At 45.9% G+C, this 1,141,979-nt stretch overlaps 44 protein-coding genes, 3 long non-coding RNA genes, 15 other non-coding genes and 1 pseudogene across 116 annotated transcripts; 40 read left to right on the top strand and 23 right to left on the bottom strand.

Annotated features, from left to right (window-relative positions):
* Positions 1–1,681: 1,681 nt before the first annotated feature.
* On the bottom strand, positions 1,682–3,081 carry LOC112444902 (transmembrane protein 216-like). The gene has a single exon (XM_059883199.1). It carries the CDS (start codon positions 2,617–2,619, stop codon positions 2,248–2,250), a length of 372 nt encoding a protein of 123 aa, XP_059739182.1. The 5' UTR covers positions 2,620–3,081; the 3' UTR covers positions 1,682–2,247.
* A 17,670-nt stretch (positions 3,082–20,751) lies between these two features.
* On the bottom strand, positions 20,752–46,862 carry SLC22A10 (solute carrier family 22, member 10). The gene is given in 10 exon segments (NM_001101917.1): positions 20,752–20,863; positions 23,175–23,378; positions 24,654–24,762; positions 26,320–26,534; positions 36,892–37,007; positions 39,512–39,635; positions 41,101–41,269; positions 41,372–41,526; positions 45,386–45,489; positions 46,448–46,862. Coding segments are annotated over 10 exon segments (1,641 nt in total). The 5' UTR covers positions 46,832–46,862; the 3' UTR covers positions 20,752–20,802.
* Positions 46,863–61,596: 14,734 nt separating this feature from the next.
* On the bottom strand, positions 61,597–87,788 carry LOC520237 (solute carrier family 22 member 10). Its single transcript, XM_002699321.7, has 10 exons — positions 87,244–87,788; positions 86,406–86,509; positions 74,269–74,423; positions 73,997–74,165; positions 72,759–72,882; positions 71,946–72,061; positions 66,793–67,007; positions 64,637–64,745; positions 63,952–64,155; positions 61,597–62,518 (listed from the first exon to the last, which is right to left on the bottom strand). The coding sequence occupies exons 1-10, from the start codon at positions 87,718–87,720 to the stop codon at positions 62,458–62,460; spliced, it is 1,734 nt and encodes a 577-aa protein (XP_002699367.1). The 5' UTR covers positions 87,721–87,788; the 3' UTR covers positions 61,597–62,457.
* Positions 87,789–101,167: 13,379 nt separating this feature from the next.
* Positions 101,168–138,012, bottom strand: LOC522784 (solute carrier family 22 member 10). The gene is made up of 10 exons (XM_002699301.6): positions 137,437–138,012; positions 136,646–136,749; positions 123,680–123,834; positions 123,425–123,593; positions 110,128–110,251; positions 109,523–109,638; positions 105,415–105,629; positions 103,798–103,906; positions 103,142–103,345; positions 101,168–101,626 (listed from the first exon to the last, which is right to left on the bottom strand). The coding sequence occupies exons 1-10, from the start codon at positions 137,836–137,838 to the stop codon at positions 101,566–101,568; spliced, it is 1,659 nt and encodes a 552-aa protein (XP_002699347.1). The 5' UTR covers positions 137,839–138,012; the 3' UTR covers positions 101,168–101,565.
* Positions 138,013–147,995: 9,983 nt separating this feature from the next.
* Positions 147,996–150,042, bottom strand: LOC112444906 (FH2 domain-containing protein 1-like; annotated as a pseudogene).
* Positions 150,043–170,722: 20,680 nt separating this feature from the next.
* On the top strand, positions 170,723–207,180 carry LOC526757 (solute carrier family 22 member 10). Of its 2 annotated transcripts, XM_002699300.6 has the most exons (10): positions 170,745–171,309; positions 190,284–190,387; positions 196,227–196,381; positions 196,483–196,651; positions 198,344–198,467; positions 199,036–199,151; positions 201,210–201,424; positions 203,636–203,744; positions 204,203–204,406; positions 205,839–207,180. In XM_002699300.6, the coding sequence occupies exons 1-10, from the start codon at positions 170,908–170,910 to the stop codon at positions 205,897–205,899; spliced, it is 1,659 nt and encodes a 552-aa protein (XP_002699346.2). In that variant the 5' UTR covers positions 170,745–170,907; the 3' UTR covers positions 205,900–207,180. The 2 variants fall into 2 exon arrangements, with proteins under 2 accessions (XP_059739070.1, XP_002699346.2); XM_059883087.1 differs by lacking the exons at positions 196,227–196,381; positions 196,483–196,651 and having other exon boundaries at positions 170,723–171,309; positions 205,839–207,179.
* Positions 207,181–220,750: 13,570 nt separating this feature from the next.
* Positions 220,751–225,241, top strand: LOC112444882 (solute carrier family 22 member 10-like). The gene is made up of 4 exons (XM_024987503.1): positions 220,751–220,868; positions 223,627–223,720; positions 223,923–224,280; positions 225,134–225,241. Exons 1-4 carry the CDS (start codon positions 220,751–220,753, stop codon positions 225,239–225,241), a joined length of 678 nt encoding a protein of 225 aa, XP_024843271.1.
* An 81,211-nt stretch (positions 225,242–306,452) lies between these two features.
* Positions 306,453–326,737, top strand: SLC22A8 (solute carrier family 22 member 8). Its single transcript, NM_001206246.2, has 11 exons — positions 306,453–306,571; positions 307,297–307,656; positions 319,127–319,230; positions 319,751–319,905; positions 320,627–320,795; positions 323,044–323,167; positions 323,381–323,496; positions 324,609–324,823; positions 325,735–325,843; positions 325,980–326,183; positions 326,262–326,737. The coding sequence occupies exons 2-11, from the start codon at positions 307,321–307,323 to the stop codon at positions 326,359–326,361; spliced, it is 1,632 nt and encodes a 543-aa protein (NP_001193175.1). The 5' UTR covers positions 306,453–306,571; positions 307,297–307,320; the 3' UTR covers positions 326,362–326,737.
* A 9,117-nt stretch (positions 326,738–335,854) lies between these two features.
* SLC22A6 (solute carrier family 22 member 6) lies at positions 335,855–343,863 on the top strand. 2 transcript variants are annotated; one of them, XM_010820997.4, is made up of 10 exons: positions 335,855–336,510; positions 336,814–336,917; positions 337,142–337,296; positions 338,964–339,132; positions 339,556–339,679; positions 339,815–339,930; positions 341,179–341,393; positions 341,505–341,613; positions 343,203–343,284; positions 343,592–343,863. In XM_010820997.4, exons 1-10 carry the CDS (start codon positions 336,142–336,144, stop codon positions 343,844–343,846), a joined length of 1,698 nt encoding a protein of 565 aa, XP_010819299.2. In that variant the 5' UTR covers positions 335,855–336,141; the 3' UTR covers positions 343,847–343,863.
* Positions 343,864–354,755: 10,892 nt separating this feature from the next.
* On the top strand, positions 354,756–381,791 carry LOC519202 (solute carrier family 22 member 6). Of its 2 annotated transcripts, none has more exons than XM_002699319.6 (10): positions 354,756–355,285; positions 363,786–363,889; positions 366,070–366,224; positions 367,369–367,537; positions 367,893–368,016; positions 368,174–368,277; positions 369,936–370,150; positions 370,300–370,408; positions 380,996–381,199; positions 381,533–381,791. In XM_002699319.6, the coding sequence occupies exons 1-10, from the start codon at positions 354,917–354,919 to the stop codon at positions 381,600–381,602; spliced, it is 1,623 nt and encodes a 540-aa protein (XP_002699365.2). In that variant the 5' UTR covers positions 354,756–354,916; the 3' UTR covers positions 381,603–381,791. The 2 variants fall into 2 exon arrangements, with proteins under 2 accessions (XP_002699365.2, XP_010819345.2); XM_010821043.4 differs by having other exon boundaries at positions 354,758–355,285; positions 366,070–366,240.
* On the top strand, positions 371,071–371,143 carry TRNAE-UUC (transfer RNA glutamic acid (anticodon UUC)). The gene has a single exon. It is a non-coding gene; the product is annotated as a tRNA-Glu (tRNA).
* A 14,281-nt stretch (positions 381,792–396,072) lies between the features above and the next one.
* Positions 396,073–409,155, top strand: CHRM1 (cholinergic receptor muscarinic 1). Of its 2 annotated transcripts, NM_001244609.1 has the most exon segments (3): positions 396,546–396,657; positions 397,094–397,186; positions 405,216–406,997. In NM_001244609.1, a coding segment is annotated over 1 exon segment (1,383 nt). In that variant the 5' UTR covers positions 396,546–396,657; positions 397,094–397,186; positions 405,216–405,291; the 3' UTR covers positions 406,675–406,997.
* A 20,627-nt stretch (positions 409,156–429,782) lies between these two features.
* Positions 429,783–470,778, bottom strand: SLC3A2 (solute carrier family 3 member 2). Of its 2 annotated transcripts, none has more exon segments than NM_001024488.2 (10): positions 429,783–430,285; positions 430,412–430,495; positions 431,756–431,899; positions 432,009–432,189; positions 432,366–432,424; positions 432,511–432,579; positions 434,155–434,249; positions 434,852–435,025; positions 435,411–435,848; positions 470,485–470,778. In NM_001024488.2, coding segments are annotated over 10 exon segments (1,719 nt in total). In that variant the 5' UTR covers positions 470,597–470,778; the 3' UTR covers positions 429,783–429,922.
* A 410-nt stretch (positions 470,779–471,188) lies between these two features.
* On the top strand, positions 471,189–471,258 carry LOC112444948 (small nucleolar RNA SNORD25). The gene has a single exon (XR_003033354.1). It is a non-coding gene; the product is annotated as a small nucleolar RNA SNORD25 (small nucleolar RNA).
* A 207-nt stretch (positions 471,259–471,465) lies between these two features.
* Positions 471,466–471,541, top strand: LOC112444954 (small nucleolar RNA SNORD26). Its single transcript, XR_003033359.1, has one exon. It is a non-coding gene; the product is annotated as a small nucleolar RNA SNORD26 (small nucleolar RNA).
* Positions 471,542–471,819: 278 nt separating this feature from the next.
* Positions 471,820–471,891, top strand: LOC112444953 (small nucleolar RNA SNORD27). The gene has a single exon (XR_003033358.1). It is a non-coding gene; the product is annotated as a small nucleolar RNA SNORD27 (small nucleolar RNA).
* A 327-nt stretch (positions 471,892–472,218) lies between these two features.
* LOC112444952 (small nucleolar RNA SNORD28) lies at positions 472,219–472,294 on the top strand. The gene has a single exon (XR_003033357.1). It is a non-coding gene; the product is annotated as a small nucleolar RNA SNORD28 (small nucleolar RNA).
* A 287-nt stretch (positions 472,295–472,581) lies between these two features.
* LOC112444960 (small nucleolar RNA SNORD22) lies at positions 472,582–472,708 on the top strand. The gene has a single exon (XR_003033365.1). It is a non-coding gene; the product is annotated as a small nucleolar RNA SNORD22 (small nucleolar RNA).
* A 196-nt stretch (positions 472,709–472,904) lies between these two features.
* Positions 472,905–472,971, top strand: LOC112444950 (small nucleolar RNA SNORD29). Its single transcript, XR_003033356.1, has one exon. It is a non-coding gene; the product is annotated as a small nucleolar RNA SNORD29 (small nucleolar RNA).
* Positions 472,972–473,129: 158 nt separating this feature from the next.
* LOC112444955 (small nucleolar RNA SNORD30) lies at positions 473,130–473,199 on the top strand. The gene has a single exon (XR_003033360.1). It is a non-coding gene; the product is annotated as a small nucleolar RNA SNORD30 (small nucleolar RNA).
* A 246-nt stretch (positions 473,200–473,445) lies between these two features.
* On the top strand, positions 473,446–473,513 carry LOC112444957 (small nucleolar RNA SNORD31). The gene has a single exon (XR_003033362.1). It is a non-coding gene; the product is annotated as a small nucleolar RNA SNORD31 (small nucleolar RNA).
* A 263-nt stretch (positions 473,514–473,776) lies between these two features.
* Positions 473,777–473,902, top strand: LOC112444959 (small nucleolar RNA SNORD22). The gene has a single exon (XR_003033364.1). It is a non-coding gene; the product is annotated as a small nucleolar RNA SNORD22 (small nucleolar RNA).
* Positions 473,903–479,885: 5,983 nt separating this feature from the next.
* LOC112444936 (U2 spliceosomal RNA) lies at positions 479,886–480,076 on the top strand. Its single transcript, XR_003033345.1, has one exon. It is a non-coding gene; the product is annotated as a U2 spliceosomal RNA (small nuclear RNA).
* On the top strand, positions 479,905–487,857 carry WDR74 (WD repeat domain 74). The gene is given in 12 exon segments (NM_001014854.2): positions 479,905–480,172; positions 481,308–481,668; positions 481,750–481,856; positions 481,946–482,067; positions 484,323–484,398; positions 484,530–484,676; positions 484,843–484,944; positions 486,236–486,336; positions 486,430–486,485; positions 486,834–486,979; positions 487,081–487,137; positions 487,638–487,857. Coding segments are annotated over 11 exon segments (1,158 nt in total). The 5' UTR covers positions 479,905–480,172; positions 481,308–481,604; the 3' UTR covers positions 487,818–487,857.
* A 50-nt stretch (positions 487,858–487,907) lies between these two features.
* TEX54 (testis expressed 54) lies at positions 487,908–488,447 on the top strand. The gene is made up of 2 exons (XM_024987443.2): positions 487,908–488,071; positions 488,179–488,447. Exons 1-2 carry the CDS (start codon positions 488,005–488,007, stop codon positions 488,382–488,384), a joined length of 273 nt encoding a protein of 90 aa, XP_024843211.1. The 5' UTR covers positions 487,908–488,004; the 3' UTR covers positions 488,385–488,447.
* A 289-nt stretch (positions 488,448–488,736) lies between these two features.
* Positions 488,737–517,028, top strand: STX5 (syntaxin 5). 3 transcript variants are annotated; one of them, XM_059882837.1, is made up of 11 exons: positions 488,737–488,826; positions 489,509–489,752; positions 490,716–490,786; positions 490,951–491,006; positions 491,125–491,195; positions 496,106–496,222; positions 496,300–496,356; positions 496,515–496,596; positions 497,071–497,177; positions 497,346–497,467; positions 516,278–517,028. In XM_059882837.1, the coding sequence occupies exons 2-11, from the start codon at positions 489,528–489,530 to the stop codon at positions 516,435–516,437; spliced, it is 1,068 nt and encodes a 355-aa protein (XP_059738820.1). In that variant the 5' UTR covers positions 488,737–488,826; positions 489,509–489,527; the 3' UTR covers positions 516,438–517,028. The 3 variants fall into 3 exon arrangements, with proteins under 3 accessions (XP_059738820.1, XP_059738821.1, NP_001068912.1); XM_059882838.1 differs by having other exon boundaries at positions 488,737–489,416; NM_001075444.1 differs by lacking the exon at positions 488,737–488,826 and having other exon boundaries at positions 489,106–489,752.
* A 1,460-nt stretch (positions 517,029–518,488) lies between these two features.
* On the top strand, positions 518,489–529,804 carry NXF1 (nuclear RNA export factor 1). Of its 2 annotated transcripts, none has more exons than NM_001075555.1 (21): positions 518,489–518,583; positions 522,028–522,211; positions 522,425–522,584; positions 523,248–523,331; positions 523,440–523,544; positions 523,668–523,748; positions 523,842–523,911; positions 524,061–524,149; positions 524,273–524,380; positions 524,555–524,664; positions 526,475–526,511; positions 527,005–527,073; positions 527,177–527,232; positions 527,359–527,466; positions 527,583–527,641; positions 527,749–527,864; positions 527,991–528,033; positions 528,616–528,688; positions 528,997–529,179; positions 529,311–529,371; positions 529,484–529,804. In NM_001075555.1, the coding sequence occupies exons 1-21, from the start codon at positions 518,556–518,558 to the stop codon at positions 529,520–529,522; spliced, it is 1,863 nt and encodes a 620-aa protein (NP_001069023.1). In that variant the 5' UTR covers positions 518,489–518,555; the 3' UTR covers positions 529,523–529,804. The 2 variants fall into 2 exon arrangements, with proteins under 2 accessions (NP_001069023.1, XP_059738839.1); XM_059882856.1 differs by lacking the exon at positions 518,489–518,583 and adding an exon at positions 518,651–520,451.
* Positions 529,805–529,963: 159 nt separating this feature from the next.
* On the top strand, positions 529,964–531,109 carry TMEM223 (transmembrane protein 223). Its single transcript, NM_001099721.2, is given in 2 exon segments — positions 529,964–530,279; positions 530,680–531,109. Coding segments are annotated over 2 exon segments (609 nt in total). The 3' UTR covers positions 530,973–531,109.
* Positions 531,110–531,205: 96 nt separating this feature from the next.
* On the bottom strand, positions 531,206–533,415 carry TMEM179B (transmembrane protein 179B). Of its 2 annotated transcripts, NM_001192311.1 has the most exons (5): positions 533,279–533,409; positions 532,254–532,441; positions 532,039–532,170; positions 531,789–531,867; positions 531,206–531,546 (listed from the first exon to the last, which is right to left on the bottom strand). In NM_001192311.1, exons 1-5 carry the CDS (start codon positions 533,372–533,374, stop codon positions 531,385–531,387), a joined length of 657 nt encoding a protein of 218 aa, NP_001179240.1. In that variant the 5' UTR covers positions 533,375–533,409; the 3' UTR covers positions 531,206–531,384. The 2 variants fall into 2 exon arrangements, with proteins under 2 accessions (NP_001179240.1, XP_059738838.1); XM_059882855.1 differs by lacking the exon at positions 532,254–532,441 and having other exon boundaries at positions 533,247–533,415.
* Positions 533,323–543,531, bottom strand: TAF6L (TATA-box binding protein associated factor 6 like). 5 transcript variants are annotated; one of them, NM_001206533.1, is given in 13 exon segments: positions 533,323–534,280; positions 534,387–534,515; positions 536,335–536,467; positions 536,769–536,989; positions 537,130–537,204; positions 538,462–538,556; positions 539,119–539,169; positions 539,296–539,446; positions 540,110–540,196; positions 540,527–540,679; positions 540,681–540,687; positions 542,620–542,679; positions 543,206–543,266. In NM_001206533.1, coding segments are annotated over 12 exon segments (1,881 nt in total). In that variant the 5' UTR covers positions 542,628–542,679; positions 543,206–543,266; the 3' UTR covers positions 533,323–533,509.
* Positions 543,532–546,373: 2,842 nt separating this feature from the next.
* Positions 546,374–549,633, bottom strand: POLR2G (RNA polymerase II subunit G). The gene is given in 8 exon segments (NM_001015633.1): positions 546,374–546,589; positions 546,795–546,828; positions 547,019–547,090; positions 547,194–547,259; positions 547,366–547,416; positions 547,948–548,107; positions 549,320–549,429; positions 549,562–549,633. Coding segments are annotated over 8 exon segments (519 nt in total). The 5' UTR covers positions 549,574–549,633; the 3' UTR covers positions 546,374–546,575.
* A 20,950-nt stretch (positions 549,634–570,583) lies between these two features.
* On the top strand, positions 570,584–576,077 carry ZBTB3 (zinc finger and BTB domain containing 3). The gene is given in 3 exon segments (XM_059883086.1): positions 570,584–570,609; positions 571,049–572,623; positions 572,625–576,077. Coding segments are annotated over 2 exon segments (1,758 nt in total). The 5' UTR covers positions 570,584–570,609; positions 571,049–571,099; the 3' UTR covers positions 572,859–576,077.
* Positions 576,078–576,500: 423 nt separating this feature from the next.
* TTC9C (tetratricopeptide repeat domain 9C) lies at positions 576,501–586,207 on the bottom strand. 5 transcript variants are annotated; one of them, XM_010821028.4, is made up of 4 exons: positions 586,043–586,207; positions 584,750–585,042; positions 579,437–579,619; positions 576,501–578,210 (listed from the first exon to the last, which is right to left on the bottom strand). In XM_010821028.4, exons 2-4 carry the CDS (start codon positions 584,985–584,987, stop codon positions 578,116–578,118), a joined length of 516 nt encoding a protein of 171 aa, XP_010819330.1. In that variant the 5' UTR covers positions 584,988–585,042; positions 586,043–586,207; the 3' UTR covers positions 576,501–578,115.
* Positions 586,208–586,791: 584 nt separating this feature from the next.
* HNRNPUL2 (heterogeneous nuclear ribonucleoprotein U like 2) lies at positions 586,792–596,397 on the top strand. Its single transcript, NM_001206245.2, has 14 exons — positions 586,792–587,332; positions 589,272–589,407; positions 589,706–589,782; positions 589,951–590,090; positions 590,391–590,481; positions 590,570–590,682; positions 590,893–591,156; positions 591,328–591,450; positions 591,829–591,957; positions 592,473–592,641; positions 593,981–594,181; positions 595,205–595,278; positions 595,539–595,649; positions 595,769–596,397. The coding sequence occupies exons 1-14, from the start codon at positions 586,792–586,794 to the stop codon at positions 595,847–595,849; spliced, it is 2,250 nt and encodes a 749-aa protein (NP_001193174.1). The 3' UTR covers positions 595,850–596,397.
* Positions 596,398–600,632: 4,235 nt separating this feature from the next.
* On the top strand, positions 600,633–613,311 carry BSCL2 (BSCL2 lipid droplet biogenesis associated, seipin). 18 transcript variants are annotated; one of them, XM_059882869.1, is made up of 13 exons: positions 600,633–600,697; positions 601,818–601,947; positions 603,607–603,813; positions 605,326–605,642; positions 606,877–606,958; positions 610,316–610,459; positions 611,159–611,293; positions 611,482–611,579; positions 612,153–612,294; positions 612,436–612,503; positions 612,676–612,764; positions 612,862–612,942; positions 613,069–613,311. In XM_059882869.1, exons 3-13 carry the CDS (start codon positions 603,727–603,729, stop codon positions 613,209–613,211), a joined length of 1,386 nt encoding a protein of 461 aa, XP_059738852.1. In that variant the 5' UTR covers positions 600,633–600,697; positions 601,818–601,947; positions 603,607–603,726; the 3' UTR covers positions 613,212–613,311. The 18 variants fall into 18 exon arrangements, with proteins under 18 accessions (XP_059738852.1, XP_059738856.1, XP_059738861.1 ...); XM_059882873.1 differs by having other exon boundaries at positions 600,633–601,095; XM_059882868.1 differs by lacking the exons at positions 600,633–600,697; positions 601,818–601,947 and adding exons at positions 601,347–601,373; positions 601,617–601,765.
* On the bottom strand, positions 601,713–604,326 carry GNG3 (G protein subunit gamma 3). Its single transcript, NM_174073.2, is given in 4 exon segments — positions 601,713–602,233; positions 602,503–602,602; positions 603,001–603,220; positions 604,220–604,326. Coding segments are annotated over 2 exon segments (228 nt in total). The 5' UTR covers position 602,602; positions 603,001–603,220; positions 604,220–604,326; the 3' UTR covers positions 601,713–602,104.
* Positions 613,312–613,325: 14 nt separating the features above from the next.
* On the top strand, positions 613,326–615,977 carry LRRN4CL (LRRN4 C-terminal like). Its single transcript, NM_001195069.1, has 2 exons — positions 613,326–614,106; positions 614,632–615,977. The coding sequence occupies exon 2, from the start codon at positions 614,637–614,639 to the stop codon at positions 615,333–615,335; it is 699 nt and encodes a 232-aa protein (NP_001181998.1). The 5' UTR covers positions 613,326–614,106; positions 614,632–614,636; the 3' UTR covers positions 615,336–615,977.
* A 6,692-nt stretch (positions 615,978–622,669) lies between these two features.
* Positions 622,670–625,310, top strand: UBXN1 (UBX domain protein 1). 2 transcript variants are annotated; one of them, NM_001037588.2, is made up of 10 exons: positions 622,670–622,735; positions 622,843–622,930; positions 623,069–623,122; positions 623,209–623,315; positions 623,402–623,471; positions 623,709–623,900; positions 623,996–624,047; positions 624,164–624,280; positions 624,816–625,008; positions 625,173–625,310. In NM_001037588.2, exons 2-10 carry the CDS (start codon positions 622,872–622,874, stop codon positions 625,220–625,222), a joined length of 894 nt encoding a protein of 297 aa, NP_001032677.1. In that variant the 5' UTR covers positions 622,670–622,735; positions 622,843–622,871; the 3' UTR covers positions 625,223–625,310. The 2 variants fall into 2 exon arrangements, with proteins under 2 accessions (NP_001032677.1, XP_005226947.1); XM_005226890.5 differs by having other exon boundaries at positions 622,680–622,735; positions 623,209–623,303.
* A 1,576-nt stretch (positions 625,311–626,886) lies between these two features.
* UQCC3 (ubiquinol-cytochrome c reductase complex assembly factor 3) lies at positions 626,887–627,773 on the bottom strand. Its single transcript, NM_001075714.2, has 2 exons — positions 627,638–627,773; positions 626,887–627,546 (listed from the first exon to the last, which is right to left on the bottom strand). Exons 1-2 carry the CDS (start codon positions 627,755–627,757, stop codon positions 627,379–627,381), a joined length of 288 nt encoding a protein of 95 aa, NP_001069182.1. The 5' UTR covers positions 627,758–627,773; the 3' UTR covers positions 626,887–627,378.
* A 159-nt stretch (positions 627,774–627,932) lies between these two features.
* LBHD1 (LBH domain containing 1) lies at positions 627,933–631,367 on the top strand. Of its 2 annotated transcripts, XM_024987682.2 has the most exons (3): positions 627,933–629,994; positions 630,088–630,235; positions 630,788–631,367. In XM_024987682.2, the coding sequence occupies exons 1-3, from the start codon at positions 629,845–629,847 to the stop codon at positions 631,057–631,059; spliced, it is 570 nt and encodes a 189-aa protein (XP_024843450.1). In that variant the 5' UTR covers positions 627,933–629,844; the 3' UTR covers positions 631,060–631,367. The 2 variants fall into 2 exon arrangements, with proteins under 2 accessions (XP_024843450.1, XP_059739068.1); XM_059883085.1 differs by having other exon boundaries at positions 627,933–630,235.
* A 100-nt stretch (positions 631,368–631,467) lies between these two features.
* Positions 631,468–1,059,228, bottom strand: CSKMT (citrate synthase lysine methyltransferase). 7 transcript variants are annotated; one of them, XM_015461238.3, is made up of 4 exons: positions 632,906–632,943; positions 632,543–632,624; positions 632,303–632,436; positions 631,468–632,140 (listed from the first exon to the last, which is right to left on the bottom strand). In XM_015461238.3, exons 3-4 carry the CDS (start codon positions 632,367–632,369, stop codon positions 631,485–631,487), a joined length of 723 nt encoding a protein of 240 aa, XP_015316724.1. In that variant the 5' UTR covers positions 632,370–632,436; positions 632,543–632,624; positions 632,906–632,943; the 3' UTR covers positions 631,468–631,484. The 7 variants fall into 7 exon arrangements, with proteins under 7 accessions (XP_015316724.1, XP_059738841.1, XP_024842837.2 ...); XM_059882858.1 differs by lacking the exon at positions 632,906–632,943 and adding an exon at positions 1,059,178–1,059,228 and having other exon boundaries at positions 632,303–632,624; XM_024987069.2 differs by lacking the exon at positions 632,906–632,943 and adding an exon at positions 641,653–642,061 and having other exon boundaries at positions 632,303–632,624.
* LOC112444961 (small nucleolar RNA SNORA57) lies at positions 632,702–632,850 on the bottom strand. The gene has a single exon (XR_003033366.1). It is a non-coding gene; the product is annotated as a small nucleolar RNA SNORA57 (small nucleolar RNA).
* C29H11orf98 (chromosome 29 C11orf98 homolog) lies at positions 633,045–636,432 on the top strand. Its single transcript, NM_001038581.2, is given in 4 exon segments — positions 633,045–633,123; positions 633,273–633,397; positions 635,579–635,676; positions 635,758–636,432. Coding segments are annotated over 4 exon segments (372 nt in total). The 5' UTR covers positions 633,045–633,084; the 3' UTR covers positions 635,868–636,432.
* Positions 642,150–646,772, top strand: INTS5 (integrator complex subunit 5). Its single transcript, NM_001098026.1, is given in 2 exon segments — positions 642,150–642,270; positions 643,630–646,772. Coding segments are annotated over 2 exon segments (3,057 nt in total). The 5' UTR covers positions 642,150–642,190; the 3' UTR covers positions 646,607–646,772.
* GANAB (glucosidase II alpha subunit) lies at positions 647,033–662,369 on the top strand. Of its 2 annotated transcripts, NM_001205777.1 has the most exons (25): positions 647,035–647,075; positions 650,131–650,235; positions 650,381–650,489; positions 650,739–650,866; positions 653,407–653,586; positions 654,059–654,124; positions 654,952–655,021; positions 655,196–655,283; positions 655,370–655,466; positions 655,689–655,869; positions 656,423–656,576; positions 656,795–657,030; positions 657,113–657,239; positions 657,341–657,420; positions 657,640–657,783; positions 657,876–657,972; positions 658,254–658,355; positions 658,530–658,773; positions 659,616–659,680; positions 659,870–659,946; positions 660,055–660,129; positions 660,281–660,394; positions 660,519–660,631; positions 661,089–661,189; positions 661,279–662,369. In NM_001205777.1, exons 1-25 carry the CDS (start codon positions 647,038–647,040, stop codon positions 661,386–661,388), a joined length of 2,901 nt encoding a protein of 966 aa, NP_001192706.1. In that variant the 5' UTR covers positions 647,035–647,037; the 3' UTR covers positions 661,389–662,369. The 2 variants fall into 2 exon arrangements, with proteins under 2 accessions (XP_005226989.1, NP_001192706.1); XM_005226932.5 differs by lacking the exon at positions 654,059–654,124 and having other exon boundaries at positions 647,033–647,075; positions 661,279–662,365.
* B3GAT3 (beta-1,3-glucuronyltransferase 3) lies at positions 664,623–669,482 on the top strand. Of its 2 annotated transcripts, NM_205805.3 has the most exons (5): positions 664,857–664,984; positions 666,120–666,294; positions 667,622–667,982; positions 668,139–668,429; positions 669,007–669,481. In NM_205805.3, exons 1-5 carry the CDS (start codon positions 664,903–664,905, stop codon positions 669,103–669,105), a joined length of 1,008 nt encoding a protein of 335 aa, NP_991374.2. In that variant the 5' UTR covers positions 664,857–664,902; the 3' UTR covers positions 669,106–669,481. The 2 variants fall into 2 exon arrangements, with proteins under 2 accessions (XP_005226936.2, NP_991374.2); XM_005226879.4 differs by lacking the exon at positions 666,120–666,294 and having other exon boundaries at positions 664,623–664,984; positions 669,007–669,482.
* ROM1 (retinal outer segment membrane protein 1) lies at positions 669,630–673,104 on the bottom strand. Of its 2 annotated transcripts, XM_024986970.2 has the most exons (4): positions 672,871–673,104; positions 670,839–671,837; positions 670,238–670,484; positions 669,630–670,135 (listed from the first exon to the last, which is right to left on the bottom strand). In XM_024986970.2, exons 2-4 carry the CDS (start codon positions 671,426–671,428, stop codon positions 669,917–669,919), a joined length of 1,056 nt encoding a protein of 351 aa, XP_024842738.1. In that variant the 5' UTR covers positions 671,429–671,837; positions 672,871–673,104; the 3' UTR covers positions 669,630–669,916. The 2 variants fall into 2 exon arrangements, with proteins under 2 accessions (XP_024842738.1, NP_776599.2); NM_174174.3 differs by lacking the exon at positions 672,871–673,104 and having other exon boundaries at positions 670,839–671,632.
* On the top strand, positions 671,955–681,228 carry EML3 (EMAP like 3). Of its 2 annotated transcripts, none has more exons than XM_005226883.5 (22): positions 671,955–672,296; positions 673,133–673,304; positions 673,386–673,643; positions 673,738–673,848; positions 674,873–674,940; positions 675,105–675,228; positions 675,447–675,617; positions 675,811–675,880; positions 675,959–676,069; positions 676,310–676,405; positions 676,758–676,913; positions 677,076–677,217; positions 677,635–677,786; positions 677,867–677,992; positions 678,077–678,208; positions 678,662–678,729; positions 679,270–679,358; positions 679,430–679,527; positions 679,644–679,731; positions 680,199–680,297; positions 680,587–680,717; positions 680,800–681,225. In XM_005226883.5, exons 1-22 carry the CDS (start codon positions 672,275–672,277, stop codon positions 681,001–681,003), a joined length of 2,688 nt encoding a protein of 895 aa, XP_005226940.1. In that variant the 5' UTR covers positions 671,955–672,274; the 3' UTR covers positions 681,004–681,225. The 2 variants fall into 2 exon arrangements, with proteins under 2 accessions (XP_005226940.1, NP_001095316.1); NM_001101846.1 differs by having other exon boundaries at positions 672,201–672,296; positions 677,867–677,983; positions 680,800–681,228.
* On the top strand, positions 681,927–690,328 carry MTA2 (metastasis associated 1 family member 2). Of its 2 annotated transcripts, none has more exon segments than NM_001075712.1 (18): positions 681,927–682,022; positions 682,781–682,848; positions 683,223–683,316; positions 685,156–685,273; positions 685,403–685,466; positions 685,650–685,767; positions 686,046–686,148; positions 686,356–686,455; positions 686,629–686,817; positions 686,921–686,995; positions 687,121–687,179; positions 687,330–687,427; positions 687,537–687,676; positions 687,933–688,161; positions 688,486–688,575; positions 688,912–689,030; positions 689,131–689,273; positions 689,495–690,328. In NM_001075712.1, coding segments are annotated over 18 exon segments (2,001 nt in total). In that variant the 5' UTR covers positions 681,927–681,994; the 3' UTR covers positions 689,661–690,328.
* Positions 690,162–692,092, bottom strand: LOC132344205 (uncharacterized). The gene is made up of 2 exons (XR_009493366.1): positions 691,989–692,092; positions 690,162–691,063 (listed from the first exon to the last, which is right to left on the bottom strand). It is a non-coding gene; the product is annotated as an uncharacterized lncRNA (long non-coding RNA).
* Positions 692,196–701,607, top strand: TUT1 (terminal uridylyl transferase 1, U6 snRNA-specific). Of its 2 annotated transcripts, NM_001080322.1 has the most exon segments (9): positions 692,196–692,310; positions 693,752–693,942; positions 696,646–696,961; positions 697,127–697,227; positions 698,080–698,549; positions 699,417–699,526; positions 699,674–699,784; positions 699,960–700,046; positions 700,417–701,605. In NM_001080322.1, coding segments are annotated over 9 exon segments (2,616 nt in total). In that variant the 5' UTR covers positions 692,196–692,228; the 3' UTR covers positions 701,565–701,605.
* Positions 697,725–697,797, bottom strand: TRNAG-UCC (transfer RNA glycine (anticodon UCC)). Its single transcript has one exon. It is a non-coding gene; the product is annotated as a tRNA-Gly (tRNA).
* Positions 702,638–712,232, top strand: EEF1G (eukaryotic translation elongation factor 1 gamma). Its single transcript, NM_001040487.2, is given in 10 exon segments — positions 702,638–702,670; positions 703,762–703,920; positions 704,599–704,662; positions 704,819–704,961; positions 705,472–705,615; positions 708,130–708,259; positions 708,666–708,879; positions 711,392–711,564; positions 711,652–711,776; positions 711,999–712,232. Coding segments are annotated over 10 exon segments (1,323 nt in total). The 5' UTR covers positions 702,638–702,658; the 3' UTR covers positions 712,158–712,232.
* On the top strand, positions 721,806–813,615 carry AHNAK (AHNAK nucleoprotein). Of its 4 annotated transcripts, none has more exons than XM_024987677.2 (6): positions 721,806–721,952; positions 731,775–731,870; positions 732,144–732,300; positions 732,724–732,911; positions 770,129–770,228; positions 813,296–813,615. In XM_024987677.2, the coding sequence occupies exons 3-6, from the start codon at positions 732,144–732,146 to the stop codon at positions 813,301–813,303; spliced, it is 453 nt and encodes a 150-aa protein (XP_024843445.1). In that variant the 5' UTR covers positions 721,806–721,952; positions 731,775–731,870; the 3' UTR covers positions 813,304–813,615. The 4 variants fall into 4 exon arrangements, with proteins under 4 accessions (XP_024843445.1, XP_002699362.2, XP_024843435.1 ...); XM_002699316.7 differs by having other exon boundaries at positions 731,771–731,870; XM_024987667.2 differs by lacking the exons at positions 770,129–770,228; positions 813,296–813,615 and adding an exon at positions 733,823–751,629.
* SCGB1A1 (secretoglobin family 1A member 1) lies at positions 822,976–826,593 on the bottom strand. Of its 2 annotated transcripts, none has more exons than XM_005226954.5 (3): positions 826,389–826,593; positions 824,038–824,177; positions 822,976–823,124 (listed from the first exon to the last, which is right to left on the bottom strand). In XM_005226954.5, the coding sequence occupies exons 1-3, from the start codon at positions 826,441–826,443 to the stop codon at positions 823,092–823,094; spliced, it is 228 nt and encodes a 75-aa protein (XP_005227011.1). In that variant the 5' UTR covers positions 826,444–826,593; the 3' UTR covers positions 822,976–823,091.
* Positions 828,220–828,345, bottom strand: LOC112444974 (U6atac minor spliceosomal RNA). The gene has a single exon (XR_003033377.1). It is a non-coding gene; the product is annotated as a U6atac minor spliceosomal RNA (small nuclear RNA).
* Positions 847,554–853,038, top strand: LOC101907613 (uncharacterized). 2 transcript variants are annotated; one of them, XR_240664.5, is made up of 4 exons: positions 847,554–848,800; positions 849,104–849,243; positions 850,112–850,249; positions 850,826–853,038. It is a non-coding gene; the product is annotated as an uncharacterized lncRNA (long non-coding RNA). The 2 variants fall into 2 exon arrangements; XR_009493365.1 differs by having other exon boundaries at positions 849,104–850,249.
* Positions 854,081–872,772, bottom strand: ASRGL1 (asparaginase and isoaspartyl peptidase 1). The gene is made up of 7 exons (NM_001077035.2): positions 872,660–872,772; positions 871,872–872,072; positions 862,259–862,401; positions 861,428–861,585; positions 855,788–855,906; positions 854,733–854,843; positions 854,081–854,391 (listed from the first exon to the last, which is right to left on the bottom strand). Exons 2-7 carry the CDS (start codon positions 872,059–872,061, stop codon positions 854,186–854,188), a joined length of 927 nt encoding a protein of 308 aa, NP_001070503.1. The 5' UTR covers positions 872,062–872,072; positions 872,660–872,772; the 3' UTR covers positions 854,081–854,185.
* SCGB2A2 (secretoglobin, family 2A, member 2) lies at positions 926,130–929,549 on the bottom strand. Of its 2 annotated transcripts, none has more exons than NM_001101297.2 (3): positions 929,436–929,549; positions 927,420–927,610; positions 926,130–926,321 (listed from the first exon to the last, which is right to left on the bottom strand). In NM_001101297.2, exons 1-3 carry the CDS (start codon positions 929,488–929,490, stop codon positions 926,289–926,291), a joined length of 279 nt encoding a protein of 92 aa, NP_001094767.1. In that variant the 5' UTR covers positions 929,491–929,549; the 3' UTR covers positions 926,130–926,288. The 2 variants fall into 2 exon arrangements, with proteins under 2 accessions (NP_001094767.1, XP_059739027.1); XM_059883044.1 differs by having other exon boundaries at positions 927,424–927,610.
* SCGB1D (secretoglobin, family 1D, member 2) lies at positions 945,058–947,864 on the bottom strand. Its single transcript, NM_001077807.1, has 3 exons — positions 947,750–947,864; positions 945,896–946,083; positions 945,058–945,189 (listed from the first exon to the last, which is right to left on the bottom strand). The coding sequence occupies exons 1-3, from the start codon at positions 947,802–947,804 to the stop codon at positions 945,124–945,126; spliced, it is 309 nt and encodes a 102-aa protein (NP_001071275.1). The 5' UTR covers positions 947,805–947,864; the 3' UTR covers positions 945,058–945,123.
* On the top strand, positions 952,490–952,562 carry TRNAW-CCA (transfer RNA tryptophan (anticodon CCA)). The gene has a single exon. It is a non-coding gene; the product is annotated as a tRNA-Trp (tRNA).
* On the bottom strand, positions 997,961–1,032,928 carry INCENP (inner centromere protein). Its single transcript, XM_024987401.2, is given in 19 exon segments — positions 997,961–998,169; positions 998,171–998,337; positions 999,753–999,903; positions 1,002,398–1,002,505; positions 1,002,691–1,002,769; positions 1,004,503–1,004,681; positions 1,005,722–1,005,844; positions 1,006,159–1,006,279; positions 1,006,350–1,006,459; positions 1,012,381–1,012,515; positions 1,013,148–1,013,265; positions 1,013,692–1,013,743; positions 1,015,040–1,015,133; positions 1,015,217–1,015,274; positions 1,016,142–1,016,193; positions 1,027,312–1,028,096; positions 1,028,923–1,029,036; positions 1,029,436–1,029,586; positions 1,032,811–1,032,928. Coding segments are annotated over 18 exon segments (2,634 nt in total). The 5' UTR covers positions 1,029,576–1,029,586; positions 1,032,811–1,032,928; the 3' UTR covers positions 997,961–998,121.
* Positions 1,044,301–1,060,079, top strand: LOC107131971 (uncharacterized). The gene is made up of 3 exons (XR_001495452.3): positions 1,044,301–1,045,662; positions 1,057,324–1,057,464; positions 1,058,470–1,060,079. It is a non-coding gene; the product is annotated as an uncharacterized lncRNA (long non-coding RNA).
* The last annotated feature ends 81,900 nt before the right edge of the window (positions 1,060,080–1,141,979 follow it).

The raw sequence follows: 1,141,979 nt of genomic DNA, 5'->3' as shown, positions 1-1,141,979 counted from the left end.
CTGTTTCCACTGTTTCCCCATCTATTTCCCATGAAGTGATGGGACCGGATGCCATGATCTTTGTTTCCTGAATGTTGAGCTTTAAGACAACTTTTTCACTCTCCACTTTCACTTTCATCAAGAGGCTTTTTAGTTCCTTTTCACTTTCTGCCATAAGGGTGGTGTCATCTGCATATCTCAGGTTATTGATATTTCTCCCAGCAATCTTGATTCCAGCTTGTGCTTCTTCCAGCCCAGCGTTTCTCATGATGTACTCTGCATATAAGTTAAATAAGCAGGGTGACAATATACAGCCTTGATGTACTCCTTTTCCTATTTGGATCCAGTCTGCTGTTCCATGTCCAGTTCTAACTGTTGCTTCCTGAACTGCATACAGGTTTCTCAAGAGGCAGTTCAGATGGTCTGGTATTCACATCTCTTTCAGGATTTTCCACAGTTTATTGTGATCCACGCAGTCAAAGGCTTTGGCATAGTCAATAAAGCAGAAATAGATGTTTTTCTGGAACTCTCTTGCTTTTTCCACGATCCAGCGGATGTTGGCAATTTGATCTCTGGTTCCTCTGTCTTTTCTAAAAGCAGCTTGAACATCTGGAAGTTCACGGTTCATGTATTGCTGAAGCCTGGCTTGGAGAATTTTGAGCATGACTTTACTAGCGTGTGAGATGAGTGCAATTGTGCGGTAGTTTGAGCATTCTTTGGCATTGCCTTTCTTTGGGATTGGAATGAAAACTGACCTTTTCCAGTCCTGTGGCCACTGCTGAGTTTTCCAAATTTTCTGCCATATTGAGTGCAGCACTTTACAGCCTCATCTTTAAGGATTCAAAATAGCTCAACTGGAATTCCATCACCTCCACTAGCTTTGTTCATAGTGATGCTTTCTAAGGCCCACTTGACTTCACATTCCAGGATGTCTGGCTCTAGGTGCATGATCACACCATCCTGATTATCTGGGTCGTGAAGATCTTTTTTGTACAGTTCTTCTGTGTATTCTTGCCACCTCTTCTTAATATCTTCTGCTTCTGTTAGGTCCATACCATTTCTGTCCTTTATCAAGCCCATCTTTGCATGAAATCTTCCTTTGGTATCTCTAATTTTCTTGAAGAGATCTCTAGTCTTTCCCATTCTGTTGTTTTCCTCTATTTCTTTGCATTGATCGCTGAGGAAGGCTTTCTTATCTCTCCTTGCTATTCTTTGGAACTCTGCATTCAGATACCTATATCTTTCCTTTGCTCCTTTGCTTTTCACTTCTCTTCTTTTCACAGCTATTTGTAAGGCCTCCCCAGACACCTGCGCAGCCACTGCTCCTTGGACCTGGGGTTGCTCCTCTCAACACTGTACTATAGCTTTGCAGTAATCCTCGAAATTGAAAAGTGAAAGTCCTCTAAGTTTTTCTTTTCCAATATTGTTTTGGCTAATCTGTATCCTTGAATCCATGTTAATATTAATAACAAAGATATTACAAATTGACAATTAGTGATATCATTGACAATTAAAGTCAATTTCTGCCCCAACAAGTCAGCTGAGATTTGGATAGAAATTGTGTTGAGAAGCATTGCTTTACTGACAACACTAAGCTTTTTGATACAAGACTGAGAGCTATCTTTCCATTTATATATTAGAGATCTTTATTTTCTTAGAACACTGTTTTTTTGGTTTATAGTTGACAATTCTTACACTCCTATTAATTTGTTAACAGAAAATACATATTATAAAACAATGTTTGTTTCATGACGAGAGTAGAAGACTAACACTATGAGTCACTTAAAAAGTGTTGGAGCTCAGTCGTAGAAATGGGATGAGCAGCTTTTGTATCACTCTGGGAGGACACCCTCCTGAGGCACCCCATGCTCCTGCAGGACATGTGGGGCACAGCACACATGGGGGAGCGTGTGGCTCAGGTCCTGCTGGAAGCCCAGGGAGCCTGCATGGTCCATCCAAGATGCTCTGGCCATAATGATCAAAGAGAAAAACCTGGGGTCAGAAGGGAATTGGTTCCTGGAGGGGCCAGGAAGACTATAGCCTTGCCCCTCCCTGTTCTGGACTGTAGAAGAGTCTCCTGGGCTGATGGTCCTGGTTGAGAAGATGGTGCCCAGTGGCCTTATGCTGGGTTTGTCCCCCAGGTGTCTGGGCCAAGGAAAAGCTGAAACTTTTTCTAACATGACCTGCCACTTCTCAATGGTGAGGCTGAAGTACCAAATGTATGTGTGGTCTCAGTGTGTGAGAGCTGCTGGCTGAAATTTTTGTACTTTATGTCCTGTCCATACTGGAGGAAGTGGCCAGGGTTAGCACCTCAAGCAGCAGCTCTGAGCTACAGAAGAAGAGCAAGATGCTGTTCATGATGGCTTCCAGGCGGATCACAGAGGTCTGCAACAGCAGGTAATAGGAGGCCACCATGGTGGACAGGAAGGTCAAGACCACATTAATACCATGTGGCATCTTCCATTGGCAGAGACTTCCCTTTGTACCAAAAAATAATCCAATTACTTCAGTTCCAAGATACAGGAAGAGCATCATCACATCCGGCACTAGATTGGCTGTTGGAAATGGGAGCAGGAGATCTTTAGACAGAAATGCAAAGGGTTCTAGCAGGAAATAGGTAGCACAATACCATCCATTCATAAAGGACAGGATTTCCAGGAGGGTATCTCACCTCATGGTACCATCTTCAGACTTCATCTATTAATTTTTTCTGTGTATTTTATTCTCTGTGTTACTCTTTTAAATAGATTTTTATAAGATTTATTTTTGGATTGTCTATTGCTAGTGTGGGTCAGATGGTAAATAATCTGTCTGCAATGTGGGAGGCCTGGGTTTGATCCCTGGATTGGGAAGATCCCTTGGAGGAGGGCATGGCAACCCACTCCAGCACTCTTGCCTGGAGAATCCCCATGAACAAAGGAGCCTGGTAGGCTCTATGGAGTCACAAAGAGTTGGACATGACTGAGCAACTAAGCATAGCACACACATTGCTAGTGTAGAGAAATACAACTGAGTTTTACAATTTATTTAGTATTCTGCAAAGTTGGTAAACTCATTTGTTACTTCTGATGGATATTTAGTGGATCCTTGGGAATTTCTACACACAAAATTATGTCATCTACAGATAAATACAGTTGTATTTTTTATTTTCTTATATATATATATATATATCTTGTATTTATTTTCCTGCTCTTAGTTATTCTCACTAAAACTTTGAATACATTGTTGAATATACATGGTGATAGTTGACATCATTATATTTTTCCTGGATTCATGGTGAAGAAATCAGTTTTTCACTATTTAGGATGAGAATTTCTGTAGGTTCTTTATATTTTCTCTTTATTAGGGGTTATAGTTGATACACTCCATAATTGTACATCTTGTGGAGATTGTACATATGCATACACTTACAATACCATCACTACACTAAGGAACTAGCCATACTATCTCCAGAAATTCCCTTCTGTTCTTTTGAAATCTTTTTAAATGAACACAACATAAGATCCATCCCTTTAACATATCATAAAATGCACAATACAATGTTGCTAACTAACTAACTAACTAACTATATACATATATATATATATGTATATAATATATAGCCTTATTCATCTTGAATAAAAAACTTTATACTCATTGGAAAATAATTTTCAACTTGCCCTATCCCTTTAGCTCCTGACAACTACCTTTCATTGTATTCTCTTCTTTTATGAATTTGACTATTTTAAAACCTTGTATAAGTAGAATTATGCTGTATTTGTCCTTCAGTAATCAGATTATTTCAGGTATCATAATGTCTATATGCTTATACACGTTGTCCCAATGGCAGGATTTCTCCTTTGTTATGCACAAATAATATTGCATCTTAAGCAAGACTTAAACACAGACTTGGGACTCTAAAAATCTTCAGAAGAAAAAGATAAGGAAGTGGGGTGGTCCTAAGATGGTGGAAGAATAGGACGGGGAGACCACTTTCTCCCCCACAAATTCATCAAAAGAACATTTAAACACTGAGTAAATTCCACAAAACAACTTCTGAATGCCAGCAGAGGACATCAGACACCCAGAAAAGCAGCCCATTGTCTTCAAAAGGAGGTAGGAAAAAATATAAAAGACAAAAAAAGAGACAAAAGAGGTAGGGACGGAGCTCCCAGGAAGGGAGTCTTAAAAAGAGAGAAGTTTCCAAACACCAGGAAACACTCTCACTGCCGAGTCTGTGGAGAGCCTTGGAAGCACAGAAGGCAACATAACAGGGAGGAAAAATAAATAAATAATTAAAACCCACAGATTATGAGCCCAACGGTAACTCTCCCAGTGGAGGAGCAGTGCAGACGCCTGCACCCGCCACTAGCAAGTGGGGGCTGGGCAGGGAGGCGCGGGCTGCATTGCTTAGAGTAAGGACCAGGCCTGAATGTCCCAAGGGCAATCTGAGTGAACTAACTTGGGCTAGCAAACCAGACTGCGGGATAGCTACCATGCGCAAAGCCCTAACCTAAGACACCACCAGGCCCATGCACAGAACAAAAGACTGAACAGAACTAGCCGGCTGCAGACCATCCCCCTCCAGTGACAGGCAGCCAGAGCCAGAAGGGGGCAATCGCAGCCCCAGAGAGATATCATCTACCAAACTGCAAGCAGGCTTCTTTCCTAAGACTTCCTGGGGTCCTGGACATCAGCCTGCAAAGGTGCACTGGTTGCACACCCAGAAAACCAAACTTCAGGGATGGGGGAGGTGATAAGTCGCAGCGACCGCGCTTGCCAAACACCTCATCACCTGAGCTGCTCGGACCTGGGAAGGGCACAAAATGCAGGCCCAATCAAGTCTGCGCCTCTGAGGACTACCTGAGTGCCTGAACCTAAGCAGCTTAGACCTGGGAGGTGCATGCAGCCCAGGGCCGGCCTCAGACGGTTCCGGGTGGAGCAACCTAGAGCCTGAGCAGTGTGGGAAGGGAGGGCACAAGCGCCATGAGTGGGGGCAGGCCCAGTGTGGCTTAGACACTGCGAGCACATGCCAGTGTTATTTGTTTGCAGCATCCCTCCCTCCCCACAGCGCGACTGAACAAGTGAGCTTAAAAAAGTGTCCACCACCGCCCCCTTATGTCAGGGTGGAAATCAGACACTGAAGAGACCAGCAAACAGAAGAAGCTAAAACAGAGGGAACCGCCTTGGAAGTGGCAGACGCAATAGATTAAAACCCTGTAGTTAGTACCGACTACATAGGAAGGGGCCTATAGATCTTGAGAAATATAAGCCGGACCAAGGAACTATCCTAAAATGAACTGACCCCACACTGCCGACAACAACAGCAGAGAAAGTCCTAAATATATTTTTACTATTTTTACGATAATTCTTTTTTTTAATTTTTTAAAAAATTTTAAGTTCTCTATTACTCCTTTAATTTTCATTTTTATAACTTACTATTACTTTGCAAAAAAAAAGACGCTATTTTTTAAAGCAAACTTCATATATATATATATTTTATAATTTTTGTGACTTTTTTTTTCTTCTTTTCTTTAATATTGTATTTTTGAAAATTAAACCTCTACTCTAGATTTTTAATCTTTGCTTTTTGGTATTTGTTATCAATTTTGTACCTTTAAGAACCCAATCTTCAGTACCCATTTTTACTTGGAAGCAAGATTACTGGCTTGACTGCTCTCTCCCCCTTTGGACTCTCCTTTTTCTCCACCAGGTCGCCTTTGTCCCCTCCCCCCACACCTTCTCTTCTCTACCCAATTCTGTGAATCTCTGTGTGTTCCAGAAGGTGGAGAACACTTAGGGAACTGAACACCGTAAGGATTTGTCTCTCTCCTTTTGATTGCCCCATTTTATCCTCCTGACCACCTCTGTCTCCTTCCCCCCTCTTCTATTCTCTGTATAACTCCGTGAACATCTCTGAGTGGTCCAGACTGTGGAGCGCACATAAGGAAGTGATTACTGGCTAGCTTACTCTCTCCTCTTTTGATTCCACCTCATCTCATTCAGGTCACCTCTAACACCCTCCTCCCTCTTCTCTTCTCCATGTAACTCTGTGAACCTCTCTGGTGTCACTCACTGTGGAGAAACTTTTCATCTTTAACCTAGATATTTTATCAATGGTGCTGTATAGAAGGAGAAGTCTTGAGACTACTGTAAAAATAAGACTGAAAACCAGAAGCAGGAGGCTTAAATCCAAATCCTGAGAACACCAGAGAACTGACTCCAGGGAACATTAATCGACAGGAGCTCATCAAACGCCTCCATACCTACACTGAAGCCAAGCACCACCCAGGGGCCAACAAGTTCCAGAGCAATACATACCATGCAATTCTCCAGCAACAGAGGAACACAGCCCTGAGCTTCAATATACAGGCTGCCCAAAGTTACTCCAAACCCATTGACATCTCATAACACATTACTGGACACTTGATTACACTCTAGACAGAAGAAATCCAGCTCCACCCACCAGAACACCGACACAAGCTTCCCTAACCAAGAAACCCTGACAAGCCACCCATACAACCCCACCCACAGCGAGGAAACTCCACAATAAAGAGAACTCCACAAACTGCCAGAATACAGAAAGGCCACCCCAAACTCAGCAATATAAACAAGATGAAGAGGCAGAGAAATATCCAGCAGGCAAAGGAACAGGATAAATGTCCATCAAACCAAACAAAAGAGGAAGAGATAGGGAATCTACCTGATAAAGAATTCCGAATGATGATAGTGAAAATGATCCAAAACCTTGAAATCATGGAATCTCAAAAATATACAAGCAACTCCTACAGCTCAACTCCAGAAAAATAAATGACCCAATCAAAAAAGGGGCCAAAGAACTAAATAGACATTTCTCCAAAGAAGACATACAGATGGCTAACAAACACATGAAAAGATGCTCAACATCACTCATTATCAGAGAAATGCAAATCAAAACCACTATGAGGTACCATTTCACACCAGTCAGACTGGCTGTGATCCAAAAGTCTACAAGTAATAAGTGCTGGAGAGGGTGTGGAGAAAAGGGAACCCTCTTACACTGTTGGTGGGAATGCAAACTAGTACAGCCACTATGGAGAACAGTGTGGAGATTCCTTAAAAAACTGGAAATAGAACTGCCTTATGATCCAGCAATCCCACTGCTGGGCATACACACTGAGGAAACCAGAAGGGAAAGAGACACGTGTACCCCAATGTTCATCGCAGCACTGTTTATAATAGCCAGGACATGGAAGCAACCTAGATGTCCATCAGCAGATGAATGGATAAGAAAGCTGTGGTACATATACACAATGGAGTATTACTCAGCCATTAAAAAGAATACATTTGAATCAGTTCTAATGAGGTGGATGAAACTGGAGCCTATTATACAGAGTGAAGTAAGCCAGAAGGAAAAACAGAAATACAGTATACTAACGCATATATATGGAATTTAGAAAGATGGTAACAATAACCTGGTGTACGAGACAGCAAAAGAGACACTGATGTATAGAACAGTCTTATGGACTCTGTGGGAGAGGGAGAGGGTGGGAAGATTTGGGAGAGTGACATTGAAACATGTAGAATATCATGTAAGAAACGAGTTGCCAGTCCAGGTTCGATGCGCGATACTGGATGCTTGGGGCTGGTGCACTGGGACGACCCAGAGGGATGGTGTGGGGAGGGAGGAGGGAGGAGGGTTCAGGATGGGGAACACATGTATGCCTGTGGCGGATTCATTTTGATATTTGGCAAAACTAATACAATTATGTAAAGTTTAAAAATAAAATAAAAAAAAATGGAATCACAGATAAATAGCCTAGAGACAAGGATTGAGAAGACGAAAGGAAGGTTTAACAAGGACCTAGAATAAATAAAAAAGAATCAATATATAATGAATAATGCAATAAATGAGATAAAAAACACTCTGGAGGCAACAAATAGTAGAATAATGGAGGCAGAAGATAGGATTAGTGAAGTAGAAGATAGAATGGTAGAAATAAATGAATCAGAGAGGAAAAAAGAAAAGCGAATTAAAAGAAATGAGGACAATCTCAGAGACCTCCAGGACAATAGTAAATGCTACAACATTCGAATCATAGGAGTCCCAGAAGAAGAAGATAATAAGAAAGACCATGAGAAAATACTTGAGGAGATAATAGTTGAAAACTTCCCTAAAGTGGGGAAGGAAATAATCACCCAAGCCCAAGAAACCCAGAGAGTCCCAAACAGGATAAACCCAAGGCAAAACACCCCAAGACACATATTAATCAAATTAACAAAGATCAAATACAAAGAACAAATATTAAAAACAGCAAGGGAAAAACAAAAATAACACACAAGGGGATTACCATAAGGATAACAACTGATCTTTCAATAGAAACTCTTCAGGCCAGGAGGGAATGGCAAGACACACTTAAAGTGATGAAGGAAAATAACCTACAACCCAGATTACTGTACCCAGCAAAGACCTCATTCAAATATGAAGGAGAAATCAAAAGCTTTACAGACAAGCAAAAGCTGAGAGAATTCAGCACCACCAAACCAGCTCTCCAACAAATGCTAAAGGATCTTCTCTAGACAGGAAACACAAAAAGGGTGTATAAACTCAAACCCAAAACAATAAAGTAAATGGCAACGGGATCATACTTATCAATAATTACCTTAAACGTAAATGGGTTGAATGCCCCAACCAAAAGACAAAGACTGGCTGAATGGATACAAAAACAAGACCCTTATATATGTTGTCTACAAGAGACCCACCTCAAAACAGGGGACACATACAGACTGAAAGTGAAGGGCTGGAAAAAGATATTCCGTGCAAATAGAGACCAAAAGAAAGCAGGAGTAGCAATACTCATATCAGATAAAATAGACTTTAAAACAAAAGGTGTGAAAAGAGACAAAGAAGCACATTACATAATGATCAAAGGATCAATCCAAGAGAAGATATAACAATTATAAATATATATATGCACCCAACATAGGAGAACTGCAATATGTAAGACAAATGCTAACAAGTATGAAAGAGGAAATTAAGAGTAACACAATAATAGTGGGAGACTTTAATACCCCACTCACACCTATGGATAGATCAACTAAACAGAAAATTAACAAGGAAACACAAACTTTAAATGATACAATAGACCAGTTAGACCTAATTGATATCTATAGGACATTTCACCCCCCAAACAATGAATTTCACCTTTTTCTCAAGCATACACGGAACCTTCTCCAGGATAGATCACATCCTGGGCCATAAATCTAGCCTTGGTAAATTAAAAAAAAAAAAAATTGAAATCATTCCAAGCATCTTTTCTGACCACAATGCAGTAAGATTAGATCTCAATTACAGGAGAAAAACTATCAAAAATTCCAACATATGGAGGCTGAATAACCAAACAAATCACAGAAGAAATCAAAAATGAAATCAAAATATGCAATGAATGAAACGAATGAAAATGAAAACACAACAACCCAAAACCTGTGGGACACTGTAAAAACAGTGCTAAGGGGAAACTTCATAGCAATACAGGTATACCTCAAAAAAACAAGAAAAAAGTCAAATAAATAACCTAAGTCTACACCTAAAGCAACTAGAAAAGGAAGAAATGAAGAATCCCAGGGTTAGTAGAAGGAAAGAAATCTTAAAAATTAGGGCAGAAATAAATGCAAAAGAAACAAAAGAGACCATAGCAAAAATCAACAAAGCCAAAAGCTGGTTCTTTGAAAGGATAAATAAAATAGACAAACCATTAGCCAAACTCATCAAGAAACAAAGGAAGAAAAATCAAGTCAATAAAATTAGAAATGAAAATGGAGAGATCACAACAGACAACAGAAAAATACAAAGGATCATAAGAGACTACTATCAGCAATTATATGCCAATAAAATGGACAACGTGGAAGAAATGGACAAATTCTTAGAAAAGCACAACTTTCCAAAACTGAACCAGGAAGAAATAGAAAACCTTAACAGGCCCATCACAAGCATGGAAATTGAAACTGTAATCAGGAATCTTCCAGCAGACAAAAGTCCAGGTCCAGACGGCTTCACAGCTGAATTTTACCAAAAATTTAGAGAATAACTAGCATCTATCCTATTCAAACTCTTCCAGAAAATTGCAGAGGAAGGTAAACTGCCAAACTCATTCTATGAGGCCACCATCACCCTATACCAAAACCTGACAAAGATGTCACAAAAAAAGAAAACTACAGGCCAATATCACTGATGAACATAGATGTAAAAATCCTTAACAAAATTCTAGCAGACAAAATCCAACAACACATTAAAAAGATCATACATCCTGACCAACTGGGCTTTATCCCAGGGGTGCAAGGATTCTTCAATATCCGCAAATCTATCAATGTAATACACCACATTAACAAATTGAAAAATAAAAGCCATATGATTATCTCAATAGATGCAGAGAAAGCCTTTGACAAAATTCAACACCCATTTATGATAAAAACTCTCCAGAAAGCAGGACTAGAAGGAACATACCTCAACATAATAAAAGCTATATATGACAAACCCACAGCAAACATTATCCTCAATGGTGAAAAATTCAAAGCATTTCCCCTAAAGTCAGGAACAAGACAAGAGTGCCCACTTTCACCACTACTATTCAACATAGTTTTGGAAGTTTTGGCCACAGCAATCAGAGCAGAAAAAGAAATAAAAGGAATCCAAATTGGAAAAGAAGAAGTAAAACTCTCACTGTTTGCCGATGACATTATCCTCTACATAGAATACCCTAGAGATTCCACCAGAAAATTACTAGAGTTGATCAAGGAATATAGTACAGTTGCAGGATATAAAATCAACACACAGAAATCCCTTGCATTCCTATACACTAATAATGAGAAAATAGAAAAAGAAATTAAGGAAACAATTCCATTCACCATTGCAACGAAAAGAATAAAATACTTAGGAATATATCTACCTAAAGAAACTAAAGACCTATATATAGAAAACTATAAAACACTGGTGAAAGGAATCAAAGAGGACACTAATAGATGGAGAAAATATACCATATTCATGGATCAGAAGAATCAATATAGTGAAAATGAGTATACTACCCAAAGCAATTTATAGATTCAATGCAATCCCTATCAAGCTCCCAATGGTATTTTTCACAGAGCTAGAACAAATAATTTCACAATTTGTATGGAAATACAAAAAACTTTGAATAGCCAAAGCAATCTTGAGAAAGAAGAATGGAACTGGAGAAATCAACCTGCCTGACTTCAGGCTCTACTACAAAGCCACAGTCATCAAGACAGTATGGTATTGGCACAAAGACAGTAATATAGACCAATGGAGTAAAATAGAAAGCCCAGAGATAAATCCACACACATATGGACACCTTATCTTTGACAAAGGAGGCAAGAATATACAGTGGAGAACAGACAATCTCTTTAACAAGCGGTGCTGGGAAAACTGGTCAACCACTTGTAAAAGAATGAAACTAGAACACTTTCTAACACCATACACAAAAATAAACTCAAAATGGATTAAAGATCTAAATGTAAGACCAGAAACTATAAAACTCCTAGAGGAGAACATAGGCAAAACACTCTCCGACATACATCACAGAAGGATTCTCTATGACCCACCTCCCAGAATATGGGAAATAAAAGCAAAAATAAACAAATGGGACCTAATTAAAATTAAAAGCTTCTGCACAACAAAGGAAACTATAAGCAAGGTGAAAAGACAGCCTTCAGAATGGGAGAAAATAATAGCAAATGAAGCAACTGACAAACAACTAGTCTCAAAAATACACAAGCAACTCCTGCAGCTCAATTCCAGGAAAATAAACGACCCAATCAAAAAAGGGGCCAAAGAACTAAATAGACATTTCTCCAAAGAAGACATACAGATGGCTAACAAACCCATGAAAAGATGCTCAACATCACTCATTATCAAAGAAATGCAAATCAAAATAATGAGGTACCATTTCACACCAGTCTGAATGGCTGTGATCCAAAAGTCTACAAGTAATAAATGCTGGAGAGGGTGTGGAAAAAAGGGAACCCTCTTACACTGTTGGTGGGAATGCAAACTAGTACAGCCACTATGGAGAACAGTGTGGAGATTCCTTAAAAAACTGGAAATAGAACTGCCTTATGATCCAGCAATCCCACTGCTGGGCATACACACTGAGGAAACCAGAAGGGAAAGAGACACGTGTACCCCAATGTTCATCGCAGCACTGTTTATAATAGCCAGGACATGGAAGCAACCTAGATGTCCATCAGCAGATGAATGGATAAGAAAGCTGTGGTACATATACACAATGGAGTATTACTCAGCCATTAAAAAGAATACATTTGAATCAGTTCTAATGAGGTGGATGAAACTGGAGCCTATTATACAGAGTGAAGTAAGCCAGAAGGAAAAACAGAAATACAGTATACTAACGCATATATATGGAATTTAGAAAGATGGTAACAATAACCTGGTGTACGAGACAGCAAAAGAGACACTGATGTATAGAACAGTCTTATGGACTCTGTGGGAGAGGGAGAGGGTGGGAAGATTTGGGAGAGTGACATTGAAACATGTAGAATATCATGTAAGAAACGAGTTGCCAGTCCAGGTTCGATGCGCGATACTGGATGCTTGGGGCTGGTGCACTGGGACGACCCAGAGGGATGGTGTGGGGAGGGAGGAGGGAGGAGGGTTCAGGATGGGGAACACATGTATGCCTGTGGCGGATTCATTTTGATATTTGGCAAAACTAATACAATTATGTAAAGTTTAAAAATAAAATAAAAAAAAATGGAATCACAGATAAATAGCCTAGAGACAAGGATTGAGAAGACGAAAGGAAGGTTTAACAAGGACCTAGAATAAATAAAAAAGAATCAATATATAATGAATAATGCAATAAATGAGATAAAAAACACTCTGGAGGCAACAAATAGTAGAATAATGGAGGCAGAAGATAGGATTAGTGAAGTAGAAGATAGAATGGTAGAAATAAATGAATCAGAGAGGAAAAAAGAAAAGCGAATTAAAAGAAATGAGGACAATCTCAGAGACCTCCAGGACAATAGTAAATGCTACAACATTCGAATCATAGGAGTCCCAGAAGAAGAAGATAATAAGAAAGACCATGAGAAAATACTTGAGGAGATAATAGTTGAAAACTTCCCTAAAGTGGGGAAGGAAATAATCACCCAAGTCCAAGAAACCCAGAGAGTCCCAAACAGGATAAACCCAAGGCAAAACACCCCAAGACACATATTAATCAAATTAACAAAGATCAAATACAAAGAACAAATATTAAAAACAGCAAGGGAAAAACAAAAATAACACACAAGGGGATTACCATAAGGATAACAACTGATCTTTCAATAGAAACTCTTCAGGCCAGGAGGGAATGGCAAGACACACTTAAAGTGATGAAGGAAAATAACCTACAACCCAGATTACTGTACCCAGCAAAGACCTCATTCAAATATGAAGGAGAAATCAAAAGCTTTACAGACAAGCAAAAGCTGAGAGAATTCAGCACCACCAAACCAGCTCTCCAACAAATGCTAAAGGATCTTCTCTAGACAGGAAACACAAAAAGGGTGTATAAACTCAAACCCAAAACAATAAAGTAAATGGCAACGGGATCATACTTATCAATAATTACCTTAAACGTAAATGGGTTGAATGCCCCAACCAAAAGACAAAGACTGGCTGAATGGATACAAAAACAAGACCCTTATATATGTTGTCTACAAGAGACCCACCTCAAAACAGGGGACACATACAGACTGAAAGTGAAGGGCTGGAAAAAGATATTCCGTGCAAATAGAGACCAAAAGAAAGCAGGAGTAGCAATACTCATATCAGATAAAATAGACTTTAAAACAAAAGGTGTGAAAAGAGACAAAGAAGCACATTACATAATGATCAAAGGATCAATCCAAGAGAAGATATAACAATTATAAATATATATATGCACCCAACATAGGAGAACTGCAATATGTAAGACAAATGCTAACAAGTATGAAAGAGGAAATTAAGAGTAACACAATAATAGTGGGAGACTTTAATACCCCACTCACACCTATGGATAGATCAACTAAACAGAAAATTAACAAGGAAACACAAACTTTAAATGATACAATAGACCAGTTAGACCTAATTGATATCTATAGGACATTTCACCCCCCAAACAATGAATTTCACCTTTTTCTCAAGCATACACGGAACCTTCTCCAGGATAGATCACATCCTGGGCCATAAATCTAGCCTTGGTAAATTAAAAAAAAAAAAAATTGAAATCATTCCAAGCATCTTTTCTGACCACAATGCAGTAAGATTAGATCTCAATTACAGGAGAAAAACTATCAAAAATTCCAACATATGGAGGCTGAATAACCAAACAAATCACAGAAGAAATCAAAAATGAAATCAAAATATGCAATGAATGAAACGAATGAAAATGAAAACACAACAACCCAAAACCTGTGGGACACTGTAAAAACAGTGCTAAGGGGAAACTTCATAGCAATACAGGTATACCTCAAAAAAACAAGAAAAAAGTCAAATAAATAACCTAAGTCTACACCTAAAGCAACTAGAAAAGGAAGAAATGAAGAATCCCAGGGTTAGTAGAAGGAAAGAAATCTTAAAAATTAGGGCAGAAATAAATGCAAAAGAAACAAAAGAGACCATAGCAAAAATCAACAAAGCCAAAAGCTGGTTCTTTGAAAGGATAAATAAAATAGACAAACCATTAGCCAAACTCATCAAGAAACAAAGGAAGAAAAATCAAGTCAATAAAATTAGAAATGAAAATGGAGAGATCACAACAGACAACAGAAAAATACAAAGGATCATAAGAGACTACTATCAGCAATTATATGCCAATAAAATGGACAACGTGGAAGAAATGGACAAATTCTTAGAAAAGCACAACTTTCCAAAACTGAACCAGGAAGAAATAGAAAACCTTAACAGGCCCATCACAAGCATGGAAATTGAAACTGTAATCAGGAATCTTCCAGCAGACAAAAGTCCAGGTCCAGACGGCTTCACAGCTGAATTTTACCAAAAATTTAGAGAATAACTAGCATCTATCCTATTCAAACTCTTCCAGAAAATTGCAGAGGAAGGTAAACTGCCAAACTCATTCTATGAGGCCACCATCACCCTATACCAAAACCTGACAAAGATGTCACAAAAAAAGAAAACTACAGGCCAATATCACTGATGAACATAGATGTAAAAATCCTTAACAAAATTCTAGCAGACAAAATCCAACAACACATTAAAAAGATCATACATCCTGACCAACTGGGCTTTATCCCAGGGGTGCAAGGATTCTTCAATATCCGCAAATCTATCAATGTAATACACCACATTAACAAATTGAAAAATAAAAGCCATATGATTATCTCAATAGATGCAGAGAAAGCCTTTGACAAAATTCAACACCCATTTATGATAAAAACTCTCCAGAAAGCAGGACTAGAAGGAACATACCTCAACATAATAAAAGCTATATATGACAAACCCACAGCAAACATTATCCTCAATGGTGAAAAATTCAAAGCATTTCCCCTAAAGTCAGGAACAAGACAAGAGTGCCCACTTTCACCACTACTATTCAACATAGTTTTGGAAGTTTTGGCCACAGCAATCAGAGCAGAAAAAGAAATAAAAGGAATCCAAATTGGAAAAGAAGAAGTAAAACTCTCACTGTTTGCCGATGACATTATCCTCTACATAGAATACCCTAGAGATTCCACCAGAAAATTACTAGAGTTGATCAAGGAATATAGTACAGTTGCAGGATATAAAATCAACACACAGAAATCCCTTGCATTCCTATACACTAATAATGAGAAAATAGAAAAAGAAATTAAGGAAACAATTCCATTCACCATTGCAACGAAAAGAATAAAATACTTAGGAATATATCTACCTAAAGAAACTAAAGACCTATATATAGAAAACTATAAAACACTGGTGAAAGGAATCAAAGAGGACACTAATAGATGGAGAAAATATACCATATTCATGGATCAGAAGAATCAATATAGTGAAAATGAGTATACTACCCAAAGCAATTTATAGATTCAATGCAATCCCTATCAAGCTCCCAATGGTATTTTTCACAGAGCTAGAACAAATAATTTCACAATTTGTATGGAAATACAAAAAACTTTGAATAGCCAAAGCAATCTTGAGAAAGAAGAATGGAACTGGAGAAATCAACCTGCCTGACTTCAGGCTCTACTACAAAGCCACAGTCATCAAGACAGTATGGTATTGGCACAAAGACAGTAATATAGACCAATGGAGTAAAATAGAAAGCCCAGAGATAAATCCACACACATATGGACACCTTATCTTTGACAAAGGAGGCAAGAATATACAGTGGAGAACAGACAATCTCTTTAACAAGCGGTGCTGGGAAAACTGGTCAACCACTTGTAAAAGAATGAAACTAGAACACTTTCTAACACCATACACAAAAATAAACTCAAAATGGATTAAAGATCTAAATGTAAGACCAGAAACTATAAAACTCCTAGAGGAGAACATAGGCAAAACACTCTCCGACATACATCACAGAAGGATTCTCTATGACCCACCTCCCAGAATATGGGAAATAAAAGCAAAAATAAACAAATGGGACCTAATTAAAATTAAAAGCTTCTGCACAACAAAGGAAACTATAAGCAAGGTGAAAAGACAGCCTTCAGAATGGGAGAAAATAATAGCAAATGAAGCAACTGACAAACAACTAGTCTCAAAAATACACAAGCAACTCCTGCAGCTCAATTCCAGGAAAATAAACGACCCAATCAAAAAAGGGGCCAAAGAACTAAATAGACATTTCTCCAAAGAAGACATACAGATGGCTAACAAACCCATGAAAAGATGCTCAACATCACTCATTATCAAAGAAATGCAAATCAAAATAATGAGGTACCATTTCACACCAGTCTGAATGGCTGTGATCCAAAAGTCTACAAGTAATAAATGCTGGAGAGGGTGTGGAAAAAAGGGAACCCTCTTACACTGTTGGTGGGAATGCAAACTAGTACAGCCACTATGGAGAACAGTGTGGAGATACCTTAAAAAACTGGAAATAGAACTGCCTTATGATCCAGCAATCCCACTGCTGGGCATACACACCGAGGAAACCAGAATTGAAAGAGACACGTGTACCCCAGTGTTCATCTCAGCACTGTTTATAACAGCCAGGACATGGAAACAACCTAGATGTCCATCAGCAGATGAATGGATAAGAAAGCTGTGATACATATACACAATGGAGTAGTACTCAGCCATTACAAAGAATACATTTGAACCAGTTCAATGAGGTGGATGAAACTGGAGCCTATTATACAGAGTGAAGTAAGCCAGAAAGAAAAACACCAATACAGTATAGTAACACATATATATGGAATTTAGAAAGATGGTAACGATAACCTTGTATGCGAGACAGCAAAAGAGACACAGAAGTATAGAACAGCCTTCTGGACTCTGTGAGAGACGGTGAGGGTGGGATGATTTGGGAGAATGGCATTGAAACATGTATAATATCATGTAAGAAATGAATCACCAGTCCAGGTTTGATGCAGGATACAGAATGCTTGGGGCTGGTGCACTGGGATGACCCAGAGGGATGGTATGGGGAGGGAGGTGAGAGAGGGTTTCAGGATGGGGAACACATGTACACCGGTGACGGATTCATGTTGATGTATGGCAAAACCAATACAATATTGTAAAGTAAAGAAAAGAAAAGAAAAGGATAGGGAAAATCTTCTTTGACATTATTGTTGACAAGATTTCTAGGATTTGGCATGAACATCACAGGCAACAAGACCAAAGATAGAAAAGTGGGACTACGTCAAACTCGAAAACTTCTAAAAAGCAAATGAAATAATCAACAAAGTGAAAAGGTATACATGCTCTTTGTTAGGGTGAAGTCCCCTCCTATTGCTCATTTCTCATCTATTTTCTAAAAGAGTTTGTGAAGGATTCATGTTAATTCCTTTGAAATATTTGGTAGAGTTTACCAGTGAAGCTAAATGAACTTGAGCTTGAGCTTGAGTTTTAAAATTACTAACTCAAGATCTTTAACCTTTATGGTCTTATTTAGATTTTCTATTCCTTCTTCATGTCAGTTTTGGTAAATTTTGTCTTTCTAGGAATGTGTCCATTTCATGAAAGTTATCTTTTTCTTTCTTCCGATGAATATTCCTTCCAATCAGTCCTGAATATGTATTGGAAGGACTGATGCTGAAACTGAAACTCCAATACTTTGGTCATCTGATGCAAAGAACTGACTCATTGGAAAAGACCCTGATGCTGGGAAAGATTGAAGGCAGGAGGAGAAGGGGATGACAGAGGACGAAATGGGTAGATGGCATCACCAACCCAATGGACATGAGTTTGAGTAAACTCTGGGAGTTGATGATGCACAGGGAGGCCTGGTGTGCTGCAGTCCATGGGGTCGCCAAGAGTCGGACACGACTGAGAGACTGAACTGAACTGATTCCACTATTGTTTAGTTATTAGTTTGTACTGATTGTGATTTCTATCATTTCATTCATCTAAAAATGATTGCTTCACATACTCCTCATACATTTTTTTTTTTTTTTTTTACTTTGGAGGGACCTATATGAACCCTTGGTTAATTTAACACTGAGCAGTTAGAGTTTTGATATTTACCTTAGTGCAGGCTGGCATATGCTAGTTTTGAGGTAGTGACCTCCAAGTTTTGCCTCATGTACGCATTACATTCTTAAAAATGAATGTACTTTGCAGCAGATCAAGCATGTTTGTGACTTACACTGTACCCCTATGGGGCTACCTAGAAGGGTCACTGTAATGAAATTTGAGCTCTCAAGAAATTACTCTCAGTTCATTCATCCTGTAATTCATTTATTCAGTTAGTGTTTCTTTTGTTAACTTTGCATCCAGTATTGTAGTAAATAACAAAAATCAAATAGCAATAATGGCTTTCAAAAATTGTGCAAGGCACAAATAAATACTTTTCCTTATTAAAAAAAAAGAAATTTTAAAGGCAAAAATAAAAAATAGGATGATGGAAGTGAACAGGAAGCAGAGAAATACATACAGTTGGTAACAAAACAGAGAGAAGATGAAGAGGGAGAAATTGTGAAACCATGCTCCATAGGATTAATGGAAGCTGGCACTTAACAGAACTTATTGAACATGTCTTACAGAGTAAAAGATATGGGAACCGTTTCTTAGAAAACCCTCTACTTGTAACCTGCCTTTACTAGCTAAGCCTACTTTAGTTATTTTTTTCCCTTGTCTCTAACTACAAACCCTCCCAGCTTCATGAACTGTATGTAATTTATCATCAGACTTCTAACCACATACTTCTGACGTATGAATCACCATAGTAATGGGAGCTTAAGTTGTTTTCCAAGAATTTGGAGTCAGCTCCTATCCAATACTCACCTGGCTTCCCAGGTGATGCTAGGAGCAAAGAATCCACCTACCAATGCAGGAGACTGAAGAGACTCAAGGGTTCGATCCCTGGGTTAGGAAGATCCCCTAGAGGTGGGCATGGCAACCCACTCCAGTATTCTTGCCTGGAGAATCCCATGGATAGAGGAGCCTGGAAGGTTGCAGTCCATAGAGTCACACAGAGTTGGAAATTACTGAAGTGACTTGGGCAAGCCCTGCCCAATACACCTGCCCAAAACTAGTTGAGCCCACTGACCCTAAACATGGGCCTGCATAGAAGTGAATTACCTCACATTTTCCCAGCCTCCAATCACCTTTCCAAATGCCTGAGACCAGTCCTCTTCTTTGTATCATAAATATCTCAGGTCTCTGGCCTTTTTGGATGCAGATCTGAGATTTGTTCTGTTGTATCCTCACTTACTACCTCACAAATAATACTTTCTCTGTGGCAAATCTCAGTGACTCAGTGTTTGACTTGTTCTGCAGTGGGCAAACCTAGATGGATTACAAATTTGACAAGCAAGCCAGGAGATATGTCTAGACAGCCCTATTGCCCATGGTTCTTTGGCCCCTTGACAGTATTGATAGCCTATGGATGAGTCCAAGCAGCTGCCTGGTACACACTGCCCAAGATTTCCCTCAGACACAAAAACATCAATATTTTCAAGTAACCTAGGCATATCCCAAACAGCTCAGTGCTTTTAGGAATAAAAAAAATTATCTAACATCCCAGAAGTTGAGTCACAATGCTTGGCATCCATCAAACATTACCAGGTAAGTAAAGTTATAGGAAAATAGGATACATGATGAGGATAGAAACTATAAATGAAGGAAAAAGACAAACTGAATAGTCTTACATCTGTTACATAAAATAAACTTACAGTTAAACATCCTCCCACAAAGAAAACTACAGGTATCTTCCCTGGAAATTTTACCAATTATTTAAGAAAGACGTATAACCCATTTTACCCAAACTCCTTCAGGAGTAGAAGAGAAAAAAATGTTTTCTAACATTCATTCTATGTGGGCACCATTGTTCTGATCATGGAATTATATTCCAAGAAATTATGTTTGTGTGTGTGTGTGTGTGTGTGTGTGTATGCTTAGTTGCTCAGTCGTGTCCAACTCTTTGACTCCATGGACCATAGCCCACCAGGCTTCTCTGTCCATGGGATTTCTCAGGCAAGAATACTGGAGTGGGTAGCCATTCCTCTCTCCAGGGGATCTTCCCAACCCAGGGATTGAACCCATGTCTCCTGTTTAATTGCAAATTAATGCCATGATTGTAAATGGGATTCATTTTACAGTATATTTTCTTGTTAGTATGTAAAGATAAAGGAAAACTCCCATTTTTTTCTTCATGTTTTTATTTTTCTCACCAGTCATCTCATGAAATTCACTTAAAATTTTGTCACTTTTATGTAGAAATCTTTTTCATTTGCTTCTCTTGAGACTGTTTTGCTGGAAAAACAAAACAGAAGCAAATCAACCAACCAATTAGCAAATAGAAACAAACATTAAAAAACAGAAAAAAAATAAGTTTGGATGCCCTCCCTGCACAAGTAAAAACTGATCCTCTAACCATCAGCTTCTTATAATCCAGTAAAACCCATGAGAGATTAACATTGATGCTGCAAAACCTGTTGACAAGAAAGCAAATTTGAAGGATGCTGCTCTCACTTGTCTCTTTAGATCTCTGGCCAATGACATCTTTGGAAAGTCAAGAGGCAAATGGGAAATGTTAACCCCATTTGCTATGCATTGAAATGTGTCCCTTCAAAAATTCATATGTTATTTAAAGAGTTGTGTTAATAAAAGAAAAAGTTTCTTAAAAATGCATATGTTGAATCATCACATAGTACACCTTTTAAAATTCCTATTGTACATCCTAAATAAACAATTTGTCAGTTATACCTCAATAAAGCTGGAAATAAAAAAAATTCATATATCCAAGTCTTAACTCTCAGTATCTAAAATGTGACATTATCATATTTGGAAGCATGGTTCTTGCAGTTATAATTAATGAAGATGAGGTCATCCTGGAGTAGGTTATGTCTCTAAACCAATTTGACCGGTGTCATTATACAAAGAGGATATTTGGACATAGAGGCATACCAGGGAGATAGATGCCATGTGAAGATTGGAGTTACGCTACCACAAGCCGAGGAACTACCAGAAGCCAGGAGAGACCTGAATCAGACCCTTTCCTAGAGCCTTCAGAGGGGGCGTGGCTCTACCAACAACTTGAGCTTGGACTTCTAAGCTCCCAAACTGTGAGAAAATACATTTCTGTTGTGCGATTCACTCAGTTTGTGGAACCTGATTATAGAAGCCCAATGTCACAAAGATACCATATTTCTCACATTAAAATACTTTTACTAGTTTCTTTTTCCTCCTATCCTTGATACTTTCATTGAAGTGTAGTGACAAAATTTGCCTGAATCTTACAGGCTCATAAACAAGATTAATTTCTTTATTACCATTTCTTTTTTTTCCCCTATAATATGATTTATTTGTTTTAAACGATAATAAATACCAACAATTTCATACCAAGAGAAAAGTGTAAATAATCATTGTAATAGGATAATTTCTACAGCTTGTTCCATTTTTAATGATAATTAATTTTTCTCTCAAAGCTGTTGAATCTCTCTTGCTCAGAGAAAGAGATCTTATCTAGTTAGTTGAAATGCCTTAATTCAAATTAGGTAAATTGTTTTATGAAACAAAAAATCCAAATTTCTTCATGAGGTTAGAACCCATTAATTGCAAACAATAAAATATATGATGTTGGAAACACATACATTTAAATATGAGTTATTTTCATATCCCAGATATATTTTACTCTGGGCACTGAATGATACAGCATAGAATGACTAACACATTGCACTTAAACAGGAATGGGAAACAATAAAGAAATGACCAAAACCTCAAAGAGTTCAGTTCATTACTTCTAACCAGTAGTGAAACTCTGTGAAATATTGCTTGTTATTATTTTTTTAAGTTGTCTCTTTGGTCCTCTGTCCCCCTCCAACTATCAGCCATTTCAGGTGGTTTTCCTAATCTCAAATGCATACAGTGAGATTTCTCTAAAGTGCTGTTTACACTTACTGTTTCCACTTCCTCATCTCTCATTATTTATTCAGTCTTCTCAGACTTCCGTCCATGTTTTTCCACTGAGATAAGACTTGTCTAGCTAAATATTTTGGTCAAGTTGTTGTTGATATAGCATGACACTCCCAGTCATTCTGTATGAGTGATCATGCCTCCAGATTAAAATTTCCTTTCTAATATCTCAGGCTCTTGTGGATCCCTGAGTTGGGAAGATCCCCTAGAGAAGGGAATGGCTACACTCTCCAGTATTCTTGCCTGGGGAATTCCACGCACAGAGGAGCCTGGAGGGCTACCGTCCATGGAGTCACAAAGAGTCAGATACAACTGAGCAACTAATATTTTCTTTCTTGTGGACTGAGTATCATTAAATACCATCATGAAGGCAGGAGGATATGCCATCACAATAGAGCTACTTATCATCTCTTTAGGACTAAAACTACCAACAAGAACAAGATATAGAGGATCTCTGCAGTCTAGACTGGAACTTGTAATGGATAGACATGACCTCGCCACTCATGAAGGCAATGGCCCAAGATAGACGTATTCCAGACAAGGCTTATCTCCCCCAGTGATCTGAAGGACCCACGTGGTGTGTTGCCTTTCTCACCCACAGATCCAAAGCACGCAGTCCCTCCCAAGAGATGGTAGAAGGTTTACTCACGTATTTTCCACATCCTGGATAGTGTCAGACAGAGGCATATTTCTGGTTTCAGGTTGGAAAAGGACAACAAGACCAGCAATGATGGGAAAGACTCCGTAGATGATCCAGGGCAGGGTGGGTAGATACACCACTAGGGTCATCAGGAGAGGAGCCAGTGCTGCCCCACACCTACTAACCATTGCATCTAATCCAAAAGCTTTTGCCCTAAGGGATAAACAAGAATATATAATAATCCAGTAAAAATCCACATTTGTAACTTATGATCTATTTTTGATGTGATTATGTAACACAATAAAACATAATTATTATATATGTATGGGCTTTATGAAAAACACTTGATTTTGTGGTTTGCTATGTGCTTTTCCATCTGTCTTTGACAAGATTGAGATGTGTTAGACCCATTTTCATAATTTTAAACAGATGCATTGAAATACTGTTCAGTATAGTACATGGCACCAAGTCATCTTTAACATTTATATTAAAACATCACTCTTTAGAAAATCCATATCCAAAGTCAACAGTAATTAAAATCAAATCCACATTTTGTTTTTATTTCCTAATATTTTTGGTACTTCACATTTCTTTTCTAGGCATTTATTTTGTCTTTATTTTTATGAATATTTAAAATATTTACATTTTGTATAAAAATTCTGTAACCTATTTTCATTCATTATTTTTTTTTCAGAGTCTACTAAATTTTTTATTAAAATGGAAATTCCTAGGTAATAACTTGGCAAGGACTTTTGGGGGTAGATTTTCTCAATTTAATGTCAAAAAACTTTGAAATCTTGCATTGTCTCAAATTATATTCCAATTTTGCATGTAATTTTACCTCCAATTTGGGTCTTGGTGGGAATAGTACAGGAAAATTTCTTTAAAATGTTGTATTGGTTTTGGCCATACAACAACACAAATCAGCCATAATTATACATATATCCTCTCCCTCTTGAGCCTCCTTCCCTTCCCCCCATCCCACCCCTCTAGATAATCACACACCAGGTTGGGCTCCCTGTGTTATATAGAAGCTTCTCACCAGATACCTATTTTACACACAGTAGTGTAAGTATGTTTATGCTACTCTCTCCATTCGTCCCACTCTCTCCTCCTCCACTGTGTCCACAAGTCTGTTATCTATGTCTGCATCTCCATTCCTTCCCTGCAAGGAGGTTTATCAATACCATTTTTCTAGATTCCATATACATGCCTTAGTATATGATATTTGTCTTTCTCTTTCTCACTTAGTTAACTCTGTATAACAGGCTCTAGGTTCATCCACCTCACTAGAACTGACTGATTCGGTATTTTGCATTTCTGTTTTACACTCATACCTGGAACTTACAAATGGTAGACTACCACCTTCTTACATGTGGAATTAGAACATTTTCCTGGTCCCTTCCCTAAACCACAAATTTTATTAAACTATTGGACACTATATATCAAACATTAACCAGGCTTCCCGAGATATAAAAAGTCTTATACTTGAGAAGAGTGGGCATGAGTTCATCACAGTGGACACAGTAACTGGTGACAGCAGCAGCAACACAGCTGATTCCCACACTTGCCAAAGCCACACGCAGAGGCTGCATTTCTGGACAGAGGAAGATCAGTGGGGTTAAGACAACTGTGTGGAGACAATCAGCATCCAACAAGCTTAGTCAAGACCAACAGCTCTATAGACTATTTGAACATTGGTTGTAGAAAATATTACAATAGTAGAGATCATGGAGTCTTTTATAATCTGAGAGATATAAAATTATCAACATAGGTTGTAAAATGTACATAAAATGATCCGGATTAATTATAGCAAATCTCTCTGCATATCTGAGATTTGCCAGAGAACAGGAAGAAAAGGTGAGTCTGGTAGAAATTTGCATCTACTTATTCTGTCCAATACTTATTATATTTTTATTGTAGAAGGTAGAACTGTCATGTGGAAGACTCAGCTCTAAAGTTAAGGACTTCACAATTAAAGTGTAGAATTTAAAGAGACCAGTCATCCTAGGTTCCTTGGGATTTAGGAGGTTTTAGCAATGTGGGATTCTCATGGAAAAAATCAGGAAACTCAGGTAAACCTCAGTGAGTCAATTGATCTAGTGTAGAAACAGCATTGCCATGGGTATGACACCAGAGAGTAATAGGAAGACAGGACTGCTCTGTTAGTGGAAAGGCTAAAGAGAACCCAGGTCTACCTCAATGTTAGACATGAGGAACCAGGAAAGGAAACTTTTGTTTGGATAACAGAACCACTAAAAAAAAAAAAAAATCTGGAGAAACAGTTTTCTGCACAGTATAAAAAGAAATCTAGTTATGGCTTTATAATATTGTAAAGAACACTTGTAAGGGAGTAAGCTTGTGTCATTAGTGACATTCTGAGAAGCAGAGCCTGCCCATCTCTAATGCTGTGCAGCACATTCCTGCACTGGGAGATGGTAAAGTATTGTGCCCATTATGGTTCTCCTAATCAATACATATTTTCATTCTATTAACTTATAAAGTAATCTAACATGGAATGGACAGGGATTTTAATCTGCTTAAATCCTGTTCCTGCTGTTTACGCCTTCATTCCTTGGAAAAAGGAGATTTCTTTTTTTTTTTTCATTTCCTGCTGCTGCTGCTAAGTTGCTTCAGTCGTGTCCGACTCTGTGCAACCCCAGAGATGGCAGCCCGCCAGGCTCCCCTGTCCCTGGGATTCTCCAGGCAAAAACACTGGAATGGGTTGCCATTTCCTTCTCCAAAGCATGAAAGTGAAAAGTGAAAATGAAGTCGTTCAGTCGTGTGCAACTCTTCGAGACCCCATGGACTGCAGCCCACCAGGCTCCTCCGCCCACGAGATTTTCCAGGCAAGAGTACTACAGTGGCGTGCCATTGCCTTCTCCCTTCATTTCCTGAGAGACTACCATAAACAAGAGCTGTAGTCATGGTGACTTAACAGTCTTATTTGCCCTTCACTGACCTTTGTTTTTTTTTTTTTTTTCCCAAAAAATATTAACAGAAAACCTCATAAATCATCAGATTGGTTTGGGGGAATACTTAGCTCAAAATATGAACCTGTCTTTAAACCTAATTTCAGACAAGTGTGACCAATTACAGTCCCTGAAGGATGGGGAAAGACCCTTCCTTTCCCCAAAGTCCAGTCTCCCCTCACCTTGGGGCACAAACATGTTGGCCAAAATGGAAAGTCCCACCAGGAACAAGAAAAGCATCTGCGTTGGTCGACGGCCCTTGTAATTCAGTACTACAAGTGCAAGACATCGGGCTAAGGTGGTAAGAGCTCCAAAGATGACCTGGAACAGGAATATATTGCTTCCAAAGTGCTGTAGATTCAGAGAGATGCCATAAAGGGGTACTGTGACAGCAAACCTGCAGTGAACAAAAGAAGAAAGATGCAAGCCATAAGGTTTAGAGCCCAGGTGCTGCAGCTGATGATTTTATCCACCCAGGAGGCTAAAGAATAAAGTCTCAACCTAGTTTCTTCAATTTTAGATGGTAAAGTTACCATAAATAATTACATGGCTATAAATGAAAACAATATTCCTTTTGTCCTTTTTGGAGTTTCTAAGCAAAGAGTTATCAGTAAAAATATAATGTGACTCAATCGCCAAACTGGATGGTACAGAGAATTTGAAAACATAAGCATTAAAACTAAAAATTTAGGGAAATAACTTCTTTTTGAGGGTTGTCTGTATGCAGAAAGTCCTCCCTTTCTTCACCCAAAGCCAATACTGTAAAGCACTTCCCTTTTCTGAACTAGTGAGTGAAACTGCAAAGAAGCTACCTGGGTCCCCTTGACTTGGCAGCATAGCATGCTGGTGTCCAAACAGAATTCTGGGAAATTTAAAGTTCATATCAGATTTCATGGGGCTAAAAGCAAATGTAAGAATGCAGGAAAGCAAACATGCACCAACTGCACCATCAGATATGGAATCAAAGATTCCCGGTGAGGATCTACCTTTTAACCAAGGAGCATCTAAGGGAATGGAATCCACTTTAAGGATCTACTTCACCAGAGAGATCTAGACTTAGAAATTGCAAGAGAAGAACCCACTAGAGCAATTGCAAACAGGGCTTCTCTTGACCATTATCTGTACTTTTCCCTTACATTCTGATCGTCTATGATTCAGAAACATAAGTTCATGTCCTAGTGGATATGAAAAGGTCAAAAAAGCACAATGTAGTTAAGTGAATCAGCAGTCTACTGATATATGTCTGGAAAGAGATAAAATATACTGTTCAATAGTCACTTTCTTAAGTTTGGCAGTGGATATATACTGTCTTGTGTACTTTTTTGGTCCATGTGCATACATCTTCAAAAATTCAGAATCTAAAATTTCTCCTCCTGACACTACCAAAGCATTCCCTCAAGAGATAACAAACAAGACTTTCACAGAAGGCCATGTACTAACACACACAAAAAATGTATCCAAATTTTAAACAAAAGTCCATCAATATTGAAGTACATATAAACACTGTAGTGTATTCATGGAATGGAAAACAAAAACACTAGGGAGGAGAATGGGAGAAGGCAATGGCACCCCACTCCAGTACTCTTGCCTGGAAAAATCCCATGGATGGAGGAGCCTGGTAGGCTGCAGTCCATGGGGTCGCTAAGAGTCGGACCTGACTGAGCAACTTCACTTTCACTTTTCACTTTCATGCATTGGAGAAGGAAATGGCAACCCACTCCAGTGTTCTTGCCTGGAGAATCCCTGGGACAGGCGAGCCTGGTGGGCTGTTGTCTATGGGGTCACACAGAGTCAGACGCGACTGAAGTGACTTAGCAGCAGCAGCAGCAGGGAGAATAATCTACTGTTACATGCACCTGAATGCGTGAGTCTATATGAGTGAGCATGAGACACAGGGGCCGTTCCAGAACCCTTTATAATTTACTTTATGTGAAGCTCAACGTCAGGGCACACACGTCTAGAGTGAAGGATAGCAGAACAGCTGTTAAGTTTTGTTTGGCAAAGGAGAGGGTGGTTGAGGAGAGAAAAGGGGTGGTGCTGGTGGTGGTGGTAGTGGGGCACTCCATGGGATTTACAATTTTCTATCTTGATCTGTATGTTGGTTACATTTTTATATACTGACATACTCATTGATTTATATATTTAGATATATATTTAAATATTCCTGATCTCTTCGTGTTTCTGTTTGCAACACTTGCATCAATGAAAACTGAAAGAAAAAATAAAGACAATTAAGTGTGCAAATCTGTACTGCAATAGAAGTTCTCAACATCAATCTCCAGTGAGGAGACTGATACTGTGATATGACATAATGAACTGTTTATAATATAGTCAGCTCCATGTGAGTCTTATTTGCTGTGTTTTCCTCATCTTTCTTTTTAAATTTTTTTATTTAAGGATAATTGCTTTACAGAATTTTGTTGTTTTCTGTCAAACCTCAACATTAATCAGACATAGGTATACATATCCCCTCCCTTTTGAACCTCCCTCCCATTTCCCACCCCACTCCACCCCTCCAGGTTGATACAGAGCCCCTGTTTGAGTCTCCTGAGCCATACCACAAACTCCAGTAGGCTATTTTACATATGGTAATGAAAGTTTCCATGTTACTCTCTCCATACATCTCACCCTCTCCTTCCCTCTCCCCATGTCCATAAATCTATTCTCTATGTCTGTTTCTCCATTGCTGCCCTGTAAATAAATTGTTCAGTACCATTTTTCTAGATTCCGTACATATGTGTTAGAATACGGTATTTATCTTTCTCTTTCCGACTCACTTCACTCTGTATAGTAGGTTCTAGGTTCATCCACCTCATCAGAACTGACTCAAATGTGTTCCATTTTATGGCTGAATAACATTCAATTGTGTATATGTACCACAACTTCTTTATCCATTCATCTGTTGATGGACATCTAGGTTGCTTCCCTGTTCTAGCTATTGTAAATAGTGCTGCAATGAGCAATGGAATACATGTGTCTTTTTCAATTTTGGTTTCCTCAGGGTATATACCTAGAAATGGGATTGCTGGGTCATATGGAGGTTTTTTTCATACCATCTTCCACAGTGGCTGTATCAATTTGCATTCCCACCAACAGTGAAAGAGCATTCCCTTTTCTCCACACCCTTTCCAGCATTTATTGTTTGTAGACTTTCTGATGATGGCCATTCTGATCAGTGTGAGGTGATATGATATTTCATTGTAGTTTTAATTTACATTTCTCTACTAATGAGCAATGTTGAGGATTTTTCATGTGTTTGTTAGCCATCTGTATATCTTTGGAGAAATGTCTGTTTAGGTCTTTTTCCCACTTTTTGATTGGGTTGTTTGTTTTTCTGGCATTGAGTTGTATGAGCTGCTTGTTTATTTTGGAAGATAGTCATTTGTCAGTTGTTTTATTTGCTATTATTTTCTCCCATTCTAGACTTGCCTTTTCACCTTGCTTATAGTTTCCTTTGCTGTGCAGAAGCTTTTAAGTTTAATCAAGACCCACTTGTTTACTTTTATTTTTATTTCCATTACTCTAGGAGGTGGGTCATAGAGGATCTTGCTTTGATTTATGTCATGGAGTGTTCTGCCTATGTTATTCTCTAAGAGTTTTATAGTTTCTAGTTCTACATTTAGGTCTTTAATCCATTTTGAGTTTATTTTTGTGTATGGTGTTAGGAAGTGTTCTAATTTCATTCTTTGACCTGTAGCTGTCCAGTTTTCCCAGCACCATTTATTGAAGAGGTTGTCTTTGCACCCATTGTATATTCTTACCTCTTTTGTCAAAAATAAGGTACCTATAGGTGCGTGGGTTTATTTCTGGGCTTTCTATCTTGTTACATTGGCCTAGATTTCTGTTTCTGTGCCAGTACCATACTGTCTTGATGACTGTAGCTTTGTAGTATAATCTGAATTCAGGAAGGTTGATTTCCTCCAGCTCCATTCTTCTTTCTCAAGACTGCTTTGGCTATTCGGGATCTTTTGTGTTTCCATATGAATTGTGAAACTTTTTGTTCTAGTCCTGTGAAAAATGTCATTGGTAATTTGATAGGGATGGCATTGAATCTGTAGATTACATTTGGTGGTGTAGTCATTTTCACAATATCGATTCTTCCTACCCAGGAACATGGACTATCTCTCCATCTGTTTATGTCATCTTTGATTTCTTTCATTAGTGTCTTATAATTTTCTGTGTACAGTTATTTTGTCTCCTTAGTAAGTTTATCCCTAGATATTTAATTCTTTGTGTTGCAATGGTGAATGGGATTGATTCCTTAATTTCTCTTTCTGATTTTTCAATGTTAGTATATAGAAATGCAAGGGATTTCTGTATCGTGCAATTTTACTAAATTCACTGATTAGCTCTGGTGATTTTCTGATAGTATCTTTAGGGTTTTCTATGTACAGTATCATGTCATCTGAAAACAGTGAGAGCTTTACTTCTTTTCCAATCTGGATTCCTTTTATTTCTTTTTCTTCTCTGATTGCTGTAGCTAGGGTTTCCAGAACTATGTTGAATGATAGTGGTGAAAGTGGACATATTTGTCTTGTTCCTGAGCTTAGAGAGAATGCTTTCATTTTTTCACCATTGAGAATAATGTTTGTTGTAGGCCTATCATATATAGCCTTTAGTATGTTGAGGTAAGTTCCTTCTATGCCCATATTTTAAAGGCTGTTAATCATAAATGGGTGCTGAATTTTGTCAAAGGCTTTTTCTCCATCTACTGAGATTGTCATATGGTTTTATCTTTCAATTTGTTAATATAGTATATCACATTGATCGATTTGCATATATTGAAGAATCCTTGCATTCCTGGAATAAATCCAACGTGATCAAGGTGTATGAACTTTTTGATGTGTTGCTGAATTCTGTTTGCTAAAATTTTGTTGAGGATTTTTGCATCTATGTTCATCAGTGATTTTGGCCTGTAGTTTTCTTTTTTGTGTTATCTTTGTCTGGGTTTGGTATCAGGGTGATGGTGGCCTCATAGAATGAGTTTGGAAGTGTTCCTTCCCCTGTAATATTTTGACAAGAGTTTTAGAAGGATAGGTGTTAGCTCTTCTCTAAATAGTTGATAGAATTCTTCTGTGAAGCCATCTGGTCCTGGACTTTTGTTTTTTGGGAGATTTTTGATGACTGCTTCAATTTCAGTGCTTGTAATTGGGTTGTTCATAATTTTTATTTCTTCCTGATTCAGTCTTGGAAGATTGAACTTTTCTAAGAATCTGCCTGTTTCTTCCAGGTTATCCATTTTATTGCCATATAGTTGTTCATAATAATCTCTTATAATCCTTTGTATTTCTGCATTGTCTGTTGTAACCTCTAATTTTTCATTTCTAATTTTGTTTTGATTCTCCTCTCTTTTTTCCTGATGAGTCTAGTTAAAGGCTTGTCAATTTTATCTTCTCAAAGAGCAAGCTTTTAGTTTTGTTATTCTTTATTATTGTTTGCTTCATTTCTTTTTAATGTATTTCTGCTCAGATCTTTATGATATTTTTCCTTCTACTAATTTTGGGGGGTTTTTTGTTCTTCTTTTTCCAGTTGTTTTAGGTGTAAAGTTAGGTTATCTATTCGATGTTTTTCTTGTTTCTTGAGGTAGGATTTTATTGCTATAATCTTCCCTCTTAGAACTGCTTTTGCTGCATCCCATAGGTTTTGAGTTGTCATGTTTTCATTGTCATTTGTTTCTAGAAATTTTTTTATTTCCCTTTTGATTTCTTCAGTCACCTGTTGGTTATTTCAAAACATGTTGTTTAATCTCCATGTGTTTGTGTTTCTTACCACTTTTTTCCTGGTAATTGATATCTAGTCTCACAACACTGTCATCAGAGAAGATGCTTGATACAATTTCAATTTTCTTAAATTTACTGAGATTTGATTTGTGACCCAAGATATGGTCTATCCTGGAGAATATTCCATGTGCACTTGAAAAGAGGGTGTATTCTTCTGTATTTGATGGAATTTCCTGAAGATATAAATGAAATTCATCTCATCTAATGCATCATTTAAGACTTGTGTTTCCTTATTAATTTACTGTTTTGATGATCTGTCCATTGGTGTGAGTGGGGTGTTAAAGTCTCCTACTATTATTGTATTACTGTCAATTTCTCCTTTTATGTATGTTAGTGTTTGACTTAGGAGAAGGCAATGGCTCCCCATTCCAATACTCTTGCCTGGAAAATCCCATGGACGGAGGAGCCTGGAAGGCTGCAGTCCATGGGGTCGCTAAGAGTCACACGACTGAGCAACTTCACTTTCACTTTTCACTTTCATGCATTGGAGAAGGAAATGGCAACCCACTCAAGTGTTCTTGCCTGGAGAATCCCAAGGATGGGGGAGCCAGGGGTCTGCCGTCTATGGGGTCGCACAGAGTCAGACACAACTGAAGCAACTTAGCAGCAGCAGCAGCAGTGTTTGTCTTATGTATTGAGGTGCTCCTATGTTGGGTGCATAGATATTTACAATTGTTGGTCTTCCTCTTGGATTGATCCCTTGATCTTTACGTAGTATCCTTCTGTATCTCTTGTAGTATTCTTTCAGGTCTGTTTTTATCTGATATGAGGATTGCTACTCCAGCTTTCTTTTGCTTCCCATTTGCATGGAATATATTTTTCCATCCCCTGACTTTCAGTCTATATGTGTCTTGAGGTCTGAAGTGGGTTTCTTGTAGACAGCATATATACAGGTCTTGTTTTTGTATTCATTCAGCCATTCTGTCTTTTGATTGGAGCATTTAATCCATTTACATTTAAAGTAATTATTGATATGTATGTTCCTATTGCCATTTCCTTAATTGTTTGGGGTTGCGTTTTTAGATCTTTTTTCTTTTCTTGTATTTCTTGACTATATAGGTCCCTTTAACATTTGTTGTAAAGCTGGTTTGGTGATACTGAATTCTCTTAACTTTTGTTTGTCTGAAAAGCTTTTTATTTCTCTATCAATTTTGAATGAGATCCTTGCTGGGTACTGTAATCTTGGCTGTAGATTTTTCCCTTTCAGTACTTTAAATATATCCTGCCATCCCTTCTGGCCTGCAGAGTTTCTGCTGAAAGATCAGCTGTTAGGTGTATGGGGTTTGCCTCATATATTACTTGTTGCTTCTCCCTCGCTGCTTTTAATATTCTTTCTTTGTACTTTGTCTTTGTTAGTTTGTTTAGTATGTGTCTTGGTGTGTTTCTCCTTGGGTTTATTCTATATGGGAGTCTTTGTGCCTCTTGGACTTGATTGACTATTTCCTTTTCCATGTTGGAGAAATTTTCAACTATAATCTCTTCAAAAAATTTCTCATAAACTTTGTTTTTTTCTTCTTCTTCTGGGACCCCTATAATTCAAATGCTGGTGCATTTGATATTGTCCCAGAGGTCTCTGAGACTATTCTCAGTTCTTTTCATTCCTTTACTTTATTCTGTTCTTCAGAAGTTATTTCCATCATTTTATCTTCCAGCTCACTGATTCATTCTTCTGCTTCAGATATTCTGCTATTGATTCCTTCTAGAGTATTTTTAATTTCAGTAATTGTGTTGATTGTCTCTGTATGTTTATTCTTTAGTTCTTCTAGGTCTTTGTCAGTTGATTCTTGTACTTTCTTCATTTTGTTTTCAAGGTTTTTGATCATTTTTACTATCATTATTCTGTATTGTTTTTCAGGTAGTTTGCCTATTTCCTCTTCATTTATTTGGACTTCTGTGTTTCTAGTTTGTTCCTTCATTTGTGTAGTATTCATTCATTTTTTAAACTTATTGGGTTTAAGGTCTCCTTTTACCAGACTTCAAGGTTGAATTCTTTCTTCCTTTTGGTTTCTGCCCTCCTAAGGTTGGTGCAGTGGTTTGCAGAAGCTTCATATAGGGCGAGATTTTTGCTGAGTTTTTGTTTGCTTGTTTGTTTGTTTGTTTTTCCTCTGATGGGCAAGGCTGAGTGAGGTGGTAATTCTGTCCGCTGATGATTGGGTTTTAGCACTCACAGGGTGCTACTGGTGGTTGGGGTCTTGTATTCAAGTGGTTTCCTTTCTGTGAGTTCTCACTGTTTGATACTCCCTTGGGTTAGTTCTCTGATACAAGTCTAGGGTCTTGGAGTAGGTGCTCCCACTCCAAAGATTCAGGGCTTGACCTCTGGTCAGGGACAAAGATTCCACAAGTGGTTTGTTATGGAATTAAGTGAGATTAAAACAAAAATGCAAAAATGAGAAACAAAAGATGAACCTCAGACAAATGGCAGTTACAAAGTCAGGCAAATAATAATCAAAATAATGAAATATACACATATACATATACACCCATAAGCAAAGTGAAAACAGTCCAACAAAAATAAAGAACACAGTAGATTAACCTGGCAAACAAAAGAAATAAAAAATATATATATTTACCAGTTAAGAACAAAACTAACTAAAAGACAAACTGGAAAACAAAACTAAAGCAAGGTGCCAAGTGGGGAATAAAGCAATGAAAACAAAACTAACAATTATGTTGAGAGGAAAGGAAAGAGAGACAGGAAAGAAAGAACAGATATGCAAAGTTAAATAGAGGTAGATGAAGAAGATTTGTATATATTAATGATTAACTGCAGGGGGAAAAGAGTAGGAAAAACAAACAAAGGAATAAATGTAGAATAATAGTTATAGGTTTAAAAGATTAAAATTTTAAAAAGAGGAAAAAAAAAAAAAAAGGAAAACATCACAGAACTGCAAAAGCCCAATGTAGAGGCAGAGGTTTATATCAATAATAAAAAAATGTCACTGAAAAAAAAAAAAAAAAACCTCAAAAGCTTTATTAGGTTTCATAGTGCCAATAAAATCGACAATTACAGCAGAGCGAGGGAAAAGGGAAAAAGAAAAAAGAAAAAAAATCCAAAAGAATCTACAGAACAAGTCAAAACATAAGAATAATAAATGTTTTTCTTTTTTTTCTTTCTTTCTTTTTTTTTTTTTCTTGAGTCACTGCTGTCAGAGTCCTTTCCCTCGCTGGGAGTCACAGTCCACCTCACCTCCCTAGAATGCTCTCCAACACTGTGCTGACCTCTGGACCTGCTGTGGGGGCAGCTCAGATTCTAATCTGGTCCTACTCCTATGTGTTCTTGCTTCCAAGGTCCACATCTATCAGAATTAGTGCATTTTCTTTTGTGAGAGCTCTCAACAACATTTTATATACTCCATAGACACAGATTCCACCTAGTTGATCGTGTGGATTTAATCTGCAGCTTGTACAGCTTGTGGGAAGGTTTTGGGTCTTCTTCCTTAGCCACACTGCCCCTGGGTTTCAATTGTGGTTTTATTTCCACCACTACATGTGGGTCATCCACTGGGGTTTGCTTCTGAGGTTGCCCTGGAGGTTTTGGGTTTGCCCCTGTGAGGGCCAGGTGTGGAGGTGGTGCAGCTGCTTGGATCACAAGGGTTCTGGCAGCACCAGGTACTCAGGGAAGTTGGCAGCTACAGCAGCAGGAAATATAGTGATCTGGAAGGGTATGGCAACCAGTATTGGCCAATATGCTCCAGTATTCTTGCCTGGAGAACCACCTTCCCTGACAGGGAAGCCTGGCAAGCCACAGTCTATAGGATCATAAAGAGTTGGTCACGACTGAAGTGATCTTGTGTGCATAGATGCAAGACATTTTTTGCCTGTGGCAGCTCTGCCCCAGTGAGAGTTGAGCATGAAGTTGGCGCAGCTGCTTGGCTTGCAGGGACCCTGGTGGCACCAAGTGTGCAGGGACACGGACTGCCTCTGCTGCAGGAGTTATGGCCCTATCAGAGTCGTTCTTCGAGCCTCTTGTAGCTGGTGGTCAGAAGGCCTCTTTGGCCATTCTTTCCTCCTAGCTTCTCCTATTCAGGCCCTTGGAGGGCTCCCTTACCTGGGGTCCTTCTCTCTTGTTCCATATATCAGGCACATAGAAGGATCCCCCTGGCTGGAGTCCTACTCTGTAGATCGGCACATCAGTCACTGAAAGGAGCACCCTGGGTGGGGTCCTGCTCTGCAGTTCAGTGCATCAGGCATTTGATGGGCCAGGCTTTCTATTGTTCAGCTACCAATGCTGGTGTGTGGAGAGAGAGAGGCTATGGTGATGGCTTCACCCCCTACATGTGACTCAGCAGTATCGCCTTGCTTCCATGGCTGCCATGTTTTCTTCCATCGGCATTCCCCACCACAATCCATCCCCTGCCTAATCTCCTCTCAATCTGTCTCTCAACAGTCAACAGCACCCCTCGCCCTGGGATTGCTCCACAATCCCCAAACTCCAGGTCCCAGCCACTATACCTTCCAGGGGACCCACATCCCTGTCCAGGGTATGTATGGCTGCAGCAAGGACTGTCTGATTCTCATTTCATTTAGGCTGCCACAGATCAGCTGTTTCACTCTCAACCTTAAGTGTTTCTCCTCTGTCTTGGACAACTGTCCCACTGTGGGGACTGGACCCCTGCTTCAGTTCCCCCTCCCACCAAGGGCAGGTCCAGTCCTACTACTAACACTCCTATTTTTCCCCCTAGTTCCTTCATCCTACCGAGTTTTGCATGGTTCTATATATTCTTTTCCTCTGGTCAGGTACTTCTGTCTGCTCTCAACTGATATTCTGCATGCACTTCTATATCTGAAGGTGTATTCCTGATGTATCCGTGGAGAGAGATGCACTCCACGTCCACCTACTCCTTCGCCATCTTGTACTCTCTTCCTCATCTTTTAACCACAAATAAGCCCTCCCTCTCACAACACTGTTGTAACCTTTTGTGATAAACAGATTCATGTTCCCATTCAAGTTGTCATACATTGTGGGTAGCCCACCTCACAAAGAGGAGGAGACAGATCCTTTTACGCAGGTTGGGTGTGCGGAAAAAGTCAAACACAGTAGTTTTGGTCTGTGCTCCCTCCAGCTCCTCCTGCATGGTCACTCTCAAACCCTTGAACAAAAGCAAACAAGTATCATTTGCTAGTATAGTGCCAGGTATTGTGATGAGTGCCAGTAGGATAGGAGAGATGTGTGTCCTTTCTTTCTAGTGTAATATATTTAGGTATTACCTAAATCAAATCCCTTACAATTATACAGTGGAGCTGACAGATAGATTTAAGGGATTAAATCTGATAGACAGCATGCCTGAAGAACTATGGGTGGAGGTTCATAATATTGTAAGGAGGTGGTGACCAAAACCATCCCAAAGAAAAAGAAATGCAAGAAGACAAAGTGGCTGTCTGAGGATGCTTCTCAAATAGCTGAGAAAGAAGAGACGTGAAAGGCAAAGGAGAAAGGGAAAGATATACCCCATCTGAATGCAGAGCTCCAGAGAATAGCATTGGGTGACAAGGAAGCCTTCTTAAGTGAACAATGCAAAGAAACAGAGGAAAATAGAATGGGAAGGACTAGATATCTCTTCAAGAAAATTGGAGATACCAAGGGAATATTTCTTGCAAGATGGGTATGGTAAAGGACAGAAATGGCAAGGACCTAACAGAAGCAGAAGAGATTAAGAAGATGTGGCATGACTACACAGAAGAAATACACAAAAAAGGTCTGAAGGACCCAGATAACCATGATGGTGTGTTTACTCACCTAGAGTGAGACATCCTGAAGTGTGAAGTCAAGTGGACCTTAGGAGGCATTATTACGAACAAAGCTAGTGGAGGTGATGGAATTCCAACTGAGCTGTTTAAAATCCTAAAAGATGATGTTGCTAAAATGCTGCACTCAATATGTCAGTAAATTTGTAAAACTCAGCAGTGACCACAGGACTGGAAAAGGTCAGTTTTCATTCCAATCCCAAAGAAAGGCAATGCCAAAGAATGTTCACACTACTACACAATTACACTCATTTCACATGCTACAAGGTGATTCTCAAAATTCTTCAAGCTAGGCTTCAAAGTACACAAACTGAGAACTTCCAGATGTACAAACTGAATTTAGAAAAAGCAGAAGAATCAGAGATCAAATTGCCAACATCTGCTGGATCATAGAAAAGGAAAGGAAATTCCAGAAAAACACCTACTTCCACTTCATTTACTATGCTAAAGCCTTTGACTGTGTAGATCACAACAAATTGTGAAAAATTCTTCAAGAAATGAGTATACCATACCATTGGTATTTCTCATGGCCTCCTGAGAAACCTATAGGCAGGTCAAGAAGCAACAGAATGGACATGGAACAATGAACTGGCTCAAAATGGGAAAGGAGTATGTCAAGGCTATACATTGTGACCCTGCTTGTTTAACTTACATGCAGAGTACATCATGCAAAATGCCAGGCTGTAAGACTCACAAGCTGGAATCAAGATAGCCAGGGGAAATATCAACAACCTCAGATATGTAGAAGATACCACTCTAAAGGCATAAAGTGAAGAGGAACAAAAAAGCCTCTTGATGAGTGTGAAAGAGGAGAGTGAAAAAGCTGGCTTAAAATGCAGCATTCAAAAAACTAAGATCATGGCATCCAGTCCCATCACTTCATGACAAATAGTTGGGGAAAGGGGGGAAAAGTGGAAACAGTGGCAACTTTTATTTTCTTCACTCTAAAATCACTATAGATGGTGACCACAGCCATGAAATTAAAAGACACTTGCTTCCTTGGAAGAAAAGCTATGACAAACCTCGACAGTCCATTAAAAAACAGAGATATCACTTTGCTGACAAAGGTCCGTATAGTCAAAGCTATGGTTTTGTAGTCATGTACAGATGTGAAAGTTGGACCATAGAGAAGGCTGAGCACCAAAAAAAATGATGTTTTGAATTGCATGCCAGAGACTCTTGAGAGTCCCTTGGGCAGCAAGGAGATCAAACCAGTCAGTCCTAAAGGAAATCAACCCTTAATATTCATTGGAAGGACTGATGCTGAAGCTCCAATACTTAGCCACCTGCTGCAAAGAGCTGACTCATTGGAAAAGACCCTGACGCTGGGAAAGACCGAGGGCAGGAGGAGAAGGGGGCGATAGAAGATGAGATGACTGGATGGAATCACTCAATGGAGGTGAGTTTGAGCAGACTCCGGGAGATAGTGAGGGATAGGGAAGACTGGCGAGGTGCATTCCATGGGGTCACAAAGAGTTGGACATGACTTAGCAACTGAACAATATTACACATGCAATCACAGGTGTGATGTTGATATGATGGAGTAGGTAAGGAGTTAAGGGATACTCCAGGAAATTAAACGATAACCATTAAATTTTGAAAATGAGAGCACAGAGGGGTCAGGGCATCCTGGAGAGTACATAGGATATACAATCAGTCAGGAAGTGAACTAAAGCTGAAAGCTTCTTTTCTATGAGCTTTATGGCCCTCATGGCCATAAAGAACCAGGGAATTTGTATTCTTAACTAGCTGCCCTTGTTAGAAAAGCAGCTTGTCTATCTCATTAGGAGAAGGCAGGTGTCAGTTTATGACTCACATTCAGCAGTAACCACCTTCCCTTTCTGCTCACCTCCATGTTCAGGGTTGCCTCGGCATTCTTCATTTCATTTCTGCGTGCAACTTTCTTAAGTTCCCTTAATCCTTGATCTGTTTTATTGGTGACAATCAGCCACCGTGCAGACTCCACCAGCCACCTGATGAAAGAAGGGCCCACAAGTGCAGTCAGTTCTCTCTTGCTTATTTGTCATATGGTTAATTACAGCTAATGCTTTTTGCCTTCAATCCGATATTCACCACTTCAAGTATTGGGTTAGGAAAAGGAGCTCATGTTTTGTTACATACTGCTAGGAAAATACAAGAATGACCACTTTATGTAGTACATCTAAAAGATGTTCTACATGCAAAGGATCATAGAGTTTGCAATCAAATTGCCTCTCTGCTTACTCAGCAGAAGGCTTTCCAAGAGGCCTAAGAAGCTTAAGTTTGAGAGTCCCTCACTTGCATAATTCCCTCCAAAGCTAAGCATGAGATCCAGCACATTTGTGCACGTAACATATATTCATAATATATATTATCTTGAAAAAAGAAACCCCCGAATGCATTTCAGTTCAGTTCAGTCACTCAGTCAAGTCTGACACTTTGCAACCCCATGGACTGGAGCATGCTAGGCTTCCCTGTCCATCACCAACTCCCAGAACCTGCTCAAACTCACATCCATCGAGTTGGTGATGCCATCCAACCATGTATGCTTTCAGGCCAACAAATATTGTCAATACTCCTGCCACTTCCAGCAATGTCGGTGGAATGCAAATGTAGGGAAGCCTGGTATGCTACAGTCCATGGGGTCATAAAGAGTCAGACAGCACTGAGTGAACAACAACAGCTCCATAAATGGGGGTCACCTATTTACATCTGCCCCAGTTTCCTTATCAATGAACAGAGACAATAAACACACCTTCCTGGTTAAGAGGAGAGAATGACGTAGCAGATGGGTCTGGTGTGGATTATCCTTTTTATTTCTGTCTCTTTGTACTCATGTCACTGTACTAAATCCATAGCAATCTTTCTGGGATCTACTGAATATGACTCTCCCTAGAATGGTTATAAGTGTAGGGATGAGATTATCCATAAATTACTTAAGGGAAGACAGAGTGGTGAACACATAATGTAAATCATCCAATCTGCATGTCATTTTCTGTTCTGGAGAATTTAAGCTGCTATTTTGTTAAATTGCTCTATGAATACATTTTCTGCCTCTTCCTTTATCCAATTTAATATGCAACATGGAAAATCATTGAGAACTTGATTGTATCATATTCATTCCAAAGCCAAAAAATTGAAGCTTTATCTTTCAAAAATACTTAAGTATATATTTTATATTAAGAAAAATAGTAATGGAATAACTCAATGACATAACACTGGGTAAGACTTAGGAAGCAAAATGGCAGAAAATACCTGGAACTCCCAGGCAGAAAGCTCATTGTTATTCTGTGTTCTGCTTCTCAAATCTCAAATTGAACAGAGTAAACAGATGAAAGACCCTGGTTTAGGCAGAAACAATAAGACAGTGCTCAGGAAATAAGAAAATCAATATATCCCAATTCAGCAAGCATTTTCATTCCAGGTTCCCTTAAAACACAGTGAGAGAGATGCTCATACCTTGAGGAGAAAGAGAAGACAAAGAAAGGGACAGACACCACCAGCTGCAGGGTGCGCCACTCTCGAAAGGCAAAAGCCAGTCCTCCCAGCATCATCTGTCCAATACTAATAGCACAAGTTATCAGCATTATTACCATGGCTTTAGACTGGGACCTTGTCCACTCTGCAACTAAAGGAAAACCCAATTGGGATATTAATGTTGTCTAAGGGTGAAATTTCAAGATCAAATTCAAGGCTTGGAAAATGAAGAAGGACAAAACTGTTGACTTACTGAGCAACCAGTTATTTGTTATGATGGCCACAGCAGAACAGCCTGACCAGAAGCGAAGCAAGCTGTAAATGAGGAAGGTGGGAGCAAAGGCTGTGCAGGTCCCAGAGATGGCGAGCTGGAGCAAACAGCACCTGAGAATCAACTTTCGCCCAAACCTAAGAAACAGAGAGTCAGCTTAGATTACGGAGATAGTGATAATTTGTGGTAAAAAATTAAAAAGACATACTTTGACGTTTAGCTGCTGCTGCTAAGTTGCTTCAGTCGTGTCCGACTCTGTGCGACCCCATAGACTGCAGCCCACCAGGCTCCCCCATCCCTGGGATTCTCCAGGCAAGAACACTGGAGTGGGTTGCCATTTCCTTCTCCAATGTGTGAAAGTGAAAAGTGAAAGTGAAGTCGCTCAGTCGTGTCCGACTCTTAGCGACCCCATGGACTGCAGCCTACCAGGCTCCCCCGTCCCTGGGATTCTCCAGGCAGGAGTACTGGAGTGGGTTGCCATTTCCTTCTCCAATGCATGAAAGTGAAAAGTGAAAGTGAAGTCGCTCAGTCGTGTCCGACTCTGTGCGACCCCATGGACTGCAGCCTACCAGGCTCCTCGGCCCACCGGATTTTCCAGGCAAGAGGACTGGAGTGGGGTGCCATTGCCCTCTCCATTGACATTTAGAAAATGTTTTAATAAGTGATTCTTTGTATCTGGAAGCTTGAGTACACAAGAGCCAGGTCAACAATGGAAATAGCTTCAAGGTAACATTCCTTGTTACCTAAATAAGCAGGTATAATGTTACCTAAACAAGTGTTATAATGTTTTATATAAAAAAAAATTACCGAAACTTCATCACGCAGTCATCAGGAGACCCGACCCAGGGATCAAACCCAGATTTCCTGCAATGCATGTAGATTCTTTACCATCTAAGCCAGCAGGGAAGCCCATTAAAAAACTACAGTGTTGGAAATTATAATATACTATAAGCACTCATTGTACTATCTTATGTATTTAGCAGAGTAGAGAATCTCTATAGTGTGTAGTGCTGCGGCCAGCACAGTAGGTAGGGATCAAAAGCGGTCGACGCACAGTTTGGAAAAAAGAAACTAGAGACAGAATTAAAGTTTTAAAGATGGGACTGGGGGACTCAAGACCTCTTGGGTCAAGAGCCCTGTTTCTCTGAGCCACATCACTTTTATTTAGTGTCTTGGCAAGCAGAAAGTATCTACTGTGTTACAATGAAGTCAGCTTCCTGTGTCCCCGGTCACATCTCCCGTTTTATTGATTACTCTAAACTGTTATTTTCTTGTACAAGGGCTACCACCTAACTGGAGGTCATAGACCCGCACATGCCTTGGGAAAACATCTTAGTGTGTGCACAAGCAGTGTTCTGAACTTGCGCTGACCCGGCGTTCCAAGGTCCACACTGTGTTTTTCCTTAGTTTAGCAGGGTATGACAGCCCCAACTGATGTACTTTTATTTGGGTTATACTGTCGGGGATGGGGAGCCTGGTGGGCTGCCGCCTATGGGGTCGCACAGAGTCGGACACGACTGAAGCGACTTAGCAGCAGCAGCAGCAGTACTGCTATATTTTGCTTTTATTCTTTTCCCACGATGATTTTCTCATGGCTTAGCCAGAGCAACAGGCGGCTGACTGTTAACCCCTGCAGTGCAGGACACAAGAGGGCTAAAAGTGTACTTTGTTCTCTAGCACCAGACAGGTTAAGATGCAACTGATGCAAAAGATCAGTGAAACAATGCATCAAAGTTGTTAAGGTTTATGTAAGAGTAACACTAAATTTCCATGTATTTGTAAAAATTCCAATTTTCCTTCTGCTTATGTTTTCTAATTTCATTCTGTTGTAATCACAGAAAATATTTTTAAAAAGGTTTTTTAAATAACATTTTTTGGTAACAATAACCCTGTGTACGAGACAGCAAAAGAGACACCGATGTATAGATCAGTCTTATGGACTCTGTGGGAGAGGGAGAGGGTGGGGAGATTTGGGAGAATAGCATTGAAACATGTATAATATCATGTATGAAAAAAAAATCTGAAAGTCTGTTACTCTTTAAAAAAAAAAAAGTTAACGCATGCAAAAGAACTGAAAAAACTAAGTCATTCATAGTCACAAGCAGTTTACCATTTGATGTGTTCTTCTAGGTCTCATTTGTGTATTTTCACGATAAGCATCCATTTTTATGTAATTAAGATCATACAGTTATGTATCATGCTATTTCACACATCTTGAATACTTGCCATTAACCAAAAATACACTGTGCTTAGTCACTCAGTCATGCCCAACTCTTTGCAACCCCATGGACTGTAGCCCAACAGGCTCCTCTGTCCATGGGGATTCTCCAGGCAAGAATACTGGAGTGGGTTTCCACGCCCTCCTCCAGGGGATCTTCCCAACCTAGGGATCAAACCCAGGTCTCCCACATTGCAGGCAGGTTCTTTACTGTCTGAGCCACCACTCAATCTTTAAGGAAAAAAACATAATCATGCCTTTCTTGGTGACAAAAATTTCAGAGAAGACAAAAATGGCAACAGGTCTCTAGACAAAGATACTGGCAGAGCTATGATTGAAACACTACATTCACTTCATGTTCAGTTTAAAATGATACATAAAGCAACAGAGTACACAAAGTATAATGCTTCTAAGAAGATTTATTATTCAAACTCAGCTATTAAAGTATTAGCAGGGAGGTGTGTTTTCCTTGAATTAATTACTTAACAATGCATTCCTGTAGTACAGCCAGGAGATGCACACACATCAATGGTTATCATCAAAATACAAATATGAACACATCCACACCCAGCCCTCCCTCTATATTTCCTTCTACCCCTCTGCTGCCAAACTAGATGAATAAGTCGTGACTCACATTTCTCAGAGATTGTTTAACAATTCCACATCTAAGATGTTGCCTTTTATTTTTATTAATTAGAACAAAAATATTTACAGATTGGTTAATTCACTAGTCATACTTTGTATCATACATTGTCACCTCAGGACATCTAAAAAGCCTAGAAATCTTGCAAAATTTTCTGATTTTTGGCTTTGAGCCTCATACATGGTCAAGTCTGGAGAATGCTCCACGAACCAAATGTGTATTCTTTCATCAAGAAGGGAGTTTTATCCAGGTCTGTTAGCTCTAGCAGTTTGTAGTGCTGCTCACGTCTTGTATTTCCTTACTATTATTTGGCTTAGATGTTTAACCCATTACTAAAACTGAAGTACTGACGTTCTCAGCTATGAATACAGAACTACTTTGCCCTTCAGTTATGTCAGTGATTGTTTCATATATTCTGAAGCTTTTTCTTTAATGCAATATTGCTATTATTCTGTCTCTAAGATGTGTCTGACTCTTCTCAATTCTATCAACTGCAGCATGCCAGGTTGCCTTGCCCTTCACTATCTCCTGCCTGCAATGCGGGAGACCTGGGTTGGGAAGATCCCCTGGAGAAGGAAATGGCAACCCACTCCAGTATTCTTGCCTGGAGAATCCCATGGACATAGGAGCCTGGTGGGCTACAGTCCACGGGGTGGGTCGCAAAGAGTCAGACATGACTGAGCAACTTCACTTTCACTTTCACTATCTCCTAGAGTTTGCTCAAACTACTTAAAGCGATCTACAGATTCAAGGCAATCCCTATTAAATTATCAATAGCATTTTTCACAGAACAAGAACCTCCTGTCTTGAAGCACCTTCCTCTTCTTCCCATTGGTAACTCCTTCTCAACTTTATAAATGAAGTTTATGGTAGTTCACCTCTAAGGATTATTCTGAAATTCCCCTCAGATGTTATGGAGGTGACATTTCTGTGTCCAGTACAGAGAGCCCAGTGGCAACAAAATGTCATCCATCAGAATGAGTCTAATTCTACATTTCCATCTATAACTTCCTGGGAACCAAGGCAACCCACAGTGTAAATTGTGTATGGGAACTCAGTAATGACTTCTCTATGAAACAATCATAAACTGTGAAAACATGCAGTGGAAGGGCAGCAGTGATTGGGAGACACTCACCTGTCTGAGAGATGGCCGTATACGAAGCCTCCCACCTGCATTCCAGCCATGAATACAAACTGAACCACTGATTTCTGTGACTGGTGATCACATATGAGGTCCCACTGGAAAAGAAGGAAACCAGCACAGAGGAGCACCACAGCATTTTAAAGCTCTCAGTGAGTACATTCTGCTTTCCTTTCCTACATTTACTCGGCTCTACTATTTAAGTCCCAGTTTGAGCATGGCTTTTCTAGAAATTCTCAACTCAATCTTTCAGATTTTATCAGGACAAATATTTATATTCACTTAGGACTACATACCTCAGTGATTCTCAATCTTTTTGATACACTGAAAATAGTTGAGTTTTTTGTTTTTTTTTTTTATCACTGATATCTGGATCACACCTAGAGTGAAATACACTGATTTGTTTCTCTACAATTAGTCAGGAGATGGAATTTTTTAAGGTTAATAGAAGTCCTTCCAATTACAACTAGGCTGAGAACATGCAACTAAAAATAATTTTTCACACATTATATCAAACATGTACTGATCTAAACATCAACCTCCTCATTAAATTTTAAGTTTGGTGACAGTAAAGTTCATATCCAGTTTGCTGATTTCCTCATTCTCAATTGTAATTAAAAATGAAGTTAAAGTATTAGTCACTCAGTTGTGTCCGACTATTTGTGACCCATGCACCAGGTTCCACTGTCTATGGAATTTTCCAGGCAAGCATACTGGAGTGGGTAGCCATTCCCTTCTCCAGGGGGCCTTCCTGACCCAGGGATCAAACCCAGGTCTCCTGCATTACAGGCAGATTCTTTACCATATGAGCCACAAGGGAAGCTGTGATTATAATGTAAGTTCTTGGCAATTTAAAAAGATAAGCAAAAACCAATACAATATTGTAAAGTAAAATTAAATAAATAAATAAATAAATAAAAAGATAAACAACCACTGAAAGGATAAAAGAGAACTCATTACATTATCTTCTCAGTAACTGAAGATTTGAACAGTGTCTATTTTATGTTATTCTAAACACCCACACCAAGTACTCAGAAGAGGAAAATGGGGCCTTACCTCAGTCACGATGGTGGAGGAGAACAAGCTGTGGTCATACACCCAGCCGTCCATACAGGGCTCCGTGTCCAGGCCAGTCATGTTGGCGAAGGTCCTATTCAGGTGAAGGAGCTGCCACTGGGGGTGGAGGAAGCGATGACACTTCTCTGGCTTTAAGTTTGAATCCAGTGGGATGGAGATTCTCAGGAGGACATCAGGGCTGAGGATCTCAGTGGCATTATCCAGGATGTAGACCCAGCAGCGATGACCAGGAATGGCAGCAGTGAAATTCTCCAACAGTATATGACAGGCTGCTATCCCAACAAGAGGAAGAGCTAAAACCATCTGAAGGATCTGGAATTTTCCCAGGCCACCAACTTCATTAAGGAGCTCCTCAAAAGCCATTGTGATGAGGCAAAGGGAGGGAAAATTTTCCTTTCATTAATTCACATGGAATCTACGTGACTTCACACCAGTTTGTCATCAACGGTTCTCGTCACTTCGCTGCTGTAAGAGAGCAGTGGAAGAGTTTCCTCAGTCCTTCTGGAGTCACGAGGTATTGGCTTTTTAGTAAAGTCATAGAGAAAATTATTTACTAAAGATTCCTCTATCTGATGAACATTAAATCTGTTTAAAGGTTTACTCACTTAATGCGCTTGTCCTCAGTGATTCTGTAAAATCATCACTGGACCTTGACATGAACATGGTTTTTAAATAATCTAAGATAAACCTGCTACACAGTCTTCGGTCATTTCTGGAAAACAGAATTTGAGAGATACAGAAGTGAATTGCTCTATGAATTTTCTGTGGAAAGAACAGAAAGTGAGTGCTTTTCTTGTTTATACTGACTTTAGGCTATAATAATTAACAAAATATAATCCCTTGTTTCTAATTAAAGCAAAGTGAATTGTGGTACAATTACTACCTTTTAGCAACTGCTATTGTGCTTCAGTTTCAATCACACTAGGAATACACAATGATTTTAAAATCCTTCAAATAAAGATACTGAAGAAAGACAGTGGTAAGATCACCTAAGGGTTTATCTTCTGAGATTTTCACTTACAGAATATATTAAGGGTCTTTTATGTGCTACCAGTCAGAACCTTGATGAACTGATCATTTTATCAAAATGTGCCCAGCCTTGTTATCTCTAGGAATGTTCCACTATACCTACTTGAGTATGTATTTACTCACTTCAGTATAACAATTCCAAGTTTCTTGTACTTACAGTTTACAAACTACAACTTTCCAATCCTCTATGTTTTAAAAAGTTTTTATTCATTTATTTATTTTTGGCTGTGCTGGTCTTCATTGCTGCCCTCAGACTTTCTCTAAGCTGTGGTGAGCAGGTGCTACTCTTCAGAGTGATGTGTGGGCTTTTCATTGTGGTGGCTTCTCTAGGAGCATGGTCTCTAGGGCTTCAGCAGTTGCAGCACAGGAGTTCAGTCATTGTGGTGCTTGGGCTTGCTCCACAGCATGTGGAATCTTCTTGGACCAGGGATTGAATCCATGCCCCCTGTATTGGCAGGTGGCTTCCTATCCACTGTACCACTAGGGAAGTTCCTCGTTCATACTTTTCATTGAAATGTTTATTGATATTATTGAAGATTCATTGCAGGAGCAAGAAAAATATAATGTACATGCACTTCACTCAGTTTCCCCCAATAGTAATATTTATAAAATGATAATATGATAATCACAGCTAACATATTGACAGTTACACTGTCTCCTGATCTTATTCAGGTTTTCCCAGTTTTGCCTGTACTTGTATTTGTGTGTTCTTGTATTTAGTACCAGAGTTTTATCATCTGTGTATCTTTCTGTGCCCATCACCACAGTCAAGATACTAAAGAATTCCCTCTCCAGAGGAATCCTTAATTTTGTACTATTAGAAATATGCCACCTCCCCTTGCTCCTGTCATTCCCTTTCCTACCTTTGGCATCTAGTAATATGTTTTCTGTTATTTAACCTCAGTCATTTAGAAGTTGTTATGTACATTACCAGAGAAGGCAATGGCACCCCACTCCAGTACTCTTGCCTGGCAAATCCCATGGACAGAGGAGCCTGGTAGGCTGTAGTCCACGGAGTCGCTAAGAGTCGGACACGACCGAGTGACTTCACTTTCACTTTTCACTTTCATGCATTGGAGAAGGAGATGGCAACCCACTCCAGTGTTCTTGCCTGGAGAATCCCAGGGACAGGTGAGCCTGGTGGGCTGCCGTCTGTGAGATCTCACAGGATCTGACACGACTGAAACGACTTAGCAGCAGCAGCATATACATTACCATCCTCTCCTTCTTTCCCCTAATGGTAATGTATATAACAACTCTGAAAGGAGAAGAGGGTGACAGAGGATGAGATAGTTGGACATGAACTTGGGCAAACTCTGAGAGATGGTAAGGGACAGGGAGGCTTGGTGTGCTGCAGTCCATGGGGTCACGAACAGCCAGCCACAACTTGCTGACTAAACAGCAACATATATATTACATATGCAAAACAGATAGCCAGTGGAAACTTGCTCTGTGATGCAGGGAGCTCAAATTGGTGCTCTGTGACAACCTAGTGAGATGGGATGGGGTGGGAGGTGGGAGAGAGGCTCCAAAGGGAGGGGACATATATATGCCTATGGCTGATTCATGTTGATGTATGGCAGGAACCAGCACAATTGTGTAAAGCAATTATCCTCCAATTAAAAATAAATAAATTTAAAAATGATAATAAAAACTCAGAAGTATAATAGATTAAATGTCCATCAAAAAGAGAAGTTATTGGATCAATCATAATATTTCTTTCTAATAAAATGAAGTTATTGAAAAAAATTTTAATGCAAAAAAATTTTTTAATAAATAAAAGTTGTTATATAGAAGGGAGGGATCAAAGTGGTATAGTAGGAGGATGTGGAGCTCAGCTGTCCTTATAAACACATGAAAAATACATCAACATCTGGGGCAATTCTTACAAAATATTAACTAGAAATTGTCAGAAGAACTCCTGTACAACCGAAGATGCAAGACAGATTTCCACATAACAGAGGAGGCCAGAGGAAAGGCGTAGGGTCAGGATCCCAGCCCAGGAAAGGAGTCTTAAAATAAGAGAAGTTCTTCAGGGGCAGACCCTCACTCTGGGGAGCTAGCTGGTTGAGTCACAGCCTGGAAATCCCAGTCCAGGGTTCCTGCATGGATGGCACAAGCCCCCTTGGTTGCTGGGAGAACAACTGGGACACAGAGATGGGCTGGAGGTGTCGTGTAGGGAGGTGTCCCTACACACAAGGGAGCACACATTTTGGCTCCAACAGTGAAGATGGACAGAGAGCTTTGCCCTGGCAACTGCCCCCTCACCACACTCCCCAATCTGAGCAGGGCCAAGGCCCCAGACCCAATTACTCCACAGCATGGTTTAGTTCTGGATCTGGGGCAGAGACATCCCGGGGGAAAACACCCAGGGAGGCAGCCTATACACTGGAAAGCAGTGCGGCCACCACAGTGCCATGACCCCAAGCCCCAGCCCAGCAAACGGCCGGCCTGCACACTCCACACCGCAGCCGTGCACTAAGTTCTGAGATGGACACGTCAGGGAAAAGGATGCAGCCTTGGGCTGCATCTGAGAAGAACTGTGGATGCCAACACAGGCAGTGCTTTCTCTGTGGGCATATGGGCCTCTGTCGCTTCAGTACGCCCCTTCTTCTGGGCAGGCATGCACTCATGGGGAAAGGGACCTGATTAAACCTGACTTTCAGGGCTTCTACTGCAAAAACTGGGGACATGTCAGACTTGTCCATGAGAGCATGTTTACAGGCATGGAGCAGATGGAATTCCTGCCTCACTTGGGACAGGCTTTAAGTCACCCCCAAACAAATTCAACACCCTGAGGGAAGACAAGCTAGCATCCATTATAAACCTGTCCTTGCACCGAAGACTTTGAACACACACAGTCTTCCCAGGGATGCTACCACCTAAAACACCCCTTCAACAGCACAATAGATAACTGTTTCTCCTCAATTCAGAGAAAGAGGAAGTTAAGTAAAGTAAAAATTCAGAGGAAACTTCTGAAAGAATGAATAACAAAACAGACCTCACCAGTCTACTATAATCCAAGTTCTGAAAGAAAGTAATAAAGATGCTAAAGAAATTAAGAAAGAATATCAATAGAAATTAAAAGATGCTTACTCCTTGGAAGGAAAGTTATGACCAACCTCGACAGCATATTAAAAAGCAGAGACACTACTTTGCCAACAAAGGTCCAGCTAGTCAAGGCTATGGTTTTTCCAGTGGTCGTGTATGGATGTGAGAGTTGGACTGTGAAGAAAGCTGAGCACCAAAGAATTGATGCTTTTGAACTGTGGTGTTGGAGAAGACTCTTGAGAGTCCCTTGGACTGCAAGGAGATCCAACCAGTCCATCCTAAAGGAAATCAGTCCTGGGTGTTCATTGAAAGGACTGATGCTGAAGCTGAAACTCCAATACTTTGGCCACCTCATGGGAAGAGTTGACTCATTAAAAAAGACTCTGATGGTGGGAGGGATTGGGGGCAGGAGGAGAAGGGGACGACAGAGGATGGATGGCATCACCGAGTCGATGGACATGAATTTGGGTAAACTCCAGGAGTTGGTGATGGACAGGGAGTCCTGGCGTGCTGAAATTCATGGGGTCACAAAGAGTTGGACACGACTGAGTGACTGAACTGAACTGATCAATAGAAACACAGATCATTGTAACAAGGAACTGCTGCTACTGCTAAGTCCCTTCAGTCGTGTCTGACTCTGTGTGACCCCATAGACGGCAGCCCACCAGGCTCCCCCGTCCCTGGGATTCTCCAGGCAAGAACACTGGAGTGGGTTGCCATAACTATATAATAACCCTTATATGTTATTACAGAATATGGAATATAGTTCCTGTGCCTGTGCTATGCTTGTTGGTTATCTATTTTATATATAGTAGTGTGTACATGTTAGTCCCCACCTCTTGGTTTATTCCTCTCTCCACCCTCTCTGCCTTTTGATAACTGTAATTTTGTCTTCTATGTCTGTGATCTCTTTCTGTTTTGAAAACCAGTTCATCACTATCAGTTTTGATTCAGCATATAAGTCATATCATACAGTATTTGTCTTTCTCCACCTTATTTATCTCACTGAGTATGGTAATCTCTAGGTCCATCCATGTTGCTGCAAATGGAATTACTGCATTCTTTTTATGGATCAGCAACATTCCCTTGTTTATATGTATTAATATCACATCTTCTTTATCCATTCTTCTGTCAATGCACATTTAGGTTGCTTCCATAAATGTTATTTGTTATTACAAATGCCCTGATGGCTCAGTGGTAAAGAATCCACCTGCCAATGCAGGAGACACAGCTTTGATCCTTGGTTAAGAAGATCCCCTCTGGAGAGGGAAATGGTAACCCACTCCAGTGTTCTTGCCTGTGAAATCCCATGGACAGAGGAGCCTGGTGGGCTAGAGTCTATAGAGTTGCAAAAGAGTCATACACAACTTTGCGACTAAACAACAAGGACAACTTTGTAAATAGAGCTGTTACGAACATTGGGCACATATCTTTGAATTAGAACTTTTTTTTTTTAGGTGTGATTTTTAATTAGGTTCATTGCCACAGTTGTTACAATATTTGAATTTTATATGAGTCATGGATTTCTCCTTCTAATATTTCAAGTGATTGACATAAGTAATAAATTACAACTGCCTATGTGATTTACATTGTTAGGCTATTTCCTATTTTTCTTTGCACTTTGTAGGAAAAAAAGATTTCTTCCAAAGTTTGTGTATAACAAATGTTTAAATATTCAAAGTGGCCACACTTGATTGTTCTTACGTTATTTAAAAGAAAAGTGGAACTTGTATGGTAAAGGAGAAAAATGAAGTGTCTGTGAAATGAAAAGGCAAAACAAATGTAGGAAATTAAAATTATTTCAAGTGTCAGTGATGAACTAGGGTGAAAGCAAAGGAAAATTATTATTTTGGTTTATTTAGCAGTTTAAATAAGAGCAGACTAGCCTTCTTTCCTGGGTTTTGTTTACCCCTCATTTCTGTATTCTTTCACTGAAAGATGGGTAATACTGGGCTTCCTCTTTTCTGGCAGATTGGCTTTACTAGAACAGTAAAATGCAGGGGACAGGGGTCCCCATACATTCGGGCCCAGCTGCGTGTCTGCCCTTGACCTCCAGAGTGCTGGGGACGGGAGGAGGCTCTGATTCCCCTGGGGGGCCGTTGGGCCGCTCCCACAAAGGCTCCTTGTGAAGCAGGCTCACTATGTCGTGAGGCCCATTAGTTTGTGTCATTTGCTGTCTCCTCCAGTCCCTCCCACCTTTGTTTTCTTGCGACACACTGGTCATGGTGATGTGGAATAAATGTGCCTTACTGGGTACATGTGGCACATTTCTAAAAATTGAGGTGCAGTTAATGCATACTATTATATACGTTTCAGGTATACAATGTAGTTATTTACAGCATTTTAAGGTTATATTTCATTTATAGTTATTATAAATATTGGCTATATTCCCTGTGTTGTAGCACAGTTCTTTTTTTTTTAATTTTATTTTATTTTTTAACTTTACAATATTGTATTGGTTTTGCCATAAATCAACATGAATCCACCACAGGTATACACGTGTTCCCCATCCTGAACCTTCCTCCCTCCTCCCTCCCCATACCATCCCTCTGGGTCGTCCCAGTGCACCAGCCCCAAGCATCCAGTATCGTGCATCGAACCTGGACTGGCGACTTGTTTCATATATGATATTATACATGTTTCAATGCCATTCTCCCAAATCATCCCACCCTCTCCCTCTCCCAGAGTTCAAAAGAAAATAAAGTAATTAACCTCCAATTAAAATAAATAAATTTCTATTTTAAAAAATAAAAAAAAATTACAAAAGACTGTTCTATACATCTGTATCTCTTTTGCTGTCTCACATACAGGGTTATCGTTACTGTCTTTCTAAATTCCATATATATGCGTTAGTATACTGTATTGGTGTTTTTCTTTCTGGCTTACTTCACTCTGTATAATAGGCTCCAGTTTCATCCACCTCATTAGAACTGATTCAAATGTATTCTTTTTAAAAGGTCATCATACCCTGAACAAGCCGGCTTATTCTAGTGGAAGGTTAGTTTAACACTTTAAAATATATCCGTTTTGACACTGGTCAGAATGGCTATTGTGGAGAAAAGGGAACCCTCTTGCACTGTTGGTAGGACCGCAAATCAGTATAGCCACTATGGAGAACAGTATGGACATTCCTTTAAAAACTAGAAATAAAACTGCCATCAGTCAGTTCAGTCGCTCAGTTGTTTCCAACTCTTTGTGACCCCATGGACTGCAGCATGCCAGGATTCTCTGTCCATCACCAACTCCCAGAGCTTGCTCAAACTCATGTCCATCAAATCAGTGATGCCATCCACCCATCACACCCTCTGTCGTCCTCTTGTCCTCCTGCCTTCAATCTTTCCCTGCATCAGGGTCTTTTCCAATGAGTCAGTTCTTTGCATCAGGTGGTCAAAGTATTACAATATTGTAAAGTAATTAGCCTCCAATTAAAATAAATAAATTTAAATTTAAAAAAAAAAGAAAAAAAGTATTAGAGCTTCAGCTTCAGCATCAGTTCTTCCAATGAATATTTAGGACTGATTTCCTTTAGGATTGACTGGTTGGATCTCCTAGCAGTCCAAGGGACTCTCAAGAGTCTTCTCCAACACCACAGTCCAAAAGCATCAATTTGTAGGTGCTTAGCCTTTTTTATGGTCCAGTTCTCACATCCATACATGACTACTGGAAAAACCATAGCTTTGACTATGTGGACTTTTGTTGGCAAAGTAATGTCTCTGCTTTTTAATATGCTGTCTGCTGCTGCTGCTGCTGCTGCTAAGTCACTTCAGTCGTGTCCGACTCTGTGCAACCCCATAGACAGCAGCCAGCTCCTCTGTCCCTGGGATTCTCCAGGCAAGAATACTGGAGTGGGTTGCCATTTCCTTCTCCAATGCATGAAAGTAAAAAGTGAAAGTGAAGTCGCTCAGTCATGTCCGACTCTTAGCGACCCCATGGACTGCAGCCTACCAGGCTCCTCCGTTCGTGGATTTTCCAGCCAAGAGTACTGGAGTGGGGTGCCATTGACTTCTCCAAATATGCTGTCTAGGTTGGTCATAACTTTTCTTCCAAGGAGCAAACGTCTTTTAATTTCACGCCTGCAGTGACCATTAATCCCACTATTGGAGAAAAACCTTGAGAAAAACGTAATTGAAAAAGACACATGTACCCCAATGTTCATTGCAGCATGATTTACAACATTCAGGACATGATAGTGACAGATGAATGGATAAAGAAGCTGTGGTACTTATATGCAATGGAATATTACTTAGCCATAAAAGGGATGGATTTGAGTCAGTTCTCACAAGGTGGATGAACCTAGAGTTTGTTATACAGAGTGAAAGAAAGAAGTGAAGTCGCTCATTCGTGTCTGACTCTTTGCGACCCCATGGACTGTAGCCCACCAGGCTCCTCCATCCATGGAATTTTCTAGGCAAGAGTACTGGAGTAGGTTGCCATTTCCTTCTCCAGTGTGTCTTCCCAACCCTGGGATTGAACCTGGGTCTCCTGAATTGTGGGCAGACACTTTACTATCTGAGCCACCAGGGAGTCCCATACAGAGTGAAGTAAGTCAAAAAGAGAAAAACAAATATTGTAGATTAATGACATATATGGAATCTAGGGAAAATGGTACTGATGAACATACTTGCAGGGCAGGAATAGAGACACAGACATAGAGAACAGACTTGTGGACACAGCGGGCAAAGGAGAGAGAGGGTGGGGCAAATTGAGAGTAGCACTGAAGCATATACATGACCATATACAATAGATAGCTAATGGGAAGTTTCGGTATAACACAAGGCGCTCAACCCGTTGCTGTGACAACCCAGAGAGATGAGATGGTTAGGGAGTAGGAGGAAGTTCACGAGGGAGGGGACATGGGTACGAGTGTGGCTGAATCACACTGTAAAGCAATTATGCTCCAATTAAGAATAAATTTTAAAAAAAGAACCAGTGTAATTCACCACTTACAGAGACTAAACAAGAAAATAACTATATGTTCATGTCAATATATTTGACAAAGTCTATTGCAAAAGGTAAGGAACTATAGAATGTGAAGTGGACATGGACAAAGGGTGCACTGCTGGAGATCTAGAAATCACTTTTAAATAGATAAGCGAAAACTCCTTCTTTGATCTCCAACTCATAATCTTGGTTTTGTATGAAAATGCTAGTATCTTGATCCCTCAAATGGGGAGATTTTGAGGTACATGGACCCAAAATAATTCTGGAATCCTGCATGATAGAAACTTGAGCCTCCAAGGTAAAAATAAAATGGACTAGTAGAGAATCACAATGTGACAATGAAACTGCATTTGTGGACTATCTGTTTTATCTGGTTTCATACTTTTTTCTCATTAAATCTCTGTCCATTGTAATAAGTCAAGTCCTTTGTAAGTTATATGTGCCCAACAAGTATTTTCAGAACCAACAATTGAATAAAACTCTTTATGAAAAAATTAATTTATTTTCGTTGGAGGCTAATTATTTTACAATATTGTAGTGGTTTTGCCATACATTGACAAGAATCAGCCATGGGTGTACATGTGTCCCCTATCCTGAACCCCCGCTCCCACCTCCCTCCCCAACCCATCCCTCAGGGTCATCCCAGTGCACTGGCCCTGAGCATCCTGTCTCATGCATTGAACCTGAACTGGTGACCTATTTCACATATGGTAATATACATATTTCAATGCTATTCTCTCAAATCATTCCAACCTCATCTTCTCCCATAGACTCCCAAAGTCTATTCTTTACACCTGTGTCTCTTTCTTTTTTCCAACTAGTACTTTTATTTTTTTTATTTTTTTAAATTTAAATTTATTTATTTTAATTGGAGGCTAATTACTTTACAATATTGTATTGGTTCTGCCACCTGCATCTCTTTTGCTGTCTCATATATAAGGTCATTGTTACCATCTTTCTAAATTCCATATATATGCGTTATTATACTGTATTGGTGTTTTTCTTTCTGGCTTACTTCACTCTGTATAATAGGCTCCAGTTTCATCCACCTCATTAGAACTGATTCAAATGTATTCTTTTTAATGGCTGAGTAATACTCCATTGTGTATATGTACCACAGCTTTCTTATCCATTCATCTGCTGATGGACATCTAGTTGCTTCCATGTCCTGGCTGTTATAAACAGTGCTGAGATGAACACTGGGGTACACGTGTCTCTTTCAGTTCTGGTTTCCTTGAGGTGTATGCCCAGCAGTGGGATTGCTGGGTCGTATGGCAGTTCTATTTCCAGTTTTTTAAGGAATCTCCACTCTGTTCTCCATAGTGGTTGTACTAGTTTGCATTCCCACCAACAGTGTAAGAGGGTTTCCTTTTCTCCACATCCTCTCCAGCATTTATTGCTTGTAGACTTTTGGATCGCAGCCATTCTAACTGGTGTGAAATGGTACCTCATGGTGGCTTTGATTTGCATTTCTCTGATAATGAGTGATGTTGGGCATCTTTTCATGTGTTTGTTATCCATTTGTATGTCTTCTTTGGAGAAATGTCTGTTTAGTTCTTTGGCCCATTTTTTGATTGTGTTGTTTATTTTTCTGGAATTGAGCTGCAGGAGTTGCTTGTATATTTTTGAGATTAGTTGTTTGTCAGTTGCTTCATTTGCTATTATTTTCTCCCATTCTGAAGGCTGTCTTTTCACTTTGCTTATAGTTTCTTTTGTTGTGCAGAAGCTTTTAAGGTTAATTAGGTCCCATTTGTTTATTTTTGCTTTTATTTCCAATATTCTGGGAGGTGGGTCATAGAGGATCCTGCTGTGATGTATGTCAGAGAGTGTTTTGCCTATGTTCTCCTCTAAGAGTTTTATAGTTTCTGGTCTTACATTTAGATATTTAATCCATGTTGAGTTTATTTTTGTGTATGGTGTTAGAAAGTGTTCTAATTTCATTCTTTTACAAGTGGTTGACCAGTTTTCCCAGCACCACTTGTTAAAAAGATTGTCTTTAATCCATTGTATATTCTTGCCTCTTTTGTCAAAGATAAGGTGTCCATAGATGCGTAGATTTCTCTCTGAGCTTTCTATTTTGTTCCATTGATCTATATTTCTGTCTCTTTGTGCCAGTACCATACTGTCTTGATGACTGTAGCTTTGTAGTAGAGTCTGTAAGTCAGGCAGGTTTATTCCTCCAGTTCCATTCTTCTTTCTCAAGATTGCTTTGGCTATTTGAGGTTTTTTGTATTTCCATGCAAATTGTGAAATTATTTGTTCTGGTTCTCTGAAAAATACCATTGGTAGCTTGATAGGGATTGCATTAAATCTATAGATTGCTTTGGGCAGTATACACATTTTCACTATATTGATTCTTCTGATCCATGAACATGGTATATTTCTCCATCTATTTGTGTACTCTTTGATTTCTTTCATCAGTGTTTTATAGGTTTCTATAAATAGATCTTTTGTTTCTTTAGGTAAATTTACTCCTAAATATTTTATTCTTTTCATTGCAATGGGGAATGGAATTGTTTCCTTAATATCTCTTTCTTTTTTCTCATTGTTAATGTATAGGAATGAGGGATTTCTGTGTATTAATTTATATCCTGCAACTTTACTATATTCATTGATTAGCTCTAGCAATTTTCTGGTGGTGTCTTTAGGGTTTTCTATGTAGAGGATCATGTCATCTGCAAACAATGAGAGTTTTACTACTTCTTTTCCAATCTGGATTCCTTTTATTTCTTTTTCTACTCTGATTGCTGTGGCTAAAACTTCCAGTATGGCAAAACCAATATAATATTGTAAATTAATTAGCCTGCAATTAAAATAAATTTAAATTAAAAAAATAATAAACAAGATCTTAAAAAAAAAAATAGTAATGGTGAGAGTGGGCACCCTTGTCTTTTTCCTGACTTTAGGGGAAATGCTTTCAATTTTTCACCATTGAGGTTAATGTTTGCTGTGGGTTTATCATATATGGCTCTTATTGTGTTGAGGTATGTTCCTTCTACAGAGAAGGCAATGGCACCCCACTCCAGTACTCTTGCCTGGAAAATACCATGGACGGAGGAGCCTGGTAGGCTGCAGTCCATGGGGTCGCTAAGAATTGGACATGACTGAGTGACTTCACTATCACTTTTCACTTTCATACACTGGAGAAGGAAATGGCAACCCACTCCAGTGTTCTTTCCTGGAGAATCCCAGGGATGGGGGAGCCTGGTGGGCTGCCATCTCTGGGGTCACACAGAGTCGGACACGACTGAAGCAACTTAGCAGCAGCAGCAGCATGTTCTTTCTATGCCTGCTTTCTGGAGGGTTTTTATCATAAATGGATACTGAATTTGTCAAAGGCTTTCTCTGCATCTATTGAGATAATCATATGGTTTTTATCTTTCAATTTGTTAATGTGGTGTATCACATTGATTGATTTGTGAATATTAAAGAATCCTTGTACCCCTGGGATAAAGCCCACTTGGTCATGATGTATGATCTTTTTAATGTGTTGTTGGATTCTGTCTGCTAGAATTTTTTTTGTTTTTAGCAAATTAACACTAAATATTTAATTCATATTATCCTCAAAGTAACAGTATAAAGTAGATATTATCATTCCTTTTTTTTTTCTTTTTTAAACTTTACATAATTGTATTAGTTCGCCAAATATCAAAATGAATCCACCACAGGTATACATGTGTTCCCCATCCTGAACCCTCCTCCCTCCTCCCTCCCCATACCATCCCTCTGGGTCGTCCCAGTGCACTAGCCCCAAGCATCCAGTATCGTGCATCGAACCTGGACTGGCATCTCATTTCATACATCCTATTTTACATGTTTCAATGCCATTCTCCCAAATCTTCCCACCCTCTCCCTCTCCCACAGAGTCCATAAGACTGTTCTATACATCAGTGTCTCTTTTGCTGTCTTGTACACAGGGTTATTGTTACCATCTTTCTAAATTCCATATATATGCGTTATTATACTGTATTGGTGTTTTTCCTTCTGGCTTACTTCACTCTGTATAATAGGCTCCAGTTTCATCCACCTCATTAGAACTGATTCAAATGTTTTCTTTTTAATGGCTGAGTAATACTCCATTGTGTATATGTACCACAGTTTTCTTATCCATTCATCTGCTGATGGACATCTAGGTTGCTTCCATGTCCTGGCTATTATAAACAGTGCTGCAATGAACATTGGGGTACACGTGTCTCTTTCCCTTCTGGTTTCCTCAGTGTGTATGCCCAGCAGTGGGATTGCTGGATCATAAGGCAGTTCTATTTCCAGTTTTTTAAGGAATCTCCACACTGTTCTCCATAGTGGCTGTACTAGTTTGCATTCCCACCAACAGTGTAAGAGGGTTCCCTTTTCTCCACACCCTCTCCAGCATTTATTATTTGTAGACTTTTGGATCACAGCCATTCTGACTGGTGTGAAATGGTACCTCATAGTGGTTTTGATTTGCATTTCTCTGATAATGAGTGATGTTGAGCATCTTTTCATGTGTTTGTTAGCCATCTGTATGTCTTCTTTAGAGAAATGTCTATTTAGTTCTTTGGCCCATTTTTTGATTGGATCATTTATTTTTCTGGAGTTGAGCTGTAGGAGTTGCTTGTATATTTTTGAGATTAGTTGTTTGTCAGTTGCTTCATTTGCTATTATTTTCTCCCATTCTGAAGGCTGTCTCTTCACCTTGCTAATAGTTTCCTTTGATGTGCAGAAGCTTTTAATTTTAATTAGGTCCCATTTGTTTATTTTTGCTTTTATTTCCAATATTCTGGGAGGTGGGTCATAGAGGATCCTGCTGTGATGTATGTCAGAGAGTGTTTTGCCTATGTTCTCCTCTAGGAGTTTTATAGTTTCTGGTCTTACGTTTAGATCTTTAATCCATTTTGAGTTTATTTTTGTGTATGGTGTTAGAAAGTGATCTAGTTTCATTCTTTTACAAGTGGTTGACCAGATTTCCCACACCACTTGTTAAAGAGATTGTCTTTAATCCATTGTATAGTCTTGCCTCCTTTGTCAAAGATAAGGTGTCCATATGTGCATGGATTTATCTCTGGGCTTTCTATTTTGTTCCACTGATCTATATTTCTGTCTTTGTGCCAGTACCATACTGTCTTGATAACTGTGGCTTTGTAGTAGAGCCTGAAGTCAGGTAGGTTGATTCCTCCAGTTCCATTCTTCTTTCTCATGATCGCTTTGGCTATTCGAGGTTTTTTGTATTTCCATACAAATTGCGAAATTATTTGTTCTAGCTCTGTGAAGAATATTGTTGGTAGCTTGATAGGGATTGCATTGAATCTATAGATTGCTTTGGGTAGTATACTCATTTTCACTATATTGATCCTTCCAATCCATGAACATGGTATATATCTCCATCTATTAGTGTCCTCTTTGATTTCTTTCACCAGTGTTTTATAGTTTTCTATATATAGGTCTTTAGTTTCTTTAGGTAGATATATACCTAAGTATTTTATTCTTTCCATTGCAGTGGTGAATGGAATTGTTTCCTTAATTTCTCTTTCTGTTTTCTCATTGTTAGTGTATAGGACTGCAAGGGATTTCTGTGTGTTGATTTTATATCCTGCAACTTTACTATAGTCATTGATTAGTTCTAGCAATTTTCTAGTGGAGTTTTTAGGGTTTTCTATGTAGAGGATCATGTCTGCATCTATGTTCATCAGTGATATTGGCCTGTAGTTTTCTTTTTTTTGTAGCATCTTTGTCTGGTTTTGGTATTAGGGTGATGGTGGCCTCATAGAATGTGTTTGGCAGTTTACCTTCCTCTGAAATTTTCTGGAAGAGTTTGAATAGGATAGGTGTTAGTTCTCTAAATTTTTGGTAGAATTCACCTGTGAAGCCATCTGGTCCTGGGCTTTTGTTTGTTGGAAGATTTTTTAATACAGGTTTGATTTCTGTGCTTGTGACAGGTCTTTTAAGATTGTCTATTTATTCCTGGTTCAGTTTTGGAATAAAACTCTGAATAAAATGCCAATTGTTTTCAACAGCCTATAACATGTTTGATTTCTTAAATTATAGCATGTTTTCACATTTATGAATGCCCATCACTGTATGCCCTCACCCAAAATGAGACAATAATTTGTTACATCTGCTGTTTTTAAAATGAAAACGTATATTTCAAACTGGATTTGTCTTTTATTAATTACTATTTGTCTTTTAATAATTACTATTAATTAGAAAAGCTTTTCTTATTAATTAGCCATGACACTAAGAATGTAACTTTTAATTTGCAGTGATTATATTTAATACATACACATTTTAAAAATTTCGTATTCTATATTTGCCATTCAATGTTGATAACTTAAAAGAATTTTAAATTACATATATTAATTATTGAAAATATGAAGGGAAAAAATTGCAAAGAGAAAGTAATAATCATTTAAAATTTTACCATTAGAAGGTCAACATTCTTATTTCAATGAATGTATTTCTACATATCACATAATCCTTCTATTTGGAGAGATTTATGATGTTTAATGTATCATGTCTTAAGTGTATATATATATATACACACACATATATATATTAGTATCTGTTTCTGGATTTCTTTTGATGTTTGGTTTCATATCATATATTGTTCTGCACACTTATGGACAGTTCACCATATGCTGTCCCACACATAAAGCAGTCATATACTAATTCCACGATATTCTTTTGCTTCTGAATTCCACACATCAAATAGTCACATACTAATTCCATGACATTCCCCTGCTTCTGAATTATTTTGTCTATTAATAATTTATTGATAGATCTTAAACTTTTTCAACTACTTTCCCTAAATATTGAACTGCTCATGGAACATGTACCAAGAAATTATATGTTTAAGTGAATACTAAGGCAATAATTATAAATTAGATTCAATTTTCCAGTATATTTACTTGCTACTGTGTAGATATAAAGGAAAACTCCAAGTTTTGTTGTTCATATCTTTCCTTTCCCCCCTGGTCAGTCATAAAATCTCCTTAAAATTTTGTCACTTTTATGCAGAAATCTTCCTCATTTACTTTTCTTGAGAATTGTTTCCTGGAGAAACAAAATAGAAACAACAAATCAACCAGCCAATTAGCAAATAAAGATAAACATTAAAAAAGAGAAAAACATGAAAATAAGTTCAGGTGCCCTCCCTGCACAAGTACAAACTGAACTTCTAACCATCAACTTCTTTTTTTTTTTTTTTAACTTTACAATATTGTGTTGGTTTTGCCATACATCCACATGCATCCATCACGGATGTACACGTGTTCCCAGTCCTGAACCCCACCTCCCACCTCCTTCCCCACACCATCCCTCTGGGTCATCCCAGTGCACCAGCCCCATCAACTTCTTATAATCCAATAAAATCCATAGGGTTGACACTCATTCTGGAAAAGGCTCTGCAGACTGTGCAGACCCAAGAAAGCAGTTTGAAAATTGCTACTCTCACTTGGGTCTGTTTAGACCTCTGACCAACAACACCTTTGGAAAGCCAAGAGGCGAACTGAAAATCTAAGGGCACTCCTCATCTGTTGTGGGTTGAATTATGTCTTTCACAAAATTCATACGCTGAGATCATAACTCTCAGCATCTCAGAATGTGAGATTGCCATATTTGGAAACAAGAATGTCACATATAAAATTAATTAAGATGAGGTTATATTGGACTAGAATGGGCCCTTAATCCAACATGATTAGTGTCTTTATTCAAAAGGAATATTTGGGCATAGTGGTGTGCCAGGGAGGTGTCATGTATAGATTGGAGTTATGCTGCCACAAGCAAAGGAGCTACGAGAAACCAGGAGAGACCTGGAACAGACCCTTCCCTAAAGGCTACAGATGGGGCATGAACCTGCCAACAACTTGAGCTCAGATTTAAAAGCTAGATAACTGTGAGGCAATCATTTCTGTTAAGTAACTGACTTTGTGAACCATGATTATGGGTGCTAGGTCACTAATATACCATTTTTCTTATTTTTAAATATATTTTGTAAGTTTCTATTTTCCCTGTACCAATCTTTCCATTACTTGTGGCAGCAAATTGTCTCACTCTTACGGGCACATACATAATATTAATTATCTTTTCAAAGAGAATCATTAACTCTATGTGATTTTCCTAAATTATTCCTTCATGTTTGTTTCCCTTTCATATACTAGGCTTTTATGGATCTGAGGACCATGAAGCACCATCAGGAATGTGTGTCTCTCATGAGGGCAAGTAGAATGTGCCCTCACAACAGAGATAATTACCATCACTTCAGCACTAAAACTATCAATAAGAACAGGGAAGAGGGAATCTCTGCAGTCTAGACTGGAACACACAGTGGGTAGAAATGACCCTGTCTCTTGTGAAGGCAATGATCTGACATGGAAGTATCCCTGGCAAGGCTCAGTGATCTGAAGGACCCACACATTGTGTTGCCTTTCTCACCTACAGATTCAAAGCACATAGTCTCTTCCAGGGGGTGGGAGCAGGTTACTCACTTATTTTCCACATCCTGGATGGTGTCAGGCAGAGGCAGATGTCTGGTTTCAGGTTGGAGAAGGACGAGAAGACTAGCAATGATGGGGCACACTCCATAGATGATCCAGGGCAGAGTGGGTAGATACACCACTAGGGTCATCAGCAGGGGAGCCAGTGCTGCCCCACACCTACTAGCCATCATATCTATGCCTGCAGCTCTTGCTCTAAATGATAAGTAATAATTTTTGTAATAATTCAGTAAAAATCTTCACTTGTAATTTATGATCTATTATTTTGACATGATTATGGAAGACAATAAAAGACAAATATTAAATACTTGGGTTTGATGACAAACACTTATTTTTGCAATTTGCTCTGTAATTTTCCAGCTGTCTTTGTCAGGGTCAAAGTGTGAAAGACCCATTGTCATCATTAAACAGAACATTACACACTAGACCTATTCTAACAAATGGCCCAAAAGGTTAATGAAATGAAGCACTGAAGTATTGCTTAGGACAGTGCATGGCCCCAAATCTGCTTTTTCAATAAACTGTGACTATAATTGCTGTTAGCGTATCACTAGTACAGTTAAAAACAATTGCTTTATAGTTAACATTTCCTATTATGCTTATTCCCACAACAACCATCAGTTAGCTGGAAAAGTACTTTTTTGGGTGGTGGCAGAACATTCATAAACTCATATACCTGACAAGAGTGGGGAGGAGTTCAACAAAGTGGACAGAAATACTGGTGTTAGAGGCAGCAACACAGCCCATTCCCACACTTGCCAAAGTCACACGCACGGTCTGCATTTCTGGAGACAAGAAAATCAGAGAGATTAAATAACTATGTGGAAGGAATCAGCATCCACCAAATTTAGTCAAGGGGGAAAAACCCTACTGCTTTACCTGTATGTTTGAAATAAGTTGTAGAAAATTGTACGTGGCAGTGATCATGGGGTGGCTGAACAAATGAAAAATGTAAAATTATAAATATAGGTGGTAAAAAGTACATAAAAGTATCTGGATTGATTGCAGTAAATCTCTTCACGTAGGTGAGATTTACTGGAGAAGCAGAAGAAAAAATGAATCTGGCAGAAATTTTCTTTTACTTATTCAGTCCAGTACTTGTTATATCCTAATGGTAGAAGGTAGAACCATCATGCAGTCAATTCCTAAATCTAAGGCTCATCTCTAACTTTGAGGACTTTATGATTAAAATGCAGAATTTAAAGTTATCAGTCATCCTGGTGTACCTGGGAATTAGCAGATTTTAATAAGGTGAGACTTTCATTGATAAAATCAGAAAAGTCCCAGGTAAACCAAAGTCCCAGGTAAACCCAAATGAGTCAGTCAACCTAGAGCAGATACAGCATCGCCATGGGGTAAGCATGACACCAGAGAGTACTAGAAGGACAGGATTAATCTCTGAAAGAACAGGCAGAAGATCTAGATCTAGATCAATTTTAGTTTTGAATGGAAGGAAACCTACTAGGAGAAAATGGAAGAATGGAAACCTACTAGGAAATAAAAATAAGTCAAAATTTGTTGCTGTTGTTTAGTTGCAAAGTCATGTCTGACTCTTTTGTAATCCCAAGGACTATAGCCCCTCCAGGCTCCTCCATCCATGGGATTTTCCAGGCAAGAATACTGGAGTATTGCCATCTGCCATCTGCTTCTTCAGGGGATGTTCCTGACCCAGGGATAGAACCCACATCTTCTGCATTCACAAGCAAGTTCTTTACCATAGAGCCATCTGAGAAGTCCCAATTCAAAATTAGGGAAACACTTGTTCCCTACGTTCAAATGTTCAAAGAATCAGTTTTCTGAGCAATATAAAAAGAAATATAATTATAGCTATATAATATTGGAAACAAACTTTACTGTAAGGCAGTAAGCCTGCATCATTAATGATATTCTGAGGAGCAGAGTTCACCAGTCTATGAGGATGTAAAGCACATTTCTGCATTGGGAGATGGCAAAACATTGTGCTCACTAAGTTTCTCCTAGTCATTACATAACATCATTCTATTAACATATGAAGTAATCTAACAGGGAATTGACAAGGGTTTCCTCTTCCTGCTCTACACTCTTTCACTACGTAAAGAGGAATTTTTTTTTTTCCATTTCCTGGAAGACTTCCATAAGCAAGAGATATAGTTATGGTGACTTAACCCCACAGTCACATGTGGATACATAGATATGGGGAAGTAGACCAGTCATCAAAGCTGGCAATGAGGAGCCCAGAGTGGGCGACCATATCGTGTCCTCGCCTGGAATATAATTGCAAGACCTTGCCCTTCCATGTTTGTTATTAAAAGAGTGAATGAGTGTATGTGTGTTCAGTCATGTCTGACTCCTTGCGACCCCACAGATCTGTAGACTGCCAGGCTCCTCTGTACATGGGATTTCCCAGGCAAGAATATTGGAATGGGTGGCCATTTCATCCTCCAGGGGATCTTCCTGGCCCAGGGATTGAACCTGCATCTCCTGTGGCTCCTGCTTTGTCAGACAGATTCTTTACCATTGAGCCATCAGGGAAGCCAAAAAGAGTGAATGAGTGAAGAGAAAGTGAACAATTGCTGTTCTGGAGAAACTGTCTGAAATAAATGGCACTAGTTTCCAACATTTCCATAATGGAGTGAATATAAACAGATGCCTGATTTATCCCTCAACATGTGACTCATTTCTCAACAACTTATTAGCAGAATTTCTCATTAACAATCATATTGGTTTGAGGGAATACTTAGCCCTTAATTAGGATCTCTCTTTAATCCTGGCTTCCAACAAGTGTGATCAATTGCAGTCCCTGAAGGAGTAGAAAAAGACCCTTCATTTCCCCAGAGCCCAGTCTTCTCTCACCTTGGGGCACAAACGTGTTGACCAAAATGGAAAGTCCCACCAGGAACATGAAAAGCGTCTGGGTTGGTCGACGGCCCATGTGATTCAATACTGGAGGTATAAGACATCGGGTTAAGCCCGTGAGAGCTCCAAAGATGACCTGGAACAGGAATATGTTGCTCCCAAAGTGTTGTAGATTGATGAAGATGCCAAAAAAGGGTATTGTGGTTCCAAATCTGTAGTAAACGAAAAAGGAAAGACAGAAGCCATAAAATTTAGAGCCCAGATGCTACAGTTGATGATTATATTCACCCAGGCAACTAATAGGCAAGGTTAAAGAATAAAGTCCCAATCTGATTTCTCCAATTTTATTTATTTATTTTAATGTATAATTTATTTTTATTTTTTTTCTAATTTTATTTTATTTTTAAACTTTACATAATTGTATTAGTTTTGCCAAATATCAAAATGAATCCGCCACAGGTATACATGTGTTCCCCATCCTGAACCCTCCTCCCTCCTCCCTCCCCATACCATCCCTCTGGGTCGTCCCAGTGCACTAGCCCCAAGCATCCAGTATCGTGCATCGAACCTGGACTGGCAACTCGTTTCATACATGATATTTTACATGTTTCAATGCTATTCTCCCAAATCTTCCCACCCTCTCCCTCTCCCACAGAGTCCATAAGACTGTTCTATACATCAGTGTCTCTTTTGCTGTCTCGTACACCGGGTTATTGTTACCATCTTCCTAAATTCCATATATATGCGTTAGTATACTGTATTTATGTTTTTCCTTCTGGCTTACTTCACTCTGTATAATAGGCTCCAGTTTCATCCACCTCATTAGAACTGATTCAAATGTATTCTTTCTAATGGCTGAGTAATACTCCATTGTGTATATGTACCACAGCTTTCTTATCCATTCATCTGCTGATGGACATCTAGGAACTGGAGGAATCAACCTACCTGACTTCAGGCTCTACTACAAAGCCACAGTTATCAAGACAGTATGGTACTGGCACAAAGACAGAAATATTGATCAGTGGAATAAAATAGAAAGCCCAGAGATAAATCCACGCACATATGGACACCTTATCTTTGACAAAGGAGGCAAGAATATACAATGGATTAAAGACAATCTCTTTAACAAGTGGTGCTGGGAAATCTGGTCAACCACTTGTAAAAGAATGAAACTAGACCACTTTCTAACACCATACACAAAAATAAACTCAAAATGGATTAAAGATCTAAATGTAAGACCAGAAACTATAAAACTCCTAGAGGAGAACATAGGCAAAACACTCTCCGACATACATCACAGCAGGATCCTCTATGACCCACCTCCAAGAATATTGGAAATAAAAGCAAAAATAAACAAATGGGACCTAATTAACCTTAAAAGCTTCTGCACATCAAAGGAAACTATTAGCAAGGTGAAAAGACAGCCTTCAGAATGGGAGAAAATAATAGCAAATGAAGCAACTGACAAACAACTAATCTCAAAAATATACAAGCAACTCCTACAGCTCAACTCCAGAAAATAAATGACCCAATCAAAAAATGGGCCAAAGAACTAAATAGACATTTCTCCAAAGAAGACATACAGAGGGCTAACAAACACATGAAAAGATGCTCAACATCACTCATTATCAGAGAAATGCAAATCAAAACCACTATGAGGTACCATTTCACACCAGTCAGAATGGCTGTGATCCAAAAGTCTACAAATAATAAATGCTGGAGAGGGTGTGGAGAAAAGGGAACCCTCTTACACTGTTGGTGGGAATGCAAACTAGTACAGCCACTATGGAGAACAGTGTGGAGATTCCTTAAAAAACTGGAAATAGAACTGCCTTATGATCCAGCAATCCCACTGCTGGGCATACACACTGAGGAAACCAGAAGGGAAAGAGACACGTGTACCCCAATGTTCATCGCAGCACTGATTTCTCCAATTTTAGAAGTAAAATTATCATAAATAATTACATGGAGTCACTTGGACTGAAAAGAGATCAAACCAGTGAATTCTAAAGGAAATCACTCTGAATATTCATTGGAAGGACTGATAATGAAGCTGAAGCTCCAGTACTTTGGCCACCTGATGTGAAGAGCCAATTCACTGGAAAAGATGCTAATGCTGGGAAAGATTGAGGGCAGGAGGATAAGGGGAAAACCGAGGACGAGATGGTTGTTTGGCATCATCAACTCAATGGACATGACTTTGAACAAACTCTGGGAGATGGTGAAGGGCAGGGAAACCTGGCTTGCTGCTGTCCATGGGGTCTCAGAGTAGGGCACAACTGAGTAAATGAATAACAAATATATGAAAATGATACTCCTTCTGTCTTTCTTTTGTCTGAGTCCCTGAGCATAGAGTTGGCAGTGACAGGAAAGTGTACCTGCTGTGATCAGCAAATTGGATGCTACATAGAAATTGAATGGAGAAGACCAAAACCAGGAATTTAGAAAAATTACTTTTTGAAGTTTGTCTGTATGCTGTGAGTCTGACATCTCCTACCTCAAACCCAATATTGTAAACCATTTCTCTTTTCTCAGTTCAGTTCAGTTCAGTCGCTCAGTTGTGTCTGACTTTTTGTGACCCCATGAATCGCAGCATGCCAGGCCTCCTTGTCCATCACCAGAAACTAGTGATTAAAACTGTGAAGGGACCATGCATGTCTTCTTGACCTGGGAGCATAGTATCCTGGGTTTTAACACAAATCTGGGGAATTCAAAGTTCATATATGATTTCTTAGGGCTAAGAGAATATGTGAGAATTCAAAAGAGCAAACATACATCTACTGCACTGTCAGAAATGGAATCAAATGTTCCAACTTGGGATCAACCTTTTACCCAGAAAACATCTAAAGGAAAAGAGTCCACTTTAATGAACTACTACACCCTGAGAGAGCTAGACTTAGACATTACAACAGAAGAAACACCACAGATCACAGCAATTGCAAGCAAGTCCTCTCTTGACCATTATCTCTGCTTTTTCCTTCCCTTCTGATTGTCTAGGATTCAGGAACAAAAGTCTGTGTCCTAGTGGATATGGGAAAGGTGAAAAAACACAATGCAGTTAAACACAGAAGCAGCCTACTAGGGTATTCCTAGGAAGATGTAAATTGTACAATACAATAGCTACTTTCTTAAGCTTGGGGAAGGTCTATATTGTTATGTATGCTTTTCATTCTTGATTGTTAAATCTTCAAAAATTTAGAATTATATTTAAAATTTCTCCTCTTAACTCTACCAAAATACAAGTACTTATATACTCTCATGACATAATGAACGGGATTTTCACAGGAACCATTGTGCTAACACTCAAATAAAGTGTTAGTCACTCAGTCGTGTCTGACTCTTTGCTATCCCACGGACTGTAGCCCACCAGGCTCCTCTATCCATGGGATTCTCCAGGCAAGAATACTGGGGTGGTTTGACATGCCCTCTTCCAGGGGATCTTCCTGACCTGGGGATCCAACCCAGGTCTCCTGCATTGCAGACAGATACTTTACCATCTGAGTTACCCTGGAAGCCCCAACACTCAAATAAGCTGAATCCAAATTGAAAACAAGTAACAGTTCACCAACACTGGAGTACATGTAGACATTGTAGCTTAATCATCTGCTGCTGCTGCTGCTAAGTCGCTCCAGTGTGTCCAACTCTGTGCGACCCCATAGATGGCAACCCACCAGGATCTGCCGTCCCTGGGATTCTCCAGGCAAGAACTCTGGAGTGGGTTGCCATTTCCTTCTCCAATTCATGAAAGTGAAAAGTGAAAGTGAAGTCGCTCAGTCGTGTCCAACTCTTAGCGACCCCATGGACTGCAGCCCACCAGGCTCCTCGGTCCATGGGATTTTCCAGGCAAGAGTACTGGAGTGGGGTGCCATTGTGGAAACTAAATTCCTAGGGAGGAGAACAGCCTACTTTTATACACAACAGAATGGATGAGTCTTCATGAATGAGCATAAAGAAAGGGGGCTGTCTCTGAACCCATCTGTCATTTACATTATGTAAAAGAATCAGGCAACATTCATCTGTAGTGAAGAAGATAAGAACAGTTGTTAATTTTTATTTTTCACAGGAGAGGGTAGTGAGGAGAGAATAGAGTCAGGAAGTGGTGCTGGTGGTGGTTATTGTGCAACTGGATAGTTGACATAGGAAATCTTGGGAAATTTGAATTTTCTGTCTTGATCTGGAGGTTGGTTACATTTTTACATATTGGCGTATTCATTGATTTGTATATATTCCTAATCTCTTCAGGTTTATGTATTATTTTTTAATTAAAATATTTTATTATAAAAGTATTTCTTGCACACAGAAAAAGAGAATAATATGTATCCACCATTTCAGCACATTGTCTAATTGCTTTACTTATTTACTCACTTAATAGCATTAAAGTTTTATAGATACAATTGAAGCTCCCTATATGTTCCTTCTTGATCTCTTCTCCTTCAATCCTCGCAAAGGGGCTGATACTTACCATTGACATGCTTGCTCTTCTTACACATGTGTATATCCTATGCACACTGGTATAGTATTGTATATAAGATTGTTTTACCTTTTTTCAATGTAAAACAATTGGCGTCATGCTGATAAATCACAAATCATTCTGAATTTTTCTTTTTCATTATGTTTTTACGGGTGCATCTATGTTGGTGCAGTTGGCCCTAGTTCAATCATTTTAACAGCTGTAAGATATTACATTATACAAATGTACAAATTTGTACAAATTACATTGTACAAATATGCTACAAATTATTCATTAGTTTTCTATTAGCAGATTAGAATTTTCTGTCTTGACCTGGAGGTTGGTTACATTTTTACATATTGACATATTCATTGATTCATATATATTCATGATCTCTTCATGTTTCTGTTTTAAAATTTTGCTTCAATTAAATTGAAAGGTAAATATAGAAAAACAAGTGCTAAGATCTGTTCTTAATGGAAGTTCTTAACAATAGTCTCCAGTTAAGACACAGATAGAGTGATAAAATCTAACTAACTCTTCATCATACAATCAGTTTCTTGTGAGTCTTAGTTGGTGTTCCCCACATCTTTTATTTTCAAATCACCATCTCCCTCTCACAACACTTTTGTAACCTTTGAAATAAATAGTTTTATGCCCCAACTCTTTGAATGTTGCCATGCACTGTGAGCAAGCCCACCTCACAAAGAACAGAAGACAGATTCTTTTTCGCAGCTTGGGTGTGCGGAATAAGTCAAACACAGTAGTTTTCATCTGTGCTGTCTTCAGCTCCTCCTGCATGGTCACTCTCAAACCCTTCAACAACAGCAAACACATATCATTTGCCAACATAGTTCGAGGTATAGTGGTTAGCATTGGATCCCAAAAGGACAGAAATGATGTATTCCCTTTCTTTCTGCGTGTGTGTCCTAAGTCACTTCAGTTGTGTCTGATTCTTTGCTACCCTATGGACAATTCCCCACCAGGCTCCTCTGTTCATGGGATTCTCCAGACAAGAATACTGGAGTGGGTTGCCATGCCCTCCTCCAGGGGATCTTCCCAACCCAGGGATCAAACCTGCATCTCTTATGTCTACCTCCATTGGCAGGCAGGTTCTTTACCACTAGCACCACCTGGAAAGCCCCTCCTTCTTTCTAGGGTAACATATTATACATGAAACCACAAGTGTGAATGTGATATGAAGGAGTATGTAAGGAGTTAAGGGAAACTCCAGGAAATTAAATGGCAACAACAAAATTTTGAAAATGAGGGCATGGTATCCAAGGGAGTACAGAGCCTATAGATTCAATTCAGGAAATGAACTAAAGGAAGTAGTTGCACAGCAAGCAAAGCTTCTTTTCTCTGAAATAGACCTGAAAGATGAGAGAACTGAGCTTGTCTTCTCAACTAACTGCCCTGTTAGAAAATCAGCTTGTCTATCTCAAGAAGAAGAAGGCAGGTGTCAGTTTATTTCTTCTCTACAACCCTTAACCACCTTCCCTTCCCTTCTCACCTCCATGTTCAGGGTTGCTTCAGCATTCTTCATTCCATTTCTGTGTGCAACTTTCTTAAGTTCCTTTAAGCCCTCATCTGGTTTATTGGTGATAATCAGCCACCGAGCAGATTCCACCAGCCACCTGAAGAAAGGCACATAAGTGCAGTCAGCTCTCTTTTTTAATGTATTGTATGCTTCTTGACAGCAGATGCTTTTTGCCTTCCATCTATATCCACCATTTCACTTGTTGGATCCACAGACCTTGGAGTCAAATTTCCTCTCTGCTTACTCAGGAAGAGAATTTCCAAGAAGCTTATGAAGTTTAAGGTGGAGAGTCCTTCATATGCATATTCTCTTTGAAAGCTTTGCATGGGATCTAACAACTTTGTGAATATAGTATATATTTATAATATACATTCTTTTAAAAAAGAAGCCCCCAAATGATGTAAGGTTATAGCCCAACAAATATTGCAAATACTCTTGCTGCTACCAACACTGTTGGTACCTAACTACACAAGTGAGTCACTTGTTTACATCTGCCTCAGATTTCTCATCAATAAAATGGGGACTGTAGTGCCATCTTCTTTGTAGAACTGGAAAGAGGATAAAATGACTTAGGAGATGATTCTGACAAGGACTACACTCTGCTCCTTCTTTGAACTCATCTCAATGTATTAAATCTATAGTCATCCTTCTGTGATCACTTAAGCTGATTCTCCCTACCATAAGTAAATGTTTGTTTAAACTATTTAAGGGAAAAGGAAGTGCTGAACACATAACAGAAATCACCCTATCTACATGCCATTTTTAGTAATGTAGAAATTATGCCACTATTTTGTCAACTGGCTATATGAACAAATTTGCTGCCTCTTCCTTTATCCAAAATCAGCAACAACATAGAAAATTGCTGAATCTTTACCATATTGGATTCATTCCAAAGCTCAAAAAACAGTATTTTTAAAATATGTCTGATTTTATACTAAGGAAAATAATATTAGCCTAACTCTGACCACTATACTGGGTAAAACTTATAAAGATGGCAGAAAATATCTAGAAACCCCAGACAGAAAAGTCATTATTACTCTGTGTTCTGCTTCTCAAACCTCAAATCCCACAGAGTGAACAGATGAGAGACATGGGTTTTAGGTCCAAACAATACAAAATGGTCCATGGAATAAGAAAATCAATATATCTTAATTCAATATGCATTTTCATCCCAGGTTCCCATAAGACAGAGTAAGAGAGAAAGCTCATACCTTGAGGAGAGAAAGAAGACAAAGAAAGGTACAGATACCACCAGCTGCAGGGTGCGCCACTCTCGAAAGACAAAAGCCAGTCCTCCCAGCATCATCTGTCCCATACTAAAGGTACAGGCTACCAGTGTTAATATCATGGCTTTTGACTGGGATCTTGTCCACTCTATAACTGGAAGAAAATCCAAATGGGATATTAATGTCACATAAAGATGAAATTTCAAAGTGATTTTTAAGGCATGGAAAATGGGAGGAGACCAAAATTGTTGACTTACTCAGCATAATGTTGTTTGCCACGATGACCACAGCAGAACAGCCTGACCAGAAGCGTATCGAGCAGTAAATGAGGAAGGTGGGAGCAAAGGCTGCACAGGTCCCAGAGATGGCCAGCTGGAGCAAACAGCACCTGAGAATCAACTTCCGCCCAAACCTAAGAAACAGAATCTGCTTAGATGAAGGGAATAATAATAACTTGTGGTAAAAACATAAGAAACCAAAAGAATACTCTGAAATTTAGAGAATGTTTTAACAAGTGATTCTTTGTAATTGAAAACGTTTAAAAAAGAAGGGCTAAATCAACAATAGGAATCTCCTTATTTTTTTTTCTTTTTTTTTTTTTTACTGTAATACTTTTATTTTGACATAATTTTTTTTACAACCTTTTGATTTTATTTTATTTTTTTAAAATATTTAAAGTGACATTGGGATGCCTGATATACATTGTAAAAAGAGTCCTGCTATCTTGTTAATTAACAAGGCCATCACCTTACATATTTACCCTTTTTTACTTTTTTGGGTGAGAACATTTAAGTTTGACACTCTTAAAATTTCAATTATAGAATACAATGTTATCAACTATAGTCTTTATGTTATACTTTATGTCCTCAGACCTTATTCATCTTTTTTTTTTAATTTATTCCTTTATTTCTCATGTGTTCCCCATCCTGAACCCTCCTCCCTCCTCCCTCCCCATACCATCCCTCTGGGTCGTCCCAGTGCACCAGCCCCAAGCATCCAGCATCGTGCATTGAACCTGGACTGGCATCTCGTTTCATACATGACTAACACTCTTTTTCTATAGACTAACAAGACCAAAACCTCATCCTCCAATCACCAAATGGCCTCTGACACCAAGTGGCACCATATAAAATAAACTATAATGTTGGAACTTGGAAAATACCATAAGAACCCACCGTACTAACATAGGTATTTAGCAAAGTAGAGAGTCTGTACAGTGTTCAGAACACAAGGGAGCTAAAAGTGTACTTGGGTCTCTAGGACCAGACAGGTTAAGGTTAAACTGATGCAAAAGATCAGTGGACAGAGTTGTTGAAGGTTTATAACTGCCATATAACCCAGCAATCCCACTGCTGGGCATACACACTGAGAAAATCAGAATTGAAAGAGACACATGTACCCCAATGTTCATCGCAACACTGCTTATAATAGCCAGGACACGGAAGCAACTTAGATGTCCATCAGCAGACGAATGGATAAGAAAGCTGTGGTACATATACACAACGGAGTATTACTCAGCCATTAAAAAGAATACATTTGAGTCAGTTCTAATGAGGTGGATGAAACTGGAGCCTATTATACAGAGTGAAGTAAGCCAGAAAGAAAAACACCAATACAGTATACTAACTCATATATATGAAATTTAGAAGATGGTAACAATAACCCTATATGCGAGACAGCAAAAGAGACACAGAGGTATAGAACAGACTTTTGGACTCTGTGGGATAGGGCAAGGATGGGATGATTTGGAAGAATGGCATTGAAACATGTATAATATCATATGTGAAACGAATCGCCAGTCCAGGTTTGATGCATGGTACAGGATGCTCAGGGCTGGTGCACTGGGATGACCCAGAGGGATGGTATAGGGAGGGAGGTGGGAGGAGGGTTCAGGATGGGGAACACGTGTACACCTGTGGCGGATTCATGTTGATGTATGGCAAAACCAATACAATAGTGTAAAGTAATTAGCCTCCAATTAAAATAAATTCATATTTTAAAAAAAAGAGCCACTCTTTGATGAATCTGGATTTATAGTCTTCAAGAAGTGTGCTTTTCTAGAAAAGAATATATAAGTATCATAACCCAGACAGCAGACATTATATAAATTTCTCAGAGGAAAGAATTATGAAAGATGAAGAATGAAGTGAAAAGTAAGGTGAAGGACAAATAAGAAAAAATGAATTCTGTGTTCCATGAGCATCAAGAAAATAGGGCCTTAGTGGAGGCAACCTGGATTAAACAGGATCTGCTAATCTATATGCCAGTAATAAAAACAGATAGACAATCTGGAATTGAAAATTCCTCTGCAATCCTTAAAACATAATTCTTAAAATGCTCAAATAATTTACCCTAAAAATAGAAAATGTGAACCATAGGAACCAGCATCACCAAAAAAATCGTAATTATTATCACCATCAAGAAAATAATGCAGAAAACAAACAAACAAAAAGAGAGAAATGTTCGAATGAGAAAAATCAAAACAACAACCACATCTTGAGTTGCAGTGCCATGCACATTGCTTCAGCACATGCCCTAACTGCATGGGCCAGCCTTGGCCCTTCATACTTATAACTCTGGTCTGAGTACAGGGTGGAGGTCGCTGCATGCAGCACCCTATGAGCAAGTGAAATTAGACAAAGCACAAAGGAAAAGGGGGGGGGGGAATATCCAAAGAAACAAGAGGCTGGAGATGTTGACACTGGTCCAAGCTCTCAAGGCGATAGAGAGAACCACAGCAGAAGCCTTGGTAATCCCCACCACATGCTCTTCTGGGCATTGTCAGAGCCTAAGAGCTGGGGTTAGAAGAGACAGCAGTTCAAATCCTGGTGACACCAGGTTCAAGCTGGGAAACCAGTGAAGAGAGACTTCTGGGATGCTGTCAAGAGCAATAGATGATTGATTTTGGATTGTAATCTTCCCACGGACAGTTGCCCAGTCCTCAGTTCTATGAGGCTTTTGCTCATCACAGGGCCACACATAGTGCTGCCCTTAGAACCTGAGTAAAAATTCGCTCCTCAGCCACAGCCTCCCAGCTCCATCCCTCCCAAGTATCCTCTTCCCAGCAGATCAAGCCCCACACCTTTGGAGTGGGAACACTGACTCCAAGACCCTACACTACCAGAGTACTAACCCTAGGGAGTAACAAATAGTGAGAACTCACACAAAGGAAACCACTTGAATACAAGACCCAGCATCATCCAAACAGCAGCAGCACCTTGTGCAAAATGCCTCACCCAAACAACAAATAAAACAAAAATACAAACCCAATCATCAGCAGACAGGATTACCACCTCACTCTGCCTTGCCCATCAGAGGAAAATCAAGCAAACAAACAAAAACTCAGCACAAATTTCACTCTATACGAAGTTTACACAAAGCGCTGGACCAACCATAGGAGGGAAGAAACCAAAATGAAGAAAGAATTCAACCTTTAAGTCTGGGAAAGGGAGACCTCAAACACAATGAATTAAAAAAAAATAGTGTAAAGGCAGAGAAATACTACACAAATGAAGGAACAAACTAGAAACACAGAAGTCCAAATAAATGAAGAGGAAATAGGCAAACTACCTGAAAAAGAATTCAGAATAAAGATAGTAAAGATGATCAAAAACCTTGGGGAAAAAATGGAGAAAATACAAGAATCAATTGACAAAGACCTAGAAGAATTAAAGAATAAACATACAGAGACAAACAATACATTTACCAAAATTAAAAATACTCTAGAAGGAATCAATAGCAGAATATCTGAAGCAGAAGAATGAATCAGTGAGCTGGAAGATAAAATGATAGAAATAACTTCTGAAGAGCAGAATAAAATAAAGGAATGAAAAGAACTGAGGATAGTCTCAGAGACCTCTGGGACAATATCAAATGCACCAGCATTTGAATTATAGAAGTCCCAGAAGAAGAAGAGAAAAACAGTTTATGAGAAAATTTTTGAAGAGATTATAGTTGAAAATTTCTCCAACATGGAAAAGGAAATAGTCAATCAAGTCAAGAGGCACAAAGAGTCCCATACAGGACAAACTCAAGGAGAAACACACCAAGACACTAAACAAACTAACAAAGACTAAACACAAAGAAAGAATATTAAAAGCAACAAGGAAGAAACAAGTAACATACAAGGGAAATCCCATATGCTTAACAGTTGATCTTTCAGTAGAAACTCTGCAGGCCAGAAGGGAATGGCAGGATATACTTAAAGTACTGAAAGGGAAAAATCTACAATGAAGATTACAGTACCTGGCAATGATCTCATTCAAAATTGATGGAGAAATAAAAAGCCTTTCAGACAAGCAAAAGTTTAGAGAATTAAGTACCACCAAACCAGCTTTACAACAAAAGTTAAAAGGACTTATATAGTCAAGAAATACAAGAGAAGTAAAAAGATCTACATAATCAACCCCAAACAATTAAGAAAAGGGCAATAGGAACATATATGTCAATAATTACTTTAAATGTAAATGGGTTAAACACTCCAACTGAAAGACACAGACTGGCTGAATGGATACAAAACCAAGGGCCATATACATGCTGTCTACAAGAAACCCACTTCAGACCTCAAGACACATACAGACTGAAAGTCAGGGGATGGAAAAATACATTCCTGCAAATGGGAAGCAAAAGAAAGCTGGAGTAGCAATCCTCATATCAGACAAAATAGACCTTAAAATAAATAGGATTACAAGATATAAGGAAGGACACTACATAATGATCAAGGGCTCAATCCAAGAGGAAGACATAACAATTGTAAATATCTATGCACCCAACATAGGAGCGCCTCAATACATAAGACAAACACTAACAGACATAAAAGGAGAAATTGACAGTAACACAAGAATAATAGGAGACTTTAACACCCCACTCACACCAATGGACAGATCATCAAAAGAGAAATTTAATGAGGAAACACAAGTCTTAAATGATGCATTAGGTGAGATGGATCTCATTTATATCTTCAGGACATTCCATCCAAATGGAGAAGAATACACCTTCTTCTCAAGTGCACATGGAACATTCTCCAGGATAGACTGCATCTTGGGTCACAAATCAAATCTCAGTAAATTTAAGAAAATTGAAATCATATCAAGCATCTTCTCTGATGACAATGCTGTGAGACTAGATATCAGTTACCAGAAAAAAAAAATGGTAAGAAACACAAACACATGGAAACAAATAACACATTTCTAAATAACCAACAGGTGACTGAAGAAATCAAAAGGGAAATAAAAAAATTTCTAGAAACAAATGACAATGAAAACACGACAACTCAAAACCCATGGGATGCAGCAAAAGCAGTTCTAAGAGGGAAATTTATAGCAGTACAATCTTACCTCAAGAAACAAGAAAAACATTGAATAGAAAACCTAAATTTACACCTAAAACAACTGGGAAAAGAACAAAAAGCCCCAAAATTAGTAGAAGAAAAAAAATCATAAAGATCCCAGCAGAGGGACGACCCAGAGGGATGGTATGGGGAGGGAGGAGGGAGGAGGGTTCAGGATGGGGAACACATGTATACCTGTGGCAGATTCATTTTGATATTTGGCAAAACTAATACAATTATGTAAAGTTTAAAAATAAAATAAAAGTTTAAAAAAATTTAATATTAATGAATGCATACTTTTAATCGGAAACAAGTGTGTTATTGGTTTGTGTGTGTATGCTCAATTGCTCAGTTGGGTCTGACTCCATGGACTGTTTTACTAGGCTTTTTATTGTAAAAAGGTGATACCCATTTTAGGCTTCTTGGAAGAGCAAATGATCTGACCTTTTTTTTCCGAATGTGAAGTTCAACTCACAGGTGACTGAAAATTGATTCTAGTGATATTGAATAGCATTTCCCTTTCCTAATTCTGACTGTGTCCTTTTATAAGTAATCATCATGATTAGCATGCATCTAAACTGTTGTTACTTGGAGTACTTGACTACTCACAAATCTCACCATGATTCTGGAAATCCTCAGATTCCTGGTGTGTATTTGTTGATATTAATAGTTCTATTATCTTTATTGGTTCAATCACACAATGTCATCTAAGATGCTGCAAGACCTTGTACACAGGGTATGGATTGTGGGAAATAAAATTTCAGTTTTTATAAAAAAAAAAAATCCCAGCAGAAATAAATGAAAGAAGCAATACTAAAGATTAATAAAACTAAAAGCTGGTTCTTTGAGAAGATAAACAAAATTGACAAGCTTTAAGCCAGACTCATAAGGAAGAAAATAGAGAAGAATCAAATTAACAAAATTAGAAATGAAAAAGGAGAGGTTGCAACAGACAGTGCAGAAATACAAAGGATTATAAGAGATTATTATGAACAACTATATGGCAATAAAATGGATAACCTGGAAGAAATGGACAGATTCTTAGAAAAGTTGACTCTTCCAAGACTAACCAGGAAGTAAAAGAAATTATGAACAGCCCAATTATAAGCACTGAAATTGAAGCTGTGATCAAAAATCTCCCCCCCCCAAAAAAGTCCAGGACCAGATGGTGTCACAGGAGAAAACTATCAAACATGCAGAGAAGAGCTAATGCCTATCCTTCTAAAATTCTTTCCAAAAATTGCAGAGGAAGGAACACTTCCAAACTCATTCAACAAGGCCACAATCACCCTGATACCAAAACCAGACAAAGACAACACAAAAAAAAGAAAATTAGAGGCCGATATCACTGATGAACATAGAAGAAAAAATCCTCAACAAAATTTTAGCAAACAGAATTCAGCAACACATCAAAAAGCTCATATACCATGATCACGTTGGGTTTATTCCAAGAATGCAAGGATTCTTCAATATATTCAAATCAATCAGTGTGATACACTATATTAACAAATTGAAAGATAACAAATTGAAAGATAATCTCAATAGATGAAGAAAAAGGCTTTGACAAAATTCAGCATCCATTTATGATTAAAACTATTCAAAACATGGGTATTGGAACCTAGCCAAGGTTCCGATGTTCCAACCCAACCTACTTATGTTGAGGAACCTATCTCAACATAGTAAAGGCCATATATGATAGGCCTACAGCAAACACTATGCTCAATGGTGAAAAACTGAAAACATTTCCCCTAAGATCAGGAACAAGACAAGGATGTCCACTTTCACCACTATTATTCAACATAGTTCTGGAAGTCCTAGCCACAGCAATCAGAGAAGAAAGAAAAAAAAGGAATCCAGATTGGAAAAGAAGAAATAAATCTCTCACTGTTTGCAAATAACATGATACTGTAAAAGAAAACCCTAAAGATACTATCAGAAAACTGCTAGAGCTAATCAGTGAATTTAAAGTTTTAGGATATAACATTAAAACATAGAAATCACTTGCATTTTTATATACTAACAATGAAAAATCAGAAAGAGAAATTAAGGAAGCAATCCCATTCACCATTGCAACACAAAGAATTAAATATCTAGGAATAAGTTTACCTAAGGGGACAAAAGAACTGTATACAGAAAGTTATAAGACACTGATGAAAGAAATCAAAGATGACATAAACAGATGGAGAGATATTCCATGTTCCTGGGTAGAAAGAATCAATATTGTGAAAATGACTTACTACCAAACACAATCTATAGATTCAATGTGATCCCTATCAAATTACCAATGGCATTTTAAAAGAACTAGAACAGAAAATTTCACAATTCGTATGTAAACACAAAAGACCCCGAATAGCCAAAGCAGTCTTGAGAAAGAAGAATGGAGCTGGAGCAAATCAACCTTCCTGAATTCAGATTATACTACAAAACTAGTCATCGAGACAGTATGGTACTGGCACAGAGACAGATATCTAGACCAATGGAACAAGATAGAAAGCCCAGAAATAAACCCATGCACCTTTGGGTACCTTATTTTTTTAAAAGAAGGCAAGAATATACAATGAGAGGCAAAGACAGCCTCTTCAATAAATGGTGCTGGGAAAACTGGACAGCTACAGGTAAAAGAATGAAATTAGAACACTTCTTAATATCATACACAAAGATAAACTCAAAATTGATTAAAGACCTAAATGTAAGACCAGAAACTATAAAACTCTTAGAGGAAAACATAGGCAGAACACTCCATGACATAAATCAAAGCAAGATCCTCTATGACCCACCTCCTAGAGTAATAGAAATAAAAACAAAAGTAAACAAGTTGGACCTGATTAAACGTAAAAGCTGTTGCACAGCAAAGGAAACTATAAGCAAGGCGAAAAGACAATTCTCAGAATGGGAGAAAATGATAGCATATGAATCAATTGACAAAGGATTAATTTCCAAAGTATACAAGTAGCTCACACAATTCAATACCAGAAAAGCAAACAACCCAATCAAAAAGTGGGGAAAAGACCTAAGCAGACATTTCTCCAAAGAAGACGTACAGATGGCTAACAAACACATGACAAGATGCTCAACATCGCTCATTATTAGAGAAATGCAAATCAAATAACAATGAGATATCATCTCACACCAGCCAGAATGGCCATCATCAAAAAGTATACAAACAATACAGGAAGCTTGGGGTTGGTGCACTGGGATGACCCAGAGGGATGGTATGGGGAGGAAGGTGGGAGGGGGGTTCAGGATTGGGAACACGTGTACACCCGTGGCAGATGCATGCAGATGTATGGCAAAACCAATACAATATTGTAAAGTAAAAAAAAAATTTTTTTTTTAAGTCTAAAAACTGTAAATGCTGTAGAGGGTGTGGAGAAAGGGAACCCTCTTGCTCTGTTGGTGGGAATGTAAATTGATACAGCCACAATGGAAGATGGTATGGAGATTCCTTTAAAAACTATGGCAAAACCAATACCACATTGTAAAGTTAAAAAATAAAAATAAATTAAAAAATAAAATAAAAAATAAAAAAAACTAGGAACAAAACCACCATACAACCTAGCAATCCCACTCCTAGGCAAATACCGTGAGGAAACCAAAATTGAAACAGACACATGTACCCCAGTGCTCATTGTAGCACTATTTACGATAGCTAGAACATGGAAGCAACCTAGATGTCCATCAATAGATGAATGGATAAAGAAGTTGTGGTACATATACACAATGGAATATTCAGTTCAGTCGCTCAGTCGTGTCCAACTCTTTGCAACCCCATGAATTGCAGCACACCAGGCCTCCCTGTCCATCACCCAAACTCATATCCATCCAATCAGTGATGCCATCCAGCCGTCTCATCCTCTGTCATCCCCTTCTCCTCCTGCCCCCAACCCCTCCCAGCATCAGGGTCTTTTCCAATGAATCAACTCTTTGCATGAGGTGGCCAAAGTACTGGAGTTTCAGCTTCAACATCAGTCCTTCCATTGAATGCGCAGGACTGATCTCCTTTAGGATGGACTGGTTGGATCTCCTTGCAGTCCAAGGGACTCTCAAGAGTCTTCTCCAATGCCACAGTTCAAAAGCATCAATTCTTTGGTGCTCAGCTTTCTTCACAGTCCAACTCTCACATCCATACACGACAACTGGAAAAACCATAGCCTTGACTAGACGGACCTTTGTTGGCAAAGTAATGTCTCTGCTTTTTAATATGCTATCTAGGTTGGTCATAACTTTCCTTCCAAGGAGTAAACGTCTTTTAATTTCATGGCTGCAGTCACACTCAGCCATAAAAAGGAATCCATTTGAGTCAGTTTTGATGAGGTGGATGAACCTAGAACCTATTATACAGAGTGAAGTGAGTCAGAAAGAGAAAGATAAATATCGTATTCTAACACACATATACAGAATCTAGAAGAATGGTACTGAAGAACTTATTTACAGGGCAGCAATGGAGAAACATAGAGAATAGATTTATGGACATGGGGAGAGGGGAGGAGAGGGTGAGATGTATGGAGAAAGTAACATGGAAATTTACATTACCATATGTAAAATAGACAGCCAATGGGAATTTGCTGTATGGCTCAGGAAACTCAAACAGGGGCTCTGTATCAACCTAGAGGGGTGGGGTAGGGAGGGAGATAGGACGGAAGTTCAAGAAGGAGGGGATATATGTACACCTATGTCTGATTCATGTTGAGGCTTGACAGAAAACAGCAGAATTCTGTAAAGCAATTATCCTTCAATAAAAAAATAAGTTAAAAGAACAAGAACAACAACCACATGAACTAATTGCTATCTCTATCAAATGATAGAAATTACCATATGGGTTTAAAAAGAGATGGACTTTTATGCTGCCCACTATAGTACTTTAAATATTATAGATTGAAAGTCAATTGACAGAAAATATATATATACAATTCAGGTAGTAATAATAAGATGACTAGAGTCTTTATATCATCATTAAAGAAAAAAATTTCAAAACAAAATTTATTTACAGACACAATAATGCTGAAAACAACAAGTGTATCTTTACTCAGCAACGGTGAACTACATGAAGCAAAACTGACAGAATTAGATAACAGAATTTATGATAGAGATATATTTGATACACTGATACCTTTAATTTTGATACAACTAACACTATATAGACTTTTCATTTTAATCTTTTTAGAAGTACAAGTCAGTAATTAATTATACTCATCATATCATGGAACCATCAACATTGTCTTTTTTGAAAACGTTTTCATCAACCCAAGACAAATTCTCACAATTAAGCAATAACTCTCCATCCCTGCCCTTTATCCTTTTGAAAATTTTAAACTCTCTCTCCATTCGTTTGCTTATTCTGGATATTTCATATAAGTGGTTGCCTACAATTTCCTTTTGTGCCTGGCTTATTTCACTTAGCATAATTTTTTGAGGTTCTCTCATGTTGCTCAAAGATGGGCACAATAAAGGACAGAAACAGCAAGAACCTAACAGAAGCAGAAGAGATTAAGAAGAGGTGGCAAGAATACACAGAAGAACCATTTTTTTAAAAGGTCCTAATGATCAAGATAACCACCATGGTATGATCACTCACCTAGGTCACTCAGCAATGGTTATAGGACTGCAAAAAGTCAGTTTTAATTCTAGTCCCAAAGAAGGGCAATGCCAAAGAATGTTCAAACTACCATACAATTGAGCTCATTTCACATGCTAGTAAGATAATGCTTAAAATCCTTCAAGTTGGCTTCACAAGTATAGGAACCAAGAACTCCCAGATGTGCAAGCTAGATTTAGAAAAGGCAGAGGAATCAGAGACCAAATTGCCAACATCCATTGGATCATAGAAAAAAAAAACAAGGAAATTCCACAATGAATGTAAATTGATATAGCCACTACAAAGAACAGTATGGAGATTCCTTAGAAAACTAAAAATGGAACTACCATATGACTCAGCAATCCCATTTCTGGGCATATACCCAGAGAAAACCATAATTCAGAAAGATACTTTCAATGTTCTTACAGCACTATTTACAATAACCAGGACATGGAAGCAGACTAAATGTCCATCAACAGAGGAATGGATAAAGAAGAGGTGGTACATATATGCAATTAACGTTAGTTTAGTTAAGTCACTCAGTCATGTCCGACTCTGCAACCCTGTGGACTGTATCCCACCAGGCTCCTCCAACCATGGGATTCTCCAGGCAAGAATACTGGAGTGGGTTGCCATTTTACTCAGCCATAAAAAGGAGCAAAACTGTGCAATCTGCAGAGATGCAGTTGGACCTAGAGACTGTCATACAGAGTGAAGAAAGTCAAAAAGAGAAAAAAAAGTCATATAATAACTTTTATATGTGGAATATAGAAAATAATGTAGGTGAACTTATTTGCAAAGCAGAAGTAAAGACACACACAGAAAAATGGGCATATAGATACTAGTCGGGGGAGGAGGAGTGGGATGAACTGGGGGACTGGGATTGACATAGACACACTAATATGCATAACTATTACATAACACTACATAGTTATAACTACTATGTATAACTACTATAACCACTGTGTAACACTACTATGGATAACTAAGGAGAATCTACTGTGTAGCACAGGGAACTCTACTCAGCCCTCTGTGGTGACCTACATGGGAAGAAAATCCAAAAAAGAAGGGATATATGTATACAAACAGCTATTCACTTTGTTGTACAACAGAAACTAATACTGTAAAGTAACTATACTCCAATAAATATTAATTTAAAAAATAATTTCAAATTGAATGTTCTTTCTCTAGCAACTCTTCCAGTTCCAATAAAGCAGTTTCATAATAATAATAAAAAGCTATTCTGAAATGCCCCCAGATCTTATGGTGATATCATTTCTGTGCCCAGTACAGAGATCTCCATGGCAACAAAATTGCATTCTTCACAATGAGTCCAATCCTACATTTCCATCTGTAGCTGCTTGGGAACTAAGGAAACCCCCAACACTATAAACTGTCTATCAGAACTCAATAAAGACTTATTTATGAAACAATTAATCATAAACTCTGAAAACAACACAGAGTAGGGCAGCAATGATCTGGAGCCATACCTATCTGAGAGATGACCATATATGAAGCCTCCCACCAGCATTCCAGCCATGAATAGGGATTGAGCTACTGGTTTCTGTGACTGATGGTCACAAATGAGGTCCCACTGGAAGAGAAGGAAACCAGCACAGAGGAGCTTCACAGAATCTTATAGTCTTATAGCCCTCAACGCTCACTCAGTCAAAAAGCCATCAGTGAAATTCATGTCCGCTGGCTTCTCTTTACCACATTTACTGATCTATACCATTAATGTCTCAGCTTATGCATTGTTTTCTTCTAATAATCATCAACTAAATCTTCTAGGTTATATTAGGGGCAATCTTCATATTCACTTAGCACTGCATACCTCAGTGGTTCTCAATCATTTCCACACACTGAAAACTTTGAGGTTGCCTTTTCAACAACCTAGATTTTTCAACAGCTCTAGATTTCACATCTAGAGTGAAATGCACTCTGATTTGCTTGTATGACAAGTATCCAGGAAAGGACTTTAAAAAAAAATTATACAAATTTTTATAATTTGCAACTAGACTGAGAGCAAATGACCAAGAATAATTTTCCACAGTTTATATCAAGTACTTCTCACATTATGTGAGAACTGATGGTTAGGAAAGTAAACTTAAACCTTTGTAATACTAAAATTCATATCTAGTTATTGATTTCACTGTCATCAATTGTGCTTGGCAATTAAATAAATAAGTAATCAGTTTTCTTAAAAGAATGAAAGACAGCTGGCTACACTATCTATTCAGTGAATGAAGACATGAATCTTCAGACATGACTTTGTGTTATTCTGAATACCCAGACCATATACTTAGAAGAGGTAAATGGGGCCTTTACCTCTGTCACGATGGTGGAGGAGAACAAGCTGTGGTCATACACCCAGCCGTCCACACAGGGCTCCGTGTCCAGGTCAGTCATGTTTGGGAAGGTCCCATTCAGGTGAAGGAGTTGCCACTGAGGGTGGAGGAAACGATGACATTTCTCTGGCTTCAAGTTTGAATCCAGTGGGATAGAGATTCTCAGGAGAACATCAGGACTGAGGAATCCAGTGTCATTATCAGAGACAGTGTCATTATCAAGAATGTGGACCCAGCAACGATGACGAGGAATGGCCGCAGTGAAGTTCTCCAAAAGTATTTGACAAACTATTATCATGAGGGAAGGAAGAATTAAAGCCATCTGAAGGATCTGGAATTTTCCCAGGCCACCAACTTCATCCAGGAGCTCCTCAAAGGCCATTGGGCAAAGGCAATCTTCAAGAAGAGTCAGAATGACCTCAATTCTAGCTTCAAAGGAAAAAAGCTTTCCTTTCATTAATTCATGTTAGATCTGTGTGACTCACACCAGTATGTCGTCAATGTGTCCCATCCCCTCTCTACTGCAACAGAGCAGTGGGAGCAGTTTTCTTAGTCTTTCTGGAATCAGGAGGTATCACTGTTTTAGTAAAGTTATAAACAAAGTTATTTACCAAAGACACTTCTATGTGATGTAAACCGTTAAATCTGTTTAAAGATTTACTCTCTGAAAACACTTCCCCTCAGTTATTCTGTAAAATCAATATTGGACTTCAGCATGTACATATTCTCTAAATGTGTTAAAATGAGACTGCCACACAGTCTTCAGTCATTTCCAGAAAACAGAATTTGAGACACATAGAAGTGAACTGCTTTATGATTTTCCTGTGGAAAGAAGATAAAACAAGTGTTTTTCTGTTTTTCATTGAATTTAGATTAAAATAATTAACAAAATATAATCCTTTGTTTTTAATTAAAGCAAAGTGGAATGTGGTGCAATAACTACATTTTTAAATTTTTATTTTTTTTTAATTGAAGAATAGTTGCTTTACAGAATTTTGTTGTTTTCTGTCAAACCTCAACATTAATTAGTCATAGGTATACTTATGTCCCCTCCCTCTTGAACCTCCTTCCCATCTCCTTCCCCATGCCACCCCTCTAGGTTGATACAGAGCTGCTGTTTGAATTCTCTGAGACATACAGCAAATTCCCATTGGCTATCTACTTTACATATGGTAACATAAGTTTCCATGTTACTCTCTCCATACATCTCACCCTCTCCTCCCCTCTCCCCATGTCCATAAATCTATTCTCTATGTCTGTTTCTCCATTGCTTCCCTGCAAATAAATTCTTCAGTGCCATCTTATTCCATACATATGCGTTAGAATATGGTATTTATCTTTCTCTTTCTGACTCACTTCACTCTGTATAATAGGCTCTATGTTCGTCCACCCTTTTGCAACTGACTCAAATGTGTTCCTTTTTATGGCTGAGTAATATTCCTTTGTGTGTACATACCACAACTTCTTTATCCATTCATCTGTCTATGGACATCTAGGTTGCTTCCATGTTCTAGCTATTGTAAATAGTGCTGCAATGAGCACTGGGATACATGTGTCTGCTTCAAATTTGGTTTCCTCAGGGTGTATGCCTAGGAGTAGGATTGCTAGGTCATACGGTGGTTTTGTTCCTAGTTTTTTAAGGAATCTCCATACCATCTTCCATTGTGGCTGTATCAATTTACATTTCCACCAACAGAGCAAGAGGGTTCCCTTTCTCCACACCCTCTACAGCATTTGCTGTTTGTAGACTTTTTGATGATGACCATTCTGACTGGTGTGAGGCGATGTCTCATTGTAGTTTTGATTTGCATTTCTCTAATAATGAGCAATATTGAGTATTTTGTCATGAGTTTGTTAGCCACCTGTATGTCTTCTTTGGAGAAATGTCTGTTTAGGTCTTTTTCCCACTTTTTGATTGGGTTGTTTGCTTTTCTGGCATTGAGTTGTATGAGCTGCTTGCATATTTTGAAAATTATTCCTTTGTCAGTTGATTCATTGGCTATTATTTCCTCCCATTCTGAGGGTTGTCTTTTCACCTTGCTTATAGTTTCCTTTGCTGTGCAAGAGCTTTTACGTTTAATCAGGTCCCACTTGTTTACTTTTGTTTTTATTTCCATTACTCTAGGAGGTGGGTCATAGAAGATCTTGCTTTGATTTATGTCATGGAGTGTTCTGCCTATGTTTTCCTCTAAGAGTTTTATAGTTTCTGGTCTTACATTTAGGTCTTTAATCAATTTGAGTTTATCTTTGTGTATGATATTGGGAAGTGTTCTAATTTCATTATTTCACATGTGGCTAGCTGTCCAGTTTTCCCAGCACCATTTATTGAAGAGGCTGTCTCTTCCCCATTGTATATTCTTGCCTTCTTTTAAAAAAATAAGGTACCCAAAGGTGCATGGGTTTATTTCTGGGCTTTCTATCTTGTTCCATTGGTGTAGATTTCTGTATTTGTGCCAGGGACAAGACAAGCATGTCTGCTCTCACCACTATTATTCAACATAGTTTTGAAAGTCCTAGCTATAGCAATCAGAGAAAAAAAGAGAAAGAAAAGGAATTCAGATTGGAAAAGAAGAAGTAAAGCTCTCACTACTTGAAGATGACATGATACTTTACATAGAAAACCCTACAGATACTATCAGAAAATTACTAGAGCTAATCAGTGAGTTTAGCAAAGTCGCAGGATACAAAATCAATACCCAGAAATCACTTGCATTCCTATATACTAACAATGAAAAATCAAAAAGAGAAATTAAAGAATCAATCCCATTCACCATTGCAACAAAAAGAATAAAATATCTAGGAATAATAATAATCTGAGACAAAAGAACTGTATACAGAAAATTATAAGACACTGATGAAAGAAATCAAAGATGACATAAACAGATGGAGAGATATTCCATGTTCCCGGGAAGGAAGAATCAATATTGTGAAAATGACTGTACTACCAAATGCAATCTACAGGTTCAATGTGATCCCTATCAAATTACCAATGTCATTTTTCACAGAACTAGAACAAAAAATGTCACAATTCATATGGAAATGGAGAAGACACCAAACCACCAAAGCAGTCTTGAGAAAGAAGGATGGAGCTGGAAGACTCAACCTTCTTGACTTCAGATTATACTACAAAGCTACAGTCATCAAGACAGTATGGTAGTGGCACAATTACTACATTTTGGTAACTGACATTCTGCATCAATTTAAATCGCACCAAGACCTCACAATAAGTTTAAATTCTTCCAAATAAAGATACAGGAGAAAAGTAGTGATAGGTAAGCTCACATAAGGGTTTATTTTCTCAGGTCTATTTATTTATTTAACAGAATATATTAAGGATCTTTTATGTGGTGATGCTAAGAATCCTGATGAATTGATCATTTTCTCATTATGAACTTGGCCTCTTTATCTCTAGTAATCCTCCTCAATTTCAACTGTTTATTTTCTTATATTAATATAACCATTCCAGATTTCTTATAATTTACATGCTATAACACTCATAAACATTTTTAATTGGTGTGTTATAGGAGATTATTATAGATTCACATGCAACTGTAGGAAATAATATGATAAACTGCATGCACTTCACCCAGCTTCCCCCAATTATAATATTTGTAAAATTATAGTATAATGTTACTATTAGTTTTTTGAGAGTGATACAATATACTGATCTTATCCAGATTTCTCAATCAGTTTTACCTGTATTTGTGTGTGTGTGTGTGATACTTAGTACCATATAGGTTAATCATCTGTGTAGCTTCCTGTGCCCATCTCCACAGTCAAGATACTAAAGAATTCCTAACTAAAATATTCTTCTTGTTGTACTGATATAAATATACCATCTGGCCTTGCTCCTATTATTCCCTTTCCAATTTTGGCAACTATTAGTGAGTTTTCCATTTTTTAAACTCTGTCACTTACAGCTGTTTTAGAGGGGAGGGATCAAGATGATGGTGTAAGAGGACATGAAGCTTACCTACCTTCATAATAATATCAAATTCAACAATACTAAGCCTAAACTAAATGAAATGCTGAAGGGTCTTCTCTAAATAGAGAATAAGCAAGAATATAAAGAAAAGAGAGAATCACAGTAGGAAAGGCAAATATATAGGGTTCAGGATGGGGAACACATGTATACCTGTGGTGGATTCATTTTGATATTTGGCAAAAATAATACAATTATGTAAAGTTTAAAAATAAAATAAAATTTAAAAAAAGAAATGATTGAAGATTAGTAAAATAAGCCAGTATGTAGATTAAAAGAGATATAAACTTATAAAGACAATTATAAATACAATACACAGTAAAAAGGATAAGCGTGAAGATATAAATAAGACATCAAAAAATGTAGGGGGAAGTACAAAAATGTAGATCTTTTAGAATGTTTTTGAACTTAAATGAATATAGGTTACAGAAAGAAAACATAGTGGTGAACTTCATGAACTTCATGGTAACCACAAATCAAAAATAAACAACAGATTCACAAAAACTAAAAAGAAAGAAAGCATACTAAAAAGGAAAATCATCAAACTATAAAAGGAAAAACAAAAAGAAGAAGAAATGAAAAGGAAGAACTACAAAAACAATCAGAAAACAAAAATTAAGATGGTCATAAGTACATGCTATCAATAATTACTTTAAATGTCAACATACTAAATAGCCAGATCAAAAGTCAGAGTGGCAAAGCTGGTGCACTGGGACAACCCAGAGGGATGGGATGGGGAGGGAGGTGTGAGGGGGGTTCTGAATGGGGGGACACATGCACACTCGTGGCTGATTCATATCAATGTATGGCAAAAACCTCCACAATATTGTAAAGTAATTAGCCTCCAATTAAAATAAATAAATTAATCTTTTAAAAAAAAGTCAGAGTGGTTAATTGGATTAAAAAAATAAGAACCTGTAGTATGCTGTCCACCAGAGATTCACATCAAGGCAAAAGACACAGGCTGAATGTGTGGGAAAAGATATTTTATTCAAATGGAAATAAGAGATCAGGAGTAGCAATCATGTCAGACAAAACAGACTTTAAAACAAAGACATAAAGAAAGACAAAGAAGGGCATAAATAATGATAAAGAGATCAATACAAGAAGAGGCCATTACATTCATTAAAATACACACACCCAATATAGGAGCACTTATATATATAAATACTAATAGACATAAAGGGAGAAAATGACAATAATACAGAAATTGTAGATACTGTAAACCCCTCTGACATCAGTGGAGAGAATATCCAGAAAGAAAAACAATAAAGCAAAAGAGGTCCTAAATGAAACAATGTTGGACTTAATTGATATCTAATGGATGCTACATTCAAACCAAAAACAAACAAATAAAACAAAATACACATTCTTTTTTTTTTCTTTTTTCTTTATTTTTTTTAATTTTATTTTATTTTTAAACTTTACATAATTGTATTAGTTTTGTCAAATATCAAAATGAATCTGCCACAGGTATACATGTGTTCCCCATCCTGAACCCTCCTCCCTCCTCCCTCCCCATACCATCCCTCTGGGTCGTCCCAGTGCACTAGCCCCAAGCATCCAGTATCGTGCATCGAACCTGGACTGGAGAACATTCTATGCACAATTTAAAGAATGTGTATTTTACGAGACAGCAAAATACACATTCTTTAAATTGTGCATAGAATGTTCTCCAGAACAGACTACATACTAGGTAACCAAACGAGTCTCAACAAATTTAAGAAGATAGAAAATTATATCAAGCATATTTTCTGACCACAATGTTATGAAGCTAGAAATCAATTTCAGGAAAAAAAATCAGAAAAGAATAAATATATGAGGACTATACAGTTCAGTTCAGTTGCTCAGTCGTGTCCAACTCTTTGTGACCCCATGAATCGCAGCACACCAAGCCTCCCTGTCCATCACCAACCCCCAGAGTTCACTCAGACTCACGTCCATCAACATACTACTAAAAACCCAATAAGTTAATGATCAAATCAAAGAGGAAACCCAATGAGCTAATGACTCAAAAAAGCCAATTCTAAGATGGAAATTTAGAGCTGTACACACCTTCACCAAGGAACAAGAAAAATCTTAGATAAAAGACCTAACGTACTATCTAAAATAATCAGAAAAAAGAAGCCCAAAGTCAGCAGAAGAAGGAAATAATAAAGATCAGTGAGGAGATCAATAAACGAGAGCTTTTAAAAATCAGAGGTAAAGATCAAAGGAACCAAGAGCTAATATTTTGAAAAGATAAACAAAATTGATAAACCTCTAGACTCAGAGGTTTGACAAACTTCCAGACTCACCAAAAGTAAATGATAGAGGACTCAAATAAACAAAATTAGAAAGGAAAGAAGAGAAATAATAACAACTGATGCCATAGAAATACAGAAAAAAAAAACTAGAATTGAATACTATGAACAAATATACACCAACAAATTGGACAACTTAGAAGAAATAAACAAATTTCTAGAAACATACTGCCTGCCAAAAATAAGTTAAGATGAAACAGACAGTTTGAACAGACCAATCACTATGTGTGAAGTAGAGTCTGTATTTTTTTTAAATCCGTGCCAAAAAAAAAGTCCAGGACTGGACAGCTTCACTGAGGAATTCTACCAAACATATAAAGAAGAAATGAAACCTGTTCTTCTCAAAAATTTACCAGAAAATGAAGATGAGGTAACACTCCCAACTTCATTCTACAATGCTGCACTTATTACCCTGATACCAAAATCAGACAACACAAGAAATAAAAGAAAATCACATGCCCGTATCTTTGATGAATATAGATGCAAAAATCCTCAACAAAAAATATTACCGAGCTAAATCCAACAGTATATAAAAAGGATCATTTACCATGATCAAATTGGATTTATTCCAGGGTCACAAGAAAGACCAAAAAATCACATAATTACCTCAATGGACAAAGAAGACACATTTGACAAAATTCAACATCCATTCATTATAAAAACTTTCATCAAAGTGGTTATAGCAGGAACATAACTCAACATAATAAAGGCCTCTTAACAAAACCACCTATGGCCAATGTAATACTCAAAGGCAAAATGTTGAAAGACTTCTGGTAAATTCAGGAACAAAATAAGGATGCCTACTTTCACCACTTCTATTTAACAAAGTACTGAAAGTCCTGTGCACAGCAATCAGACAAGGAAAAGAACTAAAATGTATCCAAATGGTAAGGCTATCACTATTTGTAGATGTCATGATACTCTCTACAGAAAACCCTAAAGTAACGGCCAACAAACTGTTAGAGGTAATGAATGCAGTTAGCAAGGCTATAGGACACAAGATTAATACAGAGACCTATTGCATTTCTATGCACTTATAATGGAATATCTGAAAGAAAAGATTAAAAAAAAAAAAACATCGTGTTGAAAATTGTATCAAGATGCAAATAAAATGAAAAGTGAAAGTGTTAGTCACTCAGTCACATCCGATCCTTTGCCACTCCATGGACTGTAGCCTGCCAGGCTCCTCTGTCCATGGGATTCTCGAAGCAAGAATACTGGAGTGGGTTGCCATGCCCTCCTCCAGGGGATCCTCCCAAACCAGGGATCGAATCCAGGTCTCACACATGGCAGGCGGATTCTTTACCCAGTGAGTCACCTGGACAGCCTATCCTATTGTAAAAGTCAGTCAATCCTGTCCAACTCTTTGCCGTCCCATGGAATAGTCTATGGAATTCTCCAGGCCAGAATATTGGAGTGGGTAGCCATTCCCTTCTATAGGGGATCTTCCCAGCCCAGGGACTGAACCCAGGTTTCCTCATTGCAGGTGGATTCTCTACCTGCTGAGCTACCAGGGAAGCCCCATTCTATGTGTTTCTATAGCTTATTTCTTTTCACTGTTGAATACATGAAATGTATATACATTGTTAATTTAACTGGCAAAGCCCAACAGGATTTTTCAAGTTTTTATTTGTCCATTTGTTCTTTATTGAGATATAATGGACATAAAAAATTGTACAAGGTTAAGATAAGGGGCTTCCCAGGTGGTGCTAGTGGTAAAGAACCCCCCTGCCACTGCAGGAAATGGAGAATATGCAGGTTCGGTCCCTAGGATGGAAAGCTCCCCTAGAGAAGGGCAAGGCAACCCACTCCAGTATTCTTGGTTAGGAAATCCCATGGACAGAGAAGCCTGGTGGGCTATATTCCATGGGGTCGCAAAAAATCAGACATGACTGAAGTGACTTAGCTCACATGCAAAAGATATACAGTGGGGGCTTCCCTGGTGGCTTAGTGGTCAAGAATCTGCTGCCAATGCAAGAAACTGGTGGGTATGATCCCTGGGTAGGGAAGATCCTCTGGAGAAGAAAATGGCAACCAACTCCAGTATTCTTGCCTGGGAAATCCATGACAGAGTGGCCTGGTGGGCTATAGTCCATGGGGTTGCAAAGAGTTGGACATGACTTAGCAACTAAACAACAAGATATACAGCAGTGCTGATTTGATACATTTATATATTTCAATATGATTATTATCATAGTGTTAGCTACAAGCTAACACTCTAATCATGCCACAAAATTATCATTTCTTTTTCGTGTGGAGAATAATTAAGATCCAGACTAACAACATTTGAAATTTGCAATGTAGTATTGTTGACTATGGGCTTTCCTGGTAGCTCAGATGGGAAAGAATTTGCCTGCAATGCAGGAGACCCAAGATTGACCCCTGGTTTGGAAAGATCGCCTGGAGAAGGAAATGGCAACCCACTCCAGCATTCTTGCCAAGAGACTTTCATGGACAGAGGAGCCTGGCAAGCTATAGTCCATGGGATTGCAAAGTGCCAGATACGACTGAGCAACTAACACACACATACATACACAAACACACACACACACACGTACACACATCTACATTGTTGACTATAATCACAAATTATGCATTACACCTTATCTACTAGTTGCAAGTTTGTACCATTAAACTTTTCCCCAATTCCCCGATCTCTCAGATCCTGATAACCACCATCCTACTTATACCATTTTGCACAAGTTTGACTTTTTTTACATTTGACGTCTAAATTATATACAGTATCTGTTATTCTCTGTCTGATTTATCTTACTTAGCACAGTGCTGTCAAGGCATATTCATGTTTTCACAAATAACACTTCTATTTTTCTCATGACTAATATCCTATTATTTAAACTTACACTATGTTTTTAACCACTCACTTTCAGATGAGCACTTATGTTGCTTCTTTGTTATTGTAAAAAATAATCATGGGAATGCAAATATCTTTTCATTGTCCTGTTTTCATTCCTTTTGCACGTAAAACAAGAAACAGGATTGCTGGATTATATGCTATTTAAAAAAAATTTTTTTTGTGAAATCTTTATGCTGTTTTCCATAATGACTGCACTGATTCATATTAGCACCAAGTATTGCCTCTACTCCACATATTAACGTCCCTGGTGGCTCAGTGGTAAAGAATCCGCCTGCAATGCAGGAGAGGGAGGCTTGATCCTTAGGTCAAGAAGATCCCATGGAGAAGGAAATGGCAACCCACTCCAGTATTCTTGCCTGGAAAATTCCAAGGACAGAGGATCCTGGCAAGATATAGCCCATGGCATCGCAGAAGTGTTGGACAAGACTCAGCAACTAAATAACAACCATAACCACATACTCACCAACACTTATTATCTCTTGTCTTCTTGATGCTAGCTGTGAATCAAAAATTAACCAATAGTCAATCCAAAGGAGAAACAGAGAATTTTATTTGAACCAGGCTGAGGATTGTAATCCAGGAGACAGCCTTTCAGAAAACTCTGAGGACTGTTCTATTCGTTAGAAGTTGAAGGCACAGTCATATATATATATTTTGAGACAAAGAAATTTATGTCACAAATGACACACTGACATTTTGCATCAAGTTCACCAAAGATACATAGTCCAGTTCTGCACACACCAAGCAAGCAGCAGGTCACCATTACCTGTTACAGTTGAGCAGTCTCATCCTTTAGGAGCTCTGATTAATGTATAACGCAGATACACATTGCATATGAAGGAGGGATCAGTATGGGCAGGGAGTATGTCATGCTTAAAGTTTCTTGTCCTGCTTTAAAGTATAAATTTTATTCCATCACAGCCATTCTAAGAGGTGTGAGGATTTTCTCCATTGTAGTTTTGATTTTCCTTTCCATGATGATCAGTAATGTTGAGCAACTGTCCAAAAACTGATGGCCATTTGTATATCTTCTTTAGGAAAATGTCTATTAGGGTTCTTTGTCTATTTTTAAATTGGGTTACTTGGTATTTTGTTATTGAATTGTAGGAGTTACTTATGAATTTTGGATATTAACCCTTTTTCAGATATCTAACTTGGCAGTATTTTCAAATCCATACTATGTAATACTTCATGGCAATAAAAAGGAATAAAATACTGATACAAACAACAACAGGCATGAATTTCAAGTACAATATACCAAGCAAATGTCAATACAAAAAAAGTATAAATCTGTAACAAACTTATGTGATGTTCTAGGAGAAACAAAGTTAACACCTAGTGAAATACACAGTGGAAGAGGATTGAAGGCTAAGGGACAATTCTGACTGAGGAATGAGCACAAAAGTAATTTCTGGAATGGAAATTAATCTCCCTGTTGATTGGGTTGCATTTGCCCCTGGTATATGAATTTATGCAAATACACTGAATTTTGACCTTGGGATTTGTACTTTTTACCATGTGTAAATTATACCAAAAATAAGGGAACCATAGACAACAACAAGATGAGACAGCACCAGGCAGAGCTCACATGGGGTGGCAGTCAGACATGACTTAGCGACCAAATAACAATAACAACAAGGCCCTCTCAGCCCCTTGCCCTCTGGGCTTTTGAATGGAGTGGCAGCTCTCTGAATTGCCTTCACGGTCATTCTTCCATGACCTTGAACAATAGCTTTGCTTCTGTTGAGATGGCTGATCCATAACAATTTCCTTATTAAGCAGTTACTTGGTCATCCCCTTATAATATTTTAATTTTGTATGCTTACTTTTTAAAAACATGAACATAAAAAATTGCAAAGAAACAGTAATCACTTAAAATTTGACCACTTAAAGTTCACCACTGTTACCATTTCAATGAATGTATTTCCAAAAAAAAAACATAATTTTCTAATTGCCAGTGATTTATGACATCAAAAGTATCATGCACTAAGTTTACAGATATATTGATATTTGCTTCTGGATTTCTTTCGATGTCCAGTTGCATATACTATACAGTTCTGACTTTTGCAAATTTATTTGTTTGTTTATTTATTTTAGAATATAAATTTATTTATTTTAATTGGAGGCTAATTACTTTACAATATTGTATTGGTTTTGCCATACATCAACATGAATCCACCACGGGTGTACACATGTTCCCCATCCTGAACCCCCCTCCCACCTCCCTCCCTGTACCATCCCTCTGGGTCATCCCAGTGCACCAGCCCTGAGCATCCTGTATCATGCATCGACCCTGGTCTGGTGACTCGTTTCACATATGATATTATACATGTTTCAATGCCATTCTCCCAAATCATCTCACCCTCGCCCTCTCCCACAGAGTCCAAAAGACTGTTCTATACATCTGTGTCTCTTTTGCTGTTTCACATACAGGGTTATCGTTACCATCTTTCTAAATTCCGTATATATGAGTTAGTATACTGTATTGGTGTTTTTCTTTCTGGCTTACTTCACTCTGTATAATAGGCTCCAGTTTCATCCATCTCATTAGAACTGATTCAAATGTATTCTTTTTAATGGCTGAGTAATACTCCATTGTGTATATGTACCACTGCTTTCTTATCCATTCATCTGCTGATGGACATCTAGGTTGCTTCCATGTCCTGGCTATTATGAACAGTGCTGTGATGAACACTGGGGTACACGTGTCTCTTTCAATTCTGGTTTCCTCAGTGTGTATGCCCAGCAGTGGGATTGCTGGGTCATTTGGCAGTTCTATTCCAGTTTTTTAAGGAATCTCCACACTGTTCTCCATAGTGACTGTACTAGTTTGCATTCCCACGAACAATGTAAGAGAGTTCCCTTTTCTCCACACTGTTTCCAGCATTTATTGTTTGTAGACTTTGGATAGCAGCCATTCTGACTGGCGTGTGATGGTACCTCATGGTGGTTTTGATTTGCATTTTCCTGATAATGAGTGATGTTGAGGATCTTTTCATGTGTTTGTTAGCCATCTATATGTCTTCTTTGGAGAAATGTCTGTTTAGTTCTTTGGCCAATTTTTTGATTGGGTCATTTATTTTTCTGGAATGAGGTGCAGGAGCTGCTTGTATATTTTTGAGATTCATTCTTTGTCAGTTACTTCATTTGCTATTATTTTCTCCCATTCTGAAGGCTCTCTCTTCACCATCCTTATAGTTTCCTTCGTTGTGCAAAAGCCTTTAAGTTTAATTAGGTCCCATTTGTTTATTTTTGCTTTTATTTCCAATATTCTGGGAGGTGGGTCATAGACGATCCTGCTGTGATTTATGCTGGAGAGTGTTTTGCCTATGTTCTCCTCTAGGAGTTTTATAGTTTCTGGTCTTATGCTTAGATCTTTAATCCATTTTGAGTTTATTTTTGTGTACAGAGAAGGCGATGGCACCCCACTCCAGTACTCTTGCCTGGAAAATCCCATGGATGGAGGAGCCTGGAAGGCTGCAGTCCATAGGGTCGATGAGGGTCAGACATGACTGAGCGACTTCACTTTCACTTTTCACTTTCATGCATTGGAGAAGGAAATGGCAACCCACTCCAGTGTTATTGCCTGGAGAATCCCGGGGACGGGGGAGCCTGGTGGGCTGCCGTCTATGGGGTCACACAGAGTCGGACATGACTGAAGTGACTTAGCAGTAGCAGTACATGGTGTTAGAAAGTGTTCTAGTTTCATTCTTTTACAAGTGGTTGACCAGTTTTCCCAGCACCACTTGTTAAAGAGATTGTCTTTTCTCCATTGTATATTCTTGCTTCCTTTGTCAAAGATAAGGTGTCCATAGGTGTGTGGATTTATCTCTGGGCTTTCTATTTTGTTCCATTGATCTATATTTCTGTCTTTGTGCCAGTACCATACTGTCTTGATGACTGTGGCTTTGTAGTAGAGCCTAAAGTCAGGCAGGTTGATTCCTCCAGTTCCATTCTTCTTTCTCAAGATTGCTTTGGCTATTCGAGGTTTTTTGTATTTCCATACAAATTGTGAAATTATTTGTTCTAGCTCTGTGAAAAATACCGTTGGGAGCTTGATAGGGATTGCATTGAATCTATAGATTGCTTTGGGTAGCATACTCATTTTCACTATATTGATTCTTCTGATCCATGAACATGGTATATTTCTCCATCTATTAGTGTCCTCTTTGATTTCTTTCACCAATGTTTTATAGTTTTTTATATATAGGTCTTTAGTTTCTTTAGGTAGATATATTCCTAAGTATTTTATTCTTTTCATTGCAATGGTGAATGGAATTGTTTCCTTAATTTCTCTATTTTCTCACTATTAGTGTATAGGAATGCAAGGGATTTCTGTGTGTTGATTTTATATCCTGCAACTTTATTATATTCATTGATTAGCTCTAGTAATTTTCTAGTGGCGTCTTTAGAGTTTTCTATGTAAAGGATCATGTCATCTGCAAACAGAGTTTTACTTCTTCTTTTCCAATTTGGATTCCTTTTATTTCTTTTTCTGCTCTGATTGCTGTAGCCAAAACTTCCAAAACTATGTTGAATAGTAGTGGTGATAGTGGGCACCCTTGCCTTGTTCCTGACTTTAGGGGAAATGCTTTGAATTTTTCACCATTGAGGATAATATTTGCTGTGGGTTTGTCATATATAGCTTTTATTATGTTGAGGAATGTTCCTTCTATTCCTGCTTTCTGGAGAGTTTTTATCATAAATGGATGTTGAATTTTGTCAAAGGCTTTCTCTGCATCTATTGAGATAATCATATGGCTTTTTATTTTTCAGTTTGTTAATGTGGTGTATTACATTGATTGATTTGACTTTTGCAAATTTATTTAGAGTTCATCATATGGTCCTCCTTACATGAACCTGCCATGGTATTCCTCTGTTTCTGAATCACATTGTCTATTAATAATTTATTGACAAATTTGAAACTTTTTTGACTCCTTCCCCCCAAAATGGGACTGTTCATGGAATTACATATTCTCATTTATTACATGTTTAATTGCCAATTAATGCAATAATTATAGATGAGATGTATTTTTCAAGTGTATTTTCTTGCCATTTTGTAGATATAAAGGAGATATCTACTCCTGGAGATATTTTTTCTTCATAATTTTTTCTTCCTCACCAGCAAGACCATGAAGAGCCTTAAAATTTTGTCACTTTTATGTAAGAATCTTTTTCATTTATTTTTCTTGAGAATTTTTGGCTGAAAAACCAAAGGAGAAACAACAAATTAACCAACCAATCAGAAAATAAGAATAGACATTATGAAAGAGAAAAAATAAAAGTAAGTTTGGATGCCCTCCTTGTACAAGTACAAACTGATCCCTAACAATCAGCTTTTTTCATTGTTGCTATTGAGTCACTAAGTCACAGATTCCTTACCACTGAATCAGGATGACTCAATGGTAAAGAACTCTCCTGCCAATGTAAGAGACACAGATTTGATCCCTGGGTCAGAAAGATCCCCTGGAGAAGGGCATGGCAGTCCACTCCAATATTCTTGCCTGGTAAATTCCATGGACAAAGGAGCCTCATGGGCTACAGTCCATGGGGTCCCAAAAGAATCAGATGTGACTTAGCGACTAAATGACACCAACTGTGCAGGCACATGAATGCACTTAAAAGTGCTACTCGCACTTGGTCTTTTTGGATTCTCACTTTGTCATTTGGATCTCTGGCCAATGACACCTTTGATAAGTCAGGAGGTGGGTTAAAAATCTAAAGGAGTTCCCAACTTGTTATAGGTTCAGTTGTGTACCTTCCAAAGTATATATATTGAAGTCTTAACCATCTACCTCAGAATATGCAATTATCATATTTGAAAACGGGATTGTTGCTGATTAATTAAGATGAGATCAAACTGGAGTAGAAAGAGCCCCTGATCCAATATGATGATGTTCTTATTAAAAGAGGGGAACTTGAGACATAAAGTGATGCCAGGGGGATGCGATGTGAAGACTGGAGCTATTTTCCACTAGCCAAGGAACTACCAGAATCCAGGAGAGACCTGGAACAGACCCTTCTCTAGAGCCTTCAGAAAATGTAGAGTCCTGCCAACAACTTGAGCTCAGACTTTCAGCCTCCTGAAACTTGACACAGTAAATTTATTTTGTTTAAGTCACTCAGTTTATCAGATTCTACTGTAGAAGCCCTATGAAACTAAGATACAATGTTATAGTTTTAAAATGCCTTTTCCAGTTTCTTATTATCCTCAATCTTTGCATAACTTGTGGCAGCAAAACTGAATCTTACAGCCACATGCAAATAAATAACTTTTTTACTGCCTTTCCACAGAAAGTCCTTAAATTGTGGGAAAGTCCTTAAAATGTGATTTTTCTAACAATGCTCCTTCACCAGTCATCCCATTTCTTTCCTCTCTATCCCAAGCTCTTATGGATCTGAGGATCATGATCCCAATATGAATGTGTGTTTCTCATGAGGACAGGTAGGATGTAAAATCATAACAGAGCTAATTACCATCACTTCAGCACTAAAACTACCAATGAGAACAGGGCAGAGGGGATCTCTGCAGTCTAGACTAGAATTCACAATGGATGGAAATGACCTTGCCTCTCATGAAGATAATGGCCCAAGATGGGAGTATCCGAGGCAAGGCTCAGCCTCCCCAGTGATCTGAGGGACTCATGAGGTGTGTTGCCTTTCTCACCCACAGATCCAAAGCACACAGTCCCTCCCAGGGGATGGTAGGTTTACTCACTTATTTTCCACATCCTGGATGGTGTCAGGAATGGGCAGATTTTTGGTTTCAGGTAGGAGAAGAATGAGAAGACCAGCAATGATTGGAAAGACTCCATAGATGATCCAGGGCAGGATGGGTAGATACACTACTAGGGTCATCAAGAGGGGAGCCAGGGTTGCCCCACATCTACTAGCTAGCATATCTAATCCTAAAAAGTTTGCCCTGAAGGAATAAATGACATGATATAGTAATTCAGTAAATATCTGCACACAAAATTCATGAGATATTATTCTGCAATGAAACACAATTACTATATGCATGAGCTTGATGATAAACCCTTGTTATTGAGATTTGCTCCCTGGTTTTCTAGCTGTCTTTGTCAAGTGTATTGATATATTTTCATTATTTTATATGGAATGTTACACATTGGACCTATAGTAATAAGAGATTCAAAAGATTAATGAGAAGATAATTGAATTACTGCTCAGAACAATACACAGAACAAAGTTGGGTTTTTCAATTAACTTTGGCTATAGTTGCTATTGATATAGTATTACCATTACAAATGATTAATTTATAACTTAAAGATCTTATTGTGTTCACTCCTGAAATAAGCATCAGTTAGATGGGAAAGTCATACTTTAGATCCTGGCAGAGCATCCATAAACTCTTACCTGAGGAGAGTGGGGATGAGTTCATTAGAGTGGACAGAAAGAGCAGACACAGAGGCAGCAACACAGCCAATTCCCACACTTGCCAAAGCCACACGCAGGGTCTGCATTTCTGGAGACAGGAAGACCAGCAACACTAAGAAATCTGGGCTGGAGGAAGTGGCATCCACCAAATTTACTCAGGAAAAAAAGAAAACTATGGTTTATTGATAGATTTGAAATATACCATAGAATATATATATATATGTTGATAAACTGAGAAATGTAAAATCGTCAATATATGTGGTAAAATTACATAAAACTATCTGGAATAATTGCAACAAATCCATCTGCATATCTGAGATTTGCAAGAAAAGAAAAAGGAAACAGTGTGGCAGAAATTTGCTTTCACTAATTTTGTCTGGTATTTGCAATATCCTTATTGCTGAAGTTAAGACATGGACAATTACTGAGTCTAATGTTCAGCTCCAATCTTGAGACGTTTGTAATTAAAGTGCAGGTTTTAAAGTGACCAGTCATCCTGGGAATTTGAAGGTTTTGATAATGTGAGATTTTCATTGATAAAATCAGAAAAGTCCCAGGTAAACCCAAATAAGTCAACCAACCTAGCGTAGATACAGCATTGCCATGGGGTAAGTATGACACCAGAGAGTAACAGGACAGTACTGCTCTATTAGTGAACAGGCTGTGGAGAAGCTAGATCTACATCAATGTTAGACATGAAGAACCTAAAATTGAAGCCTCTAGTTGGGAAAAATTGTCAAAATTAAGGAACAATTGAGAAAATTGAGGGGAATCAGTTTTCTACACAGTATAAAAAGAAATGTAATTATAACTGGATAATATTGGAAAGAACTCCATGGTAAAGAAGTATTATTAATGCATTATTGATGATATTCTGAGAAGCAATAAAAATACCTATCTGTAATGCTGTGTCACATTCCTGCACTGGAGATGCAAATTGCCCACCAAGTTTCTCCTAATTATTACATATCATCATTCTATTAACTTATAAAGTAATCTGATAGGGAATGGACAAGGATTTTTCTCAGCTTCAGTTCTTGTTTCTACTACACCCTCCTTCCCCACTTGAAAAAGAGGATTTTTTTTTTCATTTCCTGGGAGACTTTCTTAAGCAAGAACTATAGTCATAGTGACTTAAGCTCACAGTCATATGTAGATACATAGAAATGGGGAAGTAGACCAGTCATCAAAGCTGGTAATGAAGAGCCCAAATAGAAGGAGTGGCCATAGTATGCTCTCACATGGGATATAATTGCAAGGCCTCATCCCTCTTTACTGGCTATTTAATGTGTGAATGGGAAAACCACAAGTGAATGATTGCTGTCCTAGAGAGACTACCTGGAATAAATGGGACCATTTTCCAGACGTTTCCACTATGTGATGAAAGATAAATATATGTTTGCGCTGCCCCTTACTGACCTTTAGTTCTTTCCTCAAAAACTTATTAGCAGAATTTCTCATCAGTTTGGTTTGGGGGAATACTTAACCTTTCATTAGGACCTCTTTTTACTCCTGGCTTCAGACAAGTATGACCAAACAAACCTTGAAGAATGAGAAAAAGACCCTTCGTTTCCCCAAAGTCCAGTCTTCTCTCACCTTGGGGCACAAATGTGTTGACCAAAATGGATATTCCCACCAGGAACATGAGAAACATCTGGGTTGGTCGACGGCCCATGTGATTCAGTGGTAAAACTGCAAGACTTCGGACTGAGACAGTGAGAGCTCCAAAGATTACCTGGAACAGGAAAATATTGCTCCCAAAGTGCTGTAGATTCATAAAGATGCCAAAATAGGGTATTGTGGTTGCAAATCTGTAGTGGGGGAAAAAAAAGAAGAAAAAAGACATAAGCCATAAGACTTAGAGCAAAGGTACTATAATTGATGATTATATTCACCCAGGCAGCCAGAGATCAATATTAAACAATAAAGGCCCTATCTGACTTGTGTAATTCTTCATTTTAAAGTGAAAAGTTGTCGTAAAAATTACATGGCTGTATACGAAAACAACACTTTTTCTGACATTCTTTTGTCTGATTTATTAAACACAAATATGACAGTAAGAGGAAACATAACGTGACTCAGTCTCCAAACAGGATAGTATATAATACTTGACAACAGAAGCATTAATAGTAAAACTTAGAAATTAGGGAAATAATTTCTTTTTGAGGGTTGTCTATATGCTGTGAGTCCTCCCCCTCCTCGCCCAATCCCAATACTGCAAAGAATTTCTATTTTCTCAACTAGTGGTTGAAGCTGGAAAATACTGTCTGTGTCCCCTTGACTTGACAGCATAGTGCCCTGGGGATTAACACAGTTCTAGGAAATTTAAAGTTCATTCCTGATTTTTTAAGGCTAAGAAACAGTGTAAGAATACAGGAAAGCAAACATATACCAACAGTAACATCAGAAATGGAATCAAAGGATCTCACTTCAGATTTTACCCAGAAAACATTTAAAGAAGCCCACTTTAATGATCTACTATACCTATAGAGAGCTAGACTTAGTACAACTAGACTTAGACATTAAAATAGAAGAAACATCACAGATCACAGTATTCCAAAAAAGGTGTCTGATGACTGTCATCTTTACTTTTTCCTTCCACTCTGATTGTCTAGGATTCAGAAACACAAGTCTATGTCCTAGTGAATATGGAAAAGTTGAAAATGCATGTGCTGTGAACTTAGTCACTTAGTCGTGTCAGATTCTGTGCAACCCAATGGACTGTAGCCCACCAGGCTCCTCTGTCCTGGGGATTCTCCAGGCAAGAACACTGGAGAGGGTTGCCATGCCCTCCTCCAGGGGATCTTCCCAACCCAGGTCTCCCACACTGCAGATGGATTCTTTACTGTCTGAGCCACCAGGGAAGCCCCTCAAAAGAAGGAGGCACTAATTTCCATGTAAGTATTATTAGGTGTCTTTTCCTCATCTTCTATCTCCCAATCAGTGCCTCCCCCTCATTCTTCATTATGAAAAAGCATAATAAAGTTAAATGCATAAATGGTCTACTAGGCTATGCCTGGGAAGAGATCAATTATGCAATGCAATAGTCACTTACTTAAGCTTGTCAGTGGGTCTATGTTGTCCTGTATGTTTCTCGTGCATGAGCATTCAGTATTCAAAAATTAAGAATTATATTTAAAATTTCTCCTCTTGACTCTACCAAAGTGAGTACTTATATCCCCTCAAGAGACAATGACCAAGATTTCCTTACAGAAGCCCTTGTGCTAACACACAAATAAAATGTATCCAAATTGGAAACCAATAAAAGTCCACCAACATTGAAGTACATAATGGGGAGGGAGGAGGGAGGGGGGTTCAGGATGGGGAACACGTGTATACCTGTAGCAGATTCATGTTGATGAATGGCAAAACCAATACAATAGTGTAAAGTAATTAACCTCCAATCAAAATAAATAAATTTATATTAAAAAATAATAAAAAGGTATAATTTGAAAAAAAAAAAAAAGAAATTGTAGTGTATTCATCTAATGAAAACTGAAGCACTAGGGAGGAAAACCACCTAATGTTATGCGCAGCAGAATGGGTGAATCTTCAGGAACGAGCATGAGAAAAGGGGGCCTGTCACAGAATCCTCTTATCATTTACATTAGGTGAAGGTCAGGATCAGGCAAGACTCTTCTGCAGTGTAAGAGATGAGAGCAGCTGGACAGGCGAGGGCAGTGAGGAGAGAACAAGAATTAGGCAGTGGTGGAGGTATTATTATTTATTATTATTATTTATTATTGTACAGGATATGTGAGGGGAATCCTGGGGTATCAGGATTTTCCTGCTTTGATCTGGAGGTTGCTACATTTTTACATGTTGAAATATTCATTAATCTGTATATATTCATAATATCTTCATGTATCAATTGGCAAAAATTGCTTCCATTAAAATTTAAAGAAAAAATAAACCCCCAAATCCACACTGTGACAGAAATTCTCAACATAAACCTTCACTGAAGAGACTGACACAGTGATATAATCAACTCTACTTCATATACTAATTTCTGTGGCAGTATTATTTGGTGTGTTTCCCTCATCTTTTATCTTCAAATCAGTGCCTCCCTCTCACAACACTGTTGTAATTAATGAAATAGTTTCATGTCCACTCTTTTATTTTTATTTTATTTTATTTATTTATTTTTTAATTATTATTTTTTTTACTTTACAATATTGTATTGGTTTTGCCATACATCAACATGCATCCGCCATGGGTGTACACGTGTTCCCCATCCTGAACCCCCCTCCCACCTCCCTCCCCATACCATCCCTCCGGGTCATCCCAGTGCACCAGCCCCAAGCTTCCTGTACCCTGCATCGAACCTGGACTGGCGATTCGTTTCTTATATGATATTATACATGTTTTAATGCCATTATTCCAAATCATCCCCCCCCACACACAGAGTCCAAAAGACTGTTCTATACATCTTTGTCTCTTTTGCTGTCTCGCATACAGGGTTGTCGTTACCATTTTTCTAAATTCCATATATATGTGTTAGTATACTGTATTGGTGTTTTTCTTTCTGTCTTGCTTCACTCTGTATAATAGGTTCCAGTTTCATCCACCTCATTAGAACTATTCAAATGTATTCTTTTTAATGTCTGAGTAATACTCCATTGTGTATATGTACCACAGCTTTCTTATCCATTCATCTGCTGATGGACATCTAGGTTGCTTCCATGTCCTGGCTATTATAAACAGTGCTGCAATAAACATTGGGATACACGTGTCTCTTTCAATTCTGGTTTCCTCAGTGTGTATGCCCAGCAGTGGGATTGCTGGGTCGTATGGCAGTTCTATTTCCAGTTTTTTTTTAAGGAGTCTCCACACTGTTGTCCATAGTGGCTATACTAGTTTGCATTCCCACCAAGAGTGTAAGAGGGTTCCCTTTTCTCCACATCCTCTCCAGCATTTATTGCTTGTAGACTTCTGGATCGCAGCCATTCTGACTGGCGTGAAATGGTACCTCATTGTGGTTTTGATTTGCATTTCTCTGATAATGAGTGATGTTGAGCATCTTTTCATGTGTTTGTTAGCCATCTGTATGTCTTTTTTGAGAAATGTCTATTTAGTTCTTTGGCCCATTTTTTGATTGGGTCGTTTATTTTTCTGGAATTGAGCTGCAGGAGTTGCTTGTATATTTTTGAGATTAGTTGTTTGTCAGTTGCTTCATTTGCTATTATTTTCTCCCATTCTGAAGGCTGTCTTTTAACCTTGCTTATAGTTTCTGTTTTCTCCAGTAGTCCTGTATGGATGTGAGAGATGGATCATAAAGAAGACTGAGTGCCAAAGAATTGACGCTTTCAAACTGTGGTGCTGGAGAAGACTTTTGAGAGTTCCTTGTACAGCAAGGAGATCAAATCAGTCTATAATAAAGGAAATCAGTCCCAAATATTCATTGGAAGGATTACTGCTGAAGCTGAAGCTGAAGCTCCAATATTTTGGCCAGCTGATGTGAAGAGCCAGCTTGTTTGAAAAGACTCCAATGTTGGAAAAGATTGAAAGCAAAAGGACAAGGGGCTTCAGAGGATGAGATGGTTAGATAACATCACCAACTCAGTGAACATGAGTTTAAGCAAACTCCAGGAGATAGTGGAGGACAGAAGAACCTGGCATGCTATAGTCCCTGGGGTCACAAAGAGTTGGACATGACTTAGCAACTGAACAACAGCAACAACTACATGCATTCTGTAAAGCCCACCTCAAAAAGGAGAGAAGACAGATGCTTTTACGCAGATTGGGTGTGTGGAACAAGTCAAACACAGTAGGTTTGGTCTGTGCTGCCTCCAGCTCCTCCTGCATGGTCGCTTTCAATCCCTTCAACAACAACAAACACATATCACTTGCTGACACAGTGCCAGGTATTGTGATGAACACTGGCACCCAATAGGATAGGAGAGATACCTTCCCTTTCTTTGTAGTACAACAGATTACACATGCAATCACATGTGTGAACATGATATGAAGGAGGATATAGGGAGTTAAGGGAGACTCCAGGAAATTACACAGCAACAATGATTTTTTTTTTTTTTTAATGAGGCCATGGCGGAGGGAAGTGGGCAGGGCATCCATGAGAGCACATAGGCTGCAGGTTCAAATCAGCAGATGAACTAAAGGAAGAAGTCCTTGTATAGTGTTCAAAGCTCCTTTTATAAGAAATGGGCATGAAAGACCAGGAAACTGAGCTTGCATTCTCAACTAGATGGCCTTGTTAGAAAAGCAGTTTGTCTCTCTCAATAAGGAGGAGGCAGGTACTAGTTCATGACTTCCCTCCAACCCAATAACCACCTTCCCTTTCCGGCTTACCTCCATACTCAAGATTTCTTCAGCATTCTTTATTCCATTTCTGTGTGCAACTTTTTTAAGTTCCTTTAAGCCCTCATCTGGTTTATTGGTGACAATCAGCCACCGTGAAGATTCCACCTGCCACCTGATGAAAGAAGAGCAGACGGGTATAGTCAACCCTTCTTTGCTTATTTGCTATTTGATTATTGACAACATGTTTTATGTCTTCCACCTACTATCCACTACATCAACTAGACATTCATGTTGTGCTAGACTAATTCTAGGAAAATATGAGAGTGATAACTCCATACTGGGATGACAGACTTGGAGACAAATTGCCTTTATGCTTATTCAGCAGGAGTTTTTCCCAGAAGTTTATGAAGGTTAAACTGGAGAGTGCCTCACATACATAATTCCCTCTCGAAGCTTGATATGAAATCTAGCAATTTTGTGCACATAATATATATTCTTTTCAAAAAGTGCCCCAGGCTTCCCTGGTATCTCAGTGGTAAACAATCCACCTGCCAACGCAGGAGACCTAGGTTTAATCCCTGTTCTGGGAAGATCCTATATGCCGGGGAGCAACTAAGCCCATGCACCAAAACTGTTGAGCCTGTGCTCTAGACCCCAGAAACCACAGCTATTAAGCCCATGCGCCACAATACTGAAGTCTGTGTGCTTCAGGTCTCCTGCTCCACAACAAGAGAAACCACCCCAGTGAGAACCCATGCCCTACAATGAAGAGTAGCCACTGCTGGCTGAAACTAGAGAAAAGCCCATGTAGCAACGAAGACCCAGCATAGCAAAAATAAACAAATGAATAAAAACTTAAAAAAAAAAAAAGAAGCCCCAGTTATGTATGGTTCAGTTCAGTTCAGTCGCTCAGTCGTGTCCGACTCTTTGAGACCCTGTGAATCACAACACGCCAGGCCTCCCTGTCCATCACCAACTCCCAGAGTTCACCCAGACTGACGTCCATCGAGTCAGTGATGCCATCCAGCCATCTCATCCTCTGTTGTCCCCTTCTTCTCCTGCCCCCAATCCCTCCCAGCATCAGAGTCTTTTCCAATGAGTCAACTCTTCGAATCAGGTGGCAAAAGTACTGGACTTTCAGCCTTAGCATCATTCCTTCCAAAGAAATCCCAGGGCTGATCTCCTTCAGAATGGGCTGATTGGATCTCCTTGCAGTCCAAGAATCTATTCTTCGGCACTTAGCCTTCTTCACAGTCCAACTCTCACATCCATACATGACCACTGGAAAAACCATAGCCTTGACTAGATGGACCTTTGTTGGCAAAGTAATGTCTCTGCTTTTCAATATGCTATCTAGGTTGGTCATAACTTTCCTTCCAAGGAGTAAGCGTCTTTTAATTTCATGGCTGCAGTCACCATCTGCAGTGATTTTGGAGCCCCAAAAAATAAAGTCTGAAACTGTTTCCCCATCTATTTCCCATGAGGTGATGGGACCGGATGCCATGATCTTCGTTTTCTGAATGTTGAGCTTTAAGCCAACTTTTTCACTCTCCACTTTCACTTTCATCAAGAGGCTTTTTAGTTCCTCTTCACTTTCTGCCATAAGGGTGGTGTCATCTGCATATCTGAGGTTATTGATATTTCTCCCGGCAATCTTGATTCCAGCTTGTGCTTCTTCCAGTCCAGCATTTCTCATGATGTACTCTGCATATAAGTTAAATAAGCAGGGTGACAATATACAGCCTTGATGTACTCCTTTTCCTATTTGGAACCAGTCTGTTGTCCCATGTCCAGTTCTAACTGTTGCTTCCTGACCTGCATACAAATTTCTCAAGAGGCAGATCAGGTGGTCTGGTAGAGGTCAACAAATATTTTAAACACATGTACACCCATGGCTGATTCATGTGAATGTATGGCAAAAACCATGACAATATTATAAAGTAATTAGCCTCCAATTAAAATAAATAAATAAAATAACTAACCCCCCCAAAAAAATAAATAAATACTCCTGCCACTACCAACAATGTTGATATCTAACTACACATGTGAGTCACATATTACATGTGCCTCAATTTTCTCATCAGTAAAATGGGAACAAGAGGCCTAGCTTCCTTTTATGGTTTTTAAGAGGATAGAATGACTGAGCATGTGATTCGGACATGGATTACACTGTTCCCTCTCTCTGAACTCATCTCACTGTTAAATATATAGTCATCTTTCTGTGGTCTATTAAATCTGATTCTTCCTAGAATGGTTTTAATTGTAGGAATGAATTTATTTATTTAAAAACTGTTTGTTGGGGCTTTCCAAGATGGTAGGGAAGTGGGTGGACATGGAGTGCATCTCTGTCCAAGGATGCATCAGGAATACCTCTGCAGATGCAAAAGTTCTCACAGAACACTGGCTGAACACTACTAGCAGGAGAACTCAATCACCAGAAAGGACCATATGGAGCCACACTTAACTGGCTAAGATGAAAGAAAGAAGGGAGAAGAAGGACGAGAGCAAGTAGGACCAGACCTACACCACAGGGTGGGGTAGCTGAAGGAAAGGAGAGATTCCCACATCCAGGGAAATCAATTGAGACAGAAGGGAAGAATTTGGGGCTGTCAGTTATGAACCAGCTGGTCTGTGACAGTCTGGATAGAGTTAGAACCATATGGACAATCTGTGCCACAGTCCTACATACCCTAGACTGGAAGCCACATCCACGGGTATGCAGGGGGTCTGGGAGCTGGAGCCTGGGGATTGGAGAGCAAACCCAGGCGAGGACTGCCGTTGGCTGGGGGGAGACGTCTTAAGGGAATAGGAGGAGAAAATCCACAACAGGGAATGCCTTTGGAGGAAAATTGGACTGCCGTGGAAGCAGGGCACTACTGCTGAGTCACATGCAGGGAGTAGAGTCACCACTGTAGCTTCTCTCTCCCCACACACCAGCCTGGGCTACCTAGCAATAGAGAAGAACCAGCCATGGCTGCCCCTTGCCTGCCTGCCTCTGGAGGTTAGGAAAAGCAATCAATAGAGCCTTATCTCTTGCATCCATGGCCACTGGCTTCCCTGTACGCTGGGCACCACCAGCCTTCCTCAACTCAAGCAGCTATGCTACCTCCATGCCTGGTCCCCACTGCAGCAGACCCAAGTCCTCCAGGGCAGCCTTAGGAGCAGACTCCTGTGAGTGGCCCACATGCGGAGTTGGTGATAAAACCACAAGTGAACAACAGGGGCCTGGCAATTAAGTAAGAGGATCAAAAACCTTTTCATCAGCTGTTCAAGCTGCAGATTAAATACTCAACATCAACTAAAGACTCTGCATCTATGGAATATATGAGAGTATAATGAGTGCTCCCACAAAAGAAAATGCTCTAGCTCTGGCAGCTGTGGATATTGATGGCAAGCACACATGGGAGAAAAGCCAAATTAGAGTCTCAGCTGTCCTCACAGGGTCCACAGCAGGTCTAGAGATTAGCCCTCCCCAGCATTTGTGGGTCTCTTGGGAAAGCAGTGGAGGGAAATGATTCAAGGTGGGGCAAAGGACACCAATGGCTGAGATCCTAGGAAAACTTTTATTATTGTTTTTGTGTTTTGATTTGTGCCATTATCACTGGGTTGGGAAGATCCCCTGGAGAAGGAAATGGCAACCCACTCCAGTATTCTTGCCTGGAAAATCCCATGGACAGAGGAGCCTGGTAGGCTACAGTCCATGGGGTCACAAAGAGTTGGACACGACTGAGTGATTTCACTTTCACTTTGGCTATTTTTGAAATTTCTTTATTCTCTGCTGTTGTGATTGCTGTTTTTTTTTTAATTTAAATTTATTGATTTTAATTGGAGGCTAATTATTTTATAATATCGTATTGGTTTTGTCATACATCAACATGAATCCTATTATTATTATTATTTCTATTTAGTTTTGCTGGATTCTTTTTTAACCATACTTTTAATTTTTTAAATCTATCTCTACTTTTACTTTGGTTTTCTGTTTTGTTTTTGGGGGGAGGGGTTGGTTCCTTTTTGTTTTGTGGGGATTTCTTTTATTAAAAAAATATATATATATATATCTTTTATATACTTCTGTATTAACTTTGCTTTTCTGTTGTTCTTTTTTTTTTTATCATTTTTCCATTTGTTTTGTTTTCTTTGCTTTATTCCTCAGTTGGCACTCTGCTTTGGTTTTATTTTCTGTTTTGTATTTTTGTTAGTTTTGTTTTTAGTTGGTTGATTTCATTTTGGGTTTCCTTTGCTTGTCTGGTTGCTGTCTTTTACTTTGCTCTCTTGGTTTTGTTTTGGTTTCTTGTGTGTGTGTGTGTGTGTGTGTGTGTATGTGTGTGTGTGTGTGTGCGCACACACATGCATACACATGCTTATATTTCCTTTGCTCTTCTGTTTTTTTAGATTTTGCTTTAACATTTGTCTGGGTTTCTTTTTTATCCCTTTTATTACCATGATGAATGGCTTGTGGGGTATTGATTCCCTGACTGGAAGTTTGGCCTGAGCCTCTAGGGTGGAAGCACTGAGTCCAGGATACTGAACAGAGGATTCCTGGCCCCAGGGACTATTAATAAGTGAGCGCTCCCATAAAGGCCTCCATCCAAATCCAAGACCTAGTTCCACCCAACTGCCTGTAGCACCTAGCACTGCATACCTCATGCCAAACAATAAGCAAGATAGGAACACAAACCAAATCATCAGCAGACAAGCTACCTAAAGTCATACTAAGCCCACAGACACCCCAAAACACATCACTTTACACAACCCTCCCATCAGAGTGAAAAGATTCAGCTCCACCCATCAGAATGCAGACACTTGCCCTCTCTACACAAGCCACTAGACCAGCCTCACCCACTTGGGGGAAAGACCAAAAGCAAAAATTATAACCCTGCAGCTTGGGGAAAGGAAAACTTAAACACATAAAGTTAGACAAAATAAAAAAGACAGAGAAATATTGTGCAGATGAAGGAGAAGGTAAAAACCCACAAGACCAAATAAATAAACAGAAAATAGAAAATTTACAAGAAAAAGAATTCAGAGTAAGCCTAAGGATACTGGAGTGGGTAGCCTGTCCCTTCTCCAGGGGAACTTCCCAACCCAGGAATTGAACCAGGGTCTCCTGCATTGCAGGCAGATTCTTTACCAGCTAAGCTACCAGGGAAGCCCAATGATAGTAAAGATGATACAAAATCTCAGAAATGGAATGGAGCAAATGCAAGAAACACTTAGTAAGAACCTAGAAGAAATAAAGAATAATAATATAAAAAATGATGAACAACACAAAAACTGAATTTAAAATACTCTAGAAGGAATCAACAGCAGAATAACTGAATCAGAAGAATGAATAAATGAGATGGAAGATAGATTGCTGGAAATAACTGAAGCACACTAGAATAAAAAAGAGAGCTAAAATAATTGAGGACAGTCTCAGACACCTCTGAGACAATATTAAATGCACACATTCAAATTATAGGGATCCCAGGGGAGAAAAGAGAGCGCATGCGAGAGAGAGAAAGGGGTAAGAAAATATTTGAAGAGATTATAGTTGAAAACTACTCTAACAGGAGAAAGGAAATAGCCAATCAAGTCCAAGAAGCACAGAGAGTTTGATACAGCATACACTCAGTGGAGAAACATGACAGACACATATTAATCAAATTTTTTTAAAAATTAAACACAAAGAAAAATATTAAAAGCAGCAAGGGTAAAGCAACAAATACTATACAAAGGAATCCCCATAAGTTTAAATCTGATCTTTCTGCAGAAACTCTGCAGGCCAGAAGATAGTGGCAGAATATAATTAAAGTAATGAAAGGAAGAAAACTACAACCAAAAATACTCTACCCAGCAAAGATCTCATTCAAATTCAATGGAGAAATAAAAAATTTTACAGACAAGCGAAGGTTAAGAGAATTCAGCAACATCAAACCAGCTTTACAACATATGATAAAGGAAATCCTCTAGGCAGGAAATATAAGAGAAGGAAAAGACCTACAAAAACATACCCAAAACAATTAAGAAAATGGTAATAAGAACATAAATATTAATAATTACCTTAAATGTACATAGATTAAAAGCTCCAACCAAAAAATACAGATTGACTGAATGAATAAAAAAATAAGACCCATATATAAGCTGTCTACAAGAGACCCACTTTAGACCTAGGGACATGTATAGACTGAAAGTAAGGGGATCAAAATAGACTTTAGAATAAGAACTGTTATACGAGGCAAGGAAGGACAGTACGTAATGACCAAGGGATAAATCCAAGAAGATACAAGAATTGTGAATATTTATGCATCCTACGAAGGAGCACCTCAATATATAAAGTAAATGCTAACAGCCATAAAAGGGGAAATCAACAGTAACACAATAACAGTGGGGATTTTGACACCCTGCTTACACCAATGAACAAATTATACAGAAAGAAAATTTATAAGGAAATGCAAGCCTTAGGTGACACATGAGAACAGATGGACTTAATTGATATTTACATGACATTCCATCCCAAATCAGCAGAATACACTTTCTTCTCAACTGCACATGACTCTCCAGGATAGATCAGATCTTGGGTCACAAATCAAACCTCCATAAACTTAAGAATATTAAAATCATATTGAGCACCTTTTCTGACCGCAATGCTGAGATTAGATATCAATTACAGGGAAAAACTGTAAAAAACACAAACACACGGAGACTAAGCAATACACTTCTAACCAATGAAAAGATCACTAAAGGAACCAAAGAGAAAATAAAAAATACCTAGAAACAAATGACAACAAAAACACACTGACCCAAAACCAATTGGGTGGTTTTGTTCAGTTGCTCAGTCATGTCTGACTCTCTGCGACCCCATGGACTGTAGCTTGCCAGGCTTCCCTGTCCTTCACTGTCTCCCGGATCTTGCTCAAACTCATGTCCATTGAGTCAGTGATGCCATCCAACCATCTCATCCTCTGTCCTCTGCTTTCAATCTTTCCCAGCATCAGGGCCTTTTCTAATGAGTCAGCCCTTTGCATCAAGTTGCCAAAGTATTAGAGCTTCAGCTTCAGCATCAGTCCTTCAATGAATATTCAGGACTGATTTCCTTTAGGATTGACTGACTTGATCTCCTTGCAGTCCAAGGGACCCTCAAGAGTCTTCTCCAGCACCACAATGTAAAGGCATCAATTCCTTGGTGCTCAGCCTTTTATGGTCCAACTCTCACACCCATAAGTTACTGCTGGAAAAACCATAGCTTTGACTAGATGGACCTTTGTTGGCAAAGTGCTGTCTCTGCTTTTTAATACACTCTCCATCACCTGTCCATCACCATCTCCCGGAGTTCACTCAAACTCACATCCATTGAGTCGGTGATGCCGTCCAGCCACCTCATCCTCTGTCGTCCCCTTTTCCTCCTGCCCCCAATCCCTCCAAGCATCAGAGTCTTTTCCAGTGAGTCAACTCTTCGCATGAGGTGGCCAAAGTATTGGAGCTTCAGCTTTAGCATCATTCCTTCCAAAGAACACCCAGGACTGATCTCCTTCAGAATGGACTGGTGGGATCTCCTTGCAGTCCAAGGCACTCTCAAGAGTCTTCTCCAACACCACACTTCAAAAGCATCAATCCTTCGGCACTCAGCTTCCTTGACAGTCCAACTCTCACATCCATACATGACCACTGGAAAAACCATAGCCTTGACTAGATGGACCTTTATTGGCAAAGTAATGTCTCTGCTTTTCAATATGCTGTCTAGGTTGGTCATAACTTTTCTTCCAAGGAGTAAGCATCTTTTAATTTCATGTCTGCAGTCACCATCTGCAGTGATTTTGGAGCCCCCAAAAATGAAGTCTGACACTGTTTCCACTGTTTCCCCATCTATTTCCCATGAAGTTATGGGACCGCATGCCATGATCTTAGTTTTCTGAATGTTGAGCTTTAAGCCAACTTTTTCACTCGTCTCTGTCTAGTAATTCTCAAATTATAGTAAGCAGACATTTCATAAGGCAAGCTTGTTAAAAACGCAGATTTCTAGGCTCATCACTCTTAATCTAACTTGTCAGCTATAGTGTAGGCCCTAAGAATGTTGAGTTTTAAACCAGCTTTTATCTCTCCTCTTTCAAGAGGTTCTTTAGTACCTCTTCACTTTCTGCCATTAGAGTGGTGTCTTCTGAATATCTGAGGTACTTGATATTTCTCCTGGCAATCTTGATTCTAGCTTGAGCTTCATCCAACCCAGCACTTTGGATGATGTCCTCTGCATAGAAGTAAAATAAGCAGGGTGACAATACATAGTCTTGATGTACTTCACAATTTGGAACCAGTCTGGTCTGGTTCTAACTGTTGCTTCTTGACCTGCAAACAGGTTTCTCAGGTGGTAGATAAGGTGGTCTGGTATTCCCATTTCTTTAAGTATTTTCCACAGTACATTATGATCCACACAAAGGGTTTAGCCTTTGAAGTCAATGAAGCGGAAGTAGACGCTTTTCTGGAATTATATTGCTTTTTCTATGATCCAATGGATGTTGGCAATTTAATCTCTGGTTCCTCTGCCTTTTCTAAATCCAACTTGGACATCTGGAAGTTCTTGGTTCACGTACTGCTGCAGCCTAACTTGGAGAATTTTGAGCATTACTTTGCTACCATGTGAGATGAGTGTAATTGTGCAGTAGTTTGAACATTCTTTAGCATTGCCTTTCTTTGGGATTGGAATGAAAACTGACCTTTTCCAGTCCTGTGGCCACTGCAGAGTTTTCAAAATTTGCTGGCATGCTGAGTGCAGCACTTTCACAGCATCATCTTTTAGGATTTGAAACAGCTCAACTGGAATTCCATCACCTCCACTAACTTTGTTTATAGTCATGTGTTGTAAGGCCTGCTTGACTTTGGACTCCAGGATGTCTGGCTGGAGAGACACTCATTCCAGGATGTGAGCAATCACATCATGGTTATCTGGGTCAATAAGATCTTTTTTGTACAGTTCTTCTATGTATTCTTGTCATCTCTTTTTAATATCTTCTTCTTTTTTTAGGTCCATACTCTTTCTGTCCTTTTCTGTGCTCATCTTTGCATGAAATGGTCCCCTGATGTCTCTAATTTTCTTGAAGTGTCTCTAGTTTTTCCCATTCTATTATTTTCCTCTATTTCTTTGCACTGATCATTTAGAAAGGCTTTCTTACCTCTCCTTGCTATTCTTTGGTACTCTGCATTCAGATGGATATATCTTTCCTTTTCTCCTTTGCTTTTGCATCTCTTCTTTTCTCAGCTATTTGTAAGGCCTCCTCAGATAACCATTTTGCACTATTGCATTTCTTTTTCTTGGGGATGGTTTTGATCGGTGCCTCCCTACAATGTTACAAACCTCTGTCCATAGATCTTCTGGAACTCTGTCTATCAGATCTAATCCCTGTAATCTATTTGTCACTTCCACTGTATAATTGTAAGCGATTTGATTTAGGTCATACCTAAATGGCCTAGGAGTTTTCCCTACTTTCTTCTATTTAAATCTGAATTTTGCAATAAGGAGTTCATGATCTGAGCCACAGTCAGCTCCCAGTCTTGTTTTTGCTGACGTTATAGAGCTTCTCCATCTTTGCCTACAAAGAATATAATCAATCTGATTTTGGTATTAACCATTGTGATGTCCATGTGTAGAGTCATCTCTTGTGTTGTTGGAAGAGGGTGTTTGCTGTGACCAGTTCATTCTCTTGGCCAAACTCTGTTAGCCTTTGCTCTGCTTCATTATGTACTCCAAGGCCAAACTTGCATGTTATTCCAGGTATATCTTGACTTCCTATTTTTGCATTCTAGTCCCATATGATGAAAAGGGCATCTTTTTTGGTATTAGTTCTAGAAGGTCTTGTAGATCTTCATAGAATTATTCAGTCTCAACTTCTTCAGCCTTAGTGGTTGAGACATAGACTTGGATTACTGTGATATTAAACGGTTTGCCTTGGAAATGAACAGAGATCATTCTGTCATTTTTGAAATTGCACCCAAGTACTGCATTTTGGACTCTTGTTGACTATGAGGGTTACTCCATTTTTTCTAAGAGATTCTTGCCCTCATTCTGGTCCATTTTGGTTCACTGATTCCTATAATTTTGATGTTCACCCTTGCCATCTCTTGTTTGACCACTTCCAATTTACCTTGATTCATGGACCTAACATTCCAGGTTCCTATGCAATATTGTACTTTATAGCATTGGACTTTACTTTCACCACCAGACACATCCACAGCTAGGCGTTGTTTCCACTTTGGCTCAATCTCTTCATTCTTTCTGGAGCTATTTCTCCACTCTTCTCCAGCAGCATATTGTTCACCTACTGAGTTGTGGAGTTCAACTTTCAATGTCATATCTTTTTGCCTTTTCATACTGTTCATGGGGTTCTCAAGGCAAGAATGCTGAAGTACTTTGCCATTCCCTTCTCAGTGGACCACATTTTGTCAGAACTCTCCACCATGACTTGCCCATCTTACGTGACCCTACGTGGCATGACTCATAGTTTCATTGAGTTAGACAAGGCTGTGATCCATGTGATCAGTTTTGGTTAGTTTTCTGACACTGTGGTTTTCATTCTGTCTGCGCTCTGATGGATGAGGATAAGAGGCTTGTGGAAGCTTCCTGATGGGAGGGACTGACTGTGGGGAAATCTGGGTCTTGCATTCAAAACCAATAGAATGCAGCAAAAGCAGTTGTGAGAGTAAAGTTTATAGCAGTACAATTCTACTTCAAGAAACAAGAAAAATCTCAAATAAAGAACCTAAACTTACACCTAAAGCAATTAGAAAAAGAAGAATAAAAGGGGGCCAAAGTTAGTAGAAGGAAAGAAATCATAAAAATCAGAGCATAAATAAATGAAGAAAATAATAGTGATGATCAATAAAACTAAAAGCTGCATTAGTATACTGTATTGGTGTTTTTCTTTCTGGTTCACTTCACTCTGTATAATAGGCTCGTTTCATGTTGATGTATGGCAAAACCAATACAATATTGTACAGTAATTAACCTCCAATTAAAATAAATAAATTTATATTTTTTTAAAAAAGCTGCTTTTTGAGAAAAATGGATAAACCATTATCCAGACTCATCAAGAAAACAGGAAGAAGACTAAAATCAATAAAACTAGAAATGAAAAAGGAGAAGTTACAAGAGATACCACAAATATACAAAGGATCAAAAGAGACTACTATGAGCAACTATATGCCAATAAAACGGACAATGTGGAAGACATGGAAAAACTCTTAGAAAAGTACAACTTTCCAAGACTGAACCACGAAGAAATAGAAAATATGAACAGACAAATCACAAGCACTGAAATTGAAACTGTGATCAAAAACCTTCCAACAAACCAAAGTCCAGAGCCAGATGGTTTCACTAGTGATTTCTATTATATCATATGTCTAGAGAAAAGCTAATGTCTGTCCTTCTCAAACACTTTCAAAAAAATTGCAGAGAGAGGAACACTCCCAAACTCATTCTACAAGGCCATCATCACCCAGATACCAAAACCAGACAAAGACATCACACAAAAAAAGAAAATTACAGGGCAATATCATTGGTGAACATAGATGCAAAAATCCTCAACAGAATACTGGCAAAATGAATCTAACAGCACATTAAAAGGATCATACACTATGATCAAGTGGGGTTTATCCCAGGGATATAAGAATGCTTACACAAAAATCAATCAATGTGATACACCATAGTCACAAATTAAAAGATAAAAGCCATAAGACAATTTCCATAGAAGCAGAAAAGTTTTTGACAAAATTCAACACTCGTTTATGATTAACTTCCCAGAAAGTGAGCATAGAAGGAACCTACCTCAACATAATAAAAGCCATATAGGAAAAATACACAGCACACTTTATTTTCAATGGTGAAAAACTGAAAGCCTTTCCTCTAAGACCAGGAACAAAATAAGGACGTTCACTCTAGACACTGTTCAACATAGTTTTGGAAGTCCTAGCCACAGCAAGGACATCATGTGAAAAGCCTGGCTAGATGAATCACAAGCTGGAATCAAGATTGCCAGGAGAAATATCAATACCTCAGATATGCAGATGACACCACCCTAATGGCAAAAAGTGAAGAGGAACTAAAGAGCCTCTTGATGAAGGTGAAAGAAGAGAGTGAAAAAGCTGGCTTAAAACTCAACATTTAAAAAACGAAGATCATAGCAGCTGGTCCCATCACCAGTCCCATTCTAAGGGAATAGAAAAAAAAAATATTGTAAATAGGTCAGGTAGTTAATTAAATTAAAAAATGTTTTGCTTAGGCCTCACATGATGCCTGCCTTACTTTAAAGCTATTTACCACAGTTCGGTTAAATAGTGTGGAAGTCCTTTTGCAGTCTGATGTGCATGTCTTATGATCAGGATAGTTTTTCCATCCTATCTCGTTACCTATAAGCAGGTAGGAAATACAGTGAATTTACCCTAAAATGTCCAATCTGTATTGACATATCTTGTCAGTGTTTTGACGTTGGTTTTCTAAAACAATCCAATCAATAAATCTTATCTAGGTCTTTAAACTATACTAAAATCATGGCATCTTGTCCCATCACTTCATCACAAATAGAAAGGGAAAAAGTGGAAGCAGTGACAGATTTTATTTTCTTGGGGTCCAAAATCACTGTGGACCTTTGACTGCAACCATGAAATTAAAAGATACTAGCTACTTGAAAGGAAAGCTATGACAAGCCTAGACAGCTTATTAAAAAGCAGAAACATCACTTTGCTGATAGAGGTCCATATAGTCAAAGTTATAGGTTTTCCAGTAATCACGGGCGCATGTGAGAATTGGACCATAAAGAAGGCTGAGCACCAAAGGAATTGATGCTTTTGAACTGTGGTGCTGGCGAAGACTCTTGAGAGTCCCTTGGACAGCAAGATCAAACCAGTCAATCCTAAAGGAAATCAACCCAAAATATTCACTGAAAGGACTGATGCTGAAGCTGAAGCTCCAATACTTTGGTTACCTGATGTGGAGAAATGATTCATTGGAAAAGACTTGGTACTCGGAAAGATTGAAGGCAAAAGGAGAAGGAGGAGGCAGAGGATAAGATGGTTAGATAGCACCACTGACTCAATAGACATGAATTGGAGGAAACCCCAGAAGACAGTGGAAGGCAAAGGAGCCTAGCATGCTGCAGTCTTTGAGGTTGCAAAGAGTCAGAGATGACTTAGCAAATGAATGACAACAACAAATCTGCTCCTGGAATCTCAAATTGTATAGAATGAACAGATGAGAAATATGAGTTTTATATCCTAACAATAAGAAAGGGCCCAGGGAATAAGGCAGTCAATATATTCCAATTCAATATGTATTTTCACCCCAGTTCCCTTAAGTCAGAGTGAGAGAGAAGACTTTTACCTTGAGAAGAGAAAGAAGGCAAAGAAAGGTACAGACACCACCAGCTGTAGGGTGCGCCACTCTCGAAAGACAAAAGCCAGTCCTCCCAGCATCATCTGTCCAATACTAAGGGCACAGGATAACAGTGTTATTACCATGGCTTTTGACTGGGATCTGGTCCACTCTGTAACTGAAAGAAACAAAATTGAGGTAGTAATGTTAGATGAAGAAATTTCAAGGTTTGGAAAATGGAGGAGATCAAAATTGTCAACTTACCGAGCATACCGCTATTTGATAAGATGACCACAGCAGAACAACCTGACCAGAAGCGTAGGGAGCAGTAAATGAGGAAGGTGGGAGCAAAGGCTGCACAGGTCCCAGAGATGGCCAGCTGGAGCAAACAGCACCTGAGAATCAACTTCCGCCCAAACCTAAGAAACAGAAGGCAGTTAGAATATGAAAGCAATGATAATTTGGGGCAAAACATTAAGAAAGCGAAAGCATACACTGAAATGTAAAGAATGCTTTAACAAATGATTCTTTGTACCTGAATGCTTGAAAAATCAAGAACTAAATCAGCAATGGAAATCTCCTCAAATAACATTCCTTGCTACAAATGTACACTAGCAATACCAAAATTTCATCCTCCAATCACCAATGGACTCTGTCATCTAGCATATAAAGAGAACTACAATGTTGGAAATTGTAACATACTGTAAGCACATATTGTACTAACTTACATATTTAACAAACTAGATAGACTATCCAGTGTGTAGACCACAAGAGAGCTAAAAGTGTACTTGGGTCTCTAGGATCAGGCAGATTAAGGCTAACTGATACAAAAGACTGGTGGGAAATGCAACAAAGTTGTAAGAGGTTTATGTAAGGACCACTCTTTGTTGAATTTGGATTTATTAGTCTCAAGCAATATTTTTTTTTCTAGAACAGAATGTAAAAGCACTACAACACAGATAGAGGATATTATATAAATCTCTCAGAGAAAAGAACTATGTAAGATGGAGAATGAACAGGAAAAGATAAAGAACAAAGAAGGGAAAATAAATTTTCTGTTTCATTGAGAGTCATGAAAACAGAGTCCTAGTGGAGACATCTAGGACTAAATAGGATATGCAAATCTATATATCCAGTAATAAAAACAGATAAACACATTTGGGATCAGGAATTCCTCTGCAATATTTAAATGGAATTCTTAAGTTATTCAAACAGTTCCTCCAAAAACAGAAAATGTACAACATAGGAACAAACACATCAAATAATCATATACGTAATCATTATCATAAAGAAAATAATTTAGAAAACACAAAATGACTTGATAGACAAAAATTGTAGCAATCATATCAAACTAATTTCAACTGATAGAAATTACCAGAATGGATTCTTTGAAAACTTAATTTTTTGCTTTTCCTGCATCATAGGCATATTCTTTACCATCTGAGCCACCAGGGAAGTCCATGCTTCCCACAATAGTACTTAAATTATTATAGATTAAAACTAAATTGACAAAAAATATATACAACACAAATAGTAATAATAATAAGCTGGAATATTTATACTAACATCAAATAAATTTCAAAGCAAAATACATTTCCAGAAATAATAATGCTAAAGATGTCAAATGTATCTCTTTTTTTAATTTAAATCTATTTATTTTAATTAGAGGCTAATTACTTTACAATATTGTGTTGATTTTGCCATACATCAACATGAATCCGCCACGGGTGTACATGTGTTCCCAATCCTGAACCCCCCTCCCACCTTCCTCCCCATATTTTCTTTGATATGGACCATCTTTTAAAGTCTTTTATTAAATATTGCTTCTGTTTTATGTTTTGGTTTTTAGTCCTCAAAGCATATGGGATCTTAATTTCCTGACCAGGGATCAAACTGACAGTCCTTGCACTGGAAGGTAAAGTCTTAACCACTGGGCTGCCAGGGAAGTCCTTATGCTACTTTCCCAATAGCGCTTGCTGAGGATCGTTCCATACATGGATGTGGTTTTTTATGTGTTCAGGTGGGAGGGTGAATTACATATCCTCTTGAACTACCATCTCACTCTTATTTCTGATTTTTACTGTTTGTTATTCTAGTCATCCTAGTGTGTTTGAACTGGTTTCAATTTAGATTTTTTAAATATAAATTTATTTATTTTAATTGGAGGCTAATTATTTTACAACATTGTATTGGTTTTGCCATACAATTTAGATTTTTTAAGTTGGAGTATAGTTGACTTACAATGTTGTGCTAGTTTCTGCTGTACAGCAATGTGAGTCAGTTATACATAAACATGTTGTTGTTCAGTTACTAAGTCGAATTCAACTCTTTGTGACCCCAAGGACTGCAACAAAACAGGCTTTCCTGTCCTTTGTTATCCCCCAGAATTTGCTCAGACTCATGTCCATTGAGTCACTGATGCCATCCAACCATCTCATCCTCTGTTACTCCCTTCTCCTGCCTTCAATCTTTTCCAGTATGAAGGTCTTTTCCAAAGAATCAGCTCTTTGCATCAGGTGGCCAGTGTTGGAGCTTCAGCCTCAGCATCAGTCCTTCCAATGAATATTCAGGGTTGATTTCCTTTAGGGTTGACTGGTTTGATCTCCTTGCTGTCCAAGGTACTCTACTCTTTTCTAGATTCTTTTCCCATATAGGTTATTACAGAGGGCGGAGTAGAGTTCCCTCTGCTGTGTGTGTACATGTGTGTTAGTCACTCAGTTGTGTCCAACTCTTTGCAACCCAATGGATTGTAGCCCACCAAGCTCCTCTGTCCATCGGATTCTCCAGGCAAAAATCCTGGAGTGGGTTGCCATTCCCTTCTCCAACTCCCTCTGCTATACAGTAGGTCTTTCAGCTCAGTTCAGTTCAGTTACTCAGTCGTGTCCGACTCCCCTGGCCCAGAGCACGCCAGGCTTCCCTGTCCATCACCAACTCCCAGAGTTTACTCAAACTCATGTCCATTGAGTCAGTGATGCCATCCAACCATCTCATCCTCTGTCGTCCCCTTCTCCTCCTACCTTCAATCTTTTCCAGCATCAGGGTCTTTTCAAATGAGTCAACTCTTCGCATCACATGGCCAAAGTATTGGAGTTTCAGCTTCAACATCAGTCCTTCCAATGAACCCTCAGGACTGATCTCCTTTAGGATGGACTGGTTGGATCTCTTTGCAGACCAAGGGATCCTCAAGAGTCTTCTCCAACACCACAGTTCCAAAGCATCAATTCTTTGGCGCTCAGCTTTCTTTATAGTCCAACTCTCACATCCATACATGACTACTGGAAAAGCGATAGCCTTGACGAGACAGACCTTTGTTGACAAGGTAATGTCTCTGCTTTTTAATATGCTGTCTAGGTTGGTCACAGCTTACCTTCCAAGGAGTAAGCATCTTTTAATTTCATGGCTGCAGTCACCATCTGCAGTGATTTTGGAGCCCAGAAAAATAAAGTCAGCCACTGTTTCCCCATCTATTTGCCATGAAGTGGTGGGACCGGATGCCATGATGTCAGTTTTCTGAATGTTGAGCTTTAAGCCAACTTTTTCACTCTCCTTTTTCACTTTCATCAAGAGGCTTTTTAATTCTTCTTCACTTTCTGCCATAACGGTAGTGTCACCTGCATATCTGAGGTTACTGATATTTCTCCCGGAAATCTTGATTCCATCTTGTGCTTCACCCAGCCCAGCATTTCTCACAATGTACTCTGTATATAAGCTAAATAAGCAGGGTGACAATATACAGCCTTGACGAACTCCTTTTCTTATTTGGAGCCAATTTGTTGTTCCATGTCAAGTTCTAACTGTTGCTTCCTGACCTGCATACAGATTTCTTTTTTTTTTTTTTTAATTTATTTTTAAACTTTACATAATTGTATTAGTTTTGCCAAATATCAAAATGAATCCATCACAGGTATACATGTGCTCCCCATCCTGAACCCTCCTCCCTCCTCCCTCCCCATACCATCCCTCTGGGTCATCCCAGTGCACTAGCCCCATGCATCAAGTATCGTGTATCAAACCTGGACTGGCATCTCGTTTCATACATGATATTTTACATGTTTCAATGCCATTCTCCCAAATCTTCCCACCCTCTCCCTCTCCCACAGAGTCCATAAGACTGTTCCATACAGATTTCTCAAGAGGCAGGTCAAGTAGTCTAGTATTCCCATCTCTTTCAGAACTTTCCACAGTTTATTGTGATCCACACAGTCAAAGGCTTTGGCATAGTCAATAAAGAAGAAATAGATGTTTTTCTGGAACTCTCTTGCTTTTTTTATGAGTAGGTTTTTATTAGTTACCTATATTATATGTTGGGGTTTCAATAGTTTTTATTGGTATGGCTTAATAAGTGATGCTGTTGTGCTTCTTTTCATGTGCTTCTTACAAGTTGTATATCTTCTTTGTAAAGAAATGTATCTATTCAAATCCATTGGTAATTTGTCCACTTAATTGAGGTATAATTGACAAAAGCAAATAAAATTGCATATATGTACCTCATGCGAAGAGTTAACTCATTGGAAAAGACTCTGATGCTGGGAGGGATTGGGGGCAGGAGGAGAAGGGGACAACAGAGGATGAGATGGCTGGATGGCATCACCAACTCGATGGACATGAGGTTGGGTGAACTCCGGGAGTTGGTGATGGACAGGGAGGCCTGGCGTGCTGCAATTCATGGGGTCACAAAGAGTCGGACATGACTGAGTGACTGAACTGAACTGAACTGAACTGAAGATGTTCAGTGTGATGATTTGATATATGTATATTGTGAAGCAATCACTTCAGCCAAGCTTATTAACACACCCATCATGTCAGATACAATTTTTGTGTGTGAGAGAGCACTTATGACCTAGTCTCTTGCAAGTTTTGAGTATACAGTAAATTATTAACTATACCTACTCATGAAAAATACCTGTGGCGGATTCATGTTGATGTATGGCAAAACCAATACAATATTGTAAAGTAATTAACCTCCAATTAAAATAAATAAATTTACATTTAAAAAGAAAAAGACCCTGATGCTGAGAAAGATTGAAGGCAAAAGGAAAGAGAGAGGCAAAGGATGAGATGGTTAGATAGCATCATCTACTCAGTAGACATGAATCTGAGCAAACTCCGGGAGACAGGGAAGGACATGGGAGCCAGGCATGGTGTAGTCCATGAGGTCACAAAGAGTTGGACACAACTTAGCGACTGGAAAACAACTGTGCCATACATGACCAGGATATATTCATCTTGCAAGACTGAAACTTTATACCCTTTGACCAACATCTCCCCATTTCTCTCACCTCCAAAATCTTGACAATCACTTCTCTACATTATCTTCCTCTGATTCAAGTATTTCATAATCGACATATAAGTTAGTCATGCAGTATGTGTCTTGTGTCATGTTTATTCATGTAGTGTGATAATACATTCATAGTATAATTATTTATTCGTATTACTGCAATTGATAAGATTTCTGATGAATCACAGCCTTGTTATGGTGAAGGTGTTTGTGTAACTCATTGAAACTAGGAGCCATGTCATGCAGGGCCACCAAAGGCTGATGAGTCATAGTAAAGAGTTCTGGCAAAACATGGTCCACTGGAGGAGGAAATGGCAAACCACTCCAGTATTCTTGCCACAAGAACCCCATGAGCATTATGAAAACATAAAAAGATATGACACCAGAAGATGAGCCCCCAGGTCAGAAGATGTCCAATATGCTACTAGGAAAGAACGAAGGGTAATAACAAAGAACTCCAGAAAGAATTAAACAACTGGGCCAAAGCTCAAACGAAACTCAGTTGTGGATGTGTCTGGTGCTAAAAACAAAGTCTGATGCTCTAAAGAACAACAAAATATAAGAACCTGGAATTTTAGGTCCATGAATCAAGGTAAATTGGACATGGTAAAACAGGAGATGGCATCAGTGAACTAAAATGGATGGAAGTGGGAGAATTGAATTCAGATGGCAATTATATCTACTACTGTGGACAAGAATCCCTTAGAAGGTACAGAGGAGCCCTCATAGTTAAATAGTCCAAAATGCAGTACATGTGTGCAATTTCAAAAGCGATGAAATGACCTCAGTTGTTGCCAAGGCAAACCATTCAACATCACAGTAATCCAAGTCTATGCCCCAACTGCTGATGCTGAAGAAACTGAAGGTGACTGGTTCTATGAAAACTTACAGCATCTTCTAGAACAAACACAGAAAAAGATGTCCTTTCCATCATAGGGGATCGGAATGCAAGGAAGTCAAGAGATACCTGGAGTAACAGGCAAGTTTGGTCTTGGAGTACAAAACGAAGCAAGTAAAAGGCTAACAGAGTTTTGTCAAGAGAATACACTGGTCATAGCAAATATCTCATCATGCAAGATGCTGAATATTTTCAATTTTTTAACCATCCATTAATATGACCCTGTATTCTGTTAATATGCTATATCATGTTGAATGATTTGCATGTTTTGAACCATTCTTGCATCTTTGGGGTAAAAACCACTTGTTCACGGTATAAAATGCTTTTACTGTGTCATTGAATTTGGTTTATCAGTATTTTAATGAGGATTTTTGCATCTATGTTTACCATTGATATTGTCCTATAGCTTTACTTCCCTGTTTTTTTCATTATAGTATCAGTAGGATGCTGGCCTAGTAAATGAATTTTAAAATATTATCCCACCTTCTATTTGTATGGATAAATTTAAGATGGGTTGGTATTGATTCTACTTTAAATGTTTGGTAGGACCACAGGACAGGAAAAGATCAGTTTTCATTTCAATCCCAAAGAAGAGGAATGCCAAAGAATGTTCAATGTGCATGCTAAATCACTTCAGTCATGTCCAGCTCTTTGCAACCCTGTGGACTGTAGCCCACCATGATCCTCTCTCCAGGCCTGTGATTCTCAAGGCAAGAATACTAGAGTGAGTTGCCATGCCCTCAATCTTTCCAACACAGAAATCGAACCAGCATATCCTGTGGCTCCTGATTTGCAGGTGAATTCTTTACCACTGAGCTACCAGGGAAGCCCAATAATATTCAGACTACTGGACAATTGTGTTCTTTTCTCATGCTAGTAAGACTATGCTCAAAATCCTTCAAGTTAGGCTTCAGCAATATGTAACCGAGAACTTCCAGATGTACAAGCTGAGTTTAGAAAAGGCAGAAGAATCAGAGATCAAATTGCCAACATCCATTGGATCATAGAGAAAGCAAGGGAGTTCCAGAAAAACATATACTTCTGCTCCACTGACTATTCTAAAGCCTCTGACTATATGGATCACAACAAACTGTGGGAAAATGTTAAAGAGATGGGAACACCAGACCACTCTACCTGTCTCCTGAGAAATCTATGTGCAGGTTAAGAAGCAACAGTTAGAACAAGACATGGAACAATGAACTGGTTCAAAATTGAGAAAGGATTCCATCAAGGCTGTATATTGTCACCCTGTCTATTTAAGTTTATGCAGAGTATATCATGTGAAAGCCCAGGTTGGATGAATCACAACCTGGAATCAAGACTGCCAGGAGAAATATCAACAACCTCAGATATGCAGATGATAGCACTCTAATGGCAGAAAGTGAAGAGGAACTAAGGAGCTTCTTGATGAGAGTGAAAGAGGAGAGTGAAAAAGGTGGCTTAAAACTCAGCATTCACAAAACCAAGATCATGGCATCTGGTCCTATCACTTCATAGCAAATAGACGGGTAAGAAGTAGAAACAGTGACCGATTTTATGATCTTGGGCTCCCAAATCACAGCAGATGGTCCCTGAAGCCATGAAATTAAAAGAAGGTTGCACCTTTTAAAGAAAGTTATGACAAACTTACAGAGCATATTAAAAGGCAGAAATTTCACTTTGCTGACAAAGGTCCATATAGTCAAAGCTATGGTTTTTGCGGTAGTCATGTATGGATGTGACAGTTGAGCCATTAAGAAGACTGAGAGCCAAAGAATGGGTGCTTTCTAAATGCGGTGCTAGAGAAGACTCTTGAGAGTCCCTTGGATAGCAAGATCAAACCAGTCAATCCTAAAGGAAATCAGTCCTGAATATTCATTGGAAGGACTGGTGCTAAAACTGAAGATCCAGTACTTTGACCACCTGACACGAAGAGCCAACTCATTGGGAAAGACCCCAATGCTGGGAAAGATTGAGGATAGGAGAAGAGGGCGACAGAATATGAGATTGTTGGATGGCATCATTGACGTAATGGACACAGGTTTGTGCAACCCCAGAAAATAGTGAAGGACATGGAAGCCTGGCATGCTGCAATCCATGGGGTCACAGTCAGATATGACTTAGTGACTGAACAACATACAACAACATATATGAAGGGAGAAATAGACAATACAATGACAAGAGGGAAATTCTATACCACGTTTTTGACAATGGAAAGAGATGATCCAGACTGCAAGTCAATAAAAACACAATAAACTTGTATTATACTTTAGAGCAAACAGCCCTAACAGATACAAAGCACATTTCATCCAACAGCAGCAGAATACACATGCTTAAGTGCACAGCGAACATTTTCTGAAATAGATTATATACCATGTCACAAAAAAAGTCTTAGTTAAGAAGGTTTGAAATTTTGTTTAGTATCTTTGTAACTAACTACAATAAAATGAAGCTAGAGATAAATAATGGATGGAAAGTTTGAAATTTTAAAATATATAAAAATTAACTAAAAAACCAATGGGACATAAAATAATTCAAAAGAGAAATCCTCAACATCTTGAAACAAACAAAAATGATAATGCAACACATCAAGACTTGTGAAATGCTACAAAACCAGCTCTAAGAATGAACTTTATAGCAATAGATAAGGCAGTTATGAAAAAGAAACCTCTCAAATTACATTACTTTAACCTCAAGGAACAGAAAAAAGAGAGAGAAACAATCCCACAGTTAGCAGAAAGAATTAAATAACAAAGGGAAGATCAGAAATGAAATAAATGGAAACCAGAAAATCAATAACAATATCAAAAAACCCAAGAGATTATTTTTTAAGAAAGTGAACAAAATTGACAAACTTTATCTAAACTAAAAAAATGAAAGAAGACTCAAAATTTTTTAAAAAGGAGACATTTCAGCTAATACCACAGAAATACAGAGGATTGTAAGAGACTGCTACTGACATTTATAAAGAATAAAGTTGATAAGCTAGAATAAACATAAATTCCTATTTATCTGTCATAAAAAAAAAATCTGAACTACCAACAGTTACTAATACCTTACCCCATACAAAATGTAGTTACTATCAAAAATATTTAAACAGATCATGTAATTCAGTATCAAAAAGTAAATAACTCAATTTTTAAAAAGATCAGAAGATCTAAATAGACATTTTTCCAGTGAGGACATACCGATGGCCCATGGGAAGATGAAAAATGCTCAACATCATTAGTTGCTGCTGCTGCTGCTAAGTCACTTCAGTCGTGTCCGACTCTGTGCGACCCCATAGACGGCAGCCCACCACGCTCCCCCGTCCCCGGGATTCTCCAGGCAAGAACACTGGAGTGGGTTGCCATTTCCTTCTCCAATGCATGAAAGTGAAAAGTGAAAGTGAAGCTGTTCAGTCGTGTCTGACTCTTAGTGACCCCATGGACTGCTGCCTACCAGGCTCCTCTGTCCATGGGATTTTCCAGGCAAGAGTACTGGAGTGGGGTGCCATTGCCTTCTCCTTCATTAGTTGCTAGAAAAATGAAAATCAAAAGCACCCTGAGATACCACCTTATACATATCAGGATTACTATCAAGGAAAAGACAAAAATAACATCTGTTGGCAGAAGTATGGAGAAAAGGGAACTTTCATGAAATATTGGTGGGAATGTAAATTGATGCAAAAACTGTATAAAACAATATGGAGGCACCTCAAAAAATTAAAATAGAACTACCATATGATCCAGCAATACCACTCCTGGGTACATACCAGAATAAATAATAATAATAATAATTCAAAAAGATACATGCATCCCAGTGTTCACTGAAACATTATTTATAATAGCCAAGACATGGAAGCAACCTAAGTGGCCATTAACAGATGAATGAACAAACAAGATACAGTGCATATATACAATGGAATATCATTCAGCTTTAGAGAAGAAGGAAATTCTGTCATTTGCAACAATGTGGATGAACCTATGTGCTTAGTGAAATGAGGGAGACAGAGAAAAACAAGTACTCTATTACTTATATGTGAAATCAAAAACTAATAGAAAAGAATGGATGTAACAATAAAGAAACAGCCTCACAGATACAGAAGACAAACTAGGATGGGATTAAAAGATACAAATGTATCTCTTATGTATAAATGTGCCTTTATGTATAAAATAAATAAACCACAGGATCTACTGTACAGCACAGAAAAATGTAACCATTAGTTCATAATAACTTTAAATGGAGCATAATCTATAAAATATTGAAATATAATTTAGTGTACCTGAAGCTAATATAATGCTACAAATCAACTATATTTAAATTTTAAAAGATAGGGCCAGATGGTTTCACAGGTGAATATTCCCACACATTCAAATGACAATTAACACCAATTCTTCTCAAACATTTCCAAAAAATTAAAGAGGCGAGTACACTCTCAAACTCACAGGAAAAGACCACCATTTTCATGCTAGATAAGGACATTACAAGAAAATGAAAGACCAACATCTCTGCTGAATATAGATGCAAAAATTTCTTAACAAGATATTAGAAACCGAATTCAACAGCACACTAAAAGGATTATACACTAGGATCAAGTGGGATTTAGCCCTAGGATGCCTGGAGTTCAACATACACAATTCAATGTATGTGATATACATTAATAGAACGAAAAATAAAAATAATATGATCATCTCAAAAGATGCAGGAAAAGCCATTTGACATAATACAATATCTTTTCGTGATAAAAATACTCAATCAATTGGGGATAGAAGCAATGCACATCAACATTATGATGAGTCTTCAGATAATAGCATACTTCGTATGGACAGGTTGAAAGATTTTCCTCTCAGTTTAGGAGGGGAAAGGAGGTGCCAGCTCACACCCCTCCTATCAACATAATCCTGGAAGCCCTAGTCAGACCTATAAGGCAAGAAAAAAGCAAAAAGCATCCACTGGAAAGGAGGAATTATATTGACTTTGCATATGATATGAAATTATATATATAAAATTCTGAAAACTTACAAAAAATTTTTCAACTCACTAAAAGTGGACTAAAGACTTAAACATTACCCCAAAACAGTAAAACTCCTGGAAGAAAGAAAAGGAAAATCTCCTTGGCAATAGTATCTTAGATATAATAGCCATCAGAACCAGCATGAGGATATATCTCACTGTTCTTTTGATTTCTCTTTCTCTGGTTATTAGTGATGTTAAGAGTCTTCTCATATACTGATTGACTATTTCTATATGTTCTTTGGAGAAATATCGACTGAGGTCCTATGCCATTTTAAATATCAGGATATTTGAGAGCTTTTCTTATTTGTTGTAATAGTTTCTTTGGATATTAATTCTTTATCAGACATATGTCTTTCAAATATTTTCTCTTATTCTGTAGGTTTCCATTTCATTTTGCTGGTCATTTTCTTTGCAATGGAGAAGTTTCTGGTTTGACATAACCCCACTTGTCTATTTTTGCTTTTGACACCAATGTCCAGAGCTTTTTATCTATTTTTAGTTCAAAATCTTTGACTGAGCTATAAGTTTCCTGCTTCTTCACTGAATTTTCTTCTCTCATTTTCTGTCATAACATACTAACAAACACATATCTATAAGCATCACCACACATCAGTATTATCTAACACATGTGCACCCGTGGTGGATGCATGTTGATGTATGGCAAAACCAATACAATATTGTAAAGTAAAAAAAAATAATAATAATAATAAAATAAATTGATCAATCAGCATTGGTTTTGAATCATCATAAAAGGCTCAGTCAGAAGACTGGCCAATATGAGCACTTCAGCTCTGAAATCTTTTTTTTTTTTTTTTTTTAAACTTTACAATATTGTATTAGTTTTGCCAAATATCGAAATGAATCCGCCACAGGTATACCCGCGTTCCCCATCCTGAACCCTCCACCCTCCTCCCTCCCCTACCCTCCCTCTGGGTCGTCCCAGTGCACCAGCCCCAAGCATCCAGTACCGTGCATTGAACCTGGACTGGTGACTCGTTTCATACATGATATTATACATGTTTCAATGCTATTCTCCCAAATCTCCCCACCCTCTCCCTCTCCCACAGAGTCCATAAGACTGATCTATACATCGGTGTCTCTTTTGCTGTCTCGTACACAGGGTTATTGTTACCATCTTTCTAAATTCCATATATATGCGTTAGTATACTGTATTGGTGTTTTTCTTTCTGGCTTACTTCACTCTCTATAGTAGGTTCCAGTTTCATCCATCTCATTAGAACTGATTCAAATGTATTCTTTTATGAATTACACAGAGGTGATACATTCAGAGTTCACAATTTTCAGATGTAAGAAGAAATGATATTAGGCTTACAGACAAGGGATATTTTAAGCTTCCCACTTCTCCTACAGAGGACTTGATGTGTGGCTGCCACAGTTGTTCTCTTACTTTTGGATGACCACTGCCAGGTACAAGATAACCCAAACGTCTCACAACACAAATTATATCACCTGAGGTTTACAGATTAGTTAACTCATCTGGAAGTATTACCTCTAATGAGGTTTTTAAGCAAAACCAAACATCCAGGTTATAGTCACAATTATTTCTTAATTCAGCTTCAGAACCGTCTCACTAAACACCAAAGTTTTCTAGAAATGAATATGGGGGGTACTATGACAGCAGGACCAATATGAGAACCCACAGGCGTTTAGCTCACAGAGTCAAGGAGTGAATTAACATAGAGTCATAACATATAAACCCACAATATTGTTTCTCTAAAAAGATTGAACCTCCTGTCTTGAAGCACCTTACTCTCACTTCTCATTGGTAATTTCTGCTCATCTTTACAAATGAAGTTTACGTAACCCTCCTCTACTGTTCTGAAATGCCCCCCGACCTAAGAAAGATGTTATTTCTGTGTCCAGTACAATGAGCTCTGTGACCCCCCAAAATTGCATTTGTAACAATGAGTCTAATTCTCCATTTCTGTCTATAGTCCCTAGAAACCAACAGTATAAACTGCCTATTGGAACTCAATAAAGACTTCTTTATGAAAGAGTTAATAGAAAACTGTGAAACTACCCAGAGGAAGGGCAGCAGTGATGTGGAGACACTCACCTGTCTGAGAGAAGGCCGTATATGAGGCCTCCCACCAGCATTCCAGCCATGTATAGGGATTGACCCACTGATTTCTGTGACAGATGGTCACAAATGAGGTCCCACTGGAAGAGAAGGAAACCAGCACAGAGGAGCTTCACAGCTTCTTATATCCCTCAACGAACATTCACTCACTCTAACAACCCTCAGAGAACACAGCTTCTGATTTCCTTTGAACATTTACTCACATATATTACTCAAGTCTCAGCTTAAGCACGGAATTCTCTAAATCCTCAACTAAATCCTCTAAGTTCTATCATGGCAAATCATACTCACGTAGCACTGTGTGCCTCACTGGTTCTCAAACTTTGCCACACACTGAAAATATTGAGGGGATTTTTGTTTCATTACTGATGCCTAGATTTTACACATGGAATAAAATGTATTTGGTTTGTTTCTTTCATAAGAATCCAGGACATGGAATTTTTTTAATAAATATAAGTATTTCCGACTTGCACAGAGGCTAAGAACACGTGACCAAGAATAATTTTCCACAATTTATATCAAGTACTAACTTGGCTAAATATAAAAATTCACACAAAACTTAAGTTTTGTGATAGTAAAATCCATAATCAGTTTGTTAATTTCAGTGTCCTCAAATTGTAAGTAATTGACAATTTAAAAAAATCAGCAATCACTATTTGCTAAAAGAATGAATAAAAGCTGGCTACCTGAATAATGAACCTGTGTTTATTTTACATTATTCTAAACACAGAGAACAAGTACTCACAAGAGGTAAATGAGGCCTTTACCTCAGTCACGATGGTGGAGGAGAACAAGCTGTGGTCATATACCCAGCCATCCACACAGGGCTCCGTGTCCAGGTCAGTCATGTTGGGGAAGGTCCCATTCAGGTGAAGGAGTTGCCACTGAGCGTGGAGGAAACGATGACACTTCTCTGGCTTCAAGTTCGAATCCAGTGGGATGGAAATTCTTAGGAGGACATCAGGGCTGAGGATCCCTGTGTCATTGCCAGAGACAGTGGCATTATCAAGAATGTGGACCCAGCAGCGATGACCAGGAATGGCTGCTGTGAAGTTCTCCAACAGTGAGTGACAGACTACTATCATGTAAGTGGGGAGAACAAAAACCACCTGGACAATCTGGAATTTCCCCAGGCCACCAACTTTATCCAGGAGCTCCTCAAAGGCCATTGTGAACAGGTGATCCTCAAGAAGAGTTACAATGACATCAAAGCTGCAACTTCAAAGGGAGAAAACAGCATCCTTTCATTAATTCACATTAAATCTATGTGACCTCATGTCAGGTTCTCCTCACTACCGAGTGGATCCAACTCACCTCACTACTACAATAGAGAAATGAAAACAGTTTCCCTAGTCCTTTTGGAAGCATAGGATGTTCGCTTTTTAATAGTCATAGGGAAAATTATTTACCAAAGATACTTGTGTCTGATGAACATTAAATCTGTTTAAAGATTTACTCTCTGATGTGCTTGTCCTCAGTGATTCTGTATCATCAACACTGAACTTTGGCATGTACATGGTCTCCAAACAAGTTAAAATAAACCTGCTGTAAGTATTCAGTCATTTTCAGAAGATGGAATGGACAGAATTGAACTGCTTCATGGTTTTTCTGTGGAAAGAACAAAAAAGGAAGGGTTTTACTTGTTTATATGGACTTTGCTGCTGCTGTTCACTTGCCAAGCCATGTCCAACTCTTTGTGACCACATGGACTGCAGCACACCAGGCTCTATCCTCCACTAATTCCCAGAGTTTGCTGAAACTCATGTCCACTCAGTCAGTGGTGCTATCTAACCTCTCATCCTCTGCCACCCTCTTCTCCTTTTGCCTTCAATCTTTCCCAGCATCAGGGTCTTTTCCAATGAGTCAGCTTTTGCCATCAGGTGTTCATAGTAGTGGAGCTTCAGCTTCAGCATCAGTCCTTCTAATGAATATTCAGGGTTGATTTCCATTAGGATTTACTGGTTTGATCTTATTACTGTCCAAGGGACTATCATCACTCTTCTCCAGCACCATGATTCAAAAGCATAAATTCTTTGGTGCTCAGCCTCCTTTATAGTTCAACTATCACATCCATACATGACTACTGGAAAAAGCATAGCTTTTACTAAATGGACCTTTGTCAGCAAAGTGATGTCTCTGCTTTTTAATACACTGTCTAAATTTGTCATGGCTTTCCTTCCAAGAAGCAAATGTCTTTTAATTTCATGCCTGCCTTTCTTGTCTGCAGTGATTTTGAAGCCTAAGAAAATAAAATCTCTCACTGCTTCCACTTTTTGCCTCCATTTGCTATGAAGTGATGGGACAAGATGCCATGATCTTAGTTTTTGAATGCTGAGTTTCAAGCCAGCTTTTTCACTCTTTCACTGCCATCAAGACACTCTTTAGTTCTCTTTACTTTCTGCCATTAGAATGTTATCATCTGCATATCTGATGTTGATATTTTTCCTGACAATCTTGATTTCAGCTTGTAATTCATCCAGCCCAGCAGTTCACATGATGTATTCTGCACAGAGGTTAAATAAGCAGGGTGACAATGTGCAGCCTTGTCGTACTCTTCTCTCAATTTTGAACTAGTCAGTTTTTCCATGTAAGGTTCTAACTGTTGCTTCTTGACCTGCAAACAAGTTTCTCAGGAGACAGGTAAGGTGGTCTGATACTCCCATCTCTTTAGGAATTTTCCACAGTTTGTTGTGGTCCACACAGTTAAAGGCTTTAGCTTAGTCAGTGAAGCAGAAATAGATGTTTCTTTGGAACTCCCTTGCTTTCTCCAAGATAAAACAAATCTTGGCAATTTGATCTCTGGTTCCTCTGCCTTTTCTAAATCCAGCTTGTACATCTCTAAGTTCTCAATTCATACACCGTTGAAGTCTAACTTGAAGGATTTTGAGCCTGCTAGCATGTGAAATGAGTACAGTTGTGTGGTGTTTGAGCATTCTTACTTTGCCAACAAAGGTCCGTCTAGTCAAGACTATGGTTTTTCCAGTAGTCATGTATGGATGTGAGAGTTGGACTGTGAAGAAAGCTGAGAGCTGAAGAATTGATGCTTTTGAACTGTGGTGTTGAAGAAGACTCTTGAGAGTCCCTTGGACTGCAAGGAGATCCAACCAGTCCATTCTAAAGGAGATCAGTCCTGGGTGTTCTTTGGAAGGAATGATGCTAAAGCTGAAACTCCAGTACTTTGGCCACCTCATGCAAAGAGTTGACTCATTGGAAAAGACTCTGATGCTGGGAGGGATTGGGGGCAGGAGGAAAAGGGAACGACAGAGGATGAGATGGCTGGATGGCATCACTGACTCAATGGACTTGAGTTTGGGTCAACTCCAGGAGTTGGTGATGGACAGGGAGGCCTGACGTGCTGCAATTCATGGGGTCGCAAAGAGTCGGACACGACTGAGCAACTGAACTGAACTGAACTGAGCATTCTTTGACATTGCCTTTCTATGGGACCAGAATGAAAACTGACCTTTTCCCTGTGGCCATTGCTGAGTTTTCCAAATTTACTGACATATTGAGTGCAGCATTAACAGCATCATCTTTTAGGATTTGAAATAGCTCAGCTGGAATTCCATCACCTCCACTAGCTTTGTTTGTAGTAATGCTTCCTAAGACACACTTGACTTCAAACTCCAGGATGTCCAGCTCTAGTTAAGTGGTGGCACCATCATGGTTATCCAGGTCATTAAGACCTTTCTTGTATAGTTCTTCTGTGTATTCTTGCCACCTCTTTTCAATATCTTCTGCTTCTGTTAGGTCCTCACCATTTCTATCCTTTTTCGTGCCCATCCTTGCATGAAATGTTCCCTTGATATCTACAATTTTCTTGGAGAGATCTCGTCTTTCCCATTCTATTGTTTTCCTCAATTTCTTTGCATTGTGAGATGTGGCTTCAATCCCTGGTTCAGGAAGATCGCTTAGAGGAGGAAAATAGCAAAGATCCCTTAGAGGAGGAAAATAGAAAACCACTCCAATATTCTTGCCTGAAAAATTCCATGGACAGAGGAACCTGGGAGGCTACAGTCCAAAGTGCCCCAAAGAGTCAGACACCACTCAGCAGCTAAGCACTTGTACTATTACTGCTTCTTGCTATTCTCTGGAATGCTACATTCAGTTGAGTATATCTTTTTGTTTCTCCTTTGCCTTTCACGTCTCTTCTGTCCTCAGATAACCACTGAGGCTATCTGAGACAACCACTTTGCCTACTTGTATTGCTTTTCCTTAGGGATAGCTGCCTCCTGCATAGTGTTACAAATCTCTGTCCATAATTCTACAGGCACTCTGTCTACCAGATCTAATCCCTTGAATCTATTCATCACTTCTACTGTATAATCATAAGCTATTTAAGTAATACCTGAGTAGTCCAGTGATTTTCCCTACTTTCTTCAATTTAAGCCTGAATTTTGTAATAAGAAGTTCATGATCTGAGCCACAGTCTTATTTTTGCTGACTGTATAGAGCTTCTCCATATTTGGCTGCAAAGAACATAATCAGTCTGATTTTGGTATTGAGCATCTGGTGATGTCCATGTGTAGAGTCACCTCTTGGGTTGTTGGGAAAATGTGTTTGCTATGACTAGCATGTTCTCTTGACCAAACTCTGTTAGCCTTTGACCTGCTTCATTTTGTACTCCAAGGCCAAACTTTCCTGTTATTCCAGGTATCTCTTGATTTTCTACTTTCACATTCCAATCCTATATGATGAAAATGATATCTTTTTCTTTTCTTTTCTTTTTTTTTTTTTGGTGTTAGTTTTAGAAGGTGTTGTAGAACCAGTCAATGTCAGCTTTTTTGGCATCAGTGGTTGGGACATAGACTTGGATTACTATGATGTTGAGGTGGTTTGCTTTGAAAATGAACTGAGATCATTCTGTGTTTTTTGAGATTGCACCCAGGTACTGCATTTCAGACTGTTTTGTTGACTATGAGGGCTACTCCATTTCTTCTAAGGCATTCTCGTTCACAGTAGTAGATACAGTGGTCATCTAAATTAAAATCACCCACTCCCATCCATTTTAGTTCACTGATTTCTAAAATTTTGATGTTCACTCTTGCCATTTCCTGCTTGCCTACATCCAACTTATCTTGATTCATGGACCTAATGTTCCAGGTTCCTACACAACATTGTTTTTTACAGCATTGGATTTACTTTCACCACCAGACACACCCACAACTGAGCATTGTTTCTGCTTTGGCCCAGCCACTTCATTCTTTCTGCAGCTATTTATAACTGCCCTCCACTCTTCCCCAGTAACACATGGGACACCTTCTAACATGCAGTGGAGGGTATGGAGGGGGAAGAGAAGAGGCAGCATTGTAAGTTGGAGAACAGAGTACAGGGTGCATAAACTGGGAGACTGATCCCCCTTTGAAGTCAGAGTTAAATGAACTTGGACGGCCAGGAAATTCCAAGGATTCGCTTGGTAGTTACAGTCTCACATTTCCTGGAAAAGTGACTAACCACATTCAGTGACTTGAGTCCAAAGTGCAAAACAGAGAGAAGTTACTCCCAACCACACATCTAAGTGCACAGAGTTGTGTGGGTGACGCATGGCAGTTTCAAGGAGCACGGATGGGATGGGATTGGCTCTTGTTCAGCATCTTCGTCTCCTGCCTATCCAACTCCATGCACTTCCCAGTCTCACAGAGAAGGACCTTGTATAGGGAAAGGCCAGTCTATTCAGAATACTTTTTCATGGAGGAAGGCTATTTAAGAAGTCTTTGGGTGATCCTTGGCCTTAGAGTTGGTGTGCCCAGAGGGTCTCCATGGCAGGATAAGGTGTGGGAGCTTGATTCAAGGAGGGCTCTGATGAGCCCCTAAGGAAGAAGGTCTGGGGTTAGGAGGGGCTGCTGGGCCTCCACAAGCTGAAGTGAGGAGCCCTTGGGAGGAATGGACCTTGCCAACTTGGCTAGGTCTTACTGTAAACTGGGACCTAGAAGGTCCCAGCTTTAGCTTCATGGAGATAGGAAGGGGTAGTGAGATGAGGTTCCTGTAAGTCCCACTTCCCTAAAGCCATTGCCATGGAAAACTACTTCTACCTTCCTGGCAGGACAAGGAAATTTGCAAATGTATACAAATATTTTCTCCTATAGAGAAATAGTTCTCCTCACTATAGAATATTTTATGTTTTATGTATCCTAGCTAACTTATTCTTCTTCTTCCTTTTTTTTTTTTTTTGACTCTCTGATTTATTTTATTTTCCTAAGTATTTGTTTGAGCATTCTTTGGCATTGCCTTTCTTTGGGATTGGAATGAAAACTGACCTTTTCCAGTCCTGTGGCCACTGCTGACTTTTCCAAATTTGCTGGCATATTGAGTGCAGCACTTTCACAGCATCATCTTTGAGGATTCGAAATAGCTCAACTGGTATTCTGTCACCTCCACTAGCTTTGTTTGTAGTGATGCTTTCTAAGGCCTACTTGACTTCACATTCCAGGATGTCTGGCTCTAGGTGAGTGATCACACCATTGTGATTATCTTGGTTGTGAAGCTCTTTTTTGTACAGTTCTCCTGTGTATTCTTGCCACTTCTTCTTAATATTTTCTGCTTCTGTTAGGTAAATACCATTTATGTCCTTTATCAAGCCCATCATTGCATGAAATATTCCCTTGGTATCTCTAATTTTCTTGAAGTGATCTCTAGTCTTTCCCATTCTGTTGTTTTCCTCTATTTCTTTGCACTGATCACTGAGGAAGGCTTTCTTATCTCTTCTTGCTATTCTTTGGAATTCTGCATTCAGATGCTCATATCTTTCCTTTTCTCCTTTGCTTTTCACTTCCCTTCTTTTCACAGCTATTTGTAATACCTCCTCAAACAGCCGCACAATTGCATTCATCTCACATGCTAGTAAAGTAATGCTCAAAATTCTCCAAGCCAGGCTTCAGAAATACATGAACTGTGAACTTCCAGATGTTCAAGCTGCTTTTAGAAAAGGCAGAGGAACCAGAGATCACATTGCCAACATCCACTGGATCATGGAAAAAGCAAGAGAGTTCCAGAAAAACATCTATTTCTGCTCTATTGACTATGCCAAAGCCTTTGACTGTGTGGATCACAATAAACTGTGGAAAATTCTTCAAAAGATGGGAATACCAGACCATCTGGTATTGAAAAAATACCTTGAAAAACCTATATGCAGGTCAGGAAGCAACAGTTAGAACTGGACATGGAACAACAGACTGGTTCCAAATAGGAGAAGGAGTATGTCAAGGCTGTATATTGTCACCCTGCTTATTTAACTTGTATGCAGAGTACATCATGAGAAACACTGGGCTGGAAGAAGCACAAGCTGGAACCAAGATTGCTGGGAGAAATATCAATAACCTCAGATACACATATGACACCACCCTTATGGCAGAAAGTGAAGAGGAACTAAAAAGCCTCTTGATGAAAGTGAAAGAGGAGAGTGGAAAAGTTGGCTTAAAAGTATACAAGCAATAAATTCTGGAGAGGGTGTGGAGAAAAGGGAACTCTCTTACACTGTTGGTGGGAATGCAAACTAGTACAGCCACTGTGGAGAATAGTGTGGAGATTCCTTAAAAAACTGGCAATAGAACTGCCTTATCACCCAGCAATCCTACTGCTGAGCATACACACCAAGGAAGCCAGAATTGAAAGAGACACATGTTCATACCCAAATGTTCATCACAGCACTGTTTATAATAGCCAGGACATGGAAGCAACCTAGATGTCCATCAGCAGATGAAGGATAAGAAAGCTGTGGTACATATACACAATGGAGTATTACTCAGCCATTATAAGAATCCATTTGAATCAGTTCTAATGAGGTGGATGAAACTGGAGCCTATTATACAGAGTGAAGTAAGCCAGAAAGAAAAACACCAATACAGTATACTAATGCATATATATGGAATTTAGAAAGATGGTAACAATAACCCTGTATGGGAGACAGCAAAAGAGACACAGATGTATAGAACAGTCTTTTGGACTCTGTGGGAGAGGGCGAGGGTGGGATGATTTGGGAGAATGGCATTGAAACATGTATAATATCATATAAGAAAAGAATCACCAGTCCAGGTTCGATTCATGATACTGGATGCTTGGGGCTGGTGCACTGAGACGACCCAGAGGGATGGTATGGGGAGGGAGGAAGGAGAGGGGTTCAGGATGGGGAACATGGGTATACCTGTGGAGGATTCATGTTGATGTATGGCAAAAACAATACAATACTATAAAGTAATTAACCTCCAATTAAAATAAATAAATTTATATTTTTAAAAAGTTGGCTTAAAGCTCAACATTCAGAAAACTAAGATCATGGCATCTGGTCCCATCACTTCATGGGAAATAGATGGGGAGACAGTGGAAACAGTGTCAGACTTTATTTTTTGGGGCTCCAAAATCACTGAAGATGGTGACTGCAGCCATGAAATTAAAAGACGCTTACTCCTTGGAAGGAAAGTTATCACCAACCTAGATAGCATATTCAAAAGCAGAGACATTACTTTGCCAACAAAGGTCCATATAGTCAAGGCTATGGTTTTTCCAAGGGTCATGTATGGATGTGAGAGTTGGACTGTGAAGAAGGTTGAGCACCAAAGAATTGATGTTTTTGAACTGTGGTGTTGGAGAAGACTCTTGAGAGTCCCTTGGACTGCAAGGAGATCCAACCAGTCCATTCTAAAGGAGATCAGTCCTGGGTGTTCATTGCAAGGACTGATGCTGAAGCTGAAACTCCAGTACTTTGGCCACCTCATGTGGGAGGGATTGGGGGCAGGAGGAAAAGGGGATGACAGAGGATGAGACGGCTGGATGGCGTCACTGACTCGATGGACATGAGTTTGAGTAAACTCCAGGAGTTGGTGATGGACAGGGAGGCCTGGCATGCTGCGATTCATGGGGTTGCAAAAATCGGACATGACTGAGTGACTGAACTGAACTGAACCGAAAGCAATTTCATTTTGGGAGGTCTGTTTTTAAAAACCCAGTGGCCCAATGGCCCTTAAAAAGTTGATCTGGTTTTATTCAGGATTTAAAACTACAGTACCAAAGAACAGGGGTGTGTGTGTGTGTGTGTGTGTGCGCGCTCCGTCATGTCCAACATTTTGCAACCCCATGTAGCCCACCAGGCTCCTCTGTCCATGGAATTTTCCAGGCAAGAATACTGCAGTGGATTGCCATTTCTTTCTTCAAGAGTTCTTCCCGACCCAGAGATCAATCCCGTCTCCTGCATTGACAGGCAGATTTTTTTGCCACTGAGCCACCTGGAAAAGAGATATCAACATTAAAAAGTATTGAGAGACAGACAAACAGACAAAAGAAGGACTTTCTCCAGGCTCCAGGAGAAAGACTGGGAGACTGAAGAGTTAATTCTTTCCTGTAACTAGAGCGAACACAAGTCATAGCAGCGTTCACTTAGTTTTATAAGATACTCAAAGGAGAAAAGGCTTCAATACTTTGGCCACCTGATGTAAAGAGTCAGCTCATTGGAAAAGACCTTGATCCTGGGAAATATTGAGGGCAGGAAGAAGAGGGGGAGACAGGGGATGAGATGGCTGGATGACATCACCGACTCAATGGACATAAGTCTGAGCAAACTGCGGGAGATAGTGAAGGACAGGGAAGCCTGGTGTACTGCATGTAGTCCATGGGGTAGAAAAGAGCTGAACACAACTTAGCAACTGAACAGCAACAACAAATGAGAAAACACAGAAGGGGAAAGATGTGCTCACTGAAACCTCTCTGATGACCTTCCATCAAAATGCAGCACGTGTAAATTCCAGAAGCTCCAGCATTCTTCCAGAGACTGTCACCTTCTGTGACAGGAGCATCTGCGGGTGACCCCAGAGGATGACTTTAAGTGGAACAGCCATGAGCGGGAAGGAGGGGCGGGTCGGCCATTCTCAGAAGTCTGTCCTGGAGGCCAGAGCGGAGGGCGGATGCTCTTTGCTTCCGTAAGGGATGGAGCCCCTTCCCCAGGTCCGCTGGACTGGCGTCCTTCAACGGAAGGGAGGCCTTTTCCTCGGTCTATCTCTATCGGTCTATCGGTCCTTTCCCGGGATCTCTGTGCAGCACCGGGGCCCCAGGCCGACTCCAGCCCCTACTGGGGAACGAAGACGCCACTTTCCTTGGGGAGTGGAGTCTCTGGGCCACCCTTCACCCTCAGCTGCCGCTGAGACACGGTCTGGCTGAGGCCGGGGGCTCTGCCCACAGTGGTGAGAGTTGGTCCTCTGGTGTTGCGAGCGAACCTGAGGACACGGCCGGCCCGAGAACGCCCCCCTCACCCTGCCCCCCGACTCCTCACCCCTCACCCCGCACTTCTGCCGCCTGACGTTGCCGGCAGGGGAAGGGGGCAGGGGGCGCGGAGTTTGGAGCCGAGCTTCCTGAAGGTGTCCTGGGTGGCGCGCGGGGCTCCCTCCCCGCCAGGCCGCTGTCCAGGGCCTCCTCGGAAGTTTGTCGGAGGCCCCCTCACCAGCTGCGGCTCAACAGGGGCGCGGGCGGGTCCCAGCCGCCAGCCCTTGCGAAGGGAGCCCTCTGCAGCGGGAAGAGCAGGGGGAGGAGGTTGTGGAGGGGAGCGCACCCGCTCTCGCTCTCCCAGCACATCAGCGCCAGCCCGGGCCCCGCGACCCTCTGGGCAACAGTGACCGCGGAAGCCGCAGCAGACGCCGACGCCTCTTTGAGGGAGTTCCTCTTCGGGGGGCCATCACCTCCTTCCCTCTGGCCGGCCTGTCCTTGGGCAGGTCCCCGTGGCAGCCAGCCGGGCTCTCGGCTGCAGTGGGAGCCTCCCCAGGTGGGATGCAGGTGTGGTTAGAGGAGACCTGGCTGCCTCCGGTCTCCCTGGCTCCGGAGGACACGGAGCCCTCCCCCTTCGCCCTGATCCTGCGGATCCCCCGCTTCGGGTCTGGAGTCGGTTCCCTCCTCTCAGTCCAGGGGCAGCGAGCAGTCAGTGGTGTCTGAGACTTAGAACCGAGAGCCAGGATCTTGGTTCTCAGGGTCACTGCTGCCCTCAAATATCAGACCCTCGCTCCTGGGCTCCTCGGGGCCGGCCCGCCATTCCCCCGCCCCCGCCCTGGGCACCTCTGCCCGCACGGGCGTCAGGCTGTCTTTTCAGGCGCTCGGAGACTAAGTCTCTCATCCCCCTACAGACGCCAGCTCTACAGGGCTGAAGTCATTCACCGTCAGGGGCCCGGCTCTTCCGGGGCCGTGGGGGCCTGGCGGTAGAAGTGAGCCAGTCCGGTCACCAGCTCATGCCCCCTAATCCTTAGAGCAGACGGCGAGAGTAGGGGGTACCGCTCGGGACCCAGACCCCGGCTCGCTACTCGAGCCCACTGCGCTGAACCCCGGGTAAGACGGAGGAGGGTCCTCTGGCCGGGGGTGGGGGGAGAGCTGGGACTGGCTCGGCTAAGCCAAGGCAGGTTCGGGGGCTTCCTCCTGGCTCTCCGAGGCCAGAGGTCTGAACGCTGGGCTGGGGTCCTGGTCCCTAGGCTCTCCAGGCTCCGCTGGGCGGGTCCCGCTGGGGGTAGCTCCCGGCCGAGCTGTTGAACTTGAGCTCCTCCTCGGGGCTGCCAGGGGAGCTCTCTCCGCGAAAATTAGAAGCTCAGGGTCCGAGGCGCCCAGGGAGAGGCTGGAGCGGCGGGCGTTGAGGGTCTGGTAGGAAGGGCTAATGGGCGCGGGGTGGTGGGGTGGAGGAAAGCGGGCGGGTCCTTCGCGCTTCTCTCCGTCAACAGCCCAGAGTCATTCTCTGCTGCTCCAGCCGGATCCCCAGCTCCCCAGCCGCTACTTCAGCTCCTGCGCCTCGTGGTCTCGGTTGTCCTTCACCGCTTCGTTGAATCTGACACAAAGTCACTGACTATCTGGAGGCATTTGTCCAGTTGCGCGGTGTCTTTGTCTTCACAAAAGAAGTCCGTGAAGGCATTGCGGCTTGTCTTCGAGCCCTTGCTTCCAGCGCCCCAGCTTTTCCAGGGCACATTGAAAGAAGAAAATCTTCGTCCACTGACACCCACCCACCACCCTGCTGGATGTTCTTTAGAGATCTCGTCTTGATCCCAAAAGCCAGGAAGCAGCTAAGCCCGTGGGTCACAACTACTGAGCCCACTTGCTGCAATTCCCGAAGCCCCAGCGCCCTAGACCCCAGAGATCCGCAGCAAGAGAAGCCACGGGATTGAAAAGCTAGAGAGTAGCCCCCTCTTCCTGCAAGTAGAGAAACCCTGCGTGCAGCAAGGAAGACCCAGCACAGCCATAAATAAATAAAATTGTATTTTTAAAAAAGATAGAGTGCACCCTGCCTTCGTATTTTCCAGAGATAATCTAGCATCCTTGAGAACACGATGAAACTTTTCAGAAAAGTTCAGAAGCACGGCATCTTCCTTTTGGGCTTCCCGTGCAACAACGCAGGAGATTCACCATAGGTTTATTTGCATTGTCTGCCAAGTTGAGCAAAGAAGACAGTTTAAATCACACTGCATTGCTAGCATGCCCCCTCTGCAATCATGATATTCCCTTCTTGCAGCACCAAGTATATTAATAATATCGAATGTAGTTCCTCACACACATCAGCTCTTTTGTAGCAGTTTTGAGAAGCATCATGTCTGTGTATAGACAAGAAGAAGGCAAAAATTCTAATTTAGCACCATGACTTCAATCCGCAGTGAGTAGTTTGGCATCTGAATTAAGGGATCTTCCCAGGACAGCTTGGCCATGTCTCCACTTAATGCTTTTAATTTCTTCATATCTTCTGACTCTGGCAAAAGCTTAAGAAATTCTCACAATGCCTCTGGTCCATCATGCTCACTCTTTCCTTGGTGAATGTCTTCTTCAATGGACCAAGGAGAATTCTTAAATAACTTAAGAAATATCCCAATGTTCATGCTCTGTTTTGCATCCAAGATAGTAATCTCTTCTCTGGCCTTCCTGAAGGACAATTTTAAAGCCTTCCTCTCCTAGAAGAGGAAGACTTGGTGGTATTTTCTTGCTGCCCAAACAGCTTCTGGGTGGTCCCTGTGTCGATTTGGTACTGATGCTGTTGCCTGGTGCCAAGGTCCAGATGTTGGTTTTGCTATGAACCTGGTCCTCTGGAATGGTTTTCCAATTTAAAAAAAGAAGCTTCTCATTCACTTTTTCTTACCAAGGTGGCTGTAGCTGTTCAGGTGAGAGGTTGAGGGTAGTTCTGGGGTGGGGAGAGGGACCAGAGGCCCTCCAGTCAACGGAGGGGGAGGGGAAGGAGAAAGAGGAAACCCTTCTAAGGAGTTTGAACCTGGTCGGTGGGTGGAGAGGAGTTGGTGGTGGTGCTTGCCCAACCATGCATCCAGCTGCTGTGTTGCTATTCCTACTTCCTTTATCACTGACCAAGCAGATACAATTCATAGCATGCATAGTATGTTGCCTTTTAAGGAGATAATTTCTTGACCTAGGGGAAGCAGACACAGACATCCGACTTATGCCATACTTTTCCAGCCACTAGCAGGAGGAGAAGTGGTTGACACAGGATGAGACGGTCAGATGGCATCATGAACACAATGGACATGAGTTTGAGCAAGCTCCGGGAAAACAGGGAAGCCTGGCATGCTGCAGTCAATAAGATGGCAGAGAGACGGACACGACTGAGCAAATGAACAATGAGAAGAAGTCTGTCTCCGTTGGGTGTCATCTTCCAAACCAACGCGCCACCAGCTGGACACACAAAAGGCTCTGAGGGCGCCGCATCCGCCGGAGTCCCTGGGGGGCCGCCTCTGCATAGCGGCAGCAGAGGGACGCGGGTACGGTTCCCCCCGGGTCGCCAGCCCCAGCGCGTCTTCTCGCGGCAAGGGCTGGAGGGGTGAGGGCGCGGGCTCAGGTGCGCGGCGGTGATGACAGCTCAGCGCGGGGACACGCGGGCCCACGGGATCACACGGGGCAGTCTCGGACCCATCCACTTTCCTGAGGGCTGATCGCCCCGGCCTGAACCTGCTGTTTTAAAAATGCAAGCAAATATTTCACACTGGATTTGACTTAAACTACTATTAAATTTGAACAACTTTCATATACTAATTAACCAGAGCATTTGAAATATAAATTTAATTTGTAGTGATTTTATTAAATGTATATACATTTTGAATTCTGTTTATCCTGTTATTTTCCCCACGATTTTGATAACTTCATAATATTTTACATATGTTTATTGTTTAAAAAAATGAGAAAATTGCAAAGAAAAAGTAGTAAGCACTTAAAAATCTGCTCTTTAAAGGTCCCCATCATTATAATTTCAATGAATGAATTTCCAAGGAGCACTTAATCTTTCTCTTTGCCAATGACTTTTGTTGTCGAAACTAGCATGTACTAAGTTTACAGATGTATTGGTATCTACTTCTGTATTTCTGTTGGTACTGGTTACCTATGCTACTCTGTTCTGATTTTGGTAAATTTAGAGTTCATTATGTGCTGATCCATATATAAACCAGCCACATCCTAATTACACAGTATTTCTGTTTCTGAATTATCTTGTCCATTAATATTAATAATTTATTGATAAGTTAGCTTTTCAGCTACCTCCCCCAAAATATTGAATTGTTAGTAGAATTGCCTGTTCCCATATATTATACATTGAGTTGTAAATGAAATTAGTATTTCCTTAGTGTATTAGTGTATTTTCTTGCTACTTTGTAGATAGAAAGGGTTTTTTCCTTATATTTTTCTCTTTCTCATCAGTGATATGAAGTCTTAAAAGTTTGTCAGGTAGGAATCTTTTTCATTTGTTTCTCGAGAATTTTCTGCTGAAAAAAAAAAAAAAAACAGACACAGCCAATCAACCAATTAGCAAAAATAAACATTATAAAACAAAAATAAAAATAATTTGGGATGCACTCGCTGCATAAATACAAACTGGCCTTCTAACCATTACCTTTTTGTAATCCAGCAAAATCCATGGGATTAAAACTCATGCTGGAGAAAGGCTTTGCTAACCATACAGACCCAAGAAAGCAGTTTTGAAACTTGCTGCTCTCACTTGAGATTTTCAGACCTCTGACCAATGACACCTTTAGGAAGGCAAGAGGTAAATTAAAAATCTAAGGGATTCCATATGTATGCATTAACATATAATATTTGCTTTTCTCTTTCTGACTTACTTCACTCTGTATAACAGGCACTAGGTTCATCCACCTCACTAAAACTGACTCAAATTCATTCCTTTTTATGGCTGACTAATAGTCCATTCGGAGAAGGCAATGGCACCCCACTCCAGTAGTCTTGCCTGGAAAATCCCATGGATGGTGGAGCCTGGTAGGCTGCAGTCCATGGGGTCGCTAGGAGTCGGATACAACTGAGCAACTTCACTTTCACTTTTCACTTTCATGCATTGGAGAAGGAAATGGCAACCCACTCCAGTGTTCTTGCCTGGACAATCCCAGGGATGGGGGAGCCTGGTGGGCTGCCGTCTATGGGGTTGCACAGAGTCGGACACGACTGAAGTGACTTAGTAGTAGTAGTAATAGTCCATTATATATATATATATGTATAACATTTTCTTTATCCATTCATCTATGGACACAGTGGGGGAAGAAGAGGGTAGGACAGATTGAGAAAGTAGCATTGACATATGTACGCTGCTGCTGCTGATATATATTATATATATATATATATATATAGTTGCTTCAGTCGTTTCTGATTCTTTGAGACCCTATGGACCAGCAGTCTCCCCTCTCCATGGGATTCTCCAGGCAACAACACTGGAGTGGGTTGCCATGCCCTTCTCCAGGGGATCTTCCCGACCTGGAGATTGAACCTGCATCTCTTATGTCTCCTGCATTACAGGCAGATTCTTTACCACTGAGCCACCAGGGAAGTCTATATATATATCAACACACGTGATTTGTGCTGTTGTATGGCAGAAATCAACAGAACAATGTAAAGCAATTATCCTGTAATTGAATATTTTTTTATTTTTTTTAATTTTATTTTATTTATTTTTATTTTATTTTTTTTTTTTTATTCTTCCAATTTTATTTTATTTTTAAACTTTACATAATTGTATTAGTGTTGCCAAATATCAAAATGAATCCGCCACAGGTATACATGTGTTCCCCCTCCTGAACCCTCCTCCCTCCTCCCTCCCCATACCATCCCTCTGGGTCGTCCCAGTGCACTAGCCCCAAGCATCCAGTATCGTGCATCGAACCTGGACTGGCATCTCATTTCATACATCCTATTTTACATGTTTCAATGCCATTCTCCCAAATCTTCCCACCCTCTCCCTCTCCCATAGAGTCCATAAGACTGTTCTATACATCAGTGTCTCTTGTGCTGTCTCATACACAGGGTTATTGTTACCATCTTTCTAAATTCCATATATATGCGTTATTATACTGTATTGGTGTTTTTCCTTCTGGCTTACTTCACTCTGTATAATAGGCTCCAGTTTCATCCACCTCATTAGAACTGATTCAAATGTTTTCTTTTTAATGGCTGAGTAATACTCCATTGTGTATATGTACCACAGCTTTCTTATCCATTCATCTGCTGATGGACATCTAGGTTGCTTCCATGTCCTGGCTATTATAAACAGTGCTGCGATGAACATTGGGGTACACGTGTCTCTTTCCCTTCTGGTTTCCTCAGTGTATATGTCCAGCAGTGGGATTGCTGGATCATAAGGCAGTTCTATTTCCAGTTTTTTAAGGAATCTCCACACTGTTCTCCATAGTGGCTGTACTAGTTTGCATTCCCACCAACAGTGTAAGAGGGTTCCCTTTTCTCCACGCCCTCTCCAGCATTTATTGCTTGTAGACTTTTGGATCGCAGCCATTCTGACTGGTGTGAAATGGTACCTCATAGTGGTTTTGATTTGCATTTCTCTGATAATGAGTGATGTTGAGCATCTTTTCATGTGTTTGTTGGCCCTCTGTATGTCTTCTTTAGAGAAATGTCTATTTAGTTCTTTGGCCCATTTTTTGATTGGGTCATTTATTTTTCTGGAGTTGAGCTGTAGGAGTTGCTTGTATATTTTTGAGATTAGTTGTTTATCAGTTGCTTCATTTGCTATTATTTTCTCCCACTCTGAAGGCTGTCTTTTCACCTTGCTAATAGTTTCCTTTGATGTGCAGAAGCTTTTAAGGTTAATTAGGTCCCATTTGTTTATTTTTGCTTTTATTTCCAATATTCTGGGAGGTGGGTCATAGAGGATCCTGCTGTGATGTATGTCGGAGAGTGTTTTGCCTATGTTCTCCTCTAGGAGTTTTATAGTTTCTGGTCTTACGTTTAGATCTTTAATCCATTTTGAGTTTATTTTTGTGTATGGTGTTAGAAAGTATTCTGGTTTCATTCTTTGATGCCGGGAGCTGGCATATTGCATATTGAGTGCATATTGCATATTGCATATTGAGTGCAGCACTTTACACAGCATCACCTTTCAGGATCTGGAATAGCTCAACTGGAATTCTATCACTGCCAGGAGCCAGCGTGAGGAACTCCACCCATGACAAAGGTCATGAGGAAGGAGGCTTGGCATACGCAAAGGCGGGATCGAGCCTCAGGAGTCCCCCATCTACCCCCCAAACCAGAGTCTGCCTACTTTCTGCTTTGTGCTTTCACCTACACCTCTGACTTTACGGGGGGCTGTCCCCCACTACCTCTCTCTGAAAAAAGAGTTAGCTTACAGCTCCAGTTAATAATTCCTGGGTGTGACAGTGTTTAACCTACAAACTCCTTTGGAAATCCTCTAGCCTGCCTGAATAGGTTTTTCCAGCTGCATGTGATTGTTCAGAGCCTCCCAACTGTGAGAGGCAGGAGATGTTCTAAACTGTCTAAACACAGATTCCTTTGAGTAGTTAAAAGATTAATTAGAAATTGTATTGGTGAAGGGATTTTCACTTGTTGGGCCAATGTTTGCTGCTAAGTTTCCATATCCCTTACCTGCTGTGTCCCTGGCAGTGTATTAATTAATATAATTAGTGTAAATAGTAGCTTTAATGTTTGTAACCTGGGATCCTTGAGTTAATTCTTTTTCTTGTTATAGCCCACCACACCTTTGCTCTGTAGGAATGCAACTTTATCTAATGCTTTTGGAGGGTGGCTCCTGACCAATCACCTTTAGAGAAAAATAAGTTTTCTGAAGAAAGGGTCTTAAAATGTTAACAGGCCTCCGGGCCAGAAGATGATGCAAATCACCTAAGCTTTTGCATATGATAAGTTTGCAGGAAGAAAGCCTGGCTTGCTGCATGACTCTACCCCTTCCCCCATTATCCTCTATGCATAACTTAAGGTATAAAAACTACTCTGGAAAATAAAGTGCGGGCCTTGTTCACCGAAATTTGGTCTCACCATGTCGTTCTTTCTCTTACCTTCTGGCTGAATTATTCAGCCTCTTTTCTCCATGGAATTTCCTCAATGAGCTATCCTTATTTCAGCCTCTTTTCTGCACTGAATTTCCTCACTGAGCTATCCTTATTCTATTACTCTTTATATTTTTGATAAATATTTAAATAAATAGGTCACCTATGCCGTCTCTCCTTCGAATACCCTGGATCAGCCGGGGCTGGACCCTGGCACTTTTACAAGTGGTTGACCAGATTTCCCAGCACCACTTGTTAAAGAGATTGTCTTTAATCCATTGTATATTCTTACCTCCTTTGTCAAAGATAAGGTGTCCATATATGCGTGGATTTATCTCTGGGCTTTCTATTTTGTTCCATTGATCTATATTTCTGTCTTTGTGCCAGTACCATATTGTCTTGATAACTGTGGCTTTGTAGTAGAGCCTGAAGTCAGGTAGATTGATTCCTCCAGTTCCATTCTTCTTTCTCAAGATCACTTTGGCTATTCGAGGTTTTTTGTATTTCCATACAAATTGTGAAATTATTTGTTCTAGCTCTGTGAAGAATACTGTTGGTAGCTTGATAGGGATTGCATTGAATCTATAAATTTCTTTGGGTAGCATACTCATTTTCACTATATTGATTCTTCCAATCCATGAACATGGTATATTTCTCCATCTATTAGTGTCCTCTTTGATTTCTTTCGCCAGTGTTTTATAGTTTTCTATATATAGGTCTTTAGTTTCTTTAGGTAGATATATTCCTAAGTATTTTATTCTTTTCGTTGCAATGGTGAATGGAATTGTTTCCTTAATTTCTCTTTCAGTTTTCTCATTATTAGTGTATAGGAATGCAAGGGATTTCTGTGTGTTGATTTTATATCCTGCAACTTTACTATAGTCATTGATTATTTCTAGTAATTTTCTGGTGGAGTCTTTAGGGTTTTCTATGTAGAGGATCATGTCATCTGCAAATAGTGAGAGTTTTACTTCTTCTTTTCCAGTTTGGATTCCTTTGACTTCTTTTTCTGCTCTGATTGCTGTGGCCAAAACTTCCAAAACTATGTTGAATAGTAATGGTGAAAGTGGCACCCTTGTCTTGTTCCTGACTTTAGAGGAAATGCTTTCAATTTTTCACCATTGAGGATAATGTTTGCTGTGGGTTTGTCATATATAGCTTTTATTATGTTGAGGTATGTTCCTTCTATTCCTGCTTTCTGGAGAGTTTTTATCATAAATGGATGTTGAATTTTGTCAAAGGCTTTCTCTGCATCTATTGAGATAATCATATGGCTTTTATTTTTCAATTTGTTAATGTGGTGTATTACATTGATAGATTTGCGGATATTGAAGAATCCTTGCATCCCTGGGATAAAGCCCACTTGGTCATGGTGTATGATCTTTTTAATGTGTTGTTGGATTCTGATTGCTAGAATTTTGCTAAGAATTTTTGCATCTATGTTCATCAGTGATATTGGCCTGTAGTTTTCTTTTTTTGTGGGATCTTTGTCAGGTTTTGGTATTAGGGTGATGGTGGCCTCATAGAATGAGTTTGGAAGTTTACCTTCCTCTGCAATTTTCTGGAAGAGTTTGAGCAGGATAGGTGTTAGCTCTTCTCTAAATTTTTGGTAGAATTCAGCTGTGAAGCCGTCTGGACCGGGGCTTTTGTTTGCTGGAAGATTTTTGATTACAGTTTCAATTTCCGTGCTTGTGATGAGTCTGTTAAGATTTTCTATTTCTTCCTGGTCGAGTTTTGAAAAGTTGTACTTTTCTAAGAATTTGTCCATTTCTTCCAATTTCTGCCCTAATTTTTATGGTTTCTTTCCTTCTACTAACCCTGGGGTTCTTCATTTCTTCTTTTCTAGTTGCTTTAGGTGTAGAGTTAGGTTATTTCTTTGATCTTTCTCTTGTCTCTTGAGGTAAGCTTGTATTGCTATGCATTGTCCCCTTAGCACGGCTTTTACTGAATCCCGTAGGTTTGGGGTTGTTGTGTTTTCATTTTCATTCGGTTCTATGCAGATTTTGATTTTTTCTATGATTTGTTGGTTATTCAGAAGCATGTTGTTTAGCCTCCATATGTTTGTATTTTTAATAGTTTTTCCCCCTATGCTGCTGCTGCTAACTCGCTTCAGTCGTTTCCGACTGTGTGCAACCCCACAGATGGCAGCTCACCAGGCTCCCCCATCCCTGGGATTCTCCAGGCAAGAACACTGGAGTGGGTTGTCATTTCCTTCTCCAGTGTATGAAAGTGAAAAGTGAAAGTGAAGTCCCTCAGCCATGTCCAACTCTTAGCGACCCCATGGACTGCAGCCTACCAGGCTCCTCCGTCCACGTGATTTTCCAGGCAAGAGTGCTGGAGTGGGGTGCCATTGCCTTTTCACTCTATAGTTGACATCTAATCTTACCACCTTGTGATCAGAAAAGATGCTTGGAATTATTTCAAGTTTTTTTGAATTTACCAAGGCTATATTTATGGCCCAGGATGTGATCTATACTGGAAAAGCTTCCATGTGCACTTGAGAAAAAGGTAAAATTCATTGTTTTGGGGTGAAATGTCCTATAGATATCAGTTAGGTCTAACTGGTCCATTGTATCATTTAAAATTTGTGTTTCCTTGCTAATTTTCTGTTTAGTTGATCTATCCATAGGTGTGAGTGGGGTATTAAAAGTCTCCCACTATTATTGTCTTACTGTTAATTTCCCCTTTCATACTTGTTAGCATTTGCCTTACATATTGCAGTGCTCCTATGTTGGGTGAATATATATTTATAAATGTTATATCTTCTTCTTGGATTGTTCCTTTGATCATTATGTAGTGCCCTTCTTTGTCTCTTTTCACAGCCTTTATTTCAAAGTCTATTTTATGGGATATGAGTATTGCTACTCCTGCTTTCTTTTGGTTTCCATTTGCATGAATCTGTTTCCAGCCCTTCACTTTCAGTCTGTAGTGTCCCTTGTTTTGAGGTGGGTCTCTTGTAGACAGCATATATAGGGGTCTTCTTTTTGTATCCATTCAGCCAGTCTTTGTCTTTGGTTGGGGCATTCAACCCCTTTACATTTAAGGTAATTATTGATAAGTATGATCCCATTGCCATTTACTTTGTTGTTTTGGGTTCAAGTTTACACATCTTTTCCTGTTTCCTGTCTAGAGAAGATCCTTTAGCATTTGGTGAAGATCATTTAGCACCTTGTTTGGTGGTGCTGAATTCTCTGAGCTTTTGCTTGTCTGTAAAGCTTTTGATTTCTTCATATTTGAATGAGATCCTTGCTGGGTATAGTAGTCTGGGTTGTAAGTTTTTCTCTTTCATCACTTTAGGTATGTCCTGCCATTCCCTTCTGGCCTGAAGAGTTTCTATTGAAAGATTAGCTGTTATCCTTATAGGAATCCCCTTCTGTGTTATTTGTTGCTTTTCCCTTGATGCTTTTAATATTTGTTCTTTGTGTTTGATCTTCGTTAATTGATTAAAATATGTGTCTTGGGGTGTTTTGCCTTGGGTTTATCCTGTTTGGGACTCTCTGGGTTTCTTGGACTTGGGTGACTATTTCCTTCCCCATTTTAGGGAAGTTTTCAACTATTATCTCCTCAAGTATTTTCTCATGGCCTTTCTTTATGTCTTCTTCTGCTGGGACCCCTATGATTCGAATGTTGGGGCATTTAACAATGTCCCAGAGGTCTCTGAGGTTGTCCTCATTTCTTTTAATTCTTTTTTCCTCTCTGTTTCATTTATTTCCACCATTCTATCTTCCACCTCACTTATCCTATCTTCTGCCTCAGTTATTCTACTGTTGGTTCCCTCCAGAGTGCTTTTGACCTCAAATATTCCATTATTCATTTCGGATTGACTCTTTTTTATTTCTTCTATGTCCTTGTTAAACATTTCTTGCATCTTCTCAATCCTTGTCTCCAGTCTATTTATCTGTAACTCCATTTTGTTTTCAAGATTTTGGATCATTTTTACTATCATTATTTTGAATTCTTTTTCAGGTAGACTCCCTATCTCCTTCTGTTTTGTTTGATTTGGTGGGCATTTATCATGTTCCTTTACCTGCTGAATATTTCTCTGGTTTTTTCATTTTGTTTAAATTTCTGTGTTTGGGGTGGTCTTCTGTATGCTGGAAGCTTGTGGTTCCTCTTTATTGTGGAGGTTCCTCCCTGTGGGTGGGGTTGGACAAGTGGCTTGTCAAGGTTTCCTGGTTAGGGAAGCTTGCATCTGTGTTCTGGTGAGTGGAGCTGGATCTCTTCTCTCTGAAGTGCAATGAAGTGTCCAGTAGCGAGTTTTGAGGTGTCTATGGGTTTGGTGTGACTTTTGGCCACCTGTATTTTAATGCTCAAGGTTATGTTCCTGCATTGTTGGAGAATTAGCTTGGTATGTCTTGCTCTGAAACTTGTTGGTTCTTGGGTGGAGCTTGGTTTCAGTGTAGATATGGAGGCTTTGGGATGAGCTCTTGTAGATTAATGTCCCCTGGAGTCAGGCATTTTCTGGTGTTCTCAACTTTTGGATTTAAGCCTCCTGCCTCTGGCTTTCAGTCTTATTCTTACAGTAGCCTCAAGACTTCTCCATCTATACAGCACTGATGATAAAACATCTAGGTTAATGGTGAAAAGATTCTCCACAGTGAGGGACACCCAAAGAGGTTCACAGAGTTACATGGAGAAGAAAAGAGGGAGGAGGGAGATAGAGGTGACCAGGAGGAGAAGAGGGGGAATCAAAAGGAGAGAGACAAATCTAGCCAGTAATCAGTTCCCTAAGTGTTCTCCACAGCCTGGAACACCCAAAGAGATTCACAGAGTTAGGTAGAGAAGAGAAGAAGGAGGGAGGAGATAGAGGTGACCTGGGGGAGAAAAAGGAGAGTCAAAAGGGGGAGAGAGCAATCAAGCCAGTGATCACACCTCTAAGTAAAAATGGGTACTGAAGATTAGATTCTTAAAGGTACAAAATTGACAACAAATACCAAAAAGCAAAGATTAAAAATCTAGAGTAGAGGTTAGACTCTCAAAAATACAATATTAAAAAACAAAACAAAATCACAAAAATTATTAAAATATATATATGAAATTTGCTTTTAAATGGGGTTTTTTTTTTGCAAGGTAATAGTAGGTTATAAAAATGTAAATTAAAGGAGTGATAAAGAACTTAAAATAAAAAAATTTTTTTAATTAAAAGATGATAATAGTAAAATATATCTAGGAATTTCTCTGGAGCTGTTGAGGGCAATGTGGGGTCAGTTCAGTTTTAGATAGTTCCTTGTTCCAGTTTATACTTCTTCTGAAGGTCTATAGGCTCCTTCCAATGTAGTCAATGCTAACTACAGGGTTTTAATCTGTTGTACCTGTCACTTCCAAAGCAGTTCCCTATTCTTGGTTTATTTTGGCTTCTTCTGTTTGCAAGTCTCTTCAGTGTCTAATTTCCACCCTGACACAAGGGGGCGAAGGTGGTTACTTATTTAGGCTCACTTGTTCAGTTGTGTTGTGGGAGGGAAGAACACTGTGAACAAATATCACTGGTGTGTGTAGGGAGTGCTCACAGTGTCTGGGCCACATTGGGTTTGCCCCCACTCATGGTGTGTGTTCTTTCCTGGTCTACACTGCTCAAGCTCCAGGTTGCTCTGCAGGGGAACTGTCCAAAGTGGGCCCTGGGTTGCGTGCACTTCCCAGGTCTAAGCTGCTCAGGTTCAGGTTCTCAGGCACTCCACAAAGGTACAGACTTGGTTGGATGTGCGTTTTGTGCCCATCCCAGGTCAGAGCAGCTCAGGTGACCAGGTGTTGGGCAGGTGCACTGTCCCAGGTGGTCTGTGCATCTTAAATCACCTCCCTGGTCCCAGCCACTTGGTTTCCTGGGTGTGCAGCAAGAGCGCCATCTCAGGTGTGCTGTGTATCTCCTCTGGGTGGCTGATCTCTGGCTGCGACCCTCCTGGTAGATGTCAACCATCCAGGATCCCAGGAACACTTGGTTAGCAACTGGGAGCCTGCTCACAGTTCAGTGGAGGATGCCATCTCTGGGGCCAAGATTGCCCCTCACCATTCGGTTCTGGCTGTCTCCCGCCTGCCTCTCTGCCTCCAGCGTGGGGAGGATCAGTCTGCAGTTGGCTAGCTCTCCTCTGGTATTCACTCAATCCTTTGTTCTGGCTAGCTGTCCTCTGGTACTCGCTCAATCCTTTGTTCTGTGAGCAGGCCAAGCTATGCCTTAGGTTAGAGCTTTTCATGGGAAAGTTCTCTCTCTCTCTTTTTTTCTCTCTCTGGCTATCTTACAGTATGGGTTGCTTTCTCACATTAGCTCCCTCAGATTGTATTCAGGGCATTCAGGCCCGGTCCTTACCCTAAGAATGCAACCCGTGCCTCCCTGTTCAGCCCCCACTGCTAGCGGGAGCAAGCATCCAGGCTACTTCTCCACTGGGAGTTGCAGTTAGGTGCATAATCTGTGGGTTTCCCCCCCACCTCCTGGTTATGCTGCCCTCTGAAATTCCAAAACTCCCCACAGACCCGCTGGCGCGAGGGTTTCCTGGTGTTTGGAAACTTCTCCTCCTTCACAACTCCCTCCCTGGGATGGGTCTCCATCCCTAACTCTTTTGTCTCTCTTTTTGTCTTTTATATTTTGTCCTACCTCCTTTCGATGAGAATGGGTTGCCTTTCTGGGTGCCTGGTGTCCTCCACCAGCATTCAGAAGTTGTTTTGTGGAATTTGCTCAGCATTCAAATGATCTTTTGATGAATTTGTGGGGGAGAAAGTGATCTCCCCATCCTATTCCTCTGCCATCTTAGGACCGCCCCAAAATCTGTACTTTGAGGGAAATTCTCAACATCAATCTCCAGTGAAGAGACTGACAATGTGATATGACAAAACCAACTCTACACAATGTAATCAGTCCCATATGAGTCTTATTTATTCATCTTTTATCTCAAAATCAGTGCCTGTCTCTCACAACACTGTTATAACCTTTGAAATAAATAGATTCATGTCCCCACTCTTTGAAAGCTGTCATGTACTCTGTGAAGCTCACCTCACAAAGGACAGGAGACAGATCCTTTTACAAAGGTTGGGTGTGCGGAACAAGTCAAACAGTAGTTTTGGTCTGGGCTATCTCTAGTTACTCCTGCATGGTCACTGTCAAACCCTTTAACAACAAGAAATATGTATCATTTGCCAACATAGTGCCAGGTATTGTGATGAGCGCTGGCACCCAACAGGACAAGAGAGATACATTACTTTTCTTTCTAGTATAACATATTATACATGCAAGAACAGGTGTGAGTATGATATGAAAGATGGTGTAGGGAATTAGGGAGACACAAGGAAATTATATAGCAACACTAATACTTTGAAAATGAAGCCAAAGCAGGGTACAGGGAATCCAGGAGAGCACATTTACTGGAGATTCACATCAGGAACTGAGCTAAATGAAGCAGTATTTTCACAATATGCAAAACTTCTTTTCTTTTTTTTTTTAATTTTATTTTATTTAACTTTACAATATTGTATTGGTTTTGCCATATATCAAAATGAATCTGCCACAGGTATACACGTGTTCCCCATCCTGAACCCTCCTCCCTCCTCCCTCCCCATACCATCCCTCTGGGTCGTCCCAGTGCACCAGCCCCAAGCATCCAGTATCATGCATTGAACCTGGACTGGCGACTCGTTTCATATATGATATTATACATATTTCAATGCCATTCTCCCAAATCATCCCACCCTCTCCCTCTCCCACAGAGTCCAAAAGACAGTTCTATACATCAGTGTCTCTTTTGCTGTCTCATATACAGGGTTATTGTTACCATCTTTCTAAATTCCATATATATGTGTTAGTATACTGTATTGGTGTTTTTCTTTCTGGCTTACTTCACTCTGTATAATAGGCTCCAGTTTCATCCACCTCATTCTATGAGACAGCCATGACAGAGAAGAAACTGAGTTTATATTCTCAACTGAATGTCCCTGTTTTTAATAGCAAAGCAGTTTGTCTGTTTCAATAAGGAGAAAGCAGGTTGCCGTTTATCTTCCCTTCAACCCAATAACCACTTCCTTTTCCTGTTCACCCCCATATTCTGGGTTATTTAAGCATTCTTTACTCCATGTCTCTGTGCAAACTTTTATGTTCCTTTAAGCCATTGAGTGGTTTGTTGCTGATAATCAATAATTATCAGTACTGACCAAGCAGATTCTACTAATTACCTGATGAAAGAATTACACATAAGTGCAGTCAACTGTCTCTTGCTTATTTGTCACATGATTCTTGACAACAATTTTTTTTTTTTTTTTGCCTTTTATCTATAATCCACAACTTCACTTGTTGGGTTAAAAAATACAAACTCATGTTCTATTATACAAATTCTAGGAAAATATGAATACTTAAAACATGTACTAAAACAAGGGAACACAGACTTTGGAGTCAAACTGCTCTTTATTTATTCACCAGGAAAATTTCCAAGAAACATCAAAGTTTAAACCTGAGAGTCACTCACAAGCATGATTTCCTCCCAAAGCTTGGCATGTGCTCTGGCAATTTGGGGCACATAGTGTATATTTATAGCACATATTCTAAAAAAAATAGAAAGAAGTCCTTAAATATTATAAGTTCAAACACCAACAAGTATTGTAAGTACTTCTGCTACTTCCAGGGTTCTTGGTAGCTGAATACAGGAATAAGTCACTGATTGTGTTGGTCAAAAAGTTAGTTCAGGATTTTCAGTAACATTTAACAGACAAAACAAACTTTTTGTCCAACACAATACACTGCCTCATTTTCTCATTAGTAAAGTACAGAAAGGGACTTCTTTGGCAGTCCAGTGGTTAAGATATCAACTCCCAAAGTAAGGGGAGGCAGATTCCATCCCTGGTCAGGGAGCTAAGATCCCAGACGCTTGGCAGCCAGAAAACCAAAACTAACACAGGAGCAATATTGTAACAAATTAAATAAAGACTTTTAAAAAATGGTCCACAGTGAAAAAAATAAATAAATAAGAGTGGACAATAATTTTTAGATGATTAAAGGGGAAAACCTACAACCAAGAATACTCTACCCAGCAAGACTCTCACTCAGATTAGGCAGAGAAATAAAAATTGGCAGACAAGCAAAAACTAAGTGAATTCAGCACTGTCAAACTACCATACAAAAATTCTAAAGGAACTTCTCTAGGTAAGAGATGTTTTGAAGAGGCAACTAGATATAAGAAAATCACAAATGGAAAAGCTCACAAGTAAAGGCAAACATAAAGTAACTACAAGAAATCATCATACAAATATAATATCAAAACCAGCAATAATTATGAGAAGAGGAGAACACAATACAGGAAATGGATATGCATTTGAAATTAAGAAACCAGCCATTTAAAATAACCTTGTACATATATAGATTGCTATATAAAAACCTCATGGCAGTGGGACTTCCCTGATGGTCCAATGGTCCAGAAGAATCCACCTTGCAATGCAGAGGACATCAGTTCCATCCCTGGTCAAGGAAGATCCCAGATGCCATGGAGCAACAAAGCCCATGACCACAACTACTGAGGGCTTCCCTGGTGGCTCAACTGATAAAGAATCTGCCTACAATGCAAGGAATATGGGTTTGATCCCAGGGTTGGGAAGATCCTCTGGAGAAGGAAATGGCAACCCACTCCAGTATTCTGGCCTGGAGAATCCCATGGACTGTACAGTCCATGGGTCACAAAGAGTCACACACGACTGAGCGATGTTCACACACACAACTACTGAACTTGTGTTCCAGAGCCCATGAGCCACAACTACTGAGCCTACATGCTGAAACTACCGAAGCTCGGGCACATACAGCCTGTGCTCTACAACAAAAAAAGCCACCACAAGTAGAAGCCTGCATATAGCAATAAAGAGCAGCCCTCAGTCATCACAACTAATGAAAGCCAACATGCAGCAATGAAGATCCACCACAGCCAAAGAAATAAAATAAATACAAATTTAAAAAACCTCATGGGAATTGCAAACCAAAAGCAAAAAATAGATACATGGAAAAAATAAAAAGCAACCAAACACAACATTAATCAAACCATAAGACAGATCAAAAGAAGAATAGAAGAAATACTGACAAAAATTATTCCAAAGCAATTAAGATAATGGCAATAGGAACATACATATCGATGATTATCTTAAATGTAAAGGGATAAAACTCTCCAGCCAAAAGATGTAGACTGGATAAATGGAAATAAAAGTAAGATATATATATATATATATATATATATATATATATATATGTATGTGTATATATATATATATATATATATATATATATGTTTGTATAGTCTACAAGAGACCCATCTCAGACCTAGGGACACATACAGATTAAAAGTGAGGAGATGAAAAATGATATTCCATGAAAATTGAAATCAAGTAAAAGCTGGAATACTAATACTCATATCAGACATTATAGACATTAAAATAAAGACTATTACTAGAGACAAGGAAAAATAATTACTTGGTGGTCCAGTAGCTAAGATTGTGCTCCCAATGCAGGGGGCCTGGGTTTGATTCAGGAAACTAGATCCTGCATGCCACAACTGTTTGCATGCCACAACTGAGGACCCTGCATACTGCAAATAAGACCTGGCCACCAAATAAATAAATAAATAATAAATATTAAGAGACAAGGATGGATAGTACATAATGATTAAGGGATCATCCAAGAAGAATACAGAACAATTGTAAATATATATGCACCCAACATAGGAGCCCCTCAGCATATAGGCAGATGCTAACAGTCATAAGAAGAGAAATCAACAGTAACACAATAAAAATGGAAGATTTTAACACCCACTTACACCAATGGAGATAATCATACATACAGAAAATTAATAAAGAATCATAGACCTTAAATGATACATTAGATCAAATAGACTTCAGTAATATTTATAAAGCACTCATCCAAAGGATAAAAGATGATGCTGTGAAAGTGCTGCACTCAATATGGCAGCAAATTTGGAAAACTCAGCAGTGGCCACAGGACTAGAAAAGGTCAGTTTTCATTCCAATCCCAAAGAAAGGCAATGCCAAAGAATGCTCAAACTACCACACAATTGCACTCATCTCACATGCTGGTAAAGTAATGCTCAAAATTCTCTAAGCCAGGCTTCAGCAGTACATGAACCGTGAACTTCCAGGTGTTCAAGCTGGTTTTAGAAAAGACAGAGGAGCCAGAGATCAAATTGCCAACATCCGCTGGATCATGGAAAAAGCAAGAGAGTTCCAGAAAAACATCTATTTCTGCTTTATTGACTATGCCAAAGCCTTTGACTGTGTGTATCACAATAAACTGGAAAATTCTTCAAGAGATGGGAATACCAGGCCACCTGACCTGCCTCTTGAGAAACCTATATGCAGGTCAGGAAGCAACAGTTAGAACTGGACATGGAACAACAGACTGGTTCCAAATAGGAAAAGGAGTACGTCAAGGCTGTATATTGCCACCCTGCTTATTTAACTTATATGCAGAGTACATCATGAGAAACACTGGGCTGGAAGAAGCACAAGCTGGAATCAAGATTGCTGGGAGAAATATCAATAACCTCAGATATGCAGATGACACCACCCTTATGGCAGAAAGTGAAGAGGAACTAAAAAGCCTCTTGATGAAAGTGAAAGAAGAGAGTGAAAAAGTTGGCTTAACGCTCAACATTCAGAAAACAAAGATCATGGTATCTGGTCCCATCACTTCATGGGAAATAGATGGGGAAACAGTGGAAACAGTGTCTGACTTTATTTTTCTGGGCTCCAAACGCACTGCAGGTGGTGACTGCAGCCATGAAATTAAAAGATGCTTACTCCTTGAAAGGAAAGTTATGACCAACCTAGACAGCATATTAAAAAGCAGAGACATTACTTTGCCAACAAAAGACCATCTAGTCAAGGCTATGGTTTTTCCAGTGGTCATGTATGGATGTGAGAGTTGGACTATAAAGAAAGCTGAGCACAGAAGAATTGATGCTTTTGAACTGTGGTGTTGGAGAAGACTCTTGAGAGTCCCTTGGACTTCAAGGAGATCCAACAAGTCCATCCTAAAGGAGATCAGTCCTAGGTGTTCATTGGAGGGACAGATGTTGAAGCTGAAACTCCAATACTTTGGTCACCTGATACAAAGAGCTGACTCATTTGAAAAGACCCTGATGCTGGGAAAGATTGAGGGCAGGAGGAGAAGGGGACGACAGAGGATGAGATTGTTGGATGGCATCACCGACACAATGGACATGGGTTTGGGTACACTCCGGGAGTTGGTGATGGACAGGGAGGCCTGGTACTGTGGTTCATGGGGTGGCAAAGAGTCGGACACGACTGAGCGACTGAAATGAACTGAACTGAACATCCAAAGGAAACAGAACACACTTTCTTCCAATGACCACATGGAATATTCTCCAGGAATGATCAGTTTTGGCCACAAATCAAGCCTTGATAAATTTAACAAAATTGAAATCATATCAAGAATCTTTTCCAACTACAATGCTGTGAGATTAGAAAAAAACTGAAAAAAAAAAAAAACATAAACACTAAAAGGTAAAACAAAATGTTATTAAGCAACCAGAGGATCAGTGAAAAAAAAAAATCAAAAAGAAAATCAAAAAACACCTAGACAATTGACAATGAAAACATGACGATCCAAAAGATGTGAAACATAGCAAATGCAGTTCTAAGAGGGAAGTTTATAGCAATGCACTCTAACCTCAAGAAACAGGAAAAATATCAAATAAACAACCTAAACTCACACCTAAACCAACTAGAGAAAGAAGAACAAACAAACCCCAACGTTAGTAGAAAGAAAGAAATCATAAAGATCACAAAAGAATTAAATGAAATAGAGACAAAGAAAATAAAAGCAAAGATCCATGAAACTAAAAGTTGGTTCTTTGAGAAAATAAACAAAATTGATAAATCTTTAGCAAGACTCCTCAAGAAAAAAAAAATGGGGGTGGGAGGGAGGACTCAAACCAATAAAATAGAAGTTACAAGGGACACCACAGAAATACAATGTATGGCAATGAAATGGACAAACTAGAAGAAACTGACAAATTCTTACAAAGGTACAGCTTTTCAAGACAAACCAAGGAGAAACAGAATATATGAACAGAACAATTACAAGTACTGAAATTGAAACTGTGATTAACAATCCCCCAACGAACAAAAGTCTAGGAGAGATAACTTCACAGATGAATTCTATCAAATATTTAGAGAAGAGTTAACACTTACCCTTTAGAAACTCTTCCAAAAAATTGTAGAGGAAGGAACTTACCTGGTGGTCTAGTGGTTAAGACTCTGTGCTTCCACTGCAGAGGGATCGGGTTTCACCTCTGGTCAGGGAACTAAGATCCCACATGCCACACAATGTAGACCAAAAAAAAAAGTAATAAAAAAATTATAGAGGAAGGAACACTCCTAAGCTCATACTACGATACCACCATCCCTCTGATACCAAAACCAGACAAACATCACACACACACAAAAGAAAAAATTACAGGCCAATATCACTGATGAACATAGATACAAAAATCCACAACAAAATAGTAGCAAACTGAATCCAACAACATATAAAAGGATCATACACTATGATCAAGTGGGATTTATACAAGGTATGCAGAATTTTTCAATATCCACATATCAATCACTGTGATATGCAATGATTGATATGCAGTGATTAAATCTCAAACAATGCAGAAAAAGCTTTTCATAAAATTCAACACAGGTTTATGACTAAAGACACTTCAGAAGATGGGCATAGAGGGAAACTACTTCAACATAATGGGCTTTCTTGGTGGCTCAGTTGGTGAAGAATCCTCCTATAAGGCAGGAGACACGGGTTTGATCCATTGGTCAGGAAGACCCCCTGGAAAATTAAATGGCTACCCACTCCAGGGTTCTTTCCTGGAGAACTCCATGGATAGAGGAGCCTGGAAGGCTTCAGTCTATGGAGTCACAAAGAGTGGACATAACTTAGCGACTGAAAAACAACAAAAGGTTTTTCATAACTTTCTGTCTAAGAAGCAAGCATCTTTTAGTGTCATGGCTGCAGTCACTGTCCACAATGATTTTGGAGACCAAAATCAGAAAATCTGTCACTGCTTCCATTTTTTTCCCCTTCACTTTGCATGAAGTGATTGGACCAGATGCCATGATCTTAGTTTTTTTAAAGTTGAGTTTCAATCCAGCTTTTACACTCTCCTCTTTTACCCTAATATTGTTCATGGGGTTCTCAGGGCAAGAATACAGAAGTGGTTTGCCATTCCCTTCTCCAGTAGACCACATTTTGTCAGAATTCTCCACGATGACCTGTCCATCTTGGGTGGCCCTACACGACATGGCTCCTAGTTTCATTGAGTTAGACAAATAGGAAAATGAGTAAGTCAAGACTATATTGTCACCCTGCTTATTTAACTTACATGCAGAGAACATCATGAGAAACGCTGGGCTGGAGGAAGCACAACCTGGAATCAAGATTGCTGGGAGAAATATCAATAACCTCAGATATGCAGGTGACACCACCATTATGGCAGAAAGTGGAGAAGAACTAAAGAGCCTCTTGATGAAAGTGAAAGAGGAGAGTGAAAAAGTTGGCTTAAAGCTCAGCATTCAGAAAACTAAGATCATGGAATCCAGTCCCATCACTTCATGGCAAAAAGATGGAGAAATAGTGGCTGACTTTATTTTTGGTGGCTCCAAAATCACTGCAGATGATGACTGCAACCATGGAATTAAAAGACGCTTACTCCTTGGAAGAAAAGCTATGATCCACCTAAATAGCATATTAAAAAGCAGAGACATTACTTTGCCAACAAAAGTGCATCTAGTCAAGGCTATGGTTTTTCCAGTAGTCATGTATGGATGTAAGAGTTGGACTTTAAAGTAAGCTGAGTGCCAAAGAATCGATGCTTTTGAACTGTGGTGTTGAAGAAAACTCTTGAGAGTCCCTTGGACTGCAAAGAGATTCAACCAGTCCATCCTGAAGGAAATCAGCCCTGAATATTCATTGGAAGGACTGATGCTGAAGCTGAAACTCCAATACTTTGGTCACCTGATGCAAAGAACTGACTCATTGGAAAAGACCCTGATGCTGGGAAAGATTGAAGGTGGGAGGAGAAGGGGACAACAGAGGATAAGATCATTGGATGGCATCACCGACTCAATGGGCATGAGTTTGAGTAAACTCTGGGAGTTGGTGATGGACAGGGAGGCCTGGCATGCTGCAGTCCATGGGGTCGCAAAGAGTCGGACACCACTGAGGGACTGAACTGAACTGAACTTTTACCCTCATCAAGAGGCTCTTTAGTTCTTCTCCACTATCTGCCATTAGAGTGGCATCTGCGAATCTGAGGTTATTGATATTTCTCCCAGAAGTCATGATTCCAGTTCATGATTAATCCAAATTGGCATTTCACATTATGTACTTTGCATATCAGTTAAATAAGCAGAGTGACAACATACACCCTAGTTGTTCCCCTTTCCCAACTTTGAACCAGTTAGAAATTGCATCATACTCCACTTTAATTAAAAGCAAAGGATTGTATTTTCTTGAGTAGTGTGTTGTTACAGAACAAACAAGAAAAAAACCATTTGTTTTCTTCTCTTTCCTAGAATAGTCTTTGTGTCTCTCCAGTTCCGTTTTTTAGAAATGACTGAAGACTGTGTAGCTTACTTTAAGGTTATTCAAAGGTCACGTACATGACAAAGTCCTATGCCAGTTTCACAAAATCACAAAGGACAAACACATTCAGAGAGTAAATATTTAAACAGATTTAATATTCATGAGATACAGATATCTTTGGTAAATAATTTTCTCTATAACTTTGCTAAAAAGCAACCATCCCATGCTTTCAAAAGGACTAGGGAAACTGATTCCATTGCTCTGTTACAGTAGTGAGGTGGGTTAGACCCAGGCATGAGAAACTGGCATGAGGTCGCATAGACTTAGTGTGAATTAAAGAAAACATTTTCTCCCCTTGAACTTCTCTCTGTAAAGTCATTTTGACTCCTCTTGAATATCACCTGTTTGCAATGGCCTTTGAGGAGCTCCTGGATAAAGTTGGTGGCCTGGGGAAATTCCAGATACTTCAGATGGCTTTAATTTTCCCTTCTTTCATGATAGTAGTCTGTCACTCACTGTTGGAGAACTTCACTGCAGCCGTTCCTGGTCATCGCTGCTGGGTCCACATCCTCGATAATGCCACTGTCTCTGATAATGACACTGGGATCCTCAGCCCTGATGTCCTCCTGAGAATCTCCATCCCACTGGATTCAAACTTGAAACCAGAGAAGTGTCGTCGTTTCCTCCACCCCCAGTGGCAGCTCCTTCACCTGAATGGGACTTTCCCCAACATGACTGACCTGGACACAGAGCCCTGTGTGGACGGCTGGGTGTATGACCACAGCTTGGTCTCCTCCACCATCGTGACTGAGGTAAAGGCCCAATTTACTTCTTATAAGTGTAGGTGTATACTCAGTCATGTCCTGAACATACAGTCGTGTCCTGAGTCATATCCTGTTTGAAAGTAAAAGTTAGTCACTCAGTCGTGTCCAACTTTGTGACCCCATAGACTGTAGCCCACCAGGCTCCTCTGTCCATGGAATTCTCCAGGCAAGAATACTGGAGTGGGTTGCCATTACCTTCTCCAAGCGATCTTCCTGACCCAGGGATCGAACTCAGTTCTTCCTCATTGCAGGCAGACCCTTTACCAACTGAGCCACCAGGGAGTGCTCCTATCCTGTTTAGAATAACATAAATGAATTCTGAAGGAGATCAGCCCTGGGACTTCTTTGGAAGGAATGATGCTAAAGCTGAAACTCCAGTACTTTGGCCACCTCATGCGAAGAGTTGACTCATTGGAAAAGACTCTGATGCTGGGAGGGATTGGGGGCAAAAGGAGAAGGGGACGACAGAGGAAGAGATGGCTGGATGGCATCACTGACTTGATGGACGTGAGTCTGAGTGAGCTCCGGGAGTTGGTGATGGACAGGGAGGCCTGGCGTGCTGCGATTCATGGGGTCACAAAGAGTCGGACACGACTGAGCGACTGATCTGATCTGAAACAGGGTTCAAGTCTTCAGTCACTGAGTAGATAATGTAGCCAGCTTCCTTTCATACTTTTAGTAAGGAGTGATTGATTATCCTTTTAATTGCCAAGCACTTTATTCTTTTTAATTTATTTATTTACTTTAATTGGAGGATAATTACTTTACAATATTGTGATGGTTTTTGCCATATATCGGTATGAATTGGCCATAGGTATACATGTGTCCCCTCCATTCTGAAGCCCCCTCCCATCTCCCTCCCCACCCTATCCCACCAGGTTGTCACAGTGCACTGGCTTTTCATGCCCTGTGTCATACATCAAACTCACACTGGTTATCTATTTTACATATGGTAATTTTAAAAACCCAGAAATAATCAAATGGGACTTAAATAAACTTAAAAGCTTTTGCACAAAGAAGGAAACTATAAGCAAGGTGAAAAGACAGCCCTCAGAATGGGAGAAAATAATAGCAAATGAAACAACTGACAAAGAATTAATCTCCAAAATACACAAGCAGTTCATGCCACTCAATACCAGAAAAACAAACAACCCAATCAAAAAGTGGGCAGAGGCTGAGGACAAGATGGGAGAGGAGTAGGTGAAATACATCTCTCTCCACGGATATATCAGGAATACACCTTCAAACACAGAAGTGCATGCAGAACACCAGCTGAGAGCAGACAGGAGTACCTGACCAGCAGAAAAGAATATGTAGAACCATGCAAAACTCGGTAGGATGAAGGAACTAGGGGGGAAAATAGGAGTGTTAGTAGGACTGGACCTGCCCTTGGTGGGAGGGGGAACTGAAGCAGGGGTCCAGTCCCCACAGTGGGACAGTTGTCCGAGTCAGAGGAGAAACATTTAAGGCTGAGAGTGAAACAGCTGATCTGTGGCAGCCTAAATGGAATGAGAATCAGACAGTCCTTGCTGCAGCCATACATACCTCAGACAGTAACACTGGTCTTCTGGAAGGCACAGCAGCTGGGAGCTGGAGTTTAGGGATTGTGGTGCGAGGGCTCCTCCCAGGGCGAGGGCTGCTGTTGACTGTGGAGAGACTGAGGGGATGTGAGGGAGGAGATTGTGGTGGGAAATGCCGGTGGAGGAAAGCCCGGCAGCCATGGAAGCAAGGTGATACTGCTGAGTCACATGTAGGGGGTGAAGCCATTACCATAGCCTCTCTCTCCCCACACACCAGCATTGGCAGCTGAACAATAGACAGCCTGGTCTATCAAATGCCTGACTCACTGAACTAGAGTAGGACCCCATCCAGGGTGCTCCTTTTGGTGACTGATATGCCAAACTACAGAGTAGGACCCCAGCCAGGGGGACCCTTCTATGTGTCTGATTGACTGAACAACAGAGAGGGACCCCAGGCAAGGGAGCCCTCTAAGTGCCTGCATAGGCAGAGCAATGGAGAAAGACTGGCCAAAGAGACCTGATCGCCAGCTACAAGAAGCTTGAAGAAAGACTCTGATAGGGCCATAACTCCTGTGACAGAGGCAGTCAGTGTCCCTGCACACGTGGCACCAGCAGGGTCCCCACAAGCCAAGAAGCTGTGCTGCCTTCACGCTCAGCTCTCACTGGGGCAGAGCTGCCACAGGCAAAAAAAGTCTTGTGTCTATGCACGCAAGATCACTTCTGTTGTGTCCAACTCTGCAACCTTGTAGACTGTGGCTTGCCAGGGTTCTCTATCAGAGAGGATGTTCTTCAGGCAAGAATATTGGAGTGTATTGGCCAAAACTGGTTGCCATACCCTTCTAGAGCACTATATTTCCTGCTGCCCTAGCCGCCAACCCACCTGAATACTTGGTGCTGCCAGAATCCCTGCAACTGCAGTACCTCCACACCTGGCCCTCACAGGAGCAAACCCAAACCCTCCAGGACAGCCTCAGAGCTAAACCCCAGTGGACAATCCACATGTAGAGGTGGATTGTGGATTTCAAAACCACAATTGAAACCCAGGGACAGTGTAGCTAGGGCAAAAGACCCAAAACTTTCTCACCAGCTGTACAAGCTCCAAAGTAAATCCACATGATCAACTAAGCAGACTCTGTGTCTATGGAATATATCAAAGGTCATTGAGAGTTCCCACAAAAGAAAACACACTAGTTCTGATAGCTGTGGACATTGAAGGCAAGAACATACAGGAGTAGGACCAGATTAGAATTTGAGCTGCCCCCACAGCAGGTCCAGAGATTAGCACATGTTGGAGGGCATCCTAGGGAGATAAGGTGAACTGTGATTCCCAGGGAGAGAAACTGACAGCAGTGACTCAAGAAAAACATTTACCATTCTTATTTTTTTACTTGTTCTGTACATTCTTTTGGATTTTTTTTTCTTTTCTTCCCCTTTGTTGTAGTTGTTGATTTTTTCGGCACTAAGAAATCCAATTAAGTTTTTGAGCTTTTTTTTTTTCTCAGTAACATTTTTTATTGTTGTCATAAACCTCTGCCTCTACATTGGGCTTTTGAAGTTCTGTGGAGTTTTCCTCTTTTCTTTTTTCTTTTCTCTTTTTTAATTTTTTAAACCTATTATTATGTTTCTGCATTGATTCCTCTATTTGCTATTCCTACTGTTCTTTTACCCTTGTATCAATCTTTAATGTATACAAATTTTCTTTGTCTACCTCTATTTAACTTTGCACAGCTATTTTTTCTTTTCTTTCTCTCCTTTCCTCTCAACATATTTGTTAGATTTATTTTCATTGCTTTATTTCCCAATTGGCAACTTGCTTTAGTTTTGTTTTCCAGTTTGTGCTTTAATTACTTTTGTTCTAGTAGATATAATTTTCTGTTTCCTTAGTTTACCAGGTCAATCTACTGTACTTTATTTTTATTGGACTGTTTTGATTTTGCTTGTGGGAGTATATGTATATGTGTATTCAGTCACATTTTCTATCATTGTTATAAACCTCTGCCTCTATGTTGGGCTTTTGCAACTCTGTGAAGTTATCCTTTCTTTTCCTTTTTTCTTTCTTCTTCCATTTTTTCGTTTTCTCTTTTTTATAATTTTAATTTTTTAAGCCTATTATATTTTTTGTACATTTATTCCTTTGTTTGCCTTTCCTACTGTTCTTTTCCCCTTGCAGTTAATCTTTAATGTATGTAAAACTTCCTCATCTACCTCTATTTAACTTTGCATATCTATTCTTTCTTTTCTTTCTTTCCTTTCCCCTCAATATATTTGTTAGTTTTGTTATCATTGCTTTATTCCCCACTTGGCTGGCACCTTGCTTTAATTTTGTTTTCCAGTTTGTGCTTAAGTTAGTTTTGTTCTTAACTGGTAAATGTAATTTTTTATTTCTTTTGTTCACTGGGTCAATCTACTATACTTTATTTTTGTTAGACTGTTTTCACTTTGCTCATGGGTATATATGTATATGTGTATATTCCATTATTTTAATTATTATTTTCCTGATTTTGTAATTTCCATTTGTCTGTGGTTCATCTTTGGTTTCTTGGTTTTTGATATTTGTTTTAATCTAACTTAATGCCATAACAAGCCACTTGTGGAATCTTTGTTCCTGACCAGAGATCAAGCCCTGAGCTTTTGGAATGGGAGCACTGACTCCAAGGCCTTAGACTACCAGAGAACTAATCCTAGGGAGTATCAAATAGTGAGAACTCACTCAAAGTAAACTACTTGAATACAAGAACCAGCATCACCCAATCACCAATAGAACCCTGTGAAAGATGCCTCATCTAAACAACAAACAAGACAAAAATACAAACCTAATCATCATCAGACAGGATTATCACCTCACTCAGCCTTGCCATTAGAGGGAAGACAAACAAACAAAAACTCAGCACAAATCTCACCCTATACGAAGCTCACACAAACCACTGGACCAATCTTAGGAGGGCAGAAACAAAAAGGAAAACAGAATTCAACCTTCTTCAAGGAAAGAATTCAACTTTCCTTGAGGCCTTGGAAAAGGATACCTCAAACACAATAACTTTAAAAAAATAATAATGAAAAGGAAGAGAAATACTGCACAAATGAAGGAACAAACTAGAAAAACAGAAGTCCAAATAAATGAAGAGGAAATGGGAAAAATACCTGAAAAATAATTCAGAATAATGATAGTAAAGATGATCAAATACCTTGAAAATAAAATGGAGAAAATGCAGGAATCAATTAACAAAGACCTAGAAGAATTAAGAATAAACATACAGAGACAAGCAACACAATTACTGAAGTCAAAAATACTCTAAAGCAATCAATAGCAGAATATGTGAAGCAAAAGAATGAATTAGTGAGCTGGAAGATAAAATAGTGGAAATAAGTTCTGAAGAGCAGAATAAAGTTAAAAGAATGAAAAGAGCTGAGAACAATCTCAGAGACCTCTAGGACCACATCAAATGCACCAGCATTCCAATTATAGGGGTCCTAGAAGAAGAGGAAAAGAAAGGATATGAGAAATTTTTTGAAGAGATTATAGTTGAAAATTCCCCAACATGGAAAAGGAAATAGTCAATCAAGTCCAAGAGGCACAAAGAGTCCCATACAGGATAAACCCAAGGAGAAACATGCCAAGACACATACTAATCAAGCTAACAAAGACTAAACACAAAGAATATTAAAAGAAGTAAGGGAGAAGCAACAAGTAACATACAAGGGAAACCCCATATGCTTAACAGTTGATCTTTCAGCAAAAACTCCACAGGCCAGAAGGGAATAGCAGGATATATTTACAGTACTGAATGGGAAAAATCTACAGCCAGGATTACATACCCAGTAAGGATCTCATTCAAAATTGATGGAGAAATAAAAAGCTTTTCAGATAAGTAAAAGTTAAGAGAATTCAGTACCACCAAAGCAGCTTTACAACAAATGTTAAAGGGACTTATATAATCAGGCAATACAGGAGAAGAAAAAAGATCTACAAAATCAACCTCAAACAATTAAGAAAAGGGCAATCAGTTCACTTCCGTCCCTCAGTCATGTCCAACATTTTGTGACCCCATGAATCGCAGCATGCCAGGCCTCCCTGTCCATCACCATCTCCCAGAATTAACTCAAACTCACGTCCATCGAGTCGGTGATGCCATCCAGCCCTCTCATCCTCTGTTATCCCCTTCTCCTCCTGCCCCCAATCCCTCCCAGCATCAGAGTCTTTTCCAATGAGTCAACTCTTCGAATCAGGTGGCCAAAGTACTGGAGTTTCAGCTATAGCATCATTCCTTCCAAAGAAATCCCAGGGCTGATCTCCTTCAGAATGGACTGGTTGGATCTCCTTGAAGTCCAAGGGACTCTCAAGAGTCTTCTCCAACACCACAGTTCAAAAGCATCAATTCTTCGGCGCTCAGATTTCTTCACAGTCCAATTCTCACATCCCTACATGACCACTGGAAAAACCATAGCCTTGACTAGATGGACCTTTGTTGGCAAAGTAATGTCTCTGCTTTTGAATATGCTATTCAGGTTGGTCATAACTTTCCTTCCAAGGAGTAAGCGTCTTTTAATTTCATGGCTGCAGTCACCATCTGCAGTGATTTGGGAGCCCAAAAAAATAAAGTCTAACACTATTTCCACTGTTCCCCCATCTATTTCCCATGAAGTGATGGGACCAGATGCCATGATCTTCGTTTTCTGAAAGTTGAGTTTCAAGCCAACTTTTTCACTCTCCTCTTTCACTTTCATCAAGAGGCTTTTTAGTTCCTCTTCACTCTCTGCCATGAGGGTAGTGTCATCTGCATTTCTGAGGTTATTGATATTTCTCCTGGCAATCTTGATTCCAGCGTGTTCTTCTTCCAGCCCAGTGTTTCTCATGGTGTACTCTGCATATAAATTAAATAAGCAGGGTGACAATATACAGCCTTGACATACTCCTTTTTCTATTTGGAACCAGTCTGTTGTTCCATGTCCAGTTCTAACTGTTGCCTCCCGACCTGCATATAGGTTTCTCAAGAGGCAGGTCAGGTGGTCTGGTATTCCCATCTCTTTCAGAATTTTCCACAGTTTATTGTGATACACACAGTCAAAGGCTTTGGCATAGTCAATAAAGCAGAAATAGATGTTTTTCTGGAACTCTCTTGCTTTTTCCATGATCCAGTGGATGTTGGCAATTTGATCTCTGGTTCCTCTGCCTTTTCTAAAACCAGCTTGAACATCTGGAAGTTCACGGTTCACGTATTGCTGAAGTCTGGCTTGGAGAATTTTGAGCATTACTTTACTACCATGTGAGATGAGTGCAATTGTGTGGTAGTTTGAGCATTCTTTGGCATTGCCTTTCTTTGGGATTGGAATGAAAACTGACCTTCTCCAGTCCTGTGGCCACTGTTGAGTTTTCCAAATTTGCTGCCATATTGAGTGCAGCACTTTCACAGTATCATCTTTCAGGATTTGAAATAGCTCAACTGGAATTCCATCACCTCCACTAGCTTTGTTCAAAAAGGCAATAGGAACATGTATATCAATAATTACTTTAAACGTAAATGGATTAAATGCTCCAACCAAAAAACAGACTCGCTGAATGGATACAAAACAAGACCCATATATATGCTGTCTACAAGAAACCCACTTCAGACCTCAAGACACATATAGACTGAAATTCAGAGGATGGAAAACATATTCCATGCAAATGGGAAGCGAAAGAAAGCTGGAGTAGCAATCCTCATATCAGACAAAATAGACCTTAAAATAAAGAGGCTTCCAAGAGATAAGGAAGGACACTTCATAATGATCAAGGGATCAATCCAAAAGGAAGAGATAACAATTGTACATATCTATGCACCCAACATAGGAGCAACTCAATACATAAGACAAACACTAACAGACATAAAAGGAGAAATTGACAGTAACACAATAATGGTAGGAGACTTTAACACCCCACTCACATCAATGGACAGATCATCAAAACAGAAAATTAATAAGTAAACACAAATCTTAAACAATGCATTAGATGAGATGGATCTCATTGATATCTTCAGGACATTCCATCTGAATGCAGAAAAATACATCTTCTTCTCAAGTGCACATGGAACATTCTCCAGGATAGACAATATCTTGGGTCACAAATCAAATCTCAGTAAATTTAAGAAAATTGAAATCGTATCAAGCGTCTTCTCCATTGACAACGCTATGAGACTAGATATCAATTACAAGAAAAAAAAAAACAGTAAGAAACACAAAAACATGGAGATTAAACAACACGTTTCTAAATAACCAGCAGGTGACTGAAGAATCAAAAGGGAAATCAAAAAATATCTGGAAACAAATGACAATGAAAACACGACAACTCAAAACCTATGGGATGCAGCAAAAGCACTTCTAAGAGAGAAATGTATAGCAGTACAATCTTACCTCAAAAAACAAGAAAAACATCGAATAGACAACCTAACTTTACACCTAAAACAACTGGGAAAAGAACAAAAAGCCCCAAAATTAGTAGAAGGAAAGAAATCATAAAGATATGAGCATAAATAAATGAAAAATAAATGATGGAAACAATAATAAAGAATTCTAAAACTAAAAGCTGGTTCTTTGAGAAGATAAACAAAATTGCAAGCCTTTAGCTGACTCATCAAGAAAAAAACAGAAGAATCAAATCAACAAAATTAGAAATGAAAAAGGAGAGGTTGCAACAGACAATGCAGAAATACAAAGGATTATAAGAGACTATTATGAACAACTATACGGCAATAAAATGGATAACCTGGAAGAAATGGACAGATTCTTAGAAAAGTTCAATCTTCCAAGACTGAACCAGGAAGAAACAAATTATGAATAATTACAAGCACTGAAATTGAAGCTGTGATCAAAAATCTCCCAAAAAACAAAAGCCCAAGACCAGATGGTTTCACAGAAGAATTCTATCAAGCATTTAGAGAAGAGCTAATACCCACCCTTCTAAAACTCTTTCCAAAAATTGCATATGAAGGAACACTGTCAAAGTCATTCTACAAGCCCACCATCACCCTGATACCAAAACCAGACAAAGACAACACAAAAAAAGAAAACTACAGGCCAATATCACTGATGAACATAGATGCAAAAGTCCTCAACAAAATTTTAGCAAACAGAATTCAGCAACACATCAAAAAGCTCATACACCATGATCAAGTTGGGTATATTCCAGAAATGCAAGGATTCTTCAATATACACAAATCAATGTGATACACCATATTAACAAACTGAAAGACAAAAGCCATACGACAATCTCAACAGATGCAGAAAAGGCCTTTGACAGAATTCAGCACCAATTTGTGATTAAAACTCTTCAAAAAGTGGGCATAGAAGAAAGCTACCTCAACATAGTAAAGGCCATAGATGATAAACCTACAGCAAACATTATTCTCAATGATGAAAAACTGAAACCATTCCACCTAAGATCAGGAAAAAGAGAAGGGTGTCCACTTTTGCCACTGTTATTCAACATAGTTCTGGACCACCTACCTACAGCAATCAGAGAAGAAAAAGAAATAAAATGAATCCAGGTCAGAAAAGAAGTAAAGCTCTCACTGTACATAGAAAACCCTATGACATGATACTGTACATAGACAGATGACATGATACTGTACATAGAAAACCCTAAAGATGGTATCAGAAAATTACTAGAGTTAATCAGTGAATTTAGCAAAGTTGCAGGATACAAAATCAATGCACAGAAATCACTTGCATTTCTATATACTAACAATGAAAAATCAGAAAGAGAAATTAAGGAATCCATTCCAGTCACCATTATAACAAAAAGAATTAAATATCTAAGAATAAACTTACCTAAGGAGACAAAAGAACTGCACACAGAAATTATAAGACACTAATGAAAGAATCAAAGATGACATAAACAGATGGAGAGATATTCCATGTTCTGGGTAGGAAGAATCAATATTGTGAAAATGACTTACTACCAAATGCAGTTTACAGATTCAATGCAATCCCTGTCAAATTACCAATGGCATTTTTCACAGAACCAGAACAAAAAATTTCACAATTCATATGGAAACATAAAGACCCTGAATAGCCAAAGCAGTCTTGAGAAAGAAGAATGAAGCGGGAGGAACCAATCTTCCTGACTTCAGATTATACTACAAAGCTACAGTCATCAAGACAGTATGGTACTGGCATAGAAACAGAAATATACACCAATGGAACAGGACAGAAAGCCCAGAAATAAACCCATGCACCTTTTGGTAACTTATTTTTTAAAAAGAAGGCAAGAAGATAAAATGGGACAAAGACAGCCTCTTGAATAAATGGTGCTGGGAAAACTGAACAGCTACATGTAAAAGAATGAAATTAGAACACTTCCTAACACCCTACACAAAGATAAACTCAAAATGGATTAAAGACCTAAATGTAAGACCAGAAATTATAAAACTCATGGAGGAAAACATAGGCAGAACACTCGATGACATAAATCAAAACAAGATCCCCTATGAACCACCTCCTAGAGTAATGGAAATAAAAACAAATGACACATGTACCCCAATGCTCATCGCAGCACTGTTTGTAATAGCCAGGACATGGAAGCAACCTAGATGTCCATCAGCAGATGAATGGATAAGAAAGTTATGGTACATATACACAATGGAGTATTACTCAGCCATTAAAAAGAATACATTTGAATCAGTTCTAATGAGGTGGATGAAACTGGAGCCTATTATACACAGTGAAGTAAGCCAGAAAGAAAAACACCAATACAGTATACTAACACATATATATGGAATTTAGAAAGATGGTAACAATAACCCTGTGTACGAGACAGCAAAAGAGACACTGATGTATAGAACAGTCTTATGGACTCTGTGGGAGAGGGAGAGGGTGGGAAGATTTGGGAGAATGGCATTGAAACATGTAAAATATCATGTATGAAACGAGTTGCCAGTCCAGGTTCGATGCATGATACTGGATGCTTGGGGCTAGTGCACTGGGACGACCCAAGGGATGGTATGGGGAGGGAGGAGGGAGGAGGGTTCAGGATGGGGAACACATGTATACCTGTGGCGGATTCATTTTGATATTTGGCAAAACTAATACAATTATGTAAAGTTTAAAAATAAAATAAAATTTAAAAATAAAAAACAAACAAAAGTAAACAAGTGGGACCTGATTAAACTTAAAAGCTTTTGCACAGCAAAGGAAACTATAAGCAAGGTGGAAAACAACCCTTAGAATGGGGGGAAATAATAGCAAATGAAATAAGTGGCAAAGGATTAATTTCCAAAATATAAAAGCAGGGAGCATGTATACCTGTGATGGATTCATTTTGATGTTTGGCAAAACTAATACAATTATGTAAAGTTTAAAAATAAAATTAAAAAAATAAAAAAATAAAAACATTTTCCTCATTAAAAAAAAAAAAAGCAGCTCATACAACTCAATACAAGAAAAACAGACAACCCAATCAAAGAGTGGGAGAAAGACCTAAGCAGACATTTCTCCAAAGAACACATACAGATGGCAAACAAACACATGACAAGATGCTCAGTATCACTCATTATTAGAGAAATGTAAATCAAAACGACAATGAGATATCACCTCACACCAGTCAGAATGGCCAAAATCAAAAATATTACAAGTAATAAATGCTGGAGATGGTGTGGAGAAAAGGGAATGCCCTTGCACTGTTGGTGGAAATGTAAATTGATACAGCCACTGTGGAAGACGGTATGCTTCTGCTGCTGCTGCTGCTGCTGCTAAGTTGTCTCAGTCGTGTCCAACTCTGTGCGATCCCAGAGATGGCAGCCCACCAGGCTTCCCCATCCCTGGGATTCTCCAGGCAAGAACTGGAGTGGGTTGCCATTTCCTTCTCCAATGCATGAAAGTGAAAAGAGAAAGTGAAGTTGCTCAGTCGTGTCCGACTCTTAGGGACCCCATGGACTGCAGCCTACCAGGCACCTCCATCCATGGGATTTTCCGGGCAAGAGTACTGGAGTGGGTTGCCATTGCCTTCTCCAGGAAGATGGTATGGAGATCCCTTAAAAAACTAGGAATGAAACCACCATATGACCCAGAAATCCCACTCCTACACATACACCCTGAGGAAACCAAAATTGAAAGAGACACATGTATCCCATTGTTCACTGCAGCACTATTTACAGTACCTAGGTGAAATCCCTTATGATTATACAGTGAAAGTGAGAAATAGATTTAAGGGCCTAGATCTGATAGATAGAGTGCCTGATGAACTATGGAATGAAGTTCGTGACATTGTACAAGAGACAGGGATCAAGACCATCCCCATGGAAAAGAAATGCAAAAAGGCAAAATGGCTGTCTGGGGAGGCCTTACAAATAGCTGTGAAAAGAGAAGCAAAAAGCAAAGGAGAAAAGGAAAAATATAAGCATCTGAATGCAGAGTTCCAAAGAAGAGCAAAAAGAGATAAGAAAGCCTTCCTCAGCGATCAATGCAAAGAAATAGAGGAAAACAACAGAATGGGAAAGACTAGAGATATCTTCAAGAAAATCAGAGATACCAAGGGAACATTTCATGCAAAGATGGGCTCGATAAAGGACAGAAATGTGTGGACCTAACAGAAGCAGAAGATATTAAGAAGAGATGGCAAGAATACACAGAAGAACTGTACAAAAAAGGTCTTCACAACCCAGATAATCACGATGGTGTGATTACTCATCCGGAGCCAGACATACTGGAATGTGAAGTCAAGTGGGCCTTAGAAAGCATCACTACGAACAAAGCTAGTGGAGGTGATGGAATTCCAGTTGAGCTATTTCAAATCCTGAAAGATGGTGCTGTGAAAGTGCTGCACTCAATATGGCCGCAAATTTGGAAAACTCAGCAGTGGCCACAAGACTGGAAAATATCAGTTTTCATTCCAATCCCAAAGAAAGGCAATGCCAAAGAATGCTCAAACTACTGCACAATTGCACTCATCTCACATGCTAGTAAAGTAATGCTCAAAATTCTCCAAGCAGTATGTGAACCGTGAACTTCCAGATGTTCAAGCTGGTTTTAGAAAAGGCAGAGGAACCAGAGATCAAATTGCCAACATCCGCTGGATCATGGAAAAAGCAAGAGAGTTCCAGAAAAACATCTATTTCTGCTTTATTGACTATGCCAAAGCCTTTGTCTGTGTGGATCACAATAAACTGTGGAAAATTCTGAAAGAGATGGGAATACCAGACCACCTGACCTGCCTCTTGAGAAACCTATATGCAGGTCAGGAGGCAACAGTTAGAACTGGATATGGAACAACAGACTGGTTCCAAATAGGAAAAGGAGTACATCAAGGCTGTATATTGTCACCCTGCTTATTTAATTTATATGCAGAGTACACCATGAGAAACACTGGACTGGAAGAAACACAAGCTGGAATCAAGATTGCCAGGAGAAATATCAATAACCTCAGATATGCAGATGACACCACCCTTATGGCAAAAAGTGAAGAGGAACTAAAAAGCCTGTTGATGAAAGTGAAAGAGGAGAGTGAAAAAGTTGGCTTAAAACTCGACATTCAGAAAACGAAGATCATGGCATCTGGTCCCATCACTTCATGGGAAATAGATGGGGAAACAGTGGAAATCGTGTCAGACTTCATTTTGGGGGGCTCCAAAATCACTGCAGATGGTGATTGCAGCCATGAAATTAAAAGACGCTTACTCCTTGAAAGGAAAGTTATGACCAACCTCGATAATATATTCAAAAGCAGAGACATTACTTTGCCAGCAAAGGTCCATCTAGTCAAGGCTATGGTTTTTCCAGTGGTCATGTATGGATGTGAGAGTTGGACTGTGAAGAAGGCTGAGCACCAAGAATTGATGTTTTTGAACTGTGATGTTGTAGAAGACTCTTGAGAGTCCCTTGGACTTCAAGGAGATCCAACCAGTCCATTCTGAAGGAGATCAGCCCTGGGATTTCTTTGGAAGGAATGATGCTAAAGCTGAAACTCCAGTACTTTGGCCACCTCATGGGAAGAGTTGACTCATTGGAAAAGACTCTGATGCTGGGAGGCATTGGGAGCAGGAGGAGAAGGGGATGACAGAGGATGAGATGGCTGGATGGCAAAACTGACTCGATGGACATGAGTCTGAGTGAACTCCAGGAGTTGGTGATGGACAGGGAGGCCTGGCATGCTGCGATTCATGGGGTCACAAAGAGTCAGACACAACTGAGTGACTGAACTGAACTGAACTGAAGGGCTTCCCTGGTGGCTCAGACGGTAAAGCATCTGCCTGCAATGTGGGAGACCCAGGTTCGATTTTAGGGTCGGGAAGATCCCCTGGAGAAGGAAATGGCAATCCACTCCAGCACTCTTGCCTGGAAAATCCCATGGACAGAGGAATCTGATAGGCTGTAGTCCATGGGGCTGCAAAGAATTGCACACGACTGAGTGACTTCACTTTCACTTTCAGAACATGGAAGCAACCTAGACGTCCATCAACAGATGAATGGATAAAAAAGTTGTGGTACATATACACAATAGAATATTACTCAGCCATAAAAGGGAACCCATCTGAGTCAGTTCTAATGAGGCGGATGAACCTAGAACCTATTATACAGAATGAAGTGAGTCAGAAAGAGAAAGATAAACAAATACCATATTCTAACTCATATATACGAATCTATAAAAATGGTACTGAAGAGTTTATTTACAGGACAACAATGGAGAAACAGACATAGAGAATAGACTTATGGCCATAGGGAGAAGGGAGGAGAGGGTAAAATGTATGGAAAGAATAACTTGGAAACTTACATTCAGTTCAGTTCAGTTTAGTCGCTTAGTCGTGTCATGAATCACAGAACGCCAGGCCTCCCGGTCGATCGCCAACTCTCGGAGTTCCTTCAACCTCATGTCCATCGAGTCGGTGATGACATCCAGCCATCTCATCCTCTGTCGTCCCCTTCTCCTCCTGCCCCCAATCCCTCCCAGCATCAGAGTCTTTTCCAATGAGTCAACTCTTCGAATCAGGTGGCCAAAGTACTGGACTTTCACCTTCAGCATCAGTCCTTCCAATGAACACCCAGGACTGATCTCCTTTAGAATGGACTGGTTGGATCTCCTTGCAGTCCAAGGGACTTCTCCAACATCACAGTTGAAAAGTATCAATTCTTCGGTGCTCAGCTTTCTTCACAGTCCAACTCTCACATCCATACATGACCACTGGAAAAACCATAGCCTTGACTAGATGGACCTTTTTTGGCAAAGTAATATCTCTGCTTTTGAATATGCTATCTAGGTTGGTCATAACTTTCCTTCCAAGGAGTAAGCGCCTTTTAATTTCATGGCTGCAATCACCATCTGCAGTGATTTGGGAGCCCAAAAAAATAAAGTCATCCACTGTTTCCACTGTTTCCCCATCTATTTTCCATGAAGTGATGGGATAAGATGCCATGATCTTAGGTTTCTGAATGTTGAGCCTTAAGCCAACTTTTTCACTATCCTCTTTCACTTTCATCAACAGGCTTTTTAGTTCCTCTTCACTTTCTGCCATAAGGGTGGTGTCATCTGCATATCTGAGGTGACTGATATTTCTCCTGGCAATCTTGATTCCAGCTTGTGTTTCTTCCAGTCCAGCATTTCTCATGATGCACTCTACATATAAGTTAAATAAGCAGGGTGACAATATACAGCCTTGATGTACTCCTTTTCCTATTTGAAACCAGTCTGTTGTTCCATGTCCAGTTCTAACTGTTGCTTCCTGACCTGCATATAGGTTTCTCAAGAGGCAGGTCAGGTGGTCTGGTATTCCCATCTCTTTCAGAATTTTCCACAGTTTATTGTGATCCACACAGTCAAAGGCTTTGGCATAGTCAATAAAGCAGAAATAGATGTTTTTCTGGAACTCTCTTGCTTTTTCCATGATCCAGCAGATGTTGACAATTAGATCCCTGGTTCCTCTGCCTTTTCTAAAGCCAGCTTGAACATCTGGAAGTTCACGGTTCACGTATTGCTGAAGCCTGGCTTGGAGAATTTTGAGCATTATTTTACTAGCATGTGAGATGCGTGCAATTGTGCAGTAGTTTGAGCATTCTTTGGCATTGCCTTTCTTTGGGATTGGAATGAAAACTGACCTTCTCCAGTCCTGTGGCCTCTGCTGAGTTTTCCAAATTTGCTGCCATATTGAGTGCAGCACTTTCACAGCATCATCTTTCAGGATTTGGAATAGCTCAACTGGAATTCCATCACCTCCACTAGCTTTGTTCGTAGTGATGCTTTCTAAGGCCCACTTGACTTCACATTCCAGGATGTCTGGCTCTAGGTGAGTGATCACACCATCATGATTATCTTGATCATGATGCTCTTTTTTGCACAGTTCTTCTGTGTATTCTTGCCACCTCTTCTTAATATCTTCTTACATTACCAAATGAAAAATAGATAGCCAGCAGGAATTTGCTGTATGACTCAGGAAATTCAAATAGGGGCTCTGTATCAGCCTAGAGGGGTGGGATGGGGAGGGAGATGGGAAGGAGTTTCAAAGGGAAGGGTATATATGTATACCTATGGCTGATTCATGTTGAGGTTTGACAGAAAACAGCAAAATTCTGTAAAGCAATTATCCTCCAATAAAAGATAATAATTTTTTAAGTGGGCAGAAGACCTAAACAGATACTTTCCAAAGACATAGAGATGGCTAATACATGAAAAGATACTCCACATTGCTCATTATTAGAGAAATGCAAATCAAAATCCCAACAAGGTATTCTCTTACCAGTCAGAATATGAAAGTGAAAGGCATTCAGTTGTGTCTGACCCTTTGCAACCCCATGGACTAAACAGTCCATGGAAATCTCTAGGCCAGAATACTGGAGTGGGTAGCCTTTCCCTTCTCCAGGGGATCTTCCCAATCCAGTCAGAATAGCCATCATCAAAAAGTCTGCAAACAATAAATGCTGGCCAGGGTGTGAAGAAAAGGGAACCCTTTTATATTGTTGGTGGGAATGCAAACTGATACAACCATTATGGAAAACATTAAAAAAAAAAAAACTAAGAATAAAACTACCATAAGACTCAGCAATCCCACTGCTTGTCATATACTCTGAGGAAACCAGAATTGAAAAAGGCACTTTATTTTTCAATATTAAGTGTAGTGACAAAACAAACTAGAAGTGAATTTTAGTATCACAAAGCTTTAAATTGTGTGAAGGTGTACAGTTAGAAAAGACATAATATGTGAAAACTACCCTTGGTAGAATATTCTTGCCTTACTTGCAAATTGGAAATACGTGTATCAATTTTTTTAATTTCCATATCCTGGCTACTTGTCAAAAAATGAAATCAGAGTGCATTTCACCCTAAATGTAAAATCCAGGCATCATAAATTTTTTTTAAATGTATTTAGTGTGTCCAAAATCACTGCAGACAGTGACTGCAGCCATGAAATTAAAAGACACTTGCTCCTTGGAAGGAAAGCTATGACAAATCATGACAACATGTTAAAGAGCAGATCCATCACTTGCCGACAAAGGTCTATATAGTCAAAGCTATGATTTTTTCAGTAGTCATGTATGGATGTGGGCATTGGATCATCAAGTAGTCCATGCCCAAGAATTGATGCTTTCAAATTTTGGTGCTAAATAGGACTCTGGAGAGTTCTTTGGACTGCAAGGAAATCAAACCAGTCAATCCTAATGGAAATCAACCCTGAATACTCATTGGAAGGACTGATGCTGAACCTGAAGCTCCAGTACTTTGGCCACCAGAGGGAAGATCTGATTCATTAGGAAAGACCTTGATGCTGGGAAAGATTGAACTCAAAAGCAGAAGGCAGTGGCAGAGGATGAAATAGTTAGATAGCATCACTGACTCAATGGACAAGAATTTGAGCAAACTCCCGGAGATAGTGTAAGACAGAGGATCCTGGTGTTCTGCAGTCCATGGGATCACAAAGAGTCACACTTGACTTAGCAACTGAACAACAAAACAAAAGACAGAAACATTGATATATGCAGTGCCAAGTGAATATGAAGATTGGCCCTGACATAACCTACAGGATTTAGCTGAGGATCTGAAAAAGTCATGCCTAATCCTAAAGAAAGGCAATACCAAAGAATGCTCAAACTACTGCACAATTAAACTCATCTCACACGCTAGTAAAGTAATGCTCAAAATTCTCCAAGCCAGGCTTCAGCAATACGTGAACCGTGAACTTCCAGATGTTCAAGCTGGTTTTAGAAAAGGCAGAGGAACCAGAGATCAAATTGGCAACATCCGCTAGATCATCGAAAAAGCAAGAGAGTTCCAGAAAAACATCTATTTCTGTTTTACTGACTATGCCAAAGCCTTTGTCTATCTGGATCACAATAAACTGTGGAAAATTCTGAAGGAGATGGGAATACCAGACCACCTGACATAGTTAGAACTGAACATGGAACAACAGACTGGTTCCAAATAGGAAAAGGAGTACATCAGGGCTGTATATTATCACCCTGCTTTTTTAACTTATATGCAGAGTACATCATGAGAAATGCTGGACTAGAAGAAGCACAAGCTGGAATCAAGATTGCCGGGAGAAATATCAATAACCTCAGATAGCAGATGACACCACCCTTATGGCAGAAAGTGAAGAGGAACTAAAAAGCCTCTTGATGAAAGTGAAAGAGGAGAGTGAAAAAGTTGGCTTAAGGCTCAACATTCAGAAAACAAAGATCATGGCATCCGGTCCCACCACTTCATGGGAAATAGATGAGGAAACAGTGGAAACAGTTTCAGACTTTATTTTTGGGGGCTCCAAATCACTGCAGGTGGTGACTGCAGCCATGAAATTTAAAGATGCTTACTCCTTGAAAGAAAAGTTATGACCAACCTAGATAGCCTATTCAAAAGCAGAGACATTACTTTGCCACCAAAGGTCCGTCTAGTCAAGGCAATGGTTTTTCCAGTGGTCATGTATGGATGTGAGAGTTGGACTGTGAAAAAAGCTGAGCACTGAAGAATTGATGCTTTTGAACTGTGGTGTTGGAGAAGACTCTTGAGAGTCCCTTGGACTTCAAGGAGATCCAACCAGTCCATTCTAAAGGAGATCAGTCCTGGGTGTTCATTGGAAGGACTGATGCTAAAGCTGAAACTCCAATTCTTTGGCCACCTCATGGGAAGAGTTGACTCATTGGAAAAGACTCTGATGCTGGGAGGGATTGGGGGCAGGAGGAGAAGGGGATGACAGAAGATGAGACAGCTGGATGGCATCACTAACTCGATGGACACGAGTTTGGGTGAACTCTGGGAGTTGGTGATGGACAGGGAGGCCTGGCGTGCTGCAATTCATGGGGTCGCAAAGAGTCGGACATGACTGATCGACTGAAATGAACTGAACTGAAACTGTGACTAGAATGACATGGAGAAGTAAAGGTTGTAAAGGAAACCAGAGAGTAGTTCATTAAAGGACTACTAGATTGAGCAAATATTTAAGGATGTAACATACTGTGAAGCTCCTCTGTGCTGATTTCTTTCTCTTCCAGTGGGACCTCGTATGTGATCAACAGTCACAGAAACCGTTGATTCAATCCCTAGTCATGGTTGGAACACTAGTGGGGGGCCTCATCTATGGCCATCTCTCAGACAGGTGAGTATCTCCACATCACTGCTGCCCCTCCTCTGTGGTGTGTTCACAGTTTATGATTACTTGTTTCATAAGGAAATGTTTCTTTAGTTCAAGGATATAATTTATGCTGTTGTGAGTTGCCTTGGTTTCCAGGGAGCTATGGATGGAAATTCAGAATTAGACTCATTGTGATGAATGCGATTTGTTGCCACAGGTCTCTCTGTTTTAACACAGAAATAACCTTTCCATAAGATTAAGGGCAGGGGGCATTTCGGAACAATTTTTAGAGGCAAGTTACCATAAAATTAGAGAGACCTCATAAAGATGAGAAGGAGTTACCATTGAGAAAAGAGAAGGTGTTTTCAAGATGGGTGGTTCAGCCTGTTTGAAGAAACAGAGTTGTAGCCCTTTGCCATGAAGTCTCTGTGTCCCTCACAGATCACTGAGCTAAATGTTTGCAGGTTCCTACCTTGGTCCTCATGTCATGGTCTTGTGTGTGTGTGGGGGGGGGGGGGGGGGGGAGGGGGAGGGGGGTGTTCAGTCACTCAGGGTGTCCGACTTATTACAGCCCTATGGACTGTATCCCTCCAGGCTCCTCTATCCACAGGATTTTCCAGGCAAGAATACTGGACTTGGTTGCCATTTGCTCCTCCAGGAGATCTTCCCAACCCAGTGATCAACCATGTCTCCTGCATTCCTGCATTGGCAGGCAGATTCTTTACCATGGAGCCACCTAGGAAGCCCATATCATGGTTACCCTAAGGTAATTAGTGCTCTATGAAACTTCTGTGTTTCTGGGATGGTACTGAAGTTGGAGTAGAAATTATTGTGTCTATAATCTGGTTGTGTGATTATGTTAAAAAAAAAAAAAAAGAAAGAAAAAGCCTACTTACAGGTAATATTTGCCACCATACAAGGCAATTAACTAATCCATAGACCTCATGTGTCACAATATGTGGTGTGAGAAGTTTGGGTTATCCTGTACCTGACAGTGGTCATTCTTAAAGTACATTCTTAAAGCAATAGGACAAACATGACAGCTACACATTTAAGTGTCCTAAAGGGGAAATGGGAGGCTTAGAATAAGTATCCCTTGTCATTCGTAAACCTAATATTATTTAATCTTATAGCTGAAAATTGAGGACTCTGACTGTATCACCTCAGTGTAATTAGTCAAAAGATTTCTGCATCAGAGTGCTCATTTGGACCAGCCTACTGACTGAGCCTTTTATGACTATTCATAATAAAATGCTGATTGAGAGTTTAGATGGACATAGAGTCATAGGTGTCTAGGTTTGTGTGTCTGTGTGAGTTATGATAGGAGCTGAGAGTGGAAAATTAGGTGAAGAGATAACATTGTAGCTAAGCTAAGGATTTTAAACTGACATAGGTAAAAAGTTTATGAGCACTGGCATCAAAAGCACAAATAGGAAAGGGAGACTATGTCAAAACAAGTCTGCTGCATAGCAAAAGAAATGATTGACAAAATAAAAAGGAAATATGTAGAATGAGAGAAAAATATTTGAAAGCCATGTATCAGATAAAGAGTTATACCCAAAATGTACAGGGAATTACTACAACCATTTGAAAAAAACATAAATAATCTGTTGCTAAAATTGGGCAAAGGAGCTCAGTAGATAGTTCTTCAAAAAAAGACAAAGAAATAGTCAACAGGTATATGAAGAGATACTTAACATCACTGATCATCAGTTCAGTTCAGTCACTCAGTCGTGTCCAACTTTTTGTGACCTGGTGGACTGCAGCACACCAGGCTTCCCTGTCCATCACCAACTCCCGAAGCTTGCTCAAACTGATGTCCATCGAGTCAGTGATGTCATCCAACCATCTCATCCTCTGTCGTCCCCTTCTCCTGCCTTCAATCTTTCCCAGCATCAGTCTTTTACAATGAATCAGTTCTTCACAGCAGGTGGCCTTCCAATGAATATTCAAGACTGATTGCCTTTAGGATCGACTGGTTTGATCTCCTTGCAGTCCAAGGGACTCTCAAGAGTCTCCTCCAACACCACAGTTTAAAAGCATCAATTCTTCAGCACTCAGCTTTCTTTATAGTCCAACTCTCACGTCCATACACGACTACTGGAAGAACCATAGCTTTCACTAAATGGGAATTTGTTGGCAAAGTAATGTCTCTGCTTTTTAATATGCTGTCTAGGTTGGTCATAGCTTTTCTTCCAAGGGGCAAGTGTCTTTTAATTTCATGGCTACAGTCACCATCTGCAGTGATTTTGGAGCCCCCAAAAATAAAGTCTGTCACTGTTTTTATTTTTTCCCCATCTACTTGCCATGAAGCAATGGGACTGGATGCCATGGTCTTAGTTTTTTAAATGTTGAGTTTTAAGCCAGCTTTTTCACTCTCCACTTTCACTTTAATCAAGAAGCTCTTTAGTTCATCTTTGCTTTCTACCGTAAGGGTGGTGTCACCTGCGTATCTGAGGTTATTGATATTTCTCCTGGCAATCTTGATTCCGGCTTGTGCTTCTTCCAGCCTGGCATTTCGCATGATGTACTCTGCATATAAGTTAAATAACCAGGGTGACAATATACAGCCTTGACGTACTCTTTTCCCAATTTGGAATCAGTCCGTTGTTCCATGTTTGGTTCTAACTGTTGCTTCTTGACCTGCATACAGATTTCTCAAGAGGCAGGTAAGGTGGTCTGGTATGCCCATCTCTTTAAGAATTTTCCACAGTTTCTAGTGATCCACACATGTCAAAGGGTTTGACATAATCAATAAAGCAGAAATAAATGTTTTTCTGGAACTCTCTTGCTTTTTCTATGATCCAATGGATGTTGGCAATTTGATCTCTGTTCTTCTTCCTCTGCTAAATCCAGCTTGAACATCTGGAAGTTCACGGTTCATGTACTGTTGAAACCTAGCTTGGAGAATTTTGAGCATTACTTTGCTAGAAAAACCAAAACAACAATGAGATAGAGCCTCACACCATTTGGATGGACATTGTATCCAAAACACTGCTGTCAATCCCGGAGTCAAAGAGCTTTTTCCTCATGCTTTCTCCCAGGAGTTTACTGTTTCCGGGTAATGTTTAAGTCATTCAGTTCAGTTCAGTTCAGTCGCTCAGTTGTGTCCGACTCTTTGTGACCCCATGAATTGCAGCACTCCAGGCCTTCCTGTCCATCACCAACTCTCAGAGTTCACTCAGACTCACGTCCATCGAGTCAGTGATGCCATCCAGCCATCTCATCCTCTGTCATCCCCTTCTCCTCCTGCCCCCAATCCCTCCCAGCATCAGAATCTTTTCCAATGAGTCAACTCTTCTCATGAGGTGGCCAAAGTACTGGAGTTTAAGCCATTAATCCATCTTAAATGAATTTTTGAATGGTATGAATAGGGATCAAAGTTCATCCTTCTGCATGTGATTACCCAGTTTCTCAGCATCATTATTGAAAAGAATATTACTGGCTCCTTTGTCAAATGTGATATCTGAAGAATTAATTTCTGGAATCATGATAAGAGCATTATTATATCTGTCCATCTTTATGCCAGTACCATAATCTTTTTATTACTGTAGCTTTATGGTATACTTTGAAATCAAAAGTGTAATGCTTCTAAGCTTGTATCTTCGTTGTCATAATTGCTTTGGCTATTTGGGAACATGTATGATTTCACATAAATTTTAGAATAGCTTTTGCTATTTCTGTGAAAAATGCCATTGGAATTTTTTTCATTGCAATCTTTTGGCAAGCATGGGAAGTAAATACCACTTGTATCAGCAGTTTACAATGTCTAATAAGTTAATTAGCCCGGGACATTTAAATTAGTAAGCTGCAGAGTCCGAACTCAAACCCCAAGACTTTTTATTTAGTAAACTTTATTTCTTAGAGTAGTTTTATGTTCATAGCAAAATTGAACAGAAAGTACAGAGATTTCTCATATACCCTTGATGCTGATAGTGGGGAAGATTACCATTGGAATTTTGATAGAGATCGCATTGAATCTATAGATGGCTTTGGATAATATAGCCATTTAAACAATACTAATTCTTCCAATCCATGTACATGGGTTATCTTTCCATTTATTTGTGTCTTCTCCAAGTTCTTTCATCAAAGTCTTGCTGTAGTGTCTATGTATTTCATCTCCTTCATGAAACTGATACTTATTTTATAATTTTGATGCTATAGTAAATGGAATTGCTACCTTTTAAATTTCTCAGACATTGCATTCTTGGTGTATATAAATGCATTTAACTTCATATGTTGATTTTTGTATCTTGCAGTTTACTGAATTTGTAGATTGGTTCTAGCAAGTTGTTTGGTTGAATCTTTAGGATTTTCTATTAATATATATAAGTTCATATTATCTGTATCAAGGAAAATAAAATTCTTCCTTTCCAGTATGGTTTCATTTTTCTTCTTTATCTTGCCTGATATCCCTAACTAGCACTTCCAGAATTGTATTGATAGAACTGGTGTGAGTGGGCACTTTTTCTTCCCTGAACTTAAAGGAAAATCTTTCAAACTGTCTCTGCTGAGTATGATGTTCTCTGAAGGATTGTCTATATCACATTTATTGTGTTGAGTTATATTCCTTCTATACCACCGAATTGAGTATTTTTTATCATGAAAGGGTATTGTATTATGTCAAAAGGCTTTTCAATGTTTTGAGATCCTCATTTGGTATGCCCAAACTATCCCTTCCTTCCTGACAACTATAAGTTTGTTCTTTAAGTCTGTGAGTCTGTTTCTGATTTGTAAATAAGTTCATTTCTATCATTTCTTTTTAGATTCTGCATATAAGGAATGCCATATGACATCTTTCCTCCTCTGACATTTTATTCAGTATTTCATTCTGTTTTATGGCTGAATTATATTCCATTGTAGATATGTACCCCATCTTCTTTATCCATTCATTCATCAATGAACAATTCGATTGCTTTCATGCTCTGGCTATTGTAAATAGAGTTGCAATGAACATTGGGATGCATGTATTTTAAGGCCTTCTTTTCTTGATGCCCAATAAAACAGAGAATTCACTTTTCCTTATTTGTTTTTCACCTTCTTTTTCCTTCATTCTCCATCTTAGGTAATTCTTTCATCTGAGATATTTATATAACAGCCTCTGGCTGAATTATGGTCCTCTTACATTCTGTTCTAGAAAAGTATATTGCTTTAGGCCAATAAAATCAGATTCAACAAAGAGTGACTGTTACCTAACCCTTCAACAACTTTCATGCATTATTCCACTGATCTTTTGCATCCGTTTAGCCTTGCCTGTGTGGTCCTTGAGACCCAAGTACACTTTTAGCTCTCTTATGTTTCAGACACTTAAGAGACTATACACCAGGTTAAACACAGGCTAATACATGACTGCTTACAAAAGTGTTACAATTTCCAACACCATGGTTTCTTCTGTGAGGTTATTTTTATTTTTGGCCATGCCACATGGCTTGCAGGATTTTAGCTCCTGGATCAGGAACAGAACTCATGCCTTCAGCAGTGAAAGCATGGAGTCCTAACCACTGGAACACCAGGGAAGAAAGTCAAAAAGAGAAAAACAAATATCATAAATTAACACATATATGGAATCTAGAAAAATGGTAGAGATGAACCTATTTGCAAAGAAGAAATAAAGACACAGATGCACAGTTTCTTTTATATGGTGTCAGAGGCATCTGGTGGTTATATGATGAAGTTTTTGTATTATTAGCATATAGTCAAAGATTGTTGCTTTTTGGAGATTTGCATTGTTGATTTAGCTCTTGTTTACTCAAGCTTTCAGGTACATGATTCTCTTGTTAAAGTTATAGAGTATGTTTTTGCTTTCTTAATTTGTTACCATAAATTATCATTACTCACATCACCTAAGCTGACTGTGTTGTAGGTTTGGGCGAAAGCTGATTCTCAAGTGGTGTTTACTCCAACTTCCCATCTCTGGGACCTGTACATCCTTCGCTCCCAACATCTTCATTTACTGCTTACTACGCTTCTTGTCGGGCTGTTCCATTGCAGTCATAATAACAAACAACTGTTTTCTAAGTAAGTCAACAATTCTGATCTAATCCATCTTCTTAGCCTTGAATTTGAGCTTGAAATTTCACACTTATTTGACATGATAACACTGTTTTAATATCTTTCAGTTATAGAGTGGACAAGATCCCAGTCGAAAGGCATGGTATTAACATTGATATACTGTGCCCTTAGTATTGGACAGATGATGCTGGGAGGACTGGCTTTTGTCTTTCGAGAATGGCGCACCCTGCAGCTGGTGTTGTCTGTACCTTTCTTTGTCTTCTTTCTCTCCTCAAGGTATGAAGTGTTCTCTCTCTCTCTTAAGGAAATCTGGGATAAAATGCACATTGAATTTGGATATATTGATTTTCTTATTCCCCGGCACATTCTTATTGTTTGGACCTGAAATCCATGTCTCTCACCTGTTCATTCTGGGCAATTTGAGTTTTGAGAAACATAACATGGAGTAACAATAATCTTTCTGCCTGTGAGTTCTGGGTATTTTCTGCCATCTGGTTCCTAAGTCTTTCCCAATATAAAGGTCATAGAGCTATTCCAATATTATTTTCCTTAATATAAAATACAGACTCAATTTTTTCTATAAAAAAAGATATACTTTTAATTCTATTTGGCTTTGGAATGAATCAGGTCACAGAAAAGCTTTCAGTGATTTGCTCTGTTGCAGATGGAATTGGATGAAAAAGATGCAGAAAATTTATTCAAAGAGCTGTTTCACAAACTAGCAACAAGATTTTCCACTAGTTAAATTTGCATGCAAATTAGATGATTTACATTATGAATTCAGCACTCCTTCTTCCCTTAAATAACTTTAATAAATAATTATTAATGGATAACTTCATTCCCACACTAAAACCAATCTAGGAAAAATCAGATTTAGGAGAAGACAAGGAGATGACTGCAGGTTTTATAGAACGAGATGAGTTCAGAGAGAGAGGACAGTATAATCCATGTCAGACTCATCTGTTAAGTCATTCTATATTTGTAACAACACTACAAGGAAGCTAGCACTACTGTACCCATGTTATTAGTGAGAAAACTGAGGCAGATGTAAAGAAGAAATTTGTTATTAATTGGTATTAGTAACTGGATAATTAGTTATCAACATAACTAGTAGTAGCAGGAGTAATTGTAGTCATTGTTAGGCTTTAAGCTGACATTATGGAGGCTTCTTTTTTAAAGAAATAGATACTGTAAATATATATCATGTGCAAAAAGTTGTTTGTCCCATGCCACGGTGAAAGGAAATTATCATGTGAGGGACTCTCAAGATTAAGTTTGTCAAGCTTCTTGTAAATTCTCCTAGTGAGTAAGCAGAGAGGCAATTTGACTCCAAAGTCTGTGTTCCTTACTAGTAGTACAACTTCCAAGTGCACTGTCATGGAGTGGTTAGTCTCATAGTCTCCTAGTATTTGTATAATAGATCTGGATTTTCTCATATTCCCTGGTGGCTCAGACAGTAAAGAATCTGCCTACAATGCAGACTGGGTTCAGTCCCTGGATCAGGAAGATCACCTGGAGAAGGGAATAGCAACCCACTCCAGTATTCTTGCCTGGAGAATTCCGTGGATCCTGGTGAGCTACAGTCAGTGGGGTCACAAAGAGTGGTACACGACGGAGCAGCTAACACTAACTAACTCATCCAACAAGTGAAGTGTTATATTTTAGATGGATAGCAAAACACAGCTCTTATCAATTGACATGTGACAAATAATCAATGGCCTCCCAGGTGGTGCTAGTGGTAAAGATTCTGCCTGCCAATGCAGAAGACAACGCAAGAGATGTGGGTTCGATCCCTGGGATAGGAAGATCCCCTAGAGAAGGAAATGGCAATCCACTCCAGTTTTCTTTTCAGGAAAATCCCATAAACAGAGGAGCCTGGCAGGCTACAGTCTTTGGGGTCTCAAGGAGTCAGACAGGACTGAGCGGCTGAGCACAATTGACTGCACTTGTGTGCTCATTTTTCATCAGGTGGCTGGTGGAATCTTCTCGATGGCTGATTATCACCAGTAAACCAGATAAGGGCTTAAAGGAACTTAAAATAGTTGCACACAGAAATGGAATGAAGAACGCTGAAGAAATCCTGAACTTGGAGGTCAGTGGGAAAGGGAAGGGAATATGGTTACTTGGTTGAAGGGAAATCATAAACTGACCTGCCTTCTCCTTCTTGAGATAGACAAGCTGCTTTTCTAACAAGGACAGCTAGTTGAGAATGAAAATTCCCTAATCTTTCATGGGAATCTAATATAAAAGAAGCTTTGAGCACTGTGCAGCTACTTCTTTCTTTTTTAAACTTTATTTTGTCTTGGACTATTGCTGATTAACAATGTTGTGACAGATTAGGTGAACACTGATGGGGATTCAGGGATACATATAGGAGTATCCTTTAGCTCACTTCCTCTGAATCTAAAACTTTTCTACTCTTGAGTCACCCTACCTCCATCTATGGCCTCTTCTTCAAAATAGCACTTTAGCATTTAATTTCCTGAAGTCTCCCTTAACTCCCTACAACTTCCTTCATTTCATGTTCACATGTGATTGTGTATACAATACGATATACTAGAAAGAAAGAGAACACATATGTCTTGTCCTCTTGTGTGCCAGCGCACATCACAATTCCTGGCACTATGTTAGCAAATGCTACATGTTTGTTGTTGTTGAAGGGTTTGAGAGCGACCATGCAGGAGGAGCTGGAGACAGCACAGACTAAAACAACTATGTTTGACTTGTTCCGCACACCCAACCTGCGAAAAAGGATCTATCTCCTGTCCCTTGTGAGGTAGGCTACACATAGTGCATGTGAGAAGAAACATGAATTTGTTTATTTTAAATGTTATAACAGTATCGTGAGAGAAAGGGCATACTTGCATTTTTTAAATTAATTTATTTATTTTAATTGGAGGCTAATTACTTTACAATATTGTAGTGGTTTTTGCCATACATTGACATGAATCAGCCATGGGTGTACATGTGTCCCCCATCCTGAACCCCCCTCCCACATCCCTCCCCAACCCATCCCTCAGGGTCACGCAGTGCACCGGCCCTAAGCGCACTGTCTCATGCATTGAACCTGGACTGGTGACCTATTTCACATATGGCAATATACATATTTGCATTTAAAAGATGAAGGAAATAGGCCAAGTAAGACTCATGTGGAACTGATTTTACAATGACAGTTCAGTCATCTCACACTGTCAGTCTCTTCATTGGAGATTGAGGTTGAGAACTTCCCTCACAGTACAGATTTTGGCACTTAATTTTCTTCATTTATTCTTTGAATTTTAATTGAAGCAAATCTGGCACACTGTAATGTGAAGAGATCACAAATAAATACAGATCAATGAATATTTCAATGTCTAATAATGTACCCAACATACAAATCAAGATAGAACAGTCCTAATTTCCCAGGAGTTCTGCTCATGTAACCCATATAACCACCACCACCTCCACCACGACCCCACTCTCATCTCCTCCTCACTGCCCTGAACTGTGCACTGTTCCGATCTCCATCACTACAGATGAGTGGTGCCTGATCTTAACCTTCACATAATAAATGACAGAAGCATTCTGTGACAGGTCTCCTTTCTTCAGGCTCATTCATGAAGATTCACCCACTCTGTTGCTTGTACCTGTAAACCTGGTAAACTGTTCTCCCCAGTGTTCTAGTTTCTATTACATGAATACACTGCAATGTCTGTATGTACTTCAAACTTGGTGGGCTTTATTTGTTTCCTTTTTGGATACAGTTTGTGTGCTAGAACAAGATTTGCTTCTGTAGCAAATCTTGTTCATTATTTCTTGACGAGATGTAACTACTAACTTTGATAGAGTCAGGAGGAGAAACTTTAATTTTTGAAGACTTACACACATATCAGCCACTGGAAAATACATACCCACTGCCAATCTTAAGAAGTAACTACTAAGCTGAACAATTTACTTCTTTCCAGACATATCTTAGTAGATGCCTGCATTTAAATGCATTGTGCTGTTTCAACATTTCTTTACTCACTAGGAAACACAGATTTATGTTCTGGAATCCTACACAATCAGAATGGAAGAAAAAAGTATAGATAATGATCAAGAAAGACCTTGCTTAAAATTGCTGTGATCTGTGGTATTTCTTGTTGTAAGTTCTAAGTGTAGCTCTCTCTGGTTGTAGTAGATCTTTAAAGTGGGCTCATGTCTAGATGCTTTCTGTGTAAGATGTAGATCCCCTGTGGCAACATTTCACTACATTTCTGATGGTACAGTTGGTGCACATTTGCTTTCTGAATTCTTCCATTTTCCCTTGGTGCTAAGAAATCAGATACAAAGTTTAAATTCCCCAGAATTCTGTTAGACCCCAGGACACTGCTCCCAGGTCAAGGAGATGCTGGTAGTCTCTTTGCAACTTCAATCATAGTTGAGAAAAAGGGAATTCTTCTCAGTACTGGTGTTGGGGGACGAGAGGGAGGACTCACAGAATTCATACACACATACGTACATTTATGCAGACAACACACAAAAAGAAATCCTTCTCCAATTTATAAGTTTTAATCATTCTGTATTCAATTTCTCTAAACCATTCACTTTGGTGGACTGGGCCAGATTATGTATTCCTGTCATTGTCAACTCTATGCTTAGGGACTCAGAAAAAAAATGACAAGAGGGAGTGTCACTTTCATATACAGACACATAATCTTTTATTGTATCTTTATCACCTTAAAATGAAGTATTACAGAAATCAGACTGGGCCTTTATTCTTTAACCTTGACCATTGGCTGCCTGGGTCAACATAATCATCAATGACAGCAATGGGCTCTAATCTATGGCTTGGGTCTTCTTTTGTTCACTACAGATTTGCAGGCACAATACCCTTTTTTGGCATTATCGTCAATCTACAGCACTTTGGAAGCAATATTTTCCTGTTCCAGGTAATCTTTGGAGCTCTCACTATCTCAGTCCGATGTCTTGCACTTTACCCACTGAACAATGTGGGCCGTCGACCAACCCAGATGTTTTTCATGTTCCTGGTGGGACTTTCCATTTTGATCAACATGTTTGTGCCTCAAGGTGAGAGAAGATTGGAATTTGGGGAAAGGAAGTGTCTTTTTCAAACCACCATGGATTGTGTTGGGTCATACTGTCTGGAGCCAGCAGTGAAGAATGGTCTCAATTAAAAAGAAAGAAAAAAAAGAAATGAACCACCCCCACACCTCAGGGCCTTTTAAGGTAGATCAGACAGCATTCTGTCTATGGAACGTATTTCTCCCAGTGCAGTGCCCTATCAGAGACCATGACCCCAAACCCTGAGACTGAAACTCTTGCCTTCAGAGACAGCCCACACTCTGTCTATGGAGCAGGTGGTCGTTTAGTTGTTAAATCATGTCTGACTCTTGCAACCCCATGTTGTGGTCCATAAGGCTCCCCTGTCCTCTGTCCATGGAACTTTCCAGCAAGAATACTGGAGTGGGTTACCATTTCCTTCTCCAGGGGATTTTCCCGACCCAGGGATAGAACAAGGCTCTCCTGCATTGTAGGTGGATTCTTCACCAAGTGAGGCACCAGGGAAGCCCAATTAAAGGCTAAGCCCTACCCAAACCAATCAAAGAGTTTATGAGAAATTCTAATAAGATTTTAGAAAAAGAACCAGAGATCAGCAAGTGGCAGTTCAGACATCTATTTATCATCTTACATAATGAAAGTTGTCTATAAACTGGTACCATTAGTCCTGACAGTTCCTCTAGGACAGGACTTATTCAGTCGCCATTCACACTTTTAATAACAAGGATGGAGGGGTGAGATCTTGCAATTATATCCCAGATGAAAACAGAGTATGGTCACTCCCTCTGTTTTGGCTCAGTACCAGATATGATGGGGCTACCCTGGTAGTTCAGCTGGTAAAGAACCCACCTGCAATGCAGGAAACTCTGGTTTAACTCCTGGGTCAGGAAGATCCCCCAGAGGAGGACATGGCAATCCACTCCAGTATTCTTGCCAGGAAAATCCCAGGGACAGAGGAGCCCAGTGGACTACAGTCCATAGGGTTGCAAAGAGTCGGACACAACTGAAGGAACTGCGCGTGCATGCACTTGGTAGTTCTATTTTTAGTTCTTCACAGAACCTCCATACAGTTCTCTATAGTGGTTGTATCAATTTATATTCCCATCAACAGTGCAAGAGGATTTCCTTTTCTCCACACATCCTCCAGCATTTATTGCTTATAGATTTTTTTGTTGATGGCCAGTATGACTGGTGTGAGGTGATATTCCATCATAGTTTTGATTTGCATTTCTCTAATAATGAGCAATGTTGAGCGTCTTTTCATGTGTTTGTTTTGGCCATCTCTATGTTTATGTCTTCTTTGGAGAAATATCTATTTAGGTCTTCCACTCGTTTTTTATTGTGTTGTTTGGGTTTCTTTTATATTGAGCTGCATGAGCTGTTTGTATATTTTGGAGATTAATCCCTTGTCAGTTGCTTCATTTGCAATTATTTTCTCAGATTCTGAAAGTTGTCTTTTCATCTTGTCTGTGGTTTCCTTTGCTGTGCAAAACTTTTAAGTTTAATTAGGTCCCATTTATTTGTTTTCATTTTTATTTTCATTACTCTATAAGGTGCAGCTAGGGGATCTTGCTGCCATTTATGTCAAAGAGTGTTCTGCCTGTGTTTTCCTCTAAGAGTTTTATACTGTCTGGCCTTACAGTTAGGACTTTTATCCATTTTGAGTTTATTTTTTTAATAGGGTTAAGAAATGTTTACATTCCATTCTTTTTCGTGTAGCTGTCCAGGTTTCCCAGCACCAAATATTGAAGAGGTTGTCTTTTCTCCATTATATTTTCCTTCCTCCTTTGTCAAAGTTTAGGTAACCATAGTTCATGAGTTTATGTCTGTACTTTCTATCCTACCCAAAGCAATCTACAGATTCAATACAATTCCCATTAAATTGCCAATGGCATTTTCAAAGAACTAGAACAAAAAAATCTGTATGGAACCACAAAGAACTCCCAATAGCCAAAGCAACCTGGAGTAAGAAAAATGGAGCTCAAGGAATCAGGATCCCTGAATTAAGACTACACTACAAAGCTATGGTAAACAACACAGTATGGTACAGGCACAAAACAGAAATATAAATCACTGGAACAGGATAGAAAGCCCAGAGGTAAATCTACAATATATTTAAGAAATACAAACAGCCTATAGAGTTTTTTTACTGACTAAATTTTGTGGGTGTTGATTCCTTCAGCCCAGATTTTTTAATCTCACTGATCTTCTCGTCTCCAGATATGCAGATCCTGCGTGTGATTTTGGCAAGTGTGGGAATCGGCTGTGCTGCTGCCTCTCACACCTGTTTTTCTGTTCACCAAAGTGAACTCCTCCCCACGATTGTCAGGTATGAGTTTATGAATACTCTGCCAGGGCCCAGAAGAGAACTTTCCCAGCTAATTGGTGCTTATTCAAGAGAATAAACATAATAAGATCTGTTATTATAAAGCAATTGTCAGTATTTGTAATAGTGCTTTAAAAATAATTATAACCAAAATTACTGCAAATGCTGACTTTGTGCCATGTACCATGCTAAGCAGTACTTCAATGCATCCTCTCTTAACTTTTTAGAAGATTTGTCAGACTAGTCACAGTATGTAACACTCTGTTTAAAGAGTAATTCATATTGACCTTGACAAAGACATCTAGCAAATCACAGAGCAAATGACAAAAGCAAGACGTTTTCATCAAGCTCATGATTTAATACTTGAGGGGTTTTCTGGTTCAAAATAAAGTCAAAATAATAGATCATGAATTAAAGTCCAGAATTTAACTGGATTATTATATATTGTCATTTCCCCTCAGAGCAAAAGCTGCAGGATTAGATTTGTTGGCCAACAGGTGTGGGGCAGCACTGGCTCCCCTGCTGATGACCCTAGTGGTGTATCTACCCACTCTGCCCTGGATCATCTATGGAGTGTGTCCCATCATTGCTGTTCCTGTTCTCCTTCTCCTACCTGAAACTAGAAATCTGCCTCTGCCTGACACCATCCAGGATGTGGAAAATAAGTGAGTAAACCTTCTAACCATCCCCTGGGAGGGACTGTGTGCTTTGGATCTGTGGGTGAGAAAGGCAACACACCACGTGGGTCCCTCAGATCACTGGGGAGGCTGAACCTTGCCAGGGATACTCCCATCTTGGGCCATTGCCTTCATGAGTGGTGAGGTCATTTCTATTCACTGTGAGTTTCAATCTAGACTGCAGAGATCCCTTCTGCCCTGTTCTCTTTGGTAGTTTTAGCGCTGAAGAGAAGATATTAGCTCTACTAATATCTTAGGGCACATCTTACCTGCCCTCATGAGAGACATACATTTCTGATCATATTTCATGGTCTTCAGATCCATAAAAATTAAAGTTTCTCTTTAAAAAGATACTAGAGAGATAAATATTATATTGGTGCCTATAAGACTAGGCAATTTTGCTGCCATAAATAATGGAAATATTGAGGATAAGGAAAATAAGAAACTGGTAAAAAATATTTGTAAATAAGAAAAATGTTCGGTCACTCAGTCATGTCCAACTCTTTGCAACCCCATGGACTGTAGCCCACCAGACTCCTCTGTCAATGGAATTTTTCACACAGGAATACTGTGATAGGTTGCCATTTCCTACTCCAGGAGATCTTTCTGACCCAGGGAATGAACTCCAAATTCTTGTGTCTTCTGCATTGGCAGGTAGATTCTTTACCACTGCCCCACCTAGGAAGACCATTACTGACCTACAGCTTCCATAATGAAGTGACTCAAACTGAGCTCCTTAAATAACAGAAATTTATTGTCTCACAATTATATAGGCTGGAAGTCTGAGCTGTAGTTGTTGGCAGGGCCAAGTCCCCACTATAGGCTCTAGGGAAGGGTCTGTTCCAGGTCTCTCTTACATTTCTATAGTTTCTTTGCTTGTGGCAGCATAACTCCAATTTTCACATGGCATCTCCCTGCACACTTCTGTGTCCCGATGTTCCCTTTGTGTAAAGACACCAGTCTAATTGGATTAGGGGCCCATCCTAGCCCAATATGACCTCATCTTAATTCATTTTATCTGCAACTTCCCTGTTTCCGAATATGGCAATCTTACATTTGAGGTACTAAGAGTTATAACTTGAACACATGAATTTTAGGAGAGACATGATTCAACCCGTAACAAACGGGGAACTCCCTTAGGATTTTCAGTTCACCTCTTTCAGCCTTTCTTCCATCACTGGCCAGACCTCTAAAGAGACCAAATGATAGTAGCAACTTTCTAGGATCTCCACAGTCAGCAGAGCCTATTCCAGCATAAGTGTCAATCCCATAGATTTTATTGAATTAAAAAAGATGATGGAGAGGATCAATTTGTACTTATGTATGGAGGGCACACAAACCTATTTTCACATTTTCTTTTTTAAAGGTTGTTTTTCATTTACTTATTGGTTGGTTGACTGGTTGTTTCTTGTTTTCCCAGGAAAAAATTTTCAAGGAAAGTAAATGAAAAAGATTTCTACATAAAAGTGACAAAGTTTTAAGGAGTTATTGGTGAAGAAAAGAAAAATACAAAGAACAAATATGAATTTTCCTTTTTATTCACAAACTAGCAAGAAAATATACTGGAAAATGTATCTCATTTACAATCATTATATTAATTTGCACTTTATCATATACTTTGTTGGAACATGTAATTTCATGAACAGTTCGATTTGGGGGGAAGTAGTTTAAAAGTTTTGAATTTATCAATAAACTATTAATAGACAGGATGATTCAGATTCAGAAACAAAGAAACACCATGGAATTAGGATCTGACTGGTTGATACATGGAACAGCATATGGTGAACTTCAAAAAAATTTGCAAAAATCAGAGCACTATGTCATATGTAAATGGCCATTGAAAGAAATCCGGAAACAGATATCCAATATGTATATGCTTAACATAATACATTTGACATCATAAATCTCCTTCAAAAGAAAGCTTATGTAATCCTTGAATATCTTGTGTGTGTGAGCTCAGTCGTGCCTGACTCTTTGCGATCCCATGGACTGTAGCCCACCAGGCTCCTCTGTCCATGGACTTTTCCAGGCGAGAATACTGGAGCAGGTTGCCATTTCTTTCTCCAGGGACCTTCCTGACCCAGGGATCGAACCCACATCTCTTACATCTCCTGTATTCGCAGGTTGGTTCTTTACCACTAGCGCCACCTGGGAAGCAATCTTTGAAAATACAATCATTGAAATGATAATAGTGACTTTTTTTAATGGCGGGATTTAAATGACTATTACTTTCTCTTTGGATTTTCTCTCTTCATATTTTCAACAATTAGCATATATAATTTTAGTATTTTAAGACATCAAAATTGAAGTATAAGCAACTTCAAATGTGTATGCATTTAATAAAATCACTACAAGTTAAAAACTATACTCCCAATCTCTCAATTTACCCCTCCCCTTCTTTACCCCAGTAACCATAAGACTGGTTTCTACGTCTGCGACTCAATTTCTGTTTTGTAAATAGGTTCATATACACACTGTGTTGTGCTGTACTTAGTTGCTCAGTTGTGTCCAGCTAGATGACCCCATGGACTGTAGCCACCCAGGCTCCTCTGTCCATGGAGATTCTGCATGTAGGAATGCTGGAGTGGGTGGTCTATCCCTTCTCCAAGGGATCTTCCCAATCCAGGAATTGAACCGGGGTCTCTTGCATTGCAGGAGAATTCTTTACCAGCTGAACTACCAGGGAAGCCCCATATACATACTACAAAATATAAAACAGGTAACTAATAAGGACTTACTCTATACCACAGGGAACTCTACTCAATAATCTGTAATGATCTAGAAGGGTAAAGAATCTTAAAAAGATTGGATATATCTGTATGTATAACTAATTCGCTGTGCTGTGAAGCAGAAAATAATACAACACTATAAATCAACTATGAAGTGAAGTGAAGTCGCTCAGTCGTGTCTGACTCTTTGCGACCCCATGGACTGTAGCCTACTGGGCTCCTCATCCAAGGGATTTTCCAAGCAAGAATACTGGAGTAGGTTGCCATTTCCTTCTCCAAGGGAACTTTCCGACCCAGGGATCGAACCCATGTCTCCCACATTGTAGGCAGACGCTTTACCGTCTGAGCCAAAAGGGAAGGCTGTATCAACAATACTCCAATATAAAAATTTTTAAATAACAAAATATATGATTCAATGGGAAAAAACTGTATTTCAAGTGTGATGGCTAATCCATATAGGAAAAGTTAATAGCAATTTAAGACACAACAAATCTGAAAAAATAATATTTCATTTTAAAAAGAACAGACTCAAAAGTAATAACAATTCTCATTGTGGTTGGGGGTACACTGCAATAGACATTCATATACAAGACAACGTGGTATAGTTTTAAAAAGCCAATATGCTCTAATGCTGCCAAAAACAGTTGACATTATGTCAAGAGTTCTACTCAATTTGTAGTTCCTCAAACACTTGTGTATGAAAAGTGAAAGTGAAAATCACTCAGTCATGTCCAACTCTTCACGACCCCTGGACTATACAGTCAATGGAATTCTCCAAGCCAGAATACTGGAATGGGTAGCCGTTCCCTTCTCCAGGGGATCTTCATAACCCAGGGATTGAACCCAGGTCTCCCACATTGCAGGCGGATTCTTTACCAGCTGAGCCACAAAGGAAGCCCAAGCATACTGGAATGGGTAGCCTATCCCTTCTCCAATGGAGCTTCCTGACCCAGGAATCGAACTGGGGTCTCCTGCATTGCAGGTGGACTCTTTACCAACTGAGCTATCAGGGGAGCCCCTTGTCATGTGTATGTAACATACAAAGGACTTAACTTGTTCCTGTGGATACAGAGATTTGATGAGACAAAAAACATAATATCAGAACTCTCATGTAGGCCACAGTGAAACTTGGGTGTCATATTTTGATTTTCTATAAGTCTGTGATTATAACTTGGAGGCTCAAGTCTCTCCAATTTGGAAGGATTCCAGAATTATGTTGCATGTATATTCTCAAAATCTCTCCACTGTGGTATCTTTATACAAAGCCAAAATTATGAGTTTCAGATGAAAGGGTGGGTTTCATTATTCTGTTGACTTCTTGCATCTCAATCACAACAGAGAGAAGAATTTCTCTTTTCTCAAATAGTGATTGAAGCTGGAAAGAGACATCTGTGTCACCTTGATCTAGGAGCACAGTTTCCTAGAATCTAACACAATTCTGGGAAACTTAAACTTCATTTCTGATTTCTTAGGACTAAGAGAAAGTGTAAGGATACGGGAAAGCAAACTTGCACCATCAGAAATGGAATCAAAGCTTTCCAATGGGTGGTCTACATTTTACCCAGAAAGCATCTAAGGGAAGAGGTCCACTTTAATGATCTACTACACCCAGAGAGAGCTACACTTAGATATTGCAACAGACGAAACACCACAGATCAGAGCAATTGCAAGCAAGGCCACTCTTGAACATTATCTCAGCTTTTTCCTTGTACTTTGTCTATGATTCAGAAACATAAGTCTCTGAGTGAATACTGAAAAGGTGAAAAAGCACAATACAATTAAATGCAAACGGGGTCCACTAGGATATGCCCTCAGTTCAGTCAATCAGTCAAGTCCGACTATTTGCGACCCCATGGACTGCAGCAGGCCAGGCCTCCCTGTCCATCACCAACTCCCAGAGTTTACTCAAACTCATGTCCATTGAGTCAGTGATGTCATCCAACCATCTTATGCTCTGTTGTCCCCTTCTCCTCCTGCCTTCAATCTTTCCCAGTATCAGGGTCTTTTCCAATGAGTCAGTTCTTTGCATCAGGTGACCAAAGTATTGGAGTTTCAGCTTCAGCACCAGTCCTTCCAATGAATATTCAGGACTGATTTCCTTTAGGATGGACTGGTTGGAGCTTCTTGCAGTCCAAAGGACTCTCAAGAGTCTTCTCTAACACCACAGTTCAAAAGCATCAATTCTTTGGGACTCAGCTTTCGTTATAGTCCAACTCTCACATCCATACATGAGTACTGGAAAAAACACAGCTTTGACAAGATGGATCTTTGTCAGCAAAGGAATGTCTGCTTTTTAATATGCTGTCTAGTTTCGTCATAGTTTTTCTTCCAAGAAGCAAGTGTCTTTTAATTTCATGGCTGCAGTCACCATCTGCAGTGATTTTGGAGCCCCCAGAAATAAAGTCTGTCATTGTTTCCATTGTTTCCCCATCTATTTGTCATGAAGTGATGGGACTGGATGCCATGATCTTAGTTTTTTGAATGTTGAGTTTTAAGCCAAGTTTTTTACTCTCCTATTTCACTTTCATCAAGAGGTTCTTTAGTTCTTCTTCCCTTTCTGCCAGAAGGGTGGTGTCATCTACATATCTAAGGTTATTGATATTTCTCCCAGCAATCTTGATTCCAACTTTTGCTTCATCCAGTCTGGCATTTTGCATGATGTACTCTGCGTGAAAGTTAAATAAGCAGGGTGATAATATACAACCTTGATGTACTCCTTTCCCAATTTGGAACCAGTCTGTTGTTCCATGTCCAGTTCTAACTGTTGCTTCCTGACCTGCATACAGATTTCTCAGGAAGCAGATCAGGTAGCCTGGTATTCCCATTTCTTGAAGAATTTTCCACAGTTTTTGTGATCCACAGAAAGGCTTTGGCATAGTCAATAAAGCAGAAGTACATGTTTTTCTGGAACTCTCTTGCTTTTTCAATGATCCAACGGATACTGGCAATTTAATCTCTGGTTCCTCTTCCTCTGCTAAATCCAGCTTGAACACCTGGAAGTTCGAGGTTCAGGTATTGCTGAAGCCTGGCTTGGAGAATTTTGAGCATTATTTTGCTAGCATGTGAGATGAGTACAATTGTGTGGTAGTTTGAGCATTCTCTAGCATTGCCTTTCTTTGGGATTGGAATGAAAACTGATCTTTTCCAGTCCTGTGGCCACTGCTGAGTTTTCCAAATTTGCTGCCATATTGACTGCAGCAATTTCACAGCATCATCTTTTAGCATTTGAAATAGCTCAACTGGAATTCCAATACCTCCCCTAGTTTTGTTTGTAGTGATGCTTCCTAAGGCCCATCTGACTTCACATTCCAAGATGTCTGGCTCTAGGTGAGTGATCACACCATCATGATTATCTTGGTCATGAAGATCTTTTTTGTATAGTTCTTCTGTGTATTCTTGCCACCTCTTCTTAATATCTTCTGCTTCTGTTAGGTCCATACCATTTCTGTCCTTTATTGTGCCCATCTTTGCCTGAAATGCTCCCTTGTTATCTCTAATTTTCTTGAAGAGATCTCTAGTCTTTCTCATCCTATTGTTTTCCTCTATTTCTTTACATTGATCACTGAGGAAGGCTTTCTTATCTCTCCTTGCTATTCTTTGGAACTCTGCATTCAAATGGGTTTATCTTTCCTTTTCTCCTTTGCCTTTCACTTCTCTTCTTTTCTCAGCTATTTGTAAGGCCTCCTCAGACAGCCATTTTGCCTTTTTGCATTTCTATTTTTTTTTGGGGGGGGGGGCGGGTGGAGGGGTGCAGGATGGTCTTGATCACTGCCTCCTGTACAATGTCATGAACTTCTGTCCATAGTTCTTCAGGTGCTCTGTCTATCAGATCTAATCCCTGTAATCTATTTCTCACTTCCACTGTATAATCATAAAGGATTTGATTTAGGTCATACCTGAATGGTCTAGTGATTTTCCCTACTTTCTTCAATTTAAGTCTGAATTTTGCAATAAGGAGTCCATGGTCTGAACTCCTTAAGTTTCCATTAGTATTCATCTTATTCATCTTATGTTCCCATAAGTATTCATCTTATGAAAACTAAATCACTAGCAAGGAGAACATCCTACTGCTACATCAACAGAATGGATGGATCTTCATGAATGAGCATGAGGAAAAGAGGTTTTCACAGAATCTTCTTACCATTTACATTATGTGAAGGTTAAGATCAGACTAAACTGTGATACAGTGATGGAGATCAGGACAGTACACAGAACATGACACTGAGAAGGAAATGAGAGTGAGGCTGTGGTGGTGGTGGCTATTAGTGTGATACAGGATATAAATGAGAGGATCTTCTGAGGGTTTCAAATTTTTCTATCTTGATCAGGACTTTGGTTACATTTTAATTATTGAAATAGTCATTGACATGTACATATTCTCTATTCATGACTTCATGCACGAGATTTGCTTCAACTAAAATTCAAAGAAAAATGAAGAATATTAAATGACAAAATCTGTACTGTGAGGGAAGTTCTCTACATCAGTCTCCAGTGACGAGACTGACAGTGTAATATGAATAAGGAATTCTACACAATGTAATCAGTTCCATGTGAGTCTTATATGATGTGTTTTCCTCACCTTTATCTCCAAATCAATGTCTTCTCACAACACTGTTATGAACTTTGAAATACATAGATTAGATACATGTCCCCACTCTTTGAATATTGTCATGTACCGTATGACGCTCACCTCACAAAGAACAGGAGCAAATCCTCTTACCTAGGTTGGGTGTGCAGAACAAGTCAAATAGGGTAGTTTTCATCTGTGCTGCTTCCAGTTCCTCTTCTCAAACCCTTCAACAAAAAACACATATCGTTTGCCAACATAGTGCCAGGTCTTGTGATGAGCACTGGCACACAATACACAAGAGAGATGTGTTCCCTTTCTTTCTCTATAACATAGTATACATGCAATCACAAGTGTGGAGGTGATATGAAGGATGGTGTAGGGAGCTAAGGGAGACACCAGGAATTTATATAGCCACACTGATATTTTGAAAATGAGAACAAAGAGGAGTCCAGGGCATCCCAGAGAGCATGTGTACTTGAGATTCACATCAGGAAGTGAGCTAAATGAAGCAATAGTTGCACAAAGGGCAAGACTTCTCTTCTATGAGCTAGACATGACAGAGAAGGGAACTGAGCTTATATTCTCAACTAATTTCTCTTGTTATTAATAGAAAAGCAGTTTTTCTGTCTCAGTAAGGAGAAGGCAGGTTTCATTTTGTCTACCTTCCAATCCATTAACCACCTTCCCTTTCCTCCTCTCTTCTGTGGTCAGGGTTGCTTCACTGTTAATTATTCCATGTCTGTATGCAGCTTTTAAAGTTCATTGTTAGCAAGGTAATGCTCAAAATCCTTCAAGCTGGGCTTCAACAGTACCTGCATGAAGGACTTCCAGATGTACAAATGGGATTTAGAAAAGGCAGAGGAATCAGAGATCAAATTACCAACATCCATTTTATCATAGGAAAAAACAGGGAATTCCATAAAAACATCTACTTCTGCTTCATTGACCATGCTAAAGCCTTTGACTGTGTGGGTCACAACAAACTGTGGAAAATTCTTAACAAGATGGAAATACCAGACCACCTTACCTGCCTTCTAAGAAACCTGTATGCAGGTCAAGAAGCAACAGTTAGAAATGGAAATGAAACAACAGACTGGTTTGAAGTTGGGAAAGGAGTATGTCATGGCTGTATACTGTCACCCTGTTTATTTCACTTACATCAGGAGTGCAGCAGGCAAAATGTCAGGCTGGATGAATCACAAGCTGAAAGCAAGATTGCCGGAAGAAATATCAACAACCTCATACATGCAGAAGGTACCACTCTAGTAACAGAAAGTGAGGAACTAAAAGTCTAAAGAAATAAAGAATCTCTTGATGAGGATGAAAGAAGAGAGTGAAAAAGCTGGCTTAAAACTCAACATTCAAAAACTAAGATCATGGCATCCAGTCCCATCACTTCATGCAAAGAGATGGGGAGAAAGTGGAAACAGTGACAGATTTAACTTTCTTGGGCTCCAAAAGCACTACAAATGATCATTGCAGCCATGAAATTAAAAGATGATTGCTTCTAGGAAGAAAAGCATTGACAAACCTAGACAGTGTTTTAAAAGGCAAAGACATCATTTTGCCAAAAAAATATCTGTATTGTCAAAGCTATGATTTTTCCAGTAGTCATGTACAGTTGTGAGAGCTTGACGATAAAGAAGCCTGAAAAAAAAAAAAAAAAGTGAAGTCCCTCAGTCGTGTCTGACTCTTTGCGACCCCATGGACTGCAGCCTACAAGAGTCCTCCATCCATGGGATCCTCCAGGCAAGAATACTGGAGTGGGTTGCCGTTTTCTTCTCCATGAGCCCCGAAGAATTGATGCTTTCAAAGTGTGGCGCTGTGGAAGACTCTTGAGAGTCCCTGGGGCTGCAAGGAGAACAAACTAGTCAATCCTAAAGGAAATCAAATTTGAATATTCACTGGAAGGGACTGATGCTGAAGCTCCATTCTTTGGCCTCCTGATGCAAATGTTGCCTCATTGGAAAAAACCGTGATGCTAAATAAGATTGAAGGCAAAAAGAGAAAGGGGCGGCAGAGGATGAGATGATTGTATGGCATCACCAATTCAATGAACATGAGTTTGAGCAAACTCCAAGAATAGTGAAGCACAGAGAAGTCTGCCATACTATAGTTCATGGGATTTCAAAGAGTCAGACACAACTTAGCAACTCAACATCAGCAACAAAGTACTCGTGAGGTTTATTGATGATAATCAGCTGCCGAGCAGATTCTACCAGCCACCTGCTGAATGATGGGCACACAAGTTCAGCCAGTTGTCTCTCCATTATTTGTCACATTATTATTGATAACAGATGCTTTTTGCCTTCCATCTAAAATCCATCACTTCACATAGAAATTCATGTTCTGTTAAACAAATTCTAGGAAAATATGAGCTCCTAAATATTATAAATATATAGTAATATATATTATAAATAAATATTAACTCAAATATGAGTTTCTTTGTACTACATACAAAGGATCACAGACTTTGGAGTCAAACTGTCCCTCTGTTTATTTACCAGGGGATTTTTAAAGAAACTTTAAAGTTTAAACTTAAAGTCACTCACAAGCATAATTTCCTCCCGAAGTTTGGCATGTAATCTAGCAATTTTGTGCACATAGTGTATTTTCATAACACATATTCTTAAAAGAAGAAGCCCTTAAATTATGTAAGCTCCAACACCAACAAGTATTGTAAGTACACCTGCTACTTACTACTCCACTACCAGCGTTATTGGTAACTGACTACACAAATGAGTCACTTATTTACTGGGTTAGTCAAAAAGTTTGTTCAGAGTTTTCAGTAACATCTTACAGAAAAACCAATTTTTTTGGCTAACCCAATATATCTCACTCAGTTCTCTCATCAATAAAGTAAGGAAAGGAACTTTCCTGGCAGTCCAGTGGTTAAGGCTTTTCCTCCAAACACAGCAAGTGTGGATCAACCTCTGGTTGGGGAACTAAGGTCCCACATGCCTGGCAGCCAAAAAAACAAAACAAACAGAAACAATACTGCAACAAATTCAATAAAGTCTTGTTTTAAATGGTCCACATTTTAAAAATTAAATAAGAAAGAGTGGCACAATATTGATTAAAGGGGAAAATCTACAACCAAGATACTCTACCCAGCATCACTCTCATTCAGATTGGACAGAGAAATAAAAAGCTTCATAGCAAGCAAAAACTTAGAGAATTCAAAACCATCAAATCAGTCATACAAAAATGATAATGGAACTTCTGTAGGTAAGGGACGCAGAAAAGAGGCCACAACTGTATATAAGAAAATCTTAATGGGAAACCACACAGGTAAAGGCAACCATAAAGTCATTGTAAGATATCATCCACACACAAAGATGATATCAAAACCGGTAATAATTATTAGAAGGGAAGAACACAGCTGCAGGAAATGGGAACTAAATTTGAAATTAAGAAACCAGCAACTTAAAATAACCTTGTACATATATATAAAACTAATAAAAATTCCAACATATGGAGGCTGAACAACATGCTGCTGAATAATGAACAAATCACAGAAGAATTCAAAAAAGAAATCAAAATATGCATAGAAATGAATGAAAATGAAAACACAACAACCCAAAACCTGTGGGACACTGTAAAAGCAGTGCTAAGGGGAAGGTTCATAGCAATACAGGAATACCTCAAGAAACAAGAAAAGAGTCAAATAAATAACCTAACTCTACACCTAAAGCAACTAGAAAAGGAAGAAATTATGAACCCCAGGGTTAGTAGAAGGAAAGAAATCTTAAAAAATAGGGCAGAAATAAATGCAAAAAAACAAAAGAGACCATAACAAAAATCAACAAAGCCAAAAGCTGGTTCTTTGAGAGCATAAATAAAATTGACAAACCATTAGCCAGACTCATCAAGAAACAAAGGGAGAAAAACCAAATCAATAGAATTAGAAATGAAAATGGAGAGATCACAACAGACAACACAGAAATACAGAGGATCATAAGAGACTACTATCAGCAATTATATGCCAATAAAATGGACAACGTGGAAGAAATGGACAAATTCTTAGAAAAGCACAACTTTCCAAAACTGAACCAGGAAGAAATAGAAAATCTTAACAGACCCATCACAAGCACGGAAATTCAAACTGTAATCAGAAATCTTCCAGCAAACAAAAGCCCAGGTCCAGACGGCTTCACAGCTGAATTCTACCAAAAATTTAGAGAAGAGCTAACACCTATCCTACTCAAACTCTTCCAGAAAATTGCAGAGGAAGGTAAACTTCTAAACTCATTCTATGAGGCCACCATCACCCTAATACCAAAACCTGGCAAAGATCCCACAAAAAAAGGAAACGACAGGCCAATATCACTGATGAATATAGATGGATGCAAAAATCCTTAACAAAATTCTAGCAATCAGAATCCAACAACACATTAAAAAGATCATACACCATGACCAAGTGGGCTTTATTCCAGGGATGCAAGGATTCTTCAATATCCGCAAATCAATCAATGTAATACACACTAACAAATTGAAAATAAAAGCTGTATGATCATCTCAATAGATGCAGAGAAAGCCTTTGACAAAATCCAACAGCCATTTATGATAAAAACTCTCCAGAAAGCAGGAATAGAAGAAACATACCTCAACATAATAAAAGCTATATATGACAAACCCACAGCAAACATTATCCTCAATGGTGGAAAATGGAAAGCATTTTCCCTAAAGTCAGGAACAAGAAAAGGGTGCCCACTTTCACCACTACTATTCAACATAATTTTTGAAGTATTGGCCACAGCAATCAGAGAAGAAAAAGAAATAAAAGGAATCCAAATTGGAAAAGAAGAAGTAAAACTCTCACTGTTTTCAGATGACATGATCCTCTACATAGAAAACCCTAAAGACTCCACCAGAAAATTACTAGAGCTAATCAATGAATATAGTAAAGGTTCAGGATATAAAATCAACACACAAAAATCCCTTGCATTCCTATACACTAATAATGAGAAAATAGAGAAATTAAGGAAACTATTCCATTCACCATTGCAATGAAAAGAATAAAATACTTAGGAATATATCTACCTAAAGAAACAAAAGACCTATATATAGAAAACTATAAGACACTGGTGAAAGAAATCAAAGAGGACACTAATGGAGAAATATACTAGTTCACGGATTGGAAGAATCAATATAGTGAAAATGAGTATGCTACCCAAAGCAATCTATAGATTCAATGGAATCCCTATCAAGCTCCCAAAGGTATTTTTCATGGAGCTAGAACAAATAATTTCACAATTTGTATGGAAATACAAAAAAACTCGAATAGCCAAAGCAACCTTGAGAAAGAAGAACGGAACTGGAGGAATCAACCTGCCTGACTTCAGGCTCTACTACAAAGCCACAGTCATCAAGACAGTATGGTACTGGCACAAAGAGACAGAAATATAAATCAATGAAACAAAATAGAAAGCCCAGAGATAAATCCACGCACCTATGGACACCTTATCTTCAACAAAGGAGGCAAGAATATACAGTGGAGAAAAGACAATCTCTTTAACAAGTGGTGCAGAGAAAACTGGTCAACCACTTGTAAAAGAATGAAACTAGAACACTTTCTAACACCATACACAAAAATAAACTCAAAATGGATTAAAGATCTAAGCATAAGACCAGAAACTATAAAACTCCTAGAGGGAAACATAGGCAAAACACTCTCTGACATAAATCACAGCAGGATCCTCTATGACCCACCTCCCAGAATATTGGAAATAAAAGCAAAAATAAACAAATGGGACCTAATTAAAATGAAAAACTTCTGCACAACAAAGAAAACTATAATCAAGGTGAAAAGACAGCCTTCAGAATGTGCCGAGGACCAGCCCCGGCTGATCCAGGGTATTCAAAGGAGAGACGGCGTCGGCGACCTATTCAAATGGTAATTAGAGATATAAAGAGTAATAGAATGAGGATAGCTCAGTAGGAAAATTCAGTGGAGAAAAGAGGCTGAGTAGCTTGGTTTATGCGGAAAATCAATATAACCCGTGACACTAGGTTAGCTCTGACCACGGAGGCTGCAGGCGCCCTCTCGAATAGCGGAAGGTGCCCCACCTTAGACACCTTCTCGAGTGGGTCTTAGAAGCCCAGGCAAATAAGTGGTCGCAGAGGATATCCACGCTCCAGATGGAGACTTCAGCCGAAGTTAAAGGAAAGAATGACATGGGGAGACCAAGCATTGGTGAGCAAGGCCCATAGCTTTATTTTTAACAGGGGCTTTTATACCCTAAGTTACACATAGAGGATAATAGGGGATGCAAAGTCAGCAGTCTTTGATTCTTATCAAAAACCAGGGTTTCTTTCCTGCAAATTTATCGTATACAAATGGTTTAGGTGATTTACATCATCTTCTGGCCAGAAGGCCTACTAACATTTTATGACTCTTGACAAGGACTTATCAACAAAGACTTATTTTCCCTAAGAGTAATTATTTTAAGGTTTGGCGCCATCTTCCGAAGATAAAATTGCATTCCTATAGGGCGGATGTGTAATGGGTATACAACAAAGGAAAGAATTTATTACCTTAAGGGTCTAAAGTTACTAACACCAAGGCCACTACTTATTTTTTCTACATACCAACTATATTAATTAATACACATTCAAGGATACAATTCAGGGGATGTGAAAACTTGGCAACAAGCATTGGCTCATCAATGAAATCCTTTACTAGTTTATTCTGACAGTTTCTAACTCTCTGAGAGGCTCTAAAGCTATTTGAATATCTTAAGCTTCCTGTGCCTCTCGAGGCTGGGAGACTGTAAACAATCGTATGCATAGCTGCAGGAGTCCGGGTAAACTTGTCAGGCGAGTTAGAGAGCCATCTGAGGGGTTTGGATTTAAACACTCCTAATTGCCCAGGAACTTTATTAATTGGAGCTGTAAGTTAACTCTCTGACAGAGAGAGCGAGATGGTGGTAGGGGACAGCCCCCAGTAAAGTCAGAGGTGAGAGCACAAAGCAATAAAGTAGGCAGACTCTGGTTTTTTGAGGGGAAAATGCTCGAGAATATCCGGGCGGACTCCTGAGGCTCGATCCCGCTTTTGCGTATGCCAAGCCTCCTTCCTCGAGCCTCCTTCCTCATGACCTTTGTCACGAGCGGAATGCCTCACCGGCTCCCGGCAAGAATGGGAGAAAATAATAGCAAATAAAGCAACTGACAGAATTAATCTCAAAAATATACAAGCAACTCCTGCAGCTCAATTCCAGGAAAATAAATGACCCAAAGGAAACTATAAGCAAGGTGAAAAGACAGCCTTCAGAATGGGAGAAAATAATAGCAAATGAAGCAACTGATAAACAACTAATCTAAAAAATATACAAGCAACTCCCACAGCTCAATTCCAGAAAAATAAATGACCCAATCAAAAAATGGGCCAAAGAACTAAATAGACATTTCTCCAAAGAACACATACAGATGGCTAACAAACACATGAAAAGATGCTCAACATCACTCATTATCAGAGAAATGCAAATCAAAACCACAATGAGGTACCATTTCACGCCAGTCAGAATAGCTGTGATCCAAAAGTCTACAAGCAATAAGTGCTGGAGAGGGCGTGGAGAAAAGGGAACCCTCTTACACTGTTGGTGAGAATGCAAACTAGTACAGCCACTATGGAGAACAGTGTGCAGATTCCTTTAAAAACTGGAAATAGAACTGCCTTATGATCCAGCAATCCCACTGCTGGGCATACACACTGAGGAAACCAGAATTGAAAGAGACACGTATACCCCAATGTTCATCACAGCACTGTTTACAATAGCCAGGACATGGAAGCAACCTAGATTTCCATCAGCAGATGAATGGATAAGAAAGCTGTGGTACATATACACAATGGAGTATTATTCAGCCATTAGAAAGAATACATTTGAATCAGTTCTAATGAGGTGGATGAAACTGGAACCTATTATATACAGTGAAGTAAGACAGAAAAAAACAAAAAAACACCAATACAGTATACTAACGCATATATATGGAATTTAGAAAGATGGTAACAATAACCGTGTAAGGGAGACAGCAAAAGAGACACAGATGTGTAGAACAGTCTTTTGGACTCTGTGGGAGAGGGCGAGGATGGGATGATTTGGGAGAATGGCATTGAAACATGTATAATATCATATGTGAAACGAATTGCCAGTCCAGGTTTGATGCATGATACAGGATGCTCAGGGCTGGTGCACTGGGATGACTCAGAGGGATGGTATGGGGAGGGAAGTGGGAGGGGGGTTCAGAATGGGGAACACGTGTACACCCGTGGCAGATTCATGTTGATGTATGGCAAAACCAATACAATATTGTAAAGTAAAAAAAAGAAAAAAAAGAACCTTGTACATACATAGATTGCTATATAAAAACTCAAGGCTGGGGTGCTTCCCTGGTGGTCCAGTGGTTAAGAATTTGCCTTGCAATGCAGGGGATACCGGTTTGATCCCTGGTCAGGGAAATCCCGTATGCCGTGGAGCAACTAAACCTGTGACCACAACTACTGAGTCTGTGTTCCAGAGTCCATGTCAGAGTCAAAGTGAAAGTCACTCTGCCGTGTCTGACTCTTTGCAACCCCATGGACTATACAGTCCATGGAATTCTCTAGGCCAGAATACTGGCGTGGGTAGCCATTCCCTTCTCCAGGCGATCTTCTCCACCCAGGGATCGAACCCAGGTCTCCCACATTGCAGGTGGATTCTTATCAGCTGAGCCACAATGGGAAGCCCAAAAATACTGGAATGGGTAGCCTATCCCTTCTCAGGAGCCCATGAGCAGCAACTAAAGCCCCTGCACTGAAACTACTAAAGTGAGGGTACATAGAGCCTGTGCTCCACAACAAGAAAAGCCACTGCATTGAGGAGCCCACACATGACAACCAGGAGTACCCTCACACGCTACCACTAGAGAAAGCCCCCACGTGCTGGTTTTCATAATGGCTGCATCAATCTACATCAGCACTGAAAGTGTACAAGTGTTCCCTTCTCTCAACATTATCACCAGTACTTATTATCTATTATCTTCTTGATGATAGGTATGGATGAAAACCAACAGCCAATCAAAAGAAACAGAGCATCTTTTCAAGCCAACCTGGGCGTTATAATCCAGAAGACAGACTTCCAGAAAATTCTGAAGTCTGTTCCGTTTGTTAGAAGTTGAAGCCAAAGAAATAAATGTTTTAAGACAGAGAATCATACATCAAAATGTCACACTGACATTTGTCCAGTTCTGAATGTAACAAGTGAGAATAGGTCACCATGACTCATTTCCGTTGAGCTTGCATCTCCGATTCGGTTGAGCATGCAAACCACAGAGAAGGTCTGGTTAATGTCTAACATAGATGCACATTAAGGAGGGACCAATTAAGGGCCAGGAATACGCTATGCTTCAATTTTCAAGTCCAGTCTTAAAAAAATTCTTTTTTATTCCATCATAGCCATTCCATCAGGTGTGACCTACCCCAGTGTAGTTTTGGTTTACATTTCTCTGATGATTGATGATGTTGAGCAATTTTTCATATACCTGTTAGCCATTTGTATCTCTTCCTTGGAGAAATGCTTATTCAGTTCCTTTGCCCATTTTTCTGATTCCATTTTACAGTGATAAGATTCAATATCAATAACCTCAGATATGCAGATGATACCACCCTTATGGCAGAAAGTGAAGAGGAACTAAAGAGCCTCTTGATGAAGGTGAAAGAGAAGAGTGAAAAGGCTGGCTTAAAACTCAACATTCAAAAAACTAAGATCATGGCATCTGGTCCCATCACTTCGTGGCAAATAGATGGGGAAACAATGGAAACAGTGACAGACTTTATTTTCTTGGGCTCCAAAATCACTGCAGATGGTGACTGCAGCCATGGAATTAAAAGACACTTGCTTCTTTGAGGAAGAGCTGTGACCAACCTAGACAGCATATTAAAAAGCAGAGACAATACTTTGCTGACAAAGGTCCATCTAGTCAAGGCTATGGTTTTTCCAGTAGTCATGTATGGACGTGAGAGTTGGACTATAAAGAAAGCTGAGCGCCAAAGAATTGATGCTTTTGAACTGTGATGTTGGAGAAGACTCTTGAGAGTCCCTTGGACTGCAAGGAGATCAAACCAGTCCATCCTGAAGGAAATCAGTCCTGAATATTCATTGGAAGGACTGGTGCTGAAGCTGAAACTCCAATACTTTGGCCACCTGATGGGAAGAACTGACTCATTGGAAAAGACCCTGATGCTGGGAAAGATTGAAGGCAGGAGGAGAAGGGGACAACAGAGGATGAGATGGTTGGATGGCATCACCGACTTGATGGACATGAATTTAAGCAAACTCCAGGAGTTGGTGATGGACAGGGAAGCCTGGAGTGCTGTAGTCGACTGGGTCACAAAGAGTCAGACATGACTGAGCAACTAAACTGAACTGAAGATACAAATAACATAAAATTTACATTCCAAGAATTATAATCCAAATATTGGCTATATTCTCTCATGTTATGTAATACATCCTTGGGTTGTTGTTCTTGTTGCTGGCCAGTCACTAAGTCATATCTGACTCCACGGACTACAGCATGCCAGGCTCTTCTGTCTTCCACTATCTCCAGGAGTTTGCTCAAATTCATCTCCCCTGAGTCGGTGATGCTATCTAACCATCACATGGTCTGCTGCCTCCTCCTCCTTTGCCTTCAATCTTTCCCAGCATCAGAATTTTTTCTAGTGATTCAGCTCTCCACATCAAGTGGCCACTCTATTGGAACTTCAACTTCAACATCAGTCCTTCCAATGAATATTCAGTGTTGATTTCCTCTAGGATTGACTGGTTTGATCTCCTTGCCATCCAAGAGATTCTCAAGAGTCTTCTCCAGCACAATTCCAAAGCATCAGTTCTTTGGTGCTCAGCCTTCTTTATGGTCCACCTATCACATCCATACACAACTACTGGAAAAACCATAGATTTGACTATATAGACCTTCGTTGGCAAAGTAATGTCTCTGTTTTTTAATACCTTGTGTAGGTTTGTCATAGCTTACCTTCCAAGAAGCAAACATCTTTTAATTTCATGGCTGCAGTCACCATCTGCAGTGATTTTGGAGCCCAAGAAAATAAAATCTGTCACTGTTTCCATTGTTTCCCCATCTATTTGCCACGAAGTGATGGGACCAGATGCCATGATCTTAGTTTTTTGAATGTTGAGTTTCAAGCCAGCTTTTCCACTCACCTCTTTCATCTTCAAGAGGCTCTTTAGTTTCTCTCCACTTTCTGCCATTAGAGTCGTATTATTTGCATATTGAAGTTGTTGATATTTCTCCCGGCAATTGATTCCAGCTTGTGATTCACCCCGCCTAGCATTTCACCTGATATACTCCGCATATAAGTTAAATAAGGTTTGATATACAGCCTTGTCTCCTTTCCCAGTTTGGAAACAGAAATTGTACCACATTCCACTTTGCTTTAATTAAAAGCAAAGGATTGTATTTTGTTAATTATTTGTTGTTACAGTACCAACAATGAAACACTTGCTTTCTGTTCTTTTCTCAGAAAAATCACAGGGCATCTACTCTTTCGCCTCTCAAATTCCATTTTCTGTAAATGACTGAAGACTGTGTAGCAGACTTATTATAGATTACTCAAAGGTCAAGTACCTGGCAAAGTCCTATGCTGGTTTCATAAAATCACTGAGGACAAACATATTCAGACAGTAAATCTTTAAACAGATTTAATGTTCATCGGATACAAGTATTTTTGGTAAATAATTTTCTCTCTGACTTTACAAAAAATCAAACACCCAATGCTCCCAAAGGAACTAGGGAAACTGATTCTTTGATCTATTGCAGTAGTGAAGCGGGTTAGACCCATGGATGAGAAACTGTTATGAGGTCACATAGATGTACTGTGGGTTAATGAAAGAAAATATTTTCCTTCCTTTAAGCTTCTCTCCATAAAGTCATTTTGACTCCTCTTGAATACCACCTGTTCCCAATAGCCTTTGAGGAATTCCTGGATGAAATTGGTGGCCTAGGGAAGGAAATTCCAGATACTTTAAATGGTTTCCCTGATAGCTCAGTTGGTAAAGAATCCACCTGCAATGCAGGAGACTCTGGTTCAGTTCCTAGATTGGGAAGATCTGCTGGAGAAGGGAAAAGCTATGCACTCCAGTATCCTGGCCTGGAGAAGTCTATGGATTGTATAGACTCCCAAAGAGTCAGAAACGACTGAGCAACTTTCACTTTCACTTTTTCAAATGGTTTTAATTCTCCCTTCTCTCATGATAGTAGTGTGTCATACGCTGTTGGAGAATTTCACTGCAGCTATTCCTGGTCATCACTGCTGGGTCCATATTCTTGATAACGCCACTATCTCAGATAATGACACTGGGATCCTCAGCCCTGATGTCCTCCTGAGAATACCCATCCCCTTGGAGTCTAACTTGAAGCCAGAGAAACTTCACCGTTTCCTCCACCCCCAGTGGCAGCTCCTTCACCTGAATGGGACCTTCCCCAACATGAGTGAGCAGAACACGGAACCCTGTGTGGACGGCTGGGTGTATGACCTCAGCTTGTTCTCTTCCACCATTGTGACTGAGGTAAAGGCCTCATTTACCTCTTGTAACTATATGATCTCTATGTTTAGAATAACATAAACAGGGTTCAGGTTTTCAATTACTGAGTAGATAGTATAGCCAGCTGCCTTTTATTCTTTTAGTAAGTACTGGTTATCTTTTTAATTACCAAGGACTTTGTTTTTTATTACAATTGAGTCTAGTAGAAATTTGGAGAAGGAAATTGCAACCCACTCCAGTGTTCTTGCCTGGAGAATCCCAGGGACAGGGGAGCCTGGTGGGCTGCCGTCTATGGGGTCGCACAGAGTCAGACACGACTGAAGTGACTTAGCAGCAGCAGCAGCATAGTAGAAAAACAAACTGGAAACGAATCTTAGTATCACAAAACTTTAAATTGTTTTAAGGTATACAGTTAGACAAGATATAATGAGTGAAAAATTATCCTTGGTCAAATGTTCTTAGCCTACTTGCAAATTAGGAAATAGTTCCTACTTGGAAATAGTGGTATTAATTTTTTAAAATTTCCATGTCCTGGCTACTTCTCAGAGAAACATATCAGAGTGCATTTCACTCTAAGTGTAAAATCCAGACCTCATTGATGAAAAAAGTCCTTAATGTTTTTAATGTGTGGCAAAGATTTAGAACCACCAAGGAATGCAGTGCTAAGTGAATATGAAGATTGGCCCTGATATAACCTAAAGGAGTTAGCTGAGGGCTTCTAGAGAAAGCTATTTAAGCTGAGACTTGAATGATATAGATGAGTAAATGTGGTAAAGAAAACCAGAGAGTGTGTTCACTGAGGACTATTGAAGTGAGTGAACACTGAGGGCTATCAGATGCTGTGAAGCTGCTCTGTTCTGACTTCCTTCTCTTCCAGTGGGACCTTGTATGTCATTGCCAATTACAGAAATCAGTGTTTCAGTCCCTATTCATAGCTGGAATGCTGGTGGGAGGCCTCATATATAGCCATCTCTCAGACAGGTGAGTGTCTCCACATCACTGTTACTCTTCTTCTGTAGTATTTTCACAGTTTGTACTTAATTATTTCATGAAGAAGTCTTTACTGAGTTCCAGTATGTAATTTATACTGTTGGGGGTTGCCTTGATTCCCAGGGAGCTATAGATGGAAATGCAGAATTAGACTCATTTTGATGAATGTGATTTTGTTTCCACAGAGTTCTCTGTACTGGTTACAGAAATGACATCTACCTTAGATCTGGGGGTATTGCAGAGAAGTTTTTAGAGGCAAGTTACCAGAAAAAATAATTTATAAAGTTGAGGAGTTGCCATTGGGTAATTGGACATGGAACAACAGACTGGTTCCAAATAGGAAAAGGAGTTCATCAAAGCTGTATATTGTCACCCTGCTTATTTAACTTATATGCAGAGTACATCATGAGAAACGCTGGACTGCAAGAAACACAAACCGGAATCAAGATTGCTGGGAGAAATATCAATAACCTCAGATATGCAGATGACACCACCCTTATGGCAGAAAGTGAAGAGAAACTCAAAAGCCTCTTGATGAAAGTGAAAGTGGAGAGTGAAAAAGTTGGCTTAAAGCTCAACATTCAGAAAACGAAGATCATGGCATCCAGTCCCACCACTTCATGGGAAATAGATGGGGAAACAGTGGAAACAGTGTCAGACTTTATTTTTCTGGGCTCCAAAATCACTGCAGATGGTGACTGCAGCCATGAAATTAAAAGACACTTACTCCTTGGAAGGAAAGTTATGACCAACCTAGATAGCATGTTCAAAAGCAGAGACATTACTTTGCCAACAAAGGTCCATCTAGTCAAGGCTATGGTTTTTCCAGTGGTCATGTATGGATGTGAGAGTTGGACTTGAAGAAGGCTGAGTGCTGAAGAATTGATGCTTTTGAACTGTGGTGTTGGAGAAGACTCTTGAGAGTCCCTTGGACTGCAAGGAGATCCAACCAGTCCATTCTGAAGGAGATCAGCCCTGGGATTTCTTTGGAAGGAATGATGCTAAAGCTGAAACTCCAGTACTTTGGCCACCTCATGTGAAGAGTTGACTCATTGGAAAAGACTCTGATGCTGGGAGGGACTGGGGGCAGGAGGAGAAGGGGACGACAGAGGATGAGATGGCTGGATGGCATCACTGACTCGATGGACGTGAGTCTGAGTGAACTCCAGGAGTTGGTGATGGACAGGGAGGTCTGGCGTGCTGCGATTCATGGGGTCGCAAAGAGTCGGACATGACTGAGCGACTGATCTGATCTGATCTGAATAAGAAAAAAGTGCCTCAAGATAGGCGATTCAGCCTGTTTGAAGAAACAGCACTATAGCCCTTTGTCATAAATTCTATGTTAAGTCCCTCACAGATTCAGCTAGCTAAATAGTTTCAGGTTCCCACCTTGGTCCTCACGTCATGGTTAACCTCACTGCAGTATTCATTTCTATGAAACCTGTGTGATTTGTAAGATGGTACTGAAGTTCAGTTTAAGAAATAATTGCACCTATAATCTGGTCTCTGGTTTTGTCTTAAAAAAAAAAAAAAACCTAATTAGGGGTAATACTTGCAACCATATACGGTAATTAATCTATAGGCCTCATGGGTTTTAATTTGTGTTGTGAGAAGTTTGGGTTGTCCTGTGCCTGGCAGTGGTAAGCCTCAAAGTAAGAGAACAAACAAGATAGCCACACACTCAAGTCTCTCACAGGGGAAATGAGAAGCTTAAAAATATTCCTTGTCATCTATAAGTCTAATATCATTTAACATTAAGTTGAAAATTATGAACTCTGAATATATCACCTGAATGTAATTCATAAAAGATTTCACGCTCAGAGTGCTCGTATTGACCAATCTGAGCCCTTTATGATGATTCACAATAAAATGCTAATTGATGAGTTTAGATGAGCATAGGGTAACAGATGTGTGTGTCTGTGTGTCCATGTGAGTTAGGATAGGAGATGAGAGTGGAAAATTCGATGAAGAGAGAACCTTGAAGCTAAGCTAAGTATTTTAAACTAAAAATAGGCCAAAAGCTTATGAGAATTGACATCAAAAGCAAAAATAGGCAAAGGGGACTATGTAAAACCAAAAGTCTTCTGCACAGCAAATAAAATAATCAACAGAGTAAAAAGGAAGCCTCTTAGCCTCATCCACCAGAGGGCAGACAGAAGAAGCAAGAAAAAATACAGTCCCACTGCCTGGGAAATGAAAACTGCAGTAACAGAAAGTTAATCGCATCTCTAACATAAATAACAGCAAGATCTTCTAGGACCCACCTCCCAGAGTAATGGAAATAAAAACACAAATAAACAAATGGGACCTAAGTAAACTTAAAAGCTTTTGTACAACACAGGAAACTATAAGCCAGATGAAACGACAGCCCTCAGAATGGGAGAAAACAATAGTACATGAGACAATTGACAAAGAATTAATCTCCAAAATATACAAGCAGTTCATGCAGCTCAATTCCAGAAAAATTAACAACCCAATCAAAAAGTGGGCAATAGACCTAAACATATATTTCTCTGTATGTAAGAAGACATACAGATGGCTAACAAACACATGAAAAGAAGTTTAACAGCATAGCATATGCAACTGGACGTTGAAAGAAATCCGGAAGCAAAAGCCCAATATGTATATGCTTAGATACAAGGACTGATGTTGAAGCTGAAACTTTAATACTTTGGCCACCTAATGTAAAAACTGACTCCTTCAAAAAGACCCTGATGCTGGGAAAGATTGAAGGCAGGAGGAGACGGAGGACAGAGGATGAGATGGTTGGATGGCATCACCAACTCAATGGACATGAGTTTGAGCACGCTTTGGGAGTTGATGATGGACAGAGAAACCTGGCGTGCTGCAGTGCATGGGGTCGCAAAAAGTCCAACATGACTGAGAGACTGAACTGAACTGAACATGATACTTTTGACACCATACCCCCGTGCATGGGCGCAGTCAGTCCTATCTGACTCTTTGTGACCCCATGGACTGTAGCCCATCAGGTTCCTCTGCCTATGGAATTTTTCAAGCAAGAACACTGCAGTGGGCTACCATTTCCTACTCCAGGGGACCCTTCGACCCAGGGATAGAATCCACATCTCCTGTAGCTTCTGCTTTGTCAGGCGGATTCTTTCCCACCAAGCCAACTGGGAAGTTCTTGACATCATACATCATATGCAAATACAAAGATTATATAATCTTTGGAAACACATTCATTGAAATGATAGCAATGGTGGCCTTTTAATGGTGTGTTTTTAAGTGATTGTTACTTTGCAATTTTCTCTTTTCATATTTTCAACAATTACCATATTGTTTAACTTTAACATTTTTAAGATGTCAAAATTAAAAGATACACAACTTCAAAATGTGTGTACATTTTGTAAAATCACTACAAATCAAAAACTGTACTCCCAAGCTCCCAATTTATTCCTTCTCCCTTTTCCTGCCTAGTAACCATAAAATTATTTTCTACATCTTTGACTCAATTTCTGTTTTGTAAATAAGTTCATATATATACACTATGTATAAATAGATAACTAACAAAGACCTATTGTATAGCAGCACAGCGAAATCTACTCATTACTCTGTAATGAACTAGATAGGAAAAGATTCAAAAAAAGAGTGAATATATTTTTCCATATATCTGATTCACTTTGCTGTGCAGCAGAAAGTAACACAACGTTGTAAATCAACCATACTCCAATAAAAAAATTTTAATAATAAACTATGATTCAGTGGGGGAAAAAACTATATTCCAAGTGTCATAGCTAATTCAAACAGAATAAGTGGCAAAACCAATACAATATTGTAAAGTAATTAGCCTCCAATTAAAATAAATAAATTTAAATTTTAATAAATAAATAAATAATAATAATAATTTAAGACAAACCCAGTTTGAAACGTTAAGTTTTCATTTTAAAAACAACAGGTTCAAAAGTACTAATAATTCTCATTGTGGGTGAGGGTACACTGCAATGGGCATTCATATACATGAAAACATGGTATAATTTAAAAAATCAAACATGCTGTGAAGCTGCCTAAAACAGCTGACATTATATTAAGAGTTTTATTTCACTTTTTGTTCAGCAAGCCCTTGTTGCACATATATAACATACAAAGAACTTGGCTTGTTCCTGTGGATAGGTTTGATGAGACAAAAAGCATAAAATCAGACTATCAGAGAGTTCACAAATGCAGTTAAGGTGTCACGTTATGATTTTCTTCAAGTCTGTGATTTTAACATAGAAGCTCAAGTCTCTCTAAGTTGGCAGGATTCCAGAATTATTTTGAGTGCATATATCTCAAAATCTCTCCATCTGAGGTATCAAAATTCTTTATACAAAGCCAGAGTTAGAGGTGAGATATAAAAGAAGGGGCTTTCATTTTTCTGCTCAAAAAGATTACTAGGTCTCCTGAAGAGCATCCTTCGTTCCTATCCACTTTGCAGCTCTACAATTCTTTGCTTCTCCCAATAGATTTTGTCTAATATATTGAGATTAATGGATAGTTTTTCTTGTTTACTCTGTTGAAATGGTGAATTACATTAATATATTTTACAGGGTTAAACTGATTTGCCACTATGGTAAGCCTACACGTTCAAGATATAGTAACCTTTTTTAACACATTATTTGATTTGATTTGCTAAGCTTTGAATCTATGTTAATGAGAGTTACTGTTCTCTAGATTACTTCTCAGTTTATCTTTATCCCAGTAACGTTACCCACATAGAAAGTTAAGAAACATTTTCTCCTCCTCTGTTCCTGAAGGAGTATGCGAAATTAGAATTGTCTTCCTCAAGTATTTGGTGGAAATTTTCAGTGAAGATGCTTGTAGTTTCCCTTGTGGGAGAACGTTTAACTATAAATTTAAACAAATTTTTGCCATGTGTGTGTGCTTAGTCACTCAGTCAAGTCCAACTCTTTGAGACCCTATGAACTGTAGCCTGCCAGGCTCCTCTGTCCACAGAATTTTCCAGGCAAGAATACTGGAGCCAGTTGCCGTTTCCTTCTCTAAGGGATCTTTCAGATCCAGGGATCGAAACTGTGTCTGTTGTGACTCCTGCATTGGCAGGCAGAATTCTTTAGCACTGAGCCACTGGGAATAGATATAGACTATTTAGTTTATGTCTTTATGAATAGTTTCTCTCCTCATCATAGATTCCATTTTCTTTACTTGGTAATTTTTGACAGAAGCCAAGCATTGTGACTTTCAATTTCTTAGGTGCTAAATATTTTTCTACTCCTGAAAATTTCTTTGAGATACACCTAAGATACTTGGAAACACTGATTTTTTGGGGTCTCAGAAAGTCCAGGAGACTGCATATCAGGCAGCCGTTTGGACTCACTAACAGGCTGTCAATACTGGCAAGGGGTTAAGGAACCACAGGCAAATCTGGACTTATCTCCTAGCTTGTTGACCAAGTCTGTAAACAAACCAGGCTTGTTTGCTTGTTATCACAGCAAGACAAACACTGAGGTTTGCAACAGAGAAAGATTTTTTTCATGAGGCAGTCAACTGAGAACACAGAACAGATCTCAGAACTGCATCCCCAAAGGCCAAAGGCTTGAGATATTTATGATATAAAGAAGCAGAGTGGTCACAGGCATTTGGAGAGGAGATTGGAGGTGAGGTGAAGTCATTCATTTCTCTGCAGGCCCAGGTTTAGGGTTAGTGGACTCAGTTTTAGCCAGGTGTATTGGGCAAGAGTTGACTCCAAACTTTTGGAAAACAACTTAAGCCCCCATTACTACAGTGACTCATGCATCAGAAGCATGGTCTATAGGGGTGGTTAGAAATCTGATGATAAATTACCTAGGGTTCATGTAGTTTGGAGAAGGCAATGGCACCCCACTCCAGTACTCATACCTGGAAAATCCCATGGATGGAGGAGTCTGCTGGCTGCAGTCCATGAGGTCGCTAGGAGTCGGACACAACTGAAGCAACTTAGCAGCAGCAGCACTGGCTGCTGATTTTTTCCCCCTTTCTCTAATTCATATTCTCCAAACTTCATGCTGCTGCTGCTGCTGCTGCTGCTAAGATGCTTCAGTCGTGTCCGACTCTGCGCGACCCCATAGACGGCAGCCCACCAGGCTCCCCCGTCCCTGGGATTCTCCAGGCAAGAACACTGGAGTGGGTTGCCATTTCCTTCTTCAATGCATGAAAGTGAAAAGTGAAAGTGAAGTCGCTCAGTCGCGACCCCATGGACTGCAGCCCACCAGGCTTAAGTAGGTTTAATCAGTAAGGGCAGATTACAAGCAGAGGGGTTTGTGAGCCATTGTTCCCTTATCTGCTGTTCTATAAGACACACTCAATGAGTTCTGTTAAGTGCCATCTTCCGTTGGTTTCATAATTTCTCCCTCTTCATCTGCTTTTTCTTTCTAGTACCAAACTTTATGTGTTCCCTGCTTCCTGTCCACTTTCTTTTTGTCCTATTCCTTATTTTATCTTTTTAAAAACTTAACTATCTACGGAAAACAGCTTTTAAAAGGCACCCATGTATACACCTTATATACTAAAATGAAATATATATTACTAGTTTGCTGTGGTACAGAGCTTTCCTTAGGAGAGGAGGATGGCTCTGATGCTAGGAAAGATAGAGTAAGCCTACTACATCTGGGCTCTTTCACTAAATGCACATTGAGAACTGGGGGGAAAATGTATGAAACAACTATTTTAGACTGTGAAAGTATATTACAGTAATATATTTACACGTCTAAAATCAATAGCAGAGAGTAGATGAGAGGGCTTCCCTGGTGGTCCAGTGGTTAAGAATCTGCCTTGCAATGCAGGGGACACTGGTGCAACTCCTAGTCCTGGAAGATCCCACATGTTGATGGGCAACTCAGCCTGTGCCCCACAACTGCTGAACCTGTGCTCTGGAGCCCACAGGCCGCAACTACTGAAGCCCTAGGGTTTAGAGCCTGTCCTCCACAACATGGGCTTCCCTGGTAGTTCAATTGGTAAAGAATCCACCTGCAATGCAGAAGAACCTGATTCAATTCCCGGATCGGGAAAATCTGCTGGAGAAGAGATAGGCTACCAACACCAGTATTCTTGGGCTTCCCTGGTGGCTCAGCTGGTGAGGAATCTGCCTGCAATGTGGGAGACCTGGGTTTGATCCCTGGGTTGGGAAGATCCGGTGGAGAAGGAAAAGGCTACCCACACCAGTATTCTGGCCTGGAGAATTCAATGGACTGTATAGTCCATGGGGTCGCAGAGTCAGACACAGCTGAGCGACTTGCACTCTGAAACAAGAGAAACCACGCCAGTGAGAAGCCCATGCACTGCAACAAGAGAGTAGCCCCCTACTCTTCACAACTAGGGAAAGCTTACATGAAACAATGAAGACCCAGCAAGCCAAAAATAAAACAAAATATGTCAGTCAGTCAGTTCAGTCGCTCAGTCATGTCTGACTCTTTGTGACCCCATGGACTGAAGCACGCCAGGCTTCCCTGTCCATCACCAACTCCCAGAACTTGCTCAAACTCATGTCCATCAAGTCGGTGGTGCCATCCAACCATCTCATTCTCTGTTGTCCCCTTCTCCTCCCACTTTCAATCTTTTCCAGTATCAGGGTCTTTTCAAATGAGTCAGCTCTTCACATCAGATGACCAAAGTACTGGAGTTTCAGCTTCAGCATCAGTCCTTCCATTGAATATTCAGGATTGATTTCCTTTAGGATTGACTGGTTTGATCTCCTTGCAGTCCAAGGGACTCTCAAGAGTCTTCTCCAACACCACAGTTCAAAAACATCAATTCTTCAGTGCTCAGTTTTCTTTATAGTCCAACTCACATCCATACATGACCACTGGAAAAACCATAGCTTTGACTAGATGGACCTTTGTTGGGAAAGTAATGTCTCTGCTTTTTAATATGCTGTCTAGGTTGGTCATAGCTTTTCTTCCAAGGAGCAAGCATTTTATTTTTTACAGTATGAAGAGGCAGAAATAAAATTAAAAAAATAAAAAATATTTAAAGTAGATGGGAGAGAAAATAGAAGTATATACGAGTAAAGTTTCTATGTATTCTTAAAATTTAATGAGTGTAAATATGAAATAGTTTCTGATAGGTGATGCTGTGTTTTGTAAACTTTAGAGCAACCTCTGAGGGAAAAATAGCTTAAATTTCTTAAATGAATTAAATGATACACTAGAAAATATTTACTTGAAACAAAAGGTGGTATTAAAAGAGGACCAGAGGAAGAAAATAGTCATGAGACAGAAAGAAACAACTGGGATGTGATTTGGGGAAGTGATACCAGTCCATAGCATTTTGACATAGCACTCTGAACAAACTAAGACAGAAACCAGTTTCCTTTTATTTTTTAAAATTGAGATATAAGTCACTATGGTATCACATAAGTTTGAGGTATACTATATGTTGATTTGATACACTTATATATTGCAGTATGATTACCAGCATAACATCAGCTAACATCTCTACTATGTCAAAAATTCACAATTTCTCTTCTTCTGTGGTGAAAACAATTAAAATCTCATCTCCTGGTTCCTGTGGGGAAGGATGGGAGGAAGGGATAGTTAGAGAGTTTGGGATGGATGTGTACACACTGCTTTATTTTAAATGGACAACCAACAATGACCTACTGTATAGCACATGGGACTCTGCTCAATGTTATGTGGCAGCCTGGATGGGAGAGAATGGATACATGTATTTGGATGGTTGTGTCCCTTCCTTGTCCACCTGAGTCTATCACAACCTTGTCAATCAGCTTTACCCCAATACAAAATAAAAAGTTATTTTAAAAGAAGAGGGAAAACCATTTTAATGAAAATAAAATAGCAAAAAAATCTTTCTTGAATTACTATACATCAGTTAAAATTTACGGTAGAAATTTCACATGAAGTGAAAAGAAAAAGCGTTGGAAATGGCTTCTTTTTTAAATAGATGAACTGAACTGCAAAAGATCTGGTAGTTCTTCACATGGCAATAGTTGTAAAACTATGAATAGAGTTAAAGTTCTATTTAAAAATGGATAACCAACAAGGACTTTCTGTATAACACATGGAACTCTGCTCAGTGTTATGTGGCAGCCTGGATGGGAGGGGGTTTGGAGGATGGATACATGTATATGTACAGCTGAGTCCCTTCGCTGTTACCTGAAACTATCACAACATTGTTACAAAATAAAAGTTAAAAAAAATAAAATAAAATTTGAGTCCATAAAAAACTCATCTTGTAAACAATTTGAAGTTTATAAAACAGTATTTTTTACTATAATCACTGTGCTATATATTAGTTCTCCAGAACTTACTTTCTATAGTATTTACCTATACCTGCAAGTTTGTGCCCTTGAACAACATAACTCTAATTCTCCCTTTCCCAAACTGTTGGCAACAAACCATTCTAATTTCTATTTTCACAAATTTGGGTTTTTAAGATTCCACATTAACATGACATCATGCAGTGTTTATCTATTTTTGACTGACTTTTCTCAGTTTAACGTCCTCAAGGTCCAACTGTGTTATCACAAATGGCAGGATTTTCTTCTCTTCCGTGGCCATATAGTATTCCACTGTGTGTGTGTGTGTGTGTGTGTGTTGTTTAGTCATGAAGTCATGTCCAGCTGTTTTGCGATCTCATGGAGTCCAGCCTGTCAGGCTCTTTGTCCATGGGATTTCCCAGGCAAGAATACTGGAGTGGTATGTGTGTACCACTTTTTACAAAATCCATTCATACATTGACAGCACTTCGTTCCCATATCTTAGCTATTTTGATAATGCAGAATAAACATGAGGGTACACTTTATCTCCTCAATATACTATTTTAATTTCCCTCAGCTATATTACCAGAAGTGGGATTGTGAATCATATGATAATTCTATTTTGGATTGAGGAACCCCTACTGGTTTTCACAAAGGCAGCACCGATTAACATTCCCACCAACAGTGTGCATCGGCTCCCTTTCCTCCACCATCTGCAGTGGCACTTGTCATGTCCTCTCTTCTTGATGATAGTCTTTGCATTTGGTGTGAGGTGATAGCTCATTGTGGTTTTGATTTTTATTTCCTCAGTGATTAGTGATGTTGAGCATTGTTTCATATATTTTTTGGCCATCTGCATGACTTTTTGGAAGAAATTCTGCTTTGTTCTTCTACTTCAGGTGTTTCGTTATTGTTACTATTGAATTGTCTGAGGTGTTTTGTGTATTTTAACTCCTTCTCTGATGTGCTGTTTGCAAATGTTTTCTCTCATTCCATAGTTGCCTTTTCATTTTGTTGATAGTTTCAGGCCAATTTCCTTTGGGATGTGGATGCAAAAATCCCCAATAAAATACTAGTGAATTAAATGTACCAACTATAAAATTATTATTATATAAACACAACCAAGTGTTATTAATCCCAGAAATACAAAATTGATTTAGCTAACATAATTAACTAATACTATATCAATAGATAGATGACTCAAAACTACTTAATTGTATCAATAGAAAAAAATTATTTCTTAACATGAAAAACCCCTGCATGGTAAAAATGTTCAATAAATGCACAGTAGAAGGGGACTTCACCCTAATAAAGAGTACATATACCTCTTCATTTTTTTAATTGTTCCCTTTGCTGTGTAGAAGCCTTTGAGTGTGATGTAGTCCCAGCTTTCTATCTTGGTTTTATCACCTGTGATTTTGGTGTCTTCTATGAAATCATGGCCAAGACCAATGTCTAAAAAGTTTTCCCCTGATTTCTTTGAGATGTTTTATGACACAATTCTATTTGTCTTGCTAACAAATAGAATATTATTTGGCCTTTAAATGAAAGCAAATCCTGTCATTTGGGACAATATGGATAAGCATACAGACATTAAGATACTAAACAAGTGGAATAATCCAGCTACAGAAGGACAAATACTGCATGATTCCAATTATCTGAGGTCCTAAAATAGTCAAAACCATAGAAGCAGAGAGGAGAATGAATGGTAGTTGTCAGAGGCTGTGGGAGGGGGGAATTGTTCTTCAGTAGGTATAGGTTTATTTTTTCAAGATAAATAAGGCTATAGTTAACACTATGGTATTATACATTTTAAAATATGTTGAAGGGGGAATTTCCAGGAGGTATGGTGAATAAGAATCCACTTGCCAGTGCATGGGACACGGGTTCAATCTGTGGTCTGGGAAGACTCACATGCCTTGGAGCAACTAAGCCTGTGTGCCACAACTACAGAAGCCCATGCACTCTAGGGCCCAAGAGCTGCAACTACTAAGCCCATGTGCTGCAACTGCTGAAGCCCATGAACCTAGAGTCTGTGCTCTACAAGAAAAGCCACCACAATGAGAAGCCTATGCACCACAATGAAGAGTAGCCCCCACGTGCTGCAACTAGAGAAAGCCCACATGCAGCAATGAATACCTATCGCAACCTATATATCTGTATATACGTTGAAGGGATGGATTTTGTATGAAATATTCATTGAAAAAAACTACAAAAGAGCATATGGAAATTTTTGGAGATGGCCTATTGGATCAGTGCCTTAAGGTACTGTTAGTATCATATGTATATGCATGTATACAATCTCAACAAAACATATACACTAAATGTGTACAGTTTTGTGTATCAATAAAGCTAGAAAAGAGCATATATGAAAAACATCTATGATCACTTTTGAGCTTTGTTTGTTTGTCTTTTTGTTCATGGTGTAGGGTGGAGGTCCAGAAAACCTTTTGGGTTCATTTATTTGTTCAAGCATCATCTCTTAAAGGATTCCTTTCCCTCACTAAATTTTTCTTGTCTCCTTGGTTAAAAATCAACTGACCATAACTTTAAGGTTTACTTTTCTGATCTCAATTTTATTCTTTCAAACTAGTGTTAATGTTTAATATTTGTATACATGGTGTATACATGAGTGTCTTTTGAAAATTGTTTCTGTAAATAAATCCCAAGATGGTAACAATAACCCTGTGTACGAGACAGCAAAAGAGACACTGATGTATAGATCAGTCTTATGGACTCTGTGGGAGAGGGAAAGGGTGGGGAGATTTGGGAGAATGGCATTGAAACATGTATAATATCATGTATGAAATGAGTCGCCAGTCCAGGTTCGATGCACGATACTGGATGCTTGGGGCTGGTGCACTGGGACGACCCAGAGGGAGGGTATGGGGAGGGAGGAGGGAGGAGGGTTCAGGATGGGGAACACGGGTATACCTGTGGCGGATTCATTTTGATATTTAACAAAACTAATACAATATTGTAAGGTTTAAAAATAAAATAAAATTTAAAAAACAAAACAAAACAAAGAATGGAACACATGAAGACAAAGAGAAAGCAGAGTAGCTTATAAAGTTTGGTAGCAGGAGAGAGAAATATAATGAAGAGGAAAAAATTAAAGATATTCATAGAAGCCAAGTCTTTCAGGAGATATGAGGAAATGAGATTCCTTGTAAAAATGAAAGGTTTGGCTTTGAGGCAGGAGAAGGCCATGCTATGCAGAAGGAAAAATGCAGAGTTTGGGGATAAAGATATAGGGGAATAAAAAATGAGATCTCTACTGTTCTTTGTCCCTTAACTGATGTAAGTAACAGGGTTCCCAGAAGGAGGACACATATGAGAGGCAGTGTTGTAAGTTTGAGGAGAGAGGACTGGGTACAAAAATTGGATGACTGGTTCCCACCCCCCCCACCCCCCCCCCCCGCCAAAGACACAGCATATATCAACCTGAAAATATAGTACAACTGCCAGGGAATTCCAAGAATTCACTTGGTAGTTACTGTAGGGTAAGGGAGTTAGAGAAGGCAAGGTTCAGAAAAAGAATGAGACCGGCACTTTACAGGAGCAGATCACCTTTAATGAGATGAGAAGGGGCAGCAGTCAGATTAGTGAGCAGCAGCACTAACCCAAGAAAAGAGTAAGTATATATAGGCATGTTTGTGGAACTCTACTGTCTTAAGGGGGCCTGTTCTTCAAGATTGTTTGGAGTAGTTATCTCTTAAATGGCTGGGGTAAGGAATTCTGGAGATCGGCCAGAGGCTGGACCAGCTGGGAGTTGAGCACAATGAACCTTAATGTCCTTTTTTTTTTTTTCCCTTTGGGTGAAAGAGTTCTTTGTTTTGCATAGAATGGTGGGGAGGACCCTAGGGGAGTTTTAACTCCCGGCTATATTGAGCCATGTAACTTTCCTTCATTCCAGACCCTAAGGAATATATACAAAAAGAGAAAGAGAGGTGAGTGCTGTTAATGTTCAGGGCTTCTTCATGCTGATAAATGAGGGTCAGGGGTTTGTGGTCTGGGAGGAAGGAAGTCTAAGGCCTGTGTTATTGATTTTCTATTTTAGCCATCAGGGTCTCAAGCAAAATAACAGTCGTGACTTGATCTCAGGAAATGGCTCAGATTCAGTCTTTGAAGAATCCCTGGAAAAGATTAAACAAACAAGGCCCAAAGGTGAGTAGGAAGACGATAAAAATGAATGGTCCAAGAAGGGGTAAAACCCAAGGCATCCAGTTCCAATCGGTTAACCATGACTTCCAGGAATTGCTTAATCTCTGAGGGATTCATAAGGCTCGATCTGTAAGGTTTTTTGCAGCTGCTTGGACAATACCTGACTGGTTGGCATAGAAACAGCAGGATTCGTCTAGAAAAAGGCACAGACCTCCCTTCTCTGCAGTAAGTAGATCTAATCCCCTTCTATTTTGTAATACTACAGCCACCAAGGAATCAAGTTGATTTTGGATAGTTATTAGGCCTTGAGCTATTTCATGGAGGCTGTCTGATAAGTCTGTAGAAAGTGTCTGGTAGTTTGGGATGGAGGTGGTTAAGCCAGGGGTTCCTGTTCCAATTCCAGCCGCTATTCCTAGTACTACTAAGAGGGGAATGAAATGAATGGCTCATTTTATTCTCTTGTGGATGAGAGGAATAGGTAAGGGTTGATCATTGGGGGCTATTAAAATGTTTGGACTGGAGTATACTAGGGTGCAGGTTCCGGTCCAACTAGTAGGTAGACAGAGGTATGTAGACATCCCACACAGGAAAAATAGGCTAGGTGTCGTAATATAACCACTGAAGTTGATGGCAAAGAGGAATCAAGGTGGAGGCGGGGGGTGGGGGTTGATCATTTGTTCAAGGGCACTCAGAGACCCTGCTAAGGTGGCCCCACGATGGGAGAAGTGGAGGAATATGCTGAGGGAAACCGTCCTGTAAAGTTTAAAGAGTGTCCTGTAGAAAAATAAATAAATAAATAAAGAGTGTCCTGTAGGCCCAGAAACATTATATATATGGGACTTTGGAGTCAGTAAGGGGCTGATCAGTTATATGTTCAAAGAGATTAAGTGTCATATCTAAGGTCTGAACACAGTCATGAGATAGGTGTTCTGCTTCTGGATCTGGTGTAGGGAGTAAGCTAGCAGGATTAAAATGTTTACAAGGCATAAAAGAAAGGGATGGGTGGAGGAGGTGTGCGTGGAGGATTTGTAATTGAGCAGGGGGCAGAGAAAGGAAAGCCCAATGAGAGAGTAAGCCTTTGAAGGAATGAGGTGAGCATACATCTAGAGGAGCATTCTGGGTTAGTTTTTGGGCTTCAGGTATTAAGAGGGTGGCTGCAGCTAAGGCCTGCAGATAAGGTGGGTATCCGAGCATGACGAGATCAAGTTGTTTAGAAAAGTAAGCCAGAGGGCCCCATATGTCCCCCCTTTTTTGGCACAGAATCCCTAAGGCATGTCCTTGTCTAGAATGTACAAAAAGGAAAAAAGGCTTGGTGTAATCAGGTAAGTAAAGAGAAGGGGCCTGTAGTAAATGTTTGATAATAGTCTGTACTGGGGTGTGGAGAGAGACGGGGGCCAATAAGGGTTCATCTAAGTTTCCTCAAGTAGCTTGGTAGAGAGATTTTGCGTAGAGGGCAAAATTTGGGACCCATATTCAAAAGCAGTTTAATAGACCTAAATAGAGAAAGAAGTTCCCTCTTGGTTTGGGGCCTGGGGGTCTGTGTCAAGGCTCGAAGTCTCTGAGCTGGGATTATTTTGGATGTGGGAGTGAGAAGTAATCCCATGTAACTGACAGTGGTGGAAGCAATTTATGCTTTGGAGACTGAGGCTCTGTAGCCCCAGTTGCCTAGGGCATTTAATACCATCACAGTGTGGGCTAGGTAGTTGTGGCGAGAGGAACTACATAACAATAAATATTCTACATATTGGAGTAAGGTAGTAGAGCCTAGGTCTAAAGTTTGTAGGTCTCTTTGGAGGGCTTGACCAAAAAAATGAGGGTTATCTCTAAACCCTTGTGGTAAAACAGTCCAGGTTAATTGTTGAGATTGATATGTGTCTGGATCCGTCCAGGTGAAGGCAAATAGGGGCTGTGAGGAGTGGTGTAGAGGTATAGTAAAGAAAGCATCTTTGAGGCCTAATATTGTGAAATAGAGTGTGTCAGGGAAATATGAGAGAGAAGGGTGTAGGGATTAGTGACCATGGGGTGTACGGATATAATGGCCTCATTGATCTTGTGAAGATCTTGGACTCGACGCCTAGGAATGCAGTCCCTTTTTGACTGCCAGTACGGAGAAGGCGATGGCACTCCACTCCAGTACTCTTGCCTGGAAAATCCCATGGATGGAGGAGCCTGGTGGGCTGCAGTCCATGGGGTAGGGAAGAATCGGACACGACTGAGCGACTTCACTTTCACTTTTCACTTTCATGCATTGGAGAAGGAAATGGCAACTCACTCCAGTGTTCTCGCCTGGAGAATCCCAGGGACGGGGGAGCCTGGTGGGCTGCCGTCTATGGGGTCGCACAGAGTCCGACGTGACTGAAGCGACTTAGCAGCAGGATAGGAGTATTATGAGGAGAACAGATAGACCGCAAAAAGCCGGCTTTAAGCAGTTGGGAGATGACTGGTTTAAGTCCTTGTTAGGAGTCTGTGGTCAGGGTGTATACCTCTCTGAGAGGAAACAAGCGTTTGCTTCGGGTCCTGGCTGACAGAGGCGGGGTGGAAATCTCTTTTGGGGTTTCGGAGTCATCCCTTCCTGTTTTGGAGGAGGAAGGGCTAGAGGATAGGGTCTCGCCTCCGGAAGTTTTCTCTCCAGGGCAGTAGGGAGGAGGCTCATCTGCCAGGTCAAAATCGGGGGCTGAGGGTTTAGGGGGCCTTTTAGGGGCTTTAGATTTGGATTCTTTTGTAATGGAGGGGGAGAGAGAGCAGAGGAGGATTGATAGGTGGAACAGTCCTTGCAGAGAGAAGGACGGCTTCTAAGGTCCCAGAAGGCTTGAATATAGGGGACCTCCGACCATTTGCCATTCCATTTGAGGAATTTGTGAGATCTGATAAAATATTGAAATCAAAAGTCCTGAACTCAGGCCAGCGGTTTTGGTTATCCAGTTTGTATTGAAGCCAAATTTGAGTGCAAAATGACTCGAGTTTATGAACCTTGAGATCAGTCAAGAGTAGAGATTTGAGGTTTCGTTTTACGAAGGCCATGGGAGAGTCCCGTGGGACAGATTGGCTTGCCCCTATAGCAAATGACTAGCGACTGTACTGTCAAGAGAAAAGGTCATCACCTAATCTTTTGACCGGGCAAAGACAGAAATAGACTCTGGAGGAGGGAGGGGGCGTCCCCCAAGTACCTCCCCAGAGAGCCTTTTAGCCAGAGGGTTCCCAGGGCACCCGGAAAGGATGATAGTCTATGGTGCCCTAGAGTACCGTCCGAGCTTACCTGGGCTACTGGGTCAGGTGAGAATTCATGGTGGGTGGAGGGAGGTCGAATGGCAAAAGGTCTCTGTCCTGGAGTTGGTCAGTCTCGCAGAAAAGAAAGTGTAGAGGAAAGAGGAAGAGAGAGAGACCAATATTCCTCGGGTTACATGGAAAACCAATAAAGCCCTTACACAGGACTTGTACCACTCACGAAGGCACAGGGCGTCCTCTGGAGGAGGTCTTGAAAGCCTGGACAGGAAAGTGAGCTCAGCAGTCTTCCACGCTCCAAAGAGTTGGCCATGGAGAACGAGAAGGAACCTCAACCTCCCGGGTTTCAGCACCGAAAAATGTAGGGCAAGGGAGTTAGAGAAGGTGAGGTTTGGAAAAAGAACGAGACCAGCACTTTATAGGAACAGATCACCTTTAATGAGGCAAGAAGGGGCAGCAGTCAGATTAGTGAGCTGCTGCACTAACCCAAGAAAAGAGTAAGTATATATAGGCATATATGTGGAACTCTACTGGAGAAGGCTATGGCACCCCACTCCAGTAGTGTTACCTGGAAAATCCCATGGATGGAGGAGCCTGGTAGGCTGCAGTCCATGGGGTTGCAAAGAGTCAGACACGATTGAGCGACTTCACTTTCACTTTCCACTTTTATGCATTGGAGAAGGAAATGGCAACCCACTCCAGTGTTCTTGTCTGGAGAATCCCAGGGATAGGGGAGCCTGGTGGCCTGCCGTCTATGGGGTCACACAGAGTCGGACACGACTGAAGCAACTTAGCAGCAGCAGCAGCAGCTACTGTCTTAAGGGGGCCTGTTCTTCTCCAAGATTGTTTAGAGTAGTTATCTCTTAAACAGCTGGGGCAAGGAACTCTAGAGATCAGCCAGAAGCTGGACGGGCTGGGACCTGGGCATAATCAACCTTAATGTCCATTTTTTTTTCCCTCTGGGTGAGAGAGTTCTTTGTTTTGCATAGAATGGTGGGGAGGACCTGAGGGGAGTTTTAACTCCAAGCTATTTTGAGCCGTGTAACTTTCCTTCAGTTAGTCTCACATTTACTGACAAAAGTGAGCAATCACATTCAGTGACTTGAGTCCAAAGTGCAAAATGGAAAAAAGTTACTTCCAACCACATATCTAAGTGCACAGAGTTGCATAGATGACACATGGAAGTTTCCAGGAGCACGGGTGAGATGGGATTGGCTCTTGTTCAGCACCCTCCTCCCCTGCCTGCCCACTTGCAAGCACTTCCCAGTCTCACAGAGAAGGACCTTGTGTAGGGAAAGGCCAGTCTATTCAGAATATTTTCTCAGGAAGGAAGTCTATTCAGGGAGCCTGCAGGTGATCCTTGGCCTTAGAGTTGATGACCCCAGAGGGTCTCCATGGCAGGATAAGATGTGGGAGCATGATTCAAGGAGGGTTCTGATGAGTGCCTAAGAAAGAGGGGCTAGGGTTAGGAGGCGCTGCTGGGCCTCCACAAGCTGAAGTGAAGAGCTTTGGAAAGGGTGGACCCACGGCCAGCTTAGTCAGGTCTTACTGTCAACTGGGGCCTAGGGGGTTCCAGCTTTAGCTTCATGGAGGTGAGAAGGGATAGTGAGACTGGGCTCCTGTAAATCCCACAGCCCCAAAGCCCCTGCCATGGAAAACTACTTCTTCCTTCCTGGCGGGACAAGGAAATTTGCAAATATATACAAATAATGTTCCCCTCTAGAGAAAATGTTTTTATTTCCTTTCACTATAGAATTTAAAGTTTTTTACATAATATGTTAGAAATACAAAAATTTGCTTCATAAAAGCTCTAGACAGTAGTAATACACATGGATACTAAAGCTAATATTTTGGCTAAATACACCCAACCTTTACTTTTCCCCATAAGAATAGTGTCCTATTCCACACTTTGTTTCATCCTGCTTTCCTAACTTATGTTGGGCTTTTTTCCTCTTTGATGCATACTGCTATGTTCATCCTTTCTAATGGCAGATGTGGAAGCAGGCTTGCTGGATGGATATATTCCTAATTTACTCTCAGAAAATTGAGGTGGCTTCCAGTTTTCCTGTTTTTTTTTTTTTTTAATTTTACCAACAGAGTTTATTATCCAGCTTTTCACATTTTGCCAATATGATGGTGAGAAAATAGAATCTATTATGGTTCAAATTTGTACTTCACTTATAATGGGTCAAGTTTAATATCTTTTCCTATTTTAAGGGCCATTTTTATAATCATTTTGTAAATTGTCCTTTCCTGTTTTTATGTAGGATTTCTACTCATGTTCATCTTCCATTTTAAAAACCTCTTTGTTGTCAATCAACTATACTCCAATAAAATTTTAAAATTAAAAACTTTAAATTTTTATATCTCTATAATATTTTAAATTATACATGCTAGTTGTTAAAAATATAAAAAGAGAAAATTGCAAAGAAATAATCACTTAAAAATCCACCATTAAAAGGCCACCATTACATGTACACAATGCTGTATTTAAAATGGATAACCAACAAGGACCTACTGTATAGCACATGGAATTCTGCTCAATGTTATGTGGCCACCTGGATGGGAGGGGGTTTGGGGGAGAATGGATACATGTATTTGTATGACTGAGTCCCTTGGCTGTTCACCTAAAATGATCACAACACTGTTAATTGGCTATACCCCAATACAAAACAAAAAGTTCCAAAAAAGTCACCATTGTTATCATTTCAGTGAATATATTTCCAAAGAGCATATACTCTTTCAATTTGCCAATGATTTATGATGTCAAAGTATCATATATAAAGAAATATATATATATACATGTATATAAATTTGTTTTAACTTGGGCTTACATCTGCTACACTGATTTTTGTAAATCTATTTATAATTCACCATATGCCACTCCATACATAACAATCTGTTTGAGTTCAATGCATGAAGATGTCAAAATTAAATATTGCTTTGCTTACTTTGTTTTCTGATTGATAATTTGAAATATTAATGAAAGAAGGAAAGAAACCTAATCAGTTTAGAAAACATGATCAATCTATTCACAGCCTCAAGTATAATCAAATCTGTAATTGCTTATGTTCTTAGTTGATTCTTTGAGTAAATATTTTAGCTCCTATTTTGACATATATCTTATGTCCAAATGTTGAGTTGTGATGAGTGTTCTGAAGAAAAAGAAAGTGGGGCAAGTGGGAGGAAAAGTGGTATCTATAACGTCTTTACATGAAGGAATTTGTTTAAATGGTAATATGAAGTCCCATGCTGTGTGTGCCAAGTCACTTCAGTCATGTCCGACTCTTCGCGACCCTATGGACTATAGCCCACCAGGTTCCTCTGTCCATATTATTTCCCAGGCAAGAATACTGGAGCGGGTTGCCACACCCTCCTCCAGGGGATCTTCCCAACACAGGGATCGAACCGTGGTTCTTACGTCTCTTGAAGTGGCAGGCAGTTTCTTTACCACTAGCGCCACCTGCTGCTGCTGCTAAGTCGCTTCAGTCGTGTACGACTCTATGCGACCTCATAGACGGAAGCCCACCAGGCTCCCCCATCCCTGGGATTCTCCAGGCAAGAACACTGGAGTGGGTTGCCATTTCTGGGAAGTCCCATATTATCCCATTTCATACTAATTCCATCTGAACAAGTTTTCTCCTTGCTTGGAGGAGTAGGGGTTCGGACGTGAGCACTGTCGTCTTCACTCATCCTTGTAAGTTGCTTGGTACTTTAACTGCAGAACACTAGGTCACATTACTGGACTCGCCATGGAAAGTGGTCTCAACCAAAGTTAGTCCTGGTTACCAACTCTGCCTTCTTCTGCTACATAGTTTGATATATTTTCACTTGTTCAGGAGTTTTGTACGTTTTAATTTTTATTGGGAAAGAGGGGTACTAATTTTGAAGAGTTCATTAATTACTCTGAAAATATTTTCTCAGGTAAAGAGGGTACATAAGAGCACAACAGACATAAAATAATAGGATTTTTTGCGTGATTATTCAGGCAATGTTTTCAATTATTCTACTTGTATACATCAACCAGCCACGTCCTAATTACATGACATTCCTCTATTTCTAAATCGTTTTCCCTGTTAATAATTTATTGGTAAGTTCAAAACTTTTTCAAACTACTGCCTCAAAATATTAGATTGTGCAAGGGTTACATGTTCCCTCAAGTTATGTGTTTATGTGCAAAGTAATGCCATAATTGTAAATGAGATTCATTTTTCTAGTATATTTTCTTGCTAGTTTCTATATATAAAGGAAAACCCCCATTTTTTTTTCTTCATATTTTTCTTTTCCTTACCAGTCAGCTTATGAAAGCACCTTAAAATTTTGTCACTTTTATGTAGCAATCTTTTTCATTTACTTCCCTTGAGAGTTTTTTGCTGGAAAAGCAAAACAGAAACAACCAATCAACCAACCAATCAGCAAATAAAAACAAGAAAAAAAATAAGTCTGTGTGCTCTCCATGCACAAACTGATCCTCTCACATCATCTTTTTTAGATTCAGTAAAATATACGGGATTGACACTCATGCTGGAAAAGGCTGTGTGGACTCTGCAGACCCAAGAAAACAGTTTTAAAAGTTGTTGCTCTCACTTGGTCTCTTTAAATCTTTGGCCAATGACACCTTTGCAAAATCAAGAAGTGGATTGAAAATCTTAAGGGATTTCCCATATGTTATGTATTTAATTGCATCCATCCTAAAATTTCATATATTGAAGTATCTCAGTATTTAACACTCAGAATCTTAGGAAGATTTCCAAATGTGAAACAGGACTGTTGTCAATATGATTAAGATGAGGTCATATTGGAGTAAGATTGGTTACTTATCCAATAGGATAGTGTCCTTATGTAAAAGGAACATTAAGACAGGCAGGTGTGCCAGGGAGATCCATGTGTAGATTGAAATATGCTGCCACAAGCCAAAGGACTATTAATACCAGAAGCCAGGAGAGACCTGGAACAGATCATCCCTAGAGGTTTCAGAGGAAGCATGGCCCTGCCAACAACTTGAGCTCAGAATTCCAGGCTCCAGAGCCATGCGATAATAAATGTCTGTTAAATAACTCAGTTTGTGGAATTTTATTATGAAAGCTCTAGGTGACTAATATACCATTTTTATTTTTTAAAAAGTAAAGTTAAAAAATAAAATTAAATTAAAAGTATCTTTTACCAGTTTCTTATTTTCCCTATCCTCAATATTTTCATTATTTATGGCAGCAAAATTGCCTAATCTTACAGGCACCAACACAAGATTTATCTCTCTAATATATTTTCAAAGAGAGACGTTAACACTTATGGATCTGAGGACCATGAAACACCATCAGAAATGTGTGTCTCTCGTGAGGGCAGGTAGGATGTTCCCTCACAATAGAGCTCATTATTGTCTCTTCAGCACTAAAGCTACCATTGAGAACAGGGCAGAGAGGATCTCTGCAGTCTAGACTGGACCTCACAGTGGATAGAAATGATATTGCCATTCATGAAGGCAATGGCTCAAGATGGGAGGATCCCAGGCAAGGCTCAGCCTCCCCAGTGATCTGAGGGACCTACTCGGTATGTTGCCTTTCTCACCCACAGATCCAAAACACACAGTCCCTCCCAGGGGGTGGTAGAAGGTTACTTACTTATTTTCCACATCCTGGATGGTGTCAAGCAGAGGCATATTTCTCGTTTCGGGTAGAAGAAGAATGAGAAGACCAGCAAGGATAAGACACACTCCATAGATGATCCAGGGCAGAGTGGGTAGATACACCACTACAGTCATCAGCAGGGGAGCCAGTGCTGCCCCACACCTACTAGCCATCATATTTAATCCTGAAGCTTTTGCTCTGAAGGGTAAAAGAGGAAAATGCATAATAATTCAGTAAAAAAAATCCCATACATGTAATTTATAATCTACTACTTTGACATTATGCATGTTAAGTTGCTTCAGTTGTGTCCGACTCTTTGCAACCCTAGGGTCTGTAGCCTGCCAGGCTTCTCTGTTCATGAGATTCTCCAGGCAAGAATGTTGGAGTGGGTTGCCATGTCCTCCTCCAGGGGATCTTCCTGACTCAGGGATCAAACTCGAATCTTCTGCACTTCTTGCACTGTGGGCAGATTCTTTACAGCTGAGCCACCAGAGAAGCCCACTTTGACATTGTAATGGAAGACATAAAACACAGTTATTACATACATGAGTTTGATGAAAGATATTTGTTTTTGAGATCTGTTCTGTGATTCTAGCTTTGTCAAGATCAAAGTGTGTTAAAACCCATTTTCATCATTTTAAACAGTATGTTAATGCATTGCAACTACCATGACAAGTGTTCCAAAAGATTAACGAGACAGACACTGAAGTACTGCTTAACACAGTACACGGCATGCCGTCCATTTCTTCAATAAACTTTGGGTAACTGTTGTTAGTATGTTGTTACTATTATGATTACAAATAAATGCTTTCTAGTTAACAGATCTTATCTTGATTGCTATGCTAAGTATGCTATGCTAAGTCACTTCAGTTGTGTCCGACTCTGTGCGACCCCATAGACAGCAGCCCACCAGGCTCCCCTGTCCCTGGGATTCTCCAGGCAAGAACACTGGAGTGAGTTGCCATTTCCTTCTCCAATGCATGAAAGTGAAAAGTGAAAGTGAAGTCGCTCAGTCATGTCCGACTCTCAGCAGCCCCATGGACCGCAGCCTAGCAGGCTCCTCCGTCCATGGGATTTTCCAGGCAAGAGTACTGGGGTGGGGTGCCATCGCTTTCTCCCTTATCTTGATTACTCCTGATCAATTACCTGGGAAAGTCCTATTTGGGGCCCTGGCAGAGCATCCACAAAGTATTTTGCCTGAGGAGAGTGGGCATGAGTTCAGAGTTATGGACAGAATTACTGGCGACAGCAGCAGCAACACAGCCCATTCCCACACTTGCCAAAGTCAAACGTAGGGTCTGCATTTCTGGAGAAACAAAGAGCAGGGAGACTAAGAAATCTGCATTGAAGGAATCAGCATCCACCAAATTTAGTCAGGAAAAAAAAAACAGCCTTATAGGTTAATTGCATTTTTGAAATATATTATAGAAAACTGTACAATGGCAGGGAGCATAGAACAGCTAACAACGTGAGAAATATAACATTATCAACATAGGTGGTTAAAAGTACATGAAACTATCTGAATTAATTATAGCAACTCTCTGTGCATAGCTGAGATTTGCCAACGAATCAGAAGAAAAGGTGAGTCTGGTGGAAATTTGCTTTTACTTATTCTGTCCAGTGCTCACTATATCCTTATTGTAGAAGGTAGAACTCTCATGTGGATGATTGCTGAGTCTAAGACTCAGCTCTAACCTGGAAGACCTTCCAATTCAAGTGCAGGATTTCCTGGTTTTCCTGGAATTAGGAGGTCTTAGCAGTGTGGGATTTTCATTAAAAAAAGGCGGGGGGGAGTTCCAGGTAAACCTAAAAGACTCAGTCAACCTAGAGCAGATGCAGCATTGACATGGGGTAAGTATGACACCAGGGAGTAATAAAACAGGACTGCTGTTAGTGGACAGTCTGAAGAGAAGCCAGATCTACATCAATGTTAGACACGAGGAACCAAGAATGGAAACTTCTATTTGGTGGGGAAAAAAATTTCAGAATTTGGGAACAAATGAAAAAATGTTCAGGGAATCTGTATTCTACACACTATGAAAGGAAATCTAATTATAGCATTGTATATTGGACAGAACTCTCTTGTAAGAGAGTAATCAGGCATTACTAATGATATTCTGAGGAGCAAAGTCCACTCATCTCTAAGGCTGTGAAGCACATTCCTGCATTGTGCAATGTGAATCATTGTGCCCACTAAGGTTCTCCTAATTGTTACATAGGCTTCCCTAGTGGCTCAGCGGTAAGGAATCCACCTGTGATGAGGGAGACTTGAGTTCAATCCCTGAGTCAGGATGATCCCCTAGAGAAGGAAATGGCAACCCCCTCCAGTATTCTTGCTTGGGAAATCCCACCGACAGAGGGGCCTGGAGGGCTACAGTCCAAGGGTTTGCAAACTGTCAGACATGACTTAGCAACTAAACAACCACAAATCGTTACATAGCATCATTTTGTTAACTTATAAAGTTAATCTAACAGGAAATGGACAAGAATTTTAATCTTAAATCCTAGTTCCAACTGTACAGACATTCACTTTTTTTTTTTTTTAAGAGGAATTCTTTTCATTACCTGGGAGACTCTTATAAGCAAGAGCTGTAGTCATGATGACTTAACATCACACTCACACGCGGAACATAGAGGTGAGGAACTAGACCAGTCATCAAAGTTGGTAATGAAGAGCCCTGACAGGGGAGTGACCATTCTATGTCCTCACCTGGGATATAATTGCAAGGCCTCACCCCTCCATGCTTGTTTTTAAAAGTGAGAGTGGGCAATGTCCTATGTCACTTCAGTCACGTTCCACTTTTTGCAACCCTGTGGACTGTAGCCCACCAGGCTCCTCATTCCAGGAAGATTCTCCAGGCAAGAATACTGGAGTGGGTTGGCATGCTCTCCTCCAGGGGATCTTCCCAAACGAGGGATCGAACCTGCATCTCCTTTGTCTCCCACACTGACAGGCGGGTTTTTTGGGGTGTTTTTTGTTTTGTTTTGTTTTGTTTACCACTAGCGCCACCTGGGAAGTCCCAAATGGGTGAAGCGCAGGTGAACAAATGCTCTCCTAGAGGAACTGTTCAGAATAAATGGTGCCGGTTTCCAGATACTTCCAAAATGTGAGGAAGGTGAAGATATGCCAAAGCTACCCTTATGGACCTTTGGCTCTTTTTCCCAACAACCTAGTAGCAGGACTTCTAATGTTTGTTGGAATACTTAGTAAGCCAATATTGAGGCTTCTCTTTATTCCTAGCTTTGGATAAGTAGGGCTAATGCAATCCTTAAAGGACATGAAAAAGACACTTCCCTTTCCCCAAATTCCAGTATTCTCTCACCTTGGGGCACAAACATGTTGGCCAAAATGGAAAGTCCCACAAGGAACATGAGAAGCATCTGGGTTAGTCGACAGCCCATGTGATTCAGTACTAGGAGTGCAAGACATCGAGCTGAGATAGTGAGAGCTCCAAAGATGACCTGGAACAGGAATATATTGCTCCCAAAGTGCTGTAGATTCATAAAGATGCCAAAATAGGGTACTGTGTTTGCAAATCTGTAATGAACAAAAGAGGAGAAACACAAGCCATGAGATTAGAGCCCAGTGCTGCAGTTGATTATGTTGACCCAGGCAGCCAATGGTCAAGGTTGAAAAAAAAGACAGTCTGATTTGTATAATTCCTCCTTTTAAGGTCATAATTTTAAAGTTAACATAAATAATTACATGACAATATATAAGTGGTAAAAGAATCCGCTAGGCAATGCAGAAGACACAAGATACATGGGTTCAAGCCCTGGGTTGGAAAGATCCCCTAGAGGAGGAAATGGCAACCCATTCCAGTACTCTTGCCTGTGAAATCCCATGGACAGAGGAGCCTGGTGGGCTACAGTTCATGGGGTCTCAAACGAGTCTGATATTCCATTATAGGTTAAATACAGATTATTGAGTAGAGTTCCTTGTGCTATACAGTAGGTCATTGTTGATTATCTATGTTATATGTAGCAGTGTGTATGTGTTAATCTCAAACTCCTAATTTACCCCTCCCCATACCTTTCCCCTTTGATAACCATATATTTGTTTTCTATGCTTGTGAGTCTATTTTTTGTTTTGTAAATGAGTTCATATGTATCAGTTTTTTAGATTTGTCAAATAAGTGACATCATGATGCTTGTCTTTGACTTACTTTACTTAGTGTGGTAATCTCTAGGTCCATCCACGTTGCTAGAAATACGTACACACACATACCACATCATCTCTATCCATTTGTCGATGGACACTTAGGTTGCTTCCATGTCTTAATTATTATAAGTAGTGCCGCCATGAACTTTGGGATGCATGTATCTTTAGAGCTTTGTTTGGATACATGCCCAGGAGTAAGATTGCTAGATCCTATGATAACTCTACCTTCAATTTTTTAAGTAGCCTCCATACTGTTCTCTATAGTGTCTGCACCAATTTATAATCCCATCAACAGTGTAGAAGGTTTCCCTTTTCTCCACACCCTCTCCAGCATTTATTATTTGTAGACTTTTTGATGATGAACATTATGGCTTGTGTGAGGCAATACCTCATTGTAGCTTTGGTTTGCATTTCTATAATAATTAGCAAAGTTGAGCATCTTTTAATGTGGCTGTTGGCTATCTATGTGTCTTCTTTGGAAAACAATATATTTAAATCTTTTGCTCATTTTTCAATTGGATTGCTTGTTTTTTTATATTAAGATGTAAAAGTTATTTGTCTATTTTGAAAATTAATCCCCTGTTGTTATATCATTTGCAAATATTTTCTTCTATTCTGTAGGCTGTCTTTTCATTTTATTTATAGGTTCCTTTGCAATGCAAAACTTGTAAGTTTAATCACATCCCATTTGTCTATTTTTCTAACTCTTCATTTTATTATGAGTTTCGTGTGAGTCTTTCATAATCCTTCAACTACCTCCAAAAATAGCAATTACTTGGTGTGTTTTCTTCACCTTTTATCCCCAAATCACTGCCTCCTTCTCACAACAGTGCTATAACCTTTGAAATAAACAGATTTATGTCCCCTCACTTTGAACACCATCATGTGCTGTGTGAAGCCCACCTCGCAAATGACAGGAGACAGATCCTTTTACACAGGTTGGGTGTACGGAACAAGTCAAACACAGTTGTTTTGGTCTGTGCTGCCTCCAGCTGCTCCTGCATGGTTGCTCTCAAACCCTTTAGCAACAACAAACACGAATCACTTGCCAATATAGTGCCAGGTATTGTGATGAGCATTGGCAACCAATAGGATAGAAGAGATATGCTCCCTTTCTTCGTAGTGTAGCGTATTGCATATGTAATCATGGGTGTGAATGTGATACGAAGGAGGATGTAGGGAGTTAAGGGAGACTCCAGGAAATTAATGAACATTGAAATTTTGAATTTGAACAATGAAAATTTGAAAATGAGGCCATGGAGGAGGGCAGGGCATCCACTATAGTACACAGCCTACAGGAAGTGAACTAAAGGAATTAGTTGTGCAGTGGGCAAAGCTTCTTTTCATGAGATGGCCATGAAAGGCCAGGGAACTGAGCTTGCATTCTCAACTAGCCGCCCTTGTTAGAAAAGGGTTTGTGTATCTCAATAAGGAGAAGGCAAGTATCAGTTTATTCCTTCCCTCCAACCCAATAACCACCTCCTCTTCCCTGCTCACCTCCATGTTCAGGGTTGCTTCAGCATTCTTCATTCCATTTCTGTGTGCAACTATTCGAAGTCCCTTTAAGCCCTCATCTGGTTTATTGGTGATAATCAGCCACCGAGCAGATTCCACCAGCCACCTGATGAAAGGTGCAGTCACAAGTGCAGTCAGCTCTCTCTTGTTATATGTCATGCGATTATTGACAACAGATGCATTTTGCCTTCTGTCCAAAATCCACCGCTTCACTTGTTGGTTTAGGAATAGAAATTCCAGATCTATTTCACAAATACTAGGAGGAAATGAGAGTGACTGCAGTGCACTTGAAACTTGTAGTACTAGTAAGGGACACAGACTTGGAGTTAAATTGCCTCTGCTCACTCATCAGGAGAATTTACAGAAAACTTATGAAGTTTAAGTTTATCCCTGATATGCATAATTTCCTTCCAAACCCTGGCATGGGATCTAGCAACTTTGTGCATGTTATATATATTTACAGTATACATTCTTTTTGAAAAGAAGCCCCAAATATGTCAGCGTAAAGCCTAACAGTGATTGCAGGTACTCCTGACACTACCAGTTATGTTGATAACTAATAACCCAATTACTAATACCAATTAATAACTAACTACTTCTTTATATCTGCCTCAGTTTTCTCATCAATAAAATGGAACAGCACTGTCAGCTTCCTTGTAGGGTTGTTTTGAATATGGAATAACACAACAAATGAGTCTGTATAGCACAAAGAACTCTGCTCAATGTTATGTGACAGCCTGGATGGGAGGGGAGTTTGGGAGAAAATTGATATGTATGGCTGAGTTCCTTCACTGTTCACCTGAAACTATCACAACATTGTTTGTTAATTTGCTATTCCTCAATACAAACTAAAAAGTTTAAAAATAGTAAATAAATAAAATTGCATCATTAAAAAAAAAATGAGTCTGACATGGATCACATTCCCTTTCTCCCTGAACTCATATCTCTATATAAAATCTATAGTCATCTCTCTGTGATCTCCTAAATTTAATTCTCCCTAGACTGATTTTAAGTGTGGGGACCAAGTTATCCATAAATAAATGTTTGCTAAAATTATTTAAGGAACTGGTGAACACAGGATGTAAGTCACCCAACCTGCATGCCAATTATTAGTACTGGAGAAAGAACATGGCTATTTTGTCAGATTATTCTATGAATAAAGTTGTTGCATCTTCCCTTTATTCAATTCACCTACAAAAATGAAAATCATGGAAAGTCTTACCATAACCAGGTTCATTCCAAAATCAAAAAAAAAGAACTAAAGTTACTTCTTTTCAAAATATCTGAGTCTATATTTTATATTAACAAAAATCATGTCAGAATAACCCTCCAACCACTATACTAAGTAAGACTATGAAGAAAGACGGCAGAAAATACCAAGAACTCCCAGGAGAAGGGTCACGGTTAGTCAATGTTCTATTTCACAAATTGCACAGAGTAACAGATGATAGACAAGGGTTTTTAAGTTCAAACAATAAAAAAGGGTCTAAGGAATTAAAAAATGAATATATTTAGATACAATATGCATTTTCATCCCAGGTTCCCATAAGAGAGTGAGAGAGAAGGCTCTCTCTCTTGAGGAGAGAAAGAAGACAAAGAAAGGTACAGACACCACCAGCTGCAGGGTGCGCCACTCTCGAAAGACAAAAGCCAGTCCTCCCAGCATCATCTGTCCAATACTAAGGGCACAAGCTATCAGTGTTATTACCGTGGCTTTTGACTGGGCCCTTACCCACGCTACAACTGAAAGAAAATCCAATTGGGATATTATTGTCAGGTAAGTGTGAAATTTCAAGGCCAATTTCCAGACTTGGAAAATGGAAAAGACTAAAACTGTCGACTTACTGAGCATACTGTTATTTGACACAATGGCCACAGCAGAACAGCCTGACCAGAAGCGTAGCAAGCAGTAAATGAGGAAGGTGGGAGCAAAGGCTGCACAGATCCCAGAGATGGCGAGCTGGAGCAAACAGCACCTAAGAATCAATTTGCGCCCAAACCTAAGAAACAGAGAGGCAGATTAGATTGTGAGAGCAATAGCAACCTGCGGTAAAAATAAAGCCTACTCTGAAATTTAGAGAATTTTTTTTAATGTTCATAATGGTTTTGTCCTTTTTTATGATTTGGTTTTTTATTTTACTAATTTTTTACATTGTTTATTGGGAGATCATTGCTTTACAATACTGTGCTGGTTTCTGCCATACATCAGCATGAATCAGCCACAGTCATACATATGTCCCCTCCCTCTTGAACCTCCCTCCCATCTCCCACCCCATCCCACCCCTCTAGGTTGTCACAGAGCACTGGGTTGAGCTCTCTGTGTCACACAGCAAATTCCCACTGGTTCTCTATTTTACATATGGTAATATATATGTTTTCAGGCTACTCTCTCAATTCGTCCCACCTGTTCCTTCCTTCACTGTGTCCACAGTCCATTCTCTGTCTGTGTCTCCATTGCTATCCTGCAAATAGGTTCATCAGTACTATCTTTCTAGATTCCAAGTGATTCTCTGTACCTGAAAGCTTGAAAACTCAGAAGCTAAATCAACAGTGGAGATCTCCTCAAAGTAGTACTCCTTGTCTGCAATATACACTAAGAATACCAAAACTTTATCCTCTAATCACTTGGACTTTGACACCAAGTGATATTTCATATAAAATAAATTACAGTGTTGGAAACTGTAATATACTACAAGCTCCCATTGTACTAACATATGTATTTAGCATGGTAGAGAGTCTGTACAGCGTCCAGAACACAAGAGAGCTAAAAGTGTACTTGGGTCTCTAGGACCAGACAGGCAAGGTTAAACTGATGCAGAAGATCAGTGGATCAATACTCAAAGTTGTTGAAGGTTTATTTAAGGGTCAGTCTTTGTTGAATCTGAATTTATAAGCCTCAAGCAATGTGCTTTATCTAGAACAGAATATGAAGTGAAAGTGTTAGTCACTCAGTTGTGTTAGACTCTTTGCGACCCCATAGACTGAAGCCCATGAGGCTCTCTGGTCATGGAATTCTCCAGGCAGGAATACTGAAGTGGGTAGCCATTCCCTTCTCCAGGGGAAAGCAGAATATAAGACCACCATAACCCTGGGAAAAGGTCTGGATGATGCAGTAAAAGGATATGGAGTTTACCTTCCCCCATTAACACATAAATACATCTACAGACTTCCTTGGTGGTGCAGTGGATAAGAATCCACCTGCCGGTGCAGGAGGACAAGGGTTCGATCCCTACCTAGTCTGGGAAGATTCCACATGCCATGGAGCAACTAAGCTCATGCGCCACAGCTACTGAAGCCCATGGGCCTAGAGCCTGTGCTCTGCAACAAGGGAAGTCACTGTGATGAGAAGCCTGAGCACCACAATAAAGAGTAGCCCCCACTCACCGCAACTAGAGAAAGCCCGCATGCAGCAACGAAGACACAACACAGCCAAAAAAATTTTTTTAATTAAAAAAAAATCTATATATGGAAAAATTCTCACTGAAACTAACTGGAAACTGGCAGAATGACTTACGTAAACCAAGGATGTAAGATACACATGTAATCAGATAGGAAGGAAAGAAACACAATCAGGTCCGGACTTGCACTCCTGGGAGAGGACTCAGAGGAAAAGTGAGATTACATAGGAGGACACCTACCCTGGGGACTGAGCAGGTCAGGCCACAGATTGGGAGTCCCGGTCCTGGGGCATATGTGAAGGAAACAGTCCCCCGTGGCTGGTAGGAGGACTTGTTGTTCAGTCTCTCAATCATGTCCTACTCTTTGTGACCCCGTGGACTGCAGCTTGTCAGGTTTCCCTCTCCGTTGCTATCTCCCAGAGTTTGCTCAAACTCATGCCCATTGAGTTGGTAATGTCATCCAGCCATCTCATCCTCTGCCATCCCCTTCTCCTCCTGCCCCCAATCCCTCCCAGCATCAGAGTCTTTTCCAATGAGTCAACTCTTCGCATCAGGTGGCCAAAGTATTGGAGTTTCAGCTTCAGCATCAGTCCTTCCAATGAACACCCAGGACTGATCTCCTAATTTAGGATGGACTTGTTGGATCTCCTTGCAGTCCAAGAGACTCTCAAGAGTCTTCTCCAACACCACAGTTCAAAAGCATCAATTCTTCAGCACTCAGCTTTCTTCACAGTCCAACTCTCACAACCATACATGACCCCTGGAAAAACCATAGCCTTGACTAGACAGACCTTTGTTGGCAAAGTAATGTCTCTGCTTTTTAATATGCTATCTGGGTTGGTCATAACTTTCCTTCCAAGGAGTAAGTGTCCTTTAATTTCATGGCTGCAATCACCATCTGCAGTGATTTTGGAGCCCCAAAAAATAAAGTCTGACACTGTTTCCACAGTCGTGTCCAACTCTTTGCAACACCATGGACTGTAGCCCACCAGGCTCCTCTGTCCATGGAATTTCCCAGGTAAAAATTTTTCCCAGGAGTGGGTTGCCATTTCCTGCTCCAGGGGATCTTCTCAACTCAGGGACTGAACCCACCTCTCCTGCACCTCCTGCATTGGCAGGCGGATTCTTTACTGCTGAGCCATCTTGGAGGCCCTTAAAACAAGTAGATAAAGTCATATATTAATTTGGCCACCTGATGCAAAGAGCTGACTTATTGGAAAAGACCCTGATGCTGGGAAAGATTGAAGACAGGAGGACAAGGGGATGACAGAGGATGAGATGGTTGGATGGCATCACTGACTCAATGGACATGAGTTTGAGCAAGCTCTGGGAGTTGGTGATGGACAGGGAAGACTGGTGTGCTGCAGTCCATGGGGTTGCAAAGAGTCAGACATGACTGAGCGACTGAACAACAACAATAAATTTAACCAAGGAGATGATATAGATCTGGACACTCAAAACAAGACTTTGATGAAAGAACTTGAAGAAGATACAAATAAATGGAAAAATAGCCCATACTCATGGACTGGAAAATTAGTATTGTCAAAATGCACATACTCTGCAAAGCCATCTATAGATTGGTTGGTAGTTGTTTAGTCGCTAAGTTGTGTCTGATTCTTGCAACCCCACCAACCGTAGCCCTCCAAGCTCCTCTGTCCATGGGATTCTCCAGGCAAGAATACTGGAGTGGATTGCCATTTCCTTCTCTAGGATTCCAATTCAGGAGTCAAAACTGGGTCTCCTGCACTGCAGGTAGATTCTTTACCAACTGAGCTACAAAGGAAGCCCCATCTACAATTATGCCATCCTTATTAAAATTCCAATGACATTTTTCACAGAAATAGAAAAAAACTATCCTAAAATCTATATGAAATCACAAATGACCCCCAAAAGCAAAGTCAATCCTGACAAAGAACCAATGTAGAAACATCCTGCTTTCTGATTTCAAACTATACTACAAAACAATAGGTATCAAAATGGTATGGTACTGACATTAAGAAAGATGCATAAACCAACAGAAAGAACCAAGATTCAAGAAATTAACCCTTGATACATATTATTTGATAAAAAAAAAAAACCAATAATATTAAAGAGGGGACAATAAAAGTTTTCAATAATAATGTTGGGAAAATGAAATGATAACATGCAGGAGTATGAATTTGCACTCTACTGACAATATTCAAAAAAAAATTCACTCAAAATGGGTTAAAGACTTAAACATTAGCCCTGAAACACTAAAAATCCTAGGAAAAACTCCCTGACATCAGTCTTAATAATGACTTTTTTATATAATAGCTACCCAAACAGGCATGAAGGTGTATATAATTGTGGTTTTGACTTGTAGTTCCTTGATAATTAGTGCAATTAAGCACATTTTCATATTCCTGTTAACAATTTCCATGTCTTCTATGGAGGAATACCTATTGAATTCCTTTGCCATTTTTGAGTAGGTTATTTGTGAGTTTTTTCTATCAGTTGCAGCAGTCCCCTGTATGTTTTGGATATTAAATCTATCAGATATGAGGCTAGCAAATATTTTTCCCATTCTGTAGGTTTCCATTTCTTTTTGTTGACCATTTGCTTTGCTATGAAGAAGTATTCTGGACATTGACCTTGGCCACAAAAGCACAGTCAATGAAAGTAAAATAAAGAATTGGGGATTATGTCAATCTATAATGCTTCTTCTTAGCTATAAGAAGCTTTTTGCCTATGTTTAGTTCAAAATCTTTAGGTTAGTTATAAATCTCCCTTTTCTTCACCAAATTTTCTATTCTCGACATCTGTCATAATCCCATTTATTCAGAGAAACTGAAAAAAACCTATTACCCTATGTGTGTCTAAAACTGATCAATTAGCATTTTATCACGAATCATTGTAAAGTGTTCAGTCATAAGACTGGTCAACATGAACACTCTGATATAGTTTACAAATTACATTCAGGGTGATACATTCAGCATTCACAATTTTCACTGGAAGGTTAAATATGTTAGGCTTATAGGTAGGGGATAAAGGTTACTTAGAGTCTCCCATTCCACCTATGAAAGACTTGAGTATCTAGCTGCCGTGGTTGTCTCTTACTTCAGGATGGACAGTGCCAGGCACAGGATTAGCCAAAACACTCATACCAGAAATTATGACACTTGAGGTCTGTAGATTAATTTCCTTATATGATTTCAAATATTACCTCTAAAGAGCCTTTTCATGAGATCAAATGGCCAAATTATAACCACAATTATTTCTTAATGCAATTCAGGGCCACTTCACTAAGCACCCAAGTTTTCTAGAAATGCCTTCTAATTACAGTGAGAAACATGAGGCATGCAAGGCACAACTTCCCAGGTGGCACCTGGGAACCTGCCTGCCAATGCAGGAGACTTAAGAGACACCACTTCGATCCCTGGGTTGGGAAAATCCCCTAGAGGAGAAAATGGCAAACCCACTTCAGTATTCTTGCCTGGAGAATCCCGTGGGCAGAGGAGCCTGGTGGGCTACAGTCCACAGGGTCACACACAGTCAGACACGACTGAAGCAACTTAGCACACACATGTGCATGTGAGGCACAACAATCAAGGTGGGAACCCACAAGATTTTGGCTCACTGATTCCAGTGGGAACTTAACACAGAAGCCACGGCAAAGGCGGAAATGCTGTTCTTTATATCTGTGTCTTGAAATAGGCTGAAACTCCTGTCTTGAAGCAACTTCCTCTTGCTTCCGATAAGTAACTCTTCCTCATATTTCTAGATGAAGTATTATGATACCTCCCCTCTAAACACTGTTCTGAAATATCCCCCAGATCTTGTGGAGATGACATTTCTGTGTCCAATACACAGAGATCTGTGGCAACAAAATGACATCATCACAATGAGCTTATCCTAAATTTCCATCTACAGCTCCCTGGGAACCAAGGCTACCCAGCACAGTGTAAATTGGATATGCGAGGAGTTCATAAAGATTTCTTTATGAAGCAGTCATAAACTGTGGGCAGCAGTGATCTGGAGAAACTCACCTGTCTGAGAGATGGCCATATATGAAGCTTCCCACCAGCATTCCAGCCATGAATAGGGATTGAACCATTGATTTCTGTGACTGATGATCACATACTAGGTCCCACTGGAAGAGAAGCAAATCAGCCCAGAGGAGCTTCACATGCTTGCATGCTCAGTCATGGACTGAGCAACCCCATGGACTGTAGCCAGCCAGGCTCATCTGGAGGAATTTTCCAGGCAAGAATACTGGAGTGGGTTAGCCATTTCCTACTCAAGGGGATCTCCCTGACCCAGGGATTGAACTTGCATCTCTTGTATCTTCTGCATTGGTAGGCAGATTCTTTACCACTGCACCATCTGGGAAGCCCTGAGGTGTCCCACAGAATCTTATAATCCCTCAGTAATCAACACTCTGATAGCCCTCAGTGAACACACTCTCTGGTTTCCTTTACCACATTTACTCATCTGTATCATTCAAGTCACTTAAGCACGGTTTTCTCTGGAAATCGTCAACTAAATCTTCTAGATTACATCAAGATCAATCTTTCTATTCACTTAGCACAGCATACCTCAGTGGTTCTCAAACCTTGCCACACATTGTAAACACTGGGGTTGGGGGGGCGGTTTGCCACCAGGGTTTTGGCACCTGGTGCCAAAATTCATGGAGAAGGCAATGGCGCCCCACTCCAGTACTCTTGCCTGGAAAATCCCATGGACGGAGGAGCCTGGTAGGCTCCAGTCCATGGGGTCGCTAAGAGTCGGGCACGACTGAGTGACTTCACTTTCACTTTCATGCATTGGAGAAGGAAATGGCAACCTACTCCAGTATTCTTGCCTGGAGAATCCCGGGGACAGAGGAGCCTAATGGGCTGCCGTCTATGGGGTCGCACAGAGTCGGACACGACTGAAGCGACTCAGCAGTAGCAGCAGCAGCCAAAATTCATACTGATGCCTGAATTTTGCACTTAGAGTGAAATACACTCTGATTTGTTTCCCTGACAAGTAGCCCAAGTATTTTTTTAACTAATGCAAATATTTCCAATTTGCAACTAGGCTGAGAACAAGTGACTAAGAATAATTTTTCACACATTGTATCAGGTACTTCCTTGTCTGATCATCTATCTTCACACTTGGTTTAAAGTTCTTCAGTACTAAAATTCATGCCTAGTTGGTTGATTTCACTGGTGTCCATTGAAATGTAAGTGCTTGGCAGTTAAAAAGATAATCACCATTTGCTGAAAGATTGAAGGAAAGTTACTATCTACTCAGTAACTGAAGATTTGAGCCATGCTTATGAGAGGGTAACAGGCAGGAAGGCCAGGGGTCTCCAAACAGAGGAAATAGGCTTCAAGTGTCAGACATTTTTTTTTTTTTTTTTTATCTCTCTCTTAAGGGGCAGGAGGAAACAAACTAGTGATATATTTTTTCCCCTTCTCCATACAAATTTAAAAAGAGGTTTCTCTTAAAATACTGTGTTGCCATAATGACACCTGGTTCCACCTGAACTTAACTTTTCTCAAATCTTGAGCTAACCAATGCATTTTTCTTATGGAAATGTTGTCTTAAGCTATGTTAATGTACTATGCATTTACCCTGGACTCTATCTTCCAGTTGGTTCCGCCTAAAAGCTCAGATTTAGGCTCAGAATCAACTTGACAAACCAGTATGTTATACTCAAACCCATGTTATATTCAGACATTGTTCTCCTAGTCTATGTAAACGAAACTTTTTGTATAATCTAATCTGCCTTTCTTCAAGATTCAAGTCAATTATTTTATGGCCCAGGATGACTCACCTGGTGCCAAGATTATCTCAAAATGCATCTTGTGGGTGAGGGGCCTAGTGCCATTCTCTGAGTTTTGAGACATTTTCTTTCTTTCATTAACAGACTGCTAGTAACTATATAACATCCAGCTAAAGACTAGCAGGGGGGTACTCTTTCTGCCCCCTTCTGATGTCTATGTCAGAAGCTTTCTCTATCCCTTTTATACTTTAATAAAACTCTATTACACAAAAGCTCTGAGCGATCAAGCCTCGTCTCTGGCCCTGGATTGAATTCTTCTCTGGAGGCCAAGAACTCCGGGGTCTTTCATGGCTCAGCAACAACCTCTCACTTATTTTATGTTTTTCTAAACACCTAGACTTTTTTTCTAAAACACCCAGGGTAGACTGCGGGAGTTGGTGATGGACAGGGAGGCCTGGCATGCTGCAGTTCATGGGGTCGCAAAGAGTCGGACACGACTGAGTAACTGAACTGAACTGACTGAAACACCCAGAACATATGCTGACAAGAGGCAAATGGGGCCTTTACCTCAGTCACGATGGTGAAGGAGAACAAACTGTGGTCAAACACCCAGCCGTCCACACAGGGCTCCGTGTCCAGGTCAGTCATGTTGGGGAAGGTCCCATTCAGGTGAAGGAGCTGCCACTGGGGATGGAGGAAGCGACGACATTTCTCTGGCTTGAAGTTTGAATCCAGTGGGATGGAGATTCTCAGCAGGACATCAGGGCTGAGGATCCCAGTATCATTATCAGAGACAGTGGCATTATCAAGATTGTGGACCCAGCAGTGATGACCAGGAACGGCTGCAGTGAAGTTCTCCAGCAATGAGTGACAGACTACTATCATGTAAAAAGGAAAAGTTAAAGCCATCTGAAGTATCTGGAATTTCCCCAGGCCACCAACTTTATCCAGAAGCTCCTCAAGGGCCATTCTGGACAGGTAATCCTCAAGACAATGCACAATGACTTTAAGAATATAAGTTCAATGGAAGAAAAAATTTTCTTTCATAAATTCACACTGAGCCTGTATAATATCACAACAGTTTCTCATAAATGGCTACCATCCCCTCACTACTGCAATAGAGAAGTAGAGACAGTTTCCCCAGTCCTTCTCAAATCACGAGGCATTATTTTTCTTTTAGTAAAGTCATAGAGAAAATAATTTACCAAAAATACTTCCAACTGTTGCCAGTGAACTCTGTTTAAAGGTTTACTCTTTGAACGTGCTTATCCTCACTCTGTAAAGCCAGCATTGGACTTTGGCATGTACATGGTATCTAAATAATGTAAAAAAAGCCCTGCTACACAGCTTTCAATCATTTCCAGAAGATGGAATTTGAGAGACACAGAAGTGAACTGCTCTAAGACATACCATGCAAATTCTCCAGCAACACAGGAACACAGCCCTGAGCTCCAATATACAGGCTGCCCAAGTTACTACAAAACCATAGACATCTCATAACTCGTTACTAGACACTTCTTTGCACTCCAGAGAGAAGAAATTCAGCTCCACCCACCAGAACACTGACACAAGCTTCCCTAACCAAGAAACCTTGACAAGCCACCTGTACAACCCCACCCACAGTGATGAAACTCCACAATAAAAAGAACTCCACAAACTGCCAGAATACAGAAAGGACACCCCAAACTCAGCAATATAAACAAGATGAAGAGACAAAAGAATACCCAGCAGGTAAAGGAACAGGATAAATGCCCACCAAACCAAAAGAGGAAGAGATAGGGAATCTACCTGATAAAGAATTCCGAATAATGATAGTGAAAATGATCCAAAATCTTGAAATCAAGATGAAATCACAGATAAATAGCCTGGAGACAAGGATTGAGAAGATGCAAGAAAGGTTTAACAAGGACCTAGAAGAAATAAAAAAGAGTCAATATATAATGAATAATGCAATAAATGAGATCAAAAACACTCTGGAGGCAACAAATAGTAGAATAACAGAGGCAGAAGATAGGATTAGTGAATTAGAAGATAGAACGGTAGAAATAAATGAATCAGAGAGGAAAAAAGAAAAACGAATTAAAAGAAATGAGGACAATCTCAGAGACCTCCAGGACAATAGTAAACGCTACAACATTCGAATCATAGGAGTCCCAGAAGAAGAAGACAAAAAGAAAGATCATGAGAAAATACTTGAGGAGATAATAGTTGAAAACTTCCCTAAAATGGGGAAGGAAATAATCACCCAAGTCCAAGAAACCCAGAGAGTCCCAAACAGGATAAACCCAAGGTGAAACACCCCAAGACACATATTAATCAAATTAACAAAGATCAAACACAAAGAACACATATTAAAAGCAGCAAGGGAAAAACAACAAATATCACACAAGGGAATTCCCATAAGGATAACAGCTGATCTTTCAATAGAAATTCTTCAAGCCAGGAGGGAATGGCAAGACATACTTAATACGATGAAAGAAAATAACCGATTGTTTCCACTTCACTTTCCTCGCCCGGGGGAGGCTTAGGTTGGCTCTACAACCGCTATAGTCGGGGCCAGCGAGGGCCAGGGGAGGGCAGGGACCTACTGCATCTGGGCCGGCTTGGGGCCGCAGGAAAGGGTGTCGGGGCCACACACGCACTCTCGCTGCAGTCCAGATCCTCCTGAAGCCCGTACGCCCGGAGCACACCCAGCCGGGACCGCCCGCCTAGACCCCGGCCCGCCAGCCCGCCCACGGGCCGGGGTCACAGCCAAGGAGCCAACGAGGGGAGGAGGCCCAGGGGGGCTGGGTGTGGGGGCGGGGGTGGGTGCTGCCGCCTCCGCGGAGCTGCTACTCGGCGCGTTTTGTATGAACATGGCGGCTCCCACCGCCAGCAAGGCAGCCTCCCTGGGCTGTAACAACAAGCCTGCGTTCCCGGAGCTGGATTTCAGGTCGGGAGCTCGGGTGGAGGAATTGAAGAAAAAAAAAAAAAGAAAATAACCTACAGCCCAGATTACTGTACCCAGCAAGGATCTCATTCAAATATGAAGGAGAAATCAAAAGCTTTACAGACAAGCAAAAGCTGAGAGAGTTCAGCACCACCAAACCAGCTCTCCAACAAATACTAAAGGATCTTCTCTAGACAAGAAACACAAAAAGGGTGTATAAACTCGAACCCAAAACAATAAAGTAAATGGCAACGGGATCATACTTATCAATAATTACCTTAAATGTAAATGGGTTGAATGCCCCAACCAAAAGACAAAGACTGGCTGAATGGATACAAAAACAAGACCCCTACATATGTTGTCTACAAGAGACCCACCTCAAAACAGGGGACACATACAGACTGAGAGTGAAGGGCTGGAAAAAGATTTTCCAGGCAAATAGAGACCAAAAGAAAGCAGAAGTAGCAATCCTCATATCAGATAAAATAGACTTTAAAACAAAGGCTGTGAAAAGAGACAAAGAAGGACACTACATAATGATCAAAGGATCAATCCAAGAAGATATAACAATTATAAATACATATGCACCCAACATAGGAGCACCACAATATGTAAGACAAATGCTAACAAGTATGAAAGGGGAAATTAACAATAGCACAATAATAGTGGGAGACTTTAATACCCCACTCACACCTATGGATAGATCAACTAAACAGAAAATTAACAAGGAAATACGAACTTTAAATGATACAATAGACCAGTTAGACCTAACTGATATCTATAGGACATTTCACCCCAAAACAATGAATTTCACCTTTTTCCCAAGTGCACACGGAACCTTCTCCAGGATAGATCACATCCTGGGCCATAAATCTAGCCTTGGTAAATTCAAAAAAGTTGAAATTATTCCAAGCATCTTTTCTGACCACAATGCAGTAACATTAGATCTCAATTACAGGAGAAAAACTATTAAAAATTCCAACATATGGAGGCTCAACAACACGCTGCTGAATAACCAACAAATCACAGAAGAAATAAAAAAAAAATCAAAATTTGCATAGAAATGAATGAAAATGAAAACACAACAACCCAAAACCTGTGGGACACTGTAAAAGCAGTCCTAAAGGGAAAGTTCATAACAATACAGGTATACCTCAAGAAACAAGAAAAAGTCAAATAAATAACCTAACTCTACACCTAAAGCAACTAGAAAAGGAAGAAATGAAGAACCCCAGGGTGAGTAGAAGGAAAGAAATCTTAAAAATTAGGGCAGAAATAAATGCAAAAGAAACAAAAGAGACCGTAGCAAAAATCAACAAACCAAAAGCTGGTTCTTTGAAAGGATAAATAAAATTAACAAACCATTAGCCAGACTCATCAAGAAACAAAGGGAGAAAAACCAAATCAATAAAATTAGAAATGAAAATGGAGAGATCACAACAGACAACACAGAAATACAAAGGATCATAAGAGACTACTATCAGCAATTATATGCCAATAAAATGGACAACGTGGAAGAAATGGACAAATTCTTAGAAAAGTACAACTTTCCAAAACTGAACCAGGAAGAAATAGAAAATCTTAACAGACCCATCACAAGCATGGAAATTCAAACTGTAATCAGAAATCTTCCAGCAAACAAAAGCCCAGGTCCAGACGGCTTCACAGCTGAATTCTACCAAAAATTTAGAGAAGAGCTAACACCTATCCTACTCAAACTCTTCCAGAAAATTGTAGAGGAAGGTAAACTTCCAAACTCATTCTATGAGGCCACGATCACCCTAATACCAAAACAAGACCAAAATGCCACAAAAAAAGAAAACTAAAGGCCAATATCACTTATGAACATAGATGCAAAAATCCTTAACAAAATTCTAGCAATCAGAATCCAACAATACATTAAAAAGATCATACACCATGACCAAGTGGGCTTTATCCCAGGGATGCAAGGATTCTTCAATATCTGCAAATCAATCAATGTAATATACCACATTAACAAATTGGAAAATAAAAACCATATGATTATCTCAATAGATGCAAAGAAAGCCTTTGACAAAATTCAACATCCATTTATGATAAAAACTCTCCAGAAAGCAGGAATAGAAGAAACATACCTCAACATAATAAAAGCTATATATGACAAACCCACAGCAAACATTATCCTCAATGGTGGAAAATTGAAAGCATTCCCCCTAAAGTCAGGAACAAGACAAGGGTGCCCACTTTCACCACTACTATTCAACATAGTTTTGGAAGTTTTGGCCACAGCAATCAGAGCAGAAAAAGAAATAAAAGGAATCCAAATTGGAAAAGAAGAAGTAAAATTCTCACTGTTTGCAGATTACATAATCCTCTACATAGAAAACCTTAAAGACTCCACCAGAAAATTACTAGAACTAATCAATGAATATAGTAAAGTTGCAGGATATAAAATCAACACACAGAAATCCCTTGCATTCCTATACACTAATAATGAGAAAACAGAAAGAGAAATTAAGGAAACAATTTCATTCACCATTGCAATGAAAAGAATAAAATACTTAAGAATGTATCTACCTAAAGAAACTAAAGACCTATATATAGAAAACTATAAAGCACTAGTGAAAGAAATCAAAGAGGACACTAATAGATGGAGAAATATACCATGTTCATGGATTGGAAGAATCAATATAGTGAAAATGAGTATACTACCCAAAGCAATTTATAGATTCAATGCAATCCCTATCAAGCTACCAACGGTATTCTTCACAGAGCTAGAACAAATAATTTCACAATTTGTATGGAAATACAAAAAACCTCAAATAGCCAAAGCAACCTTGAGAAAGAAGAACGGAACTGGAGGAATCAACCTGCCTGACTTCAGGCTCTACTACAAAGCCATAGTCATCAAGACAATATGGTACTGGCACAAAGACAGAAATATAGATCAATGGAACAAAATAGAAAGCCCAGAGATAAATCCACACACCTATGGACACCTTATCTTTAGCAAAGGAGGCAAGAATATACAATGGAGAAAAGACAATCTCTTTAACAAGTGGTGATGGGAAAACTGATCAACCACTTGTAAAAGAATGAAACTAGAACACTTTCTAACACCATACACAAAAATAAACTCAAAATGGATTAAAGATCTAAATGTAAGACCAGAAACTATAAAACTCCTAGAGGGAAACATAGGCAAAACACTCTCCGACATACATCACAGCAGGATCCTCTATGACCCACCTCCCAGAATATTGGAAATAAAAGCAAAAATAAACAAATGGGACCTAATTAAAATTAAAAGCTTCTGCACAACAAAGGAAACTATAAGCAAGGTGAAAAGACAGCCTTCAGAATGGGAGAAAACAATAGCAAATGAAGCAACTGACAAACAACTAATCTCAAAAATACACAAGCAACTCCTACAGCTCAATTCCAGAAAAATAAATGACCCAATCAAAAAATGGGCCAAAGAACTAAATAGATATTTCTCCAAAGAAGATATAGAGATGGCTAACAAACACATGAAAAGATGCTCAACATCACTCATTATCAGAGAAATGCAAATCAAAACCACAATGAGGTATCATTTCACGCCAGTCAGAAGAGCTGTGATCCAAAAGTCTACAAGCAATAAATGCTGGAGAGGGTGTGGAGAAAAGGGAACCCTCTTACACTGTTGGTGGGAATGCAAACTAGTACGGCCACTATGGAGAACACAGTGGAGATTCCTTTAAAAACTGGAAATAGAACTGCCTTATGACCCAGCAATCCCACTGCTGGGCATACACACCGAGGAAACCAGAACGGAAAGAGACACGTGTACCCCAATGTTCATCGCAGCACTGTTTATAATAGCCAGGACATGGAAGCAACCTAGATGAATGGATAAGAAAGCTGTGGTACATATACACAATGGAGTATTACTCAGCCATTAAAAAGAATACATTTGAATCAGTTCTAATGAGGTGGATGAAACTGGAGCCTATTATACAGAGTGAAGTAAGCCAGAAAGAAAAACACCAATGCAGTATACTAACGCATGTATATGGAATTTAGAAAGATGGTAACAATAACCCTGTATACGAGACAGCAAAAGAGACACTGATGTATAGAACAGTTTTTTGGACTCTGTGGAAGAGGGCGAGGGTGGGATGATTTGGGAGAATGGCATTGAAACATGTATAATATCATATATGAAAAGAGTCGCCAGTCCAGGTTCGATGCACGATACTGGATGCTTGGGGCTAGAGCACTGGGACGACCCAGAGGGATGGTACGGGGAGGGGGAAGGGTTTAGGATGGGGAACACGTGTATACCTGTGGTGGATTCATGTTGATATATGGCAAAACCAATACAATATTGTAAAGTTAAAAAATAAAATAATAATAAATAAAAACTATAAAACATTAATGGAGGAAATTAAAGATGTTATAAAGAAAAAAAAAAGTGAACTGTTCTATGATGTTTTTTCTTCTGGGAAGAACAGAAAACAAGTACTTCTTGTATAGTACTGAATTTAGGTTAAAATCATTTTTTAAAATGTAATCCTTTGTTTTTAATTAAAGCAAAGAAGAATGTGTGCAATTGCTACCTTTTGGTAACCAATATTGTGCTTCAGTTTAAATCACACCAAGAATTCATAATAATATTAGATTCCTTGAAATATATATACAAGAGAAAGGCAACTGTAAGCTCTATCAGGATCCATTTTCTCAGATTTCTTTATTCATTTACAGAATATATTAGAAAACCTTTTATGTGCTAGCAATTAGAATCTTCATTATTTATTATATAATTATGAATTTGGCCTCTTTATACCTGGTGTGTATGTTTGTGGTAGTCATTCAGTCATGTCTGCTTCTTTGCAACCCCATGGACTGTAGCTTGCCAGGCTCCTCTGTCCATTGAATTCTCTAGGCAAGAATACTGGAGTGGGTACCCATTCCATTCTCCAGGGGATCTTCCTGACCCAGGGATCAAACCTGGGTCTCCCCCATTGCAAACAGATTCTTTGCCATCTGAGCTACCAGGGAAGCCTGGTAAAACTCCTCAATATTCATACTTCATACTCACATACTCCAGGTTTCTTATACTTGCAGCTTGCATGCCATAACTTTCTAAGCCTTTATACTTTTAACTGAAATGCTCAGTGAGATTATTGCAGATTCATATGCAGTTGTTGTTGTTTTGTTTAGTGACCAAGTCATGTCCAATCTTTGCGACCCCATGGACTGCAGCCCGCCAGGTCCCCCAGTCCCTCACCATCTCCCAGAGTTTGCCCAAGTTCATGTCCATTGAATCGGTGATGTCATCCAACCATCACATCTTCTGCCATCCTCTTGCCCTTTTGTTTTCAATCTTTCCCAGCATCAGAGTCTTTTTCAGTGAGTCAGCTCGTCATATCAGGTGGCCAAGGTATTGGAGCTTCAGCTTCAGCATCAGTCCTTCCAATGAGTACTCAGGGTTGACTTCCCTTAAGATTGACTTATTTGATCTCCTTGCTGTCCAAGGGACTCTCAAGAGTCTTCTCCAGCACCACAGTTCGAAAGCATCAGTTCTTTGGTGTTCAGCCTTCTTTATGGTGCAACTCTCCCATCCGTACATGACTACTGGAAAGACAATAGCTTTCACTATATGGATCTTTGTCAACAAAGTGATGTCTTTGTTTTTTAATATGCTGTTGAAGTTTGTCATAGCCTTTCTTCTAAGAAGCAAGTGTCTTCTAATTTCATGGCTGCAGTCACCATCCACAGTGATTTTGGAGCACAAGAATCTGTCACTGCTTCCACTTTTTTCCCTTCTATTTGCCATGAGGTAATGATGGGACTGGATGCCATAATCTTGGTTTTTTTAATGTTGAGTTTTAAGCCAACTTTTTAACTCTTCTCTTTCACCCTCATCAAGAGGTTCTTTAGTTCCTCTTCACTTTCTGCCAGAAGAGTGGTATCATTTGCATATCTGAGGTTGTAGATATTTCTCCCACCAATCTTGATTGCAGCTTTTAACTCATCCAGCCCAGCATTTCACATGATGTACTCTGCATAAACTTAAATAAACAGGGTGACAATATACAGCCTTATCGTACTCCTTTCCCAATTTTGAACCAGTCAGTCGTTCCATGTAAGGTTCGAACTGTTGCTTTTTGACCCACATACAGGTTTCTCAGGAGGCAGGTAAGGTGGTGTGGTATTCCTATCTCTTGAAGAATTTTACACAGTTTGTTGTGACCCACACAGTCAAAGCCTTTTGCATAGTCAATGAAACAGAAGTAGATGTTTTTCTGGAAATCCCTTGCTTTCTCTATGATCCAACAGATGTTGGCAATTTGATCTCTGGTTCCTATGCCTTTTCTAAACCCAGCTTGTAAATCTGAAAGTTCTCGATTCAAGTCTAGCATGAAGTCTAGCATGAAGGATTTGAGCATAACCTTACTAGAATGGGAAGTTAACACAGTTATCTGATAGTTTGAACATTCTTTTTTTATATATAAATTTATTTATTTTAATTGGAGGCTAATTACTTTACAATATTGTATTGGTTTTGCCATATATCAACATGAATCTGCCACAGGTATACACATGTTCCCCATCCTGAACCCTCCTCCCTCTTCCCTCCCCATTACCATCCCTCTGGGTCAACCCAGTGCACCAGCTCTGAGCATCCTGTATCATGCATCGAACCTGAACTGGCGTCCTTTAGCACTACACTTCTTTGGAATTGGGATGGAAACTCAAATGCAGTATCTAGATATAATATAAGGAGAAACTGCCTAGGTTTCATCCAATTTCTTCAAATAGTTATATTTGAAAAACTATAATATAATGTCACAACTAAGATATTGATACTGATATAATCTACAGAACTTATTCAGAATTCCTCAGTAAATTCATTGTAATGTATGTGTGTGTGTGTGTGTGTGTGTGTGTGTGTGTGTGTGTATGTATTTAGTACTGCCTATAAAGAAGACTGAGTGCTGAAGAGCTGATGCTTTTGAATTGTGGTGCTGGAGAAGACTCTTGAGAGTCCCTTAGACTACAAGGAATCAAACCAGTCAATTCTAAAGGTAATCAACCCTGAATATTCATTGGAAGGACTGTTGATGAAGCTTAAGCTCCACTACTTTGGCCACCTGATGTAAAGAGCTGACTCACTGGAAAAGACCGGATGCTAGGAAAGATTGAAAGCAAAAAGAGAAGGGGGTGACAGAGGATGAGATGGTTAGACAACATCACTGACTCAATGGACATAAGTTTGAGCAAACTCTGGGAGATAGTGGAGAACAGAGAAGCCTAACTTGCTGCTGTCCATGGGGTTGCAAAAAGTCAGACACAATTTAGTGACTGAACAAGTCTTCAGTCCTATCGGGTAACTGTGCCAGATAGACTATTCTTGGTTGGCAGTATTTTTCTTTCAGGGCTCGGAATGTATTATGACTCTGTTTCCTGGCGTATAGGGTTTCTGCTGAGATATTCACTCATCAGATCATTGGGTTTCCGTTGTAATTTGCAGGCTTCTTTTCTGTTGCTGCTTTTGAGAGTCACTCTTTGTTTTTTATTTTTGGCAGTTTTATTGCAAGGCGTCTTATAGAGGATCTCTTTACATTGAGTTTGCTTAGTAACTTTTGAGTTCATGAACTTGGATATCCAAATCCTTCCTCAAATTGGGGAAGTTATCAGCCATTATCTGATTAAGTAAGCTATCTTTCCCTGTTCTCCTCTATTCTCCTGGAACACCAGTAATTGTCAAGTTGTTTCTTGTGAAAGTATGCCATATATCATGTAAGTTTTCTTCACTCTTTTTCACTCTTTTTCCTTTGTTCTCCTCTGACTGGGTAATTTCAAAGTTCCTGTCTTCTAGCCCATAGACCCTTCCTTCTGCCTGATCCATTCTTCTGTCGGTACTCTTTACAGCATTTTAAATTTCACTCATTGTATTTCTCAGCCTCAGAATCTGTATGGTTCTGTGTGTGTGTGTGTGTGATTTCTGTCTCATTTTTAAGCTTCTCATTTTGTTTGTGGGTTATTTTCTGGATTTTAATGAATTGTCCTTATGTGTCTTCTTATAGCTGATTTACTTCTTAATAAAAAGCTATTTAGAATTCTTTTTTGCTAAATTGCAGATCTTTACGTCTTTGGGGTTGGTGACTGTAAAATTATAGTGGTATTTTGATGATGGTGTCATGTTTCTTTGACTTTTAATGTTTCTTGAACTCTTGTAGTTCTGTATTTGCATTTGAAGTCACATCCTTCAGTGTTTACTGTCTACCTTTGGGAGAGAAATACCTTCTGTCAGCCCTGCTAGTGATTCTGAGGCTTTCTCAGATCTTTTCATACACCTGATCCACGCTTCTTGTTCTCTCATAAGAGAAGAATTCTTAAGCTGCTACGCCTTCTCTTTATCCTGCAATACATCCTGCTGACAGCCTCCATCTTGCTTTCCCATAGGTGACACTAAAGCTCAAGTTTGTGATCTCTCTCTGGTCTGAAATTTTGGGCTGGCTTTCTGGGCATGCCCACTAAATGTCTGCCAAAGCTTGCTCTTGCCTCTGCTGTCAGGAGCACACACAGGGAATCAGTCACAGGATGAGGAGTGTGTAGTTAGGGAGCAAAGTGCATGAGGGTTCCTGTGGACCAGTTAGGAGAATCTATAGGTGACTCATTCCCTGCAGCTTGTGGGTACATTTCCCGATGAAGTCTGAAATACAATTAGTAGGATCTGCATCCCCTTTTTTAAACTTTATTTTTATTTATCATTTATTTATTTTACAAGTTGAGGTACATGGGACTTCCTTGGTGGTCCAGTGGTTAAGAATTTGTCTGCCAATGTAGGGGACACAAGTTCAGTTCCTGGTCTGGGAACTAAGATCCCACGTACCTCAGAGAAACTAAGCCCACAAGCCACGACTACTGAGCCTGAGCTCTACAGCCCCCACTCCACAAGAGAAGGCACCACAATGAGAAGGCCACATATCACAACTGAAGAGCCATGCCCACACCCCATTCAATGAGAAACCCGTGCACTGCAACTGGAAAGCAACCCCCACGCCCCACTCACCCCAACTAGAGAAAGTCCTTGTGCAGCATCGCAAACAGCACAGCCAAAAGCAAAAACAAATAAAAATTCAAAAACTGAGATATAGTTATATACAACATTATATAAGTTTCAGATGTACACATAGTGACTCACGATTTTTAAAGATCATATTCCCTTTGTAGTTTTTATAAAACACTGGCTATATTCTCTGTGTTGTATTATATGTTTGTTGTTGTTGTTCAGTCGCTAAGTCGTATCCAACTCCTTGCGACCCTGTGGACTGAAGCACACCAGGATCCTCTGTCCTCCACTCTGCCCTCCAATCTCCTGAAGTTTGTCATAGCTTTCCTTCCACGGAGCAAGAGTCTTTTAAAGGGACTGAAGACTAGCCCAGAGAAATAAAGCTGAAAGAGTTCATCACCACAAGCCTGTCTTACAAGAAATGCTGAATGAAGTTCTTCCAGCTGAAGTGAAAGGACTAACTGGTGACACGACCACCAAAAAAATATGAAAATATTCAACAGGCTGGTGTGGGTAAGTATATAGTCCAATTCCGAATACTCTAATGCTGTAATATGATGGTGTGTTAACCACTTAATTCAGATTTAAAGGCAAAAGACAGAAGTATTAAAAATAATAATACTTACAATGATACATTAATGATGACAAAAGAGTAAATTGTGATATCAAGCACATAATACAGGAAGTAAAAGGATAGTTTTTTGTATGCAATCAAAGTTAAGTTTCTATCAGCATGAAGCAGACTGTGTATCTATGCTGCTAAGTCACTTCAGTTGTGTCTGACTCTGTGTGACCTCATAGACGGCAGCCCTCCAGGCTCCGCCATCCTTGGGATTCTCCAGGCAAGAACACTGGAGTGGGTTGCCATTTCCTTCTCCAATGCATGAAAGTGAAAGTGAAGTTGCTCAGTCGTGTCTGGCCCTCAGCAACCCCATGGACTGCAGCCTACCAGGCTCCTCCATCCATGGGATTTTCCAGGCAGGAGTACTGGAGTGGGGTGCCATCGCCTTCTCCGTGTGTATCTGTAAGTAGTTTAATAGAAGCCCCACAGTGTGTGCTGCATGCTAAGTTGCTTCAGTCATGTCTATCTCTTTGCAGCCCTGTGAACTGTAGCCCACCAAGCTCCTCTGTCCATGGGATTCTCCAGGCAAGAATGCTGGAGTGGGTTGCCATTTCCTCCTCCAGAGTCTCTTCCCGACCCAGGGAATGAACCTGCAGCTCCTGCATTGCAGGCGGTTCTCTACTGCTGAGCAACCAGGGAAGCCCTAACTCCTGGGGTAACATAAAGCAAATACTACAGTAGATTCACGAAAGATAAGGAGAAGGATATCAAAGCTTGCCACTATGGAAAATCACCAATTCACAAAAGAAAACAGAGAGGAGGAAAGGAACAAGAGACTACAAAAAGTGAGACTAGGGTGGCTTTAGTAAGTCTTCAACTATGAATAATTGCTCTGTATGTAAATGGATTAATTCCCCAATCAAAAAATCATACAGTGATCACATGAAATGGCCAACACAAGGGGTGGAGATCAACAGCATGTTCCAAAGTACTGAATCAGTCAAACGTAGAAAGAAAGACATGATTGAGTGACTGAAAAACAAGAAAGAAAGGAGCATCTGACTATTTAGACTCCTAGGAGGGGAAACCTCTGTATGGTCTCCTAAATAAAATAAGATGCTAATAGGGCAAACCACGGGTTTCCCTGGTGGCTCAGATGGTAAAGAATCCACCTACAATGTGGGAGACCTGGGTTCAATCCCTGGGTTGGGAAGATCCCCTGGAGGAGGGCAAGGCAACCCACTCCCGTATTCTTACCTGGAGAATCCCCAAAGACAGAGGAGCCTGGCAGACTACAGTCCATGGGGTCACAAAGAGTCAGACATGACTGAGAGACTAAGCACAGCACAGCAGAGGGCAAATCAGTATCTTTAATAATGTTAACAAACTAGTTCTGCATAATCATAAGTACAGGACACCAGCCAAAGAGCATTCTAAAAGAACATCACTAGGGTCAGATCCAGGCTATAAGATCTGAAAATCTTTTCAATGTAACAAATAAAGTGAAACTACAAACAAGAAAAGATGCTAAGCCTAATGACCAGTGGCTTAGAGCCAAATCACGTTGGAAGTCCCTCTCTCCAACCAAAAAATCAGTCCATCTATTATCCAAATTATTTAACCTCAGCTGGTTTGAGGATTTGTGATCAAAACTGCCAGTTATCCCCCAATATTCATTTTGTCCATAATACAGAATCTTGGACTCCCAGAAGAAAGGCTGCATTTCACATTTCTCTCTGGCAGAGAAGTGTAGCCATATGAAATCCTTAGCAGCAGTGTTTTCTATACAATGGGATGTGAGGAGTAATGTGCACACATGAATAGATGCTCAACATCGCTAATTATTAGAGAAAAGCAAATTGAAACGACAGTGACGTACCACCTCATGCTGGTCAGAATGGCCATCATTAAAAATTCTACAGATAAATTCAGGAGAGGGTGTAGAGAAAAAGGAACCTTCTTACACTGTGGGTGGGAATGTCTACATTGGGGCAGCCGCTGTGGAAAATAATATTGAGGTTCCTCAGAAAATTAAATATAGAATTGTCACATGATCTAGCAGTCGCAATCCTGGCCATGTATTTTATTTTTATAAAAAATTAAAATTAAAATAAGGAAGTAATGTGCACCACCTCTAGGTTATCTTTAAAGAGATGTGCCCTTTCCCTAGGAGAAGGCAATGGCACCCCACTCCAGTACTCTTGCCTGGAAAATCCCATGGATGGAGGAACCTGGTAGGCTGCAGTCCATGGGGTCGCTAAGAGTTGGACACAACTGAGCAACTTCACTTTCACTTTTCACTTTCATGCATTGGAGAAGGAAATGGCAACCCACTCCAGTGTTCTTGCCTGGAGAATCCCAGGGACAGGGGAGCCGGGTGGGCTGCCGTCTATGGAGTTGCACAGAGTCGGACACGACTGAAGTGACTTAGCAGCAGCAGCAGCAGCAGCCCTTTCCCTTCACTTTTGAACCCAGGAAGCCTATGTTCAGAGAAAGATTGAGGACATGAGGAGAAGGGGACAACAAAAGATGAGATGGTTGAATGGCATCACCAACTCAATGGACATGAGTCTGAGCAAACTCCGGGAGATAGTGAAGGACAGGGAAGCCTGGCATGCTGCAGTCCATAGGGTCACAACGAGTCAGACACAACTGAGTGACTGAACAACAACAAGCCTACCTTCCAAAAAGAGCAAACAAAAACCTAAGTTGTTTTTTATTTATTTTATTGATGTATAGTTGATTTACAGTGTTGTGTTAGTTTCTGCTGTACAGCAGTGATTCAGTTATACATACATGTGCATCTTTTTCCGTGTTCCTTTCCATTATGGCTTATAACAGGACACTGAATACAGTTTCCTGGGCTACACAGCAGGACTTTGTTGTTTATCATTCTATATATACAATAGTTTGGGCTTCCAAAGTGGCTCAGTGGTAAAGCATCCACCTGCCAATGCAGGAGACCCAGGAGGTGCAAGTTTGATCCCTGGGTCAGGAAGATCCCATGGAGGAGGAAATGGCAATCCATTCCAGTATTCCTACCAGCATAATCCCATGGACAGACGAGGCTGGCAGGCTACAGTCCATAGGGTGGCAAAGAGTCAGACACAGCACACACGCATCCAATGGTTTGCATCTGCTAATCCCAAACTCCCAGTCCATCCCTCACCCACCTCCCACCCCTGCTGGCAACCACAAGTCTGTTCTGTATGTCTGTGAGTCTAAAAACCTCTTAATCATCGTTATTATATGTGTTATACTGCTAGTGGTCCCTGCTTGCTCCTCCGCCATCTAGGATGTTGTCTTCATCATCATGATCTGAAATGATTCCCTCTCCTGTCTGCATTCTACCCGCCTGGAAGGGAAGAGCCACAATTTTAAAAGCTGCATTCTCATCCAATGGAGAAAGAAATGGCAACCCACTCCAGTACTCTTGCCTGGAAAATTCCATGGACAGAGGAGCCTTGTAGGCTACAGTCCATGGGGTCACAAAGAGTTGGACATGACTGAATGGCTTCAATTCACTTCCTTCACTTCTCATCCAAAACTCTTAACACTGTACTCCACTGCCCTCTAGCTGTATTTGACGTAATCACTGAGTCACTTTACTGACGGCTGGAGGCAGGGTGTGGAAAGGGCCACTTGAGCTCCACGGGTCAGTGTGGAACAAGAACAATATACAAATAGGAGTCTTCTCAGAACCTAGGATAGGAGAAATCCTGATTATTCCCTCTACCACCTGGCTCCGGACTCTAACCACACCTTTAGTGAAAAAGACTGAAAGTCTATGTCATTGGAGTGCAGAATAACCATAATTCCTCACCTAAATTTCTGATTACATCACCTGCATTGTACACAGATTGATGGAGCACCCACAGAGTGCCAGGCAGAGTCTGTCTCTTGTGACCAAGGCAAGCAAGATCTTTGCTCTCAGAGATTTGTGTTCTTTTTTTGAAAAACGTTGTTATTTATTCTTCTTGTTGTTATTTTATTTATTTTTATGTTTTGGCCATGCCCATGGGAAGTTGATTTTCCTGATAGCTCAGTTGGTAAAGAATCCGCCTGCAGTCTGCAGCACACTTGGGAATCCTTCGACTCCACAGTACGTAACACACAAAAGGATTATTATTGTTATCTTCAATTATCTCAAATCCCAAGGATTGTAGTAAATAAAAGCTCAGGAATAATGAAATAATAAATTTTCATTTAGAAGAAGTAGCAATCTGGAGGAAAAAAAAAAAAAGAATCCGCCTGCAATGCAGGAGACCTGGCTTGATTCCTGGGTCAGGAGGATTCTCTGGAGAAGGGAAAGGCTACCCACTCCAGTATTCTGGCCTGGAGAATTCCATGGACTGTATAGTCCATGAGGTCGCAAAGAGTCGGAAATGACTGAGCAACTTTCACTTTTTGGGGGGCTTCCCTTCAATACTTTCGCCACCTGATGAGAAGAACTGACTCATAGGAAAAGACCCTGATGCTGGGAAAGATTAAAGGCAGGAGAAGGGGAAGACAGAGGATGAGATGGTTGGATGGCATCACCAACTCAAGGGACATGGGTTTGAGCAAGCTCCAGGAGCTGGTGATGGACAGGGAAGCCTGGTGTGTTGCAGTCCATAGGGTTGCAAAGAGTCAGACACAACTGAGCAACTAAACTGAACTGAACTGAAGGTGTGGAACTGTGTAGACTTGGTTTTAATACTAGCTTACTGTCTGTATTTACTTAAGAAACATTTTAACTTCTCCAAGCCCTATTTCATCTAGAAAAACAAAAGGAGGAGGGGATAATGCCATCTAACTGAAAACCCTGCTGAGGCACTTGATGTCGGTCTAATTGGTGATTTGGGAACATAAACATTAGTTTTAAGATATTTGGGTTTATTATCATAAATTAGCAAACAAATCCACTTTTAATTGTAAAGGTAATTCGATTTTTTCTGTGTCTTATATATTCAACTTGGAGACTATGGTAGACAGCCTCTAAGATGCCTTCAATGATTTTTCATTTCTATTACTATAATCCTCCCCCTTAAGTGTGGGCTGCACTTATTGACTTGCTTCTGACAAATAAAAAAACAGCAGGGGCTTCCCTGATGACTCAGTGGTAAAGAATTCACCTGCCAGTGCAGGAGACATGGGTTCGATCCCTGGTCTGGGAATATCCCACATGCCTCAGATCAGCTAAGTCCACATGCCGCAACGATTGAGCCTTGGAGCTCAGAGCCAAGAGCCAAGGAGCTACAATTACTCAGCCTATGTGCCACAGCTACTGAAGCCTGAACGCTCTAGAGCCTGTGCTCTGAAAAAAGAGAAGCCACCACAGTGAGAAGCCCACACCCCACAGCTAGAGAGCAGCCCCCACTTGCCACAATTAAAGGAAAGCCCATGCAGCAACAAAGACCCAGTGAAGCCAAGAATAAATAAATAAGTAAATAAAATTATTTATTAATTTTAATAAATTATAAATAAAAAAGTAAAACAGTAAAAGTGATAAGCTACCTCTTCCAAGATTAGGTGATAAAGGACTGTGGCTTTCATCTGAGTCTCTTTTTCTCTGTCTCTCAGTCTCTCATCACTCACTGTGGAGGAAGTCAGTTGCCATGCCATGAAAGCACTATGCGCAGGGTCTATCATGGGACAGAGGCTTGACAACAACCACATAGAATCTGATTCCCTTCTGCCAGCAGCGCCTTCAGATGAGACTCTAGCCTTAGCATAAGACACCTCAAGCCAGAGGCATCCAGTTAAGCCAGAATCCTGACCCAGAGAAACTGTGAGCTAATAAATATGTGTTTTAATCATAATTCAAAAAGGTACATGCACCCCAATATTCATTGCAGCACTATTTATAACAGCCAGGACACAGAGGCAACCTAAGTGTCCATCAACAGAGGAATGGGTAAAGAAGATGTGGTACACGTATGGAACAGAATATTACTCAGCCATAAAAAATGATGAAATAATGCCATCTGTAGCGACATGGATGGACCTAGAGGTTGTCATACTGAGTGAAAGAAGTCAGATAGAGAAAGACAAATATCATATGATATGACTTACATGTGGAATCTTAAAAATAAGGAGGGTAAAAGTGAATTTATCTAAAAAGCAGAAATAGAGTTATATAAGCTTGAAGAGGTTCCCAGAGGGTAAGTGGGGAAGGGATAAAGTGGGATGTCGGGGTAGACATATGCACACTGCTGCTGCTGCTTCTGTTAAGTCGCTTCAGTCAGGTCCGACTCTGTGCGACCCCATAGACGGCAGCCCACCAGGGTCCCCCGTCCCTGGGATTCTCCAGGCAAGAACACTGGAGTGGGTTGCCATTTCCTTCTCCAATGCATGAAAGTGAAAAGAGAAAGTGAAGTCATTCAGTCGTGTCCAACTCAGAGACCCCATGGACTGCAGCCCACCAGGCTCCTCCGTCCATGGGATTTTTCCAGGCAAGAGTACTGGAGTGGGTTGATACACACTGCTATATATTAAATAGATAACTAATAAGGACCTGCTATATAGCACAGGGAACTCCATGTCGTACTCTGTAATGGCTTATTTGAGTCTTAAAAAGAATGGATATATGTGTATGTATGAGCCAGAACCTCAGATGAAAGATCCAGGTTCGATCCAAGTTGGGAAGACCACCCAGAGAAGGGAATGGCTACCCATTCCATTACTCTTGCCTGGAGAATCCCATGGACAGAGGAGTCTGACAAGCTATTTGCAACAAATTTACCCCCAGTGTCATGACTTAAAACACACATTTGTTTATTTAAGGTTTTTATTAGAGTATAGTTGATTTACAATGTTGTGTTAGCTTTGGGTGTACAGCAAAACGAATCATTTATACATATACATGTATCCTTAGTCACTCAGTCACCTCCAGCTCTTTGTGACCCCATGGACTGAAGCATGCCAGGCTTCCCTGTCCCGCAAAACTACTGAAGCCAGCATGCCCTACAGCCCGCAAGCTGCAACAAGAGAAACCACCGCAATGCGGAGCCCATGCACTGCAACCAGAGAGTCGCCCACACTCTCCACAAATAGAGAAAGCCCACATGCAGCAACAGAGACCCAGCTCAGCCAGAAATAAAACAAATAAATTTTTAAAAAGACGAGAAAACATATTTTTTTAAAGAGTAAATATTACTTTATATGACTAAAGATGTGATTAAGTTAAGGATTTTGAGAGGAAGGGCTCATCTGGATTATCCAGGTGGGTCCTAAATTCATTGACAAGTGTCCTTAAAAGAGTGAGAGGGAGGGAAATTCCACTGGCAGACAAGGAGGAAGCAGAAGTCGGACTGAGGCACCCACAAGTGAAAGAACGCCAGGAGGCTCCGAAAGCTGGAAGAGGCAAAGCATTCGTTTTCCCGCACAGCCTCTGGAGGCCGTGTGGTCCTGCCAACACTTCGATTTCATACTTCTGGCCTCCAAAACTGTCGGAGAATAAACTTCTACAGATGATTATCATACGGAGATTATTACACTAAGTGAAGGAAGTCAGAAAGGAAAAGACAAATACCATATGATATCACTTATTTGTGGAATCTAAAATATGATACAAATGAACTTATCTATGAAACAGAAATAGACTCACAGACAGAGAGCAGACTTGTGGTTGCCAGGGGAAAGAGGGTTGGACTGGGAGTTTGGGATCAGCAGGTACAAACTATTGTATATAGAGGGATAAATAAGTCTTACGGTATAGCACAGGGAGCTATATTCAATATAATGGGATAAACCATAATGGAAAAGAATATGAAAAGGAATATACTTATAAATATATATAATATATATATATAGTTGTTGTTTAGTTGCTAAGTCATGTCTGATTCTTTTGAAACCCCGTGGACTTGCAAATCCCCTGGACAGAGGAGCCTTGGGGGCAATAGTCCATGAGATAGCAAACAGATGGACACAACTAAACACATACACACACACACACACACACACACACACACACACACTTCCCTGATAGCTCAGCTGGTAAAGAATCCACCTGCAATGCAGGAGACCCCAGTTAAATTCCTGTGTTGGGAAGATTCCCTGGAGAAGTGATAGGCTACCCACTCTAGTATTCTTTGGCTTCCCTAGTGGCTCAGATGGTAAAGAATCTGCCTGTAACATGGGAGACCCAGGTTCAATCCCTGGGTTGGGAAGATCCCCTGGAGAAGGAAATAGCAACCCACTCCAGTTTTCTTTTCTTGCCTGAAGAATTCCACGGACAGAGGACCTTGGAGGACTATAGTCTATGGGGTCGCAAAGAGTCAGACACGACTAAGCGACTAACACACACAAACAGACTGTAGCCCGCCATGTTCCATGGGATTTCCCAGGCAAGAATCTGCCTCTCTATGTGCACACACAGAGGAAAGGCCATGTGAGCCCACAAGGAGGACACAGCTGTCAACAAGACAAGAACAAACTCTTGTCAGACACCAAATCTCTTAGCCCTTGTCCTTGGACTTCCCAGCCCCCAGAACTTGGAGAAATAAATTTCTCTTGTTTAAATGACCCCATCCAGGGAATTCCCTGGTAGTCCAGTAGTTAGGACTCTGTGCCTCCATAGCAAGGGGCCCAGGTTCAATCTCAGGTCAGATAACTAAGATCCCACAAGCCAAAAAAGGAAAAAAGAAATAAAATTTAAATGATGCAGCCTATGGTGTTTTGTTACGCAGTCCACACAAGCTAAGACACTGTGGTAAGACACTAAGAATGGCCATAAACTCTTACACTACCCCCCCTTTGCATCTATGGTCTTGTAATGTGACATGGCCCTCCCATTAAGAATTGGCTTGATGGCTGAATAATATTCCATTGTGTATATGGACCACAGCTTTCTTATCCATTCATTTGCTGATGGACATCTAGGTTGCTTCCATGTCCTGGCTATTGTAAACAGTGCTGTGATGAACATTGGGGTACACATGTCTCTTTCGATTCTGATTTCCTCAGTGTGTATGCCCAGCAGTGGGATTGCTGGGTCGTATGACAGTTCTATTTCCAGTTTTTTAAGGAATCTCCACTCTGTTCTCCATAGTGGCTGTACTAGTTTGCATTCCCACCAACAGTGTAAGAGGGTTCCCTTTTCTCCACACCCTCTCCAGCATTTATTGCTTGTAGACTTTTGGATAGCAGCCATTCTGACTGGTGTGAAATGGTACCTCATTGTGGTTTTGATTTGCATTTCTCTGATAATGAGTGATGTTGAGCATCTTTTCATGTGTTTGTTAGCCATCTCTATATCTTCTTTGGAGAAATGTCTGTTTAGTTCTTTGGCCCATTTTTTGATTGGGTCATTTATTTTTCTGGAATTGAGCTGCAGGAGTTGCTTGTATATTTTTGAGATTAATCCTTTGTCAGTTGCTTCATTTGCTATTATTTTCTCCCATTCTGAAGGCTGTCTTTTCACCTTGCTTATAGTTTCCTTTGTTGTGCAGAAGCTTTTAATTTTAATTAGGTCCCATTTGTTTATTTTTGCTTTTATTTCCAATATTCTGGGAGGTGGGTCATAGAGGATCCTGCTGTAGTTTATGTCGGAGAGTGTTTTGCCTATGTTTCCCTCTAGGAATTTTATAGTTTCTGGTCTTACATTTAGATCTTTAATCCATGTTGAGTGTATTTTTGTGTATGGTGTTAGAACGTGTTCTAGTTTCATTCTTTTACAAGTGGTTGACCAGTTTTCCCAGAACCACTTGTTAAAGAGATTGTCTTTTCTCCATTGTATATTCTTGCCTCCTTTGTTGAAGATAAGGTGCCCATCAGTTCAGTTCAGTTCAGTCGCTCAGTCGTGTCTGATTCTTTGCGACCCCATGAATCGCAGCACGCCAGGCCTCCCTGTCCATCACCAACTCCTGGAGTTCACTCATACTGACGTCCATCGAGTCAGTGATGCCATCCAGCCATCTCATCCTCTGTCGTCCCCTTCTCCTCCTGCCCCTAATCCCTCCCAACATCAGAGTCTTTTCCAATGAGTCAACTCTTCGCATGAGGGGGCCAAAGTACTGGAGTTTCAGCTTCAGCATCATTCCTTCCAAAGAAATCCCAGGGGTGATCTCCTTCAGAATGGACTGGTTGGATCTCCTTGCAGTCCAAGGGACTCTCAAGAGTCTTCTCCAACACCACAGTTCAAAAGCATCAATTCTTCGGCACTCAGCTTTCTTCACAGTCCAACTCTCACATCCATACATGACCACTGGAAAAACCATAGCCTTGACTAGATGGACCTCTGTTGGCAAAGTAATGTCTCTGCTTTTCAATATGCTATCTAGGGTGATTATAACTTTTCTTCCAAGGAGTAAGCATCTTTTAATTTCATGGCTGCAGTCACCATCTGCAGTGATCTTGGAGCCCAAAAAAATAAAGTCTGACCCTGTTTCCACTGTTTCCCCATCTATTTCCCATGCAGTGATGGGACCAGATACCATGATCTTTGTTTTCTGAATGTTGAGTTTTAAGCCAACTTTTTCACTCTCCTCTTTCACCTTCATCAAGAGGTTTTTTAGTTCCTCTTCACTTTCTGCCATAAGGGTGGTGTCATCTGCATATCTGAGGTTATTGATATTTCTCCCGGCAATCTTGATTCCAGCTTGTGCTTCTTCCAGTCCAGCGTTTCTCATGATGTACTCTGCATAGAAGTTAAATAAGCAGGGTGATAATATACAGCCTTGATGTACTCCTTTTCCTATCTGGAACCAGTCTGTTGTTCCATGTCCAGTTCTAACTGTTGCTTCCTGACCTGCATACAAATTTCTCAAGAGGCAGGTCAGGTGGTCTGGTATTCCCATCTCTTTCAGAATTTTCCACAGTTTAATGTGATCCACACAGTCAAAGGCTTTGGCATAGTCAATAAAGCAGAAATAGATGTTTTTCTGGAACGCTCTTGCTTTTTCGATGATCCAGCGGATGTTGGCAATTTGGTCTCTGGTGTCCATAGGTGCGTGAATTTATCTCTGGGCTTTCTATTTTGTTCCATTGATCTATATTTCTGTCTTTGTGCCAGTACCATACTGTCTTGATGACTGTGGCTTTGTAGTAGAGCCTGAAGTCAGGCAGCTTGATTCCTCCAGTTCCATTCTTCTTTCTCAAGATTGCTTTGGCTATTCAAGGTTTTTTGTATTTCCATTACACAGAGTGAAGTAAACCAGAAAGAAAAACACCAATACAGTATACTAATGCATATATATGGAATTTAGAAAGATGTAATGATAACCCTATATGCAAGACAGAAAAAGAAACACAGATGCATAGAACAGTCTTTTGGACTCTGGGAGAAGGCGAGGGTGGAATGATCTGAGAGAATGGCATTGAAACATGTATATTATCATATGTAAAACAGATTACCAGTCCAGGTTCGATGCATGAGACAGGTGCTCAGGGCTGGTGCACTGGGATGACCCAGAGGGATGGGATGGGGAGGGAGGTGGGAGGGGGGTTCATGATGGGGAACACATGTACACCCATGGCTGATTCATATCAAAAACCACTATAATATTGTAAAGTAATTAGCCTCCAACTAAAATAAAATTAAAAAAAAAAAAAGAATTGGCTTGAATCCACCCCTTGGCTGTGACTTGCTTTGTGAAGAAGATATTACCAATCATGACACAAGCAAAAGTTTGAAAGGTACTCATTCATAGGACTTTCCTCTCTTGCTGATATTTGGCAGCCCAGCTAGCTTGCTTCCTTTAAGAGTGAGAGGCCATAGGAGCAGAAGTGAACCAAACCAGCTGAGGAACCTCCCATTAGACCAACAGGCCTGCCAACTGACCCACCAGTTGACCATATACATATGAGCAAGCCAGGCAGAGATCAGATTAGAAGGACCCACAAACTCATGAGTCAAATAAATGACTATGTTTTAAACCACTACAATTTGGAGATCTCATCCAGTAATAGTAACTGATACAGTCCTAAGGTCACCTCCATTCTATAATAAATGTGGAATTCACTGCGGGTCAAGCTTTGAGTTCAGGGAGAGGATATTATCATGGACCACTTCCTGATTTTTTCCTCCTTTCCAGGGGGAATAGTAGATCTTCATAGTCTTGCTTCAGATGGACCTATTGCCAAGAAGACCTTTGGTCTGCTCTGCCATCCCTCTCTGGATGACCTTGGCCACACCCCCTCTCTCCTGGTCTTGGTTCCCTCACCTCACAGCTAGGAAAATGGATTTAACAAGAGGCTTCCCAGGTGGTGCTAGTGGTAAAGGACCTGCCTGCCAATGCAGGTTAGACACGGGTTCAATCCCTGGTTTGGGAAGATCCCCTGGAGGAGAGCATTGCAACCCACTCCAGTATTCTTGCCTGGAGGAGCCCATGGACAGAGAAGCCTGGCAGGCTGCAGTCCATAGCATCACGCAGAGTCAGACACGACTGAAGCAACTTAACAAGTGGTTCTCAAACATGGATTCAAGACAAAGTTCATATTCGGATGCAGTAAAATGAGAAAAGAATGAGACATTTTAAAGTTCCTATTTAATCTAGAATTCTTCCATTTAAAAGACTGCTCTTCATTTTCAGATCATATCCTCTTTCTGATTGTTGTTTTTAAATTGTCATTTAAGAAATGATGGACTTCCCAGGTGACACAGTGGTAAGAAATCTGCCTGCAATGCAGGAGATGCAGCTTCGATCCCTGAGTCGGGAAGATCCCCTGGAAGAGGAAATGGCAACATACTCCAGTATTCTTGCCTGGAAAATTCCATGGACAGAGGAGTTTGGCAGACCACAGTCCATGGGGTTTCAAAGAGTCAGACACAACTGATCACACACATCTTTAAGAAATAATAAGGTATTGGGTGGGGGAAGGATATAAGTGAACTGAGATTTGAAAAATGTTGATAGCTGTTGAAGTTGGGTGATCTTTGTATATGCTTGAATATTTCCATCAAAAACATGTTAGTAAACTATGGTGAAGGTAAGTTATAATGATGTTTGTATGTACATCCATGAGTGTGTTTTAACTCTAAACTGGATGGAAATGCAATTCTAAACATAAAATAGGAAGGAGGAAGGGGAGGAGAAGAATTGTGGAAATTAGATACAAGCAGATAGAGAGAGGGCTTCCCTGGTAGCTCAGCTGGTAAAGAATCCTCCTGCAATGTAGGAGACCCTGGTCCAGTTCCTGAACCTGGAAGATCCCCTGGAAAAGGGTTAGGCTACCTGCTCCAGTATTCTTGAGCTTCCCTGGTAGCTCAGACAGTAAAGAATTCACCTGCAATGCTGGAGACCTGGGTTCCATCCCTGGGTTGGGAAGATCCCCTGAAGGAAGGCATGGCAACCCACTCAAGTATTCTTGCCTGGAGAATCCTCATGGATAGAGGAGCCTGGCAAGCTACAGTCCATGCGGTTACAAAGAGTTGGACATGACTGAGCAACCAAGCACAGCAGAGCACAGACAGAGAGAGCTTCCCTGCTCTCAGAAATGCTGTTCATAACCAGCAATACAACCTCTTCACACATCTCTCCACAACATCCCCACCACCACCACCAGACTCCCTCCCTCCTCCCCTGGGTCCTAGAAGGGAAGCTTTTTCACCCTGACTTCTGAGTGAGCAAAAGTCATATTGATACCAAGTCCAAGCTTAAATACAAGGAGGTGTTGACTCAAGTAGTACAACTTTATTCAGAAAGCTGCATGACCAAGAAGATGGCAGACTAATGTCTCAAAATAACCATCTTATGATGTCTGGATCCCAGGTTCTTTTACAGAACAGAGGTGGGGGAGGTGAAGAAATAAAGCAAAAAGGCCATCAATCTAGCAAATATCTCCTAGAATGGCAAGCCTCAGGCAGGGAATTGTTAATGTCTTTCTTTCTGTAGCCACACACAGGTGACAGAGTTCTAAACAAAGGCACTTTGGTTTAACATTCAGACAGAGGGTCAGGGTTCCCCAGGCAGGCTACTATGTATAAACAGTATCCTTTGGGGAAGCAAAGGTTAAAGTAACAGATCCAAACTGGAGTCATAATTGGCTCTTCCATGTAACAATATCAGGGCTCTCAGTTTCCTAGGAGGTCCAAGGAGAATGTGGCTGTGAACAGGCTGAAGGAGGGGAAGGTGGTGTGCCCTTGGCTAGCCACCCACCTATTGAGCAAAGCAAGTGGATTGATTGCCCAATGGCCCTGGCCACATGCCCCTCATAGAGAAGGACAAGGACTTGCTATGCTGTCACTACCCCCTCCCCCCATACCTGTGATGGAGCAGCAGAGGCTGTCAACTTCCAGACCACATCCCGTCGGCCTTTATCATTTCAGTGACTGACAACCAGACTTCCTTGAGAAGTGGAATATTTCCTGCCATATCAGTAAACATGGATGCCATAGTCATCAGAGTTACAGCCCTCCAGTGTGAGCCTGTGAGCCCCAAGGTAACACAGGAAAGAGAAGAATACCTGCTATCTAGCAGCCATCAGACTACAGCCACTCCTCATAGTCAGCCCGAAGGAAAGGAAGCTCAGAATGTGAAAACAGGATGCTGGCCCCAGAGAACTGAGGTGCATATGAAAGAAATTATTTCAGTGAGCCCAAACTCTTGCAGCTTCCCATACATAGAAAAGCACTAAATGCCTTTTACTTGGGATATCTGGTTTTCTTTAATTAACAATAATCTTTTGGTTTTCAGACTACCTGCCTTTTGTTGCAAAACTCCTCTACAACCTGGCTCCTCCCGTCACCTCCTCGGAGCAGTTCTCTCAAGGTTACTTGGGATGCTGCCTCCTGGCTTGAAAAATTCCCACTGAATAAAAAACTTTTAGATTGTGAATATTTTTTAAGTCGACGTCCTAAAAGCACCTGCATCTCTTTGCCAGTGGTCTTTCCTGGTCACTAGATTCTGCTCTGCCCAAGTATGACAGGCTGGAAGTGCAGGAGAATTAACCACTGTACAACAGCCCTCAATCCATGGCTGCCCAGAGTTCAAGTAAAAATACTCCAGCTCCCCCAGCCAGGATGAGGGGTGTGCTCCATCCTGTCTCACTCAGCTCCCCAGTGAGGTCCAGCTCCAGTTGTCCACAGGGGCATCTGGCTTGATGATGCATCCTTTATCATTCCCCTTTCCCTTCCCTTCCCTATGCCACTTCCCCACTGCCGTGCTGGGTGTCTTAGGATCACTTCCTGAATAAACCACTTGCACTCAAACCTTTGTCTTAGGATCAACATGCTTAGTTAGGTGTGTGCATGCATGCTACATCCCAATCCCCAGAACCTGTGAATATGTTGCTGTAACTGTAACCAGGAAGGGTTAATTTTGAACTTACACTGGATCTGCTTCTGTGACTTTAACCCTTATCTTGCCGCTTTTGTAGGCATACATAATGGCCTGCCTTTGATGCTTTAGAACTGATGTTGCAGAAGACTCTTGAGAGTCCCTTGGACTGCAAGGAGATCAAACCAGTCAATCCTAAAGGAAATCAATCCTGAATATTCTTAGGAAGGACTGATGCTGAAGCTGAAGCTCCAATACTTTGGCTACTTGATGCAAAGAGCTGACTCATTAGAAAAGACCCTGATGCTGGGAAAGATTGAAGGCAGGAAGAGAAGGGGACGACAGGGGATGAAATGGTTGGATGGCATCACCGAATTGATGGACATGAGTTTGAGCAAGCTCCAGGAAATGGTGAAGGACAGGGAAGCCTGGCGTGCTGCAGTCCAAGGGGTCACAAAGAGTCCAATGAGACTGAGCAACTGAACAACAAGTGATGGCCTGCCTCAGGGAGATAACCTGACCCCGCCCACTTGTGAAAGACTGTGACATTCTTGAACTCTGTGCCCCTGGTCTTCTGTTTACCTGAGCAGCCCAGAAATTCGCATTTGGGGAGGCCTGAATCACAGATAGATGTGACATCTTTGTTTGTTGATATGACAAGAGATATTCCATTCCACACCCATGAAATGACTGTAAGGAAATGAAACGGACACATCCCCCTACCTGAGGCTTGCCATTCTAGGAGACATTTGCGGGAATTAAATGGAATTTTTACTTTGTTTCCTCACCTCCCCCCATCTCTTATCCATAAAATAATCTGACATCCAGGCCCTGACAAGATGGTTATTCTGAAGCACTAGCCTGCCACCTTCTCTGTCAGCCGGCTCCCGAATAAAGTCCCTTCCCAGTCCAACACCTCATCTCAGACTCACTCATTTATTGTGCGGCCAGCAGGGCAAGTTTGGACTCGATAACATAACTGGAAGTGGGGTTCAGCCGCTTGTCACTCAGAAGCCAATAAAGAGGCAAACCTGGTAGAAAGGAAAGTTTGCTTTACTTTGGATACAGGCAACCAGGGGTGGGAGGGGGGCAGACTTCTGCCCAAAGGCCAACTCCCCTCCTCCCCACAACCAGTGGACATCAGCTCTTACAGGCAGAGGGAGGGGGCTAAATGTAGAAACAGCACAGTCAGCTCTGCCAGTCGTCTTGAAACTGGTTATCGGTGCTATGACCAGAGTCATCTTGATTGTTTCAAGTACAGTTAATCTTCAGTTCTGGGGTCAGTTTGTTTCCATTTCTTTGAGGCCAGTTCTCAGAATTTGAGGCAGTTTCTGTCAGGGCTACAATCTGGTCATGATTAACTTCTTCCATCTGATGGAAGTTTCAGTATCTACAAGACAGCTCACAGGATATGGCTCAGAATATTATCTATAGCCCTTGAGAAGGAACTAAAAGTCATTGATTAAACTAGTTTTAGTTTTGGATGATTTTCCTTTGTTTCTTCATTTTCTCACTTCTCTGCTTAAATTTATTCTTTGGCTAAAGTTTTTCCACAGACAAAAGGCAGGTAAAGGACATGGAGGGGTTGTGGGGGAGGGCCACAGGGTCCTGCTCCATTTCATGGCAAAAGAGAATTTCACCAGTCTGGAGACGGGGAGATTATCCCTGATGAACTGTGTGGGCTCAATGTAATCACAAGGGGCCTTATAAGAAGGTGGCATTTGAGTCAGAGAAGATGTTGTCATGGAAACAGGGGTCAGAGCAATGCAAGTGATGGAGAGGGGCCACAAGCCAGGGAATGTGGCAGCTTCGAGAAGATGGAAGAGGCAAGGAAGCAGATTCTCCTCTAGAACCTCCAAAAAGCGTGCAGCCCTGCTGACACCTTGATTTAAGCCCAGTGAGACCCACTGTGGACTTCTGACCTCCAGATAATAAATTCGTGTTGCTTTAAGCCTCTAAGTTTGAGTCGTTTGTTGCAGCACAATAGGAAACACACAGCAATCTATCAGCCACTCTTGCCCTTATAACCCAAGCATCATGAGGGAATCCTTCCCAACATGCACTAATCAACAGGAACCGGTACCCAAGGTATTACCCATGTGTCATCCCTGTGCCATGAACATCTGCTCTCTGGACCCAGAACCTTTAGACACAGCAGAAGAACCCTCTCCCTTGGGAGGGTCCAACCCTCACTTGCCTGTGTCCCTAGGGTCCACCACATTACCCAGTCAGGGGCCCCACTTCCCTGACTCTCTGTGTGCAAGGTACTTCCTGAAAAAATGACGAGAAAGAACCAGTTATAATGGAGGGAGAGTGGGGAAGTGGGTGAGCTGCCTGGGAAGCTCCTGGACTCGTGATGCAGCCATCAGCTGTGAGATGCTGCCACGTTTGTCTCAGGGACATTCTAACACAGCCTAAGAGACAAGCCACTAAACAGTCTATGTCTTTACTAGCAAGTAATGTGGGGACTTCTCTGGAGGTCCAGTGGCTAAGACTCTGCACTCCCAGTGCAAGGGGCTTAGGTTAGATCCCTGGTCAGGGAACTAGATTTCACAGGCTGCAACTAAAGATCCTGCATGCCACAACTAAGTCCCAGCACAGTTAAATAAAAAAAATAATAATAATAATAAATATTTTTTAAATCAAAGCCTTTTTTAAAATTTATTTTAATGGAGGTTAATTACTTTACAGTATTGTCACTACAATACTGCAGTATTTTTGCCACACATTGACAAGAATCAGCCATGGGTGTACATGTGCTCCCCATCCTGAATCCGCCTCGCACCTCCCTCCCATCCCATGGGAAACAAACACCCTGATGCCTTCCCTACCCCAGACCCATACAGGTGGGGACTGGGGATGAAGAAGGGCTCAGGGATGCCTGCTGCATTATAACTCGTCGGTGTTGGGGAACTGTTAGACGATAACTTCTATTTTCCCCCAGTCGATTGACCAAGCCCCCGGTTGCCTTATCATCCTTTTGTCCCAAAGGCTGACGCTGTGCGGACAGAGGGCGGCGGTCAGTCTGGCTTTCCGGAGCCGGCGAAGCAGCATTCCCGCCTCGATTCCCTCTCTCGGCCACACGGCGTCGCTGTGGAGCCAGCCCGGGACGGCTCCGGATGAGGGCGGGGCTGCGGGCTCGGAGCTCAGGCTGGAGCAAAGCGCCCTCCCCAGCGAGCGCCCCAACGTAGGCTGCAAGGTTGCCGTTCTCACCGCTCAGTCTCTGCGATTCCACAGGCAGGTGCTCTCCGGGGCCCCAAGGCCGGCCGAGGGTCAGCTGCGGTCGCTGTGAATCCTCAGACTCCGCCCCCTTTCCTTGGGCGAGGTGCCCCCATCCCCTCCAAGAGAGGTGCCTGCCTCCAGGACGGCTGACCCCAGGAGGCCCCAGTGGTCCAGGGGGCCCAGGCCGACTGGGAGACTTCCTGCCACCTCTGTCTGGAAAAGATGCACACGCATTGACCAAAACCTGGAGGGCGCCCAGACACCTGCTGGGGAAGTACAAACTTAAAGACAAGATCTGCCAACCCAGAAAAACCCCTCCGAAAAAGTGGGAGGGCAAGAAGTTTTATATGGAATGAGCGTTGGACCAGAACGTGCTACACATCACAGGCGACTCACTAAGAGGTTACAAAGAACCCTCGCCCTTTCATACCGGTTCAGAGAAGTCGCTCAGTCGTGTCCGAATCTTTGCGACCCCATGAAAGGCAGCAGCCAGGCTTCCCTGTCCATCACCAACTCCCAGAGCTTGCTCAAACTCATGTCCATCGAGTCGGTGATGCCATCCAACCATCCTCTCACATAGCCAGGCAGATAACCACCCTCACTCACATCTTCTCAAGATCAACCACAGCTAACCCTCCAGCAGGAGGTCTGGACAGCACAATTGTCATGCTCCGGCTACATTCTCCTGGCAATTACAGTGGCTACCTGTGTTTGCTATTAATAATTGCTTTTATGCAGAGGAAAACTGCTTGCTCCTGTCTTGAGGACAGGAGGTAGGCTTGCAACCTGGAGCCAGGCACTAGGTCAAGTTAGACTCTCTGCTCTCCCACAGAAAGTGGAAGGTGGCTGTGCTGAGTCCCGGGACAACTCCATTTCCAAAAGAGGGCATCCACTTCCCTGAGGGCTTCCCTGGTGTCTCAGCTGCTAAAGAAACTGCCTGTAATGCAGGAGACCCTGGTTTGATTCCTGTGTTGGGAGGATCCCCTGGAGAAGGGATGGTCTACCCACTCCAGTATTCTTTGGCTTCCCTGATGGCTCAGATGGTAAAGACTCTGAAAGGAGTTCCACCCTTGGGTTCCATCCCTGGGTCAGGAAGATCCCCTGGAGAAGGAAATGGCAACCCACTCCAGGCTCCTTGCCTTGCCTGGGGAACTCCATGGACAGAGGAGCCTGGCCATGGGCTACAGTCCATGGGGTCTCAAAGAGTAGTGACTAACACTTTCACTTTCCACTTCCCTGAAGAAACATTCCTGGGATGGTAAACTGGCAAGGGGCTTATTTAGCTTTTGAAAAGATTTACATACATTTCAAAGAGGCAGAGCTTACAATTATAAGGTTTCTAAACTGAATGTTCTAAGAAAAGGGAGGGGAAGTCTTTTCCCTTTTTTCCCTTCAGGAAGAATTAAGCTCTTTCGTATTTTTAATTCGTGTTTGCCCTTACACAGCCACAGCAAACATTCACTACCCCTCAAACCACCTCCTCTGCCCAGCCCTGCCTCAGTCCCTGCAAACTAGCCACCACAGACACAACGGCAGGACATATGCACACATGGGCACACGTCTGCACGAGCACCAGGCACACACACATGCCTGCACACATTACACGTGTGCACAAACGGGTATGCACATGTGCTCTCACCCACTCTCTGCTTAGCCTTTGCTTTCTGGACCATCTTCCTTTCCAGGTTAACCTTCCAGGTTGAGCTGACTCAACTCAGCAAAAATTAAGACCAGGTCTGGCCGGTTCTGATGGGGTGGGAGGAGCAGGGGGTGAGGCTGAGTCCAGGCAGGACCAGGGACCTGAGCCGATCTGGCTTCTTTGCCATGAACTTTAATTTTTTTTTTTTTTTTTTTTTTTACTTAAGTATAGTTCTTCCTCTGTCATCCCCATGGCATCACTGACTCGATGGATGTGAGTCTGAGTGAACTCCGGGAGTTGGTGATGGACAGGGAGGCCTGGTGTGCTGCGATTCATGGGGTCGCAAAGAGTCGGGCACCACTGAGCGACTGATCTGATCTGATAGTTCTTCCTTGGTGGCTCAGATGGCAAAGAATCTGCCTGCAATGCGGGAGACCTGGGTTCAATCCCTGGGTTGGGAAGATCCCCTGGAGAAGGAAATGGCAACCCACTCCAGTATTCTTGCCTGGAGAATTCCATGGACAGAGGAGCCTGGTGGTCTGTAGTCCCTGGGGTAGCAAGAAGTTGGACACACCTGAGCAACTAAAACTTTCACGTTCATAGTTGATTTACAGTGCTGTGCCAATTTCTGGTCTATGGCAATCTGACTCAGTCATACATGCATTTACATTGTTTTTATATTCTTTTCCATTATGGTCTGTCACGGGATGTTGAGTATAGTTCCCTGTGTCACACATTAAGACCGTGTTGTTTATCCATTCTAAATGTAACGGCTTGCATCAACCAACCCCAAACTCCCAGTCCATCCCTCTCCCTTGACCACAAGTCTGTTCTCTATCTTTGCCATGATTTTTTTTTTTTTTTTTGCCACACAAAGCATGGTATCTTAGTTCTCTGACCAGGGATCAAACCCGAGGCCCCTGTATTGGAAGGGCGAGTCTTACTTAACCCCCTAGACCGCCAAGGAAGTCCCTGCCATGAACTGATTTGTGAATCCAGTCCCCTGCCCTGCTGAACCCTGGTCACCGTTGGCTTGTTTTTTAACTTGGCAAAACCAGTTTCTTTTTAAACCAATTTTTGGTAGGAATTCTCAAACTCACAGAAAAGCCAGAAGAATAGAGCAATAAACCCATGCATTCACCACTTGGATTCAAAAATCGCTGACATTATGCTGTGTGTTGTATGACATGGTTTGACTGAACCCTTTGAAAGCAAGCCTCAGACATCACGACACGTCACTCCAAGATCATTCAATGTACATCTCCTAAACAATCTGACTTTTTAAAGCCTGAAATTGAAATGGGTCTATTACCTGAAAGAAACTGGTAAAGCTCTATTTAGTTGAAATGCTTTCAAGGAGGGGGAAGAGAGATGAAACAGAGCTAGTGCTAGGATGGTGGTGGAAGAAAAATTAAGCTGGTTCCTGCTTGTATTGTAGAGTTACATGAAAAAAAAAAAAAAAACAGTTACATGAAGAAGATAAGACCATTTCAGACAGTGGCAGGTGCTATGAAGAGAAAAATAAAACAGGATAGAGGTGATGAGGGTAAGACCAGGAGGCAAGGCAACATCAGGGTGGTAAGAAGTCAGGCTCTCAGGAAGAAAAAGTGACTTTTGAGCTGAGAGCCTAAGTAGCAACACCAGACAGTCGGGAAAATGAGGTTCAAGGCAGAGTAAAGAGCAAGGCCAAGGGCCTGGGAGCGCAAAGGAGCAGGGAGTGACAGTGTGGGGAGAAGAAGGTATGGAAAGTATGGAGAGAGAAGTGGTCAGGGCCGGTCTCTTAGCCAAGGGGAGCAATTTGGAGACAATCGTAAGCAGGAGAATGACTTGATTGGACTTACAGTTTTAGATACTCTGGCTGTTCAGGTGAAAAATACTTAAGGGGAGAGCTAAGGGTGAAGCCCAGAAGCCATCGAGGAAGCTGTTTGCAATCCTCCAGCCAAGGGAGAATGGTGGCTTGGACCAGATGGTACCCAGAGGCAGGCATTATTGCCCCCATTCTAAAATGGGGAAACTGAGGCTCGGAGAAGTTTAAGTGACTTGACCAAGGTCAAGCTTTCTTTAAGTGGCAGGTCCAGAATTTTTTTTTTTTTTTTTTTTTGGCAGGGGAGGAGGAGGGGATGGAGGGTACTTTTTTAACTGTGATAAAATATACATAACATAAAACTTACCATTTTAACCATTTTTAAATGTGCAATTCAGTGGCATTAAGTACATTCACAATGTTATATGACCATCACTATTCATTTCAAGAACGTTTTATCTCAAACAGAAGCTCTGTGTCCATTCAACAATAGCTCCCCTGTCCCCCTACCCCAGCCCCTGGTAGCCCATAATAGAGGTCTTCTTTCTGGCTCTATGAATTTTCTCCTCTAAGTACTTCCTGTAAGTGGAATCTTTTGTGTTCTTTTTTGTCTGGCTTATTTCACTTGTTTTGTTGTTGTTCAGTTCCTAAGTTGTGTCCAACTCTTTGTGACCCCATGGACTGCAGTACACCATGCTCCTCTGTCCTCCACTATCTCTTTTTTTTTTTTTCCCCACTATCTCTTAGAGTTTGCTCAAATTCGTGTCCTTTGAGTCAGTGATGCTATCTAACCATCCCATCCTCTGCCACCCCCTTCTCCTTTTGCCTTCAACCTTTCCCAGCATCTGAGTTTTTTCCAATGAGTCAGCTCTTCGCATCAGGTGGCCAAAGTTTTTGAGCTTCACCTTCAGCAACAGTCCTTCCAATGAATATTCAGGACTTATTTCCTTTAGGATTGACTGGTTGGATCTCCTTGCAGTCCAAGCGACTCTCAAGAGTCTTCTCCAGCACCACAATTCGAAAGCATCAATTCTTTGGTGCCCAGCCTTCTTTATGGTCCAACTGTCACGTCTGTACATGACTACTGGAAAAACCATAGCTTTGACTATACAGACCTTTGTCTGCAAAGAGATGTCTCTGCTTTCTAATACGCTGTCTAGGTTTGTCATAGCTTTCCTTCCAAGGAGCAAGCATCTTTTAATTTCATGGCTGCAGTCACCGTCTTCAGTGATTTTGGAGCCCAAGAAAATAAAATCTGTCACTGCTTCCACTTTTTCTCCTTCTATTTGCCATGAAGTGATGGAACTGGATGCCATGATCTTAGCTTTTTGAATGCTGAGTATCAACCCACCTTTTGCCCTTTCCTCTCACTTAGTACAACTTTTTTTCTATTTGACCATACCACTGGGCTCGTGGGATCTTAGTTCCCCCATCAAGAATGGAACTTGCACTTTCAGCAGAGAAAGCAGGAGTCCCAGGAAATATTCCCAGTACAATGTTTTCAAACATTGTAACATGTATCAGAATTTCCTCCTTTTTAAGGTTGAGTAATATTCTATCTGGTGTGTACATCACACTGTGTTTAACCATTCATCTGTGGGTGGAGGGCCAGGATTTCTATCAAGGTGTCTGATTCCAACCCCATTGTGCTTGGCGCTGAGTTCAGCGCAATGCCACCAGCGGACACCAGAGGGCGCACACAAAACCTCCCAGGCGGCGCCGCTGCGCGGGCACTTGGCTGTTTGTTGCGGGAAAAGCAGGTTGGATGGAGCTCCGCTTCTTGCAGGCACATCCCACACCCAGAAAAATGCGGAGGAGAGGGAAGCTGGCTGCGGAGAAAGCGATTCAACTATAGGATCGGCCTCAGATGGAGGAAAGAGAGGAGGTCGGGGTGGGAGGTGTCGCCCCTGCCATTCTTCGTCCAACCTGCAAAAGGAGACAGACGCAGGCCACGTGCAGCTTCCCAGCCAGCCGCCCTCCAGCAGGAACCACCGACAGAGGAGCCCAGTGAGGCAGGCGAGGCTCTGAGTCCGGAGAGGCTCGGGTTCCCAGTCCAGCTGTTCTCCAGGGGCCCAGTGGGCACCAGCCTGTGGCTTGCACCGTTTACAGATGAGAAAACTGAGCCTAAGAGTCACTGCTTGTCCAGAGCCAGTGGAGGTGGAGAGGTCTGAACACCTGCTGCCACGTGGGCCTGGTGGACTTCTCTCTCCAAGCTCAGTGCCCTGGCTCCTTCAACTACCTCTCAGTGTGGTTGGAGGCCTCATTCCCACTTGATCTTGTTGAGGTTGGCTGACCACCATGGCCTCCCTCTTTCTGGGCGTTAGGCCTCTAATAATACCACCCAAGTTTCCCCGGGCTGATCTAGGCAGCCAGCTCATGTTAACCAAAATTTCCATCGGCTTAAACCCCTCAACTTTTCTCCCATGTGCTGTTGGTTGCTAAGCCTTTTCTCCGCCACCACCCCCCCTCCACCCTTCACTGCGTCCATGTGCAGCTGGGTCTTTGGATCTGAGTCCAAGAACTGACATTTATCCCCGTCAGATTTCATCTTGCTCATTCATCTGACAAACATTTGTTCGGTGCCCACGCCATACCAGGCACTGAGGATACAGCACAGAAAGACAGATCCCCTGTCCTTGAGGAGCTCACACTATCATTAATCACAGCAGCTGCCACCAGCTATCAGGGGCCTGCTGCGTGCCAGTGCCTGGGCTTGGGGGTGCACGTAGCTGGTCTCATTGACCCTCACAGCAATGCAGGTGGCATTGTCCCATTTTGCAGATGGGGAAACTGAGTTCAAAAAGGTTTTTGTGACTTGTCTGAAGTGGCATATCTGGAAAGCAGCAGGCTCAGCATTCATTCCTCCAGTCACTTTAGATTCTGGTTCTGTCCTCCTTTGTAGATACCCTCTCTCCCAGCTTTAGGTTCTCTACAAACCTGATAAACCTCTCTAAATTTCATCCACAACAGTGATGAAACTAAGATGAGGTCAGAGCCCTGGGGTGAGCCACCAATGTCCCTCTACTCCAGAGGGACAGCTATCCATGATTCTGCACCCTGTGGGCTCAGCAGATATAAATGCACTCAGCTGGAAGCCCCCTGACCCTTCTCCTCCCTCCACCCCCAGCCCTAGGTTCACTCCCCTGTCCAAGCAGCTGTGTATCTGGCTGTTGGCGTCTTTGCCATCAAACCAGTCCTCGTTGCCAAGTCACCTACATGCAGGAGCCCCGCTGTATCTAGCCCTTGTCTGCATCCTGGTAAAGCTCTGTTTTACCATGTCCATCCCCAAGAGGGAGACCTGAAGCCCAAGACCAGGAGAGGGCAGTTGAGCTGGGGTTTCTCAGGCTCTGAGCACCCCCTCTTGCCTCTGTGGTTTCTCTTCTCCCTCACCGTCTGCTCCAGGAGGCTCAGACCATTTTTTTTTTTTTTTTTTTTGCTCAGCTCTTCTGCCAAATTGAGGGAGACCAACTGCAGAGCAGGCCTGTGTGAGGTTTGTGGGCAGGAAAGAAGGCGGGCACAGTAAAGTACTGCACCATGGGGGAGGGGAGGTTTGAGATGGGCTCCAAGCTCCCAGCAGGACCAGGGGGCACCATGCCCTGTGACAAGGTTCGTTTGGGCTTACCACATCACAGCAATGCAGGCACCCACCCTCCTCAGTAGCCCGGATGGTAGGAAACATTATCATTGTGCCCATTTTGTAGACGAGGAGACTGAGGCCCAGCAAGAGGGATCCAGACCTGCACATGACCTCTGCTAAGACTGCTTCCTGAAAAGAGATTGGGGACTCGTGGACAGAATGCATCTTCTGAACCAGAACTCAGTGAGCTCCTACCGTAAGCCCAGTCAGCAGAAAATATGTCTGAGTCAGGCCCTGCCCTCCTGGCCTCACGTTTGGGGTCAGGAGAGATAAATAATAAGCCAGCCCATGACTCAGGCAGTGATAAATGCTACAAAGAGCATAAAGCCAGGCAGAGCAGGTGTCAGTAGAGTTAAGGATGCTACTTCAGGCAACATGGTCCTGGAAGGCCTCAAGGAGGTGACACTTGAGGAGCTAGGGAGGAGCTAGCCTTGGGGACAGCGAGTATAAACTTGCTGAAAGAAGGCCTTTCCTGGCAGCCCAGTGGTTAGGACTCTTGCGTTTCCCCTGCTGGAGCCACGGATTATAATCCCTGGTCAGGAAAAATGTTCCTGCATGGTACAGCCAAAAACAAGAGACGCTGAAAGAGAATGAGTGCAGTATGGTACCCAGCCCACCCACAATGGGTAATTACAAAGAGGGAACCACGTGGCTCTGATGTGAGGCTCAGCTGGCAAGCCTGTGGGCTGTTGTCCTCAGGGTGCCAGAACCCTGGCATGGGCTCCATGGATGCCTCCACTCTCCCTCCAGGGGTCTGTGAGCCCTGCCCCCGGAATGTGGATCTGTGATGCTCTGTGTCATCTTCATTTCTTCTCATCTTCAACACCTTTCTGCACAAGACCCAGCCCAAAGCTGGCTCTAGGTAAACGTTTGTCAAATGAACAAACTCCAGAAGGCCCTGCTCACCCAATCCCGAGGGCCAGCAAGGAGGAGGTGTGAGAACAAACCCAAGGAAATCCTACCTTCTTCTCCAAGGCATCACTTGATGGAGTTTGCGGCTGATATGGGTGGTAGAAGCAGAAAAGACAAAGGGATTCCAGAAGGTGGGAGGAGGGGTCGCCTACACAATTGGAAATTTTCGCACAGAAGTCCAGATTTCAAGCTATTTTTAAAATATCTGAGGATCTGGCAACCCCGAGCCTGCATATCCCCATGGCAACGCCAGCTGGTGCTGAGCGGCCCTGGTGACTGGACATGCGCTCTGCACTTCGCTGAGGACCGGAGCTCAGGGCTGCCGACATCTAGCCCACCCCACTCGTTCACATCACTGCCCTCGTGGGCATCTGAGTCGGCCAACCCTGGTTTAAGAGACTTGATGAGCAGAAAATCGTTCAGGGGACATGGGGACCGTAGCATCTGTCTCATCAGCCTGCAGTTACAGCGAGTCAGACCGAGGTCCCCTCCCTCAAGCCTCCTTACGGCGGTTGTCCGGTCTGTGGGGCTTCTCGGGTCCACACAAATCGGTTCTCTGTGCCGGGTTCTGGGTTCAAGTGGCGGAAAGGTTCCAAAACTCCGCAGTTCGGTCAAGGCGAGAGAAGCAGTTCCCGAGGTCCACCAGCAGGGGGCGACTCTCCTTGCTGTGCCTTTAGCGCTGCGGGGTCGAGGGCAGAGAGGGCGAGGGAGTCACTCCGGATCTCGCCGGGGCTACCAGGACTCCAGCTGCTGGGAAAAACTCCTCAGTCCTCCTGGGTCCCGGAATGATCCTGTGTCCTCTCCCTTTCTCACTTGGGGTGACAGCTGAGGCCCAGCCTGCCTGGCATCGTGGGCTCAGCGTGACTGGCTGGGCTCCATTAGACTCCAGGTGCCCAAGGACAGCCTCAAGAGGTCCACCCACCCGGCTGAAACCCTTCCAGCCTGTGACCACCGGCCAAAGGGCACGCCTCTGTCCTCCCTTCTCCCAGCAACCTTCTCGTCCTCCTGGGATTCCTCAGTCTTGCTGGTCCCTCAGGGGTGGCCCTCAAATTAAGTACTATGTGCTTGGTACTGTGTTCAGGGTCTTATAAACGTTATTTAAAATCCCAACAGTCTCCCTCCAATTAAAAACAAACCCAACAATCGTATAACATAGGTCGTGGAGCCGTCATTGTTGTTCAGCCACTGAGTCACGTCCAACTCTTTGTGACCCCGTGAAATGCAGCATGCCAGGCCTCCGATCCCTCACTATCTCCCGGAGTTTGCCCAAGTTCATGTCCATGGAATCGGTGATGTTATCCAACCATCTCATCTCATAATGTAGATATTAATCCCCATTTTACAGGTGGGGAAACTGAGGCTTAAACGGGAAATATCACTGGCCCAAGGCCAACCAACTAGCAAGTGGTGGAGTCAAGATTCAGATTCAGGCCTTTGGGACTCCTCTTCCCTGAATGCTTTCTTCCTGTGAAGGAAATTTTAGAATCAGCCTGTGGAGGCGGGGGTAGTGGTTGGTTAAGGTTTGAGGGCAGAGGACGAGCCCTTGCCCAGGCCCAGCCTGAAACCACTCCATTCAGGCCACGTTCTTTTGGAGCCACCCAAGATCAGGGGCAGAACCTGGAGTCCCAAACAGGGATGAAGGCTCAGGGCTCCAACATGGCCACCACGAAGGAACAGCTCCTGGCCCTTGGGAGTTTACTGAACCCCTCCCAATCCCCTACCTGGGGCTGTAGACTGAACCATGGGACCGGGCCCCACACATGCTATACCTTCTGCCTTGAACCCATGAGGAGGTGGTGAACAGGCAGCAGCCAGGCACAGAGACACCAGGAAGGTACGAATGACCAGCCCAGCTTTGATGGAACCTTGATAGGGGGCGAGAGACCCAGATTCTGTACAAGGTGAGCTTAGGCACCACTGAGCATGACTCAGTCAGCAAGCCCCAGCCTCGGGAGCTTCCTCTCCCACCTACAGAAAGAGAAGGGATATCCAGGGATCACAAGCACCCCGGAGACAGCGATGTGACCACAACCACCATCTTGGGTAGGAAGAGAGCGTCCTTCCATGCTGCTTCATCCAGTGTACCTCCCATTTTCCCACCATGCCCTGAATTCACACTGCTGGGTGTGTAACCCCCTCCCCACTTCTGCCTGTGTAAACACCACCGTCTATGGACAGCACACCCCCACCCGATCCCTCGGTCATCTTCTCCATCTCCTAAGACCACTGGAACAGTGTGGACCTCTCGGTGGCACTGAGGTCAGCCTCCTTTGTGCTGTAATTGTTTCTGGAATGCTGTCTTCTCTGACAAGCTGACGGGAAGTTTCATCGGGCACCATAGCTCCAAGTACAGGATCTCATACACACAAAGCAAGAGACACATTGGATGGATGGAAGGAAAGATCGACGGCTGGAAGAAAGAAAGGATGGACAGAGAAATGAACAAATGTGTGGGTAGGAGTTTGGACCGTCCACAGAAAGTTCAGTGTGGCCTCTGTAATTGGCCAGAACAACCAGACGCCCCTTCCAAGGAAGTAAGCTTTCCCTGTTTCACTTATCATAGCCCCTCCTTTGCCTCCACGAATTGAAGATTTAAAGACTGTGCTGTATGGAGCTGCAAAGGACCCTGGGAGTGAGATCTGTCTTCCTTCCCGCACTGAACTTCAGTCTCCCTTATATAAGATGAGGACGTGGAGCTAGATGATTCCTTGTGCCCTTCCAGGGCAAAGCATGTCAGCTGCTTTCCCTGAAAAGAAGAGGAAAACCTACTGAGCCTAGTTCAGCTTAGAGGCTCTGAAAAAGTTTAGACAAAGATGAATGGAAGAAAGAGGAAAAAAAGAAAGAAGGGGGAAGGAAGAAAGGGAGGAAGGAAAGAAGAAAATCGATTCCCATGCCCCAAATTAAAAATGCATTTTTTTTAAAAATGCAGCTAATATGTAAGATTTCCCAAATGCATCATTTCTTTTTAAAAAAAAGTTAATTTCAGCATATTGAATTTAGGATCACAGCATGTAAGAAGTGATGGATCCTCTGATATAATGAAGCTGCGTCAGGCAGGGATGGTCTGGGACAGAGAAGGCCAAAAGGAAGGATGGGCTGGGGGGCTGAACTGTAGAGGGGGCTTCTCTCCACCCCTTTCACCACTTTAGCCCGACCACCCCCTTTAGGATCTGCTTTATATGTTGATCTTATGAACCCGATATATTGTTTGAGTAAAAGGTTTCTGGTGTACCCGTGGGTGTGTGTGTGTTTTAAGCCACTCAATTAATGAAGAGAAACAAGAGGCCCAGAGGGAGGTGCTTTGCCCAAGGTTGTACAGCAAGTGCATGAACACAACCTCTCAGTTCAGCTTCAAGAATCCAAGCACATCCTAGGGGGCCGGGGGCATTGCCCCTGACTGGGCCATGCTCTGGGTCAGCTCCAACAGTCACAGTGGGACATCACTGGGCCCCTTTAAACAACATTCCGCGAAGAGAGGAACAAACGGATAACCCAGGCCCAATTAGGAACTGGAAAATCTCACGGAGGCAGAATGCCCGGAACAGGGGGGCTCAGGGTGGGGGCTCAGGTTGGAGGCCCAGTTCTCTGCAAGCTTCACAGTCGAAAAACCTTCCTAAAACAACCCCTTGGCTGCCTCGGAGCATAATTTAATCTTCCTTTGATGACTCCGGATCTTGCCCTGCCTCCGGCCACTCTAAGAACATCAATTACTGCTGGGTCCAGGTGGAGAGCAGAGAGGAGGGGCTGGACCCGGGTTACCCACTGACCTTGCCCTTCGGGAGGCTGGTTGGGGAGGAAACTTCAGGGGACGGAGCCCAGCCTGAGCCCTAGGAGTCGGATGCCGCCTTGGTGGACGAGGGGGCCAAGAAAGAGAATGAGAAGCCCCCTCCCCAACCAAGAAAGAGAGTCCTAGGTGGGCCCCTCCTTAGCCCCCAGAGCAGATGGGAGGGATAGCTCCCAGGGTCCCTGGAAGAAGAACCCAAGAGCGAAAGGCAGGCAGGAGTGAAGCTGAAGGCCAGGCTAGGCGGCCATGCTGAGGAGATGCAGACTTTGCAGAAATGTTGGCTCCAAGAGACACAAGTGGGCTTAGTGCCCCTGCCCTGCCACTTCCTGGCTGGGGAACCCGGAACGAGTTACTTAACCTCTCTGTGCCTCCGTTTCCTAGGATAAAGCTAGACTAGTAGCAGCAACAGGGCTGCCAGGAGGGTTAAATGAACTTCATGTTGAATACTAGAAAATGGGAGCTTGGATCAGGGTCTCTGATGAGGAAAGAGCTGGAAGAAGATACATCAGATCACCCACAGGGCTGGCTCTCGGTGATACTGGGCATTTTGGCTTGTTTTATTTTCTATAGTTTTTGCAAGAAACAGATGATTTTCTATATAATTATTTTAGTCAGTCAATTGTGTCCGACTCTTTGCAACCCCATGGACTGTAGCCCACCGGGCTCCTCTGTCCATGGGGGTCTCCAGGCAAGAAGACTGGAGTGAATTAGCATGCCCCCCTCCAGGGGATCGTCCCAACCCAGGTATCGAACCCACGCCTCCCGCATTATGGGCAGATTTTTTACTGTCTGAGCCACCAGGGAAGCCCAATTAAAATCATATGCAGAGGAAAAAAGAAAAAAAACAGAACCCTAGGGACTGCAATTTGTCTTTAAAGGGAAACAGTTGATCTGAAGAAAAGCCCATCCAATGAGCATGGGGATGGAAGGGCGGTGAGTGTTCCCCAGGGTCTGAGACGCAGATAGGGGAGCCCTGACTGCCCCAGAAGCCCTGGGGGTGACAGCCCTGAGCCCTCAGGGGCAGACACAGGTAACATTTCCTGCCTGGATGTACCCTGCCAAGAGGCACCAGGGAAGGGGAGCCGGTGCCCTGTGGCGTACTGTCCACTCACGGGCAGTAACGCTTCTCTCATTGGCTCTTCTCAGCTCTGATTCTTCAGACCATCAGCTCAGAGAAGCCCCGGGACCCTCAGGACTCAAGCCGGCCCCCCAATCCCAGCCCCCAACCCCTCCCGCCCAGACCACCCAGCCCTCTGTCCTGCCAGCAGTCCCACTCAGCTCAGCCACGCCACCACCCTAGCCTCTATGGGGACAGTCCTCTGAGGAAAGCTGGGCTTAGTGGGTCCACAGCACCCCCCTGCCGGTGTCATTAATCCCCAAAGAAAGTCAAACATTAGCCCGGGCAAACCGCTTACGCCTTATATAATCCCCCCCCACCGGGGGAAGGCGCAAACTCAGCTTGTTGGAACTCAACTGCAAAACCACAACAGCTGCCAGATCTGGGACAGAGCAGGGCTCCAGCCACAGCGACCACCAGCCCCACCAGAGGGAGCAGCCAGGCTCAGCTACCAGGTGAGGAGGGACAGAGGCCCACCTTCCCCCAGCCCCCAGGGACCCCGGGAAGGCCCCAAGACCAGGCCCTGCTTCCTCGGTGCATCTGGCCAAGTCCCTTCAGCCCTCTGGGACCTGCTCGGGCCCTTTCAGCTGCTCGGCTGTAGTGTGCCAGCCCCAGGAGACAGGCAAAAGCAGGAAGCACTGGGCTTGGGGAGACCTTCTCAACAGGCAACCTGGGTTCTGCCAACCCTGTGTGTCTGCTCAGGGCCACCAAGAATCCTTCCACTTACTCCTGACCTCCATCCTGGGTGGCCCACATCCAAGACCAAACCCCTTGGTCCCCATGGTGTGGCCTACACTGCCCCATGCCTGCAGCAGATGTGACCAGGCTGGCTGGACACACACTCCCACCCACAAGTCCCCACACGCACATCTGAACTCACACAGTCGTGCCCTGACACTCCAGCCTCCCTGTGCCCATCTCTGCAGACACCACTCGGGGCACACCCCACCCCTGCGACCCCACGTCTGTACACGCAGTCGGGGACATCTTCACCCACACCTAACTCCGTGGGTGCACACAGCTGAGCCCCACGTCCTTACAGACGTCCACATACGCGGGCTCACTCACGCACCTGGGCTCACCTTCCCACCTGTGCTTCCACACCCATCCGCCTGCCCCCCACCCCCCATCACCTCACATGCACACATCCCTTTCTCCGGCCTGGTGCCCCCGCCTGCAGCCCTGGCTCATCCTGCCCCGCACCATGACTTTTGCCGAGCTTGTGGACCGCGTGGCCAGCAACGGGCCATTCCAGTTCCTGCACACGGTCCTGCTGGGCCTCCCCATCATCGGCATGGCCAACCACAACCTGCTACAGATCTTCACAGCTGCCACGCCCACCCACCACTGCCGCCCTCCACCCAACGCCTCCGCGGGGCCCTGGGCGCTCCCCATGGGCCAGAATGGGAAGCCTGAGACGTGCCTCCGTTTCGCATATCCATCCAACGCCAGCCTGCCCAATGACACCCAGGGGGCCACCGAGCCCTGCCTGGATGGCTGGACCTATGACGTCAACTCCAGGGACTCCATCGTGGCTGAGGTATGACTGGAGGCCCAGCCTCTCCCTCCGCTGAGAGTCAGCACCGCACACTCGTGGACAGGGGGGCAGGTGGGGGCCCCAGTCTCCCTAGGACCCGGGGACAGAGCTCTGGGCAGGCCGGGAGGAAGGACCTGGGTGCGGAGGACCAAAAGGTCCTGTCTCTTCACATTTAGAGTATAAACAGCCCATTCTATGCCAGGCATGGCGCCAAGCTCTGGGGAATCAAAAATGCACCATCCCTGTTCCCACGGGGTCCACAGTCTAGCACGGTTAACATCAATTAACGAGAGTACCACACAGGAAATGTCAGATTACAACTTTAAAGTACTTAAGGTTGTGACCTGAGACTACAGCCTAGCCCTAAGCTGGGGTCAGGGACCCGGGGTTGGCGGAGCAGGGGGGACCCCCCCTACAGAAGGGACCCCAGGCTAAGAGAATCCAGCAAGAGTTAGCCAGGCAATGGGGGAAAGGAGGAAAATTCCATCTTGTGCCAAGGCCTCAAGGTGGAACAGTGTGTGGAGCAGGGGATGGACAGAAGGGAGGGTTGGAACGTACCTGAGCAGACCCAGAAAACATGCCCTCCACTCTGGCAGTCACTCGTGTGTGCACTCCATTCATTCACAGCTCATTTATCCACAGACTCTTTTACCTGCCATCTCTGGGAATTACAGAGTTAAATCAGGCTCTTCAATGAACTGGAGACTATGGTCAGATGAAGAGAGGGGAATGGAAACTGGCATTTATTGAGGATCTACAACTAATCTGGCATATCTTAGTGTTTGCCCGACACTGTCTCCCACAATTTGATCCCTGCAATAATATTCTGCTGAAGGTGATTCTATCTCCTTTTTCAGATTAAAAAAAAAAAAAAAAAAACAAAGCTCAGAGACAGGAAGGGAAAGTTCAGTGCCATAGAGGTGGTCAGCTTCAGAACTGGAACTTTAAAATGAAAAATGCATAGTAGGCACAGGGAGCCAAGCATTGTGGCAGTACAAAAGATAGAGGAACCGCAGGATTCTAGGGAGGCTTCCTGGAGGAAGTGGCATCTGAAGAGTGAGCAGAGGCCAATGTTTTCATTCTTCCCTTGGGGACCATGAGACCCCTGAGGGCAAGAGCTTTCTTTTGCGCCATTAGAAGAGATGTATTTCAAAGTATTTACCCGGTGTTCATCCTGTGCTGGGCACATTATGAGCACAGGCTCCTGGAATCCCAGGAGATGACATCTTAGTGAAGGAAGTATTGTTGGTACCTTCAGTTCATAGACCAAGGATCTGAGGCTCAGCCGGGTTCAATGACTTTCCCAGGATCACATATGGGACCTAGCAGAGAAGAGATTTGAACCCAGGGCCATCTTTGTTCAGAATCTATGATTGCTATTCATTTGTTTAGTGAATGTTTATTTCTATATAAGGCACTGACTGCGTGCAAGGCATTGTCCTAAGTGCGTCATAAATATTAACCCTTCTAACCTTCCTGATATTATAAGATGTTAATGATAAGCCCATTGCTGTGATGGGGAAACCGAAGCACAGAGTTCAAGTAGCTTGTTCAAGGTCGTACCACTAGTAAGAGGCAGCTGCAGGGTCTGAAGCTGGGCCCCTGACCCCAGGGCTGTGCTCCCAGCCATCACTTCTGCTGACTCTCATAGTGCCAGATACTTCCTCCCTGTCACACGCACTTTTTCTCCCCGGCACCAAGTACAGTGCCTGAAATACATCCAACCAACATGTATGGACAGCTACACGCATCAGACTGAGGACACAAAGTCAAAGAACTCATCAGCCCGGCCCGCCCTCCTTTAGCTCACCTCCAGTGGGGAGGCAGACCCATCCTTCCAGGGTGACCAGAAGCCAGGTAGGGTTAGGCAAGCTTCCCAGGGCAGAGGTTTTCAGCTGCTTTGCTGTATCCCCAGGAGCTGGAACAGTGCCTGGCACAGAGAGGTCCTCTGTGAAACAAATATTTGTGTAATGAATGGATACAAGCTTTTATAAACTCAGGGTACTCCGGGAGCCCGGAGGAGGGCATGGAATCTGCCTGGAGGGGGAACCCAGGAGGGCTTGCTGGAGTCTGCAGCACCTGCCCTGAGTGTAAAGGAGGGGTAGGGATTAGGGGGCAGGCTGAAGCAGGCAAGTGCATCCCAGGCAAAAGGAGCAGTGTGCGTGGTGTCAAACACACAATTATAGAAGCATAAAGAGAGCAAGATAGTCAGGACTGCAAGAGACGAAGAAGGCTGGAGAGGCAGGCAGTGGGGGGTGGAGGCCATGGATGCAGGAAGGAGGAGGGCCCCGGCTTGGATGCTGAGGCGAAGGTGCTGCCTCTGGCCCGAAGATAACGGGAACCACTGAATGGTGTTAAGCAGGAGCGTGACCTGCTCAGATCACCTGCTAAGGGCAGTCATTCTGACCACAGGGTGGACAGCAGCTTAGGGAGCGTTTTAGTCCAGCGGCTGGGAGACCCATGAGCCGGTTGCCTTTGGGACCCAGGACCATGACGACAGACATCAGGGATAGGTGGAAGAAACACCAGGAAGGGTAGGGAGTCAGAATCTCTGGGACTTGGAACCTGAGTGGCTATGAGGGTGGGGGACAAGCGTGGGCAGTGCACGGGAGTCACAGATGTTCCGATACCTGTAAGTTAAGTTTCCGGGTGTATGGGCAACTTGCTGTACCTCAAGCCAGAACAGAGCCTACTAAGGAAACAAAAAAATCCTCCAGGGAGCAATGAAATAATAGCCGTGAAATAATACCCCTTACTCTGTGCTCACCCCATGCCAGAACGCGCTAAGCACTTTGGTCATATGGACTCATTCAGTTCTCACCACAGCCTTCTGAGGTTATGTCATTTTGGGGGCTTCCCTTGTGGCTCAGCTGGTATAGAATCTGCCTGCAATGCGCGAGACCTGGGTTTGATCCCTGGGTGGAGACGATCCCCTGGAGAAGGGAAAGGCTACCCACTCCAATATTCTGACCTGGAGAATTCCATGGTCTATATAGTCCATGGGGTCACAGAGTTGGACACGACTGAGCGAATTTCACTTCACTATGCCGTTTTTGCAGAGGAGGAAAGCAAGGCACAGGTTACTGGCCCAAGACACCACGTCTGATAAATGCTGGGGCCGAGAGTCAAACACAGGCAGCAGGACTCCGAGTCCCCTCTCCCCCTCCCCAACCCCCTGCTCCTGGGGACCGCATCCCCCAACCACTGCACCCTGGGCTAGGTGCTAGGCAGCGCTCAGTGAGTGCTGGGTGAAGGCCATATCGGCAGGAGGGACTTAGACAGTGCTGACTGTTGGGAAGCTGCTTCCCCTCCAGGGGGCACACCTCGAGCTTCAGGGAGCCCAGCCAAGAGCAGACCTTGCAGGTCTTGTATTCGGTCAAGCATCAGCTCTCATCCATGCCAGTTGAGTTCCCAGCCACCCTTCTGGCAGTCAGAGCTGTGTGAATCTACATCCCAACCCAGCGCAGGGTTTCACCAGATCTCGCGGATCTGCCCCTCTTCTCCTGGTCAGGCCCAGGCTCCCTGAGGACGCTCAGCCAGGAGACCCCACAATTGGGATCCCTGCCCAGTCAGTGGCCAGATCCACCCAAGTGCTGGTAGCAGCCCAGCATGGTCAGACCCCTCTGACTTTTCTGTCTGTGGCTCAAGCCCATGGCAAATCCATGCTCCATCTACTTGCGGTGGGATGGGTTTCTGAGCCCCCACTGTGCAGAGGCACCTAGGGTTCACCCAGGGGTAGGTCTCTGGGGTGGAGGCCAGGCCTGGAGGTGCCGGCCCAGGGGGAAGGGTTGTCATGAGCAGTGTCTGCAGCCAGCTCGGTCCAAGTGACCCTGTTTAGAAGGCACGGGGCCATCTCCCAGGTGGACAGCGCTTGACTGAGAGCCAGCGCCAAGCAACAGAGTTCACATCCTGACTCTGCCATTCACTGGGGATGTTACAACCCCAGAAGTCTTGGTTTCCTCATCCGTAAAATGGGGTAAGAGAGCAACTGAACTTTAAAAGAGATAATGCAAGCTCAGCATTAGCACAGGGCCTGGAGCCTGCCAGGCGTTCGACTAATGTTCACTGACGCTGTTGCTGTTACAGTCGTTAATAGAGAGGTCCTTAGAAGGAGAGGGTTAGTGCCCTTGGGAGAGTAAATGGGAATTAGCTGTCACAACTCTTCCAGGCTCACCCAGGCCCCCACCTAGCACAAACCTCCACACAGGGCCCCTCTCCACCGCCACAGCTGGGGCCCTGATGAGTCATCTCCCTCCCCATCTCAGTCCCCTCATCTTTAGAATGGGATCATAAGGAACTTCCCTGTGGAGGGGATGAGGGTGGGAGGACCGCGCTGGGTCCAGTCAGGAGCATGGGGACTTTCCCTCCCCCTCTCTGATCCCATAAGCTCCCCTGGCAGAGGTGCCCACACATTCCTTTCTCTGGGTTCAGCAGAGACCAGGTTGGAATTTTTCAGAAGGAGCTTTACTAGCACATTAAGAGGAAACAAAGGCCTTTCTTTGAAGTCTGGAGAGTGTGGGGCATGTGGGTTGTGGTTTCTGGGTTCCCTGGACAGGAGCCATAGGCCACAGCTTTCACACCACAGAACCCAGACCTGTGGGTGCCCAGCTCAGCCTGGCGGCTCCTTAAGGCCTGGGTCTGGCCTTGGATGGGCAGGCCCTCCCTCTGAGGTACCTGTGATTCCTCTCTGGGCCTGGAGTCTTCCTGTCCTCTCTCCAGAGCCACAGAAATTCTGTTGCCCAGACAGGTCCCTGGAGGCCCCAAGTCAGCAGCTGGAGAAGCAGAGAAGCTGCTCAGTGGTCCCCCAGAAGTGGGTCTCCACTCTGTGAGGTTGCCCTGCTGAGTCTCTGGTCTTCCTCCATCTCAACCTCCGAATCCCCAGGCTGCCCACCTCCCAGGCCACCTGTCCATCTCTTGTCTCCAGCTGAGCTCCTGCTTCACCCCTACTTGCTCACCCCAGACCCTGCCCTTGGTACCCCTCCTATCCTAGGATAGATATCCCCTATCCTAGCCTCCAATCTGACTCCCGGGTAAAGATCAGGGGGCCCCACCCCAGCCACACTTCTGGGCCAGTCTGACCTCCCCTCCATGGCAGGCCTCACCTAGGAAACTGTGATCCTAGGCAGGAGGAGTTCCGGAGCCATCTCATGGGCTCTCCAGGGTCACTGAGTGCTCCACAAGCACCTACTTTGTGCAGGGCCCTGGGCTGGTACTTTGCATTCCTTATTTTGAAACCCTTCCAATCTTCTTTTGTGGCCAATGTGAATGTCAGGAGTCCCAGGTGGCGCAGTGGTAAAGAATCTGTCCACCAATGCAGGAGGCACAAGAGATGTGGGATCCCTGGGTCAGGAAGTTCCCCTAGAGGAGCAAATGGCATCCCACTCCAGTATTGCCTGGAGAATTCCATGGACAGAGGAACCTGGTGGGCTACAGTCCATGGGCTCGCAAAGAGTCGGACACAACTGAACAACTGAGCACTATGAACGTCACCCCTTTTTACAGAAGAATACACTGGGCTCAGATCAAAAAGGTGATTCTCATAGCCATGAGGGTGAAGTCAAGCTTTTACAGCAAGAGGGTCGGGGGTCCTGACTCCAGAATCCATACCCTTTCTGTTGCATTACATGTCCCTGTGAGCACAGGCTTTACAATGACCTGTGACAAAAATAATAAAACAGCTATTCCACAGAGGGCCGACTGTTTGCCCCAGTGTAGTGCCGGGTTCTTCCTTCTTTATTTTCTTTACAAGTCTGAGAAGTAAGTATTAGTATTACCCCCATTGGCTCAGATGGTAAAGAATCTGCCTGCAATGAGGGAGACTCAGGTTCGATCCCTGGGTCAAGAAGTTCCCCTGGAGAAGGGAATGGCAACCCACTCTAGTATTCTTGCCTGGAAAATCCCATGGACAGAGGACCCTGGCAGGGTACAGTCCACGGGGTCACAAAGAGTCGGACACGACTGAAGTAACTTAGCACGCACGCAGGCACACACACACACACACACAGATAAGGAGACTGAGTCACAGAGAGGTTAAGTAACTGGCCCAGGAACACACAGCTACTACAGAACAGAGCTGAAGACGCAAATCCTTCAGAGTCTTACCAGGTACCTGGCCCTCTGGCCCCTGTGTTCCAGGGTTGGTTCTATTAGAGGCCCAAGAGTAGATAGAGCCATGGCAATTCTCCCCAGGTCTGAACTGGGTCTAAAGGGCCCCCAGTCTAGGGAAGTGTGTTCCCCCTGTCTTTTCTCTGGGGTAAGTATGGACCATGTGTGCAGTCCCCTGGCAGAGTCAGTCCATACAGACCCAGCAGGAGCCCCATCCTTCCTTGATCGCCCATGGCTTGCCCTGACTTTTTTTTTTTTTTCTCAAAACCAACACACAGTTATTATCTCACAGTTTCCAAGGGTCAAAATCTGGGTCTAGCTTAACCGGATGCTCTGCATGGGTCTCACAGACTGCAGTCAAGACATCAGTTAGGCTGCATTTCTTCCTGAGTTTGTCCTCTTCTGAGGTCTCCCTGACCATGCTTGTTTGCCCTGATCTTTTATGATATGCCTTCTACTCTGTCCTCCAAGGAGCCTCCTGGCCCGTGATTTTGCTGCCCCTCCAGCTCCTGAGCCTGTCCCTCACCCTTTGAGCCTGAAGTCAGGCCAGCACACTTGGCTCTGGCCTCAGCCACCTCCCCAGCAATGACTCCGACCCACCCCATGCTAGTGTCTTACAGCAGCGCACGGCCACAGCTCCCTGCACTGAGCCTTCCTCTGGCAGCTCGGGACTCAGAGCAAAGCGCACATCAGGGAGCAGTGGTCAAGGGCACTAGCTAGGGGTCCACAGACCTGAGTTTGAGTCTCTGCCTTGAAATGAACCGAGCTGTACTTGGGCAAGTTGCTTACCCTCTGAGCTTCAGGTTCTTTGTCGATAAACTGGAGATAATGATAATTCATTGGATTAGTATGGCATCATTTGCAAAGCTTGCTTCTGAGCATAGTAGGCCCTCTGTTTTCCTCCCACCACCTTTCTGGTTACACATCACTCAGGAAGACATGGCAGTGAGCTTCCTGTTCTTCCCTTCCTAAACCCAGCTCCCTAAGAAGTAATCATTCCAAGAAAGGAAAAAGAAGGCCAAGAACAGAGGATATGATATTGGGAGCAAAATCTCTATGTGGAGCTGCCAAAAGCTGATAGGCAAGAGGCCAGCCCAGGCCATGCCAAGGGCGAGATAGAAGCTGGGTGTCAGCCCCCTCCAATTGTGGTTACTGTTTGTGCTCTGTATCTCATCAGTAAATACGTATGTTGTTTAGTCACTTAGTCACACCCGACTCTTTTGTGACCCCGTGGACTGGAGCCCCTCCATGGGATTTCCCAGGCAGGAATTCTGGAGTGGGTTGCCTTCTCTAGGAGGTCTTCCCAACCCAGAGATCGAACCCACATCTCCTACATTGCAGGCAGATGCTTTAACCGTTGAGCCACCAGGGAAGTCCCCATTGACTATTCCTTGGACAAATATTGACATTTTCTGTGCACCACTACTCTGCTAGCTGCTAGGGATAAAGAGTCCTCCAACGAGACATCTCTGCCCTCGGCAAAGTTATGGCAGTAAATAGGCAGGCATCACACTGCATGACCTGTGTCCTCTTAGAGGAGAGGACAGACGCATGGAAGAAGGAATGAGGACACTGCGAGTCTGGATGTGCTTCTCAGACATTTATCTGTTTCACAAATATTTGCCGACTCCCTGCTTGTGTCAGGCACCCAGAAACACGTGTTCCCAGCACTCGGAGTTAGATGATCTTGACATGTTTCAAAGGGCTGACAACCTTGCTAGAATAAGGGAAGATAAGCACAAAAGCAAAGAGGAACAGCAGAGCCTGAAGCTACCGCAGAATCACTAATGTAACCCGATTAAACCCGCAGACCCCACACGGTACCAGAACTCTCTCTAGACACCCACTGGCCTACTCCTTGCACACCCCCTCACTTCCTCCTTTACTCTTTTCCCTCTTCGACTCCCATACACATACCCTGAAGGCTCTCTTTCCAGCCAGAATGAGCCCACTGGGTTTGCGGGCCAGTGCCAGCCACTCAGAGTCAGCCGGAGGACCTGGAGGCTTTGCCCTTCCCCAAACTCCCACGCTTGCCGCGAAGAAAGTGAAAAGAGCTCCCTGGGGTGCGTGGTTCTTTCCCCACACTGTTTTACATCCAAAACATTTTCATGCAGCATTTCCAGCAAATGAGATTTCTTCGCTTCATCACACAAGTAATTCGGGATGGCTGGACCAAGGGTGCGTGTCGGGGATTAGCAGAAGATTAGGCCAGACAGGTGGGCAGGAGTCAGAGCTGGAGGGCTTCATAAATCTGTGTTAATAGAGCTTTCTGTTTAACCAGAGAGCAGGAGAAAGCCAGTGAGTGCTCCAGACAAGGCAGCAACTCTGGTTTTATTGGGGAAAGAACGAATAGGAAGGACTGAGGCCGAAGGCCATCAGAGGATTGTCCTGATAATCCTCTCCGAGCTCAGGTTCCTCAACCGTCAGATGAAGATGACAGCAACTCTACATCATAAGGTTGTTGTGATGACTGAAAACACTAAGGCATGAAAAGACAGTGCCTGGTGTGGAGCAAGCCCTCAATAAATCCTATTCTTTTTTTAATCTATTTTATTGAAGTATAGTTGATTTACAATGTTGTGTTACCCATGGACAGAGGAGCCTTGTGGGCTTCAGTCATAAAGTCGCAAAGAGTCCCACACGACTGAAGCAACTTAGCACACACAGCACGCACGTTAATTTCTGCTGTGCAGCAAAATGACTCAGTTCTCCATATATACATCCTTTTTCATATTTTTCCATGTGGTTTATCCCAGGATATTGAATATACAGTGCTATACAGTAGGACCTTGCTGTTTATCCATTCTTTATATAATAATTTGCATCTGCTAATCGTAAGCTCCCCATCTCCCCATCTCTTCCCCACCTCCCTCCACAACCACAAGTCTGTTCTCTGTGTCTATGAGTCTGCTTCTGTTTCGTAGACAACTCATTTGTATCAGATTTTAGATTCCACATATAAGTGATGTCATGTGGTATTTGTCTTTCTCTTTCTGACTTCTTTACTTAGTGTAATCATCTCTAGGTCCATCTGTGTTGCTGCAAATGGCATTGTTTTGTTCTTTTTTGTGGCTGAGTAGTATTCCTTGTATATATACACTGTATCTTCTTTATCCATCCGTCAGTGGGCATTTAGGTTGCTTCCATGTTTTGGCTAGAGAAGGCAATGGCACCCCACTCCAGTACTCTTGCTTGGAAAATCCCATGGATGGAGGAGCCTGGAAGGCTGCAGTCCATGGGGTCGCTAAGAATCGGATATGACTGAGCAACTTCACTTTCATTTTTCACTTTCATGAGTTGGAGAAGGAAATGGCAACCCACTCCAGTGTTCTTGCCTGGAGAATCCCAGGGACGGGGAGCCTGGTGGGCTGCCGTCTATGGGGTCGCACAGAGTCAGACACGACTGAAGCGACTTAGCAGCATGTTTTGGCTATTGTGAATAGTGCTGATATGAAGGGGTACATGTATCTATCAAATTATAGTTTTGTCCAGATAAATGCCCAGGAGTGGGATTGTTGGATCATGTGACAACTTTATTTTTAACTTTTTGAGGAATACTCATACTGTGTTCCATAGTGACTGCACCAATTTAATTTCCCATCAATGATGTAGGAAGTTTCCCTTTTCTCCACACCCTTTCCAGCATTTGTTATTTGTAGATCTTTTAATGATGGCCATTGTAACTGATGTGAGGTGATACCTCTTTGCAGTTTTGGTTTGCATTTCTCTAATAAGCAGCAATGTTGGAGCATCTTTTCATATGCCTGTTGGCCAACTGTATGTCTTCTTTGGATCTTGTGCCCATTTTTCGATTGGGTTGTTTGTGTTTTGTTATTGAGTTGTATGAGCTGTTCACGTATTTTGGAAATGAAGTCCTTGTCAGTCTCATCGTTTGCAAATATTTTCTTCCAGTCCATAAGCTATCTTTGCATTTTGTTTATGGTTTCCTTTGCTGTACAAAAGCTTGTAAATTTCATTAGGTCCCATTACTTTTATTTCTATTGAATATTGGCTGTTGTTCTTAATCCAAGCATACAAGGATGATGTCTGCACTGAAATAGCAGTAGTGGAAATAGAAGAATCCAGATTCAAGAACTACTAAGGGATTTCCCTAGTGATCCAGTGGATAAGACTGTGCTTCCACTGCAGGGGCACAGGTTTGATTCCTTTCAGGGAACTAAGATCCCACATGCTGCTGGGGCAGACAGAAAAGAAGAAATAAATATTAAAAAGTTAGAAACTGGAGGATCAAGCAATTGTAACATGGGAGAAAGTGAAGTCGCTCAGTTGTGCTCAACTCTTAGCGACCCCATGGACTGTAGCCTACCAGGCTCCTCTGTCCATGGGATTTTCCAGGCAAGAGTACTGGAATGGGTTGCCATTTAGGAAGGAGTCAAAAAAGGTTGCCGATCACTGTGATTCCGACCTTACAGGGAGAGGGTAATGAGTGTCATTGACTCTACCTTCCAGATAGAGATTTCAAGTAGACAGCTAAATCGTTGGGTCTCAAGGGCAGAAGAAAGGTTGGGCTAAACACAGGGATTTGGAGTCTTCACCATAAAATAGTAATTGAAGTCACAGAAGCAGATGATATTTCCTGGAAAAGTGAATAAAAAGAGGAAGATCCAAGAGGAGCCCTGGGGAACCCTCAAGGGATAGAGAGAAAGAAGACCACAGAGGGAGATAAAGAAGGAAGACCAGGGGGAGGGAGAGGTCAGCAGGGTCAGGGGCTGCCAAAGGGAAGTCAGGTCGGGACCCAGAAGGTTCCACTGGGTTTGAGAAGCAGAGTTTCAGTGGTGTAGTGGGGACAGACTTGGGAAATGAGTGGGACATAAGGACGGGTAACAGCAAGGATGGTTCCTTGTTCCCGAGATTTGGCTTTGAAGGGAAGAGAGAAATGGAGTGAATGTGGAAGGGAAGAGGGCTCTAAGGTGGAGAGACTGGAGCACATGCAAATGCAGATGGGGAGGAGTCTGGAGAGGCAGAGAGAGAGAGAGAGACGCAGGTGTGGGCTGGAGGAACGTCCCCTGGAGGAGAGAGGGTGCAGGCAGAGGGACCCGCCTTGAGTGTGAGAGGCTGGGGAGCAGACACACAGGGAGCCACTGGACTCGGGTGAGCCTGCGGAGCTTGAGAACAGACCTGGGTGTGTGACAGCTAAAGTGACCAGAAGCCGTATGGCAGGCCACACACGCTGAAGGGCCGTTCTCCTTTCACAGCCACGGGGCAGGGACCCAAGGAGCCCCGGACCAGGCCGAAGGGGATAAGCTAGGGGAACCCAAGCGAGGGCACTGGGAGAGGGAGTGCACACGCGGGGCCCAGGCTGAGTGGGCTGGACTGAGCTGCCTGGCCCCCTCTCTCTCACATGCAGTGGGACTTGGTATGCAACTCCAAAAAACTGAAGGAGCTGGCCCAGTCTATCTTCATGGCAGGCATACTGATTGGCGGGCTCGTGCTGGGAGCCCTGTCTGACAGGTGAGATGCAGGGGCCCCAAAGTGGGGGCCCAACCCATGGAGACCCCCTCCCCCATCTCTGTACCACCCATGCACTCTCAAAGAGGCAAAGAGCTGGGGGAGGTGGGCAAGAGGGTCCCTGCTGTGTGGCCAGCCCCTTCCAGGGCCACTGCCTACCCTCTGCCCTCAAACCTCTACAACTTGAGTCTTCCAGTCTGCCCAGAGCTGGGCCCCAGCCTCAAGGTGTGGCCGTGGAGGTGGACGGATGAATGGCTTGGAGAGGAGTGGTCCTTTGAACCCTGTTCAGGCAACTAAGCTGGGGGCAGAGGAGATCACTCATTAACTCAAACATCTAACTGCAAACTTGTCAACAAAAATAGCAATTACCAGCAAGGCTCTGTCGCGGGAGGGAGTTACATGCCCTGCCTGGCCCTTTGGGAGGTGGAGGGGTGGGGTCCAGCCCTTTGCCCTGAGGCCTGCAGAGTCACTCTCCTTGGCTGGCTCACAGCCGCTAACATCCCTCTTCTTCTTCGAGCTGCAGGTTTGGCCGCAAGCCCATCCTGACCTGCAGCTACCTGCTGCTGGCGGCCAGCGGCTCAGGCGCAGCCTTCAGCCCCACCTTCCCCACCTACACAGTCTTCCGCTTCCTGTGTGGCTTCGGCATCTCAGGCATTACCCTGAGCACCGTCATCTTGAGTGAGCCACAGGGGGAAGGGGCAGGGACCAAGAATTTGGGAAGCAGCCAGCCTGAAGCTGAGAGTGGGGTCTGGGCCCAGCTGAGCACCGGGTGGCCTTGGTCAAGCCAGGCACTACCCCTCTCAGGACCCCAGAGGCCCACTCTGAACAAAAGAAGCATAATAGCAGCAGCTTCAATACTGAGGACTTACCCTGGCCTGGCACCTGCCAGGTACATGATCTCGTTCAGTCCACACACACAAGTAGATTAAAAACAAGGGAACTCATCTGCCACTGGAAAGGCAGTCAAGAATGTGGGCTAGGGGGACTTCCCTGGTGGTCCAGTGGTTAGGAAGCCACCTTGCCATGCAGAGGACATGGGTTCCATCCCTGGTCAGGAAACTAAGATCCTGCATGCCTTGGAACTACTGAACCCAGTGCTCTGGAGCCCAGGAGCCACACTAGAGAGCCTGAGCACCTCAAAGAAGATCCCATGTGCTGCCACCAAGACCTAACTCAGTCAAATTAAAAAAAAAAAAAATGTGGGCTTGGAAATCAGACAAACCTACATTTGAGTCCTGCCTCTTGAACCTCAGTCATAGCATCTCTAAAATGGGGGTGATGAAACTTTAGGGTCAGGGTCAGATCAAGCGGCCAGTAGGGGACAGGAACTGATACCCCTTCTCTGGAGGTGCCCAGGACCCACAAGGGTCTTAACTGGGTCCTTGGGCTCCTCCTGCAGATGTCGAGTGGGTGTCCACCCGGATGCGGGCCATCAAGTCGATTGCAGTCGGTTACTTCTACACCTTTGGACAGTTCGTTCTGCCCGGCCTGGCCTATGTCATTCCACAGTGGCGCTGGCTCCAGCTAACCGTGTCCATTCCCTTCTTTGCCTTCTTTCTGTTGTCCTGGTATGTGGCCCCTCTTCTTCAGTGCGCCTCCTTGGGCCTGCTGGGATCAAATAAGAGGAGCTCATGCCTGACCAGGCTAGCTGATTCTGTCTGTCCTGAGACACCCTGAGATGGTCAGGAAGGGGGTTCCTGGGAGGAGGAACTGCACATAGAGGTGTGGCTCTGGAGGGAGCACCCAGGGGGGACCCAGGGCAGTAGAAAATGAGGGTAAGTTGACGTGGTTGGGTGAGGGGCAGACCAGAAAGCAGAGAGGCCTCAGCTTCACATGGAGGAACAGAGAATGTCTCTGAAGATGCCTGGGGTGCTGAAAGGCCTGACCAAGCTTCTGTTTGTGACAGAGTTACACAGAAAGGCAGACCCAAGCCGGGGGGGTGGGCGGGGGATGAGAGACGGGGGAGGTGACTGTGTGGGAAGGTGGGGCTTGGGGCATTTTTGAAGGAAAAGTCCTTAGAGTCTGGGGACTCCTGGATTTGAGGTATAAAGAAAGGAAAGCTGGAACTTCCCAGGTGGTTCAGTGGTTAAGATTCTGTGCTTCCACTGCAGGGGGCACGGCTTCCATCCCTGGTTGGGGAAGTTCCACGTGCTGAATAGTGTGGCCAAAAAAAGGAAAAGAAAGCTCCAACTTTCTTTGGAGAACCTGGGAGAATCGAGGAGTCTGATTCAATGATGAAGATGGGAAACCAAATTGTGGGTGGTAGTTGATAGCAGGACCCAAAGAATAGGAAATATTGAACAAACTCAGGAGCAGAAATGAAGTCTTGGAGAACCCTTTATCCAGCACTTACTATATGTGAGGCCCTGTTCTGGGCATCAGTCCACATCATCCTGACGCTTACAGCATCTGTGTGTGAAGGGTGCATTAGTATTCCCATTTTACAGATGAGTAAACAGAGGTTCGATGAGGTGAAGCAATCTCTGAAGGTTGTGCAAAAAGACACAGGACTGGAATGGGGCCTCCATTTGAAAATGAAAATAAGCTCCCAGGCAGATGGACAATCTTGCAGTGAGAGAGACGGTCGGAGGGTCTGGGGTGAAACTGGGCATGTCCACAGCCTAGGATGGGAGCTGAGAGTTAGGAGGCAAAATAAGGGTCAGCAGGCCCCTTCATTGTGTGACTTGAGACAAGCTTCACCCATTCTAAGCCTCAAGATTTTCCTAGGCAAAGTGGAGATACTAATGCCTCTCACCCAGAGCCTGGTCCATAGAAAGGTTCACTAATTGTCATTATTTTCCGGAAGAGCAGGATGGAACCTAGACCCTGGCTATGGGGTTTGGGAGGAAGTCATGAATCATTCTGGTAGGTGCAGGCTGAGAAAACTATCCGGGCAGAAACAAGACCACAAGAGCAGGTAGCAATGGGCCCAGTAGGCTGCCACTACCAGCTGGACCAAAGGTCTAGGCCAGGAGACCAGTGTCCACTCCCCAGAGGGTCTCACTGGAGCCAGGTCCTGGATGCCTGTGGGGGCCGCAGCCAGAGCAGACCCCTGGGATCAGACTTTTCCAAGCATCCCTCCTGTCTCCCCACACCTCTGTCTCCTGCATTTCTCTTCATCTTAGTGACCCTCGGGGATTGCTCAGAGTGAACCCACCCCAAAAGGACAGCCCAGGGGTGGGGGAGAGTGAGGTTAGCCACACACTTGGCAACCCCAAGCTCCCCTGCTGCTCTTGCAAACCCCCCGCACCCAGCAGAGTTGGCCTTTTGCAGGGAGAATCAAAGAGTGCTTGGACCCACTCCCTAGACCACAACCCTGAGCTTAGCACTTAACCCCCTTCCTAAGATGCCCTGGGGCTGTAGCCCTGCCCCAACCTTCTCCCAGGACCTGGAATTTGGCCCAAGGAAGGCTGGGTGCATGAACGCACAAGACCCTCCTGCAGTCCAGTCTCGAAAGTGCCGTCCCTTCCCCAGGCCCCACCTGCCTTGGTCTAGGACTCAAGGGTCATAGCTCAAAAAGACACCCAAGGACAACACACAACCCAAGTTGCAAGGTGGGTGGCAGTGGGGAGAGGGGGTGTAGGGGAAAGGCTCTTCTGGAAAGGGAAGAAGAGATCTCTGGAATTTGTGTTGGTTGCAGGCAGCCCAGGTGCAAAGCCTGGCCAAGTTTAAATTCCATGAAATCTGTAGTAAGGCAACTCAGGTTTCTGGGCCTCCTTCTTTCTGGCACATGATCTCGTTCCAGCCTCTCAAGAGAGCTTCTGGCGTTGGGAGGTTGGGGGCAGGGAGACACTGTGACTTGCTTCTGGCCCTCAGGTGGCTGCCAGAGTCCATCCGCTGGATGGTCCTATCTGGAAGATCCTCCAAGGCCCTGAAGACACTCCGGCAGGTGGCAGCCTTCAACGGGAAGAAGGAGGAAGGAAAGAAACTCAGCCTGGAGGTAGAGGCTGAGGGGGATTATGGTCTGGGGCAGGAACCCAGACTCTGCTATTGCGCTATCCCCTTCCTATTGCCTCCATTTCCTCTGCCCACAAGCCTACCTCTGATGAGCTAAGCAAGCTTCTTTAAAGCCGCCAGGCCTGCACTGCCCTCTCTTCTTCCTGCTGCCCACCAGCTGGTCACTAATGCACCCCTCCCCTTCCTCTGCCCCAAGGAGATCAAGCTCAACACGCAGAAAGAAGTGGCCTTGGCCAAGGCCAAGCGCAGCGTAGCTGACCTGTTCCGGACACCCGTCCTGCGCCGAATGACTTTCTGTCTTTCCCTGGCCTGGTAACCCACCGCCCCTCCCTGCCCACACCCCAGCACCCCTGCCGAGCAGGTGTCATGAACAAGGTCTCTGACAGGCTCACCTACAGACAAGGCCTGAGTACCTGCAAGAAGAGTAGAGGTATCCCCTCCTCGGAGCTGCCCCTGCCCAGCCTCAAACCCCAGAAATCCCTCGCATCCCTGCCCCACAGACAGGTCCAGCCATCAGGGTCTGCTTTCCCCTGGAGTCACACCTACCTTACCCATGAGGCAGATGCTCCAAACCCCTTCACCAGCTCATATCTCACAATGTGAGCTGTGCCTCTCTGTTCTTGCCCCCCACCCCCAACTGGTCCAGTTCTGCTCTCTGGGACCCCACAGAACAAGGCTAGTGCTCAGGGCTGCAAGATTTAACAACAGAAATCATGTTTCTCCTGAATCTTCTCTTTTGCCCGCCATCCCACCACTCCTTCAAAGCCCTTTCCGCAACCTGGTTCTGAGTCCCTTCTCCATCCCGGCCATCGCCACGTGGAAAGGATTCACTGTGTCCAGGAATGCTTCCCCTCAAAGAGGACTCCCACAACTCTGAGAGGGAGAGAGGAGGCATCTCATTCACAAGCACAGCCCTGGGGATGTTCTCCTCCCCTATTCTGAGTGCTAGACCATTACTCAACCAAAACAGATCTTTTGCTGCCTCCTTTGGTCTGCGTTGGAGAAGGAAATGGCAACCCACTCCAGTGTTCTTGCCTGGAGAATCTCAGGGACGGCAGAGCCTGGTGGGCTGCCATCTACGGGGTCGCACAGTCAGACACGACTGAAGCGACTTAGCAGCAGCAGCAGCAGCAGTTGGTCTCCAAGAGTCCCCCCAGTATCAGTATCCTCTGGAGTCAATTATATGGCTCTTGTCACCCTACTTTAACCCATGCCTGTGTCAGACATAACCAATCAATCCCAGCATGCTCTCACTGAGCCCAGACGGATCAGAAGCCTCAAAATGGCACTGAAGCAGACCATACCAATCCATTGCAGCTGGGACAAGAAATGAAACTCTTCATCATCCTGTTGACCCAATGAGCGGCATGGGGAGAGGCCGGCAGCTGGCTGTGGGTCATAACTGATCACTCTCTGCCCCTCAGGTTTTCCACCGGTTTTGCCTACTACAGTTTGGCTATGGGCGTGGAGGAATTTGGAGTTAACCTCTACATCCTCCAGCTCATCTTTGGCGGGGTCGACGTCCCAGCCAAGTTCATCACTACGCTGGCCATAAGCTATCTGGGCCGGCACACCACTGAGGCTGCTCTTCTGCTCCTGGCAGGAGGGTGCATCCTGTCGCTCATCTTTGTGCCTGCAGGTGAGAAGCTGGCACTACTCCCAGAACCCTCTGAGAGAGGCTGACCTACATCTGTGGGCCTCGCAGGCTGGGAGTAAGGTTCCAGGGACTCCAGTTCTGCAGGATCTTCCTCTCTCTTCCCTTCAGTAGTGCCCTGTGCTCTCTGGGGCCCAGGTTTCTCATCTAGAAAATAACTCAGTTGGGCTAGATGCTATCGAAGATCCTTTCCAGACCTGACTCAGACCAGGCAGAGTATGGTGGTGTCTGCACCGTGTGAGGAATTGCGTGGTCTGAGTGACTTGGTTGCAGAAAACGAGCTTGGATGGGGAAACATCAGAGCCTAGTGACCAAGAAACACTCTGCTGCCTACTTCACCGTGACCTTGGAAAAGCCAATTTTACTTTATATTGAAAAAATAAAGTAAAGTGGGGGGAGGTTCCCAGGCAGCACTTGTGGTAAAGAACCTGTCTGCCAATGCAGGAGACGGAAGAGACACGAGTTTGATCCCTGGGTTGGGAAGATCCCCTGGAGGAGAGCATGGTAACTCACTCTGGTATTCTTGCTTGGAGAATCCCAGGGACAGAGTAGCCTGGTGGGCTACAGTCTATGGGGTTACAAAGAGTCAAACATGACTGAAGCTACTTAGCACAGATGCACACATGGGTTAATACACCAACATCTTCCCAAAGGAACTGGACTAAAAAGATACAATAAACTATGAGAATAAGGAATCAGAGTCAGGGAAAGACCCAAAGGCAGCAGGACAGAAGCCCACACAGCCCTGGGAATAGCAGAGGGGCTATTAGTTGGCTTTAAGTTTGAATCTGAGCTTCCCAGCAACCAAAACTAAAAGGGAGAGGAGGTCTCCGAGGAGTGAGAACACTCGGGGACTCCTGAGCCCCAAGGCTCACCTTGTTTTCTTTCCTCTGCAGATTTGATGACCCTGAGGACGGTACTGGCTGTGTTTGGGAAGGGATGCTTATCCGGCTCCTTCAGCTGCCTCTTCCTCTTCACAAGCGAGCTATACCCCACAGTCACTCGGTAGGTGCTGGGCATGGGGCTGGCCCAGCCAAAGGATACAGGGGCAGGTGGAATTGTGGACCTGATCCAGGAGCCCCAGAGCCATTCTCTGAGAATGCATGCACAGGCTGCCAACCTCTGCTCTGAACTATCCCAGGCAAACAGGTATGGGCATAAGTAATATGTGGGCCCGCGTGGGAAGCATGACAGCCCCCCTGGTGAAAATCACGGCGGAGCTGAAACCCTTCATCCCCAATGTCATCTTTGGGAGCATCGCCCTCCTGGGAGGCAGTGCAGCCCTCTTCCTGCCTGAGACACTCAATCGGCCCTTGCCAGAGACTATTGAGGATGTAGAAAACTGGTCAGTCCCCTGCCTCTGGCCCCAGCAGTCCTCCTCCACGGGGAAGCCCAGGGCTTTTCCTGAGCTCTCTTTCCCTAGGTCCCTGCGGACTAAGCAGTCAAAGCAGGAGCCAGAAGCAGAAAAGGCATCCCAGAGGATCCCTCTGCAGCCTCATGAGCCAGGCCTGGACCCCAGCTGAAGGCAACAGACCCTCGTTCCCTGCCCTCCACAAACAAATCCCAGCCAGGTCCTTGGCTGTCTCTGGGCTCTGAGGACACCTTGGGGAGGGCCTGGGCACATCCGTGCTCCTAGGACATAGTCTTTTGAGACCTTGCAGGAGTCATCTCCACCACCTCCGGAGCCCCCTCAGCCCAGCCCGGGCCAGTTCAAAGGTTTGGCCACAGGCCTTTGCACACCCCACCTTGCCCTCACCCTCCCCCCGCAGCCCAGACCCTGCCATTCTGTCCAGCCCTTCCCCACTGGCCACTCCCCTCATTGTTTCCACCCTCTTCCCCTTCTTGTGCCCACCCCTTTCTTCAACAAGAGGTTTCAATAAACGGCAATGAAGAATTCAAGCCCTGCTGCTCAGGAACGGGGGTGGAAAAGGGGGAAGGCCCCGGTGTGGACACGCGAGTGTGCAATTCTGTTCATCCGCACTGGCATGCACATGCCAGATACATGCAGGTGCAGGTATATATGTGCGTGTGAGCTGGGCTGATGTGAACATGTGTGTGTAGTTTGAGCATACCGAGGTGTGTATACACCAAGCCTGTATTAGTCTACTCTGATTGCTGTAACAACATGCCACAGACCAGATCCTTGAAACAATTTCTTCCTCACAGTCCTGGAGGCTGGAAAGTCCAAGATCAAGGTGCTGGCAGGCTCAATTCCTGGTGTCCACGCCCGTGTGATGGACAGAGGCACATGCCTCCTGGTGGGGGCCTCACTTGCAGATAATCAGATACCTTCTCACTGTATCCTTGCATGGCAGAACAAGGAGAGATAAAGCAAGCTTTCTGGTTTCTCTCCTACTAAGGGCACTAATCCCATCATGCGGGTCCCAGCCCCATGACCTCATCTAAATCTAATTACCTCTCAAAGATCCCACCTCCTACTACAGCCACATTGTTGTTCAGTCACTAAGTTGTGTCTGATTATTTGCAAAGCCATGGACTGCAGCACACAAGGCTTCCCTGTCCTTCACTATCTCCCAGAGTCTGCACAAACTCATGCCACGGAGTCAATGATGCCATCCAACCATCTCATTTTCTGTCACTCCTTACTCTTCCTGCCCTCAATCTTTCCCAGCATCAGTGTCTTTCCCAATGAGTCAGCTCTTCCCATCAGGTTGCCAAAGGATTGGAGCTTCAGCTTCAGCATCAGTCCTTCCAATGATTATTCAGTGTTGATTTCCTTTAGGATTGACTGGTTTGATCTCCTTGCTGTCCAAGGGACTCTCAAGAGTCTTCTCCAGCACCACAGTTCAAAAGCATCAGTTATTGGGGTTCAGCCTTCTTCATGGCCAACACTCACATCCATACATGACTACTGGAAAAACCATAGCTTTGACTATATGGACCTTTGTCACCACCACCACCTTAGGGGTCACAAAACAGTCTATGGCAAATCTTGTCCTTGGAAATACCACGTGTGTATCTACATGTCCCATTAGGCATGTGATCACTTGATTGAACAAGCCCAGAGTGCCTGCAGACAGAAGCCAGGGCTCCTAAAACCATGACCTCCTTTAGCCCGATCACTCCAAGTCTCTGATCCAAGTCCCAGCCCTGCACACACCAGGTATCTTTGTCTCCTATTTAACCAAGAAAACTGCAGCCATAACAATACAGTTGATATCTGCCACCATGTTTCCCAAGTTTGTCCCAATCACAGAAGAAAATCATCTTCTCATTGGGGCTCTGTGTCCAGCCTCTCCCACCAGCAGCCATCTGCTTTCCCTTGGGCCTCTGCCCTTTCTCTCTCTCCTGGCTCCTTCCCATCACCAGTTAAATAAACCCAAGCCTCTCCTATCTGAAAACAAGCCAACCCACCAATCTTCCTTGGATGCCATTTCTCCCTCCACAGCCACACTGTCTCTTTCTCCCCTTCAAAGCCAATCTTCTCAAAGTTCCCATCTGCCTCCCCTGCCTCCACTTTCTAACCTCATCCAGACTGTGCTCTGGCTCCCACCCTTCTCTGAAAATGTTTTCACCCAGGACAGTCATCACCCCCTGTGCCAAATCCATAGGTCATTGGTTATCCCTCATCTTACTTGATCTCACAAAAGATTTCATTCTATTGGTCATGCCTTCCTCTTTGGATTCTGAGATGCCATGTCCTTGCAAATCCCTCCCACACTCTGGCTGCTCCTTCTAAGTCTCTTTTGGGTTTTTTCCTGTAAAGTCTACAGCAATCACTTTGTCTGTCCTTCATCCACCCCTTCCTCAAGGGTCTACATTCCGCAGAACCTGTTAACTTAATGGTTAACATGACCTTGCACCTCTGATCATGATTGGTTGGACCAGAAAGCACTCTGGATCCAAATCTCATTAATCACATGTTCCCTCCTGGGCTAGAATTTGGGTCATGGAGGTTCTGGTTCATCTCTGTGTCTTGTCCTAAGAAAGCAAGTTAACATGAGGGTGGGCTGCCTCAGATAAAAGCAGAACAGAAAAAATCAGTTGCAGAGAAGGAATAAAGCAGCTGCACAGAGAGAAAAAGACAACATGAGCCCAGATAAACAGATAAGCAAACGGTGAGACCATTTGCATTGATCTTTAATGGATTCCGGGTCCCAATTCCTCTCAACCTCAGATGCACTTTCAGCCCCTGGTTTCTCTCAAATATTTTGAATTCTCTGAATAAATTCCTTTCTTTTTAAGCTCAACTCAAGGGTTTCTGTTCCTTATAACCAAACAATTCCAAAAGCAATTTCTTTATCATCTCTTAGTGCTACATTTTCCAAAACCCTTTAAATGGACCTCTTCCTCTAGGATTCTTTGTCAGCCATGTCCAATGAAAATATAATACAAGCCACCTGTGTAATTTTAAAATTCCTAGTAACTATTTTTTAAGTTAAAAAGATGAAATTAATCTTAATACTGTAATATTTTTGTTTAATGCAAATATATCTATACATCACCATTTTATCATGTTAAATATAAAAGTTAACAGTGAGATATTTCATACCTTTAATTCACACTAGTCCTCAGAATCTATATCCATTTTACCCTAATAGCATATCCCAATTCAGATCAGCTCAATACTAGCACCCAGAGTCCTTGCTAGTACATATTAGTACACCATTCTAGACAGCTCAGACACACATGTTCAGTTGCTCAGTTGTGTCTGACTCTTTGCAACCCATGGACTGCAGCACTCCAGGCTTCCCTGTCCTTCACTATCTCCCAGCGTATTTTGTTCAGACTCGTGTCTATTGCATCGATGATGTCACCCAACCATCTCATCCTCTGTTGTCCCCTTCTCCTCCTGCCATCAATCTTTCCCAGCATTGGGGTCTTTTCCAATGAGACGGCTCTTCACAACAGATGGCCAAAGCATTGGAGCTTCAGCTTCAGTATCAGTCCTTCCAATGAATATCCAGGGTTGATTTCCTTTGGGATTGACTGGTTTGATCTCCTTGCTGTCCAAGGGACTCTCAAGACACACTGCAGGGCTTCAAGCTGTCAGCCACAGAGCTAATTACTCTCAAGTCTGTATTTAGATATACTCTCAAATCTGGAAACCTTAATAAACATAAACTAGATCATATTACACCCCTACCTCAGTTTTTTGGTGACATCCCATTGGGATAAAGTCTAAACTCTGTTATAAGGCCAGTCATGATCAGGCCCCAACCTGATCAAGCCAACAAAGGCTTCAGTTTTTAACACTTTCCACTTTGCACCCTGAAATCTAGCCTCATCTCACTTCTTTCAGTTCCTAGACTGCACCAACTTCTCTTTCGCCTGCCCTTCATACTGCCTAGCACTTGACTTCTCCCTATCCAACCCCCACCACATTTGACTTAGGATCAGTTGACAATGAGATCATCAATGTCTCCTCTTGGTTTGAGTGGGTCTCAATCTAGAGAGAAAAGAATTGGGCTCAGAGAAAAGAACAATGACCCTCTCACCCCACTCCCATCTTTCACTTGTCCAGAATTCAGGGTGGCTCCCAGGACATCCTAGCCATGACCATTCTTGTGCTGTATCTAGATGTTTATTGAAAAGACACACAGGAACTTAAGGGAAGATACTCCAGCTCTACCCACTTTCCCTACTCCCTTCTCTCTGTCCCTGAACCAAGCCTCCAACTGGCTCAGTGAATTGCTATCCAATATGGAGCAGCTCACTTGGGCAGCATCATTCTGAGCTAGTTACTCAGAACCTCATTGATTACTACACTCACATCCAGACTTTTGGATGAATTCCTAATTTCTGTACCACCCACTGGCTAGGGTAGCCAGGCCACAAAGCACAAAGCTCACAATTTGGCTCCTTATTCAGAATGCTGCTGTGAGCCTAGCAAGCACTTGGAGTCTGCCAGGCTTCTCTCCAGGTCAGTCATTTCAAACTCACACTTAGGGCATGTGATCTGAGCAAAAATGCTTTTGTAATCTATAAATCATTTATTTGAAAAGTCTCACAAAATAATCAAAATCAAAGTCACGGGTAGAATGACTTCCCTGGAGGTCCAGTGGCTAAGGCTCTGTGCTCCCAATGCAGGAGACCCAGGTTCAGTCCCTGGTCAGGGAACTAGATCCCACGTGCCTCATTGAAGATTGAAGATCCCATGTGATGCAACTGAGACACAGCACAGCCAAATAAATTTTAAAAAATTTAATCACTGGTAGTCACACCTTAAGGGCTTTCCAGGTGGAGCTAGTGGTAAAGAACCCGCCTGCCAATGCAGGAGACATAAAAGACACAGGTTAGATCCCTGGGTTGGGAAGATCCCCTGGAGGAGAGGGCATGGCGACCCACTCCAGTATTCTTGCCTAAAGAAGCCCCATGGACAGAGGAGCCTGACAGGCTACGTCCAAAGGGTCACAAAGAGTCGGACACTACTGAAGCAACTTTGCACACACACACACCTTAAATTCCACTTGTTTAATAGAATAAAGTTGTACAAAATATGGATGTCTCAGGAAATCTGGGATATGTGATGGCTGCTAATGTGGTAGAAAGAGCAATGGAATCAGGAGGTCTGAGTTTGAGATTTGCTTGCTGTGTGATCATAAATCCCTTGACTACTCTGAGCCTTGGTAGGAAGTTGTCACCTGGGTGCTGGCATTCATTGTTAATGGCATGTGGTTCTGTGGCTCTTGGCCAATCAGAAGTCCACAGATTTGACCCCTACTTGGTGAGCATGGCCAGAACTTAAGTCCACATTCCAGTCAGCACAGAGGAGTCCAACTCTGGGTGTTTAATGACCCAGAATGTCCCTAAAGGATAGTTCCTGGCACTACAAATCATTTGCCATGGGAGCAATTCCACCCAGAAGCTCATTGTGAAATGGGAGGCTGATGGGAAATCTCCTCACTAACCTTATGATCCCAGGAGCCAACCACAGTTCAGTCTCTGGAGTTTCCATCTGAGCCTCTTCCAGACTTAGCCTGGCTTAAGGCTGGCCAGGCACTAAGGAGGGAGCTCTTCTCCCTAGGCAGGATTGGACACAGGCTCAGAGAAGGAGGGTGCTCATAGGGGCTCATATCCCCCCCACCCACTGCCCTTGGCACTCCACCCTCTCCCCCATGAGGGCACCAAGTCCTGGCAGGAGACTGGCCCCAGAACCCCCAAGCTGTTTGTCCAGCTGTCTTCACATCCCCAGGTCACAGGGCTCTTATATACCTTGGCCTGGAAAATGTTGTCAGGCATCTGGATACCCACTGGGTCCCAGCCCAGAACCAACACTGGATGGGGAGGAGGGAAGCTGGGAGAGTCCTGTCTCTCTCTGGGCCTCCCCTATTCTATTGCGTACATAGGAGGCCAGATGGTCTCCAAGAGCTCTTTAGCTGGGCAGTCCACTCCTCTAGAGTAGCATTTAAGAACTTGGCTTTGAAGCTAGAATAGGTTTGAGCCAGTTTACGATTTCATGTACCCCAGGACATCAATAGACAATAAATACTCTTCCAACTTCACACACAGAAGTGTAGTTTGTGGAAACTGTGAGCTGATGACGGAGCATCTTGACTTCTTACAAGAGAAGTCAGAAATCAAACTCAACAAGACTCAGAGATCTGTGCCCAGAGGAATTGAAAAATGCCCCTTCCCTTCTCAACCCTTCGCATTGGCTAATGGGTACAGGGCCTGGTGTATCTCCCAAAAAACTATGGGACCCTAGTAATCCATGTGTTCAGACACACGCCAAAATCTCTGAAGTGGGAAATGGAGCAATCAATAGGCAGCAGATTACAGAGAAGGACAGTCAGAGACCCCAAATGGAAACACATTACGAAGGGCAAAAAAAGTCTTTCGTGGTAACCTGAGCCCAGTAATCAAGCTAAAACACGGTGGGAAAGGTTGTTGGCCTGGACACAGGAGGACCGGAGTCCTGATTCAGCCACTCCAGTGGCGAAACTGGCTGTGTAGGCAAAACTAGGGGAAGACCTGCAGCACTTTGGGGCCCGAGCTACTCAGGGGAGGAAGAAGAGGTCTCATTTTCAGCTCGCAAAAATTTCCCCATTCAAATAAGCCCGCGGGGATTCTTAGAAATATGTTGATAGGAATCACGCATTTGACTGCACTGTCCTTTGCCAAGCAGGTATGGGATTGATCACTATACGAAAGAAGTCTGAGAGCATCTTCTAAGGTAGGGTTTCTGATCGTTATTGACATTTTAGCTCCAAAAATTACTGGTTACGGGGAGCTGGCTTGTGTACTGCAGGATGTTCAGTACCATCCCCAGACTCTCCCCACCAGGTGCCAGTAGCACCATCACCCCCACTAGTGACAATGTCTCCAGACAGGGCCAAATGTCCCTGGGAAGCAAGTGTGTGTGTTAGTCACTCACTCATGTCTGACTTTGCAACCCCAGGGACTATAGCCCACCAGGCTCCTCTGTCCATGGGATTCTCCAGACAAGAATACTGGAGTGAGTTGCCACTCCCTTCTCCTGGGGATCTTCCCGACCCGGAGATCTTCCTGACCCAGGGATCAAACCTGCGTCTCCTGCATTGCAGGCAGATTCTTTACAGTCTGAGCCACTAAAGAAGCCTCCCTGGGGGACAAAAATCTCCCCCAGTGGAGAATTCACTGTTCTGGGGGTAAGGTGTCCCAGGCACATTTTCTCTCTAAATTCAGTGTGATAGTCTCAACTTTGGGCCAGAAACAAATAATAAGAACAGCTTATGACCATTGAGCCACAGGGCAGGGATCTTTACCTGTATTTGCTCATTTAACCCTCCAGTGAGGCAGGCACAACTAGTATCCCCACCTTGCAAACAAGGACACTGAGATACAGAGGAGTTTAGCAACTTGCCCACAGCCAGTAAGTATGAAGTGAGGACTTGGATCCAAGTAATCTGACTCTGGAGTCCATGTTTTATATAATATACACTGTGCAAAGTAAAGGCAAGAAGCTGTAAACCCAAAATCTATATGTATTTTGGGCTTCCCTGTGGCTCAGCTGGTAAAGAATCCGCCTGCAATGCGGGAGACCTGGGTTCTATCCCTGAGTTGGGAAGATCCCCTGGAGAAGGGAAAGGTTACCCACCCCAGTATTCTGGCCTGGAGAATTCCATGGACTGTATAGTCCATGGGATCACAAAGAGTCAGACACAACTGAGCGACTTTCACATATGTGTTTTACCCTAACAGAGTATCTCAATTTCAGTTCAGTCACTCAGTCACGTCCAACTCTTTGCAACCCCATAGACTGCAGCACACCAGGCTTCCCTGTTCATCACCAACTCTCAGAGCTTGCTCAAACTCATGTCTATCAAGTCGGTGATGCCATCCAACCATCTCATCCTCTGTTGTCTCCTTCTCCTCCTGCCTTCAGTCTTTCCCAGCATCAGGGTCTTTTCCAGTGAGTCAGTTCTTTGCATCAGGTGGCCAAAATATTGGAGTTTCAGCTTCAACATCAGTTCTTCCAATGAATATTCAGGACTGATTGCCTTTAGGATGGACTGGTTTGATCTCCTTGCAGTCCAAGGGACTCCTAAGAGTCTTCTCCAACACCACAATTCAAAAGCATCAATTCTTTGGCACTCAGCTTTCTTTATAGTCCAACTCTCACATCCATACATGACTACTGGAAAAACCGTAGCTTTGACTAGACGGACCTTTGTTGAAAAAGTAATGTCTCTGCTTTTTAATATGCTATCTAGGTTGGTCATAGCTTTTCTTCCAAGAAGCAAGCGTCTTTTAATTTCATGGCTGCAGTCACCATCTGCAGTGATTTTGGAGCCCAAAAAAATAAAGCTGATCTCAATTTGGATCAGCTCAAGTCAAACACTCAGTAGTAGCTAGCAGCTACCATACTGGATGCTCTCTTGACAACCCCAAGTTAAGATCCAACCAGTAGGATCCCATAGAAACCCACCCAATCAGAGCTCGGCAGTGCCCTGAGCATGAGAGAACTGGACTGGGAAGCCAAACTATTGGAGGAAATCAAGTGAATGTCTTAGAGTTGTAGCTAAAAGTAAAATAAGTTCATGCTTATTGTGAAGGAGGAGGAGAAGACGAAGGAGAAAAAAAAAAGAAGAGAAGGAAAAGAAGAAGCTATAGATAGGAGACAAGACAAAGGAAAATTTTGAATCAGGATGAACAAGAAAATAGAAACTGAGATACTGAAAGACTCAATCTACATGTATGATGTTAGTCTGAGATCCCACTGCTTCAAAAGTAGTCTTTGGCCTCTTTTGTGTCTTCCAATTGAACAAAGCTATGGTCCTGTATGATGTAAGCAGTCAGGACTTCCCTGGTGGTCCAGCGGTTAAGAATTCACTTTGCAATACAGGGGACATGGGTTTGATTCCTGGTCAGAGAACTAAGATCCCACATGCTGTGGGGCAACTAAGCCCATATGCCACAACTATTGAGCCCATGCATCACAACTAGAGAGTCTATGTGCCACAACTAAGACTCGACACACCCAAATAAATCAATAATTTTTTAAGTTACTAAAAAAAATTATGTAAGCTGTCCCCAGAAGACCAAAGGCCAGGGTTGCCAATTTTAGCAAGTAAGAATACAAGATGTCCGGTTAAATTTGAATTTCAGATCAAGGAATACCTTTCTAGTATAAGTACAGCCCGTGTAATGTTAGGGACATACTTATACAAAAGAAAAAAAAATATTTGCTGATCTAAAATCCAAATTAACTGGGCATCCTGTATTTTCTCTGGCAACTTCTCCCAAAAATGGTCCATTTGGATCCTTCCCACTAAAAAGGACAGAAGCCCCACAAGAGGCCAACACATTTCCCAGAATCCAGTCTTCCTACTAAAAGGAAGACAAAAAGGTCCCACCGTATCCCCTCTTGCCCCCAGATGCTCAGGTGGGTCCTCCCAGGACATCCACTCCCACCACTGCCACTTCAGTCCACCCTCTCCTGCCCTTTATACCCACTTGGAGAAATTCCACTGATACCAGGATACCCAGAGGGTTAATCCTTCTGATACCAAGTCACACTTTAACTCATTCCCTCCAGGCCAAGGATTAAATACTGCCCGTGTAGGGGTCAGGGCTACAGCAGACCCTGAAAGTGGAGCGACACCTCCCCCACCAAGTGAGGAGAGGCCGCAAAAGAAAGGGAGGGACAAAACTAGGAGAGAGAAGGAAGGAGGGGCCGCCTGGCCGGGCTGCTGTCCCCCCACAGAGCCAGCTCAGATTCAGTTCCAGGAGCGACTTGGCTGCAGAAGCAACAGCGTTCCGTCTCCTCCAGTGCAGGGCAGCAGGCGGAGGGCCACAGAGACGGAGGGCCTGGGACCGGACGTCCTTAGCCCCCAGCCAACTTGGCCAGGCCTGGCCCCATGGCCTTCAATGACCTCCTGCTGCAGTTGGGGGGCGTCGGCCGCTTCCAGAAGATCCAGGTCACCCTGGTGATCCTCCCTTTGATCCTGTTGGCCTCCCACAACACCCTGCAGAACTTCACCGCCGCCATCCCCACCCACCACTGCCGCCCACCTGCCGACACCAACCTCAGCGAGGACGGGGACCTGGAGGCCTGGCTGCCCCGGGATGGGCAGGGGCGGCCCGAGTCCTGCCTCCTCTTCACCTCCCCCCAGCGGGGACCGCCCTTTCCCAATGGCACAGAGACCAACGGCACAGGGGCCACAGAGCCCTGTCCCCACGGCTGGATCTACGACAACAGCACCTTCCCTTCCACCATCGTCACTGAGGTGAGGAGCCCTGGGCCCCTAGCTTCTTCTCCCAACCCCTGTGTCCCCATCTTACCATCCCCTCCACCACACACACACACTCACACACACAGTCTCAACGGAGAAAGGGTTCCAGATGGGGGCCTTTGTAGAAAAGGGAACGTGGAGTTGCAGGGTCAAGAAAAGAGTCTCGGCTTCCGGGACCAAACAGAAGTGTTGAGGAAGGGGGTGTTCCGGCCTCAGAGAGCCAGCTGGAAGGAGGGTAGGGGGCTTCCCTGAAGCCCAGGCTCACCTTGGCCTGACCTTTGCTCCCTCTCCCCACAGTGGGACCTCGTGTGCTCTCACAGGGCCTTACGCCAGCTGGCTCAGTCCTTATACATGATGGGAGTGCTTCTTGGAGCCATGACATTCGGGTGCCTAGCAGACAGGTCAGTCCTGGGCAGGGCCAAGGAGCCAGGCTGGGACTGGGGACTCCTTGGCTGAATTCGGGAGGGCCACGGTGGGTGGTTGGCACGCCTAACTGGGGCTGGACTGAGGATATACAGCATCAGCCTCATGATACATCACGGTCCCAGGCCAGCGCCTCTCCCAGTTTGGCCTGGCCCTTGCTGGTCCTCAAAACCCCTGCTGCAGGCCTCCCCTCCCCTGACAGGCTGGGCCGCCAGAAGGTGCTGATCTTCAACTACCTGCAGACAGCTGTGTCGGGAACCTGTGCTGCCTTCGCTCCCAACTTCCCCGCCTACTGCGCCTTCCGGTTCCTCTCGGGCATGTCAACAGCTGGCGTTGTCCTCAACTGCATGACACTGAGTGAGGGGCCTGGGAGGGCAGGGCAGGCCCCCACCCTCGCCCTCCAACCACCCAGCCCCACAGCCCCCTTCCAGCCTCCTCTCCCAGCCCACCCTTCTGGCACTCAGCTGTTCTGCCCTTGCAGCCAGCATACAGCCTTCGTCCTGGAGCTCACACTATCCTGACCTCTTCTTTAGACATGCAACTACAAACTCCATTGTTAGGGCCAGGCAGTTCCCATAAATGACTGAGGAGCTGAGAGGCATTAGAGAGCGTGAAGACTGTCTCCAAAAGAGAGACACACCCATCCAGAGGGGTTGCTGCCACTCAGCTGCTCCAGACAAGAAGCATCGGGGCTATCAGATCTGCCCCTGCCCCTCTTTTATTACTGTCAAATATCCCAACTGTTTAACATTTGCAATTAATTCTCATATTTTAATATAAGCCAAGCCAGCATTATGTAGACCAAACACATTTATGGACGGAGCATGGCCTGTCCATGACTCATCAACATGCATCCTCAGATGGGTCACCCCCCTGGCTCTGTTTCTCAGATGGAGAACCTGAGGCTAGGGGGAAGGGACAGGATTCCCCCAAGGTCATTCCTCAAGCCCAAAAGAGAATCTAAGGATTTGAGATTCTCTGGACTAAAGTAGGGCTTCCCAGGCGGCCAGGCCAGTGTCAGTGAAAGCCGCTCGGTCGTGTCCAACTCTTTGTGACCCCATTGACTATACAGTTCATGGAATTCTTCAGGCCAGAATACTGGAGTGGGTAGCCTTTCCCTTCTCCAGGGTATCTTCCTAACCCATGGATTGAACCCAGGTCTCCTGCATTGTAGGCGGATTCTTTACCAGCTAAGCCACAAGGGAAGCCCAAGAATACTGAAGTGGGTAGCCCATCCCTTCTCCAGTGGATCTCTCCAATCCAGGAATCGAACCAGGGTCTCCTGCATTGCAGGTAGATTCTTTACCAACTGAGATATCAGGGAAGCCCCTTCCCAGGTGGTGCTAGTGGTAAAGAACCCACCTGCCAGTGCAGGTAGATGTAAGAGACACAGGTTTGATCCCTGGGTTGGGAAGATTCCCTGGAGGAGGGCACAACAACCCACTCCAGTATTCTTGCCTGGAGAATCCCATGGTCAGGGGAGCCTGGTGGGCTGCAGTCCATAGGGTCACATATAGTCGGACACAACTGAAGCCCACAAGGAATGAAGCTGGACCTCTTCAGACCTCAGCAGAAAGGTGCTCCCATTCCCACCTCAACTCTCCGGGATGGCAGAAAGTCTCTGTCTCCTCTGAGCTGCTCTGGTCACTGAGGCTGAAATCCAGCCCAGGCTAAGAAGGACCAGAGGAGTGACTGCTGTTGAGGATGGACTGAGTAGTCAGAGGTGCTCCGAAGGGAAATAGGACCCTGGCCAGGACAGTAGGTTGGAGAGGAGCAAAAACACACAGCAAGGAAGTGGAGGGGCAACTCCTGAGGATTCCAAACTTACCTCCCCATCCCTACCTCCACCACAAGCCCCCCCCCAGTCCCCCTTCCATGGCCCCCAACCTCATCTGATGTATCTCCCACTGAGCTCTGGGACAAACCAAGGTTTGGACAGATAGTGGGAGTCTCAGCGGGCCCCAGGGGTCTCCACCACGTGGCACCCAGTAAGTTGCACCACTCTGTTCTAACCCTCTTTCCAGATGTAGAGTGGATGCCCATCCACACACGGGCCTACGTGGGCACCCTGACCGGCTATGTCTACAGCCTGGGCCAGTTTCTCCTGGCTGGTATGGCCTATGCTGTGCCCCACTGGCGTTACCTACAGCTATTGGTCTCTGCGCCCTTTTTTGCCTTCTTCATCTACTCCTGGTACGTAGGGCCCAGACAGATGTGAGGGGATGAGACTTCCCCAGATCTTGCTGTACACTCCACCTGCAGAGTCCAAGAAGGTCAAACCCAGGCCAGGGATTCAGTGTAACTGATGGGGAAACTGAGGCTGTGGGTGGAAGGACTTGCCCAAAGGTATCCAATTCTCCAGCCTCCTCAGCTCTCCAGCTTGTCTGCCCTGCTCCCTTTACCCAGCACCCAAGAACCAAGACCCCATGTTGAGGAATAAGTCATTACCAAGCTGAACACCGTTTTGTGGTCCTAGAGAGAGGGCTCTGGTATAGTCCTGGGCTCCCAGCCTTGGAGGAAATCCCACTGCAGCCCTCTGGAAAGCCCGCCCTACCTCCAGCCCACATGACTTGGAACTGCAGCCACGCCAACACCTACGCTCACTCCTGCCCCCAGGTTCTTCATCGAGTCGGCCCGCTGGTACGCTTCCTCTGGGAGGCTGGACCTCACCCTGAGAAACCTGCAGAGAGTGGCCTGGATCAATGGGAAGCAGGAAGAGGGAGCCAATCTAAGTATGGAGGTAAGACCCCCGAGATCTCCTGCAACATCCCACCCATCAGTAAACCCAGGACTCAGAGGGCTTCTTTGAGTAAGGGGCTAGGCTGGGAGGAGCTCCTGGGGGAGTCCAAGCCCTGAGCCCCATCCATCCCGGCAGGCGCTCCAGGCCAGTCTGAAGAAGGAGCTGACCACAGGCAAGAGCCAGGCCTCAGCCCTGGAGCTGATACGCTGCCCTGCCCTTCGCCGCCTCTTCCTCTGCCTCTCCATGCTGTGGTAGGCCCAGACAGACAGACTGATGGACAGACAGACAGACCAAGAGACAAGAGGCTGGTTGGGGAAGGAGTGGACCACAGTGGGTAGAAGAAGGCAGACAAGAGGGAGGAAGTCAACAGACCAGCTGTGAAAGGCATAAAGAGTCTTAAGGAATCAAACAACCTCCAGCCTCAATTTGCCTCTGGTCCCCAACTGGGCATCAATCTCTCCATATTCTTCTCCTTTTATCAGCTCTGTTCCAATATGGAGACACCTCATCAAGATTGATGGCCCCCAGAGTCTGCAGAATTATATCACGAAGGCTGGCTTGCAAAACTTCTGGAGCATTTACCAGCCTTGTGGTGTCTGCCAGAAACACTGGCACAACAATAAGATGCCCAAAGCTCATCTCTGAAAGCAGATTCTGGCCAAGGTTGATACCAATGAAAAATCTTCCTTTCACATTGCAACATTCCCTGTTACCCTTCTTACATGCCACCATCCTAACCCCATCGTCTAGCAATCCCATGACAATTAAGAGAAACATGGTCAGAAGGAACAAGCCTGCCACTGAATTCTTTGTTTCCAATTTGGAGTTTGCTCCAGGTTGGGGTTCTGTCCAATAACCTGAGCTTTATTTTCTGGGCTCTTGGCATCTTAAGAAACACAATACCCATCCCAAGACTACAGACAGGTCGTGGAAAACTCTGGCCTCTCCCAACACCTTTCCCCTAAAGATATTGCTTTGATATCCAAGATGAAATAAAGACTAAAACTATATAAATCCTACCTGGCAACTAAGTGAAAATTCCCTAATACACTAGAGACACAGATTAAGAAATCTGGGGGATTAGAGGACTTTGTTGTTGTTCAGTCTCTCGGTCGTGTCTGACTCTTTGCAACCCCATGAACATCAGCATGCCAGGCTTCCCTGTCCTTCATTATCTCCCAGAGTTTGCTCAAACTCATGCCCACCGAGTCAGTAATGCCATCCAACCATCTCATCCTCTGTTGTCCCCTCCTCCTCCTGCCCTCAGTCTTTCCCAGCATCAGGGTCTTTTCCAATGAGTCAGCTCTTCGCATCAGGTGGACAAAGTATTAGAGGACTACCCCAATATCTAAAGTGCATGTTAAATGTCAGAAGAAATATTAGCCAAGGTAGACTGTAGATTCTTAAGCAAGGTACCCTGTGCAGCTCACCCATTTGGGATGAGCACCCCCTCCTTAAGCTTCCTAACAAACTCCATACCCCTCATCCCTCCCCACTAGGTTTGCCACTAGCTTTGCCTACTACGGGCTGGTCATGGACCTTCAGGGTTTTGGGGTCAGCATCTACCTAATCCAGGTGATCTTTGGTGCTGTGGACCTGCCTGCCAAGCTTGTGAGCTTCCTTGTCATCAACAATGTGGGCCGCCGGCCTGCCCAGATGGCCTCACTGCTGCTGGCAGGCATCTGCATCCTCATCAATGGGGTGGTACCCAAGGGTGAGCACCCATGAGCACCTTGGTCCCTCGTCCTTGGCCACATCCCCAGAAGTGACCCAACTTCTCAACCCCCTCTCCCAAGATCCCACTGACCTCCTCCTTTTTCTCTAGATAAGTCCATTGTCCGAACCTCTCTTGCTGTGCTGGGGAAGGGCTGTCTGGCTTCCTCCTTCAACTGCATCTTCTTGTACACTGGGGAGGTGTACCCCACAATGATCCGGTGAGTGGGAGCTTAATGGGAGGAACTTTGGGGCAAAACATTCCCCCTGCATACAGGTCAGACCCTAGGGCACATGTCAAAGGGGGCCACCAACTGGGACAGGGTGGGGAGCCAAGAAGACACATCTCAGAGGCAATTAACTGAAGTCCCCCCAGATCTCCAAGGCACAAGTTAGAAGATCTAAATGCCATTAAAAGATCTAATCTGCCACCAAATCGAAATGCCATCTTTAAACCAAATGGTATGTCTGAAACGGAAGACCACAACCATGAAAAGGAGTTTTCTAGCACAAGAGCCACACTTAATAGCGGTTGTTCTGGTAGTTGTACAGATAAATACAGCACTACTTTTTTGAGTGCCAAGGTTGGGAGGAGGGGATAGTTTTGCATTAAGACACAAGAAACATGTCTGTTTGAAGAGTGGGATGCAAAACAACAACAAATACAGAATGGGATGCAAAATTCACATGAGATATCAAAGAAATGCCAAGCTTCCCTAGGCAACTTGGAATGAGAACCCTGAGAGGTCATGGTTATTGTCCTATACCCTCAAGGGATTTCAGATGAAAGAACAATAGTATAAAGGCACTGTCAAACTTTTTACAAATATCAACTCTTTTGGCCCTCATAACAATCTTATGAGGTGGGTACTATGATAATTCTCATTTTCCACATAAGAAAACTGAGCCACGGAGAGGTTAAGTGACTTGTCCCAGGTCACACAGCTTCTAAGTCAGGAAGCTTGGATTCAAATCCAAGCAGTTTATCTCCCTATTATCAACGTTTTTAACCTCTGCTCTCATAGAGAATGTTCTTAACATATTAATATGAAGATTCCAGGTCCCTTCACCCTAGGAATTCTAATCCAACAGGTCTGTGTGGGGCTGATGTTGTTTAGTCACTAAGTCACGTCCAACTCTTGCAACCCCATGGACTGTAGCCAAACAGGCTCTTCTGTCCATGGGATTTCCCAGGCAAGAATACTGCAGTGGGTTACCATTCCTTTCTCCAGGGGCTCTTCCTGATCCAGGGACTGAACTCATGTTTCCTGAATTGCAGGAAACTGCAAAACCCCACTGAGCCACTGGGGAAGCCCACCTCCTCTGACTGGGGTTAGGGCAACTGAAAATCAAGTCCCCCAGCTGATCTGAGAACAACTGACCAAGCTCAGCTAATTTGACACCGAGGTTCAGGGAGGAAAAGAAACTTGTCCAAGGTCACATAGCATGTTAAGGGCAAAGGCAAAAATCAATGTCCTGATTCTCTGGCCAGAACTCTTCCCAACTTATTCTTTTTATTATTATCTCCAAAATAAATGCCAAATTGGTTAGCTGATAAAATGGGGAACAGAGCAGGTACCAGGGAGTCTCCTGGGGCTGGGCCTGAGCTGCCCTGACCCCAAATTCAGCTGGGACCTCAGCATTTGTGCCAGAACACTAACCAACACCCAACCCCCTGGATCCCACAGGCAGACGGGCTTGGGAATGGGCAGCACCCTAGCGCGAGTGGGCAGCATTGTGAGCCCGCTGGTGAGCATGACCGCCGAGCTCTACCCCTCCGTGCCTCTCTTTATCTACGGTGCTGTCCCAGTGGCTGCCAGCGCTGCCATTGCCCTCCTGCCGGAGACCCTGGGCCAGCCACTGCCAGACACAGTGCAAGACGTGGAAAACAGGTGGGCCCCCATCCAGTGAAAAGCAGGAACTCGCCCCGAGTCACACATCCAGGCTGGCGTAGCACTGAGACTCAAACCTAGGCCTCCTCTTCCCAGTGGAGGGGTGGGGGTCCTTGTCCCTGTGTCCCCTCGCCCCTCCCCAATCAGCTGAAAGTCTCCTGGGGTCCCTCCTGGCTCTGGAGAGTGGTAGCTGTTTGGGGCAGAGAGCTGGTAGCTGGGCACAGCTGCCTGGAGAGCCCCGTGGAAGACCCCAGCTGGTCTGGAGGCTTCTACCCAGGACACCACTCTCCTGTCCCCACCACCACAGGAGGAGAGGGAAAACGAGGAAGCAGCAAGAGGAGCTGCAGAAGCAGATGGTCCCGCTCCAGGCTTCGGCACAAGTGAAGAACTGACTCTGGGCACTGAAAGGGAGCCTTACAGGGCCCTAAAGGAAGAGAGGGTCCTACAGGCAGCTCACATGAGAAGGGGGAGGGGGATTCGTGGCCCAAGAGTTGGGGCTGTGGTTCAGGGAAGCAGCCTCTCAGCTCTCCCCCGCTCCCTTAATACGAAGACCACATATTAAAAGGTTTCTTCGCAGCATCTCCCTTTGTCTCTCTTCTCTCAAACGAAACAGCCACTCCACTTCAGCGGGCACCGTCCAGTCCCCGCCCTCAGCCCCCAGGATTTGACAAACCATTCCAGACAACTGGCGAAGGATCTTTTACCTCTGCTCCCTCCCCTGTCCCTCCTTTGCCGCGTCTTCCCTCCTTCCTTTTCTAACCTAAGTATTTTCTGAGTTTTAAATCCTTTACACCCCTGCCCTGTCTGGCTGGAAATTGACAAGCCTCGAAAATGAAAGCAGCCAATCAGAGGCTTTATTTCAGGCTCCGCCCCCTCTGTGAAAGCTCCTGGGAACCTCTGGCAACAAAAGGAGGAGAAAAACACCGAACAGCGGTGAACTCAGGACGCTGGTCCCTGCCCCTCTGGATTCCAGCAGGGTCCGGACTCAAAACCAGTTTGCCACTTCCAGCTCTGCAGCTGGACATTCAGCCCGCTGGCTACCCTAATCCTCCGGCACGGCATTTCCTGGGCTTTCTTGGCCGCTCTCCCGCCTGCTGGCCCTGGGCTGGTGGAGAGGAGGGAGGAGAGGAAGGGGAGGGTGAAACCCAGCCAGAGAGCCAGAGCTGAGTGCTAATTTGGTGTCAAGCACTGTTCTAAGTACTTTGCATGTATTAACGCAGTCAGTTCTCCCAATAACTTTCTAGAGAGACGCGCAATTATCGTCCTGCATTTTACCTAATGCGACTTCATTGGAAGAGACCCTGATGCTGGGAAAGACTGAGGGCAAGAAGAGAAGGGGGTGACAGAGGATGAAATGGTTGGATGGTATCACAACTCAATGGACAGGAGTTTGAGCAAACTCCAGGAGATAGTGAAGGACCGGGAAGCCCTGCGTGCTGCAGTCCCTAGGGTCACCAAGAGTCAGACACGACTTAGCGACTGAACAACAAAAAAATTTTACAGATAAGGAAGTCAAGGCACTGGAGTGGTTAAGCAACTTGCCCAGATTCACACAGCTTTTAAACTGCAGAGTCAGGGTTAGAAGCAGCCCATCCGGAAAGTGTGTGCTTGGACCCACCCCCTCTCCCCTACCCACCCCTTCCCCCCCCAACTGCCTGGGCTGTGAGGTACTGAGACTTTGGCCTCTTCCACCCCTTGAGGCTGTGCTTCTCCTTTTCCCTCCTGGGCTGGAAAAACACAGAGAAAGGTAAAAGAGGAGTGATGAGGTCACAGGGTAGGAACCACCTACCTACCTGTGAGGGATAAAGGGAATTTAGGGATCACAGTCAGAAAAAGAGGGATATCCAATCACCTGCCTCAGCCAGGGAGCTCCCTTCAGGGAAGCTGGGAGTTGGGGCAGAGGTGAGCGCTGGCGTGGGGAGGCCATGGGAAAAGATACACCTGTTAATGCCCAAAGGTGGCAGGAAGGAGGGACCAGCAGTGCCCTCTGGTACATGTACTTGCTTAGTCATGCTTGCTTGCTGGCACACTGCCCCTGACACTTTCCCCTGCAGCCGACCCAGCCCCCTAGACCCTTGTCCCCTGGGGAAGGTCCACACTCTCAAGTCATAGGCATTGCCTTCCAGGTGGGGTCAGAGAGTTCTTGCTGTGTCAGGGCAACCTGGACAGGGCACTTGGCTTGGAGTTCTCCTGAAAAAGCCACAAAGCCCTGGGAGAGCTCATGGCAGCTCAGCCAGCCAGATGACAGCATGGGCAGAGCCCGAGCACAGCTGAAATCACCATAACCCACCCCCCCATCCTGGAACACCTGCAGCCTTGATGTTCCCCAGTGGTGTGGATATTCCCCATGGTTGTTGTTTAGTTACTAAGTCATGTCCGACTCTTTTGCAACCCCATGGACTGTAGCCCGCCAGGCTCCTCTGTCCATGGGGCTTCCCAGGCAAGAATACTACTAGAGTGGGTTACCATTCTCCATGCTCCTCAAGAATTTCTTGACCATCACAGGATCCAGTAGATGCCAGTGTCAGCAGCCCCACCCCTGCTGCTATTTCTCAGGCAGTGTTGCCCTCTTGAGGGATGAGGGGCACCTAGGATGGCATACTCTGCCTCTGCATATCTAGGGGTCTTGGGACCAATGACTTTCCCTACCCTTGCCTCAACACCCTACTAGCAAGTCTGACAAGCTCTGACTCCCGTGGGTCTGTCAGCTCTCTTCTTAGGTCATTTGATATCTACGTCTGCCTCAATGAGAGGCAGTCCCTGGCCCACCCCAGCCGCATACATCCCCAACTGGGAAAGTCCTGGTGCTGATTTAGACAGCTTACACCATCTGCACAGACTCCTTATCCCCAGCTTCTAGCCTGAGACTTCCTGCACTCACCCCATTCAGTTCGGTTCAGTTCAGTTGCTCAGTTGTGCCCAACTCTTTGCGACCCCATGAATCGCAGCACGCCAGGCCTCCCTGTCCATCACCAACTCCCAGAGTTCACTCAGACTCATGTCCATCGAGTCGGTAATGACATCCAGCCATCTCATCCTCTGTCGTCCCCTTCTCCTCCTGCCCCCAATCCCTCCCAGCGTCAGGGTCTTTTCCAATGAGTCAACTCTTCACATGAGGTGGCCAAAGTACTGGAGTTTCAGCTTTAGCATCATTCCTTCCAATGAACACCCAGGACTGATCTCCTTTAGAATGGACTGGTTGGATCTCCTTGCAGTCCAAGGGACTCTCAAGAGTCTTCTCCAACACCACAGTTCAAAAGCATCAATTCTTCTGCACTCAGCTTTCTTCACAGTCCAACTCTCACATCCATACATGATCACTGGAAAAACCATAGCCTTGACTAGATGGACCTTTGTTGGCAAAGTAATGTCTCTGCTTTTCAATATGCTATCTAGGTTAGTCATAACTTTCCTTCCAAGGAGTAAGCATCTTTTAATTTCATGGCTGCAATCAACATCTGCAGTAATTTTGGAGCCCAGAAAAATAAAGTCTGACCCTGTTTCCACTGTTTCCCCATCTATTTCCCATGAAGTGATGGGACCAGATACCATGATCTTCATTTTCTGAATGTTGAGCTTTAAGCCAACTTTTTCACTCTCCACTTTCACTTTCATCAAGAGGCTTTTTAGTTCCTCTTCACCTTCTGCCATAAGGGTGGTGTCATCTGCATATCTGAGGTTATTGATATTTCTCCTGGCAATCTTGATGCCAGCTTGTGCTTCTTCCAGCCCAGTATTTCTCATGATGCACTCTACATATAAATTAAATAAGCAGGGTGACAATATACAGCCTTGACGAACTCCTTTTCCCATTTGGAACCAGTCTGTTGTTCCATGTCCAGCTCTAACTGTTGCTTCCTGATCTGCATATAAGGTTTCTCAAGAGGCAGATCAGGTGGTCTGGTATTCCCATCTCTTTCAGAATTTTCCACAGTTTATTGTGATCCACACAGTCAAAGGCTTTGGCATAGTCAATAAAGCAGAAATAGATGTTTTTCTGGAACTCTCTTGCTTTTTCCATGATCCAGCAGATGTTGGCAATTTGATCTCTGGTTCCTCTGCCTTTTCTAAAACCAGCTTGAACATCTGAAAGTTCACGGTTCATGTATTGCTGAAGCCTGGCTTGGAGAATTTTGAGCATTACTTTACTAGCATGTGAGATGAGTGCAATTGTGTGGTAGTTTGAGCATTCTTTGGCATTGCCTTTCTTTGGGATTGGAATGAAAACTGACCTTCTCCAGTCCTGTGGCCACTGCTGAGTTTTCCAAATTTGCTGGCATATTGAGTGCAGCACTTTCACAGCATCATCTTTCAGGATTTGAAATAGCTCAACTGGAATTCCATCACCTCCACTAGCTTTGTTCATAGTGATGGTTTCTAAGGCCCACTTGACTTCACATTCCAGCATGTCTGGCTGTAGGTGAGTGATCACACCATTGTGATTATCTGGGTTGTGAAGATCTTTTTTGTACAGTTCTTCTGTGTATTCTTGCCACCTCTTCTTAATATCTTCTGCTTTTGTTAAGTCCATACCATTTCTGTCCTTTATCGATCCCATCTTTGCATGAAATGTTCCCTTGGTATCTCTAATTTCTTGAAGAGATCTCTAGTCTTTCCCATTCTGTTGCTTTCCTCTATTTCTTTGCACTGATCACTGAGGAAGGCTTTCTTATCTCTCCTTGCTATTCTTTGGAACTCTGCATTCAGATGCTTATATCTTTCCTTTTCTCCTTTTCTTTTCATTTCTCTTCTTTTCACAGCTATTTGTAAGGCCTCTTCAGACAGCCATTTGGCTTTTTTGCATTTCCTTTTCTTGGGGATGGTCTTGATCGCTGTCTCCTGTACAATGTCATGAACCTCCATCCATAGTTCATCAGGCACTCTGTCTATCAGATCTAGTCCCTTGACTCTATTTCTCACTTCCACTGTATAATCATAAGGAATTTGATTTGGATCATACCTGAATGGTCTAGTGGTTTTCCCTACTTTCTTCAATTTAAGTCTGAATTTGGCAATAAGGAGTTCATGATCTGAGCCACAGTCAGCTGCTGGTCTTATTTTTGCTAACTGTATAGAGCTTCTCCATCTTTGGCTGCAAAGAATATAATCAATCTGATTTCGGTGTTGACCATCTGGTGATGTCCATGTGTAGACTCTTCTCATGTGTTGTTGGAAGAGGGTGTTTGCTATGACCAGTGCGTTCTCTTGGCAAAATTCTGTTAGCCTTTGCCCTGCTTCATTCCATATCCCAAGGCCAAATTTGACTGTTACCCCAGTTGTTTCTTGACTTCCTACTTTTGCATTGCAGTCCCCTATAATGAAAAGGACATCTTTTTTGGGTGTTAGTTCTAAAAGTTCTTGTAGGTCTTCATAGAACCGTTCAACTTCAGCTTCTTCAGCATTAACTGGTTGGGGCATAGGCTTGGATTACCGTGATATTAAATGGTTTGCCTTGGAAACAAACAGAGATCATTCTGTCGTTCTTGAGATTGCATCCAAGTACTGCATTTTGGACTCTTTTGTTGACCATAATGGCTACTCCATTTCTCCTAAGGGATTCCTGCCCACAGTAGTAGATATAATGGTTATCTGAGTTAAATTCACCCATTCCAGTCCATTTTAGTTCACTGATTCCTAGAATGTCAACATTCACTCTTGCCATCTCCTGTTTGACTACTTCTAATTTGCCTTGATTTATTCCAGGTTCCTATGCAATATTGCTCTTTACAGCATCGGACCTTGCTTCTATCACCAGTCACATCCACAACTGGGTATTGTTTTTGCTTTGGCTCCATCCCTTCATTCTATCTGGAGTTTTCTCTCCACTGATCTCCAGTAGCATATTGGGCACCTACCAACCTGCGGAGTTCCCCTTTCAGTATCCTATCATTTTGCCTGTTTATAGGCTCATGGGGTTCTCAAGGCAAGAATACTGAAGTGGTTTGCCATTCCCTTCTCCAGTGGACCACATTCTGTCAGACCTCTGCACCATGACCCGCCCATCTTGGGTGGCCACAAATGGCATGGCTTAGTTTCATTGAGTTAGACAAGGCTGTGGTCTGTGTGATCAGATTGGCTAGTTTTCTGTGATTATGGTTTCAGTGTGTCTGCCTTCTGATGCCCTCTCGCAACACCTACCATCTTACTTGGGTTTCTCTTGCCTTGGACATGGGGTATCTCTTCACGGCTGCTCCAGCAAAGTGCAGCCGCTGCTCCTTACCTTGAATGAGGGGTATCTCCTCACGGCCACCCATCCTGACCTTGAACGTGGAGTAGCTCCTCTCAGCCACTGCCCCTGACCTCAGGAGTGGTGTAGCTCCTCTCAGCCGCTGCCCCTGGCGACGGCCGAGAAGAGCACTCACTCCATACCCTTGTCCAAATGGAATTACACCTTCCTCCCACCCTTCAATTACTAGTAGGTGACTTCTGACACTGTCTCCCCAAGAAGTCACCACCCAAACACTGGCTCACAGCTCATCCTCTTGCCTTGGAGCCCCAAGTTCTAGTACCACCATGCACCACCCCAATGGCCCCAGATGCTGTCCCCGGTCTTGACCACAAGGTCCTATCTTCAGCCAGGGTAGATAGAACCTTTAAGGCCACTCTCAATTTCTCTGCCTGCAGCCTTGAGCACTTCCCGGCCAAAATGACACATTCAAGAAGTTCTGCAACTGCCCGATCCTAGTAGAGGGCTCATCAGAAGTCACCTTCCCATGGCTCCACTCTTGCATCCCAGGTCTCACCTCTGCAACCAGGCATCAGGCCACACCAAATTCCTCCATCAGGCTCCTCTCCCCACTTCCCAGGAGTTACAAGGTCCCTTGAAGAGCAGATGCCCAGCCAGTTAAGCTTTCATATCATGTGGTAGGCTGAACAATGTATGCCCAAAGATGCCCACAGCCTAATCCTGGAAACCTACATAGGTAAAGGGACTTTCATGATGTGAATAAGTTAAGGATCTTGAGTTGGGGAGATTATCTTGGATTCCCTGAGTGGGCCTGACATGATCATAATAGTCCTTTTCTTGAGAGAGGCAGGAGAGCAGAGTGCTTAGTGGGAGATGTGACAAGAGAAGCAAGAAGTTGAAGAGATACAAGAGGAACCACAAGCCAAGGAATGCAAGCAGCCTCTAGATGCTGCAAAATGCAAGGAAATGAATTCTCCTCTGAAGCCTCAAAGAAGGAATGTAGCCATACCAGCACATTGATTTTAGACTTCTGAGCTCCATAACTATAAGAAAATTAACATGTGCTGTTTTTTAATATTTATGTATTTAGCCAGGTCTTAGTTGTGACATGTGAGATCTTAGCTACAGCATGTGAACTCTTAGTTGCGGCATAGGGAATCTAGTTCCCTGACCCTGGATCGAACCTGCATCCCTTGCACTGGCAACTAGAGAAAGCCCGAGTGTAGCAGTGAAGATCCAGCACAGCCAAAGAGGAAAAAAACAAAAAAGTAACAAAGTGTGAAAATGGAGCTAACCTACAGAGTTGATGGTGTCACTGAGCCAGTGATTTAACCAGTCCTGGAGCCACCTACATCTACTCTAATTGATGAAGATAAAAATTTAAATTTAAGTCCTCCTTACCCTCCTGATTCTTTAAGCCATCATAAGCTGGTTTTTCTGTGATTTTCAGCCAAAGACATCTTTAATATATATTTACAGCTTTTTTGAAATGTAACAATTAGTTGCTCATATTTAGAGTGCAAAATCTGATCCGTTTTGACAAATGCATACACCCATGAAACCATCACTAAAATCAAGATGATAAGCATACCTATTGCCACCAAAGTTTCCTACATGCCCCTTTTTCTGTGGATACGACTTCTATTTCTCTTGAGCAAATATTGGGTTGACTAAGAAGTTTGTATTGGTTTTTCCATAACATCTTCCAGAAAAACCAGAGTGAACTTTTTGACCAACCCCATATTAAGGAGTTGAATGGCTGAGTAGTATGTAAGCTGCATGCTTAACTTTTCAGGAAATAGCCAGTTTCCCAAAGTGGTTCACTTTCCCACCAGGTATGTGAGAGTCCCAGTTGCTCCACATCTTTGCCAACTCTTGGTAGGATTGACATTTTGAATTGTAACCATTGGAGGGAAGGTGTAGTGGTTATCTTATTGTAGTCTTAATTTGCATTTCCCTAGTGAATAATGATATTAAGAAATCTTTATGTGCTTATTTCCATCGAAATCTCTTCTTTAGTATATGTTCAAAACTGATTGAATTAGAAGCTTTTTTTTTAATGTATTCTAGAAACAAGAATCCACTCCTTTAAAATGTTTCAAAGCTGTTTTGACTAGTTTAGATACTTTGTATTTCCACATAAATTTTTAAATCTTTTGCCAGATATGTGTTTTGCAAATATTTTCTCCAAGTTTATAGTTTATCTCTAATTTTTATAACAGTGATTTTTGAATAGCAAAAATTTTTTAATTTTGATAAAGTCCAATTTTAATTGATTTTTTCTTTTATAGTGCATGCTTTTTGTCTTATTTTTTTAATCTTTGCTAAACTCCATGACACTAACATTTTCTCTTGTTTTCTTATTGAAGTTTTATAATATCAACTCATATTGAGATCAATGATCCATTTTGAGTTAGTTTTGTAAAGAGAATTGTGGTTTATTATTTTTTGCATATGGTAACCTATTATTCCAGCACTATTTTTTGAAAAATAAATTTTTTCCTCATTGAATTATCTAGATAACTTGGTCAAAGATCAGCTGGTTATAATATGTGGCTCTGTTTTGGACTCTCTGTTCTATACCATTGCTCTGTCATGTCTCTTTACATGAATGTTACCCTCAGATGGTAAAGAGTCTGCCTACAAAGCAGGAGACCTGGGTTCAATTCCGAGTTCAGGAAGATCCTCTGGAGAAGGGAATGGCAACTCGCTCCAGTATTCTTGCCTGGAGAATTCCATGGACATAGTAGCCTGGCAGGCTACAGTCCATGGGGTCACAAGAGTCAGACACGGCTAAACTACGACCACTTTCACTTTCACTAACTATCTTAATAACTATAACTTTATAACTAGTTTTCAACTCAGTGTAGATCTCTTAATTTTAACTTTTTCAAAGTTTTTTTGGCTACTCCAGCTATTATGCATTTCCATATAAATTTTAAAATCAACTTGTAAATTTCTATCCAGAAAACTACTAAAATTTTTATTTATATTACATTGAATCTGTCGATCATTTGGGGAATAATTATCATCTTAACAATATTTTTATGGGTTACAACATTTACTGCTGAATTGTTATTATATGCCTTATTTATTCAGTATCTTCTCTATTTATTTTTTTTACGTTTATTTTTAATTGGAGGATAATTGTTTTACAATGCTGTGTTGGTTTCTGCCACACAACAATGTGAATCAGTCGTAAGTTTACATATACACTTTCCTCTTGAGCTTCCCTCCCACCTCACCCCTATCTTCACAGTATTGAGTGTTCCAATCCATGATATAGTTCTCCATTTTTTAAGATCTTCTTTAATTTCTCTAAGCAATGTTTTGCACTTTTAAATGTATAGATCTTGCACATATTTTACCAATTTTATACCTAAACAAATCATACTTTATGGAATTATTTTTTAACTTTCTACTTTACTTTGGAGTATAACCCACTAACAATGTTGTGATAGTTTCAGATCGATAGGAAAAGGACTCAGGCATACGAGTACATGTATCCATTCTTCCCCAAACTCCCCTCCCATTCAGGCTGTCACATTACACTGAGCACAGTTCCCTGTTGCAATTATTAATGATATTTCATTTCAACTGCAATTGTCTGTTGCCATTATACAGAATTATTACACTGCTTATAACCTTCAGTACAATGTTGAATAAAAGTGGTGAGAGTAAATATTCTTGCTTCCTTCCTAAACTTAGGAAGAAAGCATTTAGTCTTTCACAATTAAATTTGATTGTTGGCTACAGTTTTCCCATAGCTGTCCTTCATCAATTTGAAGAAATTCCCTTTTGTTCCAGGTTTGCTGAGAAGTTGTATTAATGTCATGGATGTTGTTGTGTCAAAAGACCTTTCCGTGTCTATTGAGATGATCATATATTTTTTCTTTTTTTAGTCTACTAATATGATGAATTATATTAATTGAGTTTTTTAATGTTAAATCAGTTTTGCATTCTTGGGATAAGAGATACTTTGTCAAGATACATTATCCTGTTTATATATTGCTGACTTAAATTTGATAAAAACTATGGTAAGAATTTTGCATTTATCATAAGGGATATCAGTCTCTAGTTTTCTTTTTTTGTTATTTTATTCATTTTATTTTTTTGGTTGTGCTAGGTCTTCATTGCTGCATGTGAGCTTTCTCTAGTTGCAGCCCGTGGGGGCTGCTCTTCGTTGTGGTACATAGGCTTCTCATTGCAGTGGCTTCTCTTGTTGCAGAGCACAGGCTCTAAGGCTCAGTGGTTGTGGCGTAAGGGCACAATTGCTCCGAGGCACATAGAATCATCCTGGACCACGGACCAAACCTTTGTCCCCTGAATTGGCAGGCAGACTGCCACCCACTGTACCACCAGGGAAGTCCCCAGTTTTCTTTTATTGTAATGTTTTTGTCCCGTTTCAGCATCAGAAGAAAAAAGAAGAAAAGGTCCATATAGTCAAAGCTATGGTTTTCCCAGTAGTCATGTATGGATGTGAGAGTTGGATCATCAAGAAGGCTGAGCATCAAAGAATTGAAGCTTTTGAACTGTGGTGTTGGAGAAGACTCTTGAAAGTTCAAGGAGATAGAACCAGTCAATCCTAAAGGAAATCAACCCTGAAGATTCATTGGAAGGACTGATGCTGAAGCTGAAGCTCCAATACTTAGGCTACCTGATGTGAAGAGGCGACTCATTGGATAAGACCCTGATCCCAGGAAAGACTGAAGGCAGGAGGAGAAGGAGACAACAGAGGATGAGATGGTTCGGTAGCATCATCGACTCAATGAACATAAGTTTGAGCAAACTCCAGGAGATGGTGAAGGACAGGGAAGGCTCGCATGCTGCAGTTCATGGGGTCACAAAGAGTCAAACACAACTGAGCGACTGAAAAACAACAACATGACTGTGTAAGTTTGTTAAAACTTGTCAAAATGAGGTTCCCAAGTTGATGCATTTTATTGTATATACTCAGTCTCAATGAAGCTTTTTTGCCCCTGGCTTGAGGATGGTTAAACAGATAATGGGATAGACTGTGGTGGACATTTCCTTGGTTTTAGCTGTTACAATTGAGGGAAGAAGAAAAACTGGGAGTGGATTGTATTACGATGAGAAAAGAGGCACCGTTGACATTACCTCTGATGAGGGTTCCCTCTTTTTTTTTTTTGGCCATGTGGCAAATTTAACTTTAGCTGCCCTTAAGGTCCCCTGGAACAAATCATTGACCCGACGAGTCTTAATAATTCATCGCCTTACTTTCAAGTCACAGTTTAACTTGGTACCTCTAAAAAAGTTATAAACACTAGTTTTTAGTTCGGGTGACTTAAGGCCACAGCAGAACCAGGAACTGATGAACTGAGAAGACAAAGAACAGCCTGTCTCCTCCCCCCTGCACCAAAAACCTGGAAATAGTTTGTGGGAGCAACAGGCCTCCACTCCCAGGCCCCTGCGAGGTCCTACCCCATGGCCTTCAATGACATCCTGCTGCAGCTGGGGGGAGTCGGCCGCTTCCAGAAGATCCAGGTGATTCTGTTGACTCTGCCCCTGCTCCTGACGTTTTTGCACAACACCCTGCAGAACTTCACCGCCGCCATCCCCACCCACCACTGCCGCCCACCTGCCGACACCAACCTCAGCGAGGACGGGGACCTGGAGGCCTGGCTGCCCCGGGATGGGCAGGGGCGGCCCGAGTCCTGCCTCCTCTTCACCTCCCCCCAGCGGGGACCACCCTTTCCCAATGGCACAGAGACCAACGGCACAGGGGCCACAGAGCCCTGCCCCCACGGCTGGATCTACGACAACAGCACCTTCCCTTCCACCATCGTCACTGAGGTGAGGAGCCCTGGGCCCCCAGCTTCTTCTCCCAACCCCTGTGTCCCCATCTTACCATCCCCACACATACCCACACACACACACAGACTGTGCAAACCTGACCTGAATTTGTCCAAAGACCCTGGAGCTATGAAGCGTTCTGCCCAAAATGCAGGACAGAAAACAGGGGTTGGAATTGAGGTCTTCCTGGTAGAGAAGGTTATGGAACGCCTTGCAGAAAGCTGTTCCCTGCCCCTCCAACCTCCCCCAGAGAGAGAGAGATACTGCTGCTGGAGTTCAATAGTCTACTTTGGTTTCCCTGAGAGTAGGAAGGTGTGGGAGTGGTACAGAGAGGTGGAGAAAGGAGGCAAGCAGAGAGTGGAGGGCAAAGAGAATATTCCTGAGCAGGGGATTCTGGGCTCAGAGTCCTAGAGACAAAAACAATTTCCTGACTTCGTCTAGAAATAGCTCTCAGCAGCTGGGGCCAGGAGATGGAGAGCAGCCAAGGAACTAAGATGGGAAAGAGAACAGGGTTATGGGGAGGGGGAGGGTCCTTTCATCTCTAGTGATTTAACACCCCTCCCCCGAAACACACACACAGTCGATTGTAGAGTCTCCCTGGCCTGCTAAATGGTTCATCCGGCTGAATTCTGCACTCTGTAGCTGTCGCATGGATCGTGCTCTTAACATCTGTTCTAGTCAATGGTCTTTTGGTTGCAAGAAAGAGAAGCTGTCTCCAGTCAGCTCATGAGGAAAGGGATTTCAGGAAATCCAAGGGCAGGAAACAAAGCGTGTCCAGGCTTCATGGCAACTGGAACCAGGGATTGGAGCGCCAGAGGCATCACTACACACTCACTCTATGACTCTCCTCTCGACCCATTTCGTCTACGTGCTCATCTCGCAAGACGACTGCTAATCCCAGCTCTGCCCCATTACCTCTCAGATTTAGGGCCCACCACCAACCGAAGGGGCTTCCCAGGTAACACTAGTGGTAAAGAATCTGCTGCCAATGCAGGAGACATAAGAGGCGCAGGTTCGATCCCTGGATTGGGAAGATCCCCTGGAGAAGGGCATGGCAACCCACTCCAGTATTCTTGCCTGGAGAATGCCCATGGACAAAGGAGCCTGGGGGCCTAGAGTCCATGGGGTCGCAAAGAATCACATGAACTCACCAGCCAGAACATTTCCGTAAATCTTAATTCAAATTCTTAGAAAAGGCTCTGATTGGCTCAACCCAACACATTGATGAGTAGCCCCCGTCACAATCCTGCAATTGGCTCAGGTGTCCACATTTAATCTAATCATCACACCAAGGGACAAAATAGTGGGATTATGTGGCCCCTTGCCTGGTAATCAGGGCTGTGCAGAAGGGGCTGTGGGTGAGCACAGTCTCCAGACCTGCCTGATGCAGCATCAGTCTGAAAGCGGTAGGAGTTAAGCCATACTTCCCACTAGCCAGACCCAACACACAGAACTACAAGGTAAGTAAGGATGGCTAGTCCTCCTCCCTCTGAGCGTCATAAGCCATCCCCTCCTGGCATGGCTGAGGGGGAATGCCTTCCTTATTCTCCAGCCTCCACCCAAATTCTGAGACATCCTCTTCCGCCCACCTTAACTTGTATGCTATCAATCCCTCCAATTCTGCTTTCCCGTTTCCCTTCTTAAAACTCTGCACCCTGCTTTCCAAGTTCGACAATACTCCAGGAACTATTAATATCAACCTTGTTGTTGTTCTTCTGTTCAAAACAGCAGGCAGTGTGATCAGAAGCTCAAATTTATTTGGATTCCTTGCCATCTGAAGCAAAGAATCTGGGTGAGTGAGCACCTTAGCTTTCCTTCTAAATGGAGAGTTAGTAGTCATCTTCTCATCAGTTTCGGTGACTGACAAAGCCAGATGCCTACAATTTTCCTGAGTTGTGGGGAGAGGCCAAGAATAATACAGTCCTCTTCCAACAGGTACTGTGTGTGGGACCAATGTCCACAATATTTTAATGAACACAGCCAGGATAACTCTTCCTTGGGCCAATAATGCCAAAGGCTGCACCAGAAAACACTTCATTAGGATAATAGGCAGCTTACATGTATAGCCCAGTGTGAAGCTGGACCTTTTGAGTTGTGAAGCAAATGCAATAGCCCACAAGTTATCAAGGGTTGCTTAAGCAAGAAGATTAGTCTCAATGAAGATGCTCCACCCAGGCCACATGGCTATATCTAGTAGGCACAGCAGCACAGGTCTCCTGAGGAAGACAGGTCCCAGCTTGCCCCTTGGAAAGAACTCCTAAAGGGCTCTGTATCCCAAAGGGATACTTCATCCCTCTGAATGAAAAGCAAAAAAAAAATTAGTATAATAAGAAATAAGATGCTAGCTTTGGGTTATAATAATTAAAAAAAAAAAAACCTACCTGAGCTCTTCTCCTTATTTTCTTTTTTAGTATTTATTTATTTAGCCAAGTCAGGTCTTAGTTGTATCACGCGAGATCTTTCTTTGCAGCACACGCACGGACTTTCTAGTTGCAGCAAGCAGGCTTCAATATTTATGGCACACTGGCTGATTTGCTCCAAGGCAAGTGGGATCTTAGCTTCCCGACCAGGGATCAAATGTGCATCTCCTGCATTGCAAGGTGGATTCTTAATCACTGGACCACCAGGGAAGTCCCCTCCTATTTCCTTCTGAATTAAAATATCCTGAGTATGCTCCTTGGAAGAAAAGTTATGACCAATCTAGACAGCATATTAAAAAGCAGAGACATTACTTTCCAAACAAAGGACCTTCTCGTCAAAGCTATGGTTTTTCCAGTAATCGTGTATGGATGTGAGAGCTGGAGTATAAAGAAAGCTGAGTGCTGAAGAATTGATGCTTTTGAACTATGGTGTTGGAGAAGACTCTTGAGAGTCCCTTGGACTGCAAGGAGATCCAACCAGTCCATCCTAAAGGAGATCAGTCCTGGCTGTTCATTGGAAGGTCTGATGCTGAAGCTGAAACTCCAGTACTTTGGCTACCTGATATGAAGAACTGACTCATTTGAAAAGTCCCTGATGCTGGGAAAGATTGAAGGCGGGAGGAGGAGGGGACAACAGAGGATGAGATGGTTGGATGGCATCACCGACTCAATGGACATGAGTTTGAGTAAACTCTGGGACTTGGTGATGGACAGGGAGGCCTGGCGTGCTGCAGTCCATGGGGTTGCAAAGAGTCGGACACTGAGTGACTGAACTGAACTAAATAATTGGCAGCTTCTATCTGAACTGTATGAGTCAGGACTCCTGTTTGCTAGTGGCTGCAATTCAACTCAAACTAATCTGAGCATGAAAAGAGGGTATAAAGGTTCCCATAACCCAACCACAAGACAAACAAAGGCAGAGCTGGCTCTAGGGCCCATGGGAACCAGGGCCATGTGTGCAAGACCTTTGTTGGCGTTCATCTGTTCTCTGCATGATGGGCATGTAACTATGACACAGATGCTTCGTTTAACATTGCCACTGCCCATTCTGGGCTCACTTCTAATAACTGTCTCTCTGCTTCACCTTTTTAAAAATTGTTTGAATAATTTTATTTATTTACCTTTGACTGTGTTGGGTCTTCATTGCTGTGCGGACGTTTTTCTAGCTGCAGCAAGCAGGGGATCCTCTCTAGCTGTGGCACAAAGGCTTCTTGCTGCGGTAGCTTCTCTTGTTGCTGAGCCCAGGTTCTATGGGGCCAGGGCTGCAGTAGTTGCAGCTCCCAAGCTCTACACCAGAGGCTCAATAGTAGTGGCGCACAGGCTTAGTTGTTCCAAAGCACGTGGGATCTTCCAGGACCAGGGATCAAAGTCATGTCTCCTGCATTGGCGGGCAGATTCTTTATCACTCACTGAACCAGCAGGGAAGGCCTCTCTGCTTCAACTTTGAAAAATTCTGGGAAAGACATTTTCTGACCTGGGTCGGGTGCCCACTCCAGATCCAATGACTACAGCGCAGGGAGGGCCTGAGTTACTATGAATGGCCGGCCTGAGTCCGCCTTTCACTTCTGTTCCGCAGTTGAACAGCAGTTACCATTTCGTGGCTCTACTTCCTGGCCCCACTGCCATTCGTTTTCTCTTTTTCTTTCCCCTGAGGCCAGTCTCACAGCATCTTTCATTTATCACAGGCTTTATCAAGTGAGCAGTGCAGAGCTGTCCTAGACAGCAATTCTGAGTCTCCCTCAAATCCACGACTACCCATTCCTATGCTTTGGTTCCTTAGGGACAAATAAACAACAGGTCCTGTTGTATAGCTCAGGGAACTATATTCAATATACTGTGATAAACCATAATAGAAAAGAATATGAAAGAGAAATACATGTGTGTGTAACTGGATCACTTTGCTATACAGCAGAAATGAACATAAGCATACTGTGAGGTACAATGTAAATAAGCTTTGGCGTATATATATAAAGCACTGTATCAGTTCAGTTCAGTCACTCAGTCATGTCCGACTCTTTGCGACCCCATGAATCGCAGCACGCCAGGCCTCCCTGTCCAGCACCAGCTCCCGGAGTTTACTCAACTGTGTGTGTGTGTGTGTGTATACATATATATATGAGGCCCAGGAGCACACAGAGGTATATGACCCTCAAGAGCCTCAGGTGCACATGAAGAGAACATATATAGTAAAAGTCTGTGCTCACCCTAAGGTGATATAACCCCTTGAACTGTTGCTTTCACGGACGACAAGTACCTTAGGGCAAAGCAGAGGCAGATAAATTCTTTCTGACTACATATTCCATATTCATTTATCAGTTTCTATTCTGAACTACACCCAGATTTCATCACTAGGCTGCATACAAATTGTGTTCTCTTCTCACTCCTCTGACTTCTTTTGTTATTTGACAAATCCTTATTTTTCCATTTTCTCTAAAATTGATAAATCTATTTTTAAAATTGTATTGAAGTACAGTTGATTTCCCTGGAGAAGGAGATGGCAACACACTCCAGTATTCTTGCCTGGAGGGTTCCATGGACAGAGGAGTCTGGCCGGGTACAGTCCATGGGATCACCAAGAGTCGGGCACAACTGAGCAACTATCACTCACAGTTGATTTACAATGTACTTCATAGTGTACTTGTGTTCATTTCTGCTGTATAACAAAGTGATCCAGTTACACACACACACACCCACACACACACATATATATATCTTCTTTTTCATATTCTTTTCTATTACAGTTTATAACAGGATATTGAATAGAGTTCCTCATGCTATCCAGCAGGACCTTGTTGTTTATCCATCCTGTACACAATAGTCTGCGTCTTCTAATCCCGCACTCCTAATCCTCCCCTCCTCCAGCACTTCTCTGACTTCTCTCCTCTTTCCTACACTCTCTTGCTTCTCATCCTTCCATTCCTCAGTTCCAGTCTATCTTATTCCTAACTCCTCCCTACAATGCGTCTCCATCTCCACGGTCGTATTCTATTCACCAGTTTCCAATAAGGACTATTAAAATGAAGTCCCAGTTTGACAAAACCCTAAAATCTTTTTTAAATAAAAGTTATATCAGATAACACATAGAATTACAGAAAAGTAGTTATTTGAATAAAACAGCAATAAAGTCCATTGCTTTTTTTCACTTTTCATTTTATATTCCAGTTCAGTCGCTCAGTCATGTCCGACTCTTTGCGACCCAATGAATCGCAGCACGCCAGGCCTCCCTGTCCATCACCAACTCCTGGAGTTCACCCAAACCCATGTCCATTAAGTCAGTGATGCCATCCAATCATATTATCCTCTGTCGCCCCCTTCTCCTCCTGCCCTCAATCTTTCCCAGCATCACGGTCTTTTCAAATGAGTCAGCTCTTCGCATCAAGTGGCCAAAGTATTGGAGTTTCGGCTTCAACATCAGTCTTTCCAATGAACACCCAGGACTGATCTCCTTTAGGATGGACTGGTTGGATCTTCTTGCAGTCCAAGGGACTCTCAAGAGTCTTCTCCAACACCACAGTTCAAAAGCATCAATTCTTCGGCACTCAGCTTTCTTCACAGTCCAACTCTCACATCCATACATGACTACTGGAAAAACCATAGCCTTGACTAGACGGACCTTTGTTGGCAAAGTAATGTCTCTGCTTTTGAATATGCTGTCCAGGTTGGTCATAACTTTCCTTCCAAGGAGTAAGCGTTTTTTAATTTCATGGCTGCAGTCACCATCTGCAGTGATTTGGGAGCCCAAAAAAATAAAGTCAGCCACTGTTTCCCCATCTATTTCTCAAGAAGTGATGGGACCGGATGCCATGATCTTAGTTTTCTGAATGTTGAGCTTCAAGCCAACTTTTTCACTCTCCTCTTTCACTTTCATCAAGAGTCTCTTTAGTTCTTCACTCTCTGCCATAAGGGTGGTGTCATCTACATATCTGAGGTTATTAATATTTCTCCTGGCAATCTTGATTCCAGCTTGCTTCCTCCAGCCCAGCATTTCTCATGATGTACCCTGCATATAAGTTAAATAAACAGGGTGACAATATACAGCCTTGACGAACTCCTTTTCCTATTTGGAACCAGTCTCTTGTTCCATGTCCAGTTCTAACATGTTGCTTCCTGACCTGCATACAGGTTTCTCAAGAGGCAGGTCAGGTGGTCTGGTATTCCCATCTCTTTCAGAATTTTCCACAGTTTGTTTAGGGCTTCTCAGATGGCTCAGTGGGTAAAGAATCCTCCTGCAATGCAGGAGATGCAGGTTTGTTCCCTGGGTCAGGGAAGTCCCCTGGAGGAGGACATGGTAACCCATTCCGGTTTTCTTGCCTGGGGAATCCCATGGACAGAGGAGGCTGGCGGTCTACAGTCCACAGGGCCGCAAAGAGTCAGACATTACTGAAGCGACTGAGCGTGCACACATGGCTATTTAACAATGTTGTGTTAGTCTCAGTTGTACAGCAAATTTATTCCATTATACATATACCTGTATCTATTCTTCTTTAAATTCTTTCCCCCTTTAGGTTGTTGCATAATACTGAGCAGAGTTCCTGTGCTATACAGTAGGTCCTTGTTGATTACCCATTTTAAATATAGCAGTGTGTACATGCCCATCCCAAACTTCCTAATTATCCCTGCCCTCCCCCTCTTTCCCCCGGTAACCATAATCTCCTTCTCTCAGTCTGTAAGTCTCTTTCTGTTTTGTAAAGAAGTTAATTTGTATCATTTTTTTTGTTCATTTGGTTAAATGTATTTGTTCTTTTTTTTTTTTTAGATTCTGCATTAAGTGACAGAGAGTGATATTTCTCTTACTCTGTCTGAAAGTCCATTGCTCTTCTGAGAAAGTGTTCAAATGCCAGCTTCCCAAATTGTATATCATGTGGTGTGTGCACAGGGTATTAATAGTCCCACAGTAATAATTAAATTCACAAATAAGGACTTCTTTCCAATCAAATCAAGATTATCAAGCAATTATACCTGAAGGATGAATTCATTTGGATATATTAATACACCCTAGGGAGCATTCCCTAAACATCCTGGTCATCCCAGTCCCTTTTCCTTTTTCTTTTTTCTGTTAGCGAAAGAAATGAGTTTTAAAATTCACTCAAAAGTATACAAAAATTAACTCTTACTTGTAAATGAAATGCCACACTCATTTGTCATCTTTACTTAATTTTAGAGGCGTCTATGAGCAGTATGATTTTTCTCCAGGTTCTAGAGATGTTTTACTCCACCTCGAAATGAAGTACTTTTAAAATGGGAATCTTTTTTCTAATATTCATTAAAAAGAGCAACAAAAGTTAAACTATTAGTTAAGGTATTCAAGTGCTGCTTACACAAGATTGCAAATAACTACACCCTCTCAGACTTGCTTATGGAAAGTTAAGGGAAGGATGCAAGGGTATTTCACAGAACCCTAGGTCAAGAACTTGAGCCCAGTCTTATGAGAGACCACAATCAGGAGGTTGAGGAGAACCAGCGCATCTGGACTCTCCATCCCTACCTCTCTGGCACTGTGCTGTCACCCTGATCTCTCTGACCAGGTTCCTCATCCTTCTTCCCCTCAGCCCTCCTCCTCTCCCCCTCCTCCCCTCCCCCTCCTCCCCCTGCCTCTCTTCCCCTTCTTTTTTTCCTCCTCTTCCACTCTCTCTCTGTCGCATGATTTCTCAACTCCACTTCCATGTTGTTCCACATTTGGCCCTCTCATCCCAGCTTTAAGTGTCCTTACAAACCTTGCTTCTCTGGGTCCCTTTTCCAAATCTGTAAGAAAAAGAACCAGATTTTTAATTCTGTCAGTGTTCTTCAGCTGCACCCAAGAGGGACAGGTTAAAGAGCCCTGAAAGAGGGTTAGCGATTAGTGCTTTGAAAAAGGGGAGCAGGCTACTCAGTCATTCCCAAAAATATCTCTTACGTGTTTTGAAATCACTTGAATCATTATCACCAGGAGAAGATGGCAAGAAAGATTGTGTGACTCAGGGAGGCAGGCTCTCCTTATGTGCCGGTCCCAATCCAACATACTCAGCCCACCAGGAAGGATGGAGTGGACTGTGGTGGGGCCAGCCTGGCTCTCCTTGACTCTAGTTCTTCCTTCCTTACAGTGGGACCTTGTGTGTACACGCAAGACTTTGCTTCAGTTGAGTCAGTCCATCTTCATGGCAGGAATACTGGTCGGAAGCTTGATGTCTGGGATCATGGCAGACAGGTCAGTGATGAACAAGCCTGAATCAAGGAGCAACAGCATAGCCCCTCTAGGCTGGACACAGAGGGGAGACTGGCAGCCCTGAGAATCCAGAGAGGGACACAGAACTGATCCACCCAAGCCTGACCATGTCTGGAAGGTCTGTAGGAATCACACAACTGTCTATCAGCACTTTTCAGGTTCACCTCCTTTCAGTTCCTCCTCACAATACCCTTGTGAAGCCAGCATGAATGTTACCATTAACTGCATTTTACTAATGAGGACACTGAGATTCAGGGATGCAGATAATTTGCCCAAGATGCTTAGAAGGAACCCAGAAAATTATGTTGTTAGTTTTGAGGAGTGGGATTGGAAAGAAGAGAACTTTTCACTCTTTGTTATTATACTGTTTGAACTTTAATGGTAATTCATTACTTTTGTGATTGTGTACTTTTTTTTTTCCCATCTGCTCTGGGTCTTTGTTGCTGCTCGAGGGCTTTTCTCTAGCTGCAGAGAGCAGGGACTACTCTGTGCTGTGAAGCACAGGCACTAGGCACTCGGGTTTCAGTCACTGCAGCACACAGCCTCAGTAGTTGGGGCGCATGGGTTTAGCTGGTCTGCGGCATGTGGCATCTTCTCGTACCAGAGATTGAATCCAAGTCCCTGTGGACTTAACAGGAGGATTCCCATCCACTGTGCCAGCAGGGAAGTCCTAAAGTAAATATTTAATGTTTACTTTTTAAAAAAAAAGTACAGTCACACAGCTAACAAGTGGAAAAAGCAGGACAAGAATCCAGATTTTCTGACACCCAGAAGAAATTGCTTCCCACCACTTCTGCCTTGTATGTGACATGTGAGTGTCACAGAAACACAAACCTGGCAATCAATAGCAGTGAGGGACCAGCCTCAGGTCTGCCACAACTGTGCACCACAAGAAGGTTATGCCACCTCTCTCAGACATGGCTTTTCCACCTATAAAATGGAGGCTGTGATAAGGGTTAAATTAGTACCTGCAACTCAGTGTTCGTTACCCTAACCTTGACTGTCTTCCAGGCCAGAGACCATAAAAATAACCATGGGATGAATATTAAGAGGCAGTTTTCTAAATAAAATTTGAGGGTGTACCCATGGCTGATTCTTATTGATGTATGAAAGAAACCCACAAAATTCTATAAAGCAATTATCCTTCAATTAAAAAATAAATAAATTTTTAAAAATTTTAATTAAATTTGAAAATACTATGTCACAGCAGATCAAAGACACAAAATGAGCTTTATTATTCATAAAATATAAGCCACAGTCAAATCCATTTTGAAAAAGTATAAACCTTGCATAGGTTTCCCAAAAATAAAAATCCCATAAACCAAGCTCATGGATACAGAGAAGAGACTGGTAGTTGCTAGAGACAGGGAGGAGAGGATGGCCAAAATGAGTGAAGAAGGTCAAAAGTTACCACGTTTAAGCTACAAAATAAGTAAGTCAAGGGAATGTAATGTACAGCATGATGACTGTGCTTAATAATCCTGTATTGCATTTGAAAGTCACAAAATGAGATCTTAAGTGTTCTCATCACACACAAAAAAAATCATGGTAACTATATATGGTGATAGACTTTAAGTAGATTTATTGTAGTGCTCATTTCACAATGTATACAAATATAGAATCATTATATTATACACCTGAAACTATTTCACTGCTGTATGTCAATAATACCTCAATTTAAAAATACATCACAAAAGGCTGTCTCCTAACAGGAATGTTGGTTGTTTCTATCAACCAACAGTCAAAGACTCAACCACACCCCAAAGCAGTAGTTCCCAAACCTTGGAAGCGTGTTAAAAATCAGGTTTCTAGCATACCTTCCAGATATGCGATAGGCCATAAGTGGGGCTCTGGCATCTGGATTGCTTTCAACACACCCCTGTGATTCTGATGAAGGCGTGTGACTCCCTCCACAGAGGTTTGCTGAGATGCATCAGGACCCTGGACAGCAGCAATCCAAGGATCCTCCCAACAACAGGTCCCCTAGATGCCAACCTTCACCCAATTATTCTCCGCCTCCCATCTCAGCATCTACCCCATGGTCACATGCAGGCAGCCTCACAAGCACCTGTTAGATTGCCCAGGGCATCAGGATGAGACAGCCAGGGACACGGGACAGGGGAGCAAGCATTGTGCTTTCCAGGTTTCCCCTCCTTTCACAGGCTGGGCCGCCTGAAGGTGCTGACCTGGAGCTACCTGCTGTTAGTGGTCTCAGGGACCTGCACTGCCTTCGCCCTCAACTTCTCAGCCTACTGCATTTGCCAATTCCTCTCAGGCATGGCTGTGTCGGGTGCCAGCAGCTCGTCTATGATTCTGAGTGAGAGGGAACCCAGGTGGGTCAGCTCATGGGGACTCCTCAATCACAAGGGTGCAGTGACCCAGGGAACCTGATAGATGCAAACCTCAACTCCTTCCCTGAGTACCTGTCCCAGCCCATTCTGATCTATCTGGGTCTTTCCTGGAGTAGGTAGTGCTCCAAGAAAAAAAAAATTAAGATCATGGCCTCTTTGGTGGCTCTGATCATTTGGGGCTGGAATTTATAGGTATTTAGGGATCATTGTAAGGATGAACTAAGTAAAGACTCAGAGACTGGAGTGGGGTTGCTTAGAGAAGCCAGGGAATCTTTTATTCAACACTTGTTTATTAAATACAATTTCAAAAGGCATTTAATTGTGTCACATCCAGCACTGTGGATAAACAAGTGAACAAAAAGACACTACCCATGACCTTAAAGAGTTAATAGTAGACTGGGTGAGCTGCCAAGCAGTTACAAATTGGTTTACTAAAGGCGAGGATGGGGGCTATCCTGGATGATGTGGGAGTTCAGAAGTGGGGTGCTCAATCAGGACTTGGGGAGCCAGGAAATCACCCCAGAAGTGGTAACATCTAAGCTCAGAACTGCACAAAATGTGAGGCAGAAAGAGAGGAAGTAAAGTTCTTGGGCAGAGTTCTAGACAAAAAGAAAAGAATATACAAGTCCCTGAGGCCAGAGTATGACCCCTAGGAGGAAATGAAAGTGCTGCAGAATGGCCTGAGCATAAGGCTCATTCATCTCTATTTCCCAGGTCAAGCAAAGGCCATGGCACAGGATCTTCAACTCTAAATGCTTGTTGAATTAAAACGAGTTGAAGGAAGTGCAGAGGGAGCAGCTGTAGGCAGGTCAAAAGAGGTTTGGGAGAAGCAAGGAAATATGAATGTTGAGGTTGGTGACACTGATTAGGAGCATTCATAGGAATTCAGAACCTTCTAGACCATCCCCCCCCCCCACACACACACACACACTGAACCTAACCAAATATCATACCATCCTTACCTTATCCAATGAGGGGCCTAGGGGTGCAGAGCAGGACTGAGCTCACGAGATGAGCCCTTCCACTCCAGTGTGAGGCTCCTCCTCCACCCCCCAAATATACACATACTCACACAACCGACTTCAACCGAAGCTCTGCTCTTCTCCCCAGGTCTGGAGTGGTTGCCCATCCATGCCCGTCCAAGTCTGGGCCTCCTATTAGGATTTGTTCCCAGCCTAGGCCAACTCTTCCTGGCTGGCATGGCTTACACTCTGCCCCACTGGCGCCACCTGCAGCTGTTGGTGTCTCTGCCCCTCTTCATTACCTTCGTCTACTCCAGGTGAGTGGGACCTCAGTGTAAGGTAGAGTGCTCAAAATAAGTCACAGATGGATATAGCATCTCCTAGAACACCCCTTCCCTTCCTCCTTAAGTATCAAAGCAGAGCAAAGCAAAAAGAATCAATGTCCACACTGATAGGTGAGGAAGACCATGGCCAGAAAGGACTAAGACTTGTCCCAGGTCTCCCAAGTAGACAGGGATAATCCTTGAAGTAGAACCCAGAGCTCCTAACCTCAGCCCAGGATTCTTTTCACCCCTCCCAGCTGTCTTCCCACTCTGGTCTGTGCCTTTCTCAGAAACCCACAACTCTGTCAATTCAGGCTAAATTCATGCCACCCCCAAACCCCACCCACAGGTTCTTCGTAGAGTCTGCCCTCTGGCACTCCTCCTTGGGGAACCTGGACCTCACCCTGAAGGCCCTGCAGAGAGTGGCCCAGATCAATGGGAAGCAAAAAGAGGGCGCCAAGCTGAGTGTGGAGGTGAGACCCCCTCCCAAGACCCTCTGTGATACCCCACCAGGGCTCCTCCACCTGCCCCCCCATTCTAGAATCCAGGTCGTCTGGGGCTTCCCAGGAAGAGGGTGGAGGGAGGGGTCCCCAGGGGAAGCTAAGTGCTGAGCCCCATCTATCCAAACAGCTGCTCCAGATGAGTCTGCAGAAGGGCCAAGCCCAGCCATCGATGCTGCAGATGCTGCGCTCCCCTGCTCTCCGTCAGCTCTTCTTCTGTATCGTCCCACTGTGGTAGGTCCATCCCCACTCATGTAAGAGAAAGACAAACTGATGGGCACATAAGCAGACAGAGGAAAACAGGACAGCCTGGGTAGGTGGGAGGCTGAGGGAAGCCCCGCCTCCAGTGGGAAAGGACATGGGTATTCTGGAGACTCAGAGGGCTCCCCACCTGCTGAGGGAGAGAGAGAAAGCCCAGCTCTACCTCCTCTCCTGAGCTTGCATCTCAGCCAAGCGGCACCACTGACCTTGAGAAGAAAAAAAAAAGCAGCCACCCCAAGAAGCCCTGAGCTTCTGGACCTAAGAGTTCTGTATCACAGGCTCTCACGTTCTCCTGAAGAAGTCTGCATTCTTCTAATTGCCATGTAACAAATTACATACTTAACAGCTTGAAATAGCACACACTTATTAGCTCACCATCTCCATGGGTCAGGAATCCAGGCAGAGCTTAGCTGAGTTCTCAGCTTAGGACTTCACATTCTCATCTGGATACTCAACTCGAGAAGACTCCACTTCTAAGCTCACCCAGGTTGTTCAGTAGCCCAGTCATGTCCAACTCTTTGCGACTCCATGGACCACAGCACACCAGCCTTCCCTGTCTTTCACTATCTCCTGGAATTTGCTCAAGTTCATGTCCATTGAGTCAAAGATGCCATCCAACCATCTCATCCTCTGTCGCCCCCTTCTCCTGCCCTCAATCTTTCCCAGCATCAGGGTCTTTTCCAATCAGTCATCTGTTTGCATCAGGTGGCCAGAGTATCGGAGTTTCAGCTTCAGCATCAGTCCTTCCAATGAATATTCAGAGTTGATCTCTTAAGGATTGACTGGTTTGATCTCCTTGCTGTCCAAAAGACTCTCAAGAGTCCACAATTTGAAAGCATCGATTTTTCAGCTGTTACCTGAACTTATTTCCTTGCAGTTGAAGGGCTGAGGCTTCTTGCTGGCTATCAGCTGGAAGTTAACCTCAGCTTCTAGAGATTGCTCTCAGTTTTTCACAAGGACTTTCCCACCATGGCTGCTCACTTCATCACACCAGCAAGGAGCATCTCTAGAGTGGGTCTGCTAGCAGGGGCCCATCCTGGAGGCTGTCTGCCACTATGTCTTCCTAAATACTATGCAATGTGTCCCTGGCAAGGGGGTCGTTTGCAGTTGACAAGAGTATAACCATGATCTCACTTGATTTGCATACTTCCATAACTGTTCTGAAGGAAAACTTAGAGGGCGGCAGAGGATGAGATGGTTAGATAGCATCACTGATTCAACAGACATGAATTTGAACCAACTCTGGGAGATAGTGAAGGTACAGGAGAGCCTGGTGTGCTGCAGTCCATGGGGGTCACAAAGAGTTGGATGTGTGAGGACACACACACGTGAGTGCACACACTCACACACACAGAGCAGGGAAATGGAAGGAGGGGAAGAGGACCTGTTGTGAGGTAAAAACATTATTTTCTCCTAGGTAATTTTTAAACATATGATAGATAACATTCTTTTTTTCTTTAGAATTAAAGGAAGACTTTCTTATCTGCATTCAAAATATAAAAAACCCACTGAAAGATTAATATAAGGCCTAAAGGAAAGAACAGATAGTGAGAGCAGTTTGCCAACTGTAATTACCATGTAGACGTGGTATGCCTACTACTCAAAGCATATCCCCTCTGTTCCTGCCCCAGGTCCATACTCCTTTTCAGCCTTTATGGCATGGTCATGAGTCTGCAGAGTTTCGAGATCAACATCTACCTGGCCCAGGTGTTCTTCATGATTGTGGACCCACCATTTTATTTCCTGGGCTTTTTGGCCACCAAATCACTTGGCCGCAAACGTACCCAAACAGCCTCCTTGCTGTTGTCTGGGGTCTTCATTGTGACCTGTGCAATGATACCTCTGGGTGAGTACCGCCCCATTCTAGCTCCCGTCCTGGTCCTTCCCCCAGCCTGGCTCTCAATCTGGCCCAAGTCAGCTACCCAGAGGGTGTGAAAAACTCAAGGCTCCTCCAAATCTTTCTCAGCACGTTATCACCACCTCTTTTCCTTCCAGATCACATATTCCTCCGCATCACGATGGCCGTGATAGGAAAAGGCTGTTTGATTGGCTCCATAAACTGCCTCTTTATGTATGTGGGGGAGCTGTACCCCACAGTAATGCGGTGAGTGGGGGTGTTGGGGAGGAGTCCTGGGATGGAACAATCGGGCCCTAGGGCCAGATGGTTTCCAGTCGGAAAGAGCACAAAGGTCAAGCAATTATTTTTTAAGGCAAGAAAGAAAAAAACACACAGAAACTAGAACAAATTAAAGACAAAAAGGAAGATGGTACTAGTAACTCAAAATACATCAGTCGATACAATAAATGTAAACAGATTAAACCTACCAGTTAAGAGAGAGATTTTTTTTACCTAGGTTTTTTTTAATCTAGTTCATGATTTTATCTAGTTCAAGTGTAAACTACATGAACTAGATAAAATCAACGTGGATTATCTGGTAGGTTTAATCTGTTTACATTTATTGTATTGACTGATATGTTTTGGGTTACTAGTACCACTCTCCTTTTTGTCTTTAATTTGCTCTCATTTCTGAGTAGTTTTAAACAGATTAAACCTACCAGTTAAAAAACAGATAATCCAAGTGGATTTTATCTAATTCATGTAGTTTACCAGAGACCCATCTAAAACGTGAGACCATTAAAATCTTAAATGTGGAGAAATAGAAAAGGATATACTAGGCAAGTATTAACCAGAAGACAGGTAGTTAGAGAGGTCAAAATAGACTTTAAGAGCAAAAAAGTACAATAGCTAAGAATATGGCCCAGAATTCCCTAATGGTCCAGTGGTTAGGACTCAACACTTTCACTGCCAGGGCCCCAGGTTCAATCCCTGGTTGGGGAATTAAGATCCTGCAGGTCACATGGTGCAGCCAAAAAACAAAAAGAATATGGCTCTGGTATAAAAGGTAACTAGTCTAAATGTTCAGTCATCTTAACTATAAAACACAAATAATAATAGTACCAGAAATAGATTAAATAGAAAATAAATATATGAAAGAAAGTCAAAACAAAAAGTCAATCTTTGAAAATACCAATGAAATGGGCAAATGCCTGGTAATAATAATAAATTTTTTAAAAGACTAGACATGAATAAATATTGGGAATAAAAAACTGAACAATAGATCTAGAGTAGTTAAGATGCAAAAATTTAATTATGTAAGTAAAGATGCAAAAAATCTACAAACAAGTCTATACTGATAAATTCTAAATTTGGATTAAATTGACAAATTCTTTGTAAAAATAATATAGGAAAACTAATTCTAGAATAAATTAAAAATTTGAATAATAAACTTTAAAATCTCATCTCAAAAGAACACCCTGCCCAGATATTAATACAAGTGAGTTCCACCACATTTTCAAGGAACAAACCTTCCAGTGTTATATAAATGATTCCCCAAAACAGAGAAAAAGGAAAACTATGTCAACTACATTCTGTGAAGCAAGGTGATACTGAAACCAAAGGAGATTAGTTATGAAATGAAGATAACAGGCCAATGTTACTCATAAACAGATACAAAAATCCTAAACAAAATATTAGAAAAATGAATTCAGTGATGTATAAAAAAAGATTATACATGATCTCAAGGAGAGTTGATCTCAAGAAAGCAAGGATAGTTTTACATTAGAAAATACATTAAGGACTTCCCTGGCAGTCCAGTGGCTAAGACTTGGAGCTTCCACTGCAGGGGGCACAGGTTCAATCCCCTGTCAGGAACTATGATCCCACATGTCATGGAGCATGGAAAAATATATATAGATATAGATATAACCACATTAACAGATTATCATCCCAATAAAATTTAAAAAAACAAACCTTGAATAAAAATTAACATCCAGGGACTTCCTTGGTGGTGCAGTGCTTAAGACTTCACCTTTCAATGCAGGGCATATGGGTTCCATCCCTGGTCAGGGAACTAAGAGCCCACATGCCTCACAGTCAAAACATCAAAATATAAAACAGAAGCAAAATCCAATAAAGACTTTTAAAATGGTTCACATCAAAAAAAAATTTTAATTAACATCCATTAAAAACAGTCTTAGTAAAACAACAATAGAAAAAAATTAACTTGATAGAAACAGCTACCAAAAATCCACAACAAATACTATTATTAATGGTGAAACTTCAGAAGCATTCTCTGTACATTTGGGAATAAGACCAATGTGCCTGCTATCTCCCTTTCTATTCAACATCATCCTAGAGAGTGTGATCAGTGCCTGGGATAAGAATAATAAAAGAAACAGGACTGGAAAGGAAAAATCAAAGCTATCACTACTTAAGGAGGATGTAGCTGTCTGTATATAAAATAGATAACTAATAAGAACCTACTGTTCAACAGAGGGAACTCTACTCAATACTCTGTAATGACCTATATGAGAACAGAATCTAAAACAGAGTGGATATATGTATATGTATAACTTCATTGATTCTCTTTGCATATAGCAGAAACATAATATTGGAAGTCAACTATACTCCAGTGAAAATTAATTTTAAAATATACATATAAAAATCTAAAATTATTAGACATAGTAAAGTTTGGCAAGGTGACTGGATACAAGGCGATAAATGAAAGATCAAGGGACTTCCCCGATGGTCCAGTGGCTAAGACTCCACCCTCTCAATGCAGGGTGCCCAGGTTCAACCCTGGGTCAGGGGACCGGATCCCACAAGCCTCAGCTAAGAGTCCATGTGCCGCACTAAGTCCTGGTGCAGCCAAATAAATAAATCAATGTTATAAATAAATAATCAATTGCAGTCTCTACTCTTCCAAAAGAGATTTTTTTCAATTCCTATATCAATAAAAATGTTTAAATATATTAAAATATATTAAAGAAAATGTAAATAAATGTATTATGTGCAGGGATAGGAAATCTCATAATGTCAACTCATAATTGACATAAGTTGATATTAAAATGTCAACGGTTCCAATATTGATATATAAATTCAATGCAATTCTGATGAAAATCCCAATGGATATTTTCAAGAAACCAGCAGGTAAATTCTAAAATGTATATAAAAGTACCGTGGGCCAAGTATAACTAAGGTATTTTTTAAAAAGGACAGAGGGAAAGGACGTGCCCTACCAGAAATTAAGACATATTATAAATTCTGGCTATAAAATTGTAGTAATTGAGATAGTGGATGCCAGAGCAGGAAGGGACAAACTGTCCAATGGAAAAGAATAGCAAGCCCCAAAACAGATCCACTGGGAAAAACACTGCAGGCGATTGGATAAAGCCTGGACTATTGAACAACTAGTACCAGGACATCTGGGCTTTCCTGGTGTCTCGGTAATAAAGAATCTGCCTGCAACACAGGAGACACAGTGTCGATCCCTTGGTTGGGAAGATCCCCTGAAGAAGGAAATGACGACCCGCTCCACTGTCCTTGCCTGCGAAATCCCATGGACAGAGGAGCCTGGTGGGCTGTAGTCCATGGGGTTGCAAGAGTCAGACATGACAGCAACTAAACCACCCACCACCAACAGGACACCTATTTACCTATATCAGAAATAAATAAAATCCAATCCATATTTCAACCTTAAAGAAAAATTAATTTCTGTTGAAGCGGGGAGGATTTCTGAAGACATTCTTTAAAAAGGCTAACCAAAAAAGAAACACTGATAAATTTTTCTATGTTAGATTTTTTTTTTCTCCTGGCCATTTGTTTCACCATAAACAAGGTGAAAAGAGAAAAAGAAGGTATTTACAAGGATTTGTACACAGCATTTATAAAGAACTTCTGGAAATCAATGAGAGGAAAAGACTATTTCCATTAAAGTAACAGAATAACATCGACAATAATCCCCCAAAATATAAAGTATTTTTAAATATCCTTGAAGTATTTTTAAATCTCCACCAAGGAGCTGGAAAACTAGGCCAACCATCTAAGGGCAGTTGGGAATTGGGAGCCCGGAGAGGTAAGCAGAGCTCCTGAGCAAGCGCTACACATGAGGAAGAAAGTCACGTGCATTCTCTCTGATCTCAGAATCAACTGCTTAACACAGTACTGGGGATCCTGGACAACACTGCTGTATTCAGAAATAAAAAGAAATAAGAAATTTGGTGTCTTCCCTGGTGGTACGATGGACAGGAATCTACCTGCCAGTGCAGGGGACACGGGTTTGATCCCTAGTCAGGGAAGATTTCACATGCTATGAAGCAACTAAAGCCCAGGAGCCACACCTACGGAATCCCATACACCTAGAACCTATTCTCTGAAACAAGAGACGCCACTGCAATGAAAAGCACCGCCACTGCAACAAGGAGTAGCCCCCACTTGCCACAACTAGAGAAAGGCTGAGTGCAGCAACAAAGACACAGCACAGCCAAAAATAAATAAATCTTAAAAAATAAAAATTAAAAGAGGAGTGTTTACAACATCATTATTTAGAGAGATTATGACCATCACCCTAAATAAACCAATAAAATCAATGTGTGTGTGCTTAGTTGCTCAGTCGTGTCTGACTCTTTTCAACTCCATGGACTTCAGCCCGTCAGGCTCCTCTCTCCATGGGGATTCTCCAGGCAAGAATACTGGAGTGGGTTGCCATGCCCTCCTCCAGAGGATCTTCCTGACCCAGGAATCAAACCCAGGTCTCCCAATTTGTAGGTGGATTCTTTACCATCTGAGCCACCAGAATCAATAAACAAAATTAATAAAACAGTTTAGCAGGATGGTGGTTACGAAATCAAATTACCAAATGTCAAGAGCAATAACATAGAAGCTATACCCTAGAAGCAGTAATCTAGAGAAAAAATCCAGAAGATAACCTAGAAAATCTTTGAAAATGAAGACACTATTCAGAAAAGCACATAAAGCAAGATATTACCAGGAAATTAACAGAGGACACCCAAGACTTCCATGGAGAAATTTTCTGAAAACTTCTTAAGATATAAAGATTATCTTAGTAAATGGAGAGACATTCCACACTCTTGTTTAGAATAACATAATAAAGATGTCAAGTTAACTTTTAGAAATTTATAGAAATTCAACAGAATCTAATCAGAATTTCAATTAGATCATTTTTAGGAACTCCAAAAATTATTCTAAAATTTATAAAGAAGAAAAAAGACCATAATTGCTAGTCAGTTCTGAAACAAAGCAAAGAGGAGTCTCTCACTCTACCATCTATAAAGACATATAACAAAGCCATGGTATGTCTGTGGCTTTCTTGGTGCAAAAAGAAACAAATAGAATTAATGAGAGGGCTTGGAAACTAATAGATACAGATGGAGACAAGGATCATATGAAGACAGAGGCGGGGGAGGAGGAAGGAAGGGGAGGGAGAGGAAGAGGAAAAGAGAAATATGGCAACTATACTGATTCGATTATATCAAAAAGGACTTCTGCTTATTGAAGGATGCAATGGACAAATTTAAAAGACAGAGGAATTCCCTAGTGGTCCAGTGGTTAGGACTCGGCGCCTTCACTGCTGGGGTCTGGGTTCAATTACCGATGAGGGAGCTAAGATTCCACAAGCAAGCCACAAGCAAAAAAAAATATATATATATATATATATATATATATATTAAAAGACAGAGGGTAGATTGGGAGGAGGTTTTTACAACATTTAACACTGAAAAGTTCAAATATTAAAAATATAAATGCTGCTGCTGCTGCTGCTAAGTCGCTTCAGTCGTGTCTGACTCTGTGCAATCCTGTAGATGGCAGCCCACCAGGCTGCCCCATCCCTGGGATTCTCCAGGCAAGAACACTGGAGTGGGTCGCCATTATGGAACACCTACAAATCAACAAGAAAGAGAAGGAATTCCAGTAGAAACTTTACAAAAGAAATAAATACATGGGTATTTTATAGACAATGAAACCCAAAAGATTAACTACATGAAGAATGAGATTGTCACTTTGCACACATTAAAGTGGCAACATTAAAAAGCTGGATTATGCCAACTGTTGTGGCCACAAGAGAATACGGAACCCCTAAATCCCCACGTGACCTACACGCACCACTGGTGGGTATGAAAGTTGGTGCTGCCATTCTAGAGAACTACTGGCAGCACACACACACACACACAGCCCTAACCACTCCCTTCTTGGGCTTCATCTTAGAGAACTTTTCACATAGGAATGCGTACATGATCCATGCTCGAGCACACTCACTGCAGTGTTGTTTGAGGTCATGGCTGATGGGCAGCAGTCTAGACATTTAGGTGAACCATGGAGAGATGCCCGCTGTGGAGGGCTGTGCAACAGTAGGTAAACGTATAGGCATGGAAATACCTTTGAAACAGAGTGTTGAACTAACACAACATTATAAAGCAATTATACTCCAATAATAATAATAAAAAGAGTGCTGAATGAAATGAGAAATAGAATGATCTATTACTTATACCATTTAGGTAAATTAAAATATTTGTACACGAAACAATACAAGAACATATGCAAATAAAAAATGCATATCAAACGTGATAGAATAAGTTGACTTTGGCAAGGAAGGGATTGGGAGAGGAGAACGATATTATAGCTATGGTTTTTCTAGTCGTCATGTACGGATGTCACAGTCGGACCATAAAGAAGGGTGAATGCCAAAGAGTTGATGCTTTCGAATTGTGGTCCTGGAGAAGACTGTTGAGACTCCCTTTGACTGCAACAAGATCAAACCCCTCAATCCTAAAGGAACTCAACCATGAATATTCATTGGAAGGACTGATGCTGAAGCTGAAGCTCCAATGGGCCACCTGATGTGAAGAGCCGATTCACTAGAAAAGACCAGACCCTGATGCTGGGAAAAATCGAGGGCAGGAGAAGGGGGCAACAGAGGATGAGATGGCTGGATGGCATCATTGACTTAATGGATTCAGTGTGCGCAAACTCTGGGAGATAGTGAAGGACAGGGAAGCCTTGTCTGCTGCAGTCCATGAGGTTGCAAAGAATCAGACATGACTTAGCAACTGAACAACGATGATTATATTGATAAAAAGGACTCAACAATTAAGATGGGGAATAAAAAGGCCTTTCAAGTACAAATGATAATAGAGGGTGAAGGTCATGAACTGAGCTTTATAATTAACTCAACCCTCTGCTTCTGGGGTTCAAAAAAAAAATGTAGAAAAAGAGAGAGTGACTAGGCTGGTACTTTAGATAAGGTGATCTGGGTGGGTCTCCTCTGTAAGGATCAAAGGCAAACAGTAAAGAATAAATGAGGAAAGAAAGGGATAGGGAGAAAGATAAGAACTGGGTAGTCAGGACACATCACATAGGAATTTAGAAAGAAGTCAGATTTTTTTCTAGCCTGATGAGATATCACTGGTGATTTTAAGCAGAGGGTGTAAGGATCTGAGTTACAGTTTTTAAAGATCACTTTGTGGGAATTTGGGGTTGACATACATACACTATTGGTTTTATTTGTTGTTATCCAGTCACTAAGTCGTGTCCAACTCTTTGGGACCCCATGGACTGCAGCATGCTAGGCTCCCCTGTCCTTCACTATCTCCCAGAGTTTGCCCAAATTCATGTCAGCATCATGCTTCAGCATGAGTCCTTCTTATGAATATTCAGGGTTGAATTCCTTTAGGATTGACTGGTTTGATCTCCTTGCAGTCCAAGGGGCTCTCAAAAGTCTTCTCCAGCACCACAGTTTGAACACCATCAGTCCTTATGAATATTCAGGGTTGATTTTCTTTAGGATTGACTGGTTTGATCTCCTTGCAGTCCAAGAGACTCTCAAAAGTCTTCTCCAGCACCACAGTTTGAAAGAATCAGTTCTTTGATGCTCAGCCTTCTTTATGATCCAACTCTCACATCCACACATGACTACTGGAAAAACCATAGCTTAAACCATATGGATCTTTGTTCACAGTGATGTCTCTGCTTTTTAATACATTGTCTAGGTTTGTCATAGCTTACCTTTCAAGGAGCAAGCGTCTTTTAATTTCATGGCTGTAGTCACTGTCCACAGTGATTTTGGAGCCCAAGAAAATAAAATCTGTCACTTCTATTTGTCATGAAGTGATGGGACTGGCTGCCATGATCTTAGTTTTTTGAATGTTGAGTTTTAAGCTAGCTTTTTCACTCTCCTCTTTCACCCTCATCAAAAGCCTCTTTAGTTCCTCTTCATTTTCTGCCATTAGAGTAGCATCATCTGCATAGCTGAGGTTGTTGATATTTCTCCTGGCAATCTTATTTCAGCTTGTGACTCATACAGCCAAGCATTTCACATGATGTACTCTGCATAGAAGTTAAATAAGCAGGGTGACAATATACAGCCTTGACACACTCTTTTCCCAGTTTTGAACCAGTCCATTGTTCCATGTCCAGTTCTAACTGTTCCTTATTTACCCACATACAGATTTCTCAGGAGACAGGTAAGGTGGTCTCTTTAAGAGTTTTCCAGTTTTTTGTGATCCACACAGTCAAAGGCTTTAGTCAATGAAGCAGGAGCAGATGTTTTTCTGGAATTCCCTTGTTTTCCCTTTAATGTAGCGAATGTTGGCAATTTGATCTCTGGTTTTTCTATGTTTCTTGAACCCAGTTTGTACATCTGGAGGTTCTCAGTTCACATACTGCTGAAGTCTGGCTTGAAGAATTTTGAGCATAACCTTCCTAGCATCTGAAATGAACACAATTGTATGATAGTTTGGACATTCTTTGGCATTGCCCTTCTTTGGAGTTGGATTGAAAACTGACCTTTTCAGTGCCATGGCCACTGAGGAGTTTAATCTCTTCAACTTCTGTTAGGTCCTTACCATTTCTGTGCTTTATCATGTCAATCCTTCCAGGAAATGTTCCCTTGATATCTCCAATTCTCTTGAAGAGGTCTCTAGTATTTCCCATTCTGTTGTTTGGCTCTACTTCTTTGCATTGTTCATTAAAGAAGCCCTTCTTTTTTTTTTCTTTTTTTAAAATATAAATTTATTTATTTTAATTGGAGGCTAATTACTTTACAATATTGTATTGGTTTTGCCTTCTTATCTCTCCTCAATGTTCTCTGGAACTCAGCTTTCAGTTGGATGTATCTTTCCCTTTCTTTACCTTTCATTTCTCTTCTTTCCTCAGCTATTTGTAAAGCCTCCTCCAAAAGAAGACAACCATTTTGCCTTCTTGGATTTTTCTTTAGTATTTTGGTCACTGCCTCCTGTACAATGTTACATACCTCCATCCATAGCTCTTCAGGCAGTCTATCAGATCTAATCCCTTGAATCTATTCATTACCGCCACTGTATAATCATAAGGGATTTGATTTAAGTCATACCTGAATGGCCTACACTACCGATACTATATATAAACAGATAACTAATGAGAACCTCCTGTATAGCACAGAGAACTCAGCTTGGTGTTCTGTGATGACCTAAATAGGAAAGAAATCCAAAAAGGACAGGACATACATATACATGTAGCTAGTTCACTTTGCTGTACAGCAGAAAATGACATAGCAGTGCAAAGAAACTATAATCCAATTTTTAAAAATAAAATAAATAAAGATCACTTTGGCTTCCTCGTGGAGAATAGACTGGGAATAGAAGGGCCCAGAGTAGAAATGGGGCAACTCCCCTGGCGGTCCAGTAGCTAAGACTCTGTGTTCCCAATGCAGGGGGCCCTGGTTCGATCCCTGATCAGGGAACTAGATCCCACAAGCTGCAACAAAGATCGAAGATCCCTAGTGTCATGACTAAAACCCATCACAGTCAAATAAAATAATTTTTAAAAAACAAAAGTAGAAATGGGATGACCGGCCAGGAGCTCACTGCAATGGCACTGGCAAGAGGTGAAAATGACTCATCGTAACCTGGGGCTTCCCTAGGGGCTCAGTTGGTAAAGAATCTGCCTGCAATGCAGGAGACCTGGGTTCAATCCCTGGGTTGGGAAGATAACCTGGAGAAGAGAATGGCTACCCACTCCAGTATTCTTGCCTGGAGAATCCCATGGACAGAGGAGCCTGGCAGGCTACTGTCCTTGGGGTCACAAGGACATGACTGAGTGACTAACCACTTTCACAGCCTGGTGGGCAGTGGTTGTGGAGATGGAGAGGAGGGAGCTGATTCTGAATGTGTTTTGAAGGAAGAGCCATCCAAAGATGTGGGGAAATAAGGGAACAGGAGTCATCAGGACGATTACTAGATACTTGAACAACTGGGTCATTCGACGTGCCCATCGATGTGCCAGGATGGGGAATCTGAGCGAAGAGCAGATGTGGAGGTAGAAACGAAGAATTCTTGCCATATAAAATTTGAGGGGCCTTTTAGACACCCAAAATGAAGGTGTTGGGTAGGAAGCTGGATATGGTGTCTGGAGCTTGGGGAAGAGGTTGGTTGGGGATTTGTTCACAGTTATACAGTAAGTTCAAATTGGAACCGGAACCCTGGCTTCTTGGTCCTGAAAACAGTTACTATCAACTTTCCTTTTAGCCAGCCAGGGTAAGTGCATCCCTGTGAAAAACAAATGAAAGTGTTAGTTGCTCAGTCATGTCCGACTCTTTGTGACCCCATAGACTGCAGCCCGCCAGGCTCCTCTGTCCATGGAATTCTCCAGGCAAGAATACTGGAGTGGGTTGCCATTCCCTTCTCCGGGGGATCTTCCCAACCCAGGGGTCAAGCTCCTGTCTTCTGCATTACAGGCAGATTCTTTACCATCTGAGCCACCAGGGAGGAATGTGAAAGAAGAAAACACGATTGACAGGCAGAGTTAGGGCACCCACAGACCTCACTGGCCTCACCGGGGTGCTCTCCCTCCCTGCAGGCAGAGAGGTGTGAATGTGACAAACTGCTTGGCGAACATAGGCAGCATTCTGAGCCCGCTGGTGGGCATGACCTCCGACCTCTACCCTTCCCTGCCTCTTTTCATCTATGGAGGGGTCCTCGTGGCTGCCTGCCCCATCACTGCCCCCCTGCCAGAGACGCGGGGGCTGCCGCTGCCCAACACACTGCAAGACCTGGAGAGAAGGTAGGCTTCCCCCCACACCCTCAGAGCTCTAGGACCGCACAAATCCTTGATCCAGTCCATTCAACAAAAAAAAAGAAAAAAAAAAAACAGATCCAGGGGAGACCGGGGACTTGTTGGGGTCATTCAGCTAGACTCTGGTGGAGCCAAGGCCAGAATCCAGCCCTCTGGCTTCCCTGGTCCTGTTTTCACAGATAGAGCCCCCTAGAATCCTTTCTGGGGCTCTCAACTCTTGGAAACAGTGGGAGATTTGGACATAAAGTGGGACAACTGAGCACAAACCTAAAAAGGATCCCCCATCTCTACTCCCACACCCTGCTTCTCCTTCCCCTGTAGGTGGAAAGAGAAATCGGGGCAGAAGCAGCAGGAGCAGCAGATGGTCCCGCTCCAGCCTCCTGAGAACTGAGCAGGGGCAGCGGGTGGACGGAGTCCCTGCGTCCCCACACCAGGAGGAGGGAAGGAGAAACGGCAGCCAGGGGAGGATGGGCGGGGCCTCTACTGGACCTGTGGTTCCAGAGAATACTTCCCCGGGGCCCCCAGTCCCAGCCAGACCCATCCTATCATTTCATTAAAAACAGCTATGCACATAAAATGATTCCATTATATATATATTCTTTTTCAGATTCTCTTCCATTATAGGTTATTACAAGATAATGAATCTAGGTCCCTCTGCTATATAGCAGGCCTTTGCTGCCGCTGCTGCTGTTCAGGCACTAAGTCGTGTCCAACTCTTTGTGACCCCATGGACTGCAGCAGGTTTCTCTGCAATTGCCTGCCTTCTCTGTCCTTCACTGTCTCCTGGAGTTTGCTCAAATTCATGTCCATTGAGTCATGATACTATCCAACCATCTCACCCTCTGTCGCCTCCTTCTCCTCCTGCCCTCAATCTTTCCCAGCATCAGGGTCTTTTCCAATGAGTCGGCTATTAGTATCAGGTGGCCAAAGTATTGGAGCTGCAGCTTCAGCATCAGTCCTTCCGATGAATATTCAGGGTTGATTTCCTTTAGGATTGACTGACTTGATTTCCTTGCAGTCCAAGGGACTCTCAAGAGTCTTCTCCAGCACCACAATTTGAAAGCATCAATTTTTCAGCTGTTACGTGAACTCATTTCCTTGCAGTTGTAGAGCTGAGGGCCCTGACCACCACTCCAAGCCCTAGCCCTTTGTATGACCTCATTATTGTCCTTATCTTGTAGAAACCTAATGGTTTGTTTACTATTACTGGGCAAAGGTAACAGTACTTCAAAGTCCTCTAGTCAGGAAAGTGCTTCCCGGGAGGGAGGTGGGAGGGGGATTCAGGATGGGGAACACGTGTACACCCGTGGTGGATGCATGTTGATGTATGGTAAAACCAATACAATATTGTAAAGTATAAAATAAATAAATAATAAAAGGAAAAAAAAAAAGCAAGTGCTTGGCAATTCCTGGAAACCGCAAGTCCTGTTTGGCTGGAGCAGACTAGCAAGGAGGCAGTGCTAGGATATTAGATCAAGGAGGAAGAAGAGGCTGATCACACAATGGCCTGGCAAGTACTTTTGAGACCAGGAGCTTTACTCTGAAAAAGATGAGAAAGTGATAGAGCATCTCAAATAGAGGATGGATACAATTTGACTTACATGTGAAAAGGAACGAAAAAAAAGACCAAAAAATGGACTTCCCTGGCAGTCTAGTGGTTAAGACTCTACACTTCCAATGCAGGGGACACAGTTTTGATCCCTGGTCAGGGAACTAAGATCCTGCATGCCACATGGCTCAGCCAAAAACTTTAAAAAATGACTTAAAAAAAAAAAGGAAGCTTCTGAATGCTGTATTGAGGACAGGCTACACAATGAGCCTGGGTAGAAGCAGGAAGACCAGGGTGGAGGCACTTATCCAGGTGAGAGATGACACTGGCCAAGACCACAGTGGTTGTACCCTGGATATATTCAAGGAAGAGACAATAGGATTTTTTTTAATAAATTATATTTGAGTATGTAAGGGAAAGACTGACTTCCCAAGTGGTACTAGTGGCAAAAAACCTGCCTACCAATGCAGGAGACACAAGAGACTCGGATTCAATCCCTGGGTGGGGAAGATGCCCTGGAAGAGGAAATGGCAACCCACTCCGGTATTCTTGCCTGGAGAATCCCGTGGACAGAGGGGCCTGCCAAGCTACAGTTCATGGGGTCGCAAAGAGTTGGACACAAGTAACTGAGCATGCATGCATGTGAGAGAAAGAGCAAAGTCAGGAATGACTGCACGGTGCAGGGCCTGCGCTACTGGAAGGACAGGCTTATCATCTACTGAGATAAGCAAGCCTGCAGTTGGGGTTAGGGATGAGTCATGTCTGAGATTATTCTAGGTATCCAAGTGGAGCTGGCAGGCAGCAATGATGACAGCGATAACAATAATCATAGCTCCAGCCGTAGTACCAATCGGAGTCAGGCACTCTTCCAACGCTTTACACGTCTTAATTCATTTAATCCTCATAACAACCTTGTGACGTTGAGCTATCATTTTCCCCATTTTACAGATGAGGAAATTTTGGATATATGAGTCTGGTGTTCAGAGGAGAGGCTGGGCTGGAGACATAAAATCTGGAAGTCATCAACGTGTGGGTGACATAACCTAGAGAGTGGATGTGAAGGTCCAAGGACTGAGCCCAGATCTTCCAAAGTTTAGAGAGTGGGAGCATGAGGAAGATCAGCAAAGAAGAGTGAAGAACAGCAATCAGGGACATAGGAGAACCAAGAAGGGGTCCTCAGAGGCTCTGTACAGAAAGCAGTTCTAGAAGGAAGAAGTGATGAAGAGAAAGCACTTTGGGAACTGTAAATTGAGATCTCAATACAAGGAGACAATGTGGGGTTGGGTGCTAGCCACTGACTGATTATTATGCACGTGTGCTAAGTTGCTTCAGTCATGTCCGACTCTTTGCAACCCTATGGACTGTAGCCTGCCAGGCTCCTCTGTCCATGGGATTCTCCAGGCAAGAATACCAGAGTGGGTTACCACTTCCTCTTCCGGGGCATCTTCCCGACCCAGGGATCAAAGGAGTCTCTTCTGTCTCGTGCTTTGGCGGGCTGATTCTTTACCACTAGTGCCACCTGGGAAGCCAACCTACCACAAGTCACAAGGCCTGAGCTCCCACATCTGTAAAATGGGTCTTTACCACCCTGTGACCAGTCTTTGTCCCCAGTCTCATCCCAGGGCCACCAGCTGAGTTAGGGTTACCACCCTCATTCCGCTGCCTTTACCTCCCCAAATCCCCACCTCTTGCCACTTGCCTCACTAGAATGTTCTAGTTCATAATCTATGCTTTTGCCTCCAAGGCATTCCCTCATCTTGAACCAAGCTTACGATGGGGGGCAGGGTATCACTGCAAATACTTGTAGGATTCATCTCCCACCCTGCCTTTCCTCTGGCACCTGGCTGTCCTTTGACCCTGGCTCAGGCCCAGAGACTCAAGAGCTGCAGCAAGAGAGAGGGAAAGAGCTGCCTGTTAACCTCCTAGAACCCCAAATCCCAGAAATGGATTTACAGACGAAGGCTGGAACCATGGATAGGAAGTGAGAGGGGCCAGGAACTGAGGTTCAGGGTGCAGGGGTCTGAGGCCAGAGGGGCCAGAGACCTCATAGGGGCCTGAGGAATAAAGTCTGTTGGTTGAGGACTGGGCTGCAGGCAAGGGCATGGGATTGGGAACCAGGAAACCACATCTTAGGGCTATGGGCCAGCCGTCACACGGACCCCTGCCAGGAAGGCCCAGGCAGCACCCTTCAGGACTCTGGTGACCAGAAAGAATCTGGGAAGGGGGCAGCTGGGTGGAGTTTGAGCTCTCCAGGACTGAGCCAGGGAAGTCACAGGAAGCCAAGCACAAAGACAGACATACTAAGGTGAATAGAGCAAGGAGCCAGGAGATGGAAGTGTCCAGGCAAGGCTGGGGCCAGGGAAACAAGCCCTTGAAGGGACAGGAAGCCCACGCCTGAAAGATGGAGGAAGTGCCTAAAATGATCTCCTGTTGGAGCTGGAGCGTTTCTAGATAAGCCAGCCCAGAGTGACTCAAGTGTTCCTGAGATGCCAGTCCTAAAAGATGCTCTACATAAAAATATTTCTGTGATGAAATAAGTATGGAAAACACTGCATGTTCCTCTCTGCCTCTCAGAGATTCTTAGTGTACATTTGCCATTCAAAGGCTCTAATAAGGGCAGGAGTAGAGACTCAGACATAGGGAACAGACTTATGGACACAGTGGGGGAAGGAGAGGGTGGGACAAATTGAAAGAGTAACATTGAAATATATACACTACCAGGTGTAAATTTAAAATGCCATGAAATTAAAAGACACTTGCTCCTTGGAGAAAAAGCTATAACAAACCTAGACAGCATATGAAAAAGCAGAGACATTACTTTGCCAACAAAGGTCTGTATATTTAAAGCTATGGTTTTCCCAACAGTCATGTATGAATGTGAGAGTTGGACCATAACGGAGAAGGCTGAGTGCCGAAGAATTGATGCTTTTGAATTGTGGTGTTGGAGAAGACTCTTGAAAGTCCCTTGGACTGCTAGGAGATCAAACCAGTCAATCTTAAAGGAAATCAAACCTGAATATTGATTGGAAGGACTGATGCTGAAGCTGAGGCTCCAATACTTTGGCCACCTGATGCAAAGAGCCGACTTTTTGGAAAAGACCCTGATGCTGGGAAAGATTGAAGGCAGGAGGAGAAATGGGCAACAGAGGATGAGATGGTTGGATGGCATCACCAACTCAATGGACAGGAGTTTGAGCAAGCTCCAGGAGATGGTGAAAGACAGGGAAGCCTGGTGTGCTGCAGTCCAAGGGGTCACAAAGAGTCAGACACAACTGAGCGACTGAACAACAACAACAACCACGGCTAATGGGAAGTTGCTGTGCAGCGCAGGGAGCTCAGGCCAGTGCTCTGTGACAACCTTGGTGGGTGGGATGGGGTGGGAGGTCAGAGGGAGGTTCAAGGGGGAAGGAACATGTGTATATCTGTGGCTGATTCATGTTGATGTATGGCAGAAACTAACACAAGATTGTAAGGCAATTATCCTCCAATTAAAAAAAATTTTAGAGTGTGAAAAATAAAGGCTCTGATAGGTTCCTGCAGTAAAGAAAGCCTAATTAATTTATCAAGGAAGACTTTTTTCTTATAACTTACACCTACTAATGTTCTGCAAAATAAACTTTGAGGTATACCAGACTAGCCTCCCATTTTACTTCCAGCTTTACCAAAACTCAGAGAAGGAGAGTAATGTGCCCAAGATCTCATGACCAGGAGAGACAGAGCTGAGTAAAACCCCAGGTATCCCATTTTTAAAGAACATCAAAGCTGGGAAAGTCCTCTAGGACCAGATAGTGCATCTATTCCATCTTTGCCTGTGTCCTCAATTCCATTTATGGAAGGGTAGCCTGAGGCTGGGAGAGAAGCCATGACTATTTCTTCCCCACAAGGTGTGCTCGCCTGGGCCCCCAACTTGACTCCAACATCCTGGTGCCCTGAAAACTAAGTAACCTTGCGAATCAGATCCTCCTCCCAGGCCTACATCCTCCCCGCTGGGGCCAACTCCCACCGACCATCACTCTACCTTTCTTCACCTTTATCCCTAAGCTCAGGAAGCTCATGGACTCTGGCCCACCCTGGTACCTTTCTCAGGATCAATCTTGTCTCCTCAACTCACTCACCAATCCCATGGCTTCCGGGCTCTGGTTTCTCCTGTTCCCCCCCACTGTTGAACACAGTGCTGGGCATAGATTCCAGACTGTTCCCTCGACTGCATAATCAATCTGGAGGAAGTAGGATACGGCATAGGCTGCACTGTGGGGTTTTTTAACAGGGAGTACTGGGCTTCCCTGGGGTCTCAGATGGTAAAGAATCCACCTGCAATGCAGGAGAACTGAGTTTGATCCCTGGGTTGGGAAGATCCCCTGGAAGAGGGCATGGCAACCCACTCCAGTATTCTTGTCTGGAGACTCCCCATGGACAGAGGAGCTTGGCGGGCTACAGTTCATGGGGTGGCAAAGAGTCGGACACACCTTAGTTAAGCACAGCACACAGCACGGGGTGACAACTCTGGAGACCTATCCCTGGACTGTTGGGTAAAGGAGGAGGGCTAAGCTGGAGGTGGGCTTTTATCCCTGTCTTCCTCTACCCCAGGTAGGTTACAGAGCCACCCCACTGGCTGTTGGTGGCAGGAAGCTAGAGCAGGCAGGGCATATGCTCAGTGGAAAGGTTCACGTGCCTAGGAGGAAAACACAGAGATAAATGTTCACCCTAGAAGTGACACAGCTTGAGACCCACCATCCAAAAGCCAGACCCAGACCCAGCCTTCCTTCCTCCTTTCCTGTATGGCTGCCATTTTCTGCTAGAAGTTTCCTTTTGAAAAAGGCTTCCCTGGTGGTTCATACGGTAAAGCGTCTGTCTGCAATGCAGGAGAGCCGGGTTCGATCCCTGGTATGGGAAGATCCCCTGGAGAAAGAAATGGCAGCCCACTTCAGTATTCTTGCCTGGAAAATCCCATGGACGGTGGAGCCTGGTAGGCTACCGTCCATGGGGTCGCAAAGAGTTGGACACGACTGAGCGACTTCACTTCACTTCTCTGATACACACCGAACCGCTCCCTTTCTGAGCCTCGGATCCTTTATGGGAAGAGGAAGCAGGGTGGGGAAGTTTGGTCCCCACCCCTGAGGACTGTGTGCTCCCTACCACTGCTGGTGGGGCACACGCCCTTCTCCAGGGGGCTCCAGCTTGCAGCCAACCCCTGAAGTGCCCCAGGGAAAGGGAGAGGCAGCTGGAGCCGGCAGGCCCCTCCCCCTCACTGGCCTCAGCCCTGGGGCTACAGGTTCTAACTCGATTGTGCACAGTTAATCACAGCGTGTGCTGGCCAGCGGAGTAAACAGGCGGCCTCCAAGGTCCACTCAGAGTCATCAATCCCTTCCCTGGTCAGGCCTCTTTCAGTGCTGGGCCTGGCAGGAGGCGCCAAGGGGGCAGGGAAGGGGGGCCACGGGGCCAGGGTTGTGTTAGACCGTGGCAGAAAAGCTGATTGCCCCACAGCCCAGGGAAATGGATGAGAAGGAAAGAAGAGATATGGATACACCGACATTGACATTTGAGGGATCTTTAGGATAGGGCAAAAGTGATGATTGGGAAGCTCTGGCACCTACTAGCCATGTGACCTTGAACAGATGACTGGACCTCTCAGTGCCTCAGTTTTCTCATCTATAATATGGGGACAATAATTCTACCTACTTCTTCAGGTTGCTATGAAAATTAAATTAGTGAAAACACATAAAACACTGAGAACAGTGCCTGCATACAGTTGGGCCTGTGTGTTTGCTAAATAAATGGAACAACAGAATGAATGACTGGAGAAACACTGGCTTAGCAGTTCCCGTGATATCCTGTGTCTTAGAAATCACCTAAAGAGTTCTCAACAAGATGTGGGCCACAGTTTTCTGTATGTAAAAGTGAGGTGAAGTTGCTCAGTCGTGTCCAACTCTTTGTGACCCCATGGACTGTAGCTTACGAGGTTCCTCTGTCCATGGGATTTTCCAGGTAAGAATACTGGAGTGGGTTGCCGTTTCCTTCTCCAGGAGATTTTCCCGACCCAGGGATTGAACCCAGGTCTCCCGCATTGTAGGCAGATGCTTTACCATCTAAGCCACCAGGGAAGTCAAAAGGGAGGTCATAATTGTGCCTGTATCAAGGAGCCATTAGGAGGGTTAAATGAGAAAGTGCACTAAAGTGTTCATGAATGTAGCAGCTGGATGAAGCACAAGCTGGAATCAAGATTGCCGGGAGAAATATCAATAACCCCAGATTTGCAGATGACACTACCCTTATGGCAGAAAGTGAAGAACTAAAGAGCCTCGTGATGAAAGTGAAAGAGGAAAGTCAAAAAGTTGACTTAAAACTCAACATTCAGAAAACAAAGATCATGGCATCTGGTCCCATCACTTCATGGCAAATAAATGGGGAAACAATGGAAACAGTGAGAGACTTTATTTTGGGGGCTCCAAAATCACTGCAGATGGTGACTGCAGACATGAAATTAAAAGGCACTTGCTCCTTGGGAAAAAAGCTATGACAAACCTAGAAAGCATATTAAAAAGCAGACACATTACTTTACCAACAAAGGTCTGCCTAGTCAAAGCTATGGTTTTTCCAGTAGTCATGTATGGATGTGAGAGTTGGACCATAAAGAAGGCTGAACACCAAAGAACTGATACTTTCAAACCGTGGTGCAGAGAAGACTCTTGAGAATCCCTTGAACTGCAAGATCAAACCAATCAATCCTAAAGGAAATCAATCCTGAATATACACTGGAAGGACTGATGCTAAAGCTGAAGCTCCAACACTTTGGCCACCTGATGGGAAGAGCCAGCTCATTGGAAATGACCATGATGCTGGAAAAGAGTGAAGGCAGCAGGAGAAGGGGATGACAGAGGATGAGATGATTGGATGGCATCACCGACTTAAAGGACATGAGTTTGAGAAAGCTCTGGGAGTTGGTGAAGGACAGGGAAGCCTGGCGTGCTGCAGTCCACGGGGTCGCAAAGAGTCTGGACAGGACTGAGCGACTGAACAACAACAAATGAAGTGTTTACAAACTCGGTAGCCAGTAGCAAGTGCTGCAAGCAAGGTCAGATCAGAACAGATCTGATCAGTGGCTCAGTCGTGTCCGACTCTGCAACCCCATGAATCTCAGCACACCAGCCCTCCCTGTCCATCACCAACTCCTGGGGTTCACTGAGACTCACGTCCATCGAGTCAGTGATGCCATCCAGCCATCTCATCCTCTGTCGTCCCCTTCTCCTGCCCCCAATCCCTCCCAGCATCAGAGTCTTTTCCAATGAGTCAACTCTTCACATGAGGTGGCCAAAGTACTGGAGTTTCAGCCCTAGCATCATTCCTTCCAAAGAAATCCCAGGGCTGATCTCCTTCAGAATGGACTGGTTGGATCTCCTTGCAGTCCAAGGGACTCTCAAGAGTCTTCTCCAACACCACAGTTCAAAAGCATCAATTCTTTGGCGCTCAGCCTTCTTCACAGTCCAACTCTCACATCCACACATGATCACTGGAAAAACCATAGCCTTGACTAGATGGACCTTTGTTGGCAAAGTAATGTCTCTGCTTTTGAATATGCTATCTAGGTTGGTCATAACTTTCCTTCCAAGGAGTAAGCATCTTTTAATTTCATGGCTGCAGTAACCATCTGCAGTGATTTTGGAGCCCAGAAAAATAAAGTCTGACACTGTTTCCACTGTTTCCCCATCTATTTCCCATGAAGTGATGAGACCGGATGCCATGATCTCCGTTTTCTGAATGTTGAGCTTTAAGCCAACTTTTTCACTCTCCACTTTCACTTTCATCAAGAGGCTTTTTAGTTCCTCTTCACCTTCTGCCATAAGGGTGGTGTCATCTGCATATCTGAGGTTATTGATATTTTCTTGATTCCAGCTTGTGTTTCCTCCAGTCCAGCGTTTCTCATGATGTACTCTGCATATAAGTTAAATAAACAGAGTGACAATATACAGCCTTGACGTATTCCTTTTCCTATTTGGAACCAGTCTGTTGTCCCATGTCCAGTTCTAACTGTTGCTTCCTGACCTGCATACAGATTTCTCAAGAGGCAGATCAGGTGGTCTGGTATTCCCATCTCTTTCAGAATTTTCCACAGTTTATTGTGATCCACACAGTCAAAGGCTTTGGCATAGTCAATAAAGCAGAAATAGATGCTTTTCTGGAACTCTCTTGCTTTTCCCATGATCCAGTGGATGTTGGCAATTTGATCTCTGGTTCCTCTGCCTTTTCTAAAACCAGCTTGAACATCAGGAAGTTCACAGTTCACATATTGCTGAAGCCTGGCTTGGAGAATTTTTAGCATTACTTTACTAGCACGTGAGATGAGTGCAATAGTGCGGTAGTTTGAGCATTCTTTGGCATTGCCTTTCTTTGGGATTGGAATGAAAACTGACCTTTTCCAGTCCTGTGGCCACTGCTGAGTTTCCAAATTTGCTGGCATATTGAGTGCAGCACTTTCACAGCATCATCTTTCAGGATTTGAAATAGCTCAACTGGAATTCCATCACCTCCACTAGCTTTGTTCGTAGTGATGCTTTCTAAGGCCCACTTGACTTCACATTCCAGGATGTCTGGCTCTATGTCAGTGATCACACCATGCAAGCAAGGTACCCAACTCCTATTTCTTCCTAGAGCTAGATCTGCACCATCCTTTACTCACCCATGCCAACGAAAAGTCTTCACCGTAGTCTATGAAGAAGGAATATGTACTACCATTTCTTCCCCCCGCGAAGGAAAATACGCTCTGGGCACCAGCCCCAGGCACCCAGGCCTCTCGGCGCCCCGGTCCCAGGCAAGAAGCAGCGCTGGCCGCTAGAGGGCGCAGCGGGAACTGCAGAGAGCGGTGGGTACAACTGGAGCGGCCCGGGCAGCGAGTACTGAGTTCAAGGACCCGGGCGGAGGATCGGAGAGTGAAGAGCAGCCCGCTGCCACGGATGGACTTGCTGCGCCTGTGCGAGGCGAGGGTCTCGCCAAGAGATGGGTGGGAGAGGGATCCGGCTTAGGCTCCACTCGCCTGGCTCCGTCCCTTTCCTCGCTTTCGTGGGCTTCGAGCTTCGGTCTCCGCCTCGGTGGGAAATTCGAAGACAGAGTACATGCCCTCGGGAGTCGGAGTCGGAGGGAAGGGTGTTACCACGAAAAGAAGCAAATATAGCTGGGTCGGGAGCAGGGAACACCGAAATCCGTCCTGCCTCACCCGGCCACTCCCTGGGCACTCGGACTCAGCTACACAGAGTTTGGGGAAAGCCTTGTACATCAAAACCTCAGGGCCGGGATCCCGCCCTAAGATTCTGCCCACACCTCGACCTAACTTCTCTCCAGCACCCTCACGTCGTCCTGGGCCCGGGCCGGGGCCCCTATACCGTGTGGCGTGAAAACATGGGGCCGGGTGTCCATTAACCAAGCGTAGCAAAGTCGATGGTGTTAATCCGATTTTTCGAGCTGCTTTTGGCCACAGAGATTTGCGCGAGAAGCACGGGCCTCCATCGCGCGGCGGAAAGCGCGTCTTTCCTCCGTCCCGGCCGCACGGCCACAGTGCGTCCAGCTCCTAGGCGGCAGCAAGTGACCTGGACTCCGAGGTCCTCACAGACGGAACAAGGGAACGCTAACGCGCGCCCTGAGGGAACGCAGCTTCTCCCCGCGCCCCAGTCCCACCGGGATCCAGAGATTCGCCCAGGATGCGTTGCCTCGGTTCCCAACAATCACCGCCCGACCCCGGGCGCCCGGTTAACTCGACCCCACCGGCCGTGAGGACTAGGCAGCGCCCCTGCAGGTTCAGGCCGCGCGAGGCGCCACTCTTCGGGTCGCCAGACTCCATCCTTTTTTGGAAGCTGACAGGCGGCGCTGGGCTTTTGTGGGCCCTCCGCCTGCCCCGAGGCTCCCAGAACAGAGCCATGCCGGGGAGGTGAAGCGCCCAGTAGGTGAAGGGGAGATTGTTCCTAAGAGGCCTTATCTTTGCAACTAGACTGGGAAAGGCCCAATTTCCTGTCCAAGATGATGCCTTTGTAGAAGTCACCTTCCTCCAGCCCCCTGGGCTGCAGGGACTGCAGGGGATCGGGAGGGGCACCTTTCTAGGCCTCCTCCATCTTTTAAATCTGGGAATTAGTCCCTCCGCACGGAAGGTGAGAGGGAGAGGGTAACGAGGCTGAGGGCCTAAAGCAGTGGGGGTCGGGGTGGGGGGAACATATCAAGGAAGCGTACCCCCAGGACGACCGGCTGCCTGCCCTCTGGGAATGGAGGCCCCTTCCCACCACCGGTGAGATCACCAACCCAGGTGCATTCCAGAGGGCGCTGAGGACCAACCCTAGGTCTGGTGGAGGCTGGGAGGGCCGCCCACTCCGCCACCTTCTCCCAGAGCAGGAAGCAGCACTGATAAGCGGCAAGTTTATCTCGGTTTGAGTTGCTAAAGTGGCTTCAAGCCGAGGGTGAAGGCTAAGCTGAGGGGCTGCGAGCGCACAGCAGGACCGCAGCGCTCACTTCCTTCCCGCATCGGCGCGCGGCTTTCAGCCAAGATCCTCGAATTTTTACAAATGCTGTCACCGGTTTCTGACATCCCTGAAGCCTTCACTCTCCCTCCGCGACCCCAGTCCCCGGACCGCCCCAGGCACGCTGACCGCATCCTACGTGAAACCCCCTGGCACGCTAGCTGCTTATACCTCTACTCATCTGTAAAATGGGAATAATAATAGAAGCTCCCTCTGGGAGTTGCAGTGAGAAACAAAACTAGTTAATTAAGAGCCCTTAACAGTACCGGACACTTAGTAAGTGCTCAATACGAGTTATAAATAACAATGATAATGGCTTTCACTTGTAACAAACGCCAGTGCCAGGTTTAACCTGCAACTGGCGATCAAACAGCGCCGTCAGGGAAGTATTTCTAAGTGCCCTGAGTGATGATGAAACAGACGTAGAGGGGGCCCTAACTTGCTCAGGGCGCCTCCACTGGGGAGCGGGAGAGCTAGTTCCCACCCAGGGCAGCTTCTCTCCTCCTCCAGGAGAGGAGGCTGAGAGAGGAACCCGGCCCTCCGGGACGACCCCCTGTTCCCCCGGTGGCCTAAAGGAGTGAGTGAATCCTCGGCCAGGCGACCAAAATAGCAACGGCCAGGAGCCTGTGCGAACAGGGATCCCGCCCGAAAGGCCAGAAAAGGGAAATGGCCGAGGTCAAGCCCGGCCGTCCGACTGCGGCTGAGGGTCGCGCGGGGGCGGGGCTGGACCCCCACGTGCGCCGCCTGCCGCTGCCTCGCCGAGCCCTTTGTCGCGAGCAGCCGCGTTCGTGCCGCACTCGGTGGCTTAAAATAAAGACAATGTTCCCAGCCTCCCTGCGGCTAAATCCGGCGCGGGTGCGGGGGCGGTGAGAGAGCCGGGTAGGAGAGCTTCTCCCCGCCCTACCTCCCTTCTCCCTTCCTGCCTCAGTTTCCCCATCTGGTAAGCGGACTCAGCCAAGCCTGGGGCCGAGAACATACAATCGGGGGTGGGCTGGGGCGGAGGGCGTCACCCCCCTGCCTCCGCGGCTGCACGGACTTAAAGAGCAAACAAATCTCTTGGGACAGAGAGGGGCACCCAGGAGGAGGCAAGGGAAAGCTGGTCACCCTCCTCTCCCGCCTACAAAATAAGTGTTTTTATTTCTAAAGGGACGTGTGCAGAGGCGGTGGGAGAAGAGAAAAGGGAGACCAAGGAGCTTGGGGGGAGGGGGCAAGAAGAGAGCCTGATTCAGACTCGGAAATGGATGTTGAGCGTGGAGGCCTGACACCCCCACACTCAGCCACGTGTACGCGCACAAGTACACGCAGCCCCACCGCGCGCACAAGCCGCCGCCGCAAATGGAGCGCAGTCCAGCAGGGGGCAGCGGGTATCCGCGCCCACGGGCAGGGACTGGTCGAGTTCCGACCCTCCCCTGCCCGGCTGGCTGACCCCGGAGTGGGAGGGGGTTGCTCAGATTCCTCTCCAAGCGGCAGGGTCTCCTGGACTTAAGAGAGGAGGTAGCCTGGGTGCTTGCTCTAGGCGCAGCTGGCTTTGAGAAGCAGAGATGCCCCCACATGTACCTGCCACGTGTGCCCACCCACCAGAGGCACGATGGTGGCTGGCCGCACCCCAGGGACCAGAGTTTCCGCTCCACCTGACTCCATTGGCAACCGGGGCTCCGGCCTGAGGAAGCCCAGGTTACCCTCAGGCATCAGGATTGAGAGGGGTGCTGGATGCTGGGAAGGGCAAGGGGCCAGTGGTAGGGCAGTTCCCAACCACACACCGTCCCCCAGCCCCTCCAGAGTTTCGAGCACAGAGCTGAGGGACCTGAGTGCAAACACTTGCCAAGCACATTTTAAACCCACCTCTGCTCTTTGGTTTTCTCATCTACATCCTGCGAATAGATGATCCTGGTCCTTCTGGCTTTCCACCCCAGGGCTTCAGCACAGCCCAGGGAAGCAAAGGACCCAGCAATAGCCTCCCCACCTCTGCTCTGTGGCCAGCACCCCAGGAGGTCTCTAGGACCAGGTGAGGACTGGGTACGACCCAAGTCTCTATGGCAAAAGGTCCCCAGGGGTTCTATCTCTGAGGAAACTCAACACAGAAATCCAAACCAGCCTGGGGGGTGGGGGGTTGGGGGGGGAACGCAGTGCTGACCAAGCAGTGGGGCTCCCGGAGGGTGGGGGGAAGGAAGGGCAGCCTGCCACCTGCCAGGGGCACGCCTGTGAGCCCCAAGTGGGAGTCAGGGGAGACAGAGTTTGACAGGCTGGGAGGAGAGCTGTCTGTCTGCCTGTCTGTCTGTCTTCCAGGTGGAAGCTGGGGGTGGCACAGGCAGAGAGGTAGAGGCTGCCTCACTTGTCAGAATTAGCAAGTTCCACAGTTGGGCAACACTCATACACACACCGAACACAGACACACGTCCTGGCTTCAGACCCATGGGGCGACACCTGCGTTTCCACCGGCTGCACGGTGACATGCGTACTCAGGGACACAAATGTGCAGGGCACTCAGCAACGCATGGAGCAGGTATACATGCCCCCACACACACAATCATCCCCGCAAACCATTCACCCATGTGCCCTCACACCCGGCTGTGCAGCGGGGACAGAAAACCAGCACGCGGGCTCGGGCTCGGCGGCCGCTCAGCCCTCAGCCCGGGGTGCGCGCGCCAGCCCTCTGGGTCTGTTCCAAGTTGGAGCCTCTCACGTGAGGCCCAGTGTGTCATTTCCAAACAGAAGGAATCCAGCTCCTTCCCAGCAGGGAGAAAGAGCAGGGTGTGGGGCTGGGTGGGTGGGCGCGTGGGCACGTGCAAGGGGGCAGGGCGTGTATGCTGGGGAAACAGGCATGTGAACACCGACCGGCCTGGTACAGCAGGCTGGGGGCTCTAAGGCTGGGTGGGGGAAGTGTGCCTTTGTGAGAGTGTGTGTGTGAGCTCGTGTGTGTGTGTGTGTGTGTGTGTGTGTGTGTGTGTGTGTGTGTGTGTGCAGCCGAGCCTGTGTGCTTTGGGTGTGGGTGTTTGTCTCCCTGTATCCGCCTTCTCTCCCGTTCTGGACTTTTAGCCTTCCTGGGCTCATCTCCCTCCTGTCCTGCACCCTACCTGTAGAAGCTGGAATTGGGTGCCCTAGTGGAGAAGGAGGCCACGCTCCAGGGCCCACTGTAACCCCGGACGCTGCCCGAGGCTTCCCTCTAGCTCCCCCTCCCTTCCTTTCCTCTCTTTCCTCCCTCCCTCTTTCTCTTCCTCCCTCCCCCCCAAGGCTGGCGTGCCAGGGGGTGGGACATGCCAATCACCGGCTGTGCCTCTCCGGCTGCCAGCACAAGGCGCAGCTCCCCCCGGGAGCCAGGTGTTTGGGTCCCTGGAGACGCCGCCAGCCCCCCGGAGAGACAGCAGGGCTGAGGACCCTTCAGACCCCTCTCCAGCCCCATGGTGAGTATGTTTGAGAGGGCTTGGGAGGGGCTCCACTGAGGTGGGGGCAGTAGAAGCAGGGTCCTCGAGCAAGGCAGGGACCAGGACTAGAAGGAAATGAGGAGGGACCCCCGAGAGAGGAGGGGGCCAGGGAGGGGTCTAGAGGCCAAGGCTCTGCAACGCTGCTCCAAGTACCCCATCTCCTGGCTTCTGGTGGATACACCTAATGTTTTTCTGGGGTTCAGCTGGAAAAGGAGCTGGGGAGCCCCTAGAACTCTGGACCCGGAGCCCAGAAGGGATCAGCTTGCCATGCAGCAGGCAGAGCCCCCAAGCCCCAGAGACAGTGTAGGGAGGGCAGGGGACCAAGAGGTAGCCCTTGCCACCAGAATCTTTTGGGAGGTTGACCGCCCCCCCGACTGGGGTGCCAGTCTCAGAACCTCCTCCTCTCCTCCCTCAGGGAACCCTGACTCCCACCATCCCCATCCACCTTCAGCCCCTCCACGATGGACTGAACCAGGCTGCTGGCCAGATGGACAAGCGGGATGCCAAGGTGGGTGCCAGGCCAGAGACCAGCAGGAGACCAGGCCAAGAGCTCCAGGGCTCCTGGGGGACACGGGCGCATGGACAGCCACGCCGGCCAGGGAACATGGTCCTGATGTGTCCAGGAGCCCAGAGGGCCCTCCCTATGTCCGTAGTACCTTGGGCTCCCGCAGGGCAGATCACAGCCCTATACCCAGGTAATGCATTGATACGAATGGGCACCCATGCCAGTTACCCATCCCAGGACCCCCAGACTTCACAATGTGGGGATGGGCTGGAGGCCAGGCACTCTGATTCTTGCAGAGTGCCAGCTTCTGAGCTGGCATCTGGGGAGGGGGTGGGCAGCTTTCATCTGGTCACTCCAACAGGTGCTGCTTGGGGGGTTATCAGTGCCAGTGGAGAGTCACTGCTTCCCAGAAAACATACCTGCAGCACTGCCCAGGCTGACCCAGGGCCTCCTGCCCAAATGGCCGGAAGGAGTCAGTCTGTCTCCTGCAGCTGGACAGTCTCCTGCCCCTGGGTAATCAGCTGCTCACTGAGCTGTCAGATGACAGTTGGTTCTCTGCCCCCTGACCTCAGCCACTGGGCAAGCTGTGATCGCCACTGCGATACGGAAGGCAGGGGAGGAAATGATGAAATGGGGCTGCAGAAGATGTGACTCTGGGCTCCTAGGATGGGTCCTGGAGGGCTGAGAACTGGATCCCCAAGTGCAAAGAGGAGTCCAGAGGGTCAAGAAGAGGGTAGGCAGAAGTCATGTCAGACTAGAAAGGAACCTCCCCATTGTACAGATGGAGAGACTGAGGCTGAGGAAGGGGCAGGGACATGCTCATGGTCACAGAAGGAATATCGAGGGGTCTGGCTGGGGCCGTTCTCCTCACCCTCAGTACAGCCTTGAACTCCCACCTCCATGAGCAGGATGATGGGGTGGGGGGAGCAGCGAGCTCTGTGAGCTGGGGCTCCTGGGCGGGTGGGGAGAGGTGGGTGAACATCTCGCTGGGTTTCTGTTCTGCTGTGATGCCATGGTGATGCCTAGAAAGATGGGGGAGGGAGGGAGAGAGAAGAAAGGAAATGGGGAGGGGAGCGCAAGGAGTAGAGCAGAGGGCACATGGAAAGGAGGATGAAGGCCAGGTACTTCTGATGCCACCTGGCAGAGTGGGCTCTGGGGCCCAGCCTGCTAACTGCCAGGCTCTGACATGATCCGGCTAAAGTTGGGCAACTGGTTAAGGTCCATCAACAGTGAGAGTATTTGGCACTGGTTCTAAGGCTGACGCTCCTCTTCCGGCTCAGCCGTGCATTTATGAGCAGTTAACTGATGGCTCCTGCCCTTCCCTGGGGTAGTCAGCACTCCCCCGGAGTGACTGTTGAGCCTGGAAAGGTGATAAAGTGTATCAGTTTACCCCCTCTTTTCCAAAGCCAGACATCAGAGGTGGAAGCTGTGTAAACCTTCAATGGGTCAAGAGCTATCTTCAGAGAAAAATTAACCCTGGGGTGGGGAGAGCTACCTCTGACAAGCTGGTTTGGGGTTAAGGCCCCTGCAGAAGGGATGGATGGGTCAGGAGGCCTGGCCAGAGGACTGCCTTCCCTGCACGTGTGAGGTCCCAGGTACCCAGCCCCACGGCCCCGACCTCGTACCTCCTTCTCCCCTGTATCGTCCGTTCTCTCCAGCCAGGATTCTGCCGACTTCCAGAATCACAAGATGGCTTCACTCCTCCCCCTGAATCTCTCCCCCAGCACCCCTCATTCTCTGCCTTCCCTTCTGCACTCCTTGACCAGTGGTAAGATTCAGGAAGCCCCAGTGTTCAAGCATCCCTCTCCCCATCAATCTCTCCCCTCCCCCTTCCTCTTACCAGCCAGATCCCCGGCCCCTGGGGATTGGTCCAGGGCGATGGCTAGCCTGCCCTGCTCAAGGCTCTGACCTCATCCCTTAACTCTTTGAGCCCAGGCTGACATTTTCCTCCCCGACACTGGAAGGCACAGTCCCAGCCCGGTCCTGCCCTGGCCTCCCTGCAGCAGGTGGGGCAGGGCTTCCCTGGTCCATTTGACAGTTGAGGATGCTCCTGAGGATTTTTCTCCAGTCCTTTCAAGCCAGGCAAGGTCTCACAGAGGGGGCAGGGACCTGGCAGGTGAAGGGATACAGGAACTGGACAGAGCGGAGGGACGGTACTCGGGAGCCAGTTCAGACTCCCATCACTCCACCCACCCTCTGTTGCTGCAGGCTCAGCCTCATGCTCAAAGTCCTACAGTCAATCAGGAGATCTCCGTGTACATCCATGGATTTATTCCACAGATGTTTACTGAGCAACTGCTGTGTGCCAAGCAGAGAGCTACGGCTGGACCACCGCCTTCCCGTAGCACTGTGATCGTACGTCATCCAGATAGATGACACACACTGTCATATACACGCACACACACACAGGCAGACAAGATTCTCAGGGAAGGACTGATTCATCCCTATTGATTGATTCAACCCAGGGTTTGGCCAAGCTAGTCAAAGTAGGCAAGGAGGCCATTGAGCCCCCCATCCCCACAGCATTTGGAGTAGGCACCCAAGCGGTTAGCCCTGGAGGCAGACTGTTGTTCGGTCACAAAGTCACATCCGACTCTTGGTGACCCCGTGAACTGCCGCACACCAGGCTGCAGGCAGACCACCTAAGTCCAAATCCTGACTGCCTCAGTGAAGAGCTATCAGGTTAGAGCCTCATTGGTCCTTTTGCCAATTGAAGATAATAGAACCTATTTCCCAAGAATTTGTAACAGGTCAATTAAATCATGTTATGTAATGCTTAGAGACATGTCTGCTTATAGTAAGCAGCCTGTAAATATTAGTTGCTATGATAATATTACTAAAAGCTCCCAAAGACCTTTATCAGGAAGCCACAGTTCTGGGCAGAAAAGTGCCTCCTGTTTCCTTTCTACCTTCCTCTATCCCAGACACCCTCAGAGGATGTCCCAACCCATCCCCATAAAGACCCTCATCATTTCTCTCTTTTCTTTTTAATTTTTGGCTGTGCTGTGAGGCATGTGGGATCTTAATTCCCCGACCAAGATCACACCCGTGCCCCATGCCTTGGAAGTGCAGAGCCTCAACCGCTGGACCGCCAGAGAAGTCCCACCCCTACTCCAGTTTCTTATTCTCACTCAGCAATGCACACACTCTCACACACAAACACTCATCCTATAGAAAGATACCAGGTCGGGACTAGAACTTACCCAAGGTCACCCAGCAAGACAAGAGCAGAGATGGGGCTTGAAGCAAAGGCAATGCAAGGACTTCCTTGGGGAGTCTTCCCCTCAGCCCCTGTGATCCCCACTAACCAACCACCCCACTCCCATGGATGTTTTCACAGAATATGCTATGCAATACAGCTTCCACCACACACACACCCCTTTCAACCAGAGGGCTAACCCTAAGTCCTTCCCCTGTAGAAATTCTGGAGCTGCTGCTGAATCCTGGCACCCAGACTTTCAGCCCAAGGGAATTCCCCACAGGGAAATCACCCACAGTCTCTGGAAGCCACATTCTTTCTCAGCCATCATCTTGCTGACCCACCAGTAGCCTTAAAGAGGCTTTACCTTATTGAAGATTGCCCCCAGTAAGGAGTTAAGGAAACCTGCTCAAGGTCATACAGCAGGGACCAGAGCAGGCCTCCAGGAACCTTCTCTGGAGCAAATTACAGTCCAAGAGGGGTCTGGGGGAGGACCCCCACTTCTGATTGTGGAGGAAAGATAAAGTCACAGATGGCTCTCTTCCTGGGCCGCATCCCAAGGGCTCAGAAGGTCCAGCCGGTGGCAAGAATCAGGGTCCAGTTTGCCAGAACCTCTGCCCTTCTCTTTCCCCCAGCTGTCCCCGAAGGGAGGCCCTCACATCTCATAGATGGGGCACAGAGGGTCGGCTAAGAGGAAAGAATGTGGCCTTGAAGCCTGCAGGTCTGGGGCTGAGAGAAGCTAAGTGAGCCTTCAGCCCTGGCAGCCTCCCCTCCAGGACCTGGTCCATTTTATAGGTTAGGATGTTCTTAGCTATTCTCTCCTGTGCTTTCAAGCCATCTTGGAATCCTGGTTTTAGGATCCTGTAAAATCTCCCCAGATGTCAGGCTGGTCCCAGTCCTCCACTGGACAAATGAGCAGTCTGGGGACCAGAGATGGGCTCTGCCAGGATCTGGAGAGGAAAGGGCAGGGGACAGTCAGATGAGAGTCAGTGGATCAGAATGAGGAGTCAGGAACAATAGCAGAGGCTGTTGACTGAGTGTCATTTCAGAGCCAAGCACTTTGGATACTATTATTCTTATTGGACACAACTGAAGCGACCGAGCACAGCACAGCACATTCTTATCAGCAGGCTTCGCAGGTGCAGTGGTAGAGAATCTGCCTGCCAGCGCAGGAGACCCAAGAGACCCGGGTTCGATGCCTAGGCCAGGAAGATCCCCTGGAGGAGGAAATGGCAAGCCACTCCAGTATTCTTGCCTGGAAAATTTCATGGACAGAGGAGCCTGGCTACAGTCCATGGGGTCACAAAGAGTTGGACAAGACTGAACATGCATGTATCCCCATCAGCTGAGGGAGGCAGGGCTACAGGGAAGGAAAGGTTAAGTCATTGCTAATGATCACACAGCTAGGAAGGGACAGCGTGGAGATTCAAACCCAGGGCTGTGATCAGCAATGCAGGAATTAGGGTGAGGCGAGTGAGGTGCTCGCCTTGGAGCAAAATTCAAGGAGTGGGTACAAAAATACCTCACTAGTCAAGATAAATAATATTGTAATGTAATAGTTTTGAAAATCAAACAGCAAATTACAGCCCACAGGCGGCCTGTTTTTGTAAATCAAGTTTGGTCAGAACCAGGGCCAGCAGGATTAGGGCGAGGCATGGGCGATGAGGTGTTCGCGCAGATGCAGGGTTGGATCTGTCTCAGTTTAAAATTATGTGCATGATGGATGTTTTGCATTGATTTCTATTCTTTAAATGTCACGTTAAAATGTTACTTCCTTCATGACTGAGTTTGGGGCATCTACTTAAATTCTGCAGGCAAAGCAAGTGCCTCCCTCATCCCACCTAGTCCTCACCCTGGTGCGGTGTGAGGGCCAAGTACAGTGGCAGAGCGCCGGTCACACCCCTGCAGTTGCGGAGGGTACAGGCCTGTAAGCTCGGGCCTGTAAGCTCCTCTTCTGTTCAGTCTTCGCAGGTCTTGTCCCAGGGAGCCGCTGGAGGCTACAGAACTGCCCCCAAGGCACCCAGGCTTGGGATGTGGACGCCAGCACCCAGTCTGGGAACCAGGAGACCTTAGACTACACAATACCTTTTTCTTTTTGCTCTGGGCCTCAGTTGCTCCATTTCTGCAATGGGCACAAACAGCACTGAGTCTAGATGATCAAAGGGATCACAATAGTTCAGGGTTACCTGTCAAGGGTAGTTTCCACCAGTGACCTCACAGGGAAAAGCCCAAGCACCTACAGTCTGATCCCAGCCTCCTGCCTGACTTCCATTAAGGGACGAGGTTGCAACAGAGCTCAGTAAGCAAGATAAATCATATTTTAGTGTAATATTTTTAGTTCAAATTGGCAAACTATGGCTCCTAAGCCAACAACCAGGGGGGTTTTATATTTATTTTTATCTATTTACTTATTTAGCTACACTAAATAAGTGTAGTGTAGTATATTTAGCTACAGGGTCTTAGCTGTGGCAGGTGGAATCTAGTTCCCTGACCAGGGATCAAACCCAAGACCCCTGCGTTGGGAGCATGGAGCTTAGCCACTGGACCACCTGACCATCAGTTTTATAAATAAAGTTTCATTGGAACTTACTGCTTGGGCTTCAATCCTGGTTCCTACTTTAGCTGTGTGATCTTGTACAAATTCTTGTGTTTTTCTCAGCCTTAGTTTCTTCATCTATAAAATGGAAAGAAAAACAATCCCTAGGTCATAGATTCCTTGTTAAGGTTAAGTGAAAAAGGAACATAGGTACTCTGAGTAGTGACTGGCCCTAAGGAATGCTAACTAATAGCAGTGACCATTGTTATTGTTAGTTGCTGTTATCATAGAATTGGGGGGGGACGTGGCATGTGGGATCTTAGTTCCCCAACCAGGGATCAGGTTTGAACCTATGCCCCCTGCAGAGGAACTGCAGAGCCCTAACCACTGAACCACCAGTGAATTCCCCATAGTATTAGAAATTTTCATCAAAGAAGCAGACACTTCAGGGCAGGAGGGAGCCCTTGTTGCTACCCTTGCTGTGTTCATGGGAACCATGGACCAGGGCTATTCTAAGCACTTGACATCCATTTACTCTTTAAGCCAGGCAATAATTCCGCAAGCATTAGCTAGGGACAGGCATTATTACCATTTGTCAGCTAAGGAAACCCAGGCATATAGCAGTGGCATCGCTAGAGGAGACCACACACCCAGTACATGGTATGGCCTGGATTCAAATGCAGACAGTCTGACTCCAGAGCCCAGGTTTTTCAGCCAGGACTTCCCCTTGTGCCCCGTCATGTGCAAATTGTCCCAGACCCAGGAGCACTGACAGCCACAGCCTGTCTTGCTCTGTCACACTCTGAATTCCTCATCCTGAGAGTTGCTGTCACACAGACACCCCTAGCCACGCAGCACCAAGGCATCCCTCACCAGTGACCTCTCACAGACTCTAGTCTCCTCATCACAGACCAGGTCCCCAGGAACACCAGGGCTTGCTGGGTCCCTGCCCAACGTCTCTCCCTTGGAATTTTTCCAAGGATACCGGCCCTGAAGGTAGGAGAAGACCCAGTCTCTTCAACCAACAGAAGGATGTCTGAAGCACTGAACGAGAACATCCAGCAGCAAGGCCGGGGCTGAGCGGCTGGGCCTCTGCCAGGCCAGTGGTCGCTAAGAGTCATGGCTTTTCTCTCTACCCACCCTTAGTGCCCGGGCTGGACTCCAGCTTCAGGCAGTCTGGGGGATCTTCCTGTTCTCCTTGCTGCCCTCCACTCAGCTGTGGCCTCGCACACTACATCTGTCACCAAACTCCCGCTTATGTGGGAGCTGAGGCCCTCGCCTATGCTGCTTGCTTTTACTCCAGATTTTCCATCACCAGGCGAGCGAGCGTCTGGGCCTGGCTCAACTTCCCCTGATGCCCTCATAAGTGTTTGCTCCAGCCCCAAACTGCGCGTGCGCGCATGTGCCACGCCCCTTTGCTTGTATCTCTTTCCCTCTCTCTTCTTTGGAGACCCCTGCCCGCCCCCCGCCTTCTCAACACTCCCTGTTTCACGGAAGAATCCTGCTGGATCTTCACACACTCTGAAAGTGAGCGAGGGAAGTGGGTTCTGATCACACACCATCTGTGTCGCCATGGCCCAGCCATAGAGCCGGCTGGAACCACGGTTGCCTTTGTGAAATGGGGGTCATAAGAGACCTTCCTCCTACAAATGCTATATATATATATATATATATATATATTTGGCTGTGCTGGGTCTTCACTGCAGCTGCACAGGCTTCTCTAGTTGTGGTGCATGGGCTTAGTGCCCCTCTTCCCCCAGGGACTGAACCCATGTCCCTTGCATTGGCAGGTGGATTCTTAACCACTGGGCCACCAGGGAAGTCTGGAATGTTCAACAATTAAATTAGGTAATTGAATTAAGCGCTTAGCCCTGTGTCTGGCATGTAGTAACTACTCAGAAAATGAAAGCTTTAATAAAATTGACTGAAATGCTTTGAAAATGTGGCAGTCCCATGTACGCCAGTCTCCCCACTCCTGCCGCATGAGTTAAGCTAGACAAGCATTAGCAGCAATTTCCCGATGAGAAAATTGAGGCTCGGAGTCTGAATGGTGAAGCTGGAATGGGGACTCAGATCTCTGGATGCCAAAGCCATCCCCTCCCCCTCAGGCCGCTGGTAAATCCATTGGTGGCTGGGAAAGTGCATTCTAAGTGACCAGGCGTGGGCACCAGTGAGGATGGTGTGACGCTGTCTGGTTGCCGCTCTGGGAGGGCAGAGGCTGTGCTCCCAACACCTTCTACTCCAGGCTCTGGGAGGCGTCCTGCAGCCCAACCCAAGCGCATGTCCTCTCTTTTCAGGTGATGACCGGCCCCTGAGGAAGCCCCGTCCTGTGATTAGAGGAAGGGGCTGCCTCCCCTACTCCACCCAGCCACCATGAATACCTCAGCGCCACCTGCCGTCAGCCCCAACATCACCGTCCTGGCACCGGGAAAGGGTCCCTGGCAAGTGGCCTTCATCGGGATCACCACGGGCCTCCTGTCACTGGCCACAGTGACAGGCAACCTGCTGGTGCTCATCTCTTTCAAGGTCAACACGGAGCTCAAGACGGTCAACAACTACTTCCTGCTGAGCCTGGCCTGTGCCGACCTCATCATCGGTACCTTCTCCATGAACCTTTACACCACGTATCTGCTCATGGGCCACTGGGCTCTGGGCACGCTGGCCTGCGACCTCTGGCTGGCCCTGGACTATGTGGCCAGCAACGCCTCGGTCATGAACCTGCTGCTCATCAGCTTTGACCGCTACTTCTCGGTGACCCGGCCCCTGAGCTACCGCGCCAAGCGCACACCCCGCCGGGCAGCCCTGATGATCGGCCTGGCCTGGCTGGTTTCGTTCGTGCTCTGGGCCCCGGCCATCCTCTTCTGGCAGTACCTGGTAGGGGAGCGGACGGTGCTGGCCGGGCAGTGCTACATCCAGTTCCTCTCCCAGCCCATCATCACCTTTGGCACGGCCATGGCCGCCTTCTACCTCCCCGTCACGGTCATGTGCGCCCTCTACTGGCGCATCTACCGGGAGACAGAGAACCGGGCCCGGGAGCTGGCGGCCCTGCAGGGCTCGGAGACGCCGGGGAAGGGGGGCGGCAGCAGCAGCAGCTCAGAGCGGTCCCAGCCGGGGGCCGAAGGCTCCCCAGAGACCCCTCCAGGACGCTGCTGCCGCTGCTGCCGGACCCCCCGGCTGCTCCAGGCCTACAGCTGGAAGGAGGAAGAGGAGGAGGACGAAGGCTCCATGGAGTCCCTCACCTCCTCGGAGGGTGAGGAGCCTGGCTCCGAGGTGGTGATCAAGATGCCCATGGTGGACCCCGAGGCGCAGGCCCCCGCCAAGCAGCCGCCCCGGAGCTCCCCGAATACGGTCAAGAGGCCGACCCGGAAGGGGCGCGAGCGGGCGGGCAAGGGCCAGAAGCCCCGTGGGAAGGAGCAACTGGCCAAGCGGAAGACCTTCTCGCTGGTCAAGGAGAAGAAGGCGGCTCGGACCCTGAGCGCTATCCTGCTGGCCTTCATCCTCACCTGGACGCCGTACAACATCATGGTGCTGGTGTCCACCTTCTGCAAGGACTGTGTCCCCGAGACCCTGTGGGAGCTGGGCTACTGGCTGTGCTATGTCAACAGCACCATCAACCCCATGTGCTACGCGCTCTGCAACAAGGCCTTCCGGGACACCTTCCGCCTGCTGCTGCTCTGCCGCTGGGACAAGCGTCGCTGGCGCAAGATCCCCAAGCGCCCCGGCTCTGTGCACCGCACCCCCTCCCGCCAGTGCTGATGGCCCTCCCGCCTGCATCCCTCCACCCCGGCAGCCCCCGTAGAAATCGGGCAAGGGTGGTGACCTCAGACCCAGGGCCCTGCTAGGGGAGGGGCCCCCCCCCCAGGCTTCCGGGGACCCTAGGTCACCTTCCTGCACAACCCAGGGAGACCCCACCAACTTTCCAAACTGGGGAACCCGGGGAACTGGTTCTTGTGTTCCCTTCTGGGTGGGAATAGGCTCTTCACCAGGAAGAAAGCCTGGGAGGGGGTATCCGGACTTTGGATTCCTTGTTTGTGTTCAGGCAGGAAGTCCATGCAGAGCCAGTAGAGCCGGCCAGGAGAAAGGAGGTTTAACCAAGCGGTCCTCCTTGGCCCCAGGAGCTGGCCTGGATCGAGTGGAGGATGGCACCCCCTGCCAGCAGGGAACTGACACCAACTACTGAGAGAAAAGCTTGGCTCAAGGGAGTATCCCTGCTTCCCAGGCGTCCCCTCCCTCCCCAGGCACAGCGCACTCCGCTGGGCCCTCGAACACTCTCCAAGGTGTCCTTGTGTGGGTCACCCCCAAGGCAAATGTCCAAGCATCAGCGGGACAATGACACCAGAGGGGACCTATGTGGCCCGTCGCCATCAAGCCCCAAGGCAGCAGGAGGAGGGAGCACCAGGCATCCCGACTGTCCCACTAAGTCATTTCCCTGGGAGTGAGGGGCAGGGGTGCCTGCTGTCCAGACCCTGCCCTGGAGAAGCCCTCAGACCCTCCCTCCCTGGCTCACAGACACCACCTGGGTAGATCTGCTCCCTCGGATCTAGCCAGGCCTCCCGCATGCTGCCTGCCTCCGCCCCCAACCCCCACTGGTCTGGCCCAGCACAGGTTCCCTCCTGTGTGCTCGTCCATCTGACCCATGCATGGCCTCCCAGCCACCCTCATCTCCAGGCCCAGCCTGGTCCCAGATGTTCTTTCCTGCCAACCTCAGCAAGCGCTGAGTCTGTGAATAAAGCCACATAACCAGCGGCCACTAAGGGGCCTTCTTCCCTGGGTTAGTTAGCTCTTTTTGTTCCCTCCCTCACACCCCCGCCAGTCGGCTGGCCACACCGTGCAGCTTGCAGGATCTTAGTTACCCTACTAGGGATCGAACCTGTGCCCCCTGCAGTGGAAGCCCAGAGTCCGAACCACTGGACTGCCAAGGAACTCCCTTAAGGACCTGGTCGTAAGCCAGGACAGGATGGGGCAGGGAGGGTCCAAGGACCGTGAGAAGTGGGTCACTGCCCTGAGGGTGGTCTCAGGAGGAGCAGCACCAAGTGGCTGGGTCTACTGAAACCTGTGAACCCAGCACCCAGCTTCCGGCTCAGGTGAGTAAGGCTGTAGTGGGCAGAGCTGGCTACTGGAAGGAGGAGGACCATGAAACAAACTGCCCCTGCCCATAGCCCAGCATATTCTTCAGCAGCTTTGCCGTAAGGGGAACTCATCACTCCCCACCCCAGGGAGAAAGGAAATGCTCCAAAGCCCCATTTACAGATGGGAAGACTGGGGCCCAGTGACCCACAAAGACCTTTCAGGGTTACCCCCAAAGCAACACTTTGAGGGTAACTGCCTGGCTTCCAGACAGTTCACAGCCTCCCAAAGCATTCCACAAAGATGCCCCTCAGGCACTTCACTGGTGAGGGGGCCCCCAAAGCCTAAACCCTAGCAAGGTTAATCCCACAGCGCAGAGCAGTGGCTCTCTGGTTGTCACTGGCGTCCTCAAAACCACCGTTAGGTTCAATCATTCACTAGGACACAGATCTCAGCAAAGCTGTTATCTTCGTGGTTATAATTATTACCGTGAAAGGATGCAAAGTCAGCAAAGCATAAAAGTGCACAGGCAGAGTCCAGGAGAGACCAGCTGCCAGCTTCCGCTGACCTCTCCCAGTGGAGTCATGGGGACAGCACTTAATTCTCCCAGCAACAATGAGTCGCCACCCCAGAAACACAGTTTCCAGCTGCATGAAGCACTGCCAACCAAGAAGTTCAGCCAAGTCTTGGTGTCTGGTGTTTCATGAAGGCTACTGACCACCCACATGGCTGACCTTAGTTACTTAGTCTCCAGCTCCTTCAGAGGCTATCCCAAGAGGCCCCTGGCTCCCAGATAAGCAAAAATATTCTTATCAAACAGGATATTCCAAGGGTTTAGGGGCTATCTCCCAGGAGCCAGGCAAACCTTTCTTTGGAGCGTGCGAGGTTTAGACAGCCCAGACGCTGGATTGAAAGCTGAGTTAACGCTTCAGTGCACAGTGGTCCTGACCAGTAGCATCAGTATCACCCAGGAACTTGTTAGACATATAAGCTCTTGGGGTTACCCCAGATTTACTGAATCATAAACTCTAGGGGTATAGCCCAGCCATGTCTCAATAAGCTGCCCAGGTGATTGTGACACACGTTAAAGTCTGAGAAATTCTGACCTAGAGGAATAAGTCATGTACAGATGTGAAAGTTGGACCATAAAAAAAGCTGAGTGCCAAAGAATTGATGCTTTCAAACTGTGGTGCTAGAGATGATTCTTGAGAGTCCCTTGGACAGAAAAGAAATCAAACCAGTCAATCCTAAAGGAAATCAAACCTGAATATTCATTGTAAGGACTCATGCTGATGTTGAAGCTCCAATACTCTGGCCACCTGATGCAAAGAGCTAACTCTTTGGAAAAGACCCTGATGCTGGGAAAGATTGAGGGCAGGAGGAGAAGAAGGCGACAGAGGATGAGATGGTTGGATGGCATCATTGACTCAATGGACATGAATTTGAGCAAACTCCCAGAGATGGTGAAGGACAGGGAAACCTGGCGAGCTGCAGTCCATGGGGTCACAAAGGTCACACACGACTTAGTGACTGAACAACAAGACAAATGAAGTCCTAGGTGGGGCTAATCCCTTACAGAGAGAGAGAGAGTGAAGATTCACCCAATATACAGCTGGCAGGACTCCAAGAACCCTTTGAAAAGGAAGCTTCCAATACTATGGGCAGGGAAATCCACTCAAGAGGTGACAGGACAGGCTGGCCAGAGGCTAGCAGGCACACAGCACTGTAGAGAATGACCATAGGACACAAAAGCCCCTCCTCCTCTCCCACAGCACAGCTTCCTGGGTTGTCAGCTCAAGACTCTGAGAAGGTCCCTCCCTGACCACCACCCACCACTTAGGCTTGAGCTCCCTTTAGGTTAAATGCCCTGCCCTGTGTCGAAGGCAGTGGTCCCAGGAAGGGGGTAGGTCCTGAGAAGCCAAGCAGTGTTGGGAGAGCAGGGGTGTTGGAATCAGACTGGCCTGACCTCTACTGGAGGCCAGGAGTGGAGAGGTCAAAGCTGGTATTCAGATGATGAATGGGGCTGGCAGGTCACAGGTCAATGTGTCCCTTGTCCCAGGCACAGGTCCTACCTGCCCACGCCCCCTCCCCTCAGGCATGTCTCTTAATCCTGTCCCCCCCACCCACCCATGCCACATGGCTTTCTGAATCTTAGTTCCCAGATCAGGGATCTAACCTGGTCCCCTGCAGTGGAAGCAGAGTCCTAGCCACTGGAGCACCAGGAAATTATCCCCTCCCCTCAGGCATGTCTCTTATTTCCAGTGTCCTCAGCTCTGAAAGGGGAATTAATCCTGCAGAAGTCTTAAGAGGATGAGATGGGCTGTAGGAAAAACACCTAAATGCCTCTACAGGCAGTGTTATCGCAGCATCAGCCGGCTCCGCAGGTGAAAGGCCAGACACCCAGCCCACGTTCAGCCCCACACCTTTCCCCATTCCTCCAGCCTGGGCTTCAAAAAGAGTTCGGAGTCCCATTCCACCAGCCAAGGGAGAAGAAACAGGGCTTGGAGAAACGAATAGGGGTGCCCGGCACGCCTGGGTGGAGGAAGGTGTGCAATCCGGGAAGACTTCCCGGAGATGAGGTCTGAGCTCTGAAGGCCTTGGAAGCAGGATTCCTGCAGCTCCCGCTGCGGGACGACGGACGGAGGCGGCGGGAAGGGCTTGAGTCCTCCGGCCCTGGCTGGACATGGCCTCTCTCTCCTCCCCAAACGCAGCACCCCTTCCTGCTCTGAGGGAGTCCTCGCTCCAGAAACAAGGGCGTTTTGTGCCCCAGCAGGAAGCAGGGAAAGAATGGAATGCCTTTGTGAACTCCACCTCCTCTAGGCTGGAGCAGACCTAGAGAAGGGGGCGAGTTAGGACCGTTTCTCCTCCCGCCGGCCCCCGCCCCTCCGTTCCCATCGTGTCACTTTAGCGCCATCTGCAGGAATAGCCGAGGAATAGCCCTGCCAAGAAAAAGGAGGTACTTCAAACCCGGGTTGGACTGCTTCTCAGAGAAAAGGCTGCTGCTGCTGCTGCTAAGTCGCTTCAGTCGTGTCTGACTCTGTGCGACCCCATAGACTGCAGCCCACCAGGCTCCTCTGCCCCTGGGATTCTCCAGGCAAGAATACTGGAGTGGGTTGCCATTTCCTTCTCCAATGCATGAAAGTGAAAGTGAAGTCGCTCAGTCGTGTCCGACTCTTCCAGACCCCATGGACTGTAGCCTACCAGGCTCCTCTGTCCATGGGATTTTCCAGGCAAGAGTACTGGAGCGGGTTGCCATTGCCTTCTCCACAGAGAATAGGACCACAGGACAAAAGACAGAATAGATGGTCTTGGCCATCTCAGCGCCTGCCCCCACCCCTTAGCAGGAAACCTAGGTCCCCAAAGGGTCAGCTCACTTGGCTGATACTACTTCGAGGCAGGCCCTACCTACCTTTCTCCAGCAGAGCAACTTCCCCAGACAACTTGGAGCTGAATAAGAGGCAACGTGGCATCTAGGGACAAGATCACATTCTCCCAGGCCTCCCGCAGGCTTTTGGAATCCTCAGATTCCTTTTTTGGAGACTGGTTCTGATTTTACAGAACTGATGCTGACCCATCTGGAAATTCCAACAGGTAGTTGCTCACCTGTATAGCACAGAAATCTTATGAACAGCAGGTGTCCCACACTAGCCTCTAGGCTCCATGGAGTTCGAGACGTCTCCGGTGGTTCAGACAGCAAAGAATTTGCTTGCTGTGCAGGAGACCTGAGTTCGATCCCTCGGTTGGGAAGATCCCCTGGAAAAAGGAATGGTACCCACTCCAGTATTCTTGCCTGGAGAATTCCATGGACAGAGGAGACTGGCAGGCAGTCCATGGGGCTGCAGTCCATGGGGTCACAAAGAGTCAGACATGATTGAGTGACTGTCACTTTGGGGGCTTCCCTGGTGACTCAGACGGTAAATAAACTGCCTGCAATGCAGAAGACTCGGGTTCAATCACTGGGTCAGGAAGATGCCCTGGAGAAGGAAATGACAACCCACTCCAGTATTCTTGCCTGTAGAATTCCATGGACAGAGGAGCCTGGTGGGCTGCAGTCCATAGGGTCACACAGAGTCGGACACGACTGAGTGATTAGCACTTTGTTCTTAGGGTCTTTGGTGACACACACAAACTGCATAACCCCAGGAATCAGACTGTCACGTAGAATAGTTCTGAAAAATGTTCTTACTTGTCCCTCCCAGCCCATATACTTCCCCTGCCTCCCAGCTCCAGAAATCCCTCTTGGTATTTCTGACCCGACTAGCACCACCATTCACGAAGTGCTCAACCTAGAAATCAGGGAGTAGCCTTAGATTCCTCTTTCTCACTCCCCGTACCATTGGTCTACTCACCACCCCCACCCTGAATAGTTCCCAAATTCCATTTTCTCCATCCCTCCCCCCTCCCGCCTCCATCACTATCCTAATGAAGACCTCTTACCTGAAACGTTAAAATAATCCCTTTAAAAAACACTCCTTAATTCAGGAGTGAGCAAATTTTTTCCATAAAAAGCCAGATAGGGACTTCCTTAGTGGTCCAGTGGCTACTCCATGCTCCCAATCCACTCTATGCTCCCAGAGCAGAGAGGCCAGATTCCATCCCTGGGCAAAGAACTAGATCCCACACATTACAACTAAAGATCTGGTGTGCTGCAACTAAAACCTGGCACAGCCAAATAAATAAATATTTTAATAACTGAATAAAAGGGTTTTTTTTTTTTCTTGAAGCTAGATATGAGACTCTGTGAGCCAAGAGGACGCTTCCCCCATGACTCAGCAGTAAAGAAACTTCCTGTAATGCAGGACACCAGGGGTTCAGTCCCTGGGTTGGGAAGATCCCCTGGAGGAGGATGTGACAACCCATTCCAGTACTCTTGCATGGAGAATCCCATGGACTGAGGAGCCTGGTGGGCTACAATCCATAGGGTCGCAAAGTCAGACACAACTGAAGTGACTGAGCACACATGCGTGCACAAGCCAAGAGGCAAACTGATGAATATTTTTTAGGTTCTTATATATTATACAGTCTCTGTCACAACTGTCCAACTCTGCCACTGGGGTCAAAAGCATCTGTGAACACCACATATGTAAATGAACATGACTGTGTTCCAATAAAACCTGACTTGAATTTTTCACTGAGATTTTAATTGCATATAGTTTTCCTGCATCACAAAATATTATTTTTCTTTTGATTTAAAAATGCAAAATCCATTCTTAGATCACAGTGGTACAGACCCACAGGCCATAATTTGCCAGCCAAGGTATAAATCGGTCCCACTCCCCTCCATTCACCCTGCTTCAGCCAAAGGGCTTTTGCCAAAACACAGATCTGATGCTATCAATCCCTTGCTAACAACTAGGCAATAACCACATGAGATTAAAAAGCAAGCCACATGGCCTCCAATAACCTTAACATTCAGATCCGCTTCCTTCATTCTGCCTCTTTTGTCTGTGACTCCTCCCCACGCAGCCCATACTCCCAGCCGCTGAGATGCTCCTAGTCCTCACACAGGCCTCAAGCTCATTCCAAGTGTTTACTCTTCTGCTTGGAATATTCTCACCCTAAAAAGGAAAAAGTTCTGTTTCCTTTATTCTCCACTTACAAAACTTCTGACATTAAATCTATGGTTTTTGTTTTTCTTTTCCCCATACCAACCAATTCTCCAACATGAGCTGGTGGTGTCCTGTGATTCAGTTTTGAAAGTATATACCTGAAATTAATATCAGATCCTACAAGTTAAGGACTCAATCTCACAAGATGGCCCACCTTTCAGACACCAGTCCCGAGTAAGGGGTCCCCAGGTTACCCATACCTCTCTCTGATTTGACTACAAATTGGGGGTTCCCATGACTCCAACTCAGGTTTAATAATTTGCTATAAGAGTTCACAGGACTCAGGAAAAAACTTACATTTACCAGTTATATAATAAAAGATATGGTAAAGGATACAAATGAGGAGCCAGATGAAGAGTTTCAAAGGGTGAGATCCAGAGGGTCCCAAGCAAAGGAGCATCCGTATCCAAGGATCTGGGATGCCCCACCCTCCCAGCACATGGACGTGTTCACCAACCCAGAAGCTCTATGAACCGCAAGTTTTAGGGACTTTTATGGAGGCTTTCATAAAAGCTATGACAAACCTAAGACAGCATATTAAAAAACAGAGACATCACTTTGTTGACAAAGGTCTGTATAGTCAAAGCTATGATTTTTGCAGTAGTCCTGTACGGATGTGAGAATTGGACCATAAAGAAGGCTGAATGCCAAAGAATGGATGCTTTTGAACTGTGGTGTGGAGAAGACACTCAAGAATCCCTTGGACTGCAAAGAGATCAAGCCAATCAATTCTAAAGGAAATCAGTCCTGAATATTCATTGGAAGGACTGATTCTGAAGCTGAATACTTTCCACTACTTTGGCAACCTGATGCAAAGAGCCAACTCATTGGAAAAGACTCAGATGCTGGGAAAGATTGAAGGCAAAAGTAGAAGGGGGTGACAAAGGATGAGATGGTTAGATAGCATCACCAACTCAATGGACATGGATTTGAGCAAACTCTGGAAGATAGTGGAGGACAGAGGGGCCTGGCGTCTGTCAGGGTTGAAAAGAGTCGGACACCACTTAGTGACTGAATAACAGTGACATGGAGGCTTCACCGTGTGTGTGTTAGTCACTCAGTTGTGTCTGATTCTTTGCATCCCCGTGGACTATAGCCTGCTTCAGTCTGCTCTGTCTGTGAGATTCTCCAGGCAAGAATACTGAAATAGGTTGTCATTTGCTTCTCCAGGGGATATTCCTAACCCAGGGATCAAACCCGGTCTCTCGTGCTAGAGGTAGATTCTTTACCACCTGAGCCACCAGGGAAGCCAATTATTAATTAATTCAATCTCTAGCCCCTCTCCCCTCCCTGGTGGATGAGGGGTGTGGCTGAAAGTTCCAAGCATCTAATCATTGCTTGGTCTTTCTGATGAGCAGCCTCCTTTCTGGAGCTATTCAGAAGCCTATGAAGAGTCACTTTGTGAGAACAAAAGACATTAACTCCTTGTCACCCAGGAAATTCTAAGGGATTTAGGAGATCTGTGTCAGGTGATGGTATAGTTGCTAAATCATGTCGGACTCTTTTGAGACCCCATGGACTGTAACCGACCCCATGGACGGTCTCCTGTCCATGGAACTCTCCAGGCAAGAATACTGGAGTGGGTTGCCATTTCCTTCTCCAGGGGATCTTCCCAACCCAAGGACTGAACCTGGGTCTACCTGCATTGCAGGTGGATTCCTTACTGACTAAGCCACCAGGGAAGCCAAGGGTCAAAAACCAAATACTGGAACAAAAGATGCTCTGACTTACCCCTGGAGATTGAGTTAATCAATGATCAATCACACCAGCCAGGTGAAGCCTCCATATTGTTCAGTCACTAAATTACAGAAAGTTACACGGCCAGGGAGCCGGGGTTTGTGAACCTGAACAAATCGCTTTATTTTTCCAATCCCCAGACTCTTCATCTGTAAGAGAGAACAATCATGCCGAGCCTGTCACAAATGAAACACTCAGAAAGCACTGGCTTCCTTCCCCACCCCCTGCAGCAGGTAAAAGCATTTCACTTGTCCTTTCTCCTGCTTCTCTGCCTCTGCCCAGCCAAGTAGGGGGCAGTAGGGTGGCACATGTTAGACCACAGCCCCTCCGTGCCTAAAGGACTGGGCACGTTGTCTGTGACATGGTAGACAACAGACCATCGTTATGATATTACATTTTTGCTTATTAGTATATTTTGCCTTAGATGACTGGGAACCAGGCGGGAAGCCCATAGGTTTCTCTGACTATTACCATTCTTCCCTCTGCTGGCATGTGGACAAACTGTCTTTTTGAATCTTAAAAATTCCTCAAGATCGATGTTATTGTCCCCATCTGTGATATAATAAGAAATATATATTTGGTCTTTGTCCTCAGTTCCTGACACAGAGCTTCTAAAACCCTTGGAATTTCCTGAGCTGTAGATGTGAGGGGAGCACCTTTTGTTATTCACCAGGAGCCCATTTCAACCTTACCTGAGTTTGTGCCAGTGAGGGGCCCCTAGGGAGGCCTGAAATAACTTCAGGACAGGGACTGGTGACCAGAGGAATCCCCTGTGTGAAGAGAGGGTTGGAACTTTCAGCCCCACCTCTTACCTCTGGGAAGGGAAGAGAGGCTAATCGCTAATGGGCAATGACCTCCTCCTGAGCCACACCTATTCAATGGAACCTCCATAAAAACCTCTGAACAGTGGAGTTCAAAGATTCCGGGTCAGTGCACACAGCAAGGTGTGGGGAGGGTGATTCACCCGCCCGGAGAGGTCAAGGAAGCTCCTCACGCCTTCCCTCCCCCATACCTTGCTCTGTGCATCTCTTATATTTGCCTGTTATTGTGCTCAGTTGCTCAGTCGTGTCCGACTCCTTGTGACCCCATGACTGTAGCCCGCCAGGCTCCTCTGTCCATGGGGATTCTCCAACCAAGAATACTGGAGTGGGTTGCCATTTCCTTCTCCAGGATCTTCCCAACCCAGGGATCGAACCCAGGTCTCCCGCATTGCAGGTGGATTCCTTACCATCTGAGCCACGAGGGAAGCCTGTTCCTGAGTTGTACCCTTTCTAATAAACTGGTCCATGTGCGTGCGTGCACGCCCAGTCCCTCAGTGGTGTCCACTCTTTTGCAACCCTATGGATTATAACCCATCAGGCTCCTCTGTCCCTAGGATTTCCCAGGCAAGAATCCTGGAGTGGGTTGCTATTTCCTTCTCCAGAGGATCTTCCCAACCTAAGGATCTAACCCATGTCTCCTGCATTGGCAGGCAGATTCTTTACCATGTGAGCCACCAGGGAAGCCCAATAAAGTGGTAGTACTAAGTAAAGTTCTTTCCTGAGTTGAGTGGTCTCTAGTTGTCCTAAAGAATAATTGGGGAACTTCCTTGGAGGTCCTGGAACTTCCTTGGAGGTTAAGACTTGGTGCTTCCATTGCAGGAGGCATGGGTTCAATCCCCGTTGCAGGAACTAAGATCCCTCATGCCACACGGCACAACCAAACTAAGATTTTAAAAAAGAGAGAGAATAACTGAATCTGAGGAAGGAGTTGTGGGAACACTGAATTTATAATACCTATGAAAATCTGGTACCTGCAACCAGAACCTCAAATGGGGCCAAGTCTTGGAGGAAGAAGCACTTAACTCATGTTGTCTGTGCTAATTCATGGTAGATAGTGTCAGAAGTGAATTGAATTGTAGGACTTCCCCATCCCCCACCAGTTAGTGTCCAGAGAATCAGAGAATTGGTTGGAGTGAGGGGGGAAAAAAAGAACACACACAAACACATACACACTCACACACACTCGGTGTCAGAAGTGTTGTGGGTAAAAACAGTTCAGACTATATCACAGATGAGGAAACTGAGGTTTAGTCCAGAGTAGACCAAGGAGTATCCCCAGATGATCTTCAAACCCATCCTCTCCACCTCTTGACCCTGGCTACCACTATACCTGGGTGACTCCCCCAGCTTATCAGTGTCCTGATCTCTTCAGCCCCAGGGGCCTCAGTCTCCACACCCAAAGTCCTCAGCTGCTCCTTCTTCCAGAGCTTAACCTCCAACATCCTCACTCCCGCTCCCCACCCACAACAAGCCCTGTCCTTTTTCTCCCAGTCTTCTCCCTGCCATGGCTTTCTCCTTAAACCACACCCTCTTCCATCCACACCACAAATATCCATGATCCCTGGGCCCCTTGCTTCCCCTGAAAACTCACCACCCTGGACCAACCCTACCAATCATCCATTTCCTCTGGTCCTACACAGAGGCAGTCCGTCACTGCTGGAAAAAAGTCCTGCCGCCTTGCAGATTAGGGTTTCCCAGATGGCACAGTGGGCTTCCCTGGTGGCTCAGATGGTAAAGAATCTGTCAATGCAGGAGACGCAGGTTCATTCCCTGGGTTGAAAAGATCCCCTGGAGAAGGAGAATGGCAACCCACTCCCGTATTCTTAAGTGGAGAATCGCATGGATAAAGGAGCCTAGTGGGCTACAATCCATAGGGTTGCAAAGAATTGGACACAACTGAGCACACACACGCACATCCATACACCTTGCAGATTGCCACCAGAACCTATTCAGGGTTCCTGACCGCAGCCCATGGGCCTCATGGCACCATCTAATCACCCTACTACTTGCCCTCGGTCAGCTCCCTTGCTTTATTCCCAAAGGCGCTCTCAGCTTTCCCCTGTCTCCTCATGACGCCTACTCTCCTCGCTCACAAGAGACCTTGCCTCCTGTGTGTTCATTTAAATGCACTAAGATTCAAACTCTTTGTTTAAGAAATCACGCAGTCACTGCGGCAATTATTTCACCTCCTGCACGTGAGAGAAGAGACATGTGCCAGTGCCCCCCTTCTGGTTTCACACACGCACGCACACACACATACACACACACACAAAGTTCACAGGTATTTACACCTTTTAGAAAACAGAGATGTGAATTTAAATATTATTGCCAGGGCAACGCATTATTAAGGAAGAGAAGCAATCAGAATCACAAGCTTTTTAAAAGTTAAAGGTTACTTTCATAAGACAAAGCGACAGCCTCTTAAATGTTATTGTCTGACAAAACTCCCTGGTTAGAAATAACATTTGCAAGGATGGTTTTATGATGCAGAAAAGACTCTGCTTTTATTTCTGCTGCTTCAGAAGAAGAGGGAACATCATTTCCTGATCATACTGAGATTTCTTTTCTTTTCTTTTTTCTGCCACCATGTTAAGTGGTCTGGAGCTTTGAAGGCCAAGCACTGAAATTCCATGATGTAGCACCAAGAGAAACAAAGGCAGGTCTGAAGTGGGCTTGAGAGGGTAACAGGAAGGAAGGCCAGGGATCTCCAAATGGAAGAAATAGGCTGCAAGTGTCAGACATTTTTTCTCTCTCTCTTAAGCGGCAAGAGGAAACAAACTAGTGATGTATGTTTTCCCCTTCTCTATACAGATATAAAAGAGGTTTCTCTTAAAATTTTGTGTTGCCATAATGATACCTGGTTCCACCTGAACTTAACTTTTCTCAAACCTTGAACTAACCAATGCATTTCTTATGGAAATATTTGTCTTAAGCTATGTCAATGTGCTATGCATTTACCCTAGATTCTGTCTTCAAGTGGCTTCCGCCTAAAGGCTCAGAACCAACTTGACAAACCAGTATGTTATACTCATACACTGTTCTCCTAATCTATGTTAGTGAAACTATATATTTGTATGGAAATCTGCCTTTCTACAAGATTCATGTCAATCGTTTTATGGCCTGGGATGACTCACCTGGTGCCATTTTCTGAGTTTTGAGACATTTCCTTTCTTTAACTAGCAGACTGCTAGTAGCTATATAACATCCAGCTAAAGACTAGCAGTGGGGTACTCTTTCTGCCCCCTTCTAATGTCTATGTCGGAAGCTTTCCCTATCTCTTTTATACTTTAATAAAACTTTATTACACAAAAGCTCTGAGCAATCAAGCCTTGTCTCTGGCCCCGGATTGAATTCTTCTCCTCTGGAGGCCAAGAATCCTGGCATCTTGCGTGGTTCAGCAACAACCTTTCAGGCTGTTCACACTGCCTGGCCATGCACCTACATTTCCCTAGACAGAGGCTCCACTGTTTAGCTTCACTAGGGCCAATCCAGCTCCAGTGTACGTGACTCAGGTGGCACTAGAAAGCAGATTCAGATTCTGATTCAAGAGGTCTGGGGTGGGCCTGAGAGTCTGCATGTCCAGCAAGTAGATGATGTACTTAGTCCCATATTTTGTTGTTGTGCAGTGGCTCAGTCATGTCTGACCCCATGGGATGCAGCACGCCAGGCTTCCCTGTCCATCGCCATTTCCCGGAGCTTGCTGAAACTCATGTCCACTGAGTCGATGATGCCATCCCACCATCTCATCCCCTGCTGCCCTCTCCTCCTGCGCTCAATCTTTCCCAGCATCAGGGGCTTTTCCAGTGAGTTGGCTCTTCACAATCAGGCCCCAAACAGACACTGTGAACAGTATCCTGGATAATTATTCATATTTTCTCCCCTCTCCTCAAACCTCCAACATTTGGGAACCCACAGTCCACACTCTCAGCTGCTGACCTTGTTTCCTGCTTTACTGAGAAAATAAAAGCAATCTGTGGGTGGAATTCCACAAATTCCTTCCCCCATCCCACCCCACCATCTACTCACCAACTCTATACTTGCTGCTCCACCTTCCCCGTGGCCAGCTTCCTGTAAAAGCTGCCCCCCTCCACCCCCACATTAGATCCTACTCCCTCTCTTGACCTCAAAGGCATCTGTCCAGCAGGTTTCCTCTCTTCAGCATTTCCCCCTCTCCGCTGAGGCACATATGCTGTCATTGCGCCCATCTTAAATAAATAAATAGCCTTGTGTTGCATATTTGAAAGTTGCTAAGAAAGTACATCTTAAAAGTTCTCACCACAAGGAAAAAAGAACTCTGTAAGTATGTTTGATGTTAGATAGAGTAGCCCCCATTGTGGCAATCACTTTCCCAAATACACAAATATCGAATCAGGAAAATTGAACCAGGATATCTGAAACTCAGTAATGTTGTATGTCAATTAAACCTCAATTAAAAGATAAAATAGGGAGCTTCCCAAGTGAACCAGTGGCTTAGGACTCTGAGCTCCCAATGCAGGGGGCCTGGGTTTGATTCCCTGGTCAGGGATCCCACATGCTGCAACTAAAGATTTCACATGCCGCAATGAAGACTGAAAATTCCACAACTAAGATCTGGAGCAGCCAAATAAACAAAAAAATATATAAATATTTAAAGAGATAAAGTAGGGACTTCCCTGGAGGTCGTTAGGACTCCACGCTTCCGTGACTCCCAAATCTACATCTCTAGCCAAGAACGCCATGAACACCAGAGCAACAGGTCCAGCTAACATCTTGACACATCCACTCAGATGTCTGCTAGACCTGAAAACAATCTGGGCCCAAACTGAGCTGCTAGTTCCCCCTCACTTTTTAAAGATATTTTTCTTTAATATTTTATTTATTTATTTGGCTGTGCAGGGTCTTAGTTGGGACACGTGGAATCTTTATTTATGGCATGTGACCTCCGATTTGTGGCCTCTGGGACCTAGTTCCCCGACCAGGGATCAAATTCAGGCCCCCTGCATTGGGAGCACAGAGTCTTAGCCGCTGAACCACCAGGGAAGTCCCTAGTTGCTCATTTAAACCTATTTCTCCAGCCGTCTTCCCCACATAAGTGGTTAATCCAGTGGTCTAGCTGGCTCAGGACAAAAACCTTAACAACATCCTTGACTCTCCTATATCTAGCCCCTCCTCAGCTCACCAGCAACCTCATGTGAACTAGAAGAGGGGGCCTCTTCAGCGCAGACATGGTACCTCGTGTGTGACCTGGCAACAGGACAGAGCCCTTTGAAAGAGAAGGTGAACGCCTCCACCCCGGACTCAGGGCCACTGCAGGCAGAGCAATTCTGCCCTCCAGCCTCGCCCGCGGCCTTGGCTCCGCGTCAGACCGCACATGCCTTGGCAGCGCGTCCCCCGTGGCAGCCTCCCAGGCAGTTCCAGTTTGAAGACAATTGTACTTCCTGCTGCTTGGCGCCCGCTTCCTGCCCATTTTCCAAGTCTGGTCTTGGCAGGTCCTGACAGCCTTTCTGTAAGTTCCTTTGCTGCTTAAGAAAACCAAAAAACGAAAAAGAAAACCGTGAACTCCGACCAGTACTATCTCAAAACTTTTACAAATACCTCCCAACCTTAAAATTAGAAAAATCCATTTCTCCACCCTTCCCTGGAAGGGCTCTGGAGACGAGCGCCAACCATCTCCTGGTCATCCAACCGCAGGCCACCAGGGCCCGCTCTGTTCTGACACTGACCTGGCCTCTTCTTCCTGCCTTCATGTCCCCCCACTCTGTTCTCTTCTCTTCCTCCTCCTTTGCGGGTCCCTCTGTTACTGTGTGTCCTGTGAATGTTGCCAGTCCTCAGGCCCCCAACCTCCCCCTTCCGCCCTTCACACCCCACACACTCACCCCCGCATCATTCACACTCACCGTATGTACCCCCATCTCTACCCCTCTCCTTTGCGGAAAGCTCCACGTGAAAGTCCAAGGGCACCTAAACCCAGCACATCTACAAGGAGCTGCTCCCATTCCCGCCCACAGATCCTTCTCTTCCTGCCTGCGGCGCCCCCCCTCACACACCAGCTCCATGGCCCCAGGCTGCTCCTACAGTCTTCTAAGATAGAAACACAGGAGTCACCGCACAGCAACCTTCTCCCCTCACATCAAGTCCATCCCTCCTAGGCTATTGTGAAATCCTGAAGCTTCTCTTGAAACATCTGTCCAAGCCATCCCTTCCTCCACAACCCCACAGCCTCCACCTCATTCTTCAGACTCTGCCAACAGCCTCCTAAATGGCCACTCGGTCCTGACCTCCCTCAGCTTGCTCCACAACAGCCAAGCCAGAGTGTTGTTCAGTTGCTCAGTCATGTTCAACCCTTTGCCAGGTTTCCCTGTTCTTCACTTGCTCCCAGAGTTTGCTCAAACTCATGTCCATTGAGTTGGTGATGCCATCCAACCATCTCATCCCCTGCCACCCTCTTCTCCTTTTGCCTGTTTCCCAGCATCTGGATCTTTTCCAATGAGTCAGCTCTTCGCATGAGGTGGCTGAAGTATTGGGGTTTCAGCATCCGTCCTTCCAATGAATATTCAGGGTTGATTTCCCTTAGGACTGACTGATCTCCTTGCAGTCCAAGGGACTCTCAAGAGTCTTCTCCAGCACCACAATTTGAAACCACCAATTCTTCAGCCTTCAGCCTTCTTTATGGTCCAATTATGAAAAGAGAGAGTGAGCTTTCTAGAACTCTATCCTGACCATGTCACTCCCTACCAAGCACATTTCTCATTCTTATGTGAGCTTCTTTTTTAAAATTTTATTTTTTTGGCTGTGCTGGGGCTTCGTTGCTGTGTGGGCTTTTCTCTGGTTGTGGCAAGTGGGAGCTACTCTGCACAGGCTTCTCATTACAGTGGCCTCTCTTGTGGTGGAACCCAGGCTCTAGGGCACTCGGGCTTCAGTAGTTGCAGCTCCCAGGCTCTACAGCACAGGCTCAGTAGCTGTGGCACATGGGCTTAGCTGCTCTGAGGCATGTGGCATCTTCCAAGATTGGGGATTGCACTTGTGTCTCCTACATCGGCAGGCAAATTTTTTACCACTCAGCCACCAGGGAAGCCCCTTATCTGAGCTTCTTAGAGACGCTCATGTTTTATCCCAAACCTTCTGAAACAGAACATTCAGGAGAAAAACCAGGACTTTCCTCTCTAATCATCGTCCTTAGGCATAACTAAGCAAGGCAAACATTGAGCTGGTGATTCCCAAACTGCTGTGGGAATCATTTCAAAAAGTTAATCAAAAACTGACTCCCAGGCTCACCCCCTTGGAGACCCCAATTCAGTGGTTGTTGAATGGGAGAGACTTTTCCAGAGGATTCTGCATAACTAGGGTGGCAACCACTAATGTCCAGACAGACCAAGTACAGATAACGAGCATGGCTATGCAGCCCTTGGTGTTTGTCTCTAGTTGGCTGTCACCACTCTCCCAAATTGTTCAAAGCCACACTCACTGTGGTGTTTCACGGGCTCAATAGTTGTGGCGCATGGGCTTAACTGCTCCAAGGCATGCATATTGGATCTTCCCGGACCGTGGAGTCTCAGCCAAGTGTCTGTACGTACATAATGTCCTCTCTCTGGGTGGCCCTGTCCTCTAAGTGCCTACGCGTGCCTCAGTCTCAGCTCAAATGAAGGTTCCAAGAGGCTTGCCCTGATCTCTCCTGGGCTGAACACTCTGTCTACCCCACAAGGCCCAGTTCACTGCTGCCCCACAGCCATAACCTCAGAACTGCAATTATGCACACGTCTGCTCCTGCTCCAATCAGTGAGGCCCAGAACACTGGGCAGTCTTTCAGTCTCCTTTATGCCCCAACATGGGGTTTCCCAAGTAGAGCTAGTAATAAAGAACCCGCCTTCAAATGCAGGAGACATAAGAGACTTGGATTTGATCCCTGGGTAGGGAAGATCCCCTGGAGGAGGAAATGGCAACCCACTCCAGTATTCTTTCCTGGAGGATTCCATGGACAGAGGACCCTGGGGGGCTACTGTCCATAGGGGTCGCAAAGAGTCAGACATGACTGAAGTGACTTAGCATACACACAAGCACATGCCCTAACACACAGCACACTGACTGGTACTCAGTCCAACCGAAGTGGCAGTTCCCTCCCTGACCCATGCACAGGTATTGATGCCAGAAATCTTGGCTCTCTGTGTATTGATGCTGAGCAGAAATACAGGGACTGGGTTATGGAGGAGAAAAAGTAGCTTTATTTCTTTGCCAGGCAAAGAGGGAACACAGTAGGCTAGTGCCTCAAAAACTGCCCCACCCCACCCTGGGGAATAGGGAGAGGTTTTATATCCCAATGAAGATCTTGCTTTTTTTTTTTTTCTTTTGCAAAATTTCAAAACAGCCACAGCTGGCATCAGTCAACTCAACAACCACATCCGGTGTCCCTGAAGTTATTGGCCCATGACCTTTTTAAAATATAGGATGCTACAAGAGAGTGTGGGCTTCCCTGGTGGCTCAGTGGTAAAGAATCTGCCTGACAATGCAGGAGATGCATGTTCAATCCCTGGGTCAGGAAGATCTCTGGGAGATGTTCCTGGAAATGGCAACCCACTCCAGTATTCCTGCCTGGGAAATCTCATGGTCTGAGGAGCCTGTAACCCTACGGGCTACAGTCCAGGGGTCGAAAAGAGTTGGACATAACTTAGCGACCAAACAACAAAACAACAAGCTAGAGGCCCTGGGGAAAGACCAAGTCCAGTGGCACAGGGGGCTTGACTACGGGGCTAAGGCCCGGGTCCAAACAGCAGCTCTGGTAGGGCACGTGCTCGTCTCCTCCTGTGAGAGCACCAACACTGCAACTCTGTTAAACAACCATAGATAGGACACTGGAACCCACCAAAAAAGATACCACACATCCCAAAGACAAAGAAGAAGCTGCATCTAGATGGTGCAATCATGACAAAATCAAATCCTATACCTGCTGGGTTAGCGACCCACAAACTGAAGAACACTATACCAAAGAAGTTCTCCCACTGTTGTGAAGGTTCTGAGCCCTACATCAGGCTCCCCAGTCTGGGGTTCTGACAAAGGGACTGGGACCCCCAAGGAATCTGATCTTGAAGGCCAGCAGGATTTGATTATATGACTTCCGCAGGACCGAGGGAAGCAGACTCTAGTCTTGGAGGGCACAAACGAAATCTTGCTCGCACCAAGACCCAGAGGAAAGGAGCAGTGACCCCACAGGAGACTGAACCAAAACTACCTGCCAGTGTTGAAGGGTGTCCCGCGGAGGCGTGGGTCGGGAGGGGCTCACAGTGGGGATGGGGCCGCTGACAGCAGCAGTCCTGGACCGGGCCCCTTTGCATAAGCCATCTTGGAGGTTGCCATTAAGCCAACCATAGAGCCCATAGACCCCAGGGCTGGGTTGCCTCAGGCTAAACAACTACCAGGGAAGGAGCACAACCCCACCCATCAGCAGATAATTGGATTAAAGCTTAATGGGGCTTCCCCGATGGCTCAGATGGTAAAGCGTCTGCCTGCAATGCAGGAGACCTGGGTTCGATCCCTGGGTCAGAAAGATCCCCTGGAGAAGGAAATGGCAATCCACTCCAGTATTCTTGCCTGGAAAATTCCATGGACTGAGGACCCTAGTAGGCTACAGTCCATGGGGTTGTAAAGAGTCAGACACGACTGAGCGACTTCACTTTCACTTTTCTTCACACCAGAGCAAGACCCAGGTTCTTCCCACTACCAGTCCCTCCCACCAGGAAGCTTACACAAGCCTCTTAGCCTCTTCCATCAGAGGGCAGAAAGAAGAAGCGAGAAGAACCACTATTGGCTAGAACAAAAACCACATTACAGAAAGTTAATCAGGATGAAAAAGCAGAAAGTAATGTCCAAGATGAAGGGACAAGATAAAACCCCAGAAAAACAACTAAATGGAGATACACAAACTTTCAGAAAAAAGAAGTGAGAATAAAGATAGTAAAGATGATCCAGAATCTCGGGAAAACAATGGAGAAGGTGCAAGAAATGTTTACCAAAGAACTACAAGAACTAAAGAACAGCAATGAATAATACACTAGAAGAAATCAATAGCAGAATAATGTTCCTTACTCTGTAAATAAGGTCCCCACATTCCTCACAGATATATCACACTGGCTCAAAAAGGAAAAAAGAAAGTGAAATCTTATCTCATTTAAATATAAGTGTGTTTAATTCTTAAAGAGGTGGACTTCAGTGCTCAGAAGGCCAACATTTGGTCCTCTGGAAACTGGAAACCATATTAGGAGCAGATTCTTGTTCATCATGAATTCAGAAATGAGGACGGTACCAGGAACAGAAGGGTAACTCAAACACTGTTGAGGACTTCCCTGGTGATCCAGTGGCTAAGACTCCAAGTTCCCAATGCAGGGGACCCAGGTTCAATCCCTGGTCAGGGAACTAGATCCCGCATGCTGCAACTAAGACCCAGTGCAGCTAAATAATTTTTTTTTTTTTAATTAAAAAAAAACTGTTTGTTGTATAAATAGCAGAGGTGCCTTTCTGTGGGAGCCACATGCCCGTGGCCCTCTGTCCCCCTGTCAGGTGAGTCTTGCTGTCAGCTCAGATGCCCTGGGGAGAGAGATCCTGGCCACTTTCCTCATCTGTGATAATAGATGAGAATTCCTTCTTTGAAGGATAGCTGCAGGTCTGAGACAGCCTCTGTGAATGCGCCTGTCTCTTTCCTTCCTCCCTTCCTATGGACAGTGAGGGAGAGGCCCATAATGGCACAGCTCTTGCAGATCTCAGAGGGTCTGCAAGTTCACGTTCTCAACTGTTCCTCCACAGCACAGAGGTCAGAGCATTACCAGGATTATTACATAGCACCAGTGGAAATTCCAATGTTAGCACCAGTGGAAATTCCAATGTCTTTATTTAACTTTTGGTTTATCCATTTTGTTTTAAAAATGAATGTTGGAAAATAAAAAAATGAATGTTGAGGACCTCCCTGGTGGTCCAGCGGTAAGGAATCCACCTGCCAACCCAGGAACATATGTTCACCCCCTGGTGCAGGGAAATTCCTCATGCCCTGGGGCAACTAAGCCTGTGCACCACGGCTACTGAAACCCGCCTGCCCTACAGCCCATGCTCCGCAACAAGAGGAGCCACCAAAATGAGAAGCCCACACCATGCACCGCAACTAGAGACAGCCCGAGTGCAGCAGTGCAGACCCAGCACAACCAAAAGTGAAAAGTAAATAAGCAAATTATTAAAATGAATGTCAGGGAGTTATTCCTTAATGGATAGCCTCAGTTTGGCGTGATGAGAAAGTTCTGCAGATGGATAGTGGTGATGGGTGCACAGAGCTGTGAATGTACTGGAGACCACTGAGCTGTTCGCCTAAAAATGGCTAAAATTGTAGTTTTATACTATGTATATTTTACCACAATTTTAACTGTTAAGTCCACAGTAAGTTGCAAAGCACACAATCGTGATGGTACAAACTGTAAGCCAGAGGAGAGGCCTGGGGTCCGAGGAAGATAGGGAAAAGAAGGGCTGGAGCTGGGACCCTAGGAAAGGACCGAGAAGAGAAGGGTGGAAAGCCTCAGGAAGAGAAGAGGCCCCGCTTAGATGTGGGCCAAAACGGGGAGGGCCTGTGGGGGTAGGGAGGGAAATCCTGGGCAGAAGGGAGTTATAGCTGGCAGGCTGCAGGGTGTGTCTTCTCAGGAACTGAAGTCTCAGAGTCCGTGCCTAGTGCCTAGTGCACGCCTTCCTCCACAGCCCAGGCCAAAGGTCAGCAGACAAGGACTGGACCTTAATTTGGGGCATCTAATCTTTCGATCAGGCTTCCCTGGTTGACTCAGTGGTAAAGAATCTCCCTCCCAGTGCAGAATATCCCCTAGAGAAGGAATGGCAGTCCACCTCTTGCCTGGAGAATCCCATGGACAGGGGAGCCTGGTGGGCTTCAGTCAGGGGTTGCAGAGTTGGATACAACTTAGCGACTAAACAACAAATCTTTCGATCTGTCCCTTACATCAAGACACTCAGACACACAGGCCCTGTCCTACAGTTATCAGTGTTATTTTCCATAAGAAAACCAGGAGGGCCAAGCTCAACCCGAGGCTATGAAGCCAACCTAAAAAATGGCAACCCACTCCAGTACTCTTGCCTGGAGAATCCCATGGATGGAGAAGCCTGGCAGGCTAGTCCATGGGGTTGCAAAGAGTTGGACACGACTGAGTGACTTCACTTTCTAAGAATCATTATGACCCCAAGCCCTGTGGATCTACCTGCAGGATCCCAGCACTGCCTATCAATCATCTCTGAAGTCTAGACTTTGCCCTCAGCTACTGGGAGGTGATCTCTAGGCCTCTGGAATGTCCTGACAGGAGTCTTTGTTAGTCTGGGGACTTCAGATGTGATTTTATGACAAGGGCATTGTGAAACAGGGCCTCTGGAGGGGCTGGAGACTAAAAGTATTAGCCAGAACCTGTGGGAGGGGCTGGAGAACGAACATTAGCCACATGGGCCTCTGTGATTAAGCCTCAAGAATTAACTCTGGACAGTAATGGGTCAGGTGAGCTTCCCTGCTCGGCCATACTCTGTGGGTTGGTCAGAAGGTCTGTGTTCAGGGCTCCACTGGACTCCTCTCAACTGGGAAAGGACCACCAGACGACCCTTCATGTTTGGATGCCAGATCAGCCAATTCCAGATGAGCCCGGGCTTGCGTCCTTGGTTTTTGAATGTGTGTCCTTTCTCTGGAGTAAATCTGTAATCTTGGTGCTTCTCAGTTCTGTCTTTCTAGAAAATAACCCACTAAGGATAGTCACAGGGACTCAGAACTCACAGCTGATGTCTGAAATGAGGGGAGTACTATGGGGACCACAACTTCCGGTGGTGCAGTTTGCCAACTCCTTGCTCCCTGGCCCCTTACTATGACCTTCATCATCTGCCCACCCCTTGCCAACCACACTTCATCCCTGGTCCTCTCCACCTGCCCCCTCCTCATTCCTCATTCCACCCCAGGCACTGGAATTCTCCTTCCCAGACATCTAGCAAGTAAATTCCCTCCCGGATTTCAGACCTTTGATTCAATGCCACCTCCCTGGTGAGGCCCCCACCCTAAACTCCCTCCATGCCCACATACCGCTTTGTCTGCTCTACTTTTTCCTCTCTGAACACCATCACCATGTCCACCAAACTCTAAACTTAACGCATCTCATTTCTTCTCTGTCTCCTCACTAGAGGATAAGCCCTGAGCAGACAGAGATCTTTGCACTGTTTCCTCCTGTAAACCCAGGAGCTAAAACAGTTCCTGGCACATGCTGAGTGCACAATAAATCCTTGTTGAATGAAGAATCTGCAGTACTTGTAGAAAACAGGCCACCCTACACCCACCTTTTCTCCCAGAAAGGCCAAGTCTGCAAAACAGGAAAAGTGACCATGCTTGGCTGGAGACCACTGTTGAGGGAGGTTAAAAAGAAAAAAGAAAGAGTCAGCAAGAGCCAAGACCTCCAGGAGAGGTCTTGAACCTTGTCCAGGCTCGGGGAGGAGGTAGGGTGCTAGTCCGGCCTGACACCTCCTGGCTGCTCTGACTTCGGCAGGCGCCTTCCGCTCTGGTCCTGATCACTGTGAGGGGGTCCAGCGGGGGAAAGGGGAAGGAGAGAGAAATTCCTGCATTGACAGCAGGTGGAAAGAAGACATGGCCTCACCAGGCAGGAGTGACTTTTATTTGAAACCAGAAAACACCCTATTTGGGGGTTCCTCTGTAACAGTTTAAAAAAAAAGAAGAGAGAGAAATCAGAACCCAAAGGGCCAGGGGATGGGGGGAAGGGTAGTGGGCCCAGGTCAGGCCACGTAGGGGAAGCGGAGCAGCAGCCCCTCATGAGGTTGTAGGTTCAGGTGCTCCAGCTCAAGGGAGGTGCCCTCCTCACGGCCTGGCTGGGTGCTGAGCAGCAGATCCACCCTGGCTGGCAAGCTGGTGCCGGTGGGCAGGCTGGAGGCCCGCAGCCTGGCCAGTTGGCCCACATCCCCGAAGTTGAGCACTACGAGGAAACGCTCGTTCTGATCCCACTGGCGGATGTAGGAGAAGAGGTCGGGCCCCGAAGAGAGATCGTAGAAGTCTCCATGCAGCAGGGAGCGTTCCTTACCCCGCTGATCACTCAGCCAGCGGAACAGGGAGAGGAGGGAGTTACGGTCCTCACTCTGGCCCTGCAAACGGTGATAAAGTGATAAAGATACTTCAGACAGGGACGAAGGGCTCCCCGGGGCACAAAGTCCTACCAGCCACCAGCCCCCACCCCTTGACAACAGGCCCTGCCGGTGGAAAACACTCACCTTCACAGTCATGCTGATGTTTATAGATGCTGAGGTGTTGGGAAAGCTGGATTCATCCCACAGCATGACCGGGGCCTTCACAGGCTGAAAACCAGGCAAAAGAGGACTGAAAAAAACCTAACTGCTCTCCAACTCCTCCCCTCATTTCCAGATTTATAACCTCCTCTACCTCAGGGCCTCGCACACTGTCCGCTCAGCCTGGAGGGCGCTTCTTCCAGATAGCCATAGGCCAGTCCCTCACTGTGCTCTGATCCCTGCTCAGGGACCTCCCTCAGGTTTTCTGAGGCCACTTGATATAAAATCGACTGTATCCCCTGCTCTCAAAGCCCCCGACCCTGCTTTCTTTTGCAAAGCACATGTCAGCACCGGGCATCCTTATTACATGTGCTCACCATCTAATTTCACCACCTCCAGCTCTTTTGTGTACTGCTGTATCCTCTGTGCAAAGCACACAGGAACTACTCTGTCAGTTTTGTGGAATAAGTGAAAAATGGGTTTTACAAATGGGGTTCCCAGGTGGCACTAGTGGTAAAGAACCTGCCTGACAATGCAGGAGACATAAGAGATGCAGGTTCAATTCCTGGGTCGGGAAGATCCCCTGGAGGAGGGCACGGCAACCCACTCCAGTATTCTTGCCTGGAGAATCGCTATGGACAGAGGAGGCTGGCGGGCTACAGTACACAGGGTTGTAGAGTCAGACACGACTGAAGCAACTTAGCACACTCATACACGGGTTTTATAAATATCAGCTCAATGTCAACCTCCAACCTTGTGGCTAAAGCCAAGTGGGCGCCTTCATGGTCTTACCCCACCTCGGCTCTCGAGGTGTGTGTATCTGGTCCCCTACAAAGCTCTGAGTTCCTGGACAGCACAGGGCCTAACCAAGAGTAGCCAGTGTCCAGTGAATGAACAAATTACTAAGTAACAGCTACTGTATTGAACTCCTACCAGGGAGCAGGCACTGCATTTTAAATATGCCTTGTTTCAGTCATAACTACTCTCTGCATGTGTTAGTCGCTCAGTCGTGTCCAACTCTTTGTGACCCCATGGACTATAGCCCACCAGGCTCCTCTGTCCATGAGATTCTCCAGTCAAGAATCTTGGAGTGGGTTGCCATTTCCTTCTCCATACTACTCTATAAGGAATGCAATTATGGCAGAAAAAATGATTAAGAGTTAGAGAGAGAAAATAACTTGCCAAGGCCACACAGTGACTGACCAGGGGGCTGACTAGCAAACAAGCTTTCCTTCCCAAGGCTCATGGTCTGTCCGCCACCAGCCACAGAACCACTGTGATGGGTGAACACAACCTCTCCCACTGTGCTGGGCAGGCAGCAAGCATTACCTGTCCAGGAAGGCCAGCTCCCTCCAGGCCAATCTCGTCTCCATAGCTGAACACTGGGGTCCCCGGCAGGGTGAAGAACAGCAGCTGGTAGAGTCGGAGGAGTTGGGGCGAAACAAAGGAAGTCAGGAGTCCCGCCTGAGACACCTGCAGGAATGGACACACTCGTGAGCCCCAGAGCCCACTTCTGCCTCCACCTCCCAATACTCTCTTCCAAAAGGCCTCCTGCCCCCTCTCCCACCACTGTGGTACTCACACTCCAGCTGCACCAGTTGCTGCCAAAGGCGTCCAGATACTGGGTGACCAGGAAATTTGTATGATTCCCAGTTAAGCTGGAGTGTGACAGGTAAGAGCTAGTCAACAACAGGTCCCTGGTGGGTTCGAGTAGCCTCAGGATCTGCTGAAGGTCGGAGGAGTCTGTGCCTGCAATCAAGAGCCTACACACAGCAGAGGGAGTTGAGGTTAGTACTGGACAAGAAAGGAGAATGGAGGCGAAGAAGTTTCTCTAGGCTAGGAACTCCGCCCTTTCCTGGGGCTCATACTCCACTCGGGGGGGGGGGGGGTGGTTTCCCAGAGTGGAGCTGAATTGGGGAAGCTGGGGTCTGGCACCCACCGATCCTCACTGACGCTCTTAGTGATGTTCTGCCACTCAGCTAAGAATGAAGACGGATTCTAAAAGGAAAAGAGCAGAGTCGTGAGGAAGGGAAGGCTATCGGGCCCTGGCAAGGCTTCTGTTCTCACATAGAAAGGGTACTCACTGTCAGATTCTGCACATCCCGGACCTGAAACCCGTCCACACCGGTCTGCAGCCAAAACCTCAGAGCTTCCTATGGGGAGAAAGGCAGAAGTACAGAGGAAAGCCATCACTGCTGATGCAAAGGCTCAGAAGATTCCAGCCCACACTAAATCTTCCTACCCTATACTTCCCTGTGACCTCAGGAGAGGCACTTGCCTTGAACAGTCTCACTTTCTTGCCTCTACTATAAACCTTTAGCCTTCAGTTCCCCTTCCATTCCAACCCATCACTAATCCTTAGTGATATAGTGCTCTTCTCTACTCCTCCCCATGGTAAATCACAAAGCTTTAACACCTACAGAAAAGGCCTATACACTAAATGTTAACTTCCTTCAACACTTAGCATATGTAAAATGTTGATATACTCATTTTACAGATAAGGAAACAATGTCAGAGAAGCAAGGAGGCATGCCCAAGGCCACAATCAGAGAGCAACAGTGAAGGGACCTAAAATGTTAACCAAGATCCCAAGATGAGTATACTTACTCCTCTCCCAGTTTCTTGGAGCCTGGGGAGGGTCTAAGTAAAAGAGCCATTCAGAGCAAGACTCAGGATAAAAGCCTGAAATTCAAAGCACAGCCCCAGGGCAGTTTACCCAAAGATTTGAAAAGAGAAGCCAGCTCTGCAGAATAGGCCCAGGCTTGAAGCCCTGGCATTCCTGTGGCACGTGACACAGACCCCCACTCCCCCTGCCCTCTCTTCTGGGTTCTCTCTCTGCTCCCTGTCTTCTCTCTTCTGGTCTCCATCTTCATCTGAGGCTACCACACTTTGCGCCTTAACATCTAAAAATGTTCTCTTCTCAGTAACTTTTAAAGGGTCTTCTAGCAAGTGGCAAGGAATGAACCAAATGACCCCAAAGGTCAATTGAAATGCTGGGAGTACAGAATTCTACCTCAGAATCCTGGCTGCCAGCAGAGGGTCAGAGTCTGCCTCCAGTTTTGTTCTACCCCTTCTGAACTGGTCAGTGCCCTAGAACCCAGGCATTAGGAGCTGGGATGACTTTCAAAACCCCACTCCCAGTCTTCAGGGTACGGAGTTTGAGCCTTCAGAGAAGGCAGATTTGAGATTTAAGATTAGTTGGGACCTTCAATCCCAGGGCATATTAAAGCCCCTCTGAACCTTAGCTTCCTCACTTACCGACTTGGGATATGAGTAGGAACCTTGTTTGGTTATAGAGGATTAAAGAAGGTATATAAAAATACTCGGCATATTCCCGGACACATAGGAAGACCCCAGTGCTTACAATTTCAGACTGGGCTGCCTTCCAAAACACATCAAATAAGAAATGGGAAACCAGACAGGACAGGATTCCCACAGAGAAAGGGCTTCCTCTGCCAAAAGGAAGAAAATTCACATCTAAAAAATTCCATCCTGGCACTGTCACCCTCAGAGTCAGGGAAACAAGTGGTCTTTCAGAAAAGGAACAAACAAAAATAGGGATGTACTACTTGCCTATCCTTCTGCCTGTGGGAAGAGTGTGCCTGCTGGGCTACAAGGAGCCAGGGGCCCCTCAGGTGGTGCCAGGCTACGTTTATAGAACTCACTATGAAAGGGCCAAACAGCCCCAGCATCCGGCTCCCACCTGCCGTCAGCACCAACACACTCACCTTCATTTTGATGGCCACAGTGTCAATCTGAATGGATTGAAACCAAGGGTTCTGGCCCTTGTAGTTGGGAGTGAGGTCCAGGATGACCCGGATGCCTAGAACAAAAGAGGAAGAGGTGGTTGATAGAAAGACTTTGGGAGAAGGGAAAAGGAAGAAATCAACAAATACAAGTCGGTAGACTACTCCCTATGTACTGGTACAAAAGCTTAGATTTGAACCCTGGTGTAACTCATTTCATTGAAACAAAGATATGAGCAAATATGGGGGGGGAGGCGGGGTGGGGGGGGTCAGTGTTGGGAGGGAGTAGTGTAACACAGAAGGCTGAGCTATGAAGCCCTGGCCCCCTCATTCCCAAAGTGAACTTTTTTCAAAGTAAGACAAGATTTTACTTTAATTTTTTTTCTCCAAAGGATCTACTCTTAAGTTTTAAAACCACTGATTTAGCAAAAGCCTACATTTTGCAAATAAGAGCACTGAAGCCCAGAAGCTAAATAACTGTATATCCAAGTATACAAAGTCCCTGAACCACCTGACAAATCCACTTTAAGTTGAAGCCTAACAAACCCACCCTGGACCTGCCCTAGGAAAACTGTAAGCCAGTCAGCAGTAAACCAGACAAAAATCCTCTCCGGACTTTCCCCTGGCCAGAAGCCCAAGTCCTCTCTAGCTACTGCTTTGCCAGTTCTAGGACACCCACTCTTCTTCTTGGCCGAGTGCAGGAGACTCTCAAAATCTTCCTTGGAGCCAAAAATGGGGTCGATTTGTTCCAAGTTGGTCTCTGTGAGGTCATCCTCCTGGTTCTTATGAATTGGGCCCAACACAAAACCCTTCACCTTCAGGGTGCTTAAGTAATCCATCCGCTCCTTTAGGTCTGAAATGGAGAAGCAAAGTTACAGTGAGGCCTCGCCGAGGCCCCTGATCGCCCCTATAAGGCTGGATCACCAGACTGAGACGCTGATGTAAGGCGGCTAGCAAGTTGCTTCAGAAACACGCTGCGACAGGCTACGGGCGCCGGGAAGGGGAGGGGAGCATGCTGAGTCAGCCACCCTCAGGAAAGAGCAAGTGGGGGACAGCTCCCTTCAAAGAAAGCAAGGAGGGGCTACGTCTCGGGGAGCGGTCGCCAGTACCGAGTAGGGTAGAGAACCGTCTGAGTCAATCTGGGAACAGAGCTCGAAGTTGGCGACCATTTAAACCAAGGGCCCATGGGGTGGGAGGTGAGGACGCGCGGGGAGGGAGATGGGGGCGCCCGGACTCACCCGCTAGGTTGCCTGCCTCTTGGCCCAGGAAGGCCCGAAGGTCTCCAATGCGGTAGAGGGCACCCTTGTGCCACCATCTCTGCTCTGGCAGCTCGCGGCAGCGTGGCGCCTGCACGATGATGACCACGGCGCCGGCCAGCATGCCCAGCCAGCCGAGCCAGAAGAGCAGCAGCAGCGCCCAGCGGGTGCGTACCCAGGCGGGGCTGCCCGCCACCTTCAGCAGTTCCTCTTTAGACAGGCCCGTGAACTTGGCCTCGGCCGCTGCGTCCGCCTCGTCGTCGGCCACCTTGATCTTAACCAGACCATTCTTCTCGGTGCCGCCCGCCACGACCACGGCCATCGCCGCCCCAGACGCCGCGTTCATCGGCTGCTTCTCGGGTTCCAGCTCGTTCAGTTCCACTTCCTTCATGTCCACCTCGGTGTCCTGGCTCATGGTGCCTGCGGAAACGGAGACAAGACGCAGTCTGCGGTCAGCTGTTGGCTGGACACCTGCCCGGATCTTCTGGCCCCAGAACAGACTCCCAGTCTTCCGTGACTCCGCTTAGGTTCCCCGACCCAGTCTGCGGCGCGGCGGGCGCGGCCTCGGGGCCTGAGTAGGGGAGCCCCGCCCCGGCCCGCCCCTGCTTGTCCCTTAAAGTGGAATCTCCTGGGTTGCTCTTTCAGGGACTGAAAGGGTGGGCGGCGGCCGAGGGAGTAACGTTGGGAACTCAACTCCGATGGCTGCGTGGTTCAATCCCCCTGGCCCATTTCCTCATCTAGAACCGTCTAGTCCTAACGTTCGGACATTCAGAAAGCTGAGCACGGAGCCACCTTTAGGCGGGCGGAGTCTGCCACCTGTCCCGCCCCCGGCCCCCGCGCTGGTCCTTCCCGCCTCCGCCTAAGTGGGCTAAAGCGGATATGCACAACTGCGGGGGTTCCGAGGCTCTTCTTCGCCCACTCGGAAGGTTTGTGACTTCCCGGGACACCATCTTCCATTTGCCCACGCCACGCGAACTCAGAGTCAACGAAACCCAACTCAGCCCTTTCCCCCACCAGGCCTTGTCTTCTCAGGCCTCTGGGACTTGGCACTGGACCCCTGCTTTCCCGCAGGGCTTACTCCCACTCTTTCAAGATATCTTGAGTGTAGTTCAATTCATCATGCAGCAACTATTTACTGAGTGCCCATGTAATAGTGTGCTTCATTAACTTTAGTGAATTAACCCTAATCTAGTCTTCTTCATGATATTTTATGATGAATCTGTTTGGACAGGAGAATTGCTGACATTTCCCATTTTACCCTACCCCGCCCCCACTTTCTGGCGCCAGGATGTCGGGCAGCTAGGAATCTGACATCCAGAAGAGACTGATAGATAATCTCGGGACTGACAGCATGCTGGGGCTGGGCCTCTGTTGGAGGCATCCATCTTCTCAGTACAGATCAGAAGGTGCCCCAGCCAGACTGTTCCCCACTTTGCAGGGCCTCCTGCAGATTAGTCCAGTGTCCCCCTCCAGGTGCCAGACTTCCCTTACCTCCCTGTCCCTTCACAGTGGTAGGCCTTGGAGGCAGCTGGTACTGCCGAGGCCTTGTTGGCATATGGCCAAGGCACCTCGGACTTGCGTGTTGTTGTTCAGTTGCTCAGTTATCTGACTCTTTAAGACCCCATGGACTGCAGCATGCCAGGCTCCCCTTCCTTCACTACCTTTAGCTCAAACTCATGTCCACTGAGTTAGTGATGCCACCCAACCATCTCATCCTCTGTCGCCCCTTCTCCTCCTGCCTTCAATCTTTCCCAGCATCAGAGTTTTCCAGTGAGTCGGCTCTTCGCATCAGGTGGCCCAAGTATTCCAAAGACCTTGAAGACCACCCAACTTCTCCCCACAGAGGACCCTGAATTGAGAGTAAGAGAAGGTTCATCCAGACATCAACACCACAAGGTGCCAGCACTCTCAGGAACTTCTTGTTCCGAAGCAGAACCAGCTGGGTTATTTTCAGAGAGGACCTGAAGGAAGTTAAGTTCTTTCTCCCTCTCCCACCTGGGCTGGAAGCCAAGACAGCTGTGTATTTGGAAGAAAACAGAAACCAAGATCTGAAGAAATAGAAGAGGTACCAAAGGAGAGCCGAGGCCATGAAAAAGCTCACCCTCTGCCCTTCCCCTTCATTCCTCTCCCCTCTTCATACCAGACTCATCCCCACCCCCCACCCCAAGCAAGCAGGTAGAGGCTGTTCAGACCTGTGCTGCATGATGATAGCAAGTCCAAGGTGCCCTAGCCATATGCCAAATAAGTGCCAACCAGACTGAACAGACTATCACCAGCATGAAAGCTCAAAGTTAAGAACTGTGGGGTCATACACTCTGAGATGTTTCAACGTAACACTCCCATACATACACACAGTATCTGACTCACAGTCCCCCACAGCTCCAGAAAGATGAAACCAATCCCCGCCTGCATTTGGTAAAGAAGCTAACAACTTGCCTCCCCAAGTTTATCACCCACCACACCCGTCACAGGGACCACCCTCCAGCAACATCAGCCTTCAAACACCTGTTAGTCCTGCCACATAAGCAGCTGTCAGGCCTCTGCATCTTTGTGCACGTCATCCCCTATGTGTTTTGACGTTCCTTTTCTGCCTCATAACCTCCAGTTCATTCCAGACCTAGCTCAAATGACAGCTTCTCTCAAACCCCTGGAAAGAATTACTTTCCATCCACTGTGCACGTATCTCTTCCTGGGCTGGAAGAAATCACATCCTGTTTATTACTTTTCCTTGTCTGAGTGTCGGCACTTCAAGACAAGTGGCAGAGCCTTGTGCTACTTGATGAACCTGCCTGCTCAGACGTAGGCACTTTATACTGAAGTGAAGTGAAGTCGCTCAGTCTTGTCCGACTCTTTGCAACCCCAAAGCCCACCACGGTCCTCTGTCCATGGGATTTTCTAGGCAAGAGTACTGGAGTGGGTTGCCATTTCCTTCTCCAGAGGATCTTCCCGACCCAGGGATCGAACCCAGGTCTCCCACATTGTAAGCAAGACACTTTACAGTCTGAGCCACCAGGGAAGTCCTAGGCACTTTATAAGTGTGCGGTAAATAAGTGGATGAACTATTATCATTAAAACCTGGTATTTCCCTTCTTAGAAGCAACTCAACAAAAGCAGCATGTATTTGAAAAGAAATGTGCACCTCAGTGTTCACAGCAGCATTTACAATTGTAAAAATATGGAAGGTGTCCTTCAACAGACCAATGGATAAAAGATGATATAGTGTATGTGTATGGAGTACTACTTGGCCAGAAGAGAGAAGGGACTTTTGCCATTTGCAGCAACACAGATGGACTTTGAGGGCATTATGCTAAGTGAAGTAAGTCAGACAGAGAAAGACAAATGCTGGATGATATCACTTATATGTGGAGTCTAGAAAATACAACAAACTAGTAGACATAACAAAAAAGCAGCAGACTTGAATATAGAAAACAAACGAGTGGTTACCAGTGTGTGTGGGGGGCACTCTATAGGGTGAGAGACCAGGAGGTACAAACTACTGGATATAACACAGGCTCAAGGATGTGTATACCGTGGGGAACAGAGCCAATACTTGGTAATAACTGTAAATGGAAAGTAACATTTAAAATTGTGTTTAAATTTTCTTAATTAAAAAAAGGCAGGAAAAAAAGTAGTATGTGAAGACAAAGGGATAAAGTGAAAAGGAATTTAAACAACACTGTGTGGTATCAAGAGGAAGCTGTTTATGCAGGAAAACAAACCAAGACTTGTAACTGTTCAACCAAATAAAACCAAGTAATAAATCTAGTTGAAGGGGAGGACAAAAAAAGCAACAGAGCAACACAGCAGAGAAAGAGAGCTGAAGGTGCTAGAGATCCTCCAATCCTAGTGTATGTTGCTAAATGCAGAACTTAATATTTACTGTAGAATTCAAAGTATATAATTTGTTCAAGAATTTAGCCTTCAAGAGAAGCAAGGAAAAAAGTAGTTCAAGAGTCCAGAGCCAAATTAAAAAAGAAAAAAAGAAAGAAATGAAGACAGTTTGAGAGACCTTGGGGACAATATCAAACATACTAACACTTTATAGTGGTCCAGAATGAAAAAAGAGAGAAAGGGGCAGAGAACATTTATGAGGACATAATAGCTGAAAACTTCCCTAACCTGGGAAATGAAATAGACATCCAGGTACAGGAATCACAGAGAGTCCCAAACAGGATTAACCCAAAGAGGACCATACCAATGCACACTGTCATTAAAATGGCAAAAGTTAAAGAGCGAATAATAAATGCATCAAGAGGAAAGCAACAAGTTAAAAAAAAAAAAAAAGAGCCCAGAGCCAATAAGGACAGATTAATGAGGTCATTAATATCTTCAGGACTTTACACTCATTCAAGCAAATGGTGGGGGCGGCAGGGTGGGTGGTCGGGTTGGGTAGTTGGGGCCCTGAAGTTCAGAGGGCCAAGTCCACAGAGAAAGTTCCTTTCTAATCCCCTGTTGCAAAAATTCATGTCCCATGTTTCCCAACAGGTGAGGATTACTTGATCTTAACCAAAGACGGAAGTTTTCCCCTCTCAGTTCAGTTCAGTCACTCAGTCGAGTCCGACTCTTTGCGACCCCATGAATTGCAGCACGCCAGGCCTCCCTGTCCATCACCAACTCCTGGAGTTCACTCAGGCTCACGTCCATCGAGTCAGTGACTGACGTCCATCAAGTCAGTGATGCCATCCAGCCACCTCATCTTCTGTCGTCCTCTTCTCCTCCTGTCCCCAATCCCTCCCAGCATCAGAGTCTTTTCCAATGAGTCAACTCTTCGCATGAGGTGGCCAAAGTACTGGAGTTTCAGCTTTAGCATCATTCCTTCCAAAGAACACCTGGGACTGAACTCCTTCAGAATGGACTGGTTGGATCTCCTTGCAGTCCAAGGGACTCTCAAGAGTCTTCTTCACAGCACAGTTCAAAAGCATCAATTCTTCGGCGCTCAGCTTTCTTCACAGTCCAACTCTCACATCCATACATGACTATTGGAAAAACCATAGCCTTGACTAGACGGACCTTTGTTGGCAAAGTAATGTCTCTGCTTTTCAATATGCTATCTAGGTTGGTCATAACTTTCCTTCCAAGGAGTAAGTGTCTTTTAATTTCATGGCTTCAGTCACCATCTGCAGTGATTTTGGAGCCCCCAAAAATAAAGTCTGACACTGTTTCCACTGTTTCCCCATCTATTTCCCATGAAGTGATGGGACCAGATGCCATGATCTTAGTTTTCTGAATGTTGAGCTTTAAGCCAACTTTTTCACTCTCCTCTTTCACTTTCATCAAGAGGCTTTTTAGTTCCTCTTCACCTTCTGCCATAAGGGTGGTGTCATCTGCATATCTGAGGTTATTGATATTTCTCCCAGCGATCTTGATGCCAGCTTGTGCTTCTTCCAGCCCAGCGTTTTTCATGATGTACTCTGCATATAAGTTAAATAAGCAGGGTGAAAATATACAGCCTTGACATACTCCTTTTCCTAATTGGAACCAGTCTGTTGTTCCATGTCCAGTTCTAAGTGTTGCTTCCTGACCTACATATAGGTTTCTCAAGAGGCAGGTCAGGTGGTCTGGTATTCCCATCTCTTGAAGAATTTTCCACAGTTTATTGTGATCCACACAGTCAAAGGCTTTGGCATAGTCAATAAAGCAGAAATAGATGTTTTTCTGGAACTCTCTTGCTTTTTCGATGATCCAGCCAGCAGATGTTGGCAATTTGATCTCTTCCAGTGTGTTTAAAAAAAAAAAAAAGATTTCCAAAAACAGAGCAAAGATGGGAAGATAGTTAGAAACTCAGGAAACTGTCCAACAGACTCTGCAACACTGCCAAAGCTGAAGGTATAATTTCAAAGACCCAGAAAAAAACCATCCAGGCTCTGCCTCTAAACTACCCATCAGCCTTGAGGAGTTTAGCCATTCGAAAACTGGATGATGGCTAATGTCAAGGAACTGAGCACTTGGAGTCAAAGTGCCACCGAGATGAAAGCAGAGAAGGAATGTGAGCCCTACCAAAGGGACCCACTTGGCAGCTGTTATTAGAAGAAGCAGTGTTGGAATATTATTTGTTATTACAAATCCTGCAGGAGGGACACTGGCTGGTGAAAAGAACTGTCAGAGTTGTCTTACTAAAGGGTGAGAAATGTGAGTGGGGATAAAAGCCAGAAAGAGTAAAGGAAAAACCAAAGCCTTCTCGTTGCAGAAGAGAAATGAATGCACCATCTGCAAAATATCTCATAATCAAACAAACTGAACAACACTGAAGCAAGTCATTCTCTCTAATGCAACCAAATACTAAAAGAGAAACACCAGAGATACAGCAGATCAATTTATGGACGAGATAGAGTAGTTATTACTCTTGGATAGATGACATCAGATAGTCAACTGATCAGAGACAGAACACTGATCTCATCAAAAGGCTAATTGGTAATAAGAGATTAAATGATTCCTTACATGAACACTGAAGTACTCCAACATCAGCTCCTTCTGCAGTCCTGGTCCCACAATACTGGTGGTATTGTCAGTTTCCCATCTCCTGTGCGCTTCAAAACTGTCTGTCATCACATTCTTTGAAAGGAAGTCACCAAGTGCAGCCACAGGCAAAGGGCATCAAGTTACACTCTGCCTCCCAGGAGGCGTACCTTCATCAATTATTTGGGATTTTTCTGTACAGAAGACTTCTCTCTTCCCTCTCATATATTTATTTATCTATTCATTTATTTATATCAGTATGGATTCTTGGATACTTATTTTATAGTTTGGGTTAGAATCCAACACTGTACTGCTTTCTTGCTCCAATTACTCCAGCTTTTGCCACTGTGAGCTCTCACTTTGGCCACTGCGTCCTTTTAATACATACCCCTTCCCCTTCTTCTTCTTTTCTTTTTTTTTTCAGCATTTTACTTTCTGGCACTATATGACACTTCAGGTTCATCTTGTATATCCTCTAGGGCCCCAGCCCTAGAAACAGCATTTCTCCAAGGAGCCACAGTCCCCTTTATTGGAGAATAGTATTAGAAGTCAAGATATGGGCACTCAGGCATCCTTTGAGGAACGAAAGTTATCCATCAAAAATATGTCTTGGGAATTCCCTGGCAGTTCAGTGGTTAGGACTCCTTGCTTTCACTGCTGAGGGAGTGAGTTCAATCCCTGGTTAGAAACTAAGATCCCACAAGCCACATGGCATGGCCAAATAAATAATTAAATAATTTATATATATATATGTTTTTTTCTTGTATACTCCACTTTTTTGGGGGTGGTTGGTGTCCAATTTTTAAAATCTGTCCTTACTTCAAGGCCTGAAAGATATTCATCTATACTTTCTACAGACAAAAAGGCTTTATTTTTGACATTTCAATCCTCAATCCATCTTTAATTGATGTTTATTTATGGCATAAGGTAGGGAACTAAACTCATATTTTTTCCAGATGGATAACTATAATGTGATGAAAATACATCCATAGTACTACCCTGGTGGTACAGTGGATAGGAATCCACCTGCCAATGCAGGGGACATGGGTTTGATCCCTGGTCCAGAAAGATTCCACATGCCTTGGGGCAACTGACCCTGTGTGCCACAACTACTAAGCCAGTGAGCAGCTATTGAGCCTGCTCACAGCAACTAGAAAAAGCCCAAGCAAAGCAATGAAGACCTAGTGCAGCCAAAAATACATACATACATATATATATTTGGTCTCCGTCCCTAGTTACTGACACAGAGCTCCTAACTCCCTTCGAATCTCCTGGGTGATAGGAATGCCTTTTGTTCTAATGAGGCCACTCTTGGGCTCCTAGATAGCTTCAGGATCAGGGCTGGTTACCAGAAAGGCATGACTGGAGTGATGAAACTTTCAGTCCCACTCCCCAACCTCTAGGAAGGGGAGAGGGGTTAGAGACTGGATTAATCATCAATGGCAATGATTTAATCAACCGTACCTACATAACAATATCTAATGATCATACCTACAGTTTCCGAGTTGGTGAACACATCAAGGTGCTGGCAGCGTGGCACCCACACCCCCACTCCTTGCACCTCGCCTTCTTCCCAAGTTGTAGCCTTCATAATAAACTGGCAATAGAAGTTAAATGACTCAGTCCCTCAAGGAACCCATTTACTCTTAAAACAACTAAATGACCCCCAAAATCTTTGTCAAATATTATGATCCACTAATCTTTAGTTAATTCTGTATTTCTAATTATCCAAAATTAATCTGATCCTGTGATTCCCACAACCCCCTATAGCCTCTCCTCCTCAATCCCCCTGTTCAGTATCACAGTTCAGTGAGTGACACAGCTATTCTTCCAGTTTTCTAGGCCAGAAGCACATGGGCAATTTTCCTAGCTCTTATATCTTCCTATCCTCCCTGTCCAGCTAGATGCTAGTATAAACTCTGTAGCCTGATTAATATAGGTACAATATCTCCACTTAGGAAAAACACACACACAAACTTCTGCTGCACGCTATCATGAAACTCTCTAAACAAACTGGAAATGGTTCCAAGTCTCCATCCAGACTTAAAATGTGCCAGTTCTTGCTCCTGCATTCAGTATTTCAAATGTCTTATAAATGTATTTATACAAATATATTTACATAAGCAATATTAATAAATGTATTAATAAATAAACCAAACTCTCAAGTACTTTTGATTTTCACAGACATTCAACATGGCTAAATGTTACCAGATTTCCAGCAATACAATCCTAAAGATACATAATGAGGCATTCAGTTCAGTTCAGTTATTAATAAATGTATTAATAAATAAACCAAACTCTCAAGTACTTTTGATTTTCACAGACATTCAACATGGCTAAATGTTACCAGATTTCCAGCAATACAATCCTAAAGATACATAATGAGGCATTCAGTTCAGTTCAGTTCAGTTCAGTCGCTCAATCGTGTCCGACTCTGTGACCCCATGAATCGAAGCACGCCAGGCCTCCCTGTCCATCACCAACTCCCGGAGTTCACCCAGACTCACGTCCATCGAGTCAGTGATGCCATCCAGCCATCTCACCCTCTGTTGTCCCCTTCTCCTCCTGCCCCCAATCCCTCCCAGCATCAGAGTCTTTTCCAATGAGTCAACTCTTCCCATGAAGTGGCCAAAGTACTGGAGTTTCAGCTTTAGCATCATTCCTTCCAAAGAAATCCCAGGGTTGATCTCCTTCAGGATGGACTCGTTGGATCTCCTTGCAGTCCAAGGGACTCTCAAGAGTCTTCTCCAACACCACAGTTCAAAAGCATCAATTCTTTGGCGCTCAGCCTTAGAAACCTGAATTTAAACCAGTTCCTTACATTGCAACTAAATTGGTTAATTTCAACAACACTCTGTAAAATAATTTGAATTACAGAGAAATTAAAAACAAACTAAAACACATCACTAAGAAGGGAAACCCTCTTTTCTAATTAAAATAGAAACTGCTGCACTAATGAAATGTTAGCTAGAATGTAAACAGTCTGAGAAAGGAAATAAACTTTTTCCTTGAAGAAACACATACTCCTAGGACAAGAACTAAAGAATTAACAGCTACAGTCACCTGATTACCACAGCCTGATTGTCACAGTTTTTTAACCATTGTTAAGTCCCCAGTGACATGTGCCCAGAGGTGCTGCAATACCAGGCTGTGATACTGAAATACACATTTGGGACTTGTCTGGTGGTCCAGTGGTTAAGACTCCAAGCTTCCACTGCAGGAGGGCAGGAGGCACAGGTTCAATCTTTGATCGGGGAATTAAGATCCCACATGCTGTGTGGACCAAATACATATTTGGTCTTCAGTCCTCTTTCCTGGCACCAGAGCTTCTAAAATCTTTGGAATCTCTAGAATAAAGAGTGGAACTGTCAGCTTCATCCCTCACTCTCCAGACAGGGTAGAGGAGCTGAAGCCTGATTAATCACCAATAGCCAGTAATCATGCCTATATAATGTAAAAGTCGTTCAGTCATGTCCGACTTTTTTGTGACCCCATAGACTGTAGCCTGCCAGCCTACTGTGTCCATGGGATTTCCGAGGCAAGAATACTGAAGTGGGTTGCCATTTCCTTCTCCAAGTTGCCATATACACTAGCAATGAAAACTAAGAGACCTATGATTAAATCTAACAGTGAATAGATGACTTCTTTATGAAGGAAAAGATAATATCCTACAGAAATACTTTCAAACAAAAAATAATGAGACCCTAGTATATGTCAGGCACTTTTCTATGAGCTGGGGTGGTAGCAAGGAAAGAGAGCCTGCTTTCATGAAGTTTAATTTCACTAAGTGAAAGAAAGAAAATTAACGAATAAATACTCAAACACACGTAACATGTCAAATGATTACAAGTGCTGTGAAAAGGCAGAGTACGATGAGAAAGAGATTACCTGATTCAGGGAAGGCATCTCTGATGAGGTGATATTTGAGCAAAGACCCAAAGAGGTAAAGGAACAAGGGAGCTTTCTAAAAGAAAGTTTTCTAGGTGAGGGAATAGCAAGTGTAAAGACCAAAAGGAGAAACATCTCATATTTGTAAACAGAAAGATTTGATGTCATAAAAAAATTAACACTCCCTGATGAAATAAAATCTTAAGGCAGGATAAAAGTTAACATAAAATTTTCCCCAGACGTTTTAGCCATTGCCCTCTCCCCTTTGGTGTGCATTATGCATCTGCATTAACCAGATCCCCTTAGAAGACACAGCAATGCCTACTTGCAAAAACAAACAAAAGCAACTTCCTCCTGGCACCAGGAAGGTAACTCCTTAGAAAATAACATTCCTTTCTCAATTCTGTAAGGGGTCACAATAACTCACAACTCGCCTTGCTGGACTATGTTACTTTGATGTATGACCCTTTGTCTCAAAAATTTCTATAACTCTGCTTTGACCTCTACCAGGGGGACAGTCCTCAAGAGCTTTCAGAAAGATTGTCTCCTGGGTTATAGTCCTCTAGCTGGCTCAAAGAAAAGTTTCCAGTTCTTTCTTAGACTGACTACTGATTAATTTTTTTCATCAACATCCCCAGACAGTCTATCAATCCACTGCAATTCCAATACAAATCTTAATATCCATTCTTGGGAACTTTATGATTCTTTAACACACGTGTAAGAGAAAAAGGCCAAAAACAGTACAGATATTTTTTAAGTAATAAAATTTTGAAGACAAATCCTACCATATATCAAGCATGTTATATTCCTAAGTAATAACAGTAGCATGCTAAAGTAATAATCATAACATGAAATAGCCAAAGGGATGGATAAATGGATCAACAGAACATGAAACTGAAAGAAACTCATGCATATCTGAAACCTTAATATATGCAAAGATAATATTACACACCCTGGAGGAAAGAATAACTATTCACCAAATGGCACTGAAAAAATAAAATTAGGTGACTACTTAAAAGTAAACACAATAATATATTCCAAATGGTTAAAAGACCTAAATATAAAAGCAAATATTTTAAATTTTTAGAAAAAAATGAGAGTATCTTTCTGATTTTCAAGGTAAGGAAGGAGTTCTTAAACAAGACACAAAAGCACAAACCATTACGAAAAGAACTAATAAATTCTATAAGAAAAATCTGTGCATCACAAGAGACCATAACAAACTGAAAAAGACAAGCCACAAAAGGGAGAAGACATAGTATTTGACACTAATAAGACAACAGAGTCTTGTATAAAACATATAAAGTTTCAATGAAAACCAGTAAGGAAAAAGGCAACAATTCAGCAGGAAAAACAATTTACAGACTAGGAACGGTAAGTTCACAAAATTGAATACATAAAAAAATGGCCAGTGAACTCTTGACAGATTACGTATTAATAATCAATAAAATGCAAATTACAATCACAAAAAAATACAATTTTATGTCCATAGACTGGCAAAACATCTGATTGAACCAAGTAATGACAAGGACATGAAATTGCCTAAGTGGTAACATTAACTGGTATAATCACTCTAGGTGTGCAATGTACAAAAGCCTGTAGAATTGAAAATACTCTTAGATATTACCTATCAATGTCACTCCTGGATTCATAACCCAGAGAAACTCTCATAAACGTGCAGAAAGCAACATACAAAGCATTTCACTGCAGTACTGATTATAGTAGTAAAAACTTAGAAACCGTAAAAGGGTTTATCACCAGGGGACAAAATAATTTGTAGAACATGTCTAGAGTATATAAAAAACTGAATTTTAAAGAGCTAGGGCACAAAAAGACAGGCAAAGTGTATCAAAAATATAATGTTAAAGAAAAGGGGGAAATAGTAGATTCACCTTAAAATTTTTCTAAAAACTAAACGATACAAAAGCACCAACAGTCTCATTTTTAATGACATCCTATCCCAAACGAAAGAACCACACCATTCATGGAGGAACTGCGGCATCTGGTGGACATGGGAAATGGAGAGAGTGAGCCTAGAGTTCATCTCCCTGTTTCCAAAATTCCACTTAATAAAAACAACGTCAGGTAGAGGATTTACAAGATGTTAAATGATATGAACAGATAATGATCTTCAGCCAAAACCCATAGAAACAACCTATACTTAAGATTCCCTAACCAACAAGGACCAATGTATAGCAACTACACTCAATATTTTATAATAATCTATAAGGGAAAAGAATCTGAAAAGAATATATATATTTACATACATGTACGTATGGTTGTAGTTGAATCACTGTGCTGTATACCTGAAACTAACACAACACTATAAATCAACTATACTTCAGTTGAAAAAAAAAAAAAGATTCTCATCAGGCTTTGCTTCCCAAACTTCCATGTAGGTCACAAATGCAATCTTAAACATGTTCCTTTTAAAATTTCACAAATTTAGCTCTTCCAAAACCCAGTCTAATCCTTCTCTGGGAGACCTTCCAACTGGCATATTCCTCCCCAGGGTTCAGGAAATAAGGAAATTCTGTTCCCAAATTGAATTTTTGCCCTAAAGGTAAACATCCTACTCCAAGCTCATAGCAGGGCACTGTGTGTTTGCATATTCCTGCTGCTCGTTTACCTCTTGTAACTATACGATCTCTATGTTTGCTGCTGCTGCTGCTAAGTCACTTCAGTCGTGTCCGACTCTGTGCGACCCCATAGACGGCAGCCAACCAGGCTCCCCCATCCCTGGGATTCTCCAGGCAAGAACATTGGAGTGGGTTGCCATTTCCTTCTCCAATGCATGAAAGTGAAAAGTGAAAGTGAAGTCGCCCAGTCGTGTCCGACCCTCAGCGACCCCATGGACTGCAGCCTTCCAGGCTCCTCCATCCATGGGATTTTCCAGGCAAGAGTACTGGAGTAGGGTGCCATTGCCTTCTCCTACTCCTGGACTAATAGAGGCAGTGCCTCTTGCTGCCAGGAGAGGGCAGAGCTATTCCCGGAGCAGCTGCCATCCTCAGAAAGATTCCTGTTGGAGGAAGCTGGTTTATAACTCTAAAGTATTTCTTCTAACAACCTCTTCAGGAGCTTCATAACATAGGGCAGGTAAACACTGAGTTATAGTGACATGCTGAGAAAGATCGAGGGCAGGAGGAGAAGGGGGTGACAGAGGATGAGATAGATAGCATCACTGACTCAATGGACTTGAATCTGAGCAAACTCTGGGAGAGACTGAAGGACAGGAAAGCCTGGCGTGCTGCAGTCCACGGGGTCTCAAAGAGTCAGACACGACTGAGTGATTCAACAACAACAACAGGATATATATAGCAAATGAAGTCATGGTAATAGATATACTGTTTAAGGCAGAGTGAGAAAACAAATGGATCCAGAACAGAACCCTGAGTGCAATGGGTTAAAAAGAGAATGGGAGGTAAGGAAGTCGATGGAGTGGGGATGGAACAGTTTCAGAGATTCCTACTTTGTCTCTCCCAGACCAAAGGCTCAATGTGGGAACTTCTCTGGTGGTCCAGTGGTAAGAATCTGCCCTGCAATGCAGGGGACACAGGTTCAATCCCTGGTTGAGGAACTAAGATCCCACATGCTGTGGAGCAACTAAGCCCATGCGCCACAACTAGAGAATCCCTGTGCTGCCATGAAAAGTCCTGCATGACGATCTTGTGTGATGCAACTAAGACCTGATGCAGCCTAAATAAATCAAGACTCAATGCGGGGGGTTACTCCAACTCTTATCAATCCCAGTAAGCACTTGGGGACCAGGGATATGATCACCAGATAAGAATCCAAGGACTTCAGGGAAATGTCCTGGGACGCAGGACTTAACCCCTGGCAAGGATTCCAGTGGGTGGGGCAAAATCACTGTTTCGGTGGCTTATAGAAGCTTTGAGAAAGCAATGGCCTATGCTGAGTGAAACAGATATGCTTCAGTGGCCCTAAGAGATGACAGAGGAAGCAATAAAGAGGCTGAAGGAAGCAGACATGCTAGAATGGATATATTATGTGAGGCTAGAAGACCCATCAGAGAATTGTGTTCCAAGAAAGGGCCCAGAGGACACAACATTCACCAAGGCCATCAGGAATGTGCTACCGACAGGGGCACCAGTATCACCTGAAGCTCAGTGGTGGTTTCCCTCTACAGTCCAGGAGAGGAAGTCACGGAGCTGACATCCTTATTTCCCGCTCACCCCCATCAAGTAACAGTGAAGTGAAAGTCTGACTCTTTGCGACCCCATGGACTGTACAGTCCGTGGAATTCTCCAGGATAGAATACTGGAGTGGGTAGCCTTTCCCTTCTCCAGGGGATCTTCCCAACCCAGTGATCGAACCCATGTCTCCTGCATTGCAGGTGGATTCTTCAACCAATTGAGCCACAAGGGAAGCCCAAGAATACTGGAATGAGTAGCCTATCCCTTCTCCATAGGATCTTCCTGACCCAGGAATTGAACTGGGGTCTTCTGCATTGCAGGTGTGCCGGGAGCCAGCGTGAGGAACTCCGCCCATGGCAAAGGTCATGAGGAAGGAGGCTCGGCATATGCAAAGGCGGGATTGAGCCTCAGGAGTCCCCCTAGAAATTCTCAAGCATCTACCCCCAAAACCAGAGTCTGCCTACTTTACTGCTTTGTGCTCTCACCTACACCTCTGACTTTACGGGGGGCTGTCCCCCACCACCATCTCTCTCTCTGAAAAGGAGTTAACTTACAGCTCCAGTTAATAAAGTTCCTGGGCGTGACAAGAGTGTTTTATTTTTTTTTAAAGGCTTAAAATGTATTTTAATAAGTTCATGTTGCATTATTCATTTCTCAGAAAAACTTCAAAGGTATTAGGGACAAATCAAACATGGTACGCCAATAAAAAATGCACAGCATAACTACCTAAGATAGGCAAAGCTAAGAGCTACCGTCTGACATTCAGCATACAGCAACCCTGTTCTCAAGATTGTACTAGGCCTATCAAGAAAGCTGTGAATGGCAACATCACAGACACAAAAGGGCCATTTCTGGGTTGTCCTTACCCAAGAAAAAGATGGAGGCAAGTTTAACACAAGATTTTTTTAAAGATACACTAAATGAAAATCTGTAAGAGAAAATGTCTTCCTTGGGACATGAAAGGGTAATATATGGGACATAACAGAACCGTATGTATGTTGTCTGTGACCTCTGTGGACATGTGCCTGAATTCCCACCTGGGAGTGATTGGAACAGTGGGGCCAAGGTCACTGGGGGATGTGTGGTTTTTGTGGTATATGTGGCAGGATCTCTGGGGTGAGACAGTGCACTAAGTCGTGTCCGACTCTTGCGACCCCATGGACTGTAGCCTGCCAGGCTCCTCTGTCTATGGGATTCTCCAGGCAAGAATACTGGAGTGGGTTGCCATTTCCTTCTCCACAAGAGTGTTGTAGTTCACAAACTCCTTTGGGAGTTCTCTAGCCTGCCTGAACAGGTTCTTCCGGCCACATGTGATCGTTCAGAGCCTCCCAACCGTGAGAGGCATGAGATGTTCTAAACTGTCTAAATACAGATTCCTTTGAGCAGTTAAAAGATTGATTAGAAATTGTATTGGTGAAGGGTTTTCATTTGTTGGGCCAATGTTTGCTGCTAAGTCTCCACATCCCCTGCCCTTATACACATTAATGAATGTAACTAGCATATAAGAGAAATAAGTATTAACCTTTGATATTAATCACGTTTAGACCTTGGGCTAAGCAAATTCTTTTCTTAATTAGAACCCACTGCACCCTCACCCTATAGGAATGTAACTTTATCTGGTGCCTTCGGAAGGTGGTGCCTGGTTTAGGAATAAATCACCCCTGGAGAAATAAGTGTTCTGGTTGACTGACCGCTATCACAAAGAAAGGGTCGTAAATTGTTAGCAGGCCCCCTGGCCAGAAGATGATGTAACACCCCTAAGACCTTTGTATACATTTGTATGAAGCACCTGATTTTGATAAAAGTCAGGACTGCTGACCCCACGTGACTTTTGTATTCCACCTCTGTGTATAAAAGCAGACCCGAAAAATAAAGAAACGGATCAGTTCCTGGAAAGATTGGTCTCCCCATGTCGTTCTTTCTCTCACCTTCTGGCTGAATTCCCTGGATCCACCGGAGCTGGACCCCAGCAAGTGGCCCCCGGAACAGGCTATTCAAAGGTAGGTACCTCAGAACAATTAGGGTCAGCCCTGTTGCTCCCCCAGTGTTGAATTTTCGGGACGGATAGGACCCCACTCAGGGTGCTGCAGACCCCCCTGTAGGATAGACAGGGTGAGTAGGAGTGGGAAGTGTTAAAGGGTTAAAGAGAAACCCGGTTTCTGGAGTTAAAAGGGTTGAGGAAAAACCCGGTTTTTAAAGGCTAAAACTAAATCTTCTTTACTATACTTAATTTTCTGACATGGGTAACACTGAATCAAACGAAAGACAGCTCTTTATAGGAATAATTTTGCAGTTATTAAGTAAGAGAGGAATTAAAGTTAAAAACTCTACCATTCAATCATTTTTTTCATTTGTACAACAGTGTCCCTGGTTTCCAGAAGAGGGCACTGTTAACTTAGATATCTGGGAGAGAGTAGGAAAACAGCTGAAAACTTACCATGCAGAACATGGCTCAGAAAAGGTGCCTAATGATGCCTTTTCCTTATGGAATTTCATTAGAGATGCTTTAGACTCTGCCCCTGATTCTGAAAAAGTACATCTTAAAGAGGACAGTGAAGAAAACACTGTAGTTAAACCTGCCCCAGAATCTGAAAAGGTACATTTTAAAGAGGAAAGTGAGGAAAAAACTGTAGTTAAACATGAGGAGGATGAGAAAAAGGAGGACCTGCCTGACTATGGGCAACTAAGAAAGATGCTAGCCGCTATGGCTGCTCAGGAACAAGTTAAAGATAGGGACAAAGAACAAGATCAGCTCTCCCCTCAGGATGAAGAGGATTTAGACGAGATAGCAGCTCGATATCACTCTGAAGAAGATTGGCCTCTTTTAAATAAAGATGCCCCAAGAAGCTTAAGAGAAACTTCCCCTATCAGGCCATCTGCTCCAAGGAGCTTAAGGGAAACGTCTCCTATTAGGCCATATGCCTCTAGGAGCTCACGGGAGACATTCCCAGTTAAATTATCCGTAAACTCTGAACACCTAACAGTCCAACGAGCCCCAGAGTACAGAGCAAGAGACATGGGACCCATACCTTTGCCACCACCCCCTAGAGCGGGAAGTGTGGGGCCCATACCTTTGCCACCACCTCCCAGACCAAGTGCTACAGAACCCATACCAAGAGATATAGGACCCATACTAAAAGATACGCGACCTATACCGATGCCACCACCTCCTTATCGAAGTGGAAGACCTCCACTATCGGCTCCACAAGGAAGGGTTTTTTCTGCCCCTGACAATAAATTTGATCCCCAACTTGAGGCTTGTTTCCCTTTAATATTTGACCGTTATGATGAACTCGGAAGGGCTCTCGGATGGGAGCCCGTTCCTTTAAAATTGGTAAAAGAACTTAAAGATGCTTGTGCTTTGTATGGGCCTAAAGCCCCATACACAATGCAGCTGGTAGAAGCCTTAGCAGGCAAATGGTTGGCACCCCATGATTGGAAATCAGTCGCTAGGGCCTGCCTGTCTGGAGAACACTTTATACTTCGGAAAGCTGAATATGATTATCTTGTTCGCTGGCATGCCAATAATAACAAACAGGGACATTTAAACTATATCACTGAAGGTATGCTAGCTGGAAAATATGATTACCCCACACTTAACGAGCAGATGGGACTAGATAAATACGCTATACAACAGGTGGCTGATTGTGGCTTTACTGCCTGGCGTTCATTGCCCGACAGTAGGGAATCAAATTCTGCTCTATCTAATATTAAACAAAAGTCAGAAGAGCCATATGAAGACTTTGTCTCACGGCTTTCAGAGGCTGTCCAGAGAATAATTTCTGATTCTGAGGCAGCCGGAATATTGACAAAACAATTGGCCTTTGAAAATGCTAACTCTACCTGCCAGGCTATTTTATGCCCTATAAGAAGATCTGGAACCCTAATTGATTACAGGAGGCAATGTGCAGATGTAGGACCGTCCCTGCTGCAAGGTGTTGCGATAGCTGCAGCAATAAAGGGGAATTCTTATCAGCAGGCAGTCCAATCCTTTTTTACTAACAAGAATAAGCCAGCACAAGGTGATCCCAGTAACCAAGGCAGGAATAATTTGCCCAGAACTTGTTTTTCCTGTGGCCAGGAGGGACACATTTTTCGTGCTTGCACTCAAAGAACACTTGGTTCTTATCCACCTAATTCTGCCCCACCGGCTGTGTCTGCTCCGCAAAATCCTGCTCCCCAGCCCGCGAACCCTAGGTCTCTCTGCCCTCGCTGTCAAAAAGGATATCATTGGGCAAGGCACTGTAGGTCAAGATTCCATAGAAATGGAACCTTTTTGGGCCCCAACCAGCAGTAGGGAAACGGACTGAGGAGCCAGCCCCAGGCCCCGACAACGACTGGGGCAGCCTCACTGAACCCATTCATTCCCTTCGTCCCGTCGCAGAACTCATCAGAGCAACCCCAGGCAACGCAGGACTGGACCTCAGTTCCACCACCTCAACAATATTAACACCAGATAGCCCCACTATAAAAATCCCTACAGGCGTTAAAGGTCCATTACCGACTGGCTTGGTGGGAATTATACTAGGCAGAAGTTTCTTAGCTATGCAAGGTCTTACAAATATTCCTGGAGTAATCATATATACAAGAGAAATTCAGATAATGATTTTACACCCAACTAAAACTTTTCAAATACATCAGGGACAGAGAATAGCCCAACTTTTGCTTTTGCCTTATCATACTGCAGTTGGGCATGCAGCTACTCAAAATGAAAGGCAGGACAAAGGATTTGGGTCTAGTGACATGGTTTTTTGGGTAACAGAAATTACTAAGAAACGCCCTATGAAATCTATTCTCGTCAGTGGCAAGTCTATTGAAGGACTATTAGATACAGGAGCAGATGTTTCTTGTATTTCTGGGAAAGACTGGCCCAGCTCCTGGCCCACCCATACTACTGAAAATGAGTTGGTGGGCTTAGGAAGAGCCCCTGCAGTAGCTAAAAGTGCAAGGATTTTAGACTGGCAATTTGAAGATACCCGTGGAACATTCTAACCGTATGTAGTTCCTTCGCTCCCCTTTTCCCTGTGGGGGAGGGATGTGCCGTCTCAAATGGGAATGTTACTTTTCAGCCCTGATGATAAAGTGACCTCTCAAATGCTACTAATGGGTTATGACCCTTCAAAAGGATTGGGTAAACAGCAGACAGGAATAATTGAGCCGATTTGCCCAACTCCTCGAAAGCTACGTACTGGATTGCGGTATCCAAATTTTTAATGGAGGCCATTGTTTTTGCTGCCAACCCCATTGAATGGAAATCTCAAGACCCAGTGTGGGTAGAACAATGGCCTCTGCCTAAAGAAAAATTACTGGCAGCTAAAACGTTAATTTTTGAACAACTAGAATTGGGACATATTGAGCCCTCCAATAGCCCCTGGAATACTCCTATTTTTGTCATTAAGAAAAAAATCTGGTAAATGGAGACTTTTACAGGATTTAAGAGCCATTAATGCCACCATGGAGGACATGGGAACCCTACAACCTGGGCTCCCTTCCCCAGTAGCCGTTCCAGAGGGACATAATATAATTGTAATTGATTTACAAGATTGTTTTTTCACCGTTCCTTTAAATACTGAAGATAAAAAGCGACTTTCAGAAAATCTTAAGCAGCCTTATTTACGATTTCAGTGGAAGGTTTTGCCTCAGGGAATGAAAAATAGCCCTACCTTATGTCAAAAATTTGTCAATGCCGCTTTAGAACATGTCAGAGCTAAATATGAACAAGTACATATGATTCACTTTATGGACGATATTTTAATAGCTCATCCTGATAGACCCCATTTACAAACTGTCCCCCAAGATTTGACCCAGGCATTGACAGCGAGAGGCTTAAAAATTGCCCCAGAGAAAATTCAGGTCAATCCGCCCACAACTTACTTAGAAAGGGTTATCAATTCAGAAACAGTGACTCATGCCCCATTACAATTAAGAAAAGATCACCTTGTTACTTTAAGTGATTATCAAAAACTTTTAGGCAAAATTAATTGGATTAGGCCCTATTTAAAATTAACCATTGCCGAATTAAAGCCTCTTTTTAACATTCTATGCGGGGATCCTGATCCAACTTCTAAAAGACAATTAACTGCTGAGGCTCGGGAGGCCTTAGACAAAGTAGAGGCAGCTTTATCTCATAGCTATGTAAAAAGAATTGATTTACAAGCAAACTGGCAATTCCTTTGCCTAGTTACTCCAACTGCACCTACGGGAGTCTTATGGCAAAACGGCCCCCTAGAATGGGTCCATCTTCCCGCTCAAACTAAAAAAGTAGCGGCTTCTTATTCAGGATTGATAGCTACTTTGATATTAAAGGAAAAAAGCGGAGCATTGAATTATTTGGTAAAAAGCCATCAGAAAATTGTAATTCCATATAATAAGGAACAACTTGATGCTCTTCTAATGTTTGATGAAAATTGGCAGATTGCTATAGGAAACTATTTTGGTCAAATTTTTGCATCATTTACCCTCCAATGTTTTGTTAAATTTTATATCTAGACACCCAGTTATTTTCCCTGTTAGATACAAACAGTTCCCTATTCCAGATGCCAAGAATTTTGTATAAAATTTCAAATAAAACATAACACAGGCATCCCTTATAATCCCCAGGGACAAACTATAGTAGATAGAGCACACCAAACATTAAAAATACAAATTCAAAAAATTAAAGGAAGGGGAATTTTAGTTCCCCCCATCAGATCTTACAACATGCTCTCTTTGTAATAAATAACCTAAATGCTGATTCGTCCGGAACAAGATACAAAGCCGTTGATGAAATGGAAGGACCTCCTCTCCGGACTATGCAAGGTTCCTGACCCAGATTAACTAGCGGTCGAGGATGTGCTTGTATTTTTCCACAGGACACAGATTCTCCAATTTGGATCCCGGACAGACTAATTCGTCATGTCACAGTACCCCAGAGACCAGGTTCGCGGCGCATGCACTCGCTCGCTTCCCTCCTCCCCAGCCAGCTCTGGCCTCCGCGCCGCCAGCTGTGCCCCGCACCCTCCTCACTGCACCCCGCGACCTAGAGTCAGGAAAGTTTGTGCGGTGAGTGAGGGCCAGAGAGGAAAGCGTACCCACGGAGTGCCGTCCAGACCAGCGTGGCCTTGCCGGCGAGAGGGGAGCGCCCTGAGCCCAGGCGGTGGCTAGCCCAAGTCCACGCACCCCGCCCCTCCGCCCGCCATGGGCGCCACGGCCCACAGCCTGCCGCTCGCATTCTGCCTCCTGCTGCTAGGGACACTGCTCCCCTGGGCCAACGCCTGCAGCTGCTCCCCGCCTGCAGCTGCTCCCCGGTGCACCCACAACAGGCGTTTTGCAATGCAGACATAGTGATCAGGGCTAAAGCAGTCAGTAAAAAAGAGGTGGACCTAATATAGTAACTTGTGAACAATGTATGCTTTCATCTTGTTTAAACCCTCAATATAACGTTTGCTCCTGTGTGGTGTTTTGTGAACAATGTATGCTTTCATCTTGTTAAACCCTCAATATAATGCTTGCTCCTTTGTAGTGTTACAACGTCCACCTTATCTTATGATGTAACCACTTATTGATATAATTATGGTCTTGCTGTATTACAACAACTGCAGGATTTAATGCGATCGCAACGGTTTGTGGGCTTGCTTATCCTGGGAATAGCAGCTTTAATAACCACAATTACTTCTGTTACTGTGGCAGCAATATCATTGACTCAACAAGTGCATACTGCCCAATATGTTGATACCATGTCTAAAAATGTTTCTCTAATCTAGCAACACAGAAAGCTATAGATAGAAAGTTGGAGATGAGGGTAGACGCCTTGGAGGAGGCAATAATGCATATTGGGACTGAGTTACAGGCTTTAAAGGTGAAAATGGATCTGTCACGCCACGCTGATTACCGGTGGATACGTGTGACATCTTTAAAGGTAAACGAGACAGATTATGAATGGGAAAAAATTAAAAATCATATTTCAGGTGTTTGGAACAGCTCTGACATTGGCCTGGACTTAGGGAAACTTCATAATCAAATACAGACCTTGGAACACTCTCGACTGGATTTTACCGCCGCTGGAGCAGCTAATGACTTTTTTCACACCTTCTCTAACTTTATTTCTGGAAAAAACATTCTAATATCTTTAGTTATGCTGCTGGTGGTGCTCTGATTTTACTTCTTATAATCATTCTTCCTTGTATTGTCAGGATTCTTTGGCAGAACATTCAGAGGGTCGCGACTGAGCTGCATCTGGCTGTTTTAAGAAATAAAAAAGGGGGAGATGCTAGGAACCAGCGTGAGGAACTCCACCCGTGGCAAAGGTCATGAGGAAGGAGGCTCGGCATACGCAAAGGCGGGATTGAGCCTCAGGAGTCCCCCTGGAAATTCTCAAGCAACTACCCCCAAAACCAGAGTCTGCCTACTTTACTGCTTTGTGCTCTCACCTACACCTCTGACTTTACGGGGGGCTGTCCCCCACCACCACCATCTCTCTCTCTGAAAAGGAGTTAACTTACAGCTCCAGTTAATAAAGTTCCTGGGCGTGACAAGAGTGTTTTAGTTCACAAACTCCTTTGGGAGTTCTCTAGCCTGCCTGAACAGGTCCTTCCGGCCACATGTGATCGTTCAGAGCCTCCCAACCGTGAGAGGCATGAGATGTTCTAAACTGTCTAAGTACAGATTCCTTTGAGCAGTTAAAAGATTGATTAGAAATTGTATTGGTGAAGGGTTTTCATTTGTTGGGCCAATGTTTGCTGCTAAGTCTCCACATCCCTGCCCTTATACACATTAATGAATATAACTAGCATATAGGATAAATAAGTATTAACCTTTGATATTAATCACGTTTAGACCTTGGGCTAAGCAAATTCTTTTCTAAATTAGAACCCACTGCACCCTCACCCGATAGGAATGTAACTTTATCTGGTGCCTTCGGAAGGTGGTGCCTGGTTTAGGAATAAATCACCCCTGGAGAAATAAGTGTTCTGGTTGACTGACCGCTATCACAAAGAAAGGGTCGTAAATTGTTAGCAGGCCCCCTGGCCAGAAGATGATGTAACACCCCTAAGACCTTTGTATACATTTGTATGAAGCACCTGATTTTGATAAAAGTCAGGACTGCTGACCCCACGTGACTTTTGTATTCCATCTCTGTGTATAAAAGCATACCCGAAAAATAAAGAAAGGATCAGTTCCTGGAAAGATTGGTCTCCCCATGTCGTTCTTTCTCTCACCTTCTGGCTGAATTCCCTGGATCCACCCGGGCTGGACCCCGGCACAGGTGGACTCTTTACCAACTGAGTTATCAGGGAAGGCCCATTAAGAAATACAGGAGAGGAATTACAGAGGCACTGCTTAACTGCCAGAAGTCAGAAAGCTCTAATTATAAGGCTGGCAAGATTGGAGGGTTAGCCATGGGGCCTGGAACCCGTAAGAAACAACTGTAGATATGATAAACAGTGGTATCCCTAGGCGGAAGCCAATGAGGATGCTGCTGAATATCTACAACCTGCAGGGAGAAAGAAGAAAGGAGCACAAGGCTAAGGACGGTCACCACAAGAAATAGTCAAAATATCTTTCTTAGTTCCTGGGTCTGAGCCGATTTTCACGTCCCAAACTCAGTTACTGAAGAGGTAACCGAATCCCTAGGGGAAGGAGCATGAAACTATGATTCTCCTAGTTCTTCCCAAAAAGGAACTCATCATCTACTAAAAGAACTATACATTTGGAAAAGGAGAATATGCAAACATTTTGAGGATTTTATTTTATTTTTTTGTATCCTATCACTTTCCAGACTCCTTCTCAATGCCCTCCATCTTGGCTGAGCGATGCGCGTGCCACTAGGAATACCCTGAGTCAGAATGGCCAGAAACAACCCAGAAACTAATCCCATCACTATAAAACCCAAGATTGCAAGCCACGTGGCAGAGCAGTTCTCCCAGGTCCCCTTACCTTACCGTTCTCCACTCAGGAGGCCCTTCGCAATAAAGTCTCTTGTTTTGTCAGCGTGTATGTCTCCTCTGACAATTCATTTCTGAATGTTACACAAGAGCCCCCTTTCGGGCCGCCCCTCCCTGCAACATCTGTGTCGAATGCCTGCCCCTCAGGCCAAAGCTTTTGCTTGTTTTATTGAGGTACAGTTGATACACAAGTGTACAACAGTGGTTCACAATTTTTTTTTTTTTTTTTACTGTTTCATGCAACTCAGGTTTATTCTACTGTGATATATGAAGACAGAAAAAATGAATAAGCACATAGTAAAAAAAAAAAAAAAATGTGACTGTTAAATCACATAAAGAATAATAGCTTTCACAAAAGCCTTAAGAAATTAAGAGGTTCAGAATTAACCCTGACCAGACAGAGACGAAGTTGCTTCTACTGTTTTCTTCGACAGTTCAAGTTGTCACGCGAGTGTTTGTTCCTCGGTTCTTTGTCTCGTCACAACAAAGATTTGGAGCAACGGACATTAAAGCCCTCGGCGTATCACAGCTCTTGGGTCTTGGACAAACCGTGTTACAGCTCTTAGGCAAATCAGTGTTACAGCTCCATTTTATTTATAAGATAGCAGGAGAATCCAAGACTCGAAGAGAAGAGAGTGGAGGAGTGCGTGGGGAGGGAGAAAGAGAGAGAGCGCGAGAGCGAGAGCGAGAGCGAGAGGGCGAGAGAGCGAGAGAGCGAGCGCGCGCGCGTGCATGCGGGACAGAGAGTCCCCATTTTGAGGATTTTAGACACAGGACCTGAACTGACACTGATGCCTTGAGGCCCAAAGCATCATCATTATCCCCATTAGAAGAGGTAATTTCCGCAGTCCCCAAGTGTTTAGTGGAACTGATATACTCAGGAGTAACCTCTACATTGGGTCCTTGGCCTACAAGAGAAGGGCTATCACAGTGGGAAAGGCAGAGTAAAAATCTCTGAAACTCCCCCACTCTTCAGCCATGATAGTAAATAAAAAGAAATTACCATATCCTAGGGGGTAGGAAAGAGAAGGCAGAGAAGGCAATGGCAACCCACTCCAGTACTCTTGCCTGGAAAATCCAATGGGCAGAGGAGCCTGGTAGGCTGCAGTCCATGGGGTCGCTAAGAGTTGGACACAACTGAGGGACTTCACTTTCACTTTTCACTTTCATGCATTGGAGAAGGAAATGGCAACCCACTCCAGTACTCTTGCCTGGAGAATCCCAGGGACGGGGGAGCCTGGTGGGCTGCCATCTATGGGGTCGCACAGAGTCGGACACGACTGAAGCGACTTAGCAGCAGCAATAGCAGGGAGTAAGGAGAGAGGGACAGAGATTAGAGCCACCATTAAAGACAGCAAGGATACGTGGATGGTGATGCTTATCATAGCCACTCGTAGAACTAAAACTCCCATCTATACACCAGGTGACATGGTAAGTTGCCAACTTTGAGTGCGACTCAAGAATACGAAAGTGCATTGCAGGTCCAAGTTACAATGCCTGAAGCCCTGCCACTTGAACCATAACATCCAAGAGACCTATGGGGTTGGAAAAATACACACTGTGGAGCCTATGGAAGTCCCAGTGGGCAAAGCAGGTGGCTGAAATCCTAGAACAAGGCCAGGCTGTTCACAACAGAGAAATACACGCCTTTTGAGAAACAGCTCTTGGCATGTTATTGGAACACTTCATTATTAAACACTAAGTAACCAAGAACGGCCCCATTATGAGTTATATCAGACCTGCTGCCATTATAAGTTGGACCTATGAAGTCAAAACGTCAGAGCAGACCAGCAGCAGTCTTTCAAAAAATGGAAACTGTACCTCCAGAATCAAGACTAAGCAGAACCAGGGGATGCAGACAAACTGCATAAGCGGGTAGCCCAGACCTCTCGATATCCACCATATTTGTAAAAGCATCCCCACCCCTCGTGCAGAAGAACTCGCAGTCATCAGGAATGTCCAGTATAACCTGCTAAAGGAGGAAGTAAAAGCTCAAGCATGATTTATAGATGGGTCAACTTATGAGTGCCAACTGAAAATGATGACGGCCACATTCAGAAGAGGACTTAAAAGACAGTGGAGATAGAAAATCTGCCAGCTATCCACCTGACGATCCACCTTGTGCAGAAGGAGAAATGGCCCAAGGTGAGACTATATACACACTCTAGGTCAGTGGCCAATGGTCTGGCCAGCTGATGAGAGGACTGGAAGGAAAAGGACTAGAAGATCAAAGGGTCTGAGGGCTGGGATAGAGAATGGTGTGGATATATGTGTACAAAGCCAAAGATTTCTGCATCACACATTGTGAGTGAGTGAAGTCGCTCAGTCATGTCCGACCCTTTGCGACCCCGTGGACTGTAGCCTACCAGGCTTCTCTGTCCATGGGATTCTCCAGGCAAGAATACTGGAATGGGTTACTATTTCCTTCTCCAGGGGATCTTCCCGACCCAGGGATCGAACCCGGATCTCCCACATTAGAGGCAGATGCTTTAACCTCTGAGCCACCAGGAAAACCCACATGGCTAAGTTGCTTCAGTCATGTCCAACTCTGTGCAACCCCATAGACGGCAGCCCACCAGGCTCCCCGTCCCTGGGATTCTCCAGGCAAGAGTACTGGAGTGGGTTGCCATTTCCTCCTCCAATGCATGAAAGTGAAAAGTGAAAGTGAAGTCGCTCAGTCGTGTCCGACCCTCAGCAACCCCATGGACTGCAACCCACCAGGCTCCTCTGTCCATGGGAGTTTCCAGGCAAGAGTACTGGAGTGGGGTGCCATTGCCTTCTCCGGAAGCCCACATTAGTGCCCACCAAAAAGAATCCACACAAAAGAAAGAAACCACCAAACAGACAAAACGACTTGGCCTTCATCAGAAAGCAGGCCAGGATTCAAACCCAGGTGTTCTCTTAGCCAACACAATGACTTATAAAGAAAACACGTAGGGACTTCCCGGTGGTACAGTGGCTAAGACTCGACACTTTTCAGTGCAGGGGGCCTGGGTTTGATTTCTCTGTGGTCAGCAAACTAAATCCTACATGTCATAACTAAAAAGAGACCATGTGCTACCATTAACCTGACTCAGCCTAATAAATAAAATGGGGGAAAAAATGTGTAAACTCCTATTTATATCTCATCCTTTGAAAATTTTTCTACCTTTTCAAATAATTGATAATGTACATAAAATATAATTTACTCTAAAAATCTTCATATCGTAGGGTGTATCAGCTTTTTTGTTTTGGGTTTCGTTTTTTTTTTTTTTCCCTGTGCCACACGGCTTTTGGGATCCTAGTTCGCCAACCAGAGACTGAACCCAGGCCATCAGCAGCGAAAATAGTTTTTTCTTAACTTACAGGAAAGAAACAATCAAAAAAGTTTGGTGACCACAGCTCTATTCTGTCATTACATAACTACTGCTGCTGCTGCTGCTGCTAAGTCGCTTCAGTTGTGTCCGACTCTGTGCGACCCCATAGACGGCAGCCCACCAGGCTCCTCCGTCCCTGGGCTTCTTGTTGAATTAAGAGATATGTTTGTTAGCCTAGGTCTGGACTACTTCATATGGTTTATAGTACCTCTTACAAGTCTAAAACCAAATTCCTTACTAATGAAGCCATTATAATGCTTATTTTTTTCCAAGGGAGAGATAATTCCACCAAAGTTATAGCTAAAAAATCTCGTTTAACAACTACATATTCCCAAAGGAACACACTACTCCTACAAGTACTGCACTGCCAGGGTGATGCACGGAGCTGACAAAACAAGCTCCTATTCTATCTCCTTGTGCCAAAAATCAATGTAATATGAAGGTGAAAGAAGAGAGTGAAAAAGCTGGCTTAAAACTCAACATTCAAAAAACTAAGATCATGACATCTGGTCCCATCACTTCATGGTAAATAGATGGGTAAACAATGCAAACAGTGACAAGATTTCATTTTGGGGGGCTTCAAAAATCACTGTTGACAGTGAGTGCAGCCATGAAATTAAAAGACACTTGCTCCTTGGAAGAAAAGCTATGACAAGCCTAGACGGCGTATTAAAAAGCAGAAACATTACTTTACTGACAAAGTTCTATAAAGCTATGACCAACCTAGACAACATATTAAAAAGCAGAGACATTACTTTGCCAGTGAAGGTCCATCTCGTCAAAGCTATGGTTTTTCCAATAGTCATGTATGGATGTGACAGTTGGACTATAAAGAAAGCTGAGCACTGAAGAACTGATGCTTTTGAACTGTGGTGTTGGAGAAGACTCTTCAGAGTCCCTTGGACTGCAAGATCAAACCAGTCCATCCTAAAGGAAATCAGTCCTGAATATTCATTGGAAGGACTGATGCTGAAGCTGAAACTCCAATACTTCGGTCACCTAATGCAAAGAACTGACTCATTGGAAAAGACCCTGATGCTGGGAAAGACTGAAGGTAGGAGGAGAAGGGGACAACAGAGGACGAGATGGTTGGATGGCATCACCAACTCCATGGACATGAGTTTGAGCAAGCTCTGGGAGTTAGTAATGGACAGGGAAGCCTGGTGTGCTGCAGTCCATGGGGTCACAAAGAGTCGGGACACCACTGAGTAACTGAACTGAACTGAATTCCATTTAATGAAGCAGTGCCTCTTGCTGCCAGGTGGGGGCAGGGTTGCTCTCTCAGAAAAATCACCAGACCTCTCTCAGCAGCTCATTTGATAAGGATTGGGTAAAGATCATTTGAAAATTTACAGGGATAAATTAACATATAGAGTCCTACTTTGTGTCCTGTACTCTGCCAGGTCATAGGGAAACAATATATAACTTGCACAGACCTGATGCCCAAACTTAGGAAGTTTATGGTGGGCAGGCAGAGTGGATTTGTCTCGGGGAGGGAGTAGTGGTGAGGAAAGTGATGAAGGGGTCTCAATGGCTATGTTGATGATCTGGACAATAACCTAAAGACTGTGGAGGGGTACTGAAGAATTATGAACTGAGGCATGAGACTGGACCAACTTTTTTATTTAGAAAGATTACTCCAGCTTCAAGATGAAGAATGGATTAGAGAGACAGCAAACCAGGGCCAGGGAGCCAGGTTACGTCTATTGCAAAAACCTCGAGGTCACTGACCTGAATTAGGGTAGTGGCAGTGGGGTAGCTTGGACAGTTGAGTGAAATAGGAGGAGTAGGTTCAATTCATTTTGGAAATGAATTTTGGGGACCAAAAGAATTTGTGAATCATCCAAGTAATACTGCTCATCCAGAAGGCAACTGGATGCATAGCTCTGAAGCTCAGGAAAAGGATCCTGGGTTGGAGGTATAGGCATTGTTGTTCAGTCACTAAGTCCAGTCCCACTCTTTGTGACCCGGTGGACTGCAGCATGCCAGGCTTCCCTGGTAACAGTGGCCATTAAAATCATGGAAGTGGATAAAGTGGACCAGGCAGAGAAAAAGCTAGGCTTCTTGATGAGGGCGAAAGAGAGTGAAAAAGCTGGCTTAAAACTTAACATTCAAAAAACTAAGATTATGGCATCTGGTCCCATCACTTCATGGCAAGTAGAAGGGGGAACAGTGGAAGGAGTGACAGATTTTCTTGGGCTCCAAAATCACTGTAGAGGTTGACTGCAGCCATGAAATTAAAAGATGCTTGCTCCTTGGAAGGAAAGCTATGACAAACCTAGACAGCATATTAAAAAAGCATATTAAGAAGCCAACAGAAGTCCATATAGTCAAAGCTATGGTTTTTCCAGTAGTCATGGAAGGATGTGAGAGCTGGACCATAAAGAAAGCTGAGCACTGAAGAACTGGCACTTTTGAATTGTGATGCTAGAGAAGACTCTTCGAGTCCCTCGGACTGCAAGGAGATCAAACCAGTCAATCCTAAATGAAATCAACCTTGAATATTCATTGGAAGGACTGTTGCTAAAGCTCCAATACTTTGGCCATGTGATACAAAGAGCCAACTCACCAGAAAAGACCCCGCTGCTAGGAAAGATTGAAGGCAAAAGGAGAAGGGGATGACAGAGGATAAGATGGTTAGCATCACTGACTCAATGGACATGAATCTGAGCCAACTCCAGGAGAATAGTGGAGGACAGAGGAGCCTGGCATACTGCAGTCCATGGGGTCCCAAAGGGTCGGACATAACTTAGTGGCTGAACAACATGTAACTGGAGGAACATTAATGTTTGAACAATGGGACAGAAGATATACCTCAAAGGATCACGAAGAAGTTATTAACAGCAAAAACATAAGAGGAACACTAGAAGAGGGCAGTGTCCCAAGCACTGTGGAAACTGTGTTTTAAGAAACAGGAAATGGGGTCACTGGACATGGTAGGTTAAAGGGTATTACCATGCGTTTCTGTAATGGCACAGAAAAACCAAATTTAAAAAAAAGGAAATGGGTCAACAGGATAAAAAGGTGCTACTGAGAGATCAAGTAGGACAAGAGAAAAGTGTCCTGAGAAAGAAGTGAGCAGTACTGTATAAATCCAGTGCTTCTTAAACTTTAGTGTGCATACAGACCACCTGGGGATCTTGAGTAAATGCAAATGCATTTGGTCTGTGGAGAGATCTGAGATCCAGTGTTTCTAACAGACACCCAGGTGATGCAGGTGTAGACAGATCTTTTAAGTAAAAGACATTTGCTGGAAAGAGCAAGATAAGATGTTAGCCAGAGGGTGGCATGGTATTAGACTCGCACTGGCATATTGTCTAAAGCTCCTTCCGGAGTCAGACTTTTTGAGTTTAAATCCTGACTCTCAACAAATATTTTCTGAATGAATAAGTAAATGGGCCAACAAAAGGCAATGTACCCCAGGGGTTGTTAAAGTATAATCTTAAAAACTGAAAATATGACTCATAATAATATATACACATGTCAAAGATTTTATTCAACCTATTAATTAACAAGAGAATAAATAAAACTTAAAACTGGTTCAAAAGAGAATGCTAGGAAAGGAGGATCATCAGCTAAAAGTCCAGATAAGAATGATATGAATTTGCATTCTAATACATAAATACAAAACCAGCCAATGTCTTAGAAGGCTGCTGCTGCTGCTGCTAAGTCGCTTCAGTCGTGTCCGACTCTGTGCGACCCCACAGACAGCAGCCCACCAGGCTCCCCTGTCCCTGGGGTTCTCCAGGCAAGAACACTGGAGTGGGTTGCCATTTCCTTCTCCGTCTTAGAAGGCAATCTTACCAAATTACAAAATACCTAGAGCAACAATAAACAGGACATCAAACGAAGGTACACACCCCACTGGAAAACCAGGTAATCCCCAAGTTAGGCAGGCCTGCTTTACCTTTATCAAAAGGACACCTAGTAATAACTTTTGCCTATTTCCAAGTTTTGGATAATTTTTCTTAACAGGGTCAAAAGTAGAGACTAGATTTGCATAACAGCTCTGCCACACTAGTTATATGTCCTTGAGTAAGTAACTTGATATAAAATTCAGTTTTCTTATTTGTAAAATGAGGACGGTAACCACAAAAACTATTTTTTGAATTGAGGTAACATACGTAAAGCATTCAGTACAGTGCCAGGAAGGTGCCATAGAAAGCACTTCATACATGTTAACATTCAGCACCCTCCACCAACTCTTTCATCTTGTTTTTCTCATTTCCCTTTATGTAACAGTCCAACCTTTTTGCACCACTTTAGCAAATATATTTACACATGTGCGCACACGCACATTTCATTTAATTTTGTGTGTGGCCATCCTGCATGGATCGACCAGGGATCAAAACCGTGCCCACTGTGGTGAAAGCTCAGAGTCTTAACCATTGTGTCACCAGGAAAGTCGAATTTTCACCACAGCATTTAACTCCACTTGATGTATTATTCGTCTATTTCTGTGTTTTCTACCAGAATATAAGTTCCAAGGGAGCATAAGGGGACGTCTGCTTTGTTCCTTGTTGTATCTCCTGTACCCAGTAGATGCTCAACAGATAAACAGTATCGATAAACGTTAAGTGAAGGTCATGGCGATGATCTCCAACTGCCAAGAATATTGGCTTTCTTTTTTTTTTTGATGTTTAAGTCACTCAATCTGTTTACAGCTTTCAAAAAACATATCCAATCTTTAACATTTCCCCTTCCTAAAGTGGATTCTATATTACTACAGAAGTTGCTGCAAACTCAGTCATAGGCCACCTTGGGTATACAGGCATATTCTGATTGGCTCAGAGAAAATGCTTAAAAATTTTAAGTTACATGCCAACATTTTTAAGGAGCAAATTAATCAACAATTTTGGATTTCTGGATTCTCCTGATCAGATTTTTCACAGACAATATTCTAGCAAGGCACAGTCAGCAGGAGCAAAGACAAGCATATCAAGATCCCTATCAGGTTCCTATGGCTTACCTGCATTACTTATATTCCTGCAGGTGTGAGTTGAGGACTTCTGATGTATTATAAATCATTTCCTATTTCCCTTTCATCATGCTTGAATCCACTTATCTGTTGCCTAAATTATTGTAACAATCCAATTAATGTCCTGTCCCAACTTACCCCCTTTTTTTTTTCAGCCTTGCCCTGTGTAGTGTGTGGGATCTTAGTTTCCCAAGCAGGAATCAAATCCATGCTCCACGCAGTGGATGCAGAGTCTTAACCACGGGACCACCAGGTTAAGTCCTGGTTTATAGGTTATTCTACCTATAGTTCAAATTATTTAGCTTTGCATTTCAAGCCCTTCTCATTTGGCCTTCCCTAGGAAATCTTTTCCAACTTTATATCCTATGATTCCCCTTCAACCCATCTTTCATGAACTATATTTATATACTTTTCCAGCTCCAATCTTGTCACTCAAATTATTTCTCTAACTTGAATTTCCTTCCTGGCTCTGTTTATCTACCCTTTAAGGCCCAGGCACTGCACAAACATTCTCCAAATACCATGCCCACACACAACCTCCCTGCCTACTCTGGACCTTCTGAATTTTCCATAACTTATGTTTCATTTTCTATACATTTTGTTACAACTTTTCAATCACCCACTTGGACAAGCCTCTAGCATTGTTGAACACATGAATTTACTCTAGCTATAATAACATTTTTCAAATTGGAATTCTTTTGGTATTTGTTTTGTCACTTATGTTTCGCTGGAACACACATAAGGACAACACTGCCACCAAAGGAGTGAAAATTGGTTCTTTTGGAGCAGGAAGAGGGCAGAAAATCCTAGATATTAAACAGAAGCTTTCTGGCCCTCTGAAGGGCCACAGTATATAAGCAAATACAGAGTTATAAGTGTTAGTTACTCAGTCGTGCCCGACTCTTTGCGACCCCATGGACTACAGCCCACCAGGCTCCTGTGTCCATGAGATTTTCCAAGCAAGGATACTGGAGTGGGTTGCCATTTCCTTCTCCAGGGGATCTTCCCAACTCAGGATCGAACCTGGGCCTCTTGCACTGCAGGCAGATTGTTTAGGGACTGAGCTATAAGGGAAGCCCTACACAGTTATATAAGTGTTATTAAAATTTCATGGTGGGGATTAGAGGGGGAAATGCTTTTTATTTTTAAAGGCTCCTGGAGAGAGGAAGACAACAAGAAAAAAAATTGAGAAACAGTATCCAAGGATCATGCCATTTGTTTTCTGTGTACTTGTTTGCCCCCCAAATACCCTGAGAAGTGTGTGATCACAGCAGTAAAGCAGAGTGATCAAAAGTGCAGGCTCTGTCATCAAGACTGCCTGGGCTGATTTGCACCTGGGCTGATATTTCTTAGCTGGGTAACTCTGAGCAAGTTAATTAACCCCTCCAGATCTCAGGTTCCTCATCCCTAACATTACCTTATGGCCTCCTCCTAGGGTGGTAGTAGTAAATGAGGTCATCCAGGAGACCACACAGTGAAGAGCTTAATAAATGGTTATAAAATGTACATATAATACATTTTTAAAACGGTCATGTACCCTAGGTGTGCATTACAAATGATTAAACTAAAACTGGTTGTCCTCAGTAACAAGGGTATAGATGACTGGAACCACCCTGTCAATCAGGCAGGAGTTGTACGCGGTTCTGCAAAAGCTTTTTACACCTAGATTCCCTCCAGGTAATCTGCGTTAAGGGGCTTCCCAGGGGGCGAAGTTGGTAAAGACTCCTCCTGCCAAGACAGGAGACGCAAGAGACTCAAGTTCGATCCCAGGGTTGGGAAGATCTCTTGGAGTAGGGAGGAGCCCCTGGAGCAGGAAATGGCCTCCAACATTCTTGCCTGGAAAATTCCATGGACAGAGGAGCATGGCCGGCTACAGTCCATGGGATCGCAGAGTCTAACACGACTGAGCACGTATACACATGCAATGTGCTTAAAAAGGCGTTTTAAATGTCAGCTAACGGCTCAGAGGTTAAAGCGTCTGCCTCCAATGCGGGAGACCCGGGTTCGATCCCTGGTATTCTTGCCTGGAGAATCCCATGAACGGAAAAGCCTGGTAGGCTACAGTCCACCGGGTCGCAAAAGGTCGGACACGACTGAGCGACTTCACCTTCACCTTCAACGCTAGCCCCACTACAAGCTCCTAGCAAAATCGGACCAGACAGTAGGACAACGGTGGCCGGTTACAGAAAATACCCTAAGACTGTTATAATATTTCAAGAGGACCTACAACCTGATTCACTTTCCCAAAATGGTTCCATGCAAGAGCCCTCCACTCGAGATAGGCCCGGGGCCCAGTAATACCTGAGTCGCCCCCCGCGCTGGGCACCTGAGGACCAGGCCCAGAAGGCTCGCTGGGCGGCTGGCTTGGAACCGAGATGACGCCAGCGGAGGGTTCAGGAGGCTCGCGGTCCATGGAGTAGGACCCTGCACGCGGATTTAGAGTGTGTGCAAGCAAGGGAATGCTCAGGGAAGGGTGTGGGGCAGTCAGCTATGACGGACACGGGGCGTCAGTCCAGGATCTGCGCGAAGCCGGGTACTCGTCGCCTCAGCGCCAAAAGAAGTCGCAGTAAAAAACCCACGGGCGCACGTTAGTCGCGCCTGCGCACACCCTAAAGCGCATGCGCACCTTTTTCGCGCCACCGCTTCAGGGGGCTAACAGCCTTTCGTACTTCCTCTAGAAATCTCTACCCACAATCCACCCATTTCCCTCTGCGCTTGCGCCGGCCGTAGTCCCGCCCCCAAATCCCGTGGGCCTCTGCGAGATGGTATTTATGTGTTTCGCGGTAGGCCTGCGGTCTCATTTATCCACAGCTCTCGGTAAGTGTGTTGGTTTATTGAGTTTTATGAGAAAAACGGCCGTGCAAACGTGTCCGCGCCTTGGCCTTTCTTTGTGGTGCCTATTGGGTTCGTAGGGGAGGAGAAAAAACGTGATCATAGTGTTGAGGCCTTGAAGGAACAGGGGCTTTGTGAAGGACAAGATGGCGATGGCGGGCCGTGCCGACGGGCCTCTCTGTGATGAGACCGTTTTCACAGACCTGTACTGAACTCCGTGAGGATAAGAAACTCTGAGGAGGCCGGCCTTGCATGGCAACGCAGTCTTAGCTCCGGAAAATAAAGCGTTTACGAGACAGAGTGCTGACCCAATATCATTTGTCTGCAGGGTTCGGACGCGCGCCAAACGCTGAAGGATCGCAAACCGGTCTCATTGGAGTAAGTGCTCCTGGCCTCTCTTTACTGTCTTTTTCCTTCCTTGTTGAATATGCGGGAGTCCGATGGGATGTGCTACGGGGATGATTTCAAAAACTGAACTCTCTCTTTCTGATGGATTAGTGGAGAAAACATAAAAACTCTGAGTAGCACCATCCGTGGCAAATGTTTGGGCTTTTAGTCCTGCGTTGTTAAGGCACTAACGTGGGACAGTTAAACTACGAGATATAAAAGTAAGAAAGGGTATTTTTTTTTTCCTCCCAGATGTGGTTTAATTCAAAGGAGCTTACAGATTGGAGGATGAGACAAGACTTATTCCTGTGTGGATCAAGTGTGGTGATCCTGCAGGTGGGTACGCGATGATTTATGCAGATGGGGTGTAGAAGCACAGTATCGGGATGGGACTTGGTGGTTGAAATTGCACTGGCCACTCCATGATGAATGTAAAATGACAAGCATATGCCTGAACTAAAAAGTGATGTCATCTTACTACTGAGAAGTGGGCCCGAAATGCTCCAGGGTTTTTTAATGGTAGTTCTCGAGTACTAAAAGTAATGGCTCATTTTTCTGTCTCCAGCATCTCCTCACCAGTCTTGAGGAATTCAATTGCCTCCCAGGCTGAATGCAGGTAAGTTTTCAAATGGGAGGGTTGGTTGTGGTCTCTGGTGTTTTCAACAACCAGGAGAGCAAATGGTCAGTGGAGCAGTGTTTTTGCTCCTTCCAGCTTGTTCCTCTTGGAATGATTTTCCTGGGGAGGGAGTCAGCAGCCTAGCAAACAGCATAGTTCCTTCTTGAGAGGGTGTGCTCTTCCCTCACCCACACATCACTGTCAGATGATTTGAATTGATAATGCTGATCCTCTGTGAGGTACCACAGTTAATAGCATGTTAGAGTTCTGATGGCAGTTTCTGTTGATGAAGAAATTGTGTTTCATCTTAGTGTTTTGGAGTAACCATTTTCTCCTCTTTTGTAGATTGTCACAGCATTAATAGAGTCATCTATCTTACAGTAAGTTACTTCTCTCAGTATTGTGGGAAATGGAGGGGTTTCTCTTGTTTCTGATAGTGCTGTTTCTTGATCTCTTATTTTATCTGTATTGATTTCCTAGGTGCCTCTTGATCTGCTCAGGATGACTTCTACAGAGTCAAGAGGTGAGTACTTGTAACCTTGCTTATTGTTGCTTAACTCCAGTGCCAATGAGGAAAGCAGACATCCTGTCTTACCCCTGTTCTAGCCCCAGAGCCAGTAATGGTGAACCCACTGGGGCTAACTGGGAGAAAGGATGAAATTTCATTCCATAAGGAATTGTCTGAGGTACAGCAAATGAACAGCATTTGCTTGGCTTGGGTTATCCATTAACCCTAGTTAGAATAGTTTTGGTTGTTTTAGATATTTTGCTAATTACACGATCTTCTCATTCAGGAGCAGCTTGTTGCTATACACTCCTGGAAAGCCTCCAGAGTTAAAAGGTTAGTTGATTAATGTGTGTATGGCATACACCACCAGGTAGGCAGTTTCTGTGATGAATCAAACTAGCTCACTATGACTTAAACAATGAAAAGACATGAACACCTGAGAAACTGGGAAAGACAACAGTGGGGTACTGTGTAAGGAACTTCTGTCACTCATAGCTTTGTCCTTCCGTAGGTACCATTGCCAGTTACCGTTGCTCAGAGGTGAGTGATCACCATGTGTTTGCGCATACAATGCATTGAGTGGGAGAAAGTGCCTTTTTAGGTATCTGTGATGACTTACATGGAATCTCGTTCGGCTGATGATTTGCTGTTGAGACTCGGAAATCTGATTTTCTGGGAATGGTGGCTTAGACAGGAACAGCTTATAATGCAAGAAGCAAGCATTACTGACGTAGTTGTCTTTGTGTTTCAGGTACAGCTCTTTGTCTGGTACCTAAGAATGATTTTAGGTAAGTCTATTATCTATGGCTGCTGTATAGAATTCACCAGTTTTTGTTTGGTGCTTTGAATAACTGCAGACATGACTTGCTAAATCCAAAGTTTGTCTTTGGCCATTAGTGAACCGCCCGTTACATTGCCACTCACCAATGATGAGTTCAATACCGCCCCAGTCTGATCACTATGACTGAAAGGTATTTCTGAGCTGTGAGTTTCCCTTGGAGTAAAAAGTGACTGTAGTGTGAAATTGAGTGGCCTTATAGCCAACGGGAAGTGTTTTGGACTAGCTGGTGATTTCTGTAAAATGTCCAGTGAAACCAACATAGCTTTTATAGATGGGCCTGTCCTGGAGACAGTTGACTTAGTTCCCAATCTTTTGCAGGGGAAAGGAGTAAGCCATATATCTGCTCCACTGTAGTCTGAAGTTGAGAGGTGAGTAAACTTAAACACACAAGGTGTGTCAAGTTAAAATTTCCCAGTGAAGAAATACTCACAAGTCTTACTTCCTGTCCTAGTCCCAGAGCCTGTAAAGGTGAACCCACTGGGGCTGGCTGGGGGAGAAGAGGAAAGCTTGTTCCAGAGGGAACTGTCTGAGGGATCATGAGAGTTCCTAAACAAGGCAAAAGGGGAATAAATGACTGATTGAAAGGCAAATACTTTTTTTCCCCCCTAGATCTGAAGAAAGAACAAAGCACAGATAATGGTAAGTATTTGTTCATGTACTTGTATTAAATAAACTAACCATGTTTAAAGGATAACTCTTTTAAACCCATCAGGCATATACTTGTGAAAATCCAATAAGAAAAAACTCATTTTTCTTTTTCTGTACAGGAATCCAACGTGGAAGATGTCAAAACTGAAAAATCCTTGTACAGATTGCCTGTTCAAATTAGCATACAATCATTTCAGCCTTTCTAAATAAAAATTTTTTTAAACCTTCATTGATTCCTGTGTTTGAGTGGGTCTGACTGGACAGAAATAATCCCAGAAAGATTGTTAAATGGCTTTCCCCATTTAGCTTGGCACTTTACCTAACCCAGGGAAGTATCATTCAGGGAGCCTCTTTGGTGTTCTTCATGAAAGTTTACTGAGTTTGAGTGACCCCTTTAACTGTGTTTAAAACCTTAAGACTTTGGACATTAGGAGACAGTGGCTCATCAGTTAAGAACAGAAAAATGGGCTGTCAACTCTTGGTATCTTGTTGCCCCTATCCTTCACATGAATCTCAAATGATTTCTGTGGAGTTTAACAGCCCTGGGCCTACAACCAGAACTTCAGAAAGGAACTGCATTAGTACCCACTTGGGATACATTATGTCACTTCAGTCCTGTACAACCCCTTGTGACCCCATAGGTGGTATCCCACCAGGCTTCTCTGTCAACAGAATTCTGGCAAGAATGTATGTACTGCTTGCTCAATCATGTCCAACTCTGCAACCACAAGGACTACAGTACACCATGCTTCCCTGTCCTGCATCTCCCAGAGCTCATTCAAGCTCAGGTCTTTTGAGTGATGCCATCCAACCATGTCCCAGACAGGTGGTCTTAGGTGATGACCACTTTTACATTTCTCAATAGAAGGGGAAAATGGATGAACTAGAATGCTCATCTGTTGTTAAATTTTCATATGTTTAGAATATGGTTGTGTCAGAACTGGTAAAGAAGGCAATTTAGGGGCTTCTCTGGTGGTCTTTTTTTTTGCATTTTCATATTGTTCATGGGGTTCCCAAGGCAAGAATACTGAAGTGGTTTGCCATTCCCTTCACCCTTGGACTGCAAAGAGGTCATAGCAGTCAATCCTAAAGAAAATCTGTCTTGAATTCATTGGAAGGACTGTTGAAGCTGAAGCTCCAATACTTTGGTCACCTAATATGAAGAGCTGACTCTGGAAGAGACCCTGGTGCTGGGAAAGATTGAAGACGGGGAGAAGACGACGGGATGAGATGGTTGGATGGCATCACTGACTTAATGGACATGAGTTTGAGTTCGTGATGGACAGGGAAGCCTGGCATGCTGCAGTCCATGGGGTTGCAAAGAATGGGACAACTGAGTTACTGAACTGGTGGTCTAGTGGCTAAGACAAATGTATACACACACAATGGGATATTAGCCATAAAACAAAAAAATTGAGTCAGTTGTGAGGTGGAAGAACCTAATAGGCTTCCCTGTTGGCTGAGATGATTAAGAATCCGCCTGCAATGCAGGAGACCTGGGTTCAATCCCTGGGTCGGGAAGATACGCTGGGGAAGGGAATGGCAATCCACTCCAGTATTCTTGTCTGGAGAATCCCATGGACAGGAACCTGGTGGGCTCAATAAGGAGGTGATACATGTATACTTAGAGCTGATTCACATTGATGTACAACAGAAACCAATACAATAGTATAAAGCAATTAACCTTCAATTAAAAAAAAGAATCCACACTTCCCACTGCAGGATGCATGGGTTTGATCCCTAATTGGGGAATTAAGATCCCACATGCTGCATGGAGTAGCAAAAAACAAAAGGGGGATGTAAATTGAGGGGCATTGTTGTATCAGTTTCATGAAAATAAAACATTAAATTACAAAATTTAAGTGTACCCACATGGAAAGAATATTCCCTTGGCCTTGCCTCTCCCTTCCCTCTCCATGACCTCCCACTGCTCTCCATCTCTGCCACCACAGCTACCCACTCCCACCCCCTAAGCCACACTCATTTCCTGCCTGGAAGATCACAAGGAGACTTCTCTTCCTTTCCCCTGTAGACCTTAAACTTAATGAAGGCAGAGTCCATGTCTGATTTTGCTCATCATAGTCGGGTGTCTGCTCAAAGAGCATAAACAAATGGACAAATGGCTTCCAGGGAGCACAGGTTTCCAGGTTCAGGTGAGGCCCTCACTATCAGCCCCCTGCATCCATGAAGCAACAGGCAGGAGTCAATAGATGCAAGTGACAGAGCTATTCCCTCTTAACCTTTAATTCAGAGGAGGAACAGGGCTACTGCCAACCTGAAGGCTGAGACCTGCCAGGGAAAAGCCCCCAGAGATCTGTGCTTGGGATGCTTGACTGCATCCTGCGTAGATGGACTGAAGCTTATTTGGCTAGGGAGTTATGGTCTGCCCCAGGTTGAGTCTTGCAGAGTTTAGAGAAGGTTGGGGTTGAAAGAAACTGAAGGGGCTTCCTTGGGGGTCCAGTGGCAAAACCTGCGAGCTCCCAATGCTGGAGCCTTGGGTTCAATCCCTGGTCAGGAAACTAGATACCACGTGCTGCAACTAAGAGTTTACATGCCACAGCTAAAACCCAGCACAGCCAAGTATTAAAGAAACTGATTTTTTTTTTTCTAAATACTTATTTGGCTGCACCAGGTCTTAGTTGCAATACCTGAACTCTTAGTTTCAGCATGTGGAATCTAGTTCCCTGCACAGGGATCGAACCTGGGCCCCCTGCATCAGGAACCGAGTCTTAGCCACTAGACTACCAGGTAGGTCCCCAAAATTTTGCTTTCGCCTTTGTATTAGTTGTTTTTTTTTTTTTTTTTTCTGGCTACTGTAATAAGTTGCCACTCTAATGGCAGAAAGTGAAAAGGAACTAAAAAGCCTCTTGATGAGGGTGAAGAAGGAGAGTGAAAAAACTGGCTTGAAACTCAACAATAAAGAAACTAAGATGGTGGCATCCAGTCCCATCACTTCATGGCAAATAGAAGGGGAAAATGTGGAAACAATGACAGATTTTATTTTCTTGGGCTCCAAAATCACAGTAGATGGTGACTTGCAGTCATGAAATTATAAGACATTTGCTCCTTGGAAGGAAAGCTATGACAAACCTAGAAAGTGTTAGTTGCTCAGTTGTGTCCGATTCTTTGTGACCCGCATTGACTAGCCTGCCAGGCTCCTCTGTCCACGGGATTCTCTAGGCAAAGATATTGGAGTGAGTAGCCATTCCCTTCTCCAGGGCATATTCCTGACCCAGGGATCAAACCTGGGCCTCCTGCACTGCAGGCAGATTCTTTACCATCTGAGCCATTAGGGAAGCCCCTGACAAACCTAGATAGCATATTAAAAATCAGAGACATCACTTGGCTGGCAAAGGTCTATATAGTCAAAGCTATGGTTTTCCCAGTAGTGAGAGTTGGACCACAAAGAAGGCTAAACACTGAAAAATTGATGCCTTTAAATTTTGTTGCTGGAGAAGACTCTCAAGAGTCCCTTGAACTGCAAGAAGATCAAACTAGTAAATCCTAAGGGAAATCAACCCTGAATATTCATTGGAAAGAATGATGGTGAAGTGAAGCTCCAATATTTTGGCCACCACATGCCTAGCATGCTGCAGTCAATGGGGTCGCAGAGTCAGATGTGACTTAGTGACTGAACAACAAGTTACCACAAACTTGGTTGCTTAATACAAAGCAAATATATTATCTTACAGTTTTGGAGGTCAGAAATCTGAAATGGGTCTCAATAGGCTAAAACCAAGGAGTGCTAACAGGGCTGCATTTCTTTCTGTGGGCTCTGAAGGAGAATCTGTTTCTCTGCCTTGGCTAGATTCCAGAGGCCACCCCCATTCCTTGGCTGACAACCCTCTTCCATCTTCAAAGCCAGTGATGGTTTAGCAAATCTTTCTGATGCTGCATCAGTCTGACACTGAGTCTCCTGTCTCCCTTTGTGATCTTTGTAATTATGTACATGGAGCCCATCAGATAATCCAGAATGAAGATGCAGATGCTAAGTTGCTCAGTCCTGTCAGATTTTTTAGCGACCAGGTTCCTCTGTCCATGGGATTCTCTAGGCAAGAGTATTGGAGTGGATCCAGGGGATCTTCCCTACCAGGGTGATTGAACCCTCATCTCTTATGACTCCTGCACTGACAGGCAGGTTCTTTACTACTATTGCCACCTGGGAAGCCCAGTCCAGAATGATCTCTCCTAAAAACTATTAATCATATATGTGAATTACCTTTTATCTGCCATGTAAGCTAACATAATGAGAGGTTCTAAGAATTAGGACATGGGCATGTAGAGCATTATTCTGTCTACCACAGTCCCTTAATTCAGCTTCTCCCTAGAGGCTCTGGGTTTATCGGTGAAGCCTTCTGTTTATTAACAGGTACACAGTGTGAGAAACCACAGTCTCTAAAGTCATAGATGGTCATACTTTGCTAGCTGTAATCATATCAGTGAAAATAGAACATGCTACTCTTGCTGGAAGGATCTCAACCCAGGCACGGTGTGTGTGTTTGTGAGTGTGTCTGTGTGCTCAGTCGTGTCCGAGACTCTTCGCTTCTTCACAACCCACGATTCGTAGCCCTCCAGGCTCCAGAGACACGGCCTCTAATTCCAACCCAGATGTAGAGCTCAGTTAAGGAGGTTTCAAATAGAACGTTCTGCGTTCACACTAACATAGTTTCCAAGGAAACAGGACTTCAAGTCCCTTTTCAGCAAGAGCCTGACATTAATACCTTTCATACAGCTGGGCTTTGCTCTGAGCCTCTAAAGTACCGCTTCTGTTAAATTTGACCTGCATTGCCTCACCCCCTCTCCCACCGCTGGTTCCTGGGTTTAGGAATCAGGAGGCTCCGAAACGCTTTTCTCAGGCCGCTTTTTCCCCCGCTGTAGGGCCAACGGTGGGTAGTGGATGGTACAAACGGCAAGATGTAAGTGGGGTGGGGGCGGATGTTACAGTAAATCAGGGAGCGGGGAGGAGCAGACGCCAGCCTGGAGCCCCGTAATGCGAGGGGAACACAGTCCTAAAGACCAACTTCCACTGTCACTTCTGGACCGAGAGCAGCATGTCCTCAGTTCTCGCAAGCACCCCATAAGCGCGGGTTATTATTCCTCCATTTAACAGAGAAGACAGGAGCCTAAGTAACAAGCTTTGCGTGCATGCCGTGCGTGCTAAGTCCCATCAGTGGTGTTCGACTCTGCGAATGTAACCTACCAGGCTCCTCTGTCCATGAGATTCTCCAGGTAAGAATATTGGAGGCGATGGTGACCTCCTCCAAGGGATCTTCTCGACTCAGGGATCGAACCTGCCTCTCTTATGTCTCCTGCTTTGGCAGCGGGATTATTTACCACTAGTGCCACCTGGGAAGCACAAGTAACATAGCTCGTGGCATCAAATCAGAAACTGGCGGACAGGGGTCCCAACTCTGTTCTTTGAACACCAAAGTCAGCGCTCAGGAACCGCGGGCCTTTCCAAGTAAATGTCCGGAAGAGGGGCGCCGCCCTGCATCCGCTTCAACAGACTAACGACCACCACAGCTCTGCTGCCCCTTCAGGCCCGGAGAGATCGCCAGTCTCCGAGGGTAAAACACCAGGCGGCCATAGAAATCACGTCTAGCATGGAGACCAATCCCAGAAAGCGAAAGAGCAGCGGGGCGGGTTTATGCAAAACACACAGGGAGTTAGCCGGAAGGCGAAGCAGTAAAGGAACACAATTTAAGGTCTATTTCCACAATTTTAGTAATTACTATGAATCAGAAATGATGAAAAATTGGTTTTAAGAAAGACTGAACTTTGAGAAAAATCTAATGATTAAGCCATAAAAGTCACCACAACCTAAAAAGCTACACTAAGAGTAAGGCTGGCCCGGAGAGAACCAGGCCAGTATCGCTTCTCGGCCTTTTGGCTAAGATCAAGTGTAGTATCTGTTCTTATCAGTTTAATATCTGATACGTCCTCTATCCGAGGACAATATATTAAATGGATTTTTGGGATTAGGAGTTGGAATAGGAGCTTGCTCCGTCCACTCCACGCATCGACCTGGTATTGCAGTACTTCCAGGAACGGTGCACCCCCTTCGGGGGGAACAAGTTTTAGTCTCAAGAAAAGATCTAATATTTACGTTATTATACGTGCTGTTTTTCTATCGGCAGCACCATGGTAATATACAGGTGTAAGTATTTGCGTCGTAGGAACTTTTATTCAAGAAAAAACGCGAAGCTATTTATAGCTCTTTTTTGGTTTAGAACTTAATGTACAATATTGAGTAGTCGGATTGTACTAAAACCGGTGGGGATTTAACACAGTGCTTACTTCTACTGTGTAGTTTTCGTTTAAGTAGTTTAATTTTTAGCTGTAACAGGCGCGAATAAAGTGAGTCTGAGTTTCTTTTACAGAATCTTGACGGATACTGCTTGGGTCGCACCGGGTGCGTCCCGATAAACATATTTTAAGGTTTTTTTTTTCGGTGTTTTTCTAAAGCTTTAAATAAAGTACAGTAGTTTATTTTTTCTAACTTTGTAACGTACTTGAGATAAACCATCTGTAAGGATTCCGTACATGTAATATAATGGTAGTGGTTTCGGTGGTTGTGGCGCCATTTTACGTATATTCGGGGCTTTTTTAGGAGGTTCAACGAGGAAGTCCCTGTCACCCAAAAAACGTGGTGGGGTCGATTCCCCGAGGCCGCAAAGATCACCTGGAGAATAGTTTTTACCACTGCAGTATTCCTGTCTGGAGAATCACAGAGTGGGGTCTCCAAGATTCAGACTCGATTGAGTGACTAGTACTTTCCATTTTCACCGGTATTCCTGTCTGAAGAATCAATTGGGCAGACGAGCCTGGCTGGATATATGTCCGTAGACTCGCCAAAGCCGTCGGGTCCGACTTAGCAACTAAATAACTACAATTTTGAGAATAGTGACGTGCACGTATTAGATAAGTTATTTGCCGTAGGGAAGATATTGAGTACTCAGTGCTTAGTACTCTTTCCAACGGGTAAGTTTCCTGGTCTAGTTCTCTCAACTTGAAAACTCTAGGTGTGTATCTGGCCTTACAGCGAGGAAGGCTTTCGAGCAGAGAAATAAATGGTTGAACGTCTCATAAAGGGAAATCATAGTATTTCAGGGAAAGAGACCGTTCAGATTTACTTTAGGGTCTGTGGGGGGCGGTAATGGTGGTTGTGCTGTGTTTCTGTGGCCTAACCCCCAACTTTGTTCATTTTGTCCTATTACGCTTGAAGTTGAAGCCATGCGCTTCTTCAGTGATTTGAATCGTTCTGATATGACCTCTTTTCTTCTCTTGTACAGAAAACATACATGCTTTAGAGCAGAGGAACAGACTAGGGCTGCCTGGATCCGATATCGTGGTTGAGACAATATGCCTTTTACTCCAAATATAAAATGGTCAAGTTACTGTTCAGATCTCCACAAATAAGTCTCTAGATTTCATTTTTGTAAAAGCAAAACCACCTGGCTGGGAGAATATTTTTACTCTTCCGGTTCTTTAAAGGCCTAGAAAAGGAGTTCCTCCGGATCCGACGAGACGCACGCTGGTGACGCAGGCGCTGCGCCGGAAGTGTGAGCCTTGGGTTCCCGAGCTCCGCTATGGCGGCTGCGGCTGCACGCTGGAACCATGTGTGGGTTGGCACCGACACTGGCATCCTGAAAGGTGGGTAGCGAGGTCGGGCGTCGGGAACTGCGGGCGTCGCCGTTTCGCTGTTCTGACGCGATTGACGTCCGTGTCCCGCAGGAGTGAACCTTCAGCGCAAACAGGCGGCGAACTTCACGGCGTCAGGACAGCCACGGCGCGAAGAGGCAGTGAGCGCCCTGTGTTGGGGTGCGGGCGGCGAGACACAGGTGAGCGACCGCTGACAGTCGGAGCTGGGAGTCGGCCTCGGGCGCTGCCGCATCGCTCTCCTCACCATCCTGTGCTCCTCTGCCCCCAGATCCTAGTGGGCTGTGCCGATGGGACAGTGAAGCACTTCAGCACCGAGGAAGGGAGGTTCCAGGGCCAGAGGCAATGTCCTGGAGGGGAGGGCACGTTCCGAGGCCTCGCCCAGGTCGACGGGTAAGACCAAACCCCTTGCAGAAACGCTCAGGTCGTAGCGAGAGCGTTGAGGCTCCCGCTGGACGACCGAGTAGTGGCGATCAACCCTGAGGTGACATGAGCCTGGTCTGCGTGACATGGACGTTTTTCCTGCCTTCGTCCGTTCATTCCTATAACAAACTTTTATGGAACACTTACTCGATTGTTTATAGGCACTGGGTGAAATGCAAAGGCTTAGGTAAACCAGACACAGTATCTGCCATCATAGAGTTTGCTTCTTCCAGAGTTTTTTGTTTTTTGGCATAATAACCTTTTGGATGACCCTGAGCACGTTATTTAATAGTTTGAAAGTAAAAGTGTTAGTCGCTCAGTCGTGTCCGACTCTGTAGCCCGCCGGACTCCTCTGTCTGGGATTTTCCAGGCAAGAATACTGGAGCGATTTGCCATTTCCTTTTCCAGCGAATCTTCCCCAGTCTCCTGCACTACAGGCGGTATCCTGCAGTGCAGGAGATTCTTTACCAACTGAGCCACTAGGAAAGTTTAGAATACGTTTTTAAATGCGGGCTAACAACCACCAACAAAGTGGTAAAACTCCTAAAGTAAAGAATAGGAAATGCTGGGTTGCAGGCTTAGTTTTCTTCTGAAGGTGAAGAGAGAGGCTATGAGCTGACTGTGTAGGTTTGGTGAGGTTAATTCTGAAGGTGAATCTGGAAGGCTGGAGCGGGGGAGGAGGAATATTTGAACTTGGCCTTGAAGGTTGGGTAGAATTTTGACAGGTGGAGAAAGGAGTTAGAGCATTCTAGAAAGAGACTCCTGCCTGAGCAGAGGGCAAGGATTCGTGTGAGGCTACAGGGCACATCACAGGGAAGATAAACAGCATTTGGGGGTTGAAGAGAAGACTCTTGAGAGTCCCTTGGACTGCAAAGAGATCAAACCAGTCAGTCTTAAAGGAAACCAGTCCTGAATATGCATTGGAAGGACTGATGCTGACGCTCCAATACTTTGGCCACCTGATACAAAGAACTGCTGGAAAAGATTGAAGGCAGGAGAAGAGAATGACAGAGGATGAGATGGTTGGATGGCATCACCAGTTTGATGGACAGGAGTTTGGGCAAGCTCCAGGAGTTGGTGATGGTCAGGGAAACCTGGAGTGCTGCAGTCCATGGGGTTGCAAAAAGTTGGACACAGCTGAGCGACTGAACTGAACTGGGGGTTGAAGCCCAGGAAACTTTTTTCCCCTTTTAAAAATTTAAGAGGAAGCATTTTAATATAAGATGAACGAGGTAAGTTGGGATTTAAGGTAAAGTGCTTTAAGTGTCATGTTGAGCAATCTGCAGTTTTGTAGCTGGTGAGGCATGATTGGTTTCTGAGCAGGAAACACTGTGGTCAGAGCTGTGAGCCTGCAGGAATGTGCAGATGGATTGGAGAGGGGGCAGTTGGGAGACTCTTGCCACAGCCCAGGAAAACCCAGAGCCTGAACCTAGTTGGGGAGGGTGGGCAGATATGAGAAAAAGTAGAGGGCTTGGGCTGTACAGATCCTGGGGAGAGATTGGCTTGTCTGGTCTGACACCCAGAACAGGGAACTTGAGAGAGGAAGCTGGTGTTTGATTCTGACCAAACACTAAATCCAGAGCAGTCCCATTTCAGTGCTTTCAGAGCTCTGACTCCTGGTGACCACATCAAGAAAGACGAGCAGGGCCAGGTGCCCCAGGTGGAGCTGTGGGGTAAAGACTGTGCTTTGCAGTATCACAGTCTTGATTGCAGCTCTGATTCTGACATTTATAGCTAAGTGGCAAATCTTATAATTTTTCATAGCTTCTGTTTCCTTACTTTTAAGACCAGTAAACCATTACCTTGATGAGGAAATTAAGTAACAGCCATGAAGCCCCACCCAGACCTGAGTTACCTAGAGGCTTCCTTAGGAACAGGGCTGGTAGGAGGGAGTCTGCTGCTACTGCTAAGTCACTTCAGTCGTGTCCGACTCTGTGCGACCCCATAGGTGGCAGCCCACCAGGCTTCCTGTCCCTGGGATTCTCCAGGCAAGAACACTGGAGTGGGTTGCCAATCTCCCTCTCCAGTGCATGAAAGTGAAGTCGCTCAGTCGTGTCTGACTCTAGTGACCCCATGGACTGCAGCCTACCAGGCTCCTCTGTCCATGGGATTTTCCAGGCAAGAGTGCTTGGAGTCTAGTTCATATGAATTTGGGGGTGGGTCGAATGGGGACAGAGAATACCATTTACCCTGCTCTTTTAACTCTATCCTCCCTTTGCCTGCAGCACCCTCATCACATGTGTGGATTCTGGGATTCTTCGAGTCTGGACTGACAAGGACAAGGAGGCATCCTCTGACCCAGTGAGGCCCCCCTCATCCTGATCCTGATGGTTGGGGAAGGTGGGGCCCAGGGTAGAGCCAATGAAAGCTTTGGGGGAGGAGGACTAAGGATCTGGAAGTGACTCTCATCTTCCCTCTCTCATTCTTTTCAGGTCCTGGAACTGAGGGTGGGCCCTGGGGTATGTAGGATGCGCCAAGACCCAGCACGCCCCCACATCGTTGCCACAGGTGGGAAGGAGAATGCTCTGAAGGTGTGGGACCTGCAGGGATCTGAGGAGCCTTTGTTCAGGGCCAAGAACGTGAGTGATGGTGGGTGGAGAGGACCTGGGTCCGAATTCCCAGGAGTCGAGGCCACTGATTATGAATTGGAGATCAGCTGGGTTTTAGGGGATGATGACAGAGGGCAGAAGGAAGGGACACACTGAGCCCCTCCCAGCTCTGTCTCTCATCTACCGACCCCACCAGGTACGGAATGATTGGCTCGACCTGCGGGTTCCCGTCTGGGACCAGGACATACAGTTCCTTCCAGAGTCACAGAAGCTCGTCACCTGTACAGGGTACCACCAGGTAAGGCACACATCTCACCCCTAACTTTTTCTGGGCTCACACAGCTTCCTGGAGAAACAGGAGGCTTGCGCTTTGCAGGCTCGGTCCCCACCATTTGGCACAGCCACTGTTCTCGCCATCCTGGTGTCATCCCTGAGCTCCCAGAAGAAGGACCACTTCCCCAGTTGAGTGTTCAGCCAAGTGGCTAAGCCAGTGACCTTCGCTTACTACATTCTAGGAAGGAGTTGCTTGAACTGTGATTCTTCTTTTTCTTCCCACCTGGAAGAGAGAAGGGAGTGTCCCCTTCATAGTAGAATCACATGGGGCCCGTGTTATGAGAAGACATGGATGGACTGGGTATCAAGAGAACTGGGTTCTGGTCCTGATGGCAGTCTCTAATTTGCTTTGGGACCCAACCATGACCCTCTAGTATCTGTAATATCTGGTCTCCATTCCTCAGCTGTATAGGAAAGGCCCAACTGGGGATCTTTTCAGCTGGGCCTTTTTTTTTTTTTGGACCGTACTTCCTGATCCCTGATACTTCCCTGATCAGGGATCAAATCTAAAGTGGAAGTTCGGAGTCCTAACCATTGGACCACCAGGGAATTTGAAATTCTAAGACCCAGGCAGGACTGGGTGGGGCTACATTTGCCCTGCTTCCTCTGCTCTGCATACTGAAGTCTGCTCTTGGTAATACATTTCTGCTCAGAACACATATGAGGGCTTCCTCTCTCCTTCCTGTCCAGGCTTAACTTTTTTCTCTGTTTGAGTTCAGCAACTCTGACAGTTGGGCCAGCTTGCTTTTCCATCATGAGAGGGGAGTATAGATGGAAAGCTCACATATGCAGACCATGGGGATGCTGCTGCTCCTAGCCTGGGGAACCTCTGTTCTCAGCTCTATATGTTCATGTTCCTCAGCAGCTCTCCTCTACTCCTCAACACTCAGAGAAGAAGGGTGTGTTTCAAATGAGAAAGTTTCTCTGAAAGAGTGGATTGTAAAAGCAGTGTATGGGGTAGGGGGCCTTCCCTGGTGGCTCAGTGGTAAAGAATCTGCCTGCCAATGCAGGAGGCTCGGGTTCAATCCCTGGGTTGGGAAGATCCCCTGAAGAAGGAAACGGCAACCCATTCCAGTATTCTTGCCTGGGAATCCCATGGACAGAGGAGCCTGGTGGGCTACAGTCCATGGGGTCACAGAAGAGTTGGAAACAACTTAGCGACTAAACAACAATAAATGAGGGGAAGTGAAGATGTGGAGGCGTCAGGGGGCTGTGCAGAGTAAAGGCGCTGTTGTGATGCCTCAGTCTTCTCCCAGGTGCGTGTCTATGATCCAGCCTCCCCTCAGCGCAGGCCAGTCCTCGAGGCCACCTACGGAGAGTACCCGCTGACAGCCGTGACCCTCACTCCTGAGGGCAAGTGAGTGTGTAGAGGGCAAAGTGGGGCTTGGGGAGGACTCCAGGGGGCTCCTGCTGACCAACCCCATGTGTGTCTCTCTGGTCTCCTCCTCAGTTCAGTAATTGTGGGGAATACTCATGGGCAGCTGGCAGAAATTGACCTTCGGCAAGGTGAGGAGACCAGGGAGCCTTGCAGGGGGGGGGGGGGGGCAGAGGTGGGGAGGAAGGGCAGGATTCCCCTCTCACAAGGGGCGGTAGAGCTGCTGAGCCCTCTTTCAGGTGCCAGAACCAGGTTCAATCCCGGTTCTGCCAAAAGCTGTGTGACCTTGGACAAATTACTTTGTCAATTCCCTGTGCCTTAGTTTCTTCACTGAAAAATGGAGATGTTAATGGTAACTGCCATGTCAGCATTATGTTAAACGAGGATTAAATGTTGAAAGAAAGTGATTTGAATAGAAAACACTCAATAAATGGTTGTTGGCTGACCAGTTAGCACTGATACCTGCCCCCTTTTTCCAGGGCGCCTGCTGGGCTGTCTAAAGGGACTGGCAGGCAGCGTCCGAGGGTTGCAGTGCCACCCTTCAAAGCCCCTACTAGCCTCCTGTGGTTTGGACAGAGTCTTGAGGATACACAGGATCCGGAATCCACGGGGCCTGGAACATAAGGTGAGAAACCATTCGTTCCTGCCTCTTGTGCCCTCCTCCCTCCCCCATTCTTGTTTCTGTTTCAGCAGACTTGGCCCCTTAAGGTCCCTCATCTCTTGCAGGTTTATCTCAAATCTCAATTGAACTGCCTCCTCCTGTCAGGCAGGGATAACTGGGAGGTAAGCTCTTGGGTCTGGGAATGTGGGAGCTAATGGTAAGGTGTGAGGATATCTCTGTGAAGAGGGAAGGGAGGCATCTGGAACTTAGACCTGAGACTGTCCATCCACCTGCTGGGTATAGTCCTGACAGGGTCATTGCCAAGAGTAACATAGGAGCATGGATGAAGTGAAGTGAAAGACGTTCAGTCATATGTGACTCTTTGTGACCCCATGGACTGTAGCCCACCAGGCTCCTCTGTCCATGGAATTCTCCAAGCCAGAATACTGGAGTGGGTAGCCATTCCCTTTTCCAGGGGATCTTCCTAACCCAGGGATTGAACCTAGGTCTCCCGCATTGCAGGCAGATTCTTTACCAGCTGAGCCACCAGGGAAGTCCAAGAGCATGGATGGGCATGGTTTTTAGGAGCAGGAAACAAGGGGTGGTGCCTGGAGGAATGATTCTCCTCCCTGTGGGTCTGTTATTGTACCTCTGACTCCTGAGGGCTTCTCCCACTCACCAGGATGAACCGCAAGAGCCTCAGGAGCCCAACAAGGTGCCCTCAGAAGACACAGAGACAGATGAACTTTGGGCGTCCTTGGAGGCAGCTGCCAAGCGGAAGCTCCCCGATTGGGAGCAGACCCAAGGCGCTCTCCAAGCCAGACGGAGAAAGAAGAAACGGCCTGGGTCCACCAGCTCCTGAAGAGCTTGTGCTCGCTTTGTAAATAAACAGCTTAAAACGTACCATGACCTTGAGCCTTTTGTGATGGGGAGAGAGTGGTGGCGGCTCCCTGAGCTGGGGTGGTGGGGGTATCTGACGTCACAAAAGCAGGGCCGGGAACCTGCCGGCTGGCGTGGGTGGCACTGAGTGCAGGGCCGCATGCGGGGCCATGGGCTGCTGCCAAGATAAGGACTTTCAGACTTCGGATGAGCAGGCCAAGGAGGCCGGGTCAGAAGGTGGGACCAGAGACACACCAGGGGGCCCAGGGAGCTGGGAGTGGGGACTGGACCACCAGGAGGTTGGACTGGGGAGAGTAGAACTCAGCGGCCTCGCATCCTCTCAGGCACTGATGCGGAGTCGGTGGAGCAACGAGATCGCAGGTCGAACGAAAGTCTTTTGATCACTGTGCTGTGGCGGCGGCTATCCATGTTCAGCCGTCGGGGTTCTTCTCGGTCAACCAAGAGGCAGGCAGTCCAGAATCCAAAGCCGGCGAGTAGGATCCAGGAGTGCGATCAGGAGAGGATCCAGGAGGAGCCGGAGAAGGGGTGACTCCAGCCCTGTTCTCACTCCTCCCCAGCCTTCAGAGAATAAAGTTTCTAACGTGTACCTGCCTATGCGCTTGTGCCTCGGCTTTGGGCACGTAGAGCGCGGGCACCACCAGGGTCGCGGGCTCTTTAAGGCTCCATCCCTGAGGTTGGCCAGTCCCCTGGGCCCCCGGCTCTAGTTCCTTGGAGGCGGGGCCACAGGGGTAGCCTAGCCAATGGGAGGGCGAATTAACACCTGCGTTTTGGTGGAGGGGCGTGTCTCTCGGGATGCCGAGCTCGAAGAGGCGTGGCACCGCCTTCCCGTCATCGGGGGTGGGGTTACGTGTGGGTGACGTGGCGGCTTCCAGTCTTTGGTCGGGTTTCGGCGGCTTCGACTCCAGGGGGAGGAGGCGGTGACGGTCTGGGAGATTATAGCAGTGGCGGCGGCGGCAGGCGGCAGAAAGGAGGTAGGACTCGGTAGGGTCTGGCTGCCGTGCCTGCTCTGGGCCGTTCTTTCCGGGGACGGCGCCGGGCTGGGGGAAGGGAACCAGGGACAAGCGGGCAAGTCCTGCCGGCCCGGCTCGGAGTGAGCGAATACCTCGCTGTCCAATCAGAAAAGCCCCTTTAAGAAGGACGTCGGCGTTAGCTAATCAGTGTTTGCAGACTTCCAGAAGGTGGGACTTGGGCGAGGCGAGGGTGGGACTTCCTGCTTCAAATAAACACCTAGAGATTCCCCCCTCCGCCCACCGACGTGTGTCCCTCTGAGGTGGTCCGTCACCGTTTCTCCCTGAGGAGTCGGAGGAACCCGTGGATACGAGAGAGCCCAGTTAGGGCCTGGGGCAGTTGCAAGGGACGGGCTGGAGCCTCAGGGCCACAGGACCTGGCTCTGGCCCTGCCTCTACTTCAGGGCCCCGGCCCGTGCTGTGGCTGCCGGAACCAAGTTGGAAGAAGAGTCTGAGGAGGGGGACAGCTTGGGCCGCAGAAGCAGCAGGATCCTGTCAGCTGCGGGCCGGTCCCAGGATCTGCGGGTGGCTTCGGGCTCGAAACTCCGTGCCAAGTGCGGAGGGGCCCCGAAGAACTGCTGGTTGGGGCGGGGGATTGGTGGAGAAGGAGGCTGCCTGAGGAATGACACTCTCCCCTCCACCACAGTCCGAGGTTATGCGTCTCAATGATCCCGCGGAAACGCTACGGATCTAAGAACACGGATCAGGGTGTCTACCTGGGTCTCTCAAAGACACAGGTCCTGTCCCCTGCAACTGCTGGCAGTAGCAGCAGCGACATCGCCCCTCTGCCCCCCCCAGTGGCCCTGGTCCCTCCCCCTCCCGACACCATGTCCTGCCGGGATCGGACCCAGGAGTTCCTGTCAGCCTGCAAGTCCCTGCAGAGCCGTCAGGTAAGGACCTGGACTGGGAGAGGCAGAATGAGTCTTATTCAAACCTGGGAGAGGGGATGCTCCAGCACCGTAATTCTTGGGGGAGTCTGATGGAGACCTGGTCTAGCTTGGGATGGTAGGATCTAACAAGCATCAGAGAAAAGGTGGGCTAGCTAATCTAGAGGCAGGGATCCAGACTTTGTTGTTGTTTTATTTAATCAGGAATCTAGGGTTGCTATTCTGAAACGAATATCTCAGGGCGAGAAATGATTACAGTATATTTGGTTTGGATAAGGAACAGGTTCTAGAAAGAGCCTTTATTTAGCTCAGAGACAAACACTTTAAATTCTCATTCCAGTGTAATTCTACCAAGTTTGCTTTGTGACAACGTGGAAGTTAATCTAGTTGGACCTCAGTTTTTATATCTGTAAAATGAAAGAAACTTTCCAAATAAAGTAATTTTAATAAAATCACTTGGGAGTGCTTTTTTAAAAAATTAGATAGCTTTGTTTTGGCCCAGACTTTCTGAATCCAAGTGGAAACTGAGTGTGATTTTAAATATTTTTACTGCTCAGTTCTTGTTTACAATTGCTCTTCTATATCCTCTCCAAGAGCTTCCTGTTTATCCTCTCAATTCCCCAGTTGGAGGAATAGAATGGTAATACTAGTTACCATTTATTCAGTGCTTATCATGGACCCAGTATTTGGCTAAAATAATTTATAACTCTTATGTTTTTTAATCTTAGCAACAACAAAAGGAGATGTGTAGAACTGTCTCCATTTTACATAAGAGGAAACAGATTCAGAGTGATTTAAGTCACTTGTCCCCAGCCCCCCTTCTAGTAAGTGGTGGCATCAGGTTTTGGGTGGCCTGTCCAGTAGAGGATGCCACTAATGCTAGAGGGCGAGTTTAGAGGATGCCTGGGGAATAGTGAAAGCTGGCAGTGGGAAGGAAAAAATTTACTTTTTGATGTTGCCTTTCAGAATGGAATCCAGGCAAACAAGCCGGCTCTGCGTGCTGTCCGGCAGCGCAGTGAATTTACCCTCATGGCCAAGTGAGTTGGGAGAAGTTATGTGGTAGGTTGGCCAGTGTCTGAGGAGATGTAGTCTTGCCTGTGGTGACCTTGGTGGCGAGGACTGGGATTGGTTGTGCTGGTGCTAAGGTGGGAAAGGTCCTCTCCTTCCCTTCCACGGTGTTCTCACTTGTGCTCATTTGCAGGCGCATTGGGAAAGACCTCAGCAACACATTTGCCAAGCTGGAGAAGCTGACAATCTGTGAGTGTTCCTGGACCTTTCAGAGCTGGGGCAATGAACACCGGAGGGCTGAGGAACCATACTGTCTTGAGTCTGGTCTCCGACCTCACCTGTGGTGGCTTCTTGTTTGTCTCTGCAGTGGCAAAGCGCAAGTCCCTCTTTGATGATAAGGCAGTGGAAATTGAGGAGCTAACTTATATCATCAAACAGGTGAGCGACTAGCGATCAGGAGAGTCGGGCATTCCAGTTGCATCACTTCCATCTCTTTCCCTTGCTCTAGAGTCTCAGAGCAAGTTTCTCTGCTGCTGCTGCTAAGTCGCTTCAGTTGTGTCCGACTCTGTGCGACCCCATAGATGGCAGCCCACCAGGCTCCCCCGTCCCTAGGATTCTCCAGGCAAGAACACTGGAGTGGGTTGCCATTTCCTTCTCCGATGCATGAAAGTGAAAAGTGAAAGTGAAGTTGCTCAGTCATGTCTGACTCTTAGTGACCCCATGGACTGTAGCCCACCAGCTCCTCCGCCCATGGGATTTTCCAGGCAAGAGTACTGGAGTGGGGTGCCATTCTAGCCAACTCCAAACATCCTACTCCTCTGTTGTGTCAGTGGTCATCTGCCATGTACAAAGCTGGACACTTAGCACACAAGCATTATGAGGTAGATACCAGCCTTTAAGGGCTTATTGTCTGGAAGAGGTATCCAGTCCCATAAACTCACACTTACAATGAATAGGCAGCAAGTGGCACAAAAAAGATGGTACAAAAAGATGAATGAGATTCTGGGTACACTGGGAAAGATTTTATCGAGGAGGTGAAAACTGAGCTGATTTCGAGGCTTGTGGAGAGGCAACAGAAGAACATTTGAGACAGAACAAACAGTGTGCACCGGCATGTCTCATAAAAAGGAAAAGTTCAAGTCTTTGCTCAGATGTCATGTGCTCAGGGAGGCCTACGTTGCTGTTTAATACCCCAGCCCCTCCAGCTCTGATCTCCCTTACCTTGCTCTATTTTCTTGTTTATAGCACTTGATACATTCTAACAGTCTCTTTCAAGCTTGTGTCTGTTGTTTGTTTCCTCCCACTTACCTCCTGGACAAAAAAGAAAATAACAAATGGGAATGCCACAAGAGCAGAAATTTTTCTTTCTCTTTGTTCAGGGATGTATCCCAGATACCTGTGACAGTGTCTGGCGTGTAGTGCTCAATGGTTCAGTTGTGTCTGTCTCCTTGCAACCACATGAATGTAGCCCACCAGGCTCCTCTGTCCATGGAATTCTTCAGGCAAGAAGTGGGTTGCCATTTCCTACTCCAGAGGATCTTCCCGACCCAGGGATTGAACCTGTGTCTCTTGTGTCTCCTCCATTGGCAGGCAGATTCTTTACCACTGCGCCACCTGGGAATCCCCTGGCGTGTAGTCCTTGCTCAATACTTGTTGATCAGATGAGTGATCGGCAGCAGATGAGGCTGAAATTGTAGACTGGTAGGTGGTTGTAAAGACCATCATGGGGCTTGCAAAGGAGTGTAGAATCACTCTAAATGTATGGGCTGCAAAGACGATTAGAACCTGGATTCCAGTTCTATCTGCAAGACACTGTTATAGCAGCTCTAACGATATGATTTGCTTCTTTCCCAGAATAATGTGATAAGGATAACGTGAGAAATTGAATGTCCATGGGAGGAAAAAACACCCTGGAGCGTGAATGGGCAGAGAGGTGAGGGTAGAGGCTTGTGCAGTTGTCTGGTATGAAGATGATTATGGCAGAGGCCAAAGGGCAGACACGTTGAAGAGATGCTGTGCTGAATGGAAGAGGGTTCCATCAACTACTGGGGTGTTATTACTCTTTTTAAAATATTTATGTGTTTGCCTGCATTGGGTCTTCGCTGTGACATGTGGGACCTTCACTGCCGTCATGGGGGATCTTTCCCCGCAGTGCACTGATTCTCTAGTTACAGCGTGTGTGCTCAGTAGCTGTGGCATCTTGGCTTAGTTGCTTCAGACCATTTGGGATCTTAGTTCGTTAACCAAGGATTGAACCCAAGTCCCGTGCTTTGCAAGGCAGATTCTTAACCACTGGACCACCAGGGAAGTCCCTGTTGGAGCATTATTGCATAGGTAACCACTGACTGGATTGAGACAGACTTCAAATCCCAGGCCTCACCACTTATGACGTTGGGTAAGCTAGCTTATCCTGGAGAAGGAAGGGGAAAGATCCCCTAGAGAAGGAAATGGCAACCCACTCCATTATTCTTGCCTGGAAAATCACATGGATGGGGGAGCCTGGCAGGCCACCCCCTTTTAAAGAAAAAGGCGATGAGAACAGTACCCACCTTGCAGGGTTGTTGTGAGGCTTCATTGGTTTATTTTTTCAATCCCTCACATTACTGAGTGACTTTTGGCTGCCTGGTTCTGGGGATTCAACAGCAAAGAAGACCCATGTGATCCCTGCCTTTGGGAACTTCGTTTCCAAGTGGGTGAACCAAACAGTATATGCTGCTGCTGCTGCTAAGTCACCTCAGTCGTGTCAGACTCTGTGCGACCCCATAGACGGCAGCCCACCAGGGTCCCCAGTCCCTGGGACTCTCCAGGCAAGAACACTGGAGTAGGTTGCCATTTCCTTCTCCAGTGCATGAAAGTGAAAAGTGAAAGTGAAGTTGCTCAGTCATGTCTGACTCTTGGGACCCCATGGACTGCAGCCAGTAGGCTCCTCCATCCATGGGATTTTCCAGGCAAGGGTACTGGAGTGGGGTGCCATCGCCTTCTCCAAAACAGTATATAAATAAACAGAAAATACAATTTCAGGTGGTGGGTCATCCTATTAAATAAGGAGAGTAAGCTCCGCAGGGTAGGAGCCACGTTATATGGGGTGATCTGGGATGGCATAGCTGAGGAAGGGACATGGAGACCTGAATGGTAAGGAAAAAATTGATCATCCAAAGATTGGAGGGGCACGGTCTAGAAAGTGGGAGTAGCAAAGGGAGAGGCCCTGAGGCCTGAGTGGCTTTGATACATTTGACACATGTGGAAGGGGCCAGCGTGGCTGCAGCACAGCCAGTGAGGAGGAGGCTGGGGGGTAAGGCCAGAGGAGCGGGCAGACCAAGGCCGTGTAGCTGCGTCAGCTCGGTGAGGAATGTGGATTCTTTTCTAGATTTAGTGGGAAGCTCTTAGAAGATTTTAAGAGTGGGGATGACATACATGCCCTGTTTTGGGTTTGGAGGGTCACTCTGGTTGTTGTGTAGAAACGGCTTGTTGGGGGCAGACTCTGAAAGGAAGGTCACTTAGGAGGCTCTAGGCGATTTTCGAAAGAGAGGACAGTTTGGACTAGAGTGGCTTTGTTAGAGAAGAAAATGAGTGGACATATTCAGAGTGTATGTTGGAATCAACTGGGTTCTTTGTGGATTCCTTGTAGATTAAGGGAAGGGAGGAATTGAAGATGACTTGCTAAGTTTTTGGTCTGAGCAGCTGGTGAATGGTGGTGCCATTTACCAAAATGGCACAGAGGAAGGCGGAATAACTTTTCAGGGCAGGTGGAGGATAAAGAGTTGCTTTCTGGGTTAAGTTGAAGAGAAAGTCATAAGCTGCTTAGCAAGTTGTGTGGTGCACGGTAATCAAAGCCAGGGCTGCTGTTCTGTTCACAAGGTCTGAATACATAGTAAATGCTCAGTGAAGGTTGTCATTGTGCTGTGGCGTATAGGTTGGGTTAAGGAGTTGTCAGTATGTGACTTAGAAGCTTTTAGCTTGGGCACCTAAGTGGGGAGTAGTGGCATTTTCTGAGCTCCTAGGGGAGGAGATTTTATGGGGGGAAACCTGGAATACCATTTCGAATACATGGCTGTCAGCAGCAGAAATTGTCCAGAGGACTTGAGAATCCTTGGGGCTGGGGTACTAATTCAGGGGACTGTTGGAGGGATTCTAGAAGTTGCCTGATCTAGTATTTTTTAGCCTATTTTTTGAGCTATTTGTGACCCCTTTCCCCTCCCCCTCCTCTTTCTCCTCTGGTCCTGCCCTGGACCTAGCTGCTCTGGGGCAAGCTTTCTCTGCCACTCCCGGTCAGTCCTTCATCTCCCTTGTCTTGTGAGGCCCTCAGCAGGCAGGATTGGGAAAGCAGAGGATCCAGTGGCCTCGTGTAGAAAGCCTGGCTGTGCTACTAACTCATGTATAAAGTTCGACAAGTCACACCTTTCACTCTTTTGCAATAGTAATTTAAAATATATTAATTAAAATAATTTAAAATATATGTGTGTGTGTATATAAGTCACTCAGTCGTATCTGACTCTTTGCAACCCCATGGACTGTATAAGTCTACCAGGCTCCTCTGTCCATGGAATTCTCCAGGCAAGAATACTGGCATGGTATCTATTCCCTTCTCCAGGAGATGTTCCTGACCCAGGGGTGGAACCTTGGTCTCTTGCCTCCTGACTGTCTAAGCCACCAGGAAAGCCCATATGTGTATATTTGGCTGCACCGGGTCTTAGTTGCAGCATGCAACTTCACTGCAGTTCAAGGTTCATTCTTCAGTCTTCATTGCAGCACACGGATCTTTAGTTGTGGTGTGTAGGATCTAGTTCCCTGACCAGGGGTTGAACCCGGGCCCCCTGCACTGGGAGTGCAGAGTCTTAGCCACTGTCCCCCAGGGAAGTCCCTGCAGTAGTAATTTTTTATTTTTTTATTTTTATTTATTTTTTTAGTAGTAATTTTTTAAAAGGAATTGTGTATATAAAAAGCATTTCGTTAATGTTTGAAGGACTCCTCCCATCTCCTGAGTACAACACAGATGCTTTTTGGTCAGCACGCTCTGGGTCTGAGATTCTGGCCTTTTAAGGGGTCTGTGGCCATGAGCAGTAGTGAGCAGGGCAGTAGGGTGGAGGGAGTAAACAACTCAGTTCTTTACAGACAGACGAGGCCACATTTCACCTCTTTCTGGCTCTACTCTGCAGGGACTGAGCCAGAGCAACCTCCAGAGGTTGGACTGTACCAGCAGGCCCTTCTGGCCTGACTGTCTGAGACAGCATCACCCCTGCTAGTATGTTCATCCTGCCATCCCTGCCAGAGACGTCCACGTGGGAGAGACACTGGCTGAGCCCCCACCTCCCTGGTTGATACTGTTTTTCTGTTGACTCTTTCACCAGGACATCAATAGCCTCAACAAACAAATTGCCCAGCTTCAGGACTTCGTGAGGGCCAAGGGCAGCCAGAGTGGCCGGCACCTGCAAACCCATTCCAACACCATCGTGGTCTCCCTGCAGGTGGGACCAGGGAGAGGGGGTGGCAGAAGGGAGGAGGCGTTGTCTTCTCTGGCTGATCCTCTCTCCTCCTCTTCCAGTCAAAACTGGCCTCCATGTCCAACGACTTCAAGTCAGTTTTAGAAGTGAGGACAGAGGTGAGAAGAAGCTGGGTAGGAGGGATAGGAATCTGGGCATGAGGGCCCCAGAGGGCAGTGGGAAGGGCAAGGGCAACAGGGTCACGGGCACCAGGGGCAATCTAATGTGCCCGCTTTCCAGAGGCCTCAGGACCTTTGCATTTCTTCCCCAAACCCAGAACCTGAAGCAGCAGAGAAGCCGGCGGGAGCAGTTCTCCCGGGCGCCTGTATCAGCCCTGCCCCTTGCCCCCAACCACCTGGGTAAGTCACAGGCAAGTCAGGGAGCCCTGAGGGGTAAGGCATAGTGACTCTGGGTCTCAGGGTATCTCCCTAAGGCAGGGGTTGGGTAGGAGAGCAGAGGATTAAGGAAGTTGCTTTCTTTAGGCTTTCTCAGAGGTCACTCCTGATGCCTGGGATCTATAATCCGCATCTAGCCTCCAGCATTCTCCCCTGTTGAGGGTGAATCCAGTCATGTTCAAAAGAATGAGCTTTTTAAATTTTTGGTCCACTTAGTCATTATATTCACAGTCATTCATTCTCAAAACCACCCTTTGAGAAAGCAACTATCATTATCCCCCATTTTACAGGTGAGAACACTGAGGCTCAGAGAGGTTAAATGACTTGTCCAGGGTCACAAGGCTAGTAAGTGCCAGAGCTGGGATTCAAATCCAGAGCATATGGGCTTTGAATCTTTTAACTGCTAAGAAGTGCCATGTTGTCTTTCTTCCCCCCCAGGGGGCGGTGCTGTGGTTTTGGGGGCGGAGTCCCGAGCCTCTGGGGATGTGGCCATTGACATGATGGACTCTAGGACCAGCCAGCAGCTGCAGCTCATTGACGAGCAGGTACGCACGCTCTGAGGCAGGGAGGAGTTGTTCCCCTGTTTTCTCCTGTGGTCACAAGCAAGTGTTTGGCATGTGCCATGGGTGGAATGGCCAACTGGAAAGCCCCAGAGAGGCAGGACCCACCCTCAGAAGCTCCTGTTGTTCATGTACGCTCTCTCTCCTCTGAAGGATTCTTACATCCAGAGCCGGGCAGACACCATGCAGAACATTGAGTCCACAATTGTTGAGCTGGGCTCCATCTTCCAGCAGTTGGCACACATGGTTAAGGAACAGGAAGAAACCATTCAGAGGTGAGACACTTTCTCTCTTTAACCTCAAAACCAGGAGCCTTGTCTTCCCTGTGGATTGGCATCCTAGAGGTCCCCAGGGACAGCTTAATGCCCTTTGGAAGAGAAGAGTGAATCCTGTCCACACATAAGGTTCAGTTCACCTGTCTCCATCCACACCACAAGTATTAATTGAGCACCTGTTCCATGTCAGGCACTGTCATAGGCGCTGGGGATATGGTGATGAGTAGAACGGTTAAGTCTGTTCTGTGGAACTTACTTTGTAGTATGGAATTCGATAGAGTGAGTAAGGACAACTGTTTAAAAAGAATTGAGAAGAAATTTTCAGGTGGTGATAAGGCCTAATACAGAAAACTAGGATGCAGTGTTGAGAAAGTGATGGAGGAGGAATATCAGATTGGGTGGCAGGGCAGGCTGCTCTGAAGGCTTCGTATTGAAGCAGAGACGTGAATGACAAGAGGGATCCAAACACGCAAAGGAAAGGGTAAGAGTAGTCTAGGCACTGCAGACAGCCAGAACAGAGGCCATCCAATGGGACAGTCTTACTTTATTAAAGAATCAAGGAGGCCAGTGGAGCTGGGAAGCAGTGAACAGGAAGAGAGAAGTGCAGGATGAGGCCGGAGGGAGGTAGGCAGAGCCAACCCACAGGAGGGCCTCTGCTCCCCTGGTACCCTTGCTACTGCACAAAGCATTTTATCTGCTCCTGTTCTTTGGCACTTGGCATTCAGTCAGTCATAGAGATACAGCCAAAGACAAAAGCGATAAAGATCCCTGCCCTCGTGGAACGTACATCATAGTAGGGCAAATAATTTAGAATATACGTCATAAGTAAATGGTCCAGTATATATTTTTGACCAGTGATAAATCCATAAATAAAAGTAGAGTAGGATAAATTAATCAGGAGTTCTAGGTTTGGAGGAGCAAGTTGTAATTTTAAATAAGGATGGCTGTGGTAGGCCCTATTAAGAAGATGACATCCTTCCAAGATGGGGGGAAGGTGAGGGAGTTTGCTGTATGGATATATGGAGAAGAGTACCAGGCAGAGGGCAGAACCTATGTAAAGGCCTTCAGGCAAGAACATGTCTGTTGAGTTGAAGGATAGCAAAGAAGCCACTGCATCTGGCGACAAGTGAGGAGAAGAGTAGTACCAGCTGAGGTTAGAGGGGAAATGGGAGGCCAGACCAGGTGGGGCCTTTTAAAGCCCATGTGAAAAGTGAAAGTTGCTCAGTCGTGTCTGACTCTTTGTGACCCCATGGACTATACAGTTAATGGAATTCTCCAGGCCAGAATACTGGAGTAGGTAGCCTTTCCCTTCTCCAGGGGATCTTCCCAACCCAGGGATCGAACCCAGGTCTCCCTCATGGCGGCTGGATTCTTTACCAGTTGAGCCACAGGGAAGCCCGCATGGGGAGCCAGTGCAGAGTATTGATTGATTTGATTGACTGGCCATGCTAGGTTTTCATTGCTGGGAGCGGGCTTTCTCTAGTTGCGGCAAGCAGATAGCTTCTCTCTCTGTTTTGGAGCAGTGGCTGTAGGGTGTGCAAGCTCAGTAGTTGTGGTGCATGGGCTCAGTTGCCCTGTGGTGTGTGGAATCTTCCCAGACTAGGGATCAAACCCATGTCTGCTGCCTTGGCACGTAGATTAGACCACCAGGGAAGTCCCATTGTAGGGTTTTAGTGGAAGGTTATACTATCTGACATCTATTTTATTTTTGTTTATGTTTTGTGTTGCACTGCACAGCTTGTGGGATCTTAGTTCCTCGACCAGGGCCACTGCATGGAAGTACCAAGTCCTAACTACAGGACTTCCAAGGGATTCCTTCCTCTGGGAAGTCCCTCTGACTTCTATTTTAAAAAGATCATTTAGTTGCCATAGTCAGAACAGATTGTAAAGGCCTAGAATACAAGCAGAGAGATGAATTCAGAGGCCTTTGCAGTAATCTAGGCAGGAGGTAGTGATAGTTGGGGCCAAGGCTGAATGAGTAGTAGTTGCATTCTGGATATATTTTGGAGGTAGAACCAGCAGGATCAGTTACTTGATGAACTGAATGCAAGGTATGAGAGAAAAAGAGTTTATGATAACTCCAGGCTTTTGATGTGAACGATTGAAGGGATTCATGTCCTTCACTAGAAATAGACAGAGCTAGTTACTCAGACAGAGCAGATTTGGGGCAAAATAAGTTGTGTTCCAACAAGAAGTGGACAGTTGTCTGTTAGACATCTAAGTGGAAATAGTGAACAGGCTGATAGATGTAAGGAGTTGAAAAGACAGGTTATGGGCCAAAAATGGGCAGAATTGAACTTTGAAACTAGGCCAAGGGAGTTCTGAGAAAGAGGAGGATCAAGCGCTGAGTCCCAAAGGCTATTTCTGGAATCAAGTCTCAATCCCAGGAGAGGACACTGAACAGGAGCACAGCTTGTGAGAGAGGAGGAGAAATGAATGAAGATGATGTCCTGGGAGTCAGGAGGAGAAAGTAAGTCAGGGAAAGAATGACCAGCTGTGACAGATTTTGCTTTGAGGCCAAGCAAGATGAGAGCTGAGAATTTAATTAGCCTGTTTAGTTCATTAATATTTAGTGTAATATTTGCTAAAGTTCGATTTAGATCTACCATTTTACAGTTTTTTTGTTTTTCCCTTCTCTCTCTTTTTTTTTGGTTCCTCCTCCTTCTTTTCTGTCTTGAACAGTTGCGAAAATCCATATAAATTTGTTGGTATTTTAGCTATATGTAATTGGTTTGTTTGTTTTTTTTAGTGGTTGCTATAGGGATTATCAGATCAGATTAGTCACTCAGTTGTGTCTGACTCTTTGCGACCCCATGAATCGCAGCACGCAGGCCTCCCTGTCCAACACCAACTCCCGGAGTTCACTGAGACTCATGTCCATCGAGTCAGTGATGCCATCCAGCCATCTCATCCTCTGTCGTCCCCTTCTCCTCCTGCCCCCAATCCCTCCCAGCATCAGAGTCTTTTCCAATGAGTCAACTCTTCTCATGAGGTGGCCAAAGTACTGGAGTTTCAGCTTTAGCATCATTCCTTCCAAAGAAATCCTAGGGCTGATCTCCTTCAGAGTGGACTGGTTGGATCTCCTTGCAGTCCAAGGGACTCTCAAGAGTCTTCTCCAACACCACAGTTCAAAAGCATCAATTCTTCGGCACTCAGCCTTCTTCACAGTCCAACTCTCACATCCATACATGACCACAGGAAAAACCATAGCCTTGACTAGATGGACCTTTGTTGGCAAAGTAATGTCTCTGCTTTTGAATATGCTATCTAGGTTGGTCATAACTTTCCTTCCAAGGAGTAAGTGTCTTTTAATTTCATGGCTTCAGTCACCATCTGCAGTGATTTTGGAGCTCAAAAAAATAAAGTCTGACACTGTTTCCACTGTTTCCCCATCTATTTCCCATGAAGTGATGGGACCGGATGCCATGATCGTAGTTTTCTGAATGTTGAGCTTTAAGCCAACTTTTTCACTCTCCTCTTTCACTTTCATCAAGAGGTTTTTTAGTTCCTCTTCACTTTCTGCCATAAGGGTGGTGTCATCTGCATATCTGAGGTTATTGATATTTCTCCCGGCAATCTTGATTCCAGCTAGTGTTTCTTCCAGTCCAGCGTTTCTCATGATGTACTCTGCATATAAGTTAAATAAACAGGGTGACAATACACAGCCTTGACGTACTCCTTTTCCTATTTGGAACCAGTCTGTTGTTCCATGTCCAGTTCTAATTGTTGCTTCCTGACCTGCATACAGATTTCTCAAGAGGCAGGTCAGGTGGTCTGGTATTCCCATCTCTTGAAGAATTTTCCACAGTTTATTGTGATCCACACAGTCAAAGGCTTTGGCATAGTCAATAAAGCAGAAATAGATGTTTTTCTGGAACTCTCTTGCTTTTTCCATGATCCAGGGGATGTTGGCAATTTGATCTCTGGTTCCTCTGCCTTTTCTAAAACCAGCTTGAACATCAGGAAGTTCACGGTTCACATATTGCTGAAGCCTGGCTTGGAGAATTTTGAGCATTACTTTACTAGCGTGTGAGATGAGTGCAATTGTGCAGTAGTTTGAGCATTCTTTGGTACTGCCTTTCTTTGGGATTGGAATGAAAACTGACTTTTTCCAGTCCTGTGGCCACTGCTGAGTTTTCCAAATTTGCTGGCATATTGAGTGCAGCACGTTCACAGCATCGTCTTTCAGGATTTGGAATAGCTCAACTGGAATTCCATCACCTCCACTAGCTTTGTTCATAGTGATGCTTTCTAAGGCCCACTTGACTTCACATTCCAGGATGTCTGGCTCTAGGTCAGTGATCACACCGTCGTGATTATCTGGGTCGTGAAGATCTTTTTTGTACAGTTCTTCTGTGTATTCTTGCCACCTCTTCTTAATATCTTCTGCTTCTGTTAGGTCCATACCATTTCTGTCCTTTATCAAGCCTAGCTCTTCCCGGTCTGCTTCATAGAAAATGTGAGAACTTTTCAACCCCCCTCCTTCATCTTTTATGCTCTAGTTGTCACATTTGTTGTATCTACATAAGTTTATAAATCCCACAATACCACAGTATAATTTTTATCTTAAAGAAATTAGAGGAAAAAGTAGTCTTTTGTGTTACTCATATATTTACTCTTTGCATTGCTCTTCATTTCTTCCTGAATACCCAGTTTCCATCTGGCATCACTTCCCTTAAACCTTGAGAATTTTCTTTAGTACCTTTTTTAAAAATTGATTTTTATTTTTGGTTCTGCTGGGTCTTTGTTGCTGCGTGCAGACTTTCTCTGATTGCATTGAATGGGAGCTCTCTAATTGTGCTGCTCAGGCTCTTGTTGCAGAGCCTGGCGCTCTAGGGTGCTTGTGCTCAGTAGTTGGGGTCTCAGGGTTTAGAGCCTGTGAGCTCAGTAGTTGCAAGCACAGGCTTCGTTGCCCCAAGGCATGGGGAATCTTCCTGGACCAGGGGTCGAACCTGTGTTCCCTACATAAGGAGGCCATACAGATTCTTAACCCCTAGACCACTAAAGAAGTCCTCTTTAGTACTTTTTATAGTGCAGCTCTACTAATGACAAATTCTTTTATCTAAAATTTCATTATTTCACCCACATTTTTGAAGAATAGTTTTTCTGCTTAAAGTGCTTTAAATACATCATTCTACTGTCTTTTAGCCTTTCATTCCTAATGAGAAGTCAGTGGTAATTCTAACTTCTGTATGTAATCTCTGACTGCTTCTGCTTTTCAATTTTTTTTTCTTCTTTTCTGTGGTTTTCAGCAGTTGATCATTTATGTACCTAGATGTGGTTTCCTTTGAATTTATGCTGCTTGAGGTTCTCTGAGCTTCCTGAATCTGTAAATTTATGTCTTTCACAAAGTTTAGGAAATATTTCACCATTATTTCTTTCGAAATTTTTTCTCCTCTTTGTCTTCTTCCACGAATATATATTTGTATACATATGTAAATCAACTGTAGGAATTTCTTGGTGGTTCAGTGGTTAGGACTCTGTGCTTTCACTGTTGAAGGCCTGGGTTTGATCCCTGGTGGAAGAACTAAAATCCCACAAGCTGTGCAAAGCGGCTCCCCCAAAAAATCCACTGTAACTATATTTTGTTGAGATATATGTACATATATATATCTCAACAAATTGCATCTTATTAAGATGCATTTAATGTCAGCTGTCCCTACATTATCAAGAACAAATTTGATCATTTGATTAAGGTGATAATAAATGATCTCTGTTTTTAGAGTATATTTCTTCTTTGTAGTCAGCAAATGATTTATTGGATATCTTGTTCCCCAAGACCCTTTAACCTGTTTTTAGGAGCCAGTTATGATGCTTGTCTGGTCTGAATCAATTTATCTAATTCAGGTGCATTTTTTTCCTATAAACAAAAGCTTTTCTTTATTAACTGCATGAGCTGAAGTTCACCTTAATCAGGCTGGATAAAACCTTAATTATTTTCCTGTATTTTCAGAGTAAGTAGTTTGTGGAGCAGGTGCCAACATAGAGGCTAAGGAGGTTTTAATTCTTGTTTTAATTCTTCCTTGTTTTTGAGTATCATTATGGACTTAAGGTTTTTATTTATGTTTTGTATTACAATTAGTTAGGATAATGATTATTTTCAGTGTTCAGATTGTTCCCAGTTTGTCCAGTGAAAGACAAGAGATTTTTGTTTTGTTTTTTTTTAAAGAATGGGAAAAAATAAATGTTTGTATGTATTGTATTGGGAATGATCCAACAGAGAAATAAAAATTGATATTATAACAGGAAGGGGGAAGAACTCTTAAAAGTTTATGTCCTGGAGCAGGTGAGAGGAAGTGGGGAGCCAGTGCATAAGTAGAAGACTTGAATTTAAGAGAAGCTAGTGATAGCTGGGTGGAGAAGGCAATGGCACCCCACTCCAGTACTTTTCCCTGGAAAATCCCATGGATGGAGGAGCCTGGTAGCCTGTAGTCCATGGGGTCGCTAAGAGTCGGACACGACTGATCGACTTCACTTTCACTTTTCACTTTCATGCATTGGAGAAGGAAATGGCAACCCACTCCAGTGTTCTTGCCTGGAGAATCCCAGGGATGGGGGAGCCTGTTGGGCTGCCATCTATGGAGTCGCACAGAATTGGACACGACTGAATCGACTTGGCAGCAGCAGCAGCAGCAGTGATAGCTGGGAAAGTGGACATTTTCTGCTCCCCCCTGAGGGGAGGGACCAAGATAATTGAACTCAGCACTGTATCAATGGCTGGTGCTCAACACCTACTAGTTGAATAAATAAACATCCTTTTAACCATTGGTTGCCAAAGCTGGATGTTCATAGGAACCCCCTATAGAGCTTATAAAAACTGAGTATCTTGCCAGCCAGTGACTGGCAGCCTCTGCATAAGGCAGGGCCTGGCAGCTAACCAGACCAGGGGCCAGCCACACCTACTGGACCACCTACGCGTAGTCATCCCCATCACAACAGAGGGGCCCACGCAATACGGGGCAGCCCTGGAGCATACAGCTCTGGTAATCAGGAGATAGGATGCACAGGACAGCTCCTACAAAAGGCCATTTCTCTAAGGTCAAGAAACGACCAACCTGCCAGATACATGGAAATAGAAACAGCAAATTAGACAAATTGAGGTTACAGAGGAGCTTGTTCCAATCAAAGGGACAAGACCCCAGAAGAAAAACTAAGTGAAGTGGATATCGGTGAACTCCCTGATAGAGTTCAAGGTAATGATCATAAAGATGAAAGAACTCCAGAGAAGAATGGATGAACACAGAAGTTTAACAAAGAGTTAGAAGGTACAAAGAAAAACCAAACAGATGAACATAACTGAAATGAAAAATACACTAGAAGAAATCAACAGTAGATTAAATGACATAGAGGAATTCTATCGCATTCTATCGAATATCTTCCAGTGAGTTGGAAGATAGAGTAGTAGAAATCACTGAAGCTAAGAAGAAAAAAAAAGTGAACACAGTTTAAGAGATTTCCAGGGCATCAAGTGTGCTAACATCTGCATTGTAGGGGTTCCAGAGGAGGGAAAAAGAGACAGAGAGCATATTTAGAGATATACTTGCTGAAAGTTTTCCTGACCTGGAAAAAGGAATAGACATCCATGTCCAGGAAGCCCAGAGAGTCCCAAACAGGATCAACTCCAAAGAAGACCACAACAAGACACACTGTAATTAAAATGGCAAAAATTAAAGACAAAGAGAGAATAGTAAAAGCAGCAAGGGGAGACTTTCCTGGTAGTCCCGTGGCTCCAGAGATAAGAACACCTGAATATGTAAAGGAAATATTAACAGACATAAAGAGAGAAACTGACATAAAGGGAGGAATTGAATAGTGAATGAGTGAGTGAAGTCGCTCAGTGGTGTCCAACTCTTTTCGACCCCATGGACTGTAGCCTACCAGGCTCCTCTGTCCATGGGATTTTCCAGGCAATAGTCCTGGAGTGGATTGCCATTTCCTTCTATTAATGGACACATCAGATAAGAAGTCAATAATGTGTCATTTAGGCACTGGCCTTAAATATAGAGAACAATTCTCCAAAAGCAGCAGAATACAAATTCTTTTCAAGTGCATATGGAACATTTTCCAGGACATACTACATGCTAGGCCACAAAATGTACATGTGTACTAAGTCTCTTCAGTCATGTCTGACTCTTTGTGACCCTATGGACTGTAGCTTGCCATGCTCCTCTGTCCATGGATTCTCCAGGCAAGAATACTGGAGTGGGTTGTGATAGGACACAAAACAAGTCTTAGTAAATTTAATAAAATTGAAATCATAGCAAGCATCTTTTCCAGCCACAGTGCTGTAAGAGTGGAAATCAACTAAAAAAAAAGAAGAAGAAGAAATCAGCTATAAGAAGAAAACTGCAAAAAACACAAACAAGTGGAGGCTAAAAAATATGTTGCTAAACAAACAGTGGATCACTGACGAAATGAAAAGAGAAATAAAAATTACTTGGAGACAAATGAAAATGAAAACAATCCAAAATATGTGGGACTTCCTACAACAGCAGTTCTAAGAAGGATGTTTATAGCAGTAGAAGTCTGCTTCAGGAAATAAAAATCTCAACTAAACAACCTATGCTTACACCTGAAGGAACTAGAAAAAGAACAAAGTTAGTAGAGAAAGAAGTAATAAAAATTAGAGCAGAAATAAGTGAAATAAAGACAAAAAAAATAGAAAAGATCAATGAAACTAAGAAGAGATAGACAAGATTGATAAACCTTTAGCCAGACTTAACCCAAGAAGAAAAAAAAGAGGGCCTAAGACAATAAAAATCAGAAATGAAAAAGGAAGAATTATAACTGATCTACAGAAATACAAAGGATCAAAAGAGTTTACTATGGAAAACTATATGCAAATAACATGGACAACCTAGAAGCAATGGACAAATTCCTAGATATGTTTAATCTCCCAAGATGAACTAGGAAGAAATAGAAGATATGAACAGATATTATCAGTAATGAAATTGAATCAGTAATTTTTTAAATTTTTATTTGCTTAGTTTTGGCTGTGCTGGGTCATCATTGCTGTGGGTGGGCTTTCTCTGGTTGTGGCAAGCAGGGGCTACTTTCTCTTTGCAGTGTGAAGGCTTCTCATTGCAGTGATTTTCTTGTTGTAGAGCATGGGCTCTAGAGGCTGCAGGCTCCAGTAGTTGTGGTACACTGGCTTAGTTGCCCTCCAGCATGTGAAATTTTCCCAGACCAGGGATTGAACCCATATCCCCTGCATTGGCAGGTAGATTCTTTCCACTGGGCCACCAGGGAAGTCCTGAATCAGTAATTTTTAAAAACTTCCAACAGAAGTCCAGGACCAGATGGCTTCACAGGTGAATTCTACCAAATGTTTAGAGAAGAGTTAATACCTATCCTTTTCAAATTATGTCAAAACACTGCAGAGGAGGAAATGATTCTAAACTCATTCTACAAACCCAGCATCACCCTGATATCAAACCAAAGATATCACAAAAAATAAATTTACAGGCTGGTATCACTGATAAAACATAGATGCAAAAATCCTCAACATATTAGCAGACTGAATCCAACAATGCATTAAAAACATGTACCATGATCAAGTGGGAATATTTATTCCAGTGATGCAGGGATTTTCAATATCTACAAATCCATCAATGCGATATATACTACATTAAATAAATTGAAGAAAAATATATGATCATTGCAGTAGAAGCAAATACAAGATTTTGACAAAGTTCAACATCCATTTATGATTAAAAAAAAAAAAAAAACTACACAAAGTGGGCATAGAAGGAACATACTTCAACATAACAAAGGCCATATATGATAAGCCCACAGTTAACACCATACTCAGTGGTGAAAAGCTGAAACCATTTCCTTGAAATTAGCTACAAGAATGCTCATTCTCAACATTATATTACCCAACATAGTATTGGAAGTTCCAGCCACAGCAATCAGAAGAAGAAAAAGAAATGAAAGGAATCCAGATTTTAAAGGAAGAACTAAAACTGTCACTGTTTGCAGATGACATGATTCCATACATAGAAAATCCAAAAAGAGCTCATCAATAAATTTAGTAAAATTGAAGGATACAAAAGTAATTCACAGAAATCTGTTTCATTTTTATCTGCTAGCAACAAACTATCAGAGAAATGAAAGAAACTCATTTACAGTCACATCAAAGAGAATACTAAGGAATAAATATAACGCAGTAAAAGGACAGTACTTGGAAAACTGTAAGACACCGATGAAAGAAACTGAAGAGGACACAAATAGATAGAAATGATGCACCATGTTCTTGGATTGGAAGAATTAGTATCATTAAAATGACCATACTACTCAAGGCAATCTACAGATTCAGTGCAATCCCTATCAAAATACTAATGGCATTTTTTCATAGACTAGAGCAAGTCATTTTAAAATTTGTATGGAAACACAAAAGACTCAACAGTATCCAAAACAGTCTTGAGAAAGAACAGAGCTTGAGGTATCATGCTCCCTGTCTTCAGATTGCACTACAAAGCTACTGCTGAAACTTTGATTACTATTAGAACAGTATGGTATGGTACTGAAACGAAAATGGGCTTCCCCAGTGCCACCGTGGTAAAGAATCCACCTACAATGCAGGAGGCAAATGAGATGCCGGTGGGACCCCTGGCTTGAGAAGATCCCCTGAAGGAGGAAATGGCAACCCACTCCAGTATTCTTGCCTGGAAAATCCCCTAGACAGAGGAGCCTGTCGGGCTACAGTCCACAGGGTCACAAAGAGTCAAATGCAACTGAACACACACTGTGAAACAAAACAGACATCAATGAAACAGAATGAGAGCCCAGAAATAAATGCACATACTCTGGTCAGTGAATCAATGACAAAGGAAGTACGAATATACCATTAAAGAGACAGTCTCTTTAATAAGTAGTCCTGAGGAGACTGGATAGCTGCACGTAAAGGAATGAAATTAGAGCATTTTTCTCACACCATAAAGTAAACTCCAAGTGTGGAAATTCCCTGGTGGTCTAGCAGTTAGGACTCTGCGCTTATACTGCCGGGGCTGGGGTTTGATCCCTGGTCAGGGAACTAAGGTCTAGAAGCCACAAGGTGTGTCAACAAAAAAAGTAAACTTGAAGTGGATTAAAGACCTAAATGTAAGGCCAGAAGCTATGAAAATTCCTAGAAGAAAACACAGGCAGAATACTCTTTGACATAAATCATAGCAATATTTTTTTGCATCCATATCCTAAAGCAAACAAAACCAAAAGTAAACAAATGGGATCTAATCAAAGTTTTGCACAGCGAAGAAAACCATTGACAAAACAAAAAGATAGCCTACTGACTGGGAGAATATATTTGCAAATAATACAACTAATGGGTTAACATACAAAATGTATAAATAGCTCATGCACCTCAACATTAAAAAATCAAGCAACCTGATTAAACAAAGGAGCAGAGGGACTTCCCTGGCACTCAAGTGGTTAAGACTTCACACTCCAAGGCAGAAGGTATAGTTCAATCCCTGATTGGGGAACTGGGATCCCGCATGCCGCATAGGGCGGCCAAAAAGAAAAAGAGCAGAAGACTTGAATGGATATGTTTCCACAGAAAACATACAGATGGCTAGCCGGCACCCAAAAAGATGCTTAACATCATTAATCATTAGAGATATGCAAATCAGAACTACAATAAGACATCACCTCATACCTGTCAGAGTGGCTATCATCAAAAAGACCACCAATAAACTGTAGCAAGGGTAATGAAGAAAAGGGAACCCTTGTGCACTGTTGGTGGGAATGTAAGTTGGTGCGGCCACGGTGTAAAACAGTAGGGAGGTTCCTCAAAAAAGTAAAAATAGAACAACCCTATTGTCCAACAATTCCACTCCTGGGTATATATCCAAAGAAAATGAAAACACTAGTTTGAAAAGATACATTCACCCCAGTGTTCACAGCAGCACTATTTAGAATAGCCAAGATACAGAAGCATTCTAAGTATCCATCAACTGATGAATGGATAAGGAAATGTGGTAGGTGTATACAATGGAATACTCTGAACCATAAAAAAGAAAGAAATGTTGCCATTTGCAACAACTGTTACAACAGTGAATAGATTTGGAGTGTAATAGGCTTAGTGAAATAAGTCAGAGGAAGACAAATACTGTATGATAATCACTAAATGTGGAATCTGAAAAATAAGACAAATTAGTAAATATGACAAAAAAGAAACTGACTCAGATATAAGGAACAATTTAGTGTTTGACAGTGGGGAGGGGCACCATGGGGGTAAGGGATTAAGAAGTACAGGCTACTCTGTATAAAATAAATAAGCTACTAGAATATATTGTACAGTTTAGGGAATATAACCAATATTTTATAATATTGGTAAATGGAGTATGCTGCTGCTGCTGCTGCTAAGTCACTTCAGTCGTGTCTGACTCTGTGTGACCCCATAGATGGCAGCCCACCAGGCTCCCCCGTCCCTGGGATTCTCCAGGCAAGAACACTGGAGTGGGTTGCCATTTCCTTCTCCAATGCAAGAAAGTGAAAAGTGAAAGCGAAGTTGCTCAGTTGTGTCCGACTCTTAGCGACCTCATGGACTGTGGCCTACCAGGCAAGAGTTCTGGAGTGGGGTGCCATCGCCTTCTCCGAAATGGAGTATAACCTTTAAAAATTGTGACTCACTGTGTGGTACATCTCAAACATATAATATTTTAAATCAGCATCAGTTTTAAAAATGAAGAGGAAAAAAATGAATGAATATAACAAAATAGAAGCAGATTCATATAGAGAACAAACTAGTGGTTACTGATGGGGAGAGGGAACGGAGAGAGGCAGGATGGGGGAGGGGTTTAAGAGAAAAATTATATATAAAATAAATGACAAGAATGTATTTTACAGCACTGGGAATATAGCCAACATTTTATAATAACTTTTTTAACTTTACTGAATTTCTTTCAGTATTGCTTTTGTCTTATGTTTTGTTTTTTGGCCACTAAGCACGTGGGGTCTTAGCTCTCTGACCAGGGATCAAACCCACACCCCCTGTGTTGGAAGGCAAAGTCCTAACCACCAGGGAAGTTCCTATAATAACTTTAAATGCAGTATAACCTATAAAAATTTTGTTTTACACCTGAAACTAATGTAGTATCTTAAATCATCTATACCTAATTATAAATGTATATTTTTTCCTCTTAAAAAAAAATATGAAGGTTCCTGGAAGTCCACTGCACTCACATCTGTGGAGTCAGAATCTCCAAGTGTGAGGCCAGGAACCTGTTTTTTCACCTTGCCGAGTTCTTCAGGCTACTTCAGTGTTCTCAGTTTGGCAAGAAGAAAGGCTATTAGCAGAGGACCTCAAGAAGCGAAGGTGTGGGCGTTTTGAGCAATCCGCAGGTTGACACCCGCCCGCCCACTTGCTCCGAGGCCTTCAGGCAGCGCCGGTCCGGTGGCTCTTCACTGCCCCACAGCACCAGCAGGGCGCTTTTACTCGTGGGTGTTGATCCGGTGAAACTGGGTGAACACCTCCTTCTGTGTAAAGCGGATTTCCCAACACTGATCCATCAAGCAGCCTCACATATTCAACTGGGCAATTTAAAAGCTCTGTGAAGACAGCTCTCTTGGTCCTAGAATCAGGAAGATTGACTGAGTCTTACCTGGTTCACCTGAGATCTAGGGAATCCCTTGCTGAGTTAGGCCATAAACACTAGAGCTCTTCAGGTGACAATGTATTTTGAATATTAAAATATTATAGATTCAAAGAATCAGGTTTGTAAAAGATGTTTGTATTCTTTCCCCAATGTATATGGTTAAAATTGTTAGAGTTAGGGGCTTCCCTGGCAGTCCAGTGGCTTAGGACTCCAAACTTCCCATTGGATTTGGTCTCTGGTTTGGGAACTAAGATCCTCCATGGTTGTGTGGGGGGTGGTGTGTGTGTGTATGTACTAAGATCTTCCGTGGGTATGTGTGGGTGTGTGTCCATGTCTGTCCCCCACGTGTGTGTGTGTGTGTGTGTGTGTGTGTGTGTACATGCTCTCAGTCAGTCATGTCTGACTCTCTTTGACCCTTTGGACTGTAGCCCACCAGGCTCCTCTGTCCATGGGATTTTCTGGGCAAGAATACTGGAGTGGGTTGCCATTTCCTCCTCCAGGGTATCTTCCCAACCCAGGAATCCAACCAGCATCTCCTGCATCTTCTACCTGCATTTTGGGCAGATTCTTTACCGATGAGCCATCGGAGAAGCTCGGCAAAAAAAACAAAAACCTGAAAGCCTTTTTTTTTTTTTTTTTAATTTATTTATTTATTTAGTTTTGGCTGCTTTGGGTCTTCATTGCAGCAGACAGGATCTTTCGTTTAGATTTGGGGGCTCAGTAGTTGAGATGTGCTGGCTTAATCACCCCATGAAGTGAAAATGATAGTGCTAGTCGCTCAGTCATCTCCAACTCCTTGTGACCCCATGGACTGTAGCCCTCCAGGCTCCTCTGTCCATGGGATTCTCCAGGCAGAATACTGGAGTGGGTTGCCATTCCCTCTTCCAGGGGATCTTCCTGTCCCAGGGACTGAATCCAGGTCTCCAGTCTGGAGCGTGTGGGATTGTAGTTTCCCAATCAGTGACAGAACCAGAGTCCTTGGCACTGACAGCACAGAGTTCTAACCACTGGACATCAGGGGATCCCCTGGAAGATGGATTCTTAGCCACTGGACCCCTAGGGAAGTCCCTGAAAGCCTTTTATAAACAAACAGAAAAGTAGAATTACAGTGTATATACAACCTGACAACTAATCTTCCTTGAAAGAGTGTCGTAAGTATTTTTCAGTGTTAGTAGTTATTTGTTCTTTGGTTTAGCAAACATTAGTTGTTGCTGCTGTGAGCTAGTCCTCCTGGATCTGGGGGTGGGGAGAGAACACAGGAGGCAGTGAACCGGTGCTGAGTGCAGAGAATGAGATTAGTTCTGGACATCTCGAGCGAGCTCACACTTCAAGGGACAGCCAAGAGGCATGGTTTGATGCTCGGAAAAGAGAGGGCTAAGCTAGAGATAAAGGATGTAGGATTCAGCAGCTTCTTGGTGAAACCATGGAGGTAAATGAGACCATCCAGAGACAATGGGCAAAGTGAAAATAAGGCCCGAATAGATCCCCATGGATTCCAGGTATACCTGGTGAAGGAAAAAATCTGTCCAAGAGACTGAGGTTTTAGGGAGATGAGAGAAAAAAGCAAAGAAATATGTCCTTAGAAGCTGAGGTGGAAAGAATTTTAGGGAGGAAGGAGTGGTTATTTCTTGGTGCCCCTGAGAAAGAAATGTGAATTAAGGATCCTCAGGTGTTATTTGCATCAGGGGGCTTGGATTAACTGGATCAGTGCCAGCAGATTCCGTTGAGTGGATCAGAAGCAATCCAGCAGTAGATTGAAACATAAAAGGAAAATAACAAGGGAGAGAAAATTTGTGGACAATGATATGAACAAGAAATTTAAATTCTGAAAGGATGATATTCTTAAAATAGACACAGATACTCTTGTGTTTGCTTCCTGCAAATGCCAGTGGATCTGGATTTTAGCACTCTCCTGAGAAACCACTGATTTATTCCAGATTTCTTGCAGGAGACCTGGTTTGATTCCTCGGTAGGGAAGATCAGCTGGGGAAGGGATAGGCTACCCACTCCAGTATTCTTGGGCTTCCCTTGTGGCTCAGCTAGTAAAGAATCTGCCTGCAATGTGGGAGTCCTGGGTTCGATCCTTGGGTTGGGAAGATACCCTGGAGAAGGGAAAGGATACCCACTGCAGTATTCTGGCCTGGAGAATTCCATGGACCATATAGTCCATGAAGTCGAGAAGAGTCAGACACAGCTGACTTTCACTTTCTCCACCTGTAGTCTCCTGGGCCCCACCGTAGAATGTGAGACCTAAGAATTTGCCTTTTTTTCCCCCCTGGCTTTGCTGCTCAGGTTCTGGGATCTTAGTTCCCTGACTAGAGATCCAACCTCGAAATGAAAGCCCTTGAGTCCTAACCACTGGACTACCAGGGAATTTCCAGAATTTGCATTTTTGAGGTTCCTGGTGGTCCAGTGATTAAGACCCAGTGCTTTCACTGCTGTGGGCCCAAGTTTGATCCCTGCATGGGGAACTAAGATTGCAAAAGCTACTCAGCACGGCAAAAAAAAAAAAAGAAGAACTTGTATTTTTGAGATGCTTAATAGGTGATTCTTATTTTTTCTAAGGTATAAAAAACGATACTGATCTACTAGAGTTCCTTGTGTTACTCGGTCATTTTCCTTTTCCCTCCAACTTGTAGATTAAAAAATTTCAAACAATAGAAAAGTTGGGAGGATAGCAGAAGGGACATCTATAATGATTCACCTAGATTCACCAACTGTTGACTTTTTATCACATTTACTTCCTCTCACCTTTTTTTTTTTTTCCCTGAATCATTTAAAAGTAGGTGCAGGGTCGGGGACCAGAGGGAAGTTCAAGAAGGAGGGGACGTGTGTTTATCTTTGGTTGATTCATGTTGATATACAGCAGAAACCACAACAACACTGTAAAGTAATTATCCTCCAATTAAAAATAAATAGGCACTTCCCTGGTGGTTCAATGGCTAAGCCTCTGCACTCCCAGTGCAGGGGGCCTGGATTCAATCCCTCGTCAGGGAACTAGATCCCACATGCTGCAACTAAGAGATCCTGCATGCCTAAACTAAGACCTGGTGCAGCCAAATATTTTAAAATAAATAAAGAACAATAAATAAATAAACAAAGCTGTGTGTATGTAAAAAAAAAAAGTAGGTGCAAACTTCATGACAGTTTTTTTCAAACATCATGTGTTATCCCCAGATACTTCAGCAAGCATCTGCCAAGAATAAGTATTTCTCCTGAACAGCCTCAATATCATTATCAAACCTAAGAAATTGAACACTTCTCCAACACAACCCAATAATCAATCCATACTCAAATTTCCCCAACTCTTCGAAAAAAAAATTAGCCTTTTCCTTTCAATTTAAGATTTAGACAACATTCATACATTCAACTGTTGTGTCTCTTTAGTCTGCCTTTTTTAGTGTGTGTGATAATTTACTTTTTTTTTTTGAGACCAGTGCCTCTTATACAAAGTCATACACGTGTGTTTGTCCGATGTTTGTCCCTCTGATTAAATTTAAGTTCAGTAGTTTGGGCCATCCCTGTAGGCAGTCATATCAGTGGACACTTGATGAGGTCCTCTTTATTGGAGATACCTGTTTGGTCTCTTGTTCAAGGTGGTGACACTCAGACTTAAGTCATCATGGAGGACACTTTGAGTCCCCTGTGCACTGTTTGTCCCTATGATTAAGTTCAGTGCTTTTGGCTGGCTGTGTAGGTGATCACATCAGGAGGCACTTGGTGAGGTTATCTCTGTATCGGCCTGCTGGTGATCCTTGCCTGATTCGTTTGAGAGTGTGTGTGGCAAAATGGTCATTTTCTAATTTGCTCATTCCTTCTACATTAATTAGCTTATATTTTTCCATAAAGAAGGAACTTCCTCTCTTTAAAATTACTATTGAGTGATAGTAACTTCTTCCCTTGTACTAGTTTTCATTCACGGACTCCCATTTAAAATCTTTTATATGCCAGATTGCATTCGTTGTTCCTCCATTTTTGTTAAGTGAAGCCATTATAATTGCCAATATGAATGAGCTTTATTGGGCATGAGATGACAGTGCATCCACACTGAGAAATGTAATTATACCAGAAACTAGGGAACCTGAGACTTTAGCCTCTCTGACATAAATAGGGAGTCATGTAGAATCCAGGCTTCTGTATTTGGACAGAGATTAGGTTGTCATACACCTGACCACCTTGCCAGGACCTTGGGCTTGCAGCCACTGGCCCAGCCTTTTCTCTCACTTTCTTCCTTGATTACCAGGCTCCACCAACTTTTCTGACCTCACAGCTCCCAAAGGTCCCTGCTCCCAGCAACTCCCTTTGCAAAGACCTAAGTTTATATTTGATTTTTAGGATTGTATATGCAGATCAGCTGGGAAATGTTTGATTTTCCTCAGCAATGTCTCAAGCGATTGCCCTTCTTCTGAGGGCTTCTCTATACCCTGAGAGACATGTTCTAATATAGGGCTTTTCTCATCCCTTGACTTTCTGTCCATATCATCAGGTTCTTTTCTCACTTAGAATGAGGGTTTCCTGACCATGATTTTCTGTGACCCCCTTATTGCAAATCAGTACTGTTTATTAGAGGCTTCCCAGGTGGCCCTAGTGGCCTGCCCATGCAGGAGACGCAAGAGACACAGGTTCAAGCCCTGGGTTGAGGAGATCCCATGGAGAAGGAAATGGCAATGGGCTCCAGTATTGCTGCCTGGAAGATCCCCTGGACAGAGGAGACTGGCTGGCTTCAGTCCATGAGGTTGCAAAGAGTTAAACACAACTGAGCACACACCGTTAATTAGACAAAAATCAGTAAATACCGATGAGCAAAAAATTATATAGACGTTTTGGATTCTCTTAGTATGGGTTGGGCACTTTATATAACTCATTTAAGCCTGACAAGAAACCTAGGATTTGTGTTATCGTTTTTTTCTTCCTTTGCAGTTGAGGAAAATGAGACTTGAGGATACATGAGTGGCTTAGGTTCATTAGCTAATAAGTTGCTGAGACAAGACTTGTTTATATTACCCTTCCAGAGCTTTTTCCTCTATGTGTTCATGCTGAATTACTTCAGTTGTATCTGACTCTGTGGGACCTATGGACTATAGCCCACCAGACTCCTCTATCCAGGGGATTTTTTAGGCAAGAATATATACATGCATAAAAAATACAGTTCAACAGCATTCTTTTTAATCCAACATCCTTCTCTTTCCCCTCCTCCCGAACCTATCCTCAGGATCGACGAGAATGTGCTGGGAGCCCAGCTGGACGTGGAGGCCGCCCACTCAGAGATCCTCAAGTACTTCCAGTCGGTCACATCCAACCGGTGGCTCATGGTCAAAATCTTCCTCATCCTCATTGTCTTCTTCATCATCTTTGTGGTCTTCCTTGCCTGAACCCTCTCCACTCTGAGGCACTCCGTGGGGGTTTGGAACCCTTATGGGAGAGCAGGTGGCCAGAGCTGCCACTGAGCCTGTGCAGGGTGCTTGGGAGAAGGGCCCCGTTTCCTTGGAACTGCTAAGAATGACCACTGCCCTCGGTCCCCCACTCCTTGCCTCTGGCCACCCAGCCCTCCCCTCACCACCCTCCAGCCCATGAAACACACACGGTTCTGGATTTGGACTCTGCTGTGAAGTGGCTGGAAAGGAGCAGAGGCCAACTGAGGGGCTCGTCGGGGAGATTGTCTCTACCAGGAGATTTTTATAAACCCTCCCCAGCCTGTCGCAAAGGGAACTTTGGCAGCAAGGGGAGATGATGCCTTTCCCCACATTCTTGAGAGCAAGGAGAGGAAGTGAAACTGCCCCAGGGACCAACTTTCCCATCTGGGTTAGAATTTGACCTCTTCTTCCTCTCTTCACCACATGAGGCAGGGGGCCCTGAGCCCCTCGGCGGCCTGCACAACCCCAACTTTGGCTGCAGATGACTCTCAATCTGCCAAACGTGCTGCAGCCCGTTTTCTCCCAATTACAGCAAGACTGTCAGCCTCACTAGCCATGTCGTCATTTCTGGGTGGGAGCGCCGAAGAAGGGCCTAGGCAGAAATGGAGGGAGCCTGCTGCCCAGTATTACAACTGAAAGGGCTGGACTGATGACCCTGAGGGGCCAGGCTTTGGGCTCCATGTATACAGCTGCTTCCAGCGGGCCTAACCAAGTGCAGCAGTACTTAATTATCATGGAAAATTCCCTTCAAAGCAGGGTACACGATCCCAGAGTGATTCTCTGATTAGTGGTAACTTCCAGGACCATCTCCAGAAGTATTTGGACCTGTTTCATCTGCATCTTCCAGTCCCACCATTTTCCTTGGGCTGGATGAAGCAGGAGTTATGCCTGCTGCCAGGAGTGAAAGGTGAAGAATTTGTTCCCAGCTCCAGCTGAGGCTCTTGATCCCCTGTTGAAGCCCCTCACCAATTCAAGCCAATCACAGGAGAATGAAGTAGAGATCTGCCTGGAATACCTACCCTCCAGGAAGGTCAATATGCTTGTCAGTCTTTACCAGGACCCACAACCACATCATTCTGAGGTCACTGGAGTACCCCCATTTCATACACCCCAAAGGAAGCTCAAGCTATAGTGACAACAGTCACACATTGGGCTGGCTGTAGTACCTTGGGGTTGGGGGTGGTAGTTATCTAGGAGAGCCCTGGCCTTTCTTAGCCCTGGCATTTTCTCTCCGTTTGACCTGTTTTCAGGGGGTGCTCTTGCTTGCGTCTTAACTTTAGTTGACCCACCATGTGGGTTTAAGCACAGCACATCGATGGTGGTTGGGGCGATCTGTGAAGACGATCGAAGCCTGACAAATGCAGTTTTTCTCATTTGACTCCGCAACTATTTGAGGGAGGGTTGCATAGATTGGAAATTTATTTCATAGTATTTGCTGAGTTCCTGGTACACGCTAGGTATGGTACTGAGCCAGGTGCTGGAGAGAAAAAAAAAGCCATGCATTAGTCAACTCCTTGCTGTCTTGGAGCTTACCTTCTAGTTTTCTATTTCATTTTATAGGCAAGGAAAGCAAGGCATAGATCTGTAGAAGGCAAAGGGCTGAGCTGAGACTTAAGCCCAGGCTGGATCCTCCTAGGGGTCTTGAAGCGGTCACTCCAAGGCACTGATCTCCCATTCCTCAGATGCCCTTCTTGTGGCCTTCCTTCCCTTTTTCAGTTTGAACCCTGGGATGCAGTGGCCATCTCTGCTTCAGCACCAACTTTGGAGGTGCCTGCCGGCGGACGATGAAAGCAGAGGGCAGGTGCGAGTACTAATCAGGGGGATCAGTAAACTAACCAGTACTGGGCGGAGCGTCGGCCCCAAGCCCCGCCCCAGTGTCTCTGCTGGTCGAATGCGCACGCGCGTTTCCCAGTGGCTCCGCCTATGATCGTGGGACGTCGGCAGCGCGCGACGCGGTCTCCTTATAAACGCGGTGGTAGCCGGCGTAGGAGCACTTCGACCTGGAGCGCCTTGGCATTCGGACGTTTGGCTAAGTAGCGGCCCGCGACGCAGCCCGCCCCTGCTTCTAGCTGTGCCATGGCGGACGAGGGGAAGTCATACAACGGTCAGTGCTGGTCCTTGAGCCGGGGAGAGGGGCGATCTGGAGCCCCGCTGGGCAGCGCCGGCCTAGGCCGCAGCGCCGGGGCGGGAGGCCGCGAGGGGCCGGGTGTCCGCGGGTGAGTGGCGCGGGCCCGGGGCGAGGCAGTCCGGGCCCTGGCTGAACTCGAGGGTGGGTGCCCGGCTCGTTGACCCCAGAATCCTGGCGTTGTGAACACCTGCGGGTCGGAGCGGGTGGCTCGGCGGTGGGGTGACTGGATTCCTTTGAACTTTATGAGTGGTGGATGCTTGTCAGTTCAGTTTGGCGGCTATACTAATGTGAGTCAGTGCCCTGTTCTTGGGGTGCCGGTGCCCTATTTTCTACCGCGCGTCCAGTCGGTCTTGCCCCCTCCCCCACCGTCCGCAGCTTTAGCTTTAATATTTTAGACCTATACATTAATTCACTGTTCTAGCCAGAACACTACATTGGGTTTAGGTCCAGAGTAGTGGTTAGGAGCACACGACAGCCAAGGTTTCAATTCTGAGTTGGCCATGCCGATCTTGTGTGAGTTAAACACTCAGGCCTGATTTTCCATCCCCTTAAGGAGGCTAGAAACAGTACCTGCCTCCTGAGTTTGTTTGTGTGTGTGTGTGTGTATTAAAACGAGATCGTGTACGTCGAGCGCCTGACATCGGATAAACTTCTCGATAAATGTTAACCGCACCTTCTAGTCGTCTATTTTTCCCCTAGGGTCATTTCATGAGATTCAGTGTTTGCAGGGTACTATGCATTAGACAGGGCTTCCCTGGTGGCTCCGAGGTTAAAGCGTCTGCCTGGAATGCGGGAGACCTGGGTTCGATCCCTGGGTCGGGAAGATCCCCTGGAGACAGGAATGGCAACCCACTCCAGTACTCTTGCCTGGAGAATCCCATGGAGGGAGGAGCCTGGTAGGCTACAGTCCATGGGGTCGCAAAGAGTCGGACACGACTGAGCGACTTCACTTCATGCATTAGACAGACCTGTGGAGGGAATCATAGGTCTCTTTTTAAGAAGCCATTTGTGCACACCACGATTGAGAGGAACATATTCCTGGAGAACATTCAAGGACCCTTGGTGAAGCACCCTGACTGCCACTAGAACCTGGATTCAGGATTTGTCTCCTGAGTTAAGAGGCATCTCTGACCAAGGAAACTAAGAGTTCACTCTCTGAACTTCAGAGTTTGAGAATAAGATATATAAAATAAACCATTAGATTGATCATATTTGTAATTGATGTTTGTACTTTGTAGGCAAAAGGAGTATTGATTACGTTAATGTAATCACCATGATTGGTTTACCTGGATATGAGAGAGGTCACTTGGGGTTAAGTGGATGTGGGTGAGCAGACAGCAGATTTCAGGTGACTTTTTCAGGAGAGTGAGTTGTGTCCAGTTACACTTGGGTCACTCACACTTCAACATTCACTTCAAAGTGGTAGTTTTTTAATATGGTTGATTTACAACATTATATTAGTTTTCAGGTATGACATGAAAGTGAACGTAGTGATTCAGTATTATGATAGATTATACCCCATTAAAAGTTATTACAGAATAATGGCTGTCACTCCCCATGCAATAATATATCATTGTTGCCTATTTTATACTTAGTAGTTGGTATCTCTTAATCCCATAACCTTATCTTGCCCCTCCTGCTTTCCCTCTCCCCACTGATAACCACGAGTTTGTTATCTATATCTGTGAGTCTGTTTCTGTTTTGCTAAATATATTCGTTTTAGTTTTTATATATGTAATATCATACAGTATTTGTCTTTTTCTGTCTGACTTAACTTTACTAAGTATAATAACCTCCACATCCATTCATGTTGTTGCAGTGGCAAGATTTCATTCTTTTTTATGGTGAGTAGTATTTCGTTGTGTGTGTGTGTGTGTGTGTGTGTACACAACATCTTCTTTATCCGTTAGTCCCTTGATGGACATTTGGATTGCTTCCATATCTTTCCCACTGTAAACAGTGTTGCTATGAACAATGAGATGCAGGTATCTTTTTTTTAATTGACCTGAAAACAAGTGAAGCTCATATGTATTCTTCCCTTTTTCTTAGTTTCGATGCTTTTTAAAAACAATCTTTATATTGAAGTATAGTTGATTTACAGTGTTGTGTTACTTTCGGGTGTACAGCAAAGTGATGCAGGTGTACATGTATCTATTGTTTTTCAGATTCTTTTCTCACGGAGGTTGTTACAGAGTACTGGGTAGAGTTCCCTGTGCTATAAGGAACCAGTGGGTCCTTATTGATTATCTGTTTCAGATATAGTAGTGTGCAGATGTTAATCCCAACTTTCTCATTTATGCATGTATCTTTTTAAATTAGTACTTTTTGTTTTTTTCTGGATGTATAATTGGAGTGGATTTGCAGGATCATATGGTAGTTCTAGTTTCAGTGTTTTGAGGCGAGAACAAGACTTAAAAGAAGCCTTTAAACTGGTATTTGTAACTGACATTCGTGCTTTATAGGCAAAAGTATTGTTTACTGAAAGCTGATGTAATCATTGTGGTTGACTTTTCAAGATGTGATCAAATTTTGAGTAGGGGTAGTCTTAGAGAATGAACTTATGGTTACCAGGGAGAGGGGGGTAGGGAAGGGACAGATTGGGAGTTTGGGATGGACATGTACACACTGCTATAGTTACAATGAATAACCAACAAGGACCTACTGTATAGCACAGGGAATGCTGCTCAGTATTCCATTAACAATCTATTTGGGAAAAGAACCTAAAAAAGAATAGATACATGTATAGGTATAACTGAGTCACTTTGTTGTATACCTGAAACTAACACGACATTATTAATCAGCTATACTCCAATGTAAAATAAAAAGTTAAAAAGAGTTTTTTGAGTGGGGTTAAGTAGATTTGGGAGGGTGAGAAAAGCAGACCTCAGGTGACTGTCAGGAGTCTGAGTTGTATCCAGTTGTGCTTAAGACACTCACTTCCACATTCTACTTCTCCTTTCTCTAGTTCCAGTTTCTGCTTCACTTTTCTAAAAAGACTTCACATAGTTTTCCAGTCACTGAGGTTGCCACCGCATGGAGAGGGTTCTTTCCCTGGGCAGGCAGAGGAGTTAGCACAGAGGTGGCCTCTGTGGTGACTTTGTGGCTCATCTGATAGTGCAGGGTGCTGGACAGTGTGATTGCCAAGCAAGGTAGCTGAACCAGTGGTGTATTTTGCTCTCTTCTTTTTAAATATTCGAATATTTATTTGGCTGCGCCAGGTCTTAGTTGCGGCACACGGGACCTTTTTTTTTTTAATTGTGGCATGTGAACTCTTAGTCAAGGCATGTAGAATCCAGTTCCCTGACCACAGGTCAGACTCAGGGCCCTCTGCGTTGGGAGTGGGGAGTCTTAGCCACTGGACCACCAGGGAAGTCCCTCCAATGATGTATTTTCTAATTTTTGTTCTGTTTCCAAACCCAGAGCACGATGATCGAGTTAGTTTCCCTCAAAGAAGAAAGAAAGGCCGAGGCCCTTTCCGGTGGAAGTCCGGCGAGGGGAACCGGAGGTCTGGAAGAGGGGGCTCCAGCGTTCGGTCCTCCCGCCTGGAGGACGACGACAGAGACGTAGCGATGAGTGATGTCCAGGATGCTCCCCGAGTACGATAGTAAGTAGCCAGTTGGTCTGGTTTGAGTTTAGCAGCCCCCTCATTTATGTGGCCCTCTTACTCCCATGTCATTTCTCTTCCAGCTGGAAGGGAGAGAAATGCCAGGACCAGCGTACTGGTAGTTGATAGTTGTGGTCCTGATAACAGTGCAGGAAGATCTGTGAGAAGACATTCCTAACCTTTGTGAATGTTTTATTCTCTTCTTCCCCACAGCACCCCCTACGCTGCACGACCCAACCGTCGGGGTGATAACTGGAACGAGCGGACTCGAATTCATGTTACTCTGCCCCTGCGGAGAGATCGGTCTGCTGCAGAGAGGGGAGGGGCTGGCACCAGCCAGGACGGGACGTCCAAGAACTGGTTTAAGATTACAGTGAGTATCGTGAGAAGTCCATGGAGCAGGGGAGCTAGGGGGCTGGGCTCACAGTTAAGGTGTTCACCTCTCGCATTACAAAATCAGCTGTTTACTCCACAATCAGGGAACCGCGCTTGCTGCTAAGAATCAATATGTTAGAATATCTATGAGCAGCTTCAGAAAAGAAGAGGGGCAGCAGGATGGGAAGGCCATGAAAGGGAAGTGTGATAATTGTGGTTGGCGGTTGGGAGAGCTCCTCCAGATGTGAGGAGCTGAGTGTGGAGTGGAGGGCCCTTGAGTTCTCTGAAGGGCAAGTACGTTATAAATGATGTCTTAGAACTTGTAGAATCAAACATTTACATTCTTTGAGGAATAATAAGTATAAATGGAAAGAAAGGGGGTTAAGGAGTCATATTTGGCTTGAGTAGAATACTCTTTATTTTTTTGGCCTCACCATGCAACCTGTGGGGTCTTAGTTCTCCAACCAGGGATTGAATTCCCAGCAGTGGAAGCTCCGAATCCTAACCACTGAAGTAGCAGGGAATTCCCAGAAAACTTTTAAGTTGACTGTTTCTCCAGAAAGTCTTTTAGAGCTTGGCAGACGAGCTGAAAGGAGCACTGGAGGGTCTGCTGTTCATTTAGTGACATGTTGTTCCTGTCTCTTCTCTTTCTCTTGTCTAGATCCCTTACGGCAGGAAATACGACAAGTCATGGCTCCTGAATGTGATTCAGAGCAAGTGCAGTGTCCCTTTTACTCCCATTGAGGTAAGAGAAGGCCTGAGTGGCTGACTGCACACCAAGGAGGGTGGAGGTACCAGCTGCACTGGGGGCTCTGGGCTCCAGGTCTAATGCCCTTGTTCCCTCTTCTTGCAGTTTCACTATGAAAACACACGGGCCCAGTTTTTTGTGGAGGACGCCAGTACGGCCTCTGCTCTGAAGGCTGTTAACTATAAGATTTTGGATCGGGAGAACCGCAGGGTGTGTACGAAGAGCCTGGTTTGGTTGGGGGTGGGGACTGGTGCTCAGGGCATAGACTGGGTCTTGGTCCTGGGGCTCAGGCCTTCCCAGAGTTCACCCTGTCTGTATGTGTCTTCTCTGCAGATATCTATCATCATCAACTCCTCTTCTCCACCCCATTCTGTGCAGAATGAACTAAAGCCAGAACAAGTAGAGCAGCTAAAGGTTAGGCTGGCACCTGAGTCTTAGCAGTTTTCCCCTCCCCCTCCCCTCCCTCCCCTGCAACAACTCCAGTGAACCCTCTGTCTTCCTCTGCAGCTGATCATGAGCAAACGATATGATGGCTCCCAGCAAGCACTTGACCTCAAGGGCCTCCGTTCAGACCCAGGTACAGGACGGATACAGGTTGATTCTGCCTCACCCATTCTTAGATTGGTGGAGACAGAGGGGGATCTGTCAGCAGGGAAAATCTTGAAGGTGCTGTGCTGGGCACGCTGGCCTGGGCAGGCCCTCTCAGACTTCCTTTGCTTCCTGCAGATTTAGTGGCTCAGAACATTGACGTTGTCCTGAACCGTAGAAGCTGCATGGCAGCCACCCTGCGAATCATCGAAGAGAACATCCCTGAGGTGAGGCCTTTGTCCCACTAGGTGGGAGGAACCAGGGTCAGGTACATAGGATGGGGTCGGGAGGCAGGTGTGTTTCTCATCCCCTGGCCGGTGGTGCTTCCTCTAAATTCTCCTCTCCCACAGCTATTGTCCTTGAACTTGAGCAACAACAAGCTCTACCGGCTGGATGACTTGTCCAGCATTGTGCAGAAAGCACCCAATCTAAAGATCCTAAATCTCTCTGGAAATGAGGTGAGTTTGAGAGCCCAGCTGTGTTTGGATAGGGTGGACAGAGGTGGAGAGAGCTTGCCTCGTGGCAGCAAGAGGCAGGGAGGGCATTTAAGAGATGGGGGTGAGGGTGGGGGGAACCTAGCTGGCTTTCTTTACCAACGTGTCTTTCCTGCCTTTCCTCCCTGTCCTTTGCAGCTGAAGTCTGAGCGGGAGTTGGACAAGATCAAAGGGCTGAAGCTGGAAGAGCTCTGGCTTGACGGAAACACCCTGTGCGACACCTTCCGAGACCAGTCCACTTACATCAGGTCAGTTATAATCTTTGTCTCCCCTCCTGGGGACCTTCACCCCCTGGGAGGCTGAGCGGATGCACCCTGACCACTGCCCGTCTGCAGGAGATGTGCAGCCCTCGGCTGGAGCCACCTGTCCTTGGGGAGGATCGCGTGTTCCTCCATTGTGTCTGCCCGTGACCCCTAGCTTTGCCCCAGGCCTCCTTTCCTTTCTTCTCACCTGACTGCCTGTGTGCTGATTCTGTGGCCTTTCTCCTTCCTTCCTGAACACAGCCTTCTCTAGACTCTCCCTCCCCTTTTGTTTCAAGAAGAGCATCTCCCTTTCTCTACCATGACCATGGGGTGTCTTGCATATTACACCCCCATATGTGGAGCTGCTTTGAGCCAAGAGCCTGGTAACCCCTGGGCAGGGAAAGCCCTCCCTCCCTGGGACTTCCTGCTGATGGGCCTTCCCTCCTCTGTCCGGTGACAGCCCCTCTTGCCCTGTTGCCAAGAGGGGCTCAGTTCTCACAATCGCTTTGCCCAAGGCTACTGCCTGGGTTTTCCTGCCCATGCTGAGGTTGAGGCCTCCTGGTGGCTGGTGCCATGCACTCTGTCGCTCTTGCCCAAGGCTGTGAGCTGGGCCCTCCCTGGAGGAGAAACCTGGGTTCCCTAAGACACGTGACCAGAGCCGGGGCCCCGCCAGCAGGCGAGGGAATCCCAAGGCAGGTGCTGGGCGTGGAGGCCACGGGGGCATAGGCTATCCAGGAGACAGAGAACTGACCCTCTCTGGGGGCGCTGCCCCTCCCTCACTCGCACACCTCATATCACCCTGCTTGGCCCCGGAGGATGGCTGGTTAGCCAGAGACGGGTAAGATTCCTCAGGGAAGGAACAACCTAAGACAGGCACAGTCGCAGAGGGGCCATCAGGAGAGAACTTGGGGGCCAACAGTGGTGGGGCACTGACCCTCACCCCCCCAACTTTGCAGGGGCCTGAACCCTCACCCCTTCGGAGGGAGATCTCCTGCCCCCATGGCTGCTTTGCTTCCCACGCCCAGCTCAGATCGGGACCCAGGTAGCAGACAGACACCTGGCCAATAGAAGCTGCCCTCTCACCACAGCAAAGATGTGTTTCTCATTTCCTGCTTGGACCACAGGGAGAAGGGAGCCGAAAGAGAGGGCTGTGTCAGGCGCCTCTTTCCCTTGGTTCTCCCTGGTCTTTCTAAATGACTCTCCACCATGCAGTGCTGTCGCTTTGTCTTTGCTTTCTCTTTGCTTTTTCTCTTTCCTCGCCTGAATCTCCCTGGTCTCTTCTTTGCCCCGTCCTCTCCTTCCTTTTCTCTCTCCTCTCCCCTCTCTTCCTCCTTGGCCTCTCCTCTCCCTGAGCCTTGCTCGTCTCCCTGCCCCAACATCCTGTGCCATTTCTGTGGTGTGTTCTGGTCTTGGCCACGGCCAGACCTGGCAGAAGTGATGGACACCTGTTGAGGCAGCGGAGCCCTTGGGCTCCCACCCCATTCCCTCCTCCCGGGGCTGCACAGGTGAGTAGGTGGAAGGTAAGGGGGACGAGGACGGAGGAGAGGTCCTGGCTTAACGCCTGGGCCGGGAGCACTGCCCCTGCAGTGCTCGGAGTCAGGCAGAGAGCGTCGTCCTTCAAGGCAGTCATTTTTGGATGCCCCAGACGAGGTGGGGAGTGGGGTTATTTTTCCTGGAGCTCAGAGGCTGGGGAAGAGTGAGAGCGCAAGGAGGATGGGCTGGGCCGTCCCTTGGGCACGGGTGTTTCTGCTCCTAGAGCAGCCCAGGAGGCACAGTGACTCTGAAACATTACTCACTTTTGTCCCGTTCTTGACAGCGCCGTTCGAGAGCGATTTCCAAAACTATTGCGACTGGTGAGTACCTCATTTTTTTCATTCTCTTCTGAGGAGCACAGCACCTGCAACCCTCAGTCTTGCCTAACGTGCCTTTATATGATCACTAATTTGGGGATATGGAACCCTTTGATAATCTAGCAAAGATTTCATATATATATTAGCAAAGGTTATAATTCTTCTTCCCAGAAAAATGCCTGTAGATGATAGTTGCATCATCAGGATTCATAGACCCCTTTCCATTTCTTTCTTACTTGACCTCTGACCCTTTTAGTTCTCCCATCTAATTACTCATCCAGTCTTTAAAAAAAAAAAAATTTATTTGGTTCCGCTGGGTCTTAGTTGCGGCCCACCAACTCTTAGTTGCAGCATGTGGGATCTAGGTCCCTGACCAGGGATTGAACCCAAGCCCCCTGCATTGGGAGTGGGGAGCCTTAGCCCTGGACTGCCAGGGAAGTCCCTCATCTAGCCTTCTTTCACTGTTTACATTGTCGTCTTTCACTTCCTTCTGCAGGATGGCCATGAGTTACCCCCACCAATTGCCTTTGATGTTGAAGCCCCCACAACGTTACCACCTTGCAAGGTAAGTGGTGGAGTGGCATCTGGGGGGCACAGAGCAAGAACTCATGTTGGGAGGAGAGTCCTGGTACCATGGTCCTGTTTGATTGGAGTCTGTTTGATTCCAGGGAAGCTACTTTGGAACAGAGACCCTGAAGAATCTGGTCCTGCACTTCTTGCAGCAGTAAGTATCTTGGGTGTCCTGAGGGTGGGGAGCAGTGGGCCCAGCACAACTCAGTCTTGAGAGCTGTCAGTCCCTTTGTGGATCCAGCTTGTGGAGCTCGACCCTCCCCTTTCGTTTGCCCCACAGGTACTATGCGGTTTATGACTCGGGAGACCGGCAGCGGCTCCTGGATGCCTACCATGATGGAGCCTGCTGCTCGCTGAGCATTCCTTTCACCCCCCAGAACCCTGCCCGGTGAGTAGCACATCCCAGAACCTGCCCAGGATCAGAGTTGCTCAGCAGACACTGGCCAGCACGTGCAGCATCGCCACTGCTCTGACCACTGCCTCTTTTTCTTCTTGTTCCCCCAGAAGCAACTTGGCCGAGTACTTCAAGGATAGCAGGAATGTGAAGAAGCTTAAAGACCCTAGTAAGTGTGTGATGTGAGCCAAACAGGGTAGGAGAAGGGCATGGGAAGGAGTCAGTCTGGGCTCAGTGTGTGGCAGCTCCTAACCTCGGCTTTTCCTCCTCCCACAGCCCTGCGGTTCCGACTGCTGAAGCACACACGTCTCAACGTGGTGGCCTTCCTCAATGAGTTGCCCAAAACTCAGCATGACATCAATTCCTTTGTGGTAGACATAAGTGCACAGACAGTAAGCACCTATTTCTCTCTTGACAGAAGCTTAGATTTGGGCAAGGGGCAGTCCTTTAGAGGCAAGGAGGGACTTGGGCTCTGCTGGGAGCCTAGATGGTACCTGATGTTGCTGCTTCTCTTTCAGAGCACATTGCTGTGTTTCTCTGTCAACGGAGTCTTCAAAGAAGGTAAGTATCTTTGGAGTCCTGAGTTTGTGGAGTGGTCCCTGTCCCAGCTAGTCATTCTGAGCACTCTCAACTTCCCAACTCCCTTCTCTCCTCTTCTTCCCTGACCACCTTCTCCCTTTCTGCCCCCAAGCCTATCCTCACCTGTCTTTCCTGTCTTGGCTATGGGAACAGCCTGATGGTTAGAAGGACACAGACTTTGGAGGCAGACAGTTCTGAGCTTCCATCCCCAACCTTGGTCCTCTGTGTCTGTGAGCTATTTACATGACCTCTGAACCTGACTGTCTGTAAAAGAAAGGGATTCATAATAGGCATCTCATTACGTGTTTGGGGAGTAAGTGAAGTGATTTACTTACAGGGCCCAGCCCACAGATACAAATAAATAACCAGTGGCATAAAAGTGTTACTATTGTCCTCTCTAACCTCTGACACTCCTCCCTGCTCTGCTCATCTGTGCACACATAATTACCCGTTTAGCCTGCTTAGGGTTCTCTGTATCTAATCAGACTATGATTTTTGAGAAGCTGTTTGAAAACATAAAACATGAATGACTCTGATAGGTCATCACCATTGTTATCATTGCAGTGGATGGAAAGTCTCGGGACTCCTTGCGAGCCTTTACCCGGACGTTCGTCGCTGTTCCTGCCAGCAATTCAGGGTGAGTGTCTGACTTACCATGTTGGGTCCCAGTCCCAATGCATGGCTGCCACTGTGGAAAAGTGGTTTAACAATATTCACTTCCTAAGTTTGTTGTGAAGGTAAATGAGGGTTGGGGAAGAATGTATAATTCCAGTCTGTTTGGTAGATAATCACATATGTGGAATCCATGGGAAAAAGGGGGTAAATGATAAAGGAATCTTGTGGGTATTGAAAGACTCTGAGTGTCAAGTGAGAACAGGAATGATGTTGGGAGGATGAGGTTATCTTCTGTCTGTCCAGCGGTCTAAGGTGCTTTTTGTCTCCAAGGTTGTGCATCGTCAACGATGAGCTGTTTGTGCGGAATGCCAGTGCTGATGAGATCCAGAGAGCCTTTGCCATGCCTGCACCCACACCCTCCTCCAGCCCAGTGCCCACCCTCTCCCCAGAGCAGCAGGAAATGCTGCAGGCTTTCTCTACCCAGTCTGGCATGAACCTTGAGTGGTCCCAGAAGTGAGTACTGAGTATGTGTAGGAAATGGGGTAAACTGAGGTAGTGCTTGTGGTGAAAAATAAGTGCCCCTAAAATTTTTAAAGCCCATACTTGTAGTTCTAATGGAGGTGCCTGTTCTTCCCCTACTCCAGGTGCCTCCAGGACAACAACTGGGACTACACCAGGTCTGCCCAGGCCTTTACTCACCTCAAGGTAAGATTTGAAAACAGGTGGCAAAGAAAGCACCAGGCCTTCGAGAGGGTCAGGGAGGCTCGGGGCATGGCATGGGCCACTGGCTCTGCTGACCTGTTTATGTTTCTTTAAGGCCAAGGGTGAGATCCCAGAAGTGGCATTCATGAAGTGATCCATAGTCATGCCCCAGAAGACCCCTGTAAATAGCCCCTGGATGTACTGATGTCTCCTCTCCGGCCCGAGGCCGCCCTGTGACTGTGACCGAGGAGGGAGGGCTGCTGGATCCTTCTCCTCACCTGCCTTCTGGAAGCCTCCAGAAGATTGAGCCTCCCTGGTGCCAGGAAGCCAAAGCTTACTTTGTAGAACTGACACTAAAATACCCGAAGGACTTAGGTGCTTTGTGTACTTAACCCCAGGATCCTCCCTACTTTTTAAGATAAAGAATGGTATTGTATTTGGTGTCCAGCTGAGTTATTTTAGCCTTATAGTTCACAGGCGTGGGCGGGGCCGAGGGATGGGCCCCGCCTGCCTCGCCTAGGGCTGAAGGACTCCGGGGGTGGGGCGGGGCAAGCAGGCAGGAAGTCCCGCCCCGGAAACGGCTCAGCGCAGCGCCATGGCGGCGCCCGGGCGGAGGTGGTCTGTGCTGCTGTTCCGAGCGCTGCAGTCACTGTCCGCGCGCCGGGCCCTGCATGACACGGCTCCGCCACGGGATGTGCTGCTCTTCGAGCACGAACGGGGCCGCTTCTTCGCCGTCCTCGGGCTGTTCTGCGCTGGCCAGGGCGTCTTCTGGGCTTCCCTGGCCATTGCCTCCTTGGCCCGTCCCCCAACCCCGGTTCGTCCAACAGACGCCAAGACCCCAGACCATGGCGGCTTGGACCTGCGCTCTACACTCTGGCGCTACGGCCTTGCCGTCGGCTGCGGCGCCATCGGTAAGGTGTGGGCTAGCTTCCCAGCTTGATCGAAGAAGGTGGGCACAATCCTCTCTGTTCGGGCAAGAGTAAGGGGCTCCCAACCCTCCCGGATGAGCAGGAGTAGGTAGGAGCGCGGTACACTAGAGTTGGAAGTCCCTGAGCGCCAAGCCCTTTACAGGCTCAAGCTGCCGTCTGGCTCTTATTTTGTAACCTTGAGCAAGTTAGTACCCTTACTCTGGATCCTGTTTTAAACTGGGGATGGGTATCTATTAAGGCTGTTGGGAGGAATGACTAATATATGACTGGGGTATAAGAGGAACACAGTAAATGTTACCATCATAATTATTTTTATCCGGGGGCCACTGAAAGGGTTGCTGCTTAGCTTTCCAGTGAAAACCCAAATCTGCTTTTCCTACAGGTTCCCTGGTACTTGGTGCTGGTCTTCTCTTTTCCCTCCGCTCTGTGCGCTCAGTGATGCTACGGGCTGGAGGGAAGCAAGTGACCCTCACCACTCATGCCCCCTTTGGTTGGGGTGCCCATTTTACGGTTCCCTTAAACCAGGTATCTTGCATGGCCCACCGAGGAGAAGTCCCTGCCATGTTGCCTCTGAAAGTCAAAGGCCGACGCTTCTGCTTCCTGTTGGACAAAGCTGGACATTTCCCCAACACGAAACTTTTTGACAACACTGTGGGTGCCTACCGTAGCTTGTGAAGAAGCAACCTCAGGTCACTAAGGTTCAGAATAAAAAACCTTAGGGATGGGGTGACAACCAGGGTCACACAGGGGGCCCAGAAATCATTAACAGCAAATAAAAGAGCAGTTGTCCCAAGGGCAGCTACCTGGCCGTACCTCTTGAGTTTTTTGACCCATATCTGTTGAGCCTTCACTCCTTACTCTTATCCACCCTACCTACAGTGCTTTACACCAAGAACTCAGTACTGAGATGAGTTAAGAAAGTAATATAATACTGGTACAAAAACAGCTGTAGGAAGAGAGGTGTCATCACGGTTCCCTCCTGGAGGGAAAACTAAGGCTCCCCACATAATCAAAGCCATGTTGGGGCAAGAGGATTACAGGCACTTGGGCATGGAGTCTGGCTGCAGAAGTACTCTTTGGTTAGTCTTCAGGAATGGGAAAGGCGTGGCCCAACAAGACCATCTGTCTCAGAGCTCCACTCAGGGTCCCCCCTCTGCAGAGGCCGGGATGGGGTGGCTTCAGACTTCCACTGCACAACCTGGAGCACCAAGACCAAACACCATAATACCAGATTCACCCAAGAAGAAGTCTGTGGGAGACAGGACAGGAATGTGAGGACTGGGCCCATCTTGAATCCAGTTCCACCCACATACCACTCAGCTGTGCACTGTCAGGCTGTCAAGCCTTTAGCTCCTCAGCCCCTCACCGGTGGACCAAGCTCAGAGTACACTGGTGAGCCCTCTTAAAACTACAGATGGTATTATACGATTCGTTACACGAATCTGTGTATCCCTCAGTCTCTACCCAGCCTTTCATATCCCAGGACCTCACTTCAGCATTATGTAGGTTGGAGTAAAACTGCACAGCGGTTCCAGGGGGTATCCATGAAGTTTTCTGGGCATCAGAGCAGCTGTGAGGTCAAAGAGACAAGTCGTGAGAAAGGGGAGATATACCCTAAATAGCCTTTCACTCCAGTGCCCTTTTGAGATGAGCATTGACGAGGATGTAAAAAGTGCAGTATGGGATACTCTGCAGAGGGAAGGTAGACAGCCCCAGCCAGACTCCCTCCCTTTCCCATTACCTAGTCATGTTCAGGGAGATGATGGATTTGCACAGGGAACTCGTGCCAAATCGAAGGATACAGGCACACACTAAGACCAGGAAGATGGCTATGGCTGAGGTGGCCAGTGCAAAGCGGAGCCCGATAGGGCCTCTAGGAGGAGGGAGAGAATATGCCTTGTGGTTCAAGTGGGACACCTCCCACCTCAACCCCTGATCCTCAGAGCCGGCAGTCACCTGTGGGAGCCCTCGATGCAGCTGGTGTAGACCCAGAAGAACAGAAGCAGCAGACAGTAGAGGGCCAGGAGGCCCGAGGCCCCCGCCACAAAGGAGCAGAGGGATGGGGCCGTGGGTCGGGACAAGACCAGAGAGGAGCCGTTCAGGGCGGCCACGCCATACAGAGGACAGCTGCCCCTGAAAGAGCCCTGTGGAGAGAAGTTGTTGAGTCCTAGATTTCAGCTCTGAATGCAAGTTCATGGCAGGTGTTGGGGATAATCTAGACCAGGGCCACCCTAAGGGGTTTTTTGTGTATTACTGTCAGTTCCTGTTTCTGGGCCAGTAGATGAGTGGGTCTGGTGGGGAAATGAAATCTACAGAGGCCAGAAGGATGAGGAAATCGGCAGTGGTTATAAAATACAATGAGCTTCAGAGATGCCTCACAAGTTCTGGTCTCCCCTTGTACAGAAATTCTAAAGTAGAACCAAAACTTACCTAACCTTCGGCCATCTCCGATGTTTTCTAACCTATAAAATAGGTGTAATAGTGCCTACTTACAGGGGTCAAACGAGCCTGTTTATTAACATGATTGCCTGGCTAAACACTCAGCTAAACTATTCGCTTCTGCTACATCACTGGTTTGCCATATGACACGCTGCGTTGCAACCATTCAGTAGTTTGCTCATTTCTACTACACTATGTTTTCTTTGAGTGGCTCAGCACAATAGTGTCTGATTTAAAGGGGCCTGGTCCAACTTGTTTTACAGCCAGGGTGAGGTTATGCAGCAGGAATTACCCGGCGGGGCTATATCTGCTGTTAGACACCCCCAAGGACTCGTTCCTTTTGCGAGGTAATAATCTATGAGATGTATCCACGGAGCGTCATTAGCGCCGATGCAGCATCTCCGCCGGCGACCGGCCTCACCTGGGCGACTAGCTCCGAGGAGCTGCGCGCCGGGCCGGACAGCAGCAGCCTCTCCGGTTCAGGGTGTACCTGTTCCCCGCTTACCCAACCTGACGGCCGGCCCCGTACCGCAACCGCACACCTGGGTCCGGGTCAGCGCCGCGGCCGCCACGGCTCCGCATAAGAAGGCGGTAGCGAAGAACGCGAGTTCGACGCGCTGCAACCAGGGCAGCGCCATGACTTGCCCAACACCAGAAAGCGCCGCCGCAGGAGCCAACTAACCAAGCCCCGCCTCATCCGGCGCGACCCACGAGCACGGAAACGTCATTTCCGGGCGCGGGATTTATTTACAGAGGCGAAGGCGAGAGCCGCGTCAAAGCGGCAGGTACAGCGAGTAGTCCGAGAGCGCCCAGCGGCGGGCCGGACGGCTGGTGCGGCCGATCATGGGCAGCTTCTGCACGTAACGGGAGGCCGGGCTGGGCCCGTACGGCGCGGGGAAGGCTGTCTGGAAGAGGCGCCCGCGGCATCGCCTCCCTGCTTGTCGCCCAGCGATGATGAAACGGAAGTAAGGGGCACCGCGCAGGGCGAAACGGCTCTTCTGGAAGACGTCGCGGGTGCCGGTGCCTGGGCCCTGCTGCCGAGGTGCTCCCCGCGCCCGGTGCACGCGGGGCAGCGGCCTGCTCTCAGAGGCGGCGGGCGCAGAGGCTGACGGGGGGCCGCCGCCCCGGGGGCTCTCGTCGCCCTGCGGGCTGACCATGGCGTTGGCTGTCAGCTGCGGCATCTTCCGCACCGAGTCCGGGGCGGTCGCCGGTTCCTTCTTGTCCCCGGGCGGCCGCGGGGCCGTGGGCGCTGGTTGACCCGTGCCAAAGCGAGTGGCCAAGCTGTCACCGAAGAAGGCGTAGAGCTCCCGGTAGATGTCCGCCAGGGTCACCGAAGGGGAAGGATCCTCTGGCCCCACGCCTCCAAGAGCCATTGGGAGACCAGACCCAAAACCTGGCTCTGCGCTGCCCCCGGAGGGAGACTCCTGCAGGAGAAGGCTGTCCCAGGGCAGGTCGTCAGAGCGCTGGCACCCCCTGCTGCCTGGCCCACCCTTGTTAGGCTCTGCTGCCTGGGCCTTCATCTTCAGGAGTCGCTCTACGGCCACCTGTAAGAGCAGAGGGACTAGGATACAAGGAACCTGGGCCTAGTATTCTAAAGTAAGCCAGCTGAGCTGATGCAGGAAGGAGAGGCTGGAAAGGGCTGGCACTCACCAGAATGGCTCCATAGACTTTGTGCCCATCTGCTTTAACCTGGGCATTCGATACTGAATAATCGTCGAGCACAGCCTGCAGATTTGTCCAGTAAGTGGACAGATGTGGGTACAAGACTCTCTCTACTGCCTGGATGGGAGAAAAGAATGCAGTGAATGCCTCTTTTGCTCATTGCTTACCAAGTACCATTTCCTCTTTTAGTAGATAAATCTACTTTTATCTCTGGTTCTCGACAGGGCTGAATCCTAAATTCCCTGCTTGGCATATTCAGCCAGCATTTATTTGGAACCTCCTGAATGCCCAAGCCTTAATTAAGCAACGGGAATAAAGATCAGGTACAAAGACAGACAAACAATATAAAGTGACCCCACGATCACGGACATGTGCTGAGGGCTGAAGGGTGCAAGTAATGCCCCTTGCTAACTGAGAAATTTAGCTGCCACCTGCTACATTCCAGTTACCATCCTGGCTTACGTGTAAACTGGAACTCAGTTCAAACCACTTGCACAAAAACAAACAACAGCTCAGAGACCTGGACTCTAATTATGTAATTTTAAATCCTGTGATTAATTTGGGGGAAAGCAATTAAGACTTCAAGTTCCTAGAAAAATATAACTTAATATTGACTCAAGAAATCTGAAAACTCAAATAATTCTGTAACTATTAGTTAAAAATACAACCACAAAACAGCATGCCAGAATTTACAAAGTCAGCCTACAGACATTCAAGGAACAGAGTGTCTCAATAAAACATAGTTAAACTTAAAAATATAAAGTATAAAAAATACTTCCTCTCCACCTTATTCTATAAAACCACTATAACCCTGATACTAAAACCATATGAGAAGAGTACATGATTAATTTCATTCATACAGATAAATCATTTAAATCTAACTATATAAAAAATATATTCCAATAAAAGTTTTGCATTTTTTAAAGACTATACCATTACTAAAGTGAGTTTATCCTAGAAATGTAAAGATAGTTTACTATTAGAAAATCTGTGTGGGGAATTCCTGGTGGTCCAGTGGTTAGGACTCAGCACTTTCACTGCTGGGGCAGGGGTTCAATCCCCTGGTTGGGAATTAAGATCCCACAAGCTGTGTGACACAGCCAAAAAAAAAGAAAACCTATATATACAATTAACAACATTAACAGATAAAACAGGAAAACCTTAGAATCAATTAAAAAGATACAGAAAGTGCATTTGATAAAATTAACATAAATTAATAATTAAGAATATAATTCCCCTAACCTGAGAAAGGTATCTACAAACACACGAAGTAAACGTCAGCCTAAATAGGTTATTGTTAGTACTTTTTTTTAAAAATTGGAAATGAGTCAAGAACGCCCAATATCAACATATTTAAAATTATATTAGTGGTCCTAGCAATAAAATAAAAAATTACTAGGTTTGGGAATTCTCTGGTGGTCCAGTGGTTAGGACCCTGCACTTTCACAGCCAAGGGCTCAGGTTCCAACCCTGATTGGGGAACTAAGATCCCACAAGCCATGTGGGATGCCAAAAAAGGAAAAGGAATTTTAAAAAATAAGGCATTAGGTTTAAAAAAGACAAAGCTATCATTATTTGTACAGGGTATGATTACCTTAAAAGCCCAAAAAAATCTACAGTTAAAAATGATAGTTTAATGAAGTAGCTGAATCAATACACGAATCAGAATCTATACACCAATATAGAAATTGGTGTATCTATACACCAATAAGAAATACCATGAAAAGACATTGCAACAGTATCAAAGCATAGCAAGAATCTAGCAGTAAACCAGTTATTTTGAGGTTCTCTTCAGGGAAAATTACAGAAGGATCCTGAAAGACAGTGAAAAACCTAAAAAATGGAGAAAGAGGACACATTCATGGACAAGAAAGATTATTTTTCTAACTATAAACGGGAGCTCTTATAGTTCTGTGAGAAAAGCCAGGGTCCTCACCTTCCAGCCAAGAGCATGCAGGCCCACCACAGCCCCGTAGTGAGAGCAGAGAGGCCTCACAGGATCCGCCAAGACTTTCTGCAGGGAGAGCAGGATCTGCTGATAGAGGCCATTTACAAGGTCCCCATAAGTCCTGTGGGAGCAACACTGAGTCAGGGCAACGAGGCAGAGCACGCAGGAAGGTGCACGTGCACGGCACGCCGGGTAGTGAACGAGGCCGCTGGGCCCAGGGCCTGAGGGCTGATGGACCAAACCCCTGGCGTCTCTGTCCCCGTTTATAAAACCCCAAGCACAACAACCTGGAAGAGCAGAGGGAAGACACTCCCAGCGCCTCAACCTGTGGCCTTAAAGCCAGAGTTTCACCCCACCTCCCACCCCAAGCCACAGCTCTGCCACGGTCCCGCCCTTGACCAGCGCTAGGCCCAGGTGGCTACCAGAAGATGTGGCTCAGTAGGAGGGCAGCGCCATCCCGCAGCGTCCAGTGGTCATTCAGCGGGTTGATGGAGGCAGCCAGTGGCTCCAGGACACAGTAGAGGACGCTGCCCACCAGGGAGCGGACATAGGGTACCAGGCAGAGGTGTGGGTTCCGAACCAGGCTCCGCGCCACTTGCAAGAGCCGGTGCAGCTGCTCCAGGTCGTGGCTTACAGATTTCACCTGTTGGGAGAAGGCGGCTGCTTGGGGGGGCATAAAGGTGCAGAGAGCCTGCTAGTCTGGTGGCGCCTGCCGTGAGCCCTACAGCCTGTGGCATCATCGCCTCCCCACAGATCCGCCCCTGCCGCAGCCTGGTCACTTACCCCGCTGACCACGTACACAAAGTATGGCAGGAGCGCTGCGATCTTGGAGTTGGTCTGCAGGTCGTGGAGAGCAATCTGAAACAGAAGGGGCCACGCTGCCCTGGTCCACCCACCCCAAGTATAAACTGATACCTCTTTAAAGGAAAACTTGGCACCTATGTATTATTAACATTTTAAATATTCATACTTTGACTCAGCAATGCCACTTCTACAAATTTAACCCACTCTAAACAAAACCCACTCACACACATATCCACACATAACACTGTCTATAATAATAAAAAGCTGAATATAACCTAAGCCTGGCGTCCATGCAGTCGCAAAGAGTAGGACACGACTGAGTGACTGAACTGAACTGAATATAACCTAAATGTCCAACATATTTTCAACTAAATAAAGCAGTTATTCTAAAACCAGATGTTTAGTTTAATACCACTTCAATTGACAGCAGACTATGACAGTTTATACATAGGAAAAAAATGTGAGTGGGTGGTTCTACACAATTTCTGCTTTGTATGTCTTACAGTACTTCTATAATAAGCATATGCTGGTATTACTTTTATAAGCAGAAAAAAATAAGAGTCAGTGAGTAAGACCATCTTAGCCGGAACCTCCACCACCTGTGCCCTCCCAGCTCCTCTGGCACTGTGAAAGCAGAGAACAGCTCAAGTGGAAGGAGCCCAGCTCCCAGGCCCAGGCCCAGCCACATGCACTGTGTCTGAGGACGAGCAGCAGACTTCCTAAGGCAGGAGAGTGCAGTAACAACAGTCTCTGCAAGGGAAATAAGAGCAGCATCCAGACATGGAAGATGTAACCCCCTCAAACAGAGGGGCCACGTGGCCAAGACCACCAAACCAGCCCTCCTCTGCCTCTGGCATTAGAGTCCTGGCACAGACAGTGTCCAGCGGGGCCCTGTGGGGCCCTAGAGGGCTGGTATGATGTCTAACTGGCACCCTCACCAGGCTCCCTCTACTTCCTCTCAAGGCCAGACAGATGAAATGTGCAAGGTGGATGCCCCACGTGGCTCCAGGTCAACAGACACCCCAAAGAAAGGGCTCTGGATTACGGTGTAGGGGCACTGACCACCTGTGCCGTCCCCACACTCCACAGGACCCTGCAGAGCTGCCCATTCCCTAAGGAACAGGGTTCCTACTGGGGCAGGAAGGGGAGCAGTGCTGGAGAAGGGCCAGTTGCAGAGCACCACGCCCCCCACCAAGAGCAGCTTCCACCCAGATCAGCCAGCCTGCAGAGAACAGGAAGCAGGCCTCTGAAGGAATTCCATGGGGATTTGAGGGTTGAACTTTATGCTTCAATTCAGGCCCGCTTGCTCACTTTCATCAGCTGTGGATCATCCCCCAGCACAGCCCGAGTCACTTGCTGGTAGTACTTGAGAAGGTCATCAGTCAGTGAAGACACAGCACTAGGCACTGTGAGAGGGTGGGCAGAAGGTGGTCAGGGTGCAGCCCAGCCCTCTCCCAGCCTCCCTGCCTGCTCCCCACCCCCAACAACCCCCATCGCCATAAAGAGCCCGTTCAGACAGAAGGACTCTCAGAACACAGAGCCATCAGCCTCTCTGAGCAGCCTGCTCACCCTGTCCTTGCAAGCTCTCCACAGCCCAGCTCCGCATGCTGCCTCCCACCTGTGTTCTGCCCAGCAGACTCCTGCTTAGTCCCCAAGGTCCAAGTTCATAAGCCTCAGGCTCTGTAAGCTCCATTCAGCAGACCCTGGAAGTGTGACACCTCAGGGACCCCAGAAAGCTGCTCAAACTTCTGCACTAACATCCAACACGGCGTCATGATTGGTTACAGGCCTGGGATCCCATCTCCAACTCTGAGGCCTCTGGGCAGGGATCAGTGCCCACTTAGGACTGGCACCAGGCAGGCACCGGAAAATACTTGTCAGATGAGGCCTCAAAGGGGTAGCGGCACCCCCTCAGTCCTACGGGAGGAAAGTCCAAGCAGAGAGCCCGTTCCCCGTACTACCCATTACCTGATCCTTGAGGGGCCAAGTTCCCTTTGCCGTCTAGGTAGGAGACGTGAACTAGAACCAGAGCAGAGAGATGGGTCAGCCCGAGATTCTGCCCTTGCCCCATCCACCCACCAGGCCATCACCATTCCTCCAACGACCCAGCTCCTGTCCCCGCCCCGTGGAGGACCCCCCGGTCACCTCTCAGGGCTGTCTCAGCACAGCCTTTGGGGATGTTGGTGGCCAGGGCCAGCTCCACCAGGTTCACCTCTCGGTCCTCGGGGAAGTAGAGCTCACCCTCCCTGGCTGGGCGCAGGGGCAGCACCTCCTGAGATCCATAACCGCACACGGCCTGAGTGAAGAGAGGATTGGGGAGCAGGCTGAATCTGGGGAGGTAAGTGGGGCGCTACCGGCCAGGGCCCAGAGCCTATGTTTGTGGGGAGTCCAGAGGCCCTGAGCAGAGGGGGATGCCTGGGACTCCAGGCTTTTCACTGGGAACTTGGCTGCAGCACCAGTGCTCAGAGTCAAGGAACAGAACGTGGTCCCTCCTCACGGAGCTGCATGGACCCTGAACCCCACCCTCAGGCTGCTGATCCTCCTCACAGAGACCAGCTCTGAAAACGCTCCTCTCTTCTAAACGTGATCTTCTTCCCTGGACCCCCTGCCCAGGAACGACCATGCAGGATGTTCTGACACCCACGCCCGTGAACAGGCTGCTCCCTCACCCAGAATGGCCTCTTCTTGCAACTGAATCTAATCCCGGCCTCCTTTGCAGGTTCAGTTCAAGTGCCAGCTCTTCCAAGAAGCCTTCCCTAGCCCCTGGGCCTCCGTGGCCACCTCTGCCTCTCTGAACGCCTGGCCCTGGGGGGCTGGGCGCAATACCTGTGCTGCGGTGGCTGTGACCTTCCCTCGTGTGTGCGCTGGGCCTTCACGTCTCACTGTGTGGTCAGCCCTGAGTCGGGCATGTAGGCAGGCTCGTGCCAGCTGAGCCCTCTGCAGCCTGTGCCCAACTCACCTCCACACTGCTCCATCGGAGCGCCCTGTTGAAATCCTCGACGGTCAGCTTCCGCCGTTTGGTGTGTTTCATGAATTGAGAGCTATTCTGTGAGGGAAGGAACAGAGTCAGACGACAGGGAGCAGGGGGTGGCAAACAACTCCCAATGTCACATGCCCTCTCTGTGACTCAGTTTCTCACATGGGGGATGTGATGATGAACCCGTCGGGCCTGCCCAGCGGGGCTGTGGTGAGGGGCACAAGAGGATGCTCAGCAGGCGCCTGGTTCGCTGGAAGCCCAGCTGCCTAGGAGGCCCTGGAGAGGACAGGGACCGCCTCCACTGTATTCAGAGCACGAAGGAGGGACCTGACAGATACTAGCTGAATAAACCCCTGGGGAGAGGGCAGTCCCAGGGAGGGACAAGGAGGGGGAGTGTACCTGGGTGGCCTCTCTGAGTCGGTAGCACACGTCCTCTGCGAGCAGGGCCGCCACCTCATCGCTCAGCTCCAGGCCTGTGCTCTCTGCCATGAGCCGGACGGACTCCCGAGGGATCTCCACGAAGCGCCGCTCTTCTCGCTCCGACATGGCCCCGAATGGAGCTGGGGGTGGGAAAGGAGGTGGGAAAGGGCAGCCCAGTCTCCCTCTGAGCCCGGGAGCCTGACTGAAGGCCCTCCAAACCAATCTTGTTGCTCTTGTTCCAGAATCCTTGAACCAAGAACCTCATCTGAGTGTCCAGGTGAGGAAACTAAGGCTCAGAGCAAGAAACAGACTTGAGCTGGGTCAGAGGGCAGAAGGCAGTGATAGCAGACAGCAGTGATGTCTGAGAAAGTGCCTAGCCTTCGGAGGCACAGAACTGGGTCCCAGCCCTGCTCCACCACTTTAAATGCAAACCAGGCTGAGACTTGCCCCAGTCTGAGGTCTGGTAAAACAGTGGCAATGACCCCTGCCCTCCCTAACACACAGTGTTGCTATGAGGATGAGATGAGATGATGTAGGAGGAACTCAAGGGCCAGAATGCTACACAAATGGAAGACGTTACAATCGTTAATTATAAACAAAAACTTTTGTCTTCTTCTGGATCTGTGCAACAGCCACCAGTACTAAATACTGATGAAAAGACTACTTTTACCCTGAGAGTTCCTTGCTCAGAAGTCTTCAATAATTTTCCAGGACTCATAAAAGGAAAGTCCCAACTCTCTGGCTCAACATAATGGGATTGGTCCTGAATCCGCAGAGCTCATCGAGCTGATCTATCCTCCCAGGAAGGCCACCTCGTGGCTTCCAGCCTGCCTTGTACCTCACCGCTGGCGCTCAGGCTGGCCCACCCTCCTCCTATTCCAAGCCCCCATGCCCTCCTCTTTCCTAAGGCAGATCCAGTCTGTCCTTTGAGGTCTTCCTGCCCCTATGCCATCTGGGACAGTCAGGCTTTCAGTAGTTTAGCTTTTTGCCCGTGTCTGGTCTTCCCCAATGTGGCTGAGAGGCTTAGAGCAGGAACCTGCTCTTCTGTTCACGGGATATGGCAGAATAAGAACCAAAAAAACCAGCAGCTGGTGACGGACTCCAACAACACACGCCACAGTTACATGGCTGGCCAACATGGGCCAAAGTGAGACAATACCACCACAGCAGCGAGGTCCCAGTTTCAGTGACCCGCCCAGGTTCTGCCCCAGCACTCCTCTCTGACAAGGCCCAGTGGGTCACCAGTGACCTCCAGGTCCCTAAATCCAGTGGGTACCCTACCTGGCCTCCCTGCAGCATTTCTCCCAACGGCTCCTCATTGCCTTTAGAATAAAACAAACCTGTGCCATGGCTCCAAGGCCCCACATGTGTGCCTACATCTCCAAATATCTCTTTCCACTCTTGCTTATGTTCTGCATTCCTGTAGCCTGTTTCCTCATAAACACCTTATTTCAGGATGTTCACACACTGTTTCCTGGACTTAGAACACTCTCCTCCTCTACCCCAACCCCTTTGTCCAGTGAACTCCTAGGCCTTCCTTCAGATCTCAGTCTCAAATGTCGCTTGCTGGGGGCTTCCCCGGTGAGTCAGTGGTAAAAAATTCGCCTGCCAATGCAGGAGACATGGGTGTGATCCCTGGTCCGCGAAGACTCTACGTGCTGCAGAGCAACTAAGCCTGTGCACCACAACTACAGAGCCTGAGATCTAGGGCCCACAAGCCGCAGCTACCGAAGCCCGTGAGCCCTAGAGCCTGTGCTCTGCCACAAGAGAAGCCACCGTAACGAGATGCCCATGCACAGCTAGAGAGTAGCCGCTGCTTGCCACAACTAAAGAAAAGCCCATGCAGCAAGGAAGACCTAGCACAGTCAAATAAATAAATGACTACTTTTAAAATTTAAAAGAAAAGTCACTTGCTCAGAGAGTCTTTTCAGACCCTCACCGTGTGCCATGACTTTATTTTCCAAAGCAGTTATCCTTTTGTAATTATATACCTGTGCAACATTTTGATTAACATCTACCTCCCCAGTAGACTGTAAGCTCCATGCTGGCAAGGATCATGCCTTTTTGCTCACCTTTGCATCCCCAGCGTCAGGCACGGTGTCTGCACATAACACACCCTCAGTAAACACCTGCTGAAAAAATGAGCGCACAATCGCTATTTTTCTCAGTATATACTATGCCTGAAGCTTTGAGCTACGTGCTTTATATGGCTTACACCTCATTTTGTCTGGATTAACAATGAGAGAGGTATTAAATAAACACTGTGTCTATTTCACAGCCAAGGAAATCAGAGCTGAGTGGTTACATGTTAAATGATTTTCCCAAGATCATCTGGGCCAGCACTACCTAGGTAAGGGAGCAAGAACTCAACTCTCATTCTAATCATGAGGAGCGGCGGACTGTGTGGGAAACACGGCCTGGATTCCCAGTCCAGAGACTTGGCGTTGGAGACCCGCCAATGGCCGTGTTAACCTTCTTTCTCCACCTGTAAAGTAGGAGCAGCAAGTCCTGCCCGCGGAAGGCGCCAAGGAAGTTTCCCTATTACGTGCCCACATTACACCCCCCAAAGTCCGGCTCTGACCAAGGTCTCCAGTTCCTCAACCTCCTCTCCACATCCTCAGCCACTAGCCACACCGGTAAGGAGGCGTGGGAACTGACCTCCCCCGGCCTCCGTGAAGCGCATCCTCCCACCCGGCCGCGCTTCATCCCAGCTCGAGAGGTGGGGGGGCAGGGAGGAGGAGGTCAGAGGTTACCGAACTTGGGTCACGTGGTCGGCGAAGGGGGCGGGCCCCCAGCGGAGCGGGCGCCCAGGCCGGTTAGCGCACAACCTGCAGCGGGACGGCTCTGTGAGGGCTTGCTCACCTGATGGCTCAGGGACGGCGAAGGCGGCTACCAAGAGGGCGGTGGCGGTGACTGCGGCGGCGGTAGCTGCGGCAATGACCCCTCTCACCCTGCTCGTACTAATTCCCTCTCTCGGCGATCAGGCCCCGCCCTCCACGAACACAGCCAATCGATGAGCGCCTTCAGGAATTCCTGCCCACAAAGAAGCTGCCCACTACTCGATTGGCCACCGTGATGGCTCTGCAGAAGGCTCGGTCAAGTCAGAGGTCACGTGATATGGAAGACTCGCGCCTCTTAAAGCAACAGCACTTCGGTGTTTTGTGGGGTGTGTAATGGTTCAATCTACGTTTTAATAAACATGTTCTCGAGGAAACCATCTCCATTCCTTTGTCTACTCCTGAGTTTCAGAGCACTTGCATTTACGCGAGTCTTTGACGCTTTAGACTTTGGCGTCTGCCTTAGTTTTGCTGGCTGCTCCGTGGGGTTCAACTTAACTCTCCAACATCACCTGCCACTTCCCCTTCCCCAAGGTTGAACCGGAATCTCAGTAGGCATTGTCTGCTGGCAGAAGGGTCTTCTGACTGGGCTAAACACACCACGTGCGAGCTCCAGACTCCAGGGCTCTGCCGATTCGGGCACCCTAGCTCGTATCCTCCCCACTTCTGTCCTGTAAGCCCTCACCTACCTCACAGACTTCCTTGACCATCTTACACTGACACACTTCTCTGAACCTGGGCAGTTCTCAGTTGAAAAGCAGTGAGCTTAGTGAGTAAAGGGTATTTGGAGTCATAGCAAAAGGAGTTCAAACTTTGATACTGCTTTTGGGCAAATTACCTAACCACATTTACGTATCTACAAAATGGAGTAAGAATACCCATCTCACAAGGTTACTGTAGATTAAGAGACAATGTAGACTGAGCTTTGGTAGTGAACTTTCACTCACATCACGAGGCAAACAGTGAATTAATCATTTTATGTTCATCCAAGATGGGACCATTTGCAATGAGCTGTTTATTAAAGGAGCTTTCTGCAGGGGAGCATGAATGTACACAACCTCACCCTTCCCCCCTCTCAGGGTTAGATGCTGCTGCCTCTAGACAGGAAGATCCTGAGACCGGAGGAGCCGGAGCCCAGAAAGCCAGGTGGATGGGACTGGGGTTGCCATAGCAACACTACCTAAGGAGACTGACACCCTGCTGAAACTCCTCCAGTCATACTCAGAATGACATATGATGTAATCTCAGGACTGTGCTTGGTCCCTAGAGTGTCTTGCCCACTTATGCATGAAAGGAAGAACTCCGAAGTTCTGAGTCTGAGATCAGATCTCCTGTCTGTTGGCAGGCCTCCTTGCAAAGGTGTTATTGGTAGGGACAGCCTTTGGTAACCTTGGCAGCATGAGACAATGAAGAGAGGAAGGCCCAGAGGCCTGCAGGACGCAGTGAAGCACCATCCAAGCTGTCTGGGGCTGATTTGCCTCCAGCTTGAGTCAAGGCAGGGGCCAGGGAAAGGAGTAAATCACCTGGCCACAGCTGGGAGAAAGGTGGCTCCCTCTCACTCCCCAGCTACCCAATGCCTGGCAAGAAGAGTTATGATGGTTTTACACTATTAAAAAAAAAACAGCTCCACTACTCACTAGCTTTGTGACCTTAAGCATGTTAGTTCATCTATTTTATCGCCTGTCAAGTGGGATGACAAAACATTACACTGAACTGTTGAGAAAATTCAATAATGTATGTAAAGGATTGAATATATTACCAGGCGCATACTCCTGTCACTATTAAGCCTGGGATCGCTTTAAGAGGTTGTAACTTCCTGAGAATTCCCTGATGATCCAGTGGTTAAGACTCCACACTTGAGGATTTCACTGGTGGTCCACTGGCTAAGACTCTGCACTCCCTATGCAGTGGGTCCAGGTTCGATCCCTGGTCAGGGAACTAGATCCCACATGGTGCAATTAAGACCCAGTACAGACAAATAAATTAATTTTTTGTTTAAAAGACACCACATCACTTTCATTGCTGACAGCTCAGGTTAAATCCCTGGTTGGGGAAGACGGCCACTTGCACATACGATCTCTGACACAGAGCAGCAACGCTCTGACATACCATCCAAAGAGGGTTGTATGACCATATTACAATAAGGAAACATAAGGTCACCCAGCTAGGACTAAAACCCAGTTCTGTATCAACCCAAATACTGTGTTTTCTACTACACAGCTCTGCTTCTTAAGGAAGTCAAGGAAAGCTTAAGAAAACAAAAAGTGACTGAGATTTGATAGATTACTAGGAAACAAGCAGGTAGGTTTGGAAAAGGCATTCCAAGTTAGGCAAATAGTATTGCCAAGACATAGCATCGAGGGAGGGTGGTGTGTTTCTTCAATCTTCTTCTTTTGCATATTTTTGTTGTGTTATCCCAATGAGATTATGAGCCCTTGCATATGTTCAGTTAGTATATTAATTGATTAGTAAACAAAGGCTATTGTTTATGTGCCCATCCTAAGGACTGGGACCCCACAATCTGTATCATTACTGTTCTATTATTCACCTCCGCCAACCCTACTGTCTCCTCTTCCCCCTCCCCAGCTACAATCTTGGTTATTTTAAAAGCTGAGAAGAGGGCAAATTCTCTGAAACTAGACCGGGGCCCTAGACTAGAGTAGCTCTAACGATACAACCATTTGCTGAAAACCAAAGACCCAACAAACTCTGGGAGACAGTGAAGGACAGGGAAGCCTGGCAAGCAGCAGTCCATGGGGTTGCAAAGAGTCGAACATGACGAAGCGACTGTACAACAACAACCCAACACTACAGCCTTACCTTCAGTGAGGTCAACTTGAGACCTTGGCAAGAGGGTCAGTCAGATCCCCTGGTGGCTGAGGCTAGTTAAGGCATCAGGCCTAGAAAAGAGGGGCTAGCAAGCCACTGGCCCTCCAGCCTTTTTACAAAATGAGTTGTTCTTACCAAAGAAAGGAGAGGACACTTCCATGAAAATCAAGGACCTTTTATGGTTAGAACACACAGTCAAAAATCTGGGAGTGGCTGCTAAGCCATAGGAAGAGCCAGGTGTCTTCTGAGGGCAAGGAACCCTCCTTGCCTCCCGATAGCAGCCAGACTGGGCCTCTGGACACCATGGGAAGTGTGACAGTCACACCTCCTAGACAGGGACCAAACAAGGTGGGTCATGGTGCTCAGCTCACAAGCCCTGCCGAGAACAGAAAAAGCACAGTGCTTAGACCCAGAGCTCGGGACAGCCCTAACCATGCACTTCTCATTCCAGGGGGCAAGTGTCCTTGGTCTTCCAAGCAGACAACATGAGAGTTTCTTTCATCAGTGGCTCAGGCATCAAATTCCATATTCACCTCCTGTGCCCACACACCCCTCCTCCAGACAACAACCCTGGCACTCACCCAGGTAATCATCCATCAGGGAGCCGATAGCAAACTGCAGGAGGAAAGAAAAATGGAAATGAAGCCAAAGCAAGCAGAGTGCTCTCCTCTAACCCTCAGCCCCAGGCCTTCTGCCCACCCATCTCTTCTTCCTGGCAGGAGAGCACAAAATCCCCAGGAACTCTGAATAGGAAGAATGCAACAGCTCGGCCTGGTATGAGCACGGTGGCAGTCAGGAGACTCACAATGTCATTCTTGTCCACACGGGTCCCCACAATCTTCAAGCGGATCTCATCATCCTGCTGAATCACAATGTCCTGGGGAGGAGGGAACAGTACATTCAGAAACCCCCAGGCCTATACCCTCCCTCAGAGTGGCTCATTCCCTTGGCCCTCTCACCAATTTCTTCTGCCCACTCACCTCATCCATCGTTTTGTAACACGGTGGGTTGGAGTTAGGATCAAATTCCATCTCTGATGGGATGGACTGAAAGTAAGGTCAAACTGGGTAAGAGCACTTGAAAAGGATGCTTCAGTAGATTCTCACGAGTACAGGTCTCCTCCTTAGACCCACCCAGCGTGCCTAGACTTACATGTCGAGAGATGAAGCAGGACATGGGCCCGATTTCTGTGAAGAGTCCAACCTAGAAGGGAAAAGAGAGACCTTGCTTTTTCTTTTGTCCCCCAAAGTCTCCTAAGCCTCCCATCTTTATCTGGTTCCTAACAATATTCTTCATGTTTTGAAACCACTGTGAAGTTTGTTGTGTGTTTGTTTTCCCAAGCTTTCATTTTAAGCTAAGGAAGTATAGTGGTAAACAGCTAAGACCTAGAACTTGTCATTCTGGGCTTTGAACACTTGTTGGACACATGACTGTGGCCAGGAGACTCAACTTCTCCAAGCTTCAGCACGGAGATAAAAGCACTCATTTCAGAGTCATTTCGAGACTTTGCACACCACCTGGCCCACAATGGAGGCTACTCCTGTTTTGACTCACTATTGACTTACACGCCCCTGAGTGAGGCAGGGCAAGATTACCATACTATTTGACAGGTGAGGAAACTTGAAGCATAGAGAAGTGATTTGACCAAAGACACAGAATTTGACCAAAGTGGGACCCATCCCAGATCTTCTAAAAGAGGGACCTTCCCACTACCTCCCCTGTGGATGGTCTTACCTTGTTGACCTGAGTGACCACCGCATCCACGACCTCCCCTTTAAAGGGCCGGAAAACAATGGCCTTGTACTTAACCGGATAAAGGACAAAGCCTCGGCCTGGCTGGATCACACCAGCACCGATATTGTCGATGGTAGTGACGGCAATTACAAAGCCATACCTGCAAGGAGGCAGAGAAACTGAAAGGCACTGTGTGTGGAAGGCCTCTGAAACCATCTGCCACGGCAGGGCTTCCCTGGTGGTCCAGTGGTTAAGAAGTCCCCTGCCAATTCAGGGGACGCAAGTTCAATTCCTGGTCCGGGAAGATTCCACACAGCACAGAAAAGCTAAGCCAGTGTGCTGCAACTACTAAGCACAAGCCCTAGAGCCCGTGTGCCTCAACAACAGAAGCTACCACAATGAGAAGCCCACACACGGCAACTGAGCCCCACTTGCTGCAACTACAGAAAGCCCGTGCAGCAACAAAGACCCAGCGCAGCCAGGAAAAAAAATACAAAAAAGCATCTACTGCAAGAGTCACTGACCCTGGAGGTAAAGGGGGAGCACAAAGGGGGAGTAGTTGGCCCCCTGGCCCCAGGAGAGCTTAATGATCAAGAGAGAAGACAGGACAATCAGCAGCAGCTATAATGCCAAACGCTGCTCTCATAATTTCACAGTGTCCAAAAGAGCTGCAGTCCTTAATCTCAATCTTGGTGATGTCTCAGAATCACCTGGGAGAAACTTATTAAAATGCCTGTTCCTGGGCTGGTCCCCAGTCTTGATGCTGTAGGGATGAGATAAGGCTCAGGAACCTGTATGTTCAAAAAACACCTCAGCTTACTCTGATGCTGGATACCTGAGTACTCTATAGCCCTGCTCCTCCCCCCTCATTTACTTAACCTGTGCGGAGCTCCTCTGTGCAGAGCCCAGAAATGGTCAAGTCTCAGTCCTCTTCCTTCCTCCCGCTAACTCTCAATCTGCCTTATCCTGCCCATTCATTCAACAAACTTTTAGTGAGGCCCAAGATGTACCATGCCAGGTCTCTGGGTATGAGGGATAAAGAAAAACCAGCTCCACAAGGGCTGACCTCATTTTGTCTTTTTCACTGCATTGTTCCCAGGGCCCAGTACAGGGCCCTGGCACACAGCTGGAGCTTCAGAAATGTTTGCTGAGTTAATGACAAATGTTGGCTGAACAAAGGAAGTTGTTACGGAGCTTCCCAGAGGGCACCGTAGGAACCCAAAGCAGGAAGCAGCTAACTGCCTGGGAGGGTGAGAGAGTTTGCCAGGGTAGGTAGCAGAAGCTTTCACGGTGTGTAGGCGCTGGGAAGGGGATGCAGGCATAGAAAGCCGTGTGCGCAGTGCTTAAGCGGTAGGGAGGGTGCGACACTCACTTGCCGGTGCAGGTCCCCTCCACCTCGGTGAAGAGCTTTTGTTTCACCGTGTTGAGCAGGTTAGGGCCGAAGTATCGCGGGTGCAGAAGAATCTCGTGCTCCAGGGAGATCTGTGGGGAAAGTGGAATGGATTCGGGCAAGGAGCGGGAGGAATATGAGGCAAGAAGCCGCCCCTAGTCCCGGCCTTCTGCTTCGCTCCTCCTCTTGACCCTGCCCTCGCCGCCACCCGGTGCCCTGCTCACGTGGTAAAACATCTTCCAGGAGGAGGCTGAACAGGAGCAGGGTCTACGGCTTCACGAGCAGCAGAGCCTACACACCGACCGGAAATACAGCAACTTCTCCAACCCCGTTTCCGGGCCTGCCCAGAAAAGTGGGCGGGACTCACAGCCTCCGCGGGTTCCCATTGGGCTTCGCTGTCGTGGGCGGGGAAACCCATGAGGCTCCTCCCCTCCGTCCAGCCGTCAAAGTGCCCAACTCCCTTAAGCGTAACAGTATCTCGGATAGATTAGATGCTTAGCAAATACCTTTAAAAGGAATTAATTAATGAGAGATCGCATAAATAAAGCGCTTTAGTAAAGTCTATTCATTCTGCAAAGAGTTGAAGACTGCTTTCACATAGCAAGCATAGTAAGAAGCTATCCTTATCTCAATTAATCTATACAGCAACCCTACCCGACAGGCTTTGTTATTACTTTCATTTACAAATAAGATCCCAGGCTCAGAAGGGTGAGGTCACTCAGGGTCGGGATTCAAATTCAACATGCCTGACTCCAAGGCTCTTGCATATTCAGGCATTTATTACCGGGCTCTAATAGTTTAGAGTTGAAACCGGCCTAGTCAGAGCCCAGAAGGCAGCGCCCCCTCCCGGTGTGAAAAGAACCTCAAGTCACTGCTCTCCTCTAACCACCCTCCCTCGCCTCCTTACACACAAAGGCCTGTAGAACGGGTAAGCAAGCCTTGCCTGTTCCGTCAACTCTACCCCTACTTTTGCAGATAGTCCCTTTATTAAACTCAGCACGAGAATGAGCATGTAGTCTGTGGGCTGCTGAGGCTCGGATTGATAAAAGGGCCATGCGAAGAGAAACAGAAACACCATGAGACCCGCCCCTATGACAAAGGCTCAGCAAGGACTGCTGGTTCTAAAGCGACAGTCCCTGTGGTCTTGAACAAACCCGCCTGTTGCCTGAGCAAGTTTTAGTATATTGTAAGCAAGAAAGCCTGATTTCATTAGAGCTGTCACACACCGGTTTCCAGTGATGCTGCCCATTTCCTAGAACGACTGAGGTCATTGGTCAGCTGCTCAGATTCCATGGGGATCCCCTCCACCTGAGACAGCACAAGGAAGCAGACAGCAGATCAAAGGGCAGGGCCTCAACGGCCTCAACTCCCTCCTTCCCTCTTTTGAAACCAGCCTCCCCGCAAGAGCAATGGTGTGGTGTGCTGGAGACCCTTACAAAAGCCAACTGTTAGTATTTCAGGCACGTTTGCAAGCCAGTCGTTAAACACAGCTGTTATGAAGAATTTAGTTGTCTTAACTTACAATTAAATGAATTATACTAAAGAAGGCAAAGACGTAGATGAAACAAGTTTGCTATGCTATGCTATGCTAAGTCACTTCAGTCGTGTCCGACTCTATGCGACCCCATAGACGGCAGCCCACCAGGCTCCCCCGTCCCTGGGATTCTCCAGGCAAGAACACTGGAATGGGTTGCCATTTCCTTCTCCAATGCATGAAAGTGAAAAGTGAAAGTGAAGTCACTCAGTCGTGTCCGACTCTTAGCGACCCCATGGATTGCAGCCTAACAGGCTCCTCGGTCCATGGGATTTTCCAAGCAAGAGTACTGGAGTGGGGTGCCATTGCCTTCTCCGTAGCAATATATTAATAATCGTTGAAGACAGATGATGGATAATGGTGGTTTCTTACACTTTCTTCCTTCTACTTTTCTGTATTTGAAATTGTTCATAATAAAAAGTTTGAAACAAGACAAAAGTAACTGTGATATTTACAATAAAAACACCATCACATATATACTTGGTCTTCTTCCCCATTTCTGTCACAGAACTCCTAAAACCCTTGGAATTGCCTAAATGATAAAATGATAAAGATATCTTGATATTCATAACAAACCTCTTTCAACTACACCTGAGTTTATATCAGTGAAGTGAATTTTGGAAAGCACCTAAGCCAGGAGATAGAACCAAGTGCTGACCTGGCTAATGAATTAATCAACCCTGCCAGTGTAATGAAAATCTCCATAAAACCAAGTGGATGTGGTTCAGAGAGTCTAGGGTTGGTGGAGACCTGGAGAACTGGGAAGACTAGTGAGTTTGGACGGAGTATGGGAGCTCCACGCCCTTTTCCCAGTCAGAAGCACAGGTGACAGCCCGACTTACAATTGCCATTGGAAGGAGAGGGCAGTCTTGTAGGGCTGAGCTCTTAACATGTGGAAACCTGTGTTATCTTCGTGCTGATGGTGTCAGAATTGAGTTAAATTGTAGGACACTCATCTGGTGTTTGTGATTTGCTTGGAAGTATGGGAGAAAAAAACACACACATTGTAATTAGAGTCAGAGTCTTAAAACTCTCACTTCCTGTTTAATATAGTTTACTGTTATAAATGCTCTTCAGGTTATTTATACCCATTGTGTCTGTGTGGTGTAAATGTTATATATAACTGTAAATGCCATTACAGGTATATGAGTTTCAGTTGCTCTGACATCCTCACCAGCACTTGGTATTGTCAGCACAGTTTGTTTGTTTATTTGTTTGCTACCCTAATAACTGGTTGTAATTGTGGTTGTAATTTTCAGTTGCTTAATGACTAAGGATGTTGAGCATCTTTTCATGTGCTTATTTGCCAAGAGTGATATTTTCAAAACTTAAGTCAAATCGTATCAATCCCCTGCTTAGAACCCAATGGTTTCCCAAGGCACCAGAATAAAACCATCACTCTAATCTACCAGACAGGGGCCAGATTTAGTCGACTGTATTTTCTGCCTCTCTTCCTTTTGCTTTCTCCACTCTGGCCACACTGGCCTCCTCTCCCACCTCAGGAGAACTTGTTTCCTCTGCCTAAAATGTTGTTGGCTCTGATTTTCACCTGATGGGGATGTGGGAGCTTCTTCTCATTTTTCAGGTGTAAGCTCAGTGTCACCACTTCTGAGAGGCCTTCCATGACTACCCTGACTTAAATAGACAAACCACAGTCACACTCCTCTATTGTATTGCTTTGTTTTATTTTTGTCACAGAAGTTGGCTCTATTTGGCATCTTTTTTCCTTTGGCTGTGCTTAGTCTTTGTTGCTGCATGCAGGCTTTCTCTAATTGCAGCAAGCGGGGCTACTCTTCATTGCAGCATGCAGGCTTCTCATTACAGTGGCTTCTCTTGTGGCAAAGCAAAGGCTCTAGGGCATGTGGGCTCAGTGGCTGTGGCACACAGGTTCAGTTGGCCCAGGGTATGTGGGATCTTCCTGGACTAGGGATCGAACCAGTGTCCCTTGCATTGCAAGGCAGATTCTTAACCACTGGACCACCGGGAAGCCCTGACATCATCTTATTAATTTATATATGTATATACGGCCTGTTTCCCCTCAAGATGGGCAGGGATTCTTGCTCTTGTGTTCCTCTATATCTCTGAAGCCTAGAAGAGCCCCTGGCACACAACAGGTGCTTGGGATGTATTTGCATCAGTAAGTGAATCTCTAGCACCTAACAGTGTGCTTGGCAAATAATCAAAGTGAAAATTGCTCAGTCGTGTCCAACTCTTTGTGACCCCATGAACTATACAGTCCATGGAATTCTCCAGGCCAGACTACTGGAGTGGGTAGCCATTCTCTTCTCTGGGGGATCTTCCCAACCCAGGGATTGAACCCAGGTCTCCTCCTTTGCTGGCTGATTCTTTACCAGCTGAGCAACCAGGGAAGCCTTAACAGTGGGCTTGGCAAATAATGGAGTTTAACAAATATGGGTGGACTGAACCTCATTCTTGTATTGAATCTATTATTATCTCTTCAAGCTCCTTAGGCTTTGCATGGCCATATAAATTCTCCCCTAGCCCTCATATCTTTGCATCCAAAGCTTCAGAATTCAGAGACAAGCTAGAACAGAAAGGAAATAGCAGTGAAGAACAATCACCTGTATTGACATTCAGAATACAAAGAAAGTCTGCTGACAGATTGTTTCATTTAGCTTTTGGTGCACAACAAACAACTCAAAAGCTTAGTGGCTTAAAACAACCACAGTAATTTATTTTTCTCATAAATCTACAATTTGAGCAACACTCAGTGGGGAAGGCATACTCCTGTTCCAGGCAACATCAGCTGGGGCAGTTCAGTTGGGGACTGGAGGATCTACTTCCAAGATGGCTCAGTCACATGGCTGGCAAGTTAAAGCTTGCTGTTAGCCAGGAGCCTGGTAGTGGCTGTGGCTGAAACACTTACAGGTACCGTCTTCATGTGGCCTGGTTCTTCACAGAATGGTGGCTGAGTTCTAAGTGCAAGTACCCCAAGAGGACCAGGCAGATCTATCTCTTCTTATGACTTAACTTTGTAAATCACATAGCATCACATCTCTCTGAGGTCACATCACATAGCATCACACCGCCCAGACTCAAGGTGAGAGATCTTACAGCAAGGAGCATCAGTGTCAAACTGTAAAAGGAGCATGTGGGAGGGAAGGTCTTGTTAAGGCCACCTTAGAGAACAAAAGCTGGTGCAAGAATAGGTCTTGCCAACCTACATAGTAGAGACGAGCCTTTGCGATGATGTCTGCCACCTGATGTCTCCCAAAGCTATATACGCAAGCAGCAGGTCCAGCCCCTGGAGGGCAATCTCTGAGAGAGGACCATCCAGCCCAGCTGCCCCTCACCCTGGTTCTAGGCTCCTCAGTAGAGAGGGTAACAGGCAGGAAGGCCAGGGGTCTCCAAACAGAGGAAATAACCTGCAAGTGTCAGACATTTTTTCTCTCTCTCAAAAATGGCAGGAGGAAACAAACTACATGTGTTAAGATATTTTTCCCCTCTCTATATAAATGTAAAAAGGTTTCTCTTAAAATTCTGTGATGCCATGAGGACACCTGGCTCCACCCGAACTTAACTTTTCCCCAACCTTGAGCTAACCAATGTGGTTTTCTTATGGAAATGTTTGTCTTAAGCTATGTTAATGAACCATGTATTTACCCTAGACTCGTCTTCAAGAGTCTTCAACTTGGACGAAAAGTTATGACCAACCTAGACAGAATACTAAAAAGCAGAGACATTACTTTGCCAACAAAGGTCTGTCTAGTCAAGGCTATGTTTTTTCCAGTAGTCATGTATGGATGTGAAAGTTGGACCATAAAGAAAGCTGAGCACCAAAGAATTGATGCTTTTGAACTGTAGTATTGGAGAAGACTCTTGAGAGTCCCTTGGACAGCAAGGCGATCCAACCAGTCCATCCTAAAGGAAATCAGTCCTGAATATTCATTGGAAGGACTGATGCTGAAGCTGAAACTCCAATACTTTGGCCCCGTGATGGGAAGAACTGACTCATTTGAAAAGCCCCTGATGCTGGGCAAGATTGAAGGTGGGAGAAGAAGGGGACGACAGAGGATGAGACGGTTGGATGGCATCACCAACTCAATGTACATGACCTTGAGTAAGTTCCAGGAATTGGTGATGGATAGGGAAGCCTGGAGTGCTGCAATCCATGGGGTCGCAAAGATTTGGACACGACTGAGTGACTGAACTGAACTGAATTATCTTCAAGTCAGTTCTGCATAAGACTCAAAACTGACTTAACAAACCAGTATGTTTTACTCATGCAAATGTTCTCTTAAGCTATGTTCATGAGACTGTATTTGCTTGGAAACCTGCCTTTCTTCAAGATTCATGTCAATCATTTTATGGCCCGGGACAACTCCCCTTGTGCCAATGTTATCTCAAAATGCATGATGTGGATGAGGGGCCTGGTGCCAGTCTCTGAGTTTTGAGACATTTCCTTTCTCTAATTAGACTGCTAGGAGCTATATAACATCCAGCTAAAGACTAGCAGGGACCACTCTTTCTGTCTGATGTCTATGTCAGAAGCTTTCTCTATCTCTTTTATACTTAAATAAAACTTTGTTACACAAAAACTTTGAGTGATCAAGCCTTGTCTCTGGCCCCAGATTGAATTCTTCGTGTCTTTCATGGTTCAGCAACATGAACCAAGTTTCATCAACATGAACCAAGTTTCATCTTGGGGGCTCATCCAGGATTCTTCAGGACTAGGTAAAGATGCTTGGAGCTCTAGTTCTTTGTTCTTCTAGCAAAAATGTTTTCTGCTGTACTTTATTAACTCTATGGTGTGTTTGTGTGAATGAATGACATACCCTGTGCAAAGCAAGTGAGGAGCCCTGCTCTGCGGTTCCGCGGTGACCTCATAGGGCTTATGGCAGAAACCCTTTCAGGTTTTCTACAGACCTGCCAATGCCAAGAGGCACACAGTATCTCCTTTGGGGATGGGCCAGAAATGGGCAAAGCAGATAGACTGAACTCTCCTTTCTCGGTCCGACATTTTGGTCTCTTTGACCATTTCATAACTTCCTGGGAATTAGAACTACTAACCTGATCTGTCAGATCATAGACTTTCAAGGGACTTCTGATCCATGATGTTACTGTGTACTGTTACTTAGGTCCCAAACTTAGACTGATAGTCAGGAAGCACCTAACCTCACTAGGAGTCGAAAGTTCGGAGGCTAGATGGAGCTCTAGCTCCAAGAGCATCTCTCAGGTTAAAGGTTACTCAGATAGGAAGTACAGCTTCTTCCTTTGGTAACACTAGCTCTTAGTGGACCAGAGGAGGCTCTCCAGTGGCTTTTGTCCCAACTCTTTAGATATTCTTTCTGTGAAATTGTGGGAATGAACTGGAAGGACTGGCCCTAATAACTCGAGGACAAAAATCACTTTTTCCTCACTGGCCAGCCCTTCACCATCTCTTTTGCTATCGCTTATATCAGACACGACTGAGCGACTGAACTGAACTGATACTGGTGTGGTGACACTCGGAAGGAACATACCGGTTTTATGTTTGTACCAGTCTTATCGTGGTCAGGAATATACTGAGGGTCGTGCACAGGCACTCAGGTGATGAATGTTTCCCTCAGTGGTCTTAGCTTGGGAGGCATTCCAGAAGGTTACTCCGATTGCACCCCAGGTGGCATAAGAGGCAAGCAAGGTTCTAATGGTGAGGAACTGGACACTAGTCTGGGATGCCATCAGGTCTACCCCTGGTGCATCTCTACCCTGCCTCGGTGGTAGAGCCGGGAGGAGTGAGTATGGTGCCAGGGAAGGAAAGCTTTGGTGAAAAGTCTGTCTACACCCCCATCTAGAGCAGGAAGGGATGCCTCTGGTAGAAAGATGGTGCTTGTCACTTTTTTCTCTCTTACAGATTGGAGCTAACAATTCCAGCCTCACTCCTTTGAATTGTATCCTGAAAAACTGGGATAGATTTGATCCCCAGAGCTTAAAGAATACATGCCTGGTCTTCTTATGTGATACTGCATGGCCATGGTATCCATTGGAGGACGGTGAACGGTGGCTGGTTGGAGGGTCTCTTAATTATAATACTGTTTTACAATTAGACCAGTTCTGTAGAAAACAAGGGAAATGGGTAGAAGTAGCATATGTGTTGCCCTTTTTCTCTCTGCGAGACATGCCAGCCTTATGTCCTAAGGGTATAGATTTGTGTGTGAAACCTTCAGCCCCCTCTTGTCCTCCTACTTTGCCTCTGCACCGGGGCTCCAACCTGAGCAAACTGAAAGTCAAAGAACACCCACAGGAAGGGTTGCCTTGGTCTCAGTAAAAACCTAAACTGAGATTCAAACTGCCCAAGTAGAGGTCCAAACAACCCATCTCAGTATGACCTCAGACTACTCTGGTTTCAATAGAAACTCAGGCAATCAAAGTAAGAGAAGCTCAGACAGCAAAAACTAAGGGTGAAATACAAGATGATATGGAGGATGGGAGACAAAGAGATAAAGAAAATCAGGTTTATCCAATCTATCCCTGGGATCATATGCACAGAGCAGCCAGAGAGGCTGAGAAACAGCCACACAAGCTGTTGCTTCTTCATGAAACACCCACCAGGAGAAATAATCAGTCTATGAGAGTTAATATGCCATTTTCTTATCAAGAAATACAAAGAATCAAGGAGGATCTGGGAGACTACTTAGAGGACCCAGAAAAATATATTAGAACTTTTAAAGGTGTTACTCTGCTTTATGACCTTACTTGGAAAGATGTGATGTATATCCTGGGACAAACACCAAGTGCTGACTTGAAAACTTGAGTTTTGGGGAAAGCGGTTGCCTATGGAGATGAATGGCTTGGTAATGAATCAGTAGGGAAGAGGGAGGATGAGATAGCCGGCCTCCGCACTGGGAAGCAGGCAGTCTGAATTACAGAATCAGATTGGGACTATAACATGGCTAAAGGAAGATGGGATCAGAGTCATTTTGTCAGATGTGTTCTTGAAGGACTCAGACAAGCGGGTGCTAAGATTTTAAACTCTACCAAATTGGCAAACATAGAACAGGAAGAGAAGGAAGCTCCTGGTAAATTCCTAGATAGACTGAGAGAAGCCCTTCACAGATTCATTGAGATTGACCCCAAAAGTGAAGAAGGAACAGTGATCTTAAAATATAGATTTCTCATTCAGTCCACTCCAGATATCCGCTGTAAGCTATTAAAACAGGCATATGGACCAAAGCAGTCTTTAAATAATCTGTTACAACTATTACAGCTATTACAGCAGGGGATATGAGGGAAAGAAAGAAAGGCAAAGACAAAGGAACAGGTGGAAGCCATTGTAATGGCTGTCAGAACCATTCTTAAACAGCCTGAGAAAAATGCCCAGAGGGACCCAGGTGCAAAGGGATGGGCTTGCTATTACTGTGGAAAGGAGGGCACTTCAAGGGGGATTGCCTTTAGGGATCTAAGCCGCCCTCGGCTCCATGTCCAGTCTGCAAGGGACCACACTAGAGGAGAGACTGCCCCCAAAGGCATAGGTTTCAGGGGTTGGACTCTCAACACAATCAAGACTGAAGGTGCCCAGGGGTCCCCACACAAACTCCCGTTCTAATTACACCTGAGGAACCCCGGGTATTAATAACTGTGGGGGGCTAATCCCTAGATTTGCTTTTAGACACTGCTTACTGAAGCCCCTGGCCCACTTTCTTCCCTATCCGCTTCCATAATGGGACTGTCTGGACTAGCAAAACGGTATTATTTCAGTTGTCTTTAAGCTGCAACTGGGACTCTGTGCTATTTTTCACACAAGTTTCTGATCTTGCCAGAGTCTCCCTCACCCCTTTTGGGGAGGGATATACTGAGCAAGGTCCATGCCTCTATTTTCAAGAATATGGAGCCCTCCCTTTCTCTCCCATTAATTGAACAAAATGTAAATCCTATAGTGTGGGCTGATGGAAAACCTATGGGTCAAGCACAAAATGCTTTCCTGTAGTTGTCAAGCTCAAAGACCTGCATTTATTTCCACATAAAAAGCAGTATCCACTGAAACTTGAGGTTAAGGAAGGGTTAAAACCCATCATTGAGAATTTAAAGGAGCGGGGGCTAGTTATTCCCTGTAACAGTCCATGCAACACTTCTATTTTGGATATAAGGAAATCAAATGATAAATGGAGACTAGTTCAAGATTTATGAATAATAAATGAGGCTGTAGTTCCTTTACACCCTGGTGCCTAATCCTTATACTCTATTGTCTGAAATTCCTGAACGAGCCAAATATTTCTCAGTAATTTATTTAAAAGATGCCTCCTATTCTGTGCCTTTGGCAAAGGAAAGTTTTTTTTTTTTTTTGCCTTTGAAGACCCTATGCCGCCAGCTTCTCAGTTAACCTGGACAGTTTTGCCCCAGGGATTTCACGACAGCCCCCGCCTATTTGGGCAAAGTTTGTCACAGGATCTACAAAACTTTAATAGCTCTGAGTGGTGCTACAATATGTAGATGATATTCTACTCTGTGATGAAACAGAGGAAGCTTGCTCACAAGCCTCAGAAGATTTCTTAAACTTTCTAACAGGCTGTGCTTATAAGGCTTCAAGGGAAAAGGCTCAGCTTTGTCAACAATCTGTTAAATATCTGGGCCTAATCTTATCAGAAGGACTAGGGCCATAGGCCCTGAGAGAATTAAACCTATACTAAATCATCCCCTACCTATGACTTTAAGACAATTGAGAGGATTTTTAGTAATCACAGGCTACTGCTGCATTTGCATTCCAAAACCAACAAACTGGTTTGGTCTCCAGATTCTCAAAGGCTTTTAAGGCTCTTCAGACTGCTCTCCTGCAAGCTCCCACTTTGAGCTTACCCACAGGGTCAGAATTTAATTTGTTTATCACTGAAAGAAAAGGTATGGCCTTGGGAGTTTTGACACAAGCCAGAGGGCCTTACCAGCAGCCTATAGGAGTGGAATCTTAAACTCTAAGATTAATATTTGGATGATAGATAGTAGGCTTCTTAAATACCAGTCATTGTTGTTAGGACCAATAACTAAGCTTAAAGTTGGTGGAAATTTAAATCCTGCCACTTTGCTTCCTGAGAAGGAAGATGAAACACCTGATCAAGATTGTTCCTAATTTCTAACTTTAAACTATGCAGCTCGGGAAATCTGATGGATACCCCATTAGACAATCCTGACATGAAAATATTTACAGATGGCAGTTCTTTTGTTGAGATGGAAAGCATAAAGCAAGTTACGCCATGGTGACGACTGAACAGGTTTTAGAAGCAAAATCTCTCCCCTAGGGAATGAGTGCTCAGCTAGCTGACTGGAGCTCTAGAGTTAAGCAAAAGGCAGCAAGTAAATATCTACACTGATTCTAAGTATGCTTATTTGACTTAACAAGCTCACGCTGCAATGTGGAAAGAAAGATAGCTTAAAACGGCAACAGGAGAACCTAGTAAGCATTTCAGAGAGATCAAGAGACTTTTAACTCCTCTATATTGTCCTAAAGGGAGAAGGCAATGGCAACCCACTCCAGTACTCTTGCCTGGAAAATCCCATGGATGGAGGAGCCTGGTAGGCTGCAGTGCATGGGGTTGTGAAGAGTCAGACACGACTGAGCGACTTCACTTGCATGCACTGCAGAAGGAAATGGCAACCCATTCCAGTGTTCTTGCCTGGAGAATCCCAGGGATGGCGGAGCCTGGTGGGCTACCATCTATGTAGTAGCACAGAGTCGGACATGACTGAAGGGACTTAGCAGCAGCAGCAGAGCATTGTCCTAAAGAAGTAGTTGTTGTGCATTACAAAGGGCACAGCAGGGACAGAGTAAAGTAGCTGAAGGTTGACTGTCAAGCCAGAAAAGCAGCACTTGAGGAAACCCCTTCACTGCAGATGCCTTTGATCTGGACAGGTCCTGTGGAATAGGAAAAACCACAATGTACTGAGGAAGAATTAGAAAGATACTAGAAAAGAGGAGCAAGGATTACTGATAAAGGATGGTTACAATTCGAGGATGGACGATTAATAATTCCTGAAAATGCTCAATGGAAAAGTTTTCCTAAAGCCTTGGAATTAACTAATTATGTAACTCAACTCTCAGCTTTTCAGCAGGCATTAATGGAACTCCAGGAGGTGACTCCTGACCCAGCCATTGAGTCAAGCAAGCGTCTATTTGAGCCAGGAACCAAGGTCCTGATAAAAACATAAGGATCTGGGGGCCAATCCCTCGAGCCCCTCTGGGAAGGCCCTTACAAGGTTATTCTTTCTTCTCCCACAGCTGTCAAAGTGCCCGGAATTGATTCTGGGTGCACCACTCTCGAGTTAAGAGGTGGTACCTGACCAGAACTAAGTGATGTCATTTTATGTCTTTACTTTCTATATTCTGATTTTGTACTTTTCAGATGGGCCTGATAATCTATGTGAGCCTGCTTTTGCTGACTCTTAAAAATCCTGAGTCTGCCATTTGATCCTCAAGACAATGCCTTCCTGTCCTGGGCTCACTCCTACACTGCATTCCACAATCAGTCTAACTGCTGAGTCTGTGGAGCCCTCCCCTCTTCATCAGTAGAAGGCTTCCCTTGGTGGACATCTCCACTTCAAGGAAAGGACTTTCTCCAAGTCTGTGACTACCTTCGACAACAACAATCATACTGATGCCTCGTCTTAATCTGATGACATTTAACAATCCTAAAATGGCCTGGTGCAACACTTTGTACCTTAACTATGGACATAATGGGGCTTTTAACTTTGCTGATTGTTCTGTTTTTGCTATTTGCTCCCTGCATCTGTAACTGTATAGCTAGATTTGTTTCTAGTTGCAGGAAGGCTTTTAAGTTCCAAATGGCAGCTTCCCCCAACTACCTGGGGCCCCTGGATCATGAGACCCTCAATATGAGGGTTAGGAAAATATATTGCCTAACCAATTTAGGGACAACATCCCTTATCAGCTTGGAAGCAGTTATGGAACAAGAACAATGCCCCTTTCCCTTGGCAACATAATTCTCTTAAAATAAAAGGGGGAAATGAGAGGGTAACAGGAAGGAAGACCAGGGATCTCCGAATGGAGGAATAAGCTGGAAGTGTCAGACATTTTTTCTCTCTCTTAAGTGGCAGGAGGAACAAGCTACAAGTGTTAAGATTTTTCCCTTTGTCTACACAAATTTAAAAAGAGGTTTCTCTTAAAATTCTGCTTTGCCATGACACCTGGCTGCACCTGAACTTAACTTTTCCCAAACCTTCAACTAACCAATGTGTTTTTCTTATGGAAATGTTTGTCTTAAGCTATGTTAATGAGCTGTGAATTTACCCTAGACTCCATCTTCAAGTCGATTCCACCTAAGACACAGAGCTGACTTGACAAACCATGCAAATATTCTCTTAAGTAATGTTCATGAAACTGTATTTGCTTGAAAACCTGCCTTTCTTCAAGATTCATGTCACTCATTTTATGGCCGGGGACAACTCCCCTTGTGCCAATGTTATCTCGAAATGCACGATGTGGGTGAGGGGACTGGTGCCAGTCTCTGAGTTTTGAGACATTTCATTTCTCTAATTAACAGACTGCGAGGAGCCAGGTGGGCTGCAGTCCATGGGGTCGCTAAGAGTCGGACATGACTGAGTGACTTCACTTTCACTTTCTTTCTTTCTTTTTTTTTTTCCCCCCCGCCGCCGCGCCCCGCCTCATTGCACTTTCACTTTCCTCTTTCATGCATTGGAGAAGGAAATGGCAACCCACTCCAGTGTTCTTGCCTGGAGAATCCCAGGGCCGGGGAAGCCTGGTGGGCTGCCATCTATGGGGTCACACAGAATCGGACATGACTGAAGCGACTTAGCAGCAGTAGCAGAAGCAGGAGCTATATAAGTGAAAGTGAAAGTCGATCAGTCCTGTCCAACTCTTTGCGACTCCATGGACTATACAGTCTACGGAATTCTCCAGGCTAGAATACTGGAGTGGGTAGCCTTTCCCTTCTCCAGGGGATCTTCTCAACCCAGGGATCGAACCCTTGTCTCCTGCATTGCAGGTGGATTCTTTACCAGCTGAGCCACAAGGGAAGCCCAGTAGCTATAAAACATCCAGCTAAAGACTAGCAGGGTGGCACTCTTTCTGCCTTCTTCTGATGTCTATGTCAGAAGCTTTCTCTATTTCTTTTATACTTTAATGAAATTTTATTACATGAAAGCTCTGAGCGATCAAGCCTCAGCTCTGGCCCCGGATTGAATTCTTCTCCTCCGGAGGCCGAGAATTCTGGCATCTTTCATTGTTCTGAAGGAGGAAACAGACAAAACAGGCTCTATCTTGAAAGCAGGACTCCATCTTGGGCCGGACTGTGGACTTTGAGCTATATGCCCAGTATCTATGGAAATGACATATCAACTGGAAAACCAGGCCCCTCGGATGAAGAGGCCCAGGGCTCGTACCTAGACTCTCCGTTGCCTAAAAGAATACCCTAATTATCTGTATAACCATATAGAATCATACATTCTATTATGCTTATTGGGGTATGAACACAGGCCTGTTGATAATTGTCCACTGTTAACTACCTATGCTTAAGGCATATGAATCACGGGTTAACTTTGACTGTATCTTTCTTTTTCCTTTGTTCAGACTAGTTTGGGAATTTGGGGAGGTGGGTTTGTGCACTTACACTTACACAGGGTATATAAGGTTTTCACAAAAACTGGTCGGGGTCCTTGGCTAAGAGGAGACTCTGCCCTGAGCCCACCAGTGTAATAAACTGCACTCCACTATCTGCATTGTCCTTCTGAGTGAGTTTTTTTCCCAGAACGTGTGGCTTCAACAGTTCAGCAACAACCTTTCACTACTTCTGTGCCACTGGTTCTTCAAACAGCCATGATAATACGGCCCCCAACTGAGTCTGAATTCTCTGTCCATGGGTACTACAACAATCTTGAAGACCACCCATTGGACACTCTAAGAAGATAAATCTACAAAGTGGTTAGGAGTGTGACTTTGAAGATAGACCTAGATTCAATCTCAGCTCTGCCTTTTATCAGCTGTGTGTCTTTGGCCAAGTTACTTGTGCAAATCTCAGAAGAACCTCAGTCTCCGGTCTGAGGATAAGAAAGTGGTGGCAGAGATAAGAAAGGCTGTTATGGAATTAGAGATCATCAGTATTCAGTTCAGTTGCTCAGTCATGTCCAACTCTTTGCAACCCCATGGACTGCAGCACGTCAGGCCTACCTGTCCATCACCAACTCCTGGAATTTACCCGAATTCATGTCCATTGAGTCTGGGATGCCATCCAACCAGTTCATCTTCTGTCATCCCCTTCTCCTCCTGCCTTCAATCTTTCCCCACATCAGGGTCTTTTCAAATGAGTCAGTTCCTCCCATTAGGGGGCCAAAGTATTGGTGTTTCAGCTTCAACATCAGTCCTTCCAATGAATAGTCAGGACTGATTTCCTTTAAGATGGACTGGTTGGGTCTCCTTGCAGTCCAAGGGACTCTCAAGAGTCTTTTCCAACACCACATTTCAAAAGCATCAATTCTTCAGCACTCAGCTTTCTTTATAGTTCAACTCTCACATCTATCCATGACTACTGGAAAAACCATAGTTTTGACTAGATGGACCTTTGTTGACAAAGTAATGTCTCTGCTTTTTAATATGCTGTCTAGATTGGTCATAACTTTCCTTCCAAGGCACAAGAATCTTAATTTCATGGGGACAGTCACCATCTGCAGTGATTTTGAAGTCCCCCCCAAAATAAAGTCACCCACTGTTTCCCCATCTATTTGCCATGAAGTGATGAGACCAAATGACACGATCATAGTTTTCGGAATGTTGACTTTTAAGCCAACTTTTTCACTCTTCTCTTTCACTTTCATCAACAGGCTCTTTAGTTCTTCTTCACTTTCTGCCATAAGTGTGGTGTCATCTGCATATCTGAGGTTATTGATATTTCTCCCAACAGTCTTGATTCCAAATTGTGCTTCATCCAGCCCAGTGTTTCTCATGATGTACTCTGCATGTAAGTTAAATAAGCAGGGTGACAATATACAGCCTTGACGTACTCCTTTCCCAATTTGGAACCAGTCTGTTGTTCCATGTCCAGTTCTAAATTACTTCTTGATCTGCATACAGATTTCTCAAGAGGCAGGTCAGGTGGTCTGGTATTCCCATCTATTTCAGAATTTTCCACAGTTTATTGTGATCCACACAGTCAAAGGCTTTGGCATAGTCAATAAAGCAGAAATAGATGTTTGTTTTTCTGGAACTCTCTTGCTTTTTCAATGATCCAACGGATGTTGGCAATTTGATCTCTGGTTCTTCTGCCTTTTTTAAATCCACCTTGAACATGTGGATGTTCATGGTTCATGTACTGTTGAAGCCTGGCTTGGAGAATTTTGAGCATTACTTTCCTAGCATGTGAGATGAGTACAGTTGCCTGGTAGTTTGAGCATTCTTTGGCATTGCCTTTCTTTGGGATTGGAATGAAAACTGACCTTTTCCACTCCCATGGCCACTGCTGAGTTTTCCAAATTTGCTGGCATATTGAGTGCAGCACTTTCACAGCTCGCGGGAGTGGTGGCTGTGCGGCGCTGGAGCCGTGGCTATGAGGAGATACCCCACATCCAAGGGCAAAGGAGAAGCCCCAGCAAGATGGTAGGAGAGGTGAATTTGCATTTAGAATCAAACCCCATACCCGCCAGAGATGCTCAGAGGGCTCAAACATACCTTGTGTGCACCAGGACCCAGAGACCCCACAGAGACTGAGACAGAACTGTGTTTGGGTGTCTCCTGAGGAGGTACAGGCCAGCAGTGGCCTGCCACAGGGGCAGGGGCTCTGGGTGCAGCAGACCTGGGTATGGCAAAAGTCTTCTTGGAGGAGGTCGCCATTAACCCACCATAGAGCTGCCAGAACTTACACAGGACTGGAAAGCAGACTCTAGGAGGGCACAGATGGAACCCTGAGGACACCAGGACCCAGGAGAAAGGAGCAGTCACCCCACAAGAGACTGACCAAGACTTGGCCATGAGTCTCTGGCGGAGGTATGGGTCGGTGGTGGCCTGCTGTGGCATTGGGGGCTCTAAGTGTAGCAGTGCATGCATGGGATCTTTTGAAGGAGGTCACCATTATCTTCATTACCTCCACCATAGTTTGGTCTCAGGTCAAATAACAGGGAGGGAACACAACCCCAGCCTTGAACAGAAAATTGGATTAAAGATTTACTGAGCATGGCCCCACCCATCAGAACAAGACCCAGTTTCCCCCTCAGTCAGTCTCTCCCATCAGGAAACTTCCATAAGCCTCTTATCCTTCTCCATCAGAGGGCAGACAGACTGAAAAACACAATTACAGAAAACTAACCAATCTGATCACATGGACCACAGCCTTGTCTAACTCAGTGAAACTATGAGCCATGCTGTGTAGGCCAAACCAAGACGGACAGGTCATGGTGGAGAGTTCTGACAAAGCATGGTCCACTGGAAAAAGGAATGGCAAACCACTTCAGTATTCTTGCCTTGAGAACCCCATGAACAGTATGACAAGGCAAAAAGATAGGCACTGAAGATGAACTCCCCAGGTCGGTAGGTGCCCAATATGCTACTGGAGATCAGTGGAGAAATAACTCCAGAAAGAATGAAGAGACAGAGCCAAAGCAAAAACAATACCCAGTTCTGGATGTAACTGGTGATGGAAGTAAAGTCCAATGCTGTAAAGAGCAATATTGCATAGGAACCTGAAATGTTAGGTCCATGAATCAAGGCAAATTGGAGGTGGTCAAACAGGAGATGGCAAGAGTGAACGTCGACATTTTAGGAATCAGCGAACTAAAATGGACTGCAATGGGTGAATTTAACTCAGATGACCATTATATCTACTACTGTGGGCAAGAATCCCTTAGAGGAAATGGAGTAGATATCATGGTCAACAAAAGAGTCTGAAATGCAGTACTTGGATGCAATCTCAAAAAAGACAGAATGATCTCTGTTTGTTTCCAAGGCAAACCATTCAATATCACAGTGATCCAAGCCTATGCCCCGATCAGTAATGCTGAAGAAGCTGAAGTTGAAAGGTTCTATGGAGACCTACAAGACCTTCTAGAACTAACACCCACAAAAGATGTCCTTTTCATTATAGGGGACTGGAATGAAAAATTAGGAAGTCAAGAAATACCTGGAGTAACAGGCAAATTTGGCCTTGGAGTACAGAATGAAGCAGGGCAAAGACTATCAGAGTTTTGTCAAGAGAAGGCACTGGTCATAGCAAACACCCTCTTCCAACAACACAAGAGAAGCCTCTACACATGGACATCACCAGATGGTCAATACTGAAATCAGATTGATTATATTCTTTGCAGCCAGAGATGGAGAAGCTCTATAGAGTCAGCAAAAACAAGACTGGGAGCTTACTGGGGCTCAGATCATGAACACCTTATTGCCAAATTCAGACTTAAATTGAAGAAAACCACTAGACCATTCAAGTATGACCTAAATCAAATCCCTTATGATTATACAGTGGAAGTGAGAAATAGATTCAAGGGATTAGATCTGATAGACAGAGTGCCTGATGAACTATGGACCGAGGTTCCTGACATTGTACAAAAGGCAGTGATAAAGACCATCCCCAAGTAAAAGAAATGTAAAAAAGCAAAATGGCTGTCTGAGGAGGCCTTATAAATAGCTGAGAAAAGAAGAGAAGAGAAAAGCAAAGGAGAAAAGGAAAGATATACCCATTTGAATTCAGAGTTCCAAAGAATAGCAAGGAGAGATAAGAAAGCCTTCCTCAGTGATCAGTAAAAAGAAATAGAAGAAAACAATAGAATGGGAAAGACTAGATCTCTTCAAGAAAATTAGAGATACCAAGGGAACATTTCATGCAAAAATGGGCTCAACAAAGGACAGAAATGGTATGGACCTAACAGAAGCAGAAGATATTAAGAAGAGGTGGCAAGAATACACAGAAGAACTGTACAAAAAAGATCTTCATGACCCAGATAGTCACGATGGTGTGGTCACTCACTTAGAGCCAGACATCCTGGAATGTGAAGTCAAGTGGGCCTTAGAAAGCATCACTATGAACAAAGCTAGTGGAGGTGATGGAATTCCAGGTGAACTATTTCAAATCCTAAAAGATGATGCTGTGAAAGTGCTGCACTCAATATGCCAGCAAATTTGGAAAACTCAGCAGTGACCATGGGAGTGGAAAAGGTCAGTTTTCATTCCAATCCCAAAGAAAGGCAATGCCAAAGAATGCTCAAACTACCAGGCAACTGTACTCATCTCACATGCTAGGAAAGTAATGCTCAAAATTCTCCAAGCCAGGCTTCAACAGTACATGAACCATGAACATCCACATGTTCAAGGTGGATTTAAAAAAGGCAGAAGAACCAGAGATCAAATTGCCAACATCCGTTGGATCATTGAAAAAGCAAGAGAGTTCCAGAAAAACAAACATCTATTTCTGCTTTATTGACTATGCCAAAGCCTTTGACTGTGTGGATCACAATAAACTGTGGAAAATTCTGAAATAGATGGGAATACCAGACCACCTGACCTGCCTCTTGAGAAATCTGTATGCAGATCAAGAAGTAATTTAGAACTGGACATGGAACAACAGACTGGTTCCAAATTGGGAAAGGAGTACGTCAAGGCTGTATATTGTCACCCTGCTTATTTAACTTACATGCAGAGTACATCATGAGAAACACTGGGCTGGATGAAGCACAATTTGGAATCAAGACTGTTGGGAGAAATATCAATAACCTCAGATATGCAGATGACACCACACTTATGGCAGAAAGTGAAGAAGAACTAAAGAGCCTGTTGATGAAAGTGAAAGAGAAGAGTGAAAAAGTTGGCTTAAAAGTCAACATTCCGAAAACTATGATCGTGTCATTTGGTCTCATCACTTCATGGCAAATAGATGGGGAAACAGTGGGTGACTTTATTTTGGGGGGGACTTCAAAATCACTGCAGATGGTGACTGCAGCCATGAAATTAAAAGAGGCTTACTCCTTGGAAGGAAAGTTATGACCAATCTAGACAGCATATTAAAAAGCAGAGACATTACTTTGTCAACAAAGGTCCATCTAGTCAAAGCTATGGTTTTTCCAGGAGTCATGTATGAATTTGAGAGTTGAACTATAAAGAAAGCTGCATGCCGACGAATTGATGCTTTTCAACTGTGGTGTTGGAGAATACTCTAATGAGTCCCTTGGACCGCAAGGAGATCCAACCAGTCCATCTTAAAGGAAATCAGTCCTGACTATTCCTTGGAAGGACTGATGTTGAAGCTGAAACACCAATACTTTGGCCACCTGATGCGAAGAACTGACTCATTTGAAAAGACCCTGATGCTGGGAAAGGTTGAAGGTAGAAGGGGATGACGGAAGATGAGATGGTTGGGTGGCATCACCAACTCAATGAACATGAATTTGGGTAAACTCCAGGAGTTGGTGATGTACAGGGAGGCCTGGAGTGCTGGAGTTGCAAAGACAGACACGATTGAGTGACTGAACTGAACAATAAATATTGTATGGCTTGGAAGACTATCTGGAAGAAGTGAGCTCTCAACCTGAGAGCAGTGTCGCCTGCATATCTCTAGTATAATGATGGAAGGTAGAAAGATGAACCGTCCCTAATTCTACTTAGATCTGATGAGTGCTTGGCTGCAGAATAAAGTGGAGATGCTAGGTGTGGCAGGTCAAGGGGTGAATAGTGGATGAAGCGCACTGTGGAGTTACCAGTGCCAATGGCCCGCTTCCCTGGTGGCTCAGCAGTAAAAGAATCTGCCTGCCAAAGGAGGAAATGCATACTCGATTCCTGAGTCAGGAAGATACCTTGGAGAAGGAAACGACAACCCATTCCAGTATTCTTGCCTGGAAAATCCCAAGGACTGAGGAATCTGGTGGGCTATAGTTCATGGGGTTGCAAAGAGTCAGAAGCGACTCAGTAACTAAAAAAACCTTGTCAACATACTGTCCCTGTCTGAGGCCAGGCAGGTATCACTGACTCCCAATTTACAGCCCTTTCCTCTGGTTCCTCTAGGAACTTTGGAATATTTCTTCTTAAGTAGCCACACTCTTTATTTTCACGCCCAGGGACACTTTAGGGCTGTGAGCCCATTCTCTCCTCTCCTATCAGCAACTGCCCACTACGCTCCAGACACAGAGAAGGACACGCATCTCTTCACTAGAGTTCAGGCTAGGGACATTACAATCCACACAGCTGCTAGTTCTCTGACACCACCACTGCTGAGCCAGGAGCCTGGATCTATCAGACTGCGGGGAGTAAGGCAGTAGGGCATCTTCAAGTTTTTGAGGGATGAAGAGACCTTCAAGAGACAACTGCAGATTAGAGAGGTGTAGCCATCGCTCACGGTTAGGCAGAGCCGAGTCTAAGACCCGGACCTCCTGGGTACCACACCAGTTTCTTGGTTCTCCTTTTCCCGGACACTCAGCAGCCGGGGTGACATGCTGCCTGCTAAGACACAACGCTCTGCGCCGTGGCAGGCCTCGAGCCCCGCCCCGAGGGCGTCGCGCTCCACTGCTCACAGGTCCCAGCCCTCCCACAGCCTCAGGTAGATGGAGAAGCTCAGCCAATCTCAAGGGCTCCGAGGCAAAGAAGGCGGGACGAGAAGAAAAAGTTTAGGACAGGAGCGCTAACCAATCGGGCGCCTAGCTGCCTGAGCGACGGCCACCAGCATCCACTTGGAGACACCGCCCTGAGTCGGGGGCATGGTTAGTAGAGAGTGAACTAATCCGAGACGAGGGAAGACAAATTTGAGCCAATTAAAACTAAGAAGGCGGGAAGGGGCGGAGCTCTCCCGGTGGCTGCTCGTTGGTGGGTGAGGGTCAGCTTTCTCTGCTAGTTCCCACCCTCGGACTTCTTAGCCCCTCGAATTCGAGAGAGGCTCAGGGAGTTCCCGGAGTAGGGCGAAGAGGTATCACCCGAGAAGGCCTGGGGTCGAGACTCTAGTTGGACGAGGTGCTGGAAGCTACCGGGTGGGCATCGAGGAAGCGGAGGCTGCCTAAGGGGCGGGACTTCCGGGGAGGGGCTTTGTGGACGGGGCGGGGCCTGCTGCTACGGTTAGGCCGAGGGGCGGAGCTAAAAGTAGACCACTGGGTGTGACCTGGGAGAAAGAAGGGTAGTAATGTAAGGGAGCATCTTGGGGTCGGGATGCTGCTGCCAGAGGCTTTGGGGTGGCAAGTAATAGCTCAGAGCTGACGTTAAGATATATAGGGAGGTTACCTACCCTAACCCACTTTCCTCTCTTCCCAAGGGAGCCACTGGAGAGGATCTTCCGAAGGTCCCTTTCCCTTTGTGGAGTGCTATGGAGTTCCCAGAACACAGCCAGCAGCTGCTGCAGAGCCTCCGAGAGCAGCGGTCCCAGGGTTTCCTTTGTGACTGCACCGTGATGGTGGGTAGTACCCAGTTCTTGGCTCATCGGGCTGTGCTGGCCTCCTGCAGCCCATTTTTCCAGCTTTTCTACAAAGAGCGGGAACTAGACAAGAGGGATCTGGTGTGTATCCACAACGAGATTGTCACAGCCCCGGCCTTTGGACTGCTTCTGGACTTTATGTATGCTGGCCAGCTGGTCCTGAGGGGGGATACCCCTGTGGAGGATGTGCTGGCGGCTGCCAGCTACTTGCACATGAATGATATTGTCAAGGTGTGTAAGCGGCGGCTGCAAGCCCGGGGCCTGGCAGAGGCGGATAGTACCAAGAAGGAAGAAGAAACCAACTCACAACCCCCTAATTTGGAGTTTTTGTCCAGCACTTCCCGTGGTTCCCAGCCTTCGTTGGCATCAGCAGAGACATCAGGGCCCTGGGGCAAAGGGGAATGGAAAGGCTCTGCAGCTCCCTCACCTATCTGTCCTCCAGATGAGCCACCGATGCCAGCTGGGGCTGACACTACACAGCCTGGCGTGGAGGTTGAGTCATCGCATCTTCAGGCACCTCCTGTACCAGTGGCTGATGTCTCTCTTGCCAGCCCCAGCAGTTCCACAGAGACCAACCCTGCAAACTACTTCTCTGCGGGCCTCCCAACTGTTTCAGTGGAGCCACTGGCTCCACTTGATGTGGGTTCTGAGAGCCTGAGGGTGGTAGAACCAAGGGCAACTGGAGGACCATTGCAAGGCTTCTATCCTCCAACTTCAGCTGCAGTCCCAGTTCCATCCGAGGCTCCAGCCCCCGCGGAAGCTGAGCTGGTACAGGTGAAAGTAGAAGCAATTGTGATTTCTGATGAGGAGCCTGACGTGTCAGAGGAACAGCCTCGAGGCCCCGAGGGACTCTTCCCTCCTGGAGGAGCCATGTATGGTGGACAGCCCCCCCAGCCAGAGGCCTTTGAGGAGCCACGGGCAGCAGGATTGGAGGAGGTGGGGCCCAGTGACCACTTCCTGCCGCCAGATCCGCACCTACCCTACCATTTGCTGCCAGGTCCAGGGCAGTATCATCGAGGACTGGTGACCTCGCCCCTGCCTGCTCCACCCGCCCTGCATGAGCCACTCTACTTGCCTTCTGAGTATGAAACAGCCCCAGGAAGCTTTGGGGGTTTTACTGAGGATGTTCCTACTTGCAAGACATGTGGGAAGACCTTCTCATGCTCTTACACACTGCGGCGTCACGCCACAGTGCACACGCGGGAGCGACCCTACGAGTGCCGCTACTGCCTGCGCAGCTACACGCAGTCAGGGGACCTGTACCGCCACATCCGCAAGGCTCACAATGAGGACCTGGCCAAACGCAGCAAACCGGATCCAGAGGCTGGCCCCGTCCTGGGAGCGCAGCCCCTCCCTGGCTCCCCGACCGCAGACAGACAGAACAGCAGTGTTGGAGGGCCACCCAAAGATTTTGTACTTGGCTCCAAAAACTAACATCCGGGAGAGCATGAGCCGATGCCAGGCCTGCTCTTGCTGCCACCAGGGGGCAGCACGGAAGGTGGAAGCACCTGATTTCCTCTGCTGGGGACTGAATGAAGATTCTGCCCAGGCTGAAGGTTCCTACCCTTTTCTTTTCCCAGCCAGAGAGGACTTTATGGGTATTGCATCTCAGCCAACTCCTCGCCGCCCTGGGAATTTTCCTGAGATGTAATCGCTCTTCACTCTGCATTTTGGACCATAAAACTGGCAGTGAAAGTATTTCTCTGAACTGGTTGGCTGGTTTCTTCCACAAACCTGCATGCCTCCTGATTTTTTCATAGCTTTTCTCCAGGCTTTTTAGGAATCTGACACCTGCATTTGGGGTAGGGGTCAGGTTGCTTAGGAGGAAAAAAGTGAGATAAGTAGAGGGTAATGTAGACTTTACTTAGGAAAAGTATACGAATTAGGTTATTTTACACAATTATGGTTTATTGTGGGAGAAGGCAGTGGCAACCCACTCCAGTACTCTTGCCTGGAAAATCCCATGGACGGAGGAGCATGGTAGGCTGCAGTCCATGGGGTCCCTAGGAGTCGGACACGACTGAGCGACTTCACTTTCATGCGTTGGAGAAGGAAATGGCAACCCACTCCAGTATTCTTGCCTGGAGAATCTCAGGGACGGGGAAGCCTGGTGGGCTGCCGTCTTATGGGGTCGCAGAGTCGGACATGACTGAAACGACTTAGCAGCAGCAGCAGCAACATGGTTTATTGTTGTATTTGAGCTCCTGTGTCCTGGGCTGTATTGGGGACTTCATATACACATTTAATCCTCAACAATTTTTGAGGTATTATCCCTCTCCCCATTTTTTTCCCCACAGACAAGGAAACTTGAGACTGAACAATCTACGTTAACTTGTTCAAGGTCACAGAACTAGGTAAAGCGCAGGCCAGAATTTGAACCCTGGCTTATGACTTCATGCTGGTTTAAAACTTTGTTGAAGATGGTTAACTTTGAACTAGAAGCTGTTTCTTTTTTGAGTGTTGGGTTTTGTTGCCTTACCCCTTTCTGTCTGCTTTCCATGTAGAAAGACTTGGTTGACTGTTTCAATGACAAATACTGTATTAATGACTTGAAATTTTTGCCTGCGTCTTATATGTGGATTGAGGTCTCTGAAGACGACAAACTGGAAGGCAGGAAACACTACTGTGGTGGTAGGTGTGGAGGTTGAGGGCCTGTGAAATGGAAATGCTGGGTACTTGGGAAAACTAAAGCAAGAAACACTGGAAGAGAACCTCAGAGTTCATCTAGTCCAACTTTCTCACTTAAAAGGTGTGATGATAGCCTAGACAGGTCATATCACTCATCTATGATCACACAGGTGTTACTGGCAATAGAGATAGCAAAGAAATGGGAACTTGGGGTGTTGATGTGGCATGGAGGATAAAGCATTCTAGAAATCCAGGAGAAGGGTCTGCCCCTGCCTGTGGTAGAGTGGTATTTGTACGATGGACCAGAGGGCTCCCCACAAACCCTTTCTCTTTGACACATAAGGAACTGAGTGCAAAAAAAGCAGGAAGGAATATTTAGATGAAAATATGAGTGAATTTCCTGAATTTCTTCTCTTTTTGGATTTATTACATTCAGCACTGTGAACTCTTACTAGTAGGCTACTGTTTTTGAGTCATAGGAAGGAGACAGAGCTGAGCAAATATTTGGTCAAAGAAAGTTCCTTACCTGGTGCATTATGGAGAGCAAAAGTTGATGCTTAACATTTCCAAGGTTGGGAGTAAATTCCATGCCTTTCGTTTTCCTTGTGTTGGAATAACCTTTGTATCTTTCAAATGCCTAATTTTATTTATGCAAATACATTACTGCCTTAACTCCTTGGTGAAACAAGGCAAGATGTACATAAACCCAGTAAGAGCTATTTTAGCTGAGTGGAGCACCTTTTCCAAAGTCTTTCCTAGAGTAACTATCACGTCAAACTGCCTATAAGAATCAGTTGCCTTTAAAAGAGTGAACTTTATGATTGTGAATTATCTGTCAGTTTTTTAAAAAGACATGGAGCTGGGGGTGGGCGGGGGGAGGAGAAATCGGTTGCCTCAGAATGGTTCCTAAAAGCAAGGCATAATATGTGTATATGTATATATCATGTATATAATTTCTCTGGACATCTGGGGTACACAGGAACCATTGTTACTGTCTTGGCCAAGTGCAATACAAACTAAAGAGGATCTGTTACTTGGTGACATTCTCTCCTGAAGAGCATTTATTTTTAGTTCCCAGCATGGAATGCTTTCTTCATTGGAGGTAGCAGCTAGGAATTTGTAAGACATTTAAAGCAGCAGCCAACACACTTACTGCCACAGTTGCCTCTCTTTATCCATCTGCTGGACACCAAGAACGGTTTATGCCTGTCCATAGAGGTGTGATCAATAGAGAAGTTTCTCTGGTTTCCACTTCTCTTGTCGGCCCCATCCATGGATTCAAGGAGACATAGGTCAGCTCATCTAACCTCTAGTCCAACACTGGATCCTCCTTTTGCCAAGTGTTGAACCTCTGCTTGAAAGAGAACTCACTATCCCTAAAGGAAATCTATTTAACTGTTGGGCGACCCTTATCACTGACTAATGATTACTTCTACTGAGCCAAAATCAGCCTCCAATGGTGGGATGGATCAGGCCCCAGGCTACTAAGAGTTTAACCCCAAGAAGTTACTTGCTTTTGAGCTCCAAGCTGATTTAAGTTTTCAGACAACCAACCTTTGCTCTCCAGTTTTAGAAACATATTCGTAGCTTAGGATTTCACTTCTTTTCTTAATTGGCTATAAGCATATGCCTTCACTTGCCTTTAGCTTCACAATACTCACCATTTAGCCCTTCACATTTGATTTCAATTTCTCCAAAGCCAGCGATTCCAAAGATGATTTACTTGGTTATATACTAATACTTATTTTTATGGTTGGTTGGTTGTTTTGTTTTTTTGGGCAAATGATATAAAGTGCTCTAAAGTCCCCACCTCAATTTTATCAGTAAGCAATTTCAGCATGCCATCTCTAAAAGGACTCTTAAAGAAGAAAAAAGAAAAGGACCAAATACCATGATCACTTGGGTCAGAAGATACCCTAGAGAAGGAAATGGCAACCCATTCCAGTAATCTTGCCTGGGAAATTCCCATGGACAGAGGAGCCTGGTGGGATCCAGTCCATGGTGTCAGAGTCGGACACAACTGAATGACTAAACCAACCACCACTATGATCACACCCAACAAAACTGATAATTCCTGTTCAGAGCTTCCTGATTGTCCCATACTTCAGAAATTGGTTTTTGCATCTTATGGTTTCAGTCTGGGGTTTGCTGATTACCTTCCCATGATATCATTTAACATGTTCCTCTGTCCAAAAATTCCTTTCAAAATATATATTTAAATAAAATGTTGACTAAAAAGTAATATAGGTGTGTGTTATTTTGGCAAAATTGTAAAGATAGTGAGTATCAATTTGGCGGAATGCCATTCTTAATTGTTCCTTATGTGCCAAAGTACGAATCTTCACATCACCATGAATGCTTTCTCTAAAATCAAACCCTCAAATCCTGTGTGGAAACCCTTAAGGACTGGTAAGGTGTACTGCTTCCCCCTCCACAAACTTCTGAGTACACAGATTTAGCTACCTGATTCCTTCAGGATGTGGGCTGGGCAGGCCTCCTCCGGACCCATATCTGACTGCCTACCTTTGTCCACTTTCCCATTCATTAGCATCTTTGTTAGAGCTGGCCTTCAAATTAAAGACCAAAATGTAAGTCTGACCACTTTGTCTCTTAGTAATGCAAAAAAAGAAAAAAAAAAAAAGATTAGTGCAATATACATCTACAATACATTTTTAAATATCAGCTTTATTTTTTCCTCATTGATACAGAACATAGCTTACTATAACATCAAGTCTTAGTGGGGAAAAGAGAAAATCAGAAAGCAAAACCAGCCCCAAACAAAGATAACACACAACCATGACATAATTTGGCAACAGTCTAGGCTTAGAAATTTAAGAAGCTTGGAAGAGGAATAAAATATTCCTCTTTTGTTAGCTGTGTCCTTGGACTTAAAGACTATTTGGTATAAAGACTTTTTGTTATAAGCTGATGGTTGTACTATTTAAGAGTACAGGGAGATACAAAGAGGAGCCTAGTTCATCAAGAGAGAGACATTACTGATTAAGAGAGAAGAGCTCATGTACACTTGGCAAGACCAAGAAGTTTTTGTCTGTAAACTGTGTTTATATGATGGCTAATGACATGTCCTTATTCCTTTCATTCATAAATATAGAGGCAGAGCTATTATGGCCTCATCTACTCTTGTACAACTCACACATTGTGGACATTAGAATAAGTGTGCAGAATGATAAAGGTGCTCCGGTTGAGGAAGCCTCCTACGGAGCCATGGCTGTACCAGATCTGCAGCCTGCACCTGTGCCCAACAAAGCTTCCAGAAAGTTCTGTCGGTGCTTAAAAGGCACAAAGGAAAGAGAACCTTTCCTCACTGTTTCCCTCCTCTTTAAGGAATGGAGTTCTTACAAAATACAAGGTGACAGGTAAAAAACAGATCTATGTTTCTATCCTGCTCTTTGTCGCATTGTTTCTAGAAGACTTGGTAAACTCTTGCCTTTCTTAGAGAAATGAGCATCCTATAGGTATGCAACTTAAAAATTCAAGCGTTTACAAGTTTTCTGGCATGAGGTCTTTTGAAAGGTTATAAAATATATACTTAGATGCTTGACTCCAGGGGTTTTAAGACAGAAGGGTTTAATAAAATAAATAAGTATACTATATTAATGATCTGAGTGTGAGCAATAGCAAGGCTACAATAGTTAGAAATTATCAAGAGAAACAAGAGGAACTAGATACTTTTGTGGAGGATAAAGAATCTCAATGTATGTGGAACATTAAGAAAAAGGAATTAATGAAGTAGTTACTTTTAAATCTTTCATTTTGAGGCATGTGGGTCCAATTTATTATTGTCTAGTTTCACAGTATGTATTTGCCAGTTTGTGACCTGTGTAAGGGCTTCCCATTTTGGCTTTAGAAATCTGAGGAAACGAAGGGAAAACATTCCTTTCTGCCTGTCCTTATTACTTCATCTTCTGCTAAGCCTTATCCGTTGTATATGACTACATCTACCAACATCTATCATCAAAATCTATGCCAGAGCTATGATTAATCCACCTATAACTGATGAGTGTTTTCTGGTTGTATTTCTCAAGGCAAATGTTTCTGATATATAATACCATATATTAAAAACCATATAAATAGAAAGATGGGGAAACAAAAACACAGCCTATGTAAGTGATAGAAGAGTTTGTGCAGCACTAGAAGCAAAACAGAAGTTCACCTCAGTCAGAGGTGTGGGGGTAATTTCTCTTGCTGAGGCTCAGGTTTCCCTTTGATGGGTCTCTAATGGTTCATCTAAGTTCAAGTGGAGGAGTATCTTTCTTCTTTTAACCAAACATGCCCAGGTAGAGCTGCTTCTCTTTCCGATGGTAGCTGCTGAGTTCCAACTGTGTCCGCTGAAGGTACCTCCGGACGTTGGCGTCTTAGAACAGGACAAAGGAGGCAATCAGAGACAGACCCGTAATTGTGCGTCCAGGCAGGAGAGGACTGTGAACACCCTTCCATTTCTGAAAATTTCTAAGATCTGCGTATATCACAACTATTCTATGCAACGTACATTTCCTTCATTAATACCACTTTTAATCTCTAAAGAATCTCGTACAGGGACTTCCCTGGTGGTCCACTGGTTAAGAATCTACCTTCCAACGCCGAAGGTTCAATCCCTGATCAGGGAACTAAGATCCTTTCTAGTTGTGGCACAGGGACTTAGCTGTCCCACAACATGTATTATCACCTATTTTCAACAACATGTGGGGCAACTGAGTCCCTGTGCCACAACCAGAGAGGTCACACGTGGCAATAAACCCTGATGCAGTCAAATAAATAAATACATATTTTAAAAAATTATTGTACAAGGCTGAGCTGGTTTCTAACTTAATAATGAAAAGCATCTGAAGAAACAGTAATTTTAAGAGCACAGCCTCTAAACCTACTATATATGGGTGGCAGTTAATCTGTGTACCTGAAAGAAACATGAGCAATGGTTCATATTTTATATCTTTATTAATTCATGACTTTTCCAGGCTTCCCTGGTGGCTCAGATGGTAAAGAATCTGCCTGCAACGCAAGAGACCAGGGTAACTAACACTTTAACGACTTTTCCATTCAATTAGAGTGGTGCTGCTGAGTTATTTTACGTTTGGGGACCCCCTCACTTCAATAGCTGCTCTAAGCCATAATGCAAAATGGGAGACAATTTTCAGAGCTGAACCACCAACACAGGAACAAGTTTATCATTCTCTTAACGATATCCTTTTTGCTTGGAAACAAGCCTCAAGTTCTCAGGATGCCTGTTCTTCTAGGTCATACCTGGGGTTAGCTGAGCTAAAGGATGAAAGGACGGTCATGCAAAAGCCAGACCTCAGCTGGAAAACTGGTAGAAACAAGGATTATCAAGTTTATTCACTGGAATCTAGATCCTATTTTAGTCTCCATCTAGGAACTGAAACTTGGAATTCATGAGTAGAAGGTCTGTTTGTTATACATCGTCATACATCTTTTTATACTTTTTTAATATTGAACGTGTGAATATATTATTACTTATTTTCACAATTCAATACATTGGAAAATGAACTAAAATCCTCTCCCACAGATACTACCTCAGTGGGACTATTTTTTGTACTTCCCACTTCAGCCCCCTTCTCTCACCTTTTGGCTTCCTATTGACAGCAGCCATGAGGTAGTGCCGGGCCTGGTCATAGTCCTGCAGGTGGAAAAAGGCCACTCCAGCCCGATACAAGGCCTTGGCATTATCAGGCTGCCGCTCCAGGACTTTCTGGCTGTATTCTTTCACCCGTTCATAGTTTACTGGTTCCATCTGAAGGAGACAGGCTAATGGCAGCAAACGGAAGGAAGAGAGAAGAGGACCTTGTTACACGATGCCCCATCGCCCAACGCAAGGAAGCACCAAATCCAGGATGCTACAGCAACACTCACTCACCCAGCAAATGCATCTGCATGTCCACCGTGCGCCAGACATCATGCTAGCCACTGGGGATACAGCAGTGGATACAAGTTTTACACACCTCACGGTTTACTTCACTATCTGTCAAATGCCCATTGCGTGTTGGGCTGGCCAAAAAGTTTGTTTGGGTTTTTCTGTAAGATGTTATGGAAGAACTCGAAGTTTTTGGCCAACCCAATACCTAGCGTGGGTCAGGCCCAGCTATAAAAGTTGATAAGACTAGGGCTTCCCTTATGGTCCAGTGGTTAGGAATCCGCCTGCCGATGCAGGAGACACGGGTTCGATCCCTGATCCGGAAAGATCTCACGTGCCATGGAGAAGCTAAGCCCTTGTGCCACCACTACTAAGCCTGTGCTCCAGAGCCTGGGAGCTCAACTACTGAAGCCCGAGTGCCCTAGAGTCTGTGCTTTGCAACAAGAGAAAGCCACCCAACAGAGAAGCCCGAGGCACCGCACCTGGAGAAAAGCCTGCGCAGCCACATTAAATCAATAATTTTTAAAAAGTTGATTAGACTATACTTTAAATGTATAGGGACTTTCCTGGCGGTCCAGTGGTTGGAACTCTCGGGGGGCAGGGGTTTGATCGCTAGCATGCCACGTGGTGAAAAAAGAAATTATTTAAAACTCTTCATTGTCTCTCTTCTACTCAAGGCTCTCTGTCTATCTTGACTCTCCCATTTCACAATTCTTGTCCTGAAGTCCTAGTAACAACAACGACTGCCATTAATAGTGTGAGTAAACAGTAAGCACTGTGCCAGGGGCTTGTTTAATCTTCTCATCCACCCTCTGAAGTCAGTTATGTGTTAGCATCTCCATTTAATGGATGAAGAAATCAAGGCTCACAAAGGTAAAGTAACTTGTCTAGGATCCCACAGCTTTTAGGTGGAATGAGTAAGAAATCTGAACCAAAGACTAACTCAAAAATTACCCTTCTCAATGATGATATATTATCTCACAAATTCCTTGGATAAAAGGATGGGACCTCAAAATACAAATCTGTGTAGGAGACAATGTTCAGGTCAATGTTCTGTCTTTCTGTAATTAAGAAGGGAAATGCATTTCCTGTTTAACAACTGTGGGAATTACACACAGCATTATTAAATCATGTGCTGGGAAGGAAGGAGTATCAGGGCTGTGTCTGCGTCCCTTCTACAACATCCCCACCAAGTGGCCATATGGTTCATACTTAAGTATTTCCCCAGCATCAGCTAGCCCATCACTGATGGGTTACCATGATGTAACCCATTGTTCCTTCATTCTACAACTAGTTCTGGGGTAATGACCATGTGCTAGGTGGAGGTAGGAGCAGGAGAAAAAGAGGAACAAGACAGACACCTTGGTGAGTGAGTAGAGCTTGCATCCTAATTCCCAGGCAGAAGGAACACGATAACAAATTCACTTATTTATTAGTGCTTTGTGGAAAATAGAACTGTACTGGGACAGAGACTGAATGAGGTCAGAGTGATGCTTGATTACAGAAGGCGTCCCTGAGAAAGTGACTTTTGGGCCAAGATCTGAATGACAGGGTCATTCAAGGGACAGGGCATTCTAGCCAAGAGAAGAGATCCTACCCAGCCGGAAGGTGGGTGTGTGCTTTGTGAATTCAGTCTACGGAGGAGCCAGATCACATCAGGTTGTGCAGGTGAAGGTCAGAGTTTGAATATTTTCCTAAGTACAATAATATGCCATTGGAGGGTTTTAGCGATGAGGTCTGATTTCTTTATCTGTGAAGTAGGGAAAATCACTACTACCTTGCAGAATTTTTGTGAAGATGAGAGGTACTATAAATAAACTGCCCAACACATAAATTTCACTCTCATGTAAGTGAAATTTCTTAATTTTAGTGAGTCTTTAGGAAACATCTACCAAGCGCCTCCAAGCAGAGGGTCTACAGATGGATAAGCCAGTCTCTGCCTTCAGGTCCACCTGGACAGTCAAGATGAGTATGTATCTCATTTCCTTGATTTCTGACCAATTCCCCAAGGTGTACTCTATTCTCTAACATACAGTATTCTGCAATAAGAACTTAAGTACAGAGGCTTCCCTGGTGGCTCAGTGGTAAAGAATCCACCAGCCAATACAGGAGACATGGGTTCGATCCCTGATCTGGGAAGATCCCACATGCCAGAGCAAATAAGCCTATGTCTCACAACTATTGAGCTTGTGATCTAGGGCCCATGAGCCACAACAAGAGAAACCACCCCAATGAGAAGCCCAAGCACCTCAACTAGAGTGGCCCCCGCTCGCCAAACTAGAGAAAAGCCCTCGAAGCAACAAAGATCCAGCACAGCCACAAAAAAATTGGACTTGCCAGGTTTAATTTTAGCTCCACCACTTACTAGATGTTCCTTAAATCTACCTCAAAGGATTGCTATGATACTTAAGGTTTATATGTATATGTGTATCAAGGGCTTATACATGGCATTTCATAAATGTCACCTTAATGAGCCTTCCCTGACCACTACCATGCCTACGGCATTCACTATTCCCATTTTCTTTCTTTTGGCTATGCCACGCTGCATGTGGGATCTTTGTTTTTCCACCAGGGATCGAACTGGCACCCTCTGCTTTAGAAGCATGGCGTCTTAATGACTGGACTGCCAGGGAAGTCCATACACCCATTTTCTGCTTTATCCGTTTCCACATTACTTATCATCTTTGTCAACTACAAATTGGTGCTTGCCAACAGCAGGAGGCTGAATCCTGGGCTACTGCAGCTGTAGGCCTTGACACGCCCTGAGGGAGTTCAGAATGAGGCACTTTGTGCCCCAAGAAAACAGGTCTTTAGATTGAACTCCCCCTTCAGGAAAATCTTATATACTAACCTCCCCACACTGCCTCTTTGGAGCAGTTTTTTTTTTGGAGCTGTCTGAGGTGCTGTCTCCTGGGCTGCAGTCCTCATTTTGCCCCAAGTAAAACTTAACTCAAAACTCCCTCCTTGTGCCTCATTTTCAGTCAACATCGTCTAATACACAAGTTACTTCTTTTGTTAACTATCCATCTCCCCATGACAGCAGGGACCTTTATCTGTTTTACTATACTGCAATATCCTCAGTATGCTGCTACTGCTACTGCTGCTGCTAAGTCACTTCAGTCATGTCCGACTCTGTGCGACTCCATAGACAGCAGCCCACCAGGCTCCCCCGTCCCTGGGATTCTCCAGGCTTCAGAACACTGGAGTGGGTTGCCATTTCCTTCTCCAGTGCATGAAAGTGTAAAGTGAAAAGTGAACGTGAAGTCGCTCAGTTGTGTCCAACTCTTAGCGACCCCATGCACTGCAGCCCACCAGGCTCCTCCGTCCATGGGATTTTCCAGGCAAGAGTACTGGAGTGGGGTGCCATTGCCTTCTCCAATCCTCAGTATATCAATAAATATTAATTTATTCAAAAAATAATTACTGAATGAACTGAAATAGTAGCTACTATAATTACGGTTACTTGAATCTAAGAATAGCTTTGGACACACACTGTAAAACAGCTAGAATTTCACCAAATCATTGAGGACCAGGGTAGTAAAAAGGAAAAAAATTTAAACAATGATTACAAAGTGTATACTTCAAAACAAACTTAATTAGCTCTATGGTTACTTTGCCTGCCACAGAACAGACTTCAGAAGTCTCCTTTCTTTCAGCAGATGAATCCTAGTGATACTAACTCTGGACTATTTCTCCATGCAAGGCCAGCTGGATATGGAAGGTACAAGTTACCCAAGGTATCATCTAGCTGCTTTATATAGGAAGCAGGAAAATGAGGAAAAGCTATCCAAAACATCTAAGATGGGTGACTTACACCACCAGCTGAAGCAAGTGCCTTCTTTCCTAAATTTTAAATATTAAAGAAACAACAGTCTAAACATAGGTTTGATACTGTGCAGGGTCTTTGGGGCTCCTGGGCACAAGGGCTTTGTGTCTGCCATTTCTTCGATTATAAGAAACAGTCTGCATTCAGCCTCTACGACCTTCCCTGAGGTCTGAAGGGCAGACTCAAGCAATTGTTAATTAGGGAAGGGTGGGGCTGGGAGACCAAGGAGAAACAGTCAAGAGCAGCCTTGAGGCAAGGTCCTGTTTCCCCAACAGACAGTCTCAACAACATCTTAAGCTATTTTGTGGATACAGAAACGACCTCCAGGTGGGAGAAGTTAACAATTAACAATGGTATGCCACCCAGGAGCAGTGTAGACCCCAGACCAGCTGAACTGGAAGGTCAATGATGCTTAGCCTTACTTACTTCACCACCAACCCATTAGAAAAAACGTCCATGAGATGATTACATTCTTTGGACAATTTATACAGAACCTCACAGTTTCTTCCCCAGGTGGGGACTCGTGGTTTTGAGGGCAGGAGCCTGCTGTGTTCCCCTCTGCCTGGCAAAACAAAAGAGCTATTCTTTTCTACTTCACCCAAAACTCTGTCTGTGAAATTTGATTCGGTACCAGTGTACAAACAAGCTGAGCTCAGCATCAGGTTCAGTATTTTCTCTGTGTGTGTTAGTTCCTCGATCGTGTCCAACTCTTTGCGATCTCATGGACTGTAGCCCTCCAGACTCCTCCATCCATGGGATTTTCCAGGCAAGAATACTGGGGTGGGTTGCCATTTCCTTCTCCAAGGGATCTCCCCGACCCAGGGATTGAATCCACGTCTCCCGCATTGCAGGCAGACTCTTTACCGTCTGAGCCACCAGGAAGTCGTGCAAAATTCCTTAAACCTATTAGCCATCACCTGGGAGTCTGATAGAAACGCAAATTGGTACACACAACTCACAAACCTCAGACCTATTAGATCGGAATCATGGTAGGCTCAAGAAGTTGTGTTTATCAAACTCTCCAAGTGAAGTCTAGAAGCACCGAAACTCAATTAGAGCCCCATAGATTGAAAGTATATTGCAATTCATGGTAGAATAACTAGATAACGACAGAAGAGCCGTCAGTGTTTTTCCCAATATTCTCAAACTTTCATATACCGGCCTTGACACTGTACCCTCCCGTCGGCCCTGTTCTTACCAGCCAGGTTGTTGTAGCAATCTGTCTGGGTGGTGTGAAGTAGGTTTTCTTGTTCAGGTGTGAGGGCCGGGCCCTGAGGTCCCAGATTAGGTATCGGGGAGGGCAGACTTGGATCCAGACCCCGCAGCTGCAGCAGAGCTCGATGGTACCCACTTACAGCATCCCGGTACTTCCCTTCCCGGTAACACTGGTTTCCTTTCTCCTTGTACAGCTGAGCCTCCTGCAGGCGTTTCTCCATAACTCTGTCGCCCAGTGCTCTTGAGGAATTGGGACGTGAAAGAACAACCGAAGCTCTAGGAATAGGAGCGAAGCAACGAATTTTGGCAGCTGACTTAAAAAAGCAAGGAAATTCTCCTTCTCCAGGAGGCCTCTCAGGGAATGACTGCTTGATTCTACTACAGCCCCTTCCTTTCTTCTCTACAGTTACTTTTTAATCTCTCGAAGTGCAAGCATCTGATCAGGAAGTAGATGTGGGAACAGCAAAGCCTGAGATTAATTGATTTCCCAAAGCGGCGACTCCCGGGTGAAAAAAAAACACGAAAACTATAACGCAGTAACTAAAGAATCGTGGCCCGCGTCTGAACGCCGGCGGCTCTTGTTTCCTCCTTTCGTTCGGACACACCTCCCTGACTCGGAAGCGGAAGGGAGTAGGCGGGAATAACTGCTAAAAAGGGTCTAGGGGGCTTGCCTCCATCCCAGCTCTTTGTTTGCCCTTACTCAACAGCATTTGTTGACTTCTGGGCCGGGAGTTGGAGAACCGAGGTGAACGCAGTCCGTGCACCCCAACCACAGGCCGATGGTGGTGCAGCCGTAGCGCCGCCCAGCTGCAAGCCCCCTTACCACCAGCGGCCAGCTCCCCGCCCCGCTGCAACAGGCCAAACCCGTAGTCTCTTCGCCGCACTTCGCTTTACAAGCCGGGAGCACGGAGAGGGCAGGGTCCAGCCTCCCGAGAGTTTGATGTCTGAAGGGTCGCGCGCATTGCACCACGCGCCCAATCAGAAGCGGCCCGGGAAAAGGAATCCCACAGACACGACCCCGCCTCTCTAGCCTCCCCTGCGGACCAACCCAGTGGGGAGAGGGGAATACCCCTGGCTGCTTCGCCAATTGAAAAACAAAACAAAACAAAACTGCAAGATCATAGAAGACCAATCAGAATTGCAGATGACGATTCAAGCTGGCCAATAAGGCGAGGTCAGAGTGTGTGTTGCTGGGTAGAAGTTGAAGGCTTGAGGAAACAGGAGGGCTTGGGTTAACTGTATTTCTTGGGTTTGTAAAGTCCTTTTGTTAACTAACCAGAAAGACAATTGCCAGCAGGAGTTCACGTTTCAAGATTCTCCTTTCTTCCTTTCTGGCTTTTTTCCCCTCAAGAAGTGGCTGCATGTATAAACTAAAGGACAAAAAAATAAATAAATAAACTAAGGGACAGAGACTAGCTAACAAGCCCTAAGACGACAGCACGATCGGATCAGACGGGACTGGCGGTGGTGGGGGGGGGGGTGACGGAGTGGGAGGCGCGTGTGGCGAAGGAGCGCCAGGCGGCTGCGCAGCCCCGGCTGGAAGTACGGAGAGTGGGGTACGCACACGCCTCGTTGCGACGAGGCACTTGGGCCGAAGCCAGCCTTTCCCCGACTCCGGCTCCGGTGCGGCTGCGCCGTGAAGCCGCCGGCGGCGATTGGCCCAGGGGGTGAGAGGGGCGGGAGGTAAACGGAGGGAAGTCCGTCGTCCTGGGCGCGCGCCCGCCCGCCCGCCCGCCCGCGGCAGAGAAGCCGATGGTCGGCTGGAGAGGAAGCAGCTTCCCGCTGCGTTGTTTTGGGCTCCGGGGGCCGAAAGGGGGAGGGAGGAAGAGCGATAAATAAACACTACGTAGCGGAGGCTGCGCGCTGCCCGCCGCCTGCCAGCCTGCCTGCCTGCGTGCGTGCGTGCGTGCGCTCGCTCTCGCGGGCTCCGTGCTGGCGCGTGAGGCGGAGGCGGCGCCTGCGCAGTCGGGCTCGGTCGACGGTTCGCAGGGGAGGAGGTGGCGGGAGGCGGAGGAGGCGGCGGCGATGGAGGTGAAGCGGCTGAAAGTGACCGAGCTGCGGTCGGAGCTGCAGCGGCGCGGCTTGGACTCGCGCGGCCTCAAAGTGGATCTGGCGCAGCGGCTGCAGGAGGCGCTGGACGCTGAGATGCTCGAGGACGAGGCCGGCGGTGGCGGGGCCGGGCCCGGCGGGGCCTGCAAGGCGGAGCCTCGGCCTGTGGCCGCGTCGGGCGGCGGCCCGGGTGGGGACGAGGAGGAGGACGAAGAGGAGGAGGAGGAGGACGAGGAGGCGCTGCTTGAGGACGAGGACGAAGAGCCACCCCCTGCCCAGGCCTCGGGCCAGGCCGCGCAGCCGCCGCCGGAGCCCCCAGAGGCGGCAGCCGTGGAGGCCGAGGCGGAGCCCGATGCTTCCGAGAAAGCGGCGGAGGAGGCCACAGCCGAGTCAGGTGGGGTAAACGGTGGCGAAGAGCAGGGCACCGGCAAGGGGGAGGAAGATGAACCGGAGGAGCGGAGCGGGGACGAGACGCCGGGATCCGAGGCGCCGGGTGACAAGGCCGCAGAGGAACAGGGTGAGGAGCTGGCAGCGGAGCCGGGCTCCAACCTGCCGGGTGCGCCCCTGACCCAGCACCGAGCCCTGCACCGCGGGGTCCAGATTCCCATCGCCGTTTGCCGGGACTCCCCAGGGGAGGTGGTTTTCGTCCTCTCTCCTCCTTTCCGGAGGGTTTCTCTACCTCTGGTGGCCCCACTCTTTGCAGGAGGGAGGTTCCTTCCTAACTTGATTGCTTACTTGGTGGTAGTGAATGGAAATAAAGCGGTTTCCCATGCGAACTGCTTACGAGCTACCTGTTGGAGCAGCCTCCCGCGGTGCTGGTTATCTTTTCCTAAACCGGGAATGTGCTGAGGAATTGTTGATTACATGGACAGCCAGACCGACTGTTGGAGGCTTCGGCCTTTGGGCCACCGGACTGTTTACTTTTTCGCCATAAAATTAAGCAATAAGCTAAGTTCGTCAAGAGTTCGCCCCATCAAAAGCTCATTACTAGAGTTTGAGCTACGCCGAAAATCTGGAAATCTAACCTTGTTCCTGCTTTTGCAGCAGTAGCTTGCTTCAAGTAGCTTGCAGTGTGAGGGTGTCGAGTTTAATGGTTAACTACGAAAGAGAACATCTTAATCTAGAACATTTAGAATAAGTTAGCTAACGTTACTTGGCTAGGGGTTTTACCTTGCCTGAATTATGATTAAAATTTAATCTTTCATTTGAGTGGATATCGAAGGGCAAATTTGTATGTTTACTATACACTTAGCTAGCCTTTTACATTTTGGGTCCCTGATTTCCTGAATTGAAATGATTGGGGTGTTGGTGGGTCCATTGAATAACCTTGTGGAAGAGAATGTATAGAGGTGCCCCAGGGAGTTAGTGACCTTCCTCACTTCCTTTGAAGTGATTGGATGATTACAGCTGATCCATAACTATCTGTCAGAGTGGGAGGAAAACTAGAGCTGCTTCCCATTCTTACTATGAAGTGGCTTGCTTTTTAGTTCCTTTTATAATGCAGTTTTTAGGCTGCTGCTGGGTATGATGGTATAGTTGGAACCCATTCTACAACAGTCGCATGCAACTTGCAGCTTGTACTATGTCCTGGAACAAAAATCCCATTACATAATCTTTATCTTAATGTGTACCCCCAAAGAGCAGGTAAAAAAGCTCGAGAGATAAAGAACTTCTTTAGAGAGGTTATTACAAAAAAACCTTTAGTGTTAGTGTTGCAAACCACAGAAGTCCAAGGAAAAATTCTGTTGTTTTTTTTTTTCTCTTGTAAAGAATGTTACTAAATATATGACAACACCTTTCTGCCCCAAATTATGTGAGGTAAAGATGCAGTATTATTTATGGCTCTCTTGTGACTTAATGGTTTGTTCTTGCAAGTTTCAGTAAAAATCTATGGTAAGAGCTCTGTATAAAGTGCCAGAGTTCATTTGCTATGTAAGTAAAGCTGTGTATGGCTGTGCATTTTAAAGCTGGAAAGTCAAACTCTTCAAAAAAGAAAGAAAGAAACAAAATGAGGCTTCTGTACCACAACACTGGGAAAGTGTTGAAAAATATATATTAAGTCTCTAGCTTAAATCCAAATCTGATAGTCAAGAATCAAAGTTAAGCAATGAAGTTTTTTAAAAACTTATGGCATGTTTCTTTTATGTCATGTAAGTGGGAAAATCTGCAAGTTTGACCTGATTTAAGCAGATAAATTTAGAATGCAAAAATTGGCTAACTTTCAGTATACTTTTTGACTGAAATTAGCCCATAATGTCCTTTTTTTAAAAAAAAAATAATCCATCCAATGACAGAAAAATAATCTTTGGAAATAAAACATTCTGTGGATGCAGTGGGGATAACCTGGCTCTTCTGATTAGACAGATATGCCAGTCCTCCTTTAGTTTCTGTTGGTTCTGAGCTTATTCTACACTCCAGTATGAAAACTGCTGATTTTCTTTCCCTCATTTTTGTAGGAGATGACCAAGATAGTGAAAAGTCAAAACCAGCAGGCTCAGATGGTGAGCGGCGGGGGGTAAAGAGACAGCGGGATGAGAAGGATGAACATGGCCGAGCTTACTATGAATTCCGAGAGGAGGCCTACCACAGCCGGTGAGGGAAACAGTCCCTTTCATTGAAGGCAGTCTCTGCTCCAATTTTGGTATACCTGAGGTTGACTGGAGAGTCTGGAGAAAGGGGGTGGATTAAAAATGGAATAGGTTCTTATAGGCCTAAGTCTTTGATCGAATCTACCCTGAATGCTTCCATTGCCCTTTTCTCATTTGCTGAAAGAAGCTGCCTGCTGGAATTGTATATTCACTGGTAGTTTAACAGACCTAAAGTCATGCAGACACCTCTCGAATTAAAGGACTTTGGTTACATTATATTTGCTTTTCTCTCATACATGTAGCTCAAAGTCTCCACCACCCCCAGAAGAAGAGGTGAAAGACGAGGAAGAGGATCACACTCTTGTGAACCTGGACACGTGTATGTATAAGGCAGACAGATTGGGGTTTTTAACCAATCAAAAGAGATTTTGGGGATTAAAAACTTCCTGGCCTGCAGCTTTTAAGAGATTTAGATTTTGTATCCATGCTTGAGAACTGGGTACCTTTGTGTTCCATTGGAGTAAAAAGATTGCTTCTTTCTTAACAGATACCTCCGATCTCCATTTTCAAGTCAGCAAAGACCGCTATGGAGGACAGCCACTTTTCTCAGAGAAGTTCCCCACCCTTTGGTCTGGGGCCAGAAGTACTTATGGAGTGACAAAGGGGAAAGTCTGCTTTGAGGCCAAGGTAGTGTGTACACTACCATTAGGACCATTCATTTATTAAATTAGTCATTAAACTACTCTATACTGGACTTGCAGCCACCAGTATTTTATCAGAGAAAGGTACCATACTTGAAAGATGACCTTAGCTCTAGTAACCAAGGAATTAACCCTCATGACTTTGGTTTACGTTCATTGACGGTTGTTTTTCTGACGCTGAGTTGTGATAGTTGTTTTTGGTTTGTATCAAAATTTTGTTTTCATAACTCAGACTTTGCTTGAGTTGGTCAGAGTATCCGAAAAGTTCCTTTTCTGACTTGTCCAGGTAACCCAGAATCTCCCAATGAAAGAAGGCTGCACAGAGGTTTCTCTCCTTCGAGTTGGATGGTCTGTTGATTTTTCGCATCCACAGCTTGGTAAAGTTACCTTTAACTTAATCATGTTTGTGTTTGCTGCTCTGTGGGAAGTTTGAGTGTAGGTAAACTAATTTGCTGATTTTTCTAGGTGAGGATGAATTCTCTTATGGTTTTGATGGACGAGGACTCAAGGCAGAGAATGGGCAGTTTGAGGAATTTGGCCAGACTTTTGGGGAGAATGATGTCATTGGATGCTTTGCTGTAAGTGCTCCTGAAAGTTGTGGGTTTGTAGCAAAGAGTGGATGGAGGGCCCTGGAAATCCTTTGCTTCCCATCAGCTGCGTCTCTTCTGCAGTTGATGCGTTGCTTGCATAGTTGTGTAGCAATTGAAGTTGGGGGAAAAAGATTGAACTGCGAGATTAATCAACTACAAGGCCTGTGTGCCCATAAATGCTCTTGTCTTTTGTTGTAGAATTTTGAGGCCGAAGAAGTAGAACTTTCCTTTTCCAAGAATGGAGAAGACCTCGGTGTGGCATTCCGTATCAGCAAGGAATCCCTAGCAGATCGGGCCCTTCTACCCCACGTCCTCTGCAAAAATTGTGTTGTAGAATTAAATTTTGGTCAGAAGGAGGAGCCCTTCTTCCCACCACCAGAAGAGTTTGTGTTCATTCATGCCGTGCCTGTTGAGGAGCGCGTGCGCACTGCAGTCCCTCCCAAGACCATAGAGGAGTGTGAGGTATGCCAGAGAGGGTGCAGAACCTTGGTGCTCATGCTTGGTTGGTCACTTTTCTGCTCAAGCTTTGCCCAACTGGGAGCTGGGGAGGATGTTCTGAAGTTGGGCTTTGTAAACATTCCCCTCAGGTTGGTTGGTTGTTTTTATAGCATTCCTGGTTCTGTTTACTTGCAGGTGATTCTGATGGTGGGACTCCCTGCATCTGGAAAGACCCAGTGGGCACTGAAATATGCAAAAGAAAACCCTGAGAAAAGATACAATGTCCTGGGAGCTGAGACTGTGCTCAATCAAATGAGGGTGAGTTGGTGGGAGGGGATAAATCACTCTGGTGTTTGCTTTTAAATACTAAGAAACTTATATAATCTTTTCCCAATGGAGTTGAATCTTTCAGGTGTCTGAGATCAGGGGCCCCACAAATAAAGAAATGAGTTTTTGGTTTTTTGTTTTCTTTTCCTTTGCTGTGTTATCAGATTTCTGAAAGCTGGTAAAGCCTGGGGTGTTTCAGGTATATCCAGATTGAGACTGGAAATAAGTCCTGTAGGAAATGGACAGCATTCACAGCTCTAAGGAATGGCAGTGAACCGATATGGTGGCATTGGTGGCGTTTACCAGTGACTCTTGGGCTTTAACTTACTTTGTAATTTCTTGTGTTTCTCTTCCTCTTAAACTCATCAGATGAAGGGGCTCGAGGAGCCAGAGATGGATCCCAAAAGCCGAGACCTTTTAGTTCAGCAAGCCTCCCAGTGCCTTAGTAAGCTGGTCCAGATTGCTTCCCGGACAAAGAGGAACTTCATTCTTGATCAGGTATTGTTCAGAAATTCAAAAGAAATCTAATTTAACAATATTCCCAAAGATAAAAGATTTGGTATCCATTTGATTTTGGTATTTGATAAAATTGTTCAGAGTCAAAATAAGGTGCATATATAAAGACTAAATTAAGGAACAGAATCAGGTTACCTAGTTATAACCAAGAATTATGGTTGTAATGTTTTTTTGGATTGAGAGATACACTTCTCAGTGTTTTTACAAGAGAGCATTTGGACCCAGGCTGTAAAACACACTATAGAGGTGATCGAGTGTTCTAGCTTTGGATTCATGACTCCACCACTTACTAGGTCTGTGACCTTGGACAAGTCTTGGTCTCTCTGACTCTCAAGTTTCGTGTTGGGTAAAACAGGATAACATGTAGCTTTTGAAGAATTCAGAGACTGTATAAATAGTCCTCTTAATCTAGTGCCTCACTTGTGAAGGATTCTCAGTAAGTGTTGGTTGAATTTAACTTTTACTCCTAAAACATCTATTACTTCTCCTGTCCCTAGTGTAATGTGTACAACTCTGGCCAACGGCGGAAGCTGTTACTGTTTAAGACTTTCTCCCGGAAAGTGGTGGTGGTTGTCCCTAATGAGGAGGACTGGAAGAAGAGGCTGGAGCTGAGGAAGGAAGTGGAGGGAGATGATGTGCCTGAGTCTATAATGCTGGAGATGAAAGGTGGGCTAACCTCTACGAGTTAGAGATCCTGGCCTTGGTCCATGCACACCTCCCTAGGGCCTCTTAGCACCTGGAGCATTCTTCACATGTGTAAAGTATGAATCTGAGGAATAAATTAATGAATGTGATCACTTGTGGATTAATGAATGAGCAGAATGAATGGTGAAGCAATAACCCCTTGATTCATTCTGATAAAATACAAAAAAAAAAAAAAAAGGTGATAGGTCACAGGATAATCAAAACCCAAGGCAGAGTGAGTCAGTTATTCATTCAGTGAATACTTAGGAGTGTCTGCTATTTGTCCAGTACAGTTCTAGACCTAGGGAAAGAATGAATGAAATGAAGCTCTGCCTTCATTGAATTTATATTCTAGAGATGGAACATTCTGATGGTTCAGATGGAAATGGTAGAGGTTGGAGTGAATGATCTCAACAGTATGTTTTGATTTCTATATCACATTAGGCTTGTTTTGTTTTTTACTTTTGTTGTTTGTTGGTGTTGATTTTTGGTATGTGCCGTATAAAGCCTTACAGCAAGGTTCCCTGGAAGGCAATATTAACCTTCTTTATTGAGCTGGAGTTCTGCTCTTCACCTCTGAGTTTGGTCTTTCCCCATGCTGCCTTCAGCTCCTGGCATCCCACCCAGAGCCGTCAGCTATTGGCTCTTTGAATTCTGATAATGCCTGGGCGTGGGAGCTGGTTTCACACTAAAGAGCTCAAGTTTACTCAGAATGAACTAGACCAGTCCATAACTCATTTGGGGGCACTTGGAGGAATTTAGTTCAGTTTTATGAAACTAAGGGCTAATTGGATTCACTTATCAATCAAGAGCACCTCATTGAACTGAGTTCCACGGGGACTCAGCCTCTGAACTTGATGTCCAGAGACTGGTGCTGGCCCATCCCACACAGGTGGTTAGTGAGACCCCTGTACTCTTGCTTCCTGTTCTCCTCAAATGGATGAGTAAGTGCCTTCAGGCTTGGGTCAGTTTCTTCTTGAGTCTCTTTTAAAAGTGTATTTCTTATCTAACTACACCAAAACTTTCTCAGTTACTTTTACCCTCTGGCTGCCTGCTTCTGTCCTGATAAGGAACCTTAACCCAGTTCACTCTTAATTTATTATGGATCACTTGAGAACTTGTAAATCTACAGTTTGCAGATAGCCCTTTGCCTGGGGCTGCTGCAGTTAGCGAGAAACTTGTAGAGTGAACCGAGCACATTTTTGTGCATTTATAGATGAGGCTTAGAAAATCTTGTTCTTGCTGTAGTGGAGTTTTCGTTATGAGATATTACCCGTTTTTGCAGTTGGAGGCTCACAGAGCTTCTCTCTTACGCTTGTAGCCAACTTCTCTCTGCCTGAAAAATGCGACTATATGGATGAGGTGACATATGGGGAGCTGGAGAAGGAGGAAGCTCAGCCCATTGTCACTAAATACAAGGAGGAGGCAAGGAAGCTGCTGCCCCCCTCTGAGAAGCGGACAAACCGCCGGAACAATCGAAACAAGCGTAACCGGCAGAACCGAAGCCGAGGCCAAGGCTACGGTAAGTCCTGGGGACCTGCCAGCCCTAGCCTCAGTCTGTTCTCTGTGTGAAGTGCAGCTGGACCCACAGGAAAGGCCAGGCAACCACATCGGGCCACCAACATTAAGGACATCCCTTTATGGAGCTTATTTCTTCCTGTGTCCTTTACTCCTAGCTTCTTGTGCTTTTCCCATAATCGAAACAAAAGGTAGTTATTTTTCAACAAAAGTATTTGTTTCCTTGAAGAGCAGTGCTTGAACCTGCACATTTATCAGTTTTCATTTTTACATATGGATTCCCCCTTCACGCTTGTAGTTTATCTGAAGGATTTGTGCAGGATTCTTCTTTTCTTTGTCTACTGGGTCAACCCAGCTATGTAGATCAGAAAGTGAATGCATTATTCAGTAATTTGGGGGATTATGAAGTAAGTTAGCTTATTAGTGGAATTAATTTCCTCTCTCAATTATCTAGTTTTGTCAATTAACTCCCTTGATCCCCTTCCCACAGTGTGCATTCAAGTGTGTGTGTGTGTGTGTGTGTGTGTGTGTAATTTTAAGTGTAAGTCAGCAAAAAATTTTTTGAGTGTTTGCTATGTGCTAGGCCCTGGAAATACAAGCAGTTCCTGCTTTGGAAGAGCTTGACATTTAGACTTTGTTCAGTTGTGTAAAATGGGTTTGGGCTGCATGATACCCAAGATCGCTTCCAGGGCTGAAAGTCTGCACCTCCACGAGTGGCAGTTTCACTCGTGTTTCTAACTCTGCCATGTGTCCTTTGCCATCTTAAATGTTTTGCAGGAATTGGGGAGCTTCAAAAAGTGAAACCAAGGTGGCTTAGTTTTTCTTATGTCTCTATTCCTCTGCCTTCCCCCCTCAGACTTTTTAAAAGATCCTGGCTGGTGCTTTAATTAACATTGTGTGAGCCTGACAGAAGCAGGCCTCCTATTCCCCCAGAATTGCCTTTGGCTCCGACTTTTTGATTTCCACTCAGATGTGGAGCCAGGACCCCATGCCAGCTGTCTGAGCGCGCTCTCCATTTCTCTTCCAGTGGGCGGGCAGCGCCGAGGCTACGACAACCGGGCCTACGGGCAGCAGTGCTGGGGGCAGTCTGGAAACAGAGGGGTGAGTGCAGCTCTCCTTCTGCTCCTCCCTCTGGGCCGTGACAGCCATTCCTGTTGGCTTTGGGGAGCAGAGTGGTTTGGGCTGTTTCCTCAGGGCTTAGGGTTTTGCCTGTTTAATTTGTTCATCTGGCAGAATTTATCCTGGGAAGATGAAACCTGTATATAATACGAAGCAAAGATATATCTCATTTAAGATGGGGGATAGCAGTGGATTGTGATGCTACAGACCCATGCATCTTCACTCCTCTCTCCTTTTCTCAGGGTTACCGTAACTTCTACGATCGGTACAGGGGAGACTACGATCGATTCTATGGGCGAGATTATGAGTACAACAGATACAGAGACTATTACAGACACCAGTATACCCGGGATGTAAGTATTATCTGGGAATGGAGAGATGAAGGGGCGGGCAGGACAGGGGGAGGAGTATTGTGCCTCTCTGTCCTCAGCCCGATGTGGCTCCACGTGACAGGGTCTCCCCTCTCTTCTAGTGGCAGAATTACTACTACCACCATCCCCAGGACAGAGACCGATACTACAGGAACTACTACGGTTACCAAGGGTATCGGTGAAGCCCCTGCCATTGTCGCCTGTCAGCCACGAAGCTGAATCTCTGGGGGTGCCAAGCACCCCTCAAAACACAACCAAGGAAAACAGGGGCTGTCGGGGTGGGGCTGAGCTGCCGGGGAGGGGCGGTGGGGGGAGGGTGCGCAAGCAGGGGTGGGGGAGGGGGGAGGTGGAAACAAACAACAAAACTGTACATTTTTTTTAAAGTTTGTTGAAAAGAATATTGTCTTATTCTATAAAACATTTCAAACCTAGTTAGATATTTGTAATCAAAAAAAAAAACATTTGCTCAGAAAGCAGCACTTAGGGCTGCCTGTCCTATATACCCTGCAGTCGGACAGGAAAGAACTGAATATGTCACCCTTCTGATATTCTAAGGCAGCTGGACTGGCAGCTGAGTAAGGGAGAGTGATGGTGAGGTGATGCGGAGAGGGTGGGAAGCGTTCGAGGGTGCCCACTCTCCGCAGCAGGCAGGAGCGGGGCAGAGGGCAAGCTTGTGACTGGGGCAGTGAAAATAAACGATTGGCTCTTATCAATCACTTGCACCAACTAACCGTTTGTATTTTCTTTACCGACCTTTCCCTCTCGGGATATCTGGTCCGGTGGGCTGGGAGGCCATAGTGTCCCTATCTCCACGTGCCTGTGCCTCTGTGCTGTTCGGCCAAGGCCAAGCTACCAATTGGGTGGTTCTATTATATAGGATCCCCAGGCCAGGGAGGCATGGGGACTGTTGGTGACTGGAGAGTAGAATAGTTTGTAGCCTCTCTGTACCCGTTTATGGATTTCCATAAAATCTGGAAGAAGAGTTGGGATTACAGCCCCCAGTCTGAAGATGGTGATCTGCCGGTCTCTGCTCTCTTGTCTTCCAAGGCTGAGACAGGCGGGAAGTCTCTGAAATCATCTCTGTTAGAGAATCTGTCCTCTTCTAGTTCTAGAGAAGGAACGTTTCTCAGGGTTTCAGCTCACACAGAAACGAAGCAGGATTCTTTTCACTGCAGCAGGATATGTATATAGGTGAATCCTGTGGTGTGGGCTACTGGGCCCAGGTGCTGAGAATAGCGACTATTTTATACAGTGTGGAGGGCCAGGGCCGTGCTGGCTTTTTTGATACACAGGTAGAGAGTGACTAGAAAAGGGGAGGGTGGGGGGGGTGGGAGGCAGCTCAGTGGGGCTGCCGGAACTTGGGAAGAGCGTGAATGTGAGCGTGTGCATGCACAGGAGCACCCTTTCCCGACTTGTGGCAACAGGATTCCTCCTGGGGCATCTTCCCTGCGTGGCCCAGAGAGACATCTAGCCAAGAGACTTCAGTTGGGATAGTAACTTTACCGACACCCTCCTAGTTCTTGACAGCTTCAGGTCGCTGGTTCAAGAATATGGGTGGGATGGGGGAATGCTCTTTGGATACTGAGCTTCAGTTTTCATTCACCTTCCTGCTCAGCATTGCATCAGCCAAGAGCTTACTCAGCGAACACCTCACATTGCTGTACTTCCTGGGAGGGGACTCCCAGGTTGTGCTACCAGAAAACACTTCACTTCCACTTCCTTACCTGGGCAGTCCTCTGCTGAAAATTTTGTGCTGAGATTCGATCTCCTTTCCCTCTCCCACGGTTACTGCCGTGCCCAGGAGGGTGCACAGGCTCTGGTTCTGGCCCTCTAATCACCTGTCTAGGACACCCTTCTGCTCCACCAGGACCTCTGACCCAGAGGCTGGAATGGGTGCTGGTAGGCAATATGTTTGCTTGCTCACCGTGACATCCTCTCTTTCTTCGGACACCTGCTGCTTCTGTGGGTTTGTGTGTGGCAGTGGGTGAAGTGATTGCCTGAAGTTTTCTGTAACCCACTTTTTATTACCATTAAGGGGAGTGTTCGAGAAAGCTTTAGTGCTTATAGTGTCAGGGCAAGGAGATAAAAACTGGAGCCCAAAGAGATTCCCCTTAGGGAGGGCAAGATTATAACAGAAAATGGACTCTCTGGCAGAAACTGCCAGCCCTATTCAAATGTTTAGTTCTGCAGCAAATAGCATCTTTTTATAATCTACAGCACGGTGTGGGGATGCTAGGCCCTCAGGGCGGGGAGGGGGAAGGACAGAATTTAAGCCGCTTTGGGTTTTTTTGGGGGGCGGGGGGTACTTGCTGTTCACTTTTGACACTGGAAAGTCATCTTTTCATAAAAAGCTCTTTCTAGGTGGGTGGAGAGTGAAACTGCCACGTCCTTGTCAGTTTAGTCCAAGAGATCACTCGCAACAACAGTAGATGTCTGGGTTTTGTTTGTGTCTGTCTTTTTATTATGGGAAAAAAAAAAAAAAACAATGTTAAGGGGGGAAATGTGGATTAACAGGAGGGATCCCTAGCCTTGTTTTCCTTAGAAGACTTGTTTAGTGTTTTATCAGACGTCTGTTGTAGGTGGAAAAGCTTGTGAGAAAAACAACCACCACATGGAGCCTGTAAATGTTTTTGCACAACCTGTAAAGCATTCTTGGAAGTGGCCAGTAAAAAAAGGGTTTTACCGTTTTAAAAAAATGTAACTGTGTCATTGTTTACATCTGTAACTTTCTCCTCCCCTGTTCTCATTACAACATTCTGGCAAAAATGTAGGCACGGTAGCTACCAGTTTTAGAATAAATAACCATTTGGATTGAATTCACCTTCTCTTCTGTGGCTGCACTGACTGGGTAGAGTGTGTCATTGGGGGCTTTCCTTATGTCTGATGCTGCTCCTTAAGCTGTACTGGGTTCCAGCTAAGGGTGGCTTTCCTCTTTCAGAGCAATTTTTCCCTTCCATTCTACCATGCTTTCACTGGGGAACCAGCCACACCTTCACTCAGGGTTTGTTGGCTTACTTAAGTGCTTGCTTTTACTAAGAGTTTGAACAATTGGTGTAGAAGAAAATAAGTTATAACTCATGACTTCTGTGTATTTGGTGTATACGAAAACCAGTTGAATGTGTGAGGTTAAATGTAGGGTTGTCCATTTAGGGGCCACATAAGTTTATTTGTGAGTAATTACCACTTAGGGAAGCCTTGGTGGCTCAGTGGTGAAGAATCTGCCTGCCAATGCAGGAACCGCGGGTTCAGTCCATGGGTCCAGAAGATCTCCTGGAGAAGGAAATGGCAACCCACTCTAGTATTCTTGTTTGGGAAATCCCATGGACAGAGGAGCCTGGTGGACTACAATCCACAGTCGAAAAGAGTCAGACATGACAGCGACTAAACAACAAATTACCACTTAAAAGGAAGAGCCTACTTATTCAGCAGAAGATGTTTGATGGAGATCTTTCCTAGTGAATTAGTAGAATGAGAGGTAACTTTAACTGACAAAAACATTTGTGTCACTAGCAAAAAGCATTTGTGTCACTAGCATGGAACTGACCTTGATTGTAATTTCTAATGGTCAGGGACTTACTAAGGCTGGGATACCACAGGCTTATGACATGTAGGGTTTTGAAGTAATGATGATAATAAACTGCTGTAACGCCTCCCTTTGGACATGACACAGATTCTCACCCTAGAGGCTTATAGCTTCGAGTCCAAAGGCTATCCTTGATCTCAGTGTCTGCCCATTCTCTAGGATGCTTAAAGTCACTCAGTGTTATAGCTACTCATTTTAAGTGGTTATTTATAGCTTATGCCTTGTCTCTATTAACCTCTAATCACCCCCACCCTTTCCCTAACTAGGGCTGCAGACATTCACATCTAATCTGATGAGTTATGAAAATCCAGTATGTAGAACTGAGCAGAGGCTGCTTTTAAAAAACAACAACAACAACAACAAACAAACATCAAGTACATTTTTTGAGTACTCCTGATTTTTTATGAAGTGTGAGCTGATGTGGAAATTTTCACTTACTCTTCTGGAATTTGCCCAACACTGTGATAACAGGAAAAGAGAGATTGTTTTATGCCCTGCTTGCCATTTTGTTAGATATTTAAATGCCTGCTATATGCCAGACACTGACAGGATGCAGAAATTAAAAAAAACTTGATCCTTCGAGGAGTTTTCAACAGGCACTAAGAACTAAGCGGGATTCCCTGGTGGCTCAGATGATAAAGAATCCGCCTGCAATGCGGCAGACCTGGGTTCTATCCCTGGGTTAGGGAGATCGCTTGGAAGAGGGAATGGCAACCCACTCCAATATTCTTGCCTGGAGAATCTCCATGGACAGAGGGGCCTGGTGGGCTACAGTCCGTGGAGTCACAAAGAGTCGGACACAACTGAGCGACTAAGCACAGCACAAGAACTAAACAGGTTCCAGAACAGAATCTGGGTAGGTCCCCACTTCAGGAGGGAGACCAGGTTACTTTCTCGTTTCTTCCGCTCTAGGATGAGGGAATTAAATATCTCCAGGGCCTATTAGGGATCAGGGATTCAGCAGCAGCTCCCCAAGTTCACAGGGTACCCCTGTAGACTGTGGAGACATGCACAGGAATCTAAGTTATTCCCTTGGTTTCCTCTCTATTCTCCCCGTGCTTGTCTTCTGTGTGACAGTGTAAGGAAGCTGGGGGTGATATGCTTTCTCTAATATAGGTCACCCACGCCTACTGCAAAGCAGCTCCTACCCCTAAGTGTATCCCAGGACACAGCATGAGCTGATCTAGGTTTCCCCCCCGGAAAGGATGTATTCCTGAATGGGGGGTGGGGAATCTTAATCCACGAGAAGCAGACATCCTGAGACTACTACCTTCTCTGCCTTGGCCTTGGTCTCACCTCCGTATGTCTTTCCTTCCCTTGGAAAGAAAAGGCTGCTAGAAAAAGTATTCTGGGGCTTTATAAGCCTCTGCCAAGGCTGAGCCCAGGAGGCGCTCGTGAGACAAGCCTCTGACCGGGCAGCTTGCTGGCTGGACCACTACGAGGGGTGGTAAGCGAACCAGGGGCGGGGACATTAATCCTAGCGGATGTGACAGAGTGGGCCTGAATGGGAAGTGGGAGAATAACAAGCCCCAGTTCTACCAGGAAGCCAAAACTGAACAACTTAGGGCTTATCCAACTCCTAGGGAGAACGAGAGCCAACCAAGGAACAGCACCCCCAAACCGAACAGTGCGGGAATTGTCGTCACACTTGTGTTTCCGCTCCGAAGCAGCTTCCATTAGGCAAGCTGTAGGGACCTAGATCCTCATAAGATGCACGCGACCGGCGCCTACTATATCGGCGTGCTTGCTGGGATTCCCTTGTCCCAAGATCCTTGGTTATAGCCGCCCGTGTGCCTTCACCCGGATCGGGTGGACGTCGGCGTCCAGCCTCCGGGTTGGGGAGAAGTAGGTATCGAGTTGGCGCGGACACAGGCAGCCATTTTGAGACAGATGAGCACGGAAGGGACCATATTGAGACCGCTGGATGCCTGGGGCCGCCATTTTAAGTATGGGCCCAGCGGAGAAGCCCTGTACGGTGCAACGCTGTGACGTGCGGCCGCCGTATTGGCGCGGGCCCCATGGCGGCGGCCATCTTGGAGGGGGCCTGCTGTGGGCGCAGCCATCTTAGAAGTAAAACCGGCCCCTCCTCAGGAACTGGAATTGAGCTCCTCCCCTCTCGCTGGGTACCTCCTGTCTTCGACTTCCCTCGGGAATCCCTTCCTAAGTTCACCCGGTTCGGTCTGTTTTCTTTTTCATTTGTCTTCATTGCGTTCTTGTGTACGTGTAGGAGTGCTCTCTGTAGCCTCTGAGTGCCTGTTTGTAACAGTTCTTCCACTTGAGACCCTTTTGCTCTCCATCCCCTCTAACCCGACGGATCTCTGATCCTAGAGAATGTCTAACGCGCTTTGACTGGCCCCGTTCCCTAGTTATGGCAAGCTTTTCTACCTATCGCACCCACCACCGAATCTATTGACTGATGAGCCTCTCCCCCCAAGAACGGTAACACCGGAGCTGTCCTCTGAGACTCGGGATGACTTTATTCTTCACATGGCTTTAGCCTCCCAATAGCTTCAAGGTGAGACTGAGAGCAAGCACCCAGCCCATCCCTCTCTCCATTGTCTGAGCAGGTCACAGAGGGAAGCCGGCGGGACGCTGACAGAGTCTGACAGCCCTTCTGTGGGTGGAGCTACGGGTGCCCCGAGTCACAGGCTGCTTTGGGTCTGCCACAGTGGGCAAGGAAATGGAATCAGCAGACAGGTGAGGGAGGGCTTGGGCTTCAGATAACCTCACAGGGTTGGGCAAGGGCTAGGGGTGGGATGCAGGAATCCTCGGGGGCTCACGACAGTTACTGACATAAATAAGGAAGGGCCCGGGAGAGGGAAAGGTGAAGAGTTGTGAAGAGGAACAGGGCAGCTCAGAGGAGAGCACAGAAGAATTTCTTCTCCCGGAAGGGGTTCTCCGAAGTGGGCACAGGGGTGATGAGGGGATCCTCACAGGCGTGGGCATCACAGTAAGTCATCAGGTCTGCTGCTGCCTTGGACACCTGGGGCACAGCCAGGAGGGGAATTGTTAGCCAGAAATCCCGAAGGGGGCTGCAGCCTCCTTCCCCAAACAGATTATCTTTTGCGATCTTTAGGACTTCGTAAGACAGTCTTCCCTCAGCACCCACAGAGACCTGGAGCCAGCTTTCCTTACAGACGCCAAGACTCCTTCCATGATCTTAAGGAGTCAGTGAAAGAAAGCCTCTCTTAGCCTCAGGTTTGGGTACCTAGGTACAGCCTTCCAACTAATGGGATCCAGGGCCCCACCCACCTTTATCCGGCACAAGCTGGCTTCAATCTTAAGCTGTTCCACCATCTTGCGGGCTTGCCCAATACTCATAGTGCTGTTCACAGGGGTCTCCCCTTTCATCCTGGAGGAAAGAGACAGCTCAGAGCGTGCTAGAGGGCCCTGCACAATCTCAGCTGAAGGTCCCTTCCCCCATTACGCCTCATCAACCATTGCAAGGCTGGGTCATATGCCCTAATATTTTACTCCTCTCTTATCCCCAACCTCCCTGGCCTTTCCCATCTCCCAGTTCCTCAGCTAAGGAAATAGAGAAGTGAAGTGAGATGCTCCCAAACTCGTACAAGGGCTGGGCTTCAGATCATTAAACATATGGATGACTGCAGGCTTTACAGCCCTCAAGCTATGTGTTCCCAGCTCTGAAAACCACAACTATAAAGAGCCCCGCCCTAATGAGGAGGGCACATAACCCCCACCTGCCCCCTTGAGCCCCAAAGGGAGAAAAGCCGGATGCTCCTTACTCACCTGAGGCCACAGGCAGCGACAGTCCTGGGGAATCTGATCAGTGGGGTGCACCAAAACCTTCTGCCTGAGATGGGTGCCCCCACCTTGCAGGGAGTTGCAGCTGAGAGTATCTGACGCAGCAGCAGAGGCAGCTAATACAGAGAAGGCCACTGGAGAGGGTCAGGTCAGAGGCCAGTGGAGGGCTGGTCCCTGTTTCTGCAGCTCCAGCACTAGCTGATACCTGAAGGATGAAGGATGCTAGAAGGAGCAGCTCAGATCCTGGCATATACCAACTGTCTGGCCAGTGGGGGAGCCTGGCTGCTGCCTGCAGCCCCTGTGCACACCCCCACTGTTACTGTCTCACTGCCTGCCCTTCCCCATAGCAGGCATCCAGAGTCTGGGCTAGAGCCCTCCCCAAAGGAGCTGGAAGTAGCTGAGCCCCAGGCAGACACCCCCCTCAAATGGGGTGGTCTGGACCTGTGACAGCCCCTGCAGTGAAGTCAGTACAGACTGCGTGAGACCCTGCTCATTTGAAATTCTGACATCAGCTGGCCAGTCGCCCCCTCCATCCCTCCTCCCTCTACTCTGACACAGCATTTAGCACCTGAATCTTCGTTTCTCTTCCAGGGACCCTCCATTCCCCATATCCAGGAAAATGTGATGAGCTACAGGTTTCAGCTTCTAGATCACCACTTAACGTTCTAGCTACAAGTGGAAAATCCAAGGGCAGCAAGGTCCATCAGAAGGATGTCTGAAGAAATGGCAGACCAAAGAGAAGAAGCTGGGGAAAAAGAGGCATGCAGAGACCAGATCAAAGAATCCGACAAAGAAGAGGTAGGGGAGAGTCGGTGGGTGTTTCTGGAAATAGATGGGCTTACTGGATGCGTGTGTGTGTGTGTGTGTGTGTGTGTGTGTGTGTGTTGGTTTGAGAGATTGCCTCTTACGTCTGCAGCGTTGTGCGTGGTGCTGTGGGGAGTGCAAAGATGTGCGCAACACTGACCCTACCCTCCGAGGAATCTTGTTTAGGGTGAATAGACACATACAAAATAGAAAGAGCCACCCACCAAGACCTAGTCTAGATAATGCGCTGTGGGAACTCAGAGAAAAAGTCTGGTTAGGGTCGCAGGAGGTCGATGACGCGTCTTTAAAGCTGGAGACAAGTCACGGGCCTGAAATGCTACCACTCTTGTCAGCAGGTGCCAGCCAGCCCGCCGGGGCATCACGCAAAATTCCCAGGTACCTGCAGATTGCAACGTTCTCGGGGTGAATGCTCTCTGCCTTGGAAGCCCAAGGAGATGTGCGCAATAAAAATCAGCGCCTGTTAGACGCCCGCTTCTCCCCCATTTTGGGGTTAAATGATAATGAAGGTGTAGGCGGAGTGCCGCGATTGCGGCCTCAAGGGGCTGGCTGGGAGGGATGCTGCTGACTCATAGCATTTCCTGGAGCATATCTTGTAGCCTAGAGGGAGATGCCTATCCGCTTTGGTTTTGGTTACCAAAAGGGGAGGGGGCAACGGACCACGGGGAGGGAGAGAGCCGGCGCTTGGAGGTGGGAACCTGGCCTCCTAGAAGGCCCCGCCCCCTGCGCTGGGCCCCGCCCCGGACGAACCCCGCTCCCCTGCGCTACAGAGGCGGCCGGCGGAAGGGGGCGGGACTTCCCTGGGAGGCGGAAGAGCCTTCTCGCCGTTGCCCTGGCAGCGCGCGTGGCTGGTGAGTCTGCGGAGCCGCGGCTGCGGGCTGGATGGTTTCTATGGTGGTGCGGTTGCGTGGGGACTCCGGGCGCCGTGCCCGTCACCGAACCGGAGGGGTCTGGCGGGGAGCGGCCGTTGGCCGCAGGACACCCTGCCTGGCGCGGTCTTGTCTGGGAGCGAGCGCAGCTCGAGGAGGAGAGAAGCAACTTGGGAAGCAATAGTGGCTGCGGTGAGGTTGCTGGCTTTGAGTCCAGCTGTGCGACCTTAGGCAGGTCGCGAACTATCCGTGCAGCCACCTCGCAGTGTGGAATCGTGTGCATAAGTCCGCCTTAGAAGAATTTTAAGGCGTTCATCCTCTGTATGTAATATGTTTCTATGAATGACCATCAAAGTGGCCTGTCCTAGAATCAGGTGACCCGAGGATGGGTTCAACTGAGGAACTCTAGCACAGGGGGGTGGTGAGAAAGCTCGGTGGAGGAAGGGAAGGGATAATTGGCTGAGAAACACAATCAGTTGGAGAAAAGCCATATAAAACAAAGGCTTTGCTATGTCTTGCTGTCTCTGGTTCCTCAAAGGCTTTCTGGTCAGTGTGTCCTTTTTGTCTTCACCTCCCGCGTGAAACGAGCCATTCTTTCCCCTTCTCGGTCTTTTTCCAGGAACCACCAGCTGCTTCGTCCCATGGCCAGGAGTGGCGTCCAGGTGGCAAAGCACCTAGGAACCCAAAGCCTGAACCCGGGGCCAGACCCCCTGCACTCCCCGTCATGGTCAATGACCCACCAGTACCTGCCTTACTGTGGGCCCAGGAGATGGGCCACGTCATGGCAGGCCGTGCCCGCAAGCTGCTACTGCAGTTTGGAGTGTTCTTCTGTACCATCCTCCTCCTGCTCTGGGTGTCTGTCTTCCTCTATGGCTCCTTCTACTATTCCTATATGCCGACAGTCAGCCACCTCAGCCCCGTGCATTTCCACTACAGGTGAGAAGGGTCTTCTATCGAAGTAGAGGAATCCTGTGAGAGAATTGCTGCGAGCACCGTTGGCACTTGTTGAGGACAACCCTCTTACTTACAGACGAGGACACTTGAGCCTAGTGCACTTGTATTGATTTATAGCCCAAGGTTGGGGCAGGTCTGGGCTGGTAGGGCTCTAGGGTCCTAGTCCTGTCTCTGGTTAACTGAAATCTGGTTTAAAAAAACAAAAAAAGCCCTCTCCTAGACTGTCACTATGAGGGTCAGTTCAATTTAGGCTGGATCAGATCTCTCTCAGGGCTACTGTAGACTTTTGAGCTAACCCAACCTCTCAAGTCATCTCAGAACTAATCTGGCCTTCAGTAAAGAAGATATGAGGAAAGCGGTATTTGCCTTTCACATTACTTCTTCCCACTCCTATTTGTCTGCTGCAACAGAGCTTATGAAAACAACAAGGTGTCTGGGTTCATAAACTCCGAGAGTCCTACTTATCTGAGTCCTCAGTTCCTTCCCATTTTACAGATCCTGCCAAATTTTCTCCCCTTCTTTTAAAAATGACTACAGGACCAATCAAGAGTTGCTATTAACAATGGTCCAAAGTTGTTGTTTTTTTTTCTTTCCATGTCCTGAATCCCTGGTCATGAGCCATAATTTCTAAGGCACAGCTGCTTAAATTTTTAGGAGGCATGGATCTTATGAAAGCTATGGCCCTTCCTGTCATAAGAACCTACTTACTGATACATGCCCATGTGCAATTTTGCCTACAATTGGAAGGGTTTGTGAGTAAAGGGTTTAAGAGTAAAGATCATCTGTGGGTCCCTTTGGAGGAATTTTCTTGAACTAGGGCCCAGATCAGAACTCTGGAATCAGAATCTAGAGAGGTGGTACCCAGGAATCTGTTTTATTTTTTTAGGAATCTGCATTTTTATCAGCTTCCCAAGTAAGTCTTTAGAAACACTTAAGTCTGAAACTATTCAACTAAGTGTCCATAGGTTCCCATTTAAGAATGTCTACCTTAATGAGAAGAAATAAACACAAGTAGCAGGAAGAGAATTTAAAAGACTCATTCTAGTGTCTTGAATCTCCTGGCTGCACTTCTTCTCCATCTCTCTGTAACAGAGAAGGATGCCTGTTCTGGAAGAAAGGATGGGGGACGGGAAAGGGAGTCCCAAGGGCCCAGGAGCTGTGTGGATAAGTAAGACAGACTATAACTTAGCAGAATATCATCCTCATTCTCATTTAGGACGGACTGCGAATCCTCCACCTCCTTACTCTGCTCCTTCCCTGTTGCCAATGTCACACTGGCTAAGGGTGGACGTGATCGGGTGAGTATGGGAGCTGAACAGAGGTTTCATTAGTGCTTTGATGACTTGAAACAAGAACACTTGGGAAAGACCTAGGTACCAGGGACTGAGTAAGAGAGACTGAAAGGAAAGCTTTCAAGGAAAGGGAGGTTAAAGAAAAACTGAAGTCCAAATGAATTGAATGGCTTCTTCTTTCCTCCTTAAATTGTTTCAGCCAGGCCATATCTACTAGATAAGGGGTGTTTTAGATCTAAATGAACTTAAAGAAACCAGCTATCTCACTGAACTAGGATAGAATCCACCCAAGAGTTTTGAAAGTATGTTATTAATTATGACACAACTGAGAGATATACGTAACCTTCCATTACAAAGGGTACTGTGCCAGAGGACTGGCCAAATGCCAGTATATCTTTAATAAACCTGAAAGCCCTGAGAAATGCAAGGTGGGAATGCATCCTTTATTAGGCAAGTTGGTGGAAGCTCTGCAAAAGGGTAGGATCCCAGAACACTTCAGAAGGACTTTGGAGGATCAACAGTGTTTCTGGTCACCAGAGGATTTTGACTTGTCAGCAGCATAATGAGAAATTATCAATGGGCAGACTAAAAGTTTAAAAATCATTTGAAAATGATTTTTGAAAAATTGTACTCAGGAGAATACTGACCTGAAGATAGAAAATATGGAGGATAGAATAAACGGTCATTCTGAAGGGAGGAATGTAAGCTGTAGAGTTTTGGACCCCTTGGGGTTGACAATGCAAATAACCCGGAAGACTGTGTATCTTGTGATATCTTCCAGTGGACCACCAGAGTACCACTGTCCAGAAAACTTACCAGGTGGGATGAGTGGATCCCAAATGGGGATTTCAAAGTGGTGAAGTGGAGAATTTCCTGGCAGTCCAGTGGTTAGGACTCTGCACTTTCACTGCCGAGGGTCCTGGTTCAATTCTGGTTCAGGAACTAAGATCCTGCAAGTTGCACAGCATGGTCAAAAAAGAAAGTAGTGGCGTGGAGTGTTGGGCCTTGTGAGACAGAGGATTATCTGTTTAGTTCTGCTATTCAGGAAAGTAATGTGGAGAGTACTATAGAATATTCTGTGAAAACATTGGTTCAATCTGTTTTTGTGGCTCAATAAAGTAATAAATGGAATATATTGAGAGGGGAGTAGAAACAAGGCCACCGTACATCTACACCTGGGATGGTGCGTGCTGTTATGTGGCTTCCTGTTGTAGATCGTAATGGTTGGTGATCCAGGGAGCCTAAAACCATCGGGTACCAGGCTGCTGGATGAGGAAGGAATGGAAGGATGAAGGGTGAGGCCCAAGTTCCCCAATAAGTAAAGCAGGTTGATCATTTCATTGATTTCTGGTGAACATTTTTGAATGAGTGAGTGAAATAATGGGTCTATTTTGTGGGTAACAGCTTGTTTAGAAGTAGATTTTGTCCTGCTTCAAAGAGCTGACAGGATTGACGGAAATCTCTACATTGCATTAAGTAGCAAAGATGCAGTTCCTGCATTTCAGAAGCATTTGTGAAGAATTAGGTCTTCTGGAGACTATGGTGATGGTGAGGCTCAAAGTGGGAATGGAGGAGAGTTTTCTGTCAGGCAGACAAATGTGAGTAAAAGCAGAAGTCCTTCACAAGATTCCGGTATTAGCGATTTTTGGATACCCTTGGAGGAGATGACATAATTACTGGCTTAAAAAGAAAAAAGAAAAAAAAATATATATATATATCAATTCAGTTCAGTCACTCAGTCATGTCCAACTCTGCAACCCCATGGACTGCTGCATGCCAGGCCTCCCTGTCCATCACCAACTCCTGGAGTTTACTCAGACTCATGTCCATTGATTTGGTGATGCCAACTCTAAATAAATACATAAAAATCTTCATTGCTATATAATTTGAGTAGTATACAAGTCACCCATTCAAAATGTACAGTTCAGTCATTTTTAATATATTCAGGGCTGAGCAACCGTCACCATAATCAATTTGAGGACATTTTCATCACCCCAGAAAAAAAACTCATACCCACTACCTGGCAGTCACTCCCCATGTCCTTCCTGCTCACCCAGAGAACTACCTGTTTCAATGATTCAAAGAATTTAGTGAAGCAACCAGCTTAGATTCACCTGACCTCTACATGGGGATAGGACTCTCATGGGATCCATTTTTTTCAAGACAATTCAGACTGAAGGGACTTCCCTGGTGGTTTAGGGGTTAAGACTCTGCACTTCCAATGCAAGGGGTGCGGGTTCAATCCCTGGTCGGGGAACTAAGATCCCATATGCTTCACAATGTGGTCAAAGAAACGAACAACAAAAAGCTAAAAAATAATAATTCAGACTGAAAATAAGAATGTATATAAAGAAAGATTTTGATCAGTGGATTTTCACCTATTACTCTAGGGATAAAATGCTCAAAGTACCTTCATAGCAATAAGTCTAGATGTTTCACTATTAAGGTTGTGTGCATTTGTGCTAAGGTACTTCAGTCTTGTCCAACCCTGTGGAACCCTGTAGACTGTAGCCCACCAGGTTTCTCTGTCCATGGGATTCTTCAGGCACAAATACTGGAGTGGGTTGCCATGCCCTTCTCCAGGGGATCTTCCCAACCCAGGGATCGAACCTCGGTTGGCAGATTCTTTACCATCTGATCCATCAGGGAAGCCCTCACTATTAGGCTTAGGATACTCTTTTTAAAAAAAATTTTTTTTTCTTTTAATCCATTCCCTCTTTGGTTAAAACCAAAAGCTTTACCATCACCCCTGGAATCCTTGTGGATCACCCTGAGGGGGTCATGCACAGGATAAGCATAGTCGAATATAGGATTAGAGGAGTATAGGAATGGTCAGGAATAACTAGGGTATGTTTGGTGGCAAATCTTTAGTCTTTTGAGGTTAATACCAGTGAAGATGCCTTCCCACTGTGTCTCAGGGTTCTACCAACAGGACCAAGGTAAGGGGCCCAGAAGGACAGAGTTACTGTGGGAGAGCTGGCTAGGGAAATGGTGAGTGCTTCTGGCACTCTGCTAATTAGTAATGTAAGTGAAGGCAGGCTGGGCCCGAGGGGGTGGCCTCATGGGGACAAAGAGGCCTGAGTCACAGATGGCCCACTTAGCAACATGACGGTTCACTTCTGGAAAAGAAATGTGACACAACTTTTCTCCAACAGAGTGATTCAGGAGTGTAGATACTGAGGACCTCAGAAGTGGGAGGGATCCAGCTACCAGAAGGGGGCAGCAGGTTCTTGGGAAGAGGGAGATTTGAGAGGCCTGTTTTGATAGCGGAGGGAATCGTATTTGGAAGGGTAGCCGGGAGGTGGGACAGGGACAGTGCAATTAAAAAATTTTTTTGAAAGAGATGCCGTCCACCTTGGGCAGGTACTGATGTATGGACAGCCGTACCGCGTTACCTTAGAACTTGAGCTGCCAGAGTCTCCTGTGAATCAAGATTTGGGCATGTTCTTGGTCACCATCTCATGCTACACCAGAGGCGGCCGAATCATCTCCACCTCTTCACGCTCCGTGAGTGTCAGTGGCCTGTCCAGGAGGTTGTGGAGAATAACAGATGTCCGAGTATCTGGGTGGGGCTTCAGGAGAAAACATTCTGAGGTCTGAGACACAGACACACCATAGCAAGAGGTGTCAGTTTACCAGATAAGCACCTCCTCCTGCCGCCAGACATCCGATGAGCACATCCATCTTTGAGTGGAGCCGCCCTGAAAACGGGCTTTTTGGAGCCAGACAGACCAGACTCCGTTCTTAATTGTCAACAGAACCGTCTCGTGAAGCAAATTCCTGAATGTCCACGTGGCAGAAGAAAGCCTCAGATGGTACACTGGCACGTGTACTGGTTCCAGTGTACCAGAATAGATGGTACACTGGTCTAGGTTATAGAACCATTCTGGGGAAAGGTAGATGACACATGGTGTGGGGCTTCACCTGGGAGGCTTTCTTAGAAGAGGAGACTTTGTTGTATTGGAATAGAGACATGGTTGGGAAGGGCAGGGCAGGGATGCCTTCAAACTTTTGCAATGAGGGGGTCAAGACTTGGGGCGTGGTCGGAAGTGAAAGGGACTAGGGGACCTAAGGAAGAAGCCGCCTTCATACCCTGCTCAGGGGTGGTTTTGAGGGTAGGCACCCACGCCCAGCCTCTACTCCCTGTTCAGGAGTGGTTTTGAGGGTGAGCGCCCGTCCCCAGCCTCTCTTCCCTGGCCCTGTCAGGTGATGCTACATTACCGCTCAAGCCTGCTCCAGATGCTCGACACGCTGGTCTTCTCGAGCCTCCTGCTGTTTGGCTTTGCGGAGCAGAAGCAGCTCTTGGAGGTGGAGCTATACCCAGAATACAGAGAGAACTCGGTAAGGAGAGGAGAGGAGGAGGACAGGAGACAGCCCTCCCCACAAGCCCAGGATTTTACCTGAGGAGCTTCCGGGCTTGGGCAGGAGGGACCACGGTGGAGGCTGGAAGCAGGCCTCAGACTGGGCTGGTACGAGTGACAGCAGGGTCCTGGCCTGATGTGCCGCCGCCACCGCCCCCCTGCCCGCAGTACGTGCCGACCACCGGAGCCATTATCGAGATCCACAGCAAGCGCATCCAGATGTACGGAGCCTACCTCCGCATCCACGCCCACTTCACTGGGCTCAGGTGAGGCAGTGCCCACGTGGGCTGGGCAGCTCTCCTGGGGCTGTCCTTAAGAGGGTCCTAAGCAGAGGTGATGGATTTTACCTGGGCTACAGGTTCTCAGCCCTGGCTGCACATCACATATCAGGAGCCTGGGGAACTTTTAGAAAAATACCGATGCCTGGGCCCCACCCTCAAGACTAGGATTTGTTACGGTCATATTTGGCTGCCAGACTTTTTTTTTTAGCATTTATTTATTTGGCTGTGGCAGCTTTCAGTTGCAGCTTGTGGGATCTTGTTCCCTGACCAGGGATCGAACCCAGGCCCCCTGCTTTGGGAGTGGAGTATTAGCCATTGGACCTTAGATAGGGAAGTCCCCAGCCATCAGACTTTCTGAAAGCACCCCAGGGGGAGATCATGTGCAGTCAGAGTGGAGAAATGCTCTCTTGAACCACTGGCTCAGTGGGTGGGAGGCAGAGGGTGGAGACCAGCTCTTGCCAAGCTCTGGTGAATTGCCCTAGAAATTACTTCTGGGAAATGAGAAGGCTGGTACTCCCTGGTAGCTGCTACTCCCCTCCTGCCTACTCCCTGCTTCAGGTACCTGCTGTACAACTTCCCGATGACCTGCGCCTTCGTTGGTGTCGCCAGCAACTTCACCTTCCTCAGCGTCATTGTGCTCTTCAGCTACATGCAGTGGGTGTGGGGGGGCATCTGGCCCCGACAGCGCCTCTCTTTGCAGGTCTCAAAGGACCCCTTCCTCTCCCCTTCATGGTTCTTCTTTGGGGAGTGGGCCGGGGCGTGTTGGGCGCTGGGGTGGAAGGGCCCAATCACTCTGGTGAGGGAAGGCAGTCCTTGCTGCTCAGGAGTTTCCCCTCCACAGGTAAACATCCGAAACCGAAAACGTTCCCGCAAGGACATCCAGCGAAAGGTCTCTGCCCATCAGCCAGGTAGAGGTGATAGCTGGGGGCTGGGTGAGGGGGGGCTCCTGTGCCATCCAGAATGAGGCTTTAGGTGCTCACCTACTAAGCTAAAGGTCAAGAGAAAGGTGGATTGGGGTGAAGTTGGCACTGCCATCCAGGCACAGCCACCCTAGTCCTGCCCTATCCTCTACCCCCTTTGGAGGCACAGGGCCCCAAGGCCAGGAGGAGTCCCCCCAGCTGTCACCTGTTACAGAGGACGGTGAGAGCCACGCGGATCCCTCTGGGACAGGTACAGTGCAGCTGCCCGACCCCCTTCCTGACTCCTCCTCAGTCCTCCCCTTCAGCCTCTTCCAGACTAACCTCTGCCGTCCCCCCTGGGGCTGCAGAAGGCCAGCTGTCCGAGGAGGAGAAAACAGAACAACAGCCCCTGAGTGGCGAGGAGGAGCTGGAGCCCGAGGCCAGTGATGGTGAGGGACCCTGTGCGGCAGGACCCCAGGGGGCATGTGGGCAGGGCGGAGGCTACCTTGGGCGGGGCAGGGACCCCTGGTCTGGAATTTCCCCTTTAGAATTTGGTTTTCTCTCCCCTGGCCCAGGTTCAGGCTCCTGGGAAGATGCAGCTCTGCTGACGGAGGCCAACCTGGCTGCCTCTGGCTCTGCCCCTGCCCCAGAGACCGTGGGCAGCTCGGAGCCCTCTGCGGGCTCTGTCCGACAGCGCCCCATCTGCTCCAGTTCCTGAAGCGAGTAGGGCCGAGTCCCCATATTCTGGCCCTTTCCCACCTGCTCCCTTTCTCTCTCTGGGGCTCCCCCAATAATAAACTATTTTCGTGCCAGCTGCCTCCCTGACTCTGAAGTGGATTCAGGGTCATTTAAAAACCTGGTATTCCCTAGGCATTCCCCGCCCAGGCTGGAGGAAGTTTTCTTGTCAGGGGCCACAGATGCAGAAGACCTCCAGGCCCTGGACTATTTTAGGCACAGCTGTTTTCATTCATCAGCCTGGAAGTCCAGGGAGTGAAAACCTGCCCACTCGGTCCTCTCCCTCTGGGGAGGGGGATAGCATAGGGTGGGGCTGCAAAGCTGGGATACATCATTCTGGCCTCCGCACCCCTCCCTTTCTCAATCCGTGGGGAGGCAGAAGACAGGAAATGACTGCCATGGATGTGGTATGATTTTTTTACTGAAACAGCATTTTGTGGCCCAGGCCTCATGCTGTCCGTAGCTGTTTTCCTCTCTGATACCAGCCAGGTGGCCCCGTCCCTTTCGCTCCTCTCCTCACCCCTTCACATGACTTCAGCCTTTGGATTCTCAGCCCCTGGCTGCTTTCCACATTCCACTGCTCTTTCAGAACCCAGGCATCCCGACCTCCAGCTGAAACCGTTGCATGTGGCTCCCCCACCCTTGGCCCCGTGACTCAGGCCTTCTGAAGGGACCAGCCCTCTTCTTGGCACTCACCAGGGAGGGGAGCAGGGGAAGGGGGGCCAGGTGGTGACATCACAGTCAAGGGGTATAAAAGCTTTGGGCCAAAACAGAATTGAAATTGAAGACACTGACAGAACGTGACCGCACAGCCTGTGTTCCGGGGGACCTCTTAGGAGCCCCAGCCTGCTACTCACCGCATCAAGGCCTACCTGCTGGTAAGGGGGTGCCTGTGAGATAGAAGTGTGGAGGGCAGGGAAGGACCAGGCCTTCGACAGGTGGGGAGGGAGGGCTCCAGGGCCTCTGTGTTTCTCTCTTCTCCGTTCTAACTTCCATCTCCTTTCTGGCTTTGTGCATGTGTCGCTGACTAGCTGGTTGCTCTGAGTGGCAGCTGGTAACCATTCCACCTTCCTTACCCAGGCGGTGTAAATCATTTCCTCCTCTTCTCCTCCCCAGCTCCCCCCAGCACTGTTTATTCATTAACTATTTCCAGCGCTTCACATGTTGCTGATCGCACCTCTCTCTGTTGGCTCAGACCACATTTCATTCTTTTCCCCAAAACCAAGCACATAAGCTGTTCAGAAGCTGGACGGACACATGGGTGGGTCGGGGTCGTTCCCACCTCTTGCTTGTTCTCCCGGTTCCCTGTCCTGTTTCCCTTTGCTTACAGGTTTTGTTGAGGGACGGGGGGCCTGCAGGGTCTGGGGGCTGAAGAGCCTTTATCCTTTCACCTTCCCTTCCAGATTCCATGCCGCACTCTCCCTGCCTTCTGTGGCTCCTTGCTGTCACCTCCCTGGTTCCCGGAACGCAGCCCTTGGTGGCCGGAGACTTGGAAGGAGACGAGCTAGATGAGACACCGTTACCGGCCGTCCCCTGTGACTACGACCACTGCCGCCACCTGCAGGTGCCCTGCCAGGAGCTGCAGAGAGCCGGCCCGGCAGCCTGCCTGTGCCCCGGCCTCTCCAGCGCCCTGCAGCCGCCGCACCCGCCACGCCTGGGGGAGGTGCGCGTGGAGGCCGATATGGGCCGCGCCGAGGTGCACTGGTGTGCCCCCTCCTCCCCGGTCAACCAGTACTGGCTGCTGCTTTGGGAAGGCGGCGGGGCTCCGCAGAAGGGGCCCAGCTTCAACTCGACGGTCCGCCGAGCGGAGCTGAAGGGCCTGAACCCTGGGGGCGCATACGTCGTCTGCGTGGTGGCCGCCAACGACGCGGGAGAGAGCCGTGCTCCCGGGCCCGGGGCGGAGGGCCTCGACAGCGCCGATGGCCCCAACTTAGGGCCCTGCGGCCGGCTGACCGTGCCGCCGCGGCCTCTCACTCTGCTGCACGCGGCCATGGGCGTGGGCTCGGCGCTGGCCCTGCTCAGCTGCTCCGCCCTGGTCTGGCACTTCTGCCTACGCCAGCGCTGGGGCTGCCCCCGCCGAGGCCGCCCCAGCCACGCAGGGCTTTGAGGCTGCCCGGGCTTCCCCAGGGGGAGACGACAGCCCACGAAGGCCAGACTGAGGCTGGCACAGAAGGCCGGGCACTGGGCCCTTGCTGAGTGGGTTTATGCCCCAAACTTTCCACTCTGCTCCGAAGCTGAGGTTTAGAAGGAGTAGAGAAAGCTGACAAGATCTTTTTTTAGTGGACCAGATAGTAATTTAGGCTTTGTGGTTCCAGGGGATAAAATCACAGATATTGTGTGGGTACTTACATAACCATGTAACAATTTAAAAATGGTTCTTAGCTCGTGGGCCTCACAAATCAATCTACAACCAGGTTCCACGTGTGGGCCCTGTCACTGTGGTGGCTTCCCATGGGGTTTTGAGAATCAGCTGCTGTGGGAATGGGAGTCTGGGGCTAGAGACCACACCTCACCTGCTGCCTTTTGCTTAGATAGTAAGGATGCACACTGAGTTACAATCTGCTGTGTCTTAAGTCGGGTAGAACTAAGTGACTGACATGGGGTGGAGAAGAGGGTTGTCCAAGTGGCTGTCTGGGACAAGCTTGCTTATAAAAATATATTAATAACAAAGGATTTTCCCTCCCCCCATTTGTGTTTACTGTGTATTATCTGTGTTTGTTGTATAACATTAAAGGAAATGTAAAAGGAAGACCTTTTCATTTGTCATGATCCTTTTTGTTTAAACTTTTTATTTTAGAGTATAGCTACAGCCCATGGGGTCGCAAAGAGTCAGACCCGACTGAGTGACTGCACTTTCAAAACATAGCTATCATGATCTTTTTCAATTCCCTGTCCTTGGGACTTAGCTGGCAGCACAGTGGATAAGAATCTGCCTGCCATGCAGGGGACATGGGTTCGATCCCTGGTAAGATCCCACATACTCCAGAGCACCACAACTAGAGAGTAGCCCACCCCACCACACGCTGAAACCAGAGAAAGCCTGCGAGGAGCATCAAGGACCCACAGCAGCCAGTAATAAGTACATACATTTTCAAAAAAATTTTTTTAGAAACCCAGGCCCATTCACTGGGAAGGCAGAATCTTAGCCATGGGACCACCAGGGAAGTCCCTTGAGTTTATTTTTAAATTAGCTGGATGTAGAAAAGTCTAGGTTGCTACAGAGTTTATTCCTCACTTTTACTGCTCTTAAATCTTTAAAAAATTATAACATATTTCAAGCAAAACTTGATAAAAGGAGAGTTCTCCTCAAGAGGTAATTACCTGCAGCAGAGCAAATCTTTCCCTAAGCAATGGAAATACATTCTTGATTTCATTCAATATATTATAGACAATGTGCCATTGGTAAATCACAGCCTTCTTGGTTATGTGAATGGCCTAACTTTCCATTGGATGATGCTCCTTAACTGACACTTCCCATGGCTCCTTGTTAGAACATTCGTCTTCAGTGTTTGCTATGGACATCCTTGTTTGTTGGCATATCCTCACATGATTAGGTATTTCCACAGGGTACTTACCCAGAAGTAAGTGAGAGAGGTAGTACTATACAATTTAGTCATTCTTCTCTTTTTTTGTTGTTTAGTCACTATGTCGTGTCCAACTCTTTATGACCCCATGGACTGCAGCACACCAGGCTTCTCAGTCCTTCGCTATCTTTTAGAGTTTGCTCAAACTCATGTCCATTGTGTTGATGCCATGCAACCATCTCATCTTCGGTTGCCCCCTTTTTCTGCCCTCAATCTTTCCCAGCATCAGGGTCTTTTCCAATGAGTAGGCTCTTCGCATCAGGTGGCCAAACTATTGGAACTTCAGCTTCAGCATCACTCCTTCCAATGAATATTCAGGGTTGATTTCCTTTAGGATTGACTGGTTTGATCTCCTTGCAGTCCAAGGGACTCTAAAGAATCTTCAGCACCACAGTTCGAAAGGGTCAATTCTTCGGAGCTCAGCCTTCTTTATTGTCCAACTCTCGCATTCATACATGACTACTAGAAAAATCGTAGCTTTGACTATACGGACCTTTGTCAGCAAAGTCTCTGCTTTTTAATACACTCGCTATCTAGGTTTGTCATCACTTTCCTTCCAAGGAGCGAGCACGTTTTAATTTCATGGCTGCAGTCACTGTCTGCTGTGATTTTTGGAGCCTAAGAAAATAAAATGTCACTGTTTCCACTTTTTCCCCATGTATTTGCCATGAAGTGATGGGACTGAATGCCATGATCTTAGTTTTTTGAATGTTGAGTTTTAAGCCAGGTTTCTCACTCTCCTCTTTCACTCTGATCAAGAGGCTCTTTGGTTCCTCTTCACTTTCTGCCATTAGAGTGGTATCATCTGCATATCTGAGGTTGTTGATATTTGTCCCAGAAATCTTGATTCCAGCTTGGCATTTTGCATGACGTACTCTGCGCCAGGGTTCCCTGGTGGCTTGATGGTAAAGAATCCGCCTTGAATGCAGGACACCTGGGTTCAGTCCCTGGGTTGGGAAGATCCCCTGGAGGAGGGCATCACAGCAACCCACTCCGGTATTCTTGTTTGAAGAATCCCCAAGGACAGAGGAGCCTGGCGGGCTACAGTCCATGGGATCGCAGTCAGACACAACCGAGTGACTAAGCATGGCACAGTACTCTACATATGTTAAATAAGCAGGGTAACAATACATAGCCTTGACAAACTCCTTTTCCAATTTTGAACCAATCTGTTCTTCCATGTCCAATTCTAACTGTTACTTCTTGACAACAGTTTGTCTGGTATTCCCATCTCTTGAAGAATTTTCCAGTTTGTTGTGATCCACACAGTCAAAGGATTTAGTGTAGTCAACGATTCGGAATTGATGTTTTTCTGGAATTCTCCTGATTTCTCTATGATCCAACAGATGTTGGCAGTTTGATCACTGGTTCCTCTGCCTTTTCTAAATTCAACTTGCACATCTGGAAGTTCTCAGTTCACCTGCTGAAGCCTCACTTGTAGAATCAGCATTATCTTGCTAGCATGTGAAATGAGCACAATTGTACAATAGTTTTAACATTCTTTGGCATTGCCTTTCTTTGGGATTGGATGAAAACTGATCTTTTCCAGTCCTGTGGCCACTTCTGAGTTTCCCAAATTTGTTAACATATTGAGTGCAGCACTTTAACAGCATCATCTTTTAGGATTTTAACTCAGCTGGAATTCTGTCACCTTCACTAGCTTTGTTCATAGTAATCTTCCTAAGGCCCGCTGGACTTCACACTCTAGGATGTTTGGATCTAGGTGAGTGACCACTCCATCATGTTTATCTGGGTCATTCAGACCTTTTTTGTATAGTTCTTCTGTGTATTCTTGCATACATTCTTAATCTCTTCTGCCTCTGTTAAGTCCTTGCCATTTCTGTCCTTTATTTTGCCCATCCTTGCATGAAATGTTGCCTTGGTATCTCCAATTTTCTTGAAGAGATTTATAATCTTTCCCATTCTATTGTTTTCCTCTATTACTTTGCACTGTTCACATAAGAAAGCTTTCTTATCTCCTCTCACTATTCTCTGGAACTCTGCATTCAGATGGATATATCTTCCCTTTTCTCCTCTGCCTTTCACTTGTCTTATTTTCTCAGGTATTTGTAAGGCCTCCTCAGACAACCATTTTGCCTTTCGCATTTCTTTTTCTTGGGGATGGTCTTCATCACTGCCTTCTGTACAATGTCCATAGTTCTTCAGGCACTCTGTCTACCATATCTAATCCCTTGAATCTATTTGTCACCTCCATTGTATCATAGGAGATTTGACTTAAGTCATACCTGAATGGTCTAGTGGTTTTCCCTACTTCCTTCAATTTAAACCCGAATTTTGCAATAAGGAGCTCATGATCTGAGCCAGGGTCAGCTCCCAGTCTTATTTTTGCTGACTGTATAGAGCTGCACTATCTTCAACTGCAAAGAATATAATCAGTCTGATTTCAGTCTGACATCTGGTGATGATTCCGTGTAAAGTTGTCTCTTGTGTTGTTGGAAGAGGGTGTTTGCTATGACCAGTGTGTTCTTTTGACAAAACTCTGTTAGCTTTTGCCCTGCTTCATTTTGTACTCCAAGACCAAACTTGCCTGTTACTCCAGGTATCTCTCTCTTTTTAAAAAAACAAAAAACACTTATTTATTTTATTTGGCTGTGCTGGGTCTTAGTTGTAGCATGTGGGATCTAGTTCCCTGACCAGGGATCAAACCTGGGCCCCTTGCATTGAATGCATGGAGTCCCAGCCCCTGGACCACTAGGGAAGTCCCTCCAAATATCTCTTGACTTCTTACTTTTGCATTCCAATAACCTATGATGAAAAGGATATGGGAATGACAAACCACTCCAATATTCTTTCCTCGAGAACCCCATGAACACGATGAAAAGACAAAAAGATATGACACTGGAAGATGAGCCCCCCAGGTTGGTAGGTGTCCAATATGCTACTGGAGAAGAGGGGAGAAATAGCTCCAGAAAGAGAGTTGAGCAAAAGCAGAAACAACGCTCAGATGTGGATGTGTCTGGTCATGAAAGGAAAGTCCAGTGCAGTAGAGAACAATATTGCACAGGAACCTGGAATGTTAGGTCCATGAATCAAGGTACATTGGACATGGTCAAGTAGGTGATGCCAAGAGTGAACATCAACATTTTAGGGATCAGTGAACTAACATAGACGGAAATGAGCGGATATAATTCAGATGACCATTAGATGTACTACTGTGGCCAAGGATCCTTTAGAAGAAATGGAACAGCCCTCACAGTCAACAAAAGAATCTGAAATGCAGTACTGGGTGCAATCTCAAAAATGACAGAATGATCTCAGTTTGTTTCCAAGGCAAACCATTCAACATCACAGTAATCCAAATCTATGCCCTAACCACTAATGCCGAAGAAACTGAAATTGAATGGTTCTGTGAAGAGCTACCGGAGAAGGCAAAGGCACCCCACTCCAGTACTCTTGCCTGGAAAATCCCGTGGGTGGAGGAGCCTGGTGGGCTGCAGTCCATGGGGTCGTGAAGAGTCCGATATGACTGAGCGACTTCACTTTCACTTTTCACTTGCATGAATTGGTGAAGGAAATGGCAACCCACTCCAGTGTTCTTGCCTGGAGAATCCCAGGGACGGGGAGCCTGGTGGGCTGCCATCTATGGGGTCGCACAGAGTCGGACACGACTGAAGTGACTTAGCAGCAGCAGCAGCAGCATGAAGACCTACAAGACCTTCTAGAACTAACATCAAAAAAAGATATCCTTAAAAAAAAAAAAAAAGATATCCTTTTTAAAAAAAAATATTATTTTTTTTAGGGGGCCATGTTCTGCAGTATGTGGGATTTTAGTTCCTGACCACGGATCGCACCCATGCCCCCTGCATTGGGAGCACAGAGTCGTAACCATTGGACCACCAGGAAATCCCTAGTCATTTTTCTCTTATTGGAACTCTAGAATAAATTTAGAATATATTTGCTATCTAGAATATACTCACCACATTGCCACAAATTCTTTATGTACATTTGATTCCTGTATTTCCTCAGCATTTCAGTTCAGTTCAGTTCATTTCAGTCGCTCAGTCATGTCCGACTTTTTGCAACCCCATGGACTGCAGCACGCCAGGCTTCCCTGTCCATCACTAACTCCTGGAGCTGACTCAAACTCATGTCCATCAAGTCAGTGATGCCATCCAACCATCTCATCCTCTGTCATCCCCTTCTCCTCCTGCTTTCAATCTTTCCTAGCATCAGGGTCTTTTCCAACAAGTCATATACAAATAATGAGGGTCTACTCCCTCATTTTTTTCATAGTTTTTCTTACCTACTATCTTATTATTAAAGACTCACTTTAGAGACTTCCCTAGTAGTCCAGGGATTAAGATCCTACACTTACACCACAGGGAGCACAGGTTCGATCCCTGGTCAGGGAACTAAGATCCCACATGCCACATGCCTCGTGCAGCAGAGCCAAACATACAAAAACAAAAAACCATGAAGACATGCTTTACATACACTCTCACTTAATTCCTATCACAATCATTCCAAGAGATGGTGTCACTTTTTCACAAATGAGAAGCAAGCTTGAGGTTCTCAACACTTTGAAGCTACAAGTCAGGATTTCAGCCCAAATTGCATCAAAAGCTGATGCTCTTGACTCCACTACAGAGAGACAGCACAGCTTAGCTGTTTGATAGCGCACACTGCATGGGTTTGAATCCTAGCTCTCCTACTTTGTCAGCTCTGTCACCTTTGGTAAATTAGCTCACCTTTCTGTGTTTGTTTCCCGTGACTACTAATAGTATCTACTCATTAGAATTATTGGGATGATTAAATATTAATTAACCATATAAAATTCTCTAGTGCATCTATTATCAATATTAATCACTTTAAATTATTAGTCTGCCTCTAATAAACATTTAAAAATAAGTTTTAGGGACTTCCTTGGTGGTCCAGTGGTTAAGGCTCTGTGCTTTCACTTCAGGGGCCACAGGTTAGCTCCCTGGTGGGGAACTGAGATCTCACAACCTGTATGGCTTGGTCGAATAAACAAATAAGGAAAATAAAAGTGAGTTTTAACTTAGGCGACCTAACAGCCTAGGTAGCAGTGGAAAGCTAAGTAAACAACAAGACTACACAGCAGGGGGACAAATGCTAATAGAGAAAATAGTGGTGCTGGGAGATAGAGATGTGGTGGTCAAAGCACGCTTTCTTTAGAAAGCAAACCGCAGGAGCTTCTATCGTGGTTCAGTAGTTAAGCTGAGGCACTTTCATCACAGGAATGCAAATTTGATCTCTGGTCCGGGAATTAAAATCCCACAAGCCATGCTGCCCAGAGAAAGAAAGGGTCTGTTTTGCAATCTGCACAAGTTACCCTCAAGCAGTGAAAGATGAACTCCGTGCTAACTACCTTTACCCAGTGCAGCTTGCCAGACACCTAAGGTTGGTGCTATTGTTATCCTCACTTTATAGATGGAGAATTAACAAGAGACGGCAGGAGGAAGCCATTTAGGTGACTGAGGTATCATGGAGAAGTCTTAACCGAGGAGGTGATGACAAGATCTGTTATTACGTTTTGCAAAGATCCCTTGTGGCAGTCGAGCGGAGGATGGCTCAATTCTCCGGAGAGGATGAATAGGTCAAAGGGTGCATACATTTCTAAGGCTCCTGATAAACACTGCTTGCGGTGTGCTTAGGGGCCATCTGGGGAGCTGTCTTCATTCGCCCATGGGTTTCAGGACAGCACCGTTCTTTTTCTCTAGCACCAACGGGCGCCCGTACTTGGGCAGGGGAGTGTTGGCTGCCTCCTAGAATGCGACTCCCAGGCACCGCCCATTCGCGTTCTCTCAGCAGCGCCAGGCCGGCATTTCTGGCACTCGGCGGCACCCGTCCACGCCCGCCCCCACGTGACCCAAACAGATTCGGGCACTTCCGTCTCGCCTAGGCTTTCTTCTCGTAGGTGTCCGCGGCTGGTCCGCAGCCGGTGAGTGAGCAAGCACCCGGCTGGGGCGGTCGCGGGCAAGGTTGGGCGCTGGTGGGAGGCGCCTCGCGCTGACTCCCTTCGCCGTCTTCGCTCCCCTCTTTCCCCAGGTCCCCGCGGAAGCGGCGGTGGCGGCGTCATGGCGGAGCTGACGGCTCTGGAGAGTCTCATCGAGATGGGCTTCCCCAAGGGACGCGCGTAAGGGAGCCCCCTAACCCAGGGCCGCGGGGTCGCGCACCTGCCCAGGCCTTTACCCCAGTGTGGCCTCAGGCTCTACGCCCCAGCCTGATCGTCGCCATGGCTCGTGGGCGCTATTCACGGTGTTTCTGCCCTCAGGGAGAAGGCTCTGGCCCTCACAGGGAACCAGGGCATCGAGGCTGCCATGGACTGGTGAGCGCTCAGACCGGTGGCAGGGGACGGGGAACTGCTGGGAGGGCAGCCTGAACGTTAATCTCCCTCCTGACTTTCCCTGCCAGGTTGATGGAGCACGAAGACGACCCCGATGTGGATGAGCCATTAGCCACCCCCCTTGGACATGTCCTGGGACGGGAACCCACCCCCTCGGAGCAAGGTGGCCCCAAAGGTCCTGACTGAGGAAAACAGTGTGATTATTCAGGAGGGCCCGAGGAGGAGGATGAAAGGGTAATAATACTGATTGATTGTTTGTAGGACCTGGGTCTGCAGTGGGAGAAGGCAAACCTGTTTTGACTGAAGAGGAAAGACAGGAACAGACGAAGAGGTAGGAAGAACAGGCTCACGTTTCTGAGAGTCACTTTCCACCTCTCCCCACTACACAAATCTGGTCAAAGAACTCTCACTTCCCACGTTGTTTTTTCTTGGCCCTTTCCTTCTTTGTTTTTTTTTGTATCTGTTTTGGGACTGTGTTTCTGGGTTTTGTTTTCTGAGTCCCTTGTTATAAACTCACTTTCGCAATTTATATACATGTCTCTTGAATGGTTTCCTTTCTGCAACATAGGATGTTGGAGCTGGTGGCCCAAAAGCAGCGGGAGCGTGAAGAAAGAGAGGAGCGGGAGGCATTGGAACGGGAACGGCAGCGCAGGAGACAAGGGCAGGAGTTGACAGCTGCCCGACAGAGGCTACAGGAAGATGAGATGCGCCGGGCTGCTGAAGAGCGGAGGAGGGAAAAGGCTGAAGAGTTAGAAGCCAGGTCTGGATTCTGGGAGTGTTGGGCTAAGACATGGCAAAGGAATCAAGATTTGCTTTGTCAATGTCTGACCTTCTTGTGTCCTGTCTGCATTCCAGACAAAGAGTCCGAGAAAAGATCGAAAGGGACAAAGCAGAGAGAGCCAAGAAGGTAGGTAATTGGGTGGAAATCCAGGATAGTTTAGTGGAGGGGCCAGTAAATCCCCTTTTCTAGCTTCAGAGGGCGAGGATTGGCTTAGTGCCTGATTATTGAACTTTGTCTTCTAGTATGGTGGTAACGTGGGTTCTCAGCCATCCCCACCAGCAACAGAGCCAGGCCCTGTTCCCTCCTCTCCCAGCCGGGAGCCTCCCACAAAGCGGGAGTATGACCAGTGTCGCATACAGGTACTGATTCGGATTCCAGTCTTGCTCCTGGGACCCTTTGTTGGCTTACAGGGCACCCAACCGAGCCCAGCCCAGAGCTTTTTTCAGTTACTTTTCCTTTGCCAAACCTCTCCCTTCTTTGTAAATGACTTTTGAAATCCTACCTCCTCTGCTGTGAGGGAAGATATCAAATTTCACTTGTCCCAGTCTTATTTAAACCCATACCTCTCTCTTATTCAGCAGTTGCCTTTTTACTTGTTCATAGTGTTTTCATTTAGATTATGCAGCTGTTTGCATGATGTGTGATATCTATCCAGATGTTTTATATAATTTTGCATTATGTTTTCGTTAAATTGTGAGGGAGCTAGAGGGGTCTCTTTGTTCATTGCTGAGTAAAGCGCATTCTAAGTGGTTGTTCATTAGGTGCTTTCAATAGTAATTATCCTGGTCCAGTCCCTCTAAGTGGAAGGAGAAGCCAACTTTGCTCCTTTTTCTTACTTGCGCACCTCACTCAGTTACGATATTCACAATACTGTATCTCTCTCTTGCCCTTTAGGTCCGGCTGCCAGATGGGACCTCACTGACCCAGACATTCCGGGCACGGGAACAGCTGGCAGCTGTGAGGCTCTACGTGGAGCTCCACCGTGGGGAGGAGCTAGGCGGGGCCCAGGACCCTGTGCAGTTGCTCAGTGGCTTCCCCCGGCGGGCCTTCTCAGAGGCTGACATGGAGCGGCCTCTGCAGGAGCTGGGTATGACACGTGGGATCTGAAACCAGGACTTGGGGGATAGCGGATGCTTGAGGAGAAGGGATGCAAAGAAGGGACTTTGTATGGAGATGGTGTGAGGGCAGAATGGGGGGCAGTGGGGGGAAGCAGATATCTTTGGGTTCAAATCTGTTTTCTTCCATCTTCAGGACTTGTGCCTTCTGCTGTCCTCATTGTGGCCAAGAAATGTCCCGGCTAAGAGGGCTTTATCCCACCATCCCTCTTTGACCTCTCTTCATCTTTGATAAAGCACTGACATTGCCTTCTTAATAAATAGACTCTCCTGAGTTCTGTATGTGCCTGACTCCTTCCTGAATGGCTGGGAGAGACAAGGGAGGCTTTCAGAATAGACACTATGCTTTATGTTAAATTTCCAAGGGAGACTTGTTTCTAATCTCCAGGTCTGATTAGTTGTCTAGGAGGTTAAAGTGGGGCGGCCCCAGCAAAAAAGTGGGGATAGCATTTTTTGCTCTATGAGTAAGACAGTACCTAAGCTTGAAATTTTACTAGCTATGTGCCTTGACTTCTTAAGTCTAGTTTCTTCTTTAGTAAAACCTGGATAATAGTACCTGTTATTTGGGGTTGTGGGGGTTACGTAATGCTTTAGCACAGTGCATGACACCTAACGAGTCCCCAGTTACTAGCTACTAAAAGAGTAGTTTTTAAAATGTGGCCATTCACAAAAAGTATTGAGTGCTTAATATGTACTGTGTATTAACTGAGATATGAAAGCACTATTATCTAGCAGTGGGTACAATTATTCCATTTTAGAGACCAGACGTGAAAGCACATGACTTGTTCAAACTGACACAGGTAGCAAGTAGTAGAACCTGAACACACTCCTGGGGAGCTTGACTTTCAGGCTCAGGCTCTGAACTGCCAATGCCAAGCTCCTGCATTCTAGCCCCTCTTGCTGTTGCTGCTCACCTCATCTCCATGCTCCCTCAAGCAGCTGCCTCCTTCCTCTCATACCCTGGCTAGGAAAGAGGCCACAACTAAATTTAAAAGATCACACATGACAAATGTGTTTATGACCTCACAATCTAGAAGCACAAAACTGCACCACTGCTCGTACATGGGAACAGACCTCAGTGTTACCAAGCTTTATGCTTTATGTAGTGTTCCAGCTTTAATGAAAACAGCCTCCCCTGCGCCCCCACTGTTGCAATAGTTTGGAACCACAGGTCGGAAAAATAAAAAGGAGAGTGAACTTATTGACTTAGCTGTGGGGCTGCTACCCCACTGACAGCTTTACCTCATCCCATCAGTGGCATCTCCAATAGATTCTATGACCACATTCAGACTGAAAACCACTGCAATGAACGCCTTATGGGAGGAAAGCCCCAGTGCATTTAGTGAGAGGCTGTCCTGTGCCTGGCACTTACATTCCTAAGTTCACCTTCTGACCACAACTCTCAAGATAATTGTCACCTTTATGATCAGGACTTCCCAAGTGGCCCTAGGGGTAAAAAACACCCCCACCCCCACCCCCATCCGCGCCAATGCAGGAGATGTAAGAGACGCTGGTTCGGTCCCTGGGTGGGGAGGATCCCCCAGAGAAGGAAACGGCAACTCACTCCAGTATTCTTGTCTGGAGAACCCTGTGGACAGCTGGCGGGCTACAGTCCATAGGGTCGCAGAGTCGGACAGGACTTAAGTGACTTAGCACACACGGAACAGGAGGACCGAGGCTCAGAGAGGTTCTGTAACATACAGGAGTTGAAACAAGATCTGTCTCAAAGTACACTCCGTTTTACTAGTACCACAGTGGCCTCCAAAACTTAAGGCCACAGAAGGCATCACGGCATATGTTAATTGCTAGAAGCCCCTCTTCAACCTCATTCGAAAGACAGGAAACCAAAGTGTCCTCTATGGGTGTTTATTGCACAAGAGTTTCCAGGCTACTTATAATTTCAAGAACATCATTTGGTTATCCACTCACACAAACCACAGATCTGACTTGTGTTTTGAAAATGTCGTCGCTCTGCCTATTGGGCTTCAGCCTCACATAGGGCGGGCGTGGCAGCCGGCAGCCGCACTCCAGCCAGGCCGCAGCACCTACCCGCAGAACACTTGGCTTTTATGGGCGTCCAACCGCAGGGCTCACTCTCTGGATGGAGGAACATGATTTATTGGTTCCTTCAGTTAGCCACAGCCCGCGATGTGGACGTTAAAACGTAGTCCTTGCAAGCTGTGGAAGAGAGCGCGCTCACCCGGCGGCAGCTCCCGAAGTCGCGGAGATGCCTGCGCTTGGCATCCGGGTCGGGACTCCCCGCCGGCCCACGGAGGAGTCAGGGCGGCTTGGGCGCCTGCGCTGCAGCATAAGTCCCGGCGCCCAGGGGATCAGGTTCTGTCTCAGGCTGACCTCCCGCCGCCGCCGCCGCCGCCGCCGCCGCCACTCATCCAGTTCTTTCTCCAGGCAACGTTCTCTTGCGTGGCCGCTGCTTCCTGCAGAGTGGCCAGCAGCAACTCTTTGGTCCTGGCCGCCTCGTCCCTGCGCTGCGGGTACTGCTCCGGCATCTCCTGTAGGCAGAAAGAGTGGTTCGCAGCCCCGGCCACCAGCCCGGGGTTCTCCGCCCGCCCACCCCACCTCTGCCTCCCCAACTGCTCCCACCTTCAGCATCGCCTGCTTCCGCTCCTCACCCGGGGTCACAAGGGCAAAAAGCGCGGTGCCCACGCCAGCCCCGGCGCCCAGCAGTGCGCCCACGAGCAGCAGCTTGCGCAGGGTCGTCATGGTCGACAGCGCAACCAGCGAGAGGACCTCTGGAGCCTCCAGTAGCCCATCCGGGCCGCCGCGACGACTTAATCTGCGCAGGCTAGAGCGCCCCACACAAGAGACCATAGAGACGGGCCCGGGCTAGAGAGGACCTAATCGGAGAAATGTTTCGAATCTGAAGCGTCTAGGTCTTAAGACTAGTTTAGCTGAGAAGGTTGAGCACGTCAAGAGGTGTTGGGACCCAGGGCTGAGGGTGGGACCCCTTGTCATGAAATCCCGAGTAGGATTGCTAACGGGAGAGTGTCTTCATGGTTACTGGGAGTTTGACAATTGCCCGGTTCCGGAATGTCCAGATCAATAGAGGGCTAAGCCTGTGCTCTGTAGTTTCCTAGGATTACTTGTGCTTTATCCAAACCGCAGTATGTAATGACGTCCACGTGTTTATAAACATCAGTCTGTTGACTCCCTTCAATCTCTTCAATCCTAAACACTGAAAAACCAAGTGTACCGGATGGGGAAAATGATATATTAATACATTTTCCTTTTATTTTACTTAGTAAAAGCAAACATTACCCTTCTCTTAGGTAAATAATCTTGGCTTTTTTTTTTTTTTTTTAACCATGAAAACCATGGATGTTGTGTAACTTACCGAATTCTAGTTTGGTGAAGAAAACACCTCTTAGTTGTGTGACTCTGGATAAGTCATTTAAGTTCTTTGTTTTACAGTTTCTGCATGGGAAAATGAGGCTAATAACAGTGCATATGGACATGTTAATGGACATGAATTTGAGCAAACTCTGGGAGATAGTGAAGGACAGGGAAGCCAGGCATGTTGCAGTCCATGAGGTCGCAAAGGGTCAGCCATGACTTAGTGGTTGACCAACAACATCTCACAATTTTAGGATAATTAAACAATTTATATGACATGCATTTAAAACAGTTCCTGGTATCAACTACAGATTGGCACTTGCCAAGAGCATTTGCCAGTGACTGAACAGCAACAGTCACTGTTGGATGGGTGGATGGCATCACTGATTGGATCAACATGAGTTTGAGCAAGCTTCAGGGAAGCCTGGTGTGCTGCAGTCCATAGGGTCATAGAGTCGGAGGCGACTGAGCTAAATGAACAAAAACAAGAAGGGCATTTGCCATCTGCCTGTGTTGCTGCAACTGCTGACCTCTACACTCCCTAAAGGGAATTCAGGGTGGAGAGTGAGGCACTCTGTGCCCCAGGGAAACTGGTGGAACAGGTCTTTTAACTAGTTAGATATTTTCAGGAACTGATTTCATGATTTCATTTCTTGCATCTCCTCTAGAAAAGCACTAAATCCCTTCATGCTGATGTCAGCTCCTCCTCCTGACTAGCAGAAAACCTTTTATAAAATGAGTGCTTGATTGCACTGAACTCCCCCTTCACGAAAATCTTATATTTTGACTTTCGCCACTGCTTCTTTGGAGCAGTCTCTCAGACCTGTCTGAGGGACTGTCTCCTGGGTTGCAGTCTTCATTTTGCCCCAAATAAAACTTCACTCACAACTCTCACGTTGTGCTTTTTTTTTTTTAGTTGACACTATATAAATATTCATTAAATAAGATACCAAGAAATGTGAACTTGGAAGACCCTGTAAGAATCAGGAAATTTCAAACTCATTATTGAAGCTCTTTACTCACAGGGCTTTAATCCAAATGCCCTCCTTAACTCCTACTCCTCCTGCCTTTCTCTGTGTCACCAGAGTGAGTGCGCCTCCCTGGTGGCTCAGACCGTAAAGAATCTGCCTGCAATGTGGAAGATCCCCTGGAGAAGGAAATGGCTACCCACTCCAGTATTCTTGCCTGGAGAATCCCATGGACAGAGAAGCCTGGCAGGCAATACAGTCCGTGGGGTCGAAAAGAGTCTTACACGACTGAGCGCCTAGCACTTCACTTCATCCCACCTCCTGGCATTGGCCCCTCCCCTGGAAGGTCCATAATCTCCTTTCAGCTTCCTCTCCTCAGAAGTGATTAAGGGGCTCGGCTCCAAAGCGATTAAAGGAGCAGTCTGTGGGGTGCACTGGGCAGGGGTGCTCTACTGAGTTCAATTGTCCTGCATTCTAGAATCAGCACCCATGGCCCTTGTGCCGGGGAGCAGTGAGGATGGGCCTTGGTCTAGAGATAGCCCAGGCTCTTCCCAGCGTGCAGACAGTCCTAGACTGACCAACCCGCTTTGGAAGGACAAAGGAGAAATTGACAGGGTTGAAGGTCACCAGGATGTTCAGGTTAGTACTTTCCCACCTTGCGTCCTGCTGTTGGTTCACCCTCCACTTTGGCCCGGTTCCCCTGCTGTGCCTATCCAGGTTATGTGTCCGCAGACCCGCCTCCCCTCCATTGTGGTGGGAGCCTCTGAGGTAAGTGAAGAGAGTGGGGAGCTCCGGTGGCCACACGAGGAGCTGCTGCTGCTGACTGACGATGAGGAAGAGGAGGTCGAGGTGTTCTTCCAGGACCAAAGTGAAGAACCAGGTGAGGGAGGAGGCTCATTCAAATGGGGCTGTTGCGAACTGAATGTTCTAAGCAAAACAAGAGGGACAACTTAGTTGTGTCCCCTGCATTAAACAGCACCCAGTAGGTGCCCAGTAAACATCGTGAAGAGAAATGTAGAGGTGGGAGAGAAAAGTCAAGGTGGCTGAGGGACTTCCTGGACGGTCCGGGTCCAGATCCAGTGGTTGGGACTCTGAGCTTCCACCTCAGGGAGTGGGAGGAAAGGGCTCAGGTTAGATCCCCATCTGTGGAATTAAGATTCCATGTGCCGTGCAGCTTGGCCAAAAAAATGAAAAAAGTTAAGGTGACTGGCAAAGTTGATGAATTTTTAAATTTTTTTTTGGCCACCATGCCACACAGCTTGTGGGAGTTAGGCTCTTCATTTCAATTGCTGTATTATTTTTATAAGCAAAAAGAATTAAACAAATTTACCTCAAAAAAAAAAAAAACAAAAACCCAGTCAGGTACCAGGTATATTTTTCTCTGTTCTTTTATTATGTATTTTTCATTGTTAATGGGTTCTTTAACTCCCAGGCTGGACTTGGAGCTCCCTGGACCCTAAGTCTCCTTTAAGAACCTTTAACCCAGAACTCAGCTGGGGGCAGGAACGGGTAGATCAAGATGCCTCCTGGATCCCAGAGGACACAGACTGTCAGGAAGCCCCCAATCCCTGTCCTCTCTGGGACCCACCATCAAGCTCCCATGTCTGCAGAAGCTGCTTTGTGGAATATTCCCATTTCCTGCCTCCCAGGAGCTTTGAGGGTAAGTATCACTTTCTCCCTCAAACATTTTACCTAGGTTTTTGAAGTCCTTCCATCCATCCCTTCAGTCTTCCTCATCTACAAGTGAGAAAAATGGGGCTTAAAGGTTAGACCCCAGGGTCACACCAGTGATAGTCAAGGAATCTGAATTAAGAACTCTCGTCTGTGCTTTTAAGATTTCAACTAGTTGGAGATGGGAAATAACCCACTTGTACGTTTTCTATTTAGCACTCATTTTGTGCCTGGCACTGCTAAATGTTTCACCTGTCAACTGTATGTAATCACATAACTTCAGGTATTATTCCAGCCTTGCAGGTGAGTAAATGGGGCACAGAAATATTCAGTACCAGGTGCACCCATCTAATAAATGTGGAAACCAGCACCCAAATTTTCCAGTCATCTTGCAAAGACAAAAGTTTTCTCCACCTCCTCACCAAACGGAAAACAGTAAGATCAGGTCTAAAACATCTTTAATCAGAGCCTTGAACCACATAAGCAAAGTAGGTGATGCCCCTGAAAGGGCCCAGCTCCTGCACTGTCACAGTCCAGCCCTGGGACCCTTTCTCTAGGCAGGGGAGCCGCACATCAGGATCCTCATCTGAGAACTGAATCAGGGTCCCCTGGGGGCTTAGGACCCTCAGACATTCTGCCAGGAGCTGGTAAGCCCCAGGCAGACCACCCCGGGCAACAGCATCCCAGGTGCCCTTGTCCAGGACTAGCTGAAAGGAGCCTGAGGAAGCCACTGGCTGCAGATTCTGGCCATCAGCCTGCATGAAATGGAGGCTTGACTCAGGGTGTCCAGGGCACAGGGGTGTTTGGCCTTGGCCACCTTCCAGGAGACTGTTCATGTGGGCCACTGCTACGGGAGAGAAGTCCACCCCCAACACGTCCACGGGGTGCGGGCATTTGGTATAGAGGCCTGGACACAAGCTGGAGGTCCCACAGCCCACGTCCAACACCCGGGGTGGACAGGCAGCCCATGATTTCTCCAGCAGCGGCAGCAGGAGCCCCTGGGCTTCTTCGTATCCAAAGAACCAGTCGAAGGTGCGGACGCTGCCCTGACGGGGTTGGGCGTGGAGCTTATCCCAGAGGGAGCGGTCTGCCAGGCAGCTACCAGCCAGGGAACCTGAGGACGAGGGGAGGACACGCATCACCCAGCGCCCGGTTCTTTCAAACTGCTGCAAAATCGGCGCCATGTGCCCTGGGGTTTTCAGCGTCACAATTTCAATGACCAGACTATTGGGTAACGAAGAGCCCAGCTTGCCCTCCCAGTGTCCACCTTCCCTACCCGCCACGGTGCGGCGCGTCCCCGCCGCCAGGCTCGCCAGATGGAGGGTTCGGCGCAAAGCAGCCATCCGGAGGTGCCGGCAAGGTCGCCCAGAGAAACTTGTGTGAAAATGTCGCCCGTACTCCGGCTGGGGCCTGAGATCCAAGGGAAGATTTGCAAAATCCGCTGTGCGGAATGACGCATAAAGCTTCCCTAACCCTGCAGCTTCGGAAAAAGAGAATGCGGACACAAACTTAGTACCGTACGAATGACCTTTATTGTTTGCAGCGGGAAGTGGAAGAGGGGATATGGCAGCTCCGGCTCTTGGGGTGGCTCCACAGACCTGAAATCAAAGGAGAAGGTGTGAGTACCCCCGGGAGGAGTCTGCTGAACCTCGGTTCTGCCCTGCTCCTTGGAGCTCTGTGTCCCGGCGCTTGAGGATAGAACCGGCGGACAGCTGGCCGCCGGTACCGAAGACATGACGCCGAGGGGGCCAGAGCCCGTTCTCTCTACCTCCGTACATTACGCGGATCGGGACTGCACGCCCGACCCGCGCCAAGAAAAGGAGGGTCCACAGGCACCGTCCCCACGCCCCAGGAACACCAGCCGGACACCCCCACCTACCAGACCACACTCAATCAGTCGCCGCCCTCGAAAAGGCTTATGCGCGAGCCGGGTTCATTTATATAGTGCCAGGGCCCGCCCTCGAGTTGCGATTGGCTAGCACAGAGCTGAGGGCGGGGCGCACACGGACCCTGCGCACAACGGAAACGTGGACCCGGAGCCGGCCTAGCGGCGCAGCTATGGGTGCTCCGAGTGGAAAGATCAACCGGCCGCGAACGGTGACTCTGGGACCCCCGACATGGTTTCCCAAGCGTCCCAGAGCCTTTATTCTCGCCCGAGATGGAGTCTATGGGCCAGTGTCGCCGGGTGCGGGGTCCCAGGTCGCAGGGCGCAGCCGCCCTCTGATTAAGCATCTTCCTCTCCCCAGGAGCTGAAGAAGAAGCTGTTCAAGCGAAGACGAGTGTTGAACCGGGAGCGGCGACTGAAGCATCGGGTGGTCGGAGCTGTGATAGACGAAGGACTGATTACGCGGCACCACCTCAAGAAGCGGGCGTGAGTGCCAGACCCTCTCTCCCTGCGTCCTCCCCCATCAACCCTCCTTCCCTCCTTGTCGAGCTCCGGAGTAGCTTAACACCATTTTGCTTTCCTTGTATACTCACACTTACGCAAGGAAAGTTTGTGCCTAAACTTTGTTAGCCTCTCATTATACCTGTAACTTGCAACCTTTTTTTGGTTCTTGGACCCCACTGAGAATCTAAGGAGAACTGTGGCCCCAGCCTCCCCAAGTAACATATATTCACACAGATTTCCTATAAGTAAATTTAAAAGCGTACACATGAGTGTGTGGTGAATCATTCGATGAATTTTCACAAAGGTTCATGTGGGATATTGCATAGAAGTTTCAAGGCCACTTGAGTTCTTGTGGAAGACTTCCCATCCCATTCTTTCACTGACTTGTTTACTATAATATTTACTTTATGAATTGGCATAATAAATATATTTGGTCCCTGTCGGGTTTCTGACAGAGCTAAAGCTATTGGAATTTGCTGAGTGATAAGAGTGCCTTTTATTTCAAAAGGATCCCCTTTTGAGCACACCTAAACTTAAGCTCGGAGAAGGCAATGACACCCCACTCCAGTACTCTTGCCTGGAAAATCCCATGGACTGAGGAGCCTGGTAGGCTGCAGTCCATGGGGTCGCTAAGAGTCCGACACGACTGAGCGACTTCCCTTTCACTTTTCACTTTCATGCATTGGAGAAGGAAATGGCAACCTACTCCAGTGTTCTTGCCTGGAGAATCCCAGGGACAGGGGAGCCTGGTGGGCTGCCGTCTATGGGGTCAGCATAGAGTCGGACACGACTGAAGCGACTTAGCAGCAGCAGCAAACTTAAGCTGGGCTTCCCTGTTGGCTCAGACGGTAAAGAATCCGCCTGCAATGCTGGAGACCTGGGTTTGATCTCTGCATTGGGAAGATCCCCTGGAGGAGGGCAACCCACTCCAATATTCTCGCCTGGAGAATCCCCATGGACAGAGGAGCCTAGCAGGCTGCCATGGGGTTGCAAAGAGTTGGACACAACTGAGCAAAGAACTAAGCACAAATTTATGCTAATAGTGATTTAGGGTGGGGCTGGTCATCCAAAAGAAGACATGATTAGAGGACTGGAAATTTAAGCCCTATGCACTGACCTTTGAGAAGAGGGCAGGTGCTGGAGATTAAGCTCTATAAAACCTCTTGATAGCTTCCTGATTGGTGAACAGGTGGAGGTGCTGAGAAGGTTTAGCTGGAGAAGGCATGGGAACTCTGGTCCCTTCCATACCTTGCCCTATGCCTCTCTTCCATCTGACTGTTCCTGAGTTGTTCAGTTCAGTTCAGCTCAGTCGTGTCCAACTCTTTGCGACCCCATGAATCGCAGCATGCCAGGCCTCCCTGTCCATCACCATCTCTTGAGTTCACTCCAACTCACATCCATTGAGTCAGTTGGCCATCCATTGGTCATCCAGCCATCTCATCCTCTGTCGTCCCCTTCTCCTCCTGCCCCCAATCCCTCCCAGCATCAGTCTTTTCCAATGAGTCAACTCTTCGCATGAGGTGGCCAAAGTACTGGAGTTTCAGCTTTAGCATCATTCCTTCCAAAGAACACCCAGGGCTGATCTCCTTTAGAATGGACTGGTTGGATCTCCTTGCAGGTTGGATCCTGAGTTGTATTTTGTAGTAAATCAGTAAATGCAAGTATGTTTCCCTGAGTTCTGTGAGCCTTTCTAGCAAATTACTGAGTTTGAGAAGGGGATCATAAGAACCGAATTTATGGCTGGCCAATCAGAAGTCTAGGTGACAACCTGGATTTGTGATTGGTATTTGAAGTGGGGGAAACCCTGTGGAACCAAGCCCTTAACCTGTGGTGTCTGATGCCATCTCCAGGTATATACTGTCCAAATCAAATTTAAATTTGTAGGACGCCCAGTCTGTGTTCACTGCAAATACGGAGAATTACTTGATGTGGGAAAACCTACCATATCTGGTGGCAGAAGTATCAAGGATGAGAGGAGGAAAAGTTTCCACTCGATACTAAATTTTAGCAATTAATGTTACTTTATGTATGTGTTAAGGTTAGTTTTAAGTAAGGTAACAGTTCTTTAACTTAGATCCAAAGACCTTTCCGGTAACCAGAACCACTGTGTGGTCTGTTTTGGTTCAGATTCAACTGGTATTTTTGCTCCTACCAACCCTTTAGGTCCAGTGCACGTGCCAACATTACTCTGTCTGGGAAGAAGCGCAGAAAACTCCTCCAGCAGATCCGACTTGCCCAGAAAGAGAAAGCAGCCATGGAAGGTGAGGCTAGGGCCCAGAAGCTGGGGTGATACAGCCTGGATTCATTGGGTTCTTTAATGCTTCCTCTTTTCCTTTGTTCAGTGGAAGCCCCTCCCAAGCCAACCAGGACTAGTGACCCACAGCCCAGATCAAAAAAGAAGACAAAAGCCCCCCAGGATGTAGATATGGAGGACCTTGAAGATAAGAGCTAAATCTGAATCTCACACCCTTTCCACCAGAAGATTCTCAAGCTGGAGCCAAAAGGACTCAAAGGTTATTTCAGATGATTTTGGAGAAAGCATTGCTCCTTTTCATTCTCCCCGTATACCTCTTCCCTAATGGCCTACTGACCTGCCCTGGAGGGATGTATTGAGAAAAAGAGAGTAGAAAAGAAAAATTGGAGAGGGAGTCCTAAGCAGTCAACTGCATTTGTAATAAAGCCCCCTCGTTCCCACTGAGATGTGTGTGATTAAATGTGGGAATTGGGATGGGAGAAGGAAAAGGGGCTGTGAGTGTGGAAACAAGACAACTGGAAAACAGGACTCACAGCACTTACTTGAGCAAAGGCAACAAGAAGTTAAGCTCCCTGGTGGCCCTGTCTCCCCAGTGACAAAATTTCTAACAAAACAGGATTATTGTAGAGATGTCAGAGGAGGCAAGGCTCCTGATATCAGCCCTGCCACCTCCACTGTGTGACCAGGGTGGACAAGTGACCGTGATTATCTCTGCTTCCATTGCTGATTATATTTTTAATAAAGTGAACATTATTTTTCCCTTTTTATGCTCAGAAATTCTGTTTGTTGGAAGCCAGGGCTGGGGTGGTTAATTAAAGTGAGAAGCTGAATGTGCAGAGATGTGGTCACTGGGGAAAGAGCAACTCTCTCCTTGCCCTGTTTAATCAGTGCAAGCTTCCTGAAGAAGGGATTTTGAAAATTTCAAACCTTCAGTCAAGTTAAGAGATTAGCACAATGAGCCCTTATGTATGCACTCTACCTCGGTTTACCAGTTTTTAACATTTCTCTCGCTATGCTTGATCTCCCTACCTGCTTGCAAATATGTGTTTGTTCAAATACATATCACTGTTGTCTTTGCTGACTCATTTGAAAGTCAGTTGCAGGTGAGATTTTATCCCTAAGGCTATGTTTCTATATAGCCAAAACACCTAAGACACTTAACATTAGTGGAATAGCTAAAATTCAGTTTTTCATATTCAAATTTCCTCAGTTGTCCCAACAATATTCCTTATAACTGCTTATTGTTTCCTCAATCCAGAAACCATTAAGAATCACACATACTATTTAACTGTCATGCCCCTTTAGTCTTCAAATGAAAAGAGTACTCCTACCTTGTCTTAGATGACTGGTATTTTTTGAAGAGTCCAGCTCAAATAAAAGAGTATCTCACAATCTGGGTTTGTCTGAGTGTTTCTGTGCATTTCCTCATCATTAGTTGTAGGTTAGGCATTTCTGGGAAGAATTTGATGTAGGATATTGTGCACTTCTCATGGCATATCATCAGGAAGTATGTGTTGACTGAAAAATACACAAGATTGCGGACAGGAGAAGGGGGCAACAGGATGAGATGGTGGGATGGCATCACCAACTCAATGGACATGAATCTGAGCAAAATCTGGGTGATAGTGAAGGACAAGGAAGCCTGGCACGCTGCAGTTCATGAGGTTGGAAAGAGTCGGACGCGACAGCGACAGAACAGCAACAAAAAGTTGAGAATTATGTTTGATTTGGCAGACTTGCAGAGGACTTAAAAGCCCAGAAGACAGCCTCTCAGATGACTGAAGGACTGCTCCCAAGAGGTAAGGGAGGAGCCTAGATAGTTTTTGTGACAAAAATCCGGTAGTCAGGAACTCCCCTGGTGGTCCAGTGGCTAAGACTCTGAGCTGTCAGTGGGGCCCTGGGTTTGATCCCTGGTCAGGGAACTAGATCCCACTTGCCATAACTAAGACCCTGTGCAGCCAAATAAATACAAATATTTTTTTAAAAATCAGACCATCAAAGATTATCATTAATTAGAATTAGACTTCTCAGGACATTCCTGGTGATTCAGCACTTAGGAGTCCACACTTCCAATGCAGTGGATGCAGCTTCCATCTCTGGTCAGGGAACCAAGATTCCCACAAGCCTCAGCCAAAAGAGAAACTTATAGCAAAACACTAGACCTTTCGAGTTAATGAACTTAGTGCTCTTTTGTTTTTTCACTCTTTTGCTATGCACCTTAACTATCTATGGCCAGTATCCTGTTCTTTTCCTTCCTGAATTCCCTCGGGGTTCACCTCTGGGGATGGCTGCAGAGGTTGTCCTCGTTTGATGGCCAGAGACCCTTACAGGTGACTATAGTGGCTGACTGGTTGATGGTCACAAGATTTTTTTTCTGATAGGCAACATTTTTTGTTCACATGTAATGTCAATTTGTCTCATTGGTGCTTCTAAGTGTTAAGTGGGTATCTGTTAGATTTCTCCACTGTTAAAGTATTCTTTTCCTTTATAATTAATAAGCAATCCATGGGGGCTTCCCTGGTGATCCAGTGGCTAAGATTCTGAGCTCCCAATGCAGGGGGCCTGAGTTCAATCCTTGGTCAGGGAACTAGATCCCATATGCTGCAACTGAAGCACAACTAAGACCTGGCACAGCCAAATAAATGAATTAATAAGCATTGTTTTAAAAAAGCAGTCTATGAGTGATACTTTGAGACTATATGATTTTCCTATTCCCAATGACATCGCAACAATGGTTTTAGTATCCATGCATCTGTGGTACTCATTTGATATACTCTGTAAAGGAAACCCCTACTCTCTTTTTTTAAAAAAAAATATCATTTAGGTTGTTTTTCAATGTTTTAATCATGTTACTATCAATTTTTCATGCTCAAAATCATACCAAACTGACCAGCCAGCCTCTTTAAGGAGCTTCCTGTGGCTTCCCTTGTGGCTCAGCTGGTAAAGAATCCTCCTGCAATGAGGGAGACTTGGGTTCGATCCCTGGATTGGGAAGATCCTCTGGAGAAGGGAAAGACTACCCACTCCAGTATTCTGACCTAGAGGATTCCATGTATAGTCCATGGGGTCGCAAAGAATCGAACACGACTGAGCAACTTTCACTTGCACTTTGTGTCCTTTGGGCTTTCCAGGTGGCTCAGTGGTAAAGAACCTGCCTGCCAACGCAGGAGACTCAGAAGATGTGGGTTCCATCCTTGGGTTGGGAAGATCCCCTGGAGGAAATGGCAACCCACTCCAGTGTTCTTGCCTGGAGAGTCCTATAGACACAGGAGTCTGGTAGGGTTGCAAAGAGTCAGACATGGCTGAGCTACAGAGCATGCATGGATGCTGTGTCCTTTTGATACACCATCAGTATTTGAGCACTTTCTTGCTGTTGGGCACAATATGTTCCAGGCTCACCTGCTTCTCCTGGTCTAAAACTTGGTATCAGCCATTTTCCCAGGGAAACAGTATTATGTCCAGTTTTGAATACAGAAAGGAAAAAGTGCTAGTGTGAAACTGAACTGTATTCAAGTGAAGTAGAGGGGAGAAGCTGAGGGGAGAAGGAAAGGCAATTTCAACATCTTGGTATCCCCATTACCCTGAATAATTTTCTTCTGCCCCTATGCCTAAGGTGGGAAGGAGCTTGCTGAGCTCAAAGTAGAGTTTCTGTATCTGGTATTGTGCTAAGCTCTTAATACAAATAATCTGCAGTGATCTCTGCAAAAAGCTTGTGAGAAACATACCCATTTTACAGATAAGGAAAGGGGCTCCAAAACAGCTGAGTCACTTGCTCACGGTAACATTGCCATTAAATAGCAGACAGGAATCCAGATCTAACTCCAAAACAAGCACCCTTAGATTATGAAATCTTTAGGGGCAAGAACCACATAATAGTCTCATAGCTGGAAGAACTCCCCTGGTTCAAAAGTCACTTCTCACAGATCAAAAGTTGAGGCTGAGAGAAGGAAAGTATTGGGTCCAAGCCTGAAGCAGAGCTGGAAGCAGAAACTGTCTCATATTTACTCTCCTAGAACACATATTTTATGAATGCTTGAACTTCTAAAATCTAAGAACAAATACAGAACCACCAGAATTAATCATTTAGCTTTTAAAACACAGTCACAGGGCTTCCCTGGTGGCTCAGAGATAAAGAATCTGCCTGTCATTGCAAGGGACATAGGTTCGATCCCTAGTCCGGGAAGATCCCATATGTCAAGGAGAAACTAGGCCCATGCCCCACAACTATGGAACCTGTGCTCTAGAGCCCAGGAGCTGCAACTACTGAAGCCCGAATGTCCTAGAGCCTGTGTTCCACAACAAGAGAAGCCGCTGCAATGAGAAGACCCTGCACTGTGGAGCCCAAGATCTGCTATTACGGTAGCCCCTGCTTGCCAAAACTGGAGAAAAGTTTGCGCAGCAGTGAAGACCCAGCACAGCCATAAGTAAATAAAATCTTTTAAAAACCCTATTTTAAAACACTGTCACTTCAAAGATACCTTTAGGACCTACCATCTGCTGATCTTCTAACTCACACTTCCATTGAGAACAGTAAGCTGTCTGGTTAATAAATGCCTCAGAACCTACTTTCCCTTTCTTTCATCTAAGCAACTATTAGGAACCTACTTAAAAAAAGACAACAAAAAAACCCCCAAACCTACCAAGTGCCAAGCAGACACCATTGTATGTGATGATGGTGAAGCCTTTAACAAAAGCGGGAACTACCTGTTGCCGAACACTTATCTTCTAGAGTTCATTGAAGAAAGAAAATAAAAACAGCAATTGCATGTATAACGTTTACCTACCATTGCAGACACCAAGTGTTATACAGTAGTACTATTTCCTGGTTTCAATTTTCACAACAAGCCCCTGGAGTAAGTGTACTATTAATCATCGTAATTTCCGGAAAAGGAAGCAGGTACAGAAGGCAATGGCACCCCACCCCAGTACTCTTGCCTGGAAAATCCCATGGATGGAGGAGCCTGGTAGGCTGCAGTCCATGGGGTCGCTAAGAGTCGGACACGACTGAGCGACTTCACTTTCACTTTTCACTTTCATTCACTGGAGAAGGAAATGGCAACCCACTCCAGTGTTCTTGCCTGGAGAATCCCAGGGACGGGGGAGCCTGGTGGGCTGCCGTCTATGGGGTCGCACAGAGTCGGACACGACTGAAGCGACTTAGCAGCAGCAGCATAGACAGCTTAACTGAAGCACACAGTCCGTTAGCGGAATAGCTGGAATTTGATCTCGATAGACGGGTTGGAGAAGGCTCTCTTGATAAGGAGTATTAGGTCCTTAGAAAGTTATCAAACTCTCTGCTGCAGGTGGGAGAAGGTTCCTCCTCTGGGAGACTGGGGAGCCTGAGAAGGCTTGTGGTGACAATTTAGAGCTGGGAGGACACCTTCAGCGTGGCCAGCTCAATTTATTTCAGGCTTCCTCCCGTTCATCTCTTTTCTTGTCTTCTCTTCATCTTCTTTTAGGGGTTTTCTCTCTTTACGCTTCTCCTCCTTCCTCTTTCCTTTAACTGCTTTTTCACCTTGTCTCTGGTTACTGATTAAAAGGTTTCCTAGAGCTTCCTTTTTTTTTTTTAACCTCGAGAGTTGAACATTTTGTATTTTTGGCTTAATTAGGAAAATTAATGAAATCCAATTAAATGGTCTCAGATAGCTTTAGAGAAGTGAAGTCGCTCAGTCATGTCCGACTTTTTGTGACCCCATGGACTGTAGCCTACCAGGCTCCATCCATGAGATTTTCCAGGCAAGAATACTGGAGTGAGTTGCCATTTCCTTCTCCAGAGGATCTTCCTGACCCAGGGATCAAACCCGGGTCTCCCACATTGCAGGCAGACACTTTACCGTCTGAGTCACCAGAGAAGCCCTTCAGATAGCTTTCAGTTCAGTTCAGTTCAGTCGCTCAGTAGTGTCCGACTCTTTGCGACCCCATGAATCGCAGCACGCCAGGCCTCCCTGTCCATCACCATCTCCCGGAGTTCACTCAAACTCACGTCCATCGAGTCGGTGATGCCATCCAGCCATCTCATCCTCTGTCGTCCCCTTCTCCTCCTGCCCCCAATCCCTCCCAGGATCAGGGTCTTTTCCAATGAGTCAACTCTTCGCATGAGGTGGCCAAAGTATTGGAGTTTCAGCTTTAGCATCAGTCCTTCCAATGAACACCCAGGACTGATCTCCTTTAGAATGGACTGGTTGGATCTCCTGGCAGTCCAAGGGACTCTCAAGAGTCTTCTCCAACACCACAGTTCAAAAGCATCAATTCTTCGGCGTTCAGCTGTGTCAAAGACCCTTGCGAGGCGCGGGAGGGTGGAGAAAGGTTGCGTAGAAGGTGGGTCGACTTCCCGCTGTTACCGACGCAGCCTCTAACTGGGACGCCGACTCAAAGCGGAACCAATGTGTGAGGGTCACGAACAGCGCCGGATGGGTTTTCTTGAGAAGCCTTTTCGCTGGTTCCTTTCGGGTTTCCAGTCAGCGCGCATGCGCTCCCTGCGCTCCGCCGCTCCCGCCTCAGGCTTGGTCTAGGGCTCCGGGATGTCTGCGTTGTGCGACCCTCCCGGGGCCCCAGGGCCTCCCGGGCCTGCCCCGGTCACTCACGGTCCCGCGCCGCTCAGGTAGTCAGAGCCCCTGGCATCTTTCCCTCCCACGCGGTCCCGCGCCGATCCCCAGCTTTCTCGGCAGAAACCCGGATCCTACCTCGAGAACTCGCGTCGGGGTTCTCAGAGATTCCTGGTCCGGTCTTCCCCGAACTCAGGGACTGACTCACCAAAACTCTGGGCTCCAGTGCCCGCACTCCCAAGGTCTCGGTACTGCCTCCCTCTAAAGCCCAGTGTATAGTTACCCCCTATCCTGGCCTTGCTTTTCCAAGAGTTGGGAGTATCAATTCTTGGGAACCCGGGTGCCCTGTCCTTTTTAGACCCGAGCTAACGCAGAGTCCCCTGACTTCATGGGGACTCCCTGAGCACCCAGGCCCCCAGAATCCCACAGAATGCTTTCTAGCCTTTCCCTCGCCTTCCAACGGAGACACTCCCCTCACCGTTGAGTGGTTTTGGTTTTTGTTTTGGAGGAACCAGAGAGGAATGGCACAGTCAGAGCTTACCAGTCTCTAGAGGATGCTGTCTTCTTTGGCAGAAAACTCACAAAGAGGAAGGGAATTTTGTCTCTTCCCATGATACTGCCTCCTGAACCTCTTAGGACTGAACCCATATGTTTTAGGGTGGGAAGGGCTGGAAGGCATTACCTTGTCTCTGCCCTGGGCACCTTGGTTCCTGGGGCATATTGAGGGTACTGGGACGGTAGTGGTTGTTGATGTGGTGGAGTCCAAGTGGTGGGTGGTTAGGGTGCTTGCAGAATATGGAAAGAAGTTTGGGGAGGAAGAGCCCTTAATGAAGGGCAAATTTGGGCTTAGAATTTTCTTTCCATTAAGGGCAAAATCCAGGGTACTTGAGTTGTATGGAGGGGGGAGTGCTGTAAAGCTGAAAAGGTGTGTTTAAGGCAGATGTTATAGGAACACAAAATATACTTACTCAATTCAACGAATTATTATTTCCCATATTCCAGGGGCTCCAGGAGAAGGGGATTCAGTGTTGAAGAGCAGAGAACTGTTAACTACCCTCTTGGAGTTTAGAGTCTGATTATTTAACCTTGGTTTCCTTCTCTGTAAAATGGGATCATAATGGTACCTACCTTACTGGGTTGTTACCTGCATTGAAATAATACACGTAAAGTACTTAAAAGAGAACTTGATCTATTCCAGGAGTTACCTAATACTGATTCTGTTGTTATTAAAAGAAAAACAGCTTGCATTTATTAATTAGTGTGAACTAGATATGGTGCTTCCATACTTTGTGAACATTATGAGGGAGGTTCAGTTATCCCTATTTTACATAGAAAAATACTGAAGCTCACAGAGGGAATGTAACTTGTTCTACATCTTCCAACACTCTCACTCTGCTTTTTTTGCTTCCTTACAGTGCTCAGGAGCTGTCCCAGGAAATTAAGGCTTTTCTGACTGGTGTAGACCCTGTTCTGGGCCACCAGCTCTCTGCTAGGGAGCACGCTCGCTGTGGCCTTCTCCTGCTCCGCTCTTTGCCACCTGCTCGGGCTGCCGTGCTTGACCACTTGCGAGGTGTCTTCGATGAGAGTGTCCGGGCCCACCTGGCTACCCTGGATGAAAGCCCCGTGGCTGGCCCACCTCACCTCCGTCCACCCCCACCTTCCCATGTCCCTGCTGGGGGTCCTGGTCTAGAGGATGTGGTGCAGGAAGTGCAGCAGGTGCTGTCTGAGTTCATCCGGGCCAACCCGAAGGCCTGGGCACCTGTGATTAGTGCATGGTCCATTGACCTCATGGGGCAGCTGAGCAGCACTTACTCGGGCCAGCACCAGCGTGTGCCCCATGCCACTGGGTCTCTCAATGAATTGCTGCAGCTGTGGATGGGCTGTCGGGCCACACGCACATTGATGGACATCTATGTTCAGTGCCTCTCGGCTCTCATTGGCAGTTGCCCAGATGCCTGTGTGGATGCCTTGCTGGATACCTCCGTCCAGCATTCCCCACACTTCGACTGGGTTGTGGCACATATTGGCTCCTCTTTTCCCGGCACCATCATCTCTCGAGTTCTCTCCTGTGGCCTTAAGGACTTCTGCGTTCATGGTGGGGCTGGAAGTGGAGCTGGTGGCAGTGGTGGAGGCTCCTCTCAAACTCCCTCTGCAGACCCCTTCCCTGGATCTCCTGCCATCCCTGGGGAGAAACGGGTGCCCAAGATTGCCTCAGTTGTAGGCATCCTAGGGCACCTGGCCTCCAGGCATGGAGACAGCATCCGACGAGAGCTCCTCCGAATGTTCCACGATAGTCTGGCAGGGGGCACTGGTGGCCGGAGTGGGGACCCCTCCCTTCAGGCCACAGTTCCCTTCCTCCTGCAGCTAGCAGTCATGTCACCAGCTTTGCTGGGCACAGTCTCTGGAGAACTGGTAGACTGCCTTAAGCCCCCAGCCGTGCTGAGTCAACTGCAGCAACACTTGCAGGGATTTCCCCGAGAGGAGTTGGACAACATGCTGAACCTGGCTGTGCACCTGGTGAGCCAGGCCTCTGGGGCAGGTGCCTACCGCCTGTTGCAGTTCCTGGTGGACACAGCCATGCCTGCCTCTGTCATTACCACCCAGGGCCTGGCTGTGCCAGACACTGTACGCGAGGCGTGTGACCGGCTGATCCAGCTGCTGCTGCTGCACCTGCAAAAACTGGTTCATCACTGGGGACCGTCTCTAGGGGAGGGGTTGTTGAGCTCACCCCCACCCCCCCGCCCCGTGCCCTTTCTAGATGCGCTCAGAAACCACGTTGGAGAGCTGTGTGGAGAGACGCTACGTTTGGAACGGAAACGCTTCCTCTGGCAACACCAGCTCCTCGGCCTGCTCTCCGTCTATACCCGGCCTAGCTGTGGACCTGAGGCCTTGGGCCACCTCCTGAGCCGGGCCCGAAGCCCTGAAGAGTTGAGTCTGGCTACTCAGTTATATGCTGGGCTGGTGGTCAGTCTCTCTGGCCTCCTGCCCCTGGCCTTCCGAAGCTGCCTGGCTAGGGTACATGCAGGAACTTTGCAACCTCCCTTCACAGCCCGGTTCCTGCGAAACTTGGCGCTGCTTGTGGGGTGGGAGCAGCAAGGTGGTGAGGGTCCTGCGGCCCTAGGGGCCCGGTTCGGGGAGTCCGCCTCAGCTCATCTGTCTGACCTGGCTCCTCTCTTGCTCCATCCTGAGGAGGAAGTAGCCGAAGCCGCTGCCTCCCTCCTGGCCATTTGTCCCTTCCCCCCAGAAGCCCTGTCCCCTTCCCAACTCTTGGGACTGGTGAGAGCTGGAGTGCATCGCTTCTTTGCCTCTCTGAGGCTGCACGGCCCCCCAGGGGTGGCTTCCGCCTCCCAGCTTCTTCTGCGCCTCTCCCAGACCTGCCCGGCGGGGCTCAAAGCTGTGCTGCAGCTGCTAGTTGAGGGAGCCTTACATCGTGGCAACACAGAACTATTTGGAGGGGAAGTGGATGGGGACAATGAGACTCTCTCCATTGTGACAGCTCCTTTGGCGTCTGCCTCCCTGTTGGACACAAACCGGCGGCACACTGCAGCTGTACCAGGTCCTGGAGGGATTTGGTCTGTGTTCCACGCTGGAGTCATTGGTCGTGGCCTTAAACCACCCAAGTTTGTCCAGTCACGCAATCAGCAAGAAGTTATCTACAACACCCAGAGCCTCCTCAGCCTCCTGGTGCACTGCTGCAGTGCCCCTGGGGGTACTGAATGTGTAGCCTGCTGGGGGGCTTCCACCCTGAGCCCAGAGGCAGCCAAAGCAGTGGCAGTGACTTTGGTGGAGAGTGTGTGTCCTGATGCAGCCGGTGCAGAGCTAGCCTGGCCTCCTGAGGAGCATGCCCGGGCCACTGTGGAGCGGGATCTCCGCATTGGTAGGCGCTTCCGGGAACAGCCTCTGCTCTTTGAGCTGCTAAAGTTGGTAGCAGCTGCTCCCCCAGCCCTGTGCTACTGCTCTGTGCTGCTGCGGGGGCTGCTGGCTGCCCTCTTGGGCCACTGGGAAGCCTCTCGCCACCCTGACACAACCCATTCCCCCTGGCACCTGGAGGCATCCTGCACCTTGGTGGCTGTCATGGCTGAGGGAAGCCTCCTGCCACCAGCCCTGGGGAATATGCACGAGGTATTTAGTCAACTGGCACCTTTTGAAGTGCGTCTGCTGCTGCTCAGTGTCTGGGGCTTTCTCCGGGAGCATGGGCCCTTGCCCCAGAAGTTCATCTTCCAGTCGGAGCGTGGTCGCTTCATCCGGGACTTCTCTAGGGAGGGTGGGGGTGAAGGTGGACCCCATCTGGCTGTGCTGCACAGTGTCCTCCACCGCAACATTGACCGCCTGGGCCTCTTCTCTGGCCGTTTCCAGGCACCTTTACCGTCCACTCTCCGGCAGGGCACATAGCCTTTCCATGCTCCAGAAGCCGAGGGAGGTTGAGCCATGAGAGAGGGGGCCAAGGTGCTGCAGAAAGGTGGGAGGTTTCTCTTCTAAGACCTTGGCTTAAAAGAGCGCTGTCACTTTCTTCCTCCCCACCCTTTTTTCTAAATAAAATTTGCCAAGTTGAGAAAAACAGGGTTCAGTGCTTCTGTCTGATGTTTAGGACCAGCCAAGTCGGACAGCGCCTGGCTCAACAATCCCGCCCCCTCCCTCAAGCTCCGCCCTGGCACCGCCCCCATGAGCATTTAGCGTAACCCTCCTTCCGCCAATGGGACAAACGCCCGGCCTCTGTGCGGTCGGGCCAATCAGGAGGCCGGAAGGGGCGGGCGCTAAGATACGTGGCTCAACGCGCGCTGGGGGAGGGGAAGCTCCGGGTCAAGGAGCAAACCCGGCACAAGATGGCGGCGATAGCGGCAGTGGAGGCGCGTAGGAGGCGGTGAGGAGCTCGGATCCCGGGGGCGCGCACGGGACGCCCCCAAGCCCCTAAATCCCGTATCTTTCCTTTCTTTATGTTATCCTGAGACTCCGCCATCCCCGGCCTCGTGAGGACTCTTTGTTTCTCTGGAGCTGGCCTCAGGTTGCCCCAGCCTCCTCGCATTAGATCCGCGCGGCGTTGGGGGCCCCTTATTTCTGGGGCTCCGGACCGGTGGCTTTAGAAGGCCGCAGCCGTGCGTTTTTCTTGGTCTGGGCCGCTCTCAGCCGCCGCCCTCCCTGGCGGATTGCGGCGGTTAACGCTGCCACCTCTTTCCTGCAATGCGCGGGGCCGTCGGGGCGGGGGACGAGACGCGGCCAGGCCTCCGGGAATGCAGCCTGCTGCCCTGCGGCCCCCAGCCGGGCTGGAAGCACCGTAGCCGGCAGTGTTGCTTTCCACTGCCCTTGCCCTTCTCTCGAGAGGCCCGGACCCTGCCCTGCCCTGGTCTTCACGTGGACACCATCCCTGGCTTGTTCGGTGTTCACGGTCGTTGGGCATGGCTGGGGCAGGATCTCGTAAGTTAACAGTCGACCTGGACGATGTTGCTGAAACACAACAATGATTTGGTCTGCGTTCTCTAGTTAATATTACGGAAAAAACGGCTTGAAACAGTCAATCAGTGCCACAAAGTATTTACCAGGATCTAACGGATGTATTAGGGTGGGGAGAGGCGTGTACTGTTGGCAGCAGTGGAAAAGCATGGATCGGAAATCCTATTCTGGAAACCTGTGATCTGAAACAATAAACGGGTGCACCTTTCCCTGCGACTCATTCCTAAACTTGACTTGTGACCACCTCTTGCTCAGAGGCGTTCGAGGCCTTCCGGAGTTCTTAGGGCCTTCCAACAGGTTACATCTGAAAAATCTTCAGAAATCCTATCCACATTGGCATCTCTCCAAACCCATTTTATAGATGTTGCAAATAAGACTCCAGAAAGTATTTAACTCACGTACTTATGCTTGCTTCTGCCTTGGGCCGGTATAGACATGGGGTCAGTGGCTCAGAGTGTCTGCTGCAGTCACTCCTGTTTGTGGTGTGGGGGTGAGGGGCCGCACATGCCTTGCTTTTGAGTTTTCTGGGAGCATTTCTTCTGCTTGTTTTGCTGCTCCTTGTTCCTGCTTGGCCTATTAAACCACAAAGCCTGGTGTTTCCCTCACCTTTCTGTCTGGCCTGGTATGCTTTGCCCTTTCTTCTGGAACTGGAGGGCTTACTCTGTTCCATAATCTCCTTCCTGGTGAATTTCTTTACCTTTAGCTTTCCAGCTGATACCGAGGCTAGTGGTGGATACCGTGTGTTTAGTAGGCCCTACTCTCTGGCTAGCAGGGTTTGAGTGGTGAGAAGTCTGTGTTTTGTTTTTCCCTCTCCTATATGGAACACTTTCTCAAAGTGTGCTCCTAGATCAGTCACTGGGAAAAAATGCAGATTCCCTGGGACCTAGGAATTTTCATTTAACAGTCACTGCTCATAATTCTTAACAGACACTAAAGTTGGAGAATGCCTGTTTAGGATGTACTCAGAATGGAGAATATATCCTTAACAAACTGACTTGCTTAAATAAGCCTGTTAGTCCCTTGTCTGTCACTTGATGGCATGTTGGGGAAGTGGCGGGTTTGTAGTAACCTTAGGGGGACGGTCCTCAGTGAGGCAGGCCCTGCTGGTGGTTGGTGCACCGTGCTGTACATCGTGCAGTACCTGAGCCCCGGGGTCACACACTGTTCAATCCCGCTGGCGCCTCATACTGTTCAGTCTTGGATGAATTATTGAATCTTTTATGTCTCAATGTACCCATCTGAGATCAATTCCAATCCTACCTTCACCAAGAAAACAAAGGGAAAAGAGTTAGTGCATAAAAAAGTTTGGTTCTGAACACTGGTTGCCCCTCGGGACTGTTTTGTTATTGTTCAGTCCGTGTCGTGTCCAACTCTTTTGCGACCGCGTGGACTGTAGCCTGCCAGGCTCCTCTCTATGAGATTTCCCAGGCAAGAATGCAGGAGTGGGTTGCCATTTCCTTCTCCAGGGGATCTTCCCCACCCAAGGATTGAACCCACATATCCTTCCTTGCAGGCAGATTCTTTACCACTGAGCTGCCCCGGAAACCTTAGAATTATTTAGGGGAGTTTAAAATCTGATGCCCAGGTCCCATTTCAGGCCAGTTAGATCAGAACTTTGGGGTGAGACCTGGGCATTGACACTACTGAAAACTACAGATAGAGTTAAAAACTATAATGCAGTTAGCCAGGCTCCTAGATGTAAATTAGGACTCCGTACAAGTTGAAAGTCGCTCAGTTGTATCCGACTCTGTGACCCCATGGACTATACAGTCCATGGAATTCTCCAGGCCAGGATACTGGAGTTGGTAGCCTTTCCCTTCTGCAGGGGGTCTTACCAATCCATGGATTGAACCCAGGTCTCCTGCATTGCAGGCAGATTCTTTACCAGCTGAACTACAAGGGAAGCTCAGTACAGGTTAGCTCTTGTTATTCTTTTCAAGCTCAAGTGGTGATAGTGGTGACTTATGTCAAAGATACAGGAGTGGAGGTCTGAGGAGCACGATGATTAGAGCGTTAGGGATGTTAGGACCCCAGGAAGTGTGGCCAGCAGGCTAGCTGAGGGTACATCTGTAACTTTTTCACTGTCACTCCCCCTAGCGTCTTGCCCATGGAAAGGCATGGCTTGACTTTGTTTCTCTGTTCTACACGTATGATACTACCACCTCCCCTGGGATTGGCTGTTACTGTGCCTTTCCTCTGAGAGGCTGATGTAACCTGAGTCAATACCTGGCCTCTGAAGGCCAGGGATCCTTTGTCCACTTCCTCTGCCTTTTGAAGGGAAGGTGTGAGTGAGCCAACTCCTCAGGCCTTACACTTAACCCTGGGTCCAGTTTGCCTTCTTTTGCTGTTTAGTGGGAGTCTTACCTTGCTCCCCTTTTAGGGTTGTGGTGGGGAAAGGCCTTCACCTCTGAAGTGGGGCCCTTTCTGACCCTGCTCTGATTATTCCCTGGTCATCCTTTTCCTTCTAGGTCTTGGACCGCTTTGGTACTGGCCTGTTTAGGGGTCTGTCTGGGAATTACCTTTGCTGTGGATAGAAGCAACTTTAAGACCTGTGAAGAGAGTTCCTTCTGCAAGTATGATATTTCTGGGAGACTGGAATGGAAAGTAGGGTAATGTGGGAGGTGTCTGGCAGGTGAGGTAGCGTGGGTCACTGCAGCTGATGGAAGGACTTAGGGCCTTGGGGAAGCCCACCCCCTTCTCAATTGTTTCACTTGACAGGAGGCAGCGAAGCATACGGCCAGGCCATTCCCCCTACCGAGCCTTACTGGACTCTCTGCAGCTTGGTCCTGATGCGCTCACAGTCCATCTGATCAACGAAGTCACCAAGGTCAGGGGAGAAAAGGAAGAGTCAGATGGGGGTGGAGAAATAGCCAGGGGGAATTGGGGAAGGGGAAACCTATGGCCCACATCCCATGCCATCTAACTGTGGGACTTTTACTTTGTGAGGAATTCGGGTCTCAGATCCCTTAGGCAAAGGGCTAGAAGGAGGAGATCCCCTCAGGAGAGAAGTGGGTTCAGAGGGCATTCCTCGGTGTAGCTCTTTCCTTTCTCCACTCCCTGACCTCTGCCCCCACAGGTGGTGCTGGTGCTGGAGCTCCAGGGACTTCAGAAGAACATGACTCGCATCAGGATCGATGAACTCGAGCCCCGGAGGCCCCGATACCGTGTGCCGGATGTGCTGGTGGCCGATCCCCCCACAGCTGGGTAAATTTCCCCTGAGAAACATAGCCATCTCCATGGCCCTTTCGTCCTTCCTAAGGAACCTTCATTTGGCGGCTGACTTTCTCTTCCACGTTGGAATGATAAATGAGTAGCACCTTGCTGCTCTCAACCTCCCTTCATCTCTTCCTTTGTTTCAGTTGTTTTCTCTGTTGATTGACTGACTGAGCCAGGTGGCTTGTGGGATCTTAGTTCCCCCACCAGCGACTGAATCTGCACCCTCAGCAGTGAAAGCAGAGTCTTAACCACTGGCCACCAGGGAACTCCCTTGCTTGGTTTCTCTTTCACCTTTTATCTTTGTGCATTCAGCAGACAAATACAGCTTTCTCAGTATAAGAGGAAATCAGCAAGGCCATGGAACTTGCCTTCCAGGAATACAGCGTCTCTGTAGTTCGTTCCTCCCTTCCCTTCCTGTCCCATCCCACTGTCTTGTCTGTTTTCTTCTCTTTTCTTTTCTGTTGTCTTTTTTCTTTCTTTCTTTCCTCCCTCCCTTCCTCCCTCCTCTCTTTCTCCCCACTTATTCAGGATAGGATTATTCAAGTACTTGGGCCACGACACACTGTCATTATTCCATGTATGGCTCTCTGTTAAGTATTTAACGTAGAAAATAGCATGATAAACCCTTCACCCAACCCAAACATATACATCTTACTGCCCCGTACCCCTGCCTCCTTCAGAGGTGATTGTTACTCGAAAGTTTATTACTCCCTTGGTTTTGTCCTCACAGTTATGTTGTGTGTATATGTACATAAACATACGTGTACATATACGTACATACATACGTGCATGTGCAAAGTGATAAATTCTGTGATTTTGTTTGTTTTTGAGCTTTTGTTTGTTTTGAGCTTTGTAGGGAAAGTATTTTAGTAAATGAGATCTTTTGGGATTTCTTTTTTTTCACTTACGTATTTAACTCTGTTGCATGTAGCTTTAGAAATTCATTTTTACTGCTGTATAATACTGTGTTATATGAATATTTCCCAACTTCACTTCTCCATTTCTGTGTTGATGGGCATTTGGGTTCTTTCCAGTGTTTTACTCTTCACAGTGTTGGCTTGAACGTTCTTGTCCATGTCTCCTGTCTGCCTGTGCAGGAGTTTCTCTGTGATGTAGAGCTAAGAGAAGAACTACAGAGTAGAGAACATGGAAGTCATCAACTTTCCAAGATAAAGCCACAGTGGCTTGCCAGTTTACACTCCCACCAGCAACACATGAGACTTACTGAACTGCGTCTTCTCCAAGCCTTGGTCCTGTTGGGCTTAACTTTTGTCAGTGAAGGGCTGTAGGTGATGCCACGTGATGGTCTTGGCTTGCTTGTCTTTCCAGTTTATGAACGATACATTGAGCATGTCCTCATCTTTCTATGTTTATCTGTCATTCTGGTTTACTCTTCTGTGAATCGGAAGTTTACGGCTCTGCTCATTTTCCTTGGATGTTGTCTTCGCTGATTTGTAGAAATTTGTTAGTCTTGATACCAGTTCTTTATTATGTACATGTTTTACAGCTGTATTTTCCTGGGTTATAGTTTATCTTTTCACTTTTGTAAAATTATAGAATAATTTTAGATTTATAGGAAAGTTTCAAGAATATTATGAGACTTCTTCTATACCTTGAATTCCTATTTTCCCCTGTTATTTAACATCATTGTTGTATATTTGTCATGCCTAATGAATAGATCATTATTGTTAAGTAAAGTTCTTAAAAAAATTCTTTTTAAATTTTGTTTTCATTTTTTTTAGTTGAAGTGTAGTTGATGTACAGTATTATGTAAGTTACAGGTGTATAATATAGTGATTCACAGTTTTTAAAGGTGTTACTCCATTTATAGTCACTATAAAATACCGATTATATTCTCTGAGTTGTACAATATACCCTTGTAGCTTAAAGTCCATATTTTATTGTTTCCTTAGTTTTTAGTCTTTTTTCTGCCTGACAGTCCCATTTAGGATTCTGTTTTATATTTAGTCGTCAAGTCTGCTTAGACTCCTCTAGATTGGGACAGTTTCTTAGACTTTTTTCTTGTTTTTGACTACCCTTAAGGTATCTATCAATAAACCAAAATTCTGAAGTTTATATTGTCAGGTATATTAGCCTGGTGTTCACAGTTTCTAAGTTGTGTTTAAATAATCTGAACCTCAGGGTCAAAAAAACGTTTCTTTATAGTTTCTTCCAAAGGTTTTACTTGAAAATTTTAAGTCATAATCTGTCTGGAGTTGTTGTATCTGAAATGAGATAGGATTGTGATACCATTTGTTTCCTCTACAGAATATGTGTTTTTCTTATCATTGTTAACGTTTTTCCTCCTGACCTCACTGAACTGCCACGATGTCTATTACATTTCAAAGTTCCGAGTATGCCTGGGTCTGTTTCCAGGCTCTTTATTTGGTTCCTTTGGTCAAACTTGTCTGTCCCTGTACTGTTAACCACACTTCCTGTATAGCTCTTAGCACTTGCCCTTCTTCTAAGTGTCATGGCTACTCTTGGCCCTCTGCATGTCCTTAGATCCTTTTTGATCTCTTTCCTAGGCTGTCTGTCTCTGGCCGGGATGACAACAGTGTGGAGCTCACTGTTGCCGAGGGACCCTATAAAATCATCTTGACGGCACGGCCATTCCGCCTTGACCTGCTGGAGGACCGCAGCCTTCTGCTCAGTGTCAATGCCCGAGGACTCTTAAATTTAGAGCACCAGAGGACCCCCAGGGTCTCGTGAGTACAGGGGTCAAGCACTGAAGGAGACCTAGTGTGAAAGAACCTAGAGGTGTTGAGGGGTCTGGCACTGGGGCCCTGGGAGGAGATGAGGTGGCGGTGCAGCCAGGTGGGGGCTGGGGCTGGGAGAAACTGACCAGCAGGGAGGGTAGGAAGCAGACCTGGCTCGATGTTTTCTCCATGTCCTGTACAGACCAGGAGGCAGTCTCATTGTCCATTGTCTGTACCCTGGGCACCTCCTCGGGGAGGCCTGCCTAGATCTGCCTTTCCCTCTTCCCCCTCTCACACCATCACACTTCCCAGATTTATTTTCTTTCTTTTTTTTGGTTTTTGGTTTTTGTTTTTTGTTTTTTATTTCTTCCCCTGCCCCATCTCTGGAAGTTTGTCGACTGAAACTCACTTTTATGTTTCTGTTTTTGTGTTGGTTTTGTGCCTCCTTTTCCCCTTCCCTACCCATCTCCTCCTGCCCCAGTTTCTCGGATAAAGTTAGTCTCACGCTCGGTAGCATTTGGGATAGGATCAAGAACGTTTTCTCTAGGTAAATCCATGACCACTGGTACTGTATCTGTTCTTCTGCCCTTACCCGCCCTTCACTCTGGCCCCCAAGGAAGGTGCCCCGGACCTTTTCCATGCCCTTCCCTTCATTCACCCATTTACCCCAGCTATATGGTCTCTGGTTCCTGTCCTCCATTCCCCTAGCTGGGAGCCCCCTGGGAGAAGGAAGATGAAATGTTGAACGAACTTGAGGAGTGTAGGGAGCTCCTTGCTTTGCCAGAAGGTGGAGAGATGCTGCCTGTTTCTGGGGTTCCTGGCTCTCAGCTGGCATGCACTGAGGCCCTGGGCAGACTGCTTGCCAGCTGCCCTTGAAAACATTCTTTGGCAGAGTCTCTTGTGTTAAGTTCCTGCGTATAAGCCTGACCGTGTGTAGAGGTTTGACCATGGTTGTGACTCACTTGCCTTTGCAAACCCGTGTGTCAGCCCAAGAGGCTGAGGCCCAGTGAGGGAAGGTGGGGCCAGAGTCTCTTGGTAGAGGCAGCAGGGCCAGGACTGGCATTCCGAACCCACGCCCTTGAACCTGCCTGCCTGTCTCTTCTGGAACGCTGGCAGAGGCTGGTGGCTGGGGCTGTGTTTGGAAGGCACCTCCAGGTGGCATTTCCTTCTCATTTCCCTTTCTCATGTCTCTCCCCATCCTCTGCATACTTACCTGCTCACTGGGGGTCCCTCTCCAAGCTTTGACATTCAGTCCATTCCTCCAATGCCTTCGTTCCTTTGGACCCTTGGCTCTCTATTCCCTCACCCCTCCTTCCACTAGCCCCTCGTCCCCGCCCCCTCTGGATTGGAGCAGACAGCTCTCCTACCTTCCAGGCAAGGATCAAAAGAACCAGCTGAGGGCGATGGGGCCCAGCCTGAGGAAACACCTGGGGATGACAACAAGGCAAGTCGGTGATGGTGGGTAGTTGGAGCATGGGGCTGGCTGGAAGGTCGGAGGGGAAAGGCCCACAAGAAATTTGAGCTTAGTCTTGCCATTAGGGATGGGATTTAGAAAACAGGCAAGGAAAGAGAGAGAACTGGTGTGTGATTGGGCAGTGGTCCACTTTCCTCCTTCCAGCCAGATGAGACCCAGGGGAAGCCAGAGCATGATGAGCCGGGAGCCTGGGAAGAGACGTTCAAAACTCACTCTGACAGCAAGCCTTACGGTAGGGGCTGGGAGAGCTTTGGGCAGGGGTGCAGGGAGTCCTTGTCAGGCAGCAGCTCCGGAGCTTATCTTTTGCTTCTCTTCCAGGCCCCACGTCTGTGAGTTTGGACTTCTCTCTGCCAGGCATGGAGCATGTGTATGGGATCCCCGAGCACGCAGACAACCTCAGGCTGAAAGTCACTGAGTGAGTCCCACAGTGACATCAAGGTCGGGGGAGGTAACGGGTCAGAAGTCAGGGCTGTGGGGAATGTGCATACAGATTGGATACTCCGGATGAGCCTGGATCACTTCCCATGCCCTAGGGCGCCTTTGGCGGTCAGATTTTCTGCTTGGAGAAAGGGCAGAGGGGCCAGTGTTTATCCTGTGTGTACCACGGTCAAGGGCTGGTCTGTCTGTCTACCTGTAGGGGTGGGGAGCCGTATCGTCTCTATAATTTGGACGTGTTCCAGTATGAGCTGTACAACCGCATGGCCCTGTACGGGTCTGTGCCCGTGCTCCTGGCACACAGCCCCCTTCGGGACCTAGGCATCTTCTGGCTCAACGCTGCAGAGACCTGGGTTGACATATCCTCCAACACTGCTGGGAAGGTGAGAGCACAGGCGTGGGGAGGGATCAGTGGGCCTTGAGCCAGATGTACGTGCTGGGCCATTTGCTTTGAAGAGGCTGGTAGGGTGGCCTGTCTGGTTACCTGTTGGGGATTGGGTGAGAGACAGGCCTTGGCCTCGTGAGCAGCCTATGAGTTCCCCAGTCACTCCCCGAAGACACAACCCATGGGAAGGTGTTTCTCTTCCTTCATTTATCATCAATACGTTTTTATTGAGTTTGCAATAAGAGCTAGATCCCTTTATCCATATGGGGAATATACTGTATGTTGAGTTAGGAAAGGAAGAGGACAGAGGTTAAATAGGTAATAGGTCTAGATGAGCTCAGTGGTGGTAAGCGCTGTGAAAGAAATACAGCGGTTGTGGGGGGAGGATGGGTAGGGCTGCTTGTGAGGGGGCTGAGAGAAGCCTCACTGAGGAGGTGACGTTTAACCCCAGCCCGAAGTGGCTCAAGGAGCCTGCTGTGAGAGCACTCAGGAGAACACTGGCTTGGGAAGCAGGAGGGTGGGGTCAGACCTCTCTCTGGTCCTCCCTGCAGACCCTGTTTGGGAAGATGCTGGACTACCTGCAGGGCTCTGGGGAGACTCCACAGACGGATGTTCGCTGGATGTCTGAGAGCGGCATCATCGATGTCTTCCTGATGCTCGGGCCCTCTGTCTTCGATGTCTTCCGGCAGTACGCTAGTCTCACAGGTGTGTGGCGCCCCTACTCCATGGGCCTGCAGCCTGCTTTCCTGATCCTTGTCTCCCTGAGTGGGAGTGGGTGACTGTGCATTTTCAGCAGTCCTGTGCCTCGGCCTGTTCTCTGGCCCAGTCCCGGTGTACCTCCCTGAATTCCCGGGCATCTCCATTGGCTCCAGGTTGAGCCTGACCCCGCTGTGACCCCGTCCCCCCCCACCCCGAACCTGCAGGGACCCAGGCATTGCCCCCGCTCTTCTCCCTCGGCTACCACCAGAGCCGCTGGAACTATCGGGATGAGGCTGACGTTCTGGAAGTGGATCAGGGCTTTGATGACCACAACCTGCCTTGCGATGTCATCTGGCTGGACATTGAGCATGCCGATGGCAAGCGGTATTTCACCTGGGACCCCAGCCGTTTCCCACAGCCCCGAAACATGCTTGAGCATTTGGCCTCCAAGAGGCGGAAGGTAAGAGGGCTGCAGCTGTGGTTGGTTTTCTCAGGCATGATTTCCCTGGAGAGCTCTGACCACCCGTGGTCCTTGCCCACAGCTGGTAGCCATTGTGGACCCCCACATCAAGGTGGACTCTGGCTACCGTGTACACGAAGAGTTGCAGAACCTGGGTCTGTATGTTAAAACCCGGGATGGCTCTGACTACGAAGGCTGGTGCTGGCCAGGTAGGTGGGTCCAGAAATGAGGGGGAATGATTAGGAGACCAGGGAGCTTGCGTGGAGGCCGGTTTGCCCTTCGTGGGTTTAAAGCCATCCTTGACTTTTAGGCGCAGCTGGTTACCCTGATTTCACCAATCCCAAGATGAGGGCCTGGTGGGCTAACATGTTTCACTTTGACAATTACGAGGTACGGCAGCCTGTCTTTCCCACACTACCTCTTGGAGTCAGTCTCTGCCTGCCAACCCTGCTGTGGTTGGTTGCTTGTAAGATATCAGGGCCCTTGATGATCCTGGGAGGACCCTGAGAGGTGCATCTGTCTGGACTCCCAGGAGCTCTCTGCTCTCACACTGTTTGTCTTCTTCCTCCCCTCTGTCCTCTGTTCCCATTTTCCGCCTTGTGTTCTCAGGGCTCGGCTCCTAACCTCTATGTCTGGAATGACATGAACGAACCATCTGTGTTCAATGGTCCTGAGGTCACCATGCTCAAGGATGCCCAGCACTATGGGGGCTGGGAGCACCGAGACGTGCATAACATCTATGGCCTCTACGTGGTAAGGGACTGAGGCGAGACCGAGGCCTGAGAACTGGTGCTGATGGCAGCTGGTTTTGCCCCTTACCACCGCTCTTTCCTGTTCCCATGCAGCACATGGCGACCGCGGATGGCCTGGTCCTGCGCTCCGGGGGCATCGAACGCCCCTTTGTCCTGAGCAGGGCTTTCTTCGCTGGCTCCCAGCGCTTCGGTAAGATTTGGAGGAGAGATTTGGTGGAGGGACCTGGGTCTGGTTCTAGGGGAGGTCTGTCCATGCAGCCACCCTTTGAGTGGTGCGCTTCCTTCCAGCTGTGCATTTAAAGGGAGGCAGGGCATGGGGTGGCCAGTCCCTGTTTGAGTGCTCTGGTGAACTCCGCCACTTTCAGCAGGACCCTGGGGGCCCCAGAGCAGGTGTGACAGGTCAGAGAGGTCAGCTGTCTTAAGGCCGAGCCCTTCACTGTACGTAAACTCCCTCCCTCTTCTCTTCCTCAGGAGCCGTGTGGACAGGGGACAATGCTGCTGAATGGGACCACATGAAAATCTCGATTCCTATGTGTCTCAGCTTAGGGCTGGTGGGACTTTCCTTCTGTGGAGGTGAGAGGAGGAGGAGTAATTTGGGGCCTTGGTTTGGCGGGAGAGGGACAGGGTAGAGGGCACAGATGGACCCTAGGCTTGAGCAGAGAACCGATAGTCCAGGCCGGGGCCTTGGGGGGCTCCTTAGCCCTCCTTCACCCTCTTCTCAACTTGCTTTCTCTCTCCCGTCTCCAGCGGACGTGGGCGGCTTCTTCAAAAATCCAGAGCCAGAGCTGCTTGTGCGCTGGTACCAGATGGGTGCCTATCAGCCATTCTTCCGGGCTCATGCCCACCTGGACACTGGTCGGCGGGAACCGTGGCTGTTACCGTCTCAGTACCATGAGATAATTCGAGATGCCCTGGGCCAGCGATACTCCTTACTTCCTTTCTGGTACACCCTCTTCTATCAGTCCCATCGCGAGGGGATCCCAGTCATGAGGTAAGGCATTCGCTTGGGTCTGTGGAGAGTGGACTGAGGTTGCTCGGAGACAGTGGGGACAGGGTTCCATCTCTGGGCTCTTTTCTTCATTCGCCAGGGCCTTGTAAAGGAGGGAAATCTGATTGCAAGGGGAAGAGTGAGAGGAGACCAGTGGGGATGAATAGCAGTAAACGTCCCTGAGTGCTTATTGACATGCCAGGGATCATCCATCATGACCTGCAGAGCCTGAAACAAGTTAGACAAGTGTCCTACCCTTGTGAGGAAGACAGACATGTAGACAAATATATAAATTTGAAAATCGCCAACACTGACAAGCTGTTTGTAAAAAGTAGAACACGGTAATGGAATTAAGTTCCACAAACAGGCCACGTAAAGATGAGGCCTGTCTGATGAGTAAGACAGCCACTTGTGGTCCGAGAATGTTCCAAGCAGGAGAGATTGCAAGTGCATACATATGAAATGGAAACCAGTTTGGTGTGTTCCAGCAGTGGGAAAAAAAAACAGCGTGTCTCAGGGGTAACAAACCAGAGGGAGAGGTAGGTGAGGTGGAGTGGAAAATACGACCTGATCCTGGAGGGCCTTGTAGGCCAGGATAATAAAGTGGCCACTGGAAGGTCGCTCTGCAGAACATTTTCCAGAAGGAGCTGGGGAGGAGGCAGCAGGGAGGTGGGTTGGGAAACCAGATGTCAGGTCCAAGGTTAGGTTGCATAGCTGAAGCCTTACTGGTTGCCAGATCCGGGTCTTAACGCCTGTGCTCTTCTTATTGCCAGTTCATGGGGTAGCATCTTTGACTTCCACCAAAACAGCAGGTGTCTTCCTTTCTTGTCTTGCTTCCTTCCTAGGCCCCTGTGGGTGCATTATCCTAAGGATGTGACCACTTTCAGTATAGATGATCAGTTCCTGCTTGGTGAGAAACGAGGACAGTTAGTGGTGGGTTGGGGTAGGGCTGAGAAGAAGCAAGCACTGTGGGGGATATGTCTGTGGATGTGCAGGAAGGGAGGAGGGTCAGAGGCTGCTGCTGCAAAGGGGCAGGTGCTTTAGGGTTCCCTCTTTGGGAACCGATCCCCCAATTCAGAGTGGATTCTGCTGTGTTTAGGGGATGCATTGCTGGTTCACCCTGTATCAGACTCCGAGGCTCGTGGTGTGCAGGTCTATCTGCCTGGCCAAGGGGAGGTGAGTTAAGGAAGGGCATGGTAGGGAAAGAAGGTGGAGGTCAGAGAGAGTGAAGAGAGTGGGGTCCTCTGTGCAGCGAGTGACCGAGGCTATCTTCTGCACCCACAGGTGTGGTATGACGTTCAGAGCTACCAGAAGTATCATGGTCCGCAGACCCTGTACCTGCCTGTAACTCTAAGCAGTGTGAGTATGCCTGGCCCAGCTGCCAGCTCCATGTGCCTCTAGGTTTCCAGAAGGGGAGAGAGTGTGTATGGTGGAGTCCAGTTCCTAAGGGGGCACAGACTTGCAAGAGGTACAGCACTGCTGCTTCATCCTGGCACTGGTCTTGCCCTAGATCCCCGTGTTCCAGCGTGGAGGGACCATCGTGCCCCGGTGGATGCGAGTGCGGCGTTCTTCAGACTGCATGAAGGACGACCCCATCACTCTTTTCGTCGCACTCAGCCTCCAGGTGAGCGCGTGGGCAGGGAGCCGCCACCTCCATCTGTCCACCCTCCTAGAAGGCAGTCTTCCAGGGCAGGTGCCCCTCACTCCCTCTGGGGCTCAGGCTCTCACCTGTCCCACTTCCTGCTCAGGGTACGGCCCAAGGAGAGCTCTTTCTAGATGATGGGCACACGTTCAACTATCAGACTCGCCATGAGTTCTTGCTGCGTCGATTCTCATTCTCTGGCAACACCCTGGTCTCCAGGTAAGGAGGAAGAGCTTTCTTCCTTGGCAGCCTTTGCAGGAGGAGGTGGAGAAGGCAATGGCACCCCACTCCAGTACTCCTGCCCGGAAAATCCCATGGACGGAGGAGCCTGGTAGGCTGCAGTCCATGGGGTCGCTAGGAGTTGGACACAACTGCGCGACTTCACTTTCACTTTTCACTTTCATGCATTGGAGAAGGAAATGGCAACCTACTCCAGTGTTCTTGCCTGGAGAATCCCAGGGACAGGGGAGCCTGGTGGGCTGCCGTCTATGGGGTCGCATAGAGTCGGACACGACTGAAGCGACTTAGCAGCAGCAGCAGCAGCAGCAGGAGGAGGAGGCTGGGCCCCGGGATGCGCACAGCTCACTGTGCTCTCCTGTCTTGACCTTGCTCTGCTCTCCTCCTTTCTGCTCTGATAATTGTTTTCCTGCTGGGTATCCATTTTTGCTTCCTCCAGCTCCGCAGACCCCAAAGGCCACTTTGAGACACCAATCTGGATTGAGCGGGTGGTGATAATAGGGGCCGGAAAGCCAGCAACCGTGGTACTCCAGACAAAAGGTGAGTGATCTGGCCTCCGGGTTGGGGACCCCAACCTATGGGAAAGTAATTGCTGTTGATCCTGGCACTCTTTCTTCCTCCTCCATCAGGATCTCCTGAAAGCCGCCTGTCCTTCCAGCATGACCCTGAGACCTCGGTATTGATCCTGCGCAAGCCTGGCGTCAATGTGGCATCTGACTGGACTATTCACCTGCGATAACTGAAGGGATGTTGGGGTGGGGTGTGAGGGTCATGATAGTACTCTTCCTTCTGCCCTGGAGTTTGACCTTCCCCAGGCTTCACCTTTCTGATCTCAAGATCCAGGTTCTGCCAGCATCTGGGCAGGATGAGAGGGCTGTCCCTGGGCTCTGAATTTCTTTTGTGATCTCCCAACCTCTCCCACCCCATTGACTCTAAATCTCCCTTCATCTCCAAATATCCTGTTGCTCTAACTGGAGCACGTTCACCTGTGAAGACCTGGGGATCATAGGGCTCTTGCTGCCCTTCGCTTTCTTTTGGGAGCCCTCAGTCTCCTCCACACCCTCTCCATTGTTTCCCTTGCGTGTTGATGCCATTTCTTAGAAGAAGATGACCGCAGCTTTTGGCCTCCTCTTCTCCTTCCTCTTCCTTCCCCACCAAACTGCTTCTCCCTCCTTTTATTTCTTCCTCCTGGTTCTTCTCTATTGTCAGCCCTCCCCTGATACACTGGGACCACCCCTTACCCTGAGAAGGGATGAATGGATCAAAGGAGTGAGGTTGCTGGAAATCATTCTCTTCCCTGGCATCCCAACCTTTCCTCTCCCCGCTTCTATCTAGAGCTACTGCGGTTCTGACAGGGGTGTTCTACCTCCCCTGTCCCTTGGGGGAAAGAAGTTTACACTCCTCAAGATGGGGGTGGGCAAGACTTCTTTTGCCTCCTAAAATTTTGTCCCCTTGAGGGGCATTCAAGATGGAGAAATCAGTTGTGGTTTCATGGAATCACGGTCACCTGTATTTATTGCTGGGAGGAGGCTGAGGGTGGGGGACATGATCATGTGTGCCCAGGGCTGGCCCAAGGCCCTGGGTAGCGGGTGGGGGAGAACTCACTGGGGACAAGTGGGGGGGATATTTGTGGGAATTTTTTTTTTTACTTCCTTTTGGCCCCCAGCTGTGACAGGTTTTGATAAAAGGAGAAACAATAAAGAGAGAAACCATTAATTACTGTTGGTGTCTGGATTCTAGTTCTGGCCTGAACCACAGACCCTTAAAAGCCCAAGGACCTGACATTTTCAGCCTATGCCTTGTTGGTTGAGCAGAATGACTGAGTGCAAGCCTTCATCAGCTTGCTTGATGGCCAGTATGTCACGAAGGAACCTAGCAAGATCGTCAGACTTTAGTGGGGCCTAGTTCATAGTGGTGACTAGAGCTAATGGGGTCCCTCTAGAAATAGCTGTATGTTAGATGGTCTCACACTTAAGACTGCTTTTCTTTATTTAGAATTTATCTTTGGCTGTGCTAGGTCTTCACTGCTGCGTGGACTTTGCTTTAGTTGTGGAGACTGGGGGCTGCTCTTCATTGCAGTGCATGGGCTTCTCATGGTGGCTTCTCTTGTTGCAGAGCATGGGCTCTAGGGCGCTCGAACTTCAGTAGTTGTCACTCGTGGCCTCAATAGTTTCAGTTACCAGGCTCTAGAGCACAGACTCAATAGTTGTAGTGCACAGGGGCTTAGTTGCTCCTCAGCATATGGGATCTTCCCAGACCAGGGTTTGAACCTGTGTCTCCTGCATTGGCAGGCGGATTCTTTACCACTGAGCCACCAGGGAAGCCCAAGACTGCTTTTCTTTAGCAGTATTAAAAAAATTTGTGTTTGTATCAGTGACAGGAGATGGTTTCCTCCATTTTGCAGATTGGCCACAGTCTTAGAGATTATTTTAACAAGAAACTAGGTTGGTTGGTTTGGGAAAACTACTGCTTAGGATGGTTTATGCCGGTGAGGAGTTGGGGGTGTGTTCAGGAAATTCCTCAGCTCAAGAAATATTTCCAGTTAATTCCCTGGGAGATAGCTCATCGCCTTGGCATCCCACCCCCATGCCTATTGTCATACGTTTATGAAGTGTGGGTCAGAGGAAAGAAAAAGTACAAGATCCTGGAGTCAGGTATCTAGAAGGCACATAGAAAATTGCACAGTGGGGATTACATTATTTGGGGCAATCTTAGTTCCTTACCTGTAAGATGGGGACAAAAATCTATCTCACACCCAAGTGGACAGGTACTGTGACAATGCTGAAGAGCAGTTTGCTCTTAAACTACTGCTGGATGTGCTGGGAAAACACTATCGATGTAAACTCTTCATCCCAGCAAGGGACCTGATTCCAAGTGGACATACTAGAACATCTACAAGAGGTTGATTAATCATTAATGAAATGCCAGAAATGAATGCCCTTTGCTATTTTCCAGTTCATTATATTACTGTTAGTTTTGCATTTTTGCCATGATCAAAATTCTGCAACATCAATTTTTAGAGTGATAGTATTCTAAATTGTGGTTTTCCTTGGTTCATATGGTAAAGAATTTGCCTGCAGTGTGGGAGTTCCAGGTTCAATTCCTGGAAGATCCCCGGAGAAGGGAATGGCTACCTACTTCCACCAGACCGAGGAGCCTGGAGGGCTATAGTCCATGGGGTCGCAAGGAGTCACACACGACTGAGTGACTAACACACAGACATGCTAAATTGTATTAAGATTATCAAAATAGGATTATATGAGACAACCAGAGCACAGGCTTGGCAGTTTAGTTCAGTTGCTCAGTCGTGTCTGACTGCAACCCCATGGACTGCAGCATGCCAGGCTTCCTTGTCCATCACCAACTCCTGAAGCTTGTTCAAACTCATGTCCATCGAGTTAGTGATGCCATCCAACCATCTCATCCTGTCGTCCCCTTCTACTCCTGCCTTCCATCTTTCCCAGCATCAGGGTCTTTTCCAAGGAGTCAGTTCTTCGCATCAGGTGGTCAAAGTATTGGAGTTTCAGCTTCAGCATCAGTCCTTCCAATGAGTATTCAGGACTGATTTCCTTTAGGACTGACTGGTTTGATCTTGCAATCCAAGGGACTCTCAAGTCTTTTCCACCACCACAGTTCAAAAGCATCAATTCTTCCTTGCTCGACATTCATTATAGTCCAATTCTTACATCCATACATGACTACTGGAGAAACCATAGCTTTGACTACATGGACCTTTGTCGGCAAAGTAATGTCTCTACTTTTTAATATGCTGTCTAGGCTTGGCAGGGCTGTAGATTTCACTCATTCATGTAGCAATTATTTATTGAGCTACTGTCACTGCGTGCAGTGGCTGGTGGATGGGTGAGTGAATGAATGTAAGAAAATATGCTCTCAGGGACTGGAGATCAAGGCGGAGGGTCTCAAAGCCACTCCCACGTTACCTTACTTTGCTCCTGACCACCTGCCAGGCACGCTTGACACGCCGGATATGACGTCGCCCACTCCCGTGGTTCCCAGAACTAGGCAATGGGACCGGAAATTACCCAGAGGGAAGGGGGGTGTGCAGACTGACCGGAAGTGGGCCCAGACGGGCGCTGCCAGCGCTAGCTCCCAGGAGCCTCTCGAGACGAGCGTGAGGAGGGCGGGACACGGGGCGGGGCCGCTGCAGGGGCGGGGCTTTCAGGCGGGCGGGGGGCGGGAACCCCTTGTCCCCGCCGGACCCCGCCTGCCCCGGCGGCGGCGGCGGCGCGGCCATGAAGCTGAAGCTGAAGAACGTGTTCCTCGCCTACTTCCTGGTGTCGATCGCCGGCCTCCTCTACGCGCTGGTGCAGCTCGGTGAGCGGGGCGGGGCGGGGGTGCGGCGAGTCGGCCGGAGGGCACCCCTCCGCTGTGCATCCCGCCCTGGGGATGAAGCCCCGCGCAGACCCCATTCATCCAGCTCGGTCCTCCGACAGCCCCTCTGCGGCCCCTGGGCGCACTCCCCTCTCCAGAACGCACCGCGGCTGCCCGCCGCACCTCGGGTGAAATCAGACTCCTTCCCAGAGCCTGCCAGGCCCCGCGTGATCCCGTCGCCTTCTGCCTCTCTAACCCCATTTCCCATCCCTCTCGCTCGCTCTGCTCCAGCCACACTGGCTTCATGACAGTTTCTCGAAAACCCCACGCTCGTTGCTCTAAGCACTAAACCTGTCTCTGCTGTAACCTTTTCTCCTAGTTGTTCCCCAGCTGCCTCTTTCTCATCCTTCAGGTCTCAGCTCGCTGACATGTCACCGCCTCACAGAGGCCTTCCTTGACCACCTTAGCTAAAAGTCACTCTTCTTACTCTGGGTCCTCTTTTAAGTCTCCCTCCTATTTGTTTCCTTCATAGCCCTTACCACAGTTTCTAATAATTTTATTAATTTGTTTCTTTGCTTAGCGTCCAGCTCCTCCACTAAACTGAAACCTCCATGAGGGCAGGGACCATGTCTGTGTGGTTTCCTGCTGCAGCCCGGGCACGTAAGGCAGTGCCTCCCAGGAGGAGCATTCAATAAATATTTATCCAGTGATGGAATCAATGAATTTAATGAGTCTTTGGTCACACAGCCAACGGAACAGATTGAACCCTGCCTCTTATGCAGGGATTTAGAGACTGGGCCACTGCATGATTCTCAGGTATTTGAAAGACTGCCCTGTTTAGGAGATCAACTTGTTCATTATGCTTCCAGAAGGCAAAATTAGGCCCAGCAGGTAGAAAGGATGGAGGCAGGTGATCAGCTTAATAGACACATGAAAATTGTAATGGATGGAATTGTTAAAGTTGGAGAAGCGCTGCTATTTAAGGTAGCGAGTTCCTCACCACCCTAGGTGTAGAAAAGCTGTTAGAGAAGTTGTAAGGAGAGCCCCGCATTGGTTAGTTGAATGGGAAGGTTAATGGCCCTTTGGGATGCTGAACATCCTGTGGTTCTCTGCCCCCATCCCTGTTTCCTGGGACCAGGCCAGCCATGTGACTGCCTCCCTCCCCTGCGGGCAGCAGCGGAGCAGCTTCGGCAGAAGGATCTGAGGATTTCCCAGCTGCAAGCCGATCTCCGTCGCCCACCCCCTGCCCCTGCCCAGCCCCCTGAACCCGAGGCTCTGCCTACTATCTATGTTGTTACCCCCACCTATGCCAGGTATGGGCTCTGACTCACCCAGGATCTGCCTGGACCAAGAGGCTGGGGTTGATGATGAGTTTCAGGAGGCACTGGGCCAGGGGATGTTCTTCAGGCTAAGGCATTGCCAAATGTCAGGCTAAATGAACCACATCATTCCCCAGAGATCTTGGGGAAATTGTTTTTTTCTATAGACAATAGACGGGAGGACTTCCCTGGTGGTCTAGTGGTTGAGACTCCGGGCTGCCATCGTGGGGAGTGCGGGTTCAGTCCCTGGTTGGGAGCTCTAGGATCCCGCATGCCATGTGGCATGGCCAAATGTGCCATGAAGTACTGTAAAAAATTCCTGAGAAATTTTAAGATACAACAATAAAGTTTCAAAGAAATTCTGAACTTGAACTTGCCAAGTGAGTTCACTCTGACTCCTTAGGGAACCTTTGGTGAGGAAGTTTGAGAACCCCTTGACTAATGTAAAGTAGAGGACGACTTGGCCATTCAGTCGTATGGTGGTCTAGAAATAGTTACACCAGTTGTTACGTAGTGTGTGTACTCTCTGTCCCACACTGTGCTAAGTGTGTTCCTTTTTTAAAAAAAATAAAATAAAATAAAAGGTAGCTTTATTAGTGATACAAACCAACTGGGGAATGTGGTTTTGAAAGGAGCCAAAAGGGCTTGCTGACATCTGCCTGGAATCAGATGGCTGGCCCACCTAGGCTAGGCATCTTAAGACCCTCCCCTCTCCATGCACACACTGCCAGCCCTGGGGCGGGCAGGCCCATCTGAAGGGCAAATAAACTTATAAGAGACTCGGTGATGACCTTGGTTCAATCATTTTGGTCTAAGAAGGCACTGCCCTCTGCCCAGCAATGACAGACATCAGGAGACAGTGTCTATAAGACTCCCCCACCTCAGACTCCGGTTCTGTATTGTCTACAGAACCGGAAATCAAAAGGAGACTTGGATTTCTCTGGTAGTCCAGAGGTTAAGACTGTGCTGCCAACGCAAGGGGCACAGGTTCAGTCCCTGGTTGGGGAACTAAGGTCCCACATGGCATGCAGCATGGCCAAAAACATAAAAATAAATAACAGGGCAGGTGAGGGAATTCCCTGGTGGTCCAGTGGTTAGGGCTCTGCGCTTCCACTTCAGGGGGCACAGGTACCGTCCCTGATTAGGGACCCAAGATCTCACAAGCTGAGCTACTCACCCAAAAAATAACAACAGGGAGTTTGGGTGCTGGTCAGGGAAATGTCGTGAGGGTGCTAGGAGTGGCCCAGAAGAAGACATACGTACCTGCTGGAGTGGGCAAGTGGTGGCCACCCCTTTCCCTCCTGCATCTTTCCCCCTGCAGGTTGGTGCAGAAGGCGGAGCTGGTGCGGCTGTCCCAGACCCTGAGCCTGGTGCCCCGGCTGCACTGGCTGCTGGTGGAGGATGCTGAGGGCCCCACCCCATTGGTCTCGGGGCTGCTGGCTGCCTCTGGCCTCCTCTTCACACACCTGGCGGTCCTCACCCCCAAGGCCCAGCGGCTCCGGGAGGGCGAGCCAGGCTGGGTTCGGCCCCGAGGTGTAGAGCAACGGAACAGGGCCCTGGATTGGCTCCGGAGCGGAGGGGGTGCTGTTGGGGGAGAGAAGGACCCACCCCCACCAGGTACCCAGGGAGTCGTGTACTTTGCTGACGATGACAACACCTACAGCCGGGAACTCTTTGAGGAGGTGAGCACTGGCTTGGGGCTGGGGAAGCAGGCCCGGTGGGACCCGCTTCATCACTGTCCCTGGGTGGGGAGTGGAGGGGCAGAGTGACTCAAGTGGTCCTTGCTCCTCCTCTTCCTCTGGGCCACTTCCTGTCTCTTCTTTTCCGACTTCCGCTAGATGCGCTGGACTCGTGGTGTCTCAGTGTGGCCTGTGGGGCTAGTGGGCGGCCTTCGATTCGAGGGCCCTCGCGTACAGGATGGCCGGGTTGTTGGTTTCCACACGGCCTGGGAGCCCAACAGGCCCTTCCCAGTGGATATGGCAGGATTTGCTATCGCCCTGTCTTTGCTGTTGGCTAAACCCAATGCCCGGTTTGATGCTACTGCTCCTCGGGGCCATCTGGAGAGCAGTCTCCTGAGCCACCTTGTAGATCCCAAGGACCTGGAGCCGCGGGCTGCCAACTGCACTCGGGTAAGGGGATGGAGGTAGGCATAGAAACCCGGTTCTGGGATGGACAGGAGATGGGAGAAGTGGAATGAGGCCCTGCGGAGCAGGATCGAGGATGGGTGTTTGAACAAGGAGAGACCCTGCAGAGCTTGCTTACTCTACTGAAGGGGAAGTCAGAGAAGGAAAGTGGTCTCTTGGCACCCCTGAGACAGAGAGAGGGTAAGGGATTAGGCCCCATTTCAGAGGCACTGGTTTCCCTTGTGGCTCAGATAGTAAAGAATCTACCTGCAATGCAGGAGACCTGGGTTCGATCCCTGGGTCGGGAAGATCTCCTGGAGAAGGGAATGGCAACCAGCTCCAGTATTCCAGCCTAGAGAATTCCATGAAAAGAGTATATAGTCCATGGGGTCGCAGAGTTGGAAATGACCGAGCGACTAACACTTTGACTTTCAGAGGCACTAAAGCCTCCCCCTCCCCCTGCCCTTCATACTTGGCAGCCAACATGGTGTGTGTCCAGGAGGTGGGAGGATCCGTTCTATCCTGAGTGCCCCAAGGCTTGGCTGAGGCTGGGCCTGGCTCTAACTGAAACCTCCCTGGACAGGTTCTGGTGTGGCACACACGGACGGAGAAGCCCAAGATGAAGCAGGAGGAGCAGCTGCAGCGGCAGGGCCACGGCTCAGACCCAGCTGTCGAGGTGTGATGGTGGCCCTACCCTGCCCACCAGCTCACGAGGCACAGAGCTGTGGGACTGTGCCCCTGGCCCGCCCAGGATGTGGTTTTCCAAGTCCTGACCCCTCAGAGCCAGGAGCGGCCCCTCCACCCCTTCAGCCCCTCCCCTGGCCTGCCATGTGGCACTGCCCACAGGCTAGGGACAAACAGCCCTCCTATTGAGCCAGACTGGCCCTGTCTGGGGCGGAGCAGAAAACAGACAGACTCAGGAGGGAGGGCAGCTGAGTCACTGGGTAACTTATTGGGGCTGGGCATGCACTGGGGGGGCTGGAAGAGCTGGGCTGGATCCTCCCCACCTGAGCATGCTGACCACCCCCCTCCTACCTCCAGAATAAAAACTCAACCTGGCGGGGCCTCTGTGTTCCTTCACTTCCCACATCAGGTTCTTGCATTTGATTCTTACCAGGGTCAAAACCCTTGGGTCCTGGCTTCTCCATCAGATGGAAATCAGTTCTTTCAGGGCCCCCCACCCCCTTGAAGAGAAAGATCAGGAGCTTCAGTCCAAAAGCTTTATTGAGTGTCCACCAGAAGTAGCCTCCAGGCCTTCCCATGTCATTTCTCCCACCTTGGTTTTGTTCTTTTTCTGTCCCCTGGTGGTTCTGGCCATGGACTAGGCCCTAGGACACCTGGTTTTTTCTCCTACCCCAGTCCAGCTCACTGACTATCCTTAACCCTCTAATCCCAGATTCCCCCCTCCCTCACCGGGAGCCTATAAGGAGTTGTGAGCTTTCCAGTCTTGTCCATCCCTCCCCTTCCCCCCACCCCCATCCCCACCTTAAGTTCTAGGCCTCAGGCAGACACTCCTTGGGAGGTTTCTCTTCTGGTGGGGTCTCCCCAGGTGCTGGCCTATGGGGCCCTGCTCCCTGTAGCCAGGCTGTTTTCAGCATGTCTTTCAGCCCAGCAGGAAAGAGGTAGCCCTGGGCCTCTCCCTCCCCATCAATGACTCCTCCGAGCCCCTCCAGTGCTGTCTGCAGGTACCGCAGGCCCAGAAGTACCAGAGTCTGTGGGGGTAAGCAAGAGGCAAGAGGTCAGTAAGGGTCAGCAGTTCCAGGGGTCCCTGGGTTGGAGGCGGTGAGGAGGCCTCAGAACCTCTGCTGACTCACCTGCAGCAGGAAGGTAACAGCCAGCATGTTGCCCAGTGTGCTTGCCAGCCCCTGCAAGTGCCCCAGTAACACCTCGTGGCATCCTTGGGACCAGAGGTTGAGGTTGGGCTGTCGGGGATCAAAGAGGGGGTGGGCGTGGGGGTCTGAGAGCTGGCTTTGCAGGCAAGGTCTGGGTGAGTGGGGATTACAGCAGGAGAAAGGGACCCCATCAATCAGATACAGGCCTTCCACATTGCTCTGGATCCGGCTGCAAAGGGAGGGGCAGGGGTGTTAGGATATCTGGTGATAGAAGCCTGAGGGAGAAGCTGCAGGGTACAGAAGTTGAGAAGGGAGAAACGAGGGAAACATTTACCAACTGCTTTACTATGCCAGGCAGGCATAATTCACTGTTGTAATCGTTACAACAACTCTGTGAGATGGTAGTTTTATCATCTCCAGTTTACAGACACATGGGCCCAGAGCAGTTTGGTACCATGCCCTGGGTCACACAGCTGTTGTCCCATTCCCTCATTCACTATATGAATTACTGCCTATCTGGGTGAGGGGGGGTTTCAAGGAAAGAGAAGGAAGAGAAGAAGGAGGGGAGAAGCAAATCACTCACTCAACCACGTCGGGGTCATTGGGATCCAGGTAACGGTTGCTGACCCACTGGATTCCAAACCAATCCTTGTAGCCATGACGGCCACAGCAGTGGTGCCTCAGCTGCAACTCATCCAACAGCCGTTTGGCTTGACAGCGTCCGGGCACCTCTGTGTCCTTGTAGTGAACCAAGGCAGACCCCAGGCCCTCCTCCAGGCCCGTGTCCAGAGTCCCAGGTAAAGCCAGGGCTAGTCCCAGGGCAAGGACCAGGAGACCCCCGCCCCCCGCTGTGCCAGCCACCAGCAGCGGGCCTAGGACCCCTCGCCAGGGAGGGTATTGTTCTGCATCCAGACTGGCCCGGCTAGCTCCTGAACCCACCAGTCCTGTGCCCAGAGCCACTGCACTGGCCGCCAAGGCAACCTGGGGCAGGGCAGAGAACGGGCAAGAGGGAGCCAAGAAGGTACCAAGGTGCCACAGCTGGACCAGGAGGTGCCCGCTACAGAGGAGGGTGAGGCCACCGACCAGCACGAGCAGCCAGGAGAGAAGCCAGAGCCCCTGCGCCAGACGGATGCGGGGCTGGAGGGGCAGGACCAGGGGCAGCACCGGCGCCATCTCCCATCTCTGCCCGAGGGACAGCAGAGCTGTCAGGGGATGGGGTTGGCCGTGGCAGGATGCTGCGTCAGCCCGGCCCGGCTTGAGCTGGGCTAATGCCACCCTGACCCCAATACCCTGGGCATCCTCCGCCACAGCCTTAATAACCCGCCGCCCGGGTCCTCAGCCAGTCCCAGTTCGGGATGCTTCGGCTTTGCCCCTGAGAGAAAGCCCCGCCCCCGGGCAAAGGGCCGATTTCGTGACCCCGCCTCTGCCCCCTCGCGGAAGTGGGGAGGGGCTGGTCGGTTCTGCCCCCCAGAAGCAAGGGGCTGGGGGCGGAGACCTCGGGCCCCGCGCTCTTTCCCGGGTCCCCGGGGAGTCCGAGGGCCAGGATCCCGGAAGGGCCCGGAGGGCGGTGGCCCGAGGGGACCTGTGGGGGGGAGGGGTCAGAGGGTTGGCCCCGCCCCCGTACCGAGCCGCCAGGCCCGGACAGGGAGGGGTTACCAGGCGGCCCGGCCCCCCCTCCTCGTCCCGCCCCCCCTCCCGCGCTTCCTGGCGGCTCCGCGTCCGGGGCCTGTTTGTGCTGCGGCGTTGGGGCCCGGGACGGCCCCGCCACCCCACCCCCGGGAGCCGAGAGCGGCCCGGGGAGAGTCCGAGGCCCCGGCGAGCCCCAGAGCCTGCGGCCCCCTCCCCACAGCGCCCCCTCCAGGCCCTTTGCCCGCGCACGACAGCGCCCCCGGGGGGGTGGCTCGGCTCCCTCGCGCGCGCGCCCCGGGGTGCTTCCCCTTCCCCTCTCCCTTGCCATGGCCCCCGCGGCTTAGACGCCTCCTCCTCCGCCGCCGCCGCTCGGAGCAAGCCGGGGGCCGGATGGACGGGGCCGGGGGGCCCGGTGAGTACGGGGCGGGGCGGGCGGCGTGCCCCTTCCCGGAGCGCCGGCCAGTCTGGCGCTGCCATTGCCCGACGGCTGTCCCGGGCGTCCCCGCGTGCTCCTTGCCCCCGGGGGCTCCGAGCATCCTTCACTGTTCTCAGGCCGCTCCCCCTAGTTACTTGGGTCCTCCAACTGTCATTTCGGACTTCGACAATGCCATCCTGCCCCCCGTATTACTCTGGGCCCCTCCAAAGTTTCCGAACCTCCTGTGTTACCCTGGGCTTCTTTCCCTACTTTGGTGGGTCTTTTTACTCCTGACCTCCTCTGTTACCCTGGAACCTGCGCTGGGACCTCTGCTCTCCGCTGCTAACCCTCTCCTGTCACTCCGGACCTCTTCTCTTCTGAGTCCTCAGGATGACTGTCCTCTGAGTCCCCCACTTCTCTCCTGGTGCTCCCTCGCAGTTTCTCTGCCTTCCCTGGAGTCCTACGGTTTACTCTGGGCTGGGCCCTGTCGTCCCTCATGCGCCTCCGTCTGTGGTTCCCACGTTCCTCGGCAGAACTCCATATTTCCCCCCTGGTACTCCATGGTACTCACTGTCTTTGCGGAGGCTGGGACAGGCAGCAGGAAGGGACCTCTGCCAGGTTCCTCGCCTGCCCTGCCAGAAGGAGGCCCTTGATCCTTTTCCCACCGTCTCCTCCCCTCTGGGAGCGCTTCCAAGCCTGGAGTTGCTTGGAGTGGGCAGTCCTATTGGACAGATGCAAAGTTAGGGGGAGAGAGAATCCCCTCAAGCCTTTCCCCAGGTGTGTGTCGGGGGCGGGGGGGGTGACATGCTGACGGCTTCTTGCCCCTTTCCCAGGTGAGGGCCCGGCTCAGGAGGCCCTGCAGTCCTTGAGCCGGCGGCTTCAGGTGCAGGAGAAGGAGATGGAGCTGGTGAAGGCAGCCTTGGCAGAAGCTCTTCGCCTGCTGCGGCTGCAGGCACCCTCCACCTCCCTGCAGGACCCTGGCACCCTGGGCCCTCCAAGGGACAGGTATGCATGTGGTCACTCCCTCCTCCTCCTCCTCGATGGGGCCTCTAGGGCCATCAGGTTGATGCACTGTCTCCCCATCAGCCCCGCAGCGCCCCCAGGACTGCCACCCACGTGCAGCCCCTCCTTGGTGAGCCGAGGCACCCAGACGGAAGCAGAGATGGAGGTGGAACCATCCCCTGGCCCCCCTGGGCTGAGCAACGGGCCCCCAGCCCCTCCGGGGGGCAGTGAAGAACCTAGCGGGACCCAGTCTGAAGGAGGGGGCAGCAGCAGCAGTGGCACGGGCTCCCCTGGCCCCCCAGGGATCCTCAGGCTGGCTCAGCCCCCGCAGCGCACTGACACGTAAGTCTCCTGTGGTCGAGGCTGGGAGGGGAGGGCGGATAGGGGAGCCCCAGCGGCAGGAATGACGTTCACCTGCTCACTGTGCTCTGCCCAGGCCACGGAGAAATTCTTCCTCCTCATCACCCTCAGAGCGGCCTCGCCAGAAACTCTCCCGGAAGGCAGCTTCCTCGGCCAACCTGTTATTGCGGTCAGGGAGCACAGAGAGGTGGGCGAGGCTCCCCCTGCCCGCCCCGCCCCCAACCCCCTCACCCCAGGCTCAGGTTCTTGACTTTCCACATCCCTCACCTGGCTTCCCTGGGTGGGGTGGGGGGCCTCATTGCCCAACAGGAAGAAAGGAACAAGCGCTCCTGGGGCGCCTGCTGTGTACCCAGCACTGTGCCAACCCCTCGACCTCCTCCATCTCATTCAGTCCCCACGACATCCTTGGGGGGTAGGTGGTCTCATGCTGTTCATTGGCCAGGTGAGGAAGCAGGCTCAGAGAGGGTAAGTCATTTGCCTGGGATCACACAGCTAGAGCCAGGATTTCAACCAAACTCTTCCTGACTCCAGTTGCCCCTGCCCTCTCCACCATATCACAGCATCCCTTTCAAGTTCCCAAGAGGGTTTTCCAAAAGTATTCATGGTTTCCATGGGTGACTCTCCTCAGATTCCAGCTCTCTTCCCCAACCACAGCCTACTACGCTTTAGAGAGCAAGGGGGAAATCCCAGTGGATTGTCTCAGAGTGTGTACAGGCTCCAGGACACCTGAGTGTTTATTCTCACCCTATCCTTGGCCTCTCTTTTATTCTCGGAAGAGAGGTTGTCAGCTTATTATCCTCTAACGACAGTGATCTCTGGAATTCCCCTTTCACTTTCCCCTTGAGAGATAAGGACTTTCCTGCTGACCTCTCAGATCCCCAAGAGGCACGGCTGTGGACCTTCTAGAGTCACTATGGGCCCATTTTACAGATGGAGAAATGAAAAGGTTGATAGGCAGAGGCCTGGTGGTCTGGAAGAAAGTGTCACCGCACACTACCTCTTACAGCGGTGCTTGGCCCCTTTAGTCTCGGTCTTCTCACACCTTACATGGAGCCCATCTACTCCAGAGCCCTCACTGCTCACGATACAAACTTAGAGTGTGCAGAGGTGACTGTGATCTCTAGGGTGATCTCCTTTCTTGTGTCCTGCCCCTCCTCAGTTCTGTCTTGGGACCTGACTGCAGTCCCTGTGCTTTTCTCTCTGCCCAACAGCCGTGGGGGAAAAGACCCCCTCTCCAGCCCCGGCGGTCCTGGCTCTCGGAGGAGCAATTACAATTTAGGTATGTCCAGAGGGATCTGGAAGAACTTGGATGATGGGGTTGGGGCTACAGCCCCAGGAACTGTTGGGGGGGAGCTGTGAGGTATGGTGGTCGGAGCTCTGCCCTGACTTTCCTAGAAGGGAAGCTGCAGGACGGTGGTTGACACCTGCTTGTTTTCACTGTAGAAGGCATCTCAGTGAAGATGTTCCTCCGAGGCCGCCCCATTACCATGTACATCCCGTCTGGCATCCGCAGCCTGGAGGAGCTGCCCAGCGGCCCACCCCCGGAGACCCTCAGCCTTGACTGGGTGTATCCTGCTCCCTTCAACCCCCTGGCAACCACCCTTCCCATCATGAACCCTCCCCACCCCCTGCTTTTTTACGATTTCCTCCTGGGTCTGCAAGGAGAGGGGGACCTCCCCATCTATCCTCTGCCAGTGGCGCTGCTGGCTGGAGCTCTGTCTTTCTCCTCTTTTCCTCACTGTGCCCTTGATCCAACCCTTTCCTTGACCATGATCCCCACTCCAGGTATGGGTACCGGGGTCGTGACTCCCGCTCTAATCTGTTTGTGCTGCGCTCTGGGGAGGTGGTCTACTTTATCGCCTGTGTGGTGGTGCTGTACCGGCCTGGGGGAGGCCCTGGGGGCCCTGGAGGTGGTGGCCAGAGACATTACCGGGGGCACACGGACTGTGTTCGATGGTGAGGGTCCGAGGGCTGGGGAGTGGGCAGCTCAAGGCGTGGGGAGAGTGGGCTTGGCAGAAAGAGGGTCTTGGGTGGATGTGGAGAAGCAGGAGAGGAGAGTGGACTTGCTGCTCTGCAGGCCCAGGGACGGTGTCCTGGGTGGTCTTGAGAGACCGACCCCCTTCCCTAGAGTGTCTCCTCCCCCACTTAGCCTGGCTGTTCACCCTGATGGTGTGCGTGTAGCCTCAGGACAGACAGCCGGCGTGGATAAAGATGGAAAGGTAAGGCCACAGTCAAACACCAGGGTGAGATCCCGGCCCGGCGCTCCTTCACACCCCTGACTCCTTCTCCTCCACCAGCCCCTGCAGCCTGTGGTTCACGTCTGGGACTCCGAGACGCTGCTGAAGCTGCAGGAGATCGGACTGGGGGCCTTCGAGCGGGGTGTGGGGGCCCTGGCCTTTTCAGTTGTGGTGAGCTGGCCCTGGTGCCTCGAGGCCCTCATTTCCTTGTCTGGGAACCCCCTTCTTGTACTTCACCAGGAAGCCTCAGAGGTCCTGGCCTTCCCAAGCCCTGCCCAACTGGTTCTCCTAAGAGACACGTGGCCCCTTCTGCTCTCTCAGCCTGTCATAGCGCCCCTCGCCTCATTTAGACCCTGAACCCCCTGACTGCCAGGCCTCACTCAGCCCCTCTGGTGTGTCCTCTGGCCTCAGGATCAGGGCGCTTTCCTCTGTGTGGTGGATGATTCCAACGAGCACATGCTGTCGGTGTGGGACTGCAGCCGGGGCACGAAGCTGGCTGAGATCAAGGTGAGGTGTTCAGGGGGCCTGGCGGGGCGCCGGGCAGGGTTGGGTGCAGAGACCTCCAAACTTCCCAAACACGAAATCTCCCTTCTGGCTAAGTCCCCTGGAGCAAGCCTCCTAGCCTCTCTGAGGCTGTAAAGTGGGGACCACAGACATTCTGACCTCATGAGGGACAACGTGTAAGGCATTAGCGAGTGACAGAGAGTGGCGCTCTTAGGGGACCAGGGCCTTGGAGGAAGGGTTGTCCTGAGGGTTCTGGCCCTCAGTAGACCAGTTGTCAGGGTGCCAACTGAAGACAGTCTGGTAGAATGAAGGTATACAGGGCTTGGGGTGGCTGAATCTAGTATCTTCCCTTCAGAGTACAAATGACTCAGTCCTCGCCGTTGGCTTCAACCCTCGTGACAGCAGCAGCATCGTCACCAGTGGGAAATCCCACGTCCACTTCTGGAACTGGAATGGTGGAACAGGGGTTCCTGGGAACGGGACCCTCACAAGGAAACAGGGTGTCTTTGGGGTGAGGCGTGGATGGGTGCGGGATGCGGGGGAAGGCAGGGTGCAGATGAAAGCATTGGTCTGAGTACTATAGACCCTAATGCTACCCAACTCCCAGTGGCCCCTTAACTTGTAGTCTTTGCCCTACCCTTTGACCTCTGCTCTCTGCTTGCCTCGCCCCTAGAAATACAAGAAGCCCAAGTTTATCCCCTGCTTTGTGTTCCTCCCCGATGGAGACATTCTCACTGGGGACTCAGAGGGGAACATCCTCACCTGGGGGCGGAGCCTCTCAGATTCCAGGACCCCAGGAAGGGGTGGGGCCAAAGGTACGATGTGATGGGGGTGGCATCCTGGAAGGCTAGTTCCCCAGAGGGTCTGTGAAGACAGAGGAGAGGATTTCCCATTCTTTTACCTGGGGAGTTGATGGGTTCTGTCAGAGGGTGGGGCTCTCTAGGCAGCCAGAATAGAAGGGTGGTGGGCAGCATGGCAAAGGGAGGAGGCTGGGGCTTTGGAGTCTGCCAGGTTCTGGGCTCACCTCTAGTTCTGGCCTTTAGGAAGTTACCTCACTTCTTTGAACCTTGGTTGTTCAGTCTGTAAATTGGGGAGAAGAGCCAAGGATCAGAGACAGCATTCAGCGGGCACTCAGCAACTGGGAGTTATTACTGTATTGTGACCGCCTAGGCTGCTCTTGTTCCCTCCTTCCCTGCACCCTACAAGCATGACCACCTGGACTTTGCCAACAGAGACCTATGGGATTGTGGCCCAGGCCCACGCTCATGAAGGTTCCATCTTCGCCCTGTGTCTCCGGCGGGACGGGACTGTGCTGAGTGGTGGTGGGCGGGACCGCCGGCTGGTCCAGTGGGGGCCCGGGTTGGTGGCCCTTCAGGAGGCGGAGGTGACGGCTGGCCTGGGGTCAAGGGAAGGAGGGGGACAAGGAATGGACAGGGGGCCCCTGACGTTCTGTACCCCCTGCAGATTCCTGAACACTTTGGGGCCGTGCGGGCCATTGCAGAGGGGCCTGGCTCTGAGCTGCTGGTGGGCACCACGAAGAATGCGTTGCTGCGGGGAGATCTGGCCCAGGGCTTCTCCCCTGTAATCCAGGTTTGGGGGGGGCCAAGGGTTTGGGGAGCGGGGAGGGAAGAGCTGTGGGGGAGGGGCAGAGATGACAGCCGTGCTCCGCTCCAGGGTCACACGGATGAGCTCTGGGGGCTCTGCACACATCCCTTCCAGAACCGTTTCCTCACCTGTGGCCATGACCGGCAGCTCTGCCTCTGGGACGGGGAGGGCCATGCGCTGGCCTGGAGCATCGACCTCAAGGTAGAGAGCTCTGTGTCCCCGGATCCTCGCTGTCACACCCACCGTGACTTCTGTGGCCACCACTCCTTCCCCAACATCCGCTTCCCTTTTGCTCCCAAAGGCAGCCACCTTGCACTGGTATGACTGTACTGGCTGCTAAAATATTTATTCTTCTGTACTGATGGTGCCACTGTCCCTGAGTACCGTCCGCCCCCCAACCCCTAGACCCCGTGAGTGGGCAACTAATGGTTAATCTCCCGCACAGCTAGGGGTATCAGTTCTGGTGGCTAAGTGTTTTGAGTAGCACCTCTGTTTAGGCTCTAGAGGCAGCCTGCCTCCCATCCCAGGTCTCCTGTGCCTCTCCTCCTCGGAAGGAGGGGAGGCTTTGCCATTGTTATCAAGATGACAAGGTATCCATCTTAGTTCCCTCACTCGAAAGGCATCTTCTTGAATTCACCTTCTCCCCTCTCCCAGGAGACTGGTCTCTGTGCTGACTTCCACCCCAGTGGGGCAGTTGTGGCCGTAGGACTGAACACAGGGAGGTGAGAGGGAGCCAGAACTCCTGGGAGGGGAAAGTAGGAGGTATGGGAAGGGTTTCTGGTAATGGGGGGCAGTGGAGGACTGTGATCGCTGCCTGTTCAGGAGCCCCAACTGCACCCTCCCACTCCTCAGTGCTTTTCCCTGCAGCCTGGGTCTCCCTTGCTCTCCTGTGGCAGCTGTCATCACACCCTCCCCCATCCACTCCCCCTCCTCTGGGAGTGGAGGAGGTGGCAGCTCCAGATAGAGGAGCAGGGGGGATGGGCGGGGCATAGGGGAAACTAACACAGGGAAGTGACAAGCTTACAGAATCCACAGAGCCCTGTCTTTGGGCCCTTGGACTCCTTTTCGGCAGGTATCAGGAGCCCCTCAGCTTTTATCTGCCCTTAGCCCCTTTCCACTTACCAGCATATAAATGCAATGACAACCTCCCTGTCTGTATCATAGCCTTTCTTTTGGTGTCTCTGAGGCTCTCTGACTTGCCAACCCGCACCCTGCTCGGGACAGGTATCCTCACACCTGTTTTCCACTTCCTTCCCTTCCAGGTGGCTGGTTTTGGATACAGAGACCAGAGAGATCGTGTCTGACATCACCGATGGCAATGAGCAGCTATCAGTGGTCCGGTACAGCCCAGGTGGGAGCCACCTCCACCCCGGACCTAGACTCATCCCTGGTCCTTCCCTCTCTGAGTGACTGTCTTTGTAGATGGGTTGTACCTGGCCATCGGTTCCCATGACAACATGATCTACATCTATAGCGTTTCCAGTGATGGTGCCAAGTCCAGCCGTTTTGGCCGCTGTGTGGTGAGGAAGCTGGGGTGGAGGGTGGGGCATTGCCATAGCAGGTAAACTAATACCCTTCTGGGGGTGGGGGTGGGAAATGGTGGCTGCATTTTTAGTCTCTTGACCCTTGCTCCCAGGGTCACTCCAGCTTCATCACTCACCTTGACTGGTCCAAGGATGGGAACTTCATCATGTCCAATTCTGGGGACTATGAGATCCTTTACTGTGAGTGACAGTAGGGGAGGGCATGAGGAGAGGGGAATTGGGGTGGGTTTTATTTATGTGTGTGGGCTCTTGGTTGGGAGGGGATGAAGGAAATGTGAGGGAGCTCCCAGTAGAGGGGCTGAAAATGTGTTTATACACAATAGGACAGAAAAACCACACACACAGTTTAACACCATGTTTTATTCCCACCAGGCCTTAAGAGAGTTGAAAAATGTACTAGGAAAAAGATTGTTCTGGAAAAGTTTCTCAGGACAGGTGTGGAGGGGTTGACTTAAATCTAGAGAGGAGAACTTCAGATGGGAACTCAGGAAGCACAAGGGGCTGGGTTTTGCCCTGGGCTGAGGGCTACCACTCTGACCAGATCACATGCCATGGCCTCAAGCCAGTCTTTCCAATTTGGCCTCCCATGTTATCCTCCCCACGGAGGACTGGGTGAGAACTGAGCTGGGTGGGCTCCCTCTCCCCAGGGGACGTGGCTGGAGGCTGTAAGCTGCTGAGGAATCGCTATGAGAGCCGAGACCGGGAGTGGGCCACCTACACCTGCGTGCTGGGCTTCCATGTCTACGGTGAGAAGGGGCACAGGGCCGTGGAAACTTGCGTGAGTGTGGGGGGACAAGGTGCAGCCCGCCTGGGGCTCGGAATGCTGGACATGTGTAGGGGGTGGACGTCAAGAAACTGGCAGATCCAGCCCAAGAGGCCTCCCCCACCCCCGCCCCACCGGCCCTCGGGACTGGGAAGGATTGCCTGGAACGTGGTGGGTGGGTGGCCGGGCTGCCTGAGCTAGGGGGAAAATGGTGCAGCTCTGGACCGCGGGTGGGGGCGGGGAGGTCGGGCTGAGGCCGGCTGCTGTGATAGGCGTGTGGCCAGATGGCTCGGATGGAACTGACATCAACTCCCTGTGCCGCTCCCACAACGAGCGCGTCGTGGCCGTTGCCGACGACTTCTGCAAAGTGCACCTCTTCCAGTACCCGTGCGCGCACGCCAAGGTGAGGCCCCCCCGGGCCTCCGGGGCAGGGCGGGCGGCCGGGGTCCCGCGGCCGCTGCAGCTCCATCTTCTTTCCGGCCCAGGCGCCGAGCCTCGTGTACGGTGGTCACGGCAGCCACGTGACCAGCGTCCGGTTCACGCACGACGACTCGCACCTCATCTCGCTGGGCGGCAAGGACGCCAGCATCTTCCAGTGGCGAGTGTTGGGCGCTGGGGGCACGGGGCCGGTGCCCACCACGCCCTCTCGAACCCCCTCCCTGTCCCCTGCCTCCTCTCTTGACGTCTGACCCACCGGCCCTGCAGTGTGGCCCTGCCCCACCCACCCAAATCCCCCAGGACCGGGGCGACCCTGTCCTCGACTTCGAGACATTCCCAAAAGTGCATTTCCCTGGAGGGGGCGAACGGCACCCCTGCACACACTGTATAGACCCGCTGGCTGAGCCGGGCAGCCCCAGCCTGGGCCCTGACTCCCGCTGCCTGCTGAGGGGCAATAAACCAAAAGCAAAGTCGCCTCCCGGTCCTTTTGTGGGGCGCGGCTGGGCGCCTCGGGGCTTTATGGGGGTGGGGAGGAAGGCAAAGGGGAATGCGGAAAAGGTGAGGGAGGGTGGACTTTTTATGCAAATAACAGGCGAAGCCTCTTGCAAATAACTGCGAGGTTCTAAGGCGCTACGAGTTTTTCCGCGGCCGCAGGCGGAGCTGCAAGACTCCAGCTAGCAGAGAGTTAAGCCCAACTCCTCTCCCCGCCCTCGGAGGCGGGGCCGAGCCGCCACGGAAATAGCCGAGTGCTGGGCCGCGGTTGCCCGGAGGGAGCCGAACTTCTTCCGGAAGTAGCCGAGCTTTGCGGTCTTGCTCTCCGACCGGAGCCGAGTGCTGGGCCTTGTTCTCCGGATCCGCCGAAGGTGTTCCGGAAGGAGGCGAACCCCGAGGCGGGCCGGCAAGTCTTCGCGGCGGCCCTCAGAGTCCAACGTCTGGTGGGACTCGGCGAGGGCGGGGGTAGCTGCAGCCCGCCTCCGGTCCGGCGAGATCCGAGCTCGTTCCGGAAGAAGCCGAGCGGACCGGCGCCGGTCTCGGCGTCCCGGGCGTGAGCCTATAGAGGCGGCGGCGACAGCGCGGGCCGGGATGAGCCGCGACGGCTGAGGCTGCGGAGGCGCCGGCTGCGCGGGCCCGACTGAGACTTCTGCGAAGCGCCGGCCCCGCGTTCAGGGCTTCGCTTCGAGTCCTGCCCTCGGGAGCCTTCCGGACCCCTTTGTGCGGCCGGAGGCGGCGGCGGGAACGGCCATGGCGGCCAACATGTACCGAGTGGGAGGTGAGTACCGGGCGTTAGGGGCTTCGGGGCTTGGGGCGGGAGAGGTTGGGCGCTGGGGTCAGAAAGGCTCGGCTCCCAGCGGCGCGGGGAACCGCGTCTAGGGCGGCGTGGTCCAGAGCGCGGACCGGAACCGGAACCGGGAGCATGGGGAGCGAGAGCGCGGGGATCGCGACGCGGCCGGGCTCCAAGACTCCCGGGGAGGCTGCGGGCGGCCCGACGTCACTCTCAGGGCAGCGTCTGGGCCGCCGGGGTCGTAAAGCGGGATTGCGAAAGTGGTTCCAAAGGGGCTGACAGGGCAGGCAGGGGGCGCGAAAGGCCGGGGCGACTGCTTGGCCACCAACGGGGGAGCGGCCGGGAGGTTTCCTCTTCCCAGGCGTTATTGTGCGCCTCGGTTCGCAAAGGTGGGGGCCCTGTACAAAGTGAACAATTGCTCTCTTGACCGAGACTGGGATGCAACTCCATCGCTGAGTTGTGGGGACTGCTGAGCAGGGGAACCCCCTGCTTCTCTTGTCTCCTCCTTAAGGCTCACTTTTGAGCGGAGGATCTGATTTAAGAACTGGGTGATTAGGGTTGGAGGGTGGAACGTCTCTCCATTATTTTCTGCTAGTCTGTACACTTGCACATTTCAGCGTCCTCTCTACCTAGACCCTTATCTCCTTTTGGTCTACTCAGGCCTCCTTTCGCTCCTCCCACTCTGGTGCTGGACTCTCCCATCTACTCCTCTGATCTTCCCGGTTCTTCCCCACCCCCTCCTACAGATTACGTCTATTTTGAGAACTCCTCCAGCAATCCTTACCTGGTTAGAAGGATTGAAGAGCTCAACAAGGTGAGTGGAGCAGAGGCCCGCCACTCCCCCCTACCCCCCAACCTCCGTCTTCTTTTTTCAGAGATCTGTAACTTCAGGTGAATGAGAGACAGAGATAACACAAACCCTGTCCTAAGTACCCATGCATATTCATTCATTCATTTATTCCACGCATTCAGGAAAGGCTATTAAGAGCTTAGTGGGAACTTTACTGTTCTGTTTTTTGGGGGGCCGAGGAAAGGGATTTGGAAGTCTGTCCTTAAATGTGAATCTCTTGATTCATAATTTGAGTTTTTCTTACATTCTTTAGAAACTTGTTCACTGATGTTAGTCTCTTCTTTATGCATTTCCACTTTCAAATGATTAGTTTTCACCACCGATTTTTCTCTCCTTAGACTGCAAATGGAAACGTGGAGGCAAAGGTCGTGTGCCTCTTCCGGCGAAGGGACATTTCTAGTAGCCTCAACAGCCTGGCTGATAGTAATGCCAGTGAGTGTCTTTGTCCCCACCCCCGGTTTCCCTGTCTCCCACTGCCCATGATCTGAAGCCTGGGCATGTCCCTGCAGGTGTTCTCTTGTAGCATGCCCAAGGCAGGGGTGTGAGTTTGGGGGTGGGAAGTGCCTGGTCTGCAGAGGGAGGCCTGTTTTTACATGTTGGTTTAGAAGCAAGGTGGAAAGGCCATGATAAGGAAAGCCAGAATTTGGCTTGTGTGTGAGTTGTATATTTGTGAATTTGCCTTTGTGAATGGTGTATGTAAAAGAGATGATAGTATTTAAATCGGGGATGAGGAAGCACTTTAGAGAAGCAGACCTCTAGGGGGACAGTTTCGGTTATATTGGGATGATAGGTGGTGACTGTGAAGAGAAGAGACTGTACTGAGAAGCGTGCATAATAGGAAAGCAGGTTTTTGGTGTGATCATGAGGTGGTAAGGCTACACTGATGGGAGAAAATAGGAAGCCAGGAACATTTTCTTGCGCTTTTCCTCTATTCTCACCTCGCCTAGCTTCTCTCACCTAGCCCTGTACTCCATTTTACATCTTTCCCTTTTCTTTTCACCCTATCCTGCTTCTCTTGATGCTTTCATCTTTTTAGATACATAGCTTTCTGTTTTCTTTAGTTTCTTTTTCCTTTCCTGCTTTGGCTTTCTTTCCCCTTTCTCTTGTTCTTCCTTTCTAAATTATTTTCCTTATTTTGGGCTTCTTTGAGCATTGGGCGTGAAGGGGTTAACGAGGACTTGGGCCGACCAAGTTCTCTGGCTCTCTGGGGTTTCCAACCCTGTCTGGCAGGGGCTGATCTTGGTCTTGTCCAATCGGAAAGGCTGTGGGGGGTGTGGTCCCCCTTGCCTTAGCACAGGGTTTCCGGAGCACACAGGCAAGGGGTGGAGCCTACTGCACACCCCTGGCCCCCACCCCCCCCCCTTCTCCTTGAGGTTGGGAACAATGCACCAATGAGCCTGGGCCTGTGGCTCTTCTGCCCCCTCCCTGTTTGGTTGGCACCCAACCAAGTTAACCCTTTCCACTAAGGTTTCAGGGCAAGTTGCAGCTCCTTGGGGGGGAAGGTGTTGGCACTGGCTTGAGAGGTACTGTCCTTGAGAGCCCCCAAAACAAACTATTATTAGCAAGTAGAAAACAAGAGAGTTAGGGTTGCATGTGATGTTTAAGAGCAGAGTCTCCTGAAATTTGCAGAGGAACTGGTAAACACAATTTTGTGTGATGCTTTTATTTATTTATTTATCTTCACTGAATTTCTGGACCCCAGGCTAGTTTAGCAAGAGACAAGTGTGATATTCTCGCTGGGCCTGGTGTGGGCAGATGTGTGCTGTATGAGTGGTATCTGAGCATTGGCACCTGGGTTTGCCGTGTGTTTCTGTGGCAGCCTTTGTACTCTCAGCATGTGTGTGTTCAGTGTGTCTGACTCTTTGTGGCCCCATGAACGTAGCCTGCCAGCTTCTCTGTCCACGGGATTTCCCAAGCAAGACTACTGGGAGCAGGTTGCCATTTCCTTCTCCAGGGTATCTTCCCCACCCAGGGATCCAACCCTGTCTCCTGCATTGATTGGCAGGCAGATTCTTTACCCCTGAGTCACCTGGGAAGCTCTTGTACCCTGAGCAGCTCTTCCCTAAGAGCACTCATTAGTGATGAACAGTTGGGAGCACCTGTGATGGCAACGGGAGGGCTAAGAGGTAAGGGTGGTGTGGTAAGGATATGGAAGGCAGGTCCCTGAGGAATGTGAGGAAAACATTAAATATTTTCCCTGGCTTAGAGTTTTTAAGGTGGCTTCTTTCTGAATTAGTTTCTGACTTGCTTTCTTCCTCCTAAATCTCCCAGGGGAGTTTGAGGAGGAATCGAAGCAGCCAGGGGTGTCAGAACAGCAGCGACATCAACTGAAGCACCGAGAACTTTTTCTTTCTCGGCAATTCGAATCATTGCCAGCCACCCACATAAGGTATGGGGCAGTCAGGGCCACTTGGCTTGCATGTACTTATTTAGAAGGTGGAGAGGAGGGGCTGGTGTGCAGGAGATGCCGCGCAGAGGAAATGAGCTCACCCAGGGTTTTCTGACTTCTCTCCCGTAGGGGGAAATGCAGTGTGACCCTCTTGAATGAGACAGATATCTTGAGCCAGTACCTGGAAAAGGAGGTGAGAAAGAAGTGTTGGGAGAAGAGGGAGGGAAGTGGGTATTGCCCCGAAAGGCAGGAAGAAAGTCTGACTGGGATGAGGTACAGGTTGACAGGCTGCCTGTCTTGGGAACTCTGGATAACCCCCGTGCCCCCTGCCTATGAGGACTGCTACCCTGCTTACCTTCTCTCTTTCTGTCTCCAGGACTGCTTTTTTTACTCACTGGTGTTTGACCCTATGCAGAAGACACTTCTAGCTGATCAGGGAGAGATCCGAGTTGGTTGCAAATACCAAGCTGAGATCCCAGATCGCCTGGCAGAGGGTATGAAGCAGGAGAGACTGGGTTATGACCACTGGGATGTCTTAAGATCAAAGTCTCTGAGTGGTGGGCCTTGGCTTTGTGTGGTGCACAGTCTGCGTGGCTCTGTGTTAACAACCCGGGCAGAATGGGACCTTAGGAACCTGAAGGGGGCAGACGGGCACACTGGGAAGAGAAGTCTGAGAGTTAAGATGGCTAATAGCGTCCAAGGAGGAGATGAGGTGTTATTGTGTCAAGGCACCTATTTTTCTCCTGGATGATACCACTTCCCCACTCCCCAGGAGAATCTGATAATCGGAACCAACAGAAGATGGAGATGAAAGTCTGGGATCCAGACAACCCTCTCACAGACCGGCAGATTGATCAGTTTCTCGTGGTGGCCCGGTGAGGGGTGGGTGGATGGGGAAGATGGGCTGTGGGCGGTGTGGACGTAGTTCTGAGTCATGTTCTTAAGAGATGGACTTTAATTATTTTTGGCCTGGGTGCTGTCCTTTTTTATCCGCCCCCCCCCCCCCCCCCCACCTCATCTGGCTTCGTTCCTCAGCCCACTCGAACTTTCTTCTTTCCCTGACTTCTCACTCTCTCCTTTAGAGCTGTGGGGACCTTTGCAAGAGCCCTAGATTGCAGCAGTTCCATTCGGCAGCCAAGCCTGCACATGAGTGCAGCCGCTGCCTCCCGAGATATCACCCTGGTGAGCAAAAGTTGGTGGGTAGTTGGGTGGGCTGTGTTTTGTGGGGACCTGTAGAGCCTCGGAACTCTGCAGGGAGGAGGTTATCTCTGAGGTGGGGGGAGTACTTAAAGAGCAGCAGGGGAGTGGTGCTGAGAGTTTTAGGTCATCAGCATTGCTTCCCACCTTTTCTGTAGTTTCATGCAATGGATACGTTGCAGAGGAATGGCTATGATCTGGCTAAGGCCATGTCAACCCTGGTGCCCCAGGGCGGGCCAGTGTTGTGTCGGGATGAGATGGAGGAATGGTCAGCCTCAGAGGCTATGCTGTTTGAAGAGGCCCTGGAGAAGTATGGGAAGGATTTCAATGATATTCGCCAGGACTTTGTAAGTTGCTGGAGCTAGGAGGAGAGGTGGAAGAGGTGGCAGATGAGGGAACCAGGCTCTGGGGCCAGATCCCAGCTCACCCTTCTTCTCTCTGTCTCTTCAGCTACCCTGGAAGTCACTGGCCAGCATAGTTCAGTTTTATTACATGTGGAAAACCACAGACCGATACATTCAACAGGTAAGGTCTGGGCTGGGGAGGCTAGACCAGAGGCCCCCTGCTCACCTCTGCTTTTGAAGTTGATGACACCCCCCACCCCCAGCTGAGATGCTCTGATCCTTTTTTTCTTTTTCTCCTTCCCGCAGAAAAGATTGAAAGCTGCTGAAGCAGACAGCAAACTAAAACAAGTCTACATCCCTACCTAGTAAGTATGATGGGTAGGGTGTGTTTCCTCTCTCTGCCCGTAACCTGTGCTTTTCTAAGTGATGGGGGGTGCACAGGAGACAGGGGCAAATTATTATGGGGACAAAGTGGAAGTCTTTCCTTGACCAGTTCCTGGTTTCTCTCCCATTAGCACCAAACCAAACCCTAACCAGATAATCTCTGTGGGCTCAAAACCTGGCATGAATGGGGCTGGATTCCAAAAGGGCCTGACTTGTGAGAGTTGCCACAGTGAGTTCCAGAGGGGGATAAGGGATGCCGGGGGTGAGTGGGGTGTTTGCCTGAGAGGCTCAAGTGGCATTTACCTCCTGACTGTTCCCTCCACTCCATGCTCCCACAGCCACACAGTCTGCCCAGTGGTACGCCTGGGGCCCGCCCAACATGCAGTGCCGCCTCTGTGCTTCCTGTTGGATCTACTGGAAGAAGTACGGGGGACTGAAGACCCCAACTCAGCTTGAGGGGGCTGCTCGGGGCACCACAGTAAGGATGGATGAGGAGCAGGTTGGGGAGAGCAGTAAGCTAATTGATGTGAGCTTTAGGCGAAGGCCAGAGCACCCAGCTCCAGTAAGGTGATGGCTTGACTGCGGGTGGTGGAGGTCGGACTTGGTGTAGTGGTTGGGGAGCCAGGTGGTCAGGACAGCAACAAAGAAATCAGGTGGGAATAAACCCTCTGCTGGCAGTGGAAGAAGGGAGCCTTGGTGACTGACTGTTTTCCCTTTATCCTCTGTCCTTCCAGGAGCCACACTCGAGGGGTCATTTGTCCAGACCAGAAGCCCAAGGTCTCTCCCCCTACACAACCAGCGCCAACCGGGCCAAGCTGCTGGCTAAGAACAGGCAAACATTCCTGCTCCAGACCACAAAGCTGACCCGTCTTGCCAGACGCATGTGCAGGGACCTGTTACAGCCAAGGAGGGCTGCCCGACGACCCTACGCCCCTATCAATGCCAACGCCATCAAGGCAGAGTGTAAGGGCAGGAGTGCTGGGCTGGTGGCAGGTTCGGGTTGCTGTGGCCAGAGACCAGGGTTTTCTCTGGGTGTTTAATGACAGCAGGGGTAGTAGGCTGCAAGGGCTTGTTAGGAGATTAGACATGGTTCCTTGGGACTTCCCTGGTGGCGCAGGGGTTAAGACTCCATGCTCCCAATGCAGGGGGTGCAGGTTCAGTTCCTGGTTAGGGAACTAAGATCTTGCATGCTGCACAGTGTGACGAAAACCAAAAGACTTGGCTCCCGGCCCCCGAGGAGACCTGAATAGTGACGCACCTTCAGAAGCTTTCATCTTTGTTCTCCAGGCTCCATTAGACTTCCTAAGGCTGCCAAGACTCCACTGAAGATTCACCCTCTGGTGCGGCTGCCCCTGGCAACTATCGTCAAAGATCTGGGTAAGGGATGGGGAGCTAGATGACTCAGGGTGGGTTTAGGATGGGGAGCCGCTAGGTGGTGTCTGGCTTTTATTAAAGACCCTTCTCTTCCCCTGCTTTTTTCTTTCTCACTGAGTCCAGAGAGGGTTAGTCTTAACTGTACTTTTCTAGGATAAAAATGTTCTTCTCATAAGCTATCCAGTATAATTACATACTGATTGATGGAAGAACATGTTCATATATGACTTTTGAAATACTGCTAATTACTTGTCAGACCCCTCTCCCATCACTACTTTCGGGTATTCATAGAGAAAGTGTGAACGTTCTCCATGGTTTCTTTTAATTTTTTTCTGACAGTGGCCCAGGCACCTCTGAAACCAAAAACACCTCGGGGTACCAAGACACCGATCAACAGAAATCAGCTGACCCAGAACCGGGGACTGGGGGGCATCATGGTGAAACGGGCCTATGAGACTGTGAGTGAGCCAAGTGGAGTTGGGTGGGCTTTTATAGCTTTTATATCTGATGGGTGTCTGGGAGTCCGCTCTCTCACTGTGTTGCCCCACCTTTTTCCAGATGGCAGGAGTTCCTTTCTCTGCCAATGGAAGGCCTCTGGCCTCAGGGATTCGCTCAAGCTCACAGCCAGCAGCCAAGCGTCAGAAACTCAACCCAGCTGATGCACCTAATCCTGTGGTGTTTGTAGCCACAAAAGATACCAGGTAGGGAGCCCTCCATGGGAGGGGCCGAGAGGTCAACAACCCAGATGGGTGGGTATGGGAAAGGAAATAGGAGGATCTGAGCAAGAGCAGCTCCCCGAGACTGGGTTGCAGGGAGGGGGGATGCTGGGAAAAGATGGGCTGGAAGGTGGCATTGTAGTAGAATGTGGAGCTTCACCTTGATGGTCTTTGGTTTTTTTGCTGCCTCTTCTCTTGCCGGCCAGAGCCCTGCGGAAGGCTCTGACCCACCTGGAAATGCGGAGAGCTGCCCGCAGGCCCAATTTGCCCTTGAAGGTGAAGCCGCCGCTGATGGCAGTGCGGCCCCCAGTCCCTCTTCCTCCTTCGTCACATCCTGCCAGCACCAATGAGCCCATTGTCCTGGAAGATTGAGCACCTGTGGGGAAGGGAGGTGGTCTGAAAGCTAGAGGGTGGGTGCACAGGGCACCTAGCCTCCCTTCCCTCTAGTATCAAAGGGAATGAGGAGTGAAGGAGGGAGGGAGCAAATGAGTGTGTCCTTGGAGGGGCCGGGCGCCCTCTGGTGTTAGCACTTGGAGGCTTGTCCCCTTCTAATGCCTCTCCATGCCTGGTGGTGGAGGGCAGTCTGCAGGAACTTGGCTCATTGTGGGAACCTAGCCTGTTTTGGGGGGTAGGAACCACAGTTGTCTTGGACAGTTTGGGGGGGAGGGTTTTTTAATTTTTTAAAAATTTTGCCTCCCTTTGTGAAAGGGGATAGGGAAGGGGAAGAATAAACAGATACCAGGTGGTGGTATCTGGTTGGGGGAGGGGGGCGTGCACTGCCATGACTGCCATGTCTTTTTTTTTTTTTTTTTCCTAATTGGGGGTTTCTCTTGCTGTCCGGTGTCCGGACTTTCCTAAATGGAGTTTGAGGCCCCTAAGCTGGTATCAATCCCAGCCTATGCTCGCTCTTTCCTTCCCTCCCCTTGTCCCCTCTGCCTTTTGTACGCCAGTTCTCAGAAATAAAGACCTTTTGTCTGTTTTTTTAACCTCGGATTCTGTAATTGGTTCTTATAGTAACAAATAAAAAGCTGTTTTCTTCAGCTCCTCCTGGCTCAGCTATTCTCTGCTGTGTGTGTGGTGGCTTCTGTAGGAGGAGGTGTTTGTGTGTGTCTGGTGGCTTCTATAGGAAGGTGTGTGTGTGGTGGCTTCTGTAGGAGGGGGTGTTTGTGTGTGTCTGGTGGCTTCTATAGGAAGGTGTGTGTGTGGTGGCTTCTATAGGACGGGGTGTGTGTGTGTTGGGGTGTGTGTCTTGGATTGGGAAAATAAAGGACAAAGCACAATAGAGAAGGTGCAGATGGGGCTTGCTCTGGGAACAGCTTTACGTGCTATGTAGCCTGGACAGGTGGCTTGGTCCTGTTATTGCTTTCCTGTGGAGTCCAGACTGCTCCCCAGCTGCCTACAGTACTGCAGCCCAAGCACCATCTTGGACCAGCTTCATTAAAACAGTTGCGATGTGCTGGTTCTCCGAATTGACTAGTGGATTCCATAGAGGGAGGGGGTGTGCGTGTGTGTCTAGTTTCTTCTTTATTTTCCAACTCTTACTCCCCCTCTTCTTTTTACTGAAGGAATTCTGGGAGTTGCTAGAGGCCAGAGCAGGATGTATACCACTTTGGAGGGTACTGTAGGATCATGCCACCTACTTTTCTGCTACTTCAAGGATCCCCAAGGCCAGCCTCAGCAGCTGCCTTGATATTGAGGTCCCCCTTGTGGTGTTTCCTGCCTTTTCGGGTTTGGGAGACCGATTAGACACGAGCTGATTCCAATGAGAGGAGCACCTTGGGAGAGAAAAGTTAAGCTTACTGTCTGCTCCTTGAGCACTTTCTTTAGAGATAGGGAAAAGCCTAAGCAGCAGACTTACCTCGAGTTTAGTTTGAGACGCCTGACTCAGGTCGGCTACTCTTTTCACAGCCCAATGCTGTGGGTTGATCAACACAGCAGGAGCTCCGTAGCCCAGCTGATACGCCCCTCTATCTCATGGTCCCTGTCTCTGGGGCCTCCTCAGTTCCCTTGCTCTCTTCCTGGCCTAAGCCAACACCTCTAGTGTCGGGAGGAATGACCACTACAGCGGTCTGCTGTGGTATCAGCACCCTCCAATGTTTTTACGCAGTTGCCATCACAGCAGTTTAGGCTGCATGCCTTTAAATGGGCGGGAGGCTCTGGCATCTGGTGAATACTCCACGCAGACGGCTATTGAAGAAGAAAGGCCATCTGGCTGTGGGCCCGTGGAGTTCTAAAGGTGCGCGCGGGGAAGAGCTCCCCAATCAGGGCTAGGAAGCTGGCGCAGAACAGCATTCTGAGAAAGGACCGACGGTAGAGGAAAGAGGATAAGAGTCCTCATAAGGTTTGGAGACTAGGAACAGCCCGGGCCTGAAGGACCCGCCTTTATCTACCAGGGAAATGGCAATCCAATCCCATGGACAGAGGAGCCTGGTAGGGTACAGTTCATGGGGTCGCAAAGAGTCGGACACGACTGAGCGACTTCACTTTTAAATATGGGGTTGAGGATACAGCCCCATGGGTCTCTACTGCCCCTCGAAGGAGGGCACAGCCTGCCCTAGGTCACCCAGCAAGGAAACCGCCGGCTGTCAAGGAGGGTGCCAGGCAAGAAACCCGGCTCAGACCTTGTGGCTGCCTTGTGAATATTCATGCTCTTGGGGCCAATCAACGTCTCAACCGCTCAGAGCACACCAATTGGCTTACCGCATGCAGATAAGCATCGTGGACAGTTTTCCAAAAGCTGGTGGAGACCTAACTCCGGCAGGACTCGGAACCCTGAGCCGAAAGAGCTCGGTTTTAGCAGGCGTGTACCGCGCGATTGACCGACGGCACGTCACTTCCTATTGGACCGGCGGAAGTTGCTTCCCAGAGCGTTGCCATTTGTAGGAGGGAGTTCCGGTCGTGGCTGAGGTGGTTGCATTTTGTTAGTACCGGAGAGTCACGATGGCTGCAGTGGATTCAGATATCGAGCCGCTGCCTCGTGGGGGTTTCCGCTGCTGCCTCTGCCACATCACTACAGCCAACCGTAAGCGGTGGCTACTCGGGGGGGCGGTTTAGTTTTTGGGTCCTAGTGAATATAGGGTTACAGGTCATAGTTCTTGCCAAGTCTGTTGGTAGGGTCTCACTTCCGTTTTCTCTCCGCCGTCCGGAGGGATTACAAAGTGGGGAGAGTCCCAGCACCTTACACCCCAGCGTCCCGGTATCTGAAATCTCCACGACGGAAATTTCGTTATTTTATTCCCTCTTTAACTATCCAGCTCTAGGGCGGGGAGAGGGAATTTAGAGAGGTGAAGAAGCTCACAATCTAGAGATGGAGATAATTTTCAATACCCTCTGTTTGGAAAGCTGCAGGATCACAGAGAAGGTAGTAGGGAAAGGAGCCCTACAAGAGGAGCTCCCCAGAGATGGTGAAGTAGCGTGGTGAAGTAGTATACTTCCAAGTATACATATTTGGAAGGTGGGTTTAGAAAAGGAGACCACGTCCTTTTATGACAGTGCGAGAGGCCCAGTGAAACCTCAGCTTCCACTTCTGAAGTCTGGAATCATAATCTCACCTAAACATCTTTCATTTTTCTTTTTCATTGTGAATGAAAAATGCCCTACCACTGCCCAGTAGGGCAAGCCAGAAATCCAGGGTAGTCTTCTCTGGCCCCACATAACACTTGGTGATGTCAAACAGCTGACTCAAAGGGAAAGAGAAAATTAAAAAGTCAGCTAAGTTTCTCCACATTCATCATGTCCCAGACTCGGGTGAAGTGCTATGTGTGAATAGTATCTATGTGGTAGGAAGTATTAATATCTCCATTTCATACCTGAGGAGACATGAATAGTGAGGTTAAGTTACTTGCCCAAGATTTCATACAGCTTGACAGAGCTAGGATTTGTTTCCTGATAGTGTGACTTCTGATTCTGCCCTTGGAATCTCTGTATTATACTCAGAAATGAAAAGTGGGAGATAGTGTAGGGTCCTGATTTATTTAGTTCACCTATGTATTGAAGTCAGGAGGAGAAAGGGACGACAGAGGATAAGATGGTTGGATGACATTACTGACTCAATAGACATGAGTTTGAGCAAGCTCCAGGAGTTGGTGATGGGCAGGGAAGCCTGGCAATCCATGGTGTTGCAAAGAGTTGGACACGACTGAGCAACTGAACTGAACTGATATATGACCTAGATAAGTTACCTGTTAGTTTCTTTACCGTGTGCAGGTGTTGCTCTATCTTACACTTAAAGGTGGTTTAAGAAATACTTGTGTACAGCCAGTTCTCCTGGTGACCACTTAGAATGCACCGTACAGACAAATGGACAAGAGAGGAAGCTGAAAGGAGCCAGGACTTTGTTATTCAAAACTCACATTTTCAGCAGCTTGGAAGAATCACTAGGATCTAGGTATGCAGAGAACAAAGTCAGAGTAGGTACACTGAAGCGCGATTCAGATGCTTTTGTTTCACGCTTGTCTTTGCAGAACCCAGCCTTGATGCCCACCTGGGAGGCCGGAAGCACCGGCACCTGGTGGAACTACGAGCTACTCGAAAGGCCCAAGGACTTCGAAGCGTGTTTGTCAGTGGCTTTCCCCGGGATGTGGATTCTACTCAGCTCTCTGAGTACTTCCAGGCATTTGGACCTGTGGCCAGTGTTGTCATGGACAAGGACAAGGTAGAGTGAATGACTCTGGGGGTAAAGAATGAGTCACGTGTGCTGCACACTAGAAGAAACGAGGGAGAGAAACCAGCAGACTGTTTCTGCTGGTTCCTAATGTGACTTGACTTTGCTGGGCACTGCAGTACTTGGGGGCTAGTCCAGCTTTGTGTCTCTCACCCTCACCCCCGACCCCTGCTGGGATTTTATCAGTTTGTCAGACTTAGTCACTGGGGACCTTGTTGGTCATTTATTTATTCTATCAGTCTTTCATTTGCCAAATATTTGTTAATTGCTAATTTTGCACTAGGCTTCCCTGTCAGGGAACTAAGATCTTGGGCAAGTTACTTAACCTTGCTATTCATGTCTCCTCAGATACAAAATGGAGATAATAATAGTACCTACCGGGCATGCATACTCAGTTGCCTCAGTCATGTCCGACTCTGTGACCCAATGGACTGTAGCCTGCCAAACTCCTCTGTCCATTGGATTCTCCAGGCAAGAATAGTGGAGTGGGTTACCATGCTCTCCTCCAGGGAATCTTTCCAATCCAGGGATCGAACCCCCATCTGCATCTTCTGCATTGGAGGTAGATTCTTTACTGCTGAGCCACCGGGGAAGCCTTAGTACCTACCACATAGATATTCATATATAACACTTGGCTGTGAGTCTGGTACATAGTGAATGTGGGAAAACTTAGCTAATTTTTTAAAGAACTTTATTTTTGGCTGAGCTAGGTCTTCATTGCTGTGCATGGCTTTCTCTAGATTTGGTGAGCGGGGGCTGCCCTTCATTGCAGTGCACGGGCTTCTCTTGTTACGGGGCACAGGCTGTAGGGCACGGGCTTCAGTAGTTGCAGCACACGGGCTCGGTAGTTGTGGCACACAGACTTAGTTGCTCCATGGCACGTGAAATCTTCCCAGACCAATGCATGTCCCCTGCCTTGGCAGGTGATCTTTACCATTGAGCCACCAGGGAAGCCCTTTAGGGTGTTCTGTATAAAAGGTCATGTCACCTGAAAATAGTGATAGTTTTGCTTTTCCTTCCCAATCTGATGCCCTGTATTTCTTTTTCTTGCCTAGTGGTTCTGGCTGGGACTGTGCTAAATAAGAGTGGTGAGAATGAACATCCTTGCTCCCAATTTTAAAGGAATAGCTCTCAATTTTTTACTATTGAGAATGATGTTTACTGTGGGTTTGTCATATATGACTTTTATTACGTTGAAGTACATTCCTTCTATGCCTGTTTTATTGTTTTTATCATAAATGAATGCTGAATCTTGTCATATGCTTTCTCCTGCATCTATTGAGATGATCATATTTTTATTCTTCAGTTTGTTAAAGTATGTGTCATGTTGATTGATTCATGGATGTTAAACCATCCCTTCATCCCTGAAATAAACCCCACTTGATTGTGGTGTATGATCCTTTTAATGTATTATTGTATCGGATTTGTTAATACTTTTTTGAGAATTTTTTCATCTGTGTTCCCCAGAGATAATGGCCTGTAGTTTTCTTTTTTTGTATTGTCTCTGTCTGGTTTTTATATTGGTGACATTGACTTTGTAAAAATAAGTTAGGAAGTGTTCTCTCCTCTTCAATTTTTTGGAGTAGTTTGAGAAGGATAGGCATTAAATTTTTGATGATCCTAGACTTTTGTTTTTTGGGAAATGTTTTGATTACTTTTTCAGTCTCTGTACTAATGATCAGTATTCAGATTTTCCATTTCTTCCTGATTCAGTCTTGGAAGGTTGTATGATTCTAAGAATCTGTCCCTTTCTCTAGGTTGTCCAGTTTGTTGGTGTATGGGTGTTCATCTCATAATATTCTCTTGGCTTTTGTATTTCTGTGGTATCCACTGTTATTTCTCTTCTTTCTTTTCTGATTTTATTTATCAGAGCCTTTGCTCTTTTTTTCTTAGTGAGTCTAGCTAAAGTTTTGTCACAGTACCACACTGTCTTAATTACTACAGAGGGCTCCTTTTTATAAGCAGAATGAGGTTCTAACTTTACCACTGAAGAGAATGTAAAAGAATATGGAATGGGAACTTCCGTGGTGGTCCAGTGGCTAAGACTGTGCTCCCAATGCAGAGGGCTTGGGTTCAATCCCTGGTCAGGAGACCAGGTCCCACATGCCATACATAAGACCCAGTGCAGCCAAATAAATAAATTAATTAAAAAAGAATATGGACTTAAAACAAGAAACAGGGTTTATGTGTTTATGTTTACACCTAACACAGTGATCATTACATGGATTCTTAATGTTAAAAGAATCTAATTAAAGCAGGAAAAGTTAGGGGATGAGTTTAGTGTAACCAGTGAAATGTCATTGGGATGACTGGGGTTTGATGAAATAAGTAAAATGAAGTTTTTCAGATGCAGGGTTGGTGAGAATAAAATGTGTGCAATTTGAGTGAGAGAGATAATTGCTTTTCTAAATACGTTCCCCAGCAGGAATTCCCTGGTGGTCCAGTGGTTTAAACTCTGCACTTTCACTGCCAAGGGCAAGGGTTCAGTCTCTGGTTGGGGAATTAAGATTCCATAAGCCTTATGTCACAGCTAAAAAATAAATAAATATGTTCCTTGATGTCCTGGAAATAGGAAGCAAATATTTCCAATTTATAGTGTGGTCCCCATTTTGAAGAGTCCCACCTACTGTTAGACCACATGTTTGGATTCTTGGTTCCAGAACTGTCGTCATTGTCCCTGTGGTGGTTTGACAGGGTGTGTTTGCCATCGTGGAGATGGGGGACCTGGGTGCCCGGGAAGCTGTTTTGTCACAGCCCCAGCACAGCCTGGGAGGACGTCGCCTGAGGGTCCGGCCACGGGAGCAGAAAGAGTTCCAGAGCCCAGCCTCCAGGTCCCCCAAAAGAGTGGCCCCCGACAGTCACCAGCTGATCAAAGCACTCGCCGAGGCCCCGGACGTGGAGGCACAAATGGTGAAGCTCGTGGGGCTGAGGGAGCTCTCCGAGGCTGAGCGGCAGCTTCGGAGCCTTGTGGTGGCCCTAATGCAGGAAGTCTTCGCAGAGTTCTTCCCTGGTGAGTCACTGCCCTGCTCTGTCTGAGCCCTCTGTGTCTGCATCCCAGCCTCCCTCAGCTAGTGGTGTTCACTTGCTTGCTTTTCCATCTTTGTGCCACGTTATGTTCTTCTACCACTTATTCCCTGCAGTGTCTCTTGACCTTTATTCTCTTCTCGGCACCCAGGCTGTGTGGTCCATCCTTTTGGCTCCTCCATAAACAGCTTTGACGTCCATGGCTGTGATCTCGACCTCTTCCTGGATCTGGGGGACTTGGACGAGCCCCAGGTATGTGACCGTGGAGGCAGCTGTGAAGAGTTAGTGGGAATGGTCGTATGATGCTGGGCGATCCCTTGACCCCTCATGCCTTAGTTGCTGTCTGTAAAATGGGGATAATAGGACCTGCCTGAAAGGGTTATTGTGATTGGATAAACATGGATGTGATTGGATAGGATAAAATGAAGCGACATGGAATAGGTGACATTTGTAACAGGGGAAAAAAATTTCAAAATGGCAGTAATATCTTACTGGAAGAGAGATATATATATGAAATGACACACAATAGTGGATTATGTTTTTGCTTATCTGTGATTTGTAACATCTAATGTACAGTTTCTGCCTTGGGAGTAGGAAAGGGTTATTATTTTTTAAATAAACTATTTTTTAGAACTGTTTTAGATTCATAGCAAAATTGAGCAGAAAGTATAGAATTCCCATATATCTCTTCCCTGCAAAAGGTTGTTTTTATTTTTTTTGACTGTACCATGCAACTTGCAAGATCTTAATTCCCTGACCAGGAATCAAACCTATGCCCCCTGCAGTGGAAGTGCAGAGTCCTAACCACTGGACCACCAGGGAATTCCTCCTTTAGTCTTATTCAGTCTGAAACAGTTCCTCTACCTTTTTTTGCTTTTCCTGACTGTAATATTTTTGTAAAATGTAGACTGTTTATTTTATGGCATTAAAAGGTTAATTTTAAAAAAGGCTTGTAAGGATTAAAAGAGTTAGTACTTTTATAATAAAGCCTTTAGAATAGGGCCCAGCCCATAATAAATTGTAATAGATATATCTTAGAGATGGAATGTTCCTCAGTTAGGGGGCAGCAGGAAAGACAGTTACTCAGCCCATTTCCATCCACAGCCAGCCCCAAAGGCTCCAGAATCTCCCTCCTTGGACTCGGCCCTGGCATCCCCACTGGATCCTCAAGCCCTGGCCTGCACCCCAGCCTCCCCTCCAGACTCACAGCCTCCAGCTTCTCCTCAAGACTCGGAAGCCCTGGACTTTGAAGCCCCTTCCTCCTCACTGGCACCTCGGACTCCAGACTCTGCTTTGGCCTCTGAGACCCTCGCCTCTCCCCAGTCCCTGCCTCCAGCCTCGCCGCTGCAGGAGGACCAGGGAGACGGGGACCAGGGGAAGGCGGTGGAACTGGCAGAGGCCCTGAAGGGGGAGAAAGCAGAAGGGGGAGCCATGCTGGAGCTGGTGGGATCCATCCTTCGGGGCTGTGTTCCTGGAGTGTACCGAGTCCAAACCGTGCCCTCTGCCCGGTGCCCTGTGGTCAAGTTCTGCCATCGGCCTTCAGGTCTCCATGGTGACATCTCCCTCAGTAACCGGTACCTTTGAGGTGGTGGGGGAAGGCCAGCTGGTACTCTGGGGAGGGGGAGGGGGGTGCCCTGCACCAGCTGAGCCTTGAGGTTGTCCTTACTTAGTCCTGTCTCTCTGACATTTATCTCATGTCTGGCTTTCATTTCAATGTTTGGAAAGTATGTTTCTTGGAATACTGATTTTAAGGACTTAGGAAAGAGTTCCTAAATTGAGTTGGTTGAATAAGTTTGGGAAATGCTAAGTTAACACAGGCCAGTTTCTCCCTTCCCTCCTCTCCTACTTGCTCTTTCCTCCTTCTCACTCCCTTTGTTTCTTTGCATAGTAAATGTTCTGATCAATCTTATTAATAACATGCTCTGTGACTCTCCAAGACATTTATTGGATGTAGTGTTTCCCAAACACATTTGATGTGTGTTTTTTTCTTTAAGAAGCAACATTCACTTTTTTTTTTTAATTATTTTCGGCTGCACTGGGTCTTCATTGCTTGCAAGGGCTTTCTCAAGTTGGGGTGAGCGGAGCTACTCTTTGTTGTGGTTTGTGGGGTTCTCTTGTTGTGGAGCACAGGCTCTAGGCACGAGGGCTTCAGTAGCTGTGACACAGGGGCTTCGTTGCTCCGAGGCATGTGGAATCTTCCCAGACCAGGGATTAAACCCATGTTCCCTGCATTGGCAGGCGGATTCTTACCGACTGTGCCACTGGGGACATCCCATCTGATGTTCTTTTGTACACACTCTATCCAGATCACGTCAGAGAAACACCTCGGGAAACCCTCTTTGGCCTTCTTCCAGCTGGCCGCCATTACACAAGTCTGGAATGAGAGCTGCAGGGGGTGACAAGCTCCTGAGCCCTGACACCCTGTGTGCCCTCTGTCTTAGGCTGGCCCTGCACAACTCCCGCTTCCTGAGTCTCTGCTCTGAGCTGGATGGGCGAGTACGGCCCCTTGTGTACACTCTGCGCTGCTGGGCTCAGGGTCGAGGGCTGTCAGGTGAGAATGAATCAGGACAGACCGGGGCCTGCGTTGGTGTCTGGGCAGAGGCAGGGATTCGGGGAGGGAAGGAAGCGGGGTTGAGAAAACTGCCAAGGAGGGGGTCAGAACTGCCTCTGATCTAACCAGAATTAATTATTTATGCAGGGAGTGGCCCACTTCTCAATAACTACGCCCTGACCTTGCTCGTGATCTATTTTCTTCAGACCAGGGACCCTCCTGTGTTGCCCACTGTGTCCCAGCTCACCCAGAAAGCAGGTATAGCAGCCCGGCCTTCACCCGCCCTATCTCCTGACCTTCATCTCTCTTCTTCATCTTAGACATACGGAGCTTCCTGGGAATGAGATCTCTGCTGTCACTACCATATCCACCCCCCAAGCCCCCACCCATCTTCCTGCTTACAGGCTGAGCTTCAACTTTTTTACTTTCATAGGCGAACAGGTGGAGGTTGATGGCTGGGACTGTAGTTTCCCCAGAGATGCCTCAAGACTGGAGCCCAGCACCAATAAGGAGCCTCTGAGTGAGTCTGGGGAGCCTGGGAGAGGACTAACAAGTGGTGTTAATGACACAGTTATTGGCACACAGCAGCCTTGTGGGTTAGTTATCATTATTGCCGCTTGACAGATGAAGAAACTGTGCCTTGGAGTAATGAAATGGCTTGCCCAAGGTTATACTGCTAGCAGGGGGAAGGGGGAGTATCTGGGGGGCACTGTGGGGAGAGAGGTTTGACCTCTTGTTTATTAGGATCAGAGGAGCCTGGCTCTGGCACTCCTCTGAGCCACTTGGGAGGGAAAAGGCAAGTCCAGCTCAGGGAATGGCTGTGGCGCAAGGCTGATCTCAGTTCTGGCCTCTAAGGGACCCCTTTTCCCTGCTCTTCCTCTTTCCTCCAGGTTCCCTGCTGGCCCAGTTCTTCTCTTGCGTCTCTTGTTGGGATCTTCGTGGCTCCCTGCTGTCCCTGCGGGAGGGTCAGGCACTATCTGTGGCAGGGGGCCTGCCCTCTAATCTCTCAGAGGGCCTGCGCCTCGGCCCCATGAATCTCCAGGACCCCTTTGACCTGAGTCACAATGTGGCAGCCAACGTGACCAGCCGGGTGGCCGGGAGGCTACAGAACTGTTGCCGAGCGGCAGCCAATTACTGTCGAAGCCTCCAGTACCAGCGGCGGTCTTCCCGGGGTCGGGACTGGGGCCTGCTTCCCCTTCTGCAGCCCAGCTCCCCCAGCTCCATCCTCTCTGCAACACCTATCCCCTTACCCCCTGCTTCCTTCACCCAGCTCACTGCTGTGCTGGCCCAGGTGTTAAGGGAAGCCTTAGGGTGCCATATAGAACAGGGAACCAAGAGACTGCGGTCAGAGGGAGGTGGCCCTGGGGAGCCCCCCCAGGGAGGGACAAGCAAGAGAGCAAAACTAGATGGACAGAAAAAAAGCTGTGAGGAGGGGCCAGAGGAGCAGCAGGGATGTGCAGGGGAGCATGGTGAAGATGGCGTGGAAGAGATGGTCATAGAGGTTGGAGAGTCGGTGCAGGACTGGGTGATGCGGAGCCCTGGGCAGCTGGGGGAGCTGCCCCTGATGACCGGAAAGCATCTAGCCACCAGAGAAGAGGGGCAGTCAGGCACCGCAGCGCTGGCCAAGCAGGGGCCCAGAGGACCTGAGGCAGCCTGCGAAGGGTCTCAGGCCGAGGCCGAGAAGCGGGTGTCGCTCACAGTGAGCTGGCGCTGCGCCTTGTGGCACCGTGTGTGGCAGGGGCGGAGGCGTGCCCGGAGACGCCTGCAGCAACAAATCAAGGAAGGAGGTGGATCTGGTGCTGGCTCGGGAGCAGAGTGGCTGGCAACTGAGGCTCAGGTCACCCGGGAGCTGCGGGGACTGAGCAGTACTGAACAGAGGCCAGAGGCTGAGCCACTCCTGACCTTCGTGGCATCCACCTCCCAGGCTGACCAGAGTCTCACTGTGACCCCACTCCAGGATTCTCAAGGCCTGTTCCCTGATCTCCATCATTTCTTACAGGTTTTCCTCCCTCAAGCACTTCGAAACCTGCTTAAGTGAAGATGGGAACCCTGAAAGGCAATAAAGCTGCTAGTTTAATGAACACTAGTTTCCTCTATTTCCACCTGGTGATGATACTCCTTCCCCACTAAGTGCTTAGTGCAGCCTCAGAGGTACCTTGTCTTGTCACCCTAAAACAGATCTGTCTCCCAGGCTGTTTCCTTTCATGCCCAGGGCAAGTGATTGGCACCTGGACCCCCTCAGTACTGAGTTCTGGAAAGATGGAGTGCTGGGTGGTGGCTTGAGCTGCACCTGGGAAGAACCGTTTCCTTCCTCATTTACATTACTACCCAGATTATGAATGGTGATGGGGCTTGAAATTTGGGTTCAGGGTTATAAGTCCATTCTCTTCATATTGGGTAAAAAATGTTCAGATCTGAGCACAGGTAAAGGACAACCCCTCATTTGAACTGTCAGCCCCTCCAGGGTGACAGGACTTGGCTGTGTTCTTCCTCAGTCCCTCCTCTGTTGCGGGTCCCGGAAGAGTGCCTCTTCTCTTATTAACAGCATCTCTGAGCTGCAAAGTGGTTTAATGAAAAAAGCCTCACTTTTACGGAGGGTTTCAGACCTGGGCTTGGGTTAGATGTACAATCTCTCCTCTAGAAAGCTGGAACAAAAGGAGCGTGGGACTCCTTCATCTCCACGCAGTTGCCACCCCAATGATCGTCACACGACCAAGATGTGGGTCTGGCACGACCTCTACCAAATCACCATGGGGCAGGCGACCCGGAGGGAAACGCCTCTGGTGCCCCGCGAGATGCCGAGCTGACAGCTCTGCCACGTAGCAGCAAGGGGCGGCTTTCCAGCCAGGACTCAGCGTCTCCGCGCGGTCTACCTCCGCGTCCTGACTCGGATTGGTCATCCCCCACTGCGCCGGCGCGAGTTTTTTCCGCGCTGGCCAGCAGGCCCCACCCACTTCTTTTTCCGTTCAGCTGCTGCGGGATACCGAACTGTCGTGCGTAAGCCTTCTATGCCGTCCTCGCTTTCCGGCTGCTGTTTCTCCACGGCTCTCCCCTTCCCTCCTCCCTTCTCTCCCTGACGGCTTACTTTGCGGCAGCGCGGAGGGCCCCACCCCCTTTCTCTGCGGAATCACCATGGCGGCTGGGGTAAGTTTGCCGGCTCCGGCGATCCAGCTCATCCTATCCGACTCCATCCTCTGCCCGAGCGGGCTCAGCCGGCGTCAGAGGGGTTCTGCAGCTGAGTCGGGAACTGATCCGGGGTTTAGAGATCGTACTGTTCGAGAGTAGGGCCTCCAGGCCCCAGAGGGGAACTGAGGCTAGGGCTCTGGGAGGCCGAAGAGGTGAAAGGGTCTGGGGTAAAGGAGAAAACGGATGCCAGATTCTGGCAGTCTGGAGCTTGATAAAGCAGTTCGGGTTCATTGCCGCCTCGAGACGTGGGATCCGGGCAGGTTGGCAAAACTTTTGCGACCGTTTTGTGGGGCAACAGGAGGGACAGGGCGAAGAGGAGGGTCTTTATGGGCAGGTACGGCTGGCCACGGTTAAGGGTGGTCCGGCGGGGAGGTTTGGGAGCGAGAAGAGTCTCCGGACAGGGAAGTCAGGCCAATTGGACCTCTCTGGCCAGGTTAATAGAAGAGGAGAAGGCAACCCGGAGAACTCACTGCGGGACAGGACCGAAGAGATGGAATGCGTGACAAGAAATGAAAGGGTTTTAGGGAGACCGAGTTGATTTAAGATGCCATTCGGTTCCCGTGGCTATTTGGAGGGGGCTCCGAAATGTCTTGGTCGATGTGTGTGTCTTGGAAACAAGGGTAATACTTCTGAAGGGTGAGCGGCTCAGCAGTAGAGTAGTGAGGCACTCGGGAACCATGAATGAATGAATGAACAAGGGCTCTGGGAAGGGAGGGCTGTGTATTTGTCGGCAGATGGAGTCTGAGGGACTTAGAAGTTCTGTATTTCTTGGAAATATATTTGAGGGGAAGAGAATGCTTCTAGAGACGTCCTTAGAGAAGGTCAAATCTGTCAACAAGCTTTATTTAGCAGTCGGTGTGTAGTTCTGTCCTCGGTATTTCAGGGGACTCTGGTTACACTTGACAGCAGCCACGGAAGAACTAACTTGGTTCACCAGAGGGAGTGAGGTGAAACGGATCGGGGTTACTCAGGGAAGTCATTCCCTGGAAACATTTAGGACTGGGACCCTTCTAGTCATTAATGTGTTATTCCCCATTTTTTCCCCACAGACCCTGTACACATATCCTGAAAACTGGAGGGCCTTCAAGGCCCTCATTGCCGCTCAGTACAGCGGGGCTCAGGTCCGCGTGCTCTCCGCACCACCCCACTTCCATTTTGGCCAAACCAACCGCACCCCCGAATTTCTCCGTAAATTTCCTGCTGGCAAGGTGAGTAGGGAAGTGGAAGAGGGGCCTTTGGTCCTGAGAACCCAAGGAAAACGGAGAAACCATCACTCTGAAAATGGCTTCCATCTTTAAACGGGATCTTTTCATGTTATTTTTTTTCCCTACACTTCAGAGACTTAAAAAAAAAACTTTTTATTTTGAGATAATGGTGATTTATTTGTAGTAAAAAATAGTACAGAATTCCTCAGTGATTTCCTGTAAAAGACAAGCTTCGAGGCAGACTGAATGGATTTTGACTGATTTCAGTGCAAATGTCAATAGGTCAGATATCTGCTGTGAGTGAAATTCTTGCCCCAAGAGGCTTACGGAGGTAGATAAATAACCATGCTAAGTCAAGTCCAGTGGAGTAGTACGTGGTAATGCTCTGGATAATATAGACAGCAGTAGAGGACTTGGTTTCTTGCCTTTTGCTTATCTGATTGAGGAATTATGTACAAATATCTAATAATATCTAAATTTGGGGGGTTTCTTATGTGAGTTCACATTGTAGGGGGTAGCAAGTTAGTCATGTAGTTTTGGTTCTTGAGTTTTAGATACTAAAGAGTTCGGTTAGCAAGGGATATTAGCCTTATATAAAAACTTCTATTCAAAACAGTTGCCTCCTGGACTTGACTAGTGAGAAACTGCTGTGTATTTTACTTTTGACTATTTTGTCACCAGGTTCCAGCCTTTGAGGGTGACGATGGATTCTGTGTGTTCGAGAGCAATGCCATTGCCTACTATGGTAATCTGCAGTGGCTGTGGGAGTGGGAGGATCTGGAGGTGGTGAGGCGTGGGGGAGGGTGGGGGAGCTGGAGTGGACAAAAAGAGGAATTTCCAGGCACCTGGACTGGTCTTGGCATAACCCCAGAGTTCTGACCTTCATGTCCTGCCTCTGCAGTGAGCAACGAGGAGTTGCGGGGAAGTACTCCCGAGGCAGCAGCACAGGTGGTGCAGTGGGTGAGCTTTGCTGATAGCGACATAGTGCCACCGGCCAGCACCTGGGTGTTCCCTACCTTAGGCATCATGCACCACAACAAGCAGGTGAGCCTTGGAGCTTGGGGGAGACCACGGGCTGGGGTGGCATCAGCTTCCTGAGCATCTGGGAGGAAGGAATAGGAAGGGCGATGCCAAGAACACCTAAATAGTTAAAACCTAATCTTTGGGATGTAAGCTGGGAGTGCTGGGGAGCGCTGGGCCGTTGATGGTAGCTGGACTCTTTGTCTAACAGACCCAGTGGAGGTGGGAGGTCTGAGTGGACAGACCAGAGATTTCTGCTGTAAAAAGATTGTTTCAGATGGTAAGGGAGTATAGTTAGACCAGATGACCTCTAAGGTGACTTCTAAAATTCAAAGACGTATGACTATGATTAGTACAGTTTGCAATGAAGCCAGACTGCACCCTGAAGAAATTTAACATTGAGAGCTTCATTTGTGATACATGTGCAGCGAGCCAGGACTCAGTGGAATAGCTATTTTGGTTCTGTTATTGGGGGAGAAGGGCAGGGACAGGGCTTGCTACCCACTGCTGAGTCTGATCATTTTAAATCAATAGGCCACAGAGAATGCAAAGGAGGAGGTGAGGCGAATTCTGGGGCTGCTGGATGCTCACTTGAAGACGAGAACTTTTCTGGTGGGCGAACGCGTGACGCTGGCTGACATCACAGTTGTCTGCACCCTGTTGTGGCTTTACAAACAGGTGAAATTTATAAAGAATCTGGGTCGGGAGTGGGTAGGTGAGGGTTAGAAACAAAGTGACAAGTCTGCCAGGTTGCCTGTATTTTGCTGATGTGAGAGGGTCTGAGGTAACAGCTAGTCCTTTTTTTAAGTATTTGTTTATTTATCTAATTGTGCTACGTGTTAGCTGGGCATGCAGGATCTTTTTTTAATAGCTGTACTGGGTCTTCATTGCCTCCTGGGCTTTTCTCTAGCTGCGATGAGTGGGGGATCCTCTGCGTCATGGTGTGCAAGCCTCTCATAGCAGCGACTTCTCTTGTTGCGGCACGCAGGCTCTAGGGTGTGGGCTTCAGTAGTTGTAGCTTCCAGGCTCTAGAATAGTTGTAGCACAAGGGTATAGTTGTTCCGTGGCATGTGGGATCTTCGTGGATCAGGGCTTGAACTCTTGTGTCCTGCATTGGCAGGTGGATTCTTTACCACTGAGCCACCAGGGCAGCCCCATCAGCTAGTCTTAATTGAGGACCGCTGTTACTGGGAAACCGGGCTTGCCTCTTGAGGGGCGTTGAGCCAAAAAACTACCAGGCCAGAGATCAGGATAAAGAAGGATTTATTATTATTGCTTGTAGCAGGTAAGGAAAATAGCAAGCATCTATCCTAACAGCAAAATTGGAAGTTTCAAGCTAAGGTGAAGGAAATGGAAACCCCCAATATTCTTGCCTGGGAAATCCCATGGACAGAGGAACCTGACGGGCTATAGTCCATAGGGTCATAAGACTCAAATGTGACTGAGCATGCACGCACACGCATTCTCATGAAGGGGCCTGGGTGGCTAATGGTTTGAACCTTAGTTGAAGTCATGAGGGTCAGAAAGTGCCATCATCATTGCCCCTTTGGTTCCAGTTGATCCGGTAGTTGAGGGCTTTAGGCTAATCTTATCACTGAAACAAGATTGGGAGTCTTTACTACTGATATAATATTTTTGCTGTTGTTAATTTTCTTTCTGTAGTTTTTTGTTCCTGTGATCTTTTATTCCTTTGATGGTTGATGGTTTAATCGCTAAGTTGTATCTGACTTTTGTGACCCCAGGGACTGTAGCCCACCAGGCTCCTTTGTCCATGGGATTCTCCAGGCAAGAATACTGGAGAGGGTTGCCATTCCCTTCTCCAGGATATCTTCCCGACCCAGGGATTGAACCCTCATCTCGTGTGGCTCCTGCATTGCAGGCGAATTCTTTACCATTTAAGCCACCAGGGAAGGCCTTAAGATCATTCATTACTATGACCTGTTCAAAGACAAGTATTATAGCCAGGTTCAGGTCACAGAATGGCTTAGGCCAAAAATGACTTCTATTATGTCGAGAAAGTCATGCCTGGTTCTCTTTTAACATGGACCCCCAACCCCATCTTCTTACATCACAACTGCTTCCCCTCCTGAGAAGTTCGGTATTCTTCTGTCGCCCGTAATTTCCGTTTGGCAGCTGTTATGTGTAGTTTGTTCCCATGTTTCTAGGGCAGCCTGTTTGTGTTTAGTTGTGAAGACAGAGTTGGGGTTGGGGCTTCAGCATTAGGATCTTTGGAGGCAGAACTTGGAATAGTTCTTGGCTTCAGTACTCATTGGCTGTTGAGGGAGGTGGGTGTTGGAGGGGGCTGTGTGTGTGAATTCCATTAGTCTTTTTCTCCGCATGGAATCTGTAAAACTAAGGTAGTAATAATCACCATTGAGGTTACTGGTTTAAAGAAGATGGCACATTGCTGGTTCTAAACAGCAGTCCTTGAACCGATGCTGGTCCAGAAGAGTAATGTGATAACTGCAAAGAAACAAGCACCTACTCTTGTCAGAGCCTGTGCCAGGGCCTAACGGGGACCATCTTAGTGAGTCTTTGTATGTTGTGTGGGCGAGAGAAATGTAGCCCGCCAAGGACATGTAGCTTGAGAGTCGTGGGGCAGGATTTGAGAACCAGCCCTACAGAGGTGGTGGTGGCGTGGCCCTGATTGCATTGTTTTCCCTCTGATCTTGGTAAATGGAAACAACGGTAAATGAATTTTTCATGAAGCTGAGTTTAAGGACTGTCGTTCTGAAATAAAACATTTTTTTTGCCGTCAAACATTTACTTTCTGAACGTTGATGATACGTGTATTTCTCATGTATCACGCAGTTCATGTAGGTAGTTTTTGTTATTTATTTGGCAGAGGGAGTTGGTAGCCCTCTGTTGGTCCCAGCCTTTTCAGTTTTACTGACGCATGAAATTGTAGGTATGAAGTGACTTTGTAAAAGGAGTAAGGGATGATTTCAGTATTCCTGCCAAGTCCATGCATAGTGAATGGACGGTGAGACCAGCATCCGTTAAACTGGATGGGGCTGCTAGAGAGAGACCAGTAAGGTAGATGGGCATAGCCCTCCTGGGAAAGCTGGTGTCTGGGGGCTGAAAAGGAGCTGGAGCTTCAGTGTAGACAGAAGCATGGGGCTCTGGCTCTGGCTCAGACACATCAGGATGTTTCCTTCCACTGACTTCATGTCCATTCTCGCATCCTGACAGGTTCTGGAGCCTTCTTTCCGCCAGGCCTTCCCTAATACCAACCGCTGGTTCCTCACCTGCATTAACCAGCCCCAGTTCCGGGCTGTCTTGGGAGAGGTGAAACTCTGTGAGAAAATGGCCCAGTTTGATGGTAAGTCTGAGGTCCGGGGACATACGGGCAGGATCAGGGGACTGGTTTGCTCAGTCTTAACCCCTTGATTTCCTGTCTGGGTTTTGGGTTATTGGACGCACAGAACATAGGGCATCGTGTGTAGTAGCTAATCTTGTGTGACACTCTTACACATTGTTAATTCTTACATACCCATATGCTGGCACTCTTTTGTGTTAACACGTAGAGTCCTGGTGTGCATGTATTAGTTGCTGAGGGTTGCAGTCTTGGTCAGGGATGTACAGTGAACTGGCGGCAGGCACTGTAGCATCTGGATCCCTTACTTGGCCCCCTAGCAGTTTTCCTCCCTTTACTATGCTTGTACCTGGTTTGGGAGGGATGTGGAAAGAGGCCAGACACTGACTTTTCTCCCTCTCTTTTGCACCAGCTAAAAAGTTTGCAGAGAGCCAGCCTAAAAAGGACACCCCACGGAAGGAGAAAGGTTCTCGAGAAGAGAAGCTGAAGCCCCAGGCAGAGCGGAAGGAGGGCAAAGAGGAGAAGAAGGCGGCTGCCCCCGCTCCTGAGGAGGAGCTGGATGAATGTGAGCAGGCGCTGGCTGCCGAGCCGAAGGCCAAGGATCCCTTTGCCCATCTGCCCAAGAGGTATGGATGTTGGAGGGCTTGGGATTTTAGGTTGTCCATACAAAATTGAGTTGCTTATCAACAACAGATGGGTGAATTTTCAAAAAGCAAGTTTCTAGTGCATCTGGTATATGAGAATATCAGAACTTCTTTCTAGCAAAGAAAGCAGACGGGCCCAGAATTCAGTGTGGAGGTGACTTGCTCATGACTTGTTTTTGGTCTTGGGTGCACTTGTCGAGATTTGAGATGGCTGGGGACTGGTACATCGAGGGGTGCAGGAAGGGTGAAGATGCAGAGAGCGCCTGGCATCGGCTCTGCTGGGCTGGCTTTGCTGAGGCAGCAGACACCGCATCAGTAGCCTTTGATTGTCTTTTTGCTGCACCAGCCTGTATCAGAATTGCTCACTAAGAGAAAGAATGATGACTATGGCTATATAGTGCTTGTCTGGTTGTTTCCCAGACGAAGGGAGTTAAACCCCTCAAGGAGACAGAGGCAGATGAGGTGGATGACTGTGTAGGGTTCTTGGAAGAAAGAGTACAGTAGAGGGGAGATTTTTAGAATCATATCTTTCTTCAGCCACTGCTCTAAGTCACCTTATTAACGAGTTTCAAGCAATATGAGAAATGTCTTTTCTGTAGTCACATGACTTAGTTCTCTTTTCTGTTTTTCTTGCCCACTCACTCTGCCTTTCCCAAAGCCATCTGTCTTGTCACTAGTTGGGCCTTTGGGATGCAGGATTGTTTGACCTCCCCATTTTGTAGTGCTTTGTATATGGGATGAAGGAGCACACACTGGTGGTGGGCATAAGAAGTATGTGTGGTTATAAGCGACAAGCATGGTACTGGATAGTTGCTGTAAGAAACCGCTGCTTTCCAATTTGGGGACCAACTTGGGCTGTAGCTGAGATATCTTCCTCCCAAGCATGAAGTGGTTCCATACAAGAGGTTCCTGACACAGCTGCTCTTTAAAGATGTGTTTCTGAACCATTGAGCACAAGATCAGGTCAGGAGTGAGCAGCATTTTGGTATGTGATAACCAACCCAAACTGTATATGCTGTTGTGACAGACAGCTGGAGACATTCACATATTTTGGGTTTGTACACTGGGCAGAAAATAAATCAGGCAGTAAACATTAATAAATCTTTATTGAACTGTGCATTCTTTGTTACTGTTTTGGCGTGTCTGTTCATACCTGTTGGTGGCATTACCGTGGTGCTCTCCTGAGCTGCCCAAATGCTTTACCCCAGGATTCTTAAAGGGGGTGTCTTCAAAGAGATAAGCCTCAAATGAGTCCAGAGTTAACTTCAGTTATTTTAAGGCCTTTCAGCTAACTTGTTTCAGGAGCTGTTTAGAGCCTGTGTTCAGTTTAGGAGGAGAAATGGACACATGGTCATGAATAATAAAGTTCAGGAGGAAGTGAAAGAAAACTCCCCAGCTCCACTTTCTGAGGTGGTTGAGGCAGTAAAGCTCCTCAGATGAGGTCTCTGATGTGCATTTGGGAAGACCCTAGGACCTCTGGTTAAAAGACAGTTCTTGGCTACATTGTAACAGTGAACAAGTCACACTACTTAACCGTATTTGTTTATAAAAGGAGGGACGGTAACAGTCTCTGACTCTAGAAGTTTGTTGACTTATTTATACTAATAATTGAACAAGTTAAACATTAAGAATAACGGTGTTTAAGAGATTTATGTCACGTTCATGCAGTCGAAAATCATTTAGCCATTAAAACATTTGCAAAACATTCTCAGTAGCCAAGCAATGAACAAATTGTGTAAGGCACAGAGCTACATCTTTGGAACACCACCAGTGGGAAATACATTAAAATATTAAGGCATCACAAGTGATCTTCTTCAGTCAGCATCTGTTTTTATGATTGGAAAGGACAGAACGGAAGCCCTGCTCACCATGGTGGGAGACACCTCCTGTTCTGACCCTGGCATCCTTGGTGTCTGTCCCCTTGCTAGATTGCTTCAGAGACCACCTGGGGGGTTTTTAGCACCTGAACTTGTTTCTGGGCAGAGTAACTAAAGGACGCGGTTGTAGGATTTGGCATGGCGGCCCTTTGAAAACATTCATCTCTTACATTGCTGTCATATTATAGTGTGTGTAACCCGAAGAGGCCTGTGTGATGGGGGTGGGGGTGTGGGCAGCGACTTGGGTGAGTCAGGAACCAAGTGTGACTCATGGAGAGGAGCCCTGGGAGGGGCCAGACAGGAAAAAAGAGGAGTTCTCGCTGTGAGCCTCCACCAGGGGGCAGCAACTCCCACATCTTTCTTGGGGCAGATGGCCCTGGGGCCCTCCTGGGCCCCACCCACCCCGGGCCTTGCATACCCTGGGCCTAGCTGCCCTGGCCCCCTCTCCTACCCCTCAGCTCTCCTCCCTTGAGGAGATATGCATCTGCCAGTCCAGTGACTTCCTGTAAAGCAGTATGTTGGAGTGAAACGCCCTTAGCTTCTTTCAGCCTGGCGACATCTGTTGCCTCAGTAGGACCTTCCCCACCTTGACTTCTTGCTTTATTCCCTCCGTGCAGTACCTTTGTGTTGGATGAATTTAAGCGCAAGTACTCCAACGAGGATACGCTCTCCGTGGCGCTGCCGTACTTTTGGGATCACTTTGATAAGGATGGCTGGTCCCTGTGGTACTCTGAGTATCGCTTCCCTGAAGAGCTCACCCAGACCTTCATGAGTTGCAACCTCATCACTGGTGAGAAGATGGCTCTGGGGGGAGGAAGGGAGGCCACGGTAGTGGGCGATGTGATTTCAAAGGCTGAATGTTCTTATTCCCCTTTAGGAATGTTCCAGCGATTGGACAAACTGAGGAAGAATGCCTTTGCCAGTGTCATTCTCTTTGGAACCAACAATAGCAGCTCCATTTCTGGGGTCTGGGTCTTTCGAGGCCAGGAGCTTGCTTTTCCGGTGAGGAAGGTGCAGGGAAGGTGGGGCAAGGATTTGGGAAATGCACTCATATTCCTGAGTCAGAGGGCGCCCTGGAGAGTTCAAGGAATGTGTCCATGAAAGAGCAGTCATGTTCACAGGCGTCCCGGGCTCTGATGATGGGTGTCTGAGCTGGAAGTAACAGGTATGGGACAGTGTCTGATAACCTGACCACATGCTTCTTACCTGACTTTTTCTCCCCAGCTGAGTCCAGATTGGCAGGTGGACTACGAGTCATACACATGGCGGAAACTGGATCCCGGCAGCGAGGAGACCCAGACGTTGGTTCGAGAATACTTCTGCTGGGAAGGGGCCTTCCAGCATGTGGGCAAAGCCTTCAATCAGGGCAAGATCTTCAAGTGAATACCTCTTGCCATCGCCCAGCTGCCTGCACCTGCCCTTCGGGGAGAATGGGGGTCATTAAAGGAAACTGAACATTGAACCCTTCCCTGTGCTGCCTCCTTTGTGGGTGATGGCTTCTTCAGAGGGGAGTAGATGTGTTGGAGCAGGGTTCTGTCTGTGCCTGCAGGACCTCCCTGCGCAGGAGAGAAGTCTTCAGAAGAGCAGAGAGGCCGCTCCTCAGTTTTTGTTCTACTGCGTTGCTTCTTCCATGATGACCATCTTCTAGCCTAGCTGGGAAAGATTGGATGTAGTTAGGAGGTGGTGACACGGGGCTTTGTAACTACCTAATTCCAGACCCTCCCCTGTGACAGGGGAGAGTACCTGCTGGTGGGGTGAGAGCGCAGCACGCCCAGCCACTTAACATGACTCCCAGCAGCCATTCCCAAGGATCAGAGTTTTAACACTTCAGACCAACAAGACAAGGCACAGACTCCTTGGAACAGATAACTGGCCTATGGGCCCAACTTGGCAGCGGATCGTCTCTGGGGTATCCCTACTTTCTCACAAGGAAGTGGGGTTCCAAGATTTAAGTAACTTGCCTGTGATCACATGTTTTAGGTCGTGGAGGCAGAATTTTGAACCCAGTGGGTGTCCCTGGATCCTGTAGCATAAACACACCCTGCTGCTTCCTGGAATGTAGAGCAGTCATAAATGCCATTTAACAACCCTGCTCAGACCAGTGCTGGTTGTTTTTTTTTTTTTTCCTTTGAGCTTAATTTTTATTACACCCTTTTCAGAGATAACTTGCCCTTCTCTGATGGTCTTTTCTGTCTTGTAAAAAGCCTTATGGATCTCCCTGTAAATTTAACAGCTCAGGTGAAGTTGGAAACCTGGTTTGGTTCACATTTTGAGGCATATGCAGAAAGTCTTGAGTCTGGTCTCCAGGTTATAGGTAACTGGTTATTTTTTCCATTCCTGTTAGTCCAGGCACAAAGAAGGGGATTCTTGGCTAGAGAGGGGAACACAGTGATCTCTCCTGGTACAGGTGGGTACCTGGTACTGGTGGGTATGGGCTGGTAGCTTTATAAGACCTTGACTGCAGTTGGGGTTCTGTGAATAAATGATTGGGAACGTTGTGATTTGGAATCCAGTTGGGTGGGGATGGGTTGATTCTTGCTCAGACTTTGCTCCCTGGTAGCTCTGTCTTGAGTTGGATCCAAACCTGCTACCTACCTGTCTTGCTTCTGAATATTCTGGGCTCCTCTAGGATAGGATCTAAGAGTGCTAGGTGCTGGCCAGGATGTGCCCTAGGCTGGTTGCTGGGGCCTCACAGAACCTGTCAGACCCCTCCCGGATTCCATTTCCCTCCACACCTCCTGCTCCTTGTCTTGTGTAATCTTCCCGACCTTCCTGGGTACCCTTAATCTTCCCAGGACCTTGGAGACAGGCAGGAGAAATCGAGCCGGGCAGGTAGGTTTGAAGGGTTAGCCTGAGAGGCCCAGGGGAAGCCGCGGCGGTTCCGCGGGGTGGGCCGCAGCTCGAGCTGCGGCGGGCCTGGCAGCCCACGTGGACAGCGGAGTTCTGGCGTGGGGGGCCTGGACCGCCTCCCAGCCTCCTTCGGAGACTGCAGGAAGAGTGACTCATCCACACGTCCTGCCTCCAGCGCCTCTAACTCGGGCGGTTTGGTGCCAGGAAGTACGGCCAGGTTGTCGGGAGGCCAGGCCTGCGCTTGGGGGAGGGCCAGGACCCGCAAGCCAGAGGTGGGGTGGGAGGCCGAAGGGAGGGGGTTGTGGCCTCTAGAAGGCTTGCTGTTGGCCTCCCAGGGGGAGGCGGGGTGAGATGGGAGGGCCTCTACCCTGCAGGGGTGGGCTCGAAAGAGATGAACCGCAGGAGTTTCTAGCGGCAGATGTGGGGCGGGGTAAGGGGGAATACATCTGTAGCTAGTTCGGTCCCCACCCTGCCCCGGGGAGCCCTGAGTCACCTCACCGCCGCAGGCTGGGGACTCGCGCCCTAAAGGATCCAGCTGGGCGCCCCCCTCCCTCGTCCTCCGCGCTGCTGGCTGCAGCCCCGCCCCTTTCTCCGCCCCTCCCAGCGCGGGGCGTGGGCGCTCCCGGCCCGGCTCGCCACCAGCAGCCAGTGAGAGCTTGCGCGGTGGGGAGGTTTCCCGTGGCAGAGTCACTTTCGTGACGTGCAGGGGAGGCTCGCGCAGGAGCTGGCAAACCCGCGCCCAGGGTGCGGCTCAGGCCGACAGGCGCTGGGGTCGCGGGGTGGAAAGGGATGAGGGCGCTGCGAGTGGGTCGAGAGCTGAGGACAGGGCAGAGTCTTGGAGAAAAGGGATGGGGGAAAGAGGAGGCTGTTTCATCCGCTTACTGGACAGATTCTCAGCGCCTCCAGAAAGAGAGGGTGAGAAACTGGAGAGGGGGCCAGGGCTCAAGAGGTGCCTTTGACTGCAGATAAAATCTTTACAGAGGCTAGAGTGTCAATGGGAGGCCGAGTCTTGGTTTAACTTGTAGATAAACCAGTAGATACTGGTCAAAGCAGCTATTTATTTTAGCTTTGTTGGTGCTTCTGCTTAAGTCACTTATTAAAAAGTCAAAAGCCTTTTAAGTTCTTCCAAGAAAGACCTAGATTATCTTTTCCTCATGTCCTGGTTGGAGCCGGAGCTGGACAGCTGCTGCTCACACTGGGTCGGACCCATCCCACCAGCTGCCCACATGCCCCACGTGTGCCAGTTCCCCTTTTGAAGGGTGGGGGAAGGGTCTAGAATGTTGAAGAGAGAGGCATGAAGTGCTTTGAAGACTCCACCCAGTCATTTCTGAAACTGATACAGTGGTTTTCATGGCAACCTTTCATGGCATGTCCTCAGAATGCAAACTTTCCCTCCAAACATGAAATGGATTTTCCTGGGTGAGTGTGGCTTCCCTGATTCACCCATCAGCAGTACCTCTGGGACACTGTCACTTCCCCCACGTGATTTGATCGGTTCTGTGTATGTCAGAATGTCATTCTGGGGCATCCACTGTCTTTATTCTTTGCCTAATGCTATGGAGCTAAAATATTGGCGCTCCAGAAAGGTTAGAGAAACTATGCCACCTGCTCTTGTCTGTTTGCTCTAATCAGGCTGGCATGGCTCCCAGAGGAGGCTGTGTTTTACTCCAGTGGACTGACTGGGGTGTCCCAGTACCTCAGCACCCGAGGGATGGGTGGAGTGGTAGGTGATGGCGGTTGCTGGAGAGTAACCCTATATTCACTTGAATCTCTTGTAAGAGGGAGAATGTCTTGGGTAGTTAGGGCTGGGTCAATGGCAAAGGTATCCTTCGTGACCCTGGATCTCTAGACGTTCCTGGATTTTTTTCGTTCTTGTAGCCCCCTCCCCTGCTGTAACCACCCCTTTTTGTTTTCCTAATTTCCTCGGGATTCCAAAGACAGCCTGTTGACCTTACTTTGTTTTATACAATGGGCAGGCTTTGCGCTGAGCCAGAGCTGGATGGTCATTCAGTGTTTGGGGCTATTTCTGATCAGATCTCCCGTGGAATGTGCCTCCCTCTACTTCCAGCTGCCCCCTCCCCTCCGCAGCAGGAACAGCTGTCATGTGAGGGCCTCTCCCGCTGGCTCAGCCCTTTTGCAATCATCTGGCTGGCTCTGCCAGGATGGGGGTGGATAGTGAGGATGGGCAGAGCCAAGGGGTAAGCGAGGGGACATGGCAGGTCAGGGGAGCCATTGGAGGGTAGGGAGGGCTATGGAGTGGAAGGCAGAAGGATTGCCAAGGCCAGGCAGGAGGAGTGGGAGCCAGGTCGGGGAGGTTAGGGCACTCATCAAAGGGACGCGGGGGCCCACACTGGAATTGGAAGCTTTCTAAGTTGTAAGGGAGAGTTGGTTATAGCGGGACCTTGGCTGGTCATTCTCCACGGAGATCTGCATTTCCCTGACTCACAGGGGAGCCGCGGGGTGCCTTCCTGCCTGTCGGCCTCTGTGCGGGGACCTGAGTCACCGAGTTGCCTGGGGTGTTGGCTGCCCTACGGTGGCCTTGCCTGTGCCCATGCCCCGCCCACTTCTACTGTTAGGACAGGGGTTAGCAAACACACCCCTTTTATCCCACTGTGTTCAATAGCAGCTCTCCATCTCTTTGACTCAGTCTTACAGAATGTACCTCTGGGAGACCACAGCACGTAGTCCCTTTCTTTCACCTAAGAGGAAACTGGAGTCCAGAGAGGGAAGTGACTTATCAGGGGTGCATGCTTCTCTTTCCACAGTTCTTGCAGCCGCTCAACTGAGTCACTTTTGCTCCCAAAAAAAGAGCAGAAGGGTGCTTCTCCCAAAAGTGGTGGACAAAGCACACTAGGTTTTGGAAGCCAGGAAGAGGGTGGTATCAGCCCGAGAAGGACAGCCCCGACCTGAGTAAGGCTCGTGGAAGTGGAGCAGGTCCTAGGGCAGGGTCAGCCCTAGCAATCCAAGTCCCTGGGGCGGCGGGCAGAGGGCACAGGGTGTAGCAGAGGCGGGACTTCGAGTGACAGGAACCTCAACTATGTGGTGACTCAGGCTCTGGGCAGCCTAGGCCCCTTCCTTCCCCGCTCAGTCTGATCCCCTTAAACTGGACTTGGGAAGTGTGAGCAGAGGACGGAGAGGGAAGCCCAGGCTGGTCTCCCCTTCCCCGGGGAACTGGGGGGAAAGCAGAGGAATCTGGAAAGTGTGGGAGAAAGGCAGAGTCCAAAAAAGGGGAGAGGAGACTGGTGCTCCCCTCTCCCGGCGCCTCCCTCATGCTCCCCGCTCCCTGCTGGGGAGGGGAGCTGGCTGGGGCGTTGGCTGCTTCGTTCATTCCAGCTCCCTCCCTCGGCTCCTGTTTACAAGTCCATCCGCCCAGTCCCCAGCTCAGCTTTGGGCTTTTTTTTTTCCTCTCCCTCCCTCCCTTGACAGTCTCATTCAGTCCTGTTTTGCCACTTCTTTCCCTTAATCCTGGGTCCCCATTTCCTGTTATCTTTTTGCTCCCCCAGCATCCTAGCCCCAACAGCGCAGGGCCATCTAGGAATCCAGTTGTCACTGTGCATCCTCCCGCCCCACTCTCCCTGCCCCCTTTTTGCCCCCCTTCACTTGCCCGGACAGCATTTCTTTGCCTTCTTACCTCCCAGTCTCTCTACTCAGGGCCCTGGGTCTTGTCTCTTGTTCTCTAATCAGCTTTAACTTGGGTTCTGCTTGGGCCTGAAGATCTCAATTAGGACTGAGTGTAATGGGAGGGTTTCCGGTATCCCAGCTGTCTGATCTGAGCAATTCAGGAACTCCTTATTTGAAGCCTGAGCTTTAAATACAGGCTAGGATTTGAATTGAGCTGGAGGAGGATGGGTTGACTTGGCTTCCTATGTTGAGTTTGAGTTTGGAGTTTGAGAATTGCTTAGAAAATAATGTTTGGATCCCAGAATCACCCAATAAACTTGCTGCTCCATTGGGGAAGATGATAGATTAGGAATCAAAAGTGAGAGACTTCCCTGGTGATCCAGTGGCTAAGACTCTGATCTCCCAATGCAGGGGGCCCGGCTTCGACCCCTGATCAGGGAACTAGATCTCACATGCCAAAACTAAGATCTGGTGCAGCCAAATAAATATATATTTTTCAAAGAATTGAAAGTGAATGGAGAAGGGCCTGGTGCTTGGCAGGGATGCTCATGTCTGAGCTGGTGTGTTGTATAGGGTGGAGAGGGGGGTCTGGGAAATGCCCTGTGACTCAAAAAAGGGGTGACAGTAATTTCTGTGCTCCTAAGGCTGACATGCCAAAGGGCCCTCGACTGGACGAAAAGTCTGCTTTCAAAGAGATTGAGAACAGATTGCACCTTTCACTTCCTTCCTGGGATCAGAGTTTAAAAGCCATGATGACTCGTAGAGCAATCGCATCTTTTCTTCCTCATCATGCACTGATTTCAGAGAAGGGGACTGTGGGGAGAAGGGAAGGGAAGGGGAATCCCCTGGCACAGGGCCTGCCCACAGAGCGCCCCTTTGGGGTTGCTATGGAAACAGGCATAATAAGAACAAAACAGAGGCACGTTGCCTGGCAACACAGGAGCCCAGGGTTCATCACACACATACTACCTACAAATCAGGGAACCCCCGGGGAGGGAGTGGCACTTTTGGTGAAGCTGGGGTATCCCAGTGATGACGAGTCCTAGAGCTGACCTTGCTTTTCCAGTGGGTCTGGAGGACTGTGTGGTGTGGGACACTTCTGAAGGGCAGTGGAGGACCAGCGGGAAGGCTGAAGTCCTCTCAGATCACTGGGTAGCTCTTACTTTGATGGGGAAATCTGAAACAATGTTCAGACGGAGGGAACTCCTTTTAACTAAAAAATAGTGTGTCTTTGTGGGGGGAGTAAGATATGGGTGTAAAAGATCTGGAAGAAAAAATGACATCCAGTTTTTCCAAAGCATGGGACTCACAGTACAAGGTAGCTTAGCATCAGAGGCTAGATCCTTCTGGACTAAGCACCTGGGGGCAGGGATTCCATCTTGTCAAGGACTCCGTTACCTGTACCACCACCACCACCATCACCTACCCCTGGCCCAGTGCTGGACACAGTAAATGTTTGTGCAAAGCTGCATGAGAGAACTACATGTGGGGGCTGAGAGTGAGGGGAACCTCGTGGGGTACAGGATGCTGTTGTATAAAGAACAGGAACTTTGGGGGGAGTTCTCTGGTGGGCCATTGGTTAAGACTCCAAGCTTCCAATGCAAGGGGCGCAGTGCAGGTTCGATCCCTGGTCAAGGAACTAAGATCCTACATGCATGGCCAAAAAAATTATTTAAAAAAACAAGATGAACAAGGGCTTTGGGGCCAGTTATATCTGCAGTTTATTCATTCATTCATTCACTCACTTTTTTAGCAAAGTGTTCTGGCGTGATTGCTAGGTGCCAGCCACTGCTGTAGACATAGAGTACGCAGCAGGAAACAAACAATGCCTGCCCTCCTGGAGCTTAGATGTGGATGGGAGCTTTGAGTCCGGCTTCTGAAGGTTATGTGATTTTAGGTAAATCACTGCCCCTCTCCCAGACCATTTCCTTCCTGCGTGTGAGGATTAAATGGGCTGACACACGAGGTGCCTACAGCAGTGTCAGACAAGATCACCATGAAGGTAGCTCTTGGGGAGGAGGGGTGAAAGACGGGGGCTACAGCAGTAGGCAGAAGGAGAAGGGGTGGCAGAAATCTCTCAAAGTGTTGCGTCTCCAGTTGCACCATTGAAGACTGTTGAAAATATTCCCTTTCCCTGCCAGCTTTGGTGTGGCAAATAGGGTCATGGCTTTTTAGGGGCAGAGTCTAGTTTACCCCTTCTGTATCCTCCTAGCCTAGAAGCAGGGAGGAGCCACTCCCCAGGACCACCTCCCACCAGGTATCCTGACACTCGTGCCCCTGAACCAAGTACCTGGACAGTAATCCCTGCTCTGCAGCTGCTCCCCAGACCGGCCTCTCCTGCCTTCTTCTCTGTTGACCAAGAGGGTGGCCAGAACAAACAATGGAGCTGATAAGTTGGCTCTGAGCCCAGGACACCAGCCTCTGCTCTTTCACTCCTGGGGGGTTGAGGGAGTCCCAGCTGAGTCGAAGGCGCAATATTCACACCCTCCCACACTCTTCCTTTCCTGTTTCAGCCCCTCCCTCTAAATTCCCATGGCCCTTTGTGCAGACCCCTATCTTTGTGGCATATGTCATATCGTAGCTATCTTTCTGAAAAACCTGTCGATCAGCTCCCATTTTAACATGCACTGGAAACCCTCACACTTTCAAGGAACCAAATGATTCATTTCGTAAAGTTAATACTCCTCTGATAAACTGTTAACTGTGGTTATTTTGGGGGAGAGGGACTAACTTGGGGGTGGAGGGAATCATCTACTTTTTACTGTTCTGCTTTTCTGTACTGACATCCTTCACCCTATAGAGGTATTGATTTTATCTCCGAAACAGCAACAAGGATTAATCAGATTTGTAGGGTCACGGCCCACTTTATCTGTATTCTTGGTCTATATTTAAAAAACTGAATACATGTTATTTAATATGAAATAAAATTAAAAAAATTTATATCGGAAATAATTAGCTGTTGGTTTTATTTTTTTAAAGCATCCCAAAGTTGAATTTTTTTTTTCTTTAAATAAGGTAGGTGCTGGGAAAGAGAAGCAGACCACAATGGAGGTGGAAGTGATTCTAAAAGTCTGGGTTTCTGATTCTGTGCTTGTGATACAGGTGGTGGAACTGCCTCTGCTCTAGGTTTGAGTCACTGTGTGTGCGAGAGAGAGAGAGAGAGAGAGAGAGAGAGAGAGAGACAGAGAGAGACAGAGAGAGAGAGACAGAGAGAGAGAGAGAGACAGAGAGACAGAGAGAGAGAGAGAGACAGAGAGAGAGAGAGAGAAAATATGAGAGATTGCCAGTGCCCAAGTCTGTGCTTTGACTATGTGTCTCTGCATGTCTGTGCCGGTCTGAATGCCTACACACGTGTCTCCACCTTTCTGTGTCCATTATCTGCCTGCCTGCCTGTCTGTGGCTCCTTTGGCTGGGTCTTCCCTCCCCCACGCCTGTACCCTATGCCGGTAACTGGACCTGGGACACAGCCCCCAGGGCTGGCAGCGGAGTTGGCTGTTGGGTATTTTTAGCCTGTAAACATGTTTGCCATTTCAGAGGACAGGGCCGCTGGTCTCAGCCCCAGCCCACTCAGGATGGAACAGCGGGCCAGGTCTTCTCAGGTCTCCAGCCTGGGGTCTCACTTCCCCAGCATTCCAGAGGAAAGACAAACTGGCTCCACGTGGGCAGTGGGTGGTCATCCAAAAGAGAGGATAAGAGGATTCATGGGGGTGAAGCCAGAAGGCCCCCCCGCACCCCGTCATTAAACGTTTAATAAAATCTCCGTGTAGTTAGAAGTGGCTGTGGGAAATGGCTGTAAAATTGGAAACTCAGCGTCCAGGGGAGTGGGGCGGTGGAGGAGGGGGTCCGAGCAGAAATAGAGAAAAGTGGGGGACAGGGAGGCAGGCAGCGCGGACTCTGATCCTGCAAGGGGTGCGGGCCTGACTCCCGTGTCGCTGCAGCGGCCAGAGAGGCACGGTGGCGCGTGGGGCGCTGGTGACCCTGACTCCAGCAGGTGGGGCCAACATCTCCAGGCCGGTTCTGGGGGCGGGGAGGGGCTGAGGGGCGCCCAGAAAGAGGGAGGGCGAGAAGTGGGCGCGGCTGCGTGAAGAACCAAGTGAAGAACCCGGGGCCTAGGATTAGAAGGGTAGTGGGCAGCGTTGAGAGAAAACTCAAAGGTCCGCTTCAGGCTGGAGGTCGCGGCTGAATCACTCAAGCCCCTGCAGGCGCCGGACCCCTTGGGTCCTTCCTGCAAAATGGGCTGATTTGCAGGTCCAGCTTCCAAGAGTTTCTTGCAGAAGAAGCCACCCGCCTAAGTCAGGGGGCAAATCCAGGCCCGGTGGGGCCGGGGTGGGCAGTGGATGGGGGCTGGGGAAGGCAGCACCTCGGATGTGCCGCGCCCCCGGGTCCCCGCGGCCCCGGTGCCCTCCCAGCAGCCCGCTCTCGGGTCCCAGCAGGGTCGGCCCGGCTCGCCCGTCCCAGCCCAGCTCCGGCCCCGCCCGGCCCCGCCCTCTCCCCACAGCTCGGGGCAGACCCGCCCGCTGGAGCCGGAGTTACAAGAGCCGCCTCCGCGCGCAGGGGCCCGGCCACTCGGAGCAGCTCCGCCGCGGGGACTGCACCGCCCGCCCTGCCGGACCCGCCCCGACCGGGGCTCGCCGCCTGCAACAGCCGCAGCACCGCGACCTCGGGCTCCGCGCCGGCTATGGCTGTGCCCTGGGGCTGAGCGCGCAGGTAGGGGCCTCCGGCGCACCTTGGCGCGATCGGGGAACGCGACGCCGGGAACGCGGGAGGGGAGGTGGGTGGCAGGACTTGGGCGAGGCTCTTTGGATGGGTGTCACTGTGAAGGCTCAACTTGGAGCAAGGTGGGCAGTCCCGGGCCGCCACGGGGAGGCCAACCGTGGTGTCCTGGAAAAGGAGCTCTGCCTCTGGAGTTGGGGCGTTGGAAGGGGCGCAAGTCGGGCAAAGTTGGAAAATCCTCCTAGGAGCGGTTTGCTCCAGTCCGTCTGTCTCTCGAGGGCTGATCGTTGTCCCTGCTGCACGGCCGGGCTCCGGTTCTTTGCCCAGTAACCCGTCCCACCCCCTCCTTCTCCATGGGGCGGTGGCTCGGCGAGCTGCTCCGCGCCTATTCCGTGTTTACTGGAGAAGTTTCCGAGATCGCGGCGCGGCCCCTCGGCCCCTCCCGGCGCCCCTGCGCCCCCGCGCCGCGCACCCCGTCCGCCGTCCCTCCCCGCGCCCCACACCTCCGCCCCTGACTTCGCGTCCCGAGTCCTCCGGGCCCCACCCAGTTCTGCACCACCAGCCTCTCCCTTTCTGGCTCCCGGCGGCCCCTCAGCCTCCCTTCGGCTGCCCCGCCCTAGTCTTGCCCCTCTGTGTTCCCAGCTCCAGAAAAAATCCCTTCTTCCTCTAGGGCGGCGGAGCCTGGAAGTTTGCAGCGCGCCCCGCGGCGGGACGGGTGGGAGTGGGGGTGGGGGACATAATTGGGGAGATTCTTGCACTGGGGGTGGGCGGGGAGTGGGGCTGTGCAGCGGCGCGGCCCTCGGGACCGCCCCTTCCCCTTCAGAGGCGGCGCTCTCTCCCCAACTCCACTCCCAAACCCGTCCGGGCGGGATGGCCCCCGCCCCAGAGCCTGGCTCGGCGCCAGCAGCCTGAGGAATGTGGTGGTTGGAGCCGGTGACTAATTCAAACCAGAACTCGGGGAGGAGTGGCGAGGGGTAAAGGGGAGGGGGGCGACGGGGCTTGTGTGGGAGGCGGGGGCCGGAGTCCGGCGGGCGTAGGGGGAGGAGGGCTCAGCTCCCCTCCCCGGACCCCTCCGCTCCCGCGGCGCGCTCTTGGGGCGACGGCGGAGGGGCGAGGTCCTGCTGGAGAGTTGGAAAGTCTCCGGGCTTAGGGTGTGTTCGGAGAACTGTGTTATATAAGGCTTTCCCATGCCGGGAGAGGGTGTGCAGTGCGCGAGGGCTGGCCCTCCGCTGGCGGGCTCGGTGCCCCCTGCAGTGCCAGGGCCCCGGGATGCGGGGGCGCAGCCCTTTGGCGTCGCTGGCCACGAGGGACACGTGGGTCTGAGCAAGGCTGACTCTGCCCCGTGGGTGGGAGGGGAGCCTAATGGGCAGAAGGGGCATCCAGCTGGACCCCTGCACTACGTGGGGAGGGCACTGGCGCCTCTGCACGTTGTGGCCCCAGAGAATTGTGAGCCTCGTGTGTGCCTGTCGCAGGGCGTGGCTGCCACCCAGGAGGTGGTGAGGTGCCCCCAGGGAGCCTGCTGCTGGGTGCCCTGTTCTGCGGAGTGGATCTCTGAAAAGGCACCGTGGGATCCTCCCGTGCCAGCGAGGTCCTTAGCGCAGGTCCTGGACCTTTGCAGGAAAAGGGACCCAGAGAGTTACCTCCGGGTTCTGAAACAGTTTCCTCGACTAGGATCCAGCCTCTGACTGCAGGGATTGTGTGCCCTGTGGTGCACAGCCTAGAACGTGAGAGAGACTGGGTTGATTTTGGGCAACACAGTGATGCATTGGAGGGCTGGGGTGATAGAAGAAGGCAACGGAGTCAGGGGAAAGGAGAGAGGTTGAAGATGCATTGGAAGGCATTTTAGGGCCCCCTCACCAGGGCTGGGTCTAAATTCGGGGAGTAAGATTCTCCTTTGGTGCTCTGTCTCTTCTGCCCCCAGGAGGGAAATCCCTGGGGCAGGGTGTGGCACTCACTTCCTTTCTGAAGCTCATTGGGGAAGCTTCCTTCTCGTTGGCCCCCAAGGATGATGGGTTGGGCTAGCCCTTGATTCGGGTGTGTATGCCCAGTGGGGAGAGAAGGGAGCCCGCAGCTGAGGGGTGAGGTGGGGGGGAGAGGACGGGAAGGGGGGTGGGGGCATGAGAGGTGGGCTAGCAGAGGACGAAGGGTCTGGAGTATTGGCAACGGGGATCGGAGGGTGTCTGTGGCCCTCCCCAAAGCCTTGTCCTTGAAGGTTATACGCAGCGACATTGTTCAGGAAGCCAGGACACATAAGAAGCCACATAGGTGGGGCTTACTGCTGATGCTGGGGGGCCCCGAAGCAGTGATTCGGGGGTCCTTGTCGGGGCAAGTTTGTGAAGAGCTGAGGACTTGAACCAGCCAGACTCTGGTTGGCTCCCCTCCCACCCACGGAGCAGAGTCAGCCAGTTGAGGGGAATGTGACTGCAGGTCCAGGGCTCAAAGTGGGACCCAAAAGAATGACTCCTGGGAGACCTGTGAAGGGAGATGGCCATCATCGGTCAAGGGCAGGGAATGGGCAGGGGGGTCCCAGGGTCACCTTCATCCCAGGAAGGCCTCGGCTGGGGGTTTCTCGGGCACCACCGACCTGGATTCCTAGGCTCAGTTGGAATGGGCTGGCTGGCCCTGGCCGAGCACGCCACCCCAAGCCTGAGGAGCTCGTTTGAGAGGTTGGGGCGAAGCTGTGGAGGTGGAGGAGTGTGTGGATCTCTGGGGTGTGGTCATCACCTTCCTCAGCACTTGGGAACCGCCTGGGGACAGGCAGAAGCAGACTGGCAGAGCTAGTCCGACTCCTGCTGGTAACTCTCCCCTGCTGACTCTCACCTCCCCACCACACCCAGGAAACCCCAGCTTCTCTCTCTCCCTGGAGCTGGGCTGACCAGGGGCATGTGCACATGAGGCAGGGGGGTCGCCCCTGGAGAGGGGTGGGAATGGGACGTTTCAACTGGTGTTTGCTAGGGCTTTCTGCTGTCCCATTGCCCCCTGACGGGCTTCATCCAGGCTCCCAGGGAGCTGGCATTTCCCTGGGCTCTGACCATCCCGCTGGGCTCCCGGCCTTCCCGAGCTGACTGGTTTCCTCCAGGCTTGGGTGAGCCTAAGAGGCATAGTGGGGGGAGCGGGGGTCTCCTGGGTGGGCCACAGTGGGCTCAGCAGGAATGTGTGTGTTGATGGACCCCCTCTTCCTCCCTTCAGCTTCCAGACGGCCAGATGGGCTGTTGTAGGGGAGGTCCCAGCTCTGGGGTCACTGTTTCATGGTGGCCTTGAGACTGACTGCTCATGTCAGAGCTGAGAATGTTACCTGTGAGAGGGCGTCTCTGGCTGGCGGGCCAGTCCTGAATGCGTCACCTCTGCTTGCGTCTGGGGCGCAGCGGGCAGGGGGTAGTCGTGGGACTATGCCCGGTGGTGGTGGTGGAGGTTTCATGGGGGCTGCGGGGGGAAGGACTCCAGTGAGTTTCTCTGTCTTGGACAGTTCTAGGCCCTGGAGTTTGTGTCCAGAGGCCTGAGGGAGGGTGAGCACAGGCCTGGGCGTGAGGCCGTGGCTGATGGAGGCTTCAGGGAGGGGCATCCTGCCCTGTCCCCCGGGGGCCGGAGCGGAGGTTCTAGGGGAAGGGGAAGCGCCTGGCCAGGCTGGGGGTGGCTCTTTGGCAGCTGGGCCGAGCAGCCTGGCCGAGAGCCCCTGCACTAGCGGGGCCCGGCCGCTGGGCGGAGAGCTGGACCATGGTAGCTCCCAAACTGTAATCTATCCCCCAGGGCGAGACTGGGAGAGGGAGTGAGCTCACCCGTCCTCAACTCAGCAGGGTGCTTCCCAGCCACCCACCCCACATCCTTGAGCTGGTGTCTTCATCCTAGCTGTCCTGGGTCAAGGCCCACTCTTCTCTGGAGAGGTGGCTAGGTGTGGGGACTGCTCGCATGGGGAATGTAAAGCTGCCCCAGAGCCCCCCCACTCCAAGAACCCCCCAGTTCCACAAGGAAGTCCCTCTGGGTCAGGGAAGGAAGATAGAATCTCTCTTCTGGCTGGAAGCTTGAACTTGGACCACTGGGGCTAGGGGAGTGAGAGGGGCCAGGGGACAGAGGTGGAGAAAGACCTCTGGGCCTAGCCCTGGAAGCAGCTGGCCCCCAGGGGTGGGGGTAGGGAGCTGCCCTGGAAGCTGAGGTGCAGGGAAACTCCAGCATGGTGATGAGGGGCCAGGGAGAGGGACTGGAGGGGAGGATAGGGCTGGGTGATGAGGCTGGAGAAACTTCTTCCTGGTGGGAGGTGTGGGCGGGGCCAGCGGCCCAGGCAGCCAGGGAGGAGCTCGCAGGTGCACACAGACTCTGGACACCAGGTTAACAAGAAGCAGGCTCCCTCCGTGATGGACAGGGCTTGGGGCTGCCCAGACTCGAGTCTGCTGTGAGCTGGTGGAGGCAGGGACTGTGAGCCTGCTCTGGGCTGGGAGGGGTTGGGGATTCAGGAGTGTCTCTGCATGCATTGGGTGGGTCGTCTGTTGGCCTTGCGAGTCTTTGATCATCTCACCAGTGCCCATATTGCCCATGTCTTGCAACATGTTGGTCAGATTCTCGATGATAATTCGACCTCCCCAACACACACACCCTATGCAAGTTGAAAGTGCCCCTAGGGGTGTGCTGCCCAGAATCAGCTGACCTCAGAGTTCTTGGTGCCAGCGTAGACTCGGGAGATAACTGTGCAATCTACTCCATTTAGAATGGGACAGGTTTTTTTTTCAGACCGAGGTCTGGCAGCTGCGTACATGGAGATCCATTTGGAGGTTTTAGCACCCAGGAGAGAGGCCACCCCTCTCTTCCTCCTTGTCCTCTGACCTGGGCTCTGCCTGTCAGGGCTGTTCCCATTTCCCAGTGATTGGGAGTGTTTGCCTTAACCTGCTGGGGCCTGTCTCCAGGTGGGCCTGTCTCTTGGTCTCACCTGCTGGGGTCCAGAGAGTCTCCAGGTGAGCTGCGTTCTGGATAGCTCAGGACTTCTGAGTCCTAGGGACATAGTGCTGATGAGCCTAGAACCACAAGGGCCCTCAGATCCTGGGCTTTGGGAGACCTGGGGCTCTGCCCATTCTGGGTTTGGGGTCTCCGAGCTGGGTCGGGACGAGGCTGGTGTGTGGGCACAGAGGCTGGTGGCCACTCACCTTTCCTCCTATGCTTGTGACACTTGATGGGCATCACTGCTTCCTGGGGGTCTCCTGCCCCTACCCAAACCTCAAGCCCTCTCTTTCTTGTGTTTTAACATCCCCTGAAGCATCCTGGTCCCACTCTGTGGGTCTCTCTTTGGACGAGTCTGGAGGCTTGTCCGGCCCCCTGTGGGTATGTCTCTCCGGCGCTCACTGGGCCTCCCTCCACGTAGATCTCTCTCGCTTGTGCATCTTTCTCTGTGGTTTCTCATCCTGTGTCTGTGTTTATTCGTGTCTTCATCCCTTTCCCTGGTTAAGACTGTTGGCCTCGGAGTCCGAGATCCCTGGGCTCGCATTTCACTTCTGTCTCATACTCGGGCAAGTCATTTAACCTCGGGGCCTGTTTCTGCACTCTAAAATAAGGATATTAATTCTTAATCACATGGGATTGTTTGGGAAAGAAAGGGGACCCCAGGCATGGAACCAGCACAGTCCTGGGGCACTATGGGAGCTTGGCAAAATTCTTTCTCTTCACCTGGGAGGGGTTGTTTCTTTTAATGTGGCTCTTTCTCTTCCTCTTTACAGCCTGGTGAGTTCTCGAGAGTAGATGGCCTCTCTGGGTGTGTCTCTCTTTTCTCTGAATATCCCAGCCCCTGGCCCTTGGCTCTGTGTGTGTTCGTGGCTTTCTGACTGGTGGAAGTCTCAGCTCTGGTTCTGAGTCATCTTGTTCTCACCTTGGGGTACTGCTTCTCTGGGGCCTGTGTGTCTGGTGGGTCAGTTTGCCCGTGTGCTAGGTAGAAGTGTTGCTGTCTGTGTCCTCCCCATTTCGGGCTGGCATGCTTCTTTCCGTCTTGGCATGTCACCTTTGATGTCCTGCCTTTGGAGGGCATATGCAGAAACTCAGGTCCAGAGGGACCTGCTGTGTATCTTGACTTCAGGTGTGGTGCGTGGAGGCACTGAGGCGTACGGACCTGACTCTCAGGGTGTGTGTGTGTGTATCAGTTCCTGTCGTCTTGACACTGACCCTGGCTGCGACGTTGTCTTTGGCTGCTGCAGCAGTTAGGCTGCGCCCCCTCCCTGGCTGTGTTCACACTGGCTCTCGGGCAGAAGGGATTTCCTGGGACCAGTGGGAGAACATGCCCTTCTAGGGGGTCACAGCTGGCGGGGACCATCTTCCCCGGGCAAAGGGTCTGCTTCCTGGTCTTCTCCTGGGTCTGCCTGGGTGTTGCCCACCCAGGGCAGAGATCTGCAGAGATGGCATGGGCAGAACCCTGCTGCATGCACATCCTCTTTGTGGTTTTGAATCATCAGGGCAGCTTCGTTCTTCTCTAGCTGCTTCTGGCCTGAATTTCTTGCACTCTGTCCCTGCAGCCTCAGATGTGCGTCCTCTGCCTTGAAGCGGGAGTGTCCCTGCCACGTCACTCCTTTTTTGCCCTCCAGGCAGCCCTCTGCCTTAGAGGGTCTCCACTCTAGCCCTTCCCACCATGAAGGTTGCTGTGAGCTGGTGTCAGGTGCCAGGGGCAGCTGGCAGACCTGGGCGTTCTAGGGCCCCAGCATTCCCCCATTCTCAGGGCTCCAGACCCCACTCTCCCCATCTGTCAATAGCAGGCAGTGCCGTCCCACAGAACTTTCTGCAGTGGTGGCAGTGTTCTGTATTTGGGCTTGTAATATGGTAGCCATGCGTGGCTGTTGAGCTCGTGAAATGTAGTTCCTACAACCTATGGGCTAAATGTTTAATTGAATTTAAGTTAGGGCTTCCCTGGTGGCTCAGATGATAAAGAACCTGCCTGCAATGCAGGAGGACCCAGGTTCAATCCTTGGGTGGGGAGGAGCCCCTGGAGAAGGGAATGGCAACCCACTCCATTATTCTTGCCTGGAGAATCCCACTGATAGAGGAGCCACATGTGGCCTAAGGGTTCTTCCAGCTCCAAGGGCTTTGAGAGCTTCTGACCCCTGAGGAATGTGTAGAATTCCCCAAGGCTCCAAAGACTCTGCTTTGGGCAGCAGCAGGGTGGAGCCCCTAGCCCCCCGGGAAAGTTGGCTTCACCTGACATGTGGGAGAAGAAGGAATGACCCCCTGGGTTTGCTACAGGCCCCAGGGGTGGGGGAGACCACCGGCTGGGATCCAAGTGCAGAAAATAGGCCCTTGCCACTGTGGCCTCGAATCCCCTGTCAGCACCCCTGTGTACTGCCAGGTCAGATGTAAGGGGAGGGGAGGGGAGTCTTGCCTGGCTGTGCCAGGAGGTGAGGCCTGAGCCAGGGCAGGCAGGGTGGTTGGCAGCCCCACCTGACTGGGAAGCCAGCGGGTGCCCCGCCAGGATCAACCTGCAGCCTCTAATCCAGCACCTCCCGTTCTCACAAGCTGTGGTCCCTTCTCCACTCATGATGTCCTTCTCATTAGCCCCTGGGGTGGAGGCATGTGGCTGATCCCCGCTTCTGAGCTTCCCACTTGGGCTTCCGGGGGCTCCGGGCCGGGGGCTCTGGGCCAAGCAGCTGGCAGGGAAGCCCATTGCTTCTTCCTGGAGCCCCAGCCCCTCCGGCACCCAGGGCCCTGGCCCATGAAGCGGGTTTTAGGTGTGACCCTTGGCGTGTCTGGAGCTGTTGCAGCCGCAGTGACTCACTGGGGAAGGAGGGAGGGTGGGGCTGAGATGTGGGCGAGGGTGAGCTTACTGGCTCTCCGCCCCCCTTGCCGGCTGCTGGCTCAGCACCAGGATGCGAGGCTGAAAAAAGGGGCCCTGCTCAAGGAGGAAGAGAGGGTGCCAGCGCACTCAGTGGCTTCGGGGAGCTGCAGAGCCCTTGGGTGGAAGCCTTTTTATTCCCCTCCAGGTCTGGCTCCCCCCTTGTCTGCCGGGCTGGCTACTCAGTGCTGGAGGCTGGGGGAAGGACTGTTGAAGTCCCGGCTTTTGCTGTTTCTCTGTGGGAAGGGTCAGCCGGACTTCGGTAGGAAGGGAGGAGGTGATTGCCCCAGCTGACACCTGTACCAGCAGGCTGCCCGCTGGCCTCTTGGCCGGCACCTGCGCTGACATAAATACCACACGAGAGTACCGGTGGTTGGGGAACAGTGTCTGTGGCTGTCTTCATCGGTATTATGATCTGCCTGACATTGGAAGTCCTACGTGCTCATGAATTTCCATAAATCTTATCCTCAAAGGCAAACTCAGTACCTTCAAGATCCCGTTTAGATTTCATCCCCCCTCCAGAAGGCTCCCAAACCTTCTGGAACATTCTGAGGCCAGATTAGTCACGCCCTGAGCACCTTGCTCATAATTTATATCTGGGACAGGAACTAAATCTTTTTTTTTTTTTTTTTGGCTTTGCCATGTGGCATGTGGGTTAGTTCCTTGATTGGGGCTGGAACTTGGCCCCTTGCATTGGGAGCTCGGAGTCTTAACCACTGGGCCATCAGGGAAGTTCCAGGAACTAGGTCTTTTAACTCTCCATATGTGGCCCGTGGAGTGCGTTTGGAGGATACATCAGTGACGTTAGGTAACAACCTCGCGGAGCGTGTAATTCAGAGCTGGGCTGAGTGCCTCCGTCCCTTGCTGGTTTTCTCTGCAGCGGCCTGTACAATGATACAGGGGCGATCGGTATGCATGTATTAATTGATTGGTTGGCTGATTTCTGGATGTCAGCGGGTTTTCGGCTTTGGGCGAAACTCTCCACGACTTAATAGCGCCCCCTCGCGGTTTCACAGACGTGCTTCTGGGTGGCTGCCGCTGCCATTTTGTGTGGATGGCTGGAGGCTGGAGGCCCGCCTGCTGTCTCCCCGGGTGCCCCCGCAGCCAACAGCTGTAGCTGGAGGGTGTCTTTGCTCCTCACCTATGGGGACCTGGCTCCGGGCCCAGCCGGGGCAGCCCGATGGGCCCTGGCTTGCCACGTGCCTGAGATGGCGCCCCTGGACTGCAGCCTCTCAGGCTTGGGCCAGTGCTGAGGGGCCTGGGGCCTCCATTGCTCAGCCTCTGCCTGTAGCAGGGCCCCTGGAGCTCCAGCTGGCAAGTGTCCCCCTGAACCCAAGGCCGGGTTAGACAGGGTGACCCAGTGTCGCTGACCTTTGGCCAGCACCGGCCCGGCTTGCAGGTTGCCCATGACCCCCAGGGCTGGAGGCTCTGAGGAGGGGGATCTCACACGGGTTATAGCTGCACACCGGATGTGGTGTGTCAAGGGAAGAGTTACAGGCTCAGAGCCCAAGCATGTTGCTCTCTTATGGTGGACCCCGGCCGGCTGGCCTCTCTGAATCTCAGTTTCTCCATCTGCACTGTAGGGCAGTAACATCTCCCTCCTGAAGCTGTTCCAAGGGACCCAGTGAGGATGTGGATTTGGGGAGGCTCCCGTGGGCCAGAGCTTTCCACTCATGCTCTTTCTCCTTCCTTCAGCCCTCATGGGGATCCTTTATTGTCTCCATTTGCACAGATGAGGAAATGGAGGTTCAGAGAAGTTAAGTGATTTGGCCTGGGTCACACAGCTGGCAAGATGCTGTGCCAAGATTGGAATCTGAGTCTGGCCTCTTCCAAAGCTCCTTCCCGTGATCCCAGCCTTGGAGAGTCACGTGTGAACGGAGTTGATGACAGTAGCGGGGTTGGGGTTTTGGTTTGGCCCCAGTGGACAGGACATCCAGCCATCTCTCTTGCAGAGCGGCTGGGGTGGGGCTGCGAGCGAGCCACCTGTTGAGTGAGAACCTGATTGTGACCTTTCCCCTAGACAGTGTGACCGAGATTCCCAAGAGATACCCTGAGGAGAGAAGAGGAAGGAGGGGCGGGCTCCTGGCAAGGCATCCGCTCCTGACCCAAGTCCTGCGAAGGTCAGTAGGAGGGAGGGGAAGGTGAGCGGGTGGGGAGTGGGGAGGGTAGAGACCTGGATGGGGCTGTAGCACGGAGCACGGGGCGGGGAGGGGCTTGGATCGGGGTGAGGGGCTGATTACCTCCGTTGTGGTTGCATCCACTGGCCCATTTCCGATTTGCCCCTTGTGCCTTGGGAGCTTGCCCACAGCAGAAGCCGGCACCTTGGAGACAGTGCCCCACTCCATGGCCTTCCACCCCCACTGCCCTGAGCTCTGTTTCGTTATCCCAAACAGATGGAGAAAGAGGAGGAGACAACCCGGGAGCTGCTGCTGCCCAACTGGCAGGGCAGCGGCTCCCATGGGCTGACCATCACCCAGAGGGATGATGGCGTCTTTGTGCAGGAGGTGATGCAGAACTCCCCTGCGGCCCGCACTGGGGTGGTCAAGGAGGGTGAGTCTTCTCGGGGTGCGGGCTGGGGCTGGGATTAGTGGGGAGGCTGGTGGAGGGGAGGGCAGGGGGCAGCACAAGCGGGTGGGTGGCTGTGGAGTGCCCGGTCTCAGTGGCATCAGGATGGTCGGTACCCAAGCCCTGCCCTCCCCTGCCCACTCTTTGTTGCTTGTTCATTCACAGTCCTCGTGGGAGGCGGTCCTGTGGATTGGAGACGTTGTGCGTCCTCGGTTCTGACTCCACCACCCAGGAGCTTGGCCACTTTGAGCCAATTAGTTGTCCTCCTTGCCTCAGTTCCCTCATCTCTACCATGGGTGTTACCACACTTGTGAATCAGTCCAAGGGCCCAACGCAGAGTGCTGGGTTGTGGGTTGTGTCCCCGAGACTCTGGGTGGTCTTACCCACGTCTTGCTCCTTCCTGCTCAGGGGACCAGATTGTGGGTGCCACCATCTACTTTGACAACCTGCAGTCGGGTGAGGTGACCCAACTGCTGAACACCATGGGCCACCACACCGTTGGCCTGAAGCTGCATCGCAAGGGGGACCGGTCCCCTGAGCCTGGCCAGACCTGGACCCACGAGGTCTTCAGTTCCCACAGCTCTGAAGTGGTTCTGGTGAGTTCCTGGCTGGCCGGCTGCTCCCTGAGCTCCTCTGGCCACTCAGCTCCCTTTCCTGGGCCTCGCTTGTCCTTCCTTGCTTTTCTGTCCCACTCTCTCCCTCTGCTCTGTCGAGCCAGCCTGTTTCTCCTATTCACGTGTGGCCGCTACTGCTGCTAAAAAGTCTTCCGTTGGTCTCCTCAGAGGCCCCTGTGTGTGGGGACCCACTGATCAGTCTGGTCCGGAAGTGCCGGGAGGCAGGCCGGCTGCTTTGCGAGGATCTTTGAAAATTATTTTCTCGGTGCCCAGCTCTGCCTCCCAGACATCATTTTTCTGTTTCCAGAGGCCTGGACTCGTCTGTGAGTCAGAGGCTGGGCAGCGAAGTGCCTGAGGGACGTTTCTCTGCTCCTTCCGATGGCTTGTTTATTTAACAAATAATGAGTCCCTCAAAGTGGAAGTGTTGAGCCCAGCACAACTGGGCTCCACCGATGCTGTCCGAAGGGTCCCTGAGAGGACTCCCCTCTGGATTAAACGAACAAGGCCAGGCAGTTGAGAGCTGAGAACTGAACTAAGTCAGCACAGAGCTGGTCGCCGGGAGGCGTCTGAGAAACTTGATGGGCTGACTTGAATCTAGGATTGGTTGTGAATCCTTCTCCCAGGCCCCAGTGTCTAGGAGTCTACTGTCCCCAGTCTTCCCCATGGCTTTTGCTTGCCAGAGTTTCCCCAAATAATTTGTTTTCTTCCTGTGATGTGGCTGTCAGCCCCTCTCTTTAGCCCCTCATGCTGGGTCCCAGAAGGCTCCATGGCCCTCCCTAACAGTCCCGGCTTCTTTGGGGAGCAGGTGACCGTACTGTCGGCTGGGCTGTGGCCGGGCGTCTGTCACTCACGCAGACTCTGCTGCAACCTGTACGGGGCGTGTGTTTCTGCAGAGCGGGGATGACGAGGAGTACCAGCGCATCTACACCACGAAGATCAAGCCTCGGCTGAAGTCAGAGGATGGAGTGGAAGGGGACGCTGGGGAGACCCAGAGCCGCACCATCACGGTGACCAGGAGGGTCACAGCCTACACTGTGGATGTGACAAGCCGTGAAGGCGCCAAGGACATTGACATCAGCAGCCCAGAGTTCAAGATCAAGATCCCACGGCACGAATTGACCGAAATCTCCACTGTGGATGTGGAGACCCAGCCTGGGAAGACAGTGATCAGACTGCCCTCGGGCTCAGGGGCTGGGTCTCCCACCACAGCCTCCACCGTGGACATCCGAGCAGGGTCCATTTCCACTGCAGGCCCAGAGTTGCCAGGGGCTGGCCACTCGAAGGTCCAGGTTACCGTGCCTGGGGTAAAGGTGGGAAGCCCGGGTGTCAGTGTCAATGCCAAGGGCTTGGACTTGGGTAGCAAAGGAGGGATCCAAGTCCCAGGGGTGGACGTTTCATCCTTTCTTGGGGGCATGGCCGTAGAGGGGCAGGGCCCATCTCTTGACGGGAAAATTAAATTTCCCACCATGAAGGTGCCAAAATTTGGTGTCTCAGTAGGGCCTGAGGGCCAGGCCCCCGAGGCAGGGTTGAGCGTTTCCCCCCCTGAACTCTCCGTGGGGCACAAAGGTGGCAAACCAGGCTTGACTGTTGCTGGAAGCATCCAGACCCCTCAGCCCGAAGTCAGTGCTCCCTCTGCCAATACTGAGGGGCTTGAGGGGAAGTTGAAGGGCCCCCAGATCACTGGGCCATCCGTTGAGGGTGCTCTAGGCCTGAAAGGTGCCAAGCCACAGGGGAGTTTAGGGGTGGACATCTCTGTGCCCCAAACTGAGGGCAGCATCTCTGGCTCCAGGGTGGAAGTTCAAGCTCCTGACACTGACATTCATGGGCCTGGGGGCAAAGTGAATGTGCCCAAGGTGAAGGCCCCCCAGTTCTCTGTATCCGGTTCTAAGGGAGACAGGCCTGGCATTGATGTGACACTGCCCACAGGTGAAGTGACGCTTCCTGGGGTCTCTGGGAATGTCGACCTGCCTGAGGTTGCTTCTGGGGATCTGGAAGGGAAGTTGAAGGGTCCTAAAATCAAGGCTCCTGAAGTGACTATTCAGAAACCTAAAATCTCCATGCAGGATGTGGATCTGAGCCTTGGGTCCTCTAAACTGAAAGGAGACATTAAGGTTTCTGCTCCTGGGGTGAAAGGTGACGTTAAAGGCCCTCAAGTGGCAGTTAAAGGTGCCAAAGTGGACATAGAGACACCCAGCCTAGAGGGAACCGTGACTGGCCCCAAACTTAGTGGTCCTTCTGGGCAAGCAGGAACCTGCAGGATCTCTATGGCAGATGTAGACTTGAACGTGGCTGCACCAAAAGTGAAAGGGGGTGTTGATGTTATGCTTCCAAAAGTAGAGGGGAAAGTCAGTGTCCCTGAAGCTGATGTCAAAGGCCCCAAAGTGGATGTGAGTGCCCCAGATGTGGAAGTTCATGGTCCGGACTGGAATCTGAAAATGCCCAAGATGAAAATGCCCAAGTTCAGCACTCCAGGAGTCAAAGGGGAAGGGCCAGATGTAGATGTGAGTCTCCCCAAAGGTGATGTCAGTATTTCAGGGCCCAAGGTCAATGTGGATGCCCCAAATGTCAATATCGGGGGCCTGGCAGCCAACCTTAAAGGCCCTGATGTTCAGCTGCCTGAAGTGAGTGTCAAGACACCAAAGCTCTCCATGCCTGATGTGGATTTTCATGTGAAAGGCCCCAAAGTAAAAGGAGAGTATGATGTAACAGCACCAAAACTTGAAGGAGAGCTGAAAGGCCCCACAGTGGACATCGTTGTCCCAGATGTGGATGTCCAGGGCCCAGACTGGCACCTGAAGATGCCCAAGATGAAAATGCCCAAGTTCACTGTTCCAGGGTTCAAAGCAGAGGGCCCTGAAGTCAATGTAAACCTGCCTAAGCCTGATGTGGACATTTCTGGGCCCAAGGTAGATGTCAGTGCTCCAGATATGAGTATTGAGGGACCAGAGGGGAAACTGAAAGGACCCAAGTTTAAGATGCCTGAGATGAATATCAAAGCACCAAAGATTTCCATACCAGATGTGGACTTACACTTAAAAGGCCCTAGTGTAAAAGGAGAATATGATGTCACAGTGCCAAAGGTTGAAGGTGAGATTAAGGTTCCTGATGTTGAACTTAAGAGTGCCAAAGTGGACATTGATGCTCCAGATGTGGATGTTCATGGCCCAGACTGGCACCTGAAGATTCCCAAGATGAAAATGCCCAAGTTCAGCATGGCTGGCTTCAAAGGAGAGGGCCCAGAAGTGGATGTGAACCTGCCCAAGACTGACATTGATATTGCTGAACCCAAGCTGGATGTTGAAGGTCCAGATGTGAATATTGAAGGACCTGAAGGAAAGCTAAAGGGTCACAAGTTTAGGATGCCAGAGATGAATATCAAGGCCCCCAAGATCTCCATGCCTGATGTAGATTTGCATGTGAAAGGTCCCAAGGTAAAGGGAGAATATGATGTTACAGTGCCAAAGCTGGAAGGGGACCTGAAGGGGCCCAAAGTAGACCTCAGTGCACCAGATGTTGAAGTTCACGGTCCCGACTGGAACCTGAAGATGCCAAAGATGAAGATGCCCAAATTCACCATGCCCAGCCTTAAAGGAGAGGGCCCAGAATTGGATATGAATCTGCCCAAGGTGGATCTTGACATCTCTGCACCAAAGGTAGATATCAATGCTCCAGATCTGAGCCTTGAAGGGCCAGAAGGAAAGTTGAAAGGCCCCAAGTTTAAGATGCCTGAGATGCACTTCAGAGCTCCTAAGATGACCCTGCCAGATGTTGACATGGATCTTAAAGGACCAAAAATGAAAGGCAGTCTTGATGTGTCTGCACCAAAAATAGAAGGTGAGATGAAAGCTCCAGAGGTGGACATCAAAGGCCCCAAATTAGATGTTAAAGCACCAGATGTGGAAGTTCAGGGTGCAGACTGGAGTCTGAAGATGCCCAAGATGAAAATGCCTAAATTCAGCATGCCCAGCTTCAAAGGCCAGGGCCCAGATGTGGACGTGAACCTGCCCAAGGCTGACATTGACGTCTCTGGGCCAAAGGTGGACATTGAAGCCCCAGATGTGAGCCTTGAGGGGCCTGAAGGAAAGCTCAAGGGTCCTAAGTTTAAGATGCCTGAGATGCACTTCAAGGGCCCCAAGATCTCCATGCCTGATGTGGACTTAAATTTGAAAGGCCCCAAAGTCAAAGGGGATGTGGATGTGTCTGTGCCCAAGATAGAAGGTGAAATGAAAGTGCCAGATGTGGACATCAAAGGCCCCAAAGTGGACGTTGATGTCCCAGATGTGGATGTCAAGGGCCCTGACTGGCACCTGAAGATGCCCAAGGTGAAAATGCCCAAGTTCAGCATGCCTGGCTTCAAAGGAGAGGGCCCTGAGGTGGATGTGAATCTGCCTAAAGCTGATATTGACATCTCTGGACCCAAGGTGGACATTGAAGCCCCAGATGTGAGCCTTGAGGGGCCTGAAGGAAAGCTCAAGGGTCCCAAGTTCAAGATGCCTGAGATGCACTTCAAGGGCCCCAAGATCTCCATGCCTGATGTGGACTTAAACTTGAAAGGCCCCAAAGTCAAAGGAGATGTGGATGTGTCTGTGCCCAAGATAGAAGGTGAAATGAAAGTGCCAGATGTGGACATCAAAGGCCCCAAAGTGGACGTTGATGTCCCAGATGTGGATGTCAAGGGCCCTGACTGGCACCTGAAGATGCCCAAGGTGAAAATGCCCAAGTTCAGCATGCCTGGCTTCAAAGGAGAGGGCCCTGAGGTGGATGTGAATCTGCCTAAAGCTGATATTGACATCTCTGGACCCAAGGTGGACATTGAAGCCCCAGATGTGAGCCTTGAGGGGCCAGAAGGAAAGCTCAAGGGTCCTAAGTTTAAGATGCCTGAGATGCACTTCAAGGGCCCCAAGATCTCCATGCCTGATGTGGACTTAAACTTGAAAGGCCCCAAAGTCAAAGGGGATGTGGATGTGTCTGTGCCCAAGATAGAAGGTGAAATGAAAGTGCCAGATGTGGACATCAAAGGCCCCAAAGTGGACGTTGATGTCCCAGATGTGGATGTCAAGGGCCCTGACTGGCACCTGAAGATGCCCAAGATGAAAATGCCCAAGTTCAGCATGCCTGGCTTCAAAGGAGAGGGCCCTGAGGTGGATGTGAGTCTGCCTAAAGCTGATATTGACATCTCTGGACCCAAGGTGGATATTGAAGCCCCAGATGTGAGCCTTGAGGGTCCAGAAGGAAAGCTCAAAGGTCCCAAGTTCAAGATGCCTGAGATGCACTTCAAGGGCCCCAAGATCTCCATGCCTGATGTGGACTTAAACTTGAAGGGCCCTAAAGTCAAAGGAGATGTGGATGTGTCTGTGCCCAAGATAGAAGGTGAAATGAAAGTGCCAGATGTGGACATCAAAGGCCCCAAAGTGGACATCGATGTCCCTGATGTGGACGTTCAAGGCCCTGACTGGCACCTGAAGATGCCCAAGATGAAAATGCCTAAATTTAGCGTGCCTGGTTTCAAAGGAGAGGGCCCTGAGGTGGATGTGAATCTGCCTAAAGCTGATATTGACATCTCTGGACCCAAGGTGGACATTGAAGCCCCAGATGTGAGTCTCGAGGGGCCAGAAGGAAAGCTCAAGGGTCCTAAGTTTAAGATGCCTGAGATGCACTTCAAAACTCCAAAGATCTCCATGCCTGACATTGATTTAAACCTCAAGGGCCCCACGGTGAAAGGGGATGTGGATGTTTCGCTGCCCAAAGTTGAAGGGGATCTGAAAGGGCCAGATGTGGACATCAAAGGCCCCAAAGTGGATGTTGATATCCCAGACGTAGATGTTCAAGGCCCAGACTGGCACCTGAAGATGCCCAAGATAAAAATGCCCAAATTCAGCATGCCTGGCTTCAAAGGAGAGGGCCCAGAAGTGGATGTGAATCTGCCCAAGGCTGACATAGACGTCTCAGGACCGAAGGTAGATGTTGAAGTTCCAGATGTGAACATTGAAGGTCCCGATGCAAAAGTAAAAGGTCCTAAATTTAAATTGCCAGAAATGAATATAAAGCCTCAGAAGATATCCATGCCAGATGTCAGTTTGCATTTGAAAGGCCCTAAAATGAAAGGAGATTATGACGTTACAGTTCCAAAAGTAGAAGGAGAGATTAAAGCCCCTGATGTTGACATCAAAGGTCCAAAAGTGGACATTAATGCACCAGATGCAGGAGTTCATGGTCCAGACTGGCACCTGAAGATGCCCAAGGTGAAAATGCCCAAGTTTAGCATGCCTGGCTTCAAAGGAGAGGGCCCAGAAGTGGATGTGAACTTGCCCAAGGCTGACATTGACATCTCAGGACCCAAGGTGGACATTGATGCCCCAGATGTAAATATTGAAGGTCCAGAGGGGAAACTAAAGGGTCCCAAATTCAAGATGCCAAGCATGCATATACAGACGCACAAAATCTCTATGCCTGATGTTGGACTTAATCTGAAATCCCCTAAACTTAAAACTGATGTAGATGTTTCTCTTCCTAAAGTGGAAGGAGACTTGAAAGGTCCTGGAATTGATGTGAAAGCCCCCAAAATGGATGTGGATGTTGGTGATATAGATATTGAATGTCCAGAAGGAAAGCTTAAGGGGCCCAAGTTTAAGATGCCCGAGATGCACTTCAAGGCTCCCAAGATCTCCATGCCTGATGTGGACTTAAACTTGAAAGGCCCCAAAGTCAAAGGGGATGTGGATGTGTCTGTGCCCAAGATAGAAGGTGAAATGAAAGTGCCAGATGTGGACATCAAAGGCCCCAAAGTGGACGTTGATGTCCCAGATGTCGATATCAAAGGCCCTGACTGGCACCTGAAGATGCCCAAGGTGAAAATGCCCAAGTTCAGCATGCCTGGCTTCAAAGGAGAGGGCCCTGAGGTGGATGTGAATCTGCCTAAAGCTGATATTGACATCTCTGGACCCAAGGTGGACGTTGAAGCCCCAGATGTGAGTCTTGAGGGGCCAGAAGGAAAATTGAAAGGCTCTAAATTTAAGATGCCTAAGTTGAATATCAAAGCTCCCAAGATCTCCATGCCAGATGTGGACTTGAATTTGAAGGGACCAAAACTGAAAGGAGAGATAGATGTTTCTGTGCCAGAACTAGAAGGTGATCTCAAAGGTCCTCAAGTTGACATCAAAGGTCCCAGTGTAGATGTGGAGGTGCCTGATGTTGATCTGGAGTGTCCTGATGCAAAGTTGAAAGGCCCTAAATTTAAGATGCCTGAGATGCACGTCAAGGCCCCCAAGATCTCCATGCCTGATGTGGACTTACACTTGAAAGGCCCCAAAGTCAAAGGTGATGTGGATGTTTCTGTGCCAAAATTGGAGGGAGATTTGAAAGGCCCCAGTGTGGATGTGGAGGTGCCTGATGTTGATCTGGAGTGTCCTGATGCAAAGTTGAAAGGCCCTAAATTTAAGATGCCTGAGATGCACTTCAAGGCCCCCAAGATCTCCATGCCTGATGTGGACTTACACTTGAAAGGCCCCAAAGTCAAAGGTGATGTGGATGTTTCTGTGCCAAAATTGGAGGGAGATTTGAAAGGCCCCAGTGTGGATGTGGAGGTGCCTGATGTTGATCTGGAGTGTCCTGATGCAAAGTTGAAAGGCCCTAAGTTTAAGATGCCTGAGATGCACTTCAAGGCCCCCAAGATCTCCATGCCTGATGTGGACTTAAACTTGAAGGGCCCCAAAGTCAAAGGGGATGTGGATGTGTCTGTGCCCAAGATAGAAGGTGAAATGAAAGTGCCAGATGTGGACATCAAAGGCCCCAAAGTGGACGTTGATGTCCCAGATGTGGATGTCAAGGGCCCTGACTGGCACCTGAAGATGCCCAAGATGAAAATGCCCAAGTTCAGCATGCCTGGCTTCAAAGGAGAGGGCCCTGAGGTGGATGTGAATCTGCCTAAAGCTGATATTGACATCTCTGGACCCAAGGTGGACATTGAAGCCCCAGATGTGAGCCTTGAGGGGCCAGAAGGAAAGCTCAAGGGTCCTAAGTTTAAGATGCCTGAGATGCACTTCAAGGGCCCCAAGATCTCCATGCCTGATGTGGACTTAAACTTGAAAGGCCCCAAAGTCAAAGGAGATGTGGATGTGTCTGTGCCCAAGATAGAAGGTGAAATGAAAGTGCCAGATGTGGACATCAAAGGCCCCAAAGTGGACATCGATGTCCCTGATGTGGACGTTCAAGGCCCAGACTGGCACCTGAAGATGCCCAAGATGAAAATGCCCAAGTTCAGCATGCCTGGCTTCAAAGGAGAGGGCCCTGAGGTAGATGTGAACTTGCCCAAGGCTGACATTAACATCTCTGGCCCCAAGATGGACATTAAAGGCCCAGATGTTAACCTTGAAGGACCAGAAGGAAAGTTGAAAGGTCCCAAGTTCAAGATGCCAGAGATGAACATCAAAGCCCCCAAGATCTCCATGCCTGACTTTGATTTACACCTGAAAGGCCCCAAGGTGAAAGGAGATGTGGATGTTTCTCTGCCTAAGGTGGAAGGTGACCTAGAGGCCCCTGAAGTTGACATAAAAGGCCCCAAAGTGGATGTTGCTGTCCCAGATGTGGACGTTCATGGCCCAGACTGGCACCTGAAGATGCCCAAGATGAAAATGCCCAAGTTCAGCATGCCTGGCTTCAAAGCAGAGGGCCCAGACATGGACGTGAACTTGCCCAAGGCCGACATTGATGTCTCGGGTCCCAAAGTGGACATTGAAGGCCCTGATGTTCATCTTGAAGGACCAGAAGGAAAGTGGAAAAGCCCAAAGTTTAAAATGCCGGAAATGCATTTTAAAACTCCGAAGATATCCATGCCAGATATTGATCTTAATCTGACAGGTCCAAAGATAAAAGGTGATGTGGATGTCACGTGCCCCAAGGTAGAGGGAGATTTTAAAGGACCTGAAATTGACCTCAAAGGTCCCAAAGTAGACATTGATGTCCCAGATGTGGACGTTCAAGGCCCTGACTGGCACCTGAAGATGCCCAAGATGAAAATGCCCAAGTTCAGCATGCCTGGCTTCAAAGGAGAGGGCCCGGAAGTGGATGTGAACCTGCCCAAGGCTGACATTGATGTGTCAGCACCCAAGGTGGACATTGAAGGCCCTGATGTTAACCTTGAAGGACCAGAAGGAAAGTTGAAAGGTCCCAAGTTCAAGATGCCAGAGATGAACATCAAAGCCCCCAAGATCTCCATGCCTGACTTTGATTTACACCTGAAAGGCCCCAAGGTGAAAGGAGATGTGGATGTTTCTCTGCCTAAGGTGGAAGGTGACCTAGAGGCCCCTGAAGTTGACATAAAAGGCCCCAAAGTGGATGTTGCTGTCCCAGATGTGGACGTTCATGGCCCAGACTGGCACCTGAAGATGCCCAAGATGAAAATGCCCAAGTTCAGCATGCCTGGCTTCAAAGGAGAGGGCCCAGAAGTGGATGTGAACCTGCCTAAAGCTGACATTGACATCTCAGGACCCAAAGTGGACATTGAAGGCCCTGATGTGAGCCTTGAAGGTCCTGAAGGGAAGCTCAAGGGTCCTAAGTTCAAGATGCCAGAGATGAACATCAAAGCCCCCAAGATCTCCATGCCTGACATTGATCTTAACCTGAAGGGCCCCAAAGTGAAGGGAGATGTTGATGTGTCTTTACCAAAAGTGGAAGGTGAGATGAAAGTTCCTGAAGTGGATATTAAAGCCCCCAAGGTGGACATTGATGTCCCAGATGTGGATGTTCATGGCCCAGACTGGCACCTAAAGATGCCCAAGATAAAAATGCCCAAGATCAGCATGCCTGGCTTCAAAGGAGAGGTCCCAGAAGTGGATGTGAACCTGCCCAAGGCTGATATAGACGTCTCCGGACCCAAGGTGGACATTGATGTTCCAGATGTGAACATTGAAGGTCCAGATGCGAAACTGAAGGGTCCCAAGTTCAAGACGCCAGAGATGAACATCAAAGCTCCTAAGATCTCCATGCCAGATCTGGACCTTAATCTTAAAGGCCCTAAAGTGAAAGGAGAGGTGGATGTTTCACTTCCAAATGTAGAAGGTGATTTGAAAGGGCCTTCTCTTGACATCAAAGGGCCAAAGATGGATGTAGATGCACCTGATATTGACATTCATGGCCCAGAAGGCAAATTAAAAGGTCCAAAGCTGAAGATGCCTGACATGCATGTAAACATGCCCAAGATCTCCATGCCAGAAATTGACCTGAATTTGAAGGGCTCAAAACTTAAGGGAGATGTTGATGTTTCTGGGCCCAAATTGGAAGGTGATATTAAAGCTCCCAAGTTGGATATAAAGGGCCCAGAAGTGGACATTCCTGGTCCTAAGCTGAATATTGAAGGAAAGTCAAAGAAATCACGTTTTAAGCTTCCTAAATTTAATTTTTCGGGCTCCAAAGTTCAGACACCTGAGGTAGATGTCAAGGTCAAAAAGCCAGATCTTGACGTAACAGGTCCAAAAGTTGACATTAATGCTCCTGATGTTGAGGTCCAAGGAAAAGTAAAAGGACCCAAGTTCAAAATGCCTTTCCTAAGTATTTCATCTCCTAAAGTGTCAATGCCTGATGTGGAGTTAAATCTGAAAGGTCCTAAAGTCAAAGGAGACTTAGATGTTGCAGGTCCTAATTTAGAAGGTGATCTTAAAGGACCCAAAGTGGATATTAAGGCACCAGAAATTCATCTGGATGCACCTGATGTGGATGTTCATGGTCCAGACTGGAATTTAAAAATGCCCAAGATGAAAATGCCCAAGTTCAGTGTGCCTGGGTTAAAAGCAGAAGGACCAGATATGGCTGTGGATCTGCCGAAAGGCGATATCAACATAGAGGGTCCCAAAATGGACATTGAGGGCCCAGAAGTCAAAGTGGAAGGTCTAGACGGAGGCTTAAAAGGCCCCAAATTCAAGATGCCTGACATAAATATCAAAGCTCCCAAGATCTCCATGCCTGACATTGATTTAAACTTGAAGGGCCCCACGGTGAAAGGTGACGTGGATATCTCTCTGCCCAAAGTTGAAGGTGACCTCAAGGGCCCTGACATTGACATCAAAGGCCCGAAAGTGGACATTGATGTCCCAGATGTGGACGTTCATGGCCCAGACTGGCACCTGAAGATGCCCAAGGTGAAAATGCCCAAGTTCAGCATGCCTGGCTTCAAAGGAGAGGGCCCAGAAGTGGATGTGAATCTGCCCAAGGCTGACATAGACGTCTCCGGACCCAAGGTGGACATTGATGTTCCAGATGTGAACATTGAAGGTCCAGATGCAAAACTGAAGGGCCCCAAGTTCAAGATGCCAGAGATGAACATCAAAGCTCCCAAGATCTCCATGCCTGACATTGACTTAAATCTGAAAGGACCCAAAGTAAAGGGAGATGTGGACATTTCTCTGCCTAAGGTGGAAGGTGACCTCAAGGGCCCTGAAGTTGACATCAAGGGCCCCAAAGTGGACATTGATGTTCCAGATGTGAACATTGAAGGTCCAGATGCAAAACTGAAGGGTCCCAAATTCAAGATGCCAGAGATGAACATCAAAGCTCCCAAGATCTCCATGCCTGACCTTGACTTTAATCTGAAGGGTCCCAAACTGAAGGGTGATGTGGATGTATCTTTGCCAAAAGTAGAAGGTGACCTCAAGGGTCCCGAGGTGGACATCAAGGGCCCAAAAGTAGATGTTGAAACTCCTGATATTAACATTGAAGGTTCAGAGGGGAAATTGAAGGGGCCCAAATTTAAGATGCCAGAGATGCACCTAAAGGCTCCCAAGATCTCCATGCCTGACATTGACTTAAACCTGAAAGGACCCAAAGTGAAGGGGGATGTGGATATTTCTCTGCCTAAGGTGGAAGGTGACCTCAAGGGCCCTGAAGTTGACATCAAAGGTCCCAAAGTGGACATTGATGCTCCAGATGTGGACGTTCAAGGCCCAGACTGGCATCTGAAGATGCCCAAGATGAAAATGCCCAAGTTCAGCATGCCTGGCTTCAAAGGAGAGGGCCCGGAAGTGGATGTGAACCTGCCCAAGGCTGACATTGATGTGTCAGCACCCAAAGTGGACATCGAAGGCCCTGATGTGAGCCTTGAAGGACCAGAAGGAAAGTTGAAAGGTCCCAAGTTCAAGATGCCAGAGATGAACATCAAAGCCCCCAAGATCTCCATGCCTGACTTTGATTTACACCTGAAAGGCCCCAAGGTGAAAGGAGATGTGGATGTTTCTCTGCCTAAGGTGGAAGGTGACCTAAAGGCCCCTGAAGTTGACATCAAAGGCCCCAAAGTGGACATTGATGCTCCAGATGTGAATGTTCATGGTCCAGACTGGCACCTGAAGATGCCCAAGATAAAAATGCCCAAGATTAGCATGCCTGGCTTCAAAGGAGAGGGCCCAGAAGTGGATGTGAACCTGCCTAAAGCTGACATTGACATATCAGGTCCCAAGGTGGACATAGACACTCCCGACATTGATATTCATGGTCCAGAAGGAAAACTGAAGGGTCCCAAGTTTAAAATGCCTGACCTGCACCTCAAGGCACCCAAGATCTCCATGCCTGAAGTTGACCTGAATCTGAAGGGCCCCAAGGTAAAGGGTGATGTGGACGTATCTCTGCCCAAAGTGGAAGGTGACCTCAAGGGCCCTGACGTTGACATCAAAGGCCCGAAAGTGGACATTGATGTCCCAGATGTGGATGTTCATGGCCCAGACTGGCACCTGAAGATGCCCAAGGTGAAAATGCCCAAGTTCAGCATGCCTGGCTTCAAAGGAGAGGGCCCAGAAGTGGACGTGAACCTGCCCAAGGCCGACATAGACATCTCCGGACCCAAGGTGGACATTGATGTTCCAGATGTGAACATTGAAGGTCCAGATGCAAAACTGAAGGGCCCCAAGTTCAAGATGCCAGAGATGAACATCAAAGCTCCCAAGATCTCCATGCCTGACATTGACTTAAATCTGAAAGGACCCAAAGTAAAGGGAGATGTGGACATTTCTCTGCCTAAGGTGGAAGGTGACCTCAAGGGCCCTGAAGTTGACATCAAGGGCCCCAAAGTGGACATTGATGTCCCAGATGTGGATGTTCATGGCCCAGACTGGCACCTGAAGATGCCCAAGATGAAAATGCCCAAGTTCAGCATGCCTGGCTTCAAAGGAGAGGGCCCAGAAGTGGATGTGAACCTGCCCAAAGCCGACATAGACGTCTCCGGACCCAAGGTGGACATTGATGTTCCAGATGTGAACATTGAAGGTCCAGATGCAAAACTGAAGGGCCCCAAGTTCAAAATGCCAGAGATGAACATCAAAGCTCCCAAGATCTCCATGCCTGACCTTGACTTCAACCTGAAGGGTCCCAAAATGAAGGGTGATGTTGATATATCTCTGCCCAAAGTTGAGGGTGATCTCAAGGCTCCTGAGGTGGACATCAAAGGCCCCAAACTGGATATTGATGCTCCTGATATTAGTATTGAAGGCCCAGAAGGAAAACTGAAGGGGCCTAAATTTAAGATGCCAGAGATGAACATTAAAGCCCCGAAGATCTCCATGCCTGACTTTGACTTAAATCTGAAAGGGCCAAATGTAAAGGGTGGTGTGGACCTTTCACTGCCTAAGGTAGAAGGCGATCTGAAAGGGCCAGAGGTGGACATTGAAGGTCCTGAAGGGAAGCTCAAAGGACCCAAATTTAAGATGCCTGATGTCCACTTCAAAACCCCACAAATCTCCATGAGTGACATTGATTTGAACTTGAAAGGACCTAAGATAAAAGGAGATTTGGATACTTCCATCCCTAAATTGGAAGGCGATCTGAAAGGCCCAAAAGTAGATGTTAAAGGCCCTGCGCTGGACATAGACACTCCCGACATTGACATTCATGGTCCAGAAGGAAAACTGAAGGGTCCCAAGTTTAAAATGCCTGACCTGCACCTCAAGGCACCCAAGATCTCCATGCCTGAAGTTGACCTGAATCTGAAGGGCCCCAAGGTAAAGGGTGATGTGGACGTATCTCTGCCCAAAGTGGAAGGTGACCTCAAGGGCCCTGACGTTGACATCAAAGGCCCGAAAGTGGACATTGATGTCCCAGATGTGGATGTTCATGGCCCAGACTGGCACCTGAAGATGCCCAAGGTGAAAATGCCCAAGTTCAGCATGCCTGGCTTCAAAGGAGAGGGCCCAGAAGTGGACGTGAACCTGCCCAAGGCCGACATAGACATCTCCGGACCCAAGGTGGACATTGATGTTCCAGATGTGAACATTGAAGGTCCAGATGCAAAACTGAAGGGCCCCAAGTTCAAGATGCCAGAGATGAACATCAAAGCTCCCAAGATCTCCATGCCTGACATTGACTTAAATCTGAAAGGACCCAAAGTAAAGGGAGATGTGGACATTTCTCTGCCTAAGGTGGAAGGTGACCTCAAGGGCCCTGAAGTTGACATCAAGGGCCCCAAAGTGGACATTGATGTCCCAGATGTGGATGTTCATGGCCCAGACTGGCACCTGAAGATGCCCAAGGTGAAAATGCCCAAGTTCAGCATGCCTGGCTTCAAAGGAGAGGGCCCAGAAGTGGATGTGAACCTGCCCAAAGCCGACATAGACATCTCAGGACCCAAGGTGGACATTGATGTTCCAGATGTGAACATTGAAGGTCCAGATGCAAAACTGAAAGGCCCCAAGTTCAAAATGCCAGAGATAAATATCAAAGCTCCCAAGATTTCCATGCCTGATGTTGACCTGGATTTAAAAGGCTCCTTAGGCAAGGGTGATTTTGATGTATCTGTTCCTAAGATTGAAGGCACTTTCAAAGGCCCAGAAGTAGACCTTAAAGGTCCAAGTCTAGATGTTGAAGGCCCTGATGCCAAACTCAGTGGCCCACGTTTGAAGATGCCATCACTGGATATTTCTGCTCCTAAAGTAACTGCTCCTGACATTGATTTGCATCTCAAGACACCCAAAATTGGAATTTCTGGTCCCAAATTAGAAGGTGGTGAACTGGACCTCAAGGGACCCAAAGTTGATTTAGAAGCTCCAAGCTTAGATGTACACGTGGAGAGCCCAGATGTTAACATTGAAGGGCCAGATGTAAAAATTCCCAAATTTAAGAAACCCAAGTTTGGGTTTGGGGCAAAAAGCCCCAAAGCTGACTTCAAGTCACCTATACTTGATGTGACAGTTCCTGAGGCAGAGCTGAACGTTGAGGCTCCTGACATTAGTGTTGGTGGCAAGGGCAAGAAAAGTAAGTTTAAAATGCCAAAAATTCACATGAGTGGGCCTAAAATGAAGGCCAAGAAGCAAGGATTTGATTTGAATGCTCCTGGGGGTGAAATTGATGCCAGTCTCAAGTCTCCCGACATAGATGTCAATGTTGCGGGGCCCGACGCCTCACTGAAAGTTGACGTGAAATCTCCCAAGACCAAGAAACCTATGTTTGGGAAAATGTACTTCCCAGATGTAGAATTTGACATTAAATCTTCTAAATTTAAAGCTGAGGCATCTCTCCCTAGCCCCAAAATAGGGGGTGAAATCCAGGCGCCTGATCTGGATATTTCTTCACCAGGGATTAATGTGGAAGGTCCTGACATCAAGCTGAAGGCTCCCAAGATCAAGGCACCAGGTGTCGATGTCTCAGGGCCAAAGATAGAGGGCGACTTGAAAGGCCCCAGGGTGCAGGCAAACCTGGATGCACCTGACGTCAACATTGAAGGCCCAGATGCTAAAGTCAAAGCACCATCATTCGGCATTTCTGCCCCTCAAGTATCCATCCCTGATGTGAATGTTAGCTTGAAAGGACCAAAGATAAAGGGTGATGTCCCCAGTGTGGGACTGGAAGGACCAGATGTAGATCTGCAAGGTCCGGAATCGAAAATTAAGTTCCCTAAGTTTTCGATGCCCAAAATCGGCATCCCTGGTGTGAAAGTGGACGGTGGGGGAGCTGAGGTCCAGCTACCTTCTCTTGAAGGAGGCTTGAACGCACCAGACGTCAAGCTTGAAGGGCCTGATGTGTCTCTCAAGGGGCCAAAAGTAGACTTGCCATCAGTGAACCTCTCTACGCCAAAAATCTCTGGACCTGACCTTGACCTGAACTTGAAAGGACCAAGTTTGAAGGGAGATATGGATGTATCTGTTCCCAGCATGAGGGTACATGCCCCTGGGTTTGACCTCAGAGGTGCCGGTGGAAAGGTGAAGGTAGAAGGTGATGGAGTGAAGGTGCCTGGAATCGATGCCACAGCAGCGCTTGACATTGGTGTGCCAGATGTGACCCTGAAAGGACCAAGCCTGCAGGGCGACCTGGCCGTCTCTGGTGACATCAAGTGTCCCTCGGTATCAGTAGGTGCTCCTGATCTAAGCTTGGAGGCACCTGAGGGTGGTATTAAACTTCCCAAGATGAAGCTGCCCCAGTTTGGCATCTCCGCTCCAGGGTCTGATGTGGACATCAACGTCAAGGGGCCTCAGGTGACTGGAGAACTCAAGGGGCCTGGCATGGACGTGAACCTCGGAGGCCTGAACCTGAAAGGGCCTCAGATCTCTGGCCCTCAGATCTCAGTGCCGGATGTGGACTTGAGCTTGGAAGGACCAAAAGTAAAAGGCAGCCTCGGGGCCGGTGGTGAGATGAAAGGCCCCACGGTCGGTCTTCCGGGCATCAGTGTTCAAGGCCTGGAAGGAAGCCTCCAAGTGCCCGGGATGAAGTCATCTGGATGTGATGTGGCGCTGCCAGGTGTGAATGTGAAACTCCCAACCGGGCAGATTTCTGGTCCTGAAATCAAAGGTGACCTGAAAGGTTCAGGGATAGGTTTCCGTGGAGCTGCTCCTGACATTGACGTGAAAGGGCCTTCATTGAATGTGGCATCTCCTGAGTCAGATTTCGGTGTCAGCTTGAAGGGCCCGAAAATCAAAGGAGGCATGGATGTTTCAGGGGGTGTCAGTGCCCCAGATATCAGCCTAGGTGAAGGGCACGTGAACGTCAAAGGTTCCGGTGGGGAGTGGAAAGGACCCCAGCTCTCCTCTGCTCTCAACCTGGATGCACCTGCGTTTGCTGGAGGACTTCATTTCTCAGGACCAAAGGTAGAAGGAGGTGTCAAAGGAGGCCAGGTTGGACTTCAGGGTCCTGGACTGAGCGTGTCTGGGCCTCAAGGTCACTTGGAAAGTGGATCTGGAAAAGTAACATTCCCCAAGATGAAGATCCCCAAGTTCACCTTCTCTGGCCGGGAGCTGGTGGGCAGAGAAGTCGGGGTGGATATTAACTTCCCTAAAGTGGAGGCCAGTATCCAGTCTGGTGCTGGAGAGGGCGAGTGGGAAGAATCTGATGTAAAACTTAAAAAGTCCAAAATCAAGATGCCCAAGTTCACCTTCTCCAAACCTAAAGGGAAAGCTGGCGTGGCCGGCTCACCAGAAGCATCCGTTTCGGGCTCCAAAGGTGACCTGAAGAGCTCCAAGGCCAGTCTGGGTTCCCTGGAAGGCGAGGCCGAAGTCGACACATCTTCACCCAAAGGCAAATTCTCCTTATTCAAAAGCAAGAAGCCAAGCCACCGCTCAAATTCCTTCAGTGACGAAAGGGAGCACTCTGCCCCTACCACCCCCACGGGGACTTTGGAGTTCGAGGGTGGGGAGGTGGCGCTGGAAGGCGGGAAAGTCAAAGGGAAACACGGCAAGCTGAAATTTGGTACCTTTGGTGGATTGGGGTCAAAGAGCAAAGGTCATTATGAGGTGACTGGGAGCGATGATGAGGCAGGCAAGTTACAGGGGAGTGGAGTGTCCTCATCCTCTAAGAAGTCCCGACTGTCGTCTTCTTCTAGCAACGACAGTGGGACTAAGGTTGGCATCCAGCTTCCCGAGGTGGAGCTGACAGTTTCCACAAAGAAAGAGTAGCCGGCCTCTGTGTGTGTATATATCTGTATAGAACTCCATCAGCCTTGGTTGTGTTTGTATATAAACTCCAAAGAGAAACACGCCAACAGCCTCAGCGACAATGCAAAGATCTGGCCTCTGCCAGGGGCAAGTGCTGAAAAGCCAGCTGCCTTTAGGCTCCTCCCGGAGCTTTACAGATAGGTTCCAAGTTCTTCGTCCAGCCCATGTGCAAAATCAGCAGTATTTGCCTTCAGATTTCAGTTTTTTGTTTTGTTTTCTTTTTTGCATTGAATGCTGAGAGCTCCTGTTTACTAAGCCAGCTTTTGTGTTTATTATCTTCATTTTTACTGAACATTGTTAGTGTTGGGATCATGGAAACCCACTTTTTTCATTGTAATGACTTTTGGGGGCTTTTGTTAGTAAGGGTGGGGTGGGGTAGAAGGCAGTAGAGGGGAGCCAGACCTTTTTCTCCTACAATTGGGTCTACTCAAGCAGCAAACACCCAAAGAGGGCTGAGAGGAGCTAGCCGGTGGGGTGTGTGGGTGTTTCTAGAACTGTGTATCATTGCTTTTTGTTTCCCCAGGGGTGGCGGTCGGTCCCAGCCTGTTCGGTGCTCACGGGGGAGAGGGAATTAGAATCTTTTTGTAAATTAGGCCACCCACTTGCTCCACACGAGGGCCTTTCATTCTGTGTGTTGTAAGAGAAATGTTTTCTTCGTGATCGCCACGTTCCTGATATTAGTTCTGATTTCCTTTAACAAATGTTATTGTGATTAAGAAAATTTCCAGCACTTTAATGGCAAATTAATTGAGAATGTAAGAAAATTGATGCTGTCAAGGGCAAATAAAGCTGTTTATTAACCCGGATATCCTGTGCCTTTGCGTTCTGTGTTGGGAGGATGAGGCCTGGGGAGGCTGCAGGCCCAGTCCTGAGAGGTCAGACTGGGTCCACTGAGTGGCGTTGCTGGTTGCAATAGTGGGTAGTGGGAGGGATTCTTTGCTTCTTGATTCTCACAGGGAGGCTGTTTGCACCACCACTGAGAAATCGAGAGAGGCTGGGCATGTTGGCAGCCCAAAGCTCAGGACCTGCCCGCCAATTTGGCATCCTCAGATAGGAATATACCATACAGAAATGATTCAGACGTAAATGGATAAAAAGGCCTGTTAGAGTGACAGAAAAGGACCTGGCCGTGGGTCACAGGCCTGCCCGCGCTTCCTGGCTTGGCTGCAGGTTTGCTGACTGGCCTCATTACCTGCCATCCTGGGCCTCAGTATCCTCTCATTTGAAATAAGGGCGCTGATCTCATGTCACATATCTTTATGATTCCTTCTAGGCCATGTGAGGGCTAAACTTTATGAAAAATGTCTTCTGACAAAAGCCCCCCCCCTCCTTTTCTTTTTGGTTACGCCATGCAGCATTGTGGGATCTTAGTCCCCTGACCAGGGATCAGATCCGTGCCCCCTCCATTGGGAGCACAGAGTCTTAAGCACTGGGCCACCAGGGAATTCCAAAAGGTCCCTTTTGATTTCTAGTTCTGTGGACAATGCATGGTGGGTGGAGGAGCCTCCTAGAAACTGGTTCCTGACGTCTGTCATTGCTGGGCAGAGGGCAGTGCCTTCTTAGACCGAAACGATCGAACCAAGCTCAGCCCCGTGGCCATGTCTCAGCATTTCCATCTTACCGCCAGCGGAGGCAGCTCTGTTCCTCTCCGGTCATCCCCCGAGTCGAGATGCCAGCTCCCACCCCTCCACCCTCTCCAGAGCCAGTTTGTCTGTGGGTCTCTGTGCAGAGCAGTGGGGTCTCCTGCCCCGAGTGAACTCCACCTGCCCTTGTTTGGATTGCAAATGGGCCTCAGCCAGCTTCATCCATTCACACCTCAGCCAGCAGAGTCTGTGTCCTTGGCAGGGGGGTACGGTTTGGAGCTCAAGGGTGAGTCTAGGTTTTGGAAAGGATAGGTGATAAGGGAGGCACTTGATTGCCTGTGGTTTTTAAATTTTTTATTTTTTTAATAAGTATTGCTGATTAACAATGTCGTGTTACTTTCAAGTGTACAGCAATGTGATTCGGTTATATACATGTATTCTTCAGATTCTTTTCCCTTATAGGTTATTACAAAATGTTGAGTATAGTTCCCTGTGCTATACATTAGGTTCTTATTGGTTATCTATTTTATATGTAATAGTGTACATCTGTCCATCTCAAACTCCTAATTTATCCCTCCCCTCCGTGGCTTTTTTAAAGCTGCTTTTGTGAACTGGGGAAGAGTTTCCTCACCAGTTAAAACAGGGATAGCATCCGCAGGACCAGAGTCTATTCAGGTATTTGGGGTGTCTGCTGTGCAGGGACACCACATTTAGGCGTGTAGCATTCATGTCACAGCTGTGTTTGTTTATTGGGAGCACGAGGGTGGGCACGGAGTCCTAGAGAGGCAGGTGTGAGCCCTTGCAGGCACGCAAACGTTAGAATGTGCATACCCGCCTACATGCATTTGTCTTCTAACTGGGTCTGGGCATCCCACAAAGGTGCTTCTTACAACCACAGCTCAAAGCTCAATTCTCAATCCTTCCTCCATTCTCAAGCTGACATAGGTGTTGGGATGGGACAGAGTGTGCATGCTCCCTGAGATATGTGGCCCTGGTGTTGAGAGAGGTTAAGTGGCTGACAGTGTGGTCCCCTTGTGTACACAGCCAGGGGGCAGCTCACTGGGATGCTGGAAAATCTCCCAGGCAGAACTAAGCAGGTTGTCTAATAATATAGCAATTAAAAAAAAAAATTCTTTTTTTTTTCGCTTGAGGAAGGGGTGATGTAGGCTAGGGTGGCCCTCATTGTCCATTCACTCAGCAAGTAGTTTTTGAGCATTATGTGGTTAGGTGTTGTCCCAGCCCCACCTGGTCTCAGAATCCTCCTCTGCCAACCTCCACAGACCTAATGCTGTCATGGATGTGGGACACTGGTCTGCTCTGAACACTGGAAATATACACACTTGTAAGCAAGGCTTCTACCAGGGATGATACGGGTGATGGTGATGGGGCCTGGACTTTCAGGGAGAGATGTTATTGGCTGGGACAGTCAGGGGTGGTGAGTCAGATGGATGATGAACATGGCAGTGGGCCAATCAAAGGTGAGAAACTTCTCAGCCACCCTCCTCCCACATCAGGCCCAGGGTGGAGGCAGTAGTGGCCCCAGGACAGGATCCGTCCCCTCTGCAGTGACCCTGACCACAGGCGAGGGGGCATGTAGGAGGTGCCAGGGGCTGGAGAAGCACGCGGAGGGCCCATCCCAGCGGACTTTTCTTGGCTTGTCCTGCCCCACCACTCTGAGTTCCCCCTTCGCTCTGTTCTTCTCACCTCACCATTTACCCCTGCCCTCTCTCAGTCCCTGACGGGGATGGTCCAAGGTATTCCCCAAAGTCCTTCGGGGCCCAGATCCAGGAGGTCTTAACACTCTGCAGTCCCAGTGCCGGCATTCAAGGCCAGGAGTGGCCTCAGGAGACCTGGAGGGGGTGGGCCTGGGCTCCTCAGGGTCCTTGGTTGGAGCTCCAGGGCTGAGTCACAGCCCGGGGCTTGCAGCCTGTCAGTGCGCCTGGCTTTAGGCAGTGTGACTGACTGTGGATGTGGCTCAGGGGACACTTGGAAAGTTCATTTATTTTGAAACACATCCCATGCTCACAAAAGACAGTAAATATTTTTCAGCCACTCAAACTCATTTCTGTATGTGTCAGGGTCCCTCCCGGAAATGTAGTTGAAGATAGTTCAGCTACAGAGACTTTAATGGGGACTCTTTATGCAGTAGTGGGCCAGGACCAAGAAGACAACAAGGGGTGTGAGACCCCCAGGGGCAGCAGGAGGCTGGTAACCCCCAGGTTACCCCTGGACCTGAAGGGGCCCGGGAAGAGATGGTGTTCCTGGAATCCAGTCATGCAGGACCACAGCATCTGCCAGAACCGCCTGCAGGGAGAAGCAGGAAGAAACACCCTGAGTTTCTCCCTGATGGTTGCTCGTGCTGGAGGGGAAGCCAGCCCAGTGTCACAGGTAGAGCAATCAGCCTCCTGGAGGCACAGAGTGAGGCAGAGATGCAGGGAGAAAGGGTCTGAGGGTGGAGGGCCAGATAGAGAACAGCCAGGACAATGTCTTCGTCCTCATTTTTCTGTTTGGCGAGTTTGACTTTCCATATATTGAGATTTCTTTGAATAGCCACAATTATGTGGGATACATCTAAGATATGATCATAAAATACTATGACCATTTTTGTTTTGAGCACACACAGTTATATTTCGGAGACACTGTACTTCTGTGAAAATTTTACTGTTAAGAATGTTTTAGTCCTCTGTCTTTAGGAATTGCTCTCAACATCACTTGTGCATTTAAAAAATACCAGTTTCCTTGGAGAAGTACAAATCTTCCTCTCTTGAGGGCTGCAAATAGCCAAAGGGCCTGGAAGATACTCCAGGGCTCCTAGGACAGAATACTGAAAAGATTCTGGGAGTCAGTAGGATTCTCCATGACCCTGAAGAAATGAAGCCCCCCCCACCTTGAGCCTCAGTTTCCTTATTTGTAACGTGGATAAGGCATATATTCTCTAAGGCCCTTGCCAGTTCCAAGAGTCTCTGATCTTAACAGAAGCAAGGCTGGTTAATTACGTGGATAGGGCTGTTTGGGGTCAAAAGCAAAGCATGATTATCATGTAGTGCAACTAATTTTCCCATGTGACCAGTAAATAGTCTCAAACGTTTTGAGCAACAGCACTGTTGAAATACTGCTATGTTTCCAGTGTCCCAAAGCCAAAGTACTGCACCCCCAAGACTCTGCATGTTGCTGGCACATGTGTCTCGTTTCTTGAGTCCCGTCTTAGCTCTCTGGCATTGCGCTTTAGCTGTGATGTGAGAGGTGCAGCTAAGCATGTGACTGATTTTTTTTTAAGTGGATTTATTCACTTTAAACCTATACAGAAATTGCAAGAATGACACAGTGAATATCCATATAACTGAGACTTCCCTGGCCGTCCAGTGGTTAAGACTCTGGGCTTCCACTGCAGGGGACATGGTTTTGATTCCTGGTTGGGGGAACTAAAGATCCCACATGGCACAGTGCAGCCACACACACACACAAATATATCCATATAACTTTCACTTAATTTCCCAGTTTCACCTTGTTGGTTTTAATCTCTCTCTCTCTCTCTCTTTAGATGTTATAATTATCATTGTATCTGCTGACTCATTTGAAAGTGAATTGCAAACACCATGATCCTTGATTCCTAAGCCCTTCAGCATGTATGGACATTCTCTTACATAACAGTATCAGAGCCAAATTTAGGAAACTAAGCATTGCTACTATTATCTGACATATTGCCCATGTTTAAATTTTGCCAGTTGCCTCAATGATTACAATTTCCTTCCAGCAATGTCTATTTTCCCAGTGAGGCCCCAACCATCCATGATCCCACATGGCATATAATTGCCATGGTCTCTTTAGTTTCTTCAACCTGGAACAGTTCCTCCGCTTTTTGTTGTCGTTTGGACACTGATTTTTGAAGTGTAAGGGGCCAGTTGTTTTGCAGAAACGTCCCCAATGTGGGTTTGTCTGAGGACATTTCTTCACGCTTTGGTTCAGGTTTTGCCTTCTGGGGCAGGGAGCGCACAGAAGTGGAGTGAGATCCCCGCTCAGGACCCTCAGGACTCGGGTCCCTTGATGAAGGAGGAAATTGCCTAGTTTCTCCATTGTAACAGTACCATGCATTTTTCCCCCTTTGGAATTAACAAGTAAACCCAAGTTTTCAAGAAAGAAGTCCAAGTTTGGGCAAGTTTATTTTGCAAGCGTGCTTGAAAGAGCTGGTGGCCTGCACGCCTCGGCCTTGGCGGGCTCTCTGGCTGGGGTTTGGAAACCGGAGTTCTGGCTTCGGGCTCCGCAGCACAGAGCAGCTCTCTGTCCGTCCTCCCAAGGACAAAGAATTCGGTGCATGAATGCTTGCCATGGGGTGGGAATGCCAGAGTGTTTACCAGCCTCTGAATGGCCGGGTGTCAGGCATTTGATTCCCAGGGCTGACCGATCCCAGCAGAGGCTCTGCCCTGCATGGGCCGCAGGACATGTGTGGGGAACATTCTGCTGAGCACGGTGATTTCAGTTCCCTTTAAAACCCTCTGTTGTTTTCCACCACAAACTTGAGGCCTGGCCTTCATGGAAAAACTTGCCAGCAGTGAGGCCAAGTATCAGAAAGAGTTAAGGATGAAAAGACCTTCTCTAGGGACAGGGGACCTGCTGGTCCACAAGGTGCCCCTCTCCTGAGATTTCATGCTGGCTTCTCCCTGTGCTTAGTCGCTCCAGTCATTACTCTTTGCGACCCCATGGACTGCAGCCCGCGAGGCACCTCTGTCCATGGGATTTCCCAGGCAAGAATACTAGAGTGGTTGGCATGTTCTCTTCCAAGGGATATTCCTGACCCAGGGGCTGAACCCTGGTCTCCTGCAGCTCCTGCACTGCAGGTGGGTTCTTTATCTCTGAGTCACCTAAATACTGTGTGCAAAGCCCTTTTCCTCAAAGGAACCTGCAGTCTAGTAGAGGAATAATAATGATGATAATGATAGCTCTCAGTTCTGCTGCTTCCTAGCTGTGTGATCTTGGGCAAATTACTACAACTCTCTGTGCCTCAGTTCTCTTATCTATAAAATGGCAATAATATGTTATCTCTCTTATAGCTTTCTTGTGAGGATGATGTAAGTTGACACATATAAGGTGCTTGGCATATAGTAAATACTGGAAGTGTCAGCCATTTCTATGGAATACTTACTTTGTGTTAGGCACTGTATATGTACTGTATATGCTTTATCTCTTTTGATTTCTGCAACATCCCTCTAAGGTGGGTATTGTTTTCCTCACATCGAAACTAAGGCTCAGAGAGTTTAAGCAATTATTTTCAGGGTCACACAGCTAGTGAGTGGCAGAAACTGGAGAACTCCGGGCAGCTTGGTTGGTTTCTGGTCCAGCCCAGAAAAGGCTGTTATTCATCTAGGGAGTAAGGGGAGGCTCCAGGCTTCAAAAAAAGTGAACTCTTGGTCTGGGTTCAGCCTCCTCAGCAGCTGCCAACCCCTCCCACCCACTATTACCCTAGGTCTTTTCCCCTTTGGAGTATTCAGAGTATTCACTCTTCTGGATGATAATAAACAAGGGAGAGTCCACAATCAAAGTGTTTGCATTGTAACTGGCCCCACCCACTGTCCCTGACCACAGTCCAGGCAGCCTGGAGGCCCCTTCCACCACCCTCTCCAGTGGAAGGGTTGCCCCCAGCTGTGGGAATGCAGGCCAGCTGAGGCCTGTTGGGCACATCTCTGGGGGAGGGCCTGAGAGCATGAGGGGACTCCAGAGAGTAGTTTTGGGCAGGACGTGGGTGTGTGTATTCAGTTGTGTCCAACTCTTTGGGACCCAGCGGACTGTAGCCCACCAGGCTCCTTTGTCCATGGGATTTTCCAGGCAAGAATACTGGAGTGGGTTGCCATTTCCCACTCCAGGGGATCTTCCCAATCCTGCATTGGCCGGCGGATTCTTTACCACTGCACCACCTGGATAGTGGCTCCCAAAGTGGACAGCCTTCCTTATTCCTTTTCCTGCCAGCTTCCTAGGCTCCAAGGCTGAGACTCTGGAGCCCAGCCTGAGAACTCGCTAACGGTCATCTGTTATGGGAGTGAGCCAAGGACTTGCTCAGTCCCACCCACCCACCACCGGCGCCCCACCCAAACGGAATGCGAAGGAACTGGAGCCTCCTTGAGGTTGGACCACTCGCTCTTTACTGTGGAGACTCTGGGGGTCCGAGGGAAGAAGGAAGCAAAAAGCAATCTATAAGGGAAATAGAAGCGCGAGCCCGGGAGAGGATAGAGGTGGATAGGGCGGCGTGGCGGGCGGTGGGGGCCGGGAGGGAGAAGCCAGTAGGGGTGGAGCGAAGCCCCAGGAAGAGAGGAGCGGAAAATGGGGAGGTTTGGAACGAGCAGCTGGGAACGTGACAGGGCGTGGTGACGGAAGGAAAGAAGAGAGGCTTTACAGGGAGCAGGGACTGTGCCAAAGGGCTTTGGGGGGATTTTAGCCCTGCTCCCCATCTCTCTAAGTCCCTCCTAGCGCCTCAAATGAATTTACGACCTAAATAAAACAGCACCCTTGCAATGTCAGGTTCTTCCACTCCAACCAGAAACTAGATGACACCCCTAAGCTCCCCATAATGTAGTCATGAGGCCGCTAGCGTCCAAGGAGCGAGAGAACCACGCCGAGACCCGCGGTCCGGGAGAAATGAGAGGGAGCGAGGGAGTGAGGCACCCTAGAGGAGGGCGGAGGGCAGTTTCTAGGGAGCCTCTGACGCCACGCCCCCTTCGACGGAGCAGCCAATCGCCAGGCTGTATCCTGTTCTCGTTACTTGTTGCCAGGCAGATTTTTAGCCACCTCTAGGCTACTGTGAGCCCCCAGCCTAGGTTTGGATGAGGAGGGTCGGGCGCGGGGCACCGCGGGCAGGGAAGAGGTGGGGAAGAAAGTGAGGGGGTGGGAGGCTTCGGAAAGCTGCTGGAGGCCAGTAACACTTCCCAGGAAGGGCGTGGCCGCAGGAGCTAGCCCCCTCTCCCTGGTGGGTCCCTAAGCCCGAAGCCTTGCGGGGACACAGGCTTTTCCCATAGTCAATCGACAGCTTTGTGCTCTGAGAAACTCCTGCGCTGCGGAGAGCCAGGGCCCTGTATGTTAATACTTCGGGATATTTACATGTAAAAAGAGGACTTTGGGGCCCTGAGGGGTGGGTCCGTCTGGGTGGTTATTTCAGGCCTTTGGGCAGGTCAGCTCTGAGTATTTTGGGAGAGGAGAGCCTTTTAGCAAAGCCTCACAAACAACGCCAGTAGGTGCCCGCGTGCCCGCCTTACTTTCTCCCCCAGGGGCCTGACGTGGCTTCTCGCCTGTAACCTGGAGTTTGACCCCTGCCTGCTGCCTTTTTTGTTTTGTTTGACCACACCCCATGGCTTGTGGGGCCCAGACCAGTGGAAGCTCAGAATCTTAAACACTGGTTGTTGTTATTCAGTTGCTCAGTCCTGTCCAACTCTTTGCAACCCCATGGACCGCAGCATGCCAGGCTTTCCTGTCCTTCACTATCTCCTGGAGACTGCTCAAACTCATGTTGGTTGAGTCGGTGATGCCATCCAACTTATCTTATCCTCTGTCCCCCCCTACTCCTCCTGCCCTTAATCTTTCCCAGCATCAGGGTCTTTTCCAGTGAGTCAGCTCTTCACATCAAGTGGCCAAAGTATTGGAGCTTCAGCATCAGTCCTTTCAATGAATAATTCAAGGTTGATTTCCTTTAGAATTGACTGGTTTGATCTCCTTGCAGTCCAAGGGACTCTCAAGAGTCTTCTCCAGCACCACAGTTTGAAAGCATCAATTCTTCATTGCTCAGCCTTCTTTATGGTCCAACTCTCACATCCTTATGTGACTCCTGGAAAAACCATAGCTTTTATTATATGGACCTGTATCAGCTAATTGATGTCTCTGCTTTTTAATATGCTTCCTAGGTTTGTCATGGTTTTTCTTCCAGGGAGCAAGCGTCTTTTAGTTTTATGGTTGCATTCACTGTGTTTAACCACTGGACCACCAGGGATTCCCATCCCCTGCTTGTCTTAAGGTGCCCCACTCCAATCCAGGTGAGGGAGAAGGCTTTTGACTACCTCTGGCTTTCCAGCCAGTGCCCAGTGGGTTTTATCTGGGAGTGTGGTCTCCTCCAGGGCACAGGGCTGGATGCTGGCCTCTAATCTCTGGCTTAGTGGGCACGCAGTGGGGAGGGCTGGAATGTGAGCAGGGAGGAGAGGATAATGCCAGGGGCCTTTTCTGCTTGTAAGAGTGCAAGTTCACTTACAACTTGAATTTCAAGTGGGCCCTTCAGGCAGATTAGGGAGGTCAAGTGAGAGTGTGGAGGCAGCCGCTGTGGATTGTCTAAATTCCTAGAAAATAAATTCTAGGAATTTAGCTGCAGGAGGGAGGTGTGCCAGGTGAGTACTGCCAGTGCCATGTATGGCTGGGGTTAGAGTTGGTGGTCCAGGAGGACTGGAGGGGAGGAGGTGGCTTTTTGCTTCCCTTCCTCTATTCTAACACTTCCGTATTCCAAAAGTTACTTGTTTCTTGAATAGTATCTAAGAGACGAATGCTTTTAGCTAAGGGCTTTAAAATTTTATTGCTTCTTTTAATTAAAAAAAAAAAATTGTGCTGCAATCCTCTTATGGAGGAGAACCAGTCCCTCTAAATACTGTTTTTGGGAACTGCCCTTTGTTTGAAGTAATTATTGTCCCTAAAAATGGGAAATTACACATACTGTTTATCAAAAAGGAAATAAACACCTTGGACTAACAGAGGTTCTCGCCACTGGATGGTGATTCCAAACCTTGCCAGCAACCCGGGGAAATGGCCCTCACTGCACGTTGGACCCACACACGCTTTTGGTGTTTTCCATTTTTTAAAGGGGAAACCGTTGGATTCTGTGTGTTCCTCAAAGGCTGCTTGCCCTGTTCTTGTTATGTGATCACGGAGAACCTTTGATAGGGCTTTTCTGGAGGCCAAAATAAGCCCAGGAGAAACCATGGGGAGTGGGGCGTGTCTCCCATTCGCTTTGCTCCGACTCGAATTGGCCCTTTGGTTGCTTTGTGTTCACGGGCGTTTGGTGAGGGATGCTTTATTGAGACAGCATGTGGGTTCACACAGGGAAGAAAAGGTCTTGGAGGGGGCTCCGGGTGTGGCTCAGCCTTTCCTGCTCCACCCAAGGCCCCAGGGAGTGCTCCAGTGCTCCCCGATTTTTGACTCTGGTCATTGTCAGCCGAGGCAGCCTCTGGCCGGCCTCTCCAGCCACACCCAGCTCTTTCATCCCCTGCACGCTCTAACCTCTTGGCTTTCAACAGACTTCTCTTCCTCAATGCTTCAGAGTTTCAGCTTAGGGAATTTCCTCCTAGAAGTCTTCTTCCCCGAACACACAAAGGCCCCTCCACGCCACATCCTCCTATGGTCTGTGTGCCCATGTTGCTCTGTACTTTCCTGTTCTCAGCACAATTTGTATTAGATCGTCAGTAACTGGTTGCTTGTCTGGCCACCTCCTGATATTAACATTGAAGGTTCAGAGGGGAAATTGAAGGGGCCCAAATTTAAGATGCCAGAGATGCACCTAAAGGCTCCTCCAGGGAGGAAGGCGGTTGGCTTGTTCACCATCATATCGCCAGCACAATGCCAGGCACGTGGTATGTGACTTGTGGCAGAAACACCATTAGCCCTTCTATCACTATCTTATCACTTAACATGCTTCCTCTTATCAACATGGGCTCCTATTGTCCTTCTGTCCATTACTGGTAGTTCCTTGATCTCCAAGGCATTCGCTTAGACTTTGGGTGAAAACCAACCAACCAAAACCAAACAAAACAAAATCCAAAAGCAAACAAAAGAAGCAAACACCAGAACTGATTCCTTAATAGGTTATTACACAAGTTGTACAAATCAGCTGCTCTCCTGGAGCTATTGATGAGCCTGACTTAACTTCAGTAAAGGAGGGAAAGTCAGCAGATTTCAAAATCCACACTTTTCCAGTGTGCAGGACGGCCTTGTTAGGGGTGGAAAAGGAGATAGAGCAAAAGCTTGGAGAGTCAACCTTGTAATAAACTATAATGTAAAAGAATCTGAAATATGTATATATATATATATATATATAACACTAAATCACTTAGCTATACATCTGAAACTAACATGTTATAAGTCAACTATACTTCAATTAAATTTTTTTTTTAGAATTAGAGTGAAACGGTGAAGAGCTGATCTAACCTGTGGGGTGGCAGCCTCAGAGGGATGCTGAGTGGGGAAGAGATCTGTGGGGGTTTCAGAGGAGACAAAGGTGAGTCAGGGGTGGGTTGGAGACGACCCTCACCAGAATTATAGCAGAGATTAAAAAAAAATCTTTATTTAACTGTTGGCTGCACAGGGTCTCCATTGCTGCACTCAGGCTTTCTCTAGTTGCAGTGAGTGCAGGCTCCTCTTTGTTGTGGTGCATGGGGTTCTCATTGCAGTGGCTTCTCTTGTGGAATTCAGGTTGTAGAATGCCCAGCCTTCAGTAGCTGCAACACGCTGGCTCAGTAGTTGTGGCACTCAGGCTTAGTTGCTCTGAGGCAGATGGAATCCTCCCAGACCAGGGATCAAACCCATGTCCCCTGCATTGGCAGGCAGATTCTTGTCCACTGCGCCACCAGGGAAGTCCAGAGATTTTTTTTTTGGCCGCACCGCATGGCATGTAGGATCTTAGTTCTCTGACCGGGGATTGAACCCATGTCTCCTGCAGTGGAAGCAATGGAAGCGCAGAGTCTTAACCACTGGACTGCCAGGGAAGTTCCCACAACAGGTACTTAATGGCCAAGAATTGCAGTTGAGGAAGGCGGAGGGGGAGAAAGCTGGGGTAATGAGGAGGAGAGGACTCCCCAAATCTGATCAGTTTGGTCCAGTACCTGTGACTGGTATCTGAAATGTCACTTAAGACTGGGAAGTATGACTTTTGACTGTTCTGTTCTCAATTGATTACTTTGTTTTTATTAATTAAAAAAAATACATCTTTTGGATGAGATTCTGATGCCCCGACCAATTTGTTTTATTAAGGGAGTAATACAAAGAAAGCACCTTCGTTTTCCTCCCTCATCCCTTCCTTCCTAGTGAGATCTGTGACCAGAAACCCCAGCAGGATGTGCAGAGTGGTGTCTGCCCCCTGAAGCAAGTTGTGGGGCCGACCCTCTCTCCGTGGCAACTCACTGCCACCCTCCACCCAGCTCCCACTCTTTTTGAGCTGGACAGACACAGTGACAGTGGTTCCGATGCCAGTGCAGACCGTTGCAGACTGAGACAAAGCCCTTGTGTATTTTGCTAGGAGGCACTTGGCCGTGAAGCAGTGACATGTGAGCAGGGGCGCATGTTTGGTGACATCCACGCCTTTTGGGTGTTTGTTTCTAAGACTTCTTTGAGGACAGCGAGACTGGCGTTTGGCAAATGTGTTTTTCTTTCTCAGGTTTGGGCAAAGTCCTTCTAGAAGTAGATCTGAAAAAGAAGATCTGGAGGCCTTGAGATCAGATATTTCCTGGGGAAGTGGTAGGGAATTGTGTATTTTAAAAGTGTTGTGTGTGTGAGTAATGTCCACCTCCAATTGCTAAGAGAGAGACCCTGTGTCAGCCCCGTGCAGATCTGTGCAAACGGCCGTTGACCCAGGTGCCCTGTGCTGATCCTTGTCCACAGAGCAGGGTTGTGAGCTGGGAAGGACTTCTCAGCTGAGGGTGGGAAGAAAAGATTATTACTTTAAAAATTAAAAAAGAAATTTGTTCAAATTTAGTTGATTAAGAATGTTGTGTTAATTTCTGCTGTATAGCAAAATGATTCCGATACATTCTTTCTCCTAATGGTTTATCATAGGATATTGAGTATAGTGCCCTGTGCTATACAGTAGGACTTTGTTGTTTATCCATTCTCTACTGAAAGGATTATTTGCTATGTGAAGTGGTGGGTCAGGAAACTCCCGGTTTATTCTGAGTTCAAAGTGGAAAAGAAATGAAGTGGAGGTGGTTGTTAACTTGAGATCCAGTCTGGTCAACTGGGCATGGCAGTTTTAAACCCACTAGGATCTTCATAACTCCGCAAAGCTGCTCAACCCGCCCTGTGCGTCTCCCTGTCCGGCTCTCTGAGGGACAGCACGTAGGTTTGGGAAGAACAAGTTCAGACCTATCCCTGATCGTTAGCAGAGCCGGTCTTCATTAGCACACGTGACTCTCCAGGCCAATCACACGACCTCCCTCTCCCAGGACCCGTGTGAATTCCTATCGCAGGAAGCTGGCTGGGCCGGGTTCAGGTGGGGCAACCTGGGGCCTCGGAGGGATGATTTGAAGGCCTCAGGAGAGGCTGCCAGAACCTGAAATCTCTCTCTTGCTGGCTCGTCAAGGATGTCTGCCATTTCACTATTACTGAGTCATTCCTTTGTTTGTATCGTGGGGCCCCCTCCTTGCCATCCTTCTGTGAATACGGGTTGTTCTGGGATACAGGATTCCCTTAAACTTTCCCCTTTCCCCTTAACTTTCCTTAACTCTTTCCCCTTAAACTGTATATTTAATCTCTTGCATAGGCTCAGCTGGTAAAGAATTTGCCTGACATGCAAGAGACCTGGGTTTGATCCGTGGGTTGGGAAGAACCCCTGGAGGAAGGCATGGCAACCCACTCCAGTATTCTTGCCTGGAGAGTCCCCATGGACAGAGGAGCCTGGCGCAGTCCACGGGGTCGCAAAGAATCAGACACCACTGGGCGACCAAGCACAGCACAATCTATTGCACAAACCACAAATTCAGTTCCGTTTTTACTTTTTCCAGCTTTATTGAGATGTGATCAGCATATAATGTTGTGTTAGTTTTAAGTGTACGAAATAACGATTTGATCTATGTATATACTGCAAAATGATGACTCCGTTAAGCTTAATCTCAGTTCTGCTTTTTCATGTTGGGTCTCTCTGGAGTCACTTCACCTACCCTGTTCCCTATACCATTCAGCTTAAACAGGAAACAAAGGGAAGCCAGGTGGCCTGGGGTGGGGACAGAGGAGTGGAGGGAGGGGAAGTGAGGATGCTGGGGACCGGCAGGTTCTCTCATGGCTCCTGCACGGTTGGGGCTGCTGGGTCTTGCTCTGGCGACAGATGACACACGAAGGGAGAGATGGTCTCCCCGCTTTTGGCCGAGGTAGAGCACCGGCAGCTCCTCCGCGAGCTCTCCTCTCTAATCTCATTTTCTTCCACTCACTGTCCTCTTCCTGTCTGTCTCTCTGTTCTCTTCCTGCTGGCTCTCAGTCATTGTCATTCTTAAGTGGCCCTGTGCAGGCAGGAAGGGAACTCTCCTTGGTGGCCTTGAGCACCCAGGAGCTCCTAAGTCAGACCAGACTTGGCTGTCCCCTTTCTTCCCTCTGTAGGTTGCTCTCAATCCCTCCATGAGGCCTGGGTGGTGGCATTGCAGCTGACCAACTGCAGACAGCTTTTCCTCTTTCCCTGGCCTCAAAGGGCTGACCCTGACTTGGGCATATTTTATCAACCCCTGCCTCTCTCCCAGAGACCCGTCTGCTGTCGACAAAGAAGATGATGCCATAAACTCCTCTATAATGTAAATTTCATGAAGGCATATATATATATATATATATATATATAAAACTAATATATATGTTAGTCACTGCACTGGGTCTTTGTTGCAATGCATGGACTTCTCTTGTGATTGCCACAGGTTTAGTTACCCTGTGGCATGTGGGATCTTAGTTCCCTGACTAGGGATTGAACCCATGTCCCATGCATTGGAAGGGGACCACTGAACCACCAGGAAGGTCCCCTGAAGTCAGATATTTTGAAGATTCCCCAGAGTCTAGAAGAACAGTGCCTAGCCCTGTAGCAGATACTCAATAAATATCTGTTGAATGACCCTCCTCTTCATGGGATAATCACCCTCCCAATGCTGATGGACACTTGGGTGGGCAGGTAGACATTTTTAAAGCTAACATTTCCAAAGATTTAATTTTTAATTATGCTGTGTAGCAATTAATTTTTGCAAAAATCTTAAACAAGGGACGTTCTCCTTGTCTCAAACCCATTTGCACAGTCCTTTGTAGTGCTGACCACTGTCATCACCTTGGCGTGCCTCCCTTGCAGACATTGCTTGAAGTTTTTTGACATATCTGTTCAATAATCCAGATGTTTACAGTTTGGTGAGTTAAAAGAAATCATAAATAAGACCGTACCATATTATCTTGCAATATGTTTTTTTTCTGCCTTAACGAGATGTTTTGGAGATGTTCTGTGTAGGTAGAGACAGATCGGTATCATTCTCCTTCACTGTTGTGAATTATTGTGTGGCCCAAATGAAGTCCTGTATATTGCACGTCATTTCCCACATCTACAAACAGCCAGGCACGTGCCATTTTGAGCACACATAGAAGGATTTTACTTGACTACCTAGCGGTGAAATTGCTGGGCAAAGGAGCACTGCATGTAGCATTTTAATAGCTGCTCCCAATCACCCTCCCAAAAGACTTGTATTCTTGTGCATTCTGGGTATGAAAGCCCATGCTTTCTGTATATCCTTATTGATTTTTATTGAGCTCTATTGTTTTTCACCAATCTGTTGGTCAAAAATCCATGATCTCATTGTTAGAATAAAAATTTCAGTTCGGTCTTCTTGGCCAGTAAGTTGTGAGTGATTCACGTTAGTAACATAATCACATGTATAGTAATAGCACCATTTAACCACTGTGTGCTTGGTTTCTATTTTACACTGAGTGAGTAAGGAGGTCTCTACTCTTTTGCTTGGGAAGATAGTTATGTATCAGTTTTCTCCACACAGTTCTCTACTGTCTTATCCATGTAAAAAAAACCAGCATCTGGGGTCTTGGAGGCCCCCTGTGGAATGGCTCCCCTCCCCCGCACCACATATCCTCTCTTCTCTGGAGTGGCTCCAGCGAGTTCTTTGGTCACAGGCTGCCCTTCCTCCATGTCCTTTCCTGCCACACAGTGGTCATGTCCTGGAATGACGAGGCTGATTGTCCGGTCTGACACAGCAGTGCATTCTCTGAGCCTGCCTCCCAAGTTTCTCCTTTGATTAGTGCCGGACACGTCAGCAGAAGTCGTTAGTCTGTCCCTTGCTTGGCCTAGATGATATCAGGCCTATCTTCTGGTACATCAGAAGCTGTATCACTGGCTGGACCTTGTCTTAGTCTTTCCCAAGCTCACAGGTCACCTAGTCCAATGTTTTCCACAGAGGATTCCCTTTTATTTATTACTAAAAAAATTTTTTTGGCCATGCCATGAAACATACAGGGCCTTAGTTCCCTGAACAGGGATCAAACTCAGTGTCCCCTGCAGTGGAGGTGTGGAGTCTTAACCAAAGGACCACGAGGGAGGTCCCAAGGAGTTCCTTTTAAAAGGAAAAACTTTAAGAGCATTTACAATTTTACACCATTTAATTTCATGATTCTTCCCTGTGCCCACCTCAACATCTTGGGTTCTTTCTTCTATTTTCCTCCTCATCTGTATTCAGGAAAATGCTGAAATGGTGGCTGTGAAAGGATTTTTCTCCCTGAAAGTTTTCTCTGGGCTTGGTTCTCTGTTACTAACATGATACAGCTTAAAATCATTTAGTGCCTTAATATTTATCTCTGGGGATTGAATTGGACTCACCACTTAGTACGGCTGAATTTAATAATGGTTTCTGCCCAAGGTTTACAGTTGTTAGAGAGAACATAGGATTTTAAGGCAGTGTGACTTGTTTTGATGGTTTCAGATTAATTTCCTATTTGTATCAGAAATTCATTGCTGGATGATTTGATTATTTCTTTTCCTAAAGTCAGTTGAACAATTATGTAAAGTTTAAAAATAAAATAAAATTAGAAAAGAAAAAAAAATACTAACAGTTTTCAAAAGAAAAAAAAATATAAAGTCAGTTGAAAACAAATTTGTCTTTTACCCCTTTATCCAGTCCAACTGCTACAGAATCTTTTTTTGATGGTTTATTAATGGTAATATTATTCTGTTATTTCTAAAGCACTCTAGTTTTGGCTACGAGTTTGCCAACAGGACACAGCAGTACAATCTATGTAATTAGCTTAGGACCATATTTCAGGATAACTTCTTCTTTTGGAGATCTTGGTAACTTTGCCTTGGACTTTTTTTTTTTCCCTTTCATATTTTCTAATATTTGCTGCAAAACGTGAGTGGATGGTTTGATGGTTTGATGGTTTTAAGTGTGGGTTCATGAAACACACGGCCTGGTTTCAAATCCCAGCTCTACAACTTCCCAGCTGTGCGATCATGGGCAACTTACTTGAGGTCTCTGTCTCAGTTTTCATGCCACTGGTTGTTAAAGAAACGCAAGTACAGTGAGTCCTCTACGTAGAAACCTTCAAGCTGCGAACTTTCAAAGATGCCAGTGTGCTCGCCGCCTCCTGTTGACGATCCTTCAGCTCTACCATCTCCTACGTCCTCTCCCTCCTCCAGTCAGTAACTCTTCTTGCCTGTTCACTCGATGCCAGCCCCTGTATGCTAGCTATTATCCTGCAGTACTGTACTTTTCAAGGTACTTTACTGTAAGATTAAAACTTTTATTTTTGTGTTTTTTTAAAAATATATTATTTGTGTGAAAAGTATTATAAACCTATTACAGTCCGGTACTATATAGCCATTTGTGTTAGTTGGGTACCTAGGCTAACTTTGTTGGACTTGTGAGTGTGCTCTTGGAAAGGAACTCGTTTGTATGTAGGGGACTTACTGTGTCATTTACCTGAAAGAGCGAATACATGAAAAAAAACAGCCCGTGGAAGCTATTGATGTTAACTGTGTTCTCCACACACCGATTTCCATGTTGCTGCAGGACAGGATTCTGACATTGGCCAGGGAATCCTGCACTCATATAGACTTTCTGTCCTGATAGGACCCCTACTTCGAGATGCTGGGACCCCTGCATTGGAAATCTACCACGTAGATTTCAGGGACTCTTCATGGAATCCAGTCCACTGGTTAGCCCTCCTGCCCCATGGTGCCCAGTCAGCGTGGTACAGAGAAAAGATACACACTGGACAGTAACTCACACCTTCCTTTCTACACATTCTTCACTTGACAGCATCTTGTTCCTCAGTGTTGAATTGCACCTTATCTCTTTTCTTTTGCCACTGCCATATCCTTGAGGACAGAGACTGGGTCTGCTGCACTGAGGCCCGTGAAATGGCATTGTCCATCCCCATTATTTCAGGGTCACTGGACTTTAACAGAGGATGTCTTTCAGCTGATGCCAGCTCCCTTCTTAAGATCCTGTTATCTCTTCTACAGACAGAGCTTCCAAGCAAGGGGTGGGCTAGACTGGGATGCGGTGGGATATAAAAGTAGGCCCCTGGTTTTATTTATGCATTATTATTTTTGAAAAATTATTATTTATTTATTATTGTTTTTATTTTTGACTGCGCTGGGTCTTCGCTGCTGCATGCGGGCTCTCTCCAGTTGTGGTGAGTGGGGACTGCTCTTCGTTGCGGTGTGTGGGCTTCTCATTGCGGTGGTTTCTCTTGTTTTGGAGCACAGGTTCAAGGGCGTGTGGGCTTCAGCAGGTGTGGTACGTGGGCACAGCAGTTGTGGTGCCTGGGCTTATCTGCCCCATGGCATGTGGGATCTTCCCGGGCCAGGGATCCAACCTGTGTCCCCTGCATTGGCAGGCGGATTCTCAGCCACTGGACCACCAGGGAAGACCTTTTTTTTTTTTTTTTAAATATAGTACGCATTTGAGAAACATTAACTGGTTGGATGATTTGATGTGCGACTGGTAACAACCCTTGTCCTTGTTGTTAGAACCCACCACAGCCATCAGTCCTGGAACGCAAAGAGCAGAATAAACCCGAGGAAGCCACCAGCCAGGCCCAGGCAGAGTCAGTCTCCACCCCAAACACAGGTGAGAGAAGGTCACGGGGACTGAAAGAACGATGACTTGAATCGTAATAATGATGCCTCCATCCAGACATGAAGCTCATGGGAGCCTCCACAGGTGACCAAGCCTTCCTGGACCAGAAGTCACTCAGCAGAGAGCTGGTTCAGAACACCAGGGACCCCGCCCCTCCCTCTCCAGGACCTAGAAATTCCACAGGCGTCTCAGGGTTTCTTGATACTTAAGTCCTCCTCTTTCACCTTTCAGCTGTTTGAAAAGTCAATGGAAAATGCACTCACTCTGGAGGAATAATTGACTCCTTCCACAGGAGTCTCAGGGTTTCTTGATACCTAGAGCTGTTAACACTCGTGGTATATATGGAATGTTTACACGGTTATAGGACAGTATCTGGGTGTCCCTGGTGGCTCAGACGATAAAGAATCCACCTGCAATGCGGGACACCCAGGTTTGATCCTTGGGTTGGGAAGATACCCTGGAGAAGGAAATGGCAACCCACTCCAGGATTCTTGCCTGGAGAATTTCGCGGACAGAGTAGCCCGGTGGGTTACAGTCCATGGGGTTGTGGAGTTGGCATGACTGAGTGACTAACACACAGGACAGTATCTGTTGAACTTGGAGTTCAGAGTGGGGCAGATACCTGAGACTTAGAACTTCGGGGTTAGAATCTACTGGTGGAGATCTACTGGAGTCTAGGAAAAAGGCTTTTGGATCCTGTAAAGGAAATGCCTTCTCCAGAGGGGAGACGCCCACATGAAGGGCGAGATGAGAGGAAGAAGTAACCATGGGAAAAGGAAATCCTGCTTGCAGGGGGCTTAATTTGGGCTGCAGTCAGGTCTTGGGCTTACTGTACTTGAGGTGGTTGCAAACACTTGAAAAATCAGATTTCCAGAAAATCGGGAATGCATTCAAAAGGAACAGCCTAGCTTCTCTTGAAATGGCAAGAAATCTTTGCCCAGTCTGCATCTCACGTTTCACCACCAGCTGGAGCAGATAAGTCACAGCCTATCCCTGGGAAACTGGGGTTTCCTGTCCCTTTGTCCCATGGACAGCCCCCCCACCTCCCTCCGCGAATTAGCCTTGCTTCCTGAGGCTAATCCCTCCAGGGGTTCCGTGCTTCCCCTTCCCTCACCTCTTTCAGTCACCCCTACTCTCCCTGGCACCCACCTCTATCCTGGCATCTTCCAATAAATGCGCACGCTCCCCTCCCCGCGTGAAGAAACCCTCCCTCAGCCCCTCCCCCCTTACCGTGGCATTGTCCCTGTAGCACCAAGCTGTTTGAAAAGGTCACCTACTTTTCCTATCACCTCTGCCCCTGCCATGGGGCTTCCTCCGTCTCCACCCAGAGCTGTTCTCGCTCATCCTTCATTCTGCCCAGGGTGGTCTCAGGGCACTTGGTGCTGTGCTTTCTCCCTGCTGGAAGCCCCCTCCTGCCTTGGCTTCGTGATTTCTGTCTCTTTTTTGTGAGCTCTTAGGGCTTCCCTGGTGGCTCAGTGGTAAAGAATCTTCCTGCAATGCAGGAAATGTGGATTTCATCCCTGGGTCAGGAAGATCCCCTGGAGGAGGAAACGGCAACCCACTCCAGTATTCTTGCCTGGGAAATCTCATGGACAGAGGAGCCGGGCAGGCTACAGTCCATGGAGTCGCAAAGAGCTGGACATGACTTAGCGATTAAACAACAAAGTTCCCTGGCTAGGGATCGAACCCGGGTCCCAGCAGTGAAAGTCCTGAGTCTTAACCACTGGATGGCCAGGGAATTCTCTAGTGATTTTTCTTCTGCCTGCATGGTTAGGACCACTTCGTCCTCCTTTCCCAGGCCCCTTATGGCCTCCTCTTTTCCCATAACCTCACAAATGGCAGAATTTCTTGCCTGAGCTCTTCATTTTTCTTGCTGGGGACTCTCTGGACAACCTCTTGGGGCTGCTGATACTTAAACCTGCTTTCCAGCACTGGACCCAGCTCTGCCTCCCCTCAGAAAGAAAACTCAGACCCCCGTTGAGTTTTTTTTTTGCCTCTGATCAGCTCTGTAACCTTCTGCTTACCACAACAGTCACCCCTGCCACTCCTTAATATCCCCAACATCTTAAACTTTCATTATTTACTGCAATTGTCTCCTAATTGGTTTGCAGTCTTAAACCTTTCCTTCCAAAGAATGGAGTGGGCTTTAAGTAGAGGCCAGTCTAAAATAAAAATCAGATCATGTTTCTCCCCTCCTTAAAATTCTTCAGAGGCTCCTCTTGACTTTCAGGGTGAAATTCATGTCCTTGACTTAGCACCCAAGGCTGCCATGACCTGCTTCCATCTCATCACCCCGCCTTGTACCTTTCATCCCAGCCATACCCAAGCGCTTGCTGGTACCCAGGTTCATGATGCTGGTCCCTGCTCCTATCTTCACAATGCTCCTCCACACTCCTTCTGCCCTCTGTTTATCTGGGCCTTCGAGTCACCACCCCAGACACCCCTGAGCCTCCGGGTCTGGGCTCTGTGCTCCTCCTGTGTGCTCTCCCGTAGTGCCAGGCACCCCTGTTGCAGCTCCAACAGTACTGGGCTTCTGCCAGACTTCACATCCCCTGAGGACCTAGGAAGGTCCCCAGGACAGCATGCCTGGCACGTCAGAGAGATGATGGCAGGAGCTTCTGGCTGGCTTCCCAGCACTCACGTGGCTCTGTACTCCTCTCTTGTTTTCTCGGGAGCAGCTTCTAGCCTCTTAGGGTTTGCATTTTCAGCACAGTATTTTTTTCTGGTATGATGTACCTTGACATTTATTAAGTGTCTCGAGATTTAAAGATGATGGAGACTTGACCCCTTTCCCTAAAGGATTTGTTATACACCAGATGCATCCATCACATGTATTCATTCAGTGAGTATTTATCAACAGCCAGCATGGAAAGAGGTAGAATTAATGCAGCCAGGCACAGGGATTCATGTAAAGTCTGCGGAGCTTAGAAGAACTTGCTGTGGTTTTTCATCTTCACAGGCTTTGCTTTAAATGACGGGAGAAAGATTACAGTTATCCTTGCCAGGCACTCCTCTATCAGCCAGGTCAGAGGCTTTTCCCTGGTCACAAATGTTTCCTTTGAAACCTGCTTGCATGGACTTTGAAGTCGGGGTTTTGTGTAAACATGACTTCATCAGAAACAAACCTTTCCTGCCCCTGCCATTGGCCTCCGGCTTTCTCTGCATCAGCTTCTCAAGAGAATTCTGCCGTGTTCCCTCATAGTTAAACACACAACAGAGCTCGGGGCTGGCTTTCTCACGGCAACGCTGCCGTCCATTCTTGCCATAAAGTCTCTTTTTGTAAATAAACAGAAAATCAGCGTGTCTGATCTGAGAGCCATGGCTGGACTTGGAGATAAGGCTGTGGAGTTCACACCAGTGGGGCTTTTGGATGGAGACATCTGGCCCCATGGTGTTTTAAATGCTTAAGAGGGTTTTGGAAGATGAACTGCTGGAAAGTGCAATCTGTAAATGTCAGCTCCCGAAGTCGCCGTGCTGCATGTCACACTGTCTGGCATTGAGAGCTGGGTAGCCTAGTGGTTAAGAGCTCCACCCTGGAACTCTTGGGCTGCTTGGGTTTGACTCCTTTTTCTGATACTCTAATCTTCTAATGGGGGTGAGTTCTAGTTTCCCCATTTGTGAAACCAGGATGATTTGAGTATTTCCCTTGAGTGGTGGTTGTGAGGATTAAGCCAGTTAGTAGCTGTGCAGGGCTTAGCTCGGTAATGTGAGCTTTTGTATAATTATGCCCTTGTATCAGCTTCTCAGGGGACATGAAGCACCATGACTTTCTCTGGGTCACCAAAGCTGTAACCACGTGTCCCCACCTCTGGTGGCCCGCAGCATCTCTGAGCCCATTGTCAATCCTCTTTGCTCACTTTGTATCTCTGACCATCTAATTCCAGTCCTTTCTCTCTCTCTCTTTTTTTTTTCCGTCTGCACCACAAGGTTCATAGGATCTTACTTCCCCGACCCGGAATGGAAACTGGCAGTGAGAGCCCTGAGCTCTAACCACTGAACCACCAGGAAATCCCCAGTCATACCTGTTCCGCATTGTTCTCTGTGCCTGGAATGGGCTACTATTGCGTCTCTTCCCCTCCCCCAGTGCTCTCCTTCTTCCTATTCTGAAGCCCTCTTGGTGGATTGGGTACAGGAGCCATAGGGAAACTCTAGGATGATTTGATTTTTTTTTTAATTTATAGATCTCTAACGCCTTCTAGAGCCCTCGCCAGTGGACTAACCTGTGAGATTGCCATCTGTTTTTTTTTTAAATTATAAAACATGCCTAAGATTTACTGTTTCAACCATCTTTAGGTGTACAGTTCAGTGGCATGAGTGCATTCACATTTGTTGTGCAACCATCTCTGCTGTCTGTCCCCAGAACATTTTCATCTTCCCAAACAGAAGCTCTGTACCGATTAAACAATAACTTCCTCTTTCTTCTCTCCAGTTCCTGGCAACCATGATTCTGTTTTCTGTCTCTATGGATTTAACTGCGTTAGGTTCCTCGTACCAATGGAATCATACAACATTTGTCCTTTGGCGGCTGGCTTACTCCACTTAGCAGAATATCTTTAAGATCTATCCATGTTGTAGCATGGGTCAGGATTTCCTTTCTTCTAAAGGCTGAATTGTATGTAAGGTCACATTTTATTTATCTGTTCATCTGTTAATGGACATTTGAGTTGTTTCCAGTTTTGTTTTGTTTTTTTGCCACTTCCCACAGCATGTGGGATCTTAGTTCCCTGACCAGGGACAGAACCTGCGCTTGCTGCATTGGAAGCACGGAGTCTTAACCACTGGACTGCGGGGGAAGTCCCTGTTTCCACTTTTTGGCTGTTGTGAATAGCACTGCCATGAACACTGGTGTACAAGTATTAATATGTATAAGTCCCTACTTTCAGTTCTTTTGGGTGTTATACTCAGTGGTGAAATTGCAGGCTCATAATGGTCCATCTTTTATGCACAGTTGACTTTATAAATCAAGATAAGAGCTTGAACACCTGCTGGGAGAATTCTCTTGACCTCCCTTCTCCCCCACCCTCACCCCGCCCCAGGCCCTCTCATGGACTTTATCTCCATCAGTGTCAACTCTACACTCAGATTCTTCCAGCTAAAGCTCTGGTGTCATCCTGGACTTCTCGAATTCTTTTACATGTTTAGACAATGAGCAGTTCCCATTCGGTCCATCTTCTGTATCCAGAATTGAGTCACTTCTCTCCATCCCACCTTTGCTGCCTGGATCCAGGGCCCCACGGCTCTCATCTGGATCAGGACAATGGTTTCCTGACTGTTCTCCCTATTTTGATCTTGGTCCCCCTGTGGTCTGTTTACGAGCACAATTGGTTCAACCTTTTTAAGTCATTATCAGGCTTCCCTGGTGGCTCAGTGGTAAGGAATCCACCTGCTTATGCAAGAGATGTGGGTTCGATCCCTGGGTCAGGAAGATCCCCTGGAGAAGGAAATGGGAACCCACTCCAGTATTCTTGCCTGGAAAATTCTTCATGGACAGAGGAGCTGCGCAGGCTACAGTGGCAAAAAGACAGGATTGAGCGACTAACACTTTTAAGACATCAATCAGGTAATGTTTCCTGTTGACCTTCCAGCCTCTCACTGTCCATCTCACTTGAGGCCAAATATAAGTGGTTGCAAAGGTCTGTAGGTCTCCACTGCTCTTCTGACCCTATTTCTCCTTCCCTCCTCAGCTCAGGTCATGAGTTTCCCCTCACTGTTCTGCCTCAGGGCTTTGGAGTTTTTGGAGAACTAACCTCAAATGTTCTTACCTTAACAAACCCTTCACCCTCCAAGGTCACTTCTGGAGAGCGCCCTGCTCTGAAACTTTAAGGTAACAAACTCTCACTGTCCTGATTCCAGGCATCACTCATGTCTTTTACCCACTCACTTAGCGCTTTCTGACATAGATTCACTCCCCAGTTTGTTCATTTCCTTCCTCCTCACTAGAATGTGTATATGTGTATATGTGTGCCCAGTAGTGTCTGACTCTTTTGCGACCCCATGAACTGTAGCCTGCCAGGCTCCTCTGTCCATGGGATTCTCCAGGCAAGAATACTGGAGTGGGTTGCCATTTCCTTCTCCAGGGGACCCAGGGATCAAACCCACGACTCCTGCATCGGCAGGCCGATTCTTTACCACTAGCGCCACCTGGGAAGCCCCCTTGTAAGCTTCATGGTGTCATGATGTCAGGGACTTTGGTTTCCTGTCATATTCTCAGTGCCTATAACAGTGCCAGGCACATACTAGGTGCTCAGTTTGTATCTGTTCCATGAATGGATGGATGGTGCTGTGAGGTCCCCAATTGAATGGCCCATAAGTGTTCCTAGTCTCTGAGAGATAGGCAGACACATCAAAGTCCCACTGCTATCAGGCTCCAGTCTCATCCGTGTGGTCCAGGGCAGCTTCAGAAGGAAGCAAACCGGGTGGATCACTTTTTGCAACTCTCTTTAGCCTTAGCAATTCTTATAAATGCCCCTGATCGCTGCAAAGATTTATCCTATAGCAAACAGCCCTTCAAAAACCTGTATGATATTCAGGTTCCCCAAACTGGACCCAAGGAGTCTTCGTGTTAGTCCCGCTCAGTCCTGTCTGACTCTTTGCCCTCCAGGCTCCTCTGTCCATGGAATTTTCCAGGCAAGAATACTGGAATGGGTTGTCATTTTCTTCCCCCGGGGATCTTCTTGACCCAGGGATTGACCAGGTCTCCTGCATTGCAGGCACATTCTTTACTGTCTGAGCTACTGCCGCCTATACAAATCAGCTATTGTTTTTACAACAACCTAAGGGGGAAAAATGGAAACAAAGTCTTGGTCTTTTAACCACTGAATTACAGCTAAGGATGTCGTGTTAGTAGTGCCAGGGTGGTGTGTTTCCATTTGTGTGTGAGGTATGCTGGGTACCCAGGGAGCCCCTGAAGTGATGGTCTTTAACTCTCAGTTGTTTAAACTGGGGTCACTGGTTCGTGGATGTCTTCTTGCAAATTGATGATAATTTCTTCCCCTGTAAGTGTGTCTGAATGAGACATATTCAGACTGCACAGCTAATAACCGTGAGCTACAGTGCAGACTGAAATACAATACAGGAGAGAAATCTCCCAGGTTCCAGGACACAATTTCACATGGGTCTGAGTCAGCCTGGGGCAACGGGGTGTGAAGCAGAGAAAAAAACGTGGTCTCAGAGTCAGGAGACTGGAGTTGCAATCAATCTTGGCTTCTGAACTAACCGTGTGAACCTGGGTTTGTTGGCCCACTCCTTTCTGGGTTTCATTCTTCCTTGATAAAATGAACCAGAGAATCTCTAAGTTCTCTTCCAGGGCATACTCCTCTTTTGTGAGGTATGTTGGGCAGAAATGCTCATTTGGACACCAGGAAGTGTACACTGTTGGCACCAAGCCCTGAGTACTGGCCATGAGGATAATAGTGACATTTACTGAGGTGTCCATTCAAGGCTCATCTTCTCTGAGTGGTCTTTGCTGGGACTGTACTTAGAAATCACACCTCCATTTCTATCCTGTTTACCCTGGTTGATTTTTCTTCATATTCGTCTCCTGCAGTTTTGAGGAAATCTGATCTTTATTAAAGGTATTTCTTATTACCTATCTTCTACTTCTATAAGTAAACTCTATAAAGAGGGTTTTTTTTGTTGTTGTTTTCTCTCAAGACTGTGCCCCAGTGCCTTGGAACATTATCTGTCTCTTAGTGGGTACCTAATCAACATTTTCTGAATGATTTGGGCACCTCCTTTGCTTTGGGTACTGTGCAAAGTGCTTTATATTTTAATCAATAAGTGCATGAAGTAAGTATTATTATTCACCTTGTGTATTGCCTGAGAAAATTGAGGCATCGCAAAAATCAGATAACTTGCCTGTAAGTATCAGAGCTGAAACTTGAACCCAGGTAATTGTACACCTTGCTGGATTCATCCTTGGCCTTGGCACCTCTCAGCCAAGAGGGCTGTAGTGCCAAGTGCATCAGGTTGTACTGTGTCTCTGTTTTTTTTCCACATTCTTTTCTGCAGCTCCGTGTATGGGGATGGAGAAATTAACCTCTCATTTATTGAAAAGACTATCCTTTCCCCATTGTATATTCTTGGCTCCCTTGTTGTAAGTTAATGAACTATAAAAGGATGGTTTTGTTTCTGGGCTCTCTATTCTGTTTCATTGATCTATGTGTCTGTTTTGACTATTACAGCTTTGTAATATAGTTTAAAATCAGGACGTGGGATGCCTCTACCTTTGTTCTTCTTTCTCAGGATGGCTTTGGCTATTTGGAGACTTTGGGGATTTTTTTTTTTTTTCATCTGTGAAAAATGCGTTTGGAATTTTGGTAGGGATTGGATTGAATCTGAGGAGTGCTTTGGGTAATACTGACAGAAATCAAACTCTCAGAGTCGTCCTTGACTATCTTTGCCTACTCTGACTGTGCAGAGGACTCACTGTGCAGAATTATACAACTGAGTGGTTTGTTAGCTCTCCTCTGGTTCCAGCAACCTCCTTGTTTTAAAGCTGAAGAAATAGAGACCTGAAACAGCTGAGTGCCTCTTAACTCCCATGTTATCTTGATCTATGGAATGACTGATTCATGAACTTTCAGCAGTCTGGGTGGTAAACCAGAAGTCCCTTGGCAGTCATGTGGGAGCCTGCACAGTGTTGGGGGCCTACCCCATCCTGATACTATCACCATCTGCTGGCCCCTTGGGCCCTGGACCTTTGAGATCTTCCATTACTTGAGGTGCAGTTCAGTTTCCGGGAGTAGATGCTGGCTGAGGGCCCTGCCTCTGGTCAGGCCACTCCGAAGACAGTGCTTCTTGATGTGAAAACCACATCTGTCAAAATATCATCTTCTTGGTGTTCAGACACACCAGTAGGATGGGTTTCAGGACCATTCTGTGGGCATTTTTATGTCTTCCTGCTCCTGACAATTTGTCCCCAACTTTTCCTTTCTAGGTCTCTTAGGGGTTAAATGCTACCAGGAAGAAGTGGGGCAGTTTCTCCCCCCTTATGCTGCAAGTTAAGAATGAGGAATATTTTATGTTCATGAATAGGCTATTGCCTATTGGTGTTCTGATCACAGATAAAATGTCCTTGTTCCTGTTTGTTACACATGGAATCACAGCGAACAGTACAAGACTGACTCTAATTAAATACTTGAGTGATGTGGTCTCTACAATACCAGGTGTAGAAATTCAGGGAAAAGAGTATTGGAAAGGATGGGATGATCAGGTAATAATACAAATGAAATAAGAACCAATGCTTATCAAGTGCTTTCTATGTGTCAGGCACAGTAAAAAGCTTTATGTGTCTTAACTCACTTAATCCTCATAATAACCTTGCAAACTCCATACATCCCCATTTTGCAGTGGAGGAAACTGAGGCCAAGAAAGATGAAGTAATTTGTTTAAAGTCATCTGGAACTGGAAGGGCAAAGCCAGGGTTTGAATGCAGACAGCCTGAGTCCAGGGTCTTTTCTCTTAAATTCTGCACCTGACGGCTGTGATGAAAGTTTTGTGAAGAAGATCAGACTTGAACTGGACCTTGAAGAAGGAGAGGGCCAACAGTGTGGGAACAAATCTGAGAGATGGAGTGGGCATGGCAGATCCCAAGCAGAGAGAAGGGACTGGCCTCATTTGGCAGAATGCACATGTTGGAAAATAGTGGGGGAGATGATGGGACTGTAGGGTGGGGACATATTATAAAAGGTCTTAGCATCGAGGCAGAGCGTTTAGACTTGATCTGGAAGGACCTTGTCTTTGAAGAGTGTTGAAGGGTGACTTGCTAGAAGCAGACGTTTTGGGAGGCTTTTGGGTGGCGGTGGTAGGTCAGAGGGTAGGAGGTGTGCAGGCAGTAACGAGGCGCTGGAGGGTTGAGCCTGGAATGCTGGTCTCCACTGAGCCAGCTCGGGAGGGAAGATGGATGTGGAGTGGGGAGTATGAGGGACAGCCTGGCAGAGCTCTCACCACCTGTGATCTCCATGATACAGCTACCTGCAGGTCAAGCTGGGGCTCCACACCCCAAAGTTGCACACACCCGGCCTGGAGTGGAGGGGCTGTCCCACCACCAATGAGTGTCTGAGCCACCCTGCATCTGCCTGCCCTGCTCCACCCTCAGAGTGCAAAAGGGCTTGCTTTCTCTCTGCCCTTCAAGTCCACACACCTTCTTCCTGTGGCCACCCCAACCCAGGACCCCATGGAGAGGGAATTCTGGGAATTCCACGTATAGGGTTGGCCAAAAAGTTCATTCAGGTTTTCCATTACGTCTTACAGAAGCACGCAAACAAACGTTTTGGCCAACCCAATACCTAGTGGATTTCCTTCATTCTTCTCTTTTCCGCCTGAGCAATTTGATTGGAAAGGCTTTCACAGATGCAGCGTAAACTCTCTTAACAAATCAGTTGTAGCCAAACATCATAGCTGAGGATCTCTTGCCATCCCTGCAAGTTCTTAATACATCTCACCTAATCTCTGAACCTCCCAAGGTTTCTCTCTGTCCCTTGCACAGGGGCATGTGATTTTCTACAGCTGCATCTTCTGTACTAGTTTGCTTGGGCCTCTAGGGCAAAGCACTGTCAACCAGCTGGCTGAACATCAGGCATTTGTTTTTGCACAGTTTGGAGACTAGAAGTCCAAGATAGAAATGTGGCAGGGAAGGTTTCTTGAGACCCCTCTTCTTGGCTTATAAATCGTGGTCTTCTGTCTCCTCATGGTTGTTTCACTTGTAACTGTGTCTTTATTTCCTCTTGTTATAAGGACACTGGTTGTATTGTGTTAGGGGTCACCTTAATGACCTTATTTTAACTTAATTACATCCTTAAAGTAGTCATGTATGGATGTGAGAATTGGACCATAAAGAAGGCTGAGTGCCGAAAAATTGATGCTTTCAAACTGTGGTGCTGGAGAAGACTCTTGAGAGTCCCTTGGACATCAAGGAGATCAAACCAGTCCATCCTAAAGGAAATCAACCCTGAATGTTCATTGGAAGGGCTGATGCTGAAGCTGAAACCCCAATACTTTGGCCACCTGATATGAAGAGCCAACTCTCTGGAAAAGACCCTGATGCTGGGAAAAATTAAGGGCAGGAGGAGAAGGGGGTGACAGAGGATGAGATGGTTGGATGGCATCACAGACTCCATGGACATGAGTTTGAGCAAACTCTGGGAGATACTGAAGGACAGGGAAGCCTGGCAGTGCTGCAGTCCATGGGGTTGTAAAGAGCCAGACATGACTTATCAACTGAACAACAACTTCTTTAAAGACCATCTTCAGGGAATTTCCAGGCTGTCCAGTGGTGAAGACTTTGCACATTCACTGCAGGGGGCCCAGGTTCAATCCCTGGTTGGGGAACTAAGAGCCTGAAAGACGTGGCAAGGCCAAAACAAAGCACCCACTTCAAATACAGTCACATTCTGAGGTACTGGAGGTACTTCTACATATGGATTTGCAGGGCAGGAGACACAATTCAGCCCGTAACACTTTCCTGCTCATCCAAGTTACCTCGGAGTGAAAGGTCACCCAGCAACTACCCAGGCTGTGCAGTTTTTGTGTCTGGTTCCTCAAGGCAGGCAGCCTCTGGGCTTTCCTGTGAAGGTCCAGGGTGTTTCACTGATGTGCAGTTTCCTAGGCTGGGTTGTCCTCCTCCAGGCGAGGAGCATTCCTCCATGCACACATTCCAACTTGGTCAGATCAGAAAGCATCAAATCCAGGAGGGATTTTTTTTTAACTGAGTGCAGAATTCCTAGCATATCAGAGAGCTCAGGAAGGAAGGCCCTGCTTGAGGACAGAGGTCAAAACGTCGGAGTTCAGAGCCTCTGAGAAAGGGTTAGGCCTAATCCTGTTTGCCTGATTAGCCTCTCAATGAATGCAATGATTTAATGCAGGGGTCCCCAGCCTCCGGAATCTAATGCCTGATGATCTGAGGTGGAGCTGATGTAGTAATAATAGAAATAAAGTGCACAATACATGTAATGCACTTGAATCATCCCGAAACCATCTTCCACTCCCACCCGTCCATGGAAAAATTGTCTTGCACGAAACCAGTCCCTGACGCCAAAAGGGTTGGAGATGCTGATTTAATGTAACCCTTGAGCTTTATTTTCTTCCACTCTTAGAGTATCAGTCACTAGGGGATCTGGAAAGGAGCAAAGAGACAAGATTGGCAAAGGAGAGGATTCAGTGGCTTTCAGGGCTCAGGACAGCTGGCCAGAGGGTCCAGCCTGCTTCCATAGCACGTGTGAGTCTGGACAGAGGCCTCCCTGCCTAGCACGAAGTGGGGGTCTGGGCAAGACTTTTCAAGGCCTGCCTACTCCCCTCCTGCCGGAAATGCTAACCTTCTACAGATCCAGCAAAATCAAGCCACAAGGACACCCAGCATCTTCTCTCTCTCTTCTCTGGATCCCAGCTCCCAGGCACCTGCCAAATTGCCATCGCTTTTTATCAAAGTGAAAAGCACTTCACTGAAGTGAAATATTTGAGCTAGGAATACTCTAAAAAGCCATTTTGGAAAACTTTCAAGAACGGTTTCACAGGCAAAACAAAGAAAGGGACAAGACTGCATGCAAAGCTGGATCACCTGCTTGGAGAGTCTGTTCTAGAAAGACGACTTGGATTTTACACAGAAAGGAGGGAGGGGGTGGGAGGGTTGGGTTGGAGGGCTGAGGCCTGGCACTCGTCCAGGGTGACTCCTCGGCACGTGACAGGCCCTTGGGGAGACATCTTAATAAAGGGGTCACAAGCCACCTGGCAGACTTCCAACCCTCCTGGTACCCAAGACAAAAATGCTGGCCTGGCGAGACTGTTTAGGTAATTTCCTAGCACATTTACCACTTCACAGACCCTGAACTACGCAAGTAAATGGATCTTTTTTTTTTTTTTTTAAGTATTAAAAATGTCCAACTATCTTATTACCGTAAGAGCTGAAGTAGGCATAATTTGTAATCTTAACTGTCGACATTAGAGAAACGTTTTTATCCCCAAAGGCCTGGGAGGTATTATTTGAAAGTGATTTTTGTACTGGCGTAAACTTTCTTCTTTTCTAAACATAGCTAACGGTGGTCAATTTGGGAAAAGTAAAAGAGGAAAAAAAAAAAGAAAAGAGATGTTTTTCTACTGGTGTTCGCCTGAGGTCTAGAAAGTGGTAGAAAGGACGTGAGTGAGACCTGAACCAAGTGCCCTGGGTCTGGGAGGGGTGGGGGAGACTGGTGGCCAGAGGGGTCCAGTTTTGGTGTGAGAAGGCCTGAGATGGGAGCAACCCCACCCCTCCCAGGCCCCGGGCTCTTGCTGAGAGGAATGGAATGTATGTGTGCTGACCAGACCTGCCTGACTGAGTCTGTGGGAGGCACAGGCCACTGAGGGGCTGAACGCTTTGTGCTCTTAAGATAACACTGTCTCCTTGGAGGGGGATTCCCTTGAGCACAAGAAAGAGATTCCAAGCTGGTTCCCAGCAGGGGCTGCTGATTGGGGTGGTGGTAGAGGGGGCTTTTGGGATCCAGAAGCTTCTGAGTAAAACAATCTGCATGCCAGGCTTCCTTCTATATGCCAGGCTCCCGCCTGCATCAGTATACCCTTCCCAGTCCCCACCACCTGGCTTCTGCTCCTTCCCAAACACACCAGCGGCCTCTGGGCCTTTGCACATGCTACTCCTTTGGCCAGGAGTGCCCTGGCCACCCCCTAAGTCAATTAGCCCTCAGGATCTGGTGCAACCCTCACCCTTTCAGGAAAGCCTGGACCCTGGCCTGGGTCCCCGTCCCCTTTTACATGCTCAGAGGTCTTCCTGCCCCTCCTGCCTCTAACTTGTCCTCTCCTTCTCCCGGCCTGTGAAGGAAACTGCGGAGGATCACTGGCAGGGCTGAAGGGGTCCAGTTTTGCTGTGAGGAGGTCTTGGGGGCCAGCCCCACCCCTCCCGGCCCCTGGACTCTTGCTGAGAGGAATGGAATGTGTGTGCTGACAGATCGCCAGGCCCAGGCCTCTAAGAGGTCAGGAACCTCCTCAGTGGTTGCCAGGTGTGGCTTCTGGCAAGTAAGTCTTCAGAGGCCTGAGAGTGGGGGAAGGAGACTCCTACTTTGTGCACCAGCTGGGACTGCAGGGGTGCTGCGGGCAGGCCCCTGCTCAGCTTGGTACCCAGGCTGCTCAGTAAGCGCTGTGGTGTGTGCTCCGTTGCTCAGTTGTGTCTGACTCTTTGCGACCTCCTGGACTATAGCCCTCCAGGGTCCTCTGTTCACAGGATTATCCTTGCAAGAATACTGGAGTGGGTTGCCATTTCCTCTTCCTTGGGAATCTTTCCCACCCAGAGATTGAACCCGCATCTCCAGCATCTTCTTTATTGGCAGGCGAATTGTTTACCTCTGAGCCATCTGGGAAGCCCTAAATGCTTGTGGACCAACTGTCAAATTTGCTTTTGCTGGGCAGCTCCCACACACCCAGCACTTTATATTCCTCATCTCGTGTAACCTGCACAAGAACAGGTGAGGAAAGTCTCATGTCCATTTCCAGACAAGGGAGTTTGGGCTGAGTACGTTCTGTGACCTGACTGAGGTCACACAGCTAAGTTGTTCGATCACCAAGTCGTGTCTGACTCTTCTTGACCCCATGGACTGCAGCATGCCAGGCTTCCCTGTCCTCACCATCTCCTGAGTTTGCCCAAGTTCATATCAGTTGTGTTGGTGATGCCATCCAACCATCTCATCCTCTGTCACCCCCTTCTCCTCCTGCCCTTAATCTTTCCCAGCATCAGGGTCTTTCCCAATGAGTTGGCTCTTCACATCAGGTGGCCAAAGTATTGGAGCTTCAGCTTCAGCATCAGTCCTTCCAATGAATATTCAGGGTTGACATTCTTAAAGATTGACTGGTTTGATCTCCTTGCTGTCCAAGGGACTCTCAAGAGTCTTCTCCAGCCCCACAGTTTGAAAGCATCAATTCTTTGTTGCTCTGCCTTCTTTACTGTCCAGTTCTCACATCCATACATGACTCCTGGGAACACAACTAAGAGGCCATAACAATTCCCCGCTTTCACACTGAGGGGGCATAAGAACCAGTGGGAGCTGCTTAAAAACCTGAGTTTCTTCACACTTCCCCCAAAATTCTGATTTTGTCATAGGATTTTTTTTTATCGTGACAAAATATACAAAATGGAAAACTGACCATTTAAACCATTTTTAAGTGTATAGTTGAGTGGCATTAAATACATTCACTATGTTCTGGAACTTTTACCACCAACCATCTCCAGAACTTTTTTCATCTTCCTAAACCGAAACTCTGTCCCCATTAAACAACCATGCCCCATTTCCCCTCCCCCAGACCCTGGCAACCACCACTCTACTTTCTGTCTCTGAATTTGACTACTCTAAGGACCTCTATTTGGAAGTTCTTGGTTCACGTAATGCTGAAGCCTAGCAAGCAGGATTTTGAGCATATATATGGGAGATGAGTGCGATTATCCAGTGATTTGAGCATTCTTTAGTACTGCCCTTCTTGGGAATTGAGAGGAAGACTGACTTTTTCCAGTCCTGTGGCCACTGCTGGGTTTTCCAAATTTGCTGACAGATTGAGTGCAGCTCTTTGATAGCATCATCTTTTAGGATTTTGAATAGCTCTGCTGAAATTCCATCACCGCCACTAGCTTTATTGACAGCAGTGCTTCCTAAGGCCAATCAATCTTAAAGGAAATCAACCCTGAATACCCACTGAAAGGAGTGATGCTGACGTTGAAGGTCCAGTACTTTGGTCACCTGATGCAAACAACCGACTCACTGAAAAAGACCCTCATGCTGGGAAAGATTGAAGGCAGAAGGAGAAGAGGGCGACAGAGGATGAGATGGTTGGATGGCATCACCAATGCAATGGACGTGGACTTGGGCAAACTCTAGGAGACGGTGGGGAACAGGGAGGCTTGGTGTGCTGCAGTCCATGGGGTTGTGAAGAGTCGGACACGACTTGGTGACGGAACACCAAACAACAGGGACCTCTATAAGCAGGATCACGTAGCGTGTGTCCTTTTGTGTCTGGCTTATTTCACTGTCACAGTATTTTAAACAAGGGCCCCTGGCAATCCTCCTGTAGAGGTCTGGACCTTGCTGAGGAATTCTGGCAGAGGCTGGGAGGAGGGTGAGGGAAGCACGGTCCTGCAGAGGCTTTGCTGGCTGAGTTACATGGATGGGAGGGCTGGGGTGAGTCAGGGAGTGTGCGCTGAAAGGTAGGAAGGGGGAGGTGACCCTGTGGTGACAGAGGGACCCTGGGGTGGGCAGTGGCTGGCTTCTGGCAGGTATTGTTCAGGGTAGGGTGTTGACTCATGCCTAAGAGCTCAGGCAGGAGGACGGGAGGGACAGTCGTGTGGACTGGTCAATTCAGGGAGGGTCCATGAGCCCTGGCTCACAGTCCGGGGTGAGGAATCTGCAAGGGAAGGCCAAAGGAGGGCAGGAGTTCTAGGTTTGGAGGACTATGTGGGGTCCACAGCGGTGAGACAAATCAGAGGTGCCTGGTGGGCGAGAGCCCCCTGGGCCAAGTGGAGGGTCCCACAGAAGCAAGTGTCAGACCCGCCCCAGGTCTAGAGGCCTGCCCCAGGTCTAGAGGCCTGTGGTGTAGATGGCATGGGAAGGGGGAGCAGGCGCGCCAGAGGGCAGGATCGGAAGAGCAGGCGGGTGGGCTCGGGAGGACTTGACACGGAGCCAACCCTGTGCCCGCACAGGAGACTGCGCACCCTCCCTCTTGAAGAGGCAGACCCCTGACCCCAGGGAGCGGTCCAGGGCCCGCGGGGCGTGGGTGTGGCAAGAAGGGCACCCGTCCCCCGCTCCAAGGAGCACGGCCCGATGGGCCTCTCCCGCTGTCTCATCTCTCTTTATTCACGCTCTTCTTTCATTTCTGAGCTCCCCTTTTCCTCTTAGCTTCTTTCTCCTAACTGCTGTGGAGGATGGGGGAGGCACCGGAGGCACGCATCTCCCTCTCCCGCCCCTTCACCGCTGACCTGGCCGCCGTCTGCCTGGCCTCCTATTGGTTGCCTGTCCCGGGGCGGGTCTCCATCCATCTCTAGACCTCACTTTCCCGGTTTATAGCGTTTATCGTTATAGTACCAACCCCATAGGCCTGTCGAAAGGCTTAAATGAGAGAATTCCTGTAAAGGGTTTAGAACAGTGCTTGTCATAGATGGCTGTTGTCTAGTTGGAAGTCGTACCCGACTCTTTGCAACCCATGGACTGGCTCCTCCATCCATGGGATTTCCCAGGAAAGAATACTTGAGTGGATTTCCATTTCCTTCTCCAGAGATCTTCCGGACCCAGGGATCGAACCCTTCATCTCTTGGGTCTCTTGCATTGGCAGGGGGATTCTTTACCACTGAGCCACTAGAAAGCCCATAGATAAAGTGGCCATTATATCTATTTATAAAGGATATAAAAATATCCATTATTGTAGGGGCTTCCCTGGTGGCTCAGACAGTAAAGAGTCTGCCTGCAGTGCAGGAGACCCGGGTTCGATCCCTGGGTGGGGAAGATCCCTTGGAGGAGGGTATGGCAACCCACTCCGGTATTCTTGCCTGGAAAATCCCATGGATGGAGGAGCCTGGTGGGCTACAGTCCATGGGGTCACAAGGAGTCAGACACAACTGAGTGACTTCACTTTCAAATATCCATTATAACTCAGAGGTTTGTGGTGTGGGGGTGTGACTAGCCGCAACTGTTTTTGTTTTGTTTTCATAGTAAGGCAAATACAGACTGGGAGAAGAGGTGGAAGACTTGTATTAATAGCTGCAGGTTGAACTCATAGCGTGTGTAGTGAGAGTGGTAACGGTGGGTGGTCCCTATGCCAGTTTGAGCCCCTGCCAGTCTTCTGTTGTGTTTCAGCCTCTCTTTCTCTCAGCTGTGTGAGAATATAGCAAGTAAGAGGTCGTTTTGCAAACCAGGAAGAGGGTTCTCGCCAGAACGCCACCATGCTGGCACTCTGATCTCAGACTTTCAGCTTCCACAGCTGTAAGATACAGTCCTGTCGTTTAAGCCACCACTATGCTATATAGTATATGGTTCATTAGCAGCCCGAACCTACTAAGACACTTGGGATGCACAGACCCAACTCCCAGAACCAAGAATTATCCAGCATGAAATGTTTGCAGTGTCCGTTTGAAACTCTGCTCAAGGGTAGCTTAAACTCTGCTGCAGCCAGAAAGCTCTCCTCCAAGGACTGCCTGCCTCCCCATGGCTCCAGATACTGACCCCTTTATCCTCATCCTTGTGGCTGCAGGAGGCTGAAGTTCTAGCCCAACTTCTCCTGTATTGGTGCAAATAAATCAGAGGTTCTTTAACTTGCAACAGTAGACCACAGGTGGAGCAGGCATCTGGGGTGTGGCAGGCAAGGTTACTCTGAGGGCTTGCAACAGACCCATTATCTCGTATTATCTATGTATTCAATTGAAATTCACCAGCTGGTTTAGTAAGGGGTTACTGCAGACAATTTGATTCTTTAGAAGGTGCGCCACTCCCCCATCCTCCTCCCGGAAAGCACAGAGATGAGAGAGAAAGATTTGCAGGAGATGATGATCTGCGGCAAACGGTCTTCACAAAGTTATTGACCTTGCCCGCCTTCGATGACCAGTGGTTGGACCCTTTACTTAGCATTCAAGCCTCAGTCTGTGGCTGTGTGATGAAGCAATTGGACGATTAGACGAGTTTTAATCTTCTCAGCTTTTGTGGTTTTGGTGGTTAGGAACCAGAGCCCTAGTTACATGAGTATTTTCTCAACTCTATGAGGTTTTTCCACGTAATTTTTGGTTTATGATCCAGCGTTCATACATAGATGAACTGTGCTTTCTGCTTTCCCTGCCTTGTCTACATTGTAAATCTGAACAGTTTCACATGTCACCTTTTCTGTCCCTGACACCTCTCCCCATCGTGGAAAGACCCGGCCCTTTGTCTGCACCCACACAGCCCCTTAAGTACTCTTCAACCATAGCTCTCGTTAAAGTCTGGTTATGTCAGTATAATCCCAATATAATTAATGTAACTCGTATAATTCCCCCCAGTGGAAGAAGGTTCTGGAGGGGAGGAAGGACATGTTTTCTCATCCTTGAGCCTTCAAACCTGGGGCTGTGTCAGATTGCAGGAAGTGTTTGCTGAGCTGAACTTCAAAAGACTAGGCCATGTGCCATGATCTGATGGGTGAAAATGGCAAACCTGGGCCGCTCGATATATAGATGGAAGAAGGAAAGAAAGACACTGCTGTAAGTTCTAGCACGGTAGTTGGAAACTGCCTGAGAGCATGTCCACATTTCTTTTTCAAGCCAGCTACAGCTGCTGGCATGCTTTCCTCAGTGTCAAAAGGACTGAGTGTTTCAAGATACATTTTTGGGATGCTGGGCGAGTCATGTGGAGAATAGAAACATCGAGACTTTAAGGTGTTTATAGGATATGCTTTCTGCTGAGATCACTGCAAATATTTGAATTGTAGAATATGTCATTTCTTTTATATTTATTTATATTATTATATGATTTATTATATATTACTATTATATTTTATTTATTTTTTACCATGTGGCATGTGGGAACTTAGTTCCCCAATTAGGGATCTGACCCATGCTCCCTACAGTGGAAATGCAGAGTTTTAACCCCTGAATCACCAGGGAAGTCCTTGCATTTTCTTTTTTTTTTTTTAATGCAATTACATTACTTTGAAGGCTATCCTTAAAGTGTTATGAACTAAGCTTCCAGGAAGGACCTAGGCTTTGCATAACCATCAAGTAAACCAGGTCTTTTAGAGGAAAACCTTGGGGACCGTAATGTGTATACAAATAATCATAATTAACAAGCAGGTTGTTTGTAAATAGTTTGTTATCCTACGTAGTTTAAGTGCTTCCTCATCTTAGATATACTGTCAGTTTGCTTAATAACCTCTGTCTAAATAATCACAGATTCTCAATCAGGGACATTTTCGAACTGATAAGGTTTTACTAAATTCATTGATCTAACCAGTATTTATTGAAAGTCCATTATGTTCCGGGCCCTAGGAATAGCAATAAGCAAGATCAAGTCCTTGTCTTCTTGGAATATTCTAGTGAGGCAAGGCATAATGAGCATTGCAAAAGTCAAAATAGCTAATATTCTGGATCATTAACTTGCTGCAACGTTGAGGCACTGTTGTGTTGTCCTGGAATAGCTGAAGGTGGATACATCATTAGGAGCACATTTCTGGTCTGTAGGACTTTGAGATAAAAACAGAATGACACCTTGACCCTCACCTTGGATTTATTCCGTTAGGGCTGTTTACACTTACAGGATGGGAGGGCTTCCTCGGTAGCTCAAAGAATCTGCAGGAGACCCAGGTTTGATCCCTGAGTCGGGACGATCCCCTGGAGAAAGAAATGGCAACCCACTCCAGTGTTCTTATCTGGAAAATCACATAGACAGGAGCCTGGTGAACTACAGTCCATGGGGTCACAAAGAGTTGGATGCGACTGAGCATGTGCACACTCTTACGGTGCAAACCCATTACAGCCACATCATCCTTTGCTTCATCTGCAGAAACATTTCAGAGGCTTTTTTATACCCAACACTTCTTTGCAATGAACAATGACGGTGACTTGCATGAGCAACAATTTAACACTGATAGGAGTAAAAAGTCGCTGTCAGGCTTGACTTCACTGATCTTTGTATCAAAGGAGTTCAGCTGGAGTGCCTGTTTTTACTTATTCTGCCCATTCTCTTGGCAGATTTTAGATACCAGATATTTTCAGAGTAAGTGATTCAAGAAGTAGCAAAATATATGGATTTGGAGTTAGAGGGCCTGGATTCACGTTATCCACCTGCAGTTTATTGGTCAGGTGACCTTATAAAAACTCCTCTAACCTGGAGTTCTTAGTTCCTTCATAAAAATGTGGCTAAAACTGCCCCTGCTGGTTACTTTGAGGGTGTAAGGACTTCATGAAAAATTTTAAATGAAAATGTCCTGGGTTGAATGATTGTGGGCTGTTGCTATGGTTGTTTGCAACACAGTTCCATGACTTTTTTCAATGGTTTTCAGTTCTGTAGCTTTAATAAATAGAGACAGAGAAACCTGCTGGCCCACTGGACATGGCAGCTGAGTTTTCAATAACTGTCAGTCCTAAGGAGGGATGAGGAGCAGGACTAGAGACTAGAGATGAAATGAGAGGGGTGGGAAGAGATGGCGGGCATGAGGAACAGGGGTGTGGCCCGGTAGAGGGGCTGTGGTTATAGAGGGAAAGTTTTTTATTATTTTAATTGATTTGCAGTGTTGTGCCAATCTCTACTGTATAGCAAAGGGACTCAGTTATATACATAAAACTATAATTTAAAAAATATTCTTTCCTACTATGGTTTATCATGGGATGTTGAATATATAATTTCCTGTGGTATACAGTAGAAACTTCTTGTTTATCTATCCTATATATAATAGTTTAAATCAGCTAATCCCACACTCCCAGTCCTTCTCTTCTCCACCCCTTCCCCCTTGGCAACCACAAGTCTGTTCTGTTTCTAGTTTATAGAAAGATTCATTTGTGCCATATTTTAGATTCCACATGTAAGTGGAATATGATATCATAAGATATCATATGGTATTTGTCTTTCTCTTTCTAATTTATTATTAGGTTGGTGCAACCTAGCATTAATACTTCACTTAGTGTGATAATCTCAAGTTGCATCCATGTTGCTGCAAATGACATTATTTTGTTTTTTTTGATGGCTAAGTATATATGCACCGCATCTTTATCCCTTCATCGGTCAATGGACATTTAGGTTGTTCCCATGTCTTGGTTATTGAGAATAACGCTGCTACAAACATAGGGGTGCGTGTATCTTTTTGAAATATAGTTTTGTTTGGGTATATTTGCAGGACTGGGATTGCTGAATCATATATTAGTTCTAGTTTTAGTTTTTGGAGGAAACTCACACTGTTTCCATACTGACTGCACCAACTTAACATTCCCACCAGCCGAGTGAGAGGGTTAGAGAGGGAAAGTTCTTCATGAGTAGTTTCAGGCACTCTTAAGCTCTAGGGTGCTGCCTAGAAATGGGGTTGGTGACATGAGGTCCTGGGCACTCTGTTTTAGAACACAGGAGGCCAAGAGGCCATTTTAGAAAGACTTCTATTTAAAAGTTGAAATGTCTGTCCCTTAAAGGTTTCATCTTCAGCCATTCAGGAAATTCTACTCCATAAAGTGACTCATTCATTCCCCAAGGGTTCCGAAAGCCAAGGTTTTATTGGGCCAACCACAGAGACATCCATTCCTGGAAGATTGTTCCCATTTGGTCATGGACTTGGAGGGAATATTTTTGAATTCTCAGTTACAAAGAACTCAAAATACTCTTTTGAGATCAGTTCGAAAATCCTCAGATATTGTCCTTCCTTTACTATTGAGTGTGAAAAGTGGAAATGCCTTATGATCTCCAGATTAAATCATCTTAATGTGCTTTAAAAGGCAAGTTAGAGTCCATTCTTACAGCAATACAGACACCCCCCGTCTCCAGGATGTCCATGACCACCTTCCTTCCAGTTAATGGGGGATCCTTTGATTTTTTTTTTTTGTCTTTGATCCCAGCCTCGACCTTAAAATTCCACCATCCTTCTGCTTCTGCTTCTGGCTAAGCCCAGAGCTCAGGGCTTAGCCTCCTGCTCTTCTCTATCCACTAAAGAAAGATTTCTTTTCTCTTGAATCATTTTTTTCCTTTTTCTTTTTTTTAATTGAAGGATAGTTGATTTACAACATTGTATTAGTTTCAGGTACACAGCAAAGTGACTTGGTTACACATAGATGCATGTATATATCTATATTCTTTTTTAAAATTTTCTTTCCATTAGTTTATTATAAGATAATAAATATAGTTGACTGGGCTATACAGTCCATTTTTAAGGATATGAACAAAAAGCCAGCATTTTACTAATTATCTCATACAACTCAAAACGGGTGAAAGGGAAAAGTAGACATCACCCCAGGTGTGCCCCGTCCAAGGTAATCCCCACTTGGCCGAGTACACACTGTCTCTGGGAGGTTCTCCCAGGCTGAAGGCTTAGGGACAGAATCTCTGGATCCAGATCTCCAGCTCCAGCTCCTGGTGGTCCAGCCCACCTTTCTGTTGAACACTGTCACAAGAGTCCCTCATTTCAGATACAGCGAGTCTTAACATCCATTGGCAGAATCCACTTCTTTAGCCACTGTGGACAGATGACTTGCAAGGTAGTTTTCCTGTACATAACCATGGAAACTACACTGGACCTCTGTGTACCTCAGTTTCCTCATCCGCAACATGGGTTAGAATACCATGAACCCTCACATACTCTTTTGCTTTCATCAGTCTATGTGTCCAGCCTCCTCCTCAATTAGTATTTCTAGCTCCCCCTCTTGCATGGGTCATTATTTTTTTGCCCAGTTGGAGAACTTATGGAGCAGTGTGGAGACCAGGAGGACAGAGGTCACTTTGGGGCTGTTAGCTGTGTGACTTGCCAATCACATGGCCCTCGGGACTGTAGTTTTCTCCTCTGAGAAATAGGGGACCAGGGCTGTCTGGTCTCCAGGAGACTTTCTGGTTCTGACACCATGTGAGTCTCATGACCCTCTCCTGCCCAGGGTGACCCCTCTGATCCCAAGGGAACAGTCAGCTCAGGGCAGGCATTTGCTGCTTTCAGCACAGGGTGGCAACAGTAGGTTTTGGGGAGGGGACAGCCTAGGGAAGATGGACCCTTTTCCAGAGCCCCCGAGTCAGTTCCTCTTGGTCTGACTTCCTTTTTTCCTTTGAAGTGTTGTGAAATCCCATCACATCATCAATGCCCACATTCAACTCTGAGTACCTCTCAACACCATTCCCACTTCAAGTATGAGCAATTTGGAGATAATCCCTCACTTGTGAGCTTGGGCACTCCTGCTTTTCGTCCTTGTATGTTTTGTTTGGGTTTTTTTGGTTTTTTTTTTTAATCTTTTATTTATTTATTTATTTAGGTTGGTGCCACACAGCATTTGGATCTTAGTTCCCTGACCAGGGACTGAACCCATGCCCCATGCAGTGGAAGGGCAGAGTCTTTATTTTTATTTTGACATTTTCCTTTTGATGTGGACCATTTTTACAGTCTTTACTGAATTTATTACAGTTTGTATGCTTTTTTTGGCCTCAAGACATGTGGGGTCTTAGTTCCTGGACTAGGGATCGAACCTGCACCTCTTGCATTGGAGGGTGAAATCTTAACTGGACCACCAGGAAAGTCCCTCGTGTGGAGTTTTGAGAGGAGCTAGGATAACCAACCATCCTGGCTTGTCCCGGACTCTTCCGGCTTTAGCCCTGGGAGTCCCCCGTCCCAGGAAACCCCTTAGTCCACACCTGGTTGGTTGGTTCCCAGCCTGATGGTCCCCATCAGGGCCTGGCCTACTTCCTCAGTGGGATGGGCCGCAGTTACATAAAGGAACCAGCAAGACAGTGAACCTCAGAATCAGGGGAGTGCTGGATACACACAGATTTCTGCGCCCCACCCTGGAGGGTCTGAGTCAGTAGATCTGGAGTGGGGGCCGGGAATTCGATGTCATCAGGCCCCCAGGTGGGTCTGGTGCAGGTACCACACCTGGAGAGACGCATGCTAGGCTTGGGGCAACGAAAGGAGGCAGAGCTGGCTCCTGCCTGCACGGAACTTATGACACAGACAGGAGGAACCAGGAAGGGGACCCTTTGCCTCTGATAGGCAGGGGAGAGAAATCAGAGCTGTAAAGTGAGTAACACAAGTACCAGCCAATTTTTTCCCTCCACCCACCTCCGAAGTCATTCCGTGCTTAACAAAGCTTGGCTTTGTTCATTCTGAGGGCTGACTTTACATTTTTTTGCAAGGGGCCAGCAGGGAGGGTAGGTGAGGGGGCTGAGGGGAACCATTGCTAAGGCCCATTGCAGCTCTGACTTTCCAGCCCCTGGGAACGTGAGGATGTAGCTCCGTCCTCATTCTTAGTGGGCAGCTGTCACTGCTGTTGCTTACGAGCTCAGCCTTATTCTAAGGTGAAGTGATGCTCTAGGGTCTTCAAGGGCCCTCAGTGATAAGGATGATGGAGGAGGACCTGGAGACTGAGTGGCCAGTAAGGAGCTCACATACTCCCTGGGCTTGGGGATGCTCCCTCGTTCCCTACCGCCAAAGGATCAAGTGGCAAAGGCAGCTCCTTCTTCACATCTCTTGTTGTTATTTCAATTTTTTTTTTAAAGTTTTAATTGAAGGGTAAGTGCTTTGTAGTTTTGTGTTAGTTTCTGCCAAACAGCGACATGAATCAGCCACAGGTACACCCATGTCCACTCCCTCTTGAACATCACTCCCACGTCCCTCCCCATCCCACCCCTCTCCAGAGCCCCCGTCTGAGTTCCCTGAGTCGTACAGCAAATTCCCATTGGCTGTCTATTTTGCATATGGTAATGAATGTTTCCGTGTTACTCTCTCCATATATCCCACCCTCTCCTTCCTCCCTGCCCCACTCCCCGTGTCCATAAGTCTGTTCTCTACGTCTGTGTCTCCATTGTTGCCCTGCAAATAGGTTCATTGGTACCATCTTTCTAGATTTCATGATGGTTTGGTTTTTGATAGCTTCTTTGTTTGTGATCATTCTGAGGGTGCCGGCGGGCGGTGGAAGATGGCATTCCTTCCAAACCCTTTGGTAGCCTCAGAGTTAACTTGAAGCTTCCGACTGTGCCTGTGGCAGTGTGTTTAGACACAATCCTCTTGCTGAGATGTGTTCTGGGATCAGAGTGCCTACATCCAGACCTAGAATTCAAACTACACCTCCCACTTCCAGGCTCCTCCAGTCCCCACTCCTTTGGGTGAGCTGAAACCTCCTGTGGACACCAGGCTGTAACCTTCATGGAAGGCAGTGGTGCAATGCCAAGTTCAAGTCCTGTGTTCACATCCTGGTTCTGCTATTGACTAGCCAGGTCTTCAAGAGAAAAACATGGCAGGCACTGTGATGGCTCTAACGAGGCTCTAATGAAAGGGGACTGTTCTGACAATTCCTTCCTACCTTCCCCAGTTCAGTTCAGTTCAGGCACTCAGTCGTGTCTGACTCTTTGTGACCCCATGGACTGTAGCCCGCCCGGCTCCTCTGTCCATCACCAACTCCCAGAGCTTGCTCAAACTCATGTCCATTGAGTCGGTGACGCCATCTAACCATCTCATCCTCTGTGTCCCCTTCTCCTCCTGCCTTCACTCTTTCCCAGCTTCAGGGTCTTTTCCAATGACTCCCCCAGATAATAGCAGCTAATAAGAAACTATAGGAATCAACAGACCCCCAAACCATGGACTCATGGAATCAGAGCCCCCTCTGCAGGCAGTGCAGAGGAACAGGCAGCGTAGTGGGTAGGACCTCTGGCTCCTGAGAGAGGCTGCCTGCATCCAGTCCCAGCTCCTTCTCCCCTGCTGCCACTTACAAGCTGTTCTCTAGCCTCAGTTTCCCCCTGGCTAAAAATGGGGACAATAAAGCAGTGTTCATGGCAGTGCTGTTGTACAGATAAGATGGGATTATAAATGTGAAATACTGGGCATGCAGGCAGGGCTTAATAGATACTATCTGTTATTGTTGTTACTCTCATCGAAGTGGGGTGTGTGATCTGCCCGTGCCTGCTCAGTCGTGTCTGACTCTTTGTGACCCTATGGACTGTAGCCCGCCAGGCTCCTCAGTCCGTGGGATTCTCCAGGCAAGAATACTGGAGTGGGTAGCCATTTCCTTCTCCAGGGGATCTTCCTGAGCCAGGGATCAAACTTGGGTCTTCTGCATTGCAGGCAGATTCTTTACCATCTGAGCCACCAGCAGTCCATCTGCAGGCTCCTTAAGAATATATGAATTGCAGGACTTCCCTGGCAGTCCAGTGGTAAAGACTCCATGCTCCCACTGCAGTGGGCATGGGTTTGATCCCTAGTTGGGAAACTAAGGTTCCCCATGCTATCCAACCTATAAGATTAACACATATTTTTTTGAGACTAAAGGCTTCTGCCATGAAAATAAAAGATGCTTGCTCCTTGGAAGAAAAGCTATGACAAACCTAGACAGCATATTAAAATGTGGAGACATTACTTTTCCAACAAAGGTCTGTATAGTCAAAGCTATGGTTTTTCCAGTAGTCCCATGTATGGATGTGAGAGTTGGACCATAAAGAAGGCAGAGCGCTGAAGAACTGATGCTTTCAAACTGTGATGTTGGAGAAGACTCTTGAGAGTCCTTTGGACTGCAAGGAGATCCAACCAGTCAATCCCAAAGGAAATAAGCCCTGGAAATTCATTGGAAGGACTAATGCTGAAGCTGAAGCTCCAATACTTTGGCCACCTGATGTAAAGAGCCAACTCATTGGAAAAGACTCTGACACTGGGGAAGATTGAGGGCAGGAGGAGAAGGGGACGACAGAGGATGAGATGGTTGGATGGCATCACCAACTCAATAGACATGAGTTTGAGCAAGCTCCGGGAGATGGTGATGGACAGGGAAGCCTGGCGTGCTGCAGTGCATAGGGTAGCAAAGAGTTGGACATGACTGAGTGACTGAACAACAACAAAAGGCTTCTGGTCTTCTAGAAAGGCTTGTTAATGAGGAAACCTTCCAGGCGATCACTAGCAGCTCTTCTGCCAGGTTTCTGGCTGAGCAAGAACCTGGGGTGGACGTGAGGTGCGTTTCTGGAGGTGAAAGCTGGGCTGTGGGGGGTGGGGTGGGGTGGTGTGGGAGCGACATTGGGTTGGGGGACAGCCTTTCTCTGCCCATACATTGTTTCCTGGGCTTGTGTTCCCTCAAGACCTTCAGTTGTTGGTTTCCTTTAGTTTAGAAATCTTGCTCCCAGGATGGTTCTGAAGTTTTGTTGGAGGAGAATTAAGTTGAGAGCTATTCTTGGCACGTGGAGGCGATGGCACTGACCGCAGCTGGGAGGGCTGGCCCGAGATGCTGGCTCCTCCTGGAATCTTGAACTGAGCTCCTCACCAAATCCTTTTTAAAAAGGTGATGAGCTCTTGATATTTACATCTGTCTGCACTCCTGAGTAACTGATGCTATGCTAGGTGCCTGGGATGCAAGTATGAGAGAGACGTCCCAGACTGTGGGTCCAATAAGCTGAAAGCTGGGGATCTCTCTTTTGACAACTTCCCGCCTCCTCCCTGGTGGAAAGGGCAAGGAGGGTGCTCTGGGCACAGAACCAGTGGGAGCGGAGGCTCAGAGGTGCCTTTGGGAAGCGTGAGTGGCAGGGCATGGCCGAAAGATGTTTTGCGTGGGGGAGCCAGCCGGTGAGACACGGGCATCCTTATCTTTGGGGAGACCCGGGTGTCCTTATCTTTGGGAAGTGGGAGCCACTGGAGGTTTTCATATAGGGAAATGACACCAGCTGACTTTTGTTTTCAGCATCATCAAAACAATAGCAATCACAAAATCAGTATTAGGCACTTCCTTTGTGATAGGCATGAGCCAAATGCCTAATGTGAATTAGCTAGCTCACTTAATCCCACTTTGCAGAGTTCACAAAGCCCCATCATGCAGCCGGGACAAACCCATATCTATCCAACACCTAAGCCCTGGCTGTGACCGCTTCTCAACCTCCCTGAACCTCAGAGTCTGCATCTGTGATAAGTTGCCTTGCAGATAGGGTTGTTTTATGAAATGAGGGACTATATGTGAAGCACTTGGCACAGGGCCTGGCACATGGTTAAGTGCTCAATAAACATTAGTCATTGCTATTTTTGTTATTGTTGCTGATATCTGCTTTAGAGAGGGCCCCTGGCATGCTGGCTGTTGGGCGGTACCTTTAAGTTTGAAACCACATGGGTTGGTGCAAGGGAACTGGGCTAATAAAGCCAACCCTGGCCAGAGATGGACTTTTAATAGGGTGCTCAGCTAGCATCTGCCATTCCTTCCCTGGTTGCCGTGGTTACTGACCTGGGCACATGGTTCTCTCTCTCTGTTGCTCTGCCTCTCCAGCTCAGGTCTGGGTGACCCTGTTCCCTCCTGGAAGAGTTCCATGACAGCTTCTCTGAGGCCACCTCCTGGACTTGCTGGTTTTGTTTTTGCTCCTGCTGAGCAGAGGCAGACTCCACAGGTGGCAAAATGAAGGATGAACTGGAGGGATCAGAGGCCAGGAAATGGTTGAAAGTCTCCAGGGGAGACAAGTGAGAGCTGGAAGGACCCCAGCCATGGGAAGGGAGAGAGGACAGCTTTAAGACGTGTTCTGAGTTTAGAACTGATAAGATAAGTCTAACACATGAACAGAAGAGAGACGAAGTGAAAAGGAAATGATAGTTCTAACTTGAATGGCCCTATTGTGTTCTTGGAGCTTCACTGGTGGCTCAGGACTTAAGGAGATGTGGGTTCGATCCCTGGATCGGGAAGATCCCCTGGAGATGAAAATGGCAACCCACTCCAGTATTCTTGCCAGGGAAATCCCAAGAACAGAGGAACCTGGCAGTCCATGGGATCTCCAGGTTCATGGGGTCGCAAAAGAGTCGGATACAACGTAGTGACTGAACAACAATTCTATTCTTACTATGCTTCACTCAGTGGATCTCATTCATTCTCGTGGCTTTAAAGACCCTGTGTAGGCCGTTCGTCTCCAAATTCTCAATTCCTTGAGCCCTAACCTTGCCCTCTTCACTTGGAGGTCTCTGAGGCATTTCAAACTCAGCATTTCCAAAATGGAGCTCCAAGAATGGCTTCCTCCCTCCTTTCCGAACCTGCTTCTCCGTCTCAGTAAATGGCACTCTTCTCCCGTGTGTTCAAGGTGGAGCATGTGAGTGCTAGCCTCCATGTCTCCCTCTTCCTCCTCTCTTGCATCTCACTCATCAGCAAGTCCCATAATGTGCACCTTGGGACCACATCGCGAAGTAAATACACCTCTTCTCTCCACCTCTATTGCCTTCTGGCCAAGCCACCACCGCCTCTCACCCAGGAGACTTCTAAGTCCACGTGGGGTTCTCACTTCCACTCTGGCTCCGAATTCCAGCCACAATGACCTTTTAGGAACAGAAATTTGATTGCTAATCCTCTTGCCCGATGACCTCTTACCGCACCTAACGTGACAACCACCACCATCCTGTGACTTAACAAGTGTCTATCCTCGTAATCTTCATCTGACTTCCTGCCTCCCATCACTCACTTCTCTTTGGCCTCACTGGCTTCCTTGGGATCCCCGTAACATGCCAAATCTTTCCTTCTTTGGGTTCATCCTCCATGCCACTGTCTGGAATGGCCAGCTTCTTCTCATTCTTCACACTTCAGCGTAAATGTTGCCTCTTTGATCACTGTCCAAGACCCAAGGAGACTCCACAGCCTTCTCAACATCCTCTTTAGCCAGTCATTTCACTCAGAGCACTTACTGATCACAACTTGGCATTCTTATTGACTCATCTTGTTTATTTTTTGTCTCCCCACCTGAGTGTCAAGTCTGTGAGGGAAACCTGGCACAGAGAAGGTCTCAAAAGGTATTTGCTGAATTGATGAACAGGTGACTGATAGGGGTATGCACGCAGGGAACACAGAGGGCCAGGAGAACACTGATTTTCAAGGGGGTGGTGGAGGGGCTGTCCAGGAGACTTGAGAATGAGGGATAGGAGGGTGGAGTCAGCAAGAGGAGAGGCATGACACATTGGTTCAGTTCAGTTCAGTTCAGTCGTTCAGTCGTGTCCGACTCTTTGCGACCCCATGAATCGCAGCACACCAGGCCTCCCTGTCCATCACCAACTCCCGGAGTTCACTCAAATTCATGTCCATCGAGTCAGTGATGCCATCCAGCCGTCTCATCCTCTGTCGTCCCCTTCTCCTTCTGCCCCCAATCCCTCCCAGCATCAGAGTCTTTTCCAGTGAGTCAGTTCTTCGCATGAGGTGGCCAAAGTACTGGAGTTTCAGCTTTAGCATTGGTAGGGGACCCTTTTGGCTACAGCTAACAGCAAATCTGTCCAGTGATGATGTAGACAAGAGGGATTTATTTTTAGTTTTAAAAATTGAAGTACAGTTAATTTACAGTATTGTATAAGTTTCAGGTATATAGCACAAAGATTCAGAATATATATGTATATACTCTTTTTCAGATTCTTTTCCCTTATAGGTTATTACATCATATTAAGTAAAGTTCCTTGAATTATACAGTAGGTCCTTGTTGCTTATCTCTTTTATACACAGTAGTGTGTATATGTTAATCCCAGCTTCCTAATTTATCCCTCCATTTCCAGTTCTATTTCAGTTGCTCAGTCGTGTCTGACTCTTTGAGACCCCATGAACCACAGCACGCTAGGCCTCCCTGTCCATTACCAACTCCCGGAGTTTACACAAACCCATGTCCATTGAGTCGGTGATGCCATCCAACCATCTCATCCTCTGTTGTCCCCTTCTCCTCCTGCCCTCAATCTTTCCCAGCATCAGGGTCTTTTCAAATGACTCAGCTCTTTGCATTAGGTGGCCAAAGTATTGGAGTTTCAGCTTCAGCATCAGTCCTTCCAATGAACACCCAGGACTGATCTCCTTTAGGATGGACTGGTTGGATCTCCTTGCAGTCCAAGGGACTCTCAAGAGTCTTCTCCAACACCACAGTTCAAAAGCATCAATTCTTTGGCACTTAGCTTTCTTTATAGTCTAACTCTCACATCCATACATGACCACTGGAAAAACCATAGCCTTGACTAGATGGACCTTTGTTGGCAAAGTAATGTCTCTGCCTTTTAATATGTTCTCTAGGTTGGTCATAACTTTCCTTCCAAGGAGTAAGTGTCTTTTAATCCCTCCACCCACCCCCTTTCCCCTTTGGTAGCCATAGTTTGTTTCTGTGTCTCTGAGTAAGAGGGATTATTTTTTCTGATGGTTAAGATGGTCAGTAGCAGATCTCTGGTCAGTGTCACCGAGGTCCTCTTGACTTTCCCTCAGCTTCAGGAGTCGCATTCTCACACGGCTAAGTTCAAAGACAGGAAACACAGCCGCCTGGGCAGAGCAGGAAACAGCAGTCTTGTCCTCATGTCTCCGTCTTATTTGTGGGGGTGGGTGGTGGTGGGGGGCTGTCCCCAGAAGACCCCAGCTGATCTCCACCTATGTCCCACTGGTCAGAAAGGACCTATGTTGCTGTTGGACTGGAAGCTGAAATAAAAGAATCTCCTTCCTGTGTTTGACCCAAGTTGGGATTCTGCCAGCTAAGGAGAAGGGAAATGGCTTTGAATAGGCAAAGAGCAGTGCTTGCCCTATGTACCTCTTGCAAGGAAGAATCTTTTCTTCCTTGGGTCCTTTTCTGTTGGGTTCATTGCCAAAAGGAAGTCAAATGGAATGGGTGTTGAGAGAGTGGCTGTGAGTTTCAATGCTTCTAGACTTTTTGTGACTCTTGAGAGGCAGTTTCCATTGAGTAGCCAGGCTGGGTTGTACACGGCAGGGGCCTTAGGAATCCTGGGGGGAAGTTCAAGAGATGAAAGTGGGCTACCGGGAAGTTTGGAGTTCAAGGTAAGAGGAGAGATGGGGCCTCTCTGGGCACAGGAGGCAGACACAGGAGGCCTGGTTTTTCATTCGAGGCATACTTGAAGGTGTGTATAGGCAGAGCAGAAGAAGCCAGCAGGAGAGAGAGGGTGAGGATTTTGAAGCAAGATTGCAGTTGATTCCTGTGCCCTGAAAGAAACCTGGGGGTGAGATCACTGCACAAGAGGTGCTGGCTGTTACTGGAACACAGGGGAGGTTTTTCTGGAAAGACTCAGATGCCTTCTGAGACTGGAGGTGGGCAGGATGGTGAAGACCCCCGGGGGGGATGAAATTTCCTTATTTCCCTTGACATGACCACGGGCTTATTTAGAAATTGAATCCGTAACCCTGATCTTTACATCAACATTTGTCTTAACATTTGATATAATAGACTCTCGAGAGATCTCCCTGGACTGGCAAGGAGATCATGCCAGTCAATCCTAAAGGAAATCAAGCCTGAATATCCATTGGAAGGACTGATGCTGAAGCTCCAATACTTTGGCCACTTCATGCAAAGAGTTGATTCATTGGAAAAGACCCTGATGCTGGGAAAGATTAAAGGCAAAAGGAGAAGGGAGCCAGAGAGAATAAGATGGTTAGATAACATGGTTAGATAACATCACTGACTCAATGGACTTGGAATTTGAGCAAAGTCCGGGAGACAGTGAAGGACAGAGGAGCCTGGAGTCCATGGGGTTGCAAAGAATCGGACTAGACTTAGCAACTGAAAAACAGCAACATACCAGACTCTAAAGAAACAGATCACACTTGTGTGATCGTACACTAGAGAGTCCAAGAACAAAGCTTATCCTCGGGTTTTCTTGTTCAGATGGATGCAGCAGCCCAGGACATGGTCAGAGGCATGGCTACCTCACAGTATGATCCCGAGGGCGGAGGTCACTGCACACACAGCACGGGGCTGTCAGATCCTGAAGCCAGTGGCCAGCAGGGTGGACAGCGAGAGCCCTGGGCTGGACAGAGAGGCCTTGGGATCCAGGTCCAGGCCCATCACAGACAAGCTGGGATTCGCTGGCAGTTTCCAAGTCTGACATCATATGCAGGGCTGTGGGTCATGGCGCCCGGCTCTTCCCTCCGCTGCCCACAGTTAGAGAACTTGCTGGCTCCTCACAGGGGTTAAGGGAATGCCTCCCTGCCCCCTCCACACCCCTCTCTGGGGAGTTGTGACCCTGCTCAGTAGCCCCTGGAATAGAAGAGCGTTTTTCTTCCCCATTAGCCCTGGTCCGTCACTCCTGGCATCTTTCCCCTTTGTTTGGGGGAATGGTGGCACAGCGCCCAGCTCATAGGACTGGGAGCCAAACCTCTCTCCTCTGTTTATTCCGATCGTAGCTATGGCTGCAGCAGAAAGCAAACAGCAGTTTGACTAGAGGCATGAGCTCAGTATTCCACAACATTGGAGGCTCGTGTCTGCTTATGTAGGCGGCATATAACACAACATTATGTTAAAATGAATATTAGCCCCAACAGGAACAAAAATGCATTTTTAAGGAAAAGTTCTTAGCAGGAGTGTGCGGATGCTGAGTTGGTAAGATTGACACCTCCTCAAAAACTCCTTCGTGTCCATCCCCAGCCCGTGCTGTCTCTGGGTTGTGGGTTCTGAAGGGAATACATCGGTTCAGGGATCATCCTCCTTATCCAGCACCTGGGGTAGGACTTTGGGCTTCATACACATCTCATGGAGTCGCTGGGGGAGGCTGACATTGGTGAGAAGTGAGGGGCAAGATGGTCTGATCCTGTCAAAGCTGCCACATTGGATCAGTCCCGCCCCGTTGGCTGGGTTGCCTGGACCCCACTTCATCATCTCTTAGAGGGGGCTCATGATAATTTCTCCCCTACAGGGTGGCTATGGGGAGAGTCAATGAGTTTATACCTGGGAAGTGCTTAGACGGGTGCCCAGAGGGAATCAGTCACTCAGTCAAAAAACACAGGGTGCCCGGAGCTTGTCGCTGTTATGCCTTGTGGGAAGGAAGCTCCAGATGTGCCCTCGAGGAACCACCAGCATCTCAGTGGAGAAGGAAAATGGACACCGTGGACAGCAGCAGGGAACAGCAAGGCCTGGGGGACCAGCCCTTCCCATGGAGTGGTGTCCTGGAGGGCCCGCAGCTGCTGGGTGGGGTGAGCTGTCAGCCAGCCCCGCTGCTTAATCTCCTGGCAGCCGAAGCAGGGAGAGAGGAGAATCTGGTATTCATCGTATGGTTGTTTCTAATTTCCTTCTGCTTTCGAGATCCTCTTCTGCGAGAGAACAATGCCCTGAGAGGCTCAGGCTTCCTCGGCTGGGCATCCGCCCAGCTCTGGGGGAGGTGGTGCCCAGGAGCCAGCCAGACACTTGTAGGCCAATGACATCTGATTCCCATCTTGAGAAATCCCTGGGGATGGTGGGGTTTGGTGGCTGGTTCAAATTCCCTCCTGTTATTTGTCATTATATCCCTGGGGCTTGGAGTGAGTCCTCCTGATCTCACTTATGAGTGTTCTCTGAAAACATTCCCTATTTGCCCAGGAAGGACAGTCCTTCGTGTCCCACCAGGAAAGCAGTACCATTGGAAGCTGGCTGAGCAGAGAGGGCTGTCGAATCCACGGGACTTCCTGTAGGCTCTCGAGACAGGAGCCACAAGGCTGCTCCATGCCACCATGTCCCCAGGAAGAGGGGGGAGAGGGCAGGGTCCTTGGGCACATTGTCCAGCTCACAGAACAGTGCTGGGGAGAGACCCTCAGTGGAGGACCCCCTGGGGCTGGCATGGCCCCAGCCTCAGAAGTCCAGCTGGGGGCAGAACGCCCAGGACCAGGTCCAAAGAAAATGGGGTGGGGTTTCCTCATTCCTTTCTGTCATCACACTTGGCCTCTTACTTGTGGATTTGAGTATATTTATCAGCCTTGCTGGGTTACTCTTTCATCACCAGAAAACAGAGAAAATCCTAAAATAGTGACCCACATGTGGAAAGGGGCAGAGACGGCGGAGAGCTATTTGACTCTGATCTTCAAGGCTGTTGAGAAAGAGGTTCTGAGGATGGCAGTGGGGAATAAGAGGTGTGAGGGGACAGCCCAGGTCTTCAAGGGGCTCCGGCAGGGGTCAGCTCTTCTCAAGACGAGACGAGACCAGAGCAGCCTTGCCCACACGTAAGTCCCTCATCAGAATTTCTGTCACATCCACATGCCATCACCTGCTATTTGTTTGATAGCTGTCTTTAAGTAGGTTTATTTAAAAAACCTTACATTTAGGGCTTCCCAGGTGGCACAGTGGTAAAGAATCCGCCTGCCAATGCAGGAAACCCAGGAGATGCTGGGTTCCATCCCTAGGTGGGGAAGATCCCCTGGAGAAGGAAATGGCAATCCACTCCAGTGTTCTTGCCTAGAGAATCCCGTGAACAGAGGAGCCTGGCGGGCTACAGTCCATGATGTCACAAAAGAGTCTGGACACGAATAAGAACCTGCCTTGCAATGCAAGGGACGTTGGTTTGATCCCTGGTCCAGGAAGATCCCACATGCCGTGGAGCAATTAAGCCGGGGCGCCACAGCTCTGAGCCTGTGCTCCAGAGCTGGTGCTCAGCAACAAGAGAAGTCATGGTAATGAGAAGCCTAGGAGCAGCAACAAAGACCGAGAGCAGCTGTGAAGTAAATAAATTAATTAAGAAAATAAATTTAAAACTTATATTTAATTACAAAAAAATCTCTATATCACTACCATAAATGAAACCTGGACGTTTTCTAGTAAGCACTGAAGCTAATTCATAACTGCTAAAGTAAAAATGTTCATCATGTACCACTAAAGTCTTGAGCGCCATCCAGGGCTTTGTGTAGGTTCTTGGCCTAGGCTTTTTAAAAAAGATTATTTATTTAAATTTACATTTGATTTACTATTTATTAATTTTGGCCATGACACTCGTCTTTTGGGATCTCAGTTCCCCATCCAGGGATTTAATCTGGGCCCTCAGTAGTGAAAGTGCAGAATCCTAACCACCAGACCAACAGGGAACTCCCTTTATTTTTGTTTAAAAAAATTTAAATTGAAGTATAGTTGATTCGCAATATTGTGTTAGTTTCTGGTGTAAAGCAAAGTGATCAGTTATACATATAAATATATATTCTTTTTCATATTCTTTTCCATTATGATTTATTATATGGTACTGAATATAGTTCCATGCTATATAGTAAGACTTTGTTGTTTATCTATTTTGTATATGGTAGTTTGTATCTGCTAATCCCAAACTCCTAATTTATTCCTTCCCTACTCTCTGCCCCCTTTGGTAACCGTAAGTTTGTTTTTCTCCTATGCCTGTGAGTCTGTTCCTATTTTGTAAATAAGCTTGTTTCTATTGCATTTAAAATTCCACATATAAGGGATATCCTATGATATTTGTCTTTCTCTGACTTACTTCACTTAGTATGATGACAATCTCTAGGTCCATCCATGTTGCACAAATGGCATTATTGCATTCTTTTGTATGGCCGAGTAGTATTCCATTATATACCTATAGGGATAGGTATATACATACAGGGATAGGCGTTTACACACCAGAGTGCCTCCACACTTGTGTAAGGGGGTGAGGTTGACATGGGCTACAGTAGGAGGGGGGTGATTTGTATTGCCTTGTGACCCCATAAAGATGCTCCCGGAGAGCACCCCGATGCTTGACCAAGGTTTCCCTGGGATCCGTATCAGCATCTCCAACATGGGAGAATGACAGTGTCTCCTTCAGAGGCTTGGGGAGGAGGGACTGAATTCATGTATTCACAGGCTGTTTAGAACAGTGTCCAGGGCATAGTAAGCACTCAACAGGTGTTAACACCTACCGTGTGACTTGGGAGATTCTGACCGAGGGCTCTCCCAAGCCATCTGCCTGCCTGGAGACAGGCCAGGACTGACACGGTCTCAGGGCTCCCTCCTGCTCTCATGGATCTCTTGCTCTGTAACTTCTCCACTGGGACAGGTGTGGCCAGGTGGCCTGACCTTCAGTTCCCTCATAATTATAGGATTAAGCTAAGATTAGTCATATATATATGACTTATAGCATTAGTCATCATGAAACACCCTCGCTGATATTGTGGTCATCTGTGTCCACTGGAAGCGCTGGCATGGGCTGCCAGGGACCAGCACTCCTGACCCCATGCTGGGGGCTTGTTGGTTCTGGTTCTGTACCTCCATCTGACTAGTACTGGGTTGTTTCTGGAATGGGGCTCGTGGCTTGGAGAGAGAAAAGAGCTGTGGGAGGCAATTCCAGGTTCCCTGGTGGGACTGGAAATTCTGCTTCAGGCCCTGGAATTTTGATTTCCTCTGTGGCCTGGCACTTGCCTTCCCCTCCCCCAACCCACCCCTTATTCCCTTATTCGTCTCTGATGCATCCTCCCCTCCCCCACTCAGATCCGTTTCCTCATCTGTAAAAGCGGGGGTTGCACTAGATCATATCTGAGGCCCGTGTGAGCTTGAAAAAGCTATGATTCACGTCCCAGCCACCCCCTCACTTTTCCTGTGGGTTTCTTGATTGACAGGGAGAAGAAAGGTAGGAAAAAGAGAAGCAGGGAGAGTCCTGCATCCTCCAGTGTAGAGACCCCCACCCACCAGCACAGGAGTATTGGGTCCACAGTGAAAACAGGACTGAGGTTGAGAAATGATGCTTTTAGGGATGGAGAGACAGAAGGGAAGAAATGATTTAAAAGACAAACGTATAACAAATGCCCCCAGCTGATAAATGGCTAGACAAATGATAATGAAAGGGAAATTTTAGGGAGCAAAGGAAATGCATGGGGAAAGGTTTTTAGAGGGGAAGAGAAGGATGTGCTTGCAAGGTGATCACCGTGGGGGGTGTGAGTGTGAGTTGCTGGGCCCACGCTGAGGGGGACTGCCATCTTCTCCTCCGTGATTCACTCTAAAAGATGCTGCTCCTCTCTTAGGGGCTCCTCCAGTGAAATCTCAGTGGCGCAGCCAGTCAGCAAGGGTGCCTGTTGATGCCGCCAAAGAGCAGGCTGGATGGTCCTAAGACCTAGGCAGTCATTACCGCCTGAGCATTATCATGTGAGCCCGTCATGCTTCATTAATGTTTCCTGTGAGAACTTTGCTCCTCATTGAATTAACAATCAATCTCCAACTTGACAGGAAGATACCACGAACATGAGATTATTAAAAGAAATTAATACAGAGTGTCTTCATGACTATGGAGGTGGGCAAACATTTCTAAAAGAGAACACCAAAAAGCACTTCTTAACCATAGAAGAAAAATAGATAAATTGGACTTTATCAAAATTAAAAGCTTCTCTTCATCAAAGTGGAAGTGAAGTCACTCAGTCAGGTCCGACTCTTTTTGACCCCCATGGACTGTAGCCTACCGGGTTCCTCCGTCCATGTGATTTTCCAGGCAAGAGTACTAAAATGGGTTGCCATTTCCTTCTCCAGGGGATCTTCCAGAGCCAGGGATCGAACCCAGGTCTCCTGTGTTTCAGGCAGGCACTTTACCCTCTGAGCCGCCAGGGCTCGTCATCAAAAGCACTGTTAAAAACATGAAAAGAGGAAAACTCTAATTAAAAAAGATACGTGCAGCCCCAATATTCATAGCAGTCTTATTCATAATAGCCAAGGCATGGGAGAAACCTAAGTGCCTATTGACAGATGAATGGCTAAAGAAGATGTGATATATACACACAATGGAATATTACTGAGCCATAAAAAAGAATGAAATAATGCCATTTGCAGCTTCGTGGATGACCTAGAGATTATCAAGCTAAGTGAGGCAAATTAGGCAAAGAAATGTGAATATATGTTATCACTTATATGTGGAATCTAAAAAAATGATACAAGTGGACTTATTTACCAAATGGAAATAGACTCACAGACGTGGAAAACACACTTTTAGTTACCAAAGGGGAAAGGGAAGGAGCGATAAATTAGGAGCTTGGGATTGACAGATATACATTGCTATGTATCAAATAGGTAACCAACAAAGACCTACTGGGAACTATACTCAATATTTCATAAAACCTATAATGGAAAAGTATATGAAAAAAAAATCTGAATCACTTTGCTGTACATCTGAAACTAACATAACACAGTAAATCAACTTCAAGTAAAAAAGTAAATTCGTAAAAGGCAACTTTAAAAACATGAAGTGGAAAGTCTCAGTTTTGGACGAAGATAGCTGCAATATATATATCTGTACATATATCATTTCCAGAGTCAATGAAGAACCACTATAAATCAATAAGAAAAAGGCAAACAACCCAGTAAAAGCCGAGCAAAAGCCTTGCAGACACTCACAGAAGAGCATGTACAGATGGCCAAATAAAGTATGAAAAGGGGCTCAATATCATTACTCATCAGCAAAATGCAAATTAAAACCACAAAGAGATACCTCTACACAGCCACCAGAAATACTAAAATAAGAGTGAACGCCAGGTGCCATTAAAGACATGGAGCCACTGACACTACGGTGCATCGCTGTGGGCGACATAGACATAGGAAAGCCTCGTGGAACAGTGACAGATTCTAGCACACTTAAAGCTCTGCCTACTCTCGAATCCAGTAATTCCTCTCACAGGTATATATATATATCTCCAGTGCTTGGGCTGACCAAAAATTATGTACAGAGTATTCAAAGGAGCTACTGCCCAATCCCGTCAATGAAGACTGGAAACACTGATTGTGGTACGATGGTACTGATTCATACGATGGAGTGCCACACACGCAACCTTGACAGATTGCACGTTGTCTGCATTCATCCGAAGTTCAGTGCAGTTCAGTTCAGTCGATTAGTCATGTCTAGCCCTTTGCGACCCCATGGACTGCAGCACGCCAGGCCTCCCTGTCCATCACCAACTCCCAGAGCTTGCCCAAACTCATGTCCATCGAGTCAGTGATGCCATCCAACCATTTCACCCTCTGTCGTCCCCTTCTCCTCTCGCCTTCAACCTTTCCCAGCATCAGGGTCTTTTCCAATGAGTCAGTTCTTCACATCAAGTGGCCAAAGTAAAGTCTTTTTAAAGTGGAGTTTCAGCTTTAGCGTCAGTCCTTCCAATGAATATTCAGGACTGATTTCCTTTAGGACTGACTGGTTGGATCTCCTTGCAGTCTAAGGGACTCTCAAGAATCTTCTCCAACACCACAGTTCAAAAGCATCAATTCTTTGGCAGTCAACTTTCTTTATAGTCCAACCCCACATCCATACATGACTATTGGAAAAACCATAGCTTTGGCTAGACGTCTGAAGTTCAGGGAGAAGCAAAGAGAAACTATGATGAGTCTGATGATGGTTGTGTTTGGTGGGTATATGGAATGAGAAGGTACACGAGGGAACTTTGGAGGGAGACAGAAATCGTTTGTATACGGACTGGGGTGGTGGGTATATATGTGCATATAAATGTAGATGATTATCAAGCATATAAAAGTAGATGATTTAGTAGATGAATGCATTTTATGTACTTTTTACATGTGATGCTTTGGTTTAAAAAAAATGAAAAGGAATGCAGAGTCTCATGTCTAAGGGAAGTAATAACAGTAATAATAATGTATTAAACACCTTATATGTACCAGGAGCTTCATATAGATTATTTCACTTCATCCACCCAAAGTCCCCTTTGGCCAGGTAACTATGCTCATTTTATAGATGAGGAAACTGAGGCTTAGAGAGGTTCATTAGCTTGTGTGAGACTCCCAGCTGGTAGGTGCAGGGGTCAGGACTTGAACTCCACAATCAGAACTCTTGCAGCTGCCCAGGGATCAAACCCATACCCACTGTATCGGAATCACGGAATCTTAACTGCTGGACCACCAGGGAAGTCCTTAGATACCATATCTTACAAAGAATTTCAGGGCTTTCCAGGCGGCACTGGTGGTAAAGAACCCATCTGCCAATGCAAGAGATGCAGGTTCCATCCCTGGTTCGAGAAGATCCTCTGGAGGAGGGCATGGCAACCCACTCCAGTATTCTTGCCTGGAGAGTCCCATGGACAGAGGAACAGGAGGGCTACAGTCCATAGGGAAGAGTTGGACATGACTGAAGCGACTTAGCACAGCACAGCACATAGAGAACTTCGGCATGTATCCTGATATTCCAGGAACTCAAATCTCTTTTTCTTCTTTTTAAAATCCCTTTTATGCATCCTTTCCATGAATTTGTTCCAATCGGAAGAAGAAAGAACTCATGGTTTCCTACCCTGCCAGTTCACCCTAACTGTTCTGTGTTGTAAATTCTCTGAGAATGAAGTACTGATTATTGGCCATAGCAATCCGTGTTGTGAGCCAAGCCTGAACTCCAGCTGTGCTCCCCTTAAACTGTGAGGCTCTCGGGAAATTTCTCAAAGCCCTTGTTTCCTTGTCCGTACACAAGGGACTGCGGTACTTACCTTGTCGTCTCATTGAGAGGGTAGAACGAGGTCCTACATAGGAAGTGCTCAGCTCAGTGTCAGCCCCACAGCAAGCGCTCAGAAGAGGGTGGTGTAGAAATGTCAGAGTTTTCCCTTTACTGATTCCCTTTTAATGATTCCCTCCAACACCGTTATTATTTTAATTTTTTGGCCAGGATGCACAGCATGTGGGATCTTAGTTCTCCCAACCTGGGATTGAATCTGGACCCCTACATTGGAAGTATGGAATCTTAACCACTGGACTGCCAGGGAAGTCCCTCAACCTTCTTAAAAAGGCTTTACTCCACTAAACCATTCAACACATGTTTGGGTGGGGGAAAAAGTTATGCTAATGATTTCTTCACAAAGCGGAGATACAGAGAGAAGGGGGCAGAATCATAGTGCTTCAGTGAGGGAGAGGGGATGGAGGTTATTTTCAACCAGATTGATCAGCAGGATGGTATTATTTGTGTGGACCTTCAAAAACGGGTAGGATTTGCACCTAGAGAGAGAACCGAGGTCATTCTAAGTCAGGGGAGGGAGAAGGAGGGGGTGCCTAGAGGAGGTGGGACTGGGGGAGAGTGAGCCCACCATTTGGGTGAGTGCCTAAGATTTATGTTGAGATAGTGGAAGATCAAGTTGGAAAGGAAGACCGGTCCACCAAGAAGGCCGGACATTTTCTAGAGGAACTGATGTCGTGGAACATTCTTGAGCAGGGTGGGTGTAGGAGGAAGGTGGGGTGTGCAGACCCACATGGGAGGTGAAATCAGCTCGGCCACAGGTAGAGATGAGTGGAGGGGGTGGGACGGAAGGAGGGTGCAGGTAGATGGCAAAGGGGGAGAGAGGACTCAAGTCTGGGAGCTCCTCTCTGGCGTGTAGGAAGCAGGAAGAAAGTCGGTTTGGAGAGGATGATGAGAGGCTCCTTAATGGCTAAGACCAGAGGTCGCGCATCTCACCCCGCCCCAGTTCCTCACCACCTCCGGCCTGCTGTTGGCACGTTCTCAAGAACACACTGTCCTCTCTGGCCTCAGACTTGCTCGGGGCACCCGAAGGACAGACCCTGCCTTTCTCCGGGCTTCCTTTCTCCCCCTGCCACATGGGAACCCACAGAGGGAGGCGTGTCAAGACCAAAACAGATTCCACTGTGGAATCACTTCCAAACTGACCCCTCCCAAAGGCAAGCATTTGTTAGGATGCTCTTCCAAGGGGTGGGGGGGAACATTTTTTGTCTTCAGCCTGTGCACAGTTAACTAGAAAGCCCTCCTGATTTCGTGGGGGAGATGCAAACCATGTTTTGAATAAAAATCGCTTTGCTATTGTTTTACAGGGCTGTAGCCGAGGCCAGGAAGAAACCCGCCCCCTCCGAAGGTTGTTTTTGTGACGGTTCTTTGGAGCATTGTTCTAAAAATGGGAAATTACATATCGCTGTGCCAAAGGAAACAAACACTGCAGTTAAAGGAACACCTTCCACGAGGTGGCTGTTAGCGCCCCAGCCGGTTCTAGAGGCAGGACTGCTGAGTGCCAGCTGCTCCCGGAGCATTTCGTCACTTCCCAGGGGAGCGGGTTTGTAACCAGAGTGGGCTTTGGTGACAGGGCTTAGGTGATGGTTCCTCACTTATTTACTCAATAAACATCCTATCGAGCATCTATGCTGAGTCAGCCTTTTCACTACTCCCTTCCCGGGCGTTGTTAAAGTTACTGGGCATGTTGATGACAGGCAGCAACTGTCTGACACTATTTTTGAGAGTCAGTATCTGACTTCTGCCCCCAAGTGATGAAGACACAGACCATCAACTCCTTCTCTCCTTCCTCTCCTTTCTTTCTCCATCTTTCTTCCCTTCTCCTCTCCCCACTTTTTCTTCATTTTTGTTGTTCAGTTGCTCCGTCATGTCCGACTCTTTGTGACTCCATGGACTGCAGCACACCAGGCTTCCCTGTCCTTCCCCATCTCCCGGAGTTTCTTTATTAGTCTACACACACACACAAATCAATATTTTCAACACATCATTCAATACATTTCTTTAGGCAAAGAATTTTTCAAAGTTTAGGGTCACTGGGGTACAGTCTGAGATTGTTGTCTACAGTGTAGATATCAAAAGATAATTTTTTTTTGGTTTTGGGTTAATACTTAACATCTTCAACGTCAATGCAATTGCAGAATAGTCAGGTCTTGAAATTTATCAATCGTGAAGTGAATACATTTCAGATGGGTTTGTGGGTTCAGAGAATCCAGTTTCATTGGCCAATCTCATCTTTATGAGAGACAAGAAAGAAGAAAGGAAGAGTGAGTTTCTGATTTTGGGGAATGTGTTGATGACTTTGGTTAGAACTTCCTGCCCACAAAGTGCTTGCCTTCCTCCAACAGGTTGGCCAGAGAGTGATGGCCCTGACTTTGGGAGTCAGGGTTACCTCCCTGGCACCATTTGGTCATCAATGTGCTCCCACCGGGAAGAAGAGAGGGGGAATAAAAAGGCTCTCCATTCCTGTAATGTACTTAATCTACAGTCTTAGTTTCCGCACTGGTCTTAACTTATCCACTAGAGGAAGAGTCCAGGAGCTGAGTTTTGTTTTGCTTTTTTTTACAAAGATGTATTTTTTCTTTAAAGTTTAATTTATTTATTGTATTGTGTTTTGACCACATCAGGTCTTAGTTTTGGTGTATGGGTTCCAGAACCTGTGGGCTCTGTAGTTAAGGCACATGGGCTTAGCTGTCCTTCAGCGTGTGGGATCTTAGTTCTTTGACCAGAGTTCAAACCCAAATCCCCTGCATTGGAAGGTGGATTCTTAACCACAGGACCACCAGGGAAATCCCAGGAGCTGAGCCTTGAAGCAATCTTAAAGTTGCCAGATTTCGCAAATAACAATATTATGTTGGTCAAAAAGTTTGTTTGGGTTTTCCCATAAGACCAATGCAAGATGCCCGGTTAAATTTGAATTTTAGATAAAATAATGAATTTTTAAAAATATATATTATATATATAGCTATGTCCCAGACGTTGCATAGGGCACGGAGGACGGAGCTTGGGTCTTCAGGTGACTTTTTGGAAAGGGGAGACTAGAGTCTGGGGAGGTGGGAGTAGCATGGGTTTGTTGCCTGTTTCAATATTAATGTGTGCAGCGTGGTAATGCGGAAAGTGTCACCCGAGGAAGGAGGTCTGCCACCAGGAAGATGGTCTGTCCTGGGCTGGAAGCATTAGGACATGGGCCCTTTGCTCTCCCTTCTGCCCCATGCCCCTGGGTTGGGGGACTGATGAGAAGTGGGTTCTGGTTGCCCTTAGACAGCCCTGCCCGGGTATACCTCATGGCTCTGTAGCCTCAGGACCTGCCTGAGGGACACAGTATAAGAGTTGCATCTCCCAGGGGCGGCTGCACACTGAGCGTCCAGACTGAGAGCTGCAACCAGAAGCACTTTGGTGGAGGGACTTCCCTGGTGGTCCAGTGGTTAAGAATCCGCCTTCCAATACAGGGGATGCAAGTTCAATCCCTGGTCGGGCAACTAGGATCCCACGTGCTGCAGGGCAACTAGATAGCCCATGCAAACTATAGGCGTACCACCCTGAAAATACGAGATTTTGTCTAGAGAGCCCATTCACCACGACTAGAGAAGCCTGTGTGCAGCAACTAGAGTAGCCTATGGGCAGCCAAAAAAAAAAAAGCATGTTAGCAGGTTCATCAATCAGAGGCTAGTTAACCGAAAGGCATGCCGTCTCCTGCAGATGAGCGTCAGGAAGGTCCGGAGGCGAGTGCAGTTAGAACCGCTAAGCGTTCTTCCACCGCTCTTTCTCTCCACTCAGGACCCCCGTGCCTCCCTCTCGATGCAATCCATTTCCTTCTCTTTGGCCCAGGACATCTGGTTGGAGTTCCATGTCCTACACGACACCCACATTCGAGTCCCACACCCCAGATGACTCTCTCATCACCCTGGTGGAGTGTCGGGTGTAGCTGCATTCTTTCCTCCTAGTTAGAGACCATCTCTTAATTCATTCCCCAGAGATGGCTCACTGCATTCATTGTCTATGAATGGACCAGCCTAACCTGGAGGGCAGCTTATTTCCAAGCCTTGTCCACTGCTGTACACCCGGTGTAGGTGGGGGAAGCAGCAGGATTTGAGTCCAGAGCTCAGGCAGGGTCAGGCTCCCAGGAGGGCCTCCCAGGCTATCGAGGAGTCTGAACTTTATCCTGTAGGGGACTGTTAGCAGAGAAGGATTGTCATCAAAAGCATTGAAGATGACTCTTTGATTTTTAGCAATCGTGGGAAGTATATTGTGGACAGGGATGAGATTGACATCTTAGAGGCCATTTAGGAGGTAGGATAACGGTCTCCCAAAATGGCCATGATCTCATCCACAGAAGCTGTGAATACATTAGGTTACATGACAAAGAGAAAGGAGGGTGGCAAATGGAATTAAGGTTGCTAATCAGCTGATGCTGAGATGAAGCGATCACACTGGATTACCCGGCTGGGCCCAGAGCAGTCACAAGGGTCCATCCACATGGAAGAGGGAGGCAGAGGAGGAGGCCAGAGGGAGAGTGGAGCCTGCACCGCTGACTTTGAAGATAGAAGCAGGGGCCGCAAGCCAAGGAATGAAGGTGGCCTCTAGAAACTGAAAAAGGAAGGAAACACACTCTTCCCTGGGAGTCTCCGGAAGGAGCACAGCCTGCCAACACTTTGGGTTTTAGTCCAGTGAAATAATTTTGAATTTCTGACCTCCAGATCTGTAAGATAATACGTTTGAGGATTAAAAAAAAAAAAAACAAAAAACACATTAAGTTTGTGGTAGTTTATTACAGCAGCCATAGGAGACTAGTTCAGAGGTTATTTGCAATATCCCAGGCCGCAGAGAGCGAAGGTGTGGTACTGGGATCCGAGTAGAGAGAAGGGGGCACATTCAAGGTAAATTGAGAAAGCGGTGGACTCAGAGACCTATGGATGCATAAAGTCAGAGGTCAGGAGATCCTTCTTCTGGCCCCAGTGCCCTGAGGTCGGTCCTCATCTCCTCACTACCCATGAGATGAGAAGAGGGCCCAGGCTCTCTCCCTGGGAGCCCCTGACCGACAGCATTTCCTACCTGTGCTAGGGCTGACAGAGTATCTACATGTGTCACCAGTGTCGGAAGAGGGAATTCTAAAGGACACTTTGAGCTGAATCCCTCGAAGACACTCAGGATGCTTGGGTGCTGCAGACATACAGCTTCAGCTATTGTAGGAGTTAACTAGGTTCTTGTCATGGGCTTGGAATCCATTCCTTTGATGGGGGACAAGTCTGAGTTTCAAGGCCCTGGTTGATCCATTCTGATGCTAGCAACTGTGCATGCTTAGCTGAATCTATCTTCAGATTTATTTCCGCATATACTAAAGGTTCATAATTTGGGTTTGCTCATGGAAATATGTTGGGTGGTTAACTCTCAATGATTCATTCTCACATTGTTTCCACGTGCCCGCTGGTGTGTTCCGTAAGTGCCTGGGGAGGAACGCTCCCTAATTACACGCTGCAGAAGGCATTGTTTGTGTGGCCCTTTCATCATCAATTGATGTCTTCTTTATCATTTATCTGAAGCCACTCTGAACAACAACCACCCTATGGTGAATGACTACCCACAAAACCCCTGGCATCTGCAAGCAGCTTACTTGCATTAGCCATAAACTAGACATTATTTTACCCATATCATCTTGATAAAGTTGATGAGGGTTGGTTTTGGTTCCTCTTCCTGCCGCATGAATCATTTATAGATTTTCCTGCCAGGCTAACTTCAATCCGCTCACGTGTTGAGGGTGTAAAACTGCAGCTTTCCTACAGATCCATCAGTTTAGGCTATATATTGACACGGCAAGGGCAAGTCCTTGGATTCTGCAGTGTTGCAATTAATCTGCAATGTTGATTCTGCAACGATGGCCATGTTTAGTAATAACTACTCCTCTTCAGCTTCCTTTAAGAATAAATCTAACTGAGATTTCTCTGGTGGTCCAGTAATTAAGATTCCACACTCCCAATGCTGGGGGCAGGGGTTCGATACCTGGTCTGGAAACTAAGATCTTGCAAGTCACATGGGGTGGCCAAAAAATAAATAGTAATTGTTCTTTTGGTTGCAGGTTGTGGGAGTAATATATTTGTTTTTAAAAAATTTCTCCCAGATTCACAGTTTAGTTTATAACATGATCAGGAAATGGGGTCTTTCCTCTGGGCTTTTCAAAAGTATGAATGCTAAAAGTAATATAGTGCTAATAATACATTTCTTGCTTTTAACTTGTTTGGCTTTATTGAGATACATTTTACATTTCTTATTAAAAAAGATTTTTTTTTTACTGTATTTAATTTTAAAAACCTATTTATTTATTTGGCCGCGAGAGATCTTAGCTGCAGCATGCACGATCTTTAGCTGTGGCGTGTGGGATCTAGTTCCCAGACCAGGGATTGAACCTGGGTACCCTGCCTTTGGAGTGTGGAGTGTTAGCCACTGGACCATCAGGAAGGTTCCATGCACATTACATTTTCACTTTATACAGTTTGTGCATAATGCTTCTCAAACTCAGGAAGCTTCTATTCATTACACTGGCCTCCTTGCATTTCAGAGTTTAGCATATTCATAGTGAAAAAGGCTGATCATATAATTATATATTTATCTAACTAGGGCTGGACGCACTTCTCCTCATCCTCTTTCTTCAAATGTAAAAATCCTTCTTAGCTTGAGGTCTGTTCAAAGATAAGCCACGGCCCCAGTGTGGCCAGGCAGAAAAGAAAAAAAAGACAAAAAAGAATCCCATGACATTCTTTCATTTCTCTAATTTTTTTCTGCTTTCCCGAAACATGAGTCACACAGATATGTGCTCTTTCTGTGGCTGTGATCAGTTCATCTTGCATTCTGCTCTTTTAAAACTGAATGTACATTTCTGTGTGCTGACAGCTCGAATTCTTGGGATCGCCTACATTTGCAGCCCCTCTGAGGTGGAGACTCTCCCTGCCATATAATTGGACTTCCTTTTATCCCCAGATACCTGCTGTATTTGCCCTAGGTAAATATTTCCCTAGTTCTGAACAGGTAATTAAAATTCTGAACCTTTTATGGCCCTGGATCCTTATCTGCTTGAACAACACTCGCCTAGGTGGATGGCTCACTGGAGGCCAAGGTATGTGAGTTAAAGATGACCTGGATGCAAAGGAACTGGAGGGACTCAGCAGTGGGGGAGAGGGGAGGCAGGAGGCTCACCACCCCCAAGGAGGCCCCACCCTCTACCAAGAATCTCTTCTGGAATTGCCAGTCCCCCTGACCTGCTCTGGAATTTTTACAATCACAGGCCGTCCTCTGTGGCAGATAGTGAGGGAGGGGTGGGGTGGCTATAGTCTGAGTGTGTGTGTGTGTGTGTCTGCATAAGCAGGCACGTAGGTGCATATTTTGGGGGGGTAGGTGGACATTTTTCATCAGCGTCATTTCAGTTAATAGCTCAGGAAATTCCTGCCTTTGGGATCCTTCTCTCTACTGTAGGGCAGGGGTTGGGGGTCTGGCCTTGAATCTGGATTGTGTGAGGAAGAAATGAGAAATTGCAGAAATGCTTGCCAGGGAGTAAGCAATCAATAAAAGTAATTATTAGGTTGCTTGAGATGTTAAAAAAGGTGGACGGAGGTCAGAGGACCCGCTCCACTAGCGCCCGGGGCTCCTCTGTACCTTCCGGACCATCTCACGTTCTAGATTCAGCTGGACTCGCCCTCGCAATTGTTCGGGAAGGGAATTATTACTAATTCCAGAAGAGCTGACACATGCCTGGCAGGGTTCAGCGGGCAGCAACTTTGTATGACTGCCCGTTTTTCCTCAGAATTCTTATTAAAAAAAACACAACAAAATCCTGAAAAATCAAGTTAAAGCAATCACAGTTGATACAAAAAAACAAAAAACAAAAAAAAAACCCAAAACACTAAACCTAGAAAGGAACTGCGTTTCATCACGTGTCCCGCGGATTGAGCCAGGCTGCGTGGAGCTGCAGCGCTCAGAAGCCCCGACCTGGACACCTTGGTAGACACTGCCCCCTAGTGGCCATGATGGCGCCAGCTGCTGAGGGCGCGGAAGGCGCGTCCCCGCGGGACCACTTAGCTTCTTGGAAAAATCCGAACAGATTTCTCTCTGCAACCCTCTCGTTCCGTGCCCTCTGCGGATGCCCTCTCTATTCCCGCTTTCCCTGTGCGCGTCCTCCACTTTCATTCAATATCTGGGGATCGTGTGGCCGGGTCAGGGACCGATTGCCCCGGGACAGGGGGTGTTGGGAGGGTGTTTATATCCACATGGGACTCACGTTTAGGATGAGTTCTAGTCTTGCCTATTTTGGTGTAGGGCGATTTTTTTTTTTTTCTTTTGAGGGGGTGCACCAGAGGGCATGTGGGATCTTCGTTTCCCGACCAGGGATGGAACTGGCGTCCCCTGCATTGGAGGCACTACATTTTTTTTTTTTAATAAATAAATATTTATTTATTTTAATAAATATATTTATTTGGCTGTGCCAGGTCTTAGTGGTGGCATGTGGGATCTTGGTCTTTACTATGGCATGTGGAATCTTTTATCTGTGGCATGTAAACTTTTAGCTGTGGCATGTGGGGGTCTATCTAGTTCCCTAACCAAGGATGGAACCCAGGCCACTTGCATTGGGAACTCAGAGTTTTAGCCACTGAACCACCAGGGAAGTTCCTAGGGTGAATTTTTACAGCGACTGTCAACAGTTTCCAGCAGTTAATGCTGTGTGGCCTGTGCAAAGGCCCTGAGGTAGGAAGAGGCTTGGCAGCTTGGTTTTTAAAAAACAAAAAGAACTGCAGGCCAGCGGGGTAGACTGCAGAAAGGGAGTGAGCAGTGGGGAGGATGGGAGATGAGAACCAGTGATGGGTGCATTTTGCATTTGCAGTTGATGAGAAGAGTGTGGGGAAGCTTTGAAGAGCTTGACTTGATTGGAGTGGGGGAGAGGCTGTGGAAGGGGCTTTTCACACTGGTCCCCTCCATGCCCCTGCCTGATCGTCCTCCTGTTCCCCTTCTGCCTCTGGCTGCCTCCCCCATCTCCTCCAGTCCCACCTGTCTCTGCTCAGACCTTGAGCCAGGGGATTCCTGGGCTGGCCTGTCCACGCTACTCTTTTTTTTTTTTTTTAATTTATTTGGCTGCATCAGGTCTTCGTTGCTCCACAGCTTTCGAGGTCTTAGTTCCCTGACCAGGGATGGACCCTGCATCCCCTGCTTTGCAAGGTAGATTCTTAACCACTGAACCACCAGGAAATCCTGTGTCCACGCTACTCTTGCTTACGTCACTCCCTTTTTTTTCTTTTTTCCAAACAAATTTTACCTATGTATTTATTTTTGTCTGTGCTGGATCTTCGTTGATGCGAGGGTTTGCCTCTAGCTGTGGTTCTTGGAATTCTCACTGTGGTGGCTCCTCTTGTTACAGAGTGCAGGCTCCAGGGCACGTGGGCTCGGTAGTTGAGGCTCCCGGGCTCCAGAGCACGCATTCAATAGTTGGGGTGCGTGGGCTTAGTTACCTTGCAGTATGTGGGATCTTTCTGGATCAGGGGTTGAACCCGTGTCTCCTGCATTGACGGGCAGATTCTTTACCACTGAGCCACCAGGGGAGCCCCCTCCCTTTATTTCTTTTATGCTTTTAGCACAGGTTTACCTATCTGTCTGTCTGCTTCTTTGTTGATTTTCGGGAGGCTGGCGATCTTCCCCATCAGGTCACCGGCTCCCTGAGACCAGAGGCCGCCATTGTCTTCACTCTGCTCTACTTGGGTCTCAGTGTGGTTGTGCACTGAGCAACCGCTTCATGCGTATTTGCTGGGTTATGAAATCTGCTCCCGGCTTCCTCAGAGCCCCGAGGGCCACCATGAATACATGGCAAGTGCCAGTAAATACCTGAGGATTGATTTCATGCAAGAAGGAAGGGGGTGGCCGATTCGCTTTTTGAGTGAAAGTTGGCTGGATGCGGACTCAAGGGATGGCGGGAGGTCGGCGCAAGGGCAAGTCAGAGAAGGGCTTTGGGGTCAAATAAGAGCACCATTGCCAGTGGGCAGCAGTCACTAGGTGCTGACCAGCCTGACCCCCTCCCACCCACTCTCCACTAGCCTTTTGGGGACAGAGAGTGACGTGAATGGACGGCTTGACCCATAAGCCTCTGCAGTTTCAGCCTGGAAATAGGATGTCCTCATCAGGATGGCTGATAAAGGATGTAGAAAATGCACGAGAGGAGGGGTTCTGCTTGAAAAAATAGTTTGAGAATTATTTCATGCAGCAAATGTGAAGTAAGCGAAACACTTAACCTACCCTCTCTGGGGACGCCCCCCAGACTCTGTCTGTCCTCAAAGTCCCCCCCAAGGACCCTGGATCCCTAATCAAGGGATTGAACCTGCTCCTCCCTCCAGCCTTTGTTTTCGAAGTTTCTTACAGGAATCGGATCCTTCTATAGGTGGGAAGAGACCATCTGCGCTGGCTGTGATTTGCAGACTGTCACAGGGCCAGCCAGCCCCTCAGAGCACCGTACTGCTCTGTCAAAATGCTTCAAAGATCCACCATTTATCTTTGGGAGATGGAACTCTCTGGAAAACTCCATCTCTGTTTGCGGTTATGTCTGGGTAGCATAATCACTTTAAATATTTCTTTTTCAACCCAAGAGCGGGATCCCAAAGGGCTTGGAAGAAACAGAACGCTGAATTTCATTACTAAATGGATGGGGGTTGGAAGGTCAGCCTGAGGTCAGCTGCCACCATGTCTAACGTTCCCCACCCCCGACACCCCCACCACCCCCACCGTTCCCTGTAGGTCAGGTTTGAGCAAGGCCCTGGGAATGGTTCCAGGCTGGCTCTCTGCCCGGGGAAAGGAGTATGTGCTAGAAGCTGGTCTGGCCATCTGTGGACTGGAAGTGAGACAAGGCCTGGACTCTTGGGGATGCGTTTCCACGGCCACTGCCTTTCTTTTGGCTCTAATCTTACCCCAGAAGCGGCACACCTTTCATTCTAGCAGGTGAATAAAAAAGGCGGGGACACAGATGAGATGCTTGCTTGTACTTTATTGCAGGAGTCAGGCAGGGCTGGTGGGGATGGAGTGAAAGGAGCATCCGGGGAGTGGCAGGGGCCTCGGCAGGTGGAGATCTTCAGCTTCTGAATCCTAAGCACACTCTGGGCTTTGTATTATTTTCATCTAAAACAAACAAACAAAATCCCCAATACAATAGTGAATGAAAATGTCAAAGCCAGACCCAGAAACTTTAATATCATCTAAGAGCTTCAGTATTTGTGGGAGGAGCTAAGCTTGGATTATTTCTCAGAAGCTTCTCTAGTTTTAATTTTTTTAATTAAATTTTTTTTTTGGCCACCCTGACTAGGGATTGAACCCATGCCCCTTGCAGTGGAAGCTTGGAGTCTTAACCACTGGGCTGCCAGGAGGGTCCCTCAGGAGCTTCTTTAAAAAAGATAAGATGGCTGTGCCTGCTTCCCCAGGGACATTTGCACTGTGATTCTCCTTTCTGGATTAGAAAAGTGTCCCCAAAGTAGGGACTTCTCAGGTGACATAGTGGTAAAGAATCTGCCTGCCAATGCAGGAGACAAAAAGATGTGGGTTTGATCTGTGGGTTTGGAAGATCCCCTGGAGAAGGGATAGGCTACCCACTCCAGTATTCTTGGGGCTTCCCTGGTGGTTCGGATGGTAAAGAATCTGCCTTCAATGCGGGAGACCTGGGTTCGATCCCTGGGTTGGGAAGATCCCCTGGAGAAGGGCATGGCAACCCCTTCTAGTATTCTTGCCTGGACAATCCCCATGGACAGAGGAGGCTAGTGGGCTACAGCCCATGGGGTCACAAAGAGTTGGACATGACTGAGTGACTAAGCACAGCAGAGCACCAGTATTCTTGCTTGGAAAATTGCATGGGCAGAGGAGCCTGGCAGGCTACAGTCCATGGAGTTGCAGAGTTGGACATGACTGATCAGCTGAGCATGCACGCATGCCCCGAAGTGGATGACACTGCAGCCCAGGGATGCGGGCAGCAGTTGTGGAGGGAGCCGTGTACCAGGAGCTCTAACATGCTGTCCTTGGCCTTCGGGGAGAGGGTGTCTACCAGCGTCTTCAGCTGACTTGTTGCCTCTTTCATGTCTTCGTCAGGGCTGAAAGGTTCCAGGGTAGCCTCAAAGCTGGAAGGTGTTCCGGCAATGAGGTTTCCCAAGACATACAGAAGGCTGGGGCAGACCTCTGTGGATGCTGAAGAACAGAGAGGAGAGAGCCCCTGTATCCATGCCCGTGTCTAGACTGGCCAGCTCCCTGCCGGGGCCTGACCCAGATGCACACAGCTGGGCCTGTCCACAAGAGCTAGTGGCCCTCTTACCCCCAGCCTGGAGGGTGACACTCCAAGCAATTGGCTCTTTGGCGCCAAGTGGATGCCTTCTGGGTTGTGGCCAGCTTTTTGTGGCTTGCCTGAGCCTTCCTTGCGCGTCCTGGGTTGCAACGGGCAAGGTGCTACCAGCTCTTAATCTTAGAGTTCCAGGCGGAGCTCTGAGAATAGAAGCTGCTGATCTGAGTTTTTTTTTTTTTGGTGTGGTGTGTGGGGGCTGGGGAGAAGCCACAAAGGATTTTGGCTCTCACCGGAAACATGCCTCTTACTGATGGTTAGTGATGGTCTGAGCCCACGTGACAAAGTCAGGCTCTGGCAGGAAGAGGCACTTGTACCCGCCAAGCGTGAGCCCCCGAGCCTGGCCCGGAAGGGACATCCGCTGTGAGTGCTGGGCCTGTAGGCTCATCCACCCGCAGACACACCTCTGCCCCTATTCCTAGTCCCACCCCCATGTTCCTTTCATCTGAGGGCGCCCCCTTTCATGCTCTCTTTTTAGGTCCCTGCCCCCAGGATCATGGGGCTTCCCAGGTAGCTTAGTGGTAAAGAATCTGCCTGCAATGCAGGAGATTGCAGGTTCGATCCTTGGGTCTGGAAGATCCCCTGGAGAAGGAAATGGCAACCCACTCTAGTATTCTTGCTTGGGAAATCCCCTGGACAGAGGAGCCTGAGGGCTACAGTCTATAGGATTGCAAAGAGTCAGATACGACTTAGCAACTAAACAACAACAATCCCGGGATCATGGGGAGAATCACCATGCCCAGCTCTCTGTTTGCCCTGTCTTCCCATTGAGTCTTAAATCCCTGTCCTTGACTTCGTCACCTTGTGTGCAAACTCCCTTTCCTGAACTCCGAGGTTCCACCCAAAGTGGTCACTCCAAGTCAGACCCTCTCCAGAACTTAGATCCCTGTTTTGCAACTTACTGTGTCATCAGGCAAGTTACTTTATCTTTCTGTAGCTCAGTTTTCTCATCTGAAAAATGGGGGATAATGTCCCCACTTCACAGAGTTGTTGTAAGAATGGAAAGAGATAATATGTGAACGAGATTCAGCACAGGGATGGGCACAGATAAACCTTAGAGCTTATTACCGGTATTATATGTGCACACACACGGACATACAAACACATCCCAGACCCACCACCTACGTATTTCACCCTGTCTTGGTGGGCTGCACCTGGCGCTAAGATCTTCTAATTAACGTACATTTCAGTCCAAATGATGTTACTTCCCCTTTAAAACAGGCATCTCTGCACCGTACTTGTTCCTGCTGCCTCTTGGTCTCTGTTTCCCAACTCCCCCGCCACTCCCCAAGGTCATAAAACTTCTCTCTCTTTTTCTTAGGGAACTTTGAAAGTGAAGGAGTTGGAATGTGTTTACATTTTTTTGTTGTTGTTGTAGGAGTAGAAGAGACAGATAGGGAGTAAAAAGCAGCCAAGTAACCCAGTTCCCAAAAGATCAGGGGCTTCGAGGAAGATGGATCCACATCCCCTGCCCCATCACTCTCCTCTTCATGACAGCTGCAACTCTTCAGAGACTCCTAATCCTTTTTGCAGAGGACAAAAAAATGTTTAGAAATCTCCATTCTGAGTTGGCAGTTTCCAAAGGGAAGAACCCTATCTAGAATATTCTTCTCTGCCCAGAATGGGAGACCTTGCCTGGGGTTGGGTTTCTTTGGAAGCCATGAGGCTCCTTCCAGCCCCTTTGGCTAGCAGGGTGATGTGTTGACCTCAAACCTGGAGGTCTCTTGGCATCTCGGGGTCTGTCCAGTCCTGGGCTTTGGGGAGCTTGTTAGTTACTCCTGTTCTGCTGGTCACTGTGTCTAGGTGGGATCTTCTCCATCTCTGCACTTCTGAGGTTGTTGGATATGGAAGATGGGGTCTTTTACATGTTTCATCACAGCCTCAGGGCTCTGCCTAAATTCCTAAGATGGGCTTGTTTGCCAGACCCAGCTTCCTGGCTGGAAGTCAGTATTCCCAGGCTCTCCCAGCAGCCACACAGAGAACATGGACAGCTGCCCCCTCTCCTGGGCAGTGCTGGGAGAGTTGCTGAGGCTGGCTTGGGGTGGAGGACTCTGGATACTTACCAGGTCTGCAGAAGAGAGTCAGGGTGACCAGGACGATGGCGATGGTGAGCTTCATGGTGGGCAGGAGGCTGGTGGGGGAGGCTCTGGCCCTGTCTCTGGATCTGGTCTCATGGGTGATGTGCCCACTGGGATACCTTCTTATACTCTCTTGCAGTGGGGAGGGCAGGGCATGGGATCCACTTACGGGATCACATTGTTTACTTGGGCATCAGCTCGGTGGAAAAAGTAAATATTCTCGTTTCTCAACCCAGTTTCTGTCCCCAGTGAAACAGAGCTCACACAATGGGCCACCTGGGCGAGGGGAACCAGAGTCTAACGTGGAGGCAGTGAGAGTGCCTGAGTCATAGGTTTTGGAGAGCTGGCCGCCTTTGCTTCTCCCTTCGGACCTGAGTGCTGGGCAGTGCAGATGGACAGACAGCAGAGCCCGCCTGATCCTATCGTCCCAGGAGAAACTGAGGCCCAAGGCCCCGTACCAGTGGCGGTGACAGGACTAAGACTGGGGTTTCCTGATACTCCAACGGGCTCTGCTCCAAGGAAGTGGCTGGACTTCAAGCCTCTGGAGTCATGCGGTCCAGAGTGTCTTGTGGTCAGACTTGGGCGAGACCCTGGACTGAAGCACGTTGACAGATTAAGTTCTCCAGAAACCTAATGCCCAGGTCGGGTTGGAGGACGCACTGTGCCAGCCGGGTCTGGAGTCCTGCCTTCCTGATGACAAATCCATGGGCGCTTCAGGCCTCATAGCACTTGACCTCTTCATGGCCTTAACCTCTCACCATTTCCTTCTTGGATTGTTCTCTCTCCTGTGCTCCCACGACTCTCTGCTTTCCTGTTTTCCTCCCTGGCCATCCTTGTTCTTTGAATGTTGATTCTTTATTGACCGAGCTCCTGTGTTGGTGGCTCCAGGCTGTGACCGTGGCCCCTTCTGACACCATGTCAGTGGCAGCCTCCTTTCTTCTCCAAAGCCTGTGCCTTAGAACACAGGCCTCCCCGACTCAGAGTCACCTCCTAAATGACCTTCTGCCTCCTGGCTCTTCCTCCTTGGCCATCCTGGGAAAGGCCACTAGAATGATCTGTTTAAAGTCTGCTTATCGTATCCTCCTCCTTCTTGAAACACTTTTAAAGCTGCCTTGGGCGGATGCGATAAAATTCAAGTGCAACTTATGAGGCCCTTGTCCACTGGCCCTTGCTTACCATTTGAATCTCATTCCTCTGCTCTTCTGCGTGGAATCTTTTTTCTTTTTTTTCCCAGAATAAATTCGATAACAGAATTGTGGACTTTTCAGTTTACTTATCAAACTGCTGCTGCTGCTGCTGCTAGGTCACTTCAGTCGTGTCCAACTCTGTGCGACCCCATAGACGGCAGCCCACCAGGCTCCTCTGTCCCTGGGATTCTCCAGGCGAGAACACTGAAGTGGGTTGCCATTTCCTTCTCCAATGCATGAAAGTGAAAAGTGAAAGTGAAGTCGCTCAGTTGTGTCCGACTCTTAGCGACCCCATGGATTGCAGCCTACCAGGCTCCTCCATCCATGGGATTTTCCAGGCAAGAGTACTGGAGTGGGTTGCCATTGTCTTCTCCAAACTACTAGAAAATTTAATTTTACATAATTTATAAAGTCTCCACATCACTATCCTAAACTTCATTTAATTTTCACTTAAGTTTCTGTTTTAAATTTATTTTTACTTGATTGATCAATACTTTACAGTATTGGTTTGATTTCTGTCATACATCAACATGAATTAACCATAGGTGTACATATATCCCCTCCCTCTTGGATCTCCCTCCTACCTCTCACCCATCCCCACCCCTCTAGGTTATTACAGAGCCCCACTTTGAAAAAAGTGGTTAGCTGCCACGAAGTTGGTGGCCATGCCTTAACCGTATGCGTGTGGTCAGGCCGGAGAGCCTCTTCGATCCTTGTCAAGGGGAGTGCTAACCTTCTCTCATTTCATACAACACTCCTGCATGGAAATTGAACTGTCTTAGTACATGCTGATTTGGGAATAGTCCTTGTTTTTCTCCATGCCTTTTTACCTTCGTACAAGCTGTGCTTCTTGCCTGGAACACACATCTGCCTTGTCTTCTCCAAACCCTATCTGTATTTCAGAATTCGATCAAATGTTCATTCATTCATTCATTAAGTGCCGAGCATCTGCTGTGTTCCAGGCACTGTGCTAGGAGTTGGGAGTTGGCAGAGACATGGAGCAGCCCTGCCAGGAGCCCCTTCAAGATGAACTTGCCGCCGAGCTGCGAGGAGTGAGGTCAGGAGCAGCCAGTGGCCAGTCCCTGGGGGTCTATCCAGCCCCTGGGGGTCTGCCCCAGCTGCAGGGAGCTGCTGAGCCCAAGGTCACACCCTCCCTGGGGTGCAAACAAGGAGGGCACGTCGGTGCCACGTTGGACAGCTCCTGCAGGTAGTCCTTACTCCGGACCACCCGCCTGGCTGGCCCAGCCTTTGCCAGGCCCGCACGGCCTGCAGGCCAGCTTCCCCTGCGGCCCAGCCCAGCTTCCGCTTGCTTCCCTTCACAGTTATTGGTCCCTAGTAATAATCTCGTACCCCAAACTCCACCTCAGCATCTGCCGTCAGGACAGTATTAACCCACGGCAGGGAAGCAAGCATAAACTGAGCGGGCCCAGGTCATCGGGGGCCAACGTGGAGCTTCACTCTGGTGGGAGGACAGACAACAAGCAGATGGTGAAGCAAATGAGACACTCACGATGTGCTAAGCACTGGGGAGAATGAAGTGGACACCATGGTGGAAAAGGAGAGGGAGACTGCTTTGTAGGGGGATGGGGTGGTCTTCTTTGAGCAGGTGAGACCTGCAGGGGGAGAGCGTCTGGGCAGCGTCTGAGACATCTTTAAATGTTCTTAAATGACTGGTATTAAATACCTTCACAGTGATGAGCCTCTATCACCAGTGTCCACCACCACACCTCCTTTTATCTTGTGAAGCTGAAACTCTATATCTGCTAAACGACAACTGCCCACCCCACCTCTCCCAGCCCCTGGCGACTACTGTTCTACTATCTGTCTCTATGATTTCGACAAGCCTGAGTACCTCATAAAAGTGGAATCATGCAATATTTGTCTTTTTGTGACTGGCTTATTTCACACAGGAGAACATCCTCAAGGGTCATCCATTGTGGCTTATTGCAGGTTTTTATTTCCTCTTGGAGGGGAATATGATTCCATTTTATGTCTGGATCACATTTTGCTTATCTGTTCATCCATCAATGGACTCTTGGGTTGTGCCCTCATTTTAATTATCCCAGTGCTGCCATGAACATGGATGTACAATCTGGAAGGTGTTCATAGGGAGTAGCAGGGTTTGATTTCCCTTTTCTTTTTTAAAAAAATTTTATTTATTTATTTGGTTGAGCCAGGCCTTTGTTGCAGCATTCAGGATCTTCAGTTGCAGCCTGTGAACTCTTAGTTGCAGGAGGGAGAAGGGATCTAGTTCCCTAACCAGGGATCAAACTCAGGTCCCCTGTATTGAGAGTGCAGACTCTTAGCCACTGGATCACCAGGGAAGTCCCTGATTTCCTTTCTGAAGAGATGTCGCTGACTACTGCCCTGAGAGGGAGGGATGGGGTGATGGAGCAGCTCAGCGAAAGGGATGGTGGGTTTGGACCAGCTGATGGCAGTGGGGTGAGGATGTGAGAGACACAGAGACAGGCTTGATGCTGGATAGATTAAGATGGGTGGGAGAGGGATGCATCTGGGTGAGCCTGACTGGTTTCTGGCTAGGGCACCGAGTACCCAGGGGCTATTTCCTGATCTAGAGGAGACTTGGGAGGAATAGGATACGGGAGGGAATCAGTGGGAAGCCTTCTCGAACCTTCGGTGCCTGTCAGCAGTCACTCTTGCTCTCAGCCTCTACAGCCCTCTGTTTTGTGCCCGCTGCCCAGGGCTTTAACTTTGTGGTTCTTTACTTGTTCTAACCTTGTACAGAATGTTTGCTAAACAAGAATCCGTGTGGCATGAATTGATGAATGAGTCCTTGTCAGTTTGTGAGAGGTAGAGGCTCAGAGGTGCCTTAATACTGTTACAAGCATAGGTTCTGAAGTAGCCACCATGGGGACTCATGGAGTAAATTACTGTATAGTTGAAAGATCAGGAGAGAAAGCTTTTCTGAACTGATCATGAAATGATCTCTGAGGCAGGCTACAAAGGGGAAAAACAAACAGGCAAACAAAAACCAAAAACAAGGCAGAACAGAGTAAAAAACAGAAAATAACAGCAAAACAATTCACATAGATCACTGCTTGTATACGCAGAGGACGTCTGTGCACGTGGGTGGTGCTGGCTGTTTCCACAAAGTGGATGAGGGAACCCAGAGAATGAGACTTCATTTATAAGCACTTTGGTGCCCTTTGAATCTGGAATTACATAAAGATATTATGAATACAAAACAATTTTTGAAAAAGGGAAGACTAGGTCTGACACTTGCTACCACGTGGATGAACCTTGAGGATGTGACGCCAAGTGAAATAAGTCAATTACAGAAAGATACATACTATGTGAGCCACTTACACAAGGTATGGAGAATAGTCAGATACACAGAGACAGAAAGAAGAATGCTGGGTGCCAGGGGCTCAGGGGCGGGGGACCGAGAGCTAATTTTGTCTGATGGGGACAGAGTCTCAGTTTGGGGTGATGAACTGGAGGTGGATGGGGTAATGAATACACAGCAATGTGTGTCTAATTCTACTGAACTCTATGCTTACAAATGGTTAAGATAACAAAGTTCATGTTATATGTGTTTTGCCACAATTAAAAATAATTTAAAAGGGAGAGAACAGGATCCAGAATGAGCCTGTCTGAGTTGACTCCCAGACACATGGCTTACCAACTTTATTATCTTGGGCAACGTATCTCACTCCTCTCTGCCTCCATTTCCTTGTCTGTAGGATGAACTTTCCTTGGTAGTTCAGATGGTAAAGAATCTGCCTGTAATGCAGGAGACCCTGGTTTGATTCCTGGGTGGGAAAATCTGCTGGAGAAGGGCACGGCAACCCACTCCAATATTCTTGCTAGGAGAATCCCATGGACAGAGAAGCCTGGTGGGCTATAGTCCCTGGGGTCTCAAAAGAGTCAGACACGACTGAAGCAACTGAGCACGCACGCGAGATACACATTAAGGGCTGCCTAGCAGGGAGAAAGGAGAAGGCAATGGCACCCCACTCCAGTACTCTTGCCTGGAAAATCCCATGGATGGAGGAGCCTGGTAGGCTGTAGTCCATGAGGTCGCTAAGAGTCGGACACGACTGAGCGACTTCACTTTCACTTTTCACTTTCAGGCATTGGAGAAGGAAATGGCAACTCACTCCAGTGTTCTTGCCTGGAGAATCCCAGGGATGGGGGAGCCTGGTGGGCTGCCATCTATGGGGTCGCACAGAGTCAGACACGACTGAAGCAACTTAGCAGCAGCATGGAGAAAATGCTCTGTGAATATTGGCAAGTATTATACTGGCCTGTCTCCATGTTGAAGGCACAAGAAGAAGTCCATTAGTTTGAGTTTCCTTGTTCAACTCTACACACATGACTCTGGGGGACGCAGAAGACCTTGGGTAAAGCATGCTGCCCACCTTCCTGACCTGGCCCCAAGGCAAGGGTTGATAGGCAAGGTTATGTGATGAATAAAGAGAAGTTCTGAGATCCCCCTATAGGTGAGCCATGTAAAGCAGCTTAGTAGCTCAGATGGTAAAGAATCTGCTTGCAGTATGGGAGATTTGGGTTCGATTCCTGAGTTGGGAAGATCCCCTGGAGAAGAGAATGGCTACCCACTCCAGTATTCTTGCCTGGAGAATTCCATGGACAGAGAAGCCTGGCAGGCTAGAGTCCTTTGGGTTGTAAAGAGTAGGACATGACTAAGCAACTAGCACTTTCACTTTGGGCTTTCCTGGTGGCTCAGACAGTAAAGAATCTGCCTGCCCATGTAGAAGACTCCGGTTTGATTCCTGAGTTGGGAAGATCCCCTGGAGAACCGTAACCCTAACCCTAATCCACTCCAGTATTCTTGCCTGGAAAATTCTCCAGTGGGTTGCCGTGCCCTACATTCCTTGGTAGTTCAGGTTGGTGAGCTCTGATCAGTGCCCCTTGGGGAGTCTGCCCAGGTGCCCACTTAGAGGTCTGATGGGGGTGGGAGGGCCCAGCCAAGCAGCAGCCCAGCGAAGGCATTGACTGAGACCAACTGTTCCTTCCTGGGCTTGATGCTTGCTGTATCCTCTGAACTGGAAGCTGGGGTGCAGCCTGGGCTGGCATCTGGCCTATGGCAAGTCCCAGCCTGGCCCAGAAAATAGGTTGAAGGCTGTGGGAGGGCCAGTCTGATCCTACCCATCCGGCCTGGCTGCTAGAACAGGGCTGGTCAGGCTACAGGCTTGTGGGGTCAGCTCATGGGGCAAGCTGTAGACTTCAGCCTCCTCCCTCCACTCCAGGTTTCCAACTCTGGGTTCGTTCAGGAAATAGTCCCTGAGAGAGCAGAATTTTGCTTGTGGTTCGGGTCCATTCTAGTCTGTCTCAATGGCTCCTGAGAATGACTCCAACACTGACCCAGCTCTCGCAGGAGGGGTCTGGACATTCCAGCCAGAATAGATAAAACTGTCCACTAGCTGTAAGGCCTATGGCCTGTGAGCTTTCAGAGGGCCTAAAAAATTGTCTTGTTGTATGTCTTGGCTTCCCAGTATAAAAAGAAAATTTTAAAATTGTAATCAATGAATATTTATCTAGGTAACAATATTTCCACTAGCTTGATGGGACTCAGTTCAACCATGATATAGTTATATGTAGGGCTTCCCTGGTGTCTCAGTCAGTAAAGAATCCGCCTGCAATGCAGAAGACCCAAGTTCGAACCCTGGATCAGGAAGATCCTCTGGAAAGGAAAATAGCTACCCACTCCAGTATTCTTGCCTGGGAAACCCCATGGACAGAAGAGTCTGGTGGGCTACAGTACATGGGGTCTCAAGAGTCAGACACGACTTAGTGACTAAACCACCAACCACCAGGTGCAATTAACTTTAAGTTGTATGAACCAAATGCATAATCTAGTCTTAGGAGCAGAAGTATTAAATTTATGCAAGCTCCTTTTGAAACTTGATAGGCAAAATTATACTTATTGTGAGAAGACTATATATTGTAATGTGTCTGATATGATATGGGGTAGAAACATCAAAACCAGTAGGATTTCACAATATCTGTAGGAGTGGCCGTAGCAGAACACAGCCATCATCAGAGCAGGCAAGGAGGGACCAGAGGGAATACCTCAGCTTCTGTCTCTTCCCATCCTCTGATTTATAGCCAGAGACTTCCCTTGGCCTACCCAACTGGTATTCAGAAGCAAGGAAGCATGGGTTTTGTGGTCCTTAGAGGTCAGCCTCCAGGGACACAGAGCAGACCATAGAAAGATCAGAGAATGAATGGGAGGGGAAAGTGAAAAGTGTTAGTCATTCAGTTGTGTCCGACTCTTCAAGACCCCATGGACTGATGCCCGGCCAGGCTCCTCTGTCCATGGGATTCTCCAGGCAAGAATACTGGAGTGGGTTGCCATTCCCTTCTCCAGGGGATCTCCCTGACCCTGGGATTGAACCCATGTCTCCTACACTGCAGGCAGATTCTTTACTGCCTGAGCCACCGGGAAGGGAGTGAGTGTCAGATATAGAAAAACCAGCCCATGAGAGTATCATTCTACTTACACAGCTCTGGAGCTTGCTTTTCCCACTTACTATTACATCTGGGATATCTTTCCAAACCTTGGCACTTACAGATTTTGACTTTTCTCATGCTGTAGACTATGTGTTTGCAGGATGTAATATAATTTCCTTTACCAGTACCTTTTTGATGGACCTTAACGTTGTTTCCAGCTTTTCTGCCATTACCAGCCACATGGTAACGACACACCTGCCCAGACGCCTGGGTTTGGATGCGCTGTCCTCCTCACTGGTGTTAACATTCTCTGTGGAGGGGTTGATGGTGGGGAATGAGAGGGCTGGGGAGGCGGGAGCAGGGTGTTGGGGTGGGTGTCCGCGGTTCTGATTTCAACGGGGATCTCACCTTCCCAGGGCAAGACATCCCTTAGCTCTCAGAGTAAGGGGAGTGGCCAGCCAAGACGCTCACATGGGCCCCCTAGTGGCATCCTGTGGACACGCTTCACCCACTCCCTGCTGTGGGTTGGACCCAAGTACAAAGTGACTCGGCTTTTGCTCTTTCTGGAGTTTCGGGGAGGGATGGGGGTGAGGCAGGCTTCAACCCGCTGAGGATCTGAGCCCTCTCTGCTGCTGGAGCTGAAACTTGGGGGCGAGGTGGGAGGGTGGGGACCGGCTGGGAGCCGGGGTTGGGCTTTCCCTGAGACCTGGACGCCTGGCAGAACCAGCAGGTTCTTGGCTCTGGGGGAAGCTTCCTCTGAGGGTGGGGACTGTGAGGGTGAGGGAAGGCCCTGTCCTGCAGGGTGGAAACTGGTTCCCTCCGTCTTACTGGCGGTTCTGGGGATTTGGGCAGCAGATATGGGTTGACAGCGCGTGACAATTCACTTCCTGACCTTTCCCAGGGAGCTTTCACTTGCCCGCTGAATCCTGCAGCCTTTTTGTTCTGCCGTGAGTCACCAGGTTCTGCCCTCCTCGTTGGTCCTCTCCCGTCTCCCCTGCCCTGAGCTTCCTCCCGCTGTGGACTTGGCAGGTCACCGCCGAGGCCCCTCTGCCTGGTGCCTCGGGTGGGTGGTACGGCTCTGCCTGTGGCCATCACAGGGGACGTGAGCCCTTGGGATCAGCATACGTGGGTCAGGGCTCAGGTCTGTTGCTGGCCGGCCGAGGGGCTCTGTGGAACTGCGGTGGTCCCACATGAACAGGGAGCGGGAGGGAAGACCACCACGGGCTTTCAGGCTGTTAGTCTGAGACCCACCGATGTCTCACGCAGAGGAGCTGGGTGAGCCCCTGGCCCTGCATGCCCCTCCCATGGCTTGCATCATCTCTTCTGGGTACCACATCACTCTGTCTATCAGGGTGATGCAGTATCCTCAAACATGAATGAGAACTTTATCATCTATCTCTATTTTTATAACTAAAATAGTTATAGTTTATTTATATATTTTATATGTAATATACTATGTAATGTATTTTGTCTCATATACATATATAAACATACATAACACATATAATGGGCTTCCCCGTGGCTCAGTGGTAAAGAATCCACCTGTAACGCAGGAGACGCAGGAGATATGGATTTGATCCCTGAGCTGGGAAGATTCCCTGGAAGAGGAAATGGCAACCCACTCCAGTATTCTTGCCTGAAAAACCCCATGGACAGAGGAGCTTGATGGCCACAGTCCATGGGGTCACAGACAGTTGGACATGACTGAGCAATACATTTAATAATAGTATATAACATTTCTATGATAACTAAAATAAAATGCAATTTCAGTCTCAAGCCTTCACTCTGCTAAGGGGATGGGAATTTAGCCTCAGTCCTCCTGGGCCCCTCCCTGTCCAGAGTTGTACTAACTTCCAGGGGCCTTGCTCAGAACCAAGACGTCGGTGGACTTTGTGCAGTGGGGGCATCGGTGCTGGTTGGTGCCACCTGTCACCAGCTCAGCTCTTGCTGTTGGTCATCAGCCTGTGCAGGCCTCAGGCTCACTGGCTTTCTCTGCCACCTTGGAGCCACTTCTGGGTGCCCAGGAATCCTGCTGCTGCTCCCAAGTGGTGCTGAGGCTGGGAGATTCTGCTGTGATCCCACCTAAGATGCTATCATTCACCCATTTCTGCTGTGGGGGGCTTCTGCTGTCTGCTCTCAGATTCTTCAGACCCATCTGGAAGTTCTGCCACCTCACTAAGGCTTGATCTCTCCATGGCTTCCCTGGTGGATTTGATACCCAGAGAGGATCCCGTTTTAATGCCTCCCTACTCTAGACAACAAAACTTATTCTCAGTACAACTGTGAAATGAAATGAAGAATAAAGATCAGAAAAAAAGGCAGATAGTGACCACTGATTTAATTATCCATCAAGATCATTTTATTTTATTGAAACACACACACCCTGCTGGCAAAAATAAATATCAGAGCACACCATTTTCACACAGCTATTTAGTACTATTTACAGTAGCCAAGACATGGAAGCAACCTAAATGTCCATGACAGATGACTGGGTAAAGAAGATGTGTACATATCTACAATGAAATACTACTCAATCATGAAAAGAATGAAATAATGCCACTTGCAGCGACAAGAATGGACCTAGAGATTATCATACTAGTCGGACACGACTGAGCGACAGAAATGAACTGAACTGAACTGAAATAATCTAGTGAAGTAAGTAAATTGGGCAAATGTCATGTGGTATTACTAAGATGTGAAATCTAAAAAGAAAATGATACAAACGGACTTATATACAAAACAGAAATAGATCCACAAACATAGAAAACAAACTTATGGTTACCAAAGGGAAAGAGGGTGTGGGGAAATGTTAGGAGTTTGGGTCAATGGGGATATACTAGGAGTTTGCGGTCAATACATACATACTACTATAGATGTGAAGTAGATAACCAACAAGGGCTTACAATATAGCACGGGGACTATCCTTGTGGCTCAGCTGGTAAAGTCCACCTGCGATGCGGGAGACCTGGGTTTCATCCCTGGGTTGGGAAGATGCCCTGGAGAGGGGAAAGGCTACCCACTCCAGTATCCTGGCCTGGAGAATTCCATGAACTGTATAGTCCATAGGATCGCAAAGAGTCGGACACAACTGAGCAGCTTTCACTTTCACAAGGGAAAGAGTCTGAAAATATACACGTATGTATAACTGAATCACTTTGCTATGCACCTGAAACTAACAGCATTGTAAATCAGTTGCACTTCAATAAAACATACACAAACACAGCACACAGCTATTTATTCAAGAACTTGTATATTTACCTAATGAACTCTGATTCTTTGGTTACAGTCTGCTATATTAACATCTTACGTAAATAATTATTCAATTAAAATTTACCCAGAAGTGAATTTGTATAAAACTGAATTACATACCTGCAAAAGGTAAATGTAAGCGACTGCTAAATTGTACCCCTGATGCACTATTTTATTTATTTGATTTGTTCTTTAGTTTTCAAACAACCAGCAATTGAAAAAGAATACATTTCAACTTTAAAGATAGTAAAATTCAGTCCAATGTTTCATGTATGAACTAAAATGTTCATCTGAAACAAAAATATTATGCCTTACATTCTTTTACTGTTTAAAAATTTAAGCCCAAAGAGAAGCTCCAAGTGGTCTGAGATGACAGAAATGAAGCAACTCAAGTTCTCTTCCTTGCTCTTTACGAGCCCAGCATGTCGGTGGATCACTTTGGACTTGCCGTTTGAGCACAGGACTGTGTAGCAAACAGGAGCTGGAGGCTAGAGCTGAATCTGAAGTCAGCTCCAAGCATTCTGCACCTTCGAAAAAACTTACTCTTTTTTGTAAGCCACTGATAAAATAACGTTCTTCATTACAACAAAATATAGTATACAGGATTATAACAGAACAATATTTCAAAAACCACAGATAAAATGGAAGAAAACAAACTGTAAAACTGGGCCCAAGTAAACTTAACAATCTGACTGCTGCTGCTGCTGCTAAGTCACTTCAGTCGTGTCCGACTCTGTGTGACCCCATAGACGGCAGCCCACCAGGCTCCCCCGTCCCTGGGATTCTCCAGGCAAGAACACTGGAGTGGGTTGCCAGTTCCTTCTCCAATGCAGGAAAGTGAAAAGTAAAAGTGAAGTCACTTAGTCATGCCCGACTCTTAGCGACCCCATGGACTGCAGCCCACCAGGCTCCTCTGTCCATGGGATTTTCCAGGCAAGAGTACTGCAGTGGGGTGCCATTGCCTTCTCCCAACAACCTGACTAGCACAGTAATTAAGAATCAGAAGGTCTAGATGGTTTTACAGAGAAGTTTTACTAAACTTTCAGGTAATAATAATAGTTATAATAGGTAACATGTAGTGAGCTATTTCTGTGTTCCAGACAGTACGAAGTGCTTTCTATAGTGAACAAATTTAATTTTCACAGCAATCTAAGTGGATTAGTCAGTGGCTTCTATATGAAACCTTTCAAGATGGCAAGCTTTCTACTTTGTACTTAGCTTATTGTTTTTATCTATTTATTAAAATTTTTTGTTTATATTTCTTTATTTCCTTTATTGGGATATAGCTACGTTACAATGTGGTGGTAGTTTCTGCTGTACAACGAACTGAATCAGCTATATGCATACATATACCCTCTCCCTCTTGCAACTCTCCTATCTCAGCATCCCACTCCTCTAGATCATCATTCTACTCAGTTTGTTCTTTCGTTAAATAGCTTTAGCCATCAATTTTCTATTTACCTATGTGCAAATATACACCTGTTAGTGCTAGTTCTGCCTTTTCGAGCAATATGACATACATGAAACTCTTCTTTCTTGTGGCCATCCTTTATATGCTGGAAAGCCATTATCATATCTGCTTTCTCTACCTTAGGAGACTTCATTTAAGTCTGTCCAGGGACTGCCCTGGTGGTGCAGTGGTTAGGACTCTGTGGCTCCACTGCAGGGGGTACAGTTTGGGTCCCCGGTTGGGGAACTAAGATCCTGCATGCCACGCGGTGTGACTGGAAAACAAAAGAAAGGTTTTGTAAAAACTTAAAAAAAAAAAAAAAAACTTAAAAAAAATAATTATTAATTTTTGGCTGCTCTGGGTCTTCGATGAGGTGAGAGGGCTTTCTCTGGTTGCAGCGAGTGGGGCTACTCTCCAGCCGTGTTGCTCGGGCTTTTCACGGCGGTGGCTCCCCTGTTGTGCAGCGCAAGTCCCAGAGCACAGGCTCAGGGGCCGTGGCGCATGGGCTTAGTTGCTCTGCAGTGTGTGGGATCTTCCCCGATCAGGGATTGAACCTGTGTCCCCTGCACTGGCAGGTGGATTCTTAACCACCGAACCGCCAGGGAAGTCCTTGTATAAACTTTTTAATATCCATTTTTTCCCACCTTCCAGTCCTGTAGCCCTCCTAATTTCCTGCATGGGTTTACAAAGGTTGTTATTAGTAGCTTTGTGTTCTTGTCTTCATGACAAACTTATTCTTGACATGAACCTGCTGGAGACTGAGAGTTCTTAGAAATAATTTCCATGTAGAATATAGTGTCTGTTGAAAGATAAGCAGTAAACGTGTGCTAATTTGGAGCTTACATATATACTATGAAAACTCAACGTTACCCATATCAGATGCTTTCAACTTGGACTTAGGAGAATATTCCAGATAGGAGTATTTTATCACTGACATTGTTGAGAATTGCTGGTGCATGGTGATATTAAAAAGCATATAGGCATCTAGTGAGTCTTACTGGTTTTAAACCCTCTTACTGCCTGGACTTATTTCAGCAGAGACCACCGATCTGTGGTAGTCCAGACGTGCTTCACGATATGGTGTTTTCTGGAAATTGACATTTGTGGCAGCCCTGTGTTGAGCAAATGTCTTGGTACCAATTTTTCCAACCGCATTTGCTCACTTCATGTTTCTGTGTCACATGTTGGCAATTCTTGCAGTATTTCAAACTTTTTCATTATTATTTGTTATGGTGATCTCTGATCAGTGATCTTTGGTGTCGCTTTTTCAAAAAGTTTATGACTCGCTGAAGGCTCTCTGGTGGTTAGCATTTTTAACCAATAAAGTATTTCTTGATTAAGGTGTGTAGATTTTTTGCTTGTTTATTTTCTTTAAACTGAAGTATATTTGATTTACACTGTTGCCTCACTTACAGGTGTATAGTTGTACATTTTTTTACCTTAATGCTATTGCACACTTAATAGGCTACAGTTTAAGTATACACGTAACTTTCATATGCATTGGGAAACCAAAGAATCCATGTGACTCACTTCATTGTGGTGGCCTGGAACTGAACCCACATGTATCTCCGAGGTGTGTCTATACTTACTCTGTGCCTCCCAGCTGCCCTGGGAGTCCTTTTCTAGTCTGGGGGTGTGGTGGGGGCTCAGGAAGCCTGACTCTTACACAAACAAGTGCCTGGAGGTCTTTCCATTCCTCTGAAAGGGGGGCTTTTGAACTGCAGAAGCCAAGAAAAGACTGCCCCTTTCTCCGCCTTCCTCTGTGACAGCCCTTCCCTTGGGCCACCTGGATTAGGGCAAGAGCCAAGAGAGGAAAATAAATAAGAGGAAAAATAACATAGGTTCATGTTTCAAGAACTTCCCAGCGTGAGTGAATAGCTTGGGAGCCGCGGGCACAGGGCTGCTGCTCACCCCATCCCTCAAGGTGGTGAGACCCCAGTGACATCCTTGCGGTCTCTCTAGCCAAGACAGCATGGAAGAGGTCAGACTGTCCAGGTCTCGGCCTCCAGATGACTGCATGGCTCTCTGCAGATGGCTTGCCTCCGGCTCGAACTCTGGGAGGTTCTGCCTCTGGAGTCTGGAAGGGCTGAAGCGAACATCAGCTCCACCCTTTGTTCTGGAGAAGGGGTCTCAGGCCCAGCGAGATGCCATAAGTCATGAGAGGTTGCACAGAGAGTTGGGGCAGAAACAGTACTTGAACTGAGTGTCTTTCTGCAGGTCTGATCTGCAGAGCACAGCTCAGCTGGCTGCTTATTGCTCAGCTCGAGCTGCAACTGAGGCAGGAGATAGATGGGCTCCAGCCTAGGCATTTACAACCGGCCTTCTGTTTACACTTCTTGGGGTGAGAAAAAGATGGACTTCAGGTCAGACACTTACACTAGCCTCCTGTTTGCATTTCCTGAGACAGGAGATAGGTGGGCATGTTAAATCACTTTAGTCTCGTCCGAGTCCTTGTGCCCCTCTGGACTATATCCTGCCAGGCTCCTCTGTCCCTGGGATTCTCCAGGCTAGAATACTAGAGTGGGATGTCATGTTCTCCTCCAGGGGATCTTCCTGACTCAGGGATTGAACCCAAGTCTCTTGCATTGCAGGGGTATTCTTTACTGCTGAGCCACCAAGGAAGCCCAGGCTCCAGGTTAAGCACTTACAAATCAACCTCCTGTTTGCTGTCATCAATGGAAGTAACAATTGAAACAGGGCACTAGCCAGGCTTTGTCTCTTGTGGACGCCTTAAGTCATGTCAGGAACAAAGAGGGGCTGAACCTTGTTTGAGTAAAGGATTAAGAGGTCACATATTTCCCCTCCTTGGTGCAAGGGAGACACTACCCACATGCAGAAAGCCTCCTTGGGGGTCAAAAGTCAGGGATGCCAGGCCATATTGAGTCTTGCTTCTTCCAGACACCTTTGCATTGAAATCCATCTTTGCAAAAAGTAGCACCTGAATGTTGAGGGGAGTTTTAGGGCAGGTCAGATGTGGAGAAAGAAACCAGAAAATTGGCTAAAGGTAAACAAAGATGGGGGAAGAACGGTTCTATATAAATGACTTCAGTGGCTCTTTTCTGAGCTCCTTTTTACTAATGAGGACACCCACACTCTTTCTGATTATGCATCTCTGCCTTGCTTCCACCTTAACTAAACAAATTGACAAATTGTTTCTCTGTGTGCCCCCCCCCCACTTGTTGTTATGCTGTGCCTCTAATAATAAACTTTGTACCTGCATTTACAGTTTTGGCTTTCATGATTAATGTATTTTTTCACTGGTGGCAAAGATCCAGGGAAAAATAGTTTCTAGCCTCTAGCCCTTGCTGGTCTGATGGCTGGGACTCCTGGTTCTCATCCAGGCCACCCAGGTTCAATTCCTGGGCAGGGAACTAAAATCTCGCTTCACACCACTGCTCACCGCTGCCTCGCCGAGACCACAGCCAGCGTCTCAGGGACAAACAGTTCAATGATGCTCTGAACCTCATGGGCCCTTGGGGCCTGGAAAAATGCTGAAAAACAACCTCTGTTGCTGTCATTTACTTTCCTCTAAACTCACTGGTGGTCTTTCCCCAGTGGATTCAGAACGCCACAAGATGTGATAACTAGAGAGCAGGCGTTCCTGCGTTGCAGAGGCTGGAGACAGACCCACTGGTCAGGCGGGGGCCAGCTGGGAGCAGCCTGTTCCACGGTGGCCCTGGAGACGCCTGGCCTGGGAGGACAGTGTGGGGGCTCCTGCTTGAGGCTCTGGTGGAGCATGGATCCCATGTCATGTCCCCACAGTGCCCCTTGAGGTCCGTTCGCCCCAGAGCAGCTGTTGAGATCTTTGAAAAATAAATCTGGTCTTGTCACTTCTCTGTATAAGCCATTCCCACAACACTCAGAATAAAATCCCAAGTCTCACCTGGTCCACACTTGGTGTGACCTATCCTCAGCTGTCTCTCCAGTCCCACGTTGGGTCATCCCACCCTCCCCCTGACTCAGTACCCTGTGGCCATGGTGGGCATACGGAGGGCCGGCTCACCTCCCTCTGCCTGGATGCTCGTCCCAAATTATTTTCTGATTACAACTCTAACAGCCCCTCTGTGGATAAGCCTTCCTTGATCACCGCGTCCCCTTTCCCCAGTCACTCTGGATTTCAGAATTCAGCTTTCTTTCCTTTAGAGCCTTTATCACCGCCTGAAACGATCTCCTTTACATGTTTGTCTATTATCTATCTCCCCGCTAGAACTAAGCTCCGTGCTCACCTATAATTCTCCAGGGCCCTGCACATGGGCGTGTGCATGCTAAGTCTCTTCAGTCATGTCCGACTCTTTGTGACTCCATGGACTGTAGCTGGACAGGCTCCTCTATCCACGAGATTCACCAGCCAAGAATAGTGGAGTGGGTTGTCGTACCCTCCTCCAGGGGATCTTCTCGACCCAGGGATTGAACCCGAATCTCTTGCCTCCTGCATTGGCAGGTGGGTTCCTTACACTAGCACCGCCTGAGAAGCCCGGGCCCTGCACATAGTAGATGCTTATTAAATATTTGCTGAATGAACGGATGGAGCTCGGAGCATGTTATCCCCCACCCTCACTGCCAGGTGTTCTGTGATCTTGGGTAGGGAGGGAGGGGAACATGGATGGCACGTAGAGCATGCCACGTGCCTGTGTTCAGTCGCTCAGTCACGTCTGACTCTTTTGTGACCCCATGGACTGTAGCCCGCCAGGCTGCTCTGTCCATGGGATTTCCAAGGCAAGAATACGGGAGTAGGTTGCCACTTCTTTCTCCAGGGGATCTTCCTGACTCAGGGATAGAATCCATTTGCAGGTGGATTCTTTACCATTGAGCCACCAGGGAGGCCCCTGGCAGATACTAAATGCTAAAATACTCAGTGTTGGGACTTCCTTGGTGGTCCAGTGGCTAAGACTCCACACTCCCAATTCAAAGGGCCCGGGTTTGATCCCTGGTCAGGAAATTAGACCCCACATGCTGCAACAAAGACCCAGAGCAGCCCAAACAAATAGAAACCCCAAACTCAGTGTTTTCTGTGACAATTATTGCCCCCAGGCTCTGGAGCTTATCCTCAGTAATTCTTCCGTTTCCTGAGATGCACTCACCTGTCTGTCCTCATCATCAGTTTAAATCTCCCTGAGTGCACCAACCTTCTACTCCCATCTACACTTGTTGAAACCCTTCTCACCTTCAAGACTCGGATCAGAGCCAACTTTCCATTAGAACTCCGTCACCTCTTCAGGGAGAGTATGGCCTCAGCCGTGGCCACCCACCCTCTGCCCGGCACTGCACGCCACCGGATCTCTCATTCAGGCCTTTCAACAGTCCTGTGAGGAAGGTTCTGCTCCTGACCCCATTTCACAGGTGGGGACACTGAGGCTCAGGAAGTTGCCCAGGGTCTCACAGTCACAAGTAGAGGAGGGAGTAGGTCAGACAGAGAAAGACAAATATCGTTTGGTATCGCTATATGGAATCTAAAAAACAGGGTGCAACTGAACTACAAGGCAGAAATAGAGTTACAGAGGTAGAAAATAAACTTACAGTTACCAGAGGGTGGGGGAGGGGATAAACTGGAAAATTGGGATTGACATATGCACACAACTATATATGAAAAATAGATGACTAATAAGGAACTGCTGTATACTACAGGGAACTCTGCTCGATACTTTGTGATGCCCTCTACGGAATATAATCTAAAAAAGCGTGGATATATGTGTAACTGACTTAGTTTGCTGTACATCTGAAAGTTAACACAATATGGCAAATCAACTATGCTCCAATAGAATTAAAGGAAAAAAATCAAAATAAACAAACAAACCAAAAAAACCCCAAATAAGTAGAAGAAGGAGCATCTAAACCCTGGGAGGCTGACCCAGCTGCGACTGATCTGCAATCCATCCGCAGGGTCTATAGTTACAGGCCCTACGCTGAGCCCGCCTGGCCCCCTAACCGCCCCCCACCCCTTGCACCTCTGGTCCTTGTGGTCTCTGCTGCCCAGGGAGCTCAGAGCCCTTTGACCATCCTGTCTCCAGCCCTGTGTCCTCCTCACTGCTCTTGGAAGCTGGGCCATCGCTGAGGGCAGGGATGGGCAGGGATTGGACCTAATTCTGGCCCTTCATCCCCCATCCCACGTGCGGGCTTTTTAAAAACTTACTGTTGTCGAGAAATTCCATGGAATTTTTTTTCCGTAGAAAATTTTGAAGGACAAGATGAGCATGTGTTGGGAAGGGACTGACAGAACTTGGCAAATAGAAGACAATTACTTACTGTAAATTTACTTAAATTTACTTACTCTAAATTGTGTCTTAACATTTTTGTGTAATTACATACTTCTCTGTGGTCCAAACTGCTCAAGAGTCAGTTTTAAAATACAACCCTGACCGAAGTAACTAAATTCTCTCTCTCTCCCTCCCTTTCTCTCTCTCTTTGTCTGTCTGTCTCTCCCGCTCTGGAAGGCTGGGCCTCTCTGAGAAAAGGCCCGAGACCAGAGGCTGGCCAACTTCCTAACAGGCGACACAGTACCCATCATGAGGATGTTCGCAGCAATGCAGAACTTTGAGCCTTTTTCCTCCTAGCCTCAGGGATGTCATCTGTAAACTGGGACTAGTGGAGGCTGTCCCTCTCAGAAGGGCTGTCAGAGTTCAGGGACTGATGGGAGGAAGTCCATGCTTTTCAGGGACCTCAGCTTGAGCGGGGCAAGGGGAGAGGGTGGGGAAGAGACTGTGGTTGGCCGGAGCCCGGGGCTTCGTGCTCCCTCAAGGATCTCACAAGCATATGGGGAGGCAGACGGACAAGGTGATCATGGTTTACGAGTTGTCTACTAGGAGCTACTCAGGGAAGGGAAAGACAGAAAGCCTTCCTGGAGGAGGTGTCTCTGAATTGAGGGTGGCAGGGAGGAAGCTGGAAGGAAGCGAGGTCAGAGCTAGGAGTGTCCAGCCCCTCCACTGGCTGTTCAGGACTCAGTAGTTCAGGTTCTGCCATGTGCCAGGCCTGGGGCTGGTACTGGGGACGTCATTTAGGGTGGGAGACACATGTTAATTACAATGGTGATGGTTTCCATGAAGAAGAGATTTGGGGGTGTCAGAGGGCTTACCGGGCCTGGGTGTTGGAGGAAGCGTCCCTTGGGTGGGCTCTGAGATCAGCAGGTGCTGTCCAGAGCTGGGTAGGAGAGGGGGCCTCTGGGCAGAGAGGAGTGTGTGAAGCTTGGAGCCAGAGGGAGCAGGGCCCCATGAGAAGCCGACGTGGCCGAGGCCCATGAGCTGGACGAGGCCCGTGTGCTCCGTCCACACAGAGCCTTGAGTGACAAAGGGGCGTTTGGCTTTAACTTAGGACCCCTTGAAAGGTTCTAAAGTGGGGTGGAGGGTAGGCTGGAGCAGGGGAAGTGGGGGCAAGGGGCAAGGGAGGGGGACACACATCTGGTGGATGCAGGAAAAAGGGGCTTGCTGGGGTGGGGACGGGAGGTGGGCACCCTCAATTCCCTGAGTCCTCTAGCAGCACCGCGCTGGAGGGTGGGCTGGGACTGGAGTGGAGTTTGAATTCATTGTTATTTTGACCTTGTGGTCAAGGCTGTTCTGTTTGTTAAACGAATGTGAACAATCCCCCTGGCTGGGCTCCTGAACTTGGACTCAGGCAGGGACGCCGCCCACACATGCACACCCACCAGGCCTGGGGCTGGGCCTGGCTATGTCCTTGGCCCCTCCAGCTCTCCTAGCATCCAGGTGGGGAGCTGGTGGTAGAAACGGCCCCCAGGAGCGATTCTGGCCAGTGACCTTGGGTGCCCTGGCTGTGGACTCGAGTTCTGCCTGTTCCCTGATGCACTCATGTTCTCAGGGAGCCCAGCCTCCCTTCCCCACTCAAGGCCCTGACCTGCTGGAACCTCTGCTGAGTGGGCCTTCACCTCAACTAGGAGCTGGTAGGAGCTCCCCTACCAGCGACCCAGCAGACAGTGGGGCCTGGGGCCTCCTGGTGGGCCCAGCCTCTGGGCAGGGGTTAGAGGGGGTGCTGGGCAGGGCTGGCTGTGTTGCCCCAGGTCTTGGGTGAGTTTTCCCCCGCCGAGCCCTGTTGTGAACAGGGCTGAGGCATGGGCTGTCATCCAGCTTTCCTTGCTTGCTCAGGGAGTCACATCTCCTTGGGCCTCACTTTTCCCATCTGAAAAATGGGTACAGCACTAAGTTAGCTGGATTGTTGGGTTTAGGGAGGGTGAATGACTGCACAGTTGGCCTTGGACACTCCTTGTTCTGACCCCGTAGATGAGCAGCCTGGTGGTCTGGTCCAGCTCTGGGGAGAGGCTTTTCCAGGCTCGGGGGGCTCCTGGCCTTTCTTAGGGAGGCTCCCTCTGCCAGGAGCTGAGCTCACAGGGCGGGCCGGGCCTCGGGGCCCGCACGTCCACTGTCTTCCCTTTCCTGGGAGCTGGCCCAGAGACAAGGGGCAGGGCGTCTGGTTCTCATCGGGCGGCCATCTCTAATTCCTTTGGCATCTGAGCTGCTTTTCAGAAGGAGGAAGATGCACTTAACTGATTGTGACCCAGTGTGGTGCTGAGGAAGCGCTGGGCTTCCAGCAAACAAAGCTGGATCCAGGGCCTAACTGGGCCACTCACTGGAGCGTAGTCTGGGTGAGTGAGGTGTTCACTGCTCCTCTGTATCAAGGGCCCCATTTGGAAAATGGGAATAATGACTTCTGCCCTGTCTGTTCTCTGAAGTAGAGAAAGATGGGAACGTGCTTTGTAACCTGCAAAAGGAAGACACTTCCCCTTTGTGCTGGCGTCATCGAGGATGGGGTCCTGCCCAAGCCCTTGCCCCACATGGGGGTAGCCAGGCCTGTTGGCCAAGCCCTGAAGTCTGCGTGTCCATATGGGTAAAGCAACTTCGGGGTCCATAGGATGGAGGCCCATTTCAGATCTCTGGCTGGGGACCCTGAGAGTGGCAGGGGCTCAGAAAAGGAAGAGTTCGCTCTGGTTGGTGTGGCCTGGGGACAAAACAACACACTAATGAGAGCTAACGCTTCCTCCGTGCTCACTATGTGCCCGACACACTTCTAAGAATTTCCTGTCTTGACTGATTGATCCTCACAACTCCCTTCTGAGAGAGGTTCCCATTACTCCCCCTGCCAACCCTTCAGGGGTGGAAAGGCATTACGGGAGAGGGCATGGGGTGTGCAGAGGCCTGGGGAGCCCCTCGCTTGGGGGTGCAGCGGGAGGAGCTGGCCCAGGGCTTGGGGGTCTCACACGGCAGCAGCAGGAACCCTCGGAGGTTCTTGGGGGACCTAACCTTGAGGGTGGTCAGGATGGGCTCCTGGGAAGACTGGCCGTCGGGCTTCCTCATTCCTCTGTCTTCAAACTTGAGCACAGGCCCAGCTGCCACCCAGGCGGCCCTCCGGGAATCCTCAACTCCGAGAAGCGTTGAGGAGCTGGGCGGTGTCGGTGCAGAGGGCCGAGGTCCAGAGCTGGGTGGGCTAGTGTGGGGGCCAAGGGGACTGCGGGCGCCAGGCCACACCCATCCTGGGAAGCGGACTCCCGGAAGGGCAGGGCAGCCTGCCTGCCAAGTTTTAGAGCAGCCAGGGACATTCTTCCCGCTCTGGGCCATCCTGCTGTGCAGCGTGATCAGGGGACTGGCCCAGCTGGGGAGGGGGTGATCGCTCCATGGCCCCAGCGACCAGAGAGAGGAAACAGCCCTGGACCCTTTCCTCTCAAAGACAATGAAATCCTTTCCCAGGGAGGCCACCCTGGAGCACCACGGTGGCGGGCCCTGGTCTGAGACCTGGTGTGCAAGCAGGCAGGCGCGTCCCTTCCCAGGACAGCCGTGGTTCACTGCCGAGCAAGGCCTTGGGGCTGGAACCAGGGAGCGTGCAGGGGAGGGTTGACTGTGCAGGGTGACCCGCCCTGCATCCTGACCATTTCTGCTTGAGCCTCCATCACCATGGACAAACAGGCAGGAATTTCCAACAAAGACAGGGATGGGGTGGGAAAAGGGCCTGGAGGGGGAGTGGTGGAGTTTTGAGTCATGAGGCATCCAGGGTGTGATGTCTGTGCAAGAGCCAGAGATAAGATGTGCAGAGATGGCTGGGGCGATTGGGAAGCACGAGGCAGAGAGGCCGGATCCGGGGTGAGGTCACCGGAGAAGCAGGGGCCACAGTGAGCCATGCAGCACAGGGGGCTGAGGGGGCCCAGGGGAAGGCAGGGGAGAGGTGGGGGGTTGAGGCAGCCCGGGGGAAGGTAGGGGAGGGGTGGGAGGGAGGGAGAAACTCGCCTTGGACTTTCTTTTTGAAAGATTTAAATACTTGGTGTCTGAATAGAGCACTGGGGGAGAGAGTTCAGGAGTTCAAAGCCCCAGGGATCTGGTGCCTGTGGACAGGGGAATGTTGTTCTGGAAGGCGAGAGAAGCCCAGCCTTTGTTCTCATCCCACAGAAACAGTCCTGGATTCACTGCAAGATTGGCATCCGCCTATGCCAATTTGTAAATACTTTTGGAAATGCCCTTTGCCCAGGAGGCACTTGGCGAAACCTCTTGCTTACTGTGTGGCCAGCCAGCCGTAGGAGAGGTTGAAGGTGAGCAGAGCTGGGAAGGCAGTGAGTGACCCCAGGGAGAGGTGACGAGGAGGCCCCAGCAGGAAGGGCGGTTCGAGGTCTTTCCTGGACGGTGCACGAGACGAACCCGTTCCCCACCTGCTCGTCCCACTCTAGCTCGGGCCTTGCCAAGCTTCTGGGTGAGGCCGTGTGCTCTGGCACAACCCGTGTTTCCCTTTCCAAACCTTAAGCCCGGTGCTGTTCCCACAGCCCAGCTCGGCAGGCTTGTGCTGTGGAACCAGAGGAGGCAGCCTGATTGGCCGGGCAGGCACGGTGCTGCGGGGCCCCTGGCCTGACCACCCAACAGGTCAGAGCCGTTAAAGCAGGGCAGGACCCGAGAGGGGGGACTGAGATGCACGATCGCTCACCCATCCCCGCAAGGCTGAGGATCTGCACAAACCTGCTGTCGGTGACGTTTTTCTTGAGAACATTGGAGAAATCTGAATGTTGAATGAGTGTTACAAAAGGTGAAACTTGACTGACATGGAAAGCTGGATTGTTAACTGAAAAAAGTTTAAAAATGCATATATGGTGTGATCTCATTTTGGACAAAATAATAATGAATATGTACCATAGGTGTTAATAGTGATATTGATTGGGTGCTAAAAATCTTTTCCCCTTATTTTTTCTTATTTTTGTGGCTCTATGTTTTCTCACACTTAAGTTTTTTTGGTCATTGTCTTCAACTGCTACAATGAACATATACCTCTTTTATTATGTTAAAAGGTTGTTTTTAACTAAAAAACATTTGTTAAAAATTGCTCCTCTGCAAGAGAACAGCCTGAGTCGTGGTTGGAGCCATGGTCCTATGGGACAGGAAGAACTAACCTCTCTGCTCCTTTGCTCCCAGCCACAGCTTAGAACGCAAACTCCACCTGAGTTTGACCCGTGCTGAGTTGCTTCAGTTGTGTTCAACTCTTTGTGACCCTATGCACTGTAGCCCACCAGGTTCCGCTGTCCATGGGATTTCCCAGGCAAGAATACTGCGGTAGGTTGCCATTTCCTCCTCCAGGGGATGTTCCTGATCCAGGAATTGAACCTACATCCCTTATGTCTCCTGCATTGGCAGGCAGTTTCTTTACCACTAGCGCAATCTGGGAAGCCCTGAGTTTGGCACAAGGTCCAGATAGAGCTAATTATTGCAGAGCAAAAAACAGACTTGACTCTAAGATGATGAGTGATTAGTGAGTGATTAAAAAAAAAAAAGATAACTCAGCCTGGCCTCCTCAACCAGCCCAGGCCAGGCTTGCCCCAAACTTCTCTTTGTATGAAAATCCAACTCCATGTTAATAGTGGGTTGGGGAAATAAAAAAGCAGAATTTGAAGGATAAAGTTGCTAAATGTCCTGTACTTCCCTGCTAGTCACCGGCAGCACTGGTGGGACTGTCCCATGTGCGTCTGGGCACCACTAGTGATGCCAGACTGGGTACCATGCGTGATGTGATAAGACCATCACTCAGATAGAGGGTTTGGGACCAGGGAGGCCGAGATAAACCACAGTTTAACTGGAATGCAATGAGTGCCCTGGAAAACCCACTTCTCTGGGCCTTATTTCATCTTTCAGAAGGGCCGTATCATCCTGGGCCTCCCCTGGCAAGCTCACCTCTCACAAGGCTGTGGCTCAACTCCTCTGGGTCTTGTGTGCGGGGCAGGTGAGTGGACGGGCGGTCTGCCCATCTAATGGCACCCGTGCCCTGGATGGAGCCACCGCTGGGCACCCACACCCTCCACTGGCCTGGCCCCCTCCCGGCCCCATTCCTGGACCTGGCTCCGCCTCTGCCCTTCTGCCCAGCCCCATTCCTTCCTGGGTCTCTCCTACACTGCCCAGCAGGAGCCAGACACTCTTTGGGCACACTCCCTGATTCCCGGGTGTGGGCGGGCGAAAGCAGAAGTGCAGCGGGGGGCACGGTGTTCCCCCGGGCTTCCCCACACTTCCACTTCTGATGAGCGGGGAAACCATTCCCTCCTCTGCCCTCAGAGTCTGTAATTTCTCCTGCAAGAGAGGAACATGTCTAAAAAGGACATTATTGGTGTGTGAGGGGGGAAGTGGGACAAAAAACACTTATTGTCCAGCAGCTGCACGGTTACGGCCCTTCCTTCCTGGGACTGTTCGTCCAGATCAGCAGGTGGGTCGAGCCGCACCCAGCAGACACCTGCCCTCACTGGGCTCTGGGTCCCCACGTTTGGGCCAAATGCGGTGTGAGCCTCTTCCTGGCTGGAAGGGACTGCCTGGCCGAGCTCACCCCTGGGCTGCGGCAGTCGGTGCAGAGCAGGCTTCAGTGATTTAAAAGACAGAGACGTGGCTGATTTTGATTTTGTAGGGCATTTGCTACCATTTTTTTTTCTCCCCACAACTGTGCTCTAAAACAAATCGTAGTATTTAGATGAAGGTCAGGAACAGGAAAACCTCTTTTGGTTCCAAAATATCTGAGTACATTGTTTTGCTAAGTGAGGTGAGTTGTGTTCCTTTAGGGCTGAAGTCTGTGGACGGTGTGGGTTGCTGCCCTCTTGTGGCAGAGAAGGGATCCGGGCCTGGTGTTCCCCACAGACGTGGCCTCGAGCCCGCATTTGTTGGGACAGTTGGGGAGCTGCTGCTGGGCAGCCTGTGGGGCAGGAGAGACCTCCCCCCTGGTCTCTGCATATGAGATTCCGGACTAGTCTAGTGACTGTTCACAGAAGCGAGGTCTGAGGCCAACAACACACACCTTGGCCGCCACAGAGGAGCTGGGGGACCCTTCCCTGACTGGGTGGCCAGAGCTGAGCCCCCAGAGGCCCCCGTGACCAGAGCCGCGTCCCTTGTGAACAAAAACGAGACGTGTGAAACCAGTCCTCGCTCCCTGCTCCTTCCTTCTCTACTCAGCGATGGTTACTTCTGCAGAAGTCTCTCCCTTCCCAACTCCTGAATGGTCCTGCTCTGTCTCCTGTTGGGGCTGAATCGGGACGCTCAGAATCCTCGTGCTGAAGCCCTGCCACTCAGGGTTTTGGAGACAGGCTCTGTGAAGAGGTGGAAAGCAGGCTGTTAGGTGGCCCTGACCCCATCTGACTGGTGTCCTTGGACAAGGAGGAGATAAGGCCAAGGACAGGGCCTCTGGAGGAGCCACCCTGCTGACGCCTGGACCTGGGCCTTCCCGCCTCTGGAATGTCTATCGTGAGCCATCGCCTGTGGTGTTTGGGTGCCGGCAGCCCCAGTGAATGAACACGCCTGCTGACAGAATGCCATCTCTAAAGGGCGGAGGTTGTATCTGAGGCTTAAAGGACACAACCGCATGGACTCCCCTGGGGCCAGGCCACATGTTGTCTGTCCAGAGGCTCTGGAGATAAAACACTGAGCAGCTGGCGTCTGTTTCATTTAATCGTCAGAGTGACCTACTTTATAGATGACCACATTCTCAGAAGTTATCCTGCCCAGGGTCACCCAGGTCGTGGGGATAAGCAAGATTCAAACTCGGCCGGCCTCCATCTCTCTCTCTCTCTCTCTCTCTCTCTCGGGCTCAGAGCAGAGGACACGGGTGCAGGGAAGGTCAGGGGACAGGGGCTTGGCCTGTGAGACCATCTGGCTTGAAGGTCGGCAACTGGCAAGAAGATGGATCTGTAGCCCTGCTAATTACTGCAGTGTGGCTGGGCCTCTTCCTTAGCCCATCCCCCCAAAACTCCATTCTTCTGGAAACTCTCAAATAGTCTCCTCAAGGCAGGTGGTCTTATCACATCCACACACCACCCTTAGGCTGAGAGGTCTAACAAGTTCACCTGTCTGAACTGACAGACAAGGGAGGTCATGTACATTCTGGTCTTCGTCAACAGTGACTCCTGACCACACTGTTATTCTTTCAAAATACATTTTATTAGTGGCATATGGAATTTAAAGTGAAGCAATTTCTTTTCAGAGAGAAAGTAAGCCCTGACAGGTTGTAAAAAAATGAGCAGATTTGTCACAGCAAAAATACTGTCTCCAGTGTAAAGAGGTTAATAGGAATACTCTCCACCAAGGAAATGACTTTCTCCACCATGCTGACTACAGTGGACACCCAGTTCAGCTGGGGGAACCCACGGCACTGGATAGTCACGGACGCTGTTAAGTCGGGGTCATCTGGACACGGACTGGCCCTTCCTGTTGTAGGAGAGGCAGAGAGGTCACAAGCCCCATGGTTCACTGTGAAGAACCGGGGGTCTGGGAGGCGGAAGCTGGCTGGCGGGGCGGAAACAAGGTGAGCAGGCTCGGGAGTGAGCTTGAGAAAGCTCTTAATCTTGGGAGGGGCTCCAGGGTGCCCATGACAACCCTTCACCTGCAGCTGAGAGCCAGGGGTCAGCAGAGGGTCCTTTTACAGCATCTGGAAACACGTCTGTATTGGTAAGTCAGAGAAGATCTCACTTTCTTAACAAAACCAGTTTTTCTGTTTCTTTTGCCTAATGTTCTTCCGACTCTGAATGAGCTCTGCAACATCCAGTGTTCCATTAACTCTGCTGCCGTGTCCCCTTCACCGCGTCCACTGGCTCCTTCCTGCCTGCTGTGCCCTGCACTGGGTCCTGCCCCAGAGCCCTCTCCTCCGAACCCCCCACACCCTTGAACCTACAGCCTCTGTTACTGCTGTAGGTCCCCCAACTCCAAAACCGTTCCCTGCATCGAGGCCCTTTCTTTACTGTTAAGATCTTGCTGTTTCTTCTTTCTAATCTCAGACAATGGGGACTATTCATAAGGGAGGCTCCGTGGAGTTGGTCATCTTCACTGGTCTTATTTTTATCTTAACATGGGCATTTCTCACACACTTTGGAACCCGCCCCCAACCAGACACTGATCAAGGCAACAAAACGAGTGACAGGCTGCAGAATTTTTCTATTTCTAGATCTAATTGATGAAGCTAAGTCTCCACGCCAGGAGACCGTGCGTCACCTCCAAGCTAGTTTCTAGAATACAGCTTCTGGGGGTTTAGGACAGGTCAATGATGCTCGTGTCGCCGAAGTCAATTCCCGAGTGCAGCTTGCCATCCTTTGCCGCTGCCCAGGGCATGGATGTGGAGGTCCACTTCACCGCCCACTCTCCTGCTTTGTTGACCATGATGATACCACCTACGCCCTTGACCTTTGACTTCATATGACCCAGTGATGCGTTGGCAGCTTCTTCTAGTGATTTTCCTGAAAAACAACGAGAGGTTGAGAACAGCACAAGTTATTGAAAGGAATCTGATGGGGAAATTATTTACAGTATGAAAAAAACAAAGCGTGTTAACAAAGATTATTGGTAAGTGATTTCTACTTGAATGTCTCAAACAACGACTCTTAACTCTCTCTACAAGTCCCCTCTGCTCCATTGGGATGAACCCAGGCTCAGAGTCTCTCTTCTGCCCCCTGGAGGCAGAAGGCGAATAGTATTCCAAATTCTCCCTTTCTAACAGATAGGGACTCAACCTGAAAGCAAAGCAAGGGTTTCCTATCCTTCTCCATCTATTTATAAGCAGCTTCCCGGTTCCACATACCCTGTTCAACGTGGAAGAGCGCGAGTCTGGCCAGATTCACCTTCAGGATGCTCTCACCGTGCCCTGTCGTTGAGACAGCTCCGATGTCATTGTCAGCGTAACCTCCAGATCCTGCTCAAGGAAGGGGACTGGTTCTAACTGAGCAGCAACAGTCAGGAAAGTCAAACACATATTACAGGTCTAAAGCTACATGAAAATTAAATCCCAAGAGTGCCAGGGTGTCATGCCAAGGTGCGCTAGTGACCACCATGCGAATACTCTGAAATCAGGGGACAGGGGGAGCCTTGGGGAGGCAGGCCTGACCTTTCCTGGAGCAGCTACACCAGGGTAGCTCCTCCTTTGCTCTCGGGCAAATCTACACAGCCCTCACAGGATGAAACACATACACACCCTCTATGCACCCTCTCCCAAACACACACACTCCTGGGAATTAGATAATGTGCTCCAGGGTTAATGCAAAGAACACTTCGATGTGTAATATCCTTTTTTTTTTGGCTGTGCAGCATACAGAATCCTCCCTGACCAGGGATCAAACCTGTGCCCCCCACACTGGGCATGCGTAGTCTTAACCACTGGGCCACCAGGGAAGTCCCTGTAATACCGAGTGGTGCTGTGCTGCTCTTACGCCACTCCAGTCTAATAACTGCAGACTTAAACTGTCAGCTTTCTTAGTTTGCTCGTTTGAGCCCATTCCTGGGAAGACGTTTCACTTACTTAAGCCTTTGGGCATAATTAGTCTGTAGACCGTGAAGCGGGTTACAGAGAAGAAAGAGCCATCGGGGGTGCTGGGGTGACTTCAGCACCCCGTCTCCACCTCCCTCCCAAGTTGTTCCCAAACACAGCATTTAGGAATCAGGTACCTACTGTATAGGCCACCTTCTCCACGTTGTCCCTGGACAACCGTCCCCAACTCAGGCCACCCCCAGAAATTCTACAGCTGCCACAGGAAGAGGAAGAGATGAAGGAAGAAAGAAATGGGGCGGGGGACAGAGACCCGAGAATGAGGACAAGACGACAGGGGGAGGGCAGGGGCAGGGGTCACCTGTCCAGCTCACCTACACACGGCGTGTCCCCGACGCGGCCCGGCATCTTGTTGACGATGCCCCCTGTTGAGGTTGCATAAGCCAGGTTTCCTTGGCAGTCCAAGGCAACAGCACCCACAGTCCCCAAGTTTCTGCCAAAACACAGAGTGACAGGCTAGATGTGAGACACTCCCACAGGTGACTACATGGCTTAATACACTTCTATGTTAATGGCACATGGGACATGCTTTGACTCCAGCATTCCCCACTCATGGTGACAGCGAAGAAAGCCTGTTTGGTTTACATTCCACACATAGTCAGACATCACTTTCAGCATTGGAGCAGCTGACGGCTCGTCGCCTAGAAGCAAACTCGCTGTGAGCTGGACGTGCCACACAGAGCACTTCTGGACTCTTGGCCAAACCTCGCGCTTACACACCTTTCATGTACCTACCATGTTAGCCCCTTTATTACAGGCGTGCCTTGTTTTTCCAACATGTCTTCTGATCATCGTACATTCTAGTGGAAATGAGTTTTTTTAAACTTCACACATGATTTCATCTCTTGCTTTATTACCCATTAAACGAACCTATCTGAATTCTCTCTCCTAGATACTCATCATTAGATTTTTCCCCCTAATTATGTTTGGCATTTTATCAACTTTTGAAATAATGCTTTACTAAGCCTAAAAATGTCCCATTAAAAAAAATTTATTTATTTATTATTTCAGCCGTGCTGGGTCTGTGTTGCTGCATAGGCTTTCCTCCAGTTGTGGACTGGCGGGGTGTGGCGTGGGGGACGCTCTCTTTCTTGTGGTGCGAGGGCTTCTCACGGCGGTGACTTCTCTTGTTGCGGAGCATGGGCTTCAGGCGGGCTTTAGCGGCTGTGGCACATGGGTTGAACGGTTGTGGCTCCCAGGTTCTAGAGTACAAGTTCAATAGTTGTGGGGCACGGTCTAAGTTGTTCCATGGTATGTGCGGCTGTCCCAGATCAGGGATCGAACTCATGTCTCCTGCACGGGCAGGTGGATTCATTACCACTGAGCCACCAGGGAAGCCCTCGCGTTGTTTTTTATAAACACTATGTGATGAGGTCATAAAAAGCACCATTATACTTGGCCAAATATTATTAGTTTTCTAAAGATTTTTCTTGATGTGGACCGTTTTTGAAGTCTTTATTGAATTTATCACAACACTGTTTCTGCTTTACGCTTTGGCTTTTTGGCTGCATTGGAAGGCGAAGTCTTAACCACTGGACCACCAGGGAAGTCCCAAATACTATATTATTCTTTCAAGAACATTACATCTATCTTTTTTATCTTTGCCTTTTCTGGTTAACAACTGTTTGCTGTTTATTCAGCCTTTCCCCTCCAATTCCAATAACTGCACATGTCTTCTGGCGTTATGATTCTTTGTGATTAGCAATTAAATCTTCCTTTAGTAAAGAACATAAAGTTGTCAGGATTTATCTGAACGGTTCAAGTTGTGGATTTGGTGAGAATATTTCTAATTTTCATTGTTTTGATACATAATTAAATCTTCACTGAACAAAGAATCTGTAATGTTCTCTTTGTGAATTTTATGTGGGTCATCCTGGAAGAAGACTGCTTACTTTTAAAGCAGACCATTTCTTTGAAGATTTTTTTACTCCTTTTTTTCTTTTAGTTTTCTTTCATGAGCTCCATTTTAGTATTCTTTTTCTATCAAAATCTTGACTTGTACACGTTTTCAGTAGTCTAGGAATTAGAAACTGAAGTGTAACTATACTTATAGTGTACATCAGCATATATTTTCATCAAAATTAAGGGCAAATCCAAAAAAAGAGAATAAAAGTAATTTGTAGATATAATTTCAAAATTTAGTTTTTTCTAAAATTCACAAAATTATTAAGGTCTAAACATTTATTATCGGAGAAGGCAGTGGCAACCCACGCCAGTACTCTTGCCTGGAAAATCCCATGGACGGAGGAGCCTGGAAGGCTGCAGTCCATGGGGTTGCAAAGAGTCAGACATGACTGAGCGACTTCACTTTCACTTTTCATTTTTATGCATTGGAGAAGGAAATGGCGACCTACTCCAGTGTTCTTGCCTGGAGAATCCCAGGGATGGTGGAGCCTGGTGGGCTGCCCTTTATGGGGTCACACGGAGTTGGACAAGACTGAAGTGACTTAGCAGCAGCAAACATTTATTATAATTAATGAATAGAACCATTTAAAATAAAAATTACCTAAAAGTTGAACATTCCAACATTTAAAAAAATTTAATTCAACCTTACATATTATTGTGTTTTTTTTTTTTGGGGGGGGGGCTACCCTGGGTCTTATTTGCTGTGTGTGGGATCTAGTTCCATGACCAGGGATCATACCTAGGCCCCCTGCATTGGGAGCACAGAATCTTAACCACTGGACCACCAAGGAAGTCCCTCAATCTTAAGTATGTTTATAAGAATAAAACCATTCATAATTCTAATATTCAGCATCCATTTAGCTGCCAGCATAAAGAGTTGGTTCCTTGGGCAGGTTCTGTCTAGACCTGCAATGCCCAATACAGCACTGCTGGCTGCGGAACACCAGAGATGTGGGGGGTCCCCGGTAAGACATGCTGTCAGTGCAGAATGCATGGCAGCTTTGAAAGATTTAGCACGAAAGCATGTAAAATATCTCAGAAATAATTTCTTATGTTGATTACATGTTTTTTAAAAAACTCATTTATCTTTAATTGAAGGATAATTGCTTTACAATATTGGTTTGGATTACATGTTGAAATGATAATATTTGGGGTATAATGAGTTAACTTTCAGTTCAGTTCAGTTCAGTCGCTCAGTCGTGTCCGACTCTTTGCGACCCTATGAATTTCAGCACGCCAGGCCTCCCTGTCCATCACCAACTCCCAGAGTTCACTCAGACTCATGTCCATCAAGTCGGTGATGCCATCCAGCCATCTCATCCTCTGTCGTCCCCTTCTCTTCCTGCCCCCATCCCTCCCAGCATCAGAGTCTTTTCCAATGAGTCAACTCTTCGCATGAGGTGGCCAAAGTATTGGAGTTTCAGCTTTAGCATCAGTCCTTCCAAAGAACACCCAGGGCTGATCTCCTTTAGAAAGGACTGGTTGGATCTCCTTGCAGTCCAAGGGACTCTCAAGAGTCTTCTCCAATACCACAGTTCAAAAGCATCAGTTCTTCGGCACTCAGCTTTCTTCACTGTCCAACTCTCACATCCATACATGACCACTGGAAAAACCATAGCCTTGACTAGGCGGACCTTTATTGGCAAAGTAATGTCTCTTTTGAATATGCTATCTAGGTTGGTTATAACTTTCCTTCCAAGGAGTAAGCGTCTTTTAATTTCATGGCTGCAGTCACCATCTGCAGTGATTTTGGAGCCCAAAAAAATAAAGTCTGACACTGTTTCCACTGTTTCCCCATTTATTTGCCATGAAGTGATGGGACCAGATGCCATGATCTTTGTTTTCTGAATGTTGAGCTTTAAGCCAACTTTTTCACTCTCCACTTTCACTTTCATCAAGAGGCTTTTTAGTTCCTCTTCACTTTCTGCCATTAGGGTGGTGTCATCTGCATATCTGAGGTTACTGATATTTCTCCCGGCAATCTTGATTCCAGCTTGTGCTTCTTCCAGCCTAGTGTTTCTCATGATGTACTCTGCATATAAGTTAAATAAGCAGGGTGACAATATACAGCCTTGACGTACTCCATTTCCTATTTGGAACCGGTCTGTTGTTCCATATCCAGTTCTAACTGTTGCTTCCTGACCTGCATATAGGTTTCTCAAGAGGCAGATCAGGTGGTCTGGTATTCCCATCTCTTTCAGAATTTTCCACAGTTTATTGTGATCCACACAGTCAAAGGCTTTGGCATAGTCAGTAAAGCAGAAATAGATGTTTTTCTGGAAATCTCTTGCTTTTTCAATGATATAAATATGATTAATTTCACTTTTTTTTTTTTTTTTGCTTTTTTAATGTGGCTATTAGAAAAGGTTAAATTACATATATGGCTCTCATTTTTTCTATTGGACAGTGCGGGTCTAGACCTATAGCCCTCAGTGCAAATCTTGCAGATATTGTACTGATTTGTGGATAACTCCAGAATTGCAAACTGAACCATGTAGAAAGGAAAAGGACACTTGGCACTACTGGGAAATACTTCGTTATACAAGAATTTGTTTCAAAAAACATTGTCTTTTTTTCTTACCTAAGTCCTTCTGCTGTTCAGTTCTTCCCCCACACTCCAACAGGGTCTATTTCTGATGTCAGCAGTGGTATAATCCACAAGCTTTTAGACTCAGGTGGCCTTTACTTCCAAGACACAGAGGAAGAGATGGAGAGAAGCATTTCCCTGGGGGCTGAATGGTATCAGTCCCAAGAGCGGATGTTGAAGGTGACGGGTAACACTGTGCCAAGGCCAGTGACAGAGGTGCCCCACGGGCCTGCAATCAACCAACTGTTTTGTGTATTTGCGCTACACTGTTGCTTATGTGCTAAGTTGCTTAATTGTGTCCAACTCTTTCCAACTCCATGGACTGCAGCCTGCCAGGCTTCTCTGTCCATGGGGTTCTCCAGGCAAGAATACTGGAGTGGGCTGCCATTTTCCTCCTCCAGGGGATCTTCCCAGCCCAGGGATCAAAGCTGCATCTCCATGTCTCTTGCATTGTAGGTGGTAGGTGGTTTCTTTACCCACTGAGCCACTGGGGAAGCCCATTTGTGATGTGAGGGTCTTCTAAAGTGCAAGGCCCAGGGCAGGAGCCCCTCTTGCTTATATAGAAGAACAGTTCAGGCTGGCAGAGATGGTGTTGTTGCAGAATTTTTGGAAACAATGTGTCAATCTCTATTAAAATGGACATGAGCCACTGATAAAGCAGCCCCAGACACAGTAGCACCTTTGGTCAAGATTATCATAGCTACCAACATATGGCCATCTTGTGAAGCAGATGCTTAACCTGGGGACATGTCGTAATCACCTGGAAAACTTTTTTTTCTAATGGACCTGCGTGGTCTCTCCACCTCAGCTCCACTAAATCAGATCCTGTAGGAAAGGAGCTCAGACATGGATATTTTGAAAAAGCTCTTAAGGTGATACTAAAGTATATCTCTGATTAAACATTACAAATCTAAAAGGGTGGGTAGAACTAATAGATTATATTCCATTATATTCCTTATTCTGGGCCACACTCAAATTGTATTTTTCAAGTTTTGCTTTAAACAGGGGGGCTTTTATTTGGCACTTCTGAATGGGTAACACGGAAAACAATAATTCAGAACACATGATTAATTCACTTTCCAGGGCTTCTCTGCCCCGTGGAAGATGCCTGAGTTGAGGGTGGTGTAGATCACAGAGGAGCCAGGCAGTGTACAGAAGACAACAAACTGCTCGAGAAGCTTGCACGTAATTAATACATCAACACCCAGCATTCCTCTGTCAAATCATGTTGGAAAAGGAACTCTCAGCTGACTATGAATAAACTATTCATAGGAATAAAAAATGAGGTTAAATTTCAGAATCAAAAAAGCAGCTTTTTCATTATTTAGTGTGAATTATTCTATACAAAAACTGAAACTACCTTGTGATATTGGACTTTTTTAAGAAATGTGGATAATCAGACATGTGTCAAACTTCCACATCTGGATAACTCCCCGACATGTGGGCCACAAATGACACTTACTTCTGACAGTCTGGTTTCTGAGCATCTTTTTCAAGCTTTTCTTTTTCCAGGCGTTTTCTGCTTCTTTCTGTTACCAGCTGTTGTCCAGGAATTGTTGGAATCCCATTGGCTGCTGCAAATCTTGCTGCACCTTGGTCAGTCAGAAAGCAGTGAGGTGTCTGGAGCCAGAAAGAAATGGGAAAATAGTTAGTTTCTGGAAAAAGTTAAACTCTTTTTAATTGTTCCAACTGTGTGGAAATAATTGTTCTCTCTGGGTAAAAGCCTCAAGAATGCAAATTCCACTGGCATTAATTTTCTGAATGTTGAAAAAAGCCTACCTCTCTGAGTTTTTGTATTTTCAAAAACCACCAAATGATGGAATATCAGGAATTCAACTTACATATGGTCTTAAACTTTAATCCATTTTTATTTTATGTATGCTATTTATCTATTTACGATGCTGCACAGTTTCTGAGGTCTTAGTTCCCTGACCAAGGACTGACCCCAGCTCCTGGCAGTGGAAATGTAGTGTCCTAACCACTGGACCACTGGGGAATTCTCCCGTACATGCTATTTACACAGCTGGTCTCTTCAGTTTGAATGTGTTATGTTACCACGTGTTGAGAACAGGCTGAAGAAAATACAGGAAGATAACATGTAACACCTGGTCAAGTGATCATGAGTCAGAATCTTGGTTTCCTTGAGAAACTTAAATAATAACATTGCTTTTGTTCTGTCATACACTTTTAGGAGAACAGTGATCTCAAGTGTTTCCCCACAGTTAGACCCCTTTTGGTTGCTGAAGTGAAGCAGTGGCAATCCCTTAGGAAAGGGTGGTTTGGTCCCACATACCTTGTCCATAACAAGCCGTGCAAGTTTAATGGGATTTGCGATACAGCGGACTGCAGACACCGCCCCTGCAGACAGGTCTTTCCCATTCATGATACTGGCATCCATTTCAACCTCCCCGTTTTCGTTCAAGACAGATCCACAACCTAAAACCAAAGAGAAGTCGAAAAGCAAGAGTTAACAATTTAGAAATGGCTTCAGAGCTTGCTCTCCAAGCTGCCTACTTTAATTCATCCTCTACTTCTCTGTCAAAGGAACATTTCTAAAAACACAAATCTGACTCAGTACCCCATGACCTACAAAATAAAAGGTGTGAAGCCCTTCCTGATCTGGCCTCTTGACTTCCTTTTCCAGCTTCATCTCCTCTCCATGGCAACATTTTACTGCAACATTAGGTTTCCTTGAACGTATTAAAACCATCAGGTCTCATTACTCTGTTTTCTTTACCACTAGCAGCTTTTCTCCAGCGTTCTCTACCTAGATAATACCTGTAAGGGTAGTTGTTCTTAACCTCTATGTGGCTCTGTTTCGTCAGAGGGATAAGAACAAAGCTCAAGAATATTTAAAGGAGTACAAAAATATCCAGCACCTAAAAAGTGTTTGGTATCTGATAAGAAATCACCAGGTACAAAAAGAAACAGGGAATTATGACCCATAATGAGGAACAACAACAACAAAATCAGTCAATAGCAACAGACTCGGAAATGGCATAAATGATGGCATTATTAGACAAGAACATTAAAACAGCTGTTGTAACTATTCCATATGTACCAGAATGTGGAAGAAAATATGAAAAGGACCCAAAGAGAACTTCTAGAAATGAAAAAGTTTGAAATGAAAAATACACTGGATAGGATTAATACCAAATTAGACACTACAGAAAAGAAGAATGAACTTAAGACACAGCAAAAGATGGAAAAAAAAACTTAACAGAGTTTATCACTGAGCTCAGGGACAGTTTCAAGCAGTCCAGCACACGTATAATTGGAATCCCCAAAGGAGAGGTGAGACAGAGCGACAAAAAATGTTTAAGGAAATGCTGAATTTTCAAATTTGGTGAATACTATAAATTCACAGATCAGAATTTAGTCCAAGGAAGAGAAACACGAAGGGAACTACACTCAGGCACACCATGATCAAACAGCTTAGTGCCAATGAGAAGAGAAAATGTTAAAAGCGGCCAGAGAAAGACACATTAGGCATAGAAGGAAAAAGAAAAATGATAGTCTATTTCTTGCCAGAAACAATGCAAACCAGAAGACAGAGGAGCAACATCTTTAAAGCTCTGAAAGGAAAAAAAAAAAAGTCAAGTTGGAATTCTACACACAGTGAAAGTATCTTTAAAAAACCCAAAACAAAGACTTTTATAGACATACAAAAGCTAACAAAAAAAAGTCATCAACAGCAGTTGTGAAACACAAGAAATGTTAAAGGAAGTCTTTCAAGCAGAAGCAAAATGACCGCAAAAGGCAATCAGGATTCCCCCAAAGCATGAAGAACACTGCAAACGGCTAACATGTGGAAAAGCAGAAACCCCTTTTCCCTTTACTTTTATAGTATCTTTAAAATATAACTGTTTAAAGTAAAAATCATAACGACGCATTGGGTAACTTATCACTTATAAAACATATGAAAGCAGTAGCACAAAGGCTAGGAAAGGAGAAACAGGCGTGTGCTGCATAAAGTTCTTCTATTATGCATGAAGTTTGATATTACTTAAGGCAGACTGTAATAAGTGAGAGATGTATACTATAAACTCCAAAACAACCTTTAAAAAAGAAGTTTAGTTACTAGGCCCACAAAGGAGGTAACATGGAATTATAAACATTCAATTATTCCAAAGGAGGCAGAAAAAAGTAGAAAAAGAGGATAAGGGGAACAATGAATAGACTGGGTAAAGAGAAGACAAACAGCAAGACGACAAACTTGTGCCTAACCATATCAGTGATCACATTAAATGGAAATGGTCTAAACATCTCTATTACAAGCCTGCCAGGCTCCTCTGTCCACGGGGAATCTCCAGGCAAGAATACTGGAGTGGGTTGCCATGCCTTCCTCCAGGGGATCTTCCCAACCCAGGGATCGAACCCAGGTCTCCCACTTTGCAGGTGAATTCTTTACCATCTGAGCCACCAAGGAAGCCCCAATAAAAAGCAGAAATTGTCAAACTGTATGAAAAGATAGGACATAATTATATGCTGCCAATGAAACATCTACTTTAAATATAAAGATGCAAATAGTTTAAAAGTGAAAGAATGGACAAATTATATACCATGCCAAAATGAATCAAATGAAAATTGGAGCAACTATACTAACATCAGGCAAAGCATACTTCACAATAAGGAGCATTAAATAATAATAAGGACACCAAGCAATGATATAGGGGGTCAGTTCACTGAGAAGACAACAATCTATACACCAGCTAACAGTTTCAAAATACGCAAAGTAAACACTGATAGAACTCAAAGGAGAAAAAGACAAACCCACCATTACAATTAAAGATTTCAATACTCCTGTCTCAGTAATCAGTAGAAATAAACAGTCAAGATACAGAAGGTATGAACAACATTACTAATGAACTTGACCTTATTGTTCTATACAACAATAGCAGAGTACATTCTTTTCAAGTGCAAATGGGCATGGTAGAACACATTCTGAACCAAAAACCAAACCTTAGGAAGTTTAATAAGAATGCAAATCACATAAAGCATATCCTCTGACTGTAACAGAATTAAACTAAAAATCAGTAACAGATATTTGGAAAATCCACAAATATTTGGAAATTAAATATTATATTTCTAAATAATTCATGATATAATGAGGAAATCACAAGGAAAATTAGAACACATTTTGAGTGGAATGAAAATCAAGACAACATATAAAAACAGGTAAAAAAAAATGAAAGCAGTGCTAGGGTAAAATTTAAAACATTAAATGCGTATATCAGCAAAGAATAGTCTCAAATTAATGATCTAAAAAGAAAAAGAAAAGTAAATTATTTCCAATGCAAGCTGAACGAACAAAGGAAATAACAAAGGTAAATCAATGAAATTCAGAACAGAAAAAGAGCAAAAGAAAAAAACAACAGAAAAATTCACAAAATCCATCCCCTCAAAAAGCTAGTTCTTTGAAAAGAACAATAAACTTGATAAACTCCAGACTGACAAAGAAAAAAAAAAAAGACATAATTACAAATATCAGGAATGAAAGAAGGAACCTCTCTACAGACCATACAGATATCAAAAGCATAACACAGAAATGTTGCAAATTCAGCAACTTATATAAAATATAAACATTTCTTGAAAGACAACTGACAAAACTCTCTCAAAGAAGAAATAGATAACCTGAACAGTGCCATGCCTATTAAGGACTTTGATTTCTTAGATAAAAACTTTCCATCAAAACAAACAAAAATCAATCTACCAATCTACCAAAAGCCAATCTACAAAATATTACAAAGAAATAATGCCAACTTTATATAAATTCTTCGAGAAAAACTGTTGAGAAGGGAACACTTTTCAATTCATCATATGAAGCCAGCATCATCCTCATTTCAAAACCAGACAGATGTTATAAGAAAATCAAACTATAGACCAGTATCTCATGAACATAGATGCAAAATCTTAAGAAAACACCATTAAATCAAACCCAGCATTTTATGAATATATTACATGCCGGGGTCCTGCCCCGGCTGATCCAGGGTATTCGAAGGAGAGACGGCCTAGGCGACTATTTATATGTTAATTAGAGATATAAGAGTAATAGAATGAGGATAGCTCAGTAGGAAAATTCAGTGGAGAAAAGAGGCTGAGTAGTTTGGTTTACGTGGAAAATCAGTATAACCCGTGACACCAGGTTAGCTCTGACCACGGAGGCCGCAGGCGCCCTCTCGAATAGCAGAAGGTGCCCCACCTTAGACACCTTCTAGAGTGGGTCTTAGAAGCCCATGCAAATAAATGTCACAGAGGATATCCATGCTCCAGATGGAGACTTCAGCCAGAATGTGAAAAGAATGACATGGGGAGACCAAGCTTTGGTGAGCAAGGCCCGTAGCTATATTTTTAACAGGGGCTTATATACCCTAAGTTACACATAGAGGATAATAGGGGATGCAAAGTCAGCAGTTTTTGATCCTTATCAAAAACCAGGGTTTCTTTCCTGCAAATTTATCGTATACAAATGGTTTAGGTGATTTACATCATCTTCTGGCCAGAAGGCCTATTAACATTTTATGACTCTTGACAAAGACTTATCAATCGTAAGACTTATTTTCTCTAAGAGTAATTATTTTAAGGTTTGGCGCCATCTTCCGAAGATAAAATTGCATTCCTATAGGGCGGATGTGTAATGGGTTTACAACAAAGGAAAGAATTTATTACCTTAAGGGTCTAAAGTTACTAACATCAAGGCCACTACTTGTTTTTTCTACATACCAACTATATTAATTAATACACATTCAAGGATACAATTAAGGGGATATGAAAACTTGGCAACAAGCATTGGCTCATCAATGAAATCTTTTACTAGTTTTATTCTGACAGTTTCTAACTCTCTGAGAGGCTCTAAGCTATTTGAATATCTTAAGCTTCCCGTGCCTCTCGAGGCTGGGAGACTGTAAACAATAGTATGCATAGCTGCAGGAGTCCGGGTAAATTTGTCAGGCGAGTTAGAGAGCCATCTGAGGGGTTTGGATTTAAACACTCCTAATTGCCCAGGAACTTTATTAATTGGAGCTGGAAGTTAACTCTTTGACAGAGAGAGTGAGATGGTGGTGGGGGACAGCCCCCAGTAAAGTCAGAGGTGAGAGCACAAAGCAATAAAGTAGGCAGACTCTGGTTTTTGGGGGGTAGATGCTCGAGAATATCCGGGGGGACTCCTGAGGCTCAATCCCGCCTTTGCGTATGCCGAGCCTCTTTCCTCATGACCTTTGTCACGAGTGGAATGTCTCTTGTCGGCTCCCGGCAATTACATATATGTCATTTTTCTTTAGAAGGAATGATGCTAAAGCTGAAACTTCAGTACTTTGGCCACCTCATGCGAAGAGTTGACTCACTGGAAAAGACCCTGATGGTAGGAGGGATTGGGGGCAGGAGGAGAAGGGGATGACAGAGGATGAGATGGCTGGATGGCATCACCGACTAGATGGACGTGAGTCTGAGTGAACTCCGGGAGTTGGTGATGTACAGGGAGGCCTGGCGTGCTGCAATTTTCATAGGGTCGCAAAGAGTCGGACACGACTGAGCGACTGAACTGACTGACTGACACACACATATATGTACATATATCACAACAAAGTGGTGTTAATCCCAGAGAAGAAAACTTGGTTCAAAATTCAAAAATCAATCAGTCAATCTTCACCATGTCAATAGACAAAACAAAAACCATATGATCATCTCAACAGATGCAGAAAAAGGACTGGATAAAATTCAACATCCATACATGATAAAAAAATCTCAAAAAACTAAGAATAAGGTGGGACATCCCTGGTGGTCCAGTGGTTAAGAATCCACTTTGCAATGAAAGGGACACAGGTTCGATCTCTAGTCTGGGAAGATCCCACGTGCTTCAGAGCAACTAAGCCCGTGGGCCGCAACTACTGAGCCCATGGGCTGCAACTGCTGAAGCCCGTGCGCCGAGAGTGTGTGCTCCGCAACAAGAGAAGCCCCGGAGACGAGAAGCCTGCACACCGAGATGAACAGTAGCCCCTACTCGTGGCAACCAGACAGAGTCTGTAGGGAAAAGTCTGTAGAGAAAACTATAGGGAAAATAAATTAACTAAAGTTTGTGTAAAAACTGCTCAATTCCAGTGAAAGCAAAGGGTCCCTGTTTGGGTGCCAATCTGAGTCTCTAAAGAATATTCCTAACATTCAAATTTAAACTGGTGGTGTCTAATAAATAAACTACTTTTTAATAAACAAAGTGTTATGAAACAAGCTTCAAACATAAAATGAAACCTATATTGAAAGATCAATACAATGTAAACAATGCTTTAACAGACATTCAGATAAGCTTTGTCAGGAATGCAAATTATTGCCACCTAACTCAGTAACTGCCAGGGCTCAGCTTTTTGTATGCAGTTCCCACATAGTCCCTCTAGAGGATTACAGTAGAGGTTGCTGAAAAGAGCTGGGAAAGACAAACAGAAAACAGAGCTCGAGGTGCAGAGTATGCTATTAAAAGTTCCACCTTTACCCCCAGATCTTTCATTTCCTTCTTTTTAGCCAGCTCTTGTTCTCCTCAATGTGCAGAGTGGGCAACTGGGAAATGAGAAGGGAGCCACTCAGAATGCAGGCTCCAGATTCAGAGCAGAGAAACGAGATCCAGCAGCTGCAGCTCCCTGGTCCCTAGCTCACCAATGCACCCCATTGGTTTAGAGAGGGTGGGAGGCCAGAATGCCTTGCTCCAAATGAAGGTCTCCTGTGAAGAAGTGGGCACTGTCAGCCGACCGGGTCCTGACTGCTAACAGGCATAGAGCTTAATGAGTCCCCCACGGGCTGCTGCTGGCAAGGGGTGGAAGGGCATCTAGTAAACTCTGGCTCAACAAACAGCCACGGAGGCAGTTATGTCTCATTCTATGGGTTAAAGAATGCAGGGCAGAGGCTAGGGGACAGAACCATTACTCAGTATCTGATGACTGGTTAGAGTTCCTGAAATTCTTTTCTGTTGACAGATGTCAGGTGTATGGGTGGTACAATTCTAAGAAGTATTCTAATCCCAAGATTTTAGGTTTTCTATGTCAGTAGAAGACACTGACAAGTCACTCAATCTCTAGCAAATTCCTTAATCTCTAGCAAGTTCCTTAATCTGACAAATTCCTTAATCTCTAGCAAATTACTCAATCTAACAAGTTACTTAATCTCTAGCAAGTTACTTAATCTGACAAGTTACTTAATCTCTAGCAAGTTACTTAATCTCTTTGCGCCTTAGCTTCCTCATCTGAAAAATGAGCACAATAATTACACCTAACCACAGGACAGAAGTACAGATTAAGTGAGTTAATCAGGCAAGTTTCTTAGACCATGGTTTGGTACACAGCAGACACTCATAGTAGTTATGATGATTATTACTCTGAAAAAGGATTGATCTGAGTGAAAGAAGCCAAACACAAAAGAATCACTCTTGGTGAATGCATTTATGTGAAACAACAGAAGTGGGCCTCTGTGGGGTCGGGATGTGTGGAGGGGTCATCTGGGCTTGCCTGCAAGAATGTGAGGCATGGAAAGAATGGCCACTATATCGCGGATGCCGGATTGTCCTCAAAACACAGTGACTTGGTTAATGCAGTAATGGCATGTCCTGTGTATTCTCTGCAATGCCCATGGCAACTGCCAAAGGAGTCTGAGGCCACCCACCAGAGCTCCTAACTGGTGAGGGACTGGCAAACGGATTATACTGGCCTCCGTCCTCTGAGAGAGGGTTCTAACATATCCTGGTTTGTGTGGACTCCGCATCTGGCATAACTCAAACTCTCCCTTGTCCCCATGCAAACCAGGTACCACTGTTAGGAGATCAGAGAAGCTGAGTACCAAGCAGGAGTACCTTCATTACACAGACAGTGACTGAGGTCACATTTCAAAGGTTGTGGACTGTAATATGCAAAACTGGACAAAAGACGTTCTATCTCCTATATAAGCCTCACAAGCAGCAGGGCTGAGAGAAAGGGAAAATGGAACAGTAAGGCAGTACCTTAAATTACTAACAGATAAAACCACTGTGGCTGCGTCGACACAAGTACTGTTCAAGGTTTTAATACATCTGAATGATCAACCAGTAGAACTGCTGTCTCATATGCCAGACTGGGGACCCCCAAGGAAGCGCCTGATACCAAAAAGGGGCTTCGGGAAACAGCCACTGCCCTCTCACCATGGATCAATGTGCTATGGTTCTGAGGACACCAAGCCCCGTCACACCTGGGCGGGGGGATCAGCAACTGGGATTTGCAATTGAACATTCTACCCGGATGGGGGAGGAGGGACCACTCAATCTCCACTCCTGCTGTCCTGCCGCAAGCTGGGCTTGTTGAGATGCATCAAACCTGCAAGGGAAGGTGCCCTGCTGAAAAAGGAGAAGGGGAGGGCTCTGGTCTGGGGTATCCTGCCCCCAGGCCGTCTCAAGCCTGACAGCACCGCCTCCCCTGGCTAACGTGTATGGTATTTACAACCAGATCAAGTTCCTAAGGCTGCCGACCTCCCTCTACTCAAGGCCAGGTGAGCATGTTCTGTTTCCCACTGGAACAATCATTCCGCTGCCATCTCTGTGCCCTGGGCTGGAGGACACGACAGGACACGCAGGGCTTCCCTCATCAAGCCCAGAATGATGGCAAGCAAAGCCTGTCCTTCCTGCACATTGAAAAGTCTCCAGTGAGACAAGCTCTCCTCCAAAACAGAATAGCCTTGGCCATTATTACTGCCTTGCAAGGAGGCAGCTCTGCCGTTATCCAAACAGAATGCTGTGTGCTCATACCTGATAATAAAATGTGTCACTTTTATTAAATCACAGGACACAGGTGAACACTCTGAGTGGTTTGGCTCCCAGCCTATAAGACTTAGGAACAATGGTTTGAATCATGAGACTCTTGGTGGAAAAAGGTATCTGGGATCTGATAAACTGTCTTAACCTGTGTTTTCTTTTGTATGTGCCTGTACTCTTGCTGTGGCATCTGCCTCCAATGCAGGCAGACAGCCGCCAAAATTAGCCACCCAAACAATTGCTCAAGGGACATTGCAGAAGAGAAAGTGTGTGGGACTGTAAGAGCCGGTCACGACGGGTGGAGTGATGGGGCAATCAGAGGCCCTTACCCCTTCCTCTTTCCTTGGAAGGCGCCCTCCATTTGCCTTCCTGCACCAGAAACTGTCCAAAGACATAGCCTTGAGACGTGGTATTGAGATCATCTGGATGGTATGCATGGCTGAACCTAGATAAGGCCTCTAAATAAACTTTTCAGATTCTGGTGGGCACGAACAGAGGGCTACTTATCCAGCAAGACAAGCCTCTAGTGTATGTTCCCATGCTTATTAGATCTGCCACCTACCAATCTGGAGTGATTTGCCTTTTCCTGCAGTCTCTCCATGGCCTCACTCCCTCCATTCAAATGACACCCTGAAGCTCCAAGGTTGCCATGTTTTGTGGGGTAAGCAGTCTATTCCCTTACCCCATAAAAAGATGTAATAAAACAGCCTCTTGGTATGTGAAATCCAGAAAGCAGATTAAAGAAGAAAGGGTGAATAATGAATTTTAAAATTCTTTAAAGCAACTTGTTCAGTCACTAAGTCTTGTCTGACTCTCTTGCGACCCCATGGACTCCCCAGAGGAGCCCAGCAGGCTCCTCTGTCCGTGGGACTTCCCAGGCAAGAGTACTGGAGAGGATTGTCATTTCCTTCTCCAGGGGATCTTCCCCACCCAGGGATGGAACCAGAGTCTTCCGCATTGGCAGGTGGATTCCTTACCCCTGAGTCACCAGGCAAGCCCCAAAGCAACTTGGTCAACAGGTAGAAAAACTAAGCCTTTTCAGCATATTAGGTAAGAGATCCAGCGACTCTTTAGAAAGGTTCTGTTTATCTGGCGTGGGAAGCTGAACCCGGTGTGGCGCTGGTCACTAGCCGCGGTGCACATTTACCTGCGTTGAAGTCGGGATCGTCTTCCAGCACTGTCACGGCTCCTTCCACCGCGTCAACGGCGCTCCCTCCCTGCTTGAGGATGTTGTAACCCACGGTGGCGGCTCTGAGGATGCCCTGGCGCACCCGCTCTTTCCGGTCTTTGGAGATATTGCTGGCTCCGCCACCGTGGACCACGACGACGGGGTTCATGGCGATGGATCCTAGGGGTTAGGAAGACGAAAGCGTTCTTTCAGACGGGTCCAAGAGAACCGCATGGGGCTTATGTCTCCCGCTGGGGACAAGGTCTGGTTTCCACTGCTGGACAGGGGCAGTTTTTACAACCTCAGGCGAATTCCCGAGACCCAGGGAGTCCGGCGAGCAGAAGAGGCGGCTGGGTGTGAACTTTGCACGAAAAGCCCAGGGTGCCCTTCCTTGCCCGGCCCGGGGCACCTGCCCGCCTCGCAGCAGCAGTGCGATGCTCCGCGCCCCCTCCTTGCCCGCTGACATCCGGCCTCAGTTTCCCCGAGGAACCCCGGCTCAAGGCCCGGGCCGGGAAGGGGCGGAGATGGCACCCCTTCCAGCCACCCACACCTACCCCGACCCGGGGCCGCAGCTCCAGCCTTCCTCCCGGGCCCCACGTCGAGCCTCAGTTTCCCGGGGGCCTGTCCGCGCTCCCACCTGCGCCGCGGGGCCAGGGGGAGGCCTGGGGGCTAGAACTCGCTAGCGCCCTCCCACTATCGGCCCCGGCACCCACGAGGTGCCTTCCCGGGTCTGGGGAGGCGGCTTCCCGCAGGGCCCGTCGACTTACCGAGCACGCCGCAGGAGGCGGACGCCGGGGATTCAGGCTCGGGCGAGCCGCCCTGGCGGCCTCGGAACCTGCACAAGCGGGTTTCTCCGCAAAGCTGCTCTGGAAACTGCTCCGCCGGCAACCGCTCGGCGGGCAACGGCTCTGCGCCTGCGCACGAGGGCGGGGCAGCGAGCCCCGCTGAATTACCGCAAGGCCTCAACGCGCGGCGGGGGAGCAAGGACTCCTGCCCTCGTAGCCAGCGCGCGCTGGACTCCCGCCTCCCGGCTCCTGGGGCTGGAGCTATGCTGGCCTCCCCGCCCACGCGAGCTTCCTATTGGGATGCGGGAAACTCCTCCTCCTCGGTGTGAGGTGCCGGGAGCCGGTGAGGCATTCAACTCGTGACAAAGGTCATGAGGAAGAAGGCTCGGCATACGCAAAGGCGGGATCGAGCCTCAGGAGTCCCCCTGGATATTCTCGAGCATCTTCCCCCCCAAAACCAGAGTCTGCCTACTTTATTGCTTTGTGCTCTCACCTCTGACTTTACTGGGGGCTGTCCCCCACCACCATCTCGCTCTCTCTGTCAAAGAGTTAACTTCCAGCTCCAATTAATAAAGTTCCTGGGCAATTCGGAGTGTTTAAATCCAAACCCCTCAGATGGCTCTCTAACTCGCCTGACAAATTTACCCGGACTCCTGCAGCTATGCATACTATTGTTTACAGTCTCCCAGCCTCGAGAGGCACGGGAAGCTTAAGATATTCAAATAGCTTAGAGCCTCTCAGAGAGTTAGAAACTGTCAGAATAAAACTAGTAAAAGATTTCATTGATGAGCCAATGCTTGTTGCCAAGTTTTCACATCCCCTGAATTGTATCCTTGAATGTGTATTAATTAATATAGTTGGTATGTAGAAAAAATAAGTAGTGGCCTTGGTGTTAGTAACTTTAGACCCTTAAAGTAATAAATTCTTTCCTTTGTTGTAAACCCATTACACAGCCCTATAGGAATGCAATTTTATCTTCGGAAGATGGCGCCAAACCTTAAAATAATTACTCTTAGAGAAAATAAGTCTTACGGTTGATAAGTCTTTGTCAAGAGTCATAAAATGTGATTAGGCCTTCTGACCAGAAGATGATGTAAATCACCTAAACCATTTGTATACGATAAATTTGCAGGAAAGAAACCCTGGTTTTTGATAAGGATCAAAAACTGCTGACTTTGCATCCCCTATTATCCTCTATGTGTAACTTAGGGTGTAAAAACCCCTGTTAAAAATAAAGCTACGGGCCTTGCTCACCAACGCTTGGTCTCCCCATGTCATTCTTCCCTTTAACTTCCAGCTGAGTCTCCATCTGGAGCTCGGAACCCACCATGCTTACTAATTATGCCTGGGCTTCTAAGATCCGACCGGGGAGGCCTCAGTGTCTCCTCTCCTTCGGGAGAACGGAAGGACGCCTGCGGCCTACGTAAGTGGTGCAAACTTCTTGTCTTGAAGTTTTATTGGTCTCCCGCGTAAACCAAGCTACTCAGCTTCTTTTCTCCACTGAATTTTCCTACTGAGCTATCCTCATTCTATTACTCTTTATATCTTTGATAAATATGTAAATAGTCGCCGACTCCGTCTCCCCTTCGAATACCCTGGATCAGCCGGGGCTGGACCTCAGCAGTGAGGCCCGCTGGTGGGGTGGGTGGCGAGAAATGATGCGTCAAGGTTTTGTAATTGAAAATTAAAAAGCCCCAGTTCACGAGCTGAAGTCCTTCCTCTGCCTGGGATGTTTCGCAGACTTGCTAGTTATTTTCTTCCCTTTAATTGTCTCACCCCTTAACATTTGATAGAGATCAGAAAGATAACCTCTGTAATTGGTCTGGTTCTCTGCCTGCGGTTCACTGAAGAGTCTGAAACCCTTCCTCTGAGCCTCAGGATCCCAGCTATTAAATTCCTTCAACCGTAAGTACAATTTTTTGTGTGTGTGTTTGACACTTATACTCCTCTTTGTCCCAGAGCCTTAAAGGCTCTGACACCCCCACCCCCATCCAGATGATCGAACCATTCACCAATGTTCCCCACTACCCAGCCTCCCTAGATTACTGTTACCATGCTGCTGCTGCTGCTAAGTCACTTCAGTCGTGTCCGACTTTGTGTGACCCCAGAGACGTCAGCCCACGAGGCTCCCCCGTCCCTGGGATTCTCCAGGCAAAAACACTGGAGTGGGTTGCCATTTCCTTCTCCAATGCAGGAAAGTGAAAAGTGAGAGTGAAGTCGCTCAGTCGTGTCCAACTCTTAGGGACCCCATGGACTGCAGCCCACCAGGCTCCTTCGTCCATGGGATTTTCCAGGTAAGAGTACTGGAGTGGGTTGCCATTGCCTTCTCCATACTGTTACCATAGCCACCTTCAAATAGAAGTTTACATTTTATCCAAATAGAAATTAAGATCATGGCATCCTGACCCATCACTTTACGGAAGGGGAAAAAGTGGAAACAGTGACAGATTTTATTTTCTTGGGCTCCAAAGTCACTGCGGAAGGTGACTACAGCCATGAAATTAAAAGATGCTTGCTCCTGGGAAGAAAAGCTATGACAAACCTACTTTGCCTACAAAGATCTGTATAGTCAAAGCTATGGTTTTCCCAATTGTGAAGTATGAATGTGAAAGTTGGGCAATAAAGAAGGCTGAGCTCCGAAAATTTGATGCTTTTGAGCTGTGGTGCTGGAAAAGACTCTTGAGAGTTCCTTGGAAAGCAAGATCAAACCAGTCAATCATAAAGGAAATAAACCCCGAATATTCATTGGAAGGACTGATGCTGAAGCTCCAATACTTTGGCCATCTGTTGCAAATGTTGCAGGAAGGCGGACCCCTTCCAGGGCCCGAAACTGGGCTTTTGTCTAACACTCGGAAATGAATTGTCCCGAGGAGACACATGTGCTGACAAAGCAACAGGTTTTACTGGGAAAGGGCACCCGGGTGGAGAGCAGTAGGGTAAGGGAACCCAGGAGAACTGCTCTGCCACGTGGCTCACAGTCTCGGGTTTTATGGTGATGGGATTAGTTTCCGGGTGGTCTTTGGCCAATCATTCTAATTCAGAGTTTTTCCTGGTGGTGCACGCATCGCTCAGCCAAGATGGATGCTAGCAAGAGGGATTCTGGGAAGTGGACGGACACGTGGTGTCTCCTTTACCTTTCCTGAACTCTTTCGGTTGGTGGTGGCTTATTAGTTCCCTATTCCTTATCAGAATCTCCTGCCATAGAACAACTCACGCAAATGGTTACTATGGTGCCTGGCCAGGGTGGGCGGTTTCAATCAGTGTGCTTCCCGTAACAACTCCCCCCTGAGAGACTTCTTGGGAATTAGGGCGGAGGTCTCTTCCTCCTGTAACTTCTTCCTGCTGTGCATGGGCGTAGGCCTGCCTAGCAGAGCAGAAGTCTCTCTCTCTCCCTGATCTAAGTTGGGGTGTTCCACATCTGAAACCAGCTTCCACCCTTTTAGTAACAGCAATTTAGTTGGAAACTGTTGGCCCCTCTCAGAGATGAAATAGACAAGGGCCAAACAGGAGACCTAACAGGATGGTCATCTCTGGTCCCCGGAAACAGAAGGCAACATTCGGGGTGAGGGTTGCAGGGTTTGTGACCCTTTTTGATTGGTTGGTGGTGAGGCAACAGACCTGTGCTCCAGGAATCTTGTGTTCAGTCTGAAGTCACCATCCTCCACCTGGGTGGGGGTGCAAAGACATTGTTGTGCATATTTCTTCGAGTAGGAACCAGGACTCTGTCTGGAGGCTGTACCAACCTTTGATTGTTTCTCCTGTTTTTGTATCCCCTTGCTTCCCTGATTAGCAATCTTTTGAATGCACCCTTTGCAACTCAGGGAAGGTCAAGGAGGCTGAATGAAGCCTATATCCTACAGACAAGAAATGGAGAACACAGAACTGATCTCTACTCCAGAGCCCCACAGAGTTCTACTCAGTTTTAATTTAGGCAACTAGGCAGCTATGACTGTGATAACTTCCTGTCAAAATGGAGCATAGGACTGCCTTAGCTTGGAGTATAGACACTGAATTGGAAGTATTTCTGAGTTCCAAGTTCTAGATCTGAGTCTTGTATGATTAAAATCTCAATCCCTTGGTCTGCCATTTTGGTGTAACAGACCCAATTAGAAGTAGTTGGAGGAGTGATGACTGGAATTTAGAAGACAAAATAAATCTCATTTCTTTTTAGAAGAATAGGCCTAAAACCCAGTCTGGACCTGGCACTTCAGGGAGACAGGTAGCCAGTTGCCTAGTTTTATAAGAAGTAAGGTCGCAGCTACTAGCTTCCAGCAGACACTGTTTTGAGAATGGTGGCATCCAAGCCTGACACGACTCAGAAAACTCAAGCGTTTAGCAATACAAGGTCTAATCTGAAAGTACACCCATAGCATCACCTAGTTATTTCTCGGGATACCTGAACCATAGCTACTCTAATGGCCAAAGCAGACTTCACCATTAATGACGTCAGTGTTTCTCTAGGTATGAGAAGGTGCAAGAATTGGGACTCATAAAATCTTCTCCTGAAAAGATCTAACTATCTGAAGGCCTGTTCTGCCAGTTTTTCCCAGAGCACAGAGTGCCTCATTCCTGATTTTCACCCTGAACTCCTTTCAGGGGCGTTGAAAGTCAGCAGTTGCAGCGGCCATGGTTTAATCTTTGTAGATGTAGATGGCAAGTGTCAGTCTTCAGTTGGCAGAGCCCCTTTTTGCTCATAAACTTGACCATGATTTTGAGGGGGGCATTTCATGACCATTTTATCCCATGGTGCTGAGAATGTCCATTCTCAGGTTTGGCAAAGATTTTGTTGACAGGCCACTCAATGTGCTGTTACTGGACTAGGCCATAAAACGGTATCCAAAATTCTCTGGACCACCTGTCTTGCTAGCCTCTTGGTCCAGGAAAATATTCCCTCTTGTTGCTTCTTCCCATATCTAGAGTTACACTGTTACCATCATCAATCTCATATGGGACTATATATTATTCTATTGGAGGCCTCAGACACACATTTGACAGTGTAAGAAACAGCAATTTTGTAAAACAGGTGAAATACAAATAACATAGCCAGCAGTATTAGTAAAGTCACAAGTAAGACTTAAGTTAAGAGCTTCCATTAGATGTAGCCCAGTATATCTCAGGTCATCTGACTTTAGTCGGTTCTGTAGAATTTTTATCTTCCAGGGAAATTATATATTGGCACCGTCTATAAGGCACATAGCCCCGTTTTCTAGTGTTACTAGACTGATTTGTCCTTAGTATGATTTAATTGTTTCCAACACAGAGGAGACTTTAAACCTAAATTACCATAGCCTGGTGTTATCTATATAAATCCATCCCATAATTGTGGGAGATTTTTTTCCTCCTTTGCTGAAACTTTTCTTGTTGCTCTGATCAAGCTTGAGTAATAGAAAAAAAGCTCAAATTTATGGCCAGAGTCAGAGCAGGCATTATTAATTGGCCTTGTGAGGGGATCCCATCTAGCAATATCACAGTAACCTGAATATGACTGTAATTTTTTTTTAAGTAAATTTTCTTAGGGCCAACCAGTTAGAGTCTTGTAGTAGAGAAATTTAACAAGGTAACCCAGAACTAGACACAGGTTATTGGCCACAAACCCAACAATTGAAATGATTTCTAAAACTAGCATAGAATCAGGCCTTTGGTAGAAAAGCATTTGATTTATATGCAAAGGTCTAAGAAGTCAAGAAAACATAAATGATCATATGAATCAGGTCAAGCATCTTGGGCAAGCTGTCTACCTCTGATGTTGTCATCTTCTCATCCTGGTGTAGTGTAGTTTCTCCTGCTTGAGCATCATTTTAAGGTGAGATCAGGTCAGCTGTCTTCTCTATAGACCAATCCACTGTAGGGGCCTATGGAAATGGGAATTAATCTAAGAATTAATTTCCCTTCAGTTTCATTGTGCATGAGCTAGTTAAGAGTAGCTGGTACAAAAGTCCTTCCATCCAGGTTGGAGCCAGTTCCTTAAATTATGTCTTTTTCCAGTCCTGGTTGCAGGTCATGAGGCATCTGATCTTCATCCAAAGATAGATTACTGAGATAAGCTTCAGAAACAAACTTGGGGTGTTCTTTAAGAATTCAATTAAGTTTTACATTAATATCACATAACAGCAAAACACTATCTAAGAGATGAGTCTTACTAGATGCAGACCTCCATTAACAAACTGGGATTTAATATTTTTTGAAATGTCTTTTTCTCCCTAAAGTTACCCTCATTTTTATCAAATATAACCAAATTAAGCCTAGCTTGTTTGCAAAATAGGTCTGTTCTCACTAATTTTGGTCTGATGGTTTATATAACCATAATTGATCATAGACTTTTTATTTTGCTGAAACATTTATAGAGTCTCAGACTGAACTTTTAAAATAAAACAGGGCTGGGAAACTCACACCAAAGGCTTATCACAGATTTTGCCTAACAAATCTAGGTGAATTCTTCCCTTTCTAAGGTCTCAAAAATTTCTTGAGATTTTTGTACCCATGAGATAACTTTCCTAACTCATTTGATAAACTTACTGGGAACCTAAGAATTTCCAATTTTTGGAGGAGTCAGATAGAGAGAAAATATAATTGTTATGTTTATAACGTTTAATTTTACCAAAGTATTGTCGTAATTCGTTTGAGAGGAAGGTTTTCCCTAGTCCCTGAAAACCCGTAATTTTTCAGATAGAAACCATAAAAGTTATAAGCATATTCGCTGCTTCATTCAGTCCTTTTGTTAACTTTTGTGAAGTCATCAGGTTTTCTAGCCTGGTAGCCTACAGTCCATGGGGTCGCTAAGAGTCTGACACGACTGAGGAACTTCACTTTCACTTTTCACTTTCATGCATTGGAGAAGGAAACCGCAACCCACTCCAGTGTTCTTGCCTGGAGAATCCCAGGGATGGGGGGGCCTGGTGGGCTGCCATCTATGGGGTCGAACAGAGATGGACACAACTTAGCAGCAGCAGCAGCAGCAGCAGGAGGACATATCAGAATGTTCAGACTCCATATAATTTCTAGGATATCTTATTAGTAATTTTACCATACATTATAACATGAGTCGATTTATTACTCATTTGATAATCTTTTTCATGTCATTTAACCAACCAAATAAACACAGTTTAATATCTCTCTTTGGGATGTTTCAGGGGCCCTCTGAAATACCCCAAAGTTAGCTAGAGGTCAAAAGAACTTCAAAAGAATTCTATTTAGGAAGTTTTATTGAAAAGATCAATTAAAAGGGTTTAGAACATTTGGTCAGATTTAGTCAATGTTGATGGGTTTATCATTTAGCTTGTTGATATGTCACAATAGAGAAAAGGAAAGATATAAACATCTGAATGCAGAGTTCCAAAGAATAGCAAGAAGAGATAAGAAAGCCTTCTTCAGCGATCAATGCAAAGAAATAGAGGAAAACAACAGAATCGGAAAGACTAGGGATCTCTTCAAGAAAATCAGAGATACCAAAGGAACATTTCATGCAAAGATAGGCTCGATAAAGGACAGAAATGTTATGGTCCTAATAGAAGCAGAAGATATTAAGAAGAGATGGCAAGAATACACAGAAGAACTGTACAAAAAAGATCTTCACGACCCAGATAATCACGATGGTGTGATCACTGACCTAGAGCCAGACATCCTGGAATGTGAAGTCAAGTGGGCCTTAGAAAGCATCACTACGAACAAAGCTAGTGGAGGTGATGGAATTCCAGTTGAGCTATTCCAAATCCTGAAAGATGATGCTGTGAAAGTGCTGCACTCAATATGCCAGCAAATTTGGAAAACTCAGCAGTGGCCACAGGACTGGAAAAGGTCAGTTTTCATTCCAATCCCAAAGAAAGGCAATGCCAAAGAATGCTCAAACTACCGCACAATTGCACTCATCTCACACGCTAGTAAAGTAGTGCTCAAAATTCTCCAAGCCAGGCTTCAGCAATATGTGAACCGTGAACTTCCAGATGTTCAAGCTGGTTTTAGAAAACGCAGAGGAACCAGAGATCAAATTGCCAACATCTGCTGGATCATGGAAAAAGCAAGAGAGTTCCAGAAAAACATCTATTTCTGCTTTATTGACTCTGCCAAAGCCTTTGACTGTGTGGATCACAATAAACTGTGGAAAATTCTGAAAGAGATGGGAATTCCAGACCACCTGACCTGCCTCTTGAGAAATCTGTATGTAGGTCAGGAAGCAACAGTTAGAACTGGACATGGAACAACAGACTGGTTCCAAATAGGAAAAGGAGTTCATCAAGGCTGTATATTGTCACCCTATTTGTTTAACTTCTATGCAGAGTACATCATGAGAAACGCTGGACTGGAAGAAACACAAGCTGGAATCAAGATTGCCGGGAGAAATATCAATAACCTCAGATATGCAGATGACACCACCTTATGGCAGAAAGTGAAGAGGAACTAAAAAGCCTCTTGATGAAAGTGAAAGTGGAGAGTGAAAAAGTTGGCTTAAAGTTCAACATTCAGAAAACTATGATCATGGCATCTGGTCCCATCACCTCATGGGAAATAGATGGGGAAACAGTGTCAGACTTTCTTTTTCTGGCCTCCAAAATCACTGCAGATGGTGACTGCAGCCATGAAATTAAAAGACGCTTACTCCTTGGAAGGAAAGTTATGACCAACCTAGATAGCATATTCAAAAACAGAGACATGACTTTGCCAACAAAGGTCCATCTAGTCAAGGCTATGGTTTTTCCTGTGGTCATGTATGGATGTGAGAGTTGGACTGTATAGAATGCTGAGCACTGAAGAACTGATGCTTTTGAACTATGGTATTGGAGAAGACTCTTGAGAGTCCCTTGGACTGCAAGGAGATCCAACCAGTCCATTCTGAAGGAGATCAGCCCTGGGATTTCTTTGGAAGGAATGATGCTAAAGCTGAAACTCCAGTACTTTGGCCACCTCATGCGAAGAGTTGACTCATTGGAAAAGACTCTGATGCTGGGAGGGATTGGGGGCAGGAGGAGAAGGGGACGACAGAGGACGAGATGGCTGGATGGCATCACTGAGTCGATGGCCGTGAGTCTCAGTGAACTCCGGGAGTTGGTGATGGACAGGGAGGCCTCCACTGCTGTGATTCATGGGGTTGCAAAGAGTTGGACTCGACTGAGCGACTGATCTGATCTGATCTGAAGGTCTAGTGAAATCAGCTCCGCCATCTTGGACCTAGTTGACTGTAACCAGTTTTCTTATGGCTGTGTCATTTCTAACAAAATCCATTTATCTAACTAATTGTAATCCAATTTTAGAAAATCCTGATCATGCATAGCTCTTTTGTATTTTTCACACCTTTTTCTTTCTTTGTTTTTTATACTGAACACACACTTCCTACTTTCATTTAGCAACCAAGAACTAACTTTTATATTAGCATTTTATAGATTGGTGAGCATAAATACCAGTGATAATTTCTAAAACCCTTGCTTTCTTAGAACATTTTAGAATGGCACCAAACATTATTCATTTATAGTCCCAAATCTCTTTCGTTTCTCTGTAAAAGGAAATTAGTGTTTAGCAGTAAATGTTTCAAAATCTTATTTTATTTGGAAATGACCTAACTATTCAATAGACTTCCAACACTTAGCACAACCCTTAGAAATTTAAGTTATGCCAATCTGGAGAGACTATTTTAGACAGCTATTTCTAAAGAATAATTATTCTTATTAGAGTGTATATAAAAGCTCATATCTCATTTACATTTTTTAGAAGTTTCTTCACTCGAGGTAACTTCCTTGTTGAGAAACTTGTAACAGATATAATGTTTAACTTATATTAAACCTAGGTACAATGACAATATTCTACTTAATGCTAACTACTCTAAGACATGTCTATATTAGATAGGTCAACAAACAAACATTAATATTAGGTATTTTATACTGAATATTTCCCAGTTCACATGAACCTAGAATTTATTGTTTAATTTAGAATTATTTGATTTGTAAGCGCTTACCTTTTTTAAGCCAGTTGAATAGAGCTCATTTACAAATAACCTCAAAAATATTACCCAGAGACAAAGACATACCAAGACATATTTAGACAGACACAGTGCAAGATGTAGCTTCATTTTCTAAGTTTAGACATGAATTAGATATTACAATATAAAATTTACTAGTTTATAAAAAAACAGTTGAAATAAATAAAAAATTTAAAGTCTTTTTCCCCTTTTCCCTCAGTCTCAGGAGTTAGAGATGGTCTAGATATGTGTTCCTGAGAGCCCTGGTCTCAAGGCACAGGGAAAGAAAATCAAGTTCTAACAAAATGGCGGCAGGTCTAAACCAAATTGGGGCCAGACAAAGCAAAATGGCCATCAAAAATCACAGCACAGAACACAGAGTTAAAACACACACAAATAAACCTGGCAGTCCTCATCAAAGTGAAAGTGAAAGTGAAGTCGCGCCTGACTGTTTGCAACCCTTGGACTGTAGCCCACCAAGCTCCTCTGTCCATGGGATTCTCCAGGCAAGAATACTGGAGTCGGTCTCCATTTCCTTCTGCAGGGGATCTTCCCAACCCAGGGATCAAACCCAGGTCTCCCACATTGCAGGCAGACGCTTTAACCTCTTTGCCACCAGGGAAGCCCTTAAATACAAGAATACAGTCTCTCAGAAAACCCCCTATAGAGACACAGAACTTCAGATCCAAGTACTAACATCAAAGATTTCAAAGGAGGAAAGGAAGCCAGGTTGAAAGAAGAAGGGGAGGAGGCGGGAGAGGGGGGCGAAAGGGGTGGCCTTACAGACATCTCCTGCCACCCACAGATACCCAGGCGTTATGGGATTTTCCCCTGGGCCTCCAGAGAAGGGAGGACTGGAACTCGGCCCTACCAGAAATTAGACCAGACCAGAACCAGAATTCGAGTTCTCTGCCAAGAGGAGGTGATCATTCTCCAATCCTCAGCTCAGGCTGAGGGCCCTTTGACCAGATTCCTGTGTCCAGGACCAGGGGACTAGAAAAACGGGGAAGGAAGGGAAGGGTTAAGGAGAGGAAAGAGGGGAGAGGTCAATAAAGTCTCTTGTTCCTTACCGGTCGGGGCACTCTGGCCAGTTGTCCGTGTCAGGAGGAGACCAGGGACAAAAGGGTCCCAGTTGCGGCTGCTGGGTCTGGTCCATTGGCAGGCAAGCTGGCCCCTGAGTACCCCGAGTGGTCAGGATGTCAGTCTCAGCGAAGAAGAGTCCCACTAGAGTCACCATTTGTTGCAGGAAGGCGGATCCCTTCCAGGGCCCGAAACTGGACTCTTGTCTAACACTCGGAAATGAATTGTCCCGAGGAGACACGTGTGCTGACAATGCAAGAGATTTTATTGGGAAAGGTAACCTGGGTGGAGAGGAGTAGGGTAAGGGAACCCAGGAGAACTGCTCTGCCACTTGGCTCGCAGTCTCGGGTTTTATGGTGATGGCAATCAGTCTCCGGGTGGTCTTTGGCCAATCATTCTAATTCAGAGTTTTTCCTGGTGGCACGCATCGCTCAGCCAAGATGGATGCTGGCGAGAGGGATTCTGGGAAGTGGACGGACACGAGGTCCGTCCTGAACTCTTCCGGTTGGTGGTGGCTTATTGGTTCCCTATTCCTTATCAGGATCTCCTGCCACAAAACGACTCACGCAAATGGTTACTATGGTGCCTGGCCAGGGTGGGCGGTTTCAATCAGTGTGCTTCCCGTAACAACTCCCCCCTGAGAGACTTCTTGGGAATTAGGGCGGAGGTCTCTTCCTCCTGTAACTTCTTCCTGCTGTGCATGGGCGTAGGCCTGCCTAGCAGAGCAGAAGTCTCTCTCTCTCCCTGATCTAAGTTGGGGTGTTCCACATCTGAAACCAGCTTCCACCCTTTTAGTAACAGCAATTTAGTTGGAAACTGTTGGCCCCTCTCAGAGATGAAATAGACAAGGGCCAAACAGGAGACCTAACAGGATGGTCATCTCTGGTCCCCGGAAACAGAAGGCAACATTCGGGGTGAGGGTTGCAGGGTTTGTGACCCTTTTTGATTGGTTGGTGGTGAGGCAACAGACCTGTGCTCCAGGAATCTTGTGTTCAGTCTGAAGTCACCATCCTCCACCTGGGTGGGGGTGCAAAGACATTGTTGTGCATATTTCTTCGAGTAGGAACCAGGACTCTGTCTGGAGGCTGTACCAACCTTTGATTGTTTCTCCTGTTTTTGTATCCTCTTGCTTCCCTGATTAGCAATCTTTTGAATGCACCCTTTGCAACTCAGGGAAGGTCAAGGAGGCTGAATGAAGCCTATATCCTACAGACAAGAAATGGAGAACACAGAACTGATCTCTACTCCAGAGCCCCACAGAGTTCTACTCAGTTTTAATTTAGGCAACTAGGCAGCTATGACTGTGATAACTTCCTGTCAAAATGGAGCATAGGACTGCCTTAGCTTGGAGTATAGACACTGAATTGGAAGTATTTCTGAGTTCCAAGTTCTAGATCTGAGTCTTGTATGATTAAAATCTCAATCCCTTGGTCTGCCATTTTGGTGTAACAGACCCAATTAGAAGTAGTTGGAGGAGTGATGACTGGAATTTAGAAGACAAAATAAATCTCATTTCTTTTTAGAAGAATAGGCCTAAAACCCAGTCTGGACCTGGCACTTCAGGGAGACAGGTAGCCAGTTGCCTAGTTTTATAAGAAGTAAGGTCGCAGCTACTAGCTTCCAGCAGACACTGTTTTGAGAATGGTGGCATCCAAGCCTGACACGACTCAGAAAACTCAAGCGTTTAGCAATACAAGGTCTAATCTGAAAGTACACCCATAGCATCACCTAGTTATTTCTCGGGATACCTGAACCATAGCTACTCTAATGGCCAAAGCAGACTTCACCATTAATGACGTCAGTGTTTCTCTAGGTATGAGAAGGTGCAAGAATTGGGACTCATAAAATCTTCTCCTGAAAAGATCTAACTATCTGAAGGCCTGTTCTGCCAGTTTTTCCCAGAGCACAGAGTGCCTCATTCCTGATTTTCACCCTGAACTCCTTTCAGGGGCGTTGAAAGTCAGCAGTTGCAGCGGCCATGGTTTAATCTTTGTAGATGTAGATGGCAAGTGTCAGTCTTCAGTTGGCAGAGCCCCTTTTTGCTCATAAACTTGACCATGATTTTGAGGGGGGCATTTCATGACCATTTTATCCCATGGTGCTGAGAATGTCCATTCTCAGGTTTGGCAAAGATTTTGTTGACAGGCCACTCAATGTGCTGTTACTGGACTAGGCCATAAAACGGTATCCAAAATTCTCTGGACCACCTGTCTTGCTAGCCTCTTGGTCCAGGAAAATATTCCCTCTTGTTGCTTCTTCCCATATCTAGAGTTACACTGTTACCATCATCAATCTCATATGGGACTATATATTATTCTATTGGAGGCCTCAGACACACATTTGACAGTGTAAGAAACAGCAATTTTGTAAAACAGGTGAAATACAAATAACATAGCCAGCAGTATTAGTAAAGTCACAAGTAAGACTTAAGTTAAGAGCTTCCATTAGATGTAGCCCAGTATATCTCAGGTCATCTGACTTTAGTCGGTTCTGTAGAATCTTTATCTTTATCTTCCAGGGAAATTATATATTGGCACCATCTATAAGGCACATAGCCCCGTTTTCTAGTGTTACTAGACTGATTTGTCCTTAGTATGATTTAATTGTTTCCAACACAGAGGAGACTTTAAACCTAAATTACCATAGCCTGGTGTTATCTATATAAATCCATCCCATAATTGTGGGAGATTTTTTTCCTCCTTTGCTGAAACTTTTCTTGTTGCTCTGATCAAGCTTGAGTAATAGAAAAAAAGCTCAAATTTATGGCCAGAGTCAGAGCAGGCATTATTAATTGGCCTTGTGAGGGGATCCCATCTAGCAATATCACAGTAACCTGAATATGACTGTAATTTTTTTTTAAGTAAATTTTCTCAGGGCCAACCAGTTAGAGTCTTGTAGTAGAGAAATTTAACAAGGTAACCCAGAACTAGACACAGGTTATTGGCCACAAACCCAACAATTGAAATGATTTCTAAAACTAGCATAGAATCAGGCCTTTGGTAGAAAAGCATTTGATTTATATGCAAAGGTCTAAGAAGTCAAGAAAACATAAATGATCATATGAATCAGGTCAGGCATCTTGGGCAAGCTGTCTACCTCTGATGTCATCGTCTTCTCATCCTGGTGTAGTGTAGTTTCTCCTGCTTGAGCATCATTTTAAGGTGAGATCAGGTCAGCTGTCTTCTCTATAGACCAATCCACTGTAGGGGCCTTTGGAAGTGGGAATTAATCTAAGAATTAATTTCCCTTCAGTTTCATTGTGCATGAGCTAGTTAAGAGTAGCTGCTACAAAAGTCCTTCCATCCAGGTTGGAGCCAGTTCCTTAAGTTATGTCTTTTTCCAGTCCTGGTTGCAGGTCATGAGGCATCTGATCCTCATCCAAAGATAGATTACTGAGATAAGCTTCAGAAACAAACTTGGGGTGTTCTTTAAGAATTCAATTAAGTTTTACATTAATATCACATAACAGTAAAAAACTATCTGAGAGATGAGTCTTTCTAGATGCAGACCTCCATTAACAAACTGGGATTTAATATTTTTTGAAATATCTTTTTCTCCCTAAAGTTACCCTCATTTTTATCAAATATAACCAAATTAAGCCTAGCTTGTTTGCAAAATTAGGTCTGTTCTCACTAATTTTGGTCTGATGGTTTATATAACCATAATTGATCATAGACTTTTTATTTTGCTGAAACATTTATAGAGTCTCAGACTGAATTTTTAAAATAAAACAGGGCTGGGAAACTCACACCAAAGGCTTATCACAGATTTTGCCTAACAAATCTAGGTGAATTCTTCCCTTTCTAAGGTCTCAAAATTTTTTTGAGATTTTTGTACCCGTGAGATAACTTTCCTAACTCATTTGATAAACTTACTGGAAACCTAAGAATTTCCAATTTTTAGAGGAGTCAGAGAGAAAATATAATTGTTTTGTTTATAAGGTTTAATTTTACCAAAGTATTGTCGTAATTCATTTGAGAGGAAGGTTTTCCCTAGTCCCTGAAAACCCGTAATTTTCCAGATAGAAACCATAAAAGTTATAAGCATATTCGCTGCTTCATTCAGTCCTTTTGTTAACTTTTGTGAAGTCATCAGGTTTTCTATTAGAATACCAGGACATATCAGAATGTTAAGAAATGTTAATTTCTAGGATATCTTATTAGTAATTTTACCATACATTATAACATGAGTCGATTTATTACTCATTTGATAATCTTTTTCATGTCATTTAACCAACGAAATAAACACAGTTTAATATCTCTCTTTGGGATGTTTCAGGGGCCCTCTGAAGCACCCCAAAGTTAGCTATAGGTCAAAAGAACTTCAAAAGAACTCTATTTAGGAAGTTTTATCGAAAAGATCAATTAAAAGTGTTTAGAGCATTTGGTCAGATTTAGTCAATGTTGATGGGTGTATCATTTAGCTTGTTGACATGTCACAATAGGCCTAAATACCAAGGCTCAAGGTCTAGTGAAAGACAGCTCCGCCATCTTGGACCTAGTTGACTCTAACCAGTTTTCTTATGGCTGTGTCATTTCTAACAAAATCCATTTATCTAACTAATTGTTATCCAATTTTAAAAAATCCTGATCATGCATAACTCTTTTGTATTTTTCACACCTTTTTCTTTCTTTTTTTGTTTTTTATACTGAAAACACACTTCCTACTTTCATTTAGCAACCAAGAACTAACTTTTATATTAGCATTTTATAGATTGGTGAGTATAAATGCCAGTGATAATTTCTAAAACCCTTGCTTTCTTAGAACATTTTAGGATGGCACCAAACATTATTCGTTTATAGTCCCAAATCTCTTTCGTTTCTCTGTAAAAGGAAATTAGTGTTTAGCAGTAAATGTTTCAAAATCTTATTTTATTTGGAAATGACCTAACTATTCAATAGACTTCCAACACTTAGCACACTTAGCACAACCCTTAGAAACTTAAGTTATGCCAATCTGGAGAGACTATTTTAGACAGATATTTCTAAAGAATAATTATTCTTATTAGAGTGTATATAAAAGCTCATATCTCATTTACATTTTTTAGAAGTTTCTTCACTCGAGGTAATTTCCTTATTGAGAAACTTGTAACAGATATAATATTTAACTTATATTAAACCTAGGTACAATGAAAATATTCTACTTAATGTTAACTACTCTAAGACATGTCTATATTAGATAGGTCAACAAACAAACATTAATATTAGGTATTTAATACTGAATATTTCCCAGTTCACATGAACCTGGAATTTATTGTTTAATTTAGAATTATTTGATTTGTAAGCGCTTATCTTTTTTAAGCCAGTTAAATAGAGCTCATTTACAAAAACCTCAAAAATATTACCCAGAGACAAAGACATACCAAGACATATTTAGACAGACACAGTGCAAGATGTAGCTTCATTTTCTAAGTTTAGTCATGAATTAGATATTCAGTTCAGTTCAGTTCAATTCAGTCGCTCAGTCGTGTCCGACTCTTTGCGACCCCATGAATCACAGCATGCCAGGCCTGTCTGTCCATCACCAACTCCTGGAGTTCACCCAGACTCACGTCCATCGAGTCAGTGATGCCATCCAGCCATCTCATCCTCTGTCGTCCCCTTCTCCTCTTGCCCCCAGTCCCTCCCAGTATCAGAGTCTTCTCCAATGAGTCAACTCTTCGCATGAGGTGGCCAAAGTACTGGAGTTTCAGCTTTAGCATCATTCCTTCCAAAGAAATCCCAGGGCTGATCTCCTTCAGAATGGACTGGTTGGATCTCCTTGCAGTCCAAGGGACTCTCAAGAGTCTTCTCCAACACCACAGTTCAAAAGCATCAATTCTTTGGCGTTCAGCTTTCTTCACAGTCCAACTCTCACATCCATACATGACCACTGGAAAAACCATAGCCTTGACTAGATGGACCTTTGTTGGCAAAGTCATGTCTCTGCTTTTGAATATGCTATCTAGGTTGGTCATAACTTTCCTTCTAAGGAGTAAGCATCTTTTAATTTCATGGCTGCAGTGACCATCTGCAGTGATTTTGGAGCCCAAAAAAATAAAGTCTGACACTGTTTCCACTGTTTCCCCATCTATTTCCCATGAAGTGATGGGACCAGATGCCATGATCGTAGTTTTCTGAATGTTGAGCTTTAAGCCAACTTTTTCGCTCTCCTCTTTCACCTTCATCAAGAGGCTTTTTAGTTCCTCTTCACTTTCTGCCATAAAAGTGGTGTCATCTGCATATCTGAGGTTATTGATATTTCTCCCGGCAATCTTGATTCCAGCTTGTGTTTCTTCCAGTCCAGCGTTTCTCATGATGTACTCTGCATATAAGTTAAATAAGCAGGGTGACAATATACAGCGTTGACGTACTCCTTTTCCTATTTGGAACCAGTCTGTTGTTCCACGTCCAGTTCTAACTGTTGCTTCCTGACCTGCGTACAAATTTCTCAAGAGGCAGGCCAGCTGGTCTGGTATTCCCATCTCCTTCAGAACATTAGTGACCTTCAAAAAAATGTTTACGTTTCTATCCAGCAAAACAACTGCAAGATACTGATAGATTAGTGCCATGAACCACTATATTATTGTGTAAAATAGTGGCAAAAGCTCACAGGGCCTGAAGCTTTGAATTAGAGGAAGAAATATGGGGGAGCGGGGACTGGGGGTGGCGGCATTATGCAGAGAGATCTCAGCTCTTTTCTAAGTCCTGGTTTTTCTCAGACCAGGCCAGAAGGGGTCAACAACCAAAGTTATATTATTGACTTTCTGACCTCTGTGGCTAACACAACCCCACATCTAGCAATTGTTATTTATGCAATTCCCCCTAGGCAGCTATTAAGCTGTGAGAGTTCTCTCACTAACCTGCTGTTTTACACACAAGGCACTCTAGAAGCATCTTCCTGTCTCTCCTGGTAGTAGAATATGTGTCATACTCAACTGTGGCTTATCTGCAGCTATGTTGAATCCCAGCCTACATCGCTCTATCACTGGGGTACCTCCAGTTTGCCAGCACAAGCCAGGGGATGAATTCAATATCAGATAAAAGCCAAGGATGTGGAAAGGAAGCCTGCTTCAGCCATAAATGTGCTATGCCATAACCTCGACTAGGAAACCTTCAGTTCTTCCTGCTACAATTGTAATTTGCCTAAATTCACTTGTTGAGAAAACAAATTAAGGCTTCAGTATGATAGAATAACCTAACTCTATAGTTGCTTTTCTTCCCCTTCCATGGAGGCTAGATGGTTCAAATAGTGAGTACATTTTGGCTGAAAATGCAGTGTGAATCAAAGCGTGTGGGTCAGCAAGACCCAGTCATACATGTAATAATTTCTTTCTTTTTTAAAAACTACATATTTATTGATTAGGTTGGTGCAAAAGTCATCGCAGTTTTGCATTGTTGAACTTTGTTGTTTGATATTGGACTACATTCTTAAATAAATATGGTTATATTATACACCATTTTAATGTGCATTTCTCACTTTATTTTTTTGCTAATGACATCACTTGCTGTTTATATCGTATTTATTTTAGACTAGGGAAATGATGTTAGACAAAAAGCAAATTTGGGCAATTTTCTTATTTGAATTCAAAATGGGTTATAAAGCAGCAGAGATAACTTGCAACATCAACAACACATTTGGCCCAGGAACTGCTAACAAACGGACAGTATGGTGGTGGTTCAAGAACTTTTGTAAAGGAGACGAGAGCCTTGAAGATGAGGAGCGCAGTGGCTGGCCATCAGAAGTTGACAATGACCAATTGAGAGGATCATCGAAGCTGATTTTCTTACAACTGCGCGAGAACTTGCTAAAGAACTCAGTGCCAACCATTCTACTGTTGTTCAGCATTTGAAGAAAATTGGAAAGGTGAAAAAGCTTGATAAATGGGTGCCTCATGAGCTGACTGAAAATCAAATAAATCAGCCTTTTGAAGTATCATCTCTTATTGTACGCAACAACAGTGAACCATTTCTCAATCAAATTGTGGTATGTGATGAAAAGTGGATTTTACGCAACCAGTGATGACTAGCTCAGTGGTTGAACTGAGAAGAAGCTCCAAAGCACGTTCCAAAACCAAATTTGCATCAAAAAAAGGTCATGATCACTATTTGGTGGTCTGCTGCCTGTCTGATCCACTACAGCTTTCTGAATGCCAGGGAAACCATTACTTCTGAGAAGTATGTTCAGCAAATCGATGAGATACACCACAAACTTCAAGGCCTGCAGCCAGCACTGATAGACAGAATGAACGCAATTCTTCTTCACGACAAAGCCCGACTGCATGTTGCACAACCAACGCTTCAAAAGTTGGATGAATTCGGCTATGAAGTTTTGCCTCAACCGCCATATTCACCTGAACTCTTGCCAACTGATTACCATTTCTTCAAGCACCTCGAAATTTTTTGCAGGGAAAATGCTTCCACAAGCAGCAGGAGGCAAAAAAATGCTTTCCAAGAGCTCGTCAAATCCTGAAGCATGGATTTTTATTTTTTGAATTTATTTATTTTTCTATTGAAGGATAATTTCTTTACAGAATTTTGTTATTTTCTGTCAAACCTCAATATGAACCAGCCATCAGATCAGATCAGATCAGATCAGTTGCTCAGTCGTGTCTGACTCTTTGCGACCCCATGAATCACAGCAGTGGAGGCCTCCCTGTCCATCACCAACTTCCGGAGCTCACTGAGACTCACGTCCATCGACTCAGTGATGCCATCCAGCCATCTCATCCTCTGTTGTCCCCTTCTCCTCTTGCCCCCAATCCCTCCCAGCATCAGAGTCTTTTCCAATGAGTCAACTCTTCGCATGAGGTGGCCAAAGTACTGGAGTTTCAGCTTTAGCATCATTCCTTCCAAAGAAATCCCAGGGCTGATCTCCTTCAGAATGGACTGGTTGGATCTCTTTGCAGTCCAAGGGACTCTCAAGAGTCTTCTCCAACAACACGGTTCAACAGCATCAGTTCTTTGGTGCTCAGCTTTCTTCAGTCCAACTCTCACATCCATACATGACCACTGGAAAAACCATAGCCTTGACTAGACGAACCTTTGTTGGCAAAGTCATGTCTCTGCTTTTGAATATGCTATCTAGGTTGGTCATAACTTTCCTTCCAAGGAGTAAGCATCTTTTAATTTCATGGCTACAATCACCATCTGCAGTGATTTTGGAGCCCCAAAAATAAAGTCTGACACTGTTGCCACTGTTTCCCCATCTATTTCCCATGAAGTGATGGGACCGGATGCCATGATCGTAGTTTTCTGAATGTTGAGTTTTAAGCCAACTTTTTCGCTCTCCTCTTTCACCTTCATCAAGAGGCTTTTTAGTTCCTCTTCACTTTCTGCCATAAGGGTGGTGTCATCTCCATATCTGAGGTTATTGATATTTCTCCCAGCAATCTTGATTCCAGCTTGTGTTTCTTCCAGTCCAGGGTATCTCATGATGTACTCTGCATAGAAGTTAAATAAACAGGGTGACAATATACAGCCTTGATGAACTCCTTTTCCTATTTGGAACCAGTCTGTTGTTCCATGTCCAATTCTAACTGTTGCTTCCTGACCTACATACAGATTTCTCAAGAGGCAGGTCAGGTGGTCTGGAATTCCCATCTCTTTCAGAATTTTCCACAGTTTATTGTGATCCACACAGTCAAAGGCTTTGGCAGAGTCAATAAAGCAGAAATAGATGTTTTTCTGGAGCTCTCTTGCTTTTTCCATGATCCAGCAGATGTTGGCAATTTGATCTCTGGTTCCTCTGCCTTTTCTAAAACCAGCTTGAACATCAGGAAGTTCACGGTTCACATATTGCTGAAGCCTGGCTTGGAGAATTTTGAGCACTACTTTACTAGCGTGTGAGATGAGTGCAATTGTGCGGTAGTTTGAGCATTCTTTGGCATTGCCTTTCTTTGGGATTGGAATGAAAACTGACCTTTTCCAGTCCTGTGGCCACTGCTGAGTTTTCCAAATTTGCTGGCATATTGAGTGCAGCACTTTCACAGCATCATCTTTCAGGATTTGGAATAGCTCAACTGGAATTCTATCACCTCCACTAGCTTTGTTCGTAGTGATGCTTTCTAAGGCCCACTTGATTTTACATTCCAGGATGTCTGGCTCTAGGTCAGTGATCACACCATCGTGATTATCTGGGTCGTGAAGATCTCTTTTGTACAGTTCTTCTGTGTATTCTTGCCATCTCTTCTTAATATCTTCTGCTTCTGTTAGGTCCATACCATTTCTGTCCTTTATCGAGCCCATCTTTGCATGAAATATTCCTTTGGTATCTCTGATTTTCTTGAAGAGCATAGGTATACATATATCTCCTCCCTCTTGCAACTCCCTCCCATCTTCCTCCCCATCCCAACCCTCCAGGTTGATACAGAGCCCCTGTTTGAGTTTCCTGAGCCACACAGCAAATTCCCCTTGGCTATCTATTTTACATATGGGAATGTAAGTTTCCACCTTGCTCTTTCCATACATCTTACCCTTTCCTCCTCTCTCCCCATATCCGTAAGTCTGTTCTCTATGTCTGTTTCTCCATTGCTGCCCTGTAAGTATGAAGCATGGATTTTTACATTACAGGAATAAACAAACACTTCTCATTGGCAAAAATGTGTTGATTGTAATGGTTCCTATTTTGATTAATAAAGATGTGTTTGAACCTAGTTATAATGATTTAACATTCATGGTCTGAAACCGCAATTACTTTTTCACCAACCTAAATATGCACTCATCTCACATGCTAGTAAAGTAATGCTCAAAATTCTCCAAGCCAGGCTTCAGCAATATGTGAACCGTGAACTTCCTGATGTTCAAGCTGGTTTTAGAAAACGCAGAGGAACCAGAGATCAAATTGCCAACATCTGCTGGATCATGGAAAAAGCAAGAGAGTTCCAGAAAAACATCTATTTCTGCTTTATTGACTCTGCCAAAGCCTTTGACTGTGTGGATCACAATAAACTGTGGAAAATTCTGAAAGAGATGGGAATTCCAGACCACCTGACCTGCCTCTTGAGAAATCTGTATGTAGGTCAGGAAGCAACAGTTAGAATTGGACATGGAACAACAGACTGGTTCCAAATAGGAAAAGGAGTTCATCAAGGCTGTATATTGTCACCCTGTTTATTTAACTTCTATGCAGAGTACATCATGAGAAATGCTGGACTGGAAGAAACGCAAGCTGGAATCAAGATTGCTGGGAGAAATATCAATAACCTCAGATATGCAGATGACACCACCCTTATGGCAGAAAGTGAAGAGGAACTCAAAAGCCTCTTGATGAAAGTGAAAGAGGAGAGTGAAAAAGTTGGCTTAAAGCTCAACATTCAGAAAACTACGATCATGGCATCCGGTCCCATCACTTCATGGGAAATAGATGGGGAAACAGTGGAAACAGTGTCAGACTTTATATTTTTGGGCTCCGAAGTCACTGCAGATGGTGATTGTAGCCATGAAATTAAAAGATGCTTACTCCTTGGAAGGAAAGTTATGACCAACCTAGATAGCATATTCAAAAGCAGAGACATGACTTTGCCAACAAAGGTCCGTCTAGTCAAGGCTATGGTTTTTCCTGTGGTCATGTATGGATGTGAGAGGTGGACTGTGAAGAAGGCTGAGTGCCAAAGAATTGATGCTTTTGAACTGTGGTGTTGGAGAAGACTCTTGAGAGTCCCTTGGACTGCAAAGAGATCCAACCAGTCCATTCTGAAGGAGATCAGCCCTGGGATTTCTTTGGAAGGAATGATGCTAAAGCTGAAACTCCAGTACTTTGGCCACCTCATGCGAAGAGTTGACTCATTGGAAAAGACTCTGATGCTGGGAGGGATGGGGGCAGGAGGAGAAGGGGACAACAAAGGATGAGATGGCTGGATGGCATCACTGAGTCGATGGATGTGAGTCTCAGTGAGCTCTGGGAGTTGGTGATGGACAGGGAGGCCTCCACTGCTGTGATTCATGGGGTTGCAAAGAGTTGGACACGACTGAGCGACTGAACTGAACTGACCTGAAAGATTATTTATTTGGCTGTGCTGGGTCTCAGTTGTGGCACATGGGATCTTCCATATTCATTTTGGCATGTGCAATCTTTAGTGACAGCATTCGAACTCTTAGTTGTGGCTTGTGGGATCTAGTTCCCTGACCAGGGCTTGAACTTGGGCACCCAGCATTGGGAGCTCAGAGTCTTAGCCACCGGACCACCAGGGAAGTCCCCATGTAATGATTTTTTATACTGGCCTCCCCAAGAAGACAAGCTGGCTGTGTCAGTGATAGTCTCAAGAGGTTTGAGAAGCAAACGGCACTGAATATAGGTCCCTTGTTTTCTTTTGTGTCAGCCTTGACAGCAATAAGCAATCACTTCTGCTCTGATAGATAAGGTGGGAGGAATTTTGTGAAAGTCAATGTTAGATCTATCTTGGAGGATGGTGGCCCTAATCCTGAACCCTAACCCTGGGCCCCTTCCCATGATGGAAAGGGTGCTAGTCATGACTGAGCCATGGCCTCATTTTACTATCAGAGTCACCTGGAGGTGAAATACAGATTGCTGGGCCCCACTCCAAATGTTTCTGACTCAGCAGGTCTTTCGGGGAGTGGAGTGTGAGGTGAGGGGTGAGGTGGGGAGGTGGGGGCGGGGGGTGGGTGGAAGCCAGGAATTTGCCTTTTTAAAGAGTTCTTAGGTGATGCTGCTGTTGCTGATCTGGGGATTACCACTGTCTGGAAGGAACCATTGAGATCTTGTCCTTTGTAAACTCATCCACCCTGGGACTGATGACAGTTTTCTTCGTGGGATCTAGAATGGGGAATTAGAAGGCTGGGAAATTTGTGCCGTTTTTGGTTTTCCTTTTTCTTCAAGCATTCCATGAATGATGAATGAGCCTTTGTTTCTTAAGAGCCCAGAGTCAGAGTGCTCAGTTCAGTTCATCTGGGTGGGTAGGCTGGGGGTAATTGAAATTGGTTGGGAATGATTAAAATTATTACTCCCTCTTAACATTTCCTTCATCCTTATATATATTGGTAAATTTTGACCTAAACTTTTAAAGAGTTAATAAAAGAAATAGGACCGTATTTTATCATACCAGACTCTTCAGGCTCATCACTTTATCTCTCTGGTCCAGTGTAGAGCCTTAAAAACCATGTAACTTGCTTCGGGGGTATTGCTAGCTCCCAGCGCTAGCAACCAGTTCTCTGACTCTCCGGATGCCAGCAGGGTGGCCAGCAATTCAGTTCAGTTCTGATACTGTCTACCTGGAGTTAGTGCCAGATCTACAAGTTAAAGGTCTCAAATTAAAGGTGAATTTGAGTTAAGTTAATGGGGTCACACAGGGTTGGACACGACTGAAGTGACTTAGCAGCAGCAACAGCAAAGGTTAAAATTAGGCCCCCTAAATACATTTGCAGCTCTCATAGCAGTTCTCAATGAACAGGCAGCTATTTGAAGAGGGGTTTATCTGTTAAGCTTCCTGCCATGGCATTGCCACATCTTCACAGAAGTTCCCAGCACTGAGTATAGTCCTTTGAGGGACTTTTCTGCCACAGACTAAGCTATGAGCATCTTATGAATAGTTCTATTTGTAACATGAGGCCAGAACAGTGCCTCTCTCTCTGAAGGTCTTCAAGAACATTTGTTGGATAAAAAACAACTGGTTCAGAAACTCAAAAGAGCAAATTTCCAGAAGTCTGAGACAATAGGTCTTGGGAAGAATGAAACTGGCATGGTCTGGGTATTTGTGAACTGATCAGTGAGCATGACTTATTGCCATGGGAGGAAAACACTGGGCTTCATTCAGATGGAGGTGGCCGGAATCTACTTTCCGGGTAGAGTCACATCGGTGCCCACTTGGGGGCTGTGTCCTAGAGGTAGTGACAGCTCCATAATGGGTAACAATTGGGTTGTTGTATTCAGTGCTTTATATATATATTATTTTCCATATCATAGCCTTCCTCTAGGCAGATGGGTATCATTGTACACAACCAGAAACTTTGACTAATACAATCGATCTGGTCTCTACAGCTAGGTAGTAATTTCCCTACAGTCAGTGTGGATCTTTGAGAGCTTTTATATTCCTTGGAGCAATTCCCAGCTCCTCCCTGGGCCTGGCACAGAGGCTGGTACACGGTAACTGCTCAAATGTTTATTGAATAAAAAATGGGCCAACTTCATTCAGATAGGGGGTCTTCAGCATTGCACAGCAGTTGGGCTGAGATTTGGAGTCCTGAGGATTCTGATGGTTGGTAATTATAATTTAAACTCAACATTGGAACAAAAGAACATACTTATTTTACTTGCATAACGGAAGATTCTTCTTTAGACTAATCAACCATGGGAATTCTAAATTGGATGCAAAAATACATTTTCAGGTAAGGGGTGTATTTATTATAGACAGAGAATGGGAAAGTAAAAAGAACCAAATGAAAATGGCTATAATTCTGACCCCTGGAGCTACTCACAGTTAAATTTTTTGATGTATTCTCTCTCTACTAGAATGCTGTATTGTGCACTTTTTTCACCCAGGTAGCATTTGTGAAGGCAATGACAACCCACTCCAGTGTTCTTGCCTGGAGAATCCCAAAGATGGGGGAACCTGGTGGGCTGCCGTCTCTGGGGTCGCACAGAGTCGGACATGATTGAAGTGACTTAACAGCAGCAGCAGCATTATTTGTGAGCATTTCCATGCTATTAAATGTTTTCTATGTTGTGCTATTAGCAATAATACTCAGTGAACATTTTTATACATAAATCCTCATGTGCATTTTGATTAATCCTCTAAGAAAAATCCATAAAGTAGGTTTTTGGGGTCAAAGGTTATGATACATGTGGGAGGTGAAGCAGGAAATAAGTTATGTTGCAGGAGTATCCATGAATTATGACTTTCTTTCTACCAAGAATTCACAAAAACTTATGAGAATTGTTTCTAAATAGTTTTGGGGAGCCATAGATTTTAAATGGAGTTTAGAGCTGTGTTACTGCCTTGGACAAGAATCTAGTCATTGGTCCCTTTGGAATGTTTCTCTGTGTCAAATGCACACAGCATTCAAATTGCCAAGTCCAGGAAGGAAGCAGCAAATAAATACACACTTCTGAAATGTGAGACACTTTAAGGAACCAAGTACACTGCACAACACTTGCTGGAAGTAGGAAACTCTGCAAGGCATGCTGGGTAAATTCTCAAGATGACAAGCTGCTAAATTGTTTTCCTAGGGACAAGAAGGGACCCTGCTTGGCCCCCATTTGGGGAGAAGTGGAGAAAGCACATAGGAGGCAACCAGCCAAAAGCTTTGGTGCCTCATTGGAATTCAGCTGGGGGCTGTTGGGCATCTGCCTTTGGGCTGTTTGTTCACTGTTTGTCCCTGGGCTTGGCAAGGAGCAACAACACCACACTTTAGGCTTCACGACCCTACACCCTCCCCTGACTATGTGCCCCTAATTCCTCTGGGCACAAACCTGATATAGCATGGTCTGTGCTTAGAGGAATATAAAAGCTCTCAAAGATCCACACTGACTGTAGGGAAATTATTAACTAGCTGTAGAGACCAGACCACTTGTGTTAGTCAAAGTTTCTGGTTGCAAACAATGATACCCATCTGCCTATATGCAAGTTGTGATATAAAAGGTAATACATATAAATATTGGTCTCTGTCCCTGATTCCTGATTCAAAGCTTCTAAAACAGATGTAGATCCCTAAGTGATAAGAACACTAGGAGAATGTTTTGTTCTAGTCAAGTGACTCTGGGTGGGCTCCTGGGTGTCACCAGAAAGACCAGGCTGTGATGTGAAGTGTAGACTTTTCAGCCCCATCTATTCCTTCAGAGAGGGGAGAGGTGCTGGAAATGGAGATAGTAATTGATCATGCCTGTGAGAGGAAGGGCTTCCCTGGTGGCTTAGTGGTAAAGAATCTGTCTGCTAATGCAGGAGTTGCAGGTTTTGATCCCTGGGTTGGGAAGATCCCTTGGGGTAGGAAATGGCAACTCACTCCAGTATTCTTGCCTGGGGAAATCCCACGGACAGAGGAGCCTGGTGGGCTACAGTCCATGGGCTGCAAAAGAGTCAAACACGAGAGGAAGCCTCCATAAAACCCCAATAATATGCGGTTCAGGTTAAGCTTTCAGGTTGGTGAGTACATCCACATTCCAGGAGGGCTGCACACCCCAACTCCATGAGGACTGAAGCTCCTTCACTCAGGGCCCCCAAAACTCACCCTACGCACCCTTTATCTGGTTCTTCATCTGTATCTTTTATCATATCCTTTAGTAAACTGGTGAACATAAGTGTTTCCCTGAGTTCTGGGAGCTGCTCTACCAAATTAATTGACCCTGAGGCAGATATCATGGGAACCACCGATTTGCCCTCAAGCTGGACAGAAGTTGTGAGTAATCTGGGACCTATAGCTACAATTGGCATCGAAAGTGGATTGGGAGCCGTTGTGGGACTGAGCCCTTAACCTCTGGGATCTGACACTATCTCCAGGCAAATGGAATGGAGTTAAATTGTAGGACAAGAGCAGGCACAGAACATGTGGGGATTTGTCCTGGGAAGGCTCCACACGGTCCTGCCTGGTTACATTTTTTGCCCTCAAGCGGGCTGGTTTGGACAGCATATTATACAGCCCTCTCCTCCTCCAGGCCTTAGCCCAAGCTGGGTCTCCCACCTGAAATGTCCTTCTCTGTTTCCTTCTCCTCTCCCAATTCAAATTATTATTATTATTTTGCCACAGCGTGTGGCATGTGGGATCTTAGTTTTCCCTGACCAGGGATCGAACCTGTGCCCCTGCACTGGGAACTCAGAGACTTAACCACTGGACCCCAGGGAAGTCCCCTCCTTTCTGTACTTTAAAACCCAGTTTAAATAAAACCCTCTGTGAAGACTTCCCCTCTGATCCCCCACCCCACTGCACAGCATAAGTCATTCCCCCACTGTATGAGTTTCATATTGCTGCCATAACAAATTATCACAAATTTGGTGGCTTAAAACAGCACAAATTTATTATCTTACAATTCTCGAGGTCAGAAGTCCAAAATGGGCTGCAGGATCGTGTCCTATATGGAGGGTCTAGCAAAGAATCCATTTTCTTGTCTTATCTAGTGTCTAGAGGCCAGGTGGTTCAGATGGTAAAGAATCTGCCTGCAATGCAGGAGGCTGATCCCTGGGTCGGGAGGATCCCCTGGAGAAGGGAATGGTAACCCACTTCAGTATTCTTGCCTGGGGAATTCCACAGACAGAGGAACCTGGCAGGCTACAGTCCAATGGGGTTGCAAAGAGTCGGACAGGACTGAGCAACTAACACTTAACACTTTATTCCTGACTCATGGCCTCTCCCTCCATATTTTTTCGTTTTTAAACATTTTATTATTTATTTTGGCTGGGCTGGATCTTAGTTGTGGCATGTGAACTCTTAGTTGCTACATGCGGGATCTTAGTTTCCTGACCAGGGATCGAACTCGTGCCCCCTGGATTGGGAGTGTGGAGTTTTAGCCACTGGACCACCTGGGAAGCCCCATCCCTCCACTTTCAAAGCTGACAGCCTAACATCTTTAAATCTCCCTGTCCCCCTTTCTCACTTCTGCTTCCGTTGTTACTTTACCTTTTCTCTTTATTGCCGTCATCACATTGCCTGCTTGACTCTGACCCTCCTGTCTCCTTCTTGTGTAAAGTCCCTTGTGATTAAATTGGTCCCTCTTGGACAATGCAGGGCAATCTCTCCTTCTTAAAGTCCGTATCTCTCTCTCAAATGCACGCTTCGAATATGATTGTTTTGTACTCACGTTGGTCATGTGCCTGTTTCCATCAGAACGCAGCTTATGATTATTTACGTTCGGCTAGAGGTAGTTCGGAGAAGGCAATGGCACCCCACTCCAGGACTCTTGCCTGGAAAATCCCATGGACGGAGGAGCCTGGTAGGCTGCAGTCCGTGGGGTCACTAAGAGTCGGATACGACTGAGCATCTTCACTTTCACTTTTCACTTTCATGCATTGGAGAAAGAAATGGCAACCCACTCTGGTGTTCTTGCCTGGAGAATCCCAGGGATGGGGGAGCCTGGTGGGCTGCCGTCTATGGGGTCGCACAGAGTCAGACACGACTGAATCGACTTAGCAGCAGCAGCAGCAGAGGTAGTGAGCTGAGTCCTACTCTGTCCCTGACCCTAACCGAGACCCTGAGTTGTCTCGGATTCAGCAGTCTGGCGGAGGACTGGGGAAGGTGGCTGACGGTCCCAGGGGTTGGTGTGTGGTTTCTATTTGATCATTTCATCTTTGCCCCCACCCCTGCATTTACTTAGCTTTCTGATGGGCCTCATATGCCCAGTTCCAGTCCAAAGTCTTATGCTCATTTCTTTTCTTGTAAAGATAAAATTCTGGCCTCTGAAGAGGAAGGGTCTTTTTGTCTGACTGTGGGATGGGGGAAGGGATGTAGCTGTTTAACTCCGAATGTAATATTCAACCAACAGCAATTGCATGGATTACAGATTGGGTTCAAAGGCCCCTGACAAAACCTGACCAAGTGGTTTAACCAGGGAAGTGTTGATTTTTCTTTAAAGTATAATAAGAAATCCAGTGGGACTGGTCTGTGGTAGACACTGATGCCCCAATTCCCTCTGTCTTCCTTTCCTGCCATTCTCACCGAGTGGCTTTCATGTTTCTGGCATCTTTCTGGGCCCTCAGATCACTGCTGGGCAGGAGGAATGGGGAAGGGCAAAGCAGGAAGCTCATACCTGCTTAGTTTGCCTCCTTAATTCAAGAAAGTGTCCTTGGAAGTCCCCAAGTGGACTTTACGTTGGCCAAAAGAGGGTTCCATGGCTACCTCTAGTGGCAGGAGAGTCTGAGAGGTAAGGAAGTGAGTGATAGTCCCTCCGTCGTGAACGACTCTTTGCGATCCCCTGGACCGTAGCCCGCCAGGCTCCTCTGTCCATGGGATTCTCCAGGCAAGAATACTCAAGTGGGTTGGCATTTCCTCCTCCAGAGGATCTTCCTGACCCAGGGATTGAACCCAGGTCTCCAGAATTGCAAGAAGATTCTTTACCTTTTTATTTTTAGCAGGACACCCTGTAGCCCATGGGCTACCCTGGTGGCTCAGATGGTAAAGAATCTGCCTGCAATGCAGGAGACCTGGATCAGGAATCAGGATCAGACCCAGATCATGACTGAGTGCCTTTCACTTTCAACAACATCATTTTAGTAAGATTTCGAAGGATTGGTACACCATTTAAAATCAGAGGTTGGTTAAAGCTCCAAAGAGGGGATTCTAAATACAGTGGCTCTGGGCTTTCTAGGGGAAGACATGGGAGGGTTGCCAGGACAGAGTGAGGAGGGGGACCAGAGCAGGAGAGAGCAGGAGGGGCAGACGGGGACCAGGGACAGAGCAAGAGAGCAAGGGGGCGGGAGGGAAGGAGGAAGAGATGGAAAGGAGGCTCTCGAGGAGGAGCCGCCAGCGCACGCAGCACAACCTTCATCTCTTTTAACCTGAACCACCCCGAGGACAACCCAAGCGCCCCTGCCCGTTGACCTTAGTGGCCAGAGCGCATCTGCTTCATTATATTGTCTATGTCTTTAGGCGCTCCCAGGGCCACGGGCTAGCAACCTCCATTGGCTCCCAGGTGCCACCAGGGGCACAGTGGATCTATGAGTTCTTTCCGGCCCTTCTAGGGTGTGCAAAAGTCTTGGGGCTTGCTACCTATCCCTCCCCAGGGAGGAGGAACCCAGATCTGGAACCTAGACCTGGAACCCAGACCTGGAACCCCAGAACTGGAACCCAGACCCCTCTATTCTGAGATCTCCAAGTTCATTTAGGAGTTCTAGTAGCCCTGCCTCCAGGAGAAGAATTTGTTGAGAAACAGGTCTCAAGGTGTTTTTAGGATGCCCATGTAAGCATTTCCCATGACTGTTCTTAGAAGATCTTGGAGAGGTCCAGCTTTCTCCTCCTTCCTACTGACCAGAGAATTTTTAATCAGGGTAGGAAATGCGTGAGTACAAATAGATTCTGCCTGTGGTCCGATTCCTAGAAATAGTCTTTATTTATATCTGGACTGTGGTTGAGGTTTGGAAATCTCATTGGCAGTGGAGTCATGATATAAAGAGAAATATGGGAGGGGAAAAGAAAGCGCATAATTTTATTGCATACTGTACAGCTTAAAAAAACCCAAATGATACAAAAGAATTGGAAGTGAAAAGTAACAGTCGTCTGTCCACACCCCCCTACCCCGCCCCACTTCCCCAGTCCCTGGAATTACTGCCTAGAGGCCACTTTTAAAATTTCTTTATTTTATTATTTTATTGCACTATACTTGATTTAAAATATTGTGCTAGTTTCAGGCGTACAGTAAACTGATTCATATATTTACACTTACGTGTGTGCTTAGTCACTCAGTCGTGTCCAACTCCTTGAGACCCCATGAACTGTAGCCTGCTAGGCTCCTCTGTCCATGGGATTCTCCAGGAAAGAACACTGAAGTGGGTAGCCATTCACTTCTCCAGGGGATCTTCCTGACCCAGGGATCAAACTAGGGTCTCCTGCATTGCAGGTGGATTCTTTACTGGCTTAGCCACCAGGGAAGCCCACATCAGTCATGTCCAACTCTTTGCGACCCATGGACTGTAGCCCACCAAGTTCCTCCATCCATGGGATTCTCCAGGCAAGAATACTGGAGTGGGTTGCCATTCCCTTCTCCAGGGGATCTTCCCAACCCAGGGATCGAATCCAGGTCTCCCGCATTGCAGGCAGACGCTTTAACCTCTGAGCCACCGGGGAAGCCCATATATATATAAACTCTTTTCCAGATTCTTTTCTATTATAGATTATTACAAGATATTGAATATAGTTCCCTGTTGTTTATTTGACATCTGTTTTGTATCTGTTAATCCCATTTGTTGCTGTTCAGTCGCTTGGTTGTGTCCAACTCTTTGCAACCCCATGGACTGCAGCATGCCAAACTTCTCTGTCCTTTACTATCTCCTGGACTTTGTTCAAACTCATGTCCATTGAGTCGCTGATGTCATTCAATCATCTCATCCTCTGTCACTCCCTTCTCCTCCTGCCCTCAATCTTTCCCAGCATCAGGGTCTTTTCCAATGAGTCAGCTTTTCTCATCGGGTGGCCAACGTATTGGAGCTTCAGCTTCAGCACCAGTCCTTCCAATGAATATTTAGGATTGATTTCCTTTAGGATTGACTGGTTTGATCTCCTTGCTGTCCAAAGGACTCTCAAGGGTCTTATCCAGCAGCACATATTTAAACCATCAGTTCTTCAGCGTTCAGCCTTCTTTATGGTCCAACTCTCACATCCATACCCAACTACTGGAAAAACCATAGCTTGGGCTAATTGGACCTTTGTCAGCAAAGTGATGTCTCTGCTTTTTAATATGTTGTCTAGATTGGTCATAACTTTTCTTCCAAGTAGCAAACATCTTTTAATTTCATGGCTGCAGTCACCATCCACAGTGATTTTGGAACCCAAGAAAATAAAGTCTGTTACTGTTTCCATTGTTTCCCCATCTATTTGCCATGAAGTGATGAGACCAGATGTCATGATCGTAGAGTTCTAAGTCACCTTTTTCACTGTCCTCTTTCATCTTCATCATGAGGCTCTTTAGGTCCTCTTCACTTTCTGCCTTTAGGGTTGTTAACCTCTTACTTCTAATTTATCCTTCTCCTCCCTTCCACCTTTGGTAACCATAAATTTGAACCATGACTTGTTCTCCAAGTCTGTGAGTCTGTTCCATTTTGTGAATAAGTTCACTTGTATCAGGGCTCCCCTGAGGCTCAGCCGGTAAAGAATCTGCCTGCAATGCAGGAGACCAGGGTTTGATACCCGAGTTGGGAAGATCCCCTGGAGAAGGGAGTGGCTACCCACTCCAGTATTCTGGTCTGGAGAATACCATGGACTATATGGGGTCACAAAGAGTTGGATACAACTGAGTGGCTTTCACTCACTTGTATCATGCTGTAGATTTCACATATAAGTGATATCATCTAATATTTGTCTTTCTCTGACTTAATAAGATAATCTCTAGGTCCATCTATATTGTTGCAAATGGCATTGTTTCATTCTTTTTTGTGACTGAGTAACATTCCATTGTATATATAAATACACCACACCTCCTTTACCCGTTCCTCTGTTGATGGACATTTAGGTTGCTTCCAGGCTTTGACTATTATAAACAGTGTTGCAATGCTTATATCCAGATATATGCCCAGGAGTGGGGTTGCAGGATCATATGGTAACTCTATTTTCAGTCTTTCAAGGAACCTCCATACTCTTCTCCACAGTGGTTGTACCAATTTACATTCCCACTAACAGTGTAGGAGGGTTCCCTTCTCTCCACACTCTCTCCAGCATTTATTGTTTGTAGATTTTTTTTTGATGATAGCCATTCTGACTGAATGGCTCATTATAGTTTGACTTGCATTTCTCTAACAACCAGCGATGCTGAACATCTTTTCATGCGCCTCTTGGCCATCTGAATGTCTTTTGAGAAATGTCTATTTAGATCTTCTGCCCATTTATTGATTGGATTGTTTACTCCTATAATATTAAGCTGCATGAACTGTAAATTTGGAGATTAATCCCTTGTCAGTTGAATCATTTGCAAATCTTTTCTCCCATTCTTTGGGTTGTCTTTTTGGTTTGTTTACCGTTTGCTATGCTGTGCAAAAGCTTTTGAGTTAACTAGGCCCCATTTTGGAGAAGGCAATGGCACCCCACTCCAGTACTCTTTCTTGCCTGGAAAATCCCATGGACGGAGGAACTTGGTGGGCTCTAGTCCATGGGGTCGCTAGGAGTCGGACACGACTTTCATGCATTGGAGAAAGAAATGGCAACCCACTCTGGTGTTCTTGCCTGGAGAATCCCAGGGACGGGGGAGCCTGGTGGGCTGCCGTCTTTGGGGTCGCACAGAGTCGGACATGACTGAAGCGACTTAACAGCAGCAGTAGCAGCAGGTCCCATTTGTTTATTTTTGTTTTTATTTCCATTACTCTGGGAGAAGACTCAAAAAAGATATTGCTGCGATTTATGTCAGAGCATGTTCTTTGTTTTCCTCTAAGAGTTTTATAGTGTCCGGTCTTACATTTAGGTCTTTAATCCATTTTGAGTTTATTTTTGTGTATGTGTTAGATATTTTTGAATTATGGTGCTGGAGAAGACTCTTGAGATTCCCTTGGACAGCAAGGAGATCAAACCAGTCAATCCTAAAGGAAATCAACCCTGAAGATTCATTGGAAGGACTGATGCTGAAGTTCCAATACTTTGGCCACCTGATGCGAAGAACCTCCTCATTGGAAGAGACCTTGATGCTGGAAAAGACTGAGGCAAAAGGAGAAGGGGGTGGCAGAGGATGAGATGGTTAGATAGCATCATTGATTCAGTGGACATAAATTTGAGCAAACTCCAGGAGATAGTGGAGAACAGAGGAGCCTGGCATGCTGCAGTCCATGGGGTCATGAAGACTCAGAAATGACTTAGCTACTGAAAACTGCATGGTGTTAAAGTTTGTTCTAATTTCGTTTTTTACATGTAGTTGTCCAGTTTCCCCAGCACTATTTATTGAAGAGACTGTCTTCCCTCTATTGTATAGTCTTGCCTCCTTTGTCATAAATTAAGTGCTTTGATTACAGATTGACTCTGAAAGTTGAAGATCAATAACTCATGTTTGCATTAATGACTGTTCTTCCATCTTCAAGCCTTGGGATCTCTCTGTCTTAAATGATTCAGCACCTCCTTCCCTTCTAATACTGTAACTCACTTAAATAGTTTTTGGAAAGAACTGATCTGTAAATCATAAATAAATAAAATCCTGTTTGTTCTATTAATGTATTACTAAGCCCCTGCTTTGCATTTGTCAATATCAATATCTTTCCATCTATCATCTTCTCATCCTAGACTGTAGTTCTCCTGGGGCAGAGGTTGTGTTTGGCACTCCCTGGTCTCTTTGGCAAGGGCTTTTTGCCAAGCAAGTTATTAATACTTTTTTTGCTGTGGCTGATAGATGAGGATGAGCAGCCTGGTGATAGCAGGGTTTGAATCTCAGCTTTTTTCTAAAGGGATAAACGAGACTGTCTTTTGGAAATTTAGACTAGGCTGAAGGGACTTCTTTCAGAACGGAATCATTTCTTACTGCCTTTTCCAGGCGTGGATGAAATTAAGCCGGTGTCCTCCAGGACCTGCCTCAGTCATCCACTTCAGATCAGAGGCACGGGACGCAATTACAGCGCGCGGACCACAAGGTGGCAGTATTCCCTTAAGAGTGGGCTGGTGGAAGACTTGCGATTATAACGCTGGCCACTGGAGGGCGCCTCCTCCATCTGCAGCCATTCTGATAGCAGATAAAATCATGTCTTGCGTAGAGTTCCCTAGCTTCCTCTTCTCACTCAGTACTGCATCCTGGACCCTTTTCTGTATCAGCGCGTGTATAGCAGTCGGTTATTTACATTGGTTATAGCTATTGGCAACTGTAAACATAGTAGAGCTGCTTATAACCCCACTCTTTGTCTACCTGGAGGAGAGAGGTCTTCATCCTCCCGCAAGGAGAAAGTGAAAGCCAAGTCGTCCAGTCGTGTCTGACTCTGCGACCCCATGGACTGTAGCCTACCACACTTCTCCGTCCATGGGATTTTCCAGGCAAGAGTACTGGAGTGGGTTGCCATTTCCTTCTCCAGAGAATCTTTCCAACCCAGGGATCGAACCCGGGTCTCTTTCGTTGTAGGCAGACGCTTTACTGTCTGAGCCACCAGGGAAGTCCCTGCGAGGAGAACTGGCTGTGAAATTGGGCAATGGATTGCTGAGTTTGTGAGCCACACCCCTCCTTAGAGCTCCTTTAGGATCTAGCCTGCCTGCAGGCTCTTTTCTCATCTCTACTCGTTCCTTCACTTGGAGGTTATTCTGGGCTGTGCGTGCGTGCGTGCGTGTGCGTGCGTGCGTGCGTGCGTGTGTGTGTATGTTAGCTGCTCAGTCTTGTCCAGCTCTTTGCGGGAGTCGGACTATAAACCACCAGGCTCCTCTATCCATGGAATTCTCCAGACAAGAATATCGAAGTGGGTTGCCATTTCCTTCTCCAGGGGACCTTCTCCATAGAGGGATCGAACCTGGGTCTCCCACATTGCAGGCAGATTCTTTACCATCTGAGCCACCAGGGAAGCCCTATTTTGGGGTATAATTGTCTGCAGTTCTTATAACACTCTGGAATGTAGGTGTTAATCATTCTCCTTGTTCGTTCATTGCTGCTCTGCTTCTGCCATCTTTTTTTGTTTGCTTGTTTTATTTTTTCTTTCTTTTCTCTTTTTTCAATTGTTTCTTTTTTCTTTCTGCTCCCGCCTTGTGTTTAAGCTCACTGGGGCAGGCCAGGGGGTGGAGCCAGAAGACAGTAGCTATTCAGTTATGCTTGGGAAAGTTCATTTTGCCCTAGAATTCAGCTTTCTGGAGCTGATCTTTTGACAGCTATTTATATTTTACGCCTGTGGATATTTTTCATTTGATTCAGAGCTCGGAATGAATCACAAAGGGATGTAATTAGTCAACACTCTCACAAACAACAGTATGGATTCTGGAGACAGGAGATCCAGGCTAAAAAACCAATCCTTTCATTCCCTAGCTTTGTGATCTTTGCCAAGTTACCCTCTCTGAACCTCAGTTTACTCATCTAGAACATGGGAAGCATACTAATTGGAGCTGTTTAAATAGTGGGTATAGTAAGCTTGATACATTTCTTGACACATTGAATGCTCTGTAAATGTTCATTAGTTTGACCTGTGCTCAAAAACAGTTTAAATGTCATAGACATTATCTGATTCTTGCAGGTTAGTGAAAATCATTTAGTAAATCCATTTGGGCTGGGGGCTTTTTGTGAGTTAGGTCAGGGGTCAGGAAACTATGGCCCATGGGTCAAATCTGGCCCTACACCTGTTTTTGCATGGCCTGAAAGCTAAGAATGGATTTTATGCTTTTATATTATTGAAAAAATCAAAGGAAGAATATTATTATTCATTTTTTTATCTTAGAAACTTATTTTTATGGAAAAAATGTAGCACATTGACATATGTTTTTGTGTGTGCATGCTCAGTTGCTTCAGTCGTGCCGGAATCTTTGTGACCCTGGGTACCATAGCCCCCCAGCCTCCTCTGTCCATGGAATTTTCTCAGAGGGATACTGGAGTGGGTTGCCATGCCCTCCTCCAGGGGATCTTCCTGACATTATGCAAATTTAAGGTGTACAATAGGTTAATTTGATCCACTTATACATTGTAATATGATAGCCAGGATAGTAAGAATTAGCACCTCTGGCACATCACATAATTATCATTTTTTTCTTTTTAAAATATTTATTTGTATTTATTTATATAGTTTTGGCTGTGTTGGGTCTTTGTTTTGCATGGGCTTTTCTCCAGTTGCAGCCAGCAGGGGCCACGGTCTTGCTGCAGGGCGCAAGCTTCTCGTTGCAGTGGTCTCTCTTGTGGAGCACGGGCTCTAGAAAGCATGGGCTCTGCAGGTGCGGCTCCTGGGCTCTAGAGCACAGGCTCAGTAGTTGTGGTGCCTGGGCTTAATTGCCCAGCAGGCATGTGGAATCTTATTGAATCAAGGATTGAATCCATATCTCCCGCACTGGGAGGCAGATTCTTTACCACTGAGCCACCAGGGAAGCCCTTATCGTTTCTTTCTAGTGGTTGGAATGGGTACGTTCTAGTCCCTAGCCTCGCAGCAATATTATAATACAAGACTGTTGTCTATGTGCTGACCCTGCGCCTTAGTTCACAGGACTTATTTACTACGCTTGTCGCAGGTTTGTGTCTTTAAACAACGTCTGCGTTATACCCTTAAGCACCATCCCCTGCTAGGCACCATTTACTTTCTGACTCTACAAGTTTGGCTTTTTTAGATTTAACATATGAGGATGTCATACAGTATTTGTGTTTCTCTGTCTGACGTACCTCACTTAGCATAATGTCCCCAGGGTCCATCTATATTGTCACAAATGGCAGGATGTCCTTTTTCATGGCTAGGTAATATTCTGTGTTATACACACACACACACACACACACACACACACACACACACACACACACACACCTCATCTTCTTTATCCAGTCATCCACTGATGGGCACTTAGGTTGTTCGAATATCTTGGCTACTGTGAATAATGCTGCAATGAACCGGGTTACAACTTACTCCTTGTGAGACTGGGTGGTGAGCAACATTCTTTGTCTGTCTTTAACACTGCTCTATGTGAGCAGTGTTAGACACTTTTTTAAAATCACAGTTAAAAAAGTGTGAGACACTTTTTTAAAATCACAGTTGATCCTCTGAAATGAACGTCCATTTGAGAGTTCTGGCCAGAGGTTCGCCCACTTGCTCATGCAGTCAAATCATGTGGGAGCTTTTAAAAAATTCCCCATGCTCCCCTCTCTGGAGATTTTGACTCAGTAAATTTGAGATAAATTCCAGACAAATTCCATTTATTAATATTTAAACCCCACCAGTGACTCTATGGGGGCAGCAGGGCTGAGAACCAACAAGAAAATCCTTAACTAATGAGGGCCACATTTATGAGCTGTGTTATCAGTGAGCACATTAGCAGGGTTTGGATAAATCCCAGTTGGAGGCAACCGTGGTACTCCCTTAATCCCGCAGGATATCCAGTTGAGGAGATCCTTTAGCTAGCTCTACTTCCACCCCCAAGGAGCCAGGGGCACCGTGGCGAGGATCACGGAGACTGGAGTTCAGACAGTTTGCGCTCTCAGATCTTAGGGTCTCAGATCTTAGGATGATTACTCTGTTTATATAATTTAATGCAATTTTCTCATTTGTACAAGGCGGCTAATAACACTGCCACATCATAGGTTTTATATGATGAATAAATGTATGGGTGTATATGTGTGTGTGTGTGTAACATTTACCAGGGTCTGACACAAACTAAACTCTCAATAAACACTGACCACTATTTTCTTGTCCTTTCTGTCAAATGAGTCATAGGTTGTCAACAGTTCCTGGTTTAGAGCACCAGTGAAAACCATATAATCACCAATTTTTAGAACTAGAAAGGAAACCTAGATTCACTTCCTGTGTCTGAAATAAATGGAGAAGTAAACCCACCTCATGGTCTCTGAGTCTGTAGATCCAGGGTCCCAGGTAGGTAGTCAGAGCTCTCTCTCTTTTTTTTTTTATCCGAGAACTGTTTGCCTTTATTATGGAAACATAGCAAAGAGCAAATTGTTTGGACTTTTTAAAGCTATTAAAGACAACACAAAGTATATGGATATAAATGGAGTTACAGACCCCATCCTTCCTTTCCAAAATAGGAGGAGGCTATCACCATGCATCATACATTGTTTGATAAAAAAGTTGCAAATTTCTAATGTTTTATTTTGGAGATATATATGCAATCTCATTTGAGATATCTTCTGTGAGATAACGCTGAATTTGTTTTCATTCACATACGCTAATCAAGCAAAATTTTTTATTCCTTTTTTGTGTTTTGTTCAAAAAGCATATTCTTGTTTCCTGCCCTCTTTTTAAAAAATTAATTTATTTTAATTGAAGGCTAATTACTTTACAATATTGTAAATTAGCCATGTGTTCCCCATCCGGAACCCCCCTCCCACCTCCCTACCCATCCCATCCCTCAGGGTCATCCCAGTGCACCAGCCCTGAGCACCCTGTCTCATGTATCAAACCTGGACTGGCAATCTATTTCACATATGGTAATATACTTGTTTCAATGCTATTCTCTCAAATCATTCCACCCTCGCCTTTCCCACAGAGTCCAAAAGTCTGTTCTTTACAGATGTGTCTCTTTTGCTGTCTCACATATAGGGTCATCGTTACCATCTTTCTAAATTCCATATATATGCATTAGAATACTGTATTGGTATTTTTCTTTCTGACTTACTTCACTCTGTGTATAATAGGCTCCAGTTTCATCCACCTCATTAGAACTGATTCAAATGCATTCTTTTTAATAGCTGAATAATATTCCATCGTGTATATGCACCACAGCTTTCTTATTCATTCGTCTGCTGACGGACATCTAGGCAGCTCTCTTATAGCCCGTGGAGCTGTGAGGAATTCTCTGTATCCAAGAACAGAGCTAGTGCAGGCACAGGTGTATTCCATCACGGGCGGGGGTGGCTCTCAGAGAAGATTGTTTACGCATGTTTTATTACTCCACAAGCTCTTGCCACTTGCTAAGGACTTTTTATGTTTAAAGTTCATAGTTTATGTTTTTTTCACGTCTGTCTTCCTCTTTGCTTAGTTGACTTGAGAGCCCATGGACTGCATCATGCCAGGCTACTCTGTCCTCCACTATCTCCTGGAGTTTGCTCAAATTCATGTCCATTGAGTCAGTGATGCTATCTAACCATCTCATCCTCTGCTACCCTCTTCTCTTTTTGCCTTCAATTTTTTCCCAGCATCAGGGTCTTTTCCAATGAGTCGGCTCTTTGCATTAGGTAGCCAAAGTATCGGAGCTTCAGCACCAGTACTTCCAGTGAATATTCAGGGTTGTTTTCCTTTATCAGTTTTCCCATCCTTTTGGAATTGATCACTGACTACCAACACTGCTCGCTGTACGACAGGCCAATAAATTGAGAGAGGAGTTATTGGGACAAAGCATAGTGACTTTACTTGGAAAACCAGCAGACTGAGAAGATGGTGAGCTACTGTCCCAAAGAACCATCTTCCCTGAGTTAGAATACAGGCTTCTTTTACACTAACTTGGAGAGAGGGGTGGAAAAGGCAAGCATTCCCTGGTTCCAGTCAGACTCTGAAGGGGATGGGTTAATTTCTTCCTTCCCGTAGCCGTTCACAGGTGGGCTTTGTCAGGAGGTTTCTCGGGAGCTAAACAAAGGTATTTTAGGTTTTATTTTTCTTTATTGGAGTATAATTGCTTTACAGTGTTGCATTAGTTTCTGCTGTACAACAAGGTGAATCAGCTGTATGTATACATATATCCCCTCCCTCTAAAGCCTCCCTTTCACCCACCCCCACCCCAGCCCTCTGAAAGTGAAAAGTGAAAGCAAAGTTGCTAAGTTGTTTCCGACTCTGTGACTCCATGGACTGTAGCCTACCAGGACCTTCCGTCCACGGGATCTTCCAGGACTGGGGTGCCATCCCAGCTCTCTAGGTCATCACAGAACATGGAGGTGAGCTCCCTATGCTACATAGCAGCTTCCCACTAACTATTTATTTTACACTTGATAGTGTATATACGTCAGTCCTACTCTAACAATGAAAGGTATTTTAGCTTAATTCTCATGACATGGGAGGTTGTGTTCCCAGAGATGGACTGTTATGTATAATTTAAGCTTGTAGGCAATATCCCTTTATGACTAACTTGTAGCAAAAGCAACAGAATACAAAGGTTAAAGTAAAAGAAGCAGATCCAATATGGAGTCAGATTTAATCTTACCTATTGCAAATGGCAACCCACTGCAGTATTCTTGTCTGGAAAATTCCATGGACAGAGGAGCCTGGTGGGCTACAGTCTAAGGGGTTGCACAGAGTCAGATGTGACTGAGCACAGCGTACGCACACACACACACACACACACACATTACAAATGTAGATTCATCATCGGAACAGTTGAACCATCTGATGAGATCTGTTGATAGTGGGAGAGGCTGTGCCTGTGTGGGGGCAGGGACTATATTGAAACTTGCTACTCAGTTTTGCTGTGGACCTAAAACTGCTCCAAAAAATAACGTCTACTTTAAAAAAAAAAAAAAAAAAGAGGGACATATGTTGTTTAAATACTCCCTTCAAACAAGGGGGGGAAAATCCATGGGAAAAGAAAAATCAAGGAATCTGTCGCCCCTTACAGACAGCTGATCAAAACTACCAGGGAATTAAAGACATCGTATTGAAAACACTATTAGAACTCATGAGAATTCATCAGATTAGCTGAATACAAGATCAAGATCAGCATACAAACATCAAGTACAATTGATAAACCAACTGCCATGGGCATATAACATAATGGAAATAATGATAAATGGACAAAGGTAATGACAGCAACAACAAAAATATGCTGAAATATATTTAATCAGAAATAAGCAGACCTTTAAAGATAACATCATGAAACTCTACTTCTGGATTAAAAACCTATCATGAGGTTTTGTGTAGTAGTCTAAATAGATACTTTTATATATGTGTGTGTATTATATATATTTATATGTGACTATTCTAAGTAGCTGATCTTTTAAAAGCCCTGCATTTGTATGCCCCTCCCATCGCAATGACTGTTTCATTTTTGTTTTTTTTTTGGTTGCACACTGCATGTGGGATCTTAGTTCCCTGACCTGGAATTGAACCTGAACCCACAGCAATGAAAGAACGGAGTCCTGCCCTCTGGACCACCATGGAATTCCCTATAATTACTGTTTTTGGCATCATATTTTACATCTAACTGTTTGTGTATCCCTTAACTACTTATTGTGGCTACGGAGGAGTTCACTACTTCTGTCTTTCACCCGCCCTCCTGGCTTTGTATATGGACGGTTTCCTGCTTTTACTGTATGTTTGCTTTACTGGTGAGCCTTTTCATTTCATAATTTGTTTCGAGTTGTGGCCCAAAAAGGACCTAATAAATACCATCTTGTTTTCAAGGAAATGAGAAAACATCTAATGATGTCAACTGCTTTCAAATTGCTCTACAGATTCAGTGTAGCTGTCATTAAAATCTTAACCGGATAGTTGTGGGTTGGTTTTGAGTTCTAAAGTACTGTTTGAATGTCTCAAAATTAGCATGGGCTCGCTTGCTTAGTTGAGAGGAGGGCCTGATTTTGGTCCCAGACTCCCTGGGTTCAAGTCCAGCTCTGGCACTTTCTGCGTGTGGGGACGCCAGCAAGGTGCTGACCCTCCTAGCCTCAGTTTCCCCATCTGTAAAATAAGGCAATAAAATATTGCCTGCCTCATGGGATTTGTTTTAAGATAAATAAATTAATAGGGACGAAATGTCCAGCACAGTATCTGGTGGTAAATGTCAGTTATGACACTTACATAATAGGGGGGAAAAAGAATATAACTACTAAGTCAAACAAAATAAATCACCGCATTTCCAAAGTCCAGTGTCAAGGCGAGCTTACCTGACTCTGCCAATGAAGAATGTTTATTTATCCTCAGTGCTAACAAAGTGTGCTTCAGAATTTGTCTCTGGTTCCACTGGGATTTCTCTCAGTAAAGAAGAGGCCATTACTTTTCAATCACTTTTATTTACTGTTTAATGGCCAGTTCTAAGTACCTGTCACTGTGGTTTTAATATCCTTAATACTGACTATTGGAAGGAAGGTTATAGGAAGTAGTAGGTGGAGAAAGATTATTTATCCCAAGACACACAGGGACTCTGGGGACTCAAGTCCTTAACACAATGTTCTGGACGCTCACATCCTTTTGGCTGAGGTTGAAATCCCAGGGATTCTCTAGGTCTTTGTCAACTACAAATTGGCCCTTGCCATTGGCACTTGCCATCTGCCTCTACGAGGATTGAGTCACATGCTGCTGCAGCTTATGCTTTTCAACACCCCCTAAAAAGAGTTTAGGGTGGAGAGCAGAAACGAGGCATTCTGTGCTTGGGGTTGGGGGGAGCGGGGAACTGGCAGTCTTCAGATAGTTAGATGCTTTCAGGATTTTGTGAGCCCAATTCTTGTATCTTTGCATATCTAGAAAAGCACCAAAATCCTTCATGGTGACGATTGCTCCTTATGACTAGCAGAAACCTTCTGAAAAAGTATGTGCTTGATTGCATGTATTCCTCCTTCACCAAAATTACATGTATACTGACCTTCCCCCACCTGCCTTTTTGGAGCAATGTCTCAGAGCTCTCTGAGGGGCTGTCTCCTGGGTTATAGTCCTCATTTTGCCCCAAATAAAACTTAACTCACAACTCTCACATTGTGCTTTTTTTTTTTTTAATTCCACATCTTGAAACTGATGAATATATCTCCCACCTCCCCTTTCACAATCCCTCTTGTTCCAACTTACCGAAGACAGTCGGTCTCTGCATCATCCACCAGAATCTTAACACGGAGCCTTGACCCTGCCTTTAGAAATTCCTAGACCTCAAGGAAACAGTTTAAAGTCTTATTTGGTGATACAGACCAAAATTTTTTTTAAATGCCAATACATATTTTTATTGGATTATTTGAATAATTGTGTTGGAATTTGGCTTAATAAATGCTATAGAGAGAAGAGAGACAGAAACTTCAAAATTATTCATTGGACCTTTTGGTAGTAAAAGTGCTGATAACATAAATCAGGACTCTAGAAGTCCAGATCTCTAGATCTCCAACTCAAATATCACTTGTCAAAATACCAATAATAACATTTAATATTCCTGACAGTATACTACAGTAGGGAAACAAAAATGAAATACATCACAATATAACAAAGTGCTGCCGTTGTTATTTAGTTAAGTAGTGTCGGACTCTCTGCAACCCTTTGGGCTGTAGCCTGCCAGGCTCCTCCATCCATGGGATGTCCCAGGCAAGAATACTGGAGTGGGTTGCTATTTCCTTCTCCAAGGAAAAACTGTCTCTATCAAGTGATTTCTACTTCTTTGCCTTAATAAAATCCAAAGAGGACTTAATTTAGCTGTGACTGATAAAATTATTAAAAATCATTTTGAGTGATAAATTACCACACCATTTTTAGACTGTTGTTCAGAATGACTGAAAGATTTAAACAGCATTGCTATTACAAAAATTGTTTATTCTACAACTGCAAATCATGTGACAAGTGTTTTCAGAGTTTACATCCATGACGATGAAATACATGAATAAAAGTACCTCATTTTAGCAATAAGTGATTCCCTGGTGGCTCAGACGGTAAAGAGTCTGCCTGCAATGCAGGAGACCCAGGTTCAATCCCTGGGATGGGAAGATCCATTTGGGGAAGGAAATGGCAACCTACTCCAGTATTCTTGCCTGGAAAATTCCATGGACAAAGGAACCTGTCAGGGCTACAGTCCATGGGGTTGCAAAGAGTCAGACGCGACTGAGAGACTCCACTTTGCTTTCTTTTTTCACAATATCTATGCATATATAAGGATAAGGCAATGGCACCCCACTCCAGTACTCTTGCCTGGAAAATCCCATGGAGCCTGGTGGGCTGCAGTCCATGGGGTCACTAGGGATCAGACACAACTGAGCGACTTCCCTTTCACTTTTCACTTTCATGCATTGGAGAAGGAAATGGCAGCCCACTCCAGTGTTCTTGCCTGGAGAATCCCAGGGACGGGGGAGCCTGGTGGGCTGCCATCTATGGGGTCACACAGTGTCGGACACAACTGAAGCGACTTAGCAGCAGCAGCAGCATGCATATCTAAAATCACAAAGAGTCCTCATTCAGCTCATGAAGAGATATATTTATCAATAGCATTTCACTTCATAAATTTAAAAAGTATCAACAATTGAAATAAATATCTGGTCTTTGTCCAAAGCTGCAAACATCTTTGCTACTGCTGCTAAGTCGCTTCAGCCGTGTCCGACTCTGTGCAACCCCATAGACGGCAGCCCACCAGGCTCCCCCATCCCTGGGATTCTCCAGGCAAGAACACTGGGGTGGGCTGCCATTTCCTTCTCCATCTTTGCTGGTCCCCAAATCGCCAATGCACCTTGTCTTACAAACTCCACGAAGGCATTTTATTCCTTCTTCCCTTGTGCTTCTGCATTGTGGAAATTATGAGATGTATATCCTGGGGTTCCCCAGGGAAACATGTGAGTGGTGTAGTCACTCCTTTCTACTGCCACAGACCACCTGCCCACCGCTCTCCTATGCCTAAAGCAGCTCAGATAACTCTGGGCCGTGGCTGTGAGCTGCAGATGGACGTGGGAAAGGTGATGGAGCATCAGAGATTGTTTCCGTCTCCTTGTTCATCAACTCCTGCCATGAAGTGATGGTCCTGTGATGCCTAAATCTCTTGTCTGTGTCATACCCTAGGCAGAAGGAGATAGGAAAATATTAGAAATGCTTGATTTGCTCCTGAATTCCCTTAACACTTACTCCTTGTGTGCACTGAGCTACTTGTGCTGTTCACAGTGCTGGGTATCCAGCCAGGTATCAGTGGAGACACCACCTAGACTTTGGGGACCACTCGTCCACTTGTAAACTGACTTCATACACCATGAAGCATCAGTGGGGTACCCCCCCGACCCAGGGATATCAAGTACCCTCTTTGGATGGCCTAAGACCTCCTTTCCTGAGAAGGCAGAAGCTGTGTTCATCACAGTACATTTTGTATTTGGAATTAGGTTCAAATATACAGAAACACTGTAAGGATATGTATAGCAGAACACCAGCATACCATTACCCTAACACATTTTTTAAAATATTGAAATATAGTTGATGTGCAATATTTTTTAAGTTGGAAGTATATGATATAGTGATTTGCAATTTTTAAAGGTTTTATCCCATTTATAGTTATTATAATATTTTGGCTATATTCAGTGTGTTGTACAATATATCCCTTGTAGCTCACTTTATACCTAGTAATTTGTGCTTTTAATCCCCTACCCCTACATTGCCCCTCCTGCTCTCCCCCTCCTCACTGGTAACCACTAGCCTGTTTTCTATACCTGTGAATATTTCTTTTTGTTATATTCACTAATTTGTTTCTTTGTATTTTTTAGATTCCACATATAAGTGATATCATACAGTATTTGAATTTCTCTGTCTGACCTTTCACTTAGCATAATGCCCTCCAAATCCATACATGGGATTGCAGATGGTAAAAGTTCCTTCTTTTCTATGGCTGAGTATAATTCCATTATATAGATATATACCAGATGCACTTACTGTTGATGTATGACTTGATTTACTTTATTCATTTGGAGACTTCTCACAAAGATGCAGCCCTAAGCTTTCAATACATGGGCTGAAAATTCCAACAGACATGCCCAGCTTCAAATATGAAATTATACCCATATATTCCACCTACCCCAGAGCTGTAGCAGGGCTGTACATACATAAAACCAGGGACAATGTAAGGGCTAAAGAAACTACAATAAGCAGATCTTGTGTAGCTGCGAACCCTCCCAGGTCAAGAACATGTAGGATGCATTTAGAAAGATCTGAGGAGTATTGCATAGTGAAACTCTCAAGGGCTCTTGATTTCCAGGCAGAGTTCCAGAAGTTTTCTCTACCAAGTAGAGGACACTTGAATGTCGAGGACTCTCCCTCCATTCTAAGTTGTTTTCTGCAGGAGTCAGGATTACCAGACCAAGGTGAGGCACTGTTCAAATAAGTCTGTTCTTCCTGGGGATTGGATGTTACCTGAAGCAATTCCAGAGGGCAAGCTGCCTTGCAGGAGTGGAGCCAGGTGCTAAAGGCTCTTCCTGCCCCTCCCACAGTCAATAAGGTGAGCTGCCAGGTCCTTGAGGTACATGCTCGTCATTGTAGGTCAGCCCTACAGGTGCAGGAGACCTCTGGGGACAGCAAATCACAACCCCATCACAGGTCCCTTCCAAATAGGCGAGTCTGAGTCCTCTGCAAACACAGGTGCCACTTATGATGATGAAATTAGCAGTTTTTTTCCATCTTTCCCCTTGAGGAAAAAAAAGAATAATGCTATGGCATTCATGACATGTTAAATGTACATTAAAAAAAAAAAAAAAGAATTCTGAAAGAACAGTGTGGAGAAGGAAGCCAAACAACCTCAGGACCAGGGAACTGTTGAGCTCACAGTCACTGTAGGAGCCCCAAGGCTGTTGACTTTGATCGCTAGAAGGACTTTCTGCTCCCAACAGTCTTTTGTAGTGGAGGGGATAATGAAAGATTTTTGTTTCTTGTTTCTTGGCCCTCATTCATCTCCATTATCATCTAACACTTACATACGTGTAGCCTTTGCTTCTTTCCCCAAATCTCATTGTAGATTTGCTACTTTTTGCTGCTGCCACTGCTGCCAAGTCGCTTCAGTCATGTCCGACTCTGTGCGACCCCATAGATGGCAGCCCACCAGGTTCCTCTGTCCCTGGGATTCTCCAGGCAAGAATGCTGGAGTGGGTTGCCATTTCCTTCTCCAATGCATGAAAGAGAAAAGTAAAAGTGAAGTCGCTCAGTTGTGTCCGACTCTTCGTGACCCCATGGACTGCAGCCTATCAGGCTCCTCTGTCCATGGGATTTTCCAGGCAAGTGTACTGGAGTGGGGTGCCATTTCCTTCTCCAGAGCTACTCTTCAGGTATAAGACAAAAGACATAAGATCTTACAGGGGCTTCCCTGGTGGCTCAATGGATAAGAATCCACCTGCGAATGCAGGGGACACAAGTTCAGTGCCTGGTCCAGGAAGATCCTACACGCTGTGGAGCAACTGAGCCCCTGTGCCACAACCGCTGAGCCCGAGTGCTGCAACTACCGAAACCCAAGTGCCTTAGAGCCTGCGCTCTGCAACAAGAGGAGCCACTGCAATGAGAAGGCCACGCACCACAATGAAGAGTAGCCCCGCTCACCACAACTAGAGCAAGCCTGTGTGCAGCAGCGAAGACCAGTGCAAAGGAAACTAAATGAATAAATAATTTAAAAATTTAAAAGCATCTTATAGGAATTTTAAGCATATGTGTTGGTTAGTTGATACACTTACTATGCTAATTAAGTCTTTTTGTCATGTCATGGGCAAAAACTTACAAGCTGTTAATTTTGTTATAGGTCAGATGTTCGCCTTCACTGTATCAAAGATCTAAGACCAAGACTGTAGATTGCAATCACTGTGTGCCTGGTAGGGTCTCTATTTATTTAGTTGCTGAATTAGTTCCTTTTTCCTACCTGTCTCTCATCTGCTGGAACTGAAGACCCATGTGCGACACATCCCAGGCTCTCTTGCCAGCCGCCTTCTCGTTAGGCTCTCCAGGGAAGGGCACTGATGAAGATCGGAATGGGGTAGGGGGCAGCAGTCATGTGTTCTGAGCTTCTGACATCGCCTCTTGCAGCGGTTGTGGCAGCAGGGGGTAGAGTAGACCAGCAGCCCAGCCGCGGCCATGTTTACAGCTGTGGCTTCATGTCTTGGGCCTTGGTCCTTTGGTTCTTGCTCAGGAAGCTCAGTTTCGACAATAGCGACTTCACCTTCACCTGCACCCATGGGATGGGCAAGACCTTTTAGTTTTCAACTCCAGTTTGAGAGGCAGTATTATCTTCTGTAATTATCAATCCTTGTGGATCCTTTATGCTCCCTTATCCCTATTCCAGCCTTTCACCTTCATTATCAACTCCTGTAGGAAATTTGCTCTGCTCAATATACCTAGAAGGTTTTCTGTTTCTTGATTGGACACTAACAGACAAATGGATGCTCCTCAGAACCCAGTGGGTGCTGAGGTTTGGGCAGTGGGAGTATTTTCCCTGGGCATGTGGGCATACAGAGATGCCGTGCCTGTGGAGCATTTGAAAGTGATGGGTAGAAGTGAACCTACCCTGGAACCTACTTTTCTAAATCCCATAAAGTACACCTCCCTGAAGAGATATAGGTGTAGGTTCAATATCTGTTCAATGTTCCTTTGCCCTAGAGCAGATCACTTCTAGCATCCTGTCCTTGAAACTCTTCCAGCTTCATGCAGTCATTCAGGCACTCAGGCTTTACCACTGAAGCATCTGATAGAACCTTAGGACTCTCCTGGATCTTGGTGTTCGGTGGCAGAAGAGGGAATAAGGAGGGGAGCTTTCTGGGACAGGCCTGGAGGAAATGTTTCTCATGGCCCCCACATTCCACTGGCCTGAACTCAGTGAAAAGAAGATCAGCCGTGTGTCCTGGCTCCAGAGGAGAAGGGCTTGGTAAATAGCTCTCTGATATCTGTTTTTAATATCCTTACTATTTAGAGCATAACTATTTTGTAAATTGTTGATAGTCAAAGCTATGGTTTTTTCAGTGGTCATGTATGGATGTGAGAGCTGGGCCATAAAGAAGGCTGAGCACCAAAGAATTGATGCTTTTGAACTGTGGTGTTGGAGAAAACTCTTGAGAGTCCCTTGGACTGCAAGGAGATCCAACCAGTCCATCCTAAGGGAAAACAGTCCTAAATATTCATTGGAGGTACTGATGCTGAGGCTAAAGCTCCAATACTTTGGCCACCTGTTGGAAAAGACCCTGAAGCTGGGCAAGATTGAGGGCAGAAGGAGAAGGGGATGACAGAGGATGAGATGATTGGATGGCATCACCAACTCAATGGACATGAATTTGAGCAAGCTCCGGGAGATGGTGATGGACAAGGAAGCCTGATGTGTTGCAGTCTGTGGGGTCGCAAAGAGTTGGACATGACTGAGCAACAACAAAAGAGCATAAACTATTTTGTAAATTGTTGATCCTGGTAGGCAAACACTGTATTTAATTTCTTTATTCCTTTTTAGAAAAATACCTTTAAAAATTATTATTATGTTTAAAATTTGTTGACCATGCCCCGTGGCATGAGAGATCCTAGTTCGAGGACCGGGGATGGAACTCACACCCCCTCCATCAGAAGATCAGAGTCTTAACGACAGGACCACCATGAAAGTCCCTATGTTTCATTTCTAATCCCATCACCCTCAGGAAGACCTGTTAACAAAAGCACATTTTTTTTTCAACAGCTTTATTGAGATGTAACTCACACATCATAGAATGCATGCATTTAAAGGGTACCCTTCAGTGGTTTTTAAATATATTCAGAGTTGTGCCATCATCCCCACAGTCCATTGTAGAACATTTTCATCACCCCCCAAAAAGAACCCTCCAGACAGCAGTCATTCCCCATTCCCATGACCCCTTCAGCCTTGGGCAGTAAGTAATCAACTTTCTGGTCTTCCCAGGTGACTCAACGGTAAAGGATCTGCCTCCCAATGCAGGAGACACAGGAGATGTGGGTTCAGTCCTTGGGTCGGGAAGATCCACTGGAAAAGGAAATGGCAACCTGCTCCAGTATTCTTGCTTGGAAAATCCCATGGACAGAGGAGCCTGGCAGGCTACAGTCATGGGGTCTCAAAGACACGAGTGAGCAACAGAGTACACACATGCACACAATCAGCTTTCTGTGTCCAGTCTCTTTTCATGCTGCTGTTGAAAAGTCTGATGTGAGTTCTACTTATTTTGTGGGAAACATGTAGGTTTTTCTTTTCAACCCTGAATTTCTGAATTTTATTCATGGAAACTAGGATTTATTCAGATGTGAGTCTTTTCCATCGATCTTAGTCCTTACTGAGCCCTTTTAGTCAGAAACTCATAAAGCACATTTATTTTTATTACCATTCCCAGGCAATTGGCATCCGCTTAGTGTATTTTTTTTTTTTTACTGAAATATAGTTGATTTATAATGTTGTGTTCGTTTCAGGTGTACAGAAAAGTGATTCAGATCTGTATCTATCTATCTCAGATGATTTTTGATGCTGTTCATGCATTTTGTGAGAAGTGGTTTAACTTGAGTGTTAACTTCCAAGAGATGTAATATTTGCTTAAGTCCAAGACATATGTTAGAAGTATAGCAAGAATGATGCATTTCTGCCTGGAGAGATGTCACTGTCCTGTCTCCAACTCTAGGCAGGAAGAGTCCTACAGAGTGTAGTTAGAAGGAAAAATAGGAGAAACAGTTCTACGAGGTGTTTTCTGTATGTTTACCTTGCCAAAAATCTTGAACATGACACTCATGATTCCAGCCTCCTCACTGGTCTCTAGGATTCCTGTTTCCACCAGAGTTTGTTAGCAGTGCATTTTCCGCAGGAATTTAGCTCTCGTGTACCTACCATCTGCTCCCCGTTCCTTATCGCCTTAGTGCTGATGCTACATGTTAGGTAATGAAGCCTGCAGTTTGCACAAGACCACCCTTTTCCACCATAGGGTGACAGGTCAGTGCTGGGGACAGACACTTAAAAAAAATATTTAGGAAGTATTTGATGATTCATTGGTTTTTAAAGGAGTGTGTATGTTTGTGTGTCTCTTTTAGCCAAGTGATTAGAGGTTTTCCTATGATCATTCTGTTCTTGGTTTTCAGTGTGATTCCATGGTGGTCAGAAAGTACACTGTGTCTTCTGCTGTGGCCAAAGTCGGTTGAGTGACCTGCTGACATGGACATTCCAGAAAGCTGCTTCCGTTTGCTCCAATCTTTGGTGTTTCTTCCAACACTCCCATCTGCTGGATGTCTGGCAGTTGCTGGTGTTGTCAGCAAAGTCCTCCGTCATCCTCTTGGGCTCTGCATGGCTTTGCAGGCATCAGCCCCTCCAGCAGACATTCTTTGGTTATATCCTCAGCCGGGTGGTGTGCCTGGCAAATGCGTGACTGTGTTGAACAGGAATCTTCACTCCACTGGGACAGCTCTCTGATGTCCTGGGGCAGATGGAGGCCAAAGCTGTCGGAGTGCTGAGACTGAGGCTGGGGAGAGGCTTGCTTGCAGCTGGGAGCTGCCCTTACTTCCAATCCTAAGACCACCTCCCTTCAAAGCTGAGACTGGTCTGACCAGAGAATGGCTCCCCATCGTAGGACCTCTCTCGTGCCTCTTTCCTGTACACATTATATAGGAGGGAAGAGTCAGAATTTCGGGGAGCTGAATCATCCCAAGAAAGGGCCAGAGGTCTTCCTGGTAGAAGGGATGGCCCCAGAAGGAAAAGGGACTCTGGGAGGTGCGAGCAGAAGGGCAGTAACTTATCTTTGGTGAAAGGGTTGTGGGGACTGGTAGAAGTAAAGGGAGCTAAGGTGCGATTTTAAAATTTCTTGTTTTGCTTTGTTCCAACATAGTGCACATTTCCCCCTGATCTTCCTGACTTCATAGGTCCTTGTGTGAATGAGGGGATGAGTTACGCTGCCATTCAAGGGACACATGTGGGGACAGTCCTACAGTTCTATTAGGGGGCATCAACCATCTGGTGGCTCAGACAGTGAAGAATCTCCTTGTAATGCAGGAGACTCGGGTTGGACCCCTGGGTCGGGAAGATTCCCCTGGAGAACGGAGTGGCTACCCACTCTAGTATTCTCGTCTGGAGGATTCCACGGACAGAGGAGTCTTGCGGGCTACAGTCCATGGGGTTGCAAAGAGTCGGTCAGGACTAAGCGACTTAAACTCACTCAAATCTCAGGAATTAGGGTAAACAATATTTTTGTGAACTAATGTTAAAAGTTAAGATTAGTGCCATATATCAGATTTTAAAATCAAGACAGGATTCACCCTGGCTTTGCCTGAGTTACCTCTCTCAATGGCTCTGTTCCCAGCCCTGCACACTTGGGGCAGAGACAGAGAGAGCTGAGAAAGCTGCCCCCCATGGCCAGCAGGGTTCGGAATGAAGATGAAGACTGAAGCAGGTCAGGGAACTTGGGTATGACCCAACCACCGGAAACTCCCCTCTAGTTCCTGGGGAGATGGGAATGAGGAGGGGAGGAAAACCGCTTTTCCAGAGAGACAATTAATGTTGGACTAGAAATGGTAAGAGACAAAGTGCCTTTCAGATACCTCCATCCTTCACCCATGAGTTATTTAATGAATAATTCTGTGTGTGTGTTATATGTGAAGCTCTCTAAAGTCTCTATTTGAATCAGATAACAAAAAAGAACTTTAGATATGCAGATATTTTATTGAAATGAAAATGTATTTGAGGTTTCAACAATTGTCTTGCAGTGTGTAGATTAAAAGACAAAAAAGACAGACAGCTTGTGGTATATACTCATCGCCAGTTGACATTTCTGAGCCAAAGGTCTTGCAGAAAGTTAGAATTATTTACAGTATATACTGTCGTATATGATTTGCTGAAAAACAAAAAAAAATCACTTAGATTTTCAGCTCCCTCTTGCAAAATAAAATCTTGCACAATAAACATTTCTTCTAATTGTTATCTTGAATGCGTTCACACACATCTGACATTCAAGAGAATTAGTCCTGGAAGTTAAATCAGAATGATCCCATTTATCTTATCATTCAGGAGACATTTATCAATGCCAAAAAGTGCTGGTGCTTCCAGATCTTTTCCCCACCAGAGGTCCCTTGAGTAAGTTCTTTTCTGCACATTTCTTGCTGTAATAACTTATCTATAACGATGCTACGTATATTATCAGTTTTCCATAGAATCGTGACAATCTCAGCACCAATACAAGGACCCAAGGAAGTTTTGAATTCCTATGCAGACTTTCTGTCATAAATATAGAAAATAGCCGGGACCTTCATCTTTGACTTTGTAGCCTGTAAAATCTTGAGGCTGTGACTCAGAAAGATCCATCTGAGTTAGGCTTTTCAAGAAGAAAAGCCTAGCATCCTTCATTATAAGGATCATAGTAAATGATGTAATTTAAATTACATAGTAAATGATTCAATTTACCATTTTCACCATTTCAAATATACCTAATACTATATTCACTCTGCAGTCAGTACAACCAATCTCCAGACTGTCTTCAGGTTACAAAAATGAAACTATATACCTGTTAAATAACCCCCATTTCCCCTCAATATCCGACTTCTGAAAACCACTATTCCACCCTGTGTTTCTATGAGATTGGCTACTCCTGAAACCTGGTATAAGAGTTGAGCTACCTTTGTCTTTTTGTGACTGGTTTATTTCACTGATCATAATGTGTGTGTGTGTCTGCCTCTGTGCCTACTGGGGAAATGTGGTTTAGGTAGACCCTTTGCTTTTCCCTCTTCTGTCTTTTAAATTTATTATTCACTGAAGACTTCAGCACTGTAGACTTGGACATCTTTCTTGATGTCAAAGTCATCAGACTCACCACACAATGAAATAAATGGAAATGAAACACATTCATCACTCGCTTTAGTGTAATGAATAACAAATGTAGAGTCTATTTGTCCCTGTCCCTTGGTTGTAAAAGCACATCAGAAGAAGCTGAAATTACCAACATCTGTTTGAAATTGGCCAGAGTTTCATTTGACTGCTGGAGAAAACATTGCTTTAATTCATCTGCAGCCTTTTTCTCAACGTCAGTCTGTGCGAAATCTTTAAGATATGCTCTATATTCATCCTTGGACACAGTGGGATCAACTGATTTTTCAACCACATTGTCAAGAAGGGAGCAGCCAGAAGAACCTGGGAAGAAAGAAGGCAAACATGGGCTCCATTATGGATGCATGAACATCTTTGGAGGGCAGAACCATGGTGGTTGTCATTTAGGAGCCTGGTGGGCTGCAGTCCATGGGGTCTCTGAGTTGGACACAACTGAGCGACTTCACTTTCACTTTTCACTTTCATGCATTGAAGAAGGAAATGGCAACCCACTCCAGTGTTCTTGCCTGGAGAATCCCAGGGACGGAGGAGCCTTGTGGGCTGCTGTCTACGGAGTCGCGCAGAGTCGGACACGACTGAAGCGACTCAGCAGCAGCAGCAGCAGAGATGTCTATTCATAAAGATTATGGCAAATGGTCTTCAGTTCTCTATTCTACAAGAGTAAACTTGGGATCTGGGATTTCTCTAAGACCTAAAACATCTGTGCTTCCTTTTGCTAGCCTCTAGAAGCCAAACCTTATGTAACCTTGACTAAGGAGGGTGTTGAGGAAGTGAGATGCTCTGACTCAGGGCAACATATTAAACTTTATCTGGTCTTTCTTTGTTCAGAGTCATACGATGTTTCACCATTATCATTCCAAGTAACAAGTAAAATTTCCCAGGATTGTACATGTACTGCTTCTAGAATATTGTCCATTAGCTCTGTTGATGCTAATGATTTTCTGAAACAAACAAACAAAATAATGTACAAATGAAATTCTTGTTTGTGAAGTGATCTGTTGTGGTGATTTCAGTTGGGTAGGAGAAAGAGTTCTGGAACTGGATTAGAGAGAACTGGCTTTTATTCTTGGGTCTGTAATTTTTTATTTAGTTGACCTTGAGCCTGTCACCTTGAACACATCTGCAAGTACTTGAGGAACAAATGAGGTGAGGATATTTAAAAGAGCTCTGTAGGACTTCTTTGGTGGCACAGCGCATAAGAATCTGCCTGCCAATGTGGGGGACGTGAATTCGATCCCTGGTTGGGGAAGATTCCACACGCCTTAGGGCAGCTAACCCTGTGTGCTACAGCTGCTGTGCCCACGCTCTACAGCCCTTGCTTTGCAACAAGAGAAGCCATCGCAATGAGAGGCCCTCGCACCCCAGTGAAGGGTTGCCCCCACTCGCCACAACTAGAGAGAGTCTGGGCAAAGTAATGAAGACCTAGTACAACTAAGAATAAATAAACAGAAATGAAAGAAGAACAAAAGAGCTTTGTAAGTTGAATAAAGTACACTATGTCTGTGACTTATTACCGATGACTAGACTAGCCGCCAGGGCATTATTCTCGAACTGGATCTTCACTCGGGAAGGAGACCTCCAAGGAGGTGTGAACTCCCCTCTTCAGTCAACATTGAGCAGGGAGGGACTGGGAGGAAAGGCATTCCAGAAGGGCTCAAATCAACTGTGAAAACTTGTGAAGAGTTGGGACTCCCCAACTGGGTGCAGGACCCTGGGTCACCCACCGCAGCCTAAACTTTACCTCCTGGCAGATTTCCTGTTTCTTTTCATATTTAAGGAGACTCCAAGAGTGCCTCTTTCAGGAAACCCATCTGGTATAAAATCAGGAATCATCAGAGCATCTCTTCCCCTTGCCCTGCTGAAATGCCTAATTCTAGTAGTCAGTCCCTAGCCTCATCCCATGGCACCTGTGATGACGGCGGGACACCCTGAATGTCGTCAGACACTACGTGCAGCCCCAGGGCAGAGGCAAAGCTCACAAAGGGCTTCTTTCAGATGTTCTGGAATGAGTGATGATGCTTAGGTCTCTGGTGGGCAGGCCTGTACTGGTGCTTGGGGGTTGGGAGCTCTTGCACAGGGAACCAGACAGCAACCTTAGCCCCACATCTGTGCGCCCGTCAGTACTCACCTGCATAGCAGTACAGGGGGAGGGCGACCAGCATGAGGACCGTCACCAGCTTCATGTTGGAGGCAGTTGCTGCTGACAAGTCAGTCTAATGTCAGAGCAGAAGGAACTCACTTTAGAGGTGAGTGCCCAAAACGCCTCCTTTTATTCTCCAGGTCACCACGCTAATCCTTCCCACAAATGAGGAAATGAGTCACAGGATAAACCTGGCATTGGACCAGGAAACAACAGCAAGAACCAACAAGAACCCAGACAGCCTATTTTTCTGTTGGTAGAAACTGAGGAGACAGAGTCTTTGGGACCCCAAACAATTTCAGAACTGCCATCAAGATATATGACATTCAGTTCAGTTCAGTTCAGCCACTCAGCCATGTCCGACTCTTTGCGACCCCATGGACTGCAGCATGCCAGGCCTCCCTGTCTATCACCAACTCCCAGAGTTTACTCAAACTCATGTCCATCGAGTCAGTGATGCTATCCAACCATCTCATCCTCTGTCATTCCCTTCTCCTCTCACCTTCGATCTTTCCCAGCATCAAGGTCTTTATAAATGAGTCAGTTCTTCACATCAGGTGGCCAAAGTATTGGACTTACAGCTTCAGCATCAGTCCTTCCAATGAATATTCAGGACTGATTTCCTTTAGGATGGACTGGTTGGATCTCCTTGCAGTCCAAGGGACTCTCAAGAGTCTTCTCCCAACACCACAGTTCAAAAGCATCATTTCTTTGGCACTCAGCCTTCTTCACAGTCCAACTCTCACATCCATACATGACTATTGGAAAAACCATAGCTTTGACCAGACAGACCTTTATTGGCAAAGTAATGTTATGCTTTTTAATATGCTGTCTAGGTTGGTCATAACTTTTCTTCCAAGGAGCAAGCCTCTTTCAATTTCATGGCCGCATTGTATGACTTGAAGTAAAATGAATGCAAATCTGCTTTCTGAATAAAGCAAAGCACAGCATTGCGAGCCTGTGTTGTCCTCCTTGTTTTTTATTATTATTGTGATCATCATTATCTCTTCTTCCTCCTCTTCCTCTTCCTCCACCTCTTGTTTCTACTCTCTTCTTCAAAGTACAAGTAGCATATGCTGTGGGTCTGTTCTGCGGGTTTACCGAGCACAAGAGCTGGGTGTGATACCACATACCTCCTCTGGGAGGCAGAGTTCTCTTGTCTATAGAAGATTTTTTTCTGTAAGGTGCTTTAAATTTGGGAAATGTTAAAAATTAAAAACACTAAAAATCTGCAAGGAGATCAAACCAGTCAATCCTAAAGGAAATCAGTCCTGAATATGCATTGGAAGGACTGATGTGAAGAACTGACTCATTGGAAAAGACTCATACTGGGAAAGATTGAAGACAGGAGGAGAAGGGGAGGACAGAGGATGAGATGGTTGGAAGGCATCACTGTCTGGTTGGACATGAGTTTGAGCAAGCTGTGGGAGTTGGTGACGGACAGGGAAGCCTGGCGTGCTGCAGTCCATGGGGTGGCAAAGAGTCGGACATGGCTGAGAGACTGAACTGAACTGAAAAATTAAAAATGTCTTACCTCTGTGAAGTTTGTTTTATCAAAGACTATCTCATTAGTTCACTCAGTTTCATCAATTTATTCTATTATAAATCTATGAATGAATTTTCATCTACTTTTAGTTAGGTTTTTAAGGTTTTTCTTCCACTGACACAAAGGATGTTGTGAAGTAGAAAAGCTGATTGCTTAGGGGAGGCAAAGCTGAATGGTGGAATGGCGATGGGATCTGGGTTCATACAGACGTGGATTTGAAGCATGGATGCAACACCTAATCACAAAGTGTCCTTGGACAAACTCGTGGTCATTCTGAGCTTCCTTTTCCTCACTGCTAAAAGGGGCATGAATGATGCCATGCTTGGTTTTGTCCAGATGTATGTATGTTTGTCTCTATGTAAAGAGCCTATCACAGGGCTTAAAACAGGGTATCATGTATTAGTGGGAGGTTCATTCATCCACCCACCCATCCATTCATCTATCCACCCATCCATTCATCTATCCATCCAGCCCACCACCCATTCATCTTTCCATCCATCTGTCCACCCATCCATCCATTCATCATTTAGCAATACCAGGAGCTTCTACTCTGACTGGGCCCTTTGCTATGTGTCACACATTCATCTGCAGGGATAAGTTAGACCCGGACCTTGCCCTTGTGGTGCTTACGGGGCAGGCAACAGACAAACCTTCAACCGAATGAGTGATATCACAAAGCAACAGCTCTAATAAAAAACCACTAAGGACAGCGTCCTGTAGGGAGGTCCAGGCAAGTTGTAGGAAGAAGGCCTTCTAAGCTTGGATGAGTGAACAGAATATCCAAGGGAAGTTCCGGGAAGAGTGTTCTATGCAGAGGGAACAGCAAGTACAGAGGCCCTGAGGAGCAGATTGTACTTGTCATGACAAGGAAAGCAAGAAATGTGTATCTCTTGGTGTCACAGGGGGGACAGGCTAGCCTCATAAGAGATAACCCACACCAGTTGAAATAGGGGTAATAGAAAGAGAATAGGAACAAGAGAAACAAGCTCAGCTTAGGTTTAAGGACTAGAGAGTCAGAGAAAAGAGTCAATAGTTAACTACCCATGAATGTATTACTTGCTCTTTGGATTATCTGGGACTCACCCCTTTCTGTCATTCAGCTGGAACATAAATTGCCGAGAACACTACTGATTTAGCCAGAGGGTGAGAAATAAGGAAGAAGGCTATGTTCTTACATACGTATTTTCCCCCAGGTGACCATTGCTGGTGATCTGCCTTCCAAAGACAAGTGAAGGACATTGGTAATGAAATCCCTGCCCAGGACTTAATGGAGGCTCTGGCTGGTCACCCAGTTGTTGGGACATGCCTGTTATCTGCAAGGACCCTGGACCCCCTCAGAGGTTTATTACTCTGAAACAAATCCCACATCATGTATGTGGTGCCCACAATAAAGAGGGGTGTTCTCCATAGCAAGGGATGATTTTTCTTAAGTGAATTAAATAACAGCTCGCCTTGCAAAAGACTGCTTTGCAAGCCAGCATTTACAAGGAGAAATAGAAGAAATCTAAAGGTCAGGATGCTTGTGTTGTTGGCTTGATTTTGTTTTCTTTCCCAAAGGGATTTTGACCCAGGTCCCCAGATTAAGTCCTGACACTAGAGGAGTGAGGGGCCTTCAGTTTCTGTGTTTGAGTGACATTTATTGACCATCTACTATGATAAACCGCAGTGTAGAGATGAATTACTCACAAATTTTACCCTGACTGCTGGAGACACGGAGATGTGGGTTCGATTCTTGGGTCAGGAAGATCCCCTGGAGGAGGATGTGGCAATCCACTCTAGTATTCTTGCCTGGGAAATCCCGTGGACTGAGGAGCCTGGTGGGCTATAGTCCAAAGGGTCACAAAGAGTCAGACACGACTGAACGACTAACACACACTTTTTCCCTGACTACCTTGTGTTTTGGGGGAGAAAGCATTTGGTAAGGGAGTATTATATTTGGTCTGGTATTGAGCTTATAGAAGACCTGAGATATGTTCATACTCATATTTTGGTCATTGGAGGCCGTGGCATATTTAATGTAAGTAATAACATTTAGTGACAACCATTTTGTCCCCCCCAGGGATTCATCCATTGACCCAAAAGTGTACCAAAATCATTTTGAAGTTTGTGTGCTCTATGCTCAGTTGTGTCTGAGTCTTGTGACCCCATGGACTGCAACCTACCAGGCTCCTCTGTCCATGGGATTCTCCAGGCAAGAATACTGGAGTGGGTTGTCATACTCTACTCCAGGGTATATTCCTGACCCAGGGGTCAAACCCGCATCTCTTACGTCCCCTGCACTGGCAGGTGGATTTTTTACGACTGCACCATGTTTTGAAATTTAGATGATCATGAAGTTATTTTTTTTTAATAGTAAGTGACCCAGATGAATCAACTCCACAATATTCTGGGGACAAGATAACATCCCTATTTCTTCATCTTCATTCCTTTGGTAAAACTGGTTCTGCTTCTCACCTCCAGGGCTGTGGGAACATTAACCCGGGGCATGTTCTTTGGAGGTGAGTCTCTGCTTCCTTAAGATCCTGCCAAAGTCTAAAAGTCTTGAGAACTAAAATATCACCAGTCATGTCAGTAAACAAGGATGTTTTTCTGGTGGAGAGGCACTTAACCAGGCCAGGAACTGCAGGACAGGCCCTGGCTTGGGAGACAATTTTGTCGTCAGTGAGTTGTCTGTTGTTCAAGCCATCAGGCCTTTCCTAGACCGGATGCCCCCCTTGCCTTGGGCTCAGCCCACTGTCGGGATTTCACAGCTGTGCCTCCGTGCACAATGGGAATAGTCTTAGGGATGTTGTACGGTCCTAGCGTGTTACAATATGTAAGTGCTTAGAACAGGACTGGGCACAGAGCAGGAACGGCCTACATGTCAGCTGCTAGCGATTAATTTTATAAAGTGGAGAAATGCCTTATGATCAACTTGGAAAGACTACTAGGACCTTTCGAGATGACTGAACTCTCTGCTTCAGCTTTACCTTCTCTAAAATACCCACGGAAGCCTTATGGTCAGATCCGAGGTGAAAGGGAATGAGTTTGAAAATAAAGCATTGTACCTTTTTTTAATTGGACTTCCCTGGTTGCTCAGTGGTAAAGAACCTGCCTGTTAATGCAGGACATGTGGGTTCAATCCCTGGGTCAGGAAGATTCCCTGGAGAAGGACTGGCAACCCACCCTAGCATTCTTGCCTGGGAAATTTCAGGAACAAAGGAGCCTGGTGGCCTACAGTCCATGGTGTCACAAAAGAGTAGGATATGACTTAGCAACTAATTAACTACAATCCCTTTTACTTTTTTATTTGGCTGCACTGGGTCTTAGTTGTGGCACATAGGATCTTTAGTCGGGGCATGTGGGATCTAATTCCCTGACCAGGGATTGAACCTGGTCTGCCTGCATTGGGAACACAGAGTCTTAGCCACTGGGCCCACCACCAGATGGCAACCCACTCCAGTATTCTTGCCTGGAGAATCCCATGGACAGAGGAGCCTGGCAGGCCACAGTCTTTGGGGTCGCAAGAGTCGGACACGACTGAGCAGCTAAACACACCAACACCAGGGAAGTTCCTAAAGCACTCTATCTTGATTCCAACATTCCACAGTGGCTACCCCGATTTACATTCTCACCAACAGTGTAGGAATGTCGGACTGCAAGGAGATCCAACCAGTCCATCCTAAAGGAAATCAGTATTGGATATTCATTGGAAGGAATGAATTACAGTTTTGTCTGGTTATATGCCTGGGAATGGGATTGCTAGATGATAACGCAATTCTTTTTAATTTTTAAAGAAATCTCCATACTGTGCTCCACAGTTAGTTCCATTCAGTTTGGTGGCTCAGTGGTGTCCGACTCTTTGCAACCCCACTGCCTGCAGCACAACAGGCTTCCCTGTCCTTCACGCTCTCCCAGAGTTTGCTCAAACTCATGTGCATAGAGTCAATGATGCCACCCAACGATTTCATCTTCTGTCGTCCCCTTCTCCTCTTGCCTTCCATCTTTCCTAGAGTCAGGGTCTTTCCCAGTGAGTCAGCTCTTCACATCAGGTGGCCAAAGTATCGGAGCTTCGGCTTCAGCATCAGTCCTACGCATTGTTTTACAGCATCGACTTTATTTTCACCACCAGACTGAGCGACGCTTCCACTTTAGCCCAGCCTCTTCTTTCTTTATGGAGCTGTTTCTCCTTTCTTCTTCCGCAGCATATTGGACACCTACTGACCTGGAGGGCTCATTTCTGGGGTCATATCTTTTTGCCTGTTCATTGTGTTCATGGGGTTCTCAAAGCAAAGTCATTATAAAGAATGAAATTATGCCATTTGTGACAGCATGGATGGACCTGGAGATTATCATACCAAGTGAAGTAAGTCAGAGGGATTCTTGTGACCTGGACTTACACAACTGCCCCGTGTGAACTACGGACTGACCTCCGTGGGGGTCTGATAGTTTTCTTCTCCAGCTCTTTGCTCCCTGTGAGCCCTCCTTCCTCACTGTTCTTGCCTCAGTCCATCTGAGTTGAAAATCCTTATTTATTCCTGATGCCTCATCAAGGACAGCCGCGTGTTTTCATGCCCTTTCCTGGCCCCTCAATCTATGGAGATCTCCCTTCCAAGGTCCCTTTGGCTCTCCATGGTGAGCTCTCTTTTGATCTCTGCAGAATCTTGAATCCATGGCCCTTTCCTCCCTGTTCTGTTCCTTGAGGGCATGGCCGGTGCACCTCTGATTTTTGTGTGAAGGGAACTATGGTAAGTGCTTAATTAATCACTGTGTCAGTGTTTTTTTGAGATAGATCTTGAATTGATACAAAGACTTCACTGATGATAATACCTGCTTTTACTACTAAGTCTATTTAGAAAGAGAAGCTTATTTAAACTTGACTCTCTACTAAAGGATCAAACTCAACATTAAAAGCAGGCATTAGCCTGACATCCTGGTGCTAACACTATCTTCTTTATGCTCTGGATGAGGACTTTGGAGTCAAAATAAGTAGAGGACAGGTCAAGAGAGAAGGAAGTTGGAACCCAAGCCGTCCGCGGACTGTGTCACCTCCTTGTCTCCAAGAAGTAAGCGTTACCTTGATCCAATCTAACCTGGATCCATCCACGGACTTAGAGTGGTGAGCCGGATTTGGAAGCTGAGCCAGGATCAAGAGTCACCTCCAGCTAATTCTTTTTGGCTCATCCACCAAAATCCTGCACTTTACACAACTGACATTTCCAAAAACTCTGTGGTTAAGCTTTTAATCCCCATACCCATGTGATAGCTACATGGCTAATTAGGTATTTACGCCATTCTCTTCTCTGTTCAGCTGGTAACTTTCCCCTCACGTCATGGCCACTTTTTGTTGCTAACCATTGACATCCTCAGTTGTGAACCTCTGGTCCTTAGGGACATTGTGAAGGTATATGGAAGAACTTGTATGAAGTATTTCCATTGCTAGAACAGTGATTGTCTACTGTGGCTGGTACCCATGCTCCTTCCTCCAGCACTGTGGACATTTGTCAGTGGTACCCCACTCCAGTACTCTTGCCTGGAAAATCCCATGGACAGAGGGCCTGGTGGGCTGTAGTCCATGGGGTGGCTAAGAGTCGGACACAACTGAGCGACTTCACTTTCACTTTTCACTTTCATGCATTGGAGAAGGAAATGGCAACCCACTCCAGTGTTCTTGCCTGGAGAATCCCAGGGACGGGGGAGCCTCGTGGGCTGCCGTCTATGGGGTCGCACAGAGTCAGACATGACTGAAGCGACTTAGCAGCAGCAGCAGCAGAGATGTTTTGGGTGTCAACACTGTGGACATTTGTCAGTGTCTAGAGATGTTTTGGGTGTCCGCACAGGGTGGATGGTATGTTGTTTGCATCAAGTGGGTAGAGACCAGGGATGCTGCTGGACAACCTGCAATGCCCGGGCATCTACTCAAAGAAGACTTCTTCAGCCTCAGATGTCAGTAAAGCCATGGTTGAGAAATTCAAGACTAGGGAAACATCTAAGTTGTTTGTCCTTGTGATGATGGATCAATAGGTCTAGGTAGCTACCTACTCTGGGGCTGTAAGTGCAGCCCCAGGGCAGACAGATGCTGGCAGGAGTGTGGGCATCTGCAGCCTCCAGTATAGGGGTGTTCAGCTTCATATCCATGGCTTTTCCCCAGTTTGTCCTCACTCCTGGGGGGGGGGTGGGGAGGGTGGGGGTAGGGTTCTTTCTCCTCTATTATACTCATCCACTTTGTCTTTCAAGATCTGACTCAGCCACCACCTGCCTAAGCAACTCTTTCTTCCCAGAGGATGCAAACTCTTAGGAGCTTTGTTCATCCTTGAATATCTAGTGGTTGCTCATTTCTATAATTGACTCTCATTCTCAGTGATATACCTCTTACTTTTCTTCAGTTCTCACTCATGTCTTGTCACTTAATGATAATTAATTCCTTAAGGAAATTCAGTAATTCTCTCAACAGAACACATCCAGCTTCTCCTAAGTTTGGTGTAGCATAGATTCCAAGTTGACCATAGATAATTTTAAGCATTGTAACCAACTTTTAGGGTCAGACTTTGCTACAAACCATTTTTTCAGCCCCCTTTCTTCTATCCAGGCTGTTCTTTTCATTTGTCTTACACCTTCCTGTACTTTTCAGAATTTTTGTTTAAAATAACAACATCATATCAGATCAGATCAGTCGCTCAGTCGTGTCCGACTCTTTGCGACCCCATGAATCACAGCATGCCAGGCCACCCTGTCCATCACCAACTCCCGGAGTCCACTCAGACTCACGTCCATCGAGTCAGTGATGCCATCCAGCCATCTCATCCTCTGTCGTCCCCTTCCCCTCCTGCCCCCAATCCCTCCCAGCATCAGAGTCTTTTCCAATGAGTCAACTCTTCGCATGAGGTGGCCAAAGTACTGGAGTTTCAGCTTTAGCATCATTCCTTCCAAAGAAATCCCAGGGCTGATCTCCTTCAGAATGGACTGGTTGGATCTCCTTGCAGTCCAAGGGACTCTCAAGAGTCTTCTCCAACATCACAGTTCAAAAGCTTCAATTCTTTGGCGCTCAGCCTTCTTCGCAGTCCAACTCTCACATCCATACATGACCATAGGAAAAACCATAGCCTTGACTAGATGAACCTTTGTTGGCAAAGTAATGTCCCTGCTTTACAATATGCTATCTAGGTTGGTCATAACTTTCCTTCCAAGGAGTAAACATCTTTTAATTTCATGGCTGCAGTCACCATCTGTAGTGATTTTGGAGCCCAAAAAAACAGTCTGACACTGTTTCCACTGTTTCCCCATCTATTTCCCATGAAGTGGTGGGACCGGATACCATGATCTTCGTTTTCTGAATGTTGAGCTTTAAGCCAACTTTTTCACTCTCCACTTTCACTTTCATCAAGAGGCTTTTGAGTTCCTCTCCACTTTCTGCCATAAGGGTGGTGTCATCTGCATATCTGAGGTTATTGATATTTCTCCCGGCAATCTTGATTCCAGCTTGTGTTTCTTCCAGTCCAGCGTTTCTCATGATGTACTCTGCATAGAAGTTAAATAAACAGGGTGACAATATACAGCCTTGACGAACTCCTTTTCCTATTTGGAACCAGTCTGTTGTTCCATGTCCAGTTCTAACTGTTGCTTCCTGACCTGCATACAAATTTCTCAAGAGGCAGATCAGGTGGTCTGGTATTCCCATCTCTTTCAGAATTTTCCACAGTTTATTGTGATCCACACAGTCAAAGGCTTTGGCATAGTCAATAAAGCAGAAATAGATATTTTTCTGGAACTCTCTTGCTTTTTCTATGATCCAGCGGATGTTGGCAATTGGATCTCTGGTTCCTCTGCCTTTTAGTATTGTTCAAAAACAAAAATATTGAAAAACAGTTTTCACAGAATAGAGAGCCCAGAAAAACCCCACACTCCTACAATCAATTCATCTTCAACAAAGGAGGGAAGGATATACGATGGAGAAGAGACGGTTTCTTCAGCAAGTGGTGTTGGGGAAGCTGGACAGCTGTATGTAAATTGATGAAGTTAGAGCACACCCTTATGCTATCCAGAAAAATAAACTCAAAATGGCTTAAAGGTTAAATGTAGACATGACACCATGAAATTCCTAGTTGAGAACACAGGTATAACAACCTCTGACATGAATCATAGCAATGTCTTCTTAGGTCATCTCCCAAGACAAGAGGAGTAAAAGTGAAGTAAACTAACGGGGGAGCTTCTCTGGTTGCTTGGTGGTAAAGAATCTGCCTGCCAATGCAGGAGGTGCAAGTTCAATCCCTGGGTCAGGAAGATCCCCTGGAGAAGGGAAGGGCACCCACTTCAATATTCTTGCCTGGGAAAATCCCATGGACAGAGGAGCCTGGTGAGCTACAGTTCACAGTGTTGCAAAAGAGTTGGTCAGATACAACTTAGGGACTCAACAACAAAACTAATGGGACCTAATTAAACTTAAAAGCTTTTGCACGGCAAAGGAAACCACAAACTAAATTAAAAGATAGTCTATGGACTGGGAGAAAATATTTGTGAACTGTGCATTCAACAAGGGCTTAATTTCCAAAATATATAAACATACAACTCAATATTCAGAAAAAACAAGCAAGCCAATAAAAAAAAAAGGCAGAAGATGTAAATAGATATCTTACCAAAGCAGACATACAGATGGCCAATAGGCAAGTGGAAAGAAGCTCAATATTGCTTATTATGAAAGAAGGACAAAGCAAAACTACAATGAGGCACTGCTTCACACTGGTCAGAATGGCTATCATCAAAAAGTCTACAAATAATATACACTGAAGAGGTTGTGGAATAAAGGGAACTCTTCTACACTGTTGGTGGGAATGTAAATTGGTGCAGCCACTATGGGAACAGTAAGGAGATTCCTTAAAAAACTAAAAATAGAGTTGCCATATGATCCAGCGATCCCATTCCTGAGCATATACCTGAAGAAAACTCTAATTTGAAAAGTACATGCACTCCAATGTTCATAGCAGCACTGTTTACAGTCGCCAAGACATGGAAGCAATCTAAGTGTTCACCCACAGATAAATTGATAAAGAAGGCGTGATATATACCTACAAAGGAATATGACTGAGCCATAATAGAGAATGATATAATGCCAATTACAGCCACATGGATGGACCAAGAGATTATCATACTATGTGAAGTAAGTCAGACAGAGACAAATATTATATTACATCACTTCTATGTGGAATCTAATGAATGATACAAATAAACTTCTTTACGAAACAGAAACAGATTCACAGATACAGAAAGCAGACTTATGGTTACCAAAGGGAAAAAGGGGTGAAGAGGATGGGGGAGGAATGAATTAGGAGTTTAGGATTAGCAGATACAAACTATGATGCATAAAAGAGATAAACAACAAGGCCTCACTGTATAGCATAGGAAACTGTATTCAATATCTTATAATAAACTACAATGGAAAACAATCTGAAAAAGAATGTATATAGATAATCGAATCACTTTGCTGTATACCAGAAACGAGCACGACATTGTGAATCAATTATACTTCAATTTAAAAAACAAAAGAGCAAATTCCCTGGTGGTGCGGTGGTTAGGAATCAGCATTTTCATTGTTTTGGCACTGGTTCAATCCCTGGTCAGGAACCTAAGATTCTGCAAGTTGCACAACAGGGCAAAAGAAAAGAAAAAGATGAACATTGGGGTACACGTGTCTCTTTCCCTTCTGGTTTCCTCAGTGTGTATGCCCAGCAGTGGGATTGCTGGATCATAAGGCAGTTCTATTTCCAGTAAAGAATACATTTGAATCCAGTAAAGTTCTAATGAGGTGGATGAAACTGGAGCGTATTATACAGAGTGAAGTAAGCCAGAAGGAAAAGCACCAATACAGTATACTGATGCATATATATGGAATTTAGAAAGATGGTAACAATAACCCTGTGTATGAGACAGCAAAAGAGACACTGATGTATAGAACAGTCTTGTGGACTCTGTGGGAGAGGGAGAGGGTGGGAAGATTTGGGAGAATGGCATTGAAACGTGTAAAATATCATGTATGAAACGAGTTGCCAGTCCAGGTTCGATGCACGATACTGGATGCTTGGGGCTGGTGCACTGGGACGACCCAGAGGGATGGTATGGGGAGGGAGGAGGGAGGAGGGTTCAGGATGGGGAACACATGTATACCTGTGGCAGATTCATTTTGATATTTGGCAAAACTAATACAATTATGTAAAGTTTAAAAATTAAATTAAATTAAAAAATATCAAAAAAAAAAAGAAAAGAAAAAGAATATTTAAAACTTAGAGAGAAAAGGAGTTCCCAAGGAACAACATTAGACACCTTCCATTCCCATCCTCACCATGTACCCTCATTCTCATCTACCACTTTTTTAACTGTCTCCTGATGTTGACATGTTCTCAATATTTTTTCTGTTCTCTACTGGTTAATATATAAAAATCCATGTTATTTCCTGTATATACAGGATTGCATGCTTCTTTCCACAGGCTTCCCTGGTGGCTCAGTGGTAAAGAATACGCCTTCCAGTGCAGAAGATGTGGGTTTGGTCCCTGGGTCCGGAAGATACCCTGGAGAAGGTGATGGCAAACCATTCCAGTATTTTTGCTTGGACGGTCCCATGGACAGAGGAGCCTGGTGGGCTACAGTCCATGGGGTTGCCAAAGGGTCAGACGTGACTCAGTGACTAAACAGCAGCATACTTCTTTCTTCATCTACTTCCTCTTTTTTGTAATGCACATCCTCTAATACCTTTTGACAAAAAGCTCATTGGAGGCAAAACTTTTGAGGATTTGCACTTCTGAAATATCTTTATTTTCATGTTTAAATGATAGTTGATTGCATATAGAGTTATATTTGTATTTAGCTTCAGATAAAGAAAGCTGAGCGACAAAGAACTGACATTTTTGAACTGTGGTGTTGAAGAAGACTCTTGAGAGTCCCTTGGACTGCAAGGAGATCAAACTAGTCCATCCTAAAGGAAATCAGTTCTGAATATTCATTGGAAGGACTGATGCTGAAGCTGAAACTCCAATACTTTGGCCACCTGATGTGAAGAACTGACTCGTTGGAAAAGACCCTGATGCTGGGAAAGATTGAAGACTGGAGGAGAAGGGGACGACAGAGGATGAGATGGTTGGATGGCATCACCGACTTGATGGACATGAGTTTGAGCAAGCTCCAGGAATTGGTGATGGACCCGGAGGCCTGGTGTGCTGCAGTCCACGGGGTTGCAAAAAGTTGGACGTGACTGAGCGACTGAACTGATAGCTGCAGGTCAGAGCCTTTGAATTTTTAGTTTTACTTCTGTATCTTCTAGTTTCGTGTTTTTTTACAGTTGATTGTTAATTGGAGGATAACTGTTTTATATGTTGTGTACAACACCATGAATAAGCTATTAGTATACATCTATCCCTTCCCTCTTGAGCTGATTCCGTTTTTATTCTCCATCTTCGGGTATGACTTAGTGTTTCTTTCTGAAAGCAGCATCTTTCTTTAGAGTAAGTTAAAGTCACAGAAAGTCACAAAATGTGTTTGGTTGTGGGGAGTGAGTGGATTATTCAATTTCATATTCTTCATTTATAGGAAATTTTCTCACAGTATTTCTTTGGAGATTTCCTTATCATTGTGATCTCTTCCATTCTGGAATTCTACTAGTTGGATTTCTTGGATCGACACCCAGGGACTGAGTTGTGGAAGTCCTCATGTGTAGTGTCCACGGTGGGCCTTGATCCTCCCAGCAATGATTCCAATTTGGGTTTCTCAGAGTGTTGCAAGAGCTCCATGAATCCCTGTGTCCACGAAGCATCGTGTGTAGACTGAATATGTAATGTGTTTCACAAAATAAGGACTAAATTAAGCACGTGTATTTCCTGATGTGATTAAAAATACACTTATTATAAAAACATTGTTATTCATTGATAATCATTATCTTCTGTTTCTCAATTAAGTGATTGTGTAAATATACCCCATGTAATTTGAGAGTGCTGTCAAATGAATAATAAGTTCTGTTACTTGAAGCATTTGGAAACACGTACCCTTGTATTTACAGAAGTGGTCTCAGATTCACATCCCAATTTTAGAAGGCTCACTTTGGCATCCGTGAGGAGGTATCACAGGAGGGGTATCACAGAGCCCAGGAGACCATTTAAGAGACTTTGGTCCAAGCCGGGAAGGATGAGGGCTGGATTGTGACGATGGCTGTGGGGATGGAAAGGAGGGCCTACTCAGAAGCCACAGTGGAGGGGGCAGAACTTAGTGAATCTGCAGATGTCAGAGGCGAGATGAGCTGTAGTAAGCTGACAAAGCTCCTTAAAGATATCCATATCTTAACCCCTAAAATTTGTAACATTATCCTTCCAAGGCTCAAAAAAAAAAAAAAAAAAAAGACTTCACAGATGTGATAAAGTTACAGATTTTGAGATGGGGACATTTAACCTGAATTCTCAAGGGTCCTCTAAATGCAATCCCACGTGTTTTATATGAAGGAGGTAGAGGGAGATTTGGCAATGTGATCCCACAGGGCAGAGATCGGAGTGATGTGGGTGCAAAATAAAGAATGCTATCAGTCATCAAAGCTGGAAGAAGCCATAACAGATTTCTACCTAGATCTTCCAGAGGGAGCATGGCCCTCCTGACACAATGATTTCAGTAGAGTGTAACAGATTTGGGGGTTCTGCCCTCTGAACTTTGAGAAAATAATTTGACTGAAGTCACCACGTGTGGGATCGTGTGTTACAGCAGCCACTGGAAACTGGTCCAGAAGCCTATGATATCTTCCAGTTTTCACTAGATGATGGGTCAAGTAGCTGGGAGGGGGTCACCTGGAAGAGGAGTAGGTTACGGGCAGATGGTGTTTTCAGTTTTATACTTTCCTTCAGCTGTAACTGTGGAGTGCTTGAAGGGTGTTGTCCAGGTGGTAGCTGGATGCTTGCTTCTGGAGTTCTTGGGACAGTTGGAGAGAGGAAGCATTAAGCCAAGAGGTTGGTGAAGGTAGAGATGCCGATGATCAATGTGATTGTGCAGAGTGAGAAGGAGTTAACCGTTGGCTGAGCCCTGAGTATTCACTAAAAACTGAGAAGAAAATGGAGAACAAATTGCACTGGACAATTCATAGGTTTGAAACCACAGTGAAGGTAAAAGGACCAAGCAGTTTGGTTATGGTTAATATGAGGACAAAGTATGAATGATGCTGCTGGTTGGAGGTCACGTGACTGGCCAGATATGTTGTGCATACTGCATGCGTGCTCAGCCGCTTCAGTCGTGCCTGACTCTTTGTGACCCCATGGACTGTAGCCCTCCAGGTTCCTCTGTCCATGGGATCACCAGGCAAGAATACTGGAGTGGGTTGCCATGCCCTTCTGCAGGGGCTCTTCCTGACCCAGGGATCAAACCCACATCTCCTGCATCTCCTGCATTGCAGGCAGATTCTTTACCCCTGAGCCACTGGGGAAGCCCCAGATATGATGTGCTGCTGCTGCTGCTAAGTCGCTTCAGTCGTGTCCGACTCTGTGCGACCCCATAGATGGCAGCCCACCAGGATCCCCCATCCCTGGGATTCTCCAGGCAAGAACACTGGAGTGGGTTGCCATGATGTGGGTATCCCTCAAATCAAGACCAGTAACAGGAATGTTTAACTGCTTTTTACCCTTAAGTATCCCTTCATCCTCTGGTGGCTCAGTGGTAGAGAATCCGCCTGCCAGTGCAGGAGCCGTGTTTGATCCCTGGGTTGGGAATATCCCCTGGAGAAGGAAATGGTAATGCATTCCAGTATTCTTGCCTGCGAAATCCCATGGGCAGAGAAGCCTGGTGGGCTATAGTCCATGAGGTCGCAAAAGAGTCAGACAAGACTGAGAGACTAAACAGCAGCAACACCCCTTCATCATGGCACCATGAGTGGAAAACCTGCAGAGAAATGCAGACTGATACATAACCAGATATTTCTTCCTGAGAGCCCTGCACCTCAGGTTTCTGTGGCTAACTGGATATTGGGCCTCTAAAATTTACTAGTCATGACGCTCAATGGTCACTTCATGATGAAAACCACCCCTACTCAAAGCCAGAAACAGCTGAATAATAACAGGACAAGCAGAGAAGTGCAGGGTAAATCATTTATTGAGCAAGATGTTGAAACCTCTACATTTTCAATGGAAGATCAGGTGATTATGCAGAAGAAGGATTTAGTACAGCTTTCACATCTGTGACAGTACAATTCAGCAGTATTTTCCCCTGAAACAGAAAAAGAAAGAAAGAAAGGAGAGATCATTCTTGCTGCTGGAGATGACACATTAACTACATTAACACAGACTCTCATTCACAACTACGTGGTCGATGAAATTTCAACCAGCCAAAGGCAAGTGGGAGGGCCCGAGGCAGGAAGCCAGAGTGTATGGTCAATGACATGGACCTGGTACAATCACAGCAAACCACGCAAGTCAGGAAAGAATCCTTTCCATAGACAAGCAGATAAACCGTGAGGTGGTCATCATGGGCAGGACTTGGGTTTCCAAAGGAGGGAGGAGGATGAAGTTTGGAGCGGGCAGTCCAGGCATTCTTTTCTCTGATCTCCCAGGAACCCCACATGTTCAGTCCAAAGGGGACACAGGGTTACAGGATCGGGGCGGGAGTGAGGGGAGAGTAGGACAATCTCCTGCTGCTCTGAGCCTTACGATGGGGCCAGGACAGCACACGTCCTCCTCCTCAGGACACTCTGGACCACTTGGCACCCAGGGGAGTGACCCCAGAAGGAGGAACATGTCCAGAGGCCCTGTGCAATCTTCCCTAGGGGAGCTCGGCAGGCGGGATGTCACCATCCAGCCGGTGGCCAAGGGTCGGAAGTGAGCAGTGACAGCTGCCCGCTTTGGACCAGCCCGCTGAGCCCACTCCTGGCATGTGTAGCTGAGCAGAAGCTTCTGTGCAGCAAGAAGGATATTACCAGTATGTTGGTAATGATTAATCTGTTTTTGACTGAGAATCTATCCGTGCATTGCTTCACTTCCATCTTGGCAGCCACGGCTTCTGGAGGTGCATTGTACTTGGCAAGTGACAGCCTGTACAGCAGGTCAGGAAAGTAGAAGAACTCTGTCAGATCCGCAGCAAACGTTGGACAGACAATTGCATTGGCTGGAGCAGAAGGAAAAGAGATACAATTGATGTAGGGAAAGTCACTTTCCCCCGTGGTTCTCTGAATTAGAACAAGACAGCAACCCCAAGGGTGTTACAATCTCATCTGGTAATTGTGCCAATGGCAGCGTGGGACCCTAGGGCTGTGACTCCTCAAGACCCCGGAGCAAGTGGCTGAGCCAGGACTAGAAATCAGTTTCCCTGAGTTCAGTTTTTTTCCTTTTTTAAAAGTACACCCACTACTTTCCAAAGCTCCCTTGCTTTGCTGAAATTCACTTTCCTTCGATTTAAAAAAAAAATCAAGTTTTGCCTATCAGTTGAGTGACATCGTATTTTGTCTTGGATACTGGGGAAGAGGAGATTCTAGGAACTGAGTTTTCAAGTGAATGGTAGAATCAGATCTTACCAGCGATCACAGAAGGGAGGAAGAATAAACCTGGAGAAGAGTATGTAAACTATATGCTACTTTGAGACTAAATCAAAGCATAGGTTTCTATCATTGGATGCAGATGTAGCTAAAAAAAAAATCTAATCAATTTGAACACATTTGAAGCTTATACACAAAGTGATGATTGACTCTTGTATTCTGTAGTGATGTACAGAATTCTTAGAGAAGGTGAGAGGTAGGAATGGGTGCTCATTCCTGACCCCACCAGAAGGGTGCTGAGGCCAGAAGTGATCACCTTTTCCTGGTCTGGATTGTCCATCCCCACCAACTCTTGACAACCACCTGGCAGCCTGGGATGTATTCTGTCAAGGCTCTGATCTGCCCCCTGGTCAGACATCAAACTATGCAGGGAATTTGAAAGGGCAGCACAGGGAAAGAGAAGGACGTTTAGCAAGTTCGATAAAAGAGAAACACTCAAAGAGACTTGCACCAGTATTGACGGCATGAAGCAGAGCAAAAGTATGGATGAACAAGTGGCTGGAATTAATTGTAGAAAAATGAAGTCTGTGACTCTAATGATCACACTAGTTCTACCATCATTGGTGGAAAGACTCCTAGGAAACAAGTGGCATTTGTAGATATACTGAGTGCTGCTTATTTGCAGACCCCATTTGAAGATCTTATATTCAGAGATTCAGAGAACACTGACTCTTCCTGAAGTAAAAATCTCTCCCCAAAACCCTTCCAGCTGTAACATTTTCTGAGTCTGAGTCTATTAGTTAAAAAGGCTGTCAACTCAGCTGTCACCTAAGAAACTCTAGGAGCAAGAACAGTGGTAACTACTAAATATCTAGACTCTTGACACACTTAATCCCACTTTATTGTGGTAAACTACTCTTGCTGGACCCTGAAAAATGGAATGAGAAGAGGATTATCTGGAGAGACTAAGCATTTTGTTCAAGGTCAAAGTACTGTGATTCACATCCAAATCTTACTAGGTCACACTGCTTCTGAAACACAGATCACAGACGAGGAGTGAGACTTTGGGTAGAAAGCTTTTAAAATTTGCCTGCAATGAGTTTTTGGTAAGAGTTCTAGAATATATTGGAAATTGATCAAATGGGGCCTGGGCTGGTGGGGGACTCACTGTCAAGTAGAGGAAGAGGTTTGGATTCTGATATGTTGCTTCCCCACTCCCCAGATAAGTTCACCCAGTGAAAATACAAGGGAAAAGTTCTCACCAAGGCTGGTGCTGGGCAGATTAGAAAGGATACTCACCCTTGTAGTAGCAAAGGGCCAGAGTAACCAGCAGGGCAGTCACAGACAGCCTCATGGTTTATTTTGCTTTGAGTTTTCAGCCTTGGTGAATGACAAGCAATCAGGAGCTGGACTCAGGAGCCTGGGGAGCCCAGGGCTATTTGTACCTGGAGAGCTCTGTTGGCCCTGCCCACATGGACATACGGCAGGTGGCAAAGTCTGGCTTCCAGCCCTTCCTTCTTCACTCAGGGCTTGATGCCATCCACAATGTCACAATGGCTTGGCCAAAGTCCCATTCACAGATACCATACACCTCTGCTTTGTAGTAAAAACCAAGGTTGTAGTTTCACAAATGTATAATCGGTTAATGGATGCAAAACCCCCTGGGTGTCGGTGCTTGGAACGGAGAAGAGGATAAGCACATCTTCCTTGAATAAATTAATGAATAAGGATGAACAAAGCTTTAGCTCAGTTAGGGTACATCTTTAGTGTAAGATTATGCCTTAAGGAGAAAGGTTAGTAGCATGGTGACAACTGTGAAAGAAATCGGTGATTTTCAGTATCCCAAGAGAAAAAGGTGTGAAGACTAAGAACATCCCCCAACTACTAATTTTTTCTACTCTGTTTCAAAAAATATCACAAGAGATTTCATATCAAATTAAGCTCTAATTTGATGAAAAGGATCTCCTCTTGACTTTTCCTTGTCAAATAAGAGAGTCACACCTTCTGAGTCACAGGGTCCCAGCAGCAGAGAAGCCCACAAAGGCTCATCCTCTCCCTAGTCATGAGCAGAGGCCTTGTGGAAACACAGGGAGAGACTTAGACAATTCTCAGTAAAGGCATTGGGAAGTCAGGCTGCTTGTGTAAGGGGACATATTTGAGTGGCACTCAAGAATATATATATAACTGGGGGACTAGAGAGAAGCCCATATGCTGCAGTGAAGACCCAGCACAGCCAATATATATATATTTTTAAAAGAATATGTAGAATTTTGACATGAAGGAGTGCTTGCAGGGGGGATCACAGGGCAGCACAGCGTAAGAGAGGACAAGACGGCATAAACTGTGGGACTTGTTGGGGGACATCAGCTACCCAGGTTACCCCAAAACTTACACATGGTGGAATGGGGTAGAGTTTTGACTGGAGAGACAGGACTAGCCAAGTCAGGAGCGTTTCCATTGCCTTCTATGACAATGGTGGCAGAATGGATGGGTGAGATGTGACACATGTGGATTTTTTTTTTTTTTTGCCTCAATGCTTTCATGCTGGCTTTCAGATCTCAAGTCAAAGTCTCGTGGGTTTTTCCTACCCATGATGATGGATAATATAAAAAAAAAAAAAGAAGGGAGGCAAAGAAGGAAGGCAGGAAGAAATGGAGGGAGGAAGGAAGTAAAAGAAAACACAGTATCAGAAAAGATGTGGAGAAATCGGAACACAGTTGCATTTTTGGTGGGAATGTAAAATGGTGCGAACACTAAAGAAAATAATGTGGAGGTCCCTCAAAAATTCAAAAGAATTATGATCAATCAATTCACCTCTGAGTATACATGCAAATGAATTGAAAGCAGGGTGCACATACTTGCTTCCCCATGTTTACAGCAGCATGATTTGCTATTGCCAAGAAGTAGATTCGACCCAACAGCTGAATGTTGAATGAATCATCTATAAACAGTTGAACGAACCATCACAATGTGGTAGGTCCATAGAATGGAACATTACTCATATTCAACCTTATGAAGTAGGGAAACGGTGTCACATGCTATCTAGGGATGAAACTTGAGGGCAGATAGTACACTAAGTGGAATAAGGCAGCCACAAAAGGCCACCTCATGCGAAGAGCTGACTCATTGGAAAAGACTCTGATGCTGGGAAGGATTGGGGGCAGGAGGAGAAAGGGACGACAGAGGATGAGATGGCTGGATGGCATCACTGACTCGATGGATGTGAGTCTCAGTGAACTCCCGGAGTTGATGATGGACAGGGAGGCCTGGCGTGCTGCGATTCATGGGGTCGCAAAGAGTCGGACACGACTGAGTGACTGATCTGATCTGATCTGATATGACATTTATGTAAGTTATCTATAATAGTTAAATTTATGAAAAACAGAGCAGAATGGTGGTTGCCAGGGCTGGGGGAGGAAGAGTATAATGTCCAGTAAAAATTGAGTCCTCAGGGCTTCCCTGGTGGCTCAGTAGTAAAGAACCCACCTGCCAATGCAGAAGACATGGGTTCAGTCCCTGATTTGGGAAGACCCCACATGCCTCGGAGCAAGTAAGCCCTGTGCCACGACTATTGAGCCTGTGCTCTAGAGCCCGGGGGCCACAGCTACTGAGCCCATGTGTTATAGCTATGGAAGCCCGTGCTCTCTAGAACCCATGCTCTGCAACAAGAGAAGCCACTGCAATGAGAATCCCACCAACTGCAACCAGAGAGTAGCCCCCGCTTGCTGCAACTAGAGAAAGGCCCATGCAACAACAAAGACCTAGCACAGCCAAGAACAAATAAAATTATTTTTAAAAACAAAAAATTTGAATCGTAAAAGTCACAATGAGCTGATTATAAACAGAAGCATACCATTGCTGTCTTCCATAGAGTTTCTTTGGGTGGCAAAACCTTCTGTGGCTAGTATTAGTGGTCATAAAAAGAGTGGCAATGTCTTTTGGTTAGACAATGTGCAAATATAATTTATCATGTTCGATCATTGTTGCAAATCTATAAGCTATTACACTTCCCATTCTTACAGGTGAATCACATAACTTGGAGACAGTAAGAAACTTGCTTAGACTCGCAGTTTGGAAGCCAGTAGGTCTAGTCCGGAGAAGGCAATGGCACCCCACTCCAGTACTCTTGCCTGGAAAATCCCATGGAGCCTGGTGGGCTGCAGTCCATGGGGTCGCTAAGGGTCGGACACAACTGAGCGACTTCACTTTCACTTTCCACTTTCATGCACTGGAGAAGGAAATGGCAGCCCACTCCAGTGTTCTTGCCTGGAGAATCCCAGGGACGGGGGAGACTGGTGGGCTGCTGTCTATGGGGTAGCGCAGAGTCGGACACGACTGAAGCATCTCAGCAGCAGCAGCAGGTCTAGTTCAGGCATTGTTGGTGTGTGGATGGTAAAGTAGCAGAGTGGTACTTTCAGTAGGGGAGTCTGGTGGTGGGAATCCATCAGAAAATATATCAAAATATACGTAAATGAAAATTTGCAAAACTTTCAGGATACGATCATGAAACCTTACTAACAGATATAAAAAAAGTATGTTAAAAAGACACAAAAACCTCAGAGGAACACATTTTATGTCTGAAGGAAATATTAGAACATTTGAGGAAGTCAACTATTCTCAAATAATTCTACAAATTCAATCCAGGCCACCGCAGAATCCTAACTGGTCAGTTTTACACTGTTTTGAATTCTGAAGTGCTGTTTGGATCTTTCCAAATTAGAATATATTCATTTACTGAATAGTGGGAGGAGCTCAACTTTCATGCCCAGCTCTGGTGCTTTCTACTTGTGGGAACACCAGCAAGGTGCTCACCCTCATAGCCTCGATTTCCCCATCTGTAAAACAGGTGTGACATAATACTGCCTATCTCATAAGATTTGTCTTAGGATACATGCATTAATCCAGGGAAAATGTATAGCAGTGTCTAGCAGTAAATATCAGGCATTAAACTTATGTAACAAAAGGAAAAACTATAAATATGAAGTCAAACAAAATAAACCACCACATTCCCAAAGTCCCAAAGTAGGCTCAAGGTGAGCCTACTTGACTCTGCCAGTGAGGAATATTTATTTAACCTAAATGCTAACAAAGTGTGCTTCTGAATTTGGCTCTGGTTCCATTTGGATTTTTCTCAGTTAAGATGAGATCACTTGATTTATTGTTTTATGGTCATGTCCAAGTGACTGTTATTGTGGTTTAAATATCCTTAACACTAATTCTTGGAACCAAGGGTATAGGAAGGTGGTGGGTGGGGACCGATATTATTTATTCCAAGACACACAGACTGTAGGCTCAAGTAGTTAGCAGGATGTTCTTGTCAATTTTGGCTCATGCCCCTGTCCTTTTGGCTGAGGCTGAAATCCCAGGGATTTTCTAAGGATTAAGTCTCTAGGCAGATTAATACCTACACAGGTGATGGGAACATTTAGGACTTCACTTCTTGATCAGGACACTCACAGATACATTTACACTAGTGTATTGTATGGTTAGACAGAATCTGTACAGTTCATCCATCAGATCTTACACAGCACTGACCTGCAACAATCTCTAGACTCCAAAAAATAATTTAGAGTAATATTAATATTCTGTGTTAATATTAAATTAATATAATGTATAAATTATGATATAATTTAGAGCAATACTAATATTATTTTAGAGTAATATTAATATTCAAATTAAAATTTTTCCATAGAAAGTGATTTCTGATTATTTGCTTTGAATAAAATCAAAGGAGGACCTAATTTAGTCATGGTTGATAAGTCATTATGAATAAACCTGAGTGACGTTTCATTATGTCGTTTTTAGTCAATTCCCCAGAGGAATTCAAAGAATCAAGTGATGTCATTGCCACAAACTCATTCCCGTCACATCTGCAAACTCATATGACAAATATTTTTAGAATTCATATCTGTAAAAATGAGTTGCTCCATTTTAGCAGTAAGTGGCATTATCCATGCATATATAAAGTAATTTAGCTTATTGAGATACATTTATCAATTACATTTTACATCATATATTTAAAAAGTATCAACAGACACTTCCCTGGTAGTCCAGTGGCTAAGACTCCATGCTCCCAATGCAGGGGGCCCAGGTTCGATCCCTGGTCAGGGAACTAGATCCCACTTGGCACAACTAGAGGTCCCACATGCTGCAGCTAGGACCTGGAACAGTCAAATAATTAAAGAAATATACATTCTCAAAAGTATCAACAATTGAAATAAATGTCTGGTCTTCACCAAAGCTGTAAATATCTCTGCTGGTCCCCAAATCACCAGTGCACCTTGTCTTACAAACTCCTCAAAGACCTTGTATTCCATCTCTCCTTCCCTTGCTTTTCTGCATTGTGGAGCCCATGAGATTTATGCCCTGAGGTTCCTCGGGGAAACGGTGAGTGATGCAGCCACTCCTTCCTACTCTCACAGACCACCTGCCCGCCCCCCTCCTACACCCAGAGTGGCTCAGAGTTCAGGCCACGGCTGTGAGCTGCAGACAGATGCATGGGAAGACCATTGGGCATCAGAAATTGTTTCCGTCACCTGTTCGCCAACTGTTGCCATAAATAAGTGGTCTCAAATGTCTGAATTTCTTTTCTGTGTTGTACATGGGGGAAAGAAGGGAAAAGTAGAGATACTTGGTTTGTTCTGGAATTTTCTGTAACAGTTTCTCATTGGGTGCATTAACCCTACATGTATATTTTCTAATGCTGGGGATCCAGTTCAGGTGCCTTTTCAGACACAACCTAGCATTTGGGGAACCTTCATCCAGCTGCATATTGACCTTGTACCTCGTCTCTGATCTGCAGATAATCCGACAACCCAGTGATATCACATACTCTCCCTGGGTGGCCTGACCCTCCTTTCCCCTGAAGGCAGAAGTATGTTCATATTTTGCCTCAATAATACCATTTTAAACTTTGTATTTGACACCAACTTCAAACTTACAGAAAGGGTGCAATGATATTTCCATTAGAATACCTGTACTCCTTCACCCAGATCCACCCCTTGCTGATATGTTACTTCATTCGCCCGAGTATAGAGTCTCTTTGAGGGAATTATGCTCCAAAAAAGACTAAGACCAAAGGTCTTGTCTTAGGAGACACCTTTTCCAACAGATGTGCAGTCTTACAAATCAGCTTATAACCACATGGGTGCATGCTCAGTTGCTTCAGTAATATTCAACCCTTTGTGACTCTATGGATTATAGCCCACCAGGCTTCTCTGCGCATGGGATTCTCCAGGCAAGAATACTAAAGTGGGTTGCCACGCCCTCCTCCAGGGGATCTTCCCAACCCAGGGATTGAACCCACAACGTCTCCTGTGTTGTAGGTGGATTCCTCACCTTTGAGCCACCACAGAAGCCCTTATAACCACTATCCCATCTCAATCCCAGAACTCTGGCAAGATTATCCATGAATCTAGCGGCAAATCAAGGACTAACTAAATTACAAGGAACAACCCTAAAGTGGTCAAAAGCCCTCTCATTGACACAAGAGACATCCAGGTTGCATGCCAATGAGCTCTGGGACATTGCACCTACGGAATTGTCATAGGCCCATGAGATTTCCAAGGGTCTAATCCAGTGAATTTCTTCCACCATTCCAAGACATTTGAATGTCAAGTACTTGCCTTCCCTCCTAAGCTCCTTTGCTGCAGGAGTCAAGCCTGCCAGACCAAGAAGAGGCTCTGTTCAAATATGTCTGTTCTTCCCAGGGAACGGATGTCACCTGAAGCAATTCCAGAGGGCGAGCTGCCTTGCAGGAATGGAGCCAGGTGCTAACAACTCTTCCTGCCCGTCCCATTGTCAGTAAGGGGAGCTGGTGTGTCCTTGAGGTACATGCCCCTCATTGTAGGTCAGCCCCACAGGTGCAGGGGAACCCTGGGGGGAGTAAGTCACAATTCCACCACAGGTCCCACCCAAATAGGGGAGTTCAAGTCATCTGCAAACACGGGTGCCACTTAACGATGATGAAAATAGCAAATTTTCACCATCTTTCCCCTTGAGAAGAAAGGAGTAATGCTATGGCCTTCATGACAGGTTGCATGTAGTTGGTTTTTTTTTTTTTTTAATAAAGTTTGGAAGAAGCACATGGAGGAGGAGGCCGCATAACCTCAGGACCATGGAACTGCTGAGCCCAAGTCACTGTAGGATCCCCGAGACTATTTGGTTTGCTTAACATTGTACTTTGCTCACCATTAAGACCTTTCTTTGTGAACAGTATTGGTAACAGAGTGGGCAGCAAGTCTTCTGCTCTTTGTGAATTTGGTCCTCATTAATGCCCATTGCCACCTAGTATTTATGTCCTCAGAGCCTTAGCATCTTCCCCCCAACCCCATATCCCTTTCATTGTAGATCTGCTGCTTTGGGGGTTTAAGGCTTAATAGATCTTTGGCCACCTGATGAGAAGAACTGACTCGTTGGAAAATATCCCGATGCTGGGAAAGATTGAAGGCAGGAAAAGAAGGGGACGACAGAGGATGAGATGGTTGGATGGCATCACTGACTCGATGGACATGAGTTTGAGCAGCTCCTGGAGATGGTGAAGGACAGGGAAGCCTGGCGTGCTGCAGTCCATGGGGTCGAAAAGAGTAGGACATGACTGAGCGACTGAACTGAACTGAACTGAACGGACATAAGATCTTACAGGAGTTTTTTCTGATCCCGGCATTACTTAGCACACAGGTATTGACCAATAAAGCTTTCTCCATATCTTCACCAACATTTATCATTTGCTCTTTTTGATGATACCTTTCTGACAGGTGTGAGGTGACATCTCGTTATGGCTTTGGATTTATATTTCCCTGATAATTAGCAACATGGAGCATCTTTTCAGGTGCCTGTTGGCCATCTGCCTTTCCTCTTTGGAATAAGGTCTATTCAATTCTTCTGCCTATTTTAAAAATTTTTTATTTTATATTGTTGTTGTTTTAGTCACTAAGTCATGTAGGACTCTTTTACGACCCCATGAACTATAGCTCACAAGGCTCCTCTGTCCATGGGATTTCCCAGGCAAGAATACTGGAGTGGGTTGCCATTTCCTTCTCCAGGGGATCTTCCTGACCCAGGGATCGAACCTGAGTCTCCTTCATTGCAGGCAGATTCTGTACCACTGAACCACCAGGAGTATAGTTAATTTACAATGTTAGTTTCAGGTGTACAGCAAAGGGATTCAGTTATACATACACATATATCCATTCCTTTTCAGATTCTTTCCTCATTTAGGTTATCACAGAATGTTGAGTAGAATTCCCTGTACTATACAGGAGGTTCTTGCTGCTTATCTATTTTATATATTGTGCTGTGTACATGTTCATCCAAGCTCCTGATTTTTCCCTTTCTCCAACATTTCCCCTTTGGTAACCATAAGTTTGTTTTCAGTATCTGTAAGTCTGTTTCCAGTTAAAACTTTTTTATATAGTAAGAGGTAGAAGTCTCCTTTTCTTTCTTCCAGATGGTTTTCAGCAACCTGTGACCAAAAGATAAATAATCGTTAAACTACTGAATTATAACACTGTTTATGCTATATGTTAAGTTTCCTAGGTGTATGGGTCTTCCCTGGTGGCTCAGCGATAAAGAATCCACCTGCAATGCAGGAGACCAACGTTCTATCCCTGGGCTGGGAAGATCCCCTGGAGAAGGGAATAGCAACCCACTCCAGTGTTCTTGCTTGGAAAATCCCATGGACAGAGGAGTCTGGCAGCTACAGCCCAGAAAAAAAGAGTTGGACGCGACTTAGTGACTAAACAACAACTAGGTGTGTGGATCTATTTTTGAGTTATTTTGTTTCACAGCATAGTCATTTCTGTGCCAACACTAACCAGAATGGAGGTGAACATTTTAGCAAGTTTTAAAATCTGACACAGCAAGTGTCTGACCATTCAGTGTTTTTCCCAGTCTTGGTTATTTTCAGGCATGTATTCTTCCATGGAGAAAGTAATGGCACCCCACTCCAGTACTCTTGCTTGGAAAATCCCATGGACGGAGGAGCCTGTTAGGCTGCAGTCCATGGGGTCGCTAAGAGTCGGACACGACTGAGCGACTTCACTTTCACTTTTCACTTTCATGCATTGGAGAAGGAAGTGGCAACCCACTCCAGTGTTCTTGCTTGGAGAATCCCAGGGACGGGGGAGCCTGATGGGCTGCCGTATGGGGTTGCACAGAGTCGGACACGACCGAAGTGACTTAGCAATTAGCAATTCTTCCATATGAATTCAAAAATAATTTTTATCCGGTACCTGATAAAACTCCAATGGGATTCAGGTTTCAAGTGCTTTACATTTGCATGTCAGTTTTGGAAAGATGATCATTTTTATATTTTGGTTTCCAAAGATACATATGTACCTCACTTGCTGGATTTGCTCTTAGGGAGTTTATGATTTTGTCACTTTTGTAAATGGGATACCTTTTTCCTGTATAATTCTCAAGGGTATGTCATACATCATGTAAAAGCTGTCATGCTTTTTATACTGAGCATGCATCCAGCCACTTATAGCATTGCTGATCTTTTTACTTTAATATTTCTAGTAGTGCTCTGTATGTCTTCTATCTCCTGGTAAAAGAATCACATTGTGAAAGGTTGTTGTTGAATCACGCGAATACACCGGGATTCTTGGCCCCCGGAGGAGAAGAATTCAATCCGGGGCCAGAGACGAGGCTTGATCGCTCAGAGCTTTTGTGTAGTAAAGTTTTATTAAATATAAAGGAGATAGAGAAAGCTTCTGACATAGGCATCAGAAGGGGGCAGAAAGAGTACCCGCTTGCTAGTGTTAACAATGAGGTTATATAATCCAAAGAATGTCTGGAGGTTGTAAAGACCTCCTCCGACCTACTCCCATAATTTACATTTTAAGATAACACTGTCCTCAGGCAAGATACATCCTTGTAAAGACCAGATATACTCCCACAATTAACATTTTAAAATAACAGAAGGTTGAATCAAAGACTGTCCTTAGGCAGGATACATTATTGGTATATAATCCTAAGGAATGTGGAAAAAGAAAAAAAGTTTGTCCTTTTTTCCTCCTTGAGAATTCCAGACCCCTCTCTCCTCGGGGACCCCTAGACTCCCTATCAACCTGCCTAGGAAATGACTCTCTCAATTGTCTGCAAACAAATATTTTTTATCTCATCTTTGGTGTTATTCATGATTGTTTCCTTTTCTCATTTTATTTTAAGTTTTTATGTTGGAGTACAGTTGATTAACAATGTTGTGTTAGATTTAGGCATACAGCAAAGTGATTCAATTATCCATATTCATGTGTCTACTGTTTTTCCAGTCCTTTTCCCATTTAGTATTGAGCATTGTTCAGAGTATTGAGCAGAGTTCCCTATGCTATACAGTAGGTCTTTGTTGGTAATCTGCTTTAAATATAGCAATGTGTATGTGTCAATCCCAAACTCCCAATCTATCCCTACCCCCTGCCCTTCCTCCCTGGTAATCATAAATTCATTCTCTAAGTCTGTGAGTCTGTTTCTCTTTTGTAAATAAGTTCATTTGTATCATTTTTTTTTTGATTCTGCATATAAGCAGATGATTTTGAAATGGATGCCTTGGCAATCAAAGCTTAATGTCAAGCATTTACACCATACCACTAATTAAGCCACTCCAACTCTCCACTTCTATCTCTTTCTATATTCTTGTTGCCTTCTAATATACCATATAGTCTACTTCAGCTAGGAGATCTGGACAGCACAGACTTATCTGCGGTACAGCTGCTGGGCACAGGATGGGTTTTCAACCTCTTTTTCTCATTTTCATGTGACACTTAGAACTTACAAGTCAGTTGACTACTAACGGACATATCAGTCATTTTTGTTTTACCCTGATTTTAATGGAAGTACCATTAGCACTCATTGTTTTAAAGTCATGTTCGCTGTTGACTTTGAAAACTGATTATATTGGTTCAAAAGGTTTCTTCCCTTCTTACTTTGTTTGCTGTTCAGTCGCCAAGTCGTGTCCAACTCTTCATGACCCCAAGGACTGCAGCATGCCAGGCTTCCCTGTCCATCACCATCTCCCAGAGTTTGCCCAAGTTCATGTCCATTGCATTGGTGATGCCATCCAACTCTCTCATCCTCTGTTGCCCTCTTCTCCTTCTGCCTTCAATCTTTCCCAGCAAGTCGGCTCTTTGCATCAGGTGGCCAAAGGATTGGAGCTTCAGCTTCAGCATCAGAATTTCCAGTGAGTATTCAGGGTTGATTTCCTTTAGGATTGACTGGTTTGATCTCCTTGCTGTCCCAAGGACTCAAGAGCCTTCTCCGGCACCACAGCTGGAAAGCATCAATTCTTTGGCACTCTGTCTTCTTTATGGTCCAGCTCTCACAACTGTATGTGACTACTGGAAAGACCATATATGTAGCCTTGATTATACGGACCTTTGTTAGCAAAGTAATGTCTTTTCTTTTAACACACTGTCTAGGTTTGCCATAGTTTTCCTGCCAAGAAGCAATCGTCTTTGAATTTCATGGCTACAGTTACCATCCACAATGATTTTGGAGCCCAAGAAGAGAAAATCTGTCACTGCTTCCACATCTTCCCCTTCTATTTGCCATGAAGTGATGGGGCCGAATGCCAATCTGAGTTTTTTTGTTTTTTTTTTGTAATGTTTAGTTTTAAGCCATCTTTTCCACTCTCCTCCTTCACCTTCATCAAGGAACTTCTTTAGTTCCTCTTCTTACTTACAGTTTTACTAAGAAAGGTCACCAGAATTTATCCATAACTTTAATCTATTCATGTAATTAAGATGTTTTCTCCATTGTTAATTAAAATTTTTGATGTTATTTCTGGAATCCCCTATATATGTTCAACCTTTTGAGCCAGGACTCCTCTCTGGCCTTCATTTCATTGGCATACAGAGGGAAAAAATTACTATATATACACATATATTTACATATTATAGCAATTCCAGGCATGTTTGAGGAGACTCTAAGTCTCTTTCAGGGGATCTGAGAGAACAAAACTGTTTTAAAAGTAATGCAGGGAACCTCCCTTTGGTCCAGTTATTAAGAATCTGCCTTGCAACACAGGGGATGTGGGTTTGACCCCTGGTCAGGGAACTAATATCCCACTAATATGCCTTTGGGGGCAACTAAGACCTGATGTAGTCAAATAAATAGATACAAAAAATAATACAGTGATGTTATCTGCTCATATCAGTCTCATTCTCTAGCAAGTGTTCAGTGGAACTCTCCAGAGTCTAATGACGGGTGATACACGTGATGTCGCAATAGAGTAAAGACTGAAGCAAATATGTGAATTCAACTGCCTTCTATTGAGTCAGACACCAAAGAAACGTGGGAAAGTGTAAACAGTTCTATTCTCATGGAGAAAGTCATTTGGGTAAAGGCTAAAGAAGTAAGAAAAATTGAAGAGAGAGTAAAACAGGATTTAAGAATTGCTGCACTTTGCATATTCTTACATGTTAAAAATGCAACTAAAAATTATTTTTAAAAATATTATTCAGTTGTTGGACTGTGTGTTTTGGAAAATACACTGCTCAGAGAAAGGACCAGGTGGGTAATTTATTTGATTAGGTGGCATTAGTTTTTCCTGAGTCTCTGATCTCCTTCCTTGACCTCCAAAACACATACATACCCCCATCTTTTTACTTATTTTTTTTAAATCTCAGTGGTTTTAAAAATAATGGATTTTTAAATATTATTATTACATCTCATTCCTCTGTGATTGGCCAGGACAAGGGAGATGCTACAAGATGAGCTGAAGTTCTGAGGGTGGGGCAGCGAGAGTATTCCCACAGGAAGTGGGAAAAATGGAGTGCCCCATCTGTGGAGAATTTGTAAATGATCATAAAGTGGAATTAAAGGTCAATTGCCTTATATTCCCCGTGAGTTCGTTTTTCTAATGAGAATCACTGATTACATACTCCTCCCTGACGGACAGTCTAAATAATTATTATGATCACCTGCAGCAGATTGCTCCCAGGGGCCTATCCAGGACACACCCTGACCACGTGGGGATCATTCAGGGATCCAGGCTTCTTCCACTGAGTGACTCCAGCATCTCTAAGGGCCTTAGGGCTCTCCCAAATCTCTGCATCCAGTGGCAGACATTCTGAAACAGTCAAAACAATGGAGACGTTAAAAACATCAGTGGCTGCCAGGTGCTGGGAGAGGGTGGATGAAGAGGAAAGCACAGAGGGCAGTGAGACTTCTATACTGTCGTGGCAGGAGGTGGTTGCTTAGTTGCTCAGTCGTGTCCCACTCTTTTGTGACCCCATGGACAGTATGTAGCCCACCAGACTCCTCTGTCCATGGGATTTCCCAGGCAAGGATTCTGGAGTGAGTTGTCATTTCCTTCTCCAGGGGATCTTCTCCACCCAGGGATCAAACTCATGTCCCCTGCATTGACAGATGGAGTCTTTAGCACTGAGCCACCAGGGAAGTCCCAAATGATTGTAGGTACTTGTCATTATACGATGCACAAAACGCATAAAATGTACAACACCAAGAATGAACCCTAGTGTAAACTATGGACTGCGGGTGATGACGATGCGTCCCTGTAGTAACAATTAGATGCACCACTCTGGTTGATGCTGCTAGTGGGGGAGGTTGTCCATGCCTATGAGGAGGAGGTATAAGGGAATACTCAGGACTTCCCTTGTAGCTTAGTCAGTAAACAATCTGCCTGCAGTGCAGGAGGCCAGGGTTCGATCCCTGGGTCGGGAAGATTCACTGGAGAAGGAAATGGCAATCCACTCCAGTATTCTTGCCTGGAGAATCCCATGGACAGAGGAGTCTGGCAGGCTACAGTCCATGGGGTCGCAAGAGTTGGACACGACTGAGCGACTAAACCACCACCACCTGCACTTTTAGCTCAACTTTGCTGTGAACCCAAAACCATGGTAAAAATAAGTTACATTAAATAAGGGGGAAAAGAGGAAATCATGCTACTACAAACATTCTCTTCAAACAAGGGGAAAAGCACATATTTTAAAAAATGCCAATGAACTAGACACTATTTACAGAGAGCTGATCAATAACCAGGTAAATCTGAGAATCCACTGTGGGGCAGAGGAAGCTATTAGAACTGATAAGAATTCACGAAGTTAGCTGAATATATGGACAGCATACAAAAATGGATTCCTTTTCTATGAATCAACCATTACCATTACAGAACATCATGGAAAATATGATAATTAGCAAAAGAAACAATAGCAGCAGCATAAATATTGATATATATCTACCAGAGCTACGCACACATTTAAGTACAAAAATCATGAAACTGTTTTCACTGATATAAATGGGATCTGAACCACAGAGGCACACACTTTGTTCCTAAAGGAAATTTTGAAAAATTAAAAGGTATCAACTATTTTCAAATGATTCTTAAAAAATACTGTTTGAATCTCTCAAAGTTAGAACGTACTCACTTACTCAGCTGAGGGGAGGGTCCTGACTTTGGCCCCAGGCTACCTGGGTTTGGGGTGCAAGTTCCAGCTCTGACACTTTCTACTGGTGGGAACACCAGCAAGGTGCTCACCCTCCCAGCCTCCCACCTCCCACCCTCCCAGCCCAGCTGTCCCAGGCTCAAGTGGTAAAGAATCCACCTGCAATGCAGGAGACTTAGAAGACGTGGGTTTGACTCCTGGGTTGGGAAGATCCCCCGGAGGAGGAAATGGCAACCCACTCTAATATTTTTGCCTGGAGAATCCCATGGACAGAGGTGCCTGATGGGCTACAGTCCATGGGGTCGCAAAGAGTCGGACACGACTGAATGAGCACACAATATAAGGTCATAATATAACATAATTTGTCTTAGATAAGTGAATTGATACAGGAAAGTATACCCGGCACAGTGTCTGGCAGTAAATATCAGCTATTACATTTACAAAACAAAAGGGGAAAAATGTCAAGTACTAAGATAAACAACGGAGAAGGCAATGGCACCCCACTCCAGTACTCTTGCCTGGAAAATCCCATGGATGGGGGAGCCTGGTAGGCTGCAGTCCATGGGGTCGCTAGAATCTGACACGACTGAGCGACTTCACTTTCACTTTTCACTTTCATGCACTGGAGAAGGAAATGGCAACCCACTCCAGTGTTCTTGCCTGGAGAATCCCAGGGATGGGGGAGCCTGGTGGGCTGCCGTCTGTGGGGTCGCACAGAGTCGGAAATGACTGAAGCGACTTAGCAGCAGCAGCAGCAAGATAAACAAAGTGAGTCACCTTATTCCCCAAATCGAATATCAAACTGAGTCTACCTGACTCTGCCAATGAGGAATGTTTATTTACGTTAAATGTGAACAAAGAGTGCTTCAAAATTTGGCCCTCTGGTTCCCTGGGAATTTCTCCCAGTTGAGATGAGATGGCTTATTTTCTTGTTTTATGGCCACATCTAAGTGACTGTTGTTGTGATTTTAAAGTCCTAGACGTTGAATTTTGTAACTAAGGGTGTAGGAGGGTGGTGGATAGGGACTGCTTTTGCCTACCCCAAGGCATGCAGGGTCTCTGGATTCCTGTTCTCAGCAGTGCACTCTGGCCACATTTGTCCCTTTTGCTTGAGGTTGAAACCCCAGGGCTCCTCTATGGATTTGGTCTTCTGACTCATCAACACATACGAAGAGGATGAAAACTCTTAAGAGGTCACTTCTGGATCATAATAGCCACACATCCTTCTACCATACAGACATGTGTGGTCACACTGACTCTCATGTCCTGCCTCCTCTTTCACAGTCACCGTTGCTCCGTTTTACCAAAGACAGAAGACATGCTGTCATCCATCAGAGTCTTCCCACGGACCATTGACTCAGAGGTACAAATCTCCAGACTCTACACACACACACACACACAGAAATTTATTTTGTGGTACAGACATTTTCTTCTATAGGAGGTGGTTTCTAAACCCTTGCTCTTCAGAAAATCAAAGGAGGACCCAGTTTAGCCTGGATGACAAATCATTAAGAATAAATGTGAGAGAATTCCCTGGTGGTCCAGTGGTTAAGAATCCACCTGCCAATTAAGGAGATGTGGGTTCTATCCCTGGTCCGGGATCTAAGATCCCACATGCTCAGGGCAACTAAGCCAGCGAACAGCAACTACTGGAGCCCACCCGCCCTAGAGTCTGTGCTCCAAGACAAGAGAAGCCACCACAATGAGAAACCTGTGTGCCACAGCTACAGAGTAGGCCCTGGGGCTGGGGCAACTAGAGAAAGCCCACAAGCCACAAGAGAGATCCAGTGAAGCCATTAATTAAAAAAGAATAAATTAAAATATTTGAGTGATATATTACGACATATTTAACCTATAGCTCAAAGAAATTTAAAAAAATAATGACATCACTACCACAAATTTATTCTTTCCACATCTGCACATTCACGTGACACACATTTTCACAGTTTACATCTAAAAAAAAAAAATGAAAAACACGAATAAAATTGCCTCATTTAGCAATAACTGATATTATCCTTGGGTCCGACGTCGTGCTCATGCTCACGTGTGTCTGACGCTTTCTGACCCCGTGGACTCTAGCCCACCAGACTCCTCTGTCTATGTGATTTCCCAGGCAAGAATCCTGGAGTGGGTTGCCATTTCCTCTTCCAGGGGATCCTCTGATCCAGGGATTAAACTCACATCTCCTGTGTCTCCTGCAGGGCAGGTAGATTCTTTAGCTGCTGAGCCATCAGGGAAGCCATTATTATCCATGGATATACAAAATCAAAGAAGGTCCTCTCTCTGCTCATTGAGAGGCACTTGATAATAACATTTTATGTCATATATTTAAGAAGTATCAAAAATATATATGCCGGGTCTATATCCCAAGTTATAAACTTCTCTGCTGGTACACAAAACACCAAAATGTTTTACCTGGTAAACTCCTCAAAGCCGTTTTTCACTTCTTCCCTCGCCACTGTGCAAGGTTGTCCCTACAAGTTTTATGCCCTGAGGTTCATCAAGGAGATGATGTGTGTGCTGAGGTAGCCCTACCTACTACTCCCACAGAACCCTGCCAGCCACCCTCCTACACTTAGGGAATCTCAGACTTACTGCTACAAGCTGTGAGCTGCAGAGGGAGGCCCAGGATACAGAAAAGGCCATTGGGCATCAGAGATGTCTTCCTTCACCTTATTCACCAACTCTTACCTTGAAGTGTGGTGCTCTCATGCATCTCTTTTCTGTGTCCTTGTAAGTAGAAGAAGGTAGGTAAATATCAGAAATGCCTGGTTTGCTCCTGAATTCTCCAAAACAGTTTCTCATTGTGTGCACTGTGCTCACTGTGGGCCTCAAAATGCTGAGAACCCGGTCCAGGTACCAGTGGGACACAATCCAGAGTGTGGGGACTCTTCATCGGCTTGTAAATTGACCTCATACACTGTCACCCATCAATGGGGTACTCTCATGACCTAGCTCTATCAAGTACTCTCTCTCGACAGTTTAAGGCCTCCTCTTTCAAGAAGGCCTAAGTTGTTTTCATCCTGATACATTTTGCCTCTGGAATAAAAATTTTAACTTCATATTTGGAAATAATTCCAAGTTTACAGAAATGTTGCAGTGATGAATATGCTACTAACAGAAGAGCATCTGTATTCCTTTACCAGGATCTTATTGTTGACATGTTACTCTATTTCAGTTTCAGTTCAGTTGCTCGGTTGTGTCCGACTCTTTGTGACCCCATGGACTGCAGCACGCCAGGCCTCTCTGTCCATCACCAACTCCCGGAGTTTACTCAAACTCATGTCCATTGAGTCGGTGATACCATCCAACCATCTCATCCTCTGTCATCCCCTTCTCCTGCCTTCAATCTTTCCCAGCATCAGGGTCTTTTCAAATGAGTCAGCTCTTGGCATCAGGTGGCCAAAATATTGGAGTTTCAGCTTCAACATCAGTCCTTCCAATGAATATTCAGGACTGATTTCCTTTAGGATGGAGTGGTTGGATCTCCTTGCAGTCCAAGGGACTCTCAAGAGTCTTCTTCAACACCACAGTTCAAAAGCATCAATTCTTTGGTGCTCAGCTTTATTTATCTAGAACTAATGAAGAAGGAAACAGACAGAACAGGTTCCATCTTGAAAGCAGGACTCCATCTTGGGCCGGACTGTGGACTTTGAGCTATATGCCCAGTATCTATGGAAATGACATACCAACTGGAAAACCAGACCACCCCTGCTCCCGCCCCCCGCCCCCCCCCCCCCCCGCCATGGAAGAGCCCCAGGGCTTGTACCTAGACTCTCTGTAGCCTAAAAGAATACCCTAATTATCTGTGTAACCGAATAGAATCATAAATTCTATTATGCTTATTAGGGTATGACCACAGGCCTATTGATAATTGTCCACTGTTAACCACCTAGGCTTAAGACATACGAATCATGGGTTTAAAGCATACAAATCTCGGGTTAACCTTGACTGTATCTTTATTTTCCTTTGTTCAGACTAGTTCCAGAGAATTTGGGGAGGTGGGTTTGGGCACGTACACTTAGGGTATATAAAGTGAAAGTGAAGTCGCTCAGTCATGTCCAACTCTTTGCAACCCCATGGACTGTAGCCTTCCAGGCTCCTCCATCCATGGGATTCTGCAGGCAGGAATACTGGAGTGGGTTGCCATTTCCTTCTCCAGGGGATCTTTCCAACCCAGGGATCAAACCCGGGTCTCCCGCATTCCAGGCAGACGCTTTGACCTCTGCGCCACCAGGGAGTGGTATATAAGGTTTTCACAAAAACTGGTGGGGTCGTTGGCTAAAAGGAGACTCTGCCTTGGGCCCGCCGGTGTAATAAACTGCGCTCCAGTATCTGCATTGCCCTTCTGAGTGAGTTTGTTTCTCACAACGCGTGGCTACAACATTTGGTGCATTGGCTGGGAAACTCCTCACTTTGAGAAGACAAGTTCCATTTAGGACTACTCTGAGGCCTTGCGGCTCGAATTTTCTAGAAGCGGGAAGGCGCCTCCCCCTTCTGGAAGGATTCTGCTTCTCAATGCCTGGACCTTTCACGTTAGCAGGTAGTGAACGGCAGCAGCGGGACTGAGCACTCAGGTGAGGAGGAACCCATCCGGCAGGGTGGAAGAGGGGGCCTGATCACCCCCTGGGAGGAACTAGAAGGGGTATGGACCCACAGGAGCCTGGAATAGGCAGGTGGCAGCGATTGCTTGGTACACAGGTCGACGAGCGTGTTAGGGCTTAGGAAGGACATTTGTGAAGGTCATTTAGGAGGTGGTGTCCATGCCATCTTGGAGAAAATTATTACCAAGCAGTTGCCAAGGTATTGTTAGAAGAAACTTGGTCTTTGTGTGCTCATACTCTGCCCTCCCCAAGGAGGTGTCCCATCTGCTGTGAAATTCTTGACCCCCTTGGAATTGTCAGGCTAGAAGGAGGGGGATACATAAGTGAGTACGAATTGGCTTTTCCAGAGACAGCCTGGGACATGGGATATTTAACCCATCTGTGTTTTCATCTGCACTTGATCAAGCCCACCAAGGCAGAACGGACTTTAAAAGTTAAGGGAGACACAGTCTTGGACCACGTGGTGTTCTGGCTTGGCCACGCTGACTGGCAGGTGAAGACAGATCCCCCTTCTCCCTCTGGGATCTGGGAGGTAAGGCTCTTCTCACCCCAATTAGGAAGGAGTCAGAATGGCAATTTAAGTGAGTGGAAATATGAGAAGTACACAGGGTACTGAGAACTTCATAGACAGAACGAAAAGGAAAAGTAGAAGAAGGTCCAAGAAGGTAAGCAAGATGGGGGGAAGTGAATCTAAGGCAATTGTATTGGCATGCATGATTAAAAATTTAAAGAAGGGATTTGGAGGAGACTGTGCTGTGAAGATGATGCCTAACCGCCTCCACATACTCTGTGAGGTCGAATGCCCCGCTGTGGGAGTAGGGTGGCCATCAGAGAACACCATGGACTTAAAAATAGTGGAAGCAGTCTATACAGTAGTCACAGGAGAGCCAGGACAACCAGATCAATATCCATATATTGACTCTGGCTAGGGTTAGCTCAAGACCCTCCTACTTGGACAAGGTTCTGTATCCAGAAGGGAAAGGGAAAAATATTAATGGCATAAAAATTGACTGATGATAAAAAGGAAATTCTACAGAATTTGGACGGGGATGACCTGACCCCTCCCCCATACTGGATGATGACGCGCCCGCCGCCCAGTGCTCCCCCAGGACCGGAGGCCGCCTTAATGCCCGATCCAGGGCCAGGGGAAGTTCCTGCAGCAGCCGCTGCTCCTCCGCCAGCTCTCCTGGAGATCGTAGAGCCACCATTTCGGCAGGCTCCAATCCCAGCGATGGGGACCTCTGGTCGATGCCCCCAGAATTCCACCTCAGCCGGACCTCCAAGATTGTATCCACCTCTCCCGGTGCGTACCCATGGGAAAGGGGAAGAAAACACAGGAATTAGACAGAGGCTGTGCTCTGCAGGGAACAGGGGGAAAGAACTCCACTACAGATGCCCCTCAGAGAGCTACAACAGCCTCCGGTTCAGAACGCATGTGGGCACTACCATCAGCCCCCTGTGGCCTATTATTACCAGCCATTTTCCTCTACCGATATATTAAACTGGCAGAGACACGCTCCACTGTACTCGGGGGAGCCACAAGCCATGATTAGGCTAATGGAGACTCTTTTTTTTTAACCCACCGCCCTACATGGGATGACATAATCCACCTACTAGTCTCCCTTTTCAGTACTGAGGAAAGACACAGGATCCTAATTGAGGTCAGAAAATGGTTAAGAGCAATGGCACTGCAAACCTGCAGTGGTGGGCGGAACGAGCCACCCCCGATGAGAGGGAGGCCCAGCTGGGACTGTAACACAGAGGAAGGGAGGGGCCACCTGGAGAGATATCGGGAGGCTATTTTACAAGGTCTCAAGAAGGGGGCCCGAAAACCTATGAGGATGGCAAAACCCTCCGAAGTGATTCAAAGGGAAAGCGAATCGCCCTCTGAGTTCTATGAAAGACTGTGCGAGCTCTGTAGACTTTATACGCCAATAGATCCAGAGGCTCCTGGGTCTCAGATGGTGATAAATGCAGCCTTTGTGTCTCTAGCCCACCCCCAAAATGTCAGATGGGGGTGACACCAAATGACTCATGAATTTTTATACATCCCTGAATGGCCGGTACCTTTGTTGGGAAGAGACTTGCTGTCTAAATTGTGGGCACAAGTGACCTTCCCCCCACAAAAGACCCACTCTTTGAGTGGGCTCAACCACCTATTTATTCTTCCTCTCAGTAACCTCTCAAGATGAATGGAAGTTGCACCATCTACCAGAAGGGAAACTGGATGGGCTAAACAGTTGAGAGAGAGAGTTAACTCAACAATTCCCTGAGGTCTGGGCAGAAGACAACACCCCCACCCCGCCCCAGGCTTGCAAAACAAGTCCCAGTGGTACTAGAACTCAAACCCGGTACAATGACGTCAGCACCCACCTTGGGCCTGCCAGACCTTGCTAAGCCATTGACTGAAAAGGACGAGGTGGCTATGGGAGTGTTGTCCTAGACTACGGGGACATGGGACAGACCCGAGGCTTATCTCCAGAAATGGCTGGACAATGTTGCCACTGGGTAGCCAGAATGCTTACGGGCAGGTGCTACAGTTGCCTTACTGGTCCGGGAGGCAACCAAGCTGACTTTGGGCCAAGATTTGATGGTAAAAGTCCCACATGAGGTCAACACTCTCCTGCGAGGGGACCCCATAAATATTTGGCTGTCAACATCCCAGATTACTCAATAGCAGGGACTGTTATGTGAGAACCCCCATGTTACTCTTGAGCCTCGTCAGGCCCTGAATCTGGCCACTCTCTTTCTTGTGGGAGAAGGTGGGCCCTCACATGATTGCAAGGAAATATGCCAGCAGCCCTGACTTGAGAGACCAGCCAATCCCGGACCCAGATTGGGTCCTGTACACCAAGGGCACCAGCCTGGTGAAACAAGGACAATGACTGTCGGGATTCGCAGTAGCCATGGAAGAACCATTGTTGAGGCCAGCTCTCTGCCATCACACTGGTCTGCTCAACAGGCCGAACTATGTGCTCTAATCCGGGCCCTCCAGCTGTCAAAAGGTAAGAAGACAAACACTTACACAGACTCCAGGTATGCTTTTGCCACACTACATGTACACAGGGCTCTGTATAACGAGAGAGGCCTTTTGACAGCTAGTAAAAAAAAAAATATTAAAAATAAGGAGGAAACTAAGACCCTATTAATGCTGCCTGGGCGGAGAAGGCAACGGCACCCCACTCCAGTACTCTTGCCTAGAAAATCCCATGGATGGAGGAGCCTGGTAGGCTGCAGTCCATGGGGTGGCTAGAGTCGGACACGACTGAGCGACTTCACTTTCACTTTTCACTTTCATGCATTGGAGAAGGAAATGGCAACCCACTCCAGTGTTCTTGCCTGGAGACCCAGGGACGGCAGAGCCTGGCGGGCTGCCATCTATGGGGTCGCATAGAGTTGGACACGACTGAAGCGACTTGGCAGCAATGCTTCCTGGGAACCAGAAAGGGTTGTAGTCCTACACTGCCGAGGACATCAAAAAGAGGATACCCCCAAGCTTGGGGAAACAGACTGGCAGATAAGACCGCTAAACAAGAAGCTGAGGGCTTGAGGGTGACAAGTGAAGCCCCTATTAAAGCTCTTGTATTGGCGGAACTGCCTGAGCTAATGCTGGACTCTCCAAAATACACTGAAGCCCCAAACCAACTAGCCAAAGCGGAAGGGGCCATCAAGACTGAAAAGGGATGGTGGGGATTGCCAAGTGGCAAATTATTGGTACCGGAGGAGCTGGCACCCACTCTGGTAAGCCAAACACACCAAGCGACTCACCTAGGCCATGATAAACTGGAAGAGCTAATTCGAAAATATTTCTTGGTTCCCCACCTCTCTTAGTTATGCAGGACAGAATCTCAGGACTGCACGGCCTGCTCACAGGTCAATGCTGCCTTTCGGCACAGACAGAAATCTCCGGGGATTCAGCTAAAAGGCACACTGCCCTTTGAACACCTGGAAGTGGACTTCACTGAAATAAAACCTCACCGACACTACCATTACCTGCTGATATTGGTATGTATGCTTTTGGGATGGGTAGAAGCTTTTCTTACTCCGACTGAAAGAGCATCAGAAGTAGGCCGGTGCCTGCTTAGGGAGATAGTTCCCAGATTTGGATCTCCTACCAGCATTGGATCAGACAACGGCCTGGCTTTTGTAGCTGATTTAGTACAACAAGTAAGCAAAACTTTAAACATCAGGTGGAAATTACATACAGCATATAGGCCCCAGAGTTCTGGGATGGTGGAAGGAGCCAATCGGACACTTAAAGAGACACTCTCCAAGTGGATCATAGAGACTGACTTCTCCTGGGTGGACCTGTTTCCGATGGCTCTGCTCAGACTCAGGATGACCCCATGATCCCATGGCTCTTCTCCATATGAAACTGTGTATGGGAGGCCCCCTCCCATAATAAAACAGGTGTCAACAAATTGGCCTCAGGTAAGGGGAGATGAGATTCCACAGCAGATGGAACCACTGGGTAAGGTAATAAATCAGGTAACTAAGTTTGTACAAGAAAGGGTGCCGTTCCCCCTTGGGGAACAGATTCACGAATTTGTGCCCAGGGATCAGGTGTGGTTCAAGTACCGGAAACACAACTCCTTGGCCCCACATTGGAAGGGTCCATATATTATTGTTCTAACCACCCCTGTGGCAGTTAAAGTTGCAGGTGTCACTCCCTGGATCCACCACATGAGGATGAAGAGAACATACCACGCAGACCCAGAAAATGCTGAGTGGACTGTGCTGAGGGTCCCCACTGGCCCTCGGGAGACTAAGATCATGCTTAAGAAGAAGAAGGAAAAGAAGATCCGGGATGAGCCCCTTCAGGATGAAACCACACAATCAACTCCTGCTGCTTGGCCTCATCAACGTGATGTTGAATTAAACTTCTGTTTCAACTCAGGACAATGTTTTCATCTCATGGGCACATTCCTACGTGGACTTGCACAACACCTCCAACTGCTGGGTACGTGGGGCTGTGCCTCTGTCTGTGATGGATGGACTTCCTTGGAGGGTGTCACTGCTCCACCAAGGAGATTTTAAATCACTCTGCTCTTTTCTGGGATGGCAAAAAGAGACTTTCCTTTCTCTTGTCAATCATAATCTCTCCCTGCCCTCTTGGTATAAGTCAGACCTCCAGTCAATAGACTTGGGTCATGGGGTTACATTTGATGTAAACACCAGTTTCATAGAAGTAACAAAAACCCATACCTCATACTTAAAGAACAAAAAGGAAAAAAGCTCCCTGACTGGCAAGGAAGGACAGGATTCTAGGTATGTTGAACAATTCTACCAAGTCTGGGATGAATATTTCTGGATGACCCCAGAAAAGGGTCAATCAATTACTCCCACTGCTATATGCTGGGAACAAGAAGAACCAAGAGTAGGGTTTGGTGACCGTCCATTAGACCGAAAAGAACTAAAATATATGGGGTACCTGTAAGGTATAGTTTGGGCTGAGGCAGAAAAAGGAAAGACGACCTCAACAGAAGGAGGTTACCTTTATCCAGGCAAGGAGGGGCGACAGTTGGCCTAACGACCAGGCTGAGCACGGAGAGGGATCAGGGAGGCTCCATATTTATAGGGAAGTTTGTGGAAGCGATAATGGAAACGTTAATCAGGCGGGATGTTTTGGGTATTCTTTAGTTGAGATGGCATTTGTAGTTGGGCAGGGGGTGATAAGTCTTTTGGGCAGGTATAGAGGGTGGAAGGTTTCTGGACAGGGGGTGATAAGTTTTCTGGGCAGGTGTAGGGGTGGAAGGTTTCTGGACAGGGGGTGATAAGTCCCAGATAGATACAACCGGCCTGGAACATCAAGGCAGGACCTAAAGTTCTGTTTTGTTTTCTCCAAAGTTAGATGATTCAGCAAGAGCCTTTGAGACTGTTGTTTTCTTTTCTAGGCCCAAAGACTCCTTCAGTACCTATCCCCCGAACAATGTAAATGAATATTCGAAGTCACATACCACCCCAACCAGTCCATCCATTGGCCAGGTTCTGATTGAAAATATAACCCTGGAATCCGCTGGGCGGCACCCAATGGAACCCAATGGCTTTGTGGGCCTAACCTTTGGCCTTGGTTACCAATTGGCTGGGTAAGCCACTGCACACTGGGATTCACTTTTGCCCATGGCAGCATAAAGCCTAACCTACAACAAGCCCCGGTAAATCTACCTTATTTACATGCTAGGTGGGCTACGTCTGTGTTTCAATGGTATGAATATGTTGCTGCCTTATTCATACCTTCTATAGGGACAACAGATATTATGATTAAAGTAGAAGCCTTGACTAGTTTCACTAAACAAGCCCTCCTAGATAGTGCTAGAGCCATCCAAGTCTTAAATGAAGAACAAATCCAAATGAGAAAAGTGGTAATTCAAAATAGAATGGCTTTGGACATGCTCACAGCTGCTCAAGGAGGGACCTATGCTATAATTAAGGTTAAATGTTGTGTATGTATTCCTGATTTATCTGGCAATGTATCAGCTGCTTTAGATGACATGAAAAACCAGATAAAAGCAATGTCAAACTGCTTTTGACATAAAAGAATGTCAAATGAAGACATTCCTTTCTGGACTTCGGTCCCATCTTGGGTGAAGGGTGATTGGCGGAAAACTATATTCACCATTGTTACAGTTGCCTTGATAGTTCTGCTTTGTGGACCCTGCATTTTACAATGTATTATGAACTTTGTAACCTAAAGGTTGGTGTCGTTCTCCCAAATTGACTATCAGAGAGCCAGGGTGCAATATGTCCCTATGAGTGATGCTCATACTATGAGTTAATAGCATCAAAAGGGGGGAATGAAGGAGGAAGCAGCATTCAAGAGCAGCTTGAAAGCATCTTGAAAGCAGGTCTCCATCTTGAGCCGGACTGTGGATTTTGAGCTATATGCCCAGTATCTATGGAAATGACATACCAACTGGAAAATCAGATCCCCGCCCTCCCCACAATGGAAAAGCCCCAGGGCTCGTACCTAGACTTTCTGAAGCCTAAAAGAATACCCTAATTATTTGTGTAACCGAATAGAATCATAAATTCTATTATGCTTATTGAGGTATGACTACAGGCCTATTGATAATTGTCCACTGTTAACTACCTAGGCTTAAGGCATACGAATCACAGGTTAACTTTGATGGTATCTTTCTTTTCCTTTGTTCAGACTAGTTTCAGAGAATTTGGGGAGGTGGGTTTGAGCATGTACACTTAGGGTAGGTAAGGTTTTCACAAAAACTGGTCGGGGTCCTTGGCTAAGAGGAGACTCTGCCTTGGGCCTGCCGGTGTAATAAACTGCACTCCACTATCTGTATTGTCCTTCTGAGTGAGTTTGTTTCCTGGAATGCGTGGCTACAACAGTAACACCCCCAAAAGATGTCCTTTCATTATAGGGGAGTGGAATGCAAAAATACGAAATCAAGAAACACCTGGAGTAACAGGCAAATTTGGCCTTGGAGTACAGAATGAAGCAGGGCAAAGGCTAACAGAGTTCTGCAAAGAGAATGCACTGGTCATAGCAAACACCCTCTTCCAACAACATAAGAGAAGGCTCTATCCATGGACATCACCTGATGACCGACACCAAAATCAGATTGATTATATTCTTTGCAGCCAAAGATGAAGAAGCTCTATACAGTCAGCAAAAACAAGACCAGGAGCTGACTGTGGCTCAGATCATGAACTCCTTATTGCCAAATTCAGACCTAAATTGAAGAAAGTAGGGAAAACCACTAGACCATTCAGGTATGACCTAAATTAAATCCCTAACAATTATACAGTGGGAGTGAGAAATAGATTTAAGGGACTAGATCTGATAGACAGACTGCCTGATGAACTATGGATGGAGGTTCGTGACATTGTACAGGAGACAGGGAGCAAGACCATCCCCAAGAAAAAGAAATGCAAAAAAGCAAAATGGCTGTCTGAGGAGGCCTTTCAAATAGCTGTGAAAAGAAGAGAAGTGGAAAATAAAAGAGAAAAGGAAAGATATACCCATTTGAAGGCAGAGTTACTCTATGTACATCAGAATAAAATCTCTTTCGGAGAATTCTACTCAACAATGTGGTTCCGTGGTAAAGAATCATCCTGCAAGGCAGGAGACGCTTGTTCAGTCCCTGAGTGGGAAAGATTCCCTGGAAAAGGAAATGGCAACCCACCCCAGTATTCTTGTCTTCACTTCACAGGATCACAAAAGAGTTGGACACGATGTAGCGACTAAACAACAAAAACTCAGCAATGACTTGAGCCAAAGGTCTCAATTTATGGGAGAAACTTTCCAATAGGTATGCAAAGTCTTAAACATTCAGTTACATCATATATCCCATGCCAACTCCAGAGCCTTGGCACAGTCCTGTACAAATCCAGTGGCAAAACAAGGGATGAGAAAATTACATAAATCCCTCTCTGTCACAATGAACACGCAGGCTATATTTGAATGAATCTGGGGTTCTCTCCATATGGAACTGTCATGAGACCATGAGATTTCCAGGTGGTTACTCCAGCAATTTTCTTCCACTACTAGAGGACACTTAGATATCAAGGACTCCCCTTCCGGCCTAAACTTCTTTTCAGCAGGAGTCAAGACTCTCAATGTTTACAAATAACGAATGCTGGAGAGGGTGTGGAGAAAAGGGAACTCTCCTACAGTATTGGTGGGAATGTAAATTGGTGTAACCACTATGGAAATAGGGCTTCCCCGGTGGCGCTGGTGGTAAAGAACCGGCCTGCCAATGCCGGAGACATGAGACACAGGTTCAATCTCTGAGTTGGGAAGATCCCTGGAGAAGGGTACAGCAACCCACTCCAGTATTCTTGCCTGGAGAATCCCATGGACAGAGGAGCCTGGCGGGCTACAATCCATAGGGTTGCAAAGACCAGGATATGACTGAAGCGACTTAGCATGCACAGACTATGGAAAACAGTATGAAGTTTTCTCAAAAAACTAAAAATAGAGTTGCTATATGATCCAGCAATCCCACTCCCAGGCATATACCCAGACAAAACTGTAATTCAAAAGATACACGCACCCCTGCGTTCATAGCAGCACCATGAGTGAATAGCCAAGACCCAAGCAGCCTAGAAGTCCATTGACAGATCAATGGACAAAGTGGATGGAATGGGATACTACTGAGCCATAAAAAGAACCAAATAATGCCATTTGCAGCAACACAAATGGGCCTAGAGATGATCATACTCAGTGAAGTACATCAGAAAGAGAAAAATAAATACTGTATTATATCACTTAACATGTGAAATCGAAAATATGACACACGTGAACTTATCTACAAAGCAGAAACAGACTCACAGGCATAGAGAACAGACTCATGGTTGCCAAGGGGGAGAGGTGGGAGGAGAAGGGAAGGACTGGCGGAGTGTGGGGTTAGCAGGTGCAAATTATTACATATAGACTGGATAAATGACAAGATCTTGCTGTATAGCACAGGGAACCATATTCAGTACCTTGTGATAAAGCATAATAGAATAGAATATAAAAAAGAATGTGCATGTATAATTGAATTGCTTTCATAGCAGAAACTAATCAACATTGTAAATCAACTGCACGTCAGTAAAATAAATCTAAAAAAATATTGACAGATCAAGGTGGGAATTGTTCAAACACATCTGTTCTTCCTGGGGAATGGATGTTACCGGAAGCAATTCCAGAGGGCGAGCTGCCTTGCAGGAATGGAGCCAGGTGCTAATGACGCTTCCTGTCCCTCCCACTGTCAGTAAGGGGAGCTGGCTTGTCCTTGAGGTATATGTCCCTCATTGAACAGGTGCAGGAGACCCCTGGGGACAGCAAGTCACCACCCCATCACAGGTCCCTCCCAAACAAGGGAGTTTGAGCCCTCTGCAAACACAGGTGTTAGTCTAGGGAGGAAAGCAGTTACCCTGTGGCATCAGCAACAGGCTGAATAAAGTTGTTTATGAGTTGGAAGAAACTATGAGAATGGGCCAAGAATCGATCCTCTTATTCATTAAATTTATTTATCACATTGTGGGCAACAAGCCATCAGATGCAAACTCTTCTGAGGAGAGACAAGTGGCCTCCAAGTGGCTGAAAACCAGATGAAGACCAGATGAAGACTCTGCAGGTAACAGTCGCGGTGTACCAGACAGGGTGTCTCTGTTTTCTCAGGTCCAGAGTTGTTTGGCCTGCTCATCACTCTGTTGCTACAACTGAAGGTGACGAGTTATATATACAGATTCTCTTACCAACTGCCTTCTGGAGAGCTTTTCCAGTGGAAGACACTGATGGGAGTTTGCAGGTCAGAAGAGGGAAGATGTCATTTTTTTTCCAGTTTTGACATCATATCTTGCAGTGGTTGTAGAAGCAGTGTGCATGGTACCCACAGCAAGAAAGCCATGGCCCCGTCTGCAGCAGTGGCCGCTCTCATGTATGGGCTCCTGGTTTCTTGCTCTGGTAGCTTGCTTCCAAGTGAGCCTCAGCTTCACCTACAGTCATGAGATCTGGCAACACCACTTTTCTTTTTCCCTTCCAGTTCTAGGGCTGGTACTGTCTTCTAAGCAATCATCAATCATTGAGCACCCTTGTATTCTTCCTCCCTCCTCCTTTTTTTTGTTTTCTCCAGCTCTTCAAAAGCCTTTATTATCAATTGCTTGATGAAATTCTTCCTGTTCAATATACCTAGAGTGTTTTCTATTTCTTTTATTGGCCACTTACTGACAAACACCAGAAAAGGATACATACAGCTCAGATGATTGTTGTTCAGTCACTCAGTCATGTCTGACTCTTTGTGACCCCATGGACTGTAGCCTGCCAGACTCCTCTGTCCATGGGACTTCCAAGGCAAGAATACTGGAGTGGGTTGCCATTTCCTTCTCCAGGGGATCTTTCAGACACAGGGATTGAACCGGTGTCTCCAGCATTGCAGGCAGATTCTTGATCACTGAGCCAGCTGGGAAGCCCGCTCAGATGATTGTACGTATGAAAATCATAGCTTGCAGAGTTACAAAAGGGAAGCAAGAAGCCTCATCATGGATGGGACTGTGGGTCACATTGACTGTCAGATAAAACAAGTAAAGTGTCAACAAACTGTAAGGCCCTATAGTTTTGCAATCTCTGAGTAAATACTCTGGCATCTTCAAAAGCATGCTATTACCACCATTACCAATACTTTAGAAAATTTGCTAATCTATGGCTCATTTGACAATTGATACAATATGATATCTTGTGATAGTATATCAATTCAATCTCATCTGGCATCCTTGTAACTTAACGTTCACAAAGGAAATAAATCAGTTGTGTAATTGTTTACTACTGTCTTCTATGGTGAAACACAGTTTTAGTGCTCCTAATTGGTATTAATATTTTTCTTCTAGTTTTATTGACACATAACTGACCTACAGCGCTGTGTAAGTTTAAGGTGTAGAGCAGAATGATTTGACTCACATACATCATGAAATGATGACCACAGTAAGTTTAGGGAACATCATTTATCTCATACAGATGCAACTTTCAGTTCAGTTCAGTTCAGTCGCTCAGTCGTGTCCAGCTGTTTGCGACCCCATGAATCGCAGCACGCCAGGCCTCCCTGTCCATCACCAACTCCCAGAGTTCACCCAAACCCACGTCCATCGAGTCGGTCATGCCATGCAGCCATCTCATCCTCTGTCGTCCCTTTCTCTTCCTGCCCCCAGTCCCTCCCAGCATCAGAGTCTTTTCCAATGAGTCAACTCTTCGCATGAGGTGGCCAAAGTACTGGAGTTTCAGCTTTAGCATCATTCCTTCCAAAGAAATCCCAGGGCTGATCTCCTTCAGAATGGACTGGTTGGATCTCCTTGCAGTCCAAGGGACTCTCAAGAATCTTCTCCAACACCACAGTTCAAAAGCATCAATTCTTCGGTGCTCAGCTTTCTTCACAGTCCAACTCTCACATCCATACATGACTACTGGAAAAAGCATAGTCTTGACTAGACAGACCTTTGTTGGCAAAGTAATGTCTCTGTTTTTCAATATGCTGTCCAGGTTGGTCACAACTTTCCTTCCAAGGAGTAACATTAAAGCAATAGAAAAAATTTTTTCCTTGTGATGAGAACTCAGGATTTCCTCTTTTAACCACTTTTGTATATAACGTTGTTGTTGGTTGCTAAGCTGTGTCTGACTCTTTGTGACCACATGGAATGTAGCCCACCACACTCCTCTGTCCATGGGGTTTTCCATGCAGGAATACTGGATGGGTTGCCATTTCCTTCTCCAGGGGATCTTCCCGACCCAGGGACTGAACTCGTGTCTGTTGCATCTCCTGCGTTGGCAGGCTGATTTTTTACCAATGAGCCTCCAGGGAAGCCCTCATATATAACATACAACAATGCTAATTATGTTTACCATGCTTTACCTTACATCCCTGGCTCATATTTGTCTTGTAACTAGAAGTTTGTACCTTTTGACTACCTTCAACTCCCTCCCTCCCAACGCTGCTTCTGGTAACCACAAAGTAGATCTCTTTTCTATAAGTTTGCACGTTTGTTTTTGAAATATGATTGACCTGCAACTCCATGTTAGTTCCTGGCACACACACAGTGTTTCAGCATTTCTGTGCATTTCAAAATGATCACCGTGATAAGTCTGGTTGTTGATTGTCACCCTCCAAAGACACTACCTGATTAATGACTATATTCCCCACTGCACATTTCATACCCATGACTTGTTTATGTTGTAACTGAAAGTTTGTACCTCTTAGAGAACAAACGGGTGGTTGCCAGAGGGGAGGAGGGTATGGGACGGACAGACACACACGAGGGTGAATAAGAGACACAAACTTGCAGTTATCCAGCACCACATATCGAGCAAAGACAGAATGGGGTGGGTAGCTGTCCCATTCTGGTTATGTGGTGTTTCTACTTTCATCCTTCACTGTTCTCAGCTTTAATATTTATCATCCTACCCTAAACCTCGATTCCTGTTTTGTACCCCAAATTCCTGTCTCTAAAGGATTGTCTCCAGCACATGACTGGACTTCAGTTTCCTCTAGATTTGTCTCTCAGTAGATTTCATCCTATCTGTCCTCTGCCTACCAGGAAATCTTAAACACTTGTCATTGACGCTTTCTTTTTTCTACTCCACTCTTGAGTTTACTGCTTTGTCCTTTTGTTGTTGTTTTAATATCATTTTTGTTATGCTTGGGGATTTCCAAGAAGGTTGAGTAGAGGTTAAACTTACACTCTGTGTTCTTGATCCAATCTCAGATGTTGTGTTTAATTTTTACTGTGTTCAGGTGCTTTGACTGATACATAACAGATATTTGTGAACTTGTGGAGCAAAATGAAGGTCAGTGTTCTTTTAAAGCAACTATAACTCCCTCTGAATCTCCTTTTGACAACTGTTTCTGTACTGAGATGACCTAATTTCATGTGAGTGATGGTAGTGAGAAAGGTAAAGATAGTTCCAGAGAAGGAACTGTAGCAATAGCAGGGACGTAATACCAGTATTGTTAAAGGTGAAAATCAAGGCCAGCTCTCCACATTCTAATTTTGAATTTGTCTATCAGTAGAGCTTCCCTGGTGGCTTAGATGGTAAAGAATCCACCTGCCGATGTAGAAGACCCTGGTTCGATCCTGGGGTCAGGAAGATCCCTTGGAGAAGGGCTTGGCAACCTACTAGTATCCTTGCCTGGAGAATCCCATGGACAGCGGAACCTGGTGGGTTAAGTCCATGGGGTTGCAAAGAGACAGCAACTAAGCATGGACACACGCATGCAGGACACCACTAATCTTTTACTTATTTAATAAATGGAGATGCACTTTATTAACAAGGAAATCCTAGGAATTAAATAGTAGTATATATGTGAAACACTCAGCACAGTGCCTCATTCAGATGATCACTTTAGTGAGAACCATAAATCCAGATAGTGTCGTGTGTGGGTGCTATGTAGCTTCAGTTGTGTCTGATTCTGTGCATCCCTATGGACTGTAGCCTGCCAGGCTCCTCTGTCCATGGTATTCTCCAGGCAAGAATACTGGGGTGGGTTGCCATTTCCTCCTCCAGGGGATCTTCCCGACACAGGGATCAAACCTGCATCTCTTAGGTCTCCTGTATGGGCAGGCAGGTTTTTTACCACTAGCGCCACCTGGGAAGCCCCCAGACAGTGGCAGTCCTCTGCAAGTGAGGCACTTTTGATCTTCACTTCCTCTTTAGCTTCACCACCAACGTGATCATTTATCTGCCTCTCTGCCCTCAATAGTCAACTCTTAGGCTCTACTCTGTTGTGTCTCATGATTTCGTCAACCCATGTAGCCCTCAATTTCTCATCTTCTGCTCCATGGGTGTGAAATCTGAAGAGACAGGCTTAAATACACCCGGCATGGTCATGCAGCGCTCTCGAGAAGAGCCGGTCAGTTGTATTACTTTGGCTGCATTGGGTCTTCGTTGCTGTGCACGGGCTTTCTCTACTTGCAGTGAGAGAGATTCTCATTGCAGTGGCTTCTCTTGTTGTAGAACACGGGCTCTAGGACATTTGAGCTCAGTGGTTGCAGCTCCTGGGCCCTAAAGCACAGGCTTCAAGGTCGTATGGCATGGGATTAGTTGCTCAGAGGCATATGGAATCTTCCTGGACCAGGGATCAAAGCCGTGTTCCCTGCATTGGCGGGCAGATTCTTATCCCCTGGGACTCCAGGGAAGTTCTGGTCAGTTGTTTTGAACAAGTACAAATCCAAGTGAAAGTTTTACTTCCTTTTAGTGACTTTGACCATTGCATTCAGGAGTGTAACATAAAGGCTCTTTCTAGTGACCAGCAGTATACACACGGCAAGTGTTCAGGGAGATACCAGATTTTACGTGAAATGGCGCCACCTGGAGGTTCAAAGCTTACAGTTGCAGAGACAACGAATCTGCCATTTGGTTCTATTAATTTACCATTGTTCAGTTCGGTTCAGCTGCTCCGCTGTGTCTGATTCTTTGAGACCCCATAGACTGCAGCACACCAGGCTTTCCTGTCCATCACCAACTCCCGGAGCTTACTCAAGCTCATGTCCATGCAAGTCGATGATGCCATCCAACCATCTCATCCTCTGTCATCTCCTTCTCCTCACGCCTTCAATCTTTTCCAGCATCAAGGTCTTTCCAGGGTCTTTTCCAATGAGTCAGTTCTTCGCATCAGGTGGCCAAAGTATTGGAGTTTCAGCTTCAACATCAGTCCTTCCAATGAATGTTCAGGACTAATTTCCTTTAGGGTTGACAGCTTGGATCTCCTTGCAGTCCAAGGGACTCTCAAGAGTCTTCTCCAAACCACAATTTAAAAGCATCAATTCTTCGGCACTCAGCTTTCTATACACCCCAACTCTCAAATCCATATGTGACTACTGGAAAAACCATAGCTTTGATTAGATGGACCTTTGTTGGCAAAGTAATGTCTCTGCTTTTTAATATGCTGTCTAGGTTTGCTATAACTTTTCTTCCAAGGAGCAAGTGTCTTTTAATTTCATGGCTGTAGTCACCATCTGCAGTGATTTTGGAGCCCAAGAAAATAAAGTCTCTCACTGTTTCCATTGTTTCCCCATCTATTTGCCATGAAGTGATGGGACTGGATGCCATGATCTTTTTTTGAATGTTGAATTTACCTTTTCTTGTTGTTGTTGAATTTACAATTTTTGAATGTTGAATTTCTCATGGATTGAGCCTAGAAACTGTGCTCACAAGGCAACAAAGGGAGAAAAATATCAAGCTTGCTGTTCTCAAGATGTGCAGCTGGAAGAAGAGTTAAAGCAAATGACAGGAGGGAACGTTGCTAATATTGGATGTTGTTGTTTTATTAGTTGATCAGTTGTGTCCAACTCTTGGGATCCCATGGATGGTAGCCTGCCAGGCTTTTCTGTCCGTGGAATTCTCCAGGTAAGAATACTGGAGTGGGTTGCCATTTCCTTCTCCAGGGGATCTTCCCAACTCAGGGATCAAACCTGGGTCTCCCGCATTGCAGGCAGATTCTTTACCACCTAAGCCACCAGGGAAGCCCCTAACCTTGTTTATTTTACTAACATTGGATATATTTTAGTAAAATAAATGAGGTTTAAACCAACACTAAGCCATTTGTTTGGAAGGTTGGGGATGACAGGGTCTTTAATAAAATGATCTCCCTTTTGGCCAGGCAAATGCTCTCAGAATGGAAAAGAATGTTCCATCAGTGGTTTATTGAGGTTCAAATAAGTTGATAAGTAGAAGCTGTGTCTTTAGTTTACCGAAGTCAGCCAAGCCCCAAGGCTGGGCTTGGGGCCAAACCCCAAGCCTTCCAGAAGGAGATGGCAAGTTGCCTTAGAGCAGACCTTCTCAAAATATAATCCTCACTCCAGCAACATCAGGATCATCTGATGTTTGAAATGCAGCTTCTTGGACCTCACCTCAGAGTTACTGATGAAAAATCCCAAGGGCGAGCTCAACAAACTGTTTCATCAAGATCTCTAGGTGATTCTGGTGCAAATTGTGTTTGAGAAACACAGCCCTGGAGCATCTCCCATGTCCTGGCCAACAGAACTTAATTGATTGTTTCCTGGAACACTGGTTCCTGGCAAGAGTCAAGACAAGACATACTTACGTAAAAACTGAAGAGAACATCACAACCAGACCCTGGAGCGCTCCACCTGGCTTGCCCATTGACCAGACACCTCGGGCTCTGTCCCTCACCTCCTTCATTTGGGCTGAAACGTTTCCTCTTGGTGAGGCCTTTCCTGTACATCCTAATAGTTTTATTGAAGTAAGGGAATGGCAACCCACTCCAGTATTCTTGCCTGGAGAATTCCATGGACAGAGGAGCCTGGCGGGCCCCAGTTCATGGGGTTGCCAAAAGTCAGACACGACTGAGCAAATAACACTACACTATTGCTATAGCTGATTTACAAAAAAATATTAGTTTTGGGGGGCTGTCCATCCTAATTAAACCACAAAACCACCCTACCTCCTGCCTTATTTTTTCTCTATGGTATTTATCACCTTGTACTTTAAATTTTACCTCTTTGGTTGGCTGATTGTTTTGTTCCTCCCAATAACATATAAGCTTTGTGAAGACAAGGATTTTAGTTTGTTTTCTTTACTGATGTATCCACTGTAGCTTACATGAAACACATGTTCAACAAGAGATTTTATGCATAAATGCCTGTGACTGCAGGGCGGAACCAGTCAAAGGATGACTGATGAGGGAAGCGGGCTCCTGGGCAAGTCCAAGTAGGAGATGATGAGGAAGTAGCAATGGAATTGAAGAGAAGATGGGTTTCCAGAGTCCAGGTTCAAGAAAAGAACCATCAACAAAGAAAAGGGAACTCCAGTGTGACCCAACTTTCCCTGCACCATGTATGTACTCTCTAGGAGCTAGATTTACTGTGAAATGGGGAGGCAAAAATCAGAAGCACTGAGGTTTGGAGGCAAAGAAGTGATTCCCATCCCTGGGGCACAAAGCCTTCTCTGTGAGGGGACCCAGCATTCCCGCTGACCTTGAGGTACATAGGAATACCACTCCCAGAAGAACATGTGTTGCAAGTTCACATTCTTGCTCCTGTGACACCTTGGGACTGGCCTCCACACCCTACCTGTCCCCAAGGCGTGTCCAGGCTGCCTGCAGGAGCCCAGATTGCTGTGGCAGGTGGGCTCAGATGCTGGGACATAAGCAGTAGACACCAGAGACTCTCTGCTCTGGCCTTTAAACACCGGCCGCTGACAGTCTGGGCACGCAGGTGATCTCGGCCTTCCTGATTCTCTGTCTCACCCTCCAGGTCAGACGTCTCCTGCCAGCAGAACATGGGTGACCTTGACCTTCTCAGCTCCATTTGATCTCTGGAACAATTTCCAGGGGCATCACCCCCAGGAAATCCCTTATTGGATATAGAAGATGTGCTGTGCTTAGTTGCTCAGTCGTGTCCGACTCTTTGTGACCCCATGGACTACTGTTCCTCTGTTCATGGGGATTCTTCAGGCAAGAATACTGAAGAGGGTTGCCATGCCTCCTCGAGGGGATCTTCTCAACCCAGGGATCAAACCCAGGTCTCCGGAATTGAGGGTGGATTCTTTACTGTCTGAGTCACCAGGGAAGCCAGGAGACCAAATATTAACCATGTGCCTGGGCTTTAGGGACAGAGACCTGAACTGGAATGTGACTACATCATCTACTTGCTGTGCGATTTTTAACCCTAAGCCTGTTTACTACTCTGTAAAATGGGCATATTTAACCTATATGCAGAAAGGTTGCTGAAAGATTATTGCTGAGCCATGAAAGACACGGGGATTCTTGGCTTCTGGAGGAGAGGAATTCAATCCGGGGTCAGTGACGAGGCTTGATCACTCAGAGCTTTTGTGTAATAGTTTTATTAAACTATAAGAGACATAGAGAAAGCTTCTGACATAGACATCAGAAGGAAGGCAGAAAGAATGCCCCCCTGCTAATCTTTAGCTGGATGTTATATAGCTACTAGCCGTCTGCTAATTAGAGAAAGGAAATATCTCAAAACTCAGAGACTGGCACCAGGCCCCTCACCCCCAACATGCATTTTGAGATAACATTGACACAAGGTCAGGATGCCAGGCTTCAACAGTACGTTAATTGTGAACTTCCAGATGTTCAAGCTGGATTTAGAAAAGGCAGAGGAACCAGAGATCAAATTGCCACCATCTGCTGGATCATTGGAAAAGCAAGAGAGTTCCAGAAAAACATCTACTTTTCCTTTATTGACTACGCCAAAACCTTTGACTGTGTGGATCACAACAAACTGTGGAAAATTCTTAGAGATGGGAATACCAAACCACCTGACCTGACTCTTGAGAAATCTGTATGCAGGTTAAGAAGCAACAATTAGAACTGGACATGGCACAACAGACTGGTTCCAAATTGGGAAAGGAGTACATCAAGGCTGCATATTGTCACTCTGCTTATTTAACTTATATGCAGAGTACATCATGCAAAATGCCAGGCTGGATGAAGCACAAGCTGGAATTAAGATTGCTGGGAGAAATATCAATAACCTCAGATATGCAGATAACACCACCTTTATGGCAGAAAGTGAAGAAGAACTAAAAGCCTCTTCATGAAAGTGAAAGAGGAGAATGAAAAAGTTGACTTAAAACTCAACATCAAGAAAACTAAGATCATGTCATCCGATCCCATCACTTCATGGCAAATAGATGGGGAAACAATGGAAACAGTGAGAGAGACTTTATTCTGGGGGGGCTCCAAAGTCACTGCAGATAGTGACCGCAGCCGTGAAATTGAAAGATATTTGCTTCTTGGAAGAAAAGCTATGCCCAACCTAGACCGCATATTAAAAAGCAGAGATATTACTTTGCCAACAAAGGTCCATCTAGTCAAAGCTGTGGTCTTTCCAGTAGTCATGTATGGATGTGAAAGTTGGACTATAAAGAAAGCTGAGCACTGAAGAATTGATGTTTTTGAACTATGGTGTTGGAGAAGACTCTTGAGAGTCCCTTGAACTGCAAGGAGGTCCAACCAGTCAATCCTAAAGGAAATCAGTCCTAAATATTCATTGGAAGGACTGATGCTGAAGCTGAAACTCCAATACTTTGGCCACCTGATGTGAAGAACTGACTCATTGGAAAAGACCCTGATGCTGGGAAAGATTGAAGGCAGGAGAAGGGGATGACAGAGGATGAGATGGTTGGGTGGCATTACCACCTCGATGGACGTGAGTTTGAGCAAGTTCCAGGAGTTGGTGATAGACAGGGAGGCCTGGCATGTTGCAGTCCATGGGGTTGCAAAGAGTTGGACACGACTAAGCAACTGGACTGAACTGAAAATGGACATGACTGTCCTGCAGGGCTCTGAGAGGGTGAATGTGGATAATGCAGGTAAAGGACTCATCATAATTCCAGACATACACTAAGTTTTTATTAAACGGAGCTGCTGGTGACATCATTCTTGATGACTTTTGTCATGCTTTATAACGTTTGCATTATAGTTATATGCATATGTTAGCATTATAATGCTTTTATAATGTTAAATGTTTGCCTCTACAGACATCCGTGGTTCCCTAACTAGAATCCCCTTGGGAACTTTTAGAGCTCCTGTGCTCCAGCTGTGCTTCCCTTGTGACTCAGCGGCAAAGAAAAGTGAAAGAAAGTGTTAGATGTTCAGTTGTGTCTGACTCTTTGCAACCCCATGGACTATAGACTGCCAGGCTTCTTTGTCCATGGAATTCTCTACGCAAGAATATTGGAGTGGGTTGCCATTTCCTTCTCCAGAGTATCTTCCTGACCCAGGTCTCCTGCATTGCAGGCAGTGGCAAAGAATCCACTTGCAAATGTGGGAGACACGGGTTTGATCCCTGGGTCGGGATCAAACAGAGAAGAAAACGGCAACCCACTCCAGTTGTCTTGCCTGGGAAATCTGGGAAGCCCAGGCAAAGATATACTTGCCAGTTTACTCAGCACAACCCCTCCCAGTCAGAGAATGCCATATGAGACAAATTTGAAATGCACTCTGTATTTGAATGAGTCCTAAAACACTTTTCTTTGCATGGATAGAATCTTTTAGACTAACGTGTACAGTGCATGCTAACTAATTTCTCTTTTTTTGAAAGCCCTCCTGTATTTAGCCTTAATTTTGTTCTAAAGGTAGACAGCCATAGATATGAAGATACAGATGTAGATATAGATATGGATATAAAGATATATATATATTAACATACACAACTTTATATATAGTAAGGGCACTATACTTTTAAGTCTCATTTGGGTGTAAGGTGATCAAGAGCTCCCAAAAGCCTGAGAAACTGATAATGAAAATTATTTGGAGATGATGATGAAAAAAAAAATACACACACACATACCATTATTGCGACATGTTTATGCACAGAAACTGCATTTTGACTTTCAAGGTGTCATGTATTATTGACATAAACTTTTCCTTGTTCCACTGATGTATTTTTCTATCTGTGAAAATAATTTGGGATATTTTTTCTGTCTGTGAAAATAATTTGGGAACGTTGGTTTGTAACGAAACACATCATCGTTTTTCCCATTAAAAATAACAGGAATGTTTTTCATTCAGTGAGCAGGGTTTTTAGGAATAAATGAAAGTTGTTATGCAAGGCACTGTGTAATGGACAGAGCACTCCTTAGAAATTTTGAAAAAAATGAAGAAAGTGCATGGAAGATGATGGAGGTCACTCAGATACAGCCAGTGTTAACCCGAGTCTTTTCCCCATCCATCCAGACATAGATGTCCATAGGCTGGTACCTTGCTTCACAGGTGGGGCCATGCTCCACGCACAGTACTCCCCTGACCACACACAGCGCTGGCTTGCTGTCATGGTGAACCGGCCTAAGCCTTTTCCTCCAGCATCTGTGGGCAGAGCTGAATGTGTTTGTCAAACTTGCTTTGAAAGCTCATTTGCTGAGTTCTTGGCCGAGGAGAAAGCAGTGATAGCAGACACGGAGGTGAGCCCAGCTCCCCCAGCTCCTCTGCTCTCCTCTCACCCATCGTGAGTCAGGGCTCAGTCCTGGGCAGGACAAACCCAGAGGGACCTGGTCCAGAACCCAGACATGGAGGTCTGCTTCACCGTATTTCATCAATGTGCAGCCAGTGCTCCAGTGTGACAATCTGACTTTTAGATCCTCCCTCTGACCAACGGAGATCCCAACACCCAAAGTTACAAGGGTCCTTCGTGGGGCCACTGTGTGTCTGCGTGCATGCTCAAGGCACGTCTGACTCTTTGCCACCCCGTGGACTGTAACCTGCCAGGCTCCTCTGTCCCTAGCAAGAACACTGGAGCGGGTTGCCATTTCCTACTCCTGGAGATCTTCCTGACCCAGGGATCGAACCCACATCTCTTGCATCTCCTGCACTGGCAGGCAGATTCCTTACCATGTCACTTAGAAAATAATAAAAATAAGGAAACTGTGTTTGGCCCTGATCCACTCTATTGCTCCCTTACTTCCCCAAGTCAGGGGATATCTATGCTGTGTATACCCGCTGTGCCCCTACCTCACCACGAGATGTCCCAAGGCCTCCCGGGAACCTGGCAAAAGGGACATGAGCCAGGACAGGTGTCAGGCAAATGGGCCTGATTGCATCAACCACCCCTCCATGCCCACCCAGTGTGGAGACACGGCAGTTGGCTGGGCAGTGGGACTTCTCCAGATGGGCTGTGTGGAGAAACGATGCCTCAGAAACCCCTGTGGGAGACAGGAAGGTGGCAGCTCCCTCCTACCTCCAGTTCCCCATTAGTCAAAATCCACCCCAGGAAGACTTCATTTCCTGGCACTTCTGTGTATGTCATCTGCCAGCCTCCTGGGTGATACATGATACCATGCCTGGCCACTAGGGGGCGTCAGGAAGTCTGGGTAAGTTACAGTAGCCTTGGATGAGGACACTGCTGCTGCTGCTGCTAAGTCGCTTCAGTCATGTCCGACTCTGTACGACCCCATAGACGGCAGCCCACCAGACTCCCCCGTCCCTGGGATTCTCCAGGCAATAACACTGGAGTGGGTTGCCATTTCCTTCTCCAATGCATGAAAGTGAAAAGTGAAAGGGAAGTCGCTCAGTCGTGTCCAACTCTTTGCGACCCCATGGACTGCAGCCTACCAGGCTCCTCCGTCCATGGGATTCTCCAGGCAAGAGTACTGGAGTGGGGTGCCATCGCCTTCTCCGGGATGAGGACACATCGCAGGCCAAAGACTAGTAGTTGCCAGCGGCATCAGAAAAGTCTGGGTGCAAGTGAGAGACAATGGAGGGCCTCCTCTTACCTCCCTCATGTCTGGACAGCAGTACAGCAGAGCTGTACCTTCAGAGCAACACCTCCAGAGTCAAGAGATTCCAACCTGACCACATGCCCTGCATGAGCTTGGCACTGACATTGAGTCTCACTTTGCATAAACTTAAAATGAAGACGAAAATGATACCATTACCACCCCTCCCCTGGCTTGGAGTGAAGATGTGATTGATGGCACAGACCCTCAGACCTTGCAGACTTGTACACGGTGGTGGTGGTTTAGTCGCTATGTTGTGTCTGACTTTTTGCGACCCTATGGACACAAAGGCTCCTCTGTCCATGGGATTCTCTAGGTAAGAATACTGGAGTGGGTTGCCATTTCCTTCTCCAGGGGGTCTTCCCAACCTAGGGATCGAACCTGTGTCTCCTGCATTGCAGATGGATTCTTTGCCAACTGAGCCACCAGGGAAGCCAACAGTCAGTGCTTTGTAATTGACAGTTATCATCCTTACTCCCAGATAGTTCCTGGGGGAAGCAGTTAACTCAGGTTGGATGACAAACCCCATGCCCTTGACCCTCACACAGTAAGTTTACTGCTGGGTTATGTTCTCTGCCTGAGCCACTCTTCTTGATCTGTTTCATCAAAACATGAGACACAACAGCGGAAGGGCCAGTGGGACCCGGTCCTGAGGCTGCAGCCCAGGAGACCATGCTCTTCCGAGCAGCGTCCCCCAGGCTGGACCAGAGTGGGGACACGTTCCAGCTCCTTTTTGAGTGTCACCATCTTTGTCTGGACCCCCCGTTGCTCCCACAATGCCACCTTCTTCTTGGCTTCACTCAATAAAAACACTGTGACTGCCTTGTGGTGAGGGTACAGGAAGTGATCCTGTACTTGTTTTGTTACAGAATCCCAGGGGCCCTTACCTCTTTGTTATTCTCAAATCACAATCCAAGGACACAAATAGACCCCTCAAGTTCTCCTGCTCTGAGGGATGGATCCTCACCCGCACCGAGCCCTTCAGGCCAGAGGCAGAGCTGGGTAGGGACAACACAGAGGCCCAAAGAAATCTCACAGCTCTCATGGGTTGTTACCCCCTCTCCCTTGACATATAACCCTAGAATGGTTACCCTGAAATTAATCTGATATGACCTGCCTTCCTGTATCTTAACAGCAGAGGATGGGGAATGTTTGAAGAGGTAAATAATGTTGGCAGGTGTGTGTGTACACACGTGTGTGTATCTGTGGGCAAGTACGATTAAAGGCAACTAAATCCTAATGAAAGTGTCCACCTTTATGTCCACTTTTTCAGGCTTAATAAATTGCGATCAAGACAAGTCCAAATGAAGATGTGACTATTTTAGGGACTTTTCTGGTGGTCCTGTGGTTAAGACTATGTGCTCCCAATGCAGGGGGCCTGGGTTCAACCCCTGATCAGGGAACTAGATTCTGCGTGCTGCAACTAAGACCCGGTGAAGCCAAAGAAAAAGATATGACTATTTTAAAAGTCCCCCGCCTTCTCATTATAAGAAAATAAGTTCACTTCCTCCTTCCAGCATGCATGACAGATTGCATTGAGTGGAGCTTTGGTTGGGATGGGCCATGGAATTTATTCTCTGTTTTGCTGGTTGGGGACAACTAAGCTTGTTCTCCTCAGTCAGGAAGGATACAAAGCTGGTGCCTTGGAGCTCAAGTGACTCAGCTTCTCTAGCACTAGGTGCTGCTGATTGCTCTCTAGATGTCCAAGGGAACTTCAGAACTGAGCTCCTAGTGGCTCAGACAGGACCATAACCTTAGGTTTGGTCAAGTTTGGAAGCCTTTGGAATACAGGCGATGGTCAGTTTCCCTTCTCATGCCTGCACTTCGTTCTTTCCTAAAGCTTCTGGAGGAGTGTTTGCATCAGGGAAATCCAGAGGAGCAGAGGCTGCTATAGCTCTTGCCCAAGCAGAGACTACCCAGGATTCACTGGTGCTCAGCTGACTTCAGAGCTGTGGGTACCCAGAGCATCACCACCCCAGAGGAAGCCAGAAAGCAGTCAGCCTTAGTCCACCTGAGAGAGACAAGGAAAGCTTCACAGAGCAGGTAGCCAGCTGGGGCCTGACCAGGGGAAGTGTCAGGTAGGTAAAAGAAGGTTACGATGAGGGGTGGGATGGGCACACATGAATAGGTCCTACCAAAGCAAGAGAGAGCCTAGTTGAACACATTCCCAGCTTTATCCCTGGAAATACGGTGTGCTCAATTGCTCAGTCATGTGTCCCACTCTTTTTGGCCTCACGGACTGTAGCACGGCAGGCTCCTCTGTCCCTAGGACTTTCCAGGCAAGAATTCCGGAGCAGGTTGCCATTTCCTATTCCAGGGGGATCTTCCCAACCCAGGGATCAAACCTGAGTCTCCTGTGGTACTGCATTGGCAGGTGGATTCTTTACCACTAGCACCACCAGGGAACCCCCAGGAATATGGTTACAGGTTATTTGCATCACCCCAGTCATACGGGTGGGGGAATGGTTAGCAACAGTGACTTTTCAAGACTTTATTTGGCTGTGCTGGGTCCTTCATTGCTCCATGTGGGCTTTCTCTAGTTGTGGCAAGCGGGGACTACTCGCTGCTGCAGTGCACCGGGCGTCTCACTGCGGTGGCTTCTCTTGTTGCAGAGCACCAGCTCTAGAACATGGGCTCAGTAGTTGCGGTGTTCAGGCTTAGCTGCCCCTCGGCATGTGGGATCCTCTTGGACCAGGGATCGAACCTGTGTTCTCTGCATTGGTAGCCAGATTTTAAACCACTGGACCACCAGGGAAGTCCCAGCAGTGACTTTTAAAGGGGAAGAGTTTTAAATGTTTCCTTTATCAAACTGTTAGTCACTCAGTCGTGTCTGACCCTTTGCAGCCCCATGGATGGTAGCTCCTCTGTCCATGGAATTCTCCAGCCAAGAACACTGGAGAGGGTTGCCATTCCCTTCTCCAGGGGATCTTCCCAACCCATGGCTAGAACCTGGGTCTGCTGCATTTCAGGCAGATTCTTTACTGTCTGAGTCACCAGAGAATACTTTCGTTGTCATGTATAAGAGAAATCTGTGCTGAACACAGATGCTAAGATTTTGTCCCATTTTTTCCCCTAGTTTCTTAGTTTTTACATTTAGCACTACAATCCATCATGAATTAATCTGGTAGATGGTATCAGTAGGATTGGAGATTTTTAAATATATCCAACGGTTAAAAAAAAAAAAAATTATTCTCCTCACACTAAATTGCTTTTCCACCTTTGTCCAAAACCATGTGACCATACATATGTATTTTAAACAACAAATTTCTCTCATAGATAGGGCTACTTAGGTTTTACATTTCTTTTTGCGGGACTGAGATAATTTGTATCTTCCAAGAAATCTGTGTTCATCTAGATTGTCTAACATCATAAACTGTCCATAATATTCTTTTAGTATCTGTAGGATCTGTAGTGTTTCCTCTCGTTCCTGACATTGGTCATTTGTTTATTCTTTTTCTCTTTATCAGTTTTGAAAGAGGTTTACATTTTTTTTTTTTTTTTTGAGCTTCTTAAAGAATCAGCTTTTGGTTTAATTAAACTTTTCTCTACTATTTTTTCTTTCCAATGTCAATGACTTCCACTCTACCTTTGTTATTTCCCTTCTGCCTGTATTTTGGGTTGCTCTTCTTTTTCTAGTTTCTTAAAGTGGAAGCTAGGGTCGTAGATTTGAGACTTCTTCTAATATAAGCATTTAGTGCTATAAATTTCCCTCTAAGTACTGCTTAACTTGCATTATAAGATACAAGGTCAACACACAAAAGTCAACTGGATTTCTATATACCAGCAATGAACACGTAGAAACCGAAATCAGAAAGACAATACCATTTATAAAGGCTCCAAGAAAATACTTAGCTAGAAATCTAACCATACTTAACAGAATCTGCATGCTGAAACTACAAGATGCCGATAAAAGAAACTAAAGATGCGAATAAATGGAGAGCTATGTCATGTGACTCACCATCACTAACATGTCAACTCTCCCCAAGTTTATCTACAGGCTTAATATAATTTCAATCAATATCCCAGCAGCACTTTTATATAGATAAGTTGATTCTAAATTTTATACAGAAAGGCAACACTGATAGAAAAGCCAAGATAATTTTGAAAGGGAAGAATAAAAATGGAGAAATCACACTATCAGATTCTTAGTACTTTAAGCTACAGTAATCTCGACCATGCAGCGTGGTCAAGACTACTGTAAAAGGAGAGACCCATAGACCAGTGAAGGAGAATATGAAGTCCAGAAACCGATACAGTCAAATACGGCTGACTGACTCTTGATAAAGACACAAAAGAAATTTAGTGAAAAAGAACAGTCATTTAAACAAATGGTCCTAAAACAACTGGGAGCATAAGATATGCTCCCAAAACAAAAACATAAACTTCACATTAAAAAAAATTAACACAAACTAGATCATAAACCTAAATGTAATACGTAAAACTATAAAATATTTAGGAGAAAACATAAGAGAAAGTCTTACAACTGGAGCTGGACAAAGATTTCTTAGACATGAAGCCAAAAAGGCATAATGCATAAAAGGAAAATGTTAATAAATTGAAATTTATCAAAAGTAAAATTTGTGCTTTATGAAAAATACTGGTAAGTGAATGAAAAGACAAGTTGCAGACTAGGACAAAATAGTGCAAAGCACGTATCTGACAACAGATTTATGTCTAGAATATACAGATTCTTTCACTGGTCATAACAAACACCCTCTTCCAACAACACAAGAGAAGACTCTATACATGGACATCACCAGATGGTCAACACCGAAATCAGATTGATTATATTCTTTGCAGCCAAAGATGGAGAAGCTCTATACAGTCAGCAAAAACAAGACCAGGAGCTGACTGTGGCTCAGACCATGAACTCCTTATTGCCAAATTCAGACTTAAATTGAAGAAAGTAGGGAAAACCACTAGACCATTCAGGTATGACCTAAATCAAATCCCTTATGATTATACAGTGGAAGTCAGAAATAGATTTAAGGGCCTAGATCTGATAGATAGAGTGCCTGATGAACTATGGAATGAGGTTTGTGACATTGTACAGGAGACAGGGATCAAGACCATCCCCATGGAAAAGAAATGCAAAAAAGCAAAATGGCTGTCTGGGGAGGCCTTACAAATAGCTGTGAAAAGAAGAGAAGCAAAAAGCAAAGGAGAAAAGGAAAGATATAAACATCTGAATGCAGAGTTCCAAAGAATAGCAAGAAGAGATAAGAAAGCCTTCTTCAGCAATCAATGCAAAGAAATAGAGGAAAACAACAGAATGGGAAAGACTAGGGATCTCTTCAAGAAAATCAGAGATACCAAAGGAACATTTCATGCAAAGATGAGCTCGATAAAGGACAGAAATGGGATGGACCTAACAGAAGCAGAAGATATTAAGAAGAGATGGCAAGAATACACAGAACTGTACAAAAAAGATCTTCATGACCCAGATAATCACGATGGTGTGATCACTGACCTAGAGCCAGACATCCTGGAATGTGAAGTCAGATGGGCCTTAGAAAGCATCACTACGAACAAAGCTAGTGGAGGTGATGGAATTCCAGTTGAACTATTCCAAATCCTGAAAGATGATGCTGTGAAAGTGTTGCACTCAATATGCCAGCAAATTTGGAAAACTCAGCAGTGGCCACAGGACTGGAAAAGGTCAGTTTTCATTCCAATCCCAAAGAAAGGCAATGCCAAAGAATGCTCAAACTACCGCACAATTGCACTCATCTCACACGCTAGTAAAGTAATGCTCAAAATTCTCCAAGCCAGGCTTCAGCAATATGTGAACCGTGAACTTCCTGATGTTCAAGCTGGTTTTAGAAAAGGCAGAGGAACCAGAGATCAAATTGCCAACATCTGCTGGATCATGGAAAAAGCAAGAGAGTTCCAGAGAAACATCTATTTCTGCTTTATTGACTATGCCAAAGCCTTTGACTGTGTGGATCACAATAAACTGTGGAAAATTCTGAAAGAGATGGGAATACCAGACCACCTGATTTGCCTCTTGAGAAATCTGTATGCAGGTCAGGAAGCAACAGTTAGAACTGGACATGGAACAACAGACTGGTTCCAAATAGGAAAAGGAGTTCGTCAAGGCTGTATATTGTCACCCTGCTTATTTAACTTATATGCAGAGTACATCATGAGAAACACTGGACTGGAAGAAACACAAGCTGGAATCAAGATTGCCGGGAGAAATATCAATCACCTCAGATATGCAGATGACACCACCCTTATGGCAGAAAGTGGAAGAGGAACTCAAAAGCCTCTTGATGAAAGTGAAAGTGGAGAGTGAAAAAGTTGGCTTAAAGCTCAACATTCAGAAAACGAAGATCATGGTATCCGGTCCCACCACTTCATGGGAAATAGATGGGGAAACAGTGGAAACAGTGTCAGACTTTTTTTTGGGGCTCCAAAATCACTACAGATGGTGACTGCAGCCATGAAATTAAAAGATGCTTACTCCTTGGAAGGAAAGTTATGACCAACCTAGATAGCATATTGTAAAGCAGAGACATTACTTTGCCAACAAAGGTCCGTCTAGTCAAGGCTATGGTTTTTCCTGTGGTCATGTATGGATGTGAGAGTTGGACTGTGAAGAAGGCTGAGCGCCAAAGAATTGATGCTTTTGAACTGTGGTGTTGGAGAAGACTCTTGAGAGTCCCTTGGACTGCAAGGAGATCCAACCAGTCCATTCTGAAGGAGATCAGCCCTGGGATTTCTTTGGAAGGAATGATGCTAAAGCTGAAACTCCAGTACTTTGGCCACCTCATGTGAAGAGTTGACTCATTGGAAAAGACTCTGATGCTGGGAGGGATTGAGGGCAGGAGGAAAAGGGGATGACAGAGGATGAGATGGCTGGATGGCATCGCTGACTCGATGGACCTGAGTCTCAGTGAACTCCCGAAGTTGGTGATGGACAGGGAGGCCTGCTGTGCTGCAATTCATAGGGTTGCAAAGAGTCGGACACGACTGAGCGACTGATCTGATCTGAAACAGCAAGAAAACTAACAACTCAATTTAAAAATGAACAAATGAGTTGAACAGACACTTTGCCAAAGATACGCAGATGGCAAGTAAGCACATGAGATGATGTTCAGCATGACCAGCTGTTAGGGAAATGCAAATTAAAACCATGAAGAGGGAATTCCCTGGTGATCCAGTGGTTAGGACTTAGACTCCAAGCTTCCAGTGCAGGGGGCACAGGTTTGATCCCTGATTGGGGAACCAAGATCCTGCAAGCCTCACAGTGCTGCCAAAGTAAAAAAAAAAAACACACAACAAACCACAACAAGAACTCACTCCACATCTATAAAAACAGCAAAAATAAGAAGCACTGAGAATATCAAGTGCTGGTGAAGACGCAGAGGAACTGTAACTACCCTTTTGCTGATTTAACCATTTCTTCTTAAACCCACCATACAAATAAGCTTACAAGAGGCTGTATTTTGACATTATGGCTTTGGGCAAACACACCCTCACCAGCAGACTCAACACAAGTTTTCTCATCCAAGAACGTGTGTGTGCACGCATGTACACTGCGTCAGTCCTTTCTGTGACCCCATGGACTGTAGCCCGCCGGGTTCCTCTGTCCATGGGATTCTCCAGGCAAGAATATTGGATCTTCCCGACCCAGGGATTGAACCCACGTCTCTTAGGTCGCCTGCACTGGCAGGTGGTTCTTTACCACTAGCACCACCTGGGAAGCCCAGAGAACATATGCAACAAACTTAAATTGTTTAAATGAATAGTAAAATGTTTTCCTTTTCATGGGTAGAGTCTTCTAGATCTCAGCCTGTTATGTGTATTTGCTCTTTGCTCATTTAAAAAAATCTCTTATATTCAGCCTTGATTTTGTCCTGAAGTAGGGTCAGCGAACATTTTCTGTAAAGGTATAGAATAAATACTCTCACCTCTGGGAGACATTAGGCCTCTGCTGTAACTCCTTAACTCTGCCCTCAGCAGGGCGGATGGGGACAGTAGTTAATTCACGTCTACAGAGCGGGTTCCAATAAAACTTGAGAAAAACGGACTGTGACTTGATTTGCCCATAGGCCCAAGTTCACCAACCCCTGTCCCAGGAGCTGGAGAAGGGGATGGAGCTACGGCAGGTTTAGTACACAGCTGGCAGCAGTGGGGCAGAGCCAGCTTCCATGGAGAAGCATTTAATGAGGCGGCTAATGAGCACTGAACCTGGCGGCTGCCTGGTTTTGCTGGAGAAACATCCCAGCTGCTTGCATGTACTGGTCCCACGGCAGTTTCAAGAGACATCCCCTTCCTCACCCAGATCTGCTTCAGTGGCCTGTCCGTGTTCTAAAGTCCTTTCAGCATCTGTGCGGCGAGGGTGGATGGAACCTGAGGCGTGGAGGGGCTGAGGGCCTGTGTTAAGTGGCAGAGCTGTGTCAAGAGCCCAACTCTGACCTCAACTCCAAGTCTGACCCACTGAACGAGCCCCTCTTTCCAGGCAGGGCAGTGCCCAGAAAAACAGGCTTTTAATGTCCCCTGCCTCAACACGAAAGTAACTGAAGTGTTTCTCAGGGTTGTTCAGGGCTGCCATCAGAATCACCTGCCCCATCGGCCTCTCTGGGGGTGGGATCCAGCTGACCTTGACACATACCTCCTCCTCCGGCCCCTCAGGTGGCCCAAGACAGAGCCAGGGTGCAGGGCTTTGTGCAGAGAAGCCCTGGTACCATGATACCCACAGCAGGCTTAAAGGAATAGACTTTATTAACCTAGCTTTCAAACACTAGAGGCTAAAATTCAGCTGAACTCTAACAATCTATTTACAGAGTGCTGTCCACAGACCAGGTGGGGTTGGGCCACTCTTCACCCATGACACAGAGGACGTTTATATACACCTGACCAAACCCTCAGTGACAGGATACCAGGCAGGAGGGCAGTAGGTCAACAGAGAGCTGGACAGACAGACACAGACAGAGGCCGAGATGGTCGAGCGGCCCGCGGGCTGGCTCAGCGCTTCTTCAGGCTGTAGGCCAGGCTGCCAGGGACCCTGGGGCCCTTGCAGGGGTGGCGAGTTCCACACGGCGGAGCTAGTGCGCTTATGGTAGCGGGGCTTGCTCTTCTGAAAGATTTCCTCCAAGTCCAGTTGGAGGAGGCTTCCGAAGAGGTCCAGAAGGTCTGGGGGCTGGTAATACTGGCGGATGACGGCCTGGCTGAGCTGGGTGCCTGCAGGGGCACATGAAGGGCTGGCTCACTGCCCTGGGTTCCCCCTGAGCCTCCTCCCGTCTCCCTGCCATCCCACAGAACCCCTGTCAACCTCTCCGCCTCATCACTCCCCCACCTCCTGCCACATCAACTCTCCTCAGAGTCTTCCTCCACAAAACAGCGATAACCCCTCACTACCCGCTCCTGCAGCCCTGCTCTGGCAGCTCACGTGAGCCAGGTACTCGGCCGAGGTCACTGCATGACCGCCTCATTGTGAGACCACCACGGCCACCTTGGTGAGACCTGCCCAAAGGCACACAGCTGGTGGCCGGCAGAGCTGGGGTCTGAAGACAAGTCCAGCTCGAGTAGCCATGCTCGACGGCCTTGATCGGCTACTCGTGACATCAACACTGCAGCCCCTATCATGTACAGTGCAGGCTGGGGCTGCTGGAGGCTCAGAGCCTAGAGTGAGGCTGAGGAGGAACCCAGGGGGTCAGGGTGGCAGAATGCGTGCCCAGCGCTTGCCTGGTACCAGGCCTTCCTGCACTAACGTGCTTCGTCATCAGTAGCCCTTCTCAGCTGGGTGCTGTCAGCACCCCCATTCCAGATGGGAAAACTGAGAGTTCAAGTGGGCTGGTCAAGGTCAACCACAATTAGCCTGCCATCCCAGCCACACTGACTCCTGCCAGCTGCCACCTCCAGAATGACTTACTATTAAGGAGATGGAGTCAGATTCCAGTTACTGTGGGGTTCAGATGAGGTGAGACTCACAGGGCCTGTGGTCTGTAGAGGGCTGAGCTTCCGGGGCTCTGGGCCCTTCCTCCGGGGAGTGAGGCCCACCCCGCCCCGAGCTCAGCCAGCTCTGTGAGATGGGCACCCACTGGCCTCGCTCATTCCCACAGGCTTTGGACCCAGGCCTAAGGCACCTTCAAACTCACCCACACTCCCATTTAGAGACGTGTAAACTTGGGGACCAATCCTGCTCAAGGGCCCCCATCTCTACCCCCAACTCCTGCCACCAGCTGGCCAGAACCCCTGCTCCAGCTCTTCATGCACGGCCAAAGCCCTGCTACCTCTGAGCTCTATTCCCATCCCAGGCAACATATTTGGGTCTATCTGGCCTGCTGGGTGGGGCTCCCAGGGGGAGGCCAGTCTGAGACGGAATACCCAGCACCACACCTGCCAGCAGTCAGCCAGGATCTAACACATCTGCTGAGAACGGAGGCACCCACCACCGTAGATCTGGTCTACAGGTGAGCCCACTGGTCACAGGGCACCCACCCTTCCCAGGAGCGTCCAGAGGTCCGATGCAGAGTTGGCTCAAGACTCAAGCTGCCAGCCCATGAGCACAATGGGCTCCTGACACCCACAGCTGCTGAGCCCTCGGAGTCACAAGTGGGTACCTGCCCTCCTGGGGGGCTCCAGGCCCTGCTCACCTCGGGCCCAGCTGGGGATGGGCTTCCGGGGATGGGCCTCATCATCGGTGGAGTCATCACTGTTTAGATCCATCCCGTAGTCATCCGCATTGATCTTGGGGGGGGCCCTGTGCCCCTGAGGGGTCATCTGATACGAGGTACAAGCTGGAGACTGGAAAAGATGAACATGGCTACTGGCTGCCCGCCCTGCATGCTGGCCTCTCCTGAAGCTGAGAAGCACCAGGCTCTGGCCACCTCCCCTCATTTCACAGGGAAAAGAAAGAAAAAGGTTCAGGGGTCGCTTTTTGATTGGGGGAAAAAAAAAAACCATGCCACATACATGACTCTTGTGTCTTCCTTTTTCATGTAAAAGTGTGTTACAAACGTTCTTCCGGGTCAGTGTGTGTGTGTGTGTATGTGTCCTTTGAATGGCTGCAGGGCGCTGCACTGGGAGCGCCATGGTTTGTAATTTAACCACCCGGTTCAGCGACCGTCCAAGTTTTCAGCATCCTAAACTATATTGCAACGAAAACCTTTCCTCACACTATATCCGTCTGTAACAGCATTAACAGCCTAAATGCTTGTCGGGAAGGGCTGATTAAAGAAACTCTGGTACCAACTAAGTGGAACACAGCCAGCAAAGGAAATTAATAAATGGTGAAACAGGCGTGTACAATACATTAAACACGCAAAAAAAGGAGGGGAAACAGGCGTGTACAATACATTAAACACGCAAAAAAAGGAGGGGAAACAGGCGTGTACAACACATTAAACACGCAAAAAAAGGAGGGGAAACAGGCGTGTACAATACATTAAACACGCAAAAAAAGGAGGGGAAACAGGCGTGTACAATACATTAAACACCAAAAAAAGGAGGGGAAACAGGCGTGTACAACACATTAAACACGCAAAAAAAGGAGGGGAAACAGGCGTGTACAACACATTAAACAAGCAAAAAAAGGAGGGGAAACAGGCGTGTACAACACATTAAACATGCAAAAAAAGGAGGGGAAACAGGCGTGTACAACACATTAAACACGCAAAAAAAGGAGGGGAAACAGGCGTGTACAACACATTAAACACGAAAAAAAAGGAGGGGAAACAGGCGTGTACAACACATTAAACACGAAAAAAAAGGAGGGGAAACAGGCGTGTACAACACATTAAACAAGCAAAAAAAGGAGGGGAAACAGGCGTGTACAACACATTAAACACGCAAAAAAAGGAGGGGAAACAGGCGTGTACAACACATTAAACAAGCAAAAAAAGGAGGGGAAACAGGCGTGTACAATATATTAAACAAGCAAAAAAAAAGCAGGGAAACAGGCGTGTACAACACATTAAACACGCAAAAAAAGGAGGGAAACAGGCGTGTACAATATATTAAACAAGCAAAAAAAGGAGGTGAAACAGGCGTGTACAACACATTAAACATGCAAAAAAAAAAAGCAGGGAAACAGGTTGTGTACAATACATTAAACAAGCAAAAAAAAAAGGAGGGGAAACAGGTGTGTACAACACATTAAACCAAAGGGGAAGGCAACAAAAAAAAGGAGGGGAAACAGGCGTGTACAACACATTAAACACGCAAAAAAAAAAGCAGGGAAACAGGCGTGTACGATACATTAAACAAGCAAAAAAAAAGGAGGTGAAACAGGTGTGTACAATACATTAAATAAGCAAAAAAAAGGAGGTGAAACAGGCGTGTACAACACATTAAACACGCAAAAAAAAAGGAGGAAAAGAAACAAATCAAGCTGCCAAAGGGTATGTGTTCTGGACTGAATGTTTGTATTCTTCTCCCACATTCCTATGATAAATCCTAATCCCCAGTGTGATGGTATCTGGAGGTAGGACCTTTGGGAGGCACAGCCCTCCTCAGTGGGTTCAGTTCCCTTAGAAAAGACCCCAGAGAGCGCCCTCTCCCCTCCAGCCATGTGAGGACACAGCAAGAAGACGGCCATCTGTGAACCAGAGGAGGCCCTCACCTGCCAGCGCCTTGACCCTGGACTTCCCAGTGCGTCTGCTGTTTAAGCCGCCCAGTCTAGGGTCATTTGTTGTAGCAGCATGAACAGACTGAGACGGTATGTACAGTCTGGGCCCATTTAAAAAACTATACATATGTGTGCATGAGAAAAAGTGTGTACAAAATATTTGTGAATATTTAAATATAGAAAGAAATACACCAGACTTAGACTTTTCCTTTGAGGGCACCTTTCTTTTGCTTTGTATTCTTTTATAAAGTTCAATTTCTTTTTTTTTTTGAACTACTTTCTACTTTCAGAATAAAGAACAATACATATATCAAAAATAGTGGGGGGAGAAAAAAACACTTGGGCCAATTGTATCCTTCCTGTTTCTCATGAAGGAAAGTGAAGGTCGCTCAGTCGTGTTCAACTTTTTGCGACCCCATGGACTGTACAGTCCATGGAATTCTCCAGGCCAGAATACTGGAGTGGGTAGCCTTTCCCTTCTCCAGGGGATTTTCCCAACCCAGGGATCGAACCCAGGTCTCCCTCATTACAGGTGGATTCTTTACCAGTTGAGCCACAAGGGAAGCCCCCCTCTTTCTCATGGTCCTAATATACTCAGCCTGTGCCTCCAGCTCCTGGGAAGAGAATCATCAGAGACAGAGGGCCCTCTCCACCCTGATGCCCAGGGCTCACCTGCACGTCCACGGTCACATTCAGGCTATTGCTGGCAGCCGCGGCCTCCTTGGCCTTCTTCTCCTGTTCCTCCTGTAGCCGCTGCTCAGCCAGGCGCTGCTGCTCTTCCTGGGGCCCGGAGACAGCAGGAGGCAGGATGTCACAGACCAGGGGAGTGCACTCCCCTCCTCTGCGCCAACCCCAGCACAGCCAGGCGGGCACAGCAGCTCCTGCCCGAACCACTGGAGCCAGGCGGCCCCAGCCCAGAGCTCAGTGCAGAGCCCATGGGAGCCACACACCTAGCCCCCCGTTACCTTTCTCTTCTTCTCCTCCAGCTCCCGCTGCAGCCGCTCCTTCTGTAACCGCAAGGCCTTCTCTCTCTCCTGCAGCTCCCTGAGGACCAAGACAGAGCAGGTCAGGGCGGGAAGCCGAGCCCCTGTTCCGTCCCTGCCAGGGAAGCCAGGCCCCCTGGCCCACTGGAGGGGCGGGCACGCCAGCTGAGGGCCAGCAGCTACACTGGGGGCTGGCGTGCACACCCGACAGGGTGAGGGTGCTGGGCTTCGAGGCCACCAAGCTGGGCCCCCCTCCTCCACAGCCCTGCACCTCGCTCTTATCTGCCATATGATGGGAACTTAGCCCCTTTCCTCCAGAGTTGACGGGAGAGTGAAATGAGGTCTTCCGAGTCACTGCCACTCATCCTGACCGCAGGCCCACACCCGGGCCTGACGTGAAGCCGGGTGGGGCTGCTCAAGGGCCACCTCCGCGTACTTGATTGGATGACCCTGAACAAGTCACGGAACCTCTCTGAACGCCCCTCTGGAGGTGGAGCTGCTGGTGTGCCGGCCACAGGTTTAAACAAGGAAATGGGTGGAAGGCGTGTAGCTGCCAACCATTACGACCACCAAACCATCGTCCGTCCCCTAGAAGCCCCTGGCGCTGCCCAGCACACATCCAATTCTAAAACCACACCAGCTACCACCCTCTGCTCCCTTCCCAGGCTTCTGTCTCTGCCCACAGGTCAAAGGACACCTTTGTGCCAATCATCAAGCACGGGAGACAGCCCTGATGCAGTAAGCCCCCTGGCAGTGGACCCCCCACGCACGTGGACCCCCGACCAGGGGTACCCCACGTGGACACCTGATGTTTCCTAGGAAGTGGAGGCAGGGCCTGGGCTGAGGTCTGCCCGTGTGTTTACACAAGCACAGGCAGAGTTCTCTATGTCTACACACAGGCATAGGGCCCCATACAGCTCTGGGCCAACGGTGACTGGTTTATCCTCCCTGGCACCCCCAGGACCCAGCACAACCAGGCACAGGGATTGGCCTTGGATAAACAGCGGTGGAACTAAGTGTGGAAATCTTGCCTATCGCAGAGACCCCGTCTCTGAAAGGGCTCATCCACCATGGTCCCCAATGGGGGTGGGGGGCAGCCAGGAAATGCTGATGGGGGGCAACCCAAGTCATCATCAGAACAGAGGAGCAGAGTGGTGGGCAAGAGCCAAGGACGCCAGAGGGCATCCTTCTTGGTGGGACGCTCCCACCCAAAGACCCTCAGCGACTGCTGAGAAATACTGGCTCGTCCTGCAACCTCCCTGCCTCATGTCAGCTGAGAAAAAAACACACCAAAGGGCTCAGCTTATCCAGCTTGAGGCAGAATGAAGACAAAGTCCTGAGTGACTCTGCCCCGTACCCCTTGAATCTCCAGCAGCCAACACACCATGTTTGGGTGGTCTGCCTGGTTTGGAGCCAAGAGAAAAAAAGCCTCCCTGTTTTGCAAAGCATCAGTTTCTCAGTCATGTCTGACTCTCTGTGACCCCCATGGACTGCAGCCCACTAGGCTCCTCTGTCCACAGGGATTCTCCAGGCCAGAATACTGGAGTGGGTAGCCATTCCCTTTTCCAGGGGATCCTCCTGACCCAGGGATTGAACCCGGGTCTCCTGCACTGCAGGAAGATTCTTTCCCATCTGAGCCACCAGGGAAGGCTATAGGAAGAAGGGAAACCTTCTTTTCCAGACCCCCGAGTGAAGGTGGGAGCTGCCCCTGGGTCATGGCTACACCTGTGTCAACCACACGCACAGGAGGACAGTGTGGCCCCCGGGGGGCGGGCGGCCCACGCGGCCGCTCACCTCTCGGCCTGCAGCCGCTCCTGCTCCCTCTTCCGCTCCTGCTCGCGCTGCTCTGCCAGCTGCCGCTCCTGCTCTCGCTGCTCCGCCAGCCTCCTGGCCTCGGCTGCCTTCCGCAGCCGCTCCTGCTCCTCCTCCCTCCTCTTCTGCAGCAGCTCCTGGTGCCGCCGCTCCTCTTCCTCCTGTCAACAGGGAGCGTGGTCAGGGCCCGCAGGCCAGCCTGGGCCGCAGGGGCCACAGCGCGTCCGGGGAGGAAGAGGGGCGTGAGCCCAGGACACCCCACCAAAGCCCCGTCCACAAGGAGCACCTGACCGGCCTGAGAGGCACCCCGCAACAACTTTTCCTGCTGCAGCATGTTTACAGACTGGAGCCAGACCCTGGACCTGGGGGACACCGGGCGGGTCACACGAACCCTCTGGCCTGGTTTGTCCTCGTTGATAAAACATGGACAACAGTTATGCCCCGCCTCATGAGACTGCTGGGCTTATATACACGTCGCACTTAGAACAGTGGCTGGCGCTATGTAAACGCTTCGTGCGTTTCAGCCACTAGTCTTGCAACCCCCTAATGCCAGATTTGCATCCCCTAGAGTCACGAGCGACTGAACTGACTGACTGACTGACTGAGTCATAAGACTGAGGTCTCAGCAACAGGCAGGCCTGTAACTTATGTGCCGTGCTTAGTTGCTCAGCCGTGTCCGACTCTTTGTGTCCCCACGGACTGTAGTTCGCCAGGCTCCTCTGTCCTTGGGGATTCTCCAGGCACGAATACTGGAGTGGGTTGCTCCTGACCCAGGGATCAAACCCAGGTCTCCCACACTGCAGGTGGATTCTTTACCATCTGAGCCACCAGGAAGCCCTGTAATCTTAATCCTAATCCTCACAATAACCCTATCAAGTAGATACCACTGTTACCTGAAGGAAATGAAGCACAGAGAGGTCAAGGAACCCACCCAAGGTCACACAGCTAACAGGGCAGAAATGAAATTGGAAGTTTGGCTCCCGAGGCCATGGACTTAGCCCTCAAACTGCTGCCTCTGCAGAAAACACAAGGCAGGTCGCCGTCACCATCCCCATCTCCACAGCCTCTGCTGTAGCGCCTTCCGAGCTCGAGGCGACAAGATCCACCAGGATCAACCTGGTGCAGCGGCGCATGCCCAGCGGTCCTCGGGGTCCTGCGGACTCCCCCACCTCTTCCCTGCGGCCGCGCCCGGCGTTCGCACCTGCTGTAGCCACTTGAGCCTCCGCGCCTCCTCCTCCTGCTTCCTGCGCGCCTCCACCTCCTCCATCTTCTTAGCTGCTGCCTTCTTTCTGGCCTTCTCCTCTGCCAGCCGCTCCTCCTTGGCCTGCGGAGCCCATGCCCAGATGCCCATCGGAACAGCCCCCTCACTCAACCCTTTAGAGGGGGGCTCAGTACTCTGCGTGACGGATACTCCAAGTCCCCATGTATCTGGCTTGCTCTCACAGCCCCGGAGAGGGGGCAGCCAGGAGGCAGTCCTGCCAGGAGCGCAGGGCTGTGCTCGCTCCAGAGCAGACCTTCCACCCTCCAAGTGGAACAGAATGCAGGGCCCATGACGGACAGGAAGATATGGGGCAGGAGACCAGTAAGGTCCCCATGGGTCCAGTCCACTGAGCTGCCGCCCACAGCCCAGGCCCGCACCTTCTCTGTCTTCTCGTCGATCTGAGCAAACTTCTGCTCGATCTGCTTCTTCTTCTCCTCCTTCATCTGCTCCACCCGCTCCCGGGCCTGTAGCACCTTGCGGAGGCGCTCCTCGCGCTTCCTGTGGGCACACAGGCTGGTCACGGGGGCCCAGCGAGGCTGGGTGGGCTGCAGGGCATGGGGGCACTTACAGCTTCACCTCCTCCAGCCGCCGGCGCTTGTCCTCCTCCACCTTCTGCCTGCGGAGCTGCTCGGCCTCCTCCTTCCGCCGCAGGTTCTCCAGGCGCTGCCGCTCCTTCTCCTGGGGTGGGGGGTAGGGAGTGAGCGAGCACAGCCTGGTGCTGGGCCAGGATGACCCCCAGACGTTGCCCTGGGACCCCCACAGCAACCCCCCTCCCAACCCTGCCAGACAGGCAGCAGCACCAGACTGCTTCTGAGAGTCAAAGTCACCCCAAACGGGCCTCCATTCCCACCCAGATGGAGGCCTGGGGCTTCGGTCTCTCTCCTGGGGGAATCCAAAGGCCTCCCAGGGGCCTGAGACATGCGTGCCCTCACCTGGGCCTGGTCAAGTCCTGGGCAACACAAAAGTCAGGCTCAACATTGGATGTATGTTCTGAGTCTAGATACGCAAAAAGTATATTTGAAAATAGAATGAAGAACGGGATTGGGAAGGGACAGAAAGGCAGTTTTTAAAGTTCCTGTTAATGTTCTATTTAAGGGGGTGGGTGGGTGAAACTCAAAGTCGTTCAGTCCTGTCCGACTCTTGGCGACCCCATGGACTATACAGTCCATGGAATTCTCCAAGCCAGAATACTAGAGTGGGTAGCCGTTCTCTTCTCTAGAGGATCTTCCCAACCCAGGGATTGAACCCAGGTCTCCCGCATTGCAAGTGGATTCTTTACCAGCTGAGCCACAAGGGAAGCCCCTGGGTGGGTACGTGTATTAATTTTTTATTATATGTGTAATAACTTTATGACCGTACACACATAGTTTTGTGTGTATTAACTATTTCCTAACAGTTGAAAAAAAAAAGAAAAGATAATACTGCCATATGCTAACAGAGGTTTACTACAGGCTGCAGAGGTAGATGAGAGATGCCATGTTTTCTCTGTACTTTTCACACTTCTTATGATATGGCTACATAATAATTTCAAAAACAACTTTTTAAAAGTATTAGTTGTTTCAGGGCTTCCCTGGCGGTTCAGTGATGAAGAATCTGCCTGTCAGTGCAGGGGACACGGGTTCAATCCCTGCACTATCACACCTGAAACTCTGAGAACTAAAGCCACAGGCCCCCTGCCAGATCCCAGCCTGACCGCTGACTGGTGCACCTGGACAGGTCCAAACAGCACTGTGAAGGCTTGGAAATCTGAACTGACGCTGGAACCACAGGCCACAGAAAGCAGGCTGGAACCACAGCCAGGACCAGCGGATTGCCACTAAAGTAAACAATAACATTCTCCATAAGATTTAAACAAGACCCAGTCTTCTAACATAGGGCTTCCCTGGTGGCTCAGACAGTAAAGAATCTGCCTGCAATGTGGGAGACCCAGGTTTGATCCCTGGGTCAGGAAGATCCCCTGGAGAAGGGAATGGCAGCCCACTCCAGTATTCTTGCCTGGAGAATTCCATGGACAGAGAAGCCTGGCAGGCTACAGCCCATGGGGTTGGAAAGAGTTGGATATGACTGAGCAACTTTAACTCACTCCTAACATCATATTCAAAATGTCCAGGATGCAATCCCAAATTACTCAGCATAAAAGAACCAGGGAAATCTTAACTCCCATGGGAAAAGACAATCAACAGACACCAATGCCAAGATGACATGTTGGAATTACCTGACAAAGACTTTAACGCAGCTATGACAAAAATGCTTTAATAAGTCATCAGAGGATTCTTAAGAAACTGGAAAAATAGAAACTCTCAGCAAGTAAAAGATCTAAAGAAGAATCAAATGGAAATTTTGGAACTAAAAATACAGTAACTGAAAAAAAAATTCAGTGGATGGACCCAACAGCAGAATGGAGAAAACCTGAAGATAAATCAATAAAATGGATCCAGTCTAAGCACAGAAAGAAAAGATATTGAAGAAAACTTAACAGAGCCTGAAGGAACTGTGGGATGACAACAAAAGGTTTATGAAATGCTGGGGAGAAAAAAAAAAAAAAAGCGAACCTTGAAGAAATAATGGCTGAAAATGCCCAGAGCTGCTGAAAGATATACATCTACAGATTAAAGTGAAGTGAAGTCGCTCAGTTGTGTCCGACTCTTTTCGACCCCATGGACTGTAGCCCACCAGGCTCCTCAGTCCATGAAATTTTCCAGGCAAGAGTACTGGAGTAGGTTCTCATTTCCTTCTCCAGGGGATCTTCCCAACCCAGGGATCAAACCTGGGTCTCCTGCACTGCAGGCAGATGCTTTACCGTCTGAACCACCAGGGAAGCTGAGGTCATCAAAACTTAAACAGGATAAACCCAAGGAAACACATACCCAGCCAGAAAAGAATCAAACTGCTAATAACTTAATAATACAGGGCTTCCCTGATGACTGAGTGGTAAAGAATCCACCTGCCAATATAGGAGACATGGGTTTGATCCCTGGGCTGGGAGGATCCCGAGTGCTGTGGATCAGATAAGCCCACACGCCACAACTACTGAGCCTGTGCTCCAGAGCCCGGAACCCCGTAACTACTGAGCCCACGTGCCACAACTGCTGAGGCCCACGCGCCTAGAGCCCATGCTCCACAATAAGAGAAGCCATGGCAATGAGAAGCCCACGCGCCACAACTAGAGAGGAGCCCCCACCTGCCACAGGAGAAAAGCCTGCATGCCGCAACGAAGATCCAGCATAGCTTGAAAAAACAAAACAAACAAACAAAAAACCCACTTAATACAAAGGGAAAAAATCTGAAAAGCAAGCACCGGAAAAAAAGACACATTATCTAACAGGGAGCAATCATTTGACTGACATCAGAAAGTGTGGAGGCCAGACAGAAATGGCACATTTTAAGATTGCTAAAAGGAAAGAACTGTTACTTGAGAATTCCACTTATTCAGTGACAATATCCTTCATAAATGAACTTTCTCAAAGGAAAACTAGAGAATTTGCTGCCAGCAGACTTGTTCTCAAAAAATTGCTAAAGTGTGTTTTCCAGATGGAAGAGAAATGATAGCAGAAGAAAACATCAAAAATGCAGAACAGAAATGATTAACATCTGGGTAAATATCAACAGACTTCCTTTCCTCTCGAGTTTCTTTAAAATGTTTGACAGTTGAAAGCAAAAATTATTCTGCCAGGGCTGTCGATGTATGGAGATGAAACACGTAAGACAAGGTTCACACACAGCGGGGAGTCAAGGCGCCTACAGGTAACTGATAAGATACAGATGCTAAAGCGATTGTGAAAGTTAAGTATGTAATGGCTCAGAACAAACACCAAAAAACACTCAAAATGATACAGTCCAAATCGTGGAAGACAAATTAAAATGGAATACTAAAAAATGTTCAAGGGACCCCCAAAAGAAGGCAAGAAAGGGAAACAGAAGGAAAAAAATAACGTAACAGCCGACAATAATAAAACAGTAGACTTAAATCCTTAAATCCAAACATACAACAAAATAAATCAAAGACACTGTTAGATTTTAAAAAGAAAAGACAAAACAAAACCACCATGACTCAACTATATGCTGTCTACCAGAAACTGACTTCAAATGTAATGGCTGAGATGCCAATCTCAAGAGGTATCGCCTGTCATGATTCCCCTCGTGACTCTCAAAAAGCCAGAACTATAGTGATGGAGAACATGGGTTGTGGGTGGGGGAGAGAGTTTTGGGGGGTGGAATGGAACTGCTCTGCACCCCAATTGTGGCAGGTGGTTACATAACCTATACTTTCACAAAGTATAGATTTTACCGTATGATCATTTTTAACATAAATTTTACTGTAAAGTTTTTTTTAGAAGATGGAAAGAGAAATGGAAACAGAGATGACCCTGAGCCTAGGAGCCAGGCTGGAGGAGGACGCTGGCCTTCAGGAGGCCCCCCAGGGAAGGAGCGGGTGGCCTTTTGCTCTCCAACCACCCAGACCCAGAGGAACTCAGCGAGAGGCCGCCCGCCTGCTGGCCTGTGAGGAAGCAGCGGGGAAACAAAGGCCACGCGGCACCCAGAGCGCCCACCCTCGCTTCCTGCCCCACCCTCCCCATGCGCCAGACTCCCGCTCCCAGCAGGGCTCAGAAAAACAGGCTCTTGTCCTGAAGTTCAGGTGTTAGGGTTTCCAGTCCAGGTCACAGAATTTATCCTGTTGCACTGTGAATCTCACAGAAGGAAAACAAGAGTTACTTATGCCATAGAACCCGTGCTTCCTCTCTGCCCCAACCCTGAGAGGTGGGCTGCTCCCCAGCGGCCCCCGTCAAGGCCAGGGCAGAGAGCAGGAAGAATCCAAAAGCTTGCACAACCCCTTCCACCTCCAGGGGCCTCAACTGAGCAGCGTCTCTGCCGTTCATCAGACTACCACTCCGTGCCGAGCCCTGTGCTGACACACAGTACTCTCTGGTTCACTGGGTCTGCACGAATGGACCACTGTCTCCACACTTCATAGCCAAGGAAATGCAGGCCCAAAGGTTAGGAAACCAGTCCATGGCCACAGAGACCTGTGTAGGTCCCTTGGTCTCTTTGAGGACTGTCCTACCCACCAGATGCCCTGTGCAGAGACCTGGGCTCCCCACAGCTGGGAAGGGCAGCTTCCTGGATCCCTTGGTCATCCCCACGGGCCCTGTGAGGCTCCAAGCAGTCTGGGTGGGGCACAGGTAGTTCCTTGTAGGAGGAACAAGCCCAGGGCTGGTTCACTGCTGTGGGCACAGATGCCCAGCAGGGCCCTGGCACAAAAACAGGTGCATAAGGACCACACAGCTGGTCCCGGGCATACTGGATGGCATGCCCCGGCCCTGTCCACTCAGATGGGACCAGCCTTCTTGCAGGAGAGGCACAAGTTCAGGGCCTGCCTGTCCAGCTGTGGGGAAGCCCCTTGACTGCCAAGCTGAGGCCCTAAGACCCTCGGCTGGAGGCAGAAAGCCCTCCTGGTAGGAGACCCTTTAAAGCTCCAGTGGACACTAAAGGACTGCGGGGACTGTAGCTCTGCAGCTGCGCAGGAGACCCCGGGAGCCAGGACCGTGGCCCAAGCCAGTCCCAGTGCCCTACGGCTCCCTGCACACGGCCGGTAGTCCAGCCTGGCTCTGGGACATCTGAGAAGAGAACAGCTCCTGTGGCTTTCTTTCTGAAGGGATGACACTGACCGTTCCAGAAAGTGTCACCCGGCGGACCCGGCCCTCCTTTCCCCGCACTGCCCTGCCCCTCAAGGCAGCAGCTTAGGTCTGCGACCCAGTAAATCTCGGTGGCCTGGGATCAGAGAAGCCTTGTCTGTTCTCTTCACAGCCCCAGACCCTGAGGATGAGCCCAGCAACAGGGAAGAGGGAGGGAGGGAGGCCGGAAGGAGGTGGCCGGGGAGGTGGGGGGACACTGCAAGATGCGGCCCCGGGGACAGGCTGCAGGCCACACCCCCTCTGCTGCCTGCTGCCTCAGGGAGGCTCTGAGACTCCTCCTCCCAGCCTGCCAGCACCTTGGCTTCACCTCCCTCCTTTGGCCCCCCTTAACGCTCCCACCAATGATGTTAGTGCCTCTACAGGTGCTGTCAGTTTCAGAGACGGGGCCACAGCGGATAAGTGCTGCGTGGAGCTGGGTTACGAAGAAGGGGAAGGCCTTACTTACAACGAAGCTGCTCTGTGGAGGAGAGGAGACAGGGAAAAAGCCAAGAGTTAATGCCAGGTTGGGGGAGACCTAGAAGGCAGACCACCCTCCTGGTGATGCCAGCAAGTCTGCTTGGGGCCTGCCCACCTCTCACCAGCGTCTCCGTCACCTCCTCTGGCATCACCCAGCCCTCATCCCCAGCAAATCAGTGTCCATATGTGTCCTTCACTTTAACTACTCAGGCCACCGGGAGGGAATGGTGTGTGTGTGGGGATGGACAGTCATGGTGGTGGCTGGCCAGGCCAGTTCTGTAACTTCCCGGCCCAGGACCCAGGGCCTGGGAGGCCACCCGGAGCCGGCCAAGCCTTGAGGTGGCCAGGCGGAGCCCAAGGGGATGGGACAGTCCCCAGAGGCTAGAGCTGGCCCCTGACCGGTGGGCCAGGCCACAGCCTGCCTTGGCCCAGACCCTGGCAGCTCCTCACCTTGGGGTCCACACGCAGAGGAGTGTTACGCTTGATGAAGGATTTCATGATGTTGCCATGGGGGGTCGAGGTCGGGGTCATGAGCATCTGGTTCCTCTGCACGGTGTGCAGGAAGGTCCGGAGGGGCCGCACCACCTGCAGACGGGACCAGAGTCAGGCCCCGGGGGCAGGACAGACAGACCAGGGTCAGACCCCAGGGGGCGGGACAGACAGACCAGAGTCAGACCCCGGGGGCAGGACAGACAGACCAGGGTCAGACCCCAGGGGGCGGGACAGACAGACCACAGACAGACAGACCAGAGTCAGACCCCGGGGGCAGGACAGACAGACCAGGGTCAGACCCTGGGGGCAGGACAGACAGACCAGGGTCAGACCCCAGGGGGCAGGACAGACAGACAGACCAGGGTCAGACCCTGGGGGCAGGACAGACAGACCAGGGTCAGACCCCAGGGGGCCGGACAGACAGACAGACCAGGGTCAGACCCCGGGGGCAGGACAGACAGACCAGGGTCAGACCCCAGGGGGCGGGACAGACAGATCAGGGTCAGACCCCAGGAGGCAGGACAGACAGACCAGGAACAGACCCCAGGGGGCGGGACAGACAGATCAGGGTCAGACCCCAGGAGGCAGGACAGACAGACCAGGGTCAGACCCCAGGGGGCGGGACAGACAGACCAGGGACAGACCCCAGGGGGCGGGACAGACAGACCAGGGTCAGACCCCGGGGGCGGGGCAGGGGCGCAGAGGGAGGACAGATGTGCACTCACCTTGCTGGAAGGACAGGGTGGGGAGGGGGTCTTGCTCCTGGGGGGCTGCAGCTCCTCATCCTCCAGCTGCTGCTCTTCGTCCAGCTCATTCACCGCCTGCTTGTAGCTGCGCTTCCTCCTGCCGAGGCATGGAGGCAGCAGTGTCAGGGGGCCGGCCCTGGTGTCCTCCCCAGCGCCCCCGCCACGCCCCAGAAAAGGTGCCTCCCAGTGAACAGAACTGGGCCCAGCCCCCAAGACTCCAGCCTGAAAGGTACCGCAGAGGTGAGTCTCCCTGACTGACCCTCTGCTGCCTGGTCAGAGGAGGGGAAATGAACCAGTCTAAGGTCATGTGGCCAGGAAGACGGGGTCTGGGATTCCGTCGCCCACCCCCAGGCCAGGCTCACCCCGCAGCACGAAGCTGTCTCCTTTATTAAGTGAGAGCACCAGGCCCCACCTCTGCCGAGAGGAAACGCAGGTGCCCACCCTCCCCAGCCAAGGACTCAGGGTTCATGCCCCTCTGGGTCCCTCTGAATGGTGGCCCGCATGCCCCTTCCCGGATGCAAACCTGACACTCTGGGGTGGCTCCTTGGGGCCATCTGCCTGGTCAGTCTCGGCCTCTGTGGAGAGAGCAGGTTCAGGGGGATGGCAGGGAGGGTGGGGAGGGGTCCAGGGAAGGGGCCCACAGGCAGCAGCCCTGGCAGGGGCAAAGCTCTCTTCCCAGCATATCTCGGGGTGGCCAGGGGCAGGAGCATCCGCCTTAGCACCGTCTGGTCCTGACATATCTTGGGACGTGCAGAGCCAGCATGCTGCCCCCAGTCCACAGAGCCCTTGTCCCCAGGCCTGGCCTCCGGGGTGAAAACGGTGAGACAGTCCCATCGAGGTGGCCCCAAGCATGTCCCACCTGCCTTTAATACTGAGAGCCCAGTTGTCCCCTCTCCCCAGCCTAACACTAACATGGGGTGACTTTCATGGGAAGAATTGGAAGCTGCTAGCTCTAACAGGCCCCTGGGCTGGCTTCAAAACCTGACCTCTCCGGCCCTTTCCGCTGGGGGTGGCACAGGGGTGGGAGTGGGGTGCTCCCGAGCAGGGTCAACATGTGGGGTGCGAGTCAGGTTTTGTTTCCCTGGCAAGAGAAGGGGCCGATCCCTCCCTTGGTTCTTCAACACTATTACAGTTTTACATTTCTATTTTTTGGGGGCGGCCACACCATGTGGCATGCAGGATCTTGGTTCCCCAGCCAGGGATTGAACCCATGCCCCCTGCAGTAGAAGTGTGGTGTCTTAGCCACTGGACTGTCAGGGAAGTCCCTCACAACACTCTCTACTCCAAAGGGTTCTGGCAGCGACCCCTGAGGTCTGTGGGGCTGGCGTGGCTGTTGTCCCTAACCCAGTCATGAAGCCAGGGAGCCACGTTCAAGCCCCCTCAGTTACTGCACTTTGAACCAGGGGAGCTGCGGGCGGGGCTCCAGAGCCCTCAGCACTCCTGCCCTTTCAGCCGGGAGACCCAGAGGTGAGAAGTGAGCCAGTGGCAGACAAAACACAAGGCCATGTGCTCACACCCAGCACCCAGCCCTCCCTGTTCCCCACCCTGGAGGGAGGCTCGAGGCTTTGACCTGGCATGTTCACAGTTACTGCCCTACTTCAGGTCCCCCCACCCCAGCTTCCTGGACCAACTGGCCACGGCCACCCAATTGCACCCAGCAGCAGCTTCAGCCAAAAGGTGGGAGATGAAACATGTAGACTCAAGGAGATTTCTGCACCCCAGGTCTCATGTACCCTCAGCCTGTCAGCCCAGAAACCCAGCCTTGCCCCTCTTTGGAGAGAAAGCCAGGCAGAGGCTACCAAGGCCTGCACAGCCCTGAGCGTCCCTCACCAGCAGGTCAGGAGACTCACCCTGCCACCCTTCACACTCACCCTGGCTGCTGGCTGCAGGCTGTGAGCTGGGTGGGCTAAGGGTGATGTTGGTGGTGCTGCGGAGCTGCAAGGCCCCGCCATTGTTCTTGGGGACCTAAGGGAAGAACCAAGGCTTCAGGAGTCTGCCCCTGGGACTCGGAGACCTCGAGCCCACCCCTCCCTGGCCTGCCCACTTACCTCTGGCTCGGCTGCCTCCTCAGGCTCAGCTTCCTTGCTGGGTTCCTCCTCTTTTGGGCTGGAAGCAGAGCAGGGGGCACTGTGGGACCCACCATGCCCAAGCCTCCCCATGGGAGCCCCTCTCCCCTGCCCTGGGGGAGTGAGCCAGGAGGGGTCCATCAGATGCCCCAGACTGGACTACAGCCCCACAGCCTCAGGCGGGCAGGGCAGCCAGAGCCACATGCTGGATGCTTTAAGTCTGCGGCCTGGGCAGACGAGGGGTGTTAGCTTCTGAGTCTGGCTTCACTTAGATCCCATCGGGGCCTGGGTTCTGGATGTCAGCCCTTTCCCAGCTCCCTGTCAACCCGCTTGGCCAGAATGAGCCACGTCTCATTGAGGCCTCTCCTCCATTCACCATGGGACCGGCAAAGCCAGTGGGTCTGCCCATCCCCAGCACCAACCCTCTGCTCCAGAGCACGGGCCGCGGGGGTTGGGGGGCTGCGGTAGTTTCAGGGATGGCAGGACGTGGCCTCCTGGAAAAGGGGCGCTGGCCCCAAGCGCTGCCGGGGTATAAATGGAGCAGCTCCGATCCCCACGCCGCACACTCCAGGAGGAAGTGACTCCTCATGACTGTGCTGGCTCACCCTCAGGGCTTTGGATTTGACAACCTATGGAGCCCTGGCCCCAGGGTAAGGCTTGGAGGGGCCAGGGCTGATGAGAGATGTTGACAAGCAATGTGGGAAGACCTGGCACCGGTGGGGCACTTCCTGGTAAAACTGGGGCAGGGGCAGGGGGCAGTGGTGGGCCGCTCAGGAGTGGTTCCCAAGGAAAGGGAAGGCTCAGGCACAGGAAACGCCTTCACCCGGGGGGCTCACCTGGAAAGGGCCCGCAGTGTGTGCGCCGGGCCAGCCCCGGGAAGGTCCCCAAGCCCCAGAACTCAACTCACCTGACTTTCTGGGGCACCTCAACATTCAGGAGCCTCTCCAGGTAACTGTGGCCTGACGGGAAAGCAAAGGGACAAAAAGACGCCCTCAGAACCGGCCTGGTCTGTCCAAGAAGTCCAGGGCAGCCAGGCTCTGCTGGGGGCTCGCTGTGTCTCTCTGCAGCAGACACCATCACCTGCTGACCCATCCCCTTCACTCGACTCAGACCCCCTCACCCCACAGACCCCTTCCTTCACTCGTCACAGGCCCCCTTACCCCGAAGACCCTCCCTTCACTACTCAAAGACCCCTCCCATCACTAGTCACAGACCCCCTCCACCTGCAGACCCCTCCCTTCACTAGTCACAGACCTCATTCACCGGCAGACCCCTCCCTTCACTAGTTACAGACCCCTTCACCCCACAGACCCCTCCCATCACTAGTCACAAACCCCTTCCACCTGCAGACCCCTCTCTTCACTAGTCACAGACCTCATTCACCGTCAGACCCCTCCCTTCACTAGTCACAGACCCCCTCCACCCCACAGACCCCTCCCTTCACTAGTTACAGACCCCCTCACTCCACAGACCCCTCTCTTCACCCCACAGACCCCTGTCTTGACTAGTCACAGACCCCCTCACCCCACAGACCCCTCCCTTCACTAGTCAGAGACCCCCTCACCCCACAGACCCCTCTGTTCACCCCATAGACCCCTCTCTTCACCCCACAGACCCCTGTCTTCACTAGCCACAGACCCCCTCACCCCACAGACCCCTCCAATCACCCCACAGATCCCTCCCTTCACTAGTCACAGACCCCCCTCCACCTCCAGACCCCTCCCTTCACTAGTCACAGATCCCTTTACCCCACAGACCCCTCCCTTCACTAGTCACAGACCCCTTCACCTGCAGACTCCTCCCTTCACTAGTCACAGACCCCCTCACCCCACAGACCCCTCCCTTCACTAGTCATAGACCCCCTCCACCTGCAGACCCCTCACTTAACTAGTCAGAACCCTCCCATCACTAGTCACAGACCCCCTCACCCCACAGACCCCTCCCTTCACTAGTCACAGACCCCCTCACCCCACAGACCCCTCTCTTCACCCCACAGACCCCTGTCTTCACTAGTCACAGACCCCCTCACCCCAAAGACCCCTCCCATCACTAGTCACAGACCCCCTCACCCTACAGACCCCTCCCTTCATTAGTCACAGACCTCCTTCACCTGCAGACCCCTCCCTTCACTAGACACAGACCCCCTCCACCTGCAGACTCCTCCCTTCACTAGTCACAGACCCCCTCACCCTACAGACCCCTCCCTTCATTAGTCACAGACCTCCTTCACCTGCAGACCCCTCCCTTCACTAGTCACAGACCCCTTCACCTGCAGACTCCTCCCTTCACTAGTCACAGACCCCCTCACCCCACAGACCCCTCCCTTCACTAGTCATAGACCCCCTCCACCTGCAGACCCCTCACTTAACTAGTCAGAACCCTCCCATCACTAGTCACAGACCCCCTCACCCCACAGACCCCTCCCTTCACTAGTCACAGACCCCCTCACCCCACAGACCCCTCTCTTCACCCCACAGACCCCTGTCTTCACTAGTCACAGACCCCCTCACCCCAAAGACCCCTCCCTTCACTAGTCACGGACCCCCTCACCCTACAGACCCCTCCCATCACTAGTCACAGACCCCCTCCACCCCACAGACCCCTCCCTTCACTAGACACAGACCCCCTCCACCTGCAGACCCCTCCCTTCACTAGTCACAGACCCCTTCACCCCACAGACCCATCCCTTCACTAGTCACAGACCCCCTCCACCCTGCAGACCCCTTCCTTCACTAGACACAGACCCCCTCCACCTGCAGACCCCTCCCTTCACTAGTCCTGGACCCCCTCAGACCCCCTTACCCCAAGACCCCTCCCATCACTAGTCACAGATACCCTCCATCCCGCAGACCCCTCCCTTCACTAGTCACAGACCCCCTCCACCTGCAGACCCCTCCCTTCACTAGTCACAGACCCCTCCCTTCACTAGTCATGGACCCCCTCACCCTACAGACCCCTCCCATCACTAGTCACAGACCCCCACCACCCCGCAGACCCCTCCCTTCACTAGTCACAGACCCCCTCAGACCCCCTTACCCCAAGAGCCCTGCCTTCACTAGTCATGGACCCCTCAGTACAGATGCCTCCCATCACTAGTCACAGACCACCCCAAACCTACAGACCCCTCCCTTCACTAGTCACAGATACCCTCCATCCCGCAGACCCCTCCCTTCACTAGTCACAGACCCCCTCCACCTGCAGACCCCTCCCTTCACTAGTCACAGACCCCTCCCTTCACTAGTCACAGACCCCTCCCTTCACTAGTCACAGACCCCCCTCCACCTGCAGACCCTCTGTTCACTAGTCACAGACCCCTTCACCCCACAGACCTGTCCCTTCACTAGTCACAGACCCCCTCCACCTGCAAACCCCTCTCTTCACTAGTCACAGACCCCCTCCACCTGCAGACCCCTCCCATCACTAGTCACAGACCCCCTCCACCTGCAGACCCCTCCCTCACTAGTCACAGACCCCCTCCACCTGCAGACCCCTCCCTCACTAGTCACAGACCCCCTCCACCTGCAGACCCCTCCCATCACTAGTCACAGACCCCCTCCACCTGCAGACCCCTCCCTCACTAGTCACAGACCACCCCCAACCTACAGACCCCTCCCATCACTAGTCACAGACCCCCTCCACCCGAAGACCCCTCCCTTCACTAGTCACAGATCCCCTCAGCCCACAGACCCCTCCCTTCACTAGTCACAGACCCCCTCACCCCACAGACCCCTCTCTTCACTCCACAGACCCCTGTCTTGACTAGTCACAGACCCCCTCACCCCACAGACCCCTCCCTTCACTAGTCAGAGACCCCCTCACCCCACAGACCCCTCTGTTCACCCCATAGACCCCTCTCTTCACCCCACAGACCCCTGTCTTCACTAGCCACAGACCCCCTCACCCCACAGACCCCTCCAATCACCCCACAGATCCCTCCCTTCACTAGTCACAGACCCCCCTCCACCTCCAGACCCCTCCCTTCACTAGTCACAGATCCCTTTACCCCACAGACCCCTCCCTTCACTAGTCACAGACCCCTCCCTTCACTAGTCACAGACCCCCTCCACCCCACAGACCCCTCCCTTCTACTAGTCATAGACCCCTCCACCCCACAGACCCCCTCCACCCCACAGACCCCTCCCTTCACTAGTCATAGACCCCCTCCACCTGCAGACCCCTCACTTAACTAGTCAGAACCCTCCCATCACTAGTCACAGACCCCCTCCACCTGCAGACCCCTCCCTTCACTAGTCACAGACCCCCTCCACCTGAGACCCCTCCCTTCACTAGTCAGACCCCCTCCACCCCACAGACCCCTCCCTTCACTAGTCACAGACCCTTCCACCTGCAGACCCCTTCCATCACTAGTCACAGACCCCCTCACCCCACAGACCCCTCTCTTCACCCCACAGACCCCTGTCTTCACTAGTCACAGACCCCCTCACCCCAAAGACCCCTCCCATCACTAGTCACAGACCCCCTCACCCTACAGACCCCTCCCTTCATTAATCACAGACCCCCTCAGACGCCCTTACCCCAAGACCCCTCCCTTCACTAGTCACGGACCCCCTCACCCTACAGACCCCTCCCATCACTAGTCACAGACCCCCTCCACCCCACAGACCCCTCCCTTCACTAGACACAGACCCCCCTCCACCTCCAGACCCCTCCCTTCACTAGTCACAGATCCCTTTACCCCACAGACCCCTCCCTTCACTAGTCACAGACCCCCTCAGACCCCCTTACCCCAAGACCCCTCCCTTCACTAGTCACAGGCCCCCACCACCCCGCAGACCCCTCCCTTCACTAGTCACAGACCCCCTCAGACCCCCTTACCCCAAGAGCCCTGCCTTCACTAGTCACGGACCCCTCAGTACAGACCCCTCCCATCACTAGTCACAGACCACCCCCAACCTACAGACCCCTCCCATCACTAGTCACAGATACCCTCCATCCCGCAGACCCCTCCCTTCACTAGTCACAGACCCCCTCCACCTGCAGACCCCTCCCTTCACTAGTCACAGACCCCTCCCTTCACTAGTCACAGACCCCCCTCCACCTGCAGACCCCTCCCTTCACTAGTCCCGGACCCCCTGAGAACCCCTCACCCTACAGACCCCTCCCTTCACTAGTCACGGAACCCCTCACCCTACAGACCCCTCCCATCACTAGTCACAGACCCCCTCCACCCTGCAGACCCCTCCCTTCACTAGTCACGGACCCCCTCACACCCCCTTATCCTAACCCCTGCCTTCACTAGTCATGAACCCCCTCACCCTACAGACCCCCTCCCATCACTAGTCACAGACCCCTCCACCGCACAGATCCCTCCCTTTACTAGACATAGACCCCCTCCACCTGCAGACCCCTCTGTTCACTAGTCACAGACCCCTCCACCCCACAGACCCCTCCCTTCACTAGTCACAGACCCCCTCCACCTGCAAACCCCTCTCTTCACTAGTCACAGACCCCCTCCATCTGCAGACCCCTCCCATCACTAGTCACAGACCCCCTCCACCTGCAGACCCCTCCCATCACTAGTCACAGACCCCCTCCACCTGCAGACCCCTCCCTCACTAGTCACAGACCCCCTCCACCTGCAGACCCCTCCCTCACTAGTCACAGACCCCCTCCACCCGCAGACCCCTCCCTTCACTAGTCACAGATCCCCTCAGCCCACAGACCCCTCCCTTCACTAGTCACAGACCCCCTCAGCCCACAGACCCCTCCCTTCACTACCACAGATCCTCCCCATCCTGTAGACCCCTCCCTTCACTAGACCCAGACCCCCTCCAACCCACAGACTTCTCCCCGTTCCCGGGGTGCATAGCCCTTCAGTCAGCACTCCCTTGACTCCTCACACCTTCCACAGAGCTGCTGCCTGAATGTCTCCTGCTACTCCATAGCTGGTAACAAGCCCCTCCAAGGACAAAGTTCACTGGGCTGGGAGTCTCTGGAGAGAGGGACAATGCCGGGCTTCGGGCCTCCACCTTCCAGCACAGGCTGAAGACAAAGCCTCAGATGCATTCAGCAAACACACGTCGAGGGCCTACTATGCACCAGGCCCTGGGGACCCAAGACAGCACACCAGACGGGCCACAAGCTGGTCTAGACAATCACCAGATAATCCTGTGGCTGACATGTGCATGTGTCACAACAGGAAAGAGGAGAGGACTTGGAAAGCCTATGATGGGGAGACAAGCTGGTCTGGAGGCTGGGAAGTGAAATGCAAGAAAGCTGCAAAGGAGGGGCGGGGGGGATGTCAGGGCCAGTAGTTCTGAGTGTAGTCTGGGGCTTCTGAGAGCTGAGGGCCCAAGAGTACTCTTTCGGGGGCACTCACAAGGTCTTAACTATTTTCACCATAATACCAAAACTGCAACTAAAGATCCCGCATGCTGCCACAAAGATCAAAGATCCCGCGTGCCCCAAGTAAGACATGGCACAGTCAAATAAGTAAGCATTAAAAAAAAAAAACAAAACACCTCACAGCCAAATAAATAATAAATAAAATATTTTTAAAATAAATAAACTCAGAGAAGGCACTGGTGACCCACTCCAGTACTCTTGCCTGGAAACTCCCATGGACGGAGGAGCCTGGTGGGCTGCAGTCGGACACGACTGAGCGACTTCACTTTCACTTTTCACTTTCATGCATTGGAGAAGGAAATGGCAACCCACTCCAGTGTTCTTGCCTGGAGAATCCCAGGGACGGGGAAGCCTGGTGGGCTGCGGTCTATGGGGTCACACAGAGTCGGACACGACTGACGTGACTTAGCAGCAGCAGCAGGTAAAATGTTAATGGGTAATTTGAGAGTAGGTGAATGAGCCACAATGGCCTAAACCATTGACGTCATCTTGGCATCACTGAAAGAACCACCAACCAGACTTAGATGCCTGTGTTCGAACAGAGCAGGAAGGACACGGCACCACTGGTGGAGCATTCTCATCCAGACAAAAACCTCGTGTGAATAGGCATTCTCTAGACTGTACTACTAACTGACAGGAAATGTGGAAGATAAACGATCTAAAGGACACAGAAAGAAAACATTCTTGAATCTAAAATGGGGTCTTTCTACTTGAAAAAAAAAAATGAACCAGTTTTCTGGAACAAATCAAAGGAATGAAAAGGAAACCAGGGTAATAATAGTGAGACATAAAAGACAAGGTGTGAAATCTAAAAGACAAATTAACAAACAAAACAGAAACAAGAGTTATAGAGAGAGAGCCGGACAGGATGGGGTAGGAAAAGAAGAGAAATAGGTGAGGGAGATTGCAAGGAATCAATTTCCAGTTGCAAAACTGAAGTGAGTCACAGATATAAGATGTACAGTGTGGGAAACAATCAATAATAATGTAACCTCTTTGTATCATGACAGTAACAACTGTACTTATCATGCATTTTGAAATGTACAGAAACATTGAATCACTATATTGTGTAACAGGAAATGTTATATGATTCTGTTGCAGATAAAATATAACTCAAAAACAAACTCATAGAAAAAGAGAACAGATTGAGGGTTACCAGAGGCAGGAGGTGGAGGGAGGGGGATGGAGGAAGGCTGTCAAAAGGTACAAACTTCCAGCTACAAGATAGCTAAGTACTAGGGGTATAATGTAGAAAATGATAAATATAATCCATGCTACTCATGTACAATAATCAAAGCTATGGTTTCTCCAGTGGTCATGTATGGATGTGAGAGTTGGACCATAAAGAAGGCTGAGCATCAAAGAATTGACACTTTTGAACTGTGATGTTGGAGAACACTCTTGAGAGTCCCTTGGACTGCAAGGAGATCAAACCAGTCAATCCTAAAGGAAAATAATCCTGAATATTCATTGAAAGGACTGTTGCTGAAGCGCCAATACTTTGGCCATCTGATGCAAAGAGCTGACTCATTGGAAAAGACCCTGATGCTGGGAAAGACTGAGGGCAGGAGGAGAAGGGGACGACAGAGGAAGAGATGGTTGGATGGCATCACCGACTCAATGGACATGAGTTTGGGTAAACTCTGGGAGTTGGTGATGGACAGGGAGGCCTGGCGTGCTGCGGTTCATGCGCGGGGGTCACAAAGAGTCAGACATGACTGAGCGACTGAACTGAACTGATCTCAATAAAACTAGGAAAAAAACTAAAAATAAATAAATAAATAAATAAACTTAAGTACATATCTTTTTAATACACTGTCATAAAGTAGAATGTATGCAAAATGCCCTTGGGCTGCACAGCCAAATCTCTAAAAAGCACAGGGGTCTGAGGGCTCACCTGAACTGGTCCCACCCCCTCCCTTTTCTTTTTAAACAGAATGCTGTTTTTAAGTCAAAGAACAACTGACAACCTATGGCTCAACAAGCTTGGGTGTCTGGCAGATGCTGTCTTAGAAATGAACAAAGGGAGCCTGTCCCTTCAAATCAAATGAACAGGATTTGTTGCCAAGAATAAAAAACTGAGCCCCACAAAACGTCAAAACCGCCATGAACTTCACAGCTTCCTGATACCTAAAAACCTTTCTGATGAGACCAGAACACAAACGTGCTCCTTTAAGACAATATATAATAGAGTGTGTCAACACCTGGAAGATATGCGTAACTCCACACGCTTGAGAGTACGCACAAATTAATTGGAAGAAAAAAGAGAATACACAACAAAACGCTTTCTAAGTCCTCTTCCCTTTTCCAACTAGATTTCTGTGTGAGGCCAGATTTTCGTCACAGACTTGAACCCAAATAGCACAGTGCAACAGACTGAACGCAGCACCCAGCCGCCTTCTTCTAAGCCACCCATAAATGGGATTTACAACAGGAGAACGATGCCAGTCTCCTCACCACATTTGTTTGGGAAACAGTTATTTAAAAAAACAAAAAGAAAGAAAAACTAACCTTAATAGGTTTGTTACTCTTAAAGTATTAAGTAACTACCCACAGATAAGAGTCCTCATAATCAAAAGCTCTCCTGAGGCCGCAAATTGAGAGGTGCCAGTCTAGGCAGAAGGAACAGCATCTGCAAAGGCCATGAGGCAGGAAGAAGCAGGCTGTGCGGAGCATCTGAGCCACGGGGGCATGGCCAGACGTTAAGGCAGAGGATGGGAGGCCGGAAGCAGGGACCTTCCTTCTGTGAGGTTTCCAGGTGGCTCAGACGATAGAGAATCTGTCTGCAGTGCAGTAGACCAGGGTTTGATCCCTGGGTTGGGAGGATCCCCTGGAGAAGGGAACGGCAACCCACTCCAGTATTCTTGCCTGGAAAATTTCATGGACAGAGGAGCCTGGCAGACTATAGTCCATGGGGTCGCAGAGTCAGACAGACTGAGCGACTTTTACTAGTGGGGAGGCAGGCCTGGGGGAGTCAGGTGGAGAACAGGGGCAGGCTCCTATTTGCGGTGTCCGCAGCCAGGAGACTCCTCCCACCCCCTGCCTCCCATCCCAGCTCAGGGCTTGCTGATGAGGGGGCTGAAAGGTGAGAAGACGCCCATGTGACCACACAGAAGTGTGCAAAGACTTCTCTGGAATGTTAAGTGCCGACTCAAGCCATTAGGGCTTTAGAACAGGTCTGGTGGCAGGGCGATGGTCTAGAGAGGGGCTGAGGGGCTGTTTCCCCATGCAGAGCTGGGCGGGGCACCTGGGGAGAAGCCCAGCGTGTAAAAGCCCTGCAGAAACTGGGGGCAGTGGCTCTGGCCCCACCTGACCACTTTAGAGACCACTTCTTTGCCCAGTGAAGTGTGGCCAACTGTGCTCCGTGCCAGGAGTTCAGGGGTTAATGCCTCCACCCAGCAGCCCCTCCCAAGGGCTCCACACTGGCTCCAGAGGCGCCAGTCCCGTTACTGGTGGCCCCTGCTGCAGGTGCTTCCTCTCCCTCCCATAGTAACAAGCTCTTCTCAAATCCTGACATTGAGGGCTGCTTCCGGGGAACCCAAACTAAGACCCCCACCTCTAAGCTGCCCACCCAGCTAAGTCCCAGGGCCCGGGTGTCAGGAAGGCCTCCAGGAAGCCCTCTCGCCCTTCCCTGCTCCACATCCTTGAGCGCCCTAGGAGGCTCAGCTAGGCCACTCCTCGGTTGAGCTGTAGGGACACAGGCTGACTGTGGTTTTATCATCTAGTTTTGTTTTGCATGAATGAGCTGTACCATACCCAACCACTAAGATGGGTCTTCTACCCACACTCAAGGCAGGCATTCTTACCATTTAACAGATGGGAAAACTGAGGTTCTGAGAAGGGTATGCCCCAGGTCCTGCAGGCTCTAGTGTCTCCAGGGCTTAACCACCTTGTCTGACTGTCTTCCTTCCATAGGACTGAAGCCCACCTGTGTTCAGGGCGGGGGCCAAGTTGTTCAGTCACTAAGTCATGTCCAACTTCTTTGCGACCCCATGGACTGCAGCCCACCAGGCTTCCCCTCCATGGGATTCCCCAGGCAAGAATACTGAAGTGGGTTGCCATTTCCTTCTCCAGGGAAAAGACTGGCTTAAGAGTATCCAGATGTCTGAACCAGAAGCGTGGGGAGGGCCTTGAGGGTCTCTCCCTGACCCTCCCTCTAGAATTCCAGGTCTGCTCTCCCCCTTGGGCCCAGGATGAGATTCACACCTAAGGAAATCCCCATCCCCAAGACAGGTCAGAACCATCTGGGCCCTTCTGAGAATCCAAGTATGGTCAGTGTGTCAGACCACAGGTCTGCATGGGCTGCCGGCTATGTGTCCCTGAGCCCCAGACCCTGGAGCAAGCCCTTCCCCAGGCAGGGAAGAAACTGGGCCAGGCCCTCACCTGCCTGATGCCCGCCCTGAGGTTTTCCACCTGGCCTCCTTGGCAAGTGGCCCGCCATCCTAGAAAGGACGAAACACAGGGGGCTCTAACCCCAGCTTCCCAACCTAACAGACTCAGTGGCCTCCTCAAGCCTCAGTTTCATTAACGTAAAAGCCTGGCTTGTCCCTCCACCACCCCAGGACCTCATCGCCCCCCTGCTGGACCCTGCAGCCTCCTCCCTGGACTCTCTGCCCTGTCCCTTCTCTTCTTGGCTGTTTTTCACACAGAGCTGAAACCTTCCAACAACCACTGAGGGGCCACATCCTTCGTGCGGTCAAGCTCGAGTCCCAGATACCCCATCACTGGCCAGTTCAGGCCTCAGGGTCTCCATACAAGATGTTCCCTCTGCCAGGAATACCTTTTCCTGAATTCTTCCACTAGGCAAAAGCCCAGGAAGCCTTCGCAACCCTCCCAGCTCAGACCCCACCTCCTCCATGCAGACAGCCCTGACTCTTAGAGCTGCCTGTCCTTCTCTGTGGCCCACGACACCTGCTCCCACCTGGGACAAGGATCCCTGGAGCTGGGATCAGATGATGACAAAGCAGCTAACGTCACAGCCCCTTCTCCGTGCAGCCACTGTTCTAAGCATCCTATGTGCGTTAACAAGAAAACCTCCCAAGGACCCTTTGAGGTGATGCTATTATTATCAGCCGACACACGAGAAACTGAAGCTCGTGAAGGAATTCCTGTAACTTGCCCGAGGTCACGGGGCGGGTAAAGGGTCAACCTGGCACTCAAACCCAGCTATGCATCCCTCCCAGAATTCATCTCTCTTCACCTCGGTATCTCCAGGCCCTACAATTATGCCAACAGGAGGTGGTCCATAAGCAGGCTGAATCTAAGAGAGTCTGGGCAGGAGGGAAGGGGAACATGCCGGCCCTGGGGGACAGGCCCAGGTCTGAGCTCAGCATGGCATTAACCATGGGGACACTGGAAAACAGTGCTGGACCTCAATTTTCTCTTTTGGAAAACAAAAGCGCTGGATCGAATCTGCTCTGTCCAACATGGCAGCCACGAGCTTTGTGTGGCAACTTAAATCAGAAATAAATAAAACGTAATAAAACTAAAAATTCAGCTCCTCGATCAAAGGAGCCACATATTGAAGGCTCTATAGCCACACGTGGCTAGCTAGTGGCTACTGTGTGGGACGGCACAGATCTGGGACATTCACATCATCACAGAAAGTTCTGTGGACAGCTCCTTACTTAGAGGGCCCCCGACACCCTCCGCTGAGCCAGGCACAAAGGACCACCCTCTGCAGTTTTGCCCCACGCCAAGCCCCGACTCACAGATGATGCGGGCGGAGGCAGTTGGCTCTTTGGCAGCCTTCCTGGCGATCCTTCTGCTTGATCGTCGGACGGTGCTCTCTTCTTTGGAAACTGGGGAGCGATTCTGGGCCAGGGAGGCCTGGGGGCCCGGGGAGGATGGGGCGATCAGGCTGCGCCGCACGGACTGCCGGTCCACACGGGCTCCCACTGGGGTGGAGAAGTTATCTGGCTGGAGGGGAGCCAGCACCCGCTCCCGCCATGGGGAGGCGGGAGAGCTGGGTGAGTCCTGCGGGCCCGGGGCGGCCGCCGCAATCCGGAGCTTGGAGGCAGACCTTCCTGCCCCGGCCCCTCGGCCCTTGGGGTCCCGAGGTGTAGTCATCAGGGAGCTCACGGTGACAGACTCCAGCCTTCCCGCCTCTGCCTTCTGGGGTGTTGAATCCTCATCCGAGCTCGAGGGGATGTGGGAGGCCGGGGCCAGGGTAGAGGTCGGAGCCTGGGCAGACTGGAGGTGATTGAGGTGCTGCTCGGCGCTCCTGCGCTCACTGGCACCGATCTCTACCGCAGGCACCAGCTGGCACTGGGTTGGGCTCTCCTTGGGATTCTTTGTCAGGACAGTGGGAGACCTGCAGGTGGGTGAAGGAGGGGCGGTAGCCACAGAGGCGGCCGCCGCTGCAGCGGCAGCCCGGGTCACGCGCTGCAGGACAGAGCCGTTCTCGCCCACCACCGTGGCCAGCTTCTCCACCTTGTCCTTGCTGCGGAGGTGCCGGGAGATCCGCTGGCTGCTCCGCGTCTTTCTGCGGGACAACCTGGTAGAGGGGGCGGAGCAGAAGCTGAGGTGACCCAGGGAAGCGGGGAGGCTGCCCACAATTCCAGCTGGAGGAGCTGCCAACTCCAGGGGCCTCTGAAGCTTGGAGGCAGAAGACTGGGGTTCCAATTCAGGCTCTGCCACCTCTAGCCAAGACACCCCAGGTGCTCTTCTCTGAGCCTCAGTCTCCCTATCTGTGAACTGGGATGATGCCAGTCCTCACAAGACCGCTGGGAAGATTAAATTCCCATAAACCTCCTGCTGACTGGGTCAGACTGGGCCAAGCACCCTGCTGGCGGAATCGCTCCTTCTGTCGCTTAATCCACCAGACAGTCCCCGGGAGGCAGGGACCCTCATCCCCACTTTAGATTTCAGAAACTTGAGGTTCAGAAAGGTGGAACATTAACCCAAGGACACACAGTTGCTACGCAGCAGAGCTGAGGTGTACACCCAGGACCATCTGACTCCAAGACCCAGCCTCTTGCCCCTGGTACTCTGAAACCCACGGTCGTTACAGGGGCAGTTAGAACCAGCATAGCAACAGGGGGCTGGGAGACAGCCAGCCCCCAGTCTACACCTCTGGTCACTCTCCCCCAAGCAGAAAGTCAGATTCTCTTGCTTCTCCCACCTCCAGAAACCCTCCCCATCCTCCGAGGCCCAGATCAAACACCACCCCTACCTAACGCACACAAGCTCTGGACTCCACAGTCTCCAGCCCTGCTTCATTTCCCTCAGCATGGCGCACGCAGTGCCCACTGCTCCTGATCTGAGTTAACACCTTTGAATCAAACTCTCCTTGTGGCCACCAAGCCTCCCGCCCCTCCTACCTTTTCCGGACGGGGTCTCTGTTTTCGTCCTGAGTGGAAGAAATTCGTCTCTTCTTCCGTCGGTTCTTCTGCGAAGGCGTTCTGGGCATCAGCTCAGGCTCTTTGCTGAATTCTCTGTTTGGTACGAAGACAGTGATGGTCGAGGCTGCCTGGAAACCACTGCCCCTCCCCCACCCAGCCAGACAGCTGCCCCTTTCCTGACAGCTGCTGGTCAAGCTGGGGTGACCAGTACCAAGCAAGCGCTCCAAGGCTGCGTAAGAGTCACCGCCAGGCACCTGGGGCTTCCTCAGGTAGACAAAGCAGGGGAGCAAGGTTGCCAGGCAGCCCTACCTTCTGAGGCGCAGGCCAACCCCTCTCCCTAGCCCGAGCATCTGGGGCACTCAGGAAGGACCCCTGGCAGCCTGTCTTGCCCGGCAGGTGGGGAAGTGCCCTAAGGCCGCAGCAGCCAGGCAGCGGTGCGTCCTGCCAGGGCGCCCCCCTCTTGCCGCCGCCCCCGCCCCCCCAGCCCCGCACCTGGTGAACATGCGCTGCGCCTCCTCCTCGATCTCCTCCAGCCACAGCATGTCCTTATTGTCCACGTTGCAGACAAACTCCAGGAGCTTCTGGTCACATAGCTCCAGCAAGTGAATGGGCCCCTGGGCTGTTGTCCCCATGGTGGCTCTGCCTGGAGAAAGCAGAGACAAGAGACATGGGGGCTCAGGCTGGAATCTTCACATTGTTCAAACACCAACCCCTCCCCAGCCCCATACGACACTTTCCACAGAAGTCCATGCTGCCCAGGCAATTCTGGGATCAATGGACCTCATTACAAATGGCCTTCCTGGGTTCAGGAGAAACTGCAGTCCCACCAGGTAGGACCCCCTGACCTGCCCACACACAGGCCTGCTCTTACCCACTCCTCTTACTGCCTGAAGGTGATTGAGGGCCACCTTAAGGGACACCTAGGGGCTTCCCTGGTGGCCCAGACAGTAAAGAATCTGCCTGCAGTGCATAGGGATCTATCCCTGCATAGGGAAGATCCCCTGGAGAAGGGAATGGTAACCCACTCCAGTATTCTTGCCTGGAGAATCCCATGGACAAAGGAGCCTGGCAGGCTACATTCCACGGGACTGCAAAGAGTTGGACACGACTGAGTGACTAACACTTGAGGTACACACAAGCTAACCCCAGGTGTCAGGTCAAAGAACATCGAATCCAACTGCCTCTCGTGGATGCTAGTAAATGACAGATCTGCATTCCAAAGGAGTGGGTAAGAAAGTGGTGGTCCAGAGACAGGCTCTTCTCTAAGAAGCCCCTATAACTCTCTCCCTTGAACTGAAACGCCTTCGGATGGATGAGGGAGCATGAGGAAAGTGGATAAGCAATGTCTTGTTTTTTAGAAAACTTAGTCTAGAAATATCAGGCAGTATAAAATACAAAATTAGTTTTCCCCTAATTTTTTAAAAATAATTTTTATTGACGTATAGCTGATTTGCATGTGGCAAAGTGATTCAGTTTACAGATACATATATATCTATTCTTTTTCATTACAGGTTATTAAAAGATACTGAGTAGAGTTCCCTGGGCTATACAGTAGGTTCTTGTTGGTTTCTATTTTGTATATCATAGTGTGTATATTTTAATCCCAAGGTCCTAATTTATCTCTTCCCCCCTTTCCCCTTTGGTAACCATAAGCTTGCTTTCTATGTCTTAATTTCTTAAGAAACTAGCAACTCAAACAAACAAAAACAAACAACTAGAAACTCAGATATTCTCCTCAAAACTCAGTTATAAAATTATCACCAAAGCCTCAGGCAAAGAAAAGGTGTTCTATTCTGGTTCATAGCAGGGGCTCAATAAATATCTCAACCGAGGCAATGAATGGAAGAACGAATTAATAGGTGACAGTCACAAGCCATAACAACAGACTGCATGTCTCATGCCATGGCAATGACCCACCACCCCGATCGACACCTGCAAAATCAAGAACCACACACAGCTCGGCCTCTACCTAAGACAGGAAGTTCTTGACGGAGGGGCTAAGTCACCGACCCCTATAAAGGGCTTAACGCCAGGTGCTGTTGCAGCCTCATAGGACTGCCTTCCCGGGGCCTGATTTCCAGGGCACACTGCCCTGGGTTCTTCGAGCAAGCTCTGCCCTCTGCCTGGAACCTTCTGTCTATTTGGTACAGCTCACTCCTCAGCACTTGGCTCTCAGCAACGCAGGGAGGACCTGACTACCAGCCACCATCCTATCCACCAATTTCAATACTCTGCACGACACTCAGGTGACGACGTATCTGCTTGCGGACTACCTGTCTCTGTCCACTAAGCATTTGTTCCCTGAGGGCAAGCCCTGATCTGTCTTGCTCGTAGCTTTGAAGCCCAGAGCTTGGCAGGGTGCCTGGCACAAAAAGAATACCTGTTGAATGAACAGATCCATCTATGAACTGTACACCTAGAAATAAACATTCTACAGCCACTCTAACTCCCTCCCAAAAGACACACACACACAGGGACACCAAATGAGGCCATTCTACACAGGTTAGAGCACGCCTTTCTCATCCAAAGCCCTACTGAGAGGAGCCAAGAGCAGCACCCATCAGGGCAGGATCAACTGGGCAGGATGGCAGAGGCTTTGGGCAGAGACAGGTGTGCAGATTGCAGTCACAGCACAGCCTCTTGGCTGCCATCCCTCTGACTGCCCCCAGTCCCTCTGTCCCAGCGCTCAGCCCTGGCTAACGACAGGAATCCAGTTTGAGGCTAGGAAAGAGAGACCTGTTTAAGGAATACAAAACACTTTGTGCTATGGAAAGCAAGGATTTGCTCTTTTATTTAAAAAAGTAAATGGCAAAGTGGGTCAGGGCTTCTTACACAAAGTGCAAAAAAGTGTTTGAGCTCCTTCAATAAGGAGGTTTGTTTTCAGCAGCCTCAGCCTATTTAAAAAGGGTCACTGTCATTACATCAGAGATGATCCTGAGAAAGGTGATCAGTGTTGAGAATGAGGGTCCCCGGAAAAACAATAAAAATCTTTTCAGTCCCCTATAAGAACCTGGATAAAAACCCAAAGCACCTTACATCCCACCAAGGGTGAAGGAGGCTCATCTTCCTCTCCCAATACTTTTCTCACGTCATACATTAAGAGCCCCACGGCCCTCCGTCACAATGCCTGTTCTTTTGAAGGTGCGGGAAGTCCACCAGCCAACCCTGACCACACCTCAGTGAAGGAGGTTCGTAATAGCTGCTTTCTGTAAAGACACCTGCTCCATGCTCGGGTGGAGCATCATCTTATTTTATTCTCGCCACAACCCCAAGGAGATCCTGGTGCAGATGAGCAAATTGAGGCAGACTGAAGTTAAGGCCAAGTCTTCGGGCAAGTCAAGGGAGGGGCCCGGATTTAAACTGTGCTCTTAACCTCAAGTTTTGCCGCCTACTCCATTTCAACTTCGGAAAGGTAGGCCCTAAGTTCTGACTGGGCGCCCCAGAGAAGGCCACTGTCAGTAAACGGGCCTGGGGAGTGACAAGTCAGCACTGGCCTCCGGAAATGGGTCAATTTAAAATGCTGCTCAGCCGATAAGGGAGGTGGTGAGCCAGGGTTAACTGTACAGAAATGCCATCTGGTACAATGCCGCCAAACACCCGGTCGGTGGGTGCTTCTTGTCCAGGTCAATAAAAGGCACCTGGAGGGGGAGGGGACGGGGTTATTTTCTTGGACAGGGGGTGAGGGGGGTGGGGTCATCTTGGGCCCCAGGACCAAGGCAGGGCACCTCGTCACTTGGAAGAGGTGACCCATCCCCTGCAGGCCGCAACGGGGGATAAGGGAGGTCATGTCCCCCAGTCCAGGGCTTGCGGAGGGATAACAAATTGCTAACGACCCCCCAGCCCCGCCGGCCGCCCGCGCAGACTCACTTGACTGCACCGCGTCTCCTTAACTGCTGTTGCGATCCAAGTCCGGCGACCCTCCCAACACAAATCCCAGCCGGCCCAAGCCCCACGGCTCCCGGCCTCCAAGGCTTGCGGCTGCAGTGAACAAACGGGGCGGTACAGCGCGGGCCAAACCTACGATTTTCAAAACTGAAGGTTCGACCAATCCCCGTCAAGTTTGTCTGGGCGGCTGCAAAACTCTAAGCCAATCAAGTAAAAGGAAGCACCAGTCAGGCCATCGATTGGCTACGTGGATTGGCAGTCTACCGGACTAAGAGGAAGGGAGAGGAAGCGTTGAAACTTTAACCTGTACAGCTTCCGGGAACAGCGGCGCGCGGCCTAGAGAGGAGATCGCTCGAGGTGGGGGTTGCGCGCGCAAGACCTCACACGCCAGAACTACAAGTCCCAGCGTGCATTGCGAGTGCCCTGAGGGACCTGGAAGATCGGTGAGGCCTTATTTGTGGATAGTGCTCTTTTCGGGAGTCTTCACTTTGCCATTTCTTCACCCAACTGTGTCCTCAATATGGGCCGACCTCAGCCATTTTACAGAAATAATATATACGATGATGTTTCTTAATGATTTCAACTTAAAATTACAAAGCAAGACAGCAAGATTTATAATACAGAGAAATTGTTTCCATAACAATTAACACTGTCTGAGTCACAAGTGAAGCCAAATTGCTTATATGCTTTCCATGCTGTCAAAGGTTAAATTAAGAATCCACATTTCCATTTCCACACAAATTGCCAACCTCAAACTGCAGTTCCAGCATACTTTTTCAGACTTTGATGCAAATGCAGAGGAACTTTCCATTATTTCATAATCCATTTAACTCTGTTATTCAGGACTTTCCACTTAATCTCCAACTGGAAGTCATTAATCTGCAATGCGATGACCTGCTAAAAGGCAAATATCAAGAGAAGAAGCTAACAATTCTACACGTACCTTTCTGGTGATAGTTAAGTCGTTAAGTCGTGTTGGACTCTCCTGAGACTCCATGGACTATAGCTGACCCTGTGGACTGTAGCTCACCAGGCTCCTCTGTCCATGGGATTCTCCAGGCAAGAATACTGGAGTGGGTTGCCATTTCCTTCTCCAGGGGACATTCCCCACCCAGTGATGGAACCCTGGCCCACCACTGAAGGCAGATTCCTTACTAACTGAGCCACTCAGTTCAGTTCAGTCACTCAGTCGTGTCCGACTCTTTGCGACCCGCTGGACTGCAGCACGCCAGGCCTTCCTGTCCATCACTAACTCCTGGAGTTTACCCAAACTCATGTCCATTGAGTTGGTGATGCCATCCAACCACCTCATCCTCTGTCGTCCCCTTCTCCTCCTGCCCTCAATCTTACCCAGCATGAGGGTCTTTTCTAATGAGTCAGCCCTTTGCATCAGGTGGCCAAAGTATTGGAGTTTTAGCTTCAACATCAGTCCTTCTAGTGAACATTCAGGAATGATTTCCTTTAGGATGTACTGGTTGGATCTCCTTGAAGTCCAAGGGACTCTCAAGAGTCTCCTCTAACACTACAGTTCAAAAGAATAAAATCTTGGACTCTCATCGTTCTTTACAGTCCAACTCTCACATCCATAGATGACTACTGGAAAATCCATAGCCTTGACTAGACCGACCTTTGTTGGCAAAGCAATGTCTCTGCATTTTAAATGTTGTCGAGGTTGGTCATAACTTTCCTTCCAAGGAGCAAGCATCTTTTAATTTCATGGCTGCAGTCACCATCTGCAATGATTTTAGAGCCCCCCAAAATTAAGTCTTCCACTGTTTCCACTGTTTCCCCATCTATTTGCCAGGAAGTAATGGGATCATAAAGCTCAACATTCAGAAAACTAAGATCATGGAATCTGGTCCCATCACTTCATGGGAAATAGATGGGGAAACAGTGGAAACAGTGTCAGACTTTATTTTGGGGGGTTCCAAAATCACTGCAGATGGTGACTGCAGCCATGAAATTAAAAGATGCTTACTCCTTGGAAGGGAAGTTATGACCAACCTAGATAGCATATTGTAAAGCAGAGACATTACTTGGCCAACAAAGGTCTGTTTAGTCAAGGCTATGGTTTTTCCAGTAGTCATGTATGGATGTGAGAGTTGGACTGTGAAGAAAGCTGAGCGCCGAAGAATTGATGCTTTTGAACTGTGGTGCTGGAGAAGACTCTTGAGAGTCCCTTGGACTGCAAGGAGATCCAACCAGTCCATTCTGAAGGAGATCAGCCCTGGGATTTCTTTGGAAGGAATGATGCTAAAGCTGAAACTCCAGTACTTTGGCCACCTCACGCGAAGAGTTGACTCATTGGAAAAGACTCTGATGCCGGGAGGGATTGGGGACAGGAGGAGAAGGGGACGACAGAGGATGAGATGGCTGGATGGCATCACCGACTCGATGGACATGAGTTTCAGTGAACTCCGGGAGTTGGTGATGGATAGGGAGGCCTGGCGTGCTGCAGTTCATGGGGTCGCAAAGAGTCGGACACGACTGAGCGACTGAACTGAACTGACTAATGGGATCAGATGCCACAATCTTAGTTTTCTGAATGTTGAGCTTTAAGCCAACTTTTTCACTCTCCTCTTTCACTTTCATCAAGAGGCTCTTTAATTTCTTCACTTTCTGCCATAAAGGTGGTGTCATATGCATATCTGAGGTGATTGATATTTCTCCCAGCAATCTTGATTCCAGCTTGTGCTTCATCCAGTCCAGCGTTTCTCATGATATACTCTGCATATAAGTTAAATAAGCAGGGTGACAATATACAGTCTTGAGATACTCCTTTTCCTACTTGGAACCAGTCTGTTATTCCATGTCCAGTTCTAACTGTTGCTTCCTGACCTGCATACAGATTTCTCAAGAGGCAGGTCAGGTGGTCTGGTATTCCCATCTCTTTCAGAATTTTCCACAGTTTATTGTGACCCACACCGTCAAAGGCTTTGGCATAATCAATAAAGCAGAGTAGATGTTTTTCTGGAACTCTCTTGCTTTTTTGATAATCCAATGGATGTTAGCAATTTAATCTCTGGTTCCTCTGCCTTTTCTAAAACCAGCTTGAACATCTGGAAATTCAATGTTCATGTATTGCTGAAGCCTGGCTTGGAGAATTTTGAGCATTACTTTGCTAGCATATGAGATAAGTGCAATTGTGCAGTAGTTAGAGCATTCTTTGGCGTTGCCTTTCTTTGGGATTGGAATGAAAACTGACCTTTTCAAGTCCCATGGCCACTGCTGAGTTTTCCAAATTTGCTGGCATATTGAGTGCAGCACTTTCACAGCATCATCTTTCAGGATTTGAAATAGCTCAACTGGAATTCCATCACCTCCACTAGCTTTGTTTGTAGTCATGCTTCCTAAGGCCCACCTGACTTCACATTCCAGGATGCCTGGCTCTAGGTGAGTGATCACACCATTGTGATTATCTGGGTCGTGAAGATCTTTTTTGTACAGTTCTTCTGTGTATTCTTGCCATCTCTTCTTAATATCTTCTGCTTCTGTTAGGTCTATACCATTTCTGTCCTTTATCTGTCCTTCATCTTTGCATGAAATGTTCCTTGGTATCTCTAATTTTCTTGAAGAGATCTCTAGTCTTTCCCATTCTATTATTTTCCTCTATTTCTTTGCACTTATCACTAAGGAAGGCTTTCTAATCTCTCTACTTGCTATTCTTTGGAACTCTGCATTCAAATGGGTATATCTTTCCTTTCCTCCTTTGGGTTTTGCTTCTCTTCTTTTCACAGCTATTTGTAAGGCCTCCTCAGACAGCCATTTTGCTTTTTTGCATTTCTTTTTCTTGGGGATGGTCTTGATCCCTGTCTCCTGTACAGGTGTCACGAACCTCATTCCATAGTTCATCAGGCACTCTATCAGATCTAGACCCTTAAATCTATTTCTCACTTCCACTGTATAATCATAAGGGATTTGATTTAGGTCATACCTGAATGGTCTAGTGGTTTCCCCCACTTTCTTCAATTTAAGTCTAAATTTGGCAGTAAGGAGCTTGCTTATTGCTTATTTTAGTTCGCTGATTCCTAGATTGTCAGTGTTCACTCTTGCCATCTCCTGTTTGACCACTTCCAATTTGCCTTGATTCATGACGAGAGGAGTTACCCCGCGTCTGAGGTCAGGGGCAGCGACGAGAGGAGTTACCCCACGTCCGAGGTCAGGGCCGGCAGCAGGGAGGGATGGTGACGAGAGGAGCAACCCCACACCCGAGGAGCCGTGGCTGCGCGGGTGCAGGAGGACCTAGAGGAGCTATCCCACGTTGAAGGTCAGGAAGGGCGGCGGTGAGGAGATACCCCTCATAAGGTAAGGAGCAATGGCTGTGCTTTGCTGGAGCAGCCGTGAAGAGATACCCCACGCCCAAGGTAAGAGAAACCCAAGTAAGATGGTAGGTGTTGCAAGAGGGCATCAGAGGGCAAACACACTGAAACCATACTCACAGAAACTAGTCAGTCTAATCACACTAGGACCACAGCCTTGTCTAACTCAATGAAACTAAGCCATGCCTGTGGGGCAACCCAGGACGGGCTGGTCATGGGGAGAGATCTGACAGAATGTGGTCCACTAGAGAAGGGAATGGCAAACCACTTCAGTATTCTTGCCTTGAGAACCCCATGAACAGTATGAAAAGGCAAAATGATAGGATACTGAAAGAGAAACTCCCCAGGTCAGTAGGTGCCCAATATGCTACTGGAGATCAGTGGAGAAATAACTCCAGAAAGAATGAAGGGATGGAGCCAAAGCAAAAAGAATACCCAGATGTGGATGTGACTGGTGATAGAAGCAAGGTCCAATGCTGTAAAGAGCAATATTGCATAGGAACCTGGAATGTCAGGTCCATGAATCAAGGCAAATTGGAAGTGGTCAAACAAGAGATGGCAAGAGTGAATGTCGACATTCTAGGAATCAGCTAACTGAAATGGGCTGGAATGGGTGAATTTAACTCAGATGATCATTATATCTACTACTGCGGGCAGGAATCCCTCAGAAGAAATGGAGTGGCCATCATGGTCAACAAAAGAGTCCGAAATGCAGTACTTAGATGCAATCTCAAAAACAACAGAATGATCTCTGTTCATTTCCAAGGCAAACCATTCAATATCACAGTAATCCAAGTCTGTGCTCCAACCAGTAATGCTGAAGAAGCTGAAGTTGAATGGTTCTATGAAGACCTACAAGACCTTTTAGAACTAACACCCCAAAAAATGTCCTTTTCATTATAGGGGACTGGAATGCAAAAGTAGGAAGTCAAGAAACACCTGGAGTAACAGGCAAATTTGACCTTGGAATACGAAATGAAGCAGGGAAAAGACTAATAGAGTTTTGCCAAGAAAATGCACTGGTCATAGAAAACACTCTCTTCCAACAACACAAGAGAAGACTCTATACATGGACATCACCAGATGGTCAACACTGAAATCAGATTGATTATATTCTTTGCAGCCAAAGATGGAGAAGCTCTATACAGTCAGCAAAAACAAGACCAGGAGCTGACTGTGGCTCAGACCATGAACTCCTTATTGCCAAATTCAGACTGAAATTGAAGAAAGTAGGGAAAACCACTAGACCATTCAGGTATGACCTAAATCAAATCCCTTATGATTATACAGTGAAAGTGAGAAATAGATTTAAGGGCCTAGATCTGATAGATAGAGTGCCTGATGAACTATGGAATGAGGTTCGTGACACTGTACAGGAGACAGGGATCAAGACCATCCCCATGGAAAAGAAATGCAAAAAAGCAAAATGGCTGTCTGGGGAGGCCTTACAAATAGCTGTGAAAAGAAGAGAAGTGAAAAGCAAAGGAGAAAAGGAAAGATATAAACATCTGAATGCAGAGTTCCAAAGAATAGCAAGAAGAGATAAGAAAGCCTTCTTCAGCAATCAATGCAAAGAAATAGAGGAAAACAACAGAATGGGAAAGACTAGGGATCTCTTCAAGAAAATCAGAGATACCAAAGGAACATTTCATGCAAAGATGGGCTTGATAAAGGACAGAAATTGGTATGGACCTAACAGAAGCAGAAGATATTAAGAAGAGATGGCAAGAATACACAGAAGAACTGTACAAAAAAGATCTTCATGACCCAGATAATCACGATGGTGTGATCACTGACCTAGAGCCAGGCATCCTGGAATGTGAAGTCAAGTGGGCCTTAGAAAGCATCACTACGAACAAAGCTAGTGGAGGTGATGGAATTCCAGTTGAGCTATTCCAAATCCTGAAAGATGATGCTGTGAAAGTGCTGAACTCAATATGCCAGCAAATTTGGAAAACTCAGCAGTGGCCACAGGACTGGAAAAGGTCAGTTTTCATTCCAATCCCAAAGAAAGGCAATGCCAAAGAATGCTCAAACTACCGCACAATTGCACTCATCTCACACGCTAGTAAAGTAATGCTCAAAATTCTCCAAGCCAGGCTTCAACAGTACCTGAACCGTGAACTTCCAGATGTTCAAGCTGGTTTTAGAAAAGGCAGAGGAACCAGAGATCAAATTGTCAACATCTGCTGGATCATGGAAAAAGCAAGAGAGTTCCAGAAAACATCTATTTCTGCTTTATTGACTATGCCAAAGCCTTTGACTGTGTGGATCACAATAAACTGTGGAAAATTCTGAAAGAGATGGGAATACCAGACCACCTGACCTGCCTCTTGAGAAATCTGTATGCAGGTCAGGAAGCAACAGTTAGAACTGGACATGGAACAACAGACTGGTTCCAAATAGGAAAAGGAGTTCGTCAAGGCTGTATATTGTCACCCTGTTTATTTAACTTATATGCAGAGTACATCATGAGAAACGCTGTACTGGAAGAAACACAAGCTAGAATCAAGAGTGCTGGGAGAAATATCAATCACCTCAGATATGCATATGACACCACCCTTATGGCAGAAAGTGAAGAGGAACTAAAGAGCCTCTTGATGAAAGTGAAAGAGGAGAGTGAAAAAGTTGGCTTAAAGCTCAACATTCAGAAAACGAAGATCATGGCATCTGGTCCCATCACTTCATGGGAAATAGATGGGGAAACAGTGGAAACAGTGTCAGACTTTATTTTTTGGGGCTCCAAAATCACTGCAGATGGTGACTGCAGCCATGAAATTAAAAGACGCTTACTCCTTGGAAGAAAAGTTATGACCAACCTAGATAGCATATTCAAAAGCAGAGACATTACTTTGCCAACAGAGGTTCGTCTAGTCAAGGCTATGGTTTTTCCTGTGGTCATGTATGGATGTGAGAGTTGGACTGTGAAGAAGGCTGAGTGCTGAAGAATTGATGCTTTTGAACTGTGGTGTTGGAGAAGACTCTTGAGAGTCCCTTGGACTGCAAGGACATCCAACCAGTCCATTCTGAAGGAGATCAGCCCTGGGATTTCTTTGGAAGGAATGATGCTAAAGCTGAAACTCCAGTACTTTGGCCACCTCATGCGAAGAGGTGACTCATTGGAAAAGACTCTGATGCTGGGAGGGATTGAGGGCAGGAGGAGAAGGGGACGACAGAGGATGAGATGGCTGGATGGCATCACCGACTCGATGGACATGAGTTTCAGTGAACTCCGAGAGTTGGTGATGGATAGGGAGGCCTGGAGTGCTGCGATTCATGGGGTTGCAAAGAGTTGGACATGACTGAGCGACTGATCTGATCTGATGGACCTAACATTCCAGGTTCCTATGCAATATTGCTCTTTACAGCATCAGACCTTGCTTCTATCACCAGTCACATCCACAACTGGGTGTTGTTTTTGCTTTGGCTCCGTCCCTTCATTCTTTCTAGAGTTATTTTCCACTGATCCCCAGTAGCATACTGGGCACCTACCAACCTGTGGAACTGATCCACTAGGGAAGCCCATTTTCTGGTGATGAATATGGTCAACTGAAATCATCTCAGATTATCAATATCTGGCATTACATATCTGTGTGAAAAGACACTTTAAAAAGGAATGGGTAAAAATCTCACTGTATCTGCATTTACAGGTGAACATCATATTTGAATTTTAATGATTATTGTTGTTCAGCCATTCAGTCGTGTCGGACTCTTTGTGACCCCATGGACGGCAGCACTCCAGGCTTCCCTGTCCTTCACTATCTCCTGGCATTCGCTCAAACTTAACTATGAGCCACAATTAAGAAAATATTATCCTCCACGTCCCAACCTCAAACTACAATTCTATTAGTAGGCCTGTTCCCTTAAATTTTTTAATCTTTATTGCTTTATATTGAATTACATCAACTTTAGCTGTAGATAAGTTTTTCTTTGCTTACTAAAGTACCTGTGTAATATAGGAGATTTTGCCTCATAGCCCACAAAGCCTAAACTATTTACTGTCAATCCTCTATAGAAGTTTGCTGATCCCTATTTTAGAATCCTGGTGGCTCAGACAGTAAAGAATCCGCCTGCAATTCACAAGACCTGGGTTCCACCCCTGGATTGGGAAGATCCCATGGAGAAGGGCATGGCAACCCACTCTAGTATTCTTGCCTGGAGAATCCCCATGGACAGAGGAGCCTGGCGGGCTACAGTCCATGGGGTCACAAAGAGTTGGACACGACAGTGACTAAGCACAGCACAAGTTAGAACATTTCTGGAACTAAACATGGGTACCCCTTTAGTAGCCTGCAACTCGGTTCAGCGGACATGCAACTGCACCTCCTGGCCAAATACTAATACTCTGCCCACAGGCCAGCTGCCAACGATTCCCTTGCTCCACCTGCCCCTGGACGAGTTAAAGCCCAGCAGCGCAGACTGCGCAGGCGTAACCGAGTCTGCCGCAGGCGCCTCTGCGCAGGCGCAGGTGATTAGAAGCCGCTGATTGGCAGTTCAGAGTGCTGCACTGCCAAGCGCCGTTCTAGGCATTTTACTTTGTAGACAGTTTGTGCCAGAGGATCCGGCGACCAGCGAAGGACACGCTACCCAGGTTGGGACTTCATGCTGCGGGTGGTGTATGGACCTGGGGGCAAATCCTGGCTTCTTGGACCCCTAAAATTATCCTGAATGAGGATGTCCCTTCATTCCTCCCTTCCAACAGTTTAATTGTGAAATAGAGCACACATCTAGAAAAAGGCACAAAACAGAGATATACAGCTTATTATTTTGTTAAAATCATTCCTTAAAAAGCACGTCCCAGGTTAAGAAATAGAGCTTCGCTAGCCTCCCGGAAGCCCACTTGCTCCCTTTCCCAAAGTAAAGCCTTTAAAAAAATATATGGTAATCATTGATTGCTTGTACAGTAGTCTCTCCTTATCCATGGTTTCATTTTACAAGATCTCAGTTATTCGGGGTCAGATGCAGTCTAAAAATATTACATGGAAAATTCCAGAAGTAAATAATTCATAAGTTTTAAATTGTGCTGTGTTCAGAGTGGGGTGTTGAAATCTTGCACCACCTGCTGTATCCATCTGGTGCCAAGATTCATCCCTTTCCCGTGTACCCCACCCATTTAGCTACTTACTGTCTTGGTTGATTGGATTAATTGTCCAGGCATCAAAGTGCTCAGTGTTCAAGTGGCCCTTAATTTTACTTAATAATGGCCTCAAGGCACCAGAGTAGTGATGCTGGCAATTCAGATACGACAAAGAAAAGCCACAAAGTGCTTCCTTTAAGTGAAAATGTGAAAGTTCTTAATAAAGAAAAAAAAATACACAGGTTACTAAGATCTTTGGTAAGAATGACTCTTCTATCTGTGAAATTGTGAAGAAGAAAAAAGAAACTCGTGCTAGTTCGCTGTCACACCTCAAACTGTAAACGTTGCAGCCTACAGTGCCCAAGAACTGCTTAGTTACGATGGAAAAGGCATTACATTTGTACAATAAGATATTTTGAGAGAGAAAGACCATATTCATATAGCTTTATTAGAATAGATTGCTGTAATTGTTCTATTATTGTTGTCAATCCATTACTGTGCTTAATTTATAATTTAATCTTTATCATAGGTATGTGTGTGTAGAAAAAAACCTGGTATATGCTTTGGTACTGTCTGAGATTTTAGACCTCCACTGGTGGTCTTGGAAACTATCCCCCACAGATAAGGGGGACTACTGTATAGGTTTACCACCGAAACACCTGCATCTCTCAACGTACTTTTGTTTTTTAAAAAATAAAAGTTTATGTTTTTTAAAAAATAAAGTGTTATACAGTTTGCTCTTGTGTCTGGCATCTTTTGCTCAATATTATGTGAGATTCATCCATGCTGTTATTTGTGGCTCTGGTTCCTTCATTCTTCCTACTGCTGTATAAAAGTATTAATACAACTTACGAATATTTTGCAATCTTAATTCTGCTGATGGGGATATTTGGGATACGACTTTTCCATATGTCTGTTATTATGAAAATGCTGAGGCATATAGCCAGTGTATGTATAACTTTATAAAACACAGTTTTCCAGAGTGCTTGCACCATTTCACCCTCCCAAAACTGATTCTAATTTCGCTTGCTCCACATCTTCCCTACCTTGTAGAGGACCGCACAAATGTCTGCCCATGCTCTGAAATTCCAGTCACCCCACCTGCTCCTAGATCTGATATCTGCTTCCTCAGCTACTTAAGGTGCCAGCTGGCAGCACCCCAGGAAGACAGAGTGGTCCTGGGGCTCAACCCCAGGTGTGCCCCTTCCCTTCAGGACAACAGTCTGCCTCCTCCTGTGGTCTAATGCCTAAAAAGAGTTGCTCATATGTTTCACTCCAGCTTTACTGCTGTTTACCATAGGAGGGCTTATTCTGTACTAGTTCCATCACAGCTGGTAGCCAAAGTTCTCCACAACTGTGTTTTATTTGGGCGGCCTGTATATTGAAGTCTCAAAGAATCACTCTTTTTGTTGTCACCTTCTGATCATAATGGCTGAGAAACTCATTTATATGAACTAGGAAGTGTGCAAGGGAAATTTATTACAAGAATGCTTCTTGATCCTCATGCAGTAAAGAATAAAGCTCACCAAACTAAATCCTTGAGTAAGTGTTTTCTGTGTAGTCTCCCTCAGGCAGTGAATGAAATCACAATCAGAAGCTCATTTATTGACGATTTAGTTTGAGGAATCCTAGTTTTTGGGCAGCCAGTTTTAGGCTGGATACAATCAAGTGCATTTCTCTCTCTCAGTTCAGTTCAGTCGCTCAGTTGTGTCCGACTCTTTGCGACCCCATGAATCGCAGCACGCCAGGCCTCCCTGTCCATCACCAACTCCCAGAGTTCACTCAGACTCACGTCCATCGAGTCAATGATGCCATCCAGCCCTCTCATCCTCTGTCGTCCCCTTCTCCTCCTGCCCCCAATCCCTCCCAGCATCAGAGTCTTTTCCAATGAGTCAACTCTTCGCATGAGGTGGCCCAAGTTTGGTCATTGGAGTTTCAGCTTTAGCATCATTCCTTCTAAAGAAATCCCAGGGCTGATATCCTTTAGAATGGACTGGTTGGATGTCCTTGCAGTCCAAGGGACTCTCAAGAGTCTTCTCCAACACCACAGTTCAAAAGGATCAATTCTTCAGCGGTGAGCTTTCTGCACAGTCCAACTGTCACATCCATACATGACCACTGGAAAAACCATAGCCTTGACTAGACGGACCTGTGTTGGCAAAGTAATGTCTCTGCTTTTCAATATGCTATCTAGGTTGGTCATAACTTTTCTTCCAAGGAGTAAGCGTCTTTTAATTTCTCTCTCTAATGTACAGCAAAAGCCACGCTGTAGTCCCATGTGCTGCTAATTAGCATGGGGATTTGGATGAATGGTTAATGGCAGCCAGCTACGACAGCCTGATGCATCCAGCTTATAACAGAGAGACTCTTGCCAATGGAATCAGAAATAGGTAAAGTCTGTCATGTTCCCTGAGTACATACCTAAGAGATTAAAAAGTTACTCTTAATAGATACCTCAGTTAAATAGAGTTGGGAGACCAGCAGGGGGAGCTCTCACACCCTGCAAGAACAGCAGAGCCGAACAGAAAGAAAAGACTCCTCCCAGGCAAGAATCCTGGAGCACCCGTTGCCATTTCCTTCTCCACGGGAAATTTCTAGACCCAGGGATCATCCCAGGTCTCCCGCATTGCAGTAGGATTCTTTACTGGCTGAGCCACCAGGGAAACCCACCAACTTCCTTTTCTTCTCCATAAAAAATTATCTCCTTTCCCTTACCATGTGGGGACTTGCATATAGCTCACCATAGTGGCTGACCCTAAATTGCAATTCTCTGCTGGTCCTGAGTAAACCATCCTAGCTGGAAAAATACCTCTTTGGAACAGGAACTGCTTAAAGTTGGTGACTAAAACTCATCCTTCCCCGTATAGCCCTTGGACAGGAAGCGTTTGCTTCCTGATGTTCCTTTTGCTTTGCTCTGGGGACTTGGCTTGTCTCTGCTTTAGTCCCTTATACATGATCGTAGAGTCAAGCTCATGGATGGCAACCCCAGTTACCTCATTTAAGGTTCATAAGGAGCTCCTCTGTAGCTTCAAGTATGGAAGGTGGTTGAGTGTGCTAATCCTTTGCTGAGTTCTAAGGCGACATCTCTATTCTATTACAGAGTATCTCATCTGGACTGTTCTGCCTTTTTTGTGCCCTAGGGATACAGTGTTCTTGCCTGGAGAATCCCAGGGACGGGGGAGCCTGGTGAGCTGCCGTCTATGGGGTTGCACAGAGTCAGACAGGACTGAAGCAACTTAGCAGCAGCAGCAGCAGCAGGGATACAGAAGTCTTTTTTTTTTTTTCTTTTAATTTTACTTATTTATTATTTTTGATCTGGAAGATTCCCTGGAGAAGGAAATGGCAACCCACTCCACTATTCTTGGCTGGAAAATCCAATGGATGGCGGAGCCTGGTCAGCTACAGTCCATGGGGTCGCGAAGAGTCGGACACGACTGAGTGAGTTCTCTTTCTTTCTTCTTTCTTTCTTTCTTTTGGCTGTGCTGAGTCTTTGTTGCTGTGCGCGGGCTTTCTCTAGTTGTGGAAAGTGGGAGTTAGTCTTCATTGCAATGTGTGGGCTTCTCATTGCGGGGGGCTCTCTTATTGTGGAGCACTGGCTCTAGAGATTGGGCTCAGTAGTTATGGCTCACTGGCTCAGTTGCCCTGAGATACGTGGGATCTTCCCAGATCGGGGATCGAATCTGTGTCCGCTTTATTGCCAGATGGATTCTTAACCACTGGACCAGCAGGGGCATCCTGGGATACAGGATTCTTTTCTGTCCCTGGCTGAAGGAGATACTGTAGAAGGATTCCTACTCATTCTGTCATTAGACTATGTTCCTTCCAACTAATTATTCTTTTCTAGAAAATATTTATTTTTATTTATTTATTGGGCTGCTCCGTGTCTTAGTTTCAGCACATGGGATCTTTGATCTTCATTGTGGCATGCAGGCTCTTTAGTTGAGGCATTCAAACTCTTACTTGAGGCATTTGAACTCTTAGTTGAGGCATGTGGGAATCTAGTTTCCTGACCAGGGATCGAACCCAAGCCCCTGCATTGGGAGTGCTGAGCCTGGTAGCACTTGGTAGCCATTGGGCCACCAGGGAAGTCCCGCAATGAATGATTCTGAAATTCTAAGTACACACGACCTTTCCATGATTTGAAATTTCAATCATTGGATACTTTGGAGAAAAGGCAGCTTCGTCTGGTCCTGCAAAATCAAAGTCTATTTGACAGCTGGAAGGTGTTTGATGGCAAAAGCTCTGCAAAATCTGTTATGAATTTGCTAGCACTGCCATAACAAAGTACCACAAACCGAGTGGCTTAAATGACAAAAATGTATTGTCTCATCATTCTGGAGGCCTGAAGTTCAAGATGGGCTTGGCAGCATTGGCCCCTTCTCAGGGCTTTGAGGGAGAAGCTGTTACCTGCTGCTCTCCTGATGTCTGGTGGTTTGCTGGGCATCCTGGCACATCCCATCTCTGCCTTCATGTTCCATGACCTTCTCCCTCTGTGTTAGCCTTATCAGGCCTGAGAAATGGAATAATTCCTGCCATATCAGTAAACAAAGGATGTCACAGTCATCAGCAATTGTAACCATTATGGATGGTAAGCTGGTGAGTCCTGAGGGAACTCAGGAAGGAAAGAATACCTGCCATCTAGCAGCCATCAGACTGCAGCCACTCCCCATGGTGAGCCCTGAGGAAACTCGGGATGGGAAAACACAGTTTACTGGCCCCAGATAGGTGACATATAGGGAATATCCTACATAGGTGCATATCCCAGGAATGAGTTAAGTGAACAGAGACTCTTGTGTGTGTGTGTGTGTGTTATTTGGTCAGTCGTGTCCACCTCTTTGTGACTCCATGGACTATAGCCCACCAGGCTCCTCTGTCCATGGGATTCTCCAGACAAGAATCCTGGAGTAGGTTGCCATTTCCTTCTCCAACAGAAACCCTTGATTTTTCCCATACATAGGAAAGCACTAAATTCCTTAACTTGAGATATCTGGTATTTTGCTGCTTTGTGTGTGTGTGTTTGCTCTGTTGCATCTAACTATTTGCAACCCCATGGACTGTAGCCTGTCAGGTTCCTCTGTCCATGGGATTTCTCAGGGAATAATACTGGAGTGGGTTGCCATTTCCTCCTTCAGAGGATCTTCCCTACCCAGGGATCGAACAAGTCTTTTGCATCTCCTGCATTGGCAGGTTGGTTTTCCTTTAATTCACAACAATCTTTTAATGTTCAGACTACTGCCCTTTGTTGCAGAACTTCTATGCAACCTGGCTGCTCCCTTGCTTCCTCAGAGCAGTTCTCTTAGGGCTACTTGAGATGCTGTCTCCTGGATCTGAAGTCCTAAAAATTCCCATTGAATAAACATAACTCTCACCTTTTAGGCTGTGAATATTTTTCAGGTCCACAGGTCACATGGCTGTGTCTGAGGCATCCTCCTCCTGTTTCAGTGGGAGACCAATTGACATGGAGAGGTATCTTTCTTTTCCTGCCAAAGGTAGTTCCCCAACACTCAAGATGTTTACAGAAATAGGCAGAGTTTGTGCAGCCCTATGAAGCTGCCATGTGATGCAGGGGGATGGTCCCTGGACTTGAGACAAAAAACCCTGGGCCCCACCATGTGACTTCAAGTGTCAACATCCCCATCGCAAAGTAAAGGAAGTGAAACAGCCAGCTGTTTAAGGCCCCTCCAGCCTTAACGATTCTTACAGCTGCTGGGCAACTGAGTTGAAATCTCTGAATCTAGAGATGAACCCCACTCTGTGTGTCCACTAAGAGGCAGTGACTGCATTTGGATCCACTGCCCTTTGAAAACAATGCCTCACTTATTTTGTTTTAGTTGCTAAGTCCTGTCTGACTCTTCAAGATTACCAGGTGGCTCAGTGGTAAAGAATCCGCCTGCAATGCAGGAGACACAGAAGATACAGGTTCCATCCCTGAGTTGGGACGATCCCCTGGAGGAGGGCATGGCAACCTACTTCAGTATTCTTGCCTGGAGAATCCCATGGACAGAGGAGCCTGGCAAGCTACAGTCCATGGGGTTGCAAAGAGTTGGACACGACTGAAGCGACTTAACACGCATGCATGTCTGACTCTTTGTGACCCCATGGAGTGTAACCTGAGAGGACCCTCTGTCCATGGGATTTCTCACTTACTAAAAGTCAGTGAATAGGGAGAGGGGAGGGGATGGGGTAGGAATATCTTCTTAGTTTTCCTCTCAATACCAAACCACTCTAGAATAATAACTTATAAGTCATGACCATTTAGGGCAATAAGAAAAATTGTGTGTTTCCAGTTTTTAGTTTCACTGAGTATATTGCTGCTTTCTATAATTAGTTTGAATTTCCCCAGCATTGATCCCTTACCCAGGAGGAATCCTCTGTTTTTCTTAATATGTTGAACTTGCAGATCATTAACTTATTAAGTTACAGAATTTAAGATCTGGAAAGGACTCTTTGCAGCCTGAGGAAATGGACCAGACCTGGTAAGTGGCTAGTTCAAGGTTATATGTCAAGTTAGTGGTAGGGCCAGGACTAGAAAGCATCAAAGTCAACTTTCTCAGCTATATGAGAGGTGATCTCTGAAGATTTAAAGCTTTAGGCTTAAGAAACTGGTGTTCTGGTCTTGACCAGAGATCTCTGCTCCCCCACAGCGGCTGTAACTAATCATTAATTTTGCTTGGTAAGTTGACTTTTTTAAAAAGACTTTATTCTTAAGTGAATTTTTAGGTTCACAACAAACTTGAGTGAAAAATATAGAGATTTCCCATATACCTTCTGCCCCTCCATATGCTTAGCCTTCCCAGTTATTAATATCCCTGATCAAATGGTCCACTTATTATAATTAATGAACTTACACTGACACACCATTATCACCAGAAGTCTATAGACTTCTATATTTAAAAAAGAAGTCTATAGAAGAAAAAAAAAAGAAGTCTATAGACTTCTAAGCTTAGAGGTCTATCGCTTAGACATTAGGGTTCACTCTTGGTGTTGTAGGGTTTAGCTAAAATTGTGATGATATGTGTCAAAATGATACATATCAAACAGAGTACTGAGAATCCTCATGCTTTGCCTAGTCATTACCCCTGCCTACAACCCCCGACAACCACGATTATTTTTATCATCTTCAAAGTTTGGCCTTTACCAGAATGTCATATAGTTGGAGGCCCAGAATACACAGACTTTTCCGATTGGCTTCTTTCAGCTCATAATATGGATTTAAGTTTCCTCCATGTCTTTTCAGGCCCTGATAGTTCATTTCTTTTTAGTACTGAATAAACCATTTTCTGATGGACTGCAGAAAATGGAATTTATCTATTATTTATCTATTCATCTGCTGAAGGACACCGTGGTTGCTTCCAAGTAGGTTGACTTTTTGAGTGTACAAAGACAGGTTATTCAGAACTTTCCTCATTGGAATGAAATGCTATTAAGTCTCATTAAATACCATTATCTCATATTAAATCTTTGATGAAATCCATGAAAGCAATTGTTCTCTGGACTTTTGGATTTCACAAAATTGTAAATTAACAAAAAATGTACATTGTTTTGATTTTACTGAGCAAATACGCATGTCTTTTAAAAAAATCTATCACTTATTATGACCCTACTATTATAAAAGACATTTTAACTCAAAAAATAAAAGAGTATGCAATCTCAGAATCCATCACAGCTAGATAAATTCCTTTTTGAAAAACACTTGCCTTGTTCTTATTTTTATCATTTTGCCCAAATCAATAGAATCCTTGTCACTCACCAAACCCAGCCCACACATCAGCCTTGGAAACCACTGCCTTAAGGAACTAGCCAATGTGACTGAAGTTCCTCTACAAAAGAACTCTTCTGCCTGTGACTGGCTCCCCTCAAGAGATGCTGGAGGTTGAACACATTTCTGGGCTGCTAGAGAAAATAGTGAGAGTGGGGAAGTAGGTCTTATAAAGCTGAACTTGCAAAGAACTTCCTAGGAGAAGATTTGTAACTTGGATTTCTAGATGATAAAACATTCTGGAGGCTTAGGAGTCAAGTGGGGGTGGGAAAGAGAAAATTTTTCCTTCTGTGAATGTTAACCTGCTGTACCAGTAAGAGGTAGGTTAAATCCTAAAGGATGGTGTAGGCAGCTGCTGTGTGGGCTCATGAGTCAGTGTGCTCAGAATCAGCAAATGCAGAGAGCGCAGTTAAGGGAGAGGTAATCATAAACCCTGAGTATTCATTGGAAGAACTGAAGCTGAAACTGAAGCTCCAATACCTTGGCCACCTGATGCAAAGAGCTGATTCATTGGAAAAGATTCTGATGCTGGGAAAGATTGAGGGCAGGAGGAGAAGGGGGCGACAGAGGATAATATGATGGATGGCATCACTGACTCAAAGGACATGAGTTTGAGCAAACTCTGGGAGATAGTGAAGGACAGGGAAGCCTGGTGTACTGCAGTCCATGGAGTAGCAAAGAGTCGGACATGACTGAGTGACTGAAAAACAACAAAAATCATCCCCAGGAGAAACCCGAGACACTGGAATTCCTGTTTTTATTTACTCAGTGGCTCTTTGGCAAAGGGACTAATCCCTGTGCGCAGTTTTAAAGGACATTGTATGACTATTAGCAATAGTCACTCAGATAATGCTGGCTTTTCTTTTCTTCTCTTTAAACAAGATTCCAGCTTTTTTTGGTTTTGTTTTACTGTACTACATGGTATGTGGGATCTTAGTTCCCTCACCAGGGATGGGACCTATGACCCCTGCACTGAGGGCATGGAGTCTTAACCACCGGACCACCAGGGAAGTCCCTCCAGCTTTTTCTCTTTTTAAAATATTTATTCATTTATTTATTTAGCTGCACCAGGTCTTAGTTGTGGCATGTGGGATCTTTTTAGCCACTGGACTCCCAAGGAAGTCCCAAGATTCTAGTTTTAACAAGCAACATGTTCCTGACAGCAGTTGGCATTCTTCACTTTATCTGTCTCTTATATTATATTGTCTGAAAAAAAGACATACTTAAAAAAAAAAAAAAACTTCATCCTCTTGCAAGATTTACTGGGTATATACAAGTCAGAGTATGATTCCCAACACCTTTCAGTCATAAGACTGTACTTATATTCTGTTTTACCAATAATGACCCATTTTGCTCTCTCTTGTAGACTCTGCCTCTTTTCTTCAAAGAGCCAAATAAAAGTGAATCTTGGACTCTTCCCAGAGAGTAGGGGCATTCCGGGCACTCCCTGGGCACTGTGTGTGCTCTGGAATAAAGTAGGAGCCCAGGGAATTTCTACCTACAAGGATCAGGAAACCACGACCACCTGAAGGGGAAGGGGTTTGTGCCGTGACGTCTCTCCAGAACTTGGAGTTATGCCTGAAAATCTCATTTCCTCGGAAAAGTTTAACCAGGGGTAGAGGGTGAAATAAGGAAAAAAAAAAAAACTGTTTGAACTTTCCTGGTGATCCTGTGGTTAAGCATCCACGTTGCAAAGCAGGGGACGTGGGGTCAATGCCTGGTCAGGAAACTTAAGATCCCACATGCTGCAGAGCCACTAAGCCTGCACAAGGAAAGATCCCAACTAAGACCTGATGCAGCCAAATAAATGAATTTTTTTAAAAAAAAAGAAAAAACTTTAAGATTATAAAGTTTCTGCTACACTAAGAAGCTCTGGTGGGTTAGTACATATTTTCCCAAAGATAAGTACATATTACTCGCAAAACCTTTTTCACCAGGTAGGCTGTTAGGAATGTTCTATAATCTTTCAGGAGAATGGTATAGTCATTCTACTATTCCTGCAACCCGAGTTTTTGTCACCTTGAGAGCTGTGATTTTTTCCACTCACATAGGAACTGGGGACTGAGAGCTCTGATGTTTGACCACGAGGTTTTTACATAATTAAAATAAAAATTTTAAGATAAACTATAAAGTGAAAGAAAATATTTACAAATAGGGCACATTCATTGTAGGAACTTTGAGACAAACAGAAATAGGAAGTGATCGCTAACCTCACCACCTCATCACACTGTGGCTGTATTTCTTCCTACGACTCCTTCTGGGTATTTTTTTTAGGCACAACTGTAACCATGGCATCCTTCAGTTCCGTTCAGTCACTCAGTCATGTCCGACTCTCTGCGACCCCATGGACTGCAGCACGCCAGGCTTCCCTGTCCATCACCAACTCCTGGAGCTTGCTCAAACTCATGTCCATCGAGTCAGTGATGCCATCCAACCATCTCATTCTCTGTCGTCCCCTTCTCCTTCAATCTCTCCCAGCATCAGGGTCTTTTCTAGTGAGTCAGCTCTTTGCATCAGGTGGCCAAAGTATTGGAGTTTCAGCTTCAGCATCAGTCCTTCCAATGAATATTCAAGACTGATCTCCTTTAGGATTGGCTAGTTTGATCTCCTTGCAGTCCAAAGGACTCTCAAGAGTCTTCTCCAACACCACAGTTCAAAAGCATCAATTCTTCGGTGCTCAGTTTTGTTTATAGTCCAGCTCTCACATCCATACGTGACTCCTGGAAAAACCATTCCTAACCACCTCATATTCTTTCATCAAGTGTGTGTGTGTGTGTGTATTTTACTATGTCACCACTCCATGAGCCTCACTTTTACTGCCTATGAAATTGCTTCCTGTGAGTGGCACATGTCAGTTAATATTTCCTTGTTGAGCTTGAGAACAATACAGTTTTTATTGTTGTTACTCATTGGAAACTCCTGAAAGGATTCATTCTGCCAGGCCCTTGCCTATGTTGCTGCTGCTGCTGCTGCTAAGTCGCTTCAGTAGTGTCCGACTCTGTGCGACCCCATAGATGGCAGCCCACCAGGCTCCCCCGTCCCTGGGATTCTCCAGGCAAGAACACTGGAGTGGGCTGCCATTTCTGTGTTAGTCGTTGTTATACTCAAAGTCTTCAGTAATTGAATTAAAATAAGAGCTTGTATTTAATACATGTTTCTTTGATTATCAGTAAAGTTGAACACTTTTCCATATTCTTTTGTTTGCATCTTCTGTTTTGGGGACATCCTGGTTAAATCCTTCAGGCAGAACCAAGTAGAAGGATGTTTCCCATTGGTAACCATTTAGAGATTAGCAGTACATGTTCAGAGGGGCAGCATTCCACCGAGTGTGGGAGTGAGAGGGCTAAACTTTGTAGTATAATTATCAAATATTCTATTTTAAATTAGATATAGGTTAGCCTGGTTAACAATTATAAATAGGTCACATAGCATCACCAACTCAGTGGACATGAATTTGCGGAGATTCCGTGAGATAGTGGAGGACAGAGGAGCCTGGCATGCTGCAGTTACATGGGGTCGCAAAGGGTCGGACATGACTCAGTGACTAGACAACTAGGACAATAAATAGATGAAATGTTATTTTAAAACCAAAGACTAGTAAGTCAGACAGAGAAAGACAAGTATCATATGATATCACTTATATGTGGAATTTAAAAATAATGATGCAAATGGGGACTTCCCTGGTGGCCCAGTGGTTGAGAATTCGCCTGCCAGTGAAGGGGACATGGGTTCGATCCTTGGTCCAGGAGGACCCCACATGCCTCAGAGAAACTGAGCCCGTGTGCCACAACTACTGAGCCCACACTCTGATCCTGAAGCACTGCAACCAGAGAAAGCCCACACACAGCAACAGAGATCCAGAGTGGCCAAAAAAAAAAAAAAAAGATACAAATGATCTTATTTACGAAACAGAAATAGACGCATGGACATAGAAAACAAACTTATGGTTACCAAAGGGGAAAGGTAGGAGGAGGGACATATTAGGAATTAACACATACATATGACTAGGTATAAAATAGACAATCAGCAAAGACCTGATGTGCAGGAACTCTACTCAATATTCTATAATAATCTAAGTGGAAAAAGAATCTGAAAAAGAATGGATATATGTTTATGTGTAACTGAATCACGTTGCTGTGCACCTGAAATTAACACAACATTGTAAACCAACTATCAGTTCAGTTCAGTTCAGTCACTCAGTCGTGTCCGACTCTTTTCGACCCCATGAATCGCAGCACGCCTGGCCTCTCTGTCCATCACCAACTCCCGGAGTTCACTCAGACTCACGTCCATCAAGTCAGTGATGCCATCCAGCCATCTCATCCTCTGTCGTCCCCTTCTCCTCCTGCCCTCAATCCCTCCCAGCATCAGAGTCTTTTCCAATGAGTCAACTCTTCGCATGAGGTGGCCAAAGTACTGGAGTTTCAGCTTTAGCATCATTCTTTCCAAAGAAATCCCAGGGCTGATCTCCTTCAGAATGGACTGGTTGGATCTCCATGCAGTCCAAGGGACTCTCAAGAGTCTTCTCCAACACCACAGTTCAAAAGCATCAATTCTTCAGCACTCAGCCTTCTTCACAGTCCAACTCTCACATCCATACATGACCACTGGAAAAACCATAGTCTTGACTAGACAGACATTTGTTGGCAAAGTAATGTCTCTGCTTTTGAATATGCTATCTAGGTTGGTCATAACTTTTCTTCCAAGGAGTAAGTGTCTTTTAATTTCATGGCTGCAGTCACCATCTGTAGTGATTTTGGAGCCCAAAAAAATAAAGTCTGACACTGTTTCCACTGTTTCTCCATCTATTTCCCATAAAGTGATGGGACCAGATGCCATGATCTTCGTTTTCTGAATGTTGAGCTTTAAGCCAACTTTTTCACTCTCCACTTTCACTTTCATCAATTGGCTTTTTAGTTCCTCTTCACTTTCTGCCATAAGGGTGACAATATACAGCCTTGACGTACTCCTTTTCTTATTTGGAACCAGTCTGTTGTTCCATGTCCACTTCTAACTATTGCTTCGTGACCTGCATACAAATTTCTCAAGAGGCAGATCAGGTGGTCTGGTATTCCCATCTCTTTCAGAATTTTCCACAGTTTATTGTGATCCACACAGTCAAAGGCTTTGGCATAGTCAATAAAGCAGAAATTGATGTTTTTCTGGAACTCTCTTGCTTTTTCCATGATCCAGTGGATGTTGGCAATTTGATCTCTGGTTCCTCTGCCTTTTCTAAAACCAGCTTGAACATTAGGAAGTTCACGGTTCACATATTGCTGAAGCCTGGCTTGGGGAATTTTAAGCATTACTTTACTAGTGTGTGAGATGAGTGCAATTGTGCAGTAGTTTGAGCATTCTTTGGCATTGGCTTTCTTTGGGATTGGAAAGAAAACTGACCTTTTCCAGTCCTGTGGCCACTACTGAGTTTTCCAAATTTGCTGGCATATTGAGTGCAGCACTTTCACAGCATCATCTTTCAGGATTTGGAATAGCTCAACTGGAATTCCATCACCTCCACTAGCTTTGTTCATAGTGATGCTTTCTAAGGCCCACTTGACTTCACATTCCAGGATGTCTGGCTCTAGGTCAGTGATCACACCATCGTGATTATCTGGGTCATGAAGATCTTTTTTGTACAGTTCTTCTGTGTATTCTTGCCATCTCTTCTTAATATCTTCTGCTTCTGTTAGGTCCATACCATTTCTGTCCTTTATCGAGCCCATCTTAGCCCAATATAAAATAAAAATTAAATTTAAAAATAAAATGAAACACTGAAACACTTCCCCTTCTTTATTCTCAGAGTAGTTTTAATTTGGTTCAGTACATGTTGGATCTTCCCTGTAGCTCAGATGGTAAAGAATCTGCCTGCAATGCAGGAGACCTGGGTTCGATCCCTGGGTTGGGAAGATTCTCTGGAGAAGGGAATGGCAATCCACTCCAGTATTCTTGCCTGAAGAATCCCATGGACAGAGGAGCCTGGCGGGCTACAGTTTGCGGGGTCACAAAGAGTCGGACACGACTGAGCGACTAACACTACTACACGTACTTGACATTGTTTAACACGTTTAACGTGTCTCCACGTGAACTGAACTGGTTAGCTTTTGTCTGCTTCCTCCCATGGTCAGTGAAGACCAGAAAGCAGTGACACACAGTGCTGTTAATTGAAGGCTTCTCAGAATAAAAGATTCACATATTGAAATATTCCAAGTATAACTCCTTTTCTACTGCTGTTGAGATGTCCTTCCTGTGGTTTGAAGGCTTTCTGACTGACTTTCCCTTCAGATTTCTGACCTCACACTTCCGTCACATTGTGCCTTTCTTTGCAACTTTTCAGCTTATCAGCACCATAAACTCTTTCTCAGACACTGTATATTTGCTTTATATTACTAACATCTCCTGATACTGCCTGTACCAGGCATGGGGCTTAGTACTTTTCAGGCATTACTCAATCCTTACAACACCCTATATGGTAGTTACTAGCATCATCTCCATTTTACAAATATGCGCAGGGTCTCAAAGAGATGAGCCAACTAGCCCTGGACCCAGAGGAGGTGGTTGGGGAGTGGTCAGGATTTGAACTCAGGTCCTGATTCTAGAAAGTGTTAAGTCACTCAGCTGTGTCTGACTCTTTGCGATCCCATGGATTATAGTCTGTCAGCTTCCTCTGTCCAGGCAGGAATTCTGCAGTGGGGAGCCGTTTCCTTCTCCAGGGGATCTTCCCAATCCAGGGATCTGAGCTGGGTCTCCCACTTTGCAGGAGGATTCTTGCCATCTGAGTCACAAGAGATGCCTGATTCTAGGGCCCTTACAAAATGTCACCTCAAACTTGCAGTTTAACCTCAAAGGTCCTGGAAAAGTACTGCATTATGAAATCTCATGCAATACGGCCAAAGATTTGTACAGAGTAGATGCTCATTAAAATCCTTGCCAAGAGGCCACACGCGCCCTCTGGGATGGCCCGCACTCTGTCTATGGAGCGTGTTTCTCTCTCAAAAAAGTACACTTCTTCCCTATTTAAAAAAGAAATCCTTACTGAGTAAAAAGAGGATCTTCCTGTTTAAAAGATATGATGTCTTCAAACGAGGCAGTTTCTCTGCCTCTCTACAAACTATAAACTCATAGTTGAGAATTCATGGGACCATTCCCTGGGGCTACAGTGGACGAGAGCATTTGAGTCTTTGGAATGCCCTGCAAGACAATAGAACAGAACTTTTGACCTGAGAAACTTTACTATGGAAAAACTAATAAGCTGTGGATAAACTGTAAAGTGGGAATAGAGAAGGGTTGAACATTTCACACCCCTCTGACTTTCAAAGACAAAATTTTGTCCTGTTTTCCAGATGAAATTTGTACCAGATACATCTGGATTCTCTCTGTGGGTGACGTGGCCTCTCAAGACATGTTTATACACTTGACAAAGAAACCATTTCGAGCTTGGACCTTGACATTCCAGCGAGATCTTCCTGACAATGGCCTCCACGGTAAGGACCCCCCCATTTTCCTAACAAAGTCCAGACTGTAGTGTTGGTAACCTTCTCCCAAATTCAAACAGGACCTCAGCATCCTAGGACTCCCCTGGAACCATTTTGTCTATCTTTGGGCAAATTGAGCATGCTTAGCGTGTAGTGAAGCTCACCACTGTCCTTTGTTTTGGAGAGTCTTATTTTTGCCTAAGTTGTCTATCCTATACAGGTTGCTAACTGTGCATTCCCCTTGCCTCTACAGCTGCTGGTGTAAATAGCCTGCATCTCCCCATTGGTAAACAATAATAATAAACATAATTTTTAAAAGTGTAAAACAAAACTAAACAGGCTCAGTTTAAAGCCTTTGTCAGATTATTTTATTGACTAATTTCATCTAAAACTCATATTCTAATTTCTGATTTTATTGACTGCCTTAGTATTACATCTTTTCAGGGTTTCATAATGTTGGTTTATGGGCCATGTTCAGGGTTTGTATGTTTCTCCTGTCTCTCTCCTCTCATGCTCAACCCACTAGGTCTTATGCTTTTGCATTTGCCTTCCTACCATCCTCAAGGCTCTAGCTCAGAACTGGCTCTCATTATGATGGTTGAGCTGCCCCACTGAGTGATGTAGGAGGACACAGATCCAGGCATGAAGCCAGCAGGCAGCCTGGCTCACTCCCTGGGCTGCAAGATGAGTCTCTGGACTTGCAGCCTGTTATACACCTTAGCCCAGGCAGGTTTCAGCAGCAGTTTAGTTCAGCAGCCCCTAGCCTGGCCTGGTTCAGCCCACAACTTTGGGCAGGGTTCCAACTCCATCCCATCTAATTTGAGACTTTTAGTTCCCAGGACCCCTCAGGAATGAATCTGGGGCTTTCGCTGAATGTCTGAGCCTGGAGCTCTGCAGCCTACTCACCATGGTGCATTTCATCCTGCTTCTCATCTGTGGTTCTGAGGACACCCATCCCCCACCCCCCACCATGCAGAATAATGGCTCATAGAGATGTCTACATTCTAATTCCAGGAACCTGTGAATATGTTATTTTACATGCCAAAAAGGAATTTACAGGTGGGATTGAGTTCAAGATCTTGACAATGGAAACAGCGGATGTCACAGAAAGAAAGGTTTGAAGATGCTACACTGCTGGCTTTGAAGAGGAAGGAAGGGGCCATGAGCCAAGGAATGCAGGCGGCCTGTAGCATTTCCTCTGAGTCATCTATCTCCCCCTTTCCCTTATAAGGACTCTTGTGATCACATCAACTCATTTGCAGAATCCTAGATAATCTCCCCATGTCAAGATCCTGAACTCAGCCCCATCTGTGTGAAACAGATTTCCCCTGGACTCTTCAGAATAAATTCAGGCCTGTTGACACCTTGATTTTGAGCTCAGTGAAACCTATTTTTTGGCCTTTTTATGGCTGTGTAATATTATATTGTATATATGTACCACATCTTCTTTTGAAAAAAATTTTTTTTAATTTATAGTTTATTTTTTGAATGTGCTACACAGCTTGCAGGATCTTGGTTCCCTGACCAAGGATTGAACCTGGGCCCTCTGCAGTGAAAACACCAAGTCCTTACCACTGGACCATGGGGGAAGTCAGTGTTTGTTACAACTTCCATCAGTTCAGTTCAGTCGCTCAGTCATGTCCGATTCTTTTCGACCCCATGAATTGCAGCATGCCAGGCCTCCCTGTCCATCACCAACTCCCAGAGTTCACACAAACTCACGTCCATCGAGTCGATGATGCCATCCAGCCATCTCATCCTCTGTCGTCCCCTTTTCCTCCTAAGAAACTATCTTTTTGTTTTTTTGTGTTTTGGTTCTGTTTTCTTTTTGAATATTTTAAATCTCCCCTCCTTTTCTGTATGTGGAGTGGGAAAAGACTATCAAACATGAATTTGCCCACAAATTGATACTTTCTCTAGGAATGAATGGTGACCATTTATTAAAGTGGGAAAAACAGATCAGTAATAACAGGAGTGTGTAGAGTAGTAGCTAGCATATTTTTAGTACTTTATGAAGCTGCAAAACTTTTTTCTAAATCACATATATACCATGTATGTATCTATAAACCTAACATTGTAAGGCTTAAATGAGTTGCCAGGCTGTTTTCATTTTTTAAAAATATTTATTTATTTGGCAGGGCCAGGTCTTAGAAGAAGGCAATGGCAACCCACTCCAGTACTCTTGCCTGGAAAATCCCATGGATGGAGGAGCCTGGTGGGCTGCCATCTATGGGGTCACACAGAGTCGGACACGACTGAAGCGACTTAGCAGCAGCAGCAGCAGCCAGATCTTAGTTACATGGGAACATTTAGCTGTGGCGTGAAAACTCTTGGTTGTGGCATGCAGGATCTTAGTTTCCTGGCCAGGAATTGAACCCAGGTCCTCTGCACTGGGAACAAGTGTGTTAGCGGAGAAGTCCCCAGAATGTTTTTAAAATAGCTATAACTTGAGAGTGCAAGTACTGCACTGTGCATTGAAATCTGAAATATCTTTTTATCCCTGTCATCTATCCCTCTGAATTAAAGAAATAGTTCACCTTCTCTAAGACTTCCCTTTCACCATCTGCCTTTCTCAGAGTTTGTGGGAGTAATAACAATCATTAAAGACTTTTGAGCAATTAGAATTTTTTTGTTGTTATTAGACTGGTGATTATAAGAAAACCATTGTCCAAGTTATCTATTGCTGCAAAACAAATTACATCAAAGCTTAGTAACTTAAAAAAAAAAAAAGGACAAATATTTATTATCTCACATTGCTTCTGTGGGTCAGGAATTCAAGAGCAGCTTGTCTGGGTAGATCTGGCCCCAAGTCCCCCACGAGGCTGTGGTCATGATGTCAGACATGATGCAGCTGATCTGAAGTTGATTAGGGCCAGAGGATCTGCGCCCACCCTGCCTTACTCACGTGGATGATGAGTCAGTGCTGACTGTTAGTAGGAAGTCACAGCTTCTCTCAAGGATCTCCCCATAGGGCTGCCTGAGTGTGTTTACCACTAGGCAGCTGACTTTCCACAGGGCAAGTAGTTCAAGAGAGAACAAGGAAGAAGCTTCAGTGCCTTTTGCGACCTAGCTCAGAAGTCTCAAGGTATCCTGTCCACAGCATCCCACTGGCTACACAAGTCAACCCTACTCAGCATGGAGGGGACCATGCAAGGGCACAAGGAACAGGAGACAAGGATCACCAGGACTAGCTTAGAGGCTGCCTACCATGACCTAGAAGAAGGTTCTATTATTTAGTCTTCTGCCATAAAGCTTTCCTTATCTCATAAAGCCCTAGAGAGGCAGAGTAGGAAAGAAATGCCAGGGTCAGTTAGTCCCCAACATCTAGCTCACAGCAATCACTTCCTTTTTTCTTTTTAGCACTTTAAAAAAAATTAGGTTTCCTTTAAAAAAAAAAAATTATTTGCTGCTCTCAGGCTTTCTCCAGTTGCAGTGCTCAGGTTTCTCACTGTGGTGGCTTCCGGAGTGTCAGAGCGTGAGCTGTAGGGCACAAGGGCTTCAGTAGTTGCAGCGCACAGGCTTAGTTGCTCTGAGGCATGTGGAATCTTCCCAAGCCAGGGACTGAACCCATGTCCCCTGCATTGGCAGGCGGATTCGTAACCACTGGACCCCCAGGGAAATCCAGGAATCACTTCTTTAAAATCATATCACTTAAAAATCTCTACTGATAATTTAAAACTGAGTTGTATAAGCCTTGCCTCATTTGCATGAGAACCCCCAGATCTCCGAAGAGCAGAAAACCTGCCTTATGCTTCAGAAACTCTTCAAACATTTTGCCTGCTCCTTGGCACAGAGTTAGGGATACATACACTTTTGTAAACTTGATAGACTGTCAACAGGCATTTGAAGAGTAACTCACTGGTTAATGGGCTTCCCAGATGGCGCTAGTGATGAAGAATCTGCCTGCCAATGTCGGAGATGCAAGAGCTGCAGGATCGATCCTTAGGTCAGGAAGATGCCCTGGAGGAGGAAATGGCACCCCACTTCACTATTCTTGCTGCCTGGAAAATTCCATGAGCAGAGCAACCTGGTGGGCTACAGCCCGTGGGGCCACAGAGTCAGACACAACTGAGCACATCATTGGATAATATCCAGCCACCACCTCCTGACTCCTAACTTCTTAATTTGATGTTTCTGTGTGTTTTGAAAGCTTGGGCTTATGGGAGTGACTGACTCCAGAATTTAAGGAGAAGTTAGCTTTAGGGTGAATCTGTCCACACTGAGGTTGAATTTAGAGTCCAAATAGGAGCCAAACTGGGTATATACAGAACCAGAAATATTGCCAGTGTCCTTGTCCAGGGATCCTAGTGAGGCACATTGGATAGAAGAAGTATGTGTAAACCGAGAGGCAGGATGTCAGAGGTGGTGGAGATGCAGCTGCATCTGCTGCATGATTTTTAGGCAAGTCCTCAGATCACTGAGGGGCTTCCCTGGTGGCTCAGTGGCAAAGAATCCGTCTCCAATGCAGGAGACACGGGAAACATGGGTTCGATCCCTGGGTCAGGAAGATCCCCTGGTGAAGGAAATGGCAACCTGATCCAGTATTCTTGCCTGCAAAACCTCTATGGGCAGAGGAGCCTGGCAGGCTACAGTCCAAAGGGTTGCAAAGAGCTGGACACAATTAAGCACGCAGGCAGATCACTGAAGCAACAGCACACACGTGCCAGATCACCTAAACTCTCTGGGTGTGGTTTCCTTATCACTTAATTGGGATAATAATGGCCATGTGTTTTCAAAGATGTGAAGCAATTGGATCTCTCCTACTGGAAGGACCATAAATAGTTATAATCACTTTATAGAGCACTGGCAATATCCAGTAGAGCTTACAATGTAATACCACACCTTAGCAATTCCATCCTTGGTCTGACCTTCTAGCAAAAGTTCTCAACCCTGGTTGCATGTTAGAACCACCTGAAAGAGTTGCATTTTTGTTTTTTTTTAATCCTAATGTCTCAGTTCTATCCTCAGGGATTAAGATTTTATCAGTTCTGGGATGAGGCCCAGAAATTGTTTTTTTTAAAAGCTCCCAAGGCTATTCTAGTGTGCATTTTGCCAGCGAGAAGCTCACAGGGACAAAGAGCTATCCACCTGGTGCACCAAATACGTAAAGCCACAGGGATTAAGCATCTAATTGAAAAGCCAATCTTTAAAATTCTTTTAAAAAGATAGAAAACTAACACATGACCTTGGGATCTGGAAGGAATTCAGAAGATTCAAAATGCACTCACCAGAACGGATAAGACAGATATATATTTGTCTTTGATGTGTAAAAATCATGTATTTGAAAAGATGCCATAAACAAAGAGAACAGAGAAGCCACCAGGTGAAAGAAGTAATCAGAGAATCAGATAAGCAAGGGATCTGTGTTCATAACATAAAAGAATTCAAATGTGTCAGTAAGAAAAAGAGGAAAAAAAAGATGAATTATCTAATAGCCATTACTTTATTGTAAGGAGAATAGACAAGTAAAATACCAGAGTTATACAAAGAACTTTTCAGCAGGAAAATAATGAATCAACTATGAATTAATACATATACTCAGGGACTTCCCTGGTGGTTCAGTGGTTAAGACTTGAAGCTTCCAAGGGGCATCAGTTCAATCCCTGGTCAGGAAAGTAAGATCCTGCAGGTTGCTTGATGCAGCCAAAAGAAAAACTCAAACAAAAATACGGTGGTGGTGGTTTAAATCATGTCCGATTCTTGCGACCCCATGGACTATTGTAGCCTGCCAGACTCCTCTGTCCATGGAATTCTCCAGGCAAGAATACTGGACTGGGTTGCCATTTCCTTTTCCAAGGGATCTTCCCAACCCAGGAATCAAACCCAGGTCTCCTGAATTGCAGGCAGATGATTAACTGACTGAGTTATGAGGGAGGCCCTATAAACAAACAAACAAACAATATATATATATATATTTACATATTTCATACATGTGTATTAACCAGGGCACTGGACATGTCATTCTGCTACATGGCGTGGCCTGTCAGGCCTAGTCAGGGTCTGACAAAATGTGGTCCACGGGAGAAAGGAATCCAAACCACTGCAGTATTCTTGCCTGGAGAACCCCATGAACACAATGAAAAGGCAGATGAGCCCCCCAGCTTGGTAGGTGTCCCATATGCTGGGGGAATAGTGGAGAAACAGCTCCAGAAAGAATGAAAAGGCTGGGTTAAAGCAGAAAAGTCACTCAGTTGTGGATGTGTCTGGTGGTGAAAGTAAAGTCCGATGCTATAAAGAACAACATTGTATAGGAATCTGAAATCTTAGGTCCACGAACCAAGGTAAATTGGATGTGGTCAAACAGGAGATGGAAAGAGTGAACATTGACATTTTAGGAATCAGTGAACTAAAGTGGATCGAACCCAGGTCTCCTGCATTGCAGGCAGATTCTTTACCAGCTGAGCGACAAAGGAAGCCCAAGAATACTGGAATGGATAGACTATCCCTTCTCCAGCGGATCTTCTCAACTCAGGAATCGAATCGGGGTCTCCTGCATTGCAGGTGGCTTCTTTACCACCTGAGCTATCAGGGAAGCCCAGAACTAAAGTGGATGGGAATGAGCAAATATAATTCTGATGACCGTTATATCTACCACTGTGGGCAAGAATCCCTTAGTAGAAATGGAGTAGCCGTCATAGTCAACCTAAAGAGTCTGAAATGCAGTACTGGGTGCAATCTCAAAAATGAGAATGATCTCGGTTCGTTTCCAAGGTAACCCATTCAATATCACAATAATCTAAGTCTATGCTCCGGCCACTAATGCCAAAGAAACTGAAGTTGAACTGTTCTACGAAGACCTACAAGACCTAACACCAAAGCAGGTCTAACACCATTAACTAGAGCTAACACCAAAAACAGATGTGCTTTTCATCTTAGGGGAGTGGAATGCAAAAGTAGGCAGTCAAGAGATACTTGGAATAACAGGCAAGTTTGATCCTGGAGTACAAAATGCAGCAGGACAAAGGCTAACGGAGTTCTGCAAAGAGAATGCACCAGTCATAGCAAACACTCTTTTCCACAAGAGACGACTCAACACATGGACAGCACCAGATGGTCAATACTGAATTCAGATTGATTATATTCTTTGCAGCCAAACATGGAGAAGCCCTATACAGTCAGGAAAAGCAAGACCTGGAGCTAACCATGGCTCAGAACATCAGCTCCTTATTGAAAAATTCAGGGTTAAATTGAAAAAAGTAGGGAAAACCACTAGGCTATTCAGGTACGACCTAAATCAAAGCCCTTACAACTATACAGTGGAGGTGATGAATAGATTCAAGGGATTAGATCTGTTAGACAGAATGCCTGAAGAACTATGGATGGAGGTTCGTAACACTCTACAGGAGGTGGTGACTAAAACCATCCCCAAGGAAAAGAAATGCAAGAAGACAAAGCTGAGGAGTCCTGACAAATAACTGAGAAGAGAAGCAAAAGGCAAAGCAGAAAGGGAAAAATATACCCATCTGAATGCAGAGTTCCAGAAAGTAGCAAGGAGAGATAAGAAGCCTTCTTCTGTGAACAATTCAAAGAAGTACAGAGAAACAACAGAATTGGAAGGACTAGAGATCTCTTCAAGAAAATTGGAGATAGCAAGGGAACACTTCATGCAAAGACATTCACAGTGAAGGATAGAACGGCAAGGACCTAACAGAAGCAGAAGAGATTAAGAAGAGGTGGCAAGAATACATAGAGTATACAAAAAAGGTCTTGTTGACCCAGAAAACCACACTGTCCTAGAGCCAGACATCCTGGAGTATGAAGTCAAATGAGGAAGCGTTACCACAAACAAAGCTAGTGGAGGTGATGGAATTCCAGCTGTCACCATGTCAGCAAATTTGGAAAACTCAGCAGTGGCCGCAGGACTGGAAAAGGTCACTTTTCATCCCAATCCCAAAGAAAAGCAATGCCAAAAAATGTTCAAATTACCATACAATTGCACTTATTTCACCTGTTAGCAAGGTAATGCTCAAAATCCTTCAAGCTAGGCTTCAGCAGTACCTGAACTTCCAGATGTACAAGCTGGATTTAGAGAAGGCAGAGGAGTCTGAGATCAAATTGCCAACATCCCCTGGATCATAGAAAAAGCAAGGGAGTTCCAGAAAAAAAATCTACTTTTGCTTCACTGACTATGCCAAAGCCTTTGACTGTGTGGATCACAACAAACTATAGAAAATTCTTAAGGAAATGCAAATACCAGACCTTACCTGTTTCCTGATAAACCTGTAAGCAGGACAAGAAGCAACAGCTAGAACCGGACATGGAACAATGGACTAGTTCAAAATTGGGAAAGGAGTACGTCAAGGCTGTTTATAGTCACCCTGCTTATTTAACTTTTCTGCAGAGGACATCATGTGAAATGCCAGGCTGGATGACTCACAAGCTGGAATCAAGAGTGACAGGAGAAATATCAACAACTTCAAATACACAGATTTCATTTTAATGGTAGAAAGTGGAGAGGAACTAATGAGCCACTTGATGAAGGTGAAATAGGAGAGTGAAAAAGCTGGCTTAAAACTTAACATTCAAAAAACTAAGATCATGACATCTGATCCCATTACTTCACAGCAAACAGAAGGGGAAAAAGTGGAAACAGTGACAGATTTTATACTCTTGGACTCCAAAATCACTGCTGAAGGTGACTACAGCCATGAAATTGAAAGACACTTGCTCTTTGAAAGAAAAACTAAGACAAACCTACACAGCATATTAAAAAGTAGAGACATCACTTTGCCAAAAAGATCCATATAGTCAAAGCTATATGGATCTTTCTTCAGTAGTCATGTACAGATATGAAAGTTGAACCATAATAAAGAAGGCTGAGTGCCGAAGATTTGATGGTTTTGAATTGGGTGCTGGAGAAGACTCTTGAGAGTTCTTTGTACTGCAAAAAGATCAAGCCAGTCAATCCTAAAGGAAATCAGTCCTGAATATTCATTGGAAGGACTGATGCTGAAGCTGAAGCTCCAGTACTTTGGCCACCTGAGGCGAAGAACTGACTCATTGGAAAAGCCCCTGATGCTGGGAAAAATGGAGGGTAAGAGGAGAAGAGGATGACAGACAATGAGATGGTTGGACGGCATCAATGACTCAATGAACGTGAGTTTAAGCAAACTCTGAGCGATAGTGAAGGATAGGGAAGCCTAGTGTGCTGTGTAACAGAGATCAGTTCATGGGGACATGATTTAGTGACTGAACAACAACAACAACAAAACAAAAATAATGTTGATCAATAAAAACAAAACCTTCAAAAAAAAAAAAGAAAACTTTGGTTGATACAGTATGACACCGATTTTCTGAGAAAATTTGAAACACAAATCAATACCGTACTAGTAAAGGTTCAGATCAGACCAGATCAGATCAGTCGCTCAGTCATGTCCGACTCTTTGCAACCCCATGAATCGCAGCATGCCAGGCCTCTCTGTCCATCACCAACTCCCGGAGTTCACTCAGACTCACATCCATCGAGTCAGTGATGCCATCCAGCCATCTCATCCTCTGTCGTCCCCTTCTCCTCTTGCCCCCAATCCCTCCCAGCATCAGAGTCTTTTCCAGTGAGTCAACTCTTCACATGAGGTGGCCAAAGTACTGGAGTTTCAGCTTTAGCATCATTCTTTCCAAAGAAATCCCAGGGCTGATCTCCTTCAGAATGGACTGGTTGGATCTCCTTGCAGTCCAAGGGACTCTCAAGAGTCTTCTCCAACACCACAGTTCAGTAGCATCAATTCTTTGGCACTCAGCCTTCTTCACAGTCCAACTCTCACATCCATACATGACCACAGGAAAAACCATAGCCTTGACTAGACGATCCTCTGTTGGCAAAGTCATGTCTCTGCTTTTGAATATGCTATCTAGGTTAGTCATAACTTTTCTTCCAAGGAGTAAGCGTCTTTTAATTTCATGGCTGCAGTCACCATCTGTAGTGATTTTGGAGCCCATAAAAATAAAGTCTGACCCTGTTTCCCCATCTATTTCCCATAAAGTGATGGGACCGGATGCCATGATCTTCATTTTCTGAATGTTGAGCTTTAAGCCAACTTTTTCACTCTCCACTTTCACTTTCATCAAGAGGCTTTTGAGTTCCTCTTCACTTTCTGCCATAAGGGTGGTGTCATCTGCATATCTGAGGTTATTGAGATTTCTCCCGGCAATCTTGATTCCAGCTTGTGTTTCTTCCAGTCCAGCGTTTCTCATGATGTACTCTGCATATAAGTTAAATAAACGGGGTGACAATATACAGCCTTGACATACTCCTTTTCCTATTTGGAACCAGTCTGTTGTTCCATGTCCAGTTCTAACTGTTGCTTCCTGACCTGCATACAGATTTCTCAAGAGGCAGATCAGGTGGTCTGGTATTCCCATCTCTTTCAGAATTTTCCACAGTTTATTGTGATCCACACAGTCAAAGGCTTTGGCATAGTCAATAAAGCAGAAATAGATGCTTTTCTGGAACTCTCTTGCTTTTTCCATGATCCAGCAGATGTTGACAATTTGATCTCTGGTTCCTCTGCCTTTTCTAAAACCAGCTTGAACATCAGGAAGTTCACGGTTCACATATTGCTGAAGCCTGGCTTGGAGAATTTTGAGCATTACTTTAACTAGTGTATGAGATGAGTGCAATTGTGCGGTTTGAGCATTCTTTGGCATTGCCTTTCTTTGGGATTGGAAAGAAAACTGACCTTTTCCAGTCCTGTGGCCACTGCTGAGTTTTCCAAATTTGCTGGCATATTGAGTTCAGCACTTTCACAGCATCATCTTTCAGGATTTGGAATAGTTCAACTGGAATTCTGTCACCTCCACTAGCTTTGTTCGTAGTGATGCTTTCTAAGGCCCACTTGACTTCACATTCCAGGATGTCTGGCTCTAGGTCAGTGATCACACCATCGTGATTATCTGGGTCGTGAAGATCTTTTTTGTACAGTTCTTCTGTGTATTTTGCCATCTCTTCTTAATATCTTCTGCTTCTGTTAGGTCCATACCATTTCTGACCTTTATCGAGCCCATCTTCGCATGAAATGTTCCTTTGGTATCTCTGATTTTCTTGAAGAGATCCCTAGTCTTTCCCATTCTGTTGTTTTCCTCTATTTCTTTGCATTGATTGCTGAAGAAGGCTTTCTTATCTCTTCTTGCTATTCTTTGGAACTCTGCATTCAGATGTTTATATCTTTCCTTTTCTCCTTTGCTTTTCACTTCTCTTCTTTTCACAGCTATTTGTAAGGCCTCCCCAGACAGCCATTTTGATTTTTTGCATTTCTTTTCCATGGGGATGGTCTTGATCCCTGTCTCCTGTACAACGTCACGAGTCTCATTCCATAGTTCATCAGGCACTCTATTTATTAGATCTGGGCCCTTAAATCTATTTCTCACTTCCACTGTATAATCATAAGGGATTTGATTTAGGTCATACCTGAATGGTCTATTGGTTTTCCCTACTTTCTTCAATTTCAGTCTGAATTTGGCAATAAGGAGTTCATGGTCTGAGCCACAGTCAGCTCCTGGTCTTGTTTTTGCTGACTGTATAGAGCTTCTCCATCTTTGGCTGCAAAGAATATAATCAATCTGATTTCAGTGTTGACCATCTGGTGATGTCCATGTATAGAGTCTTCTCTTGTGGTGTTGGAAGAGGGTGTTTGTTATGACCAGTGCATTTTCTTGGCAAGGTTGTACAAGTGTAAATACATATATAGGTCTGGAAAACACTATCCTGAGTTTTATTTTTACCTCCAAGAAGGAAGGGAAATAGGATTGAGGTTTTGGATAAGTCTGTAATATTTTAGGTGTTAATTGGATTGGTAAAAACATGAATGTGTTGTATCATATTTTGTTTGCTTTACAATACTATAAAAATTATTGGAAAATTAGTTCTAGCATCTTTAAGGGCTAATCCTCTAGAACCACAATAATTTTTTTGGTGTGAAATCCTGATCTGATTATCCTGGCTTTGTCATTTTGAAGGCAAGGTACATGAACTTGTAGAGAACCCAAGGCAGAAAGTCTTTATTTCGCCATAAGGAGTCATGATAGCTCAGAATCCTCCTGCAATGCAGGAGACCTCGGTTCGATTCCTGGGTCGGGAAGATCCGCTGGAGAATGGATAGGCTACCCACTCCAATATTCTTGGGCTTCCCTGGTGGGATGGTAAAGAATCTTCCCGAAATACGGGAGATTTGGGTTCGATCCCTAGGTTGGGAAGATCTCCTGGAGAAGGGAACGGCTATTCTTGCCTGGAGAATTCCATGAACTATATAGCCCATGCTAAGTCGCTTCAGTCGTGTCCGACTCAGTGTGACTCCATGGACAGCAGCCCACCAGGCTCCTCCGTTCACAGGATTCTCCAGGCAAGAATACTGGAGTTGGGTGTCATTTCCTTCTCCATGGTCTCAAAGAGTCAGACAGAACAGAGCTTTCACAAGGAGTAATGTTGGTGTTTTAGCTTCCTATATGTGATAAACCCTAAGCACCCGTTTGGGGGCGCCAGAGGACAGCACAAGCCCGCGGATCCCGGGTTCTCCAGGGGGAATGGAATGGGCGGGTTCACACTCGTTAATAATCAAAGCTCCCCTGGGCTCTTACCTCCTGAAGTGTCTCGCGATGACAGTAGCACACGCTGTTTTTAACGCCCTGGGCTTGATATAGTAAGGGTTTGCGGAGCCCCTGAAATGCAGCTTATTTTTGATCTGAATACTTAGATCAAAGTATTCTTGATCTTTGATCAAGAACTTTGAGAACTGAGTCAGTTGGCAGTGTTTCTTTCATTGGGTAGATAGCAAACCACTCCAGTATTCTTGTCTGGAGAATCCCCAGGACGGAGGAGCCTGGTAGGCTACAGTCCACGGGGTCCCAAAGAGTTGGACACAACTGAACGACTGCACTTTTTTTCTTTTCTTTCTTATGGAAAATTGATCTGACTGAACCTTGGTCTTTCTGATGCCCCCAGAATCCTCATAAGCAGGAAATGAGGCTGCTTGATAAATGTGTTTTTCTCATCTCTTGCAAAATTGTCATATATTTAAAAATAATTGGAAAGAAATAAAGGCTGATCAAGGTTGTTGCCAAATATTATAACAAAAATTACATTTAGGTAAGTTGATGCCTGGTGAAAATGAAGACTGAATGGCTTAAGGAGGGTCTTCTGAGAAGTCCTGTTAAAATCATCTGAGCAAGTTAGGAGGAAGCCTTCCCATTGGATAGCAAAAGAAAAGATCACCCGAAAGTCCCTTCCCCTTGGTCCCCTTGACCGGTGATGGAACTGCTCACATCTGTGACGTACAATAAAGTAGCCACTAGCCACGTGTGGCTGCAGAGCGCTGAACTATTGTTGGAACCAAGAACAAAATTTTACTTTTTATTTAATTTTAGTTCTTTTCAATTTCAGTAACCACATGTGGCTACTGAATTGGGCAGTCAGTGCAGGTCTAGATATTTTTAAATGTCTGTTTTTGTGTTGCACCACTAATGTATGCACTAAAGAAAATGAGATGCATGTTAAATTCAAATTGGGGTGTATATACGTCTATATTTTCCCCTACTGATGTCAAATGTACTTATAAATACGCACATTTTTTCCTTTCCAAAAATGGAATCACACTTAACATATTCTTTTAATGTTTTAAAAAAGTAATATACAGGGAACATATCCCCATGCCAGAACTTTATATAATTTTTAATAGTTGGAACATCCTCTGTTGAGTGGCTAATAGTGGGCAGTTACTCTTCTAAGCACACTGGCCGCGTTATCTCATGTGATCCTCACCACCTTGTGGGGTAGATATGACCCCATTTTGCATATGTGTGCGCTCAGTTGCCTAGTCATGTCTGACTCTTTGTGACCGCATCGACTGTAGCCTGCCAGGCTCCTCTATCCATGGAATTTTCCAAGCAAGAATACTGAAGTGGGTTGCCATTTCCTTCTCCAAATTTTACAGACGACTTCTCTGAAATATGTAAAGATGAGCATGTACTTTGTGAAACTCAAGCAGAGGAAGTGGGGGAATCAGGGTTCTAAGGCCCCCAACCAGCTGGGCTGACTTCCGAGCCTGCTTTTGAATCTCTCTGCTTCAAATAAATTTTTTTAAATCGACATATAGTTCATTAACAATGTCATGTTAGTTTCAAGTGTACAGCAAAGTGATTCAGATAGATATAGATATATTCTTTTTCAGATTATAGGTTGTTACAAGATACTAAGTGTAGTTCCCTGTGCTATACACCAGATCTTTGTTGTTCACCTAGTTAATACAAAGCGCATAGAGTCGGACCCGACTGAAGCGACTTAGCAGCAGCAGCAACAGAGTGAGGTACGGAGAAAACAATGCTTATTTTAAGCTGAATTAGTTTAGGTAGGGGAGATAAATTAGGAGTTTGAGATTACCATATACACACTGCTGCTGCTAAGTCCCTTCGTCGTGTCCAACTCTGTGCGACCCCATAGACGGCAGCCCACCAGGCTCTGCCGTCCCTGGGATTCTCCAGGCAAGAACACTGGAGTGGGCTGCCATTTCCTTCTCCAATGCAGGAAAGTGAAAAGTGAAAATGAAGTCGCTCAGTCGTGTCCTACTCTTCGCGACCCCATGAACTGTAGCCTACCAGGCTCCTCCATCCATGGGATTTTCCAGGCAAGAGTACTGGAGTGGGGTGCCATTGCCTTCTCCTAATTTCCCCCAAATCTTTTTTTAGAAAAGTAAAACTCCTAACTGTAGGTTTATGCACATTAGTCATTTTACCGACATGATCCTCTTTGGGGCATTTTCCTCAGAGCTTGATGTGTGACCCCTAAAGAGACAGATAGCTCTCTGTTTAAGGTTAAGGTCTCTTTGGAAACGAGGCCACTCAGACCCTTCAGCTTCGCCCTTCCCCCTCCCCCTCTGCAGGTCTCTGCAAGGCATCTGCTTCCTCTGGGGTTTCACTTGACAGCATCAGCTCTCTTATCCTTCAGCCAACCTTTCTGTAACTGATATCCCCTGTGGATGAGACGGAGCAAAGCCTCAGGTCACTGTCAAAAGGACCGTAACCCTTGCTTCAGCCAGAAGTGTGTGCTTGGGGGCGGCAGGGGGATGGAGTAACAGGGCCTCGGTTCTAACGAGGGTCGAGGGGAAGTCGCTAATCAGCGCCATGCCCAGGACTTTTCCTAGGCTCTGCTGAGGTAAAATCAACAGAAAAACAAAGCATGACACCATATGCCTTGTGCCCAGGAGCCCACTGGAAAGGAGGAAACGGGAGCAACCATCAGAAACAGTGGCGCTGACTGCCAAGGAACTCCATGCTCTTGCTTTCCACAGAATCTGATGAATACTTGGATTGTTTAGTGCAGAAAACACACACCCCCTCAAAGTCCTAGAAGTGGATAGAAGTGATGTTTGCACAATATTGTGGCTCTACTTGCTGTTCAGTCTCTAAATCGTGTCGGACACTTTGCAATCCCATGGACTGCAGCACGTCAGGCTTCCCTGTCCCTCACTATCTCCTGGAGTTTGCTCAAACTCATGTCCATTGAGTCAGTGAGGCTATCCAACCATTTCACCCTCTGCCACCCTCTTCTCCTTCTGCCTTCAGTCTTTACCAACATCAGGGTATTTTCCATTGAGTCGACTCTGCCTCAGGTGGCCAAAGTACTGGAGTTTCAGCTTCAGCATCAGTCCTTCTAATGAATATTCAGGGTTGATTTCATCTAGGATTGACTAGTTTGATCTCCTTGCTGTCCAAGGCTGTACTTAATGGCACTGACTTGTACATGAAGTGGTTCAAATGGTAAATTTTACATTATGTGGGTTTGATCACAATTAAAAAGAAAAATAAAAACCAGAACCTCAGTTCAGTTCAGTTCAGTTCAGTCACTCAGTCGTGTCTGACTCTTTGTGACCCCATGAATCGCAGCACGCCAGGCCTCCCTGTCCATCACCAACTCCCAGAGTTTACTCAAACTCACGTCCATCGAGTTGGTGATGCCATCCAGCCATCTCATCCTCTGTCATCCCCTTCTCCTCTTGCCCCCAATCCTTCCCAGCATCAGGGTCTTTTTCAATGAATCAACTCTTCACATGAGGTGGCCAAAGTACTGGAGTTTCAGCTTTAGCATCATTCCTTCCAAAGAAATCCCAGGGCTGATCTCCTTCAGAATGGACTGGTTGGATCTCCTTGCAGTCCAAGGGACTCTCAAGAGTCTTCTCCAACACCACAGTTCAAAAGCATCAATTCTTCGGCACTCAACTTTCTTCACAGTCCAACTCTCACATCCATACATTACCGCTGGAAAAACCATAGCCTTGACTAGATGGACCTTTGTTGGGAAAGTAATGTCTCTGCTTTTCAATATGCTATCTAGGTTGGTCATAACTTTTCTTCCAAGGAGTAAGCATCTTTTAATTTCATGGCTGCAGTCACCATCTGCAGTGATTTTGGAGCCCAGAAAAATAAAGTCTGACACTGTTTCCACTGTTTCCCCATCTATTTCCCATGAAGTGATGGGACCGGATGCCATGATCTTCATTTTCTGAATGTTGAGCTTTAAGCCAACTTTTTCACTCTCCACTTTCACTTTCATCAAGAGGCTTTTGAGTTCCTCTTCACTTTCTGCCATAAGGGTGGTGTCATCTGCATATCTGAGGTTATTGAGATTTCTCCCGGCAATCTTGATTCCAGCTTGTGTTTCTTCTAGTCCAGCGTTTCTCATGATGTACTCTGAACATAAGTTAAATAAACAGGGTGACAATATACAGCCTTGACGTACTCCTTTTCCTATTTGGAACCAGTCTGTTGTTCCATGTCCAGTTCTAACTGTTGCTTCCTGACCTGCATATAGGTTTCTCAAGAGACAGGTCAGGTGGTCTGGTATTCCCATCTCTTTCAGAATTTTCCACAGTTTATTGTGATCCACACAGTCAAAGGCTTTGGCATAGTCAGTAAAGCAGAAATAGATGTTTTTCTGGAACTCTCTTGCTTTTTCCATGATCCAGCAGATGTTGGCAATTTGATCTCTGGTTCCTCTGCCTTTTCTAAAACCAGCTTGAACATCTGGAAGTTCATGGTTCATGTATTGCTAAAGCCTGGGTTGGAGAATTTTGAGCATTACTTAACTAGTGTGTGAGATGAGTGCAATTGTGCGGTAGTTTGAGCATTCTTTGGCATTGCCTTTCTTTGGAATTGGAATGAAAACTGACCTTTTCCAGTCCTGTGGCCACTGCTGAGTTTTCCAAATTTGCTGGCATATTGAGTGCAGCACTTTCACAGCATCATCTTTCAGGATTTGAAATAACTCAACTGGAATTCCATCACCTCCACTAGCTTTGTTTGTAGTGAAGCTTTCTAAGGCCCACTTGACTTCACATTCCAGGATGTCTGGCTCTAGGTGAGTGACCACACCATCGTGATTATCTGGGTTGTGATGGTCTTTTTTGTAGAGTTCTTCTGTGTATTCTTGCCACCTCTTCTTAATATCTTCTGCTTCTGTTAGGTCCATACCATTTCTGACCTTTATTGAGCCCATCTATTCATGAAATGTTCCCTTGGTATCTCTAATTTTCTTGACGAGATCTCTAGTCTTTCCCATTCTGTTGTTTTCCTCTATGTCTTTGCACTGATCGCTGAGGAAGGCTTTCTTATCTCTTCTTGCTATTCTTTGGAACTCTGCATTCAGATGCTTATATCTTTCCTTTTCTCCTTTGCTTTTCACTTCTCTTCTTTTCACAGCTATTTGTAAGGCCTCTCCAGACAGCCATTTTGCTTTTTTGCATTTCTTTTCCATGGGGATAGTCTTGATCCCTGTCTCCTGTACAAAGTCATGAAGCTCAGTTACTTGCATCTGAAACCTAATATCCATTCCTTTTATTTTTCGTTGAGTATGTTGACTTTTTTTGTCTTGAAATATAATTGACATACAACAATTAGCTTCAGATGTACCTTGCAAAATGATCACCAGGCTACGTCTAAGATCTATTTTTTATCTTAATTTTTGTACTGAAGTATCGAACTTTTTGTATTTTTTTGTATTGTATTTTTTATAATGAAGTATGTTGCGTTAGTTTCAGATGTACAGTATAGTGGTTCCGTTACACGTATATATGTATCTATTCTTTTCTCAGATTCTTTTCCCTTACAGATTGTTACAAAATATTGAGCATAAAGTTCCTTATGCTATACAGTAGGTCCTTGTTGATTATCAATTCTATGTATAGTGTTATGTATGTATGAATCCCATATTCCTACTTTATCCCTTCCCCTCTTTTCCCTTTCACAACCGTAAGTTTGTTTTCTATGTCTGTTGGTCTATTTCTGTTTTGTAACTAAGTTCTTTTGTGTCATTTTTTTAAGACAACACACATAAACAGTTACATATAATATTTGTCTTTCTTGGTCTATCTTACTTCATTTAGCATAACCTCGAGGTCCATCCATGTTGCTACGAATGGCATTATCTCATTATTTTTTATGGCTGAGTAATATTCCACTGTATGTATTTACCACATCATTTTGTTTTTAATTTTTTAAATTTACTTTTTGGCTACACCTCTTAGTTGGCAGGATCTTAGTTCCCTGACCAGGAGTCGAACCCAGCCCCCCTGCAGTGGAAGTGTGGAGCCCTACCACTGGACCATCAGAGAAGTTCCTGCACCACATCTTCTTTATCAACTCATCTGTGGATGGACATTTAGGTTGCTTCCACGTCTTGGCTACTAAAATCCATTCTCGATTCTGTCCTTTACTTACCCCATCTGACCAACCTATCGGGAAGTCTTGCACCTCCAGGAGACTTCCAGAATTTGTCCTCTCTGTCTCTGCATCCACACTTGGTCCAAGCTACCATCCATACCTTTAATTATGACACCACTAACCTCCTAATTCCTAACTCATCCCCCTGATGGACTCTTGCCCTCCTGCAGCCCATTGTCTCCTAAGCAGCCAGATCATAACTTAGCTCATCGTGTTCTCCTTGCTCAAATCAAATGGCTTACTCCTGGCTCTTAGGATAAAAGCCAAGCTCCCCACCTGGTCTCTGGGGTTTACACCATCTGTCACAATCGCCTCTCCAGCCCCATCTCTGACCATGTCCTCTGGCTTACCTCTTTCTTTCTGCTCCTTGAGTGTGCTAAGCTGGCTCCCACATCAGGGCTTTGCTCCTGCTGTTTTCTTTGCCTGGTCTTCTTCCTGGCACCCAGACCTCAGCTTCCTGTCACCTCTGCAGAAAGGCCTTTCTCTTCTGAGTCTAAACTAGCCGCCGTTAAAATGTACAGATTATTATATATAAAATCGATAACTGGATGATGCAGGGAACTCAAAGCTGGTGCTCTGTGACAACCTAGAGGGGTGGGAGGTCTGTTTAAGAGGGAGAGGACATGTGTATCCCTGTGGCTGATTCATGTAGATATGTGGCAGAAACCATCACAATATTGTAAAGTAATTATCCTCCAATTAAAAATCAAATTAAAAAAATAGATAACCAACAAGGTCCTACTGCCCAGCACAGGGAACTATACCTAATATCTTGTATTAACCTTTAAGGGAAGAGAATGCAAATAAAGCAAGTATGTATATCTGATCTAGAGAAGGAAATGGCAGCCCACTCCAGTATTCTTGCCTTGAGAATCCCATGGACAGAGAAGCCTGGTGGGCTACAGTCCATGGGCTCACAAAGAGTCAGACACGACTGAGCAACTAACACACACACACACACACACACACACACACACGTATATCTGAATCACTTTGCTGTACACCTGCAGCTAACACAAGATTGTTAATCAACTATATTGCAATAAATTTTTTTAAATGGTCTTTGCAGATATAATTAAGTTGAGGATCTCATGATGAGATCGTCCCAGATCCCAGCTGAACCTTAAACCCAAGGACAAGTGTCCTCAGAAGGCGTGGAGGAGATGGCCACATGCAGACAGAGGCCGAGACTGGAGTGATGGTGACACAAACCAGATTTCCTGGAGCCACCAGAACCTGAAAGACGTAGGGAGGGATCTTCCCATGTAGAGCCTTCAGAGGGGGCACGACCCCGCCAACACCTTGATTTCAGACTTCTGGCCTCCAGAACTTTCAGAGAAGACATTTTTTGTTGCTTGAAGCCACCCAGGTTATGGTGACTTGTTACAGCTGCCCTAGGACACTAATCTTCTGAACTCTTTTGGCAAAAATTAACTGTGTGTTGCCTTTGATATTAAATTAACCACAAATAACAGTATGCAATTCCTTCCCATGTGTGTGTCCTTTTTCTACCACTTGATAACTAAGGGAAGGATAACTAAAGGAAGTTCTGCTTCTTGGCATTGCCCACAGAGTGTTTGCAGAGTGTTAGGATAAGAGCGGGCACTTGGCAAGTCAGTATTGATTGAACAGTAGGGAATATTGATACACTCCCTCTCAGATTGAGGTTACAAAGCAGACTCTGGCATCATCAGGGGTCCAGGGAACTTTGCTGCCTGTTGCCATCACTTCATGGCAAATAGATGGGAAAACAGTGGAAACAGTGACAGACTTTATTTTTTGGAGCTCCAAAATCACTGCAGATGGTGACTGCAGCCATGAAATTAAAAGATGCTTGCTCCTTGGAAGAAAACCAAGACAGCATATTGAAAAGCAGAGACATTACTTTGCAAACAAAGGTCTGTCTAGTTAAGCCTATGATTTTCCCAGTAGTCATGCACGGACATTAGAATTGGATTATAAAGAAAGCTGAGAGCCGAAGGATTGATGTTTTTGAACTGTGGTATTGGAGAAGACTCTTGAGAGTCCTTCGGACTGCAAGGAGATCAAACCAGTCAATCCTAAAAGAAATCAGTCCTGAATATTCATTGGAAGGACTGACGTTGAAGTTGAAGCTCCAATACTTTGGCCACCTGATGTGAAGAACTGACTCATTTGAAAAGACCCTGATGCTGGAAAAGATTGAAGACAGGAGGAGAAGGGGACAACAAAGGATGAGGTGGCTGGATGGCATCACTGACTCAATGAACATGAGTTTGAGCAAGCTCCGGGAGTTGGTGATGGACAGGGAAGCCTGGCGTGCTGCAGTCCATGGAGTCGAAAAGAGTCAGACACTACTGAGTGACTGAACTGAACTGAACTAAAGCCTTGAGTTGATACCAGTTTGGGTATAATTTCGGCTTTGTCCACACTGATCTGCCGTCTCTCAAACTCAGCCTTGATATGACATCCACTATCGTTGTTGTTCAGTCTCTAAGTTGTGTCTGACTCTTTGCGACTCTGTGAAGCGTAGCACGCCAGGATCCTCTGTCTAATGGGATTCCCCAGGCAAGAATACTGCAGTGTGTTGCCATTTCCTTCTCCAGGGTATCTTCCTGGAGCAGGGATCAAACCCATGTCTTCTGCATTGACAGGTGGATCCTTTACCACTGAGCCACCAGGGAAACCCACATCAACCATACTTCAACTAAAAACAACAACAAGAGCTTATAACTCCTGTTACCTCAGTCCCCCCAGGCCTGACTACTATGGAAGATGTGTTCTCTGACTGGGACTTGTAGGCTTGTCGAAGTAACTGAGCTCCGTGCTTCCCTGGTGGTCCAGCAGCTAGGACTCCGTTCTCCGAATGCAGGATGCCCATGCGCCACCACTAAGACCTGGCACACCAGATACATACATAAATAAATATATTTTTTAAAAAGTGACCGAGTTCTGGGACGGGGACCTCCCAGATGGTGGAGGAGGTGGTTCATGGCTTTGTCCTTGATCCTCATTTGCTCCCTCTGTGGGCACACATCCAAGTCTGGTGGTCTTCGCTGGGGGCCTTCTCAGATGACAGAGGAAGTGACAATGGAGAGAAAATCAAAGTGGAAAAAATAACTCACAAGAAAGCAGGAGAAGTAGCAGGCCCCAGGGAAAAGCAAGGACCTCAGAGTCACTGGAAGCTGGTTCTGGACAAATAAAGACTAGGCTCTGATCTGCGGGCCCCTCAGGCGCAGGCAGCCACGCTGGGGAGTGGTGGACGCTGGCCTTTTCCTAAGAGGATGCCTCTGTTTGTCTTTCCTTTTCTGACTTGGGATTTTTCCACTTTGTCTTTCCTGCCCAGGCTTCTCTGGGGATCCTTGCCCTCCTTCTGAACTTGCTGGTGAGAAGGGCTTCGATAAATGCTCCATGGGGTGCTCAGGAACCCCTCTCTGAAGAAGGCGTCTGGACCCTCCTCCGTCCCCTACTCCCCCTGTTCCTGTTTGAGGGTTGAGGGCAGGGATGGTTGACCTTCCTGCACTGAGGCAGCAGAGGGCGGGTGTGGCCACATGGGCAGCGTCTGGGACAGAGAGGCTGGGAAGTGTGTCTATTTTCCATTCCTCTCCACTTCCTTTTATGGATCCCTCTCCTCCCTCCCCCCAACTCCCCTCGCCCAACACCATTTTCTTTCCAAACACAGAAAGGAGCAAAAATCAGTGTGAAGCAGGAAGTAAAGGGAAAGAGAGGGAAAGAGCAGAGAGAGATGGGAAGGTGGTACCCCGAGGTCACAAGGTGAGGCTTACTTGATGAGCAAAGTCGATGCAAGTGATTTATTTAAGAAAGGGTTGTTCAAGAGGCAAATCAGCAGTGCTAAGTACCTTCTAGAGAGCTAAGACTTAGGTTGGATTCCTCCAAGGGTAGAGTGGCTCAACTTTGGACTATGAAGATTGAAAATGGCCTGAATGGACTTCTCTGGCGGTCCAGTGGTTGAGAATCTGCCTTCCAATATGCAGGGGACACAGCTCAATGCTTACTTGGGGAACTAAGATCCACAGGCCGCAGGGCAACTAAGCCTGTGAGACTCAACTAGATAAGCCTGGACGCCGAAACGAAGACCCAGTGTGGCCAAAAAGCAATCAAACAAACCAACCAAAAATGGCCACTGAAAAAAATGTAGATGAAAGGAGAGAGGCGTCCACCTGCCCCACCAGGTACAATCTGTGAAATGAGGGGTGATACATATGATGGGGTCACACAGACACACATGTTTCTGCACGTACACACACACATACACACACTCTTTGGCTTAGAGTAAATCTATCTGGTCCTTGCAAAGATGGGCTCCATAAAGGACAGAAATGGTATGGACCTAACAGAAGCAGAAGATATTAAGAAGAGATGGCAAGAATACACAGAAGAACTCTACAAAAAAGATCTTCACTACCCAGATAATCACAATGGTGTGATCACTGACCTAGAGCCAGACATCCTGGAATGTGAAGTCAAGTGGGCCTTAGAAAGCATCACTACAAACAAAGCTAGTGGAGGTGATGGAATTCCAGTTGAGTTATTTCAAATCCTGAAAGATGATGCTGTGAAAGTGCTGCACTCAATATGCCAGCAAATTTGGAAAACTCAGCAGTGGCCACAGGACTAGAAAAGGTCAGTTTTCATTCCAATTCCAAAGAAAGGCAATGCCAAAGAATGCTCAAACTACTGCACAATTGCACTCATCTCACACACTAGTCAAGTAATGCTCAAAATTCTCCAAGCCAGGCTTCAGCAATATGTGAACCGTGAACTTCCTGATGTTCAAGCTGGTTTTAGAAAAGGCAGAGGAACCAGAGATCAAATTGCCAACATCCACTGGATCATGGAAAAAGCAAGAGAGTTCCAGAAAAACATCTATTTCTGCTTTATTGACTATGTCAAAGCCTTTGACTGTGTGGATCACAATAAACTGTGGAAAATTCTGAAAGAGATGGGAATACCAGACTACCTGATCTGCCTCTTGAGAAATCTGTATGCAGGTCAGGAAGCAACAGGTAGAACTGGACATGGAACAACAGACTGGTTCCAAATAGGAAAAGGAGTACATCAAGGCTGTATATTGTCACCCTGTTTATTTAACTTCTATGCAGAGTACATCATGAGAAATGCTGGACTGGAAAAAAAACAAACTAGAATCAAGATTGCCGGGAGAAATCTCAGTCACCTCAGATATGCAGATGACACCACCCTTATGGCAGAAAGTGAAGAGGAACTCAAAAACCTCTTGATGAAAGTGAAAGTGAAGAGTGAAAAAGTTGGCTTAAAGCTCAACAGTCAGAAAACGAAGATCATGGCATCCGGTCCCATCACTTCATGGGAAATAGATGGGGAAACAGTGGAAACAGTGTCAGGCTTTATTTTTCTGGGCTCCAAAATCACTGCAGATGGTGACTGCAGCCATGAAATTAAAAGACGCTTACTCCTTGGAAGGAAAATTATGACCAACCTAGACAGCATATTCAAAAGCAGAGACATGACTTTGCCAACAAAGGTCCATCTAGTCAAGGCTATGGTTTTTCCAGTGGTCATGTATGGATGTGAGAGTTGGACTGTGAAGAAGGCTGAGTGCCGAAGAATTGATGCTTTTGAACTGTGGTGTTGGAGAAGACTCTTGAGAGTCCCTTGGACTGCAAGGAGATCCAACCAGTCCATTCTGAAGGAGATCAGCCCTGGGATTTCTTTGGAAGGAATGATGCTAAAGCTGAAACTCCAGTACTTTGGCCACCTCATGCGAAGAGTTGACTCATTGGAAAAGACTCTGATGCTGGGAAGGATTGGGGGCAAGAGGAGAAGGGGATGACAGAGGATGAGATGGCTGGATGGCATCACTGACTCGATGGACGTGAGTCTCAGTGAACTCCGGGAGTTGGGAGGCCTGGCGTGCTTCGATTCATGGGGTCGCAAAGAGTCGGACATGACTGAGTGACTGATCTGATCTGATCTGATCTGGTCCTTGGCTTGTCTTAGAAAAGTTCCCAATGGCTCACGATGGTGACAAAGGCAGGATGGGACATCGAACCCTGGAAGGTGGTTTTTGTGTGATGGCACCAGGACTAGACCTAGGGTATGATTTTTAAAGTTATTTTATTGTTAACTAAAACATAATATACACACGATAATAAAAGAAATTTAAAAATAAAGTATAGGTACAGAGCACCATGCGAAACATAGGTATGACTCTAATGAGTGATTCTAAGGTGAACTTCTTTATAACTACTACCCAAGTCTGAAGGGAGACTCTTCCAGCCACCACCAGAAGTCCCTTCTGCATCCCCTCCTAACCCACGTCCTTCCTTCCCCAACAGTAGCCTCTCTCCCAACTTTTATAGGAATCACAAGCTTGAGCTTTTTACAGTTTTATCGCCCAGGTGTGCATCACTATGACATCATGTTTATTTAGTCTTGTTCATTTTTTAAAAATATTTATTTATTTGGCTCTAGCGGTCTTAGTTGCAGCATGTGGCATCTTTAATTGCTGCACAGGAACACTTAGTTGCAGCATGTGGGATCTAGTTCCTTGACCAGGAATTGAACCTGGGCCTCCTGCATTGGGAGCATGGAGTCTTAGCCACTGAACCACCAGGGAAGTCCCAGTCTTGCTCATGTTTTATTTGAATGTGTCTTTTCAGTCTTTTTAAATTCTGAATATTATTATGAACGTTATTGTTATCAATGTTGCCAGGTCCAAACTTGTGTGTTCACTGCACGACAGGCAATAAATCAAGGGATGAATTGTTGGAGGGAAGGGAATAGCAACTTTATTCAGAAAGCCAGCAGACTGAGAAGATGGTAGTCTAGCGTCCCAGAGAACCACCTTCCCCAAGTGAGAACACAGGCTTCTTTCATACTAAAAGGGACAGGGGCTAAAAGTACTGGTTCCAGCCAGACTGCAGAGGGACTATGTTCATTTCTTCTTCCCTGCGGCCACTCACAGGTGGGCCTGCTCAGGATGTTTCCTGCGAGCTAAAAAAAGTGTATTTTAGCTTAAGGCTCATTGCTTGGGAGGCAGGGTTCCCAGTGGGCCATTATGTATAATTTAAGCTTATAGGAAACCTTCCATTAGTGACTAACTTGTAATAGAATAAAAAGTTCTTTCCACACTAAGAATGATTTTGGGAGGATCAGATGACCTCCTCAGGCTGGTCATCCAAAGAATGACCCATTCTTTTTTGTCCCACAGGTAAAAATACATGCCTTTAAAAACATGTCTTAATAAGTTGAAATACGTGTCTGCTTTCCTTCTTCCTACAAGGCTTCTCCTCTTCTCTGTTTGCTTTGGCGTTTGAATGTGTCACCGACAAGTGAGTCAGTTCAGATGAGGTCTTCAGTTTGCTTGAACCAGACGTGTGTCACCCCTCCTCTGGGGAGGGAGCGGGAAGTGCGCATTTCATACCTCACGTAGGACACCCTGGCTGAAATAACCTCAAAACATGTCCTGCCTTCCCTGAGGGTCTGATTTTTAATTTTTGGAAGTATAGCTGGTTTATAATGTTGTGTTAATTTCTGCTGTACAGCAGTGATTCAGTTATACATGTATATATACATATATACACACACACATTCTATTTTGTATTCTTTTCTATTATGACTATCATAGGATGCTGAGTATAGTTCTCTGTGCTATACAATAGGACCTTGTTTATCAGCACAAAAACAGGTCTGCTTTGAGGTTGAAACAAGATGATGAAAGTGAAAAATTTGCTCAGTCGTGTCCGACTCTTTGCGACCCCTAAACAGTCCATGGAATTTTCAGGCTAGAATACTGGAGTAGGTAGCCGGTCCCTTCTTCAGGGGATCTTCCCAACCCTGGGATCGAACCCAGGTATCCCACATTGCAGGCAGGTTCTTTGCCATGTACTTCAAATCCCTTTAACTGTGGAAGCACTGACCAGGGGCTAGTGGTGTTTTTATGTATTACTTTCTTACAGACCAGGAGCACAGGAAATGGCTCATCCTCATGCCTGGCTAGTGCCTCACGTTCTGGGACCAGAACCCAGGTCCTGACCCCCGTCTGGGGTAAAGCCTGCCTGACTGCATGCTTAGCTGGGCCTCATGTCTTGCAGTTCCTTCAACTAAAAGCAGTTAAACTGGGACGCAACACGGGAATCTCCACATAGCCAGGCCTCCTCTTCATCAGTTATCAACAGTTTGGTTTGAGAAGTTGTAGAAGGTAAGGTGGATAGGACTTGGTGATTGATTGGATGGTGGGGAAGGGGGTGGGGATGGAGAGGAAAAGAGAAGGAGGGATCTAGAATGATCCCGGGCCTCTGGCCTGGTTCGGGGAGACAAGGGAAGAGGCTGAGCTGGCCTGGAGGGAGTCGTGGGCTGAGTGAGCAGAGGCTCTCTGGAGCGTGGGGGCTGGCTGTTTGCAACCCCCAGCCTTCCGGTTCCTTACACTTGGACCTACTAAATGAATGACCAAGGACACTGGGTAGCGGGGTCCACGGACGGCTTGCCTGAGGGCTGAGCTGGGGGGAGCTGGCAGAGTCTTTGCTTTCTTTCCTCTCTAATCCTTAAACCTTGGTTTGACCCTGTGAGAATGAAAATGACCGTCTGAAAATGAAAAATAACCAGCCGTTTCCCCGCACCCCCTCCACTGCCCCAAAAAGAGAAGTTTTGCATATGAACAGAAAGATGCAAGAGGGTATTCTAGAAAGCCTGGGCTGATGGTTCCACTTTCTGGGGAGCTGCCCAGACTCTGCCCCACGTGACCCTTTTCTGGGAATGAGAATTCAGCTTGATCTCAATATGGCCCGCATTGACTCTCCTCTGTGCCTGTCTTGGAGTACATTTAGGGTGCACAGTGGTGGGGACAGAAAGTGTCCCAGGGTGGGTCACGCCAACCTACAGAGGATCTGGGCTGGGAAGCAGACCCCTCCTCATGTTCCTGACCCAGATAGTCTCACTTTTTAGGTCAGGATAACACTGCCGGGTCCTGCTTTTGGAGGTTCCAGCTTGTCCACCACTGTTTGCAGCCAGGGATGGTATCACCCTGCGGGGCTGATCGTCATAATTCCATGTGACTTATCGCCATTCACGGAATTATGAGCTATAGCAAGGGTGCCCTTGAGTCTGGCTTTATCGCCCCTGGGTGTCCACGACTCTGAGACGCAGACCTGAGTCATCTTGTGTGCGTTTGTTACCCAGGAAGCCCTCCGAAATGCTGGCCAGTCTGAGGCTGCCGCAGTCTTTGTCTTCTAGCCGAAAAGCCAAACAAATAAACCACTCCCTCTCTATTAAACTTCTACCAGCTTTCTAGACCCAGCACAGTCTTCAAAGAGGCCTCTCTTTGCACAGTAATGTATTCCATTAACCTGAAATCCTGGATATGCTGATCTGCGCACATGTGACACTCTACCTGGAGCCATGATCACGCTGTCGTCTGGCAAGTTGGGTGCTGTGCCATCTCCCCAGCTCGATTTGGGGGACATGCTTCTTCCCCTCCCTCCAGAGGTGGCTGTGTAGAGTTCCCCAAGTTTGATTCTTTCAGAGGCAGATCATCTGGTTTTATTCGGCCCCAAATATCGAGATGGAAGCGTAAGGTAGCGAAGGTCCCCAGCACAATCCAGGATTTTTGAGTTGACTTCAACATCAGTGATGCCCACAGGGATCATAAGGGTGGTCCAGGAGGCATGTGCTGCTGCTTTGGGTATGTGTGGCCCCAGGGTCAGCCTCTCTGAGAGTCACATTTTGGTTACTACTACTTTCAATATTTAAGCACTTCAGACTCAGTGAACTCAAATCTCCTCTCAGTGCCATGAAAAAGCAATGGCTAGGTCTTGGAGGGTGTAGGTGGAAGTGAGCAAGGAGGGTTGTCTTCTTCCTCACACCCTTTTGCTCTTGTGTTTTCTTCTTGTTCTTAGTTGGAATATAGTTGATTTACAAGGCTGTTAGTTTCAGATGTACAGCAAAGGGACTCAGTTATATATCTATATCTATATATCTATTCTCTTCCATTATAGGCTATTACAATATATAGAATCTAGTTCCCTGTGCTCTGCAGTAGGTCCTTGTTTCTTGTGCTTATTCTTTTCGTGTTGACGGTGGAACCAGGGAGAGGAAACCTGACGTTTCTCTGACTGCCCGTGGCAAGCCATCCTCTTTCTCTTTTTTTTTGTAACAGTGCCCATCCCCGGTTGTGGCTGCTTTTCTGTCTAGCTCTGGTCATTCCTCTTCTTTGAGCATCAACAGCCCCCCTCTGCAGGGGGGCTCAGTTCTCGGTTCTTCAAAGGACCCTAAGAAGCCTCTCTGCACTGTCCCCCATGGGACCAGCTGAGGCCCAGCCTCTTCCTTCTGGACCTCCCCTCGATGGGCTCAGTGCTGCTCAAAGCCTCTAGGCTGCAGGGCAGGGTTGTTTTTCTTTGTGGCCAATGTGTCACAGATCACGCACTCTGTTGTTGTTCAGTGGCTCAACTGTGTCCGACTCTTTGCGACCCCATGGACCGTAGCACACCAGACTTCCCTGTCCTTCACCATCTCCCAAAGTTTGCTCAAACTCATGTCCATTGAGTCAGTCATGCCATCCAACCATCTCATCCTCTGTCGCCCCCTTCTCCACTTGTGTTCAGTCTTTCCCAGGATCAGGGTCTTTTCCAATGAGTTGGCTCTTCGCATCAGGTGGCCAAAGTGTTGGGGCTTCAGCTTCAGCATCAGTCCTTCCAAGGAATATTCAGGGTCGATTTCCTTTAGGATTGACTACTTCTGTAAAATACATTAAAAATTCCTAGGGAAGGGTGGCAGAGTATGCCGTTCTAAAATATGCTGCCTTGGGACTTCCCTTGTGGTACAGTGGATAAGAACTTGCCTGCCAATGCAGGGGACATGGGTTCAGTCCCTGAACCAGAATGATTCTGCACGCTGAGGAGCAACCAAGCCCCTGCGACAGAACTACTGAGCCTGAGATCTAGAGCACGTGCTCTTCAACAAGAGAAACCATTGCAAGGAGAAGCCCGTGAACTGCAATGAAGAGTAGCCTCTGCACACCACAGCTAGAGAAAACCTGTGGGCAGCAACAAAGACCCAGGGCAACCCCTCCCCCCACAAAAAAATTGGCTTTGGCATAAAGATTCGCTTAAGCTAAATATATTTTTAACAAAGCAGGTATAAGAAGGGTATTCTGATTCTCCCCTTTTTCTCCCTAAGAGCAGGAGATAAAACCCCCAGATGGAAGATGCCTTCCCTATACTGGGAGAAAAGTAATATTGTTATTATCAAGGCCAGGGAGTTGAACCCAGAATTCTGTACAAACAGACCTTGCTGAAATAATTCTCATCTTCCATTAGCCTCCCTTATGTTTTTGTTTCTTTTCTACAATTGTCTCTCTTTGTTCAATCAACTATAAAAACCACTGAGGGTTTATCACTTTCTTTGGGTCTGCATTTCTTACAAGCATTTTCACACATGCTCTTGTGTCATATAAGACTTGTTTTAAATAAAGGTGTGTGCTTTTCTCCTGTTAATCTGTTTTATGTCAATTTAATCCTCAGACCCAGCCAAAAACCCTAAAAGGGCAGAGGTAAAAATTGCCTCCCTTACACTAAGAATTGGAGAAGCAAACGGCAACCCACTCCAGTACTCTTGCCTGGAAAATTCCATGGACAGCGGAGCCTTGTAGGCTACGGTCCATAGGGTCGCAGAGTTGGACACAACTGAGCGACTTCACTACACTAAGAATATGATATTTTGAAAATAAATCCAGAAAACGCAAGTCCTGTTTTGATTATTAGGCTCAACGTTCAGAAAATTACTTTGCAAAATTGCTATAAAACTTGCTTAACGATTTCTCTTGCCTTCTGTACTTATTACTTCTTGGACCAGCCACACAGTTCATGGATCAGCCCCTGTCTCTGGAACACAGTGTGTATAGTCCTGGTCTAACCCACCTTGAAAGAGTTTGCTGTGTTTTAATAAAACACATTCTTTACTATTGTGTGTGTGCTAATTGCTTAGTACTGTCCCACTGTTTGCAACCCCATGGACTATAGCCCACCAGGCTCCTCTCTCCATGGGATCTCTCAGGCAAGAATACTGGAGAGGGTTGCCATTTCCTTCTTCAGGGGATCTTCCTCACTCAGGAATCAAACTCGCTTCTCCTGCATTGCCCTTAGGATTCTTAACCGCTGAGCCACCAGAGAAGCCCAATATCCTAATCACTTTACAAAAAAAAAGCCCAGTATTTATTCTTTCCCCATTTTCTCACCCTCTCCCCAGCAGGCCAGCTCCCCCTCGTACTTCCTTTTCTCCTCCTTCTACATTTCGTTTTCCCAGCCCCAGCAGCCAACTAGTTGGATGATTTGACCTTTTGTTGTGAGTTCATTTCTCTCTGTGGGTGGCAACTTCTCTGGCGGACCTGGCAGGGATGGAGTCAAGAACTCACACTGAGTACAAGCAGTGCCTTGGGTCATGTCTGGGGGCAGAGGTGCTGTAACAACCACTGATGTTGTAGGTGAGATAAAAGGAACTAATCAGTTGGTTGCTCTGGGATCCATCTGAGGGAGGTTCTGGCTCTGGGCACCTCCACCTTTGCTCCTTCTGGCACAGTGAGGTTCCAGAAGACACTTTCTTGGTACTTCAAGGAGCCCACATCCCTCTGGGCTCCAATTCTGGCTTGGCCACTTTACCAAGCTGTCTTTCTCCCAGTGACCCAGCCTGTGGGTTCATCCTTGGGATCCTTGGTTTCCTAATCACCCCAGCCAGGATCACAGCTGCTGGCGGTGGGTGCCAGACAATGGATCCAGCTCCACACTCTTGTTTCAGTGTGCTTTCGCTGGCCATGCACAGAATGCAAAACGATTTGAACATAAGAGTCCTCTGAAGTTCAGTGAGGAAACAGGGCTTCACATTTATCACACAGGGTTATCACATTTATCACACTGAGGGTTATCACATTTATCATTACATCAGATGAAGTGGAGCCAGATGTTTGTGGGGGCAGGGAGCAGCCAGGGAAGATTTGTAGTGGGAACTGTGTTCCCTGGGTTACAGGATTGCAGAAATGGGATATGGGACCTCTCCGGCAGTCCAGTGGTTAATAATCTGATCCTTGGTTGGGGAACTAAGATCCCACAGGTCAAAGGGCAACTGTTGTGTTTGAGCATGGAAAAAATTCCATGTGCCGCAACTAAGACCCAACACGACCAAAAAGAGATAAATAATTTTTTTTAGAAAAATGAAATGGGGTACGGGATGTGCAAGGGGATAAGAGCAGGGTGGCTGGAGCTGTGGGTGTGAAGTATGGGTGTGTGGATGTAAAGGAGGCGCATCCATGGGGCCCTCGACTACCGCCCCCCCAGCTCTCACGAGACTCCTGCAGTCAGGTCCCTACCTTCTGATCTCCCTTCCTCCTCACTTGTCCCTTAAAAATCCACTCTCTGCAGCCAAAGTGATTCTTTTAAAATGTAGTTCCAACTTGTCACAGCCCTGCTCCATTCTGTCCACTGGTTTTCAAATAAAATCCAAACTCGCCACCTAGCCTCAATGCCTGATGTGAGACTGTCTAGCACCACCCTCCCTGGTGCCCTCTGACAGGTACCAGCTTAATAGTGGCACAGCTCAGCATCACCTGGACAGGGAGAGGAGACGCTGGAGTGGCAGAGCCCTCCAGCCCCAGAGGACCACAGGAATGTCGTTTTCTTTCTGCAGCAGGCTCTCACGGGCTCATTTGCTTGAGGAGATGGGATTTCCATTTTCCACATGCTGAATATAAAACTAGGCAGTATTGGGGCTCCCCTGATGGCTCAGTGGCAAAGCATCTGCCTGCCAATGCAAGAGACACAAGTTCGATCCCTGATCCAGGAAGATCCCACATGCCTCGAAACAGCTAAGCCCATGTGCCACAACTATTGAACCTGTGCTCTAGAGCCCAGGAGCTGCAACTACTGAGCTCAGGTGCCCTAGAGCCTATGCCCTGCAACAAGAGAAGTAACTTCAATGAGAAGCCCGAGCACTGCAACTAGAGAAAAAACCTAGGCAGCAATGAAGACCAAGCACAGTCAAAAATTAATAAATAAAATTACACACACACACACACATACAAAGACTGGCATTATTCAGTGAGGGTACAGATGTGTGAACCCTACAACCAGCGATGACATTCCTGCAGAAATATTTATGTACATGTATGCGGATCGCAGAGGGTAGAGGGCAACGATAAGCTACAGCCCACTGCCCAATCCTGCCCCCGTCTGATTTTGTACAGCTTGTGAGCTAAGAACTATTTTACAGTTTTTAGAATGACTTTTCCTTTTTTCCATATTTTAAATTTTATTTCAAAATAAGGAAGAATGTTTGACAAATGTGAAGTCAAGTGGGCCTTAGAAAGCATCACTACGAACAAAGCTAGTGGAGGTGATAGAATTCCAGTTGAGCTATTCCAAATCCTGAAAGATGATGCTGTGAAAGTGCTGAACTCAATATGCCAGCAAATTTGGAAAACTCAGCAGTGGCCACAGGACTGGAAAAGGTCAGTTTTCATTCCAATCCCAAAGACAGGCAATGCCAAAGAATGCTCAAACTACCGCACAATTGCACTCATCTCACACGCTAGTAAAGTAATGCTCAAAATTCTCCAAGCCAGGCTTCAGCAATATGTGAACCATGAACTTCCTGATGTTCAAGCTGGTTTTAGAAAAGGCAGAGGAACCAGAGATCAAATTGCCAACATCCACGGGATCACGGAAAAAGCAAGAGAGTTCCAGAAAAACATCTATTTCTGCTTTACTGACTATGCCAAAGCCTTTGACTGTGTGGATCACAATAAACTGTGGAAAATTCTGAAAGAGATGGGAATACCAGACCACCTGACCTGCCTCTAGAGAAATCTGTATGCGGGTCAGGAAGCAACAGTTAGAACTGGACATGGAACAACAGACTGGTTCCAAATAGGAAAAGGAGTTCGTCAAGGCTGTATATTGTCACCCTATTTATTTAACTTATATGCAGAGTACATCATGAGAAACCCTGGGCTGGAAGAAGCACAAGCTGGAATCAAGATTGCCGGGAGAAATATCAATCACCTCAGATATGCAGATGACACCACCCTTATGGCAGAAAGTGAAGAGGAACTAAAAAGCCTCTTGATGAAAGTGAAAGAGGAGAGTGAAAAAGTTGGCTTAAGGTTCAACATTCAGAAAACGAAAATCATGGCATCTGGTCCCATCACTTCATGGGAAATAGATGGGGAAACAGTGGAAACAGTGTCAGACTTTATTTTTGGGGGTTCCAAAATCACTGCAGATGGTGACTGCAGCCATGAAATTAAAAGATGCTTACTTTCACAGTTTACTGTGATCCACACAGTCAAAGGCTTTGGCATAGTCAATAAAGCAGAAACAGATGTTTTTCTGGAACTCTCTTGCTTTTTCCATGTCCAGCAGATGTTGACAATTTGATCTCTGGTTCCTCCGCCTTTTCTAAAACCAGCTTGAATATCAGGAAATTCATGGTTCACATATTGCTGAAGCCTGGCTTGGAGAACTTTGAGCATTACTTTACTAGCATGTTAGATGAGTGCAATTGTACGGTAGTTTGAGCATTCTTTGGCATTGCCTTTCTTTGGGATTGGAATGAAAACTGACCTTTTCCAGTCCTGTGGCCACTGCTGAGTTTTCCAAATGTGCTGGCATATTGAGTGCAGCACTTTCACAGCATCATCTTTCAGAATTTGGAATAGCTCAACTGGAATTCCATCACCTCCACTAGCTTTGTTCGTAGTGATGCTTTCTAAGGCCCACTTGACTTCACATTCCAGGATGTCTGGCTCTAGGTCAGTGATCACACCATCGTGATTATCTGGGTCGTGACGATCTTTTTTGTAGAGTTCTTCTGTGTATTCTTGCCATCTCTTCTTACTATCTTCTGCTTCTGTTAGGTCCATACCATTTCTGTCCTTTATCGAGCCCATCTTTGCATGAAATGTTCCTTTGGTATCTCTGATTTTCTTGAAGAGATCCCTAGTCTTTCCCATTCTGTTGTTTTCCTCTATTTCTTTGCATTGATCGCTGAAAAGGCTTTCTTATCTCTTCTTGCTATTCTTTGGAACTCTGCATTCAGATGTTTATATCTTTCCTTTTCTCCTTTGCTTTTTGCTTCTCTTCTTTTCACAGCTATTTGTAAGGCCTCCCCAGACAGCCATTTTGATTTTTTGCATTTCTTTTCCATGGGGATGGTCTTGATCCCTGTCTCCTGTACAATGTCATGAACCTCATTTCATAGCTCATCAGGCACTCTATATATCAGATCTAGGCCCTTAAATCTATTTCTGACTTCCACTGTATAATCATAAGGGATTTGATTTAGGTCATACCTGAATGGTCTAGTGGTTTTCCCTACTTTCTTCAATTTCAGTCTGAATTTGGCAATAAGGAGTTCATGGTCTGAGCCACAGTCAGCCCCTGGTCTTGTTTTTGCTGACTGTATAGAGCTTCTCCATCTTTGGCTGCAAGGAATATAATCAATCTGATTTCGGTGTTGACCATTTGGTGATGTCCATGTATAGAGTCTTCTCAGTCTCCATAGAAGGAATCCTTTTTTGTGCTTAATTTAATGCATCTTTCCTGAATATGTCCCCTAAGCAGGACTTAAGCAAGCCACATGCTCTGAAAGACACAGCAAACTAGTGGATGTAACAAAAAAGAAGTCAACTCACAGATATAAAGTGCTGGTTACCAGTGGACTGGAGGGACAGTCTAGAGGATTAAGAGGCACAAACTATTAGGTATAAAATAAGCTATGAGGATATATTGTACAACACAGGAAATATAGTCAGTATTCTAACTATAAACAGAGTATAACCTTGAAGAATTATGAGTCAATATATTGTACATCTGTAGCTTAAATAATATTGTACAGCAACTATGCTTCAGGAAAGAAAATAAACAACTGCATGTGGGTTCCACTTTGGGGAGCTTAACCAATACTGATTCCCATGCTCAAATCCCAGAAGTTCTGGTTTCACTGGAAAGGTGCAGCCCAGGCATTGTGCTCAGTCACTCAGTCGCGTCTGACTCTTTGCAACCTCATGGACTGTAGCCCACCAGGCTCCTCTGTCCATGGGATTTTATAGGCAAGGATACTGCAGTGGGTAACCATTCCCTTCTCCAGGGGATCTTCCCAACTCAGGGATGGAACCCGAGTTTCTTGCGTCTCCTATTTAGCAGGCAGATTCTTTACCATTAGCGCCATCTGGGAAGCCCAACCCAGGCACTAGGATTTTTAAAAACTCTCCAGGTGATTCTAAGATGCAACTAAGGTTGAATATTCTCCAGTTCAAACAGTAAGACTATGGTCTCGGTGAATGAGGAAGGAGCTGCAGCAGCAGCATATTAAAAAAAAATCCAGGGAAACTCAGGTACCACTGAGTGAAGTTTTCACGAGGGAGGACCATGGATGGGCAATATTCCACTATTTCTTTTTTTAAAGATATTTATTTTTATTTATTTGGCTGTGCCAGGTTTAGTTGAGGGATCTTCTGTCTTTGTTGCAGCATGCAGGATCTTTAGTTGTGGCATGCAGGCTCTTGTTTGTGGCATGTGGGATCTAGTTCCCTGACCAGGGATTGAACCCAGGCCCCATGCATTGGGAACATGGAGTCTTAGCCATTGGACTTTCTGGGAAGTCCTTCCTATTCCGCTGTTTCAGATTGTCAGAAGCCATTAACCTGAAGCTGGTTTGGTCTGTGCACACATAGCAACGTGAAGACCTTGCTTTCTGCATTGAAAACATCGTTTCGTAAAATGTAAATTAATTACCCCAAACGGTCACTTGCCGGGGTCCAGCCCCGGTGGATCCAGGGAATTCGAAGCGGGGACGGTGTTGGTGAGGATCAGGAAACAATTGCTTAATTAAACATTAATTAAGGATATAAAAAGTGGTGAAATAAGGATAGTTCAGTGAGGAAATTCAGTGGAGAAAAGAGGCTGAATAACTTGGTTTACATGGAAAGCTAATAAAATTCCAAAGCAAGGAATTTATGTCACCTACGTAGGCTGCAGGCATCCTCCCGTTCTCCCGAAGGAGAGGAGACACTAAGGCCTCCCCGGTTAGATCTTAGAAGCCCAGGCATAATTAGTAGGCTTGATGAGCCTCCACGCTCTAGATGGGAATTCAGCCAGAAAGTGAGAGAAAGAACGACATGGGGAGACCAAGTTTCGGTGAACAAGGCCCGCACTTTATTTTCCAAAGTAGTTTTTATACCTTAAGTTGTGTGTAGGGGATAATGGGGAAAGGAGTAGAGTCAGCAGTAAGCCAGGCTTTCTTCCTGCAAACTTATTCATATGCAAAAGTTTAGGTGATTTACGTCATCTTCTGGCCCGGAGGCCTGTTAACATTTTAAGACCCTTTCTTCAGAAAACTTATTTTTCTCTAAAGGTGATTAGTCAGGTGCCACTCTCCAAAAGCATTAGATAAAGTTGCATTCCTATAGGGCAAAGGTGTGGTGGGCTATAACAAGAAAAAGAATTAACTCAAGGGTCCAAGGTTACAAACATGAAAGCTACTACTTACATTCCTATACACCAATTATATTAATCAATACACTGCCAGGGACATAGTAGGTAAGGGATATGGAAACTTAGCAGCAAACATTGGCCCAACAAGTGAAAAACCCTTCACCAATACAATTTCTAATCAATCTTTTAACTGCTCAAAGGAATCTGTATTTAGACAGTTTAGAACATCTCATGCCTCTCACGGTTGGGGGGCTGTGAACAATCACATGTGGCCGGAAGAACATATTCAGGCAGGCTAGAGGACTTCCAAAGGAGTTTGTAGGTTGAAACACTCTTGTCAAGCCCAGGAACTGTATTAACTGGAGCTGTAAGTTAACTCTTTCACAGCCCCCCATAAAGTCAGAGGTGTAGGTGAGAGCACAAAGTAGTAAAGTAGGCAGACTCTGGTTTTGGGGATAGATGCTTGAGAATTTCCAGGGGGACTCCTGAGGCTCGATCCCGCCTTTGCGTATGCCGAGCCTCCTTCCTCATGACCTTTGCCATGGGCGAAGTTCCTCATGCTGGCTCTTGGCAGTCACTTTTCTGCCAGTCATGGTGTCTGGGCTTTTCCGTTTGGCATGTACCGTAACTGCTGAGAGAGGTGTGGTCAAAACACACCCACATCCTGTGGGTATCTGCTGAGTTCAGCTTTCTTGATGTCATAACAGAACTGTCTGATGAATTTCTTCATGGGGTGAAGTCTGCTGTCTCTTCTGTTTTGAAATCCACTAGTGGCAAGACTCTGACTCACTCCCCTTAACCTATGGAGTTCTACGGCTTCCTGGGTCACAAACGCTGCGGCCACGGGAATTCCTGGAATGGGTGAAAACTATCAGGTCTAACTGCAAGGGCCTTGAGTTCAAGTTCCAACTCTCCCACCATTGTCAGGGGAGGCGTGGGGACTTTATATGGACAACTGCGTGACATTTCTGGGCTTCGAGATGTTTTTAGGGAAGGAGAGGTATAAATATAAAACGTGGTGAACCCTAATTCAGACATTTGAGGGGAGGATGGGAAGGTTTCTCTCAGTTTGTGGGTGACTCTGACACCAACTAGCTTTTGTTCAATCTTTCAAGAGATATTTCTTGGACTTGCCTGGTGGTCCAGTGGCTAAGACTCTGATCTCCCAGTGTAGGAGTTGGATCCCTGTTTGGGGAACTAGATCCCCCATGCCACATGTAAAAATCCTGTGTGCGACAATAAGACTTGGTACAGCCAAATAAATAAGTAAAAATAAATACTTTTACAAAAGACTTATTCACTGCCAGAAACTGTTCTAGGCTCCTAAAAAGAATGGCTGGTGGGGGGAACCTTTATTTTTTAGAACAAATAAACATTTACAACAAAATTTAGAGGAAGATGCAGAGATTTCCATGCATTCCCTTCCCTTCATTGCTCTCCCTGTTGTCAACATCACTCACCAGAATAGTACATTTCTTACCAAAGATGAACCTACCCTGATACATCATAATCGCCCAAAGTCCATAGTTTACCTTTGGGTTCACTCTTAATGTTACATATTCTATGGGATTAGGCAAATGTGCCGAAAAATTGATGCTTTTGAACTGTGGTGTTGGAGAAGACTCTTGAGAGTCCCTTGGATTGCAAGGACATCCAACCAGTCCATTCTGAAGGAGATCAGCTCTGGGATTTCTTTGGAAGGAATGATGCTAAAGCTGAAGCTCCAGTACTTTGGCCACCTCATGCGAAGAGTTGACTCATTGGAAAAGACTCTGATGCTGGGAGGGATTGGGGGCAGGAGGAGAAGGGGACGACAGAGGATGAGATGGCTGGATAGCATCACGGACTTAATGGATGTGAGTCTGAGTGAACTCCGGGAGTTGGTGATGGACAGGGAGGCCTGGTGTGCTGCGATTCACGGGGTTGCAAAGAGTCGGACATGACTGAGCAACTGAACTGACTGACTGACTGAAGCAAATGTATAATGACATGCATCCATCATTATAGTATCACAGAGAGTATCTTCACTGTTCTAAAATTTCTCTGTACCCTGTATTCATTTCCATTCCACTCTCCCAACCCTAGGCAATCACCAATCTTTTTATTATCTCCATAGTTTTGTCTTTTCCAGAATGTCATAAAGTTGGAACCACACAGTCTGTAGCCTTTTCATATTGGCTTCTTTCACTTAGTAATATGTATTAAATTTCCTCCATGTCTTGTCATGGCTTGATAGCTTGTTCTTTTTAAATCTAAATAATATTCCATTGTCTGGAATATAGTTTATTCACTCACCTACTGAAGGATATCTTGGTTGCTTCCAAGTTCTGGCTATTATGAATAAAGCTGTTATAAACATCCTGTGCAGGTTTTTGTGTGAAAGTGTTATCAACCTCTGGGATAAATACCAAGGAGCAGATTGCTGGATCTTATGGTAAAAGTATGTTAATTGTGTTTAGTTCAGTTCAGTCGCTCAGTCGTGTCTGACTCTTTGCGACCCCATGGACTGCAGCACGCCAGGCTTCCCTGTCCATCACCAACTCCCGAAGCTTGCTGAAACTCATACCCATCAAGTCGGTGATGCCATCCAACCATCTCATTCTCTGTTGTCCCCTTCTCCTCCTGCCTTCAACCTTTCCCAGCATCAGGGTCTTTTCCAATGAATCATTTCTTCTCATCAGGTGGCCGAAGTATTGGAGTTTCAGCTTCAGCATCAGTCCTTCTAATGAATATTCAGGACTGATTTCCTTTAGGATTGACTGGTTGCATCTCCTTGCAGTCCAAGGGACTCTCAAGAGTCTTCTCCAACACCACAGTTCAAAAGCATCAATTCTTTGGTGCTCAACTTTCTTTATAGTCCAGCTCTCACATCCATACATGACTACTGGAAAAACCATAGCTTTGACTAGATGGACTTCTGTTGGCAAAGTAATGTCTCTCCTCTTCAATATGCTGTCTAGGTTGGTCATAGCTTTTCTTCCAAGGAGCAAGCATCTTTTCATTTCATGGCTGAAGTCACCATCTGCAGTGATTTTGGAGCCCCCCAAAATAAAGTGTGTCACTGTTTCCATTGTTTCCCTACCTATTTGCCATGAAGTGATGGGACCAGATGCCATGATCTTAGTTTTCTGAATGTTGAATTTTAAGCCAACTTTTCACTCTCGTATTTCAACGCTCTTTAGTTCTTCAGTTTCTGCCATAAGGGTGGTGTCATCTGCATATCTGAGGTTATTGATGTTTCTCCTGGCAAACTTGATTCCAGTTTGTGCTTCATCCAGCCCTGCATTTTGCATGATATACTCTGCATATAAGTTAAATAAGCATGGTGACAATGTACAGCCTTGTCCCTTTGGAACCAGTCTGTTGTTCCATGTCCAGTTCTAACTGTTGTTTCTTGACCTGCACACAGATTTCTCAGGAAGCAGGTAAGGTAGTCTGGTATTCCCATCTCTTGAAGAGTTTTCCACATTTTGTTGTGATCCACACAGTCAAAGGCTTTGGCATAGTCAATAAAGCAGAAGTAGATGTTTTTCTGGTACTTTCCTGCTTTCTCAATGATCCAATGGATGTTGGCAATTCGATCTCTGGTTCCTCTGCCTCTTCTAAATCCAGCTTGAACATCTGGAAGTTCACGGTTCACATACTGTTGAAGCCTGGCTGGGAGAACTTTCAGCATTACCTTGCTAGTGTGTGAGATAAGTGCAATTGTGCAGTGGTTTGAACACTCTTTGGCATTGCCTTTCTTTGGGATTGGAATGAAAATTGACCTTTTCCAGTCCTGTGACCATTGCTGAGTTTTCCAAATTTTCTGGCATATTGAGTACAGCTCCTTAACAGCATCATCTTTTTAGAATATGAAATAGCTTAATTGGAATTCCATCACCTCCACCAGTTTTGTTCATAGTGATGCTCTCTAAGGCCCGCTTGACTTCACATTCCAGGATGTCTGGCTCTAGGTGAGTGATCACACCATCGTGATTATCTGGGTCATGAAGATCTTTTTTGTACAGTTCTTCTGTGTATTTTTGCCACCTCTTCTTAATATCTTCTGCTTCTGTCAGGTCCATACCATTTCTGTCCTTTATTGAGCCCATCTTTGCATGAAATGTTCCCTTGGTATCTCTAATTTTCTTGAGGAGACCTCTAGTCTTTCCCATTCTATTGTTTTCCTCTATTTCTTTGCATTGATCACTGAGGAAGGCTTTCTTATCTCTCCTTGCTATTCTTTGGAACTCTGCATTCAAATGGGTATATCTTTCTTTTTCTCTTTTGCCTTTCACTTCTCTTCTTTTCTCAGCTATTTCTCAGCTATTTGTTAATTGTGTTAGAAACTGCCAAACTGTCTTCCAAAATAGTTGCACCTTTTTGCCTTCCCACTGGCAATGAACGTGAGTTTCTATTGCCCTACATCTTCACCAGCATTTGGTGTAGTCAGTGTTCTGGATTTGGGCCATTCTGTTAGGTTTGTAGTAGTATCTTATTTTGTTTTAATTTGCATTTCCCTGATAACATATGATGTGGAGTTTTTGGTATGCTAATTTGTCATCTATGTATTTTCTTTGGTGAGATACCTGTTAAGGTCTTAGCCTATTTTTTAAATAAGTTTTTGTTTTCTTATGGTTGCGTTTTAAAGGTTCTTTGTGTATTTTGGATAATAGTCCTTTTTTTAAAGATTTTTTTGATGTGAATCATTTTTAAATTCTTTATTGAATTTGTTACAATATTGCTTCTGTTTCACGTTATAGTTTTTTGGCCTTGGATTGAGGCCTGCCCCCGCCATCACCCCATCCACAGCCCTGCCCCCACCATCAACCCTCTGCTATGATGAGCATCCTCATGTAGGTGTCCTTAGGTCCCTGCATGAGAGACTTCAGGGTGTATCTATATGTAAATTCCCAGGGAGTGGATTATTGATTATGTGGTATAGATACAGGTGGTCTGGCTGAGGAAGGCTACACCACCTACCCGTGACCTCCAGTAATGTAGGAAGCTTATAGCCGCACATCCTAACCCGCTCGGCATTCCTCAGTTTTTTAATTTTTGCCAAACAGATGGCAAGTAGTATCTCATTGGTTTAATTTTCAATTACCCTGTAACCAGTGAACATCTCCCCATATATTTGCCCTTCCAGCTTCTTACTCTGAAAATGGCCTGTTCCTCTTCTTGGCCCATTTTCCCACGAGTTTCTTCTCTCTGTCTTGTTGATATGCAGGAGGTCCTGTACCATTCAGATACTAGTCATTTTGGGCTTGCGGTATTGCAGTACCTTTGCCCAATCTGTTATCTGGTCATTATCTTCTTTTTTAACTTTTTATTTTGTATTGGGGCACAGCAGATTTTCAGTGTTGTGATAGTTTCAGGTGAATGTCGAAGGGACTCAGCCATACACACGCATGTATCCAGTCTCCTCCAAGTCATTATCTTTGACCATTGTGTCTTTGTTTTCCTGTAGTTGGAGGGATCACGTTAATCTTGAGCCTTATGATTGCGCTTTTGGCATTTTTAAAGAAGTCCTTCGCCTCTAGTCCATAAAGACACTGTTTACAGTTCTATTACCAGCAGTTTGGATTTCACAGGTAGGGCTGCAGTTTTTCTGCACACTAGCTCTGTAAGTGATGTTTATCGGGGATCCAGTTGTATTTGTTTTTGCTTACTCTAGTCGCTGGATCTTTATAACAGCTCACTGAGGGAGGGGAGGAAACTGGGGGCAAAGGTCAAAATGGTGGCAGGTGGCAAATTCCAAATCTGACTTTGTTTCTTCAAGTGTCAGGTGGCTGTACCGTATTACAGATCTCCGGGGCTAGGGTGCAATGAAGCCTGAGGCTCAGCACACATTTAGATATACATATAGGTACATATAGATATACCCTGAAGTCTCTCATTTGGGGACCTAGAATTATTATTATCCGCTTGATGGACAGATGAGGCCCTCGGTTCCCTCTTTTGGACCTAGCTCAATCAGAAATGGCAGCAAACCCTCATGAAGGGCCACACTCAAACCCCTAGTTTCAGTTGGAAGCCCCTTCCCATCTCTCTGACCCTTGCACTGTGTAAGCTGCACACGCCCACTCCAAACTAACCTCTCCTCCCTTAACCTAGGACCATCTACTTCTTGTCTTCATATTTTGTTCTTATGAATGCTGCTGCTGCTGCTGCTAAGTCACTTCAGTTGTGTCTGACTCTGCGCGACCCTATAGATGGCAGCCCACCAGGCACCTCTGTCCCTGGGATTCTCCAGGCAAGAATACTGGAGTGGGTTGCCATTTCCTTCTCCAATGCATGAAGGTGAAAAGTGAAAGTGAAGTCGCTCAGTTTTGTCCGACTCTTTGCGATCCCATGGACTGTAGCCTACCAGGCTCCTCCGTCCATGGGGTTCTCCAGGCAAGAATAGTGGCGTGGGTTGCCATTTCCTTCTCCACTTATGATCGCTAAGCGGTCATGATCACTGAGATGTAGAGAGTACTTTCCATGTGCCAGGCACTATTCTAAGCACTTAACATGTAGACAGTCATTTACTATTCACAACAACCCTATGAGGTGGGTGTTCTCAATGTACCCATTTTACAGATCATAAAATTGAGCCCACAGTTCTCAGTGTGTAGCAAAGTGTGTAGCAAAGCAGGGATATGAATCCAGGCCACTAAGTATAGAGCCTGCATTCCAACCACTGTGTCACATGTCCTTTGTAAGATACCATACCCTCCTATCCAGATTGGGTAAAACTCCCAAAACTATAAAATACAGGTAACAGGACAAGGCTCTGACTTTATTTTTTTAATTAAAAATATTTCTTGGACTTCTCTGGTGGTCCAGTGGTTAAGAATCTGCCTGCCAAAGCAGAGGACATGGGTTCAATACCTAGTCCAGGACGATTCCACATGCTGCAGAGAAACTAAACTCATGCACCTTACCTACCGAAGCCCTCACACTCAAAAGCTCCCCAAGAAGAGAAGCAATTGCAACGAGAAGTCCACTCACTGCAACTAGAGAAAGCCCTCCTGAAGCAATGAAAACCCAGACGCAGTCAAAAATAAATAAAATAAAATAAAAATTTTTACTGAAGTATAGTTGACTTACAACATTGTGTTTATTTCTGGCATAGAATGATTCACTTATATTAATACATACATATATGTATATGTATGTGATATATATATTCTTTTTCACATTCTTTTCCATTATGGTTAATTACCAGATACCAGACTATAGTTCTGGAGAAGGCGATGGCACCCCACTCCAGTACTCTTGCCTGGAAAATCCCATGGACGGAGGAGCCTGGTAGGCTGCAGTCCATGGGGTCTCGAAGAGTAGGACACGACTGAGCGACTTCCCTTTCACTTTTCACTTTCATGCATTGGAGAGGGAAATGGCAACCCACTCCAGTGTTCTTGCCTGGAGAATCCTGGGGACGGGGGAGCCTGGTGGGCTTCTGTCTATGGGGTCGCACAGAGTCGAACACAACTGAAGTGACTTAGCAGCAGCAGCAGACTACAGTTCCCTGTGCTATACAGTAAGATCTTGTTGTTTATCTATCCTATATATATAATAGTTTGCATCTGCTAACCCCAAACTCCCAGTCCTCCTTCCCCCACTCCCCTTCCCCCTGGCAACCACAAGTCTGACTTTTAGTTTGAGCATCATTGTAACAATGATCTGGATTGTTGGTAAGAAGGTAGAATAAGGTGGCTGCCCTTGGCAAGGTCGAGCTTGCCTGGAGATTGAGGGGCTCAGGAATCAGTAGATAATCTACTGCATTTGACCTTCGAGCGTTCAGAACCTCCTGGATTTATAGTCGTCACAGTGATGTGGTGTGAGTGAAAGACCCTGAATATCTTGATAAGAAAGCCCACCTGACTCGTTAGGGCTTTCTGTACAGTGAAATGTTTTGTTAAGCAAACATTCAACGAACTGTAGAGCTGCAGGTCCAGCCCAGCCACACAGCAGGGTGCTTATCTGTTTCTGGCAGAATCTCTTAGTCCCCTTTGTGTAACCAAATCCGTGGGCTGCAGTATGAAGGCCTCCAGGCCTGTGCTGGCTCTGTCCTGGCCTTTGTTCTCCTCTGCCATGGCCCATTGTTCTCAGATACTTGGCTTTCTGCATTGTCATCTTGTTTTTACCCCATCTTGGCTCTGTTCATCGTTGCCCTGTTTTCCTCCATCCTTCACTCCTGCCTCCAGCTTTCATCTCTTCTCTCTACCTCTTTCTGTCTCGTGTTCAGAATGACATCTTCTCTACCTGTCCTTTCGCCCTTCTTTCTTCCCAACTCTTTTGTCCTAAACCCACATTGGAGCTGCTCCTGGGCAGTCACTTTTTCCTGCCCTGTCCCCACCTCCCTTCTCCATACTGACTCCTGAGCCCCCCATTCTCCAGGCAAGCTCAGCCTTGCCAAGGGCAGCCCCCTTATTCTACCTTCTTACCGACAGTCCAGAGAACCAAGGGAGGAGGGCAGTCCCCCCGACTGTGCGATAGTGGCTCCAAATCGTCTTTTGGTCAGATTTGAATGTAATCAATAAGATAGATCGGGCTGCTCCTTGCTGTGGTTCTGATCAATTTCTCTTCTGCAGAGAAGGTGACTGGTCATGAATCCTTACAGTTGTCACTCTCATTTCCAGGGAACAATCTCCTTTACTCAGCTCTTCCAGTTAACCCCGTCACTTCAACCCCTCCTGGCTGACCCCTAGTTAGTCCTCCACCTGACGATGTCTCTGAGCACATTGAATTATGACTCCCACCTTATCAAGCATGTCCTCCTTACCCTTTTTGTTCAGGGCACCTGCTCTGACCACATGTTCTGGAACACTTGAAGTCCTGCATTGCCCCAACAGACTCACCAGTGAAGTTCCTTCAGGGGCATTGATAAACCACTAAAGGCACGCCTGGGTTAGTCTAGCATACACAGATTATTTCCCAACACAAGAGTTAAAGCTGGGTACTCCTGACCCCCTCCCCACTGTGAACACCTTTTGCTGTCAGCATGTTCTTAGCTTAGCTCATTCTGTCCTTTCCCTCGCAACACTCTCCTATGGCAACCCCCACAGCTGAGACTGCCTCCACGGCTTTCCCAGCACAATCCTGAGTGTCTTCTGGAATCTGACTTGAGTCCCTCCCTGCTCTCTCTTGTCTGAGACTCCACAGCTGTTCCAGGAATACCAGGGCATTCACAGCCTTCCTGATTGCTGTTTTTCAGTCGCTAAGTTGTATTCAACTCTTTGAGACCCCATGGACTGCACCATACCAGGCTTCCCTGTCCTTCACTATCTCTTGGGGTTTGTGTAAACTCTTGTCCATTGAATCAGTGATGCCATCCAACCACCTCATCCTCTGTCACCGTCTTCTCTTCTTGCCCTCAATCTTTCCCGGCATCAGGGTCTTTTCCAGTGAGTCAGCTCTTCACATCAGGTGGCTAAAGTATTGGAGCTTCAGCTATTACTAGGAAATTTTTTTATCTGCTTCTGTTTTTGTCTCTGTAGGAAGATATTTTGTACCTTCACAGCAAAGGATCACATTTTCAGCCTTTAGAGTCCAGATGGGCAGAAGGGAAATGATTTGGGAGCCTTAACGAGTATCTGAATGAACAAACGTGGACTCTCAGATCCCTCCCTCCCACTATAGTCACAGGGCACCTTGGTCTGTAGCTGTCCAGTACACGTCATAGTTTCCCCTACTAGACCATAAACTCCTAAGGTGATTGGAGTAGGGGGGTCTCTGAAAAGACCTCACCCCATTCTCCCCCACCCAGAATTTGGCATTGCTGCAGACTAAGCAATAGCCAAAAGTTGTTGAATGGGCATGAGGTCAGAAGACACAGTTCTCTGCCCAGGGCAGCAGGGGAACAAGGAAGTTCAGGGATCAGGGGGACCGATCAAAAGCACTTGGGTGTCCATCAACTGGAAAATCCATCTTTTCATGTGCAAGACCCAGAAGGGAAGGCCTAGGCAGTTAATTCCCAGACCAGGAGTACCTAGTATCTTGGTCCTGGGGGGCCCAGGAGGAACCGAGTATTTGAGGCCCTGGGAGTGTTAATGCTGACCACGCAGGTCAGGGCTCTTGACTCCATGAGCCTTTGGCTTCCCTGATTTCCTGCTGAAGTTAGATAGTGCTGAGTGGACTCTAGGGAAACCCAGGACTGGGGATTCAGGAACCCGGGGAGGCCAGCTGTGCCATCCTGAGTGGGATGGAAGGGCATGGCCCTTTCCGGACCTCTTGTTCCTGCTTTGAGAAACTGTATCACAACCAATTGGTATAGTTGCTGACCATGTCCAGATTCATTTCCTACTGCTGCTGCAACAAATTGCCACACGCTTGGTGGCTTCAAAAAACACAAGATCATTCACCGTTATGGAGGTCAGAAATCTCCAATGAGTCTCGCAGGGGCCAGAAACCATCCTTCTGGAGAGTTGGAGAGAAATGGTTCCCTGACTTTGCCAGTTTCTAAAGGCTTCCCACTTGGAGGAGGAAATGGCAACCCACTCCAGTATTCTTGCCCAGAAAATCCCATGGACAGAGGAGCCTGGCAGACTACTCCATGGAGTCACAAAGAGTTGGACATGACTGAACGACTGAGCAAAGCCTGCCAATGTTCATCAACTCATAACCACACAATTCCAGCTACTAATTCCATCTTCATATCACCTCTGACTGAGGCACCTGACTCTGATAATGAATGACCTGTGATCCCAGCAGTAGTGCTCAGTTGCTCATTCGTGTCTGACTCTTTGTGGACTCGTGGACTGTAGCCTGTCTGGCTCCTCTGTCCATGGGATTTCCCAGGCAAAAATACTGGAGTGGGTTGCCATTTCCTACTCTAGGATATCTTCCCAAACCAGGTGGATTCTTTACCACTGGGCCACCGGGGAAGCCTTGATTCCAGCAGGCCCACTGAGATAATCCCTAGATCCCCAAATCCTTAACTCAATCATATCCACAAGGTCCCTTTTGCCTTGTAAGGTCACATATTCACAGGTCCTGGGAAAATGACCAGAACGTCTTTGGGGGAACCACAATGTCCCACAGAAGGAGCGACATGGCAATCTTATTTTAATTATGAAATATTTCAAGCTTACAGGAAAGCATAGATAATAATGTAATACTCTGACAACAAAATGACTTGTGAGTCTAAACAACAGACCTGCCTGGATACTGCACTGTGCAGAGGTTGACTTCCTCCAGAAAAGGCTTTGCAAGTCTCTACTGATTATAGTGCTTATTTATTAGAACATCTGTCTGAATGTCTACATCTGATAGAACTCTTTGACAGAGTAACTATTGGCTGGGATAACTATTAACATGCACTTCTCAATACTTAGAGAAATGAAATGTTCCATTTATAGTAAGCTGTTAAAATCCTAATTGTCTCCTTGGGGCCCACCCCTCCTCTCAAGTTCAAAACCCAGCTCATTTACAAAGGAATGAAATCACACACACTGTAGGTGGGAGACCTGTGTACCCATCACCCAGCTTTGCCTGATGTCAACACTGTACCACGTTTGCTTCTTATTTTTTTAGGTAATAAAATGTTAAAACATTGCAGGTTCATTTGAAGGCCACTGTGTGGCTCTCCCCAACATCTTCCTTGCTTCTAGAAATGAAAGTCCGTGGAGACCACACCCATAGGGCCCTTTGTGTCCAGCTACTGGTATGGGTTTTACTCTCCAGGTGATGGATGGTCAGCCTGGAGAAGTGGGGGTTAAGGTCAACAAGTTCACTTCAGTTCAGTCACTCAGTCGTGTCCGACTCTATGTGACTCCATGGACTGCAGCACGCTAGGCTTCCCTGTCCATCACCAACTCCCGGAGCTTACTCAAACTCATGACTATCGAGTCAGTGATGCTGTCCAACCATCTCATCCTCTGTCATCCCCTTCTTTCCACCTTCAATCTTTCCCAGCATTAAAGTCTTTTCGAATGAGTCAGTTCTTCACATCAGGTGGCCAAAGTATTGGAGTTTCAGCTTTGCATCAGTCTTTCCAATGAACATTTAGGACGGATTTCCTTTAGGATGGACTGGTTGCATCTCCTCACAGTCCAAGGGACTCTCAAGAGTCTTCTCCAATACCACAGTTCAAAAGCATCAATTCTTCAATGCTCAGCTTTCTTTATAGTCCAACTCTCACATCCATACATGGCTACTGGAAAAACCATAGCTTTGACTAGACAGATTTTTGTTGGCAAAGCAATGTCTCTACTTTTTAATAAGCAGTCTAGGTTGTTCATAGCTTTTCTTCCAAGAAGCAAGTGTCTTTTGGCTGCAGTCACCATCTGCAGTGATTTTGGAGCCCCCCACCCCCAAAAAAGTCTGCCACTGTTTCCATTATTTCCCCATCTATTTGCCATGAAGTGATGGGACTGAATGCCATGATCTTAGTGTTTTGAATATTGAGTTTTAAGCCAAATTTTTCACTCTCTTCTTTCATTTTCATCAAGAGGGTCTTAGTTCTTCTTCGCTTTCTGCCATAAGGGTGGTGTCATCTGCATATCTGAGGTTATTGATATTTCTCCCAGCAATCTTGATTCCAGTTTGTGCTTCATCCAGCCTGTCATTTCTCATGATGTACTCTGCATATAAGTTAAATAAGCAGGGTGACAATATACAGCCTTGACGTATTCCTTCCCGAATTTGGAAGCAGTCTGTTTTTCCATGTCCAATTCTAACTGTTGCTTCTTGACCTGCATACAGACTTCTCAGGAGGCAGGTCAGGTGGTCTGGTATTTCCATCTATCTAAGAATTTTCCATAGTTTGTTGTGATCCACACAGTCAAAGGCTTTGGCACAGTTAATAAAGTAGAAGTAGATGTTTTCCTGGAACTCTCATGCTTTTTCGATGATCCAATGGATGTTGGCAATTTGATCTCTGGTTCCTGTGCCTATTAAAATCCAGCTTGAACATCTGGAAGTTCACGGTTCATGTACTGTTGAAGCATGGCTTGGAGAATTTTGAGCATTACTTTGCTAGCGTGTGAGATGAGTGCAATTGTGCGGTAGCTTGAATACTCTTTGGCATTGCCTTTCTTTGGGATTGGAATGAAAACTGACCTTTTCCAGTCCTGTGGCCCTGCAGAGTTTTCCAAATTTCCTGGCATATTTAGTGCAGTACTTTCACAGCATCATCTTTTAGGATTTCAAATAGCTCAACTAGAATTCCATCACCTCCACTAGCTTTGTTGATAATGATGCTTCCTAAGGCCCACTTGACTTTACTTTCCAGAATATCCGGCTCTAGGTGAGTGATCATACCATCATGGTTATTTGGGTCATGAAGATCTTTTTTGTATAGTAGAATGAAGAGACGGAGCCAAAGCAAAAGCAACACCCAGCTGTGGATGTGACTGGTGATGGAAGTAAAGTCCGATACTGTAAAGAACAGTATTGCATAGGAACCTGGAATGTTAGGTCCATGAATCAAGGCGAATTGGAAGTGGTCAAACAGGAGATGGCAAGAGTGAACATCAACATTTTAGGAATAAGTGAACTAAAATGGACTAGAATGGGTGAATGACCATTATATCTACTACTGTGGGCAAGATTCCCTTAGAAGAAATGGAGTAGCTCTCATAGTTAACAAAAGAGTTCAAAACACAGTACTTGGTTGGATGCAATCTCAAAAACAACAGAATGATCTCTGTTCATTTCCAAGGCAAACTATTCAATATCACAGTAATCCAAGTCTAGGCCCCGACCAGTAATGCTGAAGAAGCTGAAGTTGAATGGTTCTGTCAAGACTAGGACTAACACCCAAAAAAGATGTCCTTTTCATTATAGGGGACTGGAATGCAAAAGTAGGAAGTCAAGAGATACCTGAAGTAACAGGCAAATTTGGCCTTGGAGTACAGAATGAAGTAGGCCAAAGGCTAATAGAGTTTTGCCAAGAGAATGCACTGGTCATAGCAAACACCCTGTTCCAGCAACACAAGAGAAACCTCTACACAAGGATGTCACCAGATGGTCAATACTGAAATCAGATTGATTATATTCTTTGCAGTCAAAGATGGAGAAGTTCTATACAGTCAGCAAAAACAAGACTGGGAGCTGATTGTGGGTTGGATCATGAATTCATTGCCAAATTCATACGGAAATTGAAGAAAGTAGGGAAAACCACTAGACCACTCAGTTCAGTCACTCAGTCGTGTCCGACTCTTTGCGACCCCATGAATCGCAGCACACCAGGCCTCCCTGTCCATCACCCACTCTCGGAGTTCACTCAGACTCACGTCCATCGAGTCAGTGATGCCATCCAGCCATCTCATACTCTGTCGTCCCCTTCTCCTCCTGCCCCCAATCCCTCCCAGCATCAGAGTCTTTTCCAATGAGTCAACTCTTCTCATGAGGTGGCCAAAGCACTGGAGTTTCAGCTTTAGCATCATTTCTTCTAAAGAAATCCCAGGGCTGATCTCCTTCAGAATGGACTGGTTGGATCTCCTTGCAGTCCAAGGGACTCTCAAGAGCCTTCTCCAACACCACAGTTCAAAAGCATCAATTCTTCGGCACTCAGCTTTCTTCACAGTCCAACTCTCACATCCATACATGACCACTGGAAAAACCATAGCCTTGACTAGATGGACCTTTGTTGGCAAAGTAGTGTCTCTGCTTTTCAATATGCTATCTAGGTTGGTCATAACTTTTCTTCCAAGGAATAAGCGTCTTTTAATTTCATGGCTGCAGTCACCATCTGCAGTGATTTTGGAACCCCTAAAAATAAAGTCTGATACTGTTTCCCCATCTATTTCCCATGAAGTGATGGGACCAGATGCCATGATCTTCGCTTTCTGAATGTTGAGCTTTAAGCCAACTTTTTCACTCTCCTCTTTCACTTTCATCAAGAGGCTTTTGAGTTCCTCTTCACTTTCTGCCATAAGGGTGGTGTCATCTGCATATCTGAGGTGATTGATATTTCTCCCGGCAATCTTGATTCCAGCTTGTGCTTCCTCCAGCCCAGTGTTTCTCATGATGTACTCTGCATATAAGTTAAATAAGCAGGGTGACAATATACAGCCTTGACGTACTCTTTTTCCTATTTGGAACCAGTCTGTTGTTCCATGTCCAGTTCTAACTGTTGCTTCCTGACCTGCATATAGGTTTCTCTAGAGGCAGGTCAGGTGGTCTGGTATTCCTACTCAGGTAGGACATAAATCAAATCCCTTACAATTATGCAGTGGAAGTGAGAAATAGATTCAAGGGATTAGATCTGATAGAGTGCCTGAAGAACTGTGGATGGAGGTTCGTGATGTTATACAGGAGGCAGTGATCAAGACCATCACCAAGAAAAAGAAATGCAAAAAGGCAAAATGGTTGTCTGAGGAGGCCTTACAAATAGCTGAGAAAAGAAGAGAAGTGAAAGGCAAAGGAGAAAAGGAAAGATATACCCATTTGAATGCAGAGTTCTAAAGAATAGCAAGGAGAGATAAGAAAGCTTTCCTCAGTGATCAATGCAAAGAAATAGAGGAAAACAATAGAATGGGAAAGACTAGAGATCTCTTCAAGAATACTAGCGATACCAATGGAGCATTTCGTGCAAAGATGGGCTCAGTAAAGGACAGAAATGATATGGACCTAACAGAAGCAGAAGATATTAAGAAAAGATCAACAAGCCAGAGTGGAAATTGTGGCTGTGTCGCTTCTCGGCTGGTGTGACTCCTTGGAGGTCAGTCAGTCTCTTTGCTCCGGCTTCCTCATCTCTGAAACCAATGGAGTACTTAGATTTATCAAGAGAACTAGATGAGATAAGATTTGGAAAAATTGCCTGGAAGACTAACGGCATTCTGAGCCGCCATCACACTCCTGTTTGCTTGAAGGTATTAAGGGGTAGGAGAGTCTCCTGGTACGGGAAGGAGAGAGGATCTACAGCTCCAGGGGTCTGTGGGCAGATCCTTTGCTGGCTGACTGCAGAATGTTCCCTGCAGAAATCCCGGAGAGGTGAGGAGAAAGCATGGTGTGTGGTGGGAACTTCCCAGCAGCTCAGCCTCCCAGGGAGCAGTGAGGAAACCTGAACACCACCTTTCCAGAGTCTGGGACTCCGGCTTTCTGTCCCCTTCCCCGCCATGTAGCCTGGCCGCCCACCGCTCCCCCTCCAGCAGCCCCACTGGCCCAGTGGCAGGAAGCGAGCTGAGAAAGCTGGCAGGGCAGGGATCAGGGACCTTAGGAACTTGGATCCTCACATTACCATCCTCCGCTTACTCTGTGTTGCTCTAGGCAGGCTCTTCCTCTGATTCATCTTTGCCTCCTGCCCACCCCCACCCTCCCCACCTCGCTGCACCTGGCCTCTGGAAGCCCAGCAGGGGCTCAGGTTTCCCTTCCCACCATGGGAGGATCCTGGAGTGGCATTTGCCAATTGTTGGATGTGGGCCCATCATGGTCCAGGATTACTTGTGCTTCCAAGAAGAGGCTCAGAGACCAGGAGCCTGGGGACAGGAGGTTCCCTGTGAGCACAGAATGTCCTATTCACAGATGAGGGCTCAGAACACTGGCCGTCAAGGAATTGGCTGATATACAGGGACACAAAGGCAGTTAGTGGCAGAGCTGGGACCAGAGTTCAGTCTCCTGACTTGATTCGCTGTCTGTTGTCATCTCCACCCCCGCCCACCATCAATACTGGGGGGACCTCCCAGTCCCCTAGTTCATGAGTCCAGGGTGGTAGCTTTGACTCCTCATGTGATCAAGACCAGACCCAGGGCTGATGCTAGGGAAAGCCCTCTGCAGCGGGGAGCGCTCACATCAGCCGTTCCCCAAGTCTTCCCTGCCAGAACCCACAAGCCCACTCCAACTCCCAGCTCAAGCCCCAGGCAGAGGCATGTTCCTCCTCCCTTCACCTGAATCTCCAGCCCCAGGAGGCAAAAACTCAACAGGCAGGCCTCCAAAGGGAGACACTCCCCACTTTTATAAGGAAAATTCAGATCTTGTCTCTAAAGTGAACATGACACATGTCACAGTAAGGAATGCATTCAGTTGCAAAAAAAAAGACCAACAATAGTTCTATTTTTACATTTTATTCATTTATTTATTTAGGCTATGCTGGGTCTTTGTTGCTGTGTGCAGGCTTTTCTCTTGTTACAGCAAGTGGGAGTTACTCTCTAGTTGCAGTGCACAGGCTTCTCACTGGGGTGTCTTCTTTCGTTGTAGAGCATGGACTCTAGGCACAAAGTCTTCAATAGTTACAGAACATGGGTTCAGTAGTCGTGGCACACGGGCTTAGTTGCTCCACAGCCTGTGGAATCTTCCTGGACCAGGAATCAAACCCATGTCCTCTGCACTGGCAGGTAGATTCTTAACCACTGGACTACCAGGAAGTCCCCTGACCAGCAATGTTTTAAAGAAAGAGTTGTTTATTCTTTTCATAAAGAAGATGATAAGGTTCTGAGTTCCTAAGTTTCCCCTCATCATTTCAAGATGATTGCAGCAGCCCCACACATCACGTCACATCCTCACACCATATTCAGGAGCAGAAAGCAAGTGATGATGTCAGGCGGTTTCTTCCCCCAGCTTCCCCCTTATCAACAAGCAAAGATTGTTTTCAAGAACCCAACAGCTGACCTCACATCATTGGCCAAATAAGGATTATAAAGCCTTCCCCAGCAAAGCCAGGAAATGCGTATCTGGCTGTCCCAGGCTTTACAGTAAAAGAGGACAGGATGAAAGATTTGGGCAATGACTCTGGCTTAGGCAAACAAAAGTACCTTTCATAGTTAACCAGTTTGAGAACTCCTGGGTTTGAGTAATTTGAGCTGGGTAAAAAATTCACATTGTTCTCTGATGAGAAAACCAGAGATTGACCTGCAAAGCTGAGGAAAAGTCATCTTGTTTGGATGAGAGAAGAGAGAATTTAAACCTTATCCCTGGGTGAGACAGAAAACCTCCTGACGAGACATCACCTTTGGGTGGTGTTCCAGTTGTCAACTGCTGTGTAACAAACCACCCCCAAATGCAGTGGCTTAAAAGGTTAAGTTACATCTCTCACCGTCTGGGAGTTGACTGGGCTCAGCAGGGCAGTTCTTACTTGGGGTCTCATAAGATTGCAGGATGGCTTGAAGCCATTTGAAGTTCTCTTTACTTAAATGTCTGGTTTCTGGGCCAGGACAGCTAAAATAGCTAGTTGTTGTTCAGTTACTAAGTTTTGTCAGACCTTGCAACCCCACGGTCTGCAGCACGCCAGGCTTTCCTGTCCTTCACCATGTCCTGGAGTTTGCTCAAACTCATGTCTATTGAGTTGATGATGCCATCCAACCATCTCATCCTCTGTTCCCCCTTTATCCTCCTTCCCACAATCTTTCCCAGCATCAGGATCTTTTCCAGTGAGTTGGCTCTTTGCATCAGGTGGCCAAAGTATTGAAGCTTCAGCTTCAGCATCAGTCATTCCAGTGAATATTCAGGGTTGATTTCCTTTAGTATTGACTGGTTTAATCTCCTTGCTGTCCAAGGGACTCTCTAGAGATATCATCTATTAATATATCTACAATAAATAGTTAAGAGACACACAAAACAAAAATGTGTATAATGTTATGTCAAAAACATTAACGGTTGGAGGAAGTAAAAGTACAGAGTTGTTAGAACATGTTCAAAAACTTAAGATTATCAACTGAAAATAATCATGAACATATAAACCTCACAGTAACCACATATATATATAAACCTCATAGTAATCACAAGCCAAAAATCTATAATTATAATAGATAAACACAAAAGAGAAAAGAATCCAAACATAACACTAAGGAGAGTTATCAAATCACAAGCAAAAGAAAAAGAAAGGAGAAAAAAGAATTACAAAAACAAATGGAAAATGATTAACCAAAATGGCAATATAAGGATATATGTAATACCAATCAATAATTACTTTAAATGTAAATGGACCAAGTGTTCCAATCAAAAGACACAGAGTGACGGAAGCAACCTAAGTGCCCGTCAATTGATGAATGGATTAAGAAGATATACAATGGAGTATTACTCACTCATAAAAAAGAATGAAATCTTGGGGGAATTCGCTGGTGGTCCAGTAATTAGGCCTCTGTACTCTCACTGTCAAAGGCTGGGGTTCAATCCCTGGTCAGGGAATTAAGGTTCCACAAGTTGAGTAGCATGCCCCCCCAGAAAGAATGAAATCTTGCCATTTGTGACAGCATAGATGGATCTAGAGGGTATCATGCTAAGTAAAATGTCAAACAAAGAAAATCCTATATGAGTTCACTTATACGTGGAGTCTAAAAGCAAAACAAATGAACGAACATAACAAAACAGAAAGCGTCATAGGTACAGAGAACAAACAGATGCTTGCAGGAAGGGAGGGGAGTGAGGAAAGGGGAGGCATAGGTAGGGGAGATTAGAGCTACAAACTTCCAGTTGCAAAACAAATGAGTCATCGGTATGAAATACAGTGCAGGGAAAGAAGTCAATTATTATGTAATATCTTTGCACGGCAGCAGATGGTGATTAGGTTTACTGTGGTGATCATTAGAAATATCAAATCACTACACTGTGCTCAAGGAACTAACATAGTATTGTAGGTCAATTATACTTCATTAAAAAAATAAAAACAAACTGAAAAAGCTGCATTGAAAAGTATCTGTAGCAACATGGACGGACCCAGAGATTGTCATACTGAGGGAAGAGTCAGACAGAGAAAGAGAAATATTGCATGATATCACTTGAATGTGGAATCAAAAAAAAAAAAGAAATGAACTCATCTACAAAGCAGAAATAGAGTTACAGATGTAGAAAACAAGCTTATGGTTACCAGGGGGTAAGCGGGGAGGGATAGACCGAAAGATCAAGATTGACACATACACATTACTCTATATAAAACAGATAAGTAATGAGGACCTACTGTATGGCCCAGGGGATTCTACTCAGTACTCTGTAATGGCCTATATAGGAAAAGAATCTTAAAGAGTGGATTGTATATATATACACATATAACTGAATCACTTTGCTGTATACCTGAAACTGACACAATATTGTAAATCAACTATACATCAACAAAAGGTTTTTAAAAAATTTAAAAAGATAATACCTTAGTGTTTTTAAACTATCGCTTCCTCAAGTATGAGTTATATAAGAGTATCAAGGAGACGACCCAGAGGGATGGTATGGGGAGGAGGAGGGAAGAGAGTTCAGGATGGGGAACACATGTATACCTGTGGCGGATTCATTTTAATATTTGGCAAAACTAATACAATTATGTAAAGTTTAAAAAAAAAGATTATAATAAAAAAAATCAAAAAAAGAGTATCAAGGAGAAAAGACAATAGCAACTATCTGGGAATCATTTGTGGTCCTGTGGAGTCAAATACCAGCTGTGCACATTCTTAATATTTGCTCCTCAAACACCTTAATAAGCGGTACCACTGACGCATCATATTGTCTCTCCTAGACAGTAAGAGCTGGATAAAAAAGAGAAACCTGAACACAGCTGATGTGTATGCTAGCAAGGCATACTGAAATTGCATTTGCCCCACTGCATGGACAAGTGCATCTTGACTCTGCAGCACTCCAGTTTATGTTAGAACTCCACTGTAACCCAGTTTCTTACAATATTCAAGTATATCACTTATCACAGCGTGTCTGCCAAAACCTACCCACTAGAGACATTGTGAAGTTGAATACATGGCTATATTATTAAAATTATATTGATTTTTGTCCCCTAACATACAGTTAGTTCATGAATAACTGGGGCATTTTTTTATATTAAAAAGGTGATCCATTTTGGAGAAATGAATAATATAGCTGGAGGATGTCGAGTGTCTGTCTTTCCATGTGTTCTCACCACTTGACTCGCTTGGACTTCCTCACAGCTTGGCTGGACTCATTCAAGGCAGCTGGCCGCACTCTAAACAACTGTCCAAAAGACAGGCTCCATCAGAACCTGCAAGGCTGTTTACGACCACGCCCTGGAAGACCTAGAACATCTCTTCCACCTCAGATGGAAGACCTACTCACACTCAAGTTGGAAGAGGGGTACCTGAACTCCAGCTACTGACAGGAGGGAGGGAAGGACTTGATGGCAGCCTTGGAGATCGGGAGTAAAAGGTGACCTTAACGTAGCTACTCTTCAGCGAGCAAAGGAGGGACAGTGAGCCTTAGGTCGAGGCACAGAGAGGTCTGAGGGAAGGAGTGACACCAGAAGAGGAACTTGGAGGGGTCCAGAGGGAGGTGTTGGTACTAGAACGCTGACCCAGCCCGAAGGGCTATCCCAATAGTGAGTCCTTGAACAACAGGTTCTGAGAGTCTGTGGTCCTGAGAAACTGTCAACAAGGGAAGTGTAGCCAAATCTCCCCCAAGACTCACGGTGCTTGTGCTAAGTCACCTCAGTCGGGTCTGACTCTGTGACTCTGTGGACTGTAGCCCACCAGGTTTCTCTGTCCATGGGAATCTCCAGGCAAGAATACTGGAGTGGGTTGCCATGCCCTCCTCCAGGGGATCTTCCACACGTGGGAATCAAACCTGCATCTCTTAGGTCTCCTGCACTGGCAGGCAAGTTCTTTACCACTAGTGCCACCTGGGAAGCCCAAAACTCACAGGGGATAAGGAATTATCCTGTGGGAGAAGCCTAAAAACAGAGACGGTGAAGGGCCATTCATGGCTGGGAAGGGAATGATCATTTGTGGTCAGAAGCTGAGTGCTTAGAAAGCTGTCTCTGGTTCAGCAGGCAAAGGTGGAGGAGACCCAGATTGGAAGTTTGGGACTGACATTTACATGATGCCATATTTGAAACAGATAACCAACAAGGATCTACTTACTGGACAGCACAGGGAACTCTGCTCAATATTCTGTAATAACCCAAATAGGAAAAGAACTTGAAAAAAGAAGAGATATGTGGAGCCTGGTGTGCTCCAGGCCATGGGGTCGCAATGAGTCAGAGATGACTAGGCAACCGAATGTGTATGTGCGTAACTGAATCACTTTGCTGCACACCTGAAACCAACACAGCATTGTTAATCAGCTACACTCCAATATAAAATAGAAATTAAAGAAAGAAGAAGCTGAGTGCCACGGGACCGCTTGTGACACCACAGGCTCCTGTCTCTCTTGGCGTTTGCTCCTCTCTCGTACAGCCTGTGTACCAAATCTGGGCTTGTTTTTATACAACCCAGAAGTGAGATTGGTTTTAAAGGATTGCAAGAAAAGAGGGAGGAAGGGAAGCAGAATATACCGCAGGGATGTAACTGGCCCTCAAAGTCTAAAATATTTCCTATCTGCTCATTTACAGAATAGGTTTGAGGACCCATGCTTTAGACAAAAGTGCCCTGGTTGTAGATGAGATCTGAGCTGATTTTAGGTGTCAGCAAGAAAGTTATTCCAGGACTTTCCTGGTGATCCAGTGGCTAAGACTCCACACTCCAATGCAGCCGTCCTGGATTCGATCCCTGGGTGGGGAACTAGATCCCACATGCTGCAACAAAGACGTAGCACAGCCAAATTAAAAAAAAAATAAAATGATCCCCTCTTAAACTCTCTTCCAGCCCCGATTTCTTCCAGGAGCAAGCTCAGCTGGGTGTGGGAACATCTTGCAAGCAGGACTGACATTTGAGAATCTCCTTTTTGAACAAAGGAGATTCGCAAACTATCTAGCGAGAATTGCATGTTATCGTTTGGTTTTCATTGTATTTATTTTTATCACCAATATCTGTGTACGGTAATGATACTGATTTTTCATCTAATTATATAGATTTTCCTTTTAAATAAACCCACTATATTGAAAATGAGACAACTTAAAATACTAAATAGAAAATAATAGAGGTGGCATACTGCAAATGCGGCGAGGGTGATGTGTGTGGCTGTGTTTCGATGCAGGGCTCCTGAGGTTGTGCCTTGATCCTTCTTCTTGGCTCTCTCCCTGTTCCCTCTGCAGGTTTCCTAGTTCTCCCCACTCAGGCCACCCACTCCCAAGAACCACGAATGCTGATGACCTCCAAGCCCACATCACCAGTTCAGCTCCCCCTGAGCCCTAGATAATCAACCACCAGTGGGATAGCTCCACACCAATGACCCATGGGCACCTAAACTAGAAAGCTTCCAAAAGCAAACTCTTGGTCACAACCCCACCTCTTCTTTCTGTGTTCACATCCCAAGGAAAAGCATCTTTATTGGCTCAGAGCTTTGTGAGTCCTCCCTTCCTGGCCCCTACACCTGAACCATCTTCATGACCTGTTGTTGATTCTACTCCCTAAATACCTTTTGAACCCATCCATGTGTCCTTCCTGCCACTGCCAAACTCTGGGGCCCCCATCTGGATATACCCGGCCATCTGGAGCGATCTTTCTAAACTTCACTCCCACTCTGCTTGTTGTCACTGCCATCAGGATAGAGTTCAAAGTCTTCTGGTCCGCACAGGAGTCCTGCATGGCCCAGCCCCTCCCCTCCCAGGCTCAGCTTCCGGGAACAGCTCTCTTGAAATACATTGAACTCTTCAATTTGCTAAATATGTGCTGTTCCTCTTCAGCCTGAGGCCCCCACATCTGTGTTTCCTCTTCTTAGAAGTCTCGATACCCAGCCTGTGTTAATTCCTACTCACCCCGCAGAGCTCCAGAGGACCACTGATTCCCGTAAAACAACTTCAGGAATTTACAGGCAGGGCTTCCCACATGGCACAGTGGTAAAAAATATCTGCCTGTAATGCAGGAGACACAGCTTCAGTCCCTGGGTTGGGAAGATCCCCGGAGAAGGAAATGGCAACCCACTTCCAGTATTCTTGCCTGGAAATTCCCATGGACAGAGGAGCCTGGTGGGTTACAGTCCATTGGGTTGCAAACATTTGGACGTGACTGAGCATGCACTTGTGCATGTATCCGCTATCCCCCATCCATCTGTGCTGTCCAACAAATGAAACATTTTTAACAAAACAGGAAAAGAAGTCAGTTTATGGAACATGTAAATGAGAAGAAAACAAAAACTGCCTCCTGTCTCCCAATCCCTGCTTCTTCATCCCTGGCCCTGGGGAGAGGGCTATAACTGGTCTAGTCTCATTTTTTTTCCTTCATAATGGCTGTAGTTCCCAGGGGACAGCAGTTCCATTCAGCTGCCCAGCCCCTGATCCTGGGGGAGAGCCAGAGAAACGGGATTGGGCCTGGAAGAGCCATCTGAAGCAGACGGATGTAAATTCAACTCTGTGATCCCTTCTCCAGCCAGGGCTAACCCTCCCCACCCCCCGACAGCTTCTCCCATTGGAAGAGAACCTGATTCTTGCTCGTGTGCTCTCCAAGCCAGGGTCTCAGGTACGGCGTGATCCTTTCCCGCTCTGGCCCCCAAATGAGGCACCACTGCACAGTGGTTAGATCACGGGTTCTTGGGTCAGACAGACATGGTTCAAGGGTCTGCTTAGTACGTGACCTCGAGCAAGTTGGCTAACCTGAAGCCACACGGCTTACTGAGAAGAAAAACAATGAGACAATGGACATTTGGCACTTACACAATCAGGTCCGTGGGGAGCAAATGTCAGCCATTATCATCATTAACTTTTTATTAAAAAAAAAAATCACTACAGAAAAATTGACTTATGTATGATTCTTTGAATTTTAGCACCTGTATAGATTCATATCCCTAGAGAAGGAAATGGCAGCCCACTCCAGTATTCTTGTCTGGAGAATTCCATGGATAGAGGAACCAGTGGGCTACAGTCCATGGGGTTGCAAAGAGTTGGACACGACTGAGTGATAAACATATAGATTCTTATCATTATCTCCATAATCAGATACATAACCATTCTGTTGTTTAACCTCCCCAACTGAAAACCAAACCATTCTCCTGCTCTGCGGTATCCTGACCCCCACTCATAACCCCTGACAGCCACTGCTCTAGCCTCCCTCCCCATCCTCCTGTTCTCAAGAATGTCAGATGAACGGAATCTCACAATATACAAACATTTGAGACTGGCTTCTCTCGGTCAGCATAAACACCATTGTGATTCACCCAAGTGGGGTGAATCAATGCTTCCTTCCTTTTTCTTGCCCAGGAGTACATACTTGCTGAAAATTGCTTTCTCTTTTTTCATCCCAACCAGCTCTTCGGGTCAGATAAATACAAATAGAGTCTACAGGTCTTGACCAAGGAGTCACTTTCCACAGGGAAGCTGGTAGCCCCATATTTTGCCGGGTCCTCTTCCTATTGACCCCTCATAAGTCCTCCTGAAAAAAGGGCCCTGAATCTAAATGTACATTTAAAAAAAAATCATTTTATTTACTAATATTTATTCATTTACTTTTGGCTGTGCTGGGTCTTCGTTGCTGCAAGGGCTTTTCTCGAGTAGGGGCTACTCTGTATTTGGCAGTGCACAGGCTTCTCACTGCGGTGGCTTTTCTTGTCTCTGAGGGTACAGGCTTTGCTAGTGGCGGCTCCAGAGCTCTAGAGCACAGGCTTGGTAGTTATGGGGCACGGGTTTATTTGCCACACAGCACGTGGGATATTCCCATACCAGGGACCAAACCCAAGTCTCCTGCACTGGCAGGTAGATTCTTTGCCACTGAGCCACCAAGGAAGCCCAGTCTAAATGTACAGTTTGATGGAGAGAAAAATCACTGGTCCTCTTGATGGTAGCAAATGGAAGACCCTAAAAGGCTGGTAGACGGTGTCTGGGAAATACAATTCTGAGCCTGGAACCCCTTAGGCTTCATGAACGACAACTTGCAGCCAACTGGCCAGGGAGAGTCAGGTGGCCAGTTCTCCCATTCCCCGCCCCCACTATACAATCACGGGGCAGAAAGGCTGGTGCCCGTGGGTGGAAGAATTCCAGAGACCAAGAGGAGGGGGAGACTGAGCAGGAAAAAGAGGTTGTTTGTGGCTCTGAATAGCATCCTTCTTTGCACTGTTTTCTTCCTCCTGATTGGCTTGGGGGCACATCCCAGCCACTCCCTTGGCTCTCATTCGGAGTTATTATTGTTATTATTATCCTTTCTTAGCACCATTAGAGAACAGATATGACACTGCAGCTGTGAAATTAAAAGATGCTTGCTCCTTGGAAGAAAAATGATGACAAACCTAGGCAGGGCATTAAAAAGCAGAGACATCATTGTGCCAACAAAGCTATGCTTTTTCCAGTAGTCATGTACGGATGTGAGAGCTGGACAAACAAAGCAGGCTAAGTGCCAAAGAACTGATGCTTTCCAAGTGTGGTGCTAGAGAAGGCTCTTGAGAGACTCTGCAAGGAGATCAAACCAGTCAATCCTCAAGGAAATCAACACTGAATATTTATTGGAAGGACTGATGCTGAAGCTGAAGCTCCAATACTTTGGCCACTTGATACAAACAGCCGACTCGTTGGAAAAGACGCTGATGCTGGGAAACATTGAGGACAGGAGGAGAAGGGGGTGACACAGGATGAGATGGTTGGATGGCATCTTCAACTCAATGAACGTGACTTTAAGCCAACTCCAGGGGAGAGTGAAAGACAGGGAAGCCTAGCGTGCTGCAGTCCATGGGGTCACAGGGAGTCGGACACGACTGAGGCTGAACAGCAACAACTCGACACTGCCCTCCAAGTTGCCCCTCTGCTCAGTCGCTCAGTCATGTCCGACTCTTTGTGATCCCAAGGACTGCAGCCTGCCAGGCTCCTCTATCCATGGACTTTCCCAGGCAAAAATACTGGAGTGGGTACACTCTGAATTGCCCTAGGAATGTCCTTTGTGTCTTTTGTCTGTCCTTCTGTGCATTCCTGGGTGGTCTAGAGCAGAATATTAGAGCAACTGCTCACAGAAGAGGGAGAAAGAGAGAAGGAGAGATTGTCTTTGATTTCTAACCGCAAAGTCCATGCCCAAGCCTCAGAGTCGTCCCAGTGCCTCTCTGGCCCTCGGGGGATACACCACAGCAGTGGCGCTCACAGGTGACCCAGTTTTGTTTGCTAGGGAGCTTGTGAGCTCTGGCTCAGGGGAAATAAGCTTGTCTTGGGTTGCAGAGCAAAAGTAGTGGTGAGGCTGGGCTGTGGCCAGCTGGTCTGCGTGTCCCAGCTGGGGCTGAGGCTAGCTTTCACTTCCTTTGGAAATACCACACACTGGGCCTCAGAAGCTTCTGCAATATGCATAGATCCTAAATTCCCTGGGGAGTTTTGGTTGATGGGTTTTCTGAGCAGTAGATCAACTTCAGTAATATGACACTCAAAGTTAGAAGTTTCTGACCCAGAGAACAATTACAATCCCAAGAATCCTAACAACCAGAAACGCAAAGCACTGAGACCAAGTGTGTGACTTAGAAAATACGTACTCTCTCACAAATGAACTTACTAACAAAACAGAAAGAGATTCATAGATTTAGAAAACTCATGGTTCCTGGGATGGTTGGGAGTCGGGGGAGGGGGTGTGGGTTGGGGGGGTGGGGGGCGGTGCAGAGCGGGCGGGATGGGGCTGTGAGATGGATGGATAGTTAAGAATTTGGGGAATTCCCAGGTGGCTCTGGTAAAGAACCGGCCTACCAAAGGAGGAGATGTAAGAGACACAGTTTTGATCCCTGGGTCCAGAAGATCCCCTGGAGAAGGGCATAGCAACCCACTTCAGTATTCTTGCCTGGAGAATCCCATGAACAGAGGAGCCCGATGGGTACAGTCCATAGCGTCGCAAAGAGTCAGATATGACTGAAGCAACTTAGCACGCATGCTTGTATTTAAATGTATTAGCACACACTGCTGTATTTAAAATGGATAATCAACAAAAACCTATTGTATTGGCCACGAAGCTCTGCTCAGTGTTACGTGGCAGCTTGCAGGGGAGGGGAGTTTGGGGGAGAATGATACATACATATGCATGGCTGAGTCCCGTCACTGTTCACCTGAAACTATCACAATGTTGTGAATCAGCTATACCCCAATTTCAAATGTTTTTCATGTTTAAATAAATAAACAAATAAAATTTTAAAAAGTACATACTCTCATCTGCACTTGGCAACAGGGGAGATATGAGTGGTGTCGTGGGCTCAAATACCAGCTCTGCCTACAGCCTGGAGACCTTGGACAGACCTTGGGCTTCAGGCTCCTGAGCTTAGGGTCCTCTGAGTTCTGTTGTACATTCTGAGTCACTTCACACATGTCCAGGTCTGTGCGAGGACCTGTTAGAGACATGGAGGGGAAGATGGGGGTGGTCCTCGCTTCCAAGGGCAGGTGGAGACTCGGCCCACGTACAAGGTAGGACGGGAATGTTGGAGAAGGAGATAAAGAGGACATGATTCAGGTCAATAAGCACTGGAAGAATCAAAGGGTGTGATGTTGGTGTTTGAGGAAGATTTTAAGAGGAACAGGAAGGGGACCTTGGTGGCAGAGGCAAAGACACCTGGGGGGAAGGATATGGTTCATCCTGGGCCAGCAGGAGGCTATAGGAGACTCAAGAGTATGTGAACTGAGAAATTCCAGATGTACAAGCTGGATTTAGGAAAGGCAGAGGAACCAGAGATCAAATTGCCAACATCCATCGGATCATAGAAAAAGCAAGAGAATTCCAGAAAAACATCTATTTCTGTTTCATTGACTATGCTAAAGCCTTTGACTGTGTAGATCACAACAAACTGTGGAAAATTCTTAGAGAGATGGGAATACCAGACAACCTTACCTGTGTCCTGAGAAACCTGTGTGGAGGTCACTAAGCAGCAGTTAGAACCGAACTTGAAACAATGAACTGGTTTAAAACTGGGAAAGGAGTACATCAAGGCTGTATATTGTCACCCTGCTTACTTAACTTCTACGCAGAGTGAAAAGTGAAAGTGTTAGTCACTCAGTCACGCCTGACTCTTTGTGACCCCATGGATTGTAGCCCACCAGGCACCTCTGTCCATGGAATTCTCCTGGCAAGAATACTGGAGTGGGTTGCCATTTCCTTTTCCAGGGTTATCGTCCCGACCCAGGGATCGAACCCAGGTCTCCTGCATTGCAGGCAGGTTCTTTACCATCTCAGCCTCAAGGGAGAGTACATCAAGCGAAATGCTTGGCTAGATGAAGCACAGACTGGACTCAAGATTGCTGGGAGAAATACCAACAACCTCAGATATGCAGATGTTACCACCTTAATGGCAGAAAGCAAAGAGGAACTAAAGAGCCTCTTGATGAAAGTGAAAGAGGAGAGTGAAAAAGCTGGCTTAAAGCTCGGCATTCAAAAACAAAAATCATGGCAACCAGTCCCATCAATTCATGACAAATAGATGGAGAAAAAATGGAAACAATGGCAGATTTTATTTTCTTGGGCTCCAAAATCACTGCAGACAGTGACTGTAGCCCTGAAATTAAAAGGCGCTTGCTCCTTGGAAGAAAAGCTATGACAAACCTAGACAGCATATTAAAAAGCAGAGACATCACTGTGCCAACAAAGATCCGTCTAGTCAAAGCTGTGGTTTTTCCAGTAGTTGTGTACGGATGTGAGAGCTAGACCATAAAGAAGGCTGAGTGCCGAGGAATCAATGCTTTTAAACTTTGGTGTTGGAGAAGATTCTTGAGAGTCCCTTGGACAGCAAGGAGATCAAACTAGTCAATCCTCAAGGAAATCAACCTTGAATATTCATTGGAAGGACATGCTGAAGCTGAGGCTCCAATACTTTGGCCACCTGATGCGAAGAGCCAGTTCATTGGAAAAGACCCTGATGCTGGGAAAGACTGAGGGCAGGAGGAGAAGGGGGTGACAGAGGATGAGATGATTGTATGGCATCACCAACTCAACGGACATGAGTCTGAGCAAACTCCGCGAGATAGCGAAGGAGAGGGAAACCTGGTATACTGCAGTCCAAGGGGTCACAAAGAATCAATATGACTTAGCAACTGAACAACAATGAGTAACAGGAGACTCTATAATACAGATGCCCATCCGGATCCCCGTCACCCACTCCCCAGAGCTGTGAATGTCTGCTGCTGCTGCCCCACAGAGCATCCTTCTCCAGAGAACTGCCTTTGGCTGAGAGGAGCCACCTGGTCCTTACACCCACCAGGGGGTGGCTGGCAGCTGATGACTGGGTGATACACGGTTACGAAGTCCCACCCTCTCCTGTCCTGGTGGAACAGCTCTGTGGAGCTGTTCACACTCCAGAATTCCCAAGGGATCAGGCTGTTTTCAGACTAGAGCTGAAAACAACTCTGCTTGGCTTGTTTACCTGCCCCGCCCTGCTTGCCTCCTTCCTGACCAGTTTTCATAATTTGCAAAAAAAAAACCCATTCACATTCTGCCTCTAAGGAGCCCACCAACTAGGTCCAGCACCGGGCAGAATTAAGCGGTCCTTGGATGCTAGACAAGGACGACAGGGGATGAGATGGTTGGATGGCATCACTGATTTGATGGAGTTTGAGCAAGCTCTGGGAGTTGGTGATGGACTGGGAAGCCTGGTGTGCTGCAGTCCACAGGGGTTGCAAAGAGTCGGACACAACGGAGCAACTGAACTGATCTGAATGCTAGGATATTTGATTTGTAGGCAGACCAAATAGAAGGAAAACTGGCTTCTTCAACCTGTTCTCACCTGTGTCACTTTACTTTTTTTGTTTTTTATGTAGGCCATTTTTAAAAGTCTTTACTGAATTTGTTACAATATTGCTTCTGTTTCATATTTGGGTCTTTTGGCCATAAGACGTATGGGATCTTAGCTCCCCAACCAGGGATCGAACCCGCACCCTCTGCATTGGAAAGAGAAGTCTTAACCTCTGGACCACCAAGGAAGTCCCTGCCACTTACTTTTAAAGTTCAGCAAGTCAAAGGGAAGCCTGGTGTGCTGCAGTCCATGGGGTCGTAAACAGTCGGACACAACTGAGCAACTAAACTGAACCGAACAACTGAACTGAACTGAACTGAAGGCAAAGGGGCCCACTCCACTTTCTCCTGGGTGCCTGCCCCAGACAGAGAATTTCCTATCGATTTTCTCACGGTGCCAGAAGTGCTTTGGTTTAACTAAACAACAGTGGCAGGTTCAGATTCTGCTGCCCCAGAAACACCTCTGTTGCGGGGTGGTCCATCTGCCTGACCCCAGCCCAACAGGGCGGGGGTTCAGCCTCCTTGTTGGTGAAGGCTCTTAAAAGGACAGAGACTGGTGGTGTGTTTCTTCCTCCACAGGGTCGGCCCCTTAAGAGGCATATGAAGAAGAAAGCTGATAGTAGGGAAAGGCCACCTCCCTCCTACATGCCCCCTTCTGTTTCCAAGTCACCTCCTTTCTTTCCCCATCTACTCCAAGTACTACCCACCACCAGTTCAACCAAACATCCACCAGGTGCCAGGCACAGTTCTGGGCACTGGGCTACGGCTGTGATCATCATGGTGAAGCCTGGCTCTTGGGACTTCACGTTCTAGTCAGTGGAGGCTGGAAAAGGGGAGTACACTAAACAGAAATAGTATTATCTACTTTAAGAAAAAAACAGTAATGGCTTAGAGAGAGGCTGAGTTCTACAGGGATGGGCCACCGTGGGTAGGGGTCAGCGAGGGCCTTTAGGAGTTAAGCCATCAGTGCTGAGAAAAGGCTGGTCCAGCAAAGATGTGGGGAAAGAGCATCCAGGCAGAGGGAACAGCAAATACGGAAGTCCTGGTGTGCACTGACCACGCCACATCCCCTGGGGAACCCAGGGGAATCTCTGGGGAAACTCAGGTTGTTCTCGCTTTCACTGGTCCTTGTAGGGATGGTCAGGGAAGGAGGGAATCACCTCTATGTGCCTGAAGTTTCTACACCTTTACCCCCAGTGGCATTTGACAAAGTGGAGCTCTCTGCGAGGGTATCTCTCCTCTTCCAGACAGTGAGCTGGGTTTTCAACAGTAACCCCAAGGCTTTCAGGATAGTGCACAGCCTTGCGTTCTCTGTTTACTTCCTCGTGGGGTCAAATGTGTTGGTTACCCCCTATACCAGACCACTCCTGACTCCCATGTGCCTAGGATGATGAAACTTCCTGTCTGCGTGTGGAGGCTTTAACTTCCTTCTCTTTGGACACACAAACATGTTGAAAACTTACAAACTGAAACAGTACTTTTAGCAAGGTAGGCCCAAAACACCTCTTAGAGCCAAGGGAACAGGGGCCTCCATCTCCTCTCCCAGGAGATGTGGAGCCAGACAAGGCACTGATTAACCTCCGAGCAGGCTCCCTGCCAAGCCTTCCCTAACAGGTCAGCCAGGCCCCAAAGTCAGCTTCCTTCCTCCACTGATCTCTGGGCTGCCTGGTCACTGGCTTGGCTCATGACAATTTATTTTACTTAATTGTCAGAAAGATGCCCAGGGGTCTCAGCAGGAGGGCAGATGGGATTAGGAACTTTGAGCCCCAGTGTCACCCTCTTGTCCCTTTAGCTAACGGCCCTTGAATTAACTCCAGACTTCAGGACCATGAGATCTGATCCCATCAGCTTGGTTTGCTGTATGAAAATAATCATAATAACTGCATGGAGGGGGCAGGAGAATCATTCGAACCCCTCCCAAGTCTCAGGGTGATGTCTGCTTGGCTTCATCACTCCCTGTAAATTTTTGACAGTTTCTCTTTAGGGTCCTTCAAGGACCATTCTCCTCCAGCCACCGTGGGTGACATGAAGGGAAACCCAGACCCCATGTCAGGGAGACGCCTGTCCTCTGTTCTTTTACCTGGGCACCCCTCTGGCAGGCAGGAGAGCGAGACTGGTGAGGGTTCACCACACAGGGCAGGCTAGAAAGCATGGCATGGGGGACACAAAGAGCAGAACTCAGTGTGAAAGAGATGGAGACAGTGGGAGTTGGTGGGTGTCAGAGCAGGGGACACTCAGATGACATGGGTGTGACTTCCTAGGGCTCAAGGAACAATCTGAAGTCACTTGATTGTAATAAGGAACAGCCTGATTCTGCTGCAGTCCAGCGGCATGTTGAATCTTAGTTTCCCAACTAGGATTCGAACCCTCACCCTTGTATTGGAAGGCTGAGTCCTAACCACTGGGCACCTGGAAGTCGCCCCGCCCATATCTCCTTTCATGATGCTTTTAGCTCTCAGAGCATCTGTTCTTATCTCCCCAGAGAAGCAAGAACAGTGTATTGATTCTCTTTCCTCATAGCACAAAGCATAATATTTGCTGTGAAGTAGAATTTAAGTAAATATTGATGGGTGGGTGAGAAATGGTTGTTCTGTCTTTTCTTGGAAGAAATGACCCTTCAAGAGCCATCATTAGCCAAGCACTAGATTCTCCCCTGGCCCCAGCGCTGGTAGAATACTTCATCACACCATCCCTTCCTCCTTGCAAGAAGATCCAACCTGTCAACCCTAAAGGAAATCAGTCCTGAATATTCATTGGAAGGACTGATGCTGAAGCTGAAACTCCAATACTTTGGCCACTTGATGCAGAGAACCGACTCATTGGAAAAGACCCTGATGCTGGGAAAGACTGAGGGCGGGAGGAGAAGGGGATGACAGAGGATGAGATGGTTAGATGGCATCACTGATGCAATGGACATGAGTTTGAGTAGGCTCTGGAAGCTGGTGATGGACAGGGAAGTCTGGCGTGCTGCAGTCCATGGGGTTGCAAAGAGTCGGATACGACTGAGCGACTGAACTGAACTGAACTGACCCCTTCCTGGGGACAGAACAGGTGCTCCTACTGGCAGAGAGCCCTCCTCTCTGAAGGTCATTCTCCAGAAACACCCCCTCATCTGCAGAGTCTAGGTGGGTGTGAATTTGGCTCCCACAGGTCTCCCTCTCCAAGGGAGCTTAACCTTGCAGAGCTCAACCTCTGAGCCTGGAGGAAAGAAATGATCCTTGAGGTCAGGCGGGGCCGTCCTCAGGGATGATCTTGGAGAGCGGGGTCCTGAGCAGTGCTGAATAAGATGAAGTGAGTCCCCAGGACAGCAGAGTACAAAATCCAGAAACAGCCACCATGGCCTATGGAAAGCTTATATATGACAAAGGAACTGAAACTTTTAGTCCCTCAGTATGGACTGAGCATACGAGTCATATGGCCCCATGGACTGTAGCCTACCAGGCTCCTCCGTCCATGGAACTCTCCAGGCAAGAATACTGGAGCAGGTTGCCATTTCCTACTCCAGGGGATCTTCCCAACCCAGGGATCGAACCCCTGTCTTCTGCATTGCAGGCAGATTCTTTACTGTCTGAGCCACCAGGGAAGGCAGCATCACAAATTGTGGGGAAAGAATAGCTGGTGTAACACATAGTGTTGGGATAACTGGAGAACCCTGTGGAATCAGAAACACCTGGAGGCGTTCCTTTTGTATTCCAAGATTCATTCCAAAGAAACTGGAGTTTGGGTGTAACAAACGAAACCATCCTGGGACTTCCCTGGTGGTCCATTGGTCAAGACTTTGCCTTCCAATGCAGGGGGTGGGGGTCAATCTTTGGTCAGGGAGCTAAGATCCCCCAAGCCTTGGGGACAAGAAATCAAAGCATAAAACAGAAGCAATATTGTAAAAAACTCAATGAAGTCTTTTAAAATGGTCCACATTTAAGAAAAAAGAAACAACAACACAAGGAAACCATCCAGGCACTAAAGGGAAACATGAATAAATCCTTCTATAATCTTGGGCCAGGGAAATCTTTCCTAATTTTGACTCAACATCCAGAAGCAATAAAGGGAAACAACAAATAAGTTTCATTTAACTGAAGTTTTTGTCATGGCCCCAAAATTAACTTAAATAAATAAAAACTTAAAAGACAAACGACAGACTGGTTAAAAAAAAAATTTACAACTGCATCACAAAAGAGTTAACATTCTTAGAATAAATATAAAGTGCTTCTAATATAAATTGAAATGCCAATCAACTGTGAGAAAGATGCACTAAAAATACAGTTTACAGAAAAAGAAAAGCAAATAAATATTTCAAAACTACATAAAAAGATGCTCAACCAAGCTTGTAGTTAAAGAAATGCAAATTGCTCCAAGGAACTAATTCTTGCTGATCAGATTGGCAAAAATCCAAAAGTTTAACAAAACACTCCCTTGTCCAGGCTGTGAGAAGACAGACATTCTCACACTTTGCTAGTGGGAATGGAACTGTCCCGCTGAAAGGGAATTTGGCAATACCTGCTTGGGTATTGGTCCCTTGATCTTGTGATCCCACTTCTAGGAATCTATCTTAAAGATTCACCACAAACAATACAAAAAGACACAGGGGCAAGGCTATTTATAGCAGCCTTATTTGTAATAGCCTAAGCCTGGAAACAGGGTCAGACTTTATTTTTTGGGGCTCCAAAATCACTGCAGATGATGACTGCAGCCATGAAATTAAAAGACACTTACTCCTTGGAAGAAAAGTTATGACCAACCTAGATAGCATATTGAAAAGCAAAAACAGTACTTTGCCAACAAAAGTCTGTCTAGTCAAGGCTATGGTTTTTCCAGTGGTCACGTATGGATGTGAGAGTTGGACTGTGAAGAAAGCTGAGCGCCGAAGAATTGATGCTTTTGAACTGTGGTGTTGGAGAAGACTCTTGAGAGTCCCTTGGACTGCAAGGAGATCCAACCAGTCCATTCTGAAGGAGATCAGCCCTGGGATTTCTTTGGAAGGAATGATGCTAAAGCTGAAACTCCAGTACTTTGGCCACCTCATGCGAAGAGTTGACTCATTGGAAAAGACTCTGATGCTGGGAGGGATTGGGGGCAGGAAGAGAAGGAGACGACAGAGGATGAGATGGCTGGATGGCATCACTGACTGGATGGACGTGAGTCTGAGTGAACTCCAGGAGTTGGTGATGGACAGGGAGGCCTGGTGTGCCTCGATTCATGGGGTCGCAAAGAGTTGGACACGACTGAGCGACTGAACTGAACTGAACTGAAGCCTGGAAAAAATGCCAAGTGCCCATCAATAAGCAGAGTAAACAATAGTACATCCACACCATGGAGTACTCTGGAGCCATCAAAGGAATGAGGAATCTTCCTCAAAAAGCTGAAAATAGAATTACATCTGACCCAGCAATTTCACTTCTTGGTATATACTAAAAAGAACTGAACTCGGGGTTTCCAAGAGACCCCATATTCACAGCAGCATTACTCACAGTAGTTAAAACATGAAAGCCACCTAAGTGTCCACTGATGGATGAATGGGTAGGGAAAATGTCATCTATACATACAGTGGAACATTATTCAGCCTTCAAAACAAAGGAAAATCTGCAATATGCTACATGGATGAAACTGAGGACTTAGGCAACTGAAATATAGGATCTCAAAGAGACATCTGGGCTCCCATGTTCACTGCAGCCTAATTCAAAATATCCCCAAAGTAGAAGCAACACAAATGCCTATCAGTAGATGAATGGATGAAGACAATGGGGCATAAACACACAGTGGAATATTGTTCAGCCTTTAAAAAGGCAGAAAACCCTCTCATCTGCACAATGTGGATGAACTTCATACTAAGTGAAACAAGCCAGTCACCAAAGGAAAATTACTGCATGGTTCCACTTATGCTGTGCTGTGCTTAGTCGCTTCAGTCATGTCTGACTCTTTGCGACCCCATGGACTGTAGTCCACCAGGCTCCTCTGTCTATGGGGATTCTCCAGGCAATAACACTGGAGTGGGTAGCCATTCCCTTCTCCAGGGGAACTTCCCGACCCAGGGATCGAACCCAGGTCTCCTGCCTTGCAGGCAGATTCTTTATGGTCTGAGTGACCAGGGTAGCCCTGTTAAATGGATCCCAAAGAAATTGAGTTTACATGGCTCTAAAGTAACTTCCAGTTAATCCTCTTTGCAATGCCAGCTGGAAGGAATGCTCCTCCAGGAGGCACACAGGGAAGAAGTGCAAGCATCTCTATCTCCAACTGACGACTGACCACATGGAGGCCCAGACAGACTGGCAACTTGCCCAAGTCCACTTAGCTAGTTAGCAGCAGAGTTGGGACCAACTTCCACAGGTCTGGCTCCAGGTCTGGTGTCCCATCAGGCACATGCGCACGCATCACCGTTACTAGCCTCCACCCAGTCAGTTCTCCATAATAAGCACCGCAGGCCCTGGGCCTAGTGCTCATGAGCTTTGCCAAGGCCCAAGAAAACGTGTTGGTCCCTAAATTAAAAAAGAGAATAGCAGAACTTCCTTGGTGGTAGAGGATGGGAATCTCCCAGCCAATGCAGGTGACATGGGTCGGACCCTGGTCCTGGAAGAGCCCGCATGTTGCCGAGCAGCAAAGCCCGTGAGCCACAACTACTGAGCCCGCGTGCTGTAACTACTGAAGCCTGTGTGCCTGGAGCCTGGACTCCGAAAAAAAGAGTGAGCCCCGCTCCCTGCAACTAGAGAAGGCCGAGTGCAGCAATGAAAACCCAGTGCAACCAAAATAATAAATTTTTTTTTTCTAATTTTTAAAAAGAAACCAGGAGGAAGAAAGGTTGGGGATGGGTGACGTATGTGATTGCCAAAAACAAAGGGGTGATGTGATGGTAAAGAAAAAAAAAGATGAAGAAAGAAAAACAATAAAAGCATAACAGTAAATATTGAGAATTTCCTGGTGGTCCAGTGGTTAGGACTCTGTACTTCCACTGCCAAGGGGCTGGGTTCAATCCCTGCGGAGGGAACTAAGATCGTGCAAGCCACGTGGCCTGGCAAAAAAAAAAGAAAAATTAAAAAAAAAAATTGTAAGTGTGTGTTTATAAACTGTGACATTGTCACCTATTCAACTGCAATTGAGCTCAACTATTTTTAGTTACTTTTCCATTAAGTTGAATGAGGTGTGTACCTACATTTTAACGTATTTGCTGTGATGCGCAGTGGCACCTCCAAAATCAGAGGTCTTCAGACAGACACTTGGTAGTAGAACTCTGTAAAGCACAGGTCTGGGCGCCTCAGCTCCAGTGTCCTGCCTCTGAGATAATTGTATTATTTGGTAAAAGGATACCAGCTAGCCGAACAAGAGAGCACTTGGCAGAAACTCCTGTCTCCAGTGAGCCCTGGGGCCCAAATGCCGCTTCGAAACACTCATCAGCTCCATCTTCTAGGTTTACTTAAGCAGTCCTTTTAAAATCAGACACTCTGAGAGGCAGTTGCTGCTGCTGCTGCTGCTAAGTTACTTCAGTCGTGTCCGACTCTGTGCGACCCCATAGATGGCAGCCCACCAGGCTCCCCCGTCCCTGGGATTCTCCAAGCAAGAACACTGGAGTGGGTTGCCATTTCCTTCTCTAGTACTGACAGAGAAAAGACCTGATGAGACAATGCTTGGGAAATGGAAGGGGTGAGGGTGATAAATCTAACATTACCTCTGGAAGAAGGAGCCCTGCAACCCTGGAGGCTGCTGAAAGATAGCCTGAGGGAGAAGCTTCATGAATGGGAGCAGATCCCAGAGAGAATCACACAGAGACAGAAGCAGAGCCCTGATGGAACCATGCCTGAAGCCCACTTGATTTCTCAGCTACAAGAGCCAACAAATCCCCTTTGTTGCTCTGTTAGTGTGGGTTGAGTTTTGTTGCCTGAAATCAAAACCATCCTGACTGAGGTAGCCCTCCCAGCTCTCTCATCCCTCTGATCCAGGAGGGAAAGCAGCAAGCAATCCAGAAGAGAGATCTTAGCTCCCTGCCCAGGGATCAAACCTGGGTAGATTGGGTTAAAACCAGGCATCCTCACCACTAGACCACCAGGGGATAGAAGCTAGAAGAAAAGTGGTCCTGGCTCTTTCCCCTGTTTGAAAGCAAGAATGTTTCTAGGAAGCAAAAACTGCAAAAATGGGTGCAAAATTTATTATTAAGACACAGCACAACATTTAGGACAGCACACAGGGAAATAATTTATTTACTTAAGTCAGAAGTTAGGCAGAAATACACACCCAGAGAGGAGTGCAGGCGTCCTGAAAGAGGATCGCCATAAAGAGGCGATACAAATCACTTACACAGGGCAGTCCTTCTGGGTCTTTGTTTACCTTTGGCAGATTATCTTCTGTTTGTTTATTTTAAAAATTGTAAATATTTATTTATTTGGCTTTGTCGAGTGTTTGTGCGGTGTGTGGGACCTAGTTCCCTGACCAGGGATGGAACCTGGGCCTCCTGCACTGGGGATGCAGAGTCTTAGCCACTGGACACCAGGGAAGTCCCAACTTGTTTCTTTTTTCACACTTGATCTGTCCTAGGACCCTCCCCAACATACATGCTCAACTTTTTGCTAAGATGGATCTCACCTCAGAAGCTTGTAGGTGCGTGCCCACACTTAAGGGGTGGAGCCCCCTCTCTTTTTGATCCCCAAGGAGGCTTCCCGAATGTGAGCAAACAGGGACGCTTTCCTTGACCTCGGGAGGGGTCATTGTATCTCTATCCGAACAGAGCTCAGCTTCTGCCACTAGCTTTGTCCTTGGAGTGTCCGGGTGAGAACAAAGCTTCAGTTTTACTCCACTTGACAAACTCCAGGTGTCCAGCCCTGGGGGCCCACCTGTCTCCTGCCTCACATCCTCCTTGGGCACAACCTCAGGAGTCTTGCCCTAGAGTACTTTCTTGGGGGTTGGCCAAGAGGCAAGTGCACTCAGGCCCTCTGACCTAACTCTCACTGTGACAGAGCCAACCTGAAATCCAAGAGCTTTACAGAAACATTCCTTTCCCTGGATGTGGCCAAGAGGATCAGGGTGTCCAGGAAGCTGGGCTTGGGATGAGAGTGTCTGTGCTGCTGGGCCCAGCATTTTTGTTCCTCCCTTTCATGCCCTCCACACCCTCCTAGCGATTAGCTGGGTAAGCAGACAAAATGCCCAAACCCCACTCATCGATTGCGTAAGCATTTACTACCCCACTGTAAGACACCCCATGATGGGTCCTCGGCAAAGAGAGGGGAGTGGTGAGCAGAGGACAGGCTGTAGCAGAGGGCTGAGTAACCTGGGCAATGGGAGGGGGACTAGGAGGAGTTAGAGTGAGGGGTCTGGAAATTCCCTTGTGGTCCAGTGGTTAGGACTCTGAGCTTTCACTGCTGGGGCTCAGGTTCAATCCCTGGTTGAGGAACTAGGATCCTACAAGCCGTGTGGCAAAAAATAAAAATTAAACAAAAAAGAGTGTGGGCTTTGGATCTGAAGTGCAGATGTCCTTGGACAAGTTACTTTGTAATTCAGTACCTCAGTGTTCTTATCTGGCAAATGTTTGACATATCTTGTAAGTATTAGCTTTTATTATTATTTGTTTTTATTATTAAATTTATTATTAAATTTATTATTAATTTTATTATTATCGGATTCATTTTTAAGAAAGAGAATTGACTTTAACCCACCCAACTGGGCAGAGCTTGGGCCTGTGGACCCCTGATCTTGGAAAACAGGAGTTTTCAGCTAAAGGGCTTTAGGCAGGGACTTCCCTAAAAGTCCAGTGATTAGGACTCCATGCTTCCACTGCAAGGGGCACGGATTTGATCCCTGGGGAACTAAGATCCTAAGAAACCAATTCTAATTTTGCCTCTGAGGTTCTCATTCTGGGCTTTTATGCAGAAATGCAGGAGAGGTCCTCTCTAATTCTTAGTTAAGTGCAAAGAACCATGTTGGAGGGAAGGAAGGACCTTCCTGGGACAAGGATTCCCCCTTTTCACAGCAATTCAATTACATGCAACCAGAGTTTGCACCGAGCACCTGCCATGTGCCAGGGTTCAGGCTTGCGTACCGGGAGCAGAGAGGAAAACAAGGTTCCTGTGTCCACTGAGCCCTCGCTCTCGAGGCCACGGAGGGATGGTGATGGAATGACACAGGTGCCCACTGTCATTCAATAAAGGCTGAAGGGACTAAGGTCAGGGGAAGAAAGACATTAGCTCTGAATCCTGGAAGCCTCCCAGCAGAAGCAGGGTCCAGACCAGGGGAGCTGGAAAGAAGGGCAGGTCTTTGATAGGCTGAAGGGCGCGGCTCTGGGGAGGAAAGACATAAGAAAAGGCACAAAGGTGGGGCCCACCTGGGCCTGCGGGACACAGTCAGGATGGGAGTGGGTGAGGTGGGACACCAGGGGAGACACCAGGAGGACTGAGACTTCCTGCAGCCCCAGCTGGCTCGGCCACCTGTCAGGCAACTGTGCCTGGCACTCGGGGGCAGCTGCTGGTAGCAAATGCGGTGAAAGGTCAGTGAAGTTCAGAAAGACAAGAGTGAGCAACTTCCCTTGAAATCCAGTAGTTAAGACTCTGCATTTCCACTGCAGGCAGGTGTAAGTCCAATATCTGGTCAGGGAATAAGATCCCATGGGCCATGCAGTGTAGCCCCAAGAAAAGGAAAAAAAAGACAAGGGTGGGGGTTTGAGGCGGGCAGTGGAGCGAGGATCCTTGATGGCCCCACCACAGGTGCCCAATTGGTTTGATTCCAGCTCCAGTTTCCCTCTGACTCCTGGAGAGAAGCACAGGGCATCCGGAATCTGTTCTGGCCAGTTCTGGGCAGTGTTTCGACAGGCCCCACTCTCAGTTGCTAATTGCTGCTCACTTGCCCCAGGGCCCCATGCGGGGCTGACTTCAGGGCTCAGTGCAGCCCTTGTAGCCAGCAGGTATGGCCAGCAAGGTAGTCTTTACAGACGTTCGAAGGGATTGTGGTCAGACACTACTGAAACTCACTTGTCACTGCATTTCCATGGCTCAACCCAGTACTCACTGCATAACTGAATTGTTTGATTGCCTCTTTAGTTGTTCCTTACAGGGCAAGGGGTATGTATGTGTGTGTGATTTTTATGTATGTGTGTGTGCTGAGTTTTTCATAAATGCGGTTTTGATTGTGGACAGCTCTGTATTTTCTCCTTTTTCTCTGTCCCTTTCTCTGCTGCCTTTACCACTTTTTCTGCTTTGCCCAGGAAGCAATGTTCACTGCTTAGCATCTAGTCCTCCATCTTTCTCATGCTCACATATCCATCTGCGCACACTGCATTGGGATTTAATCTCGAGAAGCAGACAAACATAATGAGAAAATGCTGGCTTGGGGGTCAGGAGGCTTAGGTCCTGGTCGTTGGCTTGACGACACACCTTCTGTGAAGCCCTGAGTCAGGCCCCTCCTCTCGGTGGGTCTCGGTTTCTTTATCTAAGGCCTGGCCCAAAACCAGCCTTAGATAAAGTCATTCAGTTGACTGAATGACTATATTAGATTAGACAGTCTATAAATGAACTTCCTGGCTTGAAAATGCTGTGACTCATGAAGGAATTAGTTGCCCTTTAGGTGATTTAAAACGTAAGTTGGGCAATTCCCCAGCAGTCGAGTGGTTAAGACTCTGAGCTCTCAATGCAGAGAACACAGGTGTGATTCCTGGTTGGAGAACTAACTGGTTGGAGACTGCTGCCCAGCATGGTCAAATAAAAGAAATTAAAAAAATAATAATAATACGTAAAAAAAAGAAAATTGACTGGAAAATGTGTTGCAAGTGACAGATAATGTGTCTCTCTCCAAATGTGGGGACAGAGGCCATTCTAATCACAGGGCAGGGACTGGAATTGGGGTGGGGGGCAGGTGGCAGAATGCCTCCCCAAAGGAAAATTTGGATCCAATACCCAGAAGTTGGGGTGGATGTGGGGAAGTAGGTGTGGATCTTGGGGAAATCATCAATTTCAGAAACAGCAAAATATCTGGATTGCTGCCACTACCACCACATACACACCCACAGTACTGAAAGGACAGCTGGACACGTGAGCAAGTATGAAAAAAAAAAGAGAGAGAGAGCTGCTGAACTGCAGCTGACTCCAAAGAATTACAAAAGGCAGGGATGTTTGGAAGGGGGTTGGAATGTCATCCGTGCAGCGAGAACTAAAAGAAGGGAAGGGAAAGAGCATGTTGTACCCTCCCTTGGGAAGGTTCCTCTGGGTCTGGCACAGGCATCTGCCCTAGAACACGAGCTCTGTCTGAACGGCGGGCAAATCCTCTGCTGAGAAAGCCAAGGGTGGGCTGAGGCCCTGCTGAGGCACTGGCATTGCCCCAGGTGGGAAACAGGTCCTATATGCCCTGATGTGTGGGCAGCCTCAGTGGCAGGGACCCAGACTTTTCTTTTGGGAAAGTCCACACGATGCTCAGATTTCCCCCCAGGAATGAGGGCTGCAAACCCTGGGAAAAGGCATTACCAACAGCTCCCCAACCTTGGTGTGTCCACCTCTGCTTACAGACAGGCCTCAGGCCCATGGGGAGCACAGGTGTGTGAGGAGCCAGCCTTGGTCCCTGTGAATAGTATATTCTAGGAGGAGATGTGAGTTCGATCCCTGGGTCAGGAAGATCCCTGGGAGAAGGAAATGGCAACCCATTCCAATATTCTTGCCTGGGAAATCCTGTGGACAGAGGAGCCTGACAGGCTACAGTACACAGGGATGCAAAGAGTCAGATATGACTTAGCAACTAAATAGCAACAAGCCTGGAGTACTCTCAAGGCTCAGGAATGGGTCTGGATCCAGCTGGCCCACTCAGGGATGCCATGGAATAGCCAAGGGTCCCCAGGCCTCCTGGTCACCTCGTAGGCCTGCCAGCCACGAGCACAAGCTTAGGAGATAACTCAAGACCAAGTGCACAGCATGAACCTTGTCATGGGGTCCCCAGTGATGCCTTCTAAAGCATCACAAAACTCCCACCAAGCAAACAGACTCCTTTTACTAACCAAATCAGCTTACTGGTTTTAAAAACTGCCTGTTATAGCTGCTAGTGGAATTGCAGCTTTGAAAGTGCCAAGTGTCAACTGCCAACTGGGGCATCTTAAAGCTGGTCAAAAATGGGGGCTGGCTTGCCTTTGCCTGGATTTGGAGCTGAGGAACTGCTCTCTACCTACAAGCATATTTCAGTCTCCAGGCAACTGGAATCTCAAAGGTTTTCTTTCTCTGTGCTTCATGGTCCAGGGTCAGGGACTATGAGAATTGTACTATGTACTTGCTCCTTGGAAGAAAAACTATGACAAAGTTAGACAGCATATTAAAAAGCAGAGACTTAATTTTGCCGACAAAGGTCCATACAGTCAAAGCTACAATTTTTCCAGTAGTCATGTACGAATGTGACAGTTGGACCATAAAGAAGGCTGAGGGCTAAAGAACTGATGCTTTTGAACTGTGATTCTGGAGAATACTCTTGAGAGTCCTTTGGACTGCAAGGAGATCAAACCAACCCTGAATATTCATTGGAAGGACTGATTCTGAAGCTGAAGCTCCAATACTTTGGCCACCTGATTCAAAGAACTAACTCACTGAAAAAGACCCTGATGCTGGGAAAGATTGATGGCAAAAGGAGAAGGGGATGGCAGAAGATGAGATAGTTAGATAGCATCACCAACTCAATTGACACAAATTTGAGCAAACTCAAGAGACAGTGAAGGACAGAGAAGCCTGACATGCTGCAGACCATGGAATTGCAAAGACTCAGATATGACTTAGCGACTGAACAACAATCAGGGTCGAAGATCTGGAAAATTACCCCACAATTAGACTGAGTTCCAGTCACACAGCCTTGCCTCTTACCCAGCTGTGCGACGTCCAGCCCAGCAGTCACTGAACCAAACCACTCTGACGGTCAGTTTCCTCCTCTGAAAAGCAGAGACTGCTTCTAGTGCCACGACCTGCCCCACCTCCTCCTCAAGAGATGCAGTTGGTTTCAGCAATAATAAGGTGTCAACTTACTTTATGTAAACTCTCTGGGCATGTTATGTTTGTAGAACATAACGATTCTGAGAATGCTCTAATCCCATCTCCAGGAAGCACGTGGCTTTTTTTTTTTTTTTTGGCTGCACCATGCAGCTTGCTGCATCTTAGTTTCCTAACCAGGGATTAAATCTTGGTCCCCAGCAGTGAGGCTGATTCCTAGATGGTGCAGCTGGTAAAGAATCCACCTATGCAGGAGACACAGGTTCAATCCCTGGGTTGGGAAGATCCCCTGGAGGAGGAATTGGCAACCTACTCCAGTATTCCCACCTGGAGAATCTTATGAACAGAAGAACCTGGCAGGCTATAGTCCAAGGGGTTGCAAAGAGTCAGACACAACTGATACACGTTCGTGCATGCCCCAGCAGTGAAAGCTCCAAATGCTAACCACTGGACTGTCAGAGGATTCCACGTAGAGAAGATCCACCCTCCCTGGCCCCTAGTGACCTCCCACAAATTCCTCCAGTCGAGGAAACTCTCTGTAGCCACCATCACAGGCAAAGGGAACAGGTCCGCAGAGCGGGGAGCCCCTGATCCCACATGCCGTCACTGTCCCCATGGTCCAAGTGGTCACAGACCACTCCGCCCTGCAGTGTTCTCAGGTCTCTGCCAGGAAATAATCCTCAGACCCCACAGAAGCTCACGTACTCTCTGCATCATCCTCGTGGTGAGTAGGAAGAGCTGGTCTTACTTAAGATGGAAAAAGCAAACCTACGAGGCAAGAGGTGGGAGGCCTATCCCTCAATAACAGGACAGGTGAGTAAGAGCTGGCCTCTTAAATGAATCCAACACTCGTTCTTGGTGGCCTGGGAGCCTGGTGCTTTGAGGGTCTTGTCGGGGGGAAGGGGAGGCACTGCCCGGGTGAACAGGGCAGGAGCTCCTCTTCTGCTGCAGGAGGTAGGTACAGAACAGCTCACTGCCTATGGCCCTGGAGGAATGTTCAGAGCACAGGAGGGCACAAAGAATGGAAATTCTCAGCTCTGCAGGGGGGTAGGGAAGCATCATGGAAGCTATGTGAGCTGGGTGTCAAAGGTTGGGTTGTCTTCAGACAGAAAATTCAGGGCAGCACACAGCCTGGGCAGAGGTACCAGCTGTCACAAGCCCCGAGGTACAGGGGACTGCTCCTGGGCAGCAGGGAATAGCTGAAGAGGAGGACCCAGGGGGAGAGTGGGTGGCAGACAGGCAGGGCCTCTCCCTCCATGGTAGACTTGGACTTTAATCCCGAGGGCAGAGAAGAGCCTGGCAGGTGTTATAAGTGGAGGAGTAAAGTGCTTACCTTTGCATTTCATAAAGCTGAGACAGGCAGAAAAGAGATTACAATCGTCCATATCTGTGGCTTCCTCGGCCACAGATTCAACAGATCAAGAATATTTTTGAAGAAAATTCTAGAAAGTTCCAAGATGCAAAACATGAAATTGCCATGTGCCTGGCATATTTACATAACATTTACATTGTATTCGGTATCATAAGTAACCTAGAGACAATTTAAAGTACACAGGAAGATGTGCATAGCTTATATGCAAATACCTTACCATTTTATTTTCTTTCTTTTTATTTTTTAGCAGTGCCACACAGCACGTGGGATCCTAGTTCCCCCATGAAGGATGGAACCCGTGCCCCCTGCAGTGGAAGTGCAGAGTCTTAACCACCAGACCAGAGCGAAGTCCCAATACTACATCATTTTATATAAGGGACTTGGGAAAGATTGAAGGAGAGAGGAGAAGGGGACAACAGAGGATGAGATGGTTGGATAGCATCATCGACTCAATGGACATGAGTTTACGAGTAAAGTCCGGGAGTTGGTGATGGACAGGGAGGCCTGGTGTGTTGCAATTCATGGGGTCACAAAGAGTCGGACACTACTGAGCGACTGAACTGAACTGAACTGGACATCTTTGGATTTTGGTACCCCCAAGGTTTCAGGGGATGCTGGTAGTTAGAGAGGGGTGGGGCTGCAAACTGTAGTACAGGCAGGAAATAGGAGCCAGGGACACTGGTAGCCACCCAGGTTGACTAGGGCCTTCTCCATCATAACGATGAGGTCTTTTGGGTCCTGCCCCTCTTCCTGGGACATGTAGGACTTCCCTATGCTGACCACTGAGGCCCCATCCACTGGCTTAGCCAGAAAAACCAGCTTGCCTGGACTGCCCCTACTGCCCTTCCCAGAAAGTCAATGAATCACCCTTCCACATCCTACTGACTCCCAGCCTGGTTAGCCCTGGGCTGTTCTTTATACTTCAGCCTCCCCTCTGCCCCAGGCTATAGGACTATAGGCTACAGGATTCCTAACAAGCTTCTGTGTCCTGTCCTCGACTCTCCCACCCCTTACTCAGTGCAGCCTGAAACTCAAGCTTCTGCCTCAACCTCCCCCAGCAGACAGAGCACTGTGCTTGTGCAGCCTCGCTGGGTGTGGGTGAAGTGATCCATGGCATGAGAGGCAAGGCAGACACCAGTCTCCACTTCCACAAGGAGGCAATCCCAGCCCCTGCCTGCCCAGCCTTACCAAGACAAGTGCACCACCCTACTCTTTCCCCCAGTCCAAGGCTGCCTTTTGTGGAACCAGGCCTCTGCTGATTTGGCCAAGGTGGGCATGACTGAGCTTGGACTGGGTGACATGGGTATGCCATGTGGCTGGGTATAAGCTCATGGGTACAACATGAATCATGGTGATAAGAGCACCCAAAGTGTGTGTGTGTTGGGGTGGGCACCCAGGGTAGCATGGGGGAGGGTTGACTCCAGAGACTGTAAATAAACACAAGCATCAAAGTTGAGAAAGGGAGACTTCCCTGGTGGTTCAGTTGTTAAGACTCTCAGCTTTCACTGGAGGGTTTGATCCCTGGTCTGGGAACCAAGATCCCACATGCCTTGTGGTGTGGCCAAACAAAAAAAAGTTCAGAAAGGCATGGTGACTTCACTGACGCTTTCAGAATGTGGGCACATACCCAGCAGGTCCTTTGGAAGGATATAGGAAGAAACCAGGCAGAGAC

This window comes from Bos taurus, chromosome 29 (assembly GCF_002263795.3).
Source record: "Bos taurus isolate L1 Dominette 01449 registration number 42190680 breed Hereford chromosome 29, ARS-UCD2.0, whole genome shotgun sequence".
NCBI lineage: Eukaryota > Metazoa > Chordata > Mammalia > Artiodactyla > Bovidae > Bos > Bos taurus.
This window is presented reverse-complemented; position numbering and strand designations above follow the sequence as displayed.

Excerpts from the sequence above, each read along its gene's own strand:
- SLC3A2 (XM_005226891.2), bottom strand. The coding sequence starts at position 435,843 with ATGAGCCAGGACACCGAGGTGGACATGAAGGAAGTGGAACTGAACGAG. Across the intron at positions 434,250-434,851 it reads GCACTCGGCCAAGAAGAAGA|GCATCCGGGTCATCCTGGAC; the intron begins GTGGGTGTCCTA and ends CTTTTGTTCTAG. Across the intron at positions 432,580-434,154 it reads CTGTGGCCATCAAAATGAAG|GAAGCTCTGAGGTTTTGGCT; the intron begins GTGAGTGTGTTG and ends TTCTCCCCATAG.
- MTA2 (XM_024987142.2), top strand. The coding sequence starts at position 685,683 with ATGCAGAAGACACTTCTAGCTGATCAGGGAGAGATCCGAGTTGGTTGC. Across the intron at positions 688,576-688,911 it reads AACTATCGTCAAAGATCTGG|TGGCCCAGGCACCTCTGAAA; the intron begins GTAAGGGATGGG and ends TTTTTCTGACAG. Across the intron at positions 689,274-689,494 it reads GTAGCCACAAAAGATACCAG|AGCCCTGCGGAAGGCTCTGA; the intron begins GTAGGGAGCCCT and ends CTTGCCGGCCAG.
- SCGB1A1 (XM_005226954.5), bottom strand. The coding sequence starts at position 826,443 with ATGAAGCTCACCATCGCCATCGTCCTGGTCACCCTGACTCTCTTCTGC. Across the intron at positions 824,178-826,388 it reads GACTCTCTTCTGCAGACCTG|CATCCACAGAGGTCTGCCCC; the intron begins GTAAGTATCCAG and ends TCTGTTCTTCAG. Across the intron at positions 823,125-824,037 it reads CAAGTCAGCTGAAGACGCTG|ATGAAAATAATACAAAGCCC; the intron begins GTAGACACCCTC and ends TGTTTGTTTTAG.
- SLC22A6 (XM_010820997.4), top strand. The coding sequence starts at position 336,142 with ATGGCCTTCAATGACCTCCTGCTGCAGTTGGGGGGCGTCGGCCGCTTC. Across the intron at positions 339,931-341,178 it reads CTCTGCCTCTCCATGCTGTG|GTTTGCCACTAGCTTTGCCT; the intron begins GTAGGCCCAGAC and ends CCTCCCCACTAG. Across the intron at positions 343,285-343,591 it reads GTGCAAGACGTGGAAAACAG|GAGGAGAGGGAAAACGAGGA; the intron begins GTGGGCCCCCAT and ends CCACCACCACAG.
- LBHD1 (XM_059883085.1), top strand. The coding sequence starts at position 629,845 with ATGGCCCTTGTGCCGGGGAGCAGTGAGGATGGGCCTTGGTCTAGAGAT. Across the intron at positions 630,236-630,787 it reads GGACCAAAGTGAAGAACCAG|GCTGGACTTGGAGCTCCCTG; the intron begins GTGAGGGAGGAG and ends TTTAACTCCCAG.
- STX5 (XM_059882837.1), top strand. The coding sequence starts at position 489,528 with ATGATCCCGCGGAAACGCTACGGATCTAAGAACACGGATCAGGGTGTC. Across the intron at positions 496,223-496,299 it reads CCATCGTGGTCTCCCTGCAG|TCAAAACTGGCCTCCATGTC; the intron begins GTGGGACCAGGG and ends CTCCTCTTCCAG. Across the intron at positions 496,597-497,070 it reads CCTTGCCCCCAACCACCTGG|GGGGCGGTGCTGTGGTTTTG; the intron begins GTAAGTCACAGG and ends CTTCCCCCCCAG.
- LOC112444882 (XM_024987503.1), top strand. The coding sequence starts at position 220,751 with ATGGATGAAAACCAACAGCCAATCAAAAGAAACAGAGCATCTTTTCAA. Across the intron at positions 223,721-223,922 it reads GAAATTGGTGGCCTAGGGAA|ACTTTCACTTTTTCAAATGG; the intron begins GGAAATTCCAGA and ends TGAGCAACTTTC. Across the intron at positions 224,281-225,133 it reads CTTCCACCATTGTGACTGAG|TGGGACCTTGTATGTCATTG; the intron begins GTAAAGGCCTCA and ends CTTCTCTTCCAG.
- BSCL2 (XM_059882869.1), top strand. The coding sequence starts at position 603,727 with ATGTCTGAAGAAATGGCAGACCAAAGAGAAGAAGCTGGGGAAAAAGAG. Across the intron at positions 603,814-605,325 it reads AAGAATCCGACAAAGAAGAG|GAACCACCAGCTGCTTCGTC; the intron begins GTAGGGGAGAGT and ends GTCTTTTTCCAG. Across the intron at positions 612,295-612,435 it reads GACAGCGCCTCTCTTTGCAG|GTAAACATCCGAAACCGAAA; the intron begins GTCTCAAAGGAC and ends TCCCCTCCACAG.
- SLC22A8 (NM_001206246.2), top strand. The coding sequence starts at position 307,321 with ATGACTTTTGCCGAGCTTGTGGACCGCGTGGCCAGCAACGGGCCATTC. Across the intron at positions 320,796-323,043 it reads GCCTTCTTTCTGTTGTCCTG|GTGGCTGCCAGAGTCCATCC; the intron begins GTATGTGGCCCC and ends TCTGGCCCTCAG. Across the intron at positions 324,824-325,734 it reads GCTCATCTTTGTGCCTGCAG|ATTTGATGACCCTGAGGACG; the intron begins GTGAGAAGCTGG and ends TTTCCTCTGCAG.
- HNRNPUL2 (NM_001206245.2), top strand. The coding sequence starts at position 586,792 with ATGGAGGTGAAGCGGCTGAAAGTGACCGAGCTGCGGTCGGAGCTGCAG. Across the intron at positions 587,333-589,271 it reads CAAGGCCGCAGAGGAACAGG|GAGATGACCAAGATAGTGAA; the intron begins GTGAGGAGCTGG and ends TCATTTTTGTAG. Across the intron at positions 591,958-592,472 it reads GGAACTTCATTCTTGATCAG|TGTAATGTGTACAACTCTGG; the intron begins GTATTGTTCAGA and ends TCCTGTCCCTAG.
- CHRM1 (XM_024986974.2), top strand. The coding sequence starts at position 405,292 with ATGAATACCTCAGCGCCACCTGCCGTCAGCCCCAACATCACCGTCCTG.
- TMEM179B (NM_001192311.1), bottom strand. The coding sequence starts at position 533,374 with ATGGCGCTGCCCTGGTTGCAGCGCGTCGAACTCGCGTTCTTCGCTACC. Across the intron at positions 532,171-532,253 it reads TGCATCGAGGGCTCCCACAG|AGGCCCTATCGGGCTCCGCT; the intron begins GTGACTGCCGGC and ends CCCTCCTCCTAG. Across the intron at positions 531,868-532,038 it reads ATCTCCCTGAACATGACTAG|CTGCTCTGATGCCCAGAAAA; the intron begins GTAATGGGAAAG and ends TTGACCTCACAG.
- TTC9C (XM_010821028.4), bottom strand. The coding sequence starts at position 584,987 with ATGGAGAAACGCCTGCAGGAGGCTCAGCTGTACAAGGAGAAAGGAAAC. Across the intron at positions 579,620-584,749 it reads TTGCTACAACAACCTGGCTG|CCTGTCTCCTTCAGATGGAA; the intron begins GTAAGAACAGGG and ends TGCTGCCATTAG. Across the intron at positions 578,211-579,436 it reads TGTCAATAGGAAGCCAAAAG|ACGCCAACGTCCGGAGGTAC; the intron begins GTGAGAGAAGGG and ends TCCTGTTCTAAG.
- B3GAT3 (XM_005226879.4), top strand. The coding sequence starts at position 664,638 with ATGACGTCGCCCACTCCCGTGGTTCCCAGAACTAGGCAATGGGACCGG. Across the intron at positions 664,985-667,621 it reads CTACGCGCTGGTGCAGCTCG|GTTGGTGCAGAAGGCGGAGC; the intron begins GTGAGCGGGGCG and ends TTCCCCCTGCAG. Across the intron at positions 668,430-669,006 it reads GGGCTGCCAACTGCACTCGG|GTTCTGGTGTGGCACACACG; the intron begins GTAAGGGGATGG and ends CTCCCTGGACAG.
- TAF6L (XM_059882957.1), bottom strand. The coding sequence starts at position 540,673 with ATGTCGGAGCGAGAAGAGCGGCGCTTCGTGGAGATCCCTCGGGAGTCC. Across the intron at positions 540,197-540,526 it reads GACTCAGAGAGGCCACCCAG|AATAGCTCTCAATTCATGAA; the intron begins GTACACTCCCCC and ends CTTCCCTCACAG. Across the intron at positions 537,205-538,461 it reads ATGATCCACAGCTGATGAAA|ATTGCTCTCCACGACCTGCA; the intron begins GTGAGCAAGCGG and ends CTTCTGTTTCAG.
- LOC522784 (XM_002699301.6), bottom strand. The coding sequence starts at position 137,838 with ATGGCCTTTGAGGAGCTCCTGGATAAAGTTGGTGGCCTGGGGAAATTC. Across the intron at positions 123,835-136,645 it reads TACGGCCTTCTCTCAGACAG|GTTTGGGCGGAAGTTGATTC; the intron begins GTGAGTGTCTCC and ends TCTGTTTCTTAG. Across the intron at positions 103,907-105,414 it reads CAACACATTTGTGCCCCAAG|AAATGCAGACCCTGCGTGTG; the intron begins GTGAGAGAAGAC and ends TCCTGTCTCCAG.
- CSKMT (XM_024987069.2), bottom strand. The coding sequence starts at position 641,802 with ATGCTAAAGCTGAAACTCCAATACTTTGGCCACCTCATGCGAAGAGTT. Across the intron at positions 632,625-641,652 it reads GCATCACCGACTCGATGGAC|GTCTGTGGAGCCACCCCAAG; the intron begins GTGAGTTTGAGT and ends CTTTGATTTCAG. Across the intron at positions 632,141-632,302 it reads GACGCGCCGCACCGTGGCGG|GTTCCCTGGCTGGTAGCTGC; the intron begins GTAGGGAAGGTG and ends CCTCGTCCTCAG.
- ASRGL1 (NM_001077035.2), bottom strand. The coding sequence starts at position 872,061 with ATGAACCCCGTCGTCGTGGTCCACGGTGGCGGAGCCAGCAATATCTCC. Across the intron at positions 862,402-871,871 it reads CGATCCCGACTTCAACGCAG|GTTGTGGATCTGTCTTGAAC; the intron begins GTAAATGTGCAC and ends CTTTGGTTTTAG. Across the intron at positions 854,392-854,732 it reads GCTCTTCCACGTTGAACAGG|GAAAATCACTAGAAGAAGCT; the intron begins GTATGTGGAACC and ends GTTGTTTTTCAG.
- SCGB2A2 (XM_059883044.1), bottom strand. The coding sequence starts at position 929,490 with ATGAAGCTGGTGACGGTCCTCATGCTGGTCGCCCTCCCCCTGTACTGC. Across the intron at positions 927,611-929,435 it reads CCCCCTGTACTGCTATGCAG|GTTCTTCTGGCTGCTCCCTT; the intron begins GTGAGTACTGAC and ends CTTTCTTCCCAG. Across the intron at positions 926,322-927,423 it reads CTGGCCAATTTCAAACAGAT|CAAATCATATACGACAGTAT; the intron begins GTTGGTAATTTC and ends TTTGTTTTTCAG.
- LRRN4CL (NM_001195069.1), top strand. The coding sequence starts at position 614,637 with ATGCCGCACTCTCCCTGCCTTCTGTGGCTCCTTGCTGTCACCTCCCTG.
- UQCC3 (NM_001075714.2), bottom strand. The coding sequence starts at position 627,757 with ATGACGACCCTGCGCAAGCTGCTGCTCGTGGGCGCACTGCTGGGCGCC. Across the intron at positions 627,547-627,637 it reads GGAAGCAGGCGATGCTGAAG|GAGATGCCGGAGCAGTACCC; the intron begins GTGGGAGCAGTT and ends TTCTGCCTACAG.
- NXF1 (XM_059882856.1), top strand. The coding sequence starts at position 520,415 with ATGTTGTTGCAGTGGCAAGATTTCATTCTTTTTTATG. Across the intron at positions 523,912-524,060 it reads GGGCCTCCGTTCAGACCCAG|ATTTAGTGGCTCAGAACATT; the intron begins GTACAGGACGGA and ends TGCTTCCTGCAG. Across the intron at positions 524,665-526,474 it reads GACCAGTCCACTTACATCAG|CGCCGTTCGAGAGCGATTTC; the intron begins GTCAGTTATAAT and ends CGTTCTTGACAG.
- GANAB (NM_001205777.1), top strand. The coding sequence starts at position 647,038 with ATGGCGGCGATAGCGGCAGTGGAGGCGCGTAGGAGGCG. Across the intron at positions 650,867-653,406 it reads GCCGATCCCCCCACAGCTGG|GCTGTCTGTCTCTGGCCGGG; the intron begins GTAAATTTCCCC and ends TCTCTTTCCTAG. Across the intron at positions 661,190-661,278 it reads CGTGGTACTCCAGACAAAAG|GATCTCCTGAAAGCCGCCTG; the intron begins GTGAGTGATCTG and ends CTCCTCCATCAG.
- LOC519202 (XM_010821043.4), top strand. The coding sequence starts at position 354,917 with ATGGCCTTCAATGACATCCTGCTGCAGCTGGGGGGAGTCGGCCGCTTC. Across the intron at positions 367,538-367,892 it reads ATTACCTTCGTCTACTCCAG|GTTCTTCGTAGAGTCTGCCC; the intron begins GTGAGTGGGACC and ends CCCCACCCACAG. Across the intron at positions 368,017-368,173 it reads GCGCCAAGCTGAGTGTGGAG|CTGCTCCAGATGAGTCTGCA; the intron begins GTGAGACCCCCT and ends CTATCCAAACAG.
- TEX54 (XM_024987443.2), top strand. The coding sequence starts at position 488,005 with ATGGGCTGCTGCCAAGATAAGGACTTTCAGACTTCGGATGAGCAGGCC. Across the intron at positions 488,072-488,178 it reads CAAGGAGGCCGGGTCAGAAG|GCACTGATGCGGAGTCGGTG; the intron begins GTGGGACCAGAG and ends GCATCCTCTCAG.
- SCGB1D (NM_001077807.1), bottom strand. The coding sequence starts at position 947,804 with ATGAGGCTGTCTGTGACTGCCCTGCTGGTTACTCTGGCCCTTTGCTAC. Across the intron at positions 946,084-947,749 it reads GGCCCTTTGCTACTACAAGG|CCAATGCAATTGTCTGTCCA; the intron begins GTGAGTATCCTT and ends CTTCTGCTCCAG. Across the intron at positions 945,190-945,895 it reads TAATCATTACCAACATACTG|GGGAAAATACTGCTGAATTG; the intron begins GTAATATCCTTC and ends TTTCTGTTTCAG.
- ROM1 (XM_024986970.2), bottom strand. The coding sequence starts at position 671,428 with ATGGCGCCGGTGCTGCCCCTGGTCCTGCCCCTCCAGCCCCGCATCCGT. Across the intron at positions 670,485-670,838 it reads AATGACCCCGACGTGGTTGA|CCGGATCCAGAGCAATGTGG; the intron begins GTGAGTGATTTG and ends CTCCCTTTGCAG. Across the intron at positions 670,136-670,237 it reads CTGTTACCTTCCTGCTGCAG|ACTCTGGTACTTCTGGGCCT; the intron begins GTGAGTCAGCAG and ends TTACCCCCACAG.
- EML3 (XM_005226883.5), top strand. The coding sequence starts at position 672,275 with ATGGACGGGGCCGGGGGGCCCG. Across the intron at positions 673,849-674,872 it reads CGGTCAGGGAGCACAGAGAG|CCGTGGGGGAAAAGACCCCC; the intron begins GTGGGCGAGGCT and ends TCTGCCCAACAG. Across the intron at positions 677,787-677,866 it reads TGGCCCTTCAGGAGGCGGAG|ATTCCTGAACACTTTGGGGC; the intron begins GTGACGGCTGGC and ends TACCCCCTGCAG.
- LOC520237 (XM_002699321.7), bottom strand. The coding sequence starts at position 87,720 with ATGAAAGGAAAGCTTTTTTCCTTTGAAGCTAGAATTGAGGTCATTCTG. Across the intron at positions 86,510-87,243 it reads CCTCCACCATCGTGACAGAG|TGGGACCTCATTTGTGACCA; the intron begins GTAAAGGCCCCA and ends CTTCTCTTCCAG. Across the intron at positions 72,062-72,758 it reads AAGCAACCCTGAACATGGAG|GGTTTGAGAGTGACCATGCA; the intron begins GTGAGAAGGGAA and ends CTGTTGTTGAAG.
- LOC526757 (XM_002699300.6), top strand. The coding sequence starts at position 170,908 with ATGGCCTTTGAGGAGCTCCTGGATAAAGTTGGTGGCCTGGGGAAATTC. Across the intron at positions 196,652-198,343 it reads GTCTTCTTTCTCTCCTCAAG|GTGGCTGGTGGAATCTTCTC; the intron begins GTATGAAGTGTT and ends ATTTTTCATCAG. Across the intron at positions 204,407-205,838 it reads ATCCAGGATGTGGAAAATAA|GAAAAAATTTTCAAGGAAAG; the intron begins GTGAGTAAACCT and ends TTGTTTTCCCAG.
- UBXN1 (NM_001037588.2), top strand. The coding sequence starts at position 622,872 with ATGGCGGAGCTGACGGCTCTGGAGAGTCTCATCGAGATGGGCTTCCCC. Across the intron at positions 623,316-623,401 it reads GGAGCAAGGTGGCCCCAAAG|GACCTGGGTCTGCAGTGGGA; the intron begins GTCCTGACTGAG and ends GATTGTTTGTAG. Across the intron at positions 624,048-624,163 it reads AAGCAGAGAGAGCCAAGAAG|TATGGTGGTAACGTGGGTTC; the intron begins GTAGGTAATTGG and ends TTTGTCTTCTAG.
- TUT1 (XM_024987333.2), top strand. The coding sequence starts at position 696,667 with ATGGGGGACCTGGGTGCCCGGGAAGCTGTTTTGTCACAGCCCCAGCAC. Across the intron at positions 699,785-699,959 it reads CCAGCTCACCCAGAAAGCAG|GCGAACAGGTGGAGGTTGAT; the intron begins GTATAGCAGCCC and ends TTACTTTCATAG. Across the intron at positions 700,047-700,416 it reads CACCAATAAGGAGCCTCTGA|GTTCCCTGCTGGCCCAGTTC; the intron begins GTGAGTCTGGGG and ends TCTTTCCTCCAG.
- AHNAK (XM_024987667.2), top strand. The coding sequence starts at position 732,144 with ATGGAGAAAGAGGAGGAGACAACCCGGGAGCTGCTGCTGCCCAACTGG. Across the intron at positions 732,301-732,723 it reads CACTGGGGTGGTCAAGGAGG|GGGACCAGATTGTGGGTGCC; the intron begins GTGAGTCTTCTC and ends CTTCCTGCTCAG. Across the intron at positions 732,912-733,822 it reads ACAGCTCTGAAGTGGTTCTG|AGCGGGGATGACGAGGAGTA; the intron begins GTGAGTTCCTGG and ends GTGTTTCTGCAG.
- LOC112444902 (XM_059883199.1), bottom strand. The coding sequence starts at position 2,619 with ATGAATGGATGGTATTGTGCTACCTATTTCCTGCTAGAACCCTTTGCA.